This window comes from Sphaerodactylus townsendi, linkage group LG03 (genome assembly GCF_021028975.2).
Source record: "Sphaerodactylus townsendi isolate TG3544 linkage group LG03, MPM_Stown_v2.3, whole genome shotgun sequence".
In the NCBI taxonomy this organism is placed as follows: domain Eukaryota; kingdom Metazoa; phylum Chordata; class Lepidosauria; order Squamata; family Sphaerodactylidae; genus Sphaerodactylus; species Sphaerodactylus townsendi.
This window is the reverse complement of record NC_059427.1, coordinates 88769419-89720536: the sequence shown is the minus strand read 5'-3', so window position 1 is coordinate 89720536 and position 951118 is coordinate 88769419. Positions and strand designations below refer to the sequence as shown.

The 951118-nt window shown below is 42.2% G+C and overlaps 1 protein-coding gene across 3 annotated transcripts; it reads right to left on the bottom strand.

Moving 5' to 3' along the window:
* Window positions 1-237792: 237792 nt before the first annotated feature.
* Window positions 237793-794113, bottom strand: FSTL4 (follistatin like 4). 3 transcript variants are annotated; one of them, XM_048488274.1, is made up of 16 exons: window positions 793811-794113; window positions 772801-772936; window positions 747954-747987; window positions 629684-629932; window positions 477834-478021; window positions 460255-460375; window positions 328894-329060; window positions 294903-295023; window positions 272941-273102; window positions 269018-269152; window positions 265971-265997; window positions 260648-260766; window positions 257180-257329; window positions 252619-252726; window positions 248746-248855; window positions 237793-241998 (listed from the first exon to the last, which is right to left on the bottom strand). In XM_048488274.1, exons 2-16 carry the CDS (start codon window positions 772924-772926, stop codon window positions 241296-241298), a joined length of 2520 nt encoding a protein of 839 aa, XP_048344231.1. In that variant the 5' UTR covers window positions 772927-772936; window positions 793811-794113; the 3' UTR covers window positions 237793-241295. The 3 variants fall into 3 exon arrangements, with proteins under 3 accessions (XP_048344231.1, XP_048344232.1, XP_048344233.1); XM_048488275.1 differs by lacking the exon at window positions 793811-794113 and adding an exon at window positions 793623-793661; XM_048488276.1 differs by lacking the exon at window positions 265971-265997.
* Between the last annotated feature and the right edge of the window lie 157005 nt (window positions 794114-951118).

Genomic DNA, 951118 nt, shown 5'->3' with positions numbered 1-951118 from the left:
GAAATCCAGTATTAGCTATTTGCTATAGGGAAGACTCATTTAATTTCAGTCTCTAAAAACATGACTGGTGTAGTGAGTAGAGTGGCGGACTTGGATCTGGGAGCACAGGTTTGAATCCTCACTCTGTCACATCACTCAACAAGCTTCATGGCAATCATCCCCAAAAGGGCTCTGAACCAACCCTTGTGATTGTCTACTGGAGAGGGCAGAGTGATTAGACATTTTTTTTCAGTCCAGTAGGCAGTTGCCTCAGTGGCTCCCCCCTCCCCTCATGGCCTCCACAGTGATCTTGGGCCAGTCACACTCATAACTTCAACCCACAGGGCTTTTGTGAGAATAAAATGGAGGGGAGAATGATGTAAGTCCCATTGGAAAGAACAGCAGTGTATAAGTGAAGTAAATAAATAAAACCACTCTCAGGTTTTTTATAAGGCAGAAACAAAAGCAGGGAGAGCTACCTAAGACTTCTTAAACAGCTTGGAAGAAATGCTGAATAAAATGTGATGTATAAAAGATCCTGGTGTGAGCCAATGCAGTACTATGGAGTCATGTTTTACTAGCATCAAGGGCAGTGGTGGGGAACATCCAGCCTGCGGGCTGTATAAGGCCTGTGAAATCATTTGGTCTGGCCCTGCCAAGACAACCAACCGCAGGCAGGACTCCAAATTCAAACCTGGAAAAGCAGTTGTGAGTAGCAACATCATCAATACCAGCTAAGATCACATGCCTCACCACAGAGAGGTAGTTCCAGTCATCACTTTGGGGGTGAGCTAATTAAATGTTTGACCATATATAGCAGGCTAATTTTTAAATTGATTATTTTGTATGGCCTGTGAATGATGTTATAAATATCCAAATGGCCCTTGGCAGAAAAAAAGGTTCCCCACCCCTGATCTACGGAAACATCAGAAAAATTAAATATTTCCTTTTCAGATCAAATACAAGTATATTATACACATGTATAATGGGGTGTGTGTGTGTGTGTGGCAATGCTCGTCTTTTTGCTGATGCCCCAGGACTGGAAAGCGGGAGAGATAAACTGGTAGTAAAACAGGCTTCGCAGACTGAAGGTCTCAGGTTAAATTCCAGTTAAGAACCTCAGGTGGGAAGTGCTGAGGAAAAGAACTTTCCCTGCCTGAGATCCAAACAGTCAGTGGCAGTTGACAATGCTAAGGTGAAGGGACCAACGTGTGCAATCATAACTTTTATCCCAGTGACTGTTTTCCCCATTCCATGCTCTACAAAAAATCTTGCTATTGTATACTGTAATAAATAAGCAGTCTGTTGTGTAGTGACATTACATGCCTCTATAGAGAGCCAGTTTCTCCTCCAGACATGTAGTTTTAGATTTTGACCCTTCTAAGCTTAGCTTAGTTCATAGAATAACGTGGCAATTCAGTCTGCACTACCAAATTTTACATATACCAGAGTTTACATGACAGAAAAATTAGTGTGTGTGTTGGGATGGGGTGGGGGGAGTAAAATAAAGGAGTTATTCTTGGGCAAGGTCTCTCTGTAATTATAAAAGAGTGTAGGAGTACCAGAGAAATTAAAAATCCATTCTCTCCGTTTCTGATGGTTACGGTTTGCAACTTTAGAGGCTCTGCTCCACCGGTGTGCTATTCCTTTGATCTGAGCTATCTCGGGAGACTGAAACCTGCTGTCTTGGTTTATTTGATCATACAGGGTGTGCTGTTGTCCTCAGTGTGATGCTTTTTTGTTCCAACAGATGGCTAAAATCTTTTAACAGCCACATGTGGCTCACAAGGAACCTGCTCTGCTGCCATACTGGCTGGAGCCTATCATTTGAAGATTCAAAGCAAAGTGGTGGTGGTGGGATCCTGCTAAGCAATTACTGTTGCTCTGTCTGGTGATCTGGGGATATATCTTTATTCAGCAGAAGAAGGAATAGGCTACTGCCTTCAGGCTTTTGTGAATTCAACCATTAAACTTCCTTAGGCTGATTCTGCATGGGCCAAAAACAGCGGTGTGAAAACAGTGTGAAAATGGTGTAAATCCTTTTACACCATTTTAAACCCTTTTACACCGTTTTCACACCGTTTTCACACCACTGTTTTTGGCCCATGCGGAATCAGCCATAGTTTCAGTGCTATTAGGGCAAATAATGTTGCTTCTGTTTATTTTCTCCATCACGTTTACTTTCCCTTCTGTCTCGTTGCTTGTTACCCAAAGCTTACTGATATCAGTTGTTCCAATATGAAGACTAGTAAGGACTTGAAGTCAAAGATACACTTCACCTAAACTTGTTGCTCCTGACTTAAAGAAACCCCTTTTGACTGATATTATAGAATGCTGCCGTAACAGAATTTTGAATAACTGATCTCAGTCACATAGATGTTTTATTTGTATTTGAAGTCAGGTAACGAATACATTGTATTATCACTTTTGACTACTGATGAAGACCAGTGGGTCATAACTCATCTGGTTGCAAGTCATAAAGTGTGACATAGGAATTCTTTGTGTTATTTCATTGTGATTTTATGCACATAAGGCAGGCTATCATGGGCCTTCTATTATGATGTGATGATTTTAATTTGTAAAAAAATGTGTATGTGTTTTTGTTATTAAGCTTTTTTTTAATTTAGTGGCCCTAGTCTACTCTTGACATTTGGATACTAAATCTTTTTTTAGGGTTAAGTTTGTGAATTTCCTTTTCTTGTTGGTGCACTGAAAAATGTGTAACATTTTAATTTTTACAAAAATCCCCAGCATATGTTTAGAGACAACATTTTAAATAAATTTTTCAGCACTTGCAAATTTCAATTTGATTTAGGTCTAATTTCTGTTTTCCTTTGTGCATTGCATTTGAAAATGTATATAGTTTGGCAGATGGCTCATTGTACTGCAGTGTAAAGCAAACTATATTCTCCTTACTTTCACTGTTTATTGGGAAGATCATTTACCATTGAGAAGGTCAGTTCTCCCCTTTGGGTGGTGCCACTATTTTGCTCATAGTCTCCCTTCAAAAGAAAAAAACCCTCCAGCTGTTGGGTTGATGGTGTCTGAGCATGCATCCTGGTGAACAGGGCAAGGGTTAACCTTTTCCTGGCAATGCTTTCTCACATTCCTTCTCCTCTACATGGCAGTGTGGGGCTGACTGGTTACTTGAGGACCAAGCAGGAATTGCATGGAGGGGGGGCTTTCATTGTCCTGCGTGTGTGAGATGTGTGCAGGTTTAGCATAATTCACAGCATTGGCAAGCATCCTGCAATATCTATAGATGGGGAGAGGTAATGAAACCAGACATTGTTCATTGCCTGACCAGATCTAGGGCCTGGGAACTCTCTCAGTGTTGGGCAGCAGTGGCTGAACCTGCATTTGACTGGTATTGGGAATAGAGTTGATGGTCAGTATCTCTCAGCAGATGCTGTAGTGCAAATTATCATAAGTCTCAAGCAGCTAAATTGCTACTCTGGTCTTGGCCAAATACTTTGTCTATTCTCAAAGGGAACCTATACTAAAGGGATTAAAATGATGACTTATTTGTAATTCAGTTGTTAAAATTTTAATAAACCCTAATTTAACCCATAGTGATTGTTTGGCATCTTTCTTTTGTACTCTTTCCTCTCCCCCCTTTTTTTGCCATCAAGTTGCAGTTGACTGTAACCCCATATGGCTTTCAAGTAAAGAGACATTCAGAGGTAATTTGCATTTGCCTGACTCTGCATAGGGGCCCTTTGGTTGTCTCATATCCGAATATCAACCCTGCTTAGCTTCTGAGATCTGATGAGATTGGTCTATCTTGGGATATGCAAAAAATTTGAATTTAAACCTGGTCTTTCTCTCCTGTAAGGAGACTCAAGGCAGCTTACAAATTTCTTTCCCGTCACCTCCCCGCATCAGATACCTTGTGAGGGAGTCGGAGCTGAGAGTGGTCTCAGAGAACTATGACTGGCCAAAGGTCACCAGCAGGCTTCATATGTAGGAGCTGGGAAGCAAATCCACTTCACCAAATATGAGCCCATCACTCGTGTACAGCAGTTGGGAATCAAGCGCAGTTCTCCAAATTATAGTCCGCTGCTCTTAACCACTACGCCACATTGGCAAATATTTGATTGCAACTCAGGAGATTATATGGATCATATGCTTTCCAAATTACTAGCCTGTATTACTTTGGCTGCAGAGAAGCAAAATGAAATATGAATCAAAAGAAAATGTTTGCAACTTACAGCCTTACATGCTAAGCAGGCACAAATCAATATACAGGGCAGTGATTCTTTTTTTTTTAAAAAAAAAATCTGCCACTAGAGAGCAGCACTGCATATGATTTCCTTTCTATGCTTAGTGTTTCTCTTCTCCATTGTAAGTAGCTCAGCCTAGGTTGATGCAGGCACTTCGGTTGTTAGATCGAGGTTTGTGTATGTTTTGAAGAAAAGGGCAAACTTATGAGTAAAAATCAATATTGCTTTATTTCAATTGTCGGTTGTTTCATGTTCCCAGGGAGACAAGCAGAAAGCTTAGAGGTTGTAAATACTATCATACCATCAGGCAGATTGCAAGAATGAATTCAATGCCACCTTCTGCAGCTGTCAACCTTATCGAGAGGGCCAGCTTCACTCTTTTCCTTCTCACTAGGCTAGGATGGATTTGGGAGTTTCCAGATGCACATAAAACAGGTCTAAAGGCCCTTTCAATGGTAGCACCAATGTTTACTGTAAAAAAAAGATTTAATAGCATAATACACATATATATTGGTTCTCACTGCAGTACTCATATATAAATTGATGACTTCTGCCCTTGAAAGCATTCCTTTTGATCATATCAAAACAGTTAACTGTACAAAGCAATTTATTCAATACAACCCTATGAAGCTTTTAATTGCATTCTCCCCAAAATAGAGCAGACCTCCAGATAACAGATCAGTTTCCCTTGAGCAGCTTCAGGCAAAAGACTCTATGGCATTATGCCTTTGCTAAACTCCCTTTCTTCCCCAGGTATCAGTTCCAAATTTTCAGAAATTTGCCAAGTTGACCCCTACTGCAAATAGGTCTAACGAGATTTATTTAGAAAATGTGCCTGCCACCTTTTCAAACACCTGCTTGAGGCCATTGATATATAGAAGAAGAGTTTGGATTACTATCCCCCCCTTTCTCTTCTGTAGGAGACTCAAAGGGGCTTACAAATTCCTTTCCCTTCCCCCCTTACAACAAACACCTTGTGAGGTGGGTGGGGCTGATAGAGCTCCAAAATGCTGTGACTAGCCCAGAGGTCTGCAACCTGCGGCTCTCCAGATGTCCATGGACTACAATTCCCATCAGCCCCTGCCAGCATGGCCAATTGGTTCTTTTGCAAGTTGTTGTTTTGTGAGTGATTCACTTGGCACGTAGCCTTGATTTTGGTCAGTATACTGAAACCAATCCTTATTGTATGGAATGTTTGGAACTATTTGAAGGGTGGTTTGTTTTTTGTGATTTTAAATGACCGCGAATAAAAGGCTTTGGACTTCGTTATAGAAAGGAGTTGGTTTCCCTTGCTTTTGTTTCTTCTCTCGCTGAAGTGAAAGTGCTTGCGAGAAGATTGCTGTGGAGGAGGCTGGATCAAAGCCTGCAGAAAACTTGTGAGCTGCCTGTCGGCTGGCCTGCAGGGCTGTGAGAAGGTCAGGATGGGCCCGTTGGCTCATACAACTGGTCATGCTGGCAGGGGCTGATGGGAATTGTAGTCCATGAACATCTGGAGAGCTGCAAGTTGCAGACCCCTGGACTAGCCCAAGGTCAATGTCAAGGTTCTTTTCCTTTCTTTAAACAAGATACTGTCTCTGGCTCACTATATATAAGCTAATCTGATTCACCACATAAACCTCCATAGCTCAAGTGGCAGAGCAGGGAATCAAACCCGGTTCCCCAGATTAGAGTGCACCTGCTCTTAACCACTACACTATGTTGGCTCTCACATAACACATATCTGTGAACAGCAGATCTTTATTTCCAAGTGTTAAGGGGGAAAGGGGGGAAAGCTACTGATTATACTTACCAACTGTTTGAGCTTCCCTAAATTGTTGTTTTCCATATAAGTTTACCTTTAAGTTTTAGTTGTCAATTATATTTACTTTCTATTTTTTATATTTCATTGTGAATAATTTTATGGTTTCCTTATAATGTCTTCAATTTTGTTATTCTAGAGCAGGGGTCGGGAACCTTTTCCCCTCAAAGAGCCATTTGGCTCACCACCAAATTTGGCTCACCACCAAAGAGCCATTTGGCACACCCCCGCTCACCCCCACCCACCCACTCGCTCGCCCCCCGTCCGCTCCCCCGCCGACTTGCTCGCTCGCTCGCCCTCCCTCCCCCCGCTCACCCCCCCCGCCTGCAGGGCAGGTGAGGATGGGGCCAGCGGCCCCGCAACCAGCAAAGTCGGGGGGCGAAGAGGGGCCCGGCGGCTCGACCTGCCCGGCCGCCGGGAGAGCGCCCGCCCCGCAAGCAACGGGGCGGGCAGAAGGCAAAGCCCGCGGTGCGGCCTCGCCGGCCGCGGGCTAGAGATGTGCCCGTCCTGCTTCCTGCAGGGTGGGCGAAGAGGGGCCCGGCGGCTCGGCCTGCCCGGCCGCCGGGAGAGCGCCCGCCCCGCAAACAGCGGGGCGGGCAGGAGGCAAAGCCCGAGGCGCGGCCTGGCCGGCCACGGGCGAGGGATGCGCCCGCCCTGCTGCCTGCAGGGTGGGCGAAGATGGGGCCAGCGGCTCCGCTCATGGAGCCGCAGAACAGTGGCGGAAGAGCCGCATGCGGCTCGCGAGCCGCGGGTTCCCGACCCCTGTTCTAGAACTTGTATTGTTTTATTCCATGCTTCACTACTGGTCTATGACCGTAGATAAATAAATCTGAAATAAGCCCATTTGTAGATGAAATATTGTTAATGCTGCTGCTATTTAGTCAATAACTTCAAATGTTACATATCAGTTTTTCCTAATTACAGCACATTGGAAGGGCCGATTTAATGGCTCATTGAGAGTACTCTATTTACTAATGGCTCTGGCTGCATCTTTCAGGTTCTGGTTTTAGTTAATGGTAGAATTTTCACTATACATCCCCTGATTTCAAAAGTGTAATCAACCAAAGATGCGAGTTGCATTCCAAGTATATAACATTTTGTTTTTCCTTTATTGAGTAGAAGGGCCAAAACTATTTCCTCTCACCAAATAATTCACGGTCCTTCAAATGTGAAGATAATACCTTATATTCCAAACTGTGTATATTTCATGTAGTGTTCAGAATGGAAACTTGCAACCTAGAGTCCTGGCTTTTCTTTAAATAGGACCATACAGCTGCACAGAAAAAAAGATTTTTTTCCCCACTGCCTCTCTGAGAAACGCAAATCAAGGAGGTGGAATATATTATGCAAAATGGAAGTATGTACTTTATGCATTTTGATAATTCTTAGCTCTCTTTGCAACTGCAATGGCTACCCAAGTTGATGTTCTATCAAACAATAGCTAAGATGCCCTGTATTAATTCTAAAAGCAGCAACCCACCAAACTCATAATACATGGTAAGATATAATCAACAGCAATTCAATGGTGCAGACAAAATAAAACATAATAGCCATAATTTAAAAGACCTTTGTGCAAGAAAAATATCAGCTAGTTTCAAAGGCTCTCTGAACAGTTTCCTAAATAATGCTGGCTGATGCAAAAGTGAAGGAGGGCATTATAGTTCACAGCCTGAAGACCAAATCTGAAAAAGCCTTGTCATTCAAAGAATGCAAATATTTGCAAAGTAAAACACAGGAAAAACAAATCAAAATGACCATGGAATTGGAGCTCAACATATACAAACAAACATACAAAAGAAAACCTTTTTGGGCTTTTAATCCATACTCTTTCGCACTGAAAGATGACAGGAGATTTGAGAATTCATCTGCCATTTCCTGGACCTTCATTGTTCTAGAATGCTCTGCTTGGGTCCTAGTGCTTACCTGTCCCCAAGGCACTAGGACCCAAGCAGAGCATTCTAGAACAAAGGAAGTTCAGGAAATAGCAGATTAATTCACATATCTTCTGTCATCTTTTGTAGAGAAAGAATATAGTAAAATTCATACTACAGGGAATTGTAAAACTCTGAAAGGTATGGTGAAACTAGAAGGGAATTTTCTTTCCTCACATCAGCCCAATGAAATTAATCAGCTTCAGGGCAGGCAAAAGAACACCCCCCCCCCCCCACACACACAGAGAATGCATTATTAGTTTATGGAATTTTGCTACAAGATGTAAAGGCAACCTATGTCTTAAAAGGTATTGAAAAGGATTTAGATTCATTAAGTGAAGATAGGTTTGTAAAATAACAGTCTGCCTCTGAACTCCAATGTATATCACATTCTGAGTATCCTGACTTTTGTTAGAAATAGGAGAGTGGTTTGACCTTTGGTTTGACCCAAATATACCCTTGTTTATTTAGAATATATACATATGCTCCCTCTTAAAGTGGCTAAGGAACATGATAAAACCAAAAGAATCTTAAAATTGTTAAAAACACTAAAAAAAAGCCTAATCAGCACTGAGCAGCCTAAAACCTTCAGAAGAATATGTTTTCATAGCAAAACCAACATTCAGCTCTGCCCAAAGGGACGGAGGCAGGGTAACTGGATATTGTGGCATAGAATGGAAAAAAACCTATGAACAGTGAGAACAATGTTTACAAAAATGCTGTCTAAAAATCATACTTTCAAATGTTAGATCCTCCCATGCTAAGTAGCATATCAGGCAACAAGTGCTCACCAGCAGTTCCGGTCTTGGCTGAGTATTTCAGCCTATGCGCTATTCAGTGCATTCAGGTCCTCCTCCAGGTGATTCAAGGGCATCCTCGCTGTCGTTTGGCATCAGGAGGTATACACCTCATTGCTGCCTTTGTGCTCTGACCATTCTCCATGCGAAGGATGTGGACAGCCAGTGAAAGTCTTCTGTGAGCAACAATGTTATGGAGTTTGCACATGCAACTCCTTTGGAGCAGCTCTTCATTAGTGATGTGGTCATAATATTGGATCTTCAGGATTCGGTGTAGGCACTTCTGTTGGCACATTAAAATGTATTGATAAAAAATATTTATTTCTTCCTGGCTCCTGATGATTTTCAAATATAGTGTGATCTAATAGGAAGTTATTCTGCATAAACTCTATTAAAATGAATTGTAGATATATAAAAGCATAGTTCTGGCCCATAGTTTTCTGTACCTGGTTACAATGACACAAGGGCATACAAAATATATACTGTATAGTATCAATATATCTCACCATAGCCTCACTGAGGATACTTAAATTCAGAGGCTAGAACCATGTGCAGACAAGACAGATCACAGTATTGCTGTGAGGATAATTTTTTATACACTGAAATCACAGGTGGATGAGCTATAAGCAGAGGAAACCTCTGAGGGAAACCTTCACCAAAAGGGAAAATCACAAGAAGGAGAAAATGGCAGGCGCGAGCTGTGGTGAAAATAAAAGTAAGAACTATTAGAAAATGAGATGTTTCCTGCTTTCTGCACAGCAAGCAGGAAATGTCTTCTTGAGGAAAAAGGAAAGCTGGCTTAATGTTTTCACAAAAACCTGGGTTGAGCAGAAATAAAATGTTCTGAAGACATCCTGGGGAAAAAGCTGTGTGGAGTTCTTCTCCAAAATGCTTCTTTTAATGTCCTCGAGGCATTTTATTTGTGATGTGCAGAAAGGGCCAGATAGTAGTTCACTTGGAGAATAGTGAACAAGACTGAGAATGTGGGAACTGCTAGGAGTAGATAAATAGCGAGGGAATGGAAATACAAGGGAAATACAGAGATCCCCACAAGTCCTCGATTTTCCCTACTATGCAGTTGGGTCCAACCTGTTTAACACCGCACAACTTGGTCCAGTCTGGTAGCTGAGTTGGCACAACAGAAGATTTGTATACCACCCTTCCCTTTTCAGGCCTAGGGAAGTTTCCAGTGATAAAACAGTTCCTGGGGAGAGGCTGCCAGGGGGAGGGTAGGACAGAAGGCAGGAGACAAGGGGCAGATTATGGTAGGTTGTCTGATGGGCAGGAAGAAGAAAATGAAGCAGGAAAAGGAAAAAAAGAGCTTTTAAGAAAGGGGAAGAGGAAATAATTGGGAAAAGAAAAATGAGACACACACACCCTGCTCTGTGGATCCCCCACTTATAGTTTATTAATTTAAAAATATATTGCACACTGTAAATTATTATAGTCTACTTGTAAAATCAATTAAAACAATAAAACATGAGTGGCAATACATATTAAAAACAGCAATATAAGGGCAGACAATGAGGATAAAGAGCACTAATTGTGAATGTCATCTGCATGGATACCAATTTTATGTGGCATAATATATGCATGTAGGAGATTTGGGTTTTGTTTATTTTCCTTGCTACATGGTGATTGCAATAAGTGTATATTGTAACACATGTATTTATATAACATTTAAACAGTATTCAAACATGTTGAATGAGGTGCTGCCCTCAGATTATCCTCTTCAATTTCTTTCCCACCCTTTCTTCAGGATAAGCCTGCAAGTTCTTGGTAATTTTATTTTATCAGCAGGTTCATTTATGTTCTAGCAAAAGGTGTGCATTAATGCTGTCCTGAAATGGGCAATTTATTGAACAAAATCAAATTAACAAGGGACAAGTTCATTACAAGGGATTGCTAGTTAACGACTTATTTGGATATTAGCATCCTCACCAATCCAAATGTTTTTACGATCCGTCTGAGGAGCCTGAGCTTATTTAACTAATGTTATTTTAATTGAATAATGGAAAAGTGCCATGTATGAAATCTTGGCACACTGTGCTTGGAATCCTGAGAGCTGCTCTCTTTTCTTCTAGTGGTCTTTTCCAGAAGTTCACATGAGCACTGTGTCAGTTGTCCTCAGTAGCAACCAGACCTCATTTGAACATACATTTTCATCCTCATTGTTACATTTTGATTGCTATATGTATATTCATCTGGAATGCTGCTTTTAAAAAACTAGGGTTACAAGTATCAATTACTTATGCTAATAAATTACAGCTGAAACATGTAAAGATAGTTTTAGTCCTCTTTGCTTAAATTTAGTTCTAAAGTTTGTAAATGTGTTCTGTTACAGTGCCATCAAGTCACAACTATCTTATAGAGATCCCAAGAAAGGGCTTTCGAGGGAAGTGAGAAGCAGAGCTAGTTTGCCATTGCCTACCTCTTCAAAGCCTTCCTTGGTGGTCTGTCTCCCAATTACCAACCTTGCTTAGCTTCTGAGAAATGACCAGATTATACCATGTTGTCTTCTGTGATGAAATCATCCTGTAACTGTATTACAAAAGTCACACTGGCCTGTTAAAAACCTTTAATCCTCAAACCACACTGCCCAGCCAAATGAGATAGATCAAAGGATTGTTTGGAAGCAGAAGGCAGGAAGGAAGAAGTAAAAAACAAAGGTTTGGAGATTCTGATCCAGGCTGAGCTCGGGTGAGCATCTCTGAGCTCAGGGAGGCAGAGAAAAGGCCCGAAGGAATGGTGCCATTCAGCTGAGAAATATCGGTATTGAACCATTTATTATTTTCGGTTTTTATTTTCAATAAAAACATTGAGAACTCAGCTGGTTTCAGAGTATCTGGAAAAAGAACCCAAAGTTTCATAGAAACAAGCATGGCTCTCCCAGGCTTGATTTCGTGACACCTTTCCTCCCAAATAAAGTTTGTAAGTGCAGTAGCATAAATGAGTGCATTAATAAATGTAGCCCATTATCCACATCCATATATTTTCATTTTATAGTATAATGGGTACTGGAAGTCTAGTCCAAAATGTTTGGGCGAAGATAAGGCAGAAAGGCAGAAACAATGTTGGCCAATTAAACTGGTGTTCATTTGTGTGCAAATGTTTTGAAATGATAAAATGACTTTTTAAAAAATGATGTAGGAGATTTTTACGAGCACTGAGGTGGAAGGGCTCCTGCAGGACAAATTTCCCTGCAGGACAAGTACTGAACAGTAATTTTCAGATTTGTTGAATTATGTAACAAGCACAAAAAAATTAAATGTAACAGAAAGTATACTCAACATGATCAGGTCTAGGTTTGTGGCATTCTTCTGAACTGTATATTCCCTATGATGAACTCAAGATATCTTCAAACAAGTACTCTATGTAATGATCAGCCAGTAAGGTAAAACCTGGGATGGAAGGTGGTGTGATATAGCCTGACCTCATCAGATCTCTGAAGGCAGTATAGCTTGATTTTGTCAGATTTCAGAAGTTAAGCAGGGTCAGCATTAGAAGAGAGACCAGCGAATAAGATTCTGAAGAGGAAGGCAATGGCAAGCCACCTCTGCTTCTCACTTGCCTTGAATTCCCCTTGCTGGTCCTTAAGATAATTGGTTCCAATTCATATAAGGCTTGACATATTTTTAAAAATCTTGAAAACCAGCATCTCGAAAGAAAGAGAGCTGCTTCTTCTCATGCAGACCCTTGAGGGATCCCAGGAGAAGTCCTTAGAAAAGGCACAAAATGTGGCATGAGATGGACTGCTCTGCAGAGTGGTGATAAACAGAATTGTTGGAGTTTTTGAATGAATAAAGAACTTGCACAAGAAAGGTCATTTTTCCTAAAATGTGTGTGTGTGTGAATGTGTGCCATCAAGACACAACTGATTCATGGTGACTCCATAGGGTTTTCAAGGGATTTCAAGAGGCAAGAGATTTTCAGAGGTGGTTTGCCTTCCTCCATGTAAGCTGAGAGAGTTCTGAGAGAACTGTGACTGATCCAAGGACACACAGCAGGCTTCATGTGAAGGAGTGGGGAATCAATTCTCCACATTAAAGGCCTTAGCTCTTAGCCATTATGCCACACTGAGTCTCTTCTCCTAAAATATCCTTCTACTTTAACTGTGGCATTCTCAAAGGTCCCCTGACCCTCATGAGTTGGAAAGGGACAGGTGTGTAATGTTCCCTTCAATCCCATTCTATCCTGTGGCGTAGCTGCCATAGGGACATCTGAGGACCAACGCCCTGTGTGCCCCATGGAAGTCACATGGGGGGCAGAAAATCGTCCCCCACACTGTTGCCTGAGAGGCAGACCTCAGCCTATCCCTTGGGCAGCAGATTACCCAGCAGCAAGGAAAGAACACACCCCTTCTTCCTGGCTGGCTGCCATACATTAAGTGGGGGTGGGCAGGGGTGGGGCCATGGGAATCCTTTTAGCAGGCCCAGTCCTTCCTTGGACTATCTTTTCAAGTTATGGTGAGCATTTCAGCAACATACCCATGAGCCTTTGCTAAATATGCTAAAGTTGAGGCCTCTGTGCAGGCAAGCCAAAAGCCAGTTTTTTAACCCCTTCCCGCCCCGCCCCCCAGTCTGTACAGAGGCCTTTGCTAAATATGCAAATTATAATTTGGGTATTCTGTTGAAATGCTCACCATAACTTGAAAAGATAGTCCAAGTCAAGACTGGGCCTGCTAAAAGAAAGACCTTCATGCAGGGGGTGGGGTTGAGGAGCAGGGCCCCACCCCTGAGCCCTGCCCACTGCCTCTGGCAAGCCGAGGGGGTGTGGGGGAGTGGGTCCAGGTGCCATTTGAACTGGGCACTATTTTGCCTCTGCTTCTATCTATGGTTGACACAATTTTAAACCTAAATTTTATCACTATCTGTAACTGAGCTATGCCAAATACAGAAGATTTTTCCAGGGTAATAAGAAACAGAACAACGATGCACATTTTCAGGTTTGGTCATATGCAAAAAAACATTAACCCAAGAATTATTCTGTCCATGTAGCAAAGTGAGGCCCTTTCCGCACGGGCCATGCGGACGCCCCTGCACTAGCAGGAATTCTGCTGGTACAGGGGTGGGGGCCGTTCGCACAGAAGCGTGCGAGCGGCCCCCGCAGAGGCCATTGCAGGAGAGGCGGCTCCCCATGGAGCCGCCTCTTCCCCGTCCCTCTCCCACTCACCTCGTCGTCTCTGTCGCCCTGCTGGCCTCCGTAGACCCACCCACGCTGCCCTCCGACCTCCAGGGGTCGGAGGACAGCGAGGGAGGGTTTTAGGAGGCCAGCAGGGCAACGGAGGCGACGAGGTGAGTGGGAGAGGGACGGGGAAAACAGCGCATTCCCGGCGGTGCCATTCGCACCACGCCGCCGGGAATGTGCTGTTGTTCCTGACGCCGCCCTGGGGGAGGGGGAGGGGAGCCAGGTCGGCGCTTCTGTGTTTTGACAGCGCCGCCTGTGCAAACGGCTCCCTGGGGACGGCGTTTTTGCCGTCCCCAGGGCGCCGTTTATGGCCCGTGCAGAAAGGGCTTGAGTGTGGAAACATTTAGCTTACAACAGAATGCGGTACTAAATGTTGTTCCTGCATTATATTGTTCATTTCCCTCTAAAAATCTGTATGAGTCATTATCTGTACTATGGCTAAGCTAAAAGATCTAAGGGTAGTTCAAGGCCTTTATGTTTTTGGTGATGCCTTTTAGAATTCCAGCCTATGTATTTTTCTGAGGTGTGTGAAATGGAATACTTTTAATATTTACATGCTGCAAATAGATCTTCCCAGTACTACTGAAGTAGGACACAACTAAGTTAACACTCTTTTTGGAAGCTGTTGTTTTATGCTTTTTGACTATGTTCTGCTTCTTAGGTGTTTCATTAATCCAGATCTGTTTTGACACATAAAAAAGAAGATCAGGAATTCCAGGTAGCAACCAATGCAGTGTGTTGATGGGAAAATTAAGTCTACCTTTGATAATATCATTGTCTAAAGGCTGTTTTGAGAATTAAATACTTGTCAAAAGTTCATGCATTAAAATACTTTGCTCATATTTATAGGATTAAATTGAACATAGTGGAAAAGATCTAAATAAACTGTAACTAGATAGCATGGTACTGATTTGCAACAACAAGCCAAAATGAATAGATGTTTTCATATGTATGTATGTATGTATATGTATGTATGTATGTATGTATGTATGTATGTACTTTTATTTATTATTAGTTTTATATACTGCCCTCCCCCTGAGGGCTCAGGGCGGTTCACAACAGGTTAAAACATACATTAAAACATAATTTAAATACCAATTACATAAAAACAGAACCCATTAAAAAATGTGGACGGCGTCTGGCTACCCCCTCCCCCCCTTGTGCCCACAGGAGGCCAGATGACACGGTAGATGTATTTTTAACCAGGCTGGCCAAACGCCTTGCAGGCCCTGCGGAAACTCTGTAAGTCAATTTGTACTTTTGTTTCTGGAGGGTATTCAAATATGCACTACAAGTTTACACTGAAAACAACAAATTAAATTAAGGTGTTTTATTTCCATTGATGTGGCAAATGTGGTACACTGATGTGGCAGCCAATAACTTTGACCTTAAGGAGCAGCAGAGGGGTAGTGTACTCTAATCTGGAGGAACCGGGTTTAATTCTCTGCTCTGCCGCTTGAGCTGTGGAGGCTTATCTGGGGAATTCAGATAAGCCTGTGCACACGCCAGCTGGGTGACAGTTCTTCTGAGCTCTCTCAGCCCCACCTACCTCACAAGGTGTTTTTTGTGGGGGGTGGAATGGAAAGTAGATTGTCAGCCCCTTTGAATCTCCTTACAGGAGAGAAAGGGGGAATATAAAGCCAACTCCTCCTCCTCCTCCTCCTTCTCCTTCTCCTCCTCCTCCTTTTTCTTGTTCTTGTTCTTGTTCTTGTTCTTCTTCTTCTTGTTCTTCTTCTTGTTCTTCTTCTTCTTCTTCTTCTTCTTCTTCTTCTTCTTCTTCTTCTTCTTCTTCTTCTTCTTCTTCTTCTTCTTCTTCTTCTTCTTCTTCTTCTTCTTCACAGTTAAGGAGTGTGTTGGGACATTCATTGTCAAAGTCCGCAGATGAGAGTTCTCTGCTGAAAGGATAAACTCACTGAGGATAAACTCTTTGAGTGTGTGTGAGTACATACCATGCTACTCACTGCTTCTGTAAGTGGAAACATTTAGAGCCTGTATAACATACTAGTTTGTTTTTCTAGAAAATGGGTACAGCACTAGATCCTTTCATGTAGATACAAGGATCTAGTGCTGTACCCATTTTCAAGCAAAATATGGTAGCTCATGTTAAGTGCTTCCCAGCATTTTTAAACTCCTTATTTCAATTTTCTCATTACATTCTTCAGTCCAGATTGACAAAAAGATTATTACACCTTTTTTTACATTGCAGGATGTTACCATATATCACGAGATTAAGAACTTCCTCTAATAATTCTTCTTGTTTAAAACTTAGAAATACCACTTGAGAGCCAAAGAGCATCATTTTCAAAATAACTGGTGCAAAATAATGAAAGGCAAAGATGGGATCTAAGATGCTAACTAATGGAATACTTTATTGGGGTAGGAAAATGTTGTATGGAACGGGAGCAGATTTGCTGCAAAGTCTGACTTGTTCAATTTATGAAGTTAAGGCAGTTTCCTGCGAGGGATTATGATTTCTTTTGGACATATTTTGAGTCAGTGATTTAACTTGGTCAGTCTCCTTAACTTATCAGTCTCCTAAACTTTTTCATTAGAATTGGTGAAATATTTGTCCCTGATACACGTTCTGCCCTCAGGTAGTACTCACCATTTACTACAGGGAATGGAGAGCTTCCATAAATCTGTCATGAACCTCTTGCCAGAATCATGCGGTCAAGTAGAACAAAAAGTCAGCACGGTCCATTATGCAGTTCATATCAAGCAGTTTTTTCCCCCTTAGACTGTGTGTCCTATTTTTCTTACCTCTTTGATGAGCTAGTTCACTTTGCTGTCAGCCAGTAATTTATTTATTGCAATGCATAGCTTTAAGGTACCCCTTAGACTGTAGAGTTGAGAAGATGCCAACAAAGGAAGTCACTTACATGGATGGTGTGTGTTTTGTGTAATAGATACCTCTGGGTTTTTCATTTGCTTGCTTGTCTTGAGGAGATGACTCTTTTCATTGTGAAAATGGGTTTTGCAAACACGCATGTGTGAGAGTAAGTCTTGTAACCATCAACTCTATTTTTCCTTTTTGAGACAGGTCTAATAATTCATTCTGTACTTGAAATCTGAACTGTCTGTCAGAGAAGATATCCCACGAAGCTAAAATAAAGTATATTGATGATATCAAATTTTAAAATTAACTTTATTGGACCTATTGACAAATCAGATTATATTTGGCTTCTTGGGGCTTTTTTTCACATTTCACTAGAATCTTTGCCAATTAATGCAATTATTGCTCAGTTATCTTGATAAAAATATTTATTTATTTTAAACATTTATTTCCTTATCTTTCCATATTCAAAGTGACTTTTGGACACACAGGAACATCCTTTCCTGCAATGGTTCAGTTCCTTTCTGCTCATTGTAAAAGAGATGACAAAGTTACCAAGCAACAAATACTGACTTAATCAACCCTAATTCACATGGACAAAAGTAAAATCTAAAACTTTATGGTTAAGATAATAGGATCCCTGATCTCTAGATCCAAAAAATATAGATTTTTTGCATGTTTAGTCTCTAGGCAGGAGATTTGGGTGCAAACCTCCTCACTAGTAAAATTTAGGCTCCCCACATACTTTCTCTCAGCCTAAAACACCTTACAAAATCATTGTGAAGATAAAATGAATTTTGACAGCACTTTTTAAGAGGAAAAGTGAGACAAGATTGTAATAGATTCTTGGCTGGCTCTCCCATGGTTATTCTCCCCTTGTTTCATTTTGCCAACTTGCTGTCAGAGTGACAAGACTTCATCTCAGTGTGTAGCTGCTTCCACATGCTTCTACTTCAACCACTAAACTTCAGTGCTTTTTGGGGGGAGCAGCCACATGGTGTGCAGTATAATTGTATTCCAATTGCAATTTCCCTGTTCTTTGTATTTGCTTTTCCATACCTGCCTTTCTCCAGTCTTGTTGGAAAAAATACAATCCAAATACATTATCAAGTGGCCAGTGTGGGAAGATGTGCATCACCGAAGATGCCTAACTACATCAGCATAATTTTTCTTGCATTCATTTTCTTTGCACTACCACTTTCTTTGCTGTACCACCAGAGGGCTGGCTAACAGAAATTACTAGATTGCTATTGCATTATAAAGTTATAACAATCTATTGCAATGATCTACTAATTCCTCTGAATTTGCTGTTTTCATCTATATTCTAATAGCCAAGTTGACCAAATTTAAGGATACTTGAATCTGGAAACTGGACCTGTGAATAGACAAGACAGGTCTTTCTTCAAACCTGCAAAATGTCCCAGATTTGCAGGTTTTCTACAAACCTGAAAAATACTCCAGGTTTGCAGAAAAATATGAAATTAAAACAACAACCAAAAATAATAATAAAAGGAGCAGCTGTAGCTTTAAAAAATGGTGCCCTCAAAAAGCTTGGTTCCGTCACAAAAAAGCAGGAAAAGGGGCAAGACCCTTTTCAGGAGTATGTTGACTTCTGAAGGGAATATTCTTCAGGGCCCAGAAGGAACCACTGCCCTTGCCAGTGTCTGCCTCATTTCACATAAGGGTTGGTATTTTACCTGCATCTGCCTTGCCTCAAATCTACCATCTCCTTTGTCTCACTTCTTATTCAGGCTGGCCGAGCATTAGCTCTCCCACCTTGTGCAGGGCTTAGGTGGATTGAACTCAGGCTTAAGACAGAAGGCAGCACCTAGCCAAGCTCCATATGAGGTGAGATGAGGTGAGGCACCAGGATGAGCTCATATGAGGTGTGGTAGTACCCACTTGGCTCAGCCAAGATGAGGGAGGCAGTGCCTGGTCTGCCCAAGGTCTTTCTGAATCTAGAAATGCAGCACCCAGCCAATTGGTTATACAAGCTGCCTCTTCCTCTTTCTATCCCACATTTGGGAGGGAGGAACAGGGGGCAGACAAACTTCCTGTTCCTCTCTCTCTCATTGAAGGGGACGCAGGGGAGGGGGGCAGGCAGAGGAGCCCTTTCCCAAGGAAGAAGTGTGGGGGAAATGGAGATAGGAAAATGGAAGACCTTCTCAAGTTCGTGAAGGTTCCCCATTGTGATCAACCTGGCAACTGGCCCTGTGCAACTGGGCCAGTTTTGCTTGGTAGAGGTGTCAGGGTTGGGGTAGAGTAGGGTGGAAAACTGAAGATAGAGAGAAATAAAGGTAGGTTGGCTAGTGAATAGGAAGGAAAGGATAACTGGTTAATTCTGTCATGTGCAACACATTCATTTGTGGGCTGTGGGGGTGGGGAAATTTGTATTTGTTAAATGTTAAGAAAACCATGTTTTATGGTTTGCAGTTGTTCTTCTGATTTCACATTATTTATTTATTTATTTATTTATTTATTTATTTATTTATTTATTTCTACATACCCTGCCCTCCCCAACAGGGCTCAGGGCAGCGAACAACAACAAAAGTCAATAACAATAATAAAACAATAGTAAAAACAATCATAAACAGTAAAAGCAACTCAGATGGCAAGAAAACCCACACCCCACTGTGCCCACAGGAGGCCAATGATAATAGTGATCAGGCTGGCTGGCTCAATGGATATGCCTGGTGGAAAAGCTCCATCTTACAGGCCCTGTGGAACTCATTCAAATCCCACAGGGCCCTGATCTCACTGGGGAGCTTATTCCACCAGGCAGGGGCCAGGGCTGAGAAGGCCCTGGCCCTCATAGAAGTCAGCTGAACCTCCTTCAGGCCAGGGATCTCCAGCAGATTCCCCTCTGACCAATGGAGGGGCCTAATGGGGCAATACTGGGAGAGGTGGTCCCATAGATATGCAGGTCCAAGATTGCTCACAGCCTTAAATGTTAACACCAACACTTTGAATATGATCCGGAACTTGGATTGGCAGCCAATGGAGTTAGTACAGGTCTGGAGTAATCTAGTCTCCACTTGATGCTCCAGAAAGGAGTCTGGCTGGCGTGTGCTGAACGAGCTTTAGTTTCTAGGACACAGACAAAGAAGGCCAGCATAAAGTGAGTTACAATAATCCAATCTGGAGGTGACCATTCTGTGGATTACTGTGGCCAGGTCAGAACGGGAGAGGTATGGAGCCAGTTCCCATGCTTGACGCAAATAATAAAAAGCCATCTGGGTAGTTTGGGCAACCTGGGCCTCTACAACAAGGCTGAGTCCAAGGTCATCCCCTGGCTTTTGACTGATGAGACCAATGGCAAGACCTCACCGTCAAGCGTAGGCAGGCAAGTCAGCTGGCCTCTCCCCCCGACCCACGCACAGAATCTCCATCTTCGCTGGATTCAGCTTCAGTCGGCTCTCACTCAACCAACCAGCCACAGCCTCTAAACAACACTGGAGAGCCCCCAGGGCAGAAACCGGATGCCATCAGGAACACGAACTGGGTGTCATCCACATATTGATAACACCGCAGCCCGAAACTCCAAACTAATCCAGCCAGGGGGCACAGGCAGATGTTAAAAAGCATCGGGGAGAGGATCGCCTCTTGCTGCACCCCACAGATCATGGGGCATCATTTGGAGTTCTCTCCCCCTGATGGTACCTGCCATCCCTGGTCACAGAGAAACGAGGACAGCCAATTCAAGACTGTCTCACAAACTCTGATCTTGGCAAGGCGGTGGACCATAAAGTCGTGGTCTACTGTGTCGGACGTTGCGGTGAGATTTAACAACACCAGCAGTGCCAAACCACCTCGATCTACCTGGAGTTGGAGTTCATCCACAATGGCCACCAAAACCTTCTCTGTCTCATGGTCAGCTGGAAACTGGATTGGAAGGGATCCAATTCCTCCATGTCATCCAGGAATTTCTAGAGCTTGATAGTTTTGCTGTATATTGCTGTTTAGAATGGCAGTGTTTTAATAAACAGTTGTAAGTTGTTTGGAAACCTAATCGAGCAGGGAAGCAGTCGGAAATGTCAGTCTGAAATAATGTAAAATAAATAAATTAAATTGTAAGGGTCCTGAAGTTTTAGTTTATCTACACCTGGTGGGCACACTTACATTTGTTCCTAATGGTATTAATCCCATCAAACAATTAAGTACTCCTTATTTGCTAATAAGCACATGCGAGAGAGATTGTGTCTTAATATTGATTCCTGAAATCCAGCATCCATTTGCAGTGAACAGTCTTTATATTGATCATTACTTTTGATTACACGGAAACTGTTAATTAAACTGTCTTTCCAGTGGCCATCATTAGGTTTATCCTTCAAAATCTGCTACTTGAAGTAATCATACCAAACAAAACAGCACCAGATAACAGATTCCACCTACATGGGCACTTCTTTGTTACCCTTGTGTTTCAAGAGCATTCTCCTATGCCATGTCAAATAAGCAGAGTTCATTTGATGTGTAGGTCTAGGGAATACTTCCAGAGTTCCAAATGCTGAACCCAGTCATTATTGGTTGCTTTAAAATATATTTTATCCGGCTCTATACCTGATGGTCTCAGGGTGGGTTATAGCATAAGATTAAAATGATAAAATACCAATAACCTAAAAACAAAGTCAATATATAACAATATACCAATAAAACTCATTTAAAATTTATAAAACCCATTAAAACTTTATCCAAATTATAAAACTCATTAAAATTCATACAAACCTAATACATCTAAATTTCCCTGCAACTTGAAAGACCAAGCAACAACAAGAAGTAGTATATGGGAACATAAGAACATAAGAACAAGCCAGCTGGATCAGACCAAAGTCCATCTAGTCCAGCTCTCTGCTACTCGCAGTGGCCCACCAGTGGCACACCAAAAATTTCTCTCTGTCAACATTTTCTACCCCATGCATAATTTTATAGACTTCAATCATATCCCCCCTCAGCCGCCTCCTCTCCAAACTAAAGAGTCCCAAACGCTGCAGCCTCTCCTCATAGGGAAGGTGCTCCAGAAGGTGTTCCAGGGAATGTAGCATCTAAGGAATAGATTATGAAGGTTTTCATAATGTATGACTGGTATAGCTTATCCTTCAAAGTTTTCAGATCTTGTCTTTAAATATTGTAATGAACCCTTTTTATTTGGGGCAAAATTTTATAATTGTACCATGAAACCTAAATGTTAGTTTGCCATTTGGTTACAGTTAAACTAGCTTAAGTTTTGTGTGGGGTTTTTTTTAGTTCTTTCTTTGCCAGTCATAAGTTTCTGATGTGTCCATGACTGACAGAAAGTAGGCATTTATTTGCATTTGCTGCAGTGAAAGAATAGCTAAGTGGCAACTCTGTACTGAGAACCTGTAAAACTAGGGTTCTCACATTTGGTTAGTTATCTAATTATTAGTACTCTAATTATTGGTATTATGGTTAATGGTCTGAAGACTAAATAGGTCAAGGATGAAACCTGTGAGCCACCTTTGCACATTTATGCCCAGCTATCAAGAGCACACATACTCCAAGGTCAGAACATAGCCCGAGTCAGCCCCAACTCTCCAAACTCATAGCTGTCTAAGCCAGGGGTGTAGCTAGGGTAAATGGAGCCCGGGGCAAAATCTGAGTTTTGCGCCCCCCCCCCCCCATTTGGGCAGCATTCCTCCCCCACCACGACCAAACAACATTTTTTGCACCAGGTCATCTCAAAGTCACCATCGCATTATAGAACATGGCCCAACACACAAATCTGAACACACCCAGGGCTCCCTAGTTTAAACAACATTGAAAGTGATGCTATTTTTTGAAGACGGGGAATCCACCCTGAAACAGCATCACTGTTAATGTTGTTTAAACTACAGAGCCCAGATTCTCCTTTTAAATCCACCTTAAGGGGATACTCTGGGCTCCCTAGTTTAAACAACATTGAAAGTGATGCTGTTTCAGGGTAGATTCCCCACCCCAAACAGCATCATTTTCAATGTTGGTTATTAGTAGCTTGTAGTAGTGGTCGGTTTCCAGGTATATCTTAGCCTCTAATGTTTTCACCTGGCATCTGTGGCTGGTATTTTCAGAGGTGTATCACAGAGAGAAGTCTATTATACACTGTGTACAGCCTCTTCTCTATAATATTTCAACAGACTTCTCTCTGTGATGTAACTCCTCTGAAGATGCCAGCCACAGATCTCAGGCTAAAACGTTAGGGAACAAGATCTATCAGACCAACTCTGCTACACAGCCTGTAAAACTTCCTTCACAACCACCAGTTGAATCTGGTTTTTGGAAAGCCTCTCAAATACTTCTCAATGTTTTTTTAATCTAGAGCTCAGATTCTCCCTTTAAATCCACCCAAAGGAGGTGGATTTAAAGAGAGAACCCGGGGAAAATTTGAGGGTGCCTGGCTCAGGGAAGCAATGTTTAAGCTAACAGTACCAAACTTTTAGGCTATCTTCAGAAGACTCTTCTGATTAAAACCACCCAGGTTTAGTGAAGTTTGGTTCAGGGGAAGCCCAAAGTTATGGACCCCTCAAAAGGGTAGCCCCATCTACCCATTAGCTCCCATTGAATGGGGGATGGAGCACCTCTTTGGGGGGGGGTCCATAACTTTGGACCCCCTGAACCAGCCTTCACCAAACCTGGGTGGTATCAGCAGGAGACTATCCTTATGGTACCACCAAGGTTTAGTGAAGTTTGATTCAGGGGATCCAAAGTTATGGACCCTCAAAATGGTAGCCCCATTTACTATTAGCTCCCATTGGAAACAATGGAGTATGGGTCGTCACCCATCTTGGGGTCCATAGCCTTTGGACCCCCTGAAGCTCAAACTGCACCAAACTTGGCTGGTATCATCAGGAGAGTCACCTGACAATAGTTTGCAATTTTGGTGCTGCTAGCCTAAAAGCTGTGCCCCCTGCAGGCCAAAAATGGAAAAAACCCTGGAAAATAGAAAAAGCCACTAACGAACCTGCAATTTTTCCGCCCACCACAAGGTGGCGCCCGGGGCGCTTGTCCCCGGATGTCCCCATGGTAGCTACGCCTCTGGTCTAAGCTAAACAGGGTGAGACAGCAAGCAGGTGCACAAGCTACCGTCAGGTCAGGAGATGGCAAGTTGAAGCTGAAGCGCAAACCAAGGTTGGTTTGGGAGATTCAGCATCCAATACAGTGGAACCTGAATGTAGTAGAGATGTTGCTATCACTCAGCAGCTCTTCTCTCAGTCTCTTTTAAGCAAGCTGCTCACCTGGCAGCCAGAGATGCTGTGCACCTGGCTTGTGTATCAGACCTGATCCTGCAAGCAAGCCTTGTCATAGGGCCACTCCCCACTCACCATATGCGTCATGGGCTGGTCACCTCTCCTTTCTAAAAGACACTCGAGGGAGGGATGGACGTTCCCTCACGCCACCAGCTTCACTGGCGCAGCGTTGCCCTTAATTTGCCGCTCTCCCACCCTCCTTGTCGCGGGCTGCAAATTCAGGGTCCCTCTGAAAAGAAAGTAAGCAACATTTTCAAAAACCCCGCGAGGGTGCCTCTAGGGGTGGGGAACCTCGGCTGTTTACGCGCGGCTGATTCGCTCTGACGCGCAGCTTCCAGCCAATCAGGAAACAGGAGCCGCCATTTTGTTTAGGGAGGGTGTCCCCGTCAGAAAGTGCTCGGAAATTGAGACGTGTGCACAACAAGACGTGCCAACATTGCTCTTTTTTGCTCTTTTTTGCTCGCGCTCCACTGTTTTGCAGCTTGGCAAAGTGCCGCTGAGCACAGGGTTGTCAGCGGTGTAAACCGAAACAGATTTTTACTTTCATTTTTCTGCCCAAGCAATTTGCAACAGGTAGTCTCGTCAGCATGTGCAGACGTCTCAAAACAATGCGTTCAGCTTATCCAAACGAACTTTTCAGGTCAGCCAATCAAAATGGAGCCCCGCCTTCGGCTGGCTGCAACTCCCACGTGTAAATGATGCACACGCGTGCCAGCCAATCAGAACGCTCGATTGCCTCTTTGACTCTTGATGTGGAACCCCACGCTATTTCCTGAATGGAAAATGAGTGGGGAACAAATGTCTCCGTTGTCAAAAGCCACGGAGGCTTTTCTACGAGGGGTCGCTGCGGGGTTGCACTCAGACGAGGTAAGTGGGGAGTGGCCCATAGCTGAGGCATGACCGATGCTGAGCAGCTAAGTGAGTGCTGCATCTCCTCTCATGCAAGTCACTGTGCAGCCTTCTCCTGTGCTGCTCATGGGGCTCAGGAGAAGTGGGGGGAAAAACATGACTGTGTCAGGTTCCCTGCATCTAGTCTGGTGCTGGGGGCCTGAGGGGCTTCTGTACTTGTGCCTGGCTGCAGTTCTGAGTCTAGTCCTGCACGAACTGTCTCATCCTCTTCTGGTGCTTCTGCTACTGGCTGAGGAAAGAGTGTGAGGCCAGTGTCTAATTCATCATCTGAGGAGTCCTCAGGCTCCTGTGGTCCAAATAAGCCCTGCCCCCTCCTGGATTACTTCCATTTTTGTGTTGTCGATGGTCTGAAATTAATTTTCTGTAGGGCCCTAGTGTCAGCTGACAGAGAATTCCACTAGACTGGAGCCAGGGCCAGAAAGGATGTCCTACCAGCTGGGAACCACCAGCAGATTACCATTGAACCATCAAAAGGTCCTTTGAGGGCAGTATGGGGAGATGCAGTTCTGAAGATATGAGGGCTTCAGACCACTCAAAGCCTTAAAGGTTAATACCAACACTTTGAACATGATCTGAAACTCGACCAGTAACCAGTGCAGCTAGTGTAACACTGGTGTTACATATTCTGGAACAATCTGCTGCATTCTGGACCAATCTTAATTTCCAGGTCACTCTCAAAGGTAGGCCTGTGTAGATAGTGCTCACAAAATGGAGACTTAATGGCAACTCAAAAATGTAAAGATATGTTTATCATATATTAAATATACATATGCTTACATATATACAAAAAGTGCCTTCTGTGCAGATTTTTTTGTAACATGCAACACGAATTAGTAGAAGAATATTAGCACTCTGCTGTTAGGCCAACCTTGGACACTTACATTGGGTTGGTGCGGCAGAAAAGGCTTTCTTAGTTTTGGGCTGTTTTGGAGAACCTAAGCTGGTTCTGAGAATATCTATTTCTGTAGTGAATACCAAGTTGCCTCTTTGGTAGACTGCCAGTGTCTGTGATATAACGGTTGTGTTTCTTTTTATGGGTCTAAGAGGAATGTTAATCAGGTTTAACAAATGTTTCTGTTCATATCTATATACTCATCAGGGGAGCAATTACCAGGATGACAACTTTGTAAGTCCATTTTGGCTTCAGTGATATGAGAATAAATGGGAATAAATGAATTTCAAATGCAGATTGAGTTGCATTTAACATTTATGAGCAGGAATAAAAGTGAAGGCTGTAATTGTATCTGTAGTTTGCAACCACAGGACAGACTTCTGCATACTCAAACATCTGTCTTTGGATCCTTGTTGAGTGTCTGAGATAATTGACTTATCAGTTAAGCGTCATCAAGTTTATTATAAATCCAAGTTCATTTGTTAGTAAGCAATGCTTGTGTCGAGCTATGGTGCTGTATAGGAGCCTTGGGAATTGTGCAAGACAATGCCATCAAGATGCTTGTGGCAACACTGACAAATTTGTATCCAAAAAAGGAAATTTTTACATTTCTACACTGGCTGGAACTCTGCCACTGTCAGTCCCAAGCCCGAATGCGAAAGGAGAAGCGTTGAGTGTCGGCTAGCAACCTCATAAAACCCCAATTGCGATGGAAACAACAACAAAAACTTCAAGCTATCTGGTAAACCAGGTAGGAGTTCGGCTTCACATAATATGATGGTGTCAGAGCAAAGCGGCACCTGATATCAGAAATATCAGCGCTGCTCTGAGCCCCTCGGGGGAGGGCAATCTACAAATTAAATATAAATAAATAAATAAATAAAATGATCTTCTCCGCCAAAAACATTACAAGAGTTGAAACATGGAATGTACGAACCCTATACCAAAGTGGACAACTTGCCCAACTCCTATGAGTATTTGTCGATTACTGGCTGGTCATTCTAGGTGTCAGGGAGGTGGACAACAAATGGCTGGATCAACAGCAATGGCAAGACCATCTTGTATGCAGGCCATGAAGATTGGCCTTATCCTGAGCAAATGAGCTGAAAAAGCAGTCATCAGTTGGCAACCCATCAACAACCAGATCATCACAACCTTTTTACTCATGGACATGCCAAAGCAACTGTTGTACAGGCCTATGCACCAATGCACAGTACAGATGATGCAATAAAGAATGAATTTTATGGACAGCTCCAAGACATCTGTGCTAACATCCCAAATTATGACCTAAAGCTCCTGATTGGTGATTTCAATGCCCAATTAGGTGGCAGCCAACAAGGATTTGAGAATGTGATTGAAGCCCACACATCCTCTACACAGCTCAGTGACAGCGGCGAGTGATTGCTGTCGTTCTGTGAACATGATGATAGCTGTCGTTCTGTGAACACAATGGGTTGTGTGTTTGGAACACATATTTCCAACATCAGAGGATCCACAAGAAGACTTGGCGGTCACTAGACAGGCAAACCTTTAATGAAATCAACTTCATTGGTATCAGCCAGAAGTGGCATCAGCAATGCGTGATGCAAGGGTCTACAGAAAGGCTGGTGTTGGATACGACTATTATCCAGTCAGAGCAGAAATCAAACTCAAGCTCCAAAATGTAAGAAAGACCATACCAAAGAAACCGTTTACAAGGACTCAAGGACCCTTCCACTGCCACCACCTTCGCCTTGGAACTGCATAAAATAAAAAGTTGTACTTCCAAGCAGGTACTGCAAAAACGTGGAATAAGGGGGGGAATGAGCACCAGAAACGGGAAGAAACCCCCTTTGTCGCTCAAGGAGTGGGGAGGCATGCCTGAAACCTTGTTTTTTTTGCATAATTTTGTTTTTTTGCATAATTACCATGCGATTAATTGTCAGTGGGGAATCGACCAATGTTGGAGATAGGAGGAACAGATGTATGCATTCCATTAGTGACTAGGTGCCAAAAGCCTTTGGAATTGTTAGATTGGGCTGCTTGAATGAGAGTGCTCCACTTTATACTATTTTGCCTGCAGAGATTCTCACATAGGAGCAAAGATAGGTGGCTCTTGAGTATAAAATATTCCTTGGGCAAATTAGCAGCACCCTGGTGCCTATAGACAAAAAATAGCTTTCTCGTAAGTTTTTTGAGTTGCCTTGCATTCCACAGTGAAATTAAGATCTGATGTTGCCTTAGAGGAAGCATAAGCTTTGATAGGGGTTGCAAGGGCCCTAGCCAATGATTGGGTCAGATTCTCAAATTTAGCAATGCAGTCATCCGAGGTTGAAGATGATACCAGAGAAGATCTGCATTGCATCAGTGAAAGAATATGAAGAAGGAAGTCAGTGGCCTGTCTAGAATGCTCATTCCACTTCATCAACTTCAAGAAAGCTTCTGACAGCATTCACCATGAGTCCCTCTGGTAGATCCTGCGTTTGTACAGAATACCAGCAGCCTTCATCATCATCTTCAAAAATGTGCACCTACAATCCAGCTGTTGCATCAAGACAGATAATGGCTGCACAGACTTCCTTGAAATCACCACTGGGGTCAGACAAGGGTGCATTCTGTCTCCAATTCTCTTCTTTATTCCCCTTGACTACATCTTGCAAAGAACTGGAACATGCTGTGGCAATGGCATACACTGGCCTGACCAAGACCGCCTGGGCGACTTGGATTTTGCTGATGACATCGCTCTGCTCAAGGAAGATGAGCCAAAGCTGCAGTGTGTGATGACTGATTTGGATAGAGAAGCAGGCAAAATTGGTCTCGTGATAAGCACTGATAAATCAAAGATCATGTAAGCTCCACATTACAAACACAGGGAATCATCATTGGATCACAGCAGCTAGAGAAAGTTGAGAGATTCACCTGCTTGGGCAGTGTGATCTCCCAGAATGGAGATGCAGAGGCAGATGTCAGGTGCTGCATTTGGGAAGGCAGCAGCCATTTTTTGGAGAATGAACAAGATCTGGTGCTCACCAACTATTGCCCTAAATGAACTGCTGGGGAGCACTTGTTGCCCAATATGCTATTTAGCATGATTGATTTGATGATGATGACACTGGCTGGAGTAGGAAAAAAAAGTTGGGACAAGGCAATGGAACAGAGGGGAGAACTGATAAGTTCTGTCTTGCATGTATGACCTATGAGTGTTAAAAAGGATTCCATTACTGATAAAATTACTGGTAAAACTAGTATCTTCACTAACAAGTGTTAACATGAGACCCATGTCCTCCCTTCTTGCAGAGACCCCTCCCCAATCTGATCCCAGTTTGAAGGACACCCCCTTAACATCTAAATTGCATTGGGGATACCTAGGGTAAGTCCAAGAAAGCACACCTGGTCTGTCATGACCAAAGCACACTTTATCACAGAGGCAGGATTTCACTGGCATTTACATACCCCAAGCTACAAGGCATGCATAATGCAAGCATACCAATGCTTCAAGGAATGCTTAATCAAAGCAACATGAACCACTTCCAGTTAATGGGCAATCCTTAGGTATCACCTCTGATCCAACCATTGTGCAAAACATCTAACATCTGATCTACCCAGGATATGGGAGCTGCGTGGTGTAGTGGTTAAGTGCTTGCACTTCCACTCACACTGTCAGGAGTTCGAGCCCCCTGTGGGTCAGATATCCTGGCAGCTGGCTCATGGTCAACTCAGCCATCCATCCATTCCTTGGTCGGTAAATGAGTACCTAGCCTAGCACATAGCTAGGGGGTAAAGAATAGCTGGGGAAAGCATTGGCAAACTACCCCACAAAAATGGCTTGCCTATGAAATCACTGCTCGCAGTGGTACCCCAGGGTCGAACACGACTGAAGGGGAAACTTTACCTTTACTTTACCCGGGATAAGCCATCAAGAAGTCAGTTTATCATCATTTCATACCTATTTTTTTTAGTTAATATGCTAAACCCATCCACTGATTGCCCCACCTTGGAATGTCAGGAGTTACTTTTTAAATCTTTCTGTCAGATTTGGACAGCAGTTACTTTCAAACTGCTCAATCAAATTCAAACTATGTTTCTTGGATCAATCCTGATTCTGGAAAAGTGGATTCCCATGCCAAGTTAGGGACTGTTCCCCTTACAAGGACCAGCCCAGGTCAGTGAAATGTATGCCAGGTTCTCCCACCACCTGGATATTCCTACAACCACTTTGCAGGCTCCTCTCTCCTCTCAATACTCTGCCATCTTGGACTGCTGCTACACAGATGCCCCGCAGTTCTCAGCATTTAATATACTATGGGTCAAATACCATTGTCCCTCTGAACACCCATTCTTCTCTCTCCTAGTCTCATCCCTTATTCTTATTCCATCCTCATGGTGTGCATGTGAATATGTATTAGGGACAGAGAGAGCAGGTTATTGTGGTTCATTTGTAGGTTATTTGTGGTTCGATAGTTATGGAATTGATTATAAGTGAATAAAGACTTCCTTTAGTTTCACTCCTTGACCACCATTACTTTTTCTGGGATAAATCCTCCATATACGTAGATAAAAGATCCCTAGTTTATTGATTGTTCTGTAAGTTATGCATCAGATGAGGTGATAATTGTAGCTGAACCTTTCTAATTAGCCCTTTAAAAAAAATTACTTTCCTGTTTGCTCTCCGTCTTTCCAAGAATCATGATGCATTCAGTTACTAAGCCAAAGCCAAGAAGAAGAGATTGCCCAGGTGCACATTTCTCCATCTCATTCTTTCCTTCTGTTATAGCTCTGGAAACAAAAATAGCTGATCTACCCAGGATATGGGAGTCTCAAGAAAAAGGCTGAATTGGTGAAAATACATAACTTAGTTATTTCAATGTGTATTTGTGCTATTTACTCCACTAGCTTCATAGCCCATCAGCGTTATAATATCCTATTGCTGTTCCATTCTGCTGTGGAGACATTCATACCACCGGGAGAAACATTAAGAGTAATAGATATGACTTCTTAATTGTATACAAAATACCTGTTTTAAATAGACTATAGTGATGACTCTACAGCAGTGGTTCTCAACCTGGGGTTCAGGACCCCTTTGGGGGTCGAACGACCCTTTCACAGGGGGCGCCTAAGACTCTCTGCATCAGTGCTCTCCATCTGTAAAATGGATAAATGTTAGGGTTGGGGGTCACCACAACATGAGGAACTGTATTAAAGGGTCACGGCATTAGGAAGGTTGAGAACCACTGCTCTATAGGGAGATGAAAGATGCAATCAATAAATATACCTCAAGTTGTCTAGGTTGCAGGTTAAACTTGTGTTACTTAGAACCAAAGTAGGGGTTAATAATGTCCCCCCCCCCCACAAGTCCATGCAAATTACTCACAGTGCAAGTGGGTCTAGTCTTGCAGCTGGTACAGGACAACCAGGCCATAGTTTTTCAGGGTACAGAATGCCAGGGGGAGGGTAGAAGAGAGAACTGAAGATGGGGGGAAGATAATGGTAGGTTGGCTGGGTGGTGGTAAGAAAGCTATGGGCACTTTCAAGGAAGGGAAAGAAGAAATGGTGGGGGACAGGGGAATGAGATGCGTCTTGCAAGCCCTTGTGGGTCCCTTGCTTGCTGATTTTCAACCTCTGCTCTCCATTCTCTTTGCTGATTCCCACAATGCCCACTTCCCCTGACTCAGCACCTCCTCCTAACATTTTCCCCACCTTTTTAATTTAACCACGTTTTTGCCCTTCACCTTTGGTATCAGCAGAAGAGACTAATTAAATTTAGCTACATGTCACCAGCAATTTGCAGCAGTCTCAAAAAGTAATTACATGTAATTGAAGATGCAGCTTCTAAACAAGGATGCATACGTTTCAAGCAGTTTTTTCTGGCATAGGAGGGCGCAAACAATTAACCAAGAAGATAAGGGCGGGGGGGGGGCAAGGTAGTGATGAGAATGAAAGGCACTATTTTGCGTTCTCTCTCCCTCTTTTGTTTTCTTGTTTTCTGTTTTACATTGCTTGATGATTTCAGCCTACGTGAGGGAAAAACATGTTACAAAGATATGAGAATGATTACATATTAGCATAAATTTCTATATTGGAAAAATGGCAATACTGGGAGGTTGGAAAGGGATCATTTTTCTTTCCCTCCCTGCACAGTAGAACACCTTTTCTACATCTTTCTTCTTATGAAGCAGTAGGCCTGGGTACAACCCCAAAATATAGACCGCTCCCTTAAAGGGTGACACCTCAAGTCCAGGATCAGACGTTCCCCTTACTATTGCACTTTTGTCTTTTCAGAATTAAGCTTTAGCTCATCATCATCAATAACCTTCATTAGGTATACAAAGTAAAGAATAAATAAAATAATGCAGTAATATAAGCAGGTCATGTTCCTTTCTGTTATCCTTGATTCCGTACAGCAATCACTTGCAGGAGAAATTCAGCCGTCTTTTCCAGTGTCTCCTGTTTCTTGCTGTTGAGAAGGAAGTTCATTTGCAAGTCAGCTGGACAAGTTAGTGCTTTGTGGTATGTGGACTGTAGTAATAAATATCTGATGTTTGAATACTTTGGACAGAAGAAAATCATGTGATTTAAGGTTTCTACTTGGTTCAGACAGTGTGGACAAAATCTTTCATTGGATGGGATAGAGAGTAGTTGCCCCTCCTCTATTGCCGATGGAAACACATTGCATCTGGCCGGGTTAGGGCAAGCTTTAGTTTATTAGCCCACATCCCCTTCAAAACTACCTCCGAGTACTGGTTCAGAGTCTCTACAGCCTCCCTGGGATCAACTGGAAGCATGAGACAGAGTTGAATGTCATCTGCATGTTGTGACCCCCAGCTCAAATCTTTAGATGACCTACCCAATGGTAGATGTCAAAAAGAATAAGTGACCATTGTGAGACCCCACAGGCCATATTTCAAAGAGCTGATTAGAAATTCCCCAGCACCACCTTCTGAAATCTAACCCTCTGAAAACTAACAAGCAAAATGATGCCTCCCAGGTACAGTCAAGGAAGGCTGCCCAGAAAGTTACCATGATCAATGATATCAAAAGCTACTGAAAGATTTAGGAGAATCTGTACTCTCTCTTTATCTATCTCCTAGTACAGGTCATACACCAGGCTACCACAGCTATTTCAGTCCCATAAACAGACTTCAAACCAGAGTGCAAAAGATCTAAGCAATCTACTTCATCCATGACTGACTGAAGTTCTCCAGCCATCAACTATTTAATTACCTTGCTCAAGAATAGAATGTTTGAGACTGGGTGATAGACTGGCTATGGACTGTACAGCATTCCCCAAATCCTGCCCTCGCCAGGTTCCCCAGACTTCAAGAAATTACCAATCCCTCAGTTGGCAACCATTCCTAACACATGCATCTACACATGAAGTTTTCATGTTGTGGGAAGTTGAAATTGCTTTTCCAGTTCATCAGGAAAGTGTCCGGCCATGTAGCTGTTTGCTAACTATTAAACCAGTAACATGATTGAACAATTGTGATGACCAGATAGCATGGCTAACATCCCTCAATATGCAGACTGCTAAACAGTCGTTTGGTTTGCTATTTGTACACACCATTTACTCTGCTGTGTGTGCTCATCAAAATTGTGTGCCAAGTTGCATACAACTGAGGTAAGTACAAAATATATACCATATGCTCAAGATTCTAGCGGAAGTCTTGCTTTAGAAAGAAAAATATATTGTTGCAGGTGAACAGAATAATTCAGTAGCTACTAGCTACACAGTCCCCATTCTGATAGTTATGCCAGCAAGGTTGTGCAATGAATTCTATGCAGTGAAAGCACAGGTATTCTGAATACAAAACAAATAAATAAATGGAGGGGGAGGTTGGATGTTTGGTTTTGTAACAATGCTTCTGGAACAGTTACTTTTAAAAATAATCCATTCATCAATGAACATAATATTTTGCAGTATTAGTGAATGTTTCCCTTTCTCAAGGAGTACAGGAGGAAGGGTGAGAAGTGAGATTCAGTGCTTCTTATTGTCTCTAGCTCAGTTATTCTATAAGGAAACATGATGTGAATTTCTAAAATTTTGTAAAAGCAGTGGTGGGATTCAGCAGGTTCACACCACTTCGGTCGTTAAAATGATGCTTGTAAACAACCAGTTGTTAAATTATTTGAATTCCACCACCAGAACCGGTTGTTAAATTATTTGAATCCCACCACTGTGTAAAAGGTACAGAAAGTGATTTTCCCCACCATCTTCCACAACATTTAGAAGCACATACTGTGGCCAGTTAATCATTCACTAAGTTAGTGAGATGGACATGTGGGCTGTCAAAGCCATTTGCCAGTGGTTCTGTTCTGGGAATTCATTCCCCAGACATGTGTGAGCCTGATTTGTATTGGGTCCACAGCTGTGAAGAGAAGGGGCTTAAGACTTTATCCTAGTGTTGTTTTGCTGACCTGAAAAGGCTCCAGGAGGCTATTTTTGCCCCAGTATGAATTTACATCTGGACTATCAGTACACCTACTGTTCCCTTATGAGGCAAACAGTAGCTCTTCAGAGTCATTTCATGTTGGGAATGGGATAGGTAGGAAAACTTAAGACCTGTCTCTCCACAGGACACAGCCCTGATCCAAGTTGTTTCCTCACATCCATGGATTGATTTCCCGGAGAAGCACATCTTACCCAAAGTTCTTGCAACAATTATGTGTTTCTAATTTGGATTTGGTAGAATGTGAATTAGCCCAAAGGTTTTTGGTCAGAAATTTCAGGAGAATGGAAACACAGTATTTCTTCATGTCATTCAAAACTCTTGGGGGGCACTGACTATCACAGGAGATACTGATGGCTACTGTTTTGGATGACTTCAGCTACACAATTGCTAGAAATTTAACAATGACGAGAAGGAGAAAACAGCAGTGCTATCAGAGGCCCATAGTAAATTCCTCTGTCAACAAGTTTTTGATGCTATTATTTCAACAAAAATAGCTGGAAGAGGACTGAATATGGGTCCCTCTATGACCACAACTAGAAAAAGCGTCAGAAGAAGCATTTAGTGAATGACTGTAAGATTCCAGGGCCAACTAGGCCCTGCCAACTAGGGCTGCCAACCCTGATTATGCACAAGGCATCTGCTGTGCGATGAGGGCAGATGTGTGTCACTGCAAGATTTTTTCTATGGATGTATTTCATCAAGTGCTGATTTCACCTTCTATTCTCATGGCAAGCAAGACTACTTCTAGCATGAATTTAATTTTGTTTCCTAGCCAGAGTGGCGGGATTTGGTAGTGGGCACAGCTTTGCCCCAGACCTCTTCCCTCAGCCCACAGTCAGCCCACCTAGCTTCATCCCCACTTCCTCATATTGCTTTGCACATTTTGCACATTGCTTTGCACTTACTTTCATTTTGCCACTCACTCCCACCATTGTGTGCTGCTTCAGAGATTCTCCATTCCTGTCTCCATTTGCTGAAGGTTTCCCATGGAGGTTTCCTCTGCTAAAAACTCATCTGCACACAAATTTATGGTAGAAAGTATATGAATAAAGTTTGTTTGCCCGGTGATCCCGTGAACGTGGCATTTTTTTCTTTCTTTTTGTTTTGTTTTGAGAGAGGTGTCTGCTTAGCTTCAACATCATGATATGTGAATCGTAGCTGCTTGAAAGGCTGGTCTATCTCCCAACTAAGAAGCAATGGGTAGACCTGTCATTCACTGAAAGCTTCAGTCAGCTAGCGGAGAGGGGGATGTGGAAAAAAAGACCCACTTTCCCTGGAAACACTTTTTTTTGTCCATTCTGTGCAGACAAAAGAAAAGCAAAGATGTTATATATGTGTTGTGCAGAAAGAGCCAGACTATAGATAAAGAATTGGTTACTCTAGCTTTGGAAAGAATGACTTTCAGAGCATTGTAATCACCAGCTTTTACAAGAGCCTTGAATAGTTCTCTTGGTTTCAGGGTTTGTAGTTGCTTGTCTTTTGCTACTTTCCCATATTGCAAAGCTAAATATATAAGAGGATAGGCAGGACTCATTTCAGAACGGGAGCATTCCAGTTCCTTGTCTGTAATGATATCACTCAGTTACTTCAGTGAGAAAAGTGTCATCAGGTTTTCATCAGCATTTCTGGCACACCTTTAAATGTGTATGGAACATAGTGCTCTGCCCAGTATTGGTCAAAAGTTTTTAATTTGTGTAGCACAACGTGCTTGCTGTGTTGCTCACAGCTGCTTTCCAGAGCTAAAGAAAAGGGGTGTATGTGTCCTGCTTTGTTTTCCTGTGGTTGCTGTGGATCTGTCAATCAGAAACATTGCCTTTGGAAGGGGGTGGGGTGGGGAAGAGCCAGTCAGAATGCAGCACACCGGGGATGTTTGAGCATGTATGCTGCATCTACTTTGTAAAAACAAAAAAAAATCTGGACTCGTGCAAAAGAAATTGGAGTATTTCCTCCCAGTCTTAACTCAATTCCTTCACAGAAATGGGCACCCATGCCAAGGGAGAAACCGGGATAAAATAGACCTGGATTTTTAAATACTGAATGTAATTTAGTATAATTATGCTGTGTAGAATCGATCATTGTTATGAGATAACCACTTCATTATTATGTGGCTACTCAAGCATCAGAAAAAAGTATGTCATAAATTAATCAATTGAAAAATAAAATATTAAAAAATAGTCTGATGAAGTCTGAGCATGCTCAGGGCATCCTAGAAGGTTGAAAGAATTTGACAATTAAACAGAGCAAAACAGGAAGAGAGAAAATTGGCCAACTCGCCTCCTGAGAGTTTATCAAATTGGGGAGAAGGGCATTTACATGTGTATTTGGAAATACCCAAATCTTTACTCTTTCCTTGCTACAGTCTTGCAGACTTCCAGTTATTATTTCAAGTAATAGCATGAATTATACTTATGTGCCTACCATCAATGCTGAGAAATATTGCCACCTACAAACATTCTCAGTGGGACTCCCCATATATGGAGAAAATATGCCTTTGAAATTAAACAAAACATCTTTTCCAGTGAGTATAGCATCAAAAGTTGCTGAGCTCAGATGTGTATTGCTAGTTGGAACACAGAGGGAATGAGGCAATTGACTTGTTCAAGCCCCTGAGATCTCACAGTATTTTGAGGAGAAATGTGACAGTGGGAAATGTGGTATAAAGAGAGATGTCAGCAAAGATGGAATGGCAGCAAAGATGACAGGATCCAATCCCATATTCAAAAATTATAAGAATAATCATAGAGCTAACAAACCAAATACTGGAAAAATGATCCATAAGGGCCTATATTAATGTATGATGTATGGATATTTATAAAATTAAGAAATAATAGACTTGATTTAGTAATATTCATATCATTTATCAAATGAATTAATTCAATCTAGCCATTTCAGCTACTTTTTCAATTTACACTGATGGTTAAACATAGTTATACCCTTCTAAGTCCACTGGAAGCAGGTTTAAAAGGAGAAAAAACTATGCTTAGGATTTCACTGTTGTATCAGCCACTCAAAAACAGAAGGTAGAACAGGCCAGAGTCACCAGTTTTCGGCAACTAAAGCCTCTGAGTCAATAAGAAGATTCCTAAATTTGCGGTGGCTGGCCAAGTTCTTGAAGTCAGCACTGAGGGTATTGATAGCCTGACTGTTTGAAGATTTCATCACATGGTAGCTTTCCTTATAATGGTCTCATCATGCTGTAGCTGACAATGCCTATACACAACTCCCTTGCTAAAATGCAGCACAGAATCACACAATATATGGCATTCTGCCAAAAAGACATAATTCTGTACATGACTTCTTTTTATTTATTTGATAATTATGGGCTGTTCAGCATGACTCTGAAGACCCAGGCTTAACCCCTTCCCGTTTGTTTTTTGGAAGTAGTTCTTGCATGCCTTTTCTAAAATAGTCTATATGCTGACAAATCAGGAGGAGGCTTTGTCTCATTTCTGTAGCTGGAGGGTATCTCTGCAGCACTGCAGGGACTGTACCTTCGTACTTTGTCATTTGCTCAGTTGCTTCATTGAGATGTAATGTACAAGTGCAATGTCTAATATATATTGCCTACAGCAGCAGTTAATGGACCTCCTGATGTCAATCTAAAGTCAATAATTCAGTCTCTTAATTGTCCGGAGTGCTCTATCACCTATGATTTGTTCTAGGTAATAGCAACTTATCATGCTTTTTGGAACCAAGTTCAAAACCTTTTGGAAAGGTTTTGCAATTCAGTCATGAAGAGTAAGTGCTTGCATTGTCTGTGGAGCTCTGAGGCTGAGATACTTTGAGTAGTTCACTAAAAATCAATGGAAGCAATTTGAGAAGTGATGTCAAAGAGGCATGCTCCAGTCTGTAAATTCAGGGCTGGCACCAAAGGTCTGCATCACCCGATAGATGCCAAGATGAGTTGGATTACTATGCTAAACACTGCCACAGAACCGGTCATGGGGAGAATGGAAATAAGTCCAAATTTGTAGTGTAGTACCATCACCCTTCTCAACTGTCCCATGTAAAATAAAGGATACCAACTCTAAGTCTTCTATGACATACAAAGAACTCTGCAAATATTCTGTGTTTTGGGGGGGGGGCTCCCAGGAAGGCTGAAGAAGTATAACATAGCCTAATACCAGTATTTACTTTTTTTCACAATATGAAGTGCAGGATAATTCCACAGAATTATTTATAATGTAAAGAAGATTCTCTCTCTCTCTCTCTCTCTCTCTCTCTCTCTCTCTCGTGTGTGTGTGTGTGTGTGTGTGTGTGTGTGTATGTGTGTACGTACATGTGCAGGTTATTTCCCATAAATATGAAAAAACGCCCCATACAGTTCCATATATGCTGTCTCATCTGCTGCTCACTGTGAGTTTCTTGGCCAAGGATTTCTTCAAAACCTGGGGTCAGACCTTAATTTGAAGTAGATTCCATTCATAAAGTATAGGCTGAATGCAAATATAATTCCTTGGGCTAGTAGGGTAAGGTTATTATGAAATAATCTGTTGGGATCGTATCTTTTCCACACAAGTTTGGTATTTGACTCTATACCTGAATATCTTAAATGCAAAGGCTGGCCTTAAGCCATCTTCCTGTGCCTGCCAATTCAGAAGGATATTCTTGGGGACTACTTATATCGAGACAAATAGAAAGTCCTTGAAAATGTGTTGGATCAACCTTTGGCCATGACAATGCAAAATGCAGGTCGTTGTACTAACTATGTAGTTGCAGTCACACAACCACAAGAAATAATTTCAGAGGATCACATAATCTTGCTGACGGTATGAACCAGGTCGAAATCACAACATTTGGGCAGCTTTTAAGTGATATGGTTTGAGATTTGAGAGCATACTGAACCCAATCTCAAAGTATATACATCCATCTATTTGTGATTTTCAACAAACTAATATAGTTGTGAGAAATGACTTCCACTAGAACTGATTATGAGTTCCCCACCAGTTTTGGCATTGCACAATCCATCTGATGTTGCCCTGTTTACTTTGTCCTTTGATTAAATAACGATGAATTTAATGTATAATATCTCCTGGTATTTCATTGGCTGTCTGTTTTTTTAAGAGTTTGGTTAGTGTGTGAAGTATTAATATATTGTTTTAACTAATAAAATAATTTCATTCAGTTCACTGTTGTTTTCTAACTAATTTCTACATGCTAAGTCTGTTTCCTTTAGGGGTGAAGAAAAAGAAGAGACAGCAAGATAGCATTGATCCAAAGATACAGAGGCATACCAAGCATAGACACAAGAATGCATTTTAAAGTGGCAGGATGACACCTTATTGATCTTAGAATTAAACAAGTAAGGAACTTGGCCCAAATAATAATAAAAAAGAAATAAAACCACAGCCATTTTGCTGAAAAGACAGTAACCTTTTTTCTAGCTTTGTTTATATCTCAGTGAAAAATACTTAGACTTCAAGATAAAAAGAGTAACTGTCTGTGTGTATAAGGCAACCAGTGCCTAAAGATGCGCAATAGCAGGAGCACTGTGGACTGGATTTTTATTTGGTTCTGGCCAGCTGAGCTGCAGAGGGTTTGGTCTATATGCCTGCCTATGTGCCTACATGAAGTTAGTTATCCCTTGTCATCTGAAAGGAACTGCTAGAGGTATGTAATGAAAATTCAAACACATGATGGGATGGAGGAGTTTGGAGTAGAGAAACGGTAAGAGAAGGTGTCATTTAAATTTTCAGCTATGTTCTTCTGATCTGCTGCCAATGCACCCCCCGCAACTGTATCTCCCTTTGTGGGGTTGCAAACATGTTAGTCCCTGACAATGCTTATTCATAGAGGAGGCCAGTGACTTGAATATCCAATGTGAAATAGAAAAGCCGCAGGGAGGAAAAGGTGATACAAATTTCTCTTTCCCCCTGTTCATAAAACATCTTTTTTCCGAATCAACTTTTGGAAGTGAGAGACCCACTTCCAGATTTGCACTACTTTTGGGGACTCACCTAGGCCAAGGCCAACTTGGCTCCAGGTGCTGCTAATAAATGTCCAGAAACAAATAGTGTACTCTGTTATTTTATCTCCATTGCCAAGGCCAGTGAATAGCAAGTTGAGCCTCTGGAGCTTGGCTTAGACTTGACCAACAACCATGGGGTCAAGGAGGCATTGGGTTTGGCTATATTTCCTGCACTGCTAGTAGCTAGGGCTCAGCTAAACCTCTGTGAATCAGGATGTCATGCACTTTGTGGTAAACATGTTCTATAAATGAAGATAATATGAACTGAAACTTGGATCTGTATACTTACCTATTGTCTGAGGTGTGTATTAATAATATGTCTGTGTGAGAGAGCAGGAGAAAGTATGAACATCATTAGGCTAATGCAACTGATCATTGAACGGCACTGCACTGTTTTAATTCATGAAAAGTAGTCCAGCAAACTGACTTGAACTGTTTGTAAACTCATGCATGAAAAATGGGCTCCATGTTTGTAGCTGATAAACATATTGTGAGCAGAAGCATCCTTATTTGGGAATGAATGGTATGAAGTTACATGAGCATATGAAGTGCCGAGTCAGACTGTGGGCCCATCTAGTTTTGTCTCCTCATGCTGATATTGGCTCCCAACCCCTACCTTCGAGGATTCTAGGCATCAAGCCTGGATCTTCTGAATGAAAGTCTGTGTTCTACTTCTTTGTTATGACTCTGTTAGGGATGACTTCAGCTGCTGGTAGACTAAATGTGGAGTTCTCTAAAGAGATATCTGTAGTTGCTGAGGAGGAAGGGACGGTAAGGCTTGAGACAACTGCTAAGAAGTGGGGAGGTGTATATTCAAGGTAACTATTCAAGAACTAGCCTGCTGGATCAGACCAGAGTCCATCTAGTCCAGCACTCTGCTACTCGCAGTGGCCCACCAGGTGCCTTTGGGAGCTCACCTGCAGGATGTGAAAGCAATGGCCTTCTGCTGCTGCTCCCGAGCACCTGGTCTGCTAAGGCATTTGCAATCTGAGATCAAGGAGCATCAAGATTGGTAGCCATAGTTCGTCACAAAACTTCCCTTGCAGCTTTTAGAACATTCGAAAAGCTTCTGATGCTGAGCCCACATTTCTCATGTGTCTGGCAGGTAAACAAAGAGCTGAAGGAAGTGCGGGAACGGGCGTCTGTGGTACCTCAGCATGTCCAGCTGGCCCCAAACCCTCAGCTGCCGGAAAAGGAACGTTCCGATGCACCTTATCACTGGAAGAAGTTCAGCCAAGGCATCAGTCGTTTTTAGCCATTGTTCATTTTGATAATCGGTCATTTTTGCCAACAAGTATTTCCGCACCAATTTATCCTGGTGTTCTGTACAGGTCTCCCAACCCAATACTTGCCAGGATCAACCCTGCTTAGCTTCTGAGATCTGATTAGATCAGACCAGCTTGGGCTATCCAGGTCAGGACAAAGTTCATGTAGAACAAATTATATTTGTCATTACAGTTGAATCATGTGGTACCACAGCTGGATTTCTCTTGACATGCATTATGATGTTAATATATGATTAAAGAAATTCGTGAATGAACTATTCTGCATCTTGAGACTGCTTTAAAGAGAAAGCGGAAAAGCAGTTACAATTTAATGAAGGCATGTGCGAAACCAACCTAATATCATAGCCACTTAGTTCAATTTGTTCATAACAAGAGAATGTTTATTATTCATAGCCAGTTACATATGGTTTAAAAACTTCTTGAAAGGCCAAAAGATGGCACTGTTTTTCTATTTCTGTCTTAACATGAAATCTCTCACACTCACCTCTTTCATTCTCCATTGAGCTATCCTCAATTTGCTGTTTTCTCAAGGCTTTACATAAAGCCCATTATTTGTGAAGGCCAAATTACTGCTTCTGTACACCCAAGTCAACCATGAAAAATATACAGCTATAACATATATAATATCACATTATTTTGTTGAAAAATAACATAAGGAAGGAGCTCTCCTTAATAATTAATAGCTAGTGTTTTGTGTTTTTCTGGGCATGTAATGTTTCATTGGCAGCAATGCAGCTTCAGATTGCTCAGTTCTATAAAGTTTGCAGAGGAAAATCAAAGACATAATTCTTATTTGAAAATCATAACTTTAAAAAGTATTTTTCCTGTCATATTTACGTATTCAGAACTGCTCCCCCATCCTTTTAACAAGCCCAGCACAGTTCTGGAAACACAGGCAGGTGTTAAAGAATATGGAATCTAACTTGGAATGAGCTTTTGGGAATTAAACACACTTGAAAACCTTCAAGGGGGGAAAAACTGGATCCTATGAGCTTTCCCATTTGATCTCATTCAAATGCATTTATTGCAGTCTCTGGCATGGGGTTTTCTTTCTTGTGGGATCCATGACACCCAGTGTTTTAATCCTCATTCGTCTTGGACTTCTTGGAATATTACAGGCTTAATTCTGTGTAGATTGCTTAGGATTGCTCACTACAGCACCTTACTAATCATTCTCATCAGCTGCTATCCTAAACAGTGACCAGTGGCATCTGGCTGAATAAACCAAGAACTGTAAGATAGCTTTCCTTATTAGAAAGATCACTTAGTACATCAGAGCTGAATGTCTCCAGATTTCCATTTTAAAAATACTGGGCCTACTGTTTAGGGCAGGGGTAGGGAACCTTTAACACTCAAAGAGCCATTTGGACCCGTTTTCCACGGGAAAAGAAAACACTTGGAGCCGCAAATAATTTTTGACATTTAAAATAAAGATAACACTGTATATATTGGGTTTTTTAACCTTTTACTCCACTCATTCTGAGAAGCGCATGGATGCACCCACCCTGCTGCCTGCAGGGTGGGCAAGGATGGGGCCCGCGGCTCGGCCTTGCCGGCCGCCGGGGAAAGCACCCACCCCGCTCAAACGGGGCGGGCGACAGGGCAAACCTGCGGCGCTGCCCAGCCGGCCATGGGCAATTGGTGCGCCCGCCCTGCTGCCTGCAGGGCGGGCAAGGATGAAGTCGGCGGCTCGGCTCGTGGAGCCGCAGTGCAAGGGCAGAAGAGCCGCATGTGGCTCTCGAGCCGCAGGTTCCCTACCCCTGGTTTAGGGAAACAAATAGACAAGCAATTTTCTGCAGATTTATTGGCTAAAGTTCCTCACTTGTTCCTAGAATAGCTTTTTAAAAGTCTTGAGCATATATTACTGCTAAGAGATTCACTGATAATGTTTTTTTGGGGGGGCGGGGGAGCAAACTTAATTTGTAAAGGTGCAATGTGCATCACTTACAAGTGTGCAAACATATTGATTTTATTAATGAAAATTAAGCACGGAGAAATCTGTCTCAACAGGGATTGCTGGATATGGAAATAGAAAGCTAATCACATTTAGCACTAGCTTGTTTCATCTTCAGAATTCTTTGCACATCCTCATTGTCAGTCTTTTGATTAGAACACCAGAGTTCCCAGCTGCCAGCCAGTCCTTGGCTTATGCCTGCCGATTATGACATGTACTGTCTGAACAAAATGGAAACGTTAAGTGTCAGAAATAATGATCTGAAAGCTATCTCAGAATTTCCAGCTGGTCACAGCATGTTTTGAGTGCACTGGTACAGGTTGAAAATTTAGCCACAGAAATACTGGTTTGATTCAAGTATAAATATTCTGTAGCTCTTGCTAGGATCATATACCCAGATAAAAGCACATAACAAATCATACACTTTAGAAATACATGAAGAACATGCCAGTGAAAAGGCCACACTTTCAGAATGACTACATGGGTGGCTAATGCTGTAGACTTTATTATGTGGGTTCACTAGAAGTGTGGTAGAGAAATGTAGTCTCACAACAATGCTGTGAAGTACAAAAAATAAAAGAGAAGGCTTGGTGTCCCCAAAAGGATTAAAATTGTTTAATTGTTTGGGTGTGGCAGGACTTCTGCTGGGTTGCTACAGATCAACATGGCTTACCCTCCAGAACCTAAGAGGAAGTTTAGGATTAGGCTTGGAGATTCAAGTACAACAAATACTGGATTCAGCCCAAATCTGGGTGAATTCGGGCACATTCAAGCCAAAATCGGCAGAATATGTCCTGCCCGAATATGAACTAATCCAAATGCAAGGTATTCGGGCTTTTTTTTTGGGGGGGGGGGTATTAGTGTTTTTTTGCATTTTGGCCTTCAGGGGTACATTTCAGTAACACCAAAATTTGAGGGTATCATCCAGAGACTGACCCAAGCTTAGTGCAGTTTGGTTTGGGGGGGGGGGCAAAGTTATGGACCGCTAAAGTGGGTGCCCCCCATCCCCCATTGTTTCTAATTGGAGCTAACAGGAGATGGGGGATCCCTTTGAGGATCCATAACTTTGGCCCTCCTGAACCAAACTTCACCAAACTCAGTTGGTATCATCAGAACAGTCTCCAGATGATACCCTGTAATTTTGATGTCACTGGCTTTGAAAATGCACCTCTGACAGGAAATTACCCAAGATTCTCCGCTCTGCAGAGAATAGCCTTGGCTCTGTTGTAGCCAATGGGGAATTTCTGAGTGTGTAAGCAGGCTGTGCATTTTTGAAGATAGAAGCACCAGACTGTCAAGGTGGCCCAAGGAGGCCCTCTTGGTAATAGCATCTAGGCTTGGTGAATTTTGCTTCTGTGGCCCCCCAAAAGGCTTATTTTGTATCCACTCTCCTGCACATGAAGCCTGCTGGCTGAGTTCTCTCAGAACTCTCAGAACTCACCCCCATCCCAGAAGCAAAGTTCACCAAGCCTGTATGCTATTACCAGGAGGCCTCCTGGAGCCACCTTGAAAGTCTGGTGCCTCTATCTTAAAAAATGGGCAGCCAGTGCTTACACACTCAGAAATTCCCGAGAATCTACCAGTCTCTTCAGCAAGTTCTACAGTGGGAAAAATTAATTAACTTTTCCCACCATGGACTTCTGAAGATCCCACTCAAAATTATTGCCTATATTCCCCAAGGTTCTCCGCCCCCCGCCCCCCCTTGCCAAATGGCTCACTGATTCCCACTACAAAGCACTACAAGCCTGGGAACAGTTCACACTTCCCATGAGATAATATCAGCCCTTCTGGGCTTCCAAGGCAACCGGCAAAGGAGAGAGTGAGTTCTGGACACCTGCAGAGAATAAAGCAACACAGTTCCCTTTGCAAATGCCCGCCACCCCTCAGCTGTCAGGCACAAGCCTGACAACTGGCTATTGGCCTGAAACTGTAGATGAACTTTGAAAACTGAATTTGTCAAGAGAGGAACAGTGGAACTGCAGAATGCATTGTTTCCAAGACAGTGATGGCAGGTCATTTCCCAATGATGGTTTCTAAATGAATTTGGACAATGGTGAGACTATGTTAAAGTCACGGTGATGTTTTCTCCTGTAAACTGTGCTGCATATTTCTTTCCTTGCATGCTTTTTCAGAAGGCCGAAGGGAAAAGTACTTTTGGAAAGCCTAGTAGATTTAATGCATGGAGAAAGCTAAACCCCGGATTACTAGAGCATGAGCACAGTTCACAACACCTTTGGATATCTGACCAGGTTAGTCACAGAAGCCAAGTATCATATTTCATGGTAAGGCACAGGTGGGGAATACTCAAATATGTAAAAAGCACAAGAAGAGCCCTGCTGGTCCATCTCATCCAGCAATCTGCTTCTAACATCTTCAGACAAAAGAAGAAAAATAATTGCCATAAATTGCTGCTTATTTTACACTTGTACATTTTGTTTTTCGTTTCTACTGAAGTGAGAAGCCAGAGAGAATAGTTTGGGCTGTAGTACGTAAAGAGTACTAGGAATTGTGTAGGTCAGAAACTCTGTACTTTCTTATCAAGTGATATTTTTCAGGAATATTGCTTCCAATATTGGTTGTAGTGGTTGTCTGCTACTCAGTTATGTAAAGGCAACAGTATGGGAGAAGAAAAACTCCCTTGACAGAGATGAAGTGGAGAGGGTCTAGGCAATTCTGCATATAAATGACTTATTTATTTTGATAGGACTTTTATTGAAATCCAGGGGAAAAAAACAATTTGAGAGAGAACTGTAAAATGCCTATGAGCATGAAATAATAGCCTATGCAGATGCAATGATAAACATGAGTGTGAATTGTGATTTTGCCTGCTTGCCCTTTCCCTTCTGCAGACCTGATGTTCATATGTCGAGAATACCATCTGCATAGGCTGGAATCACATGATCTAAGCACGCAAAACTGGGGCAGACAGACTGCACGATCCTTTTACATTGGTTGTAAAGATTACAGAGGGCCTGTAACCAGAGTTGTTAATGAACCCTCTTTATGTACTGTCAACACACCGTAATGTATGTGGTGTAATGGTCAGACAGTTAAAGGAGAACATGGGAAACCAAGATTCAAATCCCTAGCTTACCATGAAGTTCACCTTCTGGCCTTTGTCCAATCATTCTTGGTCAGCACAACATACCTCATTTTTAAAGTGTTATGTAGATAAAATGGAAGAGGAAAAGGGGCTGTGGCTCAGTGGTGGAGCGTCTGATCCCAGGTTCAACCCCCAGTATCTCCAGCTGAAAGGATCAGCTGGTAGGTGATGTACCCTGGAGATCTGCTGCCAGTGAGAGTAGACAATATTGACCTTGATGGGCCAATGGTCTGATTCAATGTAAGGCAGCTTCATGGATTCTTATATGTTACACTGATAAGTATTTTCTTAGTAACAACAGCTATGGCTTACTACTATGATTATTATTACTAATAGTAAGGTTGCCAACCTCTAGTTGGTGGCTACTATTACAACTGATCTCCAGGCAACAGATATCTGCTCACCTGGAGAAAATGGCTTCGTCGGAAGTTGGATGGCATTATTTATTTATTTATTTTATTTATTATTTAAACTTTTATACCGCCTCATCCCCGAGGATTATACCTCACTGAAGTCCCTCCCATCTCTAAATCCTACTCTGCTTATGCTTCATCCCAAAATTCTCCAGGAGTTTCCCAATCCCAAGCTGGTAATCCTAACTAATAGTAATATGCTCATAAAGTTGAAACTTTAAAGGATTTTAACTAAACATCCTCCCTCCGTGTATGAATATCCATTACAGAAGTTGTGTGAGAAAGTTTGTGTCAGGATCCAAAATCCATATGGATATTGAATATAAAACAGCTTTTGATTGTGCTCAAAATTAGAATTGTAAATTAGTTTCACTTATATGGAGCAAATTGGCTCTTCTTCATAATAAATTCTGATTGAATGGATTGACCAAATTCCCAAACTCAGGCGAATTTACCTTTATTTCACTCTTTGGGTGCAGTGTAATAGATTACATGCTTGTGTCCCCATATTTGTTAGCCAATCTACAAGCCTTTAGGATAGGTGATTTTATTATTAGAGATCACCTCCCGCTCATCCTCTCCCTCGATGAGGCCTCAACAGTTCCACCTCCAATCTATAAGGTAATTAACACAACTCCTATAACCGTGATGGCGAATCTATGGCACGGGTGCCCAAGGCGGCACTCAGAGCCATCTCTGTGGGCACTCATGCCATCATCTCCCCCACCCCCTTCCCCCCTCGCCCAGCCAGAGGCGGCTGCCAGCAGATGCATTAGGAGTCACGCTGCACATGCTGGCTGTGCACAAGGTGCCCTGCCGGCTGGGGCTGAGCTTCAGGGAGGTCCTCTTGAGTCAACCTGACTTGCTGTAAGTACCGTCTACCGCCCCACAAGTACCCCCACAAAGTTTGGGAGACTGGAGGCTGGCACGCTTTTCTTGGTGTGTAACTTTTGGGACCAAACTGAAACTTTGGGGGTAGGATTAAAAAGCAGCAGTCCAGGTGAGGGGCTTCCATTGGGAGGAGTGCGTCTGCCAAGAGCAGGGCAGGCGCAGTGGTAGTGGCAGGCGCTCGCCCCGATTGGAGTGAACTGTTTGTTAAGGGCCCCCCTCTCCTGGGAGAGAGTGTGATGGGGCTTTTAGTGCCTGGGAGCCCAGGGTGGGGAGGAGAGATCTTGCAAGGTTCCTAGGCTCACCACACCAATCCTATTCTCACAGGATCAAAGCAAAAGTACAAAAGACAAAAGGCATTTCACGCTGATAAAGAATTGAGCTAAACCAGGCCCCAACCAACTGGCAGAAAAGGGAGAGGAGCATCCCTTACCTCCCTGTGCATCCCTTCCCCACCCCCCTTGTCAGAATTAGGGCCATTCTGACAGAGGCAAATGTGGGACAGAGAAGTCCATTTCAAAATATTCTCCATGCTTTTATTTTTCTGTCCTATTGCATTTTGTGGGAAGACATGTGAAGGAAAAACCGCAGATCAGATGGCTGCTCCACAAATTTAGATTTCCTGAAGTTATCACACCCCTCGCACAGCATTCTTGCTTAGGATTGCCTTCCTTGACTGCCTTTTTAGTTCTATTTTGTGGTGGGGGTTATTAGGTTTCAGAAAGCAAAAGTTTTACTTCCCTCTCACCCTGCACCCCTCCCCCTTCCCCTGCCAGGCCCCCAGTGTGATAATAGTGTAATTATTTCAGGGAGATTATTAGCACTAAACTTCAGACCTAGTTTTGGGGAAGCAGTGTAGGTAACCCTGTTAAGCGCTGTTAAACCCCACTGATTTTCATGGGAAGAACTAAAGTGTGATCCTTTATCTGGGAGTAAGCTCAGTTGCTGGCAATGGGGCTTGCTTCTGAGTAAACCCTCCTAGGGTCGTGATTCACCCATTTGAAGCATTGCACGGTTGCTTCAAAGCCAAGCCAAGCCAAGCCACCAACTACCACCAAGATACTTAGGGCTCCTATTCTGCTACAATCTATCCTGGGCTCCCCATTGTAAACTAATGGAGAACAAAGCTAAGGTGAATGCTGCGGTGATTCTCCGATTTTTCTATTCTAAAGGACATCAGTTTGCTCCCTCTGTACTGAGAATTTTTAATGTTAAGATCACTCCTCAGTCATTATATGGAGCTCCAATATGGATCAGCCAAATCAAGTCATCTTTTGAGTCTGTACATTCATATTTCTTATGAAGAATTCTGGGGTCGCCAAGGTGTGTCTCATATGCCACAACTTAACATCGGCCGTTTCTGCACGGCTGTAAGGGCGCCTCCACGCCGGCAAGAATTCCGCCGGCATGGAGGCGGAGGCCGTTCGCATGCAAGCATGCGGGCGGCCTCCAGAGAGGCCGGCAGGCGGCAGCGGCCTCTTCCCCCTTCCCCGTTCCACTCACCGTGTCCCCGTCGTCGGCCTGCTGGCTGTCGCAGCCCCGCCCACGCTGCCCTCCGACCTCCAGGGGTCGGAGGACAGCGTGGGCGGGGCTGCGACGGCCATCCACCCCCCCCCCCCCCCCCCCCCCCCCCCCCCCACCCCCCCCCCCCCCCCCCCCCCCCCCCCCCCACCCCCCCCCCCCCCCACCCCCCCCCCCCCCCACCCCCCCCCCCCCCCACCCCCCCCCCCCCCCACCCCCCCCCCCCCCCACCCCCCCCCCCCCCCACCCCCCCCCCCCCCCACCCCCCCCCCCCCCCACCCCCCCCCCCCCCCACCCCCCCCCCCCCCCACCCCCCCCCCCCCCCACCCCCCCCCCCCCCCACCCCCCCCCCCCCCCACCCCCCCCCCCCCCCACCCCCCCCCCCCCCCACCCCCCCCCCCCCCCACCCCCCCCCCCCCCCACCCCCCCCCCCCCCCACCCCCCCCCCCCCCCACCCCCCCCCCCCCCCACCCCCCCCCCCCATGTTATGTGTATAATAATAATAATAATAATAATAATAATAATAATAATAATAATAATAATAATAATAATAATAATAATAATAATAATAATAATAATAATAATAAAAATTTGGTATACTGCCCATCCCCGAAGGGTTCTTGGCAGTATACAGATAAAAGCCAACAATCAATACAAATAAAACCAATACACAATGCAATTCAAATTGATTCAAATTCACAATACAATTCAAATTAAATACATTACAATTCCAGAATCTACATCATAAGACCTAACTTTAGGTGGTGCTCGAGAACTCTTAATTCTGGGAGGGGACCGGTATAAACAGCCAGTTAGATGGTACATGGGCTTTTTTTAGCGGGGGAGCTAAAAACAACAGAAATGCTTTTTTTCTCACTGTTCTAACTAATTTACATCTTTCAGCCTTAAATCAAAGGGCATGGCCAGAATAAATGGAACCAAGTTTGTAACAATTATCTTTTGGAAAACTTAGAGATGTCTAGCATCATGTATTTGGAAAAAGTGAATTGGATAGTTTAATAAAGTCATGTGAGGCTCTTCGGGAGTAGGGTGGTCTATTAAATTTAAACAACAACAACAACAACAACAACAACAACAACAAACATGATGATGTCTATATAAGATAGCCACACCTTAAAACTCCTCAGGTTTCTGATGAGTTGGTTGTTGTGAGACTATGGCCATTTCTGCATGGGCTGAAATCACCAGTAAAACACCATTTTGGAAAGGAGTCTTTGCACAGGCAAAGGAGCCTTTGCACCACCACCAAATCGATGCGATGTCGCTCTCTCCCCCCCCCCCCGAAATGGTATTTTTGAAAACCTTTTTTTAAAAACGCCGGCTTCCATCTGGTGCCAAGTGAATGGCACTGAGTGGGAGCTGGCATATTCCCCATGCCACTCTTGGACGTGTCCTACCTCCTGCTGCCTTCTGTCACTTTGTGGAGGCCAGGGGACACGCCTCCACAGAGGTATTGCTCCACGAAGTGACAGAAGGCGGTAGGAGGTAGGAGGTGTTCAGGAGCAGTGCAGCCCATGCAAAGTCTGCACCGCCAGCTGTGGAGTCAGCTGGGGCATTCATGCAAATGGCCCAGAGGGGTGCATTGGCATGAACTATGCTGATGCACCCCGCTGAGTGGTCCATGTGGAAATGGCCACAGTTATCTTTTTTGAAAAGGTGTAACAAGAATTTTAGAGATTACATTTCATTTTTAAAAGTAGGCTAGATAGAAGGGATGACATTCATTTTTATTTATCCCGGAAATCTTATTTACTATTTTAGTGTTTTCTTTATAGTTGTAATTATTTATTGAAGAAATTTATTTATTGAAAATTACTGATTTATTGAAGATAACTAGAGCAATTTTAAATAAAGTTCTTAGAAGGAAGCATTGAATGATCATTGGCTGGCATACAAGGTTTTTACAAAAGCCTGGAATAAACTTTTGACTCCTCTTCAGTCAAAAGACTGACGTTGGTTCTTCATAGAGCCTTGTGGTTTCGTGGTTAATGCATTGTTCTAAACAAGTTAAAAAGACTGTTGGATTCCATGTGCCTATTTTAAGTAAATCTCCCCTCCCATGGGTGGGGGCAATATATATTTGGACACGAAGGAAGTTCAGCAAAGTGGAACTTCCCATTGGTGTAAGAATAATTCAGAAGGATACACTAATCTCCCTGGGGGTGTTCTGGGCAGAATGATTTGGATGAGCTCTTATTTGGAATGTAATGGGTAATACTGGCAAGTTACATCCATCAGCACTATTCTGCGAACTAGCAATGTCCACAATAAAAATAATTAAACCTGAAAATAAATGGTTCAAAATAGAGAACTATTTTCTTCCCCATTGTGTACATTGACTTATATAAACTAGTTAATGTTTTATTTTGATATTAGGAGAATGCCATTTGGAGATGTTACATATCTGGTGTGTTTGTGAAAGTGTACTTTTAATGGGCTAATGTAGAAAAATTATTACCTAAGATTCCAAATTGCACTGCTACAGTTATTAAGAACCTCTTGGTTTCACTTCTATGTGTAGTAACATGGTGCTTAGAAAACGTTTTTTATTGGTTTATCATACACATTGAAACTTACTGGTTTAATTTCCAGCTTGCATACATTTTCCATACTATTACAAAACAAACATTGTTGGAAGCGAGAAGCAGTGAACAGGAAGGTTGTACTGCTTTTAAAAATATGGCCCCAAAATTTTCAAATGGTGCTCTTAGTTTATATCATCTCACTGCAGCAAAAATGTCTATATTTCCATGCTTTTGGTAGCATGCTTAAATTTCTGGCTCTCCACTTCACTGACTGCTTCTTTCAGGGGACAAAAAATGCATGTTATTGTAATACAATCTAAATCATAGAGTTAGAAGGAGCCATTCTAGATCATAGAGTTAGAAGGAGATTCTAAATCATAGAGTTAGAAGGAGCCATAGAGTCCATCTAGCCTAGCCCAACCTCTTGTTCAATACAGGAGCAGCCTAGAGCATCCCAGACAAATGTTTGTCCAGCTGCTGCTTAAAGACTGCCAGTGAGGGGAGCTCACCACCTCTCTAGTTAGCTTATTCACTGTTGTACAACTCTTACTGTAATTTGTCCCCCCTAATATTTAGTTGGAACCTTTCTTTCAACCTGCAGCTTAAAACTCAACCCAGCTGAGCACAGCATTGAACTGAGCACTCAGTCTGACTGGTTCCTGCTTTCTACTGCTGGTTTCACCTTCCAAACTCCACCTCTGGTCAGATGGAGCTTGGGGGCAGAGCCAACAGTATAAAACTGGAGCTGGTCAGATGGAGTACTTTGTTAGATGTTGGGTTCACCTTTACCAAGACCAGCTTTTAATTGTAGGCTTTGAGACTTTAGTTTAAAGCTCGACCCAACTAGGCTGAGCCCAGCATCGACCTGGGCCTGACCAGCTCCAGCTTTATACAGCTGTCTCCACTCCCCAAGCTCCACCTGACCAGAGGTTTTGTTTGGTGAGGGGGCAGAGCCAGCAGTATATTGCTGGACCTGGTCAGACTAAGTGCTCTGTTTGCCTGACTGGGTTGAGATTTAAACTGTAGACTCAAAATCTGCAGTTGAAAGCTGGACCTGGCCAACATAAAACAACATCCAGCATAATAGTGCAAACCTATGAAGAATTACTCACTTTTAACCACATTGGTTTCAATTGGGATTAAAATGAAATAACCCACCCCTATGTCTTGGGGCCACTTCACTGGCCAGACCAGGGAGGTGTGGGTCAGGTTCCAAATTGGTGTGATTGGCTTCAGATGAGAAGGATGAGTCAGAAAGGCTAACTCAGTCTACCTGACTTTCAGATTCTCCAACATGAGTCTGGTAGGTCACAGCTCTCCTTGACCCTGCCTTCCTTGGACCTTTTAATAGGGTTGCCCCAACCCTCCCTGGTCCTTGTTCAACCAGGCCCCCTCAGCTGCATGGCCCATGGAGTACAGGCAGTCCATGTGGGGTGAGCCAAGCAGGAGAGGCAGTTGGCATGGTCCATGGGGCACACGAGGTCCATATACGGGGAGCCATCCTGGGACAAACCCTGAGTGTGAATGTATTGTAAAAGATCTTCATAGTTCTCAGGCTACAAGCTGACCTCTCAGTTAAAAGCCTGGATGAAAATAATTTTTTTGACCTGGGACATAAAGTAGAGTAGGAGGTTAAAAATAGATGTTAAAAATTGTAAAACTAATGTCAGTACAATAAGAAAAAAAAATTGATACTGGAATTAAAAAATTTTTTTCAGGAGAGACAAAGCAAGGCTCATTAGACATTAAATAACTCCCCAAAGATTTTTTCTTAAATTCTGGCTTTTGCATTCCTACTTAGTAGTGTTGTTAATGGCATCTTTACTTCTGTGTAAGACTGCTAAGTTGCCATGGGAGAGATTTAGCAGCACTGACCTCTGACCTCTTTATTAACTATGTATTGAAGTCAGACTTCATTTGGTATGCTTTCCTGATACCTGTATCTTTTAAACAGCCACATGAAGAGGCTCTTGGCTTAGCATGCATACTAGGAAAGGGCTATGTAATGATAGAAAAAATGGGATGAAGGGCAGATGCTCTGTACCTTTAAAATAGCTCTTGAGTGAAGTTTCATGTCCTAGACCACCCCTATGTGTCTGTTATTTCTAACAGATCAGTGCATGCAATGAAGCTTCACTGAAAATGAGAGACATCTTGGTCTTTTCCTTTCTCTTGTTTCAGCATCTCAGAACTTTAAAAGGGAGATAGGATACTGCAATAATTTAAATTCCCCACCATATTCTCCAAAGAAAGCATTTTAATGTCTAAGTATAAGACACAGAAGCAATATCACGTCAATCATTTCTTCAAAATCAAACTGTCAGTACTTACCCAAAATCGTTATAGTGGATTATTTGTAACTTCGGTGTTAACATTGCATGAGAATGATCCTTTGCTCCTCAGAAGGTCAAACATCAGCAAATCAAACATCAGTCTGTACAATAATATGAAGTCTCAGCTCTTGGACTCAGCTGCTGACTCTGGCTTTGTCATGCAAAGACTGTTTTTTGATTCCTAATATTTGAGGACTAAGTGTTGGAAATTATTTTTCTCAGTTGTTGTTTCAATGAACCACAGAGGCAATGACACAGAATTTAATAATTTCCATGTCCAGTAGAAAAGCTGCTGGCAATTGCTTGCAGATTGCAATTTTTGCTCTACTTTTGACTATGGGACTTCTCAGGAGGGAGGGCGGGGAGAGTGAGAGAGTGAGAATAATACTTTTTTTTTGCTAAATAAACTGACTCTAAACCTCCTTCTAGGTGCCAACTCAGCATTCAGCAGAGCAGTTATTTGGGTAAATGTCTTGTAACCTCTCTCTCAGCCTCTGTAAATGGGGATTTACAATAAGTCATGGACACACAAAAATGTGCTAAAGGATTTTCTGCCACAGATTCATTCTATGTGTTTAAAGATTTTCTGTACAGGCTACGTCTCACTTCCTCCTTTTTCTTTCCTAGACTCTGAGCTTCTGAAAATAGTGTGGGGATTTGTTCTTATTAGTACAGGTCACCTTCCTGTTTGGGTAGTTCAGTCCATGATTCATGGGGCACAGTGGGTGAGACAGTACCTCTAGGACTTTTTTGCAGCTTTCCCTGGTGCATGTAGTGTTGGCTCTCTGCTCTGGAACAATGACTCAGTGTCAGACTGAAGAACTGCAAAGCATTTGAAAATTCAGTGTGTAGCACCCTTCTCTCTGTGATATGCCTCTGAAGCCACAGGTGCAGACGAAATGTTAGGAACAAGATCTACCAGACCATGGCCACATAGCCCGGAAAACCCACAACAACCATTTGAAAACTGGTGTTATTTTTTTCTTTTTGTTAATTCTTTCTATATAATTAGGTCTTACAGCTGCTTTTGTCTCCAGTTTGGATTCTAAAAAGAACATGCTTGGTTCATACATTACCTCAATAACAACATCAACAAAACTAATGAAGTGCCATCGAGTCAGAACCTACTTATGTTGAAGGTCATTAATTTGTAGGGTCACCATAAGTCCAGAAATGACTTAATGGCATGTAACACACTCTTACACACACACACTCACAACCAACTTATAGTGACCCTCAAGTGGTTTTAAAGGCAAGAGATGTGTTACCATTGCCTTCCTCTGTTACCACTGCCTTCCTCTGTTTAGCAACCCTGGTCTTCCTTGGTAATTTCCCACCCTAACCATGATTGACCCTTTTTAGCTTCTGAGTTCTCATGAACTTGCAGTTCTGGGGTATTCACACGAAACCAGCATAAAATTTAACTAACTTTGTCAGTGTAATCATTATGTTTAGTTTGAAGTTGATTTATAGCCTAATGATGGTTGTTGTTAGGAAATAGGCAAGTCTAGAAATATTTTAAATTAATAAATAAAAATAATAAAAAAGTATTGTTTCTCATTATGTAAAAATTTTTAATTCCCCAGTGTGGCACTCCAATCTTTCCAGATATAAAGAAGTCTGGCCAGAGCAAAAGTGATGAAACCAGCATCTCCTGAAGCAAACCAAGAGCTGAATGATCATCTGCAAGCTGAATTTTGGTTTCAGAAACTATCATAGGTCACTTGTGGCTTCCTTTGCATTGATAGTACATTCTCTTTGGCTTGGATTCTCCATCATGCACACATTTTATCCTCTCCCAAATTCAGTGCACCTCAGATCAGAGAATCTCTGCAGTTTCCAAAACCTCTGGAAGTGAAACTTTTCCTCTTCCCCCCTAGGGAAAAGGGAGTCAGCATGCATTTCACTTTGACTGAGTTTTATCTCTCCTCACTGCCTTCCCTTACCCACCGAATAACAGTTCCTCACACTCTTTGGACCAACTATTCAGAGAGATCAGAAGGGCTTCCTTTTTTTAAAAAAAATAATGCTGTCTGTCTATCACTGGGGTAGTAGACTATTGAAATTGACAAAAAAAATTAAAGGGTCTAGCAAAAAAAGTGGCAGGCAACCTCCCCAGCTGGAGCTTGCATGGATAGAACAAGTGTGCAAAATGGCAGCTCAGCTTGACTTGAGACACTTTACAACAGAAGAATCCATTTAAACAAAAAAAAACACCCCAGGAAAAACCAACTATGAAGCTGACAGCTATGAGGTAAGCACTGCATTCATAAGGGACCATTGTCACGGGCTGACTGTCAAGGACGGACAGAAGACAAGGAGCAGCTGATAGATATTTACTGCAGGTTAAACACAGGTCGGAAATGTCTCTTAAGGCACTTGACAAAACACTGGTTAGAGTTCAGTCTGAGAACCAGTAAGCAAGCTCACCAGTCTACCAGGTCATCACAATCCAAAACACAAATCCAAAAGCAGGTCCATGGGGCAAAGTCCAAGGGTATTTACCAGAAAGCAGGCTTTGCTGAGCAATTAACCAAAGCAGAGTAGTCGTTCAGGTGACAAATTGCCTTCTGCAAAAACGTACTAGCTGTGAGCTGTCTCTTATCAGCGTGAGGATGGAAATGCTGGAGGAATGTTGCTTCAGGGAGCTGCTCCTGCCAGTAACTTACAAATGACGAATAGCCAGTTGAGCTGATCGTCTACACTCAGCTAATTCAAGGCGTAACCGCTGGTGACGCTGCTCTAAAGGGGTGGGTGAACCGGGAGGACTGTTTGCTCGGGGTGCTGAGGGTGGACTCTGAGAAAGTCCTAACTTCGAGGGCCCTGCAGAGGACTCTGGATCAACAGCTGGTTCATCCTCTTCTGATGAACAGCTGCTCTCATGCCTCCACTCTTGAAACATTCCTTCGCTGTCAGTGGGGGGATTAACAGGGGTGTGTGGTAGATTGCTTTTTTTAAAATCTTCGCTGTCCAATGCAGAGGGAGAACCGATCATGACAACCATAGTTAAAACAAAGTAAATTACATGTTATGTCTAAATTGCATCACAAAACATTTTTATTCTCACTTTTGTGTCTGTTTATTTAAACAGACTTTATATTTGTTTATGCACAGCAAATAAGAAAGTACATATACAACATAAGAAAGGATAATGTTGTTTCTGTAATTTGAGAATTAACTTGTCTTTATCTACCATAATTTAAGATCTATACTCTTTTCCCCAAAAGTTGACAGTAGAATTGTATATTAATCTGCCAATTCCTGGACCTTATTTATTATAGATTGCTGCACTTGAGTCCTAGTGCCTACCTAGGCCGATTTTTCATGTCAAAATGCCTCATGGTAGATCCGGGGAGCATGCTTACTGTGGTGCCTTTTGTCCCGCTGTTGACTCTTCGCTGCTCCCAGTTCTTCGTGGGATTCGAGGCAGGGCCGGTGCATTATTCCCCAAATGTTTCTTCACAAGTCCCGTGCTTCTCCATTTGCACTGTGAGCTCTTCCGCAATGTCTTCTATGCATGTGTGGATAACCTCAATTTCCCGTGTTCTTACTGGCACTCAGAAAAAATTAGTAACCACTTCTAGAGAAGTGGTGAGAACTGGTTGGATCCCACCTCTGCCCACAGCCCTCCCAAATGACTGTTACCTTCTCCCGCCTTCCGTCACTTTGTGGAGGCCAGGGGACATGCCTTCTGGCCTCTGACCCCAGAGCCGTCTGGCCTCCACAACACGATGGAAGATGGCAGAAGTTAAGAACCATTTGGGAGCAGCACAGTCTGTGTGAAGGCTGCGCCGCCGGCTGTGCAGCCAGCGGGACCATCCATGTGAATGGTCCCAGGGGATGCATCGGCATTATGCTGATGCACCCCCGCTCATCTGGCTGTGCAGAAATAGCCTTAGTTTCAGTTGATCTTAAAATGAGATTGGATGAGAGCTCATGCTCATTATTATTCTTTAGTTTAAACACTGATATTTAGAAGGAAATCTTGTCTTGATGGCATGCTTATTCGCTTGCTATGTTTCTTATCTGTTCTTTGTTTTCTATGATGGGAAATGTAAACTGTTTGTATTAGGTAGTACATAATAAGGTATAGGGGCTAAATAGAAATCACTAATTTCAATGGAATGTGCTTGTGACTGTCTTCAAGAATGTAACCAACTTCTCTTACTATGATTAGGCTATGGTTCCTACAAAGTCATTTAGAGGTTATTTGACAGATATTCACACCTGCAGTCTGTTGAATGTGAAGTCAGTATTCTTATGTCAGTCAGTTACTATGATATGAGTTTCTTCAAAACCTGAAAGCTTTAATGACTCATTCCTAAAATATTCTTGTTCCATTACTGTTTTAAATTATTTAAGGATGCTGATTGTTCGGCTGGTGTTTTTGTTCTCTAAATTAATTGCAGCTGCTGAGACACAGAAGTATTAATAACAAGCAGGATCCCAAATGGTTTTGATGATGATACCATTCATTTTGTTAGGGGAGCAAGTTTTCAAACTGCACAAAAGTCTTCTTTATGCAGGAATAAAAAGGAAAAGATGAGCATGTATGGACAAAGTTGTAGCCTGTAGTTGTAACCTTACAAGAGGCTTGTAGCATTGCAGCTAAAATGCTGTCCCATGGAAAAAGTAGGCAATAAAACAATGTAAGGAAAGGGGGAGTAATTTCCCTTGTGCCTCTGTGTACATATCATTGTTCCTCAGGAAAATCAATATCTCCAGTTATTGTGGAAAATAAGCAGCAGTCACATTTTGCCTATATCCAGGAACTATGTCTTACCCTCTGCATCAATACCTGGAATTATGCCCCTAATAGTTGTGGCACAGATATAGTGTCATGGAAATGTCATAACTATACAAGGAACTATCTTACTCCTGCGGCCAAAACCTTTGAATGCCTGAATAAACACTAAGAAATAAAGCCTATGGAAGAGACTAGGGGTGTGCATTTGTAAAGCCAGAATGGAAAAATACTTTTAAAACTGTAGCTGATAATCCTGATCCTCAAAAAATCCTCATCCCAGAGCTCAACCTAACCCAAGCCAGAGCCTGAAATCCTGCTCAAGACATTACCCTAACGATAACTTATGTTTTTGGAAAAAAATATTCGGTCATAAATTGTTACCTGAACCCTAATGCTAACCCCAAACCTGACAATGGCTCTAATCTGAGTCTGCGCCCTAGAACTCAATGTAACCCTAACCTGAATCTGAGCGCCTGCCCCAGACCTTATCCTTACCCTAACCCTAACCCTTGACCTTTAACCCTAACCCTAACTATGTTTTTAAAAAGAATTTATTCAGTCATACATTGTCATTCGAACCCTAATTCTGACCCAAAACCTCACACGGATCATAGTCCTAGTCCGTCCCCTAGAATGCAATGAAACCCTAACCCAAATCCGATCCCCTGCCCTAGACTTGACCCTATCCCTAATGTTTTTAAAAATCATTCTGTGATCAATTGTTACAATAATGCTAAACCGAAATCTGAAACTAACTAGAGCCCTAGTCATTTTTCTTGCCCCAGAGCTCAACCTAACCTGAAGCAGAGCCCGAGTTCTTCCCTAGCCTCAACTCTAAGCCTAACTTATGTTTTTGGACAAAAAATGTTCAGTCATAAATTGTCGTCCGAACCCTAAGCCTGATCCAAAACCTGACACGGATCATAGACCTAGTTCTAGTCTGTCCCCTATAATGCAATGAAACTCTAACCAAGTGGTGGTAAATCTATGGCATGAGTGCCAGAGGTGGCACTCAAAGCCCTCTCTGTGGGCACGTGTGCACAGAATTTGTCACAGTGGCCAGCAGGGAGGACTCAGCTGGCAAGCCTGGTGTCTGTGCTGTAAGGGGCTGCTGCAGAGGCAGAGCAGGCAGAGATGCCAGAGAGGCACAGAGTGGTGCAGTGTGCGTGGGACTTGATGGAGGCTAGAGAAGGCTGGCCCCTGCTCGAGCAGGTGAGGCAGAGGCAGAGGGGTGGGGTGGAGGCGCTGGAGTGGCACAGGGCAGAGCCGCGCATGCGCTTGGGACCTGCTGGAGGCTGGAGCAGACTGGCTGTTGCTGCTCGAGGGATTGAACAAACAAAATGTGTACCTTTTGAAAAACTGGGGAAACGCTCAGACCCAAGTTTTTTGCCGACTGCCTGGGCAAATCAAGCCTAGGGTGGAGGAACCAAGATGCATTTAGGATTTTTTTTAAAAGCACACCAAGGTCTTTGCTAAAACTGCTTTTATTTTTCTGTTCCTTTTGCATTTTTGTGGGAAGTCAAGTGCTGTGATGATATGTGAAGGAAAAACCGCAGATCCTGAAGTTATCCCACCCCTCGCACAGCATTCTTGCTTAGGATTGCCTTCCTTGACTGCCTTTTTACTTCTATTTTGTGGTGGGGGGTTTATTGGATTTTGGAAAGCAAAAGTTTTACTTCCCTCTCCCCCCACAACCCTTCCCCTTCCCCGCCAGGCACCCACTGTGATAAAAGTGTGATTATTTCAGGGGGATTATTAGCATTAAACCCAAGATCTAGTTTTGGGAAAGCAGTGTAGGTAACCCTGTTAAACCCCACTGATTTTCATGGGAAGAACTAAAGTGCGAACCTTTATCTGGGAGTAAGGTTAGTTGCTGGCAATGGGGCTTGCTTCTGAGTAAACCCTCCTAGGGTTGTGATTCACCCGTTCAAAGCATTGCACAGTTGCTTCACCAAGCTTACTCCCGAGTAACATGCTCATCGGAGCCAACCATTTTTTCTAAACTGAAACTTCAGTATTCAGGTTAAATTACTGTGTTGGCACTTTGCGATAAATAAGTGAGTTTTAGATGGCAATTTGGGGACTCAGTCTCGAAAAGGTTCACCATCACTTTCCTATAGCCTTTGGGGAATCATACCAGGGTTGGGGGCCATTTTTTAAAAGGTAGAGGCACTAAATTTGCATTGCAACTGTTGGTAGCTCTCCTTGGAAGAACTGTAATGTTTGGTAAAGATTTGGTCTGGTGGTCTAATTTTATGGGCCCCCATTTTCCCTCCATTGTTTCCAATGGACGATGGATGGGGACACCCTCTTTGGGAGCCCATAACTCAATCTTTACTAAACTTGGGAGTTCTCCTAAGAAAACCCTCCAGCATCTATGCTGAAAAACTGGTACCTCTATCTTAAAACCAGCTCACCCTCTTGAGCCCTGAAAACATTCACTATATGTTATAAGGGGACTGATTTTTTTCACATTACGAAAAACCCCTGCAAAAACCAATACTGGCATGAAAATTCAGGAATATGCAGGAATCTTGAAAAAAAATTTCAGGTTTAATATGTCCAAATCCGATTTTCCCCAATCTTTTTGTGTATCCCTAGAAGAAACTGCATATTCGGTATCAGCAGCTTTCGAGGGAGAAAATCTGTCAGTTTTTCTTCAGATGACACTGCGTTTGAGAGGGAAACAGTCAAAGAATTTGGCAGTTTAGCTAAAGTTTACAACATTCTTTTCCATATAGACTGTCAAGTGCAGCTCAGTAAAGAGTGAACATCAAGATCAGTTTGTAAGAGGCAGGAGCAACCTGTAAATGTTTTAGAGCCTCAAGAAGTCTTAAAAACTAAAAGCAGCTGTACTTCATAAATCTCTGTCTAAACTTTCCTCCAAGGAGAAAATGCTCTTCTTCCAAATAATCTTCGTTTGTCTACTGGAAATCTTCCTTTGCTTAATTGTATCCCCCCATTAGCCATACAGACCCATCTTCTGATGAGTGGATTATTACAGGTTTTTTGGGGGGAACTTTTTGGGAGGGGTGTGGAAATCAGCCCACATTTATTTACTTTTAATTTCAACCAGATAGAATTCCCACATAATTTAAAATCTGAGATACTCAGCATGGTGAATTTATATCACATCATACAGGTATAAAATCTGTATATGAGAAATGTTTATTTTGTACTCTGCTAAAGATCGGAAGTACTGAAAACAGAAGACATAGCATGTGTTTTTCTTTTTTTTCAGACTGCCTGGATGGAGAGGATAATAAATGTTGGTAAGTTGCCAACAGAATTTTTTTTCTGTAGTATCAGAACCCTTATACATGTTTAGGATTCAGTAGACTGGGGGATGGATCCTGCAGAAAATTTCCACCAATGGAAAGGGATTGTGGATAAAATGATAGGTGGTGTTATGTTAAAGAGATTCAGGAAACCTTCATTTACACTCAGGCCCACCCTGATCGAAAATAAATCATTAATGCTCTGGGAAACTAATCTAAAATAAATAATTAATTCTCTGGGAAAGAGAACCACACACTTCTCAATCTGCAAGTGGTCTAGCGTCTCCTTTATGAAGAAAAGTAGGCAAGGATGAAGAAAACCATTTGTCCATCTGCCAGGAAAGGGAAAGATAGTTACTTGGCTAATCTGAGTTGTTATAAAAGGGTTAGGTTGCAAATGGTTTGATTAGAGAGAGGTGCAGAGCAGTGCCCAGGGCACTCACTCCACATTTCATAATTTGTTAAAGTATAGCCCACCCAGATGACATGGGAAGGGTTAAAAGGTATGGGCACCCTATCAGAAGTGTACAAGTCATGGTACAGGAACAGGGAGCAATAGAAATGAAGTCTGACCTGACTAGCCTCTATTTTCAAAGCTCCAACAGACAATTCCAGGGAATGGGAATGCCACCAGTGACTGTACAGCTATTTAGCCCCATATGTTTCCTTTCCTTAGTTCTCCAATACTACTCTGTGATGTTATGATTTAATTTTTCAATATTCATTTTCTCTAATGATTAGATATTTTTTGGGAGGGTAAACAAATATCATACCATAGACTGTAGTCATGGAATCTTTCCCAGAGCACCTTAATACTCATTCCATGTATAGACCAAGGACTCTTAACTGGGCTACAGACAGTAAGTTGGCCAGGAGGAGGGAGTGTATGTGCAAGGCAGACACACTCACTAACAGATTCATAGCTGTTTCTCAAACCACTGCTACAGGAAGAAAGAACATGATGACCTGATAGTCTCTACAACAAGAAGAGAGAATACAAATGGGGCAAGCAGTCTCACATGCATACAGGTTCTGCTCAGCTTCTTAGGCAAAGATAGTGGGAAAGCGCGGCTGGAGACTTACCGGTACCGTGGTCACTGTTGCTGCCTGGGAGCAGAGTTAGGAGAAGGGCAAGGTCAGTGTTGTTTCAGCTGTCAGTGTGAGCAAGTGATATGGCTGGAGGAGGTGGAGCCATGGCTTTATATGGGTGGACTGGGCTGTTTCCTCACATGAGCCCTCCAGGGGAGGGCGGTTTAAAAATGGAAATAAATAAAAAATAAATAAATCTTTTTGCCCAGGCTCCAACAGTGTGGCCAGGACCCTCATGCAGCTTTTCCAGTGAATGGGCCAGTTTGGTAGGGGGATTCCTTCCATCATGTTGCAGCCAGGTCCCCTGCCTTTGGCAGAGTTTGAGATGGGGCTCTGCAGCATGGGGCTAAGAGCCCTGGCTCATGCATGTAAGAGAGGCCTTCAGACAGCCATTAAATACCTGGCCCATCAGCATGATGTTCCTGCCAGGGAACACAGTCAGTGACAGAAGCACAAGAGGTCGGTCAAAGTCACTGGTCCTTCTATCAATCCCCCAGCAGCTTGTCTTCTGGTGAGTCTTCCTTGGATGAGGACACTGCCCACACTAGTGGTTCTTATTGGAGAACAGGGGAGGGCATTTCTGGGTTGCCCCACTGGTCGGCTAGGTATAGGAGGTCCAGCTCTGGCAGAGGGCCCAAGGCCCAGGGACAAGCCCAAGCTAGCAACATCAGGGAAGGAAAGTCCTCAAACCTCCCCCCCCAGATCCCATCTCCCCAGCAAACTGAGGAAGTGCACTTGAGATGGCTACTATGTTGATGTTTTCCCTCTCCCCATAAACCTGATGGGTTTCATAAGACTACTAGATAAGCTTCCACCAAGGTGTCAAGGAAGAAGGCAACAGAGTGCAGTATCTAGTCTTAATCTCTGCCACCTACCCCATCAGGGTTGACATCTTGTGGTCCATATGCGTAACGTCTTGTGGGCCTGTTCCACAGCAGGGAATGTCACCATCATTAATTATGAAGAGGGTTTCAGAAAGAGCACATCCCACTGTGAAACCACATGCTGAGACCTCATTCATGACCAGGTCTGGATGGTCACGGTTCAGCCATACACAGAACTTCATAGTGACCCCTCAAAACATTGCTTTCTGGTAAAAAAAAAAAGGATGGCTCTCAGCTTGTCTTTTGGAAGTTCAACCAGGGCAAATCTCAGTGGCAGTATTGGAAATTTGAGCATGCTTGTGAGTCATGCTGGGGGCGGGGGTGGTGCCTGGAGCATAGAACACAATATTGTCAACTACAGTTCTACATTGTAGAATAGAATGTTTTCCATCATTATACAATAATGAGCAGATTTGAGTTTTCAGACAGTTCAATTGAATTTATGCAATTTGTTATCTCACTAATATATTTCCAGTACTTTTTGGCCCTGAATTGGCCTAGTTACAATCTCCATCTTTGAAGAAAATAGCTTCTGCATAATTTGCCATCAGAAATTGTGACTATTGCTGAGACTGCAATAATACAGCACTGAATAATTGTTGGCATTCTATCAGGAATGCCAAACTGCGAGTCTCTGTAAACACTGGAAAAGCACCTCTGAATGCTGACAGAAAACTTTTGTTAAGAGTGGCTACTTGTCTAAAGCTAGTCCAAATGGCTTTTTAAAGCAGGAGACCCCTTCGGAATGACAGGAAGAAGAAAAGCATTGGCTGCTGGATTTTTAAAATCTTGTTTTGGTAGCTTTGGAAGAATATGTGGATTCAGCTAAATAAGCCCAGAAACTGGTGTATCAGCTGAAATGCTAACTTTGCCAACAGAATTAAAATAAGCATCTGCTACGGTGCCATGAGAATCAGATTGTACAGAACTGGGTTTCACACACAAGGGGGAAACATACTGCCTTTTGACTGTTTACATGCTCAGTCATGCTATACAAGAGTACTTTTCATTGGGCCCTGAAACTTGTAATTTGAAGTTCCCAGAATGCACTGTTGATTCCTGGAAAACAAGAAGTCCCCAGGATTCAAGTGCACATTTGTACCTATGATGAACAAGACCAGTCTCATGATCTATAAGATCTCTGACCAATATACTGTTTTGGAATAGTATAGAAACATAGTCATGCATAAAGGTAGGGGACTTGGTAAAGAGATTATTCAGGATTACATAGGAATGTATAGTCTCCACTATTTCAAAGGTTGTTTGAGTTCCTTTTTATATCTTATACCATCATCTCCATGTTCGTAAATACCATTTGGGTCCTTTGTATGCTAAATGTTTCAATCCTAGTGACAGCATTTTGTGGAATAAAAAAAATGACAAAAGTGTTTGCCAGAATGGCAGAGTGGGAAATCCAGAATTGGAAGTCTTTAAGGAAGAGGTACTAGAAAGTACGATATTGACCATTTGGACTTTACATGTTCCTTCAGAATGGTCACACTGAGTTTATAAATAGATATTGAAATACGATAAACCTAGGGTGATTAATGGCTTACACAGTAGGTCATGGACATTATCTTCAAATGCTTGGATAGGAATTTATTGCCTTTACAAACAGTAATTGAAATACAGTGGGCTGGGGAGGTAGGAAGAGCCTGTATGAAAGATTGGCAGCCTGATGCTTCTGGCTCTTTTTGTGTCTTTGATGACAAAAATTATATTGGTGGTTTATGAAACATGCACAATTACTACAGTCTGTTCTGTCCTGTCCTTTTCATGTTGGTTTCCTGTCCATCTGACTTTCCCATTTGAATTAAATTTATACTTGCAGTAAAGCCCATAGTACAAACAAGTACAATGGGCTCTAGAAAGCTGTTGGTGGGTTAATGGCCCTCCTGCCCTTCCTCCCACCTTGGCCTCACATCACCAGTATCTTCTTCATCTTCATCCTCTTCCCAGATGCCTGCACCAGTGTGCAACAGTGAGCAGCACAGTTGCAGCTGTCAATAGTCACAACCCTCTCACAGGGAGCAGCCAACACTTGAGTTTGCTTCTCCTCAGGCAGCTGCAGATGGTATAGCAACTGTAATTATTCAGGAGTGGGGGAGAAGTGTTAGCACACAAGAGAATGAGTAACCACCACATTCTGCTGTTTTGTTTGTGTTATTTTTACCCATTCTGTAAGCCCCACCCCAAGCCATGTGGGCATGGCAATTGACTGGAAGTGAGTAGTTGCTACCATGGCTAGCCTTTTATATAATAGGATTACCCTCTTCTCACTGGGTTAAACATTTTTGGAAGATTGTGTAACTATTATTAACTAATCTTGCATTGTTTTCTTCCAGAATCAAATTTCTGTCCTGTACTTGTCTAACACTATAATCCTATTCAGAATTACTCCAGTATAAGTGCATTTATTCCAGTGGTTTAGACTAATGTAATTGTGCATAAGGTTATGCTATTAGTATGGTGGTAGCTAGTGTACAAAACCTGTCTGAGGCCACAGAAAGGTCCAGCTACCACCACTCATCTCCCTGGAGGAGGAGGCTGTATGTGCTGTAGCATTCAGAGATTGATGAGAATGCTACCCAGGGGAATGCCATTTTTCAACCTGTGCCTGTGGTTCCTTCCCTGGGAAGGGTGACCAAAGGTGCTTCGGAGTTTATTCCCTTCTGGAAGGGGACAATTGCTGAGGCAGTAGGGGAGCCTTTTCCTCTTCACCTATTTAAGAGCATTATCCTGTGCCAAGGAGAGCAGGCAGCCTTAGGGGGAGAGCATCACCCTTCAAGTAGGGGTGATGTGCTCTCAAAAGAAGCCATAGCTATGCTGACTGTTCCCCTAGCCTTCTCGGGCAGTGCTGAGACCTGCACCAGGGAGTGGTTGGTAGTGGAAGATGAAAGCCTGGCATCCTGGGACAACCTTGCCTACCCAGCCCCCAGCTGAGGTGATTTCATGCAGAAAGGTGATGAATACCCATGCCTCTCTTTACTTGCATACCTTGTTTAAAAGGCAGCTGCAAGCTTTGAAAGAAGTCCGTGAATGGCCCTCCCTGAGGCTGAGCACATGGCATGGTTGTCCAATGCCAACAGGAGGTAACTGCCAGAGCGGCAAGACTTGAAAGGTGTGATTTTACCTCAGCATGAGGCAGCGGCAGTATTTTTCAAGGACTAAACCCAAAACAAAAACAAAACACCAATCTACTCTAACTGATTGTTCTGAAGGAAAATAAAACACTCTGGCCCAAGTCATCAAAAAAAAACACCAAACCTTATCAGGCCCAACCTAGAAAGCTCAGCTAACAGCTCTATAAGAACACAACCATTCCACACAGCAGCGAAAAGAGATCTGGAGGAAGAGAGTGTGCCCTCCCACCAGGTCATGTGATCCTGAGCGGTAATTGCAGCTACTCCAGGCTTTTGAATGGGGGAAGGAAGCATGCATCTAATGACTAGAACAGTGGTTCTCAACCTTCCTAATGCCACGACCCACAGGTTGAGAACCACTGGACTAGAAGCTCTTAAAATGCTAACTAAAATGCAATGTGGCAGACCTTTGCAAAGTGCAGACCCATGCAGGACTATACAGAAGACACAGTGATGAATAAAAGCTCTTTCCACGTTGTTTAGCATGCTTTTTTGCCACAGAGCTTCTTACTCATTCTTCCCTGTGACAACCGTGTGGGATTAGCTGGTCTCTTCAGGGCTCAGTAAGATTTTTTTTAAGGTCCTGGTTTGATTGGCTGGGGTAAAGGACTTTTTCTTGCTTGCTTCACATTTGTTGCTGTATGGTTGGTTTGTACAAATTGCCTAGATCCTGAGGCATCAGTGCAGATCTAACGAGAGTTGGCAGGATTCATGCAGATTAGGTACTTCTTGTTTAATTAGACTATACCCTGAGGCATCCAAAGATGAGGGGAACCACCCAAACCATCTACTGATGTCCCTGAAGGCTACTGGAGATTAATCCCTTGATACTGTTCATTGAAACTTGAACCTTTGCTCTATATGTTGTAGGAGGATGAGGTTGAGAGGCATCATCTCTCTGCACAAGTTTAGTACAGGTAAGGAAATACAGAAGTGTGGTCTGTTGTCATGCTGTCGTGCTGAGCTTGGTGTCAGGATGGGTTGCCCAAATGCTGGCAACCCCAGTGAAGCAATCTCTGAGAGAGTCAGCATAATGGGGGGAGTGAGTTTAATTATTTGTGCAGTTCAGAATGCAATTAATAAACCCTAGTTTAACTTGTCTGGTGTTTTGATTTCAAGGTATGGATACTATAATATTTTTTAAATATCCTGACTATGAGAAAGAACTGGAAAAACTCATAATACACCCCCAAACTGAATTGCAGAGGCCTAACCAGATCATAGGAAGAATAATAATAAGAAATAGTTTGAATAAAGTTGATGAATGAACAAGAGATACAAGGACGTAGGTAAGGGGAGGGGTTTTTCTCGGGTTCAACCCCCCATTGCATGTCCAAAGCTCTGCCCCCGTTTGTGTGTTTTTTGTATTTTTTAGTGTTTTTGATTTTTGGCCTGCAGGGGGTGCATTTGTTAGGTTAGCAACACCAATATTTCAGGAATTTGTTGGGAGACTCTCCTGATGATACTACCCAGGTTTGGTGAGGTTTGGTTCAGGGAGTCCAAAGTTGTGGACTCCCAAAGTGGGTGCCCCATCTCCCATTGTTTCCAATGGGAGCTAATAGAAGATGGGGCTACACCTTTGAGGGTCCATAACTTTGGACCCCCTGAACCACACTTCACCCAAACACTAGGAGAATATCATCAAGGATGAGTCTTTGTACTGTCTACCCAGGGGATTTAGTAGAGAGGGTTTGGTCCAGGGGGTCCAAAGCTATGGACTCCCAAAGGGGGTTCCCCTATTGTTTCCAATGGGAGCTAATAGAAGATGGGACTACACCTTTGATTGTCCATAACTTTGGACCCCCTGAACCAAACTTCACCAAACCTGGTTGATATCATTAGGAGAGTCTCCTAAAAATACCCTGAAAGTTTGGTGCTTCTAGCTTAACAATTGCACCCCTGACAGCAGGCACCCTCCAAATTTCCCCAGATTCTCCTTTTAAATCCACCCCCTTCGGCATGGATTTAAAGGGAGAATCTGAGGCCCCCAGTTTAAACATTGAAAGTGATGCTGTTTCAGGGTGGGGGAGAATCCACCCCAAAACAGCATCATATTCAATATTAACTGGGGACCCCAGATTCTCCCTTTAAGATGGATTTAAAAGGAGAATTTGGGCTCTCTAGTTTAAACACCATTGGAAGTGATGCTGTTGGATTCCAGCATCACAGCGGCCGCCGGGGGGGGGGGGAGTGGCATAAAACTCAGATCTTGCACTGGGCTCCATTTTACCTAGCTATGCCTCTGCCCAGAGGGGAGAGCAGAAGGGGCTGCTGGCTGGGAGCCCAGCTGGTGGAGCGGGGGAGGGCAGGGCAGGGCAGGGGAGTCTGCCGTCCCTGACCTCAGAGAGCTGCTTTTATAAGCACTGAGGCCATGGGTGGGGCTTGGGGAGGCGTGGCTACACCCCCAGGAGTGGGTGGGGGAACCCCCCCCATAAAAATCTATACCTACATCCCTGAAGAGATATCTACTCTGTCTACCCTTTGAAAGTTCCTTAAATAAACATAGCCACAAAGGCTTATTTTCTCACTTGCCACTTAGGCTAATAACTTCCAAAAGAACACAGATTTATCTCACTTACTATGCGATTCAGCCACTTAGCTGCCTTATCTCCTTTCTCACATGCCTTGAATTTCCTCTGAACAAACCAATCAACTCTGCCCCCTAGGGTTCAGCTACCATCAAATCATAAACTCACTTCAACTGCCCATCCAGACCCCCTTTTCCTACTCTGGCCTACATTTTAATCCACAGCAACATACCCACACATACACCCACACCATTAAATCACAGAAAAACAACAAACACAAAATATTTACTTAATGAAACACCACATGCTTTTTCTAAAGTCATACATCAAAATCATGTGGAAAAGTGGCTTTGGTAACTACTGCTCAGATTTGGAATGCCTTTCCAATGAAGATTCACTAGAACTCTAATGTTAGAGTAATTTGGAAGTTTGCCCTACCATTTGTGGTTGGATCATATGAACTGTGAAGACAAGATATTCATAGAGGTGGATCTTATTTCCCATTCCCACAGCAACACCTTATGACTCTTCCACTAGCAGAAGAAAGAGGGGACAATTTTGTCCAATTCTTCCTCCTTGAAGCCACTCATACAATGAGATTTTGTCCAAGGGGATTCTTTTATCTCCACATTTGAGGTAAAGGGGTTACAAAGGGCAGCTATGACAAGGGAAGGTCCTCCATGATTATCTTTCAGGTTCTAATTCATAGGATTCAGTCAATGGTGGCTTTGTTGTTGAGGTATAGGCAAATGGGAAAGGACAAGCCAAAAAAGATTTTGCTCCCTTCACACAGCAGTCCCTGCACTTGCAGAGTTATTGGTTCATGGTTCTGAGGTCTCATGGCTTTGCGGTCAACTTAATGAGTTTGGTATACATCTGGAAGGAGGGGAATGTGGGAGAGATCCATGACTGTCTCACCCCATCTTTTTGCATCAGTAATTTTGACTAGTAAATATGTTTGTTATTTCAAACCATCTCCACTGTTAATATGATACCTAGTGGCTTACACTTGGAACACACATAGCTGAAATTAAAATGTTTTCACATTTTGATTTATTAATTCAATCATTTCCATGTTCACACAAGTTTTAATATTTTGATTTTCATAATCTTCACTGGAAACACTTTGCTTCATGTTAGTTAGTTTAAGTAAGAAAATACCCAAGACTTTTTAGAACCTGGGTCTTGTTCAGGAGTCATTCCAAACGAATCTATTTCTCTATTATGAGACATGCAGTGCTTCCGTTATCCCAACTGGTGTGAGATGTGGAATCCCCAAGTCTATTTTGTACATGGTCCTCCATTAAGCAGAACAAAATTGGCTCATTTATAATTCATTATAGGATCTAAATCTCAGGATGATGTTGAAATGACTATAGCTACTTGGAAGGCAGCCAGGATTTGCTCTATCCTTTTCTCATTCTTTAGAAGGAAATTCATTTTCAGCACAAAAATTCAATTAGGACAGCAAAAGTGAACTTGGCACCACGGGGAACCCAGTTTTTCCTGGGCCTTGACCTCTTTTCAAGAGCTCTTCAAACAAAAGGTGAGTTTGGGTTCTGGCATGTTGGAGTTTGCTGACAAATGTATACTTCAATGCCCTGGTCCCAAAACAATTGTGCCACCTGAGCCTATTACAAAGTGTCCTCCATTTGTTTAGTTTTGATGAAGTTTCTTTCCTTACCTCTCAAAGTCATTGATGAACACTTAAAAATACTTGACCTTGTGTACTCATTGACTAATTTCCACATCAACAGAAAAAATTAGTGTTGCACTTGCAATTCAACTGATTGGTAATATTTAGGGAAATCTGGAAGCCAATTTCATCGCTTCACCTGCATATATTCATTAATGTAACCAGGATACTTAGGACATGCAGGTTATATTTAATAGGAAGCACTTTGTGGCAGAATTTTTTTGTAAATCAACGGGAATTTTAATGAAAACTTGTACAGAAAGTCCTGATTCTGTTACTTTGAACAAGCTTGGTGAGCAATTGGTGTATAGTGATTAGCGTGTTGGACTAAGATCTGGGAAAGTCAAGCTTGATCCATGCTCTGCCATGGAAGCTTGCTGGGTGACCTTAGCCTAACAAACTCTCAGCCTAACTTACCTCACAAAGTTGCTATGAAGGTAATGGAGGAGAGGAGAACATTCTAAGTTGCTTTGGGCTCCCATTGAAGAACAAGGAATGTGGGTACATGATGTAAAAGAACAAGGCATGTGGGTAAATGATGTAAAGTTAAGCCTTATTTGTAAGAACATTGTAACTTTTTTTCACTACAAATGTTCAGTTCTGAGAAAGCAGAAAACTTTAAAAACTGCATATAATTCAAAGAGAAAAAAAAACTTCAAAGACCAGCATTGACTAGCTTTCTTCACCCTTGGGGTCTTATGAATTTTGTCTGGTTGATCTCTGTAAGGCAGTCATGTTTTCAGCAAGTATCAGTTGGTATTGCTAATTATTTAAGTGATTTTTTCTTTCATCAGGTTTCTCTCTTTCTTGCTCAATCCTTCTAAATTTGTGAATATCCAATTCAAAGATAGCCTGAGATATTTCACTGCCTGAGGCAGACTATCCCAAAGGCATATAACTTGATGATATAGTGCAATACAAAACTGAATAACTGAGAATTTTCTGCTTGAATGGTACCTGGTTGAGGTGGGCTGCCTTTCTCTGCACAGTAAGGCTAGTCATGATCTATCAGTCTTGACCCAGGAAACAGTAAGCTCAGTGGAGATCTATTTGAAGATTAGTTGTAATAGTGATAATGTAAAGTTTGTAATCTGCTGGTTTTAGAGTATGCATTTTTTCCACAAGTGCTCAGTGGCAGGACCCACTCAACCTATTTTGCTGTCCCAAAAATGTGAGGATGGCCCAAGAGGAGACATACCCCCTTCAATGTCATTGTTGCTGAATTATAACTGGAATCAGGGTGGTAAGAGTAGGAAAGGAATTCATGCCTCCTCCTTACTGCTCCAAAGGAGATGGCAGGAAGGCTTTGCATTATGTCTTAGTGTGGGAGATTATTGATTAAAATATTTATATCCTGTCTTTTCTTCTTTGTTTATTTATTTTCTTAAATTTATATCCCACCCATTCTTGGGTGAGGTTGGGCTCAGGGCAGCTTACAATGAGATTAAAACCAAATCTGTACATACAACATAAAAATAGATGTAACATTTAAAATCTAACATTTCAGATGGTGCAATAAACCTAGCATAAAAACCATTTCCAACCCCCATCATGCCTCAAATCAAACTCTATTTAACATGAGGGGGAAATGAAGGGGATGCATAAGTTGGCAGTGCACCAAATAAGAGAGGATGGTTTATAGATAGATAAATAGACTTATGGAAAGCCTCAACCAAAGGCCCAGTGGAACATTTCTATCTTTCAGGCCCTGATATCAGCTGACAGAATGTTCCACCAGGGTGGAGGAGGCTTATTAGTTACTATTAAAACCATCACTTGATGACAGACACAGGATATACTCAGTGTATTCTTCCACTCATTTGTTTGTTTATTTAAAAATGTATATGCTGCCTCTCCAGAGACCTGTTTTAAGGTGACTTTCAACTGAAGCAATAAAACAGAGCCATTAAAACACAGAACAAAGCCATTTAAGCATAATACTAAAAAAGATGAAGCCATTAAAACCAGACTCAAAGAACAATCCGGGATGTGCAGGCAGCCTGAAGCATACATTGAGCAACTTACAACAATATGGCATCCTCTGCCAATTTGGCTTCCAAACAACTATAGAGTGAAGTAACTCTCCTCAGCAGTATGACAGATGGAAATCTATTTACTCCAAAAAAAAAGCTTCTCTAGCTCGAAATCTAAAATGAGCATTATGTGTGATTCTGCATATATGTTTAGTAGGTTGGACATTCAAAGCCAGCCACTTGTGTAGGAATAGAAAATCTACAATTTAAATAAACCCCTTAATCTTTCTGAAATTCTATTGATTGTTGTGAATGAACTACAGAGTTCATTTATGAGTGCATGTTCAGCAGTTTTGGGTGGCTCTTTAGTCATCATGTCCTCATGAATTCATGACTGATTTTTGTCTACTTCCCTATCTATCATAATTTATCCTACAATTGTTCCAAATATCAAGGTGGTATATGTGGTTCTCCACTTCTGCTATTACTATGTCTTCAGGCCATCCTATCAAGCAACATTTTTAGCAAAGTGTCTTCTTTCAGTTTGGATAATTTCTTAAGAACATAAGAACATAAGAACAAGCCAGCTGGATCAGACCAGAGTCCATCTAGTCCAGCTCTCTGCTACTCGCAGTGGCCCACCAGGTGCCTTTGGAAGCTCACATGCAGGAGGTGAAAGCAATGGCCTTCTACGGCTGTTGCTCCCGAGCACCTGGTCTGCTAAGGCATTTGCAATCTCAGATCAAAGAGGATCAAGATTGGTAGCCATAAATCGACTTCTCCTCCATAAATCTGTCCAAGCCCCTTTTAAGGCTATCCAGGTTAGTGGCCATCACCACCTCCTGTGGTAGCATATTCCAAACACCAATCACACGTTGCGTGAAGAAGTGTTTCCTTTTATTAGTCCTAATTCTTCCCCCCAGCATTTTCAATGTATGCCCCCCCTGGTTCTGAAAAGTGTATTGTGAGAAAGAGAGAAAAATTTCTCTCTGTCAACATTTTCTACCCCATGCATAATTGTATAGACTTCTCAATCATATCTCCCCTCAGATCGCCTCCCTCTGTAAGCTAAAGAGTCCCAAACTGCAGCTCTCTCCTCATAAGGAAGGTGCTCCTCAGTCCCTCAATCATCCCTCGTTGCCCTTCTCTGCACTTTTTTCTATCTCTTTCAATATCCTTTTTTGAAGGATATGGCGTGAGACTCAGACACAGTACTCCAAGTGCGGTGCAGCACCACTGCTGCTTTATATAAAGGCATGACAATCTTTGCAGTTTTATTGTCAATTCCTTTCCTAATTATCCCCCAACATAGAGTTTGCCTTTTCACAGCACCATGCATTGAGTTGACATTCCCATGGAGACTATCAACAATCCAAGACGCCCAAATCCCCTTTCCTGGTCTGTGACATGAGCAAGCACTGACCCCTTGTAAGCGTGTTAATGTGAAGTTTGGATTTTTTGGGCCCCTATGTGCATCACTTTACATTTTGCTACATTGAACTGCATTTAAGCCATTTCTGAGCCCACTCACCTAATTTATCAAGGTCCGGCTTTGGAGCTCTTAGCAATCCTTTCGTGGTCCTCACCACCCTACATAATTTGGTATCATCTGCAAACTTGGCCACCCACGCTACTCCACCCCTACTTCCAGGTCATTTTATGAATAGGTTAAAGAGCACTGGTCCCAAAGCGGATCCTTGGGGGACACCACTCCCTTACATCTCTCCATTGTTGGGAGATTTCCCATTTTACACCCACTCTTTGCTTCCCTCTGTTCCTCAACCAGTTTTAATCCATAGGAGGACTTCCCCTCTTATTCCCTTGATTGCTGAGTTTTCTTGGCAATAGTCTCTGGTGAGGAACTTTATCAAAGCCTTTTGGAAATCCAAGTAGACAATGTCCACTGGTTCCCCTTATCCACATGCCCTGTTTACACCCTCAAAAGCAACTCTAGTATTAAGTTTGTAAGACAGGATTTGCTCTCTGCAAAAGCCATGCTGACTCTTTTCTCTCAGCAGGTCTCTGCTTTTCTACATTGTTTTATAATTTTATCTCTTTAATGATAGATTCTTTACTAATTTACCAGGAACAGATGTCAAACTGACTGGCCTGTAATTTCCGGGTCCCCCCTAGCTCTTTTCTTAAAGATTGGTGGTGTGACATTGGCCATCTCTCCAGTCTCTCAGGGATGGAGCCTGGATTTCAGGGATAAGTTGCATATTAAAATTAGTGAGAGAAGATCAGCAATTTCATGCTTGAGCTCTTTAAGAACTGCTTTGGGTGAATGCAATCTGGGCCAGGGGATTTGGTAGCATTTAGTTTATCAATGGCTGCCAAGGAACTTCTCTCCTTGTCTACTACTATCATCAGCTTAGTTCCCTCCAGAATGCAGCCTCCTAAGAAGCTTGGTTTCCAGTTGCAGGAATTTTCCTCACCTCCTCTTGGGTGAAGACAGATGCAAAAGAATTCGATTCAGCTTCTCTACCCAATCTCTCTGTCATCTTTTAGCACACCCTTTGTTCCTTTGTCATCTAACGGGCCTACCGCTTCCCTTGCTTTGGCTTCCACTGCGCTTTTTGATGTAACTTGAAGAACTGTTTGTTGCTGGTTTTTACTGATGTTCGTAGCCATGCGTTCCTCATAATCTTTTTTTTTGCCTCCCCTTACACAGCAAACTTGCTTCTCTTTTTGCCACCATTTGTGTTCCCCTCTCCATATTCTTTCATCAGTCAAACTGGACTTCCATTTTCTAAAAAAAGACATTTTCTTTTTTTCTGATAATTTCCTCAACCTCTCTTGTTAACCATGGTGGCTTTCTTTTGGACTGGGTGCTGCCTTTCCCTAACTCCTTGCAGAACACATTCCAGCTGAGCTTTTATTACTATGTTTTTAAATAACTCTGCCAGGAACTGGACAGTTTTGACTCTCTTGATTTTCCCTTTCAGCTTCCTGCGCACTATCCCCCTCATCTTTGAGAAATTTCCCTTTCTGAAGGCGAATGTAACTACATTAGTGGTTGTAAGCTTGTTCGCAGATGCAAAGATACTGGAAACTGACAGCATTGTGAGTGCGCTGTTCCCCTATCGGCTCCAACAACACTGACTTCCCTGCAACTAGGTCCTGGGTCCCACCATAGAAGATTAGATCCTAGGATCACTCCTCTCCCCTGGTTGGTTTCCACAACCATCTGCTCTAAGCCACAGTCATTTAGCATATCCAGGAATGCTCTCTCCTTACTATGACCCTGAACATGCATTTTTTTTCTCCAGGTTTATATGGGGATAGTTAAAATCAACCCATTACCACTCATACATTTTTTTTTGTGTTCTTTTGTTGGCCTCTCTCTTAATTTCTTTTTCCATCTCAGAATCCTCTTGTGCACTTTGGTCCAGGGGGACGATAATATATTCCCTAATATTAAACTTGTCCCCTTTCTCACCCCCCCTGGTATTGATATCCACGAGTGATCTCTGTAGGGGAACCAACTCCCCTTGCATTGTCTATTTTAGTGTGATACTTATGCTCTCTTTGATGTAAGAGAGGCAAGCAACTCCACCCCAATCGCCCTGTCCTATCCTTCCATATAGAGCCTAGTAGCCTGGTATAACAGCATAATCCCAACTGGTTCTCCTCATTCCCACCACATGTCTCCTAATGCCCACTATATCAAAGTCCCTCCTTCAAAACTCTGTGCTCCAGCTCCCCCCCATTTTTTTTAGGGCCTTCCAAGGCTTCTACTATTAGCATAGAGACACCTGTATACCCTGTCTTTGTCCTTAACCTGGGATTTATGTGCTTTACCCTCAAGTCTTTTGTAGACACTATCCCTTGTCACATGCACATTCCTATGTTCCTTGCTTGCATGTGGTTGATTTAGAAAAACCTCCCTCTCTGTCTGCATCCCCATAGATACTGTATTCCGAACCGAAGTCACCTCAGCTCCTGTCGGCTTTCCCCCAATAGAAAAATAGATAAAAAATAGATATATAGAAAAATATATATAGGTACAAAGGTTTTTTCTTTCAGGTTTTTGTGCATGTATGCTTGCATTCAGATCTAAAATCCTCATTTGTTCCTCAGTATTTTCATTTGGAAATGGTGCAGTTGAATTTCTAAGTAATTTGTTCCATGCATGGCACCAGGAACTACAATCCTGGGGTGGGATAGGAAGGTGGGAAGATTTGGCTCAGTTGTCAGCTGTCATGATTGGAATGTAACAATTGAGTTCATATTTCTCTTTCAGTTTTCCCACATATATATTTTTTAAGAAGTCGTCTTAGCTACTTAGTCTATTTACAAGCTGCTCTTTCAGGGCACATTTCTGTTAGGTAGGGCAGTATCTCTGAAAGAAAACTAAAATAGCCTGTTTTCTTTCTAACACTAAACAAACAAACAAACAAACAAACAAACAAACAAACAAACAAACAAACAAACAAACAAACACACACACACACACACATAAATGGACCCAGAGGCTTGTAAAGTTGAAACCAGAAATTGAGAGATTTTATTTACAGGAGCAAGTTTAAAAGAGCTATACCAGGGAAGTATTAAGTAGAAAAATATATATAGGTACAAAGGAAGCTGGTTTTAGAGAGGCTACTATGTGCAAGATTTTATTTAGTAACTTTTTCAGTTGATACAAATTATAGACATGACACTATCTTTGTGCCTTCCTAATGATACTGTCACTTTAACGCTAAACAAAATATATCTGTTACTTCAATATAGTTGATATGGAGTTCTGTTGGGCTTTCTATCCCCTTTTCTAAACAACTTACTTTTTACCCTCAGGTAAGTACTACACATACACAGTTCTTTGGACACTTATGCAAAGACAAACTCTGCTAGAGCATCTCTCTCACTTGGTGCTTATCATAGAAGGATAGCTGCTGTCCTTGAGGAAGCTCCAATCCTCTCTATATGGCTGATTATGCATGGCAAGGTTCCTGCAACTTCAAAGAGAATTGGCATGGAAATCTTTGTTTTGGGGCATGTTCAACATAATTACTCACCACCCTGTTGACAATGGAGTAGGCATTGCCTATCAGCTGGCTTTTTGCTTGCATCTGAGAAGGGGGATGATGTTTTGTTGTTTCTCTATTATGCCACTCTTAACCTTTACACCATGCTGGCACATTGAGAAGAAACAGGACAGTGTGTGGTGTTTGTCAAGAAAACCTGTTTCCATTGCTCACTATCTCCAACAAGCTGGTTGCCCATGATCAATATCCCTCCGTATGATCCAGCACTGTCCCTCTGTCTTGGACCCTATTAATTCAAAACAGGAAATTCTTGTTTCCTTTACACCATTAGTGCAGTGTAGAGGACCAGGATCCCAGCACTCCAAGAGAATTCCCTTTTTTCTGGTCATAAATCTTCAGCAATGAAGCAATGAAAATCATAAGATTATTGAGGTGGTCTAGGGAACCAACCTTTTCCTATTCTAATGGAACTGATAAGAACTGATGGAACTGATAACTGCCTAAATGGCAGTTACAAAAACACCCGGGAAACTTTACTAGTTTGTGAAGCAGTTTTAATCTAGCAGCAAAGGACCCATGTCCCCAGGTGCACGCCTTTTGGTCACGTGGGGGGATGCCGTCCCCATGCCTGGCCTCTCTGGCACAGCAACCCGACCAGTGCCAAGTGGCTCTCCCCGTGCCAGGGTGCTGCTCGCTGGTGCCCAAGGCTGGGCCCAGCCATGTGGCTGGGAGGCCTCTCTCCTGCCTGGGGATTGTGCCAGTGCCCAAGGCCAGGCCCAGCCATACGGCAGGGAGGACTCTCCGATGAACGGCCTGCCACTGCAGTGTCCATCTGAGCTGCACCTGCCCCCAAACCTCACCCCTGCACGTGAAGTGGGTGGGGTGGGGGTGGGCATGGGGCCAGGTGTGTGTGTGTGTCCAGAGCAGGTGTTGTCCCCAGGCACCATTTCTCTTGATACACCTTTGTATACCAGTGCTTACTCCCTTTCCTAAATACTAATGCAGATGCAGTAATATTTAACTCAGGAGCTTTGTCCATCTATTGAACAAGCAAATTTGTATTATAAATCTGTTATCTACGCCAAAGAGTATTATGGCAGTTCAACAGGAACAACATGAAAATTCCAATCATAAGAAATGGGAATTAGATAAACTCAACTCAAGTTGTAATTTCTTTTGGCTCTGGAAAAAAGTAGGTTAGGGTGAAGTCTGAATGGATCATTTATAATTATGAATTACCCTCATGGAATTACCTTCTTGTTATTACTAATTTGGGTGCTTTACTGACTGGAAGAATGTGAAAAGAATAAAAAACTCACAGTCTAGTTTACATTTGGACATTTTCTGCAACTTCTGGATAAAACTCTTAATCATTCTTAAGTTTTGGGGTGCTGTGTGGTTTCTGGGCTGTTTGGCCGTGTTCTAGCAGCATTCTCTCCTGACGTTTCGCCTGCACATGTGGCTGGCATCTTCAGAGGATTCTTAAGTTTTGTTTATTCCTGCTGTATGTCCAAGAAATTACTGGAGCTCATAGTTTAGCATCAAATACATTAATCTATGAAAGTGCCTCAATATGGTGAAGATATGTTTTACCTGATTACTTCACATAAATTGTAATTTTGCCTGAACATAATGATCTGTTTCAATGACTAAGAAAACTATGTTCCCATGAATATCAATGTAACAGAAGGGCAACTGCTTGGGATACCTTGCAAATTCCCTGCTGCTTTAATGAAACATTTCAATATCTTTATGGCAGCTCTTTTTGGTCACTTGCCAGTTTGCAATGCCAGATGTAGCCAATATGAAAATGGATGCTTGCCTGGTCTGGAGGTTAGCACACATTTCACAGAACAAAGTTGGCAGAAAAATCTTGCTGAACAAAGCAAAAATTAATTCTCAGCTCTTTCAGAAACTCTTTCTTTCACGTGTTTGCACCCTCTGTCAGAGAAAACCGGTATCTCAAGGTTATGTTACTGGGCTTAATGCTCTACCTGTGAAAGTTCATTTGCCCAGTTCAGAATGAATACAAATCAAAAGAAATATAAGTTATAAATTGTTTTTACTAGGCAGCACAAGCACTTGTAAGAAGAAGGCACCATCCTCACTTCTCCTAATTCATGGCAGCCTAGTGTTCTTTGCCCTGCCCCCCACCGCAACTATGCTGATGCAAGTCATTGGATTCAAACTAGAGTGTGAAGAGAAAATTAGAAGGGGAGTAGCTATAATCCCTCTGTTGAAGGCTTTCATGGCTGGAATGAACTGCTGTGGGTTTTCCAGGCTGCGTGGCCATATGGTAATTTTTGCTCCTAATATTTCACCCAAATCTGTGGCTGACATCTTCAGAGGAATGACATAGTAAGATGTGATTCTGTGCTGGCTGGCTGGGGCTGGTATGCTGCCCCAGCAACACACAGTACTGAGGAGCTCAGAGCTGGGGTTGGCCTGCTGGCAGTTCAGCAAATAATGAAGTCAAAGGTTTCGAAGTCCACGAGAGAGTCCAAAGAGAAGTTCACCAGGCCAAGAGTCAAATGCCAGAAATACATACAGCAACCAGGATAATCCAGGAATCAGAATCTGAAACCAGTCCATTGTCAGTCAGTTCTGCAGACAAGGTCAGGTAGAATCCACTTGGCAACCACAATTGCAGTTTCTGCCAAAGGCCTTTTATTCCCCAAAGCTACTTGCCTGGGACTACTCCTGCAAAGACTCTGGGTAATGCCTAGCATGCAGTCTTTCTGAGAGGGCCCTCTCCTTTAAGGCCATTCTCAATCTCTGGCTGCAATGCCAATTTACATCTGGAGACCCAGTGCTGCTAGAATCTTCCTTAGACCTGCTAATTAACTCTGAGCCTGAAGCCTGTGCTGGTTCAGACTCTGCTGTTTCAGCTGGCATCTCTCTATGAGGCTCAGTTAACACTTCCTCAGATGAGCTGTCAGCTACAGCAGGAGGGGCCATGACAGATTCTCTCTGTGAAGCAAAAACTACCAGACCATGACCTCACAACATAGAAAATGCACAACAGTCCAAAACCCTTCTCTTCTTCCATTAGTGGAAAAACCACTTCATCTGAAAAGCTGCCATTATACTGACAGAATGGTACCTTAGTATCCAAGCCAGAATAGCCAGAGTAGCCTCCCTCCCTCCCTCCCTCCCTCCCTCCCTCCCTCCCTCCCTCCCTCAAGAGATTGCAATATTTTAATTTTTTAATTTATCATGTGATTTTTATACTGCCCTTCCCTTATTCAGGCTCAGGGTGGTATAGATTTGGATCAGATGATTCAAATTATAGACATACTTTTTAAATGCATCCTTCACATTTCACTTTATCGTGGGCATGTATTGATTGTTAGCTTCTTGTTATTAAATTAATTCTAGGAATCACTTTATACCAATGTATTTGATTTTGGAACGTCTAGATCCATGCACACAATTGCCCTGCTTTGTGTTTGGGTGGTAGCAATACCCTGTTTGTGGAAGGAGGCAGTCTCACTTTTTCATCATAATCAGAAGCTGACATTTTACATGCCACCACTCAATTCACATTGTGGATGGTTTAACTTTAATTTTTGTGGCAAGCATTACTGATTGTAGGGGCTGGGCAGAAGAGTGGTACACCAGTAGCTTCTAAGGAAGGAGGCTATGGAATGCTTGCACCTGCCTTGTGACCCCCACTTTATCATGGCAGAGATTTCCAGGCATGATTACACTTGCCACTGCCCCCTTATCAACTAATGCTTTCTGTGAAGAGGCAAGGAAATGGTGGACACACATGCCTGGGCTGCTGTCCTCATGAGGAAGTAGTGTTGGAGGCTGCTGTTGATGCTTCCTCTCAACAACAATCTAGGCATAAGTGCAAAGGCATCTTCCTCTAAAAAAGAGAATCTCTCTTTGGAAGGAAGAGCTCTGGGCAATCCTTCTGAGAAGTGGTTCATCAGAAAATCTTCTGGTCAGCAAAAGGGACAGTTTGCTTCTGTTTGCAGGAATTAAACTGAAGAAGACATTGGTGATGGAAAGTGCTGTCATGTCACAACTGCTTTATGGTGATCCCATATGGTTTTCAAAGTAAGGAATGAACAGAAGTGACTTGTCATTGCTTGCCTCTATGTTGCAACATAAAATCTTTGTACTAACTCAGTAGGCAAACTCTGATTATCTTCTGAGATTTGATGAGATGGGCTAGACTGGGTCATCCAGGTTGGGGCAAAGAAGGCACTATAAAAACCAAATATTTAAACAAATCTCAACTGCGCAGTTAGAAAGCATAGACCACAGTCTGGAGCAGCTCCTAAAACGTTGCTATGACAATTTTACTGCCTGATAAATACAATCCCCAAGAGAGAACTTAGAATCAAAGAGAATTCCAAGGTTATGGGCCATGGGTGTGAGATAAATAAGATTACCATCAAGGGAAACAAACAGGTAGGCCTGATAAATGTTTCTCATCCCCCTTTTCTTCATAAATTTCCCCTACCATTACCCCATCACTGAATGTGATTTCTTGCTTTTTATTTATGAGGAATATTGCTTATTATTTATCTTAATGTTTTCAGTAACCTTATTTACAGTCTCCACTTTTGCTTTTCTTATGTTTTATTATACTCTCTGAACTTCATTTGTCCTTTGTGACTGATGTTTCATAGCTCACGCATTATGTTTTAAAACCCTCATTTCTTTACCCCTCCCTGCTTACTGGTTTATCTTTCTTGGCCTCTGTTTCAAAGCTGGAACTTTGTTATGTTTCAGTCAGAGCAGAAATAAACCTGAAAGTAGTCTCCACTAATTTACAGATGGTAGCTATATCCAGAGGCTTTCTGAAGTGATTCAGAGTTTCATGAAGATACCTGGTGTTTTCTACCATGTAACAGAAGAAAACCAAATGGTTCATAAATTATGTACAATGTAAATCAGGAGTTTGTATTATGGCACTAATGAAGGTAAATGAGCAAGCAATTCCCAAGGGACTCTAGCTGCATGCCTCAGCAAAGAAGTTATGAAGTAGAAACCTCACCATGTGCACCAGTTTTTGATTGACTGACATTTTTATTCTACTTTCCCTGGGGTTCAAAGCAACTTCCAGCATAATTAAAATAGTTGTAAAATATAAAAAAACTTTAAATCGTCAGTTGAAATGAATAATTAGACTATTAGCAAAAAAGTTACTGAAAAGATTACATTCAGTAGGCATCACACCAACAACCAACACATTTTAGGAACCAGCAATAATTTAACCAGAGACAACTGAAAACAGATAAATCTTCATTTTCAAAGAAAGACAATTCCACAGCTATAGAACCATCACCAAAAAACACCCCCCAAAACAAAACCCAAAGGCCTAGTCATGGTTACCATACACTTCATCATAAAATGAGGACGGATTTGGAAAGGCAGTCACGTAGCTATATGAAGACATCTGGGGACAAGTGCCTCGGGCGCCCCCTGGTGAGTCACATGGGGCGGAAAATCACTCCCCACACTTTGGACCCACCCACCACACTTCTGGCTGCTCCAAGCAGCCCAGGCTCCAGGCTCCAGCCTCTGAGGTCTGCTGGGCAGACTTGGGTCTGGACTGCGCCGTGGTGGGTGGGCTGCCTAAGAAAGAGGCGCAGCAGCCAGCCAGCCAGCCAGGTGCTGCCCCCCCAGTAGACCTTGGAGGCTGGAGGCTGGGTTGTGTGAAGCAGCTAGTCAGCCAGCCAGCCAGCCAGCCAGCCCCTGCCCCCCCCCCCGACTAGAGCCTGGGCTGTGCAGAATAGCAAGCCAGCCAGGCCCCCCAGTGCTGACTTAGGTAAGTGGGGGTGGGGGCATGGGTGGAGCTACCCTGGGGGATACAGCGGTGTGGATGTAGCTACCACAGGGTGTGGGGGGCACCATTTTGCCCCGGGTGTCATTTTGCCCAGTTACACCTTTGTGGAGAGGTCTTTGAGTAAGAGTTTAATGGAAAGGTAGGCTCATGCTGAATATTTTAGACAAGGAATATGAACTTTTTCATGCATTTTTACTTGTTTTCTTATGAATATGAATGGTTTTAAAACACCATTTTAGTTGCTATTGATAATTAATTTTAAATGAATTTTCTTATATAAGGTATACAATATTTAGGTATATGTTATCCATAATTTATATATACTGTGTCATGATGATGGTAGTCAAATCCAGAATTCTGGAGCAGCCAGGGATGGTGCTATGGTGGATCAGGGAAACGATCCCCTCCCCACAAAAAGCCTTCCTGCTGTCAAAAAGCCCTCCATTTGGCTCAGTGGGCTTATACCACCCAAAAGGGTAGCGAAATTTCATGCCCCAGGCACTGGTGTCCCAGAGGCAATATTGAGATGGAAGCCGACTAACATAGGCTCCACCCCGGTCACGCCTCTGGAACACGCCCACTATGCCAACAGAGCTAGCAGGGGTATTGACATGGTGCTGTGCATCATGTTGGGGCATTCCAGGTTGCCACAATGGTCACATGCTGGCAAATTGGTCCCTCTGCCAAAATTGCCCTCTGCCTGGGAAGGGCAAATCTGCTGTCATAGGACCCCACTGCCTCCACAACTGCCTTCACTCCTCCCATTTTGGATTGGGCCATTAATGACACAAAATGATATTGAAGATGTATATATTTTATTTATTTATTTATTTATTTATTTATTTGTTCCACTTTTATACCGCCCTCCCCCAAAGGGCTCAGGGCGGTTTACATCACAATATAAACAAGCGGATAACAAAATAGAATACTAAAAATTCATGTCAGTTAAAAGCAGCGCTCTTAATTTATAATCAGTTAAAAAACATGAGGGGAATTTAGTCTGAAAAAACAGAAAATGGCACAGAAGTAAAAAAATCACTGGTTAAGTGTGTACAAGAGATGAGAACAACACTAAAATGGGGATATCTGAACCCTCAGGCTTCTGAAATTACATAGCACATGTACTTTTAGAAACTTTGGAAGAAGACTGTGGGAAGATCTGCAGTTCAAAACTTGCCAGAGGTGTACTGTTATAAAACGGTGTGCCCCCCCCCCCCCACAGCAAGAGAACTGGCTCAGACAGGGAAGAAAGGCAAATTTGCCTTGGTACAAATCTGCTGGCTCTGGGAGACAGTGGTGAGCCTGGGGGTGGGGGGGAAGGCAGTAGAGGTTGCTCTGCCCCAGTGCAGCACTTGGGTAGGAGGGAGACAAGCAGTGGATGAACAGTGTGGGCAGGGCAGGTGAGTGAGCAGGTGGGTGAGTGAGCAGAGCAGACGAGTGGTGAGCGGGGTAGTTGAGCAGTTGGTGGTGGCAAGTGGGCAGCAGGAAGCAGTCAAATGCACCCCAGGTGACCCAGGTTAGTCGCTTCTGGGTCTGAAGCCCCCTCATGTCCCCCTACATACGCCATTGAAACTAGCACTTGTAATTGCTCCCCAACATTGATTGGTAGACAATGATATTGCTATGTTTCAGACCATGGGAAATTGCCAAGATGTCTAAAGGGTATCCCCATGAAAAATGCCCCACAATGATTGAACCATGATGTAGCCAGAGCCAACTGTAGCCAGATTGCTTCTTTTCAGGAAAGCTATAATTGGAAACCAGCACAAGCTGCAAAAGTTGCTTTGAGGGACAGATGTTACCTGCCTATCTAAAGATGCCAAATTGTTCAGAAAAAAAGTTGTAATATGTTCAGAATTTCAACACTAAGTAGTACATGCTAGGACAGAGATGAATATTTGTTGGTTCTGATTTTCATATCGAAAGCTCTTCTTTCTACAAGATGTAGAGCTAGCCCATGTGAAAAACCATTTTGTAGCTGCCTGAGGTGAAATAGAGGTGTTGAGAGCAGGAAATACATTGGGACAAAAGATGGTTTTTGATCAGTTCTAGATGGGACTGAAGCTCTTTTTAGAGATCAAATCTGTATTTTAGGCTTGCTTCTGGAAGTAATCTCTAAATATTGATGTTTATGCAGCAATCTTTACGCTATTTTCAATGTCTCAGGCTGGTGTACCAGCTGCATCCTTTGGAAAGAAGATTATCCTGATTAGGGTCGATTTCCCACTGAAAAAACGAAACTAGATACAAACTGGTTTGGAAAGAATCGGGACCTTTTGAGCACGGTTTCATGGTCCCCACTGCAGCTTGTGGCCCCCAAACGATCCCTGTTCCTGGCAACACATCAGCCACTCAAAACTCCCTACTGCCCGCGGATCTGTCACACGATCTGCTCAAGGGTTTTCCTGATTGGCTGCTGTGTTGTGCTGGGGTGGGATTTTTTTAAACTTTTCAACCTTGCAGATCCACGTTTGCGCGAGCATGCGCAGATCAACCATACGCGGAAATGCGGAAATGGGCGATTAAAGCCAAGCCCCATTCCCGTGCTGCTTTGTCCCCTTGTATCCACGTCGGTATGAGGCTTAGTGCTACTTTGTATTGCCCTTTACTCAGTGAAGCATTCAAAACCAGCCCTACATTGCTTCATATAAACGTGGATTTTAGCTCTGCAAAATTTTTTTAAAAGGGCAGCCCACTGTGCCCTGATTGGATGGGAGGCTCCACGTCACTCGCAAGGGCGGGAGATTTGACCCCCTGATCCTCCCCACTGCTCCCTTCTGTCCTGGATTGATCACGGCGTTTTTGAAAAGGTCTAGTTTCATCCAGGTCTGAGAAAAGCACGTAATAAGGGGGATAAGGAGCGCCAGAACCGTGATCGCCCAGAATTCAGTGGGCAGTTCTGCGCCAAACCTCATTTTATTCCCGTGCTACTTAGTCAGTGGGGAATCAACCACTGTTATCCATGCTTTGGTTGCATCCAGATTCAGTTACTACCTTAGGGATGCTCTCTGGAAACTATCTGGTTCAGAATATTGCAGCCCAGTCTGCTTACCAGAGGGCACTGTAGAGAGCATATCTCTACATATTAGCTAACCATTTTTTTATGGGCACAATTCAAAGTGCTGGTTCTGATCTATAAAACAGGGTATTTAAAGGGTAGTCTTCTTCCAAAGAAACATTTTGTTTTTGTAGTAATATGAATAAAATTGCCAGATTGGTGATCTGAACCATAGCACATGAATAGCTTGCCATGTGGAGAAGTCTTCTCACAAAGGCATTTTCATTGTCAGTGATCTTGCTTGTGTGTGCTCAGCCTCATTTGAGTCATGAGAAGAAAATGACTCATATTGTTGGTAACTCCAGTGTCTTACATGAGCACTTCCTTGGGTATTATTTTAACTGATAAATACACTGTAACTGACAGCAGTATAATGTCTGGCTATAGTCTGGTGTGGGAGAGGGGCAATGGCTCAGTGATAACACAGTTGCTTTGCATACACAAGGTCATAGGCTCAATCCTTGGCATTTCCAGTTAAAATATCAGGTATTAGACTATGTAAAAGACTTATATATAAGACCACAGAAAACCACTGCCAGTGAACATTCATATAACAATGTAGAGTAGACCCACACAACTTACAGCACTCAAGGATGAAAAAGATTCCAGCTCTTATTTATTATGTTTTACATGACACACTGATATCTGGTGGGATATAATAATTTTAGCCCAATCCAGAGTGGGATGGGGTGGGGGAAGACAATTGTGGAGCTATGCCAGTGGATTTGCCCTCCCTGAGCCACTTACCCAATGAGAGATTTATTCTGTGCTAAACAGCCTGACAGTGAGATAACCCTTTTTTCTGGGGAGTTCCAAAAATAGATAGGAATCTTAAGGAAATCTGGGAAAAGGTGGGTAAAAGGGATCTTTTTTCTTTGTTCTTATGTGGAATAAAGAAAAGGGAGGGCCAGTTACTATTTTTTTTTTTTATGAAAGTGCTTTTGGCAGAAGTTGGCTACTTGTAAAAATCAAGCTGGATTTATATGGATAGCTTATTGTGTCTTGCATATGAGACTACAAAAAGACTGGATATAACAAAGACTCGACTCTGAGACTGTGTTGCTATAGTAATTACTGGAATGTACACAAATTAAGTCACAGAACTGTTTATGTCTCACTCCAGCTGCTGAAGACTGGCAAGCTGTTTGATTATAAAGACAATTAATTTCAAGTCAAAGTCAAATTGAGATGGGTATAACTAGAAAAAATCCTCTGGATATATCTCCAGAAAAAAAAAACTGCTATGGCTGACATATAAAAGTGTTTTGGTCAAATGGCTAGTACATGGGATTCATTTGAAAAAAAAATTGAATGAGTGGCTGGCATAAATAGAACAAAGGTTTTTGAAAACAGAATAGCAGATGACAGTGTAAAAATGAAAGTTCATTAATGCAAATATTTGGAGAAATAAAACTAATTGTAAAGCGGAAATTCTGGAGGGGGAATTAGAAGTTTTGAATAAAGAGATGGCAAGAGAGTTGGACAATTTAGCTTTACTAGAGTTGAGAGATAAATAATTTTATTTGAGATTTAGAGCTATTCCTGAAACATCACATTAAGATATTAGACAAAGTATTATAGTAGTCTTGGCAGACTTTCTGGAGGTTGCAGGGGATGATATGGAGGTTTACAGAATAAATTATAGATTTGCTGTGACAAGAAAGGTCCCTAGGGATATTCTGCTTCATTTTGTAAGGAAGATTAGAAACCAAATACTGCAGCAACATTTTGATACAAGATTTCAAATACACAAATAGGGATATGTTAATTGTGAAATCCATATTCGAATCTTATGCAAGAGAAAAATACATCTTCCTGAAAAATTAAAATAGGAAAAAATTGTGTTTATAAGAAGAGTTAGTTTTATCCTGCTTTTCTCTAATTTTAAGAAGTCTCAAAGCGGCTTACAATCACCTTGCCTCCCCACCCCCACAACGGGCACTTTGTGAGGTAAGAGCTGAGAGAGTTCTGAGAGTGCTGTAACTAGCCTGAGGTCACCCAGCAAGTTTCATGTGGAAGAGTGGGGAATCAAACCTGATTCTCCAGATTAGAATCTGCTGCTCTTAGCCACTACATCATACTGGGAAAAATTAACTAGTGTATCTTTCACTTTTAACCAATACAGATTCAGACTGACTACAGTCCAAAAGGAGTGAGAATTCCTTGAAAGATATAGAAGAGAGTTCCAGGAAACAGAGAACAGAGGATTCAGAACAAGACTAACAAGAAGCAAATTAGCTAGAACAAGGAAAAGAAATGGTAGAACCCATTTATGAACAGACAGTGTGGTGAAGTGGTTAAGAGCAGTGCTAATTTGGTGAACCAGTTTTGATTCCCCACTCCTTCACATGAAGCCTGCTGGGTGACCTTGGGCTAGTCAGTTTTTCATAACTCTTTCAGCCCCACCTACCTCACAATGTGTCTGTTGTGGGGAGAAGAAGGGAAAAGAATTTGTAAGCCGCCTTGAATCTCCTTACAGGTGAGAAAGACGAGGTTTAAATCCAAACTCCTGCTCCTCCTCTTCTTCTGAAGAGTACTAATTTTCTTTGGCACTAAGACTTTGAGGATGGAACTGAGAGGATACAGAAACAATTTCAGCTGCATGTTTATGAAAAATGGTAATATTATAATATTATATTTCTGATGGATTTTGTAAACTGCCTTTTAGGGCATGTATAATAGAAAGGCAGGCTAAAAGAAATTCCTTTAAATGAATAATAAATAAATACATTTCTCATAGATAAAGTTGTAATCCTAGATGTAATCTCTGTGGAAAATGAATGACTTACTGTCAGATTGTACCCAGTAGGTTTTTCTGGGAAAATAACCCACTGTTGTAGTTTATATTTGTTATTCAAGCTTCTACTATTTCCATTTATTTTTTCATTGTTATGAATTGCAACTGTAGTCACTTTAACGTTGACTAGTGCTATAAATATACCAGAAGAAACCACTCTTCTGGTATTAGTTTTTTTAAAGTAAATTACAAAGTAGTGATTAGATTCCTGCATTCAGAATTACTTCTTCCTCTCAGTTGGATAATACAATCAACATGATGGACTGCAGCCTTCTCTTTTAAGAAGTGAATAAATAAACTCCCCAATTGGTTTTTATTTCATTACTTGTAGATTTTGATTCTTATGTCCTCCCTCTCCTCCTACTAAACAAATACAAACTATTTATGATCACAGAAACAGACAGGATTAAAGGATACAAACTATGAAAGGACATTGACAGAAGAGATCAGCTCTTCTTCTCCTTGCAGACCTCTATGCACTCTCCCAAAGTTCCTCCTTGGGAAACTCGCAATAATAGGGGATAACAACTGTAATCTAGAGTTGTATGTTCTGCAGATCTTCCCTTTCTGTAGTCTTCTGCCCTGCACCATGCCTTGGGGGGGTGGGTGGGTGGGTTGTTTTAATATTTTTAACATGTGATTTTACTATGTATGTACTTTGGTGGTCCTTGGGAGGGCCAAAAGTTGGGATATAAATGTTGTGAGACAAATAAATTTGACAGTGTCGCACTTGCTGTAGTCACCGTAAGAATGGGAGACGTAGACGACTGGAGATATCATCTGGTGGAGAGAGCCAGCAGCGGGAACGCGGGGGTCCGTGATCCTGGCAACTCTGCCGCGTGCTAGTTCCTGACACCTTTTATTAGGGTTTCTCTGGGCGAAGGGAGGTGGATCATGGGAGGCCGGGAGAGAGCAGAGAGAACGGGAAGACCGGGAGATCGTCCAGGTGGTATGCATGATCTGCATCGGGCTAATTGCAGCTAATGTGCAGGAGGAAGCGTCCGTGTCTGGGCCTAATCCACGCCTGGGGGCAAGGGCCCATTATCCCTTTGTCTGGGACACCTGGTGGCTGTGAGCCAGGTAGTTCATGACCTGTGACTCACCGGGGGGGTGGGGGATGGGGGAGCGGGTGCGACCAGAAGGCCGTAGTTGGGCCGGCATGCCAAGCGCTCTGCCTACGGTTCTGCTGGGTCAGCGGCTCATCCCTACATAAATAGTTGTGCTGACACAACTGTAAGAACTCAGACCATTCCTCCCACTAAGGGGTTCCATAAAGGCATGGGGACCAAAGATACTGCTCCACACAAAATGGATGTCTCTCAGAGAATGTTGGGAACCATTCTGTGGGTCAAGCCTGGGCAGGAAGAAGCTTGGCAGCTGTGCTTTTCACCTAGCCCCAAAGTGTGCAAGGCTGGTCAGTAGGGCTACCTGATCTCCATTGTGTCACCCTAAGGTGATTTAATCAGTGCTCTGAGCAGACCATTAATTATTCTATCTGCATCCAACTAAGCAATCAATTAGTATTGAAGAGAATACTCAGGCATTTTCTTGGGTCCTGATGACTCATCAAGACTCTCCTATGTTATTGCTGGAACAGCTAAAAGAACATAAGAACATAAGAACATAAGAACTAGCCTGCTGGATCAGACCAGAGTCCATCTAGTCCAGCATTCTGCTACTCGCAGTGGCCCACCAGGTGCCTTTGGGAGCTCACATGCAGGATGTGAAAGCAATGGCCTTCTGCTGCTGCTGCTCCTGAGCACCTGGTCTGCTAAGGCATTAGCAATCCTGAATCAGGAGGAGGATCAAGATTGGTGACCATGGGGTGACTTCTCCTCCATAAATCTGTCCAAGCCCTTTTTAAAGCTATCCAGGTTAGTAGCCGTTATGCATTCGTGGCAGCACTTAATTCCAAACACCAATCACGTTGCGTGAAGAAGTGTTTCCTTTTATTAGTCCTAATTCTTCCCCAGCATTTTTCAATAGATGCCCCCCCTGGTTCTAGTATTGTGAAAAGAGAGAAAAATTTCTCTCTGTCAGTACTCTACCCCATGCATGAATTTTATAGACTTCAATCATATCCCCTCAGACGTCTCATCTCCAAATAAAAGTCCCAAGCGTACAGCCTCTCCTCATAAGAAGGTGCTCCCAATCCCATACTCAATGTCTCAGTTGCCCTTCTCTGCACTTTTCTATCTCTTACGATATCCTTTTTTTGAGATGTAAGCGACCAGAACTGAACACAATTACTCAAGTCGTCGCTGCGCTTACGTGTTTTTATATAAAGGGCGAATCTTTGCAGTTTTATTCATCAATTCCTTTCCTGAACATCCCAGCATAGAGTTTGCCTTTTTTTCACCGCTGCCATGCGAGTTGGCTTATTCCCATGGAGACATCAACTAAAGAGCCTTAAATCCCTTTCCTGGTCTGTGACTGATAGCACTGACCCCTGCTTAAGCGATGTATGTGAAGTTTGGATTTTGCCCTCGTGCATCACTTTACATTTATTTACGATGAACTGCGTTTGCCATTTCTTAGCCACTCACCCTGGTTATCAAGGTCGGCAGGAGCTCTTAAGCAATCTTTGTGGTTCTTACCACCTACATAATTTGGTATCATCTGCAAACTTAGCCACCACTGCCGCCCTACTTCCAGGTCATTTATGGAATAAGTTAAGGCACTGGTCCCAAAACGGATCGCTTGGGGACACCACTCCTACATCTCCATTTAGCTGAGAACTTCCCATTTATACCCACCCTTTGTTTCCTGTTCCTCAGCCAGTTTTTTAATCCATAGGAGGACTTCCCTCTTATTCCTTCATTGCTGAGTTTTCTCAACAGTCTCTGGTGAGGAACTTTGTCAAAACCTTTTTTTAAAATCTGAAGTAGACAATGTCCACTGGTTCCCCTTATCCACATGTCTGTTTACACCCTCAAAGAACTCCTAGTAGTTTGTAGGAATAGGACTTGCCTCTACAAAAGAAATATGCGCCTGAGCTCTTCCTCAGCGAGTCTTGCTTTCATACATGTTTAATAATTTTATCTTTAATGATAGATTCTACTAATTTACCAGGAACAGATGTCAAACTGACTGGCCTGTAATTTCGGGTCCCTAGACTCTTTCTTAAGATTGAAGGGTGTGACAGTAAGCCATCTTCAGTCTTCAGGATGGAGCAGTTTCAGGAGGATAAGTTGCATATTAATGTGAGAACATCAGCAGCAATTTCATGCTTGAGCTCTTTAGAACTCTTGGATGAATACCAATCTGGAGCCAAGGGATTTGGTAGCATTTAGTTTATCAATCGCTGCCAGAACGTCTTCCTTGTCTACCACTACTCGCTAGTTCCTCAGTTCACCTCCTAAGAAGCGGATTTCAGGTGCAGGAATTTTCCTCACCTCTTAGGTGAAGACAGATGCAAAGAAATTCATTCAGCTTCTCTGCAATCTCCCTGTCACCTTTTGCTTTACCTTTTGTTCCTTCATGCGTCTATGGACCTGGCTTCCCTAGCTGGCCATAGCTTTTGATGTGCTTGAAGAACTGTTTTGTTGCTAGTCTTGATGTTAGCAGCCATCGTTCCTCATAATCCTTTTTGCCTCCCTTACAGCTAACTTGCTTCTCTTTGCCACCATTTGTGTTCTCTCTGGTATTCTTCATCAGTTAAGTTGGACTTCCATTTTCTAAAGACATCTTTTTTCCTAATAATTACCTCAGCCTCCCTTGTTAACTTCATGGTGGCTTTCTTTTGGACTGAAGCTGCCTTTCCTAACGGACATTCCAAGCTGAGCTTTAAGACTGTGTTTTTTTTAAAATAACCTCCAAGCACCTTGGACATTTTGACTCTCTTGATTTTTCCTTTCAGCTTCCTCGCACTATCCCCTCATCTTTGAAATTTCCCTTTCTGAAGGCAAAGTAACTACCACATTAGTAGTTGTCACTTGTTAAATGCAGAATGCTGAATCTGGCAGCATTGTAGTGCGGCTGTTCCCTATGCTCGGCTCAACAACACTGACTTCGCACCAGGTCTAGGTCCCCATAGAATTAGATCTAGGATCACATCTCCTAGTTGGTTCACAACCATCTGCTCTAAACCACAGTCATTTAGCATATCAGGAATGTTCTCTCCTTACTATGAAGCCTGAACATGCATTTTTTTTTCAGTTTATGTAGGGATGGATTAAATCGCCCATTACCACGACATTGGCACTGTTGGCCTCTATTTCTTTTCCATCTCAGAATCTCTTGTGCACTTTTGGTCAGGGCGATAATATATTCCTAATGTTAAACTTTGCTTACCCTGGTATTGATATCTGATGCTTCTGTAGAGAATCAGCTCTACATTGTCTATTTATGTGGCTATGCTCTCTTTGATGTAGAAGACCACCCACCTATCTGTGTCCTATCATTCCTGTAGAGCCTGTAACCTCAGGATAACAGCATCCCACTGGTTCTCCTCATTCCACCATGTCTCTGTGATGCCCACTATATCAATGTCCTCCTTCAAAACTTTGTACTCCAGCTCCCCCATTTTAGGTCGAATGCTTCTACTATTAGCGTAGAGACACTTGTATACTCTGTCTCTGTCCTTAACCTGGGATTTATGTGTTTTGCCCTCTAGCCTTTTGTAGACACTATCACTTATCACATTGCTATGCTCCTCGCTTGTATGTGGTTGATTTAGAAAAACATAAAAAGCAATCAATTCTTTGTCTCTGCTTTCCTGTTAGCTTGGCTCATACTCACTCAGGATCCATTTTGGGGTAAAAATATTGGTCTTTTGCAGTGGTGGGATTCTAATGATTTAACTACTAGTTCACCCCCGCCATGGCCCCCTGCCGTGCCCCCTGCCACCCACTTACATGGCTGCTGCATCCCCCTTTTTGATGTTGGGCAGGGGGAGGTGGCTGCAGCTTGGCCTGCATGCTGCCAGGCCAGCCACTTGGCCACTGAAGGGGCCAGCCCTCTCTCACCAGCCGGTTGTGTGACTGGGGGCCGGCTGCATGACCCAGGGGGGCTTTCTCTGGCATTGGCCAGAAGGCCCGGTTGGGCAGTGGAGGCTGGAGGCTCCCTCCGGGGGATGGCAGGCCGCAGATTGGGCCATGCACCTGGGTTGGCAGCACGGTCTGCTGGGGTGGCCTCCCCAGGCTAGGGCAGTGGCTAGGAGGTCTGGGCAGGCTCCAGCTGGGCTATGGCTGCCAGAGGCTCCTGATGAGGCTCCTGATGAGGCTGTGCGCCTCTGGTCCGGCAGTGAGGCCTTCGGGGGAGGCCTGCTTGTGCCTGGCTGCTCCAGCACTCTAAAAGTCCCCTTGCTCCCCCTCTCCCAGGATGAGGCTTTTAACACCTCAGAGCAGCCTGGAGGCAAGGCACCCGGCTGCTCCAGGACTCTGAAATCCCTCTCACTCCCCTCTTCTCTGGGGTGGTGGGATTCAATCAGCTGGTTCGCTGAACTACACAAAAAATTAGCTACCAGTTCTGCCGAACCGGTGCGAATTGGCTGAATTCCACCACTGGTCTTTTGGATGTTGATAGGATGTGTGTTCTGGATCCCTGTGTGAATCCCCATTTGTGTGGGAGTGCTTTCTTTAGCTCCTGCAAACACTGGTCATTTTTAGTGAAACTTTCGCTGGATATTCCTTCAAGACTGGAAACTAATAGCCATCCCTGAAACCCTCTCCATCTTCAACCCTTTTTCCTCTTGGTCAGCCCTTGTACACTTTGTGTGTTTGTGTGTACTCAAAATATACTCCTTGTTTTCAATAGTTGCAATTAATAAAATGCCTTTTCATTTTAGAGTTTTCACCCAGGATTATTCTGGTGTAGAAGAAGAAGAGTTTAGATGTATACCTCACCGTTCTCTCCTGTAAGGAGACTCAAGGTGGCTTACAAGCTCCTTTCCCTTCCTCTCCCTACAACAGACACCTTGTGAAGTAGATGGGGCTGAGAGAGTTCTGAAGAACTGTGACTAGCCCAAGGTCACCCTGCAGGAATTAGGAGTGCAGAAACACATCTGGTTCACCAGATAAGCTTCTGCTACTCAGATGGAGGAGTGGGGAATCAAACCCAGTTCTCCAGATTAGACTCCACCTGCTCTTAACTACTACACCATGCTGGCTCCCCAGGATACACAGGATATTGATTTCAGTTATCCCCTTGCTCTGCCTCCATAGCTATTTATATTCATAGTTATTGATATTGATATTCATAGATATTGATTTCAGTTACCCCCTTGCTCGGCATAGTGGTTAAGTGGTTAAGAGCAGGTGTACTCTTATCTGGAGGAACCGGGGGGAAGAAAGGTGAGCCTGCAGCTGCATGTGCACTCAAGCCATTTCCAACTTATGGCAATCCTATGAGTTAAGGAACTCCAAATGGTCCTGTTGTTTATAGCCTTGCTATTACTTACAAACAGAGAGGTGTGGCTTCCTTGATGGAGTCAATCCATCTCATGTTGGGTTTTCTTCTTTGCTTGCTGCCTTCACTTTTCCTGGCATTATTGTCTGTACCAGTGAGTTTTGTCCAGTGAGTTGTGACCAAAGTATAGTATTCTCAGCTTGGTCATTTTAGCTTCTAGGGAGCATTCAGGCTTGATTTGATCTCTGGGTGTGCATTACGTGCAGTCAAATCACTTCCAACTTATGGCAATCCTAGGAGTTAATGAAGTCCAAAATGTCATGTTATTAACAGCCTTGATCAGGAGTTGCAAACTAAAGGACATGGCTTCCTTGACTGAGTCAGTTCATCTCAAGTTGGATGTGCCTCTTTGCCTACTGCCGTCTGTATGCAAGGGTTGCATTGTAGCTCAAAGTGGCATCACCAGTCGGAATGCTGCCTGCAGGAGATCATGATAAGCAGAAAGGAAAGAAGGAGGGGTAGCTTTTTTTTGGTCACTTAGTAACTAATTTGGGGCAGATAGCCCTTGTTTTTCTTCAGTATACTGAAAAGGTTTTTTTCTAATCAGTTGTGGAGCTATTTGAAGGATTGTTTTATTTTTCTGGTTTTTTAACTGCTGTAAATAAAAGGTTTTGGACTTTGGTATTGCTGGCAGTCAGGTTTGTTTACTTTCCTCCACGTTCTCAAAAGTGAAAGTATTTCACGGAGAAGGTTGCTTTGGGGGAGGTGAGAGGAGAGCCTTCTGGATAAGCTCATGAGCCGCTTGTCGTCTTGCTTGCAGGATTGCAGGAACGCCAGAATAGAGGGCCTGGGCTCATACACTGCCCACTTCTCCAATCATTATTGTTTTTTCCAGTGAGAAGATATTTCAGAAGTGAATACGTCTGAAGATCTCATCTACTTCAGTTTTATCACAGATTTGCCATGGGTTCTGAGTGAGAAAAAGGGGAGATAGGGATAAGGTTACATGAGGTTTATTCATGCACCATGATATCTGCCTCAGGTACCCCAGCTACAAACTGGAAATTCTGGGCGTTCTAATGTAATAACAAGAAAAGGATTGGCTGTTCAGGTCAGGTGTGTAGAAGACTTTTTTCTTTAGACCTTCAGATATTCAGTAGAAGATGAGACATGAACACTATTGCAGGATAGGACATATTCTCTCAACACTATTCCTCATTCATCATACTGTTTAACCAATGTCTAAGCCAGTGATGGTGAACCTTTTTGAGACTGAGTGCCCAAATTGCAACCCAAAACCCATTTATTTGTTGCAAAGTGCCAACACGGCAATTTAACCTGAATACTGAGGTTTTCATTTAGAAAAAACGGTTGGCTCCGAGGCATGCGTTACTCGGGAGTAAGCTTGATGGTAGTAGTTGTCTTTGCTTTGAAGCCAACTCTTCGAACGGGTCAATCACGACCCTAGGAGGGTTTACTCAGAAGCAAGCCCCATTGCCAGCAACCAAGCTTATTCCCAGGTAAAGGATCGTACTTTAGTTCTTTGCAGGAAAATCAGTGGGGTTTAACAGTGCTTAACAGGGTTACCTACACTGCTTCCCCAAAACTAGGTCTTCGGTTTAATGCTGATAATCGAGCCCAGTGGCCCAGGCCAGCCTAGATGTGGGGGGGGGGGCAATCCTCCCCACATTATGAGTTCTGTTTGCGCGTGCCCACAGAGAGGGCTCAGAGTGCCACCTCTGGCACCCGTGCCATAGTTTCGCCACCACTGGTCTAAGCTGTAGGAGTGAAACTTTTAAAAATGATTTTTGTGCTAAAACTGGACTTTTTTGTTTTGATCACCAGCCAAGAGGTGAAACACCTTGTAAATGTTTATCAATAAATAACCTTTAAAATATTTCCTCCCTTCCTCCAAGGAACCATGGGTGGTATCCTTCATTCTTCCCTTCACCATTTCATCCTGTGAGGTAGGTGTAGCTGAGAATATGGGGCTTTCCCCACTTACCTTCTGCTGCGCGCTACTCCAGGAAAGTAGTGCGGGGTCCAGCGGCGCTTCCCACTTGCAAGGGCGGCAACCACGCAGCCACCCCGACGCTGCCGCTCTTGCACCACCTCAGCGCGCGTCATTCCTGGCGCTGAAGGAACGGCACCTTTTGAACCCTGAGAGCGCGCCAGGAATGACGCATGCTGAGGGGGTGCGAGAGCGGCGCGCAGCAGAAGGTGAGTGGGGAAAGCCCCTATGTGACTGGCTCAAGGTTACCCAGCACGCTTCCATGGCAGAGTAGGGATTTGAACCTGTGCCTTCCAGATCCAAGTCCAGTATTCTGCCACCATGCTATTCTAGAAGACAATTAGGAAATAGAAATAAAGCTGAGTCAACATGCCAGGCAAGAATAGAAGAACCCTGCTGGCTTAGACCAGTGGTCCATCTAGTCCAACATCCTGTCCCACACAATAGCCAGAGGTTTCCTCTGACCATGCAAGAACAGGGTATATGGCTTTTCCCTGATGTTCCCTCCTGGCACTGGAATTCAAAAATTAACTGCCTGCAAACATGGAGGTTCCTTTTAGTTGCTATGGCTAGTAGTCACTGATAGGTCTCTTCTCCATGAATCTATGCCATCTCCTCTTAAAGCTGTCTATGCCTATGACCATCATCACATCCTCTGGCAGCAAATTCCACATTTTAGTCACTCACTGGGTATTTCTTTTATTCATCCTGAATCTACTTAGATACCCCCAAGTTCTAGTATTTTGAAATATTTTCTTTGTAAAATCTCTTTGTGGCACACAATTTAAAAACCACTATCAAATTTGGTTACCAATAACAAGCATAGTTTACAGTGTTAAATTTTCAGTCAGAGGCTTTTACATGGCTTTAGTTAACAGAACATTGAACAACATATTTCCTCAGAGTCAGAGAGCTACAGTACAACTGTCACTTTTAGAATGTTCACTGAAGTCTCCCAAAATTCCATGCCTGCTGCATGCAAGGCTGTCAAATCCAACAAAGCAATGCCTATCTAGATTTATTGTTATTAGTGATATGTATATATACTGCTCTCTATGTCAGTATGGTGTCAGAATTTCCACAAATGTCTAACTTGTGCTTCAAACTTCTGTGGATTCTTCACTTGCCTTGGCTAACCAATAAACGCAATTTTTCTAGAACGAAGATTTTGAATCTATTTTTTTTACTTTATTTGTGAGCTCGCTCTGTGGGATTTTAAATTTCCTCTATTAAAGTGACTTCTCTGACACATTTCCAATTATGGAAAATGGATGCCTTGAGCTTGCAAGAGCTTTTGTTTTAGAAAAGCCCACCCTTCTGGTTGCCACATCTCAAAAAGGATATCGAAGAGATAGAAAAAGTGCAGAGAAGGGCAACAAGGATGACTGAGGGACTGGAGCACCTTCCTTATGAGGAGAGGCTGCAGTGTTTGGGACTCTTTAGTTTGGAGAGGAGACGTCTGAGGGGGGATTTGATTGAAGTCTATAAAATTATGCATGGGGTAGAAAATGTTGACATAGAGAAATGTTTCTCTCTTTCTTTCAATACTAGAACCAGGGGGCATACATTGAAAATGCTGGGGGGAAGAATACGGACTAATAAAAGGAAACACTTCTTCACGCAACGTGTGATTGGTGTTTGGAATATGCTGTCACAGAAGGTGGTGATGGCCACTAACCTGGATAGCTTTAAAAAGGGCTTGGACAGATTTATGGAGGAGAAGTCAATCTATGGCTACCAATCTTGATCCTCTTTGATCTGAGATTGCAAATGCCTTAGCATACCAGGTGCTCGGGAGCAGCAACAGCAGAAGGCCATTGCTTTCACATCCTGCATGTGAGCTCCCAAAGGCACCTGGTGGGCCACTGCGAGTAGCAGAGTGCTGGACTAGATGGACTTTGGTCTGATCCAGCAGGCTGTTTCTTATGTTCTTATATTATTCACTTGCTCCTTCCATTTCCAGCATTCTTGTCATGGGATGACTCTCATCATGAATCTGAATTCATTAAAGTCTGTTTTTGTAGCATCTAACATACATGTTTGGCTATGAACTCCCTTTGCTCCCAATGACAAAAAGAATTCCAGGAGCAATTCATAGATAATAGATAGATAACATAATGTAAAAGTATAATTATTTATTAACAATTAGGAAAGCCCACCCTTCACTTGCTCCTTCAGCTTCCAACATTCTTGTCATGGAATGACTCTCATCATTTTATTTTTATTGATTGATTGATTAGACTTCTAGACCGCCCTCCCCCAGAGGACTTAGGGTGGTGAACAACAGAGATAACAATAAAACAGTAATAAATAATCATTCAATACAAAACCATCAGGATAAAACAGTGATCAATAAAACCACAAATTAGAACCAACAATCACGACTCTGTTAATTAAAGTCTGTTTGTAGAGCATCTAACATACATGAGCCCTGTGGGGACATGGCGGGATATAAATCCAGCTAAAAAATTAAAAAATTAAAAGGTCAACGCAATTCTGTAAAAGAGTTCTTGATTACACAAACACACACAGATTACATACATATAAAGAAAAATATGCATATAATATATGGGGGGCAATCATTTTGTCCTCTTGTCTCCCTTGGGAAAAAAATGTAGATTGGGCCTTGACAGTACAGAATCTTGCTGCTTTAAATGAACTAATTGTTATTGCAAATTTAGTCCAAGTACCCATCACTGACAACATGACAATATCTTGCATTACTCAGCTCATATTTCTAGGTTCAGCTCTGACATCAGAGAAATCCATTAGTATTGCTACACAAATTGAATTAGTGTCAACAGAAGAATAAATAATTAGCCTGATTGCAGCAGGTACTGTTCAAGTTATGAGTCTGTTACAGAAAAAGTGTTGGATCCAGCAAGGCACTGGCTGCCACAAAACTCCCCCTCCCCCCACACAGCAGTCCTTCCCAGCCTCAGGAAAGTTAATTCCCAGGATTATGGGATCCACTAGGACTAATAGCCATCTCCATAGGTAGGGAGGAGGCTAGAAGCACCCTGCTTCTTCTGGCAGCACAGCTCTGCTGACAGATAAAGCAGCAGACCATGATTTTGCTCTTTTTCCTTTCCACGCCACAGCCTCCTGGTCTGAACGGCTATTAACCCAAGCAGGTCGTGTGATCCCCCAAAAAGTACTACTGGAGAAAGGGGAACATGTCCATCGGTGGATTTTTAGATCCAACCCCAAACTGGGGACTGTTAAGAGAAAAATATGCAAAATGTGCTTTCTCACTATGGCATGATGCAGCTTTTCTGATTCCTGTGCAAGAATTCTTATTCTCTCAAATGTCCACAGCTATACTGAGCTGTTCTGATGGGAAGAAAATCACAGTTATCTGTAAACCATTAGACATTACTTTCATCACTGCAATGAAGTACTGCACTAAAGAGAGCTGTATCTTTCTCTGCCAGACGTTAACAGGTCACTATGAAGATTCAGGCTAACATAACAAGGTTCTGTTTATTGCCCAAGATAAACATTTATATGCTTTATTATTCACACAGAAAGGATGACAAATGGGAGATAGCCTCCATGGAAGAAAAAAGGGAATGCTTAATGTGGAGCTATAGTCCAGTCACTAAGTGTTAGTTTAGCTTTTCTTCTACATGGGCCCTCCAGAAAAGAAATTTTAATTAATAGGACAATATTCCCCTCAGACATCAATACAAAGTCATTAGGCCCCACCTTCTGGCAAGCACATTTAGCTTGCTGTTATTCTTTTTCACTCTCTGTCTCTCTGTTTCTGTCACCTCCAGTGCTACTCTAGTTTATTTGTTTAGAATACTTCTATGCAGCCTTTCCTTGAAGGGCTTGAAGGCAGCATGCCCAGTTCTCTCCTCCATTTTATTCTCACAACAGTCCTGCTATGTAGATTAGGTAGGATGATGAAACAGAAAGATTGACCAAAGTCACACACTAAGTGCCATCAGGAATCAGGAATTTGAATCCACATTTTTCTCAGTCATACACAAAGGTTCACTGTTTTTGGTTTTACATCAGGAGTACTGCAATTGCCCAAGACAAAATGGCCCAAATTGCAAGAATAAATTTCTTTGTATAAGAGGAAAAAAGAGTTTTCAATTTATTTGTATTTATTTAAAAGGTTTCCATCTCAGGTTGAAGATTTTTGAACCACAAAAACTTCAAACTGAAACCGTAATACATGAAAATAACTCAAACCAAATATTTATAAAATTAGTAATAAATACATAAAAACAAATTCAACATTCAGACATTCTCCTATATAAAAGAGGGAAGGAAAACATGCACTGCTCAACATGTTACATGGAGTGGCTGTGCAGGAATATATAAGACCAGGCACACTTTTCAAATACCACTGTGTTAGGTAATCACCAATTTTAAGGTCAAAGCATCTTGAATTGGAATCAGAAATTAATAGGCATCCAGTGAAGATTTGTGATCTTGCCTGTAGTCCATTACCAAGAACAGCCTTAATGCTGCAGTCTTTACTAACTTCACACTTGTCAACCAACTTTAAGTAAACCCCACACAGGAGTAAAAGGGGAATATGTTTGACTGAAAATAACAGTGAAAGTACTCATCTTTGATACAAATCATCATTAGGTAATGTGCAGTTCAGTAGTATGACTGAAGATATTAGCAATTGGTGTAGCACTGAATGTACAAAGTGGCACTGTCTGTCACCAAAGTCCTTGAATCCACAAACGCCACCCTTGACTATCTTGCAAATAAATGTGGTCAGAAGAGAGAGTTATTGTAGAACATTGGCGGAACATGGTCATCAGCCATGTAGTTGCTGTCCTGCACTAGCAGAGCAACCACAGAAGCACAGCTAAGTATTCAATATTAATTTTACTCATCATTATATAAGACATTAATTGGATTGTTATGTTTCAGTTGGGAACAAAGCTCAGTAGCTCAGCATATGTTAAGATGTAGAAGGTCCTACAGTTACATTCTGACATCTGCAGTTAGAGGCTATCAAGAAACAAGACTGGGAAAGGTTCCTTGCTGGAAACTGTGAAACGTTCTGCCAGGCAGTGGCGGAGTGCCAAGGGGACCGGGGGGGGGGTGCGTCATGCACCAGGCGCATGCCTGGGGGGCAGAAAATCACCCCAGCCCCTCCTCCTTTTCCCCATGCCCCCTGCAGCCCCCCCTGTGGCACCTCCCTGCGGCACACACACACACCTTCCCACACTTATCTATGTTCCTTTTCTTTTTTTAGTACTTTTTTAGGCTGAAAAAAACAGCCTATTTATATTGTTGAAGGCTTTCACGGCCGGAATCACTTGGGTGCTGTGTGGTTTCCGGGCTGTATGGCCGTGTTCTAGCAGCATTCTCTCCTGACGTTTCGCCTGCATCTGTGGCTGGCATCTTCAGAGGATCTGATAGTTGGGAAAGCAAGTGGAGTATATATATCTGTTGGGATGTCCAGGGTGGGTGGAGAAACATTGTCTGTGAGTAACAAAGAAGGCAACCAGGTCAATAGTTGAGGGCATCTGAATAGAAGTATGAGTAACAATGAAGACTATAGCATGGGAGTGTCAATGGAGATAGCAAGGTCACTGGTGGGAGCATCTGAATAGAAGTATCCTGGCCTTTGTTTCTTTTGTCTATGGTCATCCTGTGTTTGTGTGGAGCTGGTTAGACACTGTCTTGACTCTAGTATTTTTCAACACTGGCAGCCAAGTTCTGTTCATTTTCATAGTTTCTTCCTTCCTGTTACAATTGTCCATGTGCTTATGGATTTCAATTGCTTCTCTGTGTAGTCTGACGTAGTGGCTTTCAGAGTGGTCCAGAATTTCTGTTTTTTTCAAATAATATTCTATGTCCAGGTTGGTTTATCATGTGTTCTGCTATTGCTGATTTTTCTGGCTGAAATGTTCTGCAGTGCCTTTCGTGTTCTTTGATACGTGTCTGCGCGCTGCGTTTGGTGGTTCCTATGTAGACTTGTCCACAGCTGCATGGTATGCGATAGACTCCTGCAGTAGCTAAAGGATCCCTGTTATCCTTTGCTGAACGTAGCATCTGTTGAATTTTCTTAGTGGGTCTGTAGATTGTTTGTAGGTTGTGCTTCTTCATCAGTTTTCCTATGCAATCAGTGGTTCCCTTGATGTATGATAAGAACACTCTCCCTCTAGATGGCTCTTTATCTTTGTTCATGTGGCTTGTTCATGGTCTTGCAGCCCTTCTGATTTCTGTATTAGAGTAACCATTAGCCTATTTATAGTTTAGGCTAAAAACTGCCTCAGGAACTACAGTTCCCAGGAGACCTTGGGGCTCACAATTGCCAGGAGAAGCTGCATGCCCAACTACAGCAGCAGAAGATGCTGGGAGTCTCTTTAGGCCTGGCTGCAGAGGATGGTGGAAAACTTTCTATGTGCAGCTAGATGGTGGATATCAGGAGGCTTCCCAGTCTCAGCCATGACACTTTCACCTTCTAGGAGGCTCTCCAGGCTCACCCACAGTGGAACTTCTCTGGGTGCATCTGTGATGGCAGTCACCAAGAAGTTTTCAAGTCTCAGCGGTGGTGGTATTGGTGCCTGAAAGGCTCTCTGGGCCCACCCAGTATGCTGGCATCTGGGAGACTCTCTGGGCTTGTCTGTGACAATGCTGGAAACCAGGAAACTCTCTAGATCCAGAACAGGTCCCAGACTCAGCTTCTTCTGGTGCTGCACCTGGCTTGGTGATAAAGAAGTTATTCTGGGCTTGGAGCAACTTCTTGACAGTGCAGCTGCCATGGCCGATAAAGTAAGGGAGGGAGGGAGTGTGAGAGACTAGGGCCGTGGTGGTGAACCTTTGGGACTCCAGATGTTATGGACTACAATTCCCATTAGCCCCTGCCAGCATGGTCAATTGCCATGCTGGCAGGGGCTGATGGGAATTGTAGTCCATAACATCTGGAGTGCCAAAGGTTTGCCACCACTGGACTAGGGTGAGGGAGAGAAGGGAACGGGTATAAAGAAGGGGAGAAATAGAGAGGAGGTGGAGGTAGATTGATAAAGGGAGGGAGACATTGATAGAGAAGGGTTGGAGGCAAAGGAGCACCTGACTTTATCTTTGGTTTGGCCTTGGGAAGCTGTTAGCCATTTCATTCTGCTGGGATCTTGAGGGAGGGGGTTGAAGGAATCTTTGGAAAGGAGATATTAACCATGAAATGCTGTAGTGAAACTCAGTGACAGCAGAAGCCTGCTTGCATGCTGTTCTTATATCCCATCAATAAACTGATTTCTGAATCCAAGAGTCTGGTTATTGCAGGGGGTCAACAGATCTTGATACTGCCTTGACACACAGAAAGTAAATTTATGCATTCTTCTCTCTCAGTCCATTCACAATCTACCTGCAAGCATGGCTGAATAGTGTTCCAAGTCACTCCCTCTTCCTGTTGTGATTCACAAGACAGACATTACACATTTCTACACCTTATGCTCACTGATTGTACCATGGGATGAATATTCCAAACCTCATCTTCTTCCGTAGAAAAACCACTAGAAATTTACCAAAACACCTCCCTATCAGCTTTCCCCAACATTTCTCCATCATTATTTTCCACTTAGATCTTTTTCGGGGGGCTTCTGTCTCATTACCTGTGACAATAGGACTTCTGCCAACATGAGCATTGAATCTTTTCTAGCTATTTCTCAGTAAATCTCCCATATCATAGCAATAATGAAGTAAGAGTGGGTCTCTTACAGAGCAATCCTAAACAGATTTACTCAGAATAATTTACAGATCTATTCTCTGGGGCTTACTCCCAAGAGAGCATTTTAAAGATTGCACTGTCACTCTAATAATCAAGCTTTGGTCCAGTTTAATACAACTGTCCAGCTAAAACTTATGACAGATAAGACCATTCATTTTGAAAATATGCAACATTGTTACATTCCTGTCAAGCTCCCTTTGAAGTTAGCAATGAAAAAAGATGTCACAACACTTCATCGGACACAGTCTTGATCAACTGTATCATTATAACGCAGCCCTCAACCTTTCTACATGCTGTTTTATCTTTTGCCATAGGGACAGGCTAGGCTGTGTGAGAATGTACAATGGCTTGTCCATCTTCATAACAGCATAGCATTTAGCACTCCATTTGACTTTGGCTTCTGCCCCATAATTGATTCTCTTTTGATTTCTTGTGACTACTCAGAGACATTAAAAAGCTTCTCTGAACTCTGAACTTTTTTCTTATTTTTATATTCTTTTTGACTGTAAGTTCAGAGCAATTCTTTATCAAGGGAATTAATTACTTCTAGATAAGTTGCTGATTCCAGTTCTTGATCGTACATAGTTTTCATATTTGGGGATTGATATAATCTAGTAGCTTGCTAATGGCAATTATTCTAAAGTTCCCCACTCTAAACTTTTAAAGATGCTTAATACGTTTGCTAGACTGGCCAAGGACAGACAAATTATAGCAAGCAGTTCGTGGACATTAGGATAGAATCAAAGAGTTTGCATGTAAACTATTTGGTTGGGTAATGCTTACTAAGAAATGTGAAATTAACTCAGTGGGACTTATTTAGGACCTAAGCAGTGAGAAATGAAACACAGAAAACATGGACTTTGGATTTTACAGACAGGTTCAATTAGAGGCAGAATGGGATGGGTAAATAGCCCTGGAAAATGGCCCCATCTGCCATGGAGGGAGTTAGGAAGAGGCAGTCTCTTTGCACAACAAACCACCTTTCTAACTTTTATGCAGGCCTTGGGAGAGCTTGTCATGCCTCCCCTGGGCTGTATAGGCAACAAGCAATCTGGGCACCTCTTCACCAGGATGTGCAGGTTCTGGGATGACGGGGAGCTGCCTCCCCTTGCTGTGCAGACCCTGAGTGAGCTGGGCACTGCCTCCTCTGGGCCATATGGGCCTCTGGCTGGCCAGGTTCTGCACATCTGGCATGGGCCCTTTCCACCCCTGGGCTGGACTAATCCAGGCCAGATGTCAATTTCCCCATTATGACAATAACTCACTTGATGTGTTCAAGGATTTTATTGAAGACATGAGAAAGACAGGAGAAGACAGTTCTGGCGAAAAGGCGCAAAAGCAGTTGATAATATGTTGCAGCAAACCTCACCCCCACATGTGAACCAAGTTAGTTAGGAAAAGTCCAGCCTGAAGGCTCGTCCCAGCCACCGAGCTCCAAGGCCAGGGAAACAGATAAAGCAGCACCTGCAAATGCTAAAGCCCTCCCCAGCAATTCCCCCTCCCAGGAATGGCATCCTGACATTTCTGCCCCCTTTAAGACCATCCCCCTGATTTGCTTGGACAGGCATGATGAAACACTTTGATGAGTTGGGGTGCTCTGATGTCATCTGTATTCACCCACTCATTCTGTCCAGGTAAATAGCCTTTCCAGCAGTTGCAATAGATGTGAGAGTCCAGCACTTCCTGGATTTAAAAGTGTTGGGCACCATCAATCAGAACTGGAGGAGGATGGAATGATCATTTTGTGGAGAGCAGGTGGCACAAACAGCAGATCATCCTTCCTCCACAGTCCGTCACAAAGATTCAGTGATGGACTGCCCTCCTGGGGGGGGGGGGTCAGGTTGCTTGCCTCCAAAAAGGAGAGAAACTTGGAAGGAGGGAACATGATCGGGGAGGTAATGGATGTGCTCTGGAGGCATGTTTGTGACTGGGTAGTGACGGTCATGCCCAGCTGGGTGGGGGGAAAGAATGGTTTGAGGAGCACGCAACTCCACCCCTCAGCTGTGCCCTCCAAGAGGCGGGAAAGAGCATCCACCAAATGGTTGAATTTATCTGGGAAAAAGTGAATAGTGAAATTAAAACAGGAAAAGAAATCAGCCCAGTGAAGCTGCTTAGCCGACAGGTGGCCCAAGGTACTCAGTGCAGCCAGGTTCTTATGGTCAGTCCACACTTCAAATTCACTTTCTGCCTCCTCCAACCAGTGCCTCCAAGTGGCTAAAGCCTGTTTGATAGCTCCAGTCTCTTTGTTCCCCACAGTCCAGTTCACTTTAGAGACAGTAAACTTTTTTGAAAGGTAGGCAGGGGGTTCAATTTGCCATCACTCCCCTTTGGAGGATGGCTGCGCCAAGGGCTTTGTCGGAAGCATCTACATGGACTACGAAGGGCAGGACAGGTTCGGCATGCTTAAGAACAGGTTCCAAAATGAATGACAGCTTAAGGGCATCAAACGCAAGTTGGCAGGAATCTGACTACAATAAAGGAAAAAACATTACACATTAATGCTGCACAGTGGCTGAATTATATTAAGAAATATCATACTCACATATCAATATACAATATACATCCTAGAAAGAGTGTATTAAACAACAATGGTACTATTAAATATCAATTGTTTAAAATAGATTGTCCAATCTTGCATCAATGGGTTGCTGACAATATTATCATTAATCTGTTTTATTTCACAGATACCTCCTGGATGACCAATGCACTAGTGCATGTATAATGCCATACTTATCACTATCCAATGCGCTTATATCCACTTGGACGCTATTTTTCAAGTCATTAATATATGACTACTTTTAACTTCCCCTTATCTAGGGTGGCCACAGGCTTTCTGGATAGTTGTACAAAATTAGGTGTTTCTGACCTTTCTTCCTCATGGAATTCTCTTCACAGTGACTTGTCTGCTGTGTGTGTTTGCTTCAGAAATCCTGCATATTGTTAAGGATCATTCCAGGACGCATACTCCTTTCATGCCAGGCCTGTTTAGCCTTGACAAATGTTCTCTGTGAACTAAGTTTGCTCCCTGGAACACACTGAACATTCTTCCGTACTCTGCAGAAGAACAAGATCCAGTATTGAAGAACCCTTAGTAGGCTGTTGATGAATTCTCCAGCAGAAATTTTGAAAAGCACTGTACTAAACAATTTGTTAAAGTAATCTAGAAACCCCTAAGACTACATGATGATTTGTCCACACTTGCTCTTTCTGTATTAGAAGCTAATTTTCTGGATGAAAATATTCATATACTATGGCAATATGTTTATATGAATGAAGACTCTTGTCACTTTTATCACCTCATTTCACTATGCTATTACAACATTGTTGAGTAAACAGTCATGACTTGCATTATGCTTCAGTCCTTGCCTTTAAATGTTATCAGAGTAAAAATATGAGGCGCTATTCAAGTGAAAAGAGAAAGCAAAGCAAAGAAAGTAATGACCTACCCTGCATCAAAGGGGTAGGAGATAGAATAATAGTGAGCTGTTACAGCTGTGATTTGCCAGTACTTCATGCACATAGAATTGACGTGGGGGAGGAATGCAGTCAAGACACCATACACTATAGTAAAGCTCTCCATGCATTCTCTATTCCTGTGAAAAGAGGAGGAAGGGGGAAGTGGATTGCTAGAGTGGGGTGTTCATGGTGATTTAGGCTGCAGTGTCTTTTCTGCCTTGGCAATGAAATGTAAAATGTAAGCCATAGTTTGTAAGTATTGGGGGAGGGCTGAACAGTCACTAATTCAACAGGTTCCTCACATGCATATGTACTTGTAGTGATAAACATCATGCCTTCTGTTAAACTGCTTCCTATCATTTTTTTGTAATGAAGAGAAAAGAAGGGTGGAAGTCCTATCTAGATGGGCAATTTACTTCTGCAAGATGGATCAGGAATCCTTTTCATTAGTGTTCAATAATGTGATACAAAGGTCAATTTTTTCTAGTAGCACCCAACTTAAGAACAATTTGGTGAAGAAGTAAAAATTAAATAAAACACTTATTAAGAATTTTATCTACAATTTCAGTTTTAAGCAGCATACTTGGATATAAAACATCAATGAAACTAATATCTGATCAGACAGTTCAGGAGCAGCTAGCAAATATAAGACAGAAAGATCTGTCTGGTAATGATACTTGCAGAAGATAAGAGTGAGGTACTAGATTATGTTGCTGCCTCATAACTTTTTTGTACTCTTTTCTCTCCCCACTTACTCCTTTTGAAGAGCTCTGAACTTCAGAAAGAGGTGAAGGTGGATGTTTTATTTATGTCTGGACCATCTGAGATTGCCTTGAACATGATAAATCCAGTTCTGAGTCATCTTTGTAGTGATGGAGTCCATTAATAAACATAATATTCAAACATATAGATAACCTCATGGCTCAGAGCTTTCCTTCAGAAGACAGCACCACATAAGTGAGCAGAACAATAAAAGGCAAAATTGGAATCCGCAGAGAGGGGATCCCTAGGTGCAACCAATCCCATTATGTCATTTAATTTGACAACTCTATCAGTAAATGTAACCTCAGCTTGTGGGTTCTGTGGGGCAGTACTTGGAAGGAGTTGCAAAGAACCAAATTTAAACAACAAAATGGTTTACTTTTCTTTACATATAACATATAACATCAACATTTAACGTTACAATTCAAGGTCCTGTTCAGGTTGCATTTCAAGTCCTTCTATTTACAGTCTACTGATATTGCCAAGTCCAAATCTTCTTTGCAAGTTGGCTGGCTCCTGAAGACTCCAAGGGCTTGATGAACGGTTTGCAACATGATGAAGGTCTCCAGGAGAACTCTCACCCATTACAACCACAAAAGAAAACCCTGAAACAATAAACTCCAACATTTACAACACAGCAAAACAACAGCTACCTTCCCAGTATTTCCCAACAATATTGCAAATTACCTTAACAAGGTGTTAAGGGCTTATAGAAATCAAGGTCCGAGTCTGGTACCCTTGTCTTCTCTCTCCAAAGAGGCTTCCTGAGTTCTGCAGCATTCCTGCTTCCCTTCCAGACTCCACCCTTTCTGGGTCAACCCATTCTGGAGCCAACCCATTCTGGGCATGGGAGTTACATTCTCCCCACTAAAATTCTGTCGTCCCGACAGTAATTACAATGTACAATTCTTGGAAAATCATTGCAACAATGATTTCCCCAGAGATTCCTGTACTTGGAGGAACCACATTTGGTGCATCTGAATGCAGAACATTGTCTTTCCCTTGCAAGGATTTCCAACTGTTCCAAACTTAGCTGCACTGGAAGTTTGCAAAACTTTCCAGCAAATGTTGCAAATTCAGCCAATTAGTTTGCAGAAGGGATGGGGGGTTGCAACTGGAAATCCCTTCAGCTTCATGCAACTGCTAAACAGAATCATGTGCTTCAAATTCACATAGCAACATCTCTTTGAACTTACATCCTAACATAAGGAAAAACAGTTATATGGGGATCAAACCCCAACTTGCTGCATATTTCCATTGCAAGCGAATTTATATTTGCAATCTCACTTCCAAGCCCCACGCTTGGTTGAAGCCATTTGTAACCTTCCTTTCTGTGGGTTCTGTGGGGCAGAACCTGGAATGAGTTGCAAAGAACCAAATTTAAACAACAAAATGGTTTACTTTTCTTTACAATTAACACTTTTAAAACATCAACATTTAACGTTACAATTCAAGGTCCTGAACAGGTTGCAACATGATGAAGGTCTCCAGGAGAACTCTCACCCATTACAACCACCAAAGAAACCCTGAAACAATAAACTCCAACATTTACAACACAGCAAAACAACAACTACCTTCCCAGTAGTTCCCAACAATATTGGAATTACCTTAACAAGGTGTTAAGGGCTTATAGAAATCAAGGTCTGAGTCTGGTACCCTTGTCTTCTCCAAAGAGCTCTGAGTTCTGCAGCATTCTGCTTCCCTTCAGACTCCACCCCTTTCTGGGTCAACCCATTCTGGGCCAACCCATTCTGGGCATGGGGGTTACATAAACACTTATACATCTCAGTTTGCCAGTATCCACTAGTATCCAGGGGGTCCTGCCAGGATCTAATTTGCCTCAAAGACATCCACTTCCTGTGGAAAGTGCATGTTTTGCAAATTGACATGCAGCTTAAAAGGTTTTACAAATTTGATTGATAAAGAAGAATACATTCTTAAGAACTTCACTACATATAGTTTTGGTTGTGGTGTTTAACTTGTACAATGCCCTGGCAGTAACATACAAAGCCTTGAGGAAGCTTAACATACATTGCCAAAGAGAAAAGTCACATTCTTAAAGGTCACAACTTAAAAAGCAAAACAAATGCTCTTCTGGTCTGACTCTTCTTAGAACACAGCCATTGTTCCACAGACTCCACATTTTAGGCCATATATAGATCACCATTATGAGAGAATGCTGTTGTAAAATGAGGCAGAGTGGATGTTGAGAATGAAAGCTCTGGTCCCTTATGGGTTAAATGGAAGTCTGGAGTAGCTGCTGCTCTTATGAGATGAAAACTGTTCTACTTATACTCTTTTCTTTGAAGCTTAGCTGCTGTAGGAACTTCCTGGCAACAGTACCAGATTTAAGAAGGGGAGAGAAGAGACAGACAGGTTCTATAAAACTGACATGAAAAAAATTATAATCATTGAGGTAACACAGATCTTGCCACAGAAGACAATTGTACTGATCTTTCAGTTCTTTTGGCAGTGTTTCCTGTTAAAGTATTGGTGGGTAAGTGACTTAGGCAAGGCCTTACTTGATATGCAGTCCTCTCAGGTTCCATTTTTCTCAATGTGTAATTTGTACTGCTACTGCATTGCTGACTGATTTGTGTGTGAAAGAATGATAGACTTTCTAGAATGTGTAAAAGTGTTTCAGCTCTGCCCATGGTAGCCTTGCTATTTATATCTGTGAGGAATCTGAAGGACCAGCTATGCTCAATCTATTACTGTTGCCTGTCTTACAGACTCAAGGGCCATTGAAATGTGTAATTATATATACACAGAGAGAGAGAGATTTGGACCATATCACTCCACCAAATTAAGTGTAGAGTCTTCCTATAGTTCAAGGGGACTTCATCCAGAGGAAGAGCCGCTTCTGCTGAAAGGATCTTTACATAAGATAAAAGTTTATTACTTAGGGCTTTCCTTCAGAAGACAGCACCACATCCACTCATTACACACACACACACACACACACACACGCACACACGCACGCACACGCACACGCACATGCACATGCACACGCACACACACACACACACACACGGAGAGAGAGAGAGAGAGAGAGAGAGAGAGAGAGAGAGAGAGAGAGAGAGAGAATTATCATTTTCAGGGGAATATGAGCAAAATGTCTGCTTCTGTATAACTCTGAATTTGCTGGGATATCAAATGAGGTAGAGATCCGATATGCAGAGTAAACATCGTAAGGTTTGAAAGAGCTCTTTTTCATCCCCTGCCTAGCACATAGTGAGCAAACCACAACAGCACAGGCATTAAGTAGCCTTTGAGTGTTTTGTCAGAGCACTGTCTGATTGGCAAAATCTAAATGACAGTGGCCACATGACACAGCCTCATTCTGGGACTAATTGGCAAGCAACTATGATTGGTTAGTGAACTATATATAAGGCAGCACTGTGCTTTGCATTGTGAGACAGTTGTCTTCGTACTGCCTGGCGAAGCACTTTGTCTGAGAGGGCAACATTTCTGTGAACTGAATAAAGTAGGACCGCTTCTGTGAAGCTGAATTGCTGTGTGCGTCTCAGTTCCTGCTGTGTTCCAGTGTGTTTGTTGCGCAACTCTGCTATCTGGGGATTGAACCCCCCCTTCAGTACCACACCCCTCAACATGTTTTCCCCATCACCATTATGCAGGTCTCACAGTTGACTCCGACATTGAATACTTTGATGAAACTGAGGAGGCACATTAGACAGAGATATGGGAAATGTGCACATGTCATATATCTAATTTTCCCAGAGCCTAACGTGTGCTTTTGGGCACAACCATGTGTGCTTACAAAGCAGAAAGAGCAAAATGAACAAGGTACTAGTGAGCCTTGTGTGGTGATCTTTCTAGGAATTAATGCTATGCCAGCATAAAGAGGTATCGTGGCCAACTTTATTTGTCCTTCAGATTTTTAATTAATGATCAGCTGAAATCTGTACACACACACACACACAAGCAAACATATGTATTCACTATAAAGTATATATGTGTGTGTGTGTAATATTAAATAGGTTTACTCATAAGTGTGTCCCACTGAGTTCAGTGGAGTCTGGGCACTACAGCGGCATACCTTAAAAAAACAGTGCCTGGGGTTTGCCAGCCATTCAGATGAAGGAAAGTAAGATGAATTTCAAAGACATTGTTCCTTAAAAATTCACCTTACTTTTGCTGTGTGAGCAGTACTGAGGCCAGCAACACACTGGGGGTGGAGACAAGGCCAGGGAGGGTGTGTTGGCCTGGCCTGTGTGGGGGGGGGGGGAAGAGGGAGCGGGAAGCATATGACCAAAATACATCTGGTCATCTGCCCCTTCTTTGCCCCCACAGATATGCTATTGTGGCACTAGTAAATGGGTTTAGAATTGCTTTCATAGTGTGAGAGGATACTGATCTTGCACTTGCAATAATTGCCCATGGTGAAGGACCAACAGACCATATACAGTATCTGACAGTAAATCTGTACCCTTATTGGTAGGGTTCCACCAAAAAATGGATAGGATTTCAATTCCTGTGGTTCCTTTGATCATTTATAGCTGCCTATTAATTCTTTCATAAACTTTTCATTAGTTTTTTCCAAATAGCTCTGATTGCTATAGCAACTGTAATGAAATCGTTTTCCTTGAATAGTTTTTACTGGGTCAAATTCTGCCTTTTCCAGCTAATTCACTACCTTTTGTGGGATTTTTTTTCTATCTTGTCCAAGTAGGAAAAAATGTGCTATAATGGATATACCAAAATTATTCATCCATTTTTCTTTTGCCTGTTTCTTAAATAGTATTTTACCACCAGTGTATTGAACCATGCATACGCACAGGAAATTTTAAAAACCCTCTTGAGATGTAATCATCCTCTTTCATGGCATACGATCATTGACACTGCTGTATATATTTCACAATGAAATAAGTGAAAAATTCATCATAACAAGCACACAAAATGATATAGTGGAGGCACTTTAAAATAAAGCTGTGCAGAGATTTCCTCTCACTATAAAGTACAGATTAGAATGACTCTGTGGATGTAACAAGCATCCTGTTGGTAACTGATGAGGAAAGTTCTGTAGTGAATACAAAAGTTAACATCTGGAGGAAGAACTGTGCACATTAATCAGACTGTTCTGTAGCAATAAGGCTAGTTCCATAACTGGTCCTATTTGTACACAATGTTTATACATTTTCCTCTGTTTGTAATGATCAGTTGTAGGAATAGTCTTTAACCAGTCAGAATGAATGTCTTCACATCAGCTGCAAGAGACTTTTGAGGAAAGACACCAAGTTATCAGAACACCAGATGCACATATGCAGATTGTAGCAGAAAATGCTTTAGGTTATATGTTTAGGTTGTATGTAAGTGCCTAGTATGCTCTTCTGCATTATTAATGGGTGAATATAATATAAATGCTCAAGCTTGGAAATTCTCCCAGTGTTCACCCATCTTCCAATACAACAGGAAAATGGTATGTGGGTATGCAGGTGGTGAATCATTTCCACACACTTCTGTAGTTTCACCAAAGCTATTACTCTGGTTTTACAAACCCAGGAGCAATGAGTGGGCTTGCAAACAATGCCAGGGAGCTGTCCAGCAGAGAAAGCTAGTTGAAACTGGGATCATATTGTAGGGCTCTGTTGCTAAAATAGCAAGGAACCATCCACAAGAATTTGCCAGCATAGGCATTGTACCAGCAGCTTCCATGCAGCAACAGAGAGTTTTTCCACAGACCTGCCACATCTTCCATCCTGGTGTATCAGTGAAGACCCGAAAGCAGTTGTCAAATATTCTGAGCAGACTTTGGAGAAAGAGGTGTGTTTAGCCATAAAAAAGCTCTGTTTTCTCAGAATGACTTCTATTATCGCCTGCTCTAATAATTGCTTCTGGAACCAGGACTGATTGTGAGGAGCCTGAAGTATGGAATAAGCCAAGGCATGGGACAAGGAGTGTATTTTACAGTCCCTAGTTTTGGCCAGGTTGGGATGTCTTTCATAGTGTTGTTCCAGCCCTTATTAGGGTGTGATGAATTCTCCTATCCCATCATGCATTGGTTCAGTTCAAAAGGGTGTCTCTATCTGATTGACTTAGGGAACCAAAACAGTAGTATTGGACCCTTCTGCTTTCCATGGTAATATGCAAACATCCCTACATTTAATTGAAAACTGCTTGCCTGGCACAAAACCTTGTAGCACAGTGAAAATATGTTGCTCATTTTTTATTGCAAGAAATTACCATGGAGACTGAGGAATGACATTCAGGACTGCTAGACTGGGTGCTGAGCACAGATCTTCCTGAATAGCTAATTCTCACCTGAGTATTGAAGCAATGCTTGGCTTCTGAATGACGATATGAAAAAAAAAACCTTGGTGGTCCCTGACTTTGGAATCCCATACTGGAAATCCAATCAAAACTAATGGAATTGTATGTGTTTTTTTATTCAAACTAAATTTTAGAATCAATCTGTTAATCCTCAATTTTCCTGTTGAGGATTAGCTCAGTAAAGTCTCACTAACTCATTTTATCTAGACAAAACAATCACTCTCTATTTCTGATACTGGTTAGAGTTGGACTTCCATGAAAGTAAAAAAGCAAGACATGGTACTAATATTATTCCTTCATTTCAAACATCAATGCATAATAGTGGTCTTGGCTTATAACTGATCTTAAACATGTAGGTAAAAGACTATGTTTTGTCACTTTGACATCTACAATTCAATATTTTGCCTCAATGAAAAATTTTCTCCCAGTGCCTTGTTGAAAGACTTTGCAGATTGGGTACTTTCTTCAAACTTTTTAATTTCCGAGGATGCAAGGCATACAAGGCAAGCAAGTTCTGAATTACAGTAGAATTCTGTATTTTGATTGGCTGAATGCACAGGAATGATTTATAAATTCCAGAAATGTATAAGGCTGAACTGTTCCTGAAACTAAATTACCCTCTTTGGCCTGACAAAGGATTTTTGGCCAAATAAATAGCCTTAGCTGAGCCTATAAATGGCAATACTCTAATCATAAAAAGCCACATTTCACAGGTTATAACCAATAGTCAAAGGAAATTCAAAGCAGAAAAGGTCCAGCTAATGTGTGTTAAGATGCTTTGAAAGGAATATTGTGAAACTTCCATTATATCCTCTTACATTTTACATGAAATAAATTTCCTTTGGATACTCTTATGTACTTTCCCCATCCTTTGGAGCAATAGTCTTTCCTCTCAGGCTGCATGACTTTGGGTGGTTAAACAGTGTAGTAGCTCATAGGTCTCAAATAAAAGGCTTGCTTTATCAGCATACTACCATGTTGCCAGATTTAAATTACCATTATTGGCCTTGCTTTCACAGTGATAACTGAAGTGTCAATGGTCAGAATGTGGACTTTCAAAAGTCTCAAATATGTTAGGCGTGCAAAGTCCCAAAAGACCTGGATTACCCAGCTTCCTTTAACTCTTACTGCCCTTAAATTTATCCTTTTCTTTGTGATTTGAGAGTGAAATTCCCCTTGTTTGCCAGCAATTCAGTGAGAAGTGCTTCTTGCGATGCATTTCCTCATTCATTTGTTAACTGTATATACTCAACCAGCAGAAAATTTTTAAATAGATCCAGTCTTTTTTTGTTGAAAGGTGGCTTCAAATTACTCATCAAATATACAAATGAAAACAAAAGGATGCATTCCTGCTCCATCTTGATAAAGCTCTTGTCTGAGTTGGAATCTTGGGAAAGTCCACAGTGGATTAAAATCTACAAGAAATGGTTAAGTTCCTGTTTGATATCAAACACAGATAATTACATCCTTATTTGACAAGTAAGAGCTTGCAGGGCAGTTCTGCAAACTTCATGATGGACATAGTGAAGCAAACACATTCATAAAATTATAACACTGTTCTTTATGACATTAGCATCCATCCAACAGCTGTTTCCCATCATTTAGACTTTCAAATTAGATTTCAACAGATTGTACCCATATGTGGCACATATTTAAATGCCACCATGAAATGAAAGGACTGTCAGCAGTAACAGTCATACTCAGATGCTCCTTCTTATATAGGGATTTGGGGTGTCCTTTTTGAAAGAGAAAAGTTTACAAGAGGAAACATTATATTCAGTTATTTGGTGGTTATTTGTTCCAGTCAGCATTGCTGGAAAATATAACTATTTGACTCAAGCTGTATATGCACATAATCTTTCTCTATGTGCTTATATTTAGTCTCAGAAAGAGAAAGGAGACTCAGCTGATTTACACCAAATGGAGAATATGAGTTGATCCAGATTACCACGAGTAGAGCAGCAGTGGAATATTTATTAGGGATATTTATTTGCTGCCTCTCCATAACAAAGCTGCCTGAGGCAACTTATGACACTATTAAAGACAATGTAACATAAAATAAGAATAACAGTAAAAAATAAGTAGCAGTCATAAAAATTTATGAAACCATTCATAAAACTTCTCTGACCAACACTAGGAAAACTCGAATGGCCAATTCTCAATTAAAAAATAGCACATCAAAGCTAAAAATTAAACTATAGCCAAAGGAAGCAAAACGCTAGTATTAGTTCAACAAAAGAAATTTACTCCAGAAAGGCAGCCATGAGTGGCACCATAAAAACTAATAAACATTATTCCAATATCAGCTTTCTTGAGTCAGCCCATACTTAGACATATAGGACAAAACTTAAGGAACTTAGTGCTCCGTATGCATATTTTGATGCTGATGCATTCCAACTTTCTATACATCTTTCAACTCCATTTTATGAATGTGAATATCTGCATTAATAAAATGCTGCAAAAGAGCAAAAGTAATGTGAAGACAGGTACAGCTACATTGAGGGTGTTGTTTTTTTGGCAGAATACACAATGGCAACGAGTCAATGTGTGGTTAACTAAAGCAAGATAAGCTACTGACAGGGGTGAAAGGAGAGAACTTTTCTACTTGATGTTTCTTTTTATTTTTTAAGTTGGATTCTCGCCTCTCATTTTGTGACTAGGGCAAACCTTCCTGTTGTTAGTCACACCTAATTTGCTTGGGAATTATTTTTTCATGCAAATTCTAGGCCCTTTCCGCACAGCAAATGTACAGTGGGTTGCAGTTGGGATAAAGTCACCCGTTTTCCTGTTTTCATATTCACATGCATCCGTGCAGGCTATGATTGGAGTGCATGGAAACAATCCAGGTTGCTGTCACACAATCACATGGAGATGTGTCTCTTTTAAAAAATTTACTTTCCACCGATGCGTAGCTATGCAGGCATGCACAAATGAACCCCCACAGACATACTGATGTTTCACAATATGACAATTTGCACCTGTGTGGCTATGCATATGTAAGCCACAAAAATTTTTAAAAAGGAAAATGGAGGTGAATAAAGTGCCTCTTGCCCAGCCTTGAACTTGCAAGTGACTGCAACCTGGGATTTTTCAAAAGACTTGAGAACGGTGCAATTCTCAAAAAAAACAGTTTGGGGGAAATAACATGGGGCAAACTCGTTTTAGGGGTGGGATCTGTTCAAAGTTCCCCATATTGCCCTCAAAGGCCCCTTTGCTCATTGGAGGGGAATCTCTTAGTGATCCCTGGCCCGAGAGATATCCGACTGGCTTTATGGCTCTGGCTCCAACTTGGTGGAACAGGCTGCCAAGTGACATCAGGGCCCTGCTGGAATTATCTCAGTTCAACAGGACCTGTTCCACCAGGTCTTTTCCATCTAGCCAACTGGATTGAACAATATGTCATCTCCTTTGGCCTCCTGGTGGGGGAGGTGGGGGAGGGGTTTTTATTGCCATCTGTAGTATCTGTTTTAGCATTGATTGATTTATATTGAATTTAAAATTATTGTATTATGGCAAATGTCTATGTTGTAACCTGCCCTGAGCTCAGCGGGAATAGGGTGGGATAAAAATCCAATAAATCAAATCAAATCAAACTGGTTTTTTTCCATTCTAAACCCATGTTTATTGTCCCCTGTGGAGTGGCCCCTAGAGTTACTAAACTGCTAAATCCATAGTCTATGAGACCATTTAAATCAGAAGAAAATGCCTGTATGTTTTAGCATCATAATAGTTTTGTTAGATAGGGTTGCTCTCAAATCAGTGTATGCTCAGTGTAGATTTTGAACTCCTGGGCAATAAAAAGCTACACTGGGGTAGATAGAGAGCCAAAAGAATTCTTTCTTTGACTTTTAAGTTGCTTCAACTTCCTGATATTTCATTTGATGTTTGCAAACAAACCAATGGCTGTTTAATGGTAAGTGATTGTATAAAAATGCCTGGAAAATACTTTAATAGTACAATTCAAAGTCAAATTTTATCCTTCTAACAGCCCAATCCAGAGGGGGGGGGGCAAAGTGACATCTGGAGGCAGCACAGGGCTGTGCTGACAGATTTGCTCACCCCAGGGGATTTACCCTGGCAGAGGGACAAATCCACACTGCTGATAAACCATCTTGGAGATGGTGGGGCAGCACCACAGTAGTGCTGTCCCCACCTGCCAAGGGCTCTGTATTGAGTGAAAAATGTAATGAAGTTATTGTCGAAGGCTTTCATGGCCTTCAACTGGTTGTGATGGGTTTTCCAGGCTGTGTGGTCGTGGTCTGGTGGATCTTGTTCCTAACGTTTTGCCTACATCTGTGGCTGGCAACTTCAGAGGTGTACCACAGAGGGAAGTCTGTTACACACTGTGTCCAGTGAGAAGAGAATGTTTAGTGGGGTATATATTGTCCATGTCCCAGGGTGGGGAACCAATCAGTAAGTGTTTGGGTGGAACTTGCTATGCAAAGATGTGGTTGATAGTATTGTATTGCGGGTGGGGTGTTTCAGTCCAGGGAGTGATTCACATTTTCATGTCCTGCAGTAGCAGCAGTATTGGTGAATTGAAATCCTGTGTTTGGGTGGAGTCCATTGTTCATGAACTTAGCATGCCTTTGGGGTTTGCTTTTGGTGTTTTTAAGTACTGGTAGCCAAGCTTTGTTAATTCTCAGAGTCTCTTCTTTCCTGTTGAAGTTGTCTTGGTGTCTGTGAATTTCAATGGCCTCCCTGTGCAGTCTGACATAGTAACCTTCTGAATTGTCCAGAATTTCAGTGTTTTCAAATAAAATGTTATGTCCAGTTTTGTTTAAGACATGTTCTGTAACTGCAGATTTTTCAGGATGGTTAAGCCGACAGTGTCTTTTGTGCTCCTTAATACGAGTCTGAATGCTGCGTTTTGTGGTTCCTATGTAGACCTTTCCACAGCTGCCGGGTATGCGATAGACTCCTGCAGAAATGAGGGGGTCTCTCTTGTCCTTTGCTCAGCATAGCATCTGCTGTATTTTCCTGGTAGGTTTGAAGATGGTTTGTAGGCTGTGTTTTTTCATCAGTTTCCCTATTTGATCAGTGATTTCCTTGATGTACTGTAGAAATATTTTTCCTGTGGTGGGCTGTTTCTGTCGAGTACTGGTTGTGTAACTATGTGTATTGTATGGTTTTGGCCTTGGATCCCAGTCCGCTTCACGCCTAAACCTGTGTTGGCTGGGTGCCCGGAGTTCTGGCTGGGACATAATAATCAAGTCTTGTCAAAGGCTTTCACGGCCGGAATCACTGGAGCGCTGTGTGGTTTCCAGGCTGCATGGCTGTGCCATTCTCATTGTGGCCTCCTGGTTGGTGTAGAGGGACTGTATCAGCTTGATCAGATGTGGTGACACACCTAGTTCTTGCAGGGCTTGCAATAGCTTATCATGCTCTACACAGTCTACCAAGAACTTAAGAGACATTCATAAGTACACTAAATTAGGCCATAAATATATTGGTCCTTTTCAGATTGTGAAGGTTATTAACACGGTTACTGCTCGGTTGGAATTACCGAAGGCATTAAGCAAAATACATCCTGTTTTTCATTGCAGCTTGCTAAAAAAGGCTCGCATTTCCAATGTCTGGCATCCCCCGCCTTCTTGACCAGCTCCTCAGATGATTGACAGGGCCCAACACTATGACATGGAAGAAATACTTGATTTCTGCCTTCATTGCAACCACCTACAATATCTTATTCCGTGGGTGGGGTTTTCTCTGGGTCATGACGAGTGGGTGTATGCTTCAGATGTTCGGGCTCCCAAGTTGGTTAAGCCTTTCCATAAATCGTTTCCGGATAAACCTATGGGGGAGTCTTAGAGGGAGCAGAATGTCAAGACTGCTTTCTGGGGGGTGGGGAGACTTTGCTCTGTGGGAATTCTTGTACTTGCTGGTAGCCAGGTGCATTGTCTAACTGTTCCTGGTGTTGGCCTCATGAAGGCCAAATGCTTTCAGTTCCCATAACTGTGTCTTCACTTCCAAGGAAGAGGGAAGGGAGTGTTGCTTATATTGGGGAAAGCTCTGCTTGTTAGGCAGAGCTTTCTTTTAGATGTTCCTTATCTGTCATTCTGCCTGCAATAAAGAGACCTTTGTACTCCGACAAATGTCTGCATTATCTGGTCAAGTGAATTTTGACAAAAAGCTGAAGATATGTACAGGTAAAGTTATGTGAGTTAGTGGATGAAAAGGAGAGAAAGAAGCAAGGGGATAGGAACAGAAAGAAGAAATAATGGCAGAAGGAGAAAATGAGATCCACCCCTCCCCCCAAATCCTTGTGGATCTCCTGCTTGTATTGTGATGTTTCAAATCTGTGAGCTAGAAATGTAAATTATTTTATAGATTTTCAATTACTTTTTCCGTAATTGAAAAGCAATGTTGATTTCGGGGAAAATTATGTGAACTACAAAGCAATTGTCAACAACTATTGTAACATGAATTCTAATTTTCAGAAAACTTTACTGGGACTAAGTATACAATTTTCCTTCCCACAAGCAAACTCATTTTATATATAGGACTGAAGTAAAAGAGATTTTTCAAATATAATATTTTTAGTTAGAAAATGATTTATGTATGTGTGTGTGTGAGGGGGGATAGCTATTGTAAAATCTGTTTCTATCATAATTGAATTCAGAAATCCCATGGAATTAGTCTGATATCTTCAAAAGTAGATAAAGCAAGAATTAATCTTTCATTTACAAAGTAAAAATTAAGCAATGTACTTGGACTCAAGTAAACTTATGATTTAAAATCTTCTGAGGCTCTTTGTGCTTTGTAAATTGAGGACTGTAATCTTAAATCTATCCATTGTAATCTAAGGACGTGATTCAATATTTCATTTTGCTTCTGGTAAATCTGAAGTTCTTTAAAACTCATAGCTAATGCATTTGTTAGTTCACATTCTTTATCCTTGCTCCCTCTTGGTTGAAAAATGAATTTAAACTGTAATGGGATTATTTTAAACATTACGTACAAGCATCAACTTTGGGGAAAGCTGCAGTCAATCAAATCTGTCTCCTGTATGTACATTACTGTATATGCACCTATTGCAGTCATGTTTTGGATATTCAGATGTTCACTAAAAACAACATAGAAGTGCAGATAAAAATGTTCTTGCTGCAGTTAGGTATCCCTGACATAATTGATTTTAATGGGCTTCACCATCCTAAACTACAGGTAACTTTGGGTTAAATGTGTGAAGAGACGCATAGAAACAAGACTCTGAATTCTTAGCAAAGATATAGGCATGCCTCCTCACTCTCATACTGGGAATTCTTTAATGCTAGTTTTATATTACTATTTTTGTATTTCTCAATGCTTGTTTCTCCTGGAATGTGCAGTTTAAAACAATCCAACCTTGATCCTTTCTGCACAGAACAAATAAAATGCCTTGAGGATATTAAAAGAAGCATTTTGGGGAGCAAGTCCTCATAGCTTTTTCCCAAAGATGTCTTCAGGACATTTTATTTCTGCTCAACCCAGTTTTCTAAGAAAATGCTAAACTAGCAATCTCTTCCCCGCCCCCCAAGATAGGGTGAAGACATTTTCCTGTGCCTGTGCAGAACAAGGAAGTGTTTAATTTTCCTGACCAAGTTTAAAGCTCTCACTTTCAGTTTCTTCACAGCTTGTGCCTGCCATTTTCTTCTGCTCCAGGGATTCTCTGTGCCTCTGTGTTATTTGCAGAAGGTTCCCTTGGAGGCTTCCTCTGGTTGCAGTTTATCAGCTCACCATTTCCATGTAAAAAGTTCATGAATAAAGTTATAGTTGGATGCCGATTTGGTGCATTTGTCATTTTTCCTGTCTTCGAAGCTGCAACTCTGCTCATATTGTAGATTCTTGTATCATGTCATTGTCGCTTCAAAGACACTTTCCTTAAAACAAGAAAAGAGGGAAAATGACATGTGCACCAAATTTGCAGTCAAAACTAACTTTATGTACCAGTTGTGGTGGGTTTTCTGGGCTGTGTGGCTGTGGATTTTGTTCCTAACTGTGATACACCTCTGAAGTTGCCAGTCACAGATGGAGGTGAAACGTTAGGAACAAGATCTACCAGACCATGGCCACGCAGCCTGGAAAACCCACCACAACTGATTGAATCTGGCTGTGAAAGCCTTCGACAACACATTAACTTTATGTACTTTTTACATGGAAATGGCAAGCAGATGAGCAGTAAGCAAAGCACACCACTGGGAGAACTGTTCAACAAATGGCAGGTGGTATGAATCACAAGTTAAAGAAAATGGCAGGCACAAGCTGTGGCGAAAATGGAAGTGAGAGCTAGTGGAGGCAGGGAGGTGGGAAAAAGAACCGTTTTGCCTAGCAAGGCTTTTACGCAGACAAAAAAGCCAAAACAGTTATTTTTAAAATGTCTGCAAGGCTTTTTATTTGTGTTGTGCAGAAGAACCCTTGTTTACAATTCAGAACCAATGCATTTGGATTCTTTATTGTTCTATTTTTTCTTAATTTTGTCCAAAAATGTGTGCGTGCAACCTTCAGTTCCATCAGTTTATAAGCATGTTCTTTCCTTCCTTGTGCAAATTCATAGATAAAATACTACACAAAGGTAATGTGATCATATTACTTCAATCAACAATATTTTTGTGTGAAGTTTTACTAATATGCAACATCTCATGTGTAAATTTTTCGTTCAAACCAAGGCTGAAGAACAATGGAATGCAGTGCAGAAAGAAATTCCAGAATAATAAAATGATTGAATGGCAATAATCCCTACATTCCTGGCCATACTGTGAGAAAGATGGTGAGATGAATATTCTGCAAAAATTGTTAGAGATTTTGCTTTCTTCAAAAAGGATAATTTACTACAAAGTTATCAATAACAAATGAGCTAGGAACATCTCCTTCAAGTAGGTACCTTATCATCAGGCTTTCAGGAAACTGTTACAAAAAGAAAAAGAAATGAGCAGAGCTAACTGTTCACAGATGTCTGGACTGGCAACAATTAGGAACCCAATTAACCTTGGTAATGAATGTATTCTCTTCTGTGAAGTGACAGATTATTCTGATCACAAACTATGCAGCCACTCAGCCCTATCAAATGCCCTTGCAGATTTGACTGGGGTGTGCAGGTAGCAAATATTAGCTCTTGTCATGTGAAAAGACAATTTAATATTTACAAAGGTACCACACTGGAATTTAGATAATATAATTTGGCCACTCTAATAGAAATACTAAGCAGGTCTGCTCAGAATGCTACTCAGATCTCTTCAGTGGGGCCTACTGCAACAGCTACCACTCCCTGAAGAGAGACAGAGGCCTAGCAGGGAGGGAAGCATGTTGCAGGGGTGGTTGCTTGATAGCTGTTCGTTGGCCTAGGCACTCCCCAACTCATGCACACACACAGGCTCTTTCTGTTAAAAATCCTGTCAGGAAACTAATATAGAAGCTGCCACTAATGTACTGAGGTGAAAATTAAACTTAGAGAGGCTTTTGGAAGATAAAACATAACTAGATTTTATTTTAGATGTTTTCTTCTCAGATTGTTGTTACAGAGAGGTACTTAAGCATTTCTGGTTTCTTTTAGGCCGTTATTTTCTTAGAGGTTACAGAGCAAATGCAGTTTCTCTTACAATGGTTGTTTCAGGCACAAGATATAGCTTCACTAAAATATGGTTGTTTCAATTTACAAGATCACTTCACATATAGTTTCACACAAGCACAGGTGTCTCTGTTTAGGGTAAACCTTTTCAGCATGGTTCTGAACACTCTCCTAAAACTTCCACCCTTAACTTCAAAGGTAACTCACACTGGTTTGGGACAGATTAAGCTCTCGGGTTTCACTAAACCCACATTTAACTCTGCCAGTTAAGCTAAACACCCTCATGGGCTGTATGGCACCAGTATCTAGGTGTGGTATCCTCATGAGACAAAAGCCAAGCCCTCTGGGTGGTGTTAGGAGTGTCCCCATGAGATAAGCTTCCCTCTTGTTTTCCACCTGCACCAGGCCTCCAAGCCTCTGATGAAAACAAGGCTCTTTCCTCTCAGTCTGAGATCTCTTTGAGAACACTGGCCCCCTAGCCGTTCTCCCTCTGTCTTTGTGGCTATCGCTGCCTTTAGACAATATCTCGTGATTGCATCTGTCAAACTGCTGTCAAAAGTCTGAATCTCCCAAAACTCTGTCTTTCTGACAGGCTTTTCCTGCTTTTATATCAGCCAGCACACCCTATCTGTGTCTCCTGGCTACTGCATTTCAGCTAGCCAATCAGGTGACGTTCTGGTTAACACTTGGTGCTCCTGGTCTGACTGAACTGCACCATTTCAAATTAACCATATAAAAGCCTAATCAGTCACACCTACTTGTAGCCAAATATTTTTAGGATTGCTTCATATGTGTATTTAATATTTATTAAAATATAGAAATGTGATCAGATTGGCTTACAGTAATGACAAAATCTAAAATTATAAAAGTAAAAGTAAAAAATTCAGGTACCGCATAGTGTGTCTCAAGTTAATTTGGAAATTGTTAGCAGCTGGATTATCAGGTGACTAATCTGTGTTTTGCCAAAAAAGGCTATCAGTTTTAGGGATCTTATGAGTTTTAACAGGTCGATTCTGGTTTGGAATTCATTGTAATTGGGCTTCATGACGTATCCCAAACCAAGGTTCAGAATATGCATCTCATCAGTAGAGAAAGTTCTAGTAGAGAGGTTGAATATTAAGGGGTCCATTTAATTGCACCTCAAAGGGGTAACCCCCATCTTCTATTAGCTCCCATTGGAAACAATGTGGGATGAGCCCTACCCTTTGGGGATCCATAACATTGGACCCCCTGAACCAAACTTTACCAAACCTGGGTTAATCTTCAGGAGAGTCTCCTAAAGATACCCTGCAATTTTGGTCCACCAGCTTAAAATGCATCCCCTATAGGCAAAAATAAAAAAAACACTAACCCCCCCCCCCCCAAAAAAAAAATTCAAACAAATTTTTCATATATCCGAATATATTTGGGTATAATGAATCAGGTATTTGGCTGATTTGGCGATAACAATAATTTTATAGCCAAATCAAGCTGAATCTTAATTTTACCAATTTTTTCGGTATCGCTCAAGCTTAATCATTAGTGATGTATCAATTATGTGACTTTTGCAAGTTGAAAATCTGTATAAATGCTTGCATCTTGCTTCTATACTTTACTTCTAGAATCTCAGGGGAGATTCTGCTCATTCCAATCTGCAGAGTAATAAAACCTTTCACCTTATTTATTATCTATAATCTTGCCTCTGGAGTCTAATGGCATCTTGGGTTGTGACCCAAAAGTGACTGTAACAATTTGAGAGGAGCCCTGCTGAATCAGACCAGTAGTCTATCTGGTCCACAATCCACTTTCCTACATTGGCCAAACAACTTTCTTGGTTTAGACAGAAAACACTGAACAAATGTTCTGCTTTCTTGTTGAGCCTCGAAAGGGAGAGACTGATATTCATTAATACTGGTTCCTCTCTTTACTGTCTCTGTCCTTCAAACATGTAGGATGAAGACCTGAGGGATTACATTTCTAGTTATGCCTTAAAGGTTATTCCCTTCAGTACCTTAATGAATGCTGATTCTAAGGTTAGCCTGACTTTTTCCCAGTTAGAAACTTTTAGATTTTTCTTTACTCTGAGGACAAATGTGTTTTGGACACATCTATGGAAGCTTTCCCCTTTTAATAAAAATGAAGCCAAAAGCTCTTTTCTCTAATTTGGTTGGAAATGTCAGTAAATTTTTTAATATTATCTCTCTGTGGGCTCATCAGATATGATGGAATAACATAGATAAAATAAAATTCAAACTCCTGGTCAGGTAAGTAGCCTCATAATTTTCACTTCAGACTGAATGGTATTAGGTCTTATGCCTACAACTAATTTTTCAAAATTAATACCTGTATTGATTTTTTTAAAAAAAATAACAAATGTAACAAGCATTCTTTTTTCCTGACAGGATATTGCAGAAACTGCCTTGGTTTCTCAATCTAAGTAAGCAAAAGGAACATACTCCACACTTTGAAAGGGAAGACAGGAAGGAAAGAATGGAAAGATATTTATTATCTTGATTATCTACATAACTGAATATGAGGAGGTTGAGAAAAACCAAGTACTTTTGATGAGCCTTAAAGAAAATCACGCTTGCATTTAAACCATTCTAAAATGCTTTCCATATGACATTAGATTTGCCTGTATGGATGCTGCTCATTTATGTGTATAGAAGAGGTACACATATGGAAAAGCCATAAGTTTCTCAGGTCTTATGAAAAGGTGAACACATGTATTATGTGCATTGTGGGGACCACACACTTATCTATATCAGTAGGTTCCCAGTACACATGGATATAATATTTGAAGAGGGATTTCGTGTCGTGGCAAAATTTCTCTCTAAAATGTTTAGTTTTCAAATGAGAGTAGACTTGCCTGTGGATTTAATTGCTTACTCATTGTTTGTATAAAGATGCCTGATTCAAAGGATTTGATGATCACAGCTGCTCATTCTGAACAGGGTAATAACAGGTGTTGGTACCTGATTTGTAGGAATGTCGGACTGTTGATTGTAGGAAAAATATGCAACTGTCTTGAATTCTGAATTTTGTCCTTCCCAGAGGATCACTGTGGCAGTTCTGCTTCATCTCTTTGGTGTAGGGTTGTATGGGAGCAGGGCTACATGGATGCTGCACTGCATTCATGAATAGGTATTGGCTCCCCATCCAAACAAGATAGTTGCCCACATAGCCTCATCAAAATAATGACCAATAGAATCAAATTTTTTTTGTGTGTGTTCAAATTAGTCCCCCTTCCTGCAATTGTTAATTGTTTCTTATCACTTATCTTTCTTATCACTTCAGCCTAATCTGCACAATTAAGTTAGAGCCATGGTCTGTTGTTCCTTAAACATTGTGAATGAATAAAAAAGCAGCTTATCTAGAAATACTCTGAATAACATGAAGTGTATCTTCCAATTTATAAGGACCAAATATGGAATCCTTCTAAATGCAAGGAAGATAATTTTTGAGACATGAACACTGCTCACTGTGATTCTGAAAAGTGCAGTCATAGGATTCTTTGTTTCTGCAAACTTGTGGTAAATTTTGAAGAATGATAGGTTTTTCACATGTCAGATTTTCTCATACTGTTCATTCAAGGTTGATCCTATTGGAGATGTCATGGGGCTGAATGTCCCTTTCTATCATTGCCACACACAGCACCGATGCCCTAAACTCCTTGGTACATTTTTAAAATATCATTTTTTTCATTTAATTTGAAGCTTGTCTAACCAATACATCTCAAAAAAGATGAATAAAGATACAACAGCAATGACATAATGAGGGCTGCCAGGCATAGAGTAGTAACCATCAGGTGTCTGTGTCTGTCTGTGTGTGTGAGTGGAATGCTGTTGGTAATAGCAATGTGATTTTTGGGGAAAATCCAAAGTGAAGTCAAGCTTTCTAGGAATTGACAGAAATTATATGATAAAACTGTAGAGTTTCCAACCATACCCAGAAAGGTGTCACATTACTTCTGTGTTTTCTACAGAAGTGACATCACATCATCAGTCTAACTGCAAACTTTTTTGTTCATTTTTGTCCTGCTGTTTCTCAGATAGGTGGTGGGAAGTGGTGGTGATGAGACATGGCACAGTTCTGCAGAACCTGGAAGGCAGAGATGTTCTGCCAGGCCTACATTTGATGTAGTAGTATTATATTACCTATCCCCTCTCATAACTGATCTAGGCAACACTACAGACGCTGTCAAAACCTTGTTCCTGCTAGACAGCAATTCAACTGCTACTATTGAACAAACTGCTAGATTCTTGTGTGCTGTCATCACTGAACGTTTCCAAATGCTTATTAGACTCAATTCCAATTCAGTGGTTTAATATTCTAGCTCTTATGATGCATGTTTTTAAACTTTTTTTACAAGCCAATTTTAATTTCCATTGTATAATTTATATATGCCATTAAATGTTTCATTACTTACTATTACCTATCCAGAGTGGGAGGTGATTTGTGAGCTGGTACAAAAAATAATTGTTTGGTCATGGTGGGGGAGGGTGGCCGCCCATACACCGGGCCGGGGGGGCGCCAAACTCAGGTTTTGTCCCCGGGCGCCAGTTTGCCTAGGTACGCCCCTGTCCAGCCCCCCTTCTTCTTCCTTCCTTTCCCTTCCCTTCCCTATTCTACCTCCTTCCCCTTTTGTTCCTCCCTTCACTTTCCTTTTCTCATCCCCCCTTTTGTCCTTCCCTCCCCTTCCTTTCCCCCCTATTGAATAGGCTGAAATAATGGGTGGACGAACGAATTAAATCCCTGTTGGAAAATAAGATAATGGAATGATGAGGCATCAAACTTCCATACATTTGTATGACAAACCGCATATTGATTGGGATGAATATTTTAATCATTATTTTGTATCATATTAATTTATCCTTGTATATTAGATTGTGTATATTATATTATGTTGGGAGCCACCCAGTCTATGACTGGGGTAGGGCAGGATAAAGTAAAGGAGACTGATAAAGTAAAGGAGACTGATTTCCTGCCATAGTAGAGATCTGACAATCCTGCACATAATAAAAAGTTTGTATTTTTATGCATTAAATTATATTGCACATTTCGAGTGTTATCTGACTAATCCTTACCACTGCTACTGAAGGGAAGTCATAATTATTCCCATGCCTGAAACCTGATTGTTTAAGAGCCTGTTTAGTACTAGGACTATTTTTAGCTCTGATGTCCTTACTGTTAAAACATCTTACACTACACATCTGTGCCAAGCACTTGCTATCTGTGTAGTGCCCCCGAAATGTCATTACATACACTTGACCTGAAGTGCTGGGCAAGAGTACCAAAGCAAGGGAAAAGGATGTGTGGTTACATAACAGAGCTACACAAACAGGTTATAGTGTAGAAAAAACCTTATTCAGGAATTGAAAAACTTGCTAGCGAAGAGCAGAAATAGTGATAAGTTCCTAGCTGCATCATTAGCTGAGAGAGAGACCCCTGAAAAGCATCAGTATATTGCATTAAAGAGTAGAAATCTAGAGGCAAACAAGGGTCGATTATGCACAGTACAAATAAGACATCCTGAGGATGAAAAAAAGGCATCTCAGGGAGGAATTCCACACAGCTTTTCCCCTAAGACATCCTCAGAACACCTCGCCGCCGCTCGGGTGACGGCAGGGGAAACTGCTGGGTCGGGCGCTTCTCACGTAATCTAAAGATGCTGGGACCGGGTCCGCATCGAAAGTGGTTCCGGGAAGAGGCGGGCAGCCGGGCGCCGCTGAGCGCCGGTGCTTGCAAGATAAGCATCTTGTGCCTGGGCCTCCAGTGCGTCGCTGTCGGTGCCTTTCGGGACATGCCCCCCTGGCCCTGCGCGCCTGCTCGAGTGGCGCAGGGCAGGGGGGCGTGTCCCCAGGCCTCGGCGACGCGCCGGAGGCCCAGGGACAAGGTGAGTGCTGGGTGGGGGAGGCGCCGTGAAGCCGCTGCCGTTCTCTCGGCAGCGGCTTCACTGCGGCGTATTCCCGAAAAGAACGCTTCCTAGCGTTCTGGGAATACGCCGGCTGCGGGCCAGCCGGGCAGTGCGAGGGCGGCGCGGCTGCGCTGCAGCTGCGCCCCCCGTGCGAATGGCGGCCTGGAGACGGTGTTTTTACCGTCTCCAGGCCGTCATTTTCTGCCCGTGCAGAAACAGCCCTCATTTCTCTTTGAGCAATCCTATTTTGAGGATGCAAACCTATCGACTTTATATCCAAAGTATTCTGCAAGTAGTCTCCTCTTGATGTGCAGAACTCAGGAGCAGAAGAGACATCTTATTTTTCCCACCTGTTAAATGTATCTGGGCAGTTTCCTCCACCACTCGGGCCTGACATTTTGTGGAGCTGCATGCCTGGAGCTTTTTGCTTAAGGTTTTCCCAGGACATTTGCTCTGTAGCCTCTTCTGCTGTGTGCCTTTTCAGCTCAAACTGTACCTGGTTGTACTCAGGTCGTCCTGTCAATTCCAGCAATATATAGTTTCCTCCTTTTAAAAATTTCCAATGAACTGTCTTCAAGGACTCGAGAACAAAATATGAAAATTGGCATGGGTTCTGAAATGGTGTCTGTGTGACTTTGAAGACAGCTCATCCAAAATAAAAAAGGAAAACCAAATATTGCCAAAATTGGCAGGATGAGCATAGTTGGCCAAGAAATGCTACTTACCAGGGGAAAAGGAACTGATTCCACTGTCCTATCTAACTGGTACTTCTTCTTGCTGCCCCTGCAGGTCTTTTTCTCTGCTTTTGTATACCAGACATTGCTTACTCTAACAGTTCTTTGAAGAATTGTTATGATCTTTGCATTTCACACTCTTTTCTTCTGCACCAGAGTATGGGTTTCAGGTTGGTACTCATTATGTGGCTCCCAGAGAGCTGCATTTAGTTTTAAATGGAGCTTATATGTTGTTTCAAATGTTGTTTAGAATCAATTTTATTGTTTTATATAAAGTGTTGGAAACTGCCCTGAGCCCATGAGGGGAAGGATGGCATATAAACCTAATGAAATAAATAAACACACTCACAATTATTATCTTCCAAATTAGTCTTGTTTATTTTAATCCATGACTTGAGACCTGCATTTCAGGGAACTTTTCAGCTGATTTATTGCCATCCAAGAGCACTACTAAGCACTACTCGCCCATTTACCTGAAACATGGAGCTGGTGCCATATTGAAAGGCAATGTTCAGAAGTGGAGTGTTGTCGGGTTTTCGGACTGTTTGGCAGTGTTTCAGTAGCATTTTCTCCTGATGTTTCACCTGCATCTGTGGCTGGCATCTTCAGAGGATCTGATGGTAGTAAAGCAAGTGGAGTACATATACCTGTGGAATGCCCAGGGTGGGTGAAAGAACCATTTGCATTGGTTAACAAGTGTAAAGGGTGCAATTATCAAGTGTGATTTGCATGTGTTGAGTGGAATCCATCCATTTTTGTGTATGTAAGTAACAATGAAGTTGCCTAATAGAGGGCATCTGTATAGCAGTTGCCTGGAATTTTAATCCCTTTGATTGCTTCCTGGCTGGAGACATCCTGGGTGGGGTTCACTAACCATTGTCTTGATTCTAGTGTTTTTAAGTACTGGTAGCCAAACTTTGTTCATTTTCATGGTTTCTTCCTTTTTGTTGAAATTGTCCATGTACTTGTGGATTTCAATGGCTTCTCTGTGTACAGTCTGACATAGTGGTTGTCAGAGTGGTTCAGAATTTCTGTGTTTTCAAATATCATTCTGTGTCCAGCTTGGTTTATCACATGCTCTGCTATTGCTCATTTTCCAGCTGAATTAGTCTGCAATGCCTTTCATGTTCTTTGATTTGTGTCTGGGCGCTGCGTTTTGTGGTCCCTATGAAGACTTGTCCACAGCTGCATGGTACACGGTAAACTCCTGCAGAGGTTAGAGGATCCCTCTTATCCTTTGCTGATCATAGCATTTGTTGAATTTTCTTGGTGGGTCTGTAGATTGTTTCGAGGTTATGTTTCTTCATCAGTTTTTCTATACGATCAGTGATTCCCTTGATGTATGGTAAGAACACTTTCCCTCTAGGTAGCTGTTTATCTTAATTCCTGTGTTTTGTTCTTGGTCTTGCAGCTCTTCTGATGTCTATAGTGGAGTAACCATTAGCCTGTAGAGCCCAGTTAAAATGATTCAGTTCATCTTGAAGGGTTCACAGATTCTATTTGCATGATCTACCAGAGTTTTTATTGTGCTCCTTTCTTGTCCTGGGTGATGATTGGAGTTTTTATGTAGATATCTATCAGTGTGTGTAGGTTTTATGTATACTGTGTGGTCCAATTGTTGGTTCGGTCTGCAGATGACTAAGACATCTAAAAAAGGTAGTTTTCCCTCGTTTTCTTTTTCCATAGTAAACTGGATGGTAGGGTGGATATTGGTAATATGGTCCAGACACTTGTTCTACTTCTCCGTGACTCCAAATTGTGAACGTGTCATCCACAAAATGGTGCTGTTTCCAGGGCTTGTTTTTCTAAGTGTTCCATGTAAAACTTCCTCCCTTTTTATCATCTGTGGCCCTTTTCCATCTTGGGCGTTCCGTTCCCTCTTAAAAGGGGTGTTTTAGATGACCGGACGCTATATTTTTACATTTATATTTTACTTTATTTTGTATGCTGTATTTTAGAGCCCTTATTTTATCTTATATTGTATTTAATTTATTGAGAGTGCTCCTTTTGCTTTTTTATGTTATATTGAAATGTTGTACACCGCCCAGAGCCCTCTGGGGGTGGGTGGTATACAAGTCAAATAAATAAATAAATAAATAAATAAATAAATAAAAATAAATAAAAATATAACAACAACAACAACAACTACTACTACTACTGTAGGGGTGAGCCCGCGAACCCAGCAGAACCGTAGAAAGAGTGCCTGGAATGCCGGTGCCAGCTACGGCCTTCTGGGCATACACGCTCCCCCAACCCCCGCTCCCCCGTGAGTCATGGGTCATGAACTGCCTGACTCGCGGTCACCAGGTGTCCCATACGAAGGGACAAAAGGGCCCTTGCCCTCATGTGAGGATTAGACCCAGACGCGGATGCTTCCTCCTGCACGTTAGTAGTCTGGCGAGATCATGCATCACATGATGATCTCCCCGCCCTCCCGCGCTCCCGACCTCCCGGCCCCCGCCTGTCCGACCCCTTTACACGCCTCTAGTGAAACCCTAATAAAAGGTGCAAGGGACGAAAGCATTACGGCAGAGTTGCCAGGACTACAGGGACTTCGCGCTTCCTGTTGCTGGCTCTCTCCACCAGATGATACCTCCGCGTCTCGCCTCTTCCCTTATGCACTCGCTGGCACTACTTCAAGCTGGTGCCGAACTCCAGGAATTCTCCAACCTCCGCCCGCCATCGTCGCCTTCTGGAAAGGGCCCCTCGGTACTGACCATCCGCTGGATCGGGTGGTATCCTCGGACTCCACGCCTTCGGTACCGGGTCCGGGTCCGCTGGATCGGCGCATCCTTGGACCCATGCTCTAGGACACACTCTCTTGTCTGGATCTAACCACCTGTAAGTATGGGAGCTTGCAAAAGCACGGCTTATGACAAGCACGTTAGCGAAGCTGAAAGCGCTTGAAATTAAAAGCCGCAAAGTCCCAGTAAAGAGAGAAGGGATTCGCGCTGAATTCGTTGGGGAGATTGATAGGCATAGTCCATGGTACCTGCAGCTTAGGGGACATTCAATCTTAAGGACTTGGAAAACATCGGGCGCACTTCTGCATAGAGAGCCTCAAGGGCTTATTGTCGCCGCTGCTACTGACGTAGAGGCAATGTTATGTCACCATCAGCCTGCAGGTCCATGGTTTCTCTGCCATGGATCTTCCTCCTTTCGATCTTTCACCTACAATTTCAACCCAGGAATTCTCTCTATCCACTAAACAGGACGCTTCGTCCTCCCTCCCACTTCACTTTTGCTTTCTGCTCCTCATTCAAACTCTCCTGCTCGCACTCTCGACCGCCCTGCCGCCTTCTCCTTTCGGGCTCCGCCTTCTGCTCCGCTTCCCCCTCCTGTTTCCTCAAGCCACCACACCTCCGTCACAACGCCATCGCAATGGCACGAGTTTCAAAACTCTAGCAGAGCCAGATAACCACCATCTGGGCGGAGGGAAAGAAACCCTGACGGAAGATGATGCCGACCTCCTCGCTTATGTGCCCCCCGGCCCACTTCACCGACTCATGTAGGGGAAGATGGCGCCATCCAGCGAAAGGTCGAGTGCACGCTTCCCCATAGGTTACAATGTCCTCACCAAGCTCGCGCAAGGCAATACGGGACGCGGGAATTACCAGCTCCCTATGGCGTGAGAGTGCATGTTGGAGGCAGTCATGCGGAATCACGTAATGGTTCCGGAGGACTTAAAACCACTTTCCACATGCTCTTGAACCCCGCGCAATATGTTGTTCAAAAAAGCTTAGTACCGGGCCAGCAATGGTATAAGCAGAGGAGCAGCCTCTGAAGCGGTGCTCTATACTGCCGCCAAGCATTTTATGGCTGCTGCTTTCGCCCTTCCTGCAATGCGCAGATCGTCCTGCCGGAGGTCACCCTTACGGTCGTCTCTGATTGCGCCTACAAGGCGTTTCTGAAAGTGCCCGCTACCGGACAGCCAACTCAAAGCTTCTCCAACGTCCAGCAGAAGCCTCAGGAGCCCTATGCTGAATTCCTGAACAGGCTCCAGGAGGCCCTGCGGAGACAGGTCGACAACGACGTAGCCCAGCACGAGCTCCTCATGCGCCTCGCCAAGGAGAACGCCTCCACCGAGTGCCGCAGAGCAATCACGGGCTTAGGGAGGAACCCCGAACTGGCCGACATGCTTAAGGCTTGCCAGGATATCGGGTCTTCTGCCCATCAGGCCAGCCTCTTGGCCGCAGCACTCTCCACCGCCAGGGGACGGCCCCATGGTGAGTGCTTAAACTGCGGCAAGCCAGGACACTACCGGAGGGATTGTAGGTTGCCCGGTGGGGGGGGCTTACAACCCTGACGGAGGAGGGTCCTCCCCCAGGAGGCAGAGGCCCCCGGGGAAGCCAAAAACCAAGTGCCCCCGATGCCAGAAAGGCCTCCACTGGAGAAGCGACTGGCAGCCGGGAAACTCTCACCTGGGCCTCTCCCCAGCCCAGGACCAAGGAGGAGAGTACTGAGGCAATCCCAAGAGCCGAGGCCCACGCTCAAACCACCCCCCCTCCATGAGATCCTCGTTGCTCCGACACAGTATGGCGATCCCACTCCCCCGGAGGCTGTCGGGTTAGCTTTGCCCGGGGCCTCCACCATTGAGCAGGGGTTGTTTGTTATTCCAGGGGTCGCTGACTCCACATCCCGGGGAGTCACTCACAGCCAGGTGTGGACAAACATCCCACAGGATTTGCCCAGCGGAATCAGCTATGTTTAGCTGATCCTCCTGTCCCACACGCTGCCCGCCGCCGATCCAATAAAAACCACGAGCCCAGGTAACCATCGAGGCCCTGTCGGCACCACCGTAGCGGCAGTGGGAACGCCCATCGGTGGCTCCCGCCCATACCTGGAGCTCACCATAGAGGGGTGGCCGTCCAAAAGGCTTGTGGACACCGGCGCCGACGCAATCGTCACCAGAGCAGCCGAGTGGCCTGATCAGTGGCCAACAGAGGCTTGCCCGCGCATCTGGAGGGTGGGGGGAAAGCATACCGCGAGACAGAGCACCCGCATGCTCACGGTCTGCAGCCCGGGGCTCGAGCGACAACTCACAGCCCGTCCTATCATGTTGGACATCCACATTGACTCGTGGGGAGGGGATCTCAAGAGCCAGGTCGAAATGACCTTAATTGGGATGGATAAGCCCGTTCCCACTGCTCTCCCCCTCACATGGCTCACTGAGACCCCCGTTTGGGTAGAACAGTGGCCGCTGCCCAGAGAAAAGCTGGCCGCCATGCACCAGCTAGTAGAGGAACAGCTGGCAGCTGGCCACATTGAGATCTCCACCTCCCCGTGGAACACGGCTGTGTTCGTGATCAAGAAAAAAAACGGCCGATGGCGGCTGCTCCAGGACTTGAGAATGATAAATGCGTGCATCCAGCCCATGGGCCCCCTTCAGTGCGGTCTTCCTAACCCCAATCTCATTCTCTCCGAGTATCAGGTCTTAGTTATCGATCTTAAGGACTGCTTTTTCTGCATCCCTCTTTCCCCTGGAGACCAGACGCGCTTCGCTTTCACTGTTCCGGTTCTCAACCATCAGCAGCCCACCGCCAGGTACCAGTGGAAGGTCCTGCCCCAAGGGATGCTCAACAGCCCCACCTTGTGCCAGTACTTTGTTCACCACGCTCTAGCCCCATTTCGCGCCAGAACCCCTGAGGCCCTAATAATCCATTACATGGATGACATCCTGGTCGCTGCACCAACAGTCCCTCCACAGTGGCGCTGCTAGCAGACACATTGCAACAATCCGGTCTGCACATCGCCCCCGAGAAGGTACAGAGAAAGGAGCCGTTCCTGTACCTAGGATATAAGCTCCTTCATTCTTACTCTGCTCCCATCCTGCCAGAATTACAGATCCCGGATGCGCCCACACTTCTTCAGCTACAGCAGCTTCTCGGGACCCTTAACTGGGTCCGTCCCTTCTTCGCCCTCACTACCCCTCTGCTCAGCCCCCTTTTCTCAATGCTTCCGCTCGCTAAGGGTCCTGGGGACAAAATCCAGCTCACCCAGAAGCACAGGGACGCCTTTCAGGCAGTAAAAGAGGTCCTGGCTCGCCGATGGGTGGATCGGGTCCCCCTCAGGGACCAGCCTCTCTCTCTCTTTCTTCTAGACACGCCTCCTCTTCCAACCGGGGTCTTGGGATACACCAAACCCCCACAAACCTTCTTAGTGGAATGGCTCTATCTGCCTCATGCCCCCACCAGGAACATTTCCACCCCAGGCCAGCTCTACGCTGACCTCATCAACCAAGGGCGCCAACGCGCCATGGTGATGGTCGGGTGGGACCCCAAAAAAATCATCATGCCCTTTAACAGGACAGATTTCCAGCACCTTTGGAACGCTTCCTTACCTTTGCAACTGGCCTTGGAGGGTTTCGTAGGGGAGATCCTCTTTCACCTCCCCCCAGATCCACGCTTTACCCTCCTTCATTCTAACCCCTGTCCCGTCCAACCCCTGGCGGCCTCTACGCCGCTCCAGAACGCTCTTACAGTCTTTGCCGACGGCAGTAAGCGCGTCGGCGCCATCGCCTTTCAGCAAGACGGGCAATGGCAGACGGCTTACACGCCACCTCAAGCTTCGGCTCAACGGAGCGAGCTCGCCGCGGCCATCCTAGCCTTCCGAACCTTCCCTCAACCTTTCAACCTCTTGGTCGATTCACAATATGTAGCGCACGTAATCACCCACCTACCCGGAGTTTACGTCGCCCCCCGGATCGACCCAAATCTCATGAGTCTTTTTCTAACTTTGCAGAACTTGCTAGCATCCAGGACTTCTCGGTATTTCGTGGGCCACATGCGCAGCCACATGCCGCTTCCGGGCCCCCTCAGCGAGGGGAACTAGCGCGCGGACAACGCTACCCACGTCTCTACTCTTTTCTCTGACCCCTTTCAGTCTCATGACTTCTTTCATCAGGGAGCAAAAGCTCTTGCTCGTTCTTGTCGCATTCTCCTCAATCAGGCGCAGTCTATCATGAAATCATGCGCCCAGTGCTCACGCCTCGGCCCCTCCTCATATCCTGGAGTAAATCCAAGGGGAATCCTGGCAAATGAGCTGTGGCAAATGGACGTAACAATGGTCCCAGCCCTAGCCCCATGGAAACTTCTGCACGTGACCATAGACACATACTCTGGATACATTTGGGCCACACCACTTCGTGGAGAAACTACCAACCATGTCCTCCAACACCTCTTCGCAGGAATCACAGTTATGGGGTGTCCGCTCTGCCTCAAAACAGACAATGTGCCCGCATATTCCTCCGCCACCATGCTCCAGTTTTGCACCAACTGGGGGATCGTGTTAACACACGGAATCCTCGATAACAGCACCGGCCAGGCGATTGTTGAGCGGGCCAACCGCACCTTCAAGGAAATTTTAGCCAAACAAACTAAAGAAAGGGGAATGGGTGGTCCCCCCAATTTAGGACTCATCCAGCAGACTGTATCAAAAGTGCTATTCACCATTAATCATTTAAACTTGCTCACTTTACCCTCTGGGCAACAGATCACCCCCGTGGAGAGGCACTTCAGACAATCAGAGCCCCTCCCCCACGCCCAGGTCTACTACCGCCAGCTCCCAGACCGAGCTTGGCGGGGCCCGGCCCCTCTCATAACCTGGGGAAGGGGGTATGCTTCAGTCCTTCTCCCTACAGGTCCCCTGTGGATCCCAGCTCGTCACGTTCGGCCAGCCCATGGAGCGGACCTCCCTGAAGGACCTTGCCCCGCTGCTTCGACGGAGCCGCCACCAGCGCCAGAGCGGTCCGAAGACCCGGACGACCTAAGGGGACATCAGGACCACGACCAGCCAGGTTTGGGAGCTGCCGCAACAATGTGGCCGCCCCGAGACACTCGAGGACCTCGGCGTTGCCATCTTTGCGGCTATTGCTGCAAATTCGGCAGTCACAATCAGCTGCTTGCTTTGCTGCCTCCCACCGGTGAGTTGTTTTTAGATCAACTCAAGCAAAAGTGACTAAACTGAAGTTATTGCACATGTTATGAGAAGGCAAGAGTCACTTGAAAAGACAATAAAGAAAAAACCCCAAACATGAGATGAATAGACTCAACTAAGGAAAACACAGCCCTAGGTTTTGGAAGACTGGAGCAAGTCTGCTAATGATAGAATGTTCTAGAGATAATTAATTCATAAGGTCACCATGAATTGGAAGTGATTTAATGGCACTTAAAACACACACCTGAATAAATAGTTCCCCAGGAAAATGTTGGTAGTCCCATAATGACTTGACATATTGTATCTATTGTGAGACTGAGATTTGCAGGGCAATCCTAAGAATATTTCCTTGGGCATAAGACCCATGAAGATAGTGACTCTCAACCTTCCTAATGCCGTGACCCTTTAATACAGTTCCTAATGCCGTGACCCTTTTACTGGCAGTATGCGACTTCCCAACTTCATCATCATCAATTTTAAACATTTTACAGATGGAGAACACTGATGCAGAGAATCTTAGGCGACCCCTGTGAAAGGGTCATTTGACCCCCAAAGGGGTCGCGACCCACTGGTTGAGAACCACTGCATTAAGAAGACCTACTCAAGATGGCACTGTTTGACATATAGCTTGTGAAAACATCTGCACCTTGCATTATTAGGTCCATGAACAATACATGTGGACCATATTCCAAGTGTCTGCCTTGCCAAGAAAAATCCAAAATGAATTTTTCACATTGCTGACTGATGCACACATTTTCAAAAAGTGTTTTGGATTTACCACAGATATGACAAATATTATTTCACTTACTGGTAACATCTTTGTGGAGTGTGCTGTTCTATCATGTGTTTGTGAGATGCTCAGTTGTTTCTGCTGAGCCAGCTTCATAAAGGCTTGAAGTGAACTCTGATAAGCTGTTCCACTATAAAAAAATCATTGGGACAATGTATTATCAACTTTGATCAATTTGCTGCTGTTAGCGCATTACCACTTGTACAAAAGGAATATTTGAAAAGAGTATGGAAGAGATAAGAGCCCAATTTTATAATAGCACTCGGTGATCAAACAATAATGGTGTGGTGCAGTCTGTCTGACTAAAATCAATGAAACAGAAGGAAAAAGAATAATGGTACTCAAAGATCTACCAATGAAATGGATCTTTACCCACTCATAATAGACGTTTAGAAGATAAGGATAGTAGTGTACAATTAGAGAGGCAGCAGGGCTAAAATGTAGGTTCAGGGCTAGCACTGTGGGACCAGAAAGCCTTCATTACGTTTATCTGGCTTTCCACAGGGTAGTCTGAGAAGAACATTTGATGAGTTTGCCTAATAAGCCTCTAATAGCTTTCACTTCCTGTGACTCTGCTTGGCAATATGAAGTAGTAAAAGAAATGGATACTAAGAACCATGTAATTAGCCTATTGTAAGAGAACCAGGGTAATGCCAATGTAATAGCTTCATTCAATATTTTATTTAACCATTTGTATGACTTAATTCTGTTTTTCACTAAATTAATAATTTGAGATATGGGCTAGAAAGCATTTTTTTCTTTGCTACCTGAGGGCGGGACTGGCACTGCTCAGAGTTCCCAACCAAAATAACGACACGACACTCTTGTCTGCGGGTTAAAATGAAAAGAAGCATGAGGCGCAGTATGGGATCTGATCTGAACACTGGGCAGCCTGAGTGCTGTCCCCAGTGAAAACTTTCCTCCAACCCGCCTGTTGGAGGAAACCGTTAACCTTGCAGAGCACTGGTGGCCCACTGGTGGCCCAGACCCTGGATCTCATCGATGGGTCATTCCAGCGTAGCCGCGGAAGAGGTGGCCCTAATGCAAATGGGGTGCAAATTGCCCGCAGACAATGGCAAAACCCCAGTAGACCAGGACCATGTGAAACCCTTGCAGACTGCTGCCATGATAAGCATGATGTGCCATTGTAACTTAGCGGAGCGGGGGGGCAACTGCAGGGGAGGCTGCAAGGTAGGCCGTGCCGGTCGTCACTGAGAAAATCCCCAGGCTAGAAAGGATTTTTTTCTTCTTTACTGCATTATATTACAAAAGATCCTGTAAGAATTCAGGGAGGTACATAGCATGGTTTCTCAAAAAAATAAAGAATCCCCAAACCAAAAAGATACATAATTCTTACTTCTTGACTCCCTGTCTGACAGCTATAGCAACGCAATGAAATACGTTAGGTTGAGACTGAGAGTTACTGGCACATAACTCTGGCCCCAGGTCATCCAGTGTACTTCTTGATCGAGGGGAGATTTGATCCCGTGTGTCCCAGTCCTGATTCAACACTGTAACTCATATACCACACTATCACACTGTGTTTTGTATATACCGTAAGTGCTACAGATTCCAAGTTCTGAGTTAGTCTGTTCTGAATATGCTCGAAACTAGTGTGATGAGCTGTCCAAATATTAAAATTCCATAGTCCCATCATAAATTTACTGTCCTCTTGGAATATCAGCTAAGGGCTTGGAAAGAAAAAAGGTCAGCGAAGCAGGAATGGCAGAGCTTACCAATGAAGCAATCATTTTGCAAGGAGCAAAGGCAAACCTTCTGTGACTTTTGTTTATAGCAGTGAGATGAACAAAATCCCAAAGCTATTCCTTCCCAAACTGAAGATGTTTAATTCAGTTGCAATATAACTTCGGCTTGTATAGATCGCTCCTTTGCTAGTGTTTGTTTATTTAAGAGAACTCAAGAGTCAAAGAATGCTGGGTGGAAAAAAATCAACACTTGTGGAACATATTTGCAAAGGAGTTAGACAGACAAAGAAGTCAGACAGGGGAAGTCTGGGTCAAATAGGAGGATGAAATGGAAAAAGTCAGAGTGATTACAATTAGTAGTTAAGGAGATACCTTGGGAGGCTAGCTACTGAGACGCTGCATACAAATAAACAGAAAGTTTTGCTGCATGGCAAGTGAAAGCAATAATGAACTGAAAGAGAATAAACTGAAAGAGAATAAACCTGACCAAACTAAAAAGAATCTAATTTGGCCTCTACAGAATTCTTAATTTTGTTATCCTAGAACAGGGGTAGGGAACCTGCGGCTCTCCAGATGTTCAGGAACTACAATTCCCATCAGCCCCTACCAATTGGCCATGCTGTCAGAGGCTGATGGGAATTGTAGTTCCTCAACATCTGGAGAGCCGCAGGTTCCCTACCCCTGTCCTAGAACTTTTGTTATCCCAGAACCATGAGTTCCCAATAAACCTCACAAAGAAGGAACTGTGCAGCCCCTTGACTAGTTCTTGGTGTCTGGTTGCCAAAAAGCCTGGAGAATAATGCCAGTAGCTAGACTTGGGAAGAAGGTCTGATTAAGTTCAACCAAGATTTGAATACATTTACACTATGTTTTACACCTCCCTATGTTCATACATTGTTCTGTTTAGAAAAGAAAGCCAAGAGGAAGCATGAGACTAAGGTACTCATATATCAGAATAAAGGGGCAGAGCAGAAATTTTAAAGCTTGTGCAACACATTTGTTGGATTGGGGATAAGCTAATATGACTTGTTCTGTTGTAATTACCTGTATTTTCCATTAGTCATTTCCCAAAGGTATTTTGAGACAGTCCTTTTCTTTCTTTTTTAAAAATGAGGGTGCTGGGGTATTCCTTTTATTCCAGTCTTTTTACTCTGTGGTAGTCATTAATACATTCTGAAAAAAGAAGCATTTGTTTTGCAAAAGAAAAAAAGAAGTAGCATTTTATGGAATTTTATGGAAGTAGCATTTTTATGGAAGTAGCATTTTTATCTTAAAGCACATGCATGCATGCAAAACCCCTTGAACTTGAGAACCATCTGCTGTATGTAATGGATGAGAAAATGTTACAATGAGAACTGCATTCTACTTGATTTAAAGCTTTAGTGTTAGCAAGCAAATACATTTGATATATATATATTAAATATTGTATTGGATTACAAGCTACATAGAGGAGAGGTGTCATTTAGAGTCTACCCCCAGTGACCAGGTGGAGACCAAGAAATAGTTTTTCTTCTTACCTCTCCCACAAACTGGTGGCAAGGCAAGGGCAATTAGACTTTGCTTTATGTATGGCAGTAAAATGCACTGAATTCATCATCTGTTCTGGGTTGACTGTGGGTCATGTGAATCAGCCCCTGTCTGATAGTTCTGAACGGTAGAATGGATTTGGATCATAATTGGGTTGCAGCCAAAAGTTCTAACTTCTATATGTTTCCATTTGAAAGTTTTTTTAAAGGAGAAAAATGTAGATTTCAGGGAAATGCTCCCCCCTTCACTGTTTTCACTTGTTGGTAATTCTAGTGGCAGCCCAAACATGACTGAACTTAGAGAGGAAAGCAGGCAGTTTCTGCAGCTTTCCATAGAATTTTTTTAAGTAAATGAATTGTTTGCTTTGCAATCATAAACAGTTTCTCTGCAGCAATGCAGTAAATAGAAAGAATCACTGTCCTGTGGAAACTTTGAGCTTTGCAGGGAAAGCTGCAGTAGCTGTGCTGAGCTTAGGAGTAGCTCTGGTGGTTTACCTGGCTGACTTAGTCAAGAGGGGCTGGTGTGCTGATGAATGCTGGAAGTTACTGTCTGAAACTAGCAGGCAGAAGAACCTTGGTAGGGGCTGGCCCATATAGTCAGTCCACCAGTTTTACATTCCCTTCTTCTACGGGGCCCGGCAACTACTGCAGGAATACAGGGGCAGCAACGAGGTTTGTGCAAGAAGCACAGTCCTGTTTTGGAAACAACGGGAAAGCATAGCCAAGGAGGATTCATCTGAGCTTGCCTCCTGATGAAAGGGATAGACCATGTAGAGAGAAGGCAGAGAAACTGAGTATTGTATACCCCTCCCCTCACAGTCTGAGGCCCACAGGAGGGAAAATGGTAAAATGGCCTTAGTGGTGCTGGCAGCTCGGTAGCTGCCCTCCCATTGTGCTGCAGCCATTAGTGCCTCTCCAAGGCAAATCCCAGACCCAGAAGTGAGATGGCTGTCCAAAATGCCATGGAACAACCAAGTGAATTAGCTGGGGTTGAACAGGGTGCCCCATAACAACAGACTTGTACCTTTCTAAGCCTGTTGCCTTCAGTGGACACAGATGTGTATAATTCTGCTTAGAATGGCACTATCAGAGATGTGAAATTATAGACTAAGGGAAAACCTGCCTGGAAAGCAAATATTGTTATGTTATAAACAATTCTAGGCTTTGACTTGGTGGTGCATTTGGTTGATTAATAGAGTAAAAGAAAATGCTGCTTTCTGTATTTTGCACTCATCCCCATTTCTAATTATACTACTAATATATCATTGGTTCTTGTTCCCTACCCAAACATATACTCAGCATTACATGAATACTCTCCAATTTAGTTTTACTGTATTCGTAAATTTTCAGGGACAAAGAAAGCAGTCTTTTGTCCTGGTAGATTGTTCTGCAGGAGACAAAGTACTCATGTGACTAACTCCCAAGTGTAACAGATGGCATATAAGTGAGCCAATAAGATACTGCGTTAAAAAGGGTGAGAACTGAGGAGTGCAGGTTTTATTTTAATTCTCATTTTGATTTTGTTTCATAAACATGCTTACATCTTTGTCATCAGTTTTCATTTTCTGTTCCTCCTCCATATGCCCTTCTTCTTATGTGGGCAGGATGCTAGGGTTTGTGGCTTCTGCCACTACTACCAGCCAGATTAATAGGGCAGGAAGAAAATCTCTCTGTTCACCTCATTCTGAGTTCCTGATGTTCTTCCAACACATCCAAAGAATTGCACATTGGATACATTGGAAAGGGCATCTGAACCCCAGGAGAGGCAAGAAGAAAGTCTCTTCTCATTAGAACGCAAACCTGAATTTTGTGAGTAGCTGCACACCAGTAATAGAAGATAGGACTTGTACAAGACTCCTCACTTATTTATTTTACTTTCCCCCCAATCATAGGTTTTTAGAGGCAAATAAGTTTCCAGAATAAGATAAAACAAATAAAATGCTCTTAAAGTTTCAGCAAAGTAACACAATAAATGTCCACACCATAACAGAAAAAAAAAACTAAAACAGTTCCAAAACAAGCATAGAATCATTTTTGATGTCAGATTACAGCTGATTTATGGTGACCCTGTATGGTTTTCAAGGTAAGAGGTGGTTTGCCATTGCTTGCTTCTGTTTCACAATCCCAGTATTTCTTGGAGTCTTCCATCCAAATACTAGCCATAGGTAAACTGAAAAGTGTGACTGACTGAAGGTTACTCAGCATGCTTCCATGGCATGAATAGGGATTTGAACCTGCATAACCCTGCTGGCTCTCACACAACTGTAACAGGAATAAATCTTTTTTAAAAACCTCCACTGTCATCCAAAATTAGTAGGCGGCAAAAGGGATGCCAGGATTCAGCTGATCATATTAATGCACTTTCTGATGTCTAAAACTGACTGATGATGGCAATTCATTGCAGGTTAGTCTCCTGAGGGTCTCTGAAGTTTGAACAGACTGAGATGGATCATTCTATTGAAAAGGAGAAGAAGAGTTTGGTTTTATACCATACTTTTCTCAACTGTAAGAAGTCTCAAAGTGACTTACAAACTTCTTTCCCTTCTTTCCCTTCAACAGACAACTTGTGCAGTAGGTGGGGCTGAGAAACCTCTGAGAGTACATTGACTAGCCAAGGTCACCTCAGGCCTTCTGAACAGCATCATAGGCTTTTGGGCAAAGCAGTGCACTGGCCCCCCTACCTACACAAACCACTCACACAAATAAAAATGTAAATGGTAGATAAAAGTGAACATATATTTATTGGTACTTCCAACAAAATCAGGGTTTAAATATTTAAAAAAACATGCTGTACAGCAATTTGAACAATATAACATGAGCCTTGGAGAAGACAAAATATTCAATGTATACAGATGGAGATGGCATAGTTTGAAATTCTAAGAGTTATTTATTATTAATCAAGTGTTCAATGCAAACATTTGCAAAATTTCTTTGCAGAGAATTGCTTTATAATAGGCTTGAAGTCAGTGGTCTTCAGGATGTCATTTTCTATACACATGGATGAAAGTCAGTTCAAACACTGCTGCCCCATTGTGTTGCTATTTTTTTACAAGTTTCTGCCTTGAAAATGAATGTAATATTGTTCATTATCTTTAGTAAAACACATGCTAAAAATAGGCATTTTCCAATATTTATAGTATAGTACAGTATTTATTTATTTATTGACAGCAAGTCACAATGTGCATAGATTAGCATGGGGTCTCCGGGCAACTGCCCAGCAAGCCCATGTGTTGAGGTGACCATGGGTCACCCAGCAGGGAGGAGCAGGGAAACAAATCCAGTACACCAGATAGGAGTCCACTGCTCATGTGGAGGAGTGGGGAATCCAACCCAGTTCTTCAGATTAAAGTTCACCTGCTCTTAACCACCACTGTGGGAAGCAGGGCTTCACTGGATGTATTCCATAATGTTACAGCCCATGATTAGATTATACGAGTTAATATAGCTATTTTAAAAGTGGTATGTTTGACATGGTGGACATAAAACCCCTTCAGCAAGTATAAATGGTTGGAAAAAGAACTGTGAACTCATCACTGCTGTGCTTTTCCATTTTACTTATTAAACACAGATTTGTAGCAAGACTTGTCTCCATGAAAGAATTATCTTGTGCAGCCAATTGGCTCTGTCCTCAACAGCATTCTTACTGTGGAATGTAGATCTCACCACTTCATAACTTGTTGTCTAAGTTTACCCTTTTTCTCATGTTCACGTCCAAATTCTAGGTTTGGGTGGACTTCAGGAAGCTGCTAAACAATTAGTATAATTCATACCTTGGCTGTTTGATAAATTGCACAACCACTTTCCTTATTCTTTATGCTAAAGAAACACTTCTTCACTAGGTATAACAAAGTTATTTATTCTGTCAAATGTTGTAATAGAAGGCTGTCCATTGTTTTTATAGTACAGTGTAATTATCATAGGTAAAGCTGGAAAGATTATTGGTTACTGGCACAAGGCAAGAGGATAAGGCAGTGACAAATAATAGAAAGGGCTGTTTGAACTCGATAGTCTTCAGACTTCTCAGCTCAGCTGCACATTTAGTTTAAAAGAAAACAAGTCCAAACAGGTATAGCCAGAATAGAAAAAATCTGGCTGAGGAAGAGGCTTTTGAGAATTGGTTTGAAAACTAACATGAAATGAATGACACTTAACTCTAAATGGTTCTTTGAGGTAAAATATAAAGAAATGTGTTGGACAGAGTGTGAGAAAAAAGGCAATAATACCAACTTCATGGGTCTTTCATTGCTTCTGAATCTAAACCATAAGTTGTGGCTACTCTTCTGCTCGCTTAGTAGAAGATAAATTTTTTTTTTCAGTTTTTCTGTAGGGAAAAAGCAAAGGGGAATTTGAATTTGAGAGATTAGTCAAGATAATCTTCTGCATGCATAGCTTATCTCTGACCATGATTCTCTCAGCAGTTGATCCACATGCGTTGGAGATCTTTTCTGCACAAGTCATTTACTATGTATCCTGCCAGAAAATGCTATGTGTTTTCTGTGAACTTCTGCATGCCCACCCCCTCTCCCACCTGTTTGGTTCCAGAAACATTTCCACCTAACTTTTTCTTCATTGTTTTCACAAACAATTTTGCGTTGATGTTTTTCCTTGAAATATTTCTGAACTAGCTTCCCTTAAGTGTACAATCATAATGATTCAATCTTTCTTTCTCCAACTTGCCAACCCCTTGGCAGGCTGGCCCTTAACCATACCCTGTGTAGTCATCCAACCTACTTCAGCCATTTTGTCCTTCCCTCCTCCTACATTTTCAGGGGGGATCAGATGTTAAAGGAGCAGCCTTAATAGTCCCCAGCCTGGGTTTTTTGGCCTGTGTGGAAGGGGCCAGAGTCAGTATGAAAAAAAAGTATAAGCACTGAAAAACACTGATGAATTGTCAAAGCAACCCTGAAGGGAGGAAAACACATACAGGAAACAACCCCCCTCCTAATGAAATTGGAAAAAAGTAACTGAAGAAAACTATGCACATGGAAAAGGTCAAAGGCTAGGTAAGTGAAACATGTATGTATGTATGTATTTATTTAATTTTTAGCCTACTGTTGCTACATGAAACTTAGAGAAGCATACGTGGGTCTTTCTTCATTTTATTCTCAACCCTTTGTGAGAAGGGGTTGGAGATCTCCTGGAATGACCGCTGATCTCAAGACTACAGAGATCAATAGATCTTCCTTCTGCAACAGGAAAAGAAAAGAGTGTCTGCTGAAGGAACAATTATAAAACTGCTGGGGATGAAAAAGAAGCCCTCTTGGCCATTTTGCTATTTTGATTACAAGACCCAGTAAGCGGTTAACCTACTTCAGCTCCAATACATGTCGCTGAGACCTCAGGGAGACAGAACCAGAACACTGCAATGAGGTAATACAATATTTCTAAATAGGTGCAACTCCAGAATTAATAGCCTATCCAAATCTTCCATAATTTAGAGTATGTCAATCAGGGTCAGAGCATCACAGTTTTATCACCTTTTCTTTTTGTTTTTCCTCTATCTGTTATGACTGTATATGTCTATAGTGCATTGTTTATTTTATTAATACATTTGCTTTCATTTTGATTGCTGTCTGATCTCTGTTATCCACTCTGAGCTCAATTCAATCCACACAAACCAAAAAGAATGAGAGAGGGGAGGGTGCAGCTGTTAACTATACTCTCCTAAAGTATCCAGCTGGTATTCCAGTCCCCAGAAACTTGAAAGAGATTCTAAGACGTGACCAGTGACAATGAAATAAAGGGTTCCTTAGTGCTGAGTGGTGGTGAAAGTTGTCCAGAAGGACAACATAATACTGGGAGTGGAGAGAGAGGGGCCAGACTGCACAGGTGACCTGGGAAGGCCATTGTACCCTTTTCTCTACAATCTGGGCAGAAATGAAGGATTGCAAGTCTTGCTTTTCCACAGGAACTATGTTTTATAGCTGACTATCAGCCATATCGGAACACTACTGAGATAAAAATGTGCACATGAATAATAGAATATGGCAGCTGGGGATGCCAACTTGCCTGAAAAAAATGTCTTGTCCCATTAATAGAGGATTAATGCATGAAAATGAGCACTTGAAGCTTTTCACAGCAAGGAGATAAGTAATGTCACCTTGTAAATAACAGCCAATTAAGCCTTTATTAAAGGGACAGGACATTTTTCTCCATGCCTGCTAGCTTCCTAATTGGCCACATGTGTTTGCTCAGGAAGTAGGAACAGCCATCATGGTCTGTCTTATCAGTGTGGAAGACAAACAGAGAGTTGGTCTCCTTTTATTTCAAAGAGGGATCTCTAGTCAGTGCAACTTTCACCCAAACACTTAATGATTGATTCCCCACCCTGGGACATGGACAATAAACCACACTAAACTTTCCCTTCTCACTTAGACGCAGTAACAGACTTTTCTCTGTGATACACCTCTGAAGTTGCCAGCCAAAGATGCAGTCGAAACGTTCGGAACAAAATCCACCAGACTGCGGCCACACAGCCCGGAAAACCCACCAGAACCAAAACAAAACAAAATGACCCTGAAAGAGTCCTTCATTCTACCATCTTAGAAAACAAAACAAAATCTCCAGGCTTGAGGTGATCTGCTAAGTGAGAAGCCCCAGCCCAAGTACTATTCTAGAGTAGAGGCTATAAAACCATCAGTCATTTTAATAGCAGGTTGTGGGGGGTTTTCCGGGCTGTGGGCCAGAAAACCCACCACAACCAGTTGAATCCAGCCATGAAAGCCTTCAACAATATATTTTAATAGCAAATTATAAGGGAATGTAGTGCAGAAGTATCTCAGTACTTGAGTGCAACACAAGAATTGTGTGCATATTGGGGGAGGGGGAATAAGGCCAAGGGGAAACCAGATGGGTTTTGAGCTACTCTTGGCCTAGGTGACTACCAAGAGGTGATGGTAGAATAGGTTAAGAACTCAATATCACATCTCATAAATAAGGTACAAGAATTAATGTTAGTTAGTGGGATTGTGGAGAGGGGTGTGGGGTAGATGGCTTTGGGTTATACGTTCATAGGAATATTACGTTAGGAAACTGTAGAATTCTTATAGAGTGAGATTGGTTGTCAGTTCATCACCAACCACTGATAAGAAGGCTCAGCCCAATATATGGGCCGTTGTTGTATGCAAGATTAAGCTCATTGAAATTAGAGATATGTCTGATGCCCACATAGGAGGCCAGAACTGGGCCAGGGATTCCTGTGATTGGGGGAGTTGGGAGGTTTGGTGGTGGGAATACAATGGTGGGGAGATTAGGAACATTAGCTCTTCTTCAATACTGGTATGAAACAATGTCAGATCCATTAACAATAAGACCTCAATGCTGCAATCACTCAAGAAGTGGACCTATTATGCATGATACCTGGGTGAGGAAGGGTGAAACAGTCGTCCTGAAAGAACACCCCCCCCCCCCACAACTCTGGGAATCCTTAAAAAAACACAATGGAGAGTCTGCAGTAGATGGGGAAATTAGTAAAAATTGCAGTCCCTTCTTAAGTGCCTTTAAATCTTATTTACATGGATGCGTTCAGAGCAATGAAGTGATGCAAAACATACAATTCACCCTTGGAAACCCAACAAAAGAAGGAATCAGTGGCTTGCATTAAATAAATTCCCCAACTTTACTGACTATGGACTGATAACTGAACACGTACCTTTGTGCTCAAGACTAGATCAATAATTAGAGATCTGATAATACTGGGAAGATAGTGGTTACTTGTGCATTATGTCCATTTTACAGTTTTAATTGTTTTTATTGATGCTTTCTTTTTAAGGGAAACATGGCCTGTGAAAAAAATCTATATGCAGCTTTTGTTTTAAATTGCAGTAAAGACCATGCTAGCAAGGGCATTTTAGTATTAAGGATGTGATAAAATGGAATTGATTCCTAGGGACACAGACGATGTGGAACAGGAAGCAGTTCTTTTCAATACTACTGACTACTGAAAACACTAGGAATTTAAGATTTGTATCAGAAAAAAAACTTGTAAAGAATTTACCAGCCTTGTTATTCTTGAAAATAATATTTTTTCTTAAAAGACAATCTTTTATTCACATTTTGCTACCATTTTCTAACAGTGCAGTCTTAAGCAGAGTCAAACCATTTCAGGGCCAATGATTTCAATGGCTTTAGAAAGGTGTTCCTTTTCCTAGGACTGCACTGTAAATCAGGCTAAAGAAGACACCTGCATAGTGGCACATTATTAATGCTCAGTATGAATCATATAATTTTAATATTTATGCCCCCCCTCCATTTCTTTTACCTGCATTAAATCTCTGCTCATAACTGTTACTCACCAGCAACTGTTACTCTCCAACGAGGCACAGCAATAATTCCCCAGTATCGTCAAACTGTGTTTGTATGGAAGTCAGTCTAATGAATTGGGCCCTTGAAACATAAACATACTTCTGTTTTCAAGTGCTGTGCTCAAGAATATTGTATGATTTTTCTTTGAAAAAGTAGTTTGGTATAGAAATCTAATTGCTTCCCATAAGAATATGAAAGGGGTACATGTGTGAGCTAAGTCCTTTAAGGGATGATGTTAAATCTGCACATTTTAAAAGAGCAAGCAATGTTTGTTATGCTTGGTAGCTCAAGAAGACTCATACCTAAGGCATCACAGTTCTCCAAAGTACAATCCTATAGAAGTTAAAAAATATATGGGACAGAAGAATGTGTAGCCTTTGATACAAGGACTTAAGGTTGCAAAATTCCTGGAAATTTGGGGGGTGGGGGGTGGCAGAGCCTGCAAAGGATAAGGTTTGATGGGGAGAGATTATCAGTGGGATATAATGCCATAACATTCACCCTCCAAAGTAGGTATTTTCTTCAGGAGAACTGATCTCTATTGTCAGGAATTCAGTTGTAATCCTGGGAGATTTCCAGGTTGACATCCTTATGTTGACATGATGGTAACCCTGTCCTCTGAAAAAAGGAATCACAAATGGCTATAACGTTATCTGGCTTCTTCAGGAGGAACGGGGCAAGATGAATGGACACTGAATATTTGTTGAAAAAATTTCTTTTGAAAATTCATTGGCAGTTCATTGGCAGCTGGTATGGGCTACTGTAAAAACCGAAAATTTCAGTCAAATTTGCATATAAGAGGAGATTACAAATTACTGATTACAAATTACTGAAGTAATAATGTTGATCATTTAGATATTCTTTAAAAAATTGAATGCAGAGACCAATAAAGTGACATGGTAAACTCCCATCTCTCTCTCTCTCTCTCTCTCTCTCTCTCTCTCTCTCTCTATATATATATATATATATATATATACACACACATACATATATATATACAATTATATATATATATACAATTATATATATATATATATATTGTATATATATATACAATTGCTGCTAACCTGCCTTCCATTGAGGACCTGTATACTGCACGGGTCAAAAAAAGGGCTGTGAAAATATTTACTGACCCCTCGCATCCTGGACATAAACTGTTTCAACTCTTACCCTCTAAACGTCGCTACAGAGCACTGCACACCAAGACAACTAGACATAAGAACAGTTTTTTTTCCCGAATGCCATCACTCTGTTAAACAAATAATTCCCTCGATAATGTCAAACTATTTATTATATATTTATTATATAATTACTGCACTACTTTTTTCATCATTCCTATTACCCATCTCCTCCCAATTATGACTGTATGACTATAGCCTGTGCTGACATTTCATTTTATTTTATGATTTTACATTTTATGTTTTTATTACTATTGATTGTTTCCTGATTGCTTACTAGACCTATATGACAATCATTAAGTGCTGTACCTTATGATTCTTGACAAATGTATTTTCTTTTATGTTCACTGAGAGCATATGCACCGGAGACAAATTCCTTGTGTGTCCAATCACACTTGGCCAATAAAGATTCTATTCTATTCTATTCTATATATATATATAAAACTGTCTATATCCTATGACTGTTTGTTCTGCTGCTTTTATTGTGTACCCCTATTATCCCTTAACAAAACTGTTAAACTTCATTTGCTCTCCTGCAAGTTTCTTGTGAAAACTGACTCTTGTATACATAGGCAATCATGGTCTCATGTTGCCTGGTCTTTTGCTAAGCCAAGACTCTGCTCTTGCTAATTCCCCACTCTAAAAGGAAGAGACTTCCTACTGGTTTGGGAAACACCCAAGCAGAGGGGCAAATCTGCTAGTGGTCAGTGGTCGTGACCCTCCATGGTGTCCAGACATGGTGCAGAGCACTGCACCAATGCTTCTATGTACCCACTGCCTCTGCCAGCATAGTTTTCTACCCCCACTTGGAGCCTGGTGCAAGACCTAATTTTTCCACCCCTATGCCCCCCCCTGGCCCCACTTATGGCCTCCCAGAAATCAAGGTTTTAAAGTCCAGTCCAGGCTCTTCTCACCCAATGACCCTCAAGCATTTCCCTGGCTGGGGGCGGGGGGCGGTGAGAAACTCACAGTGGGAGCAGGAGTTGGGAACCTCTCCCTGCACATGGCTGCATTAAAGTGGTGCCCCCGGTCTCACCACCAGCAGCAGCTCCCTGGGGCCTCAGCTCAGTCTCTGGGGAACTGAGGAACTGTTGCTGGAGCTCCATTTTTGTTCCTTCATTCCATGGCATCTGTATCATATGTGTACCATGTAGTGCTATGATTAAGGTTATATTACATACATTAGCCTTTATTGGCATAATCAGAAAGCAAAATGAATACATCAGTAATAAAAGCAAAAAAACCCCAAAAGGACCATAACAGATACATACTATTAGATACTCTCAGCTATCTCCATAATAAAATTGGCAACCTCTTCACAAAAACCAAGGTCAGAGTTATTCAGCAATAAAGATAACCTGATCAGATCTGGCAGCCCAGATTGGAAAAAAAGGTTATAAATTGAAATATTTGGATCTGATTTTAACAAATCTGGTGCAGTGCAGAAGTTGGTGGGCCAGGGTTTCAACCACATTGGATTTGCAGCTGCATAACCTTGCAGATTTTTCTAGGTTACTAAACCTACCCTTTAATAGGGCAGAGGGCATAACATTGAATCGCACAATGGTGAGAGCTCTCCTTGCTCAGGGGTTTGTTAGAACATAAAGGTAATAGGCCATGCAATTCTGCTCGAATGGAATTAAGAATTGAGTAGGAGAGCAAGTTCGTTTGGCTGCTAGATGTAAATTTGCAAATTCCAGATCTAGAAGCCGATCTTTAAGCATATTGAACACTTCTGAACAGGACATTTAATAAATTCGAGAGGCAGGCCAATGGATATGATTTTCCTCTCGATTAGAGAGAACCAGGGGTTAGCCTGCGTGTCCTGAAGTATCAAGGAGACAAGGGACTGTTCAGATGGAAGGTAATGAAGGTGGAGCCAGAATCTAAAGGCTCTGAGCCATGCTTTGAGTTCTAGGGTGATTAAGGTTATAATGCCTCCTGGTCTTAGTTTAAAGAACAAATAACTCAATTCACAGCTGAAAAGATTATTTCCCCTTTCTGGTAATATTAAAAATTTAAGTAGGTTTTATGAATTTTAATTAATTTTAATAAGTTATGTGAATTTTGGTAGGTCTGCATTGTATGGATTTTAAATAGGTTTTATTGTTATAGTATAATATATTATAATTGCTTTTAGGTTTATCAATATTTTGTGATTATTATCTCGTGTTATAACCTGTCCTGATACCTTTGGGTATAAGGCAGCCTAAAAAAAAGTAAATAAAAACAAATAAAAAACTTACAAAAGAAACCACATGTACAAATAATCACTTGGTGTTTGCAATTCATAAAAAGAACAAATGTATAATAAGGTGAATTCTTTCATTTGTAAGTATGGATTATTCTTGACATTCAGTTGAATTTTGTGTTGCACATTTGCTGCCGGCCACATTGTCCCACAGTTCTACTGGAATTCCCTGGTTCTACAAAGGTTCTTTGGGTTCTGTCTGCTTTGAGAGGCTTTGGAGTTACTTTGCTTGCTGTTGTGACTTTGGCTATTCTTTGAGATGGAAAAAAAGTATAGCATTCCCTCCCCCAATGGGAAACAATGGAGGATGGCTGGAGGCCCCTTATTAGGGGCTCAAAGATTCACTAGAAATTTAGGGGTTATTTACAGCCTGATGCAAAAAGGCAGGGGCGAATCTAGGCAAACTGGAGCTCGGGGACAAAATCTGAGTTTGGTGCCCCCCCACCCCCACCCCAGGAATGGACGACCACCCTCCCCCACAACGACTAAACAATGATTTTTTGCACCAGCTCACAAAACGCCTCCCACCACCAGCAAAACATACATGGCTTTTTCCCCACCAACTCTCTTTCCTAATTGTGTCCTCACACCAACCCTATGAGGTAGGTTGTTAGCCTCAGAAAGAGCTCCAAGCCAGTGCAAGTGGGAATTAACTTTTAAGCATGTAAATCTCTCACAAGTCACCCCATCTGAAGGTTTACCAAGCAAACATCAGCATCATCTCTCACAAATCACCTCCTACCCCAGCAAAACATACATGGCTCCCTCCCCACCACTTTCCTAATTGTGTCCTCACACCAACCCTGTGAGGTAGGCTGCTAGCCTGAGAAACAGCTCCAAGCCAGTGCAAGGGGAATTAACTTTTAAGCATGTAAATCTCTCACAAGTCACCCCCCATCTGAAGGTTTACCAAGCAAACGCCAGCATCATCTTCATCATCATCTGGGCTCCCTGCTCAGCTTGCCTTTTCCTGTGCCTGCCGGGGAGAAGGCTTCTGAGAAATGCCACACTTAATTTAAGGTGAATAAGGCATGCTGGGTTAGAGGGAGGGGAGGCGGAGCTCCCCAGTCCTGCTCCTGGGAGCCCAGTGGGACTTCTCCCCCGCCCCCTGGACACTCCAGGCCACCGTACAGAGTGGGCGGGGCTACGACAGGCACTGGGAGCAGTGGGCTGCTTCAGTGCCTGCTTACTTGGGCTTTCTCAATCACTGGCTGTGTAGGAGGATGTTTTGGTGCCCCCCAAGTGACCTCAATCGATGCGCCCGGGGACAAGGGGTACCCCATGTCCCTAGGCAGGAACACCAGTGCAAAAAGGGGACAGTAGATGAGCAGCTGGGGACAGCATTACTATGCTGCCTTCAAAGAGGCAATCAGTGGTGTAGACACTGGGAAGAAGAAGAAACTTCTTTCTCCCACAGGAAAGCCCATAGTGGAAAATGACTTATGCTACCTTTGTTGGTGGCATAAGTCTGTGCTGTTGAAAAGAGTGTTCCTGGGCCAAAAAACCTTTGGGAGATGACTAAGGTTGGCTCCACCCCCAGAAATGCCCCCTCCATATTTTATGTCTACTTCCTCCACTGTTGTTTTGCACTTAATATTGTGCTTGAGAAAGACATTTCGTAAACTTCAAATCTTCTGATTTTTCAGTAGGTGCTCCAAAACAGAGGCATATGGGGGCCAAATGGCACCTGGAGATGAAACCCCTTCTGGTCACCTCCTGACCTTGTAGGGGTCCCCACACTTACCTGAGCTAATGGTGGTCTCAGGCAACCTGGCAGGGTGGTGCTGAGGGATGCCCAGCAGGCCTGCAGAAGGCTGTCACCCACCCCACCTCTGAACTGGCGCCTTCTTAGAGCAGGCTCCGATGTAGGTGGGGTAGGGTGCTCAGTCAGCAGCCAGTCGTGGCCCAGCTGGGTACTCCTCAATCCCACTTCCATCGCTCCGAGAAGGCACCAGCTCGGAGGTGGAGTGGGCGGCAGTCTCCCCCAGCAGTGGCTCGGTCTCCGGCCGGCTGGAGGCCAAGCAGCTTGCTCACAAGTCAGGCTTTAGGAAGCAGCAGGGCAGTCGATGGAGTACTCCACTACCGCACCTCTTCCTGGTGCCCGCCTCACGAGTAAACTGCCTGGCCTCTGACCAGCCGCAGACCGAGCAACTTGCTCGGGCTCTAGGAAGCAGTGGGGCAGCAGATGGAGCATTCCATCTGCCACTGCGCCAGTTCCTGGTGCCTGAGTTTGGACAGAGAGGGAGATGGAGCACTGGCCCCCCCATGTGACTGAAAGGCATGTTCCCAGGGACATGGGTATCTCCATGTCCCTAGGTTGGTATGCCTCTGCTCCAAACACACTCACGGTTCCACACTACTGTGTAGAGTTTCCAGGTCCAGATTGGGATACCCTTTGAGATCAGAGCATACAGCTGGGGTGGGGGTGGGCGGCAGGTGCCACATCCACTCTCCAAAGCAACCATGGAAAACTGATCTTTAAAGTCTGGAGACCAGTTCTAATTCCAGAAGATTTTCAAGTCTCACCTGGTGTTTGGCAGTCCTACCACTATGGCTTGTAGGGGTAAATTAACTAGAAGACAATCTCTGAAAGCACAAACTAGGTAGAAGAGCTACAGTTGTTCCATATGATGGTAGCAGTTATGTCCCTTAGAAGATACGATGTGATAGCAGCACATAAAAATCATGTGCTAACTGTGTACACTCTAGGCTTCCATGCAGCATTTCTCCCATCTTTGAATGGAGATCAAAATGTCTTCAGAATGTATTTTTTACATCAAAATATTTCCATATTAAATCCTTTGAAATATTTTTCCATTTCAGTGATTTGTGGCCATAAACAATGTGTATGTAGATGCTCCATTCATTTGTCCGTTGGCATCATCTCAGGTTATTGTTTTCAGCCTGAATGTATTTTGTTGAATTGTGTTCAGATGATCAGACAGGATGTCAGTTTAATTGGACTTCTTATCAAATCTATTTCTTTCCCCCCTGTTTTTGCCAATACCATAGCTGAAGAGCACAGTTTTATGACTCCCTCTGTGGAGTTCTTTGCCACAATGCTTTGCACAGATGTTGATACATTGCTAGGTTATTGTTAATATTGATCTTTGTTTGTTTCCCTTCTGAAGTGATTTGTTGAAAGTGTATAAAGAATAAAGGAGATATGGGCAGTATGCTTTCTTGCTTTTTAGAATTAAAAATATATAGAAAGGACTATATACTTGGGGCTGGAATTTATAGTGAATGAAAAATAGATGGAATTAGATTTTTTTTCCAGGTAGCTAAATAATATACTGGTCCAGAATATAGATCAGGGGTTACTGACCTTTTTAAGGCTGCAGAAACTTTTGGGATTTTGAAAGGAGTTGCTATGCACCACTCCAAAATGGCAGCACAGGAGACAAACCACTCCAAAATGGCAGCACAGGAGACAAACCCAAACCCCATATGGCTACCACATAATTCTAAACCCAGTGGAACTGAATTTAGCACAATTATTTGTAGACCATTGCAGACAACAAATATGCCATCCAGGCACAACAAACTATGTTAATCATAGTCCTAGGATTAAATGGTTGTGATCTTCAGTAATATTCTTTAAAGCACTAGTAGCTTGTCCAGTTAGCATGCAATGTATACCAGTCTGTGTTGATTTGAAACAGATCTAATTTCATACCTGTTCTTTAAAAAGTGGACAGTATTATGCAGTATGATATGTCTGTGGTATGACCTGTAGTATGATATAGCTCACATATAGGTTTATGATCCCAGTGAGAGCCAGGCTTAGATCAGTGATACTCAGTGGCTGAGGAGCAACAAGTAAGGGTGACTCTTTTGTAATGTGGCTATCTGTGAGCCCCTAAGTGGATATCATTGGCTTAGATGGTTGCATAAGTCATAGCAACATGACATTTGCTCTTAAAGACCTACAGTGCTGGAAGTTGCTAGAGAAGGGGTCTGCAAACTGCGGCTCTCCAGATGTTCATGGACTACAAATCCCATCAGCCCCAGCCAGCATGGCCAATTGTCCAAGTTGGCAGGGGCTGATGGGAATTGTAGTCCATGTAGTCTGGAGAGCCGCAGGTTACAGTCCCCTGTGCTAGAGGGTTACCAAATGTTCAGAATAATCTATATCTCAGATTTACCACATAAAGTGTATGTAAGAAGAGGAGAACAAGAGCATACACATTTTACTATTGACAAGGTGGAAGGATCACCCCAAAATGAAACTTGTGCAGCTTCTGGGACAATAAAGAGGAGTGACCAACAACTAGAGAAAAAGAAGATAAAATCTTGGGAGAAATGTGACTCAATACAAATCCTTTTAAAGTATGCCCATTATGTGCTCTTGTTTGATTGAGAGTCTAGTCCTTGCTCTCTTATTTAATAAACTTATTTGTTTTATTAAACAGAAGAGTGGAACTTGAATTTGGCTATGGTCTTACCCCAGAAATGAGCCCCAAGGTTTGAGTAGTAAGCCCTGTTAGTCAGGGAAGCCATTAGTACACTTCTCTGACTTGCCCGTTTCTGGGGCAGCTGTGATCACCACTTAGAACAGAGGTCAAGGGGTGTCTTGAACCATACAAGCATATTAAACCACTGGTAACTAGCTGGAATGTTTAAATTTTACATTCAAATACGAATCTCCCAAGATGGAGTAAGTTTAGTAAGTGTGGGGAGTTGCAGAAAATCTACTCTTGGTTCTTCAGCAGTTCCAAATACTTCAATATCATGAAATATGTGTGCCCTTTGACAATCTTCTTCCACTGCAGGATACTATTCTTCTAGTTTCTGGTACCACCAACTAAGTAATAGATCAGTCAGTCTGTGCCTGTCATTGGCAAACAAGGGAAAAAACTTTCTTGTGTCTCTCCCCCTCCCCTTTTGATTAAATGGTGTCTTTGTTGGGGCTTGCCTGTTTGGCTGTGGTATCACTGCAGGAGGGGTTTTGAATCCCACCCTGCAGGTAGAAGTAAAACAACTGCTGCTACAAAATGTCAGTTGTTTACTTGCATCTCAAATATGTAAAATGCACGACAAATTAAGAAAACCCAGAATTGCTGGGAGGTGTAGCTAAATTCTCTGGTACCATATAAATGGCGCCATATTTTTTTCATTTGTGGGAGAGTGACTTGTTTCTTCTCATGCCTGTTTTGGTAAATTGGCTGTTTCTTCCCGATTGCCTAGTTGCCATTGCTGGCTCATTTTTTTTTGCTTCTGACCCTGTGATCCCACCAGGCCCTAAAAACATTTTATTCTAGCAGAAATTCCCATGAGCTAGAGATCACTGAAGAAACAGTATCCATGACTACCTTATGGTGGAATACAATTTTTTTTACTTTTGAAAACAGGATCAAAGTAAGAGAGGGGAGAGAGAGAAGGAAAGCAAAAGAGAGGGATGGAGTGGGGTGGGGTGGGGGAGTGACAGATAAAAAGAGAGTGATGGGGAGGAGAAGGAGAATAAAGGAGTGACAGTAGCATGGGGATGACACACACAGAGAGAGAGAAGAGAAGAGAAGAGAAGAGAAGAGACAGATTCTCAGTTGCTTTTTATATATGAGTTTACTGACTATAAGGGGAGGATTATATGGAGATAAGATAAGAAATCCTTTCCTGTTTTATTTCTACATTACTGTACGTTTGGTTACTTACATCTTAATACCTATCTGCTGTCTTGTGCTCATAGTTGTGGTGGTGATGTTGTATCTGCTCAAACAAAGAAACAGAATATATATAACTTCAGATATACCTGCTCACTAACATGTAAGTAATAGCTATCTGACTGACCAATAGCTAACCAATAGATCAGGTCATAAATAGTAACTTTAGCAATTTGTTTACATATGAACAGTTAACCCTTTTATAACTGAGTTGTCACAGACACTTGCAAACTCTCAACAAATTGCCATGTTAAAAGCAGCCCATAGGAGCAAATGTCTTCCAGAAAGTCTGCCCAACTGTGTTGCTTCTGTCAGAAGTAAATGAGGTTTCCTTGTTTTCAGTATCCACCTATTTCTACAAGGCAGAAATGAAATGTCTTCTATCAGTGCCTGTTTTCCTGTAATCAGGCACCTAGAGCCCTTTGGGGATAAGGCGGCCTATAAAATTGAATAAACAATCAATCAATCAATCAATCAAACAAACAAATAAATTGTTTCTTTGATTTGTATATATTGGCTTTTTTGTTTCATTGATTCAGACAAGCAAAAATTGGCAAGGTCTCTATCTGCATTGGATTTGTAGTGAAAGGAGAATAGACAATTGTTATGACATTGTTATTTTGAACGGCAGCCTTTCAGGTTGACAAGAATTTGTTATACCCCTGGAAACTATAAAGCTAAAAGGCCTACTGCTGCTGAACTGAAGGTCAGAATTAGGGCTAAGTGTTTAAGCTCAGAAAAATTAATGGTAAGAGAAAACAGCACTATAAGTGGAGAGGAACTGAATTGCTTAATAAAAAATGAGGTTGGTTAAGGGCTGAAGAGCAGACACATGAGATTTAGAGTCTCTCATCTTACATTAACCTTAAGCTATGTCTCCAAAGCCTAGCAGTTTTAATTTTTTTTATGTTAAAGAGATGAATATGCATGGTTTTTATATTCGTATTTTCCATTTTTAGTTGTTTGCTGAAAAATGATGAATGCCATATGATAGAACAGAAGCAGTTCAGTGTAGATCCAGTACAATACAGAACAACATTTTTGTTTCAGATATTGGTCTCTGAGTAGTTTTGTTTTGTTATGAGGCAGAACTGCATGTGCTAAGGTAATCTAAATGCCACACTAAGAAAAACTGCTGCAACTTATATACATTAATGCAAATTAACCCAATTACAGTCGCAGAGCTACAAGGGGGCGGGGGCACGCACTGTGCATCGGGCGCATGCCTGGGGGGCGTGGAAAATTGCCTCCAGGCCCCTCCCCCTTTCTCCACCCCATGCGACGTCCCCCTCACTGCGCCCCCTTCCCACACTTATCTTAGTTCCTTTTCTTTTCCAGAACTTTTTCAGGCTGCAAAAGGCCTGTTTGCAGTAAAAATGGCCTGAGGAACTACAGTTCCCAGGAGACCGTGGGGCTGACAAGGTCTCCTGGGAAGTATAGTTCCCATTGAAAGTACAATCTGGGCTCCCTAGTTTAAACACCATTGAAAATGATGCTGTTTGGGGGTGGATTCCAGCATCACTTGTTTAAACTAGGGAGCCCAGATTCTCCTTTTAAATCCACCTTAAAGGGAGAATCTGGGGTTCCCAGTTTAAATAACATTGAAAGTGATGCTGTTTTTCCCAATTGGGGGGACTGGATACAACACCATAAAATGTTTTCATAGCAGTAATAAAACATTTTGAAAGCATTTTGAAAATATTTTCAAAAAAATTATTTCTGCTGTGTGGCATGGCCTATTGCTGTGTTCAGAGTTGTGAGTTGGGGCATGTTCTATAATGTGATGGTGACTTTGAAATGACCTGGTGTAAAAAATTATTGCTTGGTCATGGTGGGGGAGGGCGGCTGCCCTTTTTTTTTTTTTTTTGCCAAACTCCAGTTTGCCTAGATATGCCACTGGGTGTAGCTACAAGAGGGCTGGGGGGGGGGTGCGCATTGCACCGGGCACTCACCTGGGGGGGCATCAAACTCAGGTTTTGCCCAGGGCTCCAGTTTGCCTAGTTATGCCACTGGTCCTCCATATTCAGCAGCTTGGATTGCATGTTTGTACTTGATGTAAAACTTGTGACTGCAGTACAAAGTTGTTTTGCTGCCCACTGTATTTGTAGAACTTTGCTTCCTTTCAAGCCACCTATTGGTATCTTCAATAGGACAAATGGTGTTTCATGAATGAATTAAAATATCTTTAATTCATGGTATTTTGTGGATTTCAGAAAAAGGTCATTTTAAATTTAAATTGGTAGGCCTTCCTTAATCTAGAATGGGCAGCGGAATGTGTACTCCAGATATGAGATAATTTTTTTCATTAATAACTAAAATGAGGCTAATATCTAGCAAGATTGTTCATACTACGCTCACAATGGTGTTCCAAATACAATGTTCCTCAAAACATTCTGTGATCCTTGATGTTTATATGAATCTTTGAATTCATAAATAAATATATTTTATTTTGCTTTCTGTTATGTAGATCAGGCTAAGCAAGATGGTTATCTTTTACAAACAGGATAATTGTCTTAAATGCAGTTCCCGCATGGTTTACTGCTTTGATCTCATGACTTTCTAATAGTTACCGATCTTAAGGGAGTTATCTTACCCTCCGGTAATTTGTACGTATCACTGCATAATTTTGTAAAATTATTATTTTTGGTCTCAGTTTTTCTTGAGCACAAGCAGAAGTGAATGTTTAATTGAATTGTTAAAGAATATTTTAGGAGTCTTACAGGATATAATAATAGCATATGGTTTATAGGAAATGTTTATTATTTTATTTTATTTATTATTAGAATTGTTGACCTCTCCTATCAAATGGACTCAGAGCAGCTCAGATACACGTGTTATACAATAAAACAATTGCATATCTTACATATCCTATTCAACCTCATGGTGCCCTTCCCTTGTACATGAGCCTAGTGAGGGAGGGAGCTAATTTCAGAACTTATCTAAATGAAAAGCAAGACGAAATGAAAGAAAAAAATGCAAAGAATGCTGAGGAAAACAAAGAAAAAGAAAGGAAAGAAAGGAAAAAGGAAGGCCAACTGAAGTAATACTGGTCCATTCCACATAGCCTAAATAAGACATCCCGGGGATGCCAAAAAAGCATTCTAGGAAGCACTCTGCACAGCTTTCTTCCCAAGATGTCCTCAGGACACCTTATTTTATTTTAAGGTATCTTTTTTGAGAATGCTTCAAAGTGCACCTTTTCCCCTTAAGCAACCTGGAAGATGTCTTCTGCCTGGCAGCACAGAATGCAGAGCTCAGGAGATGTCTTATTTTTACTGACCAACCATTTTGCTCTCTGGTCAGTTTCACCCTCTACTTGCACCCAACATTTTGTGTGCAACTGAAGGAATTCTCCCTGCCACCATTTGCTGAATGTTGCCTCAGCACATTTGCTCTGCAGCCTCTGATCTTGGGTGCCTTTTCTGCCCAAAAATAACATAGTTGTACTCTGCTGGTCCTGCTGATTCCAACAATATATGTTTTCCTATTTTTTTAATTTTAGAGGAATTATTTCCATAGCTATGCAGACACAAATATCAGAATCTTAGCTGCTTGGAAGGTCTGTCTAACTCCCATTGAACTCCCATGGAGCAGCACTGGGTTGACCTGCCCTCTATGGACCGACAGTTTTTTACTTACTGACCAGAGAGCAAAATGGTTGGGCAGGACACAACCTCTTTTCCCCTCTGACACCTTTACTGTTCGGAAAGCACACCAGAAGCAACCTATTTTTAAAGATATCCCCCGGATGTCTTCTTTTGGGTGCATGGAGAGAAAAGAGGCAGTAGTCTCTTTTTAAGATGTCTCACAGATGTCTTTTTTGTGCTGTGTGGGACAGACCACCATTGCTTCCCTCACCCATATGCCTGGCAAAAGAACTCCATCTTACAGGCCCTGCAGAACTGAGATAAATCCTGCAGGGCCCTGATTTCATTGGACAGAGAGTTCCACCCAGCTGGTGCCAGAGCCAAAAAGGACAGTTGGGTAGATTTCAAGCAAGAATGTTGTTACTTCCTGAGTACAATTTAAATATTTATTGTTAAATTACCAAAATATGATTAATGTGGGGGGATAAGTTATGTAATAAATTGATTGTGTTTTAATAGGATTATACCAATTGTCTTTAAAATGAGTATATACTCATCTAAACGATTGCACTGAAGAAGACTACTGAAAACGCGACCCAGTGTGCAACGCGTTTTGCTTGCTGGCTCGCTGCGGCGGGTCCGGGTTCTTCACTTACAATAAGAATTGTGGTTGTTCATTGATGAATTCAAGGCAAACTATGTATGTGTGGGATTGGGATTATATCAACACATTTATGAATGAGCTTCCTTTCCGACATCGCTCTTGTGCCGGCGGTGGTAGCAACTTGCGGTTCATGGAATCAGCTTTGGCCGGTTGCTTGAGGAAACCAACCTCATTGATACCTGTTCATTAAGGATTATAAAAACGTACAACTTTTTCCACGAATTACAATTATATGGCAAAGTTTGGTAGTTTGCGTATGTGATGCACTTTAAAGGAAGATCCAGTCATTCATGCAAAGATTTATCCATTGAATCAATGGTCGTAAGTAAGCCTATGGAACTGTGTAAATTAAGAAAGAAAGACACACCAACCTTGTAGAGATTAGAAAGAGACTACTTTATTTTTTTTTATATGCACATTTTCACTGATGTATTATACTTTGAATGTTTAACTATATGAATATATATTGATAAGGAGATTATAGACCTTGCGATTCTATATACAGTTGTTAGTGGATTATTGGGTACTGGGTGTTTGGCTGCCCTTTCTTACACTCATTGCATGAGTTAAACTATATATTTGTCACTCTTGGAGTTTAACATGGATAGAAAAACACCAATTTAGCTACATATATGACCCGTGCCTCCATAGTAAGAGAGACGTCCAGATTCACAACCAAGCTCTGGGTAGTCAGCATAGGGGTCAACTGCGCATCATCAAGAGCCTAAACCCAAATCCTCCTGACCCAGCCAGAGGACCTCAGTCTTCAGTAGGTTTAATTTCAACTGACTGTTACCACAGAGCGATAGGATTTTTGGTTCTCCTGCCTACATGACTTCAACCACCTCACTACAGCCTCCAAACAATTGGCCAAAGTATCTGGGGTAGTGTCCACCCAGCCACTCTGCTGGGTGACATCTGTGTACTGGTTACAACCCAGCCCAAACCTGTGGACTAACTTCACAAAAAAGCACATATAGATGTCAAATGGCATCAGAGAGAGGTTTGCCCATTGCAGAACCTCATACACCAAGTAGGCCATGGGGACATCTTTTACACAACCCTGAAAAAAATGAGCACAGCCATTGTAAGGTTGACCTATAAATCTCAGCATCAGCAAGGCAGTTAGGCCCTTTCCGCATGGACGATATACAGCAGCCCAGGGATGGCAAAACCGCTGTCCCTGGGCTGCTGTTTCACAGGAGGCACTGCTGCATCGCAGCAGTGCCTTCCTGGCCATCCGAAAGCGGCGTGAAGCTGCCGCTTTTAACCTCGCTAGTCAAAGCAGTGTCTTCCCATCAGCATGGAGCGAACCGCACAACTGGGAAGACGCTGCTTCCCTCGTCGCCTCCACTCACAGTCATGTCCAGCGTTGCCCTGGAGGGCTGCAGGGATCTGCCCATGCTGCCCTCCGACCCCTGGAGGCCAGAGGGCAGTGTGGGCGGGTCCCTGCAGCCCTCCAGGGCGATGCTGGCCATGACGGTGAATGGAGGGGGCTGACTGGGGGGGAGTGGTTCCGCTCGCACGCTTATCTCGCACGAGATCTTATTCCTGCCATTGCGTGTACGTGAGCTTTCTAGGATGTCTGAATAAACGGTCTTTTACACCCAAAAAGCCTTTTATTTCTGCTTCTATGGAATTCCTTACATTGTGGCAGGAATCCATCGTTCATCTATTTTCTTAGTGCAGTGGACCTCTGGTGTCTCGGCATGGAGAGGTTGAATGTTCCTGTGGAAGGTTCGGTAGCCCCCAAAGAGGGCTCCGAGCTCTCCCTTCTGGATTTAGAGGAACCGGCGGGAGAGCGGGTCTCGCTGGTGACTCTTTCCCGTCCTCGTATCAGCACGAGTCTTCCCTTACTCCGTTGGAACGAGGAACGAGAGGACGACCATGGGGACTTACATAGGGATTGTTTGGCGCTGTCTATGGATCGAAGCCAGCCTGTGGATCGAGTATCTACCCGTTTTCGTATGGATTACAAACCTCAGAGGCAACCTGTCACGGAGGAGACGGGCCTGACCCCCTTTCATGCGGCAACACAGGAGTCCATCGAACGATTCCTGGACTCGTGATTTTGGTGACAAAGATCCACCGTGGCATAGCACCGGGGCCCGTGCGAAGACCACCGGTGAAACTGGGACTATACCGAGGGATTGGGAGGGTATCCGTGCCGTCTTCCGATCAGTTGGCCCAGATCGGACCAGCGGCTGCACCTGAGATGCCCCGATGGAGCCACCGGTGGGCACTGACGTCCTGCGTTCAAATGAAGAGTCAGTCCGGGAGAAACCCAGCCGGATCTATTCCCTCTCCCATCGAAAGAGAGCTGGGATGAGGAAGTGGGCCGACTGCGAGATGCCCAAGAAGCATGGGCCCGTGAACACCAGCTATGGGAAGAGGAACGAGAACAGCTGCAGCAAGAGCGGTGAAACAAGACGAACAGCAGCGCAAAGAAATCCAACTCGAATTGGACCGTGCCAAAACGCAACGGCAATATGTGCAGAACCTATCAGTCCATGATAAAGTCCTGGAACACTCCAAACTGGACTTACAGCATCAACGCCGAAAAGCGTTCAGGCCTTACGCCGTGACGCATCAAAGTGAACTAACTGCAGCTGTTCAACGAGACGAATTGGCCAAATTGGAACGAGAGAAAGCAGCTTTGCATGCGCACCAGGATGCGCTGACACGCAAGGAGAGAGAGCTGGCTGCCTTGGAGAGGGAACTGAAGAAGCAGCAGAACAGGACAACCCAAGTTGGAGTCTACGCTGTCACTGGTACGGCCGGCGCCAGAGGGGCGACGCTGCTGGGTCCTGCCCCTTTCCAAGGACCAGATCCTACCAGAACGCCAGCGGCACCAGCGTTGGTACCTCCACCTCCACCGATTCCGGCCCCCCCTGCGCAACCGCTGCCTCAACCTGCGCAACCTGCGCAACCGCCGCCCCTGCGGGCTCCAAGGGCCGTGGAGAGGGGATATTACCGACCTCCACTACCTGCCGGTTCGGTGGGACGGCCTTCAAACTTCCCTACTTCATCTTGCAGGACCTTCGATGCCCACATGGAGGACTATGACGATTTATACCGGTCTGAGCGCGAAAAAATATGGGACATCGGCTCAGTCCTGGATGGGGCAGCAGCCGACTGGTTTGTGACTCTTTTGAACCTGCAAGATGAAGATACTCGCCGCGGTGCCTTCCTCCAAGCCTTAAGAGCTCGCTTCCAAGATCCAAGTGCTGAAAATGAAGCTATCCGCACCATCAAATCTATTCAGCAAGGCAACCGCTCATTTGCAGAATTTGCCCGTGAATTTCGTAGCGGCGGCTGCCCGACTCCCTCCTGAGCCTGAGCGCATGAAATGTGGATACTTCTCGGATGCTGTTGACGGCAAGCTGCGTGACATGGTGTCTTTAATTCGGAGCCCCCGCACTATTGCTGATTGGATCACATTGGGATCCCAGGTGGCGTCTTTCGTTTAGATACGCTCGTGCTGGAAGCATGCGCCCAAAACCCGCCACTCTGACCACCACTGCGACCACCAAGCCAAGCCCAGCCGCCCCTACCGAGACCACCTCCGAGCGCCGATGCCGACTGGGATTGTGTCTTTACTGCGGAGGACCAGGTCATCTGGCCACCAACTGCCCGAAAAAGCAGAAGCCAGCCGCTCCGGCCGCGCGCACTCCCATCTGCCAAGCCACCACGCAAATCCGGCCGCCCCAACAGGCTGCGTCTAAGGCAGTTGTCGAGAGCGTGACCCAGAGGAAGCAGCTGTTTGTCTTTCTTCAGCCCCATGGACATAGGTTCGGAAACTCCAGACGCGGTGAGTAGAAGGCAGCGCTCCCATTACAATCCAAGCGTTTCTGGCCAACCCCGCTAAGCATACTTTCAGATTATAGCCTCAGCCCTTGTGGATTCGGAGCTGCTCCCATTGCTTAATTGGGTAGGCGGAGGAGCCAAGTCTAGACCAAATTCCCCTGGCGAAGCCCATACCATTCACCCAAATGGACGGCAGTCCTCGGGAAAGGATCGGCCCAGTTCAACGGTTCTCCTCGGCTGCGCCGACCATTGGGAGAAAATTAGTTTTATTCTGGCGGCGGCCAAACACTCCATAGTTCTGGGCATGCCATGGTTGTTGTTACATGAACCAAAATTCATTTTGAAAGAAAGGATCTTATAATTCACTGACCCTCCCTGCGGTGAACACATGAATTGGGGGAAAACTTCGGCCCTGACACACCCTGGCTTTCATCAGCGATTGCTCCCGATTCTACCGGCATTCCACCGGGTTACCAAGATTTAGCCAGAGTATTTCAGGAGCAAGAATGCTGCATCAGTTGCCACCCCATAGAGACACTGACTGCAAAATTGTAATACAGCCAGGGGCGCAACTGCCCAAAGGGAGAATCTACCGCATGAGTCCCAATGAGGAGAAGGAACTTCGTGCCTTCTTAGACAAGAACCTAGCCCGCTGGTTCATACGGCTACCAAACACACGCATGCTGCTCCTGTATTGTTTGTAAAAAAGAAAGATGGGTCTTTACGGCTCTGCACAGATTACCGAGGACTCAATGCAGTCTCCTGTCCAATAAATACCCTTTGCCATTAATCAAGGATCTTTTAGACGCATTGGGCAAGGGACGCATCTTTACTAAGTTGGACTTGAGAGAGCTACAGGGTCAGAATTGCTGAAGGCTATGAACACTTGACTGCATTTAACACAAAGTTTGGACAGTTTGAATACTTAATAATGCCATTCCGGATTAAGTGGGGCCCCCGGAGCTTTTATGGCCCTTATCAACGAAGTTCTCCATGATTTATTGTACAAGGGAGTAGTGGTGTACTTAGATGACGTTTTAATTTATTCACAAACCATGGAGGAGCATGAAGCATTGGTTCGGGAAGTATTGAAACGTTTGCTCAACAACTCCCTCTTTGCCAAACTTTCCAAATGCTGTTTCCACCAAACCTCTATTGACTATTTGGGTTACCGGATCTCGCCCGAGGGCCTAAAAATGGATCCTGCTAAAATTGATGCAGTCCTCCAATGGCCTGCCTACCAGCCGAAAAGAACTCCAATCTTTTCTAGGTTTTGCTAATTTCTATGGTGACTTTATACCCCAATTGGCTGAACTGGACTCTCCCACCAGACCTCTTAAAGCCCGGGCTTTCCTGGTCTGAAGAATGTCAGACAGCCTTTCAGCTTTTAAAATCTGCTTTTACTACCGAACCTATCCTGAAGCACTTGTTGAATCGTTTGTGGTTCACGTGGATGCCTCGGACAAAGCGCAGGGCAGCCCTGTTGCAGAGAAATAAAAGATGGTAGGCTGGTTCCGTGTGCTTATTTATCAAAGAAATTCTCCGGTGCTGAACTTAACTGGACTGTAGGGGATAAAGTATCAAAGTAGCACTCTCCACTTGGCGCCACTGGCTGGAGGGGGGGGCTAAACACTCAAGTTTGGTCGGATCACGGGGCAGCTCTCACCTCAAGATGTCGTGAAGCAACTTCGTTGGGCCGATTTCTTTCTTGATTTCTCTTTCACGGTCCATTTTTTCCCCGGAAAAACCAATAAACTGGCTGATGCTTTCGCGCCTACCCGAGGTGGAGCTGCCTTCACGGGACATTCACGCGCACTGTTCTCCTCCCAATTGGGGCTGGCTGTCACCCGATCTCAGACATCCGCCCTCCGCCCATTCCCAGCCTGGTCTCTCCATTTCTACTGAACTCGAATGCCGAGCTTATCGATGAAGGTGACTCCCAATTCGCGTTTGGAGAATGGCGTTTGGGGATTGTTGGTGCCTCCGTGAAAGCAGGTTCTCGAGGCCTGTCAGTCATGATGCCCGCTCGGCTGGACGTTAGCTACTCTGTTCATTCAGCATGTTTACCGGCTTCTACACTCATTAAGGTGGTTATCGACCATGACCCAATTCATTTCAAAGTTCTGGAAACTTTTCTGGGGTTGAGGGCATTGCCATACCACGTTCAAAGTGACGGTGAGACAGAGAGAACGAACAGAACCCTAGAGCAGTATTTACGTTGTTACACCAACTACCACCAAGACAATTGGTGCGAGCGAATTCCGTTTGCAGAATACGCCTATAATAATGCGGTTCATAGTACAAAACCCTTCGAAATTGTGTCCGCCCGTTGCGCAACTACCTGCGGATGCTTTGGATCCTCCGGAGTTTCAGCAGTGGATTTCATCTCTGGCCGAGGGGTGGAAAATGGTCCAGACTGCCTTACAACAGGCTAAGGACTCCCAAAAGCTGCAAGCGGATAAGCACCGCTTTCGGATTTCCCTCTGCGTGTGGGAAGGTGTATTTGTCTACCAAAATCTCAGAGACGTGCATAAATTTTCAAAACTAGGCAAAAGATTCGTAGGACCTTTTCAGATTACTAAAGTGATTAATGATGTCACTGCCCGATTGGATTTGCCTAACTCTCTTAGTAATATCCATCACCATTCCAGTTTACTCAAGGAGGCTCGGAACCGGAGAGACCCCCACCGACTATTATTGATGGCCACAAGCATTACGAAATTGACGCCATCCTGGACTCATATGGCAGCAATATTTAGTCTCTTGGGTGGGGTATTCCTCTGGGTATAATCAATGGGTTTATTCCGAAAATATTGACGCCGCCCTCATTTCTGCTTTCCACTGCGCCTTTCCGCACAAACCGCAGAAGTTTTAAGGGAGGCAGAGGGTAAAGGATTCAATGGTGTTGATGAACGGGTCAGCCGCCTGGCCTTGACTACATTCCACCGCCCGGGCGTTGGGTCAACTTCTCCGGTGGAAACATTATCTCTGCGTAGGGAGATGAGACCTCCGTTCCATGTGGAATCCGGGATTAGGATGGACAGAGTTATAACCTGTGCTTCTGGCGAGATCTTATTCCTGCCATTGTGTGTACGTGAGCTTTCTAGGATGTCTGAATAAACGGTCTTTTACACCCAAAAAGCCTTTTATTTCTGCTTCTATGGAATTCCTTACAGTGAGAATGGTCCCTTAGCCTCCACTGGCATAAATTATGCTGGTGGAGGCTCGTTTCCGCCTGTGTGCGGAAAGGGTCTAAGTCAAATGATTATGTTAAATGTTGCTGTTAGATTCAACAACACCATCAGTGCTGACTCACCTTAATTGTTACCTCCAGAGATCATCCATGAGAGCAACCAAGGCTGTTTCCATCCTGTGGCAAGGTCAGAAGTTGGACTGCAAGGGATACAGGACTGACATTTTCTCCAGGAATGTCTGAAGTTGTTCTGTGACCACTCTCTCAGCTAGCTTAACCAGAAACAGCAAGTGTGAGACTGGTGGCAGTTGGATGGATCAGATGGATTCAATGATTTTTTTTAACAGCAGTTGATCACTGCTTCTTTCAGACTCCCACCCACCCACCCCCAATAAGGAAAGGTTGCAGAAATCAGGAAATGTTTTATAATATCCATTGGGGGGCCGGCCACCAGCCACAACAGACATGGGTCCAAGGGGCAGGTGGACTGCTCCACTAATGCCAGAATTCTGTCAATGTTGGCCTGGGAGGGATGGTTGAATTGGTACAATATTGAACCTGAAGATGGCCAAGGGACCTCCAGTTCACTTACTGTTTTAATATTGGTGAGAAGGTCCTGGCAGAAGACTTTGCAAAAAAAAAAAAGCTTACAAATGCTCACAGCTAATGGCTGAATTCCTAATATTTGACAGCCCACTGAGAGGACAGTCAAAGACCTAATCTTTGAACACATTAGGCAGCAGTGGCGTAGTGGTTAAGAGCAGGTGTACTCTAATATGGAGGTTCCAGATTTGATTCCCCGCTCTTCCACCTGAGCTGTGGAGGCTTATCTGGGGAATTCAGATTAGCCTGTACAATCCAACACACACCAGCTGAGTGACCTTGGGCTAGTCACAGTTATTCTGAGCTCTCTCAGCCCCACCTACTTCACAGAGTGTTTGTTGTGAGAGGGGAAAGGGCAAGGAGTTTGTAAGCCCCTTTGAGTCTCCTATAGGAGAGAAAGGGGGATATAAATCCAACTATTCTTCTTCTTCTAATCATCCCAAGCAATTGTGCCCAGTAACAGCTAGCAGATGTGATGAAGGCTGTGTAAAATTCTTTCTTATCAGTCTCCATCACCATCTTATAGCCTTTCATAAACATCCTATAAAATGTCTGGAAGCTGCTTCGCCATAAGTCTTCTGCAAAACTTGCTCTAAGCTCCTGTTTCATCTAAGCTCCTGTTTCTTGCTTGGTAGCTCCAAGGTATACCAAGGAGCTAGTTTGGAACAGGAGCAAAGAGGATGCTGGAGAGTGAACTCATAGATGGCTTTAGAGGCAGTTATGCTAGTCGTCTGGCAGCTCATTTAACATGTTACTGGAAGTATCAGATCCTGCCGAACATTCTGGAAGTTAAGTGGATCCATAAGTATCCACAGGCAAGTATAAATCCACTCTTCACACATACAGGTTTGGATACTTAGACTGCCTTCAACAATAATAAACCATGTCATGAAATCTACAAAAATCAGACCAATATCCACACCCTAGATATACCTAGATTAAAAGTAGATTTAATATCTAAACTGATAAGGTTTTGCATGAGGATAGGTGTGCAAAGACTTTTTAGGACTTGTTTTTTTATTCAGGCATAAACCCATTTTCTAAATAGTTTTTTTTTAAAAATACATCCCTAGGACTGACAAGTGGTTGAAGTGTAGAAATGATCCACTGCATTACATCTGCAAGTTGGGTGAACAGTATTTCTCCATAAGGTAAGCAAAAGATATATTTACAATTGAGTTAGAATTCCTGACCTAGGTAGCCCAAGCTAGTTCAGTCTCATCAGCACTTGGCAGCTAAGCAGGGTCAGCTCTGTTTCGTACTCAGATAGGAGACCACCAAGACATGGAGGCAGACAATGGCAAAATTCCTCTGTTCAGCTCTTGTCTTGAAAACTCAGTGGCATCACCATAACTCAGCTGTGACTTGATGGCAAAAAAAAAAATTATAGGCCTGTACAGAGAAAAGAATAACTCTTGGCATTAAACAAGAGGATGTGGCTAAAAAACCAGTCTGGATCCTTTGTTCATCTTGTGAAGGACAAGTGAAGTTGTTGCTAGAATAACAGTTGTGAATAAACAATGTCTGAAAGGTCTGAGTCTGCAGGAACTGTTCCAAAGCAAATAGACTCCAAGGGATTTAGGAAGTGGCAAAATCCAGCATCCTATATAGACCAACTGGAATGACATCTTCTCTTTAGCATTTGTGTTAAATTTCTGGATTTGAAGAGTTTGAAGTTGGCCCCACGGATATTAGAACCTGGAGACTTCTTGTATTTGCAACTGGGGAGAAGAAAACAGGATGACTACAGTTGGTCTCTAGCCTGCTGATTGTTATCAGTGACTGCTAACAGAAATACAAACTGCTGCTGTTGGAAATAATGCTGGGAGTGTTATGTACTTCACTTTGAAATGCAGAGAGAGAGAGAGAGATAAATGCTAAGAATGGAATACAAAGCTGTTGGCAATGTGAAGGATGATTTATTTTCCTTGCAAAATGCTTCTGTAGCAACTGGGGATGGACACACTTCAATTTTTGAAGTCCCTCTAGTCCCTCTGAACCCACCAAACATTTGCTTTGCTTTCTTCTGCTACTTTGCATTTAGATTTAGAAATGCCCTTCAAACTTTCTCTGCATGTTGTCCGTTTATGTTCAGTTTATGCCACCCTTCATGTGCCATTAATAGGGATCAGTGCAGCTGACAAGACAGTTGCGGGCATCAGATCTGAGTATCCAACTATACAATTATGTAACAGAAACACTATTGCTAAAAATAAAAGGAAACTTTCACTCACCTTGAATGGGGGAAGTGGATAGGAATAAACTAAAGCATAAAAACACATTATGCAAAATGAGAGCAGCAGTGGTATAATGGTTAAGAGCAGGTGCACTCTAATCTGGAGAGCTGGGTTTGATTCCCTACTTAAATTGTGGTGGCTTATCTGGGAAACTAGATTAGCCTGTGCACTTCAACACATACCAGCAGGGTGACATTGGGCTAGTCACAGTTCTTCTGAGCTCTCTCAGCCCCACCCCACCTCACAGAGACAGGACAGGTTTTCAAGCTTTTTTGGCATGGCTTGGGATACTCATATATGGTAAGGAAATATAGTCCCATAAGAGGATTATTTTACCATATCCAGTAAACAAACATTTGCATAGCTCCATCGTATAATGGTGAAATGAAAGATGGTGATATATATAGTAGGAGTGCAGGCACTCATTACACACAAATCCTTACATTTTCATTTTGCTGTTTTCTAGTTATCTCCCAACATATCTGGAGTGGAGGAAGGATAGAATATGTCTCAGAATGAAAGATGTATATAATCAACAAGGACACAACCTTACCTTATTGATTAGAATGTTTCTCTCTAGCCAGGTGCAAAAGATTAACTCTTCATGATTTTAAACTCATCTGTCTATAGACTGAGGAAATCATTTTTCCCATGCATGTTATCAATTAAGAAAAGCATTTCTAGGTTGAAGTTAATAGACAAAGTTTCTAGTTTAGAAAGTTAACACAGGTTGGAAGCTATTTTTTAATCCTAATGTTTGGTTTTTTCAAGTTTGATTTTTATAGGCATATTTATTTAATACGTATAATAAGTGTTTTTATTATAAAACTACTAAGGGGCTATGCAAATGTTTGAGTAGGTATTAGTCAAACTATTACTTTAAGGGAAACCAATCTGACCTAGGAAACAACACATAATACTGGTGGGTTTGGCATTAATTATTTGGCAAACGTCTCATAATCTGGCTGCAATTTGCTGGTCACAATTAGTGTACGAGAATAGGCATGTATATCCCAATCAGTTTAGAAATAAGTCTCACAAAAATCACCATGCAGTTTGCATCCATATGTACCTTTGCATCAGCACTAGTTGTACATGCAGAAGTCCAGGCATCTCTCTTGCTGAGCTGGTATGAACACCTCTCTAGTTTCATCTATTAATTAAACATGTTCAGTTCTTAATAATATATGATGCCTAATAATGTTTCTGCTCCAATCAGAGGACATATTGTTTGAGCAAAGAAATTTTGAATTGAAGTGAACTGACCATTGTACATGCAGAACCTGCATCTTATACTATGTTAAAAGTGACGTATTCTCTTCTTTCCACATACATGTTGTATCTTTCGGGTCTGTGAAATATCAGTTTAACTAGTTTATTTTTTAAAAAAACTTTTTGAAATTAATACCAAATAATAATACCAAAACGCACCCCACACAGAATGGATAAATTTCCTGTGGATTCATAAAGACAGCTGCTGAGGTGGCTACTCCCCTAGTATATAATGATATAATGATTCCAAAATTTCTTGGACATTGAACCATGAGAATATCAAGGCTGGAGGAGTGGAATCTTTTGTGGATTGTTTCATCCAAGTAAAATTTGAGTGTAGGTAAATAAATCCAAGGTCCAAAAGGACTGCTATAGAAGCATCACATAATTCTGTTGTGTCATATAGTAAGCAATAGAAAATGCATTACTTACTTCCTGGCTACAAAGGGAGAGAAGTGTGAAGAAAGGTCATAGTTAAATTAGAACTCTAATTAGCCCATTAATATCAGAACATTAGTAGCAGGAAAAGAGCTTCCAGAGGTAATTCTAGCTCAGGGGAAGGAGAGGAAGTAATTTACTTCAAAGTATTATTTAATATAGAATAAAATATGGGCTCTTGGCTGGGATTTTGTGCAAATTGTTCGTTTCCTATACAGTCTGATCATTTCTACAAAGATCTAAAATGATTAAAATATGTTTGTATCACAAATGAGTTGACAGTATCATCAGTTTGCACTTTAATGCACTTTCGTATGCTTTTGTCCCATGCAGAGTCTGACTGTATTTCAGAATTACAATATTTAATACAAACTAAGGGAGAGAGGACTTTGATGGCAGAAAGTTAGCTGACCTTCCTGGTTATACTACATGTACAGCATTTCATTTATTCTTTCCCCTCCCAAATGGATTTTCAGCTGAACCAGTGGAAAGCCGGGGGGGGGGGGGGATGGTGGAGGATAAGTGTCCTTGTGGTTAGGATGATTTTGTATTTATGACAAATTATTGTTCGCTTTACCATAACCATTACTGAAACCATGTCATGAAATCCTTGGCTCATTCCGCACATGCAGAATAATGCACTTTCAAACTGCTTTCAGTGCTCTTTGAAGCTGTGAGGAATGGCAAAATCCACTTGCAAACAGTTGTGAAAGTGGTTTGAAAACGCATTATTTTGCGTGTGCGGAAGGGGCCCTTGATAAACAGATTTTGCCAATTTTATGATGGTGTGTGATTATCTTCTTTGTATGAGGAAAGAAATACCACAGATTCAACCAGGCATTAACAAATAAAGTAAGACTAGGACGAAGCTGCCACAGGGAAGCAATAATTGTTCTTTGCTGGAAAATGTTTTCTACATTATTAAGAAATGAAGTATTTTTTAATAAAACAGTATTCGGATATATATGAGTGAAAATTATGTCATTTGGACCTTCTGAATATTAAAAAGCAGCTGACCCCTACTTATTATGACAACAAAGTATTTATCTGTAGTCACAAGTGCATACCATTAACACCCACTGTTGCCCAGAAAGCTCCTTAGGAAATAATGACTTATACCATGTGTCACTGTGGTGTAAGTCATTGGCCTGCACTGGGTGTGTTCCCAGGCTGGAAGTCCAATGGAAGCCTGTCTCCAGCTGTGCTGGCTACATGTTAGGCTGGTGCAGCTCTGGAGCCATAGGCCTCTTCTGGGTTAGGTGCTGTGGATCTCTGCAGCACCTGCCCGCCTTAACGTTTGCCCTTCCCGATGCATAAGTGCCACTTATGCCAGTGGGGAGGGCAAACCTGGCACAATTCCAAGAACCACTTTGCCTCCTCCATCTGGACTGGTCTGCCCAAGATAGACCTCAGTCAGGATACAAATCTAGTCACACTTTTAATAAGGCATTTGTACTTCATGTATGTGGCTATCTATTTGAATAAGAATGGTATTGAATACAATTTGCTATGGGATAAAAATCATCTACACCTGGATGTATATTACAATCCACTTAAGATGTGAGGGGCAGGTTTATTTATGTAGAATGTTTCTACCCTGGCTAAAAAATCCATAAGGTTCTAAAAGTGTCTAACAACTAAAACTTGATAAAAATAATAAAATCAAAAGTGAGCAAACATACACTTAAGGCTTGGTCTCCAGACCCCTAATTATCCTCATCACTCCCCTCTGTACCCATTCCATTATGCCCAAATCCTTGAAGTAAAGTCTCAAGAACTGCACACAATACTTCAACTACAACCTGACCGATAAAGTGTACAGTAAGACTTGTAATTTGGATGTTAACACCCTGTTGATACACCCTAGACTTCATGAAACTTTTTTTGTGGATGAATCACACTGGCTGCTCATATTTAGTTTACAGTCCACCCATACCCTAAGATCTCATCCATACATACTGCTACCCAGAAATGTATCCCCCATGTAGATTGTGTGTTTCTCATTTTTGTTGCCCAAATGTAGAATTCTCCACTTGTTCTAATTGAATCACATCTCTTTCACAACTGACCACTTTTCCAGTGATTTATTTCAGCTGAATTCTACCTCTATCTTCCAGGGTGTTTGCTACTCCTCTCAATGTGGTACCATCTGCAAATTTAATGAGTAGTCTCTCCATCTCCACATCCAGATAATTTATAAAAATATTTAAAAGTACCAGGCTGAAAACCCAGCCATGTGTCACTTCTCTTCAATCAGATAAAATGCCATTGACAACTACTCTTTGGATTTGGTTCTCCAACCATATGGATATGGTTTTCTATCCACCTGCTATCCTACTGTCCAGATTGCAGTCCTCCAGTTTACCCATCAGAACATCATGTAAGACCCTGTCCAAAGCTTTACTGAAATCTAGATAAACAATGTCAATGGCATTCCCACAATTCAAAAAGCCTGTTACTAGTTCAAGGAAGGAAAAAAGATAAGCAGTGTCAACCATGGTAAGTACTTGTATGGGAGGCCACCAAGGAAGACTGGGGCTGCTACATGGAGGAAAGCAATGGCAAACTACTTCTGCCTGTCTTCTGGAATGCCCCATGGATGGAGTCAGCATGAGTAAGTTGTGACTCAATTGCAACACAAGTTACACATCTGGAGACATTACAATCAATTGAGAAAGTGCTAACTACTAAACATGACAGTATAAAATAGGTGTAGAACAATAATAAACCAAAAACACAACAATTATCTAATACTTCAGACTTTTGGCAGGAGAACCAATGTAAGAATTGAAGCAGGGCTTCTTGAACATTAAAAAGCTCTCAAAGAACTGAAAATTAATACCCCCTGTAGAACTACCTCTATAGAGTCCAAACAGTAGTCCTCTTACATTGTTATCTAATGTTGGGGAGAAAGGGAGGGGAAAGGAAATGATCTCTTCTTTGTGAGAATGATGAATGTATTTTATACAGAGAAGCTGACCTAGGATAAAGGAACAGGCACCTTTCCAAAAATAGATTTGTTCCTCATTAGTAATGAAAAGAGTCAGTGGATTTCATTACAAGCAATCAAAAACCTAGATGGAATAAAAGTTACCCATTGTGAGTCTTTGTGTAAAAAAAAAGCTTAGAAGATAAATCCCACCCTCTGGATTTTACAATTTAAGAAATTGTGTAGGGTTTATTGTATTTAGTCTCTTTGAACCATAATACCAAATTCCTGTCAGAGAGGTGGAAATGGGAATGAATGCCTCCCTTTTGAACTGTTTCTTTCCAAAGGTATCTTTTTCTTGGTTGACTTGGTTGACTATAGTTGGATGGCTGGTTTCTATTTATTCTTGAGCTGCTTCTCTTTCTCAAATGCACATTTTTTTTTCATGTACTACTGAGATATAAGAATATATGTGATGTCAGGAATGTTAGATACCAAAAAACTTTTTAAAAATTGTCCATATATTAGATGCTTTGGCACTATGAATCTCAGACACTTTTCATGAATATCAAGCTTATAAAAAAGGATGCTTATAATTTAGATGGTTTTTTTCTGGTTTTTACCCCAAAGCGTTTCTGAAAGTGCTTTTGGGTTTTTGGAAGGATAAAGAGGAACCCTGTCCAGAAAACAGCTGTTTTTGGCATTTCTCTTCCCAAAGGAATATAGATCTTGACTAACCAGCTGGTGGTTAGATAAATTTGACTTTCACATTTTAAAATTCAAATTTTAAAAAGGGAAAGGACCAAAATGGCTCTGGACAACATGCCAGCATTGTCTCCACTGAAGGTTTCTCCCAGATGTCAATGTCCATCTTCAAGTTTGATATTCTTACCTTTGACATCTCCTCCACCTGTTAAATAAATCTGTGTTCTTGTTTAAGTTAACTTCTGCCCCAGTATATTCATTTCAGTATGCCTGAGAGAGGGGAGTGTATGGAAAGGGAAAAATAGAAGTCTTTGGGCATTCTTCACCTTCTGGGGTGTGATAACAGGGCTGAGGAAAAGTGCTTAAACCTACCATTATTGGAGGCACCTCAGTGCCTGTGAAAAGGTAGGGAAAACAAGAGTCAGTGTTTTCCCTGTCTTAGGCCCCTTCCGCACACGCAAAAATGTGTTTTCAAACACTTTCACAACTGTTTGCAAGTGGATTTTGCCATTCCGCACAGCTTCAAAGAGCACTGAAAGTAGTTTGAAAGTGCATTATTCTGCATGTGCGGAATGAGCCTTAGTGATGTAGGAAGTTGAAGGGGTGTTGGTTGCTGCTTTGTAGAGTGTACTGTATGGCATTGTGGCTGAGGTCCCTCCCCAAACTCTCATTTTCCAGACTACCCCCAACATCTCCAGGTATTTCCCCATCAAGACCTGGCAACCCTAGACTTGATACCATACAACTTGCATGACTTAGCCAGACCTCACTGCTATTTACTGTGAAATAACAGCAGCTCCATGAAAATCATGAGGTTTAGTACACAGAATTTCAGACTAGGATCTGGGAGAACCAGGTTTGAATCAGTAATGTTTTGTGGAAGCTTACTGCATGACCTTAGACCAATCTCACATTCACAGCCTAACTTACCTCACAGGATTGTTGTGAGGATAAAATGGAATAGAGGAGAGTGCTGTAACCTGCTTTTGGTCTCCATTGTGGGGAAAAGTAATGTACAAATGAAATAAATAAAGAGTAGATGTAGGTAGGTAGGTAGGTAGGTAGGTAGGTAGGTAGGTAGGTAGGTAGGTAGCAAGGTAGCAAGGTAGCAAGGTAGCAAGGTAGCAAGGTAGAAAGGAGAATATAAAGCAGGAAAAGGTTGAAGGGAGTTACCATAGCAGGAGGAGAGAAACAGTGTGAGGAGGAGGATACAGGGGAAAGTGAAGTGGCCCCACAAGTCTTTGTGAATTTTGCATCACACAGGCTGGACCAATCCCAGCAATTGGCCCACATCAAACCACTGTTCCATCAGAGTCAGTATGTCTATTCAGACAAGCAGTAGCTCTCTCTAGTGTTTCAAGTAGCAGTCTTTCATATCACCTACTATTGGGGCCTTTTAATCAGAGGTGGTGGGGTACTGAACCTTGAAGCTTCTGCATGCCGAATATTCCACTACTAAGCCACAGCCCTCCCCCCAAAGGCATTCAGGTGACCTTGTTCTCCTTTTCCAGGTACCTTAATGCACAGGGGTAATTCCCTTTGTCAGGACCACTTTATCATTGGTTGCCAGAAATCACAGGTGAAAAATGAAGGAAAGAAGAGTATAATATGGCAGACATGGTAGTTTTGAAAACACCGAAGGAATAATTTCTAATGGCTCAATTATTGTCTTATAGAAATGTAATGAAAAATAAAGACACAGTTAAAACATGGTGATTTCAGTGCAGGAAGATTTGATGGACTGTAATCCTCACCATGTGCCAAGATTAAATATAATCATCAACTGAGAAATGAAAGCAGTTTTGCTTAAAGTGATCTGGGAGATGGTGCATATTACGCATTTCCAACAGTGTGAAGCATAGTGCAGTGCAGCCCACTTAAAATGCTGCCAATCGTGACAGACTAAGCAGCTTGTTAAAACAATACATCTGCTGAGATGAATGAACACCACTCTCCCTAGGTTATGTATAATACATTTCCAATTCCTCTGCAAAGAGTGTTTCTGCAGAGTATAAACACGTGAAATGAAGCCCACGTCATGTCTCAAACAGTGGCATATGCTGATTACGATGCAAGCTTTATGGCTAAACCTTTACAAGGGATAGATTCAGTGCATCTGTCACTGCTACCTAAGATGATGGTTTCCTTTTGAAGTAACTTTACCATGAAAATGGATTGCCCATATTTGCATCATATACGGCTCAGTATATGCATACAGGCTTACAGCAAAATCCTAAACAAGTTTATTCAGAGGCAGGTTCAGTGGCAGTTTTTTCCCCAAGTATAGCATGGATTAAATCTACAATCTTGTATACACTGGCTTGGGAATAAGTCTCATTGAAATGAATGGATGCACTTACAAAAATGCATAAGATTAGACTGTATGTTGCATTCAGCTAGTGTGCTGCCAGAGTTTGCGCTTTCAGTGGGAAGTCTTTGAATCAGGTCTTAATTGGATGAACTTAAGACAAGCTACAGTGAGACACATGTTACAAAGTACTTGTGTCCACTCTGGTATTCTTGGCAGATGTGCTCTGGAAGTTCTGTCCTTGGAACATTATTTCTAGTTGTGTATGGGCCCAATTTAGGTCATGAATATGATACATGAGAAGATGGAGCTTAAGCCTTCTCTCTGTAACACTTTTCCGACCTAAAATGTCTGGGTGAGGGTCACTATTTGCCTCCTCTATGAGGTATGTCATTGGTAATGTGGAAGTGGAGGAGTTTTATGCAACTGTCATAGATTGCTATCAGGTAAACACCCTGCTATAGTAGACCATTAGAATAGTCTGCCTCTGGAGATGAATCCAAATGATTTCCAGCTCATTGCTGTGTTACCAGTGGGGGGCTCTGTTTCTAAAACTATGGTGTCTCTACCCATTCTGCCAATCCTTGGGGTGCCTAGCATGCAGTGCCAAGATGGGGCACCCATTCTCTGCATAGGCTGGTACAGGGGTAGGGAACCTGCGGCTCTCCAGATGTTCAGGAACTACAATTCCCATCAGCCCCTACCAGCATGGCCAATTGGCCATGCTGACAGAGGCTGATGGGAATTGCAGTTCCTGAACATCTGGAGAGCCGCAGGTTCCCTACCCCTGGGCTAGTATAACTGCAAGGACAGAAAATCTTATCTGATCTTGCCCTTGCCCTTGCCCATATCTGACTTGCAAAATAGTCAGCCTCTTCCTTCCTGAAGGATAAAAACCATACCTTCTACTGGAAAAGCTGTTTCTACCACCAAACCTGCTCTATCTCCCTTACTGAGACAAAGGACATGCTAATGTATTTGGTCTTGCCAGCTTAACATTAATATTAGTTTCTTCTGATTAACTTCTCTTCAATGACTACCTCATTTAGGCCGTTTCCGCATGGCCATGCTGGGGGTTGGGTTGGAGTACATGACATGCCATCCGCTTTCTCCCCCAACTTCTTCAAGCTCAATTCAGGCACTAAGACTCTGCTTTTCCAGACTCCTCCTTCAGGAATAGTTAATATTTCCCACTTAATTCCCAAATTCCTTCACTTTTCCAAAACCTATTAACTCAACTCTATGTATATCCTAGGATTGTCTGTGTGTTCTGCTGGTTTGGTTATCATGTGCTTGTATTTGTCTCAATTTGCTTAATAAAACTTGTTAAACTTTTACAAAGTTCTCCTGCAGGTTTCTTGCAGAACCAACTATCCATAAACTTTGGCAATAAAGATTCCGAGCCTGCCCAACCTTTCATTAAGCCAGCTCTGTCTTTTGCTAATTCCCCCACACTAAAAAGGGCAGTTGTGCCAATGAACTAATAGGCCTTTGAAACTGGGTAACCCACTGTGTGATAGATGTAATTGCTTCGAAATGTTTTCTATTGCATGCTGTATTACATCTAATCCTGTGGTTTGCAGCAAACTGTAAAATATGAAATGGCAGGGACGATGGCTAGTGTGAGAAGCAGATCAAGTCACGCTGAATCTAACTGAACATGGACCAAGCTTATTTTAGAGCCTACTCTGTAATCGTGATGGCGGCAAATAAACTCTTCCTTTCTGTCGCTATCGAGTCTACAAAATGTCTGCATAGAGTGCTTTCAGGTCTGATATCTACCATTTGTCGCTGCTAGTGAAGGGCAGGGTTACAAACCAGCAAACTTTGTATTGACAAGGAATTATGAAATTTTGCACCAAAACTTTTTGCTAAGCAGCTATTTCATGGACTTTACAGTTCAGAAGCAGAAATGGCTGAGCAGTACTATGGAGACATGGTTATGCTGAACAACAGAAATATAGCAAACCTAGAAAACTCAGAGGTATGCAATGAGGTATTGTTATTGCTTGTCTGGCATCCAGCCTAAAGAAGGTGTACTTAACTCAACATAGCAACCTCTGGTTTTCACGATAACAAATGAACTTATTTTTCAGCAGGAAAAAATGTCTAGCAGTGAAATTCAACACTCTTCAGTTGTAATCTTTAGACAGCACATGTTTCCATGAGGCAGGCCCAAGTGTGCCCAAACACACTTGATTTTAGCTGGTGAAAAGGTAGCCTATTGTTATTTGGGCCTTATTTTAGAAAATTACAGATCGCCTCCCCCCTCCCATCATTTTCCCCATTGTTTCAGAGCATCATTTTGCTGACAAGGAAACAGATGCAGAAAACCTATTATTCATTGTGAGTGAGTGGTTTGTAATTGCTTTATATTTATTTTCAGTTCCTTAAATAAAAAAGCCCCTCATTTTATGGTAGCAACAGATGTTTTATGCAGGGTTCTTGTCAACTTGTTGGTGATACACGAAACATTTTAAAATCAGAAGCCTGGCTGAATTTTAAATACACTGATCTCAGTGCCTGGATCCAGAATTACTGACAAGGCAAATGTTGCTTGCAAGAAGAAAGATTGCATAATGGATGGACTCACTTTTTAAAAGTTGTGATTCCATTAGTAAAGGCTCGCTATATACTGACTGATTAATTTCATATTATCGTACATTTAAATGTATATACTAACCTATCTTGAAACCTCTTATTTAAAATAACGTTTTAGAAAACTGAGGACCTCTACAGTAATAGTAATGATCTCTAGTGCCTAGTAAAGATGTGCATATTTCTCCTTTTCTACTGATTTATTTTTCTGCCTTACATTTCACTTCTAAGACAACTTTGAAAATTAATTCTGAAATTATAGCCAGCACAGTTAGCAACACAATTCAGGTTCCTTAGGTTTTTTTTTGTAGCTTCCAGTCCTATGCCACAGTGCATTTATGCATTTATGCATGGCCAAAGGAAAACATGACTGCATCAAGGTTATCCTTTTATAGTGACTCAATTATGTGTACATGTACCCTAGTGCATTGATAAACTTCAAAAATATACAACCTTTTTTACAAAAAAAATCAAATATAGGGAATATCCAAGATTGCAGCAAGATACATTATAAACAATATTAGAGAGTTTTGGTACCTGGTTGAGGGAAGGCATTCCTCACCATCACCCCCAGAGAATGCTTATACGTGCAGTTACAAAAAGCATATAGTCAGCATTATCCCCCAGTTGCCTCCATCCCCAAAATAAATATTCCACACAAGATTAATGGATTGAATTAAGATTTTATTCATTTAATAACTGATCTTAGCCTTATTTAACCTACTCCTCATTGTGAGCATTCTATCCAATGGGATACTGGAGGTATTCCAGAGTTAACAGCAATCCCTCCTTGGCCCCTTCCGCACATGCAAAATAATGCGTTTTCAAACCACTTTCACAACTGTTTGCAAGTGGATTTGCTATTCCGCACAGCTTCAAAGAGCACTGAAAGCAGTTTGAAAGTGCATTATTCTGCATGTGCGGAATGAGCCCTTGATTCCAAGCATGGGGTGGCATAAAACCACAGTTTATCATAGCCTTAGATCGGCAGCTCTGTATGATGAGGGAAATTGTCACTCCACTGCCCTATCCTATGCTGACAAACAACCTTTCCCCATCAGGAAATTTATTTTTATTTATTTTATTTTAGTGGGCTTATTATATGCTGCCCTTTATTGGCCAAAGATGAGCTCAGGGCAGCTTAGGGAACTCACTGAAGCAATCCTAACTTAAACACAAGGCTGCACTGTTCCAGTCAATACCAGTCTGGGACTAATCAGTTTGAAACCAGGCCTAACTAAAAGAAAATTATCCCACCCTGACAAGGGGCAATGTGAACCAAGCAAAAAAGAGCCCTTTCTGAGCCAAAGAGCCCCCAAATCCTTATTTGGCCTCAAAGTGACCAGCTAATCCCACTTTGTGAAAGATACTGATTGGTGGAAAGGAAGCTCTGTACAGCAAGTGGAGTTCCAGGGAAGGAGCAAACCCTTATAGCCTGCATGCTCCTCTACCTTAATTGGAGCTAAAATCCCAGTTCCCAGCATACTCAACTGAACCCTCAGCATCTACTTTTTCTGAAAAAGGAGGGTTGACAGAAGCTGCTCCTAGTCACAAGAGGTGAAAACTGGACTTCTCTGAACACGTTCTTTGTTGTCAAGTCTCCTTCTGTTCTTATGAATCACCACAATATGAATTAGGGTTGCCAACTCCAGGTAGGAAAATATGTGGAAATTTGGAGATGGAGCTTGAGGAGGGGAGGGTTTGCGGAGGGGAGGGGCTTCAGTGGGTTGTAATGCCATAGAGTCCACCTTGCAAAGCTCTCATTTTCTCCAGGGGAACTGGCCTCTGTGGCCTGAAGATCTCCATCCACCCCTTGGTGTTTGGCAACCATAATATGAATCTACAGGTGACACACCTTCTTCTTTAACTTATTTGTACTTGGTGGTGATTTGTGTAATCATTTTTCCATGTCATTCCATTTTACCTTTTGACATCAGCATTGCAGAATAAAAGTTTGGTTTTGTTTTTTAAATGGTACATTGGAAGTCTGAGAAGTTGGTAGATTTTTATAAAAATTAAGCATTTGAATTGCTGGCAAGCTGAAGGTCTCGTTTTTATTTGAAATTAAGGTGAAATTGCTAGGTAAGAGATTCATTATATTCTTTGTCATTTTTATGGTAAAAGATTAGTCTCACATTTATATAGCATTATTTTTAGAATAATAGAGTATGAGACAGTTACTAGTGATGAGGGAATAAAAGTCAGAAATGTAACAGAGGTAAGGCACTTACAAAGCTTTTGTGTCCTCAAAAAATGCTTTCTTTGTTAGTTCATTTTAGTCACTATATTGCTAATTCAATTTTAAGGGTTCAAGGGAAGATGTACATCCCCTCCCCCACAAACACAATTCAAATGTAACATTAGCAGTTCTCTGTGGATATAGCTGAAGTATGAAGCAAACTATCAGGAAAACAACACAGTTCAATTTTTATCTCATGGAATATCTGTATCCTACCAGCAGAACCCCCGTATGAAGATCCAGTAGAGATGAATACTAGTACAGAACCACAATAATTTGTGAGAGCAGCCAGCCCATTCCCTACACTACTCGTGCTTCCCGCCATCTCCATCTCCCACCTTTCCTCTTTCAGCCTCTCTCTTTTCTTCCTCCTCCTTGCCCACTGTCTTCTCTCACACTTTTCTCCTTTCTCTAACATCTGTTTTCATCCCTTTTCTCTTTTTCCCCCTCCCCCAAACCTTCCCTCTCCCTTGCTTTCTCTCCCCCCTGCCCATCACTTTTTCTCTCTCTCTCTGTTCCCACATTACCTGACTTGGTATCCTAGCCACTGGCAACATTGCTGCAGCCGGGGTATATGGTGGGTAACATGGCATTAAATGGGGGCAGGTCTTACACAACTCTTCTGGTGGAATGTTGGGTGGTGGTTCTCTCTCCTCCCCATGCAGGATTACTGTCTCAGAGGCTGCTAAGGAGAAACAGTGATGATGGAATGGGTGGTATCATCTGTTGTAGTTCTTCATCCTAACTGTAGCCACATCTGAGGCTCCACTACTGCTGGCTTCCCTGCTTGCTGTCTCTCTACCTCAGAATCTGATGAGTAGAAGCAGGGCTGGAGGCACTGACATAGGTTTTCTGCAGGCAAGTAAGCTTTCTTTTGGAAGAAGAGGAATAAACCTTCTCTCCATGTTGGATAAGTTTTTAGATTTTTCAGAAACTCTGATGGGAAAGTGTCTCTCAAGTTTGCAAAACAAACAAAAACCCTTCCCTTCTTTCTACCAGACCTCAGTCCTCAGATGTAAGTATCCATAGATTGGGCCAGCTCTACTGTAAGATTTTATTTTATTGTACAAAATTTATATCCCGCCTTTCTTGTCACATGAGCCATCAATGTAGCTAACAAGTGAAAACATACAGAATTGTTTTAGAAGTAAAACCAACCAGAATCACATTTAAGCAACTAAAAAAAAATGCAAAACACAAAAAGAGATAGACAAGGCAATTAAAACATTTAAAGCAATTAAACAATTTATTAGATATATTGATGGGTGAAGGGTGCCAAATCACATTGTTTGTTGTTCATAAACTTGATGCTAGTGACATGAGAGCCCATCTGCATTAATACAGTTTTCCAAGGGAGAGTTTAGAAGAGTGTTAACTAGGCTTGGAGATTTGAGTGCACCGAATCCCACATTTGGCCTGAATCTGGGTGCATTATGTCCTGCCCGAATATGAATGAATGCGAATGCAAGGTATTTGGATTTTTTTGGTATTTTTTTGTGTTTTTCACATTTTGGCCTGCAGGGAGCGCATTTTTAAAGCTAGTGGCACCAAAATCTCAGGGTGTCATCCAGATATTCTCCTAATGACACCACCTGAGTTTGGTGAAGTTTGGTTCATAGGGTCCAATGTTATGGACCTAAAAAGTCTACTGTTAGGTTTACACTAAGCTTGGGCAATATGCCAGAAATTCAGTAAAATTCAGATTCAGCTTTATTTGGGCATAAAATTATCTGTATGCCTGAATAAGACAAATCCGTCTGTTTTTTTATTTTTTGGTGTTTTTGCATTTCAGTCTGCAGGAGGCGCATTTTTAAAGCTAGCAGCACCATAATTTCAGGGTATCATCCGGAGACTCTCCTAATGATACCACCCAAGTGTGATGAAGTTTGGTTCAGGGGGTTCAAAGTTCCCCAAAGGGAATGCCCCATCCCCCATTGTTTCTAATGGGAGCTAACAGGAGATGGGGGCTACACCTTTGAGGGTCCATAACTTTTGCCCCCATGAACCAAACTTCACCAAACTCAGGTGATATCATCAGGACAGTCTCCAGATGATACCCTGACATTTTGGTATCACTAGCTTTAAAATAGCACCCCTGACAGGCACCCCAAGAAATTTGCCCAGATTTTCAACTCTACAGTGCCTTGGCTCCATTGTAGACAATGGGGAATTTCTGAGTGTGTAAGCAAGCTGCACATTTTTGAAGACAGAGACACCAAACCTTCAAGGTGGCTTCAGGAGGCCCTCCAAATAATAGCATCCAGGCTTGGTGAACTTTGCTTCTGGGGGTTCAATTTTATGGGCCCCCAAAAGGCTTATTTTGTTCCCTACTCCTATACATGAAGCCTGCTGGATGTCAGGATGCCATTCCTACAGGGGAAGGGAAGCTGTGAGGATGAGCTTTGCTTTTGCTTTGCCTCTGCTTTGCAGGTGCTTATCTGAATCCTGCCCTTGAAGTTCTGTGGTTGAATCTGACTCTCAGGCTGGACTCTTACTGTTACTGTGGTTCACATGGGGGGTGGGGGGGTGGGGTAGAGATTGCTACATTATATTATCAACAGTTTTGGCGCTATTTTGCCAGAACTGTCTTCTGCTGTTACTCTGCTGTCATGAATAAAATCCTTGAATTCATCAAGTGAGTTGTTCTATGAACTGTTTGACACTGGCTGAGTTCCCTCAGAACTCTCTCAACCCCCCACCCGCACTCCCAGAAGCAAAGTTCATCAAGACTGGATGCTGTTACCAGGAGGTCTTCCTGGAGCCATGTTGAAAGTCTGGTGGCTCTGCCTTGAAAAATGGGCAGCCTGCTTACACACTCAGAAATTCCCCATTGGCTACACTGCATTGCATGAAAATAGAACTAACATCAACTGATCTAGTATGTGAAAACTAGATGAAAGAAAAGAAAAACATTTAGATGTCTGGCATGTATCCTTCCTTAAGCCCTTCAGGGAGAGCTGCAAGTTAAAGGAAGGCTTCTTAGACTGGAGGAAAAGTTCAGACTCTGCTCAGTGGAGTGGTAGGGCTTAGGATATGTGCCATCATAGCTACTTTCAGATTTCTATTATATGAACTATAATATAGTTTATTTATAAACAAAGACATGATCCTAAGGGATTTTTAAAAAATTCTTTCATTTTTTGGCCAATCTTTCTCCAAAAAGATGATTTAAGATGGGTAGATAATGATTAAGCACAGTATTTAAGGAGGTCTGTCTCCTTTAATATCAGGAGAACAAACCTTCAAAAGATGTTTGGGAAGGAGGACTTGCCTGGAAATGAAGGAAGCTACCCTGCTTACTTATCCAATAAAAATTTTTGTTGATGTTAATTACATGTCGGTGCAATTTTGGAACCCACCCTGTGGTAATGCACTAGTTGCTAGCTTTGAAATGCCTTCAGCACTTGCCTCAAATCTTACCTTCTCAGGCATGCTCCTAATTTGTATTTTCATTACAGTAGCACAGGAATAAGCCTGCTGTTATTATCAGCAGCAGTTTGTTTGATCAGGCAGTTGTCCCTCTTTTAGCTGAAAAGACACTTGTTGTCCTAATACTTGAAATATTAAATACTTGTACAGCAAAATTGATTCCTTTCCCCTTCTTTTCCCTCCTTTTTGGAGTTCAGACATTTCCTTCTCAAAATCATTTACCCTCCCTCAGAGGTTAATAGCTCGAGGTGCCTTTTTGAATGAAATATGGAACTTGTTCTTTATAAGCTGAGATTTTGTGGGTCATGAGTGTCCAAAGGGAATTTAGTCACTGGAATACAGTGAAGAAATTGAAATGCTTGGTGTATGTTCCCAAGAGTATTAAATCAAGGAAGGAAGATTTTTAAAAATCCATTAATACCCAATTGAGTACTTTTAAGACAAAGAAAGGAAGGTGTAAATTTTGGAAAAATTGAAGATCAGAAACTGGTATTTGAAATGATGAGGAGAGAGAAAGGTGAAACATGGTCAGTATTGTATTGCTGAAGGCTTTCATGGCCGGATTCAACTGGTTGTGGTGGGTTTTCCGGGCTGTGTGGCTGTGGTCATGCAGCCCGGAAAACCCACAACAACCAGTAGTCAGTATTGCCAGCTATCAGGATTTTAACTGGAAACAAGATTTTTTTAAAAAAACTCTAGCCTGTTTACTCATTATAGCCTCCTATTCCTAAGTTGCTTTTTCTCCCCAGAGCAATGTTATAAGCAAAATGGTTGTAGGCAAAATGGTTGCTTCCCTTTCACCATTGCACACTCTTTTATTCCTGGTAGTACAGCAGGTGGTTACATAGGTCAGGACATTCTCAGTGATGGCAGTGAGACTTTAGAACTGCCATGTCTCATCACTTTTGGCTTCCATGTGGCTGGTCAGAGTGCATTAAGGGAAAATCAATTTGCCTACTAATGGTACTGTTTAAATACTGCTGTTTGCTTTTGGTTCTGTTGATCTTTTCCTGGTGTATGCATACTGATGATTAATGATTTAGTTTTGTGCTTGTTTTTTAAATTTTTCAATGTTTGTTTGATTTTTGCCTTGTAACCCTTAATTCATCCTACCAAATGATAGGACAAGTTACACACATAATCTCTGACAGAGCAAGAGTAGAGATGTAAAATCCCTATTGCAATAATGCCATGTCTGGGTGGTGCTACACTTTTTAGAGAATAATATTAGAGTGATATTGGATACTGGGAACTGAATAATGATTATGATTCTTTGGATATCCTTGGTAGCCTGATCTGAGAGGACAGCGCAGCAACAGCACAGTGGAATTGCATCTAAAGTGGATAGAAATGGTGTGACCAGCCCCAGAATGGCTGTGAAGCCACACAAACTCAGGTGGTAGGATGCCAATACAGCAACACTAGGGCATAGAGGGTGAACCCAGGGGCTCATTGGCCTGAAGGGGTGAAGGAAGGGGTAGGACTATGCAAAGGAAGCTGTAGATTGGAGCTGCCCCGTCCACACTCAAAGGACTGCTGCAGTGGTGCCATCAAAAGGTGTTCAGCCTGAGACCCAGACCATCATACTCCTCCAGACCCCTATCCACTAGGCCAGCAGCAGATGTGAACATAGCACACTTCAGGGCCATGACTGATGTCCTTAATGGTGGGGATGATGACATCTGATCCAGCTAGACTATCCCTGATGGCATCTGGTCCAGCTAGACCATCCCTGAGCACATACTTGTTGGGCACCCCTGTGGCCATCAGGCTCTGCATGCTTTTTCCACTCAGCAGAATGAATTATTCCAAAACTTCTTGAAGGATGCCTCTATCTGTCCAGGGTGACCCAGCATCAACAACCTCTTGACACCTTTATGCCAGAAAGTGTGATGATGGACTATTGTGGTGACCTGCCAGTCCATGGCCTGGGCTACACTGGCACCAGGCTAAACAAGAGGACCTTCTCAACATCCATCCAGTTTGGCTGTCATTGGCCTTCAACTCCAGGCTGTGAGACCACAGCTATAGTTTGCTGACACAAAGGTATGCAGGGTCTGGCTGGTTGGCTGGTCATGGGAAACTCTCCTGCCCACAAGGCTCCCATCCTGCGTGAGTGGCCTCAATGGCCTCAAATGCTCATCAGGAAGATGGTCTGGAGGAACCCCAGAAGCCTGCACAGGAGGTATAAATGCAGATGTGAGTGGCAGCCCTCATGGTGGGGAGGTAGGAACCACCAAGATATAACCACCCCACAGTCAGTCTCCATGCAGGCTTGCCTCTTTACCCTCTGTTTCCACCTCCCTATGTTGTGCCAGTCTGTCACATGAACCTTTTCCCAACTTTGTATATGTGGGTCACCATTTGGCAGAGGAGGAGACAGTGTGCCTGCTGGTACAGGGAATGAAGAAGAGGAGGAGGAGGAAAGAAGAAGGAGAAGTTTGGATTTATACCCACTTTTCTCAACTGTAAAAAATCTCTAAGCAGCTTACAAACTCCTTCCCTTCCTCTCCTCACAAAAGACACCTTGTGAGGTGGGGCTGGGGCTGAGAGAGTTCTGATAAAACTGTAGCTAATTCAAAGTTTTCCAGAAAGATTTATGTGGAGGAGTGGGTATGATTTGGGGCCAAAGTTTGGGTGCTTCAAGCCTGAAACAGCTTCTGGATCAGTGTCTGGAGGGCAAGGGTTGGTTCCTTGAAGAGTTGGGGGGCAGGAGGCACCCTCAAATACACCATCTGATAGATCCCCTGCCTTACTCCACACTGACCATGACTGAAAGGTATGAAGAAACATAACATTTCCTTGGAAAAAATTAGATTATTGCTATGGTCAACCTGAGATTGCAGTAACTAAATTACAGCACTATTATATCATATTTTTAGCTTGTTGTGAGCTGACTTGTAGCAATAATTTGCTTATGTTAGAGCTTATTTCCCCCATAGACCTTCTAGTTCCCAAGTCAGCATGTAGCAGGTTGCAAATGGTATTTGGGAAAGGGACTTGAAGCATTTTGTAGATAGAATCTGAAAAAAGGAGCATGGATTACAGGTAGAAATCAAATAGGAACACATGGTAAGTTCCCTGCTGAATGTTTCTTACACAGTCAACAGATGGAAAATTTGGCACCAAACCTTAAGATTTCTCAAGAGATATTTCAGGAACCAACATGAGAAACTTATATTGAAAATGAGGTCTTAAATTGAAAATAACAGTAGCAAAGGAAAGTGAGCTTCTGCAGTGATTCACTATAATAATTAAAAAGGTCTGGCAATGGAACCTGCAAGCTTGATCTGTTTTATAATTGACCAACAATAAAGCCTGTTGTGTGAAAAAATACAATGGGCTCTAGAAAACTAATCCTCCCAGGGCAAGAGATGTGGACAGGGCATATTTATAGGAAATGGTGCTTGGCACAAAGACTGTAATTGTGGCCCCTCCCCCAAACATCCCAGCTTTGCTAAAGATGATCGAAAGCAGGAAGCCAAAAACAGACTTCTCCCCATCTTCAGAGGCAGCCCACATTTGCAAAGCTGGATCCTGGCTTTGGAAAGGAGGGGGGAGCCAGCAGGGTGCCTGTGAAGTTGAAGAGAGTTCTCCCCATCTCCATAGGCACCCCCCATTTGCAAAGCTGGATCTCAGCTCAGCTTTGCAAAGGGGAGGAAAAAGGGTTCCTTTGAAGATGGGGACCATTTTCTCCATCTCCATAGGCAACCTTCCTCCTGTTTGCAGAGCTGGATCCCAGCTTTGCAAAGAGTGGGGGAAAGCCAGCAAGATCCCTGTGAAAAGGGGGAGAGTTCTCCCACTCTCCATAGGCACCCCCTCCCTGTTTGAAAAGTTGGATTCTGGCTTTGCAAAGGGGGGGATCCAGTAGGGGGGGCTGTCAAGTTGGGGAGAACTTTGTGTGAAAAAATACAATAAGCCTTAGCAAATGGAAACCTGGAAGTGAGGACTTGAGAGGAAATTGCTCCCATCTTTTTTCTTCTGTTCTCCTGCTTCTTCTCTGACTCTGACTCTCCATCCTGCCACCCCTTATTTTAATCTGCTACCCCAACACTCTTTCTGCCCTCACCCCAGCTTTCTCTTTCTGCCCACTTATTCAAGTTCTATCTTTTTTTGTCTTGCTACCTCAATTCTCTATTCTCTATGTTTCTGCTACCCCACCCCAACTTTTGTTCTGTTTCTGATCACCTACACCAGCTCTCTCTTTCTCTTCCTGCCTTTCTCCAGCACTTATTCTCTCTCCAACTCTCTCTCTCTCTCTCTCTTCCCCTTCAACCCAATTTTTGGTAGCTTGGCTGGAGTGCTCTGAGTGGAGTGGGAAGGCCTCTTCCCCCACAGCCCTGCTCTCAATACCTCACCTGGAGCCTTTCTTAGTGTAGCAAGACCTTCCTCCCACCCCCAGCATCCTGGGGCAAGGTGGCCTGTTCAGTCTTAGCTGCTGGCACCCAGGAGCGGAGCAAGGGGAAACTGTGCCCCTACCGCAGCACCATCCACCTTCCACCCCTGAATGCCCCCAGAATGCCCCAGAATGTCCCCTCCACACCCTGGCCACACCCATGCCGCAGCATGTGGCTGGGGCATTGCCCCCCACCCCACTGGTGCTACGCTACTGCTGGTACCAGGCTTGCTACTGACTTACTCAAGAGTTGGCTCAGGCAAGGAATAAGACAGCTGTGCAAGAACCCCTACTGGACTGTTGGCTCAGGCAAAGAGTAGGACAGTCCTGCAAGAACCATAGAGCTTTAAGAAGTATTACCAGCTGATTAAGTAGGAGTCTGGGAGTCATAGTCCTATCAGCCCCTCTGTAAATGAGAAACACCACAGGTTCACCATATCTATGACTGCCCAGAACGCACACTCTTATATGAAAGAATCCACCCACAAAGAACTTGTGAACATAGACAAGGAGCTGTTACTCCTCCATATTAACACTAGCCAAAAGATGAGCGTCCTAGATAGGAATAAAATTGACAACTTCACCTACAGGAAAATTGAGAAAGTCATGACTTACCACACCAAAGACAGAAACAAATTTCTACAAATGCCTAAAGCATCAGTTGAAACCCAAACTGGACACATCACAGACCATCATCAATCTGACTGAGAGGCAACTGTCTGATGACAAAATATCCATCTTATCAAAAGGAGGCAACTTTGCTGTTACCACCACCAGAATTCCATTAGAAAACATAATTCCTAATGTTGAATCAGCAATTTACCATCTCCCTGAAGAAGAGGTGGAGGAAGGAAGGGGGAAACAGCAGGGATTCTGAGAAAGGCAAAACTTCCCTCCAGTAGCATAATGAGGAAAGAAAGAAAAGCCATCAAAGACCTCAATTCTGATTCAGAAATCATCAGACAAAGGTAATGCCATGGTAATCGTGAAAACAGAACAATTCAGAGAAAAAAATCAGACAACTTTTGGATCCCACAAAAAATAAAAAACTGAAACACGACCCTACCAACAAAATCACCAGAAAACCAACACTTTGATTAAGAACTTCTCAATTAATCCTAACATATGCCAACGTCTATGCAAATCTGAAGCTCTCCCTCCTGGACTTTACGGACTCCCAAAAATCCACAAGGACTCCACTCCGCTCAGACCCATTGTGAGTGCCATTGGATCCCCTACATATGATTTAGCAAAATTTCTGGCTGCACAATTACAAAGCCATAATAGACTTACCACAATTACAAAATTACAAAGCCATAATGGACTTACCACACACTACTTTAAGGACTCAGCCCGCTTCATGGAAAAAATCAGAAATCTTAAACTCAACCCCAATGACAAACTGATCAGCTTTGATGTGGTTTCCTTATTCACCAAGCTGCCCATACCAGACACCATCTCACTCATTAACCGGATTTTCTCTAAAGACATTACAGCCCTGTTTCAATATTGCCTCACTATAAGCTACTTCCAATGGGAAAATGAATTATATGAACAGAGAGTTGAGGTAGCCAGGGGCAGCCCTCTTAGCCCTGCAATCGCAAATTTTTACATGGAACACTTTGAAAAACAAGCCCTGGAAACAGCACCGAAAAGCCCACTATATGGTTCCATTTTGTGGATGACACATTCACATTTTGGAGCCCCGGAGAAGAACAACAAAATAAGTTTCTGGACCATATTAATACCCTAACATCCAATTTACTATGGATGTTACTACCATCAGATCCTCTGAAGATGCCAGCCACAGATGCAGGTGAAATGTCAAGAGAAAATGCTACACAACACTGATTCTAGCCGTGAAAGCTTTCGACAATACAGAAATTGCACTCTCTGGACTATATCTCCCCAAATCCTTCACTTTGTCTGGTTCATCTTTGGGAAAACATTGCTCACCTATATAGTAAGATTTGATATGAGGATTTAATTTTGGAAAAACAATTCTTGTACCCAACCAATGCCCTTATAAGTTGCTGAACTGGAAAAATGTCCATAACTGCTTAGTTTCCTCTGGTCCTTTCATTTGCTCTCCCATCTATTACAGCCTACTCTAAGTGCGCTGCACAGCAGGCGGGGAAGTGGATGAAAAGAAGGACCAAAAAATAAATGCCTTAGAAAAACTCCCATTGCCTTGGTTTAATGTGGAGAATTCCAAAAGAGAAGTGACTAGAGAATTCCAGAAGAGTTGTTTCATGGACAGTGCTGTTTTCACTTTTTTTGAGCATCCCTGTCCATGCCTGACTGTGACCGCACATAAACAGTAATGTATGAGCTGAGAGCCCAAGGATCTCGGCTGAGGCAACATTTTTTTTATATCTCGGTGGCACATTTTGCTGCTGGAAAATATTAGAGGGTGAACAATACAGCTGGCAAGATCAGTAGGTACAAAAGCATGTGCTATATTTTCTTCTACTTTATCATGGTGTAATATCATTGTCCTTTGATGCTGTCATAAAAACAGTGTCCTGAATTAAACTGTGGTAGATATTCATAAATCCATTCCTTATTACTTGAGACTTTTTAAAGTTTAATTGTTTCATCTGTCCCACTCTTTCTGTCGGTAAATTACTGTGAATTCCAGCATTTAATTCTTCAGTTCCCAAATTCACAATTCTTTGTTCTGGATTTTTAATCCAGTCTGAAATCCAAACCAATCCAGCTGCTTGATGATATAATTTAATATTAGTTGCTGCCAGCTCTGCTCTCTCTCTCTTGTCATGTAAGACTTTAAATCTTATTCTGGGCTTCTTGCCATTCCAGTTGAATTTATTAATCTGGAATTGCCATTCCTTCAAAGTTTTATCTTTTATGTAGATTGGGAGCATTTGAAAAAAGAAATTCAATTTTGGTTAGACACTCATCTTAACATCAATTATTCCCAACCATGAAATTTTTAATTTACTTTTAATTTATTTTAATTTAGTAATTTAGTTTGGACTAAATAGCGCATTGTGCTTTTGGAAAAGTACAGCATCGTACATTTGGCTTCTAAAGTACGACTGCAAAAACTTTCTATATATGTATGCTCTTGTCAGTAATAATTACTTAATAGTTTAATCATAGATTCCAATAACTTCATCCAAAAGTCTTCTTCCCAAGGTAAAAATAGGAAGCAAAATGATAAATTAAGCAGAGTTAAAGAGACAAAAATGTTTGAATTAATCTACAGGTCTTATTTATGGGAGCTGAAAAACCCAAGTTGTTAAAGATGAGAGTTTTATAAATCCTATTTATCTCTACTAAAATTTCCTTATTTTTCCTAACTCCTTCTCCTGCACTCATACATCAAGTCAATGTAGTGTGACTTGCTCTACTAAAGTGGAACCAAAGGTCAAGGTTTTCAATCTCATTGTACTCAAGGGGACACCTTTTTTGTGTAACACCTGACTGATTCAAAAATGGAATTCTGGTTACTGAATCTATCAGGGCATGGAATAGCCTAATGTTCAGTCTTGGGGGAAAATGAGGCAGTAATGTACGAGAGAAAAATAAACACAAATAGAGTTATATCATAGGTGAATTTGGAACAGTGTGGTTGCTTTCTTTTGTATTTATTACATCCTGGCACTTGTAAATAATAAATGAATACTGAAAATACTTACACTTGAATAATAGTCACTTGGTTAACATTTTTAGAATCTGTCTGTATGCCTGTACCTTCTGAATTACTTTATCAGTGTGGCCAGGAAAGCTACTGTTGAAAGATGAGGAGGAGGGGAAGGTAATTTGTCTTGCATCCTTTCATGGGCAAGCTTTCTAGACACCAATATCATAGTGACAATCATGCAGAAAACCTTAGTAATGTGAATGCATCCTTTCTCCTTTGCTTATAAAGTTACTTCTGGTAGTATGACACTTTATAGATGATGATATATAAATAAAGATCCCTGGGATAGGATCCTAGGAATGTGACTCCTTCTTCCCATTATATTTTAAGAGCTAACTTCACAGGTTGATAGTAGGCAGGCATATCTTGCCTTTCAAATTATGTATTATTTAAGCTAAATCCAATAGTAAATAAAAATATTAAAATATATTATAAAAGTTTCAATGTTTCATTAGAAGATGTCTTTTATTTGTTCTAGGGTGTTTTAAAAATTTATTTATGGTATTTATACACTCAATAAAAATGTTAAAGCAGTTAGGAAAAGCAAACAACTTCAAATTGGAAGATCAATTAAATCATAACAGAAACATGAAGTATAAAATAAATCTAAATACTAGAAATGATTGAAACAAAACAGGAAAAAACAAAATACATAAAATTAATAATAAAAATAAAAATTGATAATAAAATAAATAAAAATTAATTCCCTAGAGCCAGGCAGACTTTAAAATAATAAATGTGGAACACAGGATTATTTATATATATTTACTAGCGGGGCCCGGCCATGCGTTGCTGTGGCTTATTGTGGTGAAATGGGAAAGGAACAGTAGAAACAAATCAATTGCAGGGGCCAGCAGTACGTGCTCATGGAAATGTACAGGCTGATACTGTGCAATGTCATTGATGTGTGTGACCGCATTTCTTGTGGGGGGAATGGAAAGGCACCCCTCCCACACATCTAGGCTGGCTGGTCACTATCCTTTACCTGGGAGTAAGTTGGGGTGGTGGCAATGGGTGTCGCTTCTGAGTAAATCCTCTGAGGGGCGTGACTCAGCCATTCAAAGTATCTCACGGTTGCTTTACCGAGCTTACTCCCGAGTAATGCGTGCCTCGGAGGCAACCTGGTTTTCTGAACTGTAACCTCAGTATTCAGGAAATCTAGGCTGGCTGGGCCCTCCCTCCGCTCCCTTGCATGCCACCCCTCACTCTCTCCCCTCCCTCACTTCTGTTCCCTTGCATGGCACCCCTCCCCCTACCTCCCTTCCCTTTCCCTTTGCTAGAGTGGGTGGGTCATAACCAGATGCTGGGCCCTTTCCCTCCCCTCCCTTGCATGCCACCCCTCACTCTCTCCCCTCCCTAACTTCTCTTCCCTTGCATGCCTCCCCCTCCACCCCTTCCCTCTCCCACCCTCTCTTCCCTTGCATGCCATCCCACCCCCTCCCTCCCTCCCATATCCCTCTGCTAGGGTGGGTGGGGCATATCCAGATGCTGGGCCCACTCCCTCCCCTCCCTTGCATGCCACCCCTCACTCTCTGTCCCCTCCCTCACTTCTCTTCCCTTGCATTCCTCCCCCTCAGTCCCTTCCCTCTCCCTCCGCTGAATGTGTATGAGAGTAGGTGTGTTATGTGGTAGCAGTGGGTGAGGCACAGAGAGTGAAAGGTACCTGCATGTGAGGGGGGGAACCCCACCTGATGTCTCACACAGCAACGTGTGTATGTGTTTCACTTCCACTCGAGTTATTGCCTATGTACTGTTTTCACTGCTCATATCTGGCCATCTAAGCGAACATTCTAAGGGCACGAACATTCTAAGGGTGACAGTTACACACAGGCAGCTTCATGGCCTGGTGCGCAAGGAAAATATGTTTTACCTGGCTCAGGTGTGTTGTCTGACAGCGGGAGGTATGTAAGAACACAGTCGGGGGAATGAGTTAGGGTCTGTGAAATTTTCAGAGCGTTTGGGGCAGCAGGTGCAGGGTTATTCTCGAAGCAACAAACACATGGTTCCATTTATATATATATAGATTTAAACCATCAGCAATAGTGTTGACCAACTGTTACTGTCTAAATTTGTTCCAGCTATAATTTATGCAATTCCTGCAACTATTCTTTTATAGCTAAATCCAAGGTAAAGTCCCCTGACTGTTACTGAATGAGCTCAGAATATTGATACCAGCAAGTTCATTTAAGAGTCGGTCACTCCAAACATCCAAGTACTCTGCAAGCTACTCTACTCAAGAGGGGATGAAAGAAGCAAAAGAGATACACTGAAAAGAGAAGCATAAAGACTATAGCATAGCTGATCTTAACCAATTTGATCTTTTTTGTCCCAACAAAAGTACAGAAATGCAAGGAATTGGGCAATTCCAGATATAACAAATTAAAATTGATTATAAATCTAGAGGCAGTTCTTTAGAGGAACCATTCTAAGCAATGTAGCAGTAACAGTTTATTCAAGGTACTTTAAAATACAATAGCATTAACTAGTCATAAGTCCTTAGTGTTCAGTTTATATTATATATTATCCAAAGACATCTTCTTCCCTTGGGAAATGGGAGAATATACAGGTAGGCACTTCAAGGGATGTGGACAATTGGAGAAAAAGAGGCCTTAGTTGGGACTGAGAAGTAGGGAGATGACAGAGGCTTGGAGATGCCTGAAGATAAACAGACTGTTCGCTGGATGGATTAAAGTTGAGGAATGTCAAATCTGGGGAAGGAAAGTAAAATGGAAGAAGTTAGATCATACTCTGCCTGTTCTGAACAGGATCAATATTTTGTCTTGGTGGTAAAACAAGGTCTGGGAACTAAGGGAGTAATTTGCCATTTTCTGACTAAGCTAGGAAATCAAAATTTAGGAGGCTCTGTTTATTTAAAATATTTCTGTCACCTTTATATGCAAATAAGGTTCTAAAGGTTGGCGCCAACCTCCTCCGCCCGCAGTCTGGAGGTCCACCTGGATTCGTCTCTTTCAATGGAGACCCAGGTGGCCCTTACAACCTGGACTGCATTTTTCCATCTTCGTCAGGCCCGGTGGCTGGCCCCCTTCCTCTCCCAAGTGGACCTGGTCACTGTGATCCATGCAACTGTCACCTCCAGGCTAGACTATTGTAACTCGCTTTATGCTGGCCTTCCCTTGCGTTTGATTCAGAAATTAAAAGTGGTCCAACATGCAGCGGCACGTCTGCTCACAGGAGGCGCCTTTAGAGAGCATATTCAGCCTGTGCTGCGTCAGCTGCATTGGCTCCCGGTTGAATTCCGAATCATCTTCAAGGTGTGGGTTTTGACCTTCAAGGCATTATGCTGCCTTAGACCCTCGTACCTTCAGGACCGCATCACCCCATATGTCCCTACTCGGGCTCTGTGTTCAGCAGAGGCCAATCTGCTGGTGGTCCCTAGCCCCTCAATGATGCGGCTGGCCTCCACACGGGCCAGGACTTTCACAGCACTGGCCCCGGCCTGGTGGAACACCCTTCCTCCAGCTGTCCGGGCCCTGCGGGACCTTGGCGAGTTCCGCAGGGCCTGTAAGACTGTGCTGTTCCACCGGGCCTTTGGAGTGTCCAGCCGCTGATATGGTGCCCCCTTACTGCTCTCTCCTTGGTGCTGTTTCATCAGGGACCCCTCATATTGAGGGGCCCGCCGTTCCCCTTTTGGGGGTAGGTTTTAAAATTGGGGTTTCTGGACACCTCTTGTCTATTTCTGTATTAATTGGTATTCACTGTTTTATATGAGTTTTTATGTTATTTTATTGATGATTATGGGATGGAGCCTATGTATTGGATGACCTGCTCCTGCTTGTTGTTGAATTGTGTTGTTCACCGCCCGGAGCCCTTTGGGGATCGGGCGGTATAAAAATCGAATAAATAAATAAATAAATAAATAAATAAATAAATAAATAAATAAATAAATAAATAAATAAATAAATAAATAAAGGTGGCAAACAACAAAACATTAAAACATTTCAGTGTTAAAACAGCATTTAAAATAACATTTACATAAAATGATCCAGTAAAAACAAATCAGTAATGCCACTTGGTGGGGCAAAAGATTGAACTCCCCTCCTGGTTGAGGGCTTGATTAGCTTCCAAGGCAGATCCTTATTAAAGAGAACACCCAAACATGGAAAGGAATGCCAAGTTTGCTCTGCAAACTCTGGTAGTTAATTATGGCCTGAATTTGTGAGGTCCAAAAATAAATGATTAGGCCCTTGATTAGGGTATGTAACAGTTAAATTAATAAATTAATATTCTCTGTCTTGACATGTGATGGAATCTCCCAGTTCCTTTGTTTTATAAAGCCCTGTGATCTGGAGGAGATTTGAGGATCATGATATCCAGCAGGGAGAGGGTTTGCAAGTAACGCTGAGCATCAATTAAATCAAAAGGCAAGAGACCAATACATCTTGTGCTATCAACAAGAAGTTCATAGCTGCAATAGTAGTGGCAGCTGAATCTGGTAAATAGATGTTAGATGAGGCAAGAATTTTCCCTGAGATAGCCTATTCTATATTGTTGATGTGATAGAGTTCAGTGTGCTCCTTCTTTTCTGTCTTTTATTTTGTAAATAGTCTGTATACAAGATTATAAGAAGAACCAGGCTGGATCAGGTGGACTAGGTGGTCCAGCATCTTGTTTCATTCAGCAGCCAACCAGTTGCCCTAGAACTTAGAGGTTAAGGTCTCCCCTTGATGCTTCATCCCAGCACTGGTTTTTAGAAGTCTGGTTCTTCTGTATATGGATATTTCTTTAACTCACCATATCTGGTAGCTATTGATGGATTTATCCCCAGTTCATTTTTTAAACTCGGTTGTACATGTAGTTAGATAAATTTAAATAAATAAATAAATTTAAATAAATAAATAAATTCTCTCACTAGAAGATATTCTTATCCTGGTTTATTATGGCCCTACAGCTTGGCCTGCCAATAAATCCTTCCTCTAGTATACTTTTTTGCATATATTTGCTTTCACTCAACACTCAGGCTGATAACAGAAGCAGTCCCAAACTTTTACTGACTACTCCCCTCAAAGATGTTTCATTTTTTACACACAGTTAAGACAGACATCACTTAACAGCAAGAATGCTCAAGACCAAAAAGCCTCACAAATTCTACTGACAGAGAGTTACCCTCCTTCCCCATCTGAATCAGACAGTTATTTGGCAAGAGTGCAGGAGGCCACAGCCACTCAGGTGGCTCCTTTGTTCCTAGGCCTTTTTGCCTCATTCTGACTGAAAACAGCAAGTTGTTTTAGACAAGACTGCATTTTTTTAAAAAAAACCATATTACCTTGCAGTCTGTCATAGCAGAATTACGGAGAAGCTGTTTTTGTCAGTTTCTCCTTCCCATTGTAGTGCCCTATGCTGCATCCCACATCATTCTTGTGGACCTCCTTATCCTTAGAAGCAGTGTTTTAGAAGTATAGGGTGACTCAGACCTTTTTATGAGCTCTCTCTGTTTTGTGGTTGGTTGGATCCAACATCCTAGACCTAATTGTAACTAACACTGTGTTCGATTTGACTGGTATATTCAAGATTTCATATAGTTGCTAGTGATGTAGCAACTATATGAATTAAACAGACCAAAGCAGTTTCAATTGACTATTTGACCACTCGCCATAAGTTTTGGACAGCCATTTTACAAGACATTTTCTTTCACAGTTGGTGGCTTTCAGTCTGTCACCTTTCAGATAAACTGAGTTCAGGCACACAAATGTCAAAAGACAAAACCAATTCTATTCACAGCCCTGGATATCAATGGGTCAGGTATTCACTCATCCCATTTTCCCACAGCAAACAGAAGAACAAATTATCGTGCTTTTCTGGCAAAGCTAGCGATTGCTTCTCTCCCTTATGAGCTGTACAAACAAGGAGTTGAGGTAGGTTCCTTATTGGTCCAGAAGCTATTCATGATAAAGAATTGTGCTGTGTCTGAAAGAGATTGTTTTTAAAAAAGAAATTACCCTCAACAAATCATTTGAGATAAATCTTCCTTCCTTCCCATTTCTTTCCTCCGCTTCATACCAGCCAAAGGTAAATACCACATGCATTCATGTTCCTGGTGTGCTGCCTCCTACCGAAGAAGTTGTGTTTGAGCTGACTTATTACATTTGCCTGAGTGCCTAGCAATGAGATTCACTGAAAAATAATCCTGAAAGAATAGTGCTTGGCAGAAATTTAGAAAGCCAGAGGAAAAAATAAGCTTGAACTGAATATATCCTAGTGAATGAATATTTTCCCTTTTCATTTTTGGGGATAACTTCAAAGAAAAGATGTTCCATTTAAGCTATGTCATTTTAGTTCAATAGCCTTCACCCTGTGAGAGAAAATGCCAACCAGATATGATTGGGTTGTAAAGGCAGGGGATCTGAAGAGGAAAGCTTTGCATTGCACTTTTGTCAGTTTTTAAATTTGCAAAGCTCAAGTTTCATAGTCCAAATCTCAAGACATCAATCAGTTCGATTTGTCCATATCAGAGCAGCAGTGGCATAGGAGGTTAAGAGCTCGTGTATCTAATCTGGAGGAACCGGGTTTGATTCTCCGCATCTACCTCACAGGGTGTTTGTTGTGAGGGGGGAAGGGCAAGAAGAAGAAGAGTTTGGATTTATATCTCCCCTTTCTCTCCTGCAGGAGACCCAAAGGGGCTTACAATCTCCTTGCCCTTCCCCCCTCACAACAAACACCCTGTGAGGTAGGTGGGGCTGAGAGAGCTCCGAGAAGCTGTGACTAGCCCAAGGTCACCCAGCTGGCGTGTGTGGGAGTGTACAGGCTAATCTGAATTCCCCAGATAAGCCTCCACAGTTCAGGCGGCAGAGCTGGGAATCAAACCCGGTTCCTCCAGATTAGATACAAGAGCTCTTAACCTCCTATGCCACTGCTGCTCCACTGCAAAGAGATTGAAAGCCCCTTTGAGTCTCCTACAGGATAGAAAGGGGGGATATAAATCCAAACTCTTCTTCTTCATCATCGTATTTACTGTGGACAGATCATTCCCCATCAGGGGAATACTTTGCTATTTAGGCAAGGCTGTGATTATTCCAAGGTTTGGATATTATTTGGGCAGTGAAAAGCCAAGTGGCAGAAAATGAAACAACTAAATAGAATACAGCCAGATTATATGGTGATTCAGGAAGCAATTTCTACTTCTGTGGAGTTTGAAGGAAGCACTGTAATGAAGAGAAGAGGTTGAAAGAGAGAAATTGGAAGTCTCCTCTAGACCTGAATTTAAGGAAGGAAAAGGAATAAAGTTGGCCAGTGGCAAATTAGATTATGAGAACTGGAGATGGAGAAGCAAAGTAGAGGAAGCTTATGTTGACATTGAATAGTATTGTGGCACACTAAAATAAAAATTGTGAGTGAGCCATCTTCTCTGTCTTTCATTGGAAATGTGTAAAGGAGAGTATAATGAATCTCCTGCACAGGATGAGATGCAGAGCTTGTTCCTGTATCAGACTCCCATGCATCTCTTCACAGGGAAGGTATGCATTTCTAATGCTAATCCAGAAGCATGAAAAAGCATGCTCACTCACATCACCTGTTTTGGCATATCATAATTTTGTGAGGCTTTCCTTTATCCATCAAGTTATTTTCTAAATTTTAGTGCAAATTAAGTGATTTTCTTTTTTTAAATACTATTTCTAATTTTTTCTCCTTACACGTGAACAGAAAAACACAAGGAGATCCCTCTGTAAGCCCACTGTGCACTGAAAAGCTCCTGAAGTGCCCCATGGTAAAAAATTCTATGCATAATAGGCCTTTTGTTTTCACCTAAAGAACTAAGTGGATAACTGAAAATAATTTCTTCATGCATAGATAAATCTAGTATTACAACTGACTGAGCAATGAAATTCCCATATGTGTGTGCTATTACAGACTGCTGTTTGGTGCATGACAAACAATTATTTCCACTATCTACACTGTGATTAGCCATCAGAGTACCTGGTGAGAGTGATCATATGACTGGTGTTTTAAGTGGCCATTTTTAATATGCTGTATTTGGTTCTCATGGCAAGCTGAGATGTTAGCATGTGCTTTGGCTTCATTTATGCTTGACAGTTTGGACAGTAGAGGAAAGCATTTTAAGCTGAAATCTTAAGCAGGTTTTGAAATATGCTTCCTCAGGAACTGAGACCACACATTTTCAGGAGATTCATATGAAATGAACAAATAGCATTTAAATATGATTTTCCTCACAAAATGTGGACTAGCTTACTCTGAATTGCCCAGTCACTTTGTAATGTTAAAAAATTACAAGAACCATGCTCAGTTTTTTTAAATGTAATGAAAATTGACTGAGCTCTATGCTGATATTTTGACATTGTTCATTTTAGCCTGAACACATTGACTCAATGCATTATTTCCTCTTGAATGGTTTTACCACCATATGGGAGACCATGAATATTGAGCCATCTGCTTCTGCCATGCTGTCCTTCCTTCAAGCCTACTTGTTTACAAAAAGTAGCACAGAAGAAGGACTGGAGAAGACAGTAGTGAAGTTAACATACGAAAGAGATACTCGATTCAAAAGATCATAATTAAGAAATGATGTTAACATTTTTAAAGGCTGATAATAAATAAGTGAAGCATGCAAAATGAGGTCTCTAATGAGGTACCTGCCTTGATATTGAAATCTGTTCCATCACCTGACGCAAATCCAGATGCAAAGTACTTTCTAGTTGAAAGGCAAAGATTGTGGAAGACTATTGGGAAACCACTTTTAAAACAAAATAACGGCACAAAGTTAGAGAATCGGTTGAACTGAAATACTGACAAAATTAGGCGATTATATATGAAAAAATGCATCCATTTTTCAAGTAAATCAAGGTAAGATTTCAAGTAAATCAAGGTATGTTCACTAGCATATTATAAAATAAGACGTTGAGCAAATTTTGGTATAGATGTAGTCCTCTTTTAACTCAGCAGACAACTGGATAAAGTTACATCATTAACTATGTACTGATTTGTGCCACTTGAGCATTTGAAGCTGCCACATACTGAGGCAGACTACTGATCTCTCTGGGATAATATTGTTGTAGACAGGCCCTCAGGAACCAAAGATAGGTTTGGAATCCTAGAGACTTAGGAGGCTAGAGATGAAAGAGCTGACTCCTACCAAACTGAACCACAACATTGCCGCCACAAACTAGCTCAGCTGCAACCTCTCTTTTATAGTCAGTCTTCCATTCACTAGTGCAATAACCTCTTGCAGCTGGGTTACTTTAGTCTGGCTTCTCCAAAGACTTTGCATCCAATCCAGCTCATCCCATAGCTCAGAATCCCGCGGTCAGCTCAGGAATCCATAATTCTATCACGTCACATGGCCAATTGGCCATGCTGGTAGGGGCTGATGGGAATTGTAGTTCCTGAACATCTGGAGAGCCGCAGGTTCCCTACCCCTGCATAGCATAGCTGCTAACCTGTTGCTGTGTCTCCTTTGCTGTAAACTAGCACTCAGTCTCCTCCTGCATTGCTCCTGGGGCTCTGGAGACAGGGGGATGACGGAGCTGGCAGGGTCCCCTCTGGCTTAGTATCAAGAGACTGAAGAGTCTCAGAGCTATACTCTGGCTCGGGAATCTCAGAGCTTGAACCTGGCTGTGAATGTTCTGCCTGAGCTTCTGGACCTGGTGCTGCAAGAACTACTGATTTCTCAGGCTCTGCATTTACAGGCAGTGCCTGGGAATCTGGAACAAAAACTGTGCCCTCCTCTCCATCTGAGTCTTCCTCCTAGGGGTCCCCAGCTGAACCAGGTTGAGCCATAACAAATATTGGCTTTTTCTGCACTTAAAACATGCAAACGTTTGGGAGGGTTTTGACTGCATAGCAGAGAAAAATTAAGTGTTTCTGCCAAAAATAATTATTTCCTTTAAAAATGCATTGTATTTTTGAAGCTACAGAGACTTGATATCCAAAGCCTTGCTGATTCTCAAATTGTGTCGATTTAGCTTCAAAGATACCTCACACAATTTTTTTAAAAAAGGAAAAATGGCATGTTTGCATAATCTGTGGCAATACTGACTTTATTAGTGCACAGCAAAGACAGAAATGGAGCTGCAATGCTACATGAGGAAACTTCCGTAAGACACTTCAGCAAATGGTAGACAGCACGGGGAAGTGGAAAAAGGTGGATGGCAGGCAGTGGAGAAACAAAAGTGAGAGCTTCAAAATCGGGCAGAAGGAATAAAACATTTCCTGATTTTCGCACAGCAAGCATTTTGAAAACATGTTGGGGGAAAAGATCCATATTCTAGGGTGATACTGCACAGGCCAAGTAAAATGGGTTGGGGCCCCTTTTTAAAAGGTTTGTTGTGTTGGAGGAGTTTTTACAGAATTCACCTGCAAAATGTGCTTACCCGTTTTAGTGGCTAAAACCTGGGTTAAATGAAAAATCCTAATTTAGCGACTTCCCCCCCCCCCCATTAATCTGGGTTGCAAACACTTCCTGCTTGCCTGTGCCAACTACGGCAAGCAAGAAGCTTTCAATCCCCACCCCTTTCCCTCCACCATTATGGTAGATTCCTCAGGCAGCTGCCATTAGAGGGGATATTCTAATAGGCGGCTGCCATGCTGGGCAAGTAGGTGCGTGGGGATTCTTGGGTGGGGAGATTCTCGGCTCCATGGTTCGCAGGGGAATACAGCATTTCCATGCAAACTGTGCTGCCTCCTGGATCCCAGTAACCCTGGCTGGTCCCTGCAGCTGCTGTGCAAACAACTGCAGAGGCAGTGGAAACTGGTTTCATGAGCCAGTTGCTACCTGTTTGGAATCAGACTAAGTATTTCCAAATAAAATGTTTTGAGGCTGGAAGAAAGAGTTTTCAAAACATTTTGGACAAAAAGTGGGGCGGAATTCCTTCAGGAAATGTTTTATATTTCAGCCTCAAGACATTTCATTTGAGTTGTACAGAAAGGGCCACAGTCTACTGCTCTGTGAACCAGTCGCTTTACAGTATCTCAGAGGAGTTTCTCCTCACCTACTGCCTAATCCTTTTAACTGGAGATGCCAGCAATTGAATTTAGGTTTCTCCTATGTTCAAAACAGATGTTCTACCCATGGCCTCATCCCACTGACTGAAATAATATCTAAACTGTTTGAATTCAAGTATCCAGTGGTTTAGGTAGATTGTAGGTTGGGTTGTCTTTCTATGAACTTATCCAAAATCTAAGGTTTTTCATTGAAATACCTTAGGATACAAAACAAACAGTTTGAAATTGAAAAGGTTCCTCAGGCTTTTGTTCCACACATGCTCCATATTGATGAGAAAAAGGTTGCTGCTAAAACAGTGTGGTGAAATTTTCTATTAAAGTCACCACTTTTATTCTTGAGAGAGTCTCCAGACTTGCCAATGAGAGTTTCTGCTGCAATCACATTTAGTGGCATATATAAAGCTGAATATTCAAAATGAAAGTCAACAAACTTGGAAAGGACGCACTGGGAACTTATAGAAAATCTTCAAAGGTTTCCTGTCCTTTACCATTAAGAACAGTTGTGAAGCATAACCTCCAGCAACATTTGTAACAGTTAGTTCTCTTGACAAGTCAGGATGTCTTTCACTGCAGCCTTCATGTCTTAATTAAGTGGAATTTGGTTCAGCAAATAATGCTTGTCGCAAGAGCTTTTTTGCCTAAGGATGACTTCAAAGATGCTATTACACATTTAGATGATCAGCCATCTGTGTCATAGATTTATACTGGCTTCATGGGAAAAAATATATATATATTTGTAGCCAAGCTAATTTAATTCAGACCAAAGGGATAAAGTAAAAAAACTTATGGAAATGAAACTGTTAGTTCTGTAAGACAGATCCCTCTTGTTTGTCTGCCTCCTAATGTACCTTTATCTTAGAGGTGTTTATGGTAACTGGATGAGATGTTCATACAATGGGTTGGATCTAAAGGGCTTCTTCCATTGGCTGAAAACATTGCAGCTCTTTGCCATTATTCTAAACAGTTTTTGAGGATTCCTCCACACTCACCAGGACCAGAATTTCAGGAGGATCCAGGGTTGTTGATGTTGCTGGGGGAGGCAGGAATGGAACTCTACTTGTAGTTCTTGTTATCTAAACTAAATGTTCCCAGGACCAGGGGATGTACGTTTTCTTCCCTTGTTTATAGTTTAAATTATTATTGATGTGCATCTCTTCTTTTCACAGTTAGAAGAGATGTGGAAAGAAAAAAGGAATCTACATCACATGGGCAGAAAGAGTGGTGTTATTCATTTTCATAACACTTTATGGTAGTACTATTATTATTCACTAACCCTATATAATTGAGGGTAGCCCAATATCATATGGAACGTGTAGAGAGAATTCAGGTGACTGAGGGTCATGTGCAAATAAATAGAGATGCAGAGACAGGCCCAGAAATCACAAATATTTATGTTTGCAGTCAATGCTGGATTGTGTATATAAGTAGGACACAATTAACAAAACTCTACTTGATTTTTATTTGCGTTGGTTCGTGCAAAGTTCTGCCTGTGAATCTAAAAGAAGATGGTGGTCTTTAATCAGACTGCTGTTTTCTTCTAGCAGTCTCTTGGATAGTGGTTTTATTGGTCCTTGTTGCCCCTTCTCATTGCATCTATCATCTTTCACTGGATTTCAGGTAAGTAACCTTATGGTATTAGGGTTGCCAGTTCCAGGTCTGGAAATTCCCAGTAAGTTGGAAGTGTAGTCTGGAGCAGGCAGAATTTGGGAAATTGTGGTAAAATGTCAGATATTCCAACCTCCAAAGCAGGCATTTGTAACCAGAGAACTCATATATGCCCTCCGAAGATCAGTTGTCATTTTGAAAGCTCTCCAAGACCCACCTAAAGGTGGGCCTATAAAATGTCATGCCTTCAGGCCATCGGATTGCATCTACACAAAATACTGCCTGTCTTGAGACCTTAGGTTTAGTAGATTATAGAACTAAGTAAATATTAATGAAGGTATATAATTTAGTAGTCACCCCCTCCCCACACATCAGATCATTTGGCAAGCTACCTCTATAGAAGTGAGTGTGGGAACTGAAGAGTAAATAACTATTTTCCAGCTAGCTTGATAAGTATACCAGAAGGCATACAAATCTCACTTCAAAGGAGCATACATAACATAACCAATCACATGCCCACTACCACCTGCAATATGAGAGCAAACTTGCTTGACCTCACTAAGGATTTTGAGCTGTGTCCTGATTTCATCTCAGAAATTGCAGATGCATTTGTGAACAGCTACTTTCCCATCCAAGAAGGAATTATGTTTTTTGTCTGCTGTTGCTCCATCTGTTTTCTTATTACTGACTTTAAAATGATTTCACTGAGAAGAATCTGCTGGGTTTCAAACTCTAGCGGCTTATGCTGTAACCCCAAGTACAGGCATCTTGTTTGTGTACAGACTGGAGATTTTTGAAGCTGAAAAGATTATGGGTGCGGGAGCTAGACATATTTTCCAAACCTCTCAGGTGGGTAATAGAAATGAATGAAATACTTTTTGCCTTACCAGTAAGGTTAGTGATTATATGGGGAAGGGATTAACATAGACTTACTGAAAGGGCGAAAGATTTCAGTGAAGAGCCTGGAAGAATGTTGTGAAGGTGAAACTTGTAGAAATACTCTTGATGAAAAATGATGCTTTATACAGTAAACTACTGTAAACTGTGATGGAAGGAAATGTACCGATGGGAACCATCACTCCTGTTCTATTATCCACTGAAGGTCTCTTTAGTTGGCTGTCATGAGGCATCCACACTTGAACCACTTGACATTTATGGTGCCTTTCATGCTTGGTGAATAAACTGTACACTGTTCTTGCTATTGCACTGTTAGACAAATGCAGCTGGAAGAAAAACTGTATTTTGTAAAGGGTGTGAGGGAAAGCTCCATTTGGAAAGTCAGTGGTGAAAAGCAGGGGAATAAATGCATGTTGGATGGGTAGGGTGTATAGTTGTGGGAAGGATGCATTAATTTTGTTAAAAGACTGAATAGTGTATGTAATGGTTTAGTTCCACTAACATTTACAGTCCATGCAGAGCAGGCTGGATGACAACATCTCTTAAAATGTTTCCATGTGTACCTGATAGTTGTTTGTTTGAAGTGAGGCTGGGGCTGGACCATCCATTGGGCAATCTAGACAAAACAATCCCCAAACAGCCAGGTGGCCCCTACCTACACAGAGCACTGTGTCATCCATATTAAGCAGCAGTGCTGGGTAGTGTCCCTAGCCATAGGGGCATTCATGCTGAGACTGCCACTTCCCTCTCTCCTTCAGGAGGTGAGCGAGAGGACTCTTTTTCTTTCCCTCTCCTTTCCATCATGAGGTTGGGCTCCTTCCAGAGCCATTTTTCCCTCCCAACCTACTCTGTTGGGAGGTGCAGCACGGCAGCAAGCCCCAGTGAGAGCAGCATGAGCGGAAAAACCTTCCTTGAAATGTGAGAGGAGTATACAGGAGAAAGCTAGCTCTCTGACTGTTGGTGGCCAACTACTTTCTCTTGCAGAAAGGAATACTGGAATGGCCAAAGAAAATCAGCAGGGCCAACCAGCACCTCCAGAATACTAGCAGCATGCAAAAATGAACCAGCTAGTTTCCCAAACACATCCCTATGGAATTTGCATAGTGCACTAGAAGAAAAGCATATAAACAGCAGAGTGATGAGAAGGTAAGTGCCCCATCAATCAAGCAAGCTTGGATGCGCAGCAGTCTTTAGCCCACTTTGTGGACTGCATCCTCCAAGACCACTTTGTATGGAGTAGTTTTCCCAGAGGCGTAGCTGGGGAAAACTGAACCTGAGGCAGACTCCATGTTTTCTGCCCTGCCTCATGACCCTCCATGCCCCCACCCCACTTACCTGGTGGGGAGAGTCACTCACCAGGCGGCACACCAAGGAGGAGGCTGGGGCAGCCCATCCCTCTCTTGTGCCTAGCCAGTCCTCTTGCACCACGGCCATCCCCTCTACCCAAGGGAGTCAGCCACAGCGCGAGAGGACTGGCCAGGCACCAGAGCCGGCTGCGCCATGGCCACCCCTTCTGCTCGGCTCCTGCACCATGGCTGGCTCTGTCAGGCAGAGGGGATGGCTGCAGCGTGAGAGAAGTCGCCAGGTGTGAGAGTTGGCTATGCTGCGGCTTGAGGGGTTGGCTGATAACCCAGCCATGTCACAGAACAACTGGGTGTTGCCCAGGCAGGCCTCAACCCACCCCTTGGGCAGCAGTTGATCCAGCCATTGGGCTGATAGGCCTGCCTGGACGGCGCCTGGCTGCTCTGCACTGCACCGGGGTCATCTGCTGCCTGAGGGACAGGCCGAGGCCTGCCTCAGCCAGAAGTTTGGGGGGCGATTTTCCGTCCCTACGTGATTCAACGAGGTGCACCCGGGGCTTTTGTCCCTGGATGTCTCCATTGCAGCTACGCTGAGTTTCCCTCAGGCTTTTACAGAAAAAATGTTTAGTGTAGACTTGGAGGCCCAGAGACATCATAGAGAATGTTGTGAGTCAGATCAGGATCAAGACTTAATCCACAGGATCAAGACTGAATCCACAGACGTATAAGAAACGACTCTGGGAAGTGAAAGTTATAGGAGCAATGTGGTTTAAAGTCCAGCAGCTTTTTGCTGCACCGGCTCACAGACTGATCATTCAGAAGTCAGACTTGGACTGGATTGCCTGACCTGACCTACCTTTCACTCTTGACTGCCTCTTCTCAGTTCTGCTTGGAACTTGTTTCTCTGGATTCAGAGTAAGACTGCTCTCTCATGCTTTTGCATCTGTGCCTGCTAGCAGCTGTAATCTTATTCCCCGTGAGCTTGGCAAGCCAGGACAACCTGTTCATTTGATGTAGAGAAAGGAAAAGCATTGCTAACATTTGGTGGCACATATAACATTGGAAGAGGAATAAGTGAATGAACCTAAGATGGTCTGTCTGGTGTCATCAGAGTGTATCTGTGGACAGAATTGGTATCTTGGTTCATTGTAGGCCGTGGTCCCAGAGTCTATGTTAGGAAAAGTATTATGAGTGAGAAGTTGTTTAGGCTTAGAAGGCTGTCTGTGGGCAAGAAAAGATTTGCCTCCCAATGCCCGTGATAGAGGAATATCATTGTCTAACATAGGTTGTTAATAGTGGCTCTTTCCGCACAAATCACCAAAAATGTTTGGAAAACATTTTCAGCCCCTTTACCACAATGTATTTCCACACTCCCTCCCAAAAAACAATTCCTGACTGCCATTATGTGATCCCCCCACCCTTAAGTTCTGTGTTGAATCAAATCTTCAATATCTCAGAGCTTCTTGCCCCAATTCTCTATTCCTCATATACTTGAAATGTTGAAGATTACCCCCACCCCAAATTAACTCCCACAGAAGTGACTGAAATAAACAGGTGAGGGGGGATGGAATGAGCTCAGATAATTGTGCTGAGGCGGAAGTTCAGGAAAGCAGAGAAGTGGTAAGTATTGTTATAAATCTTGCAGGTGAGAATTTCTGTCTGAGGAATAAGAACAAACGGAATGTAGCTTGACTGTAACTTGACTGTAGAAGATGTATTGTTTGGTGCATTTAGGATAGTGACTGGAGGTGTGTAGACATGTTTGGCGATTAGCAGGTTTCTGGTATAAGGTAGTTTTTATGGTTCCATTGTTTATTTGCACAGTGAAGTTTAGGAAGGAGAACATTTTGAATGAATTGCAAATGATACAAGCAATGCTTACTTTCCAAGTTCTCTCTATTTCTGAAAGTCTACTGAAGTCAAGATAGAAAAACAGACAGGCCAAAAATAATTCTGTCCTTTTATGGCAGGTCCCTTTAGTATACATTACCTCAGCATAGTATTCTTTAACTGCACGTGCTTTATAATTACAGGGTGATTCAGAAAAAATCTGGGGACTAATCTGAAATAGCGGTAATTTGATATTGAATTCTGTCTTACAGGAAATAGAGCAACACTCTCCCTTGAAGGGCAGCTGAAGTCACATTTTTATTTATTTATTTATTTTATTCAATTTGGTATACCGCCCCATCCCCGAAGGGCTCTGGGCGGTGTACAACATCAACATAAAATACAATAACAAGAGGGCGAGTAAATAGCAACTAATAAATAATACCTAACATTAAGAACTCAGCCCCATAAACTCTAAAATTATTAATTTAATTTAAAACAGCGATTGCTACATGCAATTGGTGTCCCGCAAACCCTTACTTAAAAATCCTCCTAACAAGGGAAGAGGGAAGAGGGGGGCACGGTGGGTCCCAAAGATGTAAAGGGACCCTCACAGGAGAACAGAGGGGGGCACAATTCAGCGACTGGTCTCTCCAAAGGCCCGGTGGAACAACTCAGTCTTACAGGCCCTGCGGAAATCGCCAAGATACCGCAGGGCCTGGACAGCTGGAGGGAGAGTGTTCCACCAGGCCGGGGCCAGAGCCGTAAAGGCCCTGGCCCGGGTGGAGGCCAGTCGCATCATTGAGGGCCTAGGGACATGCGTCATTGACAAAAGGAATATAGTATGGTCTGATTTGTACCCTATATAGCCCTTCCAATTGCAAATTATTTGGTTTTTGTGTTTGGAAATAATGGCCTTTTCCACACAAGATTCTTACAATGTTTTCAGGATGATAATCAAATATTTCCTTTGAGAAGTTCTGCAAATGTTTACCCCTGTTTGGTTCCAAAAACATTTCCAAGCAACTTTTCCCCCATGGTTTGTGAAAACACTTTTACAACAATATATTTGGATGAAACATTCGCCTAGCCAACTTCCCTCACGGCGCAGTCGTACTTAAAATGTTTTTTTCTGCTGCTACCATTTCTACACCTTTGTGCTGTTGCTCAGTTTCACCTTTCACATCATTTTTTCAAATCCTCGACCTCACTCCTTTCCCCCTTGTCTCTTTATTTTCATCATTTCATGTGGGGTTTTGTTGTTTGGTTGAATCAACAAAGCATTGATTAAATGGAGTTACAGAGCATTAAAGCAATGAATCAATGAAGCATCATTTCAATGAATAAGCAATTTTTTAAACCCCTCACGGCAGCCTTGAAGTGTTTGGAGGAGGTGAGTGCTGACAAACATCATGGTAAAAGGGGAGATCAGAAATGTTCTGGGAATTTCTAAGTGATTTGTGCAGAAAAGGCCAATGATAGATTCAAAGTAGCTTTGGTTTTGCTCTTCACAATAAGTCTGTTTTATTAATGGTGGTTGAATGGTATCAGGACTATTCTTTATTGGAATTCATACAACAGTACATTCATTTTTGTAACCTGAAAAACATTAATTATACAAACAATTCACTATTCATTTTGGGACCTAAATATGGACTGCTCTCAAGGATTAAGCCTTCCTTGAACACTGGTGTGACAAAATGTAACAGCACTGCATAAAAGGTTTCCCGAACATTGCACTTTCCGTGGTAGTGAACCTGCGAATTCATAGCCAAACTCCATTTTTTGTTTTAAATACTGAAGAGTACAAGCTCTATTTTCTTTGACTGTATTTTCTATTGTGAAAAAATTACATGCACCCGAATAACCGGGGGCAGCCATTGCTGCCGGGGTGAGCAACGTAGCAAAATAAAGGGGCATGCATGGCTTGGCGGCATGCTGCAGAACCGGGTGCAATGATTGGCTCCCAGCCGTAAAGGTGGGAGGAGCCAGGATATATAAGGACGCCTCTCCCAGGTCCGGCTAATGATACTTTCCCGGCGGCGAGACCTAGCAAGGCGTGGTAGTGCTGGTTGGTGTCTCGTGTAAGGCCTGGAAGGAGACTGGTTGCGGCCTTTTCTCACTCTCCTTCTCTCTTGCTTCCATTTCTACTCACCTTCCTTCGTTTCCTCTCCATTCCCTTTGCTTTCCTCTGGTCGTTGGCCGGTCTCGCAGTTTGGAATGGGGCCAAAGCGGGCCAAGAGCAAGGAGCTCCCCGTGGCAATGGCACCTTCGGGCAGATTCTAGGCCTCCTCAACAGGGTCCGGGCTCAGACCGGCCCAGGGACTTCGAACGAGGGCCCCGTGGTGGGTTAGATCGAGCCGTCGCGGGCTGCCACCGCTGCAGGGATTATATGCTGGCCTGTCCCCGACCGGGAGGGGTGGCAGGCCGGTGGGATCAGGGGAGCAGTCCTCCCCTGCTGGGGAGGCTCTCCCCTGCGACTTCCGGGCGGCGCTTGATCGGGTCCTCCGGCCTGGGCCTGCCACGCGAAGCCGTGGCCCCCGGACATTCCACCTCCTGGTCCGGAATCCTGGCTGACACGCTTGCTGCACTCTTTCCTCAGGCTCCTCGGGCGAAGTGGCCGGTTGGAATCTGGAAACCTTCTGGCGGCGCAGGGGAATCCGAAGTTCTCTGCTACTGGCGGAAGGTTGGTGGCGGTGTGGGCGGACACCGCAAGTGGAACGGGCGGAGGACTCTCCAGCTCTCCCACCGGGCATCGCCGCTGCCCACGCCGGGTGGATTACCATCGGCCTCACGGGTCCTCCTCGAAGCGAGAGTGGGCCATAGGAAGAAGCGTCGTCGTTCGAGGCGCTGCCTCTGGCCTTCCAGACGGGTCTCCCAGCTCTTTCATCAAGCCGGGTGAGCTCTACTGAGGTGACAATGACTTTGCAGGCTAGCTGGGAGTTTTGGTTCCAGGGAGAGAAGGTACCCGCTCTCCCCTTGGCTCGCAGGAAAGCCGAGGAGAGACGCTTTGGGGATGGAGGCTGCCTCTCCCGGCCCGGCCCCTGATGACAGCTGGCGAACCCTCCCCGGTCCCATCTCCCCAGGAAGCCCGGGAGCTGGCGCTCGATGGGTACTAATGCGGATATTTTCAGGTTCTCGGCGGAGGGTGAACAAGGCTCTGTCTGGCGGAAGGCTGACAAAAAACGGAGGGGACTCCAGTAGCCGCCGAGCCGAATTTCAAACAACTGGCCAGTGCAGGGTTTTCACCGAATACCTAGCCCTCATTGGGGCCGCCGCAATTACCCCCTGTAGGCTTAAGGCACTTGGCGGTCCATATGGCCCATGTGCTGCGGTCTGGCGCTGGCCGGGCGAATCCCGCTGCCATAGCCTACGACGAGGCGTATACGCTAAGAACACTTCCCACAAGAGCCTTTTTCCGCTGGGGATCTTCATCCATCGCACCAAACATGGATGGTCGTGGTCCAGCCTGCCATGAAAGGTAGCCGCTGAACCCTCCTTTTCGGATAAGTCCACTCAGGGCTTAACAACTTCCAGGAAGCGTCGGGGCCAAGGGGCCTCTGTTGGGAATTCATTAGGATAGGCGCTTTTGCCAGCGCCCAAGTGCAGGTACATGAGCACGCTTTGCTCCAACTGTTCTGGAAATCACAGCAGTGGTGGGTTCCGCCCTAAGCCAGCCGCCGCCTCCCCTTTCGGCAAGTTTTTCTCCGGCCCTGGCGCCGGGCTCTCCCAAAAAAAAGCAAGCCGGTGGCTGGTGGGCAGCTTACCGACGCCCAGAAGCATCTCCGAACCTCCTCGCCCCAGCTGCAGTCTTTGGCCCCCACACCCGCCCGGGTGCGGGTGCTGCTGCACTGGCTGCAGCATTATCCTTCCGACAGGCGCCGCTGCATCGCATGCTGGGTGATGGTTTTTCGACAGGTTTCCAGGATTCCCCTTATCGCTGGCCTCAGGAAGGCCTACCAGGCTTAACAACTTCCCGCAAAATCTGTTCTCAAGCGGGATCACCTCTGCATGCGGTGGGTCGGCCGATAAGCTTGATAAAGAAATCAGGGCCGGTCGCATCGCTGGCCCCTACAGCCACCCGGCCCCTGAATCCCTCCAGGTCTCCCCCATCGCATAGTGCTGCCCCAAGAAGGCCCCGCTGGGAGTTTCTGCTTAATTCAGCATCCACCTCTCCTACCTCCCCATGGGGCGACTTCCAGTAAACGACATTACATCGGAACTCCTGAGCTTTGCACAGTCCGGGTATCGCCGCTTACCCTGGATGAGGCCGGCCAGTCTCTTTATCAGGCAGGCCGCACAGGTGCCTTCCTGGGCAAAATGTGACATCCAGTCGGCCTTCCGGCTCCTGCCCATTTCCCCGCTGGATTTGGAGCTTCTGGGCATCCACTTCCAGGGCATGTGGTACGTGGACAAGGCCATGCCCATGGCTGCTCCTTTGCCTGTGCCGCCAGGTTTTAGCACCTTCCCTCAAATGGGCTCTTCAGGCAGCGGGAAATGCGCCTCCGGCTGGTGACCGGTATTACCTAGATGATTTCCTGTTCATTGGCAAGCAGGGCACCAGGGAGTGCGGAGGTCAGCCCTGCAGGCTTCCAGACAATGGCTGGCCGAACTGGGGGTCCCCTGGCTCCCCTAACAAGACGGAGGGCCCCATCCCCGCCAGCTACCTGGGCATCCACCTGGATACCGGGGTCCTAGGCACGTCATCACTCCCTCGTGACAAACTTCCTGGCCTTAATCCAACCTTGCTTCTTTAGTCCGCTCTCCCCAAGCGCAAAATGCAGGGTGCTACCGGTGCAGTCCTTACTGGGCCACTCTCAATTTACCACTCTGCAGGGTGGTGGCACCATTGTGGCAGGCTTGCTCCCGCTGGCAAGGTCGCTGTCTGGCTGCAAGCCCCTGACCACCACATCAGGGTCTCCCCGCCTACAAGACGTATCTGCAGGTCTGGCTGTCCTTCATCTGGAGTGCCTTCCAACGGCATCTCCTCTTTGTGGCAGACACCTCTTGGAGCCTGGCCTGGAGTTGCAGGTGCACTCTGATGCCTCTGGGGCTCACGGTTTTGGTGTGTATTTCCAGGGTCAGTGGTAAGCACAGGCCTCCTGGCCTCCAGCTTGGCAATGGCCACAACAAATACCACAGGGCATCACCAGGGACCTCACTTTCTAGAACTGTTCCCCATCTTGGGTGGCTGTGCACATTTGGCACCGCATCTCTGGCTCAAATAAAAGCGGGTGCTTTTCTGGTGCGATAATCCAGGCGGTGGTGCTGCAGTGGTGAACAGGCAGTCGAAAGCAAATCTGCACGGGTCATGCATTTGGTTCGCTAATCTTGTTCTCACCTGCCTCACCTATAACGCTTCTTTTAAAGCTGCCTTCGCTCCAGGTTTGGGTAAAATGAGATCGCTGATGCTTTATCTCGGCCAGCAGGTGGATCGATTCCGCTGCCTGGCCCCCGGGGAGGAGCTGTTCCTTATAGTGCCAAGGCGCCCCTCGTGGAACCTTGGCAGGAACCGCCATCACAGGTGTTTTGAACTTCGCTGGCACCGCCACACGCCAAGCAGGCAGGTAACGACAGAGCCGCAGGCGACTTCTGGAGCTACGCGAGCGCCCAAGGGGCCTCTGGCCTGTGGCGCGGGTGGGACACAGGGCCTCCTACCGGAGCATTTGGCAAGCAACTCCATGGGCGGGATGCACCCATGCCCATGGGGGTGCAACTGGCGGCATCAGCCTTTTACCGCAGGGGTTTCGGGCTTCCTGTAGATGTGACCAAGGCGCTTTGTAGTTCGCCGGCTGGTGGGCGGGCTGGCGGCGGGTGGGCCCTGTGACAGAGGGACCTCCCCGCGCCCAGTCACGGGGCAAGGAGGTGTTAAGGGCAGTCACCAGGAGCTGGGCAAGTGCAGGTGTGCGCTTCACGCCAGTGAGCTGCTTATATTTTCGCAGCCGCCTTTCACCTGGGCGATCATCATGGGGCTTGTAAATGTCTGGGAACTAGCGTTGGGCCCCCACTAGGGACCAGCCGCCCAGCACCGCTGCAAAGGGAGCACCTCGCCCTGTCGGGGGACATGGTCTATGCGTGGCTTGCCCATTCCTAAAAAACGGCACTCAGGAAGGCTGGCCATACGGTGCCTGGGTCACTATGCCGTCCTGCCGGGCGACGCCACCTGCCCTCTCGCCTCCTCCTTTTCTATCTTCTTGGCTTCCGCACAGGCCTCGGATGGGCTGCATGCTCCTGGGTATTACACGAGGACGCTCCTCACTCAGGTTCCAGATGCTGGCGTGTTTTTGGGTGCATGCTTGGCCCGGCCGGGCTGCCAGCCGCCAAATTTGGCTTTCTTGCACTCCTTCCTCGGAATAGGGCCCGCCACAACCACGGCGCAGGACGGCAGGGCCCAGGAGGACATCCGCACTTTGGGGAGGTGGCGGTCGGGGGCCTTTCGGGCTTACATTCGCCCCCATCTGACTTGTTGATTCTCTTCACAGTGCCTCCAGGGACGCCGCAGACTGTTTTTCGACAGGTGTGGGTCATGGGGCACAGCCTTGTCCACAGAGCCGGGGACTATGCCTGCTCATCCAACTGGGGCCAGCATCTCGGACTCGGGGCTCACGTAAGGATTATCTGGCTGAGGCAAGGGCACATGCTTTGGCGTGAACTTGAGCCCAAGCTCATCGAGTACATTTTCCAGTTGGCCACACCGGATCTCCTAGTTATCCACCTGGGGGAGGAGGATCTCCCAGCCAGGTCGGGTCTGGAACTCCATTGGGCGGTGGCCACCTCATCGCCAGTGGAGCCTCCTCAGCCAGGCATCGGGTCCCGGCATGGATCTTGGTCTGGTCTGAGCCAAGCTGCAGTGGGTCTCACTGGAGGGAGCTGTGGACCCCACTGCCATGGACAGGGCTTGCAGAAAGCTTCTCAACAAGGCGGCCGCCAAGGTGGTGCTTTCTCCCTCAGGAGCAAGCGGTTGTGGGACCAAGCTGAGACTTCCACCCGGGACAACAAAGAACTTTTTGAGCTGGATGGCGCCCCGGCACTGTCCCGCTGGGGCATGGACTTGTGGCTTCCAATCGGTTCTGTACACCCTCCTCCGGCTGGGTCCGGGTCCAGATACAAGACTCCCTAGGCTTGAGGAGGCTTGGGCGGGGAGCTGCAAGGCAGCCTCGCGGGCGGGTTTGCAATGGGTGTCTGGGCACATCTGGGGGGAGAAAAACGAGCCCCTCTCTGGCTGGGTCTCCCAGTCTTGTGCCCTCCGGAAGGGCTGGGGGGGTGGGGCGGGCAGGCTGGCAGGCCAGCAGGCCGTGGCCGGCCTCGCCCTAGACACCCCAGGGAGTGGGCTTGGGTTGGGCCGGTAGGCGGCCGAGGGTTTAGCCGGTGCCCGGCACCCCAGCGCAAGCAAGGAGAGGAGGGCGGGCCGATAGGCGGCTATGGGCTTTCAGCCGGTGCCCGCTCTCATAGGCAGGGGCTGGGTGAAGCCGGAAGCGCCATCTCTGGGGCTTCCCTTCCCACAGTTTCCCAATGGAGATTGGGATGCGGATAAAGCAATCTACGTTTGCCGCTTCAGCTCTTTTGTACATAGTCTTCATGCTGATTATGTTATTGAATAATAATTAATAAACTGGGCCGCGGCCCATTCCTTTCCAGCCTGTCGCTGTTGTGCGATTATTGAGCCGGCGAAAGTCTCACCATCTGCAGCAAAATTAGATGCACCCTAATAATCAAGTGTTTCGGTCATTTTCGCCAAGCAACGTGAAAATGCGGCGGCGCAATGACGTAATTCCGCAGCGCGGAGGTGATTTCAGGATATATAAGGATGTCTTCCCAGTTCCGTTCTTCCCAGCTGGCGGTGACTCAGCAGCAGGCCCACCCAATTCTCCCTTTGGCGGTTTGTAGCTGTGGCTAGATCCTTACTGTCGAAATCCTGGCAGGTTTGCAACGGTGTCGCCACATCTGGGGGGAGAAACGAGCTCCCGCTGGTCTCCCAGGCTTGTTCTGGCGGAAGGCTGGGGTGGGCTGGCAGGCTGGCGGAAGCCGCGGCCGGGTCATTGCCCGGTTAACCCCAGGAGTGGGTTGGTCGGGCCGACAGGGCGTCGAGGGCCATAGCTGCGCCCTACACCCTTAAAGCAAGCAAGGAGAGGAGGATGGCCGATAGGCTGCCATGGGCTTAGCCGCACCCGGCCTCAGGCAGGGCGAAGGCGAAGCCGGAGCGTTATCTCTGGGGCTTCCTTCCGCTGCCTCCCAATGGAGATCACGTGATGTGTGTGGACCCGCTTGTCGCCTACAGCCTTTTGTATATAGTTCGTTGGATTATGTTATTGAATACTCACAACTGGGCTGCGCCTATCTCCTTTTCCAGCCTCGTCGCGTGTTGTGTGATTATTGAGCGAAGTAAAGTCTCACCATCTGCAGCAATTGATTCTACTCTAAATGAGCAGACTTTATTCTGAACTTTTAAAAATTAAAGAATTACAATAAAGCAAACTGATAGTGTTTTCTTAGCCAATTAGGATATCACAGTTTCCTCTGGAATACTGTCTATTAGCTCTAATTTGCTTCAGATTCTTTGTGTGTGATCACCAAATTATGTCCTGAACACATTTCAGCCATTAAGGTCATTCTCATGCAAGTAAAAATACTATCACAAAAGATTTAAAAAGTACTGACTTACTATGGAGGCAAGATTCAAGTCCAGTATCATCTTAAAATTTTTCAGGGTATAAATTTCCTTGGGGAACTTTGAGTTTTGAAAACTGATATTTTGGAAATCTTGTTAGTCTTTAAGATTCTATGGGAGTCTAATCTTGCTCTGATACTGCAGAACAACATGGCTACCCATTTGAAACTATGGAGGCAGTAGTCTTGTGGGGCTCTGCTTTCACCCTCAGTTTTTAAAAATATGTGGCTACATGTTGACAATTGCCCACAAATTACACAATCCTTTTTATCTTAATAAAATGCAAATAAACATTATGCTTTACACAGCACAAATAAGACATCCTGAGGACCTAAAAAAGATGTCTTGGGAAGGAATTCTGCACAGTTTTCACCCCAAGACGTCCTCAGGATGTCTTATTAAAACTCAGCATGTTTTCCTTTGAAAACACTTCAAAGTGCAGCGGCAAGATATCCCCTGCCTGGCTGTGTGGAATGCTGAGTTCAGGAGGCATCTTGTTTTCCCCATCCATTTATTTTGCTCTCTGGTTAGTTTCACCCTCTGCTTGCACCTGTGTGTACCTGAAGGGATTCTTCTTGCCACCATTTGCTGAAGGTTGTCCCAGAACGTTTGCTCTGCAGGCTCCGATCCTGGGTGCCTCTTCAGCCTGAAAAGTATATTGTTGTACTCAGCTGGTCCTCCTGATTCTGGCAATATATCATTTTCCTATTTTTAATTTTTTTCTGAGAAACTATCTTTGTAGCCACGCAGACAAGCATAAGAAAATCTTAGCCACTTGGAGGACTGCTTTACCTCCCATTGAGAAGCATGAGGTAGACCTGCCCTGCACGGACCATCTCAATTTTTCTGTGCAGTAAAAAAAAATAAAAAAAAACTAAGACGGCCCATGGCCAGGCTTCCATCTCCAACTGGGATGGCAGGAACAACACAAACTCTTCTCCTTCACTTGGAAGTGTCATTGGGGTTAGCGGGACTCTGCTTGAACATCTGGTTGTACAGAAGCCAGATCAATCTAATAGTCAACTGCTGTTCTGAGGGAAAATAATTGTACTCTTGCATATGTAGGTTAGATATCTGAAGAATTACGTGGACTGTTTGACCCTCTGTATGAGGTACTGTAGTACTAAATAAACAAATACCATGGTTATATTAATAGCATGCAGCCCAGAATAATTGTATACGTCTCTTTTATGTACAAATGCAGCATCCTCCAATTCATCATCTTCTCTCAAGTGTTTTAACGTGGGTTTGTACTTCTTCCCTGATTGTGACTTTATTCTGGATATTTTGGAGTGGAACTTCATTGGAATAGTATTTCTATACTTTCTATGTGAAGTTGAGTGAGTCCCTCGTAGTTTGACTAGACCAGGGGTCTGCAACCTGCGGGTCTCCAGATGCTCATGGACTACAATTCCCATCAGCCACTGCCACCATGACTAATTGGCCATGGTGGCAGGGGCCTGATGGGAATTGTAGTCCATGAACATCTGGAGAGTCACAGGTTGCAGACCCCTGGACTAGACAGTTAAATACATTTGTATGTACCACCTCATTGTGAGGCCTCTGGCTAGAAAATACCTGTAAAGCAACTTCAAATCTCCTCAAAAACCTTGTGAAGTACTTTAGGCAAATAACAGTTTGTGTCTGGCTTTCCATGGGATTAAAAATTGAATAGAACATAGAATTTTCACATTCATACTCTAGTAACATTTGAGAACAAAGTGGACAGCGTGTGCTTCCTGGTCTGTGCTTCCTTGTTTTTGAGGATGTTGAATGCTTCAGGGACCTTTCAATTATCTATGGCATGATAATTTCTTTTCTGTGAGAAGGGCCTATAGTATAATGGTGCTAGGTTAGGATCTAGATGACCCAATTTCAAATCCCCAGTTTGTCATGGAAGATTATTGTATGACCTTGAGCCAGTCACTCAGCCAAATACACTTCACAGGGTTGTTATTGTGAAGACAAACTGGAGAAAATGAAATATTCTGCCTTGGGCATCCACTGGGGAGAAAAGATTGCTATAAACATCCAAATAAATAAATGATTTCTAAAAAAATGATTACATGAATCTGCATGTGTCCTGATGTTAAAGTGCACAGCCCATTAAGGTTGGAAATACTAATTCTATGTGCCCCTGTTGCTTATACATATGTTTGACATATGGGAGCTGAGTGGTGAAATGCTGCTCCCATTCCATGAAAAGCTCTTTGGGTGATTTGTGTTTCTGAGTACAGTAGGGATTGATACTGAATTTAAAGTGTTATTCTGTTTATTTTTAAATGAACATTTTTCTTCATGCAAGAAATTCATGTTGTACACCGCCCAGAGCCCCTAGGGGATGGGGCGGTTTATAAATCGAAAGAATAAATAAATAAAATAAAATAAATAAGACAATCACAAAAAGTATCACTAAACTGTTGTTATAGGAGAAATTTTCTTCCTGCACTCTAATTTACCAACATGGTTTTGTATTGCCTTTGTGACCTCTTTTGTCTTTTTATGAGACAGAAATTATGTTGATTCCCCATCCCCCCTAACTGTCTTCTAGTGTGGCATATGCATGCAAGGGTGTGATCGTTGGCTGGTAGTGGTGGGCTGGCCAACTTTGCTGTTTTAGATTAGTAACTAGTTTTCTGTTGCTCTCCCTCCTAGCCACATGCCTTTCTGATTCAGGATCAAGGACACAATGGAAACAAGGCAGTTTGATCTCTTATTCTGCCAGTTTTTCCTATCTATATTGCATTGTCAGAATTACTAGTAACAGTGAATTTCCATGACAAATTGGGCTATTTGAATTATAATGGTTTAGAAATATTCTCCCATTGCACATGCAACAATTCATAGCAGCAGTTGCCAAGCTGTAAAATAACACCTCCTGAGAAGGACAAAGAGAGATAAAATGCTGTTAGAGAGCTAGTATTGTTAAACAGAGTGATGGATGGCCCAGGGAGACTTGGGTTCAAATCTCTGCTTTGCCATGAATTTCAGTGTTGATTTTTAGGGAAGTACCTATCTGTAAGTGTAATGTATTCTCAGAATAATATGATGTGTGTTTCCTGAGGTTCTTGGCAGAAAATTGGGATACCAGCATGATAGTTAATAGTATTTTTGAGAACTGGGTTGGGAATACCACTGTAGAAACATATGAATCTGCTTGCAAAAAGATGTTGCACAATAATGATCTGTTTATTTTTCTCCTTTGCCAAAGTTAACCAATTCAGTTATTTTGATTCTACTGTGAATTCTGTGACATCATCAGATCAGGGACCCAGCAAGAAGCATTATGTGTTTTCACAATATCAGTATTCCTATTGAATTTCAATTATTTTAACTAAATCACCTTGTATAACCTCATGCAATGTCCGAACCCCAGCTTTTTGTAAAACAAAAACCAAAGCAATTTCCACTTTGCTTTAGTTCCATTCAGAATCATATTGATACAGCTTTTAAAAATTCAAACCCATGCCATTCTGCAGAGTTGAGGGCAGGGGCGTATTGCCTCAGGAACATGGGAACACTCATGTCCCAGATGCAAGCCTTTCGGTCATGTGGGGGAGCACTAGATGCCCCCCACATGACCAATTGATGTGCGCCCCAGCCACACGCCACCAAGCCCCACCCCAGGAGCTGGTCTGCAGGGAGGCAAAGGTTGGGGTTCAATGGTGGGCAGCTACAGTGCCCACCTGGGCCACCTGCTGCTGAGCCCTGCCCCCAACCTCTGTGCAGGTCGGCTTTCAAAAGCTTGCCTGCATGGAGGCTGGGGGTGGGGCTCTAGGGTGTGGTCCTGCCTCCTCCACACCCAGGTGCATGGCTCAGGGCATGGCCCTGCCTACTGAGCACTCTGACTTCCATGCAGGCTGGCTTTTGAAAGTTGACTTTTGAAAGCTGGTCTGCATAGAGGCGATGCGGAAGGGCTCATGGGCGAGGCCATGCCCTGACTCACGGCCCCAAGCATGGGGGCACAGGGGTGAGGAGATGCCTGGAGAAGGAGTAGTCTCCGGGCACCATTTCCCACTGATACACCTCTGGTTGAGGTACGTGGTTGAATAATTTAAAACAAGTGGCAAGGTGTGCCTGTTGGTAGCAACATTCAACCTTAAATGAAACCAAAAAAATAAGAAAGTGATAATATTAATGTATAGTGAAGTGGGTAAATTTTGAATCAGCAGCAGATTATTGTGCCTAAAGTCTGCTGAATGATCATGTCTGCTTAGAAAGTAGACAAGAGAAAGAGGGAAAAAGCATCTCTGCTCTTCCAGTCTAAAGTTTAGTACAGATTGGCAAGAATGAATATTTGTGCTCACTACAGGTTCAAAGCAAAACTGTGGCAACAATTGAGTTGCATTAATTTTCCAAACACAGAACCCCCCCCCAACCAGAAATTGAACAGCATCTGTTCAGTAAGATATGTTGCTAGCCTACTTTGACAAACTTCTCTATCTTTCCTTATTTCTCCACCATTACTTGTTAAAAAGAGCTCTTGTCTGTGAAGCAATGACTCAAGAACTTTGAATCATATGTTCAATGGGAGTTTCATGTCTCCCAGATTCATACACTCCCATTTCTCTTGGCAACTATGACATTTAGACAGAAGTGGTGGCTGCTTTCCCTCCATATTTTTTCTACTTCCTCAACTACTTCATAGAGTTGCTATTGGTTACACTGCAAAACTTATGTGAAACCGTGAAATAAGATATTTTTTAAATGTAGCCAATAGCAGATCCATGAAGAAGAGATGAGGAAGACTGCAGAGGGCAAGGCTAGAGTTGCTTCTGAGCAGTTATGAGGAGAAGAGTGCACAAGTGAATCTGAAAAGCGCAAAACTTCCACTGAACTCTTGCTTCAAAGTCTTTGTCTCATCTATGCTTGGAGATTCAGGTGCACTGAATCCCGGATTTGGCCCAAACCTGGGCACATTGGGGCATATTCGGGCCAAAATCAGCCGAATATGTCCTGTCCAAATATGAACGAATCCAAATGCAAGGCATTCGGGCATTTTTTGGTGTTTTTGCATTTTGGCCTGCAGGGAGCACACTGTTAAAGCCAGTGGCACCAAAATCTCAGGGTACCATCCAGAGACTCTCCTAATGATACCAGGAAGGGGCAAATGCTGTGAGCACCTGGTTGAAGGTGAACCTGTTGCCCACAAACTGAGTGCCCAGCCATACAAACATTAGCAAAGTTGGCTGGTTCCTTTCAGGAGACTCACACCAGCAGCCCTGCAGGAAATTAGGCACCCATACCCAGAACAACCACACACACCCCGAGCCCTCCCTCCAAATCTCCAGCACTGAGCCAGCTGGGAATAACATCAAGCCACATTGAAGTCTATGCTGGGAAAAGTTAATTAATTTTTCCCACCATAGATCTTGCTGAAGAGTCTGTAAGATTCTGTGCTCTGCAGTGGCTACATTGTAACCAATGGGGAATTTCTGTGCAGGCTGCACATTTTTGAAGATGGAGGCACCAGGCTTTCAGGGTGGATCTAGGAGACCCTCCTGGTAATAGCATCAAGTCTTGGTGAACTTTGTTTTTGGCAGCAGTGAGGAGTGGGGAGGTTGAGAGAGTTCTGAGAGAACTCAACCAGCAGGCTTCATGTGTAGGAGAGAGGAAACAAAATAAGCCTTTGGGGGCCCATAAAATTGAACCCCCAGAAGCAAAGTTCATCAAGCCTGGATGCCATTACCAGCCCCATCTCTTGTTAGCTCACACTGGAAACAATGGGGGATGGGGCACACCATTTGGGGGTCCAAAGTTATGAACCAAACTTTACGAAACTTGGTTGGTATCAGCAGAACAGTCTCCTGAGAGTTTGGTGCTAGTAGTTTTAAAAAATGCGTTCCCTGCAGGCAAAAACACAAAACAACACCAAAAAATACTGAAAAAAAATCAGACGGAGCCGAATTTTTTGGGTATGCTCAAATATTCGGGTATATCCGAATATGTTATTTGTCTTATTTGGGCATACAGATAATTTTACACCCAAATAAATTCAAATTGAATTTTACCTAATTTCTACGGTATTGACCAAGCTTAGTTTCATCACCAGCACAGCACAAGGAATTACTAACATGTAAACTTGCTCTCATAAAAGTTTACACACTATTGAAACCATTTCCAGTCAAGCAGCCCAATCCAGAGAGGTTGTGAATCCCCCCTGGAGCCAACATGCTGTTGTGCTGGCATGGTTGTCCACCCCACCAGTGCAAGGGGCAAATACACCAGCAGAGGTGGTACTTTCCCTACCATCGCTCAGGCCCGCTGGTGGAAAACACTGCGCTGGCATGGCTAGGGTGGGCCAGGGGATGGGGGCCAACCTTAGTCTCCACCACCCCACTGGATCCCGTGCACTGGTGGAGATCTGTCACAATTTTCGTAGTGTATCTCTATTCTCCCTTTTGGGGGAGTCTCTTGACTTTTTTGTTTTTACCTTTTGGGTTTTTCCGCACAGCAGGAAAGCTCTTTTGAGGGGGCAAGGCAGCACTGGAGCAGCACCATCCTTGCCCAATAGCCCACTGAGGATTGGGCTGTAGAAATCCTATGAATACCTTAATGGTGTTCACCAACATAGTTTGGTTTTGTTTGAAATGTATTTAGAGCTTCGTTGTACCTAGGGGATAAGCTAGGGATTTGAAGAAGGAGGGGACTATAGGAAAAGCTTATGTGTTGGTGCTGGCTCATGTCTAGAAGTTTAACTAATCCAATTTATATTGAATACCTGTAACTTCATGAAAGAAAACAAACCTAGTGAACAAAGAAGAATGGAAACAGCTGATTGTCTGCAATGTAAAGCTGGGGAAATCACCACGATCTATTGCAGTCTTACTAATTAAATCAATTTAGGCAGTATTCTCCTTGTTTAGCACTATAATAATCACGTTTGAAACCATCAGACATACCAATGTACCTGATGCTGAAGTAAAACATCCTTATCTTGTTAAGGTCTAATACATTTCAGCCACCCTATATTGTGCTAATTATTCAAGAAAGGCAAAATTATGCTGTAGAGCAAGTCATTACAATATTACCAAATTTTTGGGAACTATTGACTAGTTTGTGGCTTTTTAACTTTTCTTATTTATGAGGTCATATTAGACCTCAGACAGATAAAGGACAGCATTGTGGGACTCCACAGAAGTATGACTTCATATTTATAGGTAATTGTAATAGTGGAAGAATATGCTGTTTAAAGGATGTCTGTTAAGGAAAGACAGTATGGGAGTTTTCCATATTCAGTGACCACATCTTTTAGAATTACAGTATCTTTGAAGTTCCTTGCAGTAGGTTCAAGCTAACTCACAAGCTATCTGTCCTTGAGCTCACCTCCCACACGCTAAATTAAAGACATGGTCAGAAGGAATCCTTGTCGTTAGTTTTCATTTTCATAACTCTGTGACTGCCGTGACTGTAGCCACTTGAATTTCCCAAAGGGTTTAGCATTGCTATTTCTAGACTTATGTTTCATGGCAAACTAATGGACACATTCATGCCCAGAATGAAGAATAAGTCCTCCTGGGCCAAAGGCCCAGACTTTCCAGACACCGTTCTGGCAAGCAGTCAAGTGCAACTCCATTAAATTGCAAACAAGAGCTCTCAAATTAACCTAGCATCTGCTATCACCAAGACCTGAGCTTCAAATACTAGCATTTCCTCAAAGGGATGAATGGTGTATGTTCATACGTGAAGCTACAGAGCCAGAGGGAGTTCTGCCATGCAGTTAGCACTCTCTGCTTACTTACAAATGTAATATTGTCCAATTTGTGAGCCCTAACCCACTGGCCACTGTACTCTCCCTCCATAGTTTATCATTATTTGGTATAGAAAATGTTACCAATGCTTATGGTGCTTTGCAGCATAACCAAAAATGATAGGTTCCTGCCTTCATGGAGCTTACAGTCAAAGCTTGCCAGTAGACACTAGTGCTCAACTGAATAAAAGTTAATGGACATTTTCATATCTTCCAAATCCCCCTGCCCACCGTTTTAGTGTTCTTGGAAAAGAAATCTCTTGAAATGTACAAAAATGTTTGTCAGACAGTTCTGAGATTTTTAAATCCAAGTGTTTATGCTACTTGCAGCACAAGAACGGAGTTAAAGCATAAAGCTTATTTCCTCTGTTGATTTTAAAGCTAGACAATTTTTTATGTATTAAGACAACTCAAGATCTCTTTCAAAAGAGGCTTAAAGTGTGTATTTGCATAAGGATGAGTGTATGGCAATGGGGTGGAAAAAAGAGCATGAGTAATATTCTTTCAGTTAAAAAAATAGCACTGAAGCAGGGCAACAATGGCTGTGAACAGACATAAAAGTGGATAAAAGGGGGTGCACAAAAGGGGTTGATAACAACAGAGAATTTAGGCAAGGGCTTGAAGAAGCAGAGGTAATGCTTTGTGGACAAAATGGAGGAGAGAAGAATGATGTAAGTTGCTTTGGGTTCCCATTGGGAAGAACGGTGGAACATAGATAGAATAAAATAAAAAAATAGGAATTAAGGAATTTGTAGTTGTTATCAGTGGAGGGGAACATTCTGAAATGGGTTTTCCACATCCTTCCACCCATGTTGGAAGCATTTAACCTTTGCTTTAAGACACAGTGCCTGCCCAGTTTTGGTATTGACTCAAAGAAAGCAGTTTATATAAGATTGGTTGGTCCTTCCTTCAAGGTAGTGATAGGAGGGCGGAAATCACCAAGGTGAGAAACAATAATGCAACACACACCCTCGCCTTCCTAACTTCTTCAGGCAGGGAAACCACTCACTGACCTGTCCTCAGATTTTTCCTAACTTTTTCCCCCTCAGGAACTGAGCTGCTTAAGAAATAGTAGCCAAGGTGATACAGAAACACTTCCCTCAGTCCCAGAAGGTGAAGGATGACCATTGTATTAAACCTTTCTTCTGGCAAACCCCTTGATAAGAAACACAAAATAATAATACTGCGGCAGATTTTAAATTTAAACAGAATAAAGGGTTAATTAACAGAGAGAAGATGGGAAAGGAGGATAAATTACTTTCAGGAAAGGAATGGTTAAGGCAGGAGAAATATATACACACAGGAGCTTTGGCACAAGTTTAATAAGTTTGTTCAGTTTCAGTTTCCAGTTAGCTTAGATGTTCCCTAGCTGGTACAGTTTCTTAAGATGTTGCTGGCTACAGAATTGTTCACATGCAGGGTCCTAGCAGCCTTGGTACTTAGTTAGCGTACCCTCACTCAGCCTTCCCAGTTAGAACCCCCAAAATAAACATAAATCACTCTCTTTGGAGGAAAAACAAAGCCCAAACCCAATATGCCAAACTAACTGGTACCCATTAATTGTTCCCTCACTAGAAGGTATATTCCTCACTAGTGCATGTGTGTGTGTAGCTTGTCCCCTAAATAAATCCCTCCACCACTTCCCTCAGTCTGTGTATGATACTGTTTTCACACTGGTCACAGGCTGATATCAGTAGAATGAGTCACACACATTGACTGAACTACTCTCCTCAGAAATGACTGAACACAGCAAAGGAAGTTAGTTCTTAATTCCTAGACATTCTGGTGAGTTCTGCATGGGCCAAAAACAGCAGTGTGAAAATGGTGGAAACCCTTTTACACCATTTTTACATTGTTTTCACACCACTGTTTTTGGCCCATGTGGAATCCGCCTGAGTTCCAAAAGCTCTTCAGATTGTTCTACAGAGGCAGATTCCACATGGGCTGTTCAGCAGTGTGCGAACGGTAAAAATGCTGTTGTGGGGGAGGACTTCGCGCAGCTGCTGCTGCTGGTGGTGATAAGCAGCAATGACCAAGCAAATGGCACTGGGTGGAAGCTGCTGTTTTTTGGTGCACCACTTTTAAAAACTTATTTCCTCTTCCCTGCATAGCTCTATGGGGGCGAGGGAACATGCCTCCTTGCTCCAACCCCTGAGGAACATGCCTCCTTGCTCCAACCCCTGAGGACATGCCCCCTGGCCAGAGCAATGGCTGAAGCGGCAGAGGCAAGGAGGCGTGTCCCCTTCCCTCCTCAGAGCGACAAAAGGCAAGGAAACGGTAGGCAGCTGTTCGGGAGCACCACGGGAATACGCCAGCTTCCACCCACTGCTGTTCGCTTGGCAACGGGTGGCAACCGGTGTATTCCAAAAACCTCGTCCCCCAAGCGAGTTTCAGAAGCGGTGTCTTCGCGCCACTTCAGAGGAGCCAGGACGGCGCTGCTGCATTGCGAACAGTGCCCCAGGGACCATTTTTTTCCATCCCAGGAGTGCTGTTGTTTCCCCGTGCGGAAACCACCTGTGTTGAATGTTGCTCACTTCAATTGCATATAAACTCAGGAGCTGTATTTGAGCTTAACTTGAACAACTGTAAAATAGGAAATACTGCTCACTCTTTTCTAGGGATGAAATAGGAAATCATCTGGCATTCTCTTACCCATACCCGTATGTGACATCTGAAGGGCTAGATGCTTGCTTTTGTAAACAATACATGGGAAATTATTAGATTTCTGACTTCTTTCACTAGTGAATGCATACAAGCTGGATCAGAAACAATTAGCAGCATCAGAATTTAAGAAAATTACAGATCCCAATCTTAATAGTGTGGTTGCACAGAAGTTTTGAAGGGGGGAATTCTGTGGACACCCATTTCTTGTCACTAATTACTTCAGATGGTACCCCCATCAAGTCCCTATGCTCTGTAATTCAGAAAGAAAGAGCATCACATTAGAGCAGCAGATGATATGCAGATTGTTTGACAGAAGTCATGTTTTCAAGACATGTTGGGTCACCACAGGAATTGTTAGGATGAGACATATCAACCCCAATATCAACACATCACTAATCAGGGCATTATTCAGCAAAATTGCAACTACATGGTAGACAGATGCCTCAGCAGATGTACTCTGAATTAAGATGCTAATCTCTCTGTTGCTGTCTTATTACAATTCAGTTATGCCAATGGGAAAATAGTTGAGTTTTCATCCTCCAGTGGATGCTCTTTCAATATATGCCAGGGGGCTTGTGTCATAATTGTAAATTATGAATGTCTTTGGAAAAGTTTTGAGCACACAGGCATTTCAAATGAATTCAAAAAATGCCTGTAACAATTCATTTGACTTGCATTTCATGAAATGCCAGAGCTGGAAGGGGAAAGGGCAGCTACATTTTAGCTAACCTTTCAAAGCTCTGGAAGAGCTTGTTTGGCTTCAACTAAGTGCATTTTGCTTTACTCACTGAGCTCAATCTAGTGTCCTGTCTGTCATTTGATATTGACTGACATTGTCTGACAGTGTCTGACAAGTACAAAAGATACTATGCAGTGCAGAGGACCATGTGCTGAAATAATTAAACAAGACTCAAAGAAATGCACAGCTTTTTGAAGGTGATCTAATGCCTTAGGTTGTATTTGTGGCAGTCACCCATCCTTCCCCCAGGGATAAATTGGAAACTGTACTGGTTTGGTCAGTACATCATTCCACATCATGTTCCTGGCTTTAAGTCATCACTTTTGCACAAGTCAGTACCTTACTGAAGAGTAATTTCCTTAGCAGTGCCTTGTTCTCTTTTAGCAAGCAGGCAGTGCAATGATCTGTTCTGGACAATAAGAAGCCAATGATCTACATCCAGCCCTCATGATATGAAGCACAAGGAACTTGAATGGCATATGGGTGGTATGCACAGATCTTCTGATCCCTACAATTTTCCATTGCACAGGCTGGAGTGTTGAAACAGAACTGTCTAGAGCTCTATGAAAACTATGCATGGGTTCTGGCACTGATGAGGGTACTGGATGATGCTCTGTATATCTAAATTACAAGCTAGCATAGCTAATTTTGGATTGCTACAAAAAAACCCTATTTGATAATTCAAATTTTAATTTTTTAAAAAAGAACACGCCTTCTAATCATGATATTTCTTTTTGCACTGCCATTTATTTAACTAAGCTGTGAATAAGCATTGCTCTGGCTCTCAGGGCTTGATTTCTTAAATCAGCAATTTTGTTCATTGAGTTCAATGTTCATCAAACAGAGTTCTCAAGAGATGTGTGAGCATGGTAGGTACATTCTAGTTCCATTTAAATTGTTTTCATTTAATCACTGGGACTATCATCTTCTTGGACAAAAAGTATGACATAGTATTCCAAATGCAACATAAAGACCAAAAGAATCAGAAAACGCAACCAGCAAAATTTAATATGCTTGAGAATCAAAAGTTGAAAGAAGACAAACATGATTTACACTTTTTGTGGTACAGAGAAATTGTGATTGGTGTATATAAGGGGGAAAATAGTATCAAATGTGCAGCACTTCTTATATTAGATCAAACATCATTGAAACTGTTCACAAGAGATGTGAAATATCTAATTTAAACATCATTTTCTAAGTAGGGCCAAGCCATTCGGATATTTAGAAAACACAACCATGGATTTTGGGGGTAGAGGAGAAAGGAGAAGCATAAGAGCATTTTTAGAAGGTTAAGGTTTGGTGTTAACCCTAGTCCACTGTGTTAAGATAAACAGAAAGAAGTGAAGTCTATTATACATCCTTCATATCCCAATTTCAAGAATATTTACCTGAACAGATATTTACAAGGATTAGTTTTAAATAAAATGTATAAAATTAATGTTCTGCTATGTGTGACATAAATAATTCTTAATTTATTGAAAATGTACCATATTCAGAATGAAATATTCAAGAAATCATAAATATCAGAGAAGTGGCTAGATCCTATAAAACACCTCTGAAATAAGTGCAATGTATGGTTACAGTTTGCTTTACTATTACTCCCCAACAAATTTTAATAAAAGGAGGCTACATCCATTAATAATTATCAAGGTTCTAACCTTCTATGGCTCATAGGAAAAGTTCTGTAGGCTTTAGAAAAATTATGTGTAGTTGAGCAGTGATAACACTGGAATGGGGAACAGACAGCCTCATCTGTTAAGAATTCGCTCACCTTTCTTTTACGTAAAGGTGCTAGAACACTCTGCTATCTCTTTTGTAAAGTTTAAGCAGGGAGTTTAAGATAATTGTAAGCATTTTGTGCTTCATTAATTCACAAGATTCTGATCATCTACATTTTCAGGTCAATAACTTTACAGCATCCAGAATTAGGTGACTATATCTATTCTATGGGCTTTACCTGTTGTACAACTGCAATAGCTTTCCTGGAAAAAATGGAAGATGTAGGTTTGTGAAGACACTGAGAATACTTAGCAATTCTAACTATTGTCACAAATATTGTACACTAATGGTTCCCATAGTGCCTTGGGATGGGTGGATGAGTGTTGAAATGTCTGTTCAACAGTTTACCTTAACAGTGGAAATGCAGCCTTGAATTATACAGCAGGTATTGTAAAATGATGTCATTTAGGAGAAAACCAATAGGAAATGTTTCTGTTCATTGTTTCAGCACTGCAAGTTGAATTGTGGGATTAATTTCAAGCATTTCTGTTAAATCATTAACATCACCACAAGTATTCAGCAAATGGCTTTGGATTAATGCAGGGTGACAAGCTCACACCAAAAGAACGTCAGCTTTCATATTTTTTGGTAAATCCATTACAATGATGCAACCAATATTGAACATGAAAAACTAAGGCCCCTTCTGCACATGCAGAATAATGTGTTTTCAAACCACTTTCACAACTGTTTGCAAGTGGATTTTGCTATTCCACACAGCTTCAAAGAGCACTGAAAGCAGTTTGAAAGTGCATTATTCTGCATGTGTGGAAGGAGCCTAAGTTTGAACCAACTTCACTGTGACTCAGTGGCAGGGCATCTCCTTTGAATTCATTAAGTTCCTGGTTTGATTCCCGGGCATCTCCAGTGAGGGAAAGGGGGTGGGGTCAGGTAGCAGGCTGCCAATCAAAGCAGATAATAATGGCCTTGTTAGGCTTTCTCGGTATACTTCATGTGATCTCTGATGGCTTAGGCTACACAGAGCTTGAGGCTGTTGCTGATATATGTGTTCATTATTCCATCAGTCCCCAAACTGTTATTAGTGGCTGCTTGCAACCTTAACAAGGTACATATATTTTACATCTCTCTAACTATGTGAACAGATGTAATGTTTTATGGTAAATCAGCTTACAGTTCTCAGTGTCTGCTGCTGCATTCTTGGCTATATTTTAATTGGTTTTAGATTACTCTATTTTTTTCATAACTGAATGATAATTGACTATAAATGAGAACAATATGAATGAGGCAAGTATGAACAGCAGCAGCCTCCTTTTCCAGGCTCTTGGGTGACAGATGTAAATTAAGGACCTGATTTATACAAAGGCTAAAAGTTTTCTGCACAGAAATGTGCTACAGAAAAGGGTGCATTTCAAGCCATAGCCATTGTTTTTATGAAGAACCCAATTAATTTTAGTAACAGTAAATTTTTAATGAAGGAGAATAAATGATTTCTGGAAATATTTCTTTCTACAATGGGGACAACCACTGCTTATTTTCCTGTCTGCTAGCTAAAACAGCAGCTCATTTTACACATTTTGCATGGCTTCTGCAGCTTAAAAAATAAATGAAAAAGCTTTATTTCCTGATTACAGATAAGATTTTTGCATATTTTCCCACACGTTTTCTAGCTTTCAAGTCTAGTCCACCTCTTTTATTTTCAGACATAGCTCATACAAAATGTTCTCACTAGAACTGAAGGGGTGGGGTGCGTTGCAATCACATCCATTTTAATGTGAAAGTAGGCGTGGGACGGGAGAAGGAGCTGACAGTCTAGAATTCTGTCAAGTTTGGTTTCAGAAAGGCATCTCAACTTTTTTTCTTTTTGAGCTATTAAGCTTTCTTACAAAACAAACAATATTTGTTTCCCTCAGATTTTTGTTTGTTTGTGGAACTTTGTATTCTAAAGACCGTTTCGTGAAACACTCTTCTCTCTCAGGTTGATTTCCCATCCTCACTTATATCAGTTTCACCTCCTTTGATGTTAAAGTTTATGCCCTCATTAGAGGCCATTAGCTAAGGAAGGTCTATGAGAGGAGAATTGGTTCCCCTGTACATTTTAAAATAATGTATGTAAAAATTATATATTATTATTCATTCTTAGGTGAATGGAAATTTTATCAGTTTGAATCTTTAAATCTTCTAACTAGATAAAATAACAATGCCATTAATATTTTTTTAAAAAAAACTGTGAAGGACTTTTGATATTGCATTTTTTGCAAAGTGTATGAATAGCAAAATCCTCCAGTTTGTTTGCTTATGTCAATAGTCTACGCTTCTGACCTCATTTTGTGCCTTGTGTCACAAACTTTAGAAAATGGTTCAGTGGGCCAACAGAATGAATACTGGTAAGCAAGATAGACTTCAAAGATTCATCAGCGTTCCAACTCAAAAGTGGTTTTGTTCTACAGAATCACCAAGGAATGAGCTGTATGTAATCTTATCTGGGGAAATTATTCCCTTCCCCAGTACACCTTCCAAAACTCAAGCTGTAAAGTCTATAACTTTCACACACATTCGCAGCATAACCAACTCCTAGTAGCAGAACATACCTTATATTATGAATCTTGCAAGTAGGCCAATGTTGCACCATGAAGCTTATAGATTTTCCCTTGGTGTAAAAATATACAATGCTACTGCATATATTTTTTTGTGCAGTGTAAAGGTCCAGTTAGTACTTTTTCCCTGAAAGTTCTGTTTTCTGGCCTTTTCATACATCTCCAACCCAAACCACTGTATTACCCCTCTTGATACCTGAAACCTCACACCGTAATGTGTTTTGTCTCCCATTAATAATAAATAGTGAATCCTTGGCTGGTGTAATAAGGTATTGCCCAAATAATCCACTGTCTTGTATAATTCTGTTGTAGCTGCTCCAGGGCCAGTCTTTGGATTTGATAGGGTTTTTTAAATTTTTCAAAATGTCCATTTTTCCTGTTGACAACTCTACAAAAAGTACATCTGTTTGCAAATGTGAAGTAGCATATATATAATACTGATTGCCTTCTGTAAAAGAGGACTGAAATGTCAGATCAGATATGTGTATGGTGGTTTGAAAGTCATAAATCAGCCTGATTTCTCCTTGGACTGTTATTGCCTGGACTCTGATCCGCCCACTGTGTTCATCAGTGCTGACCAAATAGCGTCCATCAGGAGAGATATAGGGAGTACCTGATACGTCACTGTTGAGACCAATAACGGAATCTGTAACACTGTCAATTATAAGTTGTGGAGTTGCTGGTGTTGATGTATTCATTTTACATTGGACGAAGAAGTAGCCACCCAAGTGGGTATAGGCCATGGCTTGAGGAAAGCAACTGTAGTTTTTGAAGCTGATAGTCTTGATGCAAGCCACAGTTTCCAGATCTATTTTGTGAACTTCAGGTTTTGACTTGTTAAAGATGAAACCAAACCTGAAACAATAAAATATGAAATATATATATATATGAGAAGTCCTGGCAGGTACCTCAAGGTATTGGGCGATGTGGCTCAGAGAATACTAACTGTTCAGAGTATTCTACAAATAAGCACATACATTGGTGCAATCTGAGCTCATACCTTGAATCTTTACCATTATGGTATACCAGAATAACATGGAAACACTGAGATGGCTGAGAAAGGATGAATATTAAAACTGAAGGATCAAGCTACTATGGCATCTTGTCCTTCAAAATGAAGATGACTACTGGTGCACTGCTTGCTTTAGGCACCAACACAGTGATACAAACTGTGCTCGTGCAGTAACAGAAATTACCAGTTTGCTTTAGTTTTCTTGGTGCAATGCACTAGTCCACAGTGTAAACGTCTTATAAAAGAACGTATCATGGTTAGCTCTTTCTTAGTTTTGTTTGAGAGAACGTGTTTAATGGTTAGAGGGCTGAACTAGGATGCAACCATGAAATTAGCTAGGTGATCTTGTACTATTCATTCTTTCTTAGCCCAATTTTTATTCAGAGTTCTGAGGAAAAAAGATCTATGCTAGTTAAGCATAGGACTGACCCCATGCCACTCTTTGTTGCTCAGAAAAACATAAGAACATAAGAACAAGCCAGCTGGATCAGACCAGAGTCCATCTAGTCCAGCTCTCTGCTACTCGCAGTGGCCCACCAGGTGCCTTTGGGAGCTCATATGCAGGATGTGAAAGCAATGGCCTTTAAAGCTATCCAGGTTAGTGGCCATCACCACCACCTGTGGCAGCATATTCCAAACACCAATCACACGTTGCGTGAAGAAGTGTTTCCTTTTATTAGTCCTAATTCTTCCCCCCAGCATTTTCAATGAATGCCCCCTGGTTCTAGTATCGTGAGAAAGAGAGAAAAATTTCTCTCTGTCAACATTTTCTACCCCATGCATAATTTTATAGACTTCAATCATATCCCCCCTCAGACGTCTCCTCTCCAAACTAAAGAGTCCCAAACGCTGCAGCCTCTCCTCATAGGGAAGGTGCTCCAGTCCCTCAATCATCCTTGTTGCCCTTCTCTGCACTTTTTCTATCTCCTCAATATCCTTTTTGAGATGTGGCGACCAGAACTGGACACAGTACTCCAAGTGCGGTCGCACCATTGCTTTATATAAGGGCATGACAATCTTTGCAGTTTTATTCTCAATTCCTTTCCTAATGATCCCCAGCATAGAGTTTGCCTTTTTCACAGCTGCCATGCATTGAGTTGACATTCCCATGGAACTATCAACTAAGACGCCCAAATCCCTTTTCTGGTCTGTGACTGATAGCACTGACCCTTGTAGCTTGTATGTGAAGTTTGGATTTTTTGCCCCTATGTGCATCACTTTGCATTTTGCTACATTGAACTGCATTTGCCATTTCTTAGCCACCTAATTTATCAAGGTCCACTTGGAGCTCTTCGCAATCCTTTGTGGTTCTCACCACCCTACATAATTTGGTGTCATCTGCAAACTTGGCCACCACGCTACCCACCCCTACTTCCAGGTCATTTATGAATAGGTTAAAGAGCACTGGTCCCAAAACGGATCCCTGGGGGACACCACTCCCTACATCTCTCCATTGTGAGAACTGAAGGAAAGGAGGAGGAGGAAAGGCATGGGCAGCTGCTGCATGGTCCCCTTAGGCAGTAGAAGGAAGTATAGGAAGGAGCTCTTGCAAGCCTGCCATGTCAGCTGGGGGCAATGAGGCATGGATGATACCAGGTAACCCACAGGACTATTTGAACAAGCCTGTACGTGGTCTTGCTTTTCTTCCCAGGATTGGCGACTTGCCCACCAACCCTCCTTAGATTGTGTTGGTTGTTTGCTTTTGTATCATGTTGGCTGTACAATGTGGTGTGGATTTTGACTGTCTGTCACAGTTTGGCAGGTAGGGAATTATTTTGGGGGGAGGCTTTACCTGTGGGCCTGCCTCCCCATGGTTGGAAGCCCCAATAAGAAGCCTAGGGGGTGTAAATTCCAGGCAGGGGTAGCCAGCTGACCAACACCACCAAGAGGCAAAGGGATCATGGAAGAAGAAGAAGAGTTTGGATTTATATCCCCCCTTTCTCTCCTGCAGGAGACTCAAACAGGCTTACAATCTCCTTGCCCTTTCCCCCTCACAACAAACACCCTGTGAGGTAGGTGGGGCTGAGAGAGCTCCGAGAAGCTGTGACTAACCCAAGGTCACCCAACTGGTGTGTGCGGGAGTGTACAGGCTAATCTGAATTCCCCAGATAAGCCCCCACAGCTCAGGCGGCAGAGCTGGGAATCAAACCCGGTTCCTCCAGATTAGATACACGAGCTCTTAACCTCCTATGCCACTGCTGCCCAGATGGCTCCCAATAGCTTGCCATTCCAGGTTTCCCCCAGCAGGTGGGCTGGAGGAGGGTGTTCATTGGGCAGTAGCTGGGTCGTCCAATGCCAGGATCCAGATTCTGTCCCCATTCTGTCCATCTGCATCTTTGCCTGGATTTAATAAAACAAGCTGTGACCAATGTTTTTTTTACCATAAATAAAATGGAATGTGTTTTTCTTTCTCTGCACCTCACTATTGACCCCTCCTCTATCCTCCTCTATGTGCTGTTATATTTTATTTATAACATTTTAATGTCACTTTTCAACCCAATTTAGGGTCTCCAAGGTGGTGAATAAGTGAAAAATTACAGCCAGCTTAAATATAAATACTGAGACACACACAAAAAAATTACGAAAAACCAAACAAAAGACATAAACAACAAGGGTCAGTGAGGGAGCCCCAAGCAAAACAGAAAAAAATTCACCTGCTGGCAGAAGACAATGATAGAGGCGGACAGGTAAACCTCCCTAGCAAAAGAATTCCATAATTTTGGTGCCATGTCTGAAAAGGCCCTCAGGTTTCCACCCATCTAGCCTCAACTGATGGAGGGACTCAAAGCAAGGCCCTAAAGATGACTGCAGTGGCCCAGTCATATGGGAGTATCTGTTCCTTAACGTCTGCTGTTCCCAGCTTTATAGAGCTTTAAATGTCTATACCAGCACTCAGAAGAAAATAGGGAACACATTTAAATAGAATTAGAATACAGTTTTAAGCCCCCTTTGATTCTCCAGATTCTCACTGTAGCATTCTATATTAGTTGTTCCCAAACATTCTTCAAGAGGATTCCCATGTAGAGCATGCTGCAGTGCAGTTCTGTGCAGCGTGATCCAGTGAAGAGTTACTCCAGTCTAACCAACGTTCCCTGTAAGCCGAGAGCATGTGCTGTCACAGTCATTGGTGCTGCGCAGATAAAGGGCTGCCCAGCAGGGGGAGCTCTTACAGGTGGCTCAGTTCCATGCAGTGTTTTTGGACTTCTGCATAGCTCAGGGGACTGCTTAAAGGGGGCAATGAGTCTAACCCTTTTGAATCCATAGATATAGACTAGGATTGCCATGCAATTGCATGGTTAGAAAAGTTCTAGTATTCACAGCTTGTCTTTTGAAAGTGAAATTACAATTATGGTGGTCACCCACCAGGCTGATAAAATTTTACTCCTGTAAATAAACCTGAAACTAGATATATAGATTGTCGAAGGCTTTGACCTCACACTATATATACTCCACTTGCTTTCCATTCCTACTATCAGATCCTCTGAAGATACCAGCCACAGATGCAGGCGAAACGTCAGGAGAGAATGCTGCTAGAACACGGCCATACAGCCCAGAAACTACACAGCACCCTAGATATATAGAGTTAGGTTTTTTATGTTAGCCCAATATTTACCATAGTTCTCAATAATACGCAGGGGAATTTGCTCAAAATAAAAAGTGATTTCTTCACATCATGAATGTGAAATAATTCAATAGTCTTATCTATGGCAGTTATTCTTCTTTGGGTCAAGAAGTAATAAGAAATTAAGAAAACATTGTAAAGGTCCTTCAAAAGAAACATTAAGCAACTGTCACCGTTGATTGATTATAGAAAAATGTATATTCTTTGTGTTGAATATTGATATACATGCATTTCATCTTTTAAAGTAAAAATGAATATTAAAAAAGGGGGAAAATGTGTGAAGCATTACATTTACCCATAAATCAAAAGAGGAATTTTCTCAAAATAAATGAACAGAAAAATATCATTTATATCCCAGATCTATATAGTTTAGCTGCCTGAAAGACTAGCATGTCTTGTTTGATGAGATCATTCTCTGAAGCAATTATACTCGTTTCCAAACACATCATGTCTTGGTTGCTGGATTTCCCTAACAACTATATTTCCTATCATTCACAAATATACAAATCATATTTCAGACCCACTTTTTCTGCTAAACAACATAGCTGTCCTCAACGTGATCCTCCCCCCCATCATTAGTCAACAGCATCACTGATGTGTCCAGCCATATTTACTTACTTCTGAAGAGCAAGTAAATCTCATGTATTTTAATACCACTTTTAATGCCACACATGAACACTTCAAGGATTTTAGCTTTACAGTTATTTTATTTAGCTTTCATTTAACTATATATTCACAAAGAAATCGATTTAAAAATACTGGTAAAAGGAATTATAATGGAAAGTAATAAGATGATTCCTGCAGCTCTTTTGAATTAAGACATTTGAAACATCTTCCTTTTTCAGTATTTCTCTGCAGAATTTTATTAGACACTGTAATTGTGTAAACTGTGATGGCATGACCATGGCATGCCTGATGCTGTCCAGGAAATGCTCAGTGCGTGTGTTCTCTGAAATCTTAGTTGTTGGTTTTTTTAAATTCACAGTCTAATAAATTAATGAGTAAAAGTACAGTCCTGAGCTGTGCTGCATCCTTCTAAGTCCATTGACTTCAGTGGCCTTAGAATGGTGTGACTACTATAGTATATATTAAAAATTGCTTTGTCTTATTTAAACAAATGTTTAATATTGCAATCCAATTGAAATTGCCCATTGAAATGAGCTCAGACTAGAGTAATACTGCATAGGTTTGAACTGTAAAGGAAAGCATGCAATCTATATTTGCATATAATTCTTTTTGTGTATCTTTCAGTTTAGGTGAAAATAGGACAAAAAACCCCCTTTCATACAGTGCTTATATAAAGAGTTAAGATATTCAGCATAAGGAAGAAAAGGCACCATCTTTCCTGAGTGATTGGTGGGTCTGAAGCTGCAGGTAGCTTACCCCAGAAGGAATCTAGACTCGTTATAGAACTATATATTAATAATCTAGGTATGAGAATTTCTGATAGTGATTATTGGATTATTAGATTATTGTGATTGTTTGCAATATATGTTATATGCAATCTTCCCTGACTGATTGAAGGATCTGAAGCTGCAGCTAGCTTACTCCAGCCTTGCTACATATTAATAGGGCTACATGGAACTCCTGAAAGAAAGAATATATGACACACCAAGGCTGGGTAGAGCTGCAAGTCTATTCATCTTTAAGAGACTGGCTAGACTGAAGTTAGAAAAGACTGAGACCCTGGTCTGCTTGAGCACAACAGGCCTGAACTGTTATGTGTTAATTATTGTTCTATATATTTGAGTGCTGTTCCATATATTATTTCTTATGAAAAAAGGAAAGAACAAATTTGAAGTCTGTTTACTGCTATTTCCGTGAATGTTAAGTGTCACAAGGTGGGATCATAGTGTCAAAGACATGAACAACTTCAGTTCTTAATTAAATAGAAGTTACACTTACATGACCCTTGAAATTCTGGTAGCCAACCCTTTCTCACAAACTAGATGCTACTTTCCTTTCCCTCTTAGAAACTGCTTCATTCATAAATCTTAAGCAGCATAATTCGAAATCTATTGTTTAAGGGATGTAAGGACTGAGATAAATTTTGCCACTGCCAATATAACCATAGGATCACTGTCACAATAAATGGGATATTAACTTAAACATAGAGATACTAGTTCAATTTGTTAGAAGAGGAATAATATAACTTGATCTTCGATCCTTATAAAGCATCATTCCAGGAACATGTGTGCTAGAGAATCAGCAGAACCAGAAGAACTCTGAATGCTAGGTATTACTGTGAACCAGATGCTTCCAAGCATCATAACAACCATTCATGTTGTTTGTGACTGGTCAGAACTTATACAAAGCATTGTATGAAAAGGCAGAAGAGCTACCATTGAGATTTTGGATAAACTTGGGGTTTCAGTTTGGCTGAAATGTCTGAGAAACTTTCAAAAATATAAGATAAGCCTGGCAATGGAAGTGATGATGGCAGGTGCCGCACATGACATTCTTGGCCAGGAGCTGTTGTGACTGCTGCTACCAAATGTAATTATGTTGGGAGTTATTTATTTATTTATTTGCTCATTCATTCATTCAACTTATAGCCACCCTTCCTCATGTGGGCTCAGGGCAGCTTACAACACTGTTTTATTGCAATAAAATTGGTAAAGCATACCCTGGCACCATTAGCCTCTGAGGAGAGATGAACAATTCAGTTAAGCTATGATCCCCATAAAGTCTGCATTAACATCCTATACTAAGGAAAGGGAAGGAAAGAGGGGGGAAAAGGGAAGGGAGAGGGAAAGGAAGGTCAGCTAGATAGATTGTGTGCTCTCTGGGCTACAGGTAAGGTTGGGATTTTCTGGGGCTCACCAAGAGATTGTCTGTATAGTGCACACACCAGAATGTGCAGATTGGAAGTGTTATGGAGATGAACTTGTATTGGCTTTGTTCCTATAAAGTGAAGGAAGAGGCATGACAGGGACAGTTCAAACTACTGAGATGGGAGGTTTCTTACCTGATATGATTGATGATGAGATTTGTAGTTGGAATAAAGTAATCATCCATTCCATCCAAATGAGTACGAATTATATGCAGATTCTCTCCTGTACTTGCCTCTGGTATTACCTACAACAGACAACCAAAATGCTGGCACTGAAATATAAATAATGAAGCTACTTATATACATTATTATATGAACATGATATTTTTCCCATGTATCTTGCAGGATTTAATGAATCCTGGACTGATGCTGGAATAAAGGGTTGTGAATGAAATGGCAATTTTATGAATGTGATATTTGCAAGGCAAGAGAATAACTCTCCATTTGCTTTCAAACTGTTTATTTCAAAAGGCAAAACAATCATATGGGTGTTGAAATAGTGTCCTAACTGTAACCCTACAATAATTTTTCCACACTGCTTATAATAAAAATTGTTTTCATGTTTATATTTATTAATCTCACTTAAATGCACCATGCTAATTCACTGGGTAGAATGACTATCAGCAAAGTCACAGCAGTTAATTATCTTTTCCAAAGGGTATCTTCCATGCCAGTGATAGAAAAAAAAATGAATAGTAGAGTGGATCTTTTATATGTATATATGCTACTCCAGAGGAACATGAAATCTCCTGGTGGTTGTGGACTTTCCAGGCTGTGTGGCCGTGGTCTGGTAGGTCTTGTTCCTAACATTTCACCTGCATCTGTGGCTGGCATCTTCAGAGGTGTATCACAGAGAGAAGTCTGTTACACACTGTGAAATCTCCTGCTGTCTTTTATGTAATTCCAGCATAACATGGAGGCAAAAATTTGTTGCTAAATGCAGTGTTAAAATACTGACATCATTTATTTCATGGGCTGTTTGTGTATGAAGATGGCCAAGGTCAGTACATTAGGAATGTTTATTAACGCAGCATGTTCATAAGCTAGCTTTAGAATTTATACCTAAGTAGTTTGTTATAGAAAGTGCAAAGACCTTTAACAATGGGATTGAAATATTTTGGTCAGGCCATTTAGAGGGCTCCTAATTAAACCACTCAAGAAACTTGCCATTTTTGAGAATATTTTGACATAATCAGGAAGAATTTGGTCTTTTTGGTCTCCCTGTGCTACTAATAGCAAAACAGATACGGATTTCTTTATTTACATTATTAATACGTTTCTCTCTGTGTGTATATGCATGTATATGTATACATGTGTGTATGTATATATGTATGTATACACAGGGACAAACTTTCCATGTGGTCCCTTCAGTATATACTTAAATCTGAACACTGCGACATGACAGGGCTTTCTACAAACCTAAAAATTCGCCTGGTAATAGCATCCAGGCTTAGTGAACTGGTCATAGAAGAGTTTGACTCCCAGGGAAAATCCGGATAATTGAAATCTCCCATTACTACTATTTCTATTCTTTGTGCAAGTTTGGTCATCTGTTCCAATAATGCAACATCCGTCTCTTCACACTGACATCTCTTCAGACTGTAGACCCCCACAATGAGATCAGTGTTGTTTCTCTCCCCCTTAATTTCTACCCAAATGTTCTCAACCTGGCTTGCAGGATGTAAGTCATAGACCTGCTCATAGCCATAATAATCTTTTACATATAATGCTGCTACTTCTCCTTTCCTATTTGATCTGTTTCTCTGAAATAGGTTTTACCCTTCAATTCTTCTGTTCCAATCACAAAACTCATCCCACCAGGTTTCAGTGATGCCTATAATATCATATTTGTTTTGCTGTGTTAACAGTTTGAGTTCATCTTGTTTATTTCCCATACTCTGTGTATTGCTGTAGAGACATCGAATGGCATGGTGCACTTCATTTGGCTACTTCTTTAAAGTTTTTTCCTTCCCTCTGTTGCTTTCTTGACCTATTTGCTCAGTTCTCTCTATAACCTTTGGTCTACCATCACTATCATTTGTTGAACTCCTATCTGTTTGAATACTGTTTCCCTCTCCCAGACAGTATTCTGTTAACAATACTGTTAACAATATCAGTGACCCTTATACAATATGTTCTTTTAACATGTGTTTATTTCCATTTTTAAAAATCTGTGTGGCTTGATCTGCATGAAAGATCATTGGAGTTCATATTAAAATGTATTATGATGCTTCTGTAGAATTATGTACACTATTTCTGTAGTGTAGTTTAATCCTACACTAAGTAACAGTTATATTGTAAAAATGTAGTTGTGGGTACTTCCCTTGTGGATTTTTTGGATCTGCATTGGGGAATACTCTGAAAAAAAGTCATTCATGACAGAAGCTGCTTGGTGGTAAGAAATAAGCTCAGTAAGCTCAAGTCAGTATCATTTTATACCTTGAAGTACACCAGGTTTCTAGACAACCAAGAGTACTTCCTAGGGCTGGCAACTTCCAGGTGGGGAGGGGCTTGGAGTTTTCCTGGGCCGTTTCGTATGGCACAATTACACCAGGTTACAATCGGTATCTTACAATCCAGGTCTATTTTATCCTGGTTTCTCCCTTTGCATGGGTGCTTGTTTCTGTGAAAGAGTCGAGTTCAGACCAGGAGGAAATACTCCAATTTCTTTTGCATGAGCCTGGCTTTTTTTTGTTTTTACAACATAGATGCAGTACACATGCTCGAGTTTCCCCAGTGTGCTGCAATCTGATTGACTCTTCTCCCCCTCCCAAAGGCAATGTTTCTGATTGACAGATCCAGAGCAACCTCAGGAAAACCTAGCAGAACACAGATACCTCTTTTCTCTAGCTTTGGAAGGGAGCTGGTGCAGTGAGCAACATGGCAAGCATGATGTGCTATACAAAGTAAAACGTTTTCACCAATACTGGGCACAGCACTGAGTCCCATCCACATTTAATGGTGTGCAGGAAACCACAGCACGAGACACTCAGCACCCCCCTCCCAATATACCAAATAACATTTTTTGATCTTTGGGGTTGTCACAGAATGAGAGCATCCTGCAAGGCTGGTGCTTCCCCACCCCTCCCCTCCCAGGATCCCATTGGGAACGTGAGCTGGGAGTTGCAGGACTGGACTGGCTGCAGCTTGGCTAGCAAGTGGCTCTTGGTGAGAGTGAGCTGGAACAGTGTGAGCATGATGTAAGGCAGGGAGATCAGGCAGTGGGGTGAGAAAAATAAATCAGTTTCTCTCCTGTGGCCTTCACATGGAAGCAATTAAATGCAGGATTTTGGGAAAAGATCAACATTTTAGAGGTTTTTTGAAAAACCTGGGATAAGGGAAATATCGCGGGACAAACTTACTTTAGGATTGGGAACCATGCGAACTTTTTGGCCAAACCAGGATATTTCTCTTGTTCAACCTGGGATATTTAGACCATGCAGAAATGGTCCTGGAATCACAATTGATTTCCAAGCTAAAAACAAGTTCCTCTGAAGTAGATGGCAGCTTCAGAGAAAGGACTGTATGGCATCAAACCCTTATAAGTTCCCTTTTTTATCCCAAACTCCATCTTCCTCTGAACCCCTGAATCCCCAGGAATTTTCCAAGTCACAGTTGGCATGCCTGCTACTTGAGATGATGGTGAGTTTGCAAATCCATACTTCATACATAATGTTAGATTCACTGGATCAACCTGACTGTATTATTAATATTGTTTAGAAGGAAGCAGGAGAACAAAAGGAGTGAGAGACAAAAAGAGAAAAAAGGTTAAAGAGGACAGTTAGAAACTTAAATACAGTAACCACAAGTAAGAGAAGTAAAAGGGTAAATCTCTTCACAGTAGATTTGGAAGTTATTTTTACAAAGGCCTCTCTATCCACATATTGACTGAAATTGTGTCCAAGCAAACAAAGCAAGACAAGCATATTGATAAGCAGGGTATGTTGATGTATATATGAAGATAATATATTAAGTATCAAAATGAAATCAATTGCTTATGAGGCTTACCTGCAGTATTGGGTTGGATTTTTCCATATCCACCCAGCTAAGTACCCAGATTTGGTCATGTGACTTATCATAGTGTAATTTTACTGGTAGAGGATCAACATCCAAGGCCTTCAAAGAACAGAAACATTTGCATTAGCTCCTTAGGAAAATATGTAATTAAATTTACAAGTTAGACTTCATGTCCAAGGTATTCCCCAAGTTAGACATCATGCCCAAGGTATTCCAAGTATCAGATACTGCTGAATTTGAAGCCCCCTTCATACTTATTCAGTATACACTGTAGCTCCTCCCAAATATATTCTGGCCAAATTGGTGGCATGAATTACTTTACTCTCCTTGAAGTGTCAGAACCATTACATCTGGGCATATATTTATTAAAATATTTATTTCCCACATTCCAATTAAGAATGTTGCTGAGGTGACTTTTAGTTCTAATTAATTAAAACAATAATAACAGACAATAATATTTGCATGCTAACAATATATCAGTATAGCAATAGAGACATTAAAATATTTCACAAAATTAGCAACAAAACACATAATATTTAAAGCAGCATGTTTATACAGATTTAACAATCATGAGGGCAAAAAGAAAAAATGTGGAACTGTCCGTTTAAATAAGGAAGAGGAGTTGTATGAGCCCAATCATATCATCAGCTAGCCACAAATTCAGGTTTATCAGGTTTGGCACCCTGAATAATATGCTGCCCAATTATGTGCACACAAAGATTCCGCTGATTTCAATGTAAAATCATTTATTTAACACTGGGTTCCCCCCCCCCCCCTACACACTGAAAAATTTACAAGGAAGGCACTCAAAGTTTGTTATACAGTGGAAAGGGGATGCTAAGCATAGTCATACATGAATTCTAGACTTTAAGAAAGCAGTTTTCAATAAGCTTAGGAATCTACTGGGTGAAATCCCCTGGTTAAAAATACAAAAACAGAAGGGAGTGCATGATGGCTAGGAGTTTCTTTAAAGTGAGATCTTGAGGGCACAATTTCAAACAGTTCCAATGTGGAGGAAAGAGGGAAGGTGTCTAAGGAAACTAGGATGGCTGTCCAAAGAACTTTCAACTGAACTAAGATTTTAAAAGGACATGTACCAGAAATGGAAAAGGGGGGAAACCACCAAAGAGGAATTCAAGCAAACAAGCAGGATATGTAGGGAGAAAGTCAGAAAAGCTAAAGCTCACAATGATCTGAGGCTTTCCAGAGTGATTAAAAACAACAAAAAAGGCTTTTTTTGGTTATGTCTGTAACAAAAGAAAGAAAAAAGATAGAACAGAGTCACTGCATGGAGAAGATGGTAAAATGCTAAGAGGGGATGGAGAAAAGGCAGAACTACTCAACATCTTCTTTGCCTCAATCTTTTCTCAGAAAGGAAACAGTTCTCATCCAGGAGAAGATGAAACAGAAGATACAGTAGGAGAAATTCAGCACAGAATAAATAAAGAGGTAGTGCAGGAACACCTGGCTATTTTAAATGAATTGAAATCTCAAGCACCTGATGAACTACAACCCAGGATATTTAAAAACTGGCAGAAGTAATCTCAGAACCATTTGCTATAAGCTTTGAGAACTCCTGGAGAACAGAAGTCCAAGTGGACTAGAAGAGGACCAATGTTATTCCTATCTTCAAAAATGGGAAAAAGAAGAACACTAATAATTACTATCCAGTCAGCCTGACAGCACTACTAGGGAAGATTCTGGAGCAGATCATTAAACAGATGGTCTGCCAACACCTGGAAGAGAATACTGTGATCACAAAATGTCAGTATGGGTTTCAGAAAAACAAGTCATGCCAGACTAATCTTATCTCTTTTTTTGATAGAGTGACAAGCTTGGTAGATGAAGGGAATGCTATGGACGTAGAATACCCTGATTTTTGTAAAGCTTTTGACAAGGTGCCCCATAATATTATTGCAAGTAAGCTAGTGAAATGTGGACTAGACAATGCTACTATTAGATGGATTTGTAATTGGCTGACTGATCGAACTCAAAGGGTGCTCATCAACGGCTCATTTTCATCCGGAGAGAAGTGACCTCTGGGGTGCCACAGGGTTCTGTTCTGGGCCTGGTGTTATTCAATATTTTTATCAATGACTTGGAGGATGGAATAGAAGGCATGCCAATCAAATTTCCAGATGACATCAAAATAGGAGGGGTAGCTAATACCCCAGAAGACAGAGTCAGAATTCAAAATGACTTGGACAGATTAGAGAGCTGGGCCAAAACAAACAAAATGAATTTCAACAGAGATAAATGTAAGATACTCAGACAGAAAAAAAGGAAATGCACAGATATAGGATATGTGACACCTGGCTTGACAACACTACATATGAAAGGGATCTGGGAGTCTTAGTAGACCACAAACTGAACTAAGTCAGCAGTATGATGCGGTGGTCAAGAAAGCCAATGTGATTCTGGGCTGTATCAATAGTTTAGTGTCCAAATTGAGGGACGTAATTGCATATCTCTATTCTGCACTGGTTAGACCTCACCTGAAATATTGTGTACAGTTCTGGGCACCACAATTCAAGAAGGATATTGACAAGCTGGAATGGGTCCAGAGGCGTGCAACCAAAATAGTAAAAGGTCTGGAATCCATATCCTATGAGCTGGGAGCTGGGTATGTTTAGTTTGGTGAATAGAAGGCTAAGAGGTGACATAATAGCCATGTTTAGATATCTGAAGGGATGTCATGTTGGTGAGAGAGCAAGGTTGTTTTCTGCTGCTTCAGAAACTAAGACCAGGAGCAATGTGTTCAAGGTGAAGGAAAAGAGATTCCACCTAAACGTCTGAAAAAACTTCCTGACAGTAGGGGCTGTTCGACAATGCAATGCACTATCTCAGAGTGTGGTAGAGTCTCCCTCTTTGGAGGTTTTTTAAAGAGAGACTGGATGGCCATATATCAGGAGTGCTTTGATTGTGTGTTCCTGCGTTGTAGGGGGTTGGACTTGATGGCCCTTGCGGTCTCTTCCAACTCTATGATTCTATGATACCCCAGGTTATCAGATAATACAAAATATTTGAAAACCAATAAAGGGGATTAAAATAAGCAAACAGTAACTGCAATGCTTGTACATTTGCAGACATCATAGGAAGAAAAAATTTATGTGTGTATAAAAACATAGTTTTTATGTTTTTGTTTTTGTTATGTTATGGCTGCGAAGCACACAGTGAGGGAGGTTAGAATGGGCTACAATTTTCCATCTCTACTTTGCTGTGTTGGGTAGGAAAAATGTATGGGTGGAAAGATAAATCAGAGGAGGGAGAGGAAAATAGTGTGTGGAGGAAGAGAAGACCAGATGGGTTGGGGGCAAGCAGTAAAATGAGCAGATAAACCAACAGGTGGACAGATGCATGTAAAAGAAGTAAATCAGTCTCTGGCTAGAAATCTGGAATAACAGAAAAAACAAATGGAGGGATGGAGACTGGGGAATCATCCTTTGGTTTGCAGAAATATTTTTAAATTAATTTTTAATTAATTAATTACAATTAATTTTTAAAAATTAAACAGGTATCAAATGGCAAGTGATTAATTCAGTAGGAAAGATTGTAGAAAATAGGTAATTACTCGGAGTAGATATGGAGTGATAGAGAGGGACAACCTGGCAATTAGCAAGAACAAAGGAAGAGGAAGTAAGGGCTAGCAGAGAAGATGGAATGCAATTTCTCCTACCCTTTGAGTCCTTATTGTGAGGGGGGAAGGGCAAGGAGATTGTAAGCCCCTTTGAGTCTCCTGCAGGAGAGAAAGGGGGGATAAAAATCCAAACTCCTCCTCTTCCTCCTCCTCCTCCTCCTCCTCCTCTTCCTCCTCCTCCTCCTCCTCCTCCTCCTCCTCCTCCTCCTCCTCCTCCTCCTTCTTCTTCTTCTTTGTTTTGTATTCATACTATATATTCTTCATACAGTGCAATTAGTATATTGTAAGCCTAGGAGGGTTTGTGGGGAGGGACCTATGGGTTGGGAATTCCTACTCTCCGAATCACCTCTCTAGGATTGTAGGATCTTCAGCAAGTTGCATTTCCACCCTATCTGGGCTTCCATCTCTTCTCTTTAACAGAGTCTCAATTAATCTTTTTCTCTGTGACACATGAAACACGTTCAGTACTTATTGTTCCAATTTTAGTGGGTGCTTTTGTTAATGAAAGCATGAAGAGTCTTCTAAGTATGTCTATGCTGGCCTAGTTTTTCTGCTTTTGTGACTATTATAAACCATCCACTTCAGTATTGGATATGGTCATTACAACATGCCCTTGTAAAAACAAGAGTTCAGTTGCAAATAACATGTTGATTTCAACCATTCATTAGAAACTCATATGCAGTGAAAGTATTGTTTCTAGTAACCATTCCTGCCTCTCACAACACAGAAACACTTCTAACAAGCAGCACTCTAGCTGCCTTTTTCTAAAAGAGAAGCAGCACCAAGTGTCAGGCTGCAAATCTTGCCAATCTAATAACTGGGTCACTTGGATCTCCTTTGGGAAGGGGCCAAATTCTTGGCACCATCAAAGCACTTTTTCCATCCTAAAGCAATCAGTTGCCCCTGGAAAGTTACCTGAATGACTTTCTGAGTTGGGATATCAAGGATCATTATTCTATTCCACTTAGGTTGTGTAACATAAATATATTTATCTCTGACATTGACAGCAGAAGCCCAGAGGCAGGATTGAATAGTTTCACCTTCAATTCTAGGACAGATTTCTGCCTGAAATAAAAAGAAGGAAAGTCAGTTTAATCAGTTTAAGCTCAGTACTGTGATCTAGACAGTCTTCCCTGTAGAATGATAGAAGAAAATAATGGATGGTATTAAGTAAAAATGATGTGTTTATTTTTGTAGTCAAGAACATGGAGTGATTGTCTGCATTGAAAACACTCAATTCTAGATCTAAACAGTGTACTGAGCTACTGCGAACTGACATTTATATACAGACTAGCAGATATTCAAACAAGCAAGCTCAGTGATAAAGACAGATTATTTATATATAAATGCTGTTTTTGAAACTCGCTCAATGAGTGAGTCTTTTCAAAAACAGTGTTTTGAACCCGGTGCAGAACGAACCACTTTTAGGTGTCTTCATTTTGTTTGCAAACTTACCTCCTCTTCCCTGCGCAGCTCCGCAGGAATGAGGGGACATGTCTTCTGGCCTCCAACCCCCAAAGCATTGCCATGGCCCCAGGGGCGTGTATCCTCATCACTGTGGAGTTGCACAGGGAAGAGGAGGTAAGTTTACAAACAGAATGGAGGCACCTCTGTGTGAAGGTGCCTCTGCAGGCTGTGGCAGTATGCAAATGGCCCTGGGGCTCCACCAGCATCATATATGTTGGTGTGTCGCCACTTCACAGGCCCATGCGGAATGGGCCTCAGTTTAGGTTCAGTATATGCTTAAACTAACACAAGATTCGAAGTTCAAAGGCACTAGGGTGGCTGGGTTCTTAAAGACCTCTGCCTCAAAAAGCCATTGGTGATTATAAACTGCTTTGAGACTCGTTTCAATAGGAGAAGAGTAGGGTATAAAAACCAGTTTTTCTTCTACTCTTCTTGGTTGCCCTCTTTTACACTTTTTTCTATCTTTACAACACGTTATTATTATTATTATTATTATTATTATTATTATTATTATTATTATTATTATTATTAGTAGTAGTAGTAGTAGTAGTAGTAGTAGTAGCAGCAGCAGCAGCGGCAGCGGCAGCGGCAGCGGCAGCAGCAGCGGCAGCTGCAGCAGTAGCAACAGCAGCAGTAGTAATTCATTTTGTATGCCAAACATGGGGTGGAGACAGCTCTGACTGCTTTCATGGATGACCTTCAGAGACACCTGACCTGAGGTGGTTTGGTGCTGCTGATATTATTAGATTTGACAGTTGAATTTGACTTGGTCTATTATGAAATCCTGACCAACTGCCTTGCTGACATGGAAATAACTGGGGCAGTTTTGCAGTCACTTTGCTAATTTCTACGTGGTCGGGGACAGAAGGTAGCCATTGCCAAGAGAACTTCTGCATGCTACTTATTGGTGTGAGGAGTTCCACAAGGGGTGATTCTCTGGCCAATCTTATTTAATATCTATGTGCATCCTATTGCTGGGTTGATCTGAAGGTTTAATAATTAAATTATTTATTCTTGTCATCGTTAGATGCTGCTCTGAGCCCATGAGGGGATGAGCAGCATATAAATTTAATAAATGAATGAATAAATATTCTCTGCAAATTCTATGGAACAATGATGTGTTATCAGATGAAGAATTAAGCCAAGGTGTGTGTATCTTCTGACTTAGTAAAACATATTGTTGAGCCTAAACTTTCTGGAATGATGAAGTAGTGAATACAAACAAAACTTTACTGTTTTCTGGCCCATTCAAATAAACAATTAGTGTTGTCAGAATTTGTATGGGTTGGATCTTGTCTAAATTATATACATGGAAGTGCAGCTTCTGATGCCCTTGAAAATGCTGTTCTAGGGTGACAGGGGATGACAGGAAATTACCCTCCTCTTGCATATGTGAAAGTTTTTGAAGGGATCCAACACTATTTGAAATCCCAATTTGAAATTTAAGCAGAATGTTAATTTATTTGAAGCAGTGGTGTACCTAGGCAAACTGGGCCCCTGGGCAAAACCTGAGTTTGATGCCCCCCCCCATGGACGGCCACCCTCTCCCACCGTGACCAAACAAAGATTTTTCCCACCAGGTCATTTCAAAGTCACCATCACATTATAGAACATGCCCCAACTCAGAAATCTGAACACAGCAGAAATATTTTTTGAAAACATTTTCAAAATGCTTTCAAAATGTTGTATTACTGCTATGAAAACTGGGGACCCAAGATTCTCCCTTTAAGGTGGATTGAAAAGGAGAATCTGGGCTCCCTAGTTTAAACAAGTGATGCTGGACTCCACCCCCAAACAGCATCATTTTCAATGGTGTTTAAACTAGGGAACCCAGATTCTCCTTTTCAATCCACCTTAAAGGGAGAATCTGGGATCCCCAGTTTAAACAACATTGAAAGTGATGCTATTTTGGGGTGGATTATCCCCCACCTTGAAACAGCATCACTTGCAATGTTTAAACTGGGGACCTCAGATTCTCCCTTTAAATACATGCCAAAGGCGGTGGATTTAATAACAATAATAACCTTTATTAAGCATTGAGAGAATAAAAGAAAGAAAGAAAACAAGCATTGGCAGGAAAAGGGTGGATTTAAAAGGAAAATCTGGGGAAATTTAGGGGGTGCCTGCTGTCAAGGATGCAATTATTAAGATAGCAGCACCAAAATTTCAGAGTATCTTCATGAGACCCTACTGATGATACCACCCAGGTTTGGTGAATTTTGGTTCATGGGGCCCAAAGTTATGGACCCTCAAATATGTAGCCCCCATCTCCTAGTATCTCCCATTTGAAACAATGGGGGATGAGGCACTCCCTTTGGGAGTCCATAACTTTGGACTCCCTAAACCAAACCTCACCAAACCTGGGTGATATCATCAGGAGAGTCTCCCAAAATATCCCTGAAATTTTGGTGCTGCTAGCCTAGAAACTGCACCCTGTTCAGGCCAAAAACAGAAAAACACTGAAAATACAAAAAATCCCACAAACGAACCTGCAGTTTTTGCGCCCCACACAAGGTGGTGCCCTGGGCAACTGTCCACTTTGCCCAATGGGAGGAATGCCTCTGCTTTGAAGATATTCCAAATTTGTGATATTTCATTCTGCCTAGATGAGTGCATGAAACTATGATCACAAGTTTAGCCTAGTGGCTAAGAGATTAGCAGGAAATCTCTGGTTCTTCTGCCATGAATCCACTAGGCAGCCTTAGACAAAATATTAAACACCCAAAGTGCTATGCAGATATTTATAAGTATTATTGCTGGGTTCTGTACCATTCCAAGCCTTTATTTAATGGTCTCAAATAAAACTAAGCATCCTCCTCCACATTTCCATTTCACTTCAATAATAACTTTTTTCCTTTGCGTTTCCAAAATACAATTATATAACATGGTCAAGATTAAAAATTCCCCCAAACTTACATAACTGGTAAAAACCCATTCATTTGGTCTGATGTGTCTCTGGATCTCACAGTCATTTGGCTGAATTATTGTGATACCATCATCAGCAAAGACATAGAACATGTTTCCCACACTGAGGCCTTAAAGAGAAAAAGAGAAACAAACAAACAAACAAAAAAAGAGCAAGGAAAAACTTATAACTTCCTAAGTATGAGAACAAATATGTTGGTCAAACAGAGAAAACACTATTTTTTTTAAAAAAAAATCCCAAGTAACTGGGATGCTTGTGGTGCATTCACAAAGTTCAGGTTCATGTCACAAGTTGGGCTTCAAGGTGTGAGGAGGGAGGTACAGATAGGAACAAAAATGCATTGCCTTGGTGGTAATAGTCATAAATTCAAGTAAGCAACTTAGGATCATGTGTTTTACAAATTCCCACCAAATGTATACACGTTTTTTCTTTCCTATTAGAAACAGTTTGCTATTCATTTTATTTTTAAGAACCTGTTTCCAATGCAGGAAATGCACATAAATCTATGCACATTAATGGAAACATACTGTTAAAGCAGATTCATGACTCATTGTTCTAGGAAATACATGTTAGGGTATGGTAGGGCCATTGGAAGGAAATCCTTATAGCCACCAAAGCAAAGACATTTTTGAAATTTTGCAAACTATAATTCACAAATGTGGGAGTTTCAGCATTGCAACAGCACTCATCTATCGAAACTGGGGCATTCCAGAAGCTTTACCAAAATAGCCTGTCAATTAATTTCCAGTAAGATTAAGATTCTGCTTACTCAGAAATATCCTATAACATTCATAGTCCACTTTCCATTACATGCAAGAGCAGTAATGAATAGCTTGTATGCCACACTGGGGATTTTTTCTTTCATTTTTTTCTCTTTTTGGTATTCTACAAATGAATTATTATAATGGCCAAATATCACTCCAAATAATGTTGATAGTGTACTTATCTGCCAAACTTCCATAGTTACGTTGCTGAGAGTTGATTTGTTTGTTTATTTATTTATTGCTATGGTATGTAAATTCTTAGTTATAAAAAGCATCCTATCTCATGTATGTGAATGTTAAATCTGTTTAGATCTATGAATCATTTTATGTCTAACAAGTTGCTTGAGGACATAAATCACAAAAGGCAAAGTTCCATCATTCCCATCTATTCCAGAGGGAGATAATGAAGAGTATGCTAGAGCTTTCATTGAAAAATTGTGTCCTTAATAATGCTTAACTTGAACTGGGTTTTGTCCAAACAGTTAATATGGAAAATGTATTTTGCAGAATAAATGAATTGCCTGCTTGGAACATTCATGTCATATTTGCTCTGATGATCTAATTAATGTATCATGTGACAGAACAAATATACTTGTAGTACAGTTTCTGCAAACAATTATCCAGTGAATTTTTTATATTTGCAAGATTCCACCCCTCTCCCAGTGTTGATTACTTGACATGAAAGCACAGTGGTAACTAAACATTATAATTATTATGTATTGGGAATTCAGTATATGAAGTTTAATCTTTTAATTATACCACAGAAATACCCCAGTTAAGGCATCAAAGTGGATCTCACAACAATGATCCTTAAATATGATGCTACAGTGAGAGGTCATGCATTTTCGGAAGGCATAGCCTATATTATCATCACCACTGAAGGACTAATGTATTTCAGGTTTAAAGTATCTTAGGTTGACATTTTCAACACGTGTGGACCAAAATCCCTTCTTGCCACATGTACACAGTTCCTCTTAGTTCCAGTGAGGACTGAATACATAAATGTGAAGGTAGGATTTAGCCTTTGATGCAATGAGTGCACATTTCTAGAGATGTTTAAAACAGGGACATTTTAAAACAAACGATAACAACCATGCAATAACTTAATGATCATTGTGAACTATGCCTATGAGCAGACACATGCACATTAACCATCCTTTTCTTTCTCTATGATTATTTTAGTAAAAATGAGTGTTCACATATCAGATTTCATTTGCCCTGCCCTAAAGCAGATTTTAATAACAATCTCATTCAGATCTATAGACTTCTTGTTACTTATGCCTTAATGGTTTCTATTATGGGCTTGTAAATTTTCCATTAAGGAAAACATTACAATTTGTGCTCTGATGATCTGCATTACACAAGATTTCTAAACCTGCTTTATTAATTAAAATGTTTTCTTTTGATTAATACATTTTAAATAAGATTTTAGCTCTTTGCTCACTGGGCTGTGGACTTCTTATGAGTAGACACCAAAATCATGTTTAATTTAGCTATGTGAATGCTCCTACTGATATCAGAGAACAAATAGCAATTTACCTGTGCAACAGAGAACAGAATTACAGATGTTTCCCCATTCAAACAAACAAAACATATTACTATGATCTCATACCAGAGGCATATTTGCAATGAGGAGTATGTCTCTCAGCCTTTAGCTATAATAAATTTAGAAGGTCTAATAAATGACTCCGGTCATAGCATCTGGTAATCAAAAGTGGTCAGTATTGTAACTGAATATTGGTTTAGTGCAATAACTTCCATTTGAAGCAATTCAGTTACTCCTTTCCCCTGTTTACAATATGTAGTTTGGATGGGATTGCTTTTTAAGTGCATCGATAAATATATGGATATTGGAAACCCAGCTTGTAAAGCATCAGAATACCACTACAATGCAAACAAAACAAAACAAAAACAAAAGTGATCACTTTTGGGATAGTGTATTCATATTTTCTGAAAGACATTTCAAAGTATTTCATCTTTTTGGTGTTCATTGCACTACAGAGGCCTTTTATCCCAAGAGAAAAAATAACAAGGTCATAGGCTACTCATAGAGATCTTATTATATTTGTAATACATCAAAAGAAAATATAGTTTCATCAGTGTGGGGCAATTTTGAATTGTTCAAAGCTTATAAAGCTCAGTGATTTATTTAGCACCACCATAAAAATCTTTGAAAAGCGAACAAAATCAGTACGTGCCACAGTCTACTTCATTTTTATTTGAATAAGACTAACAGCCCCATTCAAAGGGGGGTCTGAATCTGCTGGTGGAAGCAGTGTAGGGCCACGCCAGCAAATTTGCCCTCCCTGTGGCACTTGCCCTGGCAGAGGGATGACTTCAACTGTTGTTGGCTGCCTTGGCCCTCTGCAGTGGTGAAATGCAGTGCTGGATTCTGCAGAAGCATCCCTGCAGCTTTGCCACTGCCACTAGTGTCACGAGGGCAGTCCATAGGCATGGCTGGGGGAGGAGTCAATGCTAGTTGGCTTTCACCTTCACTTGATTGCTAGACACAGAGTCTCCTTGACTTATTTGGTGGTGTAAGTCCATGTGAGCCCTATGGAGGGCTTTCTGGTGGTGGGTGGGGGTTGCCTTTTTGGTTCCCTGCACCTCTGGAAAGCAGAAATGCACACAAGGATCAACTGCAATCCTTATATGCATGATCCTCTGAAGATGCCAGCCACAGACGCAGGCGAAACGTCAGGAGAGAATGCTGCTAGAACACGGCCATACAGCCCGGAAACCACACAGCACCCAAGTGATTCCGGCCGTGAAAGCCTTCGACAATACTTATATGCATGTCTGTATATATTTGAATACAGGTCCTCCAAAATAAAAAAAGAATTAAAAATGTTTATATTGCTAGAATCAGCAGGAAGAGCTGAGTACAACTATGTACTTTTAAGGCTGAAAAGGCACCCAGGATCAGAGCCTGCAGAGCAAATATCTTGGGGCAACCTTCAGCAGGTGGAGGCAGGGAGAATCCCTTCAGCAGCACATAAAATGTTGGGCACAAGATGAGAAAGAAACTGATCAGAGAGCTTAACAGTTGGGTGGGGGAAAGCCTTTTTTCTCCTCCAATGCTTGTGCTGTTTGGACAAAGCATGAGAGATGGCTTTTTTAAGGACATCCCAAGGACATATTGTGCTGTCCGGAGTAAAAAAAATAAGTTGCCTCTTTTAAAAATGTCTGCCAGATGTTTAATTTGTGCTGTGCAGAGTGGACCACCGTGCTGACTATACCCTTATTAGAAAACTGCTGGTTTCCTTGTAAAAGTGCAACCAATAATGGTTAGAGATTGCAATAATGAAAGAAACCAGAACAAAATGAAAGAAAATCATTATTTTTAGTATTGGTTGCTTAGATGGGGAATTTGTTTGTTAAGTTAATTATGATTACACAGCTCCCTATTTTAGTAATTATTATAATGAATAAAGAAAAATGCACAAGTCTAGTCACATGCCACATTTGAATACAAAATTTTAATACTCAGCCAGGGCTGCCAATTCTGAGTTAGAAAATTCCTGAAGATTTGGGGGATGGAGAGTGGGAAAGTATTGGATGGGTGGAGAGTGGGCAAGTATTGGATGGGGGGGGGGAATGGAACCTCGATGGAGAATATTGTCATAGAGTCCACTCTCCAAAGTGACTATTTTCTCCATGGGAACAGATCTCTACAGTCTGGACATCAGTCATTATTCCAGGGGATCTGCAGACCTCATTTGGGGGTTGGCAACTCTAGGTCTTCTTCATAAGGTATTGCAGTGGCATGCAAGCAATGTTCTACCATGCTACAGTCTTGTTTGAAAGGCTGGACCAACGTGCATATGGCCAATCACATGGGTCTTCCCATCTTATAAGAAGTTTTTTAGAGTTATTTTAGCTAGTATACAAACTACAATTCATATAATATCTGCCAGTATAATTCTGATCCAGCTGAATGCACAACCAACCAACAAAATAAGATAGGTAGAGTTTGCACTGTCCTACATTGTTTAAAGGAAGAAGTGAAGGAGCTTTTTAACATATTTATCCTGGATAAGTTTGTCTCTCAAGTACATGCCTGAGGAAATAATAATTTGTATAAACAGTGAATATGAACAAACTACAGCTGGCATTTTTATGTGTCAGTAAGGGTATGATGGACTTGCAATTAACTTAAAACACAGTGAATTGTCACTACTGATAGCATTTTTTGTTGGCCGTTGCATATTTTGTAATTATTAATTCTTATATTGACTTTCTAAATGCCCATTTTGCTGCACAGAAAAAAAATCTTAACTTCCTCCTGCTCCCAAAATTTAGATCACTGGTGTACTAGTAATATTTTACCACTTTTTGTATTGGTTTTATTCATTGATCTATATTCATTGGTCTGTATTTGTGAAGTTTGTATTCATTGGTCTATATTCATTGGTCTGTATTTGTGAAGTTTTTATTCATACTAGAAACCCCTATGATTAGTGGCAAATTAGTGGAAGATGGCCTGTTATGGAATTATTAAAGCAGACAAGCACATTATCACTATAACAAAACAATTTCACTGCAGTACCTTCCTCTCGCCACAGTATGTTTGCAACTGCAGCATCAGAGAAATGGGAGAGCCAGAAAATAGTCAAGGAAAGGAAACAGAAAAACAATGTCAACATTTCATTGCATCAGTTAAATGAATTTAACACTCTAGTTTGATTAATGCTAACTTTATAATGCTAACTAAAGCAAACTAGTCATCATCATAAGGGTTTGCAAAAAAAAATTCACCAAACTATTTCCTTTCGAAGTTTTTCCTTGTGAAAACCTTCCAACAAAAGAAATTCCCATTAAAATCAGTATTTCTGAATTTTCCTGAGTAAAGAGTGTACAACATGTCTACAATAAATGCATTAAATTTTGTAGAACTCTATGAAAGCGGTAAACACATTAAAACTGGCTGTAAAAAGTAAAATTTTCTCACAGATGATCAGAACAAATCCTAAACAGACCTCTTCCTTTCATTGCTAAAAAACACATTTATTTATTTACATTATTTATAGTCTACCTTCTTCATGGAAGAAGGATTACACTTTCATATGAAAGATTTTAAAAAATATTACAGCTGAATTACACAGATCACCAGTATTGATTATTTTCACTAACATTTACTTATATTCCATAGATATGCTACTGAAGTTTAGCCTACATCTGCCAATAAATACACATTTACTTCAAAGTACAGTCAATAGCCATTTCCTCTGTAATTCAAAAACACATATGACAAGTTCATGAATTACATTTTTACATGCATGTGACAAATATGTCATTAGAACTCCTTTAAAAATTAGTGTGTGAAGTGGGGAGCTGAAAAGGTGTCTTTTCCAGTGCAACTTTCTGATTCCTATGACAATGGTTGTAGATGATTTGTTTTCAAAAACAGTTCCAAAAGTTTCTGTTCTATAATTTGAGCAGTTGTGCGTCTAGAGGAGGGGAGATGACACATGCAACCTGAGCTTTTAGGTACCTTAAAGAAAAGTAATCCTTTTACTTTTAGAAAACAATATGAGGTGTCTATGGAATATTAATTTTTTTCCCAAATCAGAACACATCTTGCAAATATTTCGTAAGCAGGAATCCATTAAGTTCCAGTGTAATTTCATGTGATTCATTCCAGATTTGTCTACCAAATGTGTGTGGGTTTCATTTGATTTTCATCCCTATTTCAGAGTCTGTGTGATAACCTCAGAGTAAGTATGAAAAGCCTTTAGACCTCGCTATAATACTGAATGGTCATCAAACAAGAGCTACAGCCTAGAAGCCTAAGAGCTTGCTGGAACAGATGGAGAGTTTTCTATAATTCTGCTCTGTTGGATGACTCTGTGGGGATAGCATGGTATCAGAAAGGCTATACTCGGAGAAGAACAGAAACTTCAGAGACCTTTGGGATTCAGCTTTCCCTAGATGACGTAATCAGGTCTTGAAGTTTCCTTGTAGCCTGTTCATATCTCTGCCTCAATATGAATCTTTTATTATAGTGGCTCCAAGTTGCTCACTAGTCTGGATCCTGCTCTTGCTCTATGGACCAGAAGGAAAAAGAAATAGAAGGGGTGGGGGTGGGGGTGGAGAGAAAGACTGGTATGTCCACTTTAGGAATTTCCCAAATCTCTTAGAGAATTTTTAGATGTAGCAATGTCACTTCACACTGCTCAATTTGAAGTGACATCACATCACTGGTGATGGTTCTTCTCACCAGACTCTGCCTATTGGAGATTTGAATTCAGATTTTTCTGGTTCTAGTCTGACACTCTGTCCACCGATTCACTGATTCACATTACCAAGTAAAGCTGTAGAATATCTTCATATGATTTTTAAAGAAACAGACTGCATTAGAAGATTTCAGAAAAGCTTTCATGAACATCGTTTTGTAGCTCAGTGTAGACATCTGAATGGAGTTAAGCAATTTCCCAACTTTCAGTTTGCTATTCTTTTTCTGATTATTTGCACATGTGTTTTTCCTGTTTTTATCTGAACATATGCATTAGAATATGCATTTAATGACAATTTAGCACCACATTTATAGGTCATTCTCCTGTCTTCTATTTTGTCCTCATACAATTCTTCTCTCCTTTATTTTATCCTTCCATAATCCAGTACATTAGGTTAGGCCCAATGATTGTCTGGCCCAATGTCAACCAGTAAACTTCCATGGGAATTCCATGGGAATTCAACTAGGTCTCCTAGATCCTAGTGAAATATTCTAACCACCACACCAGGGGTCCCAAAACTTTTAAAGCTTGCAGGCACCTTTAGAATTCTGAAACAAAGTGCTGGGCACTGCCACAAAATGGCTTCCACAAGATAGCTTCTGCAGAAGTCAGTGCAAGCCACAAAATGACTACTGCAGCTTATTCCAATCATACAGTGAAGATCTTTGTGCTGTGGTGGCAGCTGTTATCAAAGCAATGTTTTTAAAAATCTTCACAGCCAATCAAAAACATTGCTGGGCAAAAGCCCCACCTGGTCCACCCACTTTCTAAAAATACTCAGTTGGCACCATGGAAAGGCACTGCATTGGGAACCACTTAACTACATCATAATATCTCTAAAGTACATATCTGGATACCTATTTTCCCTTACTATTTGATTGAGATTTCATATGTGATTGGATGAATGAATTGTAGTATCAGACATTGTGCATGAAAGTAGGCATTTGAAATATATATTTTCCTCTATCACTTCATTTGCAAATTGAGGAGAATTTTTTTTATAAAATGAGGAGGGGTGGGAAAAGCGCCATAGGTTCTACTTTGCTATGTTCTGCCATTGTCTAGGCAAGCCAAATTTGCCAGAGAAATTATGTGACAGAATTTTATGACTGAAAGTCACCTCTAATTCTATTACTGTTATTGGTGATAAACAGAAACAAATGTGTTACTTGGAAGAAGGGCATAATGATGTGAATCTTTACCCAGGAAAATCCGATTTTTCCCCATTTGTTCGAATGAACAGTTTGTAAAAGTGCACACAAAAATAATAACTTCAGATACACATTTCTATTTATTACTATACAACTGAATGTGCATATGCATATAATAATATAGATCACAATGTGAATGTTAAGCTTACGGGTCTTTCTAGCTGAGTCTTCAATGAAGAGAGAAGAAATATCCTCATCTACTCCTACATCATTTTTAGCAATGCAGGTGTAGGCACCTGTGTCTTCATAGCGAACACTACTGATGTGAAGTTCACTTCCATTTGCTGCAACACAGAAATCCGTAAGTAACTATAAATTGTAACATGATTTGGAAACTGAGGAGATTTAGGCTGCACATTTATTCAGCAGAAAACGCCATTCAAATGCAGAACACAGGAAGCATCTTATTTTTCCTGCCTAATCATTCAGCTCTCTGGTCAGTTGCACCCTCCACTTGCGCCCGACATTTTGTGTGCTGCTGGAGGGATTCTCCTTGCCTCCATTTGCTGAAGGTTGTCCCTGGACATTTGGTCTTCAGGTTCCAATTCTGGGCATCCTTTCAGCCCAAAAAGTGCATAGTTGTACTCAACACTTCCTGCCAATTTTGGCAATATGTGCTTTTGGGGGAGCTGTATTTGAACATATGTAGACATGCATATGAGAATCGTAGATGATCTGGTGACTTCCAGTTGTTAGTGAAGATCAAGCAACACCCAAGTGTGTGCTCAATGATCACACATGTTTTTTCTATCATACCCCATGGACCTTTCTTAGGGCCCTTTCCACACGGGCCAATAAACCTGGACTGGGGGCAGGGGAAAATCCATTGGGGGGGGGAACTCTGCATGGCTCCCACCCTTAAAGCGAAACTGCCCCACGTCTCCCCCTGAAACAGGTTATTCGAGAATCGCACTATCCATGATTCTCTTGTAGTAATGCGTATTGCAGCCACTCACGAGCAAACGGCTGCTCTGGGAAATAACAACATAAGAACATAAGAAAATATGCTTCTTATGATTGCTTCCCAGTTTTTAAAAGTCCTCCCCGCGTAGCCACATGAGGGCTCAGGGACCTTTCACAGCATTGTGAGATGTCAGTATGGCTGTGGGGGCCATGCTTGCCCTTCCTCATAGCTATGCAGCATGGGAGGTGAGTTTTTAAAGAAAGTTGGCTCCTGCAGCTGCTGTGCAAAATGCAGCAGCACAGTATAATTGGGTTTCACGACCCCATTGCTGCCTATGCAGAAGGGGCCTGAGAGTTTCAATTGTAAAACAAGAGACAAAGAAGAAGCTGTACTACAAGAGACTGTTAATGTAAAGGTAAAGAAGGTAAAGATTTAAATACAACCTGAAAAGACTTGAAATGGAAAGACTTGGAAGAAATAATGACAACTTATAATGCAAAGAAATACAGATTGACATCAGTCCAACAAGTCCCTGTTGTATGACCAAGTTGCAAAAAGAGTTTAATGAAAAAAATATATAAAGGCAGTAAAAGGAATGACTATTATTTAGTAATAATATAATTCCTTTTTTGAATATGGAGGTGAAAATTATTTCTTGTAATGTAAATGGATTAAGCTCTCCTCATAAAAGTATGAAAATTTTTCATTACCTAATAATGATCTGGTGTGTTTATAGGAGATTCATATTCAAGATAAAGATGCAGATTTATTAACAAATAAGAAAGTGGTATCAGCAGGGAAGGAAAAGAAAAAAGGAGTGGACATGTATATCAAAAGACAATTAGAACCTTAATTATTATTAAAAGATACAAAAGGGAGATTTATAGGGGTAGAGATAAACTGGTTTGAGCAGAAGACACTGGTAAAGTGTATTCCCCAAACATAAATAAAAGTAAATTATTTAAAGATTTATTAGATAGAATAATAGATTTAGAATATGATAGTTGATACTTTATGGGAGACCGGAATAGTGTTATATCAGTACAGCCAGACAAAAAAATGCAAGACAAAAGTAAGAAAATTAAAGGCAAATTACCTAAATCCTTTTTTCAAACTTTGTGAACATTTTGCAGTAGAAGACATTTGGAGAAAATTTAATGTGGTTTTAAAGGAGTTAACTTTTTTGAACATTTTAAGACACACTCTAGATTAGATATTATTAGATATTAGTATTCTATGCTTTTGACAATCTCAACTACTTATTCCTCTTTTGTTCCCCCTCCTTTAGACAACCCCCTACTTTCTCTGGGAGCTGCTTCAATCCAGGAGCCTCTTTTGACATCTGCCTCTGCTGCACCAAGGCCCAAAGTAGCTCCCAGTAATGCCCCAAAGTAGCTCCACAGTGATGGTCAGGTCTGGAATGACTCCCAGAGTCCACCACTACATGTGGGCCTGGAGCAGCCCCTGGCATCTTCCAAAGCTGCAGCTAGGCCTGGAACAGCTCCCAATGTCTGCTAAGGTAGCTCTGCCAAGGTAGGTGTGTTTTCTGCATACTTGTATTTATTTGGAGGGGATTTAATGTCCTTATACATTTTATTTTTTTAGCTCAGATTTTTTTTTAAACCTGGGGAGTCTGCAGGATAATCTGTTTGGTATCAGTATGACTTTTATCCACAGATTATTTATTGATTTATTTAGTAGATTTTTATCTTGTTCTTCAAATACATCCTAGGGTGGACTACACAACATAAAAATGCATCTAAACATTACAAAAAAACATCACCATAGACATATAAAATATCTTCTAAAAATGAACCTAAAAACAATCAAAACTAATACCCCAAATCCAATCCCCTCCCAGGTACAGGTGAAGGGCAAGTTCCAAAAAAAGCCAGTGGTCTGGGGGTAGATGGAATAAATCAGTCAAACACCTAGGCAAAAATGGACATCTTAAACCGATGTCAATAGATGTATTACAACACCTGTCAGATGTCTAAGGGGAGGGCATTACATAAAGTTGGAGCTATCACACATCCCCATTCCCATCACCTCAGGGAGGAAAAGAACCACCCACAGGATTCCCCTCATCATGATCTAAGCACCTAGGCCAGTCTATATGGTAGAAAGTGCTGCTGCAGATAATCTGGTTCCAAGTTTAGATATCTTCAGTTAAGGACCACATGTCACCATATAGATATACAAATAGTGTTCAATATCACAGGGCCTAACAGCTGTAGGCTAATTCTATGAATGCATAAGTCAAAATGCTTATTATGAATAAGGTTGCCAACCTCCAGGTGGTGGTTGGAGATCTCCTGGGATGTCAACTGATCACCAGACCACAGAGATAATTTCCCCTGGAGAATATGGCCAGAAGCAGGACTCTATGGCATTATGGCCCATTGAAGCCTGTCCTCCCCAAACCTCCCTCTCCTCAGGCTCTACCTCCCATATCTCCAGGTATTGCCCAGACTTGGCAACCCTGTTATGGAAAATGTGGAATTCTGCTACTAAATATTTCATGCACTGACTGTTCTATTTTCTTTGCAAAATAATTAAAAACTGTTCATTTTAACACTGTCCATATGAAAATATATAAAATATAGCTTCAGAGTGCTCCAGGATATGGGCCTTTTGTACAATAAAAAAATGGCAATGGTGGCTAAGGGTTCCTTTTACCAACCTCATCTAGCGAGGCAGTTGTGACCCTACCTGGGCAGGGAGAGATCTTGTCACTGTGGAGGCTGCTCTTATAATATCTAGATTAGATTACTGGAATGCACTCTACATTGGGCTGCTTCAGAAGCCTGTTCAGAAGCTACATTCGATACAAAATGCTCAAGCCAGAATTTTCACTGGATTTGGTTGTAGGACCCTGACACTCCAGTCTTGTTTCATCAACACTGGCTTCTACTTTGTATCAGGGCTACATTTAAAGTGCTGGTAATGATGTTTAAAATCCTGCCTCCCATACTCCCTTCTCCCTGCCTTCTCCCATACTCTGGTCATCTTCAAAGGCTCTGCCTTGTGTGCTCCCAAGATCCAAGGCAAGATGGATGGCAAGCCAAAAAAAGGCCCTTCAGTCATGTAAATTAATAAAGAAAACAAAGCCAAAGCACAAACCTAGTTCCACTGAAAGATATATAAACAACATTTTCTTACCCTTACCTAAGAACATCAGTTGCTTGGACAACTTAGGTGTGATACCAATGCCATTCTTTAGCCAGGAAATTTTAGGATTTGGAATTCCCTCAGCATGACATTTGAGACTTGCAGATATACCAGGTTCTTGTGCCTGGGTTTCTGGATAGACTCGGATCACTGGTGGCACTGTGGGGAGAAAAAAAGAAGTAATGTCTAAGTTGTCAAGTATCACCTGTTATTGTTCCTTGCGATTCAATACTCACACTGCAGGAATAGTAATTGCAGTAGACCCAAGCTGGAATGGCCCAAAGGAGGCACATTACTCAACTGACTGTATACAACCCCATTCCAGTGACAGGCAGTGCCTTTTCAGGAGCAATCTGGTTTCTCTTGCTGCCACTTCTACTACTCTGCTGGGGAGAGGAAAGGAGAAGGCAACTGTGGCTTTTCCCTCCCCTGATGAATAACACCTGTACCAAAGGTAGGACATAGATATATAGATATATAGATATATAGATTGTCGAAGGCTTTGACCTCACACTATATATACTCCACTTGCTTTCCATTCCTACTATCAGATCCTCTGAAGATGCCAGCCACAGATGCAGGCGAAACGTCAGGAGAGAATGCTGCTAGAACACGGCCATACAGGCTGGAAACCACACAGCACCCAAATTATGAGTTGCCAGTACACAGGCTTGTTTGACACCTTTCTTAATAGGGATTTTTGCTGATAGGTTACCGTATTTATTGAGTTTTATCTGACAAGATGTTTGAGAATATAATTTTTGTATTAAAAATAAAGTCTGGGATCAATTTCCAGATGGTTCAATTTCTCCCTTTGCAGGAGTCTTGATATACCATCAAAGGTACCTTTGAGATCCAGAAAGGCCACAAAGAGTTCTTTCCTACTACCCAATGTATATTTTTTGGCTAAGAAATCCAATGTTATATAATGATCGACTACTCAAAAAAACCCACTGATGATATTTAATAGAAAGATATGATTAATAACCAAGGAAAGATCAAATCTTGGCTAAAAGTTGAAGAAGGAAAAAAATACAATGGCTAACATACTTTCAAATAGCATCAAGATTAAGAAAACAGTTAAAGGTGACAGGAGTTACTTTGAGAGAAATGTCAGAATTTGTGAGAGAAATCACACAGCAGAAACAATGCTTAATAGGTAGAATTTACAAGTTATTACTTGGATACTTGGATATGATTCAGAGACAGAACAGGTTAAAAACTGAATGATAAAATGGATGCAAAACTTTCAAGAAGAGATTACCTTCTAGCAGTGGGAAACATTATGGACCAAAAATATAAAATTTATTATATGCCAGCTGTTGAAAGAAAACTGGTGTAAGATGTTTTACAGATGGTACATAACTCTAGAAGATATTATAAGAATGGATAAAAAATATAAGGATATATGCTGGAAATGTCAAGAACAAACCTGTATTTTTTCCATATGTGGTAGACCTGCAAAAATGTTTTGGATAATGATCTACACAGAAATCCCAAAAATACCAAATGTTATATTTCAAATGGACTCAAAAATCATGTTGTTGGGAATTTATCTATTATGATGGCTAAACTGTCAAACCTTGTTAATAGAAAACCAGAACATGAATTTAAAGAAAAAATGGAAACCTTATTTGAAGTATTATGTATTGTGAAATTATATTTAAGCATATGTGTTGATATCAGGATGCCAAAGTTTATGTGTTTATCTAAGTGGAAGTTTTCCTTCAGTAAATTGATTATTGCTTCATGTAATGTAATTTACATATTGATTCATGTAATTTTTCTTTTTGTTTTTCCATTTTTTAAAAATTATTGTATTGTTTTGTAAAAATATATACAGATATATAAAAAAGGAAGAGAAATTATTAAGCATCTTCTTCCCTCTCCAACACAATATTTTGGTCAATAAATCCAGTAGCCATGTTTTGTTTTATTATTTGTAGGCTGGCTTCACTGCTTCAGTATGGAAAGGTGGGGTATGTTTTAAATCAATCAATCCATAAAGCTGTTTGTAAGGCCAACTTTGATTTCTTTCCTTCAGTAAATTTAATTCTGATCCTTAAGTTTTAGTAAACTATTACAAAACTTGAATAATTGCTTGTGATTTTGCCACAACAATCCTATGAAGGCTTGTAAGCCAGCCAGCATTTCAGTGACAGTGAAGTCATGTTCTCTCAAGTGACTGGTATTGGATCTGAAAAGCCATACATTTCAGATTGGTTCAGACTCTAGTCACAACATTACAGGTTTGGCCTTGGCTTTACTCTTAAACCACCATGCTAGTGCCCTGTCAGAGGCATTTTGGACCCCTACTCTATACCATGCTCCACCAATCTCCCCTTTCCACCTCCAACAAGAGTGGCACAGAGGTTGGCATGGGGCGCCCTTAGTAGGGTGGGTTACCAGGTGTATGGTGCAGCTGCCAGTAAGCAGAAGGCACCTGCTATTGCATGCACTGCACCCAACAACCCCCTTCCCCTTTGGGGTTTGGGTGTCCATTGCTCTGTGTTGGTAGGGGCCTGGCTTGGAGTGCTGGGGGTATATGCTCAGGTACCTGCACCACTGTCAGATGCCCAGGTTCTTGAAACTGAACTTGGTCCCTTTAAGGAGGTGCGAGGGAGTGTTGCTGGCAGAGAGCACTGTATTCTTGCCAGCCATCACTGGACTAGTGTTGCCATAATTGTACCATGGCTTGCTGCTGCAGAAGCACCTTGAGGATTGCTCTGTTAGTTTTCATATTTCTGAGTAAGTTACATTTCTGATGCATGATGTTCATTTGTTGCAGGGGCTTTGGCACCAGTTTGCCAATTTACATACAAATTCCAAACAGTATTTTTGGAGTAGCATGGCAAAAGCTGAATATACCGGTCCAAAGCTAACTGGGCATGGATTGAAAGAATGAATAGGAGCTTCCTGAAGCTACTGTATTTGGCTACAGTCACATAAATAGGACCTTAGTCTTTTAAAGCACCATAACCTAGCTATTAGGTTGTGATTAACATATAATGCAGACATATTAAGCAAAGTTTATCAGCTTAAACATGGCAACAGTAGTTTAATGTATAATTAAATTGCCCTGAAATCAGTGAAATAATGTAGGCTTACTGTCCTACAGAACAACCATCCAGGTTAGGGATTCCCAAAGTGAGCAGTACCGTCCCCATCAGTGGTGGGATTCAAATTATTTAACAATTGGTTGTTTACAAGCACCATTTTAACAACTGGTTCTGCCGAAGTGGTATGAGCCTGCTGAATCCCACCACTGGTCCCCATGGTGGAAACATCAAAGAGGGCAGTGAGGAATTTTGGGGTCATAGGTTGGTGCCACTGGGATTCCTGGGCCAGCTGGTGGAAAAAAGCTATTTTCTTTCCATCCTTGCTGTGTGGTGACCAGTGTAGCCTAGGGTTAGGTGGGGGAGGGTTGAATTGCAATGTAAATAATATAGCGATGTAAATAATATAGCAGAGATGTGAGTGTGTTGTTTTGTTACTGGATAACAAAATATACACTAAATATAGAAACTGCAGACTTTATACATTCAAGTGCTCAGTCTGGGTGTCTTTGTGTCTGTCTCTCCACTTTTGCTGGAAGAAGAAAAAGAAAGATCTTTCCAAAGCTCATGTGATTCTAGTCATGTGACTTCAACAGTTAATTCTTGCTTGACTGAATGAAGCAAGCTTTATTGTTTTTCCAACAGGAGTAGATCTAAGAAAAGGTATCATTTAATGCATTTGTCTCTAAAAGCCCACAAGGAAGGATTAAGGCACCATTTGAGAAAGCACACATTTATCTGTTAACTAGCACTTAACAAAATGAGTGCTGCTGCCAAAATGTACTATTCTTGATTTGGGGGTTGAAAGGGAAATTTCATTGACAAGCATCCAGATTTTTTTTGTCCATGATCTTGAATTTTGCATCACATGCATCAGTGTTTTTAGGGATGTAAATTTTGTTTAACCAAGCAATTGTTTATACAATAAAACATATTTTAATATATTTTAATATTTAAAAACTTACATTCTATATGTCCCTATTTTTGCATATTATCAGCTCTGTAACTGTTTTTTTGTTAAGAAAACTCGTTATCTTCCGGTGTCATTCAACAGGAAGGCCAACTTTGAAAAACACATGGAGACGCAGACCATCTTGAATCTACAGCTAACCATTCAGAAGAATAAGAAGAAGAATTTGGATTTATATCTTGCCTTTCCCTCCTGTAAAGAGTCTCAAGGTGGCTAACAAACTTATTTTCCCTTCCTCTCTCCACAGGAGACACCTCTTTCAGGTGGGCTGAGAAAGTTCTGAAAGAGCTGTGACTAGCCCAAGGTCACCCAGCTGGCTTCATGTGTAAGAGTAAGGAAACAAATCCAGGTAGTCAGATAAGAGTCCACCACTCATATGGAGGAGTAGGGAATCAAATGTATCTCTTCACATTAGAGTCCACGTGCTCTTAACCACCACACCAATTTTCCAAGTAATGTAAAATGTTTGAACTTTTTCAGAACAAATATACACAGCAAAACATAAATATACTATAATACATATATAGTTTATACACACATACACTCACACACCAACGAATCTTTATTATGTAACTATGCAGTGATTCACATCCTGTCATGGCTACCACTTGTAAAGCTCAACAACTCAGACTCAGAGACCTTTAAGGAAGAGCCTAAGGAGCCAAGGTCATTGACTGAGGAGGATCAGTAGGACCAGGGAGAGTTTAACACTGCCGAGTCACCCTCTGACTATGGTCCAGAAGCAGGAGAAGCTATCCTACCTGAGCCTGCAACAGATCATTCACCATTGGCCCCTGAAATAATTACCAGGGCTCTATTGGGCAAGATCTGGGTTCATAACTCCCAGGGAGTACACTCACACTGCAGGAATAGTAACTGCAAAAGGCCCAAGCTGGGATGGCCCAAAAGGAGGCACATTACTCAACTGACTGTACACAACCCCATTCCGGTGACAGGCAGTGTTTCTCTTGCTGCTACTTCTGCTACTCTGCTGGGGAGAGGAAAGGAGAAGGCAGCTGTGGCTCTACCCTCCCCTGATGAATAACACCTGTTCCAGAGGTAGGACATTTCAACTTTCCAAGCCTACAAGAGGCAAGGGCCTGGCAGCCTCAATTGGTGACTGAAGGGTAGTGGCACAAGGGCACCATCCATTGGCAGGTCCATTTGGGAAATGGTGCAGGTAGGCTGGGCCACATTTTTGAAAAAAAATGGCTTGAGGAGTGTGGTAGGGTGGTGTGGGTGGTCTCTTGAGTGATAGGTTAGATGTGAGTTGGGGGAAGTATTTTTCATCCAGCAGTTGGATACAAAGGGGGTGGTATTGGTGGTAAACAGGGCTGGGATGAGAGGTGACCTTGGGAGAGCAAACTGTAATCCTTAAACAGGATAGCGGTCCACCAGCATCCTCCACGCAAGTGGGAGATGGACGTTCCTATTTGCCTGCTGTCTAGAAAGGTCTGAGGTGATATCAAGTCTGGGGGCTTAGTATCTGAAGTCAGGGGTTGGCTGATCAGGGGGTATGTGCCAGGGACATAGGTATAGATTTTTTTATGGGGGGGGTTCGAGGGTTGGGCCACACCCCCACCCGCCCCTAGTGCATGGCCATGCCTTCCCAAGCCCCGCCCCTGGCCTAACGCTTATAAAAGCAGCCCTCCGAGGTCGGGGATGGCAGACTCCCCTGCCCTGCCCTGCCCTGCCCTGCCCTGCCCTCCCCTGCCCCTCCCCTCTAGGCAGAGGCATAGAGGGAAAATGGAGCCTGGTGCAAAATCTGAGTTTTGCGCCCCCCCCGGGCAGCCGCTGTGATGTTGGAATCCACCCCCAAACAGCATCACTTCCAATGGTGTTTAAACTAATCCAATCCAAAAACCTTTATTAGGCATAAACCAGAAATACCATACAGTGTTTAAACTAGAGAGCCCAAATTCTTCTTTTAAATCCACCTTAAAGGGAGAATCTGGGATCCCTAGTTAAACAACATTGAAAGTTATGCTGTTTTGGGGTGGATTATCCCCCACCCTGAAACAGCATCACTTTCAATGTGGTGTAGTAGTTAAGAGCAGGTGCATTCTAATCTGGAAGAACTGGGTTTGATTCCCTGCTCTGCCACTTGAGCTGTGGAGGCTTATCTGGGGAATTCAGATTAGCCTGTGCACTCCCACACAGGCCAGCTGGGTGACCTTGGGCTAGTCACAGCTTTTTGGAGCTCTCTCAGCCCCACCCACCTCACAGGGTGTTTGTTGTGAGGGAGCAAGGGCAAGGAGATTGTAAGCCCCTTTGAGTCTCCTACAGGAGAGAAAGGAGGGATATAAATCCAAACTCTTCTTCTTCTTCTAAACTGAGGACCTCAGATTCTCCCTTTAAATCCATGCCGAAGAGAGTGGATTTAAAAGGAGAATCTGGGGAAATTTGAGGGGTGCCTGCTGTCAGGGGTGCAATTGTTAAGCTAGAAGCACTAAACTTTCAGGGTATCTTTAGGAGTCTCTCCTAATGATACCACCCAGGTTTGGTGAAGTTTGGTTCAGGGGGTCCAAAGTTATGGACCCTCAAAGGTATAGCCCCCATCTTCTATTAGCTCCCATTGGAAACAATGGAGGATGGGGGCACCCCTTTTGGGAGTCCATAACTTTGGACCCCCTGAACCAAACCTCGCCAAACCTGGGTAGTATCATCGGTGGAGTCCCCCAAACAATCCCTGAAAGTTTGGTGCTGCTAGCCCAAACAATGCGCCCCCTGCAGGCCAAAAACCGAAAAAGCACTAAAATGTTTAAAAAACCCACAAATGGAGGGGCGGAGCTTCGGACATGAATGGGGGGGTTCAAACCCGAGAACCTCCCCTTACCTACGTCCATGGTATGTGCCTGGGTAGGGAGGAGAAAGGGGTCTGGGGGCTGTATTCAAGTGCTAATAGGCAGGCCACTATGATGTTAGGGTGTAGAAGGATAGGTTGCAGAGAAGGTGTCCTAAATGTTTGTATGCTATCACCTCTTCTGTTCTGCTCCTTAACCTTTGGAGACATGCGTGTCATTCAGGCTGCTGGCCTGGTCGTGCTGCTTCTTTTGTGTCCAAAAGAAATCTTTCCTCACCCAGGACTCACTCAGTGCTTACCCTGATTACTATGTGCAACACCAGCCTAGGCTGGTAGGGTGGGGGAGTGGTTGTGGTCCAGAGATTCCATCATTCTCACCAGATGACTATCTCACCCTGTGGTCAATGTAGAGAGTTTGTTCTTGGTACTTGGCCAGAGAGACAAGTTGAGACTGCTGCTGGTGTACTGCTTGCCTCACTGCCAAGCTGCCTCCCTGTCTGAGCTAGCAGAGGCAGTCTGAGAGGGGATGTTGGAGGATCTGGAGGAGTTCAATCGCCACATCAAAGATGCCTTGACTAGCTGCATCCCTATTATTATGGTAATTGGATATTCTTGCAAGAAACTAGAAGTTTTCTTATGAGTCACTGATGTGACAAAAACACCTTTCTGAACCAGCTCTATTTGTTCTGTTTGTCTGTTGTGTAAAGTGTTATGTGAAGGTATTTTCATTCGTAATATTGGCACACAACGTTCCTTTTGTGATAATGCAAAACCTGTAATGAAATTTGTTGGGTGGGGGCATTGGAAAGAAACAAAACACAGAATTGTGAACTGATAACACTGACTGCTACTAGGTATTCTGGCTTAGTTTATTTTATCCATCAAATCACTCAAGCCAATTATGCTATTAGGATATCACCCATCATTCATTTCAAAAACCTTCACAAATCCTGAGAATTTCTAATTCAGTTGACATCATGCTTACTAGCCTTGCCAAGCCTACTAAGCATCTGAAAGACTACATGCCACATTGGTCAGACTGCCTCTTTTAAGAAAATAGATTTGTATATTGAGACTACTGAACAAGCCAACTTTTTCTTAGTAAATTAACATTGGTGAAAAGTCATACTAATATGACTACATACTAATGTAGGATTAGTCTCTAAAATAATTCCCATTATAGCCAACAAGAAAACAGATTTTGGCAAACATGATATCCCACCTTCAAATTACCCTGTAGGTTGCTTTCCTCTTAAATAAAACCAGGTTTCTAAGAATAAGCATGTATCAAAATAAATAAGTGCATTGTCTCAGGGATTCAATGCCATTGAAATAATGACAACACTCACATAAATGGTTTAACCTCTTTATACCCTAATTTAATGCTAGAATTAAATTTGTATACTTGGCTTGTATACAAGCCAAATATAAAACAAGCCAAGTTGCATAATAGTTATTTAAGAAAAAGGAGATCAAATCAGGTAGCTATGTTGGTCCATTAGAATGGAGTTCAGAAAGAACAATGCTTGTTTCAAATGCTATCAAATGTATACTGAATTTCCCCCCATTTATGTTGTTGTTGTTGTTGTTGTTGTTATTAATTTGATTTGGTAGACTGGCCTACCCCCGAAGGACTCAGGGCGGTTTACAAAACAATAAAACACAATACATCGAATGAACTCCGTTAAAACAATAAATACGTTAAAAACATTTGCCGCATTAGGATTGTTAGGATTGTTCATCAATGACAACAACCTGTGATCAATTCAGTTTCTTTCCAGCCCTAGCTATCATAAATCAGGTCAGCAAGAGATCCAGCATGCAAGTGATTAATGGAGTAACTTCAAGAACACTCTTTGTGTCAGTCAGTGGCATTATCTAAGGCTAATCTAAACAAAGAAAGCAAATCTGAAGCTCTAAAACATCAGAAGAGCAGAACATTGCATATTACAAATCGTAGCAATTGCATGCACAAAGGTATAAACTTCTTAGGCAAGTTGTTATTTCCAGTTCTTGCATTTGTTTTTTGCCAACACCTTTCTAAAAAATCTGTTACCCACTGTGCCCACTGGTTTTCCCACAGATCTTTCCAAAACTTAAGTATTGCATTTGTTCTTTACATTGAGGCTTTAGTAAAAATGCCTTTGGTCTGTTAGAAATTGCTGATTTTGTCTATATTAGATGATTGTTGCTTTATATGTTTCAGTTGTTCTTGCTGTGGCTGTTATTTTTCGTTTGGCAATCTTCAATGCTTCTTCATTTTTTCCAGTGTCTAATCAGTACCTACTAATTAGTTCTTTCATGATTTTGCCATTCTTTAAGCTTTGTTCTTTCCTATTTTTCAGGTTACTGGCATCTAATCTTAGTTTTTTTTTATCTTCTGTTCTAGTTGAATTTTCCACTTTGGTTTTGATATTTGATTTATCTTGGATTTAGGTGCTTTAATGTCCAGTTCTAGTGGGACCACTACAGTTGTTCTGTATATGAGCTGACTGATTAGTTAAATGGAACTTATTTCAATTGTCATCAGTGCTTAGTTCACATCTCTCATTATGGGTGCCAGGTCTTTTTTGGGCACAGTTTTCAATGCTGGCAGCTGTTGTCTTTTCTCATTTGATTGCACATATTTGATTATCTTTCCCCAGTTCTTTTTGTATCTCAGTCAGTTCATTAGTTGTTTCCAGGGTGACTTTCTCTGGTGGTTGCACTATTATTTCCTCTCCTGTACTGGTGTTTTCATTTGGCAGTTCTACTGTAACATTTCCTGATGTTTCTGGAGTATGTATTGTTCTTTCATCTGGTGTTACAGTTAATTTATTTTTGCAATTTTTCTGAATTTCTTCCAGTTCTATATTTGTAAATACTTTATTCTGTATGATAAATCGCCTTTGATCTGACAGTCTTTGCTCAATGATATTCAAATCTGGATTTTCCCCCCCACAGTTCCTTATATTTGCTCCTCTTTTTTCTGGGTCTGAGTTGTAGTAACAGGCCATGATGGCATGATTTTCTTGTAAAGTATACTTCTGTCTTTTGGACTGTTGATCCCGTTGTAGCTCATTTGTCAATTAATACCAAGGGACCTCAGCATCCAATGTGGCCCTTATTAACCCACGTGATGACTGATGTGGTACAGGATTCTTTTGTAGTTGTTTCACCATATTGTTGGTGGACACTCTCAGCCTGGTTTCTCAGTTGAGACTTGCCTGGCTTGGAAGATCTTCTGGTAGAATAGACTACCTCCAACAAAGCTCTCAGTGTCATCAAAGCATAACATCCCCTTTCCCATGACAATGGGGTGTCCATGAGGAGATGATGATGATGGTGGTGGTGGTGGTGGTGGTTGTTATTGTTGTTGTTGTTACATTGAATCTCTCAATTGATGCCTGCCATATTCCCTTGATAGGGGCATTAATAATAAATTCAATCTTATTATATGTGTGAGTATAAAGGGATGGTGCAGTATGGTGCGGTACAGATACTGAACCAGAAAGACCTAGGTTTGAATCTCTGGTAGAGTGATGAAACTCACTGGATGATATTGGGTTTGTCTATCTATCTTAACAAAACTGATTTCACAGAATTGTTCACACCTGTTGTGACTCATTGAAAGCTGTGTGCTTTTCCCCCATCCACCAACAGAAGCATGTTTATTTCATATCCCCATTGTTTTCTGATATGCAGCACTTTATAAAAAGCAACACATCTGGCACAATATCAAAATCTGCCAAATCACCAAAATTATAATGTGGCTAAAATTTAAGCAACATGTTGATGTGCAAAATGTAAAGCATTTGTGGACATATCACAGAAGTGGCAGGTTCAGGATAAAGCAGGAAGTTGAAACAGAACTTCCACATAGTATCAATTATTTACATTGATTTATCATTTGCCTTTGACATTTTATTCTTTGTGATCACAAATGCAGAATATGCTCCCATTTTGCTTTACTTCCAAATGTCATATAGGTGTACATAACATGGTTCAGAATGTGGGACTAGAAGTCTCCTGGAGAATCTCTGAAATTAGATGGAGACAAGTGACTTTGGTAGCCATTTTCATGGAAGATGTTCTATGATTTATGTCAGCTCATTTTATAGTGCAGCAACCAAAGAAAATGATCCCATACACTCATGGGTCTTTTTGGTTTGCAAACTATCAATTTTCATAGCAGATTACCATTTTATGAGTCTGTCTTTGAAAGAGCTTTCTGTTAGAAATGATAGATAGCTTTTCTTTCACTAAACTCGATATATAAAATACAAACCTTAAATGGGAGCTGGGGTGACATTCAGCATGCTTTTTTGTAGCCTGTTTGTTGAAGCTGGTGGTGTTTAGCTGCCACCCTTAGAATGTTCATGCAGCATGTCTGTGGACTGAGGGGCTAGTTTGCCCTTAGAATGTTCGCGCAGATGGCAAGAGATGAGCAGTTAAAACAGTAAATGTGTAATAACTCAAGTAAAACTGAATATTTTGAAAAATCCTTTCTTAGTGAGCACCTAAACCACATAATGAACCGTTGTGCCAAATTTCAACTTTGTAGGTTCGGTGGTTTTTGAGTTCTTTTGATGAGTCAGTGAGTGAGTCAGTCAGTGGTATTTCGCATTTATAGATATAGATAAGGCATGTTCATTGCATCCTGACATTTTTTTAATAAAATCATGCTATGTATTCATATAAGGGGAGTGGCTTGAACTGGTTCAATTCCATTCTTTGTCCGAAATGTTATGAAAGGTAGCTGAATCCATAAAGGCATTAGCTTTTCCCCCCTTTCATATGACAATGCTGGTTCAACCTAGCCTGTTATGTGTTTCATGTTCCTCTTCTTTCATACCCTCAGTCCCTTTTTTGGAGTTACTTCAATGGTATGAAGCAACTGCAGTGTGTGTAATTTACAGCTGCACGTTGTAGGCCATATGAGAGGAGACCACTTTGAGATTTTTTTTCTCCAGTGCTGGGCAATGCAAGCTTGAGAAGAAAGCCTGGAACTATCTCCTTCCCTGTTCTTGGATCTGTTGATGTTAATGGAAATTTACATACTTGCAGCAGCGACCATAACTGCTGCCACACCATTGGGAAATGTTCTTAGGTACATATGCACTTTCTTCCATTACTGTCCGTAAAGTTACTCCAAGTTTATATCATATGATGTTGCATTTTTGTTAGGTTGTGCCTGCATAAGCTCATCCTATGTTACTCTCACTAGCTTTGAGCAGTAGCATATTCAGCAAGGAAGCATTTAGAATAAAACCCATCACAGTCTGGTGATGAAAACTGTTAAGAATATGTTCGTATTTTATACCAAGGGCTTCAAGAAAATATTTTGTACCGAGGAATGCAAGGAAATATGATTTTTAAAAGTCAAGTTTTGTCTAAAACAACTTACTGTTTACAGAAAGGCCTAGGAACAGGGAACCTACCTAAATGTCTGTTGCCTCCTGCAGTCTGATTGGCTAAGTAACTGTACGATGCGGGGGGGGGGGTAACTCCTTGTCAGAAGGATCAGTGGGTTTTTTTGGTCTTGAGTGATCCTGCTGCTAAGTACTGTCTGCCTTAACTTTGTGTGAAAAACTAAACATCTCTATGGCTGCTTCTGCACAGAGGTGGAAGGGCTTGGGTCAGCGTGCTCCACGCCGACCCGACGCCCCTGGGACTGTTCGCACGACCGTTCGCTGGGGAAGTGAGGTTGGGAAACGCCGGCTTCACGTCGGTCAGGCGGTGTGAGGGTGGCGCGGCTGCGCAGCAGCTGCGCCCCCTGTGCAAATGGCTCCCTGGGGACCGTTTTTGCCGTCCCCAGGCCACCATACAATGCCCGTGTGGAAGCGGCCTATGAGAAGTAGTCAGTGAAAGTGTGGGACTGCTACTGTTATTAGCCTGAGTACTGGGTGAAAGCAAATATACACATAGATAAAATATGTTTTATCTCTAAATATATTAGAGAGCCAAACTGTAATAAACCAGGATAGGAATATCTTCTAGTGAGAGAAAGATTCCTGGGGTATTGGGATTTGCTTTGGTTTACCTCAGTAGAGAGTTTATGTTTTAATTTAAGGGTTCTTCTGAACTGTGTGGGCTGTGTGGGGGTACTGTGTATAAGTACCAAGTCAGTATTAGGACCCCAGGACCCTGTGAAGAAGCCAAAAGCCAGTACCATCTGCAAACTTAAAGGAACTGTGCAATCTGTGAAACATCTGAGAAACTATAACATCTAAGCTGAACTAAAATTGAACAATCTTGTTAAGTGCTGTGCGGAGAAACAAACTTCTGAACTTCTTTTCCAACCTTTCCAACCTTTTGTGCATGGTGTATATATATATTTATCCTGCGTTCTGCTCATTTGCCTCATCAAAATCTATCTCCAAGTTATTATTCCTCCCTTTCCAATCTCCTCTATCTGTTAATAAATCTTTAATCTGTTTAAATTTTAAATTTGCCTCAAGTATTTATTTCAGATGTCTTAAGTGAGGGGTGTACCTGGAAAGGAATAAAGTCAACAGGCATCCTTCACCCAGGGCTGAGGGGAAGTGTTTTCAACCAAATGCTACCATTTTTTGAAGCAACTCAGACCCTGCGGGAAAAAACTGACATGACAAGTCAGTGAGTGGTTCCCTGCCAGAAGATGATGAGAAGGTGTGTGTGTGTGTGTGGGGGGGGAAGTCTGTCACACCATACTGAAAATAATAGACTAATCATTGGATGTATATGAAAGATATGGATGGAGTTTGCATTTAAGTGTATTCTCAGAGTAAAAGTGTGACGATCCACCAGCATTTCAAAGGGAAAGTCATGACAATGCACAAAACTTATTTGTAACACATATAACACATTTGCATTTTGTATTTCAAAGTTTGGATGTGATGACAAAAGATATTGTAAGTCCTTTGTACTGCCTATCATTGACAGGTAGTTGGAATGGGCTTCTTCTGAATAGCCCTTTTCTTCTAAGCCCCAGTTTATATATTCATTAGCCCCTTCCTGTGATGGTGGAGGAGATCCCTAATCTTGCACTCACATGGGAAAGCCTATAATCAAGATGGCGCCCGCGACGGAGCTAAGCAGCAGAGCTCCGCATAAACTGGATTTTTAATTCACAATTCTCTCAGTTTAGCTAGCAGCTGAACCTTTTGCTTGCTCTGTTGCCTTGTACCCCTGGGGAACCTGGGATTAGAAGCCATAAAGCCATAAAACTGTCTGACTGCTTGACGAACGTTCGGTGAGTGTTTTGAAGCGAAGAGAGACAAAACGAAGCTAAACAAACCGGGGTGAGGCGAAGCAAAATAACAACATAAAACAGAGTGGAACGGAGTGAACCGACGGGATGAGGTATTTTACTTTTTACCTTCTTTACATCCCTTTCCCCCACTTTAGTGGGAGTTTTCATCCTTGCCGTGGCTGTTTTTCCGGCATCGCTGGGCTGGCGCTTGGGGACGGTGCTATTGGGCGGCTATATCATCAGGAGCCAGTGGCAGTGACTCCTTCCCCCGCCCTAGCGCAGACCCTCGCCCCAGAGCCGACTAGAAGGCCCCCTGGGGAGTCAGGCGTGTGCCGTGTGCCTGAGGGACGGAGGGGCGAAGCTGTTGGGCGACTATACAGCCAGGAGTCAGTGGCAGGGACTCCCTTTCTCGCCCCGGCGTGGACTCCATCGGCCCGAGGGCCCCCTGGGGGATCGGGCGTGCACCAGCGGGAGTGTTTGGATGCAACGTTTGGAGTGGGAGCAGCACAGGGGCCGTGCGGCCAGGAGCTACAAGATCAGGGGTTAGTGGCAGAAACCCCTCCCCCCCTTTCCACGTGGATGCTAGCCGAGAGGCTCCGTGGACAGATAACTCTGGTCTCAGTTACGAGGCTCGGAAGCCCGCCAGAGGAGCTCGAGGGGCAATCAACCCGGCGGAGACCACGCCCACAACACGACGCACCACTTTGCGACGCTTTGTTTCTACACCCCCACATCGTTTACATCTTTTACGTCACCAACGAAGAGGAGCTTCAGCGGAGGGCCAGGAAGCCTGGTGCCCCCAACAGGGCAGACAGTGGAACTTGCCCGAAGGGCCATCTACACAGTGGGAAGCCGCTAAGGCATCAACATTTGAAGACATCGTCACCCCTTCCCTGACGCGCCAGCCGGTCGTGAGAGGGCTGAGCAGGCTGCGTTTCAGGAAGCAGCCCCTGGACCTAGGACCCCTCGCTTTGAGATCAATTAGGGTGACGAGGGTGATTATCATTTGGATTGCAGTCTCAGATTGCCGACTCTGTGGGTTTCTCTTTAACTCAGCTGGCTCACGTAGGAGTGAGTGGCTTGGGTGGTGTGAGCCCCTCACCCTCCTCCTATGTTGTAGCAATTTTCCATCTCTTGTATCCACCATCACTTCCACAGAGTCTATTGGAAACCTCAACAGCAGGGGGATTTGGTGGCAGCAACCCCCTTCTGCAGCTATCTAGTGTGCCTTCAACTTCTATTTCCCAAATCCCCCCCCTTTTCTATTGCATTTCTCTTGCTTAAAGGATTGTTGTTTAATTGGAATGTATTTGTAATCATCATTTGATATTATAATTACTATTGTAGTATTTTAGGCATTAGTTGTAAGTAGTTAGTTTGTTAGCCTGGTATACACCAGGGCCAGATAGGCTAGGGCCCGATAGGCTGTAGATAGAGGGAAGTGGCATAACTATGGGGGCACCAACTTTGGGGCTGGGGATCCCTGTGTTAATGGGATGGGGTAGATACTGCGGTAGGCGGCGGCCATATGATAGAAGACGTACGAGATATAGTTATGCTCGCACGCCTTCTGACCTCCGACCTATCCCAAGAAACGATGGTGGTTGGGATCAGGGACACTCTGCTTCGTCCTTGGTGTTAATTAATGCCAGGTCCATCAATAATAAGACCATGGTGCTCCGAGATTTTCTCGGTGCCCAGCAGGTGGACCTGGCAGGCATTACCGAGACCTGGGTGCGCGAAGGTGAGACCGTCGCCTTGGGCGAAGTCGCGCCCCCGGGTTTCGCGTGCCTTCACCGATCACGAACACAGGGCCGGGGGGGTGGGGTGGCATTGCTTGTCCGTGAGTCTATTCCCTTTAGGGCAGTCCCCGTTCCGGAGATCACTGGCATAGAGTGTGTCGGCCTAGAGTGGTTGACCTTGGAGAGGGTGGCTGTTCTTCTGGTGTACCGGTCGCCTAGCGCACCGAGGGACAGCCTGTCGCGGCTGCTGGAGGTGGTGTCGGACTGGGCGTTGCGGTTCCCCAGACTCATGCATAGCGGCCGCGGACCTAGTGTCATCCATGGCGACGCTAGGCCTCTCCTTAATAAACTTTGGCCCCACTCATGAGGCCGGGCACACGCTGGACTTGGTCTTTGGGTCGGGGATAAACCTGGTCGTATCCTCTACTGATAGAGTGCCATGGTCCGACCATTATGCCTTGAAGGTCCGGATGGACTTGCCACAACACCCCCGTCTAGGCGACGGGCTGATTTACGCCCGCCCGCGGAGACTCATGGATCCACTTGGTTTCCTGAATGCTCTTCGGGACCCTGAACCCACTGGCACACTCGATGAGCAGGTGGAGGACTGGAATGCCCGGCTCTCCGATGCCATCGATGTCGTTGCTCCCCGGCGTCCTCTACGCCCCCGCTCTCGACGCGCTCCGTGGTACACGGAGGAGTTGCGTCAGATGAAACGGGGTCTTAGACGACTAGAGCGAGCATGGAGGAAATCTCGCGACGAAGCTGCGCGAACATCTTATAGGACGCTTATGAAAGCCTATGAGATGGCGACGAAGGAAGCGAAGAGGGTTTTCTTCTCCTCCTCCCTCGCATCCGCTAGCTCCCGCCCGGCTCAACTGTTCCGTATAATTCGGTCATTGACCTCCCTGTCAGAGAGGTCCGCAAATCCTCAATTGGATATTAGCTGTGAGGCTTTTATGAGCTTTTTTGCGGATAAGGTTGCGTCGCTCCGCCACAACCTTCCACCTACGTTGGATACAATTAGTGAACTGGAGACTCCCTTGCCGTCTTCAGGCCCTTGTTTGGCCCAGTTTTCCCTGCTCCGTGAAGCCGCTGTCGACAGGACCTTAGCTGCTGTTAGACCTACTACCTGTCCTCTGGATCCGTGCCCGTCTTGGCTTGTGAAAGCCTGCCGAGCGGAGCTACGGCCCCATCTGTTGAGCATCGTCAACAACTCCCTCGAGCAAGGAGTTTTCCCAGATGGGCTGAAGGAGGCAGTGGTCCACCCACTCTTAAAAAGACCATCATTAGATCCTGGGGATCTGGCCAATTACCGCCCCGTCTCGAATCTTTCGTTTCTGGGGAAGGTAATTGAGAGAGTGGTGTTGGAGCAGCTTCAAGGCTTCCTGGATGACGCATCGGCCTTCGACCCCTTCCAGTCCGGCTTCCGTGCTGGGCATGGGACGGAGACTGTTCTCGTCGCCGTCACAGACACGCTCCGTATGCAGCTTGACCAGGGCGGATCGGCGCTGCTGGTATTGTTGGATCTTACCGCAGCGTTTGATGTGGTCGACCACGACCTTTTGGCCCACCGCCTGGCTGCCTCTGGAGTGCGGGGCACTGTTCTTCAATGGATTGCCTCGTTTCTTCGGGGGCAGACTCAGCAAGTGAGGTGCGGGGATGAAGCCTCCAGGAAGTGCCCGCTTCATTGCGGTGTACCCCAGGGGGCATTATTATCCCCGCTGTTATTTAACATCTACATGCGACCCCTTGCTCAGCTGGTACGGAGTTTTGGGCTGTCCTGTCATCAGTACGCTGATGACACTCAGCTCATTCTGTTGATGGAGGGGGGAACAGCCACCGCCCCTGCGGCTCTACAGCATTGTTTGGAGGCGGTTGCTGGTTGGTTGCGACAGAGCAGGTTAAAACTGAATCCATCGAAGACGGAGATCCTCTGGCTGGGTCGTGAGGGGGAGAGGGGGATGTTTCAGCCGCCGGTGTGGGAGGGGGTCTCATTGGCACCGACCCCCTCCGTACGCAACCTGGGGGTCCACCTGGATTCGTCTCTATCAATGGAGACCCAGGTGGCCCATATAACCCGGCTTGCTTTTTTCCACCTCCGTCAGGCCCGGCGGTTGGCCCCCTTTCTCTCCCAGACCAACCTAGCCACAGTGATCCATGCAACGGTCATCTCCAGATTAGACTATTGTAACTCGCTCTACGCGGGCCTTCCCTTGCGTCTGATTCGGAAGTTAAAACTGGTCCAAAATGCAGCTGCGCGTCTGCTTACAGGTAATGCCATCTGGGATCATATCCAGCCTGTGCTACGCCAGCTGCACTGGCTCCCAGTAGAGTTCCGAATCATCTTCAAGGTGTTGGTGCTGACCTTTAAGGCCTTACGCGGCCTGGGACCTTCGTATCTTCGGGACCGCATCACCCCACATGTCCCAATACGGCCTCTTCGTTCAGCAGAGGCCAACTTACTGGTGGTCCCTGGCCCCTCGATGATACGGCTGGCCTCCACACGGGCCAGGGCCTTTACAGCCCTGGCCCCAGCCTGGTGGAACGCTCTACCACCAGCTGTCCGGGCCCTGCGGGACCTGAAAGAATTCCGCAGGGCCTGTAAGACGGAGCTGTTCTGCCGGGCCTTTGGAGGTACCAGCCGTTGATGGTGCCCCCCCCTCCCGTGGCTTTTACATCTGTGCCTTTGCCATCTCGGGATTTTCTGCCCTTCCCTCTCTGAAAGAGGGTGAAATTAGATTGTCGGACGCCATCTTACAAATTAATTTAATTTTATTTTTAGTCTTTTATCTACTGCTGTTCTTAAAGGTTTTAACTGTTTTTATCTGTATACAATGGTTATCGTGTTGTACACCGCCCAGAGCCCCTAGGGGATGGGGCGGTCTAAGAATCTAATAAATAAATAAATAAATAAATAAATATACATGAGTATAGGTTGCAAATGTGAATTTTAAGGGTTTGTACCTCCACTGGAAGAAAAGACTGAGTGGTGTGGTACCTGCACAGATTGGACACAAAGTACAAGATGATGGGCCAAATAGGAATAAGATACAGTGGCCTGGCACAGTGTCACAGTGCATAAGCTAACTCTTAGGTTTTGTAAGTATATAACTATTTGTATAAAAAATCTTTGTGAGAGAAAAATCATTCACTCAAGGGTTTACTGACAGCTTGTTCTGTATAGCAACCTTTGATTAGGTGTAAGAAGGAAAAGGAATGATCATATATATTTACTCATTGTTAAGTATGGTTATTTGACTATTAAAACTACTGGGTGCAGAATTATCTGCAGAAGATTCACAGATACGTATGAACAGTAAAACTCATACACTGATAGGCCCCTTCCACACATGCAGAATAATGTACTTTCAATTCACTTTCAATGCATGTTGAGGATGGATTTTACTGTGCTGAATAGCAAAATCCACTTTCAAACAATTGTGTAAGTGGACTGAATGTGCATTATTCTGCATGTGTGGTAGGGGCTATAGTTTCAGAGAGCTGCCCTCTTGGTCTGCAATAGAATAGCTAGATTCAGCTAGATTCAGTGGCACCTTTGAGAACAACAGCATGGGTGCGGGGAGGTATAAGCTTTAAAATCAGTTGGAGTTTTGATTTTCAAAATCTTGTATTTGAACAATCTTGTCAGTCTCTATGGTTCTACAGACTCAAACATAGCTACTCATATACCGAGAAGATTAGCTGTGAAATCCTCGGTAGAGTTATACTTCATTAAGACTACTATCTTAAACTGACTTGGAATGTCATTAATACTATTTAGAATTACCCTGCAAGTCTCAAATGGAATGACAGAAATCAAACATACTGTTCTTTTACGACAGTATTCATTGGGTGCAATGATATCTGAATTGAATGGATTACTTGTGTAAAATATGCAAATATGTGTAAAATATACAAATTACTTCAGAGACCTTAACTCCTTGTCTAACATCCCATTTCCTTCCTTGGTTAGCATCTGCTTTTCATCCCAGGATGAAATTCAAGATTTTGTCCCCTAACTGCTAAATTATAAAATCAAGGAACTCCTGAGAAACCATCTTTCTTGTGATACTAGAACTGCCTCCTATGGTGACACGGCATTGTGTGGTCATCGTTGTTTGATCCATTGCCCTAACATTAGTTACCAGAACAACTAATCACTAAAGTGAAAGAGGAGAGAAGTGAAGGGTAGCGAATCTTCAACAAAGCAATTTAGGGGGAAAACCTCAAGAGGTAACATGGCAATTCTCAGTACTGTATAAGGCAGAACATTTTCTACAGACTACAGCATTGCTCTGTCAAAACTGATGTCCACACAATTGACATGCTTGCTCACAGCAGGTGGCAGTTCAGGCATATTACAAGGCAAACAAGGAAGAATATTTGTAATGGGAAGCTTTCTTTTAGACAGAAAGATGCCTTACAGAAGTGTGTGTGTGTTTTACAAAACCCACCTTCCTCTGCTTTCATCTACAAAGAGCATACATCCTTTCCCAACTTCTTGTGTCTGAAAAGACATGCTGGCTTATGCCTCTAATTTGAACTGCTGTCTACAATATGATCATCTTTGAAGTTGGGTTTAAATTTCAAAGCTTTTGGGGGCTTTAAATCTCAGGAATGAGAACTGCCTACATTGCAACCTGACACCTAAATATACCCAAAGTGTCACTAAAAATGGATAAAAGTAAGATGTTGTTCTGTAGTTTTCATTGCAGGTCATTCATCATACAAATAACATTTTTCTTGTTTTCACTATAAAACATGCACAACAAATCCAGCTGCACTCATATTGATCGATGGGGGGAAAAACGATATTCATACTTATTAAATTAAATCAGTCACTACAAATTAGGTAACTTCATGCAATGTAGTCCTTTGCCCTTTACAATAGAACTAGGCCTGTAAAGAGTGGCCCTGAATCACCGGGCTGGGAGGCCCTGCTGTGCCTGCCCTTAGTAGGGTGAAAGGCAGGGGCCATAGAGGCCATGTCCTCTATGGGCATCCACGTGCGCTGGTGGGGTGTCATGACGTCAGCAGGAGGGATGGGTGGGAGCCTTATAAGGCTTCTACTGCTCTGGGTCCCTCCTTCCTCTATGCTGCTGAACCAAGTTTGAACTGAGAAGCACCATCAGGTTGAGGGAGGTAAGATTGAGGGTCCTTCTCCCTGCCCCCAGCCACATGGTGCCTGGCCTGTAGAGTTACCTGGGCTTTCCCAGGCAGGGGTGGGTGGACACAATGGGTCCTTCAGGGCCCGGCAGAGCTGACCAAGATCAACAGGGCCCTCCCACAAGTCGGGATTTCCTGGTGGTTGGGTGAGGGGAAAGAGCCTGCCTTTCAGGCAGCCTCCCAGGTGGCCGTTTGGAGGCTCTGTGGGCTCCTGAAAAGGTGGGAAGGGTGACTGCCTGACTGTCGGGTGCTTCAGTAGGGTGGGGGGAGGCCTCCCGGCCACAAGGCCCCATGTGGTCGATCGAAACTGGCGCAGCCCGCCCACAAGTTGGGACTCCCTGCTGGGAGGGGTGTCGGAAAAGCATCCCAGAATCTCAGCCAACCATCTGTGTCTTCATTCACTATGTGGAGGATGGGGGGAGGCATAAGCCCACTGGCCCCCTACCTCAGCTTGATCAGTGGGCGACCTGCGCAGGCAATTGGAGGATGCACCTGTATGTGCGCACCAACTCTCTGCTAGCTGACAATGCTTTAGGAACATTACTTGTCCCGGGGAATGCGGGTCGGTCAGGAGTACAGTAACTTCAGGCCATGTAGTCCTTTGCCGTTTACAATGGAACTAGGCCTGTAAAATAATTTCTTTGGAACTTTCCATTGTTTGAGTAAGTGGGGTTGAATGATGCTGTGGGAGAAAGAAGCCCCTTCTAATGTAGACTGCAGATAAGAAGATGAGTCTTACCAACATGGATTGGAAATTGCACCTGTCTTTTAAATTCAGAAATTATATTTCCTGTATTTTTGATACAACTATTGGTTTGATTTTTTTATATAGTTTCTCTTTTATTGTACATTTCTGAATGGACAAGTTAACAGAGTATTTTCTTTCTTAAGTAAGCAATGAAAAGCTGTAGCATCCACAGGTTTGTTGTTTTGTGAGAACAATATTAACATTCAGCATTGCTCACAGGAACATTTCATTGGATTGTCATGTGTGCCATTTACTAACCATTCACCTGAAGAATGTGGGTCTGATACAGTTCTTCATAGCCATAGGCATGACACGTGTAATTGCCCATGTGAATAGTTGTTACCTTGGTGATGTAGAGAGAATCATCTTCTCCAAAATCCTGTAGGTAACAAAAGATAAGGGGGAGGGAAAAGACCTATCATTTAGAAAATATGTTTTAAATGCTGTGTTTTAAATGCTGTAAAAGGCTAAGCTAACACTTTGGATTGTTTTGACAGATTCTAAGCTTTCTGCGGGGGCTTGAATTTTGAATACAGAATTTTATACATGTAAATCAGTAGCCTGCAAAGGAATAAGAGACCACTTATAAACATTTATAAACCCATGAAACGAAAACTGATTTCACTGAAAAACTATTTTTTTCTGCTTCCTGATAACACAGCGCACATATAAAATGATGATGATCTAAATTGGGCAGTCTGTACCAGAGGCTGCTGAGGATGGCTCAGCTGCCATGCCACCTTCAGAGGGCTTTCAGGTGATGTGGGAGCGCAGCAAAAAAGAAAAGAAAAACCCAACCACCTTGAAAGCTCTCCATAGGGTACAACAGTTATGCCACTCTTTGGGGTGGCATAAGTCTGAAACCCTGGTCATTGCATTCTGGGCTTGAAAGCCTGAGTGAAAGCTGCCAAAAGTCAGTTCCATTCCCAGAAATTCCCCAGTCCACCCCCACCCTGCATTGGCATCCATTTGAATGCCAGCATAGCTCTGCAGAGGCATCCATTTCCTGGTTTTGCTGCTGAGCTGTGAGGTGCTCAGACACTGGCGTCTTTGCCTTCTCCAATGCCCCTAATGCCAGCATACAACATCCCTAAGTTGATTCCCCGCTCCCCAGATGAGGTCGTAAGATTTAACAATGGACAACTTAATTTTAAAACACATGCTATTTTTCAGGTGTGGTAATAAAAATGGTTTAACCTCTGCAGATCTCTAATAAAAGGACCATGACTTACATTCTAGATGAAGAACTGAAACTGGCTTTCATATTATCCACATCGTTCCTCATCCATCCATCCATCCATCCATCCATCCATCCATCCATCCATCCATCCATCCATCCATCCATCCATCCATCCATCCATCCATCCATCCATCCATCCATCCATCCATCCATCCATCCATCCATCCATCCATCCATCCATCCATCCATCCATCCGATTCCTAGAGCACTATCAATAAACTTTATGAGTTATGATGGGAAAAAATAGGAAGTTGTAATGTATCGACAGTATTCATGCGAATCCCAATAGGGCTGCCTTCTGAATCTGACAGATGTTAACTTTGAAGATGTTTCAAGTGCTACCCTAGTGTTTTCGGGATGGCGCCCAGGGTGCCAATTACCACTGGGACAACCTCAGCTGGTTTGTGCCATAGACGCTGAAGCTCGATTTTCAAATTGTGGTATTTAGTGACATTCTCATGTTCTTTTTCAATGACCCTGCTGTCACCGGGTACTGCTATGTTGATGATGGTCACTTTCTTGTCCTCGATCACAGTGATGTCTGCTGTATTATGTTTCAATATTTTGTATGTTTAGATTTGAAAGTCCCACAGGAACTTTATCTTCTCATTTTCTGTTACTTTCTCTGGACAATGTCCCTACCAGTTTTTAGCTGATCATATGTTGTCCTTCTTGCATATATTCCAGTGGATCACCTTGGTCATTGAGTTGTGCCTCTGTTTGTACTCAGTCTAGGCAACCATTTTGCAGCAGCTGAGGACATGATAACTACAGTTTCATCAGCTTCTTGGCAAAATCTGCACTTTGCATCATCCGAGGATTTTTCAATTCTGGCCTGGATCAAATTTGTTTTAATGGCTTGCTCTTGAGCGGCTAAAATTAGGGATTCAGTTTTCTTTTTTAGACTTCCAGTTGTTAACCACATCCAGGTCTTTTCGTTGTACACCTTGTCTTTGATCTTCTCCAGAAATTGGCCATGTAGAGCTTTGTTGTGCCAGCTTTTGGTTCTCATTTTAATCACATTTTTCTGTATTCTTGTTTGGTTTTCTGGGTCCGCAGCAAATGTCTGTTCTTCACCTCAATCAATGCCTGTTCTTGACTTTTATTCACATAATTGGCCATAAGGGGCATTTATTTCCTGCAGGGTTGCTGGTGTGAGTCTCCTGAAAGGAACCAGACAAATTTTGCTAAAGTTTGCTTGGGAGCATGCTATGGGGGCACTCACTTGGGAGCATGCTATGGGGCACTCAGAATGTGAAGCTGATGCCCACAGAACGAGTGCCCAGCCATCCAAACTTCAGCAAAATTGGCTGGTTGCTTTGAGGAGAGTCATGACTCATGAGCAGCCCTGTGGGAAATTAGGTGCCCCTACCCAGAGTAACACCCCTCCAGAGCCCCTCCCAAAATTTCCAGCACAGAGCCAGCTGGGCCTAATAATATCAAGCCCCATTGAAGTCTATGGTGGGAAAAGTTAATTAATTTAACTTTTGCTGAACAGCCTGGCAGATTCTGTGCTCTGCAGTGGCTCCATTGTTGCTCCTGGGTGTGTGTGTGTGTGTGTGGGGGGAGGTTGAGAGAGTTCTGAGAGAACTCAGCCAGCAGGCTTCATGTGTATGAGTAGGGAAACAAAATAAGCCTTTTGCGGGCCCATAAAATTGAATGTCCAGAAGCAAAGTTCACCAAGCCTAGATGCTATTACACCAAGCCTAGATGTTATTACAAAACGGAATATTTTGAAAAATCCTTTCTTAGTGAGCACCTAAACCACATAATGAACCAGTCTGCCAAATTTCAACATTGTAGGTTCGGTGGTTTTTGAGTGAGTCAGTCAGTGAGTCAGTCTTTTGGTGAGTCAGTGAGTCAGTGGTATTTCGCGTTTATAGATATAGATAAACTTTATTCCAGATGTACAACAGCCAGATTGGTTCATAGCACATTTTACTTTGGTTCAAATAACTGGATGAGTAGGTCTGAAAATTTTTGAGCTGCATTTTATGAATTGTAGCCTGGCCAGAATTTAGATCACCAAAAGCTACATGGCTACTTTTATGTGATGATTTATCACAAAGCTGAAGAACCCCCCCCCCCCCGCTGTAAAATTTTCTGTCATTCATATGTTGCTCTGTAACAGATATCTCTGATTAATGCTATGAATTTTTGGTTTCATAAAAACCTTTTATATGGATGATCTATTGTTCTCCAGTGTACAGTCTAACTAAAAATATTTTAAGTTTCTATTTTATTGTTTTTACCCATACAGTAAAAAAGCTTTAACTTAAAATAATGATTTATGATATTTAATTTTCGACAGTACATATGATATTTAATAATCGACAATACATATGATATTTAATTTTTTAATTTTTTGAAATTTGTATAGCAAGTCATGTATGTGCAATCATTATTTTGTAAGTATAACTGAAGATAACCAGTCCTTATCTGACATGGGTTAATCCCTGAGAATAGCAAGTTTCAACAGGAGAAAGATCCTGGCTGCGGAAAGTTGTAAACTTAACTAACTGTTGAGATGAGTGAAACTTTCATGAGAAATATCAGATGAGGTTTCTCTTACTTACTAGATAAACTCCAAAGGTTTCAGCAGAATTTTATCTTCTAGTGTTATTAAAATGGTTTTAGCTTGATTATCTCTTTTAAAAGATATGGGAAACTCCTTAACATCCCTACAAACTGGAAACCAAACATTCTTCCATAAAACAGGGTCCAGAATGATTCAGGCAAGTATAACCAAATACCTACTTCAAAGTTAATTATTTTTGTGCAGACAGTGGGCTGTGCTGCTCCTTCTGTTTGTGGAGTCCAAATTTCAGGTGGAATTTTTTTAAAAAATCAACACGGAACAATACACAAAGATCAGGAATAATTATGCATTACTGTAGTTTGAGCTAGTCAGCAATAGGATAGCCAGTGTTGTATAGTGGTTAGAGTGTTGGACAAGGATATGGGAGACCCAGGCTGAAATCTTCACTCTGCCAAGGTAGCTTACTGGTTGACCTTGGACCAGTAACATACACTGAGAGCACAACTAGATAACATGACATCACTGGGGGCAACCTGGAGTTACCAGAGGCATTTTACTGCAGGAATTTTCTTGCTTTAAAAATGCTATGGGTCTTGCTTGAGATGGTAGCATGAGCAGATGGTGACTCCTGCCATTTGGTGGGGAGAGAAGAGCCTGTCCTTCCTCACATGTTGTAGTCCTGACCAGGATTGGGACCCTGCATCACTTTTTAAAGCAAGAAAATTCTTGCAGTAAAATGACTGCCTAATCCTAACTCACATTGTTATTAGGAAGATAAACAGAAAACATGGTAAGACACTTTTAGACTCCAATGGGGAGAAATGGTGAAATGAAGCGAAGAAATAAATACATCAATAAGATTAAGTTTAAAAAAGCACTACTATATTGCAAGTGTCCAGGAAGAAATTGATCACACACCTAAACAAGATACACTGATAATTATAGGTGACTAGGACACAATAGTAGAAAACCAAGCAGAACAAATTGTTGGAAGATTTGATCTAAGAGCAAACAATGAAGCAGGAGAGTAACACATATGCGGCATGGCTTCTCATGGTGGGTTATATTCAGGTCCATATCTCCCCTGTTCTGCACCTGCCTGCACGGGCTTCCAATTGAATACCAAATCACCTGTAAGATGCTGGTGCTTACCTTTAAGGCACTCCACGGCCTGGGGCCTCCATACCTCAAGGACCGTCTGTCCCCTTATGTCCCAAATCGGCCTCTCTGTTCGGCAGAGGCCAACTTACTGGTAGTCCCTGGTCCCTCTATGGTGCAGCTGGCATCCACCTGGGCCAGGGCCCTCAGTGACTTGGCCCCACCATTGTGGAACACTCTGCCTCCAACCATCTGGTCCCTGTGGGACCTTGAAAAGTTCCACAGGGTCTGCAAAACAGAATTATTCCACTTGGCCTTGGGGGGGGGGGCAGCTACTAAAGTGAGTGCCTTCCCTGTGGTGAGGGTGGAATGTAAGCTTTTAAACTGCTCTCAGGAATTAGGCTGCTTTTGCTATCTATGGATAGTTTTAGCTTTATGTATTTTTAACAGTTTTAATGTTTTATGTTGTTTTATGGCAGCTGTGAAAAAGGCAAACTCTATGCTGGGGATGATTAGGAAAGGAATTGATAATAAAACTGCAAAGATTGTCATGCCCTTATATAAAGCAGTGGTGCGACCGCACTTGGAGTACTGTGTTCAGTTCTGGTCGCCACATCTCAAAAAGGATATTGAAGAGATAGAAAAAGTGCAGAGAAGAGCAACAAGGATGATTGAAGGATTAGAGCACCTTCCTTATGAGGAGAGGCTGCAGCGTTTGGGACTCTTTAGTTTGGAGAGGAGGCATCTGAGGGAGGATATGATTGAAGTCTATAAAATTATGCATGGGGTAGAAAATGTTGACAGAGAGAAATTTTTCTCTCTTTCTCGCAATACTAGAACCAGGGGGCATTCATTGAAAATGCTGGGGGGAAGAATTAGGACTAATAAAAGGAAACACTTCTTCACACAACGTGTGATTGGTGTTTGGAATATGCTGCCACAGGAGGTGGTGATGGCCACTAACCTGGATACCTTTAAAAAGGGCTTGGACAGATTTATGGAGAAGAAGTCGATCTATGGCTACCAATCTTGATCCTCCTTGATCTCAGATTGCAAATGCCTTAGCAGACCAGGTGCTCAGGAGCAGCAGCAGCAGAAGGCCATTGCTTTCACAACCTGCATGTGAGCTCCCAAAGGCACCTGGTGGGCCACTGCGAGTTGCAGAGTGCTGGACTAGATGGAGTCTGGTCTGATCCAGCAGGCTAGTTCTTATGTTCTTATGTTTATGAGTTTTTGTAGACTGTCCAGAGACCTTCGGGGATGGGTGGTATATTAAATGTAAACAATAAATAAAAAAATAAATAAATAATGTTGTAAAATCAAGCACATGTTTCAGGCAACCAAACAGATAATTGTATTCATGGAAATTACCAGATGACTAGTATAGAAATCAAATAGATACATAATTGGCAGAATAATATGGAAAAGCTCTGTTCTCTCTGCTAAAACAAGACCGGACTCTGACTGTGATGCAGACCATTAATTGTTAATATCAAAAATTAGAGAACTATTATAATAATCAGTGTAAAGAGATAGAAAAGAACAGCAAAAAAAGGAAGAACATGAGTTCTGTTTCATAAGATCCAAGAAATTAAAGATAAATTTAAAGCACAGTTAGGCATGTTGTAAGATCACTAAGGAAATACATTAACTGAACAGGACAAAATAAAGAAAAGGTGAGAACAAGACCCTGGAGAACTATACAAAAGAGATGAAAGGATGACAAATTCCTGCCAACAAGAAACCTCTGAAGAAGCAGCTACAGTTTTAGAAAGTTGCATTGAGAGCAACTAAGAGACACAAGTCAGCAGGAGCAGATGGGATATCAATAGAGCTATTCTAAGTCACAGAAATGGGTGTGAAAGCTGGACAATTAAGAAAGCTGCCTGGAAGATAGTAGATTCCATTAAAATGCTGGTGTTGGAATAGAGTGTTACAGATATTGTGGAATGCCAAAAAACAAATATGTGGGTTCTAAATCAAATCATGCCCAAACTGTCCCTAGAAGCTACAATGTCTGTTGTACTTTGGTTACATAATGAGAAGGTAAGAGTCACTAGAAATGACAATAATGCTAGGAAAAGGTTGAAGACAGCAGGAAAAGAGGAAGATGCAACATGAGATGGATAGTCACCATGTGTCAGAAGCAACTTGACATCACTTAACACACACACACATTGTCTATAAAAATTCAAGCAAGATTAAAAGAAATTGCGAGTGACTTCACATTCAATTAAAGAAATCCTTCATCTTATAATAAATGAGACCACCTACATTAATGAAGAAACCAACAGCAAAAATGCCATTTACCCTCACCCTCTCTTTTCAAGGCAAGAGAATAAACAGCAGACGTTATTTTAAAACAAGCCTAGGGTGGTTTAAGTTACTCTTTACCTGTGGAAGAGGTGTTCGATTTTTTCCCCTGTAGAGCCACTAGTGTATGTGGGTTTCTCTGTCTATTTGAATGGCATTTTCAAAAAAGATATAGGTGGATTCTGCACAGGGCAAATATAACGGGTGTAGGATGCCATATAAACCATTGTAGGAAGGAGGCATTTCATACAGATCCTGTCCCCAAAATGAGTCTGCCCCGTTTTATTTTCCTCAACCCAGGATTTTAGAAAATCACTAAACCAGTGATCCTTTTGCAAAATCCCAGGTTGGAGCTTCTCCCAGGAAAAACCCAGGCAGGAGACGCTTTATTTCCCTTCCCCTGTGCCATCCATAGTCCAGGAGAATCCACCTCCCACTGCTCTGCCATTTCAGGGAGGGCCCTTTTTCTCTCTTTTTAATTTTTTTTTTTGCATGTTGCATATGCACAGCTATACAGGTGTAACCAATCGGATTGAGGAGGTTCATTTCTGCATATCTGCTTAGTACACATGTGCTGCAGGAAATTAAAAAAAAATAGAAATGTTTTCATGTGAAGGCATGCAAGCAACCCACTGCCTGCACAGCATGCATGTGAATGGGGAAAAGGAAAATGGGTTCTTTTACAATTGCAACCCATTATACATTTGCTGTGCAGAATCAACCATAGAGAACATGCAGACAGAATCCCAGTAAATCATACTGAAATTTCTATCACCCTTCTAAAATTGCTACAGAGCTTCACTTAAGGATGAATATATAGTTTTACCTCCAATGTCAGAGCATTAAAATGTCAGTGGCAACTCTAGCCTGGAATAATTTCTGCCAGAGATGTTATTAGAACTGGCAAGGGGCCACCATGTTAATCATTTTCTAGCAAGTGGGAACAAAATGTTGGCAGGTTATAATATGCATACAGATGTCTCCTTCCTCTGTTTCTGCCCAATAGGTATGTGTTGTCAACCCATAATGGTGGGAACAGGGACCATGCTTATGTACACACAGGTTATGAATAGGACACTCATGCTCACAACAAGGTCATTATAAAGCTGATTCACATGCAGAAACTTTCCCCACAAGGTTTATGTTCACTAGCCTGGTGCATTTACTTTGAGAGTCTCTCCAGTTTATTTGGGCTTAAGATTGTGTGGGAATATCCTATATAGAGTGGGGAGTTAGGCAGGGATGGAAGCATTAAGATTCAAATTGGAGTACTGAGAACAACCCAAGCCCAAATTAAAACAAGTTATTTGGGTAATTAGAGATTCAACCACCATCCTTATTGCATACAAAGAAACATCAACCCATTAATATTGAAGTCTAGATCAAAAGTCATCAATTTTAACATTTGTCTCAATATTGTGATACTAAAGTAATTTCTCTGCTTAACTTCTATTAGTCTGCAATTATAATGTTCAATTTGGGTTCATTCATACTAAGGGCAGAGACTCTCCCTTCCATCCTTCTCAACCATATCTCATTGTGGAAGGACTCGTGGCTTTAATGGAATGTTTATTTTCAGAAGATCACACTCCTATATTATCTTCAGTGGTATATTCACACAATGTCAGATGCCAAACTCATCCATTCTTTGATCTGTATTGCTTTTTTTCTTCTGAAATAAAACTCTGTATTCTCCAGTGAGTTTCTTTTACATTTTATAGATACTCTTAGAAAAGAATATTGCCTAAATGATCCAAAAACACATTTGTTAGTTTGAAAACCAGTGTTCCAAAATGAACTCAGACTGCTTTTGTACTGAATAATCTTTTAAAAGCCATTACTATACACAAACAATTAAAACAAAAAAACCTCAAAGTCTGGAGAGCTGTCAAGTAGTTTTTTTCTGTGTCATATTCCCTTTCCATGATTGGTCTAAGGTATTCATCTCATAACAGAGATATTTTCTATGTATTCATCACATTCCTTCTTTTGAGCCAGTGTGGTATAGTTGTTAGAATATTGGATTAAGACCAGTCTGCACACAGCCATTAAAGTCAGAGAGTGACATTAGGCCAGTCATGTCTCCTCAGTCCAACTTACCTCACAGAGCTTTTGTGAGGTCTAAATGGAGGAGGGGAGAACATGTATGTTGTTCTGACTTTGCTGGAGAAAATGACAGTAACATCTGCACTGGTTTTCCTACTCTACGGTGTGTGGTTCCATAATGGCAGGACCTGTGCCTTTAGGAAGTGTAGAACCAAAGGTTTCATGTCCTTCTTTCTGTCCTACCTTGATTTTCCCTTCCTCTCCTAGCATCAGCTTCCAGCAGTTGATAAATAACTACTTAAAAGGTGACATGAAAGGCCTTGTCAGCTTCCTAATTTGATGATGATCAAGTGTTACCATAGGCAGTAATTGCCAGCAGTTGTCAAAAGGTTGATGTCAATCTCAGCTAATGATACCAGCTTAGCTTTTTAGCCCATCAAAACTGATGTGAAACATTTCACATAAAAAAAGAAGTGATCAGTTCTGCTGAGCTGCAAGAGATGTGTTAGACACAAGGCATAAACATTGGTTCTGATCAGGGGCATAACGAGGCAAACTGTAGCCCTGGGCAAAACCTGAGTTGGATGCCCCCCCCCCCCGTGCGGCCACTCCACCACGACCAAATTTTTTTGCACCAGGACATTGGTGCCTGCAGGGGGTGCATTTTTAGATATATCAGCACCAAAATTTCAGCATATCATCAGGAGACTGTCCTTATGCTACTCCCCAGGTTTGATGAGGTTTGGTTCAAGTAGTCCAAATTTATGGACTCCCAAAGGGGGTGCCCCATCCCCCATTGTTTCCAATGGGAGCTAATAGGAGATGGGGGCTACAGATTTGAGGGTCCATAACTTTGGCCCCCCTGAACCAAACTGCACCAAACCTGGGGGGTATCATCAGGGCAGTCTCCTGATGAGACCCAGAAAGTTTTGAGACTGTGCCTTCAGAAATGTTTCCCCCCTCCCCCAGCCTGCAACCCCCATTGACAGCAATACAGAAAACTCAATGCAGAACAAAGATTCTTGGGCAAATTTCTGGGATGTTCCTGCAGGGGGCGCATTTTTGAATGTATCAGCACCAAACTTTCAGGGTATCATCTGGAAACAGTCCTGATGGGACCCCCCAAGTTTGGTGCAGTTTAGTTCAGGGGGCCCAAAGTTATGGACCCTCAAAGGGGGTCCATAACTTTGCTAAGGAGATGGGGGCTACCCTTTTGAGATTTTTTTACAATTACTAACTGCCAAGAGAGTTGCGAATCTGTCATGGAACTTGTGCATTTCAGAGCATTTTGAGGTCCAGACTACATATTTAACACATGATTGCCACAAAGACTTGCAGCTATGTAGCAGCAGCTACAGGTTTCTCATGGAACTTAGTTCTAAAAGAACTGAAGGTGGTGTGTAAGGAGGGAGGTTGGGGGTTGGGTGGAGGAGGGCCTCCCCTTTGTTGTTTTCACAAACTGGACCAGTTATTTGCTTCTTTGGGAAGATGTAATTTCATGGAATGTTTGCTTGTATAACCACCCTGGGTCAGGAAGCCTCTCTTCTCCCTATGCCATGGTTCTAATCCTGATCAGGTATCTGTGAATTGAACTCATAGCTGAAGACCTGCTGCCAGCTCCTGTTAGGATCACAAACTGTATATAACATGTTGTCTACAGCTAAGGCCTGTTGACTTACATGAATTACTACAACACACTCAATACAGCCCTGCAGTTCAACATTGCATAAAAAATTGGTAATGGAGGTCCAATTGTCTTTCCGAGAAACTTGTTCATTTTTTCCTGATACCCTTGTTAAGGAATCTCTGATAAGTACCCAAGGGTTCCCCAAAATATGTTTTGATGCTTTGATTTGGTGTTGATAAAAGGTGTACATTATGAAACCAATTAGGTTCTTGTTCTATCTAATATCTTCTGTGCTAGCGTCATTTTAAATAGTTTGGATTTGGCAAAGAGAACACAGTCTAGAACCTTGACAAATTACATCCACTTAACACTTTATGCTACAAATTAAAACCATTTGACTCTTCAGAAACACTGATGTTTCTTACAGCAAATGCATAAAATGTGAATGACAAATGCAAATTCCCAAATAAAGAGCTTTTATTGGTCACGGACAACAGCAAATGCTCACTATGTTTTTAAGAATTCCATGCTTAATAAAGGAAATGAAACACCAGGGTAAATGTGCCAGACACAATTATATAAAGTAGTTTGAAATGCTGCTTTTATTGTGCCTTTTTCCATAGTCTGTGGCACTGGCATACCTGCCCCCGGGCAACCCCATTTGGTCACGTGGGGGGGGGCACCATTTCAGGGTCGTTTGTGTGTTTTTAACATTTTTAGGGGTTTTTACGTTTTGGCCTGCAGGGGGTGCATTTTTAAGGCTAGCAACACCAAAATTTCAGAGGACCATCCAGAAACGGTCCTGATGATATCACCCAAGTTTGGTGATGTTTGGTTCAGGGGGAGCAAAGTTATGGACCCCCAAAGGGGGTGCCCCATCCCCATTGTTTTCAATGAGAGCTAACAGGAGATGGGGGCTACACATTTGAGGGACCATAACTTTGGTCCCCTGAACCTAACTTCACCAAACTTGGGTGGCTTCATAAGAATAGTTAACAGATGATACCCTGAAATTTTGGTGTCACTAGCTTTAAAAATATACCCCTTACAGGCACCCCAAGAAATTTGCCCAAGATTCTTTGTTTTGCAGTGACTTTGCTCCATTGTAGCCAATGGGGAATTTCCGAGTGTGTAGGCAGTCTGAACATTTTTGAAGATAGAGGCACCAGACTTTCAGGGTGGCTCCAGGAAGCCCTCCTGGTAATAGCATCCAGGTTTGGAGACCTTTGCTTCTGGAGGTTCAATTTTATGGGCCCCCAAAAGGCTTATTTTGTTTCCCTGCTCCTGCGCATGAAAGCCTGCGGGCTGAGTTCTCTCAGAACTCTCTCAACTCGACCCCCCTCCCCCCACTCCAGAAGCCAAGCTCACAAAGCTTGGATGCTATTACCCAAGACCTCTTGGAACCACCTTGAAAGTCTGGTGCCTCTATCTTCAAAAATGTGCAGCCAGTGCTTACACACTCAGAAATTCCCTAGAATCTGCTAGGCTCTTCAGCAAGTTCTGTGGTGGGAAAAATTACTTTTCCCAGCATAGACTTCAATGGGGCTTTCTGTTATGCCCAGATGGCTCTGTGGTAGAGGTTTCAATGGGAGGCACTGTGGTAGGGGTCTTGCTCTGAGTGGGGGCATTTCCTGTAGGGCTGCTGGTGTGAGTCTCCTGAAAGGAACCAACCAAATTTGCTAAAATGTGTGTGGAAGAGGAAAATGCTGTGGGCACCAAGGTGAAGGTGATCCTGATGCCCACAGCATTCGGCCATCCCAGGCAACCTTTGTGTTTTGTGTTTTGTGAGCTGGTGCAAAAAATCATTGTTTGTTCATGGTGGGGGAGGGTGGCCGCCCATTCGCTGGGGGGGGGCACCAAATTCAGGTTTTGTCCCCGGGCTCCAGTTTGCCTAGGAACGCCCCTGGTCTGTGGCTATTTTTGCATGGCACAATTACACTAGGGTTGAGCCAGGATCATATGTACCTGGGCTATTTTATCCCAGTTTCTGTGTACGCACTGTTTCCTGCTTCTGCCCAGGACCAGAGTTAGTAATGCTCCAGTTTGCTCCGCACGACTGAAACTTATGTATTTGCTTAGGAAGCATTTCTGAGCATGCCCTGCATTTTGATTGGCTGTTGCTTTTGAGTGGCAGCTTGAATGGACATCAGGCAGGGAAATCAGCCAGCTGGGCAGAACAATACACTTAGTCTGCCCCTGATTGGTGTTTTTGTGTATGTGCTGTGGGAATGGAAGAAATTGATCTGTGTTTTTAGTGGTTTAAAAGTTTGCTGTCAGAGGGAGGAAACTAGTGAATAGGTCTGCTAATTTATTTTTAAAAAAGCTTGTACTGAGGAAAATAGACTGCACGGCCCATTTATGACGGCCTGGGGGCGCCAAAAAAGGCGCCCCAGGCCGCCGTTCGCACAGCAGCGGTGACCTGACTCCTCTTCCCTCCCCCCAGGGCGGCGTCAAGCCGCCCTAAACAACAACCCTTTAAAGGGTTGTTGTTGGGGAGGGAGCGTCTTCCCTGCGGCGCGGTGCGAACTGCGCCGCTGGGAAGACGCTGTCTCCCGTCTCCGCCCCACTCACGGTGTCCTCCTCGTCGCCTGCGGGGGCATCGCAGCCCCACCCACACTGTCCTCCGACCTCCAGGGGTCGGAGGGCAGCGTGGGCGGGGCTGCGACGCCCCGCAGGCGACGAGGAGGACACCGTGAGTGGGGCGGGGGAGGGCGCAGAGGCGGCTTCGTGCGGAGCCGCCTGCCGTCTACCGGCCTCCCCTTTGCCTGCTCGCACTCTTGCGTGCGAGCAGGCTCCTGCCCCCACGCCGGCAGATCTCCTGTCGGCGTGGGGGCGCCTCCTGGCCGTGCGGAAACGGCCTGAGTGATTGTTCTGATGGGCTGCTGTTTTTGAGTGGCAGCTTGAATGAACATCAGGTGGGGGAAATCAGTCAAGTGGGCAGGAAAAATAAACTGGTCCTACTCCTGATAGGTTTTTTCATGGCACAGGCACAAACAGCGTCACACCGGGATTTCTTTTTAAAAAACCTCCGGACTGGTGATTTTTGAAAATCCCAGGTTAAGGTAAATATTGTGGGAAGACACCAGAGCAGAGCATGTGCAGTTTCGGGAGTCACGCAGAATTCCCAGCTGCACAGAGATATTTTCTGTGCTCACCCCGGGATATTTTGACTGTGTAAAAACAGCCTAAGTTTCCCCTTCCCTCTTCACAAGTGAACAGTGCAACTGCCCTGACAGTTTGAAGGCACACACCACAGGACTTCTCTTGACCAAAGGAAAGCAGGGGGAAAAGGTAAAATAAAAAAAGAATGATACCATAGAAGGAAGATATGAAGGGATAAGCAAAAGACAGAACAAAACAGTTATTTTCTCTTTTAATCTTCTGTATATATATTTTAAGGACAAACTACCTCTTCATCAAGACTCATATGCCCTCAGAAGTTTAATTCTCACTGCAAAGTTTTCCTCATTGATCAGAATGTCCAGTTTCATATCAAAACAAAATCTGATGTATTTAACCCTATGAGGTACATAATTCTAACACAGATTTATCCAAACGTCATTCAGTGAGCTTATAGTCAAGTGTATCTTCCTAATTTCCAAAACTCTCACCAAAGTCCAAGTTTATATTTCTTACCCTACACTGTTTTATTATTCCAGCTTTGTCAACCTTTGAAGATATCTGCACGTGAGCAGCTTACAAGTAATTCCACTGTATTTTTCAGAGGAACTAGTACATACAAGTGACAGTAGTAAACAAATTGTATTTTGCAATTTGTGAACTCCTGGGAGCAAAGTAGTAAATGGAAACTATTGATTTTCCATTAAAGGCTTCGGAGGATGAGCTTTTAGTTTCAAAGAACATTTGCTTCCTACATTAAATTCCCTGATGTCCCTTATAAAAAGTCCGAAGTCAAATGTTTCATTGCAGATATCCTTCCATGAAACCTTGAGACAACAAATATGTTTCATTCCACACCCACCCTCTGTCACAGAGAAGGAAAACAATGTGTAATAAAACTGTATTTTGGGCTAATGACTGATGTGTTAAATTTTCCTTTGAAATGGATGGTGTAGGATAGACCTGTGGACATAAGGATCCACTGCCTTTGCTGAATTTGGCGACATTACAAGAAAAGTTATTGCATATTCTGCAATGTGTTTGTTTTGAGAGCAATTCTAATGATTTGCATAATTTTATCAGTTCTTATCCTGGAACGAACATCTAATAGTTTTATAGACTCAGAAATTACCTTTCATTGCAATGCTTGAAAACCATTCTATGTTTTAAGTTTGTATACAGAGGAAAAGAATTATTGCTAATGATTTTTATCTTCTATTGAGGAGGATGGCCCATTCTGTACATTCCGCACAAACTGAAAGTGAGAACTGCAGACATTTTAAAAAGAACCATTTTGACTTTTTGTCCACATAGCATGGAAAAAAAGTGTTTTAGGGAAAAACAGTTCTTTTGTCTGCTCCCCTCCCCCAGCTCTCACTTTCAGCATATGCAGCTTGTGTCCACCATTTTCTCCAATTGAATCATTTTCATTTTATCATTTAGGAATACATATTAATTGGCAGACAATCTGACTTAAAGTGGTTCCAGTAATAACAGAATATGATCTGCCATATAAATTATAAACGATGTACTTAACATTTGCGAGTTATAGTTACATCAGAAGAAGTGGTTTAAGATTCTAGTACATAAATACAATGCGAAAATATAGGTATAAATGCATAATAATATCTTTATACACATACACACACACACACGGACACATATACATAGATAAATAATAATAAATGGGTTAATAATAATTGTAAGCTATGCAGATAACAATAAGATTCTATTTGAGGGTCAGAATTGTATAGGTATTGTATTAAAGGATCCCATACTTTATAAAAAGGATCAAGGCATTTTTTTGTGTATTAGAGTTGTCAGTTTGTCCGCTGTTCTGTAATCTTGAACATTTAACAGCCATTCATCATATGATGGCAATTCTCATGTCTTCCAATATCTGGCTATCACTACTCTTGCTGCTGTCGGTGAATAATAAAGGAGTGTTTTGTGTCTTTGTAATATAGAATCATTAGAGTCCCAGATCGATAGAAGATATATGTCAGGTTGTTTCTCTGACTTGTAATTTAATATGATTTCTATGATGTTGTGTATTGTGTCCCAAAATCGTGTAATTTTAGAACAAGTCCACCAACAGTGGAAGAAGGTGCCATCTCTTTCCGCACACTTCCAACGGAGAGGCGAACAGCATTGGCACATTTTGGATAATCATGAAGGAGTTAGATACCACCTGTAAAACATTTTCACATTATTTTCTTTGATATCAGTAGAAAGTGTCAATTTGATGTTGTCTCTCCAGAGTTTTTCCCAGGTCTCCATTTGTTTAATTTTATTGAGATTCCTTGCCTAGAGTATCATATTATCCTTCACTAAATTTGACTCTGTCTTAAATGCTAAAAGTAAGTTGTATATTTTCCTGATTTCCGTCTTATTTGGTGATTTATATATAAGATCCAAAGTTGTGTCTCTTACTAGAAATGTCCAGCGTTTTTTTGTCTTTCTGTAGATAGTTTTCTAGATGATAGTAAATGTCCAATTGACAGTGAGAATCATTTATCAATATTTCTGATCTTGGTTTAAGTGTGTAGGTATTATTTGTTTTAGCTAGAATATCTTTGTATTGTGGGCAAGTTTATATATTTTGATTAGATGCTTATCGTGATGACTCCAATCTGGAAACCAATAAAGGAATCTTATTAAAATAGATAGTTTCTATATTTGTTCCAAATTTTTATTAGTCCTTTTCCTGAGAGGATGGCTAGACATTTTTTTAGTCCTAGTGGGGTTACTTTTCCAAAGGAAGTGGTACCAACCCTCAAGCAGATCATTACCCTTGATATCCAGAAGATTCTGAATTTGTAACATCACCCAGTCTTTGACCCATAGGAGTTACTAGTGAGAATTTTAGTTTTCCTCTTGTTTATTGCAAAGTCACCCAAGTCCCTGAATTTGTTTATAGATTGCAGCAAGTATGTGATGTTGTCGATAGGTTTCTTAAGAAATGTGATGATGTCATCCGCATATGCTTTAAGTTTCAGATGTTGACTGTCAAGTTCTATGCTGGTAATGTTCCTGTCCTCTCTTACGTTCCTTAGAACAAAAAGGGATGGTGATAAGGGTGCCCTTTTGGATTTCAAATATTTGAGACAAGGATCCATTTATTCTAAGGTTAGCTGTCTGATGAGTGTAAATGCTCCATATTGTGGTATAGAATTCACCATTTAGTCCAATTTTTTGAATATTCTGCAGCATAAAGTCCCAAATGACACAGTCAAATTTCTTCTTCGCATCAAAGGAAATCAGTGCCATTGGGATATCCTTTTTAAATTTCAATATCTCAAGGATGTTAATAACAATTCTAATATTGTTACAGGCCTGTTTGTCAGGGAAGAATCCCACTTGATCTTCATGTATGTGTGTAGCCAAGATTGTCTTCAGTCTGTTGTTAAGGACAGATGTAAATATTTTGTAATCTTGGTCCAGGAGAGAAATCAGCCAAAAGTCTCCTACTTCAGGAGAGTCAAGTTTTTTCATGGAGATCAAGGAGATAATTGCCTGCTTCCAGGAATGCGGGATGTCATTACCTTTCATTATATGGTTAGAGCAATCAGGTGTGGACCTAATATATGAATGAATGTTTTGTAAAAAGAAGAGCTGAGTCTATTCAGGCCTGGGGCTTTGTTCAGTTTTAGATTCTTTATGATGTGTGTTACTTCAGTTAATTAGATTTCTTTATTTAATACATCCAAGTCTGTTTTTTTAATCTGTGGTAAATTACTGTCTTTTAAATATGATATAATGAGCTCTTTTTTAAACATTTTTGTTCTCTTTGTTGTACAGTGTAGAATAATAATTCTCAAGAATGCAGAGTATTTTATCATCATCAGTTATGTTCTCCCCTTTGTCCTTTAAGCATGTCACTACATTGGATTGTTTGCATTGTTTGATCTTTGCAGATAACCATTTACCTGATTTGTTCCCATGGGCAAAATCTTATACAGCTGATCTAGCTAGCCATTTGTACTGTATTCTGGAAGTCAAATAGCTTTTTTATTGTTTGTATCTGTTGTCGTAGTTTCGTGCTTAGGGGATTCCTTTCTAGTTCTTGCTCTAGTTTTTTGAATTCTGCTTCTAATCTAATTTGATTATCCCATCTCTGTTTATATAGTCTGACTTCCTGACATTATTGTGCCTCTAATAACTGCCTTCATAGAATCCCAGATCAATCCAAGAGGCTTGGTTGAACGTCCAGTAGCAGTTTAGGGAATTTTCTGTGCATTCTCTGCATCATTTGTCTTTTAGTGTCTATTCCTTGAGATTCCAGGTCCTTGCTCTATGTTTGATTCGCATGGTCCAGATTAACAGGTTGTGATCAGAAAGTGTTCTATGTCTAATTTGAATATCATCAGTCCTCATTATTAGGGTTTCTGAAGCCCAAATCATGTTAATTCAAGAATGAGATAAGTGCCAAGCCGAAAAGAATGTGTATTCTTAAAATTTCTATTTTTGTTTCTCCAGACATCCATCAGTTTCAGTAATGCAGTCATGGTGTTGAATGATTTTGGTAATGTTCACCTTGTTTTTGCATCCTTTTAAAGTTTTAGATAGGGTTTGTTTGTCTAGATTTGAGTTGATGACCCCATTAAAGTCACCTAACAAAATGAATGAGTTGTAATTAAGATCTAAAATTTTATCCATTGTATTCTGGAAAAAGTGTCTCCTGTTGGTGTTAGGAGCATAAATACCTATAATTTTTTTTCTCCATTGTGCTGGACTTCAACTCCTAGTCTCCTAGCTTCTGAGTTTCTGAATACTAAGCTCTTTCTGCACAGGCGAAATACAGCGACCCAGGGATGGCAAAAACGCTGTCCCTGGGCTGCTGTTCGCACAGGAGGCACTGCTGCATCACAGCAGCGCCATTCTGGCTGCCCGGGAGTGGTGTGAAGCCACCGCTGTAAACCTCACTCATTGAGCGAGGTTTTTGCAAAATAGCATTTTTCCGTCAGCGTGGTGTGAACCGCACCGCTGGGAAGATGCCGCTTTCCCCATTGCCTCCACTGACCTTGTCTTCCAGCGTTGCTCTGGAGGGCTGCAGAGACCTGCCCAGGCTGCCCTCTGACCCCTGGAGGTCTCTGTGCAGAGCTGCCTCTCTGGCTGGGGGGGGGAAGTCAGGGCCGATCGCATGCTAGCGTGTGAATGGCCTCTGAGCCTCCACCGACACAATTCATGCCGATGGAGGCTTGTTTCCGCGCGTGTGTGGAAAGGGCTCTAGACACAGTTTCAAGGAGACTTTATGTATAAAGCTACTCCTCTTATTTTTCTTTTATTACAATTTGTGAAAACCTGTCCCAGAGAGTCATATTGTAATAAGTGTTCCTCGTCAAGTTTGATATGCGTTTCCTGAAGGCAAACTATGTTTGCTTTTTCTTGCTTTAGATATTTGAAGACTTTTTTTTCCGTTTGGAAGTGTGATTGAGTCCATTGATATTGCACCAAAATTTTGGATTTGTATATAAAACAGCGCTTTAGGAGCAAATCCTGAACATCAGCCTTTTCTACCTGTACATTTATTTTAGCTTCCCTCTACTTGGTTAAGTGGATCTGTATATATAATGTTGTTATGCCAATAAAGGTTCTTTGTGTTTGTTTTTGAGAATATCTTATGGAGATTTGGATCAGTCATGTTGTGAGTTTGTTGTCTTGTGATTTGTTTGCTTGGTTAGTTTATTGTGTTCTTTGAAAGCTTTGTGTTACTGTATAAAAAGTCCTGTGCTTTCACAACCATCTGTAGGTTTATTCTAGTGTTATTCCAGACAAGGGAGATTCACTCAGGGAGCAGCCATCTGTAAGAAATTTTGTTTTCAGGTACAAAGTCTGTGAGGAAATGATACAGTTTCTTTTTCTCCTGGAAGTATATTGGGATGTCTTTAAGTATGATGAGATCTGAGTTTTCCAAGTAACTTTCTGTTTTAAATGTTTCCTCAAGATCATGTTTGACATAGTTTTTCTCAAGCATTTCATCACTATGTCCCTGGGTGTTTTGTGTTCTTTAGCATACCTGGAATTTATTCTATAGATCTGATCAACTTCTTTAGGTACTTCATGAAATGGAATGTTCCATATTTCAGATAAAAGTGGAGAAAGTCATTGTATTAAGTTTTCTTTTGGTATTTCCTGGAGTCCTTGTATCCTCAAAGTTGTCTCCTTCTGTTTAAATTCCATCATTGCAAGTTTTTCTAATTGTTCATCATGCTGTGTCTTATGTGTTTCCAACTGTCCCTCCTTTGTAGTCACTTTTTGGTTTGTGACCTTATATCTACTTTGATGTTAGTCATTGTAGCTTCCAGATTATGTAACTTTGATTGTCCCTTTTAAGATTGTGAATCTGTTCCTAGTAGTTCTAGTTTATTCTTGTTCTCTTTTTGGAAGCTGTCCAACTTCTCTAATATAATATCTAGCCTCTTACAAATAGTCATATCGTCTTTTGAAAAGTTTGAGTTTTCTAATGTTTCAAGCTTCTCTGTGTCAGGCGCCATTTGCAGAAGGTTCCCACAGATGTTTTCTGCACACATTTCCATTTGAAAAGTACAATAATAGGGTTAGTTTTCACTGTTGATTCCTCACACAGGTTGCTTTTCCTTTTTTATGAGGTATCTTTGAAGATACGAAGACTCGATATGAGCATCAGCTGTGGTTTCATATTGAGTCTTTGCAGCTTCAAAGACACCTTATGGAAAATAACTTTTTAAAAAGAAGACTTTTTTGCTGCAGTTGACTAGACCATCCTCCTTAACCCTGACACTACTTTCTACCCCATTTGTTTGTGTCTTTCTTTCAGTGGTTTCAAAACAGGACTCTCTGCCAGTGACAAGTATCCAGAAGGTCAAAGAGTTTGCAAGGCTATAGATTTATTGTCCAGCAAGCCACCTGAAGGGTTTCAATCTCTGTCACAGATTGAGGATATTCTACAATTTGTGCTGCATTATCTTTTTCCTGGTATGCAACAAATCATTAAAGCTAGCAAGAAACCTTTTGGGGAAGCAGGAAACAGAGTGACAATCATCTTCACAGCAGGCAAGACATTGCCAGGAGTTGGCCCATTACTGCAACACAAGCACACCTGTTCTCTTCTGCCTCATTTGTGTTACATTATCAACACAAGGCTTGCCAGTAGAGTGCTGTCTCAGTTGCTATCAGATATTTTAAAATCTTGGCTTTTTAAAATGCACCCTATGCAACAGTGGTGTTCATTACCATTAAATATATTGTGTTGTCAATTCAGGCAATCTTGTATGTTTGGGATGGCATTTATGCTGCTGTGTTGTCACAAAATTGTTAAGGCCTTTGCAGATAAGAGAAATTACTGTATTGATTTAGAAAGTTTGTTAAAAGAATATGAAGTGATTTTTTGTTGCTGATCAACATAGCAGAGAAAAGAAAAGAAAGGGAGTATAAAACAAGAGACATTTCGTTTCTTAATTTAAATTTTGATGTATGCTGGAGATTAGGTTGTCTTTTTAGTGCAACATTATCAATTTCTATTTAAGTATAGATCACATGCTTTCCTTTGACCAGGATTGGTACAGTAGTATCAGGCTGTCAGTAGTATCAGCTCATTCCTAGTCAAGGATTTTTAGCCACAACTTGTCCTTATTTTGATATCATTTTCTGGATCACTGTTAGGTTTCAGAAGAGCAAAGCTTCATTGAAATACAATATGTGGATTTTTGTTAAGTGTCTGAAAATTCTCTGAGCTTGTATGTGGTTTTGACTCTGCCAGAAGCAGGGAGGATTTCCTTGAAGCTAAGAGGTACAATTAATCTCCTGTTGCACTTCCAATTAACTAAATTGCTAACCTTGTTGTGAAAAATAGAAATGCAATTGAGTTGCTGCTTGAGGCATGCTGAAAGGGTGGAGAATGAAGTAATTTAATTATCTGACTTCAAGTACATTAAGAAGCATAGTGCCTTTTTTTCCCTCAGTACCTTTAAATAGATCATTGAATAATGTGGATTTTTGTTCCCACAAGAGGCATAAAGCAGTTTCTTCAATTTTCTTTTTCTTTTTTATCAAATTGTCTAGCACAAAGAATATAAAGATCTGGAACAGTGATTGTTTCTTGATTGGCAAAGGTCTAAAATGTTCTGTTACACTTACAGAAGGCATGTATGGTAAGAAAAGTCTTGGTTTTGATATGCTACCTTAATATTTGCTTAATATATTGCCATACTTTTTGCAGCTGTTCCCAAACCACTCCAAACTATGCCTGTAATGGGAAGACTATATGGAAGAGTGTATGATGTGGATTTCTTCAGTGGTGTTCCAGCCCTGAGGGTACTCCCCTAAAAAAAATATTAAGCACTGCTGATGTGATCTTCCAATTAGGAACTGCAGTCCAATCATGGAAGCAGTACTATTCTATTTCTTTACTTAGGTCAGAATTTAGATGTACTAGTGCATTACAAGAGCTTATCAGTTGATATTCTAGACTGTTTCTTGTCCACTAGAAGCTAAAGTCCTCCTTGAAATCTCATTATGGTCCTTGCTGCACAAATCTACCAGTGATCGGCTATTCTTTTTCCACACACATTCCATTGTATCGTTGGTTCTTTGATGTGCAATCTCAGCCCATTCTTGTGCCTTTGTTGTATCCCTCGCTTTATGGAATGACCTGCTTGGCTTTCCAACAAACTATGCAATATGGAAATATTCAAGAGGGTTTTTAGCACAGGTAAATAGGACTGTACTATAATGCAATGGTTCAGAAGGTTGCACTGGTAAAGGTGAGAGACTGTGGCCTACGCTACTATATTGCTTCCTATCAATGTAAGCATACTGCAGACTAGGTAGTTTCTACACCATTTAAAGTATTATGTTTAAAAGCTTATGTTTTGTTTCAGCTCTGTTAAAGATTTCGGTTTGTTTTCAGATTTCTGCAGTCAAAATCCAATTGTGCTGTTCACTGGATGTTTCATCCTGTTGATCATATTTGACTTACACTATATAATCCACCTTGAGTTTTAATGAGAAAGGTGGACTATAACATAATTTGTTTACAAAACCATTTCTCATCCTCTCTTCTTGTCTTGCTTTTCAGTTTAATTCATTTGGCACAAGCATAATAATTTTCAAATCATCTTTTCACTCATTTTTTCCTATTTGTATGTCTAGGTGACATCATGCCTACCTATACTATGGATTTTCATGCTTGCAGAAATGTCTGACTTGGATGGCCAAGCAGTAATAAATGCTTCCTTAAAGTGGGCTGGGGGTGCCCTATCCTTCCTTAAGCGGGCGGGGGGTGAAGAGATGAATAGCCTAGGCTAGCCTGATCTCATCAGAGTTATTGCTTGGATGAGAGACCACCAAGGAAGTCCTGGGTTGCTATGCAGAGATAAGTAATGGCAACCACTTCTGTCTCTTTCCTTGAAAACTCTATTGAGTCTCCATAGATCAGCTACAATTTGATGGCATTTTCCACCACCAGAATTGGTTATTAGTTTTATTGTTATTGTATTATATCATATTTTGTAAGCCACCTTAAATGTGGTGGCTTACAAAAAGGGAGGTATAAATATTTTTAACAAACGAATAAATAAATTATTCATAGTGTGGGGGTAGGGAGAGATAGGCAGCCCAGTAGAAATTGGGGTGGGTTTTTTTTTGCCAAATTGGCTTTGGGAGCAACAGAGGACTACACCAACATGTTGCCCCCTCTGCCGGCATAAGGGGCACCCATGCCAGCAGAAAGAGCAAAGGCATGAGTGTTTGGCTGCCCCACAGCTCTGTGGCAGGCAAACATAGAAGTGGGTGCCACCATGGAGCTATGATGGCATCTGAGTGGATGTTGGCCCAGAAGGTGGGGCGGGGCACTCCTGGGAGTAAGCCCAACTTCAGTTGGCTTCCACTGAAGTTCCAGCCTGGGAACTCTATTATGGTGTGAGTGTGTGGGCTCAGAGGGCAGAGTTCCCAGGCTGAAATGTAGTGGAAGCCAACTAAAGTTGGGCTCACAAAAATGTGGTGTAAGCCTGTTTGGGCTATGGGGTGATTCGGATGGGAGAAGGACTTTCAAATTTATCTCCTTTCTGAGCCACTTGGAACCCCTTTAGAGGTGGTGCAGTTGTGCCTTCACTGCACTGTCCCCACCTGCTGCAGCATTCTCCCCCATCTAAATTGCATGGATGGTGGTATATCCACAAACTGCTAGACTATAAAATCCTGATGCTCAAATCCAGGTCCGTCCCAGGAAAAACAGCAGTCACCTGGAATTTCATCCTGGATAAGAGGTCTGATCTGGCATGCATCACTGAGATTTGGCTAGGAAAAGGGGGAGTGCTTAATCTCTTCCAATAGTTCCCCCCCAGGTGACACATCAGCATAAATCTGGAAGGTGGGGAGGAGGTGTTTTTGTAATCTGTAAGAATCCTATCTTCCCAGCATGGTGTCTCATCCAGAACACTAACAGGTTTGAAGTGATATATCTAATGTACTGAGCGTAGCGCAATTAACAACATTTCGTTTGTCATGGTTTCCAGCTCTCGGCTGGAGACTATCTGGAGATTTTGGGGAGTGGAAGGACTTCAGCAGGCTATAATGCCATAGAGTACACCTTCCAAAGTGGTTGTTTTCTCCAGATGAACAGATCTCTGTCACCTGGAGATCAGTTGTAATAGCGAGAAAGCTCCAGCCTCTGCCTAGAGGTTGGCAACATTGTGACATCTCACTATTTACTTGGGTTTAGACTTACAAGGATACCAAGATGCTGCTGGGGTGGAAATCAGTTAAAATGATCTGCACCTGGACACAGATTAATCCTTATGGTGTCTGGTGGCTCTAGGCAATTTTCCTGTTGATATAATTGGTGCTTCTGTTGATGACCTCTGGAATAAGGAAATGACCTGAGTAATGGATACAATTGCTCCCAGGACTACTCTTTCAAGTGTTAGCCAGGTAGCTCTTGGTTTACTGAAGGGCTATAAGTAATGAAAAGATAAGGGAGACAGATAGAGTGACAGTGGAGGATGATTCAGGATTAATCCAATAAGACTTGGTTGAAAGCTCATTTTAAAGCACATTTTGTGGCAGTGATGATGACAAATAAACAGTGCCATTGTTTCTTCACAGTTTAAATCAGCAGAGCTGTTCTGAGTGGTCAGAGGCCTCTTGGGATCTGACCAATAAGACAAGGTAAACTGTTGGTTAGTTTGCTGTGACAGCTTTGCTCAGCACTTTGCAGATAAAACTCCTGCATCTGTTCCAACTTGGATTCTACATTAGTAGTGACAGGGTCAGATGATGCTAGGTCCCAAACTTGTCCAATTTTTGGATACTTTTCAGTTTATTCAGTCAGAGAATGTGGACAGAATCCCTGACAGTTTGAGGTCTACCAACCACTTGTATGACCTTGTCCTTCTTGGTTACTTAAATCTGTTGGGGTTAGGATGGTTGACTGGGTTCAAGTGTTAATAAATGCTTCCTTAAAAGAGGAGTGGTTGCTTCAACCTTGAAATAGGGTGCAGTGCAACCACATCTCAAGAAACCTACCCTGGTTTTAGGAGATCTCAACAATTATTGACCAGTCTCAAATAGTCCATCCTTGAGCAAGGTACTCAATGGGTGGTGGCTGGAAATCTCCAAACTTTCCTGGATGAGGCAAATTATTTAGATCCTTTTCAGTCTGGATTTAGGCTTGGTTAGAGAATTGAAACAGCCTTGGTTACAATGAGCTGGAGATGTAGAGGAGAGCAACTTTGTTGATTTTCCTGAACTTCTCAGTACCTTTCGATGCCATCTGTTATAAGATCCTTCTGGACCACCTACCTGGGCTAGAATTGGGAAACACCATTCTGTGGTGATTCTTGTCTTACCTGGAGGATAGTTTTCAGCAGGCAGTATTGGAGGACAGTTGCTCAGCTGCCTATGTGGTCCTGCAAGATTCCAACTTGTCCCCTATGTTCTTTAACATCTAAATGAAACCACTGGGTGAAGTTATATGGAGATTTGGGCTGGGTTGTCATCAATATTCGGCTGGCACTCAGCTCTATCTTGAGGTTTCAACTGATCCCAGGAACACTATAGAATCTCTCAACCGGTGCCTTGATTCATTTTTGGATTGAATGCAGGTTAATAAACTGAACCTTAATTTTGACAGGATGGAAGAGCTACTTCTAAGCAGAATTTAAGGATGGGGCTACATTCCCCTTGAAAAAAACAGGTCCATGGTCTGGGGGTACTCTTGGTTCTGTTCTCACAGCTAGATAAGCAGGAGCAACCTGTCACCAAGAGTTCTTTTACCAGCTGTGACTGGTTAGCCAGCTGCAGTTTTTGCTGGGCAGAAAAGATCTGCTTGTTGTGGTGAATGCCCTGGTTATATCTAGATTGGATTGTTGCAATGCTCTCTGTGTGGGGCTGCTCTTGAGAAGTGTTCAGAAATTTCAGTGGTACAGATTACTGCAACCAAGATGTTGACTGGAGTGGGTCATAGTGACTACATCATCCCAATTTTGGCCTACTTACACTGGCTCCCAATTTTCCTCTCGACACAATTCAAAGTGATGGCCCTGACATTCAAAGCCCTACATTGTTTGCAACTGACATACCTGAAGGACTGCCTACTCCACTGAGAACTTGCCTGACCATAACATACATCTTTGGAAGCCCAGCTTCAGGTGTACCTACCTTCTTTAGATTATGTGGGTTATTAATCAGGAGGGAGCCTTCTTGGTCTTGACACCAAAAAACTCTTCCCCCAGGGGACATTCATCTGTTTTCTTTGGTTGCAGTTTCCTGCTAGTGGGTGTAGGGTTTTTTTTGTTCCATTTGACATTCCCTCAATGATCCCTCCTTCCTGACTAATGTTTTACCTGTTGTTTGAATTATGTGTATTTGTGTGTGTGTGTGTGGGGGGGGGGGGTCATTTCAAATGGTTTTAAAATGTGATTTTATTTTATATATTTTAATTGCTAGCTGCCTCAGTGTTCCTTGTGAGATAGAAACGTTGAGTATATATTCTGCAAATAAAAACAAAGAACAATTTTCTAGCCCAGGATGTTGACATTAAACTTCTCTTTGTCTAGTTTCTTTCTTTTCCCTTCCATTTTAGTTAAATAAACAACCCATTCATTCTGTCTGGAAACTGTGCCTCTGGACTCCTGGTCACGCTGCCTAGGCTCACTGCAACCCGCTGGGGAAGAATCCTTATATGGGTGACCCCAGGCCCAGGAGAGCTGCAGTGGATGGGAGGCACTTGTGGCAGGGAGGCCCAAGCACTCTGAACAGTGCTTGGGCATTTTACTATGCTCCAGATAAACACAGTTTTTAATATGTCTATTTTCAAGATTTTCTAGATTTTTTTCAAGCTTTTCTAGAAACTTTAGGTATTTATGTACATGTTATCCTCTCAAAACAAAATTAATACGGACACCAGGAGCTTCTGTTGCACACCAACTGTCAGTAGAGGGAGATTCCATTCCTTAAGTGTTGACTTTTTCAGTGTGAATTTCTATTAAAATGGAAAGTAGGCCTTATTCACATGGACATGAGTCTAGCATAAATACCTGCCTCTCCCTGACTTTGTGAGGAAACAGGGAGAGGTGGCTTAAAACAGGATCCAAGCCACCTCCTGCATCAGAAAATCCCTTCATGTCCTTATTTTCTCCCTCAAAATATTATCACTTTACTTACCGTATATATTCGCATATAAGTCTAATTTTTCAGCACATTTTTTGTGCTGAAAAAGCCTCGACTTATACGCAAGTGAGGTGTATTTTAAAAAAGTATTTTAGGGTTTTTACAGTTTTTAGGCTTGCAGCACCAAAATTTCAAGGTATCATCAGGTGACACTCCTGATGATACCAGCCAGATTTGGTGAAGTTTGGTTCAGGGGGTACAGCACATTTTGAGGGTCCATAACTATGGATCATTTGAACCAAACTTCACTAAACCTGAGTAGTATCATCAGGATAATCTCTTCCAGATTCCAGCCAGGTTTGGTGATGTTTGGTTCAGGGGGTCCAAAGTTATGGATCCCCAAAGTGGGTGCTCCCATTCCCCATTGTTTCCAATGGAAGCTAATATTAGATGGGGCTACCATTTTGAGGGTCCATAAATTTGGACCCCCTGAACCAAACTTCACCAAACCTGCATTGTATCATCAGGAGGATCTCCTAAAGATACTCTGAAATGTTGGTACTGCTAACATAAACATTCCTCCCCTGACAGGCACCCTCACATTTTCCCCAGATTCACCCTTTAAATCATCCCCCCCCACTTCTGAGTGGATTTAAAGGGAGAATCAGGGCTTACAGAGCTAGTTTACTGTTTTTCTTTGAAATAAATATTCAAAAACATCTAACTTACTGATGCCTCAACTAATGTAATTTTATTGGTATCTATTTTTATTTTTGAAATTTACCAGTAGCTGCTGCATTTCCCACCCTCGACTTATACGCGAGTCAATACGTTTCCGCAGTTTTTGGTGGTAAAATTAGGTGCCTTGACTTATATGCAGGTCAACTTATACACGAGTATACACGGTATATTGGCAGGCAGAAATGAGAATGTAGCACAGCTTTATACAATGGTATGTTCTGGCCCATAGTCTGGGAATCACTGCTGTAAGATAAACAGTATCTGCAACAATGTGTAACTTTATACTTTAACACAAGATCACATGAACAGTAAAAGACCATCCAATTAACTCATTCACAACTAATCAGCAGATTACTAGTAAACATTGCATGAATTAAAAAATGGCAATTTCCTACATTTATGTTCAATACAATTGAACACAAGGTCAAAAAGCTGCTTTAGAAACAAAAAAGGAATATTTAAAATCACTTTTTTAAAAGCAGTGAGATGTTGAGATGCCTGTCAAGGATGTTGTTTCTCAGCTTAGCTATTTGCTATATGCAGTATTCACAGTTTTATTCACTGAACTATATGGAATGTATTAGATATAAATTATCCATAAGAACATAAGAACAAGCCAGCTGGATCAGACCAGAGTCCATCTAGTCCAGCTCTCTGCTACTCGGCGCAGTGTGCAGTCACCCAGGGTGCTTCCTTTGGGAGCCTCACATTGCAGGATGTGGAAAAAAGCAATGGCCTTCATGCGGCTGTTGCTCCGGAGCACCTGGTCTGCTAAGGCATTTGCAATCCTCAGAGCAAAGAGGGATCAAGATTGGTAGCCATAATATAACCGACTTCTCCATCCCATAGAAATTCTGTCCAAGCCCCTTTTAAAGCTATCCAGGTTAGTGGGCCATCACCACCTCCTGTGGCAGCATATTCCAAACACCAATCAACTAATTGTAGTGGAAAGCAAAGTGTTTCCATTTTATTAGTCCTAATTCTTCCCCCCAGCATTTTCAATGGATGCCCCCTGGTTCTAGTATTGTGAGAAAGAGAGAAAAATTTCTCTCTGTCAACATTTTCGACCCCATGCATAATTTTATAGACTTCAATCATATCCCCCCTCAGACGTCTCCTCTCCAAACTAAAGAGTCCCAAAACGCTTTGCAGCCCTCTCAATTCCTCTCCCATAAGCTGAAGGTGCTCTTCCAGTCCCTCAATCATCCTCGTTGCCCTTCTCTGCACTTTTTCTATCTCTTCAATATCCTTTTTGAGATGTGGTGACCAGAACTGAACACAAGTGCACTCCTGTAAGATGCGGTCGCATCCACCTGCTTTCAGAATATAAGGGCATGACAATCTTTGCAGTTTTATTATCAATTCCTTTCCTAATTATCTCCAGCATAGAGTACATCCAGAATACATTTAACATCAGTCAATATGTTGATGTCATGTTATCTCTTTTGCATTAAAAAAATCTTATTATCAAAATAATAGACCTGAAACTGAATTATTAGGACTTTAAAAATAAAGTACAATAAGTGGAAAGACATAAACCTGTGCACAATGACACAACTTAATTAAACTGCACAATAGGCATTTTGAAACATTAAATATCGGTGACATTAAAGAGTAACATTTTGCTTGTGGAACAAAAACAACTAAGAGTTATATAGATGGTCAGATTTAAGAAATCATTGGCTAAGAATGGGTGTCAGCATTAAAATGATATGTAGTTATAAATGTACCACTTGTATTATACCTTACATTCTACAGACTTGCAAGATGTAGTAAATATTGCAAGATGTAGTAAATATTAACTGCTTTAATTCTGAAAGATGGAACTTACAACAATCTTAACTACTTTTCAAAAAGTAAATTAAAAAGGAGGCCAAAACATAGCCTGATACTGTTGTGCAGCGAAGTTGAAAATGATTTTAAAGTGAAACTGAAACACTATGATTTGCTGTTTGCTACACCCTAACTTCATTAATGAGGTTGACAGGTGAAAAGAAAAATACACTTGATGTGTACCTCAGTTGGTGAGGCTTCAGGCCTACTAAGCAAAGTCTTACAAGTAGGGGTATGCATAAAAAAATCAGTAAATTTTGGATTTGGGTATATTGAGCTGATTTTTTTTGGATTTGGGTATATTGAGCTGAATTGGGGGGGGGGGATTTCCAAATATATCTGTATGGGGATTTTTCCTCTCAAGAATTTGAAAAAAATGGCTTCCTTATATCCTATGGCCATTACACCCCAGACCCACTCAAGCAGTGCAAGAATAGCAAAACCTATGTCAAACCAGAGAATCTCTGGAGTGGAAACTGAAGGTGGGGTGGCACTTTTGCCAGCCGAAATGAACCAGATGAAATGTGCATGTTCCCATCAGAACAGCTAACATGATATGGTGGTTAAAAGCAGCAGACTCTAAGCTGGAGAAGCAGGTTTGATTCATTGCTTCTCCAGATGAAGCCTGACGGGTGACCCTGGGGTAGTCACAGAACTCTCTCAGCTTCACTTACCTCATAGGGTGTCTGTTGTGGGGAGGGGGAAAAGAAGGCAATTTTAAGCTGCTTTGAGAATCCTTACAGTAGAGAAAAGTGGGGTATAAAATCAAAGGGGGGGGGGGAACAGCACAGACCCACTCTGGCAGTGCAAACTCAAATGGACTATTGTCAAAATACAGAATTCCAGCATTTTGGTGGTGGGGTTTTTTCCACTTTGCACAACCAAGTGCAACCTATGGAAGCCCTGCACAACAGTCTTAAGATCAGGGGGGCCACTTCTGCAAGCCCATCAGAACCCTTGGCAATGTGCAAGACCCCATCAGAACCCAGGGTCACTCAGGCAATACAAAAATAGCAGAATGTATGTCACATCAGAGAATCTCAGAAGCAGAAACAGAAGGTGTGTGGGTGGGATCTTGCAAGTCCTTCAACCAGGATCAAGACCATGAGAACCATTGTCAGAATGGAGGATCTCTGCAGAACTAATTAAAGGGAAGACTCTTGCAAGACCTGTAGTACCAGGATCAAGTCCAATAAAACCAAGTCAAAATGGAGGCTTTTTGCTGAACAAACTGTAGGGGGAATCTTGTGAGCCCTGTGGAACCAGGACCAAGCCCAAGAGAACCATCGTCAAAATGGAAAATCTTTGTAGAACAAACAAAAGGGAGGATCTTGTGAACCCTACAGAACCTAGAATCAGGCCCAAGAACCATTGCCAAAACAGGATCTTCTTAGAACAAACTGAAGGGGGAGATATTGCAAGCTTTGCAGGATTCATTGCAATGTGCAGGAGCTCTGCAGAACTCAGGCACTCTCTGGCAGCTAAATAGGGAAGTCCTCCCCCTTTATAGAGGTTGAAGCTGGCAGTCCCAATCTTGAAAAAGCTGAGGGTTTTTCCAGCTTTTTCAGATTGGGATTGCTGACTTCTACTGGTTTCTGCTTTTTCTTTCCTGCAGAAGAAAAAAAGCTCAAAAATACAAGTTAGGTATTTTTGGCTATTTTTTTCAGGTTGATTTAACCAAATGTACATCCCTACTTACAAAATCCAGCAAATAACCATTAAAACAGAATTGGAAACACATGAGCATGATATAACTTCTCGCATTTTTGTCTTGGGGAGAAAGCACATGATGGGAACGTGGGAGGAACAGAGAATGGGAACTAACTGGGAATATGAGTCACAGGCAGAGCTACCGGGGGCAGGGATATGTGTGTTGCACTGAGCGTGCACCTGGGGAGGGTGGGAAATCATTCCCCCCATCCGCCCGCAGCACCCGCTGCCCATGGCACCCCCCACACTTACCTTAGTGAAACAGTTCAGGCTGGAGAAGCGTCCTGTTCCCTTCAGACTGAAAATGGCATGTGTGGGAACTACACTTCTCGGGAGACCTTGCAAGCCCCAAGGTCTCATGGGAAGTATAGTTCCCACCAGGCCATTTTCAGCCTGAAGGGAACAGGTCACTTCTCCAGCCTGCACTGTTTCACTAAGGTAAGTGTGGGGGGGCGGGGGGCAGGGGCCAGCGGGCAGGACACTGCAGAGAAGGGGGCGGAAAACACAGAGTGCATACCCGGCGCAGTATGACCCAGCTATGCTTCTGATATGAGAAGATATCTAAAAAAGCAATTTTGGATGAGATTGTGGATACCAAGTGGCTTTCAAGTGGAAACATAATGGTAGAAAGGACACCAATAGGGTTTCAGGGAAATCATCTCACATTTATCTCTCCCTCAAGACAAAATGGCGATTTATCAGGTATGGTTTCACATTAAGATGAATTGTCAATTGAAAGGCCTTTTGACTGGCTGTCTACACTATCATCACGAGGATTTCCAACCTCCAGGTGGACCCTGGAGATCACTTGGTATTCCACTGTACTCTAGACAATAGATATCAGTTCCCCTGAAGGTAATGGTTGCTTTGGAGGGTGATTCTATGGCACAATACCCTGCTGACATCTCTCTGCTCTTCAAATCCTGCCTTCTCAAGGCTCTATCATTAAATCTCCAGGAATCACCTACTTATAGCTGGCAACCCTACCCTAAACATCTCAATAATGTTTGTCAACTTTTTCACACTGGTGGTATTAGCTATTATGTTATGCCATATCCTTTTAACTAAGTAGCCCTTTTAATCAGTGACTACAGTCCATCTCTTTTTTTTCTTTCCTTCGTAACATAGGAGTTTCACATTTGTTCTTGTCTTTTAGGGGAAGTTCTCAAAAAGCTAAAAAATATGTACCCCTGTCACTTTATAGCATAAATCCTTGAAGTCTGGAACAAAATAAAAAAGTCTTCTAATCCACCTTCATCACCAGAGTTATAATTTATTTTTAATAATAGCATCAGTTTAGCAAATTCAATTTCTTTATGGGTGAAACATGATGAAGTAAGATTTACAGCTGTGATAAAAATAGTCATTGCATACGTCTAGACAAATTAAAGCAGTGAATGAATAATGAGAACCCTCTATAGTTCTGTTATTTTACTGTTGGATCATTAGGATTCTCTTTAATTGCATGTGAGATAGTAAGTCTCCAGGCTAAAGAAATCAAAGAATCATTATCAAGATATTATCTATGTATTATAATGAAAGATTGATTGCCTGAAAATAATGTTAATATAAAAATTCCTGAACCAAGGAATCTGATCAGAAGAAGTTTTTTAAGGAGTACAGTGACTGGAAATTGACAAGGATGCTGACTGTTTACCCTGTTTGTCTATGTCTTCTTTCCCCTAAAAATTAAAAAAAGAATTAGGTGCCTTATTCCAATATGGTATTCAAGTAACGCTAACACAATAGGCAACACTTTAAAAAATTAAGAAATGTTAAAACAGGGTATTTTAGCTGTTTCCCCTTGTAACACTGGGCCTTTCCCCACTTACCGTAAGCCCCGAGCTACTTGAGGAGAGTAGCGCGGGGTTCCTCCTCCCTCCCCACGGCAGGGGTGGCCACAGCGCAGCCGCCCCGACGCTGCCGCTGTCGTGCCCCCTTAGCGCGCGGCATCCCAGGCGCTCTTCCGAATGCCGCCTTTTGACGACCCCGCACAGAGCGCGGGGTCGTGGGGACGCCTGGGTGCATGCCTGGGATGCCCATAGGGGGGATGGAAGGGAGTGGGGAAAGGCCCACTAATATTGGGGGGAGGAGCACTTGAAACCAAGAATTCGTCCTTTAATGTGGGCACTTAACTGCAGAATGTGTATTTGGGATATTTATTTGGTGGTATAATGTGTATTACATTTTGAAGCTGAGAAACAGGCCTTTCCTGGAAGAGTGATGCTTACAGTACACTGGTAATCCTCTGAAAATTCAAAATCAGATTTTCATTAAGTAATTTTTTTGCATTTACTGACTTTGCCCTTCACTGTTTCTCTGTTGATCACCTGTTAAAAATCACTTTAAGTTTTCTACACAAGAAAAATTGCACAAATTACTGAAGACTTACATTGATATCTTCCAAATCTAAAAAATTCAACATGACTCCGTTGCGTTTCCAGATGATCGGCGGCCTCAGAGGTCCACGGATAGCACAGGTCAATACAGTGCTCAGCCCTACGGTTACTGTGGTCATGCTAACCATTTGATCTTCAGGAAGTGTGAGTTGGACCACCTCTGTGAAAGTAATAGCAAAAAGTAATTATTATCATGTACACAATGAATCTGGCCTTTTCACTGATTGATCGGGGAGGTTTCAGCAATAGTTAAGATATAAATGGCAAAAAAGGTCAACTTTCGAACAACAATGTGAAATAGGATACACTTCAATAAACCCAGATTACAGCCTAATCCTTTATTTCATTCTTCTTGGTTGTCAGGCTACCTCCCAGCTATTTAGAGAAAGACAGTGATATCATCCATTCTCATTTCCACCCTGCAGAAATCCAATTCATATTAACTAGACTGTAGGACAAACTAAATACAATAATATTTTAACTACAAGTTTTTCTGAGATCAGAAAGCATGAATAAAAACACAATTTCTACAGCTCTTATAGGCATAATGCCAAACCTGAGACTGCTCCTGGACCAGTACCAAGTAAAATTTTTTACAACAAACATAAATGACAACATCTATTTGATCTGCATAATTTACACAGAGTAAATAAGATGGTACATTATAATTTGCTGATGATGAAAACTGAGTAAAATAGTGTTCAGATTCTTCCCTTGGAAGACTGGATAAAGTTTATGCCCTATCAGAACTATTTAGCCTTGTTTAAAGGTAAAGTTTGAGGGATCATCTTATGTTTCTTGAATATTTCATGGAATTGTGCAAATCAATTCACATGGATAATCACTACTGAACTGAAATGAAATCTCCTCTTGCCCTGAATTCTGGAAATAAGAGTATTCACTGCAATATAGTTGTGGGTCTTGTTGTCTGGGGTTCAAATGAGGCATGGGATGGGATTGGATAGGCTGATGCACTTCTGCCAATGGAAAGAGAGATTGGAGACCACCAGGCATCTGCCATGTGTGTAAACTAAATGGGTATGGCATGATGGCATGGAAAACCAGCAGGATCCAGAGACTGATCCGTTATTAGAACAACCATTATTTGTAGGAATAATTGATCCACGTTGATGGCTTTACAATGAGGGATAAGACAGAAAACATAAAAGCTACAGGAGGAACCAGTCAATCCCAACAAGTAAAAACAACATCTTGGTCACTCTTTGTCCTCCTACATTTTCTGCTGGGAGCTCAGGATGAATCATGAGTTTGGATCTTGGATCAAAGTAAAGAGGATCAAAGTAAAGAGGACTCCAAGAGGAATGCCAAATGGAACACAGTAGAGAACATTCAAACTTGTTAAGAAAATGCTTAGGAATCCTAATAGAAGCTCAGTTTGCATAGCTTTGTTTCTGAGGAACTCTGCTGCAAAACATGTTCCTCTATTGATAGGTGCTTTCTCCATGTTGAAGGAGGCTTAAGGCAAATTTTCATACAAATATAAAGACACTAACCCCAGAGTGTTATTATAGGGAAAACAGTTGTAAATAGGGACTCAAAAGGCTATTAACTGCCAGGGTCCCAGCGTTATTTTCCTGGAGATGTAAGAATCTGTATCTGGGGAACATGATATTTGCAGCTCCTCTCTCCTATGGCAGTCTGAAATGTCCCTCCATCCTGATCCATCCAGGAACTGGATTTTGGGAGGTATTACTGTCTGCAACTGGAGGGAGGGATCATGAAATCTGCATGTGGTGGCATATATTATGTTGGAAGGTGAGGTGAACGAATCCCTTGGTTTGAATTAAAGTAATGAAACAGCTCCTATGTCTTTGACAACTTCATGGTATGAGGAAATTCAGTTGGGATGGTTTTTAATTGTTATTTACAAAATGTATATCCTGACTTTCTGTCCTCAGAAGGGCCATCAAGGCAGTTAATAATTTAATATATATATGATAATTCACATTTTAAGACCATTAAGCCCTACCCCCAAACATATCATCAAAACAGATTAAAAACAGAGTTAAAATATGTACAACGGCATTTAGAAAGCAATTAAAATTTGTCCCGGAAGGGGGGATCACTGATGGAATGCTAAATGGAACAGAACAAGTTTTCACTCACTTGCAACAGAAGGGACATGATGTACATGATGAAGGGAAAAGACCCTGATGAGGTAATAATAGGGAAAAACTGACTGTTAAAATGCAAGTTAACTGTGTTGAAGGCACAGGCGATACAGGGAATATGAGGTAATTTTGGGATGAGATACACGGTAGGTTACAGACTGAGTGATCAGACACTTCTAAAAATCTGCAGATCCTTACATAGGCTTTATAGAATTATTGACCTTTTTCTGGCTGATAACCATGCTAAAAATGCTTTGTATGAAATGATACTTTGCCACTGAAATGCTTCACCTTTTCCTTTTAATATTACATTTTTATTAACACTTGCACAGGGAAAAATAACATTGCAAAGCATCAAGACACCAGTACATTTTGTACTTAGAAAAAACCACAAGCAAAACACCCCACAACAGTGTCATTATAATTTGCCTAGTGTACTATTATAAAGGAGGAAAACAAACAGTGTGCCTACACAGACAGGTAAGGCATTTGATGGTGGAATTACTGTCAGTGGCAGAGAGCTGTTATTAAGCATTTCAAGGAAAGGCAGCAAGAAGTGGTAGAGCAATCAAGAGGTATTGTCAAAATTGAAACATTTACAGTTTTATCATTCCCTGGATATCTTTTCTTGGCTCAACCACTGAGGCTCTGGCAAAAACTAGGCCTTGGAGTGATACACATTCAAATATGTCAAACTGAGTTTTCAAGTTAATAGCCCATTAAGATAAAAGGGAAGGGGGTATTTCACACCTCCTTTGGTGCTGTATTACTCCAGTTTCTGAATTCCAAACAAACATGACAGCAAGTGCATTAATTCAAAGAGGGCTCTTGAATCCACATAATCTGTGTGCCCACAGTTTCAGTTAAGTAGAGGCTGAATATTGCTAACAGAAAAGCATTGATAACAGAAAAGCAAGGAATGCTGTAAAGCAATATGTTTTTCATACACACACACACACACACAGAGGGAGGGAGGGGGGGGGAGAGAGAGAGAGAGAGAGAGAAACAAACCCTTTACATCACTGAAAAAAACTTGGTTGGAATCTGCAGAGTCTTACCCTGATTAAATAACAAGAATAATTAGACTTGGATCAAGCAATTTCCCTTCAAAGCTGACATTTTTCTAAACCCAACATTTTTGCCAGACTGAAAGATGGAGTATTTTGTTCATTTTGACAACAATAGCAGCACTTTAAGAAATGTTGTTGAAGTGGATGAGCTAAGCAAGCAACACTTGCTAGAAAGTCATTTTAAAAATACCACTGTAGAATGTTACAATTACATCATTCTAAGGCAGGGGTAGGGAACCTGCGGCTCTCCAGATGTTCAGGAACTACAATTCCCATCAGCCTCTGTCAGCATGGCCAATTGGCCATGCTGGTAGGGGCTGATGGGAATTGTAGTTCCTGAACATCTGGAGAGCCGCAGGTTCCCTACCCCTGTTCTAAGGGCTTGGGTTTGTAAGGCTGGCAACAGAAACGTGATATCTGCTTTTTCTTTGTGAGGGTCAAGTCTGGTTAGACTGTAAAAGAAACTTTGATAGGGACTGAATCACTGGGTAATCTGATCAGATCTCTTCTGCTGCCTTGGAGTACTTTCCCTTTATTTGTGTCTAGAGAAATTAAGCAGCTTACAATGAAACAAAAATCAGGAAATCTGACATTGCCTGGACCAATTTTAGGGAAACGTACTTTTCACACTGCCCCAGCACATCTAAGAAAAGATGTACCAAATAATTTCCCCTCTCTGTTGCAAATGGTAGCGACATTTTGATAGCCTCTGAATGGATAGCATTCACTTGGATGGAATTCACATATTGGTAAGTTTTTGTCACAAGTGGTTTATGAGGCTGGAGGAGTTTAGCTGAACATACTGAAGTCCAAATTCCAGGATATGGAGGGCATCATCAGATTTAGCCAGTTGAAAAAGCTTGAATATGGATACATATTATTGTGAACAAGCATTAATTCATTCATTCATTTGAGGCAGTCTGATTTAATGGCTTCATATCTTCCCCTACAATGTCTTTTGGAATCAACCCTATACTCAGAATAGCAAACCAGTTTCAAATAACATTTCACAGCAGGCTAACTACAAATCAGTGTTCACTAGTTCAGGTTAATAGTGAGGATAGTTTGTACTAAATTGAAAGTTACTAATTGATTCCAAGCATCTGAAAGAGAGCTGAATAAGTTTGGATTCTGACAGCATATTTTGAGCATTTCTTCACATTATACTTCAATTTTCAACACAAGTTACAGGTGTTATCATTGCAAATATTTGATGCTAATGTACGGGCATTTTTTTAAAAATGAAAACACTACTATATTTGTAATTCACTAATATGATTTGTATTCTATGAAACATTTGTAAAATCTTTCAGCACAGTCCTCTATACAAGCTTTTGAAGGTTCCTTTATAGTAAAGCATAGAGGCTTTATTTTCATACTGAACCAAACATTATTTAGTTTCAATTAATGGCAGAAGTTTACCTCTAAGATAAAGTAGAAAATGTCATCTAAATCAGAGGTTAGTATAAGATAGAGCTATAACAGTGGCAATAAATTGGAAAAAATAACAACCGCTAATTGATTTACCACAGGTAAAGGTAAAGAAAGTCTCCTGTGCACCGGGTTATTACTGACCCTCACATCACAGCGTTTATGAGGCAGACTATGTTAATGGTGTGGTTTGCCATTACCTTCTCCAGTCATTTACATTTTATGCCCAGCAAGCTGAGTACTGATTTTATCAACCTTTGAAGGATGAAATTTTTGAAAACGCAAAATCTCAGAGTTTACAGCACCATGGGGTAGAATTGTCAGCTCTGGATTTGGAAACTCATAGAGATTTTGAAATGAAGCCAGGGAGGGAAGAGTTTGAGAAAGGGAGGAAAATCAGCAGACATGGGCTACCAAAGAATTCACCCTCCAAAGCCACTGTTTTTTCCAGGGAAGAAAAAAGTCTAGATATCAGTTGTAATTCCTGGGGAACTTCAGCCCCTATCTATAGGCTGACAACTCTACAGTGGGAAGATGAGATTGCTAATATAATATTCACCAAATCAAGTATCCTTATGATTCTGAATTCTGAAAGCAACCTGATTTAGACTGTGCTTAGACTTGAGTAACTCTTCAGAGGATTACACTGACTACAGTTTTCAGGCTCAATAATTAAATTTAGAACTAGTTCAAGCATCACCAACTAGAAGGTCTGGAAAAGCAAATACTGAAGCTGTCAACCATGTATTAAATTGCTTATGGCAGCAAGGAAAATTGATGTGGGGGATGCCATTAAAAGATAAATTTTCAGCTTTTTAGTTTAATTTAATTTCATCGCTGATTAATTGCTGGATGATTTGTATATTTTTAGTTTTTTTTAAAAAATTAAAAATTAAAATTATTTTTTAAAAAAGGTTATTTTAAATTATTTTAAAAATTATTGTCCCCTGTAAACCATTTCAGTTTAGGATTTCAAGTGCCAGAAGTCAATAAGGGGCAGCAAATTTACAGTTTAAATTTAAGTTTAAAAAGTGATCTTGCTTTATATTCTGTAAAAGTGATTTTTGGTATATTCTGGTGATAGAGAAGGAATGCAATTCAGAGAAATGACAGCAACAGCATACTGATTTGGAGGCATCAAAAGACTTGGGAATACCAACAGGTGCATGTATGGAGTTGCCAAAATGTGTAGAACGTGTAGTAAATTACCTTAAGGCAATTGACATGTTTTGACTGGCAACAGATTTTTCGTTCATAATTTTTATGGAATGCTTATACTTCAGAATTCTTTGAATATTAGGAAAATTTATTTCAGACAGAGTTTGCAACTGAGTGAGAAATCTGATTTGGCAAAGACTAACAATGGAGAGCAAAGGAAAAAAAGTCAAAGGTAAAGCCAAGATTTTGTGCTTATATCATGAGGTGGAGGGTTGATTAGTATACTAGCATAGGGAGACTGGGAAGAAAGATTCAAAGTTCAGTCTTACATATGTTGACAATTTTGGTTTAAATTTTATAGTTTTCAAAAATGCTTTTGCACTTAAATATGACATTCCATATGTTATGTTTGAAAGCACCCGCCTTCAGTCATGCAATCCTGTCTTAAGTTTTCACTTATTCATGTTCAGAGACCTTGCTTCTTTCATTCCTTCTCTCAGTTCCTCTATTTTTTTAATCAGATGATCTTTAAGAGGAACTACACTTTCACCACCATTCTCTGCATGCTAATTTAGTCAGGTATTACTAGTTGTGTTATTTTATCATGGAAATCTCTGCTGTCATTTGCAGCCCACTAACGCAATCATAATTTCACAATGAAGACATGTATAATTGAGGTCATTACAGAGAGCAACCTGGAATGAGCATCTACCGAACAAAACTCATTGATTTAGCATGGCTTAGAGATAATTTACATAGCAACTGTCGGTCGCACGTTCTACTTTTCTCACACTACATTATGCAATGAACTCTATTTTAATTTTGAAAATGCTTTTTGTATCTTTAATTAAATCTTTTCAGTTTGAACTATGGACATATCATTTTGCAGTGAATTGTTACTACATTTTACTCATTCTTATACTTACTCATAGATAGCTTTCAAAGCCTGAAATACTGAAACCATTGCCTTTAGAGTATCGGGCATTGATATTTTTGAAAGATAAGAATTATTATGTATTTTTTAAAAAACTCAGGATTATTGTCTGAGGACACAATGTCTAATGGCATCACATTATCCAATCACATACTTCCAAAGATTTGATGGTGCCTAAGTCTTTGGAAGAAGTGTTTGTAACTATTTTGGTCAATTCTCTCCACTCACTGCTGATCCCTATTAAAAATTACATATATCCAGTACAGATTACAGAGGTCAGTTCCACTGACAAAATGGCTGCTTCGAAGGGTGATCAAGTACCAACCATGCAATGCCCTCCTAAGCCGAAAGAATTCAATGTTGTAATGTATTCTGAAGTTTTATATTACTTTATATATGGTACCAAGCTCTTAACTGTGTTAACCACATCAATTTTGAATATATATTCTGCTTCGTAGGGTGGACTCACATTCCTTTTGAGCTTCCTCCCCAAACTCTGCCTTTCCCTGGCTCCACTGGAAATGTCCAGGAATTTCCCAACCCATTGTTGGGAATAGAGCTGTGTGTCATCTCATATTGGTGACTCCTCATGCCAAATCCTTGTTTCCAATTCTGTTAATAGTGTTTTTTCCCCATGTCTGCACTGACTGTGCCCAAAAGTACATGTAATTAACAACCTAGTTCATTCATTTTACGTATCACTGTAAAAAATCATAAGGCACATTTCAGAGAAATAAAACAAAAAGTAAAATGGCGGCAAAACAGCAAGCAGGATTAACCATTTTTTAAAACCCTGAGTTGTGTAGTGATGAACCCAAGTCCAAGGTGTTGTTCAAGAGGCTGCTGCATGAGATGTACTAACTGTCCACATAGGTCAGTTGCCATGGAGAAAATGTCAGCTTTAGATGGTGGACTATAAAGCATATATATGGCTAAATCTCTGCTGAGTTTTGTCCCCTCCCCAAACTCCCACCTCCAGGTTCTGCCTCCAAATCTCCAGAAATTTCTCCATTTCCCACAGCTGGCAACCCAGCCCCCTATGCAATTATGTAGGCTCCCAAGTAACACAATTACAGAGGATGCAGTGGGGTGCATTAGAAGAGGAAAATGGGAAAATCCCATTCTATGATGTCCATAGATAGCTGGACATATGCCTCTGACTGCTGTTAGAGAAGGTACAATTACCTTGTGAGAGCATCACAATTTTTTTCTCCTTAAATAATGCTGAAACATTTTACTATGGGGCATCCATCCATCCATCCATCCATCCATCCATCCATCCATCCATCCATCCATCCATCCATCCATCCATCCATCCATCCATCCATCCATCCATCCATCCATCCATCCATCCATCCATCCATCCATCCATCCATCCATCCATCCATCCATCCATCCATCCATCTGTCCAAATTTGCAGTAAAATCTGAAATCTTAAAAAACAAAACAATGGGGAGATTAAAGTATCTGAAAATGCTTTAAGCAACAGATTCCCTCAGTGGCTGTTGGTAGGTAACCACAGTCTTCCAAGGTTTGGATCTGTCAGCAAAAACAAGGAGGGGGGAATAGAGCCCTTTCTAGGCCTGTTTCAGCCTTTGAGGGAGTACTTCTTGGGGTCCCCAGTTCCAAAATGGGAAATTCCTGGAGATTTTGTGGTGAAGTCTGAGGAGAGGAAAGGTGTCAGCACTGTATAACGCTATAAAGTTCACACTCCAGGGGGAAAGATTTCTGTCATGCAGAGTTCAGTTTTAATTCCAGGAGATCTACAGGTTCCACTTGGAAGCACCTGAAAAAAAGCTCTGGGTGGCTTGATACTATCTGACTTGCATGAGTCAACTAGGGCTGACTGCACCCTATGAAGGCCAGTGTGATGTAGCAGATAGAACTTCACAGAGGGTGTGTGAGACCCTGGTTCAAATTCCCATCTTGCTATGGAAGCTCACTGGGTGATTCTGGACCAGTCACATACTTTCAGTCTAACTACTTCACAAGCTTTTTGTACAGATAAAAAGGAGAGGAAACTAATGTATGCTGCTGTGATCCCCACTGTGGAGAGAGACTGTTGTTTTCCAAGGAAAAGGCTGCAGCTGGGGAGGAGATGGAAAACTTAAGAAGGGGCAGATAAAAGTAGGTTGACTGTTGGTTGGGAAGGAGATAGGGTTGCCTACTCAAGACTGGGAAATTCCTGGAGATTTGAGGGACAGAGAGACTTCAGAGGGTTTTAATGTTAGAGACTCTACCCTCCAAAACGGTCTTTTCCTCCAAGGGAATCAAGGTTGCCAATCTTCAGCTGAGAGCTGGAGAGCACTTGGAACTAAGACTAATATTCAAATGACAGAGATCATTTCCCTTGAAGAAAAATGGCTGCTTTGGAGGGTAGGCCCTAAACCATTATACCATGCTAAGATTGCATCCTTCCCCAACCTTAGCAATAATTAAAAGTGGATATTTGGTTGTATTGTATCATTACGACTATGTTTACCTTAAAGGAAGATTACTCTCTATTCGCTGAATCAGTACTGTCCAGTTCCCATCAATCCCCTGCTTTTGCCAAAGAATGTCCAGTGAAATCAAGATCTCTTCTTTTGCCATTTCTTACTATGTAGCTCTGGCAGCCATATTGTTATGTTCTGTTTACTTCAATAAACTATGATGAACCTGGCTATTTTTGAGCATTGTCAGTAATAGACAAAATCTGATTCAGACAAAGTAGCAGATCCATGGCTATAGTGTACCACTTTAGACTGAAAGTAGGAGGAGCTCACATGATATGTGATCCTCCATATAACCAATGGTGGGATTCAGCAGGTTCGCACCACTTCAGCAGAACTAGTTGTTAAAATGGTGCTTGTAAACAACCAGTTGTTAAATTATTTGAATCCAACCACTGGAACCGGTTGTTAAATTATTTGAATCCTACCACTGCATATATAACCAGTTATTTAGTATTTATTTAGTACAATTTTATCCCACCATTTCTTTGAGGATCATAGAGTACCATAAATTGATATACACTTCTCTATTTTACCCTTATAATAACTCTGAGATAGATTGGATGGAGAAACATAGCTGTTTCAAATTCACTAAACAGTGGCAATGTGATGATTTGAATCTTGGTGTCTGAGGGCTCTAAAACACTTTAACCACCATACCACTCTGTTCTGACTTCCCATACCTATCCCATGTGTAAATAATTTTTTTTAAATTTATTTATGAGATTTCTATACCGCCCAATCCCCAAAGGGCTCTGGGCGGTGTACAACATGGATTCCACATACAGTATATAAACATTAAATTAAAATATAAGTTTAAAAGTTTAAATATTTAAAACGCAGCAGTAATTCAGTAAAATGGCGTCAGCAATACCCCAGATTAAACCCTCCCCAAAAAGGGGGAACAAGACAGTAACAAAAGTGGGTCCCCTGGATGACAGGGGGACTCCGAAAACTGGAGGAATAGAGTAGAAGGGGCACCTAATCAGTGGCTGGGCACTCCAAAAGCACGGTGGAACAACTCAGTCTTACAGGCCCTGCGGAATTCACCAAGATCCCGCAGGGCCCGGACTGCTGGAGGGAGAGTGTTCCACCAGGCAGGAGCCAAGGCTGAAAAGGCCCTGGCCCAAGTGGAGGCCAGCCGCATCATTGAGGGGCCAGGAACCACCAGTAAATTGGCCTCTGCTGAACGCAGAGGCCTAGTAGGGACATATGGGGTAATGCGGTCCCGAAGATACGAGGGTCTCAGGCCTTAAAGGTTAAATTAGATGTTAAAGGTTTCCAGACCAAGTTTATTTCTCATATGGGATTATTTGTACACACAGAGAATATTACTAAATTGAAGTGCGTTCAAGCATTTGTCCTCCTTTCATACAATATCCTGTAAAAACATGTCACAAAGGTTTACAGGCTGATTTGCTATTTGTGAGAACTAAGTTAGTATAAATGGGACAGGTTAAGATCACTGTAGATAGGTTCTACTCATATGTCAAGGGTCCTCAACATTTCTTTAGCCCACAGACACCTTTAGAATTTTGAGAGGCAACTGTGAGAGTCATTCCAAAAAGATTTCTGCAGAATGTTGAGCCAAATTCAAAAACGGCTTTTGTAGGAGAGAGAGCTAAACAGAATACCTTCCTCCATGCATTGCAAATGAATCACAGAAGAGAAAATCAAAAAGAAATGAAAAGGAGCCTGATGGGATGAAAGAGACAGGAAGAAAACTGATGGAAGAGACAGGAAGAAAATTGAATAAAACGATAGTGGAACAGAAAATAGAACCACAATCCTGGTCTTCAACCAGTCCTCCTGTGTCTGCAACTGCTCCAATGCCCTCAGCTGCTATTTCAGCCATGGATAACCCTTTACATGAATCATAGAATCATAGAGTTAGACAGGATCACAAAAGCCATCAAGTCCCCCCCCCCCATCATACAGGAATACACGATCAAAAACCTCCAAAGAAGGAGTTTCCACCACCCTTCGAGACAGCATATTCCACTGTCAAACAACCCTTCCCATCAGGAAGTTCTTCCTAATGTTTAGGTAGAATCGCTTTTCCTGTACTTTGAGTTGACTACTCTTTGTCCTAGTCTCTGGAGCAGCAGAAAACAAGCTTGCTCCATCTTCAACATGAAGTCCCTTCAAATATTTAAACATGGCTGTCATGTTGTTCCTTAACCTTATCTTCTTCAGACTAACCACACCCATCTCCCTAAGTCTCTCCTTGGAGGACATGAATTCCAGACCTTTTACCATTTGGTTGCTGTCCTGTGGATCTGTTCCAGTTTGTCAATATCCTTCTTCAGTTGTGGTACCCATTATTCCAGATAAGGTTTGACCAATGCAGAATAGAGAGGGATTATTACATCCCTCAATCTAGACTCTCTCTCTCTCTCTCTCTCTCTCTCTCTCTCTCTCTCTCTCTCTCTGTATACACACACACACACACACACACACCCCTCTGGTTGGCAGTATATATACACATACACACATACACACACACACATACACATACATATACATATACATATATATGTGTGTGTGTGTGTGTGTGTGTATGTGTGTATGTGTGTTTGTGTATATATACTGCCAACCAGAGGTATTCTACTTCAAAGAATGCTCTACTGTAAATTCTACACTTAACTAGTTGTGCTTTGTTTAGTTATGAAAAGGTGTAAGAAGAATTAAGCATCTTGAAACTTTTCTATGTACTACTCATAAAGTCTATGACTGTTCACTGTGCTTGATCCTATATGTCTGCTTTCCACCCCCAAAATGACCATTCACATCTCTTTCCTCAATCAACCTCACATCTTTTCAATTAGAGCAGCTGAGTACTTGTTGTGTTGTTCTTCTTTTTGGTACCACAGGAGGCCTGGATGTGTCCATATCACACAAGTAATGCCACAACAAGAATGGGGATTTTGATGAAATGACATAATCTTGTATAACGTTTCATTTACAGGGCTGGCTTCACTTAGGCAAGTTAGTGAAGGTAAATTTTTCATCCTTCCTTCACCCATTCCAGTGCTACATGTCCCATTATTCTTTAAATACTACACTAGTGACTTTCTACTGTTTGTGCATCTGTGTGTGTGTTGGGTGCGGGGAGACTAGCTGAGGGAAAGGGAGGGAAAGAAACAGTCACTTCCAAGTGGATGCTGAGGATTTTGAACATAAACATTATTGCCAGCCATATTTATCTTGATCATACTCTTTGTTTACATAAGAGTCAAATCCTCTTACAAAATAGTCTCAGTATTGCTGTTTGATGTCCAGCTTGAATGCAATGAAAAGTTATGACTTTGTAGCTGCACAATAATCACTTGTGTCACATGATCATGGCTCAGTCCTGTTTTTTTTAGTTACGTGTACTGTGTTGCACCCTGTTTAGTAAGGGAACTCTGTTGTTTTTTGCATCTGCACAGGCAGGGACTCAGTTTTCCTCAGGGTCATATTCTGTTTCTTAAGTTGTTAAATGTTGCTAAATGATTTAGCATTTGTAGCTAAGAAGTAGTATGCATCTTCTGTATGACCTACAGTGGCAGTACCTGTACCTGCATAAAGTTGGTAGCAACATCTGCAGTGACTTCAAGATCTGAACATAAGATTTGTCAGTTACACTTTCATGTAAGGAATGCAGAGACACCAAAGGAGTAAGTCTCAATACAAAATACCTATAATCAGCTCCACTGGAGCTGTCTAAATGCAGATGCATGGCCTATTGCTGGTTTAACTCGAATGATTGCTACGCACAAAGAAGACACAAGTATGAAACTGAGTATCTTGGCTTCCAAAATTCCCCTCCATCTTCTGTCTATTTGACACTTTCTCATAGTAAAGGAACTGTTTAAAAACTGGTTTATCATTATCTAATTGTGAGCAATCTAGTATTTAGAGTGTGTAGTTACAGAATAGTTCTATAACATTTTTTAATCATGCAAGCATTGGAAACATCTGAAACTAACAACCCCCCCCCCCTTTTTGTATTCTTTTTAAACAATATTAGATTTTGCTCAATTTGAGGCTGAAAAAAATATCATACTGTGTGGGGACTTGGCACCAAGCACTCTCTGGAGTGAATTTTTGTGGTTTTCTTTAAGCCCCCAAATAACACGTATCCATTTGCTTAACACAAAGAACTCTAAAAGACTGTGGAATATGAATTATTAATTTAAAATAACTTATTTCTAGCCTTTTTCTTCCTGGGAACACAGGCTGACTAATGCCCTCTCATCTTAATAAAAGTTATATAATGTCTTGGAAAATCTAAAAACACATGAGCAATAGCCCACATATCCCCCCCGCCCCGCAATTCACAAAAATGCATGGAAATATCATCAAACAGAAAACAAAAGACAGAGATCTGATTTTTTCTGAGTAGTGCTTAGTTTGCTTAACAATTATATTTCTAATAACTCATCCAGAACAAATGTGACTAGACTATAATTTCCCAGATCACTTCTGTGCATTTTTGGCTGCCTGAGCCATAGGCAGAGTGGGCACAAGCAGCCACAGCCAAGCCAGGAGCTTCAGCCATGGACAGAAACTAATAGCTGTCTCCATGAGTAGGCAGCTCCAGTCCTGAATAGACCCTGTGTGAGTGGTTGTAGCCTGCCATTTTTCTTTTTTTCCCCTCCCTCCATTTAGGGATGAAGCCAGGTTGTCCATTGGCTAAGATCTCATGATAGCCAATTTGGGTGATAAGTTGAATATTGTTAGGAGACTAACAATTTATTTTAGCACCTTTGGGAATATACCCTCTGAATGCAGTGGCATTTTTAAATTGGTCAATTAACTTACAACTTTATTGCTTGTTTCCTCTGTTTTACTTAATCCTTCAGGCACCGTTTCTGAAAACCACAGTTCTAGAGCAGGTAATCACACTATATCTTTCATACTGACGACAGTTGCAAATAAATAATTTAACTTCTTGCCCTATGCAGTCTAGGGCCGTTAATAACAACTTAATGTGCAACTATAAGAGGGTTATTGCACTACACTGTTCAGATAAAATTGTGCTAGAGTAACACAATGATCAAAGAGACCAGATACTTTAAAAAAAATTGAGATGCACTGGGTCATTTAGATAAGAATATATATGGATAAAAAGGAACTGTATACTTTTATTGCAATTCTTATTGTTTTTGTACAACTTTCTTTTATCATAGATACTTTGAAATGCCACTATACTTATCATACTGTATTAACTCAAAAGAAACACAACCCTAAATATAGGACAAATGCCCCCAAGAAATGAGTGAGTATGCCAGCCAGCTTGAAGCATCCTGCTACCAGCCTCAAACTTCCAGTCTCTCCTGCCCTTGAGCGCTACCTGCCACTGTCTCCTCCCCTCACAATTCACAGTGTAGCCTTAAGAAAAGGAGGTGAAGTCATTCCCTTTCTTCTCTTCTGTCAGCAGAGATCTGCTTCTGCTCATAGAGGAGACAGGGAAATGTCTTCCCTTTCCCCCTCCTCACTACACTCTCCCACACACATTCTCTCTCTCTCTGTTGGTCTATGCAGCTCCCAAGACCATGAAAATAAAAGTTCCAGAGATTGAAAAGGACTGCTGGGGAAAGAGGAACATGGGAAAGATCCAAGACCATCAGCACTTTCTGCTGATGGATTGCTGACTCCAACCTAATAGCAATTTCCATATGAGAAACAGAATTATCTTTATAACTCCATATTATTCAATATTTACACTTCATTGTACATCATGTTTTTGGTAAGACAAATACAGACCACTGACTTCACTGATATTATGATGGAATCCAGTTTTATTTTCTAAGTTTGCATGCCTCTCTCTCTGTTTGCACACATTTTGAATGTCTGAGTATGATATTCCTTAGGCCCCCTTTTTAATACTATATGCAGACTTACTATAAATGTATGTTGAAGAGAACAATGAGCTTCCGAAAATCTTCTGACTATTTAATCTTCAGGTTAATAACTATGGAATATCATCATTTATTCTGATAAGTATGTAGCTTACCTTCATAACATATTGATTTAAAATACTGAAATGCATATACAGGTAGATATTTACATAAGTGTAAATTCAGGTTGTTTATTAATAGTGGCAATAGTAATTTGGAAGGGAACCACTCAAAATAAATGCAGTATTATCAAAGTAACATAATATTGTTTAATGAGGAAAACCTTAAAGCACCAATAGCAAGAGAAATAAGAGATGAAAGAGCAGTAAATCCCCAAGAAATCCATTTGATTCATTTCATCAGCACATGTATTGTTGCATCTGGGCTTTGCTGCTATTAGGTTTTTTAAGCTGGAACCCCTGAAGTTAAAAACCTTTGACATTGCTGCATGAAGTGAGGAGGTAATTCATCAGAGTTCATATTTGATTCTTGGCAGGCTCCTGGGGCTTTTAGCAAAATTTTGAATCAGCATTTCAAAGACATCTTAACTTGGTGTTTCTGTGGATTTAGCCTCCACAGGGAATTCTAGCATTCAGAATGAAAGGCTTGGAGGAGACTGAGAAATTAGTGAAGGCATATGCAGCCAGTTAGACAGTCTGCTTTACTGGAGAAGAACCATTTGTAAAAATTCAAAAGGCGGTAGGGATGAGGATGGGGTTGGGAAAAATGTTTTGTCAAGCAAGATGGTGTGTGATAGGCACCTTTTCTGAGTGTGCTATAATTATACCTGCAATATAGAGAAATAAATGATGAGCTATTGTAAGACAATAACAATTTGGGAATATGTGCTGGGTGAGGTAAAACAAGTGACTTGATTGCACTAAAGTTGATATAGATATCTATGGATAAAAACCTAGCTTTTGTGTAGAAAGTTGCCATAGAGACAGGGGGGTCTAAGAGTGTAGCCCTCCAGGCACTCCACTGAAATTTTGGTTTCATCAACAAGCTTCCAGTCCTCTTAGGTCCTTTCTTCATGGGCCAACAACACCATGGAGTAAAAAGACCATCTCTGGGGCGCTGTTCGCACAGCTGCTGCCTCTGAAGTGAGGCGGCACCATACTTTTTACCTGCAATCAGCAGGGAAACACTGTTTTAAAACTCGCTCAATGAGCAAGTTTCTGGAGAAACAGTGTTTTCTAGCCAGCACTGTGCAAACGGCACTGGGGTGGAGGTGTGGCTTTTAGGTGCCTCCGGTTTTTCCCTCACTTACCTTCTGTCCCCGTGGAGCTCCGCAGTGATGACAAGGCACACCCCTACTGCCCTTTGACCCCCAGAGGTTGGAGGGCAGCGTGGGCATGCTCTCAAAGGTAAGTGGGGAAGCTGAAAAAGAGGCGCCTCCGCGTGGAGACACCTCCATGGACCATGGCGGCTTTGGGGCCACCCACACAGGACTATGCGAGCAGTTCTGAAGCTCCACTGGCATAAGTTATGCCGATGTACAGACGCTACTTCAGCCTGTGCAAAACAGGCCTTACTTGTGGAGATATAAGGAAAATATGCTAGGCTTTCACAGCTGGAATCAGTGTATACAGTGGGTTTCCCAGGTTGTGTATCCATTATCTGATAGTTTTTGCACCTAATGCTTTACCTGCATCTTCAGAGGCATGTCATGGTGAGATGTTTTTCTCTCCATGGCACTGTGTGGAGTGATTGAGTGGTGTCACACAATCTCACCATGACATGCCTCATCGTGACATGCCTCTGAAGATGCCAGCTGTAGATGTGGGTGAATCGTTAGGAGCGAATAATACCAGACCATAGTCACACAATAGCTGGAAGACCACAATAGCTTACTGTGCTAGGCTTTTTGTTCCATGTTTACATGCAAAACATACAAATCCTGCTGCAGAACCTTGTTTGTCCTTGTTCTTCAGCACAAAGGAAACATTTGTCAAGATGAAGTTTACAAGTAAAGACGGGGGGGGGGGGGGGCTCCTTATAATGATTTAGGACCAAACAAAATTAAATTAAATGATCTAATTAATATCATCATAACTACTACACGGTGATTTACTAGCTATTTATGCCAGAGCAATTGCCATCCTCTGTAAAGAATTGTCTGCCTTAGAAATTATATTAGTTTCCCTAACTTAATTACTTATATTAGTTTCACTGAATGAATAGATAGATAGATAGATAGATAGATAGATAGATAGATAGATAGATAGATAGATAGATAGATAGATAGATAGATAGATAGATAGATAGATAGATAGATAGATAGATAGATAGATAGATAGATAGATAGATAGATCTTGAATTTTAATTTAAATTTAAACCTTGGGCCTATATTTGGTAAACGCATTGGGAGATTTTATCGCTGCTTTTAAATGTTATTTAATTATACTGTTTTAAATGTTGTACACCGCCCAGAGCCCTTCGGGATAATAATAATAATATGGAATAGATAGATAGATAGATAGATAGATAGATAGATAGATAGATAGATAGATAGATAGATAGATAGATAGATAGATAGATAGATAGATAGATAGATAGATAGATAGATAGATAGATAGATAGATAGATAGATAGATAGATAGATAGATAGATAGATAGATAGATACCTCCACCATTGCCACTGGACATTCCCCTTATGATTGTAGTTGCTCACATTATTTTAAAGGCTGTGGTGGAAACTTTTTAGCTTTCAGGAACAACTTTTGTGGAAGCAAGAGGGAGTTGTAATATGAAGGGAGTTTTGGGAGAAAATGCAGAACTTCCCTATATCAATCACCCTTTAGATCTCAGACTACATTTTCTAACCTACCTTGTGCCCTCAATTATTCCATTGACTATCTTGAACATTTAATTCCAAGTACTGCACGGGTGTTTAGGGCTTGAACTGGATGTTTGCTGAAAACTCAGATCTTAGCAGACCAAGCATGAAGTATATGCAAAGTGTAGTGGTGGCTGGGGGACAGGGATGTGCTTCATTCTTTCCCTACTGATGTCCTCTTCCTATTACTGGTCCCCTTAGCCACTTGTTTCCAAGCCACAGTACTGGATGAATGCTTCAGTGACTGGGGAGATAGGGTTTTAGGGAAGGGAGAAAAGCTAAATATCTGTTCTGTGCTTTAGATAAATCCTCATTTTCTTGCCTCTTTGCTGTAGGTTGGCAGAAAATCTGTTTGAGGGGGGGGAAGTATATTTGTAAGAATGTGATATAAGCGAATGAAAGAAATAACTATGTTAAAAAAATAGGGAAGGTCTTGCCTGGCAAGGATTATGCAACAATTCAATTGGTCTACATCTCTCAAATAATACATCAGGGAAGCTTGCAGGCCGCAGCAGTCTGGACGCAATGACCCTGTTTCTCTCCAGGCACAGCTCTGTGCTGTAACCTAAAACCTGACCAGCAGCTTAACTCAAGACAGGCTGTAAAACAATTCCCACTTTGCTATCTCATTCTGAACCCTAAGGTCACCTGGACATCAGCAGGGTTGCATGATGTTAAACTCAAGGCCCACAGGCCACATCTGGCCCAGCATACAATTATATCCAGCCCACATAACACACACTTCAAATCCCATTGTCCGGCCTGGTCCCGGCCCCAGTCCCAGAAGCCCATTGCAAGGGGAAGGCCTGCCCCAGTGCTTGGCCAATGCGGCTCTCCCCACACACCTCCTTCCCCGCAGGTCCAGAAGGGCTGCTTGCAGTGTCGCCTCACCCAGATCATTCAACAGCAGGAGATGGTCTTCATCGGCACAGTGAGAAATAGGGCGGGGAGGGGCAGAGGAGGGGGGTTTAGCCGCCTGACTTGAGAGAGGCAGCCCACATGATGCCCAGCACGATTGGGTCCATGTCTGCATCTGGTGGGACTCCGCCAGCCTCTGCTTTGAACCCTCTTGGCCTGGCCTGGGGGCGGGGCTCTGCATGCCAATGGAGTTGTGGCCAGCTGGCTTCTCCCTGCCTGGATGCCAGTGCAGCAGCCTGACAAGGGAAAGTTGTGGCATGGGGGAGAATTGTTGGAGGGTTCACTTTCTTCATCTGCCCCCTCCTCCTCCGCCCAGCCTGAGGGGGGCATCGCAACCTCTTGAGAGCCAGGACAAGCGTTCAGATACGCATGTAGTGGAGAGATGCGGCACAGTAATGTGGCGGCGGGAGGGGGGCGGCGGCTTTCACTGGGATCTCTGCATGTTGTTTGGAGGTGGCCCCAAGGAGCACTGGCTTGGATCTGCCCCTCTGCACAGCAATGTATTTGTATGACTGAATCATGATGATTCCCATGGAGGAAACAGCTTGGCGAGTTGCAGTGGAAACCTTGTGAAAGGGGTCTTGTGTGGGCGGCAGTAGGGAGAATCTCCCCAGTTAACTCAAGTGAGAGGTGGAAAAATTCCTGAAGAAGGGTCTCTATGCTGAAGCATTGAAGGAAATAAACACATGAGGGGTGTGTGCATTTCTGCAAGGCCGACCCTCCAAATGCCAAATTGAAATTCCGTTCCTTCTGCACTCCCAGGCAGCTGTAATTAATATATGGGGAAGGAGGAGGCCAGGGTTCTGCAGGGACTCTACTGGCACTGGATCTCCATGATGGTGGAGTGAGCGCAGAGACAGTGAGGGATAACCCCACCATCCCAGCACGGTAGTTTTTGGAGTGTGGGAGAAATAAAGAGTTTAATCTTGGAAGGCTTTCAGGCGTCCTCTTGAGAGCAACAATGCTGTACAAACAAAAAGGGCAAGGTAGATCAGTGGTCCTCCTTCCCAGAGCATGTGTGTGTGTGTGTGTGTGTGTGTGTGTGTGTGTGTGTGTGTGTGTCTTTGTCTGTGTGTCTGTGACATGGGATGGTTTGGAAAATGTTTATCCTGTTCGGCCCGCAACCGACAGTGCGCTTTGAGTTTTGGCCCCCTGTGTGATTGAGTTTGACACCCCTGCCTTAGGTCATCTGGCAGGGATTTGATTGGTTAAGAAAACCTCACTATTTCTAAATCCTCAGTCATAAAATGTGACAACCCAGCCTTGAAAAGTATGTTGTTTTTGGATCGTACAACAGGTTCCTAGATTCACCATTTTGGACCTTGACAAATATGTATGCCTGAAACTATGGCTGCCTGACCCTTAGAAGTTTGCTCTGGATTGAGTGGACTCTGTGCAGCTAAGGACAGCTGGGATTTGATAAACATCTTGCCTTGAATTTTGCTTTGAACCAATTTACTTTTACTGTTTAGTTAGTCCTCTTTGGTATAGGTTTTATTATTATTTATTTATGTTCTCTGATCAGTATCCTTGCACAATTTTAATACATTTCTTCATCATATTTGGAGCTGTTTTGTGTCTGCAGGTGGCTTCAATCTAAATCCTGTCCTGGCCCCCTTGGGTACAACTATCAAGTTAACTATTTTGTGGAAATTTTAGACTGTAAACGGTCTACCTCGCAGAGCCAACTTTCTACATTATATTCCCAGGAAAGGTGGAAAGTCTGCCCTTTGGCTTCTGGTTGTTGGGACTGATAAAAGGACTGATGTCAGTACTATTGAACTGGGTTATGTAAGTGCTTTGTTTGGGTCTTTCCCTTATCAGGATATCTTAATCCAAAAATATTCTGACAAACCCTCTACATTTCCTCGGCTTAATAAAAGCAACATGAAAGCAAATTTGTTCAACTCCATGGGCTTCTAGGGTGAACAGGATTCTTAAAACTTTGTCTGCCTAATCTCTCCCTCTTAGCAGTTCTAAATGTAGATCCAGCCTAGAATGGAATAGTGGTTAGAATGTTGGACATGAATGATTTGACAATGGGCCAGAAATCCCGGATGTGGATTGAAACTGCAGCATTGGAATAGGGTGGCAGCAGACAGGTTACTAGTATGTTGCATGTGTGATTCCTCTAAATTGAACAAACAATTCTCTGAAGTGTTTCAGATCAGAGATGGCATCAGGGAAAACTTATTCCTTTCACACTGTGAAAACTTTTCACACACACACTTAGAGCTCTTCACAAATGAGGAGAATGTCACACTGTTTCCTATTCATAAAGCACTTAGGACAGTGGTTCTCAACCTGGGGTTTGGGATCCCTTTGGGGGTCGAACGACCCTTTCATAGGGGTCGCCTAAGACTCTCTGCATCATTGTTCTCCATCTGTAAAATGGATAAATGTTAGGGTTGGTGGTCACCACAACATGAGGAACTGTATTAAAGGGTCGCAGCATTAGGAAGGTTGAGAACCACTGGCTTAGGAGATCCATTGTCCTATCATCTCATCCAGCCTGGTTCTTGGTCTCAGGAGAACAGTAGCCATGTTCCTTGTGAGTTTCAGTAGGCAGGTATATAAACACATCCAGTTTAGCTTAAAACCCAATCTGCTTTCTGTTATTGTTACAAGTAGACAACAAAGAACAATGATTGGAATGCCACTGGAAGTAGAACAGGGCCCTCTGAACCACTACACAGATAATCCACTCCTCTTACCCATATTACCTTTGTATCTATGTATTTCTCACTGGCAGCTGATGCTTTTAGGAAGTTTTATGCTTGTGGGGAAAACTGATTCATTGATTCTCATAAAAGTAGCTATTCGAGGGTAGATGTGACCTTCTGAAGCAAAAATGGTTCTTGTGGCTGATCCTGCACTATTGCCCAATCCTGATCCTGCACTATGCCCAATCCTGATTTTTTGAACTTCGTCACCAGAAGTTAGCAGCTCTTAACAATGCTATTAGTCAGTTTCATTGTACATGGTACATATTGTATTTCACCTTTGTATTTCACCTTTGTTGACCATCACACCTTGTATTTCACCTTTGTTGACCATCCACATTTTGTCTGATTAAATGTGATATTTTATGATTACTGATGTTACTTTATAGCCAAGAAGACAGTTGATAAAACTTATGACTTAATGATTCAGAAGAAGTCCATTGAAAGATTGCATCAAGTAACAAACATTTGCTAAAATGGATGTCAGGTTGATAGACAGACCAGGGCTGTGGTAATTGTTTGATTTCCTTAGTGCTTTAAATACATGTTAATCATCCTAATATTCCTACTGTTCCAGTACATTATTTGGATACTGGAGCAAACTGTGATTAAAAACTGTCATCCAAAAGATAATTTATGTCATGTTATGCCTTGCATGAATACTGTAGTTCTGATGACATTCCATGTAATAATATCACTGATTTTATTACTGCAGGAGTGACAAAGTTATATTTTATATCAACCAAGACTTCAGTACAGGAGAATATTGAAATATGGAAGCATCAATGCCAAGATGGTGAAAAATAACATAGATACAGATAAAGTTAGGGCATATTAGGAAGTTAGTAGAATGGTGAAAATCAATGGAATATTGATATCCCTGAATATAATATTTATAAAGAAGTTACACATTGGGAAGTGATTATTAGTCTGTATGTCATGACACCATAAGATGGCACCATAAAACTAGAACACTCAAGAAGAAACTTAAGAGGAATACAATCTTTGAAAGAACTAGGCAGAAATGTATGATAGGCCCTTTCCCCACTTACCTTAAGCCCCGCGCTACTCTCCGCAAGTAGCGCGGGGTTCCACTGCACTCCCCACGTCATGGGTGGCAACAGTGCAGCCGCCCCGACGCTGCCGCTCTTGTGCCTGCTCAGCGCGTGGCATCCCTGGCGCTGGCGAAAACGGCGCCTTTGGATGACCCCGCGCAAAGTGCGGGGTCATGGGGATGCCCAGACGCGCGCTAGGGATGCCGCGCGCTCAGAGCAGCGTGCAGCGACGGTGGCAGCAGGAGAAGTGGGGAAAGGCCCATAGTTATGGGAAGTAGAACAGCAATTCTGGGTGGTACATGGCACCTAATAAACGATGCTTGTTTGAAAACCTTTTGAAAACAGTGACCATACTATTAATAACAAGAGTGCTTGGCTGATTAATGAATGGAATCATAGTAATAAAAGCTAGGCTGTAACTGTGTTTGATGCAACTGTTGCGATATGGTCTATATTTTTTCTTTTTTCTTTTTGTTTGGTTAGATAACATAAAATCTTTTTTAAAAATAAAAGCTAGGATGTTTTCCTGGCTTTTCCAAAAAGAAAGAAAGAATGAAAGAAACTGAAAAGGATCACATCACCCACTGCTACATGACTGCAGGATCACAAGCACAGAGCCTACACACGTACAAACTGCATGCACATGAGCCCTGTCCCCTTACGTCAAAGTCACAATTTTTTTCTGGCAAACTGCTGCAAAAATAAGTCAGAGATAAGTTTCAGAAATAATTCTATGGCTTACTGGCAAGCTAAAATTTAGTGAAATGCTAGTTCTGAAATGAATATGAAACAAAAGTTGACCCCTGCAAGATAATTGGAAGGTAGACAATATAACACATGCTGGATTCAGTAGAGGTTTCCCACTAATGGAAGGGGGCAATTTTTATTATTCCACCTCCTAAAGCACCTCTGAGCCCCCCCCTCACATTGTTCCTAGAGCCCCCAAATCCCTCAGAATCAGTCAGGAAGCTATAAAGTGCTTAATGGGCTACAGTGAGGGGTGTGTGTGAGAATGTTGCACTCTGCTTTGGGAGATCCTTTTTGTCAGCAGAAATTTCTGGATCCAAACGACTAGTCAGGAATATGTGAGAGTCAGGAAATCATAGGCCCACTAGTTAAAAATGTTTGTCACCAGTAGGTATACTGTATTTCCATAAAGCAAAGGTTCTCCCAAAGGCTCCTAAGTAAAGACATGGGTCATGGGATAAGGAATGTAATTCTTTTTAAAAATTAAGTCTAAGGCCCCTTCCGCACATGCAGAATAATGCACTTTCAATGAAATTGATAAGCCTCACCTAGTCTGATTTTGGCATATAGATCAAGACACTTATTTGATGTGTAGAGATCAAAGACACCTTGTCATTTTCCTAAACTGGGAGACTGGGAGGAATAGCACAATGAAATCAAAGCACAGAGTCCACCAGAAACTTATTCTCATATTCTTTATCCTATGAAAACCAGTCAATAAGTTGAGAGAAATCTTTCAACTGATATTGCTCTGGATATTTATGACAAGACATTACTGTAGCCAATCTAACCTATAGAGTGCAGAGGGAGAGAGGATAGTCTTTCTCCCAGAATGCTGCCCTGTCAGACCTGGCAGAACAGTGCCCTGAAAGGAGTCTGTTTGGATTCAGAAACTCCATATTGGCACTGTGTCTGAACTTGTGGGCAAGAATGCCTCAAGGACTCCCGCACCCACCCAAGCTCATGCCTGGCACATATCCAGGAAACAACATTTGAATAGCATACCTGAATGAAACCAGTTATTTTGTCTACCTCTCTTAATCTACTCAAGAGTCTTCATCTGACTCATCCTCCTTATGACCATCTATTTTGCAACACCCATTAAGGGTCATTATCTGTATTGTCCAACAGCCGGCAAAGCCCATCAAAGATGGGTCAGCTATCAGCTCAATGGTCTGATATTCAAGACCATTACCTCACCTTGTAACAGCAGGAAAAATCCTTTGTTAAAGGATTTCCTTGGCCCCAAGACATGTTTTGCCCTATAAAAGCATGTCTCAGACCCCAGTCAGGCGTTCAGTATTATCACACCACCATGGTGTTCAATAATATTGTTCCATCATCAGTGCTGATCATCCAGAGCCTAGTACTGGTTATTAGGTCTCTGCTTCCTGGACATCCACTACAAGACTGGGAAATATAATCTTTGATGCCCCATTCCTTCTCTCTGTATATCCAAAACCTATTTTTCACCTCTAAATTACATCCTAGGAAATGCAAGCGCTAATTTCCCCAACCAAAGAGGGTCATTGCATCCCACCATTTTGGGTAACATTACTTTTGCACTTTTATTAGGTTACAGATGACCTGAAAAAATATTTTATTTTCTTAAATGAGGTGGCGCAGACAGGAAAACAGTGCAAGTGTTTACAGTTACTGCAAATACTTTTATCATAATGTTTTACATTTTCTGTACATCTTCTGTCAATCTAGGCTCATCCAACAAGAAGCAGTCTTTGGCTGCTTTGGGTAATTTACTCTCTGTATTGCACTTTTCCTGTTCTCCAGAAACAATAAGTCTGTTGAGGACATTGCTGACTTGCTAATTTATAATGGCATCTATCACATCTCTTATTTTTTAAAACAGTTTTAGTAATCCTCTGTAGCAGCTCTCCTGGTGACATTATGAAGTAGTCAGAGTAGAAACAGATTTTCACAGCACCTTTTGTCCATGGATTTGCTAAGTGGGGTTGTGTTTGTGTGTGTGCTTTGAGATAGTACTGAAATTTTCCATTAGGGACAATTTTCTGGTGTTTTGGGGAAACCTTTTTTGATTTCTTCTAATAGTGTGATTTTAGGCAGCGATCACACATCACTATTGCTTAGGTGTGCCCCATATCCATTTTACCAAATTCTTGTTGTTGGTGGAAAGTGCTGTCAAAACACAGCTAGCTTATGGCAACCCCATAGGGTTACAGCCTCACAATTTCTTAATTGACCAAGTAATCTTGGTGGTTTTCTTGTATTTTTTTTCAATCTTACAGAACCTTAAAAAAAATATTTTAGCCAAATGTGCATTCATACACTTCTACATTCAAGTAAAGACATTCTGTAATTAATCAGTTCATAAATGAAATCCCCTTCCCCTTGAATTAAATTTCTTACTATTTTCATACCATATTTACCTATTTTGCTTTTAGAGCTTTTAAATGAAAGTCATAATAACTTTTGAAATGAACATGAATTTCTAACATTTTAATTTTGGTTCACTACTACTCTTGGAATGCCACAATGGGCAAATACAGATTTTCTGCCCCTAATTCGTGTTCTTGCTGTGATATGTTGTGTTATTTCTGTTATGTATGTTGTGATATCACCTATGGCAAATGTATAAAGTAGCTCATTATGAATGTAAATGAAAGAAACCACATTAGACATTTTTTTAAATATTATCAAAGAATAAAACATGGCAAGAAAAACAGAATGAAATAATGAAGATATAGACAAGTTATGAGAACTGGATGAAAGAGATGGGAGTCAAAGAAGACATATGGATGAGGAGACAACAACGAATGAACTTACTGCTGTTTGGTTAAAGAAAAGTAAACATAATATTGGGGGAGGGTGGGAGGAAAAAAGGGAAAATGTATTGTTTGGAAATTATATTGGAAATGTGTAAATAGAATGATTATTTCAAACTATACAATAATTTTTTTTAAAAAAAGAATGTAAATGAAAGAAAACAATTCTGTCTTTGTCAAAAGCAAGTGAGGCAGCCCAAGCCAAAGAGGGGGGGTTGTTTGGTTGCATGGTGCCCAGGCATGACACAGCTGTACCACATCCAAATAGATTTCAAGTAGCGTGGAAAACACAAAAACCACAACTCCCCTCCTTGTGCTGTCCTGCAAGCCCCCTACGCAGCTCAATGGGCTGCCCTGGCTTTTTAAGTTCAGTCTCTGGAACCAGCAGAGAGGAGTAGCAGCAGAAGAGACTTGGCCAGGAAGAGCAGAGTGACCTGCTGGTGTTCATTTTGGAGGGCTTTTCTCAAAGCCACAGCTTTTAAAACAGTGTATTTTAACAGGGGTTATCTCTTTTTCTCCTTGTAAGGCTGCTGAATCTGGAAGGTGCTGAATCTGGAAGGTGGGGCTTAACAGGGGTTAACAGAGTTCATCTCTTGTTCCTCTTTGTCCTGAGAGGTGGGGCTTTTGTCCTGAGAGGTGGGGCTTTAGTTCAGTCTCTGGAACCAGCAGAGAGGAGTAGCAGCAGAAGAGACTTGGCCAGGAAGAGCAGAGTGACCTGCTGGTGTTCATTTTGGAGGGCTTTTCTCAAAGCCACAGCTTTTAAAAAACAGTGTGTATTTTTAACAGGGTTATCTCTTTTTTCTCCTTGTAAGGCTGCTTAATCTGGAAGGGGGGGCTTACCAGGGGTTAAGAGAGGTCATCCATTGTACATCTTTGTCCTGAGAGGTGGGGCTTTTGTCCTGAGAGGTGGGGCTTTAGTTCAGTCTCTGGAACCAGCAATTTTAATTTAATTTTTTTGTTTTTTAAATTAATAAGGACATATTTGACAGATAGTACGTGCAGATAGCTCCAGGGGGGCACTGACTAAAAGCTTAATATTTAAATATCTAAACAAATCAGATATGAAGGCAGAAAGCCAGCAGGGGGAGGGGGGCTTTCCAGTGTTTTGCACTGAGTGTCACATGTATGACTATCTGCTACTAGGACAGAAGTCGTGGGTGTGCCCTCGCTGCAATGAGCTCCTGGCACTCAAGGAACGTGTGCGTTCTCTTGAAGCCAAGGTGGCAGACCTGGAGAAGCTGAAAGAGGCAGAGAGGGTGACAGACGAGGCTTTCAGGGACCTAACAGCCGGGTCCCACTCCCAAGGTGACATCTCTTCAGATGTCATGGAGAATGAAGGCCTTGGGGATGGAGGGTGCCAGTCTGAGGTGGGGGAAGATGCTCCCTTAGATGGGATCCCTTCCTTAACTGGTGATCAGCTATCCTCTCGCACTGAGGATACCCCTCGGGGAGGTGGGGGGCTCCTTGTAGTGGGTGATTCAATCATTAGAAATGTAGAGAGTTGGGTTTGTGACAGGCGTGATGACCGCATGGTGACTTGCCTGCCTGGTGCTGAAAGGTTGCAGATGTCACGCCTCGTCTAGATAGGCTTTTAGACAGTGCTGGGGTGGAGTCAGCAGTTGTGGTCCACATTGGCACCAATGACATTGGGGAAATGTAGCCGGAGGTTCTGGAAGCTAAATTTAGGCTGCTAGGAAAAAGGTTGAAGTCCAGGACCCCACTCCAAGGTGGCATTCTCAGAAATGCTACCCGCTCCACGCGCAGGGCGAAGGCAAGCGGAGATACAGGGTCTCAATGCGCGGATGAGAAGGTGGTATAAGGCAGAGGGTTTCAGATTTGTCAGGAACTGGGAAACCTTTTGGGACAAGGTAGGCCTGTACAAACGGGACAGGCTTCATCTTAACCAAAGAGGAACCAGGCATACCAACATTAAAAAGGTGGCAGAACAGCTTTTAAACTGATCACTGGGGAAAGCCTACAGGAGCTGAGGTGACTTCGTTCGAATACAGTATCTATGGGGATGCAGACAGAGAGGGAGGTTTTTCTAAATCAACCACATACAAGCGAGGAACATAGCAATGTGCATGTGACAAGGGATAGTGTCTACAAAAGACTTGAGGGTAAAGCACATAAATCCCAGGTTAAGGACAGAGACAGGGTATACAGGTGTCTCTATGCTAATAGTAGAAGCATATCTAATCTAAAATGGGGGAGCTAGAGTTCAGAGGTTTGAACGAGGGACTTTGATATAGTGGGCATTACAGAGACATGGTGGAATGAGGAGAACCAGTGGGATGCTGTTATACCAGGCTACAGGCTCTATAGGAAGGATAGGACAGGGCGCATTGGGGGTGGAGTTGCCCTTTACATCAAAGAGAGCATAGTATCACATAAAATAGACAATGAAGGGGAGCTGGTTCCCTTACAGAATCACTGTGGATATCAATACCAGGTGTGAAGGACAGTTTAATATTAGGAATATATTATCGTCCCCCTGACCAAAGTGCACAAGAGGATTCTGAGATGGAAAAAGAAATTAGAGAGGCCAACAAAAACAAAAATGTAGTGGTAATGGGTGATTTTAACTATCCCCATATAAACTGGAAAAATGCATGTTCAGGTCATAGTAAGGAGAGAGCATTCCTGGATATGCTAAATGACTGTGGCTTAGAGCAGATGGTTGTGGAACCAACCAGGGGAGAGGTGGATCCTATATCTAATTCTCTGTCGGACCCAGGCCCTGGTGCAGGAAGTCAGTGCTGCTGAGCCGATAGGGAACAGCGACCACAATGCTGTCAGATTCAGTATCTCAGCATGTGAACAAGTGGCAACTACTAATGTAGTTACATTCGCCTTCAGAAAGGGAAATTTCTGATAGTGCGCAGGAAGCTGAAAGGGAAAATCAAGAGAGTCAAAACTGTCCAGGATGCTTGGAGGTTATTTAAAAACACAGTAATAAAAGCTCAGCTGGAATGTGTTCCACAGGTTAGAAAAGGCAGCACCCAGTCCAAAAGAAAGCCACCATGGTTAACAAGAGAGGTTGAGGAAATTATCAGAAAAAAGAAAATGTCTTTTAGAAAATGGAAGTCCAGTTTGGCTGATGAAGAATATAAGAGGGAACACAAATGGTGGCAAAAGAGAAGCAAGTTAGCTGTAAGGGAGGCAAAAAAGGATTATGAGGAACGCATGGCTGCGAACATCAAGACCAGCAACAAACAGTTCTTCAAGTACATCAAAAGCAGGAAGCCAGCAAGGGAAGCGGTAGGCCCGTTAGATGACAAAGGAACAAAGGGTGTGCTAAAAGATGGCAGGGAGATTGCAGAGAAGCTGAATGAATTCTTTGCATCTGTCTTCACCCAAGAGGAGGTGAGGAACATTCCTGCACCTGAACCAAGCTTCTTAGGAGGCGAATCCGAGGAACTAGCGAAGATAGTGGTAGACAAGGAAGAAGTTCTGGCAGCCATCGGTAAACTAAATGTTACCAAATCCCCTGGCCCAGATTGCATTCACCCAAGAGTTCTTAAAGAGCTCAAGCATGAAATTGCTGATCTCACTTTAATATGCAACTTATCCCTGAAATCAGGCTCCATCCCTGAAGACTGGAAGATGGCCAATGTCACACCAATCTTTAAGAAAGGATCTAGGGGGGACCTATGAAATTACAGGCCAGTCAGTTTGACATCTGTTCCTGGTAAATTAGTAGAATCTATCATTAAAGATAAAATTATAAAACATGTAGAAAAGCAAGACCTGCTGAGAAAGAGTCAGCATGGCTTTTGCAGAGGCAAATCCTGTCTTACAAACTTACTAGAGTTCTTTGAGGGTGTAAACAGGCATGTGGACAGGGGTGAACCGGTGGACATTGTCGACTTGGATTTCCAAAAGGCTTTTGACAAAGTTCCTCACCAGAGACTGTTGAGAAAACTCAGCAATGAAGGAATAAGAGGGGAAGTCCTCCTATGGATTAAAAACTGGTTGAGAAACAGGAAACAAAGAGTGGGTGTAAATGGGAAGTTCTCACAATGGAGAGATGTAGGGAGTGGTGTCCCCCAAGGATCCGTTTTGGGACCAGTGCTCTTTAACCTATTCATAAATGACCTGGAAGTAGGGGTGGATAGCGTGGTGGCCAAGTTTGCAGATGATACCAAATTATGTAGGGTGGTGAGAACCACCAAGGATTGCGAAGAGCTCCAAGCGGACCTTGATAAATTAGGTGAGTGGGCTCAGAAATGGCAAATGCAGTTCAATGTAGCAAAATGTAAAGTGATGCACATAGGGGCAAAAAATCCAAACTTCACATACACACTACAGGGTCAGTGCTATCAGTCACCGACCAGGAAAGGGATTTAGGCGTCTTAGTTGATAGTTCCATGGGAATGTCAACTCAATGCATGGCAGCTGTGAAAAAGGCAAACTCTATGCTGGGGATCATTAGAAAAGGAATTGATAATAAAACTGCAAAGATTGTCATGCCCTTATATAAAGCAGTGGTGCGACCGCACTTGGAGTACTGTGTTCAGTTCTGGTCGCCGCATCTCAAAAAGGATATTGAGGAGATAGAAAAAGTGCAGAGAAGGGCAACAAGGATGATTGAGGGACTGGAGCACCTTCCCTATGAGGAGAGGCTGCAGCGTTTGGGACTCTTTAGTTTGGAGAGGAGGCGGCTGAGGGGGGATATGATTGAAGTCTACAAAATTATGCATGGGGTAGAAAATGTTGACAGAGAGAAATTTTTCTCTCTTTCTCACAATACTAGAACCAGGGGGCATTCATTGAAAATGCTGGGGGGAAGAATTAGGACTAATAAAAGGAAACACTTCTTCACGCAACGTGTGATTGGTGTTTGGAATATGCTGCCACTGGAGGTGGTGATGGCCACTAACCTGGATAGCTTTAAAAGGGGCTTGGACAGATTTATGGAGGAGAAGTTGATTTATGGCTACCAATCTTGATCCTCTTTGCTCTGAGATTGCAAATGCCTTAACAGACCAGGTGATCGGGAGCAACAGCCACAGAAGGCCATTGCGTTCACATCCTATATGTGAGCTCCCAAAGGCACCTGGTGGGCCACTGCGAGTAGCAGAGAGCTGGACTAGATGGACTTTGGTCTGATCCAGCTGGCTTGTTCTTATGTTCTTATGTTCTTATGTTCTTTGATAGTGCAAGTACTACGCCATCAAAAGGGGCTGTTCCCGGGCTGAAAGTCCGAGGAAGCCAACTAAAGGTAACTTTACCCAGCCTGGAATTTCCCCATCAATGCTGGTGTGGGCTGGGCTCCTGTGCTAGAAGAGAACTAGTGCAGAGGCTTGCCCAGGCATCACACTGCTGCATGGCAGCCGGATACCAGCATAACTTTCCCTGCAGCAGTGTAGATGTCACTTATGCTACTGATGTTGGTTCGGGGATCATGCTGGTTCCAAAGTCTTTTTGCTCCCTCCTCTTTTGGATAGCACAGTTAGTTATTTTTGTGGGATTTCTGGAATTTTTGCTAATTTTTTTTCGTATTTCTGATACATTTCATGCTCTCTCAGCAGGTCTGTATCAGTGTTCCTGCCAATAATACTGTGTTACATTATGTAAATGTTGCTTTGATGCCCTGTGTTATAGCTTGAAGAGGAAGCTTTTGTTTCCATCTGGCTTAAGAAATACCCTTTAATTTTATCAGTGGGATTGTAAAGTTTTTATTTCAGTGCAGTGGCTGTCATAGCCATTGAGTCTATAATGATTTACAGGGGAAAAATTGTACTTAATGATTGTGTATATTTAGATGCAGTGAAAACTGCATTATATATTGACCCTATGCAATTATTTCCCACTTTCTTTTTCTACATGCATCATAAAATGGTGTTTATAGACAAGCATAGTTTATTTTTAACACTTCTAGTAATATTGTGTCTTTTAAATAAAACTAAATAAGGAGATGAGCAATTGAAAGGGACACCAAAAATGACCGTCATGATAGACAACATCAAAATGATCATTCAAATGTAGGGTTCTAAACTATTTCCTTCAATGTAAATACTGTAGCACAGAGTAAATGATAGCTTCTTTCCCAAGAACCTTGGAAGACACATCATCAGGTTTTAAGCATTCTGATTCATGTCAAAGCACTAAATTCACAGGGACACCTTCTCATTATACTTGCAAATTAGCTGTTTATTCCTCACTGGAGAAGAAACATTTTGCATAATTTCTTCTGCTTTGTGGCTGATAGCCATTGAACAAAATAAGGTTAAGATTTAACTATTTAGCTCATTTCTTCAGTCATGAGGACACTGTTTAAAAAGGCATGCAGAGCCCATTGCATCCTGATCAGTTTCCTAGGAGGTATTAGCTGTTATGTGTGGCTGAGCGACTTCTCCTGCTTTTATATTGTGAGGTTCAAGATCACACGAACATAGGAAATATAGCTCTACTAACAGCTATTAGCCACGATACCTAAAGGAAAGCTCCAACTCCAGAAGCGGTATATGTCAGGATGCCATTGCTGGGAGGGGGATTTGCTGGGGAAAGCTTTAGCTTTTTGCAGGTGCTTCTCATCTGTTTTCCTGGCATAGGAGCTCCGCGGCTGGGATGAGCCTTCAGGCTGGACTCTTTCTAACTGTCTTGGTTCATATTGGGAGTGGGGGGATTTGCTGCAACATATTATCAACAGTTTCAGCGCCTTTTTGCCAGAACTGTCTTCTCCTGTCTTTCTCCTGTCTTCAATAAAATCCTTGAACCCATCAAGTGAGTTATTGTCTGAACAGGGAAATAATTTTGAAACCTCAAAGCACTGTGCATAAGTATAATAAAAATGAATGGTGAACTAGGTCGATCTTGGTCTGATATAGTAAGGCAATTTTTTCCTATAAGTCATGGAATGGAGTAATATTCTCTGCTACTGAATACATCACTTATTCCTTTCCTAACATATTGTTATATATTTTTCATGACTCCAAGGATGCACTCAAATTTTGCAACTATGTTGGTTCAGTTCAAATATTCCCATTTAGATTTTTTTTCCCAGTGGGTAAATTGAATCTGTGTTTGTTTTCCTGAAATTTTCAATTTCCTTACACTGATTTTTCCCATAAATTGAAGACATTTTTAACTTTCTAAAATCTGTACATCAATGAGTCAGTGCTATAAATACTATACAAAAAATTCACATAAACAGAACTAAAGAAACACACAATTCCATCCACGAAAGCAGGAAAGAGCAAAATCATTTACCAAAAGAACATGCATAAACAAAGAAATGAAAATAGCATATTGTCCATTACTACCCTGATATGTCTGCTGTCTTTTCCTTTAAGACGCAGTTACAGATTTCAATAATCCTGTACAATAATTGTACTATACATTAAAATTGTACTATACAATAATACTATAAGTCCCTGACCTCATTAACAGGACCTAAGATGCCTTGCTAGAATAATATAAATTTCACAGTAGGAGACTTATGGACAGTCTAGACAGACCTAAATCTAGTTTTACCTGCGAATCCCTTCTCCTGCCTCTCAGTGCACTAAGCATACCAATTCCCCTTACCCATGCAAGTCACTCTTGTTTATGCTGTCTACCCCATCATTTGCCTTCCATCTCTCACACACTGGCAGAAATCTGAAGAGAGATGCAAGAGTCAAGCTGACTCTGAATTGGAAAACTTGTTATTGTGAAATGAGAATTACAAAATTCAGAGAAAGGATCCCAAAAGACTTCTCTTTGAAGAAAAAGAACATGAGACACTATTGCCCCAAGGAAGATTTTAATCAAAATACACTGGACTTTTCATGATTATTATTCTACAAGACCAAGCCTTTCAATTCAATGCCAGCTTGAGGCTCCCTTCTGTTTTCATTATGTACTGTTGCCCCTGCCTTTTTGCTTTCATTCATCTGACCCACCCTTCCTCATATTGCCTTCATCTTCTTGACATTTGTAACCAGTTGGGAAAATGCACACTGGAATGGACAAAGAGGCATCCACTCTGGTAACTTTAAAATCAGTGTCTAGATTCATGTACACAATTCTCACCACTGCTTAGATGGTCCCTTTAGTTAAATATTGGTGGTGGTTGTTCTTTCCCCTGCAGAAAATCAGAACTGCTAAATCTGTGATCTAACAGACTTGATATATCATAGCAGTAAGGTAGCCAGCACAAGGCTGACAACTGATGATAGACTTACAAGGTTGTTGTGACGGGGGGAGGGGCTCTCTGGAGACATCAGGACATTGGCTGCAACATGTTGAAGTACATTTCCATATTTTTGGAAGTGATGTCAGTGCATCAACAGGTATACTGTGGCATTTGGGCAAAACTCTACGGTTTGACCAAAGCGTTCTGCCCAAAAGATAGAAAGCTCCAGTGACTTCAATTCTTGGCACATGGGAAATGACAACAGAGTGTCAGAATGCTGTCCGTTGCATCTGCTCACATTTTCCTGCTTATTTTTCTCTTGCTTCCCAACTAAGTGGCAGTGAAAAGCATCCACTGGTGGCAGTAACATTAGAGCACAATGTAAAATACTCCATCACACCTACATAAGGATCAAATATGCAATAGTAACTGTAGAGCCTAAAATCATGACGCAGAACTGCTGAAGGCAAAAATCAGAAAGACACCCCCCCCCAACCCTCCCTAATCCAAATGTAAAAACCATTTGGTCACCCTTACATAATTTCATAAACCTCAATAGAACAGGGGCTTCAAGAACTTCCTCAGGAGAACCAGTACAACGAATGGGAACAACAATAGAAACAGAATGAGATGTCACAGGACAGACTGAACTTGGCAGTACAATGAAAGTAGAAACAACAATTGTTGAGAGGAGCTCAACAAGCATTTGAGTTCATATGAGCCCCTTGGGGATGGAGCGGTCTACAAATCTAAACAATAAATTAAAAAAATTAAAATAAATAAAAATATAGGGAGAGAAAATCCTTCAGGTTCGTGGATTCAGGTTATGTAAGTTGTTAATTATACCCTTTCCCGCAGAAAGATAAAAGTGTGGTCAGTAGTGGTGAAGCAGAAGTTCATGCTTCCACAGAAGAAAATAGTCTCAAAAGACCATGAGCAAGTGGGCGAGTGAGCAGTGAGTGGGGGATGGAGAGGGGGACAGGCCTGGCTTGGTGATTGGGGCAGTGGGAGGTGGGGGGGCTGATGAGGCTGTTGCAGATCTGATGGGAGAGCAGTGACTTTCTACCACGGTCTTGCTGGCCTGGATTGGTCTTTGGCCTGAGGGGAGGGTGGGAAGGAATAGGGGGGGGACTGTTGTCAGGCCTGAAGGGAGAGTGGTGGTTTGCTGTTGCTCTCCCACCAGTCCAGCTTGGTATTCTGGCTGGGGGGAGAGTGAGAGTAAGATTGCCTTGCTGGGCCTGGCTTGGTGTTTGGGCTAGGGGGTAATAGGTCCCAGGACCTAATGGGATCATTTTACAAGTAAGGAGGTCCATGAAGTGATGGTGGATGAATTAAAAAATCTCCTGAGATCTTTAGGTGGGAAAAGACATGTCTCTTTGCATTGAGTAATATCATATTAATGCAATAATACGCAGCTTCATTGAAACACACAGTCACAATTACATTGAAATATCTCTTTGTAAATACTGAACTGTGATGGCTACTTCAGTGCATACCAGCCCTCTCTTGGGCCCCTTTCGCACATGCAGAATAATGCACTTTCAATCCACTTTCAATGCACTTTGCAGTGGGATTTCACTGTGCGGAATAGCAAAATCCACTTGCAAACAGTTGTAAAAGTGGATTGAAAGTGCATTATTCTGCATGTGCAAAAGGGGCCTTGATGTGGCAGTCACAAAGTGATAAATATGTATGAGTAATCGTTTGCTAGTTGCTGAGCACTGGAAGCTCAACAGCCAGCTGATTGATCAGGTCTAAATGACTGGGTTAATATATTTTCTCTTGTCTACTCTGAATCTACTTCTAAACAATTTGATTGGTGGAATCTAATATTACAATAGAATGAAGAAAAATTTATTTTCTTTGTCCACATAATTTTATAAATCTCTGTCATACCCAAATGTAGTCACCTTTCTCTCCACAAACTAAAAAGCCATAGGGTGCTGTGTGGTTTCCAGGCTGTATGGCATGTTCTAGCAGCTTTCTCTCCTGTTGTTTCACCTGCATCTGTGGCTGGCATCTTCAGAGGATCTGATAGTAGGAAAGGAAAGCAAGTGGAGTATATATACCTGTGAGTAAAGGTCAATAGGTGAGGGCATATGAATAGGAGTGGCCTGGCAAGTGAGTAACAATGGAGATAGCAAGGTCAATAGGTGAGGCATCTGAATAGAAGTAGTCTGGCCTTTGTTCCCTTTGATTGTCTATAGTCATCCTGTGTTTGTGTGGAGCTGATTAGTCACTGTCTTAACTCTAGTGTTTTTCAAAACTGGCAGCCAAATTCTGTTCATTTTCAAACCACAAACCACTCAGCACTCCAGTGATTCCGGCCGTGAAAGCCTTTGACAATACATAAAAAGCCATAATTTATTCTTTCCTTCTAAGAAAGCTTCTTAAAACTTTGATTTGCCTTTTTTACTTACTATGATACCTACTGGAAATTGGGAAGCCAGAACTGTGCAATGATGCAGTTGCTGTTGCTTTAAATTGCAAGAAATTTCACTATCAATGCTTTTGTGAATAATTTCTAACATGGAAGCCACTTGTTTTGTTGTCACGGTAGTTTGCCACAACAGCTTCAAGATCTCATTCTGGAGAAGTCTAAGCCATCTGAAAACTTAAAAGTAATGTAGATATTTTTGTTCCTTATGCATCAGTCTACACTTACGTCAAATTTCATTTGTCAAGTCATTACCCATTCACTTAGTTTGGAGAGATATTTTGAGTTTTCTTCTTGACTTTTTATTATCTTGAACTATTTAATGTCATCTGAAAATGTACATTCTTCATTGCTCACCAATGTTTCCTATCATTTATCAATGTTCTATAACACCATACCAATACAGATGCTTGGGCAACTACACTGCTTACTTCTTTCTGTTGTAAAAACCAACCATTTATTTCTGTTATTTGCTTCCTGTTGAACTTATGACCTTTCACTAACAGGACCTGTCCCCTAACGGTGCCAGAAAGTCCTAATAGATAGATAGTATTTAGGAGATCTGTAAGCTTAACACAGTCAAAGAATACTTGAAAATCAGTAAGGCTACAGTGCATGTTCTTCTATATCCAAGGCCTAAAAGCAGTATGGCACTAAATACTAGATAGTGGAGACTAATAACAGAGGAAGACTCCTGATATTATGTCTGCTTCTAATCTACTAAGAGGTATCTGGCTGACCATTTACAGAAACAAGATACTAAACCGGATGAATCCAGAACGCCTTTTACGTTCTTATCTCCTCAACTACAAGTACATTTGATAAGTCACCTCCAGGTTAGACTATTGTAACTCGCTCTACGCGGGTCTCCCCTTGCATTTGATTCGGAAATTGAAACTGGTCCAGCATGCAGCGGCACGTCTGCTCACAGGGGGCACCTTTCGTGACCATATTCAGCCAGTGCCGCGTCAGCTGCATTGGCTTCCGGTGGAATTCCGAATCATTTTCAAGGTCTGGGTTTTGACCTTTAAGGTCTTACGTGGCCTGGGACCCTCGTACCTTCGGGACCGCATTACCCCATATGCCCCTACTCGCCCTCTGCGTTCAGCAGAGGAAAATTTACTGGTGGTCCCTGGCCCCTCTGTGATGCGGCTGGCCTCCACACGGGCCAGGGCCTTTACGGTCCTGGCCCCGGCCTGGTGGAACACTCTTCCTCCAGCTGTCCGGGCCCTGCGGGATCTCGGTGAATTCCGCAGGGCCTGTAAGACTGAGTTGTTCTGCTGAGCCTTTGGAGCAACCAGCCGCTGAGTATGGCACCCCTGTTCAATTACATCAAGATTATATCCTCCTATGAAGGAGTCCGGTGGCTCCCTAGGGGAGGGTTTTAAAGGAAAGGATTCACCGGGTGCCTTTTACTATGATATTACCGCTGTTTTAATGTAATTTAGTATGTTTTAATGTTGGAGCTTTTATAGGTTGTTGTTGTTTTAATTGTATGGTTTGCCTTCTAATTTGTTTGCATTAATTTTGTTGTACACCACCCAGAGCCCCTTGGGGATGGGGCAGTATAGAAATCGAAATAATAAATAAATAAATAAATAAAAAGTCACTATTCCTTTGATTCAGGTCATACCTTAAACATGTGAGTTGTGTATGTGTAAAGTGCTGTCTAGTTGCTATCAATTAATGGCAACATCATAGGGTTTTCAAGTCAAGAGGCTAACAGAGGTGGTTTGTCGTTGCCTTCCTTTGGACTACAACCCTGGAATTCCTGGTGGTGTCCAATTACTAACCAGGGCAGACTTCACTTCAGAGATCTGACTAGTCTGGGCCATCCACATCAGAACAAAAATGTGAGTTAAGTAGCATACTTCTAATCCATTATTAAGATGAAGTTGAAGAAATGTGAAAGATAAATAGAAAAATATTTTCCACATGTTCTGCTACAATTGTGTGTATGTATGTGGATTTACAGAACTGTGAGAATCTGTAACAACATTGCTCCTACTTGCGAATGCCAAAAACTTGGTCCTTCCTTCTGTACAAAGATATTACTGCTGAGGTGTCTTCTAATGAAACAATGGGGTTTGGCAAGAAGCCCGACAATTACACTTATAATAAACTTCTCAGTGTATGCATATTACACCACAGAACCTGACTGCAGAGCTTTAAACCAAAGGACTCATTTGCAATAAGAACTGCAGTAACCTACGGGACATACTTGTAATATTAATAGCTTCACATCATGCACAATTGATATTTCTTGTAACATAATGAATAGTTTTTCTTGTGTGTATTAATAAAAACCAAAGAAACACTGCATGAAAAGGGCTCTGGAAGAATGGAAACTATGTCAAAAATAACAGGGCTTAATTGATTGCTACCACTTGAATAAGATATTTCACCATTTCAATTACTACCGGTATGTTCTCCTAATATCTTTCAGAAAATAATATGTAACTTTGTTCCCTAACAAATATATACCATAACATCAGTTCAACACAGAACCACTGTTTTGTGCACCCCACTTTCTAATATAAGGTGTGTATGGGTAAACACGGGTGTATGTCTGTGTGTCAAAGACAAGGCTTTTTTCCCCATTGTGGCACTTCATCTGGAGAAATACATTCCTACATTTGTTTGTCCAGCAGGATTCATTTGAATTTTATGCCAGGCAAGGAAGTTTTTGTTTTCACAGACTTTTCAAAAGAGGTGACGTTTGATCTATTTAATTTGATCTTTGTCCTTTGCTTGCCTTTGTCCTTTGCCTTCCTGTGCTGTTGCTTACTGAGTTCCACATTACTTTATTACAGATTAATCTGGTAAAATTACATTTCAGTTTAGGTTTATATTTTAAATTTTCAAATTATCTCACTTGAGAGCTTCTACTTTTTGAAGGCTCTACAATGGTCCTGGTTCAGCCATAGCCTTTTAGTTTTCCTGAGTCAGACCACTGATCTATCTCAATCAGTACTAATTACTCTGAGGAGCACTGGCTCTCCAGGATTTCATGACTTTTAAATCACCAACAACCTATTTCTAGTGGAGATGCTTGGGACTGTACCTGGTGTCTTCAGCATGAGCAACAGCTGTTCTAACAATGACTCATGGACTACAAGTCCAAGTCCTCTCTACTAATGTTAATGTTTACTGATTGGACTGTACATTTTTGAAAGCCATTTCTAGAACTAGGTTATGAGTCTATGTGAAAATGTTTTGAACAAACAGTTGCCAGAGACATATTAAAACTGAAACAAGTTGTTCATACTGTGCATATGAACCTCTGGCTGAAATAAACTCTTGCCAAAAAAATGCAACAGAAAAAGCTTTGAACTCAAGGTTCACACAATGTATTGTTCTTCCATGCAAATTAATCACTACGCAGAGAAGACTGGCATGTCATGGAGAATATGCTAGAAACCTTTCGCCTGACATTTAGGAGCATATCTACTGAGCACCTATTCACTCTGTTGAAATCTCACCTATTTCTATAAAAATGGTGCATTGGTTCAGCACTGATCCACATCTAATAAGACTGCTGCACTGAAGTTACTAGACAGAGGGACTCCTGAAGCAGGTTTAGATGACCACTGATGTAGATATTATTATTCACCATCTGCCTAGAGACCAAAAAGTTACCCCAGGCCTAGTTTTTGAAGTATATCCTACCTCACAGCCCCTCCAATGGCTCCCTTCCATTTTTAAGCAATTCCAGATACTCTGGTGACAGTTCTTAAAAAATCCAGAGCATGTCATACTAATTAACATATTCAGCTGCTAATAATGAGCCAGCCATGTGTTATGACCACAATCCATACATTCTTCAGGATCTCATCACAGACTGAAACTGTTTCCTAAAATGAAATAAGGAATTACATGTTTTTTTAAAAATGTGACATTATCTTCACAGTTGCAGACACAAGATATGCATGCTTAAAATGTTTTAATCAATAAATACTGTTTATGATGACATTTGGTCCAAGAATAATCCCCCCATCCTGTTTTAATCAGTTTTCTTATCTGGCACCTTGCAGCTGTTGGGAGGATAACAGATGAAATTTATCGTGAAAGAATTATTTCTGTTGCGTTTTGGACAAAAGGTTAACTAGCTTCCTTCAACATTCTTGCATCTTACAGCTGATAGATTTCCTGGCTTCTTTTTAATTTGAGGGAGATAATAATTGTGGCAGTGATAAATGTTATTGCACATAATAAATTTAATATTACAAATATTGTAGCCTCCTTTTACAGCAATGTCAATGCTCCTTGTACTGAGCTTGGTGCTCCAATGAGACAGACAGGTTTTAGAGACTACCCCATGAAAAGACCTTTCAAAACTCAGACAAGGTTATTTCAAGGCTTAGCAAATGCTGAAAAAAATTGTTCAGATTAATCTCATTATTCCATTATATAGAAGCTGGATCTATAGCGTTGCACTGACTCAAACCATGTTAAAGTGAACAAGAGGTTCAGGAACTGTACCTATCTACATAATCAATATTTGATTGTATACACATTAAGAAGAATTAAGTGCTGGGTTTAGTTGGTGGAATTTTGTATTGTATCACTTCAAAACAGTTTCAGTGCTATACTGTTAGTATTTTTCCAAGTAAATAGCACTTGGAGAAGAAGGCTATTCTAAATATCTCTGCCAAGTATCCAGGTGTCAGGCCTGCACCATTCTTGGCCTGGCAGCTAGCACGTCCACTCCTAGGTCACAGATGGCTGTTTCCATTTTCATCGCCCCAGGATAAGGAGGCCTCCCCCTGCTTATGCAAACCTAGTCTCCCTCAAATTCCCATTCATTCTTATTGACCTTCTTCGAGGGCGTGAACTGTCTGTCCTAAACAATGCCACTATTCCCACTATCCTTTCAAATGTTGATATTATGGGAATGCGAGGGTTGGGGGGATTATGAGCTGAACCTTTCTGTAATTTACAGGTATATACCAGGGTCAGAGAGCCAAACTTAAGTTTCAGATATCTAAACCTTGGGAATGACACGGTTCCAATGAAGCTCTTGAAACCTTCTTGAGTCTTGTTTGATGACTGGCGACTCTTACACCAGGCTTACTAAATCCAGTTTATTAATGGGGCAGCATTAAAAAAACATGATAGTCCACTTACAGTTTTCAGCAGCACACTCTAGGAACAGAGGTGGGATCCAGCAGGTTCTCACCAGTTCCCGAGAGTGGGTTACTAATTATTTGTGTGTGCCGAGAGGGGGTTACTAATTGGGTCTGCTTTTCCATTAGAAATTCCATTAGGTCCAAAAATCATAAAGTCCTGTTGTTTCCTATGTGGCTGGTTAGCGAAGGTAGAAAATGGGATAATTCTCCCTGTTGGGCTGTTTTAAAAACATGTTTTAGAAATATGGTAAAGTTCCTTGTTTAAGGAAAGTATCCTTCTTTTGATTTCTCGAAACAAAATTAAGTATTTGAAAGTATTAAGTATTTGACAGGCAGTCAATTAGAGGAGAAATAGTTGTTTCTGTTGGCAGTAGATGATAGGACTTTCTATAATGAGTTTAAATTATGGACAGAAAGATACCAGCTGGAAATTAGGAACTTTTTTTTTACAGTAAGAGTTTTTTACAGTAACAGAGAAATTATTAATGCCCCGCCCCCGGAATGCCCGGTCATGCCCCCGTTGTGCCCCGCCCAGCCCCACTGGCGCTACGCCACTGTTTGAATCCCACCACCATGGGAACCTGTTACTAAAATTTTTGGATCCCACCACTGTCTAGGAACCTTCTACTTCAGTCTAATACTTCTTTCTGTCCAATATGTAAATCCATCTTTTTAGAAAAGTTAATATAGTAAAACAAGAGAGAACTTCTGATTTCTACAAGTCCAAGTCCAAGTAAAAAACATGGAATGTGATTGAACCTGGGGCACTGGGTATTCTGAATATCCATGAATCTGCACTCAATTCTACCAATACTTTCACGGGTGGAACTAGAAGATAATAGTGATCCCATTAACTGATAAATAAAGAGCAACCTATCCATAAGGTTATAATCCTTCACTAAGGAAGATGAGAGACAGATGCATGTAGACCATGGACTTGACATGTTTCTGTCAGAAAAATCTGACTCAACACTGTATCTGTATCTCGGCCATGCAGCTCATTGAGTAATCTTGGCAAGTTATTCTCTTGCTGTTAACATAAATGAACTCATAGTATCACTAGAAAGATAAAATAGAGGAGGAGAGATTTATGCCTGCTGTCCTAGCTCCTGGTGAGAAAGGCAGGGGAAAATGTGATAGATAATATCGCTGTTACTCATGAACCATCAAAATATGGGGATATAAATTATGTCAGTGGGAATCAGCAAGGTAAAATCAAAACATTTCAGGTTATCTAGTTTATGATTCAAACTATCCATCTTGTTATCAGTACATTTCTACCTCAGAATTATGGACTTTCTGTGAATCATTGTTACTCATACCACTGCAATACTTCCATGGTTTTAACAATCTCACCAGCCCTACATGATCAAAACCTGTCCTAGTACTCATACATATAACATAACCACTTCCATGTCCTTGCTCAGACTTCCCTCTCAAAACACCCTGTAGACGCTCAATTGCTTCTGGAAAAATAGATGGCTTTATCAAAGGGTTTTTTTCTATTGCTGACTTCCTAGCACTCCAGTGTCTCACAGATATGCATTGTTAAGCTATCTCCAGGAACCTTTGCCTTCACAAAAACAGCCTTTTCCATTATAACATCTTGTTTACAAAATTTCTTTCTCAGGCTAATTAAAGAAGTGGTAAAATAAAATAATCTCAGGGCCAGATTAGCTAGGTTGCCAGTGGCTGACCACCAGAGTGAAAAGGGAGGGGCAGCAATTATGTGAATTCTTGGAAGTTATTTCAATGCCATACCCTGGGCTCTGTTAGGAAAGGGCAGAACAATCTGTGAATAACATTTAGTTACTTCAGTTTCCAGCTCTGTGTCATGAAATGGCTGATGATTCTGGAGGTGGAGTCGGGGGGGGGGGATGCGGTTTGGGAAGTGGAGAGACCATAGTGGGTATAATGCCATAGTCTACCTTCAAAAGTAGTCATTTTCTCCTGAAGAACTGATCTCTTTTACCTGGAGACCAGCTGTAATTCTGGGAAATCTCCAGCCACCACCTGGAAATTAGCAATCCTATCCAACACATCTCGGTTGGCTGTTTCTGCTCATTCAGTGACAAATAATGATGATAACATAAAGGAGGTGATGGAGGGAATTCCACTTCTCCCTCTTCTCTGACATAGAGAAGTTGAGGGGACAGTGAGAAAGGGTCTATACAATATACAATACAATAACCTTTATTAGGCATAAGTTAACAGTTGTTTATAGCATGACTAGGAACCATTGAACAGGGGCGGCAACAAATTGACAAAATAGCAATGGATTGGATGGATCAAAAGATTGATTAAGGGAAATAACTGAGGTTGGGTTCTTCCCTCTGTGATCCATTTAGTTTTCATGAATTCAGAGAAGAACACTGGGCATTTTAAGGGAAAGTAAATACATGGGCCCTCTTTTGTTGTGTTGCACACACAATAAACAACAGAGCTTTATAGCGGAAATGAATGCATAATTTCATAACATTACACAGTAAGAAAGATAGCACTGATACAAAGGTTTGGCATTTTACTCACAATGGGGAAGTAGATTAGCACAGCAATGTAACCTCCAGCATCTAATTAGGTTAATATGATTACCTGTGTAGGCTGCTATTATTGCTTCTTTCATTATTATTAAATTTATACACAAAAATAAAAAGGAGCCTGGTCCCAGATTACCATAACAAAATTACAGTATCCACCAAGCATGCAATTCTCTGATTCATTCCATCCTTATCACATTGTTCTCAAAGAGCCACAACCAAACTATGATAATCTTGGCATTGTTTGTTTGGAGGGGCGGGGGAACCTGTCCTTTTTTTGGCAGATAAAAGATCTTTGTTAATAACAGCTGGCTCTAGAATGAATGTAGTTGACATGTTTTGAAAAGAATAGTGATCATAACTCTTTCCAACCACAAATGCAATGAAGTCATTAGCTCTCAATTTTACAGTACCCAATATGCTGAATGTAAATTAGATTATATTTATTTTCAAAATTGTATTCCCAGAAACATGCAAAACAGGCAAGCATGCCTACTACTAGTAGTATCCCTTCCTCCTCTATGCATACTATGAGTGATGCTGGAAATTACAACTTGCCACTGTCTTCTGAATAATTTCTCAGTCATATATATCTTAGAGAGTTTTCTGTGATAGAAACATTCTATATGGTTTCTTTTTCCAATTTGTTAAAACTAAATCCTGGGGATCAGCTGAGAGAATACTCACAATACCATGCATTTTTATACTGGTGGATTAATTTATTCTAATTTTTTTTGTCTACATGGAGGGGTGTGTACAGGCAGGAGCAGAAATAGTATGGCAGTTTTATCTGCCACAAGGTTAGGGGTGGCTATGGGAAGGATGAATGGATAAAATATTTTCTGAATAAATTAGGTTACATTGATAATGGTCAAACATATAAAAGGCTATTAGAGAGACAAAAAGCATTACTTTTCTTTATCCACTGAGAAAGTGTGAGAGACAATAATTGAAGCTATAGCATTTTAAGTATACCTAGATAGCCCAGGGTAGCTCAATCTTGTCACATTTGAAAAACTAAGCAGGATCAGCTCTGATTAGTAGTTGGATTGGAGATCATGAGAAAGTCCCCAGTTGCTGCAATGGCAGGCAATGACAAACCAGCTCTGAATGTATCTGGTCTTGAAAATGCTACGGGACTGGCATGAGTCTGCTATGACTTGATGGCAAAAAAAGTTTAAAATATTAAACAATCCTCCTAATAAAACTGTAAAACCAAGAAAGGGCATGTCTTGAGAAAGTTTGAAGCCCTTCCATCTGTGGGAGGCAAAGAGCTTGATTGGACATCCCATTTTCTTTTTCAGCTCTATGATAGGGCAATTGTTATGGTAGTTGAATGAGGAGTGTGTGTGTGTGTGTGTGTGTGTGTGTGTGTGTGTGTGTGTGAACTGAACATTGCTATTCATATCTCACTCTGTCCCCATATTGAGGCACAACCTTGTACTGCCTTTGCTTTGTTTCCTCTGTAATACCCTGAGAATAAGTCTCTAATTAGAAAGGATGTAATTACATTTGGCAAATCTGTATCTACAGAACCCCCTGTGAGGTGGGTCAGGTTATAAGGTAAAGGACAGTGAAAAGCTATAGAGTGACCTTCATAGTAGACTGGAGGTTACAACCATAGTTTCCTTAATTTGCGGGCATTTTCAAACGTGACATTAAGAAGTGCGTCTCAGGATCTTTTGTATCTTTCAACTCACCATCATCTCTCCTATCATTCTAAATGAGATAGTAGCATTCTGCGAACATTCTCATTCAAATGTAAAAATTTAATTGTTATTTGGATGAAATGTCCAATTTAGCATTTCTGGGTTAAAGCTTGTACTTTACAGGCACTTCATTAGGAAAATGGTAAAATTATAGTAGTATGATGATCAGAGTACTAATTTATTGTTTTACATGGGACAAAGGTCACATATTAGTCCCATAAGAAGACAGAAGAAAGTTTGCCCAGGTTCCCTTTAGATGTTACAGTCACTAAATGCAATTTCTATTTCATAGAACTTTGAGCAGTTAATTTCCTGTATCCATAGCTCCCATCTGTGTTAGCAGCAGACTCTCTAAAATGGCTAATGAAGGATTTAGAAAAAACACATAAAACCTTAATGCTAATTTCCTTTCTCATTGGAGTTACATTATGAATGTCACACTTATTGGGGAGAAAAACTCTTTGTGTCTTTAGTGGACATTTAATGAAATAATGAAATTGAATTTGCAAAGCCTTATGTGACTCTGAAATATTAAAATATGTTTTAGGTGATTTTTTCATTGAACACATGTCATCTTCAGAAATACTTGAAACTAAGAAAAACCCAATGTCACCTTGAATAACCAAACAGTATTTTAGATATATCCTACACGATCAACTTACTAAACACAGGCAATACATGTTGTATCAAATATTGGAAGGAAAACTAATGTCCCAATCCTATGGGGATGGCTGAATCATGTTGTGGAGGCGGTGTGACCCCATGCTGGCAGATTTGCCCTTCCCAGGGAATGTACCTCAGTGGAGGAGCAAACGCTGCAGGTCTCTGGGACATCTGGACATGACACTGCGTACTGTGTCAGTGCTGCTGCATCACCACTAATCCCGTAAACGCAGTGGGGGAATTCTGGAGGTATGAGCGGGGTGAAACTCATGTTAGTCAGCTTTCGCCCCAAATTTACAGCCAATTATGCCATGACTTGGGGTTTGGACTTATGGCCAAAGTCCACCGAAACTAGGGTTTTCTGGAGGCAGGGACTTTTGTGTTTGTTTTCCTGCTTCCCTGCATCACCAGAAAGCCCTTTGGAGATGCAGTAGTTAGGCCATTCCTGGCTGACTGAGGCTGTGGATTGGGCTGTTACTACTGAGAAAACAGCTGTGATAGCTGCATATAATGGAAAGGATATTGTATAAATACTTTGCCTCTGGAGATTATATTGCTCCTACTTCAGTAAATACACACTGCATTTCTAATCAGGGATTTTCTAATGCACTCCAATAGAAGAACAAATACACTTACTTTAAACATGTATGTTGTACATTTTATATTAACAGTTATGCAGATAAAACTGCATATATTACAAGTATACTGCTAGGGGCTATCTTTAGTGTTACAGAATCCAAAAGAAGTCTAAAACTACAGCTGTAATGTGCGTAGATGCCTTAGATATGCAAAACACCAAAAACCTTTCTGTACCCTGTGCCTTCTCCCCACACCCTATCCCAAATGGGATTCCAGCCATCATCCTGCCTTTGGTAAGTTATCTATATATATAAAAAGCTAACAATGTTTTTGTTGATGACAGTATACCTCAGTAACTGCTGGGCCAATTCCTCTGAAAATTCCCAGCCACTATAGTCAGCCAGGCGACAGTGTTTTTAGATGTTCACACACCTGAAATTTCACACCTGGCCCAGGTAAAACGCCTTTTTCCTGGAGCTCCCTGGTGAAGGACATGCAGCTGCCTGTGTGTAACTGTCACTCTTAGAATGTTCACTCAAATGGCCAGATATGAGCAGTGAGAACAGTACATAGGCAGTAACTCGAGTGGAAGTGAAACACAACACACACATACACATGAGGGAGAGGGAAGGGAGGGAAGGGGAGGGGTGGCATGCAAGGGAAGAGAGGGAGGGAGAGGGAAGGGACGGAGGGTGAGGCATGCAAGGGAAGAGAAGTGAGAAAGGGGAGAGAGTGAGGGGTGTCATGCAAGGGAGGGGAGGCAGGGGGCCCAGCATCTTGATATGACCCACCCACCCTAGCGGAAGGAAAGGGAAGGGAAGGAGGGGGAGGGGTAGCATACAAGGGAAGAGAAGTGAGGGAGGGAAGAGAGTGAGGGGCGACATGCAAGGGACGGGAGGGAGGAGCTAGGCACCCAAGATTCCCTGAATACTGCGGTTACAGTTAAGAAAACCAGGCATGCATTACTCAGGAGTAAGCTCAGTACAGCAACCGTGACATACTTTGAATGGCTGCGTCACGCCCCTCAGAGGGTTTCCTCAGAAGCAACACCCATTGCCACCAACCAAACTTACTCCCAGGTAAAGGATCATGACCAGCCAGCCTAGATGTGAGGGAGGGGTGCCTTTCCATTCCCCTCCCCCAAGGAATGCGAGCACACACATCAATGACATCGCACAGTATCAGGCTGCGTGTTTGCATGAGCACATACTGCTGGCCTCTGCAATTGATTTGCTGCTACTGTTCCTTTTCCATTTCACCACAATAAGCCACAGCAATGTGTGGCTGGGCCCGCTAGTTCAAAATAACTATGCACATTACACTCTCATTACCAGTCTTATTATAATAACATACAGTCCTACACAGAATGGAGCAGTATGCATTGGGTACATATTGGAAACAAAAAACAGCTTACCAATCTCAATGTGATCAAGGTGTTTATTGTAATTTGGATGCCTCACATTACAGCTCCTTTCCCTGGTATTACTCCCTGGTATTACTCCCTCTGCTACAAAAATGTAAGATGTAATTTCCTTTACATCCATGTCTGAATCTCATACTGCTGTTTCATTTATTACTTAAGCCATTTATAGGCTAATCTTCCTCCAAAAACTAGTGCCAAAGCAGTAACAATAGAACACATACATCATGAAAATTTAAAACAATAATCTTTAAAACAGATAAAAATAAAAACTGAAAATAGAATGAACAGTTGCCCTGCAAATCTAGAATGTTAAAAATATTGATCCAGATGAACCTCACATATTCAGCAAGTCGGCACATTCAGCAGCCAGTCTCTGACTGGTGGTTGCTGATGCCATGCCACTATCCCTCTCAGCTGCCCCCCCCACCTGTCCAGATCTGGCCCTGGGAGATAGGCTTAGATGAGAACTAATTAATGAATTAATGAAGCCCAAACTTCATTGCTGCAAAAATAGAAAGGGTAGGTATTCATTATACCCCAGTGATGGCGAACCTTTTCGAGACCGAGTGCCCAAATCGCAACCCAACACCCACTTATTTATCGCAAAGTACCAACACGGCAATGTAACCAGAATACTGAGGTTTCAGTTTAGAAACACGTTCTTCGGGAGTAAGCTTGGTGAAGCAGCCATGCAACACTTCAAATGGGTGAATCTCGACCCTAAGAGGGTTTACTCAGAAGCAAGCCCCATTGCCAGCAACCGAGCTTACTCCCAGGTAAACGATTGCACCCAGGCCAGCCTAGATATATGTGTGTGTGGGGGGGGGTGTGAGTGTGATTTTCCGCCCCTCCACATGACAGACTCTGGGCATGCGTGCCCACAGAAAGGGCTCTGAGTGCCACCTCTGGCACCCGTGCCATAGGTTCATCACCACTGTTATACCCAGTACCAGATAGCAGGTCAGTATAGAGAAGGGTATAGGGAGATAGTGAATCCTACCTGAGCACTGATGCTTCACCAATTGATCCAGTCCTGTTGCAAGCTGTACTGTACTCTCTATTGAATTTTGTCATGCTTTTCTTTGGACACTAGGTCAAAAATGACTTTTGAAATCCCCCTGTGATTCAGAAGCAATTTTTCAAACAGCATTCAGAGGGAGGAAACAGGAGTGTTGTTCAAGTAACAGATGAACAAAACCATTTTGAGAATATAAACTAGTAACACAGTTCTTTGGATGTGAGCCAGTCCCCCCCCCCCCGTTTTGTTTTCTGCAACAGCATCTTAACTTTTCTCTCTGCTAAATTCCCTTTCATGCTATTAATGGAGGTGACCTTTCCACCACGTTCATTTGAAAGTCTTATTTACTTGTTCTCCCTAGAACAATAAAAACATTATTTCGTGATTATTTGTACAGCCACCCATATGAAATCAATATCACTTAGACATGAATTAAGTGATGCAATCAGTAACAATGCACACAATCTGAATTTACCAAAGACCACTCATAACTATTAGAATTACAATTTGCATTTAAAGAGGTAGTGGATTTCCCTATTAAATTATGTACATATAAAACATTCTATGGTTACATCTCAGGTGCTGAACACAGTCAGGGCAAACACAGTCACACAGCTTTCACATCCCCTCTGCAAATAAATTATGAACCAAGAAACCTAATACAATTAAAAATAATATAAAATACTGTGCAAAATTAATATTTTATGCATGCGCTACTCTATGCTCTACTGGAAATAATATTTTTGTCAAGGTCCAAGTGGCAGGAATATTGCAAATATGCCAGAATATGTAGGCATGGCATTTCATTAATGATATAATGCAGAAATGTTGTTCCTGGACTGTTAATAGTGTTGAAACAATCTAAGCACATTATTAACATTTGTATTCCATTAAAAACTTTCAGACTGGATTAATTATTTTCAGGCCTCCTCAACTTTCTCGGCCCTTTCAACGACTGACTTGGTAATAGCAGAGAACTATCAGCTAACAAAAATATGGATTCAGCAGCAGAAATGTCCTGTAGCAGAGTTTGATAAGTATCAAACAAAAGCAGGAAATATGGACTACTGGTTACAACTAGACCAGGGGTAGGGAACCTTTAGCACTCAAAGAGCCATTTGGACCCGTTTTCCACAAGAAAAGAAAACACTTGGAGCCGCAAATAATTTTTGACATTTAAAATAAAGATAACATTATATATTTTGGGTTTTTTTACCTTTTACTCCGCTCATTCTGAGAAGCGCATGGATGCGCCCGCCCTGCTACCTGCAGGGTGGGCAAGGATGAAGCCCGCGGCTCGGCCTTGCCGGCCGCTGGGAAAGCGCCCGCCCCGCTCCAACAGGGTGGGCGAGAGGGGAAGCCTGTGGCGTGGCCCAGCCGACCGCAGGCAGTTGGTGAGCCTGCCCTGCTGCCTGCAGGGCGGGCAAGGATGGGGCTGGTGGCTCGGCTCGTGGAGCCGCAGTGCAAGGGCAGAAGAGCCGCATGCGACTCTCGAGCCGCAGGTTCCCTGCCCCTGAACTAGACCTAACTCTTTTGCCTCATTTACAAATTACAGTGAACACATATATAATCTGTGTACAGTGTACACTTAATTGTTCTTTATACATATATTTGTACAGATATTGTATTCAATGCATGTCCAGCTGAATGTGTGATTGAACCCCCAAATTTATCCAAGTGCTAGTGCCAGGTTTCATTTGTAAAGTGGTCTCCAAACAAATTGTGTGAGTTCAAGTGGACCAAACTATCAAGGGAAAAGTGGAGATAGCTGAAACAACTTGAAATTAAAGGCTATTACTTTACTGAACAATGAAAAACATGAAACTTTGACAAGTTGTAGAACACTGAACATACTGTGAAAGTTTAAATGATTCTGAATGTGTACAGTTCCAGTGTTTCATTCATTCCAGAAGAAATGGATAAACAACTAAAGACAAGCTTTTTGCCCTTCCAGGAGAATACAATGCTCATAATTCAGATTACATAGCCTTTGGGTTAATGTTCTGAAAATGGAAGAGAGCTAGGCTCATCTATAATCTTGAGAAATCTGACCATTAGAAATGACAGATTATTTTGATATCTTGTAGTTTCAGATGAATAAAATTCACTGTAGAATACAAAAGAGCTAGTCAGCAGGAAAAGAAAAAAATTACCTTGAATTAGTCAGACATATTTTCATCCTGTAATTTGAAAGAAAGCATACCACTCAACAGTCTTGGATCACCATGGTCTATTGTAGGGTCATTGGGGGATAATCCTAAATAGTTAACCTCTATGGAAGAATCATAGCCTTGTTTCCCATTCAGGGGATCATACTTATTTTTTAAAAGCCAGATGTGCATCTTTAATCAAGTTATAGTCACCCATTATTATAAGAGGCAGAAGTGAGTGTTAGAACTGTTGCACTCACTCCATGGTTCACAGAGAGCCACATTTGCAATTGCCATAATCCAGAAAAGACTGATAATTACTTGTATGTTCTGCTGGTTTGTGTTTTTCACCACTCACTCACTCCAGCAGGCTTCATGTGGAAGAGGGGTGAAAAACACAAACCAGAATTTTTAAAGCTAGCAGCACCAAACCTTCAGGGTATCATTTGGAGACTGTCCTGATGATGCCCCCCATGTTTGGTGAAGTTTGGATCATGGAGGCCAAAGTTATGGACTCCCAAAGCGGTAGCCACTATTTTCTATTAGCTCCCATTGGAAACAATGGGGGATAGGGGCACCCCTTTTGGGAGTCCATAACTTTGGCCCCCATGATCCAAACTTCATCAAAGTTTGGTGCAGTTTGGTTCAGGGGAGCCAAAGTTATGGACTTTCAAAGGTGTAGCCCCCACCCCCTATCAGCTCCCATTGGAAAAAATGGGGGATAGGGGCACCCCTTTTAAGGGTCCATACATGAACCAAACTGCACAAAACTTGCTGGGTATCATCAGGACAGTCATTTGATGATACCCTGATAATTTGGTGCCGATACATCTAAAAATGCGTCCCCTGCAGGCACCCCCAGAAATTTGCCCAAGATTCTTCGTTCTGCAGTGATTTAGCTGTATTGCTGTCAATAGGGAATTTCTGGTAGAGGGCTGTGAGGTGCACATTTCTGAAGGTATGATCACAAAACTTTCAGGGTATCTTCAGGAGAGTCTCTGGATGACACCATCCAGGTTTGGGGAACTTTGTTTCAGGGGGTTCAATTCTATGGGACCCAAAAAGGGTAGGGCCCATCTCCCACTGCCCCCTGAAGCAAAGTTCCCCAAACCTGGATGGTGTCATCCAGAGACTTTCCTGAAGATACCCTGAACGTTTTCTGGGTTTACCATGAGAAATGTGCACTCCACAGCCCTCTATCAGAAATTCCCCATTGACAGCAATGCAGGTAAGTCACTGCAGAGCAAAGAATCTTGTGAAAATTTCTATGGGTGCCTGCAGGGGGTGCATTTGTACGTGTATCGGTACCATAATTTCAGGGTATCATCAGGAGACTGTCCTTATGATACCCCCCAAGTTTGGTGCAGTTTGGTTCAGGGGGGCCAAAGTTATGGGCCCTCAAAAGGGTAGCCCTCATCTCCTTAGCTCCCATTGGAAAGAATGGGGGATAGGGGCACCTCTTTTGAGGGTCCATAACTTTGCCCCCCTAGACCAAACTGCACCAAACTTGGAGGGTATCATCAGGACAGTCCCCTGATGATGCCCTGAAATTTTGGTGCCGATATGTTTTAAAATGCGCCCTCTGCAGGCCAAAAGTGAAAAACACCAAGAAAATAAAAATGCAATTCGGCTGGTGATCTGAATCCCATGGATTTGGATCTGATGGGATTCGGACAGCTCATATTTGGACCCTGCTCATCCGAATCTGTCCAAATCACTGCAGATTCGGTCAAAATCCGAATTTGGACTGTCTGAATCTTCCAACCCTAATGCCTACTAATGGCAGACAATCTCCTGGGGCTTCCAGCTGCTGCCCATCAGCACTCAACTGTTTATAGAGTGGAAGAAGACCAGTTGAAAATGAGGGAACGATCTGCATCCCCACCCAAAGACATCACTTCCAGCACTGCCCCCGAGGAACACTCTTTCACTCTCCCCATAATTCTATGGAAACCATAAAGTTTTTGAGGCAAGTGTTAGAGCACCTCTCCCTTCCAGTGCAATGCTGCACTTCTGCATCTCAACAGAAGTAATGTCAGTGCACAAGACTAAAGCTCCCACCAGTCAGGCCTGTAGTCAGACAATTTTTATGGGGGGGGGAATAGTACATTCGGGGGGCATTTACCACTATTTACTATATTTATAAACCTGTTTTTTACTTGAGACTAAAGGTGGATTATATGGTATAAAGCAATGTAACCAAATAGCATGATGGATCTCTGAATCAATGCTTCAGTACCAGGTTTACAGACATTCAAAAAGTGCAAAAAAAAATCAGACATGCTAAGTCATGCAATGCAGAAAATTGAATCACAAAAAATGAAAACAATGCTGTAAGATCATGATGCAACAGCATGCAATGTGGCATAGACTGTAATCCTCCTTTCTATTAGCTTTCTAAAAATGTTCTCCCAAGTAACTATTTTACATAGTTTGCAGAATTAAATAAGTGGGAGCCTTTGTACCAGTTATTGACACCCAAAACTGCAAATACAACCTTCTTTTCCCATACATTTTCTGCAAAGGAACAGAAAGCTCTGTCACTCAAAACAGAGTTTTCAAACCAAGAATGCCCTTCATATCAACTGCATCTAACTATTCAGTGTTATTATTTTGTTATGGGGTAAACAAGCTGAGGTTGTGATTTTCTGTGCCTAAGTCTGGGGAACAAATTATTTTAGTTCTCTAAAAACTCTTGGTCTTTTCCTGCAGCTCTATGCTTGAAGTTTAGCTGTTGTTGGGTTATAGTTAGGAACCTGTCCATTTTCTTACAGGATTATATTATTAAATTGATGCCAAATGAGAATCCCAATATTCAAGTCACAGTTATAAAAACATTTAAGAATGATTTATAAATTGAACACAATTTATAAATTTATACATTGAACACTAACATCATTAGCTCAAGGCTTCTAATAGTACCATCCAAGAAATGCATAAAATCAACAACTGCACATAGGCATGCATTTACTGTGGAATGGCCTTTCTGAAGATGTCAGAGACGCTCTTACACTTTTATCATTCTGCAAACTATGTAAAGCAAAATGGTTCAAGAGAGCGTTTTAATAACAATTAGAGCTACATTATAATGTAATAATTCAGGAAGGAGCTTTTATACAAGCAACAGGACTGTGGATTATACCACCATATGTTTCATATTATCTGTTTGCTGTATGTGTTATCCTACATCCCACTGCATTGGATGCTACCTTTGCAGTAGCATTTTCTGCATTGTTTGAGATATTATACATAATGACTTTTGTTCTGTTTCAAACCAATATAATCCCAATCTTGCTGCATTGTTTATTAGATGTCTCATCTGATTGCATTGATTCACACTGTGTAATCTGTTTTGAGTCTCATTGAGAAAGGTGGACAATAAATAAAATAAAATAAAATGCATAGTAATGGGCTGTGAGTAGGATTCACTGAGGCTGCCGCTACTGCAGAGCCATCTGCAGAGGAGCCTGAGATAGGTGTGGGCACTGAACAAGGGTCTGCTGTCCTGCTGCCCCTCCCATTGTGACTCAGCAGAAGGAGGAATCTGAGCTGTCTTCGGGCTGAAATGGGGGAACAAGTGTCTTAAGCAGGCAATTCTGAATGCCCACTCATCTGATGTTATCTTGGTCAATGACGAGACACTAGTGTGAGTGATGGTGGAACACGCAGCAGGACAAAAGGCACTATGCCCTCCTCACCAAAGTAGGTCAGAGATTATAATATCCAATGGTGAATGCAGGAGAATCAAGGCTAAATTAAGGAGTATCTACTCTGAGTATGTTGTAACCAACGTGCCCAACTTGCCCTCAGATTATTTTAGTCTAAAAACTGCCTTGGCACATCGTTTACAGCAAAATCAGTTTAGGAATGTTCCATCTGAGTGGGATGCTTTATTATGGGTTCTAAAGGGAAAGAACACCAGGAAATTCTGGCAGATAGTAGCCCAAAGATCTGGCTCCCATTCATACTCCTACAACACAATTGAGCCACAGTTGTGGTTTGAATATTCCAACCGAGTTTGAATATTTTCAACCGAAATTTTCCTTTATAGGACTTAAATCAACATCTGTAAATCAACATCTATAAAGGTATAACTGCCAGTTCCAGGTCCTGTTGAATAAATAATCTCCTCCCAAATCCTTCCTCTTAAAAACCTTAAACATGTTCCTATTACAAACAGCTGAGAACAGTGAACAATTTAGAACAGAAATTAAGTCCATGAAATTATGAGCATGTAGAATAATAGGTTTTGGTGCTTTGATTCTATTGCTTTTTAATCTTCGACAGTATTTTAAAATCATGTGGCTGTATCAGATTCAGAGACCCAGACCCATAAGCTTACTTAACGTGATTAGCAAGCTATACGCAAAACACCTATTGGAAAAACTCTCTGAATGGTTGGACACAGAATCAGTTCTAGTCCCGGAGCAGGCGGGATTCTGAGAAGGGCGCTCAACATTAGACCACTGCCTAGTAATCCAACACCTCATAGAGAAATATGCGTCCAGCAAAGCAACTTCACTATATGCGGCATTTATCGATCTAAAAGTGGCATTCGACTCTGTTTGCAGGGCAAGACTCTGGTATAAACTGAAGGCCACCTCCATAGATCAGAGACTGCTAGCGCTTATCCAACTTATGCATAGTAACACCAATTTAAGAGTCCGATACAACCAAAATGGCTTTTTAACTGACACAATCAAAACATATAAGGGTGTAAGACAGGGCTGTCTTCTTGCCCCAAAGCTATTCATTTTCTATCTCAATGACTTAGTCTCCCATCTAAATGATCCATCATTCCACCCTCCCAAATTAGCTAACAAACACATTTCAGCCCTGCTGTACGCTGATGATGCGGTAATTCTTTCAAGAACCCCCACTGGCCTTAAAAGAGCCCTAAACAAGCTCACACAATGCTGCCAGCAAGAATATCTAACAATAAATTTCCAAAAAACTAAGATTCTTGCTTTTGGAAATTGCCCCAGATCCAGAAAGTGGCAGTTAGCAGGAAACAAGATTGAACAGGTTCGCAGTTACAAATATTTAGGGGTAGTACTCCAGGCCTCGGGCTCCAAATCTATACATCATACGCAAATGGCAAATGCCAGCGAGAGGTCCACAAATAGCATTCTAAATTTTTTTTATACTAGAGGAGGTTCCTATATTCCAGCAGCGATAAAACTGTCCAAAGCAAAAATAATCCCGAAATTAGTCTATGGATCCTTTCTAGGATCTCCCTCATCATCACTTGCTCCGCTAGAAAGAGTACAATCCAAGTTTTTAAGATCCCTGATACAAGTTCCAAAAAAGTCTCCAACTCATGGATAAGGCTTGAAACTGGGATGTTAAAGATTGAAGCCTTGATCTGTTTATTATCAATCACAAAATGGCTTGGCTGTTTTTACAGTCCCCAGGGTCTTCTTCCCCTGATCTTCCAGGATAATTTTCAGTCCAGCTGGCATAAGTCAGTTCAAACTTCCATACAGCAGATGGGATTTTCAGTAGAAACTCTTAGAGCCATAGGAGCTGAAAGGGCCTGTATACTAGTCAAACAAAAAATATCTGACATAGGGAGACAAACAGACCTACAAGAGTGCCCTAAATTTCTTGCACCGAAACATTTAAGATGGCAAGTTAGTACAGCACCATATTTGTTCTTTTTGGAATACAGTAATACAAGAAGATCTTTTACATTGACCAGATGGAACTCTCTTCCCTCATTACTGCTAGAGGGAAAATATAAGGAAGTTCCTTACGAAAAAAAGGCTTTGCCCCTGTCCCCTAGGCGAAACTGACACTACCGATTACATGTTTTTAGATGCCCCATGTACAAACAGCCCCGAAAGGAAATCCTTAGTCCTGTCCTGTCTGCCTTAACCAGCCTAAATCACAAAGATTTACTGGACTATATATTGTCGGGCAGTAACCAGAAAACCACGTGGGAAACGGCACGTTTCTGTGCACTCATCTGTAAAGACAAAAAGAAATATCCTGCGGCCGAATAGTCAAGGGAAGGGAAGATTAGATTAATTTTTAGACTACTTGGCTGGAAGTCCAGTTTTTAGCCAGACTTGGCCAGAAGTCCAGTTTTTTAAGACTTGGCCGGAAGTCCAGTTTTTTAGCCAGTCCTTATTGGCTTCCTTTTTGCAATACTGTAGAGGCCTTTTATACCTAAACTTTTATCACTATCCCAATCTCTGTACTTTTATCCATTGTATCGCAATTTTAGATGTAAGTCACAGGAAAAAATTTCATATGAATTATTTAATTCCTGCGAATATCCCCTCAGTCAGTAATATTGACTATATATTTTGTACTATGTACTATCTTTGATTCGTGAATTATTATTGCTGAATTATATATTTCTGTTTTTGCTGTTCTGGTCGTAGACCGTAAATAAAATGATTTGATTTGATTCAGAGACCTTTATTAGAAATATACAACACAGGGAGAGTAAGGAGTACATCTAGTAGGGAACAGTAAAAGTAATATAATCAGCAGCCAAGGGAACCTAGTTCAAAACGTGCAGCATAAATTTGACTACGATTTCCGTTATTTCAGCCTTTGGATTGTTGAGCAGGAAAATCATCTTTGCATTGATAGGAAGATCTGAGAATCCAACTGAGAATCTAACTGAGGTTAAGGCAGAGAAGTCCAACCTTGAGCTGTTATACTTAGGGCAGGAGAGCAAGATGTGTTCAAAGGAGTCAGTGTAAGTAGGGCAGAAAGAACAGTGTCAATCATGCCGAGGGATGTTTAAGAACCGGCCTTGAAGTAAAGAAAAGGAATTGCATCTTCCTCTTGATAATACTCATCTGGGTTTATGTTTAGGAAGTTGGTTCAGATAATGGGCAACGCAGAGCTTTTGGGGAATAATCCCAAAGTAAAAGGGTGAACAGGAACTCTGTGCCTTGTTTAAAGGATATTGATATTCCTGATCAAAAAATTTGTTTTTTTAGTTGAAGATAAACCCCATTGGCAGTGAGCATGAGCAAGGAGTCCCAGGCAAGGCCCAATGAGGAGATCTTAGCCTCGATTAGTAGCCACCAGTCAGAGATCTGGAGTTCATGCATCACTAGTTAGACCAAGCTGTGGGAGTCAGAATGGAAACAGAGGTGCCCCCAGAATTTGAAAGTGGTGACCCACACCCTGGTTTCCAGAAGATGCTGTCCTGCCTCAAGGCGAAGGACTGCATAGGAGACACAGGGTGGAACTCCAAAGATTTTATATAGGAAGCTGGACTGCAACTGTTCAAGCTTGGATTTCCATATGTGGATCCATATAGGAACCCCATACATTAGATGCTGAACCACTTTCATGTTGAATACTTTCAGGGCCGCTGGGATGAATCTGATGTGGCTGTATTACGGGCCAGTTCTTATTTGATCTGTTTTGGGCATAAATGAAAAAGAAAAAACAAAACTATAGAACTATACTTTGATGAGCTGAACACTGCATTTTTTGATTTTACAGCAAAGACATCCAATTTCTCTGCTCTGTTTGCAGAAAACAAACCTTTGAACAGTGCGGATATTCCATTTACAGACAAAAGAGAACACCATACCACCTACTTTTACTACAATATCTTTGTTAAAATTAAGTATTCTGAAATTTGTATTTTTAAAATGTGTACTAGTTTAATAATAATTTTATATTCATGACATTTGCAAAATGTGAGTTATCAGACCACAACATTATTAAGATCCTTGTTTAGAGGTTATCTATAATTCACTGGAACACCAAGACAGAGTGTAGTGTCCTGGTATGTATAACTTCTATGTAAAAAGGTCATCAATACCATCCTGCCATGTAAAAAATAAAACCTGATCAAATTCTTCTATTATATTTTTGCACTTTTTTCAGAAATACAATATTCCTCTTCATATGGCATGACCGCATAAACTGGAACCTGCTAACAATGTGTGGTGGGTACATTGGAGAGACAACACACACTGTGTTGGCTGTCAGAGCAGATAACACATTTGAAGAGGGATCAAAAGCTGGGAGGAAGGAGGAGGAGGAAGGAAGCAGACTCAAAGAGCCGTACAGTCTCCTCTCCCTTCCTGTCCCCAACAGACACCTTGAAAGATAGGGAGTTTCGAAGAACTGTGACTAGCTCAAGGTAGCCCAGTGGGGAATGTAAAAGTAGGGAAACAAGTTTGGTTCACCAGATAAGACTCTGTTGCTCATGTGGAGTGGGGAATCAACCCAGTTCTCCAGATTGGAGTTCACCTGCTCTTGACCACTACACCATTCTGATATGTGGATTCTTCTCATCACTCAGCAGGGGAAATTACTACTAATAAATGGTTATCTATATTCTCCCTCATTTGAGCCAGTTCTCACAAATTTATCTAGAGTTCAGGCATGCTGGTCTTCCCCAACAATGTTTTACATTTGTTTTAATAATTAGAAAATTTCATTTATAAAATTAATGTTTTCTTCTGAAGTTCTAATGTAAAATTCCATTACAATAACCTGCATTATGTCTTTATTCCTGTTCTTTAACTTAATATGTGGAACCAATACAGAACAATGTCTAATTGGATAGCTAAATATCTTATTCTGAAAATGATTGTTGCGGCATTAGCTTTCTGGAATGAGAGCACAAGTCAAAGACTCAGAACTCATCAATAATGCCTGAACATGCCAACTGTAAACAAGATAAACCTTGATATAGCTGGGCTCTGGTAACACTCCTTATACAATTATATTACAGTGGAAAAAAGGTGGACTTCTGGTCTACTAATTCTGGTCAACTCTGACAACTTCAATAAATTGTTGGTGTCATAAATGAATACTGGAAAATGGAGATTCCAGTCACATGTTGAGACTCATGCAAAGATGTAACATCGGAGAGATAATATTTAAATGCTTTGGAATCATGATTGTGAAAAACTGTCTTGGGGAAATGTTAACCAAATTTTTGAGCAGTGGTCTGATTCCACAGTAAGAACCTATGAGAAAATAAATTTTAAAAATCAGCTATTCAAGGAGCACTAGCATACACAGAGCAGATGGGCAAAGTGTTCCAAAAAACCCACTGAAAGTCAGAAACTAAAAACCTCTGAGACATTTCTGAACAAATTAAAATGGTTTAAATTGCAATAATTCATAATAATTCATTTTACATGTTTGAATATAGAAATCAAAATGAGGTCTGTTTTTCTGGGTGAGTGCTAGCTAGCATTTTAGCTCTTTACAATTCATTTAACATTTATGTAATAAATGAAATACATAATTGGAAAGAAACCTGAAATGAGTTCTATGCCAGTAACAGTGAAATGTTGTCTTCAAATTGTTGCATTACATTTTCCAAGAGATAACAAATATACCAGCTTCAATAGCTTACAATAAATATCCAACAACTCCTCAAAAGTTTATATTTCTAAATGAAGGAAATGGCACGGCAAAACAATTTCTAGAACTGAAGGAGATCTGACCTGTATGTGATCAATACAGACACTAAAGATTGCATTAGATAGAATTTGGCAACAGAATTATTTCAAGACACTATTCAGTCTGATCCAGCTTCTGTATTTGTTTGACTGGTTTATCAGTACATGGCAATGAAGCCAATTGCACACTGTACTCAGCAAGTAGGAAGAGAAAATTCAGAATCCCCATACTCTTAACAGTAAGGGCTCCAGGACTTTGTTAACATATCTCAAGTTACTCTTTTCCCTGCCTGCTTGCACAGTAAGCCTCTATTAACATACTTATCATTTATTGCCACATTATATCACTTTACAGATGAATAAAAGAACCATGAGATGAAGAGACAGTTTATCACATTCCCAAATAAATTTGGACTGCTGACAAACAAGGCCGCAGGATCCACTGGAGATTTCCAGGGATGGAAGTGATATCTGTCAGCAGAATGGGAATTCTATACTTCTGTTACCCAAAATGCTGGGGTCTGCCCTTTCTCATGTGGGAAAATTAGTGAAGGGCAGATCTGGCTTAACAAGAAATTGGGCAAGGTTGAAATCTTTGTTGTCTGAGTTTACAAAAACTTTCTTCTACAAGAAATCTGCAGGAGAACTTTGTAAAAGTTTAACATGTGTTAAGAAAAAAAATAAAACTAGAAGCACACAAATGGTCAAAGCATACAGAGAAATCACACAGCCCAAGGATGTATAGGTTTTGAGATAGGCAGCAGATTTGTGGGATTTTTAGGGGTGATTCTTTACCAGACCCTGAGGAAGCTTTGGGTCTAAGAAGCAGAGTCAAGCAGCCTGCACTAGGCTCGAGGGAAGCAGGGTAGAATGCAGATGGCATGTACTGCAACAGAACCTTAAGCTCACTCAGAAGTACTGAGAACTGAGTGTTGGGTGAGGGGCTAATTTATACAGAAGATTAGTCCCTCTAGCTATACTAAAAGAGCTTAATCTTTCTGAACAAAGGAGGGTTGTCTTCCTGGGGAGAACAAAGAGGAACATTCCACTTAAGTATTGGGTAGTTAATCTAATGGTTTGCATACTTGGCTTGAGTGGCTAAACCCAGGATTGCCTGAAAGGTGTGGGGAAGAAGCTGATTAAATTTCAGCTTCTAAACAATGTCAGTGCAAATAAAGTGGTCTTGGAGAGAAATTAGGAAGAATGAGATTAGCTTCCTGGGAGGATGGTTGGCAGGAACACCTTGGAACACTTACATTAACATGTTCTTTGTCTCAATGTGGCAGATAGATCAGGGCTAGAGATGGAAACAACTTTTCCCAGTTTTTACCTTAATTCCTCTAGGAAGGGAGTTTTTACCTTAATTCCTCTAGGAAGGGAGAGACAGACTATTTTATAAGGCAGATATGTGCGAAGGCAAGTCCAGACAACTTTTCTGTCCTAGTGGGTACACCAGCCAATGCAGAGAATAGGCACCCCAGGTTGGCACTGCTAGGCATTCCAAGGGTTGGCAGGATGCGTAGAGACAGGGCTCCCCAAACCAACCATGGGGCAGCAGGGGCAGAGCGACGGGAAACTGCGGCCAGGGCACATGTGTGCCCTGCACCCCTGACACGGCGCTGACCGCCCCGTTACGGAACGCCTCTAGAATGCCCTGGAATGCCCCCTCCATGGCCCAACCACGCTCCTGCTGCAGTTCTGCCCAGGGCATCATGCCCCCCATCCCATTGGCGCTACGCCACTGTGGGGCAGTCTAGTAATGTGTTAGAACCTGGGAACTTGGTCCAATAATCAGACTCTGGTAGATGGTTCAGTCACCTTTATTATGGTAAGACAAGCCCAGACCAGTTTTGCCAGGCATAAATTATAGTTACACATTTATCCCTCTGGAATCCCCCCTCCCATATTCTCAGAGCATAACATCTGCTAATGTTGAATCTGCTGGTACCCAGCACCAAGGTTAAACTATCAGCAGCAGATAACAATGTGAAGTTGCCTGGCTGTTAGCCCAGGGGTTTGATAAGAATTATTTTCCATGGCATAAGCATGTCAAGGGAGGCCAAGTTGTCTAAACGTTACAAATCACATGGGCCCAGGGCATACCAGGCATGACCCTGACATAACACCTCCCTCCTGCTGCTGCAGCCCAGCACCTTCCAGCATGCTGTTCAGGGGACAGGGGGGAAACCAGAAACAGACTAAGGTGAGAGATGCTTCCAGCAGAAGGAATAGCAATCAGTGAAAATTATCCCTTTTCTGTCTTCAAAAATCCTCCTTGTGATCCTATCCAGTGCCTCCAGCTTGGAAACAGATGCTCTTCCTTATCAGTTCTGTATCTTTTATTCATGTAAGTCCTTCTGTAGCTGCCAAATGCAACAACAACAATGTAGTAATACTTATGAGCTTAGTTTCGCAGACAAGTGCCTCACATAGTCCAATGGCCTGCAATGGTTCTGCACACAGATAAACAAGCAAATGCCTCAAAACTCACCCACCTTCAGAATATAGGGTAAGATTTATGACTGAAACAAAGGCTATTTTGTTAGGAAGTGTGCTCTGACACATAAAACAGACAATCCGTTATTATTGGCAGCGGGGGTGGGGGATGTGTCCCTTGATTACATATGGATTGAACACAAACTGTTGTTGTTTAAGTAACGATGAAGACCATTCATAATAGTTGAATTTTTTTAATGAAAGTGTTTATCACAGAGCAAGCAGATTTAGCAAACTCATTACTGTAGCAATGTAATATAGGGATGATGAACGAAGTGTAGTAAGTTTTGTTGTTTATTTAATAAGTTCTGCTAATTCATCATCTCAGTACATTTATTCAGGTATGCAGCATACAATTTTTATAACAATAAGTGCCAAAACAGATGTGGCATCAAAGATCCATGACTTGGGTTTTGAATGCTAGCACAGGGAAGGATTACTAGATGAGAAAGAGGAATGGGAGGAAAAGACTGAATACTTTCTCAATCAGCAGCTCTTCCTTTATCACCCAAAGACTACTGATTCACTTCAAAAAAACTATACAAAATCCTAATAATGGATCTTTTGTGAGCGTTAATCCTCTTTTGGTCCTAAGAACTAGTCTGATATAGTTAGTGTTCGCCTAGAACTAATACCAGTAGGGTAAGAACTGCAGCAAGAAGAAATAAAAAATCTAGTTGCATCTTACAGACCAGCACATTTTTTTGTAGCCCAAGCTTTTGTGGGTCTGAGCCTACTTTGTCAGATATACAGAGAATATTTAGCCAGGACATTTTTATAATGATGAAGAGTTTGAATTTATAACCTGTAAGGAGACTTAAGGTGGCTTACAAACTCCTTCCCTTCCTTTCCCAACAACAGACACCTTGTAGTTGGGGCTGAGTAAGTTTTGAATGAACTGTGACTAGCTCAAGGTCACCCAGCAGAAATTCTGGTGTAGGGAATCAAACCCAGTTCTCCAGATTAGAGTCCATCTTAACCACTGCACCACAGCTGGCTCTTATAAACAGAGAGTGGTATTTCCTTTGATTTTAAAAAGCAATCTTGTGAGATTCACTTCAGTGCATCTGATGAATTGGCCTCCAGCCTATGCAAACTTATGCTACAATTAATTTGCTAGTAAAGTGCCATGGGCATACAAGGGGAGACACTAGCAGTCAAATCTGTACTCAGCCATGAATCGCAGTGGACTAATCACACATTCTTTCTTTTTATCCTTCCTCACATGATTATAGTGAGGTGAGGTGAAAACTGAGGAGGAGAGAACCATGTGTTTCTGGAAGAAATGGAGTGATAATGTCCAAAGAGGTGCCAAAAGAGATTACTAAAGAGATAATGTCCAAAAAGGTGCCAAAAGAGACTACTAAGGTTTTTGCAGGGCCTGCAAATCAGCTCTGTTCGCCCAAGCATTCCCATCTGGCCAGCCAGGATGATTGTCTGTATTCCATCTATGGCTCGGCCTCTCATGGATTGGGGGTGGGGTGGGGTGTTTGTTGCTGTTGCCATCTGTTTTTATCTGAATTGCCTAATTTATTGTTTACTGAGCTGTTTTAAGTGGGTTGGCCTGTGACTATGTTGTTGATGTTGATTGTTGTACACTGCCCTGAGCCCTTCAGGGGAGGGCGGGCTACAAATTTAAAGTAATAAATAAATAAATAAATAAATAATATTTTTCCAAGCTGAGCATAGAAGAAAATTTTCTCTATGATGCACAGTCTTGAAAATAATTCATTAAATTCCCTTTAATACCTATTTCCATATGTATTGTTTTCATCATCGTCGTTTTCAAGGTTACTCCCTTTGAAGGTGTATGATTTTGATAAGTCCAACTAAATTGTTCAGATATTACCATATATTTGATTATCTACTGGCAATCAAAAGAAAAAAGTAGATTTATTTGTTTTGGCAGCAGAGAAATCCAAAGGAGAATAATGAATATTCAAGTTGCAAATTGTTTTAAGGATAACTGATTATTTTAATTATTTCTTTTTCCTTGTCTTGTATATAGATTTGTAATTAAATAGATTTGCTGACCTTTACAATTTCTTCTTTTATAATCTGTGGTCAACACAAAAATAATTTGATTTGATATCTTACCTTGATACTTTCTGCACAAAGTATCTGTACTGCTTTGGCCCTGGCACAACAGGCTAACAGATGACTGAGACAGCTCGGAAGTAGTTGCACAGGTTAAACTGCTCAGGGGCCTAGGCAGGTGGTGCAAGATAACATAGGTCCAACAGTGCAGAGGTTAGGCAGGTAATGTTTGTAGGCAGAAGTCAGACAGTCCAGGGGTCAAGGCATGAACCATAGTCAATGGCCAAAGAGGAGCCCAGGCACACAGTGTTTCTCAGGGAATCACACTTGTACCCAGGCTGAGCCAAGTCCAAGCCAGGACTTCAGTAAGATGCCCTGCTAATGAGCCAAGCTTCTGCAGAGACTTAATCCTCATATGAAGCAAATGCCTCTAGATCACAGCGCCTTTGCCAAACTGAGCAGCCAGGTGAGCCCTTCTCCTTTTACCGTGTTGCTGAAACTTCTGTCTTTGTCTCCCTCACACAACTGGCTTGTTACTCAGCTCTTCTGAAGTTACTGATAGCTCTCTGAGATGCATGGCATCAGGCTCTGCCTAAGCTGGCAGAGAAGGGCTTTGAGCTGGCTCTGTTGCCTGAATCTCCTCATGAGGAGCCAGCTCTGGATCCATGGTGCCTCCAGGCTCTACATCAGAGTCCTTGTCACCCAAAAACTGGTTCATGACAGTATCATATGTACATTATTATGTAAACCAAAGGTGTACTTTTCTTACCATGTGGAGTGCCCAACACTCAGGAGTTTATATATTTTGTTTGTGCTGCCAAGTGACTTCCATCTTTCAAATGAATCAATTTTATTCCAGTCAGATTTATTCACTGTCTTATTTTCACATCCATACACAGTAATGGAAAATATAATATGAAAGATCTTGATCTTGGTCTCCAGCAACAAAATCTCACCTACTGCAATAGTTAGAGGCAAAACTGTCATGAATTCTTGTTGTACTGCACTCAAAATGTTCTTCCAATGGAGTGCGCATTTTGTCCTCAGGTAGCCTCAATGCATAAGTTTAACCTATCCAACTATATAGCTCTCTTTTTATCTTGCTAGAGACTTGGCATAATTTCCCATCTAACCTGGGTCCTGCCAGAGGCATATCAGAACAGTACTTTGAAACTGTCGAGTCCAGTTACTGCCAGATTATCCTCTTGACAAATTCCTTCCGAAACTTTGCCAGCCTGCTGAGGCTAAAACCCTAATCCAGCATGCAGTGCAGTTGTAGGAGAAGGCAACAAACATGTGGGTGACATCCAAAATATTTTCCTATATTTTTTCTGCCTTATAAATTCGTTTTTTGGACACTGGCTACCAGACTAGTGATAGAAAGAGACTTTTAAACCTAGTTATCCAGAAAAGAACTGGAACTACAGATGGACACCTAGGTCTCCCATTTGCTGTCCGAGGGTGGATCTCTTTTTGTGCAAGTCCCTTTACCAATAATACACACTACTCAATTGCTGGGGTAATAAATTGGCCATAGCCATTTTATTGAGCAGAAGCGTGAGGCTAAGCATGGGTCTGGGTCTGGTCATACGGGTGATGTGCGACAGCTCAGCAGGGCGGATGCCTCGTTCCGAGCTTCGTTCCATTGCGGGGCTCTGCCGGGCGGACGCTCCTGGCTAGAGATGTTCCTCTTCGGCCTGGTTCGACAGGGGCGGTCGCCTCTTGCCGCTGTTGCCGTTCCCAAGGGGAAGGCGTAGCTCCCTAGCTCCCTTCCCCTTCTCTTCCAGAGCCATACCCATGCGCCAAACCGCCAATCATCAGGGCTATGACAAAATAAGCATGCATTAACATAAAAATTTTTTAGGGAGAAGTGGGTGGGCAAATCGTAAGCCGACGAGCACATGGCCCGGAACAAAGGAGGGGAAGCCGCTTTAAAGTCTCGCTCACCCCTCCTTTCTTCTGGTGACACTAGCCCTTCTTTAGCATGGCTCCTTCTCCCTTCTGCCCCTCCGTTAATGGGGGGCATCACTGGCCTCGCTCTTCCCCATCCCCCGCAGCAATCGCGCCTCATGGTGATTCACAAGCGTCTTTTGGCAATGTGCCCCCTCTTTTCAACTGGGTAACAGCAGGAGATGAACAGTTTGGTGGCACTTTTGGACCCAGACATGGTTTTAGAGTAGAAAATCTGAAGAGTTGCTAAGAAGAAGGGTTGCCAATTCTGGTTGGGAAAGTCCTGGAATTTTTTGGGGTGGGGGTGGGGGGATGGGGTAGAGCCTGAAAGGGGAGGGTTTGGGGAAGGGAGGAACCTCAGCAGGGTATAGTGCCTTTAAGTTCATCCTCCAAAGGAACATTTTCTCTAGGGGAGCTGATCTCTATCATCTAGAGATTAGTTATAATTCAGAAAATATCCAGCCCCTACCTGCATGTTGGCAACCTCCCTACATTACTTTTTGTCCATGGCTGCCTCTACAATAAAGACGTCAACTCAAGTGGTGCATTTGGGAGATAAGAATTCTTTGCCACTGTTGCTATTGTCTCTCTTCAGCTCACAATTGCAGTCCCTCCACTCAATAAATATAGAAGCTAGGCATCTTCCAAGTGGCATTGTAAGCCATACATGCAAAATCCAGCTTCCCAAAGTCTTACAAATTGCAGACAATGAGAGATGGGGAATGGCTAGATATGGGAGCTGTAGATGGAGATGTGACCATTGTTTAGCTGCCATTTTGCTCAGTTACATTCTGCTTTTAAATGATCCATTCTTCTAAACTTGGCTGACCAAGGCCTCTCTGCACAGTCCAGGTAGAGAAAGTTGAAGCCAGGCTAATGTACCCAGCTCTCCTGTTTTCCTGTTACCATGCCTCAGTGCAGGCAGTGAATGCAGCCCGCAGAAGCAATATGGGCTGCCGTTGCACCTTTGCATGGATGCGGGCAGGCAGGCATGGAGTCTCACAGTCATGCTGCTCTCTCTGTGCTCCTGCATGGCTATGCAGCTGAGAGGTGGGGACTGTAAAAAAAGGGAAGCGTGGCCGAGTAACGCGCTTCCCGGGCATTTGTTCGCTTGCAAGCAACTGCAACCCACATTACAACTAAAGAATCTCAGATAGCATGATTCTAAAAAAAACCCATTTGGGGGTTAACACAGGGCAATTTCACTTTAGGGGTGAGAGCTGTGCGAAGTCCCCTCCCCCAATGGGCTTTTTCCATCCACAGCCCAGGTTTATTGGCCCGTGCAGAAGGGGCCCTAGTCATGCTAATGCATTTGGCTGAACTAACATAAAAAGTGTATATTGGACTGCCCTAAGAGACAAGTCAGAAACATCATCTAGTACAGAATATAGCTGCAATTACACTCCTAGTATCTGTTTTTGAGAGGTGCAATACTTATGAGCCCAGTCTTGTGCTTTTTTTCTACCAGTGCTGAAATGCTTTTTTCTATCAGTACTGAAAGTGCTTTTCTCTACCAGTGCTGGCTTGGCTCCCAGCCTGGGCTAGGGCAGCTCAGTCATCACCAGCATCAAGGAGAAACTTGTACAGAGGGTAGTCTTGTCAAGTCCAGGTTGGAAAATACCTGGAACTTTTGGGAGCAGAACCAGAGAACCGTGAGGTTTGGGGAAGAGACTTCAGTGGGTTGTAATGCCATATAGTCCACCATGCAAAGCAGTAATTTTCTCCAGGGGAACTGACCTCTGTTGCCTGGACATCAGTTGCAGTAGCCACCACATGGAAGTTGGCAATCCAAACAGAGGGTTTTTAAACCAAATTTCCCTATGCTGAAATATCTGGAAGGGTGCCTTTTAACCTGTTGATGGTGCTACAGTTTTCTGGGCTGTGGATTTTTTTTAGCATGAACTGTTTGCTTTACAAGCAGCAGTGGCGTAGGAGGTTAAGAGCTTGTGTATCTAATCTGGAGGAACCGGGTTTGATTCTCTGCTCTGCTGCCTGAGCTGTGGAGGCTTATCTGGGGAATTCAGATTAGCCTGTGCACTCCCACACACGCCAGCTGGGTGACCTTGGGCTTCTCGGAGCTCTCTCAGCCCCACCCAATTCACAGGGTGTTTGTTGTGAGGAGAGAAGGGAAAGGAGATTGTAAGCCCCTTTGGAAGTCTCCTACAGGAGAGAAAGGGGGGATATAAATCCAAACTCCTCCTCCTCCTCCTCCTCCTCCTCCTCCTCCTCCTCCTCCTCCTCCTGCTCCTGCTCCTGCTCCTCCTCTTCTTCTTCCTCCTCCTCCTCCTCCTCCTCCTCCTCCTCCTCCTCCTCCTCTTCTTCTTCTTCTTCTTCTACTACTACTACTACTACTACTACTACTACTACATCTTGGAAACTGAGAGAAGACCAACAGGAAAGCAGATTCTTCTGTTGCATTTGGATTTCCAGTGAAGATATTTTTCCTGCATATAAATGTTTGTCCAAGATCAGTGCAAACTCAACAAATGGTGCTGCCTGAAGTTGCTGCCATAAAACAGTCATTTTCATTGTCTTTTCCCACAGCAGCTAATTTTTGGGCCCTTCTCACTCCTCCAGATGTCTCTAAACACAGCTTGGCAAGCTGTGCATTTCCTTTATGGTTTCCTGAACTCCTGCAAGTTTTTTCCTTTTTGCAAGACTCAGACCAAACCTGAGCCAATCGAGTTTTTGAAGAAGTAGCACACTTAATGGTACTGAGCAAAACAAAACATAATTCATCTCACAGGAGAAATGTCAAAACACAACTGTTGCTTAATGCAAGAAGACAGTTCAAAAATAAATACTATATTAATGAAGCCAATAAATGTAGATGAATAAAGCAAATAGTCATCATGCAGTGTTCAGTCTGATTAACAAGTATTGCCATATTTCTTTATCTGCCAGGCTTTTTTCCTCAGGTCTGATTAGATCTGCAACCTGCAGCTCTCCAGTTGTCCATGGACTACAAATCCCATCAGCCCCTGCCAGCATGGCCAATTGGCTGATGGGATTTGTAGTCCATGGACCTCTGGAGAGCCGCAGATTGCAGACCCCTGGATTAGATATGTAAACATGAGATATACTCTTACCTGGATGGCCCAGACTAGGCTGAACTTGTCAGATTTCAGAAGTTAAGCAGGGTTGCCCCTGATTAGTACTTGGGATGGGAGACCATGAAGGAGTGCCAGGAGGGTCACTACATAGAGGAAGGCAATAAAAAACCATCTCGGAACATTTCTTGCCATGAAATACCATAGGGTCACCATAAGTCATCTGCGACTTGCAGCACTTTCCAACACCACCAAACTGTTGTTGAATTGTGACCTTGCCCTAATGTTAAAAAACAGTGTGTGTGTTGGTGTGTGTGTGTGGGGGGGGAGGGGGTTGGCTCCCAAGCACACGCATGGCAGCTGCACAGGGTTCATTATTCCTTCCCAGTTCTCCATACTAGAGTCCGCTGCTGTTAACCATACCATGTTAGCAAATTGTGAGGGAAGTATCCCACTCAACTGTTCTGGAAAACTAGGTTTACAGCAAACAATTTATGCTTACAATTTTGTCTTAATCTCAGTCTTTCAGTTCACATTAACGCTGTTGTTAATTTCATTTGGGGAGAGAATGCTGTTACCCACCCACAATAAATATATACTGGTACTGAGATGAGGAATGTATGTGAAACTTCTGATTTTTTTTCTTTTCCTCATGTGGCATTGCTCAACAATTGTGAAGGGGGAAGGAGTGAAGGCTCCCCATCAGAGATTTATCTGCACCCAGGGCAGAAAATGGCACCCAGGGCAAGCATTGAAATTGTGCCCTCCCCAGACTTTACCATAATATTGCCTTAAAGTTTTCAGGCTGATTTAATTCATTAACTTTAATATAATGACTTGGTTTCTCATCTTTTATGCCATATTATTATTTTTATTTATGACAATTTGATTGTTTAGTTATCTTAATGTATTATTAGGATTTTCTTTTTTGATTATGGCACACTTCAGCATCCTGTCTCACACAGGGGCCAGCCAGTTATAACAGAATAGAAGCCAAGGCCTTCCCCCATTTTTGCCATCTGCCAGTGGTGTACAGAGGTTTGGTGCTTCTGACTGTGGAGGTTCCATTTAGTCACCATAGCTAGTAGTACTGACTGATGTACTACCAAGTGTGATTGGACACACAAGGAATTTGTCTCCGGTGCATATGCTCTCAGTGTACATAAAAGAAAATACATTTGTCAAGAATCATAAGGTACAGCACTTAATGATTGTCATATAGGTCTAGTAAGCAATCAGGAAACAATCAATAGTAATAAAAACATAAAATGTAAAATCATAAAATAAAATGAAATGTCAGCACAGGCTATAGTCATACAGTCATGGTATTGCCATGAAATACCATAGGTATTCAATTCCTGAAGGGGAAAAGTTGGGAAAAATCTGACAAACTAGGTCAGAGAGTGGGTTCCCTGCCTGCAGAAGTTAAGAGGGTGGGGGGGTCTATCTCACCTTCATTTTATGACAGCTGATGGGGACACACTAGTGAAAAAAAAGTGTGCTCCCAATAATGTGAAAGTAAATTGCAAGGTTTTCTGAAGCTGTTCTATGGCAGCTAAAGGTTTAAAAAAGGCACTGATTTAGTTTCAGGGTGGACATTGGGAAGAGGTGCCGGGGGGAAGGGTGGATTACAAGCTGATTACTGGACTCACAAAAATTGCAAATAAAGTGTCATATTTTAAGATAATTTGTTGTTCTTGTATATTTATTAATAAAGAAAATGTAGGTTTCTGGAGGAATAACCACAACCCAAGTGCTCTACAAACAAAACCAATAAAAGCCAACAGGTCTCAAGAGAGACAGCAGATTCAATGCATGAATCATGCTGGTGATGGAAAATGAAAAGGAACGTGATCAGGATACCTGACAAAATGATGATACTGTGTCAGTGATGAACATTTCCAAACTTTTTGTGGTCGGAAGAGGGGAATAAACTCACTCAAGGAGTATGACTTGTGACAGCATCCATATGACAAGTGCATTTCCCCACCTTTACTTAAAGACCTCCCTGTTTGGGAAACTGCTATTATCAATTGATTCAGCAAAAAGGAATTAACAATCTGGTTGCAAGAAGAAGAAGAGTTTGGATTTATATCCCTTCTTTCTCTCCTGTAGGAGACTCAAAGGGGCTTACAATCTCCTTGCCCTTCCCCCCTCACAACAAACACCCTGTGAAGTGGGTGGGGCTGAGAGAGCTCCGGAAAGCTGTGACTAGCCCAAGATCACCCAGCTGGTATGTGTGGGAGTGTACAGGCTAATCTGAATTCCCCAGATAAGCCTCCACAACTCAAGTGGCAGCGCGGGGAATCAAACCCGGTTCCTCCAGATCAGAGTGCACCTGCTCTTAGCCACTGCTCTTAGCCACTACGCCACTGCTGCTCCTCTGGACAATTTTCATAGAAACAAACATAAAAGTAACATGGTGTTCAGGGTGTCATTCTTTTCTCATTACATTCAAAGCAAGTCAAGGAAAAAAATGCATTCCATGCTTTAACAAGGACAACACAGGATGAACAGGGCCTGTTTTCTCTTCTGAAAGAAATAACTGTTGACACCCATCAAAGAGTGTGAAATAATGAAGTCACTATTGTGTTTTGGATTACCTATTACAAGGATGGCTGAGATGTATCACCTTTGAAGTTCACAGGTTCAAAATAACAGACAGGAGTCATCCCTTGTTATGTGAACATGAATCACTGTTTTCTCAATAGATAGAGTGAGAATATCACCTATTTACCCATTATCTCTCAGGCACTTTCTCATCAATTACTTGAAAGTTCTGAATGTTCCAGCAAACACATATTTTCTATAGCTGCTGCCCCAACAATGCAATATTACAGAAAGGATTACATTCTTCTAACGACTAAAATGCCTTACCGGTTTCTGCTTTAATTCAGTCAGCACTTTTCTCAGCTTCATAAATGTAAAATTAAAACAGTGTGTAGAAAAACAGTGGCCTTCTTTTTTAAAAAGACATCAATCAATGTCTTATGTCATCAGTGTCATCAATGAGGTACATGACCTTCCTGGAAACACAAAATTCACTTTAACAGCCACTGCAATGAAGTGAACTTTGTGGTGATGAACTCCTGTAATGCCTCTAAGTCGCAGCAAACACAGCAATCCTCAGACATGCTCATAGGACAGAAGTCAAGTTTAATAAAGGGAGAAGCCTGGAGACATGAAGTCTCTGAATCCCCGCTGAAAATTAAATACAGATACAACCAGGTTTCAAAAGAAACGGCACCTTTTCGTCAAGGTTTCACCCTGCCCACCGCTGCGTGTGTGTGATGAGGACATCCATCTCCATCACACTTTCAAACAGTGCAGCAATCCCCACTACCGTGCGATCCAACGCACGGATCAGCAGCTCTTCCTTCCTTGTCCTGATTGGGTGTCATGCTGTGTGGGGGCGGGAACTTTTTTTGCAAGAAAAACAACGTGCTAACGTTGAAGCAAGTACTGTTCTTTTGTGCACACATTTAAGCAAGTGATGCTCTCTCGTGCGCACGTTTCAGCAGTACCCACTTCCTTCATGCACATGTTACAACAATAGATTCAGCCAGCGCAAACAAAAAAAGGCTGTGCACACATCGTGCACAGTCCACCGTGCTCTGATTGGCTGGAAGGCTCCGCGTCACTCTCTATGGCAGAAAAATTGAATCCACATTCGACCCCCGATCCTCCCCTCTGATCTGGATTCAGTACGTGTTTTTTTTAAAAGGTGCACATCCATGCAGGTTCTTAAACACGTGATAAGGGAGAGAGGGAGCACCAGAACCAAAATGAATGCTTGTTCGATGATCAGGCTGTGGGGAGTTTATCGTGAAACCTGGATATTTTGCATAAGTATTACACAATTAATCGGCAGTGTGGATTCCGCCATAGACAGAGAATAAGAACTACAGAGAGAAACAACAACCAGCTCATAATAAAACACCGAGATTAACGATCATCAGGTGTGCTAGTGTAACCCCCATGCCCAGAATGGGTTGAACCAGTAAGGGGGTGGAGACTCAGAGCAGCAGAAAGGCTGCAGAGCTCTTTGGAGAAGACAAGGCTACCAGACTCGGACCTTAACACCTTGTTAAGGTAAACTGCAGTATTGTTGGGAACTACTGGGAAGGTAGTTTATTTTTGCTATGTTGTAAATGTTGGAGTTTATTGTTTCAGGGTTTCTTTTTGTGGTTGTAATGGGTGAGAGTTCTCCTGGAAACCTTCATCATATTGAATCCTGTTCATCAAGCCCTTGGAGTCTTCAGGAGCCAACCCACTTGCAAAGAAGAATTGGACTTGGCAGTATCAGTAGACTGTAAATATAAGGACTTGAAATTGCAACCTGAACAAGACCTTGAAATGAGATGTTAAATGTTGATGTTATATGTTAAGAAAGTAAACCATTTTGTTTTTAAAAATTTGTTGTTGCAAACTCATTCCACGTTCTGCCCCACAGAACCCACAAGCTGAGGTTACACTAGGGCAGGGGTAGGGAACCTGCGGCTCTCCAGATGTTCAGGAACTACAATTCCCATCAGCCTCTGTCAGCATGGCCAATTGGCCATGCTGGTAGGGGCTGATGGGAATTGTAGTTCCTGAACATCTGGAGAGCCACAGGTTCCCTACCCCTGCACTAGGGGAACAATCATACTTAAAGGAACATACATCGTAACTCCAAACAGCAGCATTTACAGACACACTGAGCACATTCAGAATTCTCGCTTTAAATGCAGCTTAAAGATTCATATTGCCCTGCCAACTTTATATATATGTGTGTGTATACACTTACACACACACCCTGGGTAACAGTTTTAATTATGCCTTTCAACCTGTCCATTCAAGTTCTTTCTACAACAGCAGTTATCTGACAGCAGTGTCCAGTATCAATTCACTGAGAAGGATAACCACAAGGGGAGAAAAAACTGTTAGCTGCAAAGAAAGTTATTAGCTTGGCAATGAACCAGCACAACCTCTCTCAGGGCTAAGTTTCCCATGTAAAGTTTTTCAGCCGAAAGAGTATTCCCAAAATTGCAGTGGGAAAGCTATAATGCAGAAAGGAAACAAAAAAGGAGTGGAAGAGAGAAAGAAAAGGATGTCAGGTGAAGATGTCAATTGTAGCATATTTTGCACAAAATGCAGATTAGGAGACATTGCTATCCAGTTGCAACTTACAGCCCCATCCATAGCACAAGTCACCAGGACACGATGCCACAGAGCCTCCAGAGGGCTGTCGGGTGGCATGGAAAGACCGGAAAAACAACAAACCTCCCTGGCCAGCTGAAACCCCTCCACGGTGCTGAATGGACTTACACCACCCAAAAGATTTGGTGCAAAAGCCCAGGTGGCTCCTTCTCTGGAAATGTCCCCCCCTTTCACCCCTTGCACTGGTGTCTTATTGGACTCCAACACAGCTCCTGATGCTGGCCTCTCTTCCAGGTCGAGCAACACTAAGATTTGTGGTGCCTGCTCACCTCCCAGGTTGTCCACTCCACCAGCACATTTCCTAGCAGTGTGGACAAATGTGCTGGGGTGAGCTCATGCCACCTCCATCAAGCCATTCACCCCCTCTTCTGCATGGGGCAGTTAGTATTCTGGTATGAAGAAAGAAATAATATTTCCATTTCATAATAATAATAATAATTTTAAAAGTTAGTAGTTGAATAAATCTCTTCCTGGTACCAAATGGAACATACCACCCCTTAAAAGGCTGAAAATACTGGGGAAAATATTGGGAAAACATGGTAATGTTATTCAACAATTCAACTGCATGATCCACTAGAGCTGGGATCCTTAATTTGTGGGGTACACTTCTGCTTGAGAAGGATAGACAGACTCCAGGGGAGGAGTGAGTTGCCTATAAAATGCTTTATCCATATTTTACATACACAAAATTCACAAAAATTATTTCCATAAAACTGTTTCATTGCTTGTGCTTGTGTTCATTTCAGTGGTGCATTTTTAGTTTACTTCAGAGCAGGGCCGGAGCGAGGGGGAACTGTGCCCGGGGCATGTGTGCGTCCTGTGCCCCTGCCACACCCTGCCCGCTCCTGCCGCAGAATGCCCCCGCTATGCCCTCTGTACCAGCACGTGCCTGGTGCATTTCACAATGCCCCCACCCCCTTGGCACTACGCCACTGCTCCAGAACCTAAATTTAGGTTCTGTATGGTTAAAAAAGTTTGCATTTTTAGGCCGTAAAAATGCAAACTCACAAATTCATGGAAGGTCATAAGATCTTTCCCAAGGGAAGTGTGGGCGATTCCCCACTCACGATTGGATGCGTGCTTGTCACAGAAAATATCCAGGTTTCCAGCAGAACTCCCCACTACACCAGCGCCGAAAATGGATTGACTCCATCTCTGTTGCCCCCCCCCCTCCGCTCAGCATGCGTCTTTTCAAAACTTGGAAGAAAGTGGACCTTTTTGAAAAACACATGCTGAACAAGGAGCGGTGGGGAAGCTCGGGGATGATTCCAGATTCGAACTACTCACCCTTGCGAGTGATGTAGCCCCTCCCATCCAATTTGGGTGCAGTGAGCTGTGAGCGATGCCCGTGCAGCCCTTTTTAAAAATTGACATAGCCAAGATCCATGTGTATACAAGCCAACGTGGGGCCGGTTTGAAATAAATTCAAATACAAAAGCAATGCTAAATGTTGTGTAGATGTGGATATGAGGAGGCTGTAATTGAAATGGGGTGTGCCAAGTGGATGGGAGCCAGAGGGGGTGGGTACACTTGGAAAGACAAATAGCGGTCAGCAGAGAGATGGATTTCCAGCCATTTGGTGCAGATCCGTCTTGCCTGTCCCACAGGGATCATCTGTCAGCCCCTTTGCCCCCGCATCGGAAACGAGGAACAGATGGACCCACTGAACTGAAGCAGAGCAGAACCATGTCCCCAGTTCCAGGGGGAAAGGCAAGCATGTAGCTAGGTGACCAAGCTCCTCCTGTCTGGTTGCATGATGGGGGAGAAAAAAGCCCTTGCGCAACTGCTCGAGGCTTTACGGTACCAGGGTGGGTGGGTTCGCTTTATTTATTTATTTATGTAGCCCCCGGGGGAGGGGAGAGGAGGAGAGAGCCCCGTTCCTGTCTCCGTGCAGCTGCCTTGTCAATAAGGAGCCCGACCAAGCAGAGGCTGTTCTGGCTGGCAGTACTCGGGAACAGCCATCCCCGGGAAGACCAAAATAAAATTCCCGCCCCAGCACAACGCAGCAGCCAACCAGGGAAGCCCCTGAGCGGCTTGCATGACAAATCCACGAGCAGTGAGGAATGTTGCCTGGTTGCTGCGTTCCCTGGAGAAGGGGTCATTTGGGGGTCACATGCTGCAGTGGGGAGAATGAATCCTTGCTCAAAAACTCCTGAATCATACAAAACAGGTTTGAATCTAGTTTCAATTTTGAAGTGGGGAATCAACCTGTGACAGTAAAAAGTTTAAGAACCATTGTATTGGGGGAAAGTCAGAGGAAGTCAAACTGGGTAATATTATCAGCAAGCAAGAAAAACCTATGCTTCCTCTCCCATCACATTCTTTGCCACTTGCTATCCTAGTGCTAATATGGGTAGGGTGCCAGACTGAGAACAGACAGATCAGATTTGAATTCTCAGCTAATGCTCACTCAATGAGCCATGCTCACTGTATGAGCCACTGTAGGAGCACATGAGCCATGTGCTGTCTCAGCCTAACCTATTTTGTGGGATTGTTGTGAAGATAAACTGTACAAAAACCTAAACTCCTTGGAGGAATGGTGGCATAAAAATGTAATAACAGAGGATTATAGAGAATTGTTGCCATTCATGAAACAGAGAAAGGTAACCTAGGTAACTTTCAGGGCCTCAGGAAAGATTTTTTTTATTTAAAATGTTGACATATCCATCTTTCTGCCAGGCATCTGGGGACATATAAATGCTTCCCAAACTATTTCATTTGCTACCAGTGTCTTGCAAGAATGCTCACATGAATGAAAGCATTAATGGGGAAGAAGCCCTCAGTGAATTGATATTGGATTGTTCGTCTCACCTCAGTAACCACCTCTGACAGGGGACGAAGAAACTAGACACATAGAGACCCTTCAGTGCAACAGGGCCAGCTTCCTAGAGCAGAATATCTTCTAGGGATTACATTGAAGGCTACTGTAAATCCTGTATTTTCTTTTTATTGTCAAACCATTTTTGATGTAACCATGCTTGACTTCTGACCCTAGTTCTTTTATTCCAATTCAGAATTCACATTTGACATTTATAGTAGTCTCAACTTTATTTTGTCACATTTGATAATCCATGTCATTAGCCCCAGTCTAATTTCTTCCAGGAGCAAACACCAATATTAGACTAGTCAATGCTGGCATAAAGCCTTTGGGAGTGAGATAAGAATTTGGCTCTCATTTTGGTAGAAATTAATTGATCTTTGATACTGTGGGAAGATTCAGCCAAGCGTAGGGTGAAACATACAGCAGATCAGCCAGGAATACACTGACCTTTAAGATGATGCCACTAACTCAGGAAGAGCAAATAGCAATATAATAATACAAGACAGCAACAAGAGAAAGTGCTGCTGTCTTGTAGACTGTGTGAGCCCAACTCAAGAAGGGCTTGGAACTATTCTCTTTCTTCATATACTCAATAGAAAGGGAGAAAAAAACCTATATCTGCCTCAAGCTATCTCAATTTTACCAATTTCACACCAAATCCATTACATCAGTAAAACAACAAAACACTTCCTGCAATGCAATGAGTGCTTGGGTGAGCAAAGATTGACATACATAATGTGTACAATTCAGTTTCCTAAAGATTCAATAAACAATCATTTAAAAGGTAAGGATTGTTGCAGTTGCCAGATGCCAGGGGAGAAACAGAATTTATATTTCTCAACAAAATAAGAGACTGTTACCATTTGACTGCTCAATAAAATTGGTTTAAACTTCCATTTTTGTTTTGTTAATATTGCAATATAATTTTTATTTACTCCAATGAAAAATGATTCTATAACTTTGGGGGCCAAAGTTATGGACCCCAAAGGGAGATGGGACCCTCATCCCCCATTGCTTCCAATGGGAGCTAACAGAGATGGGGGCGACCCATTTGAGGGTCCATAACTTTGGCCCCCCTGAACCTAAATTCACCTAACCTGGGTGATACTCTGAAATTTTGGTATCACTAGCTTTAAAAATGCACCCCTGACAGGAACCCCAAAATTTGCCCAAGATTCTCTGTTCTGCAGTGCCTTGGCTCCATTGTAGCCAATGGGGAATTTCTGAGTGTGTAAGCAGGCTGCACATTTTTGAAGACAGACTTTCAAGGTGGCTCCAGGAGACCGTTCTGATAATAGCATCCAGGCTGGGTGAACTTTTCTTCTGGGGGTTCAATTTTATGGCCCACCAAAAGTGTGGGAGAGTAATATGCTGTGGGCACCCAGTTGAAGGTGAACCGGATGCCCACAGCATTTACCCCTTCCAAGCAAATTTTAGCAAAGTTTGCTGGTTCTTTTCAGGAGATTCACACTATCAGCCCTGCATGAAATGCCCCCACCCAGAACAAGACCCCCACCACAGGGCTTCCCATTGAAACCTCTGCCACAGAGCCAGCTGGGCATAACAGAAAGCCCTATTGAAGTCTATCGTGGGAAAAGAACTTGCTGAAGAGCCTGGCAGATTCTGGGGAATTTCTGAGTGTGTAAGCACTGGCTGCACGTTTTTGAAGATAGAGGCACCAGACTTTCAAGGTGGCTCCAAGAGGCCTCCTGGTAATAGCATCCAAGCTTGGTGAGCTATGCTTCTGTGGGTGGGTGGGGAGCATGAGTTGAGAGAGTTCTGAGAGAACTCAGGTAGCAGGCTTCATGTGCAGGAGCAGGGAAACAAAATAAGCCTTTTGGGGGCCCATAAAATTGAACCCCCAGAAGAAAAGTTCACCAAGCCTGGATGCTATTACCAGGAGGACCTCTTGGAGCCACCTTGAAAATCTACTGCCCCTATCTTCAAAGTTATGGACCGCCAAAGGGGGTGCCCCCATTGTTTCCAATGGGAGCTAACAGGAGATGGGGGCTGCCCATTTGAGGGTCCATAACCCTCCCTGAACCTAACTTCACCAAACTTGGGTGGTATCATCAGAACAGCAATGCTGGTGCCTGAGCATCACACTGACATGTGGCTCCCCAGGACCAGCATAAGTACCTCTGCACGAGTATAAATTCCTGTTACACAGGTACAAGTTACACGTACACCAATACAGGGGTTATGCTTCCTCCTGAGCAGTTTCATTCCCCTCTCCCCAGACTGCACTGTAAAGATGTTTAAAAAATGAAAACATGTGAAAGATATTATAAATTGATAAGTAGGTAATCTACTATCACATCTATTAATGTTTAAAATGTTTTAATGTTTTGACATTCATGCCTTGGAAAGGTGGAATAGAGAAAAATAAAAAAGAAACTATACTATCTCATTTCTAATCTTAAATTATTTTGTTGTTACTGTAAACTCTTTGTGAACTGGTCCACTACATTATGAAACAATAGTTTAAAACAAACTTTTTTTTGTTCAGGTGATATGTAATGGTTTACTTCCTCCAGATTCCCACAGATACTGAACAGAAGCATAGTGAGACTCTCTCTGAACGACTACCACCTATTGAGAACGCAACCAGACAACCATTCTGAGTCCAAAACCTAACAAACGTATGGTTAACCAACATTTGTAGCAATACTAATACGTATCTTGGCTGGTTTTGTTTTGCACCTTCATCTCCTAAGGCATAATAGTTTCAGAATTCGTTTTGGCCTAGTTAGCCATGTTGTTGTTTTTTCCCCATTTGATTTATTAGATATTTTGCTTCATCATTTTATGATCAGGATTTGTGGATATTTGGTAAATAGCCATGAAGATGTGGGACAGAGAAAATCACAAATTCAAATTAAGAAACCCAAATAACTACCAGGTGTTACTGGAGCCTCTTTCCAATTATGCTTTATAAAGCAGTAGAAAGGAAATCTCGACTTTAAAAGAGATGCATGGCTCTGGTCTTGACCATATGTAGTTATTAGAAACCCATTAGGTCTTATCATAAGGAGAATATAAATCATCATGTGGCAAGATTCCAGTTTTTTGTAATTATATTTTGTACATCTAAATGTACTGGCCTTCAGTATTTTATGGATCTACACAGGAAATCATATCTTCTTAAATAGTAATTGAAATATAATGAAGGAGCAGTCTGTCACTGAGAATGCAAAGAAATAATACTTTGTTAAAACAATTATTTTTAAATGTATGCAATTATCATTTTCAAAATTGTTGCTAATCTTGCTAAATCTTAAAATTATGTTCTCTTGTCCTCTCTTGCAAAGTCAATTTTACTAATGAAGAGCTCATACAAAGTTGGAAGACTACCAAATTGTTATTAAAACATGGCAACCAATTTAAAATAGAGAAAGAGAGGACTGTACATAAATGAAATAGCGAATATTGTCAGAGTGTAGCTGAAAACTGGTTAGAAATATGAGGCAATGGTTGCCAAAGGTCTTGTTCTAACATTTAATACTACCCCACAGAATAATAGTACTTTTACAATATGTTTTAATTCCCTTTTGCTAAAGCTGAAAATAAACTGCTCTCTCATTTACCCTCATTATACAGCACAGCTATATCACTGTTTTAGTAACATTAATTCTAATTTTACTAGGTACATTCAATAACAGAAGTGACGTCTCTATTTCACACACATTAATGAAGCTCAGTATTCATTTACCCACAGCAAAATATTTGTAGCCCTCATTATGCAAATTAATTGAGAGTAACAAGCTCTGTTCACATTCATTCTTATAAGTATAAAATATATTATCAGAAAGGATGATGCCTGATAAGAAACTCAGCCATCCATGATACATAGCTTTTGTCCCATTCCTTTTGCCAACCAAACAAATCAGCGTACAATGCCCTTATATATTCATAAGCCTGCCTTTTTGTTTTTGAAATCTAGTCTTTCTTGAGTCACTTCTAAAATCCCACTTGATTAATTTAGCCTATGAAACCTAAGATGTCCCTTATGAATTCAGGAAGGGAGGGGAGAACTAAAAAAAAAAGTACGTTTCTGTTCTGTTTCCTTTTGGACAGCTACAGACAGAGCAACTATACACTGCAATCCTGGCACTGAACTCAAGGAAGTCAAGGTAAAAGAAGTTACCTTGAATAGATTATTAATGAAATGACAGGGCAATGTCCACAACTGAGGAGAACTATAGCATACAAAACATCACAGTTAGTCCTCCAAAAATGGTTCTGAAAGAGAAAATTGTAGAAATAAAGAATCACTAAATGCAATCCTATTTGAACTTATATTCCATTGTACCAAGAAGCCTGGATATATTTTGCCTATAATTGGAAAAAAAATTCTAATTTCAAAAACCTGGTATTTCTTCTAACCCAAACATAAACAAACAACACATACAAAGCAAGGAATTAGCCACCTATTCCTTGTTGAGGTATTTATTCTTGTGTTCCTTGGCTGCAAAATAATGAACTAATATGGACATTTTCAAGGTACATATAGAATTCATGCTTTTTCCTGATATCTACCCAATGCCATTAGTTGTATAAGTTTTCCATAACAAACATCTGTAGGGGGGAATGACTAAGGTTGTCCCCAGCCATGGGATCCACCCACCCAAATAAAGGACATATTTACTTCTAAGCCATTAAAGCTGATGCCAAAATTTGGGTAGGAAGGTCCCATGGCTGTGTACAACCCCTACAGCTTCAAACACTACTAAGTTTAAGAACAACACTATAGTGTAATATATAAAACAACCAGTCATGGGAATCTCCTGCTAAGAACTCACTGGCATGCTAGATGTCTAGTGATGAAGCAAAATACAAAACAGGCATACAAATGCACTAATGCATGATTTACTTTTGTTCCTCTCATTGCTTATAAATAACGGCACTAGAATCAACTAGGTCCGTAATTGCGACAGGGAACAGGGCTCCAGAGCATACGTGTTCCTGAGTAGCTGAACAGCAGCACCTTCCCACTCGGCAATAGGTGTGCTGATGCACGCGGGCATTAGGGTGGAGCAGGCTCCCTATATAAGGGAGCACATGGTGGCTTAGGCCTCTCTCAATGCCTTGAAGCAAATTGACCCAAATTGACCCCACTAGGGATGGGACTTTTTAGTTTCTGTCGCAGTCCTTTGGGGGGCAGTTTGGGCAGAGGAGCACATCAATTTTGGGGTGATCGAGCTTGCATGCTGGACTCCCCTGCCTATGGGGGCCTCCTTAAGAGGCATGAAGCAGGGTGAGCTCGGGGAGCATGCCTTTAAGGGCCTCTGCAGGTGAGCCTGACACCCCAGCTGATGGGCCACGAAGAATGGAGGCGGACTCCCAGTGACCCACGACCTCTATCCTCCCCAATAGAATAGGGAGGAGCCAGGAACAGCCAGGGTGGCTGTCTGGCAGGGAACATGCGCTCCTCTTGATCGCCCAGCTTTGTTCATTTATTTAAATTAAAAGGGCTGTGGCCCTATTCCAATCCAAGCCGAGTCTGTGATTATTTCAAGTAACCTCAGCACATCTGACCGCAAAAGTAACTTGTTGCAGATTGCATTAAAAAGTAGTAGGCAAACTATACACTTTGAATTTTCATGTAGGCTGAAGTAAGTATATACAATGACTTTGTCTGGAGCCTTAATACGTTTCGATCCTCACAAAAAAGAGAAATGAATCACACCAATCTCATTCTTTCTCAAACTGATTTTAAACCAACCTGCACAACCTGTCCAAAAAATGCCTTTTTAAAGTACAGGCAATAACAACCCCTCACTAGATAATCAAAACTCTTTTTAAAAAAAAATGGAATGCTTTCAGTAAAGATGTAGATTTGCCACTCTCTCAGTAACAGCATCAACAGTCATTTGTTTTTATTTACTTTTATTCATATTCTTTAGAGCCAGATGAAAGCTTTCAATACAAAACATATGGTACTGTTACCAAAATCGGGGTACATGTGTCAGGGAAGTAACATGAAGAAGCCTATCCCTGCCCGCACAAACTAAACACATATTTTGAGTATCCATAATGTACAGATTATTAACCTATGTATACAGAGGTGCTGATTCAGATCAACACTTGGAAAAATGGCAGGGAAAAGACTCTTAAACAAAGGGTTTTTAACATTTTTGCTAGAATCTGTTCAGTGCTGGGGGGGGGGATGGTGCCCGGGGCAAAATAGTGCCTGCCTCCTTGCACCCTCCCACTAACCTTAGTACCTTATATGTCCTAGCAATTTATGAGTTTGCTGCAGAGTTTGCTGCTACCTTAGAAAAAGCAGTCTGGTGGGAACTACACTTCCCAGGAGACCTTGTGAGTCCAAACTCCTGTGGGGCTCACAAGCTCTCCTGGGAAGTGTAGTTCCCACCAGGCTGTAGTGTAGTGTAGTTCCCACCAGGTAGCAGCAAACTCTTAACAGAAAACTCAAACTAAGGTAAGTGAGGGCAACACAGGGGGAAGGGGGAGGGGCATGGGGTATTTTTTTGCCTCCATGTGACCCCAATGGCGTATGCCTGGGGCACAGCGCCCCCCCCATTGCAGCACCGCCTATGACTCTGTTGTTTAGAGAGGAAGACATTTGCTGGAATCATCCTGTTACTTATTGATTTGGAAATCTGAGTCATTGGTTGGGATCAAATTTTCTGCCTTCAAAGTCCTTGGAGCCTTCGATTGAATTCCTCCTGCTGTGGGTTTATATGCATGATTAATAGAGAAGCTGTCCTGCGTTCCTTTCCTCTTTAGATTGACTCATTTATTTTTTAATATCAGTTTAATTCAGGCTCCTTCTATCATTTTAAGGTAGTAGGGCTGCCAACCTCCAGGTAGTGACTGGAGATCTCCTGCTATTACAAGTGATCTCCAGGTGAGAAATATCAGATTACATGGAGAAAATTACTGTTTTGGAAGGTGGACTCTATACCATTATATAACATTGAAATCCCTTTCCTCTCCAAACCTTGGCCTCCCCAGGGTCCCAACTGGAGCTCACAACCCTATTTCTAGGTCAGCAATCAGGGTTAAATGTGTACAAAAAAGGAAACTGCACCATAATTAAACTGGAGGGCCCTGGGACTGAAGGTCTTGAAGGATCAGCATTTCTTGTGAGATTTGAAAAGTGAGCTAAAGCTTAAGCACAGTCTTGCTGCTGCTCAAATCACAAACATTTAGTAGGTGGGCCTGTTCTTGACACATGCAAGGTCAGTCAAAGAACAGCACTGACGAATCAGGCTGCAAATCAGACATTCCTTCCAATCTACCTCTGAAACTTGAGACAACAGAACTGTTTTCCTTTTCCTTCTCATATGCAGATACGCTCTATTCATTTCAGCCCTAGAGGTAATTCTTCAAGAAATAGCTCACACAGGGGAAGGAATCTCTATTTTTTTAAACAAATGTCAGGATCTGGGGATCAAAGCTGAAGTCTGATGTTCACAGTGCAAGGCACATATTTGCTTATAAGTGCCTGAGTGCACCACTGTACCAATTAAAGTCAGACAACGGACATGCTGTGCTGCAGGCTGGTGGAAATTATGTTACCAACACCATGGGGCTTATCTTATCCACTGCTATATGTATTCTCACCAATTCCATTGCCAGAGTACCAGTCTGTGTGCCCTTCTCATGGTTTTGTTAATTCTTAAATCTCAGTTTTTATTTTTAAAGTGCCACAGAATATACAGTGATGTATAGATGTAGTCATAGAGGGATGCAGCCCTTCTGTTACCAGCAATGAACATTTAACGCCCCATCCTACAAACACCCTACAAACCTACATTACCATAGAGAACAAAGGTAACATGTACTGAAAAAACAAAAGGAACTCTTGTTCCATTAAAATATCCATAGAAAACTGCAACATTATACTCAAAATGGCAGTGAATACAGCAGCCACCATGGGCAGCAGAGAGCCAGCTGCGTAGTGCTTATGAGCGCTCCTCAAACCACCGTGCCTACTTAGGAGGGAAGATCAGAAGCAGCTTCTAGGCTGACAGGTGTCACTCAACTTCAGGGGCTCCTCTGGGGCAGGGATATGAGTGGATGTGCCACTTTTCACACTTACAGCAAGCCTGCACTGCTGTTGGGGACCTTTTCCAGCCTGATCACTGTGGCCGTTGGGAATGCACACCCAGCCATGTGCACCTGGTGGCCTTTTGGTCCCAGTCTCTTCTGGAAATGGGAGGGGGGTGCACGAGGAAGAAGCTGGAGGTGTCCTAAGTGCCCAGCCCCTCCCACTTCCCACTTTTGCCTTGGCCAGTCAGGCTGCTGGCCACTGTCTGGGCATTCCCTTACTTGCCTGCATGCAGTGTGGCTTCCTGCAACAAACTGGTGCCAGGCTTGGGCTGCAAAGCTTCCATCCTTGGGTCTGGGGTGAGCTACGGTCTGGCAGTGGCCTCAATTCCTCACTACTGATCTAATGCACTGCCACGTGACTCATGCAAGTAGCGCCTGGGGCTTCCACCTCCTCCCACCCCCATTTTATTTATTTATTGCATTTATACCCCACCAGTTCTCCTGGCGGACTCAGGGTGGCTTATATTTTACACCCCTGCACACATTTCTTAGTGCTGTAGAATTCTAATTTCGTTTTTACTGATCATTTGTTGTAGTTGAAGATGTATACAATACACTGACCTCCTTCTCTCATACACATGCATAAAACCTTTTTCAGTGGCATGGCAGCCAATTCAGCAAAGTGAAATAGTTGAAACAGCAGTTTACTGGCACCTGAAATCTATGATAATTTTCAGTATGGCAGCTTCTCATGTTTCTGGGGAATATTAGTACATATTCTAGCGAAAATGATTATGCTGGTCTGACAAGAAAAGGCCTACGCGTTCTTCCTTTATTTAGATATTTATGCCCTGTTTCCCCCCACAATGGAGATCTAAAAGACTTATGCAATCATCTTCCCTGCCTTCATTTTATCCTCATGACAACAACTCTATGAGGTAGGTTAAGCTGATAGAGAGAATGACTGGCCCATGGTTACCAACAAGTTTCTATGGCAGAGTAGGGATTTGAACCTGAGTTTCACAGATCCCAGTGCAGGACTTTAACCACCACACTACACTGGCTGTGCAGCACTCACATCATTAATATATATATAGATATAATATCCCCAGCAGTGGGATCAAACTGGAAGAATGGGGAGCTCAGTTTACAATGGCTCCATTCCACTACAGTGAAAATTACTCTACATTAAAATATGTGGCTACTGAAACATTTATTTCCTGCTTGCCCTCTTGTACTGCTATCAGTTGCTGGACCTGGAACAGATTACTAGGATTTGGTTTCCTAATCTCCATTAATATGGAGATTAGGGGGGAAGAATTAGGACTAATAAAAGGAAACACTTCTTCACACAACATGTGATTGGTGTTTGGAATATGCTGCCACAGGAAGTGGTGATAGCCACTAACCTGGATAGCTTTAAAAAGGGCTTGGACAGATTTATGGAGGAGAAGTCGATCTATGGCTACCAATCTTGATCCTCCTTGATCTGAGATTGCAAAGGCCTTAGCAGACCAGGTGTTCAGGAGCAGCAGCAGCAGAAGGCCATTGCTTTCCCATCCTGCATGTGAGCTCCCAAAGGCACCTGGTGGGCCACTGCGAGTAGCAGAATGCTGGACTAGATGGACTCTGGTCTGATCCAGCAGGCTTGTTCTTATGTTCTTAATATCATACAAGTATTAGACATAAGCAAACTGCATTCAGGCCACAGAAAAACTATGTTGATGTCTTTATGTGTGTGGTGAAATGACGCCAGTCAAAGTTAGACGACATGCTTCTATTCATCTGACATCTCTGTCCGAAACAAACAACATGGAGGTCACGCTTTTTGGTCATGCTAAAAGAAGTTATACTAAGGGAGGTTATTATAAACATGGATTCTGAAGTACTGATGAACTCAAACAGAAAAAAAACCCTTCAATTCAACCCACTAGCAAATACACAATTCTGCATTTGAGTTTATTTCTTTCTTTTTAGGGAAAGTATTACAAAGGGGGAAGGGAATAATTTTCACAATTGCATTTGCATTCAAAAGTATCAATGGTTGCTTCCCCCAGCTTTTCCTAATGCAACATATTAAAGCGCACAAAAAGCATTTTTATACCTCAAAGAAAAAAAAAGTCAAAATGAAAAATGAGTGCTCTGAAAAAAATCTTCAGCAGACAATTTGTTAAGCAACCATGCAAGTTTCTTGTGCTCCAAGCAACCAGATTTGTATACACCACAAAAGCCGCCTATGGATTAATTATTTGATATTACCCTGTGTGAATGTGAATATGGTAAATGAATGAAACAGAATTTTATCTCAGCAGTTGGCAAGCGAAGAAGCTTGTTTAGCTTATTTGCTGTAGCAAATGAACACTGAGTTGTATACTAATCTATCAAGCTGTTCCTGGCCTTCTCCATACAGCAGTTTAACCTCTTCCAAGCTGAAGCCTGGGTGATAAGCCAAACAAGAATGAATGGTTTATAGTGGAATCAAGAAGCAACTGCACATAGTCTGGTATGTATGTGTTGAACTGTATGCATTACAAATGTCTTCTAAACAGTATAAATAAAAGTTCCAACCAACCTAAACAAATCTGCTCCACAAACCAACTCCACCTCATTTTTCAGCATTGTTCACAGACAATCTTCCATATCAAAGGGAAATAGAATGCCTTGGGACAGATTCTCATCTCAGTTTTATGTGGAATAAATCTTGTTACATTTGTGCTAATTTTAGTGTGGTAAGCATCTGGCCTCAAACAGCCGATGAAACACAAAAGGTTTATGGAGCTCACATTCTGAAGAGGGTTCATTTTTAACTTGATTGAATTGCATAACCATGTATTCAAGGAAATGTAATATCCAAAAATCCAATTTTGTTTGTAAAGAGCCTTTTGTAGCCAAAATATCTTGTGCTCTCTAAAGCAATTTCTAAAGCCATGTAAACAAGTGTAGTGAAAGGGTGAGCTAAAATGAAGGCATATTAGCAGTGATGTACCAAGTGGAAATTCTCTGAAAGCATGGATTAATTTAGGAATCTTGTGTAATCTCATGAATTGCAAATTCATATTGGGCCTTTTATCAACATACAGTTGGATGGATTGGATTTGGTTGGAAAATCAGGCCCATCATCTGATGCTAGTTCATTTTTTCCCTTTTGCACAGTAATTCTGACTTTTTGACTTAATAGATCATGCTAGATAACACACCAGAGAGAAAGAACGCAGCAGTAAAAATTAGTAACTTCTAATTATACTGGGCAAAAGAGCACACTTGGGAGTCCATTAAGTTCATTCAAATGCATTTGAAATCTGCTGCATTGATCCAGATGAAGATACCACTGTGTCTGTTGCTACAAGCAATACAATCTAGAAAGGCAGATAGCACTGGGCTGCCACTGTAATTAGTTACCCTAAACTTTGTTTGAAATTGTGGTTTTACCCATATCTATGGTACTGGCAGTTTTTCAGGCAGGGAAATAGAGAAGGGAAGAATGGAGGATAGAGGGAAAACATCAGACAAAGTTTTGTTGGCACAATTCAGCATCCATTTCTGCTTTCACTATAACCAAAAATCAAATCACCCCTGTAAGATGGTTGAGCCATCACACTTTTCATGAGATAATGCAAAATCCATCCAGTACATAGGTTGGGGGAATGGCCACATTTTAACTCCCCTTCACAGTCAAGAGTCTAGTATATGATTAAATGTGATAAAAAAGGAGTCTGGTAAACAGATGGCCATCATTTGAGCTTTCAGAAGATGTTCCCAGAAGATTATGCCTCATTTCTGATGTACAGAAAATAGCCTGTAGATTTCAAATTTCATTGAGTGGAGGGAAGGGCACTGTTCTAGATTCTTGACCCATGGGTCAAGACCATTATAAACCCCAAAAGAATTATAAATTATACCAACGGCTACAATTATGTTCCAAATAGTCTTGGATGATAATGCAAAGATGCACTGCACATTAAATACACACATATAAATGAACAGACATGCAGTATGAACCCAAAGTTAATGGAGAAGGAAATATCCCATCGAAACCTATATCCAAATTGAGCATACAAATGCTGAATGTCCAAGTAGTCCAAGCCCCTTGGTTCTATGCCAGTGTCCTTGAAATATTAAATTCACTTCCTCAGCACTGATTATAGGCTTTTGCCTGCAGTGTTCCTGGGATCACAATGTAGTAAATACAATTCATATTCATAATAGAAACATTCTTATAAAATGTGTCTCATCAGTGCATGGCTATGTGCAGTTCTCAAATAATCAGTTTGGGTTTTTTGTCACAAATCTCAAAGATCTTAGAAAGAAGTCTTTCTTGGATCCACTACCAGAGATCCTTTACCTAGAGATTTACCTGAGATTTTATTAATGGTGTATTATTAGGAAAATTGCCAGCCTTGAATTGTAAGTTACTGTTCCATTGGCAAAAGAAGAGATGTAACAATGATTTTGGCATTCCCATTGGTGCAGAAGTTAATAATGATTTGTCGAAGGCTTTCACAGCCGGAATCACTGGGTTGCTGTGTGGTTTCCGGGCTGTATGGTCGTGTTCTAGCAGCATTCTCTCCTGCCGTTTTGCCTGCATCTATGGCTGGCATCTTCAGAGGATCTTAATAATAATTTCCAGTGATTCCCCTTCTCACTTTGAACCTAGCTTTACCCCTCACTGAGGTCAAATGACCTTCAGGAGACCAATTTCAGGAGGCACAGAAGGCTAAAATGAGAAATAGTTGTGCCTTCCTCTAGCACATTTTATGCTGCACTTCTTAGGATCCAAGCTTTTTTTGTTAGAGAATTACAAGTGGGGGACCCACAAGGATTTGCAGGGGCATCTTATTTTTCCCTCCTCCACTATTTTTTCTGTCCTTTCCCTGGTAGCTCCCACAACCTCTTCCCTTTCCTACTTCCTTCTTTCCATCCACCAACAAACCTACTGTTAACTGTCCCCCTGCCTTTGGTTTTCCCGCCTTCTCTCCACCTTGCAACTGCTCTTGGGGAAAACTTTGGCCCAGTTTTGCAATGCTGGCTGAGCTGGGCATACCTGTATGGTGAGGAACCAGAAAGGGCTTGTGGCAATACCTCATGTATCCCCTCTCCTGGCAACCCTCCTATCCTCACCTCCCCCTGCTTCCTGCTCTCCTCATCACCACCAGCTAATCTATCTTTTACTTGGCCCCCATCTTCACCTATATTTATTTATTACCTTTATTTATACTCTGCCTTTTTCCTCAATAGTAACCCAAAGCAGCTCACATCATTCTCCTCTCCTCCATTTTATCCTCACAACAACCCTGTGATGTCAGCTAATTTGAGAATATGTGATTGGTCACTAAGTGCAATTCCACATCCAAGTGGGATTTGGGACCTGGTTCTCCCATATCCTAGTATGAAACTTGCCACTCACTACACAATACTGGGTTTTATGGGATGGTTGCTGTTAAACAGTAGCAAGCAACAAGAACTGAATCATGCAAGTCAGGTGATAGCAAGTCCTCCCTAGAAGGGCCCTCCCCCTGCCTTTTTATTTAAAAAAAGGCTTGAGGGCTGACAATACTGATGTGGTTGCCTATCCAGGACCATTAAGGTCATTCTTTTCTTAAAGCTACAGGCATTGCTTCCATTATTTTGGGAGATTTTAATCCCCTCCTCTTTTTCAGATTTCAATTTTTTTACAAGCCTGGGACCTTTCTCAGGTTTTTAAATAGATATGTCTTATCTGGGCATCACTCCAGTCTTTGAATCTAAGCATCTACAATTCGGCCACATTGAGAAGTGGATATATCAATCAATTTTGTTGATGTTCTCCCATTATTATTTCCTTATCCATTATGGAGTTTGTTAACACAGTTTGTTAATCTACCATTCCAGTAGAGATGCACATGCACATCCCAATTGATCATGGCTACTTTCTTACATAGAATGTGCCAGCTATCTAAATTAAAAAGCCATTTTATAGCTACTGTTCCTGTTTTTTAATTTACTGCTTTCCCCTATATTATATGAGAAAACTAAACTTTTATGATGGTGAAATTTCATTGGAAAAAAATTAATACGCTGTGCTGGCAACGCCTGTGATCCCACTAAACTCAGACTATACCAAGTAGCACATTAGATAATGATACATAGAGTGCAGATGCAAGATAATCTTCTTGGAGGAAGAGGGAATCATTCTATGATGCTAGAAAGAAGAAAATGGAACAGAAATGGCTTTTGCCGAACTTAATAGGAGATTAAAAAAAAAACAGAACATGAAAAAAACATTATCCAAAGAGATCGGATGCACTAAGCAACAACTGTGGTTTAAACTAGCTCAGCAGTTTTACGTAGTAACCATCAAAAATCCAAAGTCTCCTAGAATGAGAAGACGCATTAGGCAAATAAGAGATAGAGTTCACAATGATTAAAGCTATTTGGGATCTTCAGCAGCACTGATCACAATTGTCATATGGATGTGGATGAGAGTCTTGATAAAATAAAAGGCAACTTTGACAAAAAGTCAAAAGCAAAAACGACAAACGCCCAAAATTTTCACTAGCCAATGCAATGTACACCAGTATTGATTATTTAAGGTGTACTGATAAGTCTGGGATTTATTTCTGTTCAATTTACAAAACCCTCTTTATCTGTCCACTTGAAAGTACTTCTATGAATAGGAATATGACTGTTTTATAAGCCTATCTTAAATATATCAAATGTTTCATGTGTGGAGATGGGCCAGAATGTATAAAATTTGTATTTAATCAAGAAACATGGAAGTTGCCTGAACCAAGGATTTGATGAAACAAAATGGTTCTCTGTATAGAGACCAGCAGGCCTGCATGTTACAGCTTCTCAGTGAAGATGCAGGCAAGTACAGATAAACATCTTTGAGATCTTGTAACTACAGGTTACTATGTGACAGAAGCCATATAAATTTATAACCTTGTTTTGTTAGAATAGCTACATGAATGTGATTAGTTAAATTAAAAAGTGTTTTTCTATATATAGTTAAATGAACACAGAAATGATAATGAGAGATTCACATGTATTAGTATTTCACTATAATTCTATAATTGTTTTAGAATCATTGTAAAATCATTTAAATGTTTTTAACATTTCAAACTGGGAGAGAAGGAAAGTTTTATGATCCTAAGGAATGCTGCATAGCTTAAGGACATATCTCTCTTTGGGAGAAAACTAAGAAAACAGGTTTTTCTTGGAATCAAGAAAGACAACAGGTTAGTTTTATTGCAGTCCTTTGCATATGGGTAGAACTAACAGCATGCAGCGTTTGAGTAACAGGAGGAATGTGAATACGTAGAATAAGAGGCTGTCTTACTGTGACCAGGAGACAGATCTATCCAGTGGGATTTTGAAAGTACATGCTTGTAGCACGTGAAAGAGGTATGGATTATAATACGTGAGCAAGGGGATGAACTATGACGTATGTACTCTCTGTATCTATAAAGACTGGGGTCTTTCATATGGAGGGCGTGTCTCTCACTTGAGAGCGCCAGGGCATGCCTCTCCCTCGGGAGAGTTCACCTTCTGTAACTTTCTAAATTCTGTGTCTATACAATTGGGTCCTTTTGTATGAAGTGGGGGTGCCTCTTACCCTTAAGGGGACACCCTGGTCAGATACTTATGCTGTCCAGTAAACTTATCTTCTGTTTCAAAACTGCTTCTTGGGTGTTTTCTAACTTTAAGTTTAGTCTTAAACTAATTCAGCTGTGTAGGACCAGAGACGCGGTCCTGGCCCCACACATGTTAAAATATTTCAAAAGCTCAAGAAGGGCCAGCATTGTCTGTAAGAAAAAATGTTACCAAGGGCCCCATTCAGGACTATCTGCAAGCATAATGAGCTGGAGTTTGGAAGGTGTGAGGGGAAAGTAAGCTGTTGTCTCATTTTCTGGCTATGCAAGAAAGTATCTGATTTTAAGTTGTTTTCAGGTAGGCAGTGAGCTCAGCTCCTCTGCACCATATGATTGCTTTCTCATTCCCCTTCATCTTCCCATTAAAAGAGTAAGAAGTTAAGTGTTGAAAGAGTTTTTTAAAACTCGGTGAAGACCCAATGAACAATAATACTACTAATAAAAGTCTTTTGTCTCACTCAGCAAAACTTTTTCAAGGTCGAACTTGCTCAGACCTAGTATAACTAGTATTCCCATCAGCTCTTCAGTTCTCAGTAACAATGCATGAAAAAATAGTTGTTTAAAAGTACTCAAATAAATCACAGATTCTCACTTAGATCATCTAAACTCCATCTCTGCACTAACAGTTTAAAACACTGAAAATATTACAACAAGTTTTCCCACTTCTACTCATAAACCTGCTGGGTGACCTTGGGCTAGTCACAGTTCTCACAGAACTCTCTCAGTCCCACCTACCTCACAAAGTGCCTGCTATGATAGAGAAAGGAAAGTGATTGTAAGCTGCTTTGAGACTTCTTTTGCTAGAGAAAAGTGGGGTATAAAAACCAACTCTTTTCTTTGTATTGTCGAAGGCTTTCACGGCTGGATTCAACTGGTTGTGGTGGGTTTTCTGGGCTGTGGGGCCATGGTCTGGTAGATCTTGCTCCTAACGTTTTGCCTGCATCTGTGGCTGGAATCTTCAGAGGTGTATCACAGAGGGAAGTCTGTTACACACTGTGTCTAGTGAGAAGGGAAAGTTTAGTGGGGTATATTATCCATGTCAAAGATGGTGCCTGGGGGCAGACGTAGAACTTTTTTCTAGAACATTTTTAGGACCTTAGGACTAATTTTACCGGATTATAATTGTGAATGAGGAGTTTTTCCTACCCTCCTACCCACTGTATTGCACCTACATTTGATATCCTGATACATTTGCTGTGTTGTGTGGAGGGTGGCGGCAGCGGCAGTCCATTTCGTCAGCAGCTGGTCCCAGTTCAGTGGATGGCAACCTGGTTGAGCTGGACGAGCCGCTTTGTTATTGTATGGCATTTGTTAATGCTTTGTTATTGTATGGCATTTAGATCCAGGGCCTAGTATTTAGGGATGAATGAATAGTCGTCATTTCATTTCTTCTACATTTATGTTCTTTTTGTCAGCAGCTTCAGTGTTCTGGTATTCATTTTTTATTTTTATTTTTTCATTCTATTGTTATTGTACCAGTACAGGCAATTACATCAATCATAAATTTAAATGCTGGTTTATTGATGCACAAAAAAACTTTGAAAACTACAACTATTTTGATGGGGAAATATCAGCATGCGTAACCACAAAATAATCACAGGATAGATTTGCACAAGGTAAAGCCAAATCAGAATGGTTAATTTCAGATCAAAACAACAATGATGAAAAATCCAAAAATCTTCTCTCTTATTATTTAATTCATCTATAACTCTTTCTGCTAGAAAAATCAAACTGAAGTCCATTGGCCCCTTAAAGACTAACAACATTTATTTCAGTATAATCTTTCTAGAGCCAGGGTCCTATTCTTCATGGAGTGTCCACCCATAAATGACACCTTTATACTTAAAGTTGCATGCAACAGAAGGATGGGAGTGGGGAGATACTGCAAAGAGAGACCAATGAGAAACAGTAACCAACCAAAGAGAAATCAATGCGTTCAGCATAGGTGAGGATAACTCTCAACTGTAGTAAGGTGGGTTGAGCACAATAAGCACAAAATCAGATCCATAAAAAATACTACAATATGAAAAGTGATAAGCAGAACTAATTAATATTTAAAAGATGGGTCATGCTGAGCTACTAGTACCTATGGAAAGAAGGAAACCTAAGGCAGTTTCCGCATGGCCACACTCGAAGGTGCGTCGGCATATATGATGCCGACGCACCCCCCTGGGACCGTTCGCACGAACGGTCCTGGTAGGGGCTGGGAAGACGGTGCAGTGATGCCTTCCCTCCAACCTTCCCTTCCCTTCGACCTTCCGGCACATCGCCCAGGCCAGGGGACATGCCCCCCTGCCCTGCTCAACAGCTCTGGAGTCACAGGGCAGGGGGGCGTGTCCCCAGTCGTGGACAACGTGCCGGAAGATCAGAGGGAAGGTAAGGCATTCGGGAAAGGGGGGGATGGCGCCTTCCAGCCACTGCCATTCGCATGGCAGTGGCTGGAAGCCTTTGTTTCAGGAAAACCTCGCTCAGGGAGCGAGGTTGGGAAACAGCAGCTTCGCGCCATTGGGGGGGAGTGAGGGCAGCGCTGCTGCGATGCAGCAACCCCCCCATGCAAACAGCTCCCTAGAGACAGCGTTTTTGCTGTCCCTAGGGCGCTGTTTTTGGCCCGAGTGGAAAGGTCCTAAGTCTTTTCTCAAGCCTGTTAAACTTTAGCATTTTCACACTGGCTTTTCCCTTTGAAGGTTTTTTTGTTTTTTTGGAAGGGGTGAGAAAAAATGACCAGTAGCACCTTAAAGACTAATAACATTTTCCAGGGTATAAGCCTTTGCGAGTCAGATCTGACAAAGTGAGCTTTGAATCACAATATCTGCCCTGGGAATTCTATTGGCTTAAGGTGCTACTGGACTAAAATTTTGTTCTGCTATTACAGACTAGCTACCCAACTGAATCTTGTGAGAAAACAATAACATTTAGATCAGCAACAGTATATTCCAGATGATTAAAAACTGTTCCTGGATATAGCACTTGTTTCTGGATATAGCACTTTTTCTGACAAATTTGAATCCTTTTATTTGTTTATTTATCCTAACTCTAGAAAGCACATGTTGAAAACTGTTAGTGCCTCTGGATTTCTGTTTGACTTTGCTGTAACAGACTAACATGACTAAGTAGTGAATTAATGATAGGAAGGAAAAGTCACATTTTAATATCTTAGTACTTTTTCAATCTTCTTTTTGTTATTATGAGGATTAGAAACCAATTTGTATCAGCCTTCATGACTCTATATAGAGCAATCATACATTTGATTGTTAAATATGCTGGTCCAGTTTGGTCCACTGGCCATATAGATAGAACAGGGGTTCTCAAACGTATTATATATCATACTGTCATTAAATTTTGGTACTCCTTCAAGCCATCAACAGTTCCTGATATTTTTCAATTGCTGATCTCAGATATCGCTATGACCACCTGGACTAGCAGGTTAGACAAAAGGTTTTCCATCCCAATAGAGTGATTAAGGAATAGTTTTCAGAAAGCAAGCTGTAAACAGTTACAAAATAAGAGCTTAAATGAGGACTGGCCCTAGTGTTTATTGACACAAATGATAAATGTTCACCTCTTCTTCCAGATATCCTTTAATGGCACTTTTTCCTTGTCAGACTATTTTTGCTGGTTAGAAATCCATACATTTAGATAAGCTTTTTTATTGGCAAGGTGTAATACCTTATACTCAGCCAATATACAAGGAAGATACAATAAAATTATTGCAGAAAAACACCAATGCCCATTTTGTCTGGATCAAATAGATTCCCTAGCCCACATTCAGCATGTTCACAACACAATATTGCATGAAATAAATATTTCACATCCTTGATAAAAAGCTAATGGCACTTTCTGAGAAGCAGATAACGTGTTTTCTGCTATAAAGTAGATTAGTGAATTGCATGAGAGACTTGGCAACTTTTTTCTTTATAGTATCAAGAAGAAATTAGTCTTCATTTTCCTTTTTTTAAAAAGTGTGAAATGACAGATGAATAACTAATGGCTATTAAAGCTAGAGAAAGGAAGGAAACCAATACTTCAAATTCAAATGGAAGTATTCATCTATACAAAAAGAACTAACTGGAAATAGTCAACCTTCAGTTTTATGTAACATTTTCAAAAACATTCTTTTTGCACGTATACAGAGTGCCTTTCTTTCCTTTAAGAAATCCATCTGCTAAATCATTTTGATCAATGGTGGATTAATGTGCAGACTCATGAGGACTCCAGGCCTGAGGGGATGTCATAAAAGGCCCAGCCATGTTTAGTATTCAGCAGCTTCTGAAATATGATGTTTACAGCAGAGGAAATCTGTTCCCTGAAGAATTATTTCAAATTGCTCTGATAAGAAAAAAATCCAGCAGTTTGTTATTTCTAAATGTTGAGCATCCTCCAAAATATAATTGTATTAGCACTTAGTTGCAAAGCTTGAAATATAGCATTCATGCACGGTTTTATTTATTTTACAAGACCATATTTATGCTAGTTACCCAATCACATAATTTCATACATTAGACTCAAAAACCAGTTATTATTAATGTATCTGAGGAAACAATCTTATTTAACTTACCAATTTTTTGTTCAAAAATAAACATAATTTGAGAAGCAAATTCAACCTTTTGAGTTAGTTGATTTGTAAACCCCTTGAGAAAAACTTATTCTGTACATGGCCTGGGGTTTGGTGGGTTTGGGGAAAATATAAATATTAAAAAATATAAATATTCCAAATATGAATTGATAGGTCAAACATGCTTATTAGAATGATTCACACAACATACTTGCCATAAGTATGGTGAAATCTAGAGAGAAAAGTAGGTGAATGTCTAGTGTCTAGTCTATGACCCAGACAAACACAGTTAATTAAAACAATATCTCCTCATGGGCACTAGAAATTTCCTGTTTAGATGAGACAGGAGAAGACACCATCCCACACATGGCCTTGCAATCTGCTGCATAAATCCTAAAAGATCAAATACTTTATGAGGGAAGAGAGAAGGAAACAGGTGAGGCACTAGAATGAGCCCAGTTAGCTAGATTTCTCCCACTCTCACTGCAATAGTTCTACAGCACTGTTTTGTATAAAAGTGTTATGAGAAAAAAAGGTAAATATATCATCACATGCATCATCCGCATTACCCCATATGTCCCTACTAGGCCTCTGCATTCAGCAGAGGCCAATTTGCTGGTAGTCCCTGGCCCCTCCATGATGCGGCTGGCCTCCACATGGGCCAGGACCTTTACAGCCCTGGCCCCTGCCTGGTGGAACACTCTTCCTCCAGCTGTTCGGGCCCTGCGGGATCTTGGTGAGTTCTGCAGGGCCTGCAAGACAGAGTTGTTCCGCAGGGCCTTTGGAGTGTCCAGCCAGCTTCAGATGGAATTGCCCCGCCTCCCCCTTACATTTTGGGCCCATTACCATCTATGGGTCCACTCTTTTTCTCACCTTCTGGGAGAGTTTAGTAGGAATTGTTACGGGCATTGCTGTCTGTCGTTTATTAATTGCTGCATTTTTAACTTAAATTATTTATAGTTTATTATGTACCTGTTATTTTATGCTGTTCACTGCCCAGAGCCCTTCGGGGGTTGGGCAGTCTATAAGACTAAAAAAATAAATAAATAAATAAATAAATAAAATCCTAGGACAGCTGGACTGACTACCTTCAAAAATTGCTCACTATTTTACAGTTCTATTTTGCAACCCATCTCTTCTCCTCTACTGTGTCTTTCTGTTTCTGAGTCAGTTTTTATAGTTGTAATTTTAATTCTGAGGGTTTACAAAAAAAGAAACTGTTTTTTTAAATGTATATTGTGATCCACTTCTGGGATGCACATGAATTATACAGTCCCTGCTGCATGTGACAGTTATGCAACATCATCCTCTGAGATAGAAAGTGATATAGTTCAAAATAATAAATATGTTGATTTGGTGACAAAAGGAGAATCGAATTACTAGGCAACATCTAGTGGTCCCAAATACTTTGTACGTTTTGAGCAGTCTCATAACCAGGGCAGGTATCAGCTTTTCCTGAGGTAGCTGAAGTCCAGGATTTGCCACAGTACTAGGAATCCTCACTCACTCATCTCTCCTACTACCCTCTTCCTTGTTTGTGAGCCTCCCACCACACACACTCTCAGCCACACTTGCTGCTCAGTCATACTAGAGGAATGGTGTATTGGTGATACACAGCAGTCAGTGGCTCTCTTGGTAGCAGGTTTCCCAGCTGCATGCACTGCCCAGTACCTTTAGAGAAGGCATATGAGCTCTTGAAGGGCCAGAAAATTGGATGAGGGAAGATGCATGGGGAATAGGGAAAGTGCATGCAGAAAGGAGGTAAATGTGGAGCTCATGATGGCAGCGGGTTTGTTTTTTTAAAATTCTCTGCCCAGGGTCCACCAAAAACTGGCTCTGTCCATAACAACATATCATGATGGTTGATTTGTTTTAGATTTTGGTCAGGCCACTGGTCTAACCATTAAAAATTACTTGGGAACCCAAATTAGCTTCTGTGTTCAATGACTCCCCTTTAGTTCTCATACCTCAGCCATTTTGTCCTGAACTGAGCTGAGCTGGAGGCAGAGGCCACTTTGCAGCAGGTCCAATAGTGAACATCAATACGATGATGATTTTTAAAGTCCTTTGTAGAATCTGTCTGTGGGAATTGGGCACAATTACTGCTGCTGGTTCATAAGCCCATGCTCTATTCAAAACATGATTCCATTAATAATTTGATGTCAACAGACTCCTAGCATGTGGCGTTGGTCAAGCAGTTGAGATGTTTCAAGCTTGGGCAACTTGAAAGTAGAATAATGGATTACAAAACTGAAAGTCTGCTGCAGCCATTCCTTAGTCATAATTTTGCTTACACAAATAATCTGAAATGGGAGAACAGACAAAATCATACCTAGTCCTGTTGTTCCAAGTTTTCAAAATTTTAGGATCACCAGAGTTCTTGTTTTAAGGCAGAGTCTTTTTGGAGAAAATAGCAATGCAGCGCAACTCTTTCTCCATAGAGGATTGCCAGGAGAAATGCTGATTTAGAAGCCGAGGATTGCCAGGAGTTATACTGATTTAGAAGTAAGGTAATAACATGTTGATTTTTGCCTTGATACTTTCACTGGTCATGGAATGGAGATGGCGCTGGTTGCTCTTACAGATTATTTCAGAGGCAACTGGATCAAGGGAGATCACTGATGCTATTACTGCTAGATCTGACAGCAGTGTTTGATATAGTCAATACAGTCAACTATGATCTTTTGACTCACCGTCTTGCCAACGCTTACATTTGCAGGACAGCCTTGCAATGCCTGTGCTCATTTCTCAAATGGCATCCTGGACTGAGGGCAGAAGCTGGCACTAGGGGAGAGGAGTTCACCACAACACTTTTTGGTGTATGGTGCCCCTCAAGGGGTGACCCTCTCCCCAATGTCATTTAACATATATATGCAATCCCTTGCCCAGTTGGTCTGGAGTTTTGGGCAGGGTTGGCACCAGTATGCTGATGACATTCAGCAGTATCTGTTGATAGGTGGCTGACTGGATTCTACCACTTGATATTCTAGCCATGGGGAAATGGCTGAAGCAGAGCCAGCTGAAGTTATATCCAGTGAAGAAGGTGGTACTATGGCTGGGCTGGGGAAACTAGGGGAAAATGGCCACCTTCCAGCGTTTGATGAGGTGAAACATTTTTGTAAACTGCCCTGAGCCTAACATGGGAAAGGGTGGCATATAAATCAAATAATTAATAAATAAATAAATGTATTAACACTCTCAAACATCAATATTATCTAGTAGCTTGCCTTTTTTTCTGCTGATCCTGGTTTGTTTCTAAACCATACTGGCTATTTTGATTGAGAAAGATGAATTGCCTTTGAAGGTAATTAATTATATTTAGTGTTTTTGTTAAGTTGTATCGTCAAAGCATTTCTAGTGAGACTAAGCCCTAGAGCTGTAAGGAATAATTTTGGCAATGGAAAAGAACCTCTGGTTTCATTTTGGAAATACCCACATCAATAAAAACATGAATACATATTGAGGCCAGTATAATTTGATCTCATTCCTCAATGCAATTTAGAATCAGCTTGATATCTTAATGTGTTCATTAAAGTCCAGCATGTGTCCATCATAGAAGAGGAAATAATTCAACAAAAAGCAAACAGACACTGGCATCCTCCAGTCATCTGTTAACAGAGGGATGACTAAAAGGAATTTTAAGAAACGCTGTCAGAGACCTCTAAAGAAGAGATAGAGCTGCTCTTCCATGATAAATTTAGGCAAAGATACCATTTGTGTTTAAAAATTGGCGTTAAAGCAAAGCATCCTTTACACCTTCAAGAGTTACATCATTACATCGAAACAATTCCTGTATGTGGATAAGAAGCCAGGGTTAGATAATTTCCCAAATGACAAAACAGATGGCCAAACAAAACATCAGAATTGTGTAAAGAAGTGTCCATCGTTTTATATGTTCAGTTAATGCTGCTGTTGCAAATAATGATTTGTGCAGCATCTAAATTAAATCAATCACTTTAAAGAGACTTTAAAATGGCATCCTGGCTAGCAGCAGCAGTAAAAGAGTATACAGGAAGACAGAACAATAATAAATGTTAAGGTTTTAATTCATGTTTTGAGGAATTTGACTATCAAGTTTTGGGGATTAACAGTTTACAGTATTCACAACACAGGTATTACTTCCATATATTCATTTGTGTCTATAAAATGCCCTGCAGCACAGATACATAGACAGGGTTGTCTCTTTTCCCCCCCAAAGTAAACACATACTAACTGATGTGGATGGGACAGAAAAATGAGAAAGCCATGTGATGGCCTTCCATCACACCTTCCATCATGCCCAATGGTCAGGATATTTGTCGGTTATCCCTACCTATCTCAAATGACACATCCTATTCCTGCTTACTAATTGTGGCTTAACCAAGCCTGTTTATCTAAGTTTAAGACCAAACCTGTTTATCTAAATAGTCCTTCCAGAACATTGTGAAACAGGCAAACCAAAGGCCCCTTCCACACATGCAGAATAATGCACTTTCAACCCGTTTTCAATGCACTTTGAAGCTGTGTGGAATAGCAAAATCCACTTGCAAACAGTTGTGAAAGAGGATTGAAAACGCATTATTCTGTGTGTGCAGAAGGGGCCAAACAGTTTCCCTAAAAGTCAATTGATAACCACCACCACCCTCCAAATTCTTGCTTGGCCCTTCAAAAGTAACTGGTTAATCTCATAATACTCCATGCGAGGGTCAGTGGGTCAACACCAACAGCAAAAGCCTGAATGGAAGGAGGTATAGCTTCTCTATATAACTACTTGCCACCCCTTCTCCATTGGCTGGAGACTCTCCAGCACTGGTCAATTCACCTATTTCATTCTTTGGAAGAATGGGCCAGGATTCAAAAGGATCCACAGCCCTAGTGCCACAAATGTTCCTTATTGAATCAGTGGCAGAGAGGAAGGGTAAAGAGAGATCAGTCTAGAATAAATTATGAAACCATTTGGCAAAGTATATTTCTTTTTGTACACATAAGAAACAGGAATGTATTATTCTGAGAATATCCTTTTCTTGTTGGTTCCCTGCGTATAATACACATATTTTACTAAATCAGAAAGGCAACACAAAACATTGTTCTGCTTCCATATACTTTGTTATTAGCAGCAACACATATTTCCCTCCATGGAACTAAGTTAGAACTTGGCATGTGAACTTAAGTCTCAGGACAGCCAATGACACTTTTCAGTAAATAATTCCTCTGCTCATTAACTATGGTGGAACTGAGGGTGTACCACCACTGAATTTATGACCATCTCAAACCTTATATATGTGAACATGGTTGAAAAATTCTTGTATATGGTGGGACTCCATGCAAAATGTAACAGTTGTAAACAACTTGCCATACAACTGGTGGTAAAGAAGTGCCATGCCAGTGCCAATTCTAGCTAAGGAACAACATGTATAGTGTGAAAACTCATTGTGTGTTCATTTGCAGTAACATGCTAAGCATTTTACAAACATGAAGTCTTTTGCATGCAGAATTGTAATGTAGAAGCATATTTCACCTGAATTCAGCCTTTCAGGTCCATCCTGACAACTTTCTACTGTACCAGTTGCAGGTTATAGCTCAAAGAGAGTGAATGTTTATAGAGAACAGCTCCCAGTGAGGCTGATGTTCTTGCTAATTCTTTTTTCATCACGGAAAAATAATACTGGAAGCCACTTTTACCATCTCACTCTATTCTCTTAGGCACGATTTTATCTCCTGCAGTTTATTTTGGGAGCACAGAGATTAACAGGTACATTCTGAGCTGGTAGCAAGAACTGAGCAGGCGGGTCAGGTTTGTTTCATTGTTAACAAGAACTATAACCCCATATACCACAATGAACATGAACTGTGAAGAATGATAATGAAAGAAGTGATTTTTATCTTTTCTATCATTTGTACAAAGGAAACTGGCAGTCTGTAAGATTAAAACAATTGTTCTGGCACCTTTGCTACAACCTTGTGCTCAGTGTCAAAATCCTGACTTTTCCCATACACTCTGTCCATGTCAACTGTTGTATTCTGGCACAGAAATTCAAGCATCCAAGTACCATGTACATTTGTTTAGTACCAACAAGCAATGTAAATTAAATGTACAGTTCCCCCCTCTCTCCACACGCACGCCAAAAAATACAGAAATTAAGATTTCAATCTTTTCACCATGATGTCTTCAGTTTAAATACTGGTGTCAATTTCCCCTGATATGAAACTTGTGCATTGAGTATACATGGACCGAAATTATTAGAATCCCTGGGAAGTAACTAACTTTTTTTTTTTAAATTCCTTTTATGCAACATTTTCATCTCAATGGGACTAAAGAATTATAAATAAAAAATAGATCTTATGATTCTTTCAAAATTGATATAGCCATACAATAAATAAACAGAAAGACATAAGATGTCTGCAGTTATACCACAGATATGTCTCTTGTTTTCTCTCGTGCTTTTTTACCAGTCATCCTTTCCTTAAGAGACACTGGAGGAGCTGCTCTGAAACAAACTGCTATTTATATATTATATATTATATATTATATATTATATATTGTACAAACTGCTTGTATTTTTTACAGTGGAAATCGATACAGAAAATTAAAACTTCAAAAGGACCATAAGTATCCAATTCATATTTAGATATGCCATCAGTTTTGTTTTGTTTTGTTTTCAAGCAAGGCAATAAAGAGAGCACGAGTATTATTTAAGGGCATTTGATAAAAGTTTCACAACTTTTTAAATATGCATCCCCCTTATACTTAAAAAATATATATACATAGCTAAGCACCTCTCTAGATCTTTCAGAGGGAATGCATTCATTCCTCTATACCCTTCCATGTAGTTTCTTTCTATTTTTGCTTTTCAATTATGAAAAAGAAAAGTAGGTGAAGCAGGAAGTATCTGTAATTGGCTTCTATGCATAAGCATGGGAGAGCATGTTCATGTGTGAGAAAGGGAACAAGAGAAGGGGACTTGTCGGCCCTGAAGAATATGCAGCAAACTAGTTGTTATTTTCAGAACAGACTAAGTGAATATAAGGACATGCCATCAGGCAGCAAGGGAAAGAGAGCTGCTGGTGTTCCCACTGGCAAAACCCATTATTACTGTGCCACTGCCCAGCTAAACATCCAGTTGCTTAGATGGATGCTCAATTACCAGACCACTATGTGCAATTACACTGTACTTGCATACAGAACAATACTTACAAATGAGCTGATAAATTTCCAATGAACTGACCTTGTTTTTCACAAGAGCATTAGCCTTACGAGATGGCCACTGAGCTACAAAAACAGGAGCACGAGTGAACATTTTTTATAGTACACAAACATTTTCCTTCAGTCAGTCTTATATGTAGTGGCAATACAGATAAAATAGAGAAGTCAAGACACAATGGCCATTTCTGCACAGTCAATAAAACCATTGTGCTGTTGGTGTTATTGGCATCGCTGCTGGAATGGAGTGTTCGCGTGGCCAGGTGCTCCATCAACAGCTAGCATATCCACTAAACTGCAGCACTTCGCACGGCAGCGCTTTGGAAGCAGCGTTGTGATGTTCCCATTTGCGGCTGCGCCACAACGTTGTCACATTGGTCAAACGTCACGGGTGCCCAGTGGCAGGATTGGTCATGGTCCCAGGCCTGATGTATTGGCGGCTCCATCCCCTATCTCCCTGTCAGCATCTCTCCATGAAGCTGTGGGCTGTCCCTGCCTGTCCAGCCAGTGACAACAGAGACCGTGGGGCTCAGGCTCAATCTACACAGGTGAGCCATGGACCCGGGAGAGGTACTCGAGGAGAAACTGTTTGAGGGAATGTGGCAGCAGGATGAATTGTAGGTGGCGGACAACACCTTTGAGGGCTGCAGCGGGCGGCTGTTGGGGCAGCTGTGGCTGGCTGCCACCTGCTGAGCTGGGAGTCACCAGGCACTCTACATCTGTGGTCCAGAAGCCCTACAGGCATACAATACAATGCTGGTTCACCCTTGCATGTGGCTCCTGCACACCCTGCTGCTGGGTGCCCAGAGCAGGGCCTGGTGGGAGATCCTTGTGATGACTATCTGGACTTTTTCCTGCCGCAATGGAAGTTTTTCAGTTAAAACTACTGCCACAATTACTTTACGGAGCTCCAATCTGGGGAGCAAAAACCGCTGAGAAATTAGAGAGTGTTCAATCTTTGTTTTTTCGTCGTTTATTGGGTCTTCCCAACTCAGTCACGTACCAAGTTCTTTGTTTAGAAACCGGAGCCAAGACGATTTTTTCCCGGGTTTGGCTTTCTTTGTTTAAATACTGGCTTCGGGCTTCTTCATTTTAGAGGCCCCTCCCGGGCAGTCTGGATATATATCTCCTGTTGGCTTAACCACTTCCACTCCTAATTCCTGGCAATACACCAAAATTACTCAATGCACAAATAAACAACATAGGTGTATCTTTTGACCAACTCCTACTGATGGACGAAAGACAGGCTTTCGGAGTTTTGAAACAACGTACTCTTGACATTGAAGGGCAGCTTCTCACAGCTGGAGCCTGCAGAACTTGTTCTCCCACATTTTATGGCATTTCACCACCATTGCTGTGTTTTATGGCTAAATATCTGGAGTAATTTTAATCAACTCCATCCTCCGTAGATATCTTTATGCTTTGCTGCGGTTTAATGAGCTCACCGACTGCCCAAACAAGAGAGCAGATATCATGGCATCCCACAGGGGAGAACATGGACTTTGTTCCCTGCTAATGTAGACCTACCCGAAACAACTGAAACCACGTGCTCCTTCATTGTAAAAAGATTTGGCAGTCTATGCGCTGTTGCTTTTTCTCGAGGCCATCTTGAAGAAATTTTCAGTGAGATCAGACAAGGAAATAGTTTCATACCTTTTGGCTTTGTGACCAATTCATCCCTCTACCACTCACTGAATCCAGTTGCCAGGTTTTTAACAAAGGCACTTGGATCAAGGGTGAAACCTTTGTGTAAATTTTAGTCAATTGGTTTTAACATAATTTGCATTTTACCACTTTTTATATGCCATTAAAGGCATATTTGTATATGCCATTAAAGGCATATTTGTATTTGTTTGACTATCTGGACTGAAGAGGAGTGGATGGCCAACTTCAGGATGACAAAGGCCATGGCCATGTAACGCGCATGCACCCTTCGGCCACACCTAGAATGACAAGACACCAACATGTGGCCTGCAATCTCTGTCGAGATGGCCTTGTGGTACCTGGCAAGCATCAACAGTTACCAGGAGGTGTCCCAGCAGTTCAGAGTCAGTATGGCCACTGTGGCAGAATACGTGCTGGAGTTTTGCATGGCCGTGGAAGTTGTCCTGTTTGGCAGGCTGCTCCGGTTCAGCAGAGGGATGGAGGAGGTGGGTGGAATTTTGGGTATGCGCAGCATGTTCGTGCACCTGGTCCTGTGCACACCCTGAGAGGGCCACTGGGGGGAAGAGGGGGCATGTCCTTTAGATAAGGCAGACCCCTGACAAACCTCTCTCTTCCTCCCCCACCCTCCCTGACCACGCAGGTGATGGCTGGCTTCGCTAGCCTCGGATTTCCGCACTGTGTTGGAGCTATAGACGGATGCCACATCCGGATCTGCCACCCCACTGGGGCCCCAGGCCAGTACATCAACCACAAGAATGTCTCCTTCAAGCTGTTGTGGGCAACCTGTGACCGCACGGGGATGTTCATCAATGCGGAGATGGGCTATTCCAGCCACAACGATGCCTTCATCTTTCAGGAGTCACACTTCTGCCAAGCCATGGACATGGGCATCTACCATCCCTCCCATGGTACTGGCAGATAGCGCCTTCCCAGCTGTATGTGCCACTGTGAAATAAAGTACTTTCCATGCACTGGTGGCATGCACTGGTGTGTGTGTGTGTGTGTGTGTGTGTGTGTGTGTGTGTGTGTGCGTGCGCGCGCACGCGCGTGTGGGAATGAGGGGAGCACCAGGATGGGAGGGAGGGGGGTTCATTGTAGCCCTGATCCAGCGCACTGACGCAGGCCCATGGGGTCATGACACCGCCCCTGCAGTGGCCCCTAAACTCTCACAGCAATCACCAGCTCCCCTGTGTCACAATGCAGGCCTGTTGGCATTGAATTGCCACAGGCACCAGGCAAGTAACCCAGGCCCCTTATCACTGCCCAGATATTGTAGCTCCAACCATGGTGCCCACAAGGCATGGGGTGTACTGACAGGCGGAGGAGGTGGCCTTGCTCTTCCAGATGATACGTGACCGGGGCCATGCTGGGCTACTGATGGGCAACACCCAGCTACCCAACCATCAAGTCTAGTGGGCCATGGCATGGGCCCTGGAGGAGGCAAGATTCATGTGGACTGTCTGCCACATCCAGACCAAGTGAAAGGCTCTGAAACAGGCCTTCTACAGTGCCTTGGAGGCATGGGGTGGCATCCCCTTCTGCTCCGCCTGGCTGCCCCATTTCACTGCCCTGTGGCAACTCTGGCAGCTGGCTTGGCAGCCACGCTGGGCTAACTGCCGGCCAGGGGGTGAGTGCTCGTTGCCCTGTGCCTCTGGCCAACCTGCCATGCCAATGAGGTCCCACACCCACAGGGAGTCAAAGAGCAATTCCGCATAACATATTTATGAGTTGCAATAATTGTAAATGGATTTGTTTCCCATTTTTAAAAAGGGAAAATGATTCATTTATAATGATTGCAACTCATTATACATATGTTATGCAGAATCGCTCTTCGACTCTCCTCTTCAGATCTTCATACAGGCCACTCATTTTGGACCTTGCCCATTGTATCCTGAAACAGTGTATGTGCAGGACACACACCCTTTTGTCACTTATTAATATTTGTAAGCTGGCAACCCAAAGATATAAATACTTCATACAAGGAATAACTGAATCCCTTCCTGTTCTAATGCGTTGTCTCTTTTTTGCCATTTTTGAAATACATTTAAAGCTAACTCTGTCATATTCGCTTTATCAAAATTAATTTAAAAATTAAGTAAATTTTAAATTACAGGGCTCTTTGCTCATTTGTCTTCTTAAAAAAACCCGAGAACAGGGTTTCTGGAGAACAGGGAACTCTCAGAAATGTGTGGCCACTCAGGAGTCAGTAGCTATCTGCGGCAAGGGATGGTGGCTCACCAACATCCATCTAACCACTCCTTTCCTCCTTGGCAATGGCTCAGAAGATATGGATCTAATGCAGCCTAGGTGGGAGCACCAATTTCTTCTCACTGTCCAGTGGCTACTCAGGTGCCAGGTAAATCTGCAGAGGTGCCAGTCATAAAATTGTTTGCGTCCAACTGTTGCAAACTTTAAAAAATGTAAACAATGAGCCATGTGTTTTATTGAGCCCTCAATAACATGTAATGCTGCCAATATCTCTCCCCCCCCCCTGAAACTCCTTTTTGCAAGGCTAAAAATATTCACTGAGGATTTGGAATGCTTCTCTGTGTTACACCCTGGATGTTGAAGATTAGATTCCAACTAAATAAACAGCATAATTCACATTATGTTTTAAAGTGTAAAGTTCATTGTGAATTTTGTTTAATTGTTCTATGATTCACTTAAGCAAAAAATCCTGTTTTACTATGGTAAGACACACAGAGATTTGAAAGGAAGAAGATGAAATTTCTATTCTGTTATTTATTGTCTTCTCCCACAGGGTTGCTGTAGATTTCAACTCCCTTTATAAAACTGCTCTTGTTAGATTTTACTTTGAAATTACCCTTTTCTATCACTTTTCGCACATGACTCTGTCTCAGGCTTTTCCCCTTTTTGATTCTTTTATGTCAGTTGATGAAAGTACTACTGAAGACTCATGTAAAACTCATGACTAATTAGGAAATTGATCTCTAGCTTGTCACCATTTATGAAAATATTTAAGCTCCTTTATGACAAATTATTTGAGCCGGCAAACTGAAAGACAAGTAAAAGATGATTTCCTCCTTCTCTGAACAATTAATTTGTAGCCTACAAGTCGCTTCGCCATTTTTTTCCAAAAGGGAAAATCTGGACATTAAATGAACACCATTCATGCATTCAGGTAAAAAAAAAAACCCTGTTGGCAAGAACTGCAGGTCTGGCTTTGTAAATGTGGTACAATAAACTACAATAGATTGTTGAACTGGTCTTCCTGTTTCCCCTTTTTTCTTTTTCATGGTGTAGTGGTTAAGAGCAGGTGGATTCTAATCTGGAGAACCAGGTTTGATTCCCCATTCCTCCTCCTGAATGGCAGAGGTGTATCTGGTGAACCAAATGTGTTTCCACACTCCGGTCGTTTCTGCACGGCCACGATTGGGGTTGGGTCGGCATACACGACGCCGACCCAACCCCCCTGGGACCGTTTGCACGAACCGTCCCAGAAACAACCGGGAAGACGGCGCTCCGCAGCGCCGTCGCCCGGTCGACCTACTGTTGCTGCGGCCGTCTGGCGCGTCGCTGAGGCCTGGGGACACCCCCCCCTGCCCTGCGCGACCGCTCCAGCATCGCAGGGCAGGGGGGCGTGTCCCCAAGCCTCGACGATGCGCTGGAAGGCCGCAGCGACGGTAGGTTGACAGTTAAAAGGGGGGGAGGGCGCCTTTGAGCCGCTGCTGTTCGCACGGCAGCAGCTCGAAACTGCCGTTTTCCGTAAACCTCGCTAGGAGAGCGAGGTCGGAAAATGGCGGCTTCGTGCCGCTCGGGAGGTGCGAGGGCGGTGCAGCTGCGCAGCAGCTGTGCCCCCTGTGCGAACACCTCCTCCTATATTCCTGCTGGGTGACCTTGGGCTAGTCACAGTTCTTCAGAAGACTCTCATCCCCACCTACCTCACAAGGTGTCTGTTGTGGGGAGAGGAAGGGAAAGGAGCTTGTAAGCCACTTTGAGTCTCCATATAGGACAGAAAGATGGGGTATAAATCCAAACTCCTCTTCTTCCTCCTCCTCCTTCTTCTCAATTTTCAAACATGAGGAGCCAAAAACATTTGTTGTTTTAAAATGCTGCTTTCTTTTTTTCTTTTTTTCTTCTTTAAAAAAACACTTTTGCTGAATTACAAGCATTACTGGACATCCCACTTTTTACATTATACGTTAAAAGCATGAAACGTAAACATGTAAAGCAATAGACTTTTATTAGAACAACATTTGCTGATGTAGATCTATGAGGTTCAAACTTCCAATCCACAGGAACATATTTCAAGTCTATTTCTATTTCTAGGAAATTCGTTATGCATTTACAGCATATTCAGAGGTATGTGTATGTTTTAGAATGTACTCTCAGCTTAGGTCCAAATAAGTTTTCTTTCTCTTCAACCAAATGGAAAGTATGACTGGCACATTCCTGATGTTCTCCCATGACTGCAATATGCAAGGTGAAATCAAAAGTCTAATCAAGATGTTATTCAGACAACTTGTTCAACATTGCTGAACTTTTAATGGAAGAAACCTGATAAGTGTCTGAAAAAACTCATGTTCCCTGGAATATAGTTTAGAATATCATGAATGTAGATGTCTGCAATGTAAGAATATACACCTGCAATATAAGAATATATAATAGGATCATAATTGAATTTGCAACTTCATTCAAATCCCACCACCATACACTCACATTGACCAGAGAATACATGGATGTAGCAGTAGTCTATCTTAGAAGGAGCAAGGAACATTAACTGACCCTTAGGAAATATTTTCTGAGGGTAATCATACTGAAAAGCTAGATTTGAGTCCAGTTTCATCTCATGGAAGAACAAGATTTTGGGGGTATAAGCTTTAGAGTATTAAATCTCTTTTCACCAAGTAGCTTATGAAGGGAGCTTTGACTCTTGAAAACATGCAACTTGAGTGTCTTAAGGGTTGGTATTTAGATTTAATCATTCATCTTACTGGTCGTCCACATGTTTGGGATTCCTACTTTTAATACAGACCTTTGATGGAACCAGCATGGATAGTCAGTTACATGTCTTTCTTTGGCATCATGCTTCCCCTCTTTTTGTCACACACATTGTCCAGTATTTGCTGATGTCTGGAATATTTGTGTCACACCATGGGCATTCCATTATTGATAGTTACTGTTATAGGTCAAGAGTTACTGTGGCTACCTGAATGTGCTAATTACTCCCCTAAATAAACTCTCTCTTATACCATCATATTAAAGGTCTCATTACTTCATCCACACTTATTCTAAAAATTTCATAATTTTGTAAGTCAGGCCTCATTACTGCCTATCTGTGTCATTGCCCAAAATTAATGCATTCTTATAAGTAAGCATATAGCCAGGAGCTCCTTTTGCCTGTTAGTGAAATGCAGCAGAAATAAGGTAGCTTCAGTGTGCTCAAGTTACTCTTGTATGAATCTAGGATGAAAAAGAATAATAGACCCCATTCATCTGGATGTGTTTCTAGGGTTCATGTATTCCTAAAGTATATGCAGTAACAGTTACCTTGAATACTTTCTAAACTGAAAAGATAAACATCTTTGAAAACAAAAAAGTGTTATTTACATTGTCTCAATTCATTTTCTTAACCAAAACATTGCTTTCAAAATTAGGTGAAACAGAGATAAAAATACATTATTGAAGAACATTTTAACACAAAAGAATCACATTTTTTTCTTAATGAGACAGGAAATGATTGTCTTTGCAGTACCAAATCAGACCGAATTAGTAAACACATATGATTCAATGTCCACAATAATAAAATATTGCATAGATAGGAAAATACCAAAAATTGGGAAAGGTTAAATATATACTAAAAAGGGGTTTGTATGCAGAAATATTCAACTATATGATCCAACAGTGTGGAACTAGTTCAGTCCAGACACAGGTTTACAACCTCACAAGGACTATGCCTTAATACATTTCTTTGCAATTTGTATTCCATAGATATCCATTTCAAGTTATAATTAGCTAAATTTATCTTATGCAGTCATTCCATTTTATGTTCATTGACACAGTCTGGCAGATACCAATGGAAATTAGAAGTATTTGAAAAATGGCTACTTATTTGTAAACTGACACATGTGTGTTGGGTTATAATTGGATTGGGTTATGGAGAAACAGTGAAGCCAATACTATGCAAAGTCCTTGAATAAAATTATTTTGATGTATCTTTGATCAAATGTCATTTATCTCTATGACTACTAAAATAAATCTTATTAATATAAATTCCCCAGATAGATCTGTTGTAACAATTATTTAATGAAACTCTTGCATTCTACAGAGTGTTGCAAGTTAAAACTAATCCCAGTAACCTGTGATAATCTTTCAGTATTTGCTATCTGTATGATGGCTCAGAATTTTGAAGATCATGCTGCTTTCATTTTTTTAAAATAATAGTCTAGGATATTGATGAATTGGGTACAACTTTTACATAAGTCATATGGATAGTGAATCACATAGATGACCATCACAGGATGTGCACAGTGAGTATAAAGAACAGTACTTTAAATGGAAATAAAGTGAGTTCACTAATTCTAAGCACAGAGGTGCAGGATCCTAATCGTAGTGGATTTGAATCGGTTTATTTTCTTTCCAGGACTTCACAAATAGCAGATTATCAGCCCTTTCATTTTTGGAGATTTTTGAACTAGTACAGTTTTGACCTCAAGCAAGCTTCGGTGTCTTGTTCCTAAATCTGTTCTTTTGTGGTTTAGACTACTTTAAGAGTGTTTAAATCTCATATTTAAATGTGCATTGGTTTCAGCCATTGTCTACTATACCAGCTACAAGGTTCTTAATTCCATCTCCCTGCTGGTTTTACTGGCATAAATAGGTGCTCCAGATTGGCAAAATGAGATTTTTCAAATATTTTTTCCACACAGTGCAAAATATGTTTAACATTGTCAGAACCCAAAGAAACCTTATCAATAAAATCCAGCAAAATAATCCATAATGAGGAATTTGTTGCACACAAAAATCCCACAATTCTTCAAGTGCAGCATATTTCCCAAGCATTGATTAATAATGTACATACTAAGTATAAGTGATAAATGATATCCCCTACAACTTCAAAACTGCTAAAACCAAACACAGATTCAGACTGAATACAGTCCCAAAAATGTGAGAATTCTGCAATAGAAAAGCGAGTTCCACGAAACAGAGTCTATGGAAGATCTGAAACAAGATCTGCAACAATTAAAGCAGTTACAAGGAACACAAAATGAAGATACTGGATTGGATGATGTGATGAATGCAGACACTTAGTTGCATTCAGGCAAGTAAAATGCAGCCTCAAAAGGTTAACATTAGAACTCCATGTAACTGGCTGGAGGAAAGTGGGGAGAGTTCTTTAGCCAATGCACAGGAATTCTGAGAGAGTTCTGAGGAGTGTTGCTCAAAAAGAGGTCTGAGTAGTGATAGAGCTCTGTGGAGGGCTTCTATTTAGTCAGAGTAGGTAATAAAACAGGAGAAAAAACAGACTACTGCATACTCCGGCAGTGTCCGGAAGGCTCAGTGGGACTAAAGAAAAAAAGATATCTTGTGTCACTCACAGCAGAAAGCTGCAGCCTACAATAAACTATAAATACCCTTGGCTGACTTACCTGATTTTAGTTATTTTGTAATTTTTTAAAACCTTGCCAACATCTTTCTATGTTCCTGTAAATAATTTTTTTCACTTGTTTAACTTTTTGAAAACACAAATGCCTCTATTGCCTTTATTCAGTTTCGAAAGCCTAACATGAAAAAGAAAGGGGTTGTTGGGAATTTGACATCTAAAATGTGTTTCCTTTGTCTCAGCTGAGCAGTTTATTGTTATTTTATTTTAGACCACTCATTTATGTATGGTGAGGAATAAATATCCATTTATGCTACCTCAGTGCCAAATGCAGTTGATGGCTGTTCAGTGAGCCCTCACAGTGACAGTTTTAATTTTGGCAGGAAAACTGCTGAGAGATCCTTGCCAGGCCAGGACAGAAAAAGTCATAATAAATGACAAGGACCTTTAAAAATTAGAAGCCAAATTATGGATTACAGTGTGTAACATGGAATATAAATGGAGCTAAGGTTCCACAAAAAGAAGAAAAATATGTCATTATTTGAAAAAGTTGATGCAAGATATAATTTGTCTACAAGAAACCCACATTAGAAACAAGGATAAAAATATCTGTCTTTTACATATTTATTTGCAAGAAGATTTCATCTCCACCCTTATTTAAAAAGTGTAGTGTCATATATAAAATTACATTAACAGAACAATCCAGATGCAGGGGAGATGGTGCAGAAAGGCAGCATGACACTATCTCCAAGGGGCTCTGAGCAGCGCAGGCAGGAGGAAAGTTCAAAATCCTTCCTGTCACCTGAAGAGCCCTATCCAGGAAACAGATTTACACCACCGTGTTTTAGCTGTAAGTCTGATGGCCATCCTAAGTGTATCCCTGACAAAAAAGCCCATTGGAAGTAAATTAAAAGCGATTCCATCCCGCATATACCCTCAGAACACCCCAGCTGTGTCGGGATGTAGGAAGATACTGATGGAGCTCTAGGGGATGGACTCTCTTTCTGGTCTGGTGCTGTGGAGCTCTGCACACCTCCCTGCCTCCCACTTTGTCCTCCCTGTCAACATCAGAATTGGGCTGCCTGATCCCAAACTAGTATTGATTGAGGATTTGTAGGATTGGAAGTGAATTTACTTGGGGCTAAAACTACAGTGTTGAAACTGAAGATAAAGGGGCATTTTATAAACATTTTATTCATAAATATAAAAGCTAGTGCTTTCAGGGAGATTGGAATGGAGTAATATTACAACAAATAGAGATTTTCTGAAAACAATATTAAAAATACACAAATTGCTGAAAACTTTCTTTGATTTGCTGGGCAACCTGAGTTGATATTTGGAGACATAAAAAACTGAAATTCAAGAGAGTACACCTATTTTTCAGAAAGACATATATCTTTTTTGAGAAGAGATATGATATTGTTTACCAGAGACGTAGCTACTAAGGTATTTAAGGTAGATTTTTTTTTACAAAATAGATTTTCAGATCATAATCTTGTAAATTTGGTTTGTAAAATAAAATCTAATATTTTCAGATGGAGATTGAATGAATCTTTACTTCACATAATTGTTCAGGACTGTATGAAAAACTTAATTTAAATGAAGGAATGGACTTGAGAGTGGTTTGGGATGCAAGAAAAGCCCTTGCTAGAGGTTATTTGGTACAACATAATTGAAGTTAAGAAAAAAAAAGAAACAAGAAGATACAAAGTATTTTAGGCCATTTCCGCGCTGACGTTTCTCCATAGCAATCTGGATGGCCTGGCGGGCGGTAAAACGCTGGCAGCCCCCCAGGCCGCCCGTTCTCGGGCACATGGTTCATGCAGCGCGACCTGACTCCGCTTCCCTGATTCCCCAGGGCGGCATCAGGGTCAGCTTCTAACAACAACCCTTTAAAAGGGTTGCTGTTGGGAGAGGAAGCCGTTTAAATGCGGTTGTTGCTGGGGAGGAAGCGTCTTCCGGTGCGCTGTCGCGAACCGCGCCGGCGGGAAGCGTCTCTTCTCGTCAAATTTCCGATGTTCCTCGCCCGTCGCCTGCTGGCGTCGCCAGCCCCTCGCCATGTTGTTCAAGCCTGACATACGCCGCTGGTTGCCGCATCGTCCTCCACACTCCAGGGGTCGGAGGGCAGCGGGCGGGGCTTAGACGGCCAGCAGGCTAATTTAACACGAGGACATCGTGAGCTCGGACGGAGGAAGCGTGGAAGAGGCGGCTCCGTCGCGGAGCACGCCTCTCCTGCGGCGTCTTCAGCTATAGCCTGCAATTTTCGCCACGGCTTGCGTCTTGGCGCATAGCATTCCGCCCCCACGCCGCCAGAACTCTTGATGGCGTGGGGGCGCGAGGTGGCCGTGCGGAAACGGCCTTAGAGATTTATAAAAGAGGACAATTTTTTTAAATGCCAAGCGGAATTTTACAACAGCTATCTATGTTAACAGTAAGGTCCCTTCCGCACACGCAGAATAATGCGTTTTCAAACCACTTTCACAAGTGTTTGCAAGTGGATTTTGCTATTCCACACAGCTTCAAAGAGCATTAAAAGCAGTTTGAAAGAGCATTATTCTGCATGTGTGAAAGGAGCCTAAGAGAAATTGAAATAAAATTCAAGTACGCAAAGTAAAACAGTGTTGAATTTGCAAACCAGGGAAATGATTAACATGTAAATTGAGAAAAGAAAGGGGGAAAGGGATGTTGAAATAAAGAAAATGTTTTAACAGATAATGTGAAGATTCAAAAATATTTCATAATTATTTATAAACTTTTAGTAAGGCCAAGAGGTTCTCTTGTTAAAAATACATATCTTAGAAAGCAAAACTTACCTAAGATTACAGAAGAACAGGGACATATTATGAATGTTTCTATAACAGTAAGATTAATGGTAAAGGCTACAAAAAAATTAAACCAGGAAGGGTTCCTAATCTAGATGGTTTGCTGGGATTGTATTAGAAGTGTTTTGAAGATGCATTTTACATCCTTTACATCATTTACAAATACAAATTCCATCTTGCAAATTCCATCTTGCAAGAATTCCATCTTGCAAGGAGTCATGGAAGGAGGCTAATATAAATCAATACCTTAAAAAGGACAAGATCTAACTTTGACAAGAAATTACAGACCAATATAATTATTAAATAGTGACTATGAACTGTTTACTATGGATTTTTAACAACAATTTTAGCTGATAGATTGAAGATAGCTCTACAAAACTTTATCCATGGAGATCAATTTTTTTAACTTAAAAGACAGCTACAGAACAATGTTAAAATTCCATTGGATATCTTGGAATATTTGGATATCTTGGAATATTGGATATCTTGGATATCTTGGAATATTGGAATTGGTTAAGATGGCTAACAACCCTATCCATGAGTCGGCCCCCCAGCTACAGCACTATATCCATGTCTGGCTGCCACCCTGCAAAAGGCCTTCCAGTGGTGCAAGGAGGTTTGAAAAATTGAACAGCCTCCCTGCCACTGAAAAGCCTTTATTTACTGTAATGGATGTCACCTAAAAAGCTGGTTAAAATCTAAATTGTGGCCCGCAGGCAGAATGCCATCACGAGCCAGAAGGGAGTTGCCTAACATCTGCAACTCTCCCAACCCTTCTACACTGACAGGGGTGTTGAGACACTCACCATATTCAGCACTGCATCCCAGTGGTGTCAGGACTAAGTTTCAGTTTCGTTTCTTCAAGTTCCCTGGTTCCCGCCGTTCCAAAGGACCGCCCACTCACACCCACACCCACACACCTCCTCTCACACACCCTACATATACTGGAACTGAGGGCAAGAACCCTCAGTTCCAGCACCCTGTAGCTAGGGCAACACAGATCAATAAAGTTCGTTCCTTTTTATAAAGTCATGGGGGCTTGGTTAAGATGCTCCACCTGGCCAGGAGGTAATTCTGGTAGCCCTCACTGCACAGGGATGTGGCCGATTATGTCACGAGGTGCCCAGTTTGTGCGACAGCAAAAAACGTCATGGGATGGCAACCTGGCTTGCTGCAGCCACTTCCCAACCCCAACACCCTGTGGCGCTGCATCTCTACGGACTTTCTCACCAACCTCCCTGTCAGCAGGGGGAAGTCAGTCGTCTGGGTGGTGGTAGATCTTTTCTCGAAGCAGGCCCACTTTATCCCCTGTAGGGGTCTCCCCTCAGCCCAGAAGCTGGCCCGACTATTGCTGACCCACATCTACCAACTCCATGCCCCCCCCGCAAAATCATTTCTGACCGCGGGCCTCAGTTTGTCTCCCACTTTTGCATTCATGGGACTCTTGGGGGTGGAGTTGGGGCTCTCCTCCGCCTACCACACGGCAACTGATGGCCAGACCAAATGGATCAATGGCATCCTCAAACAGTACCTCCGCTGTTATGTCAACCAGCATAATGACGATTGGGCAGCCCACAACGCTGTCCACTCCAGTACGGGTTGGAGCCCTTTCAAAGTGGTTTATGGGCATGACAAGGAACCTTTCCCTCTGGAGGGGCCACTACCAGATGGATGGACCATCGGACTGGGTGAGTGGATCACCTCCCTGCGCACTTCATGGAGCAACACCCTAGACTCCCTGGCCAAAGCCAAGGCGGACTACAAGCGCTTCACCAACTGCAAGCGCAGACTGGTGAATTATCAGGTGGGTGACTGGGCATATCTATCAACAAGGAACTTGCGGGGTCTGTCGGGGACACACAAGCTGGGTGGACGATTCATTGGACCTTTCCGCGTCTCTTGAGTCATCAACCCAGTTGCGGTGGAACTCAAACTCCCCCAAACCCTTGCCCGAGTCCACCCAGTATTCCATGTCAGCCTTCTAAAGAAGGTGGCCCCCAGCAATGTGTGGCATCTGGAAGCCCCTCTGCCCGAAGTGTACATAGTCAACGGAGAAATGCACCAGGAGGTCGCTGCCATTGTGGACTAGCGGGTACATAGGGGGACTTTGTAATACCTAGTCGAGTGGAAGGACCTCCTACCTGGATATAATGAATCAGTTGCGGTTCAACACATTGCAGCTCCGCACTTGCTCCGTGCTTTCCACCGAGTGTATCCGGACAAACCGGGGGGGAGGGGGCCTGAAGGGGAGCAGGATGTCAGGACTAAGTTTCAGTTTCATTTCTTCAAGTTCCCTGGTTCCCGCCATTCCAACCCATTCACACACCCACGCCCACACCTCCTCTCACACACCCTACATATACTGGAACTGAGGGCAGGAACCCTCAGTTCCAGCACCCTGTAGCTAGGACAACACAGATCAATAAAGTTCGTTCCTTTTTATAAAGTTGACTTTGTTTGAGTGTGTTCAGTCTTACAAGTGGAGGAAAGGGTGGTTGTGGCTGCATGCTGGAGAGGTCACCCCTTTGCAGGGGGAAGTGGCCCAAGGAGGGCAAATCTGCCAGGAGGCCAGTGCGCCACTCCCAGAAGCAATTTCATCCCTCCCCTTTGCAGGGAACTCTAAGCTTACTCCTTGATTAGAGAAAAAAAAACTTATCTAAGTTTATCAATAATTCCTGATAGACTTTTTTTAAAAGAAAAAAATGATGATTTGGGGACTAGGAGAACAAGAAAATGGATATAATGTGTGAATTAGATTAAATAAGCAATAGTAATAGAGAATTAATTGAACTTAACTTTCATAATTGCAATTAGGGAGCAAGTGGTAAATCTTTAATAGTGTTTATATTTGGTGCAGAAGAAATTGGGAGCCTTCCCTTTCAACTCATTTTTCTGTTTGTCATTTCTGTCTGATTGTCTTTTTTTAAAAAATTATATGAAATAGAAACTGCCAAAGCAAACCAAAACATTTTCATGGATCAAAGCTGTAAAATTATAAAGCACAAATGAACCTGAGTTAATTGATCCAATCTTTCATGCTATGCAGATTTTCTGGAATGTAGGCTTGGCTGTAAAACCTTCAGAGAAAGAGATTCCCCAATTTCTTCATGAAACTCAAATATTGGGAGATTTTTTTGAGAGCAAGGGAATTAAAGGAATGCATATGATTATTTTGTTCCTCCATAGTCTAAATGGAAACTTTGTTCTGTAAGTCAAATCAAAGGATTCTTAGCTGTTATACTGAGATTCAAGTACAGAAGATGGAAAACAGAACCGATGAACCACAGAGTGCAGTTTTAGAGATTATTTTGCTCCCTTCCTCCTTTTTCACATTTTATCTTTGGCATGCATATGTGTTTGGCTGTCATATGTCGGATGATCCCATGCCTTCATGCTACATCAAGAATATATATGGAGAAAAGAGAAAATTAACAAAATATTAAAAATGTAGTTTCAAATACAGCACTGAAGTCAAGCATATCTGAAGAAATTTGCCAGGCTTTCTTATGGGCATGTTTATTGGAGGTGGGGTTCTCCTCCCCCCAATAGACTATAGGGCTATCACACAAAATTGCTTATAATCCATTCTTTGGGGAGGCTTCGAATAAACAGGCTGTTTAATAACACTGTTGCACAGTATATTTTAGAGCCAGTGTGGCTAAAAGGCAATTGCTTCAATCACTTTGAAGCGACTGCAATTTCTTCCCTCAGGAGTCTAACTATCATCTTTCAACATTGCCTCAGTTTGATGCACAGAGGGAGGGGGACGAAATCTCCTTGTTTGCTATGGCATGTTTGAAGTTTAGCTATAGCATAGCTTACAGGAGAAACAAATCAATGTGGGTAAACTAATGAATTATTTCCCATTTTATTACTTTGCCATATGATCTTCTTTTAGTGTTGCCGAATTTATTGATGCCTAAGTCTGATAGCTAAAACACGATATAAAAGTATCAATTAATATTTTAGGACTCTTATAATTTTACCAGATAGATAGCAAGGTTAGATGTAGATAAAGCAACATACTTCCTGTTGACCATTATGAAGGGGTGTCCAAATGAAGCATTTTTAGCAATAACAAAGCTCAATAAGTAACTTAAAACCAGAACAGGTTTATGTGCAAAGATGTTGGATAAGTGCACACAGATACAAATTTGCCAGTGTTATAAAAGAAAACTATGTGGATATAAATTTATATCTATAATTTTATTTACAGGAATAAGAAATGTGCCTCTGTCCATTTGTTTATTAGATATAGAGAACCAGGGACCTGCAAGAACCTTGCAAGGAGGGGGCATCTTCTACACGTTTGTATCCTTTCCTCTAAAGATCTAAAGATATGTAGGAGTGAAGAGGCCATGGGCAATAGAAATGATACAGCAGGGCAAGAAACAGGAAGTAGTCAGCAACAGGGAGGCGGCGGCGGGGGAAGCATTCAATGCAGCATAAGTTAGTGAGGGGGAATAAGACTAGGTGGGCTGGCAGTGGACAGAAAGAAGAGGTCCAGAGCAAAGCTGTGCCCACTGACAAATCTATCCCACTCTGGCAGTGAAGCAAAATTAAAATCATGCTGTAAGTGGATTTGCTTGCCACTGAGAGTGTGGAAAGTTAAATACGTCCATATAAGAAATCTTGCCCTGCAGAAGTGAGGAGGTCTCTCTTGTCCAAGTCTATCACATACCCTGCAGCTGTGGAATGGTCTACATAGGAACCACAAAACACAGCATTCAAACTCATATTAAGGAGCATGAAAGACACTGTCGGCTTAACCATCCTGAAAAATCTGCAGTTGCAGAACATGTCTTAAACAAAACTGGGCATAACATTTTATTTGAAAACACTGACATTCTGGACAATTCAGAAGGTTACTTTGTCTGACTGCACAGGAAGGCCATTGAAATTCACAAACACCAAGACAATTTCAACAGGAAAGAAGAGACTTTGAAAATTAGCAAAGCTTAGCTACCAGTACTTAAAAACACCAAAAGCAAACCCCAAAGGCATGCTAAATTCATGAACAATGGACTCCACCCAAACACGGGATTTGCATTCACCTATACTACTGCTGCTGCAGGGCATGAAAATGTGAATCACTACCTGGACTGATAAGTCCCACCCTCAATACAATACTATCAACCAAATCTTTGCATAACAAGTTCCACCCAAACACTTATTGATTGGTTCCTCACCCTGAGACATGGACAATATATACCCCCCCTAAACATTTCCTTCTCTCTGGACACAGTGTGTAACAGACTTCCCTCTGTGATACACCTTTGAAGATGCCAGCCACAGATGCAGGCAAAACGTTAGGAACAAGATCCACCAGACCATGGCCACACAGCCCGGAAAACCCACCAGAACCAGTTGAATCGGCCGTGAAAGCCTTCGACAATACAAAGTGCAATAAGATTTACTAAGTGCATTACCCAATTACCCTGTTTCCCCTAATATAAGACATCCCCGAAAAATAAGACATAGTAGAGGTTTTGCTGAAGTGCGAAATATAAGGCATCCCCCGAAAGTAAGACGTAGCAAAGTTTTTGTTTGGAAGCATGCCCGACAAACAGAACACAGAAAAATAAGACATCCCCTGAAAATAAGACACAGCGCATCTTTGGCAGCAAAAATTAATATAAGACACTGTCTTATATTCGGGGAAACACGGTATTTGTGGCTTGGGCTCCTAACAAAGCCATGATATTAACTTCAAATAAAGTGTAAAGAATGTGTATATTGTACTTTACTAGATGCTAGTGCTCCTTAAATAGGCAATGCATCTTCTGCAGTGTTATAATGTATTGTCCTGACGCCTGATATAATGAGCCAAGCTGTCATATATGGACATCATTTTGTAGGAACCCTAATAAGTATTGAACTGTAATTTACAAGAGTCTTTAAGTTCAATGTTAATGGCATATTATTAATTCACACTGTGTTGACAAGACATAATCATTGTGATTGAATACATGTTTTCCTTCTCTTGACACATTTGTATTGCTAATTGACCTGCCCACATTGATTATATTATAAAGTGCTGGAAGATCTCAATATTTTTTTCACCAGCCAGAACATCTCATTGCCAGCTTTTACCTCCTCCTCCCATTATCCAATAATATAAAGGTTCAGTCAGAAATAAATTGGCTAATTTTTAATGACCTCCAATCAACTTTTATTTTAGAGGCCCGACTCAATAGCAGTCATCTGAAAGTGTTTAAGATCCTTCTCAGCTGGACTACAATCTTTCCCCGTTACTATATTTTCCCACTTGAATTAATAAGGAATATCCTAGACTCTAATTTATCCATAACTAATTTTATTTCTTTTTATTGTGTTATTTAAACAGAATGCTGGTCCTTTTAATTGCCCTTTCTATTTGACTCTTAGACATAATCTGCTTTCTCTTTTACTCGCTAACAAAGAAGGCTTATCTGAACATCAAAAAAATTTGTACTTATTGGAAAGCAATTCTAGGGAAGTTATTGAGAAAGTTGGCAAATTTGTATACTCTTTTTCAAAGCTTAGAGCATATTAACATTTTATTAACAACTTGATAATCAGTTGTTATAGATATAGCTCCTTGACCTGTCTACTTCTTCTATAAAATTACTAACACATTATTTTTTCATCCACCATTTAATTGTATTCTTTTTATAGTAATCTATTTTATTATGCCAATAAAGGTTTTGTTGTTGTTATTGTTGTAACAGCAGACATGTGCAGGTCCAACAGAAAGAGGGAGTTAAACCTTCCATCTGAACATTTTCCAGACCTGAAATTTCTGCACAGAGCTGCATATAACTCTTGGGTACTACAGTTTGATCTGAATGTGGGAAAATAATGTGTGTGTGTGTGTGTGTGTGTGTATGTGTGTGTGTGTGTGTGTGTGTAAGGCCTGGGCTACACTTATGAGGTATCTATAGCAGCATATGCATATATGAATTATGCCATTATAGTTGGATATTGGCAAGCTGAGATTATTTCAGACATCATTCAGTCTACTTTCTACTCAGATGCCATTGATTTACCATATACAAAACTCAGCTAGCATCCAAAATCTCAACCTTGTAGCAATTCAAGTAAGAATGGAAATGATAAAATGGTTTCACTGTGGGGGAAAAACAGAAAGTCCACCAGCCTTGCAGCTCCAATCAGTTACAGAAGAGTCATAAAAGTTTTAAAAATTTAAAGGCAGCTTGACAAATTGAACAGTACAGCCCGTCAAATCCCAAAGATCATTATCATACTTCCTTCAAATGCTGCACAGTACAGATGCTGAAACAGACCTAACACAACAACTTGGAGACAGAAAACATTAGGATAGAATAGGATATCACTGAACTATTCTAATAATTAGATTGCAAAGCATGCTGAATATTTTAAAATATTTTGAAATATGTTGCCAACATTTAAAAAGGAAGGCCAATTTAAAAATATTAGGAGCTATTAGGAGTGTATTAGTCAGCACCTGATACAAAAATGTTAAATATGCAAAATGGCATTTTACCCTCTTTCTTTCTTTCTTTCTTTCTTTCTTTCTTTCTTTCTTTCTTTCTTTCTTTCTTTCTTTCTTTCTTTCTTTCTTTCTTTCTTTCTTTCTTTCTTTCTTTCTTTCTTTCTTTCTTTCTTGGCGAAAAGGCTGCATGGAGTGCCTTCCCAGGACACCTTTTGTTGTATCCTCAGGACATCTTATTTCAACAGTACAAAATGGACCCTCAACATTAAAAAGATACCTTGGGCTAAACCACTGCATTTGTTATCCTTCCTTGTTGCAGTCCATTCCTTCCTTTCATGAAGAAAGTAAGGCTTCCTTTGAAGAAAATCTTCCTTATCCCAGCAATCTCTGAAAACACTTCATATTATTTTTAAAAAATTGATCACCTGTGTGTGTGTGTGTTTGTATTTGTGTGTTTGTGATTGCATGTGATGAATCAATCTACCAATTGCTTTGATACACACTGGGAACCAATGTAGGAGAACTTTAATTAGTACTACTACTATTAAAGGAATTCCTGAAGGAGAAGGTGACAAGGAAGAGCATGGCAATCCAAGCACTAACAGTGCAATCTCAAGTCCATTCATTTCAATGGGTTTAGACTGAAGTAACTCTGCATAGGATTGCACTGTAAGCTACATAATATGCTTGTTTACTAGTTGCCTCTGGATCTACTGCTTTGATCAGAGTTATATGTGAGTTTCTAGAATCTCATTTAAAAAGCCATAAAAGCTGATTTTGTTTACAAAGGGCAACATAGGTGGAACAGGGAGCTTTCCCCCTAATCCCAAAGAAATCCAAGTTGGAGGTTCACATACATTTGGAGCTGTATAGCCCACACAAATTTGAAGATGCAAAGTCCATACAATCACAACTTGACACAGATTTCTCCACAAACATTCATTTCCTAGGATAATGGCTGGGAAAACCTAGCACCTGATCCCTTGCACGGATCCTATTGAAAGTGAGAACTGCCATTGCCTGAGAAATCAGGAGACTCAATGGCAAGCAGGTTGGCTATTGCTTACAGTATTCAGTAAGCATTCAATCACAACTCCCCCCCCCCCCACACACACACATTTTTAGGAGAAGGTTCATAATGCCTAAAGTGTCTCAATTTGTGTTACCATTCTAGAGAATCAAGGTAACAACCAAAAAACAAATATTTTTGTATATTCTTCTGCTCAAGAATTTCAAAATGCACACCCCTAGATTGTAATACAAATGAAACAACATTTCAATTTGCATTCATATAGTGATGGCATTCAGCATAGAGCAGGATCAAGTCACCATTACTGATATAAGCTCACCATTAATTGGCTTTCTTGGACTATGTATTCATCAGTGAGCAGGTTCTATTTAATTTAAAATTAGTTGTGTTAGTATGTATGTTTGTACTGCCACTGTAACTACACAGCTTGTTGCATTTATTATTCAATGACATTCATTATAATGGTGCATACTCATAATTTACTGGATTGAACTAAAATTCCCAAGGAAAAGCATGAAAACAGGTAAATCAATCCAACCCACACAAAGAAAATGGTTATCTTTGGGAGCCAGGCAGGCAGAAGCAAAAATAGCCAGTCTGAAATTGGAGAAAGACAAGCAACACAACCAAGTAAGATTCATGCAACCAAGCAAAACACTTCTTTTTTTCTTGTTACATGCATCAGGGACAAAGATAGAGGAAGAACCCAATCAACCCAAAGTACTCCACGGGGCTGAATGGATTTACGCCACCCGTTTGGTGATGCAAGTCTGGGGTTGAAGCCATGGCATCTGCAGTGCAATAGCTGGGGTGCAAGCTGACTATAGTTGGATCCACCCCTGGGAATGTTCTGGCCCCCCAGCACTTGCGTCCAATTGGATGCCAATGCAACCCAGAACAGCCCACCTCCTACTTTGTCAGGGGATGTAATTTCATGAGTCAAAACTTCGTAACCATACCAGCTATCGGACGAAAGGAGCTTTGACTTTCAAAAGCTCATACCCTGAAAATCTTATTGATGTCTCAAATGCTACTGGAATCTAATCTAGCTGTTCTAGCATATGATAAATAGTTAATAGTGCTTCCAATATAACATGCTTAGAAGTTCTATGATATATATGTCTCTGCCACTATATTTGCAAAGGTCATAAATGGCTATATAACACAAAGGGTTGGAAAGGGCTACAGAACAGAGAGGAATGCAGAAAACTGCATATTTATGCACTTAAAGTGTTAGGACATATGCCAATATCGCACCTGCATTGTTCTTCAACTGAAAGAGAAAAATATTCTCGTTAGTTCCTGACTTTAAGATGGAACTGGTATTTTCACAGGAAGGAAGGTCTTCAGAAATACATATCCAGTGGACATCCTACAATATAGCCCATATGCATTCAGCAATGAACTATGGTTTATTATGTGCTTAACTATCCAATAATTTTGAACACTTCTTACTAATTTTGACCTATGTGTAATTTTGTGCACCTGTCTCACATTCACTGCTTATTTTAAAACCACTGAACCACAAATACTTTTAAAGGGCTGTTGCAATTTAACTTATATTCACATTGACTTTGAAAACCCATTGATCCAAATATGCTCCTCAGTAACTCCATGTCAAGTTTTTACAGGCAAGGTTAATTCACTTTATAGCTTTCTTAATGCACAAGGCTTTATGTTTTACTATGTATTTATTACATCAGACAGGATGCAATGAATTAAATAAATGTGCAGTGCAAACAGATCAGGATGAAAACTGAGCTTAGTATTCCCTCCACTCCAAAAAATCTCAAATTGCAACACATGTTTACATCCTCATTTTTGTTTGCATTTGAAAAGGGCAAAGAGTGATTTGGAGGAAAGTCCAAATAATATAGCAGAACATGTCCTTCATGCCCATGTAGCACAGTAGACAATTCATGTCCTCCATGTCCAAGTACAATAGCAAACAATATTATTGCTCATGTAAGCGCTGATTAACAGCACAAAAAAGACTTCTGGGGGATGTCTTAGAAAAAGGCAACTGTCTCTTTTCACTCTGCACATAAGATATCTAGGAGGCTTCAGGCTGCTTTTCAGACAGTAAAGATGTCAGAGGGAAAAAATGATCCATTGGTTACTTACTGTGAAGGGGCTGGTAGGCAAGGAGGACATCTTGCTGGGTGGTTTCCCAACCCATTTTCAGGGAGCCAGGAACTCAAATTCTGTCACTCCCTGTAGAAGTCTTGGGTGACCATCTCAGCGATTCCATGGAAAGAGGCTGTGTACTCAAAGAGGGCTTATGATGCTTTTGAGCAGCTGCCCTAGTCTGAACTGCAGAAGACCTGGTAAGGGTCTCTTTAGCAGGCAAAAAAAGAGCGGGTTGCCGTTTTAAAGGAGGCTTTTTTGGTGGGAAAAAAAGGCGCTGAGATTAAAAAGTGAAAAAATCAGAGCTCCCTTTTCCTGATCAAAACGCAGAAGGGAAGGAAACACGGAGGAGTGAAACACACACCAAAAAGACTAAAAACAAAGGCAGAGAAAGAGAAAATCACAGCTAGCTAGGGAGCCTAAGAAAAGCACTGCTCTCCTTGCTGAGGCAGGAAAAATACTGGAGGACAAGATGGTTACCCAAGCCTTCTACAGGAAATGACAGAAACTGAGTTCCTGCCTCCCTGAGAATGGTCTGGGAAACCACCCAGCAAGATATCCTCTACCTCCAGGAGGATGGCTGTTGCCTACCTAACCATTTTGCTCTCTGATCAGTTTCACCCTCAGCTTGTGCCTGACATTTTGAGTGCAGCTGAAGGGACTCTCCCTGCTGCCATTTGCTGAAGGTTGCACCATGAAGTTTGATCTGTGGGCTTCGATTCTGGGTGCCTTTTCAGCCTGAAAAAGTACATAGATGTACTCAGCTAGTCCTGCTGATTCCGGCAATATATTATTTACATTTAAAAATGTGGGTTTTTTGAGGAGCTATTATTTTATTTTTGAGGAGCTATTTTTTATAAATAATCTTAGCAATAAAATAATCTTAGACAAATAAGATTAGATAATCTTAGACATAAAATAATCTTAGGTGCTTGGAATATGAGTCTGCTGCCCATTGAAAAAGCATTTGGTTGTCCTGCTATCTGCACACTGACTTAGTTTTTGTGTTAGTTTTTCTAAGTCAATCCACAGAGGGAAGGTCTTTTCAGAGGGTGGCAAACCCATCTTCCGAGCACCTAAGATTTCCTTATGTGTGTCTGCATAGCTACGAATATAGCTCCTTGAACATAAAAAAAAGGGAAATTATATATTGTCAGAACTGGGAGGACTAGCTGGATACAACTATGTAATTTTTGGGGTGAAAAGGTGCCCAAGATTGGAGTCTGTAGAGCAAACACCCTGGGACAACCTTCAGCAAATGGTGGCATGGAGAATCCCTTCAGCTATACACAAGAGGGCAAATCCATCAGTGCCATTTCCAGAGGACAATTCCCCCCCTCCCTCATCTGGATTGGGCCATTAGAGATTTTCCAACTTTTTCCAGCAGGCTCTTTCATAGCAGTGACAAGGGCTCTCAGCCAGGTCACCTGGTACTGAAAAGAATAATGAAAAGTATGCAGTAATTATTTCAAAAGGGAGGGCTCATGGCAATATGAACCAATTATTCAACACCTCTGAATCTCTAAGAATATCTGAGACTGAACCATAAAGGCCTGGGAGTGGGCAAAGCAGTAATATAATTCATTGTGACCACACCATCATCATGGTTGAAGCACAAAACATTAAGCTACAGTCAATTATTTGTCTGTTTCAATCTAATAGTGGGATTTGTCTGCTCAGGCAACAGCAAGAGAATAGGGAAGGGGGAGGAGGAGGAGGAGGAGGATTCAGATAACGATTTGACTCTTCAGCTGTTATTAAATAAAAGCTGTTGCTGAAGACACTATCATTGCTGCACACAGTTGACATACAAATGCAAATTTGGATCACACAGTAATTTTCTAGTACAGATGACAAGCAAGACACTAAAACCACAATGGTACAGTTTAATACTCAATGCTAAAACAAGCCAACAGCTGTCAAGATTACTTCCATCAAATCCCAGGGAGTAGAGGGGAGGAATTTAAACAAAACACCTTGCTTCTTGTAAGTAGCAAAGAATAACATGCAGAGATCTACCATAAAAAAAACACTTGCCACTAAGAATGAAACACAACAAGAGTCCAACAATCAAAGTCATCAACAAAGCAATCTAAAGCAATCTCTTAATATTCCTGACAGCAGTTTCACCATATCTGGGGAAAATCCCTACATTCTTTCACCACTTTACATCTATTTCTTTCTCATATCTTCAATGTAGGTGGAACTAGAGAGCAGATTGCCTCCCTTTCTTAAAAAAAACCCCATTACCACAATTTCAAAGTATGGAGAAAATTATAATAACAATTTTCTTATTTACTTGCTGACACATGGAGTTGTACATGATTGTACACTTTTACAAAACTCCAATTCTGACACCCCAAACAGAAGCCATATTAGAAAAAATATATAGTGGTATCACTTACGGAATGCAGTGTACAGTTCTTGCAGAGTTAGGTAACCATCATTGTTATAATCATCAAATTGGAGAAGCTGCTCTGGTGTACAATCCAACAAATCATCTCCCAGATCTTCCCTTCTCATCAGCTAAAAAGAAAAAAAAGATAGCATTATTAATATTTGTGAATAATGTTAGTATAGTTCTTTTACTGGAAGATGCTTGAAAACTGAACAGTAGGATCATAATGAAAGGAAGGAAATGGACAATAACAACAGCATAAATTTGACAAACACGGACCAAGCAAGTATTTGGCTACTAATGTTCATAACACTCATGAAATCAGCTGAGTTATCATAGTCATGGTGAGGGAAGAAACAGCTCAACATACAGAAATAATATAGCAGATTACATAAATTATCAAATCAAATTGCTCTATTTGTTCCAGCTGTAGGTAGTCTAATAATGGAGCATAATATGCTTGAATAGTACAAAACTATTGTTTCATATCAGAAACTATCATTTTTAGAAAAAAAGAAACCAATACAGCCAAGAATCAAAACCAATAAATCAGTGGCACATAAGAAAATGTGGAGGTTCGACTCTTTAGCTCAGACTTTTGACTTTTTGGCTAGGCAGTTGCACTTGCTAGAGGATCATGTCCCCCATCTACCAGTTCCATGATACCTGGTCCCTCCATTAGAGCTGTGAGGTTGAGGAGAAGAGCACTGTTGCATTCTGGGGTACGGCATAGAGGCCAGAACCCTTATAATGCAGGGTCAATGCAGGCATAATGCAGAACCCTAATTTAGCAACTTCTAATTCAGAACCCTAATTTAGCAATTTAGCAACTTCTTCAGTGATTGTTGTCCTTCTTGTGATTGTTCTTTTAGCTCAGACAAGGCATCTCAGACATAAGACGGGGGGTGGACAGTGAATATCTTTCCTTCTTAAGGCTCTGAGAGGCTGCCTAGTGAATGTGTAACCCCCATGCCCAGAATGGGTTGGCCCAGAATGGGTTGACCCAGTAAGGGGGTGGAGACTCAGAGCAGCAGAAAGGCTGCAAGAGCTCTTTGCAGAAGACAAGGCTACCAGACTCGGACCTTGATTTCTATAAGCCCTTAACACCTTGTTAAGGTAATTGCAATATTGTTGGGAACTACTGGGAAGGTAGTTGTTGTTTTTGCTATGTTGTAAATGTTGGAGTTTATTGTTTCAGGGTTTTCTTTTGTGGTTGTAATGGGTGAGAGTTCTCCTGGAGACCTTCATCATGTTGCAACCTGTTCATCAAGCCCTTGGAGTCTTCAGGAGCCAACCCACTTGCAAAGAAGAATTTGGACTTGGCAATATCAGTAGACTGTAAATAGAAGGACTTGAAATGCAACCTGAACAGGACCTTGAATTGTAACGTTAAATGTTGATGTTTTAAAAGTGTTAATTGTAAAGAAAAGTAAACCATTTTGTTGTTTAAAAATTGGTTCTTTGCAACTCCTTCCAAGTACTGCCCCACAGAACCCACAAGCTGAGGTTACAAATGCAGCAGTTGTCTTGTGACCCAGCAATGCAGGAACCTGAAATTGATTCAGACCAAGGCAGACGCCATGCCAGGCTTCTAAGACAGATGTGGCTCCTCATCCTTGCCTACCATTTAAAAGAATAACATAACCGCAGGCAAAATAAATAGTAAAGTGATGAGATGTTTCATAGAAAAATGCTTGATTTAAGACCTCCCCCTGCCATCCCCTTAAGTTCAAAGTGTTGTGAACACTGTGAAAAGAAACATTTTTCAAAAATACAATGTGTTATTCTACTCTGACACCTTCAAAGGTACAAAATTTTAAAACTAAGAAACCAAGCTCAGAATGAAAGTGAAGTTTGAATAATTAGTTCTACTTTTATAGTCCTATAATACTCCTGATTAACATCATGATTGGAATCCCATCAACTAAAAATCTGTGCTGTTCCTTTTGTGGTAGATAACTGTTTATAGCATTGCTCAAACGTCAACCTAAATGTGGGGGGGGGGGAGTTTGCTCCCAATTTCTCCTTCACAATTAATATGGAAATGACTTATGAACAATAGCAAATGGTAGCACAGTTTGCGATAACATTGATCAATGCACAATGGACAGGACTAAGATCTTGGTGAGACAATGCAAAGTGTCAAGCACATTTTAATAGATTATATTGTAATGTTTATGAAATCATGTGATGTAAACTGGACTGCAGCAGCCCCACATCACAAAAGCCCAGGCCTTCAACTAGTTATCAAACAATGTCCTCTGATCCCAACATCACTACCTATTCTTTAATCCTAACAAATATTGTGACAAAATTTTCTTTTCCCTGTGGTAGAAGTTAACAGGATATTTTGTGTAAAAGTAATGTACCAAAGACCATAAACTTCCACAGTTTCCGAATGTATTGGTGTGAGAAGAGAATCAGTGTGGTATAGTTAGAATGTCAGGGAGATCTGGGAGACCTAGGTTTGAATCCTTATCCTGCCATGGAAACTCAGTGACTGACCTTGGGCCAGTCTTCTATTTCTCAGCTTAACCTACCTCGCAGGGTGTTGTGAGATAAAATTGTGGATAAGAAATTAATCTAAACTGCTTTAGGTCCCCATTGGGGAGAACAGCAGGATACAGATATTTAAATAAGTAAGCATTTAATATGATATTTTATGTATTTCTGCATTTGCCTGTTAGATCATATTTCTTGCCCATTCCAGCAATGATTAACTATATACTAGGGGTGTGCATCTGAAAATCCCTGAGTTGAAAAAAATGCCTTTTGAGAATTGTTCCTAAAATGTTAACACAATCCCAGGGAGAATAAGAAACATCCGGATTTACATCCCTTCCCTTTCTCTCCTTTTAAGGAGACTCAAGTTGGCTTACAAACCCCGTTTCCCTTCCTTTCTCAACAACAGACACTTATGCAGTAGGTGGGGCTGAGAGAGTTCCAAAGAACTGTGATTAGCCCAAGATCACCCAATAGGAATGTAGCAGTGGGGAAACAAATCTGGTTCACCAGATAAGAGTCCACTGCTCATTTGGAGGAGTGGAGAATCAAACCTGGTTCTCCATTTTAGAATCCACCTGCCCTTAACCACTCTACCATGCTGGCTCTCAAACCTAGGTTCCTAGGATTTCAGAAATACATCCCACAGAATTCCAACCCACATACACAGACCAGATTTTTCTGGACTCAGGACAGGGTGGCAGCTGTGGCAATTGCTTGTTTGTTTTTCTTAGAGTCTCCTGATCTTCCAGACAATAGGAGGGAGACTTTTCTCTCTTCAAAGGAGCTGCCTCGGAGGATAAGGAGAGTGCTTCCTGACCAATTACCACCTTACCCAATTAAACAATCATGAAGTAAACTCTCCCATTCCCAAAAGGTCCACAAGGTAAAGGCACTGTTTCTTACTGTGCTGCCACTCCTCTGCCTCCAATAATTCTTCCATGGATTGCTTCACAGCTCCTCAGCATTTTTCCTCATTTCAGAAAGTTGGTAATATTCATTTAGAAGAGTTCATATAGTAAGTCTCAGCAGTATGATGGAGTAGGGGTGATATATGAAATGACTTGAACACATGGTGCACAGCAATTGAGTGATCATTTCCATAATTTAGGAGAAGGGAGAGTTGTCAAGACAGATCTATTGGTTTGCAGCACATAAACACTCACATTCACTTTCTTTAGACAATGTGAATGTTTGCTACGTCTAGCTTTCAAAACAATGATAGAGCCACTTTTGTCCAATTCTCATGACTCTTGGGGGTCTTTAGTACAAATCTGGTATCACTATAGGGCTATCAGCCCTCTTGCCATGCCAAGAGCCAGCAAACCACTGCAACTCTGAGCTGTGACAAATTAAAAAAAACCCACGATGATGTCAGCTGTGTCAGTGTGTCACTTCCAGGGTTTTATCATGGTTTCCAGCAGTTCTTAGAACTATCCTGTGTCACTTCTGGGTATTCTCCAAAAGTGGTATAGTTAAGATTGCACTCCCTCCCACCATTTCCAACCTCCCTGCTGGTTGCCAAGTTTGGCAACCCTAAGTTACTATCTTTAAAATAGGCACCACAGTCTCCCTAAGGGATCCCCCAACATAGGGAATAATAATCGTGGTATTTTAGAAAATGAAAACATACCAAGAACAGTATTATAAAAATGTAACAATCCAGGAAGACAGAAAAAATTGCTCCCTGAATCCTGGAACTGAAATTAAAATAGAATTCTGTTCACTACACGCTCCTACTATTGATACACATTAGTTGTTACAGAAGTTTGAAATCCTGAGTTTTCTCTTCTTGGATTAATCATTAAAGTAGAAGACCATAAAACATCCACTGTGTGTTTAACTTATTACTGAGTACAAATTGCCCCGGTATATGTGATCCCAGTTGAACCTCATGCAATTGTGCCATGCAAAAATGGCCCTACTATATCTAAACAGTCATTGAGCATCAAACACTCCAGCTCCTTCATCTTGGCTCAGAGACTTCCAGGATTGGCATATAGATAGGTATAATGTAATTCCATCTTTAGAACTCCTTGCCTCCCTCAGCCACTTATACCACACATAGCCCATTTTTTGTCATCCTACCCTCACTACCAAGTTCTGTTATGCTCCTATCAATATTAATCACCTGAGTGTTTATACCAGGGGTAGGGAACCTGCGGCTCTCCAGAGGTTCAGGAACTACAATTCCCATCAGCCCCTACCAGCATGGCCAATTGGCCATGCTGACCGAGGCTGATGGGAATTGTAGTTCCTGAACATCTGGAGAGCTGCAGGTTCCCTACCCCCAGTTTATACAATCATCCCTTTGTACTGACTTGTTCCAAACTAGAGCTCCTGTCAGCTTTCCTCCTAGGATTCATTTAATAGCTGCTCTGTCAACTTTTTGACAATTAATTCCTTCTTGCTTAAGTCCATCTTTTTGTACAGGTTTGGTTCATCCCAGGCGACGCAACGATGGGAGACACGCTGGCTCTTGGAGCCGGTGGCAGGGAGATTTGTCAACCACTTGACACCGGGCGCCTGTGACTCACCCTATCGGCTGGGCAACCCCACTCACACACGTGGCCAGGTGTGGCACTGGTGGCTGGGAAGAAGGGAGTCGGACTGGTTTCTACACGAATCAGAGGAAGAAGATGTGATGCCCCGAGATGACTACAAGCGAGCCCCTCGACATGTGGCGGAGGCCTGGCATGAAGAATGAGAGGAGCTATGCTGGCAGGTCGAGAGGCTCTCTCAGGATGTGAAGCTGTTGCGAGTCAGGGACTTGGCCCGGGCAGAGGAGGAGCTAACCCTTTGCCGAGAGATAGAGCACTTGTGGGTGCATGAATGGACAGTGACAGACTTGGGGAACCTGTAAAATTGAGCTGAAACCAGGAGCCCAGCTACCTAAGAGTCGCCTCTACCCAATGAGTCCAGCCGAAGGGGCGGCGTTCTGGGAGTTCCTGGACAAAAACCTTCGCAGGGGTTTCATCCGGTCCTGCACTAGTGAGTTCACGGCCCCAATTTTGTTCATAAAGAAGAAGGATGGGATGTTGAGACTGTGCATGGACTACCGGGGCCTGAACGCGGTCTCCCCTTGCAACAAGTACCCCTTGCCCCTAATCAAGGACTTGCTGGCTTGTTTGGGAGGGGGGCAGATTTACACCAAACTAGACCTACAGGAAGCCTACTATTGGGTGCGGATCACCGAGGGGATGGAGCACCGCACGGCTTTCAACACAAGGCTAGGTCAGGTTGAATATTGCATGATGCCATTCGGGTTATCCAGGGCCCCTGGGGTGTTCATGTCTCTCACAAATGAGGTACTACAGGAGTTCTTTTTAAAGGGGGTGGTTGTGTACTTAGATGATGTGTTGATTTATTCTGATTCGTTGGAGGAACACATGAAACTGGTGAGAGCCATGCTAAAACGGCTACTGGACAATGAGCTATTTGTGAAACTGTCCAAATGTGAGTTCCACAAAACTAAGTTGGATTTTCTGGGGTTCCAGATCTCCCGGGATGGCCTGGAGATTGACCCTGCCAAAGTACAAGACATCCTACAATGGAAGGCCCCCTGCACTCAGAGACAACTGCAATCTTTCTGGGATTCACAAATTTTTTCTGGGACTTCGTTGCGGACTTTGCCCAACTTGCCCTCCCCCTCACCAACTTGCTAAGGACTAAGGACAAAGGGGCGGGGGCCGTAAAGCCAGGAGCACCTTTGGACTCGTCTCCGGATTGCGAGGCAGCGTTTGCGGCACTGAGACGCGCCTTTACGTCAGAGCCTGTGCTACGGCATGGTGACTCCTCGCATCCTTTCATTGTTCACGTGGATGCCTCAGACAAGGCTATGAGGATGGCTCTACTACAACAGGGGGAGGACGGACAGTTGCACTCCTGCGCCAATTTGTCTCGCAAGTTTTCTGGCGCGGAGTTAAAATGGACAGTAGGGGACAAGGAAATGGGGGTGATTAAGCTGGCTCTGAGCGCTTGGTGCTACTGGCTGGAGGGGGCTCAATTCCCATTCGAAGTATGGATGGACCATAAGAACTTAGCGGCCTTAAAAGCACTGGGAAAGTTGTCCGCCAAGCAACTCTGCTTGGTCGACTTCAGCCGCTTCCCACCCCCGAAGAGCCCTGGCGAGTGATCTAAATGGATTTCATCATGGACTTGCCCACAAGTCGGGGAAAGACGGTGATCTGGGTAGTGGTAGACCTGTTCTCCAAGCAGGTCCATTTTGTCCAGTGCTCCTCCCTGCCCACGGCCAGTCGCTTAGCCCAGCTCTTCATGCAGCACATTTACCGCCTGCATTCTGCTCTGGAGAAAGTGGTGTCGGACAGGGCGGTCAGTTTGGTTCTCAGTTCTGGTGGCACTTCCTAAAGTTGTTAGGCACGGAACAGGCGCTTTCGTCAGCATTTCATGCACCCACAGACGGCCAGACCAAATGCACGAACCAGACACTAGAACAATACTTAAGGTGCTACATAAACTACCACCAGGACAATTGGGTCAACCTGCTCCCATTCACTGAGTACGCTTACAATAATGCCATGCACAGCAGCACTGGGAAAACTCCCTTTGAAATAGTGTTGGGCCAGCAGCCCAAGCCCTTCCCCTTTTTGTCGGACATGTCGGGAGTGCCAGTGGAACTCCAGGGGTGGGTGCAGTCTATCCAGAAGGCTTGGGGCCCCATGCAGAGGGCACTGGACAAAGCAAAATGAGCCTATAAGGAGCAGGCCAACAAGAAGCGGCGCCTCCTCCCTCTGCCTGTTGGAGATTGGGTATACCTCTCCACAAAGAACCTCCGGGGGCTTCAGGCTTGCCGGAAACTAGGACAGAAGTTTTTGGGGCCATACCGGGTGATTAAAGTGATTAATTCGGTAACGGCCAAGTTGGAATTGCCCAAGAGGTTTCGGGGGGTGCACCCGGTATTTCATAGCAGCCTGATGAAGGCAGCATCCCCTCCGGATCAATGGCATGCCCAAGACGAGGCTCCTCCATCAGAACAGGTGGGAGGAGAACTACACCAGGAGGTGTGCAGTAACTTGGACTCCCGCATCTACCAGAAGAAACTGCAATACTTGGTAGCGTGGACCCATTTCCCGGAGGGGATGAACGAGTGGTTGGATGCTGGACATGTGAGCGTACCGCGCTTAGTATGGGAATTCCATAGAGCATACCCAGAATGCTCACATTCATGAGGGGGGCCTTTAGGGGGGCAGAATGTCAGGACGGGCCCCTTGGCTCATCCCCCCTCCCCCTGGAGATGATCAGGCAATCTTGTGGAGGTAGGACTGGGGCCAATATGCTCATGCACTGGTATAGTGGTTAAGAGCAGGTGGAGAACTAATCTGGAGAACTGTGTTTTATTCCCACTCCTACACATGACGTCTTAGTCACAGTTCTCTCAGAACACTCTCAGACCCACCTCTCTCACAAGGTGTCTGTTGTGGGGAGAAGAAGGGAAGACGTTTTTAAGCTGCTTTGAGATTCCTTATGGTTCACAAAAACCAAGGTAGAAATTGAAACTCCTCTTCTTCTCCCGGCACTTTCAGTGAATGTGTGAGGCTGCCACCTGTACTGGACTAGAGTCAAGGCTGGGTGTTAATTTTTTCTTCCAATCCAATGTAATTACTTACTTTAGCGGAAAGTTTTACTTTTCCCTCACAGGCATCGATTAGCTTGTGTTGGTTAAAGTGACACTTTAAGAGACACTACAGCAGCAGGGCTAAACATTGCCTTGATTGTCCCAATGTCTAGAACAGAAGTCACAAGTTACCTTCTCCCTGGGATTATAATCTGGGATTATAAACCATTTTCTGAGTTCTATAGAAATTCGAGGGGGACATCAAACATTGTAATGTTTGATGTCCCCCTCTACATCTACATAGCTCCATCTTAAAGAATCCAGCTCCCCATGGTCCTGGAGGATAATAAAGCCTTATAAAGAGCTGGAATCTAGAAAACTGCTGCATTTGTATTTATATATGTTTGCATAATGTTATAGCTTTCTTGTGAAAATTAAACAGGAGATTGCAACTTGATTTAAATTGTGACTTCCACTTGTATGAAATCTATACCCCGGACAAATTTTCATGTATGATGTCACTGGAGTTCTGCAAATTTATTTATTTATAAATCTTAAAGTATTAAGGCCAAGAGAAAAAAGAGCTAATAGAATAGTACTGCTAGGAAAGAACAACTAGAAAGACATACATATTGTAGTGGTTCTCAAAGAAAAGAAACACTTTGTGCGTTCACTTCAGAAGCTCAGTTATAGATTGGAAATATATTTTAAATATATATATTTAAATATCAAGGCCAAGAGAAAATAAAACTTATAGAACAGTACTGCTAGAAAAGTACAACTAGGAAGACATACATATTGTATTCATTCGCAGTTAAAGGAAACCCTTACTTTATGTGTTGACTTGGAAGCCTCAGTTATGGAGTGCAAATATATATTTAAATATAGAAAACTTTTTAATGCTCACAGATAATTTTGAAGAACCACTGCCAAGTCCCTTCTCCACTCTCCCCAATTTTCATGTGATTAAAAGAAGAAAATTTAAAAGTAAAAGATGGGATTTAGTCTGGGAAAGTTGCCAACTTATTTGTTTCAATGAATATCAAACAATTAATTTCCATCAGAAAAGGCCCTTAGCAATAAGGTAGAGAATGTCAATTTTTGTCCTTTAAGTTATTGATCCAAATCCAGTTGTACTCACTGGGAAATTGACTGAAATGTTCCCTGTGGGTTTATCCTCATGAAATATAAGATACACGTCTGAGATTGGGAAGTATACAAGCCTATTAACAGCTATGGTAATTGGAATGTTATTTCCATTTAAAATTTTAATGCTTTCATAGAGTCAGTTTCATAAATCTAATGAACACATAGCTGCTAAAGTGGTTTCCTTCCTGGCATTAAATCAAAGAAGCTTGTCATTATTATGAAAAGTTAATCAATTTTCAATACAAAAGTAGACAAAAGAAAAATTCCATCTTTAAGATTGATCCTAGAAGTTATGGTTGATCTCACTTTTACTGAACAGTTTTACATGGTAAGTGAAGGGTCATTTTTTTTAGGATTATTACTAAAATCAATTAAATGACCCAAGTCTGGATTTTAAAACAAAACAAAGAGCTCTAGTACTATATGTGTACGCGTAAAGTGCCATCAAGTCGCAGCCGACTTCTGGGGACCCTGAGCAAGAAGCTTTCAAAGAAAGTTAGATGTAGCAATGGTTGCCATTACTTCCCTCTGCACAGTTTTCCTTCCTGCTTCTTCCTGCTTAGCTTACAAGATCTGACATGATTAGGCTATATACCATGTTGCCTTCCCTCCCCCTTGAACTATATACTGGGAAAAATTATACCTTGCAAACATACATTGACCATTTCTGTTGATAGCATTTCCCCTCTGCAGACCCCCCTCATGGCATTCCTCAGGATCCCCTATCACACAGAAGCAGCATTTCATGTAGATTAGTGGACTGCAGAGAAAGATGGTGGGGGGAGGGAGGCAGGAAAGCTCAATTCAAACATTGGAACTTTGAGTCAGGATCCAACCCAATGGAACATAAACAAAGACAAAGTATACTATAAACAATGTAGTAAGGAGAATTACAAAGGTAGAGAGCCTTAGCAGAGGTCATCATAAAAGTGTCCTCCTGGATTGCTCCATTCTGTTCCAGTACTAATCCCTTCATAAAAGGACCTTCCTGAACATTAGTGTCTTGCACATTTTGCAGAATGATAGATGTGGGAAACCCTTGCTGACTATAAGGAAGGAGTCACAACAAAAAATGAATTGCTGTCCGAGGGTGGATCTCTTTTTGTGCGAGTCCCCTTTTAACAATAATACACAGTACTCAATTGCTGGGTAATAAATTGGCCATAGCCATTTTATTGAGCAGAAGCATGAGGCTAAGCATGGGTCTGGGTCTGGTCATACGGGTGACGTGCAACAGCTCATCAGGGCGGATGCCTCGTTCCGAGCTTCGTTCCATTGCGGGGCTCTGCCGGGCGGACGCTCCTGGCCAGAGATGTTCCCCTTCGGCCCGGTTCGACAGGGGCAGTCGCCTCTTGCCGCTGTTGCCGTTCCCAAGGGGAAGGCGTAGCTCCCTAGCTCCCTTCCCCTTCCCTTCCAGAGCCATACCCATGCGCCAAACTGCCACAAGAGCACGGGGCCTGCCCCCGTCTCCCACCAAACGCTTCTCTCTACCCCAGCCACTCCCGCAAAGCCGCCTGGATGCAACGAAGCTGCCGGCCCATGCCGAGGACTGCGAGGTGAACACGATCGTCCCGGCTGGATCACGGAAGGATATGGGCGGGTTGGAGCGTGCTCCCTGCTGCTACTCGCCAGTACAAACCGGGACACAGCCCGGTCAATCCTCCTCCTGACCATATCAACCCCAACCAGGGGCCCAGGCCCTGCGCCAGGCATGTCTCTCCAGCAACTGCAAGCAGGGGGTGGTAGCACTGGGAAGGAGGAGGGAAAACCGCACCCAAGCCCAGCAGCTTGTCGTGTGGAGGTGGCTGCACAGCGAGGTGTCCAATGCACAATGCAGTGGCCACAATCCACACCTGCTACCCTGCGCCTCCTAGAAGAACTGAGAAAAGAAAAGGACAAGTTAATGTGCCGGGAAGGGGCGCCCCGAGCCCCCTGCAGGCCGAGGACCACCTTCAGCCTGCCGCCTGTACCCCGGCTATGGGCGCACCCCATGCCGTGGCCGCAGCAGCGGCCCTGACCCCACGAGAGTGCAACCCACGGTCTGGCTGGAACCCACCATCCTGCCAGAGTCAGGTGGGTAATGCAAGCCAGTCGCTACCGGTCCCGGAAGCCAAGTTGCTCGCTGTCACTGCCTGCAGCGTCACTGGGGGGGAGCGCTCTTGGTCGGCCTTGGCCTGTCGCAGCCAGGTGAGCAGGTGGTCACCCTGGATAGCTATTTCCAACCCTCAGGGCTTCCCCAGTCCATTCTCTGTGTGAGGCCTGTACCAAGTTACTGTTGCAAAGAGGGGCTCTCCAAAAGGCCAGCAAGAAGGCCACCTGGAACCAGAGGGCTTCGTATTGCTTTGGGCAGATGGCCCCTGAGGGCTCCCCGAAGCTGCCCAGGAGATACGTGGATGTGGGGGGGCTGCCCGCTGCCCGGGCACGTGGGCACCCCCCTCTGCCCCCCGAAGAGACCACCGTGCTGTGAGTGGGAAGAGGAGGTCTGCCGGGAAGTTGAGCCTTGAATGGTGAAAGCAACTGGCGCCCAAGAGGGGAAGACTGCCATTACAATGTGCCTTGGGACTCCGGGCCAGGTGCTATTCCTTCCCAGACCCCTAGCCCTCGTGGGCGGCCGACCCAGGCTGGAACCTTGCCCGCCACCAGGGACCAGTTCTGGCGACATTGTGTGGGGCTGCGACTAGCTCACCGCCCTGCGAACCTGCAGAATAATGATGCGGATGTGGCCTAACCAGGGTGGCACCTCCTACCGGGGTGAGAATGCCACTCGTGAACTGACTCTGGTCCCGACGTGAGCCCAGGCCCGCGTCCGGGCAGTCCCTGGGTTCCCCACTGCTAATTACGTGAGTCCGAGCCAAGAGAGGCCATGACCCCCAGAGTTGTCCGCTGCTGCCGCCGTTCCAGTGGTCTTGCATGGATGGATCCAACCTGCATCGGGCCACCCCGGGTGCTGATGTGAGGCCACGCGATCCCATGACCGTAGCTCGTGGAGGTCAGCGTGTCCAGCCATTGCCAATTCCTCCCGGCCCTGGAAGATACTTCACTGCACAAGAGATGTTAGTCAACCCTGTAACAGGCTACACATCGCCCCAACAGGGTGCCTGACCTGCCCAGGGCGAGAGGCCCGGCCACAGTCAGCCCCAGGGGTTGCCTGCTGGTTGCCATGACCAAACCTCCCGATCGCAGGACAGATGGGTCGGTATAGGATGTCCAGCGCAGTCCACCGTCCAGCTGGTGCAAGCATCAAGCGTTGCCAGCCTGCCATGCCCTGGGACTCTGATCCCTCATATGTCCCCGGTCAGGGGGGAGCGGGACTGTTGGGGATGACCTCGCGTCCCAACCAACATGCAGGGCCCACTGCCAGCACCAGCCATGCCCATGAGAAGGCCAGGGCGTGCCCCCCCCCTCTGCGTCGGGGTTTTGCTGCTGAAGCGTGTCGCTTCTGAACTCCGAGGAGCCCAAGGAGAGGTGCAAAGCCTCAAGAGGACCTCTTGGCCACGGGCTCACTGCACTATGGCACCCTGCACCCCTCCCCGTGCTGTCCACCATCTTCCTCGGGCCCGATGGCCATCGCTCCCCCCAACCCTGGAGGAGGTGGGTGGGGAGCCGACCACTCCTGCCACCCTCTTGCGGGAGATGGCGTGCAGCGGGAAGTAACTTCGGCGCCCTGCTGCCCTCAGCCACTACCCAGGTGCCACCCGGGGGTCGCAGGGGTCGCGACCAATGCCTGAGACCACTTGCCCCATGGCGCTAGGTGGCTGGGAAGCCGCCCGCCCAAGGGGTTCTGCAGCACTTGCATTTACCTTGTCTGGTTATGCGTGCCTGCCCCATGAGGACGATGCCTGGTGGACCACCTGTAACCCGGCCCTGCCCAGGAAGATTATCTCATTCCCCGGGCAGCAGCTGTTTCCCCCATTGCCCCTGTGGCCAGCTGTTGTGGACCTCTCCAATGTGCGCGCTGCAGGCTGGGAAGGCCTAGAGGCTCCCTAAAGGAAGGAGAGCCTTTCCTGTAAAGTGGTGGTTCTCAACCTGGGGGGTTGGGACCCCTTTGGGGGTTGAACGACCCCTTCACAGAAGTCGCCTAAGACCATCAGAAAATGGTCTTTTTGTATTTTATAAATACCAGTTTTATGGTTGGGGGCACCACAACCTGCGGAACTGTATTAAAGGGTCACGGCAATGGGAAGGTTGAGAACCACCGGCATGAAGAGCTCCCCGGTGGCACTGAGGAGCTGGAGGGCCAACCCGGCAGGGTGGGTAAGAGCCTGATTCCTCACTCCTCCTCCCGAGCCGCGGAGGCTCATTTGCAGGAGACAGCAGAAACCGCTCTGGGGGAAGGGGGCAGCTGTCTGAGCGTGCACCGCGCACCCACCTGCCCCAAGGAGAGCCCCATTGGAGTGGATCGCGGGTGCGCCCATCTGGGATCACCCCAACCCTCCAGGTCGGGGCAAGGCCATGCCAGAAGGCAAGGTGTGATACACACCAGCAGGCAGCCGGCCAGGGAAAGGCCACTCCCCTCCCAAGCCGCTTTAAAGTCTCGCTCGCCCCTCCTTTCTTCTGGTGACGCTCACTCTTCTCTAGCATGGGTCCTTCTCCCTTTCGCCCCTCCTTTAATGGGGGGGGGTCGACACTGGCCTCGCTCTTCCCCATCCCCGGCAGCAACTGCGCCTCGTGGTGATTCACAAGTGTCTTATATAATAGGCAGTTGCCAATTTAATGATTTATTGGGTGGAAACCTCAGATGAATGAAGTTGTCATGGTGGAACATAAGAGGCAGTTCTGCAAATGTTTGAGTCCAGGGCAATTAAGAAGTTCATAAGTAATAACTAACACCTTGGACTGACTCCCACAAACGATTGGAATGATTGCAGAATGGGTGTAATGTGAATTTCCAGCTATTATCTGATAGTAACTGGGCTGTACCCACTGGAGTTTCTGAGCTGATGTTAAAGACAGACATGCAGTATGTGTTAGAATAGTTTAATGTAGAGTTGACCATTGCTGAGTCAATGTGGGACAATGTTCAGAGATAAATGAAATGGGAAGAATATATTTTTTGCAACTGTAATTACTTGCTCCTCTAGTAATAAAATAAAACTTTGGAACTCACTCCCCAGGGAGACTCATCTGCTCCCTTCTGTTGCCAGCTGATGAAGACTTTTTTATGTCTGGTGTCCCCTGAGTGATCCCGGCTTCCTGCCCAATATTTTAATTGCTGTGTTTACATTTTGTATGTATTTTAGCTCTGGTTTTGTTTATGTGTTTTTTTTTGGTTTTTTGGTTTTTGTCATGTTTTATTGTGCATGTTTTAATTAGCTGCTTTGGTGATCCTTATGATTGCAGAATAATGGGGTATACATTTTGCTTAATAAAATAATAAAGATGAATTCAGTATAACCCCTTAATCTCTTAACTCAGTCAGTGATCATCAAAGGGACACATCAGAAGTGGGAAGTGTATTGTTCTTTAAGTTCTCAGCCTTCCTAACAATCATTACTTCTGTCTTGACCATATTCAGTTTCCTTATCCATTAAACTTCAGAAATTAAGCACTGGTTCAAGCTCTCTGAAGTATCAGGTTATTTGGATAAAGAAATATGGAGTTCTATACTGGTTCTGATGATAAACTTTTGAATTTGAATAAAAAATTATTAATTTTAAGAAAATACACCAAAATTATGAACAATTTCCCAAAAGAGTTTTGCATACAGATTGAACTGCAAGGGTAATAAGATCAAGTCTTGTGGAACTCCACAGCTTAGTTCCACATCAGTGACATCTTGTCTTCAACAATAACCCTCTGAGTCCTACGCATAAGAAATTATTTAAACCAATCCAAACCACACCCCTTAATTCCTACTTCTATCTTCGACACTGCAACAAGATAGCATTGTCCATAATATCAAAAGTTGTTGATAGATCTAGTAACAGAGGAATTTCCAAGTGTAAAGTCAGCCTGTCCAAAGTCAGGAAAACCAGAGAAGTTGCAAAAGCCAGTCATCAGGTCCAAGGTCAAAATTCCAGGAATCAGTCAATGGGGTGTTGGCAGGTTCAGCTTTTGTCAAACTTGTTGTGTCCACGCCCAGTGACTCACCTTAGAAAACTTTATAGCTGCGTACCATGGCTTTCTATTCAGGAAATGTCTTGCAAAGACTCAACTTTGCTACCTATGTGCAGCTGGAACTGAGCAGCCAGATGTGCACTGCACTGCTGACCCTGTAGCTCAGACCTCAGCCTTCTCCTGTGAGATTCCATAGGGGCTGGTTATGCTGAGGAGCTGCGGCTGGGTGGCTGTTCTGTCCTGGCTACCTCAGAGTCAGAAGGTGGCTGGGCCTATGAGCTGACCATTGACTGCAATTCCAGGATAATCTGCTCCTGATCCCCCTGCTAGTTCTATACTGACTGTTGTGGACTGACCACATCAGGGTCCTCCTCCTCTGAGGAGTCCTCACTAAGGCTGGGCTGGACCATAGCATCACATTGCAGACCAAGTGATAATTGTCACTCTTTTTTAGTGATTTTTAAAGCGGTGCACAGACTGTTGTTTTAGTTACCCAGGAAAGGCAACATGAGTTAGTGATTCATTTATAATGGACATCAGGGTATCCCTAAAATGATCTTCACATGGTTTCAGTAACTAGATTGTACAATGTTCCAGAGTACAAGTGGTAGCCTTCACAGATCCCAGGACCCTGTCGACATCTATTATGTGACTAGATCAAAATGATCCCTATACAACCAGGCAGTGTACTGGTCATTTCTAGTGCCTCATCTTATTACAATAATCATCAAAGAAAGATAAAAGCTTACAACTGATTGTCAGTTACTGGAAATTTAAAGCCTCAGAGTTTGGAGGCAACAAATGCCAAAGTTCTTTAAACAACTGAGCTAGGTACAAACTAGCCAATGCAATGGTAACAGTGAAGTAGCATTTCTTTGCTGCCATCACCACCACTTCAAAGTTCTTCCAGAGTGGACTAAACACACTTTGTCAGGTTGAACTTTAGTTTTCTGCTAACACCATTTTAGATGTCTCCCAGCTCTCTTCATATCACGCATCTCAATGGTAAACAAAGGTACAGGCTTCTTCCTTGAGGATCAGGAATGGGATGGGGGAAGGGGAGAAACTATGTTGGTAGCATCCAGGAGCTTCTTATGCCAAGTTTCCATTGCAGCTTCAACAGAACTTCCAGTTAGGATCTTAAAATTGCCCAAGGCATTCCAGTCCATTCTGGTCAATTAGTCTCTCCAGGCAGGCCATTTTAATTGGATCCTCACCCCTGCTGAACTTTGATACAAGTTTCACCCATGACTTGAAGAAATAGTGGCTGCATCATAGCACAGGCTGAACTTTCACCTCCCAAACCAGATGTTCTCCCAGAGATTCAATTATAAACATTAAGTCTGTGATATATCCTTTGTTATGTGTGGGGCCTGAAACATACTGAGACTGAACCACAAAGGACAGAAGGTACGTTGGGTGGCCTATCTCACATCCTGTATTGATTTCTTAACCTGGGTTTGGAAAGATGTTTGAATTAAACTTACATCATCACATATTTTGCTAAGATGACTATACTAAGAATCATAATTCAAACCTTTGACAAATTTAAAATAGAAAATATATGTTATTAGTTTCTGAAGAATTTTTATATGGTATACATTTTGTTGACTATCATCAGAAAACCATGACTGTTAGCAAGCAAAAAATCATGCGTCTAAACTGAATGCTTGTATAGGATCCCTTATGCTTTCCAAAACATTTGCTGTGCTGCTTTTGATAACATTGATTTGATCTGCATGATATGAAAATCAATACAACTTTCATTGCTACTTGTCTGGATAACTTTACCAATTAGATATATTCAAACAGCCCAGCATGTTAGTAATTAAAGATCACTTATTCTCTCAGACCTGATTTTTTTCACAATTTCAATTTCCTTCTAATAATTAACACATCAGCAGATATATGAGTACATGAGGAATAAAGTTGTTAATTTATGCTACTGAAGCATCTCAGAAGAAGGTTGGAGAATCTATGCTGAGTTTGCAACTTGCAACTTGCTGGAAAGTTGGGCATTTTTTAAAAAAGAGGATTTCTAACACAAACTTTTATTCACTAGATTGATAAAGAGCAAAAATGTGACGTAGAATATATTTTCATTTTCCAAAATAATACTACTGCTGTTAAGGCAGATAGGAGAAAGGATTCAGCTATGGCAAGAAATTTCATAGCCTAATTTTGAGTTGACTGTTACAAATGGCTATTCTCATGAGAATTCTACAGTGTTACATTCAATTTACACTTTGAATGGGAAATGCAGTCCACTTCATAATTCAATTTTTATTGAGCAGCAAACCCACCTGAACCAATTCAGAGCTGCTGAGATGTCCATCACCATTTATATCCAAGTGGTTAAACATATCTTCAACCAAAAAACGCTTCCGAGTTCTTTCTTCGGTTGGCTGAGTCTCCTTCCTCTGATGATGAGACTGAAGATCCAAAAGTATGCCTTTTAGCTGGCTGTATTCTGCCATTGTGCATGTGTCACCTAAAATAAATTAATTATCTGTTTAAATTATTTAACATTAAACAGTTATTCTGTTCCCCAAGCAAAACTGTTTCTGGTGCCCTGTGCCAGGCCAGAATAGAGTGGAAGAGTCACAAGCAAGGTTCAACAGTTCAAACAAAAGGTTTAATATTTAGAAGAATGGAGACTTTAACTCCTCCCAGGGTCTGCCTAAAATAAAGTACTTGCTTGATTGGACAGTAGAAGCTGTAGACTTTTGTTCGTTCTTTGGCTGCTTCCAGGAAAGTCCACTTCTTTAAGTTCCTTGAGTCTTTATCTGGCTACTATTCTCTGTAAACCTCAACTTTATGCTCTCTTTACACCTTTGACATGACAAAATACTGCTGCCTCCTAACTCCCTAAGCACCATGTACTGTACTGAACTGACTGAACAGGGAGATTATTGGGTAATAAAAAAGATTGCTTCTTGGGAAGCTTCTTAAAGAGAAAGGGGCTAACTAAAATTCCCTTCCTTTGGAGACTATACAAAGAACTAAACCCATGTTAGTAACTTATACCTAATAATGAAAATAATAAAGGCTTCTGTGGGGGCATGACAACAGTTATCTGTTTAAAATATTTAAAAACATTTAATATATATGCCACCTTGCCACCAAACTTACAGTCCCCAAGGTGGTGAACAATCTTTACCTTAAAACAAACTTTTAAAAATATATAGTATAAAAACAACTAAAAACAGCAGTTAAAACAGCATTAACAGGAACAAGGGCTAGTTGAGAATACACCAAATGAAATTGATACGTTCTGTGCAGCCAGGAATTCCATACGGTTCCTGAAGCTGCACAGGGTCTGCTCCAGTGTTGCCCCATGATATTAACTTTAGCCTAGGATTTTCAAAAACTGCCAGTTTGGAGGTCCTTTTTAAAAATCCTAGTGTGACCCTGCTTGTGCCTGTACCATGCAAAAACCAATCAGGAGCAGGACCGGTTTATTTTTCCTGCCCAGTTGCCTGATCTTCCCGCCTGGTGTTCATTCAAGGTGCCACTAAAAAACAACAGTCAATCAGAACATGGGACACTCACAGGTGCTTGCAGCTGCCACTTAAAAGTAACAGCCAATCAGAACAATCACTTGGTATATTTTCCTCAAGCTTTATTTTAAACCAATTAGCAGACCTATTCACTAGTTTTCTCCCTCTGACAGCAAAATCTTACTTTAAACCATTCAAAGCACAAATCAGTTTCTTCCATTTCCAAAGAACATACACAGAAACACCCATTGGGAGCAGACCAAGTTTATTTTTCCTGGCCCCACCCACCTGACATTCATTCAAACTGCCACTCAAAAACAACAGCCAATCAGAATGTAGGATGCTGGGCAAGCTCACAGGTACTTGCAGCTGCCACTCAAAAACAACAGCCAATCAGAATGCTCAGACATGCTTCTGAAGTAAATACAGAAGTCTGTCTCATGTGGAGCACAGCAAACTGGAGCATTTCCTACTCTGCTCCTGGGCAGAAGCGGGGAGCCGGGCAAAGAGAGAAACCAGGATAAAAAAGCCCAGGTATATATGATCCCGGTTAAACCATGGTGTAATTGTGCTATATAAAAACAGCCAGTGGGGGAACCAAAAAAGGATCTCTCAACTGCAGTGTTCAGGATAGGGTCATATGAGACTAATCAGTATGTTGATAGTATTCTCATGCCAAGCAGTGGTGGGATCCAAAAATTTTAGTAACAGGTTCCCATGGTGGTGGGATTCAAACAGTGGCGTAGCGCCAATGGGGCTGGGCGGGACACAACGGGGGCGTGGTCGGGCATTCCGGGGGCAGGGCATTCCTGGGCGGGGCTGTGGCAAGGGCGCAGCCACTGCGCCAATCCTTGGGTGGGAAATGAATGCACGCAGGCGCAGGCTGCCATGCACGCCGGTGCACCTCCTGCTAGACTGCTTCAAGTTCTGCGTGCTACTGCTGAGGAATGGAGGTGGGGCGTAACTAAGGCAAAAGTCACATGGCAAATTCACCAATTAATAACCCCCTCTCGGCACACACAAATAATTAGTAACCTACTCTCGGGAACCTGTGAGAACCTTCTGGATCCCACCTCTGATGCCAAGGCATATAGGGCTTTAAAAGTTAATATCAGCCCATTGAATTGGTTCCAGAAGCTGAATAGAAACCAGTTTTGGTGGAACAAGCCTGGAGGAATATGATTCCTACAACCTACTCCAGTCAACATTCACTCTTCTAAGGCAGTCACATGTAGACCACATTGTGGTAGTATAATTCTGATGCTACCAGGGTATGTACCACAGTGATTGCCAACTTCAGGTTGAGCAATTTTGAGATACATGGATGTGGAGCCTAGGAAGGGCTTCACTTAGGCAAGAAGGTTCCTCAGCATGGAATGATACTATGCAGTCACACTACAAAACAGCCATTTTCTCTAGAGCAATGGAATTCTATAGTCTGGATATCAGTTATAATTCTGGATCATTTCCAGGCTGCACCTGAAAGATGGCAACCCATTGGCAACATTATGACTAGCTCTTTTTTGCCTAGGAAAGGCCAAAGCTGGTGACAAGCCACTGCTACCCCCTAGGTATCCAATAGTAGGCCTGGATCCACCAGCTCCCCAAGCTATGAATCTGCTCCTGTATGGAGAGTTCTGCCCCATCAAGAATAGGAGAGACCTCAGTTCCTGAGTCAATTAATTATTACTTAACTGTATACTTCTTCCTTGATTTGTTTAAGGACTAGCTTCTAAGAAACAAGAGAAGACATTGCCAAGTCAGAGGACCTGTATCTTATCATCATTATTTTTTCCCTCGAGGCAAAGATAACATATGGTTTTTCAAGGCAAGAGACATTCAGAGATGGTATGCCATTGTCTACCTCTGTATATTCCCTTCTAAATACCAAGGCAGACCCTGCTTAGCTTCTGATATCTGATGAGATTGAGCTAGCCTGGGCTATCCAGGTCAAAGACTGCATTTTACAGCACATCTCAAAAGCAACACTTTAAAACGATCATTACGATGTCCATTTATGTAAGGTAAGAATTTTCTCCCTAAATACTACCTCCAAGCAAGCTCATCAGTGTGCTACTCTACAGATTATAGAGTTTTTCTCAGCAGACAGCTGTGTAAATTATAATAATCCACTGAGTGCATTAAATTTGCTCTAGATATTTCTTAAATGTGAATGCACATGTTGTGACTCTGAAGTAAAAAAAATGAAACCAAATTATTCAGGATCTTAATTTTTGTTTTAGCCTGTGAAATGCTGGTCCTCATTAACTTCCTGAATAGCCTTTCCCAACATCAGTAAAAAAGAATGCTGACTATTCAAGCTTTGGCCATTGATTATCATAAGGGAGTACTAGGATACAGCATTCCATTGTGCAATTGAATGGGACAAACTGGGACTCAAATTTACAAAAAAAAAAAAATTCTGCCACAACATATCATACAATAATAGCCACTTATTTTACAGATGACTGATGCTTTCTATACCTTGTTGTGACATTTGATAGATGCTGGTCTGCCACCAGAAATTGCATGACTCAGCTATCCATCTCAGGCTCTAGTAACCAGTTCCCAAGTCCTGATATGATTGCAAGCCAGAATAAAAAAGGATGAAGGCCAACTAATACGATCATTGTGCTGGTCCAAGACAGTACTGAGAAAATACTTGGAAATTGCCCTGCAAAGCAGCTATGCCAAGGATCCTCTGAAACAATGCCTTACTGAAGCATGGTAATCGATTTTAAAATTGTTCCCTTTAAATAAATCTATTGCTCCTCTCAGTAGGCCCCAGAATGTGATGAGTTGTAAACTAAAAAGTAATGCAGATGGGAAGTCTCCATAAGGTAAGCATGGTCCAAATGACCCAGATAGCCCAGGCGAACCTAATATTATCTGACGTCAAAGCTAAGCAGGGTCAGCCATGATCACTATTTGGATGGGAGATTGCCAAGGTATACCAAGGTCACTATGCTGAGGCTGGTCATGCCAAACTACCTCTGAATTTTTCTTGCCTTGAAAACCCTATGGGTAACCATAAGTTGACTGCGACTTGAAGGCAAAAAACAAAACAAAAACTTGGTTCATACCGTTCTTCCTGTAATCTTCCTATATCTGACAGATAACAGTTAACCCAGGCATCTCAAATTTTGATGAATCTATAGACACTTTTAAATGTTTTACAAAGTGTAGTTAGCACTGCTATAAAATGACTGATATTGGAAGTAGGACCAATTACAAAATGAGGCTCTCACAAAAGACTGGGTGGTCCTCAAACTAAACACCCTCCTATAATGTGGGTAGCTATTTCTGAATGGACATTCCCTGGCAGGTGCCACACTAGGGAACACTGAGTTAGCCTAACCTGGGTCCAGTTGTCTATGTACATCAACTTAGCAGAGGGGCAGGAAATTATTCCAAACATCAAATAATATTATGCAAGCATTACTGATTCTAACTGGGCTGTCTGTCTAGTAAAGTGTTTAAGATTAGGATGCAAGTAGTAATGATTGGACACTGCCATTATATCTGTTCCATAGCAAGTCTTTGATGGTTCATTCTGTTCCTTTTGTCAGTAGAAGACGGATAGAGCAGAAGGCTGACAGAGATGGCAGTAAGTAAAATTGGAGTGGTAAGCATTAGGACAGTGAAAATCCAGTTACCAATAAATCTCCTATAGGTTTTTTCCCCTAAAGGGGCAATGTTAAATATGGAAAATAGGATTTATTGTAATATTTTCACGCTAGAAATATGCAGTCACAAGACGTTGAAAAATTCTCCAGTGAATGCCCTTTGGAGAGGCCTGGAGAGCAATTTATTTCAATTTAAAGCAAGTTGTTTTGATATTCTAATTCTGTTAAACGTGAGCATTGCTATATGTATGCGTTACGTAACATTTTTGTTTATGACTTGATTCCTTTAGGTATGTACAAGAAGAAACTGAGCATGCAAATTAAAGGAAGGGCAAAGGAGTGTGGATAACAGTAACACTCTGAAGCTCTATTTGCATATGCAATAGGCTGTGACACAAGAGCTACAGGTCCAGGTTCTTCTGCATGGCAGTTTGTGGAACTCAATTCATTGGCAAAGGGAGAAACCAAAGAAAAGTAGTTTCTTTTACAAGCCAACAATCAGTGAGACTGTAAGCACAAACTGCTAGATCAGCTGAATGTTTAGTTGATTCATCAAAAGAAACCAATTTTAATCAGTAAGAGCAAATTTTAATCAGTGAGCTTGATCATTAATGCAGGCATTTAATTTTGCAGCAGTGTCACAGCAACAGGGAATGAACAAGAAAATATCAAAGACGGCCATGGCAGCAGCATTTGACCCAGCCATTCTAGCACTTGAGCGCTTGTACAGAACACACATGCACTCATGAGCAGCTATCTGTTATGACAGCACAAGCTGCAATCCAACATTGCCAGGATTTTCTCTTTCCATACTTCAAAGCTTGACCCTAACTATCACTGTTCTGCTGACAGGTGCCATCATGAGAATGCCATCACAATGCACCCAGTTCACTCTTTCCCATCCATCATCTCAAAGAATACAGGTTCACAAGTACTGAAGTAAAATGTGTATAACCACTTCAAATGAAAAAGAAATGTGCCTGACTTGCTTACATGTCTTTCTCATATTTGAGATATTTATATCAGTAACATAATTGAACAAAATTTCTTTTGACATAGCAGTCCCTTACACCACAATGAACACAGCCTACTAGATATCTGCAATGCCCTACAAAGGGTACGTGAAACCTGTTTTTGCTGCCTGCTTGGAACAAAATGGGAGGAGGGAGAGAGGTTGGTTAAAAGAACTTGAGGGTCAATTATGCTTAAAGTGTCTGCTGTGTGTTGGGGTCAAATGTCTGTCTTGGCAAGATTTCTTGTACGGACTTATTACCTCAAGCCCCACTTTCACTTTCCAAGTTCTCTGTGGCAAGCAAGACCATTGTAGCATAACTTTTAACTCACTTTGCTGCCACAGTAGACAGATTTGCCAGTGAGGACAGCTTTGATCTGGATATTTTCCCTCTGCCCACAGCCAGCCTTCCCACTCCATCTCACTGCCATTCATGCTTTCCCCTTCACCCCCCTTCCAAGTTCCCAGCTCCTTCAAGTCACAGAAAGGAAGTTCACTCACATGGGTTTAGCCAAAACACATTGGCCTCTTCATTCTCATAGTGATATATCAGGATATCAATAAAATACTAACAGAGAGTGCTTAAAAATAATAAGCCTCTCTCTCCTCCCATGGGGCGGCAGCAGCAGCAGCAAGCGTGTGTGTGTATGTGGGTGGGTGGGTGAGTGAGTGAGTGAGTGAAAAGAATATCATCTCTTAGACCTGATCCCCTTCTTCAGCAGTGTGTGGTTCAGGAAATTGCTTTGCCTCTTTCCTTTGGGGGAGTGGGTGGGATTATTTTTGAAAAGGGCTAGAATACTGATATAACTGCAATAACTGCAATATTAATATAAGTGCAATTTAAAGGGCTAAGCCAGAAATCTTGACTACTGGGTGTATTGAGAACTGTGCCTTTATGCAAAGAATAATTACCTTGGGGCTCTTTACTGCAGTGGCCTTGTAGTGAGGTCTCATGTTTACACAAGAGGAGGCAGGATTCTCCCTACTGCCATATGCTGAAGTTTGCCCCAAGACATTTGTTCTTTAGACTCCAATCCTGGACACCCTTTCTGCCCAAAAAAGTTCAATGTTGTACTCATCTGTTCCTGCAGATTCTGGCAATATATAGTTTTCCTATTTTATTTTATTTCTAATGAGCTATCTCTATAGCTACGCAGACACAGATACAAGATTCTTAACCACTTGGAAGAAGGGTCTACTACCCATTGAAAAGCATTGGGTAGACAGGCCCTCCACATATCGACTTAGTTTTTTCTTACTGTATCCATGTCTGCATAGCTACAGAGAGATCTCATAAAAATATTTTGAAAGGAAAATTATATATTTCCAGAATCAGCATGATGAGCTGAGTACAACTATGTACTTTTGGCCTCTAAAGGTACCGTTAGAATGCCTGACCAAGCCAGTGGGGTTCCTGTGAAGATGGGGGAGTACTCCCCATCTCCTTAGGCATCCCCCATTTACAGGATCTGACTTTGCAAAGGGGGAGCCAGCAGGGTGCCTGTGAAGATGGGGACCCCCTTTTGCAAAGCTGAATCCTGGCTTTCCAAGGGGAGGGGGAGCCAGAAGGGTGCCTGTGAAGATGGGGAATCTGTTGTGTGAAAAAATACAATGAGCTCTAGCAAGTGAGAACCTGCAAGTGAGGACTTTAGAGGACATTACATGCACCTTTTTTCTTCTTCCCCTTCTTCTCTGCCTCTCACTGACCATCCTGCCACCCCACCTCTTATTCCTCTCTATTTTTACCCTTCTACCCCAACTCTCTTTCTGACCCCCCTACTCCAGGTCTGTTTTTAACTTTCTGCCCCACTACCCCAATTCTATTTCTGCCCCAGATCTCTATGTCTGATCACTTATTCTAGCTCTCTCTTTCTCACTTCCTAATCCAACTCTCTGTGTTTCTGCCATCCTACCCTAGCTTTTTTGTCTTTATGGCCACCTACTCTAGCTTTCTCTTTTACTTTCTGCCTCTCCCCAGCACTCATTGTCATCCTGTCTATACTCCAACTTTCTCTTTCTCCCCACCCCCACCAGCCCAATTATTGGAGAGCTAGAAGCTTGTCTGAAGTGCTCTGTGTGGGCATGGTGAGGCCACTCCTCCCACAGCCCTGTTCTCACTGCCTCAGCTGGAGCTGTTTCAGGAACTGTGAGGAACTTCCTCCCTCCCAAACAGACTGGGGCAGGGTGGCCTGTTCAATCCTGGCTGCTGGCACTGGGCTCACTGCTGACTTACTCAAGAATTGGCTCAGGCAAGGAATAGGACAGCCATGTGAGGAGCCCAGAACTTTAAGAAGTGTTACGGGCTGAGTGAGATGGAGTCTGGGAGTTGTAGTTCCATCAGTCCCTCTGTACATGAGAAATAGCACCCTGTAGACTACATCTCCCTGAGTCCTTCACTTTTTCTGGTTTGTCATCAGGAACATGGTGCTCAATTATATAGTAAGGTAACAGTACAATCCTAAGAACAGGTACAAGCCTCACTGAGTAATGTTGAGTAGATGTGCTTAGGATTTCTCTCTAAATTAATTAAAGTCACAAGCATACTAATATAATAATAAGTTTAATATATACATTTAAATGGTATTTAAAGAGCCTGAGGCAAACTACCAAATGGACTGGTAAAATAACAGATTGGTAGCCTAGTATACCCTTATCCTGTCAGATTTCATAAGCAAAACAGGGTCAGTATTTGGAAAGGAAACCTCCAAGGAAACTCTGTAGATGGCAAACAATCTTTACTTCTTACTTGCCTAGAAAGTCCATCCTGGGGCCTCCAAAAACTGTCTGTGACTTGCTTGCACTGTACACACACACACACAATCCTGTCAACCATGCCTGTTGTTGTTTTTCGGGCATTTTAACGGTATCAGATGATTGTGCAGCTGGATAATCATGTTTCTCCACACTGTAACTTAGTAGAGTGTAATTGCTATTTTTATATATGATCACCCATTCATATAAAAATAATATTTATTATTGGAAGACAAGTAGAACCATTATTATCAAATGTTTTCTTCTTGAAGCAGTCATTTTCATTGTATTTTAAAAGTTTTTATATATTTATTTTCAGTTAAAATATAACAAAAAACTTCAGAGAAAAATATTTTAAATATAAATTATTCATTTGTGCTTTTAAAAAAAGAAAAAATCTTATGTGAAGGAAAAATATTCCCCCGGGTAGTCAAGGTAGTTCTGAAAAAACAACTATTTTCAACTTTTCAACTAAAGATTCTCCCTCTCCTTCTTCTTACACAGGCAGGTGCAGTTCGGTAATCCTGTAAATGCCTTTCCTTCTCCACAAGAATGTTTCTAAAATCCTATCCAAGGTGTTTGTACAAGGCTTAGCCAGTATTGTAGCTACACTGGTTATCATGTCCCTTGACCCTCTTGCTTCTGTCAATGACACTTGTAATCTTCTTACACTGTGCTTGAAATTCCCTGGCTTTATCTACTAAATACTCCCTGTTACTTTAATGGAAGCACTACTGGTTCACAGTTATATGGTATGCTTTCAGACTCTCTCTATTAAGACTGCCAGAATAATGGGAACATCTTTACACATACTCACTTCTTTCCATTCTGGTGTCTGCTTTGTTAGGTGGAGTCCAGCAGTTTTCTTTCCTTTATAACATGAATTCATTATTAGTAGTTTGTCTAATTTCAGAATATCCTCATTGGTAGGTCTTGTTAATAGGTAGTTCACAGCTGGATTATCTTGTTAGCAACTCCTAGGGACTCCAGACTCTTTCATAATTGGAACATACTTTATAGTCAGTTTTATGTCTTTAACCTATTTTATGTCTTTAGAGATGTGTCTTTGAGATTTGCCACCTGTTACACACACACATTCAATTTTTGCTCTTCCCTTTCTCAAGATAGATTTTGAAAAACTCCCTCCTTTTTGGAAAGCTTTAGAAATATTATATTCAGAGAAAATCATATGAAGTAAACTACTCTGGATTTTTTAAAAAAGTTTCTAGCTGTTTGTGTTGAAAATGTAATCAGAACACAGCCCGCTCCAAGAACCTTCGCTTGGGTAATTAGCTGGGTGGACCAACAAGTGGTGGCAGTCTCAATAGTCAGGTTGGGGAGGGGGGATTGCTGCCTTTCTGGTGAAAGCCATTGCCTGAATGAGGCTTTTCACAGCCCACAGGGGTTTTCCTCTGTTTTTCTGGTGGCCATGCTGCAAAACTCCTCTTTGGAGGTGGCATGGCTGTGCCATCTCTGCCTGCCATATGCATCCTCTGCCTTTCAATTGGGCCTTAAGTTGATATGTACCTGTATGCATGCTATCCAACAAGGCCACTGTCTTAGCTTAAGTTTAAGCTATACAGCATCATTAATCTCTTATCAAGCTGTGCAAGTCTGACTCACACTGGCCATTTTTTCACTTTCGAAATGCCCCATGGCATATCTGGGGAGCGTACCTGCTGTGGGACCTCTCACCCTGCTTGTAGTTCCCCACAATTGCCTGGCTCTTTACTTCACTTGAGTCAGGGCAGGTGCGGGAAGCCCCAGCTGGCTCCCCATGAGCCCGGAGCTTTCTCATAAGCACCATGAGTTCTTCTGCAGTCTCTTCCAGGCATGTGCGGGCAGTCTCCGTTTGCTACATTTGGATTGGCTGAATCTTGCCGCATTCCCCCCACTCACTTTTAATACTTTCAATTTTTTAAAAAACAGAATGCAGGCAGGTACTGAGAATCAGCACCTTCCCCCCTCCCCCTGTCTAAAATCCTTGCTGGTGTGAGAGAATCACCGGCTTCCCCCCTGCAAACTCCTTGTGCATGCAAGAGAATCGCTGTCTCCCCCCTCTTTAAATTCCTTGCATGTGCAAGAGAATTGCTGTTTTTCCCCTGCAAACTCCTTGCACGTGGGGTGGGGGTGGGGAGTCTCTTGTTTGGTGGGGCGGGCATGCCCCTTTTCTGTCCAAGGCTTCTCCCTCTTTTCTAAAAAACAAGGTTTCTCCCTCTGTTTTTTTCCCACTGCAATGGGGGGTGCCAATTCTCAGCACCTGTCCATTGGTGGGGTGGGCCAGAGTGGTGACAAGGTGGGAAAAATGGCCCCATTTCTGCTACTGAGGCATTGTGGCAGAAGCCACCGGAGCAACAAAGGGGCATTTCAAAAAAACCTCAACATTTGTGGTTCTGGAAATCTGTGGAGCAAATGCCGTGGAGTGGTGCCGGGGCAAAAACGTGGCAGACACACTGCAGAGCCGGGAGCAGTGCAGAACTTCCAATTCCATGGTTTTTCCATCGTATCTTCGAGACTGCATCACCCCTTATGTCCCTGTGCGGCCTCTCTGATCTGCGGATGCCAATCTACTGGTGGTCCCTGGCCCCTCGGTGATGCGGCTGGCCTCCACACGGGCTAGGACCTTTACGGCCTTGGCCCCGGCCTGGTGGAACGCTCTCCCACCAGCTGTCCGGGCCCTGCGGGACCTTGGGGAGTTCCGCCCAGGGCCTGTCAAAACTGAGCTGTTCCGCCCGGGCCTTTGGAGGGAACCAGCCGCTAATGGTGCCCCCTGGCCCTTAACACCTGGGCCATTAACCATCTCATGTGACTCGCCATGCCTCCCTTTTCTGCGGGGAGGGAGGGACTTTATGTTATTAGATTGCTGGACGCCACTTTATATTTATATTTTATATTTAAACTTAAATTTGATCTTCTGATCTTTTAAATTTGGAACAGGAATTGGAATTTTTATCGCTGCTTTTATATGTAATTATTTTATAATGTATTTTGTATGTTGTGAACCGCCCAGAGCCCTTCGGGGATGGGGCGGTATAAAAGTCTAATAATAATAAAAAAATTCCATTGGGGCATTCCCCGTGCCAACAGAGAAGCAATTTGTCCATGAAAAACAGGCCATTGACTCACACAAGCTATCAGTATATGAGCAGACAAACTTCTTGCCTTAAATATTCTAACTATTGAGTGTTAGGCTACATGAGTGGACAAATGCAGATGGAGAGATGGAGAGAAAAGAAGTTTCAGCATTCTTCAACCATAACCAGCCAGTCCACAGGCCAGCATATTCAGGAAAAGACGCAAATGTTTTATCAGGCGAACTGAGAAGAACTGGCAAAAAGGGGTGGAGAGAAGCAACCAAAGAGCCAGAGACTATTTGCATGTTGTGATGAATGCACTTATCCTGCATTCAGTTTACAAGGTGGAGTCTGCCTTGAAAGAGTTAAGCCCTGGCCAGCCCTGATTGGCCAGAGAAAAAATGCAGGTACTATAAATAGAGTCAGCGAGAGTGCTGAGGGGTTCTTTGGGTCTTTTTGGCTTTTTGGCTCTGTCTGTGAGCTTTTGTGCCTTCGGGTACGTTTTGTGGCAGAGTGAGGAGATTCCGCCAAGATCTCTCACTGCTGTTGTTTGTTAATAGCTGAGGAAGCTATTAAGACATCTGAAACCCTGAGTCTGGAGGAGAGTGACCGCCACTCAGGTGTTTTGAGGGAAAACCTCTGACAAGTCTAAAAGTCTGTCCTCCACAGTTAACACCAGTCTTGGGAGGCCCAGTCCTGTGGCAGAGAGGCCAAATTTGGGATTGTGGGAGAGGGAGGCTGTTGTGTTCCCAAAAGGGTGGTGTCCGTTAAATCAGTTTGTGGGCTTTAGTAGAATACATTGGTGGTAGCGAAAATAAAGACAAATTAATTAATAGGCAGGTTCTTGAAACCAACTGACAGGAATCCTTCCTGTAGCAGAGAAGCTAAAAACGGGCCCTTACGTGATACATGTGTTTTAGGAAAATGGTATCTCCCACTTAAATTAGGCAACCCCCATTCTTTGCAGACTTTCCACTTTCCCAATAGTAAAACAAGAAAATATAGAAACCACCACAGCCTCAGAGCCACATAAGAGGCAGGAGAACAGTGACTAAGTCATCTTCCTTCCTTTTTCTTTAAGAAAGGAACTGGATGTGATGCTAGGAATCACAGCTACCAAATAGCTTTGCTTTCTGAATTGCAGACTCATGGGACAATGTCACAATTGATTGGAGGCGGTTAAATTATTTCCCACAGTGCATTTTCTCCTCTGGAAATGGCTTCACTCCACTACTATTCACCCCATAAGAGCAAAGGCACTGGCATCATAGATAATTGATGCTCCTATTACAATAGACTGCCTTTCCCTGACTAATTGGCCCAAAGCAGCTTATAAAGGCACTATGACATGCCTGTACTAGAAACTATAAAACCATAAAACATTGTCCTATTATCAATAAAATAGCTTTATCAATCAATAACTTCAGTCCAAGTCTACAGTGAACAGAACAGCGATAAAATCAACAGAAAGCCTTTTGAAACAATACACTTTTATGGTTTTTCCAATACACAGAGCGGATAAGGGCAGATCTCACGTCTGCTGGTAGCCTATTCCAAAGCATAGGTGTAATGCAAAACACACACACACACACAACTGGTACAGACCACTGCAGGCTAAATGAGAGGATGTACAAAAAGATAGGAATAGATATAGGCTCAGCATAGGGCTTATGCAGAAAGACAGTCCTTCTGATATCTAGGTTTCAAACTGAGAAGGGTTTAAAGGTCAGCAAAAAAATACATCTATACCAACAAAGATGATTCATTTCAGTCAAAAGACAGGCCACTTTCTTCTAAGCTAATTAATGTTTCTAAATTGTCTTCAAGGGCAGCCCCATGGAGGGCATTGCAGTAATACAGTAGCATAGAATAGTGTGGCCAGATAAACTTGTTGTAGGAAATGAACTAAACTCTGAACCAAGTACAGTTGGAACAATATTGTTTTAGCAACACTGCCAACTTGCCTATCATGTAGCAAAACTGAACCCAAAAGCAATTCTTGACATGTTCTCCCACAAATAGAGCTACCTCAAGTATAATTTGTTCCAAATGGACAGTTTTTTCTATCACCATCTCTTGATTCAGATTCAGTTTGCTCCTATTTAGTTTAAAAGATACCCTGTTTAAAGATCTGAGCAATCATCTTCTCTAAAACAATGCTTTGGGACTCTATTATGCTCATGTTCATCTACAAATATGCAAAGCAGGGAGGATAATTTTTTTCAAGTGCTGAATCAGATTGGGAGCACAAAGTGCAAGGAGAAGCAGCTTCAGCTCCCCCCCCCCCCGGCAGCAGTTTCCCTGACCTGAAACACTTCCAGGGTGCTATCTGTGCTACTGGGGGCTGCTCATAAACTGATAGCCATTACATTTGTTTAATTAGCAAAAAGATTACCTGAAAACCAAGGACTTCAGAAGAAAAAGAAGAGTTGGTTTTTATATACCACTTTTCTCTACCAAAAGAGTCTCAAGGCAGTTTACAATGGCCTCCCCCTCCCCTCCCCACAGCAAACAGCTTATGAGGTAGGTGAGCCTGAAAGAGTTCTGAAAGAACTGTGACTAGACCAAGGTCACCCCGCAGGTTGAATGTGGAGGAGTGGGGAATCAAGCCTGGTTCTCCTGATTAAAGTCCGCCACTTTTAACCGCTACACATGCCATGGAAACACCATGTAAGGCTGCGTAATGATTACAATTTAAGCCAGAAACATTAATTTATATCAATTTTATCTTTTTGGAGCATGTATTTAATTGTGAGTGCCTTAACTATTCTCTTAAACGGGAGGATTTTTTAAAAAAAAATTAATGCGAAGCACAAGACTATTATATTTTATTTATTTATTTCTTTTAACATCTCTGTCCAGTTCTCCCAAAGTTCAAAACAGCTGAATACTCCCAAATTAGATGTCTTTCACAAATTGATACAAACTCTACTGTGCTGCCAGCAGGCAGGGTGTGGTCAGGTCCAAACAGGCAGCAGACAGCAGCATAGCTAGAAGACAGTCCAATGGATCAAGGCAAGCAGCAGACAAAAGAGAGGTTAGAAAAAAATCCAAAGGGTCAGAGCAGGTGGCAGGCAAGAGCATAGTCAAGTGTCAGTCCACAGGTCATGGTACAGGAGAGTCGATAAACAGGCTGGGAATCAGCAGTAGACCAGGCACGCAGAGGCTACAGGTAACACACTCATTGCACCCAGGCAGAACCAAACTCAAGGCAAGGCTTATATACAGAGCCTTGCCTGCTGGGCTGGGATTCTGCAAGGAGTTAATCCTCATCAGATGCAGACACTTCCATCTTCCCATATCTTGCTGCAAGATGAGCACTTCTCCTTTGCTCCTGCAGCAGCTGCCTCTGCCTTCGGTGCACAGCTGGCTCATTATTGGGTTCCCTAGGGAGATTTACAGGCTCACATGCATAACATCAGCCAGGGAAGGGCTGGGAGTTGACTCTGCTGCCTGCTCTTCCACCTGAGCAGGTCTGCATCAGAGTCCTCTGAATCCTGGTAAGTACACCAGGGCTGGCTCATGACATCTATCATACAAACATCTTCCTAACCAGTAATATCAATGCCTTATTTTATTTTTATTATTTTATTCTTCTGCAAAACATATCTCCCCGCCCCCTCACATCCCCAAATCACTGTATGTTTTGTTGTCTTAAAAATTATCTGAATCCCAGTTCTTACAGGCTGTTCAAAAATCCAAAATGGTTAAAAGTTATTTAATTTCATTGGAAATTCTCTTCCACAACTGTTGGGCTACAACTGAAAATGTCCATCCTCCCACTGTGATTACACACAACTCCCCATGATAAGGAAACAACAACAATGATTTGCAGCAAATCTGTGTCTATATTGGGAGAGCCAAGGCCTCAGGTACGAGTATTTGGGTCCCAGGTCATTAACAATGTCTTCTAATGGTTGAAAGCAGTTAGGCCTAGTTCAGGTGGTATCAAATTAGGTGGTATCAAATTACTTAGGTTGCTGCCAGTCTAGGGTTGCTAACCTCAGGTGGAACTTGGAGATATCTTAGAATTACAACTGATCTCCAGACAACAGAGATAGGTCTCCCTGGAGAAAATGGCTGCTTTGGAGGGTGGACTTTATGGCATTATATCTGCTGAGGTTTCTCCTCTCCCCAAATCCAACACTCCCTAGACTCCACCCCAAAATCTTTTTGAATTTCCCAATCTGAAACTGGCAATCCTAGTCCGGGCCTAGCCCTGATGAGTCCTCTCTCAAATGTAAAAACAGCCCTGGAAAAGGCCATGTTCCCTCCCCTGCCTTTTGCTCACAAAAACTTCAAGCCTAGAATGTGGTGGTTGTCTTGCAATAGCAACTGGGTGCTTCTGTCTCTCAAAGCTGTAGATACTCCTTTAATCATTTTCAATTTTTTTTACATTTCCAATTTTTTTGTAAATCTGGGGCATTTTTCAGATTTGTAGAAAGACCTGTCTTGCCTATTCAGCTCCAATCACCAAATTTAAATATCCTGAAATTTGGTGAACTTGAGTATTAGAATTTACAAGCGGTACCCACAATGGCTTGTGGAAGGCATGTCATTTACCCCCACTATTTCCTGTTTCCTTTTCCTTAAAGCTCCTGAGACTCTCCCCCTTTTCTGCTGCCTTCTCATCAGATATTTGGGTGTGGAGCCTTGGGAGGTGAGGTTTGGGGAGGCAAGCAACCTCAGCAGGTTATAATGCCATAGAGTCCACCCTCCAAAGTAGCCATTTGGTCTAGGAAAACTGACTTTTGTCATCTGGATAGCTGCTGGGATTGCAGTGATCTCCAGTCATGAAGAAAAGATGCTGGAAAACATACCCACACTAGACTCCAGGAGTTGAAGCCTGACAGTAATTTTATTATCAGTTCTTTGATGTGAATGAAAATACGCACATTTGACTATCAAGTTAAGTTTAACATGATATTGAATATATTGTTTATCCTATTGTGCTTGCATGAGACTGTTTCAGTCCAAATTATTCTTTTTTTTGTACTACAAAATTTCTTCTTTGAAACATACAAATGCCCTTCCAAAATTAGCAAATGTCACCATATCAAAGCAAAAATGCAGCCCATTCATCTTTTATTTTAATGTGGGGAACATCTTTTATTTCAGAATTTCCTGGTGCATAAACATTCAGTTGTCATTAGAACAGATACAAATATCTAATTACAGAATGAGTAAGTGCAGAAATACTGCAGTGTGAAACTGTTAATTTACCTAGCCCAGTGGGAATAGCAATTCTAATTATTTTTTAAAATTCTCACTCTCATCTACAACCTTCCTATCCATAACAATTGAGGGGCATGGACCCTTAAATTTCATGGTTTTTCCAGATCTCATTCCATGACCTATAATTTAAGATCTGTTTAGAGTTTCATTTGATATATATGGAAACCAAGCGGAAAACCCATCCCTTATTTCTCATGTTTCTGTATAACTGGATTTTTAAAAGCCTTTAACACAACCTCATTACAAGTGTTTAGACTTTCAAAATCATCCATTTCACCTATAACAATAAGGGTCCATTAAATATATGTGCTCTGTGACCAGTCGACAATTACTGAGCCTTTTTTAAAGCAAAATCTTCATATTTTTGCTGTTTAGAATATGCCAATAAACTAATTGATTAGAGATGGTTACATGAAGTGGCAGAAGGTCAACACGTTGCCCCGGTGAACTGCCATTCATACATGTGGACTGTATCAGAGAAAGTTTGTTGATGCTTTGCAAGGTACTATACAAGGTGCATCTTTTGCATAAAACTTCAAATGGCTTATTCTAAAGCTGGGGTTTCCATTGAACTCTTAGTAAAATAGTCCCTCCTTATGTGTGTATTCTGCAGCTACATTCAAAAATTTTGTTCCCAGTCCAGTTTCTTCTCTGTAGCATATGCTGGCAAAAGTCATTATCTGCATAGTACTTTCAGTATTAAAGTGTTATTACCATAATTCCTACAGCAGTTTTGTAACACAGGCCAGTATTATTCTCCCCAGATGGATCAGAGTTCAATCACCAAATTTAAATATCCTGTTCAGTTCAAGAAGACGACGAAGAAGAAGAGTTTGGATTTATATCCCCCCTTTCTCTCCTATAGGAGACTCAAAGGGGCTTACAATTTCCTTGCCCTTCCCCCCTCACAACAAACACCCTGTGAGGTAGGTGGGGCTGAGAGAGCTCCGAGAAGCTGTGACTAGCCCAAGGTCACCCAGCTGGCGTGTGTGGGAGTGCACAGGCTAATCTGAATTCCCCAGATAAGCCTCCACAGCTCAGGCGGCAGAGCGGGGAATCAAACCCGGTTCCTCCAGATCAGAGTGCACCTGCTCTTAGCCACTACGCCACTGCTGCTCCTTTAGTTCAGCCCTTTAGCCACTGATATGGTATTACCTATTATAGCCAAGTACTTGGTAAGTACACAGCACCACTTCTCATGTACAGAAGTATATCTCTCTCTTATTTTTTTTTCATCAGGAGATTTCTAAAGACTCAAATCTTTTAAAGGAGCTGCTTCAAAATGTCTAACTAATTTATATTTTGCTGTGTTCCAATATATGTTTGCTTTAATGAAAAATCACAAATATCAAGCTATTGTTGAAAAAAGATTGTGTAAATAATACCCAACAAGTATGCATGGGCCACTCACACAGAACAATTTAGTCTTTTGTTAAGTTACATTTTGTTTAGAGATTTTGCATACTTTGGCAAATATAATATTGATCAGCCTGCCAAGAATCATAGACTGCAATCCTATTTTTACTTGGCAACAAACTACATTTATCAAGCCCATCCTCCCAGAGAGGTGAGTGATGACATTTCATTAATCTAGCTCCCTCAGCAATTGCCATTGTTTTGAAAATTCCACTCTGGGTTTCCGTGAATTGTAACATATTATTAACTAAAATCAACTCACAGTTCATTGTTTACCAAAGACAAATTTAAAAAATAGTAGCAATTTGAAGGAGAGGAGAAGACTCCAAAATATTCTTGAGAGGAATGGAGTTAACAAGAGGTAGATAAACAGGGACAGTCTAGGCATACTTGAACATGCTGCTGTGAAAGGACAATCAAGGTCAATTCAGAAAAAGATAACCTTATGGATAATCCCATGTTCAATATGATTGCTTGAATTTGCAAGTATCACAAAGGACATAGTAGTAGTTCTGAGGGCTTAATGGATTTCAGAATAATGATGACTGTCACAAAACTTTTGGTAACATCAAGAAAAGGCAATCGAAGGATTAAAAAGGAAAATGACAAATCAAAGAATCATGAAAAGACATACATATCACATTTTCCATCTATGGATCTGTGACAAGCCTTTTCTATCAATTGAGGGAACTTACAGAGCCTTTTATGATTTAGGGTAGCCAGGTTTGTCTTACACTGTAAACCTTCCCCTCAGTTACTCGATACTGTTAAGGTAGCAAGTGTAAAGGCTTTTGGGTTTGTTGTTCTGAGGCAAGTTTTGAGGTGAGCAAGTAGAACCCAGAGATCACTGAGTCAGAAGTTGTATGTTAATAGCCAAGAAGATTTATTTATTTTCAGGCTGGTTTCAAAGAACAAATCAGCAACAGAGGTCTCCAGCACAAATCTAAACCTGTGGAGTATTTTGATGTGCTCTGTAATGATTAAATTGGTGTTTTCTAAGATGGTCTCTGGTTTTATCTAAATAAAGGAATTTTGGTACACCAAAAGGAAGGACTTTGAATACTATTATTGGAATCTGTTTAAATTTGCTTCAGCTAGCTTTCGCTATTGACATGCTTCAGCTTAAACTTTTGAACTCAGCCCGTAAAAGCGGCTGTGCAATGTGGACAGTAATATTAACTTTTCTACCCCTATGTGAATAAGAGTGTTTACATGAATGCAGTTGGAAAGTCTGTTTTTCTCCAGTATCTTTGACCGAGGAGGAAAGCAAGCAGGGATCAAGCAGCTGGGTAAAGGACTTAAATTGGAAAGATTATTGCTGCTGCTGGGAACTCTCCCAACCTGTTGCTGGGTGAGGTTCCCCTTTATTTGCAAATAAAGTACAAAAAGATCCTTCACCTCTGAATGATGGGTGAATATAACAGCTCTAATATATGTATTTTAAAATAAGTACACACAAGTAAAATTGCCAGCTCCAGATTCCAAAAAGGTTCCTGCAACTTTAAATATTGCAAAGATGGGAGATGCCAAAACAGATGGGATTTTCCTTATGTTTTATGCAAAAACATTTTTAGTATATTAATTTTAAAAAGCATCCCATTAAGCTGAATATCTGTCTGAAATTTTTAACAGTTACTTTTAGGATTCTGCATAAACTCACTCCCTGACATATTGGTGTTGGCTTCATCTCCTGTGGAAGCAATTTTGTGGTTGTGCCTACCAACCTCCATCAGAATTACAAGGGTTTCTGCAGTCTTGAAAAGATTGGGGATGCCTCGCTTAGTGCATAAGTGGATGAGTCATCCAGAGAAACATGGCATAGTTCCCTAATAGTCCTGCAAGTTCACTGAACACTTCAGCCTCAGCAAGCTAGTATAAAGCAAACTGTTTGCGGAACTTCTGAACTGGTCACTGGATCCCCACCTGAGCCTTGGTAAGTGAATTAGCTTTTGTGCTGAAAATGAAAGAAAGATGGAAGGCCAATAGGATACATCCTTAGATATTTATGTTTATACATTAATTGGTTATACACTTTGGACAGTGGGTTTTTGTTTTGCTGGAATTCATGAAAGCTGGTTTTTAAATTGTAGCGACCTACTGTTTTATTCTTATTTAGAATTATGTACCAAGGTCAGAGATGCACACTTATAGAACTCTAAACACTATGATGGAAAGCAATACATACATTGGATTCTTACTACTAAGGAAGTTTCAATCTGAAACAAGTTGAACATGTTGATTGTTTGGATTAGAGCTGCAGCAGTGAAATAAGATTAAATGGGAAAGTGATATTCTGGAGAAGTGATTGGGACCATTATTGGGATGATCCAAGTAATACAAATTATTAGAGAACTTCCAAAAAAGACTTCATTGTCGAAATTCTGCAAAAGTAAAGTATTTCATGTTATATAGTACAAAGTTATTACTATGTAGATTTAACTAAATTTACTTTGTCTTACTGTTTCTATTTTATTGTGGATTGTAGTTTGGGTATATAGAGCCATTGTTTTTTGTTTGCTACCATTTCTGCTTTCATGGATTCCAGCTAACACATGAAGTGGCCCGGAGCAGAAAGGTTTGTTGGTTTGTTTTTCATGCATTCCTCTTCTAGTCAACAGGATTCTATGGACAAAAATGCATGGTGTTCATCTGTAGCATCTTCATTTACAACACACCCCATCCCATAATTGCAGCAGCTGCCAAATGCATCCCAGCAATTCCAGAGGTCACCAGTGTACACAGTATGTTTCTCCGTAATTCTATGTACAGCATAATTAGAAAAAAGTCTCTTTTTGACAGTGCAAACCATTTCAAAGCCTAGCTGAACTAATTCACTGAAATATTTCCATTTTGAAAATATATGCTATTATCTATTTTTTAAAGACATAATTATGTACCCTCTGCTTTACTGGAATGTGAACACTACATACCTTAAAATGGCTTTGCTCATATGTCTTCCTTGAGAACTGCAGACATCTTTCTAGTCTGGTAACTCAGCATTTTTCCCATTGCTGCCTGAAACCGGAGAGCTAGGATGTCACGATTGGGAATTGCATTAGGAGCTGTCAACCTCCAGCCAGCATGCTGAATTACATATGATTATCTATCTGCATGCTCAGCTGTAAAACAATTGAGAGTGCTGTACATGCACAGTCACAGTTTGAAATTGGTCCTTAGTTGCAGGACTGTCATAGCAAGAGAACTCTAGCCTTTGGAGAGACATTCATATTATGCTTTACCCACTAGATTCTCAGTGAAGATGAGCCCAAATTTTCAGCACTACTCTTTACCACACTTCCATATGTGGTAATAAAGAGAGGCTTATTATTTGCTGCAGTATGAAGTTTGCCATTTTTAATGCACATTAAAATTGGTGGTGCTACTCAGTTACTTTAGAATAAAGTGACTATTGTAGCCTCCATGCTAAGTGTGCTGATTCACAGGTTTCATGGCAATTATCTAGGTCAGGAGAAAAACTGGATGCAAAAGTGAGAAAAATAGCTTATGTTTTTGTTATTTTTACAACATAAGGGTCAATGATATGGTTAGAAAAATATACCTTACAGATTTTTGTAAAGTGTTACTTTGTCAATAGTATTGTTCAGCTTAATGATCACTGGTTGCAAATCTATGCACATACACAATTTTAAAAAAAACGGTGACCAGATGTGCATGTATAAAAGCTTTGTTTGTTACAATCACGATACTGTTGCCAACAGTATCTCAATCCTCCAAAACTAACAGGCTATGTGCAGCATCCTGGTGAAGGTCATTGAAATCTCCAAGTGAAAATGGGTATAGGGGAAGAGGGCGGTATCTACTTCCATACCTCCAATTATCCTAGGACATGGTGGGTGGGGCTGTTTTCCTTTTTCTTTGGTTCAGAGCCAGAGAAAGAAGTAAACAGCACCCTCATGGCTGTTTTCACTGGCAAAAATGGCACAGTATGGAAGTTGGAAGCCTCCTCCTTTCACAAAGCTTCAGAGCCCATAAGAGCAATGGAGCACTTTTCAGGTGAGTAAACCCACTTTATATGAGTCATTACGTGTGCCAGTGAGTAGAACTGGACATCCATATCCTGACACATGTAAGTTGGAACTTCTAGTTTGACTGTAAGTTTTCTGAGTCTCTAAAGACGTTAATCAAATGATATTTGGACTATTTGATTAAGTCCAGCTTCTATTCTGTCTCTAAGAGGAGGTATCTTGTAGCTTGTTTTAAATTTCTCAAGGACTGCCATATATAAGCACTCTGTTATTACAGACAAATCCTTATAGAACTTTAGCTATCCTGATTGAGGGAGAAGTTTCTTCTTGTGTATAGTTGTTGGAATCACATTGTGTAGCAAGTAGGGAAAGGAAGATAGAAGACTAAGACTGACGGATGGATCCTTGGCCCCTTCCGCACATGCAAAATAATGTGTTTTCAAACCACTTTCACAACTGTGCAAGTGGATTTTGCCATTCCGCACAGCTTCAAAAAGCACTGAAAGCAGCTTGAAAGTGCATTATTCTGCATGTGAGGAATGAGCCCTTGTCATTGGAACTAGTTTTGTGTTAATATACATTTGATTGACCATTAATAGTTACCAAAGATTGATTTTAATTATTTTTTTAAGTCAAGGGAATTTTAAAAATAATGATCTCTCCTGTGACTCACAGCTGTTGTGGGAAATGGTTTGTGACTGCTACTATATGAGGACATCAGTAACATTTGCCCTCTTTCCCCGCTCTTGTGAATGACAATCAAGAATAAAAGCACAATATCAAACACAGTCATTTGCTCCCTTGTAAAATGTAACATGATTTTGCAACACTTGTATGCTATCAGAAAGGCACACAATAAACTCATATTTTAAGAACATTTTTTATGGGAAAGAATTGAATACATTGCTGGTACAATTAAAAAAAACCTCTAATCTTTAGAACATAATGTGCTGTTCCTGAAATTTAGGAAAGTATTTGGTTTTAAGTGATCACTGTACATGCCATCTTCCCTCCCATTTTTCAGATCATTAAGCCCTCTTGAAATCCAAGAACTTTTTAGGTCTTGGTTTAAATTTATGAGGTAGCTATAACTTTGCCAGAGCTGTACGGAAAAGTAGCAGATGCTTAATGTGATGTAAATTCAGGAACATTAGCAGTCTTTTAACTGCTACTTGTACAAAATTTCAATTAACAATAAATGCCAAAACTAACTTGCTTCTCTTTAGAATACTTTTCAGTTTTCATGATGCTACACCCCTGTCCCCACCACATATTCCCATATTCTGAAAAGAAGGCAACATAGATATGCATGTTGAATAAAATAAATCAATGAAATAAAACAGTCTACAGGAGCAGGTGCCATTAAAAAACAAGAAATGTATAACTGGAAGAATTAAAAGTCACCTTATAAACTGTTTACTTTTATGTTGTAATGAAATTGCCCTAGAAACTTTGTCAGTACATTAACAGTATAATCCTGAACAGAATTACATCCTTCTAAATCCATTAAAGACAATGGACTATCATCCCAATCATGAGAACTCCAGTGGCCATGGATAGTGCCACCGCCATGCCACCTCCAAAGGGCTTCCACGCAGTGTGAGGAGGCAGCAAATGTCAGAAACTCCTTAGCTCCCTGAAAACTCTCCATAGACCAAAACAGACTTATGCCACCCATCTGTGGTTTTTGCTATGGGTGATCCCAGTTCCAGTTGCTATGGGTGATCCCAGTGGAAACCGACTAAAGTCAGCTTCATCCTCGGGAACAACCCTAGCCAGACACAGCAGCATCCAACTTCAGGCTGGTGCGGCTCAATGGGGCACAGGCTTTTCCAGGACAAGTGTTGTCAAGCTTCTTGATGCCTGCCCACTCCCCAGTTTGTCCTCCACACTGGCATAAGTGCCACTCATGCCAGAAGGGTGGGCAAACTCACCAGTTCGCCCAAAGGCATGGACTAGGCACAGGAGTGTGAGCCTGGCGGCCCGATTTGCCCAGCATTGGCAAATGCACCAATCCATTTATGCTGGCAGGGTAGGCAAACTCATTGATTCCTCCCCTGTCCTTGGATTGGGCTGCCCAAAGAATGTAACTCTGCATCAGACTACACTGGAAGATTCACATTGCAAATCAAAATATAAAAATATAAATTTATTGGAACAAGCAATAACGGTCATTCTCACACTCAAAAGTATCCCAAACATGTCTAGGCAATAGAGAGAGAAAGGAAATAATATGATAGGGTCCAGCGTTCCAGCTGTCATGGGCTGTGCTGTGGGGTCCCACAGTTATAAACAATGTCCACTTTGGGTTGCCAAATCCAGGTTGAGAAATTTTCAAAGGAGGATACTTGGGAAGGGCAGAGTTTGTGGAGGGCAGGAAGCTCAGTGATACTGTAGAGAGGACATTTCCTCCAGGAGAACTGATCTCTATTGTCTGAAGATCAGTTGTAATTCTGGAAGAACTCCAACTGGAGGTTAGTGGCCTCACACTTCTTGTGAGGTTGGGATAGCATGGCCTTCCCAAAGAAGGCCAGAACCTCAGGCCTGGAAGTCTGAGTATGAATTTACCCACAGTCAGAGATAGTCTCCTGAAGCACCCCAGAATCAGAGAAAGCATAGGGCTAGGGCCAGTGGTGGGATCCAAAAAATTTAATAACAGGTTCCGATGGTGGTGGGATTCAAACAGTGGCGCCGCTGCACACACACACCTCCAGTCCCTATTGGGCAGGGAGGTTGCTTTAGTAACCCCTTCTCGGCACTCAGAAAAAATTAGTAACCACTTCTAGAGAAGTGGTGAGAACTGGTTGGATCCCACCTCTGGCTAGGGCTGAAGCATGGATTAAACACAGGACTGTGAGCCTGGCAGCCAATGAAGTACTAGAAGAGACTAATAAGTCACCACAGGTCTGGGCTCCAGTACTCCTCAGGAGAAGAGGAGCTGAAAGAAGACAATAATGTGGGAACCAGCAACATCTATTAGGAAACTCCCACACAAGGTTGTAGCTAGTGTGGGATCAACTTATCAGCATTCTTGTTGACTGCTCTACCAAGTATGGGATCTGTTTTGTAGCCATTCTTGTTACTGCACTGTTCAAATGCTTTTGACTCTGTTTTTTGGAATATGTAACCTGACCTTGGACCACCTTTTGACTTTCCCTATGATTGGATTATTAGACCCTAGACTGTGATTTTTGGCTTGTGACCCGAGAAGCCTTGCTGTCAGATGTTGAGGTTAATGGGTCTTGACTCTAGTCTGCTAGCCAAGACAGCAATAAATGAAGTAAAATCAGCAGTAAATATAGCTGAAGATGGAGAGACAGATAAAAGGTTCTTGGATTGGTGGGAAGGAGAGAATGCAGCTAAAGACTGAGGACACAGGAATTGTCAGGTTGTGGGAAATAGGAAATAGTATGGAGAAAGAGACATGAGGAAAATGGGTGCTTTTTGGAAGTGCCTGCTGGTTCTCTACTGTGCAACTGGGCCTGCTGATGCAACTGGATTTGGATCACATATTTCCCAAATAAAGGGTATTGGGAGTATGTAAAGGTCAAAAACTGAAGATGGGGAGAAAATAAGTCTGGTGGATGGAAAAGAGAGGAGGCAGGAAAAAAAGGAAAGTTTACTGCAGCATTTAAAGAAGGGAAACTGGAAAAAGAAGACAGGCAAATTCACTGCATGAGTCCTTGTTAGTTCCAGATTGTGTGTGTGTATTTTAGTTTAAGTTTGTGTGTGTGTATGGGTGTATGTGTGTGAGAGATTTCAATTATATATACATATATATTAGTACATTTGGCAAGTTCTTCTAAGCTGATGGAAGTGATCTTCATGACCAAGAGTGTGTTAAATATACCATAAACCTCTCTTGCATAATTCAAGAGCATAGTTCTATCCTTGGTATTATCAATATAACATCAAGAGCCAGAAATGAGCTTTGCAGTCTTGCTGCATACATTTTGCACCTCATGCCCAAAGCAACATCTGAATGCACTACAGTTCTCAGGAATACTGAAAACATGTTAAGTAGATCTTTTAGATGGAATACTTAAGGAAAGAAATGCTATTAAGATTCTCAGCAAAGATCCAGAAATCATCATACTTCCAGCAGACAAGGGAAATGCAACAGTAATCATGAAGACTGAACAATATAAAGAAAAAATCAGAGAACTCCTGGATCCCACAACATACAAAAAACTGAAACAAGACCCAACCAAGAAAATCACTCACCAAACCATCACATTGATAAAGAGCTCCTCCATTTGTTACCGCACTGCTCAGGGTAACACTTTCCTTGCTCTAGAGTATCCCGCTCTCGGCAGCGCCCAGGAACCCAAGCAAGACCCGACAAGACTCGGATATATATAAAAGAGATTTATTGAGATGCTGACCTAAGTGTCAGCACCTCCCTTCCGCACCAACACTGCGCTGCCTAGCAGCCTTTACAATCCCTTAAGTACACTTTCTCCGCCGGTCGGGGAGCCCGAGGAGAACCAAAGGACAGCCCGCACCACCATTCAAAACAACCAATCATTCATTTGCAACATGCAGGAACCAATCCCAGTGTCCGATGGGCATCCCTCTTCTCAAGTTTCTCAAGGCCATGAGCAGGGCTTAGGCATGGCGATAGCGTGTCCACTGGCTGGGGACACACACAAAGAGTTTTCTTCCAGGTGTCGAGGGTCAGGAATTGCCAAGAGCGATGACGTGAGTCCCCATATCTACCTGCTGGACGAAAGATTAGGTGCAGGGGCAAAGGCGCTCGGGCTGAGGTTTCCCTTTGTCCGTGTGCATCAGGGGACTTTACACGTGAATGGGATAAAGTCCCTGGTTTAAGGGCAGAGATGGCTCTCTGCCCTGGGCCGAAGGAGGTTCCATACAAGAAGCACAAATACAGGGAACTTACAAATCCTATTTCTACCTAATGTAACAAATCAGTTTCCTACCTAAACAAATTACAAGACAGAAATAAATTTTCCAATCAAGTTTTTAGTTCAAGACATAATAGTCCAGGAGCCGGGGATTCTCTCCTGGTCTCGCTATCATTTCCCCTTTCTGGGCTTTCCACGCCATTGGCAATCATGGCGTGAATGCCCAGACAACTTCAGCAACCTGTGAGTACCGGAGAGGGGGAGCCCTGGATGCTCCGGGTGATCCAGTGGTCGCTTAGGAGCCACGTTAAGGGCTCTTTGCAAGTATCAAAGCGGGGAGCATTGGGACCTTTAAAAACACATCATACACATACAAAACAGAGCATCAAAACACGCCAGTAAATCGGGGAACCACACGCACATAAACCCTAATTGGGAAAGCGCTGAACAAAGGGGTAGTCCGGTAGGCACTTTTTTCGAAACGCTTCGGAATGTAGCAGGCGGAGGCATTTGGAGTTATTCTCGGCAATCGGAGAGACCTAAAAGAGCTGAGTAGAGCGCGACGCTGAAGGCAGAGGCGCCAGAGAGCCTTGCAGGGATGGAAACCTTGGATCGTGAGGGGATCAGTAGTAGAAAAACGAGGGTCCGCTTTCGAACAATACAGCCGGATCTCGCACAGGTGAGAGCAGCGCTGGTGATCGTAGGGGCTCAGCATCGAGGCTCCAAACGCGACACCCAATTACCACGCCTCCAGTCCAGGGAAATCCGGCTTACGCCTGGTAGAGAACCTTGGCATTTCTGGTAAAGCCGGGGTACGGGGTCAACGCATTAACAGAAACGCCAGTGGAGGCTGCAACTCTTCGGCATCGTCGCCTGGACGCCGGGTGGCTTCAGTCAACTGGCATGGCACCGCCTTCACATCCTTTAAGCAACGGCGCAGGTCAATGGCATCTTCTTCACAGGCTCCTCATCACCGAGAGGCGCAACAGCATCTATCCCAGGCTCAGCGATCTTCGAGATTAATCCCAGCGAAGCGGGGCATAAACGCGAAAAACGCCCGCTTCTGTCCAGATTCGTTGGGCTGTCGAAATTTGTGACCAAGTCCCAGCACGCCGGGTCAGCCAAACAGTCCAAAAATTTTGTGAGGGGTGTAAAGTGCCTGGAGACCTCCTGCATGTAAACTTCTGCTAAACAACCTTTGCATAGGAAAACACTCTGTAAACATTCGATGAGATACCATACAGTGTATGTAAGCTCGGGCAAGCAAGCCGAGAAGAGGGGAGGTGTCAGGAACGGGCAGAAAAATCTTCAGGGCAAAAGAGCATAAGCCTAGCTGCAGGCGCAGCAGCTGCCAATAGCGAGGCCGCAGTAGTGTTCCACGGTAAGTTCTGGGGTCCTCGCTTCTACTAACCACAAGGGCTGGGCTGCAGGAATCAAGGGTATGGCATAGCTAATTACAGACAAAAAGATGGATCCAAACCAGGCTTTTCTCTTCCCGTACTCCAGATCACGTCCCGTCGGGAGAATGGTGGTGCATGCTGGCCATGTGGGTGTCCATCAGCAGTACCGCGGACCGGCTTCTAATTGTGATGTGATGGTGTCCCCTCGCAGTCTGTGAATAACATGCTTGGCAAGGAGGAGGCGAAGACTGGAGTTCCTGGGCCAGCTATATGCAGACTTCTTTGGGAACCGCCACCGCCTCTGCATGCTACGTTCCCATTGCGCACTGCACAGTAGGACTGGTTTTCAACTTCCGTAAATATGTTGATATGTAAATAGGCCAACTGTACATAGCGTTTCAGGGAGTGACCCCGCCAAGGTCCTCCCGCCTTTGGTTGTGAAAAGACAGAAATGAAAACCAGAGAAAAGAAAACTCCCCACCAGGCATTGGTCTGAACTCGAAAACGCTGCCAATCCAACCCAATTCCAGTGTGTTCCCTTGTTTTCATGAATGATGCTGTTCTCATGGTGGAAAGGCCAACCTGAGGAGACAGGCCAGAACTGAGCCAAAACAGAGTGGCCAGAAACAGAACGAGAGCCCTGGGCGCCTATGTGGCAAGTCGGGTCCAGTGCTGGCAATAGCTAAATTCTAAGCATTGCTCTAAGCATTGCAAACAGAAGGATATACCTGCCGAAAGAAGCTGGCATAACCGCGGAACTCCCTCCCCCCATTCTGGGTAACCTAGTGATAATTCTGAAACTAAAGCCCCGCCTTCCCCTTTATAAATGCTTTTGGCAGCAGTTGTGGTAATTATTCCTAGCGCTTTGTGGGACATGCAAAGCTCCGCTCGATCTGTTGCTCAATCCTGCCAGCTTTGGGAAGGGAGGCTTCACTCTATGGGCAAAGAGCTGGGAGGTGCCGGGGTTTGACGAAGTCCGAAAGCACGAAGTCAGCGCCTTTAAAGTCGCTTCCTCAGCTGGGACCTCCTACAGCCACCAGTCCCTTCTGGTCTAAAGAATTGGCTGGAGTCTCAAAACTGAAATTCCCATGCGGTGCTCTGAGTATTGCTGTAGCTGTCTCTAAAAGGCCGTAAAAAGGAAAAAAAAACTAGCTGGTTGGAAGACTGACTGGTTGGATTCTAGAGACATTGCATCCCATTTTAAAGCGTGGGTCTGGGTTCTCTCCGCGAAGCGTGGTCTGGGTTCTCTTCCACCCCCCCTTTGGAGGCAATGTCTCAAGAAAACAACCCTAGAGCCCGGTGACCCACCAAACCAAGACGTGCAAAAAATTCCAAAAGCCAGGGGCCCCAAAAAGGTAGGGAGATGAAGGGGCACGAGGGAGGCAATACAAAGGAAGGCCGGGAGAGCCAGGCCACTACCACTCCGCACGCCAGCCAGACCAGGGGAGGGCTGCAACCCGACCCAAACTGCGAGGGCGAGAAAAAAGGGAAAACCTGGTCGCCGGGCCGGCAGGAAAAAGGCAGGGAGCTCGAAAGTGCGCTTCCAGAATCGAGGGCAGCCCAGGGACCGGGGCAACAGGGGCCGCCAGTTTCCCCACACTAATAAATCCCACCCCCCTCCAGCTGTCCATGGCAGCTCACACGTAAAACAAGGCTCCGGGGAACACAGGGCAGGAAGCAGGGGAGGTTTGGCCCCAGATGTGTGAAGGCAGAGAGGGGGCCGGTGGTAACAGGGGAAGACCGGCCAGCCCAAGGCAGCGGGAGGGGACAGGGCTGCGTCAAACGGAGCCGGGGATCCTACCACACACAGCCGCCACCGCCCTACACGCAGTAAGCAATAACAGCCGGAAGCTGCACTCATCGCCTTCCTTGCAGCCGGACGGATGGGCGAAGAAGGGGAGGGATGTAATATCATTCCCGAACCCAAAGAGGCGAAGCTTGAGGTCAGGCTTTCCAGGCATAGTCTCCGCGCACCGCTTAGTCGAGGAACGCAGTCCGTGCCAGCTTGAGTAGAGCACTCGGACAGACGCGAGCAGGGGAGCACATGTCGGGACTGGGGAGCCGGGTCCTGAAGTCTGAAGGACTTCGGGAATTCTGTAGATAGGGAAGCCGTATCAGAGCAGGGCAACGAGGGGTCGACGGTCCCCCCTCCGATCCAGGTCCAAGAAACCAACGAAAGCAGCCAGGAGCTGGAGAATGAAAAGCGGGAGGCGTTCAATTTCGAGAGCAGAGTCGCTGACCCCAAGAGCTTGGAGACCGGCAATCCTCCCATGTTAGCCAGGAAGGAATGCTCGAGGCCTCCACCGGGGCGTGACAGGGAAGCCCGACGGGGTTTGGAGCGAGGCGTGGGAACAAGCCGCGAGCTCACCACTAGCAACCCATGACACGCTTACCTCTTCCCTCGTGCGTGCGGGAACGAGGGACAGGTAGAATTCCAGAACAGAGCAGGAGGCCCCCCCCGTGGTCCAAATCCAACATGGGAATAGAGAGGCCCCTACCACCAAGACAGGGAAAACCGGGTCCGAGGGGATAGGGGAGCGAGGTCATCAGGGATACCATTACGGGAGGCAATGCGCCCTCCGGCCAATGTAATGGCCGCCCAGAGGGTAAAGTCTTAGCACCAACTCCATTACACAGGCATCGAAGCTCTGTGGCCAGGTCTACCAGGGCGGACGAGATGTCCATCCGCGGGAACAGAGAGGGAGAAATACAGGCTCAGGAAGGAATTCCTGCACATGCGTTCAGAGGCACGGGAGGAGGGCCAGAGCAGCTGGCGGAGGGGCACCAAACACGGGCTAATTCCAGGGATCTGGGCAGGGAACACCCCGGGTGGGAGAGAGGTGCGTCCGGGAAACCGAAGCGACCAAATTTCCACGACTGGTGAGGGCTGAGAGATCCCCAACAAATCATCCTCAGGGAGGCTCCAGGAGCCGAAGGCAGGGATTCTTCAGGGACGGGCTGGCTGATCACCTCCAGTCTGCCCGGGCTGGGTAAAAGATTTCCGTGAGGAGGCGGCAAGACTCTGCTTGAGCCGCCCGTTCGCTGCTGGTCTTCCTAGTAGGGGAACGCCGCTTCAGCGATGCTGGAGCTCTTTTTCAACCCGAACTTGAGGGGAGAGAGCCGGCATGGGTTCGCTTCCTCGAGCCCCAAAGATCCTGTGAGAGCCTGCCTGTTGCTCCGGTGCCAGGTCCGGGCACCTCCACTCCAAAACATGGGGTTCCCGTGCCTGGGAAAGCGACCCGGGCTGTCCTAGAAGCGAGGTTTGGGGAGACTGCAATCTGAGGTTCGGGCGTAAGGAGACTGGGAGCCTGAAAACCCCGAGAGCTGAGGGGTTTGCCGGCAACTATTGCCACGTGGCCATGGGGTTGACGACGGCCTCCGATGCCAACCTGGCAGCACACTCTCGGCGCCAGTGGCCATGTTAACACTACCTGGAGAAGCGGCAATAGCTACACTGGTCTCTTATCCAAGAGGGCATTGTGCGTGAAGCCGGTGGTGAGCTCGCAGTGAGAGAGCCCCTTGGTAACCCGAACTCCCACCACAAAATCCCGCCGTTCCCACTCGCCGTATTGGTGGCCCGTGAAGGCTCCTAATTACCTCCTTCCTGCAAATGAATGCTGAATCTGTTCTACAGGCAGTCGGGTCGCTGGAGCATACGGGGGAGTCCTTGAGGCCATTCCCGCCAAGACGCCCATTCCAAAAAACCAGGGTCTCGATTGAGTGCTCCTGCAGCTGCCTGGTAAGGCCTCCCCACTAGCTGGCGGTGGCGAGTCTCCTTCGCCTTCTCCTTCGCATCCTGTGCCGTCTCTTCCCGCTCAAAATATACAGTATTAGGCGCGCTTTCAGGAGATCAGCCGGATCCTTAAGGGTATTATCCGGGATCCGGGATTCAGCTTCTTTCCATATCCGCAGCCTCCCTCCGGTTTGAACACGCTTGCCTTCATTGATTAAAGTGGGCGGTATGACTGGGTCAGCGGGATCCACCCGCGGTGTCCATTTACGAGCACCGTCGGAACGTAATGCGGTTCCATAAAGGCGGCTGGTGACTCATCCTTATTCTGAGCTAGCTGGTGGAGTTTGGGATAGATCATGGCGGCGTGCAAGGCGCCATTTTTGGAGCAATTCCGAGATTATAAAGCGCCGATAGTTCCCTCAATTTATCCCCGGCCTGCTCCTCTCTGTTCACACACCATCCCACCCTGGGTCTAACTCGGGAACACCTCAGCCACCGTGGCGGGGTTTGCCCCTTCCTGATGGTCATCTACATATTGGGTGGCTTCGATTCTAGCCGCCTGCATAACTAAAACCCTCTCCTCCCCAGTCAAAAGAGGAGTCGTGAGCAGTTGTTGTTGGGAATATCCCATGGCAAAGTGGGCAAGTGAGTGCGCCAAAAATGTCGATTCTACCAGTTGGGTCATTAAGCTTCAAGGGATCAGCGGTGTACGGGAGCCAATTCTCCTTCCAATTGCCATGACAGGTCCCGGAGGGCAGTAAAGCGGGACATGGACGTAAAGGGAGGCGGGGAGGCACCAAGCTCGTTGGGGTCATTGGCCCCCATCTGAGTCTGACGGATGGGGAAACAAACCCGGCTGATGCCGCCTTCTTGGCGCTTTTTTTGATTTAACTCCCCACTTCTGGAGACGGGTCGGGAGGGGCATGCTCCCTAGCTGGGTAGCGGCTGCCATTCTCTGAGCTCAGTGAAGACGGCGCGTGTGGACGGGAAAGACGGGGTCTCGAGCTCCATCTCAGTGGAGCAGGGAAACTGGCACCTGACCGTGCAAGGGAAGACCAGGCTGGAGCCAGACCCGGGGAACTCCTGGAGGGCAGACTGCATAACTATGAATCTTGGGAGGCCAGCCACGCCGTCTACAGCATCTGAGCCAACATGCAGTGTGCTGGGGGTCCCGTGGGAGTGAAGTCCCCGGAGGAGCCTGAATCTCGGATTGGGGATGAGGGCCAGACTCCCCTCTGGCGGGAAGGTTGAGTCAGCTGTCGCGAGCCGGTGGAGCCAAAAGAGGAGGGAGCCATCCCCATCTTTCGAGAGAGGGAGGGGGGCGGGAGGCGGCACCACCCTCGAGGCGCGCTATCCAGCGCATTCGAGTGAAAGCGGCATGGCCTGCTGTCCAAATGCTGGAGGGCTTCCGTTTATAGCCACGCACCGGGTGGGGGGTTGGGAGGCCATGCTTGTGCTACTGGGAAATCTAATAGGATCATCTGGGGAGGAGGCAAGGATAATATCCATGTGGGTGGCCCCTAAAATCTACTGACTCCTCAGTGGACAGCCTCGGCTCCACCACTAACATAATCTTGGTTCCCTGAATACAGGCATAACTTTTGGGGTTTCTGTAAAGGCCTCCATAAAGGTCCTCTCCAGTGTCTTAGCTTCCTGTTTCTTTAACCCAGTACTCCTTAGGACCTGATACAAATTTCTGGAGGGACTGGCTAGCTAAAGCGAAATTGCCCGTTACTGCCCAAGAGCCGGCGGACAAATTGTAATTGGTCCATTCGGCCCCTACACCACGACTCCAACTTCTCTTAGACATCGGGGCTTGGCGGCTGAGCTTATCCCAGTTATACAGGACGCAAGCCAACGGGTGGGATTCCGGAGGAAGACTTCTGGGGCTTCCATCCTTAGGACCCACAGGCTCCCCATTTTCTAACCAACTCTGCTCGCTAATCTCTGACCTAGGCTTCTGTTCCCAAAGGCCCTTCCGACCAGTAAAACCCGCTTTGCCAAATTCCTGGGCCTAAGGGACACGCTTGGGTTTTAAACCTGGCCTGGGTTCTTTTCTTGTCCCTTCCCGGATTCACGCCCTTAACGCCGGAGGCCCTCCCGTTCGCTTCTTTATGGCTCCTGCACGGGAAAATTCCTCTCTCTGCTCTGGATCCGTCCCGCTACTCCCTTCGCAGGTCCGGCTCACCTGTCCTGCAGAGGGCATCCACAACCTCCGACCAAACAAGCACCTCCTCGATTCATCCAAACCACTGCAACCAGCGCGCCGTTCTCCGGAACTGCACTCCGCCAGTCGGGTCGGTTCCTCGAGAGCAATACCGGTTCTCCCGTAGAGTTCAGAAAACTCGGACGAAAGCCCCTTCAACTGTTACATCAGCTGCTCATTAGGGTAATGGCCACTTTCCTGCTCTGGTAGAGTATCCCGCCTCGGCAGTTTCCTTAGGAACCCAAGCCAAGACCCGACAAAGGCTCGGATATATATAAAAGAGAATTTATTGAGATGCTGGACCTAAAGTGTCAGCACCTCCCTTCGCGCAAGACCAACACCGCGCTGCCCTAGCAGCCGTTCTCCTACAATCCCTTACAGTACACTTTCTCCCGTCCGGAGCCCGGGAGAAACCAAAGACAGCCCAACACCACCATTCAAAACAACCAATCATTCATTTGCAACATGCAGGAACCAATCAGTGTCCGGATATGCATCCTCTCTTCTCAAGTTTCTCGCTACCAGAGCAGGGCGAGGCGCATGACGTAATCCACTGGCCAGAGGGGACACACAAAGGTTTTCTCCAGGTGTTCGGGGGGGTCAGGAAGCCAAGAGCCGCATGACGTGAGTCCCCTTATCTGCCACTGTTGGACGAGATTAGGCAGGGCAAGGCTGACTGAGGTTTCCCCTTGTCCGGTAGGTGCATCAGGACTTTTATTAACGTGAATGGGATAAGTCCGGGTGGGGCAGAGATGGCTCTCTGCCCTGGGCCAAGGAGGTTCCATACAAGCACAAATACAGGGAAACTTACAAATCCTATTTCTACCTAATACAAATCAGTTCCTACCTAAACAAATACAAGACAGAAATAAATTTTCCAATTGTTTTTAGTTCAGACATAGTCCAGGAGCGGGATTCTCTCCTGGCTCCGCTATCACATTCAACCAGACACACGCCAATGACTCTGCAAATCAGATGCTCTTCCACTCAGGTTATATGGACTCCCCAAAATCCACAAGGAATCCATTTCACTCAGACCTTTTGTGAGTGCGATTGGTTCCCCCACATATGAACTGGCAAAATTTTTGACTTCACAGTTACAAAATCACATTGGACACACAGCGCATTATGTTAAAGACTCAGTCCACTTCATAGAGAAAATTAGCAATCTCCATCTCAACCCTAGCGACAGACTTACCAGCTTTGATGTTGTTTCACTGTTCACCAAAGTTCCAGTGAAAGACACACTTGCACTCATAGGCCAGATGTTTCCAGATGACATCACAGCTTTATCTCAACACTGCCTAACAACCAGCTACTTCCAATGGGACAATGATTATTATGAGCAGACCGATGGAGTAGCCATGGGAAGCCCCCTCAGCCCAGTGATAGCCAATTTCTACATGGAACAATTTGAGAAACAAGCCCTCAAAACAGCACCCAGGAAACCTGCAACTTGGTTCCGATTTGTGGATGACACTTTTACAATCGGGAGGAACTGCTGAATTTTCTGAACCACCTTAACTGCATCCACCCAAACATACAATTTACCATGGAAACTGAAAAAGAAGGGAAACTGCCTTTTTTAGATGTCTTGGTCTTTCGCAGACCCAACCACCAATTGGGCCACACAGTATACAGAAAACCAACACACAGAGACCGGTATTTACATAAAAACTCCAATCATCATCCACAACAGAAAAGGGGTATAATCAAAACTCTGACAGATCGTGCAAAACGAATTTGTGAACCTCATCTCCTCCCTGATGAAATCAACCATCTAGACTGAGCTCTGCAGGCTAATGGCTACTCCACTACAGAAATCAGAAGAGCTTTAAGGCCAAGAAAAACCCAGAGGACTGAGGAGAAACAGCCCACCACAGGAAAAATATTTCTACCATACATCAAGGGAATCACAGATCAAATAGGGAAACTGATGAAAAAGCATTACCTACAAACCATCTTCAAACCCACCAGGAAAATACAGCAAATGCTACGCTCAGCAAAGGACAAGAGAGACCCGCTCACTTCTGCAGGAGTATATTGCATACCCTGTAGCTGTGGAAAGGTCTACATAGGAACCACAAAATGTAGCATTCAGACCCGTATTAAGGAACACGAAAGACACTGTCGGCTTAACCATCCTGAAAAATCTGCAGTTGCAGAACATGTGTTAAACAAAACTGGATATAATATTTTATTTGAGAACACTGAAATTCTGGACAATTCGAAGCTTACTATGTCAGACTGCACAGGGAGGCCATTGAAATTCACAAACATCAGGACAACTTCAATAAGAAAGAAGAGACGTTAAAAATTAGCAAAGCGTGACTTCCAGTACTTAAAAAATGGACTGATAAGCCATCTACAATACAATGCACTCAACCACACCTTTGCATAGCAAGTTCCACCCAAACACTTAATGATTGGTTCCCCACCCTGGGACATGGACAATATACCACACTAAACTTTCCCTTCTCAGACACAGTGTGAAACAGACTTTTCTCTGTGATACACCTCTGAAGATGCCAGCCACAGATGCAGTCAAAACATTAGGAACAAAATCCACCAGACCACAGCCACACAGCCCGGAAAACCCACCAGAAGCATCTATGAAATAAGCTGCGAAGTCTCTTATTGCCTTCTTAAACTACATCACATTTAAGTAGTTTAAGGAAGTGCTACCATGTATAACCAGTATCTTTATTAAGCATGATGTTTTATCTATGGTTTAATCTTCTGTCCCAAACATTTTGCACCTTTGCGGATTGTACCTTGTAATTACATTTAGATCATGTTGATGCTGTTTGTACAGCAAGTGCTCTGCCCAAATTTCTTTAGATTTTATTACAAAACTTGGCTACTTGGACTGACTGTATATTCCCCACATTTGATCAAAATGGTAAATTACCTCAACACAGCTCAGAATATTTTCAGTGCTTAATTTTTAACTTGTACTTGATAGAGCTCAAACTTACATGCAATTAATACTTTTTTCCATGGGTGTTTTCACCCAAAGTACTGATAAGTGGTTCAGTGCTGGTGTTTGGTCTATCAGTAGGATAAAAGGCACTCAGCAGAATGCTATTTAGTGGAGATAATTGCTGAGCATAAAATGGTCATGCACAACATGTGATCCATTAGTTGGCTGTCCAAGTAAGTCATACAATTTGACTGTCTGAGCCCTAGTGTTGCTTCAGGAGATCCTAGAATAAACCTCTCTGATTATGACTAATAATCCAAATTATTTACACCATAAATAACCATTTGTGTTGGTTTGTGTAGTTGAACCATGACTAAAGTAGTCACAAAGAAAACTTGATATGGTTGTTTGCCACCAGTCATCTCTCACTGGGCAAGTTTGTAGTGGCATGTAGTTTTTTAACTTTTCTCTTGCCTAATAAATACCTATTTAGTAAAAAGGTGTTCGAAAGCTCTAAGAAGGAATATTCTTATATCCCCATGGGATAATTCTAGTGGTAATTGCCCAAAAAAGTAATTACAGAATCATAGTGTGGTAGCCATTTGGACAAGTAAGCTTTTTGCTAACTACAATTACTGAGTTAAAGTTCACTTCATCAGATCTATTCAGTCAACTTCCTTTACTTTCCCCATAAGAACATAAGAACATAAGAACAAGCCAGCTGGATCAGACCAAAGTCCATCTAGTCCAGCTCTCTGCTACTCGCAGTGGCCCACCAGGTGCCTTTGGGAGCTCACATGTAGGATGTGAACGTTAGTGCCTCTTCTGGCGGCTGCTGCCTCCTACTCACCCTGGTCTGTGGAGCGGCGGCACTTTCGTAATCTTGTATTCGCGGAGGATCAAGATTGGTAGCCATAAACCGACTTCTCCTCCAGCAAAATCTGTCCAAGCCCCTTTTAAAGCTATCCAGGTTAGTGGCCATCACCACCTCCTGTGGCAGCATATTCCAAACACCAATCACACGTTGCGTGAAGAAGTGTTTCCTTTTATTAGTCCTAATTCTTCCCCCCAGCATTTTCAATGAATGCCCCCTGGTTCTAGTATCGTGAGAAAGAGAGAAAAAATTCTCTCTGTCAACATTTTCTACCCCATGCATAATTTTGTAGACTTCAATCATATCCCCCCTCAGCCGCCTCCTCTCCAAACTAAAGAGTCCCAAACGCTGCAGCCTCTCCTCATAGGGAAGGTGCTCCAGTCCCTCAGCCCCGCCCTGTTGCCTCTGCACTTCTCTTTTTCTGTTCCCTCAATATCCCTTGAGATGCTAATTGTGTGAACTGGAGCCAGTACTCCAATTCCGGCATGTCACATCCACTGCTTTGTATATATAAGGGCATGACAATCTTTGGAGTTTTATTATCAATTCCTTTTCTAATGATCCCCAGCATAGAGTTTGCCTTTTTTACAGCTGCCATGCATTGAGTTGACATTCCCATGGAACTATCAACTAAGACGCCTAAATCCCATCCATCTGTCCAATGTAAAAGTTCTCATTTTTTTTGTTTCACCCAACATTTTCTGCCACTTGTGATAGTCCATGCTGCCTTCTGTTTGCTGAAGAAGTCTTATGGATGTTTTCTCTGATTGCATTGCAACTGGCCACTATTTTAGTCATTGCTGTGCATGGAAACTTTCAGTTTTGCCTACCAATTCCAGAAATGGGCTGTGTTTCCTTTTTTTGGTAGTTGTTGTTTTGAGGGAAGTGTCTTCAAAGCTACAACAACACAATATGAGAATTGGCAATATGTGCATATTCCAAGCCATCCTAGCTCGAAGACACTCCCTCAAAACAAAAACAAAAAAATGGGAAAATGGTACATTCCCAGAATTAGCAGGCAAAACTGAATGTTTCCATGCACAGCAATTATGAAAATAGCAGCCAGACATGATGCAAGCAAAGGAAACATCTGTAAGACACTTCAGCAAATGGCAGGTGGCACAGAAGTGGTAGAAATGACGTGCACAAGTGAGATTCAAAATAGGGTGGGAGAAAGGTGGGCATTTTTTTTTAAGGAACCATTTTTGGCTGAAACACGTTATTTTCCCATACTGCATGGGAGGGGAAAAAAGCAAAAAATGGTTCTTTTTAAAATGTCTACAAGCAGTTTTATTTATGTGGGGTGGAATCTACCAGTGATAATAATATATTAGGAAGTTTGGGACAGCTTGCTTGGTTGCATTTGAAATGCGAACTGCTATACAGTAAGCATAAAATTTAGTCTTCTAGGTAAGTAGGAAAATCAGCAGATGGACTTAGAGTGAAAAACAAAACCTGCAGGGTTTGGTGCACTTTTAATACTGAAGGACAAAGAAAGAACAAAAACAAAAAATAAAGGAAAATGTAAATTAGCAGAACAGGTTCTAATTGGAATGCTTCTCAAAGCCATCCTCCAGGCATCTGCTGTACTTCAGCATCTGTCATCTGAGCACCTGTTATTCCATTTCTCTAATTTTGAGAGGAGATGTGGATTTTACAGTCTTTCGGTTTATACTAAATCTGCTTTTGTTTGATAATGTATTACAGCACCAAACTAGAAACAGTTTGGGGACTTCAAATATTGTGTAATCAAAACCCAAAATAGAAATGTTCCCTTAATTCAAATAGTTATTATAGTTAATTTGAATTGAAAAATTAGTGACAGTTTGTGACATCTGAAAATTTTCCAGTTTGTCCATTATTCTGGTACCCAGCTGTTTTGCCTTAGACTTCATGAAGGCAGGTGGATGGGAGAGTAAGGAAGTTGACTGAACAGATCTGTGAAGTGACTCTTAACTCACCAATTTAAAGGAAATTTTTGTTGGTCTTTAAGGTGCTACTGGACTCAATTGTTGGTCAACTAATACAGACTAATATGGCTACCCACCTGAAACTGTCTCAATATAACTTGTTCATTTAAATCAATTACATGTCATCTTTCTATCCTAATAGAGTCTCTAATGTGGTGAACATCAAAAATTTAGACCATTTCAACATTTAAAATTATTTAAAATAAAGTCTATATAAAATAAACAAACCAGTACAGATACACATGACACCACAACTATTGGGGGACAATAATAGTTATTACTGGTACACCAAATAAAACAAAGTCTTCACTCTCTGGTGAGAGTCAACAATAGAAGGAGAGACTAATCTTCCTGAGGAGGGAATTTCACAGTTGGTGCCATGACTGAAAAGGTCCTTTCCCAGGGATGCCTCCCATTTAACCTTAGATGGTAGGGGCACAAGAAAATGATTTCAGTGAACAAGTATATTAATATGGAGAAGGCGGTCCTTAAGGTATGATGGCCCCCAAACCATATAGAGTTTTCAGATCAATACTAGCATGGTGAGTTGACTCCAGAAACTAATTGTGAGAAGGCTGGAATTTGTGCAAAATGAATCTGTGAACCTCATCCCCTCCCTGATGAAATCAACCATCTAGACTGGGCTCTGCAGGCTAATGGCTAGTCCACTACAGAAATCAGATGAGCTTTAAGGCCAAGAAAAACCCATGATCTGCTCCAGTCTTCAGGAACTTCCTCTCAGCCTTAGACTTTCCCAAAGGGAAGTCTATGATGCTTCCAAGGGCTGGTGGGATATTAAAGCAAATGTATCCCTCACTTTGCCAGTCATGTCAGCCCACTGACTGGTTTCCTACAGGTCACCTGAACACATTGTGCTGGATTGAGAACTGTACCATGCCTTTTAGGTGCACTCATGCAGGACCCTGTGCCAAGGAACCCAGACCAAGTGACCCTTCAGTATTATTAAGTATTATGAAGAAGAACAGGAGGAGGAGGAGTTTGGATTTATATCCCCCCCCTTTTCTCCTGTAAGGAGACTCAAAAAGGCTTACAATCTCCTTTCCCTTCCCACCCATCCCCCACAACAAACACCCTGTGAGGTGGGTGGAGCTGAGAGAGCTCTGAAAAAATGTGACTAGTCCCAGGTCACCCAGGTGGCATGTGTTGGAATGCACAAGCGAATCTGGTTCACCAGATAAGCCTTCACAGCTCAAGTAGCAGAACAGGGAATCAAACCCAGTTCTCCAGATTAGAGTGCTCTTAACCACTGCACCATGGTGCTCTTAACCACTGCACCATGCTGACTTTCAGCCAAAAGCTACAGCCAGTAGAACAGAAGTATTTGGTGAGAAGGAAAAATTTGTTGTCAAATAGGACATCAGGGTGTTACAATACTATTTGGAGGGCTACCCTTTCACACTAGTGACTGGTTATACCCCACTTTAATGAATGACACATATGGAAGATAATGACACTCTAGTTTTACAATGGTATCTTCTCCACTTACCTTTTGGCTTCACCATTAGATACCAATGTAAGCAATATCATGCCAATACACACTTCATGTCTTGGATGTACAAGGGCCCTGAAGAGGAAGCAAAGGGCATAAAGGGGAGGATGCGTTTGGAGTCAGCCCTCCCTTTCTCCCCAGACTTCTCCAACAGACTGTACTTGGGTCCTTAGGCTCACATAGCAGGGTTGCATGGCATGGGGCTCTCCAGGAATTCACTGGGAGGGTGAAAGCTGAAAAGCCAAAACAATAGAGAAGCCTGACGTTGTCACAAGATCCTCTGGGAGCTACCTCACTGCCGCCCAGCAGGATCAGCCCTCCTGTAGCCCAAGGAGGTGTTGGAGCTGGCTGCTACACCTAGGCCAAAGGAAGTGTTGCCATAAGGTCCACTAGGAGGCACAGGTCAGGAAACACAGCCTAAGAAGGCTGCCAGATATTTTCCTTCACAGGTAATTAGGTCAGAAGAGAGGTTGGGAGTCATCCAACAACAGGTCAGAAAGAACCTGGGATTGGGTGAGAGGGCCATTTGGAGGAAGGGGGTGGGGTGCCACCTAGCCAAGAAGAATTGGGGTGGAGTGGAAATTGGGTAAAGATTGAGGGGTAGGGAAATACATAAAAGGAAGGAAATGCCAGATGACCAACAAGGAGGAAGTCGAAGAAGGCAGCCAGGCAAGGCTGCCCCCAAGAGCCAGGAGCTCTTGCTGGTGAGCTGGCTCCCATTCTGAGGCCAGGTGGGACTAACCAGAGTCCAGTGAGCCTTGGCAGACAAAAGAAGGTTGCTTCACAACTTTATATTTTAGCCTAAATTGATGCTGCTACATAATCAGCTTTTTGACAAGTGCAATACTTTATCTTATTCGCATTATAGAAAGCAAAATTGAAGGGATCCTTCAGAAAGCTATCCAGTGCTTGCTTTTAATAGAGGACTGTCATTTCTATCACATAGATCTACATAGCAAATATACTATTACAAATCTTTAATAAACGTTAAATTCCTCTGGTATTAAGAGAACCTTTTATTGATATTCTTATGCTCTCAATAAGAAATATTTAAGGAAACAATCCTAAATCCATGGTGTGAATTGCCTAGGATAACAACTAAGCCCTGTGTTGGTAAAGTTTGAAGATATACCAGTGAATCTTAAATAGCTCTACCTGCCTCTTCTGTCAGAATAACCTTCCTCACCTTTACCCTTCCTCACCAAAGCCTCCAGTCCAACATGACTACTAGTCTATGTGGGTCCCATAATCATGGGGTTAAATTTTGTCAGGATTGGAATCCACGATCCTTGCACCCATAGATTGCTGTATTTATTTATTTTATTTATTTATTGGTTATATTTCTATACCGCTGAAGGGCTCAGGGTGGTGAACAAAAATAGAAATAGAGCACATAGATCAAAGGCTAAAATCCATTAAATATTAGTTAATTTATGACTCTATATAAAATAACCCCATCCCATTAAAACGCAGCATACTAAAATCAACATAATAGATGGTGCCGACTATCAAGTCCCCTAAAACAAAAGGGGGAGGGGGATGGCAGGATCCACTGATGTTCTAAGGGGGGGGCATCAGCAGCCAGCCTCCCCAAAGGCCCGTGAAACAGCTCGGTCTTGCAGGCCCTGCGGAACTCATTAAGAACCCGCAGGGCCCTGACAGCTGGAGGGAGAGCGTTCCACCAGGTCGGGGCCAGAGCTGTAAAGTGCAGAGACCGATTCGGGATGTATGAGGTAAGACGGTCCCGCAGGTACGGAGGCCCCAGGCCGCATAAGGGCCTGGGGCCTCCGTACTCTAACGAAATTCAGTGGGAGTCCCCACCATGCCTACACAGCTATATCATGGTTTAGGCTGTATAATACAATACAATACAAAACAAAAACCTTTATTGGCATAGCAAGGTAAAATACAGATGGACACAGATAGGAGTATAAGATTTAGAAAGGATACTGTTGCCATCTATATCCAGTTGTAGTGTCAAAAATTGCAGTTGGTTTACATAAGCATTTTGGTAGCATAGCATAAACTTTGTCATAGAGATAATACTTTGGGTGTTGGTTCAGTTATGACATGGGGAGAGTTATGATTAGAATAGACCAATGTACACTAGTTCTAGGCTTTACGTATCCCATAGGGGTTCCTCCACTGGACAGCATATTTACTCTGAGGAGTTTAACCATCCCTACAATCTGGGAATGTCTTTATTTATTTATTTTTAGTGAAAATTGGAGAGTACAGCAATAGACTCCCAAGAACCATATTCCCAAGATCCATACATGGAAAAAAACCAAGAGCACCAAAGATGGAAATATGCAATAAACCACATTTGATCCACTTATCACATTTGTCTAACAGAACCACTTAAGAACTATATCAGTGATCTTTACTACAGATATTTATGTTGAATATCAAGGTAAAAAGGAGAGAGTATTGCCTATGGTGTTAATTTCTCTTAGTATCATGGCCTGGAACAAATATTGGGCTGTTTTCCCTAATATTCCCATTCAGTAATTTGACAATGCAGACTTTGGGAGGGACTTGGTCATAATTGGTATTAATAGGGCTTCCCTCAGTATTTTATATTTAGGACAGTGGCATATAATATGTTCCAATGTTTCTACCAGAGTAGGGCAATATGGACATACTCTATCTGACAGGGAGCTTCTGGAAGCGGCCATTTATAAGGGCAGGTGAGAAGACCTTACACCTGGCTCTAGTCAAGATCCAGAGTTGTTTAGGATCTTGAATTTGTAGTAAATAATTGGCCATCTTACTCAACTCAGGTTTCATACCGAGGTGCAATGGGGAGCATGATGTTGTTGCATGGCTGATTAGATATTGTTGTTCCTGATCAAATAATCTAGTTTTCATTAGACTATAGGGCCTTTCCCCACTTACCTTAAGCCCCGCGCTACTTGAGGAGAGTAGCGCGGGGTCCCCCAGCACTCCCCATGAGAGGGGCGGCAACAGCGCAGCCGCCCCGCCGCTGCCGCTGCCACGCCCCCTCAGTGCTCAGCATCCCTGGCGCTCTTGCAAAGGGCGCCTTTTGATGACCCAGCGCAGAGCAGGGATGCTGCGCACTGAGGGGGCGCGGCAGCGGCAGCGGCGGGGCGGCTGCGCTGTTGCCGCCCCTCTCATGGGGAGTGCCGGGGGACCCCACGTTACTCTCCTCAAGTAGCGCGGGGTTGTGGGGTTGTGGGCAGAGCGCGGGGTTGTGGGGACGCCAGGGCTCGTGCCAGGGATGCCGCGTGTTGAGAGCAGTGCGCGGCATAGGGGGGATAGGGGAGAGTGGGGAAAGGCCCTATATACTGCTTGAGGGTCCCTCATCATGAACTCATTCAGAGAAAAGCCTAATAGTGTAAGTTTGGCAGTAATTGTATTCCCCCATTGCGAGTCTTGTATATTAGCTAAGGCCCTATGGAGTAGGCTGTCAGGGTCTAGATCCGTGGTGGTGAACCTTTGGCACTCCAGATGTTATGGACTACAATTCCCAACAGCCCCTGCCAGCATGATCAATTGGCCATGCTGGCAGGGGCTGCTGGGAATTGTAGTCCATAACATTTGGAGTGCCAAAGGTTCGCCACCACTGGTCTAGATGGAAACATAACCTTATCCAGAATTTAAAAGTAAGGAGCCATGCCCTGGTAGCTAGCAAATGGGTGCCCGCTTCTAGGCACAGGACTGCATAAGGGGCACCATGAGGGTTTAGGCTGTACCAAGACTACTGTCAGTCACAGTTCTTCTAATGACTCTAATAAGTTGAAGCTAGGGAACCCATCGCTCAAATGGAATAGAATGCAACATGGGACTGTATCTGTCCTGCTTCATGTTGTGAACACTCACATATGGAGGGAGACTTTGTGATGGGCACTTCATTTCACAAAAAAGAAGTAATTTGCACATGGTGCCAAGCACGAGGGGAAAAAATATTGTTACAGCACATTGTTCAGTCTTATGAATACTTCATCTCAGGACACAAACATTAGATTCAACCTCTGCCCCTCCCACTAGGGTCTCAGTGTACCCCAAACAGGTAGTAGGACTCCATGCTTCAAACAATGTTTCAAATTTCCTCTCGTTTTCACAACACACATCTTTTGTGTACTGGCTCAACATCTCCCCCTCTGTGACAGTTGTTAATTGTGTCTTCCACACAAGAAACACAAGGTGTTTGCATGATGCAGAAAGAGAAGAAAGATAAATTGGCAGCACATTACTGCAATGCTAGTGGAATGGTATGCCAATCTTAGAACCCCATCCAGAGAGTGGGAGCCAGATCCGCCTGTGGGAGTGCTGCATGGCTGCTCCAGCAGATTTGCCCTTCCCAGCGCACTTACTTTCGTGGACGGGCGATGATGCTGATGTACAGCTGCCATCATTCCCCCCAAGGCTGGAATGCAGTGCTGAACACTGTGCCAGCATCCCAGCACTGCCAGCATAGTGGGGATAAGCAGGGGCATGGCCAGGAGAGGAGCCAACATTAGTTGGCTCCCTCCTGGTCTTTGCCGGCATTATGTTGGGCCACAGTTAGGACATACGCCAGCCTTTTGTCTGGTGTTAGTTCATTATGGCCCATAGAGACTCCTTGGTGGCACAGAGGCTGTTTGACTTTTCCATCCTCTCACGTTTTCAGGAAGCCTCTTTGGGGCTGGTAGCCAGGTACAGCTGCCACTTAGTGCCCAATTCATAAATGGGGCTGCCCATCCATTGTACAAGTGGATGAAGCACAACTACACTTCTGGGGACTAGTGGTCACTGCAACCATTGGTATTTCTAATTAATTACTCCTGATCTCCTTGCAGTTTTAGAGTTCTATGGAGTAGCCCAAATAGAAAATGTGGGTACAGTTTTTGTGCAACTCCCTATAATGGATGGGTAAGTATTGGCCCAATGACTAGACCAGTGATTCCCAACCAGGGTTCCATGGTACCCTGGGGTGCTGCAGCAACGCTACCAGCCCCCCTCACTTTTGCAGTGTCTTCCGCCAGTGCCAGCAAGGACATGAAGCTGGCTCAGGGGGCAGGACCTGCTGCAAGGTCAGCAGCCACTTCCCACCCCACAGTGCTTCCCTTCACCCTGGGAGGAGAAGGTGGTGAGGGGTACGGGTGGCAAGCAGGGGCACTGGGAGGGGAAGATGGGGGGGGGAATGGCAGGGGTACCATGAGATATGAAGAGTGAGGTCAAGGGTACCATGATGTCAAAAATGTTGGGAAACACTGGACTAGACTATTTCCCCCAACAGGTGAATCATGCCATGTGGGATAGATATCAGAACTGGATCAGTACTATGTGCTGACTGCTTGCTCCCACTTGGTTGCTAATTCATTACTGTCCTTGTGTCTTTTTTGGATATCTGCAAACAGTTCAATGGAAGGGAGACAGCATGGAGACCATACATATTGCAATACCAACTACTTTCTGAGGCTGTCAAACAACTAGTAACTGCCAAAAACCAGTGCGCGTCTATCTGCTTTGCTGTGGGGTTTGGGCAACTCTGCTGCTCCAGAATGGGTCCAACAATCAACAGTTGTATTTATCAGGAACATGCAGTTATGTGGGCAACTCTACCTATGATTCTGCAGCTTTCTGTACTAGAATTTTGCTAGTACTAGCCCATAACTTTTCTCTCAAAGTCTTGTTCTCTGTGATCTAATCTGCAGAGGTAAAGTGGGTAGGACATGAGGCAGAACTTCCTAGAAACTGACTACAGGTTTTATAGGTTTGCTGCTTCATAATATTAAAATATGGTGGCATGAAGTAATGGTGCACAGTGGTTCATATAAATATGTCATGAAGGGATACCTCTGCTAACGGTTGTGAACTGTGTGAAGGAGCGGAGTCATGATTAGAACAGAATCACTCACTGTATATGGAAAAATCTGGGAGATATTGAATTTCAAGTGACACAATATCCATCCATCCATTGTAATTCTGCACACAGCTGAATGCAGAAAAAGAATGACTGAGCAATACAAATGCTGTTGTGTGTGACCACTAAGTGGTAGCTTTTGTTTGTGGTGATGTAGCATGAATGCTGCTTTGTACAAACAACATTTTGCTATTTGTGCAGTTCTATGGCTTGAAAACAACTGTTTCAGTCATTGTTACCTACTTTGCACTGTTTTTCTGAAGCTGTCACTGTGAAACATCAATCCAGGCAATACAGCAACATGAGGGAAGATAACCTTTAGACAGGATTCAGTGAAACGCTCAATCATGCAATTGAAAAACCATTCATTATATCAGCTTGTCGGTCAAGAAACAGACAAGTGTTAAGCAAATGGGGCAATTTTGAGATGACATGTTAAGAAAACCAGTTTCAGGTGCCCTGGTAAGAATTTTAAGTGCTAAAAACAAGATAATCAGTGATCATGTACATGCAAAATGATTATGTTACCCATAATTTAGTACATCTCGCCATAGCGTAAATTTTTCCAAGTTATTTCAAACAAGGAAATTTAAGCACATTCTCTGCACTGAATGCAACTTGGGGGAGCTAGAAGTGGTTTACAGGTTATATTTTTGTTATTAAATACTTGAATCTTAATCTATCCCCCATCTCTGCAGAGTCTTGACACTCAAGTATAAGCATCCAGAGTGTGAAAAGTGATTCGCTATTCATGCATGGACAGCAGGAGAACCCTGGAAAAAGCACACCCATTCACAGCTGAAAGGAGTAGCAGTTAAAGAGATGCAGTGTCTGGCAAATCCTGCTTTTAATGCTGCTTTGTGTTTCAAGGAGAGAGAGGAAAAGTCCAGTGGACTTGCTGGCTACCTTTAGAAACTGGGTGGCCTTGACTGGCCAATGGTAAGAAGCAGTAGGAACAATGGGGCTGGATTTACTCCTCTATTGACCCGTGTTTCTGGCTCAGAATAATTCTCCACACCAGCTTTTGCTTTGTCTCCTGTTCTTCAGGCCAGTGTTTGTTAGTGCTTTGGCTTTTTTCCCTCATGGAAAAAAGAAGCCTATGGGTTTCATAGTAGTTTAGCACACATTGGCTGTTAATAGTCTGAGAACATTTTAGATAGGGAAGGATAAGGCAAATAGTTAATTTTAAACGGTCCCAGTGATTGGAGATAAGACAGTGCCTGCTGGAGAAGAGTGACTTTCTAGCCTATAAATGTATTTGTGAAGGGGGTCATTAAATTGTTGGAAACCTGTCTCAGACTTGGCTAAAGAGTCAATGCCCCCTTTCTGTACAAATTTCCTAAAATGTTTGTAAAACATTTTCAATCCCCCTCCCCCCTTCGTTCACATCCACCCCCCCGAGATGACTCCTGGCTGCCTTTTTGCGATTTTTCCTTTTTTAAGTTCTGTATTGAATCAATGTGTCAAAGCCTCGTGCTGCATTCTCTACTAGTATTCTTGATGCTTTGAAGATTACCCACCCCCCTAGACAATGTTAGCAGGCCCTCTATGTCTTGCTGCATTGATCAAAAACCAATCAAGGGGCACAGGGTACACCTATAGTCATACAGTCATCTCCACCAGGGCTCCCCTGCCCGCTAGCTGTTAAAACGGCTTACCTCGCCACCTGCTCTCAACTCTGGGCCCACTGTTCATTCACAAAGACAGGTCATGTCTATCATGCTATCAATTGGCCAGTGTGTTTCAGATGTGCCTAATAAAGCTGCACCTTCCCCACGTGGGTTATGGCCTGCATTCATTCCGCATCGGGGCTGCATCCACCACTGCCTCCTTGGGGTGGTCAACAGAACGCATCCAATCTCTAGGTCTCTGGCGTTCCTTGGCTTACAAATCCTACATCAGGCCTTTGACACAAACTTACCGTATATACTCGTGTATAAGTCGACCCGCATATAAGTCGAGGCACCTAATTTTACCACAAAAAACTGGGAAAACTTATTGACTCGTGTATAAGTCGAGGGTGGGAAATGCAGCATCAATTGAGGCATCAGTAGGTTAAATGTTTTTGAATATTTATTTCAAAGAAAAACAGTAAACTGGCTCTGTAAGTGGAAAAGAGGGTCAACAAGAACAATATGGTATCAACAATAACTTTAAAAGTACAAAAACCTTAGCTCAACCAGCAACCAAGCTAAAACACAAGAGTTAAAATCCTTCAAAACTGGATTCCTCATCATCATCTGCATGTCCAAATGTAATCCAACTTAGATTTTAAGAGGGATATTATCAGAAATGAAAAATCTACTACTAGCTTCCATTGTAAACAAGGGGGGATGGGGCATCCCCTTTGGGGGTCCATAACTTTGGATCCCCTGACCCAAACTTCACCAAACCTGGCTGGTATCAGAGACTCTCCTGATGAGACCAGCCAGGTTTGGTGAAGTTTGGTTCAGAGGGTCCAAAGTTATAGACCTTCAAAAGGGTAGCCCCATCTACTAATGAAAACAATGGGGAATGGGGGCACCTCCTTTGGGGGTCCATAACTTTGGACCCCCTGAACCAAACTTTACCAAACTTGGCTGGTATCATCTGGAGAGTCTTCTGAGGGTACCCTGAAATTTTGGTGCCGCTAGCATAAAAACTGCGCCCCCTGCTGGCCAGCAAAGTAAAAACACACACAAAAATTTAATGACCCGCGTATAAGTCGAGGGGAGCTTTTTCAGCATTAAAAATGTGCTGAAAAATTCGACTTATACATGAGTATATACGGTAATTGTTTTGTCCTCTCAGCTTTTGCAGGGCCTAGGTGGTGCATCTGGATTATTGGCCACAACATTGTCCATTGGACTTTGCATTACACTGCTTCATCAGGTTGGGGTTGGAACCTGGGTCTTCCAGCAGGAGTTCGCGGTTTGGCTTCAGAGGGATGCTGTGGAGTGCCCTATTGCCCACACTGCAAGAGAAACTGAATCACTTCAGACCACTTCACGCACTCATTATCCACCTCAGGGAAAATGACTTACCAGCATGCAAGCGGATCGCGTTAGTCCAGATGATTTTGTCGGACTTGGACTGCATTTGCTGTTGGTTACCCAGGACTACAATATTTGGTCCAAGCTGTTGGAGAGATGTTGCTGGTGTGGCATTGTCTTGCCTAAGCAAGTGGACTTGGCCAGGAGTAAGATCTGTTGGGCAGCTTCACGTTTTGTTAGCAAACTTGGGGAAAGATGCATCACACATTGGGGCATTACTCACAGGCTGGAACCTTTCTACTGCACAGATGGGGTATATTTGTCTTCATGGGGGATGGATCTTTGGTTACATAGCCTATGGGGTGAATTGTGCGATTGGCTCAGGATTTGAGAAGCATTTAATGGAAGCTGGGTTTACCTAGCTCTTTGGCGGGTTGCTCATGGGGGATGGATCTATAGGTGTGGGTGAGTTACCCGCTTTGATGGAACCTCCTTGAGAGGTTAGGGGTGGAGCAAGCCAACGGGTAGGGTGCCCAAATGTGGTCTTCTATGACTTGCGCCCCTAGCAGCAAAGGGAGTCTTCAGGCACTGGCCCACCACCCATCTAGAATTTCCTATCGCTGCTCCAGTGTGTTGCGTTTTCTTCAGCAGACGGACTGGAGGAAAATTTAGGTTGCTGGGGAACAGCACTTGGGTTGCCCAGCATGCAGATCAGACCCCCATGCTGCGCCTTACACTTCTGTTAACCTTGAACCAATATGTTAATAAAAGGCTATGGCCAATTTTTTTTACCATATAAATCTTGTTGATGTCTTGTTAAATGGGTTTTAACAGGTAAAGGGATGTTCAGTTACTTTCCTCAGGCAGCAAATTACATTTTTAAAATTTATATTGAGTTCAGTGCTAAAATAAAAAGTATTTCCTTTTTTGCAAAAATGAAAATATCAAGAGTAAAGTTTTTTTTTAAATGAATCAGGAGACACAAAGATGTTTATAAATTCAATATATGATCCAGTCTAAATTCTTGGAGGAAACTTTCCATTCTCCTTTGGCTTTTGTTTCTCATATTTTTTGTAATGATAGATGATGAATGGTACAGTCAACTGAACACTAGCTGGTTTTTTTTGCTGCTGCTGCTGCTGCTAAGGCATATAACCTTTTTGTGGCTCAGAGTACCAATTCTGAGGTAGATCGACTTGAGGGCTGTCAAGATAACAATATCCCCAACTTGAGAAGGTGGCTGTGGGATTTTTCATTATATGTCATTAATGTCCAAAGTAAAGCTTCTTACTAAAGGAATAAAAGGATGGGAACAGATGCTTATTTCTTAAGCCTTTCAGGGCTAAGAGTGGCAGTTAAATGGGAGCAAAGTGTGAATGAAAATTTGATGGCTACAAATATGATTCACATGCCTGCCACACTGATAGCTTGGGGGATGGGAAAGAAAGATCACTTGCTCAGCTTGCAAAATAATACAGTGGAAAAAGATAGTGAACATACTGAAGGTAGCACTTCATTTTAATAGAACATAGCACTTGTGCTTTTTAGAGGCCTCTCTGCAAGATCTGAAATGCAGTTTCTGCCCAAAATCATTAAGCTAATTAATATTTTTTAAAGAAATGTGTTATTTATGAACAAATTTCCCCAAGCATCTCCAAGAAAAGTGGCTTCCAGCCCCCATGAAACTAGAAACATTGCTAAATTCTAACAATCACTTGAATCACCATGCCTCCCCAAGCCCCACCCCCAGCCTCAGTGCTTATAAAAGCACCTCTCTGAGGCCAGGGACTGCAGTCTCTTCTGGCCTGCCCGGAGAGGAGGGCAGAAGGGACTGCTGGCTGCCGGCTGGGAGCCCAGCCAGCAGGGGGTAGCCGGGGGAGGGGGTAGCCGGGGGAGGGGGGAGCCAGGGGAGGGGGAGGGGGAAGCTGGGCACCTAGACCCGGCCCATGTCAATAATGACATGGACAAGGTTGAGGGTGCTCGGAGACGAGGCAGCAGGATGTCCTGCTGCCTCATCGCCTTTGAGCGCCCTCAACCCTGCCCATGTGTCATCAACATGGGCAGGGTTGAGGGTGCCCAGCAGCAGTGAGGGGCGGGGGGTGGGCATCCAGAGACAATTTGTCTCCAGGCGCCATTTACCACAGATATACCTCTGACATAAATCCTTAGCATCTTTGCTTTAATTGGATTATTCTGTTTTGTCACTTATTCCTCCCAAGGAATAGTTTCTCCAGATTAGTGATTTACTTGGATATGGATGATTTTTCCACATCAGAAGAGGAGGAATCTTATTAGAAGCCAGGATCTCTAAACTTCCTGAAGCTGCTATAACTACAACCTAGTGGATTCCAGGAAGTCTGTTTAAAATTGCACATAATGCTATTATTTCTGACCTGAAACAAATCTCCAGAAGAGCTATTTGCCCCAACGTGAGATATTAAATATAAATTATTGGTACATGTGTAGCTTCCAGTGGGGAAAAGAGAAGTTCTTGGGGGTGCTTTAGGTCAGGAAAATGGCTTTAATCCACTTCCCAAATACCATAGTCCCAATCTAAATCATAGACCATGCCTTTGGGAATCATGTTTCATCTGTTTCTTCATGTTTCTTCCACCATACATTTGGTTAATGTTTCCCAAGGAGGAGCCAAAGGTGGACCCAGGAACAATATATTATTGAGTTCAGCTTTTGGGTTTTAGCATACCGCCATGGTTTTTGGAGTGTTTGCTCACAACATATCTAAAACTTAACCCTGTTCAGTGTATACAAAATAGGTTTTCATGCATTTTTTCCATGCCTATAAGGCATGCATACAAGGACCATGTGAAATTGCATGGTGCAAACAGTGCATGAATTACAAATCCTTAAGCATTTAAAGCAAAGACTAAGATCACATTTCATCTGAACATAAAAATACTTCTTTCCATATCTATTTCCTGAAAAACAAATTAAATCCCTGGTCAGTCTCAGTTTCATCTTGTAGGAATAAAATAATTCTTCATTATGTAGAAACTCTTTCAGTATCTGATGCACACCATTGCTTTTGGTTCAAATGCAATGAAAATTTGGTTAATGTGAAATAAGATGCCATTTCTGTGTATCTACTAGACATAACCGTGGTGATTTACAGCTTATTTCTAAATAATTATCAATTATGGTATCAGCCCTCCATTCTCCATCATCATTTAGATGCAATACACATTTTAAGATGCTGTGCTGGCATGGGTATTGGTACACTTTTTCTTAAACTGCTATGTGATAGCATAATAAATTTTAGAATGAGGTTGTTAATCTCAGTTAAACTATGGGTAGCTGTGTATCAATAGTGCTAGACATAAATGAAACCACTGAGGGAAGAAAACTTTGCATTTTGTTACCCTAATGAGATTCGAGTTCAGTCTTGCACAAAGGAATGATGCTAAGATTTTGTTCTGATTTCATTGTCGTTCATTCAAGTAGAAGACTTTGTGCTGGCAACTTAGGTGTAACACAATTTATGAGAATCCATTGTATTTTTTATTAGCTATTAAGCAAGAAATAGATTCCCATTCTACATTAAAATGTCTTAAAGTGAAGGGGAAGTCCACTATGCTTCCCATCAATCTGACTCTTTGAATTACAGACAAAGAAGATACACTCAGAAACTAAAATTAACTTTAATAAACAGTACAATCCACATATTCCTCTAAATCCAATTCTAGGCATACATGCATTTCCCTGTGAGATTCTAGTATACTTTTGCTGGAGAACATTAATCTTGAGATCTGAGCCTTGATTGGTACCTTTCAGAAACAACACTGTTGTTTGTAAGAATTAAACTTAAGATTCTGATGCACCATGTTGAACAAAAAAATTACACAATTACACCAAATGACTTTCTTAAATCAGCACAAATACATTTCTAATGTTTATGGAGGATTTCTAAATGCAAGGTAAATAACCAATGAAAATGTTTATCTTCATTAAAGGCCCCACTGTGCTATTGTTCTGAAAAGATTCCAGGTTGCCTTTTTGTGTCATCTCCCCAAACTACATGGCAAAATTAATGAACAGTTTCTTATTGTATAAAGAATTCTACAATAGGAAGTGTAAAGAGTTTTTTGTGGGAAGAGACCATCCTTGCCCTAAGGAGACTTTATATTTGAATGAATTTGACTGATAAAGTGATATTTTGATCTCTGTCTGAATGCTGGGAAGCAGAGGCAATTTCTTTTCCAAAAGTGGAATCTTTTAAGTTCTGCTTTCCTGCTGTATGAGTGCTAAAGACAATTTGACAAAATATTCAACATTTCATAAACCATGCTGTTTTTTTTCCTTTCATTTTTACTATCCACAAGTATTAGAGCTGGAGAGTGAACATGGATAACACACAATATTAAAGAGCAGTCGGGACTTACTGCGGCGGCCATTGCTGGTGAGGAAGGGACAGCCCCTGTAAGCTGCCTCCTTCCCACAGCCTCGCGAGCTCCTCTGGGCCCGCGAGGCTTTGGCTAGCCTTCAGCGCAGGCCTGGCAAGCCTCAGGGCACAAAGCAGTGATGCTGGGTGCCCTGATGTCACCAGGGGGAAGTGGGTCTGGGCGACCTATTTAGGCCAGGGCCCGGCCTTCCCACCTCCCCATTTGCCAGAGAATATGCTAGTGTATCATATATGTTTGCCTTGTAGTTATCTTGGGATGGCCATGTAGTTCATTTTAAATGAACTACATCTAGTATGCATGTGCTGCTTTGGACTGGTCAGTCAGTAGCATTCATCATGTTGATGAATGTTCAGAACTTATTAGGTTGAATTGCAGATCATAGGGAACCTACAACAATGCACAGATACTTGTGATCCAATTCAAAGAACAAAAAATTGGTCAGCTTAGGGAATTCAGCAGGCAAAATGGGTGATGATGGAAGGGCACAAACCACACTACCCTCCAATCTGACCCCATCCTAACAGGATCAAGACTGTGAAGTTCCTTCTTCCTTGCAAGTCAGGAAAAGGGTCTCACTCAAGTTGCTGTCCGAGGCTGTCCTTGGTCGGAGTCTTTGACCCAATAACCACATTACACTCTCCGGCTGGGGTAATTAATTGGCCAAGTCATCAATGTATTATACAATCAGAAGTGTGAGGCACAACATGGGATTTTGATCTGTTCTGTGACATGACTGTAGAGCTCCAGCGAGCGGGCGGCCTCATACTGGAGCAGTTGGCCTCTTGCGAGAGAATCCCATTGATGTAATGCTCAGCTGAACGGTTGGCCTCTTGCCATAGCATTCCCTATCACCAGGGGAGGGATTGCTCCCTAGCTCCCCCCCCTTTGGTTCTTTCAGATCAATACCCATGTGCCAAACCACGAATGGCTATGACAAAGTATCATGCATTAACAAAAGCCAAAACACTATGGGGAGAGGCGGGCGGGCAAGTCGCTGTCCGGACTCAGCACATGGCTGGCACAAAGGCTGACCTGAGCCTTTATAGGCTCGGGCCAGCCTCCTCTTTAATGATGTCGCAGGGAAGCGCTGCGACGCCTGTCTGCCCTCCTGTGATATGACCCACTTTTCCGCCCTTACCAGGGCTGAGCTTGGGACTCCATCCTGCCCATCCCAAGTGGTAACTGCAGTCGTGCTGATTCCCAACCGCTCTTTCCTGCCCTTAGGCTCACACAGCAGAAATGAATGTGTTCCAAATGACATTGATTTATTGGCAAGAAGATACAAGGATGGGAGCAAATAGTGTCAGGACAAGGAAGCTCATGCAAAGCTGGAGGGGGAGCAAAGAGGGTAAGTAAAAAATGACACTCCCATATTATATATGTTTCTTTATATATATATTAAATAATCAACATTTATAATATACACATATTCAATAACTCTTTTGAACGATGGAATAAATTGTGTTGACTTCTATGAATTATTAATGAACAATTACACTTTTCCATTATCTTATCCATCTATTAATTAATTAATTGGACTTCATATACCGCCTCATCCACGGAGGGCTCGAGGTGGTTCACAACACAGACTCCTCATAGAATTCCTTCTGTTGTCAAGAGTAAAGGGTGTTCATAGTCACACAGGCATGTTGGGAAGGCAGACTTTGATAAATTCAGGCATGATGAGAGTTATTTCATGGTAAGAATGTTGGGAGAAGAACACGTGAAACCTGCAGTCCTGCCACTCACTTCCACCCAGAGGAAGATACATTGTCACAAAAAAATTTAACAGTTTTCCAGTTCACAGGGGTGCCGTGCTCCTAACCCCAGCGATGTGGAACAAGTGTACTTTTAAAATACTGCTGTTCCTCCAAGGAACTCTGGGTAGCATCTTTCATTCTTCCCTTCTCCGTTGTATACTGTGAGATACGTTAGGCTGAGAATATGAGACTGGTTCAAAGATGACCTAGCAAACTTCCATGGCAGTGTAGGGATTTGAACCTGTGCCTTCCAGGTCCAAGTCCAGTATTCTGCCACTATAGTATTCTGGAAGACAATTAGGAAATGGAAAAAACCTGAGCCAACATACCATTTTTATTGGCATAAGAAATAAGAACATAAAAAGAGCCTTGTTGTAGTAGTGGTCAATCTAGTCCAGTATCCTGTCTCACACAGTAACCAGACATTTTTGGAGGTCTAACAACAGGGCATACAGACTGAGAATAAAGACTTAGTAACAGCAGGATGTTTGGGAAGTCATTAATTCATAGGGTTGCCATAAGTTGGAAGGGACGTGACTGCACCTAATGCACACATATAGAACAAATCAAGCTTGACCTCTCCTTAGAAGCTAAAATGACCAAGATGAGGCTATTGTACTTTGGTCACATCATGAAAAGAGAAAACACTCTGAAAAAGACAATAATGCTAGGAAAAGTGGCCAGCAGCAGGCAAAGAGGAAGACCTAACATGAGATGTCAAGGAAGCCCCCTTGGTAAGAACTGAGCAAGGCTCTTAACAGCAAGTCATTTGGGAGGTCTTTAAGTTGTTGGATTGCTATAAGTGGGACTGCACTTAAAGCACACATAGCAGGATCACCTCTTCTTCCCTCCACTCACAGCAAGATTGCCTCTTCTTCCATCCTCCTCACAACAGGATCACTTCTCCTGCCATTGTTGCAGAGTTGCCTCTTCTCCCTCCTCACTACAGGATTGTCTCCTCTTTCTTCCCTTCCCCTTTTAGTAGAGTCTTCTGCCCCCAGACATAGAAAAAAGTGACATATTTCAACAGAATGTTAAGGTTGCTGTAATGCCTCATAAGTGCTTCTGAGAAATAGTCACATAAGGTCAAAATACAGGACGGGGTGGCATTGCTTCAATCCTGCCCTTCCCAACTGGAGAGATTTTGTATGTTTTAAAAACCTTTCCCTGAGCATCCATTCAAAATAATTGTCCAAGCAACATGATTTTTTTCCACCTTTTTAATATTCCGTGTTGACAACATCATTTGCTGTGACTGTTTAGCACAGGAGGATTGTGGTCAAAGCTGATCAGGCCTCTGTCCATTCAAATTTTAATTCAGTTTAATTTTGAACGTCTTCATTTTTCTATGTGGCCAAACCAATGCAAAGAGACCGAATGAAACCTATTGAAAAGAGATTACAACAGGGATGCTCTTTAAACAGGTAAAGTGTGCCATCAAGCCCCAACTGATTCACGGCAACACCACGAGATTCCACCTGATGGGGTTTTCAAGGCAAGAAATAAGCGGAGGTGCTTTCCTCTGCTGCTATATCCTGCTGTTAAACAAGAATATTAATCTAAAGTACAGGGGCATATCAGAAAAAAGTGAAGATCTCCTTACTAAGCTCTCTTATCAGCCAAACTTGCTAACAGGCTTGGTAATGGATTGTAGAAAGCTTACAGGCTAAAGCTTTGTTCTTCAGAGTCTGAAACTGTATCTCTAACAGCATTAAGTTGCATTAATTTCTGCCAAGCAAGACACCCTCAGGGTAGATGCTGTGCCTCCCATTTAGCTGTTAAATTGAATTATTATCTGCATTGTCTTTTGATAGCAAAACTGTGTTATTAATGTATCCGGAGATTATAACCACCTCCAATCAACTGTGGAACATGCTGAGGAAATCTTAATCAGAGATCTTTGGAGTTTTGCTATATAGATTCTTTCATGACTTAATCCTTTCCAAATAATTAAGGAGGCTTTTTTGAGGGAGGAGGCTTTGGAGTTTTCTTGAAGAAGACATTATGGCTTGTACTTCAGCAGCTACCTTCCCCTATCTTTATCTACGGATAGGCACATCTGCACACACATGCCTACATTTATTTTATTATTAAGTTTAGTCTCCAGCAGTGTACTAGCATAGCATAGTTTGTTATACATTAAGTGTCTGTCATTTGTGGTTCATCATGCCATCACTAAATCCCAATTAGAAATATAAGATGCCCCAAACTGTCAATTGTGCTTAATGGTTGTCATTGCCACTGTGTGCTAGAACCTGACTATCTAGCTTTGGATGCCACTGCTATCATTTTTGCTAAACTACTTTGCATTGCAGAATGCCCTTGGTTTAATACCCACCAACTCTAGTTAAGAGGATCAGGCAGTAAATGATGTGAAAGACTTCTGCCTAAGATCCTGGAGAGCTGCCAGCTTTAGACAATGCTGGCCAAGTAAACCAAGGTCTCACAAAGCAGTATCATGTGTTCATGTGTGTTCATGTATTGTTATAAAAATGACAGTAAATGTTTTTATAACATACTAGCGGGCCCGGCCACGCATTGCTGTGGCAATTGTCCTTCTCATCGCAGTCCACAACCCAAACAGATGTCCATGCAGGTCCAATGATCCCCAGCATAGCCTTTCGGGGTGGTCAAATGGAATCCCTCTTTCCCTTTTCAATGCACATTGTTATATGGTGCTGTCTTGTTTTTTTTAGTATAAGGTAACCCTTTCCATTCCACAACGGACCTGTCCAGAGTGCGAATCCCGCTGTCCATGAGGCTGGTTGACATGCATAGTGCTGGTTTGGGTAAGGCAGAACTGGGGCAAGGAGGCTATCCCAGTCAGGCAGCAGAGGCAGGGTGGTGAGGCACTCAACTCAAGGCCAGCTCCCTGGGTTCTTAAAGGGCCATGTGAAAAAGAAGTGGAGCCAGTAGTGTTGGTTCGCCCCCACTCTGTGGATTTTCTTAGAAGAAAAAGGCAAACTCCAGCTTGCTTTTAGTAAAAGAGAGCTGTGGTGAATATGGGTGAGGAAGTGGGTAAGTGGTGGTTGGATGTGAGGGAGGGCAGAGTGAGGTGTGTGAGGATAAGCTGGATGTGTATGAGAGTATGTGTGTTGTGTGGTAGTAGTGGGTGAGGCACAGAGAGTGAAAGTTACCTATGTGTGAGGGGGGAACCCCACCTGACGTCTCACATGGCAAAGTGTTTTACTTCCACTCGTATTACTTACCAGTATTACCTATTTACTGTTTTCACTGCTCATCTCTGCCCATCTGCATGAACATTCTAAGGGCATACCAAGCCCTCAGGCCACAGACATGATACATGAACATTCTAATTGTGACAGTTAAACACAACCAGCTTCATGGCCTGGTGCGCCAGGAAAAAGATGTTTAACCTGGCTCAGGTATGGACTTTCAGTGATTTGAAGGTCCAATTACCTGCCCAGAATGGGGAGGGACATCCTGTGAAAATTTGGGGGCGATCCGTCCAGCGGCTTCTGAAAGAGACCATCAGGGACAAACACACGTTTAGATTTGTATATATATAGATTGTGTTACATGCTCCCACCACTAAAGCCAGGGGGTGTTTGGGAATGGCATGAGATTTAAGTTGGTGGGCTGGCCATGTAACACTACTAAAAGATTAAAAAATACTGTCTTGGATCCTAAAAACTACACAGAGTTCCACAGTGTGGAAAAGATTCTTGCTGATACCCAACATGCACAAAAGGAACAAGGGAAAAAAGCTATGCAGAGTTCCTCCGCAAAACACCTTTTTTAGCATTCTTTTAGGACAGTTTATTTGTGCTATGAAGAATGATCCCCTGTTTTCAAGAGAGAGAGGCAAGGGAGAGGGAGATCACAGCTACTGTAGCACTGGATCCAGCTGCAAAGAACAGGATAAGGCTTTCCAGTGTGCCTTTTTCCAGTCTTCATTTTAATCACAAGAGGGAAATATGCAGATTCTCATTAGGTTTTTTTCACCCCCTGGGAGAATAATCCTCAGAATGTCTGTTCAGAATCCTAGTCAATGGGCTTACTGAGAGGAAAGTGTTCATAGGATGCACTGTGTAGTTTAAAAGGAAATGAAAAAAATTCTGTACTTGATATCATTTTAATAACATGAAAGCTGAAGGCTGAATAAATACATTTCAGTATCTGATAAAAGAACACTAATAAAAGCTACCAAGAATAGATTTTTAATGTTATAGACTGAATAAGTAGATTTTCGGTTCTTAAATAAAAATTCTTGGGAAAGATACTGAGTTTAGTGGCAAAGAGACTATGAGGGCCCTGCCCCCTTCTCCAGCTGTGACTCTTTAGCTAGTAGAGTTCCCCTCTTATTTTGAATAGCTGTTTTAATAGGCACACTGTAACGGATTAGGCCCAGGTAAAAGGGTTAAATTTTTAGAAGGTGCAGAAAAGCTGGCCTTAGCAACACTTAATATAAATATAGACACGTCCTGATTGGCTGGCGGAGACACAGTTAGCCTAGAGCCACAGGTAGGGGGAGCTAGGAACTATAAAAGCAGGAAGAAGCCTGTCAGAAGGAGTTGGGGGGGAATTGAGACTGTGTGGAGAGAGACACATGTTGAGAGTCTGGAAAGCAGACTGAGAGTCAGTATGACTCAAAGAGAACCCTGTGATTTCCTCAGATTCAGTCAAAGGAGATAGTGTCTAAGAGCTAAGAGAGCCAGTGACAAAGGGTGAAAAGGCAAAGGTGGCATGTTTTCTCAAATATCTCAGACTGAGGGGAGACAGCCTTGTTTCCACAAGAGGCTAGAGGTCTGGTTGGTGGGAAACAAGAGGGCTTGTAACTGAAACAGTCAATCTTACTGGAACTGCTTGTGCTGTAACATCTAAGAAGAAACTGCCTAAAGTAATGTTTATGTGCCTCTCTTATCCATCCTGAGAAGTTTGTTAAATAAAAAGCCAGTGTGTGTGTGTGTGTGTGTGTGCATGAGTTGAGGGTAGTTCCTTGGGCAACAAAGTCAGCTACCCAAATACATCCACCCTCAGGCATCAGGCTTCATTCCCTGTTTGGGGCCTCTGTCTTCCCTCAGGGAGCGGGAGCGGGTGATGTGGCCTTTTATAACCTAAGAGCCAGGGAATCTGAAACTTGGGGGTTCTCATGAGAGCACCTGGGTTCAGCCATGACCTTGGATACTCCCAGGAATTATGAGGAAGGATACTGCTGCAAGGAAAGCAGAACAAGTATAATCTCCCATACTTCAGTGGCATATTGTTCTCAATAACAACAAGCTTTTCAACACTGGAGACAACACCCAATATCCTGACATACCACAGAGATGTTTGCCCAGCCAAAGGACACTGTTATTTCATTAACCAAAGCCCGGTTCCTCTCATTTCTTGTTTTGTTAATTACAAATATATATGGGTTACCATCTGGTAGCTTACCTGTCTAGTCAATTAAGTATTAAAATGTATATTTAATTGATATTTGATTGCAACCTTTGTAAGCTATTAGCATTATCAAGCCATTTGTGAGCCATAATCCCAGTCCTATTATGCATATAGTGCTTACTTTGGTTATGAGTAGCATTCGCTTTGCAATCTTTGATCCGCAGCGTGCTGCCTCCTTTAGTGGATTGTCATTTCCCCCTGTGATTTTCACCCTAAAAGCTCCGGGGCAGGCACTGTGGATACTCTCCTAATTAGCTGCTGGTTGTCATGGGTTTGTGGTCATGCATGACATCTTCTGGGGGAGGAGCTCCCCTTTTTTTGCATTTTGTGCCAAAGGCCCAATGCAGCTGAATAATGTTAGGGAATTCAAATGTTTGCACATGAGCCCCTGCACTTCCTCATTGCTAATCATTCTTGCAACCTCCATTTCAGTGATTCCCGCTTCCCCCACCCCCCAAATGCCACAACAATCAATGTAAGGAAATCTCTGGTCTGTCATTCTGTCATGTTCCCCCTCTCAGCTCCAATCAACTATCACTACTGTGATCGTCTGCCAGTTTAGCCTTGTTCCACTTGGCAGTCACATTTTTTTATTTTGGGTCATGATAATATTACTAGCGGCACCCGGCCACGCATTGCTGTGGCTGAGTGTGGTGAAATGGAAATGAAAGAAAATTAAGCCTGTGTTAATGAAGCCCTTACTTTTCTCATAGTGAGAATCGATCAGTTGATCCCTGTGATTGTGCTCCCCCTCCCCAACAGATGGCCATTAAGGCTCTGTGTAAGGAAAGACTGTGCCATCCTCTGAGGAGAATAGCCCTTACTTCTGAAGGTGTGTCTTATGGCTAGGTGAATTGTCTTTTCTCCTAATTTAAATCCATTCCTGTGTTTCCTAAACCTAGTCTCTGACAGATGTAAATGTTGTCCCTGGATACAGAGGAAGAGGTAGAAGAAGGCAGTTGGCATCCTGTTGAACAATTGCTTCCAAGTGGGTTTTGGAATTCTGTATGGTAAAATACAGCTGGGTAGTGTATCAAAAGTGATTTGAAAGTGCACGTCCTGTAGTGTGAAGGGCGTTATGCAGAGGCAGAAGAAGGCAGTTGGTGACACACAGCCAAAGTGATCTTCTGGCACCATGAGCTGGGGGGCAGAGATATGGGTACGTGAGATGGGGAGGGGGAGAGGCATGGCTTTGGGCCATGTGTGTGTGGGGGGGCTGTTTTTGTATGACTGGCCAACATTGGGGGGAGAGTGCATTATTCCTTCGCTCAAGTAGGCATGGGGGGAGGGCGAAGGGATTTCATTGGAGATCTAAAGGCTGCCCTAAAAATTCTGCTGGAGGAGTTAGCTGAAAAATTAGTCAAAGAATGCGTCTCCCCCCCGCTCCTTCTGTGCATGTATGCTGGGTTTCCCTGCATCCCTGTGAAATAATGAGTTGCAAGCTGAAAGGGAGATCCACTCTTTCTGGGCAATCTGCCTCTGGAGATGTCCATGGTGTGCAGCAGCTTTTTGGAGCGCAAAGGGGGGGGGACACAAGAAAACAGCCACTTTCCTCTGAATCAAGTGGAACAGCAGGTGCCGTTGCCTGTGCTGCTGTGGTGCTTGAGTGGTGGTGATTGAGGGGGGGGGTCTGCTGGTGGGAGGGGTTGTCCGCATTGCTGGCGCGTTAATCCCAGGGTGCAATGGAGAAGAAGGGGAATGATACGTGCAGGTGTCCCATGAAACACTGCACAGTCCACTGAGGGGAAGAGCCCTTACTTTTGTCGTGTAGAAGATGTTTACTTGCAGGGGGTGAGGGGCAATGCTGCGGCATTGGTGTAGCAGCCGTGAGGGGCAGCTCAAGTTGCAGCATAGTGAGACGTGGAGGCAGGTTCATTGTAGTGGGCGTGAGGGGAAGCAGAAGTCACCACAGAGTTAGGCAGGGAGCATGGTACATTGTTGTGGATGTTTGGGGCAGTGGAAGTTTGCGTGGAGGCAGGGGTGGAGCCAGGCGTGTCAGTGTTGGGGCCATGAGGGGCAGTGGAAAGTGGGGTTGAAGTGTGTGGGTGTGGGAGTGAAGCATAGTGAGTGAGGTGGGCGCGCAGACGGATTGCCATTGTTGGATATGTGTAGCAGGAGGTGGTGGGTGGAGGGGCTGGGCAGTGGAAGAATGCAGTGAGGCAGCTGTAGGAGGCATGGCCAATCGGTGAGGCAGCATGAGGGTTCAGAGGCGTAACGGACGCAGCGTTCGGTGACAGAGTGGGCAGCAGCAGGGCCGTAGGTGTGGGGGGGAAAGTGTTTTACCTGGCTCAGGTGCATTACCTGAGGGAGGGGAGGTGTGGAAAACACACGTGCATACATGAGTGATGGCATGTGAAATTTTGAGAGCGTACAGTCGAGTGGTTTCAGAGTTAGAGCACGACTCACAAACGAACGGTTAGCTTTATATATATATACTAGCGGGGCCCGGCCACGCGTTGCTGTGGCAACTGTCCTTCTCATCACAGTCCGCAACCCAAACAAATGTCCATGCAGGTCCAATGATCCGCAGCATAGCCTTTTGGGGTGGTCAAATGGAATCCCTCTTTCCCTTTTCAATGCACATTGTTATATGGTGCTGTCTTGTTTTTTTAGTATAAGGTAACCTTTTCCATTCCACAACGGAACTGTCCAGAGTGTGAATCCCACTGTCCATGAGGCTGGTTGACACGCACAGTCCTGGCTTGGGTAAAAGGCAGAACTAGGGGCAGAAGCTGCAGGTAGGTAGCAGAGGAGCAGGGGGTGGTGAGGCTCCAGGATCCGAGGCCAGCTCTCTGGGTTCTTAGAAGCGGGTCATGTGCAAAATGAAGCTGAGCCAGTTTAGGTATTGGTTCACCCCCCAATACACCGTGGATTTCTCTTAGAAGAAAAAGGCCAGCTTCAAAGCTTTTAGTAAAAAGAGAGCTGTGGGTGAATATGGGTGAGGGAAGTGCGTAAGTGGTGGTTGGATGTGAGGAAGGGGCAGAGTGAGGGTGTGTGGAGGATGAGCTGGATGTGTAGGCTGTGTGTGAGAGTAGCAGTGGGTGAGGCACAGAGAGTGAAAGTTACTCATGCAGTGAGGGGGTGAGGGGACCCCACCTGACGTCTCACCACGGCAAAGTGTGTATGTGCTTTCTACTTCCACTCATACTTACCAGTATTACTCCATTTACTGTTTTCACTGCTCATCTCTGCCATACATCTGTGAACATTCTAAGCCAGGGGTAGGATCTTCTAAGTTAGACCCCAGCCCAGATGTTCAGGAATCCATACAATTCCCATCAGCCTCTGTCAGCATGGCCAATTGGCCATGCTGGTAGGGGCTGATGGGAATTGTAGTTCCTGAACATCTGGAGAGCCGCAGGTTCCCTACCCCTGTTCTAAGCCCTCATACCAAGCCCTCAGGCCACAGACATGCTGCACAAACATTCTAAGGGTGACAGTTAAACACAGCCAGCTTCATGGCCTGGTGCACCAGGAAAAAGATGTTTTACCTGGCTCAGGTATGGACTTTTGGTGATTTGAAGGTCCGATTACCTGCCCAGAACAGGGAGGGATGTCATGTGAAAATTTGGGGGTGATCCGTCCAGCCGTTTCGGTGTTAGGGCGTAACTAACAAAGTCACTGTTAGCTTTTTATATATATAGATATTTAAAGACAAAATGCTCATACACAAATTAGATGGAGAAAGGATTAATTTCTTGTTGGGCCGTTCAAGACTTTTAACAATTCTTTGTACATAATTTCAACACTTGGTGTTAGCTTCATGGCTTCCAAATTCACAACTACCTGATAGAATGCTCCATCTAATCATAAGACCCAAGCCCTATAGGACCTAATGAAATTCTACAGGACCTGTAAGATAAACGGCTCCACCAGAAGCAGCTACTGTGGTACCATCTGTTATGGCTTCCCTCTTCTTCTTCCCTCTACCGTTAGTGTCAGAGTTATTAATGCACATTTATTGTAAAGTGGGTTTTATTCTCCATCTGTGATTTTAAATTTTTGCTAATTATACATGATTTTTTATTGTTTATGTTATGTTAGAAGGCACCCTGAACTCATGAGGAGAAGGGCGGCATACAAAAATAATAAACAAACAAATTAAACTGCTTCTTCCACTGAAATGGCTTCCACTGAATATGGACAATTTAGAGTTCCTTTCTCTGATTGTGATAAATGGCCACATATTTTAAGGCACTAGAGAAATAAATCTGCCATATAATTTCATTTATGGGGCCTGTTACAGCTTTGTGATGGAAATGATTTACTACCAAATATCACCATTCCACTACATCCAGCCACAATATATTGTCCACACCATTCTTATATACTGTTGCCATTCAAATTCTACAATGAACTTCTCACTCTTCCCAGGTAGCTTTCTCATTAGTCTGTCACATGTGAGTCTATATCATTAGTTATATATGGTTTTGATAATTTCTCTTATAACAACTTTTTAAATAAAATGTAGATTTTTTTACATTCCACTTCCAGGAACACTCTTCATCGGAGTAGTTCCCACTCAAGGTTCTGTGAGCACCCAAAACACAATAATAAAACATGTAGTAAACAATTTCTGAGCCTACTATACTACAAAATGATAAATTACCCAATACAAACAAAAATTTTCACCTGTAACAAAGCCATTTGTCACTGCCCTGGACAACTTTGGTTTGGATTTACAAACTGAAGTCTTGACAAAGTATTGCAGTTTGGAATCAACAATTCCCTTGGATCCATTGCATGTGACACAACTGGAGCCCATCCAATTTCCCCGAGTTAAAATCTAAAACAATACTCTGAACTATTAGATAGAAGGGCCAAAGCCTCCTGGTCCTTAAGGTTTTGGATATGGAATTTAGAGTTAAACATCAAGACATATTTGGCAAAGTAACTCCCCTATTATTGAGATCCACTGGATGTTGCAGCACATCTATGACTGAACCCAGCTTTGGCTCCACTGAAAAGTACTGTAAACAATCAAAAATGATATGAGAGATATTAGCACTTCCTTTATGAATGTATATTCTTTTTCTTGATTTCATATGACAGGAAAAGAAAAAAAACCCTAATGTTTTACAAGTGGAAGTAATCATGTGTTTAAATAATGGATACATAAAAGATTATACAGGCAGAAATGTTGCTAGAGTCCATTCCTTGTGAAGCCATACCAGGCACTCCCTAATGAAACCAAGAGGATCCTGACCTCTTCAGAACCCAGTTTGATAATGTGCTGGAGAAAAAAAATCAGGAAGAATGCATTCATAGCCAACCCACTAGGCATAGCAGTTCCTAGTTGTTTTCAAAGGCCCAAACATTATGTACAATAGGCAACATGAACTCTGATTTTTTTTCTTCCTCATTTGCATGTTCATGTGGGCCACATCACAAGTTGATAACCTTTTGGACAAGTGCTGAAAAGTGTGTGTGTGTGTGTGTGTGTGTGTGTGTGTGTGTGTGTGTGTGTGTGTGTGTGTGAAGATGTTGTTATGCCACCAAACTGGTGTGGTTCGGGTTGGGGTTGGGGTGGGATTAACATTTTCTTTGGCTAAACCTACTGGCCAAGCCTCAGAGATACTGCCAGGACCTCAGGGCCTCGCTTCTGGCCCACTTAGTGGCTGTACATGTCCAGTGATAACAGGCATAAGTCATTCCCCTCACCTACTCCAAGCAGCACAATCAGTGTACAAGCAAGCATATATCACGCAATGTGAGAAAAAAATGCTGATATGATGATAAGGTTGACAGCTCCGTATTAGGAAATACCTGGAGATTTTGGAGGTGGAGCCTGAAGAGGAAAGGATTTGGGAGGAGAAGGGATGTAACTGTCACAAAGCCACTTTTCAAAGGAGCTATTTTTTCCAGGTGAACTGATCTCTGTCATCTGGAGATCAACTGTAATCCCAGGAGATCTTCAGCCACCACCTGGAGGATGGCAACACTAAATGGTACTGTTAGGCACACATGCAATCATTTATACCATGGTGACTCATTACTTTCCCCAGCTGTGGTAAATGGATCCCAGCTTTGCAAAGAGAGGGGAACCAGCAAGGCCAAGGGGGGAGGAAAGGCAGGAGGAGTCCCCTGCCCCCAGAGGAAACCATTCCTATCAACAGTTTTTTCGAGCCCGTTGTATTTGTTTGTACAATGGGCTTTTCTGTTAATATTTGCCAATCATAAATCTAAGTTCTATTGATGGTTATTACTGAAATTTTGTTTACTGGTTGATTTTTCATTTTTTAAAGTCTTTCAAATTTGAATTAACTTAAAAGGTGATGGTTGGTGAAGCTGATGAGCATTATATTCCATTAAATATTGATAGAAGGGTTTTTTCCCACTTTACGAAATAAATTCATCTGACAGCCATAGATGCATTTTCTGCATGACTGACTCTTGCAAAAAACATTCTGTGATATTACAAATCATGCATTTGATATTGCATTGCATGAAACATGACATTATATGGTATCATTTTTTAAAGTTTTCAGATGTTTGAAGAATATTATATTATTAACAAGATTTACAGGGTAGACTGGTTGATTAAAGTTTCTATTTTGCCACCCTGAACCTCTTCCTAATGGCAGAAAAGTAGAATTTATGCGATAAATAAATAACCTCCTTAGACCTTGTTCGATCAGTTATAAACATTTTAAATAAAAAAATTAAAATTGTAGCCTTCAGTAAAGTAATATTTTTTAATATCTGTATTGTAGTTTTAAAAAATAAAGACAGAACAACAAAAAGACAAGATGCATGCATAAAGTATAATACATAATTATATATAATGTATTATGTTTAAGTATTTTGATTTTTAAAGGAATATAAAAATTATGACAGTTGTCCCTAATTATTTAGATGGTCTAAAACACAGAGGACCGGCATGTTCTACTTCTGTAGATTTTTTTTGTTATAGATCTAAACTGAGTTCTCACTATTGTACAACTGCAAGTGCAACTTTCAGTTAATCATTACTATTCCCATTACTGAAAATAGATGAATCTATGAAATAGATAGATGAATCAATGAAATCATAATACAGCCAAGGATTCAAAATCATGATATCATGAATGTTACTCCAGGAATGCAATACAATTTATATTTATAGCATGAAACATTTATATTTGATTCCTTACCTGTCTTTGAGAAGATCTGAGTAGGATTTTATCCTTGCAACAATCTCACATGAAAGATCCTGTAAAAATTGTCCTGTAATGTCTTCTAAAAACTGGATGAAAACCTAACATGCTCTTTGACTACCTGAGGCATGAAATGTTGAAAGCAGTTGAGAGTCAGTTGGAAAAAGAAATAGAGGAAAGACGCCATTATAGAAAGGGGGATTAAACTTGAGGGGATCCTACCGCCACACAAGGATGTTATAAGCTGTTAAGGGCTGCAACTATCTCTAGGGTTGTAGAGTCCAGAAGAGAATAATTGGGACTAGAATAAAGAGTTTCCTCCACATCCTAATTAGTTGCATCCCCATCAGACTGTTTATTCTGTGAAGAGCGAAAGCCTCTAACAGTGTAAAGTGTCTTGAAATGGGGACTGAAAATATAGTCAGGGGATGTTCCCATATATATTTTATTTATTTACAAAATGTATATTCCACCTTTTGGCCCAAACAGGACCACCAAGCTAGTTAATAAGTAAAAGCAGCACTTCATGAAGGAGAACATAAAATCAGTCAAAATTCAAAATAAAATATGCAATTAAAAAGCAGCAATGAAAACACAAGGCAAGAAGGAGCAGCCTTTTTAGTTTTCTGGACACTACCGTTCAGATTCAGGACTAGATCAACATTTTGAAGCTCAGCAGTCAGAGCCATGGTCCCATCCTGTGGGAATTGCTGCCATTTTAAAAATCAGTTATAAAGGGTTTTTTTAATTGCCACAATCCAGATCTGGCACACAGCCCAGAGCTTGTTTCTCCCTCCCATATTTTCACACGCAGAAACAGCCCCTTCCCCATGGTTGTTTTAGCATCTGAAAAAGTTGGGGAGAGGGACGGAGACTCCTGTGACTGCTATGCTGCGTGCCCAAATATCAATCAATTCAACTCAACCTTTAATGGCATACAACGTGCCCAAATATAGATCAGGGCCTCATGCCAATTTTTTAAACTATGATTGCTTCTAAAATGATGTCGGCAGCCACAGGATGGACCTCTGGCTGCTGTCATGTTTAGTTTGTCTCTAGAATGAGGCAATCACATTCAATACTTGAACAACTTAAATCTATGACTAAGTGAGCAGAAATCTACATATTTAGATCTGGGCTTCATCAACGTGTTTTACTCTGGGAGGATAAGGACTGAACAATTATTTATCCTCTGTGACTTCTCATGGGCTCATGTCTGGTGTTTATAGATATTCACGATGATAATGCTGCTGCTGATTTTTTTTACAGGGTGAAAATTTGCCTACGGTTTGTTGAATTCAATGAACTGCCAAAGATACGTGGTATTTTATCTGTTATCCATCCTCCGTGCTACAAAGGAAATGCAATCTTCTGGTATGAGCATTTTATCCAGTTTTACCTCTTTCCTATTCAGTTTGGAATACATTTGTTGCACATATTACATACTACTCCTTGTATTTTCAATCAAAAAGAAATGTTTTTTGCAGAAGTTTCAGGTACAAAGCCAAATACAACCAGATCTATACATTATTTGCTTATATATAACCCCTCTAACATCTGGGTACATTTCTGACAATAATATTATGGCAAAAATGCAAGGAAAGCTTTGTGGGAAAAATAAGTCCCCTTGAACTTAGATGTTTAGTAACTGTTTTCACATGATTCATTTGGTTGTGTTTTCCAGAATGATTATGGAGGACCATTTTCATATTGTTGTTTAGGTAAGGCATTATAAAAAGCTTAAAATGGTAATCACATGGGGACAGCAGAACTGCATATGATCAAGTGTTACAAGCAGAAACTGCAGATAAGAAATTGTATTCTAAATTTTGTTACCCATGTTAGTGTTTATTTAGAACAAACATAAAAGAACAGCAGCTGTTATGATGTCTAAAAATAATCACTATGAGCAAGGAGATATCCCAGGAAACACATTTCTGTAGAACTGCAAAGCTAGAAGTGCCAGCAGTGGCGTAACTAGACAAACTAGAGCCCTGGGCAAAACCTGAGTTTGATCCCCCCCCCCAGGCGTGTGCCTGGTGCAACACGCACCCCTCGGTCCCCTTGTAGCTACGCCCAGTGCCATATCTAGGCAAACTGAAGTTTGGTGCCCTCCCATGGGCAGCCACCCTCCCCCACTGTGACCAAGCAATGATTTTTTACAGCAGGTCGTTTCAAAGTCACCATCACATTATAGAACATGACCCAACTCACAAATCTGAACACAGCAATAGGCCATGCCACACAGCAGAAATAATTTTTTAAAAAACTTTTTCAAAATGCTTTCACAATGTTGTATTACTGCTATGAAAACATTTTATGGTATTGTATCCAGTCCCCCCAATTGGGGGAAACAGCATCACTTTCAGTGTTATTTAAACTGGGGACCCCAGATTCTCCCTTTAAGGTAGATTTAAAAGGAGAATCTGGGCTCCCTAGTTTAAACAAGTGATGCTGGAATCCACCCCCAAACAGCATCATTTTCAATGGTGTTTAAACTAGGGAGCCCAGATTCTCCTTTTCAATCCACCTTAAAGGGAGAATCTGGGGTTCCCAGTTTAAACAACATTGAAAGTGATGCTATTTTGGGGTGGATTCTCCCCCACCCTGAAACAGCATCACTTGCAATGTTTAAACTGGGGACCTCAGATTCTCCCTTTAAATCCATGCCAAAGGGGGGGGGTGGATTTTAAAGGAAAATCTGGGGAAATTTGGAGTGTGCCTGCTGATAGGGGTGAAATTGTTAAGCTAGCAGCACCAAACTTTCAGGGTATTTTTAGGAGACTCTCCTAATGATACCACCCACATTTGGTGAAGTTTGGTTCAGGAGGCCAAAAGTTATGGACGCTTAAAAGTGTAGCTCACATCTTCTGTTAGCTCCCATTGGAAACAATGGGTGATGGGGCACCCTCTTTGGGAGTCCATAGCTTTGGACCCCCTGAACCAAACCTCACCAAACCTGGGTGGTATCAGTAAGGGACTCTCCTGATGATACCTCCCAGGTTTGGTGAATTTTGGTTCAGGAGGTCCAAAGCTATCGACCCTCAAAAGTGTAGCCCCATCTCCTATTAGCTCCCATTGGAAACAATGGGGGATGGGGCACCCCCTTTGGGAGTCAATAACTTTGGACTCTCTGAACCAAATCTCACCAAACCTGGATTATAGCATCAGGAGAGTCTCCCGAAACATCCCTGAAATTTTGGTGCTGCTAGCCTAAAAAGTGCGCCCTCTGCAGGCCAAAAATGGGAAAATACAGAAAATACAAAAAATCCCACAAATGAACCTGCAGTTTTTGCGCCCCCCACAAGGGGGTGCCCTAGGTAACTGCCCACTTTCCCCAATGGGAGGAATGCCTCTGAGTGCCAGTTTAAAGAAAACCTATCCCAATATCACTTCATTCTTGGGTTTCCCTTTTGCCATTGCTCATCTTTCTAGAATTCATTACCCAAGGTTTTGGTAGGTCCTAGAAAAATTCACTCCACCAAAATGCCAAAGAGGTTTCTGGATCTAGAATGAATGTCCAGCCTATAGTGACCTGTAACTTGCAGTGAGACTTTACAATCTGCACTATATAACACACATCCAGATATAGCGAATATTCTTTGAGTTACCATTAGACTACTTAACCTGGAGTTGCCAGCATCTGCTCCAGCCCATTTACATTTCAATGTACCTTTTCCATATGCTTATTTTCTACTTTATTTCTGCAATCTGCCAAAAATTATTGCTGTTTTAAAGAATTCAGGGTAGCCATTATCAGCAGGGCTATGCCAAGCAAATTTCAGGATTTAGAAAGGTATTTTGTTTTTACCATAGTTGAAGTGAAGAGTAACTAGAATCAGAAAGGCTCTTTCTAGAGTGGCAGCCAATTATAAAACATCTGCATCAAAGGACAGAATCAATCACAATTAACTGGAGTCCATTGGCGTTTTCACACATGATGAACAATACACTTTCAATCCACTTACAATGCACTTTGAAGTTGGATATTACTGTTTGAAATGGCTAATTCCACTTGCAAACAATTGTTAAACTGTATTGAAAGTTCATTATTCAGCATATATGAAAGCACTGCATGTAAACTATGCTCTTGCATATCTGCCTGCATTAAGTACAAATGCACACCTGAGTTACGGTACATCAGAAATTCCACCATCATTTCATAAAAATACTACACAAAGCCAATTAATACGACCACTAGGTTGCCCATTAATCCACCATTTCACAACTGAGAAATACTGAGGCTGAGAAATCTTATTAGAAATTTAAGTCAGCATTCTTAAGTATGATTTGCTACAAAAAGAAGTCTGTAGTGCAGCCAGACAGATGGGTTACCATAGCTATTAGGACACATATCTAGCAGCTCCCACAAGAACTGTTATTGGCAGGCAAGCCTATACCAAAACAGGGAGGCCTGTTCTCACACAGTGCCCTACCAGTCACCTCTATTGGTGTCATACAGTACAGGCTAAGATGGATGCCAATCCTAAATCTGGATTTTGATACCAAGTGAGAGGCTTTGTCTGGACATGTTTTCAACTCCAGATCAATGTGCATAGCAGTTAGCAATGCCTTTCCTGCAGCTTCAACCATTGCCATCTGGATAACAATGGCTGCCACCCTGGAAATAGCCACAACCCTTGGAAGGGTGCACCTGCTCTCTAAACCACAAAGGATATGCAAACTCCAGCCAGCCTTAACACAATCAGCTCTCATGAGACCTCTTTTCACCCAGTTTCCAATGGGAGCTAACAGGAGATGGGGGCTACCATTTGAGGGTCCATAACTTTGGCCCCCAAACCTAACTTCACCAAACTCAGATGGTATCATCAGAACAGACTCTGGGTGATACTCTGAAATTTTGGTGTCACTAGCTTTAAAAATGCACCCCTGACAGGCACCCCAAAAACTTGCCCAAGATTCTCTGTTTTGCAGTGCCTTGGCTCCATTGTAGCCAATGGGGAATTTCTGAGTGTGTAAACAGGCTGGACATTTTTGAAGTTAGAGGCACCAGACTTTTAAGGTGGCTCCAGGAGACCCTCCTGGTAATAGCATCCAGGCTTGGTCAACTTTGCTTCTGGGGGTTCAATTTTATGGGCCCCCAAAAGGCTTATTTTGTTTCCCCACTCCTACATGTGAAGCCTGCTGGCTGAGTTCTCTCAGAACTCTCTCAACCCCTGCCCCCACCCCAGAAGCAAAGTTCACCAAGCTTGGATGCTATTACCAGGAGGCCTCTTGGAACCACCTTGGAAGTCTGGCGCCTCTATCTTCAAAATGTGCAGCCAGTGCTTGCACACTCAGAAATTCCCCAGAATCTACCAGGCTCTTCAGAAAGTTCTGTGGTGGGAAAAATTACTTTTCCCACCATAGACTTCAATGGGGCTTTCTGTTATGCCCAGCAGGCTCTGTGGTAGAGGTTTCAATGGGAGGCACTCTGGTGGGGGTCTTGCTCTGGGTGTGGGCATTTCCTGCAGGGCTGCTGGTGTGAGTCTCCTGAAAGGAACCAGCCAAATTTGCTAAATGCTGTAGGCACCCAGTGGAAAGTGAACCTGATGCCCACAGCATTTGCCCCTCCCAAGCAAACCCTATGAATAGTGCTCCAAGCTATCTCCAATTATTCATACTTGGGCTGCTTCCCTATGGACATCTTGCTTCAACTTGCCTTCCAAACTACAACTTTCCTCCCCTCCCAAGCATCTGCATAACAGTGTTATGCAATCATCCACCTTCTGCCTCTCTGTGATCTTCCCAAATTTGCTTTGGTATGATCTTTCCAGAAAGATCATAGTCAAAACAGATTTGCCAAGGGAGGGTTGGCATTTTGGATTTCCCTGACCATATTGGCACCATTTCCCCTTATGGTCCCATGGTGCTTGCTATTCCATGCCTCTGTAACACCATTTTTTGATGACTTGAAAAATCAGTAGGTGCTATAGCAACATAACACTATTGTGAGGTAGCTACTACATATAATTTATAAACCCCTTCAGTGGCATGGAAAGTTCAAGGGGATACAGGGGAAAGAATGAACAATAAATAGCTCCATGTGGACATACCATTGGCACTGTTAATGCATCTGTATTCATGGCAGCAATGAACACATATAAGGGAATTGTCAATGTATGTATGCAGCCTTAGAGAGACTATGCTGAATTATATTTATTTTCCAAACACCTGGCAAGCAAGCGAGGTAGTAAAATGGAATGCAATCAGTTTCCAATTGTTTGGCATTAAAAAGGCAGTTTTTGTTATACAACCAGCTGCCCTGTCCTTTTCTCGTTGGGCTCATTCCTGTGCTTAGAATGTGTAATTGTAAGAGCTGCTTCTGATCTCTGGAGCATTATTGTGTCTCTCCAACACCCCCCACCCCCATATTTTTAAGTCCCACTAGCTCTTCTGTGATGGTTAGTGTCACCATATTATATGGTGAGGAAAAGTACTTTTCTGTTGTGAAATGACTCAAGAGTCAAGCAGATTAATAAATGACAACTTCACTTTATTTGAGGATAGAACTTCAGCTTAAAGTTGCTGGTCTGTATCAACAAGGAAGAGCTGATGACAGTGGAGAAGCAATTTCACAGTCATTAGTTTGTTCTCCTGTTTGAGCTAAGGAAGTTTCCAAAATGTGAAAATAGCTTCTCAATTTTCAAGTTCATGAACATGATGTTATAAATTGTTTACCTGCTTCTGCCAGCAGTAGGAAGAGCTTTAACTACTACTGGTTTTCAGGAAGGGGGAGTAATGGGTACTTGGGTACAATTAGTCTATGGTTAATTATCCTACAGGGAATTTTGGCACTGTAGATTTGTGAAAGGACTGAGCAGTCTCTGAAAAGATTCTAAGACAACTAGAAAATTTTGCTGCAAAGCAGAATAGACACTCAAAACACAGGTGGAGATAGGAAAAGGGAATGGAAAAAATTGGTTACAAACACTGTTGAGTTGAATTACGCAAGCTTTCTACTTTCATACATTCTGTCCAAGCTGCAAGATTTCCACTGACCCAAGGAAATGTGGAAAAATGCATATACTGAAGTCTGGTTAAGGAAACAAACTATAATATAAAGAATTACATTGGATGAGTCTCTCATGGCTGTTCAACAAGGGTCAAGTTATGGAAAAAGTTACTGAACTAAAATTGAAACTATAAATTGATATATAATTGGAGACAAATGTGATGGAACGCTTAGTCATAATAATAATTTACTATTGTGCCTTGTCTTGATTTTCCATGTATGACAATGTGCTCTGCATCTTTCCTGCAGAATCCTATTCCATCAGTCAAGGTAGTGAAGATCTACTTTACATATTGCATTGTTATACCCAAACATTTCATTTTATTTATTTAGAATATTTTATGCCACCTTTCCACCCAATGTAGAATCCCCAAGACATACTTTTAATGTGTGCTTAGAGATGTACACTTCAAAATTGTTCATAATAATTTTGGATCAGGATTTTGAGTAGAGTACTGTTTTCATTACCCTGATCTTTCAGGAGTGCTTTTACTAGTTTGGAATTTTTTCCTGGAAATTATGTGCCCAGTTTTTTTTCACATTCCTCCCCCCCCCCTTCATAAGGCAACAGGAGTGGAGAAGGAAGGAGGTAAAAAGAGGAAGCCAGTCTCAGACTTCCCATGCTGACATTATCCCGACTGGAGGCTTCTCCCTGCTGTCAGCATTGGTGCAATAGAGGGAATTCCACAGCTGGAAAATGGTGGGTGGGCTGGCTGCTTCCTAGATTCCTGTGTGGCTTGTCTGTCACAACTGCCATTTGCTCCCCCACCACTGGATGAAGTTTATTCTTTTTAAATCAGCAATTCAGTAGTGTTTTATTGACATAATGGAATAGCAATATGTGTATGAGGTTCTCTTAGTTTCCATCCATATGTTTATAAATTTGAGCACCGGATATCATATTTATCAGGAAGGTAACTGGATGCAGTTTCTGTTGAACATATACTCAATGGCACATTTGGATTTGCCTCCCCATAGTGTGTGAAGTGTATTTATTAAAATATTTATATTTGCCTTTCTTTTTTGACTAGAGGAGGCTTACAAATCAAATTTAAAACATAACAAGGTATGATAAACACCCAATAACCTTCAACCCAAAAGTCTATTATACAGACTCGATTAAAAGCCCCCCAAAACTAACAGTCTTATAGTGCATTCTTAAAATGTCTAGAGATGATGTCCTCCTCACTTACTCAGGAATTCTGCTCCACATGAAGCTATGCTTTAAAATGGACAGGCTGCCTTGATACCTGATGCAGGGGAACAACAAGTAGGTGGCAGTCTGAAGACATATATAAAGAGATGATCCTTTAGTTATGTGCATCTTATGTCATGAAGGGTGTCAAAAGTCATAACCAGAGCCATCAACAGAACTTGGAAACAAACTGGCAGCTAATTTAATAGCTCAGATGTGCTCTTGTTGGCTCTTGTTGAAAATAATTAGGTTCCTGGATTCTGAAACAGTTTCCAGGTTATCTACCAAGGGTCGCCTACAGGCTAGGAGATCTCCATACAGCCTACTCTTCAGTACTGCTATGTATTTATAAATGTGAAACTCAATGTAAACCTTTCAACATGAATAGGTATGATATTTTTGTGTTTTTTATTTATTTATTTATTTATTACTTAAACTTTTAAACCGCCCCATCCCGAAGGGCTCTGGGCGGTGTACAACACAAAAATATAAATACAGTTAAATAAATAAATTACTAAAACCATTTAAACAGCGATAGCAGTAAAAGAGGCGTCCGCCAACCCCAATTTTAAAATTCTCCCCGGGAAAAGAGAGTTTTGGTTGGGAAGGAGGAAAAACGATGTAGAGTTACTTTGCAAGTGGGCCAAAATTTCACATAAGCAAATCACACAATGCTTAGATGCAGTTGCAGGTAGTTGGAGCTGATTTTTCAAGATGACAGTGCAACGGGAGAGACCCACATTAGCAGCCCAACCCATGGAATTATTATTTGGATGTAGCTCACAATTTCTGGGGTCACTGTACAGAACAGCAACTCCTATGCAGCTGCATATAAAGAGCATCTGTATTAGCAGTTGTGGCTCAGAGCACAAAACTGAGATATCAACCTGTAACAATTTAAAATGTTGTGTGTGTTTCTTTAAAATGAGTGGTAAGTTGTAGAAGAAAGGAGGGTGAAAGGGGGATGAGAGAGTGAGGTGGTTGGTTGTCACTGTAGAGTGACTGTGAAGTGTCTGTGCTGAACTGAGAGAGATAGAGAAAGAGAGGCTGTCTGTGGTAAACATGTAGGGAGAAGGGGCCTAAAGAAACAGGTAGATATGGTGGATTCCACACAGCATAAAGTCTTTAGGACACTATAAAAAGCTTTTTGGGAAAGAACATCACACAGCTTTCTCCCCCCAAAACAATTTCAGACTATTTTATTTCTCTCAGTCCAGGTTTTTCAAAAATCACTAAACTAGCAATCTGTGCAATTTTGCTGTAAAAAGTAGATGAATAAAGTTTGTTTTGCACATCAATGCCACAAACGTGTATTTTTTTGTTTTGTTTTGTGGGAGATGTCTGTGAAACTATGGCAACACAAATATGCACATATTGCAGCTTCTCTAATTGTCTCACTGTAGCTTCACAGACACCCCTCTCAAAACAGGATCAGCAGTGATGTAGTGGTTAAGAGCAGGTGTACTCTAATCTGGAGGAACTGGGTTTGATTCCACACTCTGCTGCTTGAGCTGTGGAGGCTTATCTGGGGAATTCAGATTAGCCTGTGTACTCCAACACACTGCAGCTGGGTGACCTTGGGCTAGTAACAGTTCTTCTGAGCTCTCTCAGCCCCAACTACCTCACAGGGTGCTTGTTGTGAGGGGGGGGAAGGGAAAGGAACTTGTAAGCCCCTTTGAGTCTCCTTGCAACCCAACTCTTCTTCTCCTCTTCCTCCTCCTCCGACATCCCCCTCAAAACAACAACAACAAAAGGGAAAATGACATGTGCATGGGATCACTAGCTAAAACAAACTTTATTCATCTACTTTTTACAGCAAAATTGCATGTGAATGAGCTGCAAGCAGATGAAACCTTTGCGGAGAATCTTCACGGAGAATCTACTGCAGCACACAAAATAGTGGCTGCAACTGCAAAAATGACAAGAGCTTCATGAAGGGTTGGGGGGGGGGAAATCTGTTTCAGCTGGCACCGCTTAAGTTCTCCCACGCTGTGGGAACACAAAATGCCAAAACAGATCTTTTTCCAACGTCCTAAAGATGTGTGGAATCCATTATCGAGAGCCAAATGGAATCAAATCCTAATAGGGTCTCAAGCCCCTTCAGCATATGCAGAATAATGCACTTTCAATCACTTTCACAATTTTTTGCAAGTGAATTTTGCTATTTTGCACAGTAAAATTCAGTTGCAAAGTGCGCTGAAAGTGGATTGAAAGAGCATTATTCTGCATGTGTGGAAGGCGTCTCAGAGATGTAGTGAGAAAATGGATTGATGAGAATTGAAAGTCACCTCAGCAGAAGTTGTTGACTCAGATTGTTTTATTTATTGTAAATTGTTTATTGAATCTTTTAAGCTAAAGAACATACATAAATAAAATTTTGATTTGTTAAATTTAACCTGGAATCCCACACTAGTAATTTCCTCAGAACCACATAGCCCTTTGAAACTGCTTTAGAGTCATTACTTTAGAAGGAAATGAAAAGAGGTTTGGAATTAAATTCCTGGTGGCAGCAGCATGGAGATATGGAAATAAAGGTATAAATAAACATTATTTTGAACTCATATTTATTTACAAAGGAATAAGAGAGTGGTCATCGCACAAACTTTTTCTTTCAACCAAGTCATAAGACCCACATGATTTTTAAAATATTTTATCCAGAAGGCTGTGCTAGTTTCATAGCATTATCATTCTTTTGCTCATTATACAGGTTCATGAACTTGTAAGGACATGAAATTGGCTACTTTTCAGAAAACCGCAAGAACAAGACTGACAAGTGAAATGAGACCCAGCCATGAATTTTATGAATGGGTTTCAGGCAACATCATATTCCAGCTCTTCAAATTAGCTCTGCATTTTAAAGGCTCCACAGTTGAGCAGCTCACTGAACTCATAATTTGCAGTTCCAATTTCATGTGGCATAATTTCTCTGAATAGAGGGCTAATTCAAGCATTATGCCCCCTAAGTGGAAGCCATGAACCCCCTACCCCAATTTTATCCCTGTTGGACATTTTTAGTACACTATAGTACTGTGTTTAGTGTTTATGAACAAAACTCATTGTGTTCTGTCATAATTTATTTAATAGCATTTTCTCTTATAAATAGAGCTGTGTGAGGAAAAACAGTTAAATTCCAATTTGTTTATATATTTATGAGATTTCAGGCACACGTTATTTAAAAAACTTGAGCTGGATCATGTTATTTAAAAAAACTTAAGCTGCATTATTTAATATTGGAATTAAAATTAACTGTATGCCAACCCAATAGTCATTTCTATTGGTTCCAACAAGGTAAAAAGATTTCTAGGAGTAACTTTTCCCATCACTGTCATTGAGATGAACTTATTAGGGAATGCACTCCTCAGCCAAGTAAGCCTTTTTCTGAGATGTCAAGCAGGTAAAACAAAGCACTCCCACTGTCACTTCTACACCAAGCAGGGAATGGCATGAGAGCAAATTTCTCCATCTTATCCCAGGAGCCTCAGTCAGAGATATGGGGCTCTAATTCTTTTAAACAAAAAAAGAATGGGTGGGTGGGAGAACTTTGTTGACTCCCTTTACCCACTGCTCAAAAGGAAGTATGTTTCAAACACTGGATTCATATGCAGGATGGACACACTTTTACACACACACATCGCCCCCAGTTCTCCTGATCCACACATTCTAGGGTTTTGTTTAAGAATGCATCTTCATCTGCTTTCTGCAGAAATTTGACATGTTTTGACAAATAACTGAGTTAAATTCCACCTTGGTGGCTTTTGTGAGGGCAGAAACATGGAATAGGAATTTTGTAAAATATATTTTTAAAATAAAATCTATAAAATTATTTGAATATTGAATCCAATGAATCCAGAAAATAGTATGAAAGAATACCTCACCAGTTTCTACTGCAATGAGGCATTCTATGCTAAAGAAAGTCATATTCTGAGCTCCCCAGCTCTGAAATCATACCGATTGGTATTCATTAGACGCTGAGAGATCTGAAATCTCAGTATTTCTTATAGAAAAATAGCAGCTATGTGGGACCCTAATTCAGTTGGGCCCAGGTGTATGGGGGTGGTTAATTCATACTCCAGCATCGTTTTATTAATCAACTAGCCCCCTCCGTGTTTTTTAGAAGACTAAAATCAGGCAAAGGCAGCCTGAAAGGTTCAGGTTATTGAAACTTAATGGGCGGGGGGGATCCCTTCTCTATACACCCTAATTCTTATTCAAATCAGGGATGCAAGCAAAACTGCTATTTTATTCTTTTAATGCTAGAAAGTACTGTTCTCTGGCAGGTGGCACTGAGAGCAGTTTTAAAGTTTACTCATGTCTCTGGGGAGGTTTTCATTAGTTAGGACACAAACCACCTGGTGGATGAAGGAACTAATGACAAGAGCAGATAAATGGCCAAGGGACCACATTTAAGGAACATGCAGAGCCTTTGCTCCTGAAATGTTCATAATTCTGACATTCATTAGGATGCACATACATAAAAAACAGGGAAGAGAGGCTTATATATATACTATTATCATGCTGTTCCATTAACATCTTTCTTTTTCATTCTCAGTTCTCAAAAGCAAATGGTTTTTTTGGATTCAAGCGCAATAGGTCAGCTGTGTCACGACGCCACTCTGTGACACATTTTCAGGGGTCACTAATGGACAAGTGCTATACTGTCCCTTGTCATTAATGTCCAGAGTTCTCTTTTTCTTTTCCAAACAGCTTGTTATATGGAAGAAGAAAAATATGATGCTTCCTTTGAAAAAGTGGCAGCTTTTGTGGAGACTTCACTGGGTTTCCCATTGTCACAGCTTGTCAGCAACTAATGAAAAGCTTTCTGGCAGGGCAAAGCCCAGCATATGTATTAACAAATGCAACTGTTATTAAATCCTTACTCCTTGGCAGGAGAGCTGACAGCAAGCAATATTGCCAGTGGTGACCCTTAGTATCCATGAAGCTCTCTCCAAGCACCTTTCACACTGAGTCAGAGCCTCCATGCAGGGAATATATTCAGTGACTTATGACCCTTGTAGCATTAAAAAAAAGAAAGAAAGAAGGATTACTCATTGCAGGAACAAAGGTTATGCACACTGCAAGATTTATTATCATTAAAGGGTGTGTGACATTCAACCACAAGGTTGTAGGGTGACACAACTAATAGCTGCCTCATTGAGACTGAATCCCACCCATTTTATTGGTATTGCTCCTGTACTAACCTGAGGTTTGCCCTGACACTTGTGTTTACGTGTGCTCACACAAAATTACACTGCAAACAATGAGTGATTGCCTAGAGAACATAGCTTTTAATTGCAAGACACAAAGGACTTGATCCTTCCCTTCCAAATTTTTTGTGCATGAGTGTATGTGGGACAGTAGATTGTTTTTGGTTTACTATAGAAAAGAAATAGCATCAGGCTCTGAAAACTTGACCTGAAGCCAAACCTAGTATTTACAAGCAAATTAAACTGTCCACTGAAATTCTGCTGTGTCAAAGGACTTGGATAAAAAGTTCACTTCAGTTTTAGTAAGCTCAACAAGCAGTTTTCTTCGGCACTTATCATATAAAATGGCCAAATTGTCTGGGAAGGGAAACAACTGAGTGCTTCATTAGATGACAAAGCAATACAATCTAGCAAAAGAAACACAGAAACTCTGACTGGATAGGAAAGTCAAACTATGTGCTGTCAAACCTTTGTAAAATTGTGCATCATATAATTGCAGTGTGTATTTGTAACTGCTACGTGATACTGTATTTGGACATTTGTACCAAATTGTATTCATTTTGACAGAATAAAGGCAGCATTGTTTTTCAGTGCAAATTAAATTTTGACATGTCTCATAGTGACTTTTATGACTATGGAAACCAGAGTTACAGAAGCTACTCATCCAAACAACTGCCTTTATTTGAATGCAAATTAAAATATTATGATACACAATATGAGAAATTATGCTACATGGCACCTGCTCATTTATTACTCAAAATGATGGGTATTAAAAAATTGGAAGCATAATTTAAATCTCTCTTTACTTCTAGAAGGAAAAAGTTGTGGAGTCTGTACATGGAAAAAATTAAAAACAAGATGTGAGGAATGTTGGTGATAAGTGAAGGCTGGAAAGGGGGAAAACATTACCAGCACAAGAAAGCTCCTCCTTCTCTCCACAATTCTTACTGATACAGGTCCTTCTTGCAACTGGTCAACATGTCTGGTTTCAAGGAGGGAGTCTTCCGTTAATCAATCTCTTTCATTCCCAATGTTCTGTTCCCCTCACTAACCAAACCTTCATTCTTGGTTTCTTCAAGTCAGATTTGAAGACATGTTGACTATGAGGTATTGTGTGATGTAAAGAGAGCCAAAGTGGTATTTCAGACTGCGACTGCATTAAGCCCTATAATCCACTGGGTGACCATCTCTCTCTTGTGGAGACCACCTTCCAAATCAGACATTTTCTCCTGGGGAACTGATCCTTGGTAGCTGAAGATCAGTTGCAGTATAATTCGAGAATAAGCTAAATCACCATACAAATAAGGACAAAATGGGATAGACAGAAAGAGTGGCTGAGATTTACCTTGGCAGCTGTTGTTGCCCGGAGGAGGGGCAGGGAAAGGGGCCAGCTCAGTGCCAGCATCTAGCCCAATGTGGGGCTGGGCTGCCCAGCTGCCAGCATGAGCAAGTGACATGTCTGGAGGAGGCGGGGCCATCCCATGCCTCTTCTCACCTGAGCGCCAACAGCTTCTCCCTCCCTCCTCCTTCCCTCCCTTGTGGGTCTGAATTTTTTGTTGTTGCATTCTGGTTATGGTGATTGTTGTTATTATTTACATTTCATCTGTCGCAGCCCAGTGGGTTGCCAAGGGGACTGATCCATTCAGGGGAAGAGGAACCTGCATGCTAGCCCTCCCCATTTGGTTGGGGCCTCCATAAGAGGCCTGGGGTGTGGAGTGAGCTAGTGAACTACATGCCCAGGTGGAGACTGCTGTTAGCTTGTGCCCCCTGACAGCAACGTGAGTTCACTGAGAGGCCAGCGCCCAGATGGCTCCCACTATCTTGCTGCTCTGGGCATTGGTGTTTTCCTCCATGCATAAGGCAGGGGGAAAGTTATTACTGGGGGAGTTATTACTGGTCACTGGGGCCAGCAGATATTCTGCCCAGTGCTGGATCCATCCCCTATGCTGCACCTCTGCTTCCTTGTGCTAACACACCAATAAAACAGCTGCCAATGGCCAAGAATTTCCACTCCACACCATGCCCAAAGGGTTTTTTTCCTAAAACCAGGAACAGGTGTTAACCACATGCATATGCAATACATAATGCCTTATTTTGCATTTAATACATTTAATACATACATACATACATACATACATACATACATACATACATACATACATACATGTGGGAGAGTTTAACTCTTCTAACCTGCACAGTACAATCTATTTTATTTTTTAAAAGCCTATCCTGGCTTTCTTTTCCTGTCCCTCTAATAGTGCTTAGCTTCCCTACCAGGGCTAACAGGATATGTAGTGGGACATTTTTTTTCTCAGCAAAATGGTGCAGAAGTAAATGATTGAATCCCCAAATCATCCTTTACCCCATGCTGCTTTTAGGGAATATTTAAAAATATTGAGATATATTTGGCCCAGCTGAGTTCTTTCACCTTGAGTGTCTCTTTTTCATGTTACTAACTGCAATGCACACACGTTATGATGGCACAGTAGATGCCATCCAGGGGTATACACATGGCATTTGCTCATACCCCACCTCCCTATCAGCAACACTGACTGCCTGTGTGCCAATACATGCAAGCAAAAAATCTGCATTTGTCTGGTGACCGGCAGGGCTATCTATCACTTCTAAGAAATGGAGAAGTATATTAAATGTAAGGGTGTGTTCTTTTTTGGGGTGTGTGTGTGTGTGTCAGTATTAATTTGTTAATATTCAAATGCATATCCATAACTAATATTCGTCACCTCTTTCCAGGCACTTCTTTGTGTTAACAAAAGTTTATCAAGTAACGGTTATCCTCTACCACTTTGGAAGAAGGACAAACATTTTGTTTTGACATGATGATACTATTACAGCATTTGCCCGACTAAGGGATCAGCTGAGAAACTGAGGTGCTTTCACCGGGTAGCTTTCTTTGTTCAAGATTTCATTGTCTTATACTTCTTAGATGTCAAACTAGGATGGAATCTCTATTCACCTGATTGGCGCAAAGGGCTGTGGCATTCCAGGAGATGCTGAAGCACCTATTGTAGTTTTAGCACTGGGATCTGTCTAAACAAAACATATAATTCAGCTACAAACAAGGTGAACACTTGAGAACTAATGACATAGAATGAAGTGGCATTAGAATAAACAAGTGCAGCTAGCTGGAGTATGATTTATGCCTGTATTGCCCACAGTGTGTTACACTTTCACCAGTGGGTTACCCTGGGAAGACATGGCATATTAACAATGACACTGAGGTCAGTGTGCATAATTCACTCAAAATCCAAACACAATTGAGTTTGTTTTGTGCTGAGTCACTGCACTTTACAAAGTAACAAACCCAGAGGCTTATCTAGGCAAACTGGAGCCCGGGGACAAAACCTGAGAGACGCCCTCCCCCCACCCCGTATGGGCAGCCACCCTCCCCCACCATGACCAAACAATTATTTCTTGCACCAGCTCACAAAACACCTCCCACCCCCAGCAAAACATACATGGCTCTCTCACCACCAACTCCCTTTCCTATTTTTTTCCTCACACCAACCCTATGAGGAAGGCTGTTAGCCTGAGAAACAGCTCCAAGCCAGTGCAAGTAGGTATTAAGCATGTAAATCTCTCACAAATCACCCCCAGCAAAACATTTACCAAACAAATGTCAGCATTATCACTCGTGAAACACCTCCAGTGGAATCCACCCCCAAACAGCATCACTTTCAATGGTGTTTAAACTAGGGAGCCCAGATTCTTCTTTCAAACCCACCTTAAAGGGAGAGTCTGGTGTCCTCAGTTAAAACAACATTGAAAATTATGCTGTTTTGGGGTGGATTCTCCCCCACCCTGAAACAGCATCACTTTCAATGTTTAAACTGGAGACTTCACATTGTCCCTTTAACTCCATGCTGAAGGGGGTGGATTTAAAAGGAAAATCTAGGGAAATTTGGAGAGTGCCTGCTGTCAGGGGTGCAATTGTTAAGCTAGTAGCACCAACATTCCAGGGTATCTTTAGGAGACTCTCCTGAAGATACCACCAACGTTTGGTGAAGTTTGGTTCAGGGGGTCCAAAGTTATGGACCCTCAAAGGTGTAGCTCCCATCTCCTATTAGCTCCAATTAGAAACAAAAGGGGGTGGGGCACCCCTTTTAGGAATCCATAACTTTGTACCCCCTGAACCAAACCTCACCTAACTTGGGTGGTATCACCAGGAGGGTCTCCTGAAACGTCCCTGAAATGTTGGTGCTACTAGCCTAAAAACTGTGCCCCCTGCAGGACAAAAACTGGAAAAACACCAAAAAAATACAAAAAACCCCACAGACCTGAAATTTTTGTGACCTCCACTGGGGGCGCCCGGGGACACAGGGTACCCAATGTCCCTAGGCAAATACGCCACTGAACAAACCTATATGAGGTGCAGTGTAGCAACAAAAAGAAGAAGAAAAACACTACATTATTTAATTTTACACTAAATTATTGTTATTGAAGCTTTTAATTGTATTAAGCCTTTGGTGCACTTTTATATTTTTATTGTGCCCTTATCATTGATTCGAGGCAAGTGCAATAGTGATATGTTTACAGCATTCCACGAAGAAAGGACTTTGAAAATGTCAGCTAATACTGTGGAGAATGTTTTGGAATCCTGAGCATTCATTATTGATATGATATTTCGATCTCATTAATTGATTCATTTTCTTATTGGACCAGAGAGTCACCACTAGAATCTCTTCTGGAGAACATATGCACGCAGATAGTGTTGGTGTGCTTCAGGAACTCTACCGGGTGTATTTACACAGCTAAAATTACTACAGTGGCAATAGATCTTCCACTGATTTCTTCTGTTGCTTATGCTGAACATTGCTGCTGTTTGTACTATATAGGAACTGATTAGCAGATTTGCACACTTTATTCTCTTTGCACTTTAATAAATTGTACTGTTCATGCTTTAATGCAGTGTTAACAGCATGGAGTGTGATGATTTTTCTTTTTTTAGGTTTTTTTCACTGCACTTTACCAAATATCTGAGACCTGCATTCTTGAGGCTGAGATTTAAAGTGCCCCCACGCTGAGTTCACAAACTGTCACGCTGATCAAGGGTTAATTGTTGGAAGGCTCAAACCTGCCTAGTCAGACTGAGAATTTTGTGCCAAAATTTACAAGGGTGCCTGTGCAAAATAAAACTTTGGTCAAGAAAATGTACCTTGTGTAGACTTTCCCCTGTGCTATAGAAATAGGCCAGGCTGTCATGATCTCATCAGAACATGGAAGCAAAGTATTTGGATGGGAGATCTTCAAAGAATACCAGGGTCATGCTGAGGAACTAGGCAATAGCAAACCACATCCAAACTTTCTTGCCTTGAAAATCCCACTAGGGGTCACCATAAGACAGATGTGATTTGACGGAAAGAAAAGAAATTAGAAAAAAAATTAAAAACATTGATAATTGGACAGAATGGGCATATTTTTCCAATTCAGAAATATAAGGCCCAGCTCTTGAAAACAAGAATTTCAGGCAATGACATCAGCTCTGTGCTAAATAGAAGGTTATTAATCTGGATCTACGGGTGAGTGTTGAGGAAAGCTTTATTATGACATCATTGAAGGGTATATATTATTGTGTGACCATTATGTATTTGGCAACTAACACCATGCCAATTACTTTTATTGCTCTGTACTAAGTAGATCTGCATTTTTCCAGTTAGCATCTTTCATTGTTGATCAAGAATATACAGTAAAACAAATTTCAAGAAGGTGTAACGCATCAGTACTAATTTAGGCAAACAGAAAAAATGCAGTTATTCTAGCATTTACTTATAGCAGTTTGTTTTACTATCTCATATGCATTTAGGCATTGATCTCTCATAATTATTACTAATACTAATATCCAGATTTGTGCATAAGGGAATATAATGATACTATGGAAATATGCACACATCCCTTTTTTTGGCCATCATCTCACAAATGACTTATGACAACTCCATAGGGATTTCAAGACAAGAGATATTTGGAGGTGACTTGCCATTTCCTGACTCCGCATCAAGACCCTGATATTCCTTAGAAGTCTCCCATCCAAAATGTGTCAGGTAGTGATGTACCATCACAAAAATGGAGCCCAGGGCTTGCACCCCCTGTGCCCAGCTGTGGCCTAACACCCCCACTCCTTACCACATGCCTGCCAAACCACTTGCCCCTCACCCATCTGCAAAAAACTTCAACAAACCTTTTCTCCCTCCAAGTGATGCCAAGACCAGTAACACACAAGGGGGGAACATGGCCAGGGAGGGCACATACGGTCCTTTCCTGGCCTTGTTCCCATTCCCATTGTGTTTCTGGCTTCAGTGCTCTTGAAGAAAAGCTTGCCTGATCTGGTCTGCAGGGGGAGGGAGTGGGGTGGGTGGCCAACAAGTGCCCCATATATGATCCAGGTGAATAGCGCTTGGATTGTATGCCCCCTCTGCCCCTTAGATATGCCACTGTAGCCAGGGTCAGGACTGAGAAAGTGTAACTGGTTGAAGGTCAACCAGCAAATTTCTATCGCCCAAGTGGAGATCTGAATCTGGGTTTCCCCAGTCCTAGTCTAACACTTTAATCACTATATGGCACCAAATCTCATTCCCTTTAGCTGTGGTAAATTGTCTGCCAGTAGGCAAAACATCACAAATAAGATATGAACTTCTGCTTACCCAGCAACTGTACAAGAATGCAGAAAAATGACAAAAAGACGCAAAGAGACAAACAAAAGGGCTCAAGAGCTTTTGAGTTTGGCATGTCATACTATGTTACTATGGTGGTGGGGAGATGTCTGAATTACTTATCCCTCTCTCCTCATGATTCTTCACAGGCTCCTTGATTGTAATTATCTAATTGGGTCTCAATCCAATCATTCATACATTGAATACAGAGGTATCTCATGTTGCTCTCTATTCCTTCAGCATAGGGGTAGACCAACTGAAATAATTACACAAGTCAGAACTGACTTTGATGGCAGTGAAGAGGATCACATTGGATTGTTCCTGCCCCCGCAAAATATCACCAAACTACCAGAAAGGGTTCAGATCAGGTCAGAGATGAAGACTTTGCATTAAAAATAATCCTGTGGCTTTAGCCTCTCAGACCTTCTTGTGAACTCTCCTTTTCTAATCAAAGGTCTTGTATATCCTTGGGAAGCGCACCATCCAAATGCTGTGGTGCTTCCAGAGGAAACAGAGGAAATAATGGAGGAAGAGGAAGAGATTTCAAATTCAAAGCCTTTTGTTGTAGAATGGAAAAAAGCTGTTCTTGCAGCACCCAGGGCAGGTTCACTGTCCAGATAAAGTAAGATGCAGTTTGAAGCACCAAACTGACAGGGGGCACCATAGAAAAAGGTGGGTGGCCACAAAAAAAGATGTGTGCTTTACATGGATAAGGTTCAGTTGCAGACATGAGAGTAGTGCATCCTCTCTGTTGCCTCCCATGGAATCTCCCATGAAAAACAGGTTACAGTCCTTGTAAGGATGAATCTGGGATTGGTGGGGTAGTAAAGAAGGCACACTCCTGCCCGGCCTCTCACCCAAATTCTATCTGCACAAAGCATTCTGTAGACACATTTGTTAAGTACCTGCCTTGCAATGAAGACCTGGATGATGCATCAGAGATGTTGCTTCCTGATCCGCATAAACCCAAGGTAGGCTGCAGAGAGGTTTCCTCAGCATCTCAGCTAAGGAACCATCATTTATCCATGGAAGGGCAAATTCTCAACTAAGTCAGAGGCATTCAATTTTGATTACAGTCTGTGTGACTCAATGAAAAGGCTGTCATTCCCCTGGAGACAGAATACAGCTCTTCAGCTGCTAAGGATAACCTTGCCATTGTGACCTGGGGGCTTCAATCAAAATTCCCTGGTGGATGGTACACCAACAGAATCCCAATCCTGCTTCACTCTCCTACTACTAGATTTACAGTCTCACCCAGCAGAATTCCTGACAGGGCCTCAAGCCAGGGAGATAGAATCCCAACAGACTACATGTCATCACCTCTCCAACTGCTAGGCCTATGTTGATGAATCACTGAGGCCGTTTCCGCACGGCCACGCTCGGGGGGTGCATCGGCGTATATGACGCCGATGCACACACCCCTGGGACCGTTTGCACGAATGGTCCTGGTAGGGGCAGGGAAGATGGCGCAGCCTGCACGGAGGTTGCGCCATCGCCTGAACGCCTTACCATCCCTCCGACCAGTGGTGTACCTAGGCAAACCTGAGCCCTGGGCAAAACCTGAGTCTGGTGCCCCCCCCCCCCACAGATAAGACCTTCAGCCTGGAAGGGCAAAAAGCCTTCAGGCTGCTGCCGGTGCTCCTGCTGTTTTCCTTGGACTTCGAACAAATGGGGGGGAGAGGTGCTGGTGGAACAGGTTTCCATCCCCTCCGAGCCGCTTGGGGATTACGTCAAGTAAGTTGGAGAGGAGGATCCTCCTGGAAATGAAAACTTACCAACCCCGCACCCCCACCCCTGCTTTGAAGCTCGTCTCTCCGCGCTCGCTCCTCCCCTCCTCCCCCTCCTCCCTACTCTGTTTTGAAACGGGATCCAGGCTCCAGCCGCTGCCTTTTGCCAGAGACTGCTTGCCTTCTGCCCAGCTCCGATGCGCACCAACCCCGCCGCAGCAAAGGCGCCTCGGTCCCTCGCCTCCTCCCTCCGCTTTCGGCTGAGCGCTCACACACCTCGGCTGACGAGGCGGCCTGAGCGGACAGCCTCGGTGGGGACAAGCTGCCCGGCTGGGGCTCCAAGCCAGAGAGCAGCAGCCTACTTGCTAAACTGAGTGAGCATTGGAGCTGGGCAGAAGGTGATAAAGCCCTGGAGAAAGGCAGTGGCTGGGGCCTGTATCCCATTTCAAAACAGAGCAGGGAGGGGGGGGGAGGGGGGGGAGGAGGGAGGGAGGAAGCGAAGTGCAGGAGGAGATGAAAAAAGCTTCGAAGCAGGGTTTCACGGGGAGTTTTGGTAGAAGTTTTCATTTCCAGGAGGATCCTCCTCTCCAACTTACTTGACGCAATCCCCAAACGGCTCAGAGGGGGTGGAAACCTGTTCCACCAGCACCCCTCCCCCCCCCAGTTTGTTCAAAGTCCAAGGAAAACAGCAGGAGCACCGGCAGCAGCCTGAAGGCTTTTTGCCCTTCCAGAACTGTGTGGGGACTCGAGTCTGCCTCCTCCCCGGTCTCCGCACTCAGCTGCGCACTTCCTCAATGGCCAGTCTGCTGGCTGCCGGCGCAGACAGCCCGGGGACAAACTCACCTGGCAGGGCCCCCTGTGAGTGCAGCAGAGGCCACCCTCACCGCTCACTTGGAGGGGAGAGTGGTAGTCTAGTTCCCAGCTGAACCTTAAAGCTTGTGGGCGTAGCCAGCAGGCTGGGAAACCAGGCAGGGGAAATGTAACTCAGCCTGCAGGCTGCTCGGCCAGCCAGAGTGGAATTAGGCAGCTCAGACATTTTTTAATGCATGCTCCACGTGGCCGCCTGAGGTTTCTACGCCTGAGGCAGCTGCGCCTTCTGCCCAATGGGTGGTCTGCCTCTGCCCACCTCCCAGCCTTCCGGCGCGCCAGCCCAGGCCAGGGGACATGCCCACCCTGCGTGACAGCTCACAGGTTGCAGGGCAGGGGGCGTGTCCCCTGGCCTGGGCGACGCGCCGGTAGGTGGGAGGGATGGTAAGGCGTTCGGGAAAGGGGTTCGCTCATGTGGGGCCTCCCACAGGATGCTGTTTTTAATTCCCTGGGGCCGCTGTATTCTGCCTGTCTTGAGAGCAATCTGGAGTCCCCTGTGGGGAGGCATAGCTTAGAAAGATTAATACTTCCCCAAACCAGGTCTCAGTGATACATGCCAAATCAACCTTCTAATCCAGAATTAAATAATGGATGGATGGCACGTTACTTGTCACTGACTAGGCATTTAAAAGCAAGATACTAAAGCCCAATGGGGTGTTGATGTAGCTGGAAGAAGAATCAGGAGGAAGCAGCACACAAATGTCTACTGTCCCTTCCCCTTGTCTGGCCTGTTCTTCTTCAACCAGCACATCTCCCTAACTCACACCCTATTTATTGATTGTGACACCATCTCCCTCCCCATTCTGCTCTCACCAGACACATCTTCAGTCAGCAGATGATACAAAACAGACAACTAACTTACAGACAGCAGTCCAGACCCCAGCTCTCACCAGGATCAGGATAGGACAAACAGGCCCAATGAAATAACACTTCTGTCCATTTCTATTCTGTCTGCTGCTCTTTGGATGAAACTGAGCTACAGTAGAAAAACCTTTAGTTACTTAAAGTACGGTCCTATGAAAAATTATCCGCTTCTAAGCCTACAGGAAAAGATGCTCACGCAATCTCTGTAATAGCTATCTATGTCATAAATCTGAATTCCATATTGGTATTATTGACTTGTGATTTTCCAAGATGCTAGATAAAACGAAAGATGCAGAAAGAGCAGAAACTGACATCATTTAAAAAGGACAGATTAGGAGCAATTGATTTGAACAGGACATTAGGAGGAAACGTAATGCCAGGCCCCAAGTTGCATTAAACTGCCATATTTCCATTCACTTAAATATTCAGTGTTGTGTTTCTTCAGTGGCAATATGCAGCTCAGGCTGTCTGCTGATTACATGAAGAAAAATGATAAGGAAGATGAGAGGGGCAAACAATTAGAAAAAGCAATTGAACTTTGCAGAAATCAGCCAGTGACCTGTTTTCACATTGTTCCTTTTAAAATAAGTAGTTCCCCCTTTTTGGCACCACTTATATGGTGCACCACTTTGGCACCTTTTTGGCACCACTTTGGCACCTTTGGCACTTATATGGGCACCACTTTGGCACGTTTTTGGCACCACTTATATGCAGTCAACTATATGATATCTACAGACAGTTGCCTTTTGCTGAGGTGGTCCAGAATATATCTAAGTAGATTTATAAGTATAACCCTCACCTAAAGTATAGGAGCATGCAATTCAAGTTCTGATAGCTTATCAAATGTACAAAACTTGTCTCACCATCAGCTGTGTATCAAAACAGTAGATGATCGTGTATTTCAGTAGCCAACTGGCCTGTCATCTTGTTACACATTTTGCAGACTTCAGCACTTACAATAAAAAGGTGGTGGGGGAAGACTCCTTGTTGATCTGTCTTTCCACAGACAAACACTTAGCAATCACATACAGAAGAAAACAAGCATAGCTGTCTGAAATGACTGAGATCCTAACATGCACAGGCAGGATTCAATGAAGAGGCTTACAATCACTAACTGCTTTAGCAACAAACAGACATGAAATGCAGAAGTTTTAGATCTAATTTTATATATTTTCTGACACTTGATAGTACATATAAAAGGCAGGCGGATTACTCTTGTTAGCCCAGGACACATTTCCAGGCATACAGTGAAGCAACTTGAAATTTACTGTCATTACATAATCTTGTTATCTTTTACTTGTTTTCAACACATAGAATTCAACACAGCTCCTTTGCATACCTCACCCCTGACTACTTCACCTTATTATCACAGTAATGCTATTACTTTCAATAATTAGTAGATTTTAATTTCCAATAACTGGAAAATGTCAAAGTTAAAGGGAAAAAATTAAGTTATTTTTGTAGAGCAAAATTCAAATGGGAAGTATTTTTTAACCAGTGTGGTGTAATGGTTAAGAACAGTGGACTCTAATCTGGAGAACCAGGTTTGATTCCCCACTCTTCCACTTGAAGGCTGCTGGGCGACTTTGGGCTACTCACAATTCTCTCCAAACTCTCTTAGCCTCACCTATCTTACAAGGTGTCTGTTGTGGGAAGAGGAAGGGAAGGAGTTTGTAAACTGCTTTGAGACTCTTTTGGCTGAGAATAGCAGGGTATAAATCCAAACTTCTCTTCCATTCTTCTTAATAAGCGTTGAAAAATCATACCTGCATTTATTGAAAAGAACAGCTGAGCAATCACATGATCTGTTTACTGACAAAATAAATGAATCACATGATCTGTTTACTGACAATGAAATAAGTGTGTGGGAGAGAATGTTAAATTTTGAAGTACCAACTGTAACTTTTTAGAACCATTACAAAATGAAGCCAAATGAGGTCCAATAATATCTTACTAAGACAATATGACACAAAAATCTGAGACAAGGAAACAGTTAATATTTATTTCTATTTAATAAATATATAACAAATGTCAAAAATAGAAAATATTTGTATAACACTTGTCTGTTTCAGCATCCATAGAAATATTCCTTTATTCTCTAATAAGATACCCATGCAATCATTTGAAACATATTGACAGCCCAATTCGGAGATGATTGACAGCCCAATTTGGAGATTGACAGCCCAATTCGGAGCTCTGGTTCTGCCCCACCCCCTCCAAAAGGCTTTCCCACAGTGCAGAAAACCCACAAAAGTGAAAATAAAAACAACAACTGAATTCTCTCATAAGATAGAATAGAGATACACCACAAAAATCTTGGAATATCTCCACCTGCATGTCTACCAGTACACGGGAGCTGATTGGGCACTGGAGGTTGACTAAGGCTCGCCCCAGTCCCCAGCTTGCCCCACCATGTCAGCGCAGTGTTTTGCGGGAGCAGGCCTGGGTGACAGACACTTCTGGGTTGGGAGCTTCAGAGATGTGTCGCCCAGCTGCCCAGGTAAGTTGCCCTTCTACCAGTGTATTTGCCCCTTGTGCTGACAATATGGGCACTTATGCCACTGCAGGGGTATGCTGGCTCCAGAAAGGAATTTGGGCCCCCTCTGAATTGGGTTGTTAATCTTCCATCCTTGTTCATTAAGGGATTTACTTGAGAAATGGATTTGAAGTTCAAGTACTCATTTTATTACTGTGGTAACTTTAAAAAATCCACTCAATTTAGCTATACGATAACATCTATATTTTCCATAAAAAGGGCAAAATAATAAAATAGTGGTGGACTGCAAACAGGAAACAAGTCACTTTGCTCTTATCACATATAGACTAACATTATATGTATACCAGATTACCTTTTTATCCTAATTAACATCTACACTCATTCTAAAATCTTTTGCGAGCTGATGGGCAGAGTCTCCTTTGCCCCCAATAATCTGGGGGTAGGGCGGTTTATCAAATTAAATAAATGAATGAATGAATGAATGAATGAATAAATAAATAAATAAATAAATAACAATTGCTTTGGAATAAATTGGTCCGCAGCCCTTTTTATTAAACATATAGGAAGATGGGTTAGCAAGAGGATGCACATCTTAGCAACTGGGCAGCACCCTTGCTGAACCTGGCACCGTCCCCAATCTGAATTGGGGAATTGGGACAGAAAGTTACTAGGTGCCACTTGAGTGCAAGCCCATTATGTGACACTCTTTCCTGCCGGGCGGGTAGCGGGCTCACTTGTAGAGCCTCCATGGCTTGCACCTTGAGCCCACCCTACCCCCAGACCTCTTATTGAGGCCCCCAACTGTGGGGAGGTCCAGCACACAAGCTTGGCCTCCCCAGAAAGGATGTGCTCCTCTGCCCACACCCACCAAGGCTGCAACAAAAACATTTAACAAACATTATGAACCTCACTAAAACATTTAACCAAAATGGAGGGACAGCGGGTCTGCTCGCTGCAAGCCTCGAGAAGGGGCTGAAGGCTCCCTCGAGCCACCTTTTAAAGGCGTGCATGCCCCTTTCCCAGCCCATGTGACTATGGCCCCTGCCACATGACCTGGGCAAGTCTGGCCCTGTCATGTGGGCTGCCAGCCCAAGTGTGCATATGCACACTATTGGGCTTCGGGGGAGGCAGTTGTCCTGTCCAGGGCCCAGGGTAAGTCCAGGGCTGCATTTTAAAATGCAAACATAACCATCAAAAAATTGCACTGCATTTATTTACCCATTTCTGGGGGAAAATCTGCTTCCTTTCTATCAGTTTTGTTATCCCTGGATTAATTAATCAATCTGTATGTTGCTTAACTCTTGACTTTTGCAGGTGCATTTTAGGATTAAATTTAAAGGGTTGATTCATGCAAACAACAATATATATTTTAAATTCTAATTGTCACTCTTCCATTTTCTGCTGAGCAAACCAATCTGAAGGGAGGCTTAAAAAAACCCTTGAAACAAATATAAGTACCATATTGTTTAGACATAGTTTCATCTTCACATCAGTGTACTCTCATCACTTTGGGAATGGTATGCAAAAAGGAAGATGAGGATAGTTATCAGACCAGAAAATGAATACATAATAGCTTTGGAAAGATCTATCACTAGTGGCAGAGGTATCCACACAGTATAAACAAACTCATAGAAAAGTATTCATTACATCTGAAATATTTTCATGCTACTACACACTCCAGACATTCTTGCATAAGATTAATTACCCAGATTTTTGCCTAATATGGATTCAGACTTGGATCTATGGAATGATCTATTAGATGATATATGGTGATTAACAGGCAAGAGATGTGTATCTCCGATTTGTCCACGTTGACCTTTCTTTGGCCTTTGAAAGCATAGTGACCTTTTTGGTGGGGATAGGTCCTGAAAGGTCAATGATTTGTTGTTTCAGTTCGTTCTTGAAAGGAGGTGTCAGAAAGTGGATCCGGAAGATTTCTGCTCAGCATTGGACTGCGGAGTACAGCAATGGCTGATCTAGTCCCCTACATGAAGTCACCTTGCAAGTTCATTCAGAAATTTGAGGGTTATTTGGATACTAATAACACACATAGAGCTTTCTCTCTCCAATCCATCTAAATCCAGGAAGGCAACTGAAGAACTTAAGCAATGTCCAGAAGAACTGGAGTAATACATTGACATTATCTAGCCAAGGCAGAAGTGTTCTGGGTCAGAATCAAAGCTAATATGGGAGAGGAGTTTGGATTAAACCCTCCTGTAAGGGGTCTAAAAACAGCTCACAAAATCCTTCCTGTCCTCACCCCACAAAAAACACCTTGTGAGGTAGGTGGGACTGAGAGAATTAGGAGAGAAATGTGACTAGCCCAAGGTCACCCAGTGTAGGAGCAGGGAAAGAAATCCAGTTCACCAAATTAGAATCCATCTGCTCTTAACCACTGTTAAGATTTTTTTCTTTTGTGAAAGGACTTTATACTAGATTGATATTGAGATGGCATTTACTGAGGTTATTCCTCTGTATATTTAGAATATACAGATATTTCGTTTATAAGTTTTTTTAAAAAATAGTTTTGAGCCACATTGAAGACCTAATTGCCTGTTTGACATGTGTAAGTGATTAATATGGATGATGGGAAATGTGCATACTTTTTTAGATATGAAAAATAAGACTTCTAAACCAACAGAATTTTTTTGGATGAAAAAGATCCTTCTGTGTGCCTAGAGGTATGGCTGAGATTATTTTTTTCAGAACTAGGGACAAACTAAAGCAATTTATTTTGAAGATAAATGGCCAGGTCAAACTCTTGTTGAAAGGTACACAGCTATGTCACTGGTGATCATACTTATAATTTGTTTTAAAAAGCAATCTGTCTGCACTTCTTTTACTAAAGGACATATAGATAACTCTGCATGCAGTTGTGTCATTGACTTCCTTAAAAGAATTCTTTCTTCTTTACATTTCCACTTTTGCTTTGTCGTAACAATTTCTACTGCTAGATTGGGCAGAGAAAGTGTCACAACTGTCACATTCAAAGACCAGTAGGATGGAACGGATCAAAAAGGTTCCCTCTGTAGTTTCCCTCCTTGAAGGCAGGACTGTACCCCTGTTGCACACACTAGAATCTCATATTCTTGCTGCTTGCACAGCAACCTACAAGACCGTACTGTAGAATATCACCCATAGACTATAGACAATCAAACGCACTAGAAGACTTTGTATAAAGACAAGGGGTTTTACTCAACACCGTTAAGACAGACTTGGTGTCAATATTAAAGCTCATGCTTGTGGAGAATTTCTAACATATCACAGGTTATACAAAGACATCATATCTTTGCTGTAAGAGAGAACGTAATGGAAAGATAAGCACAACCTTGCATATACTTGGTCACATCTGAAGTGCACTTCTGTTCACGGATGTATCATCCTGGTTGGACCTGGTAAAGGAAAGACAGCACTAATACTGCTCTCCGTTTACTTGTAGCCATACTCCAAATGAATAGATAAACTATGTGTCAGGAGAAAACCACCTCCTTTACTATGTACTGTTTCTTCCTTAGCACAGTTAAAGACTGATGAAAAACTGGTTCCAAAAGCTCTCTTCTGATCTCCCAACCCCTAGAACCAAAACAACAACAACAAAATCTCATGATATATTTGATTTCTTACACAGAACAAAACCAATCTGCTCTGCTCAGGGGCAGTGGTGTACTGTGACAGATTACTGTATAAAAGGTAAATTTAAAAGGTGCAGTTCAGACAGAACAGGAGCACAATTAGCTAACCAGAGCTCCACCTGATTGGCCAGCTGAGTTGCAGTTACCCAGAAGCATAGAAAGGGTGTGTGCTCGTCTGAGAGAGACAGATTCAGTCTAGAATCAAGAGGCTTGATTGTAGTCTTGGACCACACCTAAACATGGGACCGGAGAGTTCCTGAGGGTGGGTTTTGTATAATTGGCAGAGTCGAGTGAGGGTTTAGAGAAACCCCAGAGCTTGCTCTGTCCCAGCCGAGTGTGAAACCCTGAGGAGTAAAGGGTGGGTGGTTTAGAATCTTGTTCAGGACCATGTAGGAAAGATTTACCCTGAAGGACTTAACCGAGTGCATGAAAGTATATTTTGGAACTGAAACAACCTTTTGAATGTAATATCTAAGTATTCTCTGCTCAAGAAAAAGGAAAGCGTAAAAACTCTCTGTAATATCAAACTAAGAAATCATGTAAATAAATTCTTGTTTGTTTCACTGTTAAGAAGCCTCTCAGAGATAAATTTTCCCTCAAAAGGTAGCAGTGTATGTTGCCTGACAGGATTTGCCTGAACAGATTGTGTGAGCATGTGAATGGGTGTGTGTGTGTGCCTTGGCTATCAGCAGCTATCAGCTGTGCCCTCAGCCCTCCCTCCTGTAGTGTTGGAGTGTTGCGTGTACCTAGGACAGCATGAGGGGGCTGGACACCCAGGCACCACTTTCCTGGGTCATGTTGGGGGTGCATTTGGCTGTCTGTCACTGCCACCCACTCACCTGCTGCCTGTCACCCTCCAGAACCCCTTTCCTGTTGCCCATCTGCTTGCTGCTGCTTGCTTGCCTGCTTGCCACCCGATAGCCACTTGCTCACCCTCCAGAGTCCCTTCCTGCCACCCCCGTCTGCCACTGCTTTGGAGATGTAGAGGTGCAATTTTTGGGGCGGGCGTAAGTTTGGTGGGGGAACAATTCCAGCACTTGCCCCGGGTGCCATTATCTGCTGGTACACCACCACTTAGGGGACAGTGTCAGAAGTCCTTTCAGAATCTACAAGTTATGTTTCTATTCTTGAGCTCTCAGATTTTATCCCTTTAGACCTTCAAGAACAGCCCCCTCTGATCTAAAATGAAATTATGTGCTGGGGCCAATTAAAGTTTGGGACCAATTAAAGTTTGCATCCTAGCCACCCTCTTTTTGCAGATGTCAGTATGTCTGACATCTGGACCAGGGCTATAATTATTCCTAGGAAGTGCTGAAACATCAGGAATTGTTGACCAATAAGCCTCCTGTCAGTGTGGGTAAGCTTTATGTGAGGCATTTATTGGATAACTTTTCCTCTTGGATGAATGCCCTTCAAAAATCTGGGCTTAGGTCAGATTGGGTTCTTCTTACACAGATCTACACTGGATTAGTGTGTCATCCTTGCCTATTTGGCAGAGAAATACAGTGATTCAGGCAGGAAGAAACTGTTTTCAACTTTTTTAAAATCTAAAGAATGCTTTTGATTCTATCCCCAATAACCTCCTTTGGGAAAATTAAATAAGACCTCAATGGATAAGAAATTTGTAAATTATACTCTTCAATTGGTTGTGAAGTACTGGTTGTGGTGGGTTTTCCAGGTTGTGTGGCCATGGTCTGGTAGATCTTGTTCCTAACGTTTTGCCTGCATCTGTGGCTGGCATCTTCAGAGGTGTATCAGAGAGAAAAGTCTTTGTTACACTGTGTCTAGTTAGGAACAGGATCTACCAGACCACGGCCACACAGCCTGGAAAACCCACCACAACCAGTTGAATCCAGCCAGGAAAGCCTTCAACAACAGGTTGTGAAGTACATTATAGCTTGCAGGATGAATTAACCAGTGAGATCACCACTAATTAGGGGCTTAAATAGGGTGTATCCTGGTTCTCTATCTTCTAAATTTATTTATGAATGATATGGCACCTGAGACTAGTCGATGGTCATTTTCCAAAATTTGGTCCCTCTCATAGTCCATTACTTCTTTATGCTGATGTTGATGTGGTATTTTCTTTAACCAAACTAGGCCTCAAGTGATAATTGTCTGCTTTTGTGACCTTTTGCAACACTAATTTGCTGTCTATTAATTCTGAAAAATCAATATATATATATATATATATATATATATACACACACACACACACACACACACACACACACACACACACACACACATACATACATACATATACATATATATATATATATATAGTAACATATATATAGTAACATGTTACTATATATATATAGTAACAGGTTCCCATGGTGGTGGGATTCAAACAGTGGCGTAGCGCCAATGAAGCTAGGCGGGGCACGACGGGGAAAATATATATATTTTCTAAAGCCTGGAAATGTTTTTCTTGGAGAGTGAAGGGTAATGCCATAGAATGCATAACACCTCCATACTAAAGATTAAGGGGAAGGTACACCCACAATGATGATAACAGAAAATTTGTACCCACCAGGCTGAAGACTAAAAAATCACAAGGAATTTTATAGCATCATAGCAGTGTTGAAAAATTATTTCAAAGCAATTTTGTACAATACAGGTACATAGGAACTCAGTAATTATTTTTTCTTTTTTAACACAATAACAGCAACAGCTAACCAGAATCTAGATAATTACTCAGAGGTGGGATCCAGCAGGTTCTCACAGGTTCCCGAGAGTAGGTTACTAATTATTTGTGTGTGCCGAGAGGGGGTTACTAATTGGTGATTTTGCCACGTGATTTTTGTCTTAGTTACGCCCCTCCTCCACTCCTCAGCAGTAGCGTGCAGAATTTGAAGCAGTCTAGCAGGAGGTGCATGGCAGCCTGCGCCTGCATGCATTCGTTTCCCACCCAAGGACCGGTGCAGCAGCCACGTCTTTGCCACAGCCCCGTCCAGCAATGCCCTGCCCTCGGAATGCCCTGCCATGCCCCCGTCATGCCCCGCCCAGCTTCATTGGCGCTACGCCACTGTTTGAATCCCACCACCATGGGAACCTGTTACTAAACTTTTTGGATCCCACCACTGTAATTACTGGCCTCGTGAAACCTTCAAGGCTGTTCTGTAAAACAAAATAAAAAACAACTTCAGTAAGTGCTGTGGTAAGTTTATTTGATGGTGGTAAAAATATCCCTGTGGCTATTTGTGTATGTAAATCTAACAGCCCCATCCAAACTTGGCAGCAGTGGGCCATGGAGCTGATGTGGCGCCACTCTGCCACTCCCATGGAAGCTTCCTGGTGGCATAGGCAGACTTGAACAGTAAAAAAAGCCTCCCCCCCACTGAAAAGTCCCCATTGGTCTGGATGGACTTATGCCACCTTTTTGGCAGCATAAGTTTGAGGTCCAGGCTGTTGGTGTAATGACAACAAAGGCTGAGAGACAGCCAACTAATGTCTGCTCCTCTCCTGGCCACACCCCTGCTATACTGGCAGGGGCCCTAGGACACTGGTGTGGCATCCAGCGCAGCGTCCCAGAACCAGGAAAGGATGCAGAGACAACACACCAGTGGAATCACCCTTCCACCAAGGCAACTGCCCCAGGGAGGGCAAATCTGCTGGCGTGACTGTGTGCTGCTTCCTCAAGCAGATTCACCACTTCCTTTGGTTGTGGCCATAAATCAGTAACTCAGCTATTGTATAATAATCCTATTTGGGTCAGTGAATTAATTTGTATAGAAGGTACAAGTTATTTTTATAGTTATATAGGAGGTTTTCCAAACTGCCACTTGTTTGGAAACCAGACTGGGCCTTTTAGAAACTAGAGCCTCGATACAGAATTTGTTCCACAGGGCCTCTAGGACAGAAATGTTCTACAAGACTTTTGGTTGAGGCCATCTGTTATCTGTTATTCCATCTTGCTGGTCTCCCAACCACCAATTTTCATCTGTCAACTTACTCTATGAGGGACAAACTGGGCACTCTCCCTCCTTTTACTTTTGTTTGCTGGCCCTCCTCTATATCAATGAAATGAAAACTAAAGGCATAAAAATGAATGTGAAAATCTGTTGATAAAGTGAAGTTGTATGAATGAAACCTATAAAAAAAACCCTTGCAGAAAAGTCCTCATTAGGATATATACTAAAGAAGCTTTCTGACAGGAGTGGATTGAAGGAATAAAACCAGTCTTTTATCATTGCCTTTGCAATTTATTTTTCTGTCCAAATATACTAGGGAAAAGGGGGGGGGGTGTTCAGTTACTGTACATGTCATTGCTGATTAGCTAAATTTTTGGGCAGTAGCAAAAAAATGGTGAAACCTAGAATCAGTAAGAAAAAAATTTCAAACCATACCGAGAAAGAAGATATAATCACACTTATTGTGTGCGCGTGCACACACACGTGTTTATGTGTGTGGTAGGAAGCTACCAGCACAGGTCAGTCTTAGTTTTACCCACAAGGCTATTTTCAATAAGGACAAAAAATCAACTCAAGGAAGGTTGTTTATATTCAACATTTACTTTAGATATGGCCTGATCATAGCCTCTCTTGACTAGAGATGTTACCTTTAAAAATAGCTGTAATATAGCAGCTTGTCATTTCATATTGCAAATGGCTACTCCTGCATCCACAATTTCATCTAAGGGGCTGTAACAGTGATGAGTTCCAGTTTTTCCATTTTCTTTGGTTATTACTGTTATTTTGCCTCAAGCAAGTTTATTGAGAAGCTCTAAAGGTCCTAAATTGTGAATTCGGTCATAATTACACACTTGCTGTCTTTCCCCCTAAGATTTCAATCCTAAGAAATTGAAAGCTTGGATATGCAATAATACATATACAGTGCAAGACATTTCATATTATAAACTACCATTTTCTATTCTTAATGGTCTCCTTTACTTGTTTCTTCCAGTTCCTCATAAACAAAGAACTTCAAATTACGTTGCAGTGACTGAGACTTATAAATAAAGCATGTCGGGAGAGGTCTGTGCCCTCTGAATGACTCAGATCTATAGAAGTGGACTTTCAATGTAATTCACATCACTATAGTGTCATTAACTTCAAATTACATATTAAAGTAGGATGTTTGAATTTATAATTATGGGGTCTGTGGGGGAATTTTTAATGTCCAGGGAGTCCTGCTTCATCCCTCCAGAAGATTTTTCCCCAAAAACTGAATTCAGATTATTATTAGTATTCTACTATGCCAGTACAGTGATTGTTTTGCATTTATTTTTAAAAATACTTTTTTCTATTATTATTAAAATGTGTTCCTTTTATGTATGGTGTGAAAATTCTTTTCTATTTTTCAGAGAGATGACCAGACTAGCAATCACTCCTTTGGAAATCAATGGGGCTTAAAATGATCCATTCTCTTTTCCATGCTAGGTTCTTCTGACTATACCCAGAATCAGAATTTCTGTTTAGACACTGAAGGTTTTTAATTGATCAATGCAACCTGATTAAGTTTCTAATCAACAGTTGCAAATATTCTTCAGTGTTACACACCTGCATGTGAACCTTCTTGATCCCTTCCGCTGACAGGGATCCCATGTTTTTAACACAAACCTCTGACAATTAATAGCAGCCATTTGCAACTATTAACTTAACAAAGACATTGCCAGTCAATATTTGGAGTGATACTACTATGGACGGATCACAGTGAGACACTTGGTATGAACCCATGAGGGAACATGTCCAGCAAGGAACTATAATGACAACATCACACAAAAATAAAAGACATTGGAGAGATGAAAAAAGATAACAAAAAGGATGAAACAAGTGAGACTAAAAAGGATAACAGAAATGACAGAATTTTTCTTCTTGTTTAATATTGACTTGGGTCAAATTGTTTTGTACTTGTTAGATGTAACAGCACAAAACAGTCTATTTGAAACACTCTGGTTTGAGCTAAAGTGACAAATGTGAGCATTTTCTTTTACTTTGTAATCCAAAGTGGTATTTCATTGAAGAACTTCTTCAGTTACAAAATGCTATGGCATTGTACTTTCTTGCATTAACTTTTTCTATCGTTTTTTCCTCTGTTTACATTACTTATTTTCAAAATAAGTAGAAGCCATATATAATTGCTAAAAAAACCAAAAGAAAAAGAGGCACAACCTGAAACATGTTACCAAACTGAACCATAGTGGATGGCGGCTTTGCTGTAAGGCAGTGATGTTTCTGCCAACCTGCCATTCTGCCAATCTTTGGGGTGCCTAGCAATGCAGTGTCAAAATGGGGAGTCCATTCTCTGCATTGGCTCAGTATATCCACAAAGACAAAGTATGTAGAACTTGTCTGGATTTGCCTTTGCCCACACCAGCCATGCAGAACACCCTGCCTGAAGGGATTAAGAGAATACAATGACCCTTCCCTGGAGAGTGTTCCCATCTCCAGCTGTGAACCATACACCTCTGCAAAGACAAATGACTTGTTAATGTGTTTGCCCCAAGTCTTCTTGCCATGTGTTGTATTAACCTAATGCTTTTTCCTCTGACTAACCTCTTTAATTACTGCCTCATTTCCATTGTCACTGTTCTATAGCTGTGATTCATCAGCTACCTTCCTCCTTTCAGGCACTCCTGAGCTTCGACCATCAAACTAATGCCTCAACCCATTAGATTAACAACCCAACCATTAAGGTTGATGTCTCTTGTCTTTCCCTGGAAGGGCAGGACTCTTCTTTGTCCTGGAAGATTAAGGGCCACTCTGCATAACACGGACTGGTCAGGACTGTTCATAGGACTATTCCACTCTAAGATCAGGTGACTATAATCCTTATTCCCCAATTTCTTCATCTATTCCAGATCTATCCACTCAACACTGCTTATTTCTTAGGTCTCTCTCTCTGTGTGTGCTGCTGTTTTGATTATTGAATGCTTATGTACCCCCATTATTGTTTAGGAAGAATTTTCTGACTGTCAGGGCTGTTCGACAGTGGACACTCTCCACTGCCTCGGACAGTGGTAGAGTCTCCTTCTTTGGAGGTTTTTAAACAGAGGCTGGATGAACATATGTTGGGAGTGCTTTGATTGTGTGTTCCTGAATAACAGGGGGTTGGACGATGCCTCTTGTGGTTTCTTCCAACTCTATGGCTCATTCCGCACATTCAGAATAATGCACTTTCAAACTGCTTTCAGTGCTCTTTGAAGCTGTGCGGAATAGCAAAATCCACTTGCAAACAGTTGTGAAAGTGGTTTGAAAACGCATTATTTTGCGTGTGCGGAAGGGGCCTATGATTGTATCCCTTAATGAAATTGTTAAATGTTATTCACTCTCCTGTGGAATTTCTTACAAAAAGATGATTTCTGCAAACATAGGGAACCAAGAGCTTGCCCTTTCTCAGACTTTTCCTAAGTCAAGTGTCTGCTCTCACTAATTCCCCACGCTAAAGGGATAGACTCCCACCATTTTTGGTAACAAACAGGTGTTCCGGAACAACTTGATTATGGTATACCACAACATCAAAAATATCACTTAACAAATCAAAAATATCACTTAACAAAATATCACTTAACAAATAAGTGATATTTTTAACCCTTTTTAACCTTTTTAACCCTTTGTATATGGCAGGGTAGAGCTACTTCACATGAGTCAAAGACTGCACAAGGTGTCTGATGCACAATGGGGGTGAATGTCCCTGGCAGCAAAATTTCTTACATGGACACATTTCCTTTCACTTCTAGTATGACTTTTAATTTGCTTAGCTACCAGAGTGGGCAGATTTGCCAGTGAGAATGGCTTTGCCTTGGACATGTTCCTTCTGCCAATGGCCAGCCTACCTAGCTTCACCCTTTCCATTCCCTTGAACTGCAATCCACACCTTCCCTCTCAGCCCTTGTTCCACACTGCTGATTCCTTCTCTAAATACTCGTATTGAAACAGTACGAACAGGTTCTCTTTTTGTCTTCACCCCACCTTCCCTGTTCTTCTCCCCCCCCCCCTCCCTGATGATCTGGAGGTTTTTTTTAAACTTTATTTCAAACAAGCCTGTATTTTAAAATAATTTTTCTGGCTGCAGCAGTGGCAGAAAAGAGAGGGGAAGGGAAGGGAACACATGGTTCCCTTCTTCAACAGCATGCGGTCCATAAACTTGCTTTGACTTTCTTTTTTTTGGGGGGGGGGTTATGTTGGGAAAGGAGCTACAATATTGATTGTAGGAATATTGATAGGTATACCTTTCATAGGTATATTGATATAAATGCAATTTAAATGGCTTTGACAAAACCCTTTATCTTGCAATTTCAAGTGTGATGAGATCTGTGCCTTTGAGAGGAGTTGATGGGCAGAGTTAAGAGAACCAGGAAAAGCTGCAGAGGCCCATTGAGACAAGCAAGCTAGCTGTGGGGCAGGCAGAGAATGGCTCCTTGTGTGTAAACAGAGAATGCAAAGAGACCACACTACAACCTCACTGTGCAACCAAGAGTCACAAGGTAAGAGTTCCATGCATAATAGGCCAAAATAACAAAACACAAATTATTTCCATATAGGAGTATTGGGGTTAGCAGTGCACAGAACCTAAAATAAGATGACTGCCCATATACATTCTGTAATGTGTGTATACTTGCAGAGAAGATCTGATTTAGCAGCGTTACTCAGCATGTGCACACTATTTTTATACATATACAACTCCATCAGCTTGTCATATATGAAGCAGCACACAGAGTTAGTATGATATAGATGTTATACTGTTAGACTATGACAGAAGAAACTTGATTTCAAATTCCAATACAGCCGTAAAGTTTAGTAGGTGACCTTGGGCCAACCACACACTCTCAGCTTAACCCACCCCAAAGGATCATTGTGAGACTAGAGTGACAGAGAAGCATAATGTTTTGTTTCTGGCGATGTGAGGTGGATGCTAAACAAATGATATTGTGTGTGATTTTTTAAAGTACTTTCTAAAAATAATAGTTAAATATTAGTCTAATCCACTGCAGAGAATTCTCACCTGGAAGCCATTGTCTTTGCTTTTAATTGATGATTGATTCTCACATAATTAGCTTTAGTGGAATTTTTGTTCATGCTTTCGCAGAAGAACTAAGTATACAGAGAAGGGTTAATAACCTTTCTGTCTCATGGAAGATGTGCTAATTCATATAAAATAAAGCAAGCACAACTTCTCATTAGAAGGCAGTAGCTAAATCACTATAAATTTTATCCCTCCCCCCATGTAAACTGGGTACTACTACTAGGTCTTCCACGCAGTTCATCCATGCTTTAATCTTAGCCAATGCACTCATCTACGGTGCAGTGAGACAGAACATTTGTTTCCTTCAGTGATCCTGGATATCTGCTAAGCCATTAGTATGCAAAAGCAATAACAGCTATTCTTCACCAAACCATACACTTTTAGATTTAAATTCCACACATTTAGCTTTGCTGTTACAAACATATCTGTTAAAAGCTTGAATCACCATCTAATAGTTCAACCTTGCAAAATCTTCATTAGTTTTGTATATGTCAAGTTGCAATATGCCAGGTGAAGTTTCATTGCTTAAAGAGGACAGCAATGGAAGCTATATTTTACATGGGTGCTTAATATACCTCCACATAAAATATGGCTGGAAATCATAATGCAAATCAGCAACCTGAGAATTATGCTGGAATTTTATCAACGTATCATTTTGCAGGCCTCCTACCGAGACCTGATTTTAAATATCATTCATCAGGCTTCTAGACATCCTCCTAAGAACTTTTCCTCTGAATGTGCATTAGCAAAAATGTTTGTTAAATCACACATCTATGGAGCTGGGGATTAAATGAACTCAAACAGGAGATGTACATTCTGTTTCTAAGCTACTTAATTGAATCTGCAGCACTGAGGCTTTTAGTATTCCCTAGCATTTAGAATTTCAATTTGCTCCACAGATTCTTACTCTGTGCAGCCAGTAAAAATTAGCATTTGCTCTGAATAGCTTTTAATCAACTCTTCTCAAATCTCAGTTTCCTTTATCTTCAAAGTATTTCGAAAATTGCTGCCCACCGCATGCCCACTTAACTCTGGGATTTTGTCTACACGTTCAGTTTCTCTCCATTCCATGCCCATTGTTCCTGTCTTTAGTTTCAGGTTTGTTTGCTTTTAAACAATCGCCTTGTGTTGCTCAGGGTTCATTAATCTATTAAGGCTTCCAGCTGCATCTATTTCCCAGCACAAGAAGCCACTATATGGAACTCCTTTTCAGTGAGCTTTAGTTTAGTACATGGAAGGATAATTGCTTGGTCAATAATTACATTAATTTTTTTACCTTTAAGCTACTTGCAATTTGTACAATAAGCAAATCATTACATTGTCTTTTGTTGTACAAGGAACTGAAAACAGTAATTTGGTCTGGTTGTACATTTGGAGGAACTAGAAATGTGAAGAGATTCAATTAACTCTCAGATATCTAAAAAGGAACATAGCTCATTTTCATTATTCATTTTAAAAAAAACACTTCAGTTTGTCTTACATAGCCTGTAATCCTAAGAACAATTTCCTGGGAGTAAACCCCATCAAGCAAAATGGGTTCTATTTCTGAATAGACATTGCTGGGTTATCTCCCACAGTCACAGAAATGAGAGGGAAATGGCAACATAGTTATTTTTTCCCTTTTCTTCTTTCTGCAGGTCTACTGATGTAGGAAAATTTAGTCAGACCTTAATTCAAAAACAGTTATTCTAGTCACTTAAAGTTCCAGCACATTGCCTCACACATCCTGGACAATGTGGCATGAACTTGTTAAGATGTCAGATTTGAACTAGTGAGACCTAAATTATTGGGCCCTGAAGTTCAGTGAGATTGTAATCTTAAGCGCACTTGCTTAAGACTAAGCCCACTGAACTCAATATAGGTTACTTCCAAGAAAAATAATGCATGGTGATGTGCTTTGGATTACCTTGAACCAGTCATTTTCAATCTAATATACCTCAAAAAATTATAAAGAAACCAAAATTGTATAGTCATATATCTTCAGCATCCTGATTGCCAGGAGGAAATATGAAATATAATTGTTATCAGGGTTCAGCATCTGCTAGACAACTGTAGGGCACCAACTGTGAAGGGGTATCAATTAGCCCCCTGTCATGCAGCAAGTTGTCTCCCACAACAAATAGCAGCCTGGAAGGCACAACTCTCACCGAAATCATTGGGCCAGCCCTGATAGTAGTGAATTCTCTTGACTGCTTAACTACTCAGAATCCTCCCTCTGTACCATCTTAGTTTCATACTCTGATATCAGCTGACAGACAATGTCAGCTGACAGACAGCTGACAGATGACAGACAATGAATATCCTGGTTTCGGAAAGTGATAATTTGGCTAATGACCAGAGGTAGAGAAACCATTCAAAGCCAGTTCCACAGTTTGAACTGAGAGAGGGACAACTGAAGTGGGGTATAAGTATCTAAAGTGAGCTTTAAGTACCTAAATAATGAAATACATTTTAGACAACTGATTCTTAAATTCAAGGACTGTACCACTGTCAAAAAGCAAAAACAAATATGTCTTTAAAAAAGAGAGAATTTTCTAATGTCTTGCCTGCTAAGATTAATTTTTTTCCTTATGTTTATATTTAGTTAGGTATAGTAATTGTTTGTCTTCTACCTGCATTTTCAATTTTTATTCTTGCCTGTTGAGCTTTGTGGAACAATGGAGGAACACATAAATGGAAGAGAATTACCAAACTATCTGTATTTTGCTGGACCCATCAGCAACTTTTATACTTCTGCTGTTGAATCTTGCATTTTTTCCAGTGTCAGCACTTTAATCTGGGCAAGAATGAAGAGCCACACCAGATGTGATTCAGTACAGTGACACTCCAAATCAATTTTTTTAAAGCTCCTTCTTAAACAGCACAATCAATATCACAATGAAGTGATGCTATTTTAAAGAAAATGCTCAGCAGAGGCCTCAAATGTACTTTGGTAACTTCTAAAGAGGGAAATAAATTCAAAATCTTGAAAGCAACCATCTTCAGTGGAGCCAAATGTATTGCCTCTCCTTATGGAGAATCTGGTCATTTGTATTGGACAAGATGAGAACATCACAATTTTGGGTACTTGGACCAGTCTTCATGACAAGATGGGGTTATCAGAACTCAAGTGCAAGACAATTTGGAGCTAATAGAGGTCTGACATGCTCCCTTGACCTTTTTAGTATTCTGCAATTACACGGGTGAGATCATTCATCCTCTTTTCAATATGTTGTGCAGTATTCAGTAGAAGCAGTGGAATGCCCATTAATCCAGATATGTGGAAAATGGTACACTTACTCTCTTGTACACATATGAGAAAGAAAAATCATCATTTAATGGGTTATTTTATATCTATCCCTACCTATATCTAAAGTGTGTGTGAGAGAGAAATGTTGAAGTGATTACTGAGATCATCCTTGTATGTAGAAAGTTCCTATAAATCATTTATGTTGTCCTAAAATACATTGACTTAAGTAGAAAGAACATGGATATTGTGAATGCAAATACAATCTGTATGATCACCTTACAGTTGCCTCATTTTCAGGCTAAACATACCCAGTTCCTTTCACCCTTCTTCAAAGGATTTGATCTCCAGACCTCTCACCATCTTTGTGATGGTGAGCAGTTTTATCCTCATTTCATGACTTGTTAAAATTTCCTTTTCCTCTCCCTGCAGTTGCCCCACCACTTCCTTCTTCTTCTTCTTGCTCCAAACTCCACTTAAGGAAACAAAATCCCTGAAACACAATTTTACATGTGAGAATGATCACTCTTGGAAGGACGTAGGTAAGGGGTGGTTCTCGGGTCAACCCCCCAATTACATGTCCGAAGCTCCGCCCCCCATTTGTGGGTTTTTTGAACATTTTAAGTGTTTTTTTGGTTTTTGGCCTGCAGGGGACGCAGTTTTTAGGCTAGCAGCACCAAAAATTTTAGGAATTTGTTGGGGGATTCTGCTGATGATACCACCCAGGTTTGGTGAGGTTTGGTTCAAGGGGTCCAAAGTTATGGATTCCCAAAGGGGTGCCCCATCCCCCAATTGTTTCCAATGGGAGCTAATAGGAAATGGGGGCTACACATTTGAGGGTCCATAACTTTGGCCCCCATGAACCAGACTTCACCCTAAAATTTTGGTGCTGCTAGCTTAACAATTGCACCCCTGACAGTAGGCACCCCCCCAAATGTTCCCAGATTCTCCTTTTAAATCCACCCCCTTCGGTATGGATGGAAAGGGAGAATGTGAGGTCCCCAGTTTAAACATTGAAAGTGATGCTGTTTAAGGGTGGGGGATAATCCAGCCCAAAACAGCATCACTTTAATTTTTTTTAACTGTGAACCCCAGATTCTCCCTTCAAGGTGGATTTAAAAGGAGAATCTCGGCTCCCTAATTTAAATACTATTGAAAGTGATGCTGTTTGGGGGTGGGTATCAGCATCACAGTGGCTTCCCATTGGGCCCCCCCCCGCAAAACTTAGATTTTGCACCAGGCTCCCTTTTCCCTAGCTATGCCTCTGCCCGGAGGGGAGGGCAGAAGGGGCCGCTGGCTGGGAGCGCAGCCGGTGGGGGGACGGGGAGGGGAGTCTGCCAGTTCTGGCTTCGGGGAGCTGCTTTTATAAGCACTGAGGCTGGGGTGAGGCTTGGGGAGGTGTGGCCACCCACCCTGGGGTGGGTGGGGGCATGGCCCCGCCCCAACCCCCCATTAAAAATCTATACCTACGTCCATGACTCTTTGTGATTCTCTATCACCAGTCAGGATGAACAGGACCCATATGACTATGAGCAGCAAGTTATTTGGTTGGGTGCCAGAGAGAAGTTCAGCTCTCACCAGTGGACATTGGTGAAAAGGAGGTGAATATGGTACTCTCACTGGAAGCTGATGGAATGATGGAGGTGCCAGGGCTGCAGCTGCCACCACCACTGCAACTTCTGATCTATATTGTAACTATGACATTTTTCATCTCATTATTTGGTTTCCATTCATAGCTTGACATTCATAGTTGCTGAAACTCAATAAATTTTGGCTTTGATCTCAAGACTGTTAATAATGTGATGTTAACATACAGATAATGAACAGTAATGAACAAGCTCTGTTCATGTGGAATACATCTTGCCTGCATCTGTTTGCAAGACAGATCTAAATAATATTCACTTTACAAATAAAGCCAGGAACCAGTACCTGGAACTTGCATCAACTTTTCAGCTGTAGATATGCTAACTATAACATGAGAATTACTCAGTGCACATTCAAAAAACAACAAAGTATATACTGTACATGGACTGTGGAAGCATTCACTATAACTTGTGAACAGGGCTTGAGTTGCCTGTCAGATCTCTTCATCTGCTCATCTAGGTCAATCTAAAGATAAAACATTGACCATCAAAATTTTGGATGAAATGTAGCAGTAGGTAGGAATGACATTACTTAAAATGTATTCCAGAAGCTATCAGATTGAAAAGATACCTGAGGTGCATTCAACTATATAGCTGAGTTTTATGTGATTGCAATCTGCATTTAAGCAATTTAGCTTTCAGGCACTGAACAAATATCAAACTTAATGTAGATAATCCATCCCCCAGGCAGGCTCTGCAAGCATTCTACTAAAATTAACTTTCGGTTACTGACAGAATCTTTTACTGTTTGGAAATCTACTTGCTTGGCATTTTCCAAACAGATGTCCAAAACATACTGAAGTGATCCTTGTCAATATCAATGCCATCATGTGATTAGATGAGTCTTGGGAAATTATCCAGCAACCTTTTCTCTGGTTAACAGGCCATCTGACTTATCACCTGATCAGTTCATTTTGCCATCACCTGACATTTTCCAGACAGGCTTTTTCTTTCCACTGACATGGAAATAGTTGTGTACCTGTTTATGTGTGTATTTTCTGATTGTTGTTTGCAAACTGATACCTTTCACAAAGCAGACAAGGTCAAGTTTATACCAGATGGGGCATCATTTAAGTGACAGTGAAATACTGCTATATCAATATCTACTGATAAACTCATGATTTCCATGATAATTTTTGTTCAATAAGGTATACATTCTGGTCAACAGGATTGTCCTTAGGTGTTCTGATGCCTTAGAATGGTACATAGCAGCTTTAGTTCCCCTTCCCACATTACATCTATGATTTCTACTTCCTTGTTCTTATAGGTATTATTACAGATGGGAACTCAATTTACCTTCTTCCTCCTACATCTTTCACTGAGCTCTAGATCTATAGATCTGATTGGCTAGCTATTGCTCACACTTTTATTCTTCATGACCAGTACTTAGTCAGCAGTATTTCTTGTCCATCCTTGTCCATCCAAGTATTGCATTAATTATTGTGTTTTCTTGTTGAATCTTCTTTAATTAACAATACCCCCCATCCTTCAATTATGGATTGCTCTGAATAGTTAAAAGATGTGTATTAAGACACAATGGAAAATGAAGTCTCATTGACCAACAATTGCAGAAACAATGTTGTCCCATCGAAAATATTACTCTTGATGGAATCTGAGAAGCATGACAAATGGTAGGATCAAGTCAAGAGGGGAAAGAAAGATGAAAGACAATGAAGATCCTGAGCCCAAGTATTACGGCATTATAGTAACAATTTATATTGGCCTCTTCCATGCAGATGTTGTTGAAACTGAATGGCCTGAGAATGGTTGGAGAGGTCTCCAAGAAAAGTTGGTGTTAGCTGGAAACTCCTCATTTCTTAGAAACTTACATATGCTAGAAGTAACAACAGAAGATGAAGAATGAACCTAACCTAAGCAAATATGATTGATCTAAGAAAAGCTTCCATTTTTATATCACAGAAAATGTATCTATGTCAATAACTATGTTGTTGAGTTACTAAGACAAGCTGGGAATTTATGAAAGAAATTTAACTGTTTTTCATAAAAGATGGGCCAGACCAACAATCCATCCAGACCCATTTTCTATCTAGTCCTGTTTCATATCAACCAGATGTCCCTGGCAAGCCTCCAAAAAGGAGAATGTAGGCTGAAACTTCTCTTTTGATATTGCTCCCAGTAATTGAAATTCAAAACATTCGCATACCTGGGATAGCATGGTGCAGTTGTTACAGTGTCAGACTAGGATCTGAGAGGCTGAGTTTTGAAATTCACTATACTATTGGCTAGCCATACTTACTTAGACAAATTTACCTCACAGGATTTTTGTTATAAGAATAAAATGGAGAAGGAAAGACATTGCAAATTGCTTTAGGTCCCCTTTGCACAGAGAAGTGGGGTGTCAATATCTAAATGAATAATAAGTACAACTATATGAAGTTTCCATTTATTAATTTTAAACCATTTTAAAGCTTCCTTTCCATTCAACTTAGGATCCCCAAGGTATCTAGCAATAAAAACATTAAAACAAGATTAAAAACGCACATAAATACATAAAAACAAATGTAAAACAAATCAGAACACACAAACAAATGCAGAGGAGGAAGAATTATTGTTAGTTTTTATACCCCATTTTTGGCTTCTTTATGTGGCTTACAATCACCTCCCCTTCACCAGCAGGCATGATGTGAGGTAAGTGGGGCTGAGAGAGTTTTGAGAAAACTGTGACTAGCTCAAGTTCACCAAGCAGAGGCTTCATATGGAAAAGTAGGGAAACAAACCTAGTTCAGCAAATGGGAATCCACCGCTCATGTGGAGGAGTTGGGAATCAAATCTGGCTCACCAGATTAGAGACCACTGCTCTTAATCCCTACACCATGCTGAAGGAAGGGTCAGTAAAAAAAATCACAGCTCAATATGAGGGTGGGGTGTGTGAAGCAGCTTCACCGCAGCTGGGAATCGTGCAGCAATGGTGGAGCTGATCCACCTCCCAAGCAGTTTTCTGTGCTGTGGCCAGCTCCAGCAAGGCATAGCAAAAAGCCAGCCCACATACTTAGAATGGCAGTGAATCAGCACCATTATGGTGGAGGCGTGGCAGGGATCCTGACAGACTGGATGGATGCCATCCCTCAGTGGGGTGGAGGAACAGGACAGGGGAAAACTGGCAAAGGCAGCCCAGGAGCTAGAAGGAGCAGGAGAACGCAAATGCCATCTGACCCCTGCAGCATGAAAGGGATGAGGAGAAAGCCAGGGGACAGTCTGAAACCCAAAGGGGGGAATGACTCCCATGACAGCTACCTGCCTATTTATGCTAGGATCCCCACCTTGTACCCTTTGAAAAAATCACATGTGAATTGAAGGTTCTCCTCAATTCCTCCGTGTGCAGTGCAGAGGCGTGGCTTGGGAAAATGGAACCCAGTGCAAAAATCTGAGTTTTGCGTGGGGCCCCCCCATGAGGGGCCATCGTGATGCTGGAATTCACCCCCAAACAGCATCACTTTCAATGGTGTTTAAACTAGGGAGCCCATATTCTCCTTTTAAATCTACCTTAAAGGGAGAATCTGGAGTCCCCAGTTAAAACAACCTTGAAAGTGACGCTGTTTTGGGGTGGATTATCCCCCACCCTAGAACAGCATCACTTTCAATGTTTAAACTGGAGATCTCAGATTCTCCCTTTAAATACATGCTGAAGGGGATGGATTTAATAGGAGAATCGGGGGAAATTTGGGGGGCGCCTGCTATCAGGGGTGCAATTGTTAAGCTAGCAGCACCAACATTTCAGAGTATCTTTAGGAGACTCTCCTGATACCACCCAGGTTTGGTGAAGTTTTGTTCAGGGGGTCCAAAGTTATGGACCCTCAAAGGTGTAGCCCCCATTTCCTATTAGCTCCCATTGGAAACAATGGGAGATGGGGTACCCCCTTTGGGAGTCCATAACTTTGGACCCCCTGAACAGAACCTTATCAAACCTTGGTGGCATCATCAGGAGAGTCTCCAAAAATATCACTGAAATTTTGGTGCTGCTAGCCTAAAAACTGCACCCCCTGCAGGCTGAAAACTGAAAAAAATACAAAAAAGCACAAATGAACCTGAATTGGGGAGGGCGCCCAGTGCAACACGCACCACCTGGCCCCCTGGTAGCTAAGCCTCTGGTGCAGTGCCTAATTTGTATCAGAAAAATGGCATGTATAGAGAAGGGACTTGTTTCCCCCCAACACATTTTTCTAACTAGCAGTGGTCCTGAGGATACACTATCTGGCCCACCAGGGAAAGCCATATGTACACATGTGGCTTTCCCTAACAGAACTTTCAGGAAAACAGCATGGGGACAAGCTCCTTCTCCATGTGTGTTACATTTAGCACACACATGGGAATTGAGAGAGCTTTCAATTTATCACAGACTGTTGCCAGGGGTGCCAGATTCAAACTATGTTCACTGTAATGTGGGGTCTCTTCTATCTCAAAAATTTTCTGTAAGATGGAGTACATAAGGTCAACTGGATGAGTCTTATCCAATTAATGAAAAAGCATTTCCTTTTTTAGGAGCTAACTTGACTCTTCCTTAGTAGGGCTTTTTCCTAGCTTAGATACACTTGTACACAAACTCTAGCTTGAGTGACACCAAGTTTTTCAGAGTTAAAATAAATATGCTAATGAAATGATGTTGTGCATGTGCTTATTTCTGACTGGAATTTACTTACTTTGGCACTTATCTTGGCTGACATCTCTTATATTTGAATATTGGGCTATAATAAGCTGCATGAATTGCTAGCACTAGCAGAACACTGGAAAGCCATACCTACTATGCATCCTAAAGCTTCAAGGTGATGTTTGAGGGGGGGGGGGATGTTTGGAATTCCCTTAATGAGCCCTCCTTTTTAATTTTTTCAGTTCATTTTTTTGTTATGTTGGTATTTTAGCTCTAGTTTTAATTATTTTATGATCAATTTTTGTGGTGGTTTCAATGTTTCTAGAATACATTCATTTTTAATCCGTTAGCTGCCTTTTAAAGCAAGGAAGGTGGGATATTAATTTTGTAAAATAAAATAAACATTACTTCAGACAAAGAAAGCACCAGGTTCCTTGCCAATCCAGTCATATTGCCCCCAAAGAATATATGGTCAGGAACAGTTGTGGGGTTGACCTAATTATGCACCTAAGCCTATACCAGGAGAGGCAGTTCCTCAGGTTTGTGGATCATGAAAGCTAACAATTTATGTCAAAGAATTCAGATATCACTTCAACATCCACTCCAAAGGGGACATGTAAAATTTTCTGAGCAAGTTTTCTTGACTAAGCTTGGCTTCAGGATCAAGATCAGAAGACCACAAACAGAGGTGGAATCAATCATATTTACTGGATCTCTCATTTCTTTTAGATCAGAATGTGCCTTACGAGGAAAGTAAAAGAGTTGACCGGATTGCCTGAAAAATTCTTGACTTGAAAGAACAGGAGTTGTATCTTTCCTAACTGTTGCTAAACTACCACCATTCTCATCTACTTGCCTAACAGGAACTTTATAATATTTGCAGTATTTACAAACCATTCCATTTTGTCAGCTAAAGGAATATTTGCCTTTAGCTGCACACATATTGAATACAAAATGAGAAAATGAAAGCAATACGCTTGCCTTTTATAGGGAGACATACAGAGAAATTTGCTTAATACAATACCTCCCATATAAATATATGGAAGCAACTTAAGTGGCAATGAAATTACTAGCACTAGGGAAATGATAGATAACATCAGCAACCCTTGTAGAATCAACTCTGCTAATAACTGTAGTAAAGCTAACATACAAATATGATTTTTTTAAAAATAAATTCTATGCTTTACTCTGGAGCCATTATGTTCTGTAACTTATTTATTTAAGACCATTATGGTAGTATAAATATGTTATCTTTATTGCAAGAATCTCCTGTAACTGCTGAGAAATGCTTTTCCACTTTTCACTGAGGGCATTTGAAATTTAATTTGAATTCATATTCGATTCATTCTGTTTGTTAATAATTATATTTGTTTTCTTTAGTATAGCTAAATATGTTCATGTTTTTATTTTATTATTTGTTTCCATTAAGTTTTCTCGTGTGTGGAGAAGGCACAGGGAGTCATTCAGCATCATAACAATGTCAAGCAGAGTTTCTCAATGCATCTATGAGCTTGCATCTAGAAACCAAAGAAGAAAACCACTAAATTACACAGATCATCAACTGTAAAGCAATGCAAGCCATGCAGCAGAGGGTTTGTGAAAAGTCTCTTTGATCCTAAACCCATTTTATATTTTTTCCTGTGTACATCTCTGGGTCTACAGAGGTATTCTGGGAAATCATGCCTCACAATCATATACAAGCCTGATTTGGTTTGGAACCACAGCATGCAGGCCACGGGTGTTTAGGCCTCCTCTGCCCCCGGTTCCATTTTACTGACTTTAGCAGAATGGGATGGGGCTGAGAGAGTTGTGGAGGCAACACAGCCCTACACCAGTGGATTTGCTGTCCCAGGACACTTACCCTGGTGGAGGGTCAAATCTGCCATTAGGCAGCTGCCATGATTCTCTGTGATGGCCAGGATTGGCACAGCGGGCTGAATCAGTAGTCCTGTGCCCCTGCTGGCTCTGCCAGCATAGTGAGGGTATTGGGGAGGCATGGCTGGGGGTGGAGCTGACAATAGTCAGCTTCCACCCCAGCTTTGCTTCTTGGGATGCTGGCACCTGGAAGTTGGGCTTATGCTACTCTTTTGCGGTGGCATAAGCCCTCTGAGCCCAATAGATGGTTTTTTGACATTGGGAGAGGTTTTTTATTTTTCTTGCTTTCTCATGTCATTGAAAAGCTTCCTAGATTGGGCTCTGAATTGGGCTAAGTAGCTCAGGTCATGCTATTTGCTATAATGGGGGCTCCATTTGTACTAATGGGGTATGCAAAGATTTGTTCTGCCAACCCATCTCAAAATTATCCCAAGAAAAATGCATCATGGGATTAGGCTCAATGGGAAGAAAACATTTTACAAGTACTCCCTTACAGTGCAATGACAGAAATGTTATGAACAGAAAGGAATCTAACACACAATTCTCTTTGGTGACAAAATTGATGCTTGTTGGTCCACACATCTACCTGCAATTTCTGCTTTCTGCTAAATACTTTTCAGGAAGTTAAAATATATAAACACAGCCAAAATGTATTTAAAAAAACCTGGGGCAATAAAACACCGAATGTATTCTAAAATAAAATTGTATTCACAATCATCCAGGAGGCCAAAATAGAGTGTGTCTGATAACATATCGTGGGTGAGGTATTGCTACAGTCTGGAGACCATAGCTGAAAGAGCCCGTTCACTTGCCAGTCTTATTTTGAATAATGTGAAATGCAAGCAGATCTCTGTCAGGCAATCTTGGATCACAGTCAGAGCTGGTACCTCACATGCCTTGGTCCTAAATTGTTTAGGCTTTAAAGATAGCATTGGTCTACCTGTAATTCAAAGTATAGGTAGACCTGCCATTTGTGGAGCAAATGTCCCAGGAGATCTTCACAAAGTGGCAGGTGCAATGGAACAGGCAAGCGGCAAATTGCCAATGGAGGAAAATGAAAGTTCAAAGATTTAAGTTGGGTGGGAAAAATAAACTGAGCTCAACATAGTATTGAGGAAAGTGTCTTCAACCCATCCTGGGGGGGGGGGGGCAGTGGGAGAAGATCACTAATTTAACCATTTTTGAAAACCCCTGGCTGGGAAAAAATAAAAACCTGAAGACATCTTAGGGGAGAAAGCTGTGCAGAGTTCCTCCCCCAAACACTTTTTATAATGTCCTTAAGACATTATATTGGTGCTGTGCAGAAATGAAGCCTAATAAGTGACCTTGGGCCAGTCACAGTTCTCTCTGAACTCTCTCAGTCCCACCTACCTCACAGTACAGAAAAGTGGGCTATAAAACCAACTCTTCATCTGAATCTGGTCTTGTTCACAAGTTGCAGTAAATGCATGTACAATCCATGTACTGTGTAAACTTGATTTTACTTTGTATATGCACTGAGTAATTCTAATTCTCAGCTGAGTGTGTGGCACAAACCTCACATTTATCCAGGTACTGGTGCCTGCTTTAATTCATAAAGTGAACATACTCTGGCTCTTTTTCTTTATAAAGAGATGTATGTGCATACAGGAAAGATTTTACTGTAATGAAAGCAAGGGTTCCATCTCAGGGTAAATTACGGGTCACAGAGTTCAAACTACAGCCTTCAACATGAAAGGAAATTTATCAATGAAATGAAAAGCACAGACATGCCATTTTAGCAAACTGAGCACAGATCCCCCCAAAAGATGATAAAACTGCATATCCTGTTTCTCTGAACTCTGTATATACCATGAAGATTGTTAATTTAAAGTAGTCTATTCTTGGAGTTACAAGTATCAGATGTAGCTCATTATCTCAGTGCCTTTGTGTTGGGTCTTCTCCTATTGCAACATGGTACTCAGGATGAGGTCCAATGATAAACAGACTGGCTTACAATCCAATCCAGCTCCTGGGGGTGGCCAGGAATAGTGCTGCTGCTGGGCCACCTCCAGAAGGTTTTCATGTGGCATGGGAAGGCAGGTAGAAGAAATAAAAGCTCCACTGTCCAGAAGCCCTCCATAGAGCTTAACAGAGCTGTACCATCCCAAAGGGTGGCATAACTCCAAGTCCCAGGCTGTGATATTTATAGCCCTAAATGCCAGGTGGAAGCTGACTAAAGTCAGATCCACCCCAAGAATGCCCTGGCCTACCCCTCCTCCCCCACTTTGTCATCTAAGTAGAGGCCAGTGATGCTCCTCAGCAGCTCAAAAATCCAGGTTTGGCACTGTGGAGCTGAGGGGTGGCTTGGCATTGACACCTCTGCTCCCTCCACCGTTGGGGGCACCCCTTCTGCTGGCAAACATGTTGGCATGGCCCTCCACTACTCCCCATGAGCATTCAGTGCTCCACCATCTAGATTGGGCTGTTAGTCCTTCAACTATTAATATAAATAACAGCACTAGAGTCACATGGTGAGCTCCAGAGCAGTGAGCATGGTTGTCCTGGGCCGGCTTGGCAGCTGAGCCACACCTGGCCTGATCGTGTTGGTGCACGAGCGCAAGGGGTGGAGCACACTCCCTATATATTAGGCAGCACGCAGTTGCTCCCGCCTTCTTCGATGCCTGGAGAAAACTGACCCACCCTCCCTTCCTATTTGGGCAGGGTTTTTGATGCTGCTCATTCTGTCGCAGCCTTGGCAGTTTGGGCAGAGGAGCGCATCCTTATGGGGGGGCCGAGCTTGCACGCCAGACCTCCCCACAGTTGGGGGCCTCCATAAGAGTCTTGGGGTGGGGCGGGGTCATGGTGCATGCCACAGAGGCTCTGCAATTGAGCCCGACACCCTAGCAGGAAGGGGACCACACTGGGTGGGCGCCCAGGTGGCCCAGTACCTTCTCTATCCTCCCCAATATAGATTGGGGCTGGAGCCGGGGTTCATCCATGGCTGCTCGGATGCGCTCCTCTTGCTTGCCCAGCTTCTGCCTCAATAAAAAGGGCTGCAGCCCATTTTAATTCCAAGACGTGACCTATGGTTATTCACCAGATGAAATCTCTGCACATCTGGGCGCAATACAGCCAAGAGCAAATAACTACTAAATACTCACAATCTGGGAATAAATAATCTTCTCTTACCCCCACCCCCACCCCTTTGCGAGTCATCATTCTCTCCCTGTTTACAGGGAAGGAATACTGTCTATACCAGCATGGCCAATTGGCCATGCTGACAGAGGCTGATGGGAATTGTAGTTCCTGAACATCTGGAGAGCCGCAGGTTCCCTACCCCTGGTCTATACTTTGATCATTTTAACTCTGTACTCCTAGATGAGGTGTATGAGCTGTTATCACTTTAGTTCCCCACAGGACAGAGCCATATGCATATCCACAGCACTGAATTGTTCTGCACCTGTGAGATAACTCATCATTCCTCTGTAGCTGATCTGACTGTTGGCCTGTGGGAAGGCATCTTGGGGCATGTAAAGAGTGGAGTGCATTACTAAAATTCTTACCTGAAATTCTGGAATATGGGGTGTTTCTCTATAACCCCAGACTGCAAACCTGTTCCTTTGCGGGTGGGGGAGAACAACCATAACTTGAACCAGTTGTTGAACTAATCTCTGGTCAACTTTACCTGAACCAATAGCACTTTAATTTTATCCATTCTCCAAAGTGTAGGATGTTAATTGAAAAGGATACGATGGCAAAAATGACAGTTTATTGCTATTACTGTATATGTGTAGAGTGCCATCAAGTCATGGCTGAGTTATGACAGCCCAGTAGGGTTGTCAAGACAACAGACTAACATGTGGTTTGCCATTACCTTCCTCTGCATAGTGACCCTGGTATTCCTTGGTGGTCTTCCATCCAAGTACTAACAGGATTAACCCTGCTTAGCTTCTGAGATTGGACAAGATTAGATTATCTTGGGCCACCCAGGTCAGGGCATTACTACTGTGCCACTAGATAAATAACTGATGTTGTATTCAATTAATATAATTGTTTAACAGAAACTCATTTTTGAACAGTATTTTTGAACACAAAAGCCAGTAGCAAGTACTCTGCAACTAGACTAATGAAGAGAGACAACTACACTTCTGTTGTGAAAACCTACTCAGTTGGATGTTGTACTTCTGTCAAAGCCAATGTATTCCACATGAAGGGATCGGGAATACCAAATGATTTCTGGATGTGTGTGTAAAGTGTTACCAAGTCATAGATAATTTATGGAAACCATAGCAAGGGGCTTTCAAGGCAAGTGAGAAATAGAGGTGGTCTGCCATTGCCTTCCTCTGCAGAGTTTTTCTAAGTAGTCTCCCTTCCAAGTACCAACCCTGCTTAGCTTCTGAGATCTGACAAGATTAAACTATACCTTGCTACCCTCCCTCCTGATTTCTGGATACCAGTAGCAAATCCTGCAAAAATGTAACATAATATTCAACATGTTTTAAGAAGGATAGGCCCAGTTTTCCTTATTAGTTTCGGGAAGATTTGCATTTATGAATTGGTAAGTAAAAGAATGAAAGCTCACTTCACAAAGTTAAAACAAATCACTAAAGGCAGACCTTAGTAAATGCCAGTTACATACATGGGCTATTAGATGACCTGCACCCTTTTTGCATTGCCTTGCACATTCATGTTGGCTTCTTACCAGAGGTGGGATCCAGCAGGTTCTCACAGGTTTCTGAGAGTAGGTTACTAATTATTTGTGTGTGCCGAGAAGGGGTTACTAATTGGTGATTTTGCCACGTGATTTTTGCTTTAGCTACGCCCCGCCTCTCAGCAGTAGCGTGCAGAACTTGAAGCAGTCTAGCAGGAGGTGCACCGGCATGAAGCAGTCTAGCAGGGCCTTTCCCCTCACCCTGCCCTGCCCTGCCAGGCTTTGCTGGGCCCTGCCCTGCCCCACCCCACCCCACCAGCCTGGCCCGTTTTCAGCCAACAGAAAGTGCACCCTGGGTGCACCCTGGGTGCACTCCTGCCCAGAGTGCACCCTGGGTGCACTCCTGCCCAACTATGCTTCTGCCACAAACATACAATTTTGGGAACAATAATCACAGAGGAATACATTACAGCTAATAAAGAACTTTCATTTTTATAACACTATCAAGACACATGCCTATTTTCAATGTATTGTAAACAAAAAACCAGGTCCAAAATCTACAATGCACAATTTGGCAATTGTACTGGCAGGTGATGGATCTGGGCAGACTCATCCCTATCAACTGCAATCAGTTCCTAAGCAAGACAGCTAGAAAGGATGATTAAACTACACATGTTGACAGCAAATCATATGACGTTTGAGTTGCGTTGGGATGGCGGGAGAAGGGTTCTGAAGGAATCTCTCTGGCTATTTTTGGCTTGATGGGTCAAAAGTAATAAAAACCTGACTTAGTAATTTTGCAGATAAGTGTCTAAAACATATGATGCCAGTTTTGGCAAGTACTGTAGTTGGAAGTCAGGGGATCCTTTTAGAAACAACCAGTGAAGCAAATACATGCTTCCCTATGCAGTTCTAACTTTTGAAGACAGCATGTACTCTTTTGCATATTTCAAGGTCCTCTTTTTAACAGTTCATTTATGATCAAAGAATAAGCTAATTTGTCACTATACAGATGGTGATAATGGATAGATATGTTTAATGCAACTCCCTAGGAATGCAAATGGAAATGTTAATTTTCAGCAAAAGGAAGAATGGTTGATTACCTACAAGGTGTCTGGTGAGCAATGCAGGTGAATGTCCATCACAGCAAGATTTCTTGTATGGACATATTTCCTCAAGCACTGCTTTCACTTTCCATTCTCTTTGTGGGAAGCGAGACCACTTCTAGCATGATTTTTAATTTGCTTCACTGCCAGAGCAGACAGATTTGCCAGTGAGCACAGTTGACCCCGGACCTCTTCCCTCCACCAACAGTCAGTGTACCTAGCTTCACCCTTCCCACTCCCTCACATTGCTATCCATGTCCTTTATCTTGCAGCTACGAATGTGATGAGATCTGCACCTTTAAGAAGGCATTGATTGGAGTAGTTAAGAGAACCAAAAAAGCAGAGGTCTTTTGAGACTTCAGTAAGCAGCTGGAGGGCAGGCAAAGAATGACTCCTTGCATGTAAAAATAGAAATACAAGGTAACCATGCGACAGCATAGATAAAAGCCATGAGATAAGTGTTCCATGTGTAATGGGCCACTGTGATCTCAACTTCACAATTCAACAGCTCACAGTACTGTATCCTTAAGAACCTTTCTTTTATGGTCTTGCTTATTCACACATCAATATTTCCTTTGGACAGAGAAATAGCATGCAGTCCATTTTCATAAGGGTAACACAATTATGGAACATATCCATATATTTCATGCAGTAGAGAAACTGAACTTGGCAGCCAATTGTTACACAAGAATGGCAGATGTTTAAGGGATTCCTTCAGTGTGTTCATTACTTTGGAATAATTTGGCAAAAAGATAGCCCCAAATGAAGATAAGACTAGGGTTTTCTGCCACATTTACACGTTTGGAAAAGGGCCTAAAATGGCTTAGACTGGAATTGGTTATTTGTACTCTGTTGAAGCCCAATAGATGGTGTTAGTCTTTCAAAAATGGCAGTTCTCCAAATGTGACTTGATTATCCACTGATTATGAAGCAATTACTATCCCTAGCTAATTTGGCTCATCAAAGATATTCAAAGAAAGACTGAATTTGTGAATGAAAATGTGGTTCTCCATTCTCTTTGCAGTGGAACAGTGACTCATATGGAGCTTATACAGTCGATAGCATTGCATGACTGGATAGTAGGTCACATTAAGATAAGTGGAGATTTAAAAAATGCCTTGCCTCTTGAAACATTATACTTATTGCCCATTTTCCTCCAAAGAAATTTGTTTGCATTCACTTGATGAATTGTTGTACTCCTTTAAGTCTTGAAGGAGTATCTTAAAAGTGTTAACACCAGAAACCATAATTAAAAAGCAATTCATTTTTTTGTAAATATAATGCTACAAGTTGAACTTCAACATCACCAGAACAATAACCACCTCTTCTGGTAAAACTGTCTGTGTTCTACTATGTATATATGATCTTTATTTCAGAGGAGTGAGAGCATGGCATTGCCTCTGAATAGTGTATGGGATTTCATCTTACCTCACCACTAAGTCCTGCCAAAATAATATTTTTCTTTGAAAATAGGATCTGGCCTATTATTTAACTTTGATATTGGAGATGCACAAATCTGTAAAGTCAGATAGGAAAGTCTGCAGTGTGGTAGGAAAGTTTGCAGATGACAACAAATTGCTCGGAAGATACAGAAGTCCAGGATGGACCCACATAATCACTGACATCCTCCCTGATGGGGCCAAGCAAGGGGTGGACCCATGCAAAGTGAGTAGGAGCCACCACTGTTGCCAGAAGCCTTGTGCATGAGCCCCAGACCAGATGGGTGTGAGCAGTGGCAGAAACCTGCTCTTCTTCTTCTTTTCCATGTTGACAGGAGTATGTCCATAGGTGATTGCCACCCATAGCCAGCTCAGAACATGGGGCAGCTCCCCATTACCCATTGGCTAAGACCACCCTTGCAGCTCAATAACTTGTGTCATTCAGTGATTAGAATTAACAAGCAAAGGAAATGCAATGACTTGTGGAAGAAATCTCATTTTCCCCTCCCCAAATAGTTCTCTTTCCCATCCCTGAAAGTCACAATAGCCAATCCTCTTTTACTGTCTCCTCCCACACCTACCCACTAGCTAATCTACCTTTATCCCACGGGTTTTCCCTCCTTCCCTACTCTTGGAAGCCTCTTATTGGGAAAAAGTCTGGCCAAGTTGTGCAGAGCTGACCCTGGACTGGGCACAGTTGTGTGGTAGAGAATCTACAAAGACTTATAGGGAACTTCATTTCCCCCTGAATCCCCTTCCCTAATTTTCTCTTTCCTTCCTCTTAGCAATCTCCATATCCTCACCTGTCTCTTTCTTCTCTCTTTCCTACCTATCAACCAACCTACCTTTTAACTACTCCCATCTTCAGCTATGTTTATTATTTACTTCATCTATAGCCTATCTTTCTCCACAATGGGGATCCAAAGCAGTTTAAACCAGTCTCCTCTCCTCTATTTTATTTTCTCAACAACTCTGTAAGGCAGATTAGTCCGTGAAGGAGTGACTGGCCTAAGATCACCCATGGCAGTTTGGGAATTTAAACCTGCATCTCTTAGATCCTAGTCTGAAACTCTAACCACTACATAACATTGCTTTCATGGAATGGCTTCTGTTGAACAGTAGCAAGTAGCCAAGCTTCAGTCAGTCATGCAGATTGGGTGGTAACAAGCTACCCAGTAGTTGCTGCCAGGCTTGGACTGGACGAGTCTTCTGTCAAAGACCAGAACAATTCTGGAAAGGAAACTCCCGCCTCAGATTGCCTTTTAATGACAGAAACCACCAGTGTTATGGTTCTCTAGCAACTGCCAGTGAGGGTATTCATTTCCTAAAGTTACAGGCACTTGTTCTGTTATTTTAAGAGGTTTTAATCCCTATTTTTTTTTCTAGATTTCAGGTTTTTCTGCAAATGTGTGGCTTTTTTCAAGTTCATACAAAGATCTGTCTTGTGTGTTTATGGCTCCAGTCTCTGGATTTAAATATTGATAGATTTGACCATGTTGAGAATTAGATATATTGATGATAGTAATAATGTGTGAACCAGCCTATTTCTTGGGTGATAAGGAAATAGTAATAATTTGCACATGCTTTAGGGATTAGCAGACATACTGATACTCCAGCAGGAGATTAACTTTGCAATAAGAAGTAGAAAATCATTCTGTGAATATTTAAATTTCAAACATCATAATAAATACAACACTACAAGTTTTATTTATCATACTTGCTCATAGTAACTGCTCAGTGGCCTCAGCTCCTATGTCACATTCCAAAGAATCACTTGCACTTCCATGAACTACGTCTCAAATGAAGCATTGTTTTCTGGGAAGTTATGAAAACATTCCAGCCTTGTTTTCAGTATCAACTGAACTGACAGAATGTTATTATCTCTCAGAATTATAGGCCTTGCATCTCATGGGAATGCTACATAGTAGAGCAAATATTTTCAAAAGCACAGTAATTGTTAAGTGTGAGCTCCTGTCTTGTCACACAGTTTGCATTTTATTTTCCCACTTTCTATGTTGCAAGTTTCATTTCAAATTTAAAGTGCTAATGCAACACATGAAGAAATTAGTCATTATCACCTGTATGCTGCTTTTAATGCATTCAAGACTTTCAAAAGCCCGAGGGAAAGTGTTATCAAAAATAATTAACTCTATCCAACCTGTGCATTCAAATAGATTCAACTTGGTTTATCTAATTTATCTCAGTTCCCATTTAGGATTACACATTTATTTTAAAGAAAAATGTTCTTTATTTGATTATTTTGATGTTTTAGTAATTAGATACAATATATCTCAACTGCCAAGCCTTCCTTTTTTACAAAATGACTGCAACTTTTTTAAAAAAATGGATATAGATGACCCATATATTCAAAGTTCTGAGACAACTACATAAACAGGATTTGTCTTATCAACACTGACCCCTGGCTCTTGACTCAATTTTAACAAAATGTCTCATTCTGATTCAAACAAGGTCTGTTAAGCCACACAATAAATGGCTCAGCATCGGCCCACATGTAAGCAAAGGCTCAAGCAAAACATTATTTAATATTCTTGTCAGTCAGTACAGTAAAATACAGCAAGTTAAAACATCGCTACCACCTGCCAGTTGCCAGAGACATTAATGAGTTACTTCCGCTAAAGGCACACTGAAATAATTATACTTTGCCCTCCTTCAAAAGGAAGAGAGTATGGCCCATTATACCCGTATATACTCGTGTATAAGTTGACCCGCATATAAGTCGAGGCACCTAATTTTACCACAAAAAACTGGGAAAACTTATTGACTTATGTATAAGTTGAGGGTGGGAAATGCAGCAGCTACTGGTAAATTTCAAAAATAAAAATAGATACCAATAAAATTACATTAATTGAGGCATCAGTAGATTAAATGTTTTTGAATATTTATTTCAAAGAAAAACAGTAAACTAGCTCTGTAAGTGGAAAAGAGGGTCAACAAAAACAATATGGTCTCAACAATAACTTTAAAAGTACAGTAACCTTAGCTCAACCAAGCAAAATCCAAGCTAAAACACAAGAGTTAAAATCAAAATGGATTTTTGGTCAGGGGAGGAATGTTTATGTTAGCAGTACCAACATTTCTGAGTATCTTTAGGAGACCCTCCTGATGATACCACCCAGTTTTGGTGAAGTTTGGTTCAGGGGATCCAAAGTTATGGACCCTCAAAATGTAGCCCCATCTACTATTAGTTCCCATTGGAAACAATGGGGAATGGGGCACCCCCTTTGGGAGTCCATAGCTTTGGACCCCCCTGACCAAACTTCTCAAAACCTGGGTGGTATCAGCAAGAGATTATCCTGATGATACCACCCAAGTTTTATGAAGTTTGGTTCAAGGGGACCAAAGTTATGGACCCTCAAAATGTAGCTCCCAATGGAAACAATGGGGGATGGGGCACCCCCTTTGGGGGTCTATAACTTGGAACTAATATCTCTCCTCCCACACCCTCCACACACAGATACACATGTAAAATATAATAAAAGACAGCAATTTTGCAGTGTTTTTCTATTTATATCAATACATCAACACAGCAATATAATAAATAACAAAATTGAACTAATAACAATCTGAAAAGGAGGAAGAGGATAGGTGTGCATGGGAGTGGGAGGTAGTGGGAGGGGCAGGTAGTGGACAGAGGAAAGATGTCCAGGGCAAAACTGTGATCATTGACAAACCTGCACCACTCTGACAGCGAAGAAAATTAAAGTTGCACTTAAAGTAGTGTCACTTGGCATAAGGAGAATGGAAAGTGAAAGTGGGGCTCATGGAAATACATCCATACAAGAAATCTTGCTGCAACAGACATTTGCCCCTGCCACATAGTAGACACCTGGTTCATAATGGGCATATGAGAGTTTTCTGTAACACCTGGCGGGCTATTCCAAAGTCTGGCCATATCCACTGAAAATGAATATGCATGGGCTGAAAATAACTGAATCTTCTGAACCATCAGAAGAGAGGTGACAGATGACTTTAGCTGGCATACAGGTTCATATGGTGATAGGCAGTTCATTAAATGTGTAGGTCCCAGGCCATGAAGGGCTTCAAAGATTACAGCTAGCACTTTGAATTCTGGCCAGAAGCAAACAGGTAATCAATGAAGCTGCTAAGCCACAGTTGTAATATGATCGTACCAATGTAAACTGGCTACTAATCTTGTAGCAGCATGCTGTATCAGTTTAAGAGCTGGTTCTCTAGTTTTAACAGGACAATTGTCAATAGTTGTGTGAGAACATGCTTTGCTTATATCTTACAATGAAAGTTTATCTATTCATATTTAACCTGTGTGGAGATATGTAACTGATGTCCTTGAGATCAAGGGCTACTGGGAAATTCTTGGTAGTCACAATGCATGGTGTGCTGCCAGCTAATCATCCTCAACACAGACCTTACTTTAGCAGAAATCTTTATAAGTTCTGCCAATAGGAATTCATTCTAGGATGTCCCTTTGAACCTTTTCTGTTTCCAGTACCATTTTTAGAAATACTGTGACCATTATGGAAATTTGGACATTTTGGTGAGACAGTATTAACAAAAGTGTACAAATTAGATGAGATGTAAGAAATTAAATCTAATAGATCTTCAGATCTTAGTTCATTGGGCATTTGTCAAGTGTAATTTTATAGATGGGCCCATACAATCATTATTATTGCAAATGCATATTTATAGCAAACTGCTTAGGAATGGTGCTTAATTCTATCCCACAAATTAAAATTCAGTTCTTTCTGCTGCATATTCTTCTAAATTATTATGGCTGAGATTCTAAGAGCACTCAATTTGATGTAATGTCACTGATGAAATATTATTTGGTTGTAACAAGAGAATGAATTAATGTGTGAGCTGCTGACTATTATGAATCTATATAACAGGAATTCTAGTACACTTAAAATTTAATATCATTAATGTTAACCTCTGTTAATAGTTTCTATGGATTAATCTTATTTAGGGAAGTCTGTCTATGACCACACATGGTTTATTTGCACTGATTTGAATTCTATTGGGAAGTAATACTTCCATCCTACTTCCCTTCAGCATCATGGTGTGTTTCAGGATGTCTTGGGTTTTTGCTGTCTTTCCTGTGATCTTACCCAAATCTGCTTTGATATGATGCTTTACCTTCACAACAACCTAGTAAGGTAGGGTCAGCTGGAAAGGAGTGAATGGCCCAAGGTTTCCAAGGAAGCTTCCATAGTAGAATGGGAATTTGAACTGAGGGATCCTGGGTCATCTCACATGCTAAACCACAGTGTTTAGTAGTAGTACCGTAGCTGTATCATCAACTGAAGCAAATTATATGTCTTCAGCTGAGGCTTAAATGGATATTGCAACTGATGCAGGACTTTTGGATACATACTCATACAACTTTTCGAAGACAACCTAAGATAAATAAAGCTTGCAAAGATAAACATATAGATGTGAAGCATCATCTTAGGAGAAACATGTGTGAAAGCAGGCTTGTTGATTTGCAGTACTGTTGTACCAAAAAAAAAAGATTTCAGATGAGTTCACCGACCCCTTACGTGGAAACAAGTTTGAAAGTTTGCATAACTAGGAAACTGTGTCCTCCCTCCTTCCCCAGCTAGCAAGGCAGTTTGTCAGCTTTTTTATCTGAAACGTTGTTCAGTAATAAATATTTACCTTTATCTATTAATCAGTGTGGCTTTTGCTTCTCTTGCCCACTTAGCATCCTGCTAACATTGGGGCATGAGATCTCCTGCCAACAGCTCCTATTGCCTGCTGGCATTTTGGTGGCTGGTAAGTGGAGAAGATCACTATCAGGTAATGGAATTACATTATTTCAGGTAAAAACCTCAGAGCTTCCAGAAATTGCTAAAGACATGTAACCTCACTTCTGGATTTTCCTAGAAGTTACATAACACCATCACCTGGCCCACCTTACGTCCCCAGACCTCCCCAACCCTACATCTGAACCAAGCCAATATGAGAACATGAATTCTCATAATTATACTGTGGTTCCAATAAGACTTTTGTTCATTCTGTTGTACAGAATGGCTGGAATGCCAATAATTGGGCAGGGTAGCCAATATTAACTCTATCATAACCGGGGCTCAGTTTTAGAGTGATTGTTGGTCTATTCCTTTATATGGCAAAAAAGCTTAACTTCCACATAGTTCAAGTGCCTACAACTTCAGCAAAAATACCAAAATACTTCTATCAGTCTCAAGGCTTTTTCACACATCTACTTCATCAACAGCTGTTCTGTATAAGATGTTTGACTGGAAGCGTTATTAGCTTCTTTCCAATATAATTGCGCATGTGGCCTATTGGCACAAGCATCATCACCATAGTATTTAATAACATCCTTTGATTCTACTTCTTTTTGTACCAGTGGGGTTGCTATTATGTTACAGAGAGTGATGTTCCCAAACAAAATTGTAAAAATGTATGTTAGACTCTAATCATCTGCTTTTGTTCTTTTACGATTCATCTTTGTTAGTCTAATTTGCATGTGATGTGCCTCAGTGGGATTTTGTGCTGTTCTCATTATCTCTCATTCATTTTTTATTCTATTTGAGTTAATCCATTTTTAGTTTTCAGTGATTGCGACCCAACAAACAATGAGAGCAACCAGGTCACAATGTAGGCTACAAACAGAAAAGATCAGCAGGTGCCAACCATTTTCAAACTTAGAATGAGAAATCTTTAGCTGTGCTTCATGAATTCAGCTTCCAGATCGTAACTGATGTGAGTGGAGGAAATGTCAACAAAGTGTCATATTTTTCTTTATTTCTATTCTTTGCATACCAAGAAATCAGTGAGTTTTAATTAGTGAAAGACTTGTAACACATTCTTGTATATCAGTGGTGCAAGTAAACTGGCACTGATCAGTGTGAAGGATTGGTAAAAAAAAAAGAGGTTTAAATAGTATTTCACATTTTAGCAGCTTTGAGTCTCAACTGAGCACAATATAAATAAATAAATGCAATGAATCCTATGTTTTGTGCCCATGGGGAGCTACAGTATGGATAAGAAAAGTAACTTTCACTTCTGCTGTCTATAGAAAAACTAACACAGCAAATAACATTAAAAAGAACTAGAACACAGTGTCCAGAGAAATTATTGTATGAAGAAGTTTTCAGTCATGCAACTTCCCATCTTCATTGAAATATGAATTCTTGACCTTTTCATATTTTGGTGAGTTTTCCAGGCTGTGTGGCCGTGGTCTGGTGGATCTTGTTCCTAATGTTTCGCCTGCATCTGTGGCTAGCATTTTCAGAGGTGTATCACAGAGGGAAGTCTGTTACACACTGTAGGACACAGTAGAAATGTTAGGAACAAGATCCACCAGACCACGGCCACACAGCCCGGAAAACCCACCAGTTGAATCCAGCTGTGAAAGCCTTCAATAATACATTTTCATATTTTGTTTATGAGACTTAGACCAAAGACTCAAATTCAGTTATGATGAAGTGTGGTCCTGCAGATCCATTAAGTCAGAGAACTATGCTTTGTGCATGAACTTCAAGTTAAGAGGGTCATGCTGGAAAGGAAGAGAAAACGGATAATCCCTTTTATGAACATCGAACAGTTAACTGAATCTCTAAGGTCCCTTAACACCATATCTCCTCTCCCCAAAACATCTCTCCCCCTCTCCTAAAAATTTTGAGTTCCCAGACTAAGGAAAAATTCTTTGGATGTCTGTTAGCACATTGTTAACTACAACTAGTCCTGATAGTGGTGTTATTAGGCAGTATGATGGTAGTATGGTGTTAGTCTTATGGCAGAGAGTCCTGGATTCTAATCCTCACTCTATTGTGGATTTCACTGGGGTGACCTTTGGCCAATCACTCTCTCAGACTAGCTTATCTCACAGAGTTGTTGGGAGGGAAATTATGGATGCTGTCTTGAACCATTTAAAGACAATGGAAAATGGCCAGCACCATCCAAGGGACTGGGCTGCTGGCCACAGAGTCACGGCTGCACTGGGCTGCCACCCCCAAAGAGACTTCCCAGCGGTTTGGGAAGGCTTAAAATACTGAGGCCTCCCCACCACCAGGAAGCCTTTAGCGACTGAATAGATTTATGCCACCTTTTTGGTAGCGTAAGTTAGTTGTCCTGGCTGTGGCAAAATGGGGCAAACAATGGGGAGGGAGCTGACTAAAGTTGGCTCCTCCCTCAGCCATGCCCCCTCAGACTGCTTCTGCTGCACCAGTGATGGGAGGGGCACAGGGATGCTGCAGTTGCATCTGGCACTGTGTCCCACCACCAGGTAGAGTGGCAGCAGCTGTATGCTGATGAATTTGTCTTTTCACCAGCACAAGTGCCCTGGGGAGGGTAAATCTGTCAATGCAGCAGCACACCACTCCCACTGGCAGTTTCAACCACCTCCTCTTGATGGGGCTGTATAAAACTAATAAATAAATTATTTTACAGCCCTTCTCAACAAAATACTTGATTTAGTCATCAGTTATTCCTGTCTAGTCATTTATGTTTCTGTATCTATGATTTACATGTTTAATTTAAAGGCAGGCTAGGAAACATACATCAGATAAATTATACTGGTATCACAAGATGTGGAATACTTGTATTGGCATGGTTGATGACAAAAATTATTTCCACTTAGTTTGCAGGAGACTATTGAAAGGTTTAACGAGTTTCCCATGTGGGATAGGTGAACCTTGTGAAATACCAATGCTAGTGTAGCTCTTGATACAAAATGTTTGAATTGGGAAATGCAATCCAGGACTTAGTTGATATAGAAACAATTATTATTATATTCACAATGATCAAAGATTCTCATGAAAAACACCCAGAGCTATATTAATAATACTGTAGATTTAATCATGACCTTTATATAATCTTGACAGAACTATGACATTTGCTGATTTATATCACCAATCAGCACTTAGTGTACTCCACGAAAAAGCTTCAGGGTGCAGATGACAAATAGAACATAGTATATTGCCTACTAAGCCATATACATTTTGGAAATGTTATATATTAGTGCTGGTTAAGCTGAACATGTTTATTACCAAAATTATATACCTGGCTAGGCAGTAAACGTAGAAGACTGATGCAGATTATATATATAAGAATATATATATTCTTCAGTTTCTCTGTATAATGTTAAATTCTACAGTTTCTCTGAATAATGTTAAATAAAAGTTTTAGACTTCCCCTCCATGGTTTGAAATCATCAGGGAGGTTCTGTTTAAGGTTGTATCAACATAAAGCAGGACTTTCTCTGTATTTGCCCAGAACTCAGTAAATCTCTTACTGTCAGGATGGTTCTGTTGGGAGGGGAGCTTTATGGAGTGTCTTTCGCTTTTGCAGGTGCAACGCTATCTACACTGTCTGGCCTTGGAGTTCTGCTGCTGGGACAGGCCTCCAGGCTGGGCTTCTCTTTGACTCTCTGTTCCCATGTGGAGTGGGGAGTGTGCTTTCTATATTATCAACTGTTTGGCGCCTTTTCACCAGAAACGCCTTCCTTTTGTTCCTGCTTGTCTGTCAATAAAATCCTTGAAAACTTTCAAGTGGTTTGTTGTCTGATCGAGGAGCTGACATTAAGATGTTTCCTCCTTTGTTCACGTTGCCAACTTCATGTCTCAGCTGCCAACTGGAGTTGTGAACAACCCATTGGCGACTATGTCTACAGCAGACACTATACCTGTGGGGGGCCCCCACTGGGGTGGATACGACTCCCACTCTTATGGACTATATAGTTGATCTGGTGGATGATCATCCCGATGTGGAGGCTGCAGCTGCAGACCTGAAAAACACTTTGGTGAGAATACAGGCTGAGCTGGTAGTAAGGACAGCTGTGGTTTGGAGGCTGGGTTGGGGGCACCACAGAACCACTGTTGCTGGACTTTTGGTGCAAGAATTATGGGACTGGCGTGACCCAGTTCAGAGGGATTTCACTGGGTCCATGCTCAGAGGATTCCTACAATTCTGAAAGAGAGTCTACGGAGTATCCTGCTGAAGTTTGGACTTTCCCACCAGGAGGAGAGCAACCCAGGGTTTTGTTTGAAACATGCTCTGAGCGCAGGAAAAGTGCAGTGTGGCTCACCAGACAGGTAGACTTAAATTTCAACTGAAATTGCAACCAAAATTGTGATTCAGATTCAAATTCTGAATCATTAAGGGCAACTTACGCACCTCAAAGAGAAGCCACCCATTGATGGCAGGAGAGGGAGGAGTTCCAGGCAGAGATCTGCCACTTACACCAGGAGATGGCCCTGCTCCAAGCCCGGGCAAAGGCAGCAGAAACAGTTTGAGTGCTGGCCAGCAGGGGTAGCCTAATTGGTCCCCCATGTTTCAAATTTGGGGTGCAATCTAACATAGGAACCCCACATCCACAGAATACTACTCAGTTACAGCCACCTTTAGTACCTCAAAGGGTCCCACTACTGGTATGCCTGCCACCTCCTAACCTAGGAGGAGGACCCCTCAGCGTTCCTGGTGGAGTGTTACCGGGACCACCAGTGGTGGTGCAATGAATAATGGCAGCAGCCCTAGTACCCTGTAGAAAACTGATAGCACAGTTTGATGGCATCCCTGACCACCTGCCTTTTTTCCTGATGCAGGTTGACACCCACATGCAAGATCCCGGAAGGGACTATGCTAGTGAGACTGAATGGGTCCATGAGGTGGCAGCTTTGCTGGAAGGGCCAGCGGTGGATTGGTATGTGGGGCTGTTTCACAGACATGCCCCAGAACTCCGCTAGCTTCCTCAGTTTATGATGGCCCTAGTAGATACTTTGAAAACCTGTTCCATGGAGAAAAAGCCAAAAGAGACATCTTAAGATTGCGCCAGGGCAGTAAGTCCCTAGTAGACCAACAAGAAGGATTTAAGGCTCTTGAGAACAAGATCCACGACTGGCCAGACCAAGTGTTTGCCTTTAAGGATGGACCTCATCTGGAACTTTGCCGGTGATCCCTGGTGAATGGCAACCTGGATCGTTTCAGCTGGAGAAGCTGAGGCCAGGATGTTGGATGCAAACAACTATGAGGCCAAATCAACGGCTAGACAACATTCAGACAATGTAGCCCCAGCTGGGGCACGAAGAGCTTCCAGCAGATCAACAAGTGAGCCCAAAGAAACCCCCTATGCCCAATGGCACCGGCAGGGTCTGTGCTTGTATTGTGGAGACAGTGGCCACCTGGCTGCTACCTGCCCTGCTAAACCACTGGCCCATGGAGCACCTCCACAGCGATCAACCAAGCCTACATTCCAGAAACCAAGCAAGGCCAAGAACGGATCCTCCAAGGTGGCTTTGGGTCTGACCACAGAGCCAAATCTTTCCTCTCCCAAGCCCAGCAGCAAACCAGTGAGGGCCCGATTCTTAACTGACACACACAGCCGGGATCCGCCCCAAGGCACACCTGAGAGGGTGAGTGAAGACATGGGACACCTTGTGCTTCCGATGATAGTTTCCAATTCTCCCAAGGATACTCAAATGTTAGTCCAGGCCCTAATGGATTCGGGATGCTCTAATTGCATCCCAGTGTGGTGAAGGGTTTGGCACTCACTCCAGTTTTCCTTCGAAGACCCATTCAATGTACTCAGATGTACGAACACCCCATGGAAGGGCCTCCCACAGCATTTAAAATTGAGAAAGTGTTGGTCCAATGCACTCAACATTGGGAGCGGCACAGTTTTGTGATCGCCAACATAGCAAAATACCCGGTGGTGTTAGGAATGCCTGGGCTGGTGAAGCACCATCCAACCATTAAATGGGCAGATCAGATTGTGTGCTTCACTAACCCCCCATGCGGAAGCTATGTTCAATCCTGTCCTCCCTCGATTCTAATCCCACCACGGGAAGATGGAGTAGCAGCATCCTTGGAGGGCCAAACAGAGACTGCTATACTTATCCCTCCTCCTTACAGTGATTTAAGTTGGGTGTTTGAATAAAAAGAATGTGACTCTCTGACTCCACACAGAAAAACAGGCTGTAAAATTGAACTGATCTAAGGTGCTCCTCAAGAAGAGTAAGATATTTCAAATATTTGCAATGAGAAAGTTCTAGGAGTAGCAGGCTCCCAAAATTGTCTCTCCTGATTCTAGTCTCTCTGTTATCAATCTCAATGGTCGTTTCCGCACAGTCAAAACATCCTGGGTTGAGCAAGAAAAGTATCCCTGTGCAGCCGAGAATTCCACTCAGTTCCCAGTGCTAAAATGGACCTGCCCTGGTGTTGCCCTGTGATATTTCCCTTACCCTGGGACTTTCAAAGATCACCAGTTTGGAGGGTCTTTAAAAAAATCCCAGTGTGACCCTGTTGTGCCTGCTACCATGCAAAAACCAATCCGGAGCAGGACCAGTTTATTTCTCCCACCTAGCTGCCTGATCTCCTCACCTGACGTTCATTCAAGCTGCCAATAACAGCCAATCAGAATGTGGGACACTGGGCATGCTGAGAGATACTTCTGAAGTAAATACAGAAAGTCCTGGGCTCATGCAAAAACAAACTGAAGTATTTCCTCCTGGCTTTTAATGAATTCCTTCAAAAACAGGCAGCTATGCAGATGGACACCCCAAGATAAAATAGATCCAGGTTAAAAAAAACGGTGGTACACAGGTATAATTTTGCCATATGTAAATAGCCAATATATATATTTCCTTAAAGCCAGCAATCGCTCCAATGTCAATTACTAAGGGGAGCAGTTTTTTATAGTATAGCATTTGAACAGTGAGATGTAAAAGAGTCACTCAGCACGTAGGTTAGTAAACTTGTTGAATGTGAATGGAAATGAATTTTTAACTAGTACTTAAAAGTTGTTATCCATGCCCTGGTTTCTGAACCTTGCTTACCAAGTTCTGAACAGATGACTAAGTTGGTTACACAATTATGTATACTTAATAATTATTAGAAAAAAGGGAGTGTAGGCCTTCCGTAGTAGAATTAAAGGCCTCTATCCACACCAGAACTCCATAGAGGATCCGTGGAATCATTTTTTTCATTATATATCTTGAGAGCAGCTGGGACATTTATTTCCTTTAAAATGGTATAAATGCTTCAACAATGCAAGTGGCCTATTGGATGCTTTTATAGACTTATTTCAATGGGCAACCCAACTGTTGCTGTAACTAAAGGTTAATTTTCCAGTCATATTTATACCAAGATTTTGTGAACACTTAGCATATAAATATAAATAAATTTTGCCAAAACCTAGTATATAAATACATGCACTGTGCATGAACACAAAACACATGGGAGCTTACCTATTTCATACACCACAATGAAATGTAGTAAGCCCTGCTCAAGGTCTCCCATCACTTGCACATATTCATGGTTTGGATCCTGTGTTAACAATGTACATCTATTACAGTCCACAAAAAAGCCTGTGTGCCAATCCCATAGACATCCTCGGATATCTGGGACAGGAGCCACTTCACAGTCTAGAAAAAGCTGTTCCAGATGGCATTGCACAGATGCAATAGTGATTGAAAAGTGAGCTTCATTTGTTGCCATCACTGCAACACAGTAGGCATGATAATGTGCTCTCGTCTGAGTTCAGTCACATCCTCTGCAAGATTCCTTCAGCTGCACTATGTCTGCCCAGCTGTTTCATCATCCCAAGCTCTTCAGTAAACCAAGAGGCATTCTGGATTTCACAGGAGGAGAGAAGGAGCTCAAAAGTTATCATGCATTGCCACTTCGTTGACCCTCCCTAAGTGTCGTTGCTATTAGGTGTATAGGCTATTAGGAATTGTCAGTGAATTAGTTAGTTCCTTTGTATTTAGTTAGGGATTGTAGTCTTCTCCTCTTATGTTAGTAGTAGTGTAGGAACTAGATACTTTGATAAGGTTCTTCTTGCAGGAGTTATAGGGTAGTTTAGCTTTCAGGGTAGTTTTAGTATATTGGAAATGTTTATATTGTATTGTTATTGCCTTATATTGCATTGCTATTATATTGCTATGTTTTATATTGTATTGCTATTGTTCGCCTTGTTGCTTTATCTAGTTATTGGTTATACATTGTCATGAAGTTTATGTTGCATATTGATGTGTTGATAACACTGTTGAGATGTATCAATATAATCCTATTGATTGTTATATTGCTACTCTGATGTTGTTAATTTATTGATTCACTGTATGTATTGCTTTATTTTTAAAGTACTAGATATTGTATGGATTTATTGTTAATCTATTGTTAATTTATTGTTAATTTATTCTCAGGCTTTCAATTTATTGTTAATTTATTGTTATGGATTTATTGTTAACAATAAGATTTATCTTATTGTTAATGCTGCTGTTTAGATCTTAGAAGTTGTATAGCCTGTAATATCAAGTCGCCATCTGAGCTTATTTAGTTATATGTATTTTACTATTGTTATGGTGTATCTTTGTTATATTGCTGAAATGTATTGCTTATCATGTTGTTAGCCGCTCTGAGCCCCTTGGGGATAGGGCGGGGTACAAATATAATTGAAATGAAAAAAATGAAATGCACATAGGGTTGTGGTGTCTTCGGGTTGGGTTGTCTCTGCATTCCAGAGATCAATGATGGCTCTAACAGGAGCACCAATCCTACTAATTGGAAAATCCTCCAAATTTATTTGGAGTGTATTTACAAAACTGTCATAGGGAGAAAGTTCAAATAATTTCTAAGGGATCTCTAGAGTAAGGTGACCAGATGGTCACCTTTGTGATCCGAGATGGGGGAAACTTGCCTGAATCTGTAAACCCACAAGTAAGCACAATTACACATGATATCTTTAGAAGTTCTAAAGTTCATTTCAAATACCCAAATAGTCAGATTTGTGACTCAGCAGCATTTAGTAACTGCAGCAAATGGAGACCAGGCATGGAAGTACAGGGACTGACATTGTTCTGACTGTGGATTAGTGCAGTTTTATCTGCATTAGTCAAGTCTTCAAAGTTTCTATCTCATTATGCAGCTTCACACTGGGTGTCACCCATCAGCTGGAAATCCTAGCCTCAGCATCTACCCCTGGTTTGTGATTTTGTGGGTAAAAGCAGGCCTTTTTATAGACGAACTTCTCAGGCATTCAATATGTATCACATTACCTGGGACTAAGAGACAGTTATCAGTGTTCTCTTCAGTAGCAAATAATTAAATGTATTCTCTGCATGCACTGGGAGCTGAAGCGCCTTGGGGCAAGATTTCTTATCCCGACATGCTTTCTACCTGCTGCATGCCAAGAGAGAAAGTACATTGGGGCAAGATTTCTTGTCCCGGCTATACCACAATGGATTATACCACAATGAACTACCGCAAAGGACTATACTGCGATGTCCTTTTGATCTGCACTCAGTTTTGTAGCAGAAGCATTGCTTCTAGTGTAGCCATCCTGTGGGCCTATTAAAATCAGAGGACTCCGGTAGAAAAATCTTTGCCGTACCAAAGCTTGTTTTCCTTTCTTCTGTTTTGCTGACAGCTCAAGAGGGCTCATCAACCTCACCAAGAATTGCAGGAAAAGTCCTGGCCTCCAACATAACATGAGTACATAATGCCACTTCCAGGGAAGCCCAGTAGGGGCATCATGTCTCTCTAGGAATCACTGAAAACTATGGCCATTCCTAGAAAGGATTGATATTACTTCCCTGTTTTCCCTGGAAACGAAGTCAAACTGAAAGCCCAATAGCCATTCCATTTCTTTCCTTCTGCTGCCCCTTGGAGTGAAAGTGGAAAATCAAAGGTGCCAGTGGGAGATTTCTAACACCCACGCGGACCCTTGCAATCCTACACACGCCCAGATTTCCAGAGAGTGATTTTATGACACCATGTCAGATTACTGCCAAAGATTCCATGACTTGTCAAGAACAATATAAGACAGAACAGCATTCTTCTCTGGGTTCCGTTTCTGTGTGTGGTGTTTCTGTTTTTCCTCTATTGGAGCTGCTGGTTTTTTCCTTCTCCCTTAGCTTCATGAGTATCACATTTCAGTAGTGCAAGCTTTTACTGTCTGATCTTCCTTTCTCAGTTTTCTCAGGTATATCCTGAACTCTGCTTCCAAACTCATTGCCTGTCTCATGTCACACAGTACATGTGAAACTCCTCAAAACCCATTCCCAATTTCATTCACATCAAAATCCAATGTAAGTATTGACTTTTTGTAAAGAGTGTCCAGGCTTGTCACACACACCACCCCCCACACACATATTTTTGCTCTTACGTTCTGCTATTGATAACTTTTGCTGTTCCAGCTCAAAGTATTTTTCCCTCTTAAATGGATTTGCTCATACATGGATTTACAGCTCCCTCCTATAGTACATAATCGGATGAAGTAAAATTAAAGTAGAATAATGAAATAATTAAAAATGAATAGATAGAAATAAGGAAATAATGAATATATAGAAATATAAAAACTGCAGCCATGGTACAAAAACTTAATGATAGGAAATCACTATGCAAAAAAATTATATTGCTCTGCTGCTTGGAAAGTCTATTCATCTATTTAAATAGTAAAAGGCACAAACCAGCACACTTTAAATAAGCAATAAGTGGAGCACATTTTTTATCATGCATTTTTTCTATTTAGACCTTTTTTCCCGTCTGTAGAATGAAATTTCAGTTTCCTATATTTGATTGCTTCAATCGTGTCAGCAAACATTTAGACATGAAAAGAAATACAACTACGGTAAAAAGTATAGATTCCTGTACAAAATGTGGGAAAGCCTTAGGCTATAGTCCTACCCAAAGTTAATGCTCACTTAAAGTTCTATTGATTTCAATGGAGCTTAAACTTGTGTAATTGAGCATGTGATCATAGTCAGGAATGGGTTACTCAGTGTAATCATATCAAAATGATAGATAATACCTCCTTTCCCTTTATTGCTGTGGCAATGGAAGATAAAATACAACAATGGCTGTTTGGCAATCAGATGTTATGCTGATGAGTGTATGACTGATGCAGGAACACCAATTTTTACATTTTGTACATCAAATCTGCATGCTAATTTTCAGAAGGATTTGCAGGATTTCAGACACATCTGCAAATGTCATATTTAAATAATTTGATTTAACAATTTTGGCTTTCCTGTTCTCTTTCCTCTCAACAATGTCACCTTCTTTGAGTCATTTTGACAAATTTTGACAACAGAACCTGAACACTGAAGTTAGTAAGATCTGATTATGAGTAAGATCTGATTATGAGAAGATATCACACACTGACAGCAGGTTGACAAATGTCCATATATTAAGTGCATAATGAGCGTGTGTGTGTGAGTGTGAGAAGTTTAGTCACATCATAGCTGACTTATGTCAACCTGGCAGGGTTTCAAGGCAAGAGACTAACAGAGGTAGTCGCTATTGGCCGATTATGGGTGGGGCTCCAGGGGGCTCCAAGCATGCACTGGGAGCTGAAGCACCTTGGGGCAAGATTTCTTATCCCAACATGCTTGCTACCTGCAGCATGCCGAGAGAGAAAGTACATTGGGGCAAGATTTCTTGTTCTGGACTGAAGTGATGGCAACAGAGGGTCTTCCAGATCCCAGTTTGAAATGCTTACTGCTAACACCACTCTCACCTCCAGTGCACCCTCTTTCCTTTCCTGTTGCTTCTCTGGTCACTGCCAAGCCAGCAGGATCAATTTAGTTCATAGTGCCACTGCCTACACTTTCCTGGTTTACCCACTTTCACCTCTGCCACCTCTCTTTTCCCTGTCACTTCTGCTGAGGGATTTATGGAAATGGAAATGCAATGACTTCCTCCTCTTCCTGGTCTCTCCGTCTGCCTCTTTATCTACCAGGCAAAGGAGAGGAAGGAAGGAGAAGACATCTGTGGAGTTGCTGCCATATTCCCTTCACTTCCTCTTGGTCATTACCACCTGACTGTCTTTTTGTTTGGGATGAGGGAAGTAGGGTTGTCAGGTCCCCACTGCCCACTAGCATGGGACTGAGTGGGGGTGGGGGTGGGGTAAAATTGCCAGATTCAGGTTGGGAAACTCCTGAACTTTTAGGGATAGAGCCTGGAGAGAACAGATCTCAGTGGGGTACAATACTATAGAGCAGTGATGGCAAACCTTTTCGAGGCCGAGCGCCCAAATTACAACCCAAAACCCACTTATTTATCGCAAAGTGCCAACATGGCAATTTAACCTGAATACTGAGGTTTTAGTTTAGAAAAAAACGGTTGACTCCGAGGCGCATGTTACTCGGGAGTAAGCTTGGTGACGCAATCGTGCAATGCTTCGAATGGGTGAATCATGACCCTAGGAGGGTTTACTCAGAAGGAAGCCCCATTGCCAGCAACCAAGCCTACTCCTGGGTAAAGGATCATGGCCAGGTCAGGTTAGGGGTCTGTGTGGGGGTGATTTTTCTCCCCCCCCCACATGATGAACTCTGTGCACTCGTGCCCACAGAAAGGGCTCTGAGTGCCACCTCTGGCACTCGTGCAATAGGTTCGCCATCACTGCTATAGAGTCTATCCTCCAAACCATCCATTTTATCCATTTATAGTCTGGAAATGAGCTGTAATTAAGGGTGTCCCCATGTCTTACCAGGAGGCTGGCATCCCTAAAGTTTGGGAAGGAAGGAAAACCAAACTTCTTTTTTCTTGATTTTGTCTGTGCTTGCAGTCTTTAGTTTGGGTAATATTTAATTCTGCCTCCATTTTCGGGGGGGGGGGATTTTTCTATAAAACTGAGGCTATCCTGGGTCTGTACAAAAATATCTCCTGGCTAATTCTTGGCTTTCTAAACCCACATTGTATCCACCCACTGAGGTGTTATCAGTAAGCATTTCAAACTGGGATCTAGAAGTCCCTCATCTGGATCCCTATTCTGCCATGAAGTCAACTGGGTGACATTTGGCCAGTCATTTCCTCTGAGCATACTCTACCTCCCAGAACTGTTGTGAGAATAAAATGAGGAAACTAGGACCACTCTGAGTTTTTTGGAGCAGACTAAAAGTATACTACAGAGACTAAAGTTGTCAAACCTTGCTAATTTTTGTCATGAACCTGCAGCAATTGTCAAGTCAAGTCTTTCTGCTAAGTCTAATAATAAGTTCAAGGAGCTGTGCATAAGCCTTATCCCATAATATGCCTCTGCTAGCCTTGTGTGAAATCCTTGGTTATTTAAATGAATTCTTGAGAGCAGAGAATGTTTTAGTGGACAACGAACAGGAGATACTTTAACTGAGAATTTTAAAAATGGGAAGTTATCTGGATAAATTTTGTGAAAATGAGAATGTTTTATCAAAATGCAAGTCATTAATCATCTCTTCAGAGTCCTGTTCAAAGATTAAAACAATGTCACAATATAAAAACAAACCATTAAAAACAATTTACTGGACACAAACAGCATAAAATGGTCCATAAAAGGCAAGCAGAACATTAAAAAAACCTGATAAGATAAAACCCTGTTTGAAAGCCTGGGTACTAAAGGTCCATTCTGCACAGCACAAATCCTAAGGACAGGAATAAAAAGGTATCTTGGGGAGGAACTTTGCACAGTTTTTTCCCCAAGACATCCTCAAGACACGTTATTTTAGCTCAAGCCATTTTTTTGAAGTTGTTAAAATGTGGACTTTTTTCCTGAAGTCATCTGCAAGTCATCTCCTGCTTGCTGAGCAGAGCTCAGGAGATGCCTTGTTTTTCCTGTCCAACTGTTAAAGCTCTCTTCTCAGCTCCTTCTGCTACTGGCACCAGACATTTTGTGCTGCAGGGATTCTCTATGCGCACAGCTATTTGGTTAAGGTTGCCCTAGGACATTTGCTCTACAGTCTCTGATCCTGAGCACTTTTTCAGCCCAAAAACTACATGGTTATATTCAGCTCATCCTGCCAATTCTGGCAATATATAGTTTTACCTTTTTAAATTTTCAACGAGCTGTCTTTGAAGACATGAAGACAAGATATGACAATCAGAATAGATTCTGAAATCATGTCTGCGTGTCTCTGAACACAATTCATTGAAATGTTTTTAAAAAGGAAAACTATACATTGCTGGGATTGGCAGGACTAGCTGAGTACAACCATGTACTTTTTGAGCCGAAAAGATGGCCAGGATCGGAACCTGCAGAACAAACATCTGGGGTTTGGTAACCTTTACCAAATAGCTGCACACATAGAGAATCCCTGCAGCACACAATGTCGGGTGCAAAAGCTTTAAACTCAGGCAGGAAGCAGTAGCAGTTAGGGAGAACAAGTCTCTTCTCTGATTCCTTTTTTGTCCATGCTTTCCGAACAAAAAATCAGGAGGTGGCTTTGTTTAATAGATGTCCCCCGAGCATCTTATTTTTGCTGTGCATAATGGACCAAAGAACATTTTTTAATCTGGCACCTGAAAGAAAGTAAAGGAGCTGCTAGGAAAGCCTTAAGGCAGTGGTTCTCAACCTTCCTAATGCCGCGACCCTTTAATACAGTTCCTCATGTTGTGGTGATCCCCAACCATAAAATTATTTTCGTTGCTACTTCATAACTGCAATTTTGCTACTGTTATGAATTTTAATGTAAATATTTGACATGCAGGATGTATTTTCATTGTTACAAATAGAGTCTATATAAAATTGAATGTGTTCTGCCAAACTTTGTTGAAAAGATCACTTATAATAATTGTTTAAAATATTAGTTATAGTTTAGTTTATTATAATTAGTGACAACTGATTATAATTATTGTAATTTAAATTATAATAATTAAAATGTTATAGTATTGTTAAAACCTAATTTGATTACTACTATGATCAATGATTATTTCCCTTCAGTATATTACTTGTCAAGCAGATCCACAAAACCATATTTTATGGTTTACATTTTCTAGCTTCCCTAAGTCCTCCTTTTCTCTTTTTTTGTAACTCCCCCAAATCCTTCCCCCACTTTGGTAATTCTTTATTTTAAAAAAATTACTTCAAAAAAGAAAACCCAAATGACAGCTAGGGACTGTTTGTCATGCCCCCACAGAGCCTTTGTTCCTTTACTTGCTTCTCACCGACTGAAAACTTTCAATTCGGTCTTTTGGAAACATTCAAGTTAGACTGTTCTGCTTCCCAGGTGGTTATTTAGGTGCCCTGCACCCGGCCAAAGCAGAATGTAAGACCCACTGACTCAGTTAACAGTTCAACACTTAAAGCTTTAATTGTAACAACGTTGACAGACCCTGACTCCTCCCGGATCTAATTAAATAAAGGTTACTTTGTTGCAGAAACTTTCTGTTGACTGGAACTTATTGTAAATACTGTGAGCCTATAACATCTATGACTGTTTAACTTAAATACTGTGAGCCTATAACATATTTGACTGTCTAACTTGTTGCTGTCACCCAGCTTCCGTTGGCACCTAACTGACAAAATCAGACGGGTTGCTGGGTGATAACTGCCGTAGAACACCAGCCCTAGGGCTTCTTAAAGGGACAGAACTAAATTAGGTTCCCTCCCATTGAATACTATACAAAACATAGCTAAACCCATTCTATATAAAGGGAAACTAAATCTTAAAGGGGAAATAAACAAAGGCTCTGTGGGGGCATGACACTGTTTCCATGGGTCTCCCCCTCCCCCGCGCCACCGCCACAACCTCGCAGGGTAGGCCAGGCTGAGGCAGGATGACCTGCGAGAAGCTGCTCCCTGGAAGGCGGAGGGGGCTCTTTGGCCTCTCTGCCTGCTTCCCCATCCACCCCTCACCCTCCCTTCACCCCCAGATTATTTGAGGAGGGGGCGATGGTGGGCCCGGGGCCTCCTCCAGCCCACGCAGAGGTGGCTGAGGGGCAGCGGCGGTGGGGAAGGGACTTGCTCAGTCAGGTAAGTGGAGGAGAAGCTGTTCCAGCAGTGCAGGGCATAGGCCAAGACGCGGCTCTCATCGGACACAGGCCCAAGCCCCCCCCAGCCACCATCGCCACTGCCATCTTGCCAGATGGGAAGGAGACAGGCACCCTAGAGGCACTGGCAGATGGAGGAAAGTGACAGACGGCCTCCATATGGGGGATTTGTGCACCACACCCAGCGCTGCTCCACTCACGCGTCAATTGGGACCCGGAAGTCTTTACGATCAGCGTCACCATCTAGCCAGCGGCTTAGGCGACCCCTGTGAAAGGGTCGTTCAACCCCCAAAGGGGTCGCAACCAACAGGTTGAGAACTGCTGGGATATAGTATTGCGTTCTCCATTTCTCTTTGCTATTTGTTCCTCAGTCAGTGTAAGCATAAATTTTTGACAGGAGGGGGGCATGAGAGCAAGAAGGAAGAGCTGATAGCCAACTGGGATGCTTAATTCATGTGAACAAACTCATTACTTTTGTATAGCTTGATCTGATCATTTAAAATACTATTTTTTAATGGTGGAATCTACTAGAAGATAATCCTGACTATAGGTGGGCAACATTTTGAGTGAGTTTTCTTGTAAGTATGGTCCACGGGAGGAGGCACATGAATCTATAAACCCATCTTACATTTCTATATTACATTTTAATTATGTATTTAAATACTTTAGGTGTACATTTAAAGACCATCCCATTATCATTACCCATCTCACTGTTGTATAAATGAAAATAGCCCTAGTTTATAATCCTGCCAGAGATTTAGGTCACTTGATGAATATGAACTGCCATGGAAGACAATGGTTTTGATCCATCAGATTGTTTCAGCAGATGAAAGGATTTATTGCCTCCTTCCTCCCACATCAAGTCAAAATGCCTCTTGATATACTACTTCAGGAGAACACACAGAAATTGTATTTGAGAAGGCGTTTGGAGTTGGAACAGAAGAGGCAGGTGAGAAAGTCAGGCTCCACAGGCAAAAATCTCTTTTTGATCCACAAAAATATTCAGCTATATCCAAACCAACTGCTGCCTGAAAAACAGCTTATCAATATCAAAATAAACCCACCAAAAAGAATGAGATTTATTTCCTATTAAGTGATACACCTAGCCAACATTCCATTAGGGATTTCATTAATGTTTCCAATATCTAAAATTTCATTTTGTCATAAAAAACAACAAAAGTTGAATAAAAATGCATTTTAAAAGATACTCTGTTAAAAACTAATTTCTAATAAAGTTGTATTCCAAAATCTTGTTGTTCATCTCATGCATCAATTTTTCCTCATATTCTTTTAACACCAGTCCATTGAGTAAGAGATCTCAAACCCAAATTCTTTCAGTGCACTCTCACTTAATATATATGAATGGGATATATATAAAACCACAGCAACTCCTGAACTGTTGTTTTTGTCATGCATGAAATGCAGATGTCTCTGTAGGTTCACACCATGTCTGAAAATTGCAAAAGTTGGATAACATATCAGTCATAAGTTCATAGTGAAGGGGGGGGGGGAAGTTGTGAAGCAGTACACAAAAGCCTTGTAAACTAAGATGATTTGTCCCAAGATTTTCCTTGTATATTTATGTTTGTTTGTTTGTTTATAACTTAAATTTGATAGACTGCCCACCCCCAAAGGTGTACAACACAGTGTACAACACATGTTTAAAACTAAACCGATAAAACAGTCATAATAATATAAAACCTTAAAACCATATTAGTTTACCAAGTTAATATACAACAATCAGAAGGCAATGATATCACATTTCGTGTAATGAGGATGGTCAAGATGACATAGAGTGTTAATTAAAATACAGGGGTGGCATCCTTTCCATGGCTATCCCGCCCCCACCAAAATAATTGGAATAATTTCATTTTGCAGGCCCTTCGGAACTCCTCAAGGTCCCATAGGGCCCTAATGGATGATGGTAATGAATTCCACCAGCCAGGGGCAAGGGCCCTGGCCTGGGTGGAGGCCAGCTGTATTGTAGAGGGACCAGGGACCACCAGTAGATTGGCCTCTGCAGAGTGCAGAAGCTGGATGGGGATGTAGGGGGAAAGACAGTTCCTAAGGTATGAGGGGCCCAGGCCATGGAGTACCATAAAGGTTAACACCAATCCGATACTCCATTGGGAGCCAGTGCAGCCGGCGAAGAGATATGGTCCTGAATAGAGCTGCCTGTGAGGATGCCAGAGCCAGGGCCATGAAGCTGGATATCTCTCGGGCTTGTGCATTAAGTGGTAACATTATTCTGTCACTGAAATAATACCAAAGTTCATGATCTCTACTAAAACATTAAGAAAACAGAGTATGTTATTAATATTAGATAAGTATGGCAGAAGAGGAATTCAGTCTGCAGGGTCAGTCAGCTTGCCTTCAGGGAAGTTTCATTTGCAGTGAAGAATAAATCCAGATGTAAGGGGAGTTATGCTGTGGTCAGGGAGTAAGTCACTAAGCATCAGGGTCCATGAAGGCCCAATACCAACAATCCTAGAAACAATACAGGCGAAGGTGAAGGGCTTGTGACAGTATGCAACTTGCCACTTCCAGTCTTTCAAGATGAATTACAGAGGAATACCCAAAACCCCAGTCAACCCCAAAATGTAAGATGCCAGATCTAGCTGGGTGGAGCCCACCGGGGTCAAGGAGGGCAGAAGTGGGGGGAGCAGCAAGATGTCAACAGTGACCTTGGTGGCCCTAGGGGTGCCCACACAGGACAAGTTGAGGTGCTGGTGGTGGTGGGGGAAGGGGCACAGCTGGTGGAAGGGTGTGCAGAGAGTAGAGCAGGTCACCAAAGACCCCCTCCACCTGCATCAGCCCCTTGGCAACACCCTGTGCCATGGTAAGCAAAGCTTCAAGGTGGTCAGAGTAATAATGATTTATAACATATAGAGACATGATAAACTCTCAAGGAGATATGTACTCCTGAGGAGTTCCTATCCCCTTAGGACTCTGTTGCCAAAGTCAGAGTTCTCCCTTCATGGGCATTGTTAGAACATCACAATGGCTTCCCTTTGAATCAAAGGAGTACTCAGACTGTATGTGTGTAAAAATCCATGTGTGTAAACATCCAGACACAGTAGAATCTTGCATGGAAGAGTGCTTGGCTGCTACCCATTTTTTTCCACCATAAATGAAAAAAATCCATTTTCTTTAAGTTTAGCCCTGAATGTTTTTACCCAAAGAAACATATAGAGTTTAGGAACTTGCAATATGATGAGAAAAGTACTACCAAAATACAAAAAGTATATATATGAATTCTGAGACCAAATTTATAACACCTCCCTGACCTATGTAAACTCCTAGAAGTAGTTGCTAATGACTGCTTTTTTCTAACCATTATGCATAAATTACCTTTTCGTCTGTTTTGTTCATAACTGCATAAATTTAATTGAATAACTGAATGTTGTTTACTGGAAATGTTCCAAGTACTAAAATAAGCTAAGTATACAGTATATGCAACTAGGTTAGATTTTATTGTTCATACATTATTTAGTTTTTAATTACAGGTGTGGAATTAATAGCTAGTTACATTGCTTTTGATATCATTTTAGAACAGATAATTTTTGAACAACTATTTCTATACACTAAACATTATGTAATTTGCAGCAAAGAAGGTGGCATTTATTTTAAAGACATAGATGTAGCTTATCAGAGAATAATTCTTACCTTTGAAGAAACAGTCTTTACTGTGAATAATGTAGATTTTTTTCCTTTGGAGGCATGAAGCTCGATGGAGTTCACAGTGATTTTCATAGAATTTGCCATCCGAGCCACACACTGGCATGTAACTGGACTTGCAATTATCTATGCATCGGCATTCAGGCTTATCAGTCTCTTTGTTCACAACACACTTACTTCCCCGAACACAATACTGCTTCTCACATGATGCATGGAGTCCATCTTCCCCATAGTGCACTTCAAAAACAAAAGAAGAAATGTTTCACTGACAATTCCAAAATGAGGGACAAAACATTACCACTTTCCATTTGCCAGAGAGTTTGGAAACAGGTTCCGCTTTCGTCAGTGAGCCAGGACAAGCTTGGCATGCAGAAAATCCCGGATCAGCTCTTAGCATTTCCATGTTTCAGGAACTCTCTGTTGATGTCTTTCTCTGATTCAAGGGGCTGGGGATTACAACATCAGTGTCCCCGTGCATGGCCCTTGAATGAAAAGGATGGCTAGTTCAGTTGTGAGGCAGGTACTTTGTGCAAGTTGGTCATAGGAGATGGCCACTAATGAATACTCAAGGTTCACAGGCATTTCCTTTGGCCGTTTCCCTCTGACACAGTGCTCACCAACCCTCCCAATGACACAAGAGAAGCTTTATGCTGGTTACTTCTTGGGACCAGGCAGGATTATTTTTTTACCTTGCAGAACCAAGGTATATTGCTAAAGTTTGATTCTTTACAATCCTATAGTTTAGTATAGTTTTACTAGTTTTATACCCTGCTCAGAACAGCTAACAATCATATACAGTCTACAGAATTCTAACACATTTAAATTATCTGTTAAAAACAAGCTACAACAGTGCCATTTAAAATTCCTTTATATAGTGGTGACTTGGGTGGAATGAACAGCTCGTCTCCCCTTAGATAGTATAGAAGAAAGAAGGAAAAGGGAAAGGAAGGGAACGGGAACGGGAAGGAAAAATGGAAATAGGAGTGAGGGGAGAAAAGGAATGGGAGAAAGGGAGGAAAGGGGAACGGGAATGGGGAAAAGGAAAGGAAGGTGGAAAGGAAGGAAAGGGAGGTGAAAAAGGAGGAAAGGAAAGGGAGAGGGGAGAAGGAAAGGATGGTCAGGCAAGATGAACAGTAAATTCCCCATAGTTGTCCTCAACTATAGGTCCAGCTAAAATAGTTCTGCCTTACAGGTCCTACAGAACTATGGCAGATCCCACAGGGTCTATTTGGATAGGGCATTCTACCAGGCTGGGTCCAGGGCAGAAAAAAACCCTGGCCTTAGTTGAGGACAGGCGGATTCTTTTTGGGCTGAAACCTCCAATGAGTTGTTGTTTGTGAATACCCTCTGAGGGGTACACCAGGAGAGGTCTCCAAGAATATTGTTCCCAGACTGTTTAGAGTTTTGAACATCAGCATTAACACCTTGAAGCAGATCCAGACCTCCTTTTGGAGCCAGTGCAATTCATATAGCACCGGTCTAATATGTGCTGCTGCATTTTGAACTGGTCTAATATGTGCTGCTGCATTTTGAACCAGTTGGAGCTTCTGGGTCACAGTCAAGGGCAGCCCTGTGTAAAGCGAGTTACAGTAATCAATTCTGGAGGTATAAAGCTGGTATAAAGTGGCTAGTTCTCATCATTCCATTTCTGGGTGCAAATACCCCTTTTCTGTCAAAGACCTTGGAGAGTTACTACCAGTCCAATCAAGCAAAACCAGTTAAACATTTATTACTACACATTTCAGTGGAACTACTGCCTACAGCTATTAGTCTAATGCTAGATGATACTGAAATTCTAGAAATGTAAATTTTGCTCTCTGATAATGTGGCACCTGGTGTTTCAGAGAATTAAAATCTTTCAGCTATTAGTGTAAATTGAATAGAAAAGGAAGGTACTCTACAGATATTAATAACTAGCATTACATTCAATTATCCGTGGCTGATTCTGCATGGGCCAAAAACAGCAGTGTGAAAATGGTGTGAAAATGGTGTAAAAGGGTTTAAAACGGTGTAAAAGGGTTTATACTGTTTTCACACCGTTTTCACACCGCTGTTTTTGGCCCGTGCGGAATCAGCCCAAGTTTCCTAAAATTAGTAGATTACTGTGTGGTGTTAATTGTAATAAACATAATGTAGAGAATTATAAAAGGATGTTGCAAAAAGAAGAATAAAAACAGGTTGGTTGCAAGCTTTAATCCTGCTACTGTTGCTTTATCATTTTTCCACTATTATAATCAAGGATAAAATGCTTCAGCATGGAAGGCAGGGACTTTAAAACCTGTGCATCCCAAACAAGTGAAAACATGACATTACAACATCAGTCAATAGCTTCTTGCAACTGAAAAAAAACCCTTTTTGTACAATTGTACTCAAACCATTATTTTCATCGCTAGATTCAAACGAGAGAACTGTTATGGGAGGATTAACTGCTTCACTCAATAACTCATTAAAATTCCACCATCCTTGGCAAGCTGGGAAATATTGACATTTTCTTGAATCATAATAAACTAGAAGGTCAAAGTGTCTCCACACAGCATAAAAATTACAGTCCCTAAGTGGCATATCTGAATATCCTTTATTCACTTTACTAATTGTTCAGCATGCCCCTGCAACAATATCCAGGGGAATGGTAATACTCTAACCTATGCATGGCCTTACTGCCAAGGTCACATACAATTACAGTGTATGCTGTACATTTGTCAGAAGCGTGTCTCAGGGCTAGAGCAACGAAGCCCTCTGGAAGAAAATTGGCACAGCTACAGTCATGTAGTTCATTCTTCCATAACAAATGATATTTTTTGAATTTGCTTTTGGAGATTAAAGTCTCTTGTTAAAGTTTCATAGTGTATACTCAAGCTTTGAGGGGGTCTGTTTTCAGACCTAGGGTATCCCACTTCATTTGAAATTTGTTCTGAAACATTCTTATTGACATATTTTTTTTAAAAAAATGTATATTGCCCTTGATGGCATTCTACATATTATAAAAGGTAGTCTTCATCATTATAGCATTATACATTGTAGTGTGACTAAGAAGAAGAAACCAGGATGATCCTTTGCAGACAGGCTGAGGTTTGATACTCAGAGTGTTGGGCTTTTGTTTGATGAGGAATAGCTCATGCAATTGGAATTTTATGCCTCTCAGTTGCAAACTATCTCTTTTCAGCTTGTGTTCGTAGCACTCAGGGATCAGCAGCTGTAGCTCTCCTGTTTTCACAGACTACCCCACACAGCACTATTGGCTCCACTGTAAAAATATCATGCTATTTAAGTGGCTACACATAACTTTTATAATGAAGCCAACAGTTGCTCCAAGGAGTAGTCTGAGGATGGGAATACAGTATGAGGGGAAACACGCTATGGCTGCTTCTACTTGCATGCTGAAGTTGCAAACAGAAAAGACCTGGGCCATTTCCCCACTGAGAAATTAAAGCCGGATACAACCAGGTTTCAAAAGAAACGGCACCTTTTCATCGCAGTTTCACCCTCCCCACTGCAGCATGTATGTGATGAGGACATCGATGTCTGTCATGGTTTCAAACAGTGCAGCACTCCCCATGATCGTGCGATCGAACACGCAATATGCTCAGTGGCTCTTTCTTCCCTGTCCTGATTGGCTGCTGTGCTGGGTTGGGCAGGAATTTTTTAAAACTTTTTTTTGTTCAGCTATGTCACCACATGCATGCTAAGATAGAATGGTAGCTGTTTTTCACACTAAGCTATGTTTATGCGAGGCTTTGGCACTGTTTAGTCACACAGCTGCATTGGAACAAAAGTCTAATTTCAGTTTACAGCTGGCACAGAAATCACGTTCCATGCAGCCACGTTTTAACATAGCCGCCACCGACGCAAAACAAAAAAAAGGGCTGTGTGCGAATTGTGCACAGCCCATTGTGCTCTGATTGACTGGAAGGCTCCACATCACTCCCAACAGCAGGAAAACAAACCTACATTCAACCCCTGAACCCCTCCGCCAATCCGGCCTCAGCGCGTGTTTTTTAAAAGGTGCACTTCCATGCAGGTTCTTAAAAAACACATGATAAGGGGGAGAGGGAGCGCCAGAACCGGGATGAATTCATGTTTGGCAGTTAAGTAGTGGGGAGTTCTTGCTGAAACCGTGATATTTTGTGTATCACGCTATTAATTGACCATTGGGAATCAACCCTGGTGTGCATCTGTCACAAAACCTATATCTCATATGTGATGCAAAACTGGCACTGGCATATGTGATTCTAAGTCTTTGAATTGTTTCCCAACAAACATGAGGACTTTGCAATATGTAGGCCAAACTGTGGGCTCACCATGATTATGTTCCTGAGAGAATCTTGTTACTTTATCCTGTATGGTAAACTACTACCAAACACTCCGAACAGAAAACAAAAGCACTGCCAAGATTCACCTGCATTTCATCTCACTCAGGATGGCCTAGACAGACATCCGGCAGGTCAGTTCAATACGTCTCTGTGTGGAAAGATCTCTTTCTCTCTGTAAAAATGTTTCAGCAATCAAAAGTAAAAAAAAATGACTGGAGTTTTCTAGTTCACATAACATTATGGCCATATAGAGTCCTTTTAATAACCTTTTCATCTTGGGGGGAGAAAGTCTTATGACTTTCAAACCACTGGGCTACTTAATGGAGAGGAAAACTTCTCCTGAGTTGGAGGTGAATGATTTGCTGGAAGAAAGATTGGGGATTTACATCCACACATTAGAAACATTTCAGATAGCAAAACCTGACTTTGAAAATTAAAAATGTGAGCTCTTTATATAGAATTCTCATCTACTGTGTAAGGAAGAGTGAGCTCCAATGCTCAGTGGTACAATTCAAGCAATGATTCTCTGAGCTACTTGACAAGGACACGGTACAGAAGATTATTAGACTCTAGCAAATTAATATTTGTATAGTCCTTTGAAGAGTTTAGCACCTCACAAGTATTATCGGTTAATGTTCAGTTCAGGCACAAAGAACAATAGATGGATTTCAAATGTGAAGGAGCCAATATATGAAAAGCCCCAAGTCATTTCAATATTAAAAGGACAGTTCACTCTTTCTATTAATGTAATTTGATAATTCCACAAATAGAAGATTGTCTTTTTTTCAAAGAGGCCCATCAGATGCAAGTAGAAAACATTTGCCAGTACAAGCAGATTCTGCACAAACAGCAGCGATGTTCAAGCTGTCACAAAGTTATGCCTGCTGCCCATTTATGATCCATTTGCGCAGTTATTGGGAACTGATGGTAACTGACATTGTTCAAGGAGACTACAAATTATGTTAATCAGCAGTTGTTTTTCTAGTGACAGGCTTATGAACACTATTGAGCAAATTCACTATGAGTTTGAATATACTAGCTGTCTTCTAGCACAAATGTTAAGGAATAACTGAGAATTGAGCTCCTTGATATAGTGAAATTATCTATTTAAAATTATGTCTGTTAATGCTGAAATAAAGAACTTAAAATTCCAAGGATATTTAGAGGCCCTTATGATGTATGATTTAACGGATAGCATGGGATAGCAGCCCATGCTATCTCTCTAAGTGGAGACATTTGTTATAAAATAAAGGCTTTTCATCCTAAAGGATTATATCAGAGACTACTGGCGAGAAAGACTTGAGGTTAGGTACCTATGGCATGCATACTTTTAGTATTTATTCACAGTAAAATTAAACACAGACTTCTAAAGAGGTGAGAATAGATAAAGCATAGAATAAAAACACCCTTTCAAAATGCAAATAAAAGAGTTGTACCCTTGAATTGGTCAACTAGCATTGCCAACTCTAACTTGGAAAATTCCTGGATATTTTTGGGTGGAGCTTGAGGAGTGTGAGGCTTGGGAGAGGAAACAGCAGGATATAATGTCATACAGATTGTATGCTGCTTAAAACCCCTAAAGCTGGTTTTGTTTTGAGCTATTATTTCAGACAGGTACTGTTTTTTCCTAAATAAAAGATTCTACACAGTGAAGTTATGCTAGAGCCAAAGATTGTTTCTGTATTTCCCAACAGGGAAGCAGACACACTTGAAATATCAGGCTCATAAGAGGACTTTCCAAAGCAGACTTAACTAATGAACAGGTGAGTAATAGCTCCCCACTAAACTTTTGACCTTGGTCATATGGTATATTAGGTAAAGTAGCTCTGAAGGCTTGCTTTTTCATGTGATAGTGATTTTCAACAAAACACATCTACTTAAAGCCATATAGCTGTCAGAAATATACATGAAGGCTTAAAAAGAAACACCGATGGTTTGTCAACCAAGGCACAAGGAAGATCTATCAGCTCACTTCCCAGCTTCTAAGACAAGAATGATACTCAGGATGTAGTTCACTAATTAAACAAGCCCCTCGTCAATATTTCTCTCATCTTATTAAAGTTGAATGAATTCTCTGCTCCTACAAGGATTATAAAAAAACAGTAATGGAAAAGGTAATCAAGTGAAACTACTAGCTAACTGCTTGGAGGATTTATGAGCCCCACCACACTGCATGAAAAAGATATAATTCGTTTAATTTATTAGTCATAAAGAAACTCAGGCTGATTCTGCACGGGCCAAAAACAGTGGTGTGAAAATGGTTTGAAAACAGTATAAACCCTTTTACACCATTTTAAACCCATTTACACCATTTTCACACTGTTTTCACACTGCTGTTTTTGGCCCATGCGGAATCAGCCTCATTTACTTGGGTTAAAAATTGATCATCTTACAAAACAAGTCACTTTCCAACACTAATTAAATTTACCAAATATGGTCCAGGATCGCAGGTACTAAATTATATTAAAGTTAGTTTGACTGACAGGAATGAGTCTATTTGTCTTCCCCACTGACTAGGTTCTAGTTCTCAGATGAATTCAGGCAGCACAGAAAAGACAATGGAATCCAAGGAGAAAAAAGATGTGAATCTTAGTGGGTAAAAGTCTGGGAAATCATGATAAAAATACCAATTGGCATGAGCCAGCCAAAGTTGCAAGAATTAATTACTGGAATTCCTGGATTCTACTGGAAAAATTAAACTTATTTCTTTTCAATGTGATAATACAGTATTTAAAGGTATTTTAGTTTTTATGAATGCCCTATAGTTGATGTCTGTACATTGCAGAATCTTCCTTGATGGTCTTCCTTCCAAGTAACTACCCTGCTTAGCTTCTGAGATGAACTATACTACAGAACCCACAGGAGGGGAAGAGGAGAAAGTTTGTTACATAAGTGCATACCCCTCCACCTGAGGAAATATTCTGTGGGATCTAAGCCATTCTTTCTTAACTTTGTTATATCCCACTCTATTCAGCTGAAATTCTCAGGGATTGTACTCTTCAAAGGGATCATTTCTTTCAGATTTCAAGTGAATGAAAGAAGACATTTGAGTGCTACTATTGACAAGCAAACCTGTCAGGGGGTGGGGGATGTTTTCTGAACTATGCCCTACCAGTCACCTCTTTTGGTGTCATAGACCATTCAGACTAAGATGGATGTCAAATTTTAATTCTGGACTTTGAAACTAAAGAGGGGCTTTTGCTTGCAACATTCCTCTTCACCCCACTCTCAATCAATATGCATAGCAGCTAGCAACACTTTTCCTGAAGCTTTGACTGTTGCCATCTGGATAACAAAAACCCAGCTCTGGAAAAGATACACCTTTTCTCTAGCTGAAAAGTTTATACAAACACTGCTTAGCCTTAACACAATCAGCTTTCCTGAGTCCTTTCTTTCCTGATACTATCACACTATTCCTGTCCAACTACTGGAGGACCATCAAACCTTACTCTGAATTGGAATACCCTGAGTTGTAAATTCATCAACTCTACCTAAAATCTAATCAAAAGCTGGATGATCCCTGGCTCCAATTTATTTAAGCCATTTTTCCACAGTATTGTTCTCTCCTGAGAACAGGAATTCTGCTTTGTTTCTGGAAAGCAGCCCTTCTTGTCATTGCCAGAGGGTCATTTTTTCCTATAAATAGAACCTCAAGATCAAAAACAAATGGCACTTGGATGTCTTCTTTTCATCCATGAGCTGTGCTGGCCACTGTGTCTCATTCTCCTTATGACTTACCCTTAAACCTTGCTTCATTGTGCCCAAGAGCAGTGCTGGTGCTGGATACTGCTTCCTTGGATCTTCTTGTAGACCAGTAAATATTGTCCTTTCCTCAACACCCTCTGCTATTCCCAATCTATCCTTTATCTCAATCTATATCCTAGCTTTTTGAACCTCTGTGTGTTTTGCCAAACTGTGTGTATACTTTATTATTTTTGTTAATAAAATTGTTGAGCTTCACTTTAAGGCTTATTACACACAATGTGTTGCTGCGTGGTAGAGACAAATGTCTGCCATGACAAGATTTCTTGTACGCATGTATTTCCTCTAGCCCTGCTTTCATTTTCCACTCTCTGCCCAGCAAGCAAATCTACTTATAGCATGGTTTTAATTTTGCTTCACTGCCAGACCAGGACAGATTTGTTAGCTCTGAGAGCTTTGCCCAGATCTCCTCTCTATGCCTGCAGTCACCCCACCTAGTCTTACCCTTCCCCCCCACTCCCTTGGTCTGCTTTGAACTCTTCCCCCTCACTCCTCCTTGTTGCCGACTACTTCTTGTCTTGCTGTATCACTTCTATTTCCTGCCGCCTCCCCGCTTCTGCATATTTTTAGATTTTAAAAATTTAATAATTATATTGATACTAATTGATCAAAGACAAATTGATACTAATTCTAAAAAATGTAAAAATAATAAGACTAGTCAATCAGTCCAAACACCCAATTTGTCTTTGCATTTGATCAATAAATTGAGACGTCTCCAGTCTCATAGTTTTATACACAAGCAATTAATGATTCCAGGCCACATCAGGAAAAGCCCATCAATCTTGACACTTGGGTTTACAGCACATTGGGAGACAAATGATCATGAACTGGAGAGCTTAGCAAATGCCAGTTCACACTGTCCTTTTTGTACTTTTGAAGTTTACATGCTGCCATTACTCCCCCCTCACTTCCCACCATAAAAGACAATCAGTGTTTGGGCAAAGTGTACAGATGCCATATTCAAGACTTTGTCTTTTTTCATCTTTTTATGTCAATATATTGATCTATTGATAGGTCTATTGAAAGATTAATATATCAATCTATTGGAAAAAATTAAAGATAAAAAATTAAATATATTAAAAATAAAAGGACACATGCATGATAGAGAACCCACAAAATATCGCCTGTCCCTAGATACAAACAAAAAGCAAGCTGATGGGTAATTCCTGCCCCATTGCAAACAGGTAATAATGCTGAACATGCTCCAAAACAAAGACTTCCCAGGCAATTTTCATTCAAGTCGTGGGAACCTCGCCGTGCGTAATTGGCCAAATTCTGGTTTCCTGCAGATATCTGAAGGGAAAACCCCATGGATAAATTGGTGGTAAAAATTTCAGTTATCACCCCCCTTGCAGTGCAATGTGTGTCCCTTACTTCCCCAAACTAAAAGGGAACAGACCAAGACAAATTTTGGTAACACAAGAGGCAGTGGAAAGGCAAAACCTCCTCCCACATCCAGTTGGGAAGTAAATCTCAGGGACTATAGATGTCATTAAAGGGATTTCTTTACCAAATTATGAACAAAGAAAAATCCTTCCTGTTTATAGGATATTCAAATCCAATCTTTTGTAGTTACCATAGTATACATATAGACAAAAGAGTACTAGAAGCACACACACATTTGATGTCCAGCATGAAGATGTGTCTCATAGATGTTTTGGTGTCAACAGAAAAATGGTCAGAGCTGCCATGGTAAATTTAAATCCAAAATTAGAAAGACATTTCATCTGAGACTTACTTTTCCAATACACAGGGTGTGTTCAGCCTGAATTTTAATTAGTTCTGAATTATGTCTCTGGATACAATTACAGATAATGAGAATTTTTCCACAAACAAGTCAACAGTCAAACTTAAAATGTCCAAATGTGTTGCTCAGATATGAGCCAACAGCTCAGTCTATTCAGTTCATGCCAAACAGCCATGAATGCCTGCTAAAAAGTTTACAGTGGGTTTTTGTAAAACTTGCTTGCACAATGATGCTGCCAGTTCAAACAACCTAGAAGCCATTTAAGCCTTTAGAAATGACTTAAACACCAAAGGATAGAATTTTATTGAAAGGGTAGTATTTATTTATTACTCACTTGTGGCTGGTTTAGCTTTCTATTCAAACAATTACCAGCTGAGCAAGCTAGAACTAGTAGGGGGTAGTAGAACTAAACTGGACTGTTTGTGAATGTGCTAAAATCCAGCTGTGATGTACTGCATGCTTAGGAATGAATATAATGAATATAATCTGTGAACACAGTACCAACCAGCTCAACCAATCATCAAAAAATTAGTTCCCTGTTTGTAAATATGAACTGAACTGTAAATATGAATTTGAACATCCCTAGGTAACAAACAGTTACTGTGCTTCTCTGTGTGTGAAGTGCTGTCAAGTTGCAGCCAGCTTATGGTGGCCATGTAGGGTTTTCAAGCAGGGCGGTATTAAGTCAAACTGATACCATAAACACAGTTCAACCTTGGTGCCCTGGCCCTTCCATTTGCCAAGATTTAGAATTCAGTTTACTTGCAGGAGAGTCTGGTCCCTACAATAACAGAATAAAATGATCATATGTTACTCTCTCTCTTTATATATATATATATACATATATACATATACATATATATATACACACACGTATATAAAATCACTGAGTTTTAGGAAATGGGAATATATGTGTGTGTGTGTATATATGTGTGTGTGTATACAAAATTCATATACATGTGTATATAGGGCCATAACCTACAGATAGTCTACCAGATCTAGCAGCCAAAGGCATGCGCTTACCTATATACCCGTACTGATACTGTGATAATATGTATGTAAACTGGCTGCTCCCAGTGGTTGCTATGATATCAATGTTCTATATCAATTATAGCCAGTAGCTTTAGTTGTCAAAATTCTCATTCCCTAGCTGCTGACACTAAGATGGGATAGAGATATGTTGACGTGCCAGAGGCCTTTACTGTGGGACCATTGTCCACCTGAAGTTGAACTAACTTTTTTTATGGTGGTGGTCCTTTTCACACATCCCTTTTTAAGCCATGGTAAATGTTTTTGTGGTGGTGGTGCCCTTTTTCCACTTTCTGTTGTGCCCTCTTTCCCCTGGTGCCTCAAGTATGTGTATGTTATGATTAACGGTTAATCTAGGACTATTTTCAAGGCAAGAGGCATTCAGAGGTGGTTTGCTGTTGCTCCTTCTGCACAGTGACCCTGGCAGTGGCGTATTTTTCTAGGGACAATGGGTATCCCTTGTCCCTGGGCGCCACTAATCTGGTAAAGTGGGGGGCACAAAGTTGGGCCCCCATGTAACCAGGAAGGTGGCAAGGCAGGAGGACTTGTCATTTTTGAGCGCTCATAACCCTGTCCATGTTGTCATCAACATGGGCAGGGTTGAGGGCACACCGCTGCTGCTGCCCCCCGCTGCCACCACCACCACTGCCGCCCCCTTGCTCCCAGCCAGCAGCCAGCAGTCCCTTCTGCCCTCCCCGAGACTGCCGTCTCCGGCCTCCGAGAGCTGCTTTCATAAGCACTGAGGCCAGGGGTGGGGCTTGGAAAGGTGTGGCCATGCCCCTGAGCCCTGCCCAATGGCATCAGTGCTTATAAAAGCAGTCCTCAAAGTCTCTTCTGGCTTCCCCAGAGGGGAGGGACTGCCGGTTGGGAGTTGGGAGCAAGGGAGTGGTGGGGTGGGCTGGCGGGGTGGGCAGGTGGCAGCAGCCTGCCAGGCACCCTTGACCCATGTCAATGACAACATGGATGGGGTCCACTGCCTGTAGCTGGGAGGGGGACTGCCAACTGCTGGCTGGGAACCGGGAGGGGGCAGTGGCTGGACTGGGGGTGGAGCCCCACCCCCAGGTGCAGGGGGGCACCCAGAGACAATTTGTCTCCAGGTGCCATTTACCCCCATACACCTCTGGACCCTGGACTTTCCTAGTGGTCTCCCATCTAAATACTAACCAAAGCTGGCCCTGCTTGGCCTCCAAGATCTGATAAGATTGAACTAGCCTAGGCTTAAAGCGTAACCTTAACATGCTTAGAGCAACTGAAATCAAAATTTGTTGTTATTATCAAATTTATATTCTGCCCTCCTCCTCATGGGCACAGGGCAGCTTTTAACATATAAACCACAAAACATACATTAAATACATTAAATATGTTAAAACATAAATGGTGACTGAAAATTCAGAAATTACATCCCAGTCAGTAAACCCAGACCAGTAAGGGAGAGGGCGGGAGGGAGAGGAGAGAGGGAGGCCATAGATGGAAAAAACCATAGCTGCCTCAAATATAAACCTGACTGAGCAGCTCTGTCTTACAGACCCTGTGCAATTGCATCAGATCCTTTAGTTCTGGGTTGAACTGTCTCCACTGCCTGCCAAGTTATAAAAGATGTGTTTTGATCAGAACTAAATTTTTGCTTTCAAGAAGCCAGCTGTGATCAGGATTTCAAATTATACACAGTATGCGTAATTGAGCATGGAATTTTTTAATGTACAGAATTACTGAATCTAGCAGTTCAGCTCATAATTGTTAGAATACTTTCTGCCAGTAATGATTCTAGTTAAGGCTGAGTGGCACTTTCTACATGCAATAAACATACAAAGAAGGGGGATGAGACGTTGGTTTTTTAAGTCGCCATCTGCTTTTTATCAACTATTTATTAATCTACTGTTTTAGTATGTTTGTAGGCATTTTATAGTTTTAATGTTTAAAATTTGTATTTAAAGGTTTTATTGTGTTTTAATTGTTGTAATCCACCCTGAGTCCTTTGGGATAGGGCGGCGTAGAATAAAGTACAATCATCAATGGTTGTTTTACCATTGATTTCAATCATGTACAAACCATAAATATCACATTGAGGCCAACAGAATACTATCCACTGCATATTACATATGGCAAGTTTTTCTTTAACAACTTATCTTTATTAGCCCTTCCACTAAGCCATTAAGAAAATTTAAGCTGCTGTAACTGTTGTAACTATTCTGTTGTAACCACTCTGCAAAAGCTCTGAATACCTGCAAGCTGAAAGGGGCTTTGAATACGCTGTGTTAGCGGCTAATGAGTTGCTCTCAGTTGTAAATCACCGTTGTAAATCACTGCTGCAACAGTAGAGCTTGGAAACGGCATGGGGAATAGGAAACGCCGGCTTTCTTCCCCCAACTCAGTTGGGCAGAGTAAGAAAAAACAAAGCAAAATAGCCAACTATTTGCAAGAAAGACCTATAATTGAAACGGACCATGGAAATAGGTTTGCTGTTCTAGAGGAAGCGCAACAGCATAGAGAAGACAACTGTTTAAATGAGTCATTCGCTCCCCCGCTCCATGGAGTGGAGTTAAACACTACCAAGCAAGACTCTTTACTGTCTGATCTTATCTCCGGTCAAGCTATTTTAATTTCCAAAACCCTGGAACTCCTTTTAGATAACTTTAACAAGATAGGAGCTAAATTGGAGTTCTTGGACAAGCTCAGTCAAACAATGGAACAATTTAGTATGCAACTTCTGTCAATAGGAGGAAAACTCAACACCTATTTTAAGGACCAGAAACCAAGCTGCCCTTTTTGGCACAACTCACAGTCCTTAGTACTGCAAAGGGAGCAAATAACCTTGTATATTGGTGACTCCAGTCTGAATGCAAACCGTTGGGACAGTCATTATTCAATCAGGCAGTCACTAAGCTCTCTGTTGCAGTGTAAACCTGGAGGCTTACATCTTTCTAAATTTGAGTCACTCCCAAAAATGGGTCATTACAGAAGGCTTGCTCTTACCTTTACGCAAAGCAAGACTCCTAAGAGACTGCTCCAAATTAAAGAGCACTTGCAGAAAAAATATGATATCCTGGTGGTAAGAATGTTTAAAGACTCAGTGATGAATAAGCTGATTGGAAGGGAACCTAAGAATACAGTACCAATGCTTAGTCTCCCAATTCAAGGTTTAGTGAAAGACTGGAATCAATTGGTATCACAACTCTCTCTGATCAACAGCTCACTATCCCAATCAGGAACAGAGGAGCGAATGGGAGAAAATCGACTTACCACCACAGGGATATCAAATAGACAACAAAGAGAAGAAGGACCAAAGAAGACATTACAGGACAGGGGTGGCCTGATTTTGGATGAGAACGAACTGACAATTGACACCCCAGTTTTAACAACATTAACTCCAGCAACATTAGCTCGTGAAGCTCCCTTGCGTGAAACTCCAAATCAAAAGCAACAACAATTGTCAAAGCCCCTCTTAAAAAATATGGTGTATGAATGGGAAGTGGACCCAAAACCCATGGAGGCTTTATATCCTTCACTGATCCAAAGTAACAGCCACAAATCATGGGCACACGAACTACTTGAACTCAGTTGGTCCGACTCCCTACAATCTGCACAGCAGGCAAGGGTGCCACCACCATCTACAAGTACAACTAAGTGCCCCGAGGAATCCCTTCTTATAACAGAAGCAATCATCGAAATTGAAAGTTCTGAGGCATCCAAGAAGGACAAGGAGTTACCTGAACCTGAAGTTTATGAGGCATTCAACAAGGATAAAGATTTACCTTTACTTCAACAAGCAGCGTCCAATAATCCATCATATAAAGACGTTGCTATGGACTCAAACACAGAGGTCACTTGCAGTCTGTATAGGGCTAGCATGGGAAATACAACTTCCCAGACCCTCTCTCTTCCAGTGAGAACATCTTTAAACAACAGCAATAGAAACGGATGTGTGGTACACCATATCGATGAAGAAATTGGGAAGTTGAACTCTACAGACTGACTACTACCACCAAATGTCCCGCCAACAGGCCTTGAGATCATCTCCTGGAACATTGCTGGGTGGGCAAATAAGACATTGAACTCTGAATTTACCCACTACCTCACCCAATTTCATATCATTCTTTTACAGGAGACATGGATGACCTCCCCAATCAATATTCCTGGTTACAAATCATTTGCACTCCAGGCCTCAACTTTAAAGAAGAGAGGCAGACCATCAGGAGGCTTAGTAACATTTATATCTCAAGGAATTGCCTCAACTGAACTTGATGTGTGTGAACCAATTGCGCAGGCGATCAGAATACTGTATAATAACAAAAGCTTTATCCTAGTGAATGTTTACCTCCCCCCAAGAAATGGGCTAGTAGCTAATGACAGTGATTGGAGAAGACTGTCAAATTTTATAGGTGACTTAGAAGCCAAGCACCCCCAGTCAGAGTTAGTAGTGGCGGGGGATTTTAACGCCAGGGTAGGAAACGATCCCATCCAATTATGCTCCCAAGAAGATATAGATCAAGAACTCCTTCAGCTACATTTTACACCATATGCAAGGAGATCTAAGGATCTTAATTCCAACTCAAATGGGCTCCATTTAGCCAAATTGGCCCTTCTACACAACAAATTTTGGCTAAATGGATTAAATAAGTTTCCAAATTCAGGTGAATTCACTTTTATCTCTTCTCATGGGTGCAGCGTAATAGACTATATACTCGTGTCTCCACACTTGTTAGCCAGTCTCCAAGCCTTTAGGATAGGGGATTCTATGATCAGCGATCACCTCCCACTCATCCTCTCCCTCGCAGAGACCTCTACTGCCATAGTTTCAAACCATAAGGTAATTAGCACGACTCCCACAATAAGATGGTCAATCCAAACATGTAATAAAACCAAGGAAGCGCTAAGCAATACCACCTGCAAGTCTTTAGGCGCCTCAGTAGTTAATGCAGATAATGTTAGCAACAGTATAGGAAACTATGAAAATCTTGTCACATATTTGGTGTCCCTTTTAGGGGAACCAAGAAGGAAGGGGAATCTCAAAGGCAGAGATTGGTTTGACACTGAGTGTAAATATTTGAATCAACAGATCCGGATCATATACAACAGATTTAGGGCCTCCAAGGCCAAATTCCCACCTCCTGAATTGTTCAGTCTCAAACAGACTTTACGCAACCTCATTAAAATAAAACGTCAAGAGTCAATAAAGCGCAACTGGGAGCAACTACTACATGCCACCCTATCCAATAACACAAAACAATTCTGGCAACTAACAAATAGGGGCATGTGTCAAAATCTCCCAATAGCAGCTGACATCACTCCTTCATTATGGCAAAAACACTACTCTGGAATTCTCTATACCGACCAAGAGATTGACCAAAGATCAAGCATTAGCCCAGGCGAGGATTTGCCTGAATGGGCCCCAGTTAACAGGCAAGAGGTTATTGAATTAATTTACCAACTAAAGTCTGGGAAAGCAGCTGGCCCTGATATCATTGTAGCAGAGATGTTAAAAACTGATCCAGACTGGTGGGCTCCAGTGCTGGCCTCATTATTTACATGCATCAACAAATCTTTAATGATTCCCAAGGACTGGCTAAAGGCGATCGTTGTACCCCTCTACAAAAAAGGAGACCCCCAGTGTCCCTCTAATTATAGGCCGATCAGCCTTTTATCTATCGTAGGCAAATTGTATGCTAATTATTTACTGAAAAAATTAAAGAGCTGGACAGACCAACACCAGCTACTCGGCCCAGAGCAAATCGGGTTTCGTGCAGGTAATTCCACTCTAGATCACTGTCTAATTCTCCAACATCTTGCAAGCAAATACGTAGGCACAAGGAAAAGCAAGCTTTATGCTGCTTTTCTAGATTTGAAGGGTGCCTTTGACTCGGTAGATAGGGAACTGTTATGGTATAAATTAAAATCCTTAAACATGGAACAGAGACTTTTAGCTCTAATTAAAGCGTTCCACACGAATACAACTTGCCAAATAAGAACTCCAAGAGATGGCACGTTAACAGAATCAATTAAGGTTAATAAAGGGGTTAAACAAGGTTGCCCACTGGCACCCAGTCTATTTTGTCTATTTCTTCATGACTTCCCTGCAACCTTAACCAAAATCGATGGCCATCCACCACGTTTAGGTTCCCTACATATATCTACCCTGCTCTATGCAGACGACGCTGTTCTTTTGTCATCTTCCCAAGTAGGCTTAAAACGCCTACTAAACTGCAGTGCAGATTATTGTCATGTAAATAAGCTGACGCTCAATTATGACAAGTCAAAAGTTATGATCTTTGCAAAATCTAGGCGTAAATACAGCTGGAAAGTGAACAACCATGTCCTAGAGCAAGTAAGCCAGTTTAGATATCTAGGGCTCCTATTCAGCTACAACCTATCTTGGGTCCCCCACAGCAAACAAGTAGAGAACAAAGCTAAGGTGAACGCTGCAGCGATTCTTCGATTTTTCTATTCTAAAGGACACCAATTTGTCCCCGCTGCACTGAAAATCTTCAATGCAAAGATAATCCCTCAGCTATTATACGGAGCCCCAATATGGATTACCCAAATTAAATCACCTTTTGAGTCAGTACAGGCATACTTTTTGCGAAGAATTTTAGGGTCACCAAGGTGTGTCCCCTATGACACCCTACGTAGAGAAACTGGACAAAATAGCATGGAATTGATGGCATGGACAAGAACATTTAAGTACTGGACCCAAATTCATTTTGAGCCCAAACCCAATAGCCTTATACATCAACTCTTATCAGAATCTGCTTCTGTGAAATGGTTGGCTGACATAGATAAGAAACTTAACAACATGGGCTTAACAGCTGACCAGTTCCAAACTATGTCTGCCATCAGAATTCAAAATGAAATCAAATCTGTTTTAGTCGAAAGAGAGAAACTGGGAATGGTGCAGGAGGGGGGGAAAAGCTGCTCTCCACAGGCCTTGGGAATTGTCCGATCAGACCATTGTGCCAACTATTTGTACATTTTGTGCAACCCCAAACATCGCAGAGCATACACTTTGGCTCGTTTTAACGCTCTGCCTAACGCTATGACTCTTGGCAGGTATAATAACACTCCATATGAGAACAGGTTATGCCAGTGTAATATGGCCGTTGTTGAGACTGTTCAACATGTACTATTGGAATGTCCAATGTACGAGTCGTTACGCTCTATATACATCTGTCCATTGATAGAGAGCTCAAACGATGTTAGGCTACCATCTGTTATGAATTTTCTACTCAACGGTTCCTGTGATCTTGTATGTGAGAATGTTGCAAGTTTTTTGAGGAACTATTTGGTAAGGCGCAATCATTGCCTACATAGTAGCAATGGCTAAATTATTTTATGTGTGCATGAATGTTGTGAATGTTCAACGCTGTTTTAATGTATTTTAATATTTGAATGTCTCAGTTAGTAGATAAATGCACCTTTTTACTAACTCTGTAATTTATAATGCCAATAAAGGCTTTGGAATTGAATTTTGTCTTTGAATATTACATATTGATTATGGGTAAAGAATAATTTGTTTGTTTTCATGCCATTAAGTCACATCTAACTTACGGCAACCCTGGTATTTTCAAGGCAAGAGACATTCTGAAATGGTTTGCGATTGCCTGCTTCTATACCCCATCTCCTATCTAAATACTTATCAGGGTCAGGTCTGCTTCACCTGTGAGATCTGATGACATCAGGCCGGCCTGGGCTATCCAGATCAGGACAAAGAATAATAGGCAAATGTATGCAGCTTGTATTTCCTCATTGTATTAAGAGAGTATAATGTATGCAGCTTGTCAGGATTACAGGAGTACATTGGATAAGGATATAATTCACCTTTCCTCAACAATACATGTATGTGATTTACTCCTCAGGTAAATTTATGTCATGGAATAATATAAATGTATTTGTATGCTAATTGATGCAGTTACTCTTTAAGAATCAAACTGTGCTTTTTAAAAAAAAAATGAAAGTAGAAGCACACTTTGAGAGATGTGCCAAATCCAAATGTACAGGCAAACGTTGCTTCTTATAGCAAATGTATAGTATGCAACAGGTTTTTTTAAATTTTAACCACAAGGGCAGCTCACCCTTTCAGCTGATGGGAAAGTCTGGAGGTTGTGTATTTTTTCATACACATTATCTAAAGAGGAATGGTGAAAAGAGGACACAAACATGTCACAACTGCACCGGAACAAAGATAACAAGAGTCTCACAGGAGAATAGCAGAGTGTTATCAGCCTCCCTATTAATGGAAATATACACTGAAAATTGGAACAGGACAGAATGCCTGATTTATAATCAGGGAACATAGCTGTACAAAATGAAGCTAGAAATGTTGCAACCACAGTGGAGAAGTTTATGCATACTAATCTGACAAAGACATGTATGCTTCTCTGGATAGATTTGTGAACAGATGATGGACAGACAGAGAAGGATTAAAGTAGGATGAGAATAGGATGGCATTATGGTTTATATCCTACCACCCTGATCTATATGCACCAGGAGTTCTTTCAGGCTGAGGCAGAGTCTGCACAGGCCAAAAACAGCACCTCTGGAATGGTTAAAACACCGTTCCAGGGGCGCTGTTTGCATGGCTGCTGCCTTTGCATCATGGCAGAGCCCTGCTCCGCCCCCCCAGGGCAGAAATATAAACGGCACCAGTTTGGATGCACCATTTCCCCCCACACTTACCTTCTCTCTGTGCAGAACTCAGCGTGCGAATGGTCCCTGGGCTCCATTGGCATCATATATGCCAGTGGGAAGCCACTGTAGGGGCCCATACAGAATCCTCCTGAGAACAGCTCCAGAAGCTGCTGCTGTTGCAGACAGGGTTCAAGGCAAGTGATAGGCCCTGGAGTTGTACTGGGCTCAGCAACTGGGAGAGGGGGGATATGGGATCCCATCACAAGTTTTACACACACACCCCACTTGTATTACATATTTGCTTGTATTACATATTTGCTTGTATTACACTTGTATTATATTTTGGGTAGGATTGCTTTTTAAAGACGTACAACTTTTCTCTGGATTGTACTGTTTATTTTTCAGAGAACACTGTCATTAAACTTAATTACACCTATACAGTTGCTGCAGCAAATTATGAAAACTAACATTTTGTGTAAACAGACGTCATATATTTTTTCCCCCGCTATAGGAGTTGGAAAGAAATGTTCATGCTCCTGTGTCTTTAACCATAGTGAATAAATCAGCAAATGAAGCTTTTCACAGCATGCTAATGTTTGTGCATCAAACTGTTGTTAAAGGCAGAACAGCAGGAATCTATTGAAAAGTTGGCTGTTCTAGGAGATGATGAAATCCTATTGAGATTTTATAATCAAAACAGATTTTTATTTCTTGGAAGGACATTCCCTTTTAGAACTGAATTTAATGCCAGGCACCCAAATTTAAAGCTTAGTTGGTCATCTAATGAGCCCATTAAGTGAGCTAATGTATGTATACATTTCTTAGTTAAGCCTTATCATGGAATTGTAGGGCATTAAACAGAAATAAAGCACTATCCAGTTATCTCTGCTGTAGGGTATAGATAACAATAAAATAGGGAACTGAACTATTAGAACTAAAGAACACTAAATGTTTCTAAAGCATGATATGAAATCCCAGTAGGTCGCTGCTCAAGGCTGAGGTTGCCGAATCTGGTTTCTTTCATTACCCCTTCCTATTGCTCTTGCCTTTCTCTCTTAATCCCAGAGCCATCTTTTTCTTCTCTAATTTTCCAGTTGTCTTTTGCCCCTTGACCTCTGCATTGAGTGCTTACACTCTAAGGGCTACTCTAAAAGATGAGCAGGATCAATAGTTCAGTGTCACAAATCCATTTGCTTCAGTGAAATTCCTTTGGCTGAGAGCACAAAATTTGTGATGTGATAATGAAAGAACTTCAGAAGAACACATAAGTTATCACAGTCATTTCTTCAATGTCGAGGCTGTTGGAAATAATGGTGGAAATGTTTAATAAGCTTACTACATCATTTAAAATATGTATTTTCATATATTTTTCTATTAATATTTGCACAATCTGCTTCCTGATTGTAATAACTGCAATGATACTGGCTAAATCAGAGAAAGAAGAGAGACGACAAGGTCCTCTCCATTGACTAGACTTAGCTGTCATTTGGTTCTTACCAATAGATATGTTATAAAATCTTATTCTAAATCACTAGGAAGAATGTTGAACCCAAACATTTTCTTGTCACTCTGCTCTCTTTTCCCTTGTGTATCTTGACTGAAATTGTAAACCGTTCTTTTAAAATTAAGTCATCTTGATTCTGAAGAGAAAAGGCAGAATAGAAGTGTTTACAATTGTAATACATTTCATTGTGATATTTGCACTCAAGGGTTTTTTTTGCTGGTCTGATCCAGCTGGCTTGTTCTTATGTTCTTATGTTCAAAATGTACAGTGTGTATTTGCTATCCTCTTACATTAGATTGGCATCCTATGTAAATGTAATTTCACACTTTTAGATATCCAACATCTAAGGTCACAAAAGAAGGGGTTTTTGAGGAGGTGGAAGACCTTATAACCCTCACATATGTAGAACCAGATGGAGCTGCATAGAATATAGTAGATAGCAGAACACATCCATTCTCTAACTATCCATTCATTCACCTAATATGTTAATTGGTGAAGTTCATTATAATATTAGAATAGAAGAGGGGCTTGACAACACATCTTGTGCACACAACTATTTTATCTATAGAGTGTTTGGATATAGTATTATTATAGCACAAATTGCTTCTATTTATATCAAATTTATAGATGTAGCAACTCCTTCAAATAGGAAGTTGTATTTTTACAGTGTCAAACTATTGTGCGGGATCTAAATAAAGCTAGGTGGCAACCCACATGCAGTTTTGAGAGAGGAGAAACCTGTTTTCACAGCTTTCTGATTACCTCCCTCAATTTCCATTGCCTACTATCAGCCCACTTGCTGTCTGTGTGTTTTCACCCTCCACTTGTCCTGACTACCACTGAGACTCCATTCATAACTAATTAATGTTTTCTTTATTAAGACTTCAGTGAAATGAAGTTATTTTCAAGCAGAAATTATTTATTATTATAATCTAGATCAAAGTACATGGTAAAATTGCTTTTCATCATGTTTGGAGCTATGATGTGAACCCAGATAGTATAATACCTCACTCAGACAAGAACCATTTCATATAGAACTAGCGGGGCCTGGCCACGCGTTGCTGTGGCAATTGTCCTTCTCATCAAAGTTCGCAACCCACACAGATGTCCATGAAGGTCCAATGATCCACAGCATAGCCTTTTGGGGTTGTCAAATGGAATCCCTTTTCCCTTTTCAATTCACATTGTTATATAGTGGTGTCTTTTTTTTAATATAAGGTAACCCTTTCCATTCCACAACGGAACTGTCCAGAGTGCAAATCCCGCTGTCCATGAGACTGGTTGAACTGGGGGGAACTGGCAGAACTGGGGCAAGGAGGCTATCCCAGTCAGGCAGCAGAGGCAGGGTAGTGAAGTTCTCAGATCCAGGCCAGCTCCCTGGGTTCTTAAAGGGCCATGTGCAAAAGAAGCGGAGCCAGCAGTGTTGTTTCTGGTGGGTTTTCCGGGCTGTGTGGTTGTGGTCTGGTGGATTTTGTTCCTAACGTTTCACCTGCATCTGTGGCACATCTTCAGAGGTGTATCACAGAGAAAAGTCTGTTTCATAGCATCACTTTCTTTTAATATATATATATATTTATTAATTTTGTGTAATAAAATTAGAAAAGAGAAGAAAAAAAGATTTACAGAGTGCATATAATACATTTTGTACTTTGCATATACATTTGGTTTAGCCTATATGTACAGGAATAACATAAGGAAATAGAGGATAAATATTGCTTACTAGTCTGGGGACTCCAGATTCTCCCTTTAAGGTAGATTTAAAAGGAGAATCTGGGTTCCCTAATTTAAATACCATTGAAAATGATGCTGTTTGGGGGTGGATTCCAGCATCACTTGTTTAAATTATTTCTGCTGTGTGGCATGGCCCATTGCTGTGTTCAGATTGGTGAGTTGGGGGATGTTCTATAATGTGATGGTGACTTTGAAACGACCTAGTGGAAAAAATCATTGTTTGGTCACGATGGGGGAGGGTGGCTGCCCAGGGGCATCAAACTCAGGTTTTGCCCAGGGCTCCAGTTTGCCTAGGTACACCTCTGTTTGCCACCATTTCAGCAAGGAATGGGGTGATTTTATGTAGTCACATTTTCAGACAACTGAAACATCTAATAGATGTGGTACACAAGTTAATGTGTTTTAAACAGAAACATGGCACCAAGCTTCACATATTGCAGTAAATGGATTAAAAATGCACACAGGAAGCTGTAGAAATAACCATTCACTGTGCTCTGAAAGGAAGGGGATTAGAGCAGCTGCAAACTTGCTTCGATTTTGGACAGTGAAAGCAAACTCGGGACACTCCATTTCGAGGGCAAAATATTGTTGCTGAAAACAATAGAATTAGCCCTTTTGAACACTTGTTTTTCATTTCTCAATCATCTTTAGCTACACTATTTTCTTGGCTTGGAGATAACAAACAATACCATTATCCTTGGCTGTTCTAAAAGACTTTGAAGTTACGTTAACAAATTCCCAGAGCTTCATTTTGACTTGGCAACTATAGTTGCTCAGGTCTAGCACAAAGAATGTTTAGTTTGACACTTGCACCTGAATTTTGAGATAAACTCTGGCCTCTGTGGGTGGTACATCATTTGTCTAGCAGTTTTCTGGTGGTCATATTATGTTTCAGTTGTAGATTGAGTCTGGTCACACAAGATTTGCTGTGCTGTTTTTTGGGATATTACTGAGCCACTGTATTTATTCCTTATTTTTTAGTGATTGCTGTTTCACACAAGAAGTTGTCATGTGGTTTTCCAGTTATGAATGAGCATCACTCTACAAATGTTCCATATATAATTTTGGAGTTGGTTTGTTGATACATTAATCAATTTTTTTATTCTTTTACACTGCAAATTGCCTGCCAACAGTTTCTATTATTACGTTTTATATAGTGTCACCAGAGTACAGCAACAGAAACAATCAAACACATATAGTTTGGTGATACAGTTTTGTATGGTATAAATTTAATTTAAATTTTGAAAAAAATTATTTAGAAATTTATTTTTATTTGGAATAATTTGTGACTAGCCAGTAAGGGAAGCAAAGATTGGGGGGGGGGGGGTCCTTTGGACTGGAACTAAAGGTGACCTTTTCATACACATTGACCCACATTCATCCAAGGTTGATTAGCAAGTGATATTTGGCCTTGTCTTGAGATTGGTAAGCTGTAAGAACATAAGAGCCCTGCTTGATCAGACTAGTGGTTCATCTAGTCCAGCATCTGTAAGGTTGGGGGTTAGTTTCTGCTTTGCTTTCCTGACCTTGGCGAATTCCACGTTCTGGGCTGCATGCCCGGGATGGTTGCTGTCTTTAACCTATCAAGTTTGAAGCTTGTTGTTCGCTCTGCCGTGGGAATTGCGCTTGGGAGTTCGGGGAGGGGCTGGATTGTCCGTATAAGCGACACCTCAAGCCCGGGAAAATCAGAATCCGCATTGCGTGTATTGTGATCGTTGAAGTTTATGAAATAAAAGAACTGAAACCAGTTGCTATATTTCGAGTCCTTTGAGGTTCCTTACATTATGCGGATTCTCACTATTCTATCTTCGGTTTGATCGTGGTCAAGTAACATCCCTCATCCGTTTTGTGGATCCCTGGTGTCTACCAACATGCAGGTGGGGATTGGTTCCACTACTGGAGAGCACGCTGCCTTTGGAAGGCTTTTAAGAGACTGTGGTAGCCCCTTCTCAAAGAGGGTTCCCTCTCTTCCTTCCAATTTTACGACGGCCTCTGTGTGGAGGTGCCAGCCGGAATCAATCTCCTGGTGACTCCTCTCCAGGCCCCGGCTCAGCCGGAGCTTAGCCTTCCTCCAACCTGCATGAGCAAGGGAAGAAGCTCCCTTTGGATGGCTCGACTGGCTCGGTTTCGCCGGATCGCCTTCCGGGAAGTGCGGCCAGGAATCATTACTATCCTGGTGGCGTGTCGGATGGACCGTGTTCTGGTGGAGCTGTTTCATTTCACCACTCGCCAACATGTGGATTACAAACCGGTGATGCGCACGGTGAGGGAAGAAATCGGGGTATCGACCATCCATGGGGATACCCAAGAGTCCTTGGAAAGATTTCTGGACCACTATCGCGAGGACCCTCCTCCCGAAGACCACTGGCAAAGCACCGGAGCGCGCTGGCAATTCTAAGGTTCTCCACCACCCCGGTGACCTCCGGGGAGGATGTTTTGGATTTACCCAAAGGTTCCAGAGTCAGGCTTACCTTCACGGAAGATGCCCGCGCTCGCTAATTCCTCCTCCGGACTTCGGCACCGAGAGAACTTGATGGGGCGACTACCCTGCCCATTGAGGGTGGCCGGGATTATCCAGACCTACATGGACTTGAGGGGGTGACTGCACTGCCTGCCATGGATGAGCGGCGCCCCCCATTTCGGAGCCGGATCTTTGGGAACAACTCGAATCCCTTGAGAGGGCCAAACGTGACTGGGAACAGGAGCGGGAAGCCCTCGAAAGAGAGCGCGAAGCCCTAGAACTGGAACGGGAGCAGGAGCGAGAAGCCCTCGAAAGTGAGCGACTTGCTTTCTAACCGGGAACGTGAACAGCAGCTACCGAAAGCCATGGAAGCTAGAGTTATCCTGTGAGAAGGGTGTTCTTAGAGACCAATTTCAAAGATCTCCAGTACTTCCCGTGATCATGTTTTTTGGTAACACTCTTGGCAGGCTCTTCGAAGCTCCCGCGTGGTCAACGCCTGGAAAGTGCCTGGAAAGCACTGGAAAAATCAAGGGAGAGATCGGGCAGCAATGCAAATCGCAGGAGAACGCGGATAGGACTCGGCAGCGCGGACCGGAAGCTCTCTACACGCCGGGAGGAAAGAATTGGAGGCAAGAGAAGCATTGCTCCGGAGGGAGGTTGAAGAACCTCGGCGAATTCTCATTACCAGTAGCTAATCCTGCAGCGCAGCTCGCCCACGCTCGCTTGTTGCCCCTATTCGCATTCCCGCGAATATTGGAGGCCCCTTGCAGCAACGTAGAGTCCCACTCCCGCAGCCACCTCCTCTCCCACTGTAGTGCAACCTCCGCCTAGGGCACAACCACCACCGGGACAGGTTCCCTCACTGCTCCGCAAGGGTGGCAGCGATAGCCAGTAGAGGCTATGATCGTCAGCACATTATCCTCGCTGCGGTTTGATGGAACCCGCCTGCAGATTGCCTTATTTTATCCTACAACTGGACGCACATATGCTCGAATTTGATGATCTCTATCGATCCGAAGCCGCGAAAGTGCGGTAGACATGTCGGGATCCGTGTTGGATAGAGGGATGCCGTGGAATGGTTTTGTGGAACAACTTCACATGAACTGGGAGGGGCCCCTGAACTTCAAAACATGGGCGGCCTTACTCCCAGGCCTCCGCTTACGCTTTCAGGGATCCGGAGGGAGGTAGAACAAGGCCATTAAGATCATATTAAAACCCTCAAGCAGGGTAACAAAACCTTCGCAGAATTTGCTCGAGAATTCCGTTTAGCCGCGAGCAAACTCCAAGACTGGCCCAAACGCATGAAGTGCGAATACTTCCACGATGCTATCGACCCGGAAATCTGCACCTGGGCAGATATGGTGCGTGAACCACAAACCGTTGCTGAGTGGATTACAACTGGCACCCTTATTGCTGCCTGACTTACCCGATCCAAGATGGGGAAAACTGCTGCCAGCAAGCCTCCTCCCAAGCCTGCAGCGGCTGCCGCCGCCCCGCCGAAGAAGGCAGGTGCAGGACCTCCTGCAACTGAATCCACCTCCGAGCGTCGTCGCCGCCTCGGATTATGCTTATATTGCGGGGGACCGGGCCACATGGCAGCCAACTGCCCAAAGAAACAAAAGGCACCCGTTCCCGCTCCTCGCAAGTCGATGGCATGAACCCCACGTAAACCGAGACCTCGGGGATCCCAGGGAGCTGCGCAAACGGCCTGTGAGGACGAATCTGGAGAAGTCGAGGACACCGAACCTGAAGGAGTGAGCCTTTCCTCTGGCCCCGCGGAGGAGATCCCAGCGCCAGATGCGGTGAGTGAAGGGGGAGCTCCCATTACTATTATGACCACTCTAACCAATACGTCCAAGCATACTCGTATACTAGCACGAGCACTCGTGGATTCAGGTTGCTCCCACTGCCTTATGAGGCCTCAGGTGGCAGAGCAATTAGGGCTTGAATGTATAGCATTGGCCAAACCCATCCCCTTCACCCAAATGGATGGCAGCCTGTTAGGCACCGATGGCCCGGGCCGTTTCAAAACCCAACCAGTGCTCCTACAATGCGCTGAACACTGGGAAAGGTGTAGCTTCATCCTGGCTCCAGTCGCCAAACATCCCATAGTATTGGGAATGCCCTGGCTTCTCTCCCATGAACCCACCATCTTCTGGGGGCAACGTATAGTCCGGTTCACCGATCCTCCTTGTGGGGATCACATGCACGAGGGAGAGCCACCGGTGGAACCCAAAGAAAACCCCGATGAACCCCAGCCAATGGCCCTCGACATTGCCCCTTGCCCGGAGTTGACCACAGTTCCCAAACAGTACTGGGATTTAGCCAAAGTCTTTGAAGAACAAGAGTGTGATCAACTCCCCCCCCCATCGAGACACAGACTGTAAAATCCTCTTGGTCCCAGGGGCGCAACTTCCGAAGGGTAGAATATACCGGATGAGCCCCACCGAGGAGAAGGAGCTTCGTGCCTTTCTCGATAAAAACCTGGCTCACGGGTTTATTCGACGGGCCACCAAGAGCACCCATGCCGCCCCGTTAGCCTGGCTTCTGTAGAAAAGAAGGATGGGACCCTGCGACTTTGTACTGATTATCGTGGTTTTAAACGCTGTCTCTTTCTCGAATAAGTACCCCTTGCCCTCTGGATCAAGGAACTTCATTTACTCGATGCATTGTTAGAGGAAAGGGCGTATCTTCACCAAGCTGGATCTGAGAGGAAGCATATATTACTGAGTACGAATCGCTGAAGGATTTGAACACTTAACGAAGCGCCTTCAATACTCGTAAATTCTGGGTCCCAATATGAATATACTATGTAGTTCCCTTCGGGTTATCCGCCGAGCCCCAGGGGCTTTCAGCGTCGCTTATCAATGATGTCTTACAGGATTTTCTGTTCAAAGGGGGTGTATTTAGACGACGTCCTCATTTATTCCTGCAAACAGTGGAAGAGACATGAACGACTGGTCAGGGCAGTGTTGCAACGCCTGCCCGACAATTCCCTCTCTTTGTAAACTGTCCAAATGTGCCTTCCACCAGACTCCTCCCTTTAGACTACTCCTAGCTATCAGATCTCTCCAGAGGGCCTGGAAATGGATCCCTGCTAAAGTAGCAGCGGTTGTAAATTGGCCTGTCCCTACCCACCCGCAAGGAACTCCAATCCTTTTGGGGGGGGTTGCTAATTTCTATCGGGATTTCCTATCCCCAGTTTGCCAAAATTGCCCTACCGCTTTTACAGATTTCCATACGCTAATTCAATTCGGGAAAAGGAAATTCCTCAGGCATCTAAGCCCGGGGCTTCCCTTTCTTCCTGGTCCCCTGATTTGCTGGCAAGAATCGCTTTCAAGCATTAAAGACTGCCTTTTACTACAGAGCCCATATTGAAACATCCAGATCCTTCACTTTGCCATTCATCGTACATGTCGACAAGCTTCGGACAAAGCCCTTAGGAACAGCTCTCTTTGCAGAAAAATAAAAATAATAAACTTGTGCCGTGTGCTTATTTATCAAAAAAACTGTCAGTCCTGAACTTAACTGGACTGTTGGTGACAAGGGAAACAGCTGCCATCAAGGAGGCCCTGTAGTATGCGTGGCTTACATTGGCTGGAAGGTGCTGCCCGGCCCTTTCCAAGTTTGGTTCGGATCATAAAAACCTAGCTACCTTGTCTACCTCCTACTTGCGTAAAATGTCGGCCAAAACAGTTGAGATGGGCTGGATTTCTTCTCCAGGTTCACCTTCACAGTCCATTTCTTCCCTGGCACATTAGCAACAAGTTAGTTGATGCCTTGTCCCGCCTCTGCCTAAAGGGGCGGATACCTCCTTAACGCACAATTCCTCGCGACCATCCTTTCACCCGCCCAGTTGGGATTGGCGGTGACTCGATTCCCCAGACAGCTGCTTCCCCGCACCCCCCCCCCATCGAAAGTATTCCAGACGCTGATGATCCCTTCGTATTTCTACGAATCACTTGGAGGAGGCGGGCGACAGGACGTTCCGAAGGAGGAATCTCACCCCCTGTTCTGGTAAGCAATGGGGAGTCTGAGGCTGGGTAAGACTGTTGGCACGTCTCACGCCCCTACGTAAGCAGGTTCCCTGGCGGGCCATGACGCTCGCCAAGCGGACACTTCGGATTTTAAAACACTCCACTTGCTCAGGCTGCAGTTTTGGTGGCGCACTGGGCGCATGAGTGACATTGAAACGAGCATCATAAGCCCGATATGCGAGAGGCTATGGACATCCCCGTGTAAGCTTCTCCAGCACGAATGATTGTTACACCCTATCTCTTGGCTGCCAGATTCCTGGCAAGTGATATCCATGGACTTCATCACGGATCTCTCGACAGCCATCGGGAATACCATTCTTTATGGGTGGTGGTGGATCTGTTTTTCTCAAACAGGCGCATTTTGTCCCGCGTATCCCACCATCCCCTCAGCTTCAAATTAGTTTTCCAAATTGTTTATTCAATGATGCTCTATCGCTTCTGCACCGTCGCCGGAGAGAGTGATCCTTCGACCGCCGCCCCCAGTTCATATCTAAGTTTTGGAAAATATCTCCTGGAGATTCTGGGAACCGTGAGTCGCATGCTGTCAGCTGCATCCGTACGCAAGTGCAAAGTGACGGCCAGACTCGAACGGACCAACAGAACGCTTTTGGAGCAGTACCTACGGCTTGTTACACCAACTATCATCAAGATAACTGGGTTGAACTTCTTCCTTCGCTGAGTAACGCTTATAAACAACGCCGGTTCATAGTAGCACCAACAAAACACCATTTGAGGTGGTGTCGGGCCGCTCGTTTCAGCCACAAGGTTGCCCTAACTTCCTAGATCATGCGCTTCAACCTCTCTACTTCATTGCTGACTGGATCCGGTCTTTGGCTGAAGGCTGGAAAAACGTGTTTTTCCTCGGCTTTCGCAAGCGCGAGGAAGCGCAGGAAACATCAGGCTGGACAAACGTAGAATTGGATTTCCCCCTGCAAGTAGGGGCATGGGCTTCATATTTGTCCACCAGAAAACCTTAGAGATGTGCAAGTGCACAAGTACTCCAAGCGCAGGCAAGAAATTCATAGGTCCGTTTCGGATCACCCAGGTGATCAATGGTGTAACTGCCTCGCTTTAGAATTACCAAATCTCAGCTTCAGTAACATTCATCCTGTATTTCTCGATTCCTCTAGCTTACCTGCTGGCTCCAGGATTCTAGATGCCTGATGCACGACCTAATGGAGGCAATTCCTACCGCCGGTGATCGTGTTGATGGCCACAAACATTAACGGCTTCAAATTGGATGCCATTCTGGACTCTCGCTATATTCCGGCAAACGCTTGGGTAAATATTTGGTTTCCTGGGTGGGATATCCCTCTGGCCATAATCAATGGGTGTATGTGGAAAATATTGACGCCCCCCCCCCCCGATTTCTGCCTTCCATAAAGCTTTTCCTCATAAGCCAGGTGGGGAGGGAGCTTTCGTGGGAGGGGCGGGGTGTAATAGGTTGGGGGGTAGTTTCTGCTCCGCTTTCCTTCGACCTTGGTAGAATTTCCGCCTGGGCCGCGTGCCCGGGATGGTTGCTGTCTTTAACCTTGCTGCACTTATCTTATTTGTTTGAAGCTTGTTGTTCGCTCTGCCGTGGGAATTGCGCTTGGGAGTTCGGGGAGGGGCTGGATTGTCCGTATAAGCGACACCTCAAGCCCGGGAAAATCAGAATCCGCATTGCGTGCATTGTGATCGTTGAAGTTTATGAAATAAAAGAACTGAAACCAGTTGCTATATTTCGAGTCCTTTGAGGTTCCTTACAGCATCCTGTCCCACATTGTGACTAACCAGCTTCTTTTTAGGAACAACAGGGCATAGAGGCCTGATGTTGTATTCAGGCACTGGTATTGAGACATCTACTGCCACTGAATGTGGAAGTTCCAATTAATCACCATGATTAGTAGACATTAATATACCCCTATCTTTCATAAGTCTGTCTAATCCACTTTTAAAGCCATCTATACATCCTCTAGCAGTGACTTTCATATTTTGCCATTAATCCATACTGAATCTACTGCCCATGAAATGTATTGGATGGCCCTGAGTTCTAGTATTGAACAAGAGGGACTAAATGTGCCCTCTGACCACTCTCTCTACCCCATGCATAGTTTTATAAACTTCTATCATGTCTGGGGTGCTGTGTGGTTTCCGGGCTGTATGGCCGTGTTCTAGCAGCATTCTCTCCTGACATTTCGCCTGCATCTGTGGCTGGCATCTTCAGAGGATCTGATAGTAGGAAAGGAAAGCAAGTGGAGTATATATACCTGTTGGAGTGTCCAGGGTGAAGGAAGAACCATTGTCTGTTAACAAGTAAAGGATGCAATTAGCAAGCTAGATTTACATGTGTTGAGTGGTATCCACCCATTAGCATGTGAGTAAGAATGAAGATAGCAAGGTCACTAGGTGAGGGCATCTGAATAGAAGTAGCCTGTCCTTTGTTCCCTTTGATTGTATTACTGCCTATAGTCACTTTCTTGACTCTAGTGTTTTTCAACACTGGTAGCCAAGTTTTGTTCATTTTCATGGTTTCTTCCTTTCTGTTGAAATTATCCATGTGCTTGTGGATTTCAATGGCTTCTCTGTGTAGTCTGACGTAGTGGTTGTCAGAGTGGTCCAGAGTTTCTGTGTTTTCAAATAATATTCTGTGTCCAGGTTGGTTTAACATGTGTTCTGCTATTGCTGATTTTTCTGGCTGAATTAGTCTGCAGTGCCTTTCGTGTTCTTTGATTCGTGTCTGAGCACTGCGTTTGGTGATCCCTATGTAGACTTGTCCAGAGCTACACGGTATGTGGTAGACTTCTACAGTAGTTAGAGGATCCCTCTTTTCCTTTGCTGAACGTAGCATTTGTTGAATTTTCTTAGTGGGTCTGTAGATTGTTTGTAGGTTATGCTTCTTCATCAGTTTTCCTATGCGGTCAGTGGTTCCCTTGATATGTGGTAAGAAGGCAGGAGAGCTCTAGGCAGGTTGGGACAACGCAGTTGGATGTCAAAGCACAGTCAATGATAGATGAGCATAAGTGAGCAGAAATATTAGTAGGATTGAGACTGCAGAGTTTTAAAAATATAAGGAGTTTTTGTGGGTGTTGAGGAGAATAGGATAAATCATAGATAAGAGGTGATGGATAATCAGGGTCTCTTGGTAAAGTATTGTACCCCTGAGAGGAAATTAACCTTTCATGGAGGATATTTCAAAGGTAATATTTAATGATCCTCACACTTCTTAATCTAATTACAAAACTTCTACTTTGTACTGTGAATTGTACAACTGAAGCAATATTGCCCTTTTTCTTCCATGCTTTTAAAAAAGTAAAATGCTTATGGCACAGAGCAAAGACAGGTCATTTTCTCAACACTACTCAGAAAAAGCTCTGAGATTGCAAATGCCTTAGCAGACCAGGTGCTCGGGAACAGCAGCAGCAGAAGGCCATTGCTTTCACATCCTGCATGGGAGCTCCCAAAGGCATCTGGTGGGCCACTGTGAGTAGTAGAGTGCTGGACTAGATGGACTTTGGTCTGATCCAGCAGACTCTTTCCTATGTTCTTAAAGCTATTACATATTTTTGCCATAAAGCAAACCAAACTGACTCCCTCTGAAAATCTTGTAGAAAAGTAAATTTAGAGGAGGTATGAATGTATGTGTATATATGTATATACACCATCAAGGAACAATCAACTTAAAGCAACTCCAGCCAAGGGTTTTTAAGCCAAGTGAAAAGCAGATGTGGTGTGCTGTTTCCTTCCTCTGATCAAAGAAGACTCTGCAAACACTAAGTTGGCTTAGCTTTCAAGCTGTGACAAGATTGGGCCATACCACACAACCTACTTCCTGTATGTGTGTATACACATGTGACGGACCATGTGTACCCCTCCCCTTCTTAATTTACTGAGGCAGGCTAAATACTCTCTTAAGTTTTTCAAATTTCCCACCTTTTCTCAGGGATGGAGCTGCTTCAGATGGTAGCATGTGGTGATTTAAAAGCACTACGGTATATTGCTTAGTCCTATAGCTCCCCCAGAAGGTGAAGGAAGCTTGTTATTTTACTTTTGGCAAGACTCCAAATAATACTGAGGAAGGTTTCAACAAAGAGGATCAAAATTTATTTAACAGAGGAGTTCGTATAAGAGAAAACTTAGGTGGAAGGTAAAGAAGCTGGAGAAATATATGTACAAGATATAAATATACATATATATGTACAAATATATACCTTAGAATTCAGGGGTTTTTTTCAGGCACAGACGCTAGCACATATTTTGTTTAGGCTTAATATGACTTAGTTTCAGTAGCTTAGATGTTGAAAGATGTTCTAGTTGCTGATGTTTCAGGGTTAAGGTTTATTACAGGGTTCTACTTTTCCAAATTACCCTCCCACACACAACCCTGTCTCTGTTAGAAACCCAAAACTAAACAAAACTCTCTCTGGAGGTAGAACAAAGCAAAACCCCAAATATAGCAGACTAACTGGTCCCAGGAATTCTTCTCTCTCAGAAGATCTGTTCTTATATGGTTTATTTATATGGCTTCCTGTGGAAAGACTGTGGGCTTCCATCTCAGCTTCCATCACGAGCAGATGAAGAGTTATCTATTTCATGTAGCATTTCCTCAATGACCCTCCTTCCTGCATATTTTATTTGTTATATTTATATACCGTGTTTTAATTGTGCATGTTGTCTGTTTAAGTTGTTTTCTAATTGTTTTTATACTATATATTTTAATCACTTTAATGGTTTTGATTGTTTGCTGCCTTGGGGACCCTAAGCTAGATGGAAAGGTAGCATATACATGTTTTTAAAAATAAATAAATATAATAAAGTTGCAGACATACAAATCTGTCTGCAATGAACCAAGGTTGAATCCCTGCCATCTCCTGATAAAAGGATCAGGCAGTAGGTAATGTGCAAGATTTTTCTTTGAGTCCCTGGAGAGTTACTACCAGTCAGAAAAGAAAGAACTGACTTGTTGGATCAATGGTCTGACTCAGTATAAGGCAGCTTTATGTATAAGACAGCTTTATGTGTGTAATGTGTCACTTCTTGAATTTAGAATATTTGACATTTTTATATCAGCTTCTGATCTTCAATGTTACAATAAAAAGACAAAAGTGAGGGGGAGAGGGAATCATTGAACTAAATATACCAAACTGCAGTTACTAATACAACAAATATTGAATTAGTACTTGCTTGACCAGAATGCAGTTGGATGACTATTGAAAAATCCTTTAGCCACAAAACATGCTAGCTTCTCAGTAAATACAGAGATAACAGAAACTAAGAATTTATAGACTTTTTTTTTGCAAAAACACAAGCACCTTAATTATGTGTGTGTGTGACTTGAGGTGATCCCATATGTTTTTTCAAGACAAAAGGCATTCAGAGGTAATTTGCCATTGTCTTCCTCTGCATTATGACCCTGGAATTCTTTGGTGGTCTCCCATTCTGATACGAACTGCATGGGAGCCCTAATTAGCTTCTGTGATCTGATGAGACTGGGCTCTCTAAACTCTTTTGCTTCTCCCAAAAACATTCCAGATGTACCTCTGAGGAGAACTCTTTATATTTGCTTTTAACTTTGCTTTAGATGAAATGTCACTGGCAATTCTAACAGCAAATTGATCTTAATGGCATAACATGTACAAGTGGTTAAAATGTGCAAAGGAATTTTATAAGCCAGTTTGGCATCTATGACTTGAAAAATAGCTTGTACTCCTGCCATGCTCCTTTTGTTGTATTCAAATTTATAGCTGTATAAGTTAGGGAAGCAACAACAACATAGAATCAGAATCCATGAGTTTTGTCAGGTTTTGTTTCACTGTTTATGTAAGCATAGTTTTTTGTGTTCTTTACAGGAGCCTGACTTTAAGTGGCTCTGATTAATACAACCTGTCAGTAACTTTTTTGTTGTTGTTGGGCAGAGACTGTCTTGTAGAACCAAGCAAAAAGATTTATAGGCCAGTGCTTCCACTAGTGCAAATTACTTTAATGGATTTACTGAGACTTGAGTTATGGTCCAATTTAATATTTGGTGACAATAATTTTGTGAGCCAAGATTACTACAAGAGATTTAGATGGAATAAATAATGTATTCTGATAGCCAATTCCAAGGATGTAGGTAAGGGGGGGGGGGTTCTCCGGTTCAGATTCCCCCATTGAATGTCTGAAGCTCCGCCTCCGTTTGTGGGTTTTTGTATTTTAAAGTGTATTTTTTGGCCTGCAGGGGGTGCAGTTTTTAGGATAGTGGCACCAAAATTTCAGGCTATCGTCAGGTGACACTCCTGATGATACCAGCCAGGTTTGGTGAAAGTTGGTCCAGAGGGTACAAAGTTATGGACTCCCAAAGCCTCCATCCCCCATTGTTTCCAATGGAAGCTAATAGGAGATAGGGACTACACCTTTGAGAGTCCATAATTTTGGACCCCTGAACCAAACTTCCCCAAACCTGGGTGGTATCATCAGGAGAGTCTCCCAAAGATACCCTGAAAGTTTGGTGCTGCTAGCTTAACAATTGTACCCCTGATAGCAGGCATCCCCCAAATTTCCCAGATTCTCTTTTTAAATCCACCCCCTTTGGCTTAGATTTAAAAGGGAGAATCTGAGGTCCCCAGTTTAAACATTGAAAGTGATGTTGTTTCAGGGTGAGGGATAATCCACCCCAAAACAGCATCACTTTCAAAATTGTTTTATCTGGGGACCTCACATTCTCCCTTTAAGGTGGATTTAAAAGGAGAATCTGGGCTCCCTAATTTAAACACCACTGAAAGTGATGCTGTTTGGGGGTGGATTCCAGCATCACAGCAGTTGCCCATGGGGGGGGGTGTGCACAAACCTCACATTTTGCACTGAGCTCCATTTTCCCTAGCTACCCCTCTGCCTGGAGGGGAGAGAGAAGTGATTGCTGGCTGCCAGCTGGGAGCCCAGCTGGTGGGGGAAGCGGGGTGAGAGGCGGGGTGGGCGGGTCATGGGAGTCTGCCATCTCTTGCCTTGGAGAGCTGCTTTTATAAGCACTTAGGCTGGGGGTGGGGCTTGGGGAGGCATGGCCATGACCCCAGAGACAGGTGAAGGCGTGGCCTCACCCCGACCCCCCCATAAAAAATTAATACCTACGTCACTGGCCAATTCAATACGCCACTGGCCAATTCAAACATCAAATGAAAGTAAAGGCCATGACTCTTATGTCTTCCCAAACATGGAAGAAGGACTGGGTGACACTGGTAGGGGCAGAAACTGCTAGCCAGCCCATTGATGTTGTTCTTACTTGTAATGGAGCAATGTGTGACAAAGTCAATGCAGGGAAAATGCTTCCCACAACTCCCAATAATGCTCGGCCTGGAACTTAGAGAGTATACACTGTCCCATTCTAGCTAGTAATTAAGAATACTAACAATATTCAGGTGGTATAGTTTAAAATGGCAATCCCACGTACAAGCTAACCTATTTTTAAAAATGAGTTTATTGGATTTTTTACAACTGCAACAAGATTAACAGAAGGGAAAAGACAAGAGAACTGCAAACTTCCCAGGTGGGACTGGAGATCTCTCCTGAAGAACATTGTTGCTTTGGAGGGGGGACTTCATGGCAATATTCTCTGCTGAGATCTCTCTGCTCCCTAAACCATGACCCTCCCAAGGACCCACCCTCAAATGTCCAGGAATTTCCCAACCTAAATTGGTAACCCTAGGACTGACAGACCTGTTTAGTCTCTGTTGTACCTTCTGGACATGTTGACACACTGAGAAACAGAAATAAACAGGTACTATGCAAACAGGTATCATGCAAAAGAGCAGTTAGTTGCTATGACCAAATGGTGTTTAAAACAAATGCCAATTTGAAGAAATACACATTTCAGATTCCTGTTCTTTTCTCCTCTGACACAGTGACATTATTTCTATTTTTGGGTGGGTAAGACAAAATGACAAGATACAGTGAGAAGAAAGATTATAGAAATGAACGCTGCTGCTGATAAACTTGTACTGCATGGTCCAAAGGGAGTGTGCAGCAAGTTCATTCAAGGGACAAAAGAGAATGCATTAATTCTCAATTAGATCATAGTACACAACAAAGCACAGGACATTAGCATCAGATTTGTTCACTCAAGGATTAAGTGGTTCACTTCAGTGAAACCTAAATGCATGAAATGTCATGGGGACTGAAAACCTCCTTCTTCCATACTGTCCTGTCTGGACTGATTTAGCACACCATACTGTGCTACTTGTTTTGACCTGCTCATGCTGTTTCTTCAGATGCAACTGCACTTTATTTTCCTCTTACTCATTTCTTCGGTACAATACACAATTACATTAGTGTAGAAAGGTAGGTCCATTAGATCACTATCACAATTTGCTGTCTTTTCATGGAGCACTATTTATTTGATTAAAGGTGTGTTATGGAGGAAGCTGAAATTCACAGAAGGACTCTCAAGGCAAAATGTTATGCTATACGCTACACCACTAAACATTTACTAATCAAGATTTTGCCTGAAAAATGCTTTTCCATACATGTTTCACATCTAGGCAGACTTATTTCTGATTCATTAATAGTCATATGCCTTTTGATCATACAGTTAGTTTGGTATCTCCCTGTCTGCTTTCACTGAACAATTGGGAGGGGGGCAGAGAGCAGTGAGGGAGAATGTTGCAGCCAGTATCAGCCAGCCTATGCCTTACACAGATGAAACCAAGAAAAACAGCTGTTGACAGTCCTGCCAAAAGGGGTCTTTCCAACAGGCATTCTTATGCATAGCATTTCCAGTTTCTGCCAATTAGTACATCATCTCACAGATTTGGGGAAAATTTTCTGATTCTATATAAAGCATGATTTCAGTTTGCATGAGCTGTTTCAGGGTCATTACCTTCTAAGCAGAGATGGAGGCTTTTCTTGCAGTTGCTGTAAAGTAGATGGTGGAGGCTCTGGGCTTATCCTAGGGTTGTAGAGGCAGTGGGGATGTCATACAGACGATGTAACAGAGATAATTGAAGGATAAGATCATCTCTCAATGCGAGAACTGCTGATTCAGATGCTAAGGTCTACTGATGATCTATGAAAACAGATCCACAGCTAAGACTTGTATTACAAACATAAAAGGCCACCTCCAATAAATCAATGGATTGAGGACCTGAGAACCCTATCAATATTTTAAAGTGTGGCATATAGATATCATATGGATTTATTTTTAGATATTTAGAAGTTATTTATAAAAAAACCTTTTGGGTAGATCTGCTACCTAACTCATTTATGCCCTGGCCTGGATAGCTCAGGCTAGCCTGATCTCATCAGATCTCAGAAGACAAGTAGGGTCGACCCTGGCATGTATTTGGATAGGAATACCAGGGTTCTGAGATGGAGGCAGGCAAGAGCAAACCACCTCTGAACATCTTTTGCTTTGAAAACCCCACCAAGGATCACTAAAAGCCTGATGTGACTTGACAGCCAAAAAGCAAAAACAAAAAACCTGCCATCACCGTAGTCATTTTTGTCTCTACTTTCTTTTTCAGTTTTGTCCCCCACATTGCTCTTTTTATTTTTTTTCCAGCTGCTAGGTTAGTGCGGAAGACTATTACATATGAAGCCATCTACCTACATGCAATGGGGGGGGGGGGTTTGTCCTATTTTTTTAAAAAAACAGATCATGCATGTGAAGTGATCTAACTGCCTTTCATCTTACTCCCCTGTGGTCTCCTGTCTAAAGTATGTTTTCTCCTGATTAGGCTGTCCTATTGGAAGTCAGCTGGACTGAGATAAAAATGCTGAAATAAACAAGAGTATGGTGAGATAAGGCTTGGAAAAGGACCATGCCATCTGTTTTTTTGTAAAACAACAGACCCTTCCCATCTTAATGAATCTTCGAAATGCTTAACAAATCAACTGGCTGTGAGGTTCTTGTAAGCCAGTCAATAATTGAGACTCTAGAAGGTTTCAAGAGCTTTATTGAACTGTGTCAGTATCCTTGCTACAGAAAGCCAGAGCTAAAGAGTGTGGTTTCTGGAGTCACATTTATCTCAAACCCAGCCCCCCTCCCAACTTCTCACAGTTTTACAGAACAGCAGAATTACGAGGTGAGAACAGCATTTGTTATGGGACTCAAGTATCTCAAGGACATGCAATATACTTCACTCCAGGGCTCCGATGGGAGCTGGAGCAAGGAAGCCTGACTCATTATGTTACTAAGCACAGCAATCAGAATAGAAAAGACCCATTAACAAGAACAGATAACAGCAAGTCCAGGTGTGACATTGGCTCCAGCCAGCTATTGCCAGGCCCAGCTGGAACCAGGTCTGACACTGGTAAACAATAACCTACTGGTGGCCCTGGTCCAAAAGATATCCAGCTGTCCTCAACCAGGTCAGCCCCGATCCCAATCTGGTGGAACACTCTGTTGAGTGAGACCAGGATCCTGTGGGGTTTGATGCAATTCCACAGGGCCTGGAAAACAGACCTGTTCCACCAAGCATATGGCTGAAGTAACTATGGTTCTTTTTCCATCAAAAAAGCCTCCCTCTCCCCATTCCCACCAACTCTTTTTGTGGTTTCTACTGAGTGTAGTTGTAAGAATTTTTTTTTTTTTGGAATTTTAGTATTTAAGATTGGGTTGTTTCATTGCCATCTATGTGTTAAATTGTTTTTAGTATATTTTTCTTGTTTTATGTTGGAAGGCACTGTGAGTCTGCGAGAGGAAGGGAAGCCAAAAACCAAACAAAAAATATATATATAAAAGGAAAGAAATGCTTATTTATATGTCAATTCATATCTCCCTGTGCAGGTAATAATTTCAGTTGCAAGTAGAGCAGAGATTCTTTCTATTGTCTGCCTAAAATGTTGAGAGGGAAATGTTGGATGATTACCTACTGAGCCACTTTCTCCTAGTTTCCCTTCCCTGACCTCATCCAGTTATGCAAAACAGACATCAGTGTATTAGAACAACTGCCATTTCCAAAAAATTCTGGAGAGTATCACATGATGTTAGTTTTATTTGTCTACTTTATGTTATAAAGTGGGAAAATTCTGATTTCGATTCATATAGAAAGTGCAAAGAACTGTGTAACTTTGTAACAATTGACTTTATAACTGGTTGCTTGACAACTTTGGTGACAAGTGTTTTGTCAAGTGTTTTGCAGGAGCTACAAGTATACTGCTGTAGGGAGGAATAGTGTTCAGAAGCCTTCTAGAAGCAGAAAACATGTCCTAAAGAACAAGTTATTTAAAGTTACACACCTTATTACCTAATTTCCAAGGTAACCATCTCTCCGAGAAATGAAATTCTTTGATAAACGATTGTTATAAAATGGTAGCATACCATTTTGAATGTTTTGAAAAAGAAACATCTTTTCCTATTTGCATTAGGGCATATAATTGCAATGCTATACTATATAATTGTAATAGTAACATTCATGACAGAGACAAGAACAGTGCCAATGTGCCTTTTGAACCAACTGCCTTTTATTTATTCACTAATTAATCTCAGCAGTATAAACCATTTTGTATGTTACAAGATGCTTGGGATTTTATCACAATAACAGATTCCCAACATGCATTTACAATCTAAAATACTGGAACCTAGATGCATTATATTATCCTGAATACACTTTCTCTCTTCATAACAGGCATACTGATGCCGAGAGGGGAACACAGCCAACTATGCCTTTACAGAAAATCAAGGGTGTGAAAACCTATCTCTTATTTAAAATGAAGCTAAATCAGATGGCTCAAGGCAAAAGAAGGAACATGAAACAAAATTCACAAAATGAAAAATATAATGGTCCATGTTCTTTTCAAGGAAGCTTTGTTGGAAGACTTGCTTAAAAATGCAGAATAGTATTAAAAAATTTCATTAGAAGCTAATAATTTAGGTAAGTCTTTTAACTGCACATACAACTGAACTTAACAGCGCTCCCATGCAGAGTCATACAATTCCAAACTCATTGACTTCAGTGAACTTAGAAAGATATAATGCTGCTTAGGACTGCACTGGGCTTTTAAAAGCGGCATCTCATGATGTGCTATGTTAATTAGACAAGCATGGTCAGCAATTACCCATCTACCGTGCCAAATACTGTGAGTACATAGACATAAAGTTGCTGGGAAAGCCACTGGCACGCAAATTCTCAAGATGACGGAAAGAGCATCTTCAGTCCACAAAAGCATGCATTTCAAGCAAGGTAAATATGACTGTTTAATACAATTTTGTATAGTTATTTGCATCTGTAGCCTATATGTTACAACTCACAATGCAATATCTCCATGCAGAGGTGTATCTAGGGAAAATGGAGCACGGACCAAAATCTGAGTTTTCCGAACCCTCCACTTCATTTTCCCTAGATTTTGCCCTGTTTGTCTTTCACACGTGTCCCTCTTCTCTCCCTCCATGCCCACCCCCCATTAATGGATAGAACTGCTGTTGGGGTAAATAAGATGGGGAAAGGAGGAAGCAAGGCAGAAGAGAGGAAAGCACCGGGCATACAGGTGAGGGAAGACTATTTTATGAGGAGGCAAACAAGCAACACCCCACCCCCACTTGCCGCGTGCGCCCTGTGGGATCCTGGTCTGCCTGGCTATGGATGGGGAGGGGGTGGCAAGTGGAGCCGCAGGTGCCTGCTTATTAATCTAGTTTCATACGGGAGTGGCCAACAAGATGCCAAAATTGTCTTAAACCTTGATAATGCCACACATTCTGCATTTTTTGCACTATGCTGACCTGAACACTCTGCTGTTCACATTGTCATTTAATTAGTCCATTAGTATTGGCATTCAATTTTGCATTCTTAGTTCTATTTCATTGTTCATTTGCATTGTTTTGTACATTATACACAGTATGCTCCCATTGTCTCTTGATTGTATTCAATTTTGTACTCCAAGTATTAGTGTATTGTTTATTCTTTGGCACTTCTTTTTAGAGAGCACTTATATGCAGAAAATAAGTAAATATAGTGCAAAAAGGTTGTTCCTGCTGCTCTATTTTTTAAAAAAAGAAATATAATTGGAACAAGTGATGTTAAGAAACTAGATGAGAATTTCAATTTAAAACAGATGCAAATAGATCCCACAAAATCACCTAAAATGAAACTCATGCATGCTGTATTGCTGTTGTGAGTTTTTTCTTCACAGGGGTGGGAGGGAATAGGAGTGTCAGTAATAAAGGAGTGTTGGTTCTGTTGGGCTTGCCACATGCTGGAATTTTTTTTAGTTTGAAACTGGTTATGTTGAGGTTGTTGGGTCTCTTTGCATTTGGAGGCTTTTGACCAGTGTTTGGCTACTGGCTTCTTTGAAAAATTTTCTCATTGGAAACAATGGAGACAAGCAGGAAGGCAAGGGACACCTTGTTCAGGGCCCACCAAATTGGATCTTTGGGTTCAATTTGCTTGCAACTTTGAGTATTGTTAATTAGCATGGAGCACTAAGTATCCTACAATTTTGGCGCCATTTAGTTGAAAAACAGGCACTCCAGCACACCACCAACCTCCCCCAAGGAATAATAGAACCTAAATAATTCCTGAATCCTAAAAAAAAAACACCTTTCCCTTTGAATCCCAAAGCACTATTGGTGGACTCACATCACCTCATATTTAGGTTCTTCTCAAAACCCATATCTGAAAAAAAATGATTGATTTTTAGGTGTACATCCTTAGTGCAAATCTATACATAGTTACTCAGAAGTAAGTTCTGCTGTGATCACAGGGAGATACTCTTGTGTCCTATCAATCAAAGATACTTTTGTGTTGGGTTCATCAAATAAGTCTTTTGCAGTGGCAGCCCCATGATTATGGAACAAGCTCCCCTGGTAGGTGCACTTGGCTCCTGTACTTTCAGTTGTAATGTGAGGTTAGGGATGGTTTTGGCTGTTGTGGGTTTTTTGGTCTGTGTAACTGTGGCCTGTTGCTCCTAACATTTCACCTGCATCTATGGCTGGCATCTTCAGAGACATGACATGGTAAAATGTCTTTCTCTCCAGACCTAATGCCACACATCATCACTGAGAAAAACCTCCTTCTTCTTTTGAAAGTATCTCTTATTTGTTGTTTATTTATTTATTTATTACATTTTTATCCTGCTCTTCTTCTGAATAGCTCAGAGCAGAATACATTGTTTTCCAGAGCAACCCTGTGAGACAGGTTAGACTGACAGAGAACAACTGACTCATTCTTTCAAAGAGGTTGCCTTGTTTCTGAATATGAACCAGAAGAAGAAGAATACATATAGCTATAAACTGATTAGGTTGTGAGATTCTTTTATTGTTCTTGAGGGATGTGATTGGTGTCCATTCCCTACTTCAGGTGAGTAAATAAACTGTTACACCAAGTGATAATATATCAGTACTCTCTCAAGAAACAAATTGACTCTGGGAAGGCCATCTCTCTCTTGTCTTGCAAGTAAGATATTGCAATTGAAAAGTGATGCACATAGGGGCAAAAAATCCAAACTTCACATACATGCTGCAGGGATCAGTGCTATCAGTCACAGACCAGGAAAGGGATTTGGGCATCCTAGTTGATAGTTCCATGGGAATGTCAACTCAATGCATGGCAGCTGTGAAAAAGGCAAACTCTATGCTGGGGATAATTAGGAAAGGAATTGATAATAAAACTGCAAAGATTGTCATTTATTTATTTATTTATTTATTTATTGTATTTGTATACCGCCCTCCCCGAAGGCTCAGGGCGGTTTCCAACAAAATAAAAAGTTAAAACATCATATATATAAGTTAATTAAAATACATAAAATATTAGACTAGAGATGGCTTCAGCTATTCTATTCCCCCTTTTATGAACCCACGGGAGGCCAGATGTTTGCTTTTTGTTGCAGTTGATATCATCCCGGCTGGCCAAACACCTGGCGGAACAGGTCCGTTTTACAGGCCCTGCGGAAACTTTGTAAATCCCGCAGGGCCCTGATCTCACCTGGAAGCCTGTTCCACCAGGCAGGGGCCAGAGCCGTAAAAGCCCTGGCCCTTGTAGAGGCCAGCCGGATCGCCTTGGGGCCAGGGATCACCAGTAGGTCTGCCTCGGATGAACGGAGGGGCCTAGAAGGGCGATATAGGGAGAGACAGTCCCGTAGATATGCAGGGCCAAGGCCGCGAATGGCTTTAAAGGTCAAAACCAAAACTTTAAACATGACCCGGTACTCGATCGGCAGCCAGTGCAGTTGGTATAGGACCGGAGTAATCCGGTCCCTTGCTGTTGCTCCGGAAAGGAGTCTGGCTGCCGCATTCTGTACGAGTTTCAGTTTCCGGATCATGGCCAAAGGTAAGCCCGCGTAGAGCGAGTTACAGTAGTCTAATCTAGAGGTGACCGTGGCATGGATCACAGTGGCCAGATCAGAACGGGAGAGATACGGGGCCAGTTGCCGTGCCTGCTGCAGATGGTAAAAAGCTGCCTGGGCTGTCTGGGTGACCTGGACCACCAATGATAAAGATGGATCCAGAGTCACCCCCAGGCTCTTGGCGGACAAAGTTAATTTTAACGTCTCGCCAAGAAGGGTAGGCAGGCCAAAGGCCACTGGACACTCCCCCCGGCCCAGCCACAGGACCTCCGTCTTAGTGGGATTCAACTTCAGCCGACTTGCACTCAACCAACCAGCCACAGCATCAAGACAACACTGGAGAGCATCAGGGGACGAGGTCGGGCTGCCCTCCATTGTGAACAAGAGCTGGGTGTCATCAGCGTATTGATGACACCGCAGCCCAAAACTCCGAACTAGACTCGCCAGGGGGTGCATGTAGATATTAAAAAGCATCGGGGAGAGTATCGCTCCTTGCGGCACCCCACACATAATGGGGCGACGCTTGGAGATCTCACCCCCCAATGCCACCTGCTGTCCCCGATCTCGGAGGAACGAGATCAGCCAATTTAAGGCTGAATCTCGAACCCCGATACCAGCGAGGCGGTGGACCAAAAGGTCGTGGTCTACCATATCGAACGCTGCGGTGAGATCTAACAACACCAACAGCGCCGAACCGCCTCTGTCCAAGTGTAGTCGGAGGTCATCCACAACAGTGACCAGCACCGTCTCGGTCCCATGACCAGCGCGGAAGCCAGACTGGAAGGGATCCAGTACGTTTGTGTCATCCAGGAATCGCTGGAGCTGAGCCGCCACTGCTCGCTCAATTACCTTGCCCAAGAATGGTAAATTGGAAACTGGGTGGTAATTGGCCGGATCTCCAGGATCTAAGTGCGGTCTTTTTAGGAGCGGGCGGACCACTGCCTCTTTAAGCCGACCAGGGAAAACTCCTTGCTCAAGGGAGCAGTTGACTATATCCAACAGGTGGCTCCGAAGCTCCCCCCTGCCAGCTTTCACCAACCAGGAAAGGCACAGGTCAAAAGGACAAGTGGTAGATCGTACAGCATGTTCTCATGCCCTTATATAAAGCAGTGGTGCCACCGCACTTGGAGTACTGTGTTCAGTTTTGGTCGCCACATCTCAAAAAGGATATTGAAGAGAAAAAGTGCAGAGAAGGGCAACGAGAATGATTGAGGGACTGGAGCACCTTCCTTATGAGGAGAGGCTGCAGCGTTTGGGACTCTTTAGTTTGGAGAGGAGACATCTGAGGGGGGATATGATTGAAGTCTATAAAATTATGTATGGGGTAGAAAATGTTGACAGAGAGAAATTTTTCTCTCTTTCTCACCATACTAGAACCAGGGGGCATTCATTGAAAATGCTGGGGGGAAGAATTAGGACTAATAAAAGGAAACACTTCTTCACACAACGTGTGATTGGTGTTTGGAATATGCTGCCACAGGAGGTGGTGATGGCCACTAACCTGGATAGCTTTAAAAAGGCTTGGACAGATTTATGGAGGAGAAGTCGATTTATGGCTACCAATCTTGATCCTCTTTGATCTGAGATTGCAAATGCCTTAGCAGTCCAGGTGCTCGGGAGCAACAGCGGCAGAAGGCCATTGCTTTCACCTCCTGCATGTGAGCTCCCAATGGCACCTGGTGAGTAGCAGAGAGCTGGACTAGATGGACTCTGGTCTGATCCAGCTGGCTTGTTCTTATGTTCTTATGTTCTTTATCTGCTGAAGAATTAATGAGGGTTAAGGATGACAAGTGACTGTGCAAAGTCACTTTTGAAAAAGTAACTGTCATGGCATTCAGACCAGGAAGCTTCTAAAAAAGGGGCTCTGATTCCAATAGGGAACCTCCTAGCCCTTATGAAGTCAACTGTTTCCCCTTCAGAAGGATGCATTGAGGACATGGATGGAGTTCATGCAGAGGCTTTTCGTTGGCCTTCTGAATTCTAACCAAAGGACTTTTCTGCACAGCTGTGGTTGCAAAAATATTTCCTTCTGAGAAAGTAAGCATAAACCACCTCAAAACAGCCTGTCAGTCTTGAGATATAAAAACTCTCTTAATGGTTAGGACACACGTTATATGGTCATAGACCGCACAATTTTATGCATCCCCTGACTGAACACACTGAGATTATGACTGTTCACTGCACTCAAAGCAAATGTGATCACATGGGAATGCTAAAAGCAAGTGCAGGCCCTGTCGATCATCCATAATTCAAGAGAAATCAGGGTTAGAAAAAGTGCATGAGCTATCGACATAATTTATATGTTGCAAGTGGGAGCACTGGCAGTCTGTCACATCATAAAGTTTAAATAACGGTAGTTTAACACCAGATGTACCCGCAGCTGTCCTGAATGTAACACCATTAGCTCCATTACTGCATAAAGTAATCCTTTCCTGAACTCAGCATCCCCAGGAAAACATCACACCTGTCAGCTTGACTTCACAAACGGCTGACTTAATGTAGGAATTTTCCCAGTAACTTTTCAAAACTAATCAGTCAAATGGAGCCACTATTCAATAGTTACAAAGGAAATCAAACCTCAAAAACTTGTTCAAAGTCATTGGTTAGACAAGATGATCTATGCAAAATTTAAAGGAAAAGGGAACAGAAAAAATGGAACAGAAAAACGGAGTCCATTTCTTGGAAACAAGAAACTACTATGAAATGCTATATAAATTGTTACGTGAAGAAATTCTGTTCAGATCACATGAACCCATACTGTACGAACACATGAACATGTGAAGCTGCCTACACTGAATCAGACCATTGGTCCATCTAAGTCGATACCGTCTACTCAAACTGGAAGCAACTCTCCAGGGTCTCAAATAAAGTCTTTCACATCACTTATTTTTAACTGGAAATACTGAGGATTGAACCTGGGACCTTCAGAATGCCAAGCAGTAACTCTGACTCTGAGCCACAACCCCTTCCCAAAATATAAATTGCTGCGCAGAGAAATTCCACCCAAATTACCTGTACCAAATTTTACCACCATAACATCACCCCCACACCTACTTTCCACTCTCAGGTGACTTGATTTCACTTCCCTCCAAACTGAAGACATATAAGTAATTTCTGAAATCCTACCACGTAGTAGAGGGCCAAATGAGTCGAAGCATAAGGAAAAATAAAGGTGATAGTTGATTTATTTGACATAAAATAGATACGGGTGAATGTTTGTTCTGTCTCACTTCTCAATCTACTGATGCTTTAGTAATTCATGCATTTTTGATCTACAACTTTCAGTTCTTAACAATGCTTTGCAACGCTAAACCAATATTGTCAAAACATAAAAATTGGGGTATTCTCCTTACAGTGATCACCTTATAAAAGGAGTATATAGATGTCACATTGATAAAATTGAAAAGGAAGAGGTCAGGAAGTAAGTGTATTAAGTACCGTATATACTCGTGTATAAATTGACCTGAGTATAAGTCGAGGCACATAGTTTTACCACAAAAAACTGGGAAAACTTACTGACTCGTGTATAAGTTGAGGGTGGGAAATGCAGCAGCCAGCGGCACAGAGCAGGGTGCCGCTGCCATTCCCCCTCTGCCCCAGGGAGAAGCCAGCTGCCTTTTCTCTGGGGCAGAGGAGTTCCCTGCACAGAGCAGGGCACCACCGCCATTCCCACTCTGCCCCAGGGAGAAGGCAGCTGCCTTTTGTCTGGGGCAGAGGAGTTCCCTGCACAGAGCAGGGCGACACCGCCATTCTTCCTCTGCCCCAAGGAGACAGCAGCCACCTTTCCCCTGGGTCAGAGGGGGTTCCCTGCTTGGTGCCCCGCCCCCCCCCCCGCGGCACCCCCGCCCCCCACAGTTACTTTAACAAATGGAGCAGGCTTGAGAAGAGGCCGCTGCCTGTGTTGCCTTCCAGGAAGTCATTCGGACTTGGTGGGAGCTACATTTCCCAAAGTCTCCTGGGAAATGTAGTCCCCAGCAGGCCGTTTCAGCCTGGAAAGGAACACAGGCAAGGCCTCTTCTCAAGCCTGCTGCATTTGTTAAAGTAACTGTGAGCGGGGGGGGCGTCATGGGGGGAATCACTGACTTGCGTATAAGTCAAGGGGGCATTTTTCAGCCTTAAAAAGGGGCTGAAAAACTCAACTTATTTACGAGTATATACGGTATTTAGTATAAGTGTGTAAACTAATTCCATTGGAAATACGCTGCTATAAATGCTTGCTCATTTATATTTTGGTCCCTTATCATGCACCAAGACTGGATTAAACTTTTATTAATAATGTAAAAGGCTGAACTGCAATGGGTAGACTATTTGCTTTAGCAGTAGAAGAACCTTAAGAGGCTTTCAGGAAGTTATTGTCATGATATATAAAACAAAGGTTCACAAAGTCATTTTCTAGGCAGCAAAAAAAAAAAATTGCCCAGCAACAAGGGCCAGGAGCCACGAAGTCTGAAGGCAACCAGCTACAGTTGACCTTTAATGTGATTGGTGCATTCAACTGTGATTCTGGTCCAATGGGAGACTGTTGCCAGGAAAAGTACCTAGCTTGAATGTATAAAGCTGTGCACTGTATATATGCAGTATTCTCTTCTGTTCCTATTCTAGCCTTCAAGCCTGTTCTAGCTTAGTGTTATAGTATTGCTGAAGTGTTCTGTATAGCATTGTAGTCTTATCTTATAGTATTGCTGAAGTGTTCTGTATAGCATTGCAGTCTTATCTAGTATAGTCTTGTGTAACCTTGCAACTGCTAAGTTAAACCTTCCAATTGGAAAGAAACATCTTGCGTGGACAGTTTTCTTTTCCTAAACTGATAGGAGGCAGCAGTGTGTGCAGGAAGACTACTAGACCTTCTTCTCTACTCTAAGTAGTTCCACTTTAAGTCTGCTGATAGTTATCTGACTCTAAATTCAGAACACAAAACAGCTATGCTTTGACTGAACATCAAAACTGAACAGATAGTGTGAATCAATTATGCCAATCACCATGTGAGTTCAGGCACTGGATGACCAATACTGCAAGTGTTCTCTTCCAGGCACTTAGATTGGACACCCTCAAGAATCTGGTTTGGTTACCTCACCCTATCCTTAAATAACTTAAGATTCTGGTAAGAATATGAATAAAAGAAATAGGGGAGATGAGATAAATGAAGACAAAAATACAGAAAAGGACACATCTATATATGATATAGATATGATATGATATAGATATGATATATATCATATTGCAGATCAGAATTACAGCTATATCTTGGCTGTGTAAATTCTGAACATCATTAGCCACAGAGCTATTTCTGAGACTAACAGATCTCTCTCAGTTTCACAGAATAAAGGCTAACAAAAAAGAGCAAACACAGTATTAGACTTCAAACTGAGGATGAAGGAGAATTGCAGGAAAAAAACACCCTGGGAATATCTATTTCATAAGTTCAGAGACCTTCAAATCATGGGGAAAGTTCATTTGTAGAAGATGAGGAAGTTATTTGAAATATGCTTCTATGAACCCTTTCAAGCATAGCCACACAAACTGTCATAGACAGAAAATCTTCAAGTGCAATTTACAGCATATAATTTTCTACAACATTTGGGGGAGGGGAAAATTGGTAAAAAGGAGGAATATAATTTAACTTCTCTCATGATTTATCTGTTCTCTTCCAGTAGTTGCAGAGGAATCTAAATCATGCCTGTGTTCCACTAGTCTACACACCTGAAGTCAACATATAAAAAGAGGTCAGCAGAAAAACTTTGTGAATTTAGCTAATTCCTCTGCCATATATGAAAAAAAATTTCTTTGTGGGAACCTTATGTCAACATTTCATCACAAATAAATTGCCCAGCCAGACCTACTGCATTGATTTCGCAGCTGCTTCAAATATGAGTTACAAAATTCAGCTGTCAAATATATGTGAAATTCTAGTCAGTGGTGAAATGGCTGATGTGAGAAGATAAATTATTTTTAAAATTGGACAGCTGCTGATGCCATCCTCCTGCAGTGCAATCTTTGGATCCTGAAGGCCTTTCCTGTTTTCTCCTCCTACTGACGCCCAGTGAACCCTGCTCCCCAACTTGTTTTGGGGGCTCAGCAAAGTCATGGTGTACAGAGGAAGGGGAGGTTTGTTTGTTTTAGCAAGACTGCTAGCTACTTTGGGTGTATTATGCCAAAAAATAGAATAAAATAATATAACTAAAAACTGGAAAACAGTATTGATCCTGCTTCACAAAAGTAAACTCCTAGCAGATAAATCTTTAAATATGCTGTCATAAAAACTAAGAAAAGCCATGTGGAATGTAGGTCCGTGCGCAGAAGGAAAAGACAACATTTATTTCTTATCACTGAAGAAAGACGCTGAAAGGGTGATTTAGCATCTAAGTGCAGAGCTTTCAGCTGGTACAATGAGCCTTTGTTTGCAAGAATAACAGCTTAAACAGGAAGAAGAAAAGTTGGGATTCATATACCACCTTTCTCTCCCCACCGCAGGCACCTTGTGAGGTAGATGGGGGTTGGAAGAGTTCTGACAGAACTGTGACTAACCCAAAATAACAGAGGGTGAACAATTAAAAAAAAACTTCTGAAAATGCTCTTATAATAATGTACTTACAGTATCACCAATTGTTCAGAAAGTTTCTGGTACTATTTAATTTTTAAAAGCTAACATATTTTGCTTTAAGGCAGGCAAGGAAACTGCAGCTTTCATCTGAACTAGCTAGAGTTGCCAACCTCCTGGTGGGGCTTGAAGCTCTTCTGAAATTACAGTTGAGGTCCAGACTACATAAAACTCTCAGTGGCGTAGGAGGTTAAGAGCTTGTGTATCTAATCTGGAGGAACGGGGTTTGATTCCAAGCTCTGCCGCCTGAGTTATGGAGGCATATCTGGGGAATTCAGATTAGCCTGTGCACTCCCACACACGCCAGCTGGGTGACCTTGGGCTAGTCACAGCTTCTCGGAGCTCTCTCAGCTCCACCTACCTCACAGGGTGTTTGTTGTGAAGGGGGAAGGGCAAGGAGATTGTAAGCCCCTTTGAGTCTTCTGCGGGAGAGAAAGGGGGGATATAAATCCAAACTCTTCTCTCTCTCTCTCTCTCTCCCCCCCCTCTTTCTCTCTCTCTCTGTCTCTCTCTGTCAGTCTGTAACATTTATTGCACTCCTGGAGAAAATGGTCTCTCCCCTCCAGCCTCCAATCTTCAGGTATTTCCAAACCCAGAGTTGGCAACCCTAATTTATACCTCTAAACTTGCACATAAAATCCAACCTTTATCTGAACAGTGTAGCAATAAACCAGGTAATGAATGCTTCCAGTGAAATTGTTGTCATAATATCTACTGTGGCTTCAAAGTTACTCACCCTTCACAAATTCTAATGCATCTTGTTCATTTGAGAGGTCCATCTTGTTGCTAACACAAAATGTTAAGTTTATTCAAGCACAGAAAGGGCAGAATAAAACCCTCCAGAAATGTTATATGTATGTTCTGTGACCTATGATGTTTTAAAGGATAATCAGGTGTGTGGCAGCAACAAATTCGCTCTTTTCAAGCCTATGGAGTAATTTTCCCAACATTTGAAGTATTTTACTTTCTTGCAGGGTCAATACCTATAATCATATACCAGAGTACAGTTCCTTGTATTCACTAAAGCACATATAGCGGATATAAATATATGTGGTAAATAAGTATACATTGGCTCAACCAAGGTGGAGCCTAGAGTTCTTCTGGTATTACAAGTGATCTCAAGACCACCAGAGATCAGTTTCCTTGGAAGACATGGCAGCTTTGGAAGGTGGATGTTGTGGAATTACATCCCTGCTGAGCTTCATTACCTTACCAGATTCCACCGTCCCCTGGAATTGCCCGAAGATTTACAAGAATTCTCTCTCTCTCTCTCTCTCTCTCTCTCACACACACACACACACACACACAACATATAGTGGGAGATCCAGTGCCTTTAAAATCTTTGTCATTCTAGTCAACAGAAATAATTGTATAATACAGAAGGGATGCTGGTTCAAGATGATAATGCCTGTTGTCTTTAGCTTCTAGAAATTATGGAGACGAGAACTTTAACTGTAGCTGTATAGGCACAGCATTCTTGAACATATATTATGAATTACCTATCCACTGATTGCTATATAGTAGGCTACAGAATCCCCCCTCTCCTGAATGGCCCTGTCAAGTTTGTGTGTATGAGTGTGTGTGTGTAAAAAGGCAGTACCTTCACCCACTTATATCCCCTCCCAAATATCTAGTGGTTACTTTCACCAATTTTTAGAAGTTTTGGGATCATCCATGTTTGCACCCCCATCAACAAGACAAGGGAGGTACTAGGGAGGAACCATTTGTGCTTGAACTGCATCCATCGAGGGATGGGGGACCCACGTGGCTGAAACTGCAGGTAAATCAAACATTTTCTCTCTTCTATATTCTCCAAGAGTATTGAGATACAGAGTATTTATATTAAACTGTGATATTCCTAGGTTAGCAGGTAGTTTTTATTAGCCGTTTTCTAGCTATGAATAATGCACAAAGCAGAGTTTCATTAAGCAGGCAGATATTTCCAGGGTACAAAAATTGAGATAAGTCCAGGAATTATATTGGGTAGCAGACTAATAATTAAAATATTTTATAAAAGTTTTGCGTGCAATTTTCTCACCACTCAATGGGAAATCCAGGTGATGGATTTTTATGGTTATTTTAAAGACAACTATGTCTGAACAAGAACGATATCCATTATGCTTTCAAAAAATGGCTAATGTAATATTATCCAAAGGGGTAGTGAATGGCCATAAGTTTTGTGCATACCTAGATCAGATATACTCTTGCTTTTTGCGCATTTGATCTTAGTTGACTTTGTTGTTACTGTTGACAGCAAATATTGCATAGTTCACTGCTGGAAATATCCACTGCAGTCCTTCTAGTATTTTTGCCTTGTGCCTTTTTTACATAAGGAAATGCCACTAGATAAGTATAAAGGGTAAACTTAAGAGTTTGGGGATTGTACATGTTTGCACACCCATCAACAAGACCACCTTGTTGCTGTCCACCTTAGTTAATATATAATGATATTTTCCCCTTATATTTTGATTTTTCCCCCCTGAAGAACTGAAATTATTTTGATAAGCCGCTGAATTTTTTTAGATCACCCACAGTATTATTTCACAAGCCATGCTTACTAAAGCTGACATAAGATATTTTTTAAACTTATTCTTACTTCCTATAAGATTTTAGCAGAGAGGCCATTGTATTCACCTATGCAGAATACTAAATAAGCGGATATATATCTACAGAAAACATTCACAAAAATGATTCAAATTAGAACAAGAAGGGAAAAGCAGTAAAATACAAGCAGTACAGTCTTGGGGGGGGGGAGTAGTTGCACTGTGGCTGGGGATGGTGCTGCAATTGCACAGCTTAGAAGAACTGCACTCGCTGCCAGTTCCTACTGAGTTCAACTCAAGGTGTTATCTTTGACTTACAAAGGCCTAAATGGCTTGGGCACAAAATATTTAAAATACCATCTCTCCCATATTGACCTGCCTATGCTCTTAAGATTAGCAGATGAAGCCCTTGAGACAAGGCTTTTTCAGTGGTGGCCCTGAGATTGTGGAATGGTCTTCCTCTTGTGGCATGTCAAGCATCTTCTTTATATGTATTAAGGAAATTGGTAAAGACACACTTATTATTCTTGGCATTGCCTTGGTAATATTATGAGTTTTTAAAACAGGTTTTATTGTATTTGTTGCCATTGTTCTTAGGTTGTATTATGACCCTTATGTTGCAACACCCCCAACACCCCAGCTATTTCTGGGTATAGGATGGAAGGACATAGAATGGAACCCTTAATTGAGCAACATGATGGACCAAATATGCCATGGAAGGATAAAATTTATTCAGACTCCACAAAACAAGCACACATGGATGGTAGATTAATTGTAAGTCCAACATAACGAAATAAAAAATGAAATACTTGTACTAGTTCAGTTCACTTTACCTATCAGTATCAATAATATTGTATTGGGTTAGATCAGTGAAGTAAGAAAAGGAAGGGAAAAAGAACTCAGTTGTCCTCAATCTATCTCACAAGCCATAGTTAACTCTGACTCCTATTGCTTAGTGTGTTCAAATCATAGTGATGCATTGTGATTGTCAGACACAGCAGTTAAACAATTTTGTATAAATCCTTTTCCCTGTACTAATGAGCTATTTTTAACAGCACAGCATGGGCTGAGATTTTCTCAGTTCTTGCACTGGTGTCTGCATATTAATTGATCTGACACAGTCTATTAGCTATTGTTAAAGAAAACTGATGATTTCACATAGCTCTTCGTGCATTTGCTCTAAATCAACTACTTTTAAAAGACTGTTTTTCCTCTCCTTTTCAGGAGCTGTGAATAGATCTTGACGTTGGTCAGCTTTGTGCAGCTTGTGTGCAACCATGGGCAACATAGCATAACCTAGTTAGAGAGGCTTTGTGATTCTTTGTGAAAATCACCACACACCTGGCTGTTATTGGGTTTGGCAGTGCTCTGATGAACCTGATTAACCTGTACTCTTGTGATGAACCTGATGAATCAGTAAACAGCCTTATGATTGCAGCAGCAACCAAGCGAAACAAAAAAAATCCTGGTTTCATTAATTTTTTAATTTTAGAGCTGTGTTATTCATAACATGGTTTGGGACCAACATACTGAAAGGGATACCTACCCCTTATCTCTGTGGTGTTTTTCAGAGGCCCTTCTTCAGATGCCCTGCTTTCTGTGATCAGGCAGGTGGTAACCCAGCAGAACGCCATCTCAGTGGTGGCACCAAAACTCTGGAACGCTCTCCCCAGGGAGATTTGCCAGCCCCTTCTAGTGGTGTCTTCTGCCAGAAGGTGAAGACTTTTTTGTTTAGCTTGGCATTCCGTCAGTGATCCCTCCTTCTTCCCTAATAATTTAATTGTTTTTTTAAAATGTACTTATTTTAAGCTTTGGTTTTAAATTGTTTTAATGATGCATTTGCAGGTTGATTTTAATGGCTTTTAAAATGAGATTTTAATTTGTATGTTCCAATTTGTTAGCTACCTTGGTGGTCCTATGACAGCACAAAGGCAATAGTAAAATCTCATTACAAACAAACAAGCAAACAAACATTCATTCTTGGGTGCAGAAGTTTCTGTCAGTCATAGTAATGGCATTAAGGTATTCATTGACACTCGCTTAGAAGATAAACCCCACTGAAGCTAACAAGTCTAAGCCATTTTTGTCCATATCCTTGGGCTTAAACTGGTTTATGAACATACTATGTGCCATTTACACAGCAATAAAACTTTGCCAAATTAAAGACTACAGAATGATACACGTCCCTGGGAGCAATTCAGGATCATACAGAACAATTGATTGGCTATTTTATTTTCTAATTCTGTGGATTCTCCGTTAGTGACTCAGGATTTATGTTGTTATTTACATATTTATGTCTAAAAGCTGTGATTCTTCACCACCCATGAGACAATCTCCCTAAACTCTGTCATCCTACCACCAAGGAAAGGGGGTTCTGTTCTACTCTCTCTCTCTCTCTCTCTCTCTCTCTCTCTCAGGCCACATATTATTGAATATGCTATTTGCTTAACAGAGGTTTATTTCTGTTAGCTTTGGGCTAAATTGTCTAATGGATCTTTGGAAAAGTTGAAGTCAGATTGCCTTTTCCACTTGCAGAAGTTTGTCACAAATTTTGTCACCATTTTTTTACAAATATACACATGGGTGATGTGTGGTTTCTGGGCTGTATGGCCGTGTTCTAGCAGCATTCTCTCCTGACGTTTTGCCTGCATCTATGGCTGGCATCTTCAGAGGATCTCCTAGGTGAAACATTAGGAGAGAATGCTGCTAGAACACGGCCATACAGCCCGGAAACCACACAGCCCCCCAGTGATTCCGGCCGTGAAAGCCTTCAACAATACAATAACACATGGCTAATATACATGTTATTTAGGTCCATAGGTTGCCAGACTCTCCGTGACATGTTTATGTGGGGACTAACCTTTAAAAACTCTTTTAAAAATTTCTATTTGCAGCACACCAAATGTTGAGAGAATGAAAAAGAAGGTTTTTTTGGTTTTGCAGCCATGCTGTTCAGCCTGCAGAAACAGTTTGACGGGGTTGTTTTACCCATTCTCAGAGTACACATGCCCTAGGATTGACACATGGAGCCAGTGGCAGAGCTACAAGGGAGTAAGGGAAGGGGTGTGCTTTGCACCAGGCGCACGCCTGAGAGTGTGAAAATCACCCCCACTGCCCCCCTTCTCCCTTGCCTCACCTCACCAGGCCTGGCCCAGCCCCACCAATCTGGCCCATTTCCAGTCAGCAGAAAGCTGTTTTCTGATGGCTGGAAAAGGTTTTCTGATGGCTGTTTTCTGACAGCTGGAAAGGTAAGTGGGGGGCACAGGGGGAAGGGGGTGAGGGGTGTGGGGGACAGAAAACACAGAGTACGCTCCAGGTGCACTTCTGCATGGAGACCAAATAAGGGACAGATACTCCCCCCCGCCCCCAAAGTGCCTATTTCCATAGGCAAAAACACCTTGGGAGAGAAATCTGAAGTCTCTTCTTTCCCCCATAGTGTTTGGGACCATTTTGAGGGTTTTAAAGTTTAATCCCAGAAAGAATATGTGACTAAGAATCAGAATGGACACCCGTGACTTTACTCATATTACATGTAATGGATATACTGATCAACAGTAGCACTGGCCATAATTCATAATTCTTTTTCTTGCGTGTATATATATCCAAGAGCACATGCAACAGCTTGATGATTTTTTTTCACTGATGGTTGTTCTCTGGAAGATGATTCTGAAGTTGCCATGAATGTTTTGGAGCATATAGTTCAGAGACATTGACATCTGCTTAACATCTGAAAATCAAAATATGGATCTTGGGATCAGGATCATTAAGATAGTCTTCGAACATAATCCTAAGCAGGTCAACTCAGAATATTACTCAGATCTATCCAATGGTGCTTACTCCCAGGTAAGTGTTACTGGGGTTACATTGGTGCATTCAGTTGACCAATTAAATCAGCTTAAAAGTGCTTCGAATTAACTTTTATTTATCCACAGTATATGCCTTCCGACAAACTCACTGCTGAAATAACCTTGTGAAATATTTACATAGAACATAGGCAACTATCATCCTTCAGCTACTGAATCTGAAAACTGGATGGCAAACAACTCTTCCTCTCTCCATATTTCATATCTCTTCTCCCTTGTGTAAGTCCCTTATAATAAGTGGCTTTACTTTGCAGTTCATTTTACTTTCAAAAGAGAACAAGTTGCCTGTAAAACTGAGACAAAAAAGGTAATATATATATTTGTTTTTCTTTAAAGATCCCAAAAGGTTTTCATTCTGTCTTCTTTGCCTTCAGTGTGATTCAAACTAATAACCTATTACCATGGAAGTGACAATGCAAGTCAACACAGGCTTAGATTCCCTTTTGCAATCTAACTACAAGAGGCAATTTTCTTTCATATCACCAAGGAACTCTTCATAGACAGTCATGGGACTGGAGATGGGGTTTTTGATGTTCCCCAGCATTTCTGAGAAATGTCAAAATGAGCTGAGATTTTATTATAGGCCACAATTAGCACCTTGGCATTCCCACTCAATTAAGTTGATTGAGTCATAATTTTGAAACAGATATACAAATGAAGGGAACCTTAAGATTTGAGTCATCATATCTGCAACTCTGCTGCCTTTTCCTTGCTTTGTTAGTAAAGTTCCCAGCATGTTTTGTTGTTTGCTTTTTTCCATGCAACCATGTATTTATTTCATTGACAAGTAAAAGGTAACTAAGATTCAGTCATTCAGTAGTGTACAGACAGTCCTCTTGAGTAAACAAAGTATATATTTTTTCACAACAATCTAGTATGAAAAGGGAAGGGGAGCCCTCAAGAATCTTTAGTAGCAGTTTGCCTAGATCCAGCCCATAGAAAACCATAAATAATGCCTGATCTGGATCAGTTACCAGTACCAATAGTGATTTTATTTAAATATATGAAGTCTTCTTTTTAAAATGGCGTAGCCTTCAACCCATTTTATTATCAACCTCTCGAGTCATCTATTATCTTGTTGTCACTTACCTTAACAGCTTCATTAAGTCAGATTATTGAATTCTTTTCAGCATTTAGTTCTTCATGGAAAGCATCTTATTACAGGGATAATTGCAATTATGCCATGTTCCCCACTTCCGGATGCCCCTGCCACTGCTTGCTGGGGCGAGGGGTGAGAAATGTGGAGATATCAGCAATTCTCTTTTGATATTATGATATCATGTCTGGCACAAACCAGAAGTTACATCAAGCATACAACCATAGAATTTGGGTTCATCCTAGAGCATTGACTCAATGTGTTGATATCACTTTCACAACAGAAGTGACTGCAATAACAGGAGGACAGAAATAGATCCCAGTCTCCCATAACTCTTTGGTTGGTTCCTAGACTTGGGATGGCAATTCTAGTTCAGGGTCCCCAATGTGATACCTATAAGCTCAGTGGTGGGACTCAGCAGGTTCACACCACTTTGGCAGAACTGGTTGTTATAAGGGTGCTTGTAAACAACCAGTTTTTAGATTATTTGAATCCCACCACTGTATGAGCTCCATGGTGCCTGTTGACACTGGTATATCTTCTAGGGGATGCCAGAGGAGGCATACGACCAAGGTGCCACCAGTGTCACATCTTGTAGACTGCACTTTCCTGTCCTTTGTAGGTTCTGCATGGTTTGTTGACTTAAAATTAAAGAATTGTATAACATTCTTGAAAGAGGCATTTAAAAATCAGGGTTTTTAAAAAATAACTTGCATACTGATTTCATAAAAGATTCTATCTTATCAAGAAGGCTGGTTTTCATGAGAACCCCCCCCCCCTTACACTTATAAAAATTAGGCACAGTTCTACTTTTCACAATGATTTGAGTTTCTGTGGAATCCCCCCCCCCCCCCGAACACTGTAAAGGAAGCAGTTGCCTGAAGATAGACATATGGTGTTATTCTGTTTAAAATTATTCAAACACTACAAATATACAGCAATATAGTGTATGTGTTTCATATTTCTGCTTCTGGTAGTGTGGAGAATAAGAACAGATGGTTGAATAAGCAGCTTACCCTTGAGTGTTTAATACTGTGCTAGAATTCCTCAAGGCAAAACAACTTTCAGGCAAGTGCATATGAGAGATACATAAAAAGAAAAGCAAAAAAGTACATCTATAGAAATAAACTAAATAACTATTCTCCTGATCTCATTACCAGTAATGGGAAAACTCCAAAATGTATATAGATATATCTCTGTATCTGAAGATGAATATGAAGTTAAAGCATGGATGGTGAGGGACACAAACACATCCTACTTGAACAGGAGTGTTGTTGAAGTAATGGTAATGCATTCCTCTGATATCTATGATATAGTGACAGAAATATGGGACAGGGAAAGTAATCCTAAAGAATAGTTGGCAAATACATTGGGGAGGACATGTTTTAAAAGCTGTTTTTAGCAGCCACTTTAGGGTTACCAGCCTGATCCCAGCTAGCATTTACCTCCACCTCTCAGAGAGGAAGGGAAAAAACAGGCCATCAGTCAACAGAGTAATGTTACTTCCTGAAAAATCCAGACCAGTACACTTTGAGCCCATGTCAGTTCAGGCAATGATGCTTTCCTCCTTGAAGATTCTAGATTGTTTCAAATACGATTGACTATTTTTAATTAGCTAGATACATGACTGTTCTAAATAAAACTTTGGTTGTTTTATTTATTTATTTTTGAACTTTTAGGCTGCCCATTCCCGAAAGGGCTCAGGGCAGCATACAATAAAAAAATTACAATTAAGACATTTAATATAAATATTATTTAAAAACTCACAACTATACTTTTGAAGTGACACTCTTTTCCTGTCAGATCTGTAAAGCTGAACCCCTTTGTTTGATGTGTTTGAAACTTGATTGGTCTTGAAATGAGGGGAGGGGACACTATGATCCATGCAAATTTGGTATAATTGGTTTGAAAAAAGCTGCAACAGACTGTGGCATTGTATCCTCATTGAAAATAATGAAGTAGGGAGAAGTCCACTTGAGCTGAGAGGTTCCTACTTTGGTGGTCAGTAAAAATGAATCCCTTGGTCCAATTTGATTGAAATACCGGTAGCTATGTGTGCGGGTGTTTAGAATACAGGGAGGACCATTTGGTGCTGTATGGTTCATATAGTTGCTTAATTAAATTAATGGTCCCAAATTCTAGAAGCCACCCCCCTCCCCCCACCATATAGGCTTTTTCCTTGGTGCATACCCCTGCCTGCCTAAAAACTTCTGCAAGACAGTTACATCATGTACTTTCAAACTATACCTACTAAAAAGAAGATATCCTAAATGTATTGATGTAATTTAAAGCATTAAATGTCCAGTCTGCAAAGCTCAGAAGCATATGACTGTTGATGCAATCTCAAGCATAGTTTCATCTGGTTAAAGTTATGACAATGTATGTGCTGAAAAGTTAAGTTTCATGCACAACAAATGCATTAAAGCCTTTGTTTTTCAATGTCTTGAAAAATACGGAATAATTGTCCAGCTTTGCTTTCTGAAATACAGTTTTTAAAAGAGAATTCATACATACTTTAACAATTAATTTGTGTGCTAAATATATCAAAATTGGAACATACCATATTTCCCTGAAAATATACTCCATAAAACCCTATCATGATTTTTCATGATTTTTGGAGGAGGCTTAAAATATAAGCCCTGCTCCAAAAATAAGCCCTACCGATAGTTACAGATCAGGATGGTGTGATCCAGCAGCATGCTCCCTGCCAATGAGGATGCAGCTTGCATCAAAGGTGACAGGGAAGCAGGGCTGCCGAGACCCCGCCTTAATGAATTGAGAAAGGTACCATGCTTCCCCTAAAATAAGCCCTACCCCAAAAATAAGCCGTAATGCATCTTTTGGTGCAAAAATTAATATAACATCCTGGCTTATTTTCAGGGAAACACGGTAGTTTCTTTTTCTCACAATAATGAAAACATTCTGTCTCAAGCATATTAACTTCTAGAGTTGATTGCAATAAAAAGCGATCTTTTACAATAGAGTGTGTGGGTTTGTTTTTTGCTAGAATAATATGACCACATTTTAATTACTACTTTACTGTGCAAGAAGGCACACTAAAATCTATCAAATCATGTTCCTCAGTGTCATGTAATGAAATATGCATTTGTCCTGAACCTAGAAGGTGTTTATCTGAAGAACATTTGACACCTGTGACAATATAGTCATCAATCTTTCAAATGCAAATTGTATTTTCTGCTAACACTATTGCTTGTAGTGGTTTACTTGATATTTATGAAATATATTCCTCTCTCCCAATGTTTTCCTTGCAAATGAAATGTTTTACAGTCTTGACTGAGAGTTTAGATAAAGCAACCATGGTCCTCAAGATGCCCTTGAATCACTTCACTTCAAAAGCACTTGTAGAAGAATTGACTAGTATTTGTCAAGAAGACATAGTGTAGATGCATTTGAGACTTCAAACTTTAATGACTGCCCCAATACATTGCTTTTCATTTCCATCATTAACATTGTGGTGTTTATGACATCCCATGCCCCATTTAATTAACTATGTCCCATCATCATTATTTCACTCAACCCTTATTTAGAAATCAGTACACACTGTAAATTGTAATTTATGATAATGTTCAGTTTCAGTACAACCTCATTCGAGAAGATATTTTACAGACTTGTGCTTTACAAATGATGAAGCATATCTATTACCATATTCATGCAAATAAACTATACAATTCAATTTAGTCCTGATTATTTATTAACTATTATTTTTAATATTATAATCAAAACATTGCATACTGGAAAATAAATTATTTTTAATGTCAAGGAAACATCTTATATATTTAATTGTTTTTAAACTTGTTTAACATTTAGAATAAGACAGATTGCATTTGTTTGAATACTATCAGATTAAGAGTATTATGTGAAATGATCTTGCTTTGCCATTGAAATAATGTCCCTGTGGAGTCAGCACCATAATTCACAAGGCAAAAAGTAACGTGCTACCTCATGCAACTTATTAGGCAGTTGTTGTTTTTTAATTCTAGTATGTAATACATAGGAAGTGTATTCAAATCTATATATATTTAAAAAGCTAACCATCCGTTTGTTGGTGACTCCCTAACGCCGAAACGGCTAGACGGATCACCCCCAAATTTTCACATGACGTCCCTCCCTGTTGCGGGCAGGTAACTGGACCTTCAAATCGCCAAAAGTCCATACCTGAGCCAGGTAAAACGTCTTTTTCCTGGCGCACCAGGCCATGAAGCTGGCTGTGTTTAACTGTCACCCTTAGAATGTTTGTGCAGCCTGTCTGTCTGTGACCTGAGGCCTTGGTATGAGGGCTTAGAATGTTCATGCAGATGGGCAGAGATGAGCAGTGAAAACAGTAAATAGGTAATACTGTTATGTAATACAAGTGAAAGTGAAACACATACACACTTTGCCGTGTGAGACGTCAGGTGGGGTTCCCCCCCCACACACATGCAGGTAACTTTCACTCTCTGTGCCTCACCCACTACTACCACCCAACACACATACTCTCATACACATCCAGCACATCCTCACACACCTCACTCTGCCCTCCCTCACATCCAACCACCACTTACCCACTTCCTCATCCATATTCACCATAGCTCTCTTTTACTAAAAGCAAGCTGGCGTTTGCCTTTTTCTTTTAAGAAAATCCGCAGGGTGGGGGCGAACCAACACTACTGCCTCTGCTTCTTTTGCACATGGCCCTTTAAAAACCCAGGGAGCTGGCCTCAATCTGAGCGCCTCACCACCCTGCCTCTGCTGCCTGGCTGGGATAGCCTCCTTGCCCCAGTTCTGCCTTACCCAAGCCAGGACTGTGCATGTCAACCAGCCTCATGGACAGTGGGATTCACAATCTGGACAGTTCAGTTGTGGAATGGAAAGGGTTACCTTATACTAAAAACCAAGACAGCACCATATAATAATGTGAATTGAAAAGGGAAAGAGGGATTCCATTTGACCACCCAAAAAGAAGAAGAAGAAGAAGAAGAAGAGGAAGAGGAAGAAGAAGAAGAAGAAGAAGAAGAAGAGGAGGAGGAGGAGGAGGAGGAGGAGGAGGAGGAGGAGGAGGAGGAGGAGGAGGAGGAGGAGTAGTTTGGATTTATATCCTCCCTTTCTCTCCTGTAGGAGACTCAAAGGGGCTTACAACCTCCTTGCCCTTCACCCCTCACAACAAACACTCTGAGAGGTGGGTGGGGCTGAGAGAGCTCTGAAACGCTGTGACTAGCCCAAGGTCACACAGCTGGTGTGTGTGGGAGTGCACAGGCTAATCTGAATTCCCCAGATAAGCCTCCACAACTCAAGCTGCACAGCAGGGAATCAAACCCAGTTCCTCCAGATCAGAGTGCACCTGCTCTTAGCCACTATGCCAGTGCTGCTCCCAAAAGGCTATGCTGGGGATCATTGGAGCTGCATGGACATCTGTGTGGGTTGCGGACTGTGATGAGAAGGGCAATTGCCACAGCAACGCGTGGCCGGGCCCCGCTAGTAAAACAATACAAACACTCAGGCAATGAAATACAACACAAACATAAAAGCAGCAAATAAAAATAGTAGATAAAATCACTATATCAAATTGTGAGGCTCTGCCTTTTCCAACATTGGACCGCTGCCCTCTGCCATCTTGCTACATAACTCCAACAGGCACTCTGTGCCTCAGAGTGTGGTAGGGAAGGATGTCTCACTACCTGATTCTTCCTTCTCATTCCAGAACTGCAGTTTGCTTCATACCAGAGCCTCTCTTCTCCTTCCTTCTCAGCCACTATGGAGCTTGTTTTTGGTGACCTGTTTCCCCACCCTTCCTTTCCCTGCCTGCCACCCCACAGTCTTCCTCATTAAGCTTGTTGGTCAGCACTGCCTCTCCTGCCCCAACTAGTGTGACAAATTTGTCACCATTGGCTAGACAAGGAGATAAGAAGAGGACCCTGTCGCCCGTCCCCTGTGACTGACTAAGCCTTTCCCTGTCCTCTGCTTCCCTGTAGGTCCAACACTACTGCTTTTCATGTCAGTCATTCTGCTCTACCCCACCCCAGCTTCCTTCCTCACAGTGAAGATCAAAGCTTTCCTGAGCTCAGCCCAGGGACAAACCTCTGCTGACCCTGTTGATTAGGACATTACCAGCCCAGAAGTGTGGGGCTTAAGGTAACAGCCCCATTGGATGGTCTCCTAGTTCTCCTTTGTTTCCAGGCAAGTCCATCCCTGAGGCTACATTCTCCTCCTCAAAGTCAAATACAATAAATATGACTTAGCACAAGTGGCTACCATACTCTTTTCTTGCATCTCTGCTTATGTAAGAGCTTGACTGCAAACAGATATTTTGTTTTGAATGCACTTTAGACATGCTTGCTTAATTTATTCTGTAGGCCAGCCGTTCTCAAACTTTAGCAACCAGGCAACCAATTTTGATTTTTTTTTAAATGTACCTTGAAACCTACCTCTTCTCCCTCACTAGTATATGCTTTGGGGTACACAGCCCACTTTAATGTGTGTATGTGTTCAGTACATGGATCACTGTAGCCAAATTAAGCTTTTTGAGTAATGAACCTTCAGCAGGAGCAGAGACGTAGCTAGGGAAAATGGAGCCCCAGGCAAACTCTGAGTTTTGCGGGGGCCCCCCACATGGGCGGCCACCCTCCCTCACCACAATAAAACAACTTTTTTTTGCACCAGGTCATCTCAAAGTCACCATCACATTACAGAACGTGCCCCAACACACAAATCTGAACACAGCCAGGGATTTCTAGTTTAAACAACATTGAAAGTGATGCTATTTTTTGAAGGGGGGGATCCACCCTGAAACAGCATCACTTTTAATGTTGTTTATATTAGAGAGCCCAGATTCTCCTTTTAAATCCACCATTTAATCTAGGGAGCCCAGATTCTCCCTTTAAATCTACTCCAAAGGACGTGGATTTAAAGAGAGAACCTGGGGAAAATTTGAGGGTGCCCATCAGGGGAGCAATGTTTCAGCTAACAGTACCAAAATTTTAGTCTATCTTCAAGAGACTCTCCTGATGATACCACCCAGGTTTAGTGAATTTTGGTTCAGGGGGTCCAAAGTTATTGACCCTCAAAAGGGTAGCCCCATCTACTATTAGATCCCATTGGAAACAATGGGGGATGGGGCATCCCTTTTGGGGGTTCATAACTTGGGACCCCCTGAACCAAACTTCACCAAACCTGGGTAGCATTGGCAATAGACTATCTTGATGAAACCATCTAAGTTTAGTGAAGTTTGGTTCATGGGGTCCAAAGTTATGCACCCTCAAAAGGGTAGCCCCATCTATCATTAGCTCCCATTGGAGACAATGGGGGATGGGGCACCCCCTTTGGGGGCCAATAACTTTGGACCCCCTGAACTAAATTTCACCAAACCTGGCTGGTATCATTAAGAGTGTCACCTAACAATAGCCTGAAATTTTGGTGTCACTAACCTAAAAACTGCACCCCCTGCTGGTCGACAACATAAAACACTAATACCCCCAAAATTAGAAATGAGCCCATATTTTTCTGCGCCCCAATGGTGGGCACCCGGGACATTTGTCCCTGGATGTCCCCTTGGTAGCTACACCTCTGAGCAGGAGTGCAACATCCTCCAGGACAGGCTGAATTCACAGATACTGGACAACATCTAATGATCAGCAGCCTCTCAGTCTTATATGGAGTGTCAAATTATTGCATTACCTTCTCCAGGCACCTATGCAGGACTTCCACAGACCAACCCTGCTTAGCTGATACAGAGAAATAAAGCTAGGTGATCTGTATATTGATCATACCTCACTCTGAGTCACTGGGTGACCTTTCCTAGTTCTTTAATGGGACTTTTCTGCACAATTCATTCAAAATGGTTTGAGGCAGGAAATAAAATATTTCCTCCTTGGAGTTCCACACTGTTTTTATCCCCAATTTTTTTCCAGCCTCAAAGAGTAGCACCAGCGTTGAACCCCCTGGTTCCAACAAAGGCCCCTGCATTGGCATCCATGCTCTTTTGAGTGACACAAGTGGCATCGATGCTGGTGCAGGGACAGTGGTGTGGTGGTGGGGGGAAATGGACCCTGGACCCTGCCCCCTCAGGGTCCCACCCCTCCTCTGCACCCCCCCCACTTACCTTAGTTCAGCTGTCTGTAAACAGCAGCTGGCTGAAAAAGCAGCCTGGCTGACCACTGGCTGAACTAAGGTAAGTGGGGGCAGGGAGAAGCATGGGGGTGAACCTGCACCCTCCATGACCCTGCCCACAGGCCCTGCCCCCACTCCCACCTTCCCCCACTTACCTAAGTTCAGCTGGCTGCAAAAGCAGCCTGGCTGGGCCACTGCCCAGCCCAGCCCAGCCCCCAGCCCCACTAGGCTGATTCGGGCCACAGGGCTTTGCTGGCAGGGGCACCAGCAGCAGCCTCCAACAGGCCTGGCCCGGCAAGGCCCGGCTGGCAGCGGCTTCTGCTAGGCCTGGCAGGGCAAGGGGGAGGGGGAGGGGCGTGAGGGCAGCCCCCATGTGACCCTAATGGCACATGCCCAGGGCATGGTGGCTTCGCCCCGTGGTAGCTACGCAACTGTGCAGGGATCAGGTCACACCATTTCCAATGCGGCTTCACTCCACACCCTTTGGATTGCACAATTATTCACCCACATCACTGAATTGTTGGATACAACTGTTGAAGCTCAGGCAGAGTAATTAGATGAATATCTTTAGAGGTGCTATAAAACTGATGAAGGCTTTCAAAGGTACAGACATTGCTGTGCTTTAATTTAATTTTTATTTACTTCAAGTATAGTCCCCATTTCCTGCTGAAACTGAGTGGTTTAAATAAAATTAAAAAGACAATTCCAAGGCAGTAAAGGAACGCACATAGGATAAAAATCTAGTGCTGTCTTTCTAGAAAACCTTGCATTTTGAATCTATTCCTGTTTTGAAATACTTTCCTAAAATACTTTCCTAAAATTTTAGGATATATGCAGACAGAACTAGTTGCTAAAAATTAGTAATAAATGAAAAGACAAATGGAATTGTGGTAATGTTGATGGAAAACAGCTTGGTAACATATTATAGGGCTGTGTGAATATTAAGACAATTCAGGTCTGTTGCAATTTATTTAATATCATGGTATAATATTATAGGAAACTAACCCAGGGCTGTATACCACAAGTTCCTTTTCTATTTTCTGCATCATATAGAAAGACTTAAGAGGGCCAAACAAAACTAAAGTGAGAACAACTTCAGGCACTATTTAAGCAATAAACAGCATTATTATTATTGATTTTCTGCATCTTTTTACTGAGGTGCTTAAAATAGAAGAGGGAAAACATATAACACAATTGCCTGAACATATAACAGAAGTGCCTGTTGGGTTTTAGAGCATTTCTCTGGCAAACAGAATAAAATCATTGCATCATTTATTTATTTTTTGTTCTAAATTCTGAAATGAACAGATTTCATTTTAGAATGCATTTATAGGGTTAACATGAGATGAACACATACAAGAAGAGTACTTGTGTGTGTGTAAGTCAGGAGAGTTGCTATTGTCATCCTTGAACCCCTACTTACTGTGGATGGATGGTATTAAGGATGTTCCTCATTCAAATGCACAGTGCCCCTTAACTGCTTGCCTATGCATTTATTGTGTCTATGCAGTGCATATATCCCTCGTTCACCAATTCAAAAGCTGATATAACACTGTCTGATTCGTTCAGATACGCACAGTGCATTTCTCTCATCATTACTGAATAAACAGAGCAATGTTCCAAGGATGTGGCCAGCAGGACCCCAAGGCCAAGAAATTCTGAGTGTTACAGTAAAAAAAAAGGAAATATTTTGTTGCAACATTTATCCAGAATCCCTATGTCCCTTCACTGAAAATCAATCAACAGCTGCCAACCAGTTCAGAGGGAATTTCTGATGTTTACCACACCAAATGATTAATCCAGACCTTTCCCTTTCACCACCATTTTAATCTTAAAATCACTATATGCTTGATGGAAAGGCTGATGTTCTGCTATGGGTCATTGGGCCACCATTAGATGAAATACCTATGGCTTTGATGGATTGATTTAAATGTATGAACCCAGTCTTGCAGATGGAGAAGAAAGTCCATGTTACTGTGAGGAATGCAGCTGATTAAATCTGGCTCCATCCTGGGAATGCCCCCTTCAGCACCACTAAGGGCTCTTGTACCAGAGGAGTATTGCTGTTACAGTTGTGCTGGTGCTTCGGGATCACGCAGCTGCACAGCTCTCCAGCACAGGCATACTTGATTGTCCCTTATGTCAGCACAAGCGGCATTTATGCTGACACCGGGGTCACACTGTTTCCTAAGCAGTTTCGCCACTCCCTCTCAGGATTACACTGTAATATTTCTACTGACTAGTGCTTGATTAATGGACTAGTTTGGTTAGGAAAATCCTAGCAGCCAATGATCAATTTTCTAAGTATGAACATTTGAAGGAGCCCAGTTGAAAACAAATTTATTTAGGACTTTAACTGAGTTAGTTTTTTATTTATTGGCCATTCCAATTGAAGTTTTCAAATTGTCTTGTAATGCATTTTTATAATTATTATTTTATTTATATTGTTTTGTGTTTTTATTATTTTTTTTATATTTTCATATATTTTATATCTATACTTTTTATATTTCATATATTTTTTATATTTGCTGAGCCTTCTCTGTCGAGCCAGCCAGACATTCCCTTTCTTTCTAAACCATCTCTGGTCCTCGTTGGATATGGCGCATGCATCTGTCTCTTTTGTGCTCCCATGTTGGGTTTTTTATGCTATCTGTTTGTATTTGGTTTTTAAATTTATGTAATTTTTGTATTTAAAATGTTTTATATATATTTTATATTTTTAAAATGTATAGTCTGCCCTTCCCCACAGGGCTCAGGGTGGCATACAACAACAATTTAAAACAACAATGTAAAACAACATAAAACATCAATAATCATAAAATCAATCATCATAAACCAAAGTAACAAGATGACAACATCCCACCTCCTTCTGCATCCATGGGGGACCACTAATGTTGAAATTAATTCAATTCAAAACCAGTTGGCCAGATGTAAAAACATGGTGGAATAGCTCCGTCTTAGAGGCTCTGAAGAACCAATTAAAGTCCTGAGGGGCCCTGATCTCACTGGGGAGACTGTTCCATCAGGTGGGGGCCAGGGCTATAAAGATCCTGGCCGTGTAGTGGCCAGCCGGATGTCTTTTGGGCCAGGGACCACTAGCAGGTTTTTCTCCAAAGAATAGAGGGAACTTGAGGGGCAATAAGGGAAGATGCAATCTGCAAGTATTCAGACCCAAGACCATTTACAGACTTAAAGGTCATTACCAGAACTTTGAATATCATCTGGTACTTGATTGGCAACCAGTGGAGGTTGTATAGTCCCTTTATGACACCCTGGTAAGGAGCCTGGCTGCTGCATGTTGTAAGAGCTTCAATTTCCAGGTCACAGACAAAGCCAGGCCAGTGTAGAGCAAGTTACAATAGTCCAATCTGGAGGTTACTATTGCATGAATTACTGTGCCTATGTTGCAACGGGAGAGATATGGAGCCAACTGCCGTGCCTGTCGCAGATGGTAAAAGGCTACCTGAGCAGTCCTGGTGACATGGGACTCTAACGAAAGTGTCAAGTCTAAAGTGACCTGCAGGCTTTTGATGGATGAGGCAAGGTGTAAAGTCTTGCCATCTAGAGTGTAGGCAGACTTAAGGCTACCATTGCTCCCCCCAACCCACCCACAGATCCTCCACCTTTGCTGGGTTCAGCTTCAGCCTTTGCTGGATTCAGCTTCACCTTTGCTGGATATCACTTCTTGGCCTTTTGGCTAAGATCAAGTGTGTAGTGTGTAGTAGTAGCTTCAGCCAGCTTGCTACGGCTTGTAAACAATGCTGGAGAGCCCCAGGAGCCGAGGTTGGGTGGCCAGTCATTGTGAGGAAGCTGGGTGTCACCCACATATTGATGTCACCACAGCCCCAAACTGATATTTATTGTATTTATTATGTATGTTTTACTGTGAGCCACCTTAAGTTTTTGGAGATATGGCAGGATACAAATGGAAGAAATAAATAAAATAAATAAATAAATGGTGAGCTGCCTTGAGTTCCTCTACGGTAAAAGGTAGTGAATAAATGTTTTAAATAAATACATACAAAGTGGTTTTATGGTGTCTATTTTAATGCAGCTTTCTATGAATTTTATGTTTTCAATGTTCAATACTTAACATCTTTGATATTTTAATATATACTATTTAATCTGTTACATATTTATTGTTGTTACCCCCACCCCCCTTGAATTACCAGGAGAAAACAGGTTTGTAATCTGTCCAGCATCTTTTCCCTCCCCTGACAGTAGACAGTAGACAAACAGGGCATTTTGAGGACTTAAATTGTATTGTAGTTTTTCTTATAAAGTTATATACACAGTATGATTTTTAATTTCTGGTTTGGTGTCTCATTTATTATTCTAGAACAGAACCCTGCCTTATTTTTTCTAAAGCTACTGTAATCTATCAATAGGATTTTCCAAAATCTGTGTCATTTTCTAATTAACTATTTGACCTTTTGCTATTATTTTATACCTAGTGTCAGTTGTTGATAAATGAACAACTTATTAATTTCTTAAAATATTTATGAAAAATGTCTTACACATACAAATCTCTGTCTATTGTTACATGTGGTATTTGTAGGCGGTCATCCTGAAAGTCCTAGGACAGCATAGAAAAATGTAATGAAACAAAATGGTGCCAAATGAATTAACAGGGTAGGTAATTACTACATGTTGATTAAAACAAGCAAAAGTTACAGCAGCTCCTAATCCACCAACCCAAGAGAAAAGAAGATTTTCACTCTTTAGGACACAATAATTAGAAGACAACTCTCACACAGTTTATGAGTTACAGTAATCTTACATGAAAGTGTATAATTATATGCATGAAATGCACTAGTTCACTTTCAAGATTACTGATGATCTTTCATTTTTGATAGAACTTTTCATTCCTCAAAGACACCATAAATACTCAAGCAAAAAGGAAGGAAGGAAGGAAGGAAGGAAGGAAGGAAGGAAGGAAGGAAGGAAGGAAGGAAGGAAGGAAGGAAGGAAGGAAGGAAGGAAGGAAGGAAGGAAGGAAGGAAGGAAGGAAGGAACTTGTATAACTGTATACCAACTTGTATAACTGTAATTATCAGCATGTTAACAACAAATACGAGGCAGGCACAAAATGCTGAGTAGGATTCAGACAAAATTTTCTACTCACCTAAGGCATTTTTACCATAGAAACAGAAGGTTCCTGCCCAATACAACACAGAGATCTATCAAACATGCTGCTCCTGAAAAAGAGGGGACTGCCAAGTACAGCTTGACAGGCAAATTGGGGTCTGAAGTACAAATAAGAATTTAGTAGAAATTATTCCACCTCTTCCTTCAATGTGGGGGTGGAAAATTGCACCCTTCCCCTTCCCCTTCCCCCCTCTTCCTGCCTCGCACTTCTGGGCCAGCCTTGCCGGCCTAGGCCCAGCGGAGGCTGCTGCTGGGCGCTCCTACCCAGCCCTGTCCTATCAGCCAGGCCCTGCAGCCCAGAGCAGCCTGGTGGGCTGCAACCCACCCAGGCTGCTTTTTCAGCTGGCTGCTCTTTGCATCCAGCTAAACTAAGGTAAGTGGGGGGCAGGGGGAGCTGTGGAAGGGCAGGGGGCATGGGGGGCCCATGCCTCCTGCCCTTCCCCACTTACCTTAGTTCAGCCAGAGGCGCAGCTAGGCTGCTTTTTCAGCTAGCTGCTCTGGCACCATTTTGCCCCAGGCACCATTTCCCCGCACCCATGCCACTGGTCTAGATTCAACCCACAGTATACTACTTCACTGAAGGATACACATCAGAGATATATCTTTCCCCGAACTGTGAGCTGGCTTGAGTCTATGTAGATCCACTTTGCCATAAAGATTGCTAGACATTCTCAGTCTCCGTTACCTCACTGTGCTGTTGCGAGAATAAAATGGGGAAACAAGAGTCATGTATACTACTCTAGCCCCCATGGAAGAAGGGTGGAATGAAAATGTACTAGACTGATAGAGTTGTCAGCTGTGTGCTGGGAAATACCTGGAGATTTTGGGGGTGGAGCCTGAAGGGTAGAGTTTGGGGAGGGGAAGGAGTCAGGTGTAGCATGCAAGGGAGGGGAGAGAGGGGGAGGGGACCCAGCATCTGCCTGGCAGTCCTGCCTGTGCGCCTTTTCAGGATGTTGTGTGAGAAAAGAGAGAAAGGGGGATTGCTGCAAGGGCAGCTGATGGCTAAAGGAAGATTCTGGAGAGTTGAAGAAGGTTGAAGAAGACAGAGAGCAAATCAGAAAACCAAGCAACCCTGCCTGGCCCCACTGAAATAGTTTTATGGCTGCTTTGTTTCCAATTTTCAATCAAGTGCAGGGGAAGAAAGGGCTAAACTAAACCTCAAGAGTACCTACACTGCAGACTGAGAAACCTAGACACACATGTCCCTGGGCTCATGCCTTTTGGTCACATAGGGGGGTGCTGAATGCCCCCAAGTGATCAAACAGCATGTGCCCAGCCACACACCACCAAGTGCTGCCCCAAGGAATGTGGGGAAGAGCATGGGGGGAGTGGGGGCATGGGGGTCACTGGGAGAAGGGCACCATTTCCCCCTGATACACCTCTGTACATCAGACCTCCAGAGCAAGAGTGAGAGACCTTACACCTCCAAGGTGCTTCAGCCAGCTCAGCAATGTCTGTCTTTTTCTTCCAGTGGATAAACTGTACTTTCTTTTTATGTAGACACTACCAACTACATATATCTACAGGGAATAATATTAATATTTACAGTGTTTACAGATTCTGGAAAACAGAGAAAGGAGTTAAAATAAAACATTTTCTATAATGAAATTTGCCTAGATTCTTTTTTTACTTATAATGTTTAAGTCATGCTTAAATATAGTTTAAAACAATTCATTCTGAGATTTTTACATTATTACCACTATTATACTACAGAATAATGGTAACCAAAAAACTAATTTATGTGATAGTCAAATTAAGTTTGTTCACACCTCTAATGGAGGTGGCTATTTTGGTTCACCAAGTAAAATTTTTGTTCACAATACCCCACAGCTTAGAGCAAATGGTTCCCAACCTTCCTAATGCCATGACCCTTTAATACAGTTCCTCACGTTGTGGTGACCCCCAACCCTAACATTTATCCATTTTACAGATGGACCACACTGATGCAGAGAGTCTTAGGTGACCCCTGTGAAAGGGTCATTCAACCCCCAAAGGGGTCCCGACCCCCAGGTTGAGAACCACTGGCATAGAGGGAAAGTGGAATTTCCTTTGTTTTTTTGCATCATGTGCTGCATTCACCTAGGAATCTCTTTGGGGAGTCAGGCTCTGCTTTGCTTCCTGAGGTGCCGCTTGCTCCTGGTTTGTGTTCCTCTCTACAATCTCTCTGGCCCCGACATACTATACCAAATCCAAACAGAAGATTTCCGGAAGCTGTGTAGAAGGTGCAGTTTCCATGTAGTCCAATAATTTGTTAAGTAAAACATTAACAAGCTTGACTTGTATTTTTGAGCTGATATTATGGTAAAGTTATCTAAAAGATGAGTGTCAGATTTTTGGATAGGGACACAGTTTCAATGCTTGTCCTTGGTGCTATTTTTCTCTAGAAATGCCGCTGTCTGGAGAGCAGTTGTAACTCTGGATGATCTTTAGCCCAAGCCTGCAGATTGGCAACCCTGGAGGAAATGTTTGCTTTGGAGATTAGAGTCTATGGCATTATACCCTTCTGAGGTATTCTCTTCCTCATCTAACCACACCCTCCCCTTGCTCCAGCCCCAAAATCTCTGGAAATTTCCTAACCTGGCAACTGATTACACTGATGGAATCCATTTCCTTCCCCCGCAACAGCCAACCTACCTTTATCTGCCACTCTGATTTAAGCTTTTCATCTTCACACCCTCCCCTCACCAGCCTATTCCTAGGAGAACTATGGCCTAGTTGAGTAGTGCCACCCACAGGACCACACCCACTTGTATGGTAGAGAACCCTCAAGGACTTGTGGAGAGACACCTCACTTTATCCCCCTCGCAACACTATTCCCTTTTTCCCTCCTCTTGGCAACTCTTGACAACTCCCATATTTTATTTTCCTGCCTCATCATCTACTGCTCAGCCATTCATCAACCTCACATAGTAATCTATATAATCTATATTTTATCAGCCTCACATAGTAATCTATATTTATTGTTTATTTACTTCATCAATTGAACTCCAGATGGCAAAGATCTTTCCCACAGGAGAAAATGGCTGGTTTGAAGGGTGGATTCATTATATCTAGCTGAGATCATTTCTTACCCTAAACCCTGCTGGCCTCAGACTCCACCACAAAATCACCAGGAATTTCCCAACCTGAAGTTGGCATCCCACAAAGGTGAAAATAGGCCTGGAAAGAACTTTTCCCCTTCCCCCCTGCTTTTATTGACAATCAAGCCTTGGAATGCTGTGGCTGACTAGCAACAGCACAGGGACAGGGGTATAGATTTTTGATGGGGTGGGATCGAGGGGAGGGGCCACAACCCAGCCCCCCCCGGGGGCATGGCCACACCTCCCAAAGCCCCACCCCACCCTCAGTACTTATAAAAGCAGCTCTCTGACGCCAGGGATGGCAGACTCCCCTGCCCCCCTGCCCCCCAACTGGCTGGGCTCCCAGCTGGCATCCAGCAGCCCCTTCTGCCCTTTCCTCCAGGCAGAGGCGTGGCTAGGGAAAATGGAGCCCGGTGCAAAATTTTAGTGCCCCCCCCCATGGGCAGCTGCTGTGATGCTGGAATCCAACCCCAAAAAGCATAATTTTCAATGGTGTTTAAACTAGGGAGCCCAGATTCTCCTTTTAAATCCATCTTAAAGGGAGAATCTGGGGTCCCCAGTTAACACAATATTGAAAGTGATGCTGTTTGGGATGGATTATCCCCTACCCAGACACAGCATCACTTTCAATGTTTAAACTGGGGACCTCAGATTCTCCCTTTCAATCCATGCCGAAGGGGGTGGATTTAAAAGGAGAATCTGGGGAAATTTGGGGGGTGCCTGCTGTCAGGGGTGCAATTGTTAAGCTAGCAGCACCAAAATTTCAGGGTACCTTTAGGAGACTCTCCTGATGATACTACCCAGGTTTGGTGAATTTTGGTTCAGGGGGTCCAAAGTTATGGACCCTCAAAGGAGTAGCCCTGATCTACTATTAGCTCCCATTGGAAACAATGGGGGACATAGGGGCACCCCCTTTGGGAGTCCATAACTTTGGACCCCCTGACCCAAACCTCACCAGACTTGGGTGGTATCATCAGGACAGTCTCCCAAAAGCCTAAAAAATGCGCCCCCTGCATGCTAAAAACTGAAAAAAAACCTTACAAATACAAAAAACTCACAAACGGGGCAGAGCTTCGGACATGTAATGGGGGGGTTAAACCTAGGGAACCCCCCCCCCCTTACCTACATTCTTGCAACAGCTACTGATGGAATCAATTACTTAAAGCTGCCAGCAATTCTTTTATCATTAATGTTTTTTTAAACCCCCAATGTATTTTTTATTTCACATTTTTCTGAAAACCTGGGGCCCCTTTCAGGTTTGTAGAATGGTCTGTCTTGCCCGTTCACACCACTAGTCACCAGACTGAAATATCCTCAAATTTAACTGACTTTGCTATTTGAATATAAAATATATGTGTACCTACATCTTTAAACTTGCTTATATTCAGTGGTGAGAGCAAGAGGGAAATAACATTACCGCACTATTTACTTACTTCAGGCAATTGAAATTCTTTTAATGGAAGATCACAGTAAATCTTTCAATCATATCTCTAGCTTAGCCTCAAGGGTAGCTTTCCCAATAGACAGACTAAAAGCAACTATTAAACAGAACGGTATACTACCATGAGTCTCAGAACAGTGGATGGTTGAGAGATATTATAGAACATATTGTTTTTAATATTAACCTTTGTTTCTTTGCACTGCTGTTTCCTTCTATAAAAATATTCAGCCCTGGAGGTATCTTTGGCAATATAGCTTGAGGCTTGGAAGAACGTTTGGCCCTGTGAAAAATTGCAATAAATTTCACATGGTGACAAAATCTTCTCCTTTGAATGGAGTAATAAAAAACAATCTTTAACAGGTATCACTGGAGAATGAAATATTCACTCAATATCTGATCTTTTCTGATCCTTTACTGCAGAGGATCAGGTTTATACAAAGTCATAGAACATGTCTTTTGTCCCACTTGACTTTCAATTGCCATACCAATGACATCTGCTCATCCTCTAAAAAATGTTTAATAACCTTAAGTCTGTGAAATTGGTACAGTTATATATTTAAAACTGAAGTCTAGAGCTATTATTGCACAGAATTACCTATTTTTTTATTCATGATCTAATTTTCTTGACCCTTTCACTACCCATGTTTTTGTTTATATGTAATGTCCCATGTATTTCATACAAATGAATTATGGGTTGAAGTCAGGATAAAGAAACCCATTTTCCTGTTGTCGCACTCACATGCATCTGTGCAAGCAGTGGTTGGAGGCCATGGAAACAATCTGGGGTGCTGTCACACTGTCACGCGAAGACATGCAGGCAAGCACAAATGAACCCCCACAGCCATGTCAGTGTCCCCCGATATGACCATCTGCACCTGTGTAACTATTCAGATGCAAGCCAAAAAAACCCAGCTGAGGTTGTCCCAGTGGTAATCAGTACCCTGGGCACCATTCTGAAAACACTAGGGCAGCATTTAAAACATCTTCAAATCAACAAAATAAACAGCTGCCAGATTCAGAAGGTAGCATTGTTTGGATCCGCACAAATACTACACTAATACATTACAACATCCTAGGCCTCTGAGTGAGGCTCCAATTGTAATGAAAGGCCAACAACAGCTAAAGAATTGGCAGCTGTGATATTAAATATTAAATTAAAAAAACAAAATATAGTAATTTAAAACTTTCAAAAAGACGTTTTAGCCTTTCTGGTTAAAGATGGTAATTAATAGGCTGAGAGGATTTACATTCAACTTTACTTGTTAAAGTATCAAGTGGATTTGGCTGTTAAAAGTCTTGATGTACACACTTTAGTGACTTCTCTCCCTTGCATTTCAGATGAATTTCCTATCCAAAGTGCATTAAACTGTGGACAAATAAGTGGGAAATCCCTGGTTAGAATTCTTTCATTAGCATTAGACACAGATTGGCAGCTTCATGGTCTACAGATCCTTCAATAGGTCCTTTGAGAATGAGACAGTGTTGTTTTATTCAAACAGAGGGTTCTCTGATGGTAAAATGACAATATTATGCAATATTTATTCCAATGTTTTACTACATTTTAATAAGGGAATAAACAGCCCCCTTTTCACCTATCACTTTTCTGTAGAATGCAGAAGCCTGAAGGGATGAGCCTCAAGAGTTATACATATTAGTTGTTCACACTTCAACCAAAAGCAATAATGTTTTCAGTGTTTTTGAAACTATTCCAAATTTCACTGTGGAATTGACTAATTGAAGGACCCTTCTCTAAGCATTTCTTCAGCAATATGTGGGAAAGGGAGGGAAAAATAAGCACTGAGAAAGTACTGAGAATATTGATGTAAAAGCAACCATCAGCTGAACTTAATCTTGATGAACTTCCTTATGTTCATGGCAGTCTACTCTCCTTTGCCAGACTGTATTGTTGTTCAGTGTTTGACTGCCATGCCAAGCAGCTTAGTACTTGGTTCTGCCTGGATAATTAAGTTAGATTAGTAACATCTGTGTTGAAGTTTGTGGCCACTTTTGCCCTGGAGGATGCTTGAAGCTCTTCATTACTGCTGGGTTCCATCTTATTTAAAGTGAAAATATACAGCTCATCAAATGTAGCCAATGAAAACAGCTTCTCATCATGATGTAGGCATATGTCTATGGATTTGCAGAATAATTACAATTCCCATGAGATAGTATAACAATGTTCATACTTGAACTAGTCTTCTGTCATGACTACTGGGCTTCCTTTCATTTTATTTTTCAGTGTCAGTGAGGCATGCCATAAATTCTGCACAGTGACAAACCCTGAGACACATCTGCTTTAGTGTCATAGAACCTTTAAAAAGAAGCTCTTGTGCATGGGAGAAGAAAAAAAATTACTTCTCATGAGGCAGTGTGATGTGTAAACTGATACAGCTAACAGACACTTCGACAGTCACTTTAATTACAAGATCAACACAAAAATGCAATGACAGTATTGTAGAAAAGATCAAAGTATCTTTTCAAGATAGCAACATGAAAGTTAATTATGTCCCCCATTCCCCCAATTAGGCTGCTGCTAGAAGGTGGGGAAAGGAGAAGGAGACTCCAAACCTCAGAGGAAAGGGGCAGAGGAGGATTTGAATCTTGTTTGTGAGAAAGGATCCAACTGAATGAGTAGTCAAGAAAAGTCTATTTATGCCTGAAAGCATTGTAGAAAAGTCTCACTACTCTTTGAGATCAACCAGTTTAATTTTTTGTGACTCAGCCAGGTTTCTGTTTGGTCTTCCTGGATACCTCTATTACTGGTTTGTTCCTTTAAACCAACCAGGACAGAAGTAAACATGTGTTCTTAGTTATTCATATACTAATCCAGTATCAGTGATATCAATAATCTCCTTAGGCACCAAAAAACTTACCTCACAGCAGCAAATCCAAAGCCTATACACTCGCTACCTGTAGAACATCTGGAAACTGTGAGGAATGTTTATAGTTCAAAACTAACCTAGATCACAAAAATCTTAGCAGGCTATGTGTGCCTCCCTCAGTGGGGGGAAAAAGACTTGTCACATAGGTCTTTTCCACACAGCCCATTTTTATTGTCTTGCAAATGCTATTTAAAAATCGTTTTCATGGATTTTGTTCACAGGGACCTTGTATAATTTGTCCTGAAAGCTCCTGAAAATTGTTCAGGTTGGTTTAGCTCAATGGCACAGAAAATACTTTGGCCGTTTCCGCATGGCCAGGATGCGCCCCCATGCCGCCAAGAGTTCTGGCGGCGAATTGAAGCTCCCGCTCTGCATGAGCAGCGAGGCCGGAAGTCGGGTGACAGGCGGCTCAAGACGTCGCCGCCCTCCGCGGTGTCACGTGCTCGCCACAGCGCCGAGTTCACACGCTGCCCTCTGACCCCTGGAGGTCGGAGGGCAGTGTGGGCGGGGCTGCGACGCCCAGCAGGCGACGACGAGGACACCATGAGTGGGGCGGGGACGGGAGACAGCGTTCGCACCGCGCCGCCGGGAAGACGCTTCCTCCCCAACAACAACCCTTTAAAGGGTTGTTGTTTAGGGCGGCCTGACGCCGCCCTGGGGGAGGGAAGCGCAGTCAGGTCGCCGCTGCTGCGTTGCAGCAGCGGCGCCTGTGCGAACGGCGGCCTGGAGGCGGTGTTTTTACCGCCCCCAGGCCGTCGTTAATGGGCCGTGCGGAAACGGCCTTTTATTTATTTGTTTCTTTGTTTGTGTATTTATTTATTTAATTACCATCGTGACAGATTAGCCCACACTGAAGGGTTAATGTGTTTTCTAAGGGGCAGAATTAGCTGGCCTTAGCAACAGCAAGCCAGGAAGTGTAAAGCCTGCTCCTTATATGGAGATACCGCCTGATTAGCTGGGAGAAGGCGCAGTTTGCCAAGAGCCTCTGGTAGGGGGAGCTAGAAGTGCTGGTTATATAAACAGGAGAAAGCCTGTCAGAGAAACACACTTGAAATCTGAATCGTTTGGATCTTGAAGAGAAGTCTGACTTTGTCAGCAAGAGCTCTTTGAGCAGTGAAAAGCTTTGTTAAGCTGAGGTGGATCTAAGTCTGTGGAAGGTGACCCACAGCTTAGCATCCAGACAGAGTGTGTCTGTCAGTGCACAGTTCCAACTAGTCTGGGAGTGAAGTCCACAGGGGTAGTGAAACCCAAATAGGGACTAGTGAGAGAGGAAGGCTAGGGAGCCAAGAGTCCTCTAAGATCCAGCTGGTAGTGTGGGACAGTGGGGGTGCTAGAAACTAAAAAGCTGAAGACTTTAGTGAGAGGGAAGAGTACTCTCAGTGGGCACCTGTGTGTGACCAAGTCTGGGTCAGTGAAACTGCTTCAAAATCTGTGAAATAGAAGCTCAAACTTTCTGAAACTGCATGCTTAAGTAACCTCTCTCCGCCATCTGAGAAGCCAGTTCATTTCTGTAAATAATGTTAAATCTGCTTCATGTTACCAGAAGTGCCAGTCTAATTTCTGTGTGCTTACCAAGGGGTGGTGTCTGTCTGCATATAAGCCAAAACTCACTCTCACAGACTTTCCCTCCATTTTTGTCAGAGGCTCTGTTGATTTTACTCCTTCAGTCAAAGGGGAGTGTAGAAGAGGGGGTGTTTGGTGACCAATACATTAGATTCGTGGCCCAAGGCTTGGCAGTGACCAGTGACCAGTGAAGGGTTGAAAATAAAATAATACTTTTGGTGGCAGCATTTTGTAAGAGCCAGCCCGGTTGTGATAACTATGCATGCATAGCTTCAAAGCCACAAAGACAGGAATCCTCACAGCTATGCCAATTTTCCAGTGATCTGATTGGCTGTTACTTGTTGCCCACACTCTGATTGAATGTAGCCATTGCTCTTGTCTCCTTTGTTTCTATTGGCTCCTTTGCACAAATGATATTGCTCCACTGCAACTGGCACATTCACTTCCATGTCTTGCCATCATTTGACTTACACATTTCAGAGGGAGGCTCGGCTTATAATACCCTTCATTAACAAACCTAATAAATGAAAAGATGCTTTAGTACTTATCTCCATCAGTATTCTTAGACTAATATTACTTTTGTATGTACAAAACATACTCTTGCAGCAGCAAAGCAAGTGTGGTGGACACACACACACACACACACACATCACAAAGCCCACAACTTCAGAGACACTTCCCAATCCCTTCCTGTTTTCCTTGTTTTATCAGTATGAAAGAGCCAAGAGATAATTCGGTGCTCCCCCCAATACAGAAATAAACAGCACTCTATTTAATTCAAATGTTGACTTTAGCTCCATAGTGGCTTTGGGTGGAGCATCCATTCGGATGCACCATGAAGATTCCTAAAATTTCCCCTTTGAACTGGATTAAAGTATGATTATTTTGAATCCACCTCAAAAGAGGAAGATATGGCAGGTCTAAACATAATCCTACCAGTTTTTCCCCTGTCTATGGCTAAGTCATATCTACACACTTCTTTTCTCATTTCCCCTCTCCAAAAAAATCCAACATTAGAGTTTGTTTACTTTGCTGTCTGAAGACTTATTTTTCAGTCAAATCTTTAGTATTTTAGACAGGAAAGCCAAGTCTGTGAAGTCTCCAGAGGATTCCTTTCTACAATGCTGTGGCCTCAGATTGCAAATTGACACTTTATACGGCCAATATAAGAAGGCAAATAAAAATCTGTTCCCTTGAATGTCAATTGTTTTTACATTATCAGCATTCAGACTTGCCCTTCTGGTTCATGAGAAGAATGTGAAGAGTTTGGTATTCAGACTTCTTCATTACAAGCATTCTAAGGAGCATAAGAACGGCATATAAAACAAACAGGAAAAATAGTGACAAGGTGGGAATAACTCTTTCTCCAGAAATTAGTCTGTATGCCCTGATTTGCTGAGGTTTGAACTGCTGGTGATTCACTAGCATGATGAACTTTCACTGCACAAAATGAAATGACACTGTTTAAGGAATGTTGTACTCCTGGGCAAGCAGACAGTAGTTATACCAATGTAAATTTCAGGTCCTACTGAAGTGTATATACCCAGATAAAATTATGTTGATCTTTTCCAACTGAACACTAGAATTGTCTATTTTTTTTCCAGTGGTGTGGAGAAATTGCCATGTCACTTTAAATTTCTCTAATTTTTAGCTTCTCTGGCTAGATGAAAGAGCCCCAGCTGTAAATTATGTTCTTTCTGACTCTAATCACTTTGTTAAATTAACACCTGTTAGCAACAATGATTTTGAAAAGCTGACTCAGCAAATCTTGATGGAAGAATCATTGGTCCATTTATGTCAGCTGACCAATCATTTTCCATATAATTGCCTTACAGTACTTTGTTTAGCATTCTCTCTATCTCTCTTTCTTTATTCTAGCTGTTGCCATGTGAGAAAACTCTGCCTGTTATCTTGAATAATTTTGTATGTTGTTAATCTCTGCCAGTTGATTTAACTGTATTTAGTCTCTGCTTATATTTTGTCTGTAAAGTTACACTACCGGATTGTTTTAAAGTTATATTGTTTTAACTTTTTGCCTTATGCACCTTTTTGTTTATTGAGCAGGTGCAGACCTCAATAAACCCCAAAATATATTTTATTTGAAACCTGTTTGTTTCTGAATTTTTGCATGCACTAACAAAGTCCCAACCTCGTTTTCTTGATTGAGGAGTGGCAGGAAGCCAGCTCTTCTGTTACAAGTGGTTAACAATGTCACCATGGATACTAACAGGGAACCTTTTGTCCAATATTGCTGTGAAGCAGATCCCCCCCCCCCCCCGGTTTAGTTCCAAAAGTTTCAGCATATCAGTTCATTCTTATGCAGTGGATGCTTGGAATGATAGATAGAAAATCAGTCAATATCTACAGATAGATAATGACATAAGAACAGGAAATTTTGCATAATTCCCAAAGTGAGATGAAGAATGTGAAAAAAAAAGTTGATATATGCTTAAGAACAAACAATATCAGTGGTAGAGGGTACAACTTGGGTTTGCTTGGTTTTTTGTACGTGCAGGGAACCAGTTCAATAGCTTTAAATGACTGCATTGTAATTATAGCAGACAGGTACTATTATAAATTACTTCCTTGATGGTTTTGGGATTGCCATGTTGATATTCAAAATGTGCTATAGAACATTCCTTTAAAAGCAATTCCGAGTTGTTTGCCCTAGTAATTTATTTTCAACACAAGTTATAAAGGTTTTCTCTTTAACTGTCTGTGTAACAATGTTCTTTATAGTTTATCTGAGACTGTTTTAGAGATCTCTGCATTTAAATTGAAATACTAGAAAAAGAGATTCTCCTATAACCATTCTGAAGATTATCTTCTCAGTCTCAACTGTATAGCACAGAGGCAGAATTAATTGTATTAATATACTCCATTAGAGAACTGTCACATTTTAAAAGTACTGTTTCTGGAACAGAAGGTTCAGGGACCCAATCCTTCCTCTTAAAAATGATAATTATTTTGCAAATCCCTTATGGAAGTGCAAATGAGAAATCAGTAAATTATTGTTGCTGAATGGCGATATTCTTTTTTATTCAGAAAAGAATCAGCTACATCTTTTTTAACTGAAGCAGAATAATTTGTTGGCTCCTTGGCCATTTTCATACATAGCAAAGTCTTATCATACATCAACGGGAACAAATGAAAGTGACAATGTGTGAAAATAAATAAAATAAAATATAAGTAAAAAATTTTTTAGAAGTCCACATTTTATCTTGCCTGAAATTACATGGTATTAATTAGAACACAGAAACCCAGTGAAGCACTGTTAAAATGTCAGACTAGACACAGACAATGGCAAACCACCTCTGAACATCACTTTCCATAAAAATCCCTTTCCAGACCAAGGACCCACTGAGCTGCAAGTACATGACAGGAAGCACTGAGCTGCAAGCACATGACAGGACTGCAAGTACATGACAGGAAGCAAGTACATGACAGGAAGCACAGAGTCACGTGGCAGGGAGGAGAAAACAAAATTATGACTTCACTTGCACTGAAGCTCTTTCATCACGATAATATAGCACCTGGTTTTTGTTTTCTGTTTACTGCCACCAGCTCTTTTAGCAAACCCTGAGGCACAGTGTTGAGAGAACTCATTTGTCTTTAAAAAAAAACTTTCTGCAATATCTGCACTTGTGCAGCCGTTATTTATCCATTTGAGGGTTTAAAATATCCATATTTAAAATTTTGTATCGTCCCCCTCAACTCCCCACCCCCAACTCCCCATAAAATCTATACCTACATCCCTGTTCTGTACTATCATACAGATACTTTGATTTACGCTCTGAGGCCAACTTCAGAATTAAGATGTACAGTTTGGTGAGGCCCTAGAAAGAATTTAAACTCTATTTAAATATGCTATATATGAAGACTTCTACTGAGACTAATGGAGAAGAAGAGGAAGAGGAGGAGAATGAGGAGAATGAGGAGAATGAGGAGGTGGAGGTGGAGGATGAGTTTGCATTGATACCCCATCTTTCTCTCCTGTAAGAAGACTCAGGGAGCCTTACAAATGTCTTTCCCTTCCTCTCCCCACAACAGACCCCTTGTGAGGTAGGTGGGGCTGAGAGAGTTCTGAAGAACTGTGACTAGCCCAAGGTCACCCAGTAGGAATATAGGAGTGTGGAAACACATCTGGTTGACCAGATAAGCCTCTACCACACAGGTGGAGGAGTGAGGAATCAAACCCAGTTCTCCAGATTAGAATCCACCTGCTCTTAACCACTGCTGGCTCTTGAAAATGATGCATACAGACATTGATATCAGTAAAAGGTCATATTTTCACAAGTACCTGTTATTTAAAATCACTAAAATATTCATATATATTGTATCAGTACAAACTAAATCAGATTTTAGACTTGACAAAAATGGACAATATAAGCAGATGTTCTCCAAAGTGTTCTTGCATATATGGCATTGTGTTTTATAATAAAATATTTGTTACATTAACCCTCCCAAATAATACTATAAATAATCCCTTTAAAATGTGTTTCCTTATAAATTTCTTCTTAAGAGGAAAAGTAGATAATATGAAATTGTTGGGGGTAAAAACTGAAAGCTGACACAGAATGGGTAAGTTAACAATCCCAAAGTCATTCCATTAAAAAAAAACTGCTGTGTAATAATGAACACATACCTGTTCCTGTTTGGTGCAAAACCTGATCAGAAGTTTCACATGGAAGCAGACTAGAAGTAACTACTTACTAGAAGAAAAAAATACTAAGCATTTGTTTGCTTTTTTTGAGTATCCAAATCCTTCAGCTTTACTGTAATCTTTAAAAGAATTTTGTAAGATAAATGAGTCTTATTATCCTCATACTGCAGATATGGTGGGCTGAGGTAAAAAGACTGACAGGTACAGCAATTGTTTTCTAATAATTTGAGATATCCAAGAGAAAATAAACCAGTATCAAATATGAGCAGCAGCTCCATAGTCTACTTCAGGTAACATCTTGTAGACATATATTTTCTGCTCAGACTAAAGAATTTCACATGCTTGCCTTTCTCAGGTCCTTAGGAAGACCCCCATGTTGGTCCTATAACAGAATTTTTAGGAAAGCATTTCAAAGTGATTTGTAGTTATATTGGATAGTCATCAGATACAATATGTCCCACCTATACAGAGAAAATGGTGTACATCTCCCTGCTGAGGGATGTGATATCTATTTATCTACATCAAGATCTGCAAGATGTTATAATCATCCAGTGATGGAAGGGGTGTTAAGCTAGACTAAGGGGTTGTGGTGTTTTTTTGCAAGGACAGGGCAGGTAGCTCGTGATAGGCAGAGATGATCAGTGAGTACCCTGAGACATTGGGCATGATGGAGGATGTGCTCTGAATAGACCATCACCAGCTTTAGGGTAGAATGGGGCATAGGAAGGAGCATATGAGGCGGGGTATCTTTCCAAACCTCAAAGATGGGGTATCTTTCCAAACCTCAAAGAAAGGAGATCATGTGGAGGAAAGGATAAACAAGACCAGTAGATGCTCCTGGCCAAAACTGGAGCCAGAATAGATTTACCAAACAAAAGGTAGTCATGATTAAGCTGCCTAGCAAAGCCTTCCTAATTAAATATTAGCATATTTAATTGGTGATCATGTAAATCAGCTTATTTTAATACACTAATTAACCCATGCTTTGTTCTCCATACTTAGGCTACTAGGGCAAATGAATGCTACCACAATCTATACCCATGGGTATAGACTGTAGTAGCAGTAGGACTGGCGGTGTTTTCCACATTTATAATTGGTATCTTGTACACTTGTCCTAATCATTATTGGTATACAGCAAATGAATACTACTACTGATAAAAGAATAAAGTCATGGGTTGGAGTTCATAATTCAACAGTGTAGGCAAGAATGAAAACAATTGAGGAGGGTGAGTACAAAAGGAGCAATTGACTTAGATCTTGCCATATGAATCAAGTACTACATAACATATCTGCAATAAATTGGGAATTACTTATATAAACCATGTAAGATTAGGAGTCTGCAGACAGTGTTATTCAATTCTGTTAACATTTGCAATAAGAAACTTATCTGCTGATAAAGAGATTTCAGTTAGAATAGTCTTCCATCCAGCTATAATCTTATGATATGCAATACAATGTGTCTGCTGTAAATAATGTCAAGAGTTATTATCTTTACTAAGCATGCACTGCATGATTGTAGATTCCTCTTCCAGGACATATGTCCATGTTAGATAATGATGGATATCTCAAATGGGAAGAAAACTATTTACATCTACTCTGTAACATTAGCCTGACTTACCATTTGGAATGAAAACTTGTTGCATTGTTGGTTCTAAAGATTAATAGCAAGCGTGCTTCCCATCCTCTCACAGAATGAGAGCCATTTTTAGTCCCATTAGAAATTGTGTGCAGGATTGCTGAGGGAGTAAAGCTGAGCAGGCTGCCTGGTGCTGCATATCTAGTTATATGAAAGAGAAACAATATAAAGCCATAACATCTCACTGCACTATGCTTTTGCTCTGTTAGTTTCTAACCTTCTGACCTTTCAAGGGAGCAATGTACAATTAGAGAATCACCTCAAGTCTAAGCAGGAATTTTTTTGTATTTAAATTGGCAGGAGAAAGACTGTTTTTCAATTGGTTCACACTGGAGTTTTGTCTGTGTGCGGTATGTGTGTGCGCACGCGTGCCAGATATTTATATAGATATGATTTCAGTGAGATTGCTTAGGCTTTATTTAGGGAACCTGGCTGGAAGTTTCAGTCAGGTTGGAGAGCATCCTGCAGCATTTACTACTGGAAGGGGTACCCAAGATAGATTTACATAGCTGACAGGACTCAAAAGAAACTCCCTAGGTTATCAAAGGCTTTCACAGCTGGATTCAACTAGTTGTGGGTTTTCCAGGCTGTGTGGCCGTGGTCTGGTTGATCTTGTTTCTAATGTTTCTCCTGCATCTGTGACTGGCATCTTCAGAGGTGTATCACAGAGTGTAACAGATTTCTCTCTGTGATACACCTTTGAAGATGCCAGCCACAGATGCCAGTGAAACGTTAGGAACAAGATCTACCACACCACGGCCACACAGCCCAGAAAACCATTAACAACCAGTCCCTAGGTTATGTATGTCAATAATAAATGATCATGCTGCCTGGTGTAGATGGTTCGTGTCTCTTGGCACAGGTTTTATGCAGACAAGGAAGAGAAAGGATAAAGGAGAACTGCCAGGCTGAGTTCCAAGTCAGGATAGAATTGCCTGAATGCTGGAAACTTATTGGAAAAGACCTTTGGGAAACCTGCACTAAAGAATTTGAGAGATTTAACTAGTTGTACATTATATTTTTATGATGTATGATATTTAATGAAACCATGACCTCTATGTTTGTAGAGATTAGTAACTTTAAATAAATTGTTGTATAGTTACTGAAGGGCCAGTATATTGTTAAGAAAATGATAGGACCATCTGACTGGCATCATTGTTAATTTCCTCCAGTTAATTTTACACCCCAAAAGGTGTGGGTTTTTTTGGAAAATCCTTGACTTGCCCAGTTTGACATTCAGATCTTGAATAAGGGATCCCCAGTGATTAATTGGTATGAGTTTAGTCACAAACAGAACCTGTCACTGTTAACATTTCAATTACCTAATAACATGATCCATGTCCATATTTGGATCAGCCTCTGGTCCTTTCTGCACAGCACAAATAAAATGTCTTGCAGATGTTTTAAAAGAACTGTTTTGGCTTTTTTGTCTGCATTATGTGGACAAAAAAAGCAATGCCAAGGGATGTAGTCCCTTTCCCACCTCCCCTCAACAAGCTCTCATTTCCATTTTCAATGCAGTTCATGCCCACCATTTTCCCCCACTTATGATTTATGCTGCCCACCATTCGGGTAGGTTTACCTTGCAGATTTCCTCTGCCCTGCAATTCCTCTGCTCACCATTTCCATGTAAAAAGTGTATGAATAAAGTCAATTTTGATGGCCAATTTTGTGCACATGTTTTTTTCTTTTTTGTTTTTGTTTTGAGGGAGGTGTCTTCAAAGCTATGATGACACAATATGAGAATCTGCAATAGGTGCACATTTCAAGTCATCATAGCTTCAAAGACACCTCCCTCAAAAAGAAAGGGAGGGAGGGAGGGAGGGAAAATGATACATGTGCCAAATTGGCAGTCAAAATTCATGTACTGTTCACATGGAAATGCTGGGTGGATGAGCTGCAAGCAGAGGAAACCTCCAAGGGAAACTTTCACCACAGAGCAGGTGTCATGCAGAATCACAAGCTGGAGAAAATGATGGCAAAAACTGGCAAAAATGAAAATAAAAGTTTTTGGAAATCGGGTGGGAAAAATAAGACATTTCCTGCTTTCTGCAAAGCAAGTAGTAAATGTCTTAACCCCATCTTGGAGGGAAAAAAGATCAATAGTTTAGTGTTTTCTTTTAAAAAAAACATCCAGGTTGAACAGAAATAAAACACCCTGAAGATGTCTTGGGGAAAATGCTGTGCAAAATTCTTTTTACATCCTACAGATATTTTATTTTTGCTGTGCAGAAATGACTTCTGATTCATTTCATTTAAACTAGCTGATCAGAACTTCCCATTTGTGCAGTTTACAATATCCAGCATCCAGAATATTTATTTCACTTAATTTTGGTTTCTAGGTATCTGTACCCCCCCCCACCACCACTTCACCTTGTCTAGTTACAGAAGCACCACCGATAGATGGCAAGTTTTCCCGCTTCTTCCTTTAGATAAATTTGTTCTCCAGAATCAGGGGCCTCATAATCAATGTTGGACCACTATTTGGACCTTTGGAATCAGCAGTTATATTTTTTTCTTTCTGGCCTCATGTCTTCCCACCATAGTGATAACTTGTCTACAAGATATCTGTATTATTGTCCAGATATTTGTATTACTCAATTAACTTTATTTCTGATTTTCACTATCCATGTCTCACTATCCGTCTTTCAGAACTTGTACTCATATTTCTCTGTTTTGTCATAGATCCTTTATAATTGATTTGTGGGTTATTTGGTAAATATTGTGCTTGTTCACTTTGGCCAGAGTTAAGCCATAATCTAGTAACCTCCTAGTAAAGGAGTGAATAGGTGGCAGGAAGAAGGTTGCTTCCTTATACAAAGCTATTTATGTGGGGTTGGGCACTAACTGGACAAAAGCCTGGCCCAGTTTATACAGGTATGTTATTGTGACTACATAGTGTCAATGGGGTCAGGTCAGTTTATTAATTTTCACCCAGTGACTATAATTTATCTAAAGGACAGATTAGACTCTGAAATCAATACTTGATCTGCAGTCTGAAGGCATCAGAAAATATCTCCCACAATATTTATACTTCCTACTGCATGATGCCATAAAAAAATTTCTGATAATGATAAACATTATCTCCAAATAGCCAAATTGTATTCATATCATTTGTACAAGTGATTCTGTTTTGTTAGCTTGCCTACTGAAGTATCTATCCTGAGACCTGTAGATACTGCCCTCTCCCAGTAATTATCATATATTTCTTTGGTCTGGAAATAATTTATCTGAGATGCTTGACAAAAATCAGGAAACATCTCTGGCCAAAACATTTACTTTTCTTTATCTTAATGACCCATCTTTTTTTTGAAGTTATAAACTCTGCAAGACTAAAATCTTACTTCTGAAGAATCACAGTTGAATAATTTTTTAACAAATTAAGTGAAATGTAGCTTCAATGGGTACAACCACAATGCCTCAGAATGTCAGAGACTAATTAACTATGGTGAATACTAAATTAGCATCTTAAATTTGTTCATCATCTCAAAATCAACTGGACTAGTAGTGCAAAGGTTAACTATCCCCTTAAGATTTAGGTGGGAAAAAAGGCAGTTTAACCCTAGAGAAAAGGCAATTATTTCCTGTTTCCTTGTGGAAATAGTTTGTTATGATGCTAACAAAGATGTAAGGTGTCTACTAGCTAGTACAATTTATTTTAAAACAAATGCAGACTAGATCCAGTGATGTTTATTTTATTTTATTTCTTCCGCACACTTTCCTGGCATAAGCTGGGCTCAGGGCAGCTAGCCACAGTATAAATTTATACAGTTTGTCAACAAAATAAAACACAAAACATATATACTATTCCTTGTTCTTTTAAACACTGGTTCAGACGTTGAGACCTACATTCTAATAGAGTGGAATAAATTGTGCAGTAATTCAGCAAGGCTTTGACCTTGAGAAACTGATAAGGGACGAGGTGCTGGGAGTAAAATATGATCTCAAGCTTAACTCACTATGCTTCCAAGGTCACAGAATCACAGCACCACATTCCAACTAATTAAGCTGATAAAATTATTACTGTGTCATCATGAGAGGGGAGGGTTTATGGCTGCAGAATAAATCCTATCTGTTATCTCATTCTGACCCTTAAGAACCAAATCCAGATGGTGGATGGAATGGGCTGTGAGAGTAATGTTGACACATCTGTCAGGAGTGCTTTGATTGTGTGTTCCTGCATGACAGGGGATTTGAATGTATGGCTCTTGTAGTCTCTTTCAACTCAATGATTCCAAGTTACTTTTTTCAATGGTGCCCCCCCCCCCTCTCACTGCTTGCTGTTTCACCATTGGAGGCAGTGTAGGGCTGACTTCCCCTAAGTTGTCCTCAGCTGCCATGGAGCCCTCCCCTCCCGAATCTGGATTGGGATGTAAGTTGCATGACTGTCTTAGATCAGCAGGCAAGGATTTGATTAGTCATTGTGCCCTGACCACCTCAAAACCTTCTGTCTATAAAGGTATTCTGGTACCTTTCACTATGATTTCTTGATACACAGTCTAGATTTCAATAAGCTTGATCTTGGTGCCTGACACTATGGCTCCCTGATACCTTGGGACTCTTGCTTTGGATAGAAGGGCCTGTGTGAAGCTAAAGGGTTTAAGCTGTAAATGGTAACCTCTTGCTTTGAATCTTTCCTTTTGAACCAATGTTCTTTTACTGTGCAGTTAGTCCATTTTGAGTTAGGTTTTCATATTTTATTCCTCACTGCCAATGTTCTTTTGATTGTATCTTGTACATTTAATACATTTCCTTTAATCATATTTTCCTTTCATCATATATTGTGGTGTTTAAGTAGCTTCAATCCAAATCCAGTCTGAGACCTTCATAGCTACACCTATCAGGTTGTTTGTGAAACTCACTTGGTAAGAGGTCTACTTTGCAGGGGTTACTCAGGAAGGTTGGAAGCTTGCCCCTTGTCTTCTGGCTGTTTAGATAGACAAAGATGCTGGTGGCAAAGCTTGGGTTTGTGGATTCAGACCTCAAGGGTTTTAAGTTTTTTTCTGACTATCACAAAAATAAAGATGCTGTTGGCTTATAACATCTTTACTCTAATTAAAGTAACACCCAAATAATGATTTCCTTTTGTATATAATTTCAATTGAATTTAAAGGTGGAGGAAATCATAATTCACATGGATTAAATTAACCCCAGGGCATGTGAATGGGAGACCCAGAAAACAAGTAAGGAATATAAGGATATAATAGGGTCCAGCAGAGAAGTCTAGGAAAAGGAAAAACAAGGGAAGCAAACACAGGTAGGAGGGAAAAGGAAAAGCAGAAAGGGAAGTAAAAGGGAAAGGGAAAGGGGTGGGTGACTGGAAAATGTTGAGCCATTGCTGTTCCCAATTGTAGGCCCAGAGGAACATCTCTTTCTTGCAAGCTTCGTAGAACTGAGCCAAGTTCCACAGGGCTTGAGTCTCATTTGACAGACAGTTCCACCAGGCTAGAGACAGAGCTGAAAAAAACTTCTGTTTCTGGTTGAGGACAGCTGGACATTTCTTGGACTAGGAACCATCATAAGGTTATTTCTGGTTGAATGTAATGGTCTTGAAGGGCAGTGCAGCAGGAGAGGTAATTCCAGAGATGTGCCAGTCCCAGATCATTTAGGGCTTTGAAGGTTAATATCTTGAACCTGATCTACTACTTAATCTGGAGCCAGTGCAACTAGTGGAACACTAGTTGTATATGTGCTCTCCAAGGAGTCCCTGGACCAGTTGTAATCTCTGGAATTGCCTCAAGGGTGGCTTTGTTTAAAGTGAGTTACAGTAGTCTAACCTGCAGGTAACTGATGCCTATAAAAAGTAAAAAATAAGAACATGTTTCTCACTTTTTATTGCCTTATGTTGCCTGTTTTAATTTTCACTTGCAGAGGCAGACATCAGCAACTCTAGGAAACAGATGAACACAAACTACTACCAAACTTGGAGAAGGGAGACCTACAACTTATGTTCCTGATCTTCCTTTCTGTCAGCCCTTCCTGGCTGCTAAAAGTTGCCAGGAGGGGGCTGGATAAGTGCATAAAAGGTAAATGCTTCCTTGAGGATGGAGGTTGTTCCAGATGGCTACTTCTCAGCTCCCAGGGCTCTTAATTTTCTGGGCCTATTTCAATCTTCCTTCAGGCCAGGGTGGTATTGGAGGATTCTTGCTCTGCTCTATGACCATTTGATCGAACAAATCCTCCATGCTGTTTAATATCTATGGCCCTTTCGCATGGGCCAAAGCGGCAACCTGAGGCGGTAAAACGCCCAGGCCGCCCGTTAACAGGCGGCGCTGCTGCGTTGCAGCAGCGCCGACCTGACTGCGCTTCCCCCCCCCCAGGGTGGCGTCAGGCTGCCCTAAACAACAACCCTTTGTTGTTGGGGGGAAAGCGTCTTCCCGGCGGCGTGGTGAGAACCGCGCCGCTGGGAACACGCTATCTCCCTGGCCCGTCCCACTCACCTTGTCCCCGTCGTCGCCTGCTAACTGTTGAAGCCCCGCCCACGCTGTCCTCCAACCCCTGGAGGTCGGAGGGCAGCTTGGGCGGGGCTTCGACGGCCAGCAGGCGACGGCGGGCAAGAGTGGGACGGGCGAAACCAAGCGGCTCGTCGCGGAGCAGCCTGCCGCTTGCCAGCCTCTGCTGCTGTGGCCGCCGCGCGTGCATGCTGACGACGCTCGCCTCCGCCCGGCCGAATTCTCGGCCCGGGCGTGGAAGGCGACAGGAAAGCTCCCGTGCGGAAACGGCCTATGTGAAGCCATGGGGAAAAGTCTTCAAGACATTTGGGCTGTGGTGTCACTAATATGTGAATGATACCCAGCTCTACCTTTCCTATCTAATTCCAAGGATGCTGTTGATGTTTAGAACCAGTGCTTGGATCAAGTAAAGGGGTGGATGAAAGTAAACAAGTCTTAGTCTTGCTTTAATATTGATTTACAGTTCAATTCAGATGTGGGGAAGAGAAACAGGTTGTGGGAGTTATGGAAGCCTGCACTGGCATGTTTGCCCACCCTGTCAGCATAATGAGGACTTATGTCAGCAGACAGAGCTAATATGTTGATAGACGACTGCATCACAGCTTTGTGGCCCTCAAACCCAGAAGGGTCCATAACCCCACAGATATGCTGGAATAGGAGAACATGCTGGCAGTATCCCAGGGGTGGAGCCAAAATCAGCTCAGGCTGTCAACTTATGCATTTACTTGGAAATAAGTTTTACTGAAACTGAACAAGGCTCCACTGAACAAGACTTCACTGAATAACTAAAGATCTTTCAACAGTTTTCTTGCATTAGTGTGCACACACATAAGGGAAATAGTATACATGGTGCAAAACAGATGATCTTCACAGTTGGTAGTGTATATGTGTAATTCTATACACATATGGAGACATTTCACATACTATTCCCTTCAGAAACTGCTGGACCATACATATTATACAAGAAGACTATGAGATTACTTTTGTAAGCTCTATTGTGCCATATGATGGAAATATAATAATTCTACCGAGATGTAATGAAAGAAATTGCAAAACCCATATCTTTTTGTCAAATCCATGGACCTTAAAGAGGATGAATATCCACAGCTGCCTTTCTGAAGTGATCCTTCTCCATAACTTTTATCCATTAACAAATATAAGAGAAAGCTGAAAGGAAAATAAACTGCAATATCACCTCTTTCTGTCTTTGAATTTGGTTTTGAAAACAATTCCCATGACAATTCCACTGACTATTAGGAACTCATTCAATTGGAAGATTAGAAGGAAAGATCTAAATACATCAAAGTAAACTAAATTCAGAAAAAGAAAGTGTATCATTATCACACCCAGCTAAATTTCTGTTCCTTACATGAAATTCTACAAAGTGAATTGCAAGCTATTAACACTTTTTGTTGAAGAAAAATAGATTTCAATTAACTTATTTGTAACATTAATCACTAGCATAATTGACAGAGAAGATTTTTTTTCTCCACAGTAATCAAATGATAAAAAATAGCAGTGCTTTCAGTGGTATAAATTGTTTTCCTTAAGCTTTCAGGAAGAAGCTGTGTTACCTCCAAATTCTATTTGGCCTTTGAACAAGAGAGCTTCACTCTTCCCCAGCAAGATCTTGTCCCTTTGTATGCAACTCATTGCTTGCAATTGTCTCTCAAGTAGTGGGAGAGGAGCAAATAGGCACTTTAGAACACTTCTTTGTGCACCTCACAGGTGTGGCTGTTCTTTTCAGTTTCATGTTGGAGTGAAGCTGATGCCAGTTATTGGCCACTATAAGCTAGCAAATATTGGCTGATCTTTTATGTACCTCCATCAAGTATTGATCCAATAACATACTACTTACTTGTACCTTATAGAAAATCCTCAGTCTATCACTACATAGAAACAGATGAAGTTGCCTTACACCAATAGAGACAATTGGTTTATCAAGGTCAGAATTGTCTACTCTGACTAGCAGCAGCATTCCAGTAGACTGTCACATCATCTACTAACTGTTCCTTTTAACTTTAAATGTTCTGCATGCAAAGCATGGCCTTGTCTATGAATAAAAATTTGCTGTGTTGAATTTTTCAATGGAGGCTGTCAATGTCTTCTGAGTGAATCAGTGGAGTGCTTCAGTATCAGTCCTGATGTCCATTCATGACATCACATTGCAGACAACATAGTGAGAAACTCCAGGAATTTTAAAGAAACTAATGGTTTTTGTAAATATGTCTAACAATCCAAGCAGGGTAAAGAAGAATCTGTGAAATTTCTCTAGATAATGCTTTCACAATTTAGCCTATATGACTGTTTACTTGGTGACCAACTAAAATTGTTTCCCAGGATTGTTAATAAAAGGATTGATATGTTTTATCTTTGCCCTCAGCCTGTTTAAGGGACTTGTGTGCTCCATTTGGTAACAGAGAGAAATTTTCAATAGGATGGCTTCCATTTTTGCTTTTTTTGGAGTAGTATTCTAAAGTATACCTAATAATACTAAGGTATAGCTAATACAAGAGATACACTCCTTATGCCCAATAATATTGGCAAAGCATCCCACACTGGATGCAGACAAAGGTCTTTGATCATGACCTTAAGATTTCACACACAAACACACACTTTGAATTTTTTTTCTAACATGCAGCCTGATGGAGAATTCTAGAAAATTCAAAAATTTGTCCAATGTGTTGTATTGTTTTGTTTTAATAAAATATATTACATAACAATTCTGAGAATATTGCTGGCTTCTTTACACCAAACATAATTATGTAACCCTTTCCCTGCTCACTTTTATTTATTAATAAACTTAAAAGTCAAACTTTTTTTTAGCTGCCCAGGTTTGTGAGCAGAGTCTTCATCTCTGCATTTGATCAGACCATTCAACTCTTTCCACCTGGCATTTGTTTAATGGGGCACATAATCATGAGACAGTGAGGTCTGCTGCCTGACTTTGTACCCAAGTGGTTCCATCTGCTCTTTAGCCAAATCCATTTGGCTACTTCTGCTGGAGCTGCTTGAAAAATTGTTTCCTCTTCCCCATGGCAGCTGAACTATTCCATCTGAAATTTGTTTGTCAGATCCAAGAAAGCTCTGTGGTATCATACTTAAGGTATTGCTGAATTTATGACTAAAAGTTCTTGCTTCTTGCTGAATATACTTAGTTCTTGTGAATATACTTAGTTCTTGCTGAATATACTTAGTTCTTGCTGAATCATGTGACTAAAAAGGCCATTTTACCACTGTGTTTACGTTCACAGTTGATAGAACTCCAGGCAGTCTTCCATCAAGCATGCTGCATCCATGCTATCCATTTTCTTTCCTACATGGTAATTGTGCATCTGCTCAGCAGCATTATCTCTTGAAATTGAAAAATCTTTCCAGCTCCTATGATCTACTGTTCTCCACCCATAACCCCTTTTTTGACAGAGGATGATCTCTTATGTTACACTGATGCAAAATACATTTGTCCATGTTTGGAACATAGATAGTTCCCAATACCAAATACAATCTCTAGCATTGCTTGCATTATTCTTGAGGAATATAATATTCCATGATTTAATCTGAATATTCAGCATGAAATCATGGAAACCAATGTAATAGAAGAAAATAAAATAATACCCCAGAAGGGGAAAAAACAAATGCAATTAATTATAATGAGAACAACAGAGAGTCAGAATATGTGTGGACTGGGTTGACAACACATCTTCTGTATATAAGAGACATTTGTGATAAAGCAGAACTCAGAAAGTATCCATCAAAATAATTAAACAGAACTGAAGATAGTTTCTGATGAAGAAAGCTTTGATTTTTGACAGCTTATAGGCCAAATATCTTGTTGGTCTCTAAGGTGCTACTGGACTTGAATCTGTAACTGAAGACATTCATTCATCACATGTAAACTATTTTGGAATAAAGACAGGAAACATTTTCTTCAGTTTGGCAAGTACAAATAAAGATGTTGTGTGGTTTCCATGCTGTATGGCCGTGTTCTAGAGGCATTTTCTCATGATGTTTCACCTGCATCTGTGGCTAGCATCTTCAGAGGATGGCCATACAACCTGGAAACCACACAACACTTTAGTGATTTTGGTCGTGAAAGCCTTCGACAATACATAAATAAAGATGTTAAATAGTATACAAGCAAGCAAATTCAGCTGACCACTGAAGAGCATTGTGTCTGAAGTGATGTGAAGTACTTTAAGAATGCCAGAGTTGTTACCTGAAATGGTGGGAGTCTGTCCTTTTTAGAATTGCAAAATTAGTGACAGCAGACTCTTGGCTTAGTAAATATCAGGCAAGCTCGAGATCTTTGTTGCCTATGTATCTAGAAGTCCGCTTTTGCAAGACATCTGCAGGACAGCAAATTAAAGTTTAGCAATTTTATTAATGGAAAAATAATAAAAATACAAGTACACAATAATTAAAGTAGCAGAACACACACACACACACACACAGTCCTAGGATATAAGCAGAATTGAGGGGATAGGTTGGGAATAGTGGAGGAATTGGGGGAATTCTTAGGGGTAATACTGTACCAGATTCTGAAGTGGCTTTGGGTCTGTGAAGCAGAGTCCACCAACTGCACTGGGCTCCAAAGAAATGGAATAAAAATAATGTGGAACACAGCAGCAATTGAACCCAAAAGCAGTCACAGAAGTATTGGGCACTGGGTGCTGGGAGAAATGGGCCCTCTGGTGATGCTAAGAGAGCCTTAATCTTTTTGAACAAAGGGAATTCTTGCCTTTCTGGGAAAGCCAGGGAGAGACATAAAACTTAAGCATTAAGTTTTAGTCTAATGGTTTGAGCACTTGACTTAAGTGACAAAGCTGGGAGAGCCCAAAAGGGGAAAGGTAGCTAATTAAATTACAACTATGAAACAATGACAATGTAAATACACTGATCTTTAGAGAGAAAGAAGTCAGAGTGAGAGGGCTGGGCAAATATATTAGCAAGTATTGTCTTAGCAAGGCAGGTAGTTCAGGTCTGAAGATGGGAATGCTTTCCAAGGTAGAGTCATTGTTTCCTCATCAACCCTTTAGGTATGGTGTGAGGCAGGTATTTTCAAAGTCAGGTATGGGCAAGGACAAGTTCAGACAAGATTTTACTGTCCTCGTGGGTTCACTAGCCAATGCAGAGAATGCGCTCCTCATTTTGGCATGGCACTGCTAGGTACCACGAAGGTTGGCACCTCGATAGAGTCACTGTTGTCTTGAAGTAGTCTTCCCCACCCACCCACCCACCCATCCGGGTTGGTCTGGTAACAGTGGTATAACAAAGTAGCTGACCAGGACCATTCAAACTCCATTTGGGTTTGAAACTAAATTGAGGGATATCAGTAACTTCTATATTTGCTCAGTAGCATTTACCATTTTGTTTATTTCCTTCAATTTTATCCCACTTTTCTTCCCCATGGAGACCCAAAGTGTCTTATATTGTTCTCCTCTCCTCTATTTTTAACCAGTCCAATACTCTGTCAACTGTGCAATGGCCATTGTGTGGAACATTCAGTAAGCATGAAACTCTTAATTGTGACAGCAGGAGGGGACTGGGAAGACTCAGGGAGGATCAGGTTATTTTTTATTTATGTTATTTACAGACCTTTTATGCACAGGATACATAAAAAATTCAAGTCTGAAAAAAAGCATTTGGAGTGGAAGTCTGCAGTTTTTCCTGGAAATGTTGTTTCTAGCCTCAGAACATTTTAAATGAATCCCCTTGGCCCCTTCTGCACAAATCTCCTGAAATGTTTGCAAAATGTTTTCAATCCCTCTCCTTTTATTTGCCCTCATCCCCTTCAAATGATTCTTGGCAGCCATTTTCTGTTTCTCCCTGGGTTAGGAAGCCAGGGGCTCAGAGAGACTGCAGAGGAATGGCAGGAGAGCCTCAGCAACAAGGAGAAACCTCAGCAGTTACAGGGAAAAGGGTAGAGGCAGCACAGCCTAGCCAAGTTGCAATCAGCAGCTTTAGAGAGTTTGCACAGCTCCAACCAGGCTGCAATCAAAGAGAAAGGCCAGGAAGGCTGAAAAGGAGGCTGGAACAAGGGGGGAGGGAAATTCCTGATAAAAGGGAAGCAAAACATGAGGGAAGTTGGTTGGGGCTCAAGCTTGCAGGGGTGCTATTAGAAACTGGAGTCACATCTGAACAGAAACTGGAGTCATATCTTATTTGACTGAAGAGGGTAGCTGAACCCTTAGAAGGCCAAGGTGGCCTACCCTGATGGGGTGGCCAGCGAAGGGACACTCACAGTTTAAATTAGTTCACTGTTAGCCATTTATCCACCATAGTCAGACAATGATTTATTACTTTTACCCTATCACTAGGAAATTTGGTTAAGGATATTTATAGAACTGAGTATTGTTAGCATATTGATAATAACCAACCCCAGTGAATGATTTGTCCTAAAGACTTTACATAAAGTTTTAAAAGCATGGGGACTAGAACTGCACCCTGTGGATTTCCACAAGATAGATCTCATACCAATGACAACTGGTTTCCAGAAGCAATTCTGTGTCACCGAAACCTGGGTGCGAGAAGGCGAGACCATTGCCTTGGGCGAGGTCGCGCCACCAGGTTTCGCGTGTCTCCACCATTCACGAACACAGGGCCGGGGGGGAGGCGTGGCGATGTTCATCTGTGATTCCATCCCTTTTAGGGCTATCCCTGTCCTGGAGATCACTGGCATGGAGTGTGTCGGCCTGGAGTGGGTGGCATCGGAGAGGTTGGCTGTCCTTCTGGTGTACCGGTCGCCTAGCGCTCCAGGGGATGGCCTTCCGCGGCTGCTGGAGGTGGTGGCAGACTGGGCGCTGCGGTTCCCCAGACTTATTGTTCTGGGGGACTTCAACGTCCATGTCGACGCTGCCTCATGCACAGTAGCCGCGGACCTGGTGTCATCCATGGCGACGCTGGGCCTCTCTTTGGTAAACTCTGGCCCCACTCATGAGGCCGGTCACACTCTGGATTTGATCTTTGGGTCAGGTGTAAATGTGGTCTTATCCTCTTGTGATAGAGTGCCATGGTCTGATCACTATGCCCTGAAGGTTCGGTTGAACATGCCGCAACAACCCCGACTAGGCGACGAGCGGATTTTTGCTCGCCCGCAGAGACTTATGGATCCTGTTGGATTCCTGAATGTTCTATGGGATCCTGAACCCACCAGCACCCTTGATGGACTAGTGGCGGACTGGAATACCCACCTCTTTAATGCCATCGAGGTTGTTGCTCCCCGGCGCCCTCTACGACCCCGATCTCGGCTGGCTCCTTGGTATAACGAGGAGCTACGCTGTCTGAAACGGGAGCTTAGATGGCTAGAGCGAGTGTGGCGGAAGTCTCGTGACGAGGCTGCGCGAACATCTTATAGGACGTTTATGAAGGCTTATGAGATGGCGATGAAGGAGGCGAAGAGAGCATTCTTCTCCTCCTCTCTCGCATCTGCTAGCTCTCGCCCAGCGCAACTGTTCCGTACTATTCGGTCGCTTACCTCTTTATTGGAGAGTTCAAAAAATGATCAATTGACTATTCTCTGTGAGGCATTTATGAGCTTTTTTGTGGATAAAGTCGCATCACTTCGCCAGGACCTTCCCCACACTTTGTCTACAATTAGTGAACTAGAGGCTCCCTTGCCGTCTTCAGGTCCATGTTTGGCCTAGTTTTCCCTGCTCTCCGAAGCTGCTGTTGATAGGGCCTTGGCTGCTGTTAGACCTACTACCTGTCCTCTGGATCCGTGCCCCTCCTGGCTTGTTAAACTTTGCCAGGAGGAGCTACGACCCCACCTGTTGAAGATCATCAATGGCTCCCTTGAGCAAGGAGCCTTTCCGGGTGGGTTGAAGGAGGCAATGGTCCGCCCACTCTTGAAAAGACCATAATTAGATCCTGGCAATCTGGCCAATTACCGCCCCGTCTCAAATCTTTCGTTTCTGGGGAAGGTAATTGAGAGAGTGGTGTTGGAGCAGCTTCAGGGTTTTCTGGAGGACACATCGGCCTTCGATCCCTTCCAGTCCGGCTTCCGTGCTGGGCATGGGACGGAGACTGTTCTCGTCGCTGTCACAGACACGCTCCGTATGCAGCTTAACCGAGGCGGATCGGCGCTGCTGGTATTATTGGATCTTACCGCAGCGTTTGATGTGGTCGATCACGATCTTTTGGCCCACCACCTGGCCGCTTCCGGGGTGCGGGACACTGTCCTTCAATGGATTGCCTCATTTCTCCGGGACCGGAGTCAGCAAGTGTGGTGTGGGGACAAAGCCTCCCAAGGGTACCCGCTTCATTGCGGTGTACCTCAGGGAGCGCTGCTGTCCCCACTGTTATTTAACATCTATATGCGACCCCTTGCTCAGCTGGTACGGAGCTTTGGGCTGGTATGTCATCAGTATGCCGATGACACCCAGCTCATTCTGTCGATGGAGGGGGGAGCCGTCACCGCCCCTGCAGCTCTACAGCATTGTTTGGAGGCAGTTGCTGGTTGGTTGAAACAGAGCAGGTTAAAGCTGAATCCAACGAAGACGAAGATCCTTTGGCTAGGCCGTGGGGGGGAGGTGGGGGATTTTCAGCCGCCGGTGTGGGAGGGGGTCTCATTGGCACCGACCCCCTCAGTTCGCAGCCTGGGGGTCCATCTGGATTCGTCTCTTTCAATGGAGACCCAGGTGGCCCATGTAACCCGGGTTGCGTTTTTCCATCTTTGCCAGGCCTGCGACTGGCCCCCTTCCTCTCCCAGGCGGATCTGGCCACAGTGGTCCATGCAACGGTCACCTCCAGGCTAGACTATTGCAACTCACTCTACGTGGGCCTTCCCTTGCGGCTGATCCGGAAATTAAAACTGGTCCAACATGCGGCGGCACGCTTGCTCACAGGCGGTGCCTTTAGAGATCACATCATGCCCGTGTTACATCACCTGCACTGGCTCCCAGTTGAGTTCCGGATCGTCTTCAAGGTATTGGTTTTAACCTTTAAGGCCTTGCGTGGCCTGGGACCCTCGTACCTACGAGACCGTCTGGCCCCATATGTCCCACGTCGGTCCCTGCGATCAGCAGAGGCCAACTTGCTGGTAACCCCCGACCCCTCTATGATGCGGCTGGCCTCTACTAGGGCCAGGGCTTTTACGGCCCTGGCCCCTGCCTGGTGGAATGCTCTTCCTCCATCTGTCTGGGCCCTGCGGGATCTCAACGAGTTCCACAGGGCCTGTAAGACCGAGCTATTCCACCGGGCCTTTGGTGAGACCATCCGCTGATATGGGTACCCAAAACAGCTTAAGAAATATTCTGAGACACCCCCCCCCTTTTTAAGAGGAGTTTTAAATAGCTGGATGCCATCTATTTTAAATATTTAAACTTACTTGGATTTGAAAATTGTATGCTGCATTTTAAAATTTTTAAACTTCTTGCTTTATCTGTTTGTTAATGTTGTACACCGCCCTGAGCCCTCCGGGGGAGGGCAGTATAAAAATGAAATAATAAATAAATAAATAAATAAATAAATAAATTCCAAATTATTTGAACCAGTTCAACACACATTCCCCCAATACCAATAAAATGGCACAATCTATAGTATCAAAGGTAGTGGCCCCTATATGTGAGTCTTGCCCTAGGCCTGAGCAGCCCTGGCAGGCAGGGGGTTCAGAAGAGGCTGCTTCCTAGATCACTGATCAACTGGGAATTTTCCTGGTGGCCACAATGGCCAATCCACCCCTGCTTAGCTCTCAGTCAGGTACACTGAACAAAGCTGGAATTAGCCATGGAACATGCCCCCTCTTCAAGCAAGAGTGAGCCAACAAAGAAAATAATCTCATTTGTAAAGGTTTTTTTGGTCAGGTGTGATACCTGGATAGGAGGAGATGGGAACAGCCATGGAAAAACTATGCAAGAATGTGATGGGTAAAGTATTTGTGGTATGAAATCATTCATGAGTGAACACTGAATAAGGCAAAATGGATATTATTAGGATAGTGTTAAGACACACTTCTTTCACATCCAGATAGAGTCAAAATATTTTTTTTGGGCAGTGGTGTATTTGCCTAGAGACAAGGGGTACCCCTTGCCCCCAGGCACCACTCTTCTGGCCATGTGGGAGGCACAAAATTGCCCCCCCACATGACCAGGAAGATGGTAGTGGGGAGGCGGAGCCAGGCGCCTTTGACCCTGTCCATATCAATGAAACATGGGCAGGGCTGAGGGTGTTCAAAGACGATGTCGATGACACATGGGCAGGGTCAAGGGCGCTCGAAAACGACAAGGTAGCAGGACTTCCTCCTGCCATCGTATATGAGTGCCCTTGATCCTGCCCATGTCATCATCAACATGGACATGGGAAGGGTTGAGGGTGCTCTTCCACCTCCACCCCAATTCACTGTGAGGCCCACAACCTGTGACTACCCAAAGTGGTGAACCCACCAACTAGGCCTGCTCAGGGACACAAAAAGAGAGGATATGGCCACCCTCCACTCCCAATCTATCAGGAGTGAGAATGGGCCATAGACTGCCCGGGAAAAGAGAAGGAGGGACAGCATACCCAGTGACCTGGGCCAGGATAGGTGGAAACCCCTCAGTGAGTGATCATTCATCTCAGTCAGGGAATCATTCCCCCATATCATTCTCACCATGAACTGAGATTTCATATTACCACCTGAAGATTAGTTATTACTGGAACTACCCTGTTTCCCCTGAAAATAAGACATAGTAGAGGTTTTGCTGAAGTGCTAAATATAAAGCGTCCCCCGAAAGTAAGATGTAGCAAAGTTTTTGTTTGGAAGCATGTCCGTCGAACAGAACACCAGAGCATGCAGCTGTGGAGCGGAAAAATAAGATATCCCCTGAAAATAAGACATAGCACATCTTTGGGAGCAAAAATTAATATAAGACACTTATTTTCAGGGAAACACGGTAGCTGTGCTGGTCCCCAAATTCCATCCCAAAAAAGTTTTGCCAAATTCATACCACTGGCCCATTTAGAAGCTCTTCCCCATTCATATCCTGCCAGACGTCTGAGCTGTAAGCGACTGACATTTTGATTTAGACATCTTTATTTGTTATATTCATTATAATTTTTAGAAGTAATATTTATTAGTTTTAAACAAGTTCCATTTCTTTTTACTGCTGTGTGAAGATTTTCTGACAGATTTCTAAATCAATACAGATGCAACATATATATTTTCTCATTAATTTGGAAGACTGAAGAAGTGACAAATCTCATCACTGCTAGCAAAAATTATGGCTGAGAAAGAAGGGAATTGCATAATTGTGGTATGAATAGGTCTCAAAGAAGCTAGTTCCACTGATAAAGATTTTGTTGCTGTTCGAGGAGGGAGGGGGAGCTGGCAGAAACAGGGATAGCTGGAGGCAATGTTGTACAGGTGAGCCCTATTTTGAAGCAATTCCAGATTTCCAAGATTTCTCAGAACAGTATAAAGTGTTTTGGTTTGAATGGGTTTCCATTAAAACCCTGTTCCCTAATCCATACTGCATTGATCTCATTAAATATAATGGGGAATATTACATGTGTATTATTTGTTGTAAATACTTGATAACAGCATGCACTTAGTTGTTATGATTGGATTCTGTGGAGTTTCTCAATGCCTTATTTATACACACTGGACCAAAATAGCTTATTCAGGTTTGCTTTGGTCTACTAACTGCAGTAAATATGTATTCAGGCACATAATTTAAAAACCCTTATGAAATTTCTGAAAAAAGTAATTGCATTACTATACATGCAGAACATTTTTCTTCCCTTAGCTCCAAAAGTAACTAGACCATTCTACAGACTCAACTTATAAAAATACACATGCACACACACACACGTACATACTAATTACAGACCTGGGATTCTGTTTGCATTGACATAGCCCATAGTGGGCAAATAAAGCTAACAAAGGTCCTACATATTTCTAACTAAAGAAGGATAAATACACTGCCACCTTGGTACATTTATCACAACTGTTACCTCAACCTTCAAAAGTAGTGGTGGCACCACTTTCTCTCTAGATTGCAGTGAAACCAGCTCATTGATGGAAACAAGAAAATGTGATTACATGAGATATTGGCTAACAGTAGCCAGAAGCCTTGAAAACTATTTGTTCTCATGTACTAGGAATGCATAGTGGACAGACACTACGTATATCAACTTGAGTGTACTATTGGTGGTTGGTTCTGAGTAGCATTAATGTAATGAAAACTGTTGCATTCTGGTTTCCCCCCACATTTATTATTAGTAACAGTGACATTTTGGTATTTATAAAACACATTCAAGCCAGCTGAAATATATCAGGTAGAGATCATTCTAGAGTCTGCTTTTCTGACAAGAGGGAAAATAAACATTGAGTCTTCTAATGCCAATTTTAATAGCCTGGTTGGTCAAAAGGAGCAACTGTTACTTTTTTCTGCAATGTCATGGAGATACTGGCAATAAAAAAAATAATCCGAGGCACCAAACACTCTTCATTTGCCATACTTTCCTGACAATTTCTTCTAGCCGGGAAGGAAGCATTATGAACAAAGTACTAAAATGAGTGAAAAGCAACTGCAGAGATGTAATGAGTGTATGTCAAATCAGGGCTCTTGCCCTGGGGACCAGTTGACTAGGTGTTCCATGACTGGCCCCCACCTCAGCCATGCTAGCACAACTGCTTTATTTTTCTTCAATTTTGAATGTCCCCACCCACAGTCTCATCCCAGCCGCTTGCCTCCCTGTGCTCCACCTCCCCTCCCCTCTGCCCAACTAGACTTAACTAAAAGAACTCAGCTTGGCTTCGAAGGAAGTCTCAAGAACCAAGCCAAATCTTTCTAATTAACTCCTCCCCCCTTCCATACTCCATTGCCCCAGGAAGATCTGTGAAGACTGTGCTGGGGCAGTGGAATCCAGGCAGGGGGGCATAATTTCAGTGTTTGCTCCAGACATCATTTTACCGTATATACTCGCGTATAAGCCGAGTTTTTCAGCCCTGTTTTAAGGCTGAAAATGCCCCCTCGGCTTATACATGAGTCCTGTTTACCAGCCAGCTCTTCAGGCCTCTGCCGAGGCTGAGAGCGCGTGGCTGGGAGGACCTCCCTGCGGCTGCACAAGCAGCTTATTGCTTCCTCCACCTCCCGGCTGGGTTTGAGGAAGCCCAAGCAGCTGGGAGGTGGAGGGAGCTCCTTATTTAGGCAGTGACTCCTCCTGATGTTATTACCCAAATAAGGAGCTCCCTCCTGGTTGCCTGGGCTTCCTCAAACCCAGCCAGGAGGTGGAGGGAGCTCCTTATTTGGGCAATGACATCAGGGGGCATCACTGCCCAAATAAGGAACTCCCTCACTCCTGGCTTCCCACCTTCAGCTTATATGGGAGTCAATAGGTTTCCCCCGGTTTTGCTAGTAAAAATTAGGTGCCTCGGTTTATACACGAGTCGGCTTATACACCCCATCAATTGATGAAAAACGACAGGGGACTAGACAAAAATACTACTCCAATCTCTGAAGCATTATTCTAAACCCCCCTGGTCATGATGCTAATTCTCCCTGATTCTATTACCTGGGTGGGTAAGAAGGATCATAGTAATTCATCCACATGAATAAAGATAGCATACTATTGGACTAATTAAATACTGTTGGACTAATTAAATTGTACAAAGATTCAAATCAATGCATATGGTAAGTCTTCCAGAAGCTTTTTCCATTGGCAAGGTCGCACCACCTCCAAAGTGAGTCTCCCCACCCAATCTGGATTGAGCTGCCCACCTACTGTTTTTAGAAGGTACACTTTTATGCCTATCAAGCTACTAGATGTGTGTTTTATATTTACATTTTTTTGCTGCCTTACTGGATAACTTGGTAAGAATAATAAATGGAAATGTCTTTAAGCATAGACATTTTTATGCACATTTTCTATTTAATTTTCTGTAACAATAAAATATAGGCTATATGTTATTGCAAGCATGATAGCTGATTAGTGCTGACAGTTTTTGCTGAGATGGTTCCTGGCTGTGTGTGACCTTTGCTTCATTGTTGTATGGTAAGTTTTGTAGAACTTAAAGAGTTTAATGATAGTGTAAGCCTTTCGGTATACAGAGGACACAAATAAAATTTTATAAAACTGGATATTGTTCAGAATGTACATGTTTTAAACCTATGGACCATTTTATCCTTGTCAGATTGTCTTCTTTGAAACATACATGGGAATGATTTGGTTGAACATTGTATTCATTTTCTACACATGATAACAGCTAGAGAGAGTCTGTAATGAGAGTTCAGACTTTATAAAAATTCTTAAAAATAATAGTTATTAAAACTGGAACAATAAATATCATGGAAAATAGCTGCTTTTTCTTTCAGCACTATATATTGCCAAACCTGAGAGCAAAATGATTTGTCTATTATTTATTATACGGCTCAGATTGTGTATCAGTAGTAATTGTCTTGTTAAATGCTTTGATGTTGGGGTCCTCTCTTTGGAGATGATCCTATTGCATCAGGTGTAAACTGCCATAATCTGTAACTCTGAATGAAAGCATCATTTGTCATATGAAAATATCACTATATGAGCCACAGAGAACACTATATGAGCCACTATATGAGCCACGGAGAACTCTATTATATTAATCATATGGAATTGCTATCCTTCTGCCATAAACAAGCACTGGTGAAAACTTGCCTCTTTTCACTTGGAGACATTTCCCTTTGTATAGCAAATGGCCAATGAAGCAGCAGGAGAAATGGGCTTCCCTGCCTGCTCCGGAGGCCTGGCCAGCCATTGCTGTAACATCCATTGCCTGTAACACACTGCACCCATTGAAACCACTGTATGAGGTTTCCCTGCAATCTGATCCTGTGAGATGGAATGTCACCTGTTGTCTTTTCTCCTCCAGTGTAGCCTCACAACAACTCTGCAAGTCAGGCTAGGGTGTGAGAGAGTATAACTGTCACCTAGTCTAAATATTTGCAAGCATACAGTCCAATGCATTCACACAAACTTTTCTACATTTACCTGTTCCAAACAACAACATATAAGAATCACAGGTTCTTAGAGGGTTAAGCTACCACCCATTAAGAAGCACTGAGTAGACTGGCACTCTTTGGGAGGTAGACCAACACTCTGAGCAGCTTTGATCATCTTATATCAACTCTGTGAAGCTTCACAAATGTCTTCTTTACAAATAGAGAGAGAGATGCACAAGATTGCAAGAAACAACAATTTTTATTCATCTATTTTTGACATTACAATGGTTATCATGAGAGCTGAAAGAAGAGGAAATTCCAGCAAATATAAGCAAAATGGTGGTGGCAGCATGAAGCTTGTAAAAAATGTATTGTCGAAGGCTTTCACGGCTAGATTCAACTGGTTGTTGTGGGTTGTCCGGGCTGTGTGGCCATAGTCTGGTAGATCTGGTTCCTAACATTTTGCCTGAATCTGTGGCTGGCATTTTTAGAGGTGTATCACAGAGAGAAGTTACACACTGTGTTCAGTAAGAACGGAATGCTTAGTAGGGTATATATTGTCCATGTCCCAGGGTTGGAAACTAATCAGTAAGTGTTTGGGTGGAACTTGCTACGCAAAGGTGTAGTTGACTGAATTGTATTGCGGGAGGGGTTATCTAGGTTCATGAAAGGTTCATGGACAATGGATTCCACTGAGACACAGGATTTGTATTCACTAATACTACTGCTGCTGCAGGGAATGCAAATGTAAATACAAATGTTAATGGACTGAAAACCCCTTCCGCAATACAGTACAGTCAACCACACCTTTGCATAGCAAGTGGTTCCACTTTGTGCCCCCACTTCATGAAGGGCATTCCTATCCTGCATAGGTAAGAATTTTGAGAATTTCACGGCGTACCTCTTTGGCAGTCAAATATGTCCTGTTCAACATTTATAATCAGACTGAGATTCAATCAAGGATATGTTCAACTTGCACTGAAGAAAAACATCTATCAAACAAGTTTTCTTGTTGGGCAGCATCAGCTGGGAGTTGGGTTCTTTCAGCATTTCTTTATATTCTAGGCCAGGGGTCGGGAACCTTTTCCCCTCAAAGAGCCATTTGGCTCACCCTCCCAGCTCCCCACCACTTGCTGTTTCAGCCCCACCATGCCTCCCACCCCTGGGGCAGGAGTAGATGAGCCCGTGACCTGGCCGACCCGCCCCGAGGCAGTGGCGCCCGCCCTGCAAGGAATGTTTGTTTTATTGACAAAAGTTTTCTCCAATAGTCACCAGCACAGGAGAAACAGTTTGATCTCTCTCTTTCAACAGTTTCCCATCCAACCGACACGTGCCTTCCCTCTCCAGCACTGATGACTACCGTATCCCTCCCCCACCCCAAAACAAACCCTTGCAAATGACACCACACGCGGTGCCTGACCCAGCAGCTAGAATGCCGTCTCCTACTCCGTCCACTTTCATAATGGACCAGAAAGCAGGATAAGTTCAGCCAACAACAGAGCCATCGCTTGCTTCTCTCCCAAGGCTTGTGGGGAGAGCGTGCGAAAACCTTCCAGGGGGGGGGCAAAAGAGACCTTAGAAACAGCCTCAATCAATACCTATTCAGGGCACCACAGTCATCCAACTGAGCCTTCTAAGGCACCTGCCAGGAAAGGTCGGAGAAGTCCGCGAGAAGAGGCCGTCCTGCCCATTTAGAACTAAGAATTGAGAGATAATGTCGCTGCCCTTGCTTGAAACTCCAAGCAAACCACAGAGGCATTGAAGGGGAAGCAAAGATGCCGAGATATGCCAGTCTCTGGAGCCACTGCCTCAAAGGCAAAAGGGTGGCCCGTGCTTAAAAGAGATTACAAATAAATCTTATCAGGCTCCTGGTAGAAGAATGGATCCAAAGAGGAAAGGAGAGGTCCCTCTTTAGGGTGGAGTGGGCCCAGCTACCTGTGCCACTGCTAATCCAATTAATTAAGCGAAGGGTCAGGGTAAGCGAGCCGAGTGATAGCGCCCGCCCTGCACCAAAGGCAGGCCCGGGGAAGAGGGTCAGCTGAAGGCTCGGCGCAGCAAACGCCCGAGGCGAGGTAAGCGCCGCCTGGAGAAGCAGAAGCCGAGGAAGGGTTCCGGCGGCTCACGGCCTGGCCGCCTTGAGGCGAGAGCCAGCCAGCCTGCGAGAGCAGAGGCTGAGGAAGAGGGGTCCACGGCGAAGCAAAGGCCTGGCGAGCCCGCCGAAGTCGCCCTGCTCCCTTGCAGGCCCGAATGAAGGATCCCGGCCCGGCTTCGGCCACAAGCCGGCCGCCCGAGGCAGTGAAGCGCCCACGCCCTGCTCTCACTACAAAGGCGGGGTGAAGATGGGACCCAGCGGCGCTGGCTCATGGAGCAGCAGAACAGCAGCAGCGGCTGCAGAGCAGCGGTTCCCGACCCTGTTCTGGAGCTTTTGCTGGGACAAATGAATGTGAGATGAGGTGAGAAACTTACTTGCAACTGATGGAGGGTCAGCTGGGAACTGGCTTTTGATCTCTGTTTCTCTGTCCCTCTGTCCCTCTCTCTCTCACACACACACACAAAGTAAAACTCATTCTAATAGCACTGTGAAAAAGTGTTACCTTTGTCAGATTCCTTATTCTACTTTCCCTTGAGATGTGAACCTCATTGGAGCAAAATAGTATTCAGAATCCATTTCTGTGCAGAGTGTCAAAACATCACAAACTAAGAGTGCTAGCTTTGACAATTTACATATTTTAATAACACAGTGTATGATCTCACTCCAGCTTGGCAGCTGTTTCTTCTCCGTACAAGATCCAACAAACCTTTTGGCATATGAAATAAATTTTTAACAAACTGGATTTATCGGTTCTTTCTGCCAGTCATAGCTGCTGCATTAACAATTATTTAACCAACAGCCATCATTGGGTGATACTGATCTGAATACTCAGCCCCCCAAGACACTTAAGGAGCCTCCTCCTATCGGAAGAGACGGCAAGGCTCAGTCCCTCTACCATGGCTCCTGCCTAATAACTGCTTAACTAAGGCGGATTCTGCATAGGCTACTACAGCGGCTTCCCACTGAGGTGCAAGTAGCCCCTGAGCAGCCATGGCCACCTCTGTGGCTCCATTTTGTTTCCCCACACTTACCTCCTCTCCCTGCTGGTTTTTGTGGGGGGAAATGGAGGCACCGAAAAGCCAGTGCCATTTGCACGGCGCCAGCAGGGAAACACTGTTTCCCAAAAGCATCACTCATTGAGCAAGGCAGGAAAACAGGGGGCAGGAGGAAGCATGGTGCTGCCTCATCGTGGGCCCCAGGGACGGTAAAAACGCCCGTGTGGAATCCACCTAACTGTGACAAATACACTGCAACCTCTTAATTCCTAGGCAGGAATCACTATTTTTAAAAAAGACTTTCGCCAGTTTTCCCTAGCAACACATTTTGGTCTTATTCATCTGCTTATCAAGCTCAAGATACATCTCATTTGTTCATGTTAAGACAGATAAGCAGAGAAGGAAAAACTGCCTTGATCATTTCTTGGCTGACTGGCTTAAAACATCATCATTTGACACCAATTTTTTGAATGGATGACTGTGAGCTGCTTGAAAACAAATGAATAATAGTGGCTGAAGTCTCTAAGCCAGATTCTGTAGATTCATTGACAATGACAGTGTTGCAATTTCCAGATAAGTACCGCCCAGTGTTGAAGACTGAGAATTCAGATCTGTTGAGCTTAGTGCAATTATTCATGCATCTTTCAAGATGTCAAAAGTAGTCTTTTGCACAAGGATAGCAGGAGCGAAGAACAGCAATTCAGAGCCTCCTGCAGACTTCCAAGAACTTTGCAAGGTTGGTTCCTAACTACGTGGAACAAGTCATTAAGGATGTAATAATGAATTAGCTGGATGAGTGGCATTTGATGGAGACAAATTTGTTTTGCTTTCATGTTTGAAAACTGCCTTCCTCTCTAATCCATTGTAGTGCCGTATGAAGCACCACCACAAAAGCAACTATATTTGGTAAAAGGATGGTTTTATTAAAAGGTTAATGACCACACAACTTAAAATCTTCCTCTTTCTAATACACCCCCTGGATAGTAGAAATGAGCAGCATGGTTATGAGTTGGAACAATTAACTGGTAATTATTTTATTAAAAAAGGAAACTCAATGACTTATGTATTTCTGGACTGTAGAAGATATCAAAAATATGGGAAATAAATGTAATGCAAGCAGAAATTTTGAATCTTTATTAGAATCCTGATTTAAAAGGAGGGAAAGGGTTTAGAAAGAATAAATGCAACATATATTTTTTTTCTTTCCAACTCCCACATGGGTATTTTTACAATGCAGACACACTTGGTTTTCTGCAGGGTTTAAACTACTGGTCAACAACACGCAGGACACACAGTACAATGATACATTAATTGTACTATTCAAGAATGTAGTAAGAGACAGGTACATATCAGGATATTTCCATTTTAAAATCCTACAAAGAAAATAATCAGTCTTATAGAGAATCCTTTGCTAATCTTTCTCCCCATGTCTAAATTTTTCTGTGAAAGTAGTAAGTGTTATATGAACAGGGTTCCCAACCTGTAGGTGGAGTCTGGAGTCTTTGAGAATTACAAATGATCTCTAAACTACACAGATCACTTCCCCAATAAGAAATGGAAGCTTTGAATGGAAGATTGTAGGGGAGGGTGGGGGAGGGTGGGGGAGTACCCTCCCCTCCCTAAACTCCACTATCCCCAGGCTCCACTTCAGCTCTTCAGGAATCTCCCAACAAAGATTTGGCAACTTTGTAATGTGGAAGGTGTTTAATTGGATGATTCCCACACACAGTCAGTTTGAAGTGGCACAATACAGGAAAGGTTTGTCTCAATTATCTTTTAGTTTGGGGCATTTGAAATAGTAGTCTTAAACCCTTTGTAGATGTTCAGCCTGGAGAGACTGGATGCATACAGAATGGAAGGGAAATGAATTTGGATCCACAGAGCTGCTCTAAAGCTATGTATATTAATTTTACAGTGTACACAGACTTTGTGTATGAATGGGAAATCAACAAAGAGATCATCAGAGGTGTATCTGCCTAGGCACATGGGGTACATTATATACCCTATGTCCCCGGGTGCAACCATTCCCGTCACGTAGGGGGCGCAAAATCAGCCCAACATGTGACCAGAAAGTTGGGCCGAGGGAGGCAGAAGTCTGACGAGGCATGGAGCCTCATCAGACTTCGGCCATCCCCAGCCCCGCCAATGTCATCCTCTTTGATGATGTGGGTGGGGCCAATGGAGGACGAAGTCTGATGAGGGATCCTTGTCAGACTTCTGCCACATCACCCCAGGGCCAAGGCTGGGAGGATGAAGTCTGAGGAAGCTCCATGCCTCATCAGACTTCTGCGTCCCATGGCCCCACCCATGACGTGTGGGGTTGAGCTGAGGGAGGATGAAGTCTGATGAGGCCTGTGACTTCCCTCTGTGATACACCTCTGAAGATACCAGCCACAGATTCAGGTGAGACGTTAGGAGCAAGATCCACCAGACTACAGCCACACAGCCCGGAAAACCCACCAGAACCAATTGAATCTGGCCGTGAAAGCCTTTGACAATACACTGAACACTTCAGATCTTTGTCACCCAAGAACTGACCACTTGTTTCTTTTCCTCTTCCTTTTTTAAAGTAGTCCTATTATAATGTCCTATTATAATAGTCCTATTGTAATGTCCTATTATAATAGAAGGCATTATAATATATATTATAATAGTACTGTATAATATATTATAGCCCTATTATAATGGAACTCCTGGTATGGAAATTTCTGAGGGCTGACACTGGCAGGATCTTCCGCAAGCACAGAAAAAAATGCCTTCTCTAGTTTAACAAATCCTCTTGGATATTCTCTGTGACCAGCTATCTATTTACCAAGCTTGATAACATTCTGTTCTTGACTTCAGTGCCACTGCTTGTAAATCTCCAAATGCACTTTGATTACAGATAGACATAGTTCAGGTTGGCACTGAAGAATCTCTTCACATCTAGTATTTGTGCGGCTGTCTACAATTCAGGATGCTTGCTTTGACAAATGGTATTGGAAAAAGTGTTTTATGAAAGCAGGCATGATTTAACAGAATAGGACAAGTGCAACTGTGAATACTGGAGGGGATATTTCAGTGTTTCTGCTCCTTTCAGTTATTAGTTCTTTCCAAATTCATTGCATAAGGATAGCATAACTGCCCACACAGAACCAACCCAATGGCTATTCACAGTTTCATTCAATCAACAATTATTATGACCAAAAGATCAGTCAATATCAATTTAATTGCTCAACTTACATACAAAATTAATATACAGAAATTAAAATTCATAACCTTATTGTGTTCTAATTAATTATACATTAAAATTATTAAAATGTTTGGAATATCTGCTTTATAATGGACCCAGTCTCAGCACAGAATTTGGCCACTTTAGAGGCAGTCTCACGGGAGTGATTTACAAGGAGGAAATATGTGTAGAATTTCCCAGATCTTTCTGGACCCTTAGATAGAGAAGGGGTGAAATATGTGGAACAGGTGTCCTTATAAAATAGACAATACAATATGTTCCACAGTTTTGGCTGCATTCAATTGACTGGAACACAGATGCATTGCTGAGAGCTGGCAGTTCAAATGGACTAGGTGAAAGCTCTTCAGTATTTGGGGGATTCTGAAGTCTCAAGGTAGTTCACTGTCACAATTTTTTGCCTGTGATTTCCCTACAATTCTTGGGTAGAGGCAGTGGGGGGATTCAGCAGGTTTGCACCACATCAGCAGAACCGGTTGGTAAATGGTGCTTGTAAACAACCAGTTGTTAAATTATTTGAATTCCACCACCAGAACCGGTTGTTAAATTATTTGAATCCCACCACTGGGTAGAGGTGTGCCTGAGCTCTATCAGTCTAAAGAGCTGTATTCCTGATCAGTTGTTTAAGTGTTTCTCTAGCACTCGATAATCCAAGATGGCATATTGCTATGGGGGAGAAGTTAAGAAGTTGAATTTTATCTGATGCTGTATGGATTTTATGTTGTACACCGCCCAGAGCCCTTCAGGGATGGGGCGGTATAAAAATCCAAGAAATAAAAAATAAATAAAATAAATAAAATTTTATTCTCAACCACATCTACCCAACCTGATCAGAAGCTATCAGAGAGAATTAAGGGAGTTGATTCAAATGAATTAAGGTTTAGTGTGAGCTAAAAACATATAGCATAAAATAGCTATGAACTTCAAATGGCACATGTCCTGATTCTATTTTAGGAATTTAATTTGGTGCACAATGAAGAACACCAAATACACATCTAGGAAATGTAGACAGAACTGATCCCAAGGGATGGAAGTCTTTGCATAAATGGATTTGTGAACTGTACAGGAATTGAGATACTGCTTTACTTGAGTGGACTTTAATTATATAGGAAATATGTGAGCCTTTTTTTGAGTAGAACATTCACAATTAAAAAAACACTATACTTCCATCACTTTGGAAGGTTGGCTAACCAGAGAAATCTATAGATAGTTAAGCATTAATATTTTGGTTTAAAATAAATTATACAGTGCACTTTGAGCAAACATGCCCTTATACATGCCCTTATTTCCGTATGTGAGTATGGAAAAGACTATGCATTTATCATCACAGCACACTTACAGCTTCAGGTTTATTAAGGTAGACTTGAAATGGTAAGAAAATCTGCAAAAACAAGTTGACAAGAGACCACAACAGAACACAAATAATAAATGTGTGCTTCATGGGCAAGGATGGCTATACTAAGCAGCTATACTGCACGTATAGATTTGAAGGTGGCAATGCCTACAACACCAATCCTAATCTTCCACAGATTAAAGGCAGCCTCATTTAAAAAAAGGTGTATGATCAGGAGGTGGGGGAAGATGCTGCACTGACAAACTTGAGTAACTTTGGCAACACACTGTTGATCTGCTTGCTGGACTATGTATAGCAAAGCAATATTAAAAGAGTGATTTTTTTGGAGTTCAATACAATCCTGTTTTAACGAGTCATAGCTGTCTGCCTTCTCTCTTATTTGAACCAATTGCAGTGGACATACAATAGCAGCATACATGCCCACATGGTACCCTTTAATTACAAGGAAGTATGTCTCCCTGATGTTTTACAGCCTAATTCAAAATGCTTTGTAAACAGTACTGGGAATTGTAGCAATCTGTTTAATGAAGAACAGTTTTCCACTTCACATTTGTACAGAGATTGATTAGACATTCCAGAAAACATCTGCTAAACAAAACCATAAGTTAAGCAGTAAACAGAAGATCTTTGATGGCTGATCTTCAGCCAGCTGCCGATTAATAAAGAACAGCTCAAGCCAGCTGCCAATTAATAATGGAACAGAAAAATCTAAGGATATTCACCTTTACAGATTCATGAACATATTGTTCCAATTTGGTCCATGACAATTTGCGTACAACCAACCGTATGTTGTTACCAGTTATTGTTTCTATTGTCTGTCACCTGTTCACTTTTCCCTCGCTACGTTTCAGTCTACTGGCTTCAACCACATGCTTGCAGGGATGTATATATGTTTTAAAGATGGTTGCTATTAGTCAGCACCTCACGGCTTCTTCGAGTCTTTAGACAGTCATCAATCACAAAGCAATCACACAACTGTCTGGGATAGTTTGCCAATAAGTTTTTTGGTTTCAATTTGAGAGGCAATTGACAAATGCTGAATTAAAACAGCTGCTTTCTTTACTTGTTCTGTTGGCTTCCCTCTCTCCAGTGAAAGGGAAAGAGAAATGAAGTGAATAGTTCTTCACTGCAACAGGGTTCAGATAGACACTGGTTATGATTACAACATACAGCATGTTCTAATATATAATCCTCTCTGTTTTTATCAAGTCTTGGAGCAAGAGGGAAAATACAAAGGGGATTTGGTAACATAAGCCAAACATGCCAACTATAATCATGTTTCTTTTGTAACTAGTCTAGCATCTTTACAGGCAACATTTACAAACAAATCTCATTTCCCATAAAGTTTCTCTAGTCCAGCACCTCTCTTTGTTAAACCACTTTCAATTAAACTATGAAACCAAGATGAAACCAAGATGCCTGTTATAGGATCTTTCTGCACACCACAATATTGTAAAACAAACCTACTAGAGAAATCTTTGCAAGTTACTTGGATCAAGATTTCTTCTTAGTTGTTGAAATTTGCTTTCCATTTTAAAAGCTGGAAACATTACAGTTGGATAAAGTTAAATTAATTAATATGTCAGATCATCGTAACAGAAAATCTCTATACAGAAGCACTGAACAAATGAACATCAGAGTTTATGCTGTCACTTCCAAACTAGACTTGATAACAGACTTGATAACAGACCTGTGAGTAGCTTTACAAATTATTTTTTCCTCTAAATAAGTTCCTCCAAGGACTTCTCCAAGGAGATCTTTATTTAGATTAGAGGCATGGTGTGGAAAAGGTGTGTGTTGGTGGGGACAAGAGAGTTAACCAAATACCAACCATCATAAATGTTACACTTTTTATATAAGTTCCACAAATATCTATAGTAATGAAGTTATATGAAGTCTATTTCCCAAATGAAGTCTATTTGTTAAAAACCAATACAGTATAAAGTTTCATCCATGAAAACAACCCAACACAGCAAATACTCTAACGAAAAGCTATTGTTTCAGGCAAACATCTGGAGAACATTTAAAACTGATATGTTTTTCTATATTTTACTTCGCTTACTTAGTAAGCATTCAGCATTTGAAAGAAGAAGCCTATTTAAACCTTGGAAGATCATTTTTTCTGAAACAACGTATGAGAATATTACTCAATGGTTACAAATTTACAGAGGGAAAAAAAACTGCTGCTCACTTACCTTTTCTTCTTGTGACATCAAAGCTTCTGGATCCCTGTAAGAAAAATGATACATATTTAATATTTAGAAAGGTATCTGATACCCATTCCCCATATGCATATTGCTCAAACTTTGGATATATATAAAACATCACTTCAAGAAAGATACTGACAAGCTGAAATGGGTCCAGAGGAGCCATTTACCATTTACCAAAATGGTAAAAGATCTGGAATCCATGCCCTATGAGGAGAGATTTAAGGAGCTGTGTATGTTTAATATGGAGAAGAGATTCCACCTAAGCATTAGGAAGAACTTCCTGACATTGCATTTGAAGATATGTAATTTCTCCAATAATACAGAGAAGGTTAATTTTAAAAAAAATTATATCAGTACATAATAATTCCAGAGGAATTCAGGAACAAAACTGCTTGACAAAAATATAATTTTGTGCAGAAGCTTTCAAGTAGATGCTTATAAATAGGGCTTATTTCCTGGGAGTAATTTTATGGTTCCATATTACTGCAACTAAAAATATAATTTAACAATGGCATGTGTTTTGATGTGGGGATGTTGTTGCAGGATTTTAATTCACTTTGCCAAATCTTTTCATGATCTACAAATCATTTTGAATGCTATTTGACTAACAACATGTGCAACCTTTTTCCATCAGCCCACACTTTTAGCATCTATTAGTGCCCTTATTAAGGCAGTCTAACTGAATTTAAAACATATAATTGTTATTTATACTAAAGTTCTTGTCACCTGCTCCTTTGAGAAGCACTGTTCAAAAGAGATTAACTGCCTGATGCTTTTCCAAAAGAATGTAGCTGTAGTTATATCAGGTGTAAATTGCCATCATTAAAACATTTCAAAATATTTTTTACATGGCAGCATTATCTTATAGAACTACTGCCTGGTTTTATTTCACGTGAGCAGCTGCACAGTACACAAGCAGTTCAATACTAAGATGAACCATGATACAGTTTGACAGCGTCTCTGCACAAATGGCTTTTTTTTGCTGTTATGAAAGACTGCCTCCAGCTGTCAAGCTAAAAAAAAAAACAAGAATGGCCACTTTGTATTACCAATTCTTGATTAATGCTGAAGTGTGGCTTCTGTTTAGAATGCAACATTTGATTGCACGGAGAAGAGTCCCTTCCACAAACATAAGGAATATTTTGGAAGAACTGATTATTATTGTGTAGTAGCACAATGAGGGCTAATGGATTAAAAGAATTCTTACACATGAACTATTCCAGATTCTTTCCATTGATTCTGTTTGTGCATACAATAACCCTGCAAAGTAGGCCATTATCATCATCTTCATGTTTCAGATAGAGGATGATGGCTGAGACAACAGTGGTCGTTTCCGCACTCACCTCTTGTTGCGCGGTAGTTGCGGCAAATAAACTGGGGGCCTGATACATTCCCCACTACCTAAGTGGCAGCAACCCCGACTCTGCTGCTCTCTGTCCTCTCAGTGCGCGTCATTTCTCCCCCTGGATGGTCGCGCAACCTTTCTGAAAACCCTGTGGCGACCGCGGGGGAGAGCGAGGCAGTGGGGAAGCTGGGGGTCACTGCGGGTTTGATTTTCCCATTTTTAAAACCAGGAAATCATTTGCCTGTATGTCGCTTCGAGCGCACGCAGACACAGCTTATTTTCATTGTTCATTCAGAACATTCATTGTTCATTCAGAACATTCATTGTTCATTCAGAACATTCATCTCATGAAATGGAGGAGAAAGGAAAGCGGGGACTTCCGTGTTCTGCAAATTTTCACACTGCAGCACAACAGCCAATCAAAAACCTTTTTTTAAAAAAAAGGAAAAAAGGCATTGGTTCAATTTGCAATGACAACTGTGTGTGTCGATGTTTAGTCAACAATTTCAGGGTTTTTTTAAAGCCAAGTTCCATCCACAAACTGGCGCTCCAGCCCATCGGAACAGAGAAGCGCCCTGCCAATGACCACAGAATGCACGGGTGTGGGAAATGCTGCATGTCATGAAGCTCGCAGCTGCCGTGAGGTTTACTACAAGGACAAGCTGCAGTGGGGAGTCAGATCTCGCGCTCAAAAGCACCGATTCAAAGGAGCGCGGTTTGGTTCAACATTATTTTTTAAAGTGGGGAAATGACTAGTGACTTGCATAAGACCATCTAAGCATGTGATAAAAACCTGTCCTCAGGAAAATCTATTTGTTTCCTTCAGTTTCCAACCAGTGCAGACTTTGTGCATCATTTGGCATTTCCTTCCTGACCCCAATGTTCTATTTGTTATTTTTACATGTTCATCTGTATTTTACAAGTGTTTTTAATGATCTGTGTTTTTGTGAAGGGTGGATTTTAAATAAGTTTCATTGCATTATTTCATTGCATTTTCATTGCATGCAATGAATGCATTTCATTGCATTTCAATATTATTTCATTGCATTTAAAAAAATTATTAGCTGCCTTGATGACCCTGGGAGGGTAACATGCTCAGAATGGTTGAACTAGTGCAGAATCAGAGGGCAGAAAGGCATGAACAGAGCTAGGTTTGAATAGAAGACAAGGCAGCCAGATCAGACCTTGATTTCCCATAAGCCCTTAACGACTTAGCTAAGGTTTTTTTGTGGTTGTAATGGGTGAGAGTTCTCCTGGAAACCTTCATCATGTTGCATCCTGTTCATCAAGCCTTGGAGTCTTCAGGAGCCAACCCACTTGCAAAGAAGAATTGGACTCTGGTATTCAGTAGATTCAGATAACTGGAAGTGATTCTTTTGAAATGCAACCTGAATAGGACCTTGATCAGGGTCAATGTTAAATGTTGATGTTTTAAATGTTATTTGTGAAGAGGTAACTGTTTTGTTTAAATTGATTCTTTGTAATCTCCTTTCCAGGTTCTGCCCCCATGCAGAAACCCACAAATTTGTAAACCTCTAGCTTGTGGGTCTCCTGTGGGGGCAGTACTTGGAAGAGCCAGGTAAAAGAACCAAAATTTAAAACAAAACAGTTTACTCTCTTTACAAATAACATTAAACATCAACATTTAACATTACTAAATTCAAGGTCCTGTTCAGGGTTGCAATTTCAAGTCCCTTCTAGTTACAGTCTACTGATACTGCCAAGTCCAATTCTTCTTTGCAAGTGGGTTGGCTCCTGAAGACTCCAAGGGCTTGATGATCAGGATGCAACATGATGAAGGTTTCCTAGGGAGAACTCCTCTACCCATTACAAACTACAAAAGAAACCCCTGGAAACAATAAAACTCCCAAGACATTTACAACATAGCAAAAATAAACAACTACCTTCCCAGTAGTTCCCAACAATATTGAAGTTTACCTTAACAAGGTGTTAAGGGCTTATAGAAATCAAGATCTGAGTCTGGTAGCCTTGTCTCCTCCAAAGAGCTCTGCAGCCTTTCTGCTGCTCTGAGTCTCCACCCCCTTACTGGTTCAACCCATTCTGGGCATGGGGGTTACGTGAGCAGAAATGTAGGATATGAATTTTGTAAATAAACATTAATTAATTAATTAAAATGCCCTTCTAAGAAAGAAACAATACGCAAGACCAGAAGAGAACAAGCAGGTCAGTACAATGATGGGTAGCCTGTACACAGTATTAAGGAGATTTGCTCTTGCAAAAAATCCACAAAAGAATGAGATAAAGCTTAACATTTTTTATTGAAAGGAAAATAATAAAAATGCAAGCATGCAGTAATCAAAGCAGCAAAACACACAGTTCTAAAATATAAGCAGTGTTGAGGGGATAGATTTGAAGACAGATGGAGGGAATTTGGATATTTTTAGGGATAATACTGAAGTGGCTTTAGGTCCAAGAGTTCAAGGCCCACCTGGGCTCCAAGGAGAGGAGGGAAGAAAGCAGATAGAATGCAGCACAGCTGAACCCAAAGGCAAACTCAGAAGTACTGGGTGCTTAGTGCTGGGATGGAGGCTATTTCATGGGGAGAAATGAGCCCTTTGGTGATGCAAAGAGAATCACCCAGGACAAAGGGGAGTCTTGCCTTTCCGAGGAGAGACAAGAGAGAGATATAAAACAAGAGAGAGAGATAAAACTGGGAATGCCAAAAAAGGGGAAGGTAGCTGATTAAATTACAGCTGTAAAACAATGTAGAAGAAGAAGAAGAAGAAGAAGAAGAAGAAGAAGAAGAAGAAGAAGAAGAAGAAGAAGAAGAAGAAGAAGAAGAAGAAGAAGAAGAAGAAGAAGAAGAAGAAGAAGAGGAGTTTGGATTTATAACCCCCCTTTCTCTCCTGCAGGAGACTCAAAGGGGCTTACAATCTCCTTTCCCTTCCCCCCTCACAACAAACAACCTGTGAGGTGGGCGGGGCTGAGAGAGCTCAGAAGAGCTGTGACTAGCCCAAGGTCACCCAGCTGGCATGTGTGGGAGTGTACAGGCTAATCTGAATTCCCCAGATAAGCCTCTACAGCTCAGGAGGCAGAACTGGGAATCAAACCCGGTTCCTCCAGATTAGATACATGAGCTCTTAACCTTCTACGCCACTGCTGCTCCTGCTGCTGACAATGTAAATAAGGTGGTCTTTGCAGTGAAGTTAGTCAGAGGAAGAAATCAGTATTAGAGTTGAGCTGGCAGGAACAAATACAGCTTGGAGCAAATACATTAGCAAGTTCTTTGTCTTCAATAAGGTCAATAGAGCAGAGCTGGAGATGGGAATGCTTTCCACAGCAGAAGGCATTGTTTTACCTTAATCCCTTCAGAAGGTATAAGACAGGAATTTTTCAAGGCAGATATGGGGCAGGGCAAGACCAGACAACATTGTCTGGTCTTGTGGGTTCACTAGCCAATGCAGAGAATGGACTCTGCATCCTGACACTGCACTGCTAGGCATCCCAAGTGTTGGCAAGAAGGATAGAGCTGGAAAATGGGGCTCTCCCAACCCACTGTGGGTTGGTTTGGCAACAGTGGCATAAATAGATTTTTAAAAAAGTTTTAGGCATGTAAAATAGATAAGGCAGATAGTTAAAGAGGTTAAAAAACACAGCCCCAAACTTTCCCTGGGCCACTGTTGCAGCGGAAGGCAGGGCAATGAAAGCCCCAGGTCCCAATAGTGTGTGTGCGTGCACTCTGGCGGGATCACATGATGGGGCTTGGTAGGCCTGAGTCATGTGATGAGGGCCATTCTCCCTGTCACATGGGGTGTTGGCGGGATGTGCATCGGCTCATACAAGCAAGGTGGTTAAGAAGTGTGTAGGTCTCCAGCCTCTTTTCAAGGCAGCCAAGCAAACAGAGAGGTGCCTGCTGTTCACTGCCTGGAGACCTGCATTGCTCCCAGCCATCAAAGAAAAGAGCTGGCTGTTTAAGGTGCTCCAGGGTGAGCTAAAGCACCATAGAAAGCACTTGGGGGCTTTGGGATGGTTGTTTTCAAACACCATCCCCCCATCCCCTGGCACCTAAGGAGTTTGGAGGGAATAGTTCAAAGGCCCAGCCCGGCAGGCACTAAATCCTGCCCATCTAAGGCTATCCACAATTAGGGCTACTAGTCCCTTTCTCCTCACCCATCCCTCTTGGCCTGGTAGCTGCCTATTCTGCCCATCTAGGTACTTCTTAGTGATGCCAATGAGAGTGCTTCAATCAGCAATCAGTTTGGAATTTGGTAGTATTTTGCTACATCTATAAATCTCATATGAAACCTTGATGCAAACCTCGTTCTGTGCATTTTCAGGCTGTTCTAGTGCACAGATCAAACAGGCTGGATGATCAACTCATTTCTGATTGATACCTTTCTATATGATGAACTGTCTAACACATTCGTAGCAAAATTCACAGCATTCCTACTTTAACTAGGACTTGTTATGGATATCTTTACTAAATAGGATGTATTGTCACATGCATGTTGGAAGTATGCCTCTATCATTCTACCTATGGGTTGGATATTATAAATGAGATGATCTAAGGAGTAGATAGATAGACAGGATAAAAAAATACTAGTTGTTAACAACTTTTTGTTGGTAAAAATTACTGGCCCCAGAAAAAGAGTTTGGATTTATGCCTCACCTTTCTTTCCTATATGAGATCTGCTTTTTATAATCACACTTCTTTCCTCTCCCCACAACATGACACTATGACATTTGAACTCCCTTTCCAGGATGTTCAGGAACACATACTCTATCAAGTTTCTACCAGCATGGGCCACCTCACATGCTGACAGAGGCAGGTTGATGGGAATTAAGTAGTTCCTGAACATCTGGAGAAGCCGCAGGTTCCCTACCCCTGCACTATGAGGTACCAAAGGAGATGACTCTGTATAAGCTGACCTGTTTAATCTCATCTAGGCACTCCAATTTTACCTCTCTGTAAAACCTGAAAAAAACTTATTGACCTGGGTATGTCAAGCTGGAAGGGAGGCTGAGAGGTGAGTTTCCTTTGGAAGCAGTGACATCACAGGAGCCTGGCTACTGCCTGCAAATAAGTGAGGCTCCCTCTGCCTGCATCGGGCTGGGTGCAGGAGGCTGGGTCAGGGAGGTCCTAACTCCTGGGCAGATGATTAAATCTACTACAATGGAGCTTAAGCTCTGGATGGGGCATCCCTACTCCACAGGGAGTCTCTGCCTGTAATTAGCTGGTCCAGGATCAAGACCTCTGCTTGGCCTCATGCTTCCACATGATTAATAAAGAATGGCTATGGTCAATTGATTTACCCCTGCCAAAATGAGTAAGAAAGTTGCCCAGGGAATTCCACCTTTGGACAGCAAAAAAAGGCAGCGTAGGGAGTGGATGGCTTCAGACTAAGTCAAATAGACATAATGTGTGGACTGAGAGACATATATTCTTAATGGGCCTTGGAATATATTTTACCAAATCTTTTTTTTCCTTTTCCTTTAGCATTTCCAGTGAATAGGACTGACTGACTTTCTATTCTCATGTCAGAGCAGTAAGAACGCTACACAGCCATTCAATGTGAAGTGCATTTGGAGACACTTCATGAGAAACATTTCTATGAAATCTGACCATCTCTCATGTTAAAGTGCCCTGGGCTCCAAGAGAAGCACAAATTGATTCTGCAGCAAAGGGCCTTGTTACTCCGCTTTCTGCCTCAGAAATATTTGAAATATCACAGGGACATACTGTGACAAGCTCCTGAGGCTGGCTCCCACAGTTTGCTATAATTCACAAGTAAATAAGCTAAATTCATGTTCAAAAGCAGGAAACATTTTGTTCCTTTCTGTGGACTAATGACAGCTGCATGTGTTTTCCTCCTAGACTATCATTTCTCTCTGGAGAAGTTCCCAAGCAGAAAAACATTTCTGAAAGGAAGACTATTTCTTTCATCATGGACCTTTGTATTTCAATTATGCCTACTTTCTATAGTACATGATTTTAACTATTTCTTTAAGCTGATAGTTAGATCTACCAACACTTTGAACTTATCAGTGCAAAGAACAGAGGTTTTTGTGCTTAAGCTATAAGAATGCTCAAGTGCATCTGCAATACATCATGATACTCAGGTATTTTGCTTTTCTTAATAAAACAATGGCAAAATAGGAATAGCAAATCCTCATTTGTCTATCATTATCAAAACACAGCATTATTCATATTTGTTTCATAATTTATTTATTTACATAATTTATACCCCAATTTTATTCTGTCTTACACTGACTTGCATTGTTCTCCTTTCACTTCTTTTTATTCCTTTTATCCTAACAATAACTCAAATAGGCTGAGACTATTTGTCTGGCCCAGGGTCACCCAGCAAGTTTCCAAGGCAGAGTACAGATTTGAACTTGATTCTCCAAGATACTAGCCCAACACTCTCTGGTAAGATTTTAAAAAATTGTGTTTCTTTCCACAGTGTTTCCACCAATCATTACTGCCTTCAGGAGGGCATTCCTTGTTCCACATAAGCAATTTCTCCCTTTCCCAGTTATTTTCCCTGTGCTAGCACTGTTCACAGGAGACTGCATTTATTGGGTCTGGTGATCTTCATATCCACAGTATGATTAACATGCTGCCAGGAAAGTGATTCTTTGCTATTTCTCAGTGTGAAAGTGTTGCTATCTAGCTACTTTATGAGCTTTCTCCCTCTTCCATTTAGTGTTAGTGACAGTGCAAGTCTTGTTGTTAATCCTGAAGTCTCCATATAAGTCTGTTAGCAGGTTTGCCAGCCTCCAGGTGGTGCCTGCAGAGCCCCCCAAATTATAGCTGATCTTCAGTTTACAAAGATCAGTCCACCTGGAGAAAATGGCTGCTTTAGAAGATGGACTCTATGGCATTATACCTTACTGAGGTTCTCTTCTCCCTAAACCCCATTTTCCCCAGACTATGCCCCTGAAATTTCTAGGAAATTCACAATCCAGAGCTCGCAATCCTAATTAGTAGCCATGTGTTGTGTTACTGTAAAAAAATTATTACAGCATACACAAATACAGAACTTCTGTGTATTATTCATACTGAGTGAATACACATTAGTCAGTTCAGCCATCTGTGTGAGTTCATATTGTGCACTTCCATTTAAAAAGTAATTCCCACCAAACATATTTTTTTTCTTTTCCATGAAACACTCATACTTACTATGGAAGCAGGCAGCAAGAGACAGGCAGCCCCATTCATGAGTCCAGACAGCTGTCTGCACTGTCCCGCCACTCCCAAAGGGGCTTCCTAGCAGCATGGGGAGGCTTCAAAAGTGTGAAAACCTCCCCGCCACCAAGAAGCCCCTATTGGGGTTGGCCAGGACTCTATGCCATCCAAAAAGGCAGAAGCTTATGTCTCAACGTGGCCACCAGCATAAAGAGTGAAATGGCCAGGAGGGAGCCAACTAACATTGGCTCATCCCCCGGCCCCACCCCTGGCCTGCCTCCACTATGTTGCCAATGAGGCAGGGGTCCTGGGATGCTGGACTGTGTCCAGCACTAGGGAGGGCTGTGGCACCCACATGCCAGAGGAATTGCCCCTCTGCCAGGATAAGTGCCCTGGAGAGGGCAAATCCTACAGAATGGCTGTGTGCCATTCCCACAGCTGGATTTAGCTTCCCCTCTGAATGGGGTTTTGAGAGCTGTGGCTCAAACTAGAGCAGGGCTGCTAGCTGCCCCCAGCAGGTTCCACTGCAATTTTCCTGAATCTCTGGAACTGAAAATCTTCCACAAATAGATTTGTAATCCCAGAAACTGCTGGTGACCCCATAGCAACCTCCCTTATTTGATAAAAATATTGATCCCCAAACCTAAAATAATTTTTAAAAATAATGATGTCAATTAATTCAATCAAAAATAAGGAGGGTATAGGTCATTTCTTTTGTCCTATAAATTACTTAATATAGATCTTGCTTCATCATGAGGCATGTTAGAGTAGAGGGTTCCAACATCCAAAGTAAACAAAACTGCATAAACTGGACAGTGTACATCTTCTATTTCCATTAATGAAATTCCTCCTGTGTCTCTTTTTAAATATGAGTCCATCCAGCATACAAAATGAATGTAATCCAAGGAATTAGATATGGGTTTCAGAAGTGGTGTATTGAGCCTGAAATAATGGGTCCCTCCCTCAGGGGTGTGGCTTTGATGATCCCTTTTGTATGAATTTCCTTTCGGAGGACATAAAAAAGTGGTAGACTCTAGGATTGGATTAAATTCCCCACTTCTTTACATAAAACCTTGGGCAAGTCAGTTTTCTTAGAACTCCTTCAGTCCATACCAGGGACGAGGGGTGGCAATTCCCTTTAATGGGGAGGCTCTTCGAGGGTGGGGCCATGGATCCGACCGTTCTGGGGGGGCATGGTCACCTCTCCCAAGCCCCACCCTCCTGGCCCTCTAGTGTTTATAAAAGCAGCTCTGAGGCCAGGGATGGCAGAGACTTGCCCCTGTTCTCTGCCCCTCCCCACTGGCTGAACCTCCTAGCTGGTATTAGGAAGTCCCTTTCCTGTCTCCCTCTCCGGGCAGCAGAGGTGTACCTAGGGAAAATGGAGCCTGCGTGTAATCTGAGTTTTATGCGGCTCTCCCCCATGGGCTGCCAATAATTTCGTGGACTCTGGAATCCACCCACCAAACAACAGCATCACTTTCAATGGTGTTTTAAACTAGGGAGCCCAGATTCTCCTTTAAATTTTGGGGAGGGCGCTTATAGATAGATAGATAGGATAGATAGGATAGACATAGGATAGATAGATAGATAGATAGATAGATAGATAGATAGATAGATAGATAGATAGATAGATAGATCGATAGATCGATAGATCGATAGGATCTATTAGACTGGATAGATCGATAGATCGATCGATCGATCGATCGATCCACCTTAAAGGGACAATCTGGGCCGTCAAGACAGGTCAACATTGAAAGTGATGCTGTTTTGGGGTGGCTTATCCCACACCCTAAAACAGCATCACTTTCAATGTTTAAACTGGGGACCTCAGATTCCCCCTTTAAATCCATGCTGAAGGATTTAAAAGGAGAATATGGAGAAATTTTTTTGGGGGGGGCTGCTGTCAGGGGTGCAATTGTTAAGATAGCAGCACCAAACTTTCAGGGTATCTTTAGGAAACTCTTCTGATGATACCACCCAGGTTTGGTGAAGTTTGGTTCAGGGGGTCCAAAGTTATGGATCCTCAAAGGTGTAGCCCCCATCTTCTATTAGCTCAATTGGAAACAATGGGGGATGGGGCACCCCCTTTGGGAGTCCATAACTTCAGACCCCCTGAACCAAACCTCACCAAACCTGGGTGGTATCATCAGGAGAGTCTCCCAAAAAATCTCTGAAACTGTGGTGCTGCTAGCTTAAAAATCACGCCCCCTGCAGGCCAACAACTGAAAAAAACACTTTAAAAACCACAAACGGGGCGGAGCTTCGGACGTGTAAGGGGGGTTAAACCCAGGAACTCCCCCTATCTACGTCCTTGGTCCATACAGAGGCAGGCAATGACAAAAACACTTGAACGTCTCTGTCTTTGAAAAAAAATCCCAGGGATCTTGGATGCACATGCATCACATGACCATACCTATGCATCCATGCATGCACACACATACAGACATTTTATATTTAGATGGCCCTTCTTTAAAAAATGTTGTTCTCATCCACAGTAACCTCAATAAATTTGTATCATTTCATTACTTTCACATTTTCTCAATACAAGGGATACCAATTAAGCATGATTTATCCATCCTACACATTCCTCAACTTTATAGCAACAAGTGCTCAATGTTTTTATATCCTGGTTTGTCTTTAATGACTTGTTCAGCTTTGACATATAGTTTTAGCAGTGAGCTGTCTCAAGCATGTCTCTGAACAGATAGCGTACAATTTTTTCTGAATAAATAATAAAGCTGAAAACTTATAATAAATAATAAATAATGAATAAATGAATAAATAATAAAGCTGAAAATAAATAATAAAGCTGAAGAGCAGGAGCGACTCCGTTGGTGTTCATTTTGGAGTGGCTTCATCAGGGGGAGTCACTGCCCAAATAAGGAGCTCCCTCTGCCTGCCGGCTGGGCAGGGGTTGGGCTTGGGGAGTGTCCACCCGGCAGAGCCCCACAACGGAGCGAAGCCTCTGGATGGGGCATCCACCCACAGGAGCTTCGCTGTTTAGTTGTCCAGATCAAGACCCCCTGCTTGGCCTCATGCTTCCACATGATTAATAAAGAATGGCTATGGTCAATTGATTTACCCCTGCCAAAATGAGTAAGAAAGTTGCCCAGGGAATTCCACCTTTGGACAGCAAAAGGCAGCGAGGAGTTGTCATAATAAGTCAACAGACATAATGTGGACGGAGGACATATATTTTAATGGGCCTTGAATATATTTTAAAATCTTTTTTTCCTTTTTCCTTTACATTTGCAGAATAGACACTGACTATTTCATTCTTACAAGTCAGAGCAGTAAGAACGCACAGCCATTCATGTGAAGTATTGGACACTCAGAGAAACATTTCTATGAAATCTGACCATCTCTGTTGGGAAGTGCCTGGCCCAAGAGAAGCACTGACTGCAGCAAAGGCCTTGTTACTCCGTTTCTGCCAGAAATATTTGAAATATCACAGGACATATCAGACAAGCTCTGAGGCTGGCCCTGGTTGTATATTCATGGCAATAAGCAATTCATGTTCAAAAGCAGGAACATTGTCTTTTCTGACTAGTGGACAGCTGCGTGTGTTTTCCCCAGACTACTGGAGAAGTTCAAGCAGAAAACATTTCTAGCAGACTATTTTTTCTCATGGACCTTGTATTTCAATTATGCCATTTCTGAAAGTATGTGATTTTAACTATTTCTTTAAGCTGATAGTTAGATCTACCAACACTTTGAACTTATCAGTGCAAAGAACAGAGGTTTTTGTGCTTAAGCTATAAGAATGCTCAAGTGCATCTGCAATACATCATGATACTCAGGTATTTTGCTTTTAATAAACAATGGAAAAATAGAAGAGCAAATCTCATTTGTCTATCATTATCAAAATAATAAAAGTACATTATTCATATTTGTTTCATAATTTATTTATTTACATAATTTATACCCCAATTTTATTCTGTCTTACACTGACTTGCATTGTTCTCCTTTCACTTCTTTTTATTCCTTTTATCCTAACAATAACTCAAATAGGCTGAGACTATTTGTCTGGCCCAGGGTCACCCAGCAAGTTTCCAAGGCAGAGTACAGATTTGAACTTGATTCTCCAAGATACTAGCCCAACACTCTCTGGTAAGATTTTAAAAAATTGTGTTTCTTTCCACAGTGTTTCCACCAATCATTACTGCCTTCAGGAGGGCATTCCTTGTTCCACATAAGCAATTTCTCCCTTTCCCAGTTATTTTCCCTGTGCTAGCACTGTTCACAGGAGACTGCATTTATTGGGTCTGGTGATCTTCATATCCACAGTATGATTAACATGTGAGAGAAAGTGATTTTGCTATTTTCGTGTGAAAGTGTTGCTATCTAGCTACTTTATGAGCTTTCTCCCTCTTCCATTTAGTGTTAGTGACAGTGCAAGTCTTGTTGTTAATCCTGAAGTCTCCATATATAAGTCTAGCTGAAGCAGGTTTGCTAGGCCTCCAGGTGGAAAGCCTGCAGAGCCCCCCAAATTATAGCTGATCTTCAGTTTACAAAGATCAGTCCACCTGGAGAAAATGGCTGCTTTAGAAGATGGACTCTATGGAATTATACCTTACTGAGGTTCTCTTCTCCCTAAACCCCATTTTCCCAAGACTATGCCCCTGAAATTTCTAGGAAATTCACAATCCAGAGCTCGCAATCCTAATTAGCAGCCATGTGTTGTGTTACTGTAAAAAAATTATTACAGCATAGACAAATACACAACTTCTGTGTATTATTCATACTGAGTGAATACACATTAGTCAGTTCAGCCATCTGTGTGAGTTCATATTGTGCACTTCCATTTAAAAAGTAATTCCCACCAAACATATTTTTTTCTTTTCCATGAAACACTCATACTTACTATGGAAGCAGGCAGTAAGAGACAGGCAGCCCCATTCATGAGTCCAGACAGCTGTCTGCACTGTCCCGCCACTCCCAAAGGGGCTTCCTAGCAGCATGGGGAGGCTTCAAAAGTGTGAAAACCTCCCCGCCACCAAGAAGCCCCTATTGGGGTTAACAGACTTATGCCATCCAAAAGGGTAGCTTATGTCTCAACTTGTGGCCACCAGCATAAAGAGTCAAATGGCCAGGAGGGAGCCAACTAACATTGGCTCATCCCCCGGCCCCACCCCTGGCCTGCCTCCACTATGTTGCCAATGAGGCAGGGGTCCTGGGATGCTGGACTGTGTCCAGCACTAGGGAGGGCCGTGGCAGCCACATGCCAGAGGAATTGCCCCTCTGCCAGGATAAGTGCCCTGGAGAGGGCAAATCCTACAGAATGGCTGTGTGCCATTCCCACAGCTGGATTTAGCTTCCCCTCTGAATGGGGTTTTGAGAGCTGTGGCTCAAACTAGAGCAGGGCTGCTAGCTGCCCCCAGCAGGTTCCACTGCAATTTTCCTGAATCTCTGGAACTGAAAATCTTCCACAAATAGATTTGCAATCCCAGAAACTGCTGGTGACCCCATAGCGACCTCCCTTATTTGATAAAAATATTGATCCCCAAACCTAAAATAATTTTTAAACATAATGATGTCAATTAATTCAATCAAAAATAAGGAGGGTATAGGTCATTTCTTTTGTCCTATAAATTACTTAATATAGATCTTGCTTCATCATGAGGCATGTTAGAGTAGAGGGTTCCAACATCCAAAGTAAACAAAACTGCATAAACTGGACAGTGTACATCTTCTATTTTATTAATGAAATCTCCTGTGTCTTTTAAATATGAGTCCATCCAGCATACAAATGAATGAATCCATGAATTAGATAAGGGTTTCAGAAGTGTGGCTGAGCCTGAAATAATGGGTCCTCCCCTGGGGTGGCGGATGATCCCTTTATGAATTTTCGGGAGGACATAAAAAAGTGGTAGACTCTAGGATTGGATTAAATTCCCCACTTCTTTACATAAAACCTTGGGCAAGTCAGTTTTCTTAGAACTCCTTCAGTCCATACCAGGGACGTAGGTATAAATTTTTAATGGGGAGGTTTCGAGGGTGGGGCCATGATCCAATTGCCCCTGGGGGCATGGTCACCCCTCCCCAAGCCCCACCCCTGGCCTCAGTGTTTATAAAAGCAGCTCTCTGAGGCCAGGGATGGCAGACCCCCCTGCCCCCCCCCTGCCCTCCCCACCGGCTGAACTCCCAGCTGGCAGCCAGAAGTCCCTTCTGCCCTCCTCTCCGGGCAGAGGTGTACCTAGGGAAAATGGAGCCTGGTGCAAAATCTGAGTTTTGCGTGCCTCCCCCCATGGGCGGCCACTGTGATTCTGGAATCCACCCACCAAACAGCATCATTTTCAATGGTGTTTAAACTAGGGAGCCCAGATTCTCCTTTTAAATTTTGGGGAGGGCGATAGATAGATAGATAGATAGATAGATAGATAGATAGATAGATAGATAGATAGATAGATAGATAGATAGAGAGAGAGATAGATAGAGAGAGAGAGAGAGAGAGAGAGAGAGAGAGAGAGAGAGAGAGAGAGAGAGAGAGAAATCGATCGATCGATCGATCCACCTTAAAGGGACAATCTGGGGGCCGCAATTAAAACAACATTGAAAGTGATGCTGTTTTGGGGTGGCTTATCCCACACCCTAAAACAGCATCACTTTCAATGTTTAAACTGGGGACCTCAGATTCTCCCTTTAAATCCATGCTGAAGGATTTAAAAGGAGAATATGGAGAAATTTGGGGGGGGGGGGCTGCTGTCAGGGGTGCAATTGTTAAGATAGCAGCACCAAACTTTCAGGGTATCTTTAGGAAACTCTTCTGATGATACCACCCAGGTTTGGTGAAGTTTGGTTCAGGGGGTCCAAAGTTATGGATCCTCAAAGGTGTAGCCCCCATCTTCTATTAGCTCAATTGGAAACAATGGGGGATGGGGCACCCCCTTTGGGAGTCCATAACTTCAGACCCCCTGAACCAAACCTCACCAAACCTGGGTGGTATCATCAGGAGAGTCTCCCAAAAAATCTCTGAAACTGTGGTGCTGCTAGCTTAAAAATCACGCCCCCTGCAGGCCAACAACTGAAAAAAAACACTTTAAAAAACGTACAACGGGCGTGAGCTTCGATCGCAGTATAAGGTTAAAACCCAGTGAACTCCTCCCCCCCTATCTACGTCCTTGGTCTATACAGAGGCAGGCAATGACAAAAACACTTCTGAATGTCTCTTGCCTTGAAAACTCTGTGACTTGATGGCACATGTGTATCACATGACCATACCTATGCATCCATGCATGCACACACATACAGACATTTTATATTTAGATGGCCCTTCTTTAAAAAATGTTGTTCTCATCCACAGTAACCTCAATAAATTTGTATCATTTCATTACTTTCACATTTTCTCAATACAAGGGATACCAATTAAGCATGATTTATCCATCCTACACATTCCTCAACTTTATAGCAACAAGTGCTCAATGTTTTTATATCCTGGTTTTTCTTTAATGACTTGTTCAGCTTTGACATATAGTTTTAGCAGTGAGCTGTCTCAAGCATGTCTCTGAACAGATAGCGTACAATTTTTTCTGAATAAATAATAAAGCTGAAAACTTGTGCACACCTACTTATGAGAAAGTTCCACTGAAATCAGTGGGTGCTTTCTTCTGTGATACAGATATAAAGGTCAGGCTGATACCTTTTCAGGTCTGTCTCAGGGATACCGACTATCCAATTGTCATAAACAGCTTTATTGCAGTGTGGCATTTTGCAAAAAGAATAAGGGAAGGAATGTTGCAGATGGCAGTGAAGTTCTAAGTCACTGTATAATTAAGAGGAAAGACATAATGCTAATAAACAACACTGATTATTTTAAGTGTTTTGTTTGTGAACATGCAGACTAGAATATTTGTACAGCTTTAATTTGTCGCTTTTGCATAAACAGGAGGACTTATGTTGTTTAGGTTTGGGAACATATTGTATTTTGTAAAAGGTGCTAATGAAGTAAAACTATTCTCTAGAGGAGGAGACATAACAATTACTGTGGGTGGTAGGACACTCTGCTTCATCATCAGATATTGGCAGTTGTTACATTTGGCCTATTATAAACAGTGAGACACTCTGGTAGCCCAATTCAGACAGTATCATCTGCTCATCCAGACGGTATCTAATTGAGATAATTGGTGTGACTATAATTTTGCTCACTGCTATTTCTGGACTTCCAATTATAAACCCAGGTAGAGCTCCTAAATCTTTCCACCACCATATTACAGCTCATTATAGATATGGATAGATAGATCCTCCCATGCTAAATAGCATATCAGGCAACAAGTGCTCATTACAAACTGGTTTTATGAATAATAGGGGAAAAAATCAGCAAAGTCCTTTAATTTTACACTTGGAAAAAACTTTTTTTGCATTATATACATGATAAACATTTAATAAACCACAGACATTACATTGTTTAATGAAAGTGGTTCCCATCATCTCACTGTGATAAAGACAGCATGATCATGTTACAGCCAAACCTGTTCTTCCAGAAAAAAATATGGACCTCCGATCAGAGAGTGTCATCTGGACTTGGATTCAAGTATACTGGCTAAGATTTTGTTTAGATTTAAGTTTAGCCCTTTGACTTTTGTTCCTAATCTGCAAAGCCAAAGGGAAAATAGTGACTTCTTTTTAAAAAAAAATTGCAGAGATTTTGTTAAAATGCTTTATAAAATATTCCTGTTTCAACAGTACATGTGCATGCTGAAATGTAAATTATGCTTTTTAACCACAGAATACAGAAATCCCATTCAACCGGGGAAGAAAGAGGCAGCAGCAGTATCACAAGTTACTGAGAGGCAGGCACTCAAGTAGAAGGTTAAGAATGACATGTCAGTATTGAAGGTATGCTAGAGGCATATTATTATAAAAAGAGAATAGGTAGCACATTTACAACAATATGATATTGACTTGAATTATGTCTATTTAGCTTTAGTGAAGCAAGGAACTCAAAATTTTATTAGGAATCCCTGGCCCCATTTCTGGAGAATGACAATTCTATAAATTACATGAGAAGGGGGAATGACTCTTAAACCAATTTTACTCTCTTATGCCTAAGTGAGAGCATTTTCCTTTGCAAATCTAAATAGTGTTTGTAACTGAATTTTAATAATCTTTTCCAGCATATCCTTTCATCTCAAACAAATGATTTGCCTAAGGACTCTGACAAAAGTAGTCTAACATATAGGGTAGGTCCTCTTACCACTTCACTGAGCAAAATTGGATGCTTCTCGTTAGCCCAAGATACCTTCCTTCAACTTAAGCAACTTTTAAGCAAATAAAAAAAACATAGGGATTATGGCAATCCAGTAGACATGATATACTTGGACTTCCAAAAGATTTTTAGCAAAGTGTCTTGCCAAAGACTCCTGAATAGGTTTAGCAAGCCTGAGATAAGAGGACTGGAATCCTTTTATGGATTAAAAATTGGTTAAATGGCAGTAAGCAGAGATTAGGAAGCAGTGAGTAGGAATAAGTGGATCATTTGCACTATGTAGTTAGCCATGGGATCACACAAAGATTTATATTTGGAGTGGTGGTATTTAATTTGTTCATAAATGATTTGGAAGTGGCGTATGTGTGTGTGAGCAATATAATAGCCAGGCTTGCAGATGATGCCAAATTATTCAGAACAGTGAAAGGCTGATTGTAAAAAGAGACTGTCTCTAAATGGGATAAGTGGGCAACAAAGTGCCAAATAAAGTTCAATGTAGGTAAGTATAAGGAGATGCATATTAAAACAAAAGAATTCTAATCTTAAGGATAGACTGATGGAGTTTGAATTGGCTGAGACTGAGACTGAAAACGATCTTGTGAGTGTTGCAGAAAGCTCAATGAAGATGTCCAGCCTGTATGCAGTAGCAGTGAAAAAGGCAAACTCCATGCTAGGTATTATAAGGAAAGGGACTGAAAACAGCCAATATTGTAATGCCCTTATTTCAAGCTATGGTGCAGTTTCATCTGGAGTACTGTGTGTAATTCTGGTTGCTTTATCTGGCTGGTTGCCATGTGAAACAGGATGCGGCAATACATGGACCACTGGCCTGATCCAGCAGGCTGTTCCTATATTCTACTAAAGGCTCCTTACACTACAGGGACTTCCCCCAACCTAAAGGAGAATACATGCCACCAACGAGACATCTAACTATATGATCCTAAACTAACTTACAGCTCAATCTGGAGGTGGGATGGGCAGACTTACTAATGGAGCAGGTGCAATGTTGAGCCAGCATGTGTGTCCGCCCTACCAGTGCAATGGGAAAACACACTGACAGAGGACCTGACATGTGGACAACCCTGCCACCTCAAAAGCTGGAAGTCCTGGCAGTGGCAGGGCTCTGTTGGTGTCTAAAACAGATACTGGCATGTGGGAGGGTGGGGCTGGGGTGTTCCTGGGGATGGAACTGACTGGTTTGCAGCCAGTTGCACTGCCGCCCTGGGCCTTGGAGTTATGCCTTGGATTTTTGCTTACCCTTTGGATTTTTGCTGTTTTTTCTCTCCCTGCACTTCCAGAAAGCTCATCCACCTCCATGGTCTGGATTGGGCTGTTAGGCATGAAACACAATGGATGATATTTTGGGACCAGTATCTTTTTCTCATCCAAATCTACCTAACAGGGTTGTTGTGAGCATAAAGTGGAAAGTTGTGTGGTCCAAGTTACTTGGAAGAAGGACATGAAAACTTGTAATAGATTATCAAACCATGCTTTGGGGACTGCTGTATTCATGGTACGGTTTACACAAATTATGTATGGCCTGTTTTTTGTCCTCCATGTGCATCAGAAACTTACCATTATTTACCTCGCTACAGCTGATATGCATAGATTTATTGCTACTGAGTCATTTCAGAAATGCTAACTGTAACTATATGCTTTAATTGGGGTTCCTCCCACATCACAAAACCCCACATTAAGATAGACAGTTTATCCATACAGAAAGTAGTATTATTAGGATCTATAGACATACATAGCTTTGGACTACTATGTCTCCTGTGCATGCTTTATATAATGCAAAAACGTTATTCTGACACAAGTGAACACTTAAACACTTTCACAGTAAGTTAAGCAGTTTCATGTTGATTCTATAAACCAATCCCTTTGTCGATCAAAACCACCAATGATGAAGGCCAGTGACCCTTCCTTAATTTCTTCCTTGATGGATTTGGGAAAGATTTTTAATCAGAATACACTTCAGAGCATCTGAACTCTAAAACAGCCATTTTACTTATGCCAAGATGATTAACTTTAAAAAGTAATTTTAGTTAGTTACAGCCCAGAAATTTTGCCATTTTTCACTGAGTGGATAGAATGCCTTCTAGTGGAATGAATGTCACTTGTATAACATCAGAAACTACTAAATCACATGGACCATCAAAATTACAGTTATTACTCAGTAATTAATAACTGTTTCTTGTCACCAGCAGCACACTGATAATCAGATCTTCAAAATCCAAGAACTAGAGAGAAATTCGATCACTGTGTTGTTTGATGGGTATAAAAGTTCCATGCATAGTAAATATGCAACAGAGTAATTGAACTTAGATAGCCAGCAGTTCTTATAGCTGTATGTAAAGCATGTTCAGGACACTGCCATTCACCACATCCCCCAAAGGTTAACATTAGAACTAAAGATTTTCAGGTTTAGTTTGTTGATTTCCACCTTTCCACCCATAATTCATAACCATAATTGCAAGTCCTACCTTCTACTGCCAACAGGAACAATTCCTTGTCTTCCCTCTGATAGATTTTCAAATACGTAAAGAGAAGAGTAATCATGTCCCCTCTCAACCTCCTTTGTGGAATAGAGAACCAGCAAATCAGAAATATTTCCTATTTCTTTTCAAATTTTCCATTAACAAACTGAAATTGAAATCCTTCTTTAATTTATTTTTGGAACAATGTAGACTAACAACTTCATTCCTAAGGACTTTCTGTTTGCCATTCAAGCAGAAGAAAGAACAGTGGTTGTTTTCTTGAAGAACAGAACCAACCAAAAATCAGAATTGTGACTCCAGTATAAATTGGAAGGTCACTTAATCATTTCCAATTTGCTGGTTCTCCATTCCATACTTCCCCTCCCAGATGCACTGCCTTTTCCCTTGATTTTCCAATTATTTCCCTTTTTATTCCCAAGAATAAAAATGAGTCATATTCTGTGGGTAATACTGCTTGTGGCAAGGCAGAGAGCTGCCCAAGAGGACCATGGTTAAGCACCCTCCTCATATTGCTTCTCCACTAGATTAGCCCAAAGCTGCTGTTCCCTACAAGTAACAGCCAATGGACTTTTGTGATATGTGCACTGTGGAATTTGTAGTTTTGCTCCTAGGGCTCCTACTTGAAAAAGTATACTTGCAACTTGTATTTGTATTTGTATTTGTATACTTGCAACTACCATATGTTTACCAACTTCAAGATGGGACCTGGAGTTCTCCAAGAATTACAAGTGATCTCCAGCAATAGACCCTCTAATCCTTCACTGGTGCTGCATAAAACTTCCCAGAGTCTGTGAGGAACTGGGCAGCATGGGAGACCTCTCTGTGCTGGGTGGCCCCTTCCCTGTATGGCACCAATACGGTGGCCATACAGCTTACAAGGAACATTGGTCTCCAGTTTACAGAGGTTACTTCCCTAGTAGGAAACTGAAACTTTGAAGGATAGACTCTATTACATCACATAACTGATCAACTCCCACTGATCAACTGATCAACTCCCCTTTCTTAAACTCTACTCTTCCCAGGCATTACCCCCCCACCCCCGGCACGGCAAATCTCCAGAAATTTCCCAAGCCACAAGTTCAGATGTGAGCAGTTTCCTCTATAATATGGGTATCTACTAACTAGAAAGGAACAGAAATTGTTAAATTAAATGTTATGCCCAATAACAAAATGTTTGTATAATTTGTCCTATTTCTATTGGTATTGTACTTTTTACCATAGATCTACAGGTTCCAGAAGAAGCTCTCTGTTCTTTTGCAATTTTTAGTCTTCGCTTATTAACAAAATAGCCATTGTTGCTCTTTCCACTACAGCCTTGAATATAAATGTATTTCAGTATTTTAATAACATTCACATGTTATTGGTCTTTTATGAAAGACTTTGGAAAAATACATCTGCACCTCAGATCTTTTCTCCCCAAGCAAAATCAAGTAATTGGCATAATAACTTTACCGATCCAGAGCAAGATCAAATAAATAAATGCCTTTCAAGTATTTTCATATTAAAAATATAAGCATTTTACTAAATCATTTGCATAACAAATGTTGTTCAGTGTGGTATTGTCTTCTTTTTAAGTCAGATTTTCATTAGTAGTATACCTCAAGGAAGTTTAGGAAATCTCAGAATTTAAAATAAGCTATTTAACAGAATGTACATACAGAGTACCATAGCTGAAGTTACATTATTTCCCATGTAAAAAGTGTCTGACCTCAAGCAACGCCATTCATGACAATCCTAACCCCCTAAAGCCTCTTTCCATTAAGTGACGATGAGTCATTACAGGGTATTTTCAGAAAGTTTAAAGCATCAGACACACCTTCCCAGCAACACAGTATCCTGGAAGAAAGTTGACGGGCTAAATTTTCACCATTCCAAATGTAAGTGGATCAGGATTTATGGGTGCTAATAGGGGCATTTTTTTTAAAAAAAGCTCTAATTAGCCATCTGGATCTGCATTTAAATTTATAGCGAAACTATAGTTTTTTTGCAGTGAAAATTTAGTGGTATGAAGCCTTTCTATCTGCTCCAGTGTGTTGTGAGGTGAATTCAGGTACCCTAAAAAATGACCTTAAGAAATTAGGACTGGCATCTTTTTCAATTACAGGGATTCTAAACCAGGCTTAAACTATGAGCAAACACACCACATTTCTGTGGGTGCCCCCAATTATGGAATGACCTCTTGGAAGAAATATTTGAAATCCCGAGCCTTCCAACTTTCAGAAAAGACAATGTCGTCCGGTTATACTACCATAAGAAGATTATACTACCATTTGCAGGCAAGATTTAAATGGTAAGTCAACGCTATAATATTTTTGAATGGTAAAAATCTATATGCTGAGACAATGACAGGTATGATGTTTTAAAATGTTCTGTTATGGGTATCATTGAGGTCTATATTTTAATTGTATTTATTTATGTTATGTATAATCTGCCTTTCTCACAGAGACTCTAGGCAGATTACTCATAGTAAGTCAGTACAATCAACAAAAGGAAACATTCAATAAACAATGAACTAGGATAGTAGAAGTCTGGAACTGACTAAACAGAACGGAAGCATGTTGAATTGTAATTGTTTTAATTTATGTTGTTAGCCATTCTGATTTTGTATTGCAGAAGAGAAGGATATACATATTTCAAATAAATAAATAACTTTGCATAATTTATACAGAGTTCAAGTTGGGAATTGTCCTCAAACTTTTGTCAGTCATCTCAAGGATCATTAGATCATCTTGGACCTTTTTGTCAGCCTATGTTTGGGACCTTCACCCCAAAAGTCTTTAAAATTAAAAGCTTTGTACATGTGAATTTTGAGCTACAGAAGAACATCACAGAAACTATATTTAGTCCATAAAACACTGAACTATTACAAGACAGGTAACTTTGTATTATCAGGTAATAATGAAATGACTAGACTATTGTCAAGCAAGCCCATTTATATATTGTACATACATACATACGTTCATACATACATATATATATATTAAATATAAGATGTTACTAAGATGCAACACTGACTCTTTCCGCGTGGGCCAAAAACAGCACCCTAGGGACGGCAAAAACGCTTACTGCGACGAGCCGGAGGCCAGGGGACGAGGTAAGCTTTCAAGGACGGTGCAGCCTGTGCGAAGGCTGCGCCACCGCCTGCCGCCCTCCTGGGACCATCCATGTGAACGTTCCCAGGGGGTGCATCAGCGTCTTTTACGCCGACGCACCCCTGCACTGTTGCGGTGCAGAAAGGGCCTAAGATGCAACTGTATAAATATCTTAGTTATATATTTAAAATGATTAAATTGCTGTAATAAGCAAATTTCAAGACCATTCATCCATACTAATTGGTAAAAGCAGCATGTGAATTCACAGGCTGTTGGAAAGAAAAGCTTGGGAGGGGGGGAAATCAGCACTATATCAATGGGGAGGAGCAGCTCTGAGTAATGAACATTATGACCAACTATATTATGACACCTTTAAAACAGTGTAGCACAATTGATTGAATATTAAACTTTGACTTGGAACATCAGAGGTCAAATCCTCAGAGTGCCTAGAGTTTGGTGGAGTGTCATTAAGCAAGTCATCTCGGTGGAGTGTCATTAAGCAAGTCATCTCTCACACAGGCTGCTTCTATGCAGACATGACTCTCTGTGTAGCTCTTATTGCAACCACACATTCACAAGCCCCTGCAGTGGCCGCAAAGCATCCACAGACTTTCCTTACTTACATCTCCACAGTCACCATTCTCTCTCCCCTCTTTAAAAAAAATCAAGAAAAGCCAAAATGCTAATAATGTTATAACCTTTTATTGCCATTATCTAGTAGAGAGCAATAATAATTTGTTTTTAAAAGTATCTAGTCTTGTCTGCTGTGGAGTTTAGCCTGCACCTTCAAAATTCATAAATTCTCATCTATGTGGCCTCCCAAGGCACTTTGACTATATCCTGGAGTTTGGAAGCCAGATCTAAAACGAATTACCCTTTAAAGATTGCAGAGAGATTATTTTGAACTCCTGCAGTGCAAGCCAGCCCAGCTACAGGCGCACCCCACCCAGCCCTTGCTGGCAGCAGGAACAATGAGAGAGGAAGGAGAAAGGACATTCAAAATAATGTCCCTTTAAACTTTAAAGGGTCATTATTTTTAATGAGGCATAGACCTAACCTCCAGACTCTGGAAATCAGGTCTACTGCCCATTATTAAGTGGGCCCCTGCCCCCAGACATTTGGTAGCACATGTGTCTGCTAAATATTAAAGGGGAATTATTTTCTATGGGGACGCAGACTCCAGAGTTCAAAGACCTGGTCTCCCCACAGAACTCAATGGATCTTTAAAATCTGCCTAACAGCAGTCTGTTGGGCTGCTACCTCTCTTTATGTTTCCTCGCCCCTCACCCCCCCCCCCACACACACACACACATTGCTGCCTTGGGATGGCAGGAATAATGGTCTTGAATTTCTGTAATTTGATAACAGTTCTGGAAACAAACTCCCAAATTAATGAAACACTCGCCAAAATTTGGAGCCCTCCCCATTTTTCACTTTATAAATTCTTATGGTTTAATAATACAGATTGCAATGGGAAATGACACTAGAAATGGCATGCATAAACAGAAATAGCATTAGAAGCAATCCAAAGTTCTGTTGTACCTCTTCTGTTAGCTTCCCAGCATCTGAATAAAATCGCCTGCTTCTGTTCGAAGCCATCCATCCCCAAGCAGCTGACAGTAAAATCTCAAATATGATAAGAAAGGACCAGATGTTTCTTGATTTCATTGTTTAAAACCTGAGGAAACAAGACAATAGTATCAGCATAACCAATATAAAGCTAACTAACCATACTGAAGTTACAAGTAAATGAGTGTTACCTGAATATTATTTTAGCCATCACTCACATCGTTTAAGTGGTATTTCTATAAAATCCTGTGCAGAATTAAAGGTTGCTTTTCCTGATTAACCCTATTTTAAAAGGTTTATTTTTGCCCACAGACACCTTTCCCCAAAAAGCGATTTAAAATATTTATCTTAAAAGTTGATCTGTGTCATTTAAAGGTCACTTTCCACAGAAGGCTGGAAGTCTGCACAGTGAGAGTAAATCAGAAAAAAACCTTTCTTCCATACATGGTAACATATGTCTGTATCCAACCCAGTAAATGAGAGAAGAAATGGTCTGCGACACTAGTATAATGTTATTTTCCCATTTTTCTCCGCACTAAAGACTCCTGAGTAAGCTCAGGAACCATAGGAGGTAAGAGGACACAGGTCCTCTTACACATTCAAAGTTTGTTAGATGCCAGGAAACAGAGAGTAGGAATTAATGGACAGCTCTCACAATAGTAGTAAGTGAGCACTTGGATCCCACAGAGAAGGGTATTGGGGCCAAGTTTGCAAACAGTATCAAATAATTCAGGATGGTGAAAGCTAAATTTGATTGGAAAAAGGTACTAGAGGGCAACAACATGGCCAATAAAGTTCACTGTGAATAAGATGATGCATACTGGAGGGAAATACTGTGCTGATGTGGTCTGAAGTGGCTTGAGACTGAAAGATCATGAGGGTGCTGTGGAAAGCTCTATGAAAATATTGACCTAGTGCACAGCAGCAGTGAAAAAGGCAAACTCCATTCTAGAAATTATTAGGGGAAGGGGTTGGATATAAAATGACCACTATTATAATGCCTTTGTTTATATCTATAAATGCGAAATACTACTGACTGACTCACTGACAGACTCATCAAAAGAACTCAAAAACCACCGAATCTACAATGTTGAAATTTGGCACACTGGTTCATTATGTGGTTTAGGTGCTCACCAAGAAAGGATTTTTCAAAATATTCAGTTTTGCTCAAGTTATTACACATTTACTATTTTAACTGCTCATCTCTGGCCGCCTGCGCAAACATCCCAAGGGCAAACCAGCCCCTCAGTCCATGGACATGCTGCACGAACATTCTAAGGGTGACAGTTAAACACCATCAGCTTCATGTCCTTCACCATGGTGCGCCACTCTAACACCGCCTTCCACAACGCATGTGAACCTATTTGAAAACAAACCCATCAGTCCACAGACAGGCTGTGAGGAAATATGCTGCATGTCACCCCAACGTTCACAAACAGGCTGCAAAAAAGCATGCTGAATGTCACCCCGAAGTTAACAGACAGGCTGTGAAAAAGTACTCCTCCACCCACCCTCACGTTAACAACACCGCTACAGCCAAATACAATCAAAACAGATTACAAACCACACTATCAACTTGGACTACTAAACATTTGTCGGGTTTTGCATATTGACATCAGATTGATTCTTGTGGAGACAAGTTTATTGCTCTCGGCCTCCAATCACCCTGTGCTTGGTGTTGTGCTCTGAAGTGGTGGGATGAGTCCCCAGGAATGTGCTGCAGTAGCAGTACAGTCCAGCCCCCTGCCTTTCAACTCTACCCTGAACCTCTTCACAGCCTTCTCACTCATCAGCATCCAATGGCAGAACACTTCCTTCCTGCATCCCGAAAATAGAACGGCTGCTTCCAAATGACATCTTTTGGAGCCCACCAGGTGAAAGAGAGCAATAACACATTGGATTAGAAAAAGACAGCTACAGGAAGCTGCTGCACAATATGCGAATACAAACCCATCACTCCACAGGCAGGCTGTAAGGAAATATGCTGCTTGTCACCCCAAAGTTCACAAACAGCCTGTAAAGAAGTATGTTGAATGTCACCCCGAAATTCATGGAGAGCCTGTGATGAAGTATGCGTAGCAAAGCACGGGTGCCCTGCTAGTCTATGATACGGACTCATTTGGAACTCTATGTGAAGTTCTGGTTGCTATATCTTAGAAAGGACTTTGCAGAACTGCAAACAGTGCAAAGGAGGGGAGCTAAGATGATTAGGGGGATTAGAGCGCAGCCAAGATGATTAGTGGGTTTCCCATGAGGAAAGCCGGAGAGTCTGAGATTTTTCAGTAGAGAAAAAGATAGCTAAGAAGTGACATGACAGAAGCTCAAAATTGTATATGGAATAGAGGAAGTAGCTAGAAGGAGCTTTTACTTTCCCTCCCATAAGCCTAGAATTCAGAGTCACCCAATGAAATTATTGGAAAATAATTTCAGGACAGACAAAAAGAAACACATTACTCAACTAGTAAAGTGGACTTCAGTGGAATTCACTGCCTGTGGAAGTAGTGATGGTTACAAGAATAGACCATTTTAAAAGGAGGTGAGACAAATCCATAAATACTAGTCATAGTGACTGAAGAGAGTTCCATCTACCAAGGCAGCAAACCTCTGAATACCAGTGCTGGACATATCATTAGCATAAGCCTCTATTCCCTGGTTTGTTTGTGGGGGTTTTGTCCCCCAGGGCTACTAATTGGTCACTGTGTGAAACAATATGGACTAGATAGATCATTTGTCTAATCCACAGGTGTCAGACTCACAGCCCTTCAGATGTTCATGAACTACAATTCCCATCAGCCCTTGCCAGTATGGCCAATGCTCATGTTGGGAGGGACTGAAGGGAACTGTAGTTGGTTCATTTATCTTTTAAAATACATACATGCCCACCTGAGCATTGAGACTCAAAACTGAAAATATTAGTGTTTTTTTAAAAAATCCAATAAAAACCTTTAAAACAGATATGAAAATGTTAGTAAACAATCCTTCTATCTCATCTTCTTCCTCTATTTATCCTTATAATAAACATGTAAGGTAAGCTAGACTGAACGAATGACCAAGGGTATCCAGTAGATTTTGTGATGAGCCGGGGACAGCACTATAATACAACACACTGCTGGATTCCACACAGGGCAAATATAATGGGTGCAGAACACAATACAAACAATTTGGGGGTGGGGGGGAGAGACTTCACATAGATCCTATTTCCAAAATGAGTCTGCCCTGTTTTATTTCCCTCAACCTGAGATTTTTGAAAATTGCTAAACCAGGGATTCTTTCATAAAATTCCAGATTGGAGCCACTATGCGTGAACAGCCAAGCAGGAGGCACTTTATTTCCCTCCCTTTCATTGTACCATCCACAGTCAGGGAGAATCCACCTGCCATTGCCCTGCCATTGCAGGGAGGCCCCTTTTTCTTTTCTTTTTTAAATTTTGCGTGTTGCATGTCCGTAACCATGCAGGTACAGCCAATCATATTGTGAGATGATCGACATGGCTGTGGGGGTTCATTTCTTTATGCCTGCACAGCTACAGATGTATTGCAGGAAATTTTTTAAAAAGAGAGAGAACTGTCTCCACGAGAAGGCGCAAAAGCAGCCTGGATTGTTTCCATGGGCTCCAATCACTGCCTGCACAGCATGCATGTGAACAGGGAAAAGGAAAATGGGTTCCTTTGTAATGACTGCAACCTGTTATACATTTGCTGTGCAGAATCAAACACTGGGGGAAATACAGTGGTCATCCAGAGTATGAAGTGGCCTTCATTAAGGATTTGAAGAAAGGTAAAGCACCAGAACCTGATAGCTTAACTGCAGAATATTATTAATGCTGGGAAGAAAAATTAACTCTACCTTTACAAGAACTGATGATTGAACTCAGCCTTGATGGTGATTTTCCCTCATCATGTAAAGAAGCATATATAACACTGATACATAAAAAAGGAAATGACCAAGAGTTACCACAAATATAGACCAATATCACTATTAAATGTCAACAATCATTTTTTTCAAAAATAATGGTGACCAGACTGAAAAAAATGTATACATAAACTGATTCATGAAGACCAGATGGGTTTTGTACGTAAAAGATATATGAAAGATAATGTTTGATTTTTAATTGATGCTATTGAATTTGTTAAAACCAAGAAGAAAACAGAATTCTTTTTGGGATGCTGAGAAAGCATTTAATAATATTTCCTGAACTTTCATGTTAAAAACACTGGAGCATTTAAAATGTGGACCAAGTTTTTAAAAAAATTGGATACAGGGAATATATACCAAGCAACAAGTGACAATATGGATTAATTGCACTCTTACAGAAGAATTACAAATTGAAAAGGGAACATGACAAGGATGCCCTTTGTTCCCATTACTATTTATTTTGACATTTGAAATTTTGGGGACAAAAATCAGGGAAGACCAAAGAATTAGAGGTTTGAAAATAGATGGAGAAGAATTCAAGGTGAAAAGCTATGCAGATTTTCTGGCAGTAACAATAAGCAACCCTCAATTATTAATAAAATATTTGATAGACGAAATAGAACAGTTTAGATACTTTTCAGGTTATAAAGTTAAAAGATTGAAAACAAAGATCATTACAAAGTTTTTAACCAAAGAAGAAGAAACATATTGAAAAAACTACCAGATATGATGTCTTATCAGATAAGATATCTTGGGGTCAATCTGAATGGGCAAAATGATAGCTTATTCAAGGACAATTTTAAAGTAATGTGGAAAAAATAAAAGTATTTACAAAGATGGTCCAAACTGAGACTACCATAATTAGCAAAAATCACCAGTGTTAAAATAAATGTTTTGCCAAAACTGAGCTTTTCATTTCAAATGCTGCCAATATACATACAGAGGAAATAACCCTGAAAGAATCGGAAAGTCAGAATAAATTTATTTGGAACAATAAGAAACCAAGAATGAGATAGAAAGCGCTACAATATTATTATTTTTCAAAAGAGGAGATTTAGCTATGCCTAACATTACATTATATTATCAAACTGTATGAATTGTGTGGTTTTATGATTGGATTAAAAATTAGATCAAAAATTATAAAATTAGAAACAGCAGATTTGAATGCATGAATACATGGTTACCTATGGAAGGAAAAATCAAACCAAAAGAAAGATCTTATTAGAAAAGATGCCCATGTAATAAGGAGAGGACTTCTTGAAATCTGAACTAAAACATATACAAGTTTACAGCCCCATGCACAGGCGAAGCGGCTTCCTCATCACTCCTAAAGAGGCTTCCTGACAGTGCTGCTGCTAAGAAATTGTATTGCCCCCACACCCGCCTTATGCTGCCAACCAAGTTCCTGTAAGTCAGGACTCCCAGCCTCTGGCACAATGTGGTGACTGGCTGAGAGGAAGCCAACTACAGGCTTCTCACCTGGCCATGCCCACCTTCGCTATGTTGGCAACCACCCTGTGACCGTGATGCTGGCACAGTATCCAGTGCTATGGTCCAGCACTGGTGGAGGGCAGCAGGGCCTGCAAGGCAGTGGGATCACCCTGCCACTGGTGTAAGTGTCCTGGGAAGGGCATTTCCACTGGAGGAAGCCTGCACAGCTTCTGCCTGCAGTTTCAGCCCCCCACCTTGGATGGGACTCTAAGTCACCCAGTTTCTCCTCTAAAATCTCCCATGGAAGTATATTATGACAGAGAGATGAGAAGGATAATGATAATATAATCTATAAAGAAATGATCAATTCACACAGGAAAATTAAGTCTTGGAAAGAGAGAGAAGAGGAAGTAAAGCAAATACAATGGCTGATATACTTTCAATTAATTTGAAGTCTCAGAAGAAAATTAAAAACAGATGGAGGAATATTAAAAGACATGACAGAGTTTGAAAAAGGGCTCATATCACCACATCTGCTGAGAGGAATATATAAGGTCCTTTTCAAATATGATACCGAAATGGAACAAATAAAATACAGTATGGTAAAATTGATACAAAACTTTCAAGAAGAAATATCTTTTCTACAATGGGAGTTATCATGGTCCAAAACATTAAATTTTTTCAACTTCAATTTACAATTGAGAGAGGATTGGTAGAAAATGTTTTACAGATGGTATGTGACACTGAAAGATAATATGCAAATGAGTAAAAACTTCAATGGTCTCTGCTGGAAATGTCAATAAGTAGTTGGGTTGTTTTATCATATGTGGTGGACGTAAAAAAGTTAAAAAGTACTGGTTAGATATACATGCAAAAATGCAAAAAATATTGAAGATCAATTTTCTATTTGCTGGAAAGACCATGTTATTAGGTATCTCCTTCTGGAGATCTTTCCTAAGAAATTTTAAAAAGTATGTTTGTACTTACTAAATGCATCCAGAGTAACATTGTCCACTAACTGGAAAGCTGAAGGGTGTCCAAACACAGAAACTTTTGAAGGAAAAATAAGAGAGTTTGTGTCATGAGCCACTCGGAGGTAGAGCCTGAAGAAACCATGGCTGATTTTTCACAATGAAATTGTACAGTTGTTAGCACGGGGAATACTCCTCTGCAGCCAGGAATTATTCACAGCTTCTGGTCTTGCAACGTGTCTGCCACATTGTTGTCCTGGCGCTGCCCAGGAGTATTGGTTTTGTTCCACAACTTTCAAAAAATGCCAAATGTGAGGTTCTTTTGAAATGCCCCTTTGTTACTCCGGTGTGATAAACTCCACAGAAGCAGAACTGGGGCCATTTTTCCTGCCTTGCTGCTCTGGCCCACCCCACCAATCAACAGGTGCTGAGAATTGGCGCACTCCCCCATTGCGTAAAATCCTTGCATGTGTGAGAGAATCCCTGTCAATAAGAGACTTGGCTGTCAAAACAGTGGGGAAAAACACGGAGGGAGAGGGGTGTGGAGGACGGCAATTATCTCTCACACACAAGGATTTCAGACAGGGGGTGGAGGACAGCAATTCTCTCACAGACACAAGGATTTCAGACAGAGGGGGATGGAGGACAGCGATTCTGTGCACACGCAAGGGTTTTAGACAGGGGGTGAGGGTGCCGATTCTCAGTGCCTGTTTTGTGTTCAGAGTAATTTAAAACTAAAATAGTGAAAGTGAGTGGGGGAATGGGGGGATATTTAGTCAATCAGAACACGGGAAACAGAGGTTGTCCGAGCTCACAGTGCAACTGGAAAAGCACCAGGCTTGTGAAGAAATAGCTGGGACATAACACTCTGGCCCTGCCTCGAATCCCAGGAAGAACCTGGGAGCCGAGGGGAGTCAGAAGCAGGGCAAAAAGTGCCGTAGCAGGTAAGCTCCTGGATCTACCATGGGGCATTTTGACCATGAAAAATCAGCCCATGATGCCAGAACTGGCTCCTTGTGAGGAGATGCAGGCAACAGAGGCAGTTCCAAGCTCTTCCTTGCAAGATGGAGCACAGCCAGGTCCAATCCCCCTTCCTTGACAGCTAAGGCAGAGCCAATTGGCCATGCTGACAGGGGCTGATGGGAATTGTAGTCCATAACATCTGGAGTGCCAAAGGTTCGCCACCACGGCATTATACCCTTGCTTGCTTGCCCTCCTTGACTCTGGATTGCCTGATCACCCCTTACCTAGCATCTTCCAGCAGCACAGTATGTCATAATGGCTATATTAACACAGTCAAAACATTAGTTTGTATGATGCTGAATCAGTTATTTTTAAAAAGTACCATTGGGGATTCAAATTAGAATTATAGCAATTAAATAGATGTATTAGTAGCCAAGGCTAACTGTTTAATGAACATATACAAGTGGGTGCTCTCTGAACAGAAAAATGTTAAGTTGAAATAAGATAGAAGGCTCTCTCTCAAATTTATTCCATGTTTATACTTTACTGAAAATTAAAATCCATTTCATTTATTTGCTTATAAAGATATACACTTTCTGAATACTAGTTTATGTGTTGTTTTTAAATAGTTTGATGTTTGTTCTTCAATTTTCTTTTTTTGTGTGTGTTTTTCACAACAGTTGAGCACCACAGAACCCTAATACATCACAACAGCTATAGCTTAATTTATCTTATAAGGCTGTGTGCACAATGCATATGGTAGTTTGCAATTTTAAGGATCTTTGGTCTGCATGCTTGGCAAGGAAAAGAGTAATATTGTACTGAGCGAAGGAGAAAAAATATTGTATATGCACACATGTGACTGTGTGGGTAGTTTAATGGACATATAGTCATTCCCTTTCATAAATTAAACTTCCTTTTCAAGTGTTATTTTTCACAATCTCTTGTTTTGTTTCATTATAGCTACACAAAATGATGAAGCTGAGTCATTTCTTTTCACCAAACTTAGGAGATGTTCGCTAGGATTTGTAATTAAAATGATTGGACCAATCTATTTTTGGCCTTCCGCTCTGGACAATTTAAGGGGTAATCCCTAGTGCGACTGTTTGTTTACCAACAAAATTTGTAACATGACACAGTGTGAAACAGACTTTCGTCTGTGGTACACCTCTGAAAATGCTAGCCACAGATGCAGGTGAAACGTTAGGAACAAGATCTACCAGACCACAGCCACACAGCTCAGAAAACCCACCACAACCAGTTGAATCCGGCTGTGAAAGCCTTCGACAATACATTGTAACATGAAGGCTTAGAATAAAGGGGGAATATGAATAAGTTACACTGTTTTACATTGCCATACCAGAAGTGTTCTAAAAACATACATGTCTAAACTACTATACTATAATTAACAAAATGGAATATTAAGGGTCAGGAAAATTCATTTTAGGGCTATAAGGACAGGCTAAGCACTGGATTAACAGAATATGCTGATTATTTGATTGTGAGAAATACATTCTTTAGACAGGATGTACTTATCTGGTGCATTGTTTTCAATCCCCTTACATAAACCAGATGCACAGGGATCTGTGATAGTCGGCCAAAAGACTAGACTGTATCAGAACAAATTTACTAATTCTAATGACCAATAGTTTTTTGTTCTGCTTTGGCAATAGAGAAACAAGGTTAAGTAGAGGTTAAATAGAGGTTGCAAGCAAATCTTGTAATGACTATAATCTGCCCAGTTTAACTCAAAATTATTTCCATAAAGCTGAACCCATTTACAATAGAGTTAATTAATTTCCACTATTTTGTTCCCTCTGACCTCACATTATTTTTTTCTCATCATCCTTAGTATCGCTTCATTTTTCAGTGTTATCCTGGACATCGAGGGCAAACTTAAAGTATTGGGCTTTCAACAATCTCATTACATAGTCCTAGATGAAAGGAAACTAGAATTACAAATAATATTTAAATAAAGCACAGCCACTCCATCAATAAGCGATGAAAACAACACCATTATACTGGTAACTGCTCTTGTGCAGAACTGCTATTTGTTACACTTTGAGAGTATTTTGCATCATTTGATACTATCACAGCAAACCGAACAATTTCATTTTGTAATGTAAGAGAGGCTCAGAGTTACCAGCTATATGGAATTAGGAACACAGAACTGAAACACTCAAGAACTTGCTGTCTCAAGTGAGAATTGGCAAGAAACTGTGAAGAAACCCAGAATTACATTGCTTGGGTTAGGTTTGATGATAATAATTGCAATAAACATAACAGTAAGTAAAAGTAATCATTCAAGTAATAGCATCATAAAATTTCATTTTTAAGGTTTAATTCGTGCAACTTATCTTTTGCAATTCAATATATATGTCTTTATTGGAATTCACCTGAGAAGTTTAAATTAGTTCCACTGAAACTGGAATATCTATCTGTATCTAATATGTCTACTAAGTTTATAATGATTTCCCAAACTTATTGTTAGAATATAACTTTCTGTTAAAATTTGAGACCTAAGGTAGCTTGTGACAAATGCCCATATTTGGGTAGTGGTTTTCAGGGAGAGACTGCACTGAAATAGTCAAGTCCTGCCCAATCCTGATTGGCTAGGGGGAAATAGCCTGAGGGGAGAAAAGGAGAAAAAGAGGCAGCTGGAGTGCTGTAGGAGTCTTTTTCTCTGGGGAGAGTTGGAGCGAGGGAGACTCCAGAAAAGGGATCTGAGCATGAAAACCTGTCAGGTTTTCTGAATATATAAAATTAGAGTGGACCTAGGAACATCTCTTTGGGGCTTGTTAATTCTTGCTTAAGGGAAGGTCTCCTAGATATGGCTGCAGGGAAGCACCTGAGGGAGACTCCTCTGCCCCTGGAACACCCCCGTCACACCCTCGCCACACCCCCACAGGGGCGTGCACCTGGTGTGTTGCGCACCTCACTGCCACCTTGGAGCTATGCCTCTGGTCAGCGTTTGACCATTTGCGAATGGCTCTAGCCACCGAGCTTTTTCTAAAAGCTCCAGATTTCTTTGAACCATTTACTTTGTTCACAGATGCCTTGAACCTCAGTATTGGGTCAATGTTGAGTCAAAGAGGTGAAGGTGGACACCTACAGCCCATCTTGTATCTAAGCAGGAATCTCCTAGAATGGGATCAACACATTTCTGTGATAGAAATGGAGTGTTTGGCCATTGTCTGGCCAGTTGCCAAATTAAAGCCTTATCTTTGGGGAAGGAAGTTCACCTTGTGCACTGACCATTCACCACTAATGTGGCTTAACCAGGTCAAGAGTACTAACAGCAAGCTCATCAGGTGGAGTTTACAATTGCAGGACTATAACTTTGATATAGTCCATGTAAAGGGGACAGAAAATGTAATGGCCAATGCTTTATCCAGGAGCATCTGTGGAAGGGATGTAACTGAATGGTATATTATACCCAGGATGGAAACTGAAGGTTTATGATTGTGTGTATATATAATTGTGCGTATATGTATATGTATGTGTATGTGTATGTGTGTGTGTGTGTGTATGTATGTATGTGTATATATATATATATATATATAATTAATTAATTAATTAATTAATTAATTAATTAATTAATTACTAATATAAAATTATTAATGTTGCATTCTTTTTCCAGATTTATTTGTAATGTTTTAATGTTTTGCAAAATTAGCTATGTCAAAATATGAATAATTACAAAGTGACGTAAATATTAAGAATAACCTGAATTTTTTTGTATGTTTAAAAGGATAATGAAATAGTAACTAATGTGTATATACACATATATCTATACTGTATGTTATTGGAATGAACCTCCCCATTGCTTCGGAGAGGTTTGTTGAAGACTCGCCTACACAATGTCCTTTTAGGGTGGGACATAGCTCATAATCCATACTGCTTGATCCTACCAAAGGGAAGAATATTTAAGACCCACTGATTTCAGTAGAACTGATATATACTCCTAACCCTTTATTTTTTAAAAATGGAAATAATGGGATTTAAATATGTTTAAGATGGCTGGATAATTTTCTTGTCACTTTAACAGCATTTGTCTAAGTGCTCCAAATTTTTCATGTATATTATCTCTGCAGGCCCATAATTATCCTTATATTATAGATATTATAGATAAAGGAAGTTGAGGGAGGGGCAGAGAACTCAAAGTGAGTGAGAAATTTAACCCAGGAACTCCCCTTAACCACTCATAAGCTTGATCCTATACATCTTCACTCAGAAGCAAGTCCTACTGAATGTTATGAGATACATTTCAAATAATGCGCTGTTCATGGAATTACTCTTTTTGTATACAATTTGGCCAAAAGAAAAGTGCTTGATTTTCTCAATATATAAATCCACGTGTAAGTAACCTTGAACCATGAGGAAAGGTGATCTATGAATGTAAAACACACATGTATACTATTGGTTCAGTGACTCAAGTGGAAAAGGTCTTCCCCACACATACTACCTGAGATTCTTTAGCTGAAAATGCCAGCAATGAACCCAGGACCTTCTGCAAGCTGAGCAGGCAACACAAGTCTTTCTAGGGATAGGGGCTGCTGTTCAGTGAAAGAGCCTATACTTTGCATGTGGAAGATCCCAGGTTTAACCCCCAGCATCTCCAAGACAAAGAACCAGGCAGTTGATGATATGAAAGACCTCCTCCTGAGACGCTGGAGATTTGCTGTCGGCCTACGTAGACAAATACTACGTAGACGTTGACAAACCAACAGTCTGATTCAGTATAAGGCACTTTCATTTGCTCATTTTCTGGCACCCCCACAAAACTCCTGAGAGTTTAAAGTTATGTTTCTGCTTATACTCTCTTAACTTGACTTCATTTATATTTTGCCAGTTCTCACAACAGGGACTCAAAATGACTTACATCATTCTCTCTCCTCCACAGTACCATCGTAACAATCCTGTAAGGTTGGTTATGCTGAGATTATGTGACTGGCCCAAGGCCGTTCAGCAAGCTTCCACGGCAGAGTTCAGATTAAAACCTGTGACTTCCAGATTCTAATCTAACCACTATAGAACACTAGTGCTTCTTCTCAATAGAACTCAAATTTTGCAACACAACTACTCAAAATCTCAATAACCTTTGGTGTAACTTACTTCTAGTAAGCATGCCCAATGATAAATTGCAAATGGGGAAATATTGTGTTTGGTAGAAAGGGTTCAAAAATGTCATGTGCATGAAGGAATGAATTTAAATATTAATCTTCAGCCCAGGATCAAATTCTTCTTCTAAACAAACTATGCTAAGATAGTACAATGAAAATAGTCTAGCCTATTTTCTACTTCCTGGTCCCAACTCATTTAAAATTTCCTATAGTTCACACCGTGAGAGCTATTTCCTCATCATGTCTTACTTTCCCTGCCTAAAATCAGATTTGCTGTTAGGCAATTACCAAGTTGGAGATAAAATTGGAGCAGAGTGAGATTTAATGTACTTTGATTTAAATTGCCGAGGTTAAATGCAATCAATCCCATCTGCATATTTATAAGCACCTCATCTTGGGTTGAATTCTGCTTAGAAGTTGAGACTTACATGTAATGGAGAAAAGGAGCTGTAATCTGACCCGATATCAAATGCAATTTAGAATAATTAAAAGAAACAATTCCACTTTGATCCTAAACATTACATTTGGTGGCATATCTTGACTCCAGGACAGTCAGATCTCTACAACAATTTTGACATAGGCAACTTCACACAGTACAAAGAAACATCAAAAACCTTATTCATTCATTGGATTATAATTAATCTGTCACTTAAATCACACATCATCCATGTGGATCTGCCCTGTTTTGCCAGTACTAGCAAAATAGCTCCTTTTGGGAATGTAGTTGAGAGTGTTTCTCCACAGCGGTTAAAAGAGGTCCAGATCATGTGGATTCTGCTTATTTCAAAATGTGCCTTGTACTTTGTATTCCCAATACACAGTTAAACAGGAAGTCTGGTTTATGAATAAGGAGGCATAGTTGCAGAGTATCTGCATTTCATATAGAAAGTCCAAGGTTCATTCCATCGCCACTTAAAAGTACTGAGGAGCAGATGGTGTGAAAGACCTCTACCTGAGACCCTGGAGAGCCAGTGACAATCACTGCCAATTGGTCTGACTCCATAAAAGGGACCTTCATGTATATTCATGGAAATTGGGCTATATTACCATGTTTTAAGATGCTGTGCTGGCAATAGCTATTTGAATAGGCCATTCTCCAACATTTGTTCAGAAACAACTATAGTTAGGGCTGCTAAGTGTTCGTTTCTTGTGTGGATGTTTACATCAGCATTCTTATTCTGAAAAGGAATCATCTTGCTTTAAAGGAAACATTTTCCTCTGATTTTACCATAATAGGATGCAGCAAAATATTGTATCTAAGCAAGGCTTCTAAATCCTGGACCACTGGAGAGACCAAAGCATTCTGACTTTCAAAGTTCATATAACTATTATATGGCTTTTTTGATATCTTCATAAGTCATACTTAAAAAATTTAACTTTGTCCTCCAGGCTTTTATTGATAAGCCATTTCTATTACATCCATACACTATTCTTACTTTAATTCACTTAAATCCAGGCAGATAGGCACAGAGTCTGTAGCTCCTCCACACACAATATATAGGAGGCAGAAGGAAACATGAGAACAATAAAGGCAGATACTGTGGGTTTCTCTCTAATAGAAAAATTATTTATTTATCTGATATACACTATAGGGATAAACTAAAACTCTATTCCCCTTCCCAATGGTAAACACATTAGTGCGTGCATGCATGTGCAAAGACACAGAGACAACGTGAAGTCAGTGATGAGGGCAGATCAGATCATCTCTCTATGTCACAACAAACTGCTGATTCAGGATTTGAGACATCTCACTGTCTATAATTAATTTCACACAAAAACATTAAGTAGACACAGCCTTTTTGCAAAACAAATCACATACTCAGTATTAGCTCTGGTATGCAGGAAAGACAGGCAATCTCTTCAGATCATATATCAAAAAATCAGGGGAGTGGGTGATGGTCTGTTGTTTAACATCAGGTCAGATACTGGAAATAAACTGGATTAGGCAGAATAAAATAGAACGGTATGCTGTAAAGACGGGGACAGAGTTTTTGTTGCCTTCACCCAAGAAGACCACTCCTCACTTCGGAATCCCAGAAAAGGAAAATTTCTCTCACACATCTGTTAATACCTCACTGTTCCTATTCTTTAAGCGGGAATTTAAAATTGCATGCAGAATGAAAATGTTCTTTCCTGTCAGATTGAAATTTGGGAAGGAGCTTCCCATAGATGACAGATGCAGTTTCTGAGAATTTTATCCCAATTTGCTGAGAGAAATTACATCTATAAATGTGTTTCCACAGAAATGACTGTCAGATCAATTTCTTAATATGACTAGTATTATTTCAACATTATATTTTAAATCATGCACAGTCTCAGCCTGAATCTAACCCTTAAATGCATTGGTACTTCCTTTGCAGTTCCTCAATGGTAGCATTTACAGTACTTTGAGAATTTTGCTGAACCATCTTCATGACAACCTCGTGATTCATGGGCCCTTGTTTCCCATTTTTACTAAACTTTGTTGCCAGCAAGTAAAATGAAAAGCCAATACAATATCATCAAAGACATTATGAACCATGATTCATCCAGCTTCCAAAGTGATTTCTGTCTTAAGGGAAATTCCTTAACAAAGCAAGGAAATCTGATCCTATATATAAGAGTTACTTGACATAACACAGAAAAGGATTTCTGTCATAGTAGTTAAGAAAGCAGGATATATTTAGGCTTCTGAGCTGTTCGTCAAATGCATGTAGAATGAGATTCTCCACATAAGAGTTATTGCTTGAACAAATATGCTAACAGGGAGTGGGGAAATGCCAGAATACCAGCATTAAGGGAATGCAGGCTAAGATTAGGTTCCAATATGGGCAGGATTGAATGCGTTAAATTCATTTTCTACCAGTGCTGTATCTATAAGCTCAGTATCATGAGTTGCTTTCTCAATACAGGGTTCATGGAATGGGTTGTGAGTCAAGAGGTAGAGCACCTGTTTTGTTCATAAAGGTCCCAGGGTCAGTTATCTCTATCTTCAGTCAAAAGAAAAGTCCATGTGAAGAAAAAATTGCCTGATAGCATGCAGAGCTGTTGCCAGAGTAGCCAAAACTGACCTTGATTGGCCAATGGTCTAAAATGGCTTCAATGGCCTTCTTTTGAATATTAGAACTGCTGGTTAGTGTGTTCGTCGGTCTTTGCTTGACAAGCATTCATTTAAATGTATACTGGATCCTTAAAGTTCAAAGTACTAACATTAACAAAATCAGTAAAACAAAATATCATTCTATGATCAAAACTTCTCAGTGGCACCGCCAGAACACCACTTATACGGATGCTCACAAGGCTTTTCCTCCTTCAACCATATTTTCATTTTCTGGCCAAGAGATATAGCATACTGTCCAGTTCAGGCAGAACAAAGTTCTAATTCAGAACCCTTTCAAGCATTCTCCCAGATTAATAGGCAAGAAAATGCAATGTCCTATGTCCTACAAAATGTCCTACAAAATGTCCTATGTCCTACAATGTCCTACAAAAAAATAAAATAAAAGAGATGCTAAACTCAGCACAGAATATGAGCCATCACCCTAGCAGACCTCCAGTCTGTTTCCAGGAAAACATACTCTATTTCTCAAATCAGAAACAGCCCTTGTTGCAAGCACAAACCTAGTAGAAAAGAACCACCAAGGAAAGTTAGTTACAGACAACTAGTGAAAACCATGCCTTTTCATATGTTTTATTAGCGGTACGCAAGTGTTTGAATACATACTATAATAACCTCCCCCAAAGAAAAAACTGGCTTTCACAACGTCCAAATAAATGGTTTGCTTATTGCAGCAACCTGATAAAATGTGTGATCTAAAACAAAATGCTGCCCAGGAAAATGAAATAAAAGTAGGAAAATAAAAGTATAATTCCAAACTAACTCTCTTTGTGAACCATCATGGAGTTAAAGTACATTTCCAATTAATTCCTCCCTGACCTTTGATTAATAGCTCAGATTTTGATCAATGAAATACTTGAATGGTATATGTATAATCTGTTCCATTTTTGCCATGTTTTCTAGTTGAGACAGAAAGCATTAAAAAAAGGATTAGCTTCACGCAAGTGTTTGTATTTCAGTATAGCTTATTGATTGTCTCTTCGCAAGCTTTATCTCAAATATTAGTTACATTACCCAGGATCATAAAATCCCACAAATGGATGAAATGGACCAGAGTAAAGGGCAATGGGAAGAGGAGGAAGAGGAGGAAGAGGAGACAAAGCAAATCAAGCTAAATACTAATTCAGTTAGTATTAGGGGCAAAATGGCTTGTGGGAGCAGTGGAGGCCTGTGCCACTACGTTTGCACACGCCACAGATGTAAGGTGCACCTATGCCAGCAGAGAGAGTAAGGGTGCCACACAGCTTTGCAGAGCCCAAACACAGAAGTGCCCACTGTGTGGGAGTTACATTTGCATCTGAGAGCATGCTGCGAAGCCCCCTTTTCCCATCTAGATTGGGATGTATGAATCAATTGTATGAACACTTCCTAGATAAGATTATAAAAGCAAATAGTAAACAGGAAATCTAAATAATTTGTAAGAAACTAATTGTGATTTTTGCATGTTACTTTGCGGAGGCGCTACAAAATTCAAATGGGAAGCATGTTATGTGAACCATGTACACTATGCAGCCCATGCTAAATAATGATCATATAGTCATGGACAGAGCAGCAGTATGAACAGATCTTGGATTTGTTTGGAAGGAGTGAATAACCCCAAGGAAATATTTGGCTCATTCCGCACACGCAGAATAATGCACTTTCAAGCTGCTTTCAGGGCTCTTTGAAGCTGTGGGGAATGGCAAAAACAGTTGTGAAAGCAGCTTGAAAGTGCATTATTTTGCGTGTGCGGAATGAGCCTTAGTGAACTGAGAATTCACTGAGATTATTGTTTTATCTATATTGAGATATGTCTCCTTGGATTTGAACAGTACTATTGTGTAATCCACCTTGAGACACAAAATATTGAAGTTTAACTCCTGCATTCTTATAGGACCCTGAGGGCAGATCCTCTCATATATTTGATAAAAAGCAACCCAAAATATGAATTTGACTCCTAAGTCTATATTAATAAAAGTCTCATTGCAACTTCTGATACTTGGTTTCTCCCAAGGTTTGGCACTTTGCCTCAGTCAGCACATCTCTAAGCATTCCATCGCTTTGGTCAAGTCATGTTTCTACATAGGTTCTCCTTTATAATCTGATATCAATTAGGAACTGGAATATTTGAACCATTTACAGATTACATGCCAATTTATTTTAGAATGATATCATCTCATCAGGAGCTCCATGGTGCAGTGAAGGAAGCCACGGTACTGCAGTCAAAGCTCCTCTCACAACCTAACTTCGATCCTGACAGAAGTCCGGTTCAAGTAGCTCGCTCAAGGTTGAGTCAGCTTTCCATCCTTCTGATGTTGGTAAAATGAGCCTGGTAGGGGTAAAGTGTAGATAATTGGAGAATGCAATGGCAAACTACCATGTAAAAGTAGTCTATCAAGGAAACATCATAATATGACATCAATCAGTATGGACCTGGTGCTTGCGCAAGGGACTACCTTTACCTTACCATTCTATCAATGTTGTTCAGTGCCAGCCAGAGTGTATGTGACAGAATGCCTCATCTTTCATTTCCTAAAGTAAAATATGCATGTCTCATTTAGAGCTAACCTGGTTACAAGAATATCTGCAGTAAGTTTATCTTTTCAGTCATTTTACATTATCAATGCAACCTTGGCTAATGGTACAAGCTTCAAACTTTTCTTGGCTAGATAAACTGATCCATGGAAAATAACTTTAAAATTACAATGCAACTTTTTGACCTAACTACAGTTTCCCCTTCCACTTCACTATCCAGAAATGTTTATAGTTAGTTTGCTATAGGAATTAATCTATTACCAACTATGTAAATGAATGGATTATTAAAATAGATTGAGAACCTGAAGATTATTTTTAAAAATTGAAGCAAGAAAACATATCCAATAAAGCATGTGGCTGCATCTGACATACTTTTGTCAACGTAAGTGGGGAGGTAGAGACATAAACCCTAGAGACTGCTTGACTCATTTCATGTTCTGAAAATAGTAGATAAGTACAGAGTGTTGTTAAAGTGAATACCAATGGCATTTATGCAGTAGAATTTTGGAGAAACTTAAAGTTAAGGTAGTTATCATTATGAAAGCTAAAATACTACCTTTTAAAAAACTTACTATGAAATAAAGTACATCAGCAGAATTATCTTGAAAATAAAAAAGGAAGTGTTTACCTTTTTTGTTCTCTGTGATAACAATGACAGCTTCAAAAGATCAAACAGGACTATAAGGCTGTCAAGACATTAATTAAAAGGCTATGGAAAGGCAGGGTATTTATTTGTGGGTTGCGGTCTTCTACCTCACAAAGCTACACAAAGCAACGCAGAAGACAGTTCAAAGATTATTTCAGAGAATAGCACTGATTTGAACTCTTCAGAATTAACACAGCAGAAACTCACAGCAGAACCAACTGCCATTTCATATAACAGATAGCACTATTAAGCAAAAACACCCACCCACACACACCAATTAAATGCAGGCAGCAAGATATAACCTGTAACCATTGTTAAGAATGTCCTTTCAAAGATCTGATTTTTTAAAAGCTATTCTGTTCCTCTGAAGTACAACATTATTATTTTACCCCGTTGAGCTGCATGGAAGTATATAGTTCAACCAGAATATAGTAACTGTTTTGTACCAAACATGGCTATGGCTGCAAGTGGCAAGCAGAAAAAGATGCTGGGGCGAGATGAAACAAACACAAGCACCAGAAAATGACATCTGTCTGCCCTACTGAACTTGGATAAGAATGCTATTTACAAATAAAACACCTTTCCTTTTGCAAAATTTAAAACCAGCATAGCAGCAGAGGCGACACCTAGGGGCAAAACAAAGAGAAAAGGTAACACTCCAGTTCAAAGGCAGCCTTTCAGGACTAGAGCCCTTGGACAGCTCATCGTTGTTAGGCATCCCAAGGGACGGTTCTCCATGTCCCAAAGTTCCCTATGTCCTTTCCCAGCTACCGTTAGCATAAAGACTCAGGGAAACACAGCTTTGGAGAAAGGAACACTCCAGATACTTAAAATACTGTTGTAAAAAATTGTAACAAGGGGACTAGAAGAAAATATATAATATATGCTTAAAATATTCTAAAACATATAGTTTTGGAGAATATGGATCCTGCCCTCTCACACTAGGTATAGGAAGAACACAAGTGGCACTAATGGTGATAATAATAATCATGTCATCAGCAGATTCTGTGTACCTTCGGTGTCCATGCTACCTTTCCTATTCTGAGTCAGACTGGTTTATTTTGTACCCAGATTACATAGTTATCGAAGTTACTGTTAATTCTTCAGCTTTTCCTTTTCAATATGGTTTCTCAGTTGTTCAACACCACACTATCTCTGCCCATTTCTTAGTCTACTCCAAAAGAGGAAGGTTTATGTCAGCCCAGCATTTATTAAGTCAGGTTGCTCACTCTGAATTCAAATCAAATTGAAAGTTCATGGTAAACTTTAACTTCATGTCTGCATGGGTGAAAGCTTTGCTTCTACAAAGCAAGCTGAAAAACTTTTGAGGTGATCATTTGCATTACTTCCATTCTAAGACTGCGGTTCTATATGCACATGTGGAAGCAACCCAGCTGGACAAACTTTCAAGAAGCATCCCTGCCATCCCATCCCATACATAGAGCTTCACAATTTTGATAGTGGTGTGGAGGGGGAATGGGGTGGGCTGACTGCTATGTTGGATGGACCAGCACGCCAGCCCACCGCGATTCCTTTGGTCCTGGGGCCAAAGAGGTTTTAACAAGGACAAAATACGTCTAGGCGTGTTACCACTGGGTGTACACAAAACAAGCCCGAGGATCTTGTTGATGGCTGGAAGTCAGGCTCATGCACGCTGTACGCAGCCCCGGCGGAATGCACAGCTCTCCACGCTACTGCAAAACGATCGCGAATCGCGCCAGAGTCATGCTATTGAACCGAGGTGGGCCGAGAGAGCCCGAAAGAGCCCAACTGAGCACCGAGCGCGGGACTGGAAGGGAGGAGAGAGGTCGCCGGCGCCTCCGGCTTCCTGCAGCCCATCTGAACTCCTCCGCGCCCGGACTTTCCCCCAGCCCCAGAGCTGCAGCCGCTGCAATGGAAGCCGCGCGTTCAAACTTGCGATCCTCAACCGCAGCCCAAAGAAACGCCGGGAGCGACCAAGCGCTCCCGGCGGCCATTCATCCCTCTGGCTGGCAGACTTCATTTCCTCTCCAGAGCCAGAGGGACTGCAAGCTCCCTCCAGCAAGCCAGCCGCCCTTCGCTCGGGGATGGAGAAAGCCAGATCTCCCGGGCAGCAGCTGCGCCCCTTCCCCCTACCTGACGTTTCTGCCCCCTACCTCCCGCTGCATTGGGCAGCTGGGCTCGGCGCTGCGCTGTCCGCTAAGTTCGCCGCGCAAACTCTCCTGCCCACGGACTCCGCGAAACTCCAAAGGGGGGAGTCCTCGAACCTGTCCTCGAGGAAAGGAGTGAAGGCCGCCAGCTCGCCCAGCCCACGCCACCTGGCCCGGCAAGATCAGAGGCTTACCTGTCGTATCCCAAGGGCGGATCCAGCCCAGGGCCAAGCACGTCGCGACTGCCAGAGAAAAGATCAGAGTTTGGGTGTTTTCTAGAGAAACACCGATCTCCTTCAAGAGGAGGGGAATGAATGGAGCCTGAAAGAGCGTTTGAAAAGAAGGCGGGGAGGGAGCATGGAAGAGAAGGGAAATCAAGAGGGCACGAATGGGGCGGAGCGGAGTGGGGGGAGGCAGGGAAAGCAGCCGCCCGATGAATCTGTGGGGAAGGAGCCGCAGTCGCAATCCAGGAGCGAAGAGGTGCAACTGCTGCTTTGCTCAATTCCTGCCCTATTTCTGCTGGCAGGACCGGCGCTGCGTGACGTCACCGGCGTATTTGCATATTCCACCCAATCGCTGACACCTGTGCGGGCATCCGAGCGGCGCTGGGGCCGGGGGAGAGGAGAAGAGGCGGCCAGCTCGGACCCACTGAAGACGTGCTGGCCAAGGGCAAACAGGGCTGCAGAACTGACGCTGCCCCACTGCATCACAGGGGTGTTTGAGGAGGCACGCTCCTCTGGATTTACTCTGGTTCAGGGATGGCTGAAGTTGCAGCCTTAGACGGTGTACTCAGAATACGGGCCAAGCTTAGACTGGGCACCCCAAATATCTTTGGTCTGCCGTCTGGCATTCCTCCTGCTTACATCTGTATACTTTGATATCTGCCTCCATTTCCTTTCCAAAAAGGAGCAACATTTCACTGCTGCCAGGATTCACCCAACCCTCCTGCTGAAATCCAGTAACTCCAAAAGTGCTTTTGAGCCGAGATAGAGTAGCAAACTGTCAGCCTGAACTGAATAGGATTGTACGTTTCTATTGTTACAAATTACAGTAATTATGAAAATAGGCTGTTTTGAAATTATTTTAATGAACACAAATTTTAATGAACACAAATTCCCCATCTAAACAGTGTATGATAAAAAAAACCCAACCCCCCCCCAAACAAAGCATGATTTTAAATGGGTTTTGTTAACCTCCTAGTAATTGTCAACTTGATTGTCTTCAGAGAAAGGATTAGCCAGTATCTGCGCTCTGTATCTCTGCTGCCCACAGAGGCCATAAGAAGAGTATGCAAATTGTCCCAAAATGGACCAGTGGCCTTTCCTTCAGGAAAAGTGGACATGGCAAAATTGTCTGGATCCTTCCTAATCTCAGACTAAAATGTATTCTCTCCAGTTTATTCATCTTTCCTGTTTTCTAGGATCAAGTAGTATTTAAAAATCCAAAAATTTGTCACTTATTTCAAAGTCTGGAAGGAGCTGCTTGATGAAGCCTTTTTTTGGCTGTTATCAGAGTTGTTGATCTTTCCCTCCTGCACAGTTTGTTTTTAGGGTAGACACCAACATCTCCTCCATTACAGAATCAGCTCACTCTTCTTCCCTGTCCCCTTAGAGACAAATTCATATTACAGATACAGCCAAATGAAGTGATAAAGTTTTTCAATTCTCACATCAGAAGGCCATCTCTTGATATGTAATTTATCAAATTAGTACACTTCACCCTTCCATTCTTCTGAGGAACCCAGGGCATAACAGTTCTCCTCTCCTCATTTCATCCTCATACCAACCCAATTAGGTAAATTAGTCTGGGAGAACACAAAGATAGCCACCTGACAGCAGAGCTGATGCAGTGAACATAGGGATGGCGGAAAGGGTAGCGCCAGTGCTTGGCTCTCATGGCCCTTTCTTGCGTGCCCAAGGTATTGCCAGTTGTCACTTTGGAGTCAGATTGTGATTTTCCTCCAGGCCAAATTTGCCAGGAATCCTAGAGGGATTTTTTTTTGTCATCTTCTGGGCATAGAGTAGGGGTCACTGAGGGTGGGGTGAGGTAGCTGTCAATTTCCTGCATTGTGTAGAGATTGGACAATATGATCCTGGAGGTTCTTTCAACTCTATGATTTTGTGAAAGGGGGCATAGCTCAGTGGCAGAGCATTTCAGTGGCAGAATTACTACTCTGTCTGCAAATGGTCCCAGACCACTGGCATCTCCAATTAAAAATACCAGGTGGTGATATGTAAGATCTCCTGCAAAGATCGTGGACAGCTGCTGCCAGTTAGAATAGACAATACTGGCTTTGGTAGACCAATGATGCGACTCATTTTAAGATGTGTGAAGGATAACCAACAAGTTTCACAATACAATAGCAGTGAAAACCCAGGTCAACCAAGTTTTAGTCTGACAACCCTTAATGTCCTGAAAAATGGGTACCCAGCAATCTCTATTTGAAGGCAGATTCCAGCTCTGATACAGGAAATAACTGGAGATTTGGGTGGTGGAGGCTAGGGAGGATGGGGTTTGGAGAGGGGAAGGACCTCAGCAGGGTGTAATGTCATAGAGCCCACTATTCAAACCTGTCATTTTCTCTTTCATCTGCAGATCAATTGCAAACCTAGCAGGAGCCCCCCCCCCCCCAATTCCTACCAGTCTCTATATAGTGACTGGATAATCTTGTGCTGTCCATAGGGAGTGCTGATAGGTCAGCCAAAGGCTGAGGCAGTGGTGAGAAGGCTGAGGCAGTGGTGTACCGCTAATGGGGACATGGGGTATCCTATGTCCGTGAGTGCACACCATTTGATTATGGGGGGGCAAGCGCCAGCTGGGTATCTGCTGGACCTGACCAGCACCAGGCAGCTCCATCCATACTGCTCACTCCTGCACTCCCCGACCTCCTTCCTGACAGGGAGGCCAGCTGCCCTGAGCCACAGCCACAGGCCAGCTCCTGCCCTAGAGCTGGCCTCCCTGTCAGCAGGGAGACTGGGGAGGCAGGAGCCAGCCTGCAGCCATAGCACTCCCACTCCCCCTGCTGCCTCCCCCGCCTCCCCCCAGCCTGGGAATGAGGGGGTGTGAGAATGCAGGGGCACAGGGGCTGGGGGCGCAGAAGTGGGGTGTGGGTGTGCCTGGAGCAGGTATTGCCACTGGATGCTATTTCCCCCAGTACACCTCTGGGCTGAGGTGAGGGGGAGCTGTAGAACAAAAGTCCCAGCGACTTCCTCTAATTGGCTGTTTTGCCTTCTTAGCAACCAGTGAAGTCTCACGCTTCATTTGACATAAGTTAAAGGCTGGGGCAAATTAACCCACAACCAAACTTATTGTGAATCTCACTTGCTGTCCCAGGGGGCAAGAGCAAGAGAGGAAAACACCACACCAACAGAACTGGGAAAAAAACATGTAGTGACTTTTATTGATTGCAGCAGAAGGGACATTGGTGCAGCATGGGGAAGGATCCAGCATCAAGTGACCCACTTGCCATCTGACATAGCCTCCTCTCACCTGCCCCCCGCCCCTCAGCAGGTGGGTTAACTGAGGGATAAAAAGCCCTAGAATACCACTTGGGAAGAACCTTCAATGTGGTTCCCTTTGCCACCAAGAACCATCTGACAACCCCTGGGTTGGGCATGTGATTGAGTGGTTCCACCCCCAAAGTCTTTAAGAGAGTTCTTAAATGAGGGAGGCAAGTAGGCACTGACTCCCCTGCAAAAAAAAAATCTATCCCAATGCTTAAACTATCCAACAAAGCTGTGATGAAAGTGCCATGAAAAGTAAGAACCCCATAAACCAAAAGCAAACTCACAGTAACATGAATGCCAGTGGTGGGTTGGAGGATTGGAGGGAGAACCAGCATGAGAAGAAGGGGATCCCCCTCCCTGATGTTGCCAGCCAAATAGGGAGCTGGAGGACCAAGAGAAGAGCCCCAAGCTTAGGGATCACCCTGGAGCTCCTTCCCCTGTAGAAGAGCTAACTGGCCAGCCGGGTCTACAACTGCGTCACCTCCCTCAAGGCCAGCTTAAGACCACAAAGGAGGCCTTGTTCAGCTTGCTTCCTGCCCCACTGCTACAAATGCAGCCCCAGATGAGTCTGGGGCCATTACTTCTTGCACAAGGGGAGGAGATAGATTGGTTTCAATCCATTATAAATAAACTCTGTTTTTCACAGTGTGGTTTCCATATTTTCAGATCAAGCACTGCTTAGGTGCATTGATTAGAAAATACAGCTCTTTGCAAAATCCCACAGAATGTTACTGGCTGATAACAAAGAGGCCAATAGGTATGATGTATCAATTAATGTAAATTCAGGGAAGACAAATTATTTTCAAAAGAAGTGTGTGTGTGTGTGTGTGTGTGTGTGTGTGTGTGTGTGTGTGTGTGTGTGTGTGTGTGTGTGTGTGTGTGTGTGTGTGTGTGTGTGTGTGTGTAGGGATGGGGAGATAGAGACCATACTATTTCAGACAGACATGTGGAATAGGTTATAAAAAGAAATTCTAAATATGTTAATCTTTTTTAAACTCCATTTCTTCATTAGGAGCAAATTGCACACAGTCCTGGCTCTGTATTCACCAGGAATTCGCTACAGTTTGCTCTTTTTCTCATAATTGCAAGGCAATCTATTCAGCTATTTCTAGCCAAACTTACATGCACTGCTTATAATGTTCATATCAAAGATTTCAAAAATCAAAACCTGTACCAATAGTGTTTCACTGTAGATTCATGTCCATCTTTAATTTAAATTTTAAAAACACATTTATTGGCAATGCAAACTGCCCTTTGGGCAATGCTCAGAAGAGCACAGAGCTTTGGAAACAAAGACTAGTTTTATAGCCAAAAAGATTGAATACTTTTTGGATTTGTTTTGAACTCTTCTCTTGTGAGGATTCTAAAAATTAAGTTCAACAATTGGAGAGTTTGTTGAATTTGCTGGGCATCTCCCAACTAAATGATGTGGGTACTATGTTTTCATTCCTACTGTTGATGAGCAACACAGCCAACTACATCTTATGTAAATAAGAGCTACAACCTAAAATCACAAAACCTGCCTCCCCCCCCCCCGCAACCCCCCAAAGAGACCATCACAGTGGGTTGCATTATAAAAAACAGAGTCAGGTTTAATTTACAGTATGCAGATTTCTGAAATTTATTCAGATCTTTCTACTGTAGTAGCAAATCGCAAGCGCATACACCAAAGTCAGCCTATTGCAATCAATTACATTACAGCAGAATCAGCATAAGTTGAGGAGAGGGGGCGGCCATGTGTTTGTCAACCTATTCTCTCCTTTTGTGACCTCTATTATTATTATGTGTGTAGTTCTGCCAAGATCAACTGCAGCAGCTGCAATGTAAAGAACACCATATTTCAACCATAAATCACCAGAGTAAATTATGGCTCTGCTCTCTGAGCCGGTTCATTGGCAAGGGCCCAATTCACGATCACTCTGCACCTCCAAAAGCCACTTACTGCAGTGCAAAACTCTTACAAGGAAGGATCATGTTGCACATCAATGGAAACAGTGTCAGGCATGATGAGAGTGAATCAGGTCAGATGAGTCAGCTGTAGGCTTTATTTTAGTTGTTGCTGAGAGAGTGTTCAAGACAATATCTCTGGAAAGGTGAGCTGAGATGAGGGTTTTTATGGGAGGCTTTTTGGAGCTGCTCTCATATTCTATTTGTTTGAGGCAAATAAAGAGATAATGGGCAAAATGGCTGGATTAGCTACAGCAGGGAAGATTGCTGTAAGGATAAATGAAACCCAACGAAAGGAGAGGCAAGAATGAAACAACAACAACAACAATTACAAAGGAAAACATGCATCTCAAAACTGACACTGGTGATGTATCTGCAGACCCTTTGTTCCAACTGCTAGATTTAAGTTTTCAAATCTTTCACTAGTCATTATGTAACACCTAAGGGAAGGGAGGTGATCCTAGATCATTGCTGTTGTACATACTACATATTACATGAGAGGGGACTTTGGCTGCTGTGATACTAAATCATCCATCATTCCTACCCTCTGTTTAGTAGATTTCCCCCTCCTAAATCAGCCCTCTTTAAATATGGTATAAAGGTTTTTCAGACTTTTCAGGTTCAGAATATGTTTTCACATTGGTTGGATTATGGAGGCCAGTGGCTGTATCACTTAATGAGGAGGACTGGGACTTCCTGGGAGAAATCTGTTCTAATCTTTATGGCAAGATAGAAACACGTATTAACAGAAAATAAATTGTATTTGGTAATTATTCCTCTGAGTGGATGTGAAATCTGAAGTAGATTATTACTTGGATTTTAAAATACACAAATATTTTTGCTATCCATTGCAAGATCAGCTGCAGAAATGGGATGTTTCCAACAGGCTGCATTTGTGAAACCCATTTTTCTTCCCCTTTTTTCCAGTCTCTGTGATGATAAAAGTTGGGAGACTCTTATAAGATTCTTTTTCCATGGTCAGATTAGGCTCTTGGTATCTGTCATACAAAGTGTAACATTTTCCTCAAGTTTTGTAAGTAAAAGACAGAGATTAACAATTCTAATGTGTTGCTCCATTTAATATAATTGCAGTGGTGTTCTACTTGGTCTGAGTCTGGTCAAAAGTATTCCACACTTCGCCTTGCTTTGTGAATAGATCTTGTTTCATGGAATGCCAGATTCTCAGGCCCAGCTAATATATGAGGGTTTTGTTTTGTTATGTGGAAGAAGATTCACATTTGTGTGACTGCTCTGATCCATTATTTCAGCCTACACTTTCCATATTCCAGCAGCCATCCTCCTTTTTGCTCTCTGTCTTTAGATTCTTTTTTCACACTCAGCTAAGAAACTGTCCTTCTGCTTGATTCCTTTTTTCTACTAATAGGACAAACTGTTTGTTGCTGGATTTGGATCCTAAGCCAAATTTACCTTCTGCTTCCTTCAAAATAACTATATCAACTGGAAACATAAATTGACACATTATTTGTCAGACTTCCTGCTGCTCATTAAAATTCAGTGGCTTTATAGCAGCTCACTTGTGTAAAGAAAAAGCTGATCACATGCGGTCTCGAAGATACGAATACTTATACTTAATACTTGAGGATGGAATACTTGGGGTGCAGAACATAAGGAGTCATGACAGTGAGCATTACGGACAAGGGTGATGTACTAGAGTGGCTTTCAGACAGGCTAACATGAGGGTGGAGAAGTCAAGACAGTTCTGGGCTTACCTCCTTTATAGTCTGTATCCCAACACAGGAAACCCATGTTGACGTGCTAGGAATCCCTCAGCTGTTAGACTTCAGCTGTTAAATACCAAGCCAGTAATTGGAAAACCACTATAATTCATAACAAGCTTGGATTAATAAACAGACTTGATGTATAGCACTTTCTGCTTTGATTTTGGCATGTCTGAGAATCCTGTTGAAGCTCTGTTGAGTTGTAGAATAAAGAGGTGACTTCAAATGAGATATTATTGTACCAAAGTGTCATCTTCCCCTATAGTCTTGGTATTCTGAACCCTTGGACTTGATAAAACTGCAGGGATGATGGCTAAAATGACAATGGAGGAAGTATTCTGACAATAGTTAAATGCCAATCATGTCACGTCTTCATCAACTTCTCAGTCACTTCACCACTACCTTGGCTCAGAACTATCCACTGAAGGTGTTTCAAGTGGACAATGGTGGTACAGCCTAGTTCCCAAAAGGTTTTTGAGCCTTCAGTGGCTCACTGTCGCTGTTCTGCCATGTACTTTTGTGGTTTTATTGGCTTAGCTTTTCAGTACTTCGGGGTTTTGTAAAGATACTTGGGAATTTTTATCATTGTGTTTTTATGTTTTCTGATTCTAATGGAATTTTAGTTTCAGTTTTGTTTTCTGTTGATTTAGTTTGTTGTAATGAAAACTGTTAATTTTATTATGGCTGTCATGCAATTCAGCATTTATTTTAGATTTTTAATGTTTGTTAGCTGCCCTGAATAGAAGGGTAAAATATTAATCTTAAATATATTTTTTTCTCTCTCTGATGTAAACAAATAATGCAATCCTGAAAGCACTGTCCTGGGACTATGCCCCACTGAATAGGCCTGAAGAAGATTCTGAGCACACCTGCTTAGGTTTGCTCTCAAAATGTTCATAATTTTGATGAGTGAGGAGAGAACCATTTATCTGTATGTGAATTCCCTGGGGGCAAATTCTTTATGCATTTCTTTCTTCACATTTGTTTACTTGGGGGTACTGACCTGATCTATACTGTCTACTTCTACAGGGTTTCCCCTGTAACAGGGTAACAGGGTTACTGTCTACTTCTACAGGGTTTCCCCTGCTGGAAAGAGCTGCAGTGTAGGTGGTTCAGTCAGTGTTGTCTCTGAAGCATGGAAAGAGTTGAAATCAACTTAACCAAATGCAAAATGTCAGGCCACACTAGGCCAAGGAAAGGGAAGTGCCTAATTCCAGTGGCATTTAACTCAAAGAACAGACTCTTTTTGTGTAAAGGTGGAAGCCTCACTGCTGTGTTCTGCAGTACTTTTGAAATGCCTTCCTAAGTAAGAGGAGAAACCAAAAGCTGATATTTTGTTCTTTTCTTTCACTTGGTCAAAATTTGAATGTGACCTGTGATTACAGAATCTGTGTGCTGTAATGATGTTATGGGAAGGGAAATTTCTTGTTTTGAAATTCACTTTTTTAGGTATGGTCACTGAGCCTGTCTTAATAGAATGGTTTCTCTTTCATTTCTCTTTCTTGAGAAATCAATACACCTTTGTGTAACTTCAGCCCTTGCAGATTTTTAAAAAACTTATGTACCACAGGGTGGTGCTCTAACAAAAGGTTAGGGAGGTTTGCCTGTCTCTGAGCATCTACAGAGTAAAATTCTGAAATTCTGCAGAACCTGCCTCTCCTCTTTTTGAAACAGAATTGGTTAAAAACAAACTGCAAATTCCTTAAAAAAAGATTGTTGGATTTCAGGGATAAATGAAGAAAAGAAGTATTTAAAAGTATTTTTCTTAACAATGCCAGTGTGGTGTATTAATTAGAAGTCTGGACTGGTTGAACAATCATGAAGCTATCTGTCTGACCTACCTCACAAGGTCTTTGTGGAGATGGAGAAAGAGCCTTGTATGTCATCCAGAGCTCTCTGAAGGAAGGTCTGGATAAAAATGTGTAATAGGCAGACAGAAAGATTCATTTCCAAACAAATTAAAAATGAACTAAAATGCTATTTGTCGGAATAATAAAAATTGATAGAATATGAAGGAATGGCACTTGTTCTATTTAAAATTAGACCCTGGCATCTGGTTGACCTTTCATATTTAATAGAACTGGTCTATTTAAGAGATGGTAGGCAGAAAACACCTTACATTTTTAAAAGTTGGCAGCTTTTCTCTTTCTCCCTATCTATCTGAAATTTAGTAGACAAGAATCCTTCAGTTAAAAGTAATCTCTAAACATTTCATCTGATCTCAATGGAAAACAAGTCACAACCAATGAAACAAATGGAAAGAAAAATATAATAATTTAAATGAACAAGACTTTGGAAAGAGCAACAAGTTTCCAAAAATGAAAATAAAAGATGTATAGGTGCCATAAAAGAAAGAAATGATGTTATACCTAACACTTTCACACGTATTTAAAGCTAAACACTGTAGTGATTATGTGAGGACGGAAGAAAGTATGTCAATTAAAGTTATTGCTTCAATTCACAATGTTTTGCAAACTTCACATTTTTGAAATTCCTCCTTTTTCAATCATTTGCATAACTTTAGATATTTGCATAATGACTCATGGAAGGTTAGAAATCTTTTCCATGCATAGTAATTAATACTGATTACCCATGTCTGAATTCATATTGTTTACAAAGGGAGGGATCTAGGGATGTTCTTTGATATCTCCTTTAGGCAAAATAAGAAACAAGGTCTAAGCATTATTTGCTTTGTTTGAATTTTTTTTAAAAAGACCTTTCCTAGTTACACTATTTATTTATTCTTCAAGTTATCATATTGTTTAATCTCAGATGAATAATGTATTTGCCAAATAGGATGATATGATTGCACATATAAACAAAGGGAAATATTGTCTTAATAAAAATGTATATCACAAGTTTAAGTATTATAACTAGAAAGATCTGCATTTTTATAGGCCACACTTGTATGTCAATGTGTCTATATGAACCTTGAGAGCTAGCGTGGTATAGTGGTTAAGAGCAGTGGACTCTGATCTGAAAATCTGGGTTTGAATCCCAGTGACCTTGGCCAGTCACAGTTGTACCAGGACTCAGAATTCAGCCAAAATGGAGGCAGGCAATGACAAACCACTTCTGAACATCTCTGGCCTTAAAACCCTGTGACTTGACAGCACACACACACACACACACACACACACACACACACACACACACACACACACACACACACACACACACAGGCCCTTTCCGCATGGGCCAAATACAGCACCCTGTTCACATGGGGGGTGCAGCTGCTTCCCAGCCGCGCTGCCCTCGCTCCTCCCAAGCGGCGCGAAGCCGCTGTTTCCCAACCTCGCTCCCCGAGCGAGGTTTTTGGGAAACAGCAGCTTCCAAATGCTGCTGTGTGAATGGCAGTGGCTGGAAGGCACCATCCCTCCCCCCTTTCCCAATCGACTTACCTTCCCTGCGACCGTCCAACGCGTCACCGAGGCTTGGGGACACGCCCCCTGCCCTGCGACTCTGGAGCCGATTGGGCGACGGCACAGCGTGGCGCCGTCTTCCCGGTATTTTCCGGGACCGTTAGTGCGAACGGTCCCGGGGGGGTTGGGTTGGCGTCATGTGTGCTGACCCAAACCCCAGCGTGGCCGTGCGGAAATGGCCATACACACAACCTTACTGTAAAATATTTGCAACACAAAGATGCACACATTAACTGAAGTTATGAGAAAATAAATGGCCTCCAAACCTAAGTTTGACAACCTTCAGGTGCGGCGTGGAGTTCTTCTGAAATTGTGACTGATCCTCAGAGATAAGATGGAACCTTAAGAAGTTGGTCTGTATAGAATGCTGACTGAGTTTCTTCTCCTCAAATTCCTCCCCCAATTTTGCAGGAATTTCCCTGAGTTGTCAAATTTAAATCCTACATGTTTAATGTCTCCTATTCTGCTGGGGATATTCTGAAACATTCCTTTCATTTTGCAACATACAAAGTATTTGCTTCAGTGAGATGAATCTGACATCAAAACTTTCAACAATGAAAAGCCGATTTATTTATTTATTTTTATATTTTTATATTTATACCCCGCCTTGCCCCCAAATGGCTCGGGGCGGCTTACAATGGCATTAAGCCTAAAATCAGTTGCTCTGTTCAGAAACATGTAATGCTGCTTAGGTTTCGTTTTATTTTCATATCAAAAAGTATATTACTAAACAGCAAAAAAAATTCCACTGGCCTTACGGTGAAATTCTATCCCCCTCAAAAAAAATCACACCATTACAGTCATCCAATATGCAGATAAAATCTCTTGTATTAGTACTGATTTGAACTCAAATCAGTAGTGACAGAGTTTTATGGTCCTAGAGTGCCAACTAGTCTGGCAGTTTGGGATACTTTTCAGTTCATTCAGTCAGACGATATGGACAGGATCCTTGAAAGTTTGAGGCCTGCCACCTGCTCCTTAAATCTGCCAGGTAGGGGTTGCTGACTGGGTCAAAGAGGTATTTATGCCTTCTTGATTACAGTGTGATCTCCTGAACCTTGAGACAGGCTCATAAAATCATAGCATTATAGAGTTGGTCATCAAGTCCAACCCATTGCCATGCAGGAATACACAACCAAAGCAAGTTTGACAGATGGTCATCCAGCCTCTGTTAAAAAATTTCCAAAGGAGATTCCATCACCCTCCAAGGCAACATATTCTACTGACAAACAGCTCTTAAGCGGATTCCGCATGGGCCAAAAACAGTGGTGTGAAAATGGTGTAAAAGGGTTTTCACACCGCTGTTTTTGGCCCATGTGGAATCTGCTTTAGTATCAGGAAGCTCCAGTGGCGTATCGACAGAAAATGGATTCCGGGGCAAGAACTGAGTTTTCTGCCCCCCACCAATGGAGCCAAAGTAAGAACTGAGTTTTCTGGGGACCCCCTGCACCCGCCCTGCCTGGGCCCAATCACTGTCTCCCTGTCAGGTGTGGGGGCCATCCTCAGGCCTGCTGACTTGCCTGGCGGGTTTTAAGAAGCAGGCTGGAAAAAACTCTTTTGGGGCTCTTGGGGCAACCGGCATGGGGGCCGGTGGGAAGGAAATGGGTGTCACTCACCCCATCCATAGCTCAAAATGAGGGGCATTTTGGGCAGGGATTCCCAAATCCCAGCACACCTCCCTTGCAGAAATGCACCCAGAGATGCCAACCTCCAGGGGTCAGTGGGGGGAGGAGGAGAGATCTCTTGGCATTCTACCTGATCCCCAGATGAAAGAGAAACCCCTTTCTTTACAGGAAGGTAGACTCCAGGGGGCTTTTGCCCATCTCCAAGTCCCACACTCCACTCCCCTGAACCCACCCCCATGCCATTCAGGCCTTTCCTGCCCCAGAGTTGGCACCTGGAGGCCCCAGTGCAGTGCAGTTGGGCTCTTGTGGCTCGCACTTGAGCTGCCTGCCAAGGGGCTGCTCACTGCCAACTCATTTGCCGTGGGCACAGGCCTCCTGCTCTCCCCACCCTCCCTGTCAGGCATGGGGACCATCCTCAGGCCTGACAGGGAAGCAGGGGCTGCCGGGCTCTTGTGGCTCATGTCTGAACTGCCTGCCAAGGGGCCACTTACTGCTGAGCTGCCTGCCATGGCCGTAAGCCTCCTGCCCTCCTCGGTCTCTCTTGGTCGCATGGGGAGAAGGAGGAGAGGTGTGGGGGCAATTCCCCCCCACGACTAAATGTGCGCTGCCTGAGGACATTTGATATGTGTCCAAGAAACTCACACAACCCTCCCCCCAAGAAATATATTAAATTGGAAAAAAGTAGGTATAATATGTATATCTTTAGCATGTACAAAGGAGTTGAAATATACATTAACATCCCAAGTTTGGAAGTATTTGAAGAATTATAAGATCAAAATGGACAATATTTGATTTTGAAGATTAGATTACCAGAAGGACAAGTATGGACATTGGTGTCAGTATATGCTACAAATAATACTAAAACTAAATTTTTTGATTTTTTTTTACCAAACATTATCAGACTTTCCAGAAGAAGAGATTCTAATTTTTGGATATATGAATGGGTGTTACATTGAAAAAAAAAAGATCTAAAAATATTGGAGGGCAACTCACCAAAAATGTGCTTAGGTATATGGAAATTTTAGAATTGGAAGCTACCTAGTGAGCATGTCATCCAGATGAAAAAAGATTTTATGTGTTTTTCCAATAGACACCACTCATGTTCAAGAATAGATATGTTTTGGATATTAATTACAAAAGTTGGGAAATCGTAAATCTTACCAAAGACATTGACAACTCATAATCTAATAAAATTAATCTGGAAAAAAATAGAAACAAGAAAGAAAGAAGATAGACTGGGAATCAGCTTGTGAGGATGGTGGATGACTGCATGGCATGTTTGCCCACCCTTCTAACATAAGGGGCACTTACGTGGAGAGGGCAAAGACACCAGTGTGCAGGTGCAGCACAGCTCTGTGGCACCCAAACCTGGAAGTGCCACTGCCTCAAAGTTATGTCAGCATCTAAGAGCACACCGGTGCAGCAGAGAGTAGGCTGGAGCATTCCTGGGGGTGAAGCAGACTTTAGTCAGCTTCTACCAGGGTTCAGTTCAGGAACAGCCCACTCTGCAACCACAGACTTACATCATCAGAAAGTACGGCATGAGTCTTTTTCTGCAATGGAGTTTTTCTGGCAGCAGAAGGGATTTTCAATTTTCAATTGATGTAGTGGTTAGAGTGCAGAGGTGTAGCACCAATGGGGTCAAGTGGGGTGTGATGCCCCAGGTGCATGGCATGGCTGGGGTGTGGCATGGTGTTCTGGGAGCATGACGTGGAGTTCCGGGGGCGGATGGTGCCGTGGCAGGGACGCAGGGTGCAAGTGCAAAGTTCCTCCTTGCTCCACCCCTGTTAGAGTGCTAAACTAGGATTTAGAAGACCTGAATTTGAATTCCCAGTTATCCATGGATGCTGACGGGGTGACCTTCAGCCAATTATATTCTCGCAACCTAGGGTTTATGTGAGGATAAAAAGGAGGAGAGGAGAATGGTGTAAGCCACTTTGGGTCCCCATTGGAAAGAAAGGTAGAGTGCCCATGAAGTAAATAAAAAATAGTGGTTAGAGTTCTAAAGGATTATGATGTTGCTTCTGCTCTGTTCATATTGGCTAAAGCAAGAGGTGTTTTTACTTATTCCACACAAGTTTTTATGGAGAGCAGTTATGCACATTTCATATCCTTTGTATACTGGTAAATTGTCACCTTTTCCCCTCTCCCCCACTTCCATTTTAATTGTTATTTCTTCTTCGTGAAATCTGGGAACAATTGCAAATATTTGGGGAAATTTTTGAAGAAAATGATGAGGGGAAGGGAATTTTGACAAAGACCAATTGATGTCTACATGTAAAGAACCATGTAGGTAAAGAACTGCATACCATTGGGGGGAGATTAAATGACCAGATGCAAATGATTTCTGAGCATAGTGTGCTTATGGTCTTCCAAAACTAACAGGCTTATCCTGAAGGGTAGACATGTCACTTATGCCTCCCTTTGCTGATCACCTTCTAATTCCTTTCCCCACAATTTCTTCTGCCAGTCCATTACTGTATTTAAAGACATTACATTCTGCCCTCTACCTTTATGAAACATTAAAGGATAAATTTCATCTTAGACAAAATATATGATAAAAGTTTTTCGTAACCATCATTACACAGTTATCATTCAAAGTGTGAGAAACTCAAAATTTCTATATACTAGATGAAAAAAAGTTATAAATGCAGTGCATAAAAACTAACAAGTAGATCTAGAGAGAAAACTTGGCGGCATTGAAATATGGCAAATTTGTTTGTATTCAAAGCCAGCAAAGTTTTAAGGTGCACAGATACTACAAATAATTTAAGTTGGCATAAACCATGGGTGCTAATGGCTCATTGTGGAAGAAGGAGGAAGTAAGTTGATGAACGGGATGCTGGATGTTGCCTGGGTGAGAGAGAAAAATAAAGAAATAAATTCACCAGTTCATCATCAGAAAAGCAGGAGAAAAAAAATGATAGGTTAAATCAAAATAATTTAACCAAAGGTGGAAATAAACATTTATGTCTAAAGGTGATTTTAAAAATTGACATAGAAACAATGGAAATTCAAAGTGTTGCTAAAAACTATTCAGGTATATAGGATCTACAGAGCAAAACGAGAAAATAGAAGCATGCCTTATCTCTAGGAAAGTAAGAGGAATGTGCAGATTCACTGTTCCAAAACATTCCTTTTGCACAACAGTACAGAGAAAGAACAAACAACTTGTTTGATTGTATGTTGACGTTTGAACAAAAGTATGTTTTAATCATAATTCTATGACATTTCTATCACCTATTTTCCTCCTTTTGCTATTCTTTAGAATAATTCACTGTCTTTTTTTCATTTATGACGGGAGATGTCATTATAGTTTCATGCTATGTGTTTTCTCTCAGGGGCTTATACCAAGTGTACTTTTGTGGCCTGTAATATCTATGAATGTTCGCATCATTGCCGTTACTTTGATCAACTCTTACTGTCCATCCCTAACAGCAAAGACGACTGGACAGTGGCATTTCTGCTCATTTGCAGCCATCACTGCAGTCTTTGAAATGACCTTCTTGAAACTGTAAAGAAAGCCCCTCTCACTTTTAGTATTTTGAAGGAACTGGGGGCTTAAAGAGCTTTTTCTAAGGGATTCCATTTGAATGATACAGCATTGTCAAATTTTGACTCTGTTGTTTTAATATGTTGCTGTCTATATTAGGGAGAAAGGCAAGCTTGTAAAAATTTTACTTAAATAAATAAAAAGAATTGATGCAAATTGTGGCTGACCATGTCTTTGTTAGGTTACTGGATCATAATGTTTGGTTCATGTTTTCTCAAAGGGCACTTGTTCAAAAATATTCCCCATCTGAATGTCTGTGTAGGACATGGAAGAGCAATTCATGTAACTACCAATTAAAACAAAGTTAAATCATGTTGATTCATTTAATTCATTGAACAAATGACCTAAAAATAAAAGCATACATTTTTTAGAACACAAAAGTAAAAAATGGATTAGGAATATATATTCACAGTGTCATTTAAAGCAGGTCAGTTTACAGTGCCATTCCACACAGAGTTAAACTCTTGCAGTCAGACTTGGAAAGATAGTCATTCTGCTTAGGATGGCACCATTCCAATCCTACACAGGTCTATTTCATGGTACTTACTCACAGAAGAGTGTTCTTAGGATTGCACTTTCCATTTCCAATTATATTCACTGGCATAAAATGCAACGGAGAGAAAGGATGCTTTTAAGACCATTGATTTTACAAAGGAAATATTTTTGTTCCTTCTTATATGCTGTATAGGAAGAGAAACCCAAACGATACAGCTTAACACTCAATAATTTACACCTATGAGAAGTAAAAAAGTTTTTTTAATACTTCACAAACAGAAACTCACTTCAATCAATTTAAAAAGATATTTTAAAATAGACAAAAATAGATATTTAAACATAAAAGTTTTACTAATATAATATTAGCAGAATTAATCTGTATTTGCATTCTTGGGGAAAGAATCTTAGGCTAAAGCAGGGCTCCCTGAACATTAATAAACTCCCAAAGAACTGAATTTTATATATTTGTGCATCTCTGTGTGCCATCCATTGCCACATGACATTTGCACTGGGAAGGATTACAATGTGAATCTATGCCCATGACATACAACAGGGACAACAGTGACACAAAGTCTTTCATTTGTGCTGAGATTTAATCACCAGGCTTCTGAACAATCACCATTATCAAAAACAAGAACTCTCCATATTTTGATTATTTTCTATGTTATCTCTCCATAAAGCCACCTTGTGATTAATCAGAAAGTAAAACATCATAAAAAATCATATTAAAACCCAACATTAAAAAATTCAGCAAGTGCATACAATTTAACTAAAATATATAGCATTTTAAGACACGTTTTGGGCTAAATTAGTTTAAAAGAGCAATTCTTAATTTAAAATTTGGGTAAAAATGCTGCCCCTCTTTTTTGGGGTACAATTCAGAATGTTGGTTCTTACCTTCAAGGCCATCAGTGGCGTGCCGGGCCTAAATGGTGCACAGGGGCATGAGTGGCTCTCTGCGTTCTCCCTGCCTGGCTCCATGTGCCTGCCTCCATGCCCCATTATGGGAGCCAGCAGGGAGACTGAGGGAGGGTGGGGCTCAGGGGAGTCTGGATGGGTGCCATGATGGCAGGCCAGCTCCTGGGCATTTGGGCTGGCTTGCAGCCGCAGCGCCCACCTGGGCCACCTACCACTGAGCCCTGCCTCTTGGCCACCCTGCAGGCCAGCTCCTGCACTCCCTGGCCTCCTGGGGGGGGAGCTGGCCTGTGGCCATGGCAACCACCTTAGCTGGCAAGCTGTGCCCTGGCATGAAGGGAGCTGGTGGGCACTGGCCAGGCGCCTGGCATCCTCCACATGACAAAACAGCCTATGGCTGGGGACATGGGATACCCCATGTCCCCATTAATGGTATGCCACTGAAAGCATAATGGCTTTATTTTATTTTATTTTTAAATGTATATCCTGTCTACATCCAAGATCCAAGGTGGGAGTGCTTGAAAGGCCACCTCACCCCATACTGTCCAGCCTACCAGCTAAGATCCTCTTTATAAGCCTTGTGCTGTGTGCTCCTGTCCTCAGAACTGAAGAACATGGCAATAACAGACAGGGCTTTTCCAGTGATGGCACCTTGCCTGTGGAATATCCTTTCCAGAGGCGTACTGGCAGAAAATGGCATCTGGGGCAAAACTAGATTTTTCTGCCTACCCCCCATGGAGCCCTGATTTTTTCCAAAAAAACCCTCCCCCTCCTAGGCAGGAGATGCCCCGAGATCCTACAGCTGAGGAGGCATGTACCTGGGGCTTGCCAGGAGCCAGTCAGCCAGAAAGGTGCAGGGGGCAAAGTGGTGCATGGCGGGGAGGTGCTGATTGGCCCCATTCACTTGTCAAGGGCCATCTTCAGCTGTCCGGCCTCAGATCTGGTTTGCTGGTTTGCTGGCCAGTGGTGTCACACCTCTTTTTCCCTCTTGTCCTGGGGGAACCAGGTAGAGGGGCACCTGGTGGGCCCATGGCAGGCTCCTGGCCCGGCTTACAGCTTGCCATGATCCACCAGCTGCTGCCAGACCCCCAGCTCCATCTCCTTCAGCCACTTCCCTGTCTCGTTGATCGGGGGCCTGGGGGGTTTGTGGCTTCAGGCAGGCACGCCTGGCCTGACCTCAGGTCAGGGCCACTATGGCCAGCAGAGGAGGGAGCACCTGGAAAGGGCATCTCTCCACTGGAGGGGTGTGGGGGCAATTTTGCATTCCCCACATGATCAAATGGGTGGTACCCAGGGACATGTGACACCCCTGGTCCTTTCCCTTGAAGCTCACCTAGAATCTACCCTTCTTTTGTTTTAGGTGCCAGGCCCAAATGTTTCTGTTTACCCAGGCTTTTAATTAACAAGTTGGTTTATAAAAGTAATTTTATGGCCTGTTTTTATGCTGAGAAATATTTAAGGCCCATTCTGACTGTTCCATGTTTTACATTTTATGCTCTGGTTGCTTTTCAATGCGGGCTTTTAATGACTTTTGTTAGGTTTTATTTTGTATGCTGCATTGGGAGCATTCCCTGAGAGACAGCTAGAAATTTTATAAATACTGGTAAATAAATAGAATGAAATATTTTAGTCTGATGCCTAAAAGATAGTAGAGTGGGTGCCTGGCAAGCCAAAACAAAAAGTTGTTGGTTCAGGTCCAGGTGAGGGGAACATGTTATCTGAATACTGCAGCAATTACATTGACTACTGATCCATTCCTGAGACAAATTCAAGGTGTCAGTTTTGATCTTTAAAGCCCTACATGCCAGGAGACTGGGACATCTGTAGGATCATCTTCTCCCATATGTTCTTGCCTTGGAATTAAGACAACAAAGAGCGCCCCCCCCAACTGTCCCATCAATTAAAGTTCATTTGTTGGATACCCGACAGAGAACCTTTTCAGTAGAGGCCCCACAATTATGGAACAATTTCCCCAGGTAAGGGCACCTGATTGACTCACTTTCAGTCTTTAGGATGCAGTTGAAAAATTTTTAAATTCTAAGATGGCATTTGATAACTTTACTAGAAGTCTTAAATTATGATTTTATATTTTGGCAAATGTTAGTTGGATGGATGGATGGATGGATGGATGGATGGATGGATGGATGGATGGATGGATGGATGGATGGATGGATGGATGGATGGATGGATGGATGGATGGATGGATGGATGGATGGATGGATGGATGGATGGATGGATGGATGGATGGATGGATGGATGGATGCTTTGAGTTCCATAAGGAAGAAAAACAGCTAATATATGTTTTAAATAACAAAGAGAAAGTTCTTGCACTAGTGAAATTTTGTTAGTTTTATCATTTTGGCTTTTTCCTAGAATCTCTCAGGAAAAGGAATATAAATATTTGCTATAGATTTCAGTTTACTAGAAGTCTTAAATTATGATTTTATATTTTGGCAAATGTCAGTTGGATGGATGGATGGATGGATGGATGGATGGATGGATGGATGGATGGATGGATGGATGGATGGATGGATGGATGGATGGATGGATGGATGGATGGATGGATGGATGGATGGATGGATGGATGGATGGATGGATGGATGGATGGATGGATGGATGGATGCTTTGAGTTCCATAAGGAAGAAAAACAGCTAATATATGTTTTACATAACAAAGAGAAAGTTCTTGCACTAGTGAAATTTTGTTAGTTTTATCATTTTGGCTTTTTCCTAGAATCTCTCAGGAAAAGGAATATAAATATTTGCTATAGATTTCAGTTTATGCCAAATTTCAGTGGCAACACTACCCCTCACCATATGGCAAAGCACCACATCAAGCTCAGCATCCCTTCTTTCGTACTAGAAGAATGTTGTTTGAAAGCAATGAGCATTTTCATTAATCATGACACGAAGACTTTTAAAGTCTACTATTTAGTGTAGTTGCTAATTTTGGCAGATTTTGTTTAAGATATGAAAGAAAAGACTCAGTTACAGAAATGATATGGGTATTCATGACCAGAACTCCTTTAGATGTTTATTTAAAAGCAGCCCAGAAGAGTAAGAATTTAAGATTTTGCACTGTGGGAGGGCTTTAACCCTTTTCTCTGATGTTATTTTCTATTGCAAATTGTGACTCACTCAATGAAGGAAACTACGCAGACACCATACAAAACCACTCCACATGTTGTCTGTGAGTATATTTATTTCATTTATACCCAACTTTGCCCCCAGGAGGATGCAAAGGCACTTACATCATTTTCCTGTTCTCCATTTATCTTCACAACAACCCTGTTAGGTAGGTTAGGCTGAGAGTGTGTTACTGACCTAAGCCTCAATTGTAGAGTGGGGATTAGAACCTAGGTTTCTGAGGTCGTAGTCTCCAACTCTAACCACTACTTTTTCTCAGCCAGGGAAACTGTGTTTGTGTGAGAAAGGGCTAACTGCTGGTGGTCCCAGGGATGCAGCATTAACCTCTTTCAGAGGGCACTACAGAACCTTCAGAGGGGATCCTTCTCCATTTGGTCTAGCTCAGGGGCCTGATGCTTCCAGATGGACCACTAATCTCTATCAGTTTCGTCAGCATGGCCAATTGGCCATGCTGGTAGGGGCTGATGGGAATTGTAGTTCCTGAACATCTGGAGAGCCGCAGGTTCCCTACCCCTGGTCTAGCTGATCCTCAGTCACACAGCCTTGATTCAGGAACTTGCAGTACTGTGTTTTCAATCTCTTTGTCACAAGACTAAGGGTCACTGAACACAACAAGAGGAATACTTATTGAAGGAATGGCTGACTTTGCAACCAGAGGCGTAGATACCAGGGGACAGGGTGGGATGCCTTGCCCCCAGCACACGCCAGGTGTGGGCATGGTGTGGGCGTTATGGGGTGTGGCAGGTGGGGGCATAGGGTACACATGTGCCCGAGGCACAATTCCTTTTGTTATGCCCCTATTCCATTGCTTTGTCTGACTAAACATCCAGACTATGAAAAGACACCTTCCTTTGCCCCCTGTGATTATACATGCAAAATGTATATATCCAGATATTTCTGTGCCAGATAAAAAGAAAACCTTCATACATGTGCAGAGTATTTATCATTACAACTCTAATTACACTAAGCTATGGTTATGTTCAGCTCCATTTGTGTATCATCTAATCTAGTTCAGTTTCAGTTTGACAGCCAAAGTAAAGCAATTGTAAGTCTCATTAATTTCAATATGACAGTTTAAGAAGTCTAATTCTATCCAATGACAATACAAAGGCTTTGAAAGAGCTTAACTTGTCTCTTGTATTTATTCTTCTCTCTGATTAGCCAGTTTAAATAGTAATGTCCAATAAGTAGGGCTCAGATTCTTACAAAAGCACCTGAAGATGTTGTGCACAAGAACACTGAAAAAATAATAATGTATCTGCTATTTACTATGGGAATGAGACACTGGTGAAAGTCATGTAACAATAATGTTGAAATGAACTATGATTAGACCCCAAAACCTGAAACACTGTAAATCGGTAGAGAACCTTAATCTATGTTCTGAAATGAAAGGAATGAGTAAGGGTGATGACAGAAGGCGAAGCTACAAGGGAACCGGGGGTGTGTGTTGTACCGGGAGTGCGCCTCGGGGGCGCACAAAAATTCAGGTTTGTGTTTTTTGTATTTTTTAGTGTTTTTCAGTTTGTCGCATGTAGGGGGTGCAGCATTTAGTCTAGCAGCACCAAAATTTCAGGGTATCTTTAGGAGACTCTCCTGATGATACCACCCAGGTTTGGTGAGGTTTGGTTCAGGGGGTCCAAAGTTATGGACTCCCAAAGGGGGTGCCCCATCCCCCATTGTTTCCAAACCTGGGTGGTATCATTAGGAGAGTCTCCTAAAGATACCCTGAAGTTCTGGTGCTGCTAGCCTAAACGCTGCGTCCCCTGCAGGCCAAAAACTGAAAAAAACATTAAAAATAAAAAAACACAAACAGATTCTGCACCAGGCTCCATTTATCCTAGCTATGCCTCTGGGTGATGATCATATTTTAATTCCTTGCTAATTTAGACCAGCTTCCATATGCATTGTATTGAATTTCCTCATTTTTGACACTGAAAAAATTATGCATGCCAACTGTCTCACTGTCACTTCAAAAATCCTATTGAAAAGGTGAGATCATTTCATTAGTTTACTGATCACCAACTAATAAGCTGAAAGAGGTTTAGTGGCAGTCTCAGAACCCATGGGAACATGTCAGACTTGAGCACAAGATATGAAATTAGGTTCCAGTGTGTCTCAAGTGGGGGGAAACAGATCTGGCAAGCAGCTGAATTCAGCAAAGCAATCATCAAAGAAGTGTGCAATAAAATCCATAAAACACCTGACCTTAAAAAATTCAGGTTGAAAGCAACGTGGGATTGGTGTATCATAAATAACTGTTAAATGCTTCAATATGTAAGATGTCTTTTTTCTTATTCTTGATCTACCTGATAGCTGTGGGTGACATTAAATTAAATTAAAGCATCTTAAGTGCTCACAAACCTGGCCCTTGAAAAAAGAATTTGCTTAACTGAACTGTTAGAGGATGCTTCAAGAACTGTAGAAAATATTGAAAAGAGCTGTGCACAGAAGACATATCTTCAGTTTCTTTTTTTTAACTTAATTTTGTGGCTGATTATCAGATAGGAACAGACTCACAAAGTAATATTCATGAGATTATGGAAATTTCTTAAATTGGGCCCATGCAATCCCTTTATACCAGATACCCAAAATTCAGACATCAAAAGGGGTTCTACATCATTGCTGTAGAATACACATAGGAAAAAATGGGGGACACTGGAAAAGTTTTGTATTTGCTAAACTCACTAGGCAGTTAAACAAGATTTTGGTTTTTAAAGAAATATGCCGTTAAAAAAAATAGACACTGCAACAGTTAAGCTATTACGACCAGTAAAATGCCCGAGAAGTCAGAATTGAACAAGCAGCAGCAATCAAGGACAACAATCAGAACACCTCCAAGACTCTTTAAATGAGTACCACTGAACTAGATGCCTTATGTACAGCTTTTCATAAGGCAATCACTTGCAAAATTAACCACCAAGAGGGATGCCAGTAACCTTTGCACCACACTCAGGTATCAAGGAGTATTGGTTTCAGAACTGCACTGGCAGATTTGGTAGCCATGGTCTTTTAAATAAACAAGTAAATAGATTTATGTTAGTTATAGCTCACTTTTATCAGTGAGACTGAAGGCTGATTACACAGTGTAAACAATGGCCCACTTTGCACGAGCCAAAAACAGTGCCCCTGGAACGGTAAAAAGACTGTTCCAGGGGCGCTGTTTGCACAGCTGCCACAGAGACAGCACCATACTTTTTCATCGCAACCAGCGGGGGTGATGCTGTTTTTTTGCCTCACTCAATGAGCAAGGCTTTGGGGAAGCAGTGCTTCCCAGGTGGTGCGTGCAAATGCACCCAGGTTGGAGGCGCCGCTTTTAGGCACCTCCTGCTTTCCCCACACTTTCTCTCCCTGTGGAGCTCCATAGAGATGAAAAAACATGCCCACACTGCCCTTCAACTCCTGGGGGTTGGACAGTAGCATGGGCATGTCTCTCCACAGGGAGAGAAGGTAAGTGTGGGGAAATAAAATGGAGGCGCCTGTGTGGAGGCGCCTACATGGGCCATGGCCGCTCTGGGGCTGCTTGCACCTCAGCATGTACACCTCAGCATGTCAGTGTCACACATATATGCCAGTGTGCAGCTGCTGCCGGGGCCCATGCGGAACAGGGCAATGTTTATCACTAGACTTGGTGATTTGGTAGAACTGAATCTGAAAAAAAAACCTGAAAAAGTTCTATTCAGCTTTTTTGAGTTTGATTCAGTCATGAACACCAAGCCATGCAAAACCCTCTAAGCTGAATACTTTAAAAACATGATAACCTGAACCACTATTTGGGCTATTGTGTTTTGTCAAAGGGACTCTTCTTCAGTGGCTAGAGACTCTTTTGGAGTCTCTTTAAATGGTTTGAAAAATGTTTTTTTTCCCAGAGAGACCCCCCCCCCTCAACTTTATTTACTTTGATGGATGTCTCTTCTTGGCTTTCTGGTGGAGCCTGGGGGCACTACTTAAATCCTACCCCTCCTGCATTACTGAAACAGAGTTGGTTGTAGTCTTCTTCGTGCATTGGAAGTCAGCTGTGCTTGCCCTGTGGGTGGGTTTCCAGCTCTCTGGAGATTCTCTCCTAGCCAATGGCTAGCATTCATTTCTTGGGAGAGTTTTTGCACCTTTTTGGAGAAAGGGGAAGGGAAAAGAAAGCTGCCACTGGCCTATGAAGCCTCCACATGCAAACAATACTTTTTGGATAATCGGGGAAGGCTCTTAAACATTTTATTCCGTGAGATACTTTTAAACTTCTGGAGTTCTGGTGCCTGGGCCAAACAGTATAAATTACAGAGTGCTGGTCCTGGCCAGCCCACTCTATTCCAGACTGAGGTTGAGTGAAAGGTTATGATTTCCCTTTGGCTCTCTTGAACTTGTCTTTCCTATGATCTTTGGAGAACCTGTCTTTGTGGGATACCACCAAACCTGAAGAGGAGGACTTCCTGGAGAAGGTACTGAGGTTTAGTTGAACTGACTGACTGATGCAGTTCAATTTTTTTTAAACTGACTTTTCAAATTGTAATTGCTGTTTGTTTAACGTGTTTCTAGTGAAATGGAGGTTGGGAGGCTGGGGGCTTAGACCCAAAGGCCCAGGGCCCAGGACCCTCGGCCCAGGGTAAGCCTGCATACAAGCCTAGATTTTTGACCTGTTTATGTAAAAGTTACCTTAAGGGGAAAAACTCCTTGTTTGTTCTTCCCTTCTCTGAAAGTTAGATAATTGACTGTTATTGTGTTTTTTTTTAAGTTCTGTATTTCTGATTTAAGGTTGCTGTGGTGGTGGTTTTAAGGTTTGTGGGGAGAACTTTTAAGCTTCTAGTTACCCCCCCCCCAAAAAAAAAAACTTGGGTGTTTTTGCCTTTGCTACTGCTTCTGTTCTTGTTTTGGTTGGGTTTGCTGCTGTTTAAAATTGTTTTATTAAAGGTTTGATTCAGTGCTTTAATCTTTTTCGCTGGTGTTTCTGTGTTTGCGATTTTGTGGGGGGGGGTGCAGAAAAACTTTGCAAGACTTTTGTAGAGTCTTGGAATTTTGTTTCTGAAACTCTTTGGTGATTTTCCTTTCTGCTGACTCTGTGTCTGCTGGGTTTTGTTTAGTATAGTTTTCTGGCTGGTATTGTTATGGGCTTGATGGGCCTGTGGGTTTTCACACATTAGTTTATAGGGCTCAACAGATCAAGACAGAAAATTGGAACAAAATTATTAAGACTGTGGATGATAAACCACCTAAGAATTTTTTTGACCTGGTGGAAAATCTGAGTTTGCAAATTTAAAATATGTTGAGATTCAAAAATAGTAATGCTAGAGACTTTACATATTACTGAGGCCCCTTCCGCACACGCAAAATAATGCGTTTTCAAACCACTTTCACAACTGTTTGCAAGTGGATTTTGCCATTCTGCACAGCTTCAAAGATCATTGAAAGCAGTTTGAAAGTGCATTATTCTGCATGTGCGGAATGAGCCTTGGAAAGATGCAAATCTCATTCTAGAATTGACATGGTTTGGATTACAAAGCCCTTAGGCCCCTTCCACACACGCAAAATAATGCGTTTTCAAACCACTTTCACAACTGTTTGCAAGTGGATTTTGCTATTCCGCACAGCTTCAAAGAGCACTGAAAGCAGTTTGAAAGTGCATTATTCTGCATGTGTGGAATGAGCCTTAGAGATAAACACACAAAAGGTGGACATCTTAACCTAGAACCTTTCTGGACCACAGTGTGGTGGTGTTTTCATGGAAAAGAAAAAGTTCCACATTTAGATGGAGATAAAATGAGACACTTCTTAAAAATTAGAGATTGTTAAAAGGGAAGAGCAGAAATTACAGGAATTTTTTAGTTAAACTTGGGAAAAGAATCAGATTTGAATGTGGTGTGGGATGCCAGTAAAGCATTCGTGAGGGGATTCCTAATACAACAGAATGTATTAAATAAAAAGTTGTCACAACAGAAATTACAAAATTCACTAGACCTAATAGCAATGATGGAACAGAAATTGAAAAAAAAAACCTCAATAAAAAAGAGATTGTGCAATGCTGTCATTAAAAGAAATGGAATCAGATATGAATTTTGCAAAACAAAAGACTTGAATTTTTCAAAAAACCAGGAAAGATGTTAGCTGCTATATTTAAAAAGGCAAAAGCAAATGGATTTATCACCTGTGGTGTCAGATGAGAAAAATGTAAGGAATGTATTTTATAAATACTATTCAAAATGGTATGAAAATGGTAAAATCAGTAAGTCAGAAGAGAACAATATTGAAGAGTGCTTGAACAAAACTTACCACAGTTACCTCAAAGGCAAAAGGACATAATGAATACCCCAATTTCAACAATGGAATTAGTTGAAGCTGTAAAGCAAGTGAAATTAAACAAGGTACCTGGACCAGATGGACTCCCAGCGCTACATTATAAAAAGTTTGCAGACATATTGATGATTCCACTTTTAGCAACGATGAATGAGATTTTACAAAAAGGGAAACTGCTAGTACAATCTTGATCCCCAAAGAAGGACAAAACTTAAGTGAAGTTAAGAAGTACAGACCAATCTCTTTTTTACTAATTAACTATGAAATGGGTGCTGTGTGGTTTCCGGGCTGTATGGCCGTGTTCTAGCAGCATTCTCTTCTGACGTTTCGCCTGCATCTGTGGCTGGCATCTTCAGAGGAGATCCTCTGAAGATGCCAGCCACAGGCGAAACGTCAGGAGAGAATGCTGCTAGAACACTGCCATACAGCCCGGAAACCACACAGCACCCAAGTGATTCCGGCCGTGAAAGCCTTCGACAATACATTTAACTATGAAATGTCAGGTGCTTTAATGATACCAAGGTGCTGTAGGTAAAAGTGCAAAGTATAATACATGAATGCAACAGTCTCTTCTGTAGGTTTTGCTTATGGCCAATCCATGCTGTCCAATACAATGCATGTTCAATACAATAGTATGGCCTCACAAACAGGGATACCACTATGGGGACTTCATCATTGTTCCTATAGAATGACAGTCTCTGAATATAAAGGACAAGCCTTAAATTCAATAATACTCCAATAACAGGTGAATTAAAGCTCTTATGTGGACAGATGATGATCCACAATTTTCCAGTGGGTAAGTCTGTGTATCAAGATTTGGTAATTCACTCTCTCCGATCAAGTTGCTAAGTGGCAAGAACACTGTCCATGGTGAACTTGCATTTTTGATATTCTTCATCAGTTCTTAAATCTAGTCATGCTTCAAAATATAGGGGTCTGTTGTACATAGAGTATAATCATATATTTTTACATAAACAAGTTGGTCATAAATAACCTTAACTGTACATAATTTATAACTTATAATTTACTAGCGGGGCCCGGCCACGCATTGCTGTGGCTTATTGTGGTGAAATGGGAAAGGAACAGTAGCAGCAAATCAATTGCAGAGGCCAGCAGTACGTGCTCATGCAAACACGCAGCCTGATACTATGCGATGTCAGTGATGTGTGTGCCCGCATTCCTCGGGGGGGGGGATGGAAAGGCACCCCTCCCACACATCTAGGCTGGCTGGTCATGATCCTTTACCTGGGAGTAAGTTTGATTGGTGGCAATGGGTGTCGCTTCTGAGGAAATCCTCTGAGGGGCGCGATGCAGCCATCCAAAGTATGTCACGGTTGCTGTACTGAGCTTACTCCTGAGTAATGTGTGTCTGGTTTTCTTAACTGTAACCGCAGTATTCAGGGAATCTAGGGTGCCTGGCCCCTCCCTCCTCTCCCTTGCATGCCACCCCTCCCCCTCCCTCCCTTCCCTTTCCCTCCGCTAGGGTGGGTGGGTCATATCAAGATCCTGGGCCCCCTGCCTCCCCTCCCTTGCATGCCACCGCTCACTCTCTCCCCTCTCTCACTTCTCTTCCATTGCATGCCACCCCCTCCATCCCTTTCCTCCCCCTCCCGCTCTTCCCTTGCATGCCACCCCTCCCTCCCTCTCCCTCCCTTCCCTCTCCCTCGTGTGTATGTATGTGTATGTGTTTCACTTCCACTTGAGTTACTGCCTATGTACTGTTTTCACTGCTCATATCTGGCCATCTGAGCGAACATTCTAAGCAGCACAAACATTCTAAGGGTGACAGTTACACACAGGCAGCTGCATGTCCTTCACCATGGAGCGCCAGGAAAAAGGCATTTTACCTGGGCCAGGTGTGAAATTTCAGGTATGTGAACATCTAAAAACTCTCTCACCTGGCTGACTATAGTGGCTGGGAATTTTCAGAGGAATTGGCCCAGCAGTTATTGAGGTATACTATCATCAACAAAAACACTGTTAGCTTTATATATATATAGAATAAGCATATGCATAAAATGTCAAAATGTCTGTATGTTCAAATTATGTATTTGAATGTTGTCTTTTTATGTGAGAAAATTAAAAAACGGAGACAAAGAGACAAGGAAATGGAAGAGGATATGGGAGTTACCAAGGTGGAAAAGGGAATAGTATGGGGAGGGGGGAACATGGGAAAGTGAGAAGGCACCCCTCAAATCCTTCAGGGTTCCCTACCATACAATTTGCCTGCTCAGTGGCCACACAACTGGGTCACAGTTTTCCTAGGTAGAGACTGTAGGCTAGGGTGGGGAGAGGGAAAGCTTAAGACAAAGAGGAAGATAAAGATAGATTGGTTGTTGGATGGTAAGGAGATAGGATTGCCAACTCCAGGATAGGCATTTCCTAAATATTGGGAAGTGGAGTCTGGGAATGGTGTGGTTTGAGGAGGGAGGGACCTCAGCAGGATATAATGATATGGACTCTACCCTTCAAAGGAGTCATTTCTTCCAGAAGTACTGGAGTTACCAACCCCCAGGTGAGGGCTAGGGATCACCCAGAATTACAAGAGCTCTCTAGATGACCAAGATCAGTTTTCTTTGAGGCAATTAGTGAACTTTGTGGCCTTATATCCAGCTCAGGTCATTTGCCTCCCAAAACCTCCCTCTTCACTCCAAATGTCCAGAAATTTCCAAACCTGAGGTGGCAACCCTAAGGAGAAATGATTTTTGTAGCTGGAAGATCTGCTGTGATTTCAGATCTCCATCCCCACTTGGAGGTTGGCAACTCTAGAAAAAGAGAAGAAAGCCAAAAAAGGGGAGAGGCTATGAAGGTTTTCAGGAAATGGGAAGAAAAAACAGCAGAGAAGGAGGAAATGAGATGCCTCCCACAAGTCCTTGTGGGTTTCTGCTTGTCCTTATTATTTTCTAAATAAATTAACATCATATGTTCAGTTAGGTTATTATTTCCTTTCATTTCTCTTTTAGCAGATTAGAACATGCTAGTACTTCTGACTGCACTGTATGTTCAAGCCTCTTTTCACAGTATAACCTACATGAGTCTGTAATTATTGAAGTGTATTCTTGCTATGGTAAACTATGGTAAACTATCCAAAATGTGTTTAGTCTTATTCCATAGGAAATATTAAATGTAGAAACAGTGACTTGATTCATTTCACAGCTGTAGTCTTTTCTGATTTGTTTGTAATTTTCTACACTAGTGCTTCCAATTTGATATTGTCTGGTTCTACGATGACAATAAGAATAGGATAACAGATGATGAGCTCAAAATACTGAACACAATCATACTCACCCTACATGTACCTACAATCAATATGTCACTTTGAGGAACAAACCATCATCCAGTGGGCAAAGTTTGATATATAAAATGTCAGAGCCCCCAAGATACATTTCTCATTATATTTAGAGGCTGATGATGCATCTAGCTTGTTGCCACAGAAGGGACTCTGACAGAATGGTTCATAATAGATAGCTTTAAATACCTGAATTAATATGGATATATTCCTCACAAGGATCCATAGCAAAATTTGTGCCTTCATAAAATTTCTCAGGTACAATGGTGTCAGTTTTCCTATGTAGAATAGAAAGTAATGCCTTTTTCTAAGTTTTGGCTCTGGAGAGCTAATGTATTTCTCAAGAAGTGACTGTGATCAACACAAAGAGGAACTATTTGACTCTTCACTACTTCCAAGAATCTGTTTACAAGATCTGTTATCCTGAATAACAACCCTGAATTCATTTCAGCTTCTAATAGGTTCAAGAATTACTAGTTCAAGAGGTAAATCACAGGTTTCAGGGGCCATTTTCGCATGGCACAGTTATACGAGGTTACAATCAGTATCTTACAATCCGGGCCTATTTTGTTCCAGTTTCTCCCTTTGCATGGCTGCTTGTTTTGTGAAGGAATCGAGTGACGACCAGGAGGAAATACGCCAGTTTGTTTCGCACAAGCCCAGGTCTTTTGTACTTACACTGCAAGTGTATCCACATATGTGCAAACATCCCTGATGTCCCACGTTCTGATTGGCTGCTGTTTTGGGGCAGCAGCTTGAATGAACATGGCAAGCATCACATCACATTTCCACTCACATTCTTGTATTTTTGTGGAAAACGAGAGACTCCCCCCCCAATGATATGCCCACTAATATTTGGCCCAAAGTGCACACCTCCCTAACTATGAGCTCCAAGCAACTAGTACATGTACAAGGAAGAAAATGGGAACATTTTGGAACTCCATTCCTAATTAACCCAGGTGAAATGGTACCTGATCGATACCATGAGCAGAGAATGTGCTTGGGGGAACTTTTTGGGAAAGGTGGGCTGCAATGGTCAGCTGCTCAGTAGAGTTGAAAACTGACATGATGTCAGGTGGGGAAATCAGGGGGGTGGGAAGTGGGGTGGAGAGATCAGATGGCTGGGTGGGAAAAATAAACTGGTTCTGCTCCCGTGGTATTTGCATGGTAGCTGGTTCAACACGGGATTTTTGAAAAGAATTGCCAAATTGGCAATTTTTGAGAATCCCAGGATGAAGGAAAAATTACAGGACAAACCCACTTTAGGACTGGGGACTGTCTGAACCTCTTGACCAAACTGGAATATTTCCCTTGGTCAACCTGGGTTATTTGAAACATGCAGAAATAACCAGAGAGTGAAAATGGAGGGCCACTTCACATGTTCCATAGAAGCAATTAGAAGCATGAGTGGCAATTCTCCTCCTGCCGATGGATCTTGTGTGAAGGTAGGGACAAGAAAATGCTCCTGTTTCATTTCTTCTTGTATTTTTTCCTGTTTTGTCAATGGTTGTCATTATCTTTTTCATGTTGATCATGTATGTTTATATTTTACATGCATGTTTTATGATTTTTAAACAGAATTTATACATTCAAAAGACATGATTTATATGTATAAATAAAATGCAAAATGCTGATTTAGTGGCTCACAAACTAAAATGAAAATGCATAAAAACTGGATGATGATGGTAGAATGAAGCAATAAACCAGAAAATGGCTCAGGCAGGCAGCCCAATACTGGGGGAGGGGAGTAGCTCAGTGTCAGCTGGGCACAGTGCAGCTTCACCACCTCCAATGTGGTTTGTAGCACCACACCTAAAAAGAAAAAAGGCAACTTCCCTTGGTGGCAGTGAACAGCCCCTATGTAGCCCAATGAGCCAAGCTATCCTTTTTACTGGCATAAGTACACCCCAGCAAAAGGGGGCATTCCTGAGCTGAAAGCACTTAAGAAGTTCACTCTGCCCCTGGAAATGCCCCCATCAGTGCCAGCATAAGTGCCCCTGCACCAGCATAAATCCCACTTACACCAGTGTTAGGTGGTATCTATGTCAACACAGGGATCATGCTGTTTCCAGAGCCATCCTCACCCCTGCCAGATTGCACTGTTAATAATGCATAGGTGACAACTGGAATTAAAATAGAAATTTGGGCATCAAAAACAGCAGGACTGAGAAATCTGTAATTCTTAGTGAATGGGATGTTATTCCCATTTGCATTGTGGTGATGGTGGTGGTGGTGGTGGTGGTGGTGGTGTGTATGGGGTGGGTGGGATGTGTGTGTGGGTGTGTGTGCAAATTACCTTCAGGGACTTCAATGGACTTAGAAGGCTGTAAATCCATTTAGGATTATATTGTTACAAGCTTTCTTACATTGCTTCTATAGGATGTGAGAAGTGGAGCCCATAAACACCACTGTTGTTTCATCCCAGTCTGTGATAAAGCCAATAAAACAGAGTCTATCTTTGATGAAGTCCACATCCTATGTAGAAACACAGTGACCATAGTCCAACAATGTGATATAAAGGTTCCAGTACTTCTGTTCACAGGAATGAAGCACACTAGCCACTCTGAAAACTGTTTTGCTGCTTCGGCAGTACAAGGAAATACTATGAAAACTTTGAAGAAAACAATAGCTGCTTGAGAGGCTTCTTTTGTACACAATATTAGTTTGTAGGGAAAGGGTCATTGAGTTGTGTATGACCCAAACTAATAAAGCAAAATGGTATAGCTGGAATCCTGGACCATTTAGTCTGCCAACTATGGAATAAGAAACCTAAGATAACCTCTGTTTTTGCATCTGCAATCTACAAGAACAAACTACAAATTATTTCTTCAGGTAAAGCTGCTGAGAAAGTGGCTCAACAGATCTCACCAGAATAGTCCAAGATATGAAAGGGAATAGGAAAAAGTAACTCCACCCCCACCATAAATCTCATTTATCATAGAGAAATATATGATGTGAGTGTCCTTTAAAAGCCAGCATCCTGTCCCTGCTCTTGCAAACTGAAACATAAATGCAACATTTGGAAATTTGGCTGACTTTTGGCTCCTCCCTAATATTTGCTACCTTTACCCTGCATATTTCTGCATGGATCAATGATGAAAGATGCTACAGCCAGAGTATTCTCCAAACCTCTGTGAAACCATAACATGCTACCTAAAATATGTTTACAACAAAGGAAGAGAAGGCACTTTGAAAAATTGGAAACATGTCCTAAATGGAATATTAGTGCAACTCAAAGACCTATGCTTTTAAAACTAACAGCAAAGAAAAATACCTTCGTCTATGGAAAGATCAAATGATTTACTACATTGGCAGTTTTTAAAGGTGAGAGGTATAATTTCTATAATACCCCAGAATTAAAGGGTCAGCTATTCTCCCTCTGAAATTATGGTTCCTCTAAAAGCTAACTCATTGTCAATCCATTAGCACCCAGCCGGAACACATCCATAAGAAAATAATTGGCTATTGATATACAGTAAAGCTGAAAAGTTATTCTTATTTTTGTTATTTGCTACAGAAAGATTTCCTTTCTGCCTAACATTTTCCATAAAGATTAAAATCTATTTTAGGAATAAATTCAGTCATCAATAAACAAAGAGAAAAAACAGTGCCCAGTATATTTTTTACATCCTTTCTTCCATGACTCTCTTTACTTCATGGGCTGTTGACTCTGGTGATGAATGGGTGAAGACCAAGGTGAGAAAGAGTTCTTACGGGGCACATTCATTCATAAGATTAAGGGGTGGTAGTGCCTGCTCAAAGGAATGGTTGGATGAAGATCCTGAACAGCTCGGAATATAACAATGGCAAGAACAATCCCCTTTCTCCACCCAGGTTCTCCCTCATCACTGGCATGCCACTGGAAAGCCTCCTTGGTAACCAACCTGGTGGGCATGCTTGTGCGAGAGGTGGCCAGGCTGGTGTCAAGATCCCCTTGACCAGACAAAAAGACACTTGTAGATCACAAAAGTTTCTTTATTGCAGGCATAAGTCAGATCAAGTACAGTTCAAAGACAGCTCTGCCTGTCGGTTGTGATTCATATATGTGATTCATATAAGCAAAACTACCCCCTCCTCCTCCTATCCAGATAGCAAACAACAGAGTGAAAATGCTTTGGGAAAGTGGCCTTCACACTAGAGACCAGTGCCAGGAAGCTGATAAAGCTCCTGGTGTTTGGCAGGCAATGAGCTAGCAAGCAGAATAATTTACACAAAGCAAAACCCACAGAATTCAGGCCTGACATTCCGCCCCCTCTAAGGGCCGCTCCCAAGTTTGTCAGGGAAGGCTTTATGAAAGGCTTTGACCAGCCTGGCAGCGCGGACGTCTGAAGCATACACCCATTCATCATGACCTGGAGGAAACCCCACCCAAGAAATTAGAAACTGCAGGCGGTTCCGGCGAAGGTGGGAATCAAGGATCTCATCGACATCATAGTGTTCAGCTCCATCAATAATCTGAGGAGCTGGACAAAAAGGCAGTGGATTCCAAGCATTGGAAATGGGAGCCTTTTTTTTTTTTTTAGCAAACTGCAATGAAAAATATTTTGCTTAATGCTTTAGGCAATTCCAAACGGGCAGTTACATTGTTAATCACTTTCACAATCCGAAAAGGGCCAATATATTTGTGGCCCAACTTGGTGTACTTATGAATATCCCTCAAGTTCTTAGTTGACAAATAAACCCATTCTCCCACGCGCAATGTCATGGGTTGCCGACATTTATCAGCCTGTTTCTTCTGATAATCTTTTGGCTTTCTGTAAAGCACGCAAAATGGGGTCCCAACCATCCACAATGAGTTGGATGCATTTCGAAAGATCGGGGGGGGGTTAAGCAGTGAAGCCGGGCATCAGCGTCTCCTGCCAAAGTGATCCATTCAGCTAAACAGGTGGGTTCACCCATCATAACGACCCATTTGTGCAGCTCAGGATGCAAAGCTTCCATAAAAGCAAGGACCATCATCTGGTCAGGCCAATCAGTCACCTTACTAGCCAGCGCCTGGAATTGGCTGGAGAATTTCATGAATGATTTAGAGCCCTGGAGCAAATGGAGTAAATCATTTTCAGCCTATTTGCCCATATGGGAGGTGGGGTCTCAAATCGATGATGCAGGGCCGTGATGAACCCAAGCAGGGTGTTGAGTTCTGCCGCCGCATGGTAGAACAGCTCCATGTACCATTCAGCTGTGTCCCCCTCCAATGCGGCCCCAACATCGCGAACACGTTCCAATTCATTGTGATAGTGGTGACAATAATCATGCATGTGAGCATCCACCTGAATGAGGAAAAACGGAAGCTTCTTGGAGGTACCATGAAAGCAGACCACGAGCTTAGGCATGACCTGAGCCTGTACTGGAGGAGGTGCCAGCACTAAACCTGGATCAAAGGAGCAAGCATTTGTGGGATGGGGGATGACCCGCTGGAGTGGGCTGCAAAGGTAGGCGAGGGACCTGCTGAACAGGGCAGGTCACCAGAGTAGCCTGTTGGGGTGGTTGAGGCGCCTGCTGCAGTGGTAGATGCTGACACTGCTTCAATGGGTCATACAGGAAAATGTATTCATGTAACTGGATTCGGCCTCAACTGTGTGGATCTGCATCCATTCCAGGCGATCCTGCAGAAGCTGAAGGCGGAGTTTGAAATCCTCCTCCTCGAGTCTCTGGGCTGAAGACCTCACGGAAGAGGTGTCGGAATCTGAGGAAGTCTTCACCAGACCTGAGATTCGTTAAGGCTGAGGATGCTCGGCTTTAGGCTCATCCACTTGTCTCTCAATGTCAATGGTACTGTAGACAGCTGTTTTCGGCCGAGCAGGAGGCTGAGCAAAAAGTGACATCCCTGTGGCTGGAAGCCATGCTGCATTGAGCCTGCTGCACCTGGTGGTAGCCAGCCCTGCCTAAGGTGTCCTGATGACTTCCTCCCAATAGCAGATGGGCAGCAAGCACAGTTTCTGACTACTGACTGTCTCTGTGCCCTGTGTCACTCCCTCTCTACCATCTCCTCTTGTCCAGTGCCTGGGGCAGTTTCCACCCTTGTCCCCCTAGAGCCCTACGGGGGTGGAGTGGTTAATAAATCAAAATAATAAATAAATAATAAATAAATAAATATATTTGGCCCTGCCTTTCCCCAACACAAATAATCAGTAGACTGTCTTTGGAACAGTCAACAGTCCCTTATGCTTAGAGGCTTCATGGTTCTTACTGGTTAACCCTAATATTATATTAGCCTTAGCACCAATCTGAAATAGACTTCAAAAAAGTCTTTTCAGTACCTAATCCCACACAGTTCAAAAGGGAGAGGCATCAGTACAACACAAATGCCTGCAATATGGTCATGAAGCAGATATATTAACCTGTTCAGCATTTCCTCCAATTAGTGGTCCTCTGGCCAAATCCTGACAATGGAGTCTTGTGTCCTATGCGATCGGTGGACAGAACAATGACCTTTGCTTGCAATAGCAACAGGAATTAACTTAAGGCAAATTCCTGCAAAATACACTTTCTGGTCTTGACATGCATTTAATAAATTTCTATTTATGTAATTTGTTTTTATGCTACCCTTCCTGTAAACCTGTCAAGGCTGCATACAGGACTTATGGAATCTTTCTCTGTCATAAACTGAAATATTCTGCTGTCCACACTAAAATCTAACATGTAATTTCTGCAAATCTCATATAATACATGCATCTACTTTATTTTGTGTGTAACCATGTTATTTGTATGGTTGTGAAGCACTAGAGGGTTATTTTTACTTGATGAAATTTATGTTTGAAAAATACGCAGCACGTTTAGGAATATATAACTTATTTACTCTAATTGCTGGTATATCCAATATGTTTCATAATCAACCATTTGTTATAAGTCTTAACAATATGCTCTGACAAACAATTGTGTTTCTGCTGTTTGTTTCAGCATTTGATCATGTTGAGTTGATCTCTCATACAAATAAAAAGGCAGAGATTTCTCTTCCTTAAAAATAATTTCTCTTGCTCTCATCAACACAACTTTTATCTTTTCTGCCATCTATTAAAAAATCAATCTCTTTATTTTCTACTGAAGAAGTGCATACCTCTTTCTTCAACCTCTTGGACATGAAAGAAATTGCCTTCAATATTTAACATTAAATCACTTCCCTGCCAATTCATCCTAATCAGATCCTCCACAAAGTCAATAGTAATTACATTTTTCAAGGTGTTGTATGGCTTTGATCTTACAGGTTTGCACCAGGAAATAACAGCATTGCATGGGGGAGGATGGTAAAATGAAGCTTGCTAAAGAGCTAACCAACAACAATTACCCTAACCACTTCACAATTTGAATGAGAGGAAGTCTGGTTGATTAATGCATTTCAGTGTTGATACAGTAAAGTAGGAGGCAGCCCCATCCAAAATGCCAGGTGCCTAGCTGTGGCTGGCATTGCAGCCAAACTGCCCCCCCCCCCCCGTTACCAAGGAGGCTTTCCAGTGCCATGGAGAGGCTAAAAATACAAAAAAGCCTCCCCACTGCCAGGAAGCTTCATTGGACTTAATAGATTAACACACCAAAAGGATGGCATAAATCCCAAGCCATGGCTGCCAGCACAACAGGGGTAATGACTGGGTGGAAGCTGACTAGTACAGACTCCTCTCCTGACCACATCCCGTGACCACCCCCAGTCTGTTGGCAGTGGGGATATAGGAGGGCTGTTGTTGCCACTCACTGGCAGATTTGCCACTCCAATGGGGCAAGTGCCTATGGAGGGCAAATCCGCCAGCATGGCCCCGTGCTATTCCCAATGGCGGATTCAACCCCCCTCCTTTGGATGGAGCCGTAAAAGATAAGCTGTGATCTAGGGAAATACCAATTTACATTTCACCTGAGCCACAATCACAAAAAATGGAGCATTCAATAATCAATGCATTAGGTTTTAGAAAGCTGGAGACACCAGAAAGAACTGAAGCATAGCATGTAAATATGAAGAAGAGGAGGAGGAGAAGTTTGGATTTATATCCCCCCATTTCTCTCCTGTAGGAGATTCAAAGGGGCTTACACTCTCCTTGCCCTTCCCCCCTCACAGCAAACACCCTGTGGGGCTGAGAGAGCTCTGGAAAGCTGTGACTAGCCCAAGCTCACCCAGCTGGCATGTGTGGGAGTGCATAGGCTAATCTGAATTCCCCAGATAAGCCTCCACAGCTCAGGCAGCAAAGTGGGGAATCAAACCCAGTTCCTCCAGATTATGACCTGATTTTGAGCAAAGACCAATGTACACTGCATTACAGCAGGATAGTCTTGCTGTTACTATGGCATGAATCCAGAGGCGTAGCGCCAACGGGGACATCCGAGGTGGCTTGTCCCAGGTGCTGTGGGAGGTGGCGGCGCTGGGCAGGCCGCGGCTGCCATTTTCCCACTGCCTGATGTCTGGGGAAATGCTGGTGCCTGCCTGGTGCTGCCACCTCTCACTCTGCGGGAGCTGGCAGCGGGGAGTGGGAAAACCTCTCTGCCCGACGAGGCAAAGGGGGCATGGTGGTGGCGGCCTGCTCCCTGCTGCCTGCTCTCGCACTGCTGGAACTGGCGGGGAGCAGGAAAACCCCTCTGCCTGATGGAGCAGGTGGCTATCTGCTCCATGGGACAGAGGGGGGATGGTGGTGGTGGCCTGCTCCCTACTGCCAGCTCTCTGGCAGGGAGCAGAAAACCCCTCTGCCCCACTCCATGGAGCAGAGGGGGGATCATGGAGGGCTCTGCATTTTCTGCTCCCCCATGGATCCCCACACCGCAGCCACCCCCATGCACCAATAGGATAAGGTAAGGGGGTGTGGGGGTGGACGCGCACTGCGGCCCTTGTTGAGGGGAAGGAAAATGCGGAGGCTGTCTTGAATGCAGCTTTGCTTAGCTATGCCTCTGCATGAATCCAAGTAACCCTATCAGAAATATTAAAAGAGCCAACTTATGGGACAGGAACCATCTTCTAAGATAGCCTGAATTGGTGAAAAGCCTTTTTTGCAGCTGCATTAACTTGCTTCTTCTGTAATGAAGCTGTATTTGACCGTAAGTCTTTTAACTGAGGCACTTTTCAAACTGCTCTAGATTGCTGCAGCATGCTGTTTAAAATATCTGGAATTCCTAATGTATTATCACTGCATTATTTGTCATTTCTCCCTATTTGGTATCATACATATACTTCATAAATTTGACATTTGCAAGTAGAAAGTGAATACACTGTCAGTTAACTTTGTATACCTATGGAAAATCTTAGCAGAGAGTAAGAAATTGATCTATATTCAAGCCAATCACTGAATCAAGGATAGAGTGTGTAAAACACATGCAAAGCAACAGATTATTGATTAAAATTAGCAAAACACAGAGCAAGTGAAACACAGAGCACTTAATTTGGGGATGGAATCATGGTCCAGTGTGGGCCAGTGTTTGTTTTGAATGAAAAAGGTCCAGGTCATTTTCCAGCTAAAAGGATAAGGCAGTAGGTTGTGTGAAAGACCTCTGCCTAAGGGCCAAATCTAAAATGATGGCATCCTCATGGCCACCACAGGATTTTTGCCAGCATTTTAAAAAGTAATTTTAAAATGCTGTAATGGCACCATACTATGGCCTTGTGGCATTTTAAATATTACTTTAAAATGGTAGAAGCATCTTTATGGCAGCCACAATTTTAGCCCTAAGACCCTGGAGAGCAGTTGGCAGCCAGTAAGATAAGTCAATGCTGACTTTGATAAAGCAATGGTCTGACTCAATTGCTCTGTTCACAGGTATTGGTAGGGCAGGCAGGATGCCTTTGCTTTTAATGTCTCTGCCTAGGATGAGGATAGCAGGAAAAGCAAATGAGTATGGAGGTAATTGGAATAAATCCTTCCCACATTCATGTTACCTCACCACATTTGTCTCCCATTCTGACTGTCCTCTGATATTAGCCTAAAAGAATCAGTCAGGTAAACTTGGACTAGCTGCCCTCATCCGTGCCCTCTGGTTTTGTTTAAAAAGAAATACACACCCCAATTTTCAGCTATTGGGCCCATTAACAACTGGAGGGGGGATTTATGTGAGGGAAAGTATGCAAAAAATGTTTACATTAAGTGATCTGAGATCCTAACCCATTACACTGTCTTAACAGGAAAGCTAATTTTATGTCTCATGTCTCATTGAGTTTGGCGTATTGTGTGTTACCGCTGCTGCTCGGGTAACATTAAGTGATTTCAGCTCAGGCAACGTAGTGAGGCGCAGGAAGCCGGTGTTCTTCAAAAGCAAAGTATTTTATTCAGAAGTGGTTGCTACAGCTCGGGCAGGGGAATCGCCCCCTCGTAGTCAAATGCAAGAACTTTTATACACACACATCAAAAGGGGCAAGGGGGCAGGTAAGGGGGCAGGTCCCTTACCTTGCAACAATAAGGAAACATCAACACATAAAAGAAAAGGTACAATTACAACTTTGTGAATGGGACCATGAGATCTCTCTGTCAGGCATCATCCTGCGAGACTTTACGATAGTGCTGAAACAAGGAGTGGAGAGTATCCATTCATAAAACTGGGTGAGGCTGTTAACGCACCCAGGTATTTGGTTATCAGATGGGCTGCTTCCTTGGGTTATGTCCTGAGGCTCCCGTGCCTCAGTCCCGCAACAAAAGAAAGTTCAAATGTCCAATGGCAAGTTTGGCACGTTCTTCAACGGCTGGGATATCTGGTGTGCCGTCATCAGATTCAATTTGTAATCCAAAAATGGTCTTTGTTCTTGCTAAAGAGATTTACTGGGTGTTGGCCCAAACTGAATTCCAAGACTAGCTTCCTTGGCTCTTAATATCAGCTGCTACAAGCTATTGCTCTTTACTAACAGATACAAATACCAAAAATAACATTTCCTAATTTAACGTACTTACAATAAAAGGGCATAAGCGAAATATCCTAACCTAGCATTAACAAACCTTAAATCAACTGGAAAACCTAGCTAAGATATAAGCTTAAACACTGGGCAAACAATAAATCCAACACTGAGGGGCTTACATTTAAATCCTAAGAAGGGATAAAAACAAGAGGGAAAACATGTAAAATATTGGCACAACCACATATGTACGTCCTTTCCAGGCCTTATGGAGACTTTTGGATAGCACTGGTCTCTTTGCTCTGGTCCTTAGCTAGTATAGTTCAGTGATAGGCTCAGGAAAATATTTTTCCTATTTTCCTGGCGGTAACATGTGTGTGTGAAGTTAGAGACACAGCCATTATTCCTACCCAGCTTAATACCTCTCATCATGGTAGAGAAGATCAAAGACTTTGCCTTTGTTCATCGCAATCTCTGCAAACCAGCTTCACAACAAGTTCAAAAAATGTATTTCTCTCTGCCGTGTCCTGCAAAAGCAGCTGACTGGCAGGAGGGCAAAGCCCCACAACTCCAGTCTCCTCAGCTCTCCCTGACTGCCAGAAAAGCTCATCCCAGCTTCTTGCTTAGCAAACAGCATATCCTTAGATAGGTCAGGAATAGACTACTGACAAGGATAAATTAACGGGATTATCTCTCGCCAGAGCTGAACTGGTTAGTTATTTGATCCCTGGCACAATTCAAAATGTTTATTGATTTCTTGCATTTATATCCCACCTTATCTCTAGTGATTCAAGGCGGCTTATAAAATGTTTGTTGTTACATCAATATACTGTAAAGTATTTTATCTCTACATTGATTTATGTTTCTTTTTAATTTATATTTTTACATGGTTCTGAACTGCCCCAGGACCAATGACTAAAATTCAGCATAAAGAATACTAGCTATAAGTCACCATTATTTTTGAATGCATCAGTTCTCTCCCACCCCCTTCAGATTAGTTAACAATAACTACATTAAAAATAGTGCTTGTTTTGTTTGGATTTTGATTAGTTTCTAACTCAATGCACAACCCTAATCTCTTCTGGGACTCTATCCATTAAATCTTCATTCTCCCAGACTTGATATTCTGTCTGCACAATTTGCATTAATAGCTGATATGCCTAATTGATTATTCTCCAGGTTAAATAATTTCAGTCATCCTGAGTGCAGGGATACTGTATGACAGGCAACTTTTCAGGCTCTTGAAATAAACTATTGTATCCAGTCTAATTGAAAGCCTGAAAACAATGCAAGAAATCACCCAAACTGAGTTGTGATTATGATTAATATACAATTGTTGAAACTGCTGTTGTATTCAAAATTATTCATAAACCGAAAATGACATTTGCAGTTAACATTATTCACAATGAATAAAAACAGCTACATTCAAGCCATCTCATTGGTTTGTGCTTGAAAAAGAATGCAATAGTACTAGAGAATAAAAAGTTCAATCACTCTTCCAATCTCACATATAGATGTTCCCCATAATATTTTATAGCCGTATTACAGAAAATGTACCCTCTCAGGGACGGAATCTTTTCTTGCTAATATCATTGAGAGCTTTCTTGCATATGAAATAGATTTTCTCTGTGTGATAAACAGCCTTGCTAGTTTAGTTGCAAATGAATCCATTCTTTAAAGAATACTTATTGTCATTACCTTTTCTGAGCAAGCAACACATCAGATTCTTTGATGGCTTGGACCTCTTTTGAAAATGTATTCCGTATAGGATTTTGGTCTCTAAGCTCAGTTGTGGAGACAGGGAGGGTAACCTTACAGCTCCCAAAAATAGAGCATAGTAACTCTGTCAAAAAATTTATTAGCATGAATAGATCTTTCAGTTTAGTGAGGACTTTTATAACCTTGGATAGCACTGAATCAAAAATTATTTGGATGTGCAAAGACCAATTGTGCCAACATTTTACCTTTTTTTACAACCTTAGCCTTTCTACAAATACATATATTCCAAGTGCCTGGATGTTGGGCAATGAATGCACAAAAGTGTGGAATTGTCTTATGAATGTAGGTGTGTCAGATATCTTTGCTTCAGAATTCCCATTTCTGTAACATCCATAGATCATATTTTTTTTCTAGGAAGAATTAAGACATATTCTGGCAAGTGATAAGACAAGAGAAGAATGAAATACAATAGCTTCCCCTGGCATTCTAATCCTTCCTAGGTTTTATGACCACTTTATGTTGGTGAAGTTTGCTTTAGGATAATCCAAAGTTGTTCCTCTTTTTCTGTGGAGAGCAAATGTGAGATAGTCAATATGCCAGACTGGGACAAGGAAGACCCAGGTTCAAATGACTGCTCAGAGAAAAACTACGGTATGTGTAATACATGAACAAGGGCTATCAACAAAAATAGCATCCCCATGTCAAATTCTCTGTATCTTAACTGCAACATTCTATATCCTTTCCCTTTGATGCTTGTGAAAAAATGTACAATATAATTGATGTCTCAACTTAACAAAGGGCAAGTGATCTTATGTTTTATGGGGTGGAACTCTCCATAAGGATTCCATTTTTTTCCAGTGCACAATGAATGGATATGTATTGAGCAGTTGTCTTTTAACCTAATCAAATCATATAATGGTTCTGAAAGCAAACTTTGGGGATGGAGATACAAGCAGTCTTGATCTTTTCATAGAGATGATAAATATGTAATAAACAATAAATAATTCACCCATACTCCCTCCTTCATAGTTCTTGGCAAGATGTTATCCTAAGTTCAAGGGTTCCACAATATTTAATAAAGGAACCGTTCGGATGCCCAAATAAGAGGTGACATGATTGCCATGTTTAGATATTTGAAGGAATGTCATGTTGGTGAGGAAGCAAACTTGTTTTCTGCTGCTCTAGAGACTAGGACCAGGAGTAGTGGGTTCAAGGTGAAGGAAAAGAGATTCCACCTAAACATCAGGAAAAACTTCCTGACAGTAAGGGCTATTCGACAGCACTACCTCAGGGTGTGGTGGAGTCTCCTTCTTTGGAGGTTTTTAAAGAGAGGCTGGATGGCCATCTGACATGAGTGCTTTAATTGTGTGTTCCTGCATTGCAGGGGGTTGGACTTGATGGGGGTCTCTTCCAACTCTATGATTCTATATTTCTGTAATTATCACAGCAATGTTCTCATTTGGTGGAAATGGAGATGGAATGAAACTGTATATGTCTTCAGACGGTTTAAGTTTTGGCTGATATGCCTCAGCATATAACGATGTCCTATATATGAACAAATGTGTCTTAGCTTATAAAAATAACTATAATGTTTACAGCTCCAATAATTAATGCCAAATATACAAGCTTATTCACAGATTAGCCTAAACAGACCTACACCTTTCTAACCCCACTAAATTCAATGAGCTTAAAATGTGCATGAGCTTAGGATGACACTGGTAACCTCCATATGTGAGCAAATGCCATGTCAATGAGAACCAATTCGAATGTTGCTTTTCCCAGTTTCTTTACTGTTGAAAAAGAAAAGGTACACATTTAAATAGCATCATAGCACCATTTCTCAAGTCTGTTTTGACACTGGAACACTTTATTAACTGATTGCCTTATTATTTTCTCCTCCCCACCCATGTTCCAAAAATCGTGAGTCTATTAAATGCCATCAAGTTGCTTTTGACTCATGGCAACCCTATGAATTAATGACCTCCAAAACCTTTTATCTTTAACAGCCTTGCTCAGGTCTTTCAAACTGAAGGCAATAGTATGTAACAGACTCTTCTCTATGATACACCTCTGAAGATGCCAGCCACAGATGCAGGCAAAATGTTAGGAACAAGATCTACCAGACCATGGCCACACAGCCCAGAAAACCCACAACAACCAGCTGAAGGCAATGGCTTTCTTGATTGAGTCAATCCACTTCGCACTGGGTCTTCCTCTTTTCCTGCTGCCTTCGATTTTTTCCAGCATTAGTGTCCTTTCCAGTGACTCTTGAATTCTTATAAGGTGACCAGAATATGATACTTATTTTAGTTTCTAGGGTGAGTTCAGTTTGGTCTAAAAATCAACTATTTGTCTTTTTTGGCAGCGCACAGTATCTATAAATCTGATTCCGCATGGGCCAAAAACAGCAGTGTGAAAATGGTGTGAAAATGGTGTAAAAGGGTTTAAAACGATGTAAAAGGGTTTATACTGTTTTTACACCATTTTCACACTGCTGTTTTTGGCCCATGCGGAATCAGCCTTGGTTTCAGTCTCTCTTTTGGTTGATAATGAAGTCAAGCAACCAAACATCTTAAACTATTTCTGTATAACCATAATAATCAACCTTAAGAATGTAATTTTCTAGTTGTCATTACTTTTGTCTTATTGATGTTCAGTTGTACTTCTGTTCAATTGTAGTCATTTCAAGTCTTCATAATTTTCTGCCAGTAATGCAGTTTCATCTGCATATCTCAAATTATTATTATTATTATTATTATTATTATTATTATTATTATTATTATTATTATTATTATTATTATTATTATTATTATTATTATTATTATTATTATTATTATTATTATTATTTCGATTTGATAAACCGCCCTACCCCCGAAGGGCTCAGCAACAACAACAAACATAATAAAACAAATCGAATGACCCCAATTAAAATACAAACCTTAAAACTATAGAAGCATCAATAAATAGTTAATAATTAATGATAATAGAGGGCGTCTGGCATCACACCCCAGTGATCAAATCCCTTCTACCTTCATTTAAATCTAATTCACCTTCATTTAAATCCCTTCCACCTTCATTTAAATCTAATTCAGTTTTTCTCATATGTTCTGCATACAGATTGAACAGATAGAGAGTTAAAATACCTCTCTATCTGACAGGTTTACCAATTGGAGGCCATTCTGTTTCTCTATGATATTTTCTACCTGTAGCCTCTTATTCAGAAACAGTAAGGTTTGCGGCACACCCATTACTTTTAAAACCAACTATAGCTTTTCCCTGAAGTTTGATTGACATTATTTAGTTGACTTTTCATTACAATCTCTGACTGCTTGTACTACATTTCACCTCACTATTAAAGCATCTCTAACAACAAATGCATACTTATTTTAAAGCTGCCCTAATGAAGAGGCAGTTATCACAGGAGGCATCTTTAAAGGAGACCAAAGAGTCAGTTATTAACTATTTTTTACTGCTGGGAGGGGAAACAATTGGATTTTCAGATACCAAAATATCTTGGGCCAGCCCTGTGCAATGACAGTCACTTCCATTGACTGTACTTTAAGGAGTATATTTATTGTGAAAGGGAATAAATATATGAATACATTTGAATATACACACATAAATACACACATATTTATTTATATTTAATTTATTTAAAACATTGATTAGCTGACTTTCTCCTTTGCTGACTTTCTCCTTTGCAAAACTCAAGGCAGCTTACAAAGAAATAAAATTATTATTAAAAACATAAAAACAGTATGAATAAAACTATTACAAAAACACAAAAAGTCACAATTCAAAAATGTAGATTGTGTGTTTAGGTGCATGTATGTATTCTTGTTAGAAACGTTTGTTTAGTAGATCAAAATATGATTTACTTATATTTAAATCACTAGCTATGAATCAAACACAAATCTGACTTATGTTCATTTGTGTTTATAATGTCCTTCAGAGAAATTTACGTAATTCCTCTTTACTCAGGCTGAATATTCACTGGTGTTCTGCCCTGCAGTGAGGGTATGTCTTCTTTGAGGCACAGTTTTGATTGTAGACATGCTTACACTTATGGCACCAAATATCTAAGCCCCATGGTTCCTGAGAGCGGGCATCCCCCAATGTTTTTCCTGATTTTGATGCTTCACTTTTTCCAGTCTTTCCCACATTCCTTGCAGCTATTTCTAGGGGTTCAATGGCTGATTTTTCCACAAAATTGTTTTAAATAATAACAAGCAATATCAATATGAAAAATATCAATGTGAAAAATTTGAAGGATTTTTTTTAAAAAAACAGCAATCTTGTGATTGACCAGGAGCAATCCAGAACTGGGGGCAGGCAAGCAACACAGCTGGCAGTGGGACACTGTCTCGCATGTAAACAGAGAAACATGAGGAGAGGCTACTGTGACACTGCTGTGGAGCAAAGAACCTCAACAGAAGCACTGTATGCATAATAGGCCTCAGTTTCTCCTTGATACTGAACCATCTTTTTTATTTAGGTATTTGGAGTCAGATTCAATTCTGTTTTGATGAGTTTGAAGAAAGAATGGGTCAGAAAGGAGATTCTGCAAAATTTCAGAATTGCATTCTGTAGATGCTCAGAGGCAGGTGAAGTCTTCCCCAAATCTATTCTTCTATTAGAGCACCACCTTATCTATGTAACATAAAACAATTGCAGAGGCTGAAGATTTCTTTATACAGAGAAATCAACGAGAAATGAGATAGAATCCCTTCTTTTAAAAGAGAAACAAGAGAATAAGAAGAATCAGTGACAATCTTAAAAAAGTGAATTTTGGAAAAAGAAATATATTTTATTTCTTTAAAACATTTTTATGCTACCTTTCCCCCCCAAAAAAGTTCTCTAGCTGTGAACATTAAAACATGACTTAAATAGATGATAGAATAATTTATGTAGAAACATATAAAAACACCACCCACCACAACCAGGGAGGAGGGCCAGTTATTCCCTTTCCCATAACAATACTAACTTCAAATTTCACGTGTTAATGTAAAGTTTGTGGTATCTTCACAATTACATTACAGTACATATGCATTATACATTGGTCACTTCAGTGAAGCAGGTATAGAACGTTTATTTATTGAGATGATAGGAGATTTGATTTCCCTCCTCCCTCTCTCCATTTAATTAGTAACTTTTGAAAAGCTGTGTAAAAGTAGATTGAAAATCAGCATGAGGAAGTCATTCACCAACTTACGATGGTTGCATTCCACTTAAAACCTCCCATTTTTTTGCATCAAAACACTACTCTGATGAATTCGAAACTGAATTACACTCTCATGTTTCATTGTCCCATTATGCTCTCCAATATTTTTAGACACTAAGCAGCACAAGGCAGTCTGCATTGTTGCATGAATGCTAATGTCTTTTCTAGGGTCTGTAGGCATCTTACTCATATGCAAATTTGTTCAGCCAAATGAAAAGCATATTTGGTTTTTTATATATTTATAAAGGAACATAAAACCATGAGCATTTATTCCTTTTTAAAAAAGTAAATTCTAGAACCAAAGAGGCTTTTGCTTTAACACCCTGGGACATTTTACTTCTTTGGATGAAAAAAAAAGCTGTCTTTATATTCCTTATAATATTCCAGTATTTTTAAAAGAAATTGAATAGGTAATTTAAAACATATACATATATATATATATAATGTCCCTTTAATGGTTCCAATTGTGTCACTGTACGTGTGATACAAATGCACTTGTACACCTGAAAAAATGGCCCACTTTCCCAAATCTAGCCCGAATAGACACTAAAAGTAGCCCACACACAAGGAGATAACCTTCCTTTGGCAGCCTTTTACTCTGTGCACATAGAACTGTTGACTTAAATTGAATACTCAACTTCAAAATCCTCCGATCTAGTCAATGGCAACATAATAGTAATAAGTAGTCTGCAAGAAAGTGGTGAAGCAGCACTAAAAACTTGAAAGGAGCACTGAGATTAAGATAAAAGAAAACCAAAAATCATTATTATAGGGAATAATGCAAATATCTGGGCTGGAGAACTAAGAGAATTAGCAGATTTCAAGCAGCAAAAGTACTATCAAGCATTCAGTATCCTCAACGGTCTACTAACAGCGACTTCAGGCATCCTTATAATGCCTGCTATTTACTTCAAGATGAGAGGCAAAAGGTTATAGTACAAGAGTAAAAGCCAGAAAGACTAGAGATATTGGACTCTGTGAGAAATACAGATACTTAGATACATTTAGACAAGAAGAATGTTGAGAGCCAAAGGGATAAAATGGAACTTTATGGGATTGGGAAGAACTTGAGGCATTCTACAGCCACAGCATAGGGAGTGCTTGAGATGAGTTTGTGTGAGTAAGAGCTCAGAGAGAGGTCTGGGTGGAGAACTTGTTGTTTGAGTTCTGTTTTCTGTCAGAGCAGGTTGAACAGTTGTGGGAAGAAGAGACTGGTAGAGGCAGAAAAAGCCTTCAATACTCTGTTCCTGGTTTAACATTAGCACACTTAAACCTGGCACAGGGTTGAGAGCTTGAGGTTCTCAGGGAAAGATCCACTCTGGAGACATAAGTTAAGATTACTTATGAGAGTGGTTATCCAAATAGAAGAGAACAGGAGGAGATTTGTAGTGTCCGCCAGGGAGACAAAATTTGGAAACAAATCCATTGCAATTTATTCAACCTGAGGTCAGGACTGGATTGTCCTTCTGAGAATGTGGAAGAAAAGCAGACTGGAAAGTCTAGTAAAAGTCTTTTAAGAAAAAGAAGCACAAATGTTTATATTATTTTGAAACATCTTGATTGTTTTTTTCTTGAACCATCCCAAGTAGGAAGGTTGTGAATGTATTTTTTGAGAGTGGCTAAACTCTAGCAAAGAAACTAAATTGTATCTACTGCAGCCTTAAGCAGCAGCTTGTACTGAAGTTGAAAATATCTGCCGAATTTTGTGTGTATGTGTGTGTTTACTTTGCCAACCTCTTGGTTAGTTCCTGTGAATGTTTGCTTATTTGTCTTTTCTTAAAAAGTACAAGGCCTCCTGTGCTTTAATTTCAGGAGTCTGACAAGAAAAGAAAAGGGATATTGGTCTTTGATATACAGAACACATTCCTCTGCCATTATGGAACAGTTTATTATTCTTTTAGTTATCATTTTTATTTTAAACAAAGGTGGAAAAATCAAACTATGCTATCTCAGTGTTAACAACATTGGGAAACTGCTCAGTGAGCCCTCACAGTGACACTTAAAGATTTGGCAGGAAAGTTCCCTGAGAGCACCTTGCCAGGACAGGACAGAGGAAGTGTAATATGAGTACCCAGTTTTCTTTCATTTGGGTGCTCATAGAATTGGACTCCATAACCAAATGTCACCGAATGTGAGAGCTTTTCTGGGGAGAGTCACCAGAGCCCCACAAAGATCTCCAATTGAATGCAATTGGAGCAAAACAGTTATCCTTCCCCCTAAAGTCACCAAATGTGGAGGTTCTTCTAACGAGACTCATCTGCAGCTATTTTGCAAAATTGGTGACTCTACCTTGAAAAACAGCCCCCCACCCTGAAGCCTTGAAAAAATCCCCTCAGACTTTAATGGAGCTGGACAACCCCTCCCCCCCCCAAAAAAAACAACTTTGGCTGTTAGGCTATTCCACCTTTTTTTTTTGCTTTACCAAAAATGTTCATGTCCAGTAAACTCAAATGTGAAAATTCTCCTCCCAAAAAGGGGCACCGCTCTTTTGAAAGTTCAAGAGGAGAGAAATATGGTAACTGTCTGGCGCCCTGGGTGGGGTCCCAGCCGGGACCCCTGTTGCCAACCCGCCTTCCCCTGCCCGGATGCTGGATTTCCCGGCCTCACTCCCGTTGTCCGGGGAGTGGACTAAGTGGGACAGCCGCTTTAGCCACAGCTTGAGCCGGCTGCCCACAGCTGACCCAGGGCGCGCAGGAAGCTTGGGAAGAGGACTGGGGAAGTTCCCCTGTCAGCCGCTGGACTGCTGGCTGCTTCTCCCCTCTCAGCTCCTGCCCCCTCTACCCAACCACTAACTCTTCCTTTCCCACTGTCCTTTTTCCCCAACGACTGGTCCTTTCCTGACCCTGGGCTTTCCCCCCGTCGTTTCCCTCGTCCCTTCACGCTTTCCTCTCCTCCTTTCCACGCACCCACACACACACTCCTCCCCGCCTCCTCCTCCGTTCTCTCCCCCGTCGCCCATCCTCTTCCGCTTTTTATCCCCTCCGCTGCCTGCCTGCCGGATAAGGACCCCACCCCCGCACTCAGCCCGACAGGGCTCAGCTGGCCCGCCGGGCTCAGCTGCGGCTTGGTCCTGTCGGCGCGGCGCTCCCAGCCGCCGAGGCTCCCGCCTGCCTCGCCAGCCGGCGAGAGCCTGGGGAAATGCGCCCGTTCCCCGTCGCCTGGGCGGCCGGCCCTGGAGGGCTCCTGCGTCTTGCCGGCGCGGCGTCGGGGTTCCCCCGCCGTCATGCTGTCCTGAGGCGCGGGGGAGGCGCCGGCCGGCCGGCGGCATGGGCGCGAGTCTGGGGATAGGGTGGGGGCTTCCCCCGCTCCTGGACACACACCCCCTCTGAGAATTTGGATGGCGTCAGGAGAGGTGTCCCACATCCGGGAGAGGAAGTCGGCGTTCACTTGCTGGCCCCCCGGTCAATGGACGTCGGTGAACCTAAACGGAAGCAGAGAGACGTACCACCGTAAGACGCGGGGGTTATGGTCTTTCATATGGCGTATCCATTGTAAGGGCGCATGGTCCGTTACCACAGTAAACGGCTGCCCGTCTAAATAGAAGCGCAGGGTGCTGATAGCCCATTTGACAGCCAAAGCTTCCAGTTCGACCGTGGCATAGCGCCGTTCCGCCAGATGCAGCTTGCGGCTAATAAACAGGATGGGGTGTTCCCCATCATCCCATTCCTGCGAAAGGACCGCCCCTAACCCCGTCCCCGAAGCGTCGGTCTGTACTATGAAGGGGCGCTGGGGGTCCGGATTTCGCAGGACTGGGGTTGTACTGAGAGCAGTTTTTAAATCGTAAAAGGCCTGCTCCTGCGTAGGCCCCCATTGTAGTTTGTTGGGTGCGGCTTTCCACAAGAGGTCCGTTAAGGGCGCCGCCCTGGCGGCAAAAGCATCAATAAATTTGCTGTAATACCCCACGAGGCCCAAGAAGCGTCTCAAACCTTTCTTAGTCGTGGGTGTGTCATACTCATCCAGAGAAGCGACTTTATCGGGTTGGGGTTTCAGGACTCCTCCCCCTACCACGTAGCCTAAATAACGGAGTTCCTGGAAACCCAACCAGCTCTTCCCTGGGTTGATGGTAAGTCCGGCGGCTTGTAACGCGGTCAGTACCTGGTGTAAGTGAACTAGGTGTTGGTCCCAGGAGGGGCTAAAAATCAGAATATCGTCAATGTAAGCCGTGACAAATCCCTGACACTGGCTCAGCACTGTATCTACCATTCGCTGAAAGGTGGCCGCAGCCCCATGCAAGCCAAAGGCCATTACCCGGAATTGAAACAGGCCCTGAGGAGTCGCAAACGCAGTCTTTTCCCGGTCGGACTCCCTCATTGGGATCTGCCAATACCCTTTGGTCAGATCCAGAGCGGATAGGTAGCGAGCTAAGCCCAGTTGCTGGACCAAATGGTCTGCCCGGGGCATGGGATATGCGTCAAACCGGGCGACCGCGTTGACTTCTCGGTAGTCGATGCAAAACTGTATGGACCCATCGGGTTTCGGCACCAAGACTATGGGACTTCGCCAGGGGCTGCGGGACGGTTCTATGACCCCCAACTGGAGCATCTTATCCACCTCCTGCCGCACCACCTCCCACCGCTGCTGGGGAATGGGTCTCCAGGTGCTGCGTGCTACCTGCCGCGGTTCAGTGATAATCTCATGTTGTATGACATGGGTTCGCCCCGGGAGGGTCAAAAAGAGCCCGGGAAATTGTTGTAGGAGAGCCTGCAGGGTGCTTCTCTGCTCTGGGGTCAATAGGCTATCGAACGGGGGGATCTCTGAGCCCTTGTCCACTTGCCAAGGCGCCTCCCCTAATGCCAGCTCGCCGGGACAGCTCAGGTGGCCTTCCTGAGGTGCCCGGGAGCACCACTCCTTCAGGTTGTTGATATGCAAGGGTTTGCGGCTCCTACAAGAAGTGCCGCATTGCACTTCGTAGGTGAGGGGGCCTAGCACACGGGTTACTTGAAAGGGGCCCTGCCAAGGAGCTGCCGTAAGGGCCTGCACCAGATGCCGTTGTACCAGCACCCAATCCCCTACAGACAGTTCCCTGGGACGACAGGAGCGATCATACCTGCCTTTTTGTTTCTGCTGGGCCTGTCGTAAGTTTTGGGTGGCCGTTCCCTGAGCGGCTTGCCGCTGTTCCTGTTGGTCCTGAACCAGGGCCTGGATGTCCCTTTCCGAGCCAAGCGGCGCCTCCACCCACGAGTCCTCCATGGTCTGCAGGATTCCCCGGGGGTTATGCCCATAAATCAGTTCAAAGGGGGAAAACCCCAGAGAGGCCTGGGGAGTCTCGCGTATGGCAAACAGGATAGGATCTACATAGAGATCCCACGTGGCAGGCTTGTCATGGGCCAATTTATGTAGACGCGACTTAAGGGTTTGGTTAAAGCGCTCCACCAGCCCGTCCGTCTGCGGATGCCCGACCGCCGTGAATATCTGGCGAATGCCCAGATTGGTACAGAGCTGCTTAGTTGAGCGAGCCGTGAATGGGGTGCCCCGGTCAGACAACAGTTCTCTAGGCAGGCCCACATGGGAAAAGAACTTCACAGAGGCCCTACCCACCCCTTCGGCTTTCATGGTCCTTAAGGGTACGGCTTCCGGATAGCGGGTGGCATAATCAACCAGAACCAGCACATAGCGGGCTCCCCGGGCCGTTCGAGGTAACGGTCCGATAAAGTCCATGGCGATCTGCTCAAAAGGGACCCCAATGACTGGTAAGGGTGCTAACGGGGCCAGCGCCGGGCCAACGGTCGTCTGCCACTGGCAGATGTCACAGGACCGGCAGTAGGCCCGGGCATCCTTATATAAGGAGGGCCAAAAGAAGTGGGCCAACACCCTTTTTATCGTGTTGTTGGCCCCCTGGTGACCGGACCAGACATGGTCATGAGCTTGGGCCAGGACCTGCGCTCGATAGGCTCAAGGCACCAGCAATTGTTTCACCGGCCCACCTCGACCTGACACAATCCAGAACCACACGATCCCTTCCAGTTTGATATGCGGTAGACGGAAGGCCCTTCGGGGGTCCACCACCTGCCCCTCCCGCAACGCCAGCAGCTGGCGTGTAGCAGACAAGGTGGGGTCCTCCTCTTGTGCCTTCCTGAAATCATGGTCTCTTACCCAGGACACCCTTTCGGCCGGCGGTTCCAGGGGGCTGCCTGCCCCAGTTGCTGTCTCTGGCCTGTTCCCTCCGTCGACGGTCGGACAAGCCAACTCGGGACCGTTCTCTTCCGTGTCCACCGAGGACACTGCCGCCAGCAAGCTCACAAAGTCGGGTGCGTCCCGCCCCAACAGCAGGGGGTACGGTAACGTCGGCACGCAGGCGACTTCGAGGGGCCCCACCCGGCCTCTCCATTTTAGGGGCAGGCGGATGATGGGGTACGTCTTGGAGTGGCCGTGGAAACAGGCCACGCCCACCTGGCGAATGGTCGGTGAGCCGGCCAGCCGCAGCTTGTCCTGAATCATGGACATCGAGCTCCCACTGTCGAGAAGGGCTAATAAGGTTCTCCCCTGCAGGGTCACCTCCAGAAGGTAGGGCTGGTGAGGAGGATGGCCGCCGGCGGCTTGCAAACTCTCTTCCCACTGCAAATCGCACTTCATCACCAGACAATCCCGTTGGAGATGGCCCCAATTCCCACAGCGGAAGCAGGGTCCCCTTGTTGAGGGGCTAGGGGCAGGCGTGGCCCACGTGGCCCACTGGGTCCTAAGGGGCGCGGAGGTCCTGGCTCCCCCCTCTAGGTGGTTGGAAGGGTGGCCTCGGCCCCCTTCTGGCCAGCTGGGCCCGACCGGGGTCACCCGCCCCGGGAGTCCCTAGCGTTCTCGCCCTGGGATCTGCCCTGGGGGTGTCCCTGTCCCCCGGGTCCCGACCTTCAGCTGACAGAAACCCCTCCATCAGGGCGATGGCGTCCGCCACCGCCTTGGGCTGTCAACACAACACCCAAGCCCTTGCTTTTGGACTCAAAATCTGTATAAACTGTTCCAGAACCAACAGCTCTATCACCCGGACCGAGTCCGCGTGCAAGGGTTGCAGCCACCTCTGGGCTAAATCCCGCAGCTGGTTTGCCACCGCCTTTTGGAAGGCTAGGGCTCGGAAGCGCTGGCGGTACGTTTCCAGAGAGATATTGTACCGGTCCAGGATAGCTTCCTTCACCCTAGCGTAATCGGTGGCCTCCGCCCGGGGCAGAGCTCTTACAGCCGCCTGAGCCGGGCCTGTCAAATAGGGGGTAAGGATGAGAGCCCATTGGGCTTTATCCCAGCCGGCGGCCTCAGCCGTCCGCTCAAAAGATTCCACAAAACTATCAATATCGTCTTCAGCTATAAACTTTGTCATGGGCACCCAAGGAAGCTTCCCCGTGCCCAACCCTGCCCCCGGGGTGCCCAGCTTCTGAGTGAGGTCCCATAAAGCGGCCGTCTGGGCATCCTGGTACTGCACTAGCTCTTTTACTAGGCTGACCTGTGTCTCCTGCTGCAACTGAGCCATATCTCGGGTCAGCTTCACTTGGTGCTCCGCCAGCCACTGCCCAAACTGGGTGAAATCCATCCCTTCCTTCCCCGGGGGGTGGATGGCCGGGGCCTTGTCAGAACCCACCCCCTCGGGAAGGCTGCTTTCCCCGGGCTTGGCGTCCCCAGGAGGTCCACCCTCCGACTGTCCTGCCAACCTATGCACAGGAGCAACCCAGCCAGCAGGGCATGGCAGGTGTGGCCGAGGGCACAACTCGCTCAGCTGCGAGGTGCCCGCATCCTCCACCACTTTGTCCGGCGCCCTGGGTGGGATCCCAGCCGGGACCCCTGTTGCCAACCCGCCTTCCCCTGCCCGGATGCTGGATTTCCCGGCCTCACTCCCGTTGTCCAGGGAGTGGACTAAGTGGGACAGCCGCTTTAGCCACAGCTTGAGCCGGCTGCCCACAGCTGACCCAGGGCGCGCAGGAAGCTTGGGAAGAGGACTGGGGAAGTTCCCCTGTCAGCCGCTGGACTGCTGGCTGCTTCTCCCCTCTCAGCTCCTGCCCCCTCTACCCAACCACCAACTCTTCCTTTCCCACTGTCCTTTTTCCCCAACGACTGGTCCTTTCCTGACCCTGGGCTTTCCCCCCATCGTTTCCCTCGTCCCTTCACGCTTTCCTCTCCTCCTTTCCACGCACCCACACACACACTCCTCCCCTCCTCCTCCTCTGTTCTCTCCCCGTCGCCCGTCCTCTTCCGCTTTTTATCCCCTCCGCTGCCTGCCTGCTGGATAAGGACCCCACCCCTGCACTCAGCCCAACAGGGCTCAGCTGGCCCGCCGGGCTCAGCTGCGGCTTGGTCCTGTCGGCGCTGCGCTCCCAGCCGCCGAGGCTCCCACCTGCCTCGCCAGCCGGCGAGAGCCCGGGGAAATGCTCCAGTTCCCCGTCGCCCGGGCGGCCGGCCCTGGAGGGCTCCCGTGTCTTGCCGGCGCTGCGTCGGGGTTCCCCCGCCGTCATGCTGTCCTGAGGCGCGGGGGAGGCGCTGGCCAGCCGGCGGCATGGGCGTGAGTCCAGGGAGGGGGTGGGGGCTTCCCCCACTCCCAGACAGTAACCTCTTCCCTACTTTCTTCAATGCTATGTTCAAATTATAAATAAAGTTAACCCTGTGGAATGTGTGTCTCAGGGAAAGAAATACAGACATACCAATGAAGATCTCATTCTATATATGTTTTAGGATATGAATAAATGATACACTTTCAAGTTCAGATCTTAAAAGACATACTATATTAACAGTTCCATCCAAAGGAAGGCTGAAAGGGTTCAAGAGAGCAGTGCAGCTTTGCACCAGCACATTCATCCTCACCAGGGCACTTACCCCAGCAGAGAGATCACATGTGCCAGCAGCCACATGTCCCACTGCTTCACCACAGCAAAACCAGTAAGTTCAGGCTGCAGCAGGCTGCACTGGTGTCATGCTTAGATGCCAGCGTGGGAAGGAAGGACTTCCTGGAACTTAGGGCTGGTTGGCGTGGTGCACTGGCTCTCAGATGTATTCTGCCATTTTGGTGGCATACATCCTTTAAATTCTGTGGAGCTTTCTGGTGGCAGAGAAATTTCAGGGCTTTCTTGAGCACTCTGCACCATCAGAAAGTCCACTGGAAGTGGCAGGGAGGCATCACAATAGCACCACATTCTGCTGCCTCCAGGTTTGGATGGGGCTACCAGTTCTTGAGCCTAGGGGTGTGCGCCAAAAATTTTGGATATTTTTGGGATCTGTGTTTAATAGATCCTATTTAAAAAAATAAAAAAATTGACTTCCAATATCAATATGATATTTGGATTTGGTTTTTTAAAATATCTGAAAATTTTCAGTTCTATTAAACCCTATGGAGAAATATTTGTGGGGCTCTGTGGGGGCAGGTCTTTAAGGTAGAGTCACCAAATTCTCAGTGAAGCTTTAGAAGCCTTTCCATAGAAGAATCGCCAAGTTTGGTAAATATTGGATCAGTGAGTCCAATTTTATTTGCCTTCAAAGAGGGTGCCCTTATCCATTCTTAATTTTTCCAAAGGAGAAAAAATGGGGCCCAATAACATTGGGCCCCTTGATCCAATCTTCACCAAAAAGTTTGTCTGGGTATGCAACAGATCCCCACACATCTGTCAAAATCACCAAGGCAGGGAAACCACTCACTGACCAGGCTTGTCAGATTTTTCCTGCCTTTTTTCACCTCAGGGACTGAGGTGCTTCTAATATGGTAGTGTAGATTGTAAGAAGCACTTTCCACTGCCCGGTTAGACCCTCAGAAGGTGAAGGAACCTGTTATTTTAAAACTATCCTTGGCAAACCCATTTTATAACAGAGATCTTTGGCAGAAAAGCAGTATTTGTTTTCAGGCAAAGGCTTAAATTTGTTTTTTCAGTTTTCAGTTTGTTTAGATGTTACCAGACTGACTCATGTGGGTTGAGAAAGCCCTGTCTCTACCCCATCTTTACAATCCCTGGGGTGCCTAGCAGTGCAGTGGCAAAGTGCCATTTTCTGCATTGACTCAGTGGTACGCATAAGGACAGAAAACCTGTCTGGACTTGCCCTTGCCTACATCACCCTTGCATAGTACAGTAACAGTTCTGACCAAGTAGCTGAAACACATGATTGGGCATATCACAACTACTTAAAACAAGGACAAAATCCATATTGGTACTTTAATAAAGCAGATCAAGAATTCATAGACAAAACAAACAAAGCAAAAGACTGGGGAGGAAAACTTGGAAACTTTATATTCAAAGCTAAAAAAAATATTTATGCCAGAATTGGGACCACCAAAAGCAAAACAAAGGAAAATAACAGACACATTCCCAGCAGTAAAAGAAGCAGCTGGGAAAAAAGGCAGGAAACAACCACCAAGATACGTGTGGGTAAACCAGTAACAGATAGTACAGTAACAGTTCCTCATATAACATGGTACTCTGGCTAATGGATACTTCTGATGTACACAGGATCCTATCAGGCTTGGTACATTAACTTCAGTACCATCATTCAGCCCTAACAGGTGGAAAACCATCAAAATAAAACCTTAAATTCTCTCTTCAGGAAAATAAAAGCAAAACCCAAAACAGCAGACTAATTGTTCTTTGGGATTCTTCTTCCTCTTCCCTGAAGATCTATCTCTCCTTGGATATATACGTTCCCCTCAGCCTGGGCCTTCAATAGCCTAACTACCAGTACACTCCAGTCTGTGCAATATTTGCTTAACCCACAGCACACAGGGCTGTCACACAATAGGACAAGCCAGAATCACACATTGACTGCCACTACTTTCCTCAGAGCTGTTGGGTTTTGCAAAGCAAAGGCTAATAGGTCTTTGCTCAAGAACTTCAAACTCCAAAAGCCCCTCAGATAGTTTTACACAGGGAGATAACCTCCACCCTCTTAGCTACAACAAGTCTTCTATGATCAGAGTGCGGGGTTGCTTCAGCCAGTCAGATGGCTTCCCTGTTCCTAGGCCTCTATGCATCACTCTGAGTGTAAATAATAATGGCTCTTGACAGACCTGCACTTTTAAACACAAACTTTTCTTCTGCAGTCCACCATAGTCCACCACTGTAAATTGTGAATATGGCTTAAGAAGACTATGTATGTAAGGAACTCAGGAGAGAAAGTGGTTCTTCTTAAGTTGGGCAGGACCTTAAAATTAATATTTATTCCTATATGAGGTTTCATTATTCAGCACTCACTTCTTCATATGTTATGAAGAGGGAATCAAATTCCACATTTTTATTGGGAAAATTAATGAAGGGGAGGGGGGAGAAGTGAGATGTCAAGAAAGGCATAAATGACATCACCCTTAACCAGAAGTTCAAACCAATTTCAGCAAGAAGAATTCAGGGAATTCTGGCATATTCTCAAGATGCCACATGACCAACCAAAGAGCAGACATAGGTTCTCCTTTGCCACTCTCTTGGTTATGCTGATGTTATATTTAGTCTGACATAACCATGGTGTCACATAAATATGCCAAATGGATCTATCTTTTGGATTTAGCAACACAAGGGAAATGTGGTCAAGTATTCAGTCCTTGTGCAGCTGGTATAAATGGAGGATAAGATTGCACTTTAAGACTGGAACTAAAACTTTCTTCCTATTTGCAAATGTGAAATACCTCGGTGGGAGGGACTGCTCCCAGTCAAACAGCCTGTTTTCTTTTTTGATCATCAAAAGTCTGCTGAACTGCAGGTTGTTTCCACTTGGTTTGAAAATCATAGGAGCATATCTGGAAAATGAATCAAACACTTGGTTAGAAAGAAGTCAAGACCTTTTCATAGTTCCTGATGGCATATGTATAATTAAGGGCTGTCAGAGAAAGAACATGATTTAAAGATCACCATCCTTTATTTCTGCAACATTTGGTTTTTCAGTGAACAGTGTTCTCAACCTGTTTTAAATTCATGTCCACCAGCTGTTTACAAACTGAAATTATGGTTGTTCGAGTCTCCTCACAATTTCAGTATTTCCCCCCTCCCACTAAAATCTCAAACAGCATCTCTGCAAACAATATATTCAATTTTAAGCAAAAAAAATTGCTGTCTCCAAAAGAGTTCTGGAATGCCACTGGCAAAATAGTTTCAGTCAACTAACAAACTTATCATATATTGCTTGACCTAGGACAAATACTGTTAGATTGTCCGTGTAATCAAGAACAGTATTACTCAAGTGGTAGCATACTTTTATTTATTTATATATTGCAGGCCTGCATATATTTTGTTTTATGTATTGCAGGGTTACACAACCTGTCATCTACCTTTTGAAATGCAAGTCACCAGTAGGATACCAAGTGCATCATTCACACACTATCATATGCACATACTTTTTACAATGCAAGGCATGTGGCAACATCTGAAGTTTATTAAGCTTTTCTGGTGGCCTACTAACCATGGCTCGTGGCATTTGCTGAATCACAAACCAGTACAGCTCATATATGTTGTAACATGGGGTCATTTAATAGTAGTTGCAGAAGCAAAGGCCCTGAAAATCATGCATACGTGCATTCTTCATTAAAAAGGTAAACCTCTGCCCTGCAACACTCTCCAGAAAACTTCTTGACAATTAAGATGCAAGGCTTAGCTTTTTCATACTTCATTATGTTCAGCAGCTACAAGTATTTTGGAGGAGGTAGAGGAATATAGTGTGAACAAGGAAGTGCACAGCATACACCCCCAAACCATTATCACACTGGTCCAAAATATTCAGGAGTCAGAGATACTATCAGCGCTATTGTACTTGCTGTGGGGAAGAAGAGTCTTTGTGTACTCTAGCATGGTGTTCTGTGAAGCTTCTACACAGGACTAGAATCTTCTGAAAGATATATGTTTTTGAAAAATTAGTGTAGTTCTCTCTCTTTCTGGTTATGATCTAACAGGGATTTCAGTATTTTATTGTTATTGGGCAATATTTACTTTACATTTGGTAGTGGTTGACCAGTATAGATCAGCTAAATTGCCAAACTTAGTCCAAGGCAGAATTCTCCCATGATTCTATTCTGCTTCTACATCTTGTCTACTAAAATGCAAAATAAAATGTTATGGTATGTGAAAAAAAAAAGGAGGATGACAAGACACAGATAGCTGGAGCAACTTGTGATAGTCGACCTTTAACGTGATTGGTGCAAGAGACTGTGACTGTTCCTATGGAAGACTGTTGCTGGGCAAAGTGCTAGCTTGAACATTATAAAGGCAGTGTATAGAACTCTGTATGTATCTTTAGGCTTCTTACTTATCCTAGTGTTCTTAGTGCTTAGTTCTGTGTAGCTTAAGAACTTTGTATAGTGTTATGCTGCAACTAACAAGTAAAGCCTTTCTGTGGAAAGGACATCTTGTGAGAAGTGTCTTATTCCAAGAAGGTGGGAGACTGCTGAGTGTATGCAGTTGGACTACTAGACCTACTTGTCTGCTATGGGTAGCTCCGCTCTACTCTGCTGGTATATAATACTATGATGTGAAACTGGATGGACACATGATACCCATTGTGTGTTTTTGTTTTGTTTTTTTGAATGCAGATTTTCCTGCAAACCTAGGACTTTTCTTAGTTTTATATAAAGATCAGTCTGGTCTGATCATGGCCCAAATTTCTGGATTTAAGTATCCACAGATGGAGCCATCTTGAGAATTAGATATATTGATAATCATTCAGAATCTTGCTGAACATATACTGTATTTCCAAGGCATCTTTCTAATTAAATGAACTAGAACTGTCAAATTACGATAGAAAAATGTATTTCACCTGTCCTTAGAATAGGCAACTGACAATTGTTAGTGCTTCTACCACAGCAAAAGGCAGTGGGGGGATCTTTGCTTTTTGTGTTGCAATTTCAGAAAATAAACATAATTTAATTTTGGCATTAATACATGATCTGAAAATGAAATATATTTGTTTGTAGTGTGGAGTAACAGCATTAATGTAGACAAGCCAATTGAACACAGTTAAATTAACATTTTGTGTTTTATTTTAATTAAAAATCAAATTGGCAAGCACAAAGAGAAATCAAATCCAAAAGGCAATGTGTTAGACAGAGCTATGCATTTTACATTATATGCTCCACTAATTTTTTCTTTACCCAACAAGAATTTATTACTATAGCTATCCATGATAGACAAAGAACTATTATTCAGTTACTGAAACCCACAGTATGACCCTATATGTTTTTGTCTTTAATGATGCATCTGAGTTTGGGAATTGAATGGAACAGAATCAAGAACCAAGCAGTAACACTTTTAGTTTAACCCCTTGAAGAACTTTAGCACTAGAAACAGGGGTGTAATTAGAGCGAGGCAAGGGAGGATTCTTTCCCTGGGCAAAAGTTGCCTGGAAATATCCTGGGTGCTGCCCCCTGCTGTCCCCTCCATTCCATCACTTGTGGTTGCTTTAAAATTAAGCTTAATTTATTTCTGGGTGAATGGCAGTGTGACCAGGAGGAGATTGAGTATGGGAACAAGCCAGGGATTCTCCTCCTGACCGCTGTTTACCTGGAAGTAAATTAATTTCAATTTTAAAGCAACCATAGGCTTTTGTGACAGTGGCGAAAAAGGAATGTGGGCCACTACCCCCCCTCCACTGCTGCTTCCCCCACAAAAATTTATGGTTGCTTTAAAATTAAAATTAACAGATTATCCTGGTGGATGTGCTTGGAGATAGAGGGAATGTGAATCTGTTGATTCCCCTGGATATTGTATTGTTCTAGACCGGGGTAGGGAACCTGCGGCTCTCCAGATGTTCAGGAACTACAATTCCCATCAGCCCCTACCAGCATGGCCAATTGGCCATGCTGACAGAGGCTGATGGGAATTGTAGTTCCTGAACATCTGGAGAGCTGTAGGTTCCCTACCCCTGTTCTAGACCATCTTTTCAGACTGGAATTGGAAGAATTTATTCTGCTGTGATTTCAGTTCAACATGAAGAGTAGATTTCAGCAAGTGGTGCTGGGGCACTGAGGTTTCACAAGGTTCCATTTTACCCTCTATGCTTTTAAACATCTACATAAAACTAATGGGTGAGGTCATCCAGAGATCTGGACTGGTTTGTCACTAATATGAGGATGACACTCAGCACTATCTCTCATTTCCAGCTAACACTAGGAGAGCAGAAGAAAACCTGAAGTGTTACATGGAGATAGTTTTGGATCTGGACTAATCAACTGAAGTGTGATCCCAACAAGAAACAAGTTGCTCAACTATTACTGCAATCATTGCATGCTCTGCTTTGCATGCTTCTGACTTCTGAGATTAGGCGGATGACAAGACAGAAAATGGGTTCCCTAATAGCATCAAAATTCTGAAACTCTCATCCTAGAGGAACTTGCCTACCTCCTTCTGCTGTCATTTTCCATCAGCAAATAAATACTTTTTTGTTTCAGATTCCTCCTTCCTGTTTTAATGCCTGTGTATGCATTTTAGCTCTCATTTTAATTTTTCATGATGTTTTGTTGAAGTTTTGTTGGTTTTGAAACATGATTATATTATGTGTGTATTAATGTGTTGGCCCCCTTGGTGGCCCCTAAGAAGCCAGAAAGGTGGCATATAATTTCTGTACCACAAATATAAATAAATAAATAAATAAATAAATAAATAAATAAATAAATAAATAAATAAATAAATTCTGAGGGCGTTACCAGATGAATCACTAGGAGACCAATGAATGGACATCCCATATATTTTTGTTGTAGAACATCACATGAAAGAGTGGTTTTAACCATTATCCCCTACTATATTCTCCCTTACTCTAATGGCTTCTTCCTCATACAGGACAAATAATAGTTTGCCTGTGGGAAAACTGTGCTAGCAGAAAGAATTAAACTGTTGTTTTTCCCACTCATCACTATGGCTCAGATTGGGTGTTGGGGACTTGCTGCTGCTATTTATCAATAAAATCCTTAAGATAAAATATAATTTGCTCCTTCTCTAATTATTTTGTGTATTTTATTTCAGTTGTATCAAATGTATTTCTATAAAGAATAAACCAAACTTTTCTAGTTCTTATTATGTAAATTTTAAAACAATGTTACAGTTGGCAGTTTTTGGTAGCACAATTCCTGATTGTAAATGTTAACTATTAATAGAACAACTAATCACATAGTATAGTACAGCCTTAATTCATGAAGGCAGCTTTATGTCTGGGCTATTTTGCATGATATATCACCAGAAAAGTCTAGATTTTAATAAAAGAAAGAAATCCACCCTACATGTACATCTATGTGATGCAATACTGCTCAGAGAGCACAGAATTCAAGGAGTGAATACTGACAAGCAGCCCAATCCAGATGGAGGGCAGGAGAGTGCAGTGGCTGGGGAAGGCATGGTTGCATCTTCTATTGGGTTCGCTGGCAAGACAAGCAGAAGGGGAAAAAAAACATGAAATCCTCCTGCCCCATAGGGAAATCTCACAGGGAAAAGGACCTTGTGCCATGAAAAATATAGTTTGCTCCTTCATGGCACAAGTTAAGGGCTGGCTGTGTTGTTGTTCAGGGGCTGAAAGCCTGGGGGAAGCTGCCTGCAGTCGGCTCCGTCCCTGGGAACACCTCCTCCCTCACTGGCACACAATTTCATGCCAGATGGGTACCATGGCCATTCACTTGCAAGTGTGGCCACTGTGGAGCTCCGTAGCACCCCCTACAGGTGTGAGTGCCCCTTACACTGGTTGGGTGGGCACCTGTGTTGCTGAAAAAGCCTGCACTGCAATGAGTGGGGGATTTCCTCCCCCACTCTGGATTGGGTTATGCTTCCAGAAGATACTAAAACAAATGCTTTTTTCCAATGTTTATAACATTAATGCCTACCGTTGTACAAATTTGCAATCACTTTGAAACTGTATTTTAAATATGAGCTTCAGCTGTAGTAAATGATTTCATTCATTTTGGAAATAATATTTTCTAAAATAAATTACCTGTGAGTGATGAACTGAGGGGGGAAACCCTTTAACATAGGTTTCTACATCACTTAGTATTTTTATTATATACACAAACTACATTATCTTATGAAAATAAATTGACAAAGTTGAGTATTGCAGTTAAAAATCAAACATATTCAATATTAAAAGTAAAAAGATATTTTTAATTGGAGTGAATTGCATTGAGGAAAGACATATCTGAATATTATGATTCATGCATTTGACTGCTGACTTTGTCTTCTCAAAATCAAAAGCAATGCTAAATATGTAGACAGTGCAGAACAAATGAAATTCTTGCAAAGATCAACAAATAATGTGAAGTAATGCAATCATAAATTGGAGTCCTGAGAACCAGTTCTTAATGTTGAAGGACTATGTTGCAGGTAACATTAATTTAGCTAATTCTTTACCTGCTTAAACTAATATAATATAATCTGCTTTGATTAGCTTTTTTATTTCATGCTGGGTGAATATTGAGCCTTTTTGTTAATTCATTGAGTCTTTTTGTTAACATGTGAACCATGCCAAAAAGTCTTTTTAATCACATGTTTAATGCTCCAAGGCTGAAGGAGCACAGCGGTTAGCAAGAAGAAATCCAGCTGTACGGATATTAAAAGGATCATTAAGTTTAGCACGAGGGAAAGGTCTTACTTCAGGTTACACTTGACTATCCTAACTAAAAGTGAAATGTAAGCAAAAGGTGTACAGGAGAAATCTTCAATGGAAGGTGCTATGCAAAACATGCTTTATAGATACAGAAACCTCTATTCAGTTGTGTTTAACTTGATTTAGAACAATATTTTAAAGATGGCATAATAAAGGAACCTGTTAGTAAAACTGACAAGATAGTGCTATGTGCAAGCACCACACCATTACTGACCTATGGGATGATGTCACATGACAACTTTTACTAGGTAGACTATGTTTACAGGGTGATTTGCCTTCCCTGATCATCTACACTTTACCCCCAGAAAACTGGGTACTAATTTTACCAACCTCAGAAGGATGGGAGGTTGAGTCAACTTTGAGCTGACTACCTGAAACTGACTTCTGTTGGAATTGAACTCAGGTCAAGAACAGAACTTTTGATTACAGTACTGCAGACTACCTCTCTCTGTGCCACAGGGTTTCTTATACTTTCAGATCTATTGCAATAGGCACTCTTGAGTATAAGCACAAGTACTTGGAATGTTATAATGTAAATTATGTGTAATATGTGTGTAATATTTAAGAGAACACTCTTATGCACCCCTTGGGGATGGGGCAGTATAAAAATCTAAATAATAAATAAATAAATAAATAAATAAATAAATAAATAAATATATTCAGAATCTGATTCAAGTTTATTCAATGGAAATAAACTACCAGGAAATAAACTGCATTGCTTATTAACTGTTGTTCATCCAGTAGTCCTCCGCACAGACACACATGGGACTATGCTTGCGCAGGGCCAGACATGGAGCATTTTGATAGCAAATTAAGAACTTTAGCCACATAGGGAGTGCCCCTCTCCCCAGTCACACATTTGGGCTAGCTACTTTCTCCGTCCAGGCCATGTGACTAGGGAGGAGAGGTATGCTTCCTCCCTCTAGATCTTTCTTTGCTGCCATGAAGAGTCACCACCCAGCCCAGAGCAGGTAAGGTGGGAGGGATGTGTGTCTGTACAAAGGACCATCAGATAAACAACAATTACAATAAGCAACATTGTTTTTCATCATCGTGGCCTCTGTACAGCCCCACTTGAAAGAATGGCAAACATTCCTATTGTGGAGGTGGGTATGACTGTTTAACGAACCACAAATTGCAATACAGTTTGACCCACACTCCTCTCAGCCCTAGCATTGATGTCCATGATGTTATGCTTCAGTAAAGTCAAGGGAGTAGACCACATAGCCGCTCTGCATATGACATTAGAGCCCACTCTAGTCTTAAAAGCTGCAGAAGGGGCTAGGGCCCTCGAAGAGTGTTCCCTAATGGCAACTGGGCAAGGAATCCAAGCCCTGCTATAAGTCAGTCTAATTGTAGACATCACTCAGTGTGATAATGTGGAAACACTATCCTCCTCAGAACTGTGTGTTGAAATGGCAGCACACCAGCCCTGCCCAGCCTGCATAGTTTGCAATCACCCCTCAGTGTTTTGCCAAGATGCATAAGGCAGTGGCTGATGCCCTTGTTGACTTGGCTACACAAAACTAGATCCTGCAAGTACAACTGCAGCAACTAACTGGTATTTCGCAGCTGCATATTCAGCTGCTGCTGTGGCCCAGGTCCTCAAGCTGTGGCCAAATGCCCACTCAGTGTGCCAGACAAGTTTGGTGGGCAACAAGAGGACTTTCCCACCTTTCTAGCTCAATGTTGCCTTTACATGGCCACCAGGGTTCACAACTTCACCACAGATTGGATGAAAGTCAGTTTTGTGATTAGTTTTTTGAAAGACCGTGCAGCAAAATGGGTCATGCCTCTGCTTCTAGCTGACTATTCACTGCTGACCAGTTATGCCCAGTTTGAGCAGCACCTGGAAACCACCTTCACTGACTCCCAGAAGGCTGGACATGCTAATTAGCAGATCCGTCGGATGCACCAGGACCGGCTATTGATGGGGGAGCATACAGTTCCAGCTCTTGGTCCAAGGCTTAGAGTAGAAGGATTCCACACTTCATGACCAGTATCTGGAGAGGCTTAATGAGGACATCTGAGACAAAGTCACCAGGGTGGACTGCCCCACAACCCTGGCCACCCTGATTGATCTGTGTTTACTGATTGATGGGCAGCTTGAGGACCATTGTTGCGCCAAGGAAGGGAGTCGACGCTGGGCCTGGAGCAAGCCCCCCATGATGCCACCCCAGACTGCACAAAGATCAACTGCTGACCCAGTAGAGCCCATGCAAGTCAGGGTGGTCCGACCTCACCTCACCCATGAAGGAAAGCTCAGCGGTGAACAGCCAGCCTAGGTTTGTATTGTGGAGGTGCAGGTCACTTTGCATGCTCTTGCCCCAAAAAACAGCAGGTCCCATTAAATGCTAGGCCCCAAATGACTGCAAGCCTCCTAGCTTGGGGAGACACCACATACAGGGTCTCCGATTCCTGCAACCTCTGAAACTTGCTAATCTCTGTTCACATATTGTTACCAGGAAACTGCTGGCTTCTGGCCCATGCCCTGATGGACTCTGAGGCCTCCTGATCATATATAGATATGACCTGGCCTTCATGAATGATTACCAAGCCTTCACCTAATGGCTTGTGGAAATGGCTTACCCATTGATCCAGCTTCTGTGGCCAAAAACCCCATACCACTGGACAGAAGACATCCAGAAGGCGTTCCAGGCCCTCAAAGACTGCTTCGCACTAGACCCAGTCCTAGCCCATTCAATGTGACTGTTCCTGGTGGAAACTGATCCATTTAACTGGGCCCTTGGTGGCATTTTGTTCCAACCCATGGAGGGAATGGAGGTCCCACAACCTTGTGCCTTTTACTCTCACCAGGTAATTGTGAATTTCCTGCGTTGTGCAGGGGATTGGACTAGATGACATTTGAGGTCCCTTCTAGGGTTGGAGATTCGGACAGTCCAAATCCGAATTTTTACCGAATCTGCACTGATTCGAACAGATTCAGACGAGCAGGGTCCGAATCTGAGCTGTCCGAATCTGAGCTGTCCGAATCCTAACACCATAACACCATAACTTTGGTTCCCCTGAACCAAACTCCCCTGAACCAAACTACACCAGCCGAATTGCGTTTTTATTTTTTGGTGTTTTTTCACATTTCGGCCTGCAGGGGGCGCATTTTTAAACATATCAGCACCAAACTTCCAGGGTATCATCAGGAGACTGTCCTTATGATACCCTCCAAGTTTGGTGAGGTTTGGTTTAGGGGGGCCAAAGTTATGGACCCCCAAAAGGGGTGTCCCTATCTCCCATTCTTTCCAATGGGAACTAAGGAGATGAGGACTACCCTTTTGAGGGTCCATAACTTTGGCCCCCCTGAACCAAACTGCACCAAATTTGCAGTGTATCATCAGGACCGTCTCCTGATGATACACTGAAATATTGGTACCAATACATCTACAAATGCACCCTCTGCAGGCACCCCCAGAAATTTGCACAAGATTCTTTGTTCTGCAGTGACTTAGCTGCATTGCTGTCAATAGGGAATTTCTGATAGAGGGCTGTGGAGTGCACATTTTTCATGGTAAATTCACAAAACTTTCAGGGTATCTTCAGGAGAGTCTCTGGATGACACTATCAGGTTTGGGGAACTTTACTCAGGTGGAAGTGGGAGATGGACCCTACCCTTTTTGGGTCCCATAGAATTAAACCCCCTGAAGCAAAATTCCCCAAACCTGGATGGTGTCATCCAGAGACTCTCCTGAAGATACCCTGAAAGTTTTGTGACCATACCTTCAGAAATGTGCACCTCACAGCCCTCTACCAGAAATTCCTCATTGACAGCAATACAGCTAAGTCACTGCAGAACAAAGAATCTTGGGAAAATTTCTGGGGGCCTGCAGGGGACGCATTTTGAGATGTATCGGCACCAAATTATCAGGGTATCATCAGGTGACTGTCCCGATGTTGCCCACCAAGTTTGGTGCAGTTTGGTTCAGGTATGGACCCTCAAAAGGGGTGCAACTATCCCCCATTGTTTCCAATGGGAGCTGATAGGGGATGGGGGCTACACCTTTGAGAGTCCATAACTTTGGCTCCCCTGAACCAAACTGCACCAAACTTGGGGGGTGTCATCAGGACAGTCTCCTGATGATACCCTGAAAGTTTGGTGTCACTAGCTTTAAAAATGCTGGTTTGCGTGTTTCACCGCTCACTCACTCCAGCAGGCTTCATGTGCAGGAGAGGTGAAACATGAAAACTGGAATTTTTAAAGCTAGTGGCACCAAATTTCAGGGCATCATCAGGAGACTGACCTGATGACACCCCCCCAAGTTTGGTGCAGTTTGGTTCAGGGGGGGCAAAGTTATGGACCCTCAAAGGGGGGCCTCTATCCCCCATTGTTTCCATTGAGAGCTAAGGAGATGGTGGCTACCATTTTGAGGGTCCATAACTTTGGCCCCCCTAAACCAAACTGCACCAAGCTTGCGGGGTGTCATCAGGACAGTCTCCTTATGATACCCTGATATTTTGGTGCTGATATGTCTAAAAATGCCTTCTGTGTATAGCACTTCTGAAATTTGCCCAAGATTCTTTTTTTCTGCAGTGACTTCTGCATTGCTGTCAATGGGGAATTTCTGGTGGAGGGCTGTGGGGTGCACATTTATCAAGGTACAGTCACAAAATGTTCAGGGTATCTTCAGGAGAGTCTCTTGATGACACCATCCAGGTTTGAGGAACTTTGCTTATGGGGGCAGTGGGAGATGGACCCTACCCATAACATTGAACCCCTTGAAGCAACGGTCACCAAACCTGGATGGTGTCATGAAGAGACTCTCCTGAAGACACCCTGAAAGTTTTGTGGGTTTACCATGAGAAATGTGCACTCCACAGCCCTCCCACAGAAATTTCCCATTGGCTGCAATGGAGCCAGCCAGCCACTACAGAGAACAGAATCTGGGCAAATTTCTTTGGGTGTCTATGAGGGGTGCAGTTTTAGAGCTACTGTCACCAAAATTGCAGGGTATCATACAGGTACTGTCCTTATGATACTCCCCAAGTTTGGTGAAGTTTAGTTCAGGGGCTCCAAAGTTATGGACCTTCAAAATGTAGCCCCCATCTCCTGTTAGCTTCCATTGGAAACAATGGGGGATGGGGCACCCCTTTTGAGGGTCAATAACTTTGCCCCCCCCGAACCAAACTGCACCAAACTTGGGGAGAATCATCAGGACAGTCTCCAGATGATATCCTGAAAGTTTAGTGCTGCTAGCTTTAAAATTGCACTCCCTGCAGGCCAAAACGTGTAAAAACACCAAAATTAAAAAAATAAAATAAAACAGACCCGAATTTTTCGGATTTACCCGAATTTTCGGGCATATCCGAATCGGCTATGATTCGGATTCGGGCATACAAATCATTTTATGCCCCAAAATACCCAAATCCGAATTTTACCGAATTTTTTTAGTATTGACCAACCCTAGTCCCTTCCAACTCTGTTTTTTTAACAAACCCAAACCCTATATCTTACTCCTAATTTAAATCATGGTAAATCATTGTATATAACAAAGAAAGCTTTGTGCCTTAAAATGGTTCTGTTTTCATTTTGATCTGATTAAGAAGTCTATGGCAATTACTCTCAGCCATACCCACCTATACATCCAATTGTTTCCTGGAACAAAGGGATCATTCCCTCTAAATTATGATACGGCATGCCCAACAGCAGAATGACCACACTTCTCACACTATAATTCACAAGGCAGAGAGCAAATTAAGATAAAGAGCCTATGCTGAATGGTAGGGCAATGTAATTTCCAGGATGCTATTCTTAATGGAGTTTGGAGGTAGAATTCTGCCCAATAATTTCTGTTATTTATAGCTTTCAAATTTATTAGAATATAACCCTTTTATTAAAATAGGCTTTTAATTCCCATTATTTAAAACCTTTCAACTGAAAGCTCTACTCATAGTCAGAGAAATATAAGCTACAAATACTCAAAATGTTATTAAAATGCATGAATAATTAATAATGACAAGCAAGCATTAGATCTATCTGTAACTATTAAACACTAAGTTGTTTCCTCTACGTTATCTCCATTCAAGGAGTACTACTGCTGTTATTGCTGAAAACTATTTCCAAATGATCCTTACAGTATTTCAGCACTCATACAAATGTAAAGTTCCCTGTATCCCTATCCATGTGCTGGGAGTTCTTTTTTAAAAACACCTCAAACCATTTCACCACAATCATTACTCCACAAAAGTATTAATACAAATGACTCTTTATTCATGTGGTTGAAAACTTTACAGTTTAATAAGTGGGTGATCTGAATTGGCCTCTTTATGTGTAGTCATGCCATAGGCTACAGAACCACAACTCTCCTTGATTTTATGCAGCAGGTGAAATCCTGTTTATTGTTTCCGACTCCTAATTTACTATTATATTTAATATACTAATATACACTTAATGTACTTTTTTATTATCTTTCCTCTGGCTGCTGTTGATAGTTATTTTTAATATACACCTTGCTAATTGAAGTTTTACAATGTTGTTATTCTACTGATCATTTTGATTACTACCAATTGAACATTACCTCAGCAGCAAAGGTTTATGAAAAGCCATCTAAGAAAATAAATAAATAAATTTGCCTTAACTGACCTGAGTGGGCTAATTCACACCCATCGTCTGACGGCTGATGGAAGCTTCAGGGGTGAATGAGCTCCCACATAACAAATACCTATGGTTGTCAGCTCTGGGTTGGGAAGACCTCTGGGTTGAGGAATAAAGTCATATCTGGGGGGGGGACCAGAGGGGGCCAATACTCAGCTGCCATTTGGATGTGTCACATGGGGAAGCATTTGGCTGCCCCTGAAGTTTGTGATTAGCAGCAATCCAGTTAACTGCTGCATGCCCACTGCCTGCACACCTCACTCACTTGGCTTTTGGCCATCCCAAAAGACATGAGGGGGGTGAGAAAGCAGGGTGGAGTAAGGACAGTAGCTCAAAAAGAGGTTGCTTGCAAGTAAAGGGTGCAGAAGGTGTCTCTGCATTCCACTGAGAGTGAGACTGGTACTCAAAGGGAGGGTGTGCAGCAGGAATTGGGCTTGCTTTACCACACCAGCCCCAGCTGGAAGTCAAGGAGGACAGTGGTCTGCAATTAGTTTTTTCTTATGCATCTCGCAACGTTGCCCTCCTTGATTATAAGCAGTATTGTAATTTTTGAAAAACTTTGACCTGCCTTTAACAGCCTTGAAGTATTACAAGGCCAGTTACCTATGTAGAATCTGGCTAGCTGTTATCTTTGTGTTAAGATTATACTGCTGTGCCATTCTAAACTGTATACAAATTGCTTTTTCATTACTCCAGTGGGAGAGATGTAATAATTTTTCCAAAACATCTGGTTATTGTGTTATTTTGGTTACTTATAAGTAAATTGCTACTCCAGTGGGAGACACAATTTTTGAAGTATAGTTATTGTAGCCTGGTTGGTACAAGGTTTCTCTTTTTCCCCCAATGATAACAAAACAGCATTTTAAACCTTGGATAAATTGTTGGAACTATCATATGAACATTGGATAATTCTTGGTGATTTTAATGGTATTATCGATGCTGACTTAGATAAGAAATTGACAAAATAGAACAAACCCAAAGAAAGAATTAAAAAAACAATGGGAAGTTTCCCATATCTTTTTTCAACTTGGTAGATCTACTTAAATTCCAGGACATTTGGCAAGAAAAACAAACCAGAAACAGAGATTTTATACACTTCTCTAGCAGACACCATAGTCACTCCTGAATAGACATGATTTGGGCATCAGGTAATATCAACAGCCAAACAAAATCAATAGAAATCCAACCTAGACAACTGTTGGTTCACAACCTGATTGTATGGCTACTGCAAACAAATAAGACCAAACCTTTGTCGAAGGCTTTCACGGCCGGAATCACTGGGGTGCTGTGTGGTTTCCGGGCTGTATGGCCGTGTTCTAGCAGCATTCTCTCCTGACGTTTCGCCTGCATCTGTGGTTGGCTTCAGATCCTCTAAAGGAGCAGCAGTGGCGTAGGAGGTTAAGAGCTCATGTATCTAATTTGGAGGAACCGGGTTTGATTCCCAGCTCTGCCGCCTGAGCTGTGGAGGCTTAGCTGGGGAATTCAGATTAGCCTGTACACTCCCACACACGTCAGCTGGGTGACCTTGGGCTAGTCACAGCTTTTCGAAGCTCTCTCAGCCCCACCCACCTCACAGGGTGTTTGTTGTGAGGGGGGAAGGGCAAACAGATTGTAAGCCCCTTTGAGTCTCCTGCAGAAGAGAAAGGGGGGATATAAATCCAAACTCTTCTTCTTCTTCTAAAGATGCCAGCCACAGATGCAGGTGAAACATCAGGAGAGAATGCTGCTAGAATATGACCATACAGCCTGGAAACCACACAGCACCCAAGACCAAACCTATTTGGTGAAATAAAGAGTGGTTACTTAAAATTCTCAAAATGAAAAACAAAATCACCAAACCATCAGAAACTACTGGGAAATTATTAAACCTTCAGTAAATAAAGTATTGTCGAAGGCTTTCACGGCCGGATTCAACTGGTTCTGGTGGGTTTTACAGGCTGTGTGGCCATGGTCTGGTGGATTTTGTTCCTAACTTTTCACTTGCATCTGTGGCTGGCATCTCAGATACACCTCTGAAGATGCCAGCCACAGATGCAGGCAAAACGTTAGGAACAAAATCCACCAGACCACGGCCACACAGCCCAGAAATCCACCAGAACCACTTCAATAGACAATTCCAACATTTTATGGGACTCCCATGAGGTGGTTATAAGAGGTGCCATGATATCACAGGAAATAATCGATAAAAAACGAAGAAAACAAGAGCAGTTAACATTGGAAATAGAATTGAAAAAATTAGAAATTGAACTGCAAAATATTACTAGGAAAAAAACAGTATTAAGAGAATTGAAATAATAAAAAGCCAACTTGATAAACTAAGAACAAATGAAATCACAAAGAAACTTGCTTTCATAAAACAAAGGGAATTCTTCTCGGCGAATAGCCGGGAAAATAGCTTACAGCAAAACTAAGGGAAGAAAAAGAGAAAAATATTATATCTAAAATTAAGCATAAAGATAAAATTATACATAAAAAAGATGCTATAATCCAAATATTTGCAAAATACTATGAAGACCTCTATAGTATAACTAATGTACAAAATAAAGATATTCTGAAATACCATTCAGAATGTAATGTTCCTAAAATCCTGGAAAAATTAATTGATCAATTAAACAAAAAACTGACTAACGCTGAATTAAATGAAGTAATAAAAAATCTTAAAAACGCTCCAGGCCCAGATGGCTTCTCGGCTGCTTACTATAAAACTTTTGAAACCGAACTTAACATTCACCTACTTGAAGTACTAAATGGTATATTAGAGGGGAAAAAGATCCCCTCTACCTGGGAAGAAGCTTCTATATCACTAATCACAAAGAATAAAAAACAAATCCCAAGACCTATTAGAATTTAGGCCAATTTCCCTTCTTAATACTGACTACAACATTTTTGTGGCAATACTTGCAAACAGGATCAAAACAATCCTTAAATTAATAATTAATGAAGACCAAGCAGGTTTTCTGCCTGGCATAAATACCAAACAAAATGTGAGAATTGTGCTTAATGTTATAGAATACCTAGATCATAAACTCAATATTCCTGCTGCCTTAATCTTTTTAGATATATACAAAGCTTTTGATCGAGTTAATTGGCTCTTCCTCACAGAGACACTGTCTAAATTCGGAATTAATTGAGAATTTAACAAAGCAATCAAAGCCATCTACTCTAAACAAACTGCAAAAATTAAAATTAAAAATACATTTATCCTATTAAAAATACATTTTAAATTTAAATTAAAAATTAAAAATACATTTATCCATCCTATAGAAATTCATAAAGGAACCTGTCAGCGATGCCCCCTCTCACGCTTGCTATTTACCTTAGTTACAGAAATACTACTTAATAAAATCAGAGTAGACTCCCAAATAAAAGGCATAAAGTACAAAGGAAATAACTATAAATGTAAGGCTTTTGCGATGATATGGTTTTCTTTACCGAAAATCCAATTGAAAGTACCACCCAATTATTGTAAAAGATTAATAACTTTGGAAACCTAGCTGGATTTAAAATAAATGAAACCAAAACAAAAATGTTGACTAAAAATTTAAATCAAAACAAGATTAACGAACTCCAAAATTCTTCCAAATTCTCAGCAGTAATTTGGGAATATTTGAGAATAAATTTGACAAATAACAATCAACCACTATTTCAAAACAATTATGTATCCCTATGGAATAAAATTGAAGAAAACTTAAAAAAATGAAACATTTTAATTTATCATTGCTAGGCAGGATCTCTTTAATTAAAATGAATATACTCCTGATGTTTGTGTACCTTTTTCAAAACCTGCCATTGATAGAAACTGAAAAGCCTTTCGAAAATTGGAATAAGGAAATATTTTTGTATGGAATAGCAGAAAACCTCGAATAAATTTTAAAAATATGATAGATATGAAATATAGGGAGGCCTGTCATTACTAGATTTAAAATTATATCATGATTCTTGTGCTTTAACTTGGTTCAAAGAGTGAATGAACCTTACCAAAAATGAATTACTAACTTTAGAAGGCTATGGACTACCCTCTTTGGCCAGATCAAAAGAAAAAGATTGCAAAGACTACGGTAATCAAATCTCACCACATCAGAAAAGCACTTCTTAAAACATGGCATAAATATCAAAGGATATTTTAAACAAAACTTCCAGGATAGGTTTTCAGACTGGAGTAATTGCAATTAATAACAAACACCTCAAACTAAAAGATACAGTGTTATAAAGACATTCTAATAAAAGAAGAATCCATAGTTATAGATAATGATATATGCCACTGGTATATCTATAACCAACTTCCCAGTTATTATAAAAGAGACAAAACTAGCTGGGGATTTAACCTGGTAGACAATAAAATTGATAAAATATTGATTATAGGAAACACTAAATTGATAAGTAAAATCTATAAATTATTATTGCAATATAAAACTGAATAGGAACAGATTAAAACACCCATGATTAAATGGTCTGAAAATCTGGAAAGGAACATACAGTTGGTCTATTGGAAAAACATCTATAAATTTACACCTTCAGTAGTTATAAGAGAAAATACCCTAAAAATGTTTTATCTTTGTTACCACACGCCACAAAAACTAGTGAATATGTATAAAGGTTACTCACCTATGTGCTGGAAGTGTGGTAAAAAAGTTGGGTCATATATACATGCTGTAAAATATATACTGTAAAATTATTTTTAAAATTCTGGTTAAAGATTCACAAACAAATACAAAAATTTTGAATTTACAGTTTGACTTAAATATTGGAACTTACCTTTTGAGTCCTGTTATTTCAGACTTATCTCTTTCAGCTAACAACCACCACTTATTCTACTATCTGTCATCGGCAGCAAGATTACTTCTGGCTTCCAAATGGAGAACAGAACATCATCAGCACCTTCAATTGAAGAAATGGGTTCACAACATATAAGAAATGCATACAGTAGATATTATTTTGCACCACCTGTATATTAATAGCAAAGAATCAATTAAATTAGACTCTCATGAAGTAAAATGACAGTCTTGGAATAATTATATAAAATGTAGATGTAATGTATGAAAAATCTTAAAATAATAGGAGAATTGTTTCTTTGCTTAATGAATTAATGTAATAAATATATTTATTTGAAATGAATATGTTAATCTACTTACCGGTTTTCCTATAGTTTAGATTAGAATAATAAATGTATTAGATAGATGGGGGGAAGTCCCCATAGATTTGTAACAGCACTTTTCTGTCTTATGCACTATTAATATACTCCTTCTCAACACCATATCTCTTACTAAACTACCCACTATTTCTATCTTTGTAATTTTACAGGCTATATTAACTATTGTAAATACTATGAAAACCTATGGAATAAACATATTATTTTAAAAAACAAACAGTTTACCCTTTTATAACTGAGTTGTGACAGACACTTGCAAAATTTCAACAAATTGAGAACAACTGAATTGCTGTTACAACAGAACAAACAGTAACGTAGACTTACAGTTTCACTTCCATAGCTTCTTTACTTACTGAAACGTCCTAAATGGGTCACTCATTGCATTCAATAGATCAAAATATTGTACCATTTGGCAAACGAATCACTCAAATCATTTTCCTGGAATCTTTGTTTCTATACTTGCCACTAAATTTTACTGAGAGAAAAGGTTGAAGTGAATCTGGACGTTTTTGCTTCGCTATTTCAAGAAAACTTTTTTTTTAAAAAAAAAAGCAATAACATTTCCCTGAGGAAATGTATCTGTACTGATCTGGACCACATGGGATCCTCATTCTTCCTTCACAGAAGCACAGAGGCATAAGTCAGGCAGCCTTGCTGCCAATAAAATATTCAATTATTTTTAATACCTTTATTGGCATAAATTATAATCTTAACAAAAAGAAGGAAAAAATGCCAATTTAGCATCATGAATAGAAGAGTCATCCATCAGTGGATTTAACCTTATGCTCCTGAATCCTTGATACTGAACAGGTCATGTAAGGACATTGGCCTGACAGGAGATATAAAACAAGTCTCTCCTTGGAATATACATGAAAATAGTATAAAAGCAGACTAATTGAAGAATCCCACAGTTTGATCTAGAAGTCACAATAAAACAAAACATGGGATACAGATCTGAGATTTCTAAACCTTATGGGCAGAGTTTTCAAGATAAGGACTGTTTGCAAATCCTCCCCCTCCCCCCATCACAAATGCTCTGGGGAGTGCATTAAATATTGTGAACATAAAAGGTCAATGTAATCGAGGAAACATTAAATTTGAAAAATAGAATGATACAACTCCATGATCAGCTGTGATACCAAACTCCAGCGAGGAGTACATCCTGTTTGCTGAAGAGTAGAAAGTGGTTTTTTTCAGTATCCAGAAGTCTCTTTTTCAATTATCTAAAAGCTTCAGATTCTTCTAACATAATGAGAGAACTATAAGGGATACCAATAGATTGTATTTTCTGCAAAATTAAACATAACCAATAAGTTAGAAAAGAATAGGACAGCATGTACAGCACTTAGCTGGGTGATTCTGCTCTATAATTGAGATGTAGCCAAAATTTCAGTGTTAGAAGCTGAGTTCTCCTCTCTTAAAGGTTCTGCTCTGTCATCAAACACATGACCATAAAGCTTACTCAGTGTAGGACCTTCAAAATATGGTACAATATTGCCTGCGTTTGCTCAACATATTGGTTGAAAGTGCTAATCCAAATGAGAATAATAAAGAATCTCATATACACAGATTCCCCCTCCTAGGTATTACATTCCTCAGTGTATGCAGGCTACCATAATTCTCAGTTATCTTAAAAGAGGATGTTGCCCATATCTTTTTACAAGAAGGGACTAGCACAATACAGATAAGTGCATAGATTTATCTTATTATTTGAATAGTCAAAGACATTTGGTGTGTATAGGAACCTCATGAGTATGTTGCTGCTGGACTGAAAGGTTATGCCATTAAAAAACAAACAAAGCTGAGACTACTACATTTTCTTCTGCATTATAATTTTCCCACAAACTAACTGTTACGACCTAGACAAATTTGTTCAAGATTGTTTTTCCCACAGTAAGAGGTGGGCATCAAAGCACTTAACCTTTATAAGTACCACTTTTGGTAACTGGCCATTGACTTTGCCTGTTGCAGAAAATTGTTCACTATAAATATTCGCAGCTTAACTAGAGAAGACGGTATGTTACCTTTTGTTTCCCTTTTACAAAATCTTATGCAAATACTATCTGATAAGAAAGCAAAAGTGCTTTCAGCTTCTTTAATTTTGCAGCATACTGTCAAATGGTAGCTCATTTTTTATTGTTCTCTTCCTATTAAAGGACTGTTTAAATTAAGATTTATATTCTCTGGGGTATATTTTAATGGCTTTGAAATGAAACCTTGCAGTTTAAAACACAGGTTTTGAAAGCATTACATAATGACTGCATCATCCCAGAAACTGCAAATTCTCTGAGTATTTCAACAGAAGAATTGATTATGGGAGACTGATACACAGAGTCCACTCAAGCCCAATAAAAGCACAACCAATCAGAGAAAATGAAACTTAATGGAACAAGAAAGCATTCTTTTCTTTGGCTGGATTGGGGCTGTACTCTTTTCTGTTGATTTTCAAAACACAGCAACCCTTGCCACAGTATTTATTAAGCAACTCTTTGTCCTTTGACGTATGGACATTTCTTGTCAAAAGACCCAGGAAGCTGTTGTGAGTTTTCCAAGCTATACCACCAAGGTCTGGTAGTACTCCAAGGAGTAAAGGCAGAATGTGGGGCCCAACTAGTAGGATGCCTCCCACTATAAGCAGGCAACTAGTGTTTTTAGTTCTGTGAGTTTTTCTATTGTTACATTTGAATTTGTATTATGAATGCTGGAAACCGCCCGAGGCAGTATGGGGAGAGGTGGTATACAAAATGAATTAATGATGTAGAAGGGCGAATTCCCACTGCCTCCTTAGCACGGTTTCGGGCCACTTACTAACACGGTTTCATCGACGTCCTCCCCATGACTTCTGTGGCAGCAACCGTTTCTAACGCTCGTTCGCCCTGTTAATCCGCATTCTGGCAGAACCTGGATGCAAGTGGTTCAGGCCCCGTTATCACAGTTTACGGCTGTTCCAAGGGGAGGGACAAGGTTTGGAACCTGGAGTCGTCCCCGCCCCAAAGCGTGACGCGCATTTCGTGCAGCCAATCAGTGCTCCCGGCGCTGTTGCTGTGCACGCACATCGTTTGGTCGCTAAGGGGACTGTGGGAAACAACGGTGGAAAGTTGACCGTTTAAACGGTCGCCCGTTCACCGATTTAACGGTAAAACTTTCAGAAAATAGTTGTTATACAGTAAATAACAAGTATTCATAGAGGTTGCACTTTATCGTTCGCACGGGTTTTTTAATGGGTAAAAATGGATAGTGTTTCTGAAGTGGCTAACAGGTCCCGCCCAACTGAACACCGACCAATCAGGTTAGGGCAATGAAGCGCAATCACATGGCTGTGGGGATTGCAACGATGCCTGCACCCAGGAATGTCTCCTGCCTGCTCACTGTGGTGGGGAGGGAGAAACTGCGATGAGGAGGACACGGATTCGCAAGGAACAGGTTTGGATCCGCTTGCAATTTTCAAGTGGGAATTCGCCCGAAAAGTACCAAAAGTCACTTGGATTATAATGGCTGGATGCAAAAATTACAGCCCTGTTCACCCCATCATCAGTAAAGGTCAATCATCACGCTGAATGTCAGGGATGGGATGGAATATACCAAGCAGCCTGCCTAATGCATAAATACGTTTCTCTGATGCACAGTCTCAAGGTTCTGCATGGGTGTGGTGCATGGGTGTCCAGTTTAGAATTGAGATGATTCCTTTACATTCTTGTTGGGATGGTGACTTTCTCCACTGGTATCCAGTACATAGTCAATAGCACTTGTGTCCTTAAGTAAAACTAAAATATTGCCCAGTGTTCAAAGCTTCAGTATATGGCAAAGTTATGTAGTACACGTAGTTCATTCTCACCTCAGGTCACATCAGAAATTCACTGTGTTGTGCAGGCTGCCTGTGGGTTTCCTGGAGGATTCTGTTCAGTCATTTTTGGAAATAGGATGCTTGACTAGATAGAATTTGTGTTCATCCATCTGAGCCCTTCTTATGTTCTAACAGTACCAACCAGATTTAAAGTTCATGCTAAAACATCTGACTGAAAAATATAATGCCCAATACATTATAATTCATAAAAGCTCATTGCTTCAAACACACAAGATTAAAAGGTTATCGCTTTAAACCCACAAAAGAGCCAGTGAGTGTAGTTGTTATGAGCAATGTACTTTTATCTGAAGAACCAAGCTTGATTCTTTACTCTTCCACATGAAGTCTACTGGATGACCTTGTCACAGTCACAGTTCTTTCAGAATTCTCTCAGCCTTATCTACTTTACAAGATGCCTGTTTTGAGGGGGGGGAGTCGCTTGTAAGTCACTTTGAGATTTCTTAAAGGCAGAGCAAAGTGGGGTATAAAAACCAATTCTTCTGTAAAAGGAAGAAAGGAGCCCTCTACAGATGACCCAAACACATACAACACACATAAGTTGAATGACTGCATAGGAAGGCATGAGCATACTGCCCCCACCTCCACATTATTCCCAGCCCCCAAGCATGGAGGAAGTTTTTGCATCTTCACTATTTCCCTGTGATCAGTTATTCTGCTTTCCAAACACTGATGAACATTGGGTAGGAGTGTATCTGCAGGCACTTCCTCCATGCACTGGCACAGTGCCATTGATCTGGCAATCACATGGACATGGGAGTGGGGCTATCACTTCCATGCCCACACTCCCTCCCTGTACACTCACTCAGCAAACCTCCCTGTACACTCACTCAGAGGATGGTTTGTACAGGACCATGGAGAGGAAATGAGAGAAAATAAAGATACTAAAAAACTGTAAATGAGAGTTCTGATTTTTAAGGGATAATAAAGCTGTACTTTGACTTAACCACTGCTTTCTTGAGGCTGGTGTCAGATTTAGATGAAAAGAACTCCTAGGCTAGTCCACTTGTGAGGCCTTTCCTAATTCCCCAATGTCATGACTAGAGGAAAATGGGGTCCAATTCAGTGAATTCCTGAAATGACAAAATCAATACAGAAATCAGTGCTAGTGTTGAGTTATCAGTTTAAGACAGTATTATTCTGAAATGAAGTGCAAGGAAAATTACTGAAGGGTTGTTTAGAGACTACAGAGTGTTGTGACAGCATGTGTAAAAAAGGCCTATGACAGGGCTGGCCTAAATTGGCCATTGGTCTGACTTATAAGGTTGCTACTTATACAGTGGAACCTTGGTTTTCATTGCCTTCAGTTTTCATCGTTTTTTTCAGTGAAAAATTTGTCTCAGTTTTCATCGATTTGCCTCGGTTTTCATCGATTTGCAGTAAGGTGTAGGGGTTTGTGGAGAAAAATCACCCGGACAAAGTTGTTGCAGGTCATGTTTAATGACAATGTCTTGCCTCATTTCAGACAAATCTTAAAGAGGCATCAGAAACAGACCTCTTTGGACAGCTTTCTGGTGCGACATTGGTCCACTGGCTCTGAAGTTGGTCCTAGTGTTATTGTTTGTTACTGTTTTCAGCATTAAACACTATGTTTATTCCCCCAAAATGTGTTTTTGGTATGTTTTTGGGAGTGCCTAGAACAGATTAATTGGATTTACATTGATTCCTATGGAAAAGTTTGCCTCGCTTTTCATCAGTTTCGGTTTTCATCAATTCTTTTTGGACGGATTACCAATGAAAACCGAGGTTCCACTGTATCTTCGGTATAGGACTAAAGTTAAATGGAAAGAAGAAAAAGTGCATGGGCACAAAATTTGGTTGTTTACTTAGTGAATTTTTATAATCTCAAAAAGGGGGAATTAATTCACCTCTGGTGCCTTTTTCTGTTTTCCATGATATTCAGTGGCTTTCAGCAAAACAATCAAAGCAAACAAAACAGATAATAGAAAATAATTAATTAGGGAGAACACAGGAAAGAGAAGATACTTACATGGATTGCATAAGAAAGCAGGACTTTTTTTCTCTTTTAGAGAGTGCAACCCTAAGAACACTTTCCAGGGGATATGAACCCCTACACTGACCAGAGTAGGACCCCGATCTGCATAGACCTGCTTTGGATTGTTCTCTGAAGGAATACTTCCAAATGATCCATTAGCTTGACATTCTTTTTGCCAAACCAAATTTTGAATACATTAGAGGCATGAGGCAGATTTACAGTGTATAAAGATCATGAAGCAGCACACCATTTGCATCTCATGTTGTGGTTAAATATTTGTACTACTTCTACAGTTGGCTATTTGCAACAAACTGAAATGATCCAAAATATCTGTTTCTACTGTTTGGTCTGAAGGGGAAGTCTCATTCATGCAGCTCATCACTGAAGTCGACCCACGTGGTCAGCGCAAGAACGAGACGAGACACGGAGATAACATCTGGTGGAGATCGCCAGCAGCGGGAGCGCGGAGGTCCGTGTTCCTAGCGAGTCTCCCGCGTGCTGGTTCCTGGCACCTTTTTTATTGTGATTCTAGCAGTGTGAAGGGGAGAGGCGGAGGAGTTCAGCGGAAGCTGAGGAGGTCAGAGATCATCATGTGATGCATGATCTCACCTGGCTTCACGATCTTGAGGAGAGAGGGCGTAAGCACGTCCCCAGGCCTAATCCTCACCTGGGGCAAGACCATTGTCCCTGCATGTGCCAGTGGCAAACAGGTAACAGTTCATGACCAGTGACTCAGGGGGGATGAGGAGTGGGGAGTGCGGTGCGACAGAAGGCCCGTGAGGCGTGGGGTGTTCCAGCTGGCTTCGACCACAGTGCTACTGGGTCCAGCCAGTGCAGTACCCTCCTCTCCTTTTACATTTAGAAGGGAGGCCCGAAATTCTGAGGGGTGATTTAGGGGCGCTTGTCCCTCAGCTGTTTGGTCGAGTTGACCCGAGCTACTTTGTGCAACATTAGAACTTGGTTGCGGGGCAGGGGGAAAGTGAGGGAGGGCTTCTTACACTGCATTTACAGGCAATGTAGACACACATTGAACAAGAGCAAGACCCGGCGATGAGGCATACAATCAAACCAATGCAGAGCTATGCGATAGCACTCAACCATCCTCCCAGCAGCCAGCTCAGGGCTGAAGCCACCAATGGGAGCAATACATCATACTTTAGACTGGATACAACTTTTGCAATTCCGCGCTTACTTTCATATGAATCAATTGGGAGTTATCAGAGATTAAAAAAACAACACATATTATGTACATTCTCACAACCTTGGTGATATATGTAAGTAATCGAAATAGCGGCCTGCGATTATCTAGGGTGCGGCAGCCGAAGTTCCTGTTGCTCGAGGCTAGGGCATCCAGGCGGTGGAGGTAGGAGTGATGGGACTTCGCCAGGGCACAGGCCAGCCGGCCAATAGTCTTAGCATTGTAAGGGTCAGGGACTCCCACTAGGAAACAGGGAAGCGATTCCCCGGCTGTGGGGGGGAGCAACTGCGTGGCTCCGGCAGGAGGATCCCCTGAGAGCAGAGCCCGGAGGCCCGGCCCGAGGTGCCGAGGCTCTGGGGCCCGAGCCTGAGGTAGGAGCACAATGGTGAGGCAGCTGGGCAACAGGGTCCCGGTAGAGAGCGGTGAGTCTAGTTGAAAAGTCCCTTCCCATGGTCCAGAACCAGCCCTTAGGGAGCAGGATGTTCCCAAGTGCAGGGAATGTCCTCCCGTAATGGCATTCTACAGTTCAGTTGGCCGAGCGATGAATGGGCCTGGAGTGGCTCCTTGGTTATTACGCCCGACGTCTGGCGCAGGTGTTGGACTCGTGATTAGCGACAGTCTTGGTGATAAGAGGCGCCCGGCCGGGGGAGATTGGGCAGCAGGTCCCAGTCAGAAAAGCTCATGGAATACCTGATGGATGAGGCATTCATAGAAGGGACTTAAACCAGACTCCGTGGGGAAGTCTCAGGAGGCTTTACAAGCAGGGAGCAGGCAGGAGCTTAGCAAACTCCCGACTCCTGGAGTACTGTGAGCAGAAAGATGAAGACGTTGGCAGCGGCAGCAAACTCCCAGATGTTGGTCTGGTGAAAGCTCCCAGATGTTGGTCTGGTGGCTTCGTCGGGGGGGTGGCCCGATTGCCATTGTGGGAGCCATAGAAACAAACAAGGATGGTAGCCGCCCAGTTGGCGGTGATGATTAAAGCGGCACAGAAGGTTCACCGGGTGTCACGAGGTGAAAGCCTTGCTGGTGCAGCAGCTCTTGAGCTTGGCTGGCGGTTGCTTTGGCGTTTCCCCAGGTCATCGGGTGCTGGACCCGTCTGGCGTCCCGGCGTGGCGTTCCCGTTGAGGCCTTTAGGCGGGATCGCTGGAGAGATGTGTTCCATCTGGGATGGGGTTAGTTTCCTCCTGGCGCCATTCCTTGGGCTGGCCCGTGATCATGAGAGTCGAATCACAGGAGCCTGTAGGAATAAGGACTAGAAACACCCCTTCCCAGGTTATGGGAGGGGCGAGGTCCCACGCCAGGCTCGGTTCTAAGCGGTGTGGAGATCAAGATCGGATTTTATTTGAGTTAGAGTTTAATGTGTGAGCTATTTTGCAGACTGCACGTGTAGTTGAAAGGTTGCACAATACAATTCTGCTGGGGAGCCTTATCCTCTTTCTTAAATTATTTGACAGGAGGGAGCAGGGTGGGACCCTGGGGAAATAGGTATGCTATCTTAATCAGTAGTCTGAAGGGCTTTTGGAAGGAGCTCTTTTTTAGGGGGGATAGGTGCATCCAGAACAAGGCATTCCAGGCGGTTGAAGGCAGAGGACTCCCACATGCAGAGGCGTTTTTCCTTGTAAAGAAATGTACTTACCCGTGACCTTGGTAGCCAACATGAGGGCTGGATGGTGCTAAAAAATTTTGTCCAATTATCTTGGGGAAATACCGCCCAGCTGAAACCACTCCTTAAGAGGCGGTTTTACGATAGCATTACAGTGATGATGGTGCTATAATACCATGACCACTGGAGGCCAAACTAGTTGTGAAGTGGAGGTAGTGCAGCAGCCTCCTTTTAACCCTGGGGCCTATCCTGGCGGTGCTGCGGTGCCAGGATGGGCCCAGATTTTAATCAGGGAGGAGCCAGTCCAGCCAATTGGCCCTCGTGTGCCCTTTTGGTTGAAGAATGGAGGGAGAGGAGCGGGGAGTGCGGCACCATACTTGGGAAGTTGAGGCAATTGAACAATCAGGATTAGTGATCTAAGTGATGGATTTATCCCATCCCAGACTAAAGTCGTTTGACCTGGCTCATGAGTCTCTTCCCAGAGATTAACATGGATGTCCAAGGCGATGGGGCGCCACCGTGAGCTGCTCGCTCCAGTCCTGGGCTGTGGACCGTGGCTGGCCCGGATGCTCCGTCCTTGGTTTGTTCCACCCCAGATGTCGCGAGGCAAGCCTGGGGCCCGGCCACTGGTCCGAACCCACTTTCGGCTGTCCTGATGACAGTCACATCAAGCGCCCGGTGTCTACAGGCCCTTAAACATACATCCCTCCTGCTTGAGCTCCAGGTACGAGGCGGGAGCTTCGATGGGTGTTTCCCCGCCCTTTGATGGTGGTGCTGGCTGCGCCATGTTGGCTGCAGGGCCAGCCAGCCTTGTGTGGAGTGTGGCGGAGCAGGCGCACATGGAGCAGGGAAGGTCAGCTGTCAGCAGCTGGTTCCCGGTGGAGGCAACTCCCTGCAGGATGTTAGTCCCAGATCTGGGGAGATGGATGGGTCCCTGGTGTGGAGTGATTACTCAGGAATGGTGAACACTCCTGCTCAGCTGGCCCGAGCCTTAGGCAGCACCAGCCCAGCCAGGTCCCGGTAGGGATGGGGTGCTCCTTACTGGGTTGGGGACAAGGACCTGGATGGGGAACTTGGGAGATGGGCTGGGTGCGATGGCGGGGTCTGAGTGGGGGGGGCGGTTTGAAGCGTGGAGCCTTGGTGTCTGGGTCTGCTCTAATATTCTCCTCCTTGGTCCTGGGCTGGGAGGCATGAGCCTTGAAGTTTCCCGGCAGGCAGTCCTTCTCCAATGGAAGCCTCTCTCTGGCGCCGTGGGCACCCGGGTCTTGGTGACCTTCTCCTCTTGGGAGGACCCTCCTCACTCCCGGGGTTATAGGCCCCACGGGCACCTACATTCCCTTAGGAAGTGTCGGGTCTGCATGGTTAAAGCAATCATCCTGAGGCTGTCCCCTGGCGGTGGAGAGTGCCTGCGGCCGAGGCTAGCTTGGTGGCCGGAAGATCGATGTCCCTGGCAAGCCTTAAGCATAATGCGACTGAGTTCAGGGTCTTTGCCCAGGCCCGTGGTGCTCTGCGGCACTCTCCATTAGGCGTTCTCCTTGCTTGAGCATGAGGAGCTTCGTTTTGGAGCCTCTTAGCTATCTACCTGCCTCTTGGCGCTTCCTGGAACCTGTTCACAAACTGACATAGGGCTCTGGGGCTTTACCGTATGGCGGAGAAACTCTGTGGAGCTGGCAAGAATTGGGGACCTTGACCACCAGCATGTAAAGCGCACTCAGAAGCGTCGTAAGGAATTGGCCTCCAGGCAGGACAATCTGATTGTTGGGGTTGCAGAAGGCATCGAAGCTGTAAAGCTGTCTTGTGGTGTAGAAGCGCCGCCCGGTAACTACCCTGCTAAAGCATTGCTGGCGGAACTTCGCTCTCCCCAGATCACAAATTGTGCAGGGGCTCAGGAGCATGCGGAAGGTGGTCTTCCAGTGCGTCGGAACCATTAAGTGATTCCCACCAGCGATTGCCTCTAGCATACCTCTCCGCGTGGGGCTAGTGATTCCCCTACGTCCCGCATCGCTTTAGACTCAGTGAGGATGTTATAGCAAGGTGATTGCTACGACAACCCGCCCGAACAATGCCATCCTCCCCCTCGGTATCTGTGAAATGGGCCGAGGACTGTCACGAGAATATCGGCATGGAGTCTTCCGTCAGGGTTTCTTTCTTTCAGATGTCGTGGCTAATACGGCTCTAAGTTTTGAAACCACATACATTCACGTGGCTGGTCGCGGTGGCTTCGAGGAAAATGGCCGAGCAAGGGGAGGCTGAGCGGGAGAATTTGAAATGGGCCCGAGGAGCAAAGAGGCAGAAGGAGACAGGCGTCCAATTTAGCGGATGAAAATTCAGGTTGAAGTGAGTGAAGATTGAAGATGACCTACAGCTAGGGAATATGGGTCTGCGGGCTGATGGCAACATAACATTGTCTCCCGCGTCGGTAGCAGTGACATCGGTAGCGAGGCTCTGTCGCGAAGAAGTCGCCGTGATGTTTTCCCAGGATCCTTAAGATTCAATGTCCCCTTCTGGGTACCATGGACATTGAGCTTCAATCTCCTCAACCAATTGCGCTGGCTCCTCTCTGCTACGGGGAGACCCTGCAGCATTTAGCTAAGCAGCTTTCAGTTCGTTAACGTGCTTGTCATAAGCCCTGCTTTTGCAAGCTCCCCTTACTCACCGGTGTTCCGTCCCGGACGAAGAGTGTCCTAGGTTCGAGTCCTGGATGCGCCGATCAGGGCAGGCGATGCGAAGCGGTGAACCCTGGATGCGCGCCGATCAACGGACCGGTACATGACCCCTTTCCCAGGCGACGGTGAGCAGGGTGGAGGTTCGAGGATTCCGGGTTCGGCACCAACGAAGTCGACCCGCGTGGTCAGGCATGAAACGAGCCGAGACGGAATGTATCTGGTGGAGATAAGCCAGCGGGGTAGCGGAGGTCCGATGTTCGCGAGTCTCCCAGCGTGCTGGTTCCTGGCACCTTTATTATTGATTCTGCTCGAGCGTGTAGAAGGAGAGCGAGGAGGTTCGGAGGCGGGAGGTCGGGGAGATCATCATGTGATGCATGATCTCCCACCTACAGCTGCGATGCGGGAGAGGGCGTGGCGTCTGAGCCTAATCCTCACCTGGGGGGGCAAGACCATTGTCCCTGCGCCCGGTGGCGAGCCAGACAGTTCATGACCCGTGACTCATAGGGGATGAGGTGGGGAGTGATTAAACCAGAGGCCGTGGGGAAGCCAGTAGGTGTTCCAGCGCTCGACCACGGTGCTGCTGGGTCAGCGGTGCATTACTACAATCACTTAATATAGCAGCCTAAAAAACAAGCACATAGCCTGATCTCACCTTTGCCCACATGCCAAACTTGGTGAATCCTGACCAAAACCACACTATAACTGCCTAAGAATTTTCAGTAGTGCACTTGCACTAGTTCTTAAAATTCTAAACTTTTCACAAATTAAATTGCAGGTTGCTGCATGAGAGTTTTGAAATTGGTCAAATCGAGTGATGTACAGGGTCAACAACTCTGCTAAACTGCTCAGTCCCATAGGGGAGGATAATCATGTAATGAAACTGTAGGAAGAAATTCATGAAATTTTCTATATGAGATACCTAGCATTATTATTTTCACACATCGGACGTGTACGAACCTGTGCATCTACACGCGCGCATGAATTATTTGAAACAAATCATTTCAGCTGCATTCATGAGTATCTTATTCCTAAATTTCCCCCCAATATATCATAAATTTCATCCAGCTCTTTAACATTAACGAAGGAACTGAAGATGGTTGTTAAGTAGGGTAAGGGGTTCAAAATTATACTTTAAAATGTGTGCAGTTAGTATTTTGGAAGCAGAATGTTTGCCTCAGTAAACCAGCATTACAGACTGCATTCTCCAAATAATGGCAACTTCTAAGATAAGTGTCACAGATTCCTCTTCCCCCAGTTTTTCTACTGTGTTTGTCACAAGTATGAACAAATTGTAAGCTACTTTCTGCTTACATTAGAGACCTTCAGCACAAAAATAAGCCTTAATATTTTCCTGGCTATGAGAATTATATTACTGTCTTCTACAATGACCTTTTCCTAACAGTATAATTTGATGAGACTGTCCACCCCTCCTGCCTCTTTATAGCCTCCTCAAGCCAAGGATAAAAAATAAGATGGGAAGAAAAGGGTCAGCTAGCTGCCGCAGAGAATACAGAAATGAAGCTTTTTAAACTGCCAACATTTTACAGCCAACCCACTGTGTGAAAAGGGGGACAAACTGTTTTTCTTTAGGAAGAGGAGTTCACTATTGCTTTTCTTTAGTATTTCACTTGTTTATATGAAATTAAGGCCAAACCAGACATGCCAAACTTGAGTATTATATGTGGAGTTCATAATACATATCTGGAACAGTAGTGGTAAGCACAAGAGGAACAGCTCATAATACATTTTTCAATATGAGCAGAGGCCTCTCTTTCCCTTGATGGTCACTTATCACAGTGATGAGTAACACTGTAAGGTTCTAGGGAACAATAGCAGGCAGCTGGATGATTTTGCTTAACTTTCCCTTTCTGGGCTCCCTCTCTTTGCTGTGGTGTGGGCAATTGCATACTATTTTCATTTTCCTTGCTGATTCTGTTTCTTGTCTGTATGTTGTTAGGACAATACATTTACTTGCTGGTTAAGTGGTTTGTTTTCTTACTTTCTCTTATGACTCTGGAAATTGTGGTGTCCTGTCCTACCAGGCTTATAGTTGAGGCAGCAATGGACTATCATCTTTGCCCTCCCTCTCCTCCACTGTGCCATCTTTCCCCCATTTATAGCCATAGAAATTTAATTATTTAATACTCTGTATGTTAGTTGCCATTGAGTTTTTTAAAGATGCTTTTATTGTTCTTTTGTCATTGTTTGATAGGTTCTAATAGGTTTTTAACTCTGGTTTTACTGTTATTACTGTTATTTACATCTTTTTTGTATTTTTGTGGATAGTTGGAAGTTGTCCTGAGCCTGAAAGAGGAAGGGTGGCCTATAAATGTAATAAATGAAATTAAATGAAACTGACAGGAATTATCCCAATTAGCCACATCATTCCAGTATGAGTGGTTTTATTTAAACTTAAACCATCAAGGCAGAAAACCTTGTTCATCATCACAAAGTTCATATATGAGGGGGAATCCAGGATCACTTATCTATTTTCTTCCCTTTAGAATGAAAGCATTTACCAACTGCACTATCTGGAACTGGCAAGAGCATAGTGTTTAGTGCCCTACTCAAAGAGATCTAATTCCAACCCTTCTACCACTTCCAATGTGACTTCACCCCCCCCCCCCCCCCCCGGATTGTACAGTTAACCTTCCATAGGGAAGCAGTGGCTAGTTTGGAATGAAATTACTAAATTGTATATATGCTCAACACTCCAAGCCACTAAAGCACAATAGATGGCAGCTTTGTAATAGTTTAATATTGAATAGATTCCCCTTCCTTATCACATCCCAGGAAACATTCATTAGTTTTTACTAAGGTGTTGGAGAGTCCTTGCTAACTGAGGAAACTTTACGGCTCATTTGGCATTAAGTTCCTGTTTCAAGATTTGGAACCTGACTCTATTTCCAAGTAATAAGCAATAGTAGAATATATAAATATTCTTGTGTCTTTATTTCTGTCTGTTGTGTCAAGTGTCAACATTTGTTGTGGTGCTCTTCATTTTTTTGATTCTTCAAACAAACATTTCCAGCCTAGCATAATTTTCCTTGGCAAATTGCACACTTGTCAGATCACCTGATTAAGAGCTCCATTTTCATTACTATAAAAACCAACATGCTTGCCGAATCATTAAGGAGCAGATTGGTCAGTAATAATAATCAGTATCCTGCTATAAATATACCTCAGCATGTTTAATGAGGTAGTCTACTCAAATACTAAAGATTTTAATGTAGGCATTACAGAGATTACATTGGCTTTAGCCCATGGTATTACTATGTCCCTTTAAGGGAATTAGACAACAATTAACTAATTTCTAAAAAATGCGGAGTAAAATATAAGCATTGTGAACTTTTTTGAAATCCAGAGGGTTGATGGGATTAATCAGGCATGGTATTTGGTGTCTAGCTTTTTGAATAAAGCTTGCATGTTTCTTTATTATTTGTTTTTTACATGACTTATAGTCTGCCTTTCTCTCTGGGATTCATGGTGGATAACAGAAAATGAGTCAATACAAATCAACAAGATGGGATATTAAATAAACAAATAAACAAAGAAAGAAATAGTATTTGGGTTCTAGAACCAACCAAAAGTCTAAAAAACAAAACTGAAGCAAAGCATAAGTGTTAATATGATACACTAAAAATTGTAAAATTACACAATGGGCTCCAACCCATTGTGAGAAACCCAAGAGAGAAGCACACGCAGGGTAAGAGGAAGCACGCCAGGAGAAGAAATCTTGGCCCAATGCACCTCCTCTCTTGGTGTGCCACAAACAGGAAGCGCATCAGGACAAGATTTCTTGCCCCAATGCACTTTCTGTCCCACCGTGTGCCAGAGCTCTGGTGGATAATCAGCCAGTAGTACAGATCACAACAATTTATCTATTTAAATTTGTGAAGTCTTTTGTACAGTGCGGTCCTATTGCCTCTTGAACCCAAAAAGGATCATTTTGGGAACAGCATCCTTTTTGCAAAGGATATGTTTATAGGAAATTTGATGGTTCATGTGATTGCTCTATGCACACTAATCATGTCCCTGTATTACTTGCCATGATTTTGTTCTAAGTAACACATTTTATCATATTAATGAGCTCTGTTAAGTATCTCATAAAGTTTATCTTCATATATAGCCTTTACTTAAGCAAATAGTTTGCCTAAACATTTCTGCATTTTCATTTATTTATTTATTTATAGTCACTTTTGTAGCAGTACTCAAGGCAGTCTACACATAGGAGGTACTCAAGGCAGACTACACATAGCAGGTACTCAAGGCAGTCTACACATAGCAGGTACTCAAGGCAGACTACACATACAATCAGTAAAATGAGGCATTCAATAAACAATTCACTAGGACTGAAGTAGTCTGGAACCAACTAGAAAGAACTAAAGCATAGCATAAGAATGAACACCAAGTAAAGCCAATGTAACCCCATCTGTGGATATTCAAACACAGAGATTTGGGCCTTCAACAGACAAGGCAGATTTTTCTGCAAACCTGAGGGAGAAAAACCCAGGTTTTCAGAAAAATCCAAAATCTAAACAAAAGTAAAATGGGGCTTAAATAAACCCAAATAATAGAAGCATAGCATCTGTAGCTTTAAGAAAGGAATGCTGTGGCAGTTGTTAGGCAACCACAACTAGGGGTGTGCATAACAAAATTTCTGAACTGAAGATATACACAGAAGATATACACAAAAGATATACACAGAAATTCCAGGCTTCAGCCATTTTTTGGAAAAGTCACACAAATCCATGATGCTTAGGTAACAACTCCTCCCCCCCAACCCACATTTTGTATTGTTCTTTGTGTGATGCTTGGTTTTTTTTACTGAGACTACTGATTTGGCAAGCAATGGCATTTCCTCCTTCCAATTGGCCCCTTGCAAGAAAGAAGCCCAGACCACTTCTAGCCAATTGTTTCTGCAAGCAAGCCAAAGAGAGGTGAAGTTGCCTTTCTCTTCATTTTTTGTGAAACAGGACCCTTTTGTTTTTGGCTGGGAAAATAGAGAGTTTGGGGAACCTTCTTCAGGGGCTCATAGAATTTGTCTCCTTGGCCCAATTTGCAGAGTTTTCAGCAGAGAAGTACCATATAAACTCACGTATAAGCCGAATTTTTCAGCCTTTTTTTAGGCTGAAAAATGTCCCCCTCGGGTTATATGTGGGTCACACACACACACCTCGCGCCGAGTCACAGCGCTTAAAAGGGCCTTTTAAGAAAACCATAGAACAGGCTGCCGCAAACGGCAGCTTCGCTGTAGACTTAGAGCCTGCAAGAAAGAAAGCCAGCAGCTTCCCTGAAACCACGCCTTAAACTTAGAGCCTGCAAAAAAGAAAGCTGAGTTAGAGAGGGGGACGAGGCATTCTTTGCTTCGCTTTTTCCTGCCTTCAGCCACTTTCCCTCTCCCCAGACCTGTGCGTGCCCACCTAGCCCCTCCTTAAAAAGCCTCCCGTAGGCTTCTGGGGCGCCCCTTTCCTCCAGCTGTGGTTCCGTTGCCGGCTCAGCACCCTGCCTCCTGATGGATCTTTCTCACCCTCCGCTTAAACGCGAGTCAATAAAATGTCCCAGTTTTTTGAGGTAAAATTGGGTGCCTCGGCTTATATGCCGGTCAGCTTATACGTGAGTATATACGGTAATACATTTTTATTGTCCGTCAGTGTAACAGTAGGAAAACACAGACCATTTTTTTAAAGGCCACAGTCAGCTGGAGCTCTCCTGCTACACTGCTCCTTGACTGCCATTGCTCTTTGACTGCTCCTTGACTGCCATCTTTATCAAAAGAGCAAAATGCAGCTGTGCAGAGTGCAATCAACTTTGGATTACTATAAAACTGAACCCCTTGGTTCAATCTGCTTGAAAATTAGAAGGTCTTTTAGGTTACGCAGAGGTTGTGTTTTGTGCAGATTTGATCCCATTATCTTTATAAATTCTTGCCCCATACTCTCATATTTAAAAAAGGGTCCCAAGCTCTGGAACTACATGGGTTTAATCCCAAATTGGTAATGTCCTGTACAAAAATAGGTAATCGCGGTAAAATCCTACACCCCTGAAGTCTGGACGTATAATTATAATGAATTGAGTGGGGGGCACACACCTTGCAATATATCTAAACCAGGGGTAGGGAACCTGCGGCTCTCCAGATGTTCAGGAACTACAATTCCCATCAGCCTCTGTCAGCATGGCCAATTGGCCATGCTGGTAGGGGCTGATGGGAATTGTAGTTCCTGAACATCTGGAGAGCCGCAGGTTCCCTACCCCTGATCTAAACAGTATTGCCTGCCTTCAGCTCTTGGTTTCTGTCAGTAACAGAGGGATGGGCCAGGTTCCTTTCTAGGCTGTTTGGTTTTTGGGAAAGGACTCATCAGGACCCAGCCCACCAATAACCATTGTCTGACTTGATACCATATGGCCTGGCTGCTTGCTGTTGAACAGCAGCAGTCAGCTCATGGAAGTTGGTGGTTGGAGTTTCAGATTAGGATCTAGAAGACCCAGAGTTGACTCCCAATTCTTCCATTGAAGTTCTTTGAGTGACTTTGGACAGTTACTCACTTTCGGTCTAACCTACCTCACAAAGTTGGCCTGAACATAGAAGAGGAGTAATGACACAAGTATAACAAAGTACAGGAGAATGCTATAAACTGATTTGGGTTCCTACTGTGGGCAAAGGTAGGGAATAAATGAAGTAAATAAAAATTAGCAGAAGACTGGGAGGCTGGGAGCAGTTAAAATGCAGAGGGGCTAATGGGTGTGAAGGAGAGAAAAAACAAAAATAGTTGAAGGCATGGGGGCTGCCAGGATGAGAGAAATATTGTGAGGAGGAAAATAAGGTGCTCAACCTAGATTTTTTTAGGTTCCCTTTTGGGACTCAACCTAGCCCAGCAGCTGAATTGGCACTAGGAATGTGCATTCAGATATATATGAGGGTTGCCAACTCCACTTTGGGAACTGATATCTGCCTTCGGGAAATCAGTTGTAATTCTGGGTGATTTCCAGCTCTCACCTGGATATTGACAATCCTAGCTCCCCTGGAGAAAATGGTTCCTTTGGAGACTATGGCATTATACCCTTCTGAGGACTCTATTCTCCTCAAACCTCACACTCCCTCAAATCTCCAGAAATTTCCTAACCTGGAGTTTGCAATCCTATCTCCTTCCCACCCAATAGTCAACCTAACTTTATCTGTCTACGTTTAAGTTTTCATTCTCTCTCTCTCTCTTCTCCTCCTCCCCACCCGCCACTCATAATCCCTATCTTGGAAAACTGCAGACTTTCTACACTGGAAACCAAAGCAAATTACATTAGACTCCTCTTCTTTTTTTATCCACATAATAACCCTAGGTTTGGCTGAAAGTATGTGACGGGTCCAAAATCACCCAGCGTGCTTCTACAGAAAGCTGGGGATTTCAACCTGGGTCTTGCAGACCCTGCTCTGAAGCTCTAACTTCCATACCATATTGACTTTCATAGGATAGCTGCTGTTGAACAGTAGCAAGCTGCCAGGTCTAGTTGAGTCATGCAAGGCAAGTGGTATCAAGTCACCCAGAGGATGCTATCAGGTCTAGAGTGGGACCTGGATATTTCCCAAATTTGCAACTGAATTTTAGACAAGAGAGATCCATCCCCTGGGAGAAAATGGTTGCTTCAGAAAATAGGCTCTGTAACATACGCTGCAGAGGTCTCTCCACTTCCCAAACTGCCCTCCTCAGATTTCACCACAAAATCACCAGAAACTGGCATTGGTATTTTCTTGTTGAGTTGGTTACTCTTTGAGTCTTTCCTTTTAAATCATTTTGGTTGGTCTTGCAACATTATATTCTTTGCATAAATTCCTTTATGCCATTTGTGATGGGTTCTTAGGTTGGACATTGTGTTGATTCTCAGGTTGTACATTTATATAGATTCTCTTTAAATTAACTGAGTGTTGATATTGTATCTAAAGCAAAGAAAAATTGATTGATTCATGAAAAAGATTAGCATTTTACAATTTTTTTAGCTGGATGTTCTATGTAAATTCAGCCATTTTAATTTTTAACAATATCTTTACTTTTTAATTTTGTCATGTGATATAAAGTTGTGATAATGTTTCTCTAATATAGTGAAAACGTCTGTTTTCAGTAGTCCAGTTTCATTCCCATGTTCTGCTAGCTGGTTTAGCTGACCCATTTTTATAGATGTTCTTGAGAACTGCTGCTGATGACAAAAATTAAAGAGGAATTTTTTAATCCAGATTCAATGTCATTCAGATCAGCTACAGTAGAACCACAGGAACATCAATGAGTAGCTGACACAAAGGAAAACTAAACACATGTTAAATTTCATTATAAACTATTAGTGGAAGTATCAAAAAAGGAAATGCAAGTATATTGGATTCCAAATGGGTTTATCTTAAGAGCACATGAAAATAATCATACCAAGAATGTTAGAGTGCCTCTGAATCCAAAGACTGCATTTTGTTGGGCACGGACAGACTTACTCTTTATGAATGTGTACATTTCTTTAAAAAACACACACACACATACACATACAATAGCATGGGTATCTAAAGAGGAAATGCTACACTTTGTCTGCTATAATAAAGGTCACAATCTGAAACAGCATATATAATGCAAAAACAACTTTGGGAGGCAAATTACATATGATGCTAGTAGAAGGACAAATAATATGAGGATTGGTAGCGATAAATCAACCCAGTGTTTACTTTACAACACATCAACGGCATGTGAAATACTGTGGAAGAGTAAATAAGATTTTCAGTAATTGCACTGGGGAACTGTAGCACTGCAGGAAGACCCTATTAAACAGAAGAAAGTGCAAAATAGGTTCACAACCACTGTCACTATAGTAGATTTGGTCAAAACAGTACTAAAGTTTTCAGCAACAATTGAGAAGTGACTATCCAAGTGGTACTGCCTTTTCAGAATCCCTCTGAGCTGATCTCTCAGTTTAGTTCATAAGTGATACATAGACATTAATTGCCTTCTTCATTTGGGGAAGGAGATGCATATTTGAATCTTAGCACTTAGGGAATATTTTCCAGAAACTACCACTTTCTTTATACAGTCATAAAACTACAAAATCTGTGTTACACTAAAACTATAAGTGAACTCTTGAAGGGCTTGCAAGATGAAGTTGTTCCACCTGGTCTGTGGTTGAGGCAGCAATAGTTTCACCCTGGCTGGCCTCTCTACCTCTTCCTACTCTTCACTACTTTTGACATATTTTATTTAATAGTTGTTACAACATTTAGTTGGATGGGTTGGACTTGATTTTGTCTTAGCTTCCTTCTCCTGGGTAAATCCAACCAATAAATGCAATCTGTTGAAATAATAGGCACCGGAAGATATTTAAATTGGTAGGATTTTATTGAGCTATGTAGAGATGTATATTTTTGTATAGTGTTTTTATATTGTTAGCAGCCCAGAATCCACCTTTGAACAGTATAGGGTAAAATATAAGTCGAATAAAATAAAATAAATCAACTGTTGTATTGTAACAGTACAATATAGGTGCAGAAAAACATCAGGATCCATTACAGAAAAAGAACCATGAATGATGCTGATGGAATATCAGCAACAATTCAAGATGACAAGTGGATTTTCTATGAAAATCCATAGCTCTGGGTCAAAGAATAATTAATCCCTTTGTACCTCTCTGATGAAAATCCATCAAAAGAAGGTTCCCAAATAAATAACTGGTAAAAGTTTTGGAGTAAAACCTGAAATGCAACAGAACAGCAAGTAAGCTGCTATTATTGGTATTTCAAGAGGACCTTGTTACACGGAAGGAAGTGTAGAGTCTGATAATAATCCTTTCTTGCCATTTCAGTAGAATTGTCAAGTATGATATTAAGGGGCTCAGCACAGCAATTGAGAAGTGACTTTCCACTATAAGTACATCACTTTTTTGCTGAGCAACTTTTTGCTATTCTTACAAATTGCTTTGTAGGTGCCATACAGGAATAAATGCTTTCATGCTCATTCACAGGTGAATGGAACTTGTTTGACAGTTAACACTGAGGCCAAAGTCTGCATTTTATTTATTTATTTATTTATTTATTTATTGTTTCGATTTATAAACCGCCCCATCCCCTGGGGGCTCTGGGCGGTGAACAACATTCACATATACAATTAATTAAATCGATAACAACAATATAATACTAAAAACCATTAAAAACTACTTAAAATATATTTTGAGGCATTTGTTTTTTCAAAGCTGTAACTATTGCTGCCAGTATTGCTATTATCATCCAGCCTAACTCATCAGGCACTATGCTGTGGCACTACATCCTGGTTCTGTTTTTTCAGGATCATGGAAGGCAACATTGGGGGTGCTGTTTCTTGCTTTGTCCCTATCCGTCCAATATCTTAAAAGGAAGTGGGTGTGGCATTCCTGATGATTAGGGAATGTTGGGGAACTGTGGAGATGTGGGGGAAATTGGCAACCCACACCCAACTTAATTGAACAAACTCTTGCAGAGCTCTCACAAAGAATTGGGGGGGGGGGTGATTTCTGCTATTCCCACCTAACATGTTTACTTGGATTCTCCAATATTTATAAATGATTATTTAGAGTTGATAAGGATCACAGAGAATGAAAAGGCAACTAAACTCCTTCATATGAATTCCATTCCACTCGCAGGAGTTTGGATCCAACTAAGTTGCCTCTTTAACTAAAATTTTTGGCTACAGATCCAACAGTTCATACTGTTAATTCACAGAAAACAGATGGTAGCATCCTGATTCCTCATATCTGACTACTCGCCATAGTGGGTATCAGGTCAGTCATTCAGGATGTGGTTGATATATCTGTAGAAGTTCTAAGTTCTAAGCCTGTGCTTAGGATACCTAAAATATGGCCCTAAAACATTCAGGAATATGCAAATATTGAAAAAGTCCACTCTTCCCTAACAGCCTTAAAAATAAACTCACACATGAACCTCTCTAAGCCACACTTGTAAACACCTGAAATAGGCCAGACGTTTGCTCTGCAACCAGGTGGTCTAGGGAAATCAAAGGCAGGATATAGAAAATGCTATATAGCAGTGCACTTGGGAAGTTGTTGAGCATTATGAAAATTCACATGCACCAGTCCTCACAATTGTAGAAGGGGAAAAGTGCTCTCTTTCCTGATGAAAAGATACCTCCTGAGATGTGTTAAAATACTGCTTAGCAATTGGAACATTACATTTGAACAAATTTGCTAGTTGAACATGCATATTCAATGGTGATTTTTTTTTGAGAGCAGCAGGTACTGTCTATTGCCAGCGAGGCATATAGTTGCTTTAGAGAAATCCCAGGCTCTCTTGTGATTTAGAATAGTGATAGAAATAGAAGATAAAGACTTTGCTTTGATATACAAGCCTATTTAAATCTCTGAAGTGAGACACTGAGATAAGACCAACCATCCAAAACAGCTTGAACAGGATCATTAAGCAGAAGCAGTAATAGCTTGGAATAGCCTTCTGTACTATACTGGAAATTTGTAGTAGGTGTACCTGAAAGTAGCTCAGTTATTAAGAGGTACAGATAGAACTTGGGATATTAAAAGGAATATGATACACCTTTATCAAGTTTGCTGTACACCTGGCAAGGGTAAACAATGTCTCTGAGAGCATAACCATGTTTTGGCTTACAGGTCTGTAGAAGAAGAAGAAGAGTAGGTTTTTATACCCTGCTTATCTCTACCTTTAACAGGTCTCAAATCAGCTTACAATCACCTTCCCTTCCCCCGTATGTTGACTACAATAGAAGCAAGTCTTAGCCAGCCTATGAGATGGTAGAAGAACAAAGGTCTTCCTCGGGACTTGTACAGCCGTGAGGGCAGGGAGAGAGATCTCTATGTGGCGCTGAGTGAGCTCAGCACTGCATGGACGATCTATCTCTGATTGGTGCTTTTCATGCAAATTTACTGCTATTTTTTAAAATCAGTGCTCATGCCCTAGACCTATGTTTTAATAGTATTGAGGTCACTTTACCCCAGTATCTATGTAACCTTTCCATAGCATGCTGCAGCCATATAAACAATAAATGTGTTCACATATAATTCTATCTGATAAAGTAACATTTTATCTATCTATTGTGTTGTTATCTTCCTTTCTTGCCGGGGAGCTCAAGGAAATGGACATAGGTCTATTTAGACTGTGAGTGCAGGCTCAAGACCACTCAGCAAATATGGCAGAGAAGGGATTTAAATGCATATCTGTCAGATCCTAATCCAGAACTCCAGCCATTACAGCACACTGACCTTCAGTTCTAAAACTTCCAACTTGGGGTTTAGTATTCCCACGAGGAGTAAAATCTTATGGCCGCTTCGCGCTTGTAGTTTTCACGCTTGGGGGGTCGGGTAATGCATGATGCCGGTAGGGACCCAACCCCCCCGGGACCATTCCGCACAAACGGGTCCCGGTAGCGAATTGCAGGGGAAGACGCGGGCGCGCTGCGCTTCGCTTCATCGCTTCAATCGAAGATTTCTGCATTACCGTCCCTGCGACCATCCGGCGCGCTCGCCAGCGCCAGCGGGACACACCTGCCCCCTGCCCCTGCTTGCTGACCGGGCTTCTGGAGTACTGCTTGAAACAGGGCAGGGGGGCATGCCCCCAGGCCTCGGCGTCGTGCCAGACGGAAGCCACTGTTTTCCAAAAACCTCGCTCGGGGAGCGAGGTGGGAAAATGGTGGCTTTGCGCCGCTGGAGAAGAGTGAGGGTGGCATGGCTGCGAAGCAGCTGCAACCCCCATGTGAACAGCTCCCTCGGGACAGCGTTTTTGCCGTCCCTAGGGTGCTGTAAAAGGCCCATGCGGAAAGGGCCTCTGTTTCTGGTATTAGGTGCATTCTCGTTTAGGATCTTCCTGCCTTATACACTCAGCATTCTTCTCACCAAATAAGAAGACACACAATGAAGAATGTAACCACAATAAGAACCATGAATGGGTGCTTGGTTGTAGTTTTGGGATGGGTGTTGGCTAATAAAAAGTAATATAATCCGCAAAAAATGCAGTGAAGATACAGTGAAGCAGCATCTGTGGCAGGCTTCTTCTTCCTAAAATTCCATAACAAATTGAAAAGAAAGATATCCACCTTTTTTTAATGCGAACATATATTCTATCCCGCTATCTCTCCCAGTCTCTTTGAAATGTCTTCATATTAACACATGCATTTTAGCAGGAATAATGTTGCTGGTAATGAGCCTGGGGTGAACATTTTATTTCTCAGAATGTATTAGCCTTAAACTGAAAGTGCTGGTAACTAGCTCTTCCAATCTCTTGTTCTTAGAATACCACAGTGGAAATCATCATGCCTTCATGCACTTACAGTCATGGTGGGATTTGACAAGAGGATCAGGATACGCTAAAGTTGCCAGTATTTGTGGACTACAAAGGGTGAAAATTGACTGGATTTACATCTGATCCTTTTCCTAATCATTATGTGAAAACCTTTTGACACCTTATGCAGTTCTTGAGAATCTGTTTCCATAATACTTAACTCTTCCTCAAGACCTTAGGGAAGGTGTTTAAAGATGTTATATTGTTAGATCTTACTTCTTTGCATTGACAATTACTAAGCAATAAACAATTTTATCCTTTTGGCTTGCTAACTGTATTTCTGAAAACAAAAGGCAATAAATAGCAGTAAATTGACAATAAAATAAACAATTCTATGAGTTTTTAAAGATAACATAACAAGTAAGGGACTACATAGTATTTTGCATCTCAATGCATCACATTTCTTTTTGTTAAGTGGATGTTCCCTGCTATATATTGCAGCACTATAGCTCTTTTTGAGCACATTCTAAAACTTATTTAAGTTGATGTGCCTTAAAACACTTCTAGCTGTTGATGGGATTTATGTGGAATATAAAGCATGTTGGTTTTATGCAGGAACACTTTTAACTTGGCTTGCTTTTTTGAAAGTATATTCACTTTGCCCTAAAGCCAGTCTAGTCTCCTTTAACCACTACTGTAACCAGTCTTACACTTTGGCTATGGATACATGGCACTGTGGCATAAAATATAACAAGTGTAGGTCCACACTGGGGCTATTCTCCACAATCAAGTTATTGCTGGTCCAGCATTAGCTGCATGTAGCATTACAATGAAGGATCCACAGTGAACATTGCATTTTGAAGTAATTTGCATATTTTCCATCTGCAAGGGGGTATTCTTTCTGTTATGATCATGAATCCACTTTCCTGCTGTTTGCTAGCAGAGATATGGCTCTATAATCCCCCCCTTGAGTGGATTAGCATTATTTTATTATGACCAATAATGGCAGAAATAGAAATCACACAAATCACATAACACCAACAATCATATTTCCAACATGCATCAAAACATGTCATTCTGAAAACATGGCGAAACAATAGTGCAAAGATCATCCAGGCATCATAGAAATTGTGCTTCTGTTCTGCACAAAATTATAACAAATCAGCTCCTAGGAAAAAGCCCCATAGTGCAGAAAGAATGGGGAAACAGGAGGAAAGAGAATGATGCCTGGGATCTCTGCTATAATTGCATGTACAAATGATCATTGTTCTATGTTTGATGAGAACAGAATCACCTCTAATGTGAATACGAGGGACCACAAGGCAGCAGACATTGTGTCAGGCCGCAGTCTTTTGATCAGAGAAATGTTTTGATCAGAGAACAGTGTGCTGATCATAGAAATGTTCAGATTGCATTAAGCAATTCAATCACTAAGTTTGCAGTTGCCTGTTGGTCGGAAACTGAGTCTTAGCTGATCAGGGATGAGATGGATGTCTGGTTCTCATCAATGCCTCAGCAAAATAGCCACACCATGCAGATGCAAAAAACCCCTCTTCCCTCTCCTCCACCAAGCAGCAGCTGTAATTTTGGTTGGGAAGTATTGTCAAAGGCTTTCAAGGCCAGACTCAAGTGATTGTTGAGGGCTTTCTGGGCTGTAAGGCAGAAGTCTGGTAGATCTTATTCCTAACATTTTTCCTGCAATGTGTAACACACTTCTCTCTGTGATACACATCTGAAGATGCCAGTCACAACAACCAGTTGGTTGGGAAGGTTGAGGACTTGAAGGACATTCTGCTTCCCATCTTCAAAGGAATTCAATATACCCTTTCTGACTTGGTTAAAAAGCTAGAGGTTATACTGGATCCAGAATTACTGAATATGTGTCAAAGACTCATTCGAAACCTCCTTCTCTGCCCAATGCTGTGTGTACTCCAGAAGCTCCTGGAGAAGATTCCCTGTCTCCTCTACAACAAGCTTATTTTCAGATTCCCTTAGCAGATATGAGGAAACCCTTGTTCACAGCTTCCACCTCCAGAGTCTCCCCCACGGCCCTAAGAATGGAGAAGCCAGAGGGCCTGAGCTGAATCAGATGAAGGAATGCAAACTTGGCAGCTAGGGCCTTGCACACTGCCTCTCTCAGAAAGAAGAGGCAATTCCTCAGGATCAGGGACCTAGTCCTGGCTAGATGGGAGAGTGGGACTCTCAGTTCCCTTCATAATCCTGTAGTTGTATCCCAACCTTTGTTGGTTCAACATTGCCTTAAGCAGCTTGTGTTTTACCCTAAAGACTAACTGACCTTTTCATTTATTTATTTATTTAAATCAATTATTTAATTGATGTTTCACAATTAACTCAGACAGTCTTGCAAACTGCTTCGAACTCATTTCTGTTCCATTGTACCCTGAACTGGAGGGCCTAGGCTGGCTTGATCGTGTCAGATATATGAGGCTTATTGGGATTGGCCTTGGTTGGTGTTTGAATGGGAGGCTACCAAGGACGCCGGGGTTACTGGGCAGGAGGAAGGCATTACCAAACCACTTCTGAATTTCTTGCCTGCTCTACACAAAACTTTAGCAAGGTTCTTTGGTAAAGAAGTCAATTGTCTCTGGTTCAATATGGATAATATAATATGCAAAGTTTGTCATAAGGAATCGTCAGGCTATGCCTATCTGGTGACAATCAGAGGGGTTTTTCTCTATTCCTAGTTGGCTGAATTAGCAAAAAATGAGAGCAAATGAGAGCAAAAAAACAACAACAGAGACATTCTCAAATAAGAAGTAAGAGTTTCTCAATTTTCTACTTAATTTCATGATTGCTTATGTTAACAAAGCAGGACAGACACCACTGCTTGGAGATGGCTTTTTCTCAAGCTACCAGGTCTTGTGACCAGAAGAGAAATTTGTCTTCCTGGTAATTTCTCCACAGTTCTCTGAATTCTTTGGCCAAGTGTGTTTATGTGCATGTAGTTTGAGCAGCTTGGAAATAGGCTATCCTGGCTAGGCCATCTACTTTTCCTGCAGGGTTGTAGCGCCTCCGGCGCCTGCCTTGCACATACCACAGCTGACTGTACAGCTCCTAACCATTGATGCTTGCTTCGGCAGCATATATACTAATGTGGAATGATACAGAGAAGGTACCATGGCATGGCACAAGGATGTCACGCAAATGTTCTTAGGTGTTATATATTTCAGCGCTTGTGCTAGGGAGTACACTCCCCCCCCTTCGGGGTCTGCTTTGTGCATCCTTTGGAAAAAGTTCCTGGTGTAGTTTGCAAGCTACATCTGCAATGACATCTTGCAGGGCCGGCTGGTGCCTTTGAATGAGACAATCAGGCAATGGTGCAGGTGGTTAATAGACTATTCTGCCATTCTGTAAGGATCATGCGGTAGTCTGGGAGTTGGTATTGCTATACTTGAATGATTATGTGATTAAGGTTGCTTTTAATACAGGTATCACCATCCAGGATGCTGATGCTTTAACCCACCAGTAGGAGGACCGTTTCCGCTCCTTGGCCCCCAAGGCTAACAGCAGCCAGATGTGTTTCCAGATCTGCTGTGGAACCTGGGGGGCACATGACGACGGATGGAGTCCTCCAGTCTTTAGGGGTGGGCGATTTCCTTGACCTTGCTTTTCCCAAAGATCTGGTAGCTTCAGTGGATCCCTTAGGGTCTTCTACCTCAGGGTGGCCGGTGGCCTATCACCAGAGAACTGCAACAGTCCATATTGGCCTTATCCGAGTCATGTGTTTCCGTTTGGAAATTTCCATTTGGCATTTTTCATGCAATTTTACTTTGGCATTCCTGGGTATATGGATATACAGAGTGGGAACACCTTTCAAGACCTGTGAAGGATCCCAGGCTAATCAGTTTGATGATGTGTCAGCATGGGGACAACAGTCTGTCCATCTGGCTAGGCAGTACCGAACAGACCAGCCTTGCTGAGGGCAATATTTACCCACACTCCACACCCCAGGGTTCTCATGACCAGTCGTCCAGACTGCGGCAGTAAACGCTCAGCAACCAGCAATTGCAGGTCCTCTCTTTGATCACTGCGGGATGGGTCTCTCCATCTAGATGCCAGTTTGTTCCATGCTATGACACTGAATGGTGTTTTGGGTTACCCGCTGGGGATTTTAGACCGCATTCATTTTATATAAGGACCATCACAAGGCAGGCTCACCCCAGAGCAAATCCTGCTGTCAGCTGTTGGCATGTGTTAGTTTGTAGAGTGCACGGGCAACTTCACTTTCTCTAATTTATTCAGTTTAGTCTTGTCAGGCCAGCGGACCAGTGGATGGTTGGATGCAGCGCTGTGCATTGGGCTGATCGGTTTGTGGCATAATCCAGAAGGGAGCAGAACAACGGCCTGGACTCCATCGTGGCTCTATGCTGGCTCAGATGACAGGTTTTGGAATGGGTCGCGCTGTCGCTGCTGGTTCTTGATCTTGTTTCCTGATTTGGTTTGCTGTACACCATAGTCCCACAACTGGGGAAGAATGACTTCCCAGCTCCAAAGAGCATTGTGTCGCCATGCTAGATGGCTGCAGTCTTGGGGGGGCTACATTAGCAGCTGATGATGAACACGCGATTTGGTCATGCCAGCCGCAGAGGCAGCCATGGTAGGATGCTATAAGCCTGGTAGAGCGGAAGGTATTAGAAGAGCGCATTTTATCTTGATCTTGCTAGCTCTAAAAGCTAAACAGGGGAGGCCCTGGGTCTCTGTTAATACTTTTAAACTTGGCCAGGTATAAGATATGTAAGGACGCGGCCCAAGAGGTTGGGAGTCGAGTGGTGAGGTTATCCCGCAGGCTAAAACCTCCCATTATCAGGCAGCGTAATTTTGCCATGACAGCGTGCACCTGTCTGAGTGATACAGAGATATGAAGTTACATGCTATATGGTATGCATTATTACATTGGCTAAAGGCTTTGGAGGTATGAGGCGCAAGGCCGCAGCCCAAGTGATATGGGAGTTGGGCGGTGAGGTTATCCTGCAGGTGGCAATCTCCCATCACCAAGCCACATATTTTCACCCTGACAGAGTGCACCGGTCCAATTGGGGTACAGATGTCTGGTTGCATGCACAGCGTTATGTACTGTGCAATGGCTAAGGGCTTAGGAAGCTGTGGTGGGAGCTGGAAGACCAGCTCTGTGGCGGGTATGAGCATAGGAGCACATCCTTTTGGGGAGGCTGAGCTTGTGCACCAGACCTCCCTGTGGTGGGTGCCTCCATATGAGACCTGGGGGTGGGGTGTGCTCCCTAATGCAAGCCACGGAGGCTTTGCAAGAGCTCGCTACCACCGGCAGGAAGGGGTGACACCTAATGGGCATACGCTCAGGTGGCACCTAGTAACTTTCTGTCTCATTCCCCAATAGGGATTGTTGGGACGCAGCCGGTCTGTGTTATGGCAGGCTGTCCGGTGCATTAAGTATGTAATTTTATGCTCGCCCAGCTTCTGTGTTAATTAATAAAAAGAGCTGCGGCCAAATTATATTCCAAAAAGAAGTTGTGTTGTGTTATTGGGGCAATGGGAGCTTTGTAAATCAGCATGCAACATATCATGTACAATACTCTATACTTTGTGTCAGATTTCTGTAATCCTAGTCCTGTTACATTGCTTATTAGATGTCCATTCAATTAATTTTATTGATTTACATCATAATTTGCCATATAATTTGCCTAGAATCTCAGTAAGAAAGGTAGAGTACAAATATAGTAAATAAAAAATAAAAAATATCTATTTTATACTAATAGAGTTTCTAATTCTTTAAAAGAGACATAATAAAATATCACTAAAGACAACCATTCTTTTGACTTTAAACACAGTGAAGTAACATTACCTCAGAGAAATGAGCTTTGAAAAAGGACAACTTACCAAGTATCTGTATGGCTGAAAAATATTTTTTTCTTGGTCAGCCATTAATTTTTCCACTAGACAGGGCTGACCTTTCACAGTGTGCTCTAAACCTAATATTTGTTCACAAGAATAAGATAATCTAAAGTCAACTCCATCTCAAGTTTACTATATCTGCATTGTGGTTTGGGAATAATTTCCTAGCCTTCACAGTGCACTTAAAATGTAATGCACTTTCTTGACATACAATTCCCTATCACTTGCCTTATCATGAAGTAAATATTTGATCACAAAAAAATGGCTTTGTGAAAGAAGGCTAGGCACTATCTTTAAGGTCTGAACTACATATTACATATACACATGGTAGGTGCATGTGCATCCCCCCAGAGTCAAATAATACCTCACGTGTTGGGGTTATGTCATAGTCATGATCTGAATCAGGCTTTGGCAGAGCTTTAGAATTGTTCCCATGGGGCCTCTGCAGTTGCTGTATGGCTGCAAGTACCTGCAGTGATCACATGTTAAATTTTAGGTGTATTTCAAATTTTAGCAACTGATTTATTTAAGTAAAGTTGAAATCCTCAACTCAGGAAAGCAGCACATCTGAACAAGAGCTGCATTCAGACATTATTGACAGAGATTTGTCTGTAACAAGCATGATGATATGATTCAAGAATTCACCTTCTCCCCAGCTGCAATCAAATGTCATAAATGTGAGTACATGCTGTTGTGTTACCATGCTAACCTTACTCCTAACAGTTTACTCCCATCTATTGCATGCAGAGGGTGTTTGAAGGTTTCCAGGTCAAAAACACCTTGAATTAATTTTTCATGACATCCAAATGTAGATATCTGGTTGAATTGGAGTTTGTTCCTCCACTACATAGAATCACCTCAGTATAACCTCACATTAGAATTCCTATCTGTAGAGGACAGCAGCAATTTTGCAAAGGGCCTGCAAGTTACCAGAGAGCTATCATGGCAAATTGCTGATTGATTTAAGGCCTTCCAAATAAGATTTCAATCATGGGAGGGACAAGGGAAGGGGAAGAGGTGAGGAGAGCAAGTAGTGTTAGCAACTGTGACATCAGAATGAATGCAGTCATGGAGAAATGGGATCATGGAATCAAGTCATCAGAGGCTAAGCATTAGACATTGTAAGCAATCAAATGTGTCATCACAATTTTATGGATGATCAAATACATCTACATACATCCACTGCTAAAGATTACCACTGAGGATCTATGAACATGGAACACTAGGTGGGCTCAAAAGTTGGCAGCAGACATTATTCCAATAATATAATGGTACTTGTTGAGTCAATTTCTTATACTAATTTCCATGAATCCATACTTATGGCAGTCCTACCCCAGAGTAAGTGGCAAAGATAATGGCAAGCAAGAACACATTGTTGAGATTAACAGAAATGGAGAATTTGGTGCTAATATCCACCATCATAGAGAATGTCTCTCTGTTAATCTAGGATCACATGGTTAAATAGGAAGAAGAGGAAGAGGAAGAGGAAGAGTTTGGATTTATATTCCTCCTTTCTCTTCTGTAGGAGACTCAAAGGGGCTTACAATCTCCTTGCCCTTCCCCCCTCACAACAAACACCCTGTGAGGTGGGTGGGGCTGAGAGAGCTCTGAAAAGCTATGACTAGCCCAAGGTCATCCAGTTGGCATGTGTGGGAGTGCACAGGCTAATGTGAATTCCCCAGATAAACCTCCACAGCTCAAGCAACAGAGCAGGGAATCAAACCCGGTTCCTCCAGATTAGAATGCACCTGCTCTCAACCACTATGTCACTGCTGCATAGTGGTTGGGATGGCAGAGATCTAGTTCAACACATGACAACCTTCATGTGGGAGAAGAACAAACAAGTTTCTCCTACCCAAGTAGATAGCATCACACAATGAATGTGATCCAAGGGACATCTGACACCCAGTTCTTTTTTTCAGGGAGAGACTGTTCACATTGTGTATGTTTATGAATCAGATATCTGTACAAAGTAAGTGTGTTGTTCATGACATTAACCGTGTTGCAATGATAAAGGAGCTAAGGCTGCTCTTCTGGACATTAGGTCAAAACATAAAACTGGACATTAGGTCAAAATTTGAAAATTTAAATTTAATTTTTAAAAGAGACCAAAAATGTACTTTATAAAACAAAGGAAAGGATGGACATCCTTTTCAAAAAAACCTAGCATGTAGCACGCTGTACTGGATCATGATTTCATTGTGTCCACTATCATTACACAGCTCTAAACAGAAATTCAGCAAAGCTCACAGAACTCAGGAAGAAAAGTCAAGAAATCCTCAAGGGCAGAAAAGTGTCACTGAAGCCAAATTAAATCAAATGAATGATAGCTCCATTGGGATAACAGGAAGCATCCATCATCAGTGTGTGCTTGCTTAACATCCTCCATTTTGGAATATTTTTTGCTGTCAGTTCGTCACTTCAGTTGCATAGCAGCTAGGAAGATGAACAGAATAATTCTTAGCAGATGAGCGCTACGGACCATTGAAAACACTTTTTAAAAGCAAGAGTATTTAACAAGCATCTAAGCCTATCAATTTATCACCTGTTCATACAGATAATATTCAAGCTGACTAGCGGTGAAGATTAACAGCCATAGTAACTAAAAAAAACTTGTGCCTTTTCAGAGCAAGCTTACAATGCCACATTAGAACTACAAGCATCTAAGTCCAGGGGATGTTTCCATTTCCTATTACTTTTTATGTTTGCTTTCAATGGCTTCCACATTTATTTGTTATTAGAGAGATTCACATCAACATCTGTAGCCAGTTGAGACATTTACCCAGGAGGTGACAATAAAAGACATGCGCTGTTACATGTAACTAAAGTAATAGGTTATGTAATATATCCACTTCATGTACAAAAGCCTGATTTAAGTTATATTTTTGAAGGGAATTGACTCTATGTTCAGAATTGGGCATTCACATCACAATGATTCCTTCAGGTTCTATGACATGTAATTGAGCAGCAGGTGTCTTCAAAGACAGCGTATAAATTTTCTAAACAAATGAACAAGAGGTATATTCTCAATCTCTTTCACCTCCCAAACAACTACGTAAATACTCACATATTGTTGCTGGTTCCTTGCTTCAGGGGGCATATTCACAGGATATTTAAAAAAAATTAGAAAAGAAAAAAAGTTAGTTTTCCTCAGTTATATACATTGTAGAACACAAGGGTAATGTCCAGGGACAAGGCTGTCTCCTAGAACCACCCCTCTTCTTGTCACAGACATTCACCTTGGGACCCTGGAACACCGCACAACCAGCAGCCCTGCCCTTGGACTTACCAGCAGGAGCTGGAACCTCCAAGAGAGCCTCAACAGCAAGAACAAGCCTCAGTAGCTACAGGGAAAAAGGTGGAGACAGCACAGCCTTGAGCAAGCTGCAATTAGCAGTCCACTGCAGCCTTAGAGAATAGGGCAGAACTGGCACAGCCCAAGTCAGACTGTAATCAACAAGGAGGGCCAGGAAGGCTGAAGAGCCAGTATAGACAGCTTGGCAGCCACTAGGAAGCTGGAACAGGAGGCTTCCAGGAGGGAAGGAATCTTCTGAGAAAAATAAAAGGGAAGCTGTTTGGTATGATGCAGAGGTTTAAGCTTGCAGGAGTGCTGTTAGCTACCTGATGAAAGTAAAGCACCTGTGAATAGAAGCCAGTGTCATGTTCTATTTGACCCAAGAGAGCAGCTGAGCTCCTATGAGGCCAAGGAGGCCTACCCTGCATGGGTGACCAGCAGAGGGTGGAATTCCCCAGAGCCTGCTCTGTGAAGCCCAGTGTGCTTTTCTTTAGTGAAAGGAGTTGGAGATTTAAGTATTTGTCAAGATATGTGAAAGAAAGATTTTCCCTGTGATACAAGTTTAGAAGGAAGCTTTATTAATACTAAGTTGAAGAACTGTCTGAAACAACTAAAGGGTTTATCAAAGTATTCCTGCCAGAGAGAAAGAAAAGTTTAATTATCTCTGTAACTTAATTTCTTGTACATCTATAAATAAATGTTCCATCTTTGTTGGTTTGTTAATAAGCCTGAAGGAGCATTTAAGAGTGCCCAATCCAGCTTGTTAAGAGCAGTTTTTGAGGGAAAAGTAAAAATCCCCTCACAGAGTTATCTATATACCCAAGAGGGAGCAGTGAGAATAAGGCTGACAGAATCTCCTGAAGAGCCTTAGGTGTGTGCCCACTTGCTCAGCCCTAGCCCGCCGTTACAGGTGGTGGCTTAGGACATAGAGAGACCCCTTTCTTTTTCCAGGAGCACTCATAGATAAAATGAGGAAAGGTTTAAAAATAGGGTGTCATCAAAAAGCAGATTTAGACAGACCTTTTTCTATTTTGGCAAAAGTGGTATTGTTCCAGGTGACAGGCAGTCCAATTCAGATGGGATGGGGCTAAATCTCCCTCCAAAGGTGGCACGGGCCAGCAGAAATGCCCTCCCAAGGGCACTTACCTCAGTGGAGGGGCAAATCTGCTGGTGCTCGGCCACCACAGTAACCTGTGAGTGCTGGCTATAGCGCCTGGCCTTGCATTGGCACTCCTGCACCACCCCAGCATGGTGGGGGTATGGCAGGGGTGATCCCATGAGTGGTGACGACCTTACTTCGCTTCCCCCTTGGGTTTGGCACCAGTTGCGCCATGGGCACAGCCCTGCACTTTTGCCACCCTTTTGGCAAAGGGTTCCATTGAGTAAGTCCTAGTGCTGGGAAAGGTTTTGAATTTCTCCCCTCCCCACAGTACTGGAACAGCTTTTAGTCCATCAGCCCACCTCCAGCCTATTTGTCCACCTGTGCTGGTCATTAGGATTGGGTGCATGCCAGGTAAACTACCAATTAAGAACATAAGAGTAATCATTCTGATCCATCTAGCCTAGCATAGTGTTTCAAACCACATGGACCAACCACATGGACTCAGAAAGTCTGCAAGTGGGGTACAGAGGCTAAAACATTCCACTCTTGTTCCCTTACAGTGCTGTTATTCAGCAGGTTATAAACCTGAAAGTTATAATTAGTCAATGTGGCTGAAATCCATGATGGATTCATTCAAAAATTTGTCTAATTCATTCTTAAAGTCAACTAAATTAGTGGTCTTCTTCAGTACATCCAATGGTACTAAATTTTGCCAGTAAATTAATATTGTAGTGAAGTAGTAATTTTTTTGCCTGTACTGATTCAATTGTCCATCAACTTATGCTATTATCAAAGAGACGGAGAAAAGTTTTTTCTGTCCACTTTCTCCATCCCAAGTATTCTTTTAGAAACTTGTGTTATGTTCCCTGCCTTGGTCACATTTTCTCTAAATTAAACACCCCCAAGTCTTTATCCTATTCTCATAAGGAAAGTGTTCCAACACCATGATCATTATAATTGCCCTTTTCTGAATCATTTCAGGTCTACAGTGATCAGATTTGTACACAGTATTCCAAATGTGGTGACACCAATTTATTTTTAGCACATTTTTATCCCACCCTTCCTCCAAAGAGCTCAAGGTGGTATATATGATTCTCCCCTCCTCCATTTTATTATCCTCACAGCAACCTTGTGAAACAGGTTGGGCTGTGTGAAAAAGAGTCACTGGGCCAAGCGCATCCAGCAAGCTTCCATGGCAGAGCAGGAATTTGCAACTATTTCTCCCAGTTCCTAGCCTGACCCAGTACCTAACCACTATATCACACTGGCTTTCCTAAAAGGCATTATATTCTCAACCCCTTTGCTAATAATTCCTGTCATAGGATTTGCTTTTTTCACTTCTGCTGCACAATGAGTCAATATTTTCACATGATCATGAAGAGCTCTCCCCTGGTCAGCCACCAGTGATACCTATCCTGGAGATACCTATCCTGGTTTATTATGGCCCTACAGCTTGGCTCTCCAATAAACTCTTCCACCAGTATACTTTGTCTCTGTGTATATTTATTTTTATGGAGCACCCATTGGAGTCCCACACTTTGACTGACAACTTCCCTCAGAGATATTTAGTTTTTCACACACAGTTAAGACAGAAAACAGTTAACAGCAAGAATGCTCAAGACCAAAAAGTCTCACAGATTCTTCTGACAGGGAGTTAACCTCCCCCTCTCCGGCATCATGCAGTTACTTGGCCAATCAGATTGCAGAAGGCCACAGTCAATCATATGGCTCCCCTGTTCCTAGGCCATTCTGCATCACTCTGATTGTAAACAGTAAGTTGTTTTAGACAAAATTGCACTTCTAAAAATCATATTTTTTGCAGTCCATAAATGTTTTCCACTCTAAGAAACATTTTTCCTCTTTCTGAGCCTGCCATGTTATCCTGAAATCCTTATTCCCCAGCAGGCTTCATGTCTGTTTTTATCTTTAACTGCTTTTTAATGTAAAGGTGCAAATTCAGAACTATGTAGTTATCCATTAGTGAAAGAGAGTTTAATGCCCCAGTTTCACTGCCCTGTTGCTGAATTCTTTTGTCTTTTGCCCTTTTTCATATGTCTTATTTCTGTGGCTGTGGAGATTTGATTTGGTTGCTCAGAGAGAGAGAAGAAGGAAAAAGAAGGTGAAGAGTGTTTGCATTTTTAATTTCTAGGAGGTGTTAAAACCAACTGAGCACATAGCTTTGTCAGCTCTTTCGAACAGGGTCAATTAAAATGTGTGCATGTGAATGAGTCATAACTTATAAGTGATTTACAAAGAAATATTAATAGAATTTTTTTCCTTCTCATTTAGCTGGGATCACAAAGCTCATACTTTCCAGCTTGGTACATTGCACAACCAAGAACTAATTCCACACTTTTCATTCACTGGCCCATGCTACCATCTGAAATGGAAACACAATCCCTAGATGTAAAATGAAAACAGTGACCCTCAAAATATTTCCTTTCAGTTTAGTGCAACCTACAAAGGAAATCATATGATAAGTTAACATTGTAAACCTCAAAGCTGAATAAATAAGTGGTGTAGTGGACTCTTAATCTGGAGAACTGGGTTGACTCCTCCACATGGGCTGCAGACTCTAATATCGTGAACTGGATTTGTTGACACATAAAGCCTGCTGGGTGACCTTGGGCTAGTCACAGTTCTTCAGGAGTCTCTCAGCCACACCTACCTCACAAAGTGTCTGTTGTGGGGAGAAGAATGGAAGGAATTTGTAAACCACTTTGACACTCTTTACAGTTGAGAAAAGTGTGGTATAAAATTCAATTCTTGTTGTAAGAGAGCTGGTGAACTTGTTTATTTATGTGATGTTCAGAAGCTTTGCAAAAATAAAATGTGAATGCTAGAAGGTGTAGCTAGGTAGAAAAAAAGAAGTATTTATGCTCCAGTATTTTTTATGGGTGATGAAACTGGTCATGATGTTTTGAAACCCACAGAAAAGAGATGTAAGTAAGCTATACAAGTTGGTTTAGTACGTTTGAACCTTAGAATTTGGGCTTGGAGATCCAGATGAAACAAATACCAGATTCGGAATGAATCTGGGTGAATTCGGGCATATTCAGACAAAAATTGGCACTGGGGGCACTCTGGTGGGGGTCTTGCTCTGGGTGGGGACACTTATTTCCTGCAGGGCTGCTGGTTTGCTAAATTTGCTAAAGTTTGAGTGGGAGGGACAAATGCTGTGGGCACCAAGTTGAAGGTGAACCTGATGCCCACAGCTTTTGCCCCTCCCAAGCAAACTTTAGCAAAGTTGTCTGGTTCCTTTCAGGAGACTCACGCCAGAGTGCCCCCCATTGAAACCTCTACCACAGAGTCAGCTGGGCCTAACAGCAACACCCATTGAAGTCTATGGTGGGAAAAGCAATTTTCCCACCATAGGGAAAAGTGCAGCAGGGCTGCTGGTGTGAGTCTCCTGAAAGGAACCAGACAACTTTGCTAAAGTTTGGCTGAACATTTTTGAAGATAGAGGTGCCAGATTTTCAAGGTGGCTCCTAGAGGCCTCCTGATAATAGCATCCAAGCGTGGTGAGCTTTTCTTCTGGGGTGGGAGCGTGGGTTGAAAGAGTTCTGAGAAAACTTAGCCAGCAGGCTTCATGTGCAGAAGCAGGGAAACAAAATAAGCCTTTTGGGGGCCCATAAAATTGAACCACCAGAAGCAAAATTCACCAAGCCTGGATGCTATTACCAGGAGGGCCTCCTGGAGCCACCTTGAAAGTCTGATGCCTCTATCTTCAAAAATGTGCAGCATGCTTACCCACTCAGAAATTTTCCATTGGCTACAATGGAGCCAAGGCACTGCAGATCAGAGAATCTTGGGCAAATTTCTTGGGGTGCCTGTCAGGGGTACATTTTTAAATCTAGTGACACCAAAATTTCAGGGTACCATCCAGAGACAGTTCTGATGATACTACCTGAGTTTGGGAAAGTTAGATTCAGAGGGGCCAAAGTTATGGACCCTCAAATGGGTAGCCCCTAACTCTGGTTAGCTTCCATTGGAAACAATGGGGGATGGGGCACCCCTTTGGGCATCCATAACTTTGGCCCCACTGAACCAAACTTTACCAAACTCAGGTGATATCAGCAGGACAGTCTCTAAATGATACCCAGAAATTCTGGTGCCTCTAACTTTTAAAATGTGCCCCTTCAGGCCAAAACGTAAAAAACACAGAAAAATGCAAAAAAATTCGAACGGGCCCAATTTTTTTGGATATACCCGAATATTCAGGTATATCTGTATATGTTATTTGTCTTATTTGGGCATACAGATAATTTTATGTCCAAATAAATCCAAATCCAAATGTTACCACATTTTTAGAGTATTTACCAAGCCTGTAAACAATTTAGGAATGGTTCATTCCTTGTTTTTAGCATATAATGCAAGGATTCATTTTTATACTGAAGTATTATGCACCATGATGCCAGGTTATATACAAATATAATTTCCCCCTTTGGTTCTGCATTGTAAAAACTTTTGTTTTGAGATTAGTGAGTCTTTGACAGCAACTATAACTATTTTTGATAACAATCGGAACAGCTTTTGACGTCTAATCATAGTGCACTGCCAAGCATGACAGTAACTGGAGCTTGCACAAGCCTTGTTGAGTCCCCAAAATGAAGTTAATTCAGTGAGCTGACTCTAGGGAGCCAGAAAATCATTGTTTTCAGAATTGTAGGGTCACTATCAATGTTTGGAGTCTGTCAGTTCAAAAGTGCTTGTATTACTGAATGTAGATGAGTATTCTCTCTGTGTCACAGGAATAACTTTTGGGGAAAAGCAGAAGCTTAAAAACAAGTTACATAAGCAGGAGTGTATCTACTTAAAACAATGCCCAGGGTTAACCCAGGCACTGCGGTGCCTCCCAGTTGCACTCCATCTTATTAAAAACTGTTTAAACAAACAAATCCTCTCTTGGCCAACCCTGCCTTGGCCTGAATATCCCTCAAGTCTTTCTCCCAAGTAGCTGTGCTGCAGCCTAGAGCAAGTGGCCCCTGTGGCTCCACTCCCCTCTTGGCCTTTCCCACCTCTGGCCATATGCTGTTGGTTTGTTTGCCTAGCCAAGGTGGGAGAGAGGCGGGGGAAAACTCCATGTTCTCCCATGGATGGCCAGGAGCCTCCTTGTCCCTCTACCTCCTGGTGGCCAAGGTGAGGTGAAGCACTCCAAACCTTACTTCTGAGGAGGTGTGCATGGAAAAAGTGAGTGCAAGGCCCCCCAAGGTGGGTGAGAAGAGGTGCTGGCTGGGGCAACACCCCTTCTTTGCTTGCTGACTGGAAGAAGCTGTGGCATTCAGCCCTGGTGGAGCAGGACATGGGCAGGAAGCAGCCATGCGGGCATGGGATGGCCAGGAAGCTGCCAGATCCCAGGAGATTGCCTGAAGCTGGAGCCCAGGAAGTCAGAGATATTGCATGCATGTGCATCTTGGCTAAGTTTGGGGTGAGTGAAGGAAAAGACAGCAGAACTGGGGAGAGGGGGAATTTGGGTATGCAGCCAAGGGGAGAAGGGTGGGAGTGGGAGGCCATGGTGGAGGATAAGGAGGGGGCATGCTTCAGCTGGGTTGAACAGGGAGTGGTCGGGCTGCTAAGGGAAACGATGGGTGGTTGGACTGGAAGCTGGTGGCTGTAGCCGGGGGAGGGTGGGGGGACTAGTTTATTTGCACTCCCACATGATGCCTGAAAGTGATGCTTAGGTTTTGCAGCCCCCAGATCCCCTTAGATCCACCATTGTACATAAGCAGAAGTATTTTGGACAACTATTGCTGGATTATGTTAATTTGGTCCTTTTAAGCAGGAGTCTTCTGTTCCTGTGGGTTCTTGTCACTTCAGTGGGTATGTGGCTGTTGGTAGGGAAATCCAGACTCCTTTGTTACTGATACAAATTAAAAGGTTTATTGGAAGGCACTATGGCTTGATACATTACAAAAGAATATTGCAATCTGAATCAGATGCATAATACATGAATACATACAAAGGCAAGGGTACAAACTATCAGAAAGATGCATATGGCTCCAGAGAATAATATGGATTATATAAACAGACAAATAGGTTGCACCTAAGCATGAACAAATAAAACATGAGCCTATACCAGACCCTAGTAAAGGACATATTAGGCAGTGGAATGATAATCCATTAACTACTATGAATTTTAAATACACTTGAAAGAAAAAGTTGCAAATGTAAGAACAAACTTACCGCATGTTAGTCAGACTAAATCTCAACATTAAATCTTTAATTGCTACTCTACCATTTTTCTGTCCTTAGCTCAGTTTCCTAGCAGCAAACTAATGCTGTTTCATAGCTTCCTATTCAAGGATTCAGGAAGGCTGAAGGAACTGGGCCCTCACATGTGGGCCTCTCAAATGCCAGACTCTTGAGAATTAGAAAACAGGAGGGTGTTACCCAAAAGGCTTAGGTCTGCCCCTTTTAGAGTGGGGAATTAGCAGACTTTGCTTAATGAGAGGTTGGGCAAGCTTGCAATCTTGGTTGCCAAAGTTTAAAGAGAGTTGCTTTTGCAAGAAATCCTCCAGAGAGTGAAATAAATTTGTGGGGAAGGGTTAAACTACCTTATTTTGGAGCAGAATGGTCTGATGAACAGAACCTAGAAACCCATGCTATGCTTTGGGAGAGGAAGAAACAATAAGTTGCAGACAATATCAATGGACAGAGAGATGTCCAGAAGATATTGAACACTGAGTGTTTTTGGGGAGGCTAGTCTGGGGAATGACATGAGAGAGAGATAAATTTAAGAGCTGGGTAGTTAATCTAAAGGTTTGAGCACTTGGCTGAGTGGCTAAACCTGGACATGCCCAAAGGTGGGGAAGGAGCTGACTTATTCACAGGTGTAAAACAATGGCAATACAAATAAGGTGGTCTTGGAGAGAAGTTAGTCAGATGAAGAAACTAAACTGTACAGGCAGGAACACCTTGGAGCAATCACATTAGCATGTTCTTTGTTTCAGTGAAACAGATAAACAAGTGCTGGAGGTGGAAATGGGCTTCCACAGAGGAAGATATTGTTTTTACCTTAATCCCTTAGAAAGGGAGTGAGGCAGGTATTTTCAAAGGGAGATATGGACGAGGGAACATTCAGACAAAATTTCTGTCCTTGTGGGTATGCCAGCCAATGAATAAAAATTGCATTTTGGCACTGCACTGCTAGGCACCCAAAGGTTAGCAGAATGGGTAAAGATAGGGCTTCCCCAACCACCATGGATCAGTCTAGTAGCAAGGCAGAATGAGGACAGGCCTTTTATTTATTTTATTTATTTTATTAAACTTATAGGCCGCCTTATCCCCGAAGGGCTCAAGGCGGCTCACAACATGGCTGTTAAATCAAACAGCTTTTGAGACCTCAGAACATCATGAGGTGGACCCTAAATGGAAAAGGTTACTACTAAAGAAAAAAGCTGTTCAGAAAGGAAAGCTTAATTTCCCTTCATTCATTGTTTACTTGACACCCAGGTTTACTTGACACCAATTGTCCCTTTTCCATAATATTTTCCCAATATTTACAAACAATATACCAGTCAAAACGGGTATCATTAGATTAGCTTTCTTGCTTGGCAGATGGACGCTTGTGTGTTTGGCAGATGTGTCTGAGGAGATTCAGCCTGGGGTTCTATATAGCATGAATGCATAAACAGCTGGTGGGAAGGTGGTGATCTGTTCCAGCTTATTTGTACATCTCAGTTTTGTACAATTTATTTATTTTTATTTATTTATTTATACTTTAGGCTTCTATACCGCCCCGTCCCCGAAGGGCTCTGGGCGGTGCACAGCATATAATGAATACAATCATAAAACATCATAAATAGGCTAAAACTTATAAAAGCAGCGAAAACTGACTAAACATTAACATTTAAAATGCAAGAATAAATATAAGCGTAGGTGGCGCCCGGTACCTAATATTAAATTCTTCCCCCCAGGGAGGAACGGCAGGTCTTAACAGATGTTATAGGCCCAGATGTAGGAGCCAGAGAAGGGGGGCACTATCAGCGGCTGGTCTCTCCAAAGGCCCGGCGGAACAGCTCCGTCTTGCAGGCCCTGCGGAACTTGCCAAGGTCCCGCAGGGCCCGGACAGCTGGTGGAAGAGCGTTCCACCAGGCCGGGGCCAGAGCTGTAAAGGCCCTGGCCCGTGTGGAGGCCAGCCGCATCATCGAGGGGCCGGGGACCACCAGTAATTTGGCCTCTACTGAGCGAAGAGGCCATGTGGGAACATATGGGGTGATGCGGTCTCGAAGATAAGAGGGTCCCAGGCCGCGTAAGGCCTTAAAGGTCAACACCAACACCTTGAAAACGATCCGGAACTCTACTGGGAGCCAATGTAGCCGGCGCAACACAGGCTGAATATGATCCCAACTGGCGCTGCCTGTGAGCAAATGCTCCGCCGCATGTTGGACCAGTTTCAGTCTCTGGATCGAGCGCAAGGGAAGGCCAGCGTAGAGCGAGTTACAATAGTCTAGCCTGGAGGTGACCGTTGCATGGATCACAGTGGCTAGGTCCGCTTGGGAGAGGAAGGGGGCCAGCCACCGGGCCTGGCGAAGATGGAAAAAGGCAACCCGGGTTATATGGGCCACCTGGGTCTCCATGGAAAGAGACGAATCCAGGTGGACCCCCAGGTTGCGCACGGAGGGGGTCGGCGCCAATGTGACCCCCTCCCACACCGGTGGCTGAAAAGTCCCGCCCCCCCGCGGCCAAGCCAAAGGATCTCCATCTTCGATGGATTCAGCTTTAACCTGCTCTGTCACAACCAACCAGCAACCGCCTCCAGACAATGCTGTAGAGCCGCAGGGGCGGCAGCTGCTCCCCCCTCCATCGACAGAATGAGCTGTGTGTCATCCGCATACTGATGACAAACCAGCCCAAAACTCCGTACCAGCTGAGCAAGGGGTCGTACATAGATGTTAAATAATAGCGGGGATAATAGCGCCCCCTGGGTTACACCGCAAGAAAGCGGGCACTTCCGGGAGGCTTGATCCCCGCGCCTCACTTGCTGATTCCGACCCCGGAGAAACGAGACAATCCATTGAAGGACCATGCCCCGCACTCCGGAGGCGGCCAGGCGGTGGGTCAAAAGGTCATGATCAACCATATCAAACGCTGCGGTAAGATCTAATAATACCAACAGCGCCGATCCGCCTCGGTCAAGCTGTATACGGAGTGTATCTGTGACGGCGACGAGAACAGTCTCCGTCCCATGCCCAGCACGGAAGCCGGACTGGAAGGGGTCAAAAGAATTTAGAGAATTTAGAGAATTTAGTTCTCATAGCATCCAACAGTTGGTTATCTTAAGTCGGTTATGATCTGTTGCCATACCAGTTTCTGGTCTCTTTCAGCTGAATCCACAAATTCTACCAAAGCCTTAAAAAATCCTACAAAATACATTTTTTAAAACAATCCAGCAATTCATGTTTTTCCTCATTTCACATTATTACCCCATAATATCAAACACAATTCGCGTGATCTGGTCAGAGGAATCTTTAGTTGTAAAAATCCATTTGAATAAGCTTTAGACATGCTATCCCCTGCTCCACCAAGGAACACTTTATTTCAATATCATGAAGGTATTTTCTCAGTGTTTACAGCTACATATGATTACATGGTCATCATGGAATGCACAGTTACTTGGTGTGATAGCGTTACAGTCTCAGCAAAAGACACCATTTCCGATGACAAACTATACAGCCTCAGGGTCTGAAATCTATTTTGTTCAAAGTTGGGGCAACCAAAAATGTACCAGTTTGACAGAGTGCAGGGGATGGTTTATTTTTAATCTTTCTGTATTAAAACACACAATTTCCCTTAAACATTCTGAAATAGTATAATCCAGCAAACTACATCAGGTGATGCTAGTAACCAGGTGCTTAATTTTTTTCCAGCAGACATTACATGAAACACTAGTCATTCACAATCAGCTCATAAATATATCTGAAAATGAAGACCTGCTCACGAGGACTTCCATTTGCTGTGAAAAGCGTCCATTGTTGACTTTTTAGGGCAGGAGATCAGCAACATCAAATATGATAATAGCATGGCCAAGGTCTTCTACCAAGGACAGCTGTTCAGGAGGTATCTGCTTTTTCTTCCTAAACCAGTGGTGGCAAACCTATGGCACGGGTGCCAGAGGTGGCACTCAGAGTCCTCTCTGTGGGCATGCGTGCACAGAGTTCGTCATGTGGGGGGAGCAGAAAATCGCCTCCACACACACACACACACACACACACACACACACACACACACACACACACACACACACACACCCCTAGGCTGGCCTTGCTTCTGAGTAAACCCTCATAGGGTCGTGATTCACCTGTTCGAAGCGTTACACGGTTGCTTCAACAAGCTTACTCCCGAGTAACACGTGCCTCAGAGCAAACCGTTTTTTCTAAACTAAAACCTCAGTATTGAGGTTGAATTGCCATGTTGGCACTTTGCGATAAATAAGTGGGTTTGGGGTTGCAATTTGGGCACTCGATCTCGAAAAAGTTTGCCATCACTGTCCTAAACCCATTCAAATAGTGGCTGTGCTGCACTGAAATCCTTATTCAGATAAAGGCAGTACAAAGTAGAGGGTTAGCAATTTTTTTTTGATACAGTAAATGTTGGGTTGGGTTTTTAAAAATCCAGAATTTTGGGGCAAAGTTGAATAAAACTGATACCCATTGGCTTTATTCTGCCTTTACTCATTTTTTTTGCATTTAAAAACCCAAACTTCACCAGTTCTCCCTACTGTGGCTTCTCAAGTCCACATGGGTTTGAGAAGCTGCGACAGGGAGATCCTCAACTGAATGCTGAATTGGGCAGCCCCCAGCTGTGAGCATTTAATTCTTTTTCTCCCCTGAGACTTTCCAAGTCTAGAGGACTTGAGAACTAGCAATGATGGCAGGAGAACTGAATGCTCACCTCCTCCACGTTGCCAAGCTGAGAACTGAATTATCCTCCACCCCCACCCCACTGGAGTTTCCCAGGTCCATGTGAAGTCCAGTATTCAGTTGAATATCTCCCTCCCCTCCACATAGTGACCATTTCCTAAGTCCCCAGGGACCTGGGAAATGGCAGCAGGGAGTTGAAGCTCTTCTCCAGTGGTGGGATTCAAATAATTTAACAACTGGTTCCGAACTTCCAGTGGTGGGATTCAAATAATTTAATGACCAGTTTGCTATCCTAATGACCATTTTAAGTATTAAAAAAGATATACCTAAAGGTAGTTCATTATTTCATACAGTTAATACTTAAGAACAAAAAAGAGGTGCACAAAACTTGATTATGTTATAAGAAAGAGTTTTAAAATATTAATGAAAAAACCTGCTTGAAAAACACAGATCCTCATGATTTTTGCACTAAGTCAACCCAAAATCACCAGCACATCATAACTCCAGCCATTAGCCACATGTCTGAACAAACAATCACACATCCCACACTTCGTGGTGCTGCAGTGGCACAAAAATCTGCTTGAAAAACATGGATCCTCATGATTTTTCCACTTGGTCACCCAAAAATCACCAGCACATCACAGCTCATGCCCTTGGCAATGTGCCTGAACACAACAATCACACATCCCATGCTCCGTGGCACAGCAGTGGCACAAAAACCTGCTTGGAAAACAGGGATCCTCATGAATCCACATGATTTTTGCACCAACTCACCCCAAAATCACCACCTCTCAGAACAATGCCAGCTGAGCTGGGCGGGGAGGGAGGCAAGGGGAAACTAGGAGTGGGGGAAATGGGGTGACAGGGGGAAGTCCAACTGGCCTTTTGGAGGGAGTGTGGGGAGAAGGAAAGCTTCTGCCACCCCCCCACCAAAGAGTCCAACTGGCCTTTGGGGGTGTTTGAAGGGATAGGGAAAGCTTCTGCTCCCCCCCAAGGGTCCAACTGGCCTTTTGGGTTTTTGGGGGGAAGAGGGAATGCACTGTCCCCACCAAGGGTCCAACTGACCTTTTGGTGTGTTTGAAGGGAGAGGGAAAGCTTCTGCTGGACCCCAAGGGTCCACCTGGCATCTTGGGTTGCTTGGGGGAGAGGGAAGGCTTCTGCCTGGGTCATGCCACCCCCCTCCCCCTCCCCCTCCCCCCCCCCCCCTCCCCCTCCCCCCACTCCCCCTCCCCCAATCCCCCTCCCCCCACTCCCACTCCCACTCCCACTCACTTATGGTGGCTCTGTTTCAGTTTCAGGCAGCTGGCATGGCCTGGAGGTCTTCCTCCTCCTCCCCCCTGGTAAGCTCCACTTTCCAGGCTGGCCTTGGTCCCTCCCTTAAGGCTCTTAAAGGGAAAGGTCTTGTTAAGGGGAAAAGTCCTCTTAAAGGGAAAGGTGCTTTCCCTTCAAGAGCCTGGGTATAAGGGAGAGGCAGAGATGCCAGGCTGGTAACTATCGGTTCTGCGAACTAGAAAAGAAAATTAGCTACAGGTTCTAGCAAACAGTTGTGAACCATCTGCATCCCACCTCTGCTCTTCTCCCCCGCACTATTTCCCAATACCCCATAGATCTGGAAAATGGTAGCAGGAGTGCAGGTATAGGGAGTTGTTATTTTTTCCTTAAAGGGAAAGCAAAACAAACTGATATGGGTTATTTTGGTGGTTCAGTTTTATTGAATCACTACCCCTAGTACAAAGTAGAAAGCATTAGTCTTTTTGTTAGTTGGCTTTGCTTTTATCAGTGACATATACTCATATTTGATTGGCTATCAGGGAACATGGTGTTGAAGAATGCTGTGTCATACAGAATGCTGTATAAATGCTGACAAACTGCAATCACACTGGGAAACAGAATAAGCCCTAACCAAAAAAATGGTATCTTAGTGGCAACTGTGAGGAAATAATTATTTGAATTGCCATAACCCCCCCCCCCCAAAGTACAGATTAGGAGGTTCAAGGACCATTTCATTCTCCCTTCTAATATACCCTTTGCTCTGATAAAGATAGGGGGTAAACATTCAGCAGAGTCTCAAATCGAAACATTTATGCTCTTTTATCAGGCTACATTTTTGGTTTAAACAACTTTCCAACATAATTTTCATGTCATTTTCAGCACAGTTGGTACACAACTGATTGCAACTCACCACAATTTAGGATCAAATAGAAGGTATTATGAATACAGCAGTATGAAAAAACATAAATAGGTTAGCTTTTTTTAAAAAATGAAATACATAATCTGCAATCCTAAAACAGCTTTATGTTGTTGTTCTTGTTCCAAAGGCTTTCCAATAGATGTAGCAAATACTGTATCTGACTTGGAGATCAGTCAATTAAAGATTTCTGCACTTAAGAGCAATGTTTGTCAATAAACAACATTGAGTAGTTATGAGTTTGGGTTTTTTCTTAATAGAAATTGGTCTTTCAATATTCCAGTCTTCCTAATGCAGCTTATATTTGTTTTGCTTTAGTGTGCTGACCTTACTACTTCAAAGCTAAATCCTATAGAGGGCATATTTTGCCACCATTTACAGTGCTGTGCAAACAAGAAGTGAAAACAGGATTGTCCTCCCCACACCCGCCCAGCATAAACTTGATTTCTTTTTATATGAATATAAATTCTTTGCTTTAAACAGATTCCATGACAGAAAAATAAACAGATGTAATTTTCCTCATCATTATATTTCTAAGCCTCCTGTTATTCCATCAGCACCAACACACTGATGGATATTGTGCTTTCATTGCACTGTTACAATGGTTCCCAATTATGCAGACAAGAGAATCCAGGTGCAAATCATTGCCATGGTGTAAAAGTCACAAAATATCCATTGCTGTGTAGAAGCAACCTTAAATTTGGGTTTCCAACTTTAGGTTGGGAAATTCCTTGTAGTTGAGGGTGGAGCCTGGGGAAAGGGCATGATGTCATAGAATCCTCCCTCCAAACCACCCGTTTTATTCAGGAGAACTGATCTCTGTAGTCTGGAGATCAGTTAAAATTCTAGGAGATCTCCAGGCCTCAACTGGAGGTTGGCAATCCTTCCTTAATGTGAGTCTGCCATGCAGCTGTTAATGGCAGAGAGGTTCTGCTTATAAGATAAGGTCTGGCATAGGAAAAGCCATGTAAGTGACTAGGTAGTACAACTGGCTGGGAAATAGATGCATGTCCCTTTGAGTTCTACGGAGGAAGACAGATGGGACACAAACAAAATAGATAGTATATGGAATAATAAGTACACTCCAGATTGGAGAAGTTGCTCAGTGGAAATAGGTAGGTGTCTCTATAGGATTTCCTTAACTCACTAATTTATACCATATAAATGGAACTTCAGCACTGTACTGTAAGTTGCATTAAAACATGGTGTAGTGCATAGGTGTCAAGCTTGCAGCCCTCCAGATGTATGGACTACAGTTCCCATCATCCCCTGCCAGCATGGCAGCTCCAGAAGGTTTGCAAATGTGAAAACAGCAGGGGCCAGGGGATAAAACCATTTTCTTTCTGCCTGCTATGGTCACAAGCAGAAAAGAGCTGATCTGTGTTTGGGAAAGGCAGAAAACTCCTATCAGACATCTGATACAAAGCTCTCAGGCTGTTCTCTAAAGAATACAAGTACTGTCGGTTCCAGACCAGAAAAGGTTTAAAGTAAGAGAGTGCATTGCAATAATCCAGATGTTTCAGATGCATGAATCAGTGAGGTACGGTCAGTGTAATCCAAAATAGGAAGTAATAGATACCAAGTTAAGATGAAAATAGGTGAATATGCAACTAGTAGAAAACCAGATCTAAACGCTCTAATGACTTCAAAAAGTTAAAGCATCAGTCTCAAACAAACCTATGTGCACATTTATTTGCTTAAAATATTTATATTGCACCTCTTTGCCTCACACTGTAGTAGCTAACAAAGCAGGAAGTGCTGCAAGGACACAAAAATATCATAAGCATCCAATAACAAGATTAAAAAAAACAGTTGAACACACATTGTTTAAAAATACTACAGAAAAGTCCATGACTTTCTCTTAGGCGATGGTACCACCAAGAGAAAGGTGTTCACAGAACACAACTGGCACAAAGGAGATGAAGTTCTAGATATATTTAGTGAATATCACTCAAATTCTTCCATTGACAGTGTTTTAGGGATTTGAACATCTGAAACCACTTAACAAAACCTTAACACAAAGAAATTTATCTGAAGCTTGAATATACAATTGTGAACAGGACAACATTGAAATCTGAGATTCCTCTGTGATGGGAGCAGAAGTATGGCTACTTCAGTCAACCTACTGCTACAAGTGATCATCATTATTGTACCATTGATAGCATAGTCTGACCAGGATGGAAGTAAGCACAACCTCATTTTGAAGATGGGAATGAGCTAAAAAGATCAAACAAACATGGGATTGCAGATGAGAAATTGCAAGTTTGTGGGAGAGGACCATGCAGTCCATGCCCAACAATCAAACATTTGACTATGGGTGGCAAAAGATAAGCAGCTGGCAGAACAGAAGTAAAGCAGACAGGTCAGTGAAGCTTTTACTTAGTGGAACATAATGAACTTCATGGATGGGACTCTATGTACTGTGGAATTCTGAGATGAAAGTGATGTTTGGCTTATGTGAAAGGAAAAGCATAAGTGGAGAGCAAACCTTGGTTGAATGGATATCTTTCCCCAAGAACCTCCACTATGAGACGATCAACTACAGCTAAAGGAAATAAAGGAAATAAATGTTCCTTTTTTTAAAAAAAAATGCTTATTTCACCACTGCTGTATGCTCCACTTTGCCGTTGGCATGTGCATTTCCTTGTTTTCCCTTGGGCAGCTGGCCTGTTAATATTTCTATCAGAGAAATGCAGTGCTACAGAAGATCTGGTTATGTTGCCACAGACAGCTATTAAGGGAAACTTTAATGTAAAGGATCTTAACATTCAGAATACTAGTGACAGACTTCTGGGCAGCAGTATTCAGCTATGCAATGGGACAGTAAGAAAGTGACCCATGAGATATGTGCTGAAAACTGCAGAACTAAGGAAGAGTGGAGATAGCTTTCCTAATTTCAAAGGCCTTGAAGTAACATCTTTAACTCACAGAAGATTTCCATGCAGAACAAGTAGTACTGGATCACTGCATGTCTCAGATGAATACCATTTACTGTGGAACATCCAATCAAAAGTAAAGGTCAAGACACTCCTAGCTGTCATGCTGAAAAGTTTCTGTTGTTCATTTTGGTATTATGTTGCATCAGACTAAGCAATTTTTTCTTGCAGTGTCATAGAGTCCAAATCCAATCAGTTCGCCATGCATCTCCCAAGTTATTCCCATCTGACTTCAAAAAGGAGAGTGGAAATGCAGCCAGAAATCTGGAGTCTGTAGCTCTATTTCAGCAGAAGAAAATGAGCTAACCCGGGGTGGAGCAAGGGGGAACTTTGCCCAGGGGACCCGTCTGCCCCCGCCATGCCCCGGAATGCCCCTGCCATGCCATGCCCCACCCCCGCAGGGCATGGGCATGGGCCTGGTGCGTTCCCTCCCCGTCCCCTTGGTGCTATGCCACTGAGCTAACCAGATACCCAATGTATTCAGTATTAGAAGCTAAAGCATGTAGGTTGAACATTGCCCCTGTTTAAAAGTACATTACTATTTGTTCAGTTTTCTAATGGTTTCTCATCATCCATCTCTTAATATATCATGCATGAGGGAATGAGGCTGGGAAAAGAGGGAACCTCAAAATAAAATGCTGTGGTTGCTATATTGGATTGATTGTTTTACAAATATTCATGTAAAACACAAATTGAAGCCTAGAGGCACCCTTACAATTCTGCTACTCCACATCGGAACCCATAGAGAGAAGAACCCAGTATGGACAATCCATCTATGTATTGGCTGAACATGCATGGAGGAGAGCAGGCACAAGCCCACTGGCCCACCCTCTGCCTCTACACAATCTCTAAGTCTGCATGGCATGAACCTGTGGTGGAAGTATTTATGCATCTGCTTCCTTCTTGTGATCAGAGTTGCTGATCATGAGGAAGGAGCACATGGGTAAATATTTCATCTGCATGATTGCACCATGTCTGGGCACTGGGGGTGCACAATTGCATATAGGTGAGGTTGGGTGCAGATAGTGCTGTTCCTCCCTGTGTGGTCAAGTAATATGCAGGTGGCTCAAGACAGAGGGAGATCCTGCACACCATCTCCCAGATACTTCAGCACAATCCTCAGAAATGGCTAGCTCTTCCTCTCTCCCCCCACCCCGGGTTTTTTTTTTAGATTTTGTGCTTTCTTTTTTTTAGATTTTGTGCTTTTCAGATTTTGTGCTTTCTTCTCCCACCCCTCTCTAGCTAGGTAGAAAGTCCATCTTCTCCCTGCTGAATATTCAATCAGAAATATCAAGGCCCATTGAGATGACTTAATTAGAGGCATAACAAGATGTTAACCTTTTGAATCCATGCAAGTTATGTCTGGCACTGGGGGTACGCATTTGGCAAAGAACCAGAACCCCCCACTGAAAATACCTAATCAGTATTTGTTGAATTCTTCCTGAAAAAAAAATGGCAGAAGTTTAGAGGGAGCTGAAAAGCAGAATTATTTAAAGCATGGTTCAGGCCACTTTGGTCCTGCTGTTGTTGTTTTTAACAAAAATCCCCTCTCTCCCTCCTGTTTCCCTCACATGCCAATAGATGGCCAGGCTGACACAGAACTCTACCACCACCACCTCTCAGTTCCATGTGGGGTTTAAAGGCAACCATGGCCAGCTTTGGATTCAAGGTATGTGAAGGGAGGGGTGATGGAGAGTTGGAGGGGGAAGGGCAGGGAGAGATGAGGATGGTAAAATTCAGATTCAGGTTTAATGGACCTGAATTTTGAGGGAAATCCAGACATTCTTGATATGGGTGTTTGGTAATACCTATTTTTCCCTGGGGAAAAAATCCTGTCCATTAGACCTGAATCCGAATTTTATCACTTCTTTTTTTTTTTGCACACTTCTACTGGAAGGATAAACAACTGTGCTTAGCTGCTGAATTTATTGAAGGTTGGACTGGTAATTTTGAGCCTATTTTGCATTTTTAGTATGTAACATTTATTCCAGTACTCTTAACATGAGTCCAGAAAAGGATTTTGTTCCTGAGAGAGAAATGCTGATGCATGTGAAGGGAAATTTAATGAAGAAAATTTACAAACACTGCTGGAAAAGAAAATCAAGGACAAGATACAATGAAAGATAAAGGCCTGTAAAAGAAAGGAACACGAACAAACCATTTTAATCAGTGAAAGTGAGAAAAAGAAATGTCTGTTTGCTATAATCAAGAAAAGGATGAGGTTGATTCTGGGGGGAGCTACAAAAGACAGAATAATGTGTTTTAGGTTCTAACAAGGAAATGACATATTAGATGAATGACTGGAAGAACAGAACGGAATAGTAAGATATCCAGGGGTGGTTATAAGATGAAACAGCCCTAGACCAGAAATTAAGGTTTGCACAAGGAAGAAAATGTTGGGCTGTAATAAACATTATAATGCAGAATGTTACCAATTTTACAAGACTTTTTAAAGAGAGAAGAGTACAGGAGAAAATGATCCTGGTGTCATTATGACATTCAAGTAGGATTTGAGGAATGTCACAGAGGAAAGAACAGAGCCTTAGTCGTAACCATATTAAATATAAACTGACAGCAAGTTTCCTGGGATGAAAGATTGAAAAGATGATAAACTAGATTAGTGAATAGCCATCCCTGACATAGAACACAAAACTATAGACAGTGGTCATGTGCAAAAGTGACATGTGTATAGTGATCTGATATCAATGTTACATACACAGAATGTAAAGTGTACTCAAGCAGAAAAATGTGATTGAATACCAATAGTATTATAGCAGTCAGAAAAGTCAGGCTGGCTATGATATCCTACATAATCCAATGGGGCTTACTTGGAAATAAATTCCCTTCCATTCTGAGTAAACATTAGTGTTCTTCTTTACCCATTTTCTCCCTGATATCTGACAACCCATTTCTTTCATTATTTTAAAAACTGTAAGTCTGTTTCTAATCAGTTCCACTTTTAACAAGGATAAATTTGAAAGGGAGGCAAGAAAGGAGGTTCTGTAAAATTTCAGAATTTTATTCTGCAGATACTCAGAGTTAGGCAATCCATTTGAAACCTTCCTATCCTGCATCATCCTGTGCTGTGTGACATAAAAAAACTGCATGGTCTGAAATTGTAAAAGGGTACATTATATCTCTACAAAGAGAAATGAACAAGAAATCTCTCTTTAAAAGAAAAAAAACCAATTTACACCGCCCACTACAATAGAAAAACCTATTCCCTCCTCTCACTACAATGCAAAATGCCATTCTTAAAATGCTGTTCCTGAGGAACCTTCAGAGGCAGCAAAAGTTGGGTACTTGGGATTCAGCAGCAAGGGGGAAATGAAAGGATCACAGTTGTCCATTCTGTTCAGCACAAAAAAAGATGTCTATGGGAGATCTTAAAAAGAGACAACTGCCTCTTTTCACTCCATACATCCATACACCCAAAATAAGACGTCAAGGGTACATCTTAAAAAGAGGTCCGGGGTACATCTTTAAAAGAGACAGTTTCTGGTCTGCTTTCCAGACAGCAAAGGTATCAGAGGGGAAAACAGGCTGTTTCCCACCTGGCAGAGGCAGTCTCAGAAGTGGTGATGGACTCCCCTAGGACTGTTGTTCTGGGGGACTTCAACTACCACATTGCGGATGTCTCTGACAGACCAGCTCAGGAATTCATGGCCACCATGGCAACCATGGGACTATTTCAATTTGTGTCTGGACCAATCCATGTAGCGGGGCATACTCTCAATCTGGTGTTTGCAATAGGGGGAGTGGGGGTTGATCAACTGGAAGGCTGGCTACTTGCCCATTGTCATGGACAGATCATTACCCAGTGAAGTTTCAACTGCTGACTGCTCCTTCCTACTGCAGGGGTGAGGGCACTATTACAATGGCCTGCCCCTGGAGAAGAATGAAGTCTGATGGATTCCTGAGAGGTCTGGGGGAGTTTCCAGGTGACCTGGCTGGTGCTCCTGTCAAGGTCCTGGTTTCACTGTGGAATGGTGAAATCAAGAGGGCCATCAATACAATTGCTCCTAAGCGCTCCTGCCCAGCCTGTAGAGCCCGCTCAGCACCTTGGTTCAATGTGGATTTACAGGTAATGAAACAGGAGGGGCAACGGCTAGAGCACAGGTGGTTGATATCCTCAAGCAGTCATCCAATAGAACTGTTCCAAGTGGTGAATGGCTTGCTATTCTCCAATCAGGGATTGGAGCCGGGATACCCCAGGAGATCTGTTGTGACACTTTTGCTGCGCACTTTCAGGATAAAGTTGCCCATACCCATAGGGGATTGTATGCCATTGTTGAGCAGTTTCCAGTGGGCTTTCTGGTCATGTTGTAATGGATCAGTTTCAGTTGTTGCATGCTGAGGATGTGGACAGGTTGCTTGCAGGGATGTGATCTACCACTTGCCTCCTGGACCTATGCTGATCTTGGCTAATTAGATCAAGCCAAGGGGGATTGGCTGAGCAGATCCAGGGTGTTGTCAACTCCTCATTGAGGGAGGGGGTGGTGCCGCTGGTTCTTAAGGAGGTAGTGGTTCTCCCCTTTATGAAGAGGCACTCCCTGGATCCTGGACAATTACTGTCCAGTTGCCAGTGTCCCCTTTTTAGGTAAGGTCCTGGAGGCAGTGGTGGCTACACAACTGCGGGCACGCCTTGGGGGAAGCTGACTAGCTAGATCCATTTCAATCTGGTTTCAGGCAGGGTTTCAGCACAGAAACAGCCTTGGTCACCCTGATGGATGACCTTTGGCGGGGGAGGGACAGGGGGAATTCCTCCCTGTTAATTCTTCTGGACCTTTCAGCCACTTTCGATAACATTAACCATGGTATCCTCCTGGAGTGGCTCCACAGTTTGGGTTTGGCAGGCACTGTTCTTCAGTTGTTCTCATCTTTCCTTTCGGGGCAAGCTCCAGAGAGTATCAGTGGGGGTTCCTGCTCCTTGTCATGGGAGCTTCATTGAGATTTCCCCAGGGCTCAGTGCTATCCCCTCTGCTTTTTAATACCTATATGAAGTTGCTGGGGGAAATCATCAGGGGAGGTGGAGTTGGGTGCCATCAGTATGCAGATGAACCCAGCTCTACCTCTCATTCTACCTGAGTCAGGTGAGGCCCTCCAGGTTCTGGATACCTGCCTGGAAACAGTGTTGAACTGGATGAAGACCAACAAACTGAGGTTGAATCCACCTGCCTTGGTAACCTCCCATCTTGATTACTGCAATGTGCTTTACATGGGGCTTCCCTTGAAGATGGTCTGAGAGCTGGAGCTGGTGCAAAATGCAACAGTTAGGCTGCTGATGGGTCAACATGGCTCATTGCATATAACTCTGACCTTGAAAGAACTGCACTGACTCCCTATTCGCTATTGGGCTCAGTTCAAGGTACTGACAATTATATTTAAAGCCCTAAATGACTTGGGCCTCACCTACCTAAAGGAGCACCTATGGCCATATGAGCCGGCCCGCACACTGAGGTCAAGTGGGGAGGCCCTCCTGATGATCCCTTCTGCTGCCGAGTTGCTTTCTCTGTGGCAGACCCCAAGCTGTGGAACTGCCACCCTGCAGAAATTTGCCAGGTGCCAACACTTTATGGATTTCGGAGTCTGGTTAAAACCTTTCTCTTTACCAATGTGTGACCCCCAGGGTCCCCTGTATCGATGCCAGCTGAAGGGTGGGGGTAGGAGGAGTGGGGATTTTTAATGGATGTTTTTATTGACTGTTTTTAAGTGGTTTTTAATGTTTTATGTTAGCCATCCTGGGACTTCGATGTAGGGTGGGATATAAGTGAAACAAATAAATAAATCCCAGATGAACACAAAGGAAAAGTTACAGTGGATATGTGCTTCCCATTTCCCAACCAATATAGGAATGTAATCTATGCTCTTTTCCACTGAAAGATGACATAGGATTTTAAATATTAATCCACCATTTCCTGGACCTTATTAATTCTAGAATGTTTTACTGGGTCATAGTGCCTTGGGGACAGAACTAGGTAGGCACTAGGACCTAAGTGAAGCATTCTAAACAAAGGTCCAGGAAATGGCAGATTAATATACGATTCTACTGTCATCTTTTGGTGGAAAACAGTATGACAATTCTGATTTGTGCTATAATATTATTAAATAATCTGAACATACTGAAACCTAAATCATTTTTTCACACATGCAAAATAATGCACTTTCAATCCACTTTCACAATTGTTTTCAAGTGGATTTTACTATTCCACATAGCAAAATCCAGCTGCAAAGTGCATTGAAAGTGGATTGAAAGTGCATTATTCTGCATGTGCAGAAGGAGCCTCAGCAACAACCCCCTTCCAAATAAAAATCCTCAACATTTCACTAAGTTTCATTATTCAACTTGAAACTTTGGAAAGATCTTTATATTTCCCCAGACCTAACTCATGTTCCCTGGAAAAAAAGCCGTCCTTTAAAAAGAGACCCCAGATGGGCCCAGAATGGTGCCACAGGTAGGACAAAGTGGTTTTTTTCCTCCCATCCAAGCTGTTTTCTTGCATGAAAACTGTGCCAGGGAGAGTTATTTTTCCCAGTTTTGCTTCTCCAAGTGCACAGATGCTCCACATACCCAGCTCTTTCAAAACTGTAATATTTAGTTTTGTCCTAAGAGAAGGAATCTAACCCCATCTCTGATCTGCAAACAAAAGGGAATTCCACACATCTCACTTAGGGAAGAAATCTAAATCCCCTTCCCTTCCCTCCCTTACATGCCACCCCTCACTCCCTCCCCTCCCTTGCATGCCACCCCTCCCTCCCCTCCCCCTCCCTCTGCTAGGGTGGGTGGGGCAGGTGCAGATGCTGGGCCCCTCCCATTCCCTCCCCTCCCTTGCATGCCACCCCGCCCTTCCCTCCCCTCCCCCTCCATTAGGGTGGGTGGGCCAGGTTCAGATGCCAGGCCCCCTCCCATTCCCTCCCCTCCCTTGCATGCCACCCCTCCCTTCCCACCCCTCCCCCTCTACTAGAGTGGGTGGGTCAGGTGCAGATGCTGGGCCCCCTCCCTCCCTCCTCTCCCTTGCATGCCACCCCTCACTGATTTCATTTATCTAAATTTGCTTCCTTTGCGTACAACAATATGTTGTTTTCACTGACATTTTGAACATCTGCATGGGCTATCTTATTGCCCTATAAGTTAAAAAGGAACAGATTTGCAAGATGTACCTACTCAACAGATTTAGATTTCTTCCCAGACATCTGTCTCTTCTTCACCAGTCCCTCAAATCTCCTGTCATCTTCTGTTAGTGTTGGAATCCCTATGTGTAGAACACACAACTTTCTCTGCAATCTCTGCAGCTGGCATATGAATTGAAGTGACAAAATAGCCATTGTAGGCATACTATAGTAAACTAGTTAATCACTGTGCAGAAGAATAAAACAAATGGAGTGTGCCTTCTAAACCTGCAAATGCCCTCTGAAGAACATGTTCGTCCTATTTCCTCCATGTTGCCCTGTCATCCTCTTTATTTAAAAGAATAGGTTCTGTAGCTAGCACAGAGACGGGAAGTTCATGATGTCAGACCAAAGCCCTCATCTTAATATGTGACACATGTGAGATTTATGCCTATCCTTAATTTCTGACCCCTTGCTAGTACAAGCAGCAGGGTGAGGGTTTGCTGCACAGCTAGAGCCTAAGGAAGTCTATTTAAGACAATGAGCACACATGCATATTAAAAAGTCTTAATGTAAGCTGTCTTAACTTATTAACAAGAGATTGATAATATCTGACAAATGACTGGAGATAAATCGTTAAGCAAAATGCAAATGTGCCAGAAGCAGAAACTAAAATTACAGTAAAAGCTTTTATGACTGCAGGAAAATTCAAAGCTAATTTGTCCATTCAACTAAATCTTCATTCTCACTGTTGGCTTTGTCAGAATGCTACATCAGTTTGTGTTCTAATTAAATCACCACAGTGTGGTATACATTGTAGACAGAGATTATTTCTGATAGGAGCAAGAAATTGCGTGAATTCAGTTTTCTCTGGAGGGCACTGATCTGGACTTCCCTAGAATAAATGACTTGTCTCACTGACCTAGGAGTGAATTAACTTCTCCACAGTTGCTCTTCATTGATAGAATGTAGATAAAAATGGTTCTAGAATCACTTTTTAAGGATATGGATACCTGTACATTAGTGAAGAACAAGCAGAAACCCACAAAGGTTTGAGGAATAGATAGTCCTTTCCCCCTCTGACCTTCTTTTCATTCCTTGAAAGCCCCCACAGCTTCTTCTTCTTTCCTGCTTCCTGTTTTTTCCATCCGCCAGCCATCCTTCCTTTGTTTACTCCCCATCTTCAGTTTTCCACCTTTCTGCACCCCCTGCAGCCTTTTCCTTGGACAACTGTGATCCAATTGTGCATTCTGATTGCCAAGGTCAGCCCAATTACCCAGTGAAAAAGCAGCAATGATTTGCTAAGGTCTCCCATTTTCCCATCTCAGCTTCCCCACAATATTTAGCCTTTCCCTCTGCCTGATAACCTTCCCATCCTAAACCTTCTCTGCTTCCTTCTCTCCATCCCATGCACCCACTCATTAGCCTTTTATCCGCTCCTCTGTTTTCAGCTATATTTATTATTGACTTCATTTATAGCTCACCTTCACAATAAAGACTCAAAACACCTTACTTCTTCCTCCACTATTTTATTCCCAGAATAATGGCTTTTGCTAATACAAAAAAGGGGCCCTTTACATTACTCAGTAGTTGTTTAGAAATGCAGATGTTTCTTTAGCAACAATACTTGGAGGCTCGAAGCACTTGATTGCAGGAGACAATAGGTGAATTATAACAACATGTGGGGGGAGAGACATAACAACTTATCAGCATTCAGAGAGACAGAAATTCTACTTTAGGTTGGCAAACATTCTACAAGTTATCTTCATAAAGGTTAAGAGGCAAGTAAAACCACAGCCTTCATAGATTATATGGGATTTAATACCTTCCTTCGGGGAAGGGCTATCTATTCTGCAAGTCAAAAGACCTTTCATTCTTCCATGGTCTCTTCTGTTATCACATCCTGTGTATGTGTCAACTTGCTTGTCAGCATTTTGGTCAGGTAAAGGGTTTGTGCTGAGTATGGCTTTGTGAGGGATTCTGGGGTAAAATTTTGGTCAAGCTGAAATAATACTGCCTAAATTAAAAATTAGAACAAAAGTGCTATACGGTTACATCCCCACTCCTACACTTGCAGCGTGCTGGGTGACCTTGGGCCAGTCACAGTTCTCTCAGAACTCTTTCAGCACCACCTGCCTTACACAGTGTCTGTTATGGGGAGAGGAAGGGAAGGAATTTGTAAGCCACTCTTGAGGTCGGAGGGCAGCGTGGGCGGGGCTTAGGAAGACAGCAGGGCGACGACGGCGACAAGGCAAGTAAGAGAGGGACAGGGAAGTGCCCGCCTCTGCTGGGGCCACTCGCACGCTTGCGTGCGAACGGCCTCCACCCCCACGCCGGCAGAATTCTTGCCGGCGTGAGGGCGGCCGGAGGCCTGTGCGGAAAGGGCCAAAGAAAACCACAGCGCTAATGTCATAAATACCAGTCTCAAGTTTCACTTTCCTGTCCCAAATAATTAGATTTTGTTTGACTCTCTTCCAACATCAATTTTTCTTGGCCCTGAGGATTGTGCCATGGAAAGACTATTGGAAGATGCCAATCCGAATATAAGCAGAGAGGTGGCAAAATTCAGTGCTTATGTGGTTAAAAGGCGTGGACAAGTAGGGCAATAAAAACAGGAACTTTGGATTAATGATTTTATCTTTTATTCAAATTTTATTCCAGTTTTTTAACTTGAACTTACATTAAGGTTTGGACAAACAGTCTTTGGAAACTGGTTACCTCAATTTTATTTTGTATCTGGTCTGGAAATGTATTATCTGGGTTTTATGTTTTATATCTGATATTTTCTGGTCTTTGACCGAAATAAAATATTGATTGATTGATTGATTAGGATAAGATTGATTAATTTATAAACAAATGAACTGCTATTTATTATAACTTCCCTTCTTATCAGTGTGTTCCCTAAGAGCCTATTTGAGGCATTTGTCAGCATTTGGGCAGAACACTGTACTGTAAATCCTGGAACAGCAAAATAATCAGACCTTGCTTTATCTTCTCTGTGGCCCTAAATGTGCCAAGCAGCATTGCTCAACGTCATTGTTCTCCTATACCACTCAGCATGCAGGTTCGAATGATGTTGTTCAGCAAGATGAAAGTTCCTTCCCCAGGTCACTGAGCTGATCACCCTGCAGCGACTTGTTTAAACCCCGCCCCCCAACAACCTCAGGGTCAGTGGTGGGATTCAGCAGGTTTGCAACACTTCAGTAGAACCAGTTGTTGAATTGGTGCTTGTAAACAACCAGTTGTTCAATTATTTGAATCCCACCACCGGGACCGGTTGTTAAATTATTTGTATCCCACCACTGCTCAGGGTGTTTGCTTATCTAACTAATTTGAAAAAACAGACTCATGTAAATCCAGCCTATCCTTTAGCTGAACCCTATTCAATCTTGGTGAGACCTGACGTATTTAGCTGGTCAACCCATTTTACAAAAGCAACATAAAACAAGTGAAAAAACTATTTTAAGAAGAACACCCTCCCCCAAACCTGCTGAGTCCCAAAGAAACTAACTCATTCCACACTGCTTTAAAAAAGGTGAGGAATCAGTTTGGTTAGCTATAATGCATAGGAAGGGCCAGAAATAGAACTGGTTAATACTGAGAATCCCTATAAGTAAGGGAACGCCATGGGTACCAACTGAGAAGCAGAAACCATCTGTCCCATGCAAGATATCCCTGACCTACCACACTGTATGAGGTTTTAATGCTTTGAGAGTCAAGCAAGCCAGAGCTGAATGATTTATTTTCCCACTCAACAAAGTTTGCAGATGGACCTTTATTTCCAGGCTGCCCACTGTATGCATTTTATAGATACAGAAAACATTTTTGGATGAAGAAGGTATGAATATCTGCTATATAAGAGCTGAACAAAACAGCTACCAAAAAAAACAGAAAAGAAAAAGCAAGGTGAATTATCTGATAATATTTCTGAGCAGGTTTCCATATTGTAACAATTAGCCTGTGACAGACAGCATCAGAGTTATTGTAATTAATAAAGTAACATACAGGTCAGTCCATTGTTCATTATTTGCTGCTCATTTTCATAAATCACACTTGCCCATCTTCCATTAGGATTATCAAGTATATGGAAAGCGCTCAAGCACATGAACAGCCACGCCTCCAAGCAGCATATATCAAAGCTTCATTTGCATCTGAGTGGCTATTTTAAATCTTCTCTGCAATACAGGCCAGTTTTGCACGCTTGAAATTGCTCCATGGCTTATCCTGTGTACCTGCTACAGGGCTTCTTACCCTGCTTTAGTTCCCCACTGCTGCTCGGCTCTTTCCTTCACTTGAGTCAGGGCTGGTGAGGGAAGCCCCGAATGGTTCCCCACACGCCCTGGGATTTCCCATAAGCACTGCTTAAGCACTGTGAACTCTTCCACAGTCTCTTTCACACATGCGCAGGCAGCCTCAATTTCCTGTGTTCAGATTGGCTGAATCTTGCCTCATTCCCCCCACTCACTTTCACTATTTTAGTTTTAAATGACTCTGAACACAAAACAGGTGCTGAGAATCGGTGTTCTCCTCCCCATCTAAAATCCTTGCGTGTGCGACAGGATCGCCATCCTCCACCCCCCTCCATCTAAAATCTAAACCTAAAATCCTTGCGGGTGTGAGAGAATTGCTGCCCGCCTGTTCGCAGCGCCTGTACATGCTGCTTTTCTGCCCAAGGTTTCTCTCTCCTTTCAAAAATCCAAGGTTTCTCCATCCATTTTTTTCACTGCGGGGGGGGGGGGCAATTCTCAGTGCCTGACCATTGGTGTGGTGGGCCACAGCAGCAAGAAAACTGGCCCTGGTTCTGCTACAGAGGAGTTTTGCACAGCGGTGGAAGTCTCCTGAGCAACAAAGGGGCATTTCAAAAGAACCTCAACCTTTTGTGGAGCAAAGCCATTGCCACGGGGTGGCTCTGAGGCAGAAATGTGGCAGCCATGCTGCAGCACCGGGGGCAGTGCAAAACTCCCGATTGCATCGGGGCATTCCCTATGCCAATAGAGGAACAATTTCAGCATGCAAAATCAGCCACAGACATAGAGATAACAATTCCATTTCACGTCTAGCTTCCAACTCACCTGAGGAAAATTGAGAGCACACTGGCAACATTTCAAAGTAATGCAAGAAGCTACCCTCAGTGTAACTAGTCCCTTCAGGCATTTGAATAGAGTTTCAGATAAAACAACAAAAGCTGAGATGTGTCATTTCTAGATCATTTACTCAGGTAAAAACATTTCACATAACACAAGCTGGAGAAGTAGAGACAACATTCTCTAACTCAGTGTAATAATGCTTATGTATGTATGTAAAGTGCTGGGAAGTTGCAATTGACTTATGGCGACCCCATACAGAAGAGACATTCAGAGATAGCTTGCCTGTTTTTGCATAATAACCCTAATCTTCCTTGGTGGCCTTCCATTCAAGTACCAACCAGAACTCACCCTGTTTAACTTCCAAGATCTGACAAGATTGGGCTTGCCTGATCCATCCTGTCAGACAAAATTAAAGCTCAGTGAGAGCTATCTGATAGACATCTTCAGGTGTCATTCAAGTATTCAGAAAACAAGTTTTATAACAGAACAAATAGAGAGTAAACACAGAATCATATTTGGGATGTGAGACTGCAGCCATCTTCCATTTAAGCAAGAGACAAATTCCTGTTTCTCTGAAATTTGAAATACTTTCCATGAATTAGTCCACATATTTAGGTTACCTGACAATTGAAATGCATCAACAGCCCCTGTATTAGCTGACTCCACCTTTGTATTAGTTGACTCCACCTGACTCCATTTTGTTAGAATGTCCTTAATCATTCTATTACCTCCAGTGACACATCCAGCCAGCATGTTTTTAATTCTCTTAAAGAATGTACCTGCCTTTATTGTCTCTGCACCCATCCATCCTTTCCCCCTATTTGTGTATTCACCATTTGGAAATCTAGTGTATGTTATTCCTGCCCATAAGTTTCACTCACTTCTTTATTTATGCTTGCAGAACAATTGGTGATAAGCAAATATAGGGAAAACATGGTACATAATTATAAATTACACAGTTACATTACAAGATATCACTGTTATCCTAGGCTTGGTCATTACCTTAAATATTCGATTCAGATTCAGGCTTATTCAGGCATAAGAGTATCTGTATGCCTGAATAAGCCTGAATACCAGATTTAGTATGCCCAAATATATTTGGATAACTGAGTATATTCGTGTCCGTCTGATTTGTTTTGTATTTTTGTGTTTTTTGTGTTTTGGCCTGCAGGGGGTGCATTTTAAAGGTACTAGCACCGAATTTTCAGGGTCTCATACAGAGACAGTCCCAATGAGGTCACCCGAGTTTGGTGAAGTTTGGTTCAAGGGAACCAAAGTTATGGACCCCCAAGTGGGTGCCCCATCCCCCATTGTTTCCAATGGAACCTAACAGGATATGGGGGCTACCCCTTTGAGAATCCATAACTTTCTCTACTCTACCCAACAACTGATGCAAAGTGAAGAATGTGCAAGGAAGCTGACTAAACTGTAGATCATGTAATCAGCTGCTACCCAGTACAAACAGAGGCACAACTCTTCTGTGACCAAGATGATCTACTGGAATTAACGCAAGAATTGCAACATAAGAACAACTTGCAACTGGTGGGAACACTGTCCAGAGAAAGTCATGGAAAATAAGAAGGTCAAGATCCTGTGGGGCTTTTGAATCCAAACAGACAAAGTATTGGTACATAATACACTAGACATCACAGTGATCAAGGACAAGAAAGCGACCATTGTTGACATAGCAGTACCTGGTGACAGCAGGGTTATTGAAAAAGAACATGAGAAGGTCACTAAATTCCATGATTTGAAAATTGAGATACAGAGACTATGGCACAAATCAGTTGAGGTTATCCCTGTGGTAACTGGCACCCTGGACACCATTCAAAAAATGCTAGGGCAGCACTTGAAACATCTTCAAATTGACAAAATCAACATCTGTGAGATTCAGAAGGCAGCCCACACAAATACTACTCTAATACATTGCATAAGCCATTTTTTTTTAAAAAAATACACATATACAGTTACTTTACCCAGAAAAGAAAATGGGAGGGGTGAGCCCATTTTCAGGTCTGGCCTTTGGGAAGCATAAGGTTTGGGCCTTGGCTTAGTGATTAGAACTTGAGTAATGGGGGATCTTAAAAGGGGACTGCCAGTGATGATCTGGTGGCAAGACTGCAGGGTTTTTTTTCCTAGTAATTCAAACCTTTTCAAGATGCCCCTCAAAAAGCTCAGCATGGCAGACTTGGGATCAGATGGTGGTGGCCCCTGCAAAGGGGCTCTGGATGGAAATAGCCAGAAGCCCAAGCCAACCCTTGTGGTTGGTAAGGGGCCTTCTGGGGCTCCCCCATGCTGGAGCATCTCCAGGAAACCCATTGTATGAGGATTTTGAGCAATTGGGCTCACTTCTACTAGCATCAGGTCCCTCACCCAGTGAGGGGAATGCTTCTGCAATGAGCAAGCCTCAGCTTGAGAGGGGAAGAGCTTGAGGATCAGAAGAGACCTGACCATTCTAGCCCTCTTCTGGGTGTCTTGTCTTTTCCTCACTGCCAAAGAGCTGGCAAAGAGCAGAGGCTACGTAAGTAGGAGCAGGACACCTCATGGGGAAAATCTCTCCCCATAAGCTCCCCAGTCCCATATCCCACGCTCTGGCCTGGCCCAATTAGCCCAATCAGGAAAGGAGGTCACATGGCTGGGAGGAAGGAGATTGTCAAACCAGGAGGAAGGTCAAACAGTCAGAAGGTTCAGGCAGTTTGCACCTGTGCAGTGGTTCTCCCAGCTGTTATGCCACCATGAGGGGAAAGTTTGCCCACCATCAGAGGGTTGCCTCTCCTCCCCCACTCCTGTCAGCCTGCAAATGAGACCCAGATAAATCTGGGGGCCCTGGCTTCCCTTACTGAAGAATTCAGATGCCCACTAATTGCAGAGAGGGCACTGGACTGGACAAACTACTGCTCTGAAACGTTTTGAGATGCCTAAAAACCTGAGGCAGTTTCAAGTGTTCTCCTCATGGCAGTGGTTATAAGATGACAAATAGTTAAACTGGTACTCTACTTCAGTCCTATTGAGGTCAATGAATTGCATTACTGTGCCATCAATAGCTAGGCATTTCACAGTCCCCCAGTTTACCTGTTATCTTTCCAATTAAGGGCATAAGAATTGCTGCATAAACAGCACCAGACAAGAGAAAATGACCCAGAAAAGCTAAATGATTTGCTTGTTAACTCATGTAAAAACTCTTATTACCAAACATTTGTGTACCTCTCTAGAAATTTCAGGTCATTGCAGAACTAAATCAGGTTGTATGTTTCAGCGTAGGAAGGGATCGGAGGAGAACAAACTGTCTAATAAACAGCAGAGAGAACTATTCAGTAGAAGTGCAGCCAAAGTTATTCCAGGTTACTTTGTTGTATCTTCTACATTCAAGAGTGGACAGAGCATAATATTCTATGAGTTATTGGCTTCCAGAGGATCAGAATAACCTTCAGGAAAGAGCAAAGGCTGAGAAACAATAAAAGTGTCATCTCCCGTGGAAAACACATCTGCAGCAATTGTGGATTTATATATACACCTGCTAAGGCACATCTCTAAGGAATTAAATTGTTTAGTAATGTAAAGATGGATATTATAGATGTCTATTCAGTCATACAAATGATCTTGGTAGATAAAATGGGCTTTGAATGCAGTAGAGATTATTTCACAATTGTTCTTCAAACAAATGACTGCAACATTTTCTAGTTCTCACTCACATTTCTTGATATGAATCTACCAGCCAAAGCCATGCTTCCTTTCCCAAATAAGGCCACACTTATTTCCCTTACCAGTACCTCTTAATATATTTAGCACTGAGATCACACAAAAGCTCAACTAAAAGTAACATGCATTTTCATCAGAAGCAAAATCTATCAACAACTTCACATGTTTACTCCACTGTTTCAGCCTTTTTACCAGGATATCATATCATGAAAACTACTTACAAAGGCAAATTCACTAAGATGACTTCAGGTATCAGGAGGAAAGGCTAACAAGAAGTATGAGTAAATCCGGGATCCAATTCACCATTGTTTTGAATTTCCTAGCTGGAATGTATACACCTCTTAGGCCAGTTTGTACATCTTAGCAGAAATAATATACACGTTCTGATCTGGACATCACAGAAAGCCACATGGAGAAGAAACTCTTTTTTTCTCCACACATGAAATTGTCATATTTTGTCATGTTTTTAAACACATACAGATATGACAGCACTTCCGCTAGCCTCCAATGTACCTCCTGCTGAGCGCTTTTCAGATGTTATAATTTTTGCTCTTCTATCGCACATAAGGGGAGATCATGCTATATGTAACCCTCTCAATACATATAGCCACTATTTTGTTTGAACAGGGTAACATGCATATTTTCAAGCTTTGGTATGTGGGAATGGAGTACCACATTTTTCAGTGTATGTATCTTCATATACTGAAGCTAGAAAATATGAGCATTGCCCAATTCACACAGAATGGTGCCAGTGAACTCCCTTTATGTGTAGCTGGAGCACCAAAATAATAACTGAAAAGGGCTATGATTATGTATGTATGTGAGTGTGCATGTGTTTTTGTGACAGAGAAGAGATACTTTTTGTTGCCACTACACTCTTACCTTGGTCTATTCAATGTTACGTTTATGATACAAAACCTTCTTCAGAATTGAAATATCATTGTACTTTCTTCAATTTACAAAATTTCAAGCCCTACTTTCATGAACATAAAGTCACTTGAGACCAAAGAGGAAAGAGAAAATATATTTAGGGGAAGTGGACACAGTGTTTGTCTAAACATAAATACTGAGGCTTGTCATAATGGAAATCATAAGTCAACCAGATCATCTATGACAGGGGTCTTGAATGTTCATATCCTGACACAAAGTTGTGATGGATGCACCACAAAATGGTTGTGATGGAAGGAGTCAACCACAAAATATAAAAGAGTGGGATTATGCATAACTCGATGCATAACTCGAAGATGTTTACAAGGCTCCTTTTTAAATTAACATGTTGTTTAAGGCATTTTTTGAAATTAATGTTGTTTAAGAGTCTTGTGCTGGAGTGGTGGATGCTAGAAAAGCAACATTTAAAAAAAAATAAATCTATGCAACAGATTCAAGATAATTTCCTATGAACAGAGGCTCTGTGGTTGCTCCCTGGAAGAAATGGATTCCTTTGAACACAAGTTGCTTATGTACCCTCCATATGATAAGCTTAGAGATGAAATCTTTGGGCCTAACTTGAGTGAATGGGCTGGAAAAGATCATAAATGGAAATTGAACTATTTGTTGTCCAGTAAGAATTTCCAGTAATGTAACCCAGTTTTGTGTTTTAGCAAATAAATACAGGAAAGCAGGTGGATAGGAGACCATCAGTTCTTCTAGAGGAATGTTGAAATAAGTTCTATTTTATAGTTTAACTTTTTACCTCTTTGTTAAGGTTTGGAATTTGGCCTTTTGTGAATTGCTGTATTGCTGGTTGTTAACCATAAATAAACATTCAACATTCAATTCAATCTGCACAGCCAATTATATTTCCAATGTCCAATTGAAGCCTTACTGAGCAAAAGCTTTACCTTGCCCCAGCCACTTTCTGAAAGTGTCTGGTGGAAGTCAGGAAAGGTGCTGATGGATAGCATGTTGGGGACCCCTTATCTATGAATTCTATGGACAGAAACTAAGCACATTAAATTATGTCCTCACTGGAACTCTTGCCCTCCATCCTGATTTGGTATTTAGACTAAAAATGAATGGCTCTTGGGTTGCACAGAAGTGTTCTTGATTCAGATGTTTTTGGAGTTTTCATACAGTGTAACCCTAAATAGAATTATACCCATCTAATTCCTCTTTAGAATGACACTGATAGTGAATGACTGACTCATTGAATGTTTCTGTAAAATCCAAAGGCCTTCTCCATTTTTAGCTGACGCGTTCAGCTGTTAACAAATTTATTGAGAAAAATGAGCCCAGATGTGCTTCAGTTTTGAGGGACATGAAAAGAATTGAGCTTTGCAACATCACTTATTTGGATCTATTCAGGTTTTTTAAAACCTTTTTTGCCCTTCTTTTGATTCTCAGTCAAGATTCTCTGTAGGTTTCTTCTTTTATAAGGTAAGCCAATTTATGTTTTGACACTGGCTTCATACAGAGGACCATTTACCCTGTGAAGGTCATTACAAGCTCCTAATGGGAATACTGTAACCATGCAAAAAGCCAATTAGTGGCACTATCTGGCTTTTTATAGGATCAGGTGCTATAGCCACATGGTATCAAATTGTCAATTTTATTTGTGTTCATTTGGGTTTTGCTTTGTTTCTCTTAATGTGTGAAGATTTTTATTAATGTTTATCTTTTAGTGCATTTTTAATTGTCTTATATTGTAAACTGCCTCAAGAACTTTAATAGGGAGATTGCACAAAAATGCAGTAAATGACTAAATAGATCACTTTGAAAATTCCTTGTTAATACATTGATTGAAATATCCCCCTCATTGTCACATCATTGTTCCAAACATGAATTTTCTCTTATTCCCTTTGATAAATGCTTGCAGTTTACAGCAATATGTCATATTTTATATTGCCAGTCTGTTTACATATATCTGGACCATTGTTAATTTGCCTTTGCTTTCATGCAGGGAGGAGTGGCTTGATTTAGACTAAGAAGTCACAAAGGAATACTCCAGAGGTGGAGCTTCCAAGGGAACTTATGGGGACATATGCCCCGTTGGTCACGTGGGGGTGGAAAATCACCCCCATAACCCTCCTCCATCCCCCTCGGCCTGGCCTGCCCCACCATACTGCTCCTTCAGCTGGTTGAGGCTCCACCTCATGCATCCTTCAGCCCTGGCCCACCAGGCCCCACCAAGCTGTCCAGGACAGCCGCCGCATAACATAAGTGGGGTACAGGGGGTGCACATCCCGTGCCCGTGAAGGCCCAGTAGAGACCTTCCTGCCCTCCCTCCCAAAAGACCAACCAGGAGTGCGGGGGCCTGGCAGTGGTCTTCCTGCCCTCAGCAATCCTCCCTGACCCAGGGATCCAAATAACCCTGGGCAAATGAGCCCTCCCACACTCCCCCCCGAGCAACCCTCCCTGACCCAGGAATCCAAGGATCCCTGGGCAAATGAGCCCTCCTGTATTCCCCACACCCCAGCCACCCTCCCTGGCCCAGGGATCCAAAGACCCCTGGGCAAAGGAGCCCTCTTTAAAATGAATACTGAGGCTTGTCATAAACCCCATTTAATTCACTGAAATGTACTCCCTACCAACTATACTTACAGCACAGTCCTAAAGGGTGGTGGTGAAAAGCCATAGGAAATGGCATGACATCTGTGCTGGCGTATCTGGCAGATACACTGGTACACTTGCACTATGGTTGCATAAAGGCATATTCTTGTTTGAGGGCCCTGTACCAGCATAAAAGAAAACAGTTTTGGATACTAAACTCAGCCTTACAGATAGCAAGAGCAGGATCAGTTGCTGGACATCTTGGGATTGCTAGAGTCGATGGCTCCAGTCAAGGCCATGCAGCAGGTTCACTCTACTTGGTTGGATGGCAGTGGAGTTGGGTATCAGACACTGGGGAGGGGAGGACAGGCAGGAGTCATCCCTGGTCCTTGGAGCCTCATATTGAGGCCACTAATAGCCTAAAAGGGGGTGCTGCCCCTTTGTCTGGACCAGGGATCTTCAAACTATGGCCCTCCAGATCTTCAAGAGCTACAATTCCCATCAGCCCTGCCACTTGGCCATGCTGGCAGGGGCTGATGGGAATTGTAGTCCATGAACATCTGGAGGGCCATAGTTTGAAGACCCCTGGTCTGGACCATGGGCAGTGGGATCCCACCCAACTCAGCCCATTCCCCACCTCTTGTCCATGTGAGGGTGGTGATCAAGTTTGCATGGATGGAGAGCCAATGACAGTGGTAGGAATTTTTCACCAGGGGTCAGCATGGAATGGAGGGGATGTCAGCCTCCATAATGTAAGCTGCATGGAAGGACCACTAACCACCATGAAGGATGTGGGAGAAGAAAAGGTGCATGTCGAGGGACTGTTGGAAGATCTGTCAGAGGCTCCCACACCACCAGCCACCTTGTCAGTCTCTCCTCTGGCTTCATCACAAGGTGGGGTGATATTGGAATTGGTGCAGATATGCCCTCAGCATCAAAATGATGCTGCCAGTGACCAATGGCCACACACTACTACACACACTAGGAACACTTTCCCCTTTCCCTCCCAATCTTTGTACACATTTTGTAATGTGTGGGTACTATGACTTGGGGTGAGAGTGCAAGATGGATGCTGGAGGCAACAACATACCCATCTTTTATCCTGGCATTTTGGGCTGTCCTCATGGACGTAGGTAAGGGGGGGGGGGGTTCTCGGGTTTGAACCCTCCCCATTCATATCCGAAGCTCCGCCCCTCCGTTTGTGGGTTTTTAAAACATTTTTAGTGTTTTTTGGTTTTTGGCCTGCAGGGGGCGCATTGCTTGGGGTACCAGCACAAAACTTTCAGGGATTGTTTGGGGGACTCTCCTGATGATACTACCTGGGTTTGGTGAGGTTTGGTTCAGGGGATCCAAAGTTATGAACTCCCAAAGGGGGTGCCCCATCCTCCATTGCTTCCAATGGAAGCTAATAGAAGATTACTACAAAGGCTACACCTTTGAGGACTGTATTACCCTGAACCAAACTTCACCAAACCTGGGTGGTATCATTAGGAGAGACTCCTAAAGATACCCTGAAAGTTTGTACTTCTAGCTTAACAATTGCACCCCTGACAGCAGGCACCCCCAAATTTCCCCAGATTCTCCTTTTAAATCCATCCCCTTCGGCATGGATTTAAAGGGAGAATCTGAGGTCCTCAGTTTAGAAGAAGAAGAAGAGTTTGGATTTAAATCCCCCCTTTCTCTCCTGTAGGAGACTCAAAGGGGCTTACAATCTCCTTGCCCTTGTTCCCTCACAACAAACACCCTGTGAGTGGGTGGGGCTGAGAGAGCTCCGAAAAGCTGTGACTAGCCCAAGGTCACCCAGCTGGCGTGTGTGGGAGTGCACAGGCTAATCTGAATTCCCCAGATAAGCCTCCACAGCTCACGCGGCAGAGCAGGGAATCAAACCTGGTTCCTCCAGATTAGAATGTACCTGCTCTTAACCACTACGCCACATTGAAAGTGATGCACTAGGCTCCATTTTCCCTCTATGCCTCTGCCCAGAGGGGAGGGGCAGGGGAGGGCAGGACTGGGGAGTCTGCCATCCCCGACCTCGGAGAGCTGCTTTTATAAGCGCTAGGCCAGGGGCGGAGCTTGGGGAGGCATGGCCATCCCCCAGGGGCGTGTGGAGGTGAGCCCCACCCCTGAACCCCCCCATAAAAATGCATACCTACGTCCCTGTCCTTTCAGTGGGTGGGTGGCTGCCCAGTAGAGGGAGGCAGGGAGAATGTCTGGATGAAGCCCATGTGAGAATGGATTCTGGGGAAGGGAGGAGACCTTGATAGGACTGTATTACTCTATGCTACATTAAAAAACAAGTGTGATTATGTGCATGAAATGTATTCCACAGAAGAATTCATATGTTCATCCTGCTAGTTTTACATTTTTAATCAAGCACTCTAATTCTGATGGAAGAAAGGACATTCAAAAGGTTTACATCCATATAGACAAACTAGATCAAATGAGTACATGTCCATGTCGCAGTTTAAATTAGAGAGTTCTAATTAACACCCCGTTTTACAAAATGCCCAAGGTGACTCACAATAAAATCATTAAAATATGTGTTGATAAAATCAGGGATGTTCAATTGCCTCTTGGTTTGGATCAATTTGTTCCTAAACAGTGAGTAGCATTTCTGAATGCCTCAAAAATGTCTACTTTTTCAGACAATTGAAATAGGATTACAAAAAATCTGAGCATTCACAAATGCCTCCCCAACCTTACCCTATAGATATCATCTTTGTTATATGTTTGAAAAGTTATCATGTTTTGATCCTGCTGGGATGAGATGAGGGAAGGCTTCTCTCTGTAGCCTTACCTATTTTGCTTAATTGATTTGGTCTTCATTTATGGGACTGTTTGGTCTGACTGAAAATATTTTATACATGCATGTTCTTGCACACTTTCTTTTAGCTGCTTCCCTCCCCCACACCTGAACCCAACACACCAGAAAGGGGGAAAAGTTTACAAAGGAGATAGTTTCTTAAGTTAACTTTTCTGTCCTACTGGATGGGGTATTATGGATTACATGTATGTTTTCTTGCAGTGCCTCATGGGAACTGTAGTTCAATCTACTTAAGTTCTGAATATGTGCCAGGATGATGAATGGAACAAGTCTTTATGATCCATAGCTGAGTCATCAGAGAAATGCCACAATTGCACTAAAATATATCCATATCACTTTAAACCCAGAACCAAACTCTGGAAACCTGTTATAATTCTACCCCATCTGGCATAGCCTGTTAGGTATGTCAGTCACTTACACTAGCAATATAGAACTGTCTACTTAGAGATTGATGTCTCACCTCTGCTGAAGACACATCTAAGTTGCCTCTCAACCCTGAGTGTCTACTATCCAGAGGACGAAATGGCCAAAGACATTTCTCTGAATTCTGTCAGAATGACAGTCTTTGTCTGATCTTCCTTGTATCCTCCTCAAAAACACTATTATTCCAGTTTGTGTGGTGTGTGGTCTTTCCAAAAACAGGGGAAAAAAACAGATTTGATTATTTGGCCTACTTGCTAGCTGAAGTGCCCCCACTCTCAATAGCTTCCTCTAAATATTTAGAACCCATAATAGCTGTGAGAAAATTAATTTGTAACAGAGTCCCAGAAAAGGAATAACCTTGTTTCTAGCCTACTTTATTCCTTGAAGTGGAAGCATGCACAAAAAACCTCTGTAGAAGATCTTAATTTATGGATTAGTTTCTATGGAGGTGTCAGATAAGGGCTTCAGAAGTTTTTTGAACTGCACCTGGAAGTGAAGGGACATACTCTGTACTTTTAAAACTTCAAAATACCTTTTCTATAACATAAACTAGTTAGTAACATTACTGCTGCAGTTGGAACCAACTGAAGTTTCTGAAAAGCCCTCAAAAACTGCCTCATTCAGAACACATTACAACAATGTAACCAGAGCATGAATAACTGCAGCCAATGTAGGACTTTCAAAGAAAGGTCACAGCTGGTAAGCCATTCCTACACTGGCCAAAAATCCTATGTAGGGAATCTGAGCCTCATTTGTAGTTCCACATCTAACAATATCCCTAGAATGTGATGCTGTTTCTTTTGGGAAAGTTCAGTCCCTTCTAAAATTGGCTAAATCCTCAATTAGTTGTTAACTATATTATCAGTCTACAGTACCCTACTTAGCTGCTTTAAAAATTACTGAGATTAGAATGGCATTGAAGAGACATAGGAGAAAGGCATTGTAATACTTCTTCCTCAGGTACATCTGTATTACTTCCCCATTCCTTTAAAGTTGGAAAAATAAATACATTTTAGAATACGAGACAAGAATTTCATGTTTTGTTATGTGAATTGGAAGAGATTCCAGGTGTCAAAACAGAGGGAGTATTCTTTTTCACCTAAGCCAGGAGTTTTAGGATACAGTATTATTAGCAGTTTTGTTTTCTCACTTCAAACAGGGAGGAGAATAACATGCTTAGCACCCTTAATGAAGAACTGCCGCTGCTCTATGCTTCCTTTATTGTTCTAATTGTGAAAGCCAGTTTCATTGTATGATCCCAGCCAAGTTCTTGTATGCATTTTTGAAAGCCAAAATAAAACCTGGCTCCGTTCCTTATAGACTTCCTTCCAAAATGTGCTGTGCTTGCATTATAATTACCCAAGAAAATCCAGACCTCTGCCCAATCAAGACTTTGCCCCAATTAGGTTAACAGCAGGGCCAGCATTTCTTAATTATAACTACCAACACTCCGTAGCTTTCCTAGGGCTAGAAACTCATCCTATCAGGTTAAATCATCTCTGAGTTTCTTTGATGAACTAAGTAAGCTAATGGGAAGCCAGCAGCACCTCATGCTGCCTTATATAAGAGGCAGTTTTTTATGAGTGTTTGGGGCTTCAGGTCCCCATGCTAGCATACTGCAAATAGTAGAAGTGGTCTTGCTCCAGGGCAGATTACCAATAGTAGTGCTCTCTTATGCAGCTCAACTCTTGTTCTGTTTAACAGCTGATACCTATTTCAAGGCAACTGCTTGCTAAACTCTCCCAGCCTCAGGCCATGGTGATGAGTTTATAGTTGCACTGGTGGAAAAAGAGAGAGAAAAGGATGTAAAAGAAGCTAACAGGCCAGGAAGAAAACTCTGGTCTCAAGTCAAAGAATAAATATCCTAGCTGGATCCCCCTGAAGAACCTGCATTCAGGTATGATTAAGCAGAAAGTCATTCTGACTCCATCTAAACAATTAAAGTAGATGAAATTAAAACTCAGTTGTATACTGTCATTACAATTTCTTTCTTTAATAATAAGCATTAGTGCTTTCCACATCTCATATTTATCTTAATATTTGCTCATCTTGCAAGGGAGAATGGTGTGTTGAAGCAAGCCTAGGACTCCAGCAAGACTGTTTTAGGTTGTGAGTCAGACAAGTCATGACCAGCTGCAAAGTAAATACAATTATGCATAAAGTCAGCATTCTGGGGACACTTGGCTGACAGTCTTGCCTGTAATCTCAGTTTTCCTCTAATCTCACTGGCCCTTGTTATTGAGGATCACTACCTTCTCCCAGTATCTCCTAATTAATATTGAAAAAACACGTAAGTCAAATGCATATTATAGTTCCACCTTTTTCTATAAATTGACTATATTATTCCATCATAGCCCAAATCACATCACGAATAGAATCATAGATCCAGAACTGTACTTATTGCAATACAACTCAAAATCTACCATGACAGGTTCCAAAGTTCTGGTCCAATACCAGGAAAAGTCCCAATTTGGCCTAATAGGAACTTTCCCCCATAGCTATTAAAGTAAATTTAAGTGCTTACGATGGACTCCCTGAGCCTTCCATCCTGTATAGATGGCTTCCATCTACATGATCAGACCCATCCTCTTCAAAATGGGCAAGGTATTATTTATTTTCTCCTGTTCTGCTTTCCTTTCAAAGTTTAACCTTTCGTTCCTTTTTCTCGGTCCCCTTTCTGAGCTCTTCCAATCCCTGTTGTGATCCTCTTGTCCGACTATAGCTGATCATCACCATGTTATCCAGATTAGGAACTCATTTCCTCTTAAACTCTGTTCCCATTTTCTCCACTACATCTTCTGGTTCAAATCTATCAGCTACCTTTTCACTCTGAGTTGGTTTCTCTAGACTAGCTAAGCAGAAGAATATAATCTGGATTAAAAGTAAATTTCATTGGGTAGTTGGCTCAAAACGGCTGCAATTAAACATGTTTGTACAGAGCAACTGGTCTTACTTGATATATGTGATACAACTGCTTGCTGTCTCACTTTCCTATACTGATTCCTCATTGCAAGTCTGTATCTTGTTAGTGTAATAAAGTTATTTGCTGATTAAGTGCTTTATGTCTCTTCCATCTTTTATTTGAGACTCCAAGCTGATTCTCATACTGAGTCTGTGAAGCTTTGGAGACATGTCCTCTTTAAAAAAACTGCCAAAACTGTATATTGCCAAAATTGGCAAGAAGTGTTGAGTTCAATCATTTACTTTATTTAATAAAAAGGCAGGTGGTCATGATGCCCGCAGAGCAAATGTCCCAAGAGATCTTTGCAAAATGGCAGACACAATGAAGCAGACAAACAGCAAATCTCCAGTGGGAGAAAATGAAAGTAAAAAAGTTGGGTGGGGAAAAAAACATGCACTGGGAGGGGGGCTTTCTTCTTAAATGCTTTATTTTTCTTTGTGCTATCCAAACAAAAAACAAGGAGACAGGCTTGTTTAAGATATCCCCAGCACATCTTATTTTGCTTGTGCAGAAAATGTGCCTGATTTGTGTGTACATCACATAGTTTTGCCCTGGATCTGGCATCTTGGCTATATGTGAGTACCAGGTGCTCTGATGGGACAGGCCCAGCACAGGGACTAATTTGGGTGACATCAGAGGGAGATCCAAGCAGGATAGAACAAATGAAAACACAATATAGACAAGATAGATTCCAAGATGCTGGTTTTAAAAAGTTGGCAATCCAAAATTTAGAATATAAGGGTTTAAGATTCAAGCTGTGATAAATAAAGAAATATTGCTTTTTCAATATATATCATTAAGAATGAAATATGGGTTTATATGTAGTCCTATAGTTTAGTATGTGGCTTTTTCAGTATATATATATGTATATCATTTAAGCATGAAATATGGATTTATATGTATTCCTATAATCTAGCATGTTAGGGGCAAATTGTATTTTTCTTTCTTGCTTTATGAAAAGCTAAATAGACTAATGTTAGGAGGTCAAAGCGGGCAAAGAGTGGGTTGTGCAGTAGGAAACGCCAAACCGCATAGCCAGCTTATCTAGTAGGTATACTCGGAAAAATGAACAAAGAAGTCGCAAGACATGTTAACCACAAAAGTATAGAAAACAAGTTTTAGACTAGTAGAGCAGAAGCTGTGCGCTGGGGAAGGGGGTGTGAAGGGAGTTTTGAGTGGGTGCTAGAAAAGAACAAAGGTGACCTTTCCAACAGACAGATAGAAGAGGTAATAAGTGGAAAGTTGAGAACAATTCTTGGAAGTGGAAGGGCAAATAGGGGACAGAGACAATGTCTGTAATTGGACCATGCCTTAGTCTGTAAACCCTTGGCCCTCCCAATGGGAGTCAAGGGGAGGGAGAACGCCCACTCATCTGAAGGGAATATATGCATGATGTTTGTGACTGTTAGGTGCGCCTCTCTCTGTTGACAGACGCCCGTTGCTTGCAAGAAACGTATCTTAAATAAACTTTGCTGATTCTTCACCAAGCTTTGCCCAATTTCTTTAAAGGTCTTAGACAAATTCTTTAAAGGTCTTAGACATGTGTTTCTGACAAAGCGAAGCAGCAGGGACAAGCTCCAAAAAACAAACACCAAGTTGGAGAATAAAGTCCGTAGTGAAGTACCAAAGTAAAGATGTCTGGAAGAAACAGGACTTTCTCAATATATTCAACCACCAAACTTCTCCTGTTCAGCAAATGAATGAAAATGAAGCACTGCCACAGAAACAGCTTTATCAATCTGGTCAGTCTGGTGTAGTATTTAGAGTGCTGGTTCAGAACTGGAGAGAGATGTGTTCAAATCCCATCTTCTATGAAGCTTACTGGGTCACTTTGATCAGTTACTTTTCCCCAGAGTAACCTATTTCACAGAGTTATTATGTGGGTAAAATCAGAGGTGCTATGTATCTCACCCTAAGTGTTTTGGAGGAAGGGTGAGATTTTAAAAAAGTAATATGTAAATTTAGACAGTGCTTCTAAGCATATAATAAAGTGTATAATAAAGTCAGAACTCATTTGACTATACATGCACTGGCAGTCTTCTTTGTTTCATTAAAAATAAATAAATTTCCTATTGCACTTAATTAGCTCATAGGACCCTAATCAGGATATGAAATTCCCTTTAACTTTCATAGATAAGGAAGCTGTGGCCAATACTCAGCTCTAATTTTAAGAAATCTGCTTGCTTATCAACATGGTGGGTATATCCACTTAGATCCAATTTGGTCTAAAATCATAAGTTCCAAACCACCTCTAGCAAGATAAATCTCAGTAAATCCTATCATTTCTGTAAATGTTCCTATCCTATTTCTATTAAAGTTAGAAAAGGGAGGTGTAGCAAGAAATAAGCTTGTAAACAGCTAGTAGCTATATCCTCATCATCTATAAATTATTATTAATTTTGATAATGTTTGTTTCAATTTAGCTTTCAGAATATTACAAGGTCAACATGATGGAAGTGAATTGAATTACAGCTGTGTGAGATGACTTTCCACCTACGTACTATCATCACCAACAATCAAAAACATGTCCTCAGCATTGCAATGAGATTTCTGCAGTGTGCACAGTATATTTGATCATTACTGGATAGTCATTATGCATTTTTCAGTACCCTGACTGTTCCTGTGAGATGATCCAATATCTCACGCATAGGAAGAAAAAAGCTTATCTAGCTCCAACATTAACAAAAAGCAGAACAGTAAAAGTGTCTCTCTTCCTCTGCTAGTGAGAGAATTATTACACATGTATTCAAATTCTGGAAACTTTAAACATTTCTTGCAGGCCTATTGTAACAATGGAAATCCTAAAAAAAGTCTCCACCATGCCTTAACTTCTGTTTCTCTAATTTAACAACCAAATACATGATCCAAAAGCAGCTGGAACAGACTATGTAAAAAAAAAAACTACTCATAACAATCCTGTAAATAAATTACATAGTAGATATTGACTGAACCAGTCCCCTATGAGCTCATTTGGTGGGGATTTGCATTCAGGAATCCTCAATGTCAGTATAATTTTCCAGCAGTAAACTACACTGACTTCCAGGTTCATGGTCTGTACAGCATGTATTTGAAGGGGTCTTTGAGGGTTTAAGTGGTCATGGATCACCCTACCACTTGTCTGGATCTCTGTTTTTCACTTGTTCTGCTCTGTTACCAACATACATGAACCATTTGGCAAATTAAATTATTGTCAAGGATAGTGTAGAACAGGTTGTACAGATGAATTCAAACCACCTGGCATGCATGGTAGCCAACAAAGGCAGATTACAAAATAAAAAGACAGTCCTGGAGTCTGCATGGCACAACTGGCCAATGTAATGTGACAAGATTGCCTCATAAAACCAGCCCACATCATGAGGCATTTTGCTTCTGCCCAGCTTCGTATTTCTGCAGGGGCATAGCTACCGAGGAAGGAAGTCCTGAGGTAATGGCTGCTAAGGGGATGAAGAGTCATCCTGCCTGCTGCCTCTTTTTCCTTGTAAGGATGGTTGCAATACCTCCTCACCAACCATTCTCTGTTCCTTGTGAAAAAGTGAGAAGGAAGCAGTCATCAGTATTGTACCTGGACTGCTCTTGTGAGGAAGAAGAGGAGGTGACCACTGCCTTCTCTTGCTCCTTATGAAGATGAAGATCTAGGCATGATTTAGGAAGTTAACTCTATAATTCCAGATGTTACGGACTACATATTCCTATCAGTTCTCTCGCCAGCATGGCCAATTGGCCATGCTGGCAGGGGCTGATGGGAATTGTAGTCCATAACATCTGGAGTGCCAAAGGTTCGCCACCACTGATTTAGTGGATGCATCTTTGCCTTGTCTTTGTTGCCAAGCCATCACTCTCCTAAATGTCGGTGGCAGGCTCAGACAACCTCCTAACTATTCTGGGCAAGTTTTCCTGCCTTTTCCATGACTGAACTGTTTTGATGGTAGCATATGAGGTGTTTTAAGCTTGCTGCTCAGCTTTAAAAATTCCAGAAAGGGAGCCTTTTCCCCCTATGCCAAATACCCATTTTCAAGGCACCAGAGAACTGAGGCAAATTCAGTGAACAAAAATGAAATTTATTGAACAAACTTGATGGAATAAGATGATATCCTTGGATGGAAATAAGGCAAGAGATAACTATATGTAAATATCAGTTTTATAG

Bases quoted from the DNA above. Each gene is read 5' to 3' on its own strand.
- FSTL4 (XM_048488274.1), bottom strand. From the start codon at position 772,926: ATGAAATCAAGAAACATCTGGTCCTTTCTTATCATATTTGAGATTTTA. The intron at 747,988-772,800 runs GTACAACAGAAC...TTTTTCTTACAG, and splicing joins CTGGGAAGCTAACAGAAGAG to GGATCCAGAAGCTTTGATGT. The intron at 257,330-260,647 runs GTAAGTTTGGGG...TTTTTATTTCAG, and splicing joins AATGGGTTTTTACCAGTTAT to GCAGAAATCTGTCCTAGAAT.